The 1,153,433-nt window shown below is 44.5% G+C and overlaps 1 protein-coding gene and 1 non-coding gene across 5 annotated transcripts; one reads left to right on the top strand and one right to left on the bottom strand.

The window, feature by feature from the left end:
• Window positions 1-71,773: 71,773 nt before the first annotated feature.
• Window positions 71,774-926,458, bottom strand: CUX2 (cut like homeobox 2). Of its 4 annotated transcripts, XM_078667470.1 has the most exons (23): window positions 926,160-926,458; window positions 819,347-819,459; window positions 505,790-505,900; window positions 500,612-500,659; window positions 346,693-346,771; window positions 280,476-280,616; window positions 267,606-267,732; window positions 263,004-263,080; window positions 223,527-223,593; window positions 218,173-218,221; window positions 193,430-193,534; window positions 182,529-182,720; window positions 178,290-178,348; window positions 176,586-176,634; window positions 176,384-176,483; window positions 169,507-170,163; window positions 157,380-157,481; window positions 132,567-133,354; window positions 110,904-111,063; window positions 92,786-93,067; window positions 78,388-78,576; window positions 77,334-77,607; window positions 71,774-75,438 (listed from the first exon to the last, which is right to left on the bottom strand). In XM_078667470.1, the coding sequence occupies exons 2-23, from the start codon at window positions 819,404-819,406 to the stop codon at window positions 74,580-74,582; spliced, it is 4,575 nt and encodes a 1,524-aa protein (XP_078523596.1). In that variant the 5' UTR covers window positions 819,407-819,459; window positions 926,160-926,458; the 3' UTR covers window positions 71,774-74,579. The 4 variants fall into 4 exon arrangements, with proteins under 4 accessions (XP_078523596.1, XP_078523599.1, XP_078523598.1 ...); XM_078667473.1 differs by lacking the exon at window positions 505,790-505,900 and having other exon boundaries at window positions 926,160-926,398; XM_078667472.1 differs by lacking the exons at window positions 819,347-819,459; window positions 926,160-926,458 and adding an exon at window positions 694,464-694,590.
• On the top strand, window positions 893,700-893,772 carry TRNAC-ACA (transfer RNA cysteine (anticodon ACA)). The gene has a single exon. It is a non-coding gene; the product is annotated as a tRNA-Cys (tRNA).
• Window positions 926,459-1,153,433: the final 226,975 nt, after the last annotated feature.

Here is a 1,153,433-nt window from a genome sequence, read left to right on the forward strand (position 1 = left end):
GCATCCTCTATATGTAATTAAAAATGAGCCCAGTCTACGGCAAAATTCCAAGAGTGCCTTCACACTGAAATATTTGAAATTCCCCCCCTATTTATTGTCGTGCACGTTGCCTTAGCAGGGAACAACCAGCACGCAGAAAGTCCTCCAGAACCCATAATAATAATAGTTTTGGAAAAAACATCTGAGAACTGCCCAAAAGAATCCGCACCTTGGACCTGGAGCAGGGACCCTCTGATAGCGGTGCAAAAACGGATGCGTTTATTTGGCAAACAAGACCACCACGTCGCCCTAGGGCAATAACAACTCTTTGATGCATGTCTGTGAAAGAGAGTAGCCCGTGACGCTGTACCTCGGGCCCAGAGGCATACAAAGAGGTGTCAGAGAGAGTGAAAGTACGGAATGAAAAGCATCAAAACGCGAGTCAATACTATAGCAGTCAGATATTTGGCTTTTACTTTAATTTAGTACAACCATGAGCGCACGAGAGCGCCTGGGCTCCAAGAATAAGAACCGCCTTTCATCAGTGTGCTTGGCTGCTTGCTGCCACTGTAAGAATGGAGAATCTACCACACAGAGTACTGCACCGCAGTTGTCTGAACATTTTCTATTGTTGCTGTACATCGGTGGTAGATTCACCACGAGGGCCAAGGGCAGGCTCATGTTTGGGTGGGCCTGGCCCACCGGGCCCACCCTCTAGAACCGGGCCTGAGTAAGTGTTCCCCATTTTCCATTTACTCCCCCTTGTCCCGCCTACATAGGCGACAAAAAGTATAATCCTACATATATGCAGATCTCTTCACACAGAAAAGAGAGGCGGAGGTCTCCAGTGATAGGTTTGTGAATGTTATTTTGTGGTACAATACACGTACAAGAATAGTACTACTGGAGTGCTACGATACGATATTTACTAAAAAATGTAGTTTGTGAATAGGCTAGCTCTACCGTGTTTGATTGAAGGTCATTGTTTCAAATCGACCCTGGTAGCAAAGGCGCACAGGGATACTGGATACATTTTCAAAAATTAACAGGAGGATGACTCACTTACTTTCAACTTCAAGCTGTGAGTGGGAGCAGGCACGCCCGGGCCTTCATTCGCGCTGTAATCTTGCCGTCCGTTTTCCCGAATTCCTGCTCCTACGGTGTCACCGGCGGCCCTTGCCTGGAAACAAACACCACTGCGGGGGGGGGGGGCTGTGTGACCTTACGCGTGGGCGCGGGCGCGGTACTTGGCAGCGTAGGAGCTGCGCATGCAGCGTAAGATAGGTGGCGCAGCACTCTCCATCTGCCGCAATGATGTCATAGGGATTTCCATGGTGCTGCTGCCGATTATACAAAAAAGAGGCCTGCCTGCTCTCAAAATTAAAAGTTCCGTTCGACGATCATCATCCATTCTTTAATATATATATAACAAACAATGCTGGGGAATTAAAGAGGAAAATAAAAATGCTACTGACTCGACTCAGCACCAGACATTGGCCGGGTGATCCAGGGGGGGGCAAGTGCCCCCCCTTGCCCCCCCCTGCGGACGCCCATGAGTTCACCTTCCCCATATAATACTACTATAATACTAATTTTAAGATCAATGTGCCCATATATAGCAACACTACATAACGCAGTTCTGTTTTTTCTAAGCACAAAAAGAATAGGGGCAGTTTTATGGTTTTATACAACGCGTCCTGGGGAACAATGGTGTGTGCCCACTTTTTGCCCTACCCCGGGCACTTTATTACTACAGAAGGGATTGCAGACACTTGTGTTGCCCTCTACTGTAATATTGATGGCACCGGCACGATCTTAACAGGTTGTTCCCTCACGGTCCTATCACTCTTGACACCGGCCAACAGGAGATCTCAGTCCACTCCGAAAAATGAGGCTGGATCAGCTGGAAGTGAAAGGTAAAGTTGAGGTGGAAACTGCTACCCTACCGTACACCGTTTCGCTCTCCTCAGTTCAAGTGTGAAATGTCAGACTTCGCACCTAGGATGCCCCCAATCAATAATAAAGCCCTAGTTCGAATAGACCAATAGATGAGGAGAGCTGACCCAAACCTCTCTAAATATGTATGCATATTTTTATTTATGATAATTTTTAAGACCTACTGCTGGCGAGACCACTGATACTGTCTCAATGCCAGACATAAAAATATAAATATAAAGCGGTGAATCAGGAGGTTATTCATTCCAGCTCACACATCCAACACAGAGGACTTTTCCACTCATGAGTAAGACTGGAATCCTCCCGACAAGTTTGAGTAAAAAAAGCCACATGCCCTCTCATTCTCGACTCAGAATCCAGGCTGCTGCAACATTAGTGAACAACTCATGCTCTCTACGTGGCAATTTATAATAAAAACAGTACTTGCTCTTTTATTAGATAATAAGACTTTTTGGTTGGGTTTGTTTCTCTGAGATCCAGATCCATGCACCTGCATTTATGGATGAATAGCAAATTTTTATGATGTACTTGTATGTTTCTCACCTCACGGTATGGTAGATAGGTATATGGAAACATCAATTGTACTACTAGAGTTGTGATTTACATAATTGAGAGCAGATGTGGGAAGAAATATGTGGGTAGCACCATCAGGCCACTGAAAGAGAGAATTGCTAAACACGTGAGGACCCTACACCAACAAGATGTGAGATACCCCGTAGCCTTGTGCAGTGCGCAACGCCCTCATAAGGAATTCACTTTCTTTGAAATAGAAAGAATAGACCTGAGTCCGAGGGGTAGCAACAGGGAATTGCATTTAAGGAGAACTGAAGCAATGTGGATAATGCGCCTGCACACGGTAGAACATGGGCTTAACTGCGATTCTGAAATGCTATACTTTTTAGAGGATTAGACACCCCGAATAATGTATCCAGACTGTCTTTCTTCCATGGTCACCTCAATCGTGTATCACATGAATTTGTGCCCTTTTGTCTTGCAGTGTGGAGTATATGCTGTAAACTCCTACACGATCATGTCAATATTATGTGTTACGGTAACGAGTAGATTTATCGGACCTCGTACACCTCTATGATTACCGTGTGAGTGTGGCACCATGCCATTCCTAGTCTTACACTCCAACGTTCTCCCGATGGGGTGTGAGATTTGAATGTGTATTTTATAAATGCGGTGAACAGTGTAGTTGTACAATTATGTTTCACATATACTTGTGTTTTATACAGATTTGCATTTTGATCATTAACATCAGTGGGCCAGGTGTGGACACAGAATTCTATTATACACGTGTGTGCCACCTGCCTTGGACTTTCTCTTTCTACATTTGAACTGTTCTGGAACATACTGTTCAGCTTACTCTGGCCTTGCATACACCGTGGCCCGACATACTCTAATGAGGCTTGCCTCATTTTGCTGTTCCTGTTCTCTTTCTCAACTACTGATACAAGTTACATTCTAACCGGACATGAGACCTTCCTTTTATCTGTCCTTTATGTAGTATGCTAAGTGTGGTATTTGCACCGGTCATATTTAAGGTTCTAGTGACATTACCACCAGACATTAGACCTTTTTTTCATCCGTCCTTGATGCAGTACTCCTTCTGTGGTATTGCGCTGTCCTAATGTTGAGTTATCATGCTTTACGTATCACGATCTATCTAATTCACTTTCTCTCACGCACTTCTGACGTAGTCACATACTTATGGCTTTTCTTACTCTCGCCTCAAGACTGACGCGGTCTAGCCCTTAGGAGACGTACATCCCTTTTCAATCTAGTCTAGTTGTCTTGAGACACTGGGCTGTATAATAACTTCTGGGTTACCGCAGGCTCAATTCCGGATTGATTTAGAACCGCCAAGTCGACAGCACCGCACCAAGAATAAGTAAGTCTGTCACTAAAAACGCCAGGTCTACACCCTTGCGCATTGTATAAACTATACCGCTAGATTTGTTATTTGAATATACAGTGCTGATTTCCAGTGTTTGTCTCCTCTCCATGCTGTAACCCACAGGTCGAAGGGAGGCACACACACGTGTTGCTGTGGATCAGCACGGATTTGAGTACTGTTTCAATTGTGAGTGTAGTTACAGGCTATACTGCATGTGCACTGGGACTTAGGGTGGTGTAGTACTCCTCAACATCATGTTACTTGGATTCTGACAGGTACACGTGTTTTTTAATTGTACATAGGTATTCTTGCTGTTGGGAGGATTGGTCCCATTTGAGCTTTTATTGGCGGTAGAGCTTCGATACATAAACTAAAGGTGAGGTTCTCCACTATCCGGTGTGCCTTGCTTATTCTTTGAAAACACACGTTAAGTACTACCGAGTGAGAGCCTCTGTGACTCACAGTTTTTTTATACTTCCTCTACAGAATTCCAGCACATACTATTCAACTCTACTTCTCCGGCGTGGATGCCGGTTTAGAATTATCACCGCCATCCCGGTGAACGTCCTTTCCATCCCTTTTTCTTCCTACCTAGATTTGACATGTTATCATATGCCCCTGATGCTTTGGCTCCGTCCTGACTGAGTTTCTATATCCTGCCTTTTTTCCTTTCTTACAGTCTACGCAATCTGTGGCATCAACTTACAGGTACTGCTGCATGCTTTCTCGAATTAAACCCATGATTCCATGTTAGGAGTATTATCTTGATATATATTAACCCCTCCCATCTCCTTTCTTTCCTTCCAGCTTCTGTTACTCTTTAGAGACAATATACTTGACAAGTAACACTTTTTGAACCCGACCGGGTTGGAATTATCACCGGTTCAGGGGTAAGTCTGTCACACGAGGGCCTTACTTATGTCCGACTTTTATTTGTCACTCCACTTTATTTTCTCTGTGAGCTACGGGATATGCAATGACTCTCCTTTTTCATGTTGTACCCCCCAACCATCCCTTTACTTTTCTTATCGTTTAGACTTTACACACCGTCGACTCTACCTTTTAGGTATTCAACTTTTCCCATTTAAATTATGCCTGATGCCCTTTGGTTACTCAACTCTTTCTACTCTTGGGCATTTGCGGTGACACTTGCGTGGATGTGCGTTGTGTGTCTATCACCTTTGGCTTAGGAACTGGTGTTCGTGGTAGCACCTTGATCGTTGACCACTGTGTCACTCATGATTGATGTTGCACTTTTGTGCACATTATTTTTTTCCAGTGAACTCTGCAAAATTCTTTTAATTTATGTGAGCCCGAGTATGGGTTTGCCCCACAGCATATGTTTGGGTTTTAATTGCTATGTGGTTTCCACAAGTGTTGGGTGATGCCATTTTCCCACAGAAATGGGGGTGTTTGTTCACCTGACATAATCATGTATACCTTGTGTCCAGGTAGTTTTTTTGTATCATTTCCAGCCCTGAAGAGTCGGAGACCACTGTTTCTCTGACGAAACATGTGTCGGCTGACTGTTTTGTGCTGTGACTTATTAAAGAAACCAAGATACCTACGCTGAATTTTGTCCTAAATGTGTTCGAATTACGCATACACTGTGTAATCTTATTCTGTACGTGTGCACAGGACTGTTGCTATTGTTTTATGTGGTTGGTTCCTCCGCCACAAAGTAAGGGGTTATTAGGGTCGCCCCTTTCCTGTGAGCACAGCAACTAATAGGCTTATGTCCAACTGACCTCTGTTAATTTGCTGAGCGCCGGTATTTCCTATCTACGAAAACTCTAGTCTTTGGTATCCTCTCTTCAGCACAAGTGTGACGTGTTAGAGTTTGCGCCCACGTTGACAAGAGTGCATTTTCATCCAGAATTGGGAGCACTGTTCCTGTCTATGCCAAGCACTCATACCTGAGCTGCACCCAATCAATAATACTACCCTAGGTGTTTCTATTACGTAATGTAATGAAAATGTGGTGACCTCAGAAGTATTGAACGCTGAGTTTCCTCATCATCTTATCCCCCTGGAATCTGTTTCCTTGATTTCAGTTGTACCTCTGAAGCATATAAAAGGCAGTGAGATTTTTTGGTACAGACTTTCATCAAGTACCAAAAATGACATTTTTCCTGCTCACCTCTTCAGAATCAATATGCTAATAATGTACAGCGGTGACCAAGAATGAAATGCACCTATGGTGGTATCTAGAAGCTGTCCAAGGCCTGTAATGCCATGAAATAAAGAATATAGATACCTGACCTTTGCCAATCCATGCAGACTCCAATGTAACCTAATTCTAATCAAGTCTTTGAGGCTGCCCAGATTTTCAGCAGCCTCTCAAAAGCAAAGGGCAGCAAAATTACAATTTATCATGGACTTGTCCGGCAGGATACATTTTTTATATTGCAAATGGTTTACAGGGTTCAGACGTTAGGTTGATTATCCCCATCGTGTGTCAAGTTAGCACGGTAATTGCACAATTATTTACTAGGTGTGCTTATCCGTATCATGAACTTCACTACGCCCCAATCAGTCATTTAGTCAGGATCAGTCCTTCTAGAGGATGAAATATGGAGACAAGGACATAGACTTTGGAATGTTCCTAACACTACTTTGAGAATAGAACCCACCCACAAGTAGTTTTGAAAACCTTTGAAAACGAAAATATTTATTTATTTGCGAGTTTTTATAGCGCTATGAATCGACTCCCGAAGGAGTATCTCCGCGCTGTTGACATCCAGTATCGCAACTGACAAAGGAGCATTTCAATTAAAAGAGAGTGTTCAGGGTCCAGAAAGTAAACAACTAAACTAAACCAAACAGAAAGGTTTTCAAACATTTTCTGAATTGGAGGTGGTTATGGCATTGTCTTAGTGAAAGTGGGAGGGAGTTCCAAAGACTAGGACCTACTACCGACAAGGCCCTACCACCTAGTCTGGTTTTGGTTATCCTAGGAACATTCAGTAACAGCTGGTCACTGGATCTGAGGGAACGAGTAGGGGCGTAAGGAACAAACTTGCTCGCCAAATACTCTGGTCCCAATTGATTAAGTCCCTTGTGGATAACGCAGCAGGTCTTGAACTTCACACGTTGGCGTATTGATAGCCAATGTAGTTTTTGAAGTAGTGGTTTGGAGGGGGATCTAGGAGGTACATTTAACACCAGCCTAGCTGCGGTATTTTGTACCACCTGTAGGCGGTCTAGAACCTCCTCATTTGCACCTGCCAGGAGACCGTTACAATAATCAAGTCTGCTCATGACCAGAGCTTGAACTAAGGTTTTCCTGTGGGAGTCCGGTAGGAAAGGAAAAATCCTACGGAGCAGACCAATCGCATGGAAACAGGATCCCACAGTGATGTTAACATTGTGCTTCATGGTCAGCTCCGGCTCCAATGTGACTCCCAAACTCTTGATTACTGTTTTGGGCTCAGGAGCTTGACCCAAGTCTGAAGGCCACCAGTCGGGGGACCATTGAATCCTAGCTTCCCCGAAGAGCATCACCTCCGTTTTTCCAACGTTACATTGAAGGAGGTTGGAGGACATCCACCTAGCAACTGCCTTCATCCCATCGGAAAAAGATTGTATTGTTTCCGGGGAAAGGTGTTTAAAGGGGAAGAGCAGCTGCGTGTCGTCAGCGTAGGACACCGGGTAGAACCCAAAAGCTCTGGTAACATCTGCCAAGGGAGCCACATAGGTGTTAAATAAAGTAGGGCTCAGGCAAGAGCCCTGTGGTACTCCCTTGGTGATGTTAACCTCTTCCGACCGATATTCAGTCTTGTTTTCCACTTACATTGCACCTTGTGCTTGAAGAGCATCATACAGGGTTAATCATCTTACTCAATTGGACTCTGTTTTCATCTGTATGCTGTAATCTCTCTCAGTGCTCAGAAGTAAATGAAAGGTGACTTGCAGTACTCTACAAAACTCTGAAGTAAATCAATTACAAACAGAGAAAGAGTGCTCAGGAAAGGAATGTTACCTCTATGGATAAGGGGGCTGTTCTTGGAGTGGCTTCTTCTCTAAGATCAAAGCCCACAGCAAGCCCTAAAAGAGATTACTAAGCACCCAGTGCATTGCTATTAGTCTCCAACTATGTATTTTGATGTCTTTCTCCTTTGTCAGTATTTTTAGATATGTTACATTTAAGCTAGTCACTCATGCTGGGTTTCTGAGGCAGTGTTGGTAGATTCGGTGCTCTTCATGGGATAGGTATGTGCCTATGGTTGGTATGCATGGAAGAAGCATCAATTTGATCTTCTATTTGTGCTGACCATTGCTTTTAATTCATGAATATGAGCTCGATATTCCTTCGTACACCAGTAAGCTAATGACACACAACTTTACACACAAATATCCTCCTTAAATGCCATTCTAGCTTTACACACTGGTCTCACCAACGTCCCAGCCTAGATGGTTGACACCCTTTTGTTCCTGAGAAAACTGAGTTCCTCCTCATCATTTCCTAATACAAAAGCAGATTTGACTCAGTTCTTCTCCAGAAGTTTAATTTAAAATAGCTTCTCCCCTTCACTTTGTCCAGCGGTGAACTGTTTATGTTTTACTTTGTTTTCTGCTCAATCTTCTGATCACCTAAGAATGGCAACCCACAATTTGGTATCTCCTGTCTAGCCAGTGGCAATGCTGTTCTGGCAGGAGCGCCTCAATCTTCATTCATCCTATTTAGGGACATATTGCGCTCCTTGGCAACAACAAGAAAATATGATCACAAAAAACCCAAACCTTTCCACATACACTGGCTACCCATTGAGTCAAGAATCAAATGTAAAACTGCCTGCCTAACTTATAAAGCGGAATAAACCCTGTGAGAAGTTGGCCTGATGTATGATGTCTCCAATTCTGGGGGCACCTTATATCAGTCCAAACAATCCCTTATGGTGGTGGTTGTAAGTCAACCTTATAGACAAGCTATCCTAGAGGTAGCATGGACTAAGCAGCCTAAAGGCTTAACTCAAGAGGACATGTGAAGCCAGCTGTTTTACCATATGCAATCCTGTAATATCAAATGAAAGGACACCACACAAGTTATATATTATAAAAATATATGTATTTATTCTCAGAATAATCCCCACTACTCTTTATGAGCAATGAAGCACAAGCGTTTAAACAAAAGCACAATATAACATATACAAGTTGCACAGTTATGGATGAGGCCGGTGGCCACTCAAACCATATATCAAAAAAGTGGTATAACAATCACTAATCGATCAGGGGTAAGGCCTAGGGCCTTGAGAATCGCTGGGACTACACTGGACTAACAGCAGTAGGACGGGAGTAGCCCGCGGGATTCGGGTGCAGTGCAGAAAGCACACGCATGCACCAATGCAAAGTCAATGGTGCGTTAAAGTTATCGAGTTACAGTTTTAAGAGTCTTCCGACTGGACTAGAAGGACAAAACTTTAGACTTAGACACTAGAGGTGTAAACCACTACAGGAGCACCGGCGTTCAAGAGTTACCTCACCCACAGGAAGCGGGTGCACAGGTGCAAAGATGGGTCGGGTTTCGTCACGCAGTTCTATGGTGCCTGGAGATGAAGATGCTGCAGGCGTCCAGAAGAGAAGTGTCTGGTGTGATCCAAGGGTGGATCGAGGTTGTAGAGTACCTGAAAGCAGAGGGGACAGAGTCTGGGTCACTAGCCAGTGACCAGGAAGGAACCAGGAAGGAACCAGGCAATGTCGGGCGCAATCAGGTCGTTGTCATGAAGCTTGTCTCCGCTGCCACGTTGTCCCTGGGGCACCGAGGATGTCCTGGAGTGAATCACGAGCTGTCCCACAAAGGCTCTCGCTGTCGGCGGTGTCGGCTTCAAGATCGGAGTCAACAGGCCTTGGCAAATGCAACCCAAGAAGGATTCGAAAATCGCTTCTTACTCGGACCAGCAAGGTCTGAGCGGGTGCTCCTTTTCAGGGGAGCGAGGGCCAGTCTGGAGCAACCAGACTAGCAAAGCAAATTCAAAGGTTCGTCGGTACTGGGGACACTAGCCAACGGGCAAGCGACCGGACCAACGCGTCGAGCAGGAAAATGCAAAAGGGCCCCACGCAGCACTCGTCAAGTGTGGAGGGGTGAGCTTCGGTGCAAAAGCTGCTCGGGGTGGAGCTTCTCAGACTCCAATGCACAGCTTCGAGGGAGCCTCGGATGCTGCACGGTCAGCGCTTCGTAGTTTCTCCAAGATGGCCGGCCCCACGCTTCAGGTCGCCTCCATGGGTCTCAGCTCTGCAGAGACTGTGGATCGGGCTGTTAGAAGGCAGGCACACTGGGTCTTGTCGATCTCTGTCGCTCGAGTTCCGGCGGGAACTGCAACAAAGCAAACGTTGAGGTGCTGGATGGTGCCTGTTTGCACAGGGTGGTCACTCCTTGACCACAAGGGAGATTCTTCAGTCTTCCACGTCAAGTGGGATGTCGAAGGGTCCAGAGTTTCGTTTCATAAGTTTCAGTCAGGATAATCTGATGTGCATCTGCACAGCTCCTACCTTTATTCCAAATCAAGGGGCTGGATTACCTGCTAGGTCCCTCCTATGGGTGGGACCCAGGAAGGGGGTGGTTACACCCCTTTCCCTTTGTCCAGTTTCGCGCCAGGACTGGGGCTGGATGGCCCCAGAACCGGTTTGACTGGAATCTGCCCAGGGACACCTTGTGTGCCCCAGGCAGTGTCTAGTTTCTTTCAACCCTCCCTGCTACAATCCACTATCTCCTGTCTGGGGTGGTGTGACACCTCCCTGTGACAGGAAACCCTTTGTCCAGGCGTCCTCTGCCAAGTTTCGGTCAGCAGCAGGAGGCCAGACATATGTCTGTGGCAGCAGCGTCCATTTTGTGATGCTGGGGCTCTGGTTAGGATTAACCGCGTTTTCAGTAAAGTAACATGTCTTCTCCCTCTAGAAGGGTGGGATGCTATCCCCATCACCAGGACTGGCGAGGGGGTAGTATTCCAAAGTGTATGACACCAAACACAACATGTTTTGATAAAGCCAAACCAAAGTTAGCATTAACCGCAAGGATTATAATGCACTTAAGAGTATATGGTATGGCAGTATCACTGGAACAGCATTAAGGAAATGGTTCCAACACTGCAGACAGGCTCAGCTCATGCTAGAGCACCATCTCACATAAAACCAAGCACGCTGCCTCCAGGATTGTAAAGGCCTGCCATAGGAGTGACTTATAGGTGTATATGTGTCCAGATATAGGTTTAGACATAGGTATACTATATCTAAGCAAGGGGTGAGTACACCACCTTGCCCCAGCTGTGTGAACAGCCAGTTGTGTCCATTTAAGTACCAGCCAGGGGTGGCAAAAGATATGCTGCAGCCCCTGGTAGGCCTTGGATGCACCTATGCCCTGAGCACCTATAGTGCATGGTACAGGGGCTGACAAGGTGTCCAGTACCAATTTAGTTATGTACCTAGGGTACATGGAGTCCATTTTAAGAGAGAGCAGATAGCCTGGGGCCCTGATTAGCAGGATCCCAGGCCAACTAAGTCGAAAACCAGCTAAGCACAAGGCAAAAAATCCGGGGTAACCATAGTCAGGTATCCACCTTCCTACAAACCCTTTTTTCTTTCAAACCTGTTCACTATATTAGGTGGACAAGAGATTCAGAAGCAAGAACTCCTTGCTTGGAATGACCAGGGTTTAGAACTCCCCAAGTACAAAATCAATGGACCCACTACTGCTTTCTGGAACTCTCTTCCAAGTTTTTGGGGGCACATGCATCAAGGTATTTTGCGAAAAATCGACCGTTTGCGATCGCAAAAGGGCCTTCCCTAATGCATGAAAATTGTTTGGATGCGCAATTTCTTCTGATGACCTAAATTACGAATGCAAATAGGGAATTGCAATTTGCGATTCCCTAAAGCATATGCAAGAAGCCTTTCCTAAATGCGAAATGTGCATTTAGGAAATGCTAATTAGCATCAACTTCAAGTTGATGGTAATGTGTGCATACTTTGAAAAATGCACAAAACACATGCCTTAGGGCATGTGTGTGCCTGACATGTGCACCTGGTTTGTGTTAGGGGCGCCTCAAGGGGGCTTAGGCCCCCAGACATCCTTGCCTTTACATTACCTAAGTTGTGATTACCAATTAGGTAATCACAATTTAGGCAATGCAGACCATTCCCACCTATGGACCTGGAGGCCCATAGGAAAGAATGGAGTTGCAAGAGCAAATAGCGATTCCCTAATTGCGATTCTTAAGGAATCACAATTAGAGAATCGCTATTTTGCATAATTTTTTGATGCCTTGCATTTTGCAAATACCAAATAGCAATTTCTTAAAAATCGCTATTTGGTTATTGAAAAAATTAACTTTGATGCATGTGCCCCATTAAGTGTAATCCTTCTCCTGTCTTTCAGAAGATATTTTAAAACCTCCTTTTATTATTATTTGTTAAATATTTTCTCCTTCACATCTCTGATCTAATGAATTTTTTACCTCAACACTCCTGGTTCCTGCTGTGTTTAAGATGTATCTTGTTTCTGCTCAAATGTACAGCACCCCAGCACTATGTTTTGTGCAGAAGCACTATAGAAAACGTTAAAATAAATATACTAGTATTTAGCTCCAGGTCCCACCAAATACTCTTGGGTGTTTCATCCATCAATACTTCCACACATGGGATGCCTCTCCGTGCCCCTATTACACACACGGTCTTTTCTGAGGGATAAAAGGCAAATCACTGTGTCAGAGTGAGCCATTTCTGGGAGGCAAGAGATGTCACTAAAACCCAATGATCTCTTGGTCTGAAACTAGGACACGCCGAGTCAGCTCTGAGAAATCAGACTCTGCAGATTACTTGCACATTCATCTTGAAGGAAGATGGCACAAACATTTGTGGGGGAGTCATGCATGTCACTGACACACAGAGAAAACTAATAAGTAATTGGTGACAACCTTAAATATACGTCGGGCACTGGTATTTACTCTGGATCACAAGAAAGCCCATTGTTTACATACGATACAGGGACCAACCTAATGCAAATGAGCCTTGGCAAACCTAAACCGGTTTCGACCATTGAGACACAGCACATCTTGCCATGTCACTAATATACCTTGAGCCTTTCAATAGGAACCAACGGGGGCAAAGTGAGTCATCCCAGAGGATAAATGCCTTATTACTTTCATAGCCGTCTTGTTTGCAAGATAACATGTCACTGAGACATGGTGACTTTTGTACTAGACACTATCTAACTCAATTGGACCACTGTCAGCCAGTACACAATCTTTATTACTTGCATAACTATCATGGACGGAAAATGGCATGCGACTATGGGCCATATGTATCAAGCCTTTTGCGAATCGCAAACGGCCTTTTTTCATGTTACGGGATGTATGAAATATTCGCAAAATAAGGAATCGCAAAGTTTAGCGATTCCTTATTTTGCCTTAGCATTTAAGGAATCGCAATTTTGAGATTCCTTAAATGCTATGTATGTAGCATTTTTGGGTAGCGAATTTTGGTTAAGAATTCGCAAATTACCACCAACTTGTAGTTGATGGCAACTTGCGAATTCTTTAAAAAATTCACATTTTGGCATTTTTGAAGGTGGCATGTGATGCACACACATGCCCATAGGGCATGTATGTGTGCCATATGCACACACATGTACATTTCAGGGGTGCAGCAGGGTGTCTTTGAGACACCCCTGCACTCTTGAAATAATTCTCAAATTGCGATTAGCAAATTGCGAATTTGCAATTTGAGAATTATTTCGCAATCATTCCTATGGGCCTTCTGGCCCATAGGAATGCATTGGAAATTATTCCTTAATTGCGAATTCGCAAAATGCGAATTCGCAAATAAGGAAGATTAAGGAATCGCTAAAAAATAGCGAATTTCTTCATACATACCATTTTGCGATTCCTAAATAGCGATTCCTTAAAAATCGCTATTTAGGAATCGCAAAAGAGTTTGTTGATACATATGGCCCAAAGAGTCTTTTCTAAGGGGCCTTGCCTTCATCATTCCATGTCCCTAGGACACGCCAAGCATTTCCAGAAGAACCATGTCACATCACTGAGACTCTGTGAAGATGCTCTGGGAGGTATGGGATGTCACCCTAACACAAAAATACTTTTCTGAGGGACCATTCCACTTCACTACAACACAAAGAGCCTTTGTTGAGTGGTCATGAAATGTCACTGAAACATAGTGACCCTTTTCTGGGCGCAGGTCATATCCCTGTGACACACTGTGCGTTCCTGGAGACCATTCCCAGTTATTATAACACCGTTGTTCATTTTTAGGAAAGGTGCCATGCCACTGAGACACAGCAATCATCCTCTTTTGAGGAGCCATGCCACATCACTCAGACACTGTGGCCATCGGTCTAATGCAAACAGGAAACCCTGGGCATCTACTCTGGGGCCACTGCACCTTCTGCCATGTTGGTATCTAAGTGCTGCTGCTGGGAGCACTTAAGTTTGAAATATATGCAGAGGAGGAAGCATATTTTAGCCGCTCTGCGTTCATATTTTGGTTTTCACAAATAAACTCCCAAAAATGGAGTCTGTTTGAAAAACCAAATAGCAATGCCTCACAAGGAGGTCCCAGGCAGAGAAAACATGCATTGAGAGCACCGCCCTAAATAGTGCAAACCTACTGCTGCATGAAAGCTGGGAACCCTGTGGTGGATGGGGTGTTGCATTTGTTACAATGCTGGCACAGATGGTGGTGGCGCCACCACAAGCAATTAGCAGCCCCCCCTAATAATGAAGCAGGGTCACCCTGTTTTACATGTAGGAAAAGCCAACCATTAATACTGCTTGAGCCTTTGAATGCAACAGAAACAAACACTCTGTCCCCGCCTGAGCACTGTTTTCAGTAAAGGGGGAACACATAGTAATGCTTCCCCTTTCCAGGGCACATTTTTCTCCTTATCCTCTACCCTACCCTTAAACCCTGACTCCCCCCAACCCAGCCCAGCACCTGCTCCCCACTCACATATACCACTTACAGCAGGTGTTAAAGTGAGAGCTAATCGGGTGGTAATCTGTACAGAATTCCACCCTGTAAAACAGTTCTTCCCCATTCCAGAGAAATTAACTTGTAGTTGCATCATATGGAGTGTTGCTAGATGGTAAGGTTAATGTCACCTGCAGAGTTTGAACCCTTTCAGTGCTGTTTTTCTAACAAGTGCTACACCGCAGCAAACAAAGTTGCTGCACTGCGTTGCGTCCCCTGGAGAGAGCAGAACTGTGTCATATCTTCAAAGACATGGCAGCTCTTTCCATGCCCTGTTGCACTTTGTGCAGCCTTGTGCCCTATTTGCTGCAGAATGCAGCATACATGCAAAAAAGGGAATGACGAGGAGATATAAATATGTGTCTAAGAAATGGCCTAGTCTCTCCATGCCCTGTTGCACGTTGGGCTGCCTTGCTCAGTATGGGATGCAGAATGGAGCATACATGAAAAGAGGAAATTACGAGGAGATATAAATATATTTCTCATCGTTACGCCAGCCTCAAGCTAGCTCACTCACAACTCGATGTATACAAGTCTTTGCTGATATGGGTTAGCAACAGAATCCATGGCTGAAAACCAAGCGAACACCCGAGCACCACAAATGGAACCTCTCCCTAATGCAAAGTAATGCGAGGCAGTGCAATGAGCTGCTTTATGTTACGTTTTTCTATTTTTATACAAAGCATACAAAGCATACAAAGCAACGCGAATTGAGCCTTCACCTCCTGGCACAAAACCGACAGGTGGTCCTCTAATAGCTGCTCTAATTTATTCTGCAGGTGCGGTGGGAGAAAGAGGACTGGTAGGACATGGGTCCGTTGGACAATTTGAAGAACCCACTTGTCAGATGTAGTGCTTTGCTACTGTTGAAGGAGTGGATGGCCCTACATACGACTGGATGACTGTGTGCCACTAAAGGGGCACAAAAAAGATTTGAAAGTTGTTGCAGGAGGGACTGGCGATTGAGATTTATTCTACGTCTGATGACCTTATTGTCTGTTAGGCCCACAGCCCTGACCTTGAAAGGGTTGGGAGACCTGAGTGCGGGTGGTGTGGCCTAATGATTTATTATATGTCAAGCACCTGGCATATCCCCAATAAGGGGGAAGGGTATTGCCTGCCTGGCGATGAAAGGTCCATAGAGCATGCCATGGCTCGGCTCTCTTTAAAACACTCTATGGTCAAGACTGACTTCGTCAAACAGGTAGGCACCATTGTAGGAGGCTGGCTTAGTATATGGTGCTCACTTATGTAAGTGTAGCACCCTGCACTATTCCAGACACCCCTTGTGGTGATTTTAGTGGTCTTAGACAACCTTAGAAAGCTCCCTAAGTGGTAGCTGTGGAGAGCAGCCTTCAGGCTTAGTCCAGAAGGAGTGTAAAGTAGCTTGTTTTGCCAGTACTAATCATATAGTGTAGGTTAAGTGAAAGAGAACCACACAATGTAGCTATAAAAATATGTATTTATTATAAACATTCCTAACACATTGCAATATCTCCTACCGGAGATATAATCACACTACACACAATACTTTGATTATAGAACACATAAGAAGCACAAATACACAGTGGTCGCCAGGGGGAATGCAAACTTCTGACCTAAGGCAAGACTGGACCCAGAAGACGTAGAAGAGCTGGGGACCCAAGGAACCACCTAAGGTAAGTACCCAGGAATCCCACAGAGGCCCTGTGCAGAGTGGGTACACTACAGCGTGCTCAGTACAAGTCAATGGGTTAGTCACTGTTGCAGTTTTTAAGAAAAAGGACCCTTCCCAGACGACCCTGAAGAAGCCCCATGGAAGATGGAAGGTTGGAGAGTGACCCCCACCTGTGGATACCCCAGGAACATGGATATCTACACCAGGGAAGCTGGGTGCATAGGAGCGAAGTGACGTTAGAAACCGTTGTAGACTACAATGGAGGACTTCAGTGAAGATGCCGCTGGCGAAGAACGTGAAGGAGTCCGGTGGAACCCTAAAGATGGATTCAAGATGAGGAGTACATGCAAGCAGAGGGGACTGAGTCTATGCCACTCAGGAGTGACCAGGAGGCACGGAAGACCTATGCCCACTGATGTCGGAGATGCAGGAGAGTTGATGGAGACTTTGGCGCTGTAGCTGTGTGGACTAGGCGATGCTGTGGAAGACCAGGAGCCATTCACGAGCTGTCCGAAATCGGATATCAAGAGCCAGGGGGTAGGTGTCCGTCTGGAACATCAACAAGTCTTGGCAAAGGCAACAAACGTAGTAGACGGAAAAGGTGCAATGTTGGGACCCGCAAGGTCCAACGGACTCACCACAAGCCGGTAAATCAGAGCACGCCCTGAGCAAGCCGGGGAGCCCACTAGAGCCAAAGATAACCATCAAGAGGACCCACAGGCCGGAGGCACAGGAGTCGCAAGAGGACCTCGAGCAGCTCACCAATGATGAAGGCCCATGGTGCAGAGGATGCAGTGAGGATGAAGATCTTGGTAGCACGAGATTCTTGAGGCTGGAGCTTCTTGGAGCCCGAAGATCTCTGGAGGAGAGAGTCAACAAGCCTTGGCAATGGCAAGTCGATGTGGTGCAAGGGGTACTGCTCCAGCGGTTCCGACAAGGGATACAGGCTTCAAACTTACTGGGAAGACAGTGCGTGTCTCACGGGAATTGCAGAACCACAACCTGTATTGCTCAACCTTTCGGAGTCTGTGGGAACTCGGGAACAGCAGACTGGTCATCTTCGTTGCAGTGCCTGAAGATGCAGGGACATTCCTTCTGGTGTCTTGGATATCCATAGGCCTGTAGAAGACCCTGTATGGAGCACAGGCACAGATTACTGGCAAGACGACGAGACCAGGAGCAGTAGGAGTTTTCCCAACTTCAGTCTTGTTTTCCAAAGAGAAGTTCAATGAAATCCAAAGTGCCCAGACGGTTGAAGATGAAGTGGTTTCGGATCTGAATCTTATCCCATGACGAATCTAAGGAACCACCCACAGGTAACCCCTTAAGTACCCTAATGAAAGGGTTGGGACGATTCAGGGGTCCCACCCACAGGATGGGTTTGAGAGTGGGGAGGATACTCCCATGTCCTTTGTCCAGTTTCACGCCAGAGCGGGATCCAACGGCTACTTGAACTGGTTCCAACTGGCGTATGCAAGGAGTGCACCAAATGTGCCCTTCAAAGCAGTCTAGTGGCGGTGGCAAGCCCCCCCAGCCAGGCCCAATACACTAAGTCCTGTCTGGGAGGTGGTCACACCTCCCTGTGACAGGAAACCTATCATCCTGCCTTCTCCTGCTCGAGCAGAATCGAGTCTCTGGTCGGCAGCAGCCATAGTTTGCTGTCCGGGTCTAGAAGACTGGTACCTGGAGCACTGAGGGCCTCCCGGAGAAGCTTTACAGTGCATCGAATCATGCCTCCAACACCGTTTACCATGTTGGGGTATGATTCCAACATGTTTAATACCACACACGCCAGGGTTTGTTACATCCAGTTTAGAGTTAGCCATGGTGTAATGACGCATGTCCACTCTATGTATCGTAATGGCTGATACACTTACACCCGGGAGAATGAACTCTGAGATTGTAGGGGTGTCCTGCTCATGCAGGGACACCCTCGAACTTATAACCAAGCACTCTGTCTTCAAGATTGATAGGCCTGCCTTAGGGGTGACTTACAGGTTTTAAGTGCAGTGACCTCAGATATAAGTAAACTTATATCTGTTATAAGTGGTGCTAGCACCAGCTTACATAGGTTGCAATGGCAGCCCTGTAGTCACAATTTGAGTGGTCTCCCATGGGTGGCCTCTTACATGCTTCAGCCCATGGGGGACCCTGGTGTACCTATGCCATGGGTACCTTGGTACTATATACTAGGGATTTAAAAGGGTACACCAGTAGCTAATCTGGGAGGTACCTAAGTACTCACGATGGTCCAAATTAGGGAAGAAGCACAGAGACTGGGTTCCTGATTAGCAGGATCCCAGTCAGACAGTCAGTCAGAAAAACATATTAACACCAGGCAAAAAGTGGGGGTACCCGTGCTATGAGAATCCTACCCTCCTACAACTATTGAATGGCATCTCCATTATGGACACCTGGACATTCCCTTAAAAGCATGGCGGACTCATCCTTGTCAGATGCTGAAGTAGCACACTTGTCCCAGGAGCCCTTTCTAGACAATCAGTGGTGTGTAGGCCCAAGCAGGAGACAAACTTGGCCACATCTTAACCATCCTGGATAGTTTGAGCCAAGAAAACCCGTAAGCCTTCTGGGAACACCAACGTGCATGCGTGTAACAACCTAGAAAGCATATAGTGTTGACCAACAGGAAGACAAGGCTGGTTGATGAAAACATTCGCTTGCCAACTGTTTCCATACGTTTGGACTCTGTCAGGAGGAGTAGTCGAAAACGGCGCTAAGGTTCATCCTGCTAGTGGACACCTGCACCACCAAACTATCAGAGCTTAGATGTTGCATTAAAAACTCTGGGTTACCTGGTGTTGGTCTATGACCATTGACTTGAGGGCCACTACATGGTCCTGGGGTTTGTGGGGGGAACATCTCAGTATTGGGCGTGTTATCGGACCCACTGGCCTCTTGTAGAACCATATACCAATTATCCTCATAAGGTGGGGCAAACCCTTCTCAATCCCCTCTATATGGTTGACTCTTGTCGAAGTCTAAGCCAAAAAATTGGTTCAGTGTCTGTGTGTGACTGTGCAGTAATGCAATAGTGTCTGACAGACTGAGTATTGACTGCACCACATCAAGATTTGGGTGCAGCCTTGGTTAAGGTCAAAACGAATTTGGCTCAGAAGGACAGCACCTGTGAAAATTGTAAGAAAAAATCTCTTGAAGAAGTGAAGAAAAGGAGTGGATCACCGGATACGTGTCTGAAAACACAGAAAGAAAGGAACTGCCGTCAGTGCACATGGATGACTTTTATATGTGACTCTATGTTACGAGTTCACATGGAGTCACACAGCATCACATACCAACATGCAGGAGTACTGATTTTGGGGTTTTATGATCCTGTCTGGCACGTAGGGATATATTCACAAGGTGAACACTCTACTGTTAGGAGTAGCTATAAGATAGTAGCTATACTAAAGATCTCCATTGCAGATATAAATGCTCCAATAATGCAGATTGAGTCCAACTATGTGACTAAATGTGTTACGATATTCAGCGTCTGTGTTTCTCTCTTGTCTCAGTCCCCCTTTCCACGCCGTACTAAATACCTTCACAATAGTATTGTGAAGTAATTTATGGGTTTTTGTGGAAAATGTCCTCACTCCTGTAAGATCCAGATTTCCACGTTAGAGCGTCCTTACATGCGTCCTTAGGACTACATGATGTCTGTAGATATGAAGGGCGCCATTCACCAAGCCCCAATCTGGATGTCTCACCAGAAGTATCCCTGGCTTGCCATGTGCAGTCAATATAAACAAAAGTGGTTCTGTCGGGTAGAAAATACGTTAGTAAACAACGCTCAAAAAAGTGTAGCGGTATCAACCTAGCGTAACCTCTAGAACAAGCCAGTGGGGTGAGGCCACAATTACCTCCAGAATAATGACTAAGAGAAATAACATTGTATTGTTACTTTTATCAGAATTACTTCATTCAGTGATATGCACAGTAAACAAAAACAAAAAACAGAAGCTGTCAACAAAAGGTATTTACAAAGACACAGAGTGAATAAAGTGACAATGGTCCTTTAGTGCTAGGTTGTTACCGCCACACTTTTTTGAGCGTTGTTTACTAACGTATTTCCTACCTGACAGAACCACTTTTGTTTATATTGAAACTTACCCAGGTTCTGAGGGACACAGGGTTACCCCATTATTACCTTTGCCATGTGCAGTCAGCATTAGCAAATTCACTATGTTGATGTTCTTCCTCAAGAGAATATCCCAGGTATTCAACAAGACCATGTCTGTGCTGGAGGTTCTGTTGCATGGATCTCTTGAGGGCAATAAAGGCAGACTCTCCCCTCGACCCTGCTCCCTTTCACATTCTACGGGAAGTGTCTGATAGCATCGCTCCCACCTTGGTGGATCCGCTTAATCTCTCCATCTTCAATGTGCAGGTCCCCTCGTGATGGAAGCATTCGGTGGTTAAACCACAAGCCTGATCTTGATCCCCTATGTTTGAGTAACTAAAGGCCAATCTCCCTGTTACCAGGAGCCTCGAAGCTCCTGGAGAAACATGTTAACAATCACCTTTCTGCCTTCCTGGAGTCCATAGAAATGCTCCACCACACTCAAATGGGGTTTGGACTACTGCACAGCACCGAAACAGCTCGGATGTCAGTGGCTGAGGAACTAAGAAGTTTGCTGGACCAAGCAGGATGAGCAGCCTTCATCTTTTTAGCCCTCAGTGCGGCCTTTGATACGATAGTTCATGCCACACTCTTCCATCGAATATCACAAGTCGCCATTGATGGCCGGGTAGTGTAAGGGCTTTCCTCCTTTTTGTAAGCCAGAACATTCCAGGTTTTAGATCATGCATGTTACTCGGACACTCTCCCGTTAAGGGTGTCTCAGGGGTCCACTCTTTTTAACCCTTATATGCACCCCTTAGTTGATATTGTGTGTACCCATGGGCCGACATTGGTCTCCTACGCTGATAATACTCAGCTGGTGATCTCGATTTCTCCCGACTCCAGCTCTAGTCATCTCAACCTGGCCCCATGTCTTCAGGAAGTAGCCAAATGAATGGCTAAATGTAAACTGAAGCTCAACGAAGACAAGTCTGAGGTCATGCTATTGAGCAATATGTTCAGCAAAAGAAAATCCAACTCTCCTCCGGACTGTCTGCAGAGGCTTCCCAATGCAAAATGTGTGATAAAGAGTCTTGGCATGTGGCTGGATTCCAGCCTTCCGATGGACCACCAGGCCAAGCAGCTTGCCGCTAACTGCTTTGGTGTCATGAGACTGTTAAGAATGGTTCTAAATCTCCTTCCTTTTTCAGCCAGAAGATTAATCATCGAGGCCCTTACTATTTCACACATTGACTATAGAAATGCCTTGTACCTCGGTTCCACCTAATATGTGATGAAGAGGCTGCAGGTCACTAAGAAAACCGTAGCCCGGTTCCTTATGAATCTTCCAAGGCACCAATGAGCCAAAAAGGCCATGAAAGACGTACACTGGCTTCCAGTGAAGCAGCGAGTGCAAGTTAAGGCCCGGGGCATCTTCAACAGATCACTTCACACAAAGGCCCCCTAATGCTGAGGTCACTAGCTACTCCATATAATACTGGTTGGTCGCTCAGATCCTCCTCAGCTCATTAGCTCCAGCAGGGGCGGCTGCTCCGCTAAGGCGGTGGGGCATTGCTTCACTGCCTTTCAGCATTGCAAAAAAGGAAAAATAAAATGATCATAACGCGATGTTCTCATCATTTTATTTTTCTGTGCTGAGGCAGTTTTGCGGGGTGGTGCTAGGCTGGGCAACACAGGGGGTATGAGTGGTGGCACTCTCCTAAGTGCGCAAGAATGTTTGACCGGCTATCTGGGGTCGGCCAAACATTCATGCGCACTTTGCATGTTCTCCACCCAGACTGCATTACAGCCTGGGTGGAGAACATGCCCAGGCTCCCTATCCCTGTCTGAGCGACAACGCTGCATTGCAGCGTTGTGATTGGCTCAGGGGAGCCTGGGTGCTTCCTGTTGGAACAGAAGCCAGGAAGAGGACGGAAGAGAGGCGGTGGCCGGCCGGCAGGTAAGTGATTTTCTTTTTATTCTCCCCCACTTCCCCATACTCCCGCCCCACTACTGCTTTGCGAGAGCAGCTGTGACTGTGTTCCAGGTTCCTAAGAATAAGGGATGTCGTTGGAGAGGCCGTTCACTGCCTCATCTTGGCCCTAAACTCTTGAACACACTTGCACATGAACTGCATCAGCTGACCAAAGCTCTGTTTACATAAGGCCTTGAAGACCTGGCTTTTCAGTAACTAATTTTCCCCTCAGTGGCGTACAGACTATTTATGATGACTGTCCTAGCGCTGGGAGGCCTACGGGTAACCATGAGCTCTACTAGAATCATAGAATGGATAATTGTTCTAGATGGCAGCTCTGGATGAGTAGTTTGATCTGCAGCTGGGCTTCGTTAGCTACATTTCCAAGCTACATCTCATTTTGCCCCCCATCACTGGAGTTCATTGAAGCTACCTTTCACTCGTACCCACTGAGAGTGTTTGCCCTCCAGTCCCGTTTGGAGTCTAGGGTGGCTCCAGTTTGGGTCTGCTCAGGGTACAGGGCCACATGGCATCCAGAGTCTTCTTGATAACGTAGGGCGCGTTATCATCTACAGTCATTGTTGATGCACCTGCTGGGTTCACGGAGGCTCAAAAGAGCAAATTTAGGATCGCTCGGCTGTGGTGCCACCCACTCAGCTGTCGTCTTTAGAAGCAGATGAAAATTGTTCTTTTGCATAAGGGATGGACTAGGAGTCCCACGTGCCTTGTGTCTTCACCACAGATGCCAGTGAATCAGGGTGGAGTGATTTGAGGCATCCGATGATACTGGAGCAGGCCAAACAGCTATGATCCACCAATCTGAGGGAACTGCAAGCTGCCAATGGCACCTGTGCTTCTCCTTAGTGAGGGTCATGGCCCTCTGCTCTCCCCCATCCTGCTGGATCTCCAGCTGTCCTGGCAGGATGATGGTTTAGGGCTGCAGCACATGGGTCTTTCTGTTAAGGTGGCCGTCCAAAAGTCTTTCCACTAGACATGCCTACTCCCCATTGGGTGTCTTTCCAGACCTGGGACCTCATTTATGAAAAGTGACGCATCGCTGCGTGAAAACAGCGATGCGTCACTTTTCATTGCTCCCTCCTTGCGACTGCTGGATGCGTCATATTTATAATATGACGCATCATGTCGCAAGGAGTTACGGATACGTCAGTATTTCTGACGTATCTGTATGGCGCAAAAGTGACGCATTGCCGGAGTGTGTCACAAAAGTGACGCAACTCCAGCAATGCGCCCTTTCACATGGGGCAAGCCCCATGTGAAAGGGCCTGCGTCAGTCTTACGCCTGCTGTGAGGCAGGCGTAAGATTTTGACGCAACGGTGTCCTAGAAGTGACGTGCGTCACTTTTACGATGCTTTTTGCGGGGGAACGCCCCCCCCCGCATACATTACACCTGACGCAGGTATAATGTAGCGCAGGGGTTTTCAAAGTGACGCATCTGCTTTACTTTGTAAATAGTGGGCAACAGGAGGCATGTTTTACGCCACCGATGCGTCACAAAAAGTGATGCATCGGAAGCGCAAAACTGTCGCACGCCCTCATAAATGAGGCCCCTTGTGTTTGGCTAGGTGCAACGTTCCTGTCTTAACATCTTTCAAGGATCCTGGATTTTAGCAGCGAGGAGGGGCATTTCTCGACTATTGCAGTGGCACAGGGCTCCAAGACATTGCACCACCAGGGGCAAACCTCCGCCCAACAAAGTCTGTACGACATTGAAACAAGCATGCACCCTGCAGAGCAACTCTAAAGCCCATGAGTTAGTTGTGGAGCCAGGCAAAATGTAAATGATTTGTGTGCGTCGTACCACATCCTCCAGGGAAGCCCTTGAGGTCAGCTGGAGGTCCAGGACAGGCCCACAGAGCACATATATCACATCCCTCTCAGCCACCGTAAAGGCTCCCATGCAATCTGTCACTGAAAGCTCAGCTGTGCTGGGGAAGAATCATTCACATGACAAGCCTCGTGTAAGGATCTAACTAACATGTAGCTGACCTTTTTCAGTTGTCATTGGGCTTTCATTGACAGGCCTGATGCTCCCTCCCACATAGGGGTCTCTATAGGTCAGTCATCCTCTGGGAAACGAGAAAGATTGGGTGATAGGGGGGGACAGGGGAGTGAGCATTGAAGGGAAAGAAGAACAGGTAGAAAGAACATTAGAAAGTAGTTTTGGTGATACTGACAAGCAAGATGAGGGAGAGCAAGATGATGAAAGTTGAGTTTAGGAAAAGAAGCAAAAGAAAACAAAAGAAAATGGGGAAGAATGCTTGGGGTAACAAGAGAAACGGGTGAGGGGATTATAAAAAGGGACGAATGAAAGAGGGAGAGCAGGGGGAGCAGGGATAGGGGAAGGAGTAGAAACTATCACAAGTAGAAATGTGAATTAGAGAGGCCAAGAGAAAGTGAGAGGAGAGCGTCTGAGAAGTGGAACAAAGAAGAGGCGATGCAAAGGAGCGGAGGAAAATACAAAGAGGTGAAAAGGTGCAAAAAGCGAAGGAAAAGGCCTGATGTATGGTTAAGGGACAAGACATTTGGAGAAGGGCGAAAGAAGAGAGATATTGCACGCGGAGAGAAGGAGAGGAGAGAGAAAGAAGATTCAGGCGTAGATGCAGTGGGGAAAGGTAAGGCAGGCTGGCCTGCTGGTTCCTTTTTAGGTGCATGTCCCTACACATATCCAGTGGGTCTGGAGTAGAGTCAGTCACATGTTAGGCTGCTTCTACGCACATGCCTGACACATGCCCACTGCCAGTAGATTGCACAGCGAGCTGAAGGCCACCTGCTGATGAAATGCATGTTCTGGAGGTTAAGATTCTGAATCCTGCAAGCCAAACTCAGCCTTCAATCCTTCTGGGAGGACCTGGCTTGGCAGTTCGGGCTGGACTGTTCCCTTGAAGCACAGGGTTAAGACTGATTTGCATATGGCTGGGTTCAAACTAGAATGGCATGGTGAGCAAAGAAACGATGGATTTAGGCCCAGATCTCTGTACTGGGGTGAATGTATGACATTGTTCTGCATTCTGTCCATCAACTGTTTTTTTTGCATTCAATCCTTCTGAGGCTGGTAAACTGAACACCACAAAAGAGGGGATAGTAACATACATGTTGCACATGACTGAGTTTTACGCCGAAAGGCGTTGTTTGTGAATTTTGGTCTGTCCAAACAGGGCAACTTTGAGCAAATGGGCCGGGGCAAGGAGTTCCTGGGCATTTGATGTCTCTGCTGTAGTATTGTCATTTATAGTCGTTCTACTCAGGGAGTGGTGACGTCAATGACTTCTGCTTCAGGCGTTCTGTTACTTGATGTCTGAATGCAGGTTACTCCAAGTAATCCAGGTATAACTACAACCCTGATATTGTACAGGTATCTTCTCTACAAATCAGGATATTTATTTACCTAAGAATAAGTAAATAAAATACTCTATTCTATTCCTTTTGTTATAAAGAAACACATTTTGTGTCTTTCTTTATTTTGTCATTGATTTTATTTAATTCTAAATGACATTTCTGACTGAGTCACATGCTGCATATTATGAGGCTTATTTACGAGCAGCTCTGGTGGTGCAAACCTTTCAACCCTATCTATGAGGCCACGCAAAGCCCCTTTGCGTGACTTTTTACGGCCTCATGGATATGGATTAAGAGAAAACAGCGCAAGTTGCTGCGTTGTCTTACTCTGCAATAGCTAAGCGTTCCATGGGCGTTGCGGTGGATTTTCCCATGACACACCCATGCATTTTGACACTTCCCCAGATTTACAACATCATGTAAACCTGCGGAGGCACCAAATCCTTACGCCTCCCCAGAGCAGGTGTAACGAGGAGAAATGTTTTAATTTCTCCTCAATTTTTCCTCTTTCAATGTGTTCTGCAATAGGAAAATGCCTCTCGAGATAGTTTTGGTGCAGGAAGGTGTCCCTTCCTGGAATAAAACAATCCTGCATGCAATGCATACACCCTTGCACCCTCGTGCAGGGATGTCTGCATTGGCGATACGCAGCCCATTGTGCACCAGCGCAGGGGGAAAGGATAGGAATGCACCATATTTCATAAATACGGTGTATTCCTGCAAATTCACATTGGCGTAGGGCAGGGCAACAAGACGTCTTGCAGCGCTGCCTTATGCCAATTCCTCGTAAATGAGGCCCTTAGTTTTTTAAAGAAATGCTAGACATGAAAAATGAAGACGCTTGACAAGTCCCAACCAGCCGAATTCCATGTGTAGTTTATACTGACTCGCAGAATGCTGCTGTGTGGTTCCCCAGGCTAGGAATTTAGGACCAACATACTTTCATAAATTACTTTGATATGGGTCTCTGTGCATGCTCTATTTCATCAGCATTTAGATTATACTCCCACCTGTTTAGGTAACCTATTCATATACAATAATAACAAAAATGGGGTAAAAGAGAATAAGTGTAGTGATGCAGGGCCGAAGTCAGGCCGCCACTTAATCACCACTTGATCGCAACTAGGACTCCCAGTTTTATGGTATTTATTTTTTTGACCTTTCCGTCTGTATTTATCCATGTTTATTTTTTGCTATTTTTATCTGTATTTATTCATACTTGTTTTAGGTTTTGTGAAAACAAAATGTAACTTAAACTAGTGTATTTCCACATGTATTTAACTAATAAATGCACACTCTTATTTGAATGCCTGACAGGTTTCAATGATATAAACACCCACAGATGATAAATTAATGCATTTATATAAACATATGCACATTTCAGCATTAGCCTTGTGTATGTCTACAGCTGGTTAAGCCTTATTACTAAAAATGTATTTCTTTTTTCAACACCCTGGTGTGTCAATCAACACAGCTATTAGCCTGGCAGTCGAATGACAGCATTTAGAATCACTCAAAAAACACATAATTTCCATTTTTATCGACATTTAAAAATAAATACAGACAGGAAAATAAGTGTTTTTCCACTAGAATGTATCTGTAAAAATCAATAAAAACAGACAACAGGGAGCCTTAACAGGGCAAAAGTCCTAAAAAAAAAGAAGTGAGAGGACTACCCAAAGTAGGCAGTATGCAAGTGACAACACAGAATATGACATCATGGTTCGTCACATCACAGGAAGTGCCAACACGACCCAGGACCTTACAGGAAGTGACATCACAAGAAGTGACATCAGATCTTAAGACTTCACACAAATCGTTAGCAAGTCTATCATGAATACATTTGAGCGCATTATGAGATTTAACAAGTGAAATATGATCAGTACTGTGAATTGAGTTTCCTGTTTAAAGGAATTAACAGCCCATATCGGGATCAAGTATGGAGTCTGATTAACTACAGTAGACAAGCCACTAAGTGCTACAAGCTAGGCATACTAAACTTAGCAACAAAACCAAAGCATAGGTCATGCATTGCATTAAAATTGCGAGAAACTGCAATAGTGAATCTAAACAATAGGATTGATTAACTACCTAATATACCACTATTATATACACTGACAATGTTTGCACAGTTTGAACATCAAAAACAAATGCAAGCTGCACCCTACATTTGGTATTCTGAGCATGGCAGATAATATTCACTATGAAAAATTCAGTTATAACTAGATATTCTGCAAATATATGAATTAAGAAATCATGGACCATGCTATATTGCCACAGGATGTTTAACCAAAGAAAATGGATAATAAGTGAGTCATTTTTACATCATTCAATCCCTAAAATGGTCATTTATGGCAGTTGATTCCAAAGAGGAGGGCCCATGAAACCTATAAACATTAGTGAAGAAAGATGTGCGATACCAAGACATTTTCATACGGGTGACATTATCAAGTTCAAGGTGATGAAACCTGTTTCACATTCACTTTCAGTAACTGGTAGTGTGTTTATTACCCTCAAAACTGGTTGCAGTTATTCTGTAAATCGGCCAGTCGGAACAACCACATAATCCTTTACGGATGGCTTTTACGCCATCGGGATTATAATGTTGGTTTCCGACAGGCTTTCCATATCGGGCTTTCCGACATGGAAAGCCTGTCGGAAAGTGACTAGGGACCCCTCTTTCTGCGGCCTCCGGTTGTGGGCTGGGAGGCACCTGTGGTGCCCCCCTGTAAATCCCTGTGCAGTTTGGCAGGAACCACAAGGTGCTCCCATTTCTCTATGGAAGCAAGTGCTGCAGCCAGTTTCCCACCACTGCACAAGCTCCCATAGGGAGCACATGGTGCGGTTGCATCATAATTCTGGTTTCGGACCGCTGACCCAAGGTCGGTCGGTTCCAAAACCGCAGAGATGTCGGTTAAAGGCAACTCAGACCGTCATAATTTAGGCTCTTAGTCAAGGCAGTTTCTGAAACCATCTGATATGAGTTATTAATTTGGAGAGAATCTCCTGCATGGGTATGTACATTAGCACAATCTCCAATTCCAAGTAGCACTTTCAAGAAAATATTGACCAAAGCAAGGAAATATTGTTAGTTTGCGTAGAAAAACAACACAAGTGTGGAGATGTAGGAACAGTGAGAGAAACCACAAACTACGGCCAGTAATCTGAAGCCACATTAGGCTACACTCACTAATAAAAATTGTGCACATCTTAGACTTTATACACTGTCAACATGGTGCCAGTGTATACGTTCTCCTGCCTCCATCACACGCAAAGCTGAGAGGTGGACGGTCATGCACGATTAGGACAACCTTCACTAGGGGTGAACGGAATAGTTTTTATGATGGAAAAAAATGAGGGCCTTTTTTTGTCCAGTTTTGCAGATTCACCATCCAGAAAGATATTTTCTGGGTAGGATGGGGTTTTGTTGATAACAGATGGGTGAAATGCGGTAATAGCTTTTTTTTTTAGCCTTTTAAGTTTTTCCAGGTTTTTCCCGCAGTCCCCGCACCCACTGTTTTACCACTAACCAGGGGTGGTCTTTAGCTTGGGGGAGCTGGACCCACGCCCAGGGCACTGACCTGCAGAGAGAAGCATGGGCCCTCTACAGCAGATTCTCTTCTGACCTGTCTTCCTCTAAAGAAGAGTGGGTTAACCACTGTTTCTTAAGGCAGCTGGGAACCGTGTCTAAATGCTGTGTGTTTTGTTTCTCCTGGCTCTCCTAACTCTTGTCCCCCTACCCTCCAATTTTTTCAAGAGAAAAGCGCCAAATTTGGTTTCGCCCAGGGACTATCTGTGGAATGGCCACCTCTGATACTTACCACCCAGTCCATGGCCCTGACTCCTCACTCTCCTTGTTTCATCTTCTTTCCCACGTCTTTCCACGCCTTCCAACAGCGCACATTTCTGAGTCCACGTGCCTCGCGGTCTTTGGGTTTTGTTGTCCCCTCCATGCCACTTCACACCCTGTAAATGGCGCTCTGTCCTGGGTCTGCGTACCTTATGCTTATTATACTCCTGTGCTATGTTGTCACACCCGCTTAGCTTCGCAGCATCCAGTCCGTGTGCCTTGCGCTACTTGTGCTTCCTGAATTTCACTGGCTTTGTCGACGTTCTCACCCAATCACTGCACGATTCTTGTCCCAAGTTCCTTCTGCTTCTCCTCGAGATTCTGCGCCCATGTTGTTTTGTACTCTCCGAACCTGTTCATCATGAAGAGCGACCAGAACCAATCAGGGAAGACAGTTTCAGAGGATGTTCATTGTTACAACGCATGCTTTTACCACGCATGCTTTTACAACGCAGGTTTTTCAACGCAAGTCGTTACAACGACTTGCGTTGGGGGGTGCTGGATAGTGAATAGTTTAATTTACTATTCCAACTCCAGTCCCCATGGATAGTAGGGAAGGTGTTGGATAGTAAATTAAACTATTACCTATCCTAGAGCACCCTCCAGCGCAATTCGTTGTAATGACTTGCGTTGAACAACCTGCGTTGTAAAGGCTCTGCGTGGTAAAAGTTGCGTCGTAAAGGATGTTTCCCGTTTCAAACCAGTCCACCACCAGTCTCAGGAGTCAGAACCACGCCAGCCCAAGAGAAGAAGCAGCAGCCAGCAGGAGCCCATCCAGGATGAGGAGGAAGCCCTGGCAGCAGCCCCTTCTCTTTTAACCCTCTATTGCCCATATTTGCTTTTCAGCCCAGTCCTATCACACTTACTCTTCCCCCTACCTCCTACCCCTGTGTGTTCCTGCTCCCACTACACCGGTAGGCCCCTAGCCTTTCTTTTGTATTCTTCTTTTCAGCTCATTAATTTTCTCTCATTAACCATTTCTTCTTCTCTCGTCAGCTACCTGGAATTCACTACTTCTAGCTCTACCACCAGCTTTGCAGCCATAGTGCAGATGATGCCTGTCAAACCACTATTAGCAGCACCAGCACTATCTTTTGTTGCCATCGCTACAAGTGCCAGCAGTCACCCATTTGTGCCAAGTCCCGACACCTTCACAGTCTGCTTTCTAGATGATGCTAAGCAAACATCCATCTATATCAGGGTTCTCCAGTGTCTGTCCTGGACAGAGGGATCCATGCCAGATTTCTAGCATGTCCACATTTAGATAAATGTAGGTATCTGAAAAATATGACATGCATCCGGCCCTACAGGCCCGACATTGGAGAACCATGATCTAGATCCAGGGAAATAGCAGGCCCACATCAGGAGGAGTTTTCTTCAGTGTTTGTCATTTCATCATCACTGTTTAGGGGCCGTGGCTGATAGTAGTACCATTGGTGCCAATGACATCTGCTATAACACTGAATAAGCCTCTTCCACTGCCAACAGATATCAACATTTACTTGGCTAGCAACTTTGCATCCAGCACAAATGAGGAAGAGCTATTCCAGCCTGACACTCCAAGTGGAGATATTCCAGAGTACCTTTAGCTACAGTGCCACCCGAGAAATTGTCACCAGCAGCACTGTAAGTGGCACCACCACTGACTGCGCCACCGGAGACAGTGCCAGCATCCATCCAAAGCACCACCAGTAACAGCATCACATGTGACAGTGCCAGCAGCAGCACCATCCACAACACCGGCAATGACTGCGCCATCTGTGACAGTGCCAGAAGCAGGTCCATCCACAGCGGCACCAGTGACAGCTCCACATGTGAGAATACAAGTGGCGTCATCTACAGCACTACCAGCTGCATCTACAGTTGCAACATCACCCTACATGAAGCTCTAATATCCTGGATAATCCACAGTTTCAATACTATTACCCCACAGGAAGAAATAAGTTACCTGTAACTTTACTTCTCCACTATTGGAAGCTTTCATAGATTCACATGCTTGAATGATTGCCTGTCGTCCTGATGTTAGTCCCCAGTACTTAAAGTAGTAGTATTAGACTTATTAGTAGTCATAGTGCACTGATAGGTGTAGACTAGAAAAGGCCTACAACTCTTAGTTTATTTACCTATTATAGTCATTATTAAAAAAGGAACCAAAGTTTTTCCCAAACCAATCAGCATCAATCACCCTCTAGAACCCTCCAGAGAGAAGCCCAGTACCTCAATTTTTCTAGCACAAGTGTAAATGTATTATGTTGAGATAAACAAGGTGAGCTTCACCCCAGGGAGGAGGGTGGGTCGCATTTGAATCTATGAAAGCTGGCTCTGAAGTTGGGAAGCATTGTCAGTAGTCTTGTAACATGAATTGAAGATCTGATAGTAAAGCAGAGGGCATCGTTACCATTTCTTCAAGATACTGCTGATGTCCTTGTTCATGCAAGACAAAATAGGCTTGACCTTAGTATTGCTGATCAACATCATCGTCATCATCTGGCTGCCACCTAACGTACAACTCTGACAGGCTATAAGTGTCCCCAAAAGGGCTTTCCTCTTCTTCGGAATCTCCTTCCTCCAGAAGATGAGTGGGTAAAAGAAGTGTAATTTTAATGGGTGAGGTATGCTCTGGCGTAATGTCTGTTTCCAGTGTCTGGTGAAATTAACTTCACTAACACAATTTTCGTCAACGATTGTGTCGACAACGATGTTTTTTTCTTCGACTACCTTTAACTTAGTCGTCGACGACGATGAGTTCGCCGACGGATGAGACTTTGCCGACAGTTGCGGCTACGTTGCGGCAAAGATTTTGTTGACGCCGGTGACTGCACTCTCGTCAACAGTAGTGTCTTCGTCGACGGTGACTTGCTCGATGATGGTGACTTCTTCGTCCACTGCTGCAACTTTGTCAACTTTTCCGTCAATGACGGTGACGACAACCTCGTCGACTGTACTTTCCTCGTCAACGAGGGTGTTGTCAACTTCACCGACGATGGATCCCCCTCCTTAGATGATGATGTTGGAGGAATGTTCGACAAAATCAGACCTTGTATTGACGATGTTAAGGACGTCGTCAACGATGAGAGACCCATAGAGCAAGTCGTTGATGTCGACGTGCCTGAAGAGCAGCCTCTAGTCATCGAGAGTTGAAACACTTTTCTTCGCTGACTGAAGCTTGCTGACGGTTTGTCAGAAGAAGGTTTTTTTAATGTTAATTGGAGCTCCGTAGGAGGTGTGTTTGGCCCAGAAACAGTCTTAGCTGGCTGTTCTTTTTTGTGAGAACCTTTAATACACTCAGAGGAAGATTTGTGAGAGGACTTCTTGGCACATTTCCTGACAGGCTCTTTATCGGATTGTGAAGAATCCCTGACCCTCTTTGCAAAAATTTTTGAAATATTTAAAGAGGTAGACTGCTCACTCTCAGAGTCTGACACAGGGTCGGACCTGGTTTTCAATTTCTGGAGCCAGATAAGAAGACGTCCTTCCCTGTCTCTAGGGGTTTTGTTAGAAAAAGTGCAACAAATCTTGCATTCTGACGCCTTATGAAATAGGTACAAACAATAAATGCAGTCTTTATGAGGATCCTCTATATATAGCCTCTTCTTCAAACAAGTGGCACATTCTCTGAAGAGGGTCTTTTTTGTCTTCTCAGCCATAATCCAGTCAGGTTTGGTAACCCACAAACAGATATACAGGAATATATCTGTCTATGAAATATAATCCAATGAATGTACTTTCCTGAAGGAAGAAATCCAAAATCGCTCTTAAGATGAGAAAGCTGAGCAGTGTTCAGAGGAGACTCCCTTAGAATAGCGTGCAGTAGAAAATCTGAGGTACTGAGCTTCTCTCTGAAGTGTTCTAGAGGGTGATTGATGCCGATTGGTTGAGGCAAAACTTTGGTTCCTTTTTTAATAACTATGATGCATTTTCTAGTCTATACCTATCACTGTACTATGACTACTACTAAGTCTAATACTACTGTTTAAAGTACCGGGGACTCGCATCATGACGACGGGAATGATTCAAGCATGTGAATCTATGAAAGTTCCAAAACTGGAGTAAGATCAGCTATCATGGACCTGGCAGTACGTTTAACTGCCAGAGGAAAAGATACTGAGGTCTGCGCCACTCGTGACCTGCCAGCTCTGTGGGTGCCAGGTGAAGAGGGGGCACCCACACTACACGTTCTCACTGAGCACATTGGCACCATTTCCCGCCACCTCGACCAGCGCCCCCATCGCTAGCCACCTTGAGCAGCACCACCAGCAGTGATTCCATCAGAGCCACTTGTGCTAGCTTCAACACTATAGAGCAACATCTTCTTGGCCCACAGCCAATCTTGCAAGCACCCATTGTGTCTCCAGGGTCCATGCCTGACATATTGAAGCACACTATCAATAGTTCTGGCCAGTAAGCTCTCCTTGGCTCTGGGTGTAATGTGTCATGCCTGCGAATGATAATGTGGCATGGGGAGACGGTGCCTTCTGCCCTAATGAACACTCCCTGGGAGCAAGCAACGCAGCGCCACCCAGAGCAGTACCTGTACCTGCCTTTCCAGAAGGAAGCAGTTTTATTCAATCTGTGTATTTACCTTCACATCTACCCTTCACCCACCCATACCTTCTTCACTGGGGAGGTTGGCTGGTCACTCCTAGTAAGTAACTTTTTCATTTTACTGTTTAAATCTTTTGTGGATTCACACGCTGTGCATTGATAATGTAGTGGTATTAGCTGTCTGCATTAAGCAGGACTGAAGAGTGTGTGTGTGGTTGCAAAAAAGGTATTTACAAATCTTATGTCTCATCTGTGTCTCCCTGTTTGAGTGGATATCCACACAATAATGTTTTGTGCAAGTGTGGACTGATGACCATATAGCAGCCATACATATGCCATTGAAGAACACATCTGCTAGAAAGGTTAGTGAAGCTCTTTTTTTCCTTTTGCGATGCAACCTTGGTTTCTTATCAAGGGTTTTTCCTGCCAGAGTATAACATGTTTGGATAGTTTGTAATATCCATCTTATATATGTTCCTTTTGACACTTGGACCTTAATTTACTGGTGTGTGTGCCATGAAAAAAAGTTCCTCAGTGGCTTTTTCTCCACCAAGTAATAAATGACCACTCCTCTCGCATTGAAGGTCTAGTACTTTTTTACACGTGTTTTTGGACATTGGAAAAATATGGGTAAATTGTTCACATGTAAATGGGATTGCGCTAGCAGTTTTAGGCCCTTTCAACAGTTCATCTCGGCGGCGTTGTATAGTGCACTCAGGCTACACACTATCCCTCACAGCGGAAATCTCGAGAGTGATGTCCTCTCCTTGGGGAACTGGCAACTGCTCCGCTCTTTGGAGCTTGCCCCCCCACCACTTGGGCAGCAAAAGCCATCAGAGCCTCAGCCCCATGGTGTACGGAGGCCCTTAGAAAGAGCTAAAGTGCTTGCAAGCACCTTGAAATTGTGTGGCGGAATAATTTCAATCCTGTGGACAAAATCACTTACCTGAAAGTCCACTACAGTAAAGTCCGCAAAGAAAATAAACTTTTTCTCTCCTCTAAAATCGAACAGGTCGGGAACAATAGTAAAGGACTCTTTAAAATCGTAAAAGACTTCTCATACCCTAATGGAATAGACAGCCCTTTTACCCCTACCAGCGACTGGACTAATCATCTGGCACACTACTTTTATGACAAAATCAAAATCATCCAAGATTCTTTTGAGGCGCGGACCCAGGCGTTGGAAGTAAACACGGGTCCGCTCTACCGCGCCAACCCTAATATAGGTTCTTCCCTCATGCAGTTTCCTTCTATCCCTTTGGATATGTTTTTTGAGATAATGAAAGCTCTTAAGTCCAGTTCCCCCTCCGACCCATGCCCAGCAAAAGTACTGGCATCTATTGCTGAGGTGATCAACCCAGGAGTCCTCTCTGCATGAGGGGCAAATGCCAGAGAGCTGGAAACATGCAACAATTCTCCAACTACTAAAGAAAACCGCGGCAGACCCCTTGGTAGCGGGTAATTACAGGCCAATATCATTGCTGACCTTCTTATCCAAGGCTTTGGAGAAATATGTAGATGTAGATCCGAGCACATGTTTCTAAGGGATCTGATGAAGCTCCCCGCAATGTGCCACTAACACCTCCAATGTATGACATGGGCAGGCGGTCGTTCAGAGACATTGCTAAGTTGCGCCCATTGCTCTTCTTGGCCATGTTTAGGGCTTGCTCCTGAGCTAACCAAATACGCCACAGCACTAACTGAGGTGATGAGCCTAGATGTGGATCACAGAGTCAAATGGATATCAAACGTTAGGAAAACCATGACACTACTGGGCCTCAAAGAATCATGGGATAGCCAAAACCCCCCAAACAAGAAAGAGCTTAAACGCATATATTGGGATTGGATCGACAACCAGGAACTCAGTAAGTCCAATGTGGGGAGACTAACAGAAGAATTCATTAACCACAAGCAGATCAGAAGCCTCGAGCCTTACCTGGATATAATCCAGGTCCTACGTGATAGGGCATTGTAAATTAATTTTAGGCCCTGTACACTCCCAGTCCATCCATTAACATCAAAATGGTGTCCACCCAAACACAAAACAGAAGGCTGCTCTTGCTGCAATGCCCCGCTGGAGACCATTGCCCATCTTATGTTTGCTTGTTCAGCTTATAACATTGCGAAGACCAAATGTCGGAAACCAATCTGCAGACAGATGGGCACCCGCAACCATCAGGTTGCCCAGCGCATTTTGAAATCTGATTGATTGATTGATTGAGATTCAAACTCTGGCCGGCAACTGCTTTGAGCTATTGAAAATGTAAAATAATTTTCTTTCCCTGCTCCCGATCTCACACAGGAAGACTGTAGTCCAGGCTCTGATTGTATCAAGGCTGGACTATGTCAATGTCCTGTACCTGGGTCTTCCTGACTATCTACTAGGTGGCTTGCAAATGGTACAGAATGCGGTGGCAAGAGCGATTCTCATGGTAGGTCCCAGAGCGCGAATGACCCCCCACTTGAAATCTTTGCACTGGCTACCGGTCCGGAAGAGGATCCGTTTTGAAGCTTTAGTCTTGGCCATTAAAGCACTACATAATACAGGGGTCTCTTACATTAGGAAAAGGATACAGCACTAAGGGCCAGATGTAGGTCACCAATTACCGGTCGGTAACGGCCGGTAATTGGTGTTCGAGATGTAGGGACCAATATTTTACAGATTCGGTAAATTTACCGAAACAGTAATTTTACCGAATCTGTAAAATACAGAATCGGTAATTTTACCGATTCGGTAAAACCCAGATGTAGGTAGCACTGTTTACAGTGCTACAGGCCTTCAGAATTCGGTATTTTACCACCCAATCCAATTGGGTGGTAAAATACCGAATCCAGGTTTGCATGCACATGTGTGCATGCACACCTATGCCATGTGACAGACAGACATGCCCTTAGGGCATGTCTGTGTGCCACATGGCACACATGCCTGTATTTGGGGTGCTAGAGGGTGTCAAAGTGACACCCCCTGCACCCTTGCTGAAATCGGTTTTTACCGAATCTGTAAATACCGATTCGGTAATGCCCATTGATTCCTATGGGCTTTGAAGCCCATAGGAATCAATGGGCATTACCGAATCGGTATTTACAGAATCGGTAAATACCGAATCTTAACGATTCGGTATTTACCGAATCTGAAATACCTACATCTCCCCCCCTCTATTTTACCACTTCTTAAATACCGAATCGGTATGATTCGGTATTTAAGAAGTGGTAAAATAAAATTACCTACATCTGGCCCTAAGTCCCACAATGGATTTTGAGGTCCTCAGTACAGCTCTTGACGACCATCCCAAAGTTTTGGTTGCTCCTTCCAAGTGTTGGCATCTCAGCTATGGAACAGCTTGCCACTTTCTCTTCGACGGGTACAGGATTTCCTCGCCTTTAGAAGGAAACTAAAAATCTGGCTATTCCAACATTAGATCTAGGCCTACCTGCTTAGTGCATACTGTCTTTCTCGTGGTCCTTTCAGCGCCGGGACACTCTGTGGAGTAGCTGCTTGCTTTACCAGTACCTAGTTACATTACATTACAGTACATTACATCCGATTGTTTGAATGAAGTGCGGTTTACCTGTCATCACTATTCTATCCTTGTGTATTTATAGACTGGGTTTTTGAATGGCCAAGGCATGTAATTCACTCACCCTACACAAGGAAGTGTGGCATACTTGAACTCGAAAGGAAGTTCCATGAGCTGTGCTAGTCTCAGCAAAAAGCTCCACATTTCAAGGAGGCCGATCTTGGTTAGACAATTCTTTTTTCTCCTTCTATGAATCTTTTAACTTTTAGCTTGGCAAATAAAAAAGAAAATCCCAAAGTGGGTATATGCCACCATGGCTGAGAGATAAACAGAATAGAATCATAAGAGAGTTTTGAATCAGGTAGGTACTTTAAGTATTTTTATAATTAGGAAAACCAATTAGCACATTGGAAGTGGTGAGCTCGATTAAAGCCTTGAAAGATAATAAGGCTCCGGGACCTGATGGTTTTACTGCCACTTTCTTTAAAACTTTTTCAGACCAATTGCAACCAACTCTGTTGAAAGTATTTGATAGTATAGCTAATAAAGGTCGTACAACTGACTCCATGACAGAAGCTAACATAATAGTTATACCTAAAGAGGGGAAGGACTCCCTACTGCCAAAGAAATATAGGCCAATATGTCTCATAAATGTTGTTTGTAAAATGTATGCAAACATTTTAGCCACAAGACTTAAATCCGTTCTCCCACAATTAATAAGTAATTCTCAAGTCGGCTTTCTTAAAAGTCGAATGTCCAACGATAACACTCGTTTGTTATGTCATGTTTTAGAAAATGCCGCGATTAAACAAGACCCAGCAATAGCAATTACGCTGGACGCAGAAAAGGCCTTTGACAGGGTCTCATGGTCTTTTTTAAAACATTGTATGTATTCATTTAACTTGGGGGAATCATACATAAACATGGTCATTGCCCTTTACCTAGCGCCTTAGGCTCGCATTGTGATCAATTGTTCGCTCTCGGAGTCTTTTACCCTGCAACAAGTCACCAGACAAGGTTGCCACCTGTCTCCATCTCTTTACCTTTTAGAGTTGGAACATTTAATTCAAGACATTAAGATGAATACAGATATAAAGGGTGTAGGGTTCAATAATATTCAAGTTAAGCTAGCTGCATACGCGGATGATATTTTAAGAATAACTGAAAATCCGGGACCTTCAATTAAACCTTTGATGCTTACGATAGAAGAATACTCTGTATACTCTGGATACAAGCTTAATAGAGACAAATCGGAGGTAAAACCCTTGAATGTTCACTGTACCAAAGAAATTTTAGGCAACTCAGGCCTGGCGTGGTATCGGGTATATAAAATATATAGGTATCGAATTCAGTAGCAATATAATTGACACCCTCCACCACAATGAGAAGCTAACATTGGAAAAGGTCACAAAACTTCTTGACTCATGGTCACCAAAATTCATCACATGGTAGGGGAGAATAGAAAAAATAAAGATGATGATTACCCCCTTGATTAATTATCTTATCAACATGCTCCCACTTATCCTGACAGACGACTTTCACCATAAACTAGATATCGTTCTCACAACATTTTGAATGGCAAGGCAAGATGGCTTGAGTTGGAATAAAAAAAACTAAGGCTTGACAAATCCTTAGAAGGAGTTAACTTCGCTGATTTTAAATTGTATCAATCAGCATTTTTAGCAAAGCAGAGCTCTTATTGGGTTTAACCTCCTGCCCATTATACTCCGGTGTGGTTATAAGTTGAAAAATCTATTTTAGATAATCTTAATCCGTTGGCCCTGCTCACTTCTAATCAACTTTATCCGATTAGAGCTAAATCTATTTTTAAAAACACGAAACGGGCGCTGCCACAGGTAGACAAGAAACTCGAATCAAGTATTAAGGGATCCAGGATGGAGTCTATTTGGCATAATTGTAACGGGAAAAGTAAACATTTTGTTACTTGGATCAGTGAGGGTATATTTTTCCCCTATCAGTTACAACATTCTTCATATCCCATTACATTTGCGGAACTTCAAACCAGATACAAATTAGACAGTTAGAGAGGCTCTAATTAAAGCCAAATTACATAACTTGTCATCATCCCTACCAATGTTTGTATCACAAATTAATAAACTAGGTCACCAAGTATCACACATTTACAAAATTCTTTGCCCCAAAACCTCGACTATTAATAATAATCTTGTAGCTTTTTGGAAGATGCATTTTTCTGACACATTACTCAAATCTATTTGCCTCAAGTGTGGAGTTCAACAACCCGTAACAAAATATCCCCAGTATTGTCCCAAACTAAATTTTGGTTACTGCACAAGGCATTTTGGACGCCTGCTCGATTGCACTCTCTACATATTCGTGATGAAAACATATGTTTTGTTGGAATTGCAAAGAAGAAACTGGAGATTTAGCCCAACTTATTCTACATTGTAAGGATTTGTTACCTTTTGGGGCAACGGTTTTGATTTCCTACAAAAGTTATTCAAATGTAAGTTAAAAAGAGGTTTTCTAACGATTGACACATGTAATGATGCAGATAAAGCCCTATTGCAGAAGTTACTACTTGTGTAACGATATATCTGTAAGAGACATTAGTTAGTATTAGATTCCTTACCTTAGAATATCCCCAGGCGTCAGACTGGATCCGGAAACTTTTGCGTAGCAGTACCCCTGCGCGTCGTGATGACGTCGTCGGAGTACTAAGACGCCGCCTCCGCATGCTGACGTCAGTTCTTAGACACAGCTTTTCCGCGCCAGAAACACAGAGCCATGTTAAAAACCAACACTGGTGCCATTGAAACTAGGGCCCTGAAAGGGGGTAACCCTAACCCTAGATATCGGTTCGCAGAACGGGGAGGATGGGTGGGTCGGTAAGGAATCTAATACTAACTAATGTCTCTTACAGATATATCGTTACACAAGTAGTAACTTGTGCATCTGAAAGAGACACGTTAGTATTAGATTCCTTACCTTAGAATAGATACCCCAGCAATACCAACCCCGGTGGTGGGTCTGCGAACCAATAATCACACCAGAAAGTCCTGGAGGACAGAACGGCCAAAGAAGCCATCCCTCCGGACTTGGCTGTCCAGGCAGTAGTGTCTTGCAAACGTGTGCAGTGATGCCCACGTAGCTGCCTGACAGATGTCTTGTAAGGGCACCCCCCGGCCCAGGGCAGTTGTAGTCGCCGTGGCTCGGGTGGAATGAGCCCGTAATCCAACAGGGGGCTCCTTTCTTGCCAAGGAGTAGCATGCCTGGATACACAAGATGATCCACCGGGAGATGGTCCTCTTGTGCACCGCTTTCCCCTTCTTAGCGCCCACGTAACCAACAAAGAGTTGGTCATCCACCCGGAACTGGCGTGTGCGATCCAAGTAAAATGAGAGCGCACGTTTTGGGTCCAGACGGTGGAGCCGCTCTTCCTCTTTAGAGGGATGCGGTGGCGGGAAGAAGGTTGGCAAGGTGATAGACTGCCCGATGTGGAAGGCCATGACAACCTTGGGCAGGAAAGATGGCTTAGTACGCAACACCACTTTGTCCGGATAGACAAAAAGGAAAGGTGGAGTACAAGAAAGGGCCTGGAGCTCACTCACTCTCCTGGCAGAGGTGATGGCAACCAGGAAAGCAGTCTTCAGAGTTAGAAGGCGGAGAGGACAGTTGTGAAGTGGCTCAAAAGGAGCGCACATCAGAAACGTAAGAACCAGGTTCAAGTCCCACTGAGGCATCACAAACGGAACAGGAGGGAATGTGTGTGTGATGCCTTTTAGAAATCTATTTACAATAGGGGACTTGAACAAAGAAGGTTGATCAGGCAGCCTCAGAAAGGCTGAAAGGGAAGAAAGGTAGCCCTTGATAGTGCCCAGAGCAGAGCCCTGCTGGCCAAGAGAAAGAAGGAAGAGAAGAACCTCAGAAAGAGGGGCAGCAAGAGGATCCACAGCCTTTGCTGTGCACTATGCCGCAAATCTGTTCCACCTGCAGGCGTATACCGACTTTGTGGACTGACGCCTGGCTGCCAGAATGACGTTACAGACTTCAGGAGGCAAGTCAAATGGCCTCAACTGTCGCCGCTCAATCTCCAAGCATGGAGGTGGAGACTGGACAGGTTCGGGTGGAGGACCGTCCCCTGCTGCTGCGACAGAAGGTCCTCCTGAAGAGGCAGACGTACCGGGGGATCGACTGACATACTGAGTAGCTCTGGATACCAGTACCTTCGAGCCCAGTCCGAAGCCACAAGGATGACTTGGGCCCGGTCGCGCTTGATCGTCTTCAGCACTCTGGGCAGAAGTGGTATAGGCGGAAAGGCGTACAGTAGACCGCAGCTCCACTCGCGATGAAAAGCGTCTCCGAGCGAGTGCCGCCTTGGAAATTCCAACGCACAGAACTGATGACATTGCGCGTTCTCTTCGGTGGCGAATAGATCTAACCAAGGCTCTCCCCATTGCTGAAAGAGGCCTTGCGCCACGTCCGAGTTCAGACGCGATTCGTGATCCATCATGCACCGACGGCTGAGCTCGTCCGCCCTGGCGTTCAGAGAACCTGCCAGGTGTTGAGCCACCAGGGTCACGCCCTGGCGTTCCAGCCATTGCCAGAGGCGCAGAGCCTCCTGGCAAAAAATCCACGACCCCACCCCGCCCTGTTTGTTGCAGTACCACATGGCGGTGGTGTTGTCCGTGAACACCTGCACTACACTCCCCCGGACAGAGGGGAGGAGTGCTTTTAGTGCTAGACGAATCGCCCGTAACTCCAACAGGTTGATGTGGAGCCGGGTCTCCGCCGGAGACCAGAGGCCTCTGATCTCCGCCTCTCCCATGTGGCCTCCCCAGCCCTGGAGGGACGCATCCGTCACAACTACGTGCTCCGGTTGGGGAAGGGAGAGGGATCTGCCGCTGACCCAATCGCGGTCCCTGAGCCACCACTTCAGCTGTCTCGCAGTGCCCTCCGAGATCAGGACGTGGTCGGATAGGTTGCCCTGATGCTGGGCCCACTGAAACTTCAGGTCCCACTGCAGAGCCCGCATCCGCCACCTGGCGTGATGCACCAGCAGGATGCAGGAGGCCATCAGCCCCAGAAGCCGCAGTGTCAACCTGACCGAGACCCGGGATAACGGCTGAAAGATGGGAATCAGAGCCTGAATATCCCGGACCCGCTGTTCGGGTGGATAAACCCGAAACCGCTGAAAAGGAGCTTCTAAGAGGGGCACAGGTGTGACTTCGGCACATTGATGGAGAACCCCAGCCGGTGCAGGAGATCTGCCGTAGTCTGGAGGTGGCTGACGACTGTCTGGGGCGAGTCCACCTTCAACAACCAGTCGTCGAGGTAGGGGAAGACTGAAACCCTTAACCTGCGCAGATGAGCTGCGACCACCGCCATCACCTTTGTGAACACCTGTGGGGCGCTGGTAAGGCCGAAGGGGAGCACGGTATACTGAAAGTGCTCGTTGCCAACCGTGAACCGCAGGTAGCGCCGGTGGGCCGGCAGGACGGGGATGTGGAAATAAGCGTCCTGCAAGTCCAACGCTACCATCCAGTCTCCTGGGTCCAGGGCAGCTAGGACCTGAGCCAGTGTCAGCATCTTGAACTTCTCCTTCCGGAGGAAGCCGTTGACGTTCCTTAGGTCCAAGATAGGGCGTAGGCCCCCTTTGCCCTTCTTGGGTATCAGAAAGAAGTGGGAGTAGCAACCACACCCTACTTCTGGCCCAGGAACGCGCTCGATGGCCCCCTTGGCCAAGAGGGCTGTAACTTCCTCCTGCAGAAGTCGCAAATGATCCCCCGATACACGGTGGTTCTGCGGTGGCATGGCTGGAGGAGTCGCCTCGAAGGGGAGGGAGTAGCCCCTTCGGACGATCTGCAGCACCCACCTGTCCGAAGTGACGGTGCGCCAGTGGAGGTGGTGATGGCGAATCCTGCCCCCCACTGGCGTCACATGGGCCTGAAAGCACGGACTAGGAGGGTTTTGAGGCGGATGCTGCGGGGGAAGGTGTGTACTGACCTCGCCGTTGTCCCCGACCGCCGGGACGGCGGTTCCCACGGCCGCCACCGCGTTGGGTATTACCCTGCAGAGCGTGGCTGGCAGCACGTGTGGGTACACCCCTTCCGTGGCCACGAAAGGAATGAAAGGCAGCCGATTGCTGGCGCGGGGCCGAGAGGCCCAAGACTTGGCCGTAGCCCTGGAGTCCTTAAAGCGCTCGAGCGCATGGTCTGCCTTGTCGCCAAAGAGGCGACGGCCATCAAACGGCATGTCCATCAAGGTGTTTTGGGCATCGGCTGAAAAGTTGGCGGACCTCAACCAGGCGTGACGTCGGACCGCCACCGTCGTTGCCATCGCTCTACCCAGTGAGTCGGTGGTATCCAGCCCACACCGTATGAAATATTTGGCTGCATCCCGGCCCTCCACAAGGGCTTGGCTGAGTTTGGCCCGTACCTCCAACGGGCACTCTGGCAGCACTTCCGCAACCGTATCTCACAGAGAGTGGGTGTAGCGGCCCAAGAGGCATGCGGTGTTGGAAGACCGCAGTCCCAAACTAAGGGACGAGAAGATCTTTTTGCCTTACTGCTCGTACCTCTTGGATTCCCGGTCCGGCGGTGCCGACGGGAATGCGGTCTGGGAATTGGAGGCCTGGATGACCAGGCTCTCGGGGGTAGGGTGGGTGGACAGGAAACATGGGTCGCCCGGTGCTGGGCGGTGGCGTCTGGCCACGTTCCTATCTACGGGCGAACCCGTAGCGGGCTTGGACCAAGTGCCCAGAAGAACGTCGGTCAAGGCCTCATTAAAGGGCAGCAGAGGCTCGGCCGAGCTTGACTGCGGTTTAAGGACCTCAGTGAGAAGATTAGTCCTCACGGCCGCGACGGGGAGCTCAAGGCCCAAGGCCTTGGCAGCCCTCATCAACACCACACTGTAGGTTGCCCCCTCCTCCGAAGCCACGGTAGGAGGGGAGACAAAACCAGTGTCTGGAGAGGTGTCCAGGCCACTGGCCTCCCCAAGGTCTCCTGCCCAGTCCTCATGAGACTGACACTCTCGGGTCAGAGGGTCCTCAGACCCCACCCAATCCCCTTCATCACCCATCTCCTGAAACTCAGGGTTCTCAACTAATGGGTCCTGCTCATAGAAGTGAAACTCCCCAAACGACGTCTGGAGCGGCGCCCATCGGGGCCGTCCCGACGTCGGAACAGGAATGAAGGGGGCATCGGGGACGGCGCCGCCCGAGGACGGCGCCGGAGGCGACACCTGATGCTCCGACGCCGGGGAGGTCGTAAGGTCCACCGGCGATGATCCAGATCCCGAAGAAGGTCTAGCGGCGTCCCGCGGCGCCGGGCCCGAAAGCGCCGGCGGCGCCGGGGCCGCTGTACCCTGCGGCGCCGGGCCCGAAGGCACCGGCGGCGTCGGGATAGCGGGAACCTGCGGCGCCAGGCCCGAAGGCGTCGGCGGCGTCGGGGCCAAAGCACCCGAAGGCGTCGGGGCCGAAACCCCTGACCCGCTAGAGGCCCCAGACGGGTCCGCTGGGCCCGAAGGCGCCGCGGAGCCCGTCGGAGGAGAGAGTTTCCTCATGGCCATGAGGAAGCGCTCGATCTCCTCCGGCGTCGCGTTGAGCCCAGGGACCGGAGGTTGTGGGGCTGAACGCGGCGCCCGCGACTCCGACGGAGCCGCGTGGGCGGTGTCACCCGAACCCCCGGCCACATCGCGCGAGCGTCGGGGGGAGTCCGCAGAGCGATGACGCCTCTTGGACTTCTTGTGCTTCTTACCTGACGACGACTTCGACCCGGAGGAGTGCGGCCTACTCTCAGAGCTGTGGTGGCTCCGAGCCCGCGACCTGTCCCTCGACCTCCCGTGGGACCGAGAACTCTCGCGGCGCGGGACCGACTGCCGGAGTTCGAGTCGCCTGCGGGACCGCTCCCGCCTGGCTTTCGAAGAGAGGGCCCGGCAGTCGGAGCAGGCCTTGTCGTCGTGATCGACGCCTAGACAAGTTAAACACAGGTGGTGAGGATCTGTGACCGACATCGTGCGGTCGCAATCCTCGCAGTGCTTAAAGCCGGGCATCCCTACGGCACCAATCGGAGTCGAAAGACTTCGAGAAATGATCAAAAAACGATCAAAAAGTTAGTCAAAAATTGACTAGAGTTACTGCTTTTTCCAGATCTGCGCTTGCTGGCGCGGAAAAAAGAAGAACTGACGTCAGCACGCGGAGGCGGCGTCTAAGTACTCCGACGACGTCATCACGGCGCCCACAACGCCGACGACGGACACGGAGCCGCAGACGACGCCTACCGACGCGCAAGGGTACTGCTACGCAAAAGTTTCCGGATCCAGTCTGACGCCTGGGGATATTCTAAGGTAAGGAATCTAATACTAACGTGTCTCTTTCAGATAGATCTCTTATTCACGTCAGCAATAAAGATGGTACTAAACAATTGGAAGGATATGCATAAGACCTCCTATAAAGGGTGGATGAACTGGGTTAATCATCTCAGAGGTGCAGATAATATCGCTCTGCAGAATTCTCCATGGAAGTCCTCAATCAGAGCTATGTGGAATTCTTTAGACATTTACTTCAATACACATAAACCTCCGTGATTATTTTATAGTTTTTTATAGGTGAAAGGTAAATTGTTTGATGTACTTGGTCATAATTACCAGACGTAATACTAGGCCTCTCAATCGTTTTATATAAAGTATGTTAGCTATTTACCATGGGTTCTCTGTCTTTATTAGTTATTTTCCTTCTTTTTCTCTTTCTCATTCTTTTCTTTCTCTCTCACATCATCTGCTTATATATTGTTTGGAATAATAATATTTGTGGAATATTGTTTTTTTATTTATAAAGTTTTATTGCATCAATACACAACAACATACCATGGTGCTATTACACACGTACACGACGTCCAGGCCAACCAAGCATACTCTATGGTGTTCTTACACAGCCAATATGCCAACAACCCGTTCCAGGCAGGCTGCGATAATGTTGGAGACCCTACAGGTATTCCTTCTGACGTTCAGTTTAGTGCTTCTGTACGTTTTCCACAATTCAGTGTTACATGCTATCTATAGTCCCAAGGAACATCACCGGTATCAGCGCTCTGGGGTGTTGCGGCAACTGCAGCTACACTCCGCTGCACGCCTAAAGTCGCTGTCTGATGTCACCCCTAGTCTCCGCACGTGTTGTCAGTGGCGCACACCTCCACCTCTGTGTGTGTCTCCTCCTCCCCCTTTTCCTTCTCGCGATCACCACTACTTTTGTATGTCGTATATAGGCCCCAGAAATTTTTCGGTCCCCGCCTAGGCAGGAGCAACTCGCTGTAATTCTCTGACTGCGTGCATCAGTACATGTCGTGTGACCATTGTCGGAGTGTCAGAACTGGGCCTCTCATCCAGCTCCTTGCCACCCTTCGCTTGGCCATACGGAGCCCCATATCCACCATCCTGCGAATAGCTTTAGGACATTTCATGGAGTACCCCAGTAGTGCCACCCCCGGATTTGGTTTGAGCTCCGTCTCCACCCCCCCCCCAGCTCTCTGAATATTTCCACCCAATAATCATGTATCCCCGGGCATTGCCATGCTAAGTGCATAAAATCTGCTGTCGGGGCTCGACATCTTTCGCAAGTCGCCTCTTCCCGAAGGCCATACCCGCAAAGCCTTTCTGGGGTATAGTACCCCCTATTAATGTACTTAAAGTGTATGAGCCTATGCCTGCCATGAAGCGAAATCTTTCAAGTGTTCATGCAGCAGTAGGTCCATATAGAGTCATCGATCGTCATCTGTAGATCCCGCTGCCAAGCTAGCCTAGCCGCAGTGTATCTGTTTTCCCTGTGAGCGATGATTAATTTGTACATGGTTGTTATCATCTAGTGGGGAGATTTAGTCTTGATAACATGGGTCGGCTCCCGTACTTCTGGGGGTTCTGCCGAGTCATCTCCCAGCATGTCGCGCAAAGCCCTACGCACCCTGTAGTACTGGAATCTGTTCAGCATAGTGCCAGCGTTAGGCGCTCCCTCAACCTGCTCCCAGCTCTTCACCACTCCATCTAGGATATCCGCCTCTCTGTGTATCCAGGCATGAAGTAGAGCTCCCTGCGCTGCCCTATAATATAATTCAAATTCTGGCGCCCCCGGTCCTCCTATGTGGTACCGCAGTGTAAGGAATTTCCACCATACTCTCGCCTGTTTTCCTGCCCATGCCAATTTATCATGGACAGGAGAAGCCTATGGAAGTAGGAATGCGGCAAAACTATTGGAATGTTCGTGAATAAAAACAGGAGCCGGGCAAGACTATCATCTTCATAATCGAGATCCGTCTCATTAGTGATAATGGGAGGCTGGACCATAGCTCTACATCATCTTCAAGTTTAGCTATGGCCGTGCCGTAGTTTTCCCTAAAGACTACTTCAGAATCGGTGTGCAGCCTAATACCTAAATATCTAATAGAGTCAGTTGACCATTGCAGTGGATACTCCATATCAAATTCCACCGCGGCGGGGGTGAGAGGGAACACCGTCGACTTCGCCCAGTTACCATTCAGCCCTGAAAGCTCCCCAAAGTGAATAACCTCCTTGATGATTGTGGACAAGTTAGTTTCAGGGTCCCGTACATATAACAGCGTATCATCTGCGTAGGTCAACACCATTACTCTATATGTCTGGAATCCTATTCCCTCTTTGCCATGGTATTCTCGTAGCGCACATGCCAGCAGTTCTGCCACCAGTGCGTATAGCAGTGGGGACAGGGGGCAACCCTGCCTTGTCCCTCTAGAGACTGGGAACGGATCGGTAATCATATCGCCCAAGCGAATACACGCCGTGGGCCTATAATATAGTATTCCTATTAACTGTAAGTAGTCCGACCCCACTCCCATTCTCGTCAGTACCTGCCTCATGAACTCCCACTCCACCGAGTCAAAGGCTTTTCCCATATCTAAAAAAAACTGCTAATGCCTTGTTTTCCTGTCTCACATGCTACATGACACCAAACACCGTGCGTATATTATATGTAAGGTTCCTGTTTGGTATGAATCCAGCCTGCTCCGGTGCGACTAGTGAACTGGACAGGAGGGCAAGTATGTTAACCAATATTTTGGCAAAGATCTTGTTATCTAAGTTAAGTAGTGAGAGGGGGCGATATGAGCCACACTCCGCTGATGGTTTGTCTGGTTTGGGATGGCGACCAAAAGGGCCTCTCTCATGGACTGTGGCATGGTGCCAGAGGCACAAATGTCGTCAAACAGAGTAGCTAGGTGTGGGAGGAGCAGGTCAAAAAAAGGCTTTATAGAAGGGGACCGTTAGGCCATCCGTCCCCAGGGCACTGCTAGCTCTCATGCCCGCCAGGGCTTTCAAGATTTCGTCTTTCTCGATTGGTTGCATTAGGAACTCTCTGTGCATATCAGAGAGGAATGGTAATCTAATGTGTTCCAAGTAATCAAAGATTTGCTCGTCCATCCCCTCCGAGCGTGAGGTGTACAGGTCTGAGTAAAATTGTTTAAAGCGATCCGCGATTGCCACATCGTCTGTTAATAGTGTCCCATCTATAGCTCTAATCTCCGAGATCTGCGTCCTGCTATGCCTCGCCTTCATCATCTGTGCCAATACGGAACCCAGCCGATCTCTAGGAGCATGCTGTTGCGTACTTGTCCATATGCTTCACTTCGCTGTCTGCAGTGTTGTGATATTCCTCTATCAGTGTCTTGATCTCTTTTTCTATTGACACCCTCCCCCCCTCCGCGATATGCTGGTGTTCCAGGTCTTTCAGTTTTTGTCCCAGGCCTTCAACACTCCCGAATGTTTAGACATCACAATGTCTCTAATGTATACCTTGAATGTTTCCCATACAGTTTGGAAGCTGTCTACTGAACCAATTCATGGTGAAAAACGTTTCTATGGCTTCTGCCAGTTCCTCCTTAAATAACAAGTCTAGAAGAGAGTAAGGGGGAAACGCCACGTGAACGGCGGCAAAGTCTTTTTCGACGTGGTTAGGACCAGCAGCAGTGGGGAATGATCAGAAAGTGTGCGTGGTAGTATCACACAGTGTCTAATCTAGTTAATTAACAAAGAAGAGGCTAGCCAACAGTCTATACTCGTGTGTATGTTGTGGTAGGCCGAGTAGTGTGTGAAGCCACCCCTATCCCTGTTGCGGGCTCGCCACACATCGCAAAGGTCTAAGCGGACCATTATGCTGTCCAACATCCTCGCAGCTGCCGCCGGCTTTCTCGAAGGGCCCGCCGATCTATCAAGATCTGGGTTACGTGCCAAATTTAAGTCGCCTCCCCATAAGAACTGTGCGGTCTGAAAGCCTTTGGTCACATTAGCTAAGGTCATAAAAAACTCAGGACAGTAGTAGTTGGGCCACACACATTGACAATGATTAGGTTTAAACCCCGACCTTTATAATTAGATTACATAGCGACCTTCTGCATCTGAGTGATTTTAAAAGGTGTCCTGGGGTTGACCCACGTCAGCACTCCCCTAGCATGTGAAGTGAACCCCGCCAAATTAGTGTTCCCCAGCAGTCCTCTACTGCGTAGCATAAGACTCGTTTGTGGAAGATGCGTTTCCTGTAGCAGGACGACGTCTACATTTTGCATGTTTAAATTGCTAAGCACTTTCCTAAGTTTACGATGGTCGTTAAGTCCTCTAACGTTCCAAGTCACTGCCCTCATACAGTCCTCTGGGTTATGAGTGTTGGGTGCATCATGTGCCATCATCACTGAATCCTGCTCTCATCATGTTATCCGACTTGCTGTGTACATGTGTACAGTATACCATAGGTATAAATAGAAACAACCCCCCCAACATTTCCCGTTCAAAAGCATCCTCCCCTGCTCCCCCTCCCACAGCAGACCTCCCCCAACTTGGCCGCATGAAAGTCCAAAACTGTCCCCCTTATCCCCCACACTCCCCCTCCCACGCACCCTCCCATAATGCAAATGTTGTGCAAGGCACTCGTAGGTGGAGGTAGCTCCTTATGTCTAACAATTTCGATCAATAACATTTACTCTCTCTAGCCCTGGCTTCCCCCGGCATCATCAGAAACAATTTACAGCATTTACCTTACAACTTATTCCATCCGTAGTTTCCCACCAGTTTTTGTCCGCACTGTCTATTTACCGCCCCGTGGTGTGGTACAAGGCCTGCCAGCCCATGCACGTAAGCGTCGTCACTCGCTATACCAGACCTGACTCACTCCTAGCGCATTCCAGTCTGCACTTTCCCTCTGACCTTGTTGTAGTAGAGGGAAGACACTCTCCGAACTGTCGAGTCCCTCATTGTCCGACATAAACGACCCAGCATTACCCCTAGCTCCATCCCCCCTCCCAACTCCCTCCCTCCCCGTTATATTACTCCTCTGGTGGTCACAGTCTCTCTGAGTCAGTCCTAGTCGTCTAACAAGCCTCTGGTAGCTTCTTCAGGGACGTCGTCTCTCCGGGCTCTCTCGCTGTTCTTTGGTCCAGCTTTAGATTGCCTGTTGTAATGCCTTGGGGTCCGTAAAAATGTGTGATCGCTCTTGTCTATTAACTCTCAGTTTCGCCGGGTACAGCATGGTGTAATCGATACCTAGGTCGCGTAGCTGTTTCTTCAGTGGGACAAAGTGTCTGCGGGCCTCCTGAACTCGAGCGGTGAAGTCTGGGTACAATGACAACTCGAAGCCCTCATATCTCAAGACTTTCTTCTCCCTGGCTATGCGGAGCGCCGTGTTGCGGTCACGATAGTTTAGTAGTTTTGCGATGATTGGCCGTGGAGGTGTGCCCACCGGTGGTCTTGGGCCCAGGGAGCGATGCGCCCTCTCCACCACAAACATTGCGGAAAAAAACCCTTCTCCCAGGAGCGTCATCAACAAATTCTCCACAAACTGCTCCATGTTCCCTGTGGGGGTGGTCTCCGGTAGGCCCGTGATTCGCAAGTTGCTTCGACGCGAGCGCGCCTCCAAATCCTTAGTCTTGTCTTGCAGCACTCTAAGTACCTTCCCGAGTTGCTTGTGGTCCGCATCTAGAGTAGTGTGCGCCTCTTCGACCTCCGTTATCCGCCGTTCAGACATATCTAATCTCTCCGTGTGTTTTTCCAGGCGGTCCGCCATTCTATCCATTCTATATGTGAGGGCGTCCATTTTAGTACCCAGCGAGGTGATGCCACTTTGTTAGGGATTTCTCCATTGATTTAAGCATGCTGCATATGTCCGAGTCAGAGTCTTCAGTCTTCACACACTGTGGGCTGCATCTTTGTGTCTTCGCTAGTAGTGGCGTCGTGAGATTTGGACCTCTTCTAGTCGAAGGACAACTTGGTCTGCGTCTTATCACCCCTGCCCATTGCGTTGGTGCTGTAGCTTCTATAGCTGCAGGGGAGTCTCGATCTACGTGTACACAGTTGCTCGTGGATAAGTAGAGCGCAGCTTGGGGAGAGCTAGCCCTTGCCTCTTCCGTTACCACACTGGTGGTGCACCAAGTCGGTGGTCTGTGCGTATGGAGTGGCCCTCCTGCCAGGAAGTTGAGCGTGGCAGACCCAAGTCCAGTACCTCGCCGTTATTTACCCCCAGTGGGCTCTATACCCCATTTGGGTTCAATGGCGTGCAGGGAGGACAGCTATCCAAGGCTCAGCCACCCCCGATTGAACGATCGCTGTGCACTGGCTCCACCATACACAGTCCTCCGTGGAAACCTCCTGCTCTCACTGCTGAAATCCCCCTCAATGTCTGGTAGCGAGTTCAGGGCAAAAGACCCACACCCACAGGTAGTTGGTGCGCAGGGGGGGCCTAATTGCCCAATGTTAGTCTCTGGCGCTCTCTTCTTCCTCCGCAGCAATCACCTCTACTCTGCGCTCGTCGCAATCAACCACGCTCAATAGGTCCCCCACCAGAATTCAGATACCAATATATTCCTATGCTGACGACACTCAAATCGTCTACTCACTTTCTACCAAAAATCAATCGTCTACATCTTCCTTGCAGTCTGGCTTGGAACAGATCTCCAACTGGATGCAGAGACATAAACTAAAACTCAATGGGGACAAAACGGAGCTGCTCCTATTCGGTCCCAATACATCTTTGTGGGGCCCACAACATTGGCCACCACAGATGGGCCCGTTACCTACCCCTTCAGATTTAGCCCGTAATCTAGGGGTTCTGCTTGACAACCAGTTGTCACTGAAGCAACATGTTGTAAAGGTCTCTGCCACTTGTACCACCATCATCAGGTGGCTTAGAAAAATCACATGGATGCTTCCAGTGGATACCCTGAGAACCGTGGTCCAAGCCCTTGTCATCTCACGGATGGACTACGGGAACATACTACTTCTGGGCGCCTGTAAGGAGGTATTAAAGAAATTTCAGGTGGTCCAGAACATGGCTGTGCGCCTGATATGTAACTTACCTGCTAGGTCTTCGGCCTCTACCCATCTGCGCAAACTGCATTGGCTACGAATTGAGAGCCGCATCAAATTCAAAGCCCTATGCATGATGCACCGTATTAAAATGGATAAAGCCCCGAAATATCTATCTTCCTTAGTCCAGCAGTATGTTCCCTCCCGTACCTTAAGATCTTCTACTCAAAACAAGTTTCAAATTCCACGGGTCAAGCGAGCCAAAATGGGTGGACGCTCGTTCGCCTTACAGGCTCCTTCCTTATGGAACTCTATGCCCCAATTTTTGCGCTCGGAAGTCTGCTATATGACATTCCGTAAAGGTATCAAGACCTGGCTTTTTAACATGTAACTGCCATGCCCATGGTTTTTACACTGGCTCATCTTCCGTTTGCTCTAGCGCCGGGAAACCTCCGGGTAGCTGCGCGCTCAATAAATGTAATAATAATAATAATAATAATAATAAGTTCCCTCCTTTGCCGGCGGCCGCCTCTTGTTCCGCACTCACCCATGTTCATCAGGCCTCCTTGGGTGTCGTTATCTGCAACCCCCGTGTGCCCTCCGAGCACCAGCCCTCGCTGCTCCACACCTTAGTGCACACCAGGTTGATTATGTTCCACAGCTCCGCTCCGAACCTCGTGGTTTGCCAGCACTCTGCATTACAGGGTTGATTTTCACCACTCCTGCTCTTGCAGTCCCACGGCAGCACCGCAAATAGGGCCGCTCAGCTCACAAGGATATTATTTTACGCACTCGGGCACAGAGCTACAATCTTCCATGGGGCGCACCTTCTGTCTGGGCGCCTGCCGCATGCCGCGTGACGTTGCTCGGCTGTCGCTCACACTTCAGCCCGGGGATGTAGCAGCCTGCCAGCTTCTCCACTTCACTGCGTCGTAACTGCTGTTGTGCTCATCCGATTTTTGACTTTGACAGCTCAAACGCACCCGCTCTCCTTCCGATATCCTGGGCGGGGATGCGGAATGCTAAATATCGCAAATGCTGTCGGATCACTTTAGGATTGTTAGACTACGCAGCAGAGCCCTGGGTTCAAGCGGCCATCTTGTCCGCGAGCTAGCTCCGCCCCCCCCATATTTGTGGAATATTGTTACATGTTATGCTTTGTTCAAATGTAGCATTGTGCCAAGTGTGCAGTTTGCATATTTTACCAAACATGCTTTTATTTTGTTTAATTATGGAAAATCTAATAAAGTATTTGAAATCAAAAAGTATTTTTATAATTATTGTGTCACCTTTTAGAGGTGCTAATACGTTTTCCTGTGTGCACTAGTGTATATTCTGATCCATTACCTGCGTAGCATTTGTATGTGGTAGGCCTTCTTGCCTCATTCAACACTTTCATGCATTTATCTGGCAGGGAGAGTAGCCCAAACATTTCTTCAGGAGCCAGGCATTCAGGCTCTGGTTAGCAAGCTCCCGATGGCATAGTATCCCTTCTTTCAGGGTTTAATAGATTTGTAAAACCAACATTTTTATTTTTCTGTTGGCTGTCATTTCTAAGAGGTCTAAGGAAGATCTCTGGCAGGCCACTGCGGGTATTTCAGAATCAATGTCATCTTTGCATTTGTTGAGGACTACTAAGTGGGATTGGTGGAAAGTTGCAAGCAAATGTTTCTGACGAGTTTATCACCACTATATTTCCTTGGGAGAGGCAGTGAGGATACCTAAATGCAAACTCTCAGCATTTTGCATTTGCATGTATTGTGAACAACTTTATTTGTGGTGCCCCCATATTTTGAAGATCATGTCTACCACCCCTTTGTGCAGCTCCCACTCATAAGAGGTTGCTTCTTGCCTCTCCCTATGCTGTGGTTTCCTGGCAGGTGTACCACTACTAAGTAGGTTCCCTTTTGTACAACCTATCATCAGATATCCTGTGCTTACTTGAAAGAGGGCATGCGATTTTGTTCCCTCAGTTTGCACTGTGGCAATGTCTTCATGGGTTTGCACTTCCTTCCCCTATATTTCGTAGTGGAATACCTTGAGGAGACGGAATACTGTCTTGATTCCTAACATATGTATGTGTTTGATTGCCTACTGTGTCAGTAGGGGGTGTCCTCATATTTTCAGATTCTCCATGTGTGCACCTCACTATGTACGATTCATCCCTGCCATGGTCACTGTGTGGATAGGTTGCTTGAAATGTCTGCCTATCTTTCTGTTTTCTAATGTCCACCACTGTAACTAGGCTTGAAATGTCCTCATAACAGCTACTCATCTTCCCAATCCTCTCTTCACTGCGACCACTGACTAACTAAGCAGCAATTCTTATTTCTAACCTCGTGAAGGGGATTAGGGGGATGCACAATGCCACCATGTTCAACAACTATATCACCGTTTTCACTACCAGTCATTATAAGGTAAAGTTGAACGTGTAGTTTCTTACCTGTAGGTGTATTTTTGCAGCTGGAAGAGTTATCTGGATTCACATGCTGTGCATTATTTCGCCATCTAGCGGTTGGGTGTGGAATTCGCCACTATTTTTTAATCCTTTTCCTATTTTTGTTTGCCTTACCTAATGCACAGGCATTAGACCAGGACATTTTGTGAGCACTCGTTGCTGACTTTATACCAAAAGGCAAGACTCTTAACTGGTAATGAGTCTTCCCTACCACAAACATGAAATATTTCCTGTGGCTTCTGTTCATCGGAATATGAAAGCAGGTGTCTTTCAGGTCTACAGTCGCTATGTAGTCTCACTTCCATAGCATTGGGATAATTTTCTGTAGTGTAATCATTTTAAATTACTGTCTCTTGATGCATTTGTTGAGGAATTCAAGTTTATTATTGGTCTCAAAGTCATGTCCTCGTTTGGGACTTGTAAGTATACAGCGTAGAGGCCCCATTTTTAGGTTGTATTGCACTTCTAATTGCAATATTTTTCTATGTTCTGTTATGAACATTCTCTTTTTTGGCTTAACGTAGATGGGTAGTTTCCCCAAATTGATTGAACAGCTATAGTTTATGATGTGTAATACCCATTTGTTGGAGGTGACTCTTCATGACTCTTAGAGGAACCCTCTAGTCCCTTACTGGTATTGTAATCGTATCTGCTGAGCAGATATGACGGAGTTGGTGATACGCCATTAGGTAGCTGCTACTTTTTCCATTTTGCTGCATACTGGTTCCAACCTTTTGTTCTCCCTGTTGGGTGGTGGTCCTTTAGATGCACGAGTATTAGCCCTCCTTCGAGACATGGACACTATCAAGGAGTCCGTCAGCATGCTGGTCTTAATGTGCATTGGGTCTTGACTTGAAGGTTGGGACTTCTTCTCCACCCTTGGGTTGATCACTGTCAAAGAAGCCAGTTCCTTTCAGGCTTTCTTGTTCTGGTCTAATATACTGGGGAGCATAGGTAGTAACTTGTTTCTGATTTGAGATGGGAGAATGTTTCCAGTAGAAAGCAAACCCCTGCTTATTCTTGCGCAAGCTGCACCCCTTAGGTTCTGCTACTCTCTTGGCCTCAGCATTGTACAAAGAGAGGTTGTCTGGAGCCGCCTGTCCTGATGGATAGAAATCCATTGTTCCCTCTAGAGTTAGCCTCCACCTCCTGCCACGTCTTCCTGCAATTGTGAGACCTCCTCTAATATGGGTTGCTCATGTGACTCATAACATTACTTCTACTGTTACTCCAGTTGCTCTTGTGTTGCCAGGCAAGCATCTAGGCCTCAGTGTGTTTCTTTTCAACCGTTTTAGAAGGTATTCAATATGTTTTTAAAGATTCATCAAACACTTTCATTTTCTTTTTTATGCACATATGCAAAAGTTACTTACTTTCAGTAACGATATATCTGTAAGAATCATTAGTTAGTGTTAGATTCCTTACCTTAGAGTATCCCCAGGTGTCAGACTGGATCCGGAAAGTTTTCGTCAGCAGTACCCCTGCGCGCCGTTATGCGTCGTCTGCGCCTCTGCGTCCGTCGTCGGCGTCGTGATCGCCGGGATGACGTCGTCGGAGTACTTAGACGCCGCCCTCGCACCCTGACATCAGTTCTGTACATAGCTTTCCGCGCCAGGAACGCAGAGCCATGCAAGAAACCGACACTGGTGCCATGAAACTAGGGCCCTGAAAGGGAGATACCTTAATCCTAGATATCGTTTTGCAGAACGGGGAGGATGGGTCGGGCAGTAGGAATCTAACACTAACTAATGTTTCTTACAGATATATCGTTACCGAAGGTAAGTAACTTGTGCATCTGAAAGAAACACGTTAATGTTAGATTCCTTACCTTAGAATAGATACCCCAGCAATACCAACCCCGGTGGTGGGTCTGCGAAACAAGATCACACCAGGAAGTCCTGGAGAACGGACCGGCCGAAAAAGCCATCTCTCCGGACTTGGCAGTCCAGGCAGTAGTGCTTGGCAAACGTGTGCAGCAAGGCCCACGTAGCTGCCTGACAGATGTCCTGCAAGGGGACTCCCCGACCCAGGGAAGTACTAGCCGCCGTGGCCCGAGTGGAATGGGTGCGCAGCCCCGCTGAAGGCTCCTTTTTAGCCAAGGAATAACAGACCTTGATGCACAAAACGACCCACCGAGAGATGGTCCGTTTATGCACCGCCCGTCCTTTCTTAGCGCCCACATAACCAACAACGAGTTGGTCGTCCACCCGGAACTGTTGTGTGCGGTCCAGGTAAAAAGAGAGCGCATGTTTTGGGTCCAGATGGTGGAGCCTCTCTTCCTCTTTCGAGGGATGCGGAGGCGGAAAGAAGGTGGGCAAGGTGATGTACTGCCCGATGTGAAATGCCGTAACCACCTTGGGCAGGAAAGAAGGACGAGTCGTCAGAACAACTTTGTCTGAATGGACAGGAAGAGGAAAGGAGGCTTAGCTGAAAGTGCCTGGAGCTCACTCACTCTCCTGGCAGAGGTTATGGCAACCAGGAAAGCAGTTTTGAGAGTCAGAAGACGGAGAGGACAATTATGAAGTGGCTCAAAGGGAGCGCACATCAGATACGTAAGAACCAAGTTCAAGTCCCACTGAGGCATCACGAAAGGACCAGGAGGGAACATGTGCGTGATGCCCTTCAAGAATCTATTTACAACAGGGGACTTGAAAAGAGAAGGCTGATCAGGAAGCCTCAAGAAGGCTGAAATGGCAGAGAGATAGCCCTTGATAGTGCCCAGAACAGAGCCCTGCTGGGCAAGAGAAAGAAGAAAGAGGAGAACCTCTGAAAGAGGGGCAGAGAGTGGATCCACAGCCTTTGAGGTGCACCATGCCACACATTTGTTCCACCTGCAGGCGTATACCGTTTTTGTGGAGGGACGTCTGGCTGCCAGAATAACATCACAGACTTCAGGAGGCAAGTCAAATGGCCTCAACTGTCGCCGCTCAATCTCCACGCATGTAGGTGGAGACTGGACAGGTTCGGGTGGAGGACCGTCCCCTGTTGCTGCGACAGAAGGTCCTCCTGAAGAGGCAGATGAATCGGGGGATCGACTGACATACTGAGTAGCTTGGGATACCAGTACCTTCGTGCCCAATCCGGAGCCACGAGGAGGACTTGGGCCTGGTCGCGCCTGATCTTCTTCAGCACTCTGGGCAGAAGTGGTATAGGCGGAAAGGCGTACAACAGACCGCAACTCCACTCGCGACGACACGCGTCTCCGAGCGAGTGCAGCCTTGGAAATTCCAACGCATAGAACTGATGACATTGAGCGTTCTCTTCGGTGGCGAATAGATCTAACCAAGGCTCCCCCCACTGCTGAAAGAGACCTTGCGCCATGTCCGAGTTGAGACGCCATTCGTGATCCATCATGCACGGACGGCTGAGTTTGTCTGCCCTGGCGTTCAGAGAACCTGCCAGGTGTTGAACCACCAGGGTGATGCCCTGCCGTTCCAGCCATGTCCAGAGCCTCCTGACAAAGGGTCCGCGACCTCACCCCGCCCTGTTTGTTGCAGTACCACATGGCGGTCGTGTTGTCCATGAACACCTGCACTACACTTCCTCAGACAGAGGGAAGGCATGCCTTCAGTGCAAGTCGGATCACCCGCAGCTCCAGAAGGTTGATTATGGAGCCGGGACTTCGCCGGAGACCAGAGGCCTCTGATCTCCGCATGTCCCATGTGGCCCCCCCTCCCCAGGAGGGATGCATACGTCACCACTGTGTGCTCAGGTTAGGGAAGGGAGAGGGATCTGCCACTGACCCAATCGCGGTCCATGAGCCACCACTGCAACTGACTCGCAGTGCCCTCAGAGATCAGGACGTGGTCGGACAGGTTGCCCTGATGCTGTGCCCACTGGAACTTCAGGTCCCACTGCAGAGCCTGCATCCGCCACCTGGCGTGATGTACCAGCAGGATACAGGAGGCCATCAGCCCCAGGAGCCGGAGCGTCATCCTGACCGAGACTCTGGATAAAGGCTAAAAGATCAGAATCTGAACCTGAATATCCCGAACCCACAGCTCGGGAGGATAAACATGAAACTGCGCCGAGTCCAGAACCGCTCCGATGAAGAGGTGCTTCTAGGAGGGACACAGGTGTGACTTCAGCACGTTGATGGAGAACCCCAGCAAGTGCAGGAAATCAGCTGTAGTCTGGAGGTGGGAGGCGACAGTCTGGGACGAGCCTGCTCTCAACAACCAGTCGTCGAGATAGGGGAAGACTGGAACCCCTAATCTGTGCAGATGAGCTGCGACCGCCGCCATCACTTTCGTGATCACCCGAAGAGCACTGATGAGGCCGAAGGGGAGCACGGTAAACTTAAAGGGCTCGTGGCCTACCGTAAACCTCAGGTAGCGCCGGTGGGCCGGCAGGACAGGGATGTGGAAATATGCGTCCTGCAAGTCCAACTCTACCATCCAGTCTCCAGGGTCTAGGGCAGCCAGGATCTGAGCTAAAGTCAGCATTTTGAACTTCTCCTTCCGGAGGAAGCCGTTGACGCTCCCGAGGTCCAATATAGGGTGCAGGCCCCCTTTGCCCTTCTTGGGAACCAGAAAGTAGTGGGAGTAGCAACCACGTCATACTTCTGACCCAGGAACACGCTCGATGGCTCCCTTGGCCAAGAGGGCCGTAACTTCCTCCTGCAGAAGTTGCAAGTGATCTCCCGACATGCGGGGTTACTGCGGTGGCATGGCTGGAGGGGTCGCGTTGAAGGGGAGAGAGTAGCCCCATCGGACGATTTGCAGCATCCACCTGTCCTTTTACGAGCCCCTTCCTTGGCCACGAAAGAGACGAAAAGCAGAAATCTGCTGGCGCTGGCCTGACAGGCCCAAGGACGTGGCCGTAGCCCTGGAGTCCTTGAAACGCTCAAGCGCACTGTCTGCTTTGTCGCCAAAAAGGCGACGGCCATCGAAGGGCATGTACATGAGTGTGTTCTGGACATCACCCGAAAAATTGGCGGAACTCAGCCAGGCACGGCAACGGATCGCCACTGTCGCGGAAATCGCTCTACCTAGCGAGTCCGTGGTATAAAGTCCACATCGGATGGAATACCTTGCTGCGTCCGGCCCCTCAGCAAGAGCCTGGGCGAGCTGTGTCTGGGCCTCCTCCGGACACTGAGGCAGCACGTCCGCCACCGTATCCCACAGAGAGTGGGTGTAACAGCCCAAAAGGCATGCAGTATTAATGGACCGCAACCCCAAGTGATGGTACACCAGTGGAGTAGGAGATGGCGAACCCTGCCTCCTACTGGCATTTTAATGGGCCTGAAAGCTTGGACTAGGAAGGCTTTGAGGCGGATGCTGAGGGAGCGGATGTGGACTGACCGGGCCTCTGTCCCCCTGCACCGCCACGGCGCTTACCATGTCCGCGACCGCGTTGAGGTTGGTTCTGCGGCCTGTGGCTGGACGAACGTGTGGGGGAGCCCCTTCCTTGGCCACGAAAGGGACGAAAAGCAGAAATCTGCTGGCGCTGGCCTGACAGGCCCAAGGACGTGGCCGTAGCCCTGGAGTCCTTGAAACGCTCAAGTGCACTGTCTGCTTTGTCGCCAAAAAGGCGACGGCCATCGAAGGGCATGTACATGAGTGTGTTCTGGACATCACCCGAAAAATTGGCGCAACTCAGCCAGGCACGGCAACGGATCACCACTGTCGCGGAAATCCCTCTACCTAGCGAGTCCGTGGTATAAAGTCCACATCGGATGGAATACCTTGCTGCGTCCCGCCCCTCAGCAAGAGCCTGGGCGAGCTGTGTCTGGGCCTCCTCCGGACACTGAGGCAGCACGTCCGCCACCGTATCCCACAGAGAGTGGGTGTAACGGCCCAAAAGGCATGCAGTATTAATGGACCGCAACACCATGCTCTGAAGACCTTACTGGCGGCTGAAGCACCGCGGTGAGGAGATTAGTCCTCACGGCCGCAGCAGGGAGCTCAAGAGCCAAGGCCTTGGCAGCCCTGCGCAACGCCACACCATACTTAGGAGAGATGAAATCATTGTCAGGCGATGTGTCAAGACCACTGGCCCCCCCAACTCATCTGCCCAGTCCTGACTTAACTGGCACTGTTGTGCTAGAGGGTCCTAAGACCCCTCCCAGTCCTCCCCTTCATCCGTGTTCTGATAAACAGGCATAAATGACGGAGCCGGGTCATAGATGAATTGCTCACCCATCAACGCCGGAGACGGCGCCGAGCGGCGCCGTTCCGATGCCGGACTGAAACCAGGGATGGTGTCGTCCGAGATCGACACCGGGAGCGGCACCATAGGGGTCGGCGCTAGCGGAGGAGTCGTGAGGTCGACCAGCGTCGACCGATATCCATGCCTGGATCCCGGGGGGTCCTGTGGCGTCGGGGCCGAAGCCGCTGGCACACTAGGACCGCCAGTCGGACCTGCGGGGCCCGAAGGCGCACCGGCGGGTCTTGAGGGCAGAAAGAGAGTCCTCATGGCCACGAGGAAGTCTTGAATCTCGCACGGCGTCGCATTGAGCCCAGGGACTGGAGGGATTGGAGCTGGGTGCGATGTCTGCAGCTCCGGCGGAGCCGCGTGGGTGGTGCCACCTGAACCCTCGGCCGAGTCGCGCGACCGGCGAGGGGAGTTGGAAGAGTGATGTCACCTCTGCGACTTCTTCTTTCCATGCCTTGACTTACCTGAATGCGAGGACTTGGAACCCGACGAGCGGTGGTGGCTACGGCTCCGCGACCGGTCCCTCGACTTCCTTCTCGACCGGGGCCTTGAACGGCGCGGAGTCGACTGTCGGATCTCGAGAAGCTTACGGGACCGCTCCCGCATAGCCTTCGAGGTCAAGGCCTGACAGTCGGGGCATGACTTGTCGTCGTGGTCGGCCCCTCGACAGTAGAGACATTGGCGGTTGGGGTCGGTAACCGACATCAGTCAGTCAGTGACAGGCGTCACACGGCTTGAAACCGGGCATCCCTACTAGCACCAGGAGTCGAAGTCGACTCGAAAAAGACAGTCAAAAAGACCAAAAAGTTAGTCAAAAAGTGACTATGGGTACTAGCTCTTCCCGGATCTGCGCTTGCTGGAGCGGAAAAAAGAAGAAATGACATCAGCGTGCGAGGGCGGCGTCTAAGTACTCCGACGACGTCATCCCGGCGATCACAACGCCGACGATGGACGCGGAGCCACAGACGACGCCTACTGACGTGCATGGGTACTGCGGATGAAAACTTTCCGGATCCAGTCTGACGCCTGGGTATATTCTAAGGTAAGGAATCTAACACTAACGTGTTTCTTTCAGATATATTTATTAAGCATTTCATTGTGTAAACATACAGACAGCATCTGTTAGGGACGTATCACTATACATCAGAGAGTAACAGAAAATTGATCCTACGGCCCCTTCACTCCAGCTTTCCCCCGTAGTAGATTGTTCTTGTGCAAGGGCAGGGGACCGACATTGCGGCTATAATCCACATCTACCATATAAATCCTGCAGTCACACATCGCGTACATCTATCCACTCAATGTTTGTACGTGGCTTGGAGCCCAGTTCAAGGCAGTCTGTCATCATTTCTCGCAACTCTACGGATCAATACATCTCATGAATGGCTTCAATACCACTATCTCAGCTCTCACCAGTTCACGCAGCTCAGTTTTCCTTACTGCTAGCACCAGGGTTCCAGTGCTTTTCCAGTACACTGCTATCTGTTGTTTACCCAGGGTCATTGCCAGATCTGCAACACAGCATGACACTTTTTGAGCTCCAGCAATCCCAGTAAGATATTCTCGAATCGCATTCCAGAGGCAGGCCCATCAATTGTTCTCTATAATCATATATCTCAATCCATTAGGGTAACAGCGACTGGCACCCGCAGAACATGTGCATAAAGTAATCTACTTCCACTCCACATGTAGGGTAGGCATCGAGTAGAATGGGGAACACCCTAAGCAATCTGCTTGTTAGTGGTGTAACAATAGCCCCCGCAGCCCCAGTGGTTTGGGGGGCGACCACCAGGGGGCCCCCTCCGGCACTGTGCAGGTACGACTGTCCCCTATCCTGAGAGCTCCTGACGGTGTCTGGAGCATGGGGTGGATGGGGGGACGCCCAGGTTAGGATACAAATATACAAAATGCAATGTTTCAGTTACATTTTCTAACCTTGTTGCCATGTGGTCTAATATATATGAACAAATAGTATTTAAACACACCACGTGCTAATGATAGAAGCCTTATTTGATTCTGCACAATGACATTTTTTAAATTAACTGTTCAAAGTTAATCTGTACTTATTAAATGTACATATTCATCATGGTGTTGGAAATGTATGTTTTTCTGGAGCTAGTTTTGTGGTTTTATCAACTTTCATCACTATGCACAAGTCCTGCTTATTTAAATTCTTCAGTAATATAATCTCAGATACCTACATCTTATTAAACCTCCCATCCTTTCGCCAGTACATAAAGACATAAACTGTCTCTCTCTGGATACGTTTGAGCCTAAACAAATAAACAAACCCCTTCACATATCCTCTTTTCTGGTATTTACATCCATGCACAGTTTCGCCCTCCGAACCTTGCTATGATAATTTCTCAACATGGCCCCAATTAACTTCTCAAATGCCAGTCCCTTCACTATCTGTCCATAACTTCTTCTGAGACGCCTCCAGATACATTTCAAAATCAATGCCATGCGTGCTCTCTGACATTGACGCAAATCTTAGGAAGTCAGTCGTCAATGTAAAAAATAACCACATCCACTAACTGAAGGGCCACTCCCAGCAGCTTTAACCACTGTAGCTAAGCCGAAACCCTTTCACGCTTAACACCCAAGAAGTGAAATACAGAACCTGTTAAAAAGACATATGCTGATTTGTAACATATATATATATATATATATAAATATATATATATATATATATATATATATATATATATATGAGGAGGCATACAGACAACTGCTATTAAAGAACAACAAATAACTGTGGGTCTGAAGAGTGAGCTCGAGACATGCTAAATAGTGCTGGCTATGTGTCTGCTACTACAAGAACGATAGAAGACAGACTGGACAGTTAACCACTGTGAAAAATGTCCATCAGTTACGCGATTTTAGGCACCCAGTACATCATTTGGTCTACTCCACAGTAGTATCACCACCACTCTATCTCCATAGATGTATATTGGGGATACAGAGTGATGGGTGGATGTCTGGAAAATGAGATTTAATCGTAACTCTGAGCAGTGCACAAAAAATGAGTGTGAAAAGAATATGTAAGTGTAAAATTGGATGGTGCATGCAATTATTACTTTATTCTGGAGTCAAGCACCTCCAAATTTAAAAACAATAGTGCAAAAAAGTCAGGTGGTTCAAGCAAATACCTTCTGACTGGGCTATCTGGTCGACATGTTTCTGCGGTGACTGGTCAGTCATTAGACCATCCGCTTCCTCAGGACCCATAAACTTAATTGCTACTGCTAAACGAAGTGAGTGTGAAAAAACAGGACATTAGTGAATGAGAAAAGTGTCACCTGTACACTTCCATTATCCTCCTGTGAGTGTCCGTTTTATGCCACAGCCAGCGAATCCACATGTAATGAAAACACAAACATTCACAGCACTTATGTTAGTTCATGCTATGCACACATTATAAAACAAAATATTCAGATACTACATCTGGGTCAAATGACCCTAGTGTGTATAACTAAATCAACGTGATCAAAGTCTCACCTTAATTTGTAAGGGGGATTACCTCACCTCACCTGGCAAACAGCTCAGGAAAATGAAGCACCGCTCTGTAGTGCGGAAAAGATATATATATAAAAGTCAGTGTAAAATGACAGTGTCAGGCAGGTACAGAGTCAACCCTAAAAGATGCCGTACCGCACCAAATAGGGGTCAATTAGCTTATCATTGTTCATAAAGAAGGCATATTGTTTGACATAATTTAGGGTGTATTATTCCAAGCCTCAAGCGTCACTCTCTGTCAAATGCCGAGTAACAGCCTCATCAGGATGCAAGTCACAGCCTTTAGCGTGTATACGGGCGCCTCGTGGTGCCGATCAATGCTGCCCAGTATTGTTAATCTATCAATTGTTAACGATCTTGCCGAGAGCACCAAGGGTCTGAAAGCATAGATGGTCAGTAATCAAGGGCACAGTGAATTTAGATGTTATCTAATAAATGCGCTGTGTCAACATGCGCGATCTAACCATTAATAAATCTTGTGTCAAACACGCATTTCTTAGCGATAAAAGAATAAAGCCCCTCATGGTGCTTAGATGGACTCATAATGATAATAATCGCGGAGGTGCCCAAAAGCCTATTAACCCCAGAGCGGTCACGCTGTGTTGACAGGCGCCGTCTACCTATACCAGCAAACGGGGTCTAATAGGCATTCAGAAGTGAACAAGGAGTTAATGCGCGAGGCAAAGCCCCTCCTGCCGCCTCACCTCTCCGTCGGTTCTTCAATCAGCCGTCCGGGCTGTTTGGGGAGGTGCTGCGGGGGGCGCCGTGCACTTCCTTATCGTTTCTGAGCCTGCGCGGTGAGGCACGCGCGCGGCTCATGGAACTACAGACAAAGGCAAAGAATGCCGGGAAATGTGGTCCCGCTCCCGCAAGGCAGGTCCAAACTACAAAAGCCATGGGAAATGTAGTCTAGCACGCTTGAGCTAGGTCGCGTATAATGTGATTATAATTGACTGCCGCTAATCTCGAGCCTGTCCATTCAAGCGCGGTGACATCAAAAGTGAAAGATGACCCGCGGTGAATAGAATACTAGTCTCATGGTGTCTGATTTTAAACAACCTCCTGCAGCAAGGACTCCTACTCGGGGCTTGAATGAACCGGTATGGTGAATAAAGAATTTGAAGAAAGAATAAATAATGAATAATGATGCGGTATGGTGAATAAAGAATTTGATAATAGTGCAGAATTCACCAGATTCTCAGCATATTTATAGCATATTTACAAGGCATATTCACAAGCCAGACAGTTATCCGGTTGTGTGGCCTGGATAGATGTGATGGAAATGAATGGTCCAAACCTCATTAGTTAGGACTGGTCTCAGGATAGTGGCCGGTGGCCAATCGCAATAGCCACTCAAATGTACAAGCAGACATTGAATACTGGGATCAAAGAATGAACCTACAGTGTCATCCACGGGATATCTTCGTTTAACCCGTCCTTATCACTGTTGAGCTTGTACACCCATTTCTGCTCGATTTTGAAGAGGTATCTTGAGGTGTCCGTGATGTGAGTTGGAATGTTAGGTTGTTCTAGCACAGTCCACTCAAATTCCGTTGGTCCATGTCCAACTTGGATAAAATGATTCGTCATTCTTGTAGCTTGTTTCTTACATCTTATTGTGCTCTTATGTTCCGAGATTCTGACTCTGATCTTTCTGGTGGTCATCCCGACGTACCTGAGTGCGCATGGGCAGATGATGAGATAGATCAGGTTCTTGCTGTTACAATTGGTGAACCTCTTTTGTTCCCAAGGGCGAGTTGTCCCTATGTCAACAGAGGTGGTCTTTTTAGTCTGTGGACATGCTGCGCAGTTCCCGCACGGATGGTGCCCAGTCAAGGGTGGCATGTTCCATAATGTCCCCGCGTGGAGGACCTCCTTGGGAGGAGGTCTGGTATGCACCAGCCTATCTCTCAGACTGGCAGCTCTTTTAAACGCAAAGAGTGGTTGTGGTAGGGAGTCTTCCCCAGTATTCAAAATACTCCAGTGTTTCCGGACTATCCGCTGAATGGCATTAGATCTCGTGCTGAACGTGTTCACGAATGTGAGCCTATCGTTCTTTGTCTTTGGAACAGATGGTTCCAATAGTGCATCCCGGTTGTTGTTGTTGTTGTTCGCTGCTCTCTTCATTGAGCGCCTAATCAATTTCTTAGGATAGCTACGTTGGGCAAGTTTGGATGCCAGGTCATCGGAGTGCCTGATTGAATCTTCTTTGGTGGTACAGTTGCGTTGCACTCGCAAAAACTGTCCATACGGAAGGTTGTCGCGTAGCGATTTGGGATGGCAGCTAGTGTACTGAAGCAAAGAATTGCGAGCCATGGGCTTCCTGTATAACTCAGATTTCAGTCCCTCTGGTGTGGCTGTAATCAACAGGTCTAGGAAGGCCAATGAGTGTTGGCTGTTCTCCAAGGTGAACCGTAGGTATGTATTCTGTTCGTTCAGCCAGCTGTGGAACTCGTTGAGAGAGCGTTCATCACCACGCCAGATCACCAGTATATCATCGATATACCTCTTCCATGAGCATATCGATGCCAAAAAGGGGTTCCGATTGGTTAACACACAGTCCTGTTCAAACTTATGCATGTACAAATTCGCCAGGGACGGAGCAAAAACGCTGCCCATGCTTGTCCCAGACGTCTGTAGATAGAACTGGCCCTCAAATTCAAAAAAGTTTTCCTTCATGGCTATCGTAGCCAGATCCATCACTAATGGGATGGGTGTTATTGACTCCCACGATAATTCGCCCAGCAGAGATTCAATGGCCTCCAATGTTTCATTCTGGGGAATCGAGGTATAAAGAGACTCCACGTCGAAAGAAACCAGGTGATCTGTCAGGATATTGAAATCCAGTTCTGGTAGCAATCTAAGTAGGTCCTTGGTGTCCTGTAGGTAAGTAGGCATCAATTTCACCATAGGCCTAAGAAAGAAATCAACAAATGTGGACAGAGGTTCTAATAATGACCCAATCCCAGAAATGATGGGTCTGCCCGGTGGTGGTCTCCGGGCCTTATGGATCTTCGGTAGGACATAGAAATATGGAGTGACAACTGCCTCACCGAGGGTGACCCGAAGTGTGACATATCGCAGGAGAAGACAATAACAGCGGACGACAACAATATCATCAACTTGTCAAAAAGAGAACTAACAGATGATGAGATAAGAGTCCTCAAGAAAGGACTGAGTTTTTGTCCTGCAAGCGAGTTTGACCTGGTGGACACAAGAATAGATCTCTTTAGATACATTCGAAAACTAAAGTTTAAGAAAATCTTTCTTCTACATCCCAAAAACACTGTTGTGGGAAAACATTTGGGAAACACCACAGAGGAACCTATAAAAGCACACCCTAATATTCTTGCAAATCTATTACTGACCCCAACTCAAGAAATTTTGGAAAGGGAATTAACAGGCTCTCAGGGTGGAGATGTATCTTTAAAACAAGTGCGAGATCCGAGCAACATGAAAAAGAAGTCCAAAAAACTGCCTGTTGCACCTCATGATGCAATTGATATTTTTAATGAAGCGGTACTTATGGACTTGGAAAGACTATCAAAGGAAAAGATGGACATGCAATCGTCCAATTTCACGAGGAGAGAAAGGGAGGCAATCAAGTCCCTAAAAAATGATAAAACCATCGAAATTAAACCCTCGGATAAAGGAGGTAATATTGTGATTTGTAGCAAGGAACAGTATGAACAGGAGGCACAAAGACAATTAAAAGATAAAGAGTGCTATACAATCATCCAAAGAACTGAATATGTCAAGAGCATAACAGAATATCAATCAATGCTGACTAAATGGAAGGAGGATGGCATGCTCAATATGGATGACTTCCTTTTCTTGCAATGTGAGTCACCAATATTACCCACGTTTTACCATCTTCCAAAGATACACAAAAATGCCAAAAGACCACCAGGGCGCCCGATCGTATCTTCGATTGGGAGTCTTTTGGAAAATACGTCACGCTTCATTGACTCGTATCTTGCTCCCATTGTGAAAGACTTACCGTCATACGTAAGGGATACACACGATTTCCTCCGTATTATGGACAATATCTCTTGGGATTCGGACATGCTTTTAATAACATTGGATGTGGTGAATTTATATACCTGTATAGCCCATGAAGATGGCTTGATGGCGACCAAGTGGTTTCTAGATAGAAAACCAGAGAAATATAAGTCACACAGTAATATGTTGTTAAATATGATGCGTTTTTGTTTATACAATAACATTATCCTTTTTTCTGGCCAATTATTTAAACAAATCAGAGGTACCTCTATGGGCTCGTGCTTCTCCCTTAGCTACGTGAACCTGTTCGTAGGCTGGTGGGAGAAGCACGAAGCGTGGGGTGAGATCAATGAGGCATGGACAGACAAAATTTTAATGTAGACTAGGTATATAGACGACCTATTTATTGTGTGGAGAGGCGATCGCACCTCGGCTGAGGAGTACATCGCCGTCCTCAACAATAATAATTGGAACCTGAAATTTATCAGCACATTAAGTGCAACTAGTATTTGCTACTTGGACTTGGAGATCTTTATATATAACAACACTCTCCAAACTAGACTCTTCAGAAAACCCACGGCGGGGAATGCCGTGTTACACGCGGCTAGTTACCACCCGAAGAGCCTAATTAGAAATGTCCCTTATGGCGAACTACTGCGCCTAAAAAGAAACTACTCAGTAGAAAATGATTTCCAACAAGCTAAAGCTGATGCCAGTGAAAGATTTCAAAATAGGGGATACTCCAAGAGCTTACTTCAACAGGCTTCAAACAAGGCGTCGTTAGTCAACAGGAGGGATCTCCTGGTGGCAAAGAAAGTGCCAAAGGTGGAAGATGAGGTGAGAATGATTACCAAATTCAACACCAAATCTTGAGATCTGGTCCACATTTTTAAGAAAAATTGGCACATTTTGACTACTGACAGTATTTTAAAAGGGCACCTCCCTCAGCAGCCTTTGATAACTTATCGACGCTGTCAGTCACTATCTGATCATTTAGTCCGTAGCCATTTTTCCTCAAAGGCCCAGCCCCCTGAACTTACCAACATCAAAGGGTCCTTCCCCTGTCTGCGCTGTAAAGCCTGTAAAGGCAGTAAGAAAGTTTAGAGTATCCGGGCAGAACAGGAGAGGATAGACCAAACAGGAAAATAAAGAAACTCCTAAATTGCAATTCAGACTACATCATCTACTGTCTAGAGTGCCCATGTAAAAGAAGATACATTAGGAGCACCATTAACCCCACTAAACTCAGAATCCTTGAACATATGCGAGCAATCGCGAATAAGGATAAAGCATATCCAGTTGCTCGTCATTTCGCAGAATGCCATCATAGCGATAGGGATCTTCTGAGTTTTTATTGTATAGATCAGGTAAAACGTCTAGAACGAGGGCGGGACAGAGAAAAGGCACTTCGAGTCCTAGAATCTAGGTATATCATCGACCTTAAAACTATGACCCCATGGGGCCTTACTAATGATGAAGAATTGTGGGTCCACCTCTAAATATGCACATGGGATCATGTGTATCAACACTCTTATATGTCCAAACTCTAACTGAGAAAAATAGAGATACTGCCTGATAACACACATTTATCCGATAACCGACATCACTGCTCATTGGATTATATAACAATGATACTTTTGCCCATACAGGGCTACAAAACAAAAAAAGAATCAAGTAAAAGAATAAAAGGGTAGACATCCCGATCCATGGCACTAATAACATAATGAAATTGGGGATACACCCCTACAAGGAAAGACACTAACTAAATGCAAGTGTATAGTGTGGCCATGTAGGATCTGAATATCTATCTTCTTTGTATCAAAACGAGAGTATGTACACAAATTATGAACTGTTTGTTGTAGAAATGTTTTTAATTATGCACTAAGCACTTTATTTTTCGCCATGACAAACACTTATGATATATGTGGAGACATATGTTTAAAGATGGCCACCGCTTTTGACAATATTTACCATCATCTATGTCAATGAATGTAGCAATGACCGGTGGGTTTAAAACGGCGATTGATTCTTTACACAAACTGACACTGATGAAGCTAGAATAGCGAAACGCGTCTGTCTGGGGTGAGGGGGGGTTTGCATTAAAATATTCAAAATCCGGATACCAGCGAGCTTGCCGTTTTTCGACTACAGAAGTTGGATTGTGCTGCAATATATATATATATATATATATATATATATATATATATATATATATATATATATATATATACCACCAACTCTCTTGCAGCAGCGATGATTGTATGTAGTAGTATTTCTGATAGACAAGCTCAATATAAAAATAAAGACAAACACAAAGAGAACTGTCGCACTCACCTGAATACTCTGTCCCACTTGATGCTTTGAGTTCTGTAACATTAACATCATCACTGCTCATTTCTGCATTGACAAAAAGTTCTTAAAGTGTATTTGTGTAGCAAAACGTACTGTCAATACATTTTATGCTAACAATTTCCAATCTCAAAATCACCCAACTAAAGCAATCAAATGAAGCACAACAGAATGAAAGAATACATTCAGGTACTGAAAGTCATGTATACCAAAGGTTTTGCAGGTTTATTCAGTGTCCTCAAGTACTTGTACATCAATGCAGCAGGTGCAAAACCACAAACTTCATGTATAGCAGCCGCATGTGGGTATTAAAAATGCAGCAATATTTATGAGTGCCAGAGAAGGACACAACGCAACTTGAGTGACTGGGATTGAAATCATTCTTAATGAAAAACACAAAAACACAAACGTTATTATACAATTCTGTACTTAGTGACTCTTTACAGAACTTGTTGCTTTACTTTTTTTTAACAATATTCTTCAATTTCTTATAGAAACTGAATACAGTACATGAGCCTAACAACATTTCCCCACGTGTCCACTAGCTTTAGTGCAGCTGGATTGCTATATTTCAAAGGCTAAGTGCTGATTCAAATCCTGTCACACTAAAGCTCAGCCTAGCACACTCACAAGAATAGTTATCGCAACGCTATTCCTATATTTTAATGCTGCTTCTTAAGAGACCACCAATGTTCCAGTGAAACATGTTTGTTTGGAGCCTGCCAAGGCTTGCAAATGATCATGGGTTGGGAGATGCTTACCTCTACCGATGGTCAAATGTAATATTGTACAATGTGTTATAGTTAAACATTGACAAAATATAAAAATATTCCCTATTTCAATAAAAATGTTCATAGAGGAAAGCTATTAAATGTACAGCCTAAGGCAAGGGGAAATTAGGTAAGTTGTTTTTTAATTCAATAGTTTAGTCGGAAGATTTGTTTTGCAAGTGGTTGTACAGATTTACAAAAAGGAGCTCCTCTCTGGCTCCAGCCAAAGTATTAAATGTACATCCCCAATCAGCACAGTTCTAAAGTAGCTGTTTGCACCATATGAGAGTGTAGTCAAGAGCATTCCACGTTGGGCCTGAAGGTTTCAGGCAATGCCAGACTTTCCATATATGAACATAAAGCTCAATAACATTAAATTAATCTAAAAGGGAATCATTTACATAATTTGTGATTATCAATGAAAACCCGGCTCAATTGTGGCCATAGAGAACCAGTGTTAAACACCCCTGAAACAAATCCCTTTATATAAGAAACAACCAAAATCCAGCAGGTAACTAAATGGCATGCTAGCAAGTGGGCCATGTAGGAAAAGAAGAAAGATCACTCCACTCTGTTTACACTTCATGAGTTACAAGGTGAACAGAATACAGGTCTGACATCATCCGTAGTACTACATTAGCCATGTTTAGCTAGTTTTTTAATGCAACTCGTGAGGAGTCGCCACACAGTTGACCCTTCATAGTTACAATATAAAGAGGTTACTATGCTCCGACACCTGCAAAGTCTAAAGATGTGATGGCATGTGACATTATCTTTGATAATGGGACAGACGGTCAATAGCCAGGCCGGTGGAAACACTAAGGTACCAGTTAAAACAAATATTGTTGCTTGACTTTTTAAGTCCAAAGCAAGTTAGCGAGGGCAGTTTAGTCGTACTTTTTCTTTGCAGTGGAGCTCCTTAATGCAGAATAATCTCACTGGCATTAGGCCTTTTTAGACACGTACTATATCATCAATACGTAATTGTCACCCAAATTATCGCACAATTGTGGGGGAAGTGCTGAAAATGTTTTTTATAAAGAGCATGTTGAGGTACCAACCAATGCATACAACTTTTAAATTCAATTACAAATGTAAGATCTGCATGTGTTGTTTTAAATTTCTCAGTGCTTTTTTACAATACAGTTTACATGTCCCAAAATATGTTTAAAAGTTTAGACAAAGTTAACAACGAATTTGAGCCAAAGTTTTGTATTTTTTGTGTCCCAACTCATAGATTCAGACTTATTCATATACTGCCACTGTTTCTGAAAAGCCTAAAAAGCTACTTCTTTGCCAGATTGCTTTCACTTAATAGAGCAAGAAAAAGTTACGAATTTAATCTTGCATTCAGTAGGTGTTTTGAAAGCAAAACCAGCTTGCAAGAGGTGACACATTGCAGTTTCTCAATCACCCATTTGAGCTTTTCAAGTTGTTTCCAAATGATAAATACAAGTTTCCAAATGAACAGAAAACCCTGTTATCAAAGCTCTGCTTTTTAGTGGACATTTCGCCATCTTAATGACGTAGAATGAGATGTGTTATTTACCATGCTGAAATTTGTTCAGGAAGGCTATTGCAGACATTTCTACAACATATACACTTGCACATGACACTCGGTGTTACACATGTTTCAAAACATACCACCAAAGCGAAATACAGACTTGAGTGGCGTCAGAATTTCAATTTTAGAGTCTTGTTTGGACTACAACACAGTCTCTTTGAAGGGTTGTGATGCATTGTCTTGCAGACAAATGTGAAAAAACTGTGATTCAAAATGTACTAAATTTGGTCAAGTCTTCTAGTGCTTCTTGATGGCTTTGAACAATTGTCTTTAATCTCATCCAGTGGCAAACTACAGGACTTCAGTGTACATTTAATGACAACTGCTACATCATGATCATTTTATAGCTATCTTTATTATCAAAGCAGCTTAAGCTGTTAATAAATTCGATTTTATTAAAATATCTAAAAGAGTTCTATAAATATTCTTCTTCTAAAAGTGTTCCTGGTTTTAGCTTTAAAACATAGGCCAATTTCCTCCAACCACGTGGCAAGAGTCTAGAGCAAGGGTACATTGTCCTCTCTTGTGGAACAACATCATTTTTCCCCACTACCAGAACATTTCACTTTATGAAACGGGTCAGGCGAGTTCTTTGTTGCACTCCTTGGTTTCATAAAGATGCAATAGTTAGAAATAAAGAGTTAATTAGGACAGTTCAGAGGGGCGAGAGTTCAGAACTCCCATTCTAAGGATTCCTCCTTATTGGCCGCTCTCTCCAGCCTGTGAATGATGTTGTTCAAGTTGGCCATTTTCTCATGCCTCCTCTGGTTATTTGATGTATGCTTGATGGGTGGGTGTGAAGATCCCACATCTGTAGCAGGACTTGAGCTCTGAGGCTTGACAGAACCAGGGTTCTGCAATGAAGGAGAAATGGGAGCCGAGGAGGATGGGATGGGAGAGACGGACATCATGAGACCAGGTGAGGATGCTGCGGAGGGTGAGTTCAAAGACACCTCCAAGCTGCAACGGGAGGACTCGGAAGTTGACTTGAAGCTCATTGGGTCAGTGTGCAGCCTTTCCACAGCTTCACTGTCTCGCTGCAAGTCGAGCGCAGTACAGTCTGGAATTCCAGACATGTGAACCTTAGGGTGCAATGGGGCTCTCCTTGTGAGAGCTCTTGCACTTTGTATAGTTTTTTGTGAATCTTGACCACACACTTCATCTGTTTGCTCTTCCTTGAAATCACTCGGATGATCAGCTGAAGTGGAAACATTGTCTACGTCTGCGTCCAAGCTCCATGACTCACAACGTTTGTAGCAAAAATCAGCAGCAGCATTTTCCACTTCCTCCTGTTTAATGTTGGCCAGATTCCCTTCCCGTGTTGGAGGACGGGTATAATTATCACACTGCATGGAGTGCTTGAAATGGTTGCGCATCGGCTTCCTGTCTTCTGAGTCAAAATCTGGACTGCGAGGAATAGGTTCTCTGTAAGAGTCGTTAGCCGATATAAAGCCATCAGAGCTGTTCAGCTCTTGGTCTGTATCATTGTCCTGAAGTCCTTCCACCAACATTTCTCTGCGCATACGTGATCTGCAAAGGAATTAAAGCAAACATTTAATACAAGGAGTGAGATACACATGCCCTTAGTCACCACGGCTGACATTAATAAAACATTTTTTAAAAAATAGGTAACTTTCTGCATTCTACAAATGTACACTTGATTTGAGAGCTCAACATTAAATTGGCATCTACCTTCTTTCTTACTTAACAACATTAACTGTGTTTGTAACATCTTAATTTCTGAAATAGTTAGTAACTTTGACCCATGATGTTTATATACCAATAAAAATACTCTAGGTGGGTGCACACATCTTTTTGATCCTGGAGCTGTCAGGAGTGGCCCGTGCAAGTAAGAGCGGTGGGGCGGGTTGGGGGGGTGATCGACAGACGACGAGGGAAAATTAAATAAATAATTAATGTTCCCTTGTAGTCGTCTGTCGAGTCCTCCCTCCTCCACCCCACCGCTCTTACCTGCAAGGGTTGCTCTTGGGAGCTGTTCCACAAACTATATTAAATGAGTGAATGCTGTCCTGCAGCATCTGCTACCCTTGGAACAAAACACATGCACACACAAAGATGTCGACAAAGTTTGGCACTTGATGAGTCAATTTATCCATGGTCTAAAGATCTGCACATAAATGTGCACGAACATAAAAATGTCCACTGAATAGCCAGATACTAACAAAAGCATTAATATTTCGAATTCTAATGCTATCATCTGACACTGCACACATCCACAGACTGAAAAGTCAGAACGTGCAGGCGCATATTTTCAATCAGAAGAAAACCCAAATCCAATAAATTTGCCAATTAAGATTAGTGACACAATCTGAACAACCTTCCTTCCATGCATTGCTCCTGGCCTTAAAAATGACATCTCCAATCACATCATATATCGTGGAGGCCTTGCACTGTGCAAAGTAACTGCTATCCTCAATAGGGGTTCTCTACGAGAGGCTAAAGGTGCACTTTGTTTTTGTAACCAAATTTTAATCCTTGCATGCAACTTGTAACAATAAATATAGTGCAATCACAATAGTGAAAAACATCCAATAGACATATATGTCAGTTCACTAAATCATTTACTCTAATTTATCGTATTCCCACCATTCCCCCCTCATTTTACAATGTTTGCGAGGGTAACCTCTTGCAGTGTAAATGGGCTCTCCTTGTTTCACACAACAGTCCATTGCAGTACACCATTCAGCGAAGGGAGGGTGAGCGGCAGAATTTATTACTTTGCCATGAATCCTTTGGCTAGCAGTGTGCCAATCCCAAGTAGGACTATCACATTTTGAATTCTAATGCTTGCATCTCACACCATACAAAACCACAGACGGAAAGTGCCAAACATGCAAATGCAAATTTTTAATATGATTCAGTATGCTATCAAAGGTTTGCAATTGCAATTACGGAATAACCAATGCAATGTGCTAATTGTGAAATAATTGGTAATTTTGCATTGGTAGTCCGATATCTGGGACTGGGATCGAGTGATGCGGGTTGAGGGCTGGGCTGTCCTGGTACAAGGCTGAAACACTGAGTTAATCGCCACGATGCTCATCCCTGTATATGTATTTGTCAGGAACGAATAATGGATGTGTAAGATGACTATTTGCAATGCACTGTAACTATTATGTTTAAACTGGTAAAATAAAGTGTTAAAAAAAAAGCAAACTATGCAGGTGAAGCATGACCTTTGCTGTTCTTGGAAAACACCTATCACAAAGCTTGCAATTCTGCATTCAAGAAAATACTCTTCCAGGGCAAGTCCCACAAAAATGGTAATTCCAAGCAGAATTCTGCCTGTGAAATCTGTGTCCACACTGTGATTCCCCATTCTATGGGGTTTAACTCGTAAACGGGAGGAATTCTGTTCAGCAATTGGGTCCTCAAACACGTGTGCCAAAGGGTTGGTGCAGTACCTGTAATTATGGAACCAGTTGATGACAGTGTTTGTCTTCAGGTTAAGCTGGAATGATAGCAGTTCAATTGTCTGTTGAGACGGGTAAGGCTCTCGCTGATAAGCTTTCTTCAAAGCCTCCTTCTCTTCCAAAGCAAGAACAACACGAGGCTTCTTCATGTGGAGCAGGGTGAAGTCGTGCACCTGGAGGTTGGGACTGGTGCACTCGGAGCGGGTATTGGGAGATTCACTACCTGATCCAGGGCTGATCAGCCCATAGCGCCGCTTCAAATAAGCTGAAAAAGACACGAGGAACAAGTTCATTTATGAGGAAGCTGGCAGCATGTCCGCCTACAGCTGCTGCTTGTGAGAAAACATTTTGTCACCATGTAAGCCTTCAAGTATGTCTTCTAAAGTCAACTCATGGTTTTCACTGACTGGAATACACACTCATGAAGCTAGAAATGTTTAAGACACAGCCTTCTTAAAGAACAACTACCCACTCATGTAGTTTAAGAATGTTTGGGCATCTACTCACTACAATGCTCCACTGTCTTTTGGCTAGGTTTGCACTTTGTATAACACATACATAAAGTGCACACATACTTACATCCATTTTAGTGTAAGTAGCTAGATAATTGTGAGAAAGCATTACCAATCCTGTACGAATACCCGCGTAGGTACTCTGTGAGGGTTTCACATAATTTGCATGGTGAGTAGATACCAAAGGGGCTTACTACAGGAGCCACCATCACTTGGATCACTGGGCTAGGGTTTTGTATGCTTGAGCAAAATGTGAATGTGCTTAGAATGGATTAACTGCATTTCCTGGTTTGAGATGCACTCAGATGCCTTTGGAATTTAAGCAGCAAGTGGAGAGTGCTTACAAGGCTTAATATGGAACCAACGCTTATCTGTCAACTTTCCACAGCAGTCATTTGAAGTGGGAAAGAACCACACCACTTGTGAACAAGTATGATCCATTAACCCCAACATTAAGTATAAGTGCTGGAGACTGGAGGACTTCATATTGACATGGTTTTTTACATGTACCCAAAAAAGAAGGAACAGCTCACCTTTCTTCTCCATTTTCTTCATGTCTCTGAGCTTTTCGACGTTGTGGGGGTCGTTGAGCCAGATCTGCATGCGGACAAAAGGTTCTCTGCCTTTCAGGCTCAGCTTGTGCCAGGGTTTGGGCCTGGATAAAAGGTCTGACACTGAACCTTGAGTCAGACCCAAAATGCTTTCTCCAAACAGCCTTTGCCCTGTTTAAAAAAAAAAAAGAGAAAATCTGAAATAAACTGCATCATGATGGGGCTTAGAAACATAATCTCACTTATGTGGTTCTGAAAATTCTGGATTCATGTAATCGTTCTGGACACGAGAATTAAAACTTCGTCGAAACATGACGAATTTGGTATCAAAAGACCGAGAATGACGAGCACACCATGTACATATATTTCCAGCATATTCGAGTGACGATTTCGCCTCGAAATCGTCATTTGCGTTCTGAACCCTTGGCTTCCATTTATGTGTTGCCCTTTACATAGGCCTTAATCCAGCTGAATTAAATTCCACAAGGACACACTCCTTAATCGACTTTTCTATGACCTGTGCAAGTTGGAACCATTGCCCCAGGCCGAACTCGTTAGGTCAGTTCCCCTCCCAGTGGCCGAACAAGATAGCATCAAGGCTCAACAAGCCATAAAACCATTTCAGCGCGCACACCTGCCGTATCTTGCTAACATCTGTCTCTACTCTTTTTGCTTCACTTACTTTATGGTGGGGAGGTGCCTGTTTTATTGGGGGTCCACCGATATCTGATGAAATGTTGGGCCTTGCCGGGTGATTTGTTGTGGGCAGCACGACGTGAAATATGTACATGTCATCATGACTCTGCTTTTCCTTTGTAAACAATAACTGTAAATGACATACTACAAATTCAAAGAATGTTTGCCTGAAGCTGAATATTCTGTATAAAGAGAGAAGCCTGACTTTGTAAATTCGAGCAGTCTCCTGAGAATATACTTCCCCGTGTGTTGTACTTCTAGGACACTTGTTACCTTGGTTGCAGCCAATAAATCGATCTTTGACTTCACCTAGAAGACTCTGAGTTTCTGTGGTCTGGATCAGGAAGAACCCGAGGTCTCTGGGTGTACCCTGACTCCGCTGGGTTACCGGTTCTGTGCCGGTTCTTAAAAACCCAGTAGCTCACTTATTAAAAATGTAATTATTTGGATCAGAAAGTACATTGTGCGGGTATTTCTGTGTGATACTCTGTCTTGTCTTCATTAATGACATGGCAATGTTTTGTTTTTGCTGCTTGTGAATGGCTTTGGTATCAATACATGGAAACTAGAATTATTCCTCAGTGTTCTATCTGTCCATTAATAATCACTTCTGTGATCTACACAAGGACAGTGATTTGCTGGGTGAAATTTTCCCTTTCAGACTAACACATAATATTTCAGGGTATTGTACCATCTGAAGTGATCTTTTGACTTGAATTGCTCCCTAAATGAGTGATCAAAACATCTGCTAATCGCACAAGTTACTACTTGTGTAACGATATATCTGTAAGAGACATTAGTTAGTATTAGATTCCTTACCTTAGAATATCCTCAGGCGTCAGACTGGATCCGGAAATTTTTGCGTAGCAGTACCCTTGCGCGTCGGTAGGCGTCGTCTGCGGCTCCGCGTCCGTCGTCGGCGTCGTGGGCGCCGTGATGACGTCGTCGGAGTACTTAGACGCCGCCTCCGCGTGCTGACGTCAGTTCTTAGACACAGCTTTTCCGCGCCAGAAACGCAGAGCCATGTTAAAAACCAACACTGGTGCCATTGAAACTAGGGCCCTGAAAGGGGGCAACCCTAACCCTAGATATTGGTTCGCAGAACGGGGAGGATGGGTGGGTCGGTAAGGAATCTAATACTAACTAATGTCTCTTACAGATATATCGTTACACAAGTAGTAACTTGTGCATCTGAAAGAGACACGTTAGTATTAGATTCCTTACCTTAGAATAGATACCCCAGCAATACCAACCCCGGTGGGGGGTCTGCGAACCAAAATCACACCAGAAAGTCCCGGAGGACGGAACGGCCAAAGAAGCCATCCCTCCGGACTTGGCTGTCCAGGCAGTAGTGTCTTGCGAACGTGTGCAGCAATGCCCACGTAGCTGCCTGACAGATGTCTTGTAAGGGCACTCCCCTGCCCAGGGCAGTGGTAGTCGCCGTGGCTCGGGTAGAATGAGCCCGCAATCCAGCAGGAGGCTCCTTCCTAGCCAAGGAGTAGCATGCCTGGATACACAGGATGATCCACCGGGAGATGGTCCTCTTGTGCACCGCTTTCCCCTTCTTCGCGCCCACGTAACCAACAAAGAGTTGGTCATCCACCCGGAACTGGCGTGTGCGATCCAAGTAGAATGAGAGCGCACATTTTGGGTCCAGACGGTGGAGCCGCTCTTCCTCTTTAGAGGGATGCGGTGGCGGGAAGAAGGTTGGCAAGGTGATAGACTGCCCGATGTGGAAGGCCGTGACAACCTTGGGCAGGAAAGAAGGTTTGGTACGCAGCACCACTTTGTCCGGATGGACAGAAAGGAAAGGTGGAGTACAAGAAAGGGCCTGGAGCTCACTCACTCTCCTGGCAGAGGTGATGGCAACCAGGAAAGCAGTCTTCAAGGTCAGAAGGCGAAGAGGACAGTTGTGAAGTGGCTCAAAGGGAGCGCACATCAGAAAGGTAAGAACCAGGTTCAAGTCCCACTGAGGCATCACAAACGGAACAGGAGGAAACGTGTGTGTGAGGCCCTTAAGAAATCTATTAACAATAGGGGACTTGAACAACGAAGGTTGATCAGGCAGCCTGAGAAAGGCTGAAAGGGCAGAAAGGTAGTCCTTGATAGTGCCCAGAGCAGAGCCCTGCTGGGCAAGAGAAAGAAGAAAGAGAAGGACTTCAGAAAGAGGGTCATTGAGGGGATCCACAGCCTTTGCTGTGCACCATGCCACAAATCTGTTCCACCTGCAGGCGTATACCGACTTGTGGAGGGACGCCTGGCTGCCAGAATGATGTTACAAACTTCAGGAGGCAAGTCAAATGGCCTCAACTGTCGCCGCTCAATCTCCAAGCATGGAGGTGGAGACTGGACAGGTTCGGGTGGATGACCGTCCCCTGCTGCTGCGACAGAAGGTCCTCCTGAAGAGGCAGACGAACCGGGGGATCGACTGACAGACTGAGTAGCTCTGGATACCAGTACCTTCGTGCCCAGTCCGGAGCCACAAGGATGACTTGGGCCCGGTCGCGCTTGATCTTCTTCAGCACTCTGGGCAGAAGTGGTATAGGCGGAGAGGCGTACAACAGACCGCAACTCCACTCGCGGCGAAAAGCGTCTCCGAGCGAGTGCCGCCTTGGAAATTCCAACGCGCAGAACTGATGACATTGCGCGTTCTCTTTGGTGGCGAATAGATCTAACCAAGGCTCTCCCCATCGCTGAAAGAGGCTGTGCGCCACGTCCGAGTTCAGACGCCATTCGTGATCCATCATGCACCGACGACTGAGCTCGTCCGCCCTGGCGTTCAGAGAACCCGCCAGGTGTTGAGCCACCAGGGTCACGCCCTGGCGTTCCAGCCATTGCCAAAGGCGAAGAGCCTCTTGACAAAGGATCCACGACCCCACCCCGCCTTGTTTGTTGCAGTACCACATGGCGGTGTTGTTGTCCGTGAATACCTGCACTACACTCCCCCGTACAGAGGGGAGGAATGCCTTCAGTGCCAGACGAATCGCCCGGAGCTCCAACAGGTTGATGTGGAGCCGGGTCTCCGCCGGAGACCAGAGGCCTCTGATCTCCGCCTCTCCCAAGTGGCCTCCCCAGCCCCGGAGGGACGCGTCCGTCACAACTACGTGCTCCGGTCGGGGAAGGGAGAGGGATCTGCCGCTGACCCAATCGCGGTCCGTAAGCCACCACTGCAGCTGTCTCACAGTGCCCTCCGAGATCAGGACGTGGTCGGATAGGTTGCCCTGATGCTGGGCCCACTGAAACTTCAGGTCCCACTGCAGAGCCCGCATCCGCCACCTGGCGTGATGCACCAGTAGGATGCAGGAGGCCATCAGCCCCAGAAGCCGCAGCGTCAACCTGACCGAAACCCGGGATAACGGCTGAAAGATGGGAATCAGAGCCTGAATATCCCGGACCCGCTGTTCGGGCGGATAAACCCGAAACCGCGCCGAGTCCAGAACCGCTCCGATGAAGAGGAGCTTCTGAGAGGGGCACAGGTGTGACTTCGGCACATTGATGGAGAACCCCAGCTGGTGCAGGAGGTCCGCCGTCGTCTGGAGGTGGCTGACGACTGTCTGGGGCGAGCCCGCCTTCAACAGCCAGTCGTCGAGGTAGGGGAAGACTGAAACCCCTAACCTGCGCAGATGAGCTGCGACCACCGCCATCACCTTTGTGAACACCCGTGGGGCGCTGGTAAGGCCGAAGGGGAGCACGGTAAATTGAAAGTGCTCGTGGCCCACCATGAACCGCAGGTAGCGCCGGTGGGCAGGCAGGACGGGGATATGAAAGTAAGCGTCCTGCAAGTCCAACGCTACCATCCAGTTTCCTGGGTCCAGGGCAGCCAGAACCTGAGCCAATGTCAGCATTTTGAACTTCTCCTTGCGGAGGAAGCCGTTGACTTTCCTTAGGTCCAAGATAGGGCGTAGGCCCCCTTTGCCCTTCTTGGGTACCAGAAAGTAGTGGGAGTAGCAACCACACCCTACTTCTGGCCCAGGAACGCGCTCGATGGCCCCTTTGGCCAAGAGGGCCGTAACTCCCTCCTGCAGAAGTCGCAAATGATCCCCCGATACACGGTGGTTCTGCGGTGGCATGGCCGGAGGAGTCGCCTCTAAGGGGAGGGAGTAGCCCCTTCGGACGATTTGCAGCACCCACCTGTCCGATGTGACAGTGCGCCAGTGGAGGTGGTGATGGCGAACCCTGCCTCCCACTGGCGTCACATGGGCCTGAAAGCACGTACTAGGAGGGTTTTGAGGCGGATGCTGCGGGGGAAGATGTGGACTGACCTCGCCGCTGCCCCGACCGCCCGGACGGCGGTTCCCACGGCCGCCACCGCGTTGGGTATTGCCCTGCAGTGCGTGGCTGGCGGCGCGTATGGGCGCACCCCTTCCGTGGCCACGAAAGGAGTGAAAGGCAGCCGATTGCTGGCGCTGGCCCGAGAGGCCCAAGGACTTGGCCGTAGCCCTGGAGTCCTTAAAGCGCTCAAGCGCATGGTCTGGCTTGTCGCCAAAGAGGCGACGGCCATCGAACGGCATGTCCATGAGCGTGCTCTGAACATCTGCCGAGAAGTTGGCGGACCTCAGCCAGGCGTGGCGTCTGACCGCCACCGTCGTTGCCATCGCTCTACCCAGCGAGTCAGTGGTATCCAGCCCACACCGGATGGAATACTTGGCTGCATCCCGGCCCTCCACAAGGGCTTGGCCGAGTTTGGCACGTACCTCCAACGGACACTCAGGCAGCACTTCCGCGACCTTATCCCACACAGAGTGGGTGTAACGTCCCAAGAGGCAGGCGGTGTTGGAAGACCGCAGTCCTAGACTAAGGGATGAGAAGATCTTCTTCCCATACTGGTCATACCTCTTGGATTCCCGGTCCGGCGGGGCCGACGGGAATGCGGTCTGGGAATTGGAGGCCTGGATGACCAGGCTCTCGGGGGTAGGGTGGGAGGACAGGAAACATGGGTCGCCCGGGGCTGGACGGTGGCGTCTGGCCACGTTCCTATCTACGGGCGAACCCGTAGCGGGCTTGGACCAAGTGCCCAGAAGAACGTCGGTCAATGCCTCATTAAAGGGCAGCAGAGGCTCGGCCGAGCTTGACTGCGGTTTAAGGACCTCAGTGAGGAGGTTAGTCCTCACGGCCGCGACGGGGAGCTCAAGGCCCGAGGCCTTGGCAGCCCTCATCAGCACCACACTATATGTTGCCCCCTCCTCCGAAACCACGGTAGGGGGGGAGACAAACCCAGTGTCTGGAGAGGTGTCCAGGCCACTGGCCTCCCCAAGGTCTCCTGTCCAGTCCTCCTGAGACTGACACTCCCTGGTCAGAGGGTCCTCCGACCCCTCCCAGTCCTCTTCATCACCCATCTCCTGAAATTCAGGGTTTTCAACCAATGGGGCCTGTTCATAAAAGTGAAATTCACCAAACGACGTCTGGAGCGGTGCCCAACGGGGCCGTTCTGACGGCTGAACAGGAACGAAGGTAGAACCGGGGCCGGCGCCGCCCGAGGACGACGCCGGGGAGGTCGTCAGATCCACCGGCGACGATCCCGAAGGAGGACCAGCGGCGTCCTGCGGCGCGGGCCCGAAGGCGGCGTCGGGCCGAAGCACCCGACGGCGTCGGGGCCGGAGCCGCCGACCCGCTAGGGCCCCCAGACTGGTCCGCTGGGCCCGAAGGCGCCGCGGAGCCCGTCGGAGGAGAGAGTTTCCTCATGGCCATGAGGAAGCGCTCGATCTCCTCCGGGGTCGCGTTCAGCCCAGGGACCGGAGGGTGTGGAGCTGCACGCGGCGCCCGCAACTCCGACGGAGCCACGTGGGTGGTGTCACCCGAACCCCCGGCCGCATCGCGCGAGCGTCGGGGGGAGTCCGAGGAGCGATGACGCCGCTTGGACTTCTTGTGCCTCTTACCTGACGACGACTTCGACCCGGAGGAGTGCGGCCTACTCTCGGAGCTGTGGTGGCTCCGAGCCCGCGACCTGTCCCTCGACCTCCCAGGGGATTGGGACCTCTCACGGCGCGGGGCCGAATGCCGGAGCTCGAGGCGCCTACGGGACCGCTCCCGCCTTGCCTTCGAGGAGAGGGCCCGGCAGTCGGAGCAGGCCTTGTCGTCGTGGTCGACGCCCAAACAGGACAAACAGACGCGGTGAGGATCCGTGACCGACATCAGACGGTCGCAATCGTCACAGTGCTTGAAGCCGGGCATCCCTACGGCACCGTTCGGAGTCGAGAGACTTCGAAAAGCAATCAAAAAAGTTAGTAAAAAATGACTAGGGTTACTGCTTTTTCCAGATCTGCGCTTGCTGGCGCGGAAAAAAGAAGAACTGACGTCAGCACGCGGAGGCGGCGTCTAAGTACTCCGACGACGTCATCACGGCGCCCATGACGCCGACGACGGACGCCACCTACCGACGCGCAAGGGTACTGCTACGCAAAAATTTCCGGATCCAGTCTGACGCCTGGGGATATTCTATGGTAAGGAATCTAATACTAATGTGTCTCTTTCAGATCTCACAGCTTTAACAAAATGTATTTATTTATTTATAAAGTTTTATATAGCGCGAACAAGATCCTGAAGGATATCAGAGCGCTTTACAAAGTAAGGAGGGAAGGACATAAATTCAATATTGACAACAGTAAGAATACACAACAGGAATTCTAGTCTAAATCCCAGACAAATAAACGCCTTAAAATCTAAAAAAAAACCACATCTATGCTACAACGGGCGTAAGCCGCAAAGGGGACCTATGTTATCTGGAAAGCATTTAGATCAAGTTAAAATGTGGAATTCTGTGAGTGAATTTAGCACTTTTGAAAAGTTCAACAGAGGAAGTTGAAAAATATTATGCTATCTACAATAGGGCAAACATTCCAATACTGAATTACAACACTTAAGTTATTTTTTTGTTTATTAAATGAATCACTTAAAATACAAGTTTTTAAGTGATTGGTTACCCCATTCACAAATTATATTCAGCTCTATATAAACTAGTGCTACAGTAGTACTATTTACTTAGAACAAAATGAAATTCACCGACCTACAGGTGGAAATCTCCACTTCCACCTTTCCTATCTTTCGATCTAGAGATCTCAACACATGTAAGTTTAATACTTAGGGGCCGATTACGATCTCGCTAGGAAGGCCTCCACAGGGGTTCTGGAACGAGCAAATCCGCTTCAGAGCCTATGTTTCCGACCAAATCTTCCCTCGTTTCGAATGACCAAGTACGATGCGAAGATCTCGTCTGCTTCGACTGAATAATTTCCGAACCCGATCCTGTCAGTCCGGCTCGCTCGCACAGCCTCGTGCCGCACAATGGAGTCGGCTTCCCAACGAACGAGTACGATGCACGATTCGGACAGTCTTATCGACTCGGTCTCAGCGAGACAAATGGTTGTGGGAATCGGACTTCGGGGGGCTGTAGCAGGCCCCCCTTCACCCGGGGCCCTCTGAATCGGTTCTGTGGGGGTACCCATGGGTCCCCTCTTTCCATGCATGCACAGTGTGATGGGCACAATGGGGTGCCCCGCCATAGGGTGTACGCTTTTCCCCACCGGCCCCTTTTTGCTATGGGAGCCTGGGTACGCGTTCGGTACACAGGCTCCCATAGAATTCAATGTGAGTCCGAGCGAACCGAGTCCATCACCATACAGGTGCATCAGAATTGGTCGCTCGGACTCGCAGAGAGCAATTCGCTTGGAAAGCCCTCTGGATCTTAGTCGGACTGGAGGAGCACCTGAAAAATGGGGAATTCTTAATACAAAATATGAGGGGTTTAGAGAGGGGTTAGGAGGGGTTTATGGAAGGACATGCTAATACACAAACCAACACACAAAAGAGTAAGACCACTGCCAAAAGGCCTTAAAACATTCCAAATGTACTTCAGCTCATCCTTGGAGTAAGTCTAGCACGACACATGGCACTCACAGGTACTGCAAGACACTCCCATAGAAAATAATGCAGCAGGTCCATAAAACTCCACGTAGGAAATAATGTTAAGAATTTAACAAAATACTTTTATAGTTTATGAAGTTAAAAATGACCCTGCTATGCCAGCTAAAAACTGACTTGGGTAAATGGAGAGCGGCATACATTTCCTGGCTGGGCAGGATTAATGCCATCAAGATGAATGCACTTGCCTGTTTGCTTTACCTCTTTCAGGGATTGCCCATTCCGTTGGAAGAAGGTCTCTTTCGGGAACTGCGACATTTGCTAAATTTATATGGCTGGGGAGAAGGGCGCGCCTGCCACATCGCCTGCTCACGTGACCTCGTACGGAGTGTGGACTGGCGCTACCGGATTTTAAAGGGTATTACAGGGCAGCGCAATTATGTGTAATCACAGAATGGTCACTGAGGGCATCAGAGAAACACTGGCTCCATATGGACAGACAAATAGTTGGCCGCACGATTTGGGACCTTTTATGCAAGCCTAAACAAGATAGGCCACCCAACGGCTACATTAGCACTCCCACATCCACCACCCTGCAGGTATGGGATGTCTTTACTAGGAGGCTGCAGCTCACTACCTTCCCCTCCCCATACACGCCCATACATTTGAATGCTGCTTTCCCCCCTGCATTTCACGAGGGTCCGTTCGAGGCTTGGAGGGAGGGAGGCTGTAGTGTGATTTCCCACTTATTTGAGAAAGTCGAGCTTCTCACCTTTCAAAAATGTAGGAAACAATTTGAGCTGACTGCTAAAGAAGAGTATCATTATCTACAGCTTAAACATTGGTTGCAGCGACCCCTGGTGCGCTGGCTGCTACCAGGGACTTGCTCCCCATAGAGAAGTTTGCCCAATCGGGTTCCACCTCCAAGGGATGTATCTCCTTTCCATATGCTCTCATACAAGCCCTGAGCCCCAGGTCGACGCTGCATTATAAACGCTTTTGGGATGCACTTGATATCCCTTTGGCCGAAAAACAGTGAGCGCATTTAAGTAAAGATGTAGTGAAATTTAATTGCTCGATGTACCTCAGGGAGGCACACTATAAAATTATATATGACTGGTTCCTATATCCTCAGAATCTACATTGGATCTTTCCCACTACCTCGGATAGGTGCTGGAGGGGATGTGGACTGCTAGGCGACTTTCGTCACATCTGGTGGGACTGTCTCTCTATTCAGGCATTTTGCAAGGAGATTTTATCCCAAATCAAACTTATTCTTCGGTACCAGATTCCTATGTCCCTGGAACATACCTTGCTAGGGGTGAGAGACCGAACCCTGAATCGCCAAACACTAAGCGATACGTCGGTCATGTGGCTTTGTCTGGGGGCAGCAAAAATGGCAGTAGCAGCAGCGTGGAAAAAACTCGAGGCACCATCTTTAACGCAATGGCACGTGAGGCTGTGGAGGGTGCTGGCGCTGGAGCGCATGGCTGACAGTGGATAATGCTAGAAAAGGCTTTGAATATATATGGTACCCACTGGTGAGCTACCTGTTGGAAGGGCTCCCACTGATGGCTTGCGCCCCACGCCTTAGGGCCCTTAATTTGTTTCATATCTAATTTCCACAGCAGTGCAGTAGGAATTCCCATTATTATTTGCAGCATGACATCACAGTTTTGTTCGTATTTCTTTTCTTTTTTCCCTTTTCTGGGTACGCTTAGTTTCCTTTCTCAAGTTACTCTCTCTGGAGGGGGGATTGAATGACAGGTGTGGGATGCTTCATGCCGCAAGTTAAGATTGTGATGAGTATAAGCTTTCTAAGACATGGACCTTGTGACTAAGCTGTAACTTACATGTGAGTTCTGTAACTCTGGGCTTATTCTGTCAACTTTTGCGTATGTATTCCATTCCTGTGTCGATCTCAATGGAAAATTTCAAATAAACAGAATTTGATTTAAAAAATAATATTTACAAATTAAATGAATTTATTTTAATTCTTTAACTATTGAATAAACATTCCATTTCATAAGTTGATGTGCTGGGACATTTCATTAGATCAGTTCTAGGTTAATAATAATCATTTAAAATGAACGATATTTTACATTAAAATATTTGTAATATTTTTTTTAAAGATTAATTAAATGTATCATTGTTCCCTATACTTTACCATAGGGAGATCTCGTCTCCAATCGGGTGGTGGGGATCTCTGCCTACATATGAAAAGTTATTAGTAGTAACAATACACTCGTAAATTCAGTCTTAGATGTCTCCAGCCACAGGTAACAGGGGTTGGAGACCTGCAATTCTACACTTCCATACTGAAAAATGGTGAATTGCACATTTAAACCTAGTTCCAAAAGGAAATTTACATATGAATAAATCTGCACATGTAAATATACCTGTGTGAATAGAACCTCCCAACATTCCACCTCGCAAACTTTCCTTGCAACACCAGAGGTTACTCACGGAAGATTTTCAAGCGCTCCTCTAGAAAGGAGCCATAGAACCCGTCCCTCACCATCAACAAGGTAAGGGAGTTTACTAGCTATACTGCCTTATCCTCAAAAGGACGGGTTCCTCAAACCAATTTTACATCTCAGGCCCCTATACAAATACATTCTCTCAGAGCACTTTCACATGGTCACTCTTCAGGATGTCATCCTGCTTCTAAAACAAGGCCATTTTATGGTCGCACTCGACCTCAAGGAGGTCTATTTCCACATTCCAATCCATCCGGGACATCGCCAGTACCTCAGATTTTCAATAAGCGGACAGCATTACAAGACAGCATTACCTCTTTCACTTACAAACTTCAGGTTTAGCTCTCACATCCATAAGACTGTGTGGTGAGTAAAGAATGTGTGCTCCTGACTCTGGGCTGCTTCGAGAGTGCTGCTTGCAGGGCTTGGCTCATGGTTTGTTGTTAGCAAGTGCATGCCAACACCCGACAATGAGGTCCTCCTAAACAATTAGGGGTAGAGTGCTACATAGACTGCTGTTTCTTAACCTCTTCTATGCTCATGACGAGCTCAGCTCGTCATGAGCTACGGCGCTCCGGTGCTCATGGCGAGCTGAGCTCGTCATGACCGCGCCCGTTACTTGGAAAGCTTGCATGCTGGCCTGATTCCCCTGCAGTGCTGAGCGTTCCATTGGAACGGGTGTGGCCATGACGAGCTCAGCTCGTCATGAGCACCGGAGCACCGTAGCTCATGACGAGCTGACCTTGTCATGAGCATGGGGGCTCTGTGCGCGCCCCCACCCCGCCCCCCAGCACAGCGGGGGGGAAACAGCCCCGCAGCGAAGGGGTTAAAAAACACATACCTTGATATATTTCAATAGAAGGGTCAGATACATCTTTGCTGCGCAGTAATGCTTTGCTAGTCGAATATGATAATTTGTTGATTTACATGTGCCCAGTTTTAGTACCTAACATTTTCAAATTTTTTGTTATGATTTCGTGGGGTGTGGAGGCTATGTGTTTTTAAACCACAGTACACATTGGTATTTAAAGTAATCTAAGGAAGCATTCTTCAGAGGGGATAAGGTACTGAAAGGGTGTATGAAGCCCACTAGCTAGATGTGAAATGTTGCTCCTTTCTATTGTCGCCTAAGTACCCGAAGGTCTGGCCATCGACCGGGTCCCCGTGTGAGTATTCCCTTTTCTTCTCTCACTTTACCGGTGTCTTGTTTATTTCATTGTCTCACGAGGCTGAACAATCACCATCAGGTACTCATTATTCCATCTAAATCCTTCCTTTTTTAGGGATCCTAGCTGACATATAGCATTCTAAGCATATGCCTTCTTTTTGTTTTCTGATCATTAGATTGTCCCCATATCCCTTGGTCCTGAAGAGACCCTGCACTGTAAAAAGGTTGAAACGCCGTCGACTGTATTTGAAAGCGAACCAGTTTAACAGCTCTGACTACTGTACACAAAAGCTGGAATCCTTACTAAGTTAATCTTTGGTCGCCTTTTAAAAAAAATTGTGGAAACCAAGCTGTACACGTTACATGTTTTTCACTGTTTGTTTTATGGTTCCATTTCACTTGGGGACACATAGCACTATTGTTTTTTCTTGGTCTGTGTATATATCAAATTGAATTTTACAAATCTGATCAAAAGAATTAATGTGAATATAAAGTCTGCAAGGCCCTCTTTCTTTCTGACATCACCTTAACCGGTTTTTGTGATTGCGAATGTGCATATGATTATTATCATAGATTAGCCTAACTTGCCTTGGTGGAACAGCAGGAGTTTTCTGCTGTATAAAAAAGATCATTGTCTGTCTCTGTGATCCACAGCTATGGCATGCCCAGTAAACTGATAAGGCCTGACTAGCTCTGAGTTGCCTGCCTGTGGGCTTCACAAGGGATATTTACAGCTTCTGTTCGCTCAATCCAAGTCTCCCAGGAAATCAAAGATTTCCTCTACATCTTACATTTATCTGTACACAGCTTAAAAACGCCTTTCTGATTATTTTGAAAAGGGAAGTCCTCAAATCAAATGATGTAAAATGCAAAATGCAAGAATTAACATAATAATATTGTGGCACCTTCACCTAATTCTATAAATGATATAAATCATATGAATACATATATGCATACTTGATGTGCTATCAAACTATAGTAAAGCAAATGTTATACAGTGTGCATGTGCAAGCAATACTATATGCAGCATGTGTTTATAAATGCGAACTGATCACTCAACTAAAAGAATAAATTAAATTCAATGGGGTACATAAGTAGAGAATGCAGATTTTAAGGCCAGATGGGGAGCAATCCCTTGCCCCACCAAGTCCATATCTGAAGCATAAGTCGATTCAGTACCTCACTTTTCAGTAATACTAGAGTTCTGGGCTGCCTCTTCATGGATATAAGTTGCATTCCCATAAAATATGTTCTGTTTTAAGTTAGACACCCTGAAATGGCAGGAAGCTGGCTTTTGGCATTTGGAATTCAACCCAGCCAGTCAATTGGTCTTTTGCTTAGATGACAGCAATATAGCCAGTCATTCCAGTGTTTGCCTTGGGCGTTCATGCCGGTGCTGGTTTTCTGGCCTGCCTATTATGCGATAAGTGACACAAGCAAAGTTTTAAGTCGGCACCTTTTACAATTTAAGAACAGAAGATAACCTTAGGGCTGGAGATTACCATGACCCAGTTTGCAGACTACATGTTTGAGTGCCAGAAGATTCCGAAATGTATGCAGATTCGAACCAGTGGTGATATAAGTAAAGTCTTGCAGTGAAGGATAAGTCACAATAGCTGATCTGTTTTCTCCCGCATCTACTGCTCCCCTCCACCGCTGAGAATACCAGCTGGTCGGAAAAGAGATTCCAGGTGATTTTGCTGAATTAATTTCCACTGGCATTCTTACATCACAGAAATCACATCAGCAAAATCATCACCATAGGAAGTGCTGCCACATATTTCTTTAATTAATTGGGGATTTATGTTCAGTATCAATTAAAGGACTCAGCAACTATAACTCAATATTAGTTGGCTTGTGAGAGTTCGGTGGTTGGGTCACCCCATCAAGAGTAGCACTGGGTATCTCGTTTGAAACGCCTCTAGATATCTTTTAAAGTTACTAGCTAAAAAGCACGACAGACTGTTTACATGGCACTAAGGTAAGTTATATGGGTGCCACATTTAAGGTAAACTCCTCTCTTCAACTTGCTGGTTTATATCGTCACTGTGAACATTTCGAAACGTAGATTATAAGATATAAAGATTGTTTTCACTGCTTTTGTGCTATCATTAATAGTGCTGGAATTTAATCTGAGGTTTAGAATGAAAAATTGGAAAATTATAATATGTCTCCATACCCAAGTTATTGTCTGTCAGCACTTCCTTGACCTTCTTGGTGATGGCATAGGTGTCCAGCTCAGGGGACATGGCGACTATATCTTGGATCCCCACCGGAACATGGTTGTTGGGGTATACCTTCCCACTCTGCGATGAAGGTGACGATGTACTTTCTGGTTGTTGATTCTCTTTACTGCTTTCTAGAGATGCACTCAATGATTCTTGAGAACTCTTGTCTGGCTCTGAGGGACTGGCCGGTGGCGATGGGGAAGACCGCGTCCCTGCGGGACTTTCTTCTGCTTCTGAGAAAATGGAACATAAGTCATCAGCGCCGCAATAAAACACATACTCAAATCTGTATGCCATCTCACATCACACTAATCATGGAGATTATGTTTAAGAATCATGAAAGAGAACATTTCAAACAATTACACCCTACAAAAATGAGAAAGCTGTCTTATTGCTGCTTTCCTCCTTAGCTTCTGAACTAACCCAGCCTGGTCACATTTGTAACTGTGGTTACATGACCACCTTCATCATTCCTTACCTTGATCCCAGACTGGTTTGCACTTTGATAACACATTTGAAACAATTTACTGGTGTGGGTACACACCACCGCATACAGTTTCTCTACACTCTTTCATTACCATTATTATCACACCTCCCCCTACTCTCCTCTCTCTATACTGATCTGAGTTTGAAGCAGGATTAACCCTTTCCCACTAGCATGCAATTCACAGTATATGTGTGTCATTCACTGGGTGCAGATAATGAGAGAGGCTGGGAGAATGGACAAAAGCAACAGTAAGAACAAAATGCAAATGTGGTAGTGTAGATCATTACTCTATACTCATGATACTCGTTCCCCTATGAATGCACATAAATACCATACATAGTTATCACATCATCAATACAAAACGTTAAAAAACACCTAACAAACAATTCTAAGTGTCCAGATGCTATTCCAACAAAAGAAAATGCTATGTGCTTTTAGATTAATTCATTGGCATTTTCATAAAGCACAAGCATGTGGTTTAAGACCAAGATTTATTGCAAAGATTTAGCTTTAGCCCTCAAATTTGAAGAGTAGTATCAAAGGCATGCCGCATTCAACCATCTCCCAGCACAAAACATGCAACAAGAGAGGTGATAAATTGATCCCTAACACTCATCAATTTATGATAGCCCGTAAATGTATGCTGCACTGACTTCACCACTGACTTCACCACTGTGTGGAACAGGCAATACCTTTCCAGTCAATATGCTGCCATTCCCCACTGATCTTAAATCAGTGGGAAACAAACTTTACCAAAGCAGCATAGAGTTTCCGTTTTTCATTGGGTGGAGGATTTAAAGCCAAATAAGATTGTATGATAGCATGGTTAAAATCCCTTGCATAAGGCACATACGATTTATCTTGTAAGTGTATGATATTGGCTTGCACTGCGCATGTGAGAAATTGGGTATGTATACACTACTTGGGGTGTTAGTCAGTTAAGGTCCTATTTAAGAATGTTTCTCTTATGCACAACAGTGAAAGGACATATGTATATACGTAAGTAGCCCTCAATTCTTCCTTTGAGAGCCAGAAAGCATCAGGAGGGGCCCAAGCTACTCGCTTTCGCCGGTTTACAAACTCAGCTAGCTCTGCGCCTCAGGTTGATCTGAGGGCGCATTTGAGATTGATAATTATGATAGCAATGTACACCCTGATGTATGCACGCATAGTAGCGGCAGCACCAGTAAAGGTAATATCGATGTACTCTGTAATCTATGCACGCACAATGATGTCAATACCAGTAAATGCAATGTCAATGAACGCTGTAACCTATGCACACACAGTGATGGCAATGCCAGTACATACAATGCCGATGTTCACCGCAACTTATGCCCGCATGACATCAAATCAAATACAATGTTGAAGTACGATGTAACAACTGAACGCATAATAATGAGAATATCGTCAAATGCAATATCAATGACTGCCATGTTACACTTGCTCGCACTCACAAACTCGTACCATTGTTGTTGGCTTTATCCAAGATGACCTTTCCATCAACCACAAGTAAGAGATACGTGGTTAGACAGGTCCTATGACCCAAACCCAAGCCTACCATTTGACAGGTCACAGGTGGGGTTACACTTAGCCCAAAGTTAAACATGAAGTTAGGAACACTCAGCCGATCAGGGCATGACATGCACACTGCACGAGATGATCCCACGCTCACCAAACCGGACATCTGAACACGTACACACTGGTCCACATTTGTTCTCTCCAAGGTCAGGATCCATCTGTGTCCCCCTTATCATATGTTTTGTCTTGTTATTTATGACTATGATGCTTCCCAAAGAACGTCAATGTGTTTTATTGTACCCACAAAATGTATATATGAGCAACCAAAACTTCTGTACTCTGAGACTGTCTTTATATGTACCTCTGTCAATACTCTCCCGGCGGCTGAGTTTAATTAAAACAACTTGTTCCTATTTTGCCAAACACCTCTTGTCTTTTCATTTATTTAAGGTACCTTCATATTCAAGCAACACATTCCAGGCGTATAACTGCAAAAGGTATTGAGCCCCTAAGCTGGAGCATGCGCTGCCACATTTGACCTCGTCAAAGTCAAAATGAGTCCCATCTAAGCACACAGAAGCTCCATGAATTAAAACTAGGAGAATCTTTGCCATATAGGCCTTCTTGGATACCAATGTTGAGCTTCCACCACTCTTATAATTCACATCAGACTCTCGGATACACGACGAACGTTGCACTTTGTGGCATCAACCGATAGTCCCAGACCAATTTATGATCAAATAAAATGTTTAAATATTTCTAACTACTAAACATGTCTAGTTTGTGAGGTCCCAAGGACCAAATATGTTGTTCTTTACCAATGCCAGTGTGCATGATTGTGGTCATGCTCATTACCAGGTTCTTCTGTGTGGCAGAACTCTCCAGGCGACCCACTCCAGCTGGAGACTGATAGGAGTGCCGTTAAACCTCAGAATGCCATAATCAAAGAACCGAACCGATATAGATTTTGATCCCCCAAGCTGGGTGTATATTGCTGCACCTCATCTTTCTTCCAAACACTCATATTAGTACTAAAGAGGAGAATAGTGACTACACAGATTCGTCTCATACCCAGACTGCTGCAGGTGGACTTCAATAGTCGTGCTCTTAGTATGAACAACCTGAAGCGGCGCGCCCCACTAGAGCATCTTATACCAAAAACAGGCTTGATTTATTCCGTCCAATGCATTAGATAAGTCAATGTGCATATTACAGTGAGACCTCTGCCCTCCGAAGGCACACCATGGCATAAAGACAAGAGCTGCTGCATAGCTGATGTTCCCAACTGGAAACCTGTTGGGTCAATCCTAGCAGTGCAAGGGCCAGAGCTGTCAACAATCATGTACCTTTCTTTTCCTTCTTTTCCATTTAACATGTATTACTAGCTTCACTAGTGGGCCTCTTTTTTGTGCTTAATATTCTTCAACCTCTGCCCTTGCACCTTATTTATGCGGCCCTCACCATATCCAGTGCAGCAGGCCTTACGGCACTGTGGATAACGTTTGAACACTCCCTTGAGGTGACCAACTCTCTAAAGATTCAAGAGCAGGAGTCCTGCAACCTGTCCACATCTGATGGTCAGTGTATTGTGTCATTTTAACCCTATGTGACATGTGCAGCCTCTGGCCCGGCCAGTTTTAGCCTTCTATTGGACAACTCTCAGGAATGTACTGCCATGCCTTTCACAACTTCATTCCTACACATCACATACAATCCAGGAAAAATAATATATCCTAGTTCTGTGGGTCTACAACTGCTTAGTACATTGTTGTAACAGATTGATGTGAATTGTTAATATAATTCGGATGCAGAGCCAAAAAGAAAGATCCTGCAGTTTTCAACTAACTTGTTTTGCTGAACACCTATGCCAATATATTTTGCAAATAATCAGGATTTTGACTCTGTATTACGCAGTAAATTTGCATTGCAGACATACTTTGAAAGGACTGCGAAAGACGTGTTTAATTTTTTTAAAGACTGCAGCCCACCAAGGTTATTTTCATGCTCATTCTTCTGTAAATCTGCCTTTTTAGATCTTTGGCTTTTACCCTAAATATTGTCAATTCTAGTCAGATAATACACAATCTAGGTCAAGCTTAAATTGACGAGAATTTTTTTCTTCAGTGAATCTTTTACATCTCCTTCCATTAGGGCCTAAAAAAATCAATCAGCTGTAAAAATCAAAGCGTATGTCGTGTGACTAGTAAAGCATGTACGCACCAGTAAACCATATAATACCGTATTTTTTCTCACTATTGAGTGTGGCAATAGCCTTAGTGCCCCCCCCCCATACCCCGCAGTGTAGTAAATATCCCATTACAATATATTGGTGGCTTCAAAAGAGGGACAGGAAGGCATCAACTGCTAACAGTTTTCTCACACAGCCTGCCTCATGAGGATAAGCCAATAGGTACAGCCACGTTCTTCAATGCAATCCTGAGCTCAGTAAAACTACGAAGGCAGAAAGTCAAGTGAGGATCAAATTCACAAACATCCTTACAATGTATGAAGTCTAAATCAACAGAGCACAACTCAACTGAAAATGATCAAACTCAACAGTTCTTCTGTTTCCAATGGGATAGCCACAATACAAGAAGATAACAAACAATAGAGGGCGGAAGATTTAGTGAAGGAGATTGAAATGGCCTTCTAATCACATCGTCGGAAACAAAAATGACCATATCCTGCAAAAAGAAGGAAAACAAACTTGCTCACAAGCAACAAAATGTGACTGACTGCCTAGAAATGAGCTACTACATGCCATAAAATAATCTCAACTTCGAATTCACAGGCAAGACAAGTTCCTGGACAGCCTAGGGTCAGTAAGATGTAAGTGAAATTTTAACCAAGTATAACATTTATTACCTCCTCATCCCTCCCTCGCTTCCATTACTTACGCATTGAAGCATCCCTGCCTCACCAGACACCCATACCATGTGATTTATCACAAGGGGACTATAGGTAGCCCCCACCCCCCTCAAACCTCCTGTTCTTTCTTTGTTCACCTGTTGAGACACGCGTACTAAGCGCTGGCCGTTTGCGGTGCTGCGGTCTTCTTGTTCGAGTTTCTTCTTTGTTTTCGATTCTTCATGGGGGTGTCTTCTCCCTCATTGCATTCTGCCTGCTGGGGCTGGCGGTGCCGGCCTGGATGGCGCGGGACCTGTCCTCACCGCGTCTGGAGTAGCGGTGCACTCTACAGCAGCAGACGGGGTCCGGCTGACGGAGTCATCGGCCCTGGGTGGCTGGGGCTGTCTTTTCGGGTGAGAGGCAGGAATGGGAAGCAGCAGCAGTGGGGACGGCTGGGATACTCGGCTGGCTGTTTCTGGTCCTCATTAGAGTAAGGGCCTCGTGTGAGGCCGTTTTTATACTTAAGTGTGTTTGCTGATTGGGTTTTCTTTTTTTTACACTCTACTTTGCCTCTGTTTCATTGGTTTTCCGGGGTTTCCTCCCAGTTTTTCGTACCTATTGGTGGGTTCCTGGGCAGCTCCCTATTTATACATGACTCTGCTGTAATTCTGGTTGCAATGTCATCATGGCGAAGCGTGCTACCTAACGCCTGCATGTTTTGTCCTCCTCTTTTGAGTATGAGGCGCCTATTCTGGCTCGCCAGACTAGGTCCCAGGGTCCAGGTGATTCTTCTGCCCTGCTGTCAGCTTCTGAGGTGCAGGGCATGATTGAGGCTGTTGTGGCTCGTGCTCTGGATGACAGGATTCCTACTAAACGCAGGTCTTCTCATGCTGCGGTGGGTCCGGTGGACTCTCCCGCTGAGGACTCTTCTTCTTCAGGTGCTGCCAGGCCTTCTACCTCTTCAGGGAAGTCTGTTCGTAGGGAAGAGGTTCCTGCGATTCTCCAACACGTTAGGGAGAACTTGGGGTTTTCGCCTTTCTCTGCTCCCGTGGGGTCGGATGACATATTTCCACAGTATGTTAAGCCCCCTGTGCTCGCTATACCCTTTCATGGTCGCATCAAGGACTTGATTTTGGGAGAATGGGGAGATCTGGAGCGCTCTTCAGTTCCTCACTTTTTGCAGAAGCTTTACTCCCTGGAGAAGCGGGAGGTCTCTCTTCCTCACTCTGTCAAAGTGGATGCCATGTTGGCCACCCTGATTGGTCATACGGCTATCAATCCAGAGGATTGTTCTCCTGCTGATGCTACTGATAAGAAAGTGGATGGGGCGCTGAAGAAGGCCTTTTCTGCTGGTAACTTATCTATGCGTGCTGGCGTTTACTCTGCTTATGTGGGACAATCGTTGGTGTCTGACTTTGGGAAGCTGGCCACAGTTATTCAGGAGGAGACTGACTGCTCTGGCTTGCTTGTCCATATGGAGCAGCAGGCCAAACTCTTGGCTGAAGTCTCTTGGGATGTGCTTCGGTCTTTGGCCATGGCTTCTGGTTCCTTGGTTTTAGCTCGCAGGAATTTGTGGATGTGTGACTGGAAGGCTGATTCTTCGGAGAAGTCCTCTCTCCTTAAGATCCCCTTTGATGACAAGATGCTTATGGTGAACAGCTGGACAGTATGATCACTAAGGCCTTCAAAGATTGTAAGCATGCTCTGACGTACAAGGGCAAGGCGTCTGCGTCTGGCTCTTGCCTCTTCTGGAATCCGGCTCCTTCCTTCCAGTCTTCCCGGCAGTCCTCAAGGACCTTTTCGGCCCGTCGGCACAAGTTCCAGCCCAAGAAGTCTTCTGCGATGGCTGGTCCCAAGGATCCATCGGATGCCTTCAAGAGGAAGTCCTGACGTCGACGGCATTTCGACCTCAAGACCTGTGGGCGGGAGGCTGTTGTCTTTCCTGGAGGCTTGGTGGCTGGATGTGAAGGATCTCTGGGCGTTGACTATTATCAAGAGAGGTTATCTTATCGACTTTGTTGCTATTCCGCCCGGCTGGGGCACCATCCGTACTCCTATCCCCAGGTCCCCAGCGAAGCGGGAGGCTCTTCTGGAGGGGATTCGGTATTTTCTGGCGAAGAAGGCAATCACACTGGTCCCTCTGGCACAACAGGGTCAGGGTTGTTATTCCATTTTGTATCTGGTCCAGAAGATGCCAGGGGGATTCCGGCCTGTTTTGGACCTCAAGAGGGTGAATGGTTGGGTTCGGACTGTTCACTTCAAAATGGTAACTTTGCAGTCCATCATTCTGTTGGTGGGGGCCCGGGACCTCATGACGTCTATCGATCTGCAGGACGCCTACCTTCATGTTCCAGTGTGCCACTTCACGTTTTGCGACTCCCACTTCCAGTTGGCGGTTTTGCCATTCGGGCTGAAGTCCACTCCTCGGGTCTTCACCAAGCTTCTGTCTCCGTTGGTGGCCCTGGTGCACAGTCAGGGGATATTTCTTCATCCTTACCTGGACGATTGGTTAGTTCATGCTCCCTCGTTCCGGTTGGCTCTCAGTCACACAGAGGTGGTTCTGGCTGTGTTGAGGGAGCACAGCTTTCTTATCAATGTGGGGAAGTCGTTCCTTGTTCCTTCCCAAGATCGGCTCTTCATTGGGGCTCGGTTTAGGACGGATTTGGGGGTGATCAATCTGCCCGAGGCTCGGGTGGACAAGATTCATTCACACATCCTGTCTCTTCTGTCCGGCCCGGTTCAGGTGGCGGCTCGTTGGCTCCAGGTGCAGGGGGATATGGCGGCCACGGTTTTTCTGGTTCCGTGGGCCAGGTTTCATTTGCACACACTGATGGCTCATGTTCTGACGCATTGGTCTCCCCATTGCCTCCCCATCTCTTCTCCGATCCCGGTGTCCCCTCAGATAAGGACGGCTCTGGGTTGGTGGCTGTTTCGGGGTCATCTGCTGATGGGAGTTTCTCTCTCTCCTCCTCTGGCTCCTGTTATGGTTACAATGGATGCCAGCCTCTCGGGGTGGAGGGCCTGGCTGGGGGTTCATCGATCTAGGGGTTTCTAGTCTCCTACTCAGAGCAGGATGTCATCGAACTGGAGGAAGTTAGGAGGCGGTCCGTTTGGCTCTGTTGGCCTTCTCCCGGTTTCTGCAGGGTTCCGTTGTTCTAGTCAGGACGGACAACGTCACTGCCATGGCTTACGTGAACAGGCAGGGAGGAACCAGGTCCTCCTCTCTGGTGGCGAGGCAGTTGTTCGATTGGGCGGAGTCTCCTCTGATGGCGCTCTCGGCGATTCATATTCGAGGGATGTCCAATTCCCTGGCAGATGCCCTCAGCAGGGCCATCCCGCCCTCTGTGGATTTCTGCCTCCGTCAAGAGTTGTTTGTGGATCCGCGGTGTTCCAGTGGTGGACCTCTTCGCGTGTGTGGGCGATGCCAAGGTGCCCCGGTTTGTCTCCCGCAGTCGGGAGGGGTCAGCCTGGGCGGTGGATGGTCTCTCCTGCCCTTGGCCTCGCGGGCTTCTGTATGCTTTTCCTCACTTCCCCCTTCTTCTCCGCTGCCTGCTGAGGGTCCGATCCTTGGGGGCTTCAGTGATTCTGGTGGCTCCGGCTTGGCCTTGCGCCTCCTGTTTCCTCTCCTGGTAGAGATGAGGTCGGAGGTGGAGTGGTTGCTGCCTCTGTCTCCGTCCCCTTTGGTGTTCCCGGTGTTGCAGCAGGATGGTTTGGCCAGGATGCGCTTGGCGGCCTGGAGGTTGAACGGTTAGGTCTGCTGCGTAAAGGGGTTCCGTCTGGCTTGACTCTGCAGGGGTTAGGCGCCCGTCGACCAACAAGTCTTACCTGAGGCACTGGCGTTCTTTCAGTCGGTGGTGTCGTGACCAGGGTTTGGACCCTGCTTCCTCTTCTTTGTTTGAGGTGATGCTGTTTCTCCAGGATGGTGCTGCCTTCTGTTTGAAAGTTTCTTCCCTTCGTTTGCAGTGGGCTGCAATTAAGGCGTTTCGGAGCTCTTGGGACAATATCTCGGATCCTGGAGGGTTGTTTGGTTGCCTGTTTAGGGGACTGGGCCTGTCCCCTCCCTTCGAGCCCTTGCTTTCTGTGGACCTGCGCCTTTTGTCCTTCAAGACCTTTTTGGTGGCCATTTCATCTGCTCGCCGCCTGGGTGAACTGGGTGCTCTTTCTTCCAAACACCCTTTTTGTCGGGTTTTTTAGGACAGGATCGTTTTGAAACCAGTACTTTCCTTTCGTCCTAAGGTGGAGTCTCAGTTCCACAGGGATCAGGAGTTGGTCCTTCCTTCCTTTTTTAATTCCCCGTCATCGGAGTCTGAGGTGCAGCTGCACTCTTTGGATGTTCGGAGGGCTCTCCTGGTCTATTTGGAGCGTGCCGCTCCTTTCCGTCTCTCTGATTCGCTTTTTGTAAATTTTGGGCCTGTGCTTCGGGGTTTGCGTCCTTCTACTCCTTCTTTGAGTCTTTGGATTTGGTCTCTGATTGCTTTGGCGTACAAGGCGGCAGGGCACCTTTCTCCTTTGGGGGTTCAGGATTGTTCCACTCGGTCCATGGCGGCGTCCTGTGCTGAGGTCCAAGGGCCTTCCATTTATGAGATTTGCCGGGCTGCCACCTGGGCTTCGCCGTTGACCTTTGCCTCTCATTACAGGATTGGCTGGGAAGTTGACTGTGCTGATGTTTTTGGGTATAAGGTTCTTTCCGCTATGGTTCCTGAATAGTGGTTTGTCCTTGTTGTCTGTGTTTTTTAATAAACCTGTTTTTGCATACCTTCTTTGGTTGTCCTGATTGGCTTTGTACATCTCAATGAGTAAGGAATGGAAGCAAGGGAGGGACGAGGAGGTAATGCCTCAATTACTTACCGGTAATTGCATTACTCTGAGTCCTACTCCCTTTCTTCCATTACTTACATCCCTCCCTCCCTGGCAGTCCAGGCCAACCTTTTGGTATGGTTTCGGCCTATGTGGTATTACAGCAAAGTGTGCCTATGTTTCTCACTGGGGACACGCTAATAAGGAAGAAACCAGTCCTGGGTTGCTTGTGCTCCACAGTTCATGGAGGCCCTGCCCTAACAATTCGGGCTGGACTCTTCCCATGAGGAGCAGGTTCAAGAATGGATTGCATATGGCTGGGTCCAAACTGAGGTGGCATGGTGTGTGAAAAATGATGGATAGGGAGGTGATACCCAGTGGCTGAGATTAATTCAAGCGTTCCATCCATCACCTTGTTGGTTTTTTTATCTTTCTCAACCGCCATAAAAAAGTAGAACTAGAAGATTGTTCTATTTGTCCAAAAATGAATGCGCCAGAGTGCTATTGTCACTTTAGTTTTTTATGTGACCATATAAAACGTTCTAAGGTGAGTGACAGAAAAATACCTTTTAAGGTCACTTAATGCTCCCAAGTTGAAAAGAGGGCAAACTCTGAATACTATCCCTTTAAGGGGCAAGCAAAGGGTAAGGTATTCTCTAGTTCAATCCACAATGCCAACTTGCACTGAATGAAAAGCATTCTTCTCCAAAATAACCTCACTGTCCTTGTAAGATAGGTCTCAGCAAATCTCGAACTCAGTGAACCCTCTCAAAACTATTGTAAACATTATTTTCCTCTACACAGCCTATAGTGGGGGTTATTCAATTTGCACTGTGCTTTTCACAAATATGTAAAACTGAATCACTATCCACATCATCAATGACTGTCAGATGAAAAGTCACAGGTGAAACAAATGCATGCCATAAAATCCCAAGCAAAATGTACCAGTGGCCTCATGAACATAGCCTGTAATCCCCAAAAACCAGGACTGCAAAACGGCTTTTCACAATGTAGCAACTAGGGTTGGGCGGAATTGGCAAAATTTGGTGGCTCTTTGTTGCTCTTGTTTTGAGGAGTTCCGTCCAAATCCCAGCAATCATCAGGTGGCGGATTTTCCAGTGAGGCTCCAGAAATGCAAGCAAGATTTGGCATCCCCTAGCGCCATTTTCTAATGCAGGCGGTCACAAGCGGTTGCGGTCAGATGACTGCTTCTTCAGTAGATTTGCCGCAGCTTGAGGAGATTTTCTACTCAAGTAGCAGCAATACCAACTCGAATGGCCTCACATTCTTGCGCACCGAATGGTGGTGTTGGCGCTGCTTGCGCTACTGGCACTAAATTACAGCACGACCAGCGCAATTCATATATTCTGCTTATTGGCGGAACTTCATGGAATCTTGCTGAGCCTTTATATAACTCCACCAACCTCTAGTATTAACGGCGTTTTACAAGTTGGGAAAGGCTTTCTTGGTCGTAAAACAGTTATTGCGATCTAATGTAAACTGCAAATGGGATGAGTTGTGGAAGGGGATTCCTCCTCATATTTGGGAGGCAGAATGTAATGTATAAATGGCTTGTTACCACAACTTACTATCACAGTCAATTGCTCAAATAACCAACTAGTAGGAGTGGTAACTGGTTCAAAAAGGGGTCCGCTCTTCCTGTGGTACAGCTACCTCTATTTGAAACATGTTGTGGCCTTGAGGTGGACAACCAGAAAATGGTTGGAAGGATCAGTACCTGCCTCGCCCCCTCATGTGTTGCCAAATGCAAACCTTTTTAGGTCGAAGACTACAAGACAGCACAACTGTCTGATTTGCTAAAATCATCTTAGGAACATTCGGAAAGCTTCCTTGGGAATGCATTCAGCCCTTGCTTACCATTCGCTTTGTGGTTTGTAACTCACACTTGCTTGATTTCTATTTTCTGGCTCTATTTGTTTTATGTTGTCCAGCTTGAGTTCATAGGTTCCCTTGCCCATACCACATTTGCAGCATTCCTCCACCAGTACTGGATTTCTGTAAACAAACCTTTAAATCTTGTTCTATTCTTGTCGCATTTGCTGTGTTTTCAAAGACAGAGGTCAAATGTCAAATTTTCTTTCTCTGGCTTCAAAATGAGAGGATTTATGTGACACACATGCTGGCTACTGAGGGAATGCTTGAGGAAGGCTGTAAGATGTTGCTATTTTTTACAAGCACACAACAAAATGTAAATGTCTGTATAATAACTGTGCAGATATTCCAGAATATATCAGAATTAGGAAAGCACAAAGGAAGCACATTTTTGGGTAATTCTGAAGCGTGTTTGAAACAAATATATTAATATGATCAAAACAAGCCAATACACTAGGTGATGACATTTTCACGCATTGTAGTTTGTGCGCTGTATACTTTTATCAATACAACTGTATGTCCGTACAAATGCTATTGTCATTTCATTTGAAGTGTTGTCGCTAATGGCAGTTTGGTACCACACTATGCATATTCCACTTTACGCCACTCCACTCTACTCTAAACTACTCCCCACTATGATACTCCACTCCACACTGCGTTCTTGCACTCTACTCTGCACCACTCCACTCTACGCCTCTCTTCTCTACACCGTTCTACTATATGCCAATGCACTCTACCCCACACTACTCTACTATGCACCACTGCACTATACGCCAATGCACTCTACTCTGTACCACGCCACTCCACACCAATGCACTCCATGCCAATCCGCTCAACGCCAATCTAATCAACTCTGCACTCTAAACCACTCTACTCTATGCTACTCTATTCTAAAATGCACTCTACACCCCTCTAATCTACGCTACAGTACTCTAACGTGCACCACTCCACACTACTCTGAACCAATCTACTCTATGCCACTACACTCTACTAAGCGCTAATGCACTCTACTCAACATCACTGCACTCTACGCCTATGGACTCTGCCCTACTTTACTCAAAACCAATGCACTCTATGCACTTAGCCACTGCACTCTTTGCCACTTTACTCTGCAATACTCTACACCACTGCACTTTGCACCACTGCTGCGCCACTGTACTCTGTACCACTCTACTCTGCGCCAGTCTACTCTACTGCACTCTACGACCCTCTACACCATTGCGCTCTACATCACTGTACTCTATGCCACCTATTCTACTCTGCAAACTGTACTCTACGCCCCTGCTCTCTGAACGACTCTACTCTGCATCACTCTACTCTAAGCCACTGCACTCTATGCCATTTACAGCTGCCATAAAATCTTGTTGCAAGATGTTTTATTCTTCTGCATCTGTGTGCATCCTTGCTCTTCTACCTCAGTGGGTGTTATGGTTTCCTATGCTTCTTAACGTTTTATTGTGGATAAGGGCGATAACACGCTAGAATCCAGCTTGCACTTTATTGATCTGTTTTCACTTCAGTTGATGATAAAGATTTACTATACTTATTTAAATCTGATACAAGACGTTACATTCTTTTAAATTAATGTGCATTCCTACTTTTTGTATTGCTTGTTGAATATCATTGCAAGAGTTTTAAGTAATTTTGCAAATTTAAATAAACTTGAACACTGCACTCTACGCCTCTGCAATCTACGCAATTCTATTCTTCTCCGCACCACTGCTCTCCTCGCCACTGCACTCTACACCATTCTGATCTACACCACTGCACTCTAACCTGCACTGCTAAGCTCTATGCCACTGCACTCTGTAACACTCTACTCTACATCACTGCACTCTACGTCCAAGGGAGTAGCCAGAAAATTTAAATACCCCCCCCCCACTTCAAAACAAAGCTCTTATGGCACCAAGCAAACAAAGAAGTTATCACGACCCACCCCAGAAGGGCTCTCTAGTCTCTTCCATCCATGGATCCATCTATTCATCCTTCCATCCACCTGCTAATATCCACAATTTCACCTTTATATTCTGTCATTCATTCATCTATCATTCAGTCTTTCACCATTCCGTCCGTCCATCCACCATTTTCCAAACCTCTGCATCCATCTCCAAGCCCATCCATCCACCCTTTCACTCATCCACCTCTCCATCCACCCTTTCCGTCATTCATCCATTCATCCATCCATTCTTTCTTTCACTACATCCATTCTTGGACTCACTCCATCCGTTCTCCCTTTCACTCATCCATCCACCCTTTCACTCAACCATCCAATCATTCATACTTTCACTCATCCTTCCACCCAACCACGCACACTCCATCTACTCTTTCATTCATTCCTCTTCTCACTCATCTATCCATCCACCCTCCCTTTCACTTATCCATCCATTCTTTCATTCATCCATCAATCCTTTAATCCTTCTATCCACCCCACTTTTCACTCATCCATCCACCCTTTAATTTATCCTTCCTTTCACTCGTTCATTCATACTTTCACTCATCCCCTCATCCTTTTCCTTATCCATCCACCCTTTCATGCAATCCATCTGTCCATCCCCCCTTTCACTCATCCCATCCATCAATCCATCGACCTTCTCTTTCACTCAGACTTCCATCCTTTCACTCTCATCCATCCACCCTTTCACTCAGCCATCCATCCATTCATCCATCTACCCTCCCTATCACTCATCCATCCATTCTTTCACTGATCCACCCATCCATCCATCCACCCCTTCACCCACACATCCATCCTCTCACTCCTCTTTGTCTGCCAAGTTGCAGACAGAAGAGGCCTATCAAGAGCGCAACCCCACTGTAGCTTCTAAAGTTGGGGGTTCACGATGTTTCAGCACCCATTTCACTTATCCATCAATTCTTTCTCATCATTCATTCACCCTGTCAATCATCCATCCATTCACCCTTTCACTCATCCATCCATTCACCCTTTCATCCACCCAGCCAACCTCCCTTTCATTCATTCATTCTTTCACTTATCCATCCATCCACACTGTTATCCATCCATCCAACCCGCTTTCACTCATCCGTGCATTCACTCACCCATCCTTACATTCATCTTTTCACTCTTTCATTCATCCATTTCTCCACCCTTTCACTCACAAACCTATACATGAGTCTTTTCACTCACTCACCCAACCAACCACCCACCCAACCGTTCACATTAATTAGAGCCTTTTTTTCTGCTGAACTGTTGACAAAAGAGGCCCATCACAAACTCCTTTCCAGATTTTGGCTGCTAAAGTGGGAGGTTCACGGCGCTGCTGTCTTTGCCAATGCATTCTACACCACTTTACTCAAAACCAATGCACTCTACACCACTGCACTCTGCCACAGTCTACTCTGCCACACTCTAATTTATGCCACTTCACTCTAGGCCACTGTACGGCACTACACTGTGCGATACTTCACTTTATGATGCTCTTCTGCATTAAACCCCCACTCCACTCTATGCCACTTCACTCTACAGCACTCTACTCCACTCTACGCCACTCTACAACACTACTCCATTCTACGACACTCTATGCCACTTTACTCCACTATATTCTACAATGCACTACTCCACCCTACGCCACCCGTCTCTCCTATACTACTCCACTCTATGCCATTCAACTCTATGGCAATCTACTCTGCTCTACGCCACTCTACTCTACAACATTCTACTCCACTCTACGCAACACCGTCTACATCACTCTACAACACTCTAAGCCACTTCACAACACTCTACTTCCTTCCACTCTACTCCCTCCACGCCACTCCACTCCACAACAGTCAACTCTACTGTACACCACTCTACCTCACTGCACAACACTCCAATCTACTCAACTTTACCACACTCTGCTTCACGCCACTCTCCTTTACCCCACTAACTTTTATCTATGCTGAGCAGCAGCCACGCTGTTGTACAATAAGGCTATACATAGGCGAGACCTATTGGCTTTGAGAGTGCTTATTTTTGCCCCAGCTGTCCTTGTACTAGTCACAGCTGCTTATAAAAGTAAATGTTTGTGGCTTGGAAATTTTTAGGGCCTGGGGGCCACTTGGCCCAGATGAGATTTCTTAATTTTTTATGTTTAGGCCACTCACAGGTGGCGGGCGCAGGGGGCATTTATTTTAAACAAAAATGTTTTGTGCCTGTTGCACACGGGAATGGCGGGCCTGGGGGAAGAGGGGTGACGGGACATTCCTTTTGTTGAGGGCCCGACGGGCACGGGTGGCAGTACCAGCTGGGCATTTACTTTTTTTTATGTTTAGGAGCCTCCACATACAGGGCACACGGTGGGCATAAGGGGCATGATGAATTTCTTTTAATGATTAGGGCCCACTGCCCACAGGGCTCGCGGCTAGCCCAGGGGGAATTTATTTTTTAGTAAGTTCAATGAAACTTGATAAAAAATACATGCCCTTTGGGGCCCCGCGTTCCCCGTTACAAAATGTACTCCCCCTCTTGAGCCCGCCGCCCAGGAAGCATTACTTTTTATCAAAGTTTGGACCCACGGGGCACACGACGGGCCCAGGGGGCATTTCCTTTTTTTAAATGAACAGGGCCTGTTGTCCATGTGACACGTGGCAGGCCCAGGGGGGGTAAGCATACTTTTTCAATGATTAGGGACCGCCGCCCACAGGGCAGGCAGCGGGTCCAGGGGCATTAAAAAAAATGTTTAGTGCCTGCTGCCCACAGGGCACACAGCAGGCCCATGGGGTATTTTTTTAATTTTTATTAATAGGGACTGCCGTTCATAGGGCACGTGGCGGGCCAAAGAGGGGCATGCATTTTCTTTAATGATTAGGGCCCACGGAAGACGTGGCAGGCCCAGGGAGAATTTATTTTTTATCAAGTTCCCCAAAACTTGATAAAAATACATGCAATAGCAAAATAAAGTACTGCTAAAATGCAGCAAAATTTCCCTATTTGAATCCATGCCCCAATATACTGGGGGCATGTCTGTAATAAGTAAACAAGTCAAGACGGTCTCCCCTGTGAAGTCAGTTAAGGAAAACCGGAACCAGAATAAAGAGTTCATTGTGAACAGATAGTTTTGAAAACAAAATTTCCCTCAACAAATTCCTAAATCCAGTCAAATTCACAGTCCTTGCGGAAGGAGGGGCAAGTGTTTGGTAGTCTGACATCAATCAGTCAGAAGATTATTTTACAGGAAGATATGCCAGGTAGAGATTTTTGCTGGTTATGTTAATTATATAAAAAAAAAAGTATGCATAAGATCATTTTGCACATGCCTGCAGAACAGAGAATGTACAACAAGGGCGCGGATGTGGTCAATAGTGAGCTCCCACAATGATGTCGGACATGCTTGCCACATTGTGTAGCAGTACAACACGGTACAATCTGTGCTCGGGAAGCTGTTACAATTTTTTTCACAACTTTGTGTCTTGAGGTTATTTGCGTGTGATATGTTGTCATGCTAATACAACGCTGCAGCCCTAAACCACAATTACAGGTTTCAACGAGTTTGTGATAGTAGGACCGTACCACAGACCTTGAGGGACAGAAATACATTTTCACAATCAGTACCGGCACAAGCATTATTGGCACCAGAAGCAAAAATGCTTCTGGTGCCAACAGACTGAAGCACCCTCACCCCAGAACAAGGACAATATTTGCAGCTCCCTGCTGTGATACCGTGTGCCCATTGCTGCCTGTTGTGGTGGTTTCATATAGGTGCTCCGATGCTGCCAAAATTAGTAAGTTGAACATCCCATTTAAGATTAATAACAGTTATTGTGTCTAAGAACAGCGAGTCACTGTGTGCTAAAATGGTACTTAACAGTGGTAAAGCACTCACATCGACAAACCCACATACCAGCACTTGCCATTTTTAATATAATTTGACAACACATTTCAGTTCCCCACATTTTGTATTTCTTACCTTTCAGATGTATTACACTAATGTCTCGCCTTGTGTTTTGGATGCTTATGTATCAAAGTCAGTGGCGGCTCATCTGCTATCGTGGAAGAGCGTCGCACCACTGCCTGGCTCAGAGCCATCAAATGAAAAAACATAAAACTATGCTCTTGCATCAATGTATTTTGCATTTGCTGGCTCTGAGCCAGCACTGTAGGGAGGGGCGGAGCTGAGGCATGGTAGGGGGGGAAGTGCTACATGTACTTCACTCCACTCCCTAAGTGCTCATGTGCGTTTGTTCGGCCGACTCAAGCTGACCAAAACACACATGCGCACTTCGGTTTTCTCTAGACAATGCCGTATTGAGCAGCCAAGCTGGAGAAACCCCACAAACTCCCTGGACTGAGCGGGGTGTCTTTCCAGCCCTCTCAGGCCAATCCCTGCGCTGCTATGCAGCACGGGAATTTGGATAGGAGTCTGTCCCTTGGGCTGCTGAGACCAGGCAAGTAAAGGATAGGCGGCGCAACCCCCAGTGTGACCCCTCCCACATTCCCTCCACCGCCCCACCACCCTTTTTTTATGGTGGCCACCGCAGGTCAAAGTGGTGCTCTTTGGAAACAATACCCTTTGGGACTTGTGATGAGACCTTACCTTGGGATGGCATAGATTGTTGGATAAGACCTTGGCCAAGCTGATCTGTAAGCCACAACTGCATCCGGATAAAAGGTTCACGCCCCTTTTGGGTTAGTTTACTCCAGGGCTTAGGCCGGGACAACATATCACTCACACTCCCCTGAGACAGGCCCAGCACCTACACAAAATGAGAAAACACAGATAACATGTTCAAAAGCAGTGACCACGTCCTTGCTTCCCCTGGTGACTCTTTCTCTATCAACTTAGTGTCTTTATAACAAACTAGTTTTATCCTAGTCTGTGTAGGGAGGGTAGTAGAGTGGTACAAGAGAGTTTTCATATCTTAAATAAGAAAACAATACTTTCTGTTGCATGCCGCATCCTCGAAACCTATTCTAATTAACATGTTTTAAGAGGATAAAAAGCACGTTATAAATATTTCCTAGCTCTTCTGAAGGCAGACATTCTCACCAGGTGGATCAGTGCTCAGCTGGTAAAAAATAAAGAAATAAGTGCAGGTTCCCAACTTTTTTATCTTAGTTAGTTACCACTCGCCTCCCCACTTCCCTAATTGGGCCATCTTTCCCTAATTTGCACTGACCATTTTGTCCACTGGCGCTAAAAGTCCAAAGGAGATTCTGAAAGGGCACTTGTGAAATGCTTTATAATGGGCCTAGGCCTTTTTTTCAGTTTGCTATACTGCTTTGCATTGCTTTTTGATATACCGGAGACTCCCGTCTTGACGAAGGGGAATAATTCAGGCATGTGAATCTATGGAAGTTCCAATACTGGAGTAAAGAGGTCTTTTTTGCCACTAGTCCGAATGAAATATTGAACTTGCATCTATATCATGTAACAATAAATATGATCTACAACAAATCACCTGCAGTCGTATGCCCAAACTCCTGAACATAGAGTACATCCATCTTCTGCACGAGTTATCTTATCCTGTTTACTTGTAGGGTTTAACATTAAAAATACAAGTTGTTATAGATACTAGATAGCCCCATGCCATCAGAAACACCACATCACTCTATCATTTCCTTCCACTAACCTCAGAATTTAGTTAATGGTGTGTGTCCATTGAGGTGAGATAGCCCTGAATGCAGTGGATTCTTTAACAAAAGCACAGGATTGGAAAGCAATATCAATGAAGCCATGGAGACATACTGTAACCTTTTGGATGGCACAAGGGTTTCAAGGCTGGTCCTATTCATCGGCCTGCAGTCATTTCTACAAAAGATCACGACTACAAGGTGGCTGTGAATGGTTTGCAATTTTCAAACAGTGGAAATGTGTGTTTACTGATTTAAGGTGCACAGTGAGGACAAATGTGTAAGTATGGAGAAGGAAAATCATAACAAAATATTAAGGCCAAACATGGTTGATTTCCTATCAGTTGTGGCACATGTGTGTTGGAAGGGGGTTGTACTCTTATACTGCAGTGGATGAAGCTCTCTACTGGAGGAAGTTATCAGGTGGTACATGATGAGCACATATTGCTGTCACGCTAAAGATGATGAAAATATGTCTGCATGGGTTGTCCTCGATCTACACTAGATAAAGTTGTAAGGTGGAACATGTGTGTACATGTTGCATTAGTGCACTGGGCGAGGTAAGGTGGTATCACTCCGTACCGGATGTAGTAAGGAAGGAAGTAGGGTCAATGCTGCCCTCTGTACTGTATGAAGTAAAGAAGTAAGGTGGCATCCCATGCGTACATGTTGCCCTCACTCTGAACTGGATGAAGTAAGGAGGTAAGGTGCGATCCCATGCGTACATGTTACCCTCATTCTGTACTGGATGAAGTAAAGTAAGGTGGCATCCCATGCATACATGTTGCTCTCACTCTGTACTGTATGAAGTAAAGTAAGGTGGCATCCAATGCGTACATGTTGCCCTCACTCTGTACTGTATAAAGTAAAGTAAGATGGCATCCCATGCGTACATGTTGCCCTCAGTCTGTACTGTATGACGTAAGGAAGTAAGGTGGCATCCCATGCATACGTGTTGCCCTCACTCTGTACTGTATGAAGTAAAGTAAGGTGGCATCCCATGCGTAATGTTGCCCTCACTCTGTACTGTATGAAGTAAAGTAAGATGGCACCCCATGCGTACATGTTGCCCTCACTCTGTACTGTATGAAGTACAATAAGATGGCATCCCATGCGTACATGTTGCCCTCAGTCTGTACTGTATGAAGTAAGGAAGTAAGGTGGCATCCCATGCATACATGTTGCCCTCACTCTGTACTGTATGAAGTAAAGTAAGGTGGCATCCCATGCGTAATGTTGCCCTCACTCTGTACTGTATGAAGTAAAGTAAGATGGCACCCCATGCGTACATGTTGCCCTCACTCTGTACTGTATGAAGTACAATAAGATGGCACCCATGCGTACATGTTGCCCTCACTCTGTACTGTATGAAGTAAGGAAGTAAGGTGGCATCCCATGCGTACATGTTGCCCTCACTCTGTACTGTATGAAGTACAATAAGATGGCACCCATGCGTACATGTTGCCCTCACTCTGTACTGTATGAAGTAAGGAAGTAAGGTGGCATCCCATGCGGACATGTGGCCCTCACTCTGTACTGTATAAAGTAAAGTAAGATGGCACCCCATGCGTACATGTTGCCCTCACTCTGTACTGTATGAAGTAAAGTAAGATGGCACCCCATGCATACATGTTGCCCTCACTCTGTACTGTATGAAGTAAGGAGGTAAGGTGGTATGCATGTGCATATGTTGTCCTCACTCTGTACTGTATGAAGTAAAGTAAGGTGGCATCCCATGCGTACATGTTGCCCTCACTCTGTACTGTATGAAGTAAGGAGGTAAGGTGGTATGCATGTGCATATGTTGTCCTCACTCTATACTGGATGAAGCAAAGAGGTAAGGTGATATACATGTGCATATGTTGCCCTCACTCTCTACTGGATGAAGTAAGAAAGTAATGTGGAATGCATGTGCATATGTTGCACTCTGTATTGGATGAAGTAAGAAAGTAAGGTGGTATGCATGTGCATATGTTGTCCTCACTCTGTACTGGATGAAGTAAGAAAGTAAGGTGGTATGCATGAGCAAATCATTTTTGTACTATGTTTTAGTCCGAAAGTGCAAAATCAAAAAAAGAAAAGGACTGCAATGGTTTAAGGGGATAATGGAAGAGCGAGTGGGGAAAGTGAGTGAGGAGGGAAAAATAATTGCACAAGGGAGAGAGTAACACTGAGGCAGGGAGAAGCACACATAGAAAGATGCACATGGAGAGCAGGGAACAGAAAAACTCGGGGGAGAAGCACACAAAAGAGCAGGAAGCTCACAAAAGTGACAGCAACACAGGGATCTTTGGAGGATGCACACTGGGAAAGAAGGAGAAAGCTAAAAAATATATTGACACTCAAGGAATGTTTAACAAAAAAGAAAAAAGGAGTTAGCTAAAAGTGAGCAGTGGAAGCATGAAAGCCAGCTAATCAGAGAGATGGTCAAGAGGTTATACTCCAGGGGAGGACAATCAAAATTTGGACAAGGAATGCCATCGAAAAAGCAAAAAAGCAAATAAGATTGACAATAAAGCCAACCAATGGAAAGGAATGGGCGGGCTGTAAGTCCCTCCAAGTTATTGGAAAGCCCATAATAGGTCAGCAGGAGCTTTCTGGTAGGCTTGACCGAAAATGAAAACACAAATGTTTCATACAGAGTTTGTGTGGTAGGAATTGTAAGTGAAAGTGATAACACTTTCATGAAAGACTGGAGTCAAAATAGTAAATATGCACTCCCTCCAAAAAATGCACTTGCCATGCACTGCTTATGAATTTGCATATTACATTACTCATGACATGTTCTATGATATCGCTGATAACATCACAGATGACATCTGAAGTGACCTCATTAACGACATCACTGAGCATGGCAAGTGTACAAGTAATAGTTACTTCAGTTTGTGGATTTTGAAGTTTAAAATAGTATATTTAACTGACATTTTCACCTAACTATAACATCACTGTAAAACTTTGTTTTTGTTAGCAAATATACACACACACATGTGTTTTAACCCTTTGGGCGCGACTGGAATTCCCCCGTGGTGCACACGCCCACCATACCGCCGGCCGGCCGGGCCGGCCGACACATGGGCGGGGTTAAAAAAATAACTAGCTGTGTGCAAAGAGACTTCTGCAGCATCCGGCACGCCTTGAGAAGCACATATGGTCCAGAAACAAATCTTTACATTGATGTTCTGGGCTCAGTGAGGCTAATGAGTCTTTTCACATGTTCAATCCTCTCATAGCTTGAACGATCTTGCGGCATCTGATCTGGCTGCAGTGCTCCACACATCACCTGGTGAACATCCTGACATGCATTTCCAATGAAGTCTGACTAGCAGAAGATGCTCTGAGAAAACTAAAGAGGTGATGGAGGGAATGCTTGAACCTGTCACAAACACTGGTAATTTCTCTGAAACCCTGACTCGCCCAAATTGGCATTCCGAGGGGAGCACAGAAGCAGCACCAGAAAGAGACTCGCTGTCCCAGAACTCTGAAGGGCAGGCATTGGCAAGAATCTCCTGCAAATCGTTTCACCTGTGCCCCGGGAGCACTGTATAGCATGTTTTCAACACCCGCTGGGCAGGGGAATAGAAGCGCACCAGCAAGGGACTGGTTGTACCAGAACTCTGAGGGGCAGGCAAGAAGCCCCTGCAACTCATTTTACCTGTACCTCGGGAGCGCTATAAGGCGCGTTTTCAATACCTGCTGCACGGGATGCGCGAGGGCCACGCCAGTGCCAAGGGCGGATCCGTCATGCGCTCGTCAGTGACAGAAAGAGGCAGGGCAGAGCCAACCCTCCCTTGGTTCTATCTATTTGAAGCCCACCCCTCCAGCTATAATTGTGAGCACCTGACTTAAGCTTTTCACAGCAGTAATGGATAAAAGAAAGGCCCAGGACATGGTTGCAGACCAAGGGCCCGTGGGGAAAATTGCCAAGTGGCATGCTGCAGAAAGCTGCGCCCTGGATTCCATTAAAGTTCTCAGAGTGGAGGTAGAGGGCATCCTGAGCAACGGAAAAAACCTGCCCGAAGCTAGCGGCTCAATAAGGTGAAGCACTGGATTCGCCACAACCGTAAGTGTCTCTCCCTCATTTGCTTAGGCATATCCTTTGCCCAATGCGTGACCAACCTCCAAGGGGTCCACGGTAGCATTAAATTGACCCTGAAAGATCAGGATGTGGTGGACGGCCTTTTGGCTTTGGAAGCACAATCATTTCCACCCCATGACTCTAATATTCAGTTTAAATCCTCACCAGATACATACAATGGTGGCACAACCAACCCTCTTGATTACAATCCCCGATTTCCAAGACACCCTCTCGAGCAGCTTTGCAACATGGCATAGGGGACCGTGCCCCCCTAAGTCTTGTAGAGGCCACCAATGTTGGGAGTTTTTCACCATCACCGCTTGAGGAAAATGACTGGCTGTTGCGCATTACCTTGATTTCGCCAGCCACGTCCATAATGACTTTGTTAGCCCTTTCACTCAGTCTGCAGCACAAGCAGCAACTCATAAAACTGTCAGCTCACAGGCCCTATATAGCTCAATCTCTAGGACCATTGCCAAGAACTCATGAAGTGTACTTTGGTGAATGTTCCTGGAATTAAATCTAAACCTGCTGATACTAACTGGAGCCCCTTTATAGATACTCACGAAGTTTGTTTGTTCCAAGAATCCTGGTGTGTTGAGCCAGTAAATGGACCTGGCTACACACATTTTTTGCCCTGCCAGGGGAGAGGTCTCCCAGCTTGGGGCTTAATCAACTGGGTGAAAAACGCTTTCAATTGCAAAATCTCCCGGACATTTCACCTGATTTGCTTGGCTATGGTTTATCTAAAGAAAATAGCTATGTCTACATATTTAATGTTTACAACAGGTTTATAGGTGTGAACAAGGACTCGCCTACCCTAGTGTCACTTGAAAACACCCTCAATGCCTTAACTCTTGATGCTTGTGCGATAGTCACAGGAGACTTCAATGTGACATTTGAGCCAACTGCCAACTCTGAATTAGATTTTTTTTAACAATTATTTTTATTTGCATTTGTAACACAAAAGAAGAACAAAACAATGACATTCAGCAAGACAATCAGTGGTCACCATGTGGTCTACAGGCCATATTGCTACAGCCTGTCATCACGGATATAGCACATTTCGGGTAGAGCCAATAGCAGTACATTTCACTGTTAGTATGTTTGGTCATCAAACGACGTCTCACGGTTAGGTACGGATGTAATAATGTGTAGTGGGATCCCAGACTCGTGTCAGGTGTGGGGCCTGTATATCAGTTGTGTCTGTTTAAAAATCGTCTAATTCCACAGTATTCAGCCAGTCTACCAACGGCTCCCATAAGCCGCTGGGGCGGGATCTCACCTGCAGCTGTTCCCAGTATGCCTCCAATTGTGTTTTACAATGTGTAACACTCGCTATCCAATTTTTCGTGGTTGGCAATCGAGTTGCTCTCCAGTGAATGGCGACTTGGCATTTCACCATGATTAGCAACATGGCAGTTAGCCTCTTGCGTTTGGGCGGGATATCAGTGCTGTCTCCCAGGAACGCCGCCAGCGGCGTGCAAGGTAGCTTATGCCCAGTAAACGCCTCTATGCAGTGTAGTGTGCGTAGCCAGAAGTTGGCTACTGGTCGGCAATGCCATGCCTTGTATAGGAAATTAGCTTGTGAGTTCCTACATCGCCAGCAGCAGTCATCAGGTCTCAATCCCATTGGATGCAGTTGTGTCGGTGTCCAATAAAGGCGAAGTATATATTTAAAGTCAATTAATCTTAGCCTATAGTTGGAGGATAACAATCTCAGCTGTCCACAGATCGACTTTCATTGGTCGTCTGAGATACTTGTGTCGATCTCTGCCTCCCACCCTGCTTTAGCCTCAGGGATGATTAGTGGGGACTCGCTCTGTGTCATATTATATATATGGGTGATCAGCTTACGGCCGTGATCGACCGGCAATACGTTTTCCAGTGCAGTCAATGTTGGGGGCGGATGTGGGAATGTGCTAAACCTATTTCTGCAGGATGAACGCAGCTGGTAATACAGGAGCATGTATGCTGCTGTTGGTGGATTCTGACCGCACATCTGTTCCATTATCAAGAAAGTGTTTGGAGAAAATATGTCCTTGCCTTTGGACTCTGAATTAGATTTAACTGAAGAGGAAGATGCCATACGGCAAATACCTAAACTCAGCATCCCACAAATCAAGATAAGCTCGGTTCTAGCAACCTAAATATTGGGTATCTCATTGAGGGTAGGTTTAAGAGCGTATAATGGTAGATCCCTGTCGGATCATGAGGGTTCTCACACCTTCACGAACCTAAAACCAAACATCTAGAATAGACTACATTTTGTTGCTCCTGCGGACCTGCCCACACATGATGGATATGGTAGTTTTAGAAAGGGTATACATTGACCATAATGATCTTAAGCAAGATCTGGGAGGGGTAACTGGTCCATTAGTCCTGAGACAATAAAACCTAGCCTCTTAGGCGACACTGCTCTCAAATAACAACAAGCATTTACAATGCAACGGTTTCGCCTTTGTAAAAGTTAGAGATATTGGCATTGTAAATGACAAATTTTGTATTTATGTGTTGGTTTTGAAAACGGATAAATAAATGGCATTGTCATTTACAATGCCAATAGCTTAATCTCTCGAAAATGCGAGACCTATTGCATTTGCACCCACACGCACACACACAGAGAGCCACACACACACACACAGAGCCACCCACACAGAGAGCCACCCACACAGAGAGCCACCCACACACAGCCACCTAAAAAAAAAGCTAGCCACACAGACAGAGCCCCAACACACACAGAGCCCCAACACACACAGAGCCCAGCCCTTTCACAACCTGATACCCATACCCACCCCTAAATCCGAAAACTCCCATACCGCCTAATACCCCTATCCAACCCTAAATATACCATTACCTCCCTATACCCCTACCCAAAATATCCAATGCCCTTACTAACCCCTAAACCCCAAAAAACACCTTTCCTACCCAAGACCCCCACCCACCACTGAACCCTAAAAACTCCCTTACCACCCAATACCCCTACCCACCCCTAAACCCTAAAAATACCATTACCTCCCTACACCTCTACCCAACACCCTTACCCATCCAGAAAAAAAACCTTATGCCACAAGACCCTTACTCACCCCTAAAAATACCTGCACCACCGAAGACCCATAAAAATACCATTACCTGTCTATACCTCTGCCAAATACACTTACCCACCCCTAAACCTACCCTTACCTAACCCTAGAAATACCCGTACCACACAAGACCCCTACCCCTCTCTAAACCTTAATTGGAGAGAGATATAAATATATATTTTCACACACACATACATTTATCTTTACCTTATATGCGTGATAATGGTATATACATTGCAAATACATTTGTGATAAAAAATGTGTGGTAAATGTCCTGTGTTGTAAAAAAAAGTGTTGTAAAGACTGTTTCCCGCAATGGTGTACTTAACTGCACCTCTTAAAAAAAAAATTAGGTTTAAGGCCCATATAATCGATTGAATTTCCAAAATAGTGATTTCCTAATAGTGATTGCGACTCTGTGGGTATCACTATTAGGAAATCGCAATTTTAGTACATTCCATTTTGTATTTCCTAAAGCGATTTCTTAGAATTCGCGATTTTTTAAATGTAAAATAGACCCATGGGCCCACGCCCTTACTGCATGTCAGTCTAAAAGTGATAAAAAGTAGTGTAAGCCGCAGAATTTGTTAGTTGATGGAGTGTATCTGTAGAGCACGGACTGCGCTAGAGAGCAGTGGAGCGCAGAACCAGGAGCGCGCACCTTGAGGTAGGACTCGTGGGCACTACATTGAGACACCCAGAGAAGGGGGGGGCAAGGCTCCACCTGGGAGGTAGAATGTTTGCGGAAGAGTTGCGTCATCAGTTTCTCTTTCTGGACCCTAGCAGGGTGGAGACAGCTCAGATACGGATGAGAATATGGGTCCTTATCCGGGGTGTACGGCCTGTCATTTCCATGCCCCCCTCCCCCCGAATACAAATTTTGTTAGACCAGCCTCTAAATGGTGCATAGCGAGCGAGTCGGACCACTACAAAGGGTTTTAGGGTGCTCTGCCACCCCCACCTCCCCGCAAAAAATTGGGGCAAATAATGGCAAAAACGATGCATTCTACTACACATTCTTCATTAAATATTCAATTGTATTTGATTTTAAAGCATAGTAATACTTTACAGTGCACCAGGATACAACAATCCTTGTTGGGACTCTTCAATGTTCCCTCCCTGTCACCCTCTAACAGTGCCCCTCATCACTCCATAAGCCCTCTCACATGAATTTCATTTGTATTATAGCGCCTTTCATGACAGCGTAGGGTGTCGAGGCACTTTACATCACAAACAACAGAGACAATGACGCAAACGTGTGTAAATCAGTCCATAGAAAAGGTTAATAAGACAAAGGGGACAGGACTCCCCTGCCATGCAGACTGGCAGGCATTGCTGCTTGTTCTGGGGAAATCACAACCTCAGCATTCAGAATGAAACAGAGCGGTTAGGGTGGCCTTTACCAGGAGAGGGTGCGGCTAGGGGCCAGAGCTGCCGGCTTCGGAGACGGGTGATCCAGGTTCGAGTCTCGGCTTTTTGGCGCAACTTCCTGTGATTCTGGGCAAATCATTTAATCCCCTCGTGCCTATGGACAGCGCCTGGATACCCTCTAGTCCGATTAGCAGCACTATACAAATCCAGGTATATACATGCATTCATTCACACACAAACTAACAAGAATACATTTTACTCAAGTAAACCCTTTTATCAAAATTAGGATAATAAAAACACTGGGGGAAAAAAACAACTTTTGTAACCAATATTACGATTATAACAAGTACTGCACAGTAACAAAAGGACCTCTGTGACAACAGCAGTGACCCACGGAGCTGTGCACATCAAATACTGCTCTGTGGTCTCTATTGTACAGGCTCTTAGCAGCAGGGATATTAACCCTCTGTGCTACCTTAGAGGAGTCAACGCTGCCAGGAGACAAAACTCTGCTCGCTCCAGCAGGAACATTCATCACGGAGTTATCTTGACACTTTTCTTGTTGCCTGGAAACTGTTGAATCTACGAGGAACTCTGCGGCGCTTTAAAACCTGCTGCAGTGCTACAAAACCACCCCCCAGTAACAAGCGCGTCCCCCACCCTTCCAGGCCCCCCGGGAACGCCCGATGCCCGGCACAGGACGGCCAGTCCGGCCTTGAACCTTCGAGCTGCTCTCCCTGCGACCACCTACAAACATGTATGTTATCTTATTCCTGACACAGCGCCAGCCGTGGCCGCATAAGGGGCGTCTGTGCGCTAGACGCGGCACGAACAATCATATTTTCAAGAGAAAGGGCAAAGAAACGTGACGGGTTCAGGAAAGAAGCGGATGCAGGCGAGAGAAGGGGAGATGAAAAGCGTCACAGAGATATGTGAGGAATAGAGAGAGAGGGTGAGAGGGTAGGAGGAGAAATAGACTAGAGAGTGCTAAAGTAGTAGGGTCGGAGTGAGGGCACAGAGCGCCTGAGGTGACACACTGGAGGGCATCCCCGGGAAGGGGATGCAAAGCATGAGTTTTATTAAAGGGGATTACAACATACAGAGGCAGCTAGAAGCTGATGGCCGCAGGCCATGCCGCCCTGGGCAGAGGCGTGGGGTCCGGGCACCCATCATCAAGACCTGTGCCAGCCTCTCCCTCTGATCGTCGACAGCTCGAGTGCCTGGCACGTAGCGCACACACAGCCCGTTCACGCTGTGATTGGGCGCGCAGTGCCAGCCTGTTTTGCAGCTATGCCCGTCATACCAGCTGCCGGCACCCCTCCAAGGGAGAGAGCTACACTATCGGATTATGCCGGAGGACGGCTCGCTACCCCTTCACTTACTCTTCCATCTAACAGCAGCTGCCAGTGAAGGATCCCGGAAGCGCTATGAGGGAGGTTCAGAGCCGCCTAACTCGAACCTGCACACCCCAGACTGCCAGCCCGAAGCCATCCCTTTCAGCTGAGCGGCATACAACCCTACACACACACACACTACAGCCCTGCCCTCTGCCTGTACCTCCAAGCTCGGCCCCTCCTGCCCGAAGCCCGGCCGACTTACCTGGGGTTTCCTGACCTCGACATCGGGACTACCTGCTGTGCACGGACCTCGCAGCCGCCCCTTCGCCATTTTGACCAGATTTGTAAACAAGCGTCGACTGTAGTGATCTGCGAAGGGGGGGGGTGGGACCAAAGCCAAGGACAACGGGAGGGGGGACGGACGGCGAGAAGGTGGTCAGGATACAACCACGCGGGACAGGGACGAGGTCATCAATGAAGAAAAACATTGGTGAAAAGAAAAAAAAAAGTACACGCCCACAACTTCATGACAAAATCATGACGGGCGAAGAGGGAAAAAATCTCGGGAACGCCCACGAATCTGGTCCGTGAATGACGGACAGATGTCTCTTCCAATGGCTAGCCTCCATTTATGGAGCTAGCCAATGAAAGAGACGGGCGGGACCACAGCCATACTACTCTGACAAAAGTTTTCGCCTGCGCGAACTGCTTGCGCAGATCGCCAGGCCGAAACCTAAAAAGGCCTTGAAATGTATAAAACCACTGAAGGACATCATGCCATTATAAATCGCGTCCTGCTGTTTTGTGCAGATAGAGGTCTAGAGCTTAATATAACAAAAACTAAATTCATGCATCTAAACCCATATAGGGAAACACGGGCAAGAATCTTTGTCAAAAATTTACCCCTCAAGCAAGTCCAGGACTTTGTCTATCTCGGGGTGAATTTGACCCACAATTTTAACTGGACGGTTCAAACAGATAATTTCAGCAGGAGACAGGAGCAAGCAATCCTTAAGATGGTAAGGAAATTGAAATCCAAAACTCTTTCCCCAGCCACAGAAATTTACAAGGTGAATGCAAAAAGCTCAGCAATATACGGTTCTGAACTTTGGGGCCACACTGGTGTTAAGGAACTCACATCGGCTGAAAATAGATTTCTTAGGCTTTCAACCAACCTACCACAAGGCACGCCTCGCCTTCCCTTGTTATAAGATTTGGGATCATACCCGATCCCCATTACTGTGCTTCAGAGACCCTTTCTGTTTAGGCATAGGTTATGGTCCTCCGAAGAATTGAAACCCTATAGACTCCCTCTTAGGGAACTTAGAAGTACCAAGGGCCATCTAAGAATACCATGGTTGGCCTATATAAAAATTATGTTGTATATGTTAGGCTTCTCCAATCTCTTTGGGATACCCCCGACAAAGCAGCTCAAATCCCAAGCCAATTAAGGATATGTGTAGGGAATACATCTGGGGTGGAGAGGTCAGGAATTGCAAGAAAGGTAGCTTGAGCAATCAATTCCTTGATCAGGAAAAGATCCCAAAGTATGAAGCTTCCTTTGATACTATCCAAGGCTTCCTTCTAAGACAGCTATACCTAATATTTAGATATGGGTCTCTCCCTATTCTTGGTTTTGACCGTTAGCTGGGGAAAATACATGGGTTGAGCACAGTGTGTCCTGTTTGCAAATTGGTCTCTGAAACCCTCACCATTTTTTACTATTCTGTACCACTTACAGGGCTCCCCGTAAGAAGTGTATCATACCAGTATGCCACCTTCTAGGTGTCAGGCATTACGTGCAAACTATAAGGATACTGAGGTCTGACACTAGGGAAGTTGTAGTTATTAGGGTGTCCAAATTTCTGCAAGCTGCTCGGCTTATCTACAAACAACACCTAGAGAGTTCCCTCTGCATTTCTGATAATGGCATCACCTAAGTTGCAAAAGAAAAACATGGTTTCATACTCTCCTGCCAGTATAAGCCATAATAATTAGCAATTGCCATGTGTGGTGAAGGACGTTTTCATTTCTCACTTCCTTTTCCCCTTATTTTCATGTTGGAATTTGTCTACCTTCTCGATTATATTATGATGTATTTTAATACGTTTTACACTTCCTAAACTCCCTCTACTGTCGTTCTAGATGTACTAGGATCTTAGTTTTTTTACAAACTATAATGAGGTTGTCTTTTATCAAACTTTTAGGAATCTCGTTGTAATTGCTATTTTGCACAAAAGAATATAGCTTCAAAATTTGCATTGCATTGGTTGCATAGTTTTATAACCTGCTATTGTGAACAAACTATTAGGGAGCTGTGATTTGACTGTTATGTTTTATCTTGAATGTTTTCCTACTTGCAGATTTATTTTGATAGGTAACACTTATCAAAATGTAAGTCTGATAAAGAAAGGACACGGAATCCAAAGCTTACAACTTAGGATGAGGGAAAGCATGCAGTTTTCACCTGTGGTAAACATGAAATGGTATGTTATCCCTGACTAGAACTTGGAATCAGGATGTAAAACTGGTGGAAGGGAAAGCTGCACCATGTAGTAACAATATATGTTTAGGTCGTTTCAGCTCCTGGAAATAGAGCCACTAGAAATGAAGGCCTAAATGCATTGCACCAATGCACCCCATAGTGTTTTCTTCCTATCTGTGCAATTACAAAATTGAACAACCATATGCAATCAGTCTTGGCCCTGCCCTAAAAGAGAAGGTCCATTTGAACTTCTAGGCAAGGCTCCCTGAACGCTGACAATCTTAAGAGTATTCCTGACTTACAATACCTCAGCGCTGAGGTGCAGCTTCGTCCCTTTGGCACACAAAGCTACAGGACATACCTCTTGGCATACCTGTGCCAACTAGGGCATCTCATTGAGAAAAACAAAGAGGCGAGCAATACACAGCAAGTTGAGAGCCTGCTGTAGACATTTGTGCATAACCTATAGATCACCAGAAAGAATTCCACCTAGGCAGATTCAGGCCTTTTATATTTCTGAGCTTCATAAAAAAGTTACTAAAGTAAAAGATAATAACACAACAATATCCTATGTTGGTGGAGAAGGGCAGGATTCATAACGCCTTTTCAGGATAATTACGGACTATATTAATGAGGCCCATTTAGATGTGCTGTCAGAAAATAGACCTCATGTAGCTTGCCTGAAAATTGTACCAAATTGATGTAAAAAAATATTGAATTAATCTCAGCCACTGATGATCACTCGAGGCAGCATTCTAGTCCATCATTTTTCACCCACTGTGTCACTCAAGACAGAAACCATCCATATGTAAATCAGTCATTGTTGTGTTCCTGTAGGAACAGTTCAGCCCGAACTACCTAGCTAGACCCTCCAGATGGGAACGCAAGTAATTCCAGACTGGTTTTGGCTTATCTGGGCCTACACAGTCAGGTGCAGCTTGAGTCACATGACACAGTGGTCATGGGACCCACGTCTGGACATTTGTCGCACTTACGGTGTATACTGCAACATGCAACAAAGTGAGAGAATTTGAGGAGAGCTGTCAGTGCACATGGAGGATACATACAGTGCATATTCTTTTTTTTTTTATAGGTAAGTATGGGTTTATTATTCTTTTTTGATTTCAAAGTATTTTATTTTATAAAGAAGTGACAAAGTAAAGGTAGTACATATTATAATAAAAGTGATACAATTGACCTAAGGAGAACAAAACAATCAGAGGCTAAGTGAAAAGCGTAAGTTAAGAGAATGCATTCGAAGAGAACAGTAACCTGGTATATGAACTCAGAAAGTAAAGGCCACTCTTCGAACGATAAACAATTGTATCACTATCAATTATTAGAATCGGGGGCAGGGAGGGATATCAGGTTATAGAAAGAAGAAAGAAAGAAAGAACAAGAGAAGAACTGAAATGGGAGAGAGGACAGAAAAGAGAAAAAGAGAGAAGAAAAAGAGAAAGAAGGATTCCCAATGGACTAACCAAACATGCATAGCTCCATACGCCACTCAAACAGGTACATCAAAAGGAAACTGGGCAATCAACCTCTTTGATGACAAATCCATATAAACATCCAAAGCTTCCCAGACCCTACTAGAAATAGAAGGAGAACAGTGAGATTGATCAACGGAGGTGTGAGCACTACGCAAAAAGGATACCCAAGCCCACCATGTATGATAGGAAACAGAGGAAAAGGATTTCCATTCCATAAGTATAACTTTCACCGCAACCGTCAAAAGGAGATCCATCAACTGTAACTCCAATGGAGCCAAGGGGAGAGGAACAGGGGCAGCCAGTGGACCCAGTAAGATTAAAGGAAATGAAAGTTGGAACTCAATACCAAAGATGAGAGATAGATGTTTATGAATGAGGTGCCAAAAAGGTTGAAGAAGAGCGCATTCAAAAAACATATGCTGAAAATCGCCTTTCAGCAATCCACAGCTCCAGCATAAATTGTCATCCTTGAGATTGAGCGAGTGTAGACGAACCGGCGTCCAATGAAGGAGGTTGATAGAGAAAAATTTAGATTGTATTAATGATGGGGCAATTTTATTCCGAAGGGAGAATTTACCAATCAATTGCCAGGTGTCTGAAGAAATATGCTCCGTGACTTCATGATCAAAATGGTGTAACCATTTTTGTTGAGTCACCGTATGTGTGGGCAGACTAGCAGATGATAAAAACTTATATATTTTGGAGGCCACGTGACCAGATTTAGTCCATATATGAAAAAGAGAAATGGTAGAAGAGGAAGGATGCAGATGAACCTTAGCGATTGCGACTTTTATTTTAAGAAAAGTATAAACATCTAGGTTAGTCAAAGAATGTTTTTGAGCCAGGGTGGAAAAGGGTAATGGCTCATTGTTAGCACCATAAAGATGGTAAACAAGAGAAATCCCTTTAGCCGCCCAATAATCAAAAAGAGTAGGAGTAATGTTAAGTTTAATTTTAGAATTTCGCCAAATAGACGACCACCTAGTTTTATGTAAGGGGATTGCCACTTTTTTATCTACACTCCGAACCGCAGCAATTGTATCAAGAATGATAGAACGAGAAAACCGGATATGTAACGTAGAAGTAGAGCAAAAAGAGGCAGTCGGCAAAGGAGAAGCTAATTCTTGTTCTATTAAAAGCCAAGAGGGGACAGGAAGATGAGAAGGAGAAAACCAAAGAGCACCTTGAGAGGCCAAAAAGGCAGTCTGGTACTTTCCCCAATCAGGAAAATTGCACCCTCCCATATCATAAGGACGTCTCAAGAATTTGTAAGCAATTCTAGCACGTTTGTCATTCCACAAAAATTTGGAGGTCATAACATCCAGCTCACGAAAAAAGGAATCTGATAACTTAACCGGAAGCATGGACGATACGAAATTAACAATGGGTGTGATCATCATTTTAAGAGTCTGGAGGCGACCCCACCAAGAAATGTGTTTCGGAGACCATGTATCCAAAAGACGACGCACTTTAAGAAGAGTCTGAGACTCATTATATGCAGAAGTAGCGTATAAAGTAGAACAGAAATAAATACCTAAGTATTTTAAGTGTGTAGGCTGCCATTTAAACCCCGCAGAGCCCATATGTGACGGAAAACAATAAGCATTCAAAGGGAACATTTCCGTTTTATCTTTGTTTAAGGTATACCCTGAAACCTTTGAGAAGAGGGAGATGCTATCGGAAATAGCAGGAATTGCCAAGGCAATATCGTCTGAGAAAATAAGAACGTCATCCGCATATGCAGCTGTTTTTATACAGTGAGATCCAAAAGAAAAACCTTTAATATCTGGGTGTAACTCAAACAATCTGAGAAGAGGGTCAATAGATAGTAAAAACAAAAGCGGAGATAAAGGACAACCTTGTCTCGTGCCCTGACGAAGATTAAAAAAGGACGAAGTAGCACCATTAACTCTGATATTGGCTCTAGGTTGAGAATATAAGGACATTACCATGTTAATAAAGGCGTCACCAAGATTATGAGCACACAAGACAGCACGAAGGAACGGCCAAGAAACCTTGTCAAAGGCCTTTTCAGCGTCAAGGGCCAAGGCCGCGGCAGGGAGTTGAGATCGTTTAGCTGCTCCAAGAATATGACAAAAAGTGCGTATATTATCGCGCGCAAGACGACCCTTTACAAACCCGGTTTGAGAGGGATGGACAAGATGGGGAACATAGGATTCCAAACGTTTGGCTAAGATTTTGGCAAAAATCTTAGCTTCCATGTTGAGAAGAGAAATAGGACGAAAATTTTTGGGATCTGAATGATCTTTCCCCTCTTTCGGAAGCACTACAATAGTGGCTTCAGCTGCAGTACCAGAGACAGACCCATCTTTAACAAAAGAATCAAAGACAGATTGCAATTTGGGAAGAAGCACAGGGAGGAAAGTTTTATAAAACAAAATAGGATAACCATCAGGGCCCGGGGCTTTGCCAGAACGAGTCGCTTTAATTGCGGAAACAATTTCCTCGGGGGAAATCGGGGCATTTAAAAAAGTGCGAGCTTCATCTGAAGCCATCTTAACCGGAATAGATTTAAAAAAATCTTGACAGTGCTCAAAAGATGTTTGATTAGAAGGAGTGTATAAGTTATTATAAAAATCACGAAAAACACCAAGAATTTCCCCCGTTTTAAATTTTTTAGAACCCAAGTGGTCCGTAATAGATGAAATTTGAGAGGACTTAAATGAGGAATCTTGAAATTTTAATGTAGCTGCAAGAATCTTCCCAGCCCGATTCTTCAACAGTAATCTCTTGGACTTCTGCGCTTGTACTCCAATATGTGCTCGTTTGGTAACTATAGTATTATACTTGTATTTTAATTGTTTTATTGATTGCAGGCAGGATGCATTTCTAGATTGTCTAAAGGCAGATTCCAAAGATTTTATTTGTGATGATAAATCAATAAGCTCTTTCTTAATATCAGAATTCCGTTTGGACATACATTTAATAACCTGACCACGGAAAGTGCATTTAAAGGAATCCCAAAGGACAACTGGGGAAGAAACTGAACCTTCATTTTCATGGAAAAAAGTTTCAATTGCATTAGAGAATTCATTAACCTGAACAGAGTCATGTAAAACTTCCGTATTTAATCTCCAAGAGCGGGCACCAGATTTAGGAGCAAAAGACGATAAAGAAAAAGTAACCGCCGCATGATCAGAAATCAAAATAGGATGAATAATCGGAGAGGAGGAGGACGAAACAAGCGAGGAGTGAACCAGTAGATAATCAATCCGAGAAAAGGAAGAGTGAGGCGAAGAAAAGAAAGAAAAGTCACTACCAGTGGGATTGTGAAGCCGCCATATATCCTGAAGCTGAGTGAGGGAACACATGTTAAGCATTTGTTTATGGGATTTTGGAGGACGAAACTGAAAAGCTGAATTCCTATCCAAAATTGGATCCATCGGTAAGTTAAAATCACCTCCAACAATAAGGTTTCCAGCATGTGGAGTATCATGTAATTTTTTGGTTACCGCCTTCCAAAAGGTCAGGTCATCATACAGTGCATATTCTTTAGCATAAATGGTACTTCAAGTTAGTCAGTTACTTTATTGGCAAACATACAGAGATTGAATTGAACTTTCTCCAACTGCTTCATCTGCAAAGCAGTTTTCTCCAGAGGACAACATTTGTAGAAAGATTCAGTAAAGGATCATTTTTCTTTTCAGTGAGTTATATGAGATTATATGCTTGCATATGCCTCTCTCTGTATATGCTTGCAAAGGCCTCTCTCTGTATGAGCGTTCCAAGGCGAGGAGGAATGGAAGAGTAGTTCTGTCCCCTCTACATTTGCACTTCTTTGTGAACTACAGCAGAAGATTTGCATGTGCTCGTTAATGAGAATGTAAAGGCTTGAACTGTACCTGGGAGTGGATGTGGGAACAGTGGTACAGGTATCAGTATTTAAGTCAGACGATCTTAAAGGTCATGTTGGCTTGCACAGTGAGTATACAGAGGCGGTATGAGCCTGGTTGGCCTTTTACTAAGACTAAGCATATGTTTCCGTGCAAACTTTGGTAATTTGTGTAATCTTTTTACTTACTACTCCACCATGGTTCCATCAAACATTGGGTCTTTTTCGGCAGAATTAAAAGACCGGTTTTTAAGGAGTTTGATTTGGTTGATAGAGCACTGGACACCAGCATCTACATAAGTATAGTTTGGGGTCTCTGTTCCATAAACCCACAAGGTTTCTGATCTTCACTTCCATTGGTTTGGGCAGTATTACCAAAGAAGGCTGGTTTCAGTAGAGTCTCAAGTATCTTGAGGTTGGACTAGGGGAAAAATACATGTTTGGAAACCATATCATTTGGGATGGTTTTGCCTCATCTACTACTCTTGCATCAAACACCTTGAATGGAACCAAGAACTGCTTCTGTTCACATGGGGCACAGAGGGAGATCTGTATGTCCTCAGTATAGGTGTGAATCTGTGCCTGAAGAAAGCACCATAGTGTCATCAAGGCAGTCACAGATGTCACTTAGCAGTATCTCTCTAATACTAAATATGAGTCTTAGAAAAACAACCCATGATATGGAGGCTAGAAGGAAGCTACTAGTTTGGCCATAATGAAATCTTGATATGTTGTCAGGGCACTGCAACTTAGCAAGAAATTACCCTTAGCATGCGACCAGGACTCTATATTACGGAGATTAAAAAAAAAAGTGTGCCCAAAAAACATTTCACTCCCTACATAGTGAGCGAATAAACTCTACTGTTTAAAAGTTCAGTTGTTGATAGCTCTTATTTTAACCTCCTTCTTCTGATGATGTGACTTTGGAGTAGAGCAGCATCTAGAGATAGCTGTGGTCAAATAGCGTAAAATGCAAATGCTCTTTCACTTAACTTCGCTGGCAAAAGGGTGGATTCCCCTAGGAATCCACAGGTCAATAGGCTGGAGAAAGGTAATGTAGGGGTGGGCACTTCTTGCATATGTGCCAGCATTTTGGAAGAGGAAAGTGTGAGATTTCTTTTATAATAATCAAGAGAATGCATTAATGGTTGCGGCCTGCATCGGGACTACTGGCATGTATGGGACTTGCAAGTGTGCTGCTGCAGGAGCAGATAGCAGAAATGCAAATATACGTTGTTTCCTTACCTTTTAGGAGCACAGAGAAATCGCTAAGGCAGACAGAGAGAGAGTGATAAAAATATTGTGCACTTTCCTGCAGGAGCGGGTTAGTGGAGGTGAATTATCGGAGTCGCACAAGACCAGTCCCTGCAGTCTGAAGCCCACCGAGGAATCGGGTTTTTGCATGCAGGATTCGGGAGGCTAGGCTTGAAATCGGTTATCTACCGCCTGAATCGGGAGGGTTGGCATGTATGCTCTTGTGCAATGCAAGCTTGGTGTGTGGCCTTGTCCACTGTGGACCACTGGTGCAGACAGATGATGTGCTGCACCATGTGGAGTACTGGCAAGAGGTCTACAACCAAGGAGCCACTGTCCACTGTGTTGAGTCCTTCAACAGGTGCGTTATTTTTATAAGTGCAGCAGGGGTGTAAGGGCCCAGCAGTTTGAGGATCTTACTCGCCCCAATATGACTGTCTTTTACTAACTGACTCAGTGGCAATTATCTTTACTTTCATTAACACCCATGGCACACTTGCTATGCCACTGTGTCTTGCCACATATTAGCGTGGTTTCAATTCCAAGGCAAGAAAGAAGTCAGACTGTAATCTGTTGAGAATGAACTGGGAATCGAAATGGGTTCTATTACAACCAATGTTCCTGGGATTTCAGAGTTTCATGGCAGGCCTACAACACTTTGAGTCAGCTGTAGGCCTGCACTGCAGCGTTGTGATTGGCTTAGGGGAGCCTTTGTGCTTTCAGGACATGCCGGAGAAGCGGAGGAGAGATGCGGCCGCCAGAAGAGGTAACTGGTATTTTTTTTCTCCATTTTGTTCCCCTTTCACCCTATTCCCTGCCAGCCGCTACTGGTCAGCTGAGTTTCTGCGGAGAGGGGTGATGCAAGAGTATTTCAAAGCGTCAGTGACTCATACCAATGACAAATGCTTCCTGGATGTGCCTGAATGGGATCCCAGAAAAGGCTGCAGGCAAGGGGTCTATTGACTCTCCACCAGATCTGCGGCTTCGGAGCACAGGGAGCACCGCTTCCACTGGGAACGTCAAGCTTTGTTTTTTGTCTGACTCCATTTTGTACCTCACCTTGGGGGGTAGAGGGGGGCAGACAGGGCACCTAAACTAAGAGGAAGGATAAGTTACTTACCTGTAATCCTAGTTCTCTTCCAGGGGTATCCTCATCAAAGTCATAAGCACTGAATATTCCTGCACGTTGGCGGGAATATTCAGTGCTTATGACTATTGATGAGGATCCCCTGGAAGAGAACAGAGGAATATCCTGGAGGATTTATGATGCTACCGCAATCTAGTAGTGCAGTATTACCTTTGATTTAGGCTTTTTCTACCCATATATGGCAGTATTGCTGTTTACACCAGACATTCCAGCTTTATGTATGAAAGGCAACTATGTGTGTATACAAAGAGATTGTATACATAAAAGCTTAATAAACAGAGATTAAAAAATGTTTGAAAGGCAACTTGGTGGAAAGTTGTATGTGAGTGCTAGGTCAGCATGACATAACTGTTTCACAATAAGAATTGTAAACCTTACATTACATGCACATTATTAGATCTAACACAAGGCATCTGTTTATATGAGTAATTCCGGTTTTATATCACATAAATCTGAAACACAAATCACATGCCAGTTTCCATGCTTGGCTTTCATCAATGGAAACAAATGAACTCCTGGTAGCCATACCTTTTCTCCGAAGATCCTCTGGCAAATTCCATTTTTGGCCAGTTTCTCCTTCACCTGCCTTGTCAGCTCCAGGGTATCCACTTCTCTGTACATATACAGCTCGTACTGCTCTGGAGTCAGTGGGGCAACGGTTGGCTTCAGGTTTCTCGGAACATAGGCAGGGTAATACGACAGGCGGCTCGCGCTCTGCGATTCTGAGCTCCCCCCTTCGGACTTCACCTCTGCCATCTTGTGCAGCTCTTCCTCCCCTAGCATGACCTCTTCCTCGTTGGAGATGCTCTCCCCATTTTCTCCCCGCTGCCAGGGTCTGCCATTCACCATACTCGAGTAGCTCGAAGAAGAGGAAGACAAGGATGGAGAGACAGATGTGTAGGGTCTGCTCATCATGTTCCTTTCCGAGGCCCAATGCTGGTCAAAGTAGGAGCCAGCATCACCAATTTCTGACTTCACCTTGCGGATAATACTCTGCACGAAGGCTGCCGGGGAGAGCACGCTCAGCGGCGTCTGCATGGAGCTGATGTTGGTGCTGTTCATCAGCACGCTGTCCTCCTGCTTGATGTAGACCTGGGTGACACTCTGGCTAGCAGCAGTGGCAGCCATCAGTGCAGAGCGGTCAGGGGGAGGTGTGGGGATGGACCTGGCCCTGCCGCTGGACTCCATCTCCATCAAAGCCTGTTGCTGGGCCTGCATCTCCCGCCGCGCCTGCTCCAGGATGCTTTTAATTGCATCTTCAGAGTTGCTGTTGCCGTTTGATGATGCCACTGAGATGGAAGAACATTTTGTTTCACCTGTGAACACAATAAATGATAATAATCACACAATGGATGGCATTGCTGGGGTCTAAACCGACTCATTTGAATAATTTGGTTTGAATTACAGGATGATCCATAGCATATGGTTTGAAAAAGCAATTAGTGACAAAACAAACAGAAGGGAGATACACTGGAAAAAGTGGGATTTAATAGTATATGGGCAAGGCGCAGGGCGACAGGTTTAAGGTTAGGTGACATTTATGGTTAGGGAGCAGGTACCATGTTAAGGCTAGAAGAACAGACAGATTTAGAGTCTGACATAGCCTTCAGCAGGGGATGATGAAGAGGAAGGGGGTAAGGACAATTTAAGCAGGAGAGGTGGGAGTGAAAGTATGGCATTTGAACCAAATGTAGATTTAAACTAAGGGGCTCAAAAAAATATCTATCAAAATGGCATTTCCGATTTTGTGCATTCAAACCTATTGACATCAAATAGAAGTTTTTGATTAATTGCCAGAAAATATTCAAACAGAATTACTTCAGGCATCATCCATACAAAGCCTGACTGAAACGCGTTCCCTGTAAAGATATCAAGTGAAGTTAAGAGAGGAGTACAGACGGAATACACAGGGTCTACCACAACAGTTCTTAGGCACAAGCTTGGGAATAAATAGTCAAGACATTTGGGTGCGTGGGTATTTTTGGTTTTAAATGACACGTTGTAAATTAATACCATGCATTGCCAGTTATACCAAGTACCTAGGAGACTTACAAAATGGTGAAAACGTGGGGGATAAGTATAACAATTAAAACAGAAAATGTGTACCACTTCTTGTCTTATGAGAATTGATTTAATGAAGTTCAGTAGCAACTCCCACAGGTAAGAGTAGTGGGGCGGTGGATGGGATAAGTAATATTAAATAGATAAATAAATGATAAAACCCTTTACTTTGCGCTCGCCGCATAGGCGATGCAACGATTGCAAAGTAAGAGTTTTTTATTTATTATTTAATATTACTTATCCAATCCCCGCCGCACCGCCTCACTACTCTTACCGGTGCGAGCCGCTACTGATGAAGTTATGTCACTGCAATGTAGGATAAATATATTTTTCATAAAAGACTTCTGGTCTTGTTGCCATTATAGGCACCCTGCAAAGAAAATACATATTTTTAATGTATCTACGAATGCGATATTTGTATAGCACAATCCCAGTAAAAAGGCTGCGGTGGTCTGTACAGGGTCAAAGGCAAAGACAGAGTTAATAAGTGATTGAACGGTATCTGTGTTCTGAGAGCAGGATTGAAATATTACTGTCATGAAGTACTGTTCTTAACAGACGTGTGTCCACAGCTCTTTCCTAAGTTGAATCAGGTTCGGGCAGTTGTCTTAGATCCTGGGTACACAGATAGTATGGCATCTTACTCTGTATTTTTCCCGTTTTTGCCCTTCTTTGTCTCCATCCTGCTTGTGTCGTGCAGATGTGCTGAAAGTCTTGTAACGTCAAAAGTGATCATGGTGCCTCTGAAGGCTGCGTATGCCCGAAGGAAGACGATGCAGATGTTCGGTTGAGCTGAACACAGTGTGGTGCTGAGTAACCAAACAAGTCCCACGAAAATAGGTGCTCAATGTCCTCGAGGCCCACTCAGTGCACATCTGAACCCGATGGTGGAAAAAAACAATCTAACATGGTATCGGTGCCAATGAAGACGAAATATAACTTGCAAATATCCAAGCCCAACACTAGATGGCAAGAGTATGGTAAGCATATGTATCTACAGTCACACAAGCGACGTACACATACTTCTCGGATCTCACCTTGGCTTACTGGGGACAGTCATTAGTATCCAGGCTCAAAAAATATATTAGGGCGACTCTCAGGATATGTAAAATCTACACTGATGTTGAGGAAAGGAAAAGAAATTGAGAAGGCCTGAACATACAGGGGAGCCTGCGAAGAATCAAACGTGAAAAGTTATGGTTGTGTATCGATTGGGGTAGGCATGTTTAAGATGGAGTACATTCAAGGGTAATGCAACTATGAAGATGAAGCGCACACCCATAAATTGAGGAAGACTGGCTGTCAGTAGTATTATATAACTGGGGATTGGCAGAGAATATATGCATATTATGTTCTCAATTATTTGCCATGCTTTTGGAATTACTGATAATGGTGTGTGTACAAAAATGGTGAAACACCTGACTCAACGGTACGTACCTATGTACTTACCCCTATTATTATTCAATGTAATTAATTCAGCTATTGTTCAGCATGGCTAAAAGTTAGTGGCATAAAGAAGAATGGTGTCGAGTGCAGTGTTGTAAAGTGGAGTGAAATGGAGTGGCGTGGAGTACCATAGAGTGGCGTACAGTTGAGTGGCGTAGTGTTGTGGAGGAAGTAGAGTGGAAGGGTGTAGGGTAGAGTGGAGTGGAGTGGCAGAGACTCATAGAGTAGAGTGGCAAAGAGCAAAATGGAGTGGCGTAGAGGGTGTTGCACAGAATGGAGTAGAGTTTTGCAGAACAGGGTGGCGTACAACGGAGTAGATTGTCCTAGAGAGGGGTGGCATACAGTGGATTAGTGAAGTTGAATGAAATGGCATACAGTGCAGTAGAGTGCTGTAGGGTAGAGCGGCGTAGAGTGGAGTAGTAGAGTAGAGTGGAGCAAAGTGGTATGGTGTGGCATAGATAAAGTTGTGTAGAGCGTGATAGAGTGGCGCAGGGTGCAGTAGAGTGCACTGGAGTAGAGTAGACTGTTTAAGAGTATTGTAGAGTAGAGTGGTACAGTGTAAAGTGGAGCGGTGCAGGGCAAAATGCAAAGGTGTAGAGTAGCATGAAGTGCAGTGGTGCATAGTAGATTAAAGTGATGTAGAGTGCAGTGGTATCAAGTGTAGTGGCATAAAGAGGCAAATAGTTGAGTGGTGCAGAGTAGAGTGCAGTGGTGCAGAGTAGAGTAGTGGAGAGTTCAGTGGTGGAGAGTACAGTCTTGCAGAGTAGAGTGTCATAGAGTGCAGCGGTGTGGTGTAGAGTGCAGTGGTGTAGAGCAGAGTGGTGAAAAGTAGAGTGGTGTAGAGAGCAATGGTGTAGAGTATGGTGGTGCAGAGTAGAATAGTGTGTCATAGAGTGCAGTGATGTAGAGTGCAATGGCGTAAAGAGGCGTACCTTGCAGTGGCATGGAGTTCATTGGTTTTGAGTAAAGTGGTGGAGAGTGCATTGTTGGAGAGTGCAGTGGTTTAGAATGCAGAGTAGAATGGTGCAAAGTATAGTGGAGCAGCGTAGAGTGCAGTGTCGTCGTCTGGTTCAGAGTGTATTGGCATAGAGTAGATTATTTCAGAGGATCACTGAAATAATATCGAGGGACAGAATATCGACCAACAAAAATATCGTTGACAAAATATCGAGAGACAAAATATCGAGTTTCTATCTACAAACAGGTAAGTACAAAAATATCGAGTTAAAAATATCGTTTACAAAAATATAGTTGTAAAAAATATCGACTTTAATAAAAACAATGTTTAATTACATTAATATAAAAAATTAATTACTAAAATATACTTAACAATACTTAAAATAACTTTTAATAATTAAATAATTAATGAAAGTAAAAATTTCTTAAAACATATATATATATAGTAACAAAATTTAAATAAATAATAGCCAATATTATTAACGTACAAATACAAAAGAGTAAAAATTACTATTCCCACTCCAGTGGGTGCAACAGTAGGGAAAGCGTTGGATAGCGTAGGGGTTAAAATTACTATTCCCACTCCAAAGAGTGCAACAGTGGATATATGACGTTACAACGCAACTTTTACAACGCACTACCATTACAACGTAAGTATTGGTAAGTATATCATAATTTTTTTAATTTAAATTATTTAAAATGAATTTAATATAATTTAATTTCATTTCATTAAATTAATTTAATGTAAATTTAATTTTACTTTATTTTTACACTGTACCCCTGTACCCCAAAAACCCCAAACTGACCCTGAACCCTAATAAAACCCTTTACCCCAAAACTGACCCTGAACCCTAAAAATACCCCTTTACCCAAAAACTAAAAACTGACCCTGAACCCTAAAAATACCCCTTTACCCAAAAACTAAAAACTGACCCTGAACCCTAAAAATACCCCTTTACCCAAAAACTAAAAACTGACCCTGAACCCTAAAAATACCTTTACCCAAAAACTAAAAACTGACCCTGAACCCTAAAAATACCCCTTTACCCAAAAACTAAAAACTGACCCTGAACCCTAAAAATACCCCTTTACCCTAAAACTAAAAACTGACCCTGAACCCTAAAAATACCCCTTTACCCAAAAACTAAAAACTGACCCTGAACCCTAAAAATACCCCTTTACCCAAAAATTAAAAACTGACCCTGAACCCTAAAAATACCCCTTTACCCAAAAACTAAAAACTGACCCTGAACCCTAAAAATACCCCTTTACCCAAAAACCAAAAACTGACCCTGAACCCTAAAAATACCCCTTTAATTTAACATAATTAGCAATTAATCAATTAAATTAAATTAATTACCAATTACATTTTAATTAATTAAAAAATATTTTTTAATTAACAATTAATTAAATATTACTACCAATTATTAAATTTACATATTTAATTAATTATAATTAAATTACTTCCCACCCTATTCCCCTATCAACCCACAACACGCTACAGGAAATAAATTATTTAAATTTACACAATTAGCAATTGTTCAATTAAATTAAATTAATTACCAATTAAATTTTAAATAATTAACAAATATTATTTAATTACCAATTAATTAAATATTACTACCAATTAATACATTTACATATTTAATTAATTATAATTAAATTACTTCCCACCCTATTCCCCTATAAACCCACAACCCGCTACAGGAAATAAATTATTTTAATTTACATAATTAGCAATTAATAAATTAAATTAAATTAATTACCAATTAAATTTTAAATAATTAACAAATATTATTTAATTACCAATTAATTAATTATTACTACCAATTAATAAATTTACATATTTAATTAATTATAATTAAATTACTTCCAACCCTATTCCCCTATAAACCCACAACCAGCTACAGAATAAAATTACACAATAATTAAAAAAAAATCATTAATTAAACATAATTATAACATAAAATGACACTTTTCACACATATTATAACATAAAAAACACTATAAATAATTAAATATTATTTAAAAAACGATATTTTTTACTATCTAGATTATATACTTGGATATTTTCACTTTCTATATTATTTACAGTCGATATTACTTCACTCACCTTAAAAACGATATTTTGGCTGTCTATATTCTGTCCTGTCGATATTTTGTCCAAACGATATTTCAAACTCGATATTCTGTCCAAACGATATTTTGGAGTCGATATTATGTCTGTGCACCTATTTCAGAGTAGAGTGAAGTGGAATGGCGTGGAGTGGTGCAGGGTGAACTGGAGTGGTGCAGGGTAGAGTGCAGTGCAATAGAGTTGTGGTGTACAGTGCACTGGCGTGGAGCTGTACTGAGTTAAGCGCATTGGTGTAGAGTGCACTGGTGGCGTAGAGTACAGTGGCACAGAGTAGAGTGGAGTAGAGTTCAGTGGTAGAGAGCACAGTGTTGTAGAGTAGAGTGTTGTAGAGTGCAGTAGAGTAGAGTGGTGCAGAGTAGAGTGGGTGAAGAGAGCAGCGGCATAAGATACAGTGGTGCAGAGTAGAATAGAGTGGCACAGAGTGCAATGATATAGAGTACAATGGTATAGAGTGCAGTGGCATAGAAAGTTGTAGAGTGGAGTACAGAAGCGTAGAGTGGAGTGGTGCAGAGCAGACTGGTGGAGAGTGCAGTGCCATAGAGAGCACTGGTTTTGACTAAAGTGGTGTAGAGTGCATTGACATGGAGCGCAGTGGTGTAGAGTGCATTGATTAGATTAAAGTGCAGTGGCATAGAGTAGAGTGGTGCATGGTAGAGTCGAGTGGCGTAGAGAAGAGTGGTGTGCAGTGGGGTGGCGCAGCGTAGATTACAGTGTCACATAGTAGATTGTTTCAGAGTAGAGTGAAGTGGTGTGGGGTACAGTGGAATGGTGCAAGTAGAGTGCTGTGGCGTAGAGGGCAGTGGCATAGAGTGCAGTGGTGCAGAGTATATTAAAGTGGTATAGAGTAGAGTGGCATAGAGTGATGTGGTACAGAGCAGAGTGCATTGGCATAAAATGCAATGGCATAGAGTGGATTGACATAGAGTGCTCTGACATATAATGGAGTGGTACCGAGTTGGGTGGAGTGGCATAGAGTGCAGTGTTGTAGAGTGGAGTGATGCAGATTTGTTTGGCGTGACCTAGACTGAAGCGGTGTAGAGAGCAGTGGTGCATAGTACAGTAGAGAGGCATAGAGTGCATTAGCATAGAGTAGAGTGGTGTAGAGTTGAGTAGAGAGGCATAGAGGGAAGTGGCCTAGTGTGGAGTGGTGCAGAGTAGAGTGGAGTGGTGTAAAGTGGAGTCTGCATGGTGTGGTAGTGCACTGCCATTACAGAGAACACAGCTTCAATTGAAATGACCATTATATATGAACAGATATACAATTATACCACGCACAAACAGTAATGTGTGGAACAGTATTCACATAGTGTATTTTTTATCTTGATCGTATTAAAATATTTGTTTCGACCACACACCAGAAAAATCCAAAAAAGTCCTTCATTTGTGCTTCACTAATTCTGAATATTCTGAAATATCTGCTCAGTTCATTTACAACCATTTAAAGTTTGTTGTGTACCAGAAAAAAATAACATCCTACAGCCTTCCGTAGCAGCATGATTGTTACCTAAATCCTCAACTGGTCGGCTTCGACCTAAAAAGACAACAAGGACCTCTATAAAGCGTCTACTATGCACGAGTAAATGTACTAACTTTAGACATACTGAAGGGGGCACCAGTGTCCAAGTTTTAAAAACTATAATATGAAAACTAAAACATTTGTTCGCTATGCCTACTGTTTATTCCGAGAGAACTACACAATGTTCACATGCCTGTCAGTCTATTAAAAAACATGAAAGAACAAATTTGTTTGCGTTCTTCCTTTGCTGCTACATTTGTGACCCATTTAAAATAGAGATGTACGGAGTGGTATATTTAGTAATCGCCCAAAAAACATTGTATTCGTACTAAGCCCAGAGCCCAATAGTTCCATTTATGATTACAGTTCAAAACCTGATAAACAGACCTTTGAAAAACACCCTCTTAAGTGTTTCCATGTTTATTATTCCTTTCTTTTTCAGCTGCAGACGTAATCCAGGAGAAACGTTTAACTTTAATTTTCACATGTTATTACCATTTCGGAACTAATGGGGTATCTTATGAATAGTAAATATGATTTGTTCTACCAACACAGAAGAGTTAGAAAAAGAATGTCTCAGAAGGTGCAACACAATGGAATAAATGACAGGGTTGTCCCCCCGCCTTTCTCCCTTTTAAAGAAATGGAATGGCCCGGCTCCTGCACAGCGTAATCTCTCAGCTACAGAAGCAATAAAAGCATTTCCCATCATCAGTATTTCTGTCAATTTAAAAATGAATGTGAGGCAGAAATAGGGGTTTATGATCCCAGCTATATGTGCTATCTAATGTAACATGATATATGAGAACTATAATATGAGATAATTGTTGCTAAAATGTATATAATTCACATTAAATGTAACATCTGACAGAATTTCCGACTCGCCTGCTGTGCATCAACTCTCTAAAGGTGGCCACAGGTGGTATGTTTCTAGATCTGGGCCCGTATTATGTGCCCGCTTTAAACGTCCCTGGGGCACAATGGTATTACAGAAGGAGCCGCAGACACTTGTGCAGTCCTTTCTTTAAACTGTTAGCGCTGGCGCACGTTGAGCAACGCTATCACACGTGGCGCTCTCTCATTTGCATGGGGGCGTGTCCCCATGAAAGTGAGGGATTCACTTTGCCTCGGTTCGTGAGCCATATTACCGACATGGGCGGAGAGGCAAATGCCCTTAGGAGGTGCACTGGAAGTGCACTAAAAAAAGGTGGCACACTTTCAGTGCACCACTTAAAGGTAGCCCTGAGGGGGAAGGGGGAGGGGGGAAACGGGGTGGAACCCCTCAGACATTGCCCTGCAGGTGGGTACAGTTACTCACTGCACCCACCTGCAAGGAAATCTCTAATTCCCCTTAAAAGTGCAGGTGGGTTACTGCCTGCACAGTGAAACACAAGCAGCTTTTAAACAGCTGCTTTGTATGTCACTTGAATGCACTAATGCACTGCCCCCAGGACAGCGCAAGTTTGAGGCTGCCCTGGGGGCTGTGCGTACATTCTAATATGGCTAGTGCTTAATTTGAGCCGGTGGTTTCCGGTGCTGAGCACCATCACTTAAATGACCGTCTACCACATGGTGGCACTGTTTATTTAAATTAGATATGAACACAACAACAGCTGTTTATTAATTCAATGTACATTAAGAATGAATAATACCTGCTGCACAAGCCATTATTATAGCGTTTGGAGCCTGGATTAGTCTGAATTGTCGCACTTGTAAGACTTTGATAGTAGTAGTTGTGTTGGTACTATCATTACATTAGAAGCGCTGGCAGGGGAATGGGTGGGACAAGCTGCAGTGGCCTCCTAAAGAGGGCCATGGCATTTTTGGGGCAGATTTACAAGCCCCATGCGCCACCTTTGCTCCGCTGTTGCATCACTTCTGTGCCGCAGAAGTGGCGTAAAGATAGCGCCATGCTGCGACGGATTTATAACGTGACGCATCTAGGGAGATGCGTCACGATGTAAAGCCCTCTGCCACATGAAACCTGCGTCAGGTTTCATGTGGGCGTTCCGGCACAGGGTGGGTGTTCCGGCGCAGGAACGCCTTGGAAAAGTGCCTAAGTGAAATCTACAAGATTTCTCTCAGTCACTTTTCCGATGCCGCTGCGTCAAAATCTTGCTCCTGCTTGAAGCAGGCATAAGGCTTGACGCACCACGTTGTGTATGGGCAGGCCACGAGTATTGCTGGAGTTGCGTCACGCTTGCGACACGACTCCAGCAATGCACCACCCTTTCGACGGGAGATGCGTCAGGCATCTGTTTATCCTTGCACCATGATGCGCCGCATTATAAATGCGGCGCATCTGTGGTGGCGCAAGGGTAAACTCGCATGATGCATCTTATACGGCGCATCTCTGCTGATTTTCAGGGATGCGCCAGTCGTCATAAATCTGCCCCTTTATTTTAACAAATGAAGCACTGAATACGGCGCACTTTCCTTGCTTGCACAAGGCACACCTTTTGAAAGGTGCGCCTTGGCGCAAACAAGGAAAGTAAGCCGCATTCATAATTCGGCCCCAGAGCGGCAACAAAATCATTTGAGGCGGTCCATGTGTTGATAATGTGTAACAGAACATCCGAACAACAAAAGTTAGGAAGCAAGTTAAAGAATAAACCTAGTTCAGTCAAAAAGAATAATCTTTAAAAAGCAAAAGACTTAAAAGAATTGTAACAAAAACGAAACTGCTTTGGAAAAAAATAAGGGAGTTATTAATGAAGTATGAAGTAACAGAAAAAAGTTCCTTTTCTCAGAGAGTCCAGCAGGGGGCAGCTGTGATTTGATAGTTGATCTCCAGCCTGTTGAGGAAGGTTATGTGTGTTGCAAACTGAATGTGCGACTTATTTATTATGCTTTGCACCACGGCTACAACCAATGTTTTCCTCTGCTGATACCGTTTGTCAGCTGCAAAGCTTAGGCAGTGTGCATGCACACAGGCTGTGGACTAGAGCAGCTCCGGAATGACTCAGTAATCACACAAGGGGTACTACAATTGGGCGAATTTGCTGAGCAGTGTTGTGCCCCCTGCAAACACCACTGCTGCACTGTACGGTATTTCCACGTGCCAGGATTACCACCCGCACTCATTCTCAGTTAATGACGCCTAAGTGAGAGCTACCCTGCCAGTGGAGTTCGAACACCAGACTTGTCCTGTGCAAATCTGAAAGGGGCGGAAATGCTGGGCGTGTGCCAAGTTCACACATCTTGTAACCTCAAATCAAGCACAAAAACATGATTGCACCTGAATCCAAATCACCACTCGAAATGAGGTCCCAGTGGGAGGACTTCATTTAGATGTCTAAATGAACATACTCAAATTAGGGGCTGTCATGTCCAGCCCCAATAACTCAGTCGGACACAGTGGGGTAGGGTCATGGACCTTCTTTATTAGTCATCCTTCTTCTTCAAGTCCCAACAGCATACTGCCCTTTCCTGCCCACTTGGTCCCCAGCTCCTCCCTTTCCGCCTGCCCTCGTCCCTCACTCGGGCCGGTCCTAGTGCCTGACCAGTTGGGTCACTGGGCACTTTGCATCAACATCATTACATCTCCCCCCTCTGTGGATAAAGAAAACAAAATAATATACACCACGGCAAACAGGAAATTGTCTTTCTTTTGAATTCTTCGATGAAGTGATACGGTATGGCCTGTCGGGCTCATTCTCCGCGGCAGTCTCCATCTGTTCCAGTTTCGTTACGGTTTCACGATGCGGGTGGGTCGTCTTCCGTCAGCCTCTGTAGTTCTTATAGTTCCGTTTTGTTGAAACACTGGACTGAATCACACGATTGCATCTCCCCCTTGTTGACAAAATAATTTTAGCGTCTAACATGTTTAATGGTTCCTCAGTCAGCCACACGGGTCTGCAGGCCGCCTATTTGGGCTACGAAGATGCATCTCCATTTCTTTTGTATGGCTTTCTGTTGCTTTGACAAGAACATCTTTTGTTACAGTAGTGTATCTTTGTAATTGCGAGACGTCTCGCGTGGTCTTCTTGTGCTCAAGTTCGTGGTGGTTTCCAATCAGCTTCTCTCGCGTGGTCTTCTTGTGCTCAGGTTCGTGGTGGTTTCCAATCAGCTGTACTTCCTTTTGTCTTGTCTGGTCCTGGACAACACTGCCTTCCTGTTCAGAGTCATGTATACCAGATGGTGAGGCGCTATCTGAAAAGACCATCTTGGTTTGGTTCGGGGACTCATTCGCTGCCTCTGTTTGCCTCAACCACTCCCACTCATGTTTATGACTGGTGAGCTCTTTGGCCGTCTGGGCCTGTGCATGTTTCTCTCTCATCGGATGATGGTCTGTCTCTGTTAACACGTCTTGTCTTCCTTGCGGGGTGACTGGATATTCCTTTCTTATCCGGTTGGTAGTGTCCACTATCTTTATTTTATTTCCGTAGGCCCTGTGGGTCAGCCTCGCTGACCCTATCCGTGGTGAGGGTATATGGTTTGTATCTTGATGTATATGCGGTTGACATGACAGGTTGTCTTGTGAAGTGACTGAGTACTCAGGGATATTGATGTGAGATACTTTACTCTTGACATGACTGATGTCCTTTGGTTCTGAGGTGTGTTCAGGTGGTTGACGCCGTCGTTGGGACCATGACTCGGTCGACTCGAGGGATCGAACAGACGTGCTTTCTGACTCAGAGGAGTCTTCTGACGATGTCCTTTGATACCGTTCTCTTGAGTGTGTCTTGAATAGATGATTTTTTAAATAGGTAGGCCGTGACGAGCTGCTCCTAGAGTCGGAGTTCTCTTTGGCATATTTCTCCGGGTACCTTTCTCGAAATGACTTCGATGTCGTCTTGCTGGATGGGTTGTTTGATGACCACATATCTATCTCTTGTGGTTGATCTCTTGGCATGTCATTTCTACCTCTCTCGTGTGATGATGATGGTCTCCTCTCTGTTTCTTCATTGTCTCGGATGTCGTGGATGTGTTTGTCTTCCTCTTCCCGGTGTCCGAGTGAGTCAGTCTGTCTTATCCGGTTTTCTTCTCCTTCCCGCTTGTTTTGTGCACTGACCTCTGTGTTACGGGTGTGATCATGTACCGAATTCCAGTGCTGGCGTAACTGGTCCAGACTTCTATAATTTGCCTTTCTTGCACATTTGTTGGGCAGGCTGTCATCTGGTCCATTGGTGCGATCTGTCTCACTTGAAGCTTCATCTGCTTCATAATCACTTGCACTACATGTTGAGTTTGAATAAGTGACGCTGTCGTACTCCTGGATCATCTCGGTCTTTTGTGTTGTTGACTCAGAGTACTTCATGTTACTTTGTTTCTCTCGTTGTCTTGTCTCTGATTCGTCTTCATCCTCCCCGTTTCTGGTTTTGTTTATTTCTTGTGCTTTATTTACCGACCTTAGAGATGTCTCTTTTCTGGTATCTTGGTGTCTTGCACATAGGTGCGGTTCTTTTGATAGTTCTCTTGCTTTTACCCGCTCTCCAACTTCGGCCTTCTTGATTATTTCCTTTAGCGATAAATGCCCTCGAAGAATCTTGTGCTTTGTACTAGACCTTGAACAGCCTTCGATTACCCGAAGTCGAACTGCGTCTTCATTTGTAAATGTGTTGAAGTGGCAGCGTTGTACCAGACTCTGCAAACGGGTGATGAAGTTTGGCAATGATTCTCCTGGTTCCTGCCGTGCTGTGTTGAAAACGATGCGTTCATGATCCACGTCATCCTTTGAGTCGAAATGGGCACGTAATGTCTCTTGTAGTCTTTCATAGGTCTCTGTGTCCTTTTCAGAAAATGTTCTAATTAAACGTCGGCCCTCATGGCCCACCAACTGGAGCAGTAACGTCAGACATTTTCCATCTCTTCGCTCACCGGTGGCGTCAAGAAAGTCGTCCAGTGATTCCAGCCACCGGTTCCATTTGGGACCCAAACTCTGAGTGTCAGTCTGTGTCACTGGGGGTGGCACTTCAATGTAGGGATTGGATCGTTGGGTTGCTTTCCCCACCGTCATGATGGAGGAAGATCTTGATCTGCTACATGTAGTTTCTCACCTCCTTTATTTTAATTCTTCTCTTCGCGTAGCGTTACATTTGCTTGTGTTTGTCGCATTCGAGATTTGCACTATCTGGTGCTTGTTATGTTTGTTTACACCATTTGTTTTGCACTTGCCAGTGCTTGTTTGTTGCCTCTGTTGCATTTGCCAATGTGTGTTTGTTATTTCTTCTTGCATTTACCAATGCTTGTTTGTTACAGCTGTTGTATTTGCCAATGCTTGTTTGTTACTTGCCAATGCTTGTTTGTTGCTTGTCAGTCCTTATTTGTTACTTCTGTTGCATTTGCCAAGGCTTGTTTGGTATTTCTGTTGCATTTGCCAATGCTTTTTCTTTTCTTCTGTTGAATTTACCAATGCTTGTTTGTTACTCCTGTTGCATTTACCAATGCTTGTTTGTTACAGCTGTTGTATTTGCCAATGCTTGTTTGTTACTTGCCAATGCTTGTTTGTTACTTGCCAATGCTTGTTTGTTGCTTGTCAGTGCTTATTTGTTACTTCTGTTGCATTTGCCAAGGTTTGTTTTGTTTCCTCTGTTGCATTTACCAGTGCTTGTTTGTTACAGCTGTTGTATTTGCCAATGCTTGTTTGCTACTTGCAATGCTTGTTTGTTGCTTGTCAGTGCTTATTTGCTGTTTCAGGCACTTTGCCTGACTTCAAAATGGCCGCCGATGATCCCTCGCAGGGGATTGGTCAATATTGCCTGACTTCAAGATGGCCGCCGGGAATCTCGTTTTCAGCGAGATTTCGGTCGTTTCTGCTCGTTTCTTTGGCGGGGGGGGGCCAGTTAGGCGGCGATTTCACTCACCGGAGCCGTGGTCCACCGCTTGAGTCACCAATCAAGGTAGGGCAATTTCCTTCACTTCTGCCGCCGAGGTGGGCACTCGGTAGGCGTTTTCTTTGGCCACACGTGTCCGCCGCCGAGGTGGGCACTCGGTAGGCGCTTTATTTACCGCTATTCCGCCGCCGAGGTGGGCACTCGGTAGGCGCTTTATTTACCGCTATTCCGCCGCCGAGGTGGGCACTCGGTAGGCGCTTTATTTACCGCTATTCCGCCGCCGAGGTGGGCACACGGTAGGCGCTTTAATGACCGCTATTCCGCCGCCGAGGTGGGCACTCGGTGGGCGTTTTTCGCAGCGTGCTCGAGCCTCCAGACGTGGGGCGAGCTCCGGGCCAGTCGGTCGCCGGTTGCTGCTGTGGCTGTCCACACGCTTGGGGTTTCATCCCATCCTCGTCGCCAGTTGTCATGTCCAGCCCCAATAACTCAGTCGGACACAGTGGGGTAGGGTCATGGACCTTCTTTATTAGTCATCCTTCTTCTTCAAGTCCCAACAGCATACTGCCCTTTCCTGCCCACTTGGTCCCCAGCTCCTCCCTTTCCGCCTGCCCTCGTCCCTCACTCGGGCCGGTCCTAGTGCCTGACCAGTTGGGTCACTGGGCACTTTGCATCAACATCATTACAGGGGCACTCATTGAAGCTGGGAAACTACAAATCAGGAAGGTAAGCGGCTTGTTCAAGAGTGTTTGCGGGGGCCTACCATCGGCCTCTTACAAAGTTTTCCAGCACGTGGCGGACAACACTGCAACACAGTTCAAATTCAGAAAAACCAGGCATTGGCAAAGAATACATCTGGAGTAGGCAAGCTAGTGCAATTGTAAAATGCATTTATTATTTAAATGGCAAGGAAACCCCACAAAACGAAAATTAAGAAAATAAAATTACACCACCTAAACATGGAGGGTTTATGCTCGCAATAAAAAAGTTAATATAAAAAAAAATAGACATTTTAACAGAGCAGTACTGGTGCTTCCTAGGAGGCGGGGTACCCAGAAGAGATACAGAAATCTCTATTCGTTTTAATACACATCACAGGAAAATATGAAAATGTACTACTGGGTTTCAATTACTGGAACATGAAGACATCGTTTAAACACACAAGGATCACAAAAAATTTACAAATGATAAAGAATGCACAGAAAAGAGCATTAGCAAACTTAATTACGGGCCCACCAGCCCTGACACTTAAGCCCAGTTCTGTATACACATGTGATGAGGTAAAATGCCGCCAATCACAATGGAAAATAGCAACTGACTGATGTTGGCTGACACATTGTCCCAAGCTGTATGCTGTGCTGGGCGGAAGCAAAAAGTGAATGACAGCTGAACGGTCCAATAGAGAAAGAGGACTGACCCAACGCCCCTCTGCGTAAGGATATAGATATACTTTTTTAATTTATGAATTTGTTTTTACCAAATGGACTGGTGGGAAAACAAAAGCTACCTCATTGCCAGACCTAAACAAGCATTTGCAATGCAGTAGGTCTCTCATTTGCGAGAGTTTGAGCTATTAGCATTGTAAATGACAATGCCTTTTATTCATTTTTTAAAAACCAAAACGTAAATAAAAGGCATTGTCATTTACATTGACAATAGCTCAAACTTGCGTAAATGAGAGATCTATTGCATTCAAAACGCTTTTTTTGTTTGTTTGTTTTTTGCTTCGTTCGCAAGACTTTTGGAGAAGCACACAAATGATCACACCCGATCGTAGAAGACTTGAACTTACCAAATCTCAGTGACACAGACAATGTCTTGAAGAACCGCTAACGGTGGCCGAAGGATCAGCAGCCATTCAATCACTCCCCACAGCAAAAACACCTGGCCCCAAAAGCTATCCACTGGAATTCTTTAAGAGGTATGCTTCATGCCTCACCACACCATTGTAAGGCATGTAAATGGAAGCACTGGAATATGAAGAACTGGAACGTGGAGAACTGGAACGTGGAGAACTGCAACATGACTTGCGGGGAGCGGCAAATTTTGTGATTTTGAAACCTCAGGGGCCGGGGCCGTGGCCATGTTGGCGGCATGAGCGGACGTGCTTCGCCGGAGCACTGTCCCCGCCTGGCCTACAGCACCACCAAAAGCATCCACCGTTTTGCAAAATCCATGGGGGAGGAGCACGAGGCTCCGAAGCCAAAGGCGACCGTCCCGGACTCCCGAACGGAGCGCCTGGAGGAATAGTAAGGAGGCACACTGGCACGAGGCTTACGCCCAACACGGGCTGAGTCGTCCTCTGGAGCGGACGAGTGACTGTGAGGCGGGGGCTCAGTGCCCATATAAACGAGGAATCTAGGCCCCTGCGGAGCTGACCGGGGCACCCTGGGGATCTCCCGGATCTCTCCCCATGTGTCCTGCGGTCCGGATTCAGGCAGTAATGCGGCCCAGGGGCAATGACGTGCAGATAGGAGACCGAGCGGCGGCAGCGGAATGAAGTAAGTGCCTCGACCTACACTCCTTAAGCTGTCCGCTACCTCCCCAGGAACGCACAGAATAAGGGAGTCCGGGAGCCACCCCACCAGCGACCCGTACACTGGCCACACCCAGAGTCATGCCGGTGGGTCATGTGGCACGGCCTCCCCCCTTCTCCTTAACAGTAGCATCGCTGAACTCAGCAGCTACGGGGGGGGGGGGCCGAGATGGTGTGCCTCCCGGACTCCCTAATTCCCTCGCTGTGGCCCGAGCTTACTGTTCCACCACATTCACCCCACTGCTCCTTGACCTCGCACCAGCAGAGTGATGGAGCTTGACACGCCGTGAGTGTGCGAGCGTGCACATGGCCTGACCGGGCCGAAGCTCAGAGAGACGCTGTGAGCGTGCGAGCGTGCACATGGCCTGTCCGGACCGAAGCTCAGAGAGACACCGAGAGCGTGAACATCGGCTGTCCGGGCGAAGCTCAGAGAGACACCGTGAGCGTGCACATCGGCTGTCTGGTAATGTGCACATCTCATGACCCCTTCCAAAGCCAAGTCGACAGCAATAGATCTTGCCAAGGCGTGCAGTGCAAGCGCTGCATCGCTAGGCGAGACCTAAAAAGGGGTAATGCTAGGGGTGGATGTTTTCTCTCGTATAAAACTAACTCCACTCTTTTCCTCATCTACTGCTCAAGGTTTATTTTGCAACCACGAGGTTGAGGAAAACATTGGATAGAGTAACTATTTCTCAATGTAGTTACCTATTTCTTGATTGTTACAGTTGATCAGACATGTGGATGATTTTTTGAAGGTTCAGAAACGGGTCGCTTTCCCTCTAAATTAAAACAGCTGGCTAATTAGCAAAGCAATGAGACAGCTGTTTTGTCCAACCGGGCAAGGCGTGATATTGGCTTAGTGAGGTGTGATAAACAGTTTGCTAATCAAAATAAATGTGCTCGCACAGCACTGGTTGCCTATGCTAAACACTTCTGTGCTTTAGGCCTAGATAACAAGTGCAAAACCAAAGATTTCCTTGCGACAGCACTTTCCTCTGTCTCAGGGCGCTTTTAAAATGGAGTAGTCTTTTTTAAGATCATTGAGAAACACGCCTAAAGAAAAACTAGCAGATAACACAACTCTGTCTATTCTGATTGAAGACACGTAAATTGCTGTTCTGAAAAAATTAAGGAGAAAAAAAAACAATTGTTGACTGTCTTTTTTTGTTGATTTAACACAGTAATGGAACATAAAAAAAGAGAAGATATAAAAAAAAATGAAATACTTTTTTCCTATCAATAATACTTTATCGTACCTGCTGATATTTGCACACTGATTATGTGTGCAGCTGGCCTTAACCACATTTTCTTCTACTTGAAGTCGAAGGAACTGATCACTTTTCGAACACTCAACATAGGAGTTGATGTTAGCACTAGGTTTGGAGGCTTGACCTCTCCTAAAGAGCTTTGTCCAGATAATCTGTGTCTTGAGAGTTGTGGGAATGGCACAGGCGTGTCCGAAATCCATGTGAAAGGCTTCCATCTAACAGAGAGAGTGTGCTGGGCTCTGCTGTCCCGTACTGCTTTAATAGACCCATACATAGCAGACTTGCTTGAATGCACAAGTGGCACACAGTCTTAGCCTGAAGGAGGCTCTTGTTAAGCCTCTTAATGATCTGCGCTGAAACATGTATGTTATCCCACCAGTTGTTAAAGTTTGTTTTGCAGGTGACTAGATCCTCGTGCTGGGGGCCGCTAGATGGCACTGTGAACTGTGATAAACAACATAAATGTATAATCTCGCCCACAGACCCCTCCTGCCTGCACAGACACGCACTGGGCTCTCTAAGCCTTAGTAATAAAAAAAATAGAAAGACATATCTCTGTTAGCGAATTACCACTCTGTCAAGATTACTGCTCTCATGGATAGCAACAGAAGTAGTATAATTTCTGATGGTTTGGAATTACTGCTGGAGGTAGATACCATCAGCAATATTTTTTGCAAGTGATAAACGACACATACTTTTCTGAAGCTTAGGTGCCGGTTCTGTTTTATTTAAACAACTGATGGTAAAAATTTGCCCCACTAGTCGAAACTTCCTCCATCCAGAAATAATGCATTTGGCACCACGAGTATTTTTACACCTACAGCTAATTTGGCAGTCATCAAGTGCTAGTGTGCTAGAGTGGTTTCGGCCGCAAGGCCGTATTTTTGCTTTCTGGAATGAGATATATCTTGCTGGCAATGTTAGTTTTCCTTATAACTTTTGTAAGAGAAAACATGCTACAAGGAAGGATTGGCAGGTCCAAGCCATGTGTGTCACACACAATACCAAAGCTAGGGAACACATTAGCTCAACAAAACTAACAGAAGATCAGTGACTTCAGCAGGATCTCAGAACTTGGACGTAACAAGACCCTTCATCACTAACATATCAGGTTGAAACCATGGCTGCAGTGCTTAATTTGTAAATAAAGAAGTGCCAGGGCTCTGGCCAGGAGGCCACTGCAGCTTGTACCACACATTCCCCCTGCCATGGTGCCAGTGATAGTAACTACACAGCTACTAAAAGGCACACTCCTACAAGTGTTACAATTCAGACTAGTCCAAGATCTAAAAATGGCTTGGGTGGCAGGTAATAGTCATTATTAATGTACATTGAATTAATAATTAACTGTTGTTGTGGTCATCTCTAAATTACAGAAACAGTGCCCCCATGTGGTAGGCGATCATTTAAATGACAGGGCTGAGTACTGGAAACCACCGGCTCAAATTAAGCACTGGCCATATTAGAATGTATGCGCTGCCCCCAGGGCAGCCTCAAACTTGCGCTGTCCTGGGGGCAGTGCATTCAAGTAAAATACAAAGCAGCTGTTTAAAAACTGCTCATGTTTCACTGTGCAGGCAGCAACCCGCCTGTACTTTTAAAGAGAATTAGAGATTCCCTTGCAGGTCGGCGCAGCTCCACCTTTTGGCAGACTTGCCCAAGCACCGGTGTTGGCAGTTAAGTTCCGGTGCCGGCTCAAATTAAACACTGCATGGCTGACACTACTTCAATGAGTGGGGTGGGTGGTGGGGGTGATGGTGTAGTGACAGGCGCCATCTATGATGGAACGCTCCAAATCACAGCCTAGAGTTGGAAGGCAAATCAACAAACCAACCAATACAGTGTTTTAAACTGGAACAAATAACTAGTCCACAGGCATGGCGAGGAGGGGCTGTAACACTGAAAGGAGATGAAGGCACTGCACTAATATTGGAGTCTTTCTGCCACTGGTGCTGGAAGTAGGTGTTTGGGGGACACTGCAGCACCCCCCAAATAACCATAGTGGAGCTCAAAATATGAATGAGCAATAAAGATGACTTTAAATTTTGTTTTTTATTTTGTCCTATTCCTGTTAAAAGCGTCCATGTCTTTTGGCAAATTGCTGGGGATGTTTTTTTAAAATGGAAATCGGTGTTATAGCTTTCTATGACTGCTAAGAGAGGGAAATGTGTAAAGTGAACTATACAACAGTCTTACTGGTGTGAAAGGAAAGGCTGTACATTGTTATTTTTTTCTAACACACAACAACATGTAAATACTCGGCGATTATTTGAAACTAGTCTGGTCTGCTCACAGCAGAAGTACTATGTCATGTCAGGTATTGAGCCACTCAGATCTCTTTCCATGCTGCACGTGCCTACCTTTCCACTACAGGTGTCAGTGAGAGAGCTCATGGTATAGCCGCGAGAACAAATGAAAACCGTCTGGTCAATCACCCTCGAGGCTTGATGGAGAGACTTGATGGAGAGACGAGAGTAGGCCCGAAGGTCGATGCCCAAGAGGGGCCGCGGTCGACCAAACCCCGCTTGAGCAAGTAACCAAACATTGACCCGAGACGGAGAGTAAGGGAGACGAGTTTGAAGAACAATATTGACAGAGGGAAGGTTACTGTGTGAACCGAAAAGAGAACCGTAATGGTGTCAACCAGGAGCACACATCAACAATGGAGTTGATTACCACGCACATTGTTACCAAGAGGAGGGGTCACAGTACCTCCGGACTCGAAAGAAGACAAGCATTGGAAATGCAATAGGTCTCGCAGCATTAGAGTTAGTGCATTTAGAATTGTTTATGGGTTTTTTGTTGTAAATCTTTTGCATTTTTATTTTTTGTAGCCAATGCTAAAGAATTACAAATCAAAAAAGCAATAAACATTTGTAAAAGCTTTAACTAAAAATCCTGTGAGACCTATTGCACTGTGTGAGGGTGAGGTGTTGAGGGTGAGTGAGGGTGGGGGTGAGTGAGGAGTTGAGTGTGAGTGAGGTGTTGAGGGTGAGTGAGGTGTTGAGGGTGAGTGAGAGTGAGAGTGAGTGAGGGTGAGGGTGAGGGAGGGTTATTGTGAGTTAGGGTGAGGGGTTGAGGGTGGGTGAGGGTGAGGGTGAGGTGTTGAGGGTGAGTGAGGATGAGTGAGGGTGAGTGAGGGGTTGAGGGTGAGTGAGGGTGAGTGAGGGTGACTGAGTGTGAGTGAGAGTGACTGAGTGTGAGTGAGTGTGAGTGAGGGTGAGTGAGTTATGAGACGCCTCACGCCTGTATCATAGTGAGGTGCAAAAGGAGACGCACGGTGCGAGAACCTTACAAATATGAAAAGCTTGCAGCATGCCAGATGCTAGGATGCGCGGGCGTGTGTGAGATACAGGTACACGCGCGAGAAGCCCTGATGTGGAGCGGGAAATGCACAATGATGAGCATAGTTCGATATACAGAACGAGGTGGCTGTGTGTGGGTGGTACTCAGAAGTGTGGTGTTTGCGATGAACACAGCACGAGAGCCCGAGGGAGATACTTGAAAACTGTGAGAAACATTTCCAAGCGAGTACACCGCACGAGGTCACAAAAGAGCAGTGCATGAGATGCTCACAACACAAGCACAACAAACTCAAGTATGTGGGAGACAAACACATGAAGCATTTTGTATGTAATGCGTGGGGCTCCTCACACACGGGAAGGTGGAGAAGGAATAGAAACACAGAAGTGTGAGGTGGGAAAAGATCGTTTAACATGGGAAACTGGTGTGAGGTGCCAACAAACGAGCCCTGTGTGTGATTTTACCACACAGGGTAACCCTGGTGTGAGAATACGAGCGTGTACAGTGCGTGTGAACCGCTCAGAGCGCGAGAGGCTCACACACACGGGTGTGAGATAGACGCCGAGTATGGGCGAGTCTGACGCTCTCGAGACGCCTGGTGTGTGCCTGTGATGCCCCTGTAAAGCGCTCTGACACCTTGGATAATATTCGCGCTATATAAAATCGCATTAAATAAAATAAATGAAAAAAATAACATGGAAGATGCTCACAGACGCAGGAATAGTGTGAGATACTCGGAAACATAAGCGTGTTGTGTGTGACTCTCAAAAACAAAGTGTGTGAGGTGAACACCGGTACCATGCCTGTACGAGATTCAGGGTGCGTGAGATATACTCAAACACGTGGCGCCCGGTGCGTGAAATGTGTAGAGCTGCGACAAGCATTGTGTAGAGCTGCGACAAGCATAGTGCGTGCGACGCTCACAGGCAGGAGAACCGAGCTGCCCAGCCCACCCCCTCCCCCAGGTAGAGACTGAGGCCGGAGTCGTACACAGAAGCCGAATGCACGTGCGACACAACTGCAAAGACCACGAACAGTACTAGGGTCTTATGGAGAAATAACCCCCTGGGGACTGTAACTGGTAGTCAGACCGTGGGAGTTGCACCGATTTTATGGTATACGCCAAAATAATGCAGTTTAATAGGGCATTCTCGAAATCATGTACTCCTCCTGCCTAGACGTGTAGCCATATGCGATAGTTCTTGTATTGAAGGTGCAAAATGCGTTGTACGAGGCAAATAGAAAAGAATAAAAACAATAAGGTTCGGAGGTGGTAATACACGTTTAATCTCATTTCCATACAACACAAGGGCTTCTGTATAAATATGCTCAGATTCAAAAAAACATTTGTGTACGCGAAATGAGTGTCATTTCTCCCACCGAAGCCTAACAAATACTGCAGGAATAAAATATATCAAGCGTGTACAAACAGAGGAATCCGGGGTGAGGCGTTCAGGCTGGCTACTTGCATATCTCGTTCGAAGCAACAAAAGACTTGCGCTTCGTGTTGCCGCCACCCGTGGTGACTGGAAAGCCATTTTAAGTGAGCGAGAAGGAAGGCGAAAGATAATGGCCGATGCACAGGCTTCAAAGCGTGAGGCGGCTTTCTCTGCAGTGCTGACTCAGGGGAGGGGGCGGAGCGGGGCAGAGCGGCATGTGGGTGTGAAGAAGCCGGGCCTTTGAAGTGAAGCTAAGCTTCACTTCAAAGGTGTCGGAGGAATGCGGGCGGCTGTGCACGCGCTTTTAAGCTCAATGCACATGCGCATTGAGCTTAAAAGTCACGGGCACTGCAAGGAATCGCCACGATTCCTTGCAAGTTAGATAAAGAGTCGATGAGCCCCTATAGTCTCGCTTGCTCGATGCGCATGCGCATCGACAGGCGAGACCTAAAAAACAACTTGCACACATCATGGCTAAACACTAGATGGAGGAATGTGCACAGCATGTGTATTTACGGTCACACATGCCTTGAACCAGGCAGGCTTTTTCAATGGAGCAGTGCATAGCACTTCGCATGATTTGTGTTTGGTGGTTTGTGGTGCTATAACTAAAGTATTTACAACAATTAGACCATTAGAATATTGAGAGTTCTACTGAAGATGCTTTCTCTTTCGGCGTAGAACTATTGCACATTGGATTGAGTTGCCTGTTCTTTTTTGTGTAGTGAACAAGTTACTTCTTGCTGTCAATCACAATACAATACCTATAAATATGGTTGATGGGTTGCTTCAACTTCTCTCTCCTGTTATCCCTACAAAATGTGCTTGATTTTCACCGATGGTGGCATATGAGCATTGCTTTACTTTGAGTGGTTGACGACAGTAAAGAGCACTCAGTGTTTACTTCTTTTTTGACAACATGATCTAGAAGTCATTTACCATTGCAAAGCCAAGTATGCATCTATCAATGCCCCGTGCAACAAACTGACTATTGCATAGACAATACCACATAGTTATGATTGATGGTATGTCAACATTTAGCATGACTAGTGATGCTGTAACGAAAGTTACAACAGGTAACAGTGTTGTGAAATCTCTCCAGCTCAGTGCTCTCATTCAAAAGGGTCTACAGTCCCCCTTTTGGCAATTTTCTGATTGTGCTGGATACCATCCAGGGAAAGGAAAAGAATTGAATTTAGCTAGAGATTGTGATAATGAACAAGAGATGTATTGCTACTAACTGTGCACCCATCATGTTCCCCAAATAGGGGATTACGACCCCATGCATGCCTCAGTCTCAGCAGAACCTCCACCTATAAGAATATTGCTAGGCCGGTAGCAGGAACAGGAGGGGCAAGGCGGCAATGCTGTGTGGTACAACTGTCCCATTCCATTAGTACCTATCCCACCACATGACCTGCCTGCTGTGTGCTCTCTAGCTCCAATCTTCAAAGAAGGGTTCTTGGCATTTAACGGAGTGCCTGCACACCTCCCCAGCTCCTGTACCCAACACCACTAGCTCTGGCACTCAATGAGCATACCATGCTACGCGGACCACACCTGAGGTTGTGGAGCAAGACTAGGTTCTCTCTTACATTCTGCATGGTATCCTGCAAAAGCTGAAAATGTCTCATATCAGCTGTCAACTACAGGAGCACAGACTGTCTTTTAAGATTCAACAGAAAGGAGTGGTTCAAAGATGTAAAATGTGGGCCAAATGTGTGGTTTTATATCCAGGTTGTGAGGTCCTACAAATAGGCTTAGCATTCATCACACGAGGGTGCCACTAAAAACAGTTTGTTTCTTTGCTTGATAATGCCATTCTGAATTTAAACATATAGGAATGAGAAATGTCATCTTGCTAAGCTTTTATCAAAATGTAAACATCTGAACAGCTTCTCCTCACCTCCTTTTTGCGACTGGATTTCCTTTTTGGCTTGCTCCAAGATACTCTTGATTGCATCATCTGAGCCCGTTTCAGGAGTCCGAATTCTTGGAGTTATGCTGCCTGAAAAAAGGAACAGAACGATATTTCAACCTCATGTCAAATGGCACTTCCGGCAGCCGATGCCGAGTTATTATTAGGAAGCTTGATTTTGAGAGTGGCATTCCACATTAGTACCTCGCCCTCAAATGTACACACCAATTAAACTGGCTGTCAGATATGGCCTAACTCACAAGCCACGCTGCAAAAAAAATGTGTATACTATCTGACGAGATTTACTATTACATGTTCAAATACAATACACATGAAGGTCCAGAGATATACTGTACAACCAAGAATCCAAGTTTCTGGGTTCATAGACCTAGCTCATGTTGTGGTAACTGACTTGTGTGGTCAGTGATACCTACCAAGAAAGAAAAATTTCTTTCTAGTGTCCCCTCACTCACCGGGGTTGCCCCACGGTGACATGCTTCATCATTGGGGCCCTCCCAGTTCTCTACGAAAAGGGGCGTGCTACGACTCACGAACTGCGCAGGAGCACTTTTATGTGAGAGACTATGTGTAGTGCAAAGGTGGTGGAGTGGGTGTGGGTGAATTTAAAAATACTGTGATTAGTGGGCCTCAATATATTTTATTTTGCTCCTAGTCAGGTATATTAAAAATGGGGTGATATCACTAATAACCAACCTATAATGGGGATTGGTTCAGTGAAAGGTCGACATGGTTCATGCTACCCCTAGCATTTCTTCAGGACCATGTAGGGACCAGCCCTACATTTGCCACTCCTATGTCTCTAATTAGACTGTGATACTAAACACACTTAAAGTATGAAGCATACAGGGGCTCCTAATAGAGAAAACAATGACGCGACCCAAGCATGGGATGAATTAACTGAATTAAAAAGAACACAGATTAAAACATTAATTCACGGGGTAATGATGGCAGAGTACCTCAAAATAAGCACCGCCCCGAGAGGACTGATTGTCAGAAATGAGCCTTTTATTTTTCAGCATGATAAACAGTTTAAAAAGGACTGGTCGCTCATTTCATGGCACTGTACCAGAGACTGGTTAGTGCTCATAGTTAAGACAGCAGCACGCCTCTCCGAAACACTTCTCGAAGAAATACACTCTCTAGAGGTACGTCTTAAAACATTCCAGACTCCTAGTGAATTAAAGAAGAGACTGGACGAATTGAATAAAAACAAGACTGATTTTGAGATCAGTCTGAAGGATACTAAGTATACAAAACTTGCAAAAGATCAAAAGGCATTCTCACACGACAAAGTCTACCCCTACATAAGAGATGATTATAGAGTAAGCAGTAGGAATCCGGGGTACAATACAGACACTGATGGTTCTGACTCAGGTTCAGACAGCTCAGGTCCCTCCTCTTACTCCTATAATCAATCAATGAACAGAAGACCCAGAAGAGGAAGAGGCAACGCAAGAGGTTACCGTGGAAACCAAATTCCTCAATGGCCACCTTATAAAGGTCCACATCCGTTTGGTCCCCCATTTGGCCCTTCACCTCAAACCCCCTTTTACTATGGTCCACCCATGTACCCACAACAACCCTACCAGAGTTGGGGAAGTAATCAAGGAAATCCCAACCTTCCTTTTTTAGGAGGGGGCAAGCAAAACCAGCGGGCAAAAAACAAAACCGGGCAGCAAATACAATGGGCTCAACCGGTAGTCACAGAGACACGCCACACGCGCAGCAAGGGACCACCAGAGGCGACGACGAGCGGCCTGTAGATTTGGTAGTTAACCTATCAAGTATGGAACTAACTTCCACCCAAATACAGGTACTTAACAAAGGACTTGGTTTTGTGCCTACCCCCTACACAGATAAATTCAAACTCTGCTGTGAAATTAAAGAATTCCTGAGAAAATTGAAGTTGCAAGTTTTCTTTCAGGATAAAGACAACAACGACCATACTGAATCTGACACTGGCCTAAAAAAGAAATCAACTTTTGTGCCACCACCCGGCAGTTTACCAGTAGAAATCCTGGCGTTTGAAAAAGCCATTATGAAGGAAGTGAAAGACCTTGACCCTCACGCAACGAAAGTGTTCCAGAATACCAGTAACCTGGAACTCCAAGCAATACAGGAACTATCCAAGAATGGCTCTCTAACTATAAAACCTGCAGACAAGGGAGGGGCAATAGTTCTACAGGACACTTCGGACTACAGACAAGAATGTCTACGACTCCTATCTGACACTAGAAATTATATCATCATAAAGGAAGATCCAACCGAACGTTTAAGAATATCCATTGCCTATCTCATCGAGGAGTCATTGGCCAATGATTGGATGAGCAAAAAAGAGACTGAATTTTTAGAAAATAAAACCACGGTCATTCCATATTTTTACACAATTCCTAAAATTCATAAGCGAATGGAAAAACCACCAGGCAGACCTATAGTCTCTGGTATAGGTTCCATCCTTGAACCTCTTTCAAAATATGCTGATGCTTACCTGAGACCTTTGGTACAAAAAACTGATACCTACCTACGAGATACTAAGGATGTCCTATGTCTACTTAAAGAACTTACTTTTGACCCTTCTTCGAGCATTCTTATCAGTCTTGATGTAGAGAGCCTATATACGAGTCTGCCACACAAAGACACACTGGAAATATTGGAGGAGGTCCTTTTTGATTCCGAATGGAATTTTAAAACCCCCAGACATGTGGTTTTAGAGTGTTGCCGCCTGGCCCTCACTGAAAATTTCTTCAGGTTTGAGGAGACCCTGTACCGTCAACAACACGGGACAAGTATGGGAAGCACATTCGCGCCGAGCATAGCGGGTTTATATGTACACCATCTAGAGAAAACTAAGATCCTGAGTGATAACAACCCTTACAGACACCATATCAGCGTGTGGAAACTTTATATTGATGACGTTCTGGTCATATGGAATGGAAATGAAAATGAAGCAACATGGGTTTTTGAGTGGTTGAACCAACAAGATAGGTTTTTAAAGTTCACCAAAACCATGAGTAGGTCCACCTTGGTCTTCTTGGACCTTAACATTTTGGCACGCGATGGCAAATTAACAACAACCACGCACTTTAAGCCCACAGCGAGAAACTGTTTATTGACCTATGAAAGCTTTCACCCGAGACATCTGAAACAGAACCTGCCCTTTGGACAATTCCTAAGGCTCAGGATGAATTGCTCGGAGAAGAATGACTACCTCAAGCAAGCTGACGATCTGAGCCTCAAACTAAAAGAAAGGCATTATCCAACCAAGCTCATCAACAATGCGAAGAAGAGGGCTGGTAACAACCACAGGGATGCACTTTTGGAACCAAAAGAAAGGAACGTGGCTGACATTAGAAGGCCAATTTGCATTACAACATTCAACAAAGTATCAGACCAGATCACTAGGATTGTGAAAAAACATTGGTCAATTGTCAACAGTGGCAACTTGACTATACCAACACCAATGTTTAGTCACCGCCGGGGAAAAAATCTGAGAGACCATCTAGTCCACACCCGCCCGAAACCGACAACATCTACCAACAGACTTCAACCACTGCCAGTGGGACACTATCCTTGCAACAATTGTAGTGTGTGCCATCTAACATCCACCACAAAAATCATCACTTTCAATGACAATACCACATCGCACTTGAGACAAATGTCTAATTGCAACACTAGTGGTGTAGTGTATTTGATAACATGTGTATGTAATCTACACTACATTGGAATGACCACCAGAAAAATTAGCACACGAATTGTTGAGCACAGGAGCAATATCCGGTGCAAGCGGGCCACTACACGCATGACCAATCATTTCTTGGAGAAAAATCACACACCCAACGATATGATATGGGTGGTTCTGGAGATTGTAAAAAGCAGGGAAAATCAGGAAAGAATACTCCACGAACGTGAGCAAAGATGGGTGTTCAAATTACGTACAGACACCTGTGGACTAAATGATGACATACCGTGGGGTGCCTTCACAAACTGAACCTCTTAGTAACTCATACCTCACAGCCACTCTATATTAACAACAACAGTATAGCTAGCAGTTATACAACATTGTAAGTATGACTGTAAGACCCCCTTTTCGAATTACTAAATTAACGTGGTGGCCATCCGAAAGGCGTTACATCAACAAGTGCCTTTACCTTAAATCCTGTACCTAGTTGGTACTACTGTGAAATGATATCTGAATCTAATACAATACCTCACCTGCTTGTAATTTTATACAACAAAACAAATTGGTGACCAAAGGCATTCACGTGGTTCTACCACGAGTAGTTTTGACTAACTCTCCCAAAAAATATATCATGATTGCATATGAAATCCCCAAATATATGTTATTTTCGGTTACACCATCTGTGACCTCTAATAACAATTAAATATGTCTTGGAGGTATTTTCTTGTAAATTTATACTAAATTCGGCCCTGGGTATTTATGTATCGTTTTTAGAAAATTACGAAAGTTTTTGCAACTGCAACATAGCAGTCACGAACCTACTTTGCCCTGTCTTCAATAACGTTTAGTATACCAATCGTTTACATCCTCTTAAGATGGCCGCCATCCCTTCGCGGTCTAGCGGCCCGGCGAACAAACCCGGAAGCACATTTAACAGAGCGAGCGCGGGTGTTCCAGTAAGATGCGGTCCCGAGGGGAGCTGAATCTAGGTATTTCCTCACGTTTTAACGAATAAGGAAGTAAGTAAAGCCCTCGGTAGAATTGACCCGACATTTTGATAACGGAATATCTAGATAACGATAGAGGCAAAAAACTTACCGATCTCTCCATTTTTCTGCCTCATTAACCCCATAATGGATATCCAGCATTGAGTCCAGTTGGTGAAAACTAACCCCTAGAGAGACCATGAGGTGCCATTGAGCACAGCATCATGTAAATATCGTGAAACAGTTATTTTGGCTGACATTGTCTTTGCTCTAATTATGTGTTTTATGTGTCTATCGTCCTGGTCACATTAAGTCCTGTCTTGTTTTTATGTGTGAATTCACAACCACTTCTTATTGTAAATACTATATTGTATTACGCAATACGAGAGTCTGCACGCGCCACTAAGGTGCAAACCTCCACCATAGCACATGAGGCGTGCGTCATGAGAAGACACGATGTGATCCTCCCTATAAGGGAGACATAAAATGCTACTAATGATGTGCTTTTTATTTACAGTTTTTGGAAAAACCATAAAAACGTATGTATTCTATTACGAACGCATGCTTCATACTTTAAGTGTGTTTAGTTTCACAGTCTAATTAGAGACATAGGAGTGGCAAATGTAGGGCTGGTCCCTACATGGTCCTGAAGAAATGCTAGGGGTAGCATGAAACATGTCGACCTTTCACTGAACCAATCCCCATTATAGGTTGGTTATTAGTGACATCACCCCATTTTTAATATACCTGACTAGGAGCAAAATAAAATATATTGAGGCCCACTAATCACGGTATTTTTAAATTCACCCACACCCACTCCACCACCTTTGCACTACACATAGTCTCTCACATAAATGTGCTCCTGCGCAGTTAGTGAGTCGTAGCACGCCCCTTTTCGTAGAGAACTGGGAGGGCCCCAATGATGAAGCATGTCACCGTGGGGCAACCCCGGTGAGTGAGGGGACACTAGAAAGAAATTTTTCTTTCTTGGTAGGTATCACTGACCACACAAGTCAGTTACCACAACATGAGCTAGGTCTATGAACCCAGAAACTTGGATTCTTGGTTGTACAGTAAGTCTTTGGAGGGCGACCTAGTCTTTCATTCCTCCTTCTCCCCCAGTACCTTACTTTGGTCCAGAGATATATGTAGCTGCACGCACTGGGTGACATGACTTAGGTGCATATTTTGTTCAAATCCAAACTTTCACCCAATTCAGAAATCTAAACGCATCCTCTTATTTGTAAATTGCCATTCAGATCCTTCAATGACTTTGCAATCTAATCTCCCGCACAGGACAGTGGTACAAAGCAAGAGTACACATTTGTGGCTGTACGTAGAGCTGCAAGTTGTTGAGAGTGTTCTGTAACACAGTGCGCAGAAAAAGACTACATCGAACCACTTCCACATCACAGGCGCCTGGTGAGACACAGGAAGGAGGCCATGTCTCTAAGGGACCATTTCCCTATGGAAAGAACAGGGCACTGCTCGTATATTGGTTCAACCATTTTCCGATTGCAAGGTCCTGCCAAGAAAAGGAGCACAAATCAGGTCAATGTCAGACTATTTCCCATCACAGGGTCCTGTCAAGGAAGGGACAGCAGGTCAGGTTCATGTCAGACCATTTCACCATTGCAGAGACCTGGTTTGATCCATGCCAGACTATTTACTCATCACAGGTAAATCGCCGGATAGAGGGGCAGGCAATATTTGTCTTGGACCTCTTGACCAGTGCAAGGACTTGACTGAAGTAAGGCACCTACTGTTCCATTTCTTCATGGCACAGATATGTCCAGGTTGAATAAGCAGATCAGCAGTTGTCCATTATCGCCCGGGAACAAGGAGCATGTTAGGTGGAGCCCAGAATTATAAAAACTGCAGGGGAGAACCTTCCAGTATTTGCAATGCCAGTGTACTAAGAACTTAAATGACGGAGGACTGATGAACAACAGATGCCTGCAATCCTTGAGTTAGTCCCAGGGCAGAATGGAGCTAACTCTTGCAACTGGGAGACACATGCACATAAGTACATATCTAAACACTGCAATGCACCACGGTCATTCTTTTCAGCACCAGCAATTTGCATCCACGCTGTCCAAGCCATCGGCCCTGGGGGGGCACTGAGCTCCTTCTAGATTGCGTTGTACTTATGTACCTCTGCACATGTATATGTACAGGTTAGCCGGTATGAGACCGATCGAGCTAAGCCATGACACACAGCCTGTCTCAGACCACCAGCAACATGCTAAGATTAACTTGAAATAAAACCACGATGAAGATAAGAGCAGACTGTGTCAACTAAGCATGCACACTGTCGTCTGAACAACACGTCTACGCACCCAGCAGCATATATGGACAGCCCAGAGATGATCATATCAGCTACACAGACTCAACAGACAATGAAAAACAACACAAAGATGCAATACGCAGGCAACAAGACAGCAACACACTAAAACAACAGCATAAACGATGACAGCACAGAGACGTGCAGCAGATAATTGCAGAAAGAAGAAAACGTGTGTATGTGTACATGTATGTGTGTGTGTGTATACACACACAAACACAAATAACACAAGCTATGCCAAACCAAAGTCTAGAGCAGAGGTGCAGCGGTCTTCAAACATCTTAATGCCATGCCCTCCTTGTAAAAAGAAAAACACCTAGGACCCCCCCTTTATTTTGATACAATTATTCTGCTAAATTGGCAATGTTTAAATATGTCTAAACATATTTAAACATTAAAAATGTCTAAACATATTTAAACATTGCAGTTAGGCTCTGTCACCCCTATTACACATACTTCCAGTTAGGATAAATGACAAAAGTTGTTAGTGGTGGCCCATTACAAAGTCGCTTACCGCTCAAGTCTTTATCACTTAAAACAAAGCATGATGTTTCACTTGGTCAGAGCCTGACTCCCCCTTCCCCCACCGAGATCACCTAAGGCCTTCCCAAGGGGGCCCACCCCCCAGTTTGAAGACCTCTCGTCTAGAGAGACACAGATTCAGACAACAAGTACCTCCCTCTTCAGGCAAGGACAACACAAAGACATGCCTACAAAACTAACAACCTTTCCCATGGAAACCATACACTGTGAAAAGAAAGCAATCAGATACTACATAATTCAGGTTGTGTGGAGCTCCTGAGCCGGCTCTTTCCCATATGAGATGGGGTTATATATCCTTGTGCTTTTTAACCAGGACCGTTTATAAGGTGAATAGCAGATGAACGCTTGAGATCAGTGAAAGCTAAACTGTAGAAGCGACTCAAATGTGCATGTGTGCATTAGAAAGCATTATGATCTATTTGGGCTGAGAATGAATAGTTCTACATCGCAGACAAACTTGATTCACAATATTGATAGGTACCAGGAAGACTAATAAAAGCAGACTACATTGAAGTCAGGGAGCGTAAAATAGTCTAATCACGGACAGAACAAGTACTATAGATGGATGGTTAATGGAATCAAAACATCTAAAATCAGAAGTTAAGGATATTCTGCTGTTTATGAGAAATCTAAAAAGGCAGTTTTCACATCAATTTAACCAACTTTGTGGTACAGTTATGGACACTGCTCTGTTCTTTGTTGTTGGACCGTATCATCTCTGCAGGGTCACCCCAAACTTTTTACCCTCGCCCCTCCTGTTTTGCTGAATTTGTTTTTGTTGTCTTTAGGACTCTACCACAGCTAACCAGTGCTTAAGTGCTTGTGCTCCCTCATTAAATCATGGTAAAAATGTATTGTCTTACACTCAATTGGCACATTTAATATACTTATACATCCCTAGTAAAGTGGTACTACAGGTACCCAGGAGATGTAAATTAAATGCTACTAGTGGGCCTGCAGAATTTTTTCTGTCGCCCACTTAAGTAGCCCTTCAAAACATGTCTCAAGCCTGTAATTGAAGCCTATGTGTCCAGTTTTAAACTGCCAATTCGACTTGGCAAAATATAAACCTTTTGCCAGGCCCAAACCTCCTTTTTAACACATAAAAGTGACCCCTAGAGTAGGCCCTAAACAGCCCATAGGGCAGGGTGCGTTCCATTTAAAAATTTAGTTGGCCATGTAGTTTTACATGTCCTGATAGAGAAACACTCTGCGATTCATTTTCATTATTGCAGGGCCTACCTTTTTAAAGACTAGGTTACCTTATTAAATTTAATAAATGATAACTTTTGTTTGGGAGTAAGTAAGAATGTCTGGTTTGGTGTCTAAGGATTTGTAATTTAAAACCCTCTTTAATGGTAAAGTCGGATTTTAAGCCACAATTCTGAAACTGCCACTTTTAAAAAGTTTTACTCCAAAGATGGAATTGGCCCTAATTCACACAGCTAGACTGGCAGGTAAATACAACTGAACAATTTATCTAGCTGACTGTTTACAATGCTGTTTTTTACTTCAACAGACTAAGACCAAACTCGAAGATGTCTTGGTCTCCATAATTTATTATGTTAGAAATTTAAACCTGTTTCATGGAAAACCATTTCATTAGATTTTTTTAAAACAGAGTTTGAAAACACTTCTTGTGTAAACATTGAACATAAAGACAAACTAACACAATGATCTAAAATACCAATACAAAATAAAACCAATAAATCGGTTACAAAGTAAATTCCAATACTCAACCAGTCAATATTTCCACAGCAACACTCCTCACAGTTTGTGGTTGTATTAATAATACATCCGGGGGTTGCTGACCAGCGTGAACAAATATTCAATCTTCAAGGATTTACACATTTAGAAGTAATTCCCTTTTAGGTGAATCCTATTTCCATACATTTGTTTCCCCAGTGGTAAAACGTGCTGACCTGTTTCAAATCCCAATCTGATTCTTGGGATTTTCTTCAGGGCTAAGACTGGATAGAATCTGCTGAATGTGCGCTTTAGAAAGCCTTATCTAAGTAAGTTAACAAAAGCGCCGCTCGTGTTGCTGACCGTCCGGATTTCTTGTGCGCACTAGAAGGAATCTTTTCAGGGACTTCTCCTTGTGTTTGCAAATTTACGATGACACGTTAATTCTTTTTTTTGTGCACTTTTGTAGGAATCCTCGTGTTACAATTAAATGAAGACACATTCTGATTTTTCTTTATAGTTCGTTCAGCCGTTACGCTATGGCGTGAAGCTCTGACTGGTCCGGACTAATTATGCACTACTCACTGATTGCACGTTCCATCGTTCTTATTCGGAACCATCGTAACCTCTCTCTCTTCTGTTTCTGTTCCTTTCTTCTTCTTTCCATTCCCCCCGGTTTCCCCCTCCCTTCCTTTCTTCCGCCTCATACAGGCTACCTCTCAGTCATATACCCGTGTGTCCTGATGATGATCCCCCTATTTTAGTTGGGATCGACACGTCGACTTGTACATTTTGAATCTAAACTGGATCACTTGAATTGTTGTGGGGCATAAGAGGTTTGTCTTACTGTGATGGTTCTGAATTTGTATTCTCTGATGAAGTCACTTTATGTATGAGTGCCCGAGGTACGGAAATCTGTTGACTTCCAACTTTTTTACCAACGTGATTTTGTATATATTTTTTCCTTGTGTTTTTTTATTTGGTGTTTAATAAATACATTGTCTCTCGATTAGGAGAATACTGAGACAGGTCTTAATGCGGTTCTGTGTACCATTGTCCTTAAGCTCTTTTGTAGGGACCTTTGTCTCTCATAATACAATGTATACCCTTGGTCCATCCTGAAATATAGGGTTCCCTTGTCGCTTTTAAAAATACCAAGGGCTCGTTAGCTGGCTTCCTGTTCTGAGCTACAGAGGCACAACAAGCTCAAGAAGCCTCCTTGCAACTGCCCAGCTGACCTACTGCACTGGACCTGCTGAAACCTGCAAGAGCCCTGCTGTCCTCTGCTGGAGTGAGTTACTGATCCGCTAAGAGGTCCCTCCCTGGTCCAGAAGCCTTGGTATGGCATTAGTTGAGCTACACGTAGAAGAAAAGGTAAAATCTTGAAGTTTGGGGTTTTCGCGCCAAGATCTTGACTCTAACTTCCAACACGAAGCTCTGGTGAACTCAACTTTTTACGCTATAACAACCTCAAGTGATGATCGGCAACTCGAGATCTGCACTTCGTGCTACAGCATCGACAGCCTGCAGTGACAACCAACATTAAACTGTGACCACCAACGTGAGGCTCCAGCAACGACTGTCCACTATGCCTGACAGGATGTCCAGCAACACTTTCCCTGCTCCTCGTGGCTGACTCTACTGAGAACGGAACTCTTTGTACTGGACTTTAGAATGTAACTTGTTCAGGGGGACTAATCTGGTCCCTGTATCCGGCCTGCGCTTCATCTCGATCAACCTGAACTTGTGACTTTCACCCGGTCTCGCATGACCAGATAACCGTGAGTGGCGCTTCATGCTTCTAGGCGCTATACTTACTGTAATCTTTGAAATTGCATATCTACGGTTCTAATCGTTGGGCGATTGTCGCTTTGGTGTCTAATAATTGATTACATTTTACTCTATTTTGTAAATTGCTGTGAGATTTTTCCTCTGTTGCGTTTTCACTTTATTACTGTTTGAGTACTACATAAGTAGTTTACACATTGCCTCAAAGTTAAGCGTCATTGCTTTTGTGCCAAGCTACCAGAGGGTTAAGCACAGGTTCATTTAGAGATAATAGACAAGGATTGTGGCTATTGCTTGAGAAGGGCTTACAGCCCCCTCAACCAACAACCCAATGTCTCATATTTATGCATTTAAGATTCTGTGTAAAGACTTCTTACTCAAGATTTTACATTCTAATTCGAAATTACGAATTTTCTTTCTATGAAGCTACGTGCAGTACTCTAGTACCCTTTAAGGTGTGATCTACGCTCTGTAAAACAAAAACACAATGGAGCGCAAGACAACAGGGAGTCTCTAATGACGATGCTATTATCCGAACAGTTGGGATGGCTATTTTCTGTCTCCAATACTGCTTGCCACAGGCTTGTAGTTTAAAAAGGGTTCCTGTTACAGTTTGAATACGATTAGACACAAGGAAGAGTGCATTTAAGTATACTGTCTCTTTATGTCAAGCACATACATTGTTCCCGTCTATAAAAACGAAATAAATTTACCAACACTAACATAAATAAATTATCAAACGGTCTGGCAGATAACCGATAGTTCATCTTATTTACGACCTTAAATAAGTCATGAGCTGGCTCCATGTCACTCCAAAACCAACAGGTCATCAATTATTACTAATAAATTGGCATGAGTTTGTGGCTGTATTCCCTTATATGCTCATCATGTCCGATGCTGCTAGCTCCTTTACTGGAGAACCTACCTTTTCCGCAAGCTGCATTTGTTTTTGGCTAGAAGTCATGCTCTGATGTGAATTTCAAATTAAGTAGCATTCTCGTGTAAGAATATAAAAATGTGAAACCGTTCCACAAGTGCATAGAGAACTTAATGAGACACACAACTCACCTCGTTGGCGCACCTGAATCGTCCTCAGTGCCAGGACATTTTGCTCATCGGAGATGAACTGTTTCATTTTGATGAATGGCTCCTTCCCCTTCACCGTGAGCTTGCGCCAGGGTTTGGGTCTGGCAAGGATTTCGCTGACGGACCCCTGCGAGAGCCCAAGCACATAGTGTCCAAAAACACGCTGCCCAATGTTGTGCTTCAGCAGCTGTTCTTTCACTTGGAAGGCGATTTCAGAAGTATCCAACTGCTCCTCATCCACAGAGCCGGAACTGCTCCCCTCAGACTGGTCGCTTGGTGGGCCGGAATCATTATTGCTAGCAGCTGGATTGAGGTTGGCAGACAACAGATTTGCTTTGGCTGTGTAAAATGTGGATGGGAATGCCAGCAGGCCATTGTTCTCGCTCTTGAACACGGGTGGCATCATTTGCTTGGGATGAAGCGTGTCCATGGGCATTCGCTCATTGCTGGCGATGCTGGGGAATGGGGAGAGGGAAAAGGATCTTTGTGCTTCGTGTCCAGTGATCGGCCCCATCAGAGTTTGGATGGAGCTGTTAGAAGACAGGTCCTCAACTGGTGGATGAGACATCCTCAGCGGAGAAGAGTATGATTTGTCCGTTGTTAAAGAGTCCTTCCCCAAATCGTCTTCGGAGTGATCCTCTAAAAGATACAAGATAAAAACATACTATAGATGCTTGTTATAAGATCGGTCAGGTACATATGGCAAAACACACTTCTCCTATGACAAAGCACACTGCTGAAACATTAACTGCTAGGGGAGATTTTAGTGAACATAGGCTTTGATTGTTTGGAGTATGGTTTTGATTTGGCTAAAAAATTTTTTTACGAACATATAATTCTAAAAGCAATTAATCATACCCTGGAGTACAGGACTTATATAGTAACAATTTGACTTTTCCAGTTATTGATTTAAATTTGATTCTGTTTTATTACTTAGAGTTTAACTGAGATATTACTACTTTCTGTGCAATAAAAAGGGGGACTCTCTAAATCTTTTAGAGGGACTAGAGAAGCAGGTCTTCGGGTCTAGTACCACTCCACCTGACAGTGAGGTGGATGAGAACAAAGTAAAAAAAAGAGCATCTGGCATAAGTCTCCCCTTGACTCAACCAATCATAAATGGCATGATCAAATATGTTCCAGACTAAAGGTGCCAGGGGCAGGACTGTCCCATGAAACATGCAACAAGCTCAATCCGAACTCCCGCCCCTTCAGGCGGCATCACCATGCATCATGAAGCAGAAGTACAAACTATCCAGACTGGTAGACCACACTTCTCAGGTGTACCTTGTTGAAACTTTTCCCATGTTATTACGGTTTCTCAGATGCAGCTGTTATAGTCACTAATCTCCTACTTCTCTCAATCACAAGGGCAAGGAAGTAGATACAAATGTGAGACCTGCTACAGACCTGTGCAAGAGGACAGACAGTCTATCTTCACTGCTGACGAGTGAACTTAACTTGAAGGATAACTGCCCTATAAGTATCCTTGACAGTTCCAGGTGCAGAGAAAGTAAGGCAAACCAAGCCACTTAGGCTTTATCAAATCCAAAATATTTGTATTACATGCTTCCATGTGGACAATTCACACTAGCTGCAAATGCCTCGAGTAGAAAGACAGTCAGGCAACTGTGGGCTGCAATGAAAGAAACACAACTCAGGACACTTCCAGATTAATATTTCATGGCGGATCAAGGTTGATGCATTGGTAATTAAATATGCTAAACCCATGCACACGCAGATCACCACAAACCAGAAGACAATGGACCCTTATCCCAGAGGCCAACAATACAATGAAACAGCTCGCCAATAGAGAGGTCTAACCCTGAAAATGAATTTTCCCAGATCGAAGATGCATGGAAGACTTTCTTGTGAGTGATTCTCAGACCTGTGCCTTCTGGGTCATTGAGCCTCTATGGTGTCACAAAAATACAGACAGTGAAACTCTGCTACTTCCCGTATTTTGTGGTCTATGGCAGTGCAACACTTTGCGGAACATAAAAGAGTTAATCTGATGCGGCACCTAGAAGATATGCAGACAAGGAGGACCCTACACACCAGGGGTGGTCCAGACTCCCGGTCTAGGGGACGCACAGAGCCACCTGGGTGCAACAAACATTTGGTGACTGGGCTGGTTTCCCTGCAGGACAACACATTCCACAAGCACTGCGAACAAGAGGAGGGGCAAGTCGCCCTCATAAGGAGAACAACACTCCCGCAGTGCGGGAGCATAACAAACTTATGGTGACTCTGGTTTGGTTTCCCTGCAGGACTTCACATTCCATAAGTTCCATGGAGCAGAGGATGTGGCCTAATGACCAGAGACATCGACCTCGAAGCTCGGGATCTGGGTTCGGGTTTCGACACGGATGCTTCAGATCCTGTGATTCTGGGCAAATCACTTAATATCCCCGTGCCTAACAAAAAATCAATGTGTCTTTCTGTATCTCAGCTGGTGCTCATGTAAAGTGCTCTGATACCTCCGGGTCTTGTTTGTGCTATATAAAACTCCCCCCACTCAAAAAAGAGTCTCCTCATAAGCAGCACAGTGCTTCACAGCCCAGGCTCAGTCCGGGTGAAGACCAGGTCACGACAGGCCTGTCTGAGCCCAGAGGAGGCTGGACTGGACCCCCCTCCTAAGCCTTACTTTCCGGGTCTCGCTTGACTCAACCACCAATTCAACGGTATCATGGGTAAGCAGAAGATGGCTGGTAATACTAGCGTGCCCCAGAAAGAAACAACTATTGATAGTATACTGTAGTGAGCGGTAGGGGTCATATCCAAAGAAGATATGAGGTACTTGGGCGGCAATCATATGGTTGATAGTGATGGAGCCCCCGTTCAATAAGTTCTTTAGGATCTGCGTGGGCCCAGCTATTGTTGGACAGCCTTGAGCTAATGGGTGGGATCCAGAGATGGCACATAACAGGACTATCTTGAATTCCCACCTTCTTCATACCCTAATGTAGTCTTCCTGGCGTGCGTTTCTGCACTTAGACGTGACCAGAGTGAATCATGGGAGCAATTACCACTTATAGTAATTTTTTGGCTCTCCCAATATTTATTATTATCAATAGCAACCAGAGCCTTATGACCAGAAGGGTGGGTTGGCTGAGCCCCTGTAAGACACATTTTTTGAAGATTGTACTGTTGTCAATTTTAGAAATTCAATATGTATGAGCATTTCTCCAAATATTCTGATGCAGAGCAGGGAGGTATATTCTCCTACCTTTGAGCTATTTTTATAAAGCACCACCTCACCTCAAAACAAACAGCATGTTTCATAGGTTGACTGTCCCAAACCCGACAATATATCGGCCACAGTCTTCAGGAAACATGCTGTTAAGCAATAGATATGAAGCATTATCATATTCAATGATTATTGACTGACTTTATAAAAATGTTTCTTTAATTACATTTCTTCGGTTCAATAGATACAGGAGGCTGAATAATAAATATCATACAATCTCATGACGTGTCGTAAACTTATGAAACTCTTCATATCAGGAATATACAACCACCTAAATATTTAGACAACAGGTCTGTTTGAACCAGGGTCCTTTTCCAACCTTTCCCCTCGCCGAGTATTGACTGATTTTTCAACCTACTATGGATGACACAGCTTGAGGTGAAACACAATACAGGCCTAAAGCGTACGGTCCTAATAATAGCTTGTCTCCTATTAACATTTTGAGCTGGAATGTTGCTGGGATCAGTTCAAAGCTGTCTGTCCCCGACTGCCTACCTCTGGTTAATAGATGTGACATCATTTTCCATCAGGAAACATGGTCCATTGCTCTATTTGCTGGTGATGGCTGTTTGCTACTCCATCCCCGCTTCACTCTTTAGCTCTAGGTGTGCTAACGGTGGATTGTCAATTTGAATCAAACTGAGACTGCAAGTAGGAGTAAAGGATGTGGAAATAAAAAGTACCGAGATCCAGATTGTATTTGCAAAGGGAATGCACGATTTTCATCGTTATCTGTTTCATTTTTACAATAATGGCTTTGTGAATTCTATCAACACACATTTGTCCTCTCTATTAACTTTTGTTGAAGATTATAGTATAAGCATAGACTGCCCACGCAGGATGAAATTTAATTCTCTACAGGATTTCAATGATTAATTGTCGTTAAATACTATTTATCTGGGCAACCCAACTTCTTACACCATTGTCAATTTAAGTGATCGTGTGGGTATTGACCTGGGTAGCTATATTACAGCACATGATTTAACCTGCATGCTTGAGTTTGCAAGTTGTCAGGCCATCAGGATGCCATCTTTTAAATGGAGGGCTTGTGTCTCAGTCATAGGTTATATATTTTTATCTCAATGCATAATGAGATATCTCATACAAGTGGGAATTTCTTGACAAAAGCTATGGAGATCAGAACCCCTTAGCTGCCTCGCTTACCTTCCGGTTGTCCAGAGCCAGCTGTCCACTAACATCTTACATTATCCACAACCCCAACACAACGGTCTAAGGCTATCTTGGAATCTCCCAAACCTTTTCTTAATCGTGTTTCTGAAATGGACAGTAGTGCGTGTAGTCTGTCTGCTTTTGAGGAAGTGTGGAACTGCATTAAAACTACTTTATTAAAGCCCGTGCACAAACGCAATGCTCCCCATGGTGGTTTGACGTTGTCTGCCCTTTACGTCCAGACCTAGAGGCTTGGATAAGGTACCCATGTCTTGCTTGCTTTATAAATGAGCATTAAAAGATGGAAAAGACAAATAATCAATGAAAACTGGGAGCACCTGGTACTCGCTTTTGGTCTACTGCAAACTCTGCTAAGTTGAGTGGCCATTTAGTATCGTTGATGAGCAATCATATGTCCTCTGCACAGTGGGTTACCCAATTTCTACAGGTATTTATTGCCTTCACTCTGATTACACCTCACTGATTGACTTTTCAAACTACCTTGATATGGGAGCTGCACCTATGTTTACAACACATGACGAGACTGATGCCATACGCCAGAGCCCTTCAGGCAAAGCCCCGACACCTGATGGGCTACTCAGTGATTTAATAAAATGTCATGTAATATGTGTGGCCCACTTTTGACCAACACTTTCAACAACTTTTATTGCAAGCCTGGCTTGTGGTCCACATAGATTATTGTCCCTATATTTTAGAAGGGTAACCGCTACTGACCCAGCTCGCTCATTGACACCTCAGTCATAATTATAGGCAGAGTTTTACTCACCTGAATGTAGGATTGGTCAGTATAGTATAACAATATCTTAAATCCCAGTCAAAATGCTTCTGGGAGTGTCTGTGTACAGTGGAGCAGTGGGTCAAGTGGAGAGTTATCTGACTTTATATATAGCGGGATTCATCACGGATGCATTCTCGCAACCTTCTTTCTTTCGTATATATATATTCATAAATTAAGGTCCTGTTAAACAGTGCCAGATGTGAAATTCTTATGAGTAACAGTGTCCCCCCTCCCGCTCTCCTATACACAGATGATGCTGTGTTGATGATGGCCCATACTCCATAGGCCTTGCGTTGCCTTGTCAGCTCCTTCACTTGTTTTACGGCTGATCTTGATCTAATAACAAACTTTACCAAATTCCATATAATGGGCTAATGCCCAAAATGGTTCAGTGTGGAGGCCCTTGCAGAATTGGTAACAACAGATTAAATAGAGTCAATAGTTTTTTCTTAGTTTTGGGTCTTTTTTGATTCCTCTGGAACTTGGTCAACCAACATTTCAAACTTCCACTAGAAGCGCAGTCAATCTATTGAACTTTTTAATTTACTACGACCACCAGGAGTCAACCATAGCCTTTTTTGGAATTTACCATGGCCAGTGTGGGGGTATGGGGCTTTACCAGCTGCTCATCCTTGCAGCTGGAGGCGAATCATCTCTGCAGGCGCCTCTTTTCATTCCCTCCTTCTGCATCACATTATATGTGACATGAAGAACAAGGGCTCCCTTTTTTAGAAGATCATATAAAGCTGGGCCCAGTGTCTCTGTGGCTATCTACCTGGCTTAACTGAAGCGACCCTACTTCAAGCCTGCTCCAAGCCCACCCACTTTTCATACACTGCAGCCCGCTTTTCATTCACCCAGTGACTGGTGTCCGTATTGTATGGCCTTTACCCCCTTCCTCCCCATGCTGTTCAAGTTGTAAATTTCCTGCTCCACTCTCGTTGTCCATGTTTCCCTGATCCAAGCCTGCCCCGCATCCCACTTTTCATTCACCCAGTCGTGTTGCCTTTAGGCCCTCCCTCCCCTCCTCATGGCGTTCAAGTTGTAATTTCCCGCTCCCCTCGGGTTGTCCATGTTTTATTTTGTGGCTTGCACACTCGTAATGGTCGCTCGAGGTGCCTCGCCTCACTTCAGCCCTCCCCCCCCACACACAAACACCCTTGGAGCACGGGTGGTACGGCGGGCAGGATCGGACCGATTGCATTTCCAATGCTTGTTAGTGTAGTCTGAGCATTCCTCAGTAACGGAAAAGCAATGCTAAACAAGCATTTGCAATGCAATAGGTCTTGCATTACTGAAAGTTTGAGCTATTGGAGCTGCAAATAATAATGCAACGCCAATAGCTCTAACTTTCAGTAATGCGAGACATTTTGCATTGCAAATGCTTGTTTTTCCTTCCCCCCTGCCTGAGCGCCTCCTCCCCTTCATCTCACCACCCTCTGCTTTACATTTATCCTTCTCTCCTCTTACTCATCACCTCTTTCTCTCTCCTCCTCTTAATTTTGCACGTGATCTCCTCCTCAGAGGAGAAAATGAATAACAAAAAAATCTGCTGTATACAATATAAAACCATCAGTGCAAAACTGAAAAAGCAGCGCATCGACGACATGGGAGGAACAGAGCTGCCCTCGTTTGCCTACCAATGTTGGAGGACTCGTGTGGCTTCTCCGTGTGGTAAGTCTGGGACGAGAAGGAGGGCTCTTTCCCCACCAGCAAGTTGTCATCAGACTTTGATGTACTCTGAAAAACAGGCCGCCTTTGTTAGATCAGCCAAAGGATCCCAAAATAATGTGAGAACATATATATATATCTTTTTTTTTCGGAAGAGAGCAAATGACTTGCCTGGGAAAGGCTGCAGCTTGCGGAGGCAGACTTCATCGCTTTCAGGATGCTGTTGAAAAAATAATCAGGTTAATGTGGGAAGTGTCTGCGCGGCTCTGGGTCTCACAAATGGCTTCCCTCGCTCTGTCTGGGCTGGGGATTGTCTGCTTGTAATGTCTCATAGACGGTTATTTAGAGACGTCTAGTGGACTAGATCAAAGCAGGGAGGGGGTGGAAACTGCCTTGGAAATTAGCATGAGGTTTCTTCTGAGGTCAACATGCTCAGTTACACATTTACTGGTTTTTTTAAATCTAAAAATATGTGAAAATATTACCTTTATGAGTCAAATTGGCCCTTAGAGACAGAGACATAAACAAGCAGCACAGCGATAACTATTATCTAACTGAGGTAGAGCCACAGACGTCAGAGAAACAAGCAACCGATGGCAGACCACTCAGACCAGTTATTTTTCTTTCACAACACCGTGGCAAGATATTTAATTACGTAGTCCAGTGGTTCTTATCCTTTCGACTTGTGGACCCCCACTTAATCATCATTGGAACCCAAGGATCCCCAGTTCATCATTTTTGGAATCTGCTGATCCATTACTGGAAGTCTGAGACCCTGGCCTCAGCATTTTTCATGATTTGAAACCCCCAAGAAAATACAAAAATGGAGAAAAAAACATTTATCAAACAAATACACAAATGATGAAAGATTTTGTACGATTCACAAACAAATATAAAATAATACACATTTTAATTTATAGAGGATGTTTTTTCTAAGTTCAGCTAAGGCCAATCATCTTACGTACTAAAATCTGTTTAATGAAATTGCAATATTCCCACAATACTAATTAATTTTTAACCTCAATTTACCAATTCCTTCCAATTTACAGAACGTTTTAAACATTTTCAATCTTACATGTTGCTTATGTATTTACATATACTTTATAAATCTGTTAATATTATTGAATTTTCTAAGCAGTCGCGGACCCCAGGGATCACCGGACCGCAGTTTAAGAACGGCGGACCTACCAGATTCCTACAGGGTAGCAACCCTCAGAGATGCAGAATTCTTGGGCATACACAAATAAATGCCTAGCCCTTGCTGCTTTGTGTTATTTTCAGGAAACACACACAGTAACTGAGGCTTGGAGGGAATTTACTCTGTGACTGTTGGTTATCAAATCTCCAACAAAGCATATCTTCCAAAACACGTCAGTCTAAAATTATTTAAGTAAGCAGCGGCGCAAACCCTTTAACTATTTAGAGAAGACTCTATTTGAAATGTTGTTTTCAGATTAAATGAAATCTTGATCAACACATTTCCTGGAAGCTCTGAAGTCTCTGCTTCTTACTGCCAAGATGTCACCAGGAGAAGTTTCTGATCAGATATGACAGTCTTGCTGCGGGGCACGCGCTTTCTAGAATGGTTCTCATGGCTGCGGGTCTAAGGGAGGACATGGTCTTTGATCCACACCATCAGAGTTGATGACCCTTTCCTTCAAGCGTTCGGACTGTCAAAGGAGCAGTCTCAAAGCCCTCTGCCCCAAGCTTGTGTGTGAACCAAGCGCTTCCAGGAGAGGCAGAGCGGTGGCAACCCTGCTGAAGGGGGGGACCAGGCAGCCCTCCCTACCACAATGGAGCAGAGTGAAGCGGTCCTTCTCCCTAGATAGACCCAATGCTCCCTTCTCCCCCCACCCACATGCGTGAATACTGCACCTCAGCTCGGTTTTGATTTCTTCGTAATCCGACTGGATCCGCAACTTTTCTTCCAGCTTCTAAACAGATTCAAAGAAAGAGAGAGGGAGTTAAAAAAAAAAAAGGTTATCAGTGCTCAGCATTAAAGGTGATAACAGGTTATTTGCACTCCATGTGTGAAATGTTCCACGGCGCGTTGCTTTTTAATGGGATGCTCTGCTACTAGAAATGCTGCGTTTGGATTGTTATTTTGAGTAAATAGATGTGAAAAACATGAAGGTGGGGGTGGGAGGAGAGCCACCTGGGCTCCGCTTCTGATGGCAGGAAGAGAGGGCGAGATGGGGGGTGTCCTGCCTTGTGCTTCATGAGAAAGTTCAAAGTATATCTATACTGGGGATAAGGACTACCGCCATGCCAGATTTCCGAATATCCCCAAAATATCCAACATACAATGGGCCTTATTGTGAGTGACCCGGTAATCTAGGAGTTTGCACCTGTATTAGGATCACGAGTGGTGTGCACGCCTTATTGCCCTATTTTCTAGCTGCAAACCTTATTCTGAGGTTTGCAGCTAGAAAATGGGGGAAGTCTGCATCAACAAACCCCGCGATATCAATAATTTGCCCTGCAGTATCACCCGATCATTTCACCAGGCATTCACAGTGAGCCCCACACGTATCTCAGCCGGAATGATTCAAGCAGTCACTGTGCTATGCAAATACCCAGGTCACAACTTCATACAGCATTTTCTATTGCACGAACTGTGTGGAGAATGTGCTTGTCCCAACCAAGCACTGCTTTAGATTTTGGTGCTAAATCCTAAGGGAACACCACAAAGAGCTAATAACACTACTGTGAAAGGAAATGCATTATTACACTGAAGCTGCTGTGCCACTTTTTTCCTCACCTCTTTGCACTTGGTTACCACTGATCTTTTCCTGGTGGTAATTCCTGTGATGTAGTGTGGTATTACAGAATATCAGCAGGATTGACAACCATGTCTGCAGCCTTATAAATGCGCGAGCCTGCATTCGTGAAGATGGATCACCACCACAAGGTTTGACCTGGAGATGGCAATCTGAGGCCCCTATTGGTAAATAATCCACCAAATGGTGGAGGACTGCCACACAGGTGATACCATAGAGCATCCCCGGCTACATTAGTTTTTAGGCAATCAATCAATTAAGGAATTGTGAAGCGCACTACTCACCCGTAAGGCTCGCAAGGCTCTGGGGGTGGGGGGAGGGGGCGATATCCTCAACATCCTAACATGGCTCTTGATCTCACCAAGCTTTACTTGAGGAATTTTGATTCATGATCTGAATTTTGTCACAGCTAAAGACTGAATTCTGCTGAAAACAAAGGGAAGCATGCATTCAGCAGAAGCCTAAAAAACAGAAATAGAGCCAGAAACCTACATCCATTTGAGGCAGAGTTGATGAACCAAACCCACCGCACAGTATGTGGAAGGTCGAGGTCACCCAGGGTGATTCAGTGAAGTGCCACTCTGTACCCACCAGAATCTGTAACTTCCAAAGTTATGCTGCTTCCGCTCGAAACCGCACACAGCAGGCTGATGGGGCACGGCTGCTGTGAGTACGGCATCTGCCAAGGCCATCCAGGACTAACAACGCGTCACTGAATATCGCGTCTGAGAGCCTGGGCCTTATACAGCAGAAAAATCCTTCTAATTTAAATGCTGTGTTTTATGCAATAAGTAAACCCTTCTAATTTAAATGCTGTACCTTATGTAGTAGTTAAATACCTTTCATGTATATGTTATGTCTTATGCAATAAATACCTCTCATTTATACGCCGTGCCTTATGCAATAGGGAAACCCTTCTAATTTAAATGCTGTGCCTTATACAATAGCTAAATACTTCTCATATATACACTGTGCCTTATGCAATAGTTAAATACCTCTCATTTATACACCGTGTCTGATGCAATAAGTAAACCCTTCTAATTTAAATGCTGTGCCTAATGGAATTGTTTAACCATACTAATTTAAACTCTGTGCCTTTTGCAATTGTAAAACACGTCTAGTTTCAACTTTTTAATGCCTGTAAAGTGATATAGGAAAGCAAATGCTTCCAAAATAGTGCATCTTTGTGGGGCACGGCAGTGCATCTGCAACTAGGAGAGAGAATAGCGTTAGTGCTTTTTAGTGGCGGCTCTTCTGCTATGGCGGAGGAGCGTCACCCCACTGCTTTCGCACAGTGCCAGAAGCAAAAACATAAAATGGTAATAACTTTTGGTAATTACCATTTTATGGGTTTTTTTGCTGGCGGGCGGGGCTGCTCTGCATACGGAGCAGGGCAGGGGAGGAGTGGTTTGCCCACTCCTAAGTGCGCAATGACTGTTTGGTCAGCCATCTCTTGCGCCGCCCAAACCCGTCATGCACACTCCCCTGTTCTCCTGCATGGAGAACATGCCCACCCCTCCAGCCCCTGGTTGAGCGCCATGTCACTGCACTCAGACCAATCACAATGCTCCTTTGGAGCATTGTGATTGGCTTAGGGGTGGAAGCCTGGCTGCCTGCTTCCTGTTCCGACCTGGAGTCCGACACAGGCGAGCAGGAAAGAAGACATTGGACCTGGTGATGGCAAGGTAAGCTTTATCTGTTCTTCTTTATTTATTGAAGCCCGCAGCAGCACCTCCCCCCTGCATTCACCCCTCCCAACCCGTGACTTGTGCCGGCCGCCCCTGACTGCTTTCCTTTAAACTAAGGGCATGTGAAAGAGCTGCACTTTGTTTCTGCAAGTTTACAGAAATTCTATGGAAAAAAACAACTTGCAAGTTTCACAAAATTTGCAAAGTTGTTTTTTAATTGTGGGATGAATGAGTCAGAAAAATTAGTTTTTGGAGGAGAACAAAACATGCAAATGTACGTTGGTTATTTTCATCAATTATTTTGACGGATGGAAGAAAAAAACTCTTGAAAAACTGAACGGCTTTTCCATAGGCATTGTTCAATACACATTTTGCAATCTCATGAGGTTTAACAATGAACTTACAAAACATGCACACCTACCTTTAGGCGTGGCTACAGATGAATGTAAAGTTATTTAGAACTTTGGAATGTTGAGCACTCCATTGAAGACCATGGAGTGCTCGGGGCTTCTAATGGCTTGTATAAGCCCAGAGCATTAACATTCCAATGTTTGTTCATGGCAGTTGCTGCGAACGAAGGCCTCCAGGAGCCCGAGGGTATTTCAACCCCCTCGTGCTCTGTGAGACCTTTGTTTTACAAATTAGAACATTCTGTCTTCTAGGGGTGGAATGTTCTAATAACCTTGGAACCCTCCTTAGAGGGCTGTTCCGGTCATTAAAGTCTCGCTCCAGCGTTAAAGGCCCTCGCCTTTGGCTCAGGCCTTTAACGCTGGAGCGGGACTTCCATGGCCGGTAGAGCCTGCTACAGCGGGCTCTAAGGTTATAGTCAGGGTCGGATTGGGATTGAAAATCGGCCCGGGCACACAAAAAAAAATCGGCCCACATTTGCATAATGCCTTTCCTCAAATCACTGCTTCAGCATAATTGCCTTAAAAAGGAGGAGGGGGGCTTAAAAAAAGGCCACCTCTACTGAGGCCCCCTGCCCCGCTCAGTTTGTGCATACATTAATGGGCCGGCCAGCGAGACAAAGGGAGTGATACCTCTGCCTGTTGCTAAACCGGGGGCGGGGGACAGGCGGTGTTTGGGGCGGGGGTGGTAATGAGCGCCCATCTACCTGCAGAAAGGCCACTGAGACACCCACTAGGCCGCTGGCTGTATTCCGAAAATAGAGACACCGCCCAAATCGGCCCCAGACTGCTCAAAAAAGCAGCCCACAGCAGGAACTCAGACATCGGCCCCTCGGGCATTGCCCGAGTGCCCGTTTTACCAATCCGAGGCTGGTTATAGTAGTGTTTCAAGAACCACACATCATGATGCAATAACAGTCCCCAACCAGCTACCTCTCCTGACACTCCTTGGCTGTATCATTTCATTAGACCATGAATAGCGCCTGCATCCTTCTGTCAAGTTCACGCTTTAAAAAAGACCACGTCCAATACATATGCCAATTTTGTCACCTTGTGCTCTCATCTTTATATACCAGCCCTGTTCTATCCCCACCTGTCCATATCCGCACAACACGCGCCCTCTTTAACCATGCTCTAGTAATTATAACTCCTTTTAAGTGGCGGTGATTAGTGTGTCTCTAAAACGCACATTATATATTAAATGGCACTCATCTGCACGGCTGAACAAGATGCGCCTACCTCTATTGCCTCCGATTTCATTGCCAGCTGCCGCTCAAGATCTGCAATCCGATTGGCCGACGACTCCTCCAGCTCTTGCAACGAGTTCTGCAGGTGCTGAATGTCCTTCAAAAGGCTGAGAATCTCCCGCTCCTTTGCAGCCAGGGCGGCCTCTAACCTGGACCCCGAGCACGCAGAGTGGCCCGCCTTATCCTGAAATAGAAGCACAACTGAATTTCACAGATTATTCCAAAACAACTGTAATATCATTTTATGATCAATTACAATACTACTTTCAGTTTACACTACTACTTTCGCTGACTTAGGCAGGGATGACAAAGACAAAGAGAAACACACACTGGTAAAGCCAAGAGATCTGATTTCAATGTGTCAACGTAAATAAATGCAGGTTTTCTCAAACACTGTTTACATATAGTACACACACAAATGCTGTTTATCACTTTAGCCTTTAGGGTTTGCCAATGCTGTGAAAAATATAGAAAAAAACGATTGCTTTCAGGAAAGAATACATATCGGAAATAAAAGAATTAAATGTAATAAACAGCTTGACGACTAACAGCCTGATTCATCAAGGGGCCGTTTTGCGAGCCCCTAATAGCGAATCATAGCGATTCGCTATTGAGGACTCGCAAAACGGTATTCATGTAGGAATTGCTAAATAAATAGCGATTCCTACATGTTCTCTATTTGCGAGTAGCAATTTGCTACTCGCAAAAAAAGGAATACCTCCCCATTCATTCCTATGGGCCAAAAGGCCCATAGGAATGAATGGGGAGTATCCCTTATTTGCGAGTAGCAATTTGCTACTCGCAAATCAGATAGCGATTTTAAGGGTGCCAGGGGTGTCCAAAGGACACCCTGTAGCACCCCTAAAATGCACATTTGAACAGGTGTTGCGCACACACATGTCCAAAGGACATGTGTGTGTGTAACATGCAAAAGAAAAAAATGCACTAAAGTGCTTTTTACACTATTTACGCAATTTACCACCAAGTCAGACCTGGTGGTAAATTGAGACCAAATATTGCGATTTCGCTATTTCTATTTGGTTGATGAATTGCATTTAAGGAATCTCTATTAGAGATTCCTCAAATCCAATTCCTCGCAAATATGCGATTTCGGTAATAGAGATTTTTGCATTTGGGATGATGAATCCCAAATGCAAAAATCGCACTCGCAAAGGGCCAGATTCTCAGAATCTGGCCCTTTGCGAGCGCAAATCAGCTTGATGAATCAGGCTGTAAGTGTACTTTTAGGTGTAAAACAGGTCCTCGTGCATGCCTATGGAAGCACTTCCTGGAAGGTGGATGATGCACCAAAGAGTCAATACTATGAGGCGAGGGACTGTCATTCCCCTGGGTGGAGCCAAAGTCCCCCATATATATTTTTAAAAGTTGGTAACAATACGTATTCCAGACAACTGCGCTGTCGAGCCAGTTCTAAAAACTAGGGCCCCACATTTCAAGTATTTCAGTGCGGGATTATTCCTGCTTATACATAATGATGCCAATGTCCTCCTAAGCAAGCATCAATGTATTGTCAAATCCCAGGTCCTCTTACTAAACAGCAAAAATGCAAATGTGGAAAAACAAGCACAACAGGCCTTGTATGACCAAACACAAACTCTTTCCTGCTCCCGCTAGATCTCCAAGAAGACCCGGTTGAGTTTGAGGCCTTCTGGCGTAACAGCAAATTGAGACGGTGGACCTCGAGAGAGCTGCCTCGTACTGCCCTACATCTGACATTTATTTGCGCTCTTGTCATGAAGTGCTGCGGCCCTCTCCTGTGTCTGGCCTCCTGTCGCACTCTGCACGTAAGTGACTGCTGTGCAGTCAAATCTCCACAGATAACGCCTCCCTACCCCTTTCTTTTTGGGCAACTCTGGGCCACTCTCCCCCACTCCCGTCTGACATTGTTTTGCGCACCCTCTCCCTCCCACTCTCCAAACATTGTTTTGAGGCCCCTCTCCCTCCTCCCACTCACTAGAGGTGGCCCCTCTCCCTTCTCCCAATCACCAAACATTGTTTTGAGGCCCCTCTCCCTCCTCCCACTCACCAAACATTGTTTTGAGGCCCCTCTCCCTCCTCCCACTCACTAGAGGCAGCCCCTCTCCCACTCACCAAACATTGTTTTGAGGCCCCTTTCCCTCCTACCACTCACCAAACATTGTTTTTAGGCCCCTCTCCCTCCTCCCACTCACCAAATTTTGTTTTGAAGCCTCTCTCCCTTCTCCTCCCACTCACCAAACATTATTTTGCGGCCCCTCTCCCTCCTCCCACTCACCAAACATTGTTTTGTGGCCCTCTCCCTTCCTCTCACCAGAGGCGACCCCTCTCCCTCCTCCCACTCACCAAATTTTGTTTTGAGGCCTCTCTCCCTCTTCCTCCCACTCACCAAACATTATTTTGCGGCCCCTCTCCCTCCTCCCACTCACCAAACATTATTTTGTGGCCCTCTCCCTTCCTCTCACGAGAGGCGACCCCTCTCCCTCCTCCCACTCACCAAACATTCTTTTGCACCCTTTCCCTCCTCCCACTCACCAGAGGCGGCCCCTCACCCTCCTCCCTCTCACCAAACATTGTTTTGCAGCCCTCTCCTTCCTCCCACTCACCAAACATTGTTTTTCAGCCCTCTCCCTCCTCCCACTCACCAAACATTGTTTTGCGGCCCCTCTCCCTCCTCCCACTCACCAAACATTGTTTTGAGGCCACTCTCCCTCCTCCCACTCACCAAATTTTGTTTTGAGGCCTCTCTCCCTCTTCCTCAGACTCACCAAACATTATTTTGCGGCCCCTCTCCCTCCTCCCACTCACCAAACATTATTTTGTGGCCCTCTCCCTTCCTCTCACCAGAGGCGACCCCTCTCTCTCCTCCCACTCACCAAACATTCTTTTGCGCCCTTTCCCTCCTCCCACTCACCAGAGGCGGCCCCTCACCCTCCTCCCTCTCACCAAACATTGTTTTGCAGCCCTCTCCCTCCTCCCACTCACCAAACATTGTTTTTCAGCCCTCTCCCTCCTCCCACTCACCAAACATTGTTTTGCGGCCCCTCTCCCTCCTCCAACTCACCAAACATTGTTTTGGGGCCCCTCTCCCTCCTCCCACTCACCAAACATTGTTTTGCGGCCCCTCTCCCTCCTCCAACTCACCAAACATTGTTTTGAGGCCCCCCACCCTCCTCCCACTCACCAAAGGCGGCCTCCCTCCTCCCACCTCCCACTCACCAAACATTGTTTTGAGGCCCCTCTCCCTACTCCCACTCACCAGAGGCGGCCTCTCTCCTACCTCCCACTCCAAACATTGTTATGCGGCCTCTCTCCCTCCTCCCACTCACCAAACATTGTTTTGCAGCCCCTCTCCCTCCTCCAACTCACCAAACATTGTTTTGAGGCCCCTCTCCCTCCTCCCACTCACCAGGGGCGGCCCCTCTCCCTCCTCCCACTCACCAAACATTGTTTTGCAGCCCCTCTCCCTCCTCCCACTCACCAAACATTGTTTTGCGGCCCTCTCCCTCCTCCCACTCACCAAACATTGTTTTGCGGCCCTCTCCCTCCTCCCACTCACCAAACATTGTTTTGCGGCCCTCTCCCTCCTCCCACTCACCAAACATTGTTTTGTGGCCCTCTCCCTCCTCCCACTCACCAGAGGTCCCTCTCCGATTGGAAAGATCGTTAACAGCACCCATGAAGTGACAACCTACCCTACCCGTCACTCACTCCCTGAACACAATTTTCTGGCTACCAGCAAAAGGAATGCTTGTGTCTTGGTGTGGTCCTAACCAATCTGTTTTGACACTCAGTGGGAGCTCTGAGCAGCTCTCAAGTGCTCGCTCAGCGTTTGCATTCCTTTCTCAAAGGACATATATGACTGTGGACATGCAGCAGCCCCAGGGATACCATGCCACACACATGTGTGTACATATGCAACCGATTGCCACTGCTGGGGCACAGACAGTGCCCATCACTTCTCTAGACTTTCAGCAAGGCATTTTAAACAGCCCAAAAAATTAACAGCATCTTTATTTTCTTTCACTTGGACTCTATTAAAAAAAAAAGCCCACTCCTGACAGAGAGCCAATATCTCCTGATAACTTGATTATTTCTAGCGCCCCTTCCTTCAGCCTTCTTTGCTTGCGATCAGGCGACCTCGGCGCGGGTCAGCTCGTCCAATAAGCGGCCCGGACACTCGGGCTGCGCCAGACAGGTTTTACCTATTAACTGGAATAAGCCCCGGGGAAGACAGAATCACTCGTCTAGGACAGCGACGCCCAGGAGAAATGAACAATCCACAATGCCACCACCACACATTGAATTGCAGGTCTGAGAGTCTTCTTCCATTGCTTAAAATGGAACACTTTGCTCCCCATCCGTGCATACGTATACCTCAAAGGATGAAAGGTTCTTTCCGAGCACATCCTATTGTTCACTACCAGAGGTCACAACCTAAGGCTCTTACTAACTGTTTAACAGCCGTGTTCTGATGAAGTCTCGACATAATCATTCTATAGCCGTAAAGCATTGACGTCACATACATACATTAGAAACCATGCTTCAAGATACCCTGGGCCCTCCAAGGGTAAGAAAGCACGAACAAACACCAGGTATACAACACAACAGTGACTGTGACTTGTAATGCCGCACCACAAATAAACTACTTTCGTACTGTACACATGCAATGATGACATGAATTCATATTGCATCGTGTTTTTTTAAATATTGTTCATGTATCTAGATAGTTGACATGGATCAAATGAACTGGGACGTTTTAATCGGTGTTGTTTCTTATCATGTCGCAGGCTGCAATATGAGTGATCACGCACTATAAATGCTGAATATTTCTTTTAGCCGGGACCATTCCTTCTGACTAATCCACATCTACATTTGTGGGAAAAAACAAAATGTATATGAAAATAAAGGTGTGCTCCCTGAGACACATATGCATCAACACATTTTGCCATAGACACAGAATGGGCAAAACTCTTTGATGCATCTGGCCCAGACTTCCATAAGCCTCGGCCGTGTAGGCAGCATATAATCATTGTTCGTCAACTACATTATGCTTCATAACATTGTAAGCATCAGGAAAACTCGCCAAAACAATCTAGTGTCTAAAAGATAAAAACAGACTTTTGTGCGGAATCGCAAGCTCACCCTTGGTAGCTGGGCACCAGCAGCACAGCCATCATTAAAGCAAAATGAATGTGGTACACATACACCCATAGGGAAACAGTATCACAGTTAAGAGGAAGCTGACTTACAAGAAATTATTCTGGAAGTTGAAATCCAACAGCAGAGCAAGGTTGGCCGCTCTGACATTGCACCACGTCAGGTTCTCTAACCCCTGCGGCTCCGCTTACTGGTTAACAAAACCATCTTCCCCATGGGAACTCTATGGTATATGCTGTGTATTGTTTGTGTAGATAGAACTGAACATACAAATGTTTGCCCAAGTTAAGCTTAAAGCAATTATATATTTCTAATAATACAAGAGAAAGAACGTTTCATCCACATACACTGTCATACTACAACTTTTCCAAATGTTTCTGAGCATCTTTGGATGTCAGGAAGGCTTTTCCCCAAAAAGAAGATTTCGTACCCTATCTGTCCAAGATGCAGACTCAATCACCCAGACAACGATGGTAGGTTCCAGCATGTGCCGCACTACCTCTCACTCCTCTTTGCTGCACTCCAAGTTTTAAGACTCCCAACCTCTATGCAGAGCTGCTTGATGCTCTACAGCATCATGATTCACCAATATGCAGATGGTACACAACTTCACCTAATAGTATGCTTTGCTTCAGACATCTAACACCTCAATTAATATCAATCAATGTTTTGTAAAGCACAGCAAATCGCTTGTGAGGGTCTCGAGGCGCTCAAACACTGCTTGCACATCACACAAATGTGGATGTTTAGCACCTACCTGAAGTTCAACCCAACCAAGACAGACTTCCTGTTACTTGACAAGAAGAAGAAACAGTACAAACCTGGATTAATGATCAGTCTGGCACTGCCCAGTTATAGTCACCTACTGGGTTGAAATTCTAGCCCAGCTTAAAGGCACAATGGGATGGGATATCCCAGGCACAGTCAATGCGTGTGTTCCGGCTCCTCCCTGAGAACCCGAAACGACAACTTAGCAGGCGCTTTACAATAGTAGGCCTCATGGTGGCGAAAAGGCACATAGCGATTCACTAGCTGGGTTCGCAACCCCCGACAAGGGAAGCTTGGGAGAAGGATTTGCTGGAATGGGGAAGGGCAGAAGAGGCACATATGAGGAGGACCAGGAGGGACGAGAAAGAGCAAGATGTCCTGTTGGTCTGGAATGCAATGACTAAGGCACTATTGGAGCTCCCTAGTCAGGATCACCTTACCCCTGACCAACTGAGCGGGCTGGCAGTTGAACCACAACGGGTTGGGGTTGCCTGAGATCTTGAACCTAATAGATAACTATGCTTGGAGGGTGTATGACTAGACTAAGAACAGCAGTCAGGACTTCACACTAGATGTGCTCAATGAAATACGCGGAAGCTACAGGGGGTGGGTATGGGTGGGAGGGATGTTGTAAATACCAGAACTATTCTCTGGTAACTGTTAATCTTGAATGGATAAAAACATGTTATTTTTGTTTTTCCAGGGTCCAAACTGGGATATTGCTTTATACGGTACCACTGTAGATTCGAATGAAGGACTGATAGACTTTGCCAGTATTGGGACATTTTATCCTGAACACAATCCCCATTCGTGTCATGGATGTTTGTCATATCCTATTATTGTATGTGGTGTTACGGTGTATGTTATAACGTATCCTGTACGCAATTGAAAAATTTCAATAAAGAAATGTATTTAAATAAAACAAAAAACCTGGATTAATGACCTTAACCCCAACTTTCACCAAATACCAAGTCACCTGGATTCATCTTGGCCATCAACCTCATCCTCAAGAAACACATTGCCAAAAAAACTTCCAGAAAGTGACTTTAACACAGCTGTTCAAGCCTTCGGTTGGTGGCAAGGCCCTGCTCCAGGGCCTCCCAGACTCTACACTGGCACCCCTTAAGGACCTCCTAGATGCTGGAGCACTTCCCATTCAGGACCTGAAGAAATATGAGCACATCAGCCCCATCCAGATGGAAGTCCACTGGCTCCCCTTGCTGGCCCACACCATCTTCAAACCAGCTGCATCATTTACTAGGCTATCATGACCAGCATCTCTGCTTTTCTTGCAGACAAGCTCACCATCTCTGGTAGCTACTGGCACACCCACAGTCAGGACAACATCAGCCAGCCTGCAGATTAAAAAGTGTAAAAAAAGAAAAAACAAGGCAGCAGCCTTTTCCATCTATGCACCCTGGATCTGGAACAACATTGCTGTATCCATCAGGACTGCCCCAACACAGCTCCGATTTAGGAAAGAGTTAAAGGCTCACCCCTTTAAAGAACGTCACATCACAGTCCATTAACCATTCACACAGTAGTTTCTTCTCCTATCACTTCTTGACTTTAATGCTTGTCCTTGATCTCGTACAGCACTCTGCTGCCTTTTGGGTAGGTTTGCACAATAGAAAGTCCATAAACATGCATACATACACACATACATACAAAGATACAAGAGCGCAGAGACAAAATGAGACCATCCCTCTGATCATCATGCTTGACACCAAACAGCTTACTACGTACGCCACACTTTGAACCGTAAATAAAACATTCACCCCCAGTCAAGAGATCCGGATTAAACCCACTGAATCCGATACCAGGTTGCTTTTATACGGTCTAGGGAGGACGTGGCCTGGCAGTTCAGGTTGGACTTTTCCCATGGGAAAGAGGGGCAAGACTGATTTGCATATGGCTGGGTTTAAACTGGAATGGCAAAAAAACGATGGATTTAGGCCCAGATCTCCTTACTGGGGTGAATGTTTGACATTGTTCAGCATTCTGTCCATCAATTGTTCTTTTTGCTTTTGTCACCTGAGTGGGAAGGATGTGCCTAGATGTGGGTCCCGTACTCTCCATTCCACTGGAGTCAAGCTAGCCTGGCTGAAGAGGGATGTTATCCCGAAACCGGTCTCAGGATGCTTGTTTCGGGTTCAGGTAGGACCTGGCCTGGCAGTTCGGGCTGGACTGTTCCCATGGGGAACAGGGTCAAGACTGGTTTGCATAAGGCTGGGTTTAAACTGGAATGGCGTGGTGAGCAAAAAAACAATGGATTTAGGCCCCGCTCACTGTACTGGGGTGAATGTTTGACACTGTTCAGCATTCTGTCCAACAATTGTTTTTTTTGCACATGCAGCTGCCTGTCTGATGATAACAGCCCTCTGGTTATCATAGGAACACAAAACACTTCCTACCATAGGCCACTCTATGAGCCCACAGTACTCTTCCAATAAGCCTCAATTTAAGGGGTAGTGTACAATTCGTCCACTGCTTTCAGTGCTTTAGAGCCTGGTCAGGAATTTGAAGCGCTACACGGAGGTAACTGCAAATGCAATCTGTATTAACTCTTTACTTCACAAGCCAAGTTGGAATACCTTTGATAAGGCAGTGTTTTGTACTGCCAAAGTTGTCAATCGTGTTGGTCTGTATTTCGTGTTGAAGGGCACATTAAAACGCCAGCGGAAATGCCTCTTTAACTACTTGCAAATATTTGCTGTTATGACTTAGACATGTGCTCTCAGCGAATGGAGCACAGAAATGAACGATGCTTTAAGCTAATTTTCAAATTCCACATTCTAATGTATTTTTAGGTTTATGCATTCATGAACAAAACGCATAACAATACAAGACCAACAGTGGTGCATGAGCCCCTCCCCCCCCCCCCCCCACCCAAGTGACAGTGTGATAATCAGCCATAAATGGCCAAAAAATGCACCCCAAACATCAATTTTAAAAGATTGTGGCTGAAAAGGGAAGGGTGGGTCATCAAAATGTTCCTAGGTGGGAATGACTGGTTAAATACGGTGCACAGACATAATATCGACTCCAAAATATCGTTTGGACAGAATATCGAGTTTTAAATATCGTTTGGAGAAAATATCGACAGGACAGAATATCGACAGCCAAAATATCGTTTTTAAGGTAAGTGAAGTAATATCGACTGTAAATAATATCGAAAGTAAAAAATATCGTTTTTTATATAATATGTAATTATTTATAGTGTTTTTATGTTATAATATGTGTGAAAAGTGTCATTTTATGTTATAATTATTTTTAATTAATGATTTTTTTAAAATTATTGTGTAATTTTATTCTGTAGCGGGTTGTGGGTTTATAGGGGAATAGGGTGGGAAGTAATTTAATTATAATTAATTAAATATGTAAATGTATTAATTGGTAGTAATAATTAATTAATTGGTAATTAAATATTATATGTTAATTATTTAAAATTTAATTGGTAATTAATTTAATTTAATTGATTAATTGCTAATTATGTAAATTAAAATAATGTATTTCCTGTAGCGGGTTGTGGGTTTATAGGGGAATAGGGTGGGAAGTAATTTAATTATTAAATATGTAAATGTATTAATTGGTAGTAATATTTAATTAATTGGTAATTAAATAATATTTGTTAATTAATTAAAATGTAATTGGTAATTAATTTAATTTAATTGATTAATTGCTAAATATGTTAAATTAAAGGGGTATTTTTAGGGTTCAGGGTCAGTTTTTAGTTTTTGGGTAAAGGGGTATTTTTAGGGTTCAGGGTCAGTTTTTAGTTTTTGGGTAAAGGGGTATTTTAAGGGTTCAGGGTCAGTTTTTAGTTTTTGGGTAAAGGGGTATTTTTAGGGTTCAGGGTCAGTTTTTAGTTTTTGGGTAAAGGGGTATTTTAAGGGTTCAGGGTCAGTTTTTAGTTTTTGGGTAAAGGGGTATTTTTAGGGTTCAGGGTCAGTTTTTAGTTTTTGGGTAAAGGGGTATTTTAAGGGTTCAGGGTCAGTTTTAGTTTTTGGGTAAAGGGGTATTTTTAGGGTTCAGGGTCAGTTTTTAGTTTTTGGGTAAAGGGGTATTTTTAGGGTTCAGGGTCAGTTTTGGGTTTTTGGGTAAAGGGGTATTTTTAGGGTTCAGGGTCAGTTTTTAGTTTTTGGGTAAAGGGGTATTTTTAGGGTTCAGGGTCAGTTTTTAGTTTTTGGGTAAAGGGGTATTTTTAGGGTTCAGGGTCAGTTTTGGGTTTTTGGGTAAAGGGTTTTTTTAAGGTTCAGGGTCAGTTTTGGGGTACAGGGGTACAGTGTAAAAATAAAGTAAAATTAAATTTACATTAATTTAATTTAATGAAATGAAATTAAATTAAATTATATTTAAATAATTTTAAATAATTTAAATTAAAAAAAATTATTATATACTTACCAATACTTACGTTGTAATGGTAGTGCGTTGTAAAAGTTGCGTTGTAACGTCATATATCCACTGTTGCACTCTTTGCAGTGGGAATAGTAATTTTTACTCTTTTGTATTTGTACGTTAATAATATTGGCTATTATTTAATTAAATTTTGTTACTATATATATATATATATGTTTTAAGAAATATGATTAAAAAAATATTATTTTTTTACTTTCATTAATTATTTAATTATTAAAAGTTATTTTAAGTATTGTTAATTATATTTTAGTAATTAATTTTTTATATTAATGTAATTAAACATTGTTTTTATTAAAGTCGATATTTTTTACAACGATATTTTTGTTAACGATATTTTGTACTCGATATTTTTGTACTTACCTGTTTGTACATACAAACTCGATATTTTGGTTGTAGATATTTTCTCGTCGATATTTTGGGTAGTCGATATTTTGGTAGTCGATATTATTTCAGTGATCCGTTAAATACATCTGTGTCATACACACATATCCATGTTGCCAGAGATTCAGACAGGGGAAGAGTTGCTGGTATCATCACAAAATGGCTTACCACACTGGGTGCTGAGGGAGAGCAGCAGGCCAGCCGAATGGAAGTGTTGACTGTGGTTAGCTGCTCGCTCAGGCTCTCTACCTCCCTCTGGGCCGCCTCGGCTCTCTGCAAAATACAAACAAAACTAGATTTCTGTTCAGCTGTACACTTTATCAAGCCAGGCAATGATGCCCTTAAATGTCAGAAAAGGTACCCGCTGCAGCAAGGCACACATAATGGGTTTCCTGAGGCTGTGGATAAAAGGGAGGGAACAAATGCTCATGAAATCAAGGATGTTGATGACTTTTTCTATTTATTGATATATTTATTTTGATGTTTTGTTTCGCGCCAACATGCACCCCCGTCCCACTTGGTAGCACTGCGCACAGAGTCAAACACAGCGGTGCATGCAGTTGGGTATGGTTGCATGCCACTATATCGCGGTCAAAATGCCCACCTACAAAAATACTGCATCCACAATATCCACTACCAGCATACCACCAGAATAGGTATTGGTAGGTGTGCTTAGATTTACTATTTTTAACACCACACTGTGTCACCATGACGATATAGTGGAAGTGGACACTGTGGATACAATAGTTAGGTAGGGTGCTCTTTGGAGCATGATATAGTGAGAGCCCCACCCTTCCATCTGAGGATACATTTTAAGTGTGTTGTTAATAAGATCAGAGTGAATAAAGGGCGGAACAGCTGCATTTAATACCAGGGCTGATAGACATTGTACAAATAATAACTTTAGAAGGTCATTAGGGACGTATACAAGATTTATAAGTCGCAACAGGCCAATGGTTGCACAACCAAGACATTGGGTAGTCCATATACACATAATTCACCTGTCCTTCGTTATGTGTGTGGGTATACTTGTAAAGCGCACTGCAGCCCCATCTCGGGCATCCTGGCGCTGTATACCGCTGTGGAACCCTTCCTGGCTTTCCCTGTGAGATGCTCCCTACTGGGCACCCCCAAGGTGAAGCCAGGCATCCCAGCGCTATTGGGGCCGTTGTGGAGATTAAGCAAGCTATTGCCCAGAGTTGCAGAGTGGGACCCATGATTAGAGTAGGCACCGAGGCGAGAATTATCGAGTCCGCGGACATTGAGCCCAAGACCCTGCCGCATCGGGATTTGAACCCTGGTCCCGGGCCAGACCTCTGCATCAGGGACTGCCGCTTCTAACCAGTGAGCCACATTTCTATGAACTCTGATTCTGACAGTGAAACTGAAGCACGCAATGGCATTACCTTCTTAATAAAGAGATTTATAAGAAACTCTAAGACGAGGTAAAACTTTGACTTTGGATAGTTGCTAACATTTCAGGTGCAAAATGTTCTCTTTGGGGTAAAAGTCACCTGGACGTTACTCTTCAAAGACAAAAATGCACCCATACATGGAAGGTCTGACTCGAATTTCAGTCTAGATCAGGACTCAGGCTGAGGGAATTGATTAAAATAAGTGATTGAGATATTCACACCTAGGTGGCAGAGATTCGTCTTGAGATCCTGTTATAAACAAAAGGAGGAGTCCCACCGGTGGATCATCTCTATCTTGGAAGCAGGCGGCCCCAAACTGAGTGTAGCAGTGGGATCTGAAGGAAGAACCATTGACAGAAGGCATATCTTGCGAGGCTATGATTTGTCTGCGGTGACACTTGTGCTTTTTCCTGAGCGGTCCATACCGCTCTTCTTTCTGCATCTCATGTCACTGTGATGCCTCCAGGAGATGCCCAAACCAAAACTCAGCTGAGTAAGACACTTCTTTGATGGATTTGCAAGGCATTTCTTTCTCTTTGCAGTTTTCACCTAGTTTATGCACTATACTCCTGTCAAACTTGTAAGGATATATCTTTTGTCACATCGAAATATTTTGACAATGAGAAGGGATTTTGGGGGAGGGCTAAAACTCAGAAGTCAGGCGCTTTGCAATGGAATGACAAGAATTAAAAATATATTTATTCTGGAGTGTACAATTAGCAACGAATTGTTCTGCTAATACCGCCTCCTCCTCTGTAATTAAAATTACAACACATGTATTCAGACTTGAGGCTTAAGGTTAGAATTACAACCTATTAATGCCCCTTTTCAACCACTAATTTGGTTTACAGCTGTGATTTTGTGTAGTAGTCGTAACACTTCAGGGAACCTTTTCAGTGCCACATGAGCAATTCTGAATAAACAGTAACCATTTCAAACTCTATTAAAGTGCAGCCTTTTACTTGTATGAAATCATGGCGTTCTCCACCACCCCAGGCTAAGCAAACCCCGAAATATGGAAACCAGTGCACCAATACTGCACGAATACTGCTTGGTGAATAGTTTTTGCGATGTACGCTTTACACGAGTATTTTCTTATTTGTATTGTGCCATCCTGGAGCATGCTTTGCTCTCAGTATGATTGTTTTAGAACCCAGTGCAAAAGGCACTGTACTTCTGTGACATCACGTAGGGCCTGATTTAGATTTTGGCGGGCGGGTTACTTCGTAGTAAACATTGACTGATAGCCCGTCCCTCTGATCACAAGTGCCACAGGATATAATGCACGTGTAATACGGCGGTTTGTGACGTAGTAACCGTTTCTCTTTATTTCCAGTGGGAAAACTCTCAGGTGTAAAATCATCCTGTTTTTATGACCGTGTTGCATTGTCCCTGTCTCGCTGCGCTCGCGCAGTCTGCTGCAGCATCTTTGGGCCCGACATGGGTTTCCCAGTGTTGAAGTCACAAGGGTTGAGTTGTTGACCGCAGTATGAGAGAACGCTTTCCATGGTGGCCTGAGGGGCTGAGGCATGATCCTGCCACAGAGTGTGTACACCGGATGTCTGGTTTGCGCATGTCTGAGGGGCATAGTTCATCTGCGGTCTCCTCTTCTGAGTGTGCTTTTAGATCACTAGCATGGTTAGCTTGGTTTGAAAAACATGTTTTCTTTCATGTTTTGATTTTCTTTTTTCCGGAGTGTTTCCTGTTCCTCGAAGTGAAACTGATTTTCTGTTGGAGCTACAAGAACATGGGTTATTGTGCTATCCAATCTAATTTGTTTAATATTCCTGAAAATGTCCTTGGGTGGTACATATTGATTGCTTGTATATGAATCACTGTTCTGCAGCTAGCTTTAAAATATCATCCACATTGTTGGAGCGAGGTCATGGAACCAGGGCTGCATTGGCTGGACCGGGCATCAGGTGTTTTCCCGGGAGGATGAAAGGGTGGGGGCTGGTTTTGTAGGAGTGGGGGCCGGTTTTTGTAGCAGTGCCGCATTAACGGCCCCCAGTAACATAAGCAGCAAGCTGGCATTGCAAGCCTCCCGGGCCAGGCATTGCTTCCCCTGGGGCTGTCCCGGAAAAAATTGCCAGGGTTGTTTTGGGTTCCCAGTCCGGCCCTATCACGATTTTAGTTTTCACATCCTGAAGAAAGTGATAAAGGGCGAGAAGTCTGGCTCGAAGCTTCACGTGGACCTCGAGCTGAGCCAAGACCTGGCGGCTGGTTTAGGCCACGCTCGCTCACTTCTAATAGCGAAGTATGCTCAGTAGTACCCAGGGCAAGGTCACAGTGTCTGAACTATGGGGCACGGCTATAGGAGGATGGAGACACCTCTATAATAGTTGCCAACATTTCACTTTATGTATTGTAATTATATAGCGCTTGCTACACCTGACGAGGTATCAACGAGTTTTTTCAGCGAATAGCACACTACTCCCGAACCCTTACAGTTTTTAATGTTTTATTAGTATAGGGAAATATGAAAGTAATTTGAGTGGTGGTAGGAAAACATGCCCTAGGTAACTCATCATTTGTGTGGGTGCTGCCTGGGTGTTGACCAAATGCTTTTAGCTTCAGCGTTATTTAAGTATTACTAAAGTGCTATCACGCTCAACTCTGCACTCCAGGTAAATGCTTTTGGGATTCTGCTTTGAGTTTGACCAAACGTTTGTAGCATCAGCATTTCCTTAGGTAACCTGGAATGCGCTGTTACGCTTAACATGGCACTCCATGTCCATTCTTTAATTAGTGGGGGCACGCGCACATTTGGTGTACACCTGCAGGAGAGCCGGGGACATGGTATGCAGGGAAAAGAATTAGCCCGTTCTATGACAGAATGGTGGATAGCACCCCCATCTCATTGATATAGAGAAAGGCTAGCCATGGGCATTTCACTTTGTGTACAGTTTCTCAGGGGGATCCAAGATGGGAGATGACACTGGTATTTCACTTTCAATGGTTTCATTGAACAAGTCATATCCATAACCGATAACTCAGGTGAGGTTGGGCAAGTCAGTTAATCTCTTGCAGCAGTATATGAAGGGATCCCCATGTAGTCTGACTGGTGCTATACTAAGCACTTTCACTGTAAGCGTAATGTCAATGTTTCGCGAGGCATGCGACTGGTGCAATGCTAAGCTTTCTCAGTTGAGAGTCTGAGGGTAATCTGAAGGTAATGCAACAGGTAATAGGCTAGGTGCTCCCATTGAAAGCCTGATTTCAATCGGCCCCAATGTTTTGTAAGCACAAGATAACCCATCATGTCTGACTTTTGCCTTGATTAGGATGAAGCCGTAGGAAATTTCGTGTGGGGTTAGATGCATTTATTATGCACAGGGTTTGACAATAGACCGGTTTGGCAAAGTAATGTGCATTTCGAGCATGGTGTCAGCATTCCTTACATAACCATAAGTGCAGGGGGGCCGCTATTGCTCCCCACTCGGTACCCGGTACCCTCCCTAAGTAACTAGGAACGCAATATTATATTCCACTGTATTGTTCATTAATTAATGGGTGCACTTGCACACGTGGAGTACACCTTCAGGGGGGGCGGGTACATGGGACATACAGCCTGATTCATCAAGCTTAATAGCGCTCGCAATGGGCCAGATTCTGAGAATCTGGCCCTTTGCGAGTGCAATTTTTGCATTTGGGATTCATCATCCCAAATGCAAAATTCGCTAATAAAGAATTCGCACATTTGCGAGGAATTGCAATTAAGGAATCTCTATTTGAGATTCCTTAAATGCAATTCATCAACCATTTTAAAATTGCGAAATCGGAATTTTGGGCCGCTATTTACTGAGAGGTCAAACCTCGTGGTAAATAGCGAAAACTTAGAAAAAAGCATTTAAATGCATTTTTCTAAGTTGCATGTTACACACACACATGTCCTTTGGACATGTGTGTGCGCAACACCAATGTAGATTACATTTCAGGGGTGCTACAGGGTGTCCTTTGGACACCCCTGGCACCCTTGAAATCGCTTCCTTATTTGCGATTAGCTAATTGCTAATAGCAAATAAGGAATAACTCCCCATTCATTCCTATGGGCCTTTAGGCCCATAGGAATGAATGGGGAGTTATTCCTAATTTGCGATTAGTAATTTGCTAATCGCAAATAAGGAATGTGTAGGAATCGCAATTTATTTAGCAATTCCTACATGAATCCCGTTTTGCAAGTCCTTAATAGCGATTCCTTATGTATCTCTATTAAAGACTCGCAAAACGGCCATTTCATGAATCTGGCAGATAGTATGCTGTTAAATATTAGCCTGTTTGCTAGTCTAGTACTTATGGGACAGGCACTAGGTTGTTCAGCTGTCAACAGAGGACAGGGCCACGCCACCTGGTTCTAATAGCCACATTTTGCCGGCGTATCACACTTCCTGCCTTTAGTGTTCTTACTGGACAAAATGTCACACAATAGGGTAACTGGTGCTATGGTAAAGCACTCATTAATGTATATGCCCACTATGGAAATTGTGGCGGTGGCCAGGTGTCTTGTGGTTGCCTTAGCGGATTTACTGATATATCGCTTGGAACTACACGTGTGTGTGTCAGCGCCGGTAAGCTAAATGCGGCTTGCGGGCGTGCACCACCGGTTTGTCCCACTCGCAGGGGCAGCTATGTAATTATGTCAGACCTATCACTATAGGGTCTGCACACACGAATGCTAAATTGCCAGGTTGGCCCTAAACTTCTTTTTATTACATATGTTACCTCTAAGGTAGGCTCCAGGGTTCTACATGGGGCCAAATTACTTACTGGGGGAGTTAGGATAGTTATTGCATGGTTTGGAGATCAGGCTGACTTGGCACGACCCTCGGTGAAGTTTCTCTCAAGTATACTTTCAAAGTGGCGTCACAGTACATCACAAGCCGTCTTGTCTCATCTTCAAGGGTATCCCTGCGAACGGGCAAATTCCTGTATTGAGCCTGTGCACTTGTACCATGGATGTCCGTGTGGCATCGCAAGGTAGCATCGCACTCCTGCGTGGGTACAACGGGCAATTAGTTGCCGAGGGTTGCCGAGGGTTGGTCATGCTGTATCTCTACACTCTGGTGCCTGTACACTTATATGTGAAGGCTCACGCAAGTTTTTACGTCATTGGGCCTGTACAAATAGGCATGTTAGTCCTGGGTTGTCACATTGGACCAATTCCTCCTGGGGGTGGTGCATATTTGGGTGCCTATGTTGTCAAACAGACTGGATTCAGGTGTAGTATCACGCAGGTTTGATGTATCCGTGTGGCACCACACAGTACTGGCACAGAAGTAGCGCTGATTTGCGAACTGTAATTGGTCATCTACATACAAAAAGGCACTAACCCTTTGTGTTTGTTTTCATTTATGTATGGCCAGATCCATGGCGGATACCTGGGAAGTGCTCCACACTGCAACTCCTGCAAGAGGTGGACAACCAAGGGGAACGGTAGATCCGGAAGGGGAGCGGCAAGCGATGGCATCAAGTTTGATGGGCGATCAATCAAGGGCTCAAGAGGTGCCAGCACTGTTTTGGCTGTTTATAAGTGTGTTAACCACTATTCTACCTTTACGGCGCCTGTGCTCGCGGGTGCCACTGTAGCGAAGGGCTCAAGAGGTGCCAGCACTGTTTTGGTTGTTTATAAGTGTGTTAACCACTATTCTACCTTTACGGCGCCTGTGCTCGCGGGTGCCACTGTAGTGGACACTGCAATGGTTAGGATATTGCGTAGTGGAGCATAGAGGTCCGGCGTAGGTTGTTCACGGCATTCATGATATACTTATGGGAGATCTGGAGGCCTGTGGCTCCCTGTGTAACCTTCCAATTACATCGACAATGCGTGTCAGTATCTGGGGGTGACGTGTCTTATCGGGCACAGCGTGATACCATCAAGTGAGCCCAGTTAGTGGCCCCATGGCGGTATGGTGATGTATAGGTACGTTATCAGTTGGTTGTGCCAGCCGTAGGAATGAGGCAGTACGCTGCGTCACAGAGGTGTGCCTTGCCAGCTTGGCCAAATCCAGGAGTAATAGGCGTATGCAACACCTCAGGACCCCTTGTCGGGAAGCAGTACTCTGCCTTTACGGCGCCTGAGCTCCCAGTCGCCATCGTAGCAGACACTGTGTGGTGGGGATATTCCTTAGTAAGGAGGTAGGCATACACAGAGCATTTCCCAGAGCGTAGTGGTGAGGTGTAGGTGGTTCACGGACTTCACGATATGCCAGTGGGAGATTTTGGAGCCTGGGGTTCCCTGGGTAGCCTTCCATTTGCACCAACAATGAGTGTGAGCGTCGGGGGTGCGTGTCTTATCGGGCACAGCGGGATGCCATCAATTGGGCCCATCTGGTCTAATTTCCCTGAATCAGACAGCCCTAGCATATCTATCCCACACTTGGGAGGGGGTGTGAAAGGACCGGGTACACCAGGACGCCTGGGTTGAAGGGTTGGCTCGACATGTCTGTGCCCGGGGTACACCCTGGCGCAGACATTCCAGAGCTTCCAATAGGAGGAAGCGAGTCTGTGAGGCCAATGGGCCACTGGAAACAAATACCTAGTAACAAAGATGGTGAGGCTAGCCAGGGCTTGCTACTTACAGACTAGAGCACAGGGGTGCATCTGGGGGAAGTCGTGCTTCTTAAAAGACGGCATCCATTTGTCCACACCAGGGGATGAAATCATCGCAGAGAATCTTCTTACCTAGTTAGTGGCGTATAGGGACAGGGCATGACAGTGCAGTGAGTTGGTAGGGCCTGTTAGTCGGACTACAAAATATAACGGCTAGGTTGATGAACTTAAGGTTAGGGCATGACCTTTCAGTGTAGGAGGGTAGCGGGGGGCCAGATAGTCGATCAACTACGCTCACTGTGGCGGTAAGGTCATGATTGGTGAGCAGTTCATTTAAGGTCCTTAGGGGGCGGCGCCATTCTTGAATGGAGTCGCCCAAACGGAGGGACAAGTGGTCTCTCCTAGAACTCCAGGGGCAGTTACAGCCTGTTAGCTACATGGGTGCGGGGAAGGGGAGAGTCACGCTTTCTCTAGGCTGGTTGGCCACCCCGCACGTGCACAATGACACCAGTGAACGGCGCAGAAATGCAAGGGCCCCCTTTAATGGAGTTAATAGGGCGTACGGGGGTAACCGGGGGGCAGAAGTACCCTCACGGTAAGCGGGCCCTCTGCGCATGCGCACTTCGACAGAAGGACGTGGTTAATCGGGCGTACGGGGGTAACCGGGGGGAGAAGTACCCTCACGGTAAACAGGCCCTCTGCGCATGCGCACTTTGACAGAAGGGCATGGTTAATAGGGCGTACGAGGTAACTGGGGGGAGAAGTACCCTCACGGTAAACGGGCCCTCTGCGCATGCACACTCCGACAGGAAGGCGTGGTTTTGTGATAAGGATCTGACACCAGTTAGTGACCTTGCCGTAGGCCCAAATAGGATACGCAGAAAAGAAATATCGTATAATGTGATTGATATGTTAGTTTCGGATAGGAAATACCTTGTACGAGAAGTATGTTAAGGTTAGCCATCTGATATCTGTATATATCAATTGCAACGTTTTCTGCGTAATTGTGTAAATATTGTTTATTTAAATTTTTGATTTATTTGTATGTTTTAATAAATACGGCCGGGGGGGTCCCCCTGCCACCAAAGAAATCCCTCTCATGTCCTGGTTAATAATGTTTGTTAACGGAAGGGGGTGGGGGATGTCCTCCGGCAGTCCCTGGCCATAAGGAAAGGCGGGGCCGACATGAGCCCCGCCGCAGGTATGGCGGGGCGCACCGGCCCCCACCCACTATCGCTGTTGGGGCGCGCCACCATCGCATCACCATGACGCGGCGGGCGCGCCTCAAATGTAGATTGAACCCCGGGTCCTGGGTGACCCGGAAGTGATTCAATCACTTCCGGGTCACTATGGAACAAAGGCCAGGCCGGTAAGATCCGGCCTGGCCAAAGAGGGGTTAAAAGGCTGTGGAGCGCGAGAGCCTGCCTCTTTGACTCCGCACGCCACGGCCTGCTCCTCCAGCCTCTATGAGGCTGTAATTCTTTTTCCCCACCCACCATCCCCTGAAGCAGATGATTGGTATTATGTGTTATGAAGGTTTTCACAGTTTTGCTACTAATGTTTATAGATGACAAGAGTGTCTGACTAATACGTTTCTGTTCCTTAGAACTTTATCCCTATTACAGGTCATCAATCGTCGTATTTATTGCTATTCCTTGGTCAGGCGGTAAGGTCATGATTGGTGAGCAGTTAATTTAAGGTCCTTAGGGGGCGGTGCCATTCTTGAATGGGGTCGCCCAAACGGAGGGACAAGTGGTCTTTCCTAGAACTCCAGGGGCAGTTATAGCCTGTTGGCTACATGGGTGCGGGGGAGGGGAGAGTCACGCTTTCTCTAGGCTGGTTGGCCATCCCGCACGTGCACAATGACGCCAGTAAAAGGCCCCCTTTAATGGAGTTATTAGGGCGTACCGGGGTAACCGGGGGGCGGACGTACCCTCACGGTAAGCGGGCCCTCTGTGCATGCGCTCTTCGACAGAAGAGCGTGGTTAATCGGGGGTACGGGGGTAACCGGGGGAAGAAGTACCCTCACGGTAAACGGGCCCTCTGCGCATGCGCACTCCGACAGAAGGGCGTGGTTAATAGGGTGTAGCGGGGTAACCGGGGGGAGAAGTACCCTCACGGTAAACGGGCCCTCTGCGCATGCGCACTCCGACAGGAAGGCGTGGTTTAGTGATAAGGATCTGACACCAGTTAGTGACCTTGCCGTAGGCCCAAATAGGATACGCAGAAAAGAAATATTGTATAATGTCACTAGCAGCCCGTCCCGACGTTGTCCGGGTATGAAATAGAATGTGTGTAATGTGTGTATTTGGCAAGGGCAATTTATTTTAAAATCTTGCGGTAGACAACATTTTTTGTTTCATTAGAATAGGGACGGAGAAGGCCCAGCTGCAGCCCTGGTTGATGTTAGCAGGCGCGTGTAATTGGTGTAGTGATCCGCTGCCTGAGCCCGGCTACAGCCCTGGTTGATGTTAGCAGGCGCGTGTAATGTCGTTGAATGAGAGAGTTATCAGCCGCGGGTAAATCCGTTTAATGAGAGAGTTGAGTGACAGCGAGTAGGAGAGGCTGCAGTAATTGTCCCCGCAGACACGCCCATTTGCGTGTTCTCCCGCTTGAGGCCCAGATGCAGGCCTGTTTGATGTTAGCAAGCGCGTGTTCCCCCGCTTGAGGCCCAGCTGCAGCCCGGGTTGATGTTATCAGGCGCGTGTAATTAGTGTACTGATCTGCCGCCTGAGCCCGGCTAGAGCCCTGGTTGATGGTAGCAGGCACGTGTAATTTTGTTGAATGAGAGAGTTCAGTAACAGCGCGCAGGAGAGGCTGCAGGAACGTTACTTACCAGGTCTCCAGGTGAACGCGTTTCTCACGCCCCCAGCACACGGCCACAGCAGACGATCTTCTGATTAATGTACGACCCACATGGCATGAAGGGCGGAATGTAGCACACGCCCCCAGCATGCCCCTTGATGCTGCGCAATTGCGTTCACATGGCATGAACGCCGGACACGCGCCCCCAGCGTTTCTCACGCCCCCAGCGTGTCACGCCCCCAGCGTGTCACGCCCCCAGCGTGCCCCTTGATGCTGCGCAGCAACGTAATTGGCGCTTGTATGTACGACTCACATGGCATGAAGGGCGGACACACGCCCCCAGCGTTTGTCACGCCCCCAGCACACTCCCACAGCCCACGATGTGATGGCCGTACCACACGCCCCCAGTGTTAGTCACGCCCCCAGCCCACGCCCACAGCACAACACAGACACACCCACAAGGGACTACTTTGCTGGCACGGTTCTTTTACCTTTTAAAATGTATAGAGGAGTTGGCCTAACGGCTAAGGCGCTCGACCTCGGACCTGGGGATCTGGGTTCGAGTCTTGGTAACGATGCCAAACATCCTGTGATTCTGGGCAAATCACTTAATCTCCCCGTGCCTAACAAAAATGAATGTGTGTCCTCATGTGACGTAACTGGTGCTATGTAAAGCGCTCTGATACCTGATTCAGTTCGGGTCAAGTTTGCGCTATATAAAACTCTGCAAAAAAAAAAAAAATATGGTGGCCGTCTGTATAGCCTATGTCCTTCTGCTGCAACTGCCCTTTCCAATGCTGTATTGGGTGTTGTGATTGGAGCCATGGTTACTGAGATTACCCGCCTCAAAGGTTTGGGCTCTCTCTTTATAATATTAGTATGGATATGGATTGATATGTTAGTTTCGGATAGGAAATACCTTGTACTAGAAGTATGTTAAGGTTAGCCATCTGATATCTGTATATATCAATTGTAACGTTTTCTGCGTAATTGTGTAAATATTGTTTATTCCAATTTTTAATTTATTTGTATGTTTTAATAAATACGTCCGGGGGTCGTAAGACCCCCCCGCCTCCAAGAAATCCCTCTCATGTCCTGGTTAATAATGTTTGTTAACGGAAGGGGGTGGGGGTCCTCCGGCAGTCCCTGGCCATATCAGTGCAGGCTACTAGCGGCCTATGCCACCACTCAAGGCAAGGGAACATGACCTTCTCTTGGATATCTGATTTTAATAATAAGTTATATTGTGCAGATATTTACCCAAGAGGAAAAATTACAAAGGAAGATAAAATATTGAAAATAATAGCAACAGCCACAGATAACTGTGCTTTAGCAGTACTATTTTCAGCATCCATAAAACAAAGACAAGTGTGTAGTTCACACACAAATTCAAGCAACAGTTCAGTATAGATAAATCACACAGAAATTCAAGCAACAATTCAGTATAGATAAATCATCTCAATATCAGATAAATGCCTTTGCAGCAGAATTCTGTGGAAAGTAGGATACTAGCCAATTCACTCCAGTCCCTTTTTTGGGGCTGTTGCCTCCCTCTTACTGTAATTTACTACTGCCTCCCATGCTTAACCCCTAAAAACTCTTTCAAGAACATCTGCACTAATATTCTGAATGAGAACTTAACATCAATTAACTCAACCTCTGAATTCAAAACCAAAGTTGAGACTCCACAACTTCAGCCACACAGAGAATATGATATTAGATGCTTATGATCCTCTAATGTTACACCCTCTCGACCCTGGTACATCCAGGAGCTAAATGACAGCCAACATGCCATACGCCACCAGGAGAAGAAACAACAGTGCTCGCAGCAAAAGAAGACCCATTGATCCGGCACACTTTTGGCTACACTCTCATCCACGTCATGAACTACTGAGGGGACCCTGTGCCGAGGCAAACTATTCCAACATTCCAAAACGAAATGTACAGCAATCAACAACTTTTTCAAAAATGACAACACCAAAATCAGACAACATACATCTATACAGATAACATATACATACACACATAAAACATGGAAGTAGCTGACCTCAGCGCTATAATCCTTCAACACGTCCAAAAGGCCAGCTCATTTGAAGGGAATATCATATCATTATTATCAAAAGTGAAGTTAGCTGCCACTGCTCAACATCATCAATGTCTCCCTCACTTATGATTCCCTCAACAGCAGACAGATCCTACCTCTCCTAATGAAACCAAATTACTGTCCGATCACCCACCTACCAAATCTAGGGAACATCATTGAAAAGAAAGCTAAAGTATGAGTTACTTACCTTCGGTAACGATGTATCTGGTAGAGGCGTTGTCTAGTCGCAGATTCCTTAACTTAGAACATCCCCAGGCATGAGACTGGATCTGGAATTTTTTTGCAGCAGCACCTCTGCGCACCGGGGGACGGCGCCACACGACCCCGCCCTGACGTCGTCCACGTATGTGACGTCAGCGAGGTCATATAAGTCACTCCTGGCGCTCTGACGTCAGTTTTCTTCGGAGAAACTTTTCCGCGGCACAATGCGGAGTCACCAACCAAAAACTGTGAAAGTATGGGAACAGTGTGTGAGGGATGAAAAATCTGTGAATAAAGAAGGAGGATGGTGGAAAACACATCTGAAATACAGAACTACACTGCTTACATATAGCAGTGGAAGTTGTGAGAAAGAGCCCCGCAAGCTAAGCGAAGACCCCTCCCTGAGTGCAACAAGGGAAGAACATCTCAACAGACAGAAATAGACTGATAGTGCCATTTGGAACTGTGCTGTCCACTAAGAACGGAACATAGAAAGAACAATAGTCCACTGTAGGAAAGAATGAAAGACTGGCCTTTTCCCTCTAATAATGGAGGTTGGAAACAGAGCACAACTGACCCTCAAAGAGGATAACCACGAGGAGACCAGGATCCCCAGTTAGTAGAGAAGACGGAAGGAAGGGAAGGTAACTGGGGAGGAAAACGAGGATCCTCGTGAAACAAAAGGCACCATATCACAGGAAAGAAGCCCCTTGGCAGAAGTTACCCTTATATGGAATACTCTCAGTGGAGCGTAACAATCTGAACCCCGATGAGAGATAACCCAATGGCAACTGAAGAGGCCTGTGGAGAACACCACTAGACAAGGTCCTCGCAGAACAGGGAGGCTGGGTGGGTGTTAAGGAACACAACATAGACTTGCAGACAGTAATCAATGATCACTGCCATCAGAAGAACTGTCCCGCAGGCGTAGCTTCAACAAGAGTAGGTGAAAATTTGTGGAAAAAAAGGCATATTCCAAGGAAGAGGCCATAAACACCAAGTTAATGAATGGTGGGAAGAGTCTCAGAATCCAAGACCAACACTCCAGAAAGACACGTACAGCGTCGAACACCTAAAAGGGAGCATATGTCAATTTGGCAAATCACTCCAGTAAGTGGAAGCAAGGAGGAACCTATGGGCAAGTTGCAACAACTCAGAAAAGCTCCCCCACACATGGAGATATCTGTACAGACCTCGCAGCCTCGACAAGAGGTGGTGAAGTAGGAAGAGGATACCAAGGCAACCGGCATGTACACATGAATGTATAAACATACAACTATGTAGAGACAGAATGAGCCAGGAGCATGAACATGCATATACCGGACCATACCTAGAACAGTAAGGGCAGGTAGGAGCCTTTTTTGAAGAGGAGACCATGAAACCTCCAGAGGAGGTGGATCACCATGGGGTAAGCAGACGGCACCAGGGAAAAACATAGAACACCGTACAACGGACCACCAAGCAACGCATGGAGCCCACAGGATCTCCAGGCCCAGGTGAGATAAGCAAGGCTATATACTAGGGTACAAGTACCCCACATGGAGTATGCATACCCCAAACAACGGGGAACACCTCTTAGGGCAATAAGCCAGGCCAAAAGAATGCAGTAACAAACCGGACCCGTGAACTAAGTTCCGAGCTGTAATGACATTACCGAGCTGAGCCACCGGCTGAATACCACAGTCAGAGGACACAGCAATCCATGGAACACGGCCACAGAAGGCCAACAGGCAGCTGAAAGCAAAACGCATCCAAGATATGCCAATAAAAGGGTAAGCACCCTTGACCACAGAAAAAAGAAGAAGTAAGGTTCACTGCCCATGTTAAACACAGAGCGCATCTAAAGGATGGGAAGTGAAAAAGTACCACAGAAGACAGGTCTAAGAGGACCTAAGTGGGAGGACGAAAGCCCGCCAGGAGCCGGTGAACCGCAGACTCGGCATGAGCATCAAAGAGCAAAACCCCATCAAAGGGTAAGTCAACCAGTCGCTCCCGGATATTTTCAGGGAAGACGCTATCTCGCAACCAAGCGTGACACCTTAAGGCAACAGAACTAGCCATGGCTCGGCCCAAAGAATCCGCAGTATCTAAGGCTGAATGGATTGTGAATACGGAAAGGTCGCGGCCATCCAGGATGAGATGAAGGAGATCAACGCGAGCACCTTCGGAGGTGGCAGGAAACAAAGACTCTGCAGAGTCCCACAGGGCAGAGGTAGCCCAAGCCAAAACACACACTGTATTTAAGGACCATGGGCAGCACTAGTGGATGCAAAGACGTTCCTACCCTATGACTCAAGCCACCTAGACTCCCAAGAGGGAGGAAGCGTTAGAGGGGGCAGAGGAGGATAGGCAGTCTGCAACACAAACCCCTGCGCATCAGGGTGCACAAAAAGATAAAGCGGATCATGTGGAGCTGGACAGAGGTGGTGCAAAACTGAACAAGCCACCGGGTCACCTGAAGCAGGTCGGACCCAGGTGCCTAAGAGGGCATTATAAAGGGAAGACTCAAAAGGCAAAAGCGGCTTCACATTTCCGGACCCTCGGTCAAGCAAGGGGTCCACAGACAAAGGGGTAGAGGGGGTTGCATAATTAAAATGCGGGTGGCCAATGAGACAACTCTCAAAAAAGTAGCACCAGCCTTGATAGCCCTCCGCGGAGGGGACAACAACTCATCAGTGGGGGAGGGTTGTAAGCTGACCCTCCCAAGACACTGAGGGTGCGCCTAATGCCCCACAGAAGGAAGCCCCATGGAAGAATGAGGATCCTGACTGAGCTCCTGGGGAGGCGAACAGCCTGCCGGATCTTGCAGCTCCTGAGGAGGCTCCATAAATTCCAAGGGGGGCACTGGTAACACTAGCTCCGGTGACGCCACGCTGGAGGGCGGCACCGAACTCTCTCCAGAGACCTCTATAGAAGAGTCCACAACTCGGGGTCGAGCAGGCGCCAAAACGACACGTGTCGGCGCCGATCGGGCCTCGTCAGACGCCGACTCTGGCGTTGAGTCAGCGCCGGCCCGGAGCTGGCTCCGCCTCATCCACAACAGGCTCCAAATCCGGAGAAAGGAGTGGAGGCGAGTCTCCAGTGCCGGAACAGCGCCGACCCCGCATCCGGACATGAGACCCCCCGGAAGGCTGGGGCGTGCTCAAGCCAGGGCTATGAGCACCGGCAACCACCTGCAGCGCCACAGGAAGCCCCGCGGGGCTAGGCGGCCTAACAGCTCCACGTGGACCGTAGGCGGGGCCTAACCAGGCCGCGCCCTAACGACACCACATCTCCAACATTCCTGGGAGGCAAAGGCTCAATTGGCGCCAGAGGCGAACCCGCCGGCGAGTCCGTTGAAGAACCCACAAGAAGCGGAGGTCCCGAGGACACTCCAGGAACGGGAAAGGCTGGAATGAAGGCCTGCAAAGCATAGGCCTCCATTTGGGCCCGAGTCGCCTCCACACCCGGAAAGGGCGGATAGAAGGGGGACGGAATGTCCGGAAAGTTCCGGGAACCAGTGCCCCTGACAACAGGAGAAGGTGAGGTCGAAGACCTAGGCGACAAGCGCCTCGACTTAACAAGTGGAGAACAACGGCCCCTGACCCCAGAGGGCGATCGACGGAGGAACCGAACAGTAGAGGGACCGGCAGTCGATGAAGAGGCCGGGGGGCGAGACGACTCCGGCCGGGACAGCCGTGCAGAGAGAAGCTTCATATGGCGCTCCCGCCGAGACTTCGGTTTCAGACGTTGGCAGGCTTCACAGTCCGTGGAGTCATGGTGCTCGCCCAGACACCACACACAAATAAGATGCGGGTCTGTTGCGGACATTTGCCACAAACAGGAATTACAAGATTTAACCCCTTGGGCGCGGCCGCGATTCTGCGCCTGTGCGGCCGTTTTGTTGAGTGGGTGGGTTCATGACGGCCCCCAGCCGTCATCAGCACACGCCACCGTGCTGCATGACGGACGGGGGCCGTCATCAGCATGGAAGGGGTTAAAGCCCGAAGGCATCGCACACTGTTCCCGACACGAAGCGTCGAAAATGAGGCCTGAAAACAGGCCAGAGGAGCTCACTCCGCATCCGCGTTGCACGCGGAAAAGAAGGAAAACTGACGTCAGAGCGCCGGTGGGACTTATCTGACCTCGCTAAAGTCACGTACATGGACGACGTCAGGGCAGGGTCGTGTGGCGCCATCCCCCAGCGCGCAGAGGTGCTGCTGTAATACATTTCTAGATCCAGTCTCACGCCTGGGGATATTCTAAGTTAAGGAATCTGCGGCTAGATGTCTCTATCAGATAACCAGATTATGAGAAGACTAAGAGGAATATCCTCTTTCAGGTTTATCATTCAATGATTAGGCCTGAATGTAGTACAGCGATGGCAACATTCCTCTGGCTGATGAGTCATTACAGATCATGGGAACAGTAGACACTTATCCTGCTCTACCTTGCAGCATCACTAGACACTTCTGACCCAAAGTCCTTCTCACCCCCCTTGCTTTAAGAATGGCTTTAATTGTACTGTCCTGTAATGTTTGATGTCCTACCTAAACAAGAGATTCCAGGCTGAACAGATGAACTTCAGCAGATCTACGCTCATGTCTTTATCTTGGAGTGTTCCGCAAATCTCCATGCTCTCACCAATTATCTTTACCCTCTACATCAAACCCAACAGAGTCCTGCTGGACCGACAAGGATATCAAAATCAACTGCACTCTACAACACTCAGTTCCGTCTTGAACAATGACCATGTAAAATGGTTGCCAGCAACACTTCCAGCAAGGAATTCAAAGGTCCAACCGCAAGCTCAACCTAAAGACAGAATGTGTGTTCTTTGTCAATTGTCAATGACCACAAGCAACAATAAATGAAAATTTGACTCTGAGCAATGAATCTTGACGGCATCTCTCCACAACTCATCCACGTTGGCAAATGCCTGGGTTTCCTTATAGGCATGAACCTCAACTTAAGAACATACATTGCTCAAACTACCCCACCTCTAAAAGGTGAATGCCTTTCTCGTGGAAGTAGATTTCTTAACATGTGCCCCTCTTTGGTCCTATCCCATCTCCATCACACTTATTGTTGCAAAACATTGGATTTATGGTTGAAAATCTGTTGAAAACCCACCAGTACTGCAAACTTTCGGAAGTCTTAGGTTTAGAGCTAGGAGCTGAAAAAAGAATATTCCTAAGAGCATGGAAATGGGGTAATCATTGGAAATGTGGTGAACACACACAGGTTGTAATTTTGCAGGTTTTCACAAACATTCTCATTGGGTTTTCAAGCCCAATTTGCTCATTTATTATTTGTGCTAAAAATGCTGTAGTAAATGTGCAACCTAGGTGTCGCGTATTGCAGAGCATGCGTCTCAGGGAACACACGGGACACTGGATAGGGTTTCAGTGTTCTTTATTTGTCATGCATGATCGGAGTGCCTCAGCACGTCTGTCCTCGTCCTCGTCCAGCTCTTGTCTGTCCACTTCCTGTCCGTCCACAGGAAGTCCTGTCCAGTGACCTGGTCACTGCCCTGTGACCCACAGGGTCCTAGTGCCCTGCGTCAGTGGTCAGGTCACCACATCTCCCCCTTTGTCACAAACAGAACGTCTTTGTCACCTGTACAAATTCTTGGTACATTATCCTCAAGGGGATGAAGGAAATTGATAGATGGATGACGATAGGGATAGAGAGAGAGAGAGAGAGAGAGAGAGAGAGAGAGAGAGAGATAGAGAGAGAGATGCATATAGAGTCTCTATATTTCTTCTAGTAGTCTCCTTGTCTTCTTGCACTCTCTTCTTGGTCTTTGTTCTCTGCTCGATTCTTGTCCTTCGTTTTCTTCTTTTAGTGGCATTGTCTCTCTGCTTGTTCCTTGCTCTCTTTCTTCTGCTGTTGTCACTCGTTCTTCCTCTTCCACTTTGAACTCCTTGAAGTGGGAACTGTTTCTTGTTATTCTGTGATTGTCAGAAGCTGCAGTCACCATTGACCCTTTTACGTCAGTCACAACCAGTGGGTCTCTTGAGAACGGGCTGTCTGACTTCCTTTGTTGTTTCTGTCTCACCACCACCAGATCCCCTTCATTTAGCTGGTGTTCAGTTGCATTTCTCTTTTTGTCGGCATATTTTTTCATTTTCTCTTTTGCTTTGTGATCTCTTTCTGCAATGTCACTTCTATTCGTACTTTTTGTAACATCCATCTGAGGTATCCTTGTTTTGCTTATTCTCCCTAGCACCAGCTCTGCTGGGCACTTGCCAGTGGAGCTGTGAGGGGTGTTCCTATAGTCCCTTAGCACTTGACAAAGTGCTTGTCCAATTGATATCTGTGTCAGTTTTGCTCGCTGGATGGCTTTCTTGATCGTCCCCATGAATCGTTCGGCCATTCCGTTAGCCTGTGGCCACAAAGGAGTTATTTTCCGATGTTTGATCCCCAGGTAGTCCATGAATCTACGGAATTCCTCTCCGGAAAATGGAGGACCATTATCTGTTTTCAGTGCTTGTGGGGAGCCCCAGGCGGCAAACACGTCGTCTAACACTGGTAGGGTGGCACTTGCTGACGTCGACGATACTTCTCTCACTATTGGGAACCTTGAAAATTCGTCGATGACCACTAGCAGGTATTTTCCACTCTCCAAGGGCCCATAAAAGTCTGCTGCCAGCTCGGTCCATACTGCAGGTGGCAGTTCCGACATTTTCAAGGGTGTCGGCTTGGCAGGTGGTCCTGTTATTTGACAGGTGTGACAGTGTGATACCTCTTCCTCTACCATGTTGTCCAGTCCCGGGAACCATACTTTTTCTCTCAACATCTTCTTTGTCGCTACGATGCCTCGATGCGACTCGTGTGCTAGCTCAACTGTTCTCTTTCTCAGTCGACGTCGTATTACAATTCTTGAGCCCTTCATCAGGACTCCGTTTTCTGTTTCAGACAGCTCTTCGCTTATCTTTTTGAATGCCAGTAGTTCCTCTTTGTTGACTCCTTCCTCTGTGATAGTGTTGCTGTTGATGTGTCTCCATCTCTGCTGCCGTACCACCTTTCCGATGGCCTTCATTGTTGGGTCTCCTTTTGTTTCTCGCTATAGTTCCTCACTTGTTATTGATGCCGGAGTGTTCTGCCTCACGATGAAGTTGAGATATTCTTCTGCCATTGTGGTGCCACCTTGTTGATGGGGAAGCGGGTGTCGTGACATGTAGTCCGCTGGATTTTGGTATTTCCCTGGTTTGTGGACAATCGTGAAGTTGTAGTCCATCAACCTGATCCCCCATCGTTCAATTCTTGGTGGTATTTTGGCCTTTGGGTTTCCGTAGATGGTCACTAGTGCTTGATGATCCGTTACTATCGTGAACGGTTTTCCATATATGAACATGTGATAGTGCTCACATGCCCATACTACTGCCAAACTCTCCTTTTCTGGTTGAGAGTATGCCCTCTCAATGTCTGACAAGCTCTTGCTTCCGTATGCCACTATCTGTCGAGGTGAGTCTTTTCCAGGCTTGTGTTGTGCTAGTATTGCGCCAAGACCTACCGGGCTGGCGTCTACTGTCAATTCGGTGCATAGGCTCGGGTCAAAATATGCCAGGTGGTCGACTGCCGTTACTGACGCCCTTATTTCTTTGAACGCCCTTTGGCACTCTGGCGTCCATTCGAATGTTTGGCCCTGCTTCGTTAATTCTCTCAGTGGCGTGCTCACTGTCGCGAAGTCCTTTATATATCGCGCACAGTAACTGGCAAGGCCGAGGAATGAGCGCACGTCAGCAACATCTTTTGGTTCTTTTGTCTTTTCAAGGGTGTCTATTTTGCTGCGATCTGGTCTCATTCCTCTCTTCGAAAAGATGTGTCCGAAGAACACTAGTTCTTCTCGGCCCAGTTCGCATTTCTTTTCATTTACTGTTAGGCCCACCTCTACTAGCTGTGAACACACTTCTCTCAGGGCCTTATCGTGCTCCTCATCCGATTTTCCAAACACTAGGATATCATCACTATAGTTCAAGCTGTTTTTGATCGGCCTGATGATCTGCCTTATTGTTTCCTGGAATATTTCTGCTGCTGACGATATTCCAAAGCTTAATCTTTTGTAGCGAAATAGTCCGAGGTGCGTTGAGAAGGTCGTTATGTATCTGGACTGCTGGTCCAGCTCCAGCTGGTGGTACCCCTTGCATAGGTCGAGCTTGGAGAATTTTCTCATTCCCGTCAGGCAACTTATCATATCATCTAGATGCGGCCCTGGATGTCGTTCTCGTTCGATGGCTGTGTTGGGGATTCTCATGTCCACACAGATTCTAATTTGTGCGGCGTCTTTTTTTTGGCACCGCCACTATTGGGGACACCCAGGGCGTTGGCCCCTCTGCTGGCTCAATGATGTCCTGTTCCAACAGTGCCTTTATTTCTTCCTCCACCTGAGGTTGTAGATGGATGGGCACCCTTCGGTGGTGCTGGGCCACTGGCCTAACTGATTCATTTATGTGCAGAGTTATTTGTCTTCCTTTCAGCTTTCCAAGTCCGTTTGTTAGCTTTGGGTACTCTTGTAGTATGTTTTCTCGGCCAGACATGTGATACGTCATCTTTAGTAGGCCCATGATCTTCGCCGTTACATTGCTCAGTAGACATGGTGCGGGAATGTCTCCTCGTAGCACATGTATTTCTTCTGTGACAGTCTTGCCCTTGTGCGTCATGGTGTCCGTGAATTTTCCCATGTTCATTACTGGACTCTGTGCACCCCTGGTGAATACTCTGACATTTGACGGTTGTAGTGGTGGTTTCCTCTTCATCTTATCATATTCTGTGGCACACATGATGTTACACGTGGCCCCACTGTCCAGTACAAACTCTGTTTGGTGAGGTCCTACGTCGATGGTCACCCAATCCGTCTTCTTTATCGACTTCCTATCCACCAACCTGATGTGCTCCTCTTTATACCCTTCGTCCGTGGACATGAGGTATAGGCGTTCTACCTTTCCTGCTGCTTCTTCTTCTTCTTCTTCTCCCGACTCCAATGACGAGCTCCTGGTGGTCGCTTCCATGTGCCGTACATGTGTGTTTGTTGTTGCTCTTGCTCTCCCTGACCGTCCTCGGTCATTTCGGAACTGTGCCCCTTGGCACATGGTGGCAAAATGGTTGCTTTTGTTGCATTTCCTGCATGTCTGACCAAATGCCGGGCATGGTCCCCGGTGTGGAAAGTCCAGACCGCATCTGTGACATTGGAAACCTTGTTTTCTTGTCACTTGTTCCTTTGACCCTCTCTTCCAGTTGCTCGTCTTGCTTGTATCTGTCATTCGGTGTACCTGTTCTCCTCTCCGGTCCATCTGCCTGGCTTGTACCATTGCCCTTGCTTCAGCTCTCGCTAGATCTAGAATTTTTTCTAGAGTGATGGGTTCTTTAAGTAGTCTTGTGCGAAATTCTGTGTCGCGACAGCCTTCTATCAGTTTTAGGCGAAGGGCCTGTTCATTGTCATAATTTTCAAATTCGCAGTGAGCCACTAGCTTTCTCAGCCTGGTAGCAAAATCGTCCATGGACTCGTCGGGCTGTTGAAATGCCATGTTGAAGCTATATCTTTCAAAGTCGACGTTTCTTTGAGGGTCAAACTTGGTCGTTAGACATTTTATCAGTTTTTCGTATGTCTTTATTTCGCTCGGGGGCAGTGTTATGAGGAGGTCATCCACCTCATCCCCCACTAGGTTTAGGAATAGTCCTAGTTTTTTTCCTTCCACTACGTCGGTCGCCTCCATGTATCGCTCAAATTTCATAATCCTCTTCTCCCATCGTATTCCCACTTGTGGCTCTGATACACTGAAAGGCATTGGCGTGCGATATTGCGCACTTTGCTTTGTTTCTGGCATTTTCTTTCTTTCCTTTCGTTGCCTTTGTACGTATTTCTTTCAGATCTTTTGTTACTTTCCTCTTGTTTCCTCTTTTATCCTTTTCTTTCGTTCTTGATGATGCAGTGACTTTCACTTCTTTTTATACCCTGTGTGCTTCTATCTATTTTCCTTGCAGTGACTTTCACTTCTTTTTATACCCTTTGTGCTTCTATCTATTTCCTTGCCTTTCTCCTGGCTGCCCTTTTGTATTTCCTTTGTGGGACACTTGCCCCTTTGTATTCCTTCTTATTTCCTTTATTTCCACGTTTCCAGTAGCTTCTATTTCTTATTTTCCTCTTTCTCGAGCGTTTTGCCTGTTTCCAAGATGGCCGCTCGTTTTCCTGCTCTTCCTATTGGTCTGTTCGCCTGACCTTAAGATGGCCGCCAACTCTCGCGATGCTTCAGACCCACTCCTCTCTTGCGCCTGACTTCAAAATGGCCGCTCCTCGTTGCTGCTCTCTCATTGGTCTAAACCGCCTGACCCCAAGATGGCCGCCGAGACTCTCGCGAGAGCTTGCGCCAATTTCTTTTCTTTCGCGCGCTTCTCCTCAGCGCTTACCCGAACAGATGGGGCTCAGATGGCGGTCAGTCGGCTGTCAGTCGGGGTGGGCTCCCGCGTCGCTGCACGTTATCGAGGGGGCCGCTCTTCCTTCTCTGTCGGCGAGGCAGTGTTGGCTTCTCGTTTCTGGCTGTTCTTCCACGACGGACACACACGTGGGATCTTCAGGTACCTTCGTCGCCAGTTGTCGCGTATTGCAGAGCATGCGTCTCAGGGAACACACGGGACACTGGATAGGGTTTCAGTGTTCTTTATTTGTCATGCATGATCGGAGTGCCTCAGCACGTCTGTGCTCGTCCTCGTCCAGCTCTTGTCTGTCCACTTCCTGTCCGTCCACAGGAAGTCCTGTCCAGTGACCTGGTCACTGCCCTGTGACCCACAGGGTCCTAGTGCCCTGCGTCAGTGGTCAGGTCACCACACTAGGTGTGAAAATGCCCCTATTTTCTTAACAAATCACATTATTTCACTGTGTATCAAACTGAAAATGTGTTAACAATGAGTGTGTCATATTTACATATCCCCACCCTCTTCTCTCTTCACAAACGTGTTCTGTAATCTGGTCTCAAACAGCCATCATAATATTCCATGTTCAGAAACTCATGTTTGAAAAGTTCTTTGATACAAACTTTTCTGAATTGAAACACCCCAGTTCTCCTCGCCTGAGCTATTTCTAATCACCCGAAAAAATTGTTGAATCATCTTCTCCACTGTTCAAAGTATATTTACACCTTTAAAAATGTGCTTGTGAGTTTGCCTGCTACCATCTTCAACGTGGGCTTTGCTAATATTCTTCCAGGACAGGAATACATAAATGAATGTTTGTCAGCCTTCCTACATCATGTCCAATTCGGCACCCCGCTGCATTAGATATGATGTGTGAATGAGTCGCTCCAGTTTTACACATCTCTCAGAGGTACTAACTGGTTGGGAACTCATTTGTTCTCCTTACAGACCAGTCGGCTGCTCAGCATTGTATATAAGACCACCAACAAGTGCAACACACCTGGCGGTGGTGATATGTAGTGTTATGTTCTCCACCTGGAACAATCTGGTAAAGTGACCCTAAGATTATAATTTAGATGGTGGGGGCGTCACTGGATTGCAAGGCCTTGGCCACCACTTCTTTAATCCATTTCACATGAGACCGTAAGTGTCATGTGGCCTTTGAGTGTCAGAGCAGATAGCAACATAATAACCGGTGAATGACTGCCACTTGTGGGGCTCACCGTCAAGGTCATTGATATATTAAAATAGCACATGCTGAGAATTAGGGAACTGTCAGAGGGCCTAACTTAAAACATTTATGGTTTCCCATGCTCCATGATAAACATTCTTGATTACCAGACATCTGAAGACTGAAGTCACATACCAAACTAGACGTAATGCAAGTTATTGAGTTGGGTTTATCCACTCACTCAGCACATTCAACACAAAAAGCGAATCCTCACCTGATTGGCCTTTTCAAGGTTAGTCATGATCATGCCCAGCTCGTCTGCCCTGAAATAACAAATCAAAAAACAAGACAGTTGTTAACAACACCTTTTTATACCTTACACACACAATTTTATTTTTAGACAATTATTTTTGAGTTTGCCTTGGGATATCTTCCACTGTGAGAGAGTCTATAATGCTATGTTGCCTTCCAGGCTGCACGGTAGAAATTTGCTGAACCCCTGGTGTGACGGCTGTGGCGCACAATATCGGATTCCATTAGATACACTTGAGGATGGCGTGACGCATACCCTTGGCTCTAACTAGGATGTGCTCGAATGATCCTCACAGCCTCTTTGCTGTATTTAGGTTTGGCTAGACTTCTCCTCAAAGCTCCTTGGGTGCCCTTGGGTTTGGCCAAACGCGTTCTCACATTCTTTAACCAGCCTTGCAGAACCTTTCTCCAGCATGTATATGTGACCAACCTGCCCAAGTGTGGTTATAAAAAGATTTGAATCGACGCAACACATGGTAGCGACATCACATTATACGGTGGCTGTATCATGCAAAGCCTTTGAAAGGCGTCGGCAATTGTGATCAAAGGCAAAATTATTTACAGCAAAACTATGTACCGATGGTATATCAAATTATCAAAGAACATCTGCTTTGGTATTACATGATTAAGTGTCCTCTCTCCGTAGCATAATGTGAATGAAAAATATGTTGCAGTGTGTTAGAGAAACTGGCAAAATATTTGAACAGCTGTAATGCTTGGCAGGCTCTGCTGCTGGTATGTGCCAAAGCCGGGTAGGGGATGTTCCTGACTCATAACTACGTGTGGCATCCCCCCAATAAAGAACCGAGAAGCAAATGTACATTTAATGTACTGAAACTGGTTGATGCTTTTTTTTATATATCAAAATTCACAGCACGTAAGTATTTTTGTATTTATTTATATTGCCTACAGTAAGCAAATTGAATTGGCTCGAGATTACTTATGCAAAGATGTAGATTAGTTTCACTGGGAGTAAAATCTTTTTTTTCTGGCCTTTGCCACTGTACACAAAGGAAAGACAGTAGCGCTGCAAACCAAGCAGTGTATGTCGTCTAAAATGAAGAAGGGGAAATGGCGCACCATTCGTATGGTCTACGTTTGCATCTCTTTGATAGCCATAAACAACAACAAAAACATGAACTTGGGTATATTTGGCCTTACATAAATGGATATATGATATTTTTTTTAATTCTTATCCTTATAAATTCCAATTTGCAAGAAAATCAAATTGCAACATATCAATGCCACTTCAGTGACTAGAGGGCCAAATAGCTGGGTACGAGAATTGAACAAAGAATAAGTGGCCTTGGCTAGCCATACTTTTCAAATACTTCACGCTGGAAGTAGATCGTGAGCTTGGGGATCATCAGAAACATTGCTCTACAGAGCAGGACACACAATACTGACGTGGTCACCAAACGAGGGACAGTCGGGCATGCCAACAAATGGTCACCAAAGCTGGAACAATGGAAATTAGGGATAGTCGGGTATCCAACATTCAAGGGACATGATATTCTGGCCTCAATGTATAGATTATTTTACTTAAGGACGGGCTTATTTGAGGGCTTATTTGAAGAAAATTTCCATACAAGTGAATATGTAGTCCTGAAAGGAACAAGGAGTTCTAATTAAAAAGCGAAGGTGGCAGTGGCGGCTCCTCCACTAAGGCGGAGGAGTGTTGCCCCACTGCGCAAAAAGAAAATGATAATACCGTATCGTTACTGTCATTTTATTTATCTTATTGCATGCAGCCCGTGTGCAGTGTGGGAAGGGGCTGGCCAGAGCAGGGTAGGAGTGGTTTGCACTCCCAAAGTGCGCATGAACTGTTTGGCCGTCCCTCTTGTGCATTTTGCATGTTCTTACCAGGCTGCATTACACATGCAAAAGCTCCCTGTTCGAGTCTGAGAGCCGGCCCATGGCACTCAGACCAATCACAACGCTGCATTGCAGCGTTGTGATTGGCTCAGGGGAGCCTGTGTGCCGGTTGCTTCCTGATGGCGTCCGGACTGCAGGACGGAAGAGGACCTAGGGGAGGTGGCGGCCAGCCAGCCGTTTTAAGGTAAGATTTTTTTTTTTAATTAACCTCCCCTCGTCCGATGTCCGGTAGCATCGCTACTGGAACAAGGTAAGCTTCTAATTTCACGCCGACTTTGGGCGCTCACAGTTACTCTGTACATGGATGCTCCAGTGAACAGTCCTCTTTTTAGTCACATGAGCAAATTTTCCTCCTTTCTAAGCTGTGGCAACCTGGGGTGCAAATCAAGCTGCCCTTCACTATAGATAAACTAAAGTTGACTCCAATATGCAGAAGGGACCGCAGGCACACTAAAAATAAAGCTGAGCCCTAATACTGAATGCACCCACTGGGGCCAGATCTTTCATTAGGGCAGCCCACAAACTGAGGACTTTAAAGGGGCATCCTGTGAGCAATGTCACAATACATCCCAAAACCCAGGCTGACATCATCCGACAAAGCCAAGTTCTAGATTACCTCTTGTTGGTGATTGGTAGCGGTAGAGAACTAGGTAATTGGAGGAGTTTTTTAACCCATTTAAGCCCTGGGTGAAAGTGAATGTTAATGACAGCTCTGACAACATTTAGCAGCAGGCGAGCGTTTCCCACGCGTGCCTACACATCTTTTTTTAACCAGGAAGTTTGAGTGACTTGTTCAATGTCAGTGAATCGCTCCTTGAAAGTATACTTGCTTTGGGAAATGCTAATTATAACTTCTAATTAACACCTCCTATGAATACAGGACTCCAGGGGTTTAGCTACAAATCAAGTATGAAGTTCATATTCCAGGGGTTCAACTCATTCATGAAGGATGGGAAAGAAACAAGGTTGTAACAGGAGTAGATGATAATAACTCCCCACCCACAGGAGTTGATGGAACGAGGGACCATAGCATTTTGTAAACAATGATATGCGCAAAGGACCCAGTGGTTGCTTCTTGGGTTAACACTCTGATACATAACATACAGAAGCAGAAAGTGACATTTCTGAAACACAACAGCTGAAGGTATTTGAATTTTCATTTGCTGTCACAAATGTGTGCGTTTTCATTTGACGTCACAAATTTGACATCATAAAGGTATTTATACACTAGCAAACTGGTGTTGAAAAAGAACAATTGGCAATTCTCAAATATATAGTACATCTACACTTGTAGTAGTATCCCTAAGAATGGATGCAGAGTTACTAATTCTGAAAACTCAGTCAAGACTAGCAATAATCCCGGACGCCTGCACCAGTTACAGGTCACGTGACTGGTCTAAATGTTGACATGTTTTACTGCACTGCTTCCTCATTGTGCAATCATACAAACTGGACAATTACCACGTGGGAAAAGCAACCCTGCTGGGCAATTGCTGTATTTGAATTTACTAGAAGGATTTATTTTTCGCGACTTTCACGTACTGAATGCTGGGACTTGTAATTCTAATTTAATATTGAGATAAACAGTTCTACAAGTCCCACGTCAATGCTGTAAAGCAAAGAATCTGGTCTGGATAAGTTACTTACATATGAAAGTGGGAAACTTCAGAGCTCTGGCAATGGCGGTATTGATCTGACTTTATGCTTGGCTTCATGATGTTTCATTTTGGCTGAAGGTTAACCAATATAAATTGCTAAAAATAACCGTATTTTGCCACATTGCATCACAACAGGTCTAAATATAGTTGTATGGAGGGGGCCCACGGAACCAGTGTTAGGCAAGCAATAGCATGGACCACTCAACCTATTTCCTATTTCGCAGCTTCTGTAGCGAATGATCTAAGCATGCTCAGTGCCTGAATAAATACAGGTGCCCAAAGTGTTCTTAGGAGGCCACGACTGGCTGTGCCAAACGCAAGGGTGGTCACAGATTCCAACTTATTCAGAAAGAACATTATTTTTGGGAAACAATACATCGGTATATACCTCCTCATACAGAAAGCCGAATAAAAACAACACTATTCTGGCATACATTATCCAACGACGCTCACTAAGGGATTCGCTACCATACTGCAAATTTTTACGCATTATGCGTAATTGTAAGTGCAAGGAAGATTTTTTCAAAGAAAGATACTCTCTAATAAACTCTTAGCCCATGGTTATCACAAACAATAGGTGAAACGTTCAGCACCAGTTCCGAATATGCTTCCCAAGGTATTAAAAACATTGGACAATGCTTCTTGCAGGGGACCTTTCATGTGATGTTCCGATGTTTGTCTCTAAAAAGGGAAAATAATGTAAAAGATAATCTGGTTCGCGCTGCCATTCCCACTATGGAACCCATGTTGTCTCTCACTGACCATTAGGGCATTCCCCCTGTCATAGCCCATTATAAATGTGCTGGACGCAGCTTCTGTTATTTCACTATTCAGACAGAGGTTTTCACTCACAACATTAGGGGTACACTTACAAACATTGTCCAATTGCAATATGGTTAATATATATTCCATACCCCTGTTTGGGGTAGCTGTCGCGCTTTATAAGCTTCCGTATTATTATTATTATTATTATTGCTAATATGGTCTAGGGCTCATAATATATGTTAGAGTCCTGATGATGATTCCTGGTATTTGTTGAGGGTCGAAACAGCGTCGACTGATTATACCGCAGACCCACTTTTGAATATATCATTTGTTATGACGGGCTGTGTTCTTGTTATTTTGACAAACAGGATAATCACATTTATCACATGTGTGTCACTGATTAAGGAGCACTGAGTGCTTGTTCTGCACTGGCACTCACCACACCAATTTTGTGACTTTAATTGTTTAATTCATTACAATTTTCACTTGACAACACATCATTTCTGCATATTCCTTTAATTAGGGACCTCTGTTTCTGTTTCTTCCAACTACCCCAGTACCCTGGAGATTACTGGGTTTCCCTGGTATTAGAAAATTACCTCCAGTCAGGAGCATCTTATCAAGTATTTAAGACTGAACTCAACACAAAGTCCAACACAGTGCATTCGCATAAATTCTGATTATGGTTAAGGATCCTCTTATTGTCCTTCCCCTTGGAGCGGAAACCTGCACCTAGAACGACATCCGTATGTTTGATGTGTCAATGGCCCACCCCACACAATCAGGCCCACCCCGCACAGTCCCCAATAACACGACCAGCTAGCATCCATCATGCCCTTGGTGCATATTGTGCAGCAGACGTGGAATAATGACACTGGTTGCATCTGGCGCCTACCCAGCCCCATCACACTTGACAAATACCGCATTCAGGATGAAAGATGTCGACTGCCGCTAAAAGAAGCTGTTTTTGTATTCTGACTCTGAGCTTTTCTTTGTTAAACAAAATGTAGTCACTTACTTTGATGCAGCTTCTTTGTCATATTTACACCGCAGGTCAAGTAGCTCCATCCGGGTTGTCTTCAACGCTGACCAATAAAAACAAATGCAGAATATAAGTGGGATTTGCAATAAACTTAATATAAATAAATATAAAAATTGAGGACATTTATTCGATTTTCCTTTTATTTTTGCACTCATTCCCTCCCAAGCCAGTGGGATTGCATTCTATTTACCATTTGTAAGACAATCAGACACATATCGTGGTTTCCAAGCACTACATTCAGCAATATGTCAATCAATCAATCAATCGATCATTACATTTATATAGCGCGCTACTCACCCGGAGGGTCTCAAGGCGCTGGGGGGGGGGTCCGCTACTGCTCGAACAGCCAGGTCTTGAGCTGCTTCCTGAAGGCGAGGTGGTCCTGGGTCAGGCGGAGGTGGGTCGGGAGGGAGTTCCAGGTCTTGGCGGCCAGGTAGGAGAAGCATCTTCCTCCTGTGGTGGCTCTTCGGATGCGGGGGACGGCGGCGAGGGCGTGGCCGGTCGATCGAAGTTGGCGTGTGGGAACGTAGAAGTTGAGGCGGCTGTTGAGGTATCCTGGGCCATGGTTGTGGAGGGCCTTGTGTGCGTGGGTGAGGAGACGGAAGGTGATTCTCTTGTTGATCGGGAGCCAGTGCAGATCTCTCAGGTGTCCGGAGATGTGGCAGCGACGGGGGATGTCCAGGATGAGTCGAGCTGAGGCGTTCTGGATCCGCTGGAGTCTCTTCTGGAGTTTGGCAGTGGTTCCGGCGTAGAGGGCGTTGCCGTAGTCTAGACGGCTGGTGACGAGGGCCTGTGTGACCGTCTTCCTGGTCTCGGTGGGGATCCACCGGAAGATCTTACGTAGCATGCGCAGGATGTTGAAGCATGACGAGGAAACGGCGTTGACTTGTCTGGTCATGGAGAGGGAGGAGTCCAGGATGAAGCCCAGGTTGCGTGCGTGGTCTGTCGGTTTGGGTGCGCTGCACAGGGCGGGGGGCCACCAGGAGTCGTCCCAGGCGGAGGGTGAAGATCCCAGGATGAGGACTTCCGTCTTGTCCGAGTTCAGTTTCAGGCGGCTGCTCATCATCCATTTGGCTACATCTGTCATCCCTTCGTGTAGGTTGGCTCTGGCGGTGGCGGGGTCGTTGGTGAGGGAGAGGATCAGCTGGGTGTCGTCGGCGTAGGAGATGATGTTGAGTTTGTGATGGAGTGCGATGGCCGCGAGGGGGCTCATGTAGGCGTTGAAGAGGGTTGGGCTGAGCGAGGAGCCTTGAGGGACGCCGCAGCTTCGGTGGCTTCTGATTTGAACGGGGGGAGGTGGACTCTCTGTGTCCTTCCGGCGAGGAACGAGGTGATCCATTCTAGTGCCTTTTCCTGGATTCCGACGTTGCTGAGGCGCTGCACTAGGGGGCAGTGGCAGACGGTGTCGAAGGCTGCGGAGAGGTCTAGGAGGATGAGGGCCGCTGTCTCTCCGTTGTCGAGCAGGGCTCGGATGTCATCGGTAGCTGCGATCAGGGCGGTCTCGGTGCTGTGGTTGGCCCGGAAGCCAGACTGCGAGGGGTCGAGGGATCCGTTCGTCTCGAGGAAGGCGGCCAGCTGCTTGTTGACGGTCTTCTCGATATGTCTAGCCACCGTAGCCAGAATATATTAATTAAGTGGAAAAGTTTTAATTAAACCCGATTGTCATGCAAGGCATCCCATGTAGGATTTGCTAAACATTGAGTCTTGCGGCTTTAACCCTAACCTGGCTAGCCCCAGCCTTACATACTGCCAAGGACAATACAATAAAAATCAATTCACAGTCGATGTTTGTAAGAAAACATATGTATGCAACAGCTTTAAAATGAGTTAAAATGTAGCTACCCAATGATGTTATTATTTCATAAACATATTCTTTCAGATTTTTATTATGTGAGGCGAGAGAGTCCTTGCTGTACCAACCAGGCTTTCCAGTCAGTGCCCAGAATCAAATCAACAGGAGGAAACCTAGAAGAAAGAGTTAGAACCCTCTGTGGCAAAGCCTCAAAAAACATCAGGAATTAAAAAAATGTCAATAGTTCCTTGAAAAACAACCATCTTTCTTTCAGTTAATCTCCTCCCTCTTCCCGCATTTTCATCCAGTCGTGCCTGTTGTATGTCCAACAGTTTGAGCACTTCAACGTACAAAAAAATTAATGGCAATGTCAAGCTCTTGTTTTGGAAGTAAACAAGTTAGTCATCTATGGCGTTTGTGGTTGAGACCACCAATGTTCTTCTTCCTCACATAGCTTGAGTTAAAGTCAGAATTTAGGGGGGCGTGGCCAAGATGGCGGCGGAGTAGGACGTGCTTTTGTGTCCCTACGGCGCCTGGCCGTCCTAAGCATTGAAAAGCACCCTTCTCGGAGCCCGGTTACCGACGTTTGTGCACCTCTACCTCTTCCTGAGGCGGCGTGTCCTGCTATCGGCGCTCGACCTTTCCGCCGACGAAGAACCAGGAGTGGCTCTTGGTGCGCCCGCACCGTGGCGGCCATTGGCCGGTGACGCAGAGCTGCCGCAGGGTCCTCCCGAGAGTGAACGCAGGTCGGGGACACATCTGGGGCCCCATCGGCGAGCCGAGAGGTGATCGGGAGAGAGGGCGCAGCCGGGCAGCGCTCTGCAGCGGCGCCCCAGTAAAGTGCAGGGAAACGAGCACCCAGCGTGGAAGGAGCGCGGTCCCCGGCCCGGCGGCCTACGCGAGGCCGTGGCTTCTGGGCCCGGACGAGTCTGCGGAGAAGAGCGGAGTGATCGACAGACCGCCGCCCGGTAGGGAGCTCCAGTGGGTGCGAGTGTTGGCAATCTTCGACGCAGGTGCGGCCTGCCCCATACACGACCTGTCCCGGGTCGGAGCGGATCTCCCGGACTTGGATGCCGGACTCTCATTGCCGGTGGGGGCTGGAACTGGACCCAGCTATTCAGGTGCGTGAGAGATGTACCCCAGTTGCGCAGCCCTGCGAGCGGTGATGCTGAGCTGCCCACGCTGAGGCCGGACCTTTAGGGCCTACTGAGGACTCCATCACCTGTGCAGGTGGGCCTTGGCTGGTGCGCGCTGTGCCCCCACCCCGCACAGTATCGTTCCGCGCTCCGGCCCTGTTTATTGACCGACTGGGTGACGGCTGGGGCTGTGGAGTGCTCCATTGAAGCGAAGGGCTGCCGGTGCCGGCCTCTCTGCCTGGGTAGTGCCGAGCTTGGAGGCCTCACGGTGAAGGGAGGCGCGTTGGACTGGTGTGAGGCCTTGCTGGACGCGTGGGCACCTGGGCCTGGCTGAGCGAGTGGTGCTGTGGTCTCCCCTGGGTCGGGAGCGTAGTGCGGAGGAGAGGCCCACGGTGACCTGCCATGGCAGCGGCTAGACTAAAGAAAGACGATCTGGGCAAGGACGGCTTGCCGAAGAGTGCGGTGCAGGCCGTGTCACCGGCAGCTGACAAGTCCCCGGGTCGGAGTCAGACGGAGGAGCCCGCGACCAAAGCCTTTATGCTGGAACTCTTTGCGGCAATCAAGGAGGACATTGCGGGGCTGCGCACTCAGCTAGCCGCAGACCTGAGGGATGTTCGAAGGGATGTAGATGATATAGGAGAGAGAGTAGCCACGCTGGAAGAGCACGATCTTGAGACAGGGGGCGACATTCATCAGCTTCAGCAGGACGTCATCCGACTGACCGAGCAGAACCCTCGACCTTCAGGCCCATGCGGAGGACCTGGAGAACCGGTCCCGCCGCAACAATATCCGGATCAGAGCGGTGCCGTGGAAGGGCGAGGGAACAGATCTGCGTGAGTATGTCGAGGCCCTCTTTAAGCAAATCCTGCAGGATGAGGAGGTGTCGGAGATTCGTATGGATAGAGTGCATTGTGTGGGTCTGCCGAAGGGTGCAAATGCGCCGCCACCGGACATCCTCGTTTGCGTGCATGATTTTCAACTGAAGGAACGCATCCTCAGGATGGCGCGCGAGGTCGTCCCTCTGTAGTTCCGTGGACATAATCCGGTGCTCTTCCAGGATCTGGCAGCATCGACGCTGCAGAAACGCAGGGACTTCAAACCGGTCACGTCACATCTACGAGACCGCAACATTGCATATACATGGGGTCATCCGTTCAGACTCATTTTCCGCTGGCAAAATAAACTGGTTCAGGTCCGTTCGCTCACAGATGCCATGGACCTCCTTGGCATAGAACACACGGAGACGGAGTCCGCCGGCGGTACCGGTACCTTCAGGCGACGACGACCCTCAGCGGATTGGCAGAAGGTGGGCCGCTCTGTACCCAAGAAAGGGCCTGATCCCTCAGTATGTCTCCAGGAGGGGGGTGCAGCTGTAGCCTCCGTGGCCCTGGTTACGGAGGCGGCACCAGATGATGTTCCAGAGGTGCCGTGAAGCCCGGGAGGGTACATTGCCGGCGTCGGAGGGGGGCATCCCCTGAAGGTACTCTAGTACGTCCTGCTGGATGAGTGAGTCCCGTATCGGGAATTGGAAGACTGTAGACTGGTACCTCTTCCCCTTGCCTTTGTGGCCTGCATTACGAACTTTCGTATCTTGCTTTGTCTTTTTCTGCTCCTGTTTGGTTCTGTTGAGGGGGGGTTCGGTGTGTGTGTTGGGGGAAGGGGAGGGGTGGGTTGGGGGGGGGACTCCGCATAAGACCTCTGCCGATTGTGTATGAATGTGCATTTTAGCTGCTTCCCTTCATGTCGCTTGGTGTATGCGCAAGACATGTGGGCCAGCTGCACCTTGCCCTGGAATTGCTCTGGTGAACATGCGATGCTGATCTGGTTAGAGTGGAATGGCTAGGAAACTGAAAGTGGTGAGCCTCAATGTCCGAGGGCTAAACAACCCAGTGAAACGCTCTGCTGTCCTGTCCCTCCTTGAGCAATCCGGGGGGGATATATGCCTTTTGCAGGAGACGCACCTCCTCCACAAGGATGAGTGTCGAATGCGTGACAAGAGATTCCCGCTTCAGTTGTGGTCCTCGGACCCTGCTAAGAAGAACGGAGTTGCCCTCCTTTTCAGCTCCCGGATGCGATGTAAGGTTTTGACCTATCTGGTGGATATAAGGGGAAGATTTCTGGCGGTGCGGGTGCAGTGGGGAGACACGATTTTCACCATTGGGTCCTTGTATGCACCGAATACACGACAGGAGCCATTTCTGCGTACTGCTCTGGCCCAAGTCCTTGCTTCCCCTGACGCTCTCCTCTTGGTGGGGGGGACTTTAATCTTGTAATGGATGAGGCTCTCGATAGATCAGCGAATAGACTGCATCACTCAGGGACCTGGTCTGCAGAAGGGAAGCAATGGTTGACGGATGGTGGTTTGCATGATGTATGGTGGCTGCAACACCCCCAGGAGCGCGACTACACATACTACTCGGCCGCACACCAAACATACGCGCGCCTTCACCACTTTCTGGCTTCTTCTGCCCTGTTGCCCCACGTCCGAGACGCTGACATTGCCCCTCGATCCCTATCGGATCATGCGCTCCTGACAGTCACGATTACCCGATGCGGCATGCGACCTCCCTCAGCTGGCTGGCGGCTACGCGACTCCATGCTTAACGCTGACTCTGTAGTGGCAAAGATTAGGGACAATATCACACATTACTTTGCCGAGAACCCAATTGGAGATACGGCGATAGCATCTGTTTGGGAAGCACTGAAGCTGGTAGTTAGGGGGGGCTTTATTGCTTTAGCGGCCACATACACCAAGCTTCGTAGAGATAAAAGAGAGGAGCTGGAGGGGGAAGTGCGGGGCTTAGAATCTGTCCATAAGCGAACTGGGGCTCGCAGGGTCTGGAGGGAGCTCGAGACCAAGAGGCAGATGCTGAAGCATCTGGATCTCGATAGGGCGGAACACGCGCTGCTGCGCCTGCGTCACAAGTTTTACCTGAGTGGGGACAAGGGGGGTAAAATGCTTGCGCACCGTTTGCGGGCCCAGACCCAATCCCATGCCATCACGGAAATCCGCGACCACCAATTCGTGCCACTCACCACTGACTCCGAGATCGTGGCGGCCTTCCACCGTTTTTATCAAACCTTGTACACAAAGGAGGGCATACCGCCCGTAGCTGGTGACCGATACATTGAGGCGGCTGGCATTACGCCCTTATTTGAGAATGCTGTTGAGGACTTGAACATGGAGATCCGCGTGGAGGAGGTTATCTCTGCCTTTGCCAGGCTAAAGTTAGCTAAATCTCCCGGGCCCGATGGCTTCTCAGCACTTTTTTATAAAACCTTTTGCCGGGAACTGGCCCCGTTTTTGACCCGCCTCTTTAATTCGTTTCTGGACACGGGTTCAGTCACGCCCTCTATGTCTGATGCCGCCATAACGGTCATTCTTAAGCCTGGCAAGGACCCTGCTGATTGTGGTTCTTATCGGCCAATCTCCCTCCTCAACGTCGATGCCAAGCTATTTGCGGACATCCTGCCGGCACAGCTTAGCCCTCTCCTGGATGGTGTGATTGAGCCGGATCAGTCGGGCTTCGTTCCTACCAGCCAGGGCAGCGACAACTCCAAGAGATTGCTGCACCTGCTGGATGGGGTTCACCGCGCAAAGACCCAGGCCTTCCTCCTATCCATCGACGTGGAGAAGGCCTTTGACCGGGTTGAGTGGGGGTTCCTTTTCCGAGTATTGCAGGCTTTTGGTCTTAAGGGTAATTTATTGCGCTGGATTCAGGCCCTCTATGCGTCTCCGAGAGCGGTCGTGCGTGTCAATGGCTGTAGGTCGGAACCATTTTCTATCACCAGGGGGACGCGGCAGGGGTGTCCCCTTTCTCCGCTCCTATTTGCGTTTTATATGGAGCCCTTTGCACAACGGGTCAGGTCCCACCCCGACATTGCGGGCATTCGATTCGGAGCTGACGAGCATAAAATCAGTTTGTACGCTGATGATGTTATTCTGGCTCTACGGAACCCCGCTGCCTCTTTACGCTGCCTCTCTGCGGAGATTCGGGCTTTTCATGATGCGGCGGGCTTTAAGGTTAATTTCACCAAATCTGAAATCTTAAACATCTCTGTCCCGCCGGAGAAAGTGGCTGACCTGCAGCGGGATTTTGACTTCCGCTGGACGCAGTCTGACATCACATATTTGGGCATCCGCCTTGCTTCGACTGTATCCCAGACGCTTTCCTTAAACTACACCAAGCTGATTGAACAGACCACCAAATCTATTTCCGCCTGGTCGCGCCTCAACTTGGCCTGGCTTGGTAGATTGGCGGCTATTAAAATGACCCTTCTGCCCAGAATACTTTACGTTTTTCAAATGCTGCCCCTGACACCACCGAAGGGAGCTCTGAAGAAACTTCAGGGCCTGTTGAATAGGTTTTTCTGGGACAACAAGCGGCCCCGGGCAGCGTTTGCTACGACCACACTCCCGAAAGCGGCTGGTGGTTTGGGTTTCCCTCATTTCTCTGCCTATTTTCAGGCCTCCTGCTTTCGCTACGTGGTTGAATGGAACAGGCCTGAATCGAGTAAGCATTGGTTGTTCATGGACCAGACTGTGGCGGGTTGCAACATTTGGCAGGAACTCTGGTTGCCTCGCAAAGATAGGGCATGGGGGCTATACTCCTCGCCGGTGACGTCACCGACACTCAAGGCGTGGGATCAATTAGCACTTCGTAAGGGTTGGACGACCTACCCTTCACCCATGACGCCGATAGTAGACAACCCCGCCTTCCCCCCTGGCCGTGCATCACCGGTCTTCCACCGCTGGCGGGAGAAGGGTTGTAAGAGGGCGGGTATACTTTTTGATCTAGAGGGGCTTGTCCCTTTTTCGGAGCTACGGTCGGACCACTCCCTGCTGGACGAATCAGATGGTTTTTCTTACGCGCAGGTGGTACACTGGGTGACACATCCGGCTAATGTGGCATTGATGTTGCGCTCCCTCACAGCTTTCGAGCGCTGGCTCCTGCGCAAAAAAGATGATCGGAGCCTTATCTCTGAACTATATGCCATGATTTTGCGTGACCCGCGGCGGCTGCGTACAAAGGCGCAAGTGCGTTGGGAAATAGAGCTGGGGCGTCCACTCTCGCAGAGAGAGTGGGAACAGGTATTTTATTGCGCGCATCACACTACTGCTAACACGGCGGGTACTGAGTCGGCCTACAAACTGGCGACGTACTGGTACTATACCCCACCGTGCGTTGCATCCTGGGACAAGACTAAATCCAGTCTCTGCTGGAGGGGGTGCGGTATGTCGGGTAATCTCCTGCACTTGCTGTGGCACTGCCCTAAGCTAGAACGATACTGGACAACGATTCTAGATGAACTGGAGGCTGCGTTCCAGATTACATTGCCTAGACTCCCCGAGCACGCACTGCTGGGCCTCCCACATCCCTCTTGCTTTGCCCTCCGCACGCTGCTAGGACGACAAATTGTGCTAGGGCTACTGACTGCGCGACAGGTCTTGCTGGCACGATGGGGCTCTCCGGACGTCCCGGATGTGCGTGACTGGTTGATGCGCCTGTGGCATGCCTTGGCGATGGAACGTCTTTCCTTGAACATGGATGGCAGAGGGTCCGAATATGCTACTCTGTGGGCCCAGTTTTTGCGACTTCTGTCTAAGGAGCTTAGAGAAGTTACATGTCCGAAGTATCTACAAATCCTACAGCTCATCCCCTTGGATCCGATGGGTGCTGTGCTGGTGCCCTAGTTCCTAAGAACGGATCTGTCTGGGTCAGAGGGGTGTGTGTGGTATACTTAGCTTGGCTAATGGTTGATGCGGAGTGGGGGAGAGGGGGGGTCGGAGGTGGTCGGCTAGGGGGGAATGGGTGGAGGGGGGGGGTGTTTCCTTGGTTTCTTTTTTGGTTCTTGTTGGTTTTCTCCTCTATGAAAATTGCGGACTCCGCCTTGCCGGTGGGGGGTGGCTATGGTTTTTACTACGCAGGACCGCCCTCCGGGATGTAGGTCCAGATGCTGTGTTTACCTCTTGCTTGCTTACACCCTGCCGGCGAGTTGATGTAGGCAGCTGGGCTGTGTATGATGCTACCTGGCCGCATAATAAAATGTTTGATTCTAAAGTCAGAATTTAAAGTCCAGGAAATATTGAGAACCCTACTGCACCTGCATTTACCACTCTTCCTAAGATCATATCAGGCCAGACTCTTGTAGACAGGTTTTGACAACTTTTACATATTGTTTCATTTGCCCTAATCAAATAGGCACCTAGCATCAATGTTATTGGGAAAGGAACTCACATAATTTATCCCCAGGTGAGAAATATATGAACTCCCAATCTTATGTCATTTCCACTCACAATGTTATGCCAAAGATTACAAGTGATTCTGTTATGCTGCTGGAGAAACACTGAACAGAGAAAAAATCTGCGTTTACAGAGGAAGTAAATAAAGATTCAATGTCTACAGAGTAAGAAACAGATGAGGAGTACCCAACTAATAGAAAATCCAAAAGCATGGATGCTGTAGCGTTCTTCCAAGCCTGGCAGCATGCAAATGACCAAGCCACATAGAGCTCTGTGGTGCACCTCTTTATTCTTCAGAGTGCAACCGTTACCTGCCCGCACTGAGTCATAAACTTTATTAACCACACCCAGAAACACCCAACCAATTACGTCATTCTCCTACAAAGTCCATCAGGCACCAGAAGGGTCCTGCTATTTATATTCACAAGATACTATATCTCCCCCTTTGTTAAATAAGTAGTGTACATTTCAAATATGCACATTATAATTCCCCAATGAGTCACTGAAGTGCTTGAACCAGTCTTCCATATCTCATCATGTGAGGTTGATAAGATATAGGAGAGAGGCCTACCTTGGGTACAGGTGACACAGAGGCAGGTGTAGGAGTTGAGCTCTCCATATTCTCAGTCGGACATGTCTCACTTCGAACATCTGAAGTCGAAGAACCGTATGGCAGGTGCTTGGAACGTGATGAGTATCTTGTGATGGATTTTTCGGGACGTTGAGCGGTCACAATATGTCCTTTGCTCGCCACAATCCTCAGTGGGTTAGCATCAAACAGAGCAAACAGAGCGTCAGACTTGCGTTTGCATTTTTGTCTGACCAGGACCTGGTCTCCTTCCTTGAAAACCGTGTCCCAAACACATCGATGTTTGTCATCATAGGTCTTCATTCTGGACTTGTGAAAGTAATCCGTTGTACGGATCTCGTCAGCCTCTGTCGACCTATTAGTGATCCATTGTGGCATTTTTAGTTCCATGGCTCTCCCAAAAATCAAGGTGGCGGGGCTTTCACCTGCATAGAATGGGGAGTTCACCTGTAAGCCCAAAGGGCTAAAGCCAAAGCTGACTTGAGGCCACTTCCTGCTTGCGCAGCACACTGAACTACACTCTTTCGAGTGCCCATGAATTGTTTGAAAACACCATTTGCCTATGGCCAGAGAGGTGTACCTTGCTGATGTTAACATTCATATTAGTGAGAAAATCCTTAAACTGTCGGCTATTGAAAGGTGGGCCTTTGTCAGTCTTAAGAATGGAGGGAACACCCTGTGTTGCAAAACTGTCCAAAACTGTCATTTAATGTCCCAATGACTTTGTCATGTGTAGTTGATAACAGGTCTTCCACAAGGGGAAATCATGAGTACTCATCAATGACAACAGTGAGATGATGTTCCTAGTTGATGAGTCCAAAGAAAACAACTACAATCCTCTCCTATGCTTGCTTTGGAAGATCAGACATAACTAATGGATGCTGTGTTGTTTTGGGAGATAAGCAGTTACATAAATGATAGGCTTTTAAATCACTTTCAACTTTTTATCAAGGAGAAGAAACCACACTCTGTCTCGGGGAGCTCTCTTAGTGGCGACAATGACCCTTGTGAGCTAGTTCAATGACTAGTTGTCTCAGACTCTCTTGAATGACAACTCGCAAACCTAGTAATATAATGCCTTGTTGAGTATCGGAAAATTCCTCTCTCCCATTTTTTAACTTTGATTTCAAAGTCATCTGTAAGAGGTCAAGTATGTTTCTTCCAGTATTACTGTGCAATAATGTCCTTGAGTGCAATCATATCTCGATCAGTGTTCGTAGCAGCAAGAATTTGTTCCACAGATATTGATGCAGGCGTTATTGACTTGACTATGAAGTTAATATATGCCTCAGCTGCTTCAAAGATTGTACTGTCACACTGCAATGATGCTCATGAAAAATAGCCCAATGTTTATCTTTCCCTGGCCTATACACAACAGTGTAATCATACTCTAGCAGTTGTAACCCCCACATCTCGATGCGAGGGGGCATCTTGTCTTTCAGATTCCCGAAAATGGTGAGCAATGCCTGGTGATCAGTGACAAGGGTGAAGTGCTTTCTGTATAGATTCACACGAAAGTGTTCACAAGCCCAAACTACAGCTAGGCTTCCGTTCTCAGGTTGGGACTAAATACGTTCAGCTTGCGACAGACTCCTGCTTCCATAAGCCACAATGTGTCTCTGAACATTGTATTATCCATTTTGTTGGGCAAGGATCGCACCCAACCCCACTGGGCTTGAATCTACTACAATCTCAGTATGAAGTTTTGAATCAAAATGGGCCATTTCAGTCGAATTCTCAACTGCATGTTTGATTTTCTTAAAGTTCTAATCATGTTCATGTGACCACTTGAACAGAGCATTCAGTATTGTTAAATCTCTCAATGGGACACTGACTGTGGCAAAGTCACAAATGTACCTGGAACAGTAACTGGTCATGCTAAGTAAAGATCGCAGCATGGTCACATCTTGTGGGGGATAAGTGGATGATAAGGCTTGCACTTTAGGTGGATCTGATGTCATCCCCTTTTCAGAGAATATATGCGCGTAAAATTTGAGTTTTGTTTTGTGAAACTCACACTTTTCTGAGTTCAAAGTGAGACCTGCGTTAGCAAGTAAATAGTATACTTGTGTAAGAGCTTTGTCATGTTCATTTCAATTGGCCATAAATACCAGTATATCATCACTGTAATTAAAAGCTTGTGTGACGCTGTATGCGAATGGCGTCATGAAAAAGTTCTGCAGCTAACAACACCCAAAACATAGTCTTTTATATCTGAACAAACCACATGGGTTGAAAAGGTAGTAATGTACCTGCAACTTCATTCTAGTTCGAGTTGATGATACCCCTTGTTCAGATCAAGGCGGGAAAAGACTTTGGCGCTTTCAGCTGTGTAATCAAGTCTGCATTGTGGGGACCTGGGTGCAGTTCCCTCGATTGCCTTGTTAGCTTGGCGCATATCAACACAAATGCGCACAGCTCCTCCACTGTCCTTTTTTGGCAGTACCACTATGGGTGAAACACATGGCCCCGGACCAGTAGAGTGTTCAATGATATCATGCTTCAAGTTCTTTCTCAACATCTTCCTGGAGATGGATAGCAATTTGACGATGTTGTTGAGCAACAGTAGGAACGTCTCATTAATGTGACGTTGCACTTTCATTGTCTTAGGCATACCTAGTCCATGAAACAACAACAGGAACTGACTCATGAAATTCAGCAATGTGCATTCGAGTTATACATGACAGAGATCAGCCCCATATCAGCAGCTGTACTGAAACTGAGCAAACATGCACTTGACGATGTACCTTGAAGAACATGAATTGGCCCTTGCACTTTTTGTCTTCTTGTGTTGCGTGGTTGCTACAGATGGTCCTTGATTTTGGAATGGAGCAGAGGCAGCACACGTGTATACCTTTGTCTTCGTCAGTGTGAGACGGAGCACCGGAGACAGAATGTTCTGTTTTTCTGCCTTCATGATGTTTATCGATGCACCACTGTCGATGATAAAAGCTATGAAGCAAACAATCATCCTTAGTGTGACCTTAGGGCACTGTCCGAATGAATTTGGGGCCAGATGCATCAAATGGTTTTGCCCATTCTGTATCTATGTCAAAATGTGTTCATGCATATGACCCTACATTTTTTCACATGGCGATATTTGTTGGACTTGAGTTCTTCTCCGCATCCAGCCAAACTTACACGTGGACGTCGTTTAGTGGTGTACATCATCATTTCACAGCCATCTTCTTCACTGTCGCTCGACAATGCTGTTGAAGAGCCTTTAGAAGATGAGTTTGATGATGATCGACTTCGTTTAGTTTCGACTTACCTCAATTGATGTCGCAATTTGGCCTTGTAGGTGTGGCTAGAGTGCTTCTGGAATTTTCTGGCATCCATTTTCTCTTCTTGACGTGACACAGCGGTTTCTCTTGCGCTTTGCTAACCATTATGTAATGGTTTTCTTTCCTTCAGCCTTTGTATACTTTTCCAATGGCGGGACATTTACCTGCGTGTGGGAAGGATAATCTACATTAGAAACACAACGTATTTTTACTCAGAGACATCACTTTATGGCCCTTGACCTTGTGTCTCTGCTTATTGTTCATGTTCAAAGCTGATTCGCTCTGGGCTATCCCAGCTTCCATATCAACAGCTGGTCGATACGCAGGTTCCTTTGCTTTCGCAGCCACAAGTACCTTCTCTAGACTGAGTGTCTCTCTCAGCATACACCATCTGAAAGAGGCAGACAGGCAACTATTGATGACTCTGAGACCTATTACTTCTTCATTGTTGAATTAGTTGATCTTGCAATGCTTAATGAGGGCATCAAGACTTTCAACAAATTCATCCATAGTTTCACAAGTATGCTGTCTTGCCTGGTTGAACATGTACCTAATGCCTCCTTTATTTGGCAGTAAGATATCTCATCAGCTTGTGGTATTTTCTTTATCACTTCTTTTGCTCTGTCACCTGCAAGGTTATGATCTTTTTGTCATCCACTTTTTCTAGCGCATCGATTAAATTATCAAATGTTTCTAACCATGCAGTCCATCTGGTGCCAAAATTCTGCGTTATGGTAGTATTGAATGGAAGCGATGGTTTCAGGAAGGCTGCAGCACTGTAGCAAGTGGTGGAACTTACTGGCATTGAGAGCGGGGCCCCCTCCAGTGACGTCTGGTGCCCACTTGGACCTGCACCATCTGTAAGCACTGGCTGCGTGCTTACTTGTGTGTCGTTGTGGCTGATCTGTCGTTGTATGGCCTCTTTTCCATCTTTGGAGAGGAGTAACGGTTTGGTCTCTTGCATGTAGTCGTCACTGTTCTCGGCCTTCTGCATTGTACCACAGTCTTCATTGCCTTTAGAGTTTCTTTGCGCCTGGATACTTCTGCTTTTGATGTGCTTTTGCACCTGGCTATGGCTGCCTTCAGTGCTTCTCTGTACCTGGTTGTTGCTGCCTTTAGCATTGCCGTTCTGTTCATATAATGGCTCTGTGGTACATTGTGGCGCAGAACCTCTAAATTTGGTCTTACCAGCAGGTTGCTAGCAGACGGTGTATAGTCTTCTACGCAGGACCTTCACCTGCTTCGAAAACCTTGCACTGGCTTCAGTGGTGCTTTGACTCCACATACGTCAACCGTAGACTGCTTCACTTCTATGGAGAAGCATGTGTTACGTACCCATAGTTTGCGGGGTCATGGCAAACTCTCAGGGAGAGCAGTCTTGGTTCTTCGGGGCAGGTATCCCTTACCCATTGCCAGTTGCAGAGTCCTTCCCAGCCCCATAGCATGAAAAGGACCACACCACAGAAGGAGCTCTGTAGTGCACATCTTTTTTCTTCAGAGTGAAACCGTTAACTGCCCGCACTGCATCATAAACCAACCGATTACGTCATTCTCCTATGGAGTCCATCAGGGATGGATCAGAAGGGTCCTGCTATTCCTATTCACAAGACACTATAGACTCTAACAAGAATTTACTTTGCTGCACAAATAACCACCATCTTGTGTATTGTGCAATTTGTATTGGTATTCAACCTTCTCTCTCCAGTGAGGTGTCTTCCTAATTCTTTTTATTTCTAAAAATTAGTGATTTTTATTGGCCTCTTCATACCATTTTTTTTAGTAGAACAAATAGAAAAAGTTATGATCATTTGTTGTGGACCATAGTGAAAATAGAATTAGGAACTATACTGAGTATATATGTAATTTGGAGTATAGAGTCCTTCGGTCTTTTTTTTATGTATTTGAATTTACTAGAAGGATTTATTTCTCTCGGCTTTCATTGTAATACAAATTCAAGAGGACCTTAATGATCTTTTAACAGCCCTGCCGGGTACACACTTCTTAGCAGTTTTGACTGGTTTGACTGGTTTGTCAGTGGTCGAGACACCGACAGATTAACATCCTCAAATGGCCTGTCTTAACCAAGGTGATAGTAATATACCTCACACTGAGAACTCATGCATTCTTGTAGTTATAAAGATATGCAAGTCTATTTCACTGACTTTGGGATGATGTTACAAACAACGGACTATCAAAGCCTTCTTTCCTTTTTTAAAATATTCTCTTTTTAAAGTATACCAATGGCCCCTGAGTGGTGCAGTTTTTACTTTAAAGATAAAACTAGTTTGTGTTATTGAGGCTTTTCTTGTTGATACACACTTAAGCCCACCATAGAGCAGTAACAGAGCGGGGAAAGAGCTTTTTTGAAAATAGTCACATATTTAAATATTTAATTGATAGATACCAATTCGAAATGAACTGTAGTGGCGTTAGAAGATTGCTGTCAATGGATGTGAATGGTACTGATAAAAGTGCAACATTTAACCTGTTAAAAAAAAATCAAGCAACTAAGAATTGAGCGTAGTTGTTGATCAGAGATAAGATGGTTTAAGTATGTGTTTTAGTAATGAACAGCACATTCCATAAAGGGTCTGATGTCCCAAATGGGGCATATTAAACAGAACTCCCTCTGGGACCTGGACCTGAAGGTATAGCAACATATATTTAAAACATATGTGTTATGAATTAGATGTTCTGGGAACGTTTTTTATGAAGTGTAATTAATCTTACTCGCAAGGCTTTACACACACACCTACACAGAGATATTGTCAACTATATACAGACTGCAGCTTAAAAAGCTGAATCAACAATGGACCATACCTGAAAGTGTACAGGAGGCCCCACACAGCATCAAGGCTTTGAATGACTCCCCTGGGACAGCAGCAGCAGCAACAGCTAGAACCTGCAGCTGCTGGAATCCACTGATTGTTTTCAAACGTTGCTTAGAATCTCACAACTAACAGTGACTCACTGCTTGAGAGCTTGACTGTGCTCAGTTCAGGAGTATTAAAGACAATATACATGAAGCGTTCCTTACATTACAACCAAATCCACATCAGCCTAGACAGAAATCACAGGATCTCCCAAAACTGAAACTGTAATAAGCGGCTAACACGTGGCTGACTTCCAGCCCAGCACTGCTGGCCTTTCAGAGGCACCACTTACAGGGACAGCTCCTTCTTCCTATAAGAGCAGACTGTTTTCTTCCTGCAGTTACAGACCTTAGATTGCTTTATTACTTTAATCACATAGGAAACACTGCTTGGTATTATCCCAAGGCAGCCACTTGGCTAAATACTCTTGAATGAGCAGGAGTGGAGCGTGTCTGGTGGCCAATGACTGCCAGTTCCTCTTAGAACAGTCATCAAGATGACACAGGGATCAGAGATGTGCTCATGAAGGTACAAGGCGCAGGTGGGATGACATCGTCATTCCCTAAACAAAAGAACAGGATAACTTCTTCAACCCCTTTATTCACTCCTTAATGGAGGGAACCACTATTTTAAATGCCCTTAAAGCAGAGGAATTGTGACCTTAGCTACACTGAATGTCTTGATTAATGCCGACCAACTCTAACAAGTGCAAAATGCAAAGTTTCACTTCATTCCTGTGTTGCTTACAACAGTCCGCATCTTGCAAGGCTTACACTAGCATCTTACCCAAGCAAGGGCACCATCCACGGCCGTGTGACTGGTACACAAGTACCTTTTTGGTGAGGCACATAGATACCTTCAGGCTAGAATCCCCAAATATCTCCCCAATAGACTTATGAATTATATTTTTCTAAACCTATACTTGGAAGCCAAATTTGAACTCCTTTGCATAGTCAATCTGAAATCCAGGACTGACATAAAAGTATGTATTTAGTGTGTATTGCAAGCTGCTGAAACAGCACACTGCTGTCTAACAGTGATGGGGATGAGGAAAGAGGCATCAGATTAATCCAGCAATGGAGGGAACACGCAGGAGAAGCAGAACCAACAGAAGGAAAACTAAATGCAGCAATAAAAGTCTAATAATGTTTCAAACTGGAGGAAAAGCCTTGAGATGAAAGATAAAGAGTACAGTTGTGTCTCTGTGTATGATTTCATTTCGCAGTTACTGCTACGTGTGCCCCACTGCATCCACTCAATCGCTCTTGTATATAAAAGTAGATCCAATGCCATAGTCGCCAAAGACAAAAGATAATCCGGGGATTGTATTGCAAACCCTGCTCTGACGAACCTAGAATCAGTGTTGCATTGACTTGATTGGCATTGGTATACACAAATGACCAGGCTGCAGCTTCGCAAGCTTCCAGCATAAGAGCAGGTCTGACAAGGCTACAGAAGATGCACCAGCCTACAGAAGAGTTAGAAGCACCACATCAAAAGGCTCTTCAGCAAGCTAAGGGCCTAACGAAGTGCAGTGGATCACTTCTTGGAGAAAGAGTTCTTTGTTACTCTTCTAAAGTGATCACACTGAAAACAGATATGTATACAATCTCTATGATTGTGCCCTAACCTCAGTAATAACACATGCATATGCCCGCTCAATACCATGTTGGAAAGTCCTCCTGCTTATGCCCCCATACACCCTGCGCTGACACCCCCTGCCCCGCATGCAGCTGCACCAGCTGTGCTGCACACTCCTGCCCCCACTGCCCCTCCTACTGTTCCCCCGTCACACCGACTCCACTATTTTGGCGCCTATGACACCGACTGCGCACACTGCCCCTGTCCTCGCCACAGGAATGACAACGAGTCCCCATCCGCCCAATCCCTGCAGCTTTACCCCTGCCCGCCCCTTCCCTTCTTCCCCGTGGTCTACGGTTAAGCAGGATTTATATAGATTATTGAATTCCCCCGACTGGCTTCTTTGCGCTCTGCAGTCAGCTTTTCGTCCCTTCGAGAAGATGACCTGCAAAAACAACAGTGTGAATGTTGGATAAATAGCGGCACTATTTATCCATTTAAAGAAATATGGTCCACCTTTTCCCAATGGACGATTATGGAACAGCCCACCTGGGCTGAATACATGTGTACCTTGGTTATGCAGAGATTCGAGAATTCATTTATGCAGATACCCGCCGGATTAGTGGACCTTATGTCACAAATAAAAAGAGGCGATGTGCAGGGAGAGGGGATGTTTGGCGCTATGTCTGCTTTGATAGCTTACCGTGATATGACCGCCTTCCCCAAACCCCCTCTAGAGACAGCTATGCCAATGAGAGAGGCGCCCCCTGTCTTTCTTAACGCACTCACCGATGCCCAAAATAATGGCCGAGGGCCTGTTGAAGCCCACTGGCGTAGGCTATGGGTTCATGTCCCTTGGAAAAGGTCAGAAGTAATGCAGTTGAAAGGGCAGTTACCAGATCCTCGAAAAAACTCGGCTGCCTTTTACAAAAATTAGGCCAGATAATATCTACTGGTACACTTATTCTTGAAGACATCGACTTGCTCTTTGGTACGGTCGTTCCTACTTAAATTTGGGATAAGATTCGACATACTGACCATGAAGTAGAGCTGGGAGGTAAATGGACTAATCTGGAAGCTATGGAAGACGCAAGGGCAGGAGGGACTAAGCCAGAAGCTGCCATCCTGACTTTGCCCGGTAAAATAATAACACTTATGAAAACATTAACCGGGATAAGATAAATGCCTGTAGGCAACGAAAAGATGAAAGTGTGGCTGACTTCTTTACCCGTTTTGAAACAGAATACAAGGGACATAGTGGCTTGGACCCCCGGATCCCAGGCTCTAGCCCAGTATTTGTCGATACGTTTGTCAGCAACTTGCTTCCGGAGATTTCCGCCAGGCTCAAGAAGGTTGAGAGTACATGGTCTGCCCAGACTATGACTGGTATCTTGGCTATGGCACAGTATCATGAGAATAGGGAGAATGAAGATAGAGCAAAGGAAAGTAAGAAGGATAGGGATCTTAAGACTAAGGTACTTCTGCAGCAGGCTTACCCTCCCTGAAGTCCCGATGCCTGTGGGAATTTCAGACCACAGCCCCAACCCCCTCCGAGGGCTCGCCAGTCTACCCCCTCAGGCCCTCAACACACAGGAGCCCTCCAAACAGATCAGTGTGCTTATTGTAAAGGGTACGGCCATTGGATAGATGAGTGTCCCGTATTAGCTGAAAACATCCGAACAGGGAAGACTCGGTCTCGTGCTCCTAGGGAGGGGAGGCCAACTAGGGACCATGACCCGCCCTGTCCGCAGGACAAAGAGCATAGATCCAGGGATGACGCCCCTATCTGGCAACGCCCGGCCAATAGGTTTGATGGATACGAAGCAACACGCACTTATTACAATGATGATTATGATGAAGTTGTTGAGACAGGGATCCATCAAGCATAGGACAGCCAGGAAAGGGCTATTACTAGAGTGCAAATTCCAATGGATCGAAGGGGCCCGTATGTTCAAATGTCAGTTTTGGGGAACGATCACAATTTTCTTCTGGATACTGGGGCCACCAGGTCTTCTATTGCACGTCTGTCAGTCCTGGAGGCACCCCTTTTTGGCAACATGAATGTCTCCGTGGGTTTTGCAGGAACACCCGTGACCAGCCCTGTCTCTGAACACCTCCCTCTCGATATTGGCCCCGCACATGTTGACGCTCCCTTGGTCCTCACCACAGGTTGCAGTGAAAACTTATTAGGCCTGGATTTACTGAAAGCTCTGTATGCGACCATATCATGTAGTCCCCAAGGTGTATCCCTAACAATTTCCCCCACCACAGCCTCCTATATGTATCTGTCCGGTTCCTCCCACCAGAGTTGCAGTCTTTACCTTTCTCCCTCTGGGCATCATCAGACACTGATGTCGGCTGTCTTAATATACCCCCTCATGTGGTACGTATTCAGCTCCGCTTCATCCTTCCCCGCCTTCGACATTATTGACTGCCCGCGGAAGGAGAAGCGGCCCTTTTAACAATAATATCTGAATTGATGGACCAGGGCGTAGTGGAGGAGACACGTGGTAATATCTGTAACAGTCCCATTATTCCGGTTCTTAAAAAGACCAATGGAGATACTCTCTCCCCTAAAATATATAGATTTGTGATTGACCTGAGAGCCCTTAACAAAATAACGATCTCCCAATACCCTGTTGTCCCCTACATTACGGCCCTCTTGACGATGGTCCCTTCTGACGCCACGCACTTTTTTGTCATAGACCTGAAGAATGCCTTTTTCAGTATTCCTATACATCCTGACAGCAGACATTAATTTGTTTTCTCCCTTGGTGGACGGAGCTTTAGATTTTGCCATGCTCCTCAAAGCTTCACCGACAGCCCCAGTATCTCTATTCAAGCTCTCAAAAGTCAACTAGATTCCTTGGAACTCCCTTATAATTCTACACAGCTGCAGTATGTTGATGACCTCCTCATACTGCAAATTCCGCCCTGACATGTAAAGAGGCTACTCTCTGTTTGTTACACCACCTTGCCCTCAATAACCACAAGGTCTCTTTAAAAAAGCTTCAATTTTGTCAAGAGAAGGTGACCTATTTAGGTCATCTCCTCTCGAAGGAGGGAAGGCAGCTCACCACTGATCGTGTAGTCGTTATCAATGCTATGGCGGCCCCACGGACACAAAAGCAGGTGCGAGCCTTCATAGGTCTAACCTCATACTGCAGACAGTGGATTTCTAATTTTTCGGCCATGGTCAAACCTCTTCTTGCCCTCACCACTAAAGACATATCAGACAGTTCCTTTCCATGGACTAGAAAGCATACGCAGGCCTTCCAGGATTTAAAAAGAGCTCTGTGTACTGCTCCAGTCCTAGGTACTCCTGATTATACCAAACAATTTTTTCTTTTTGAACATGAGACAGACGGCTGTGCATACACTGTCTTGACCCAGATATTCGGAGGTCACCATCGGCTATGTGCCTATTTTTCAGCCACCTTAGATCCTGTTGCAAGGGCTCTCCCAGGATGCCTACGGGCGACAGCTGCGGCCGCACTCATGGTCCGTCAGAGTGCAGGGATCGTCATGAACTCCCCCTTGACTCTGATGGTTCTCCATTCTGTGGATACACTCCTTAATAGCACCAAAACACAGTACCTCACTAGCGCACGACTCACAGGATATGAATTGACACTCTTTTCCAGCCACATTAACATTAAGAGAAGCACTGTACTGAATCCCGCCACCTTACTCCCACTGGATACTCAGGATGCCTGTTTATATCCACATGACTGTATATTGAGGACAGAGGAGGAGACGAAGGGGCGGGTTGACTTACAGGATACCCCGATAGCAGACCCAGAAGGTACAATGTACGTGGACGGATCATGTCTCAGAGGGCCAGATGGTAACACATCAGCCGCCTATGCCCTCACAACATTGGAGCAAGTAGTAGAAACAGCTCAGATTCCGCAGTGTTCTGCTCAGGCTGCAGAATTAGTGGCCCTCACTAGAGCCTGTGCGTTAAGCAAAGGAATAACGGTTAACATCTACACATAACAGTTAGTATGCCTTTGGGGTGGCTCACAACTTTGGGAGACTGTGGAAAGAAAGGATTTTCCTTACTTCACATGGGACGAAAATTCAACATGGCCCCCTAATTCACTGATTATTAGACTCCCTGACATTTCCCAGAAAGGTAGCTATTATAAAATGTAAAGCTCATAAGAAAGTGACGGATGATGTTGGAAAAGGTAATGCCCTGGCTGACCAGACAGCCAGACAGACAGCTCTTAAGAAAAAGGAAGGAATGTATGTGGGAGGTCACGCCAGGTGGGTGGCAGAGGGGGGCATGGTTGAAGATACAGTACAGAGTGTGATCGATATTCAGTCCCATGCTACCCCCGAGGAGCTGAGGATGTGGACGGAGCATTTAGCGGTAAAGGAAATAGATGTTTGTTGGGCCCATATCACTATGGAGAGACAATGGATGTTGCCCGACAGACATGTGCTACCGGTAGTAACAATGGCCCATGGCCCTGCTCACATTAGTGTGAAAGGGATATGTAAGTTGCTGGAACCCACCTGGTATAACTCAAAGATCCCAGCATATGCTGAGAGGATGGTCAAAACATGTATGATTTGCTTTATGTACAACCCAGGAAAAGGTACAGTGACCCCTGGAGGAGGATTCTCCCCCCCTACCTTTCCTTTCGAAGCCCTCCAGATGGATTATATCCAGATGGTCAGATCTAACAATTTAAAATACGTCCTGGTGGTGGTCTGTACCTTCAGCCGATGGGTGGAGGCCTACCCTGTCAAAGACTGCACCGCTATCACTACAGCCAAAATACTATTGAAAGAATACTTCCCACGATTTGGTTTGCCCCGTTTGGTCTGGAGTGACAACGGGACACACTTTACGGCTCAAATAATGGAGTATGTCTGTTCAGCACTGGGTATGAAGCAAAAATTTCACGCAGCTAACCACCCCCAGGCAGCAGGTCCAGTGGAGGTGTACAATGGCATCCTAAAGACTAAAATGGCCAAGATTGTAGCCGAGACAGGTGTCACTTGGGTGGATGCTCTGCCCCTGGCTCTGCTGTCTGTCAGGACAACGGCCCATACCAGGATAGGACTGTCTCCTCATGAAATTGTGTTCGGGAGGCCTGCCAATGTGTGGGGTGTTCCACTGCCCCAGAAACTGTCTGATGTGGAATACCCTGTGTTGAATGATTAGCTGTACAGTTTGACTAACACCTTTCGTACTCTTTACCACCAGGTGCATGAGGCCATACCTGATAAAAGCGAGGGCCCAGGACACGTTATCCAACCTGGCGATTGGGTTCTGATTCGCAACTTTCAATGTACTAAGAGCCTCGAGCCCCGCTGGACACAGCCCCCGTCAGGTGTTACTGGCCACTCTCACTGCCGTGAAAGTTAAAGGTCGGAAGAACTGGATCCACGCGACGCACTGCAGACGAGTGCCTCTGCCTCTCCCCTATGATCAGTGGGTGAGAGAAGGACGAGGAGACTCAGAAACAGAAATAGTTCCGACGTTTGTTCCATTCAGCGACGCAAGATTACATTTCACATCTACGGAAGCAGAAAGTGACAGTATACTAAAGGGAAAGGTGGAACACTCCCTTCACTCTGCTCAGCATCAGGAACAATTATTCCCTGACCATACTGATCCTACTTCTACCCGATATAACTTGCGTTCCAGAAGGAAGGCTTGCTCTTGACTTCGCTCAGGTACCTACAGGCTGTAGGGCTGTGATCTCCCGGCTAAGACCGGTGCTGGTTTGTCAGACTAAGGTATGCCCCTAGGGCTCTTGGCACCTGCATCTAGTGAAGCATCCACCAATCACAGACAGCCGTTACTGGTCCCTGGCTTAGTACAATGGCAGCCGTCCAATACACCCAAGTCCAGAAACGATATGTCAGTCTCCTACATGGCAAGTGCTCCGTGGCCCCCATGGTGATGCTGTTTGTCTCAATCATCTTGTCTATCATCGGTTGGATGTTACTCATCTACTATCCTGTTACCTCACCAACTCTTACTCTAGCTCCCCCGTAACTGGTACCTGCTATCTGGCCTTCCTCCTTCCAGCAACGTATTCTACCCATGGAGATTACCACCTGTTGATGAAAGGGCACTTTGCGCCGCTCACGTAGGGGTGTCATATCGGCTGAGGATACAGTAGGCCAGGAAGCCGGGGACTTCTTTAAGGGTTTCCTCCCATTCTGGGGCCCCATGGCAAACAGTCGGGCTATACGAGGACTGACCAGGGTCCTTGAGGCCACCATCACAGAAACAGCTGGTGCCCTCTCCAACATCACTGCAGAGCTACAGGCGAACCGCCTTGTAACACTTCAAAATCGTATGGTCCTTGACATCATTCTCGCTGATCGTGGTGGTGTGTGTAAATTGATTGGCTCCAGCTGCTGTGTGTATATTCCAGATCACGCACCCACAGTATATGATGCCATCCAATGTCTGCATCACCTCTCCTCTGAAATTCATCAGGAAGAAGGCAACTGGTCCCTCACAGGCTGGATCTGGGGCCTCCTTTCCCAGTGGGTATGGAGGGTCCTCATCTTCCTTGCCTTGGGAGTGGCTGTCCTAGTCTCCTGCTGTTTGTGCTTTGTGCTTTCAGTGCCTGCCAATGCTCTGTGCAACGTGTGCTCAGGCTCTCAAGCCTCAACCTTCTAACATTCACGACACCAATATGAAGATGATGCTCCAAAAAGAAACGGATGATCTCATGAATATCGACTTTTCCTAGGGTATTTGCCACTCAATGACAAAAGGAGGGTGTGAGGAAAAGTGTCCTCCTTGTCGGCATTTATTTTGTGACGGGACTCTATTATTTTTGCATTGCTATTTCGTGTCAAACACCTCTGCAATACCCTCCTGGTCGTTTCTGCTGATGTCTGATGAAATTCTAACTGTCACGACCACCCTTCCCTTCCTGCTCCTTGTGGTCGAACTCCTGCACACATCCATCCTGTTTCGCAAGACTTGGCCACGCCACCGTCCCAGAACTTGTTTCTTTCACATATCCTGTTGTTCAAGATCTGTCTGTTCTCTCACGTACATATCCTGTTTTGCAAGACCTGTCCGTAATCTTTTGCACCATTTGTTGCAGCCCCCATCCTGCCTGAACAAAGAATGATGTAACTGCATTTTGACTCGAGGGCGTCAGGCCCCCACCCAAACTGGTTTCTTAAGGTGGGAAATGTGTATATAAGACCTGTAAGCTGCGGAGTGAAGCAGCAGTCTCCTCTGTCTTGTCTCCGACGAGCTTGGGACTCTGTTCCATAGCCCGGGCTATTTGAATAAAACTTGGTTCCTCCTGCAGACGAAGGCTCCTGTATCTCCTTTTTCTATATAAGGAGGGTATGGAAGACTTGGGTGTTTCCCCCACCGCCGAGACCCAGTAAGTGGGTATAACCGGTTCTTCATGACAAAAACAACAACAAATATTAGATTAGTCACAGTAAAACTCTCATTCACTGTAAAACTCTGACTTATCTCTTCTCACTCTTGTCCGAGACTGATACAAAAAAGTCACCAAGTTAAAACATGGTATAAAAATATATTTCAGTTCCATAAGTCAATAGAAAAAAAGCTGAAGCAAATATGTAATAACAATTCTTTATATAGTTAGGGGGGCGTAACTCTTTTGTACTGACAATGTAGTTTTTTCTTGTAGAATTTTAAGATTGAAGCATTGATTTGGACATGTTTGTTTTGTGTCTGAACTCCGCCTGCTTTGTGTTTCGTCCTGTTTCTTTTGGTGTTACTGGATTATTCCCCTCTTTGATGGACCTAGTAACCTTCTGAACAGGCTGCAGACATATTCATACTGCTATAATGGTGTTTCTTTGTTCACCTAGAGCAGCCTTCATCAATGTCAGACTCATTTGCATGGTGTAAGACCAACACTGGAGAATATTAAAATATTACTAATTAGCCCTCTGTAATGCAACAGTAACAGTGCAAGCAATACTGCCTGTTGTATCTGAGCGAATTATAGAGCAAAATAGTTGCCCACAATTAAAAATGAATGTCATGTAGGTTAGAAAGATGCTTAACGGTAAAGTAAATAAACATTCTCGCCTCTCTCTCAGTAGGAGATTAAACCTTGACTATCTGGATACGTCTATTTAATATAGAGACATGAACAATCTAGGCTTCTTTAAAAACCTCCTTGTTGATGGAAGCTTCTGCAGGAGGGGTGGAATGACAAATAAATTCCTTCTTTAAATGTTCATCAAGACATTCTTTCAGGATCTGACCTTCTTTGGAGTTAATGGGTTAATGTGTCCTCCATGCCGACTCTGTACATCAGGCTGTAACTCGATGGCACAATCATAGGGTCGTTGTGGAGGTAATGTAGCAGCTACCTTCTTGTTGAAGACATCTTCATAATCCTTCTACAGCTCTGGAACTTCTGAGAGGTTTGTGCCCGGGTCACCATCAAACACGACAGAGGATATTGTTTGAGTAGAACTTCCTTTGGGAAAAAGTGACTTTCACAAAATAGTTCTGTGAAATGATTACTGGCTATACCACAGTAAATCTCAGGGTTATGTTTCATGAGCCAACTGATTCCCAAAATCACTGTGAAAGCAGAAACTGCATCTGTTCAAATGTAATTGTTTCCAGAGAGTATAGTTTCAGTGGACATTCCCAAAAAAGTAGTTTCCCACTCCACCTTCCCTGATGTTAACCCACTTTGAGGATTTCTTCAGGTACTGCCTTCTTCACCTTCTTGTCACATGGAATTTTCTTAGTTTGTTGAACAGTGATATCCATGAAGCAACCGGAGGCTCCACAATAGTAAGGCCCACAACTTTACAAGGCCTGATGGAGTCATTAATTCTACTGCCACACAATAATACGTTTTGGAAGAGGCAAACCCCATATCTATACTAGGGCTTGACCTGGGTTTGATATTCACAGTCGAGTCTAAGCGTTTACCGCCTTCTTGTGTTCAGCCTCTTATTGGAGGTCAGAGGCCTTCTCATATTACCAATCTGCATAAGTTTGTTCCCAGAAACTGAGGAGGAGACATAGAACTGGAATCTTTGAAATTAGTCTGAAAAACGTTGAAGCGTTCTTTGACCCTCCAAACTATGCCATTTCTGTTGTAACTCAATATGCAATACTAAATCAATCAAGTCATTCAGAGAATCAGGTCAAGTTACCACTAGTGCCGGAGAATGTTTTATTTCATATCGAAGACCAAGATAGAAGGCAGCAGTTGCCGCCTCGTCCATCCAGGTAACCTCCATCAACAATTGTTTAAAAACCCAATATAAGAAACACATCTCTAAGGCCTTGGTATATGGTTAGTAACTTCACATGAGTATCCAGTTTTCTTTCTCTCTTATCAAATGCGACCTTGAAATCTTTCAGAAACAAGCTAGATATGCTTATATTTAAAATGTATTTAGAATAGGTTTATATTTATATAAAGTATGTTTATTTAGAATTAGTGGGGTAGTTTAGGCCAATACTTTTTAAGAGAGATGTGTTAGAATAAACAAGACTGAGCTAGAGCAGGTGCAAAATCTTGTAGGAAAGATAGAAAATGGAGGTTACACTGGGCCAGAAATACGGAGAAAGTATGAGGATCACTTGAATATTTCTCAGGGAGTGCCACACCAGTATTGTCACTAAATCCTGAACCCCTAATGCTACTCCCTATGGTGCTCAATGGGTTTAGATTTATGAAGCTATGGGTGATGTAGGAGTGGTAATAGTACCATTGGACAGGGAGCTTTTGGTGGCTCCGGGCACCATCTTGTTAATACAACCTAACAAAGATGCCCTTTCTTGACTGACCATCTTTAATTCGTCTTGGATTTTACTAATAGCTTGCACCTTTTCCTGAAGTGGATTCACCTCCTACTGCTTGAAAACAACTATGATGGTGCATGTCAAACTTTCAGAACTCAACTGGTTGTGGTTGCTCAGGAGTGGTGGGAATCCACCTCTCTTCCTAAGACAGCACATTTCAGAGGGAGCAAAAACACCCCTGGAGATAATTCTACCCTGGGGAAAAGAAGGGTCAGGTGAGAGAGAGAGATAAGCGAGGTCCAGATGATAATGCTGCTCTGCACTTCACAAAGATCTGCTAGACCTTTGGGTTTATATAACAAAAAACCACACAACCACCCAATATATTAGAAGTGGGTATTTAACGAGCCTGCATCACTCCAGAGCTCAGACTCAATATGGTGCTTACTGAGATGAAGTTAAGAGTAGCACTATAATTAGCCCCTCGGCTACCAGGTTACAGTCAGAAAACCAAAAGAGAAGGGAGCATCAGTCCTGCGGAATCAGTCAGATATATCTATAACAGAGCCACACTGGTAAGTCACAAGGAACTGCAGGGGACCTGGGGAAGCAGGTACACTGGTAGAGCCGTGCCTACGAGGGAGAAACTACAGAGGGACCGTCAAAAGAGATAAACACAAAAAACATAACGGAACACCTAACGGGTAAAAACTGGGTCGAAGGCAGATAAAGCCCAAAAAACGCTTTCCCAGTTTACATCTACCCATTCTCTAGAACTTACAAGTCTGTGTATGTTAATGCAACCGCTGTAACCAGTAGGGGCCTTTGGAAAACAATGTCCTAACTGTCTGGAAATATGCCTCTGTAGGCCTGAACGCTGGAGAACCCCAAAGTTTGAGATTGACTCCTGACCGCACTGACCTTGCTACGTTTTCAGAACTCAAAACAAAGGATGGTGGACAGGGCAAAAATGCCTTTGCATACCAAGCCCTGCAGACCGATGATTGACTTTCAGCGCTGTATCACCTATTTGGTACAATATAATATTTTGCAACAGTAATTGTAATGTAAGAGAGGGCCTTAAATCCTCCAGGTGAGACAGTGTACTAGAGATATTGTAAATAAAATTCTAATTAATCTCTGGGGATAATGAACTCAGTCCAGGCATAGGTAAGGTGCAATCGATCATGGCCATGTATCCCAGATGGGGTTTTCATGCCAAAGGTAGTAGGGATCATCAATCTTGCTAATCATCTACAATATTTACCACAATTTTTAGTGAGGAGGAAGAATCCCTGAGGTTAGCAATAAAACAAATAGCACCTCACTTCACCTTAAGCTGTGCCTTTGTTAAGATGTGTATGATACTTATTATTATCGATGGTGAATCTGAATAACAAGGCTATTGATCATGGCAGGGTGCTGATGACATCATTAATCATGCGCCCTGAGGTCAAGTGCTTGCTCCCGCCAAATTGACACATTTACTGCCAATATATTCTAGATGTAAGTGGGTGTTAATTTTTTATGACAGACTATATGATCAGGAATCCCCAACTTTCTACAATTTAATGCAACTTAATAAGTGATAAAATATGTTGCTTTTACAAATCTAATTTATCGCCTAAAATAGAATTACTTAGATTCCAAACTGTTACTATTTAATGCCCAGTTTATCACTCGTTTGTCCCTGACACACCACTTGTTAACCAGGAGATGTTGAATACTGATCACGCATCGCAGTCCAAACAGTGGGGCTCTGTCCGGCGAGCAATGCACAACCACCCTTCATGCTCATACAGAGTGGCACTGACGGACAACTGCCATCACAGGCTCTTCTGGTCACTTTTACAGGTTGTACGTATCAAGTGTGACAGCTTGATGTCACAGGCTCTTCCTGCAGCATGGTCACTGTTCAGATGCCATGAGCATCACAGGTGGCCCTATGATGTACTGTTGGCATGCTGTATGTAGATGGCCATGTGGCGTCGCAAGTTTACCCTCTTCTAGGGTCACTTTAGTGGAGAAGTGTGGCTCAGGGGTTAGAGGCAGCAGACCCGGAAGCTGAGATCGGTCCTGGACCAGGGTTCAATTCCCTGCCTCGGCGGGTCTTGGGCTAAAAATTCCACAGACTCGATAATTCTCGCCCCGGTGCCTCCTCGACTCACGGGTTCACACTCTGCGACTCTGGGCAATAGCTTGCTTAATCTCCACAACGGCCCCTCGTGGCGGGATGCCTGACTTTCACCTTGTGGATACCCTGCTATCTCACAGGGGAATACCAGGACGGGTTCCCTAAGCAAGCGCCGGGACACCCACTGCGGGTAGCTGTGCGCTATATAAGCTCAACTACATTTACATTTACATTTACAATGCTTTGCTTACCTTGCGTAAGGTCTTGCAACCTTTCAGTGCTACCTCTATCTCTCTCCCTTTCCTGTCATATATCATAGCTCATTATGTTATTATTACCTAACTGTTATGGTGCCTCAATTGATCTCCCCCTTTAGTGAGTTAAACACTATAAGAAAAATGTAATTCTCTCTTCTTGCCTGCTTCTCACATATTTCTCCTTTTAAAGCCATCTCGGCTATTCCTTTCTAGAGCTGCACACTATCATGGCTTTGAATTTAATTCCTCATTTAGTTTTCAGTATCAAATCTGTTTAGTGTCAAAAATCTACCACTGCTATCTACACAATCTCTGCAAAATCAGATCAGGTATTTCTACCTCATCTGTGACACTCCTGCTTCAAAATCTTGCACTTTCTCGCTTTATTCACCGCTATCATCTGCCTCTACGTCTTCTAAAATACATTACTGCTCCCATTCAGTCTATTCTTTCTCGTGTGTTTGTCTTCTCTTCTCACTTCTGTGCCACTCACACACTTACAATCACTTTGCCCAACACTGTTGGCTTCCCCTCCCTTCTTTTTGTTTTAGGTTCCACATAATATTATGTTTAAATATGGCCATTCTCTTGTCACTCCTTACTGATGCTCTTCGGTCGCTTTATGTACTCCTCATTCTGCTCTTCGCTCTAATGCACTCTGACTGTAATATGTCTCCATCCTCCAGGTGCAACTTCTGCAGTTTCTCTTTGTTAGAGCCTAAATTGTGGGTTAAGACACCTGTGCCTGTTAAGTGTGTGTCTCCCCTGTTTTCATCTATCATGGCAATGAAGACCCAGTTCAAGCCCCATCTGCCCGACTTACTTGTGAATAAAAGTGCCCCCTCTTGCTTTTGCCACTGGAGTGTGTGCTGCATGCTCAGCACTTTGGATAAAAAGCTCTATAATTAATGCATACAATATGTCTGAATTTAGCTTATGGTAACTCAGTAAGTTACTCCTGCAGTATTTTTACTCTGGTGGCTAGATACAGACTTAATCATTTCATTTGGAAACTAGTGATAAATGCAGAACTGTCAACACTCCTCTGGAACCACATTTGTATGAAACTGGAACACATGGGCTGCAGTCTCTGAAGCAGCTCTGCACTTTACAATATGAAAACTTAATTCACGTGAGTTTAGTCTCAAGATGGCGGCCCTGTTTGGGGAGAAACCACTACATGCAGCAGGTCTTTTAAAGATGCAGAGCTGCTGGAAGCGAGGGGAGGACCACTGTATGGGGTTGGAGGTGGCAGTGTTCCAGGCTCGGGGTTGTCCACAAAAACATCGGAAGATATGGTTACGTTTGACAGATTATAGGGGTTTGGTTCTATAGCAATCCAACTTGATACCGAAATGAGACAATTTGGTCAGGAGTCTTATGGAACTTAAATGGAGACTAGTGTTAGCTCTATATCGGGGCGCTGTTAATGATATATGGTGGGTGGGTGGACCACGTGCATGTATGTCCAAGTGTTTATATTTATCTGGGATTTTCTATAATCATGTGTTCTATATGTATGAGGGTCATAATGGTCCCGCTTTGTGACAAAACCCCAATAAAATGTGTTGTGAACAAAAAAAAAGCTGCAGAGTTGTAGTCGCTCTTTCCCTAAAGTTAAAACCAACCCATTCTGTATTGAGGTACACATCATGTTGTGAAGTTTTAGAAGAGATGCCCTTGCCTGCTGTCTGGAGAGCAAAGCAGGGATTCGCATCTTTGAATAACATTTCACACACTTACAATTTTAAGCACAGGGATGCTAAGCGATTCGCCCAAAATCACACGGTTTCCAATTAAGTGCTAATGCCGGGATTAGAGCGCAGGTCCCAAGAGTCCACAGTCAGCAGCACAGCCATTTAATCTACTTCTTCTTATCTCATCTGAGAATCCTTGTCATAAACATTATGGCTATTGCTGTGTAAACAGTAGCAAGCAAACAAACACTTTCAGAAACATATAAATCAATTGTCTGAACAAAAAAAGAGTTGAAGAAGTCTTTGTAGATATGTTTAAATGTGGGAAGCGGCACTGCTATGTATCATGCAGATTGCCGACGGTTGCATTCTGCAGTCAGCTTCTATGGACCTGGCCATAGCTTGCACCGGTAACAGACAGTAGGCAACACCGCTGTTGGATGTTATTTCACATCACTAAGATGTACTAATGTGAAGAAGACTATGCCTGGAGTAAATGCCTGTAGTATTGCCACTTGATAGTGAGGCAGGCAGCCTCTGGCACTGGGAAAGTCCTGGAGCACATTATGAAGTTATCTGCATATCTGGAAAAAAACATACGAATTGCTCTGAAGCCCAGAAAGAGCTACACAGGTTTTTTTAATAGGTATATGTTTATTGTTTTGTGATGTGTCTGGATATAATAGCAGAAAACTCACAAGAAGGAACCTAAAAGCTGGTCAAGCAGATTGCTGTGTAAGCACAGGATTGTAGTTGACATGTTTTAAGCCTCACCCTTTTTTTTGTTTGAATATCTTTTATTGCATTTTGTTCTCTTTTCACAGTGCATACCATAGAAGTAGATGAAAAAATTAACATAACATCCTGTAGCTGTACATGAATATACTTTGTAATCAACAATTTGCCACAGTAGATTGCACTTGTTCCATGTTATACAAATCAAATATACACACAAGGGTGCTTCGTTCGAGGAATTGTATATCCAATGTGCGTTAGGTCATTATAGAAAAGAAGGACGGAGCGGGAAACAACAAGCCACAACAAAGCCCAAGGTATATGATAACAAAAAGGGCTCGTAATTCAAGTTAAACCTCAGAGAGTATATAGTATCATGATCATAATAACTAGCTGCCATAGTCGTTGGCGACTCAACACAGGGAATATGATCTTATCTGTGCGTCTCTATTGGCCAGTATCATTTAACAGTCACAGGATGGATCATCCGGCAATAAATAATCGCTGCATCATAATGTTCAGGGGCGAAATGAACGCGTGCGGGAGGACGTGTTAATAATAATAAAAACGTACTTGAAGCCGCTGGCCTCCTCTCGTGTCGCATCGCTCCTGCTGGCCTCTTCCTGGTCCCAGTGTGAGAGTTGGCCTGAGTGGGCAGGAAAGACGCTCCGCTTGGGTTATGGAGTCTGTGGGGCTTCTCCAGCCCGGCTGCTTAATGTAGCCGGGCTGGAGAAACTTAAGTGCGCATGTGTGTTTTGGTCGGCCTGAGACGGCCGGCCACACACATGCGTACTTAGGGAGTGCACAAGCACTCCTCCACCCCATGCCCGCCCCTCTCTGCGCAAGCTGGCTCAGAGCTGGCAACCGACAAAATAAAACGATGCTAGAGCAGTGTTTTATTTTTCGTTTGCTGGCTCTGCGACAGGCAATGGGGAGACGCTCCTCCGCCATTGCGGAGGAGCCGCTACTGGTAATGTCTTTAAACAAGAGCCACCTTTCCATGGATCAGTGAATTGTGATGGAGCAACTCCAATTGAATTTACAGATATTACGTGACTCGATGTCCCTCTCTTCAGTGTGCCTTTAACAAAGTAATCACTCAGAGAGGCAGTCTGAGTTAACATCCTCCATCGAGGAGTGGAGGCTTGCAGACCTAGGTTGAGAGGAGGCGACCACGGCAGTTATCATTCCAGGACCTAAAGGGTCCAGCTGCTCTCCCTCCTATGAGGCGCAGTTTACCTCATCATAGGAATCATTAAAACCTATCATTACAGACAGTGGAGTGTGAGTATTGATCACCCCACCAAGTGGAACGCTCTCACCCAAGTTTGGTAAGAGTAGAGCCCTTTATATTATGATCCTGATGAATGCCGCGGACCCAGTTGGGCCTACAGGCAGAAACATGTTGATCTCATATACAGCGGTGGGGGGACACTAATATCCCCATAGCACCGATCACTTTATTTTAAACTACCATATGGATCTCGACGCTATTAAAATTAAGTAGACACCCATAATGGCCTTTTAATTCACTGCACATTTTCCTTTGGGCCCCCACTTAGTTTAGAAGTGCATCCCTGTCGTCAGGTGTATGTCCACCCTCTATCAAACCAAGTTTTTAGAGGACGAGGACTGGTCAATGATGAAGCATGACACCCGGTGGTGTGTGAGACCAGTCCTTCACTTTTTGTGAGATGCCAGCACTCACAAAATAACACCCCACTTACACTAGTAATACTTCTACTGGTAGTGGTTCCTTGTGATAAACAGTTCATGTTGGAGGCTGCCGTCTACCAGTACCCCGTGCCTCTGGTTCCTCTAGTCCAGATTTATCTGGTCATTGTGGTTACACACTTAACATCAACCAAGCCAACTGGCTACAGATTGCAATGCATTATATCAGGAAAGCCCAGGACGGGAATGTGGTGTCCCAGGTAACACAAGGTGAACTGATACCCACACCGATAATATGTACAACTTGTGAGCATCTGTAAGGATGCAGCTTGTCATCTGTATCCGTGCACAACACAGCACTTCAACAAGAAATGCTGTACACAGCAACAGCACATGGCACATAGGACCTCTTAGCAGATTTGTGTGGGTACATGGAGATGGGGGTTAGATGTGGTGAATGATGAACAATATAGGAAATTACATACACCTATCATATATACATCTCTGCATGTATACAGTGATAGCGTGCACGATGATCTTTGCAAGATAGCAACAGAACATGGCAGATAGGCCCGATTAGCATTTTTGCATGGGAACACAGAGATGGGGGTTGGATATGATGACCAATATGTGAAATTAGAAATATCTATCATATATGCATATCTACATGCTTACAGTGATAGGTTAGAGTGTGTAGGATGATTTTTGCAAGATAGGGTGTTCCTTGACAACAGTTTTAAATGACGCAGGCAGCAGGACTGATTGAAAATCAGCTAGAAGAGAGTTGAGGTTAGTGTTCGCAGTGAATGAAAGGTACAGAAGCGAGATACTGAATGTAGTAATGTGGTTGTAGCTACGTACAGAGTTGGAGTTCCTCAGGTAACTACTTTACTAAGCAAAAGTAAGTAAGTAAGTTTATTGTACAGTTAATTAAAACATTACAATTAAAAATGAGAGCATTGAATTAAAACTATGTAAAATCCATCCAACGTTGTGCTTTGAACGCCATGTAAAGATTCAGTTCGTAAACGAGGAGTTCTCTAATAGTAGGTACTTAGTTAATTCCTATTGAAATGTACGCAGGAAACTTTATGCCAAGGGTCCCGATCCTAACTTAAATGTATTAGAAGCAAGAGAGTACGCGAAGTTAAAAGTGCCGGTGTGTCAAGATGTAAATGTGGCCAGTGCAATTTCGCCAAATAAATATACCCTTTTAATACTTGCTTGCTTAAACATGACTGGTGAACATTAGACAATTTAGTTACACCTGGAGAAGCGTGGCTCAATGGTTAGAGCAATACTGGGGGTTGTGAAATGCACTCCTGTTTACACTGGCTCAAACAGGAGTGCATTTCACAACCCCCAGTATTGTTCACTTAGTGTTTGCCCAAAACGTGGGATTGCACCCGCTGAATGAAAGGAATCAAGTTTAAGATGGAAGTTAAAAAAAAACCCACACGTCCTTTGGAACACCAGTTTCGTTTTCGAGCAAGTGTGAAATTTTGAAGGAGATGAACTCTGAAGTCAGCCACAGATGAAATAATGAAACCATCATCATGTTACTTGGACATTGCAACTGTTATACTAAGTTCACATCGATTTTAATGCATTCTGGGATTTGGAGTTTTTAGCTTGTGCACAACCATTTTTGTAGTTCACCCTGAGGGAGATTTCTTACAGCTGAGTGATTGGGAGGAGTTTAAAAACCGTGAGGGATTGTGGGAGGCATAATGCTTTCTGAAAATGAAGAGGAAAACGGGCGTTTTTTAAATGGTGTTCGGCAGGTATGTGTACAACTAGGCGTGTGATTGAAGTATTTAGCCTAATACCTTGCATAGTTAAATGTTTGTTAAAGATGTTAAGCAGAGGGAGAGCCAAGGAATACAGCGCTAAATAGAAGCCCCACACGCGGACTCACTGCTATGTCTGATCACTTGCGGTTGAACTAGGAGAGGGAGGGAGAGCTAACATTGGAGTGAAAAGTATTAATTGAAAATGGGGAGAGATATAGAGCATGTTTATGGAGGGTGTTGCGCAGGTTAAGATAAAATCGTTGTATAAAGAGATGTTTATTGTGGGCTATAGTCAACATGAGATTGTGTAAGATAACGCCATGATTCAGTATGATGTATTCTGATGGACTGTCATGTTTATTGTTCATTTACATTGACCCCCGAAGAATGGCACTTCATGCCCGAAATGCATTGGGTTTTACTAAATAAAGCACTGCCTTTTACGAGACTTCGCATTAGTCATGTTCTTTCAAGAGGCCCTAGCGACACAGGCTGAACATCAGAAACGTGGGAAAAAGGCGCACGACGTAAAGTGGGGCCAATAAATTAAGCAAGTGAAATTAAAAAGATAAAGATAAGGATGTATGAAAATTGTCAAAGTGGATTAAAAAAGAAATAATCATTGCTATTGTGGCACATTCGCAGTGCGTAGGGTCTGGGACAAAAATATGTCCCAATTTATATCAATGGTTAGAGCGGCAGACCCTGATTCAGAGGTCTGGCCCGGGACCAGGGTTCAATTCCCTCCTCGGCGGTTCTTGGACTCAATTTCCCTGGACCTGATAATTCTCGCCTCGTGCCTAGTCTAATCATGGGTCCCACTCTGTGACTCTGGACAATAGCTTGCTTAATCTCCACAACGGCCCCAGCAGCACTTGGATGCCTGGCGTCACCTTGGGGGTGCCCAGGAGTGGACATTTCACAGGAAAGCAGGATGGGTTCCACAGCGGTATGAATACAGCGCTACAAGACCTCTGGGTAGAAGTGCGCTATATAAATACAAACACATTTACATTAGAGACTTTGCTAAGTTCAAGTGCTTAATGTGTAAAAAGATGGCAAGGTGCTCTAGAATGTCCCCCTATCAGTTGTGACCTTGGAGGCTTGAACGTTCCCTTCATAGTGGGATAGATTTTGCATTCAATTACTGACGTTTTGTACTTGGTCGGTTTTCTCAGAATTTGCTGAAGCTGTCTTTTTATTCACTTGTTTTTTCGTCACAAAACAGCAATAGCACCAGTCTCTTCTCTACTATGTTGAGGAATCTCACAAAGTGGCAGTTTAGTTGCTTAGCGGTCTGTTCAAAACAGGTCAATACCGCCTGTCTGCAGGTTCAAATGCCTCTTTGATTAAAGAGGGGGCGGAGCATTGTTCGTCGCTCGGCCAATAGCTTTGTGCAGATACATATTAAGTGCAAAAGGTCTTCACACCCGGTTCCACATAGGCGGGTAGAGGTCATTGTAGTATTCCGCTTCCAGGGCAGTAGGTGTAGGAGCAAGGGTAGCATGACCAAGCGATATGTCAAACATGTCTCCTTTGCTGCTAAGTTGAATACCCTACTGAGATATGGTTGCGGCTTTGCAGTGATGTAGTTATTGAGTACAAACCAGCTGTGTTCCCTGTCCACCAGCAATGATTTGTCCTCTATTAGCGAGGTCATTTAAATGGCTTAGGCGACTAGCTTTTTTTAAGCTGGAGTGGGCTGCTGATGTCTCCCAAAGGGCCTGTCAGCCTAACTGGGTCAAGGAGTCATGAAGATAAACTCTGGCTAGGGATCTTTCTCGAGATGTCAGTTCTGCCCAGAGATGCAGATTTAGTTTATTCTGTTCGGTGCCCCTGATTTTGTACCAGCATTTAATATATACCCCCTTTCTGGCCCTGGGTTGTCTCTGAAGGCCAAATTCTAATCTTGTGTATGGGATGAGTATTTTGGGAGACCAAAGATCATTCTATATGCCCGATAATAATAATGTCCAGATTGGTTGTGTCTCGCAATGGCTCACTCCCATATGATATTATTGGCAATAGTTTCACTTGAAGTACCTGGATTGTAGGAGTTGTACTTCTTCAGAGATCTCAGCACTAATGCTACTGTGGTACCTTTTAGTCTCAGGCCTTCTTTCTCAGGCTTGAAAGATTCCTAATTGTATATGATGACTCCTAAGTATTTATATTCTGTCACAGGCTCCAAGCAGTGTTTGCCCAAATGCCAGTGTGGTTTTCTCGGTTTTGCGTAGTTTATTTTCATGATTTGTGTTTTTTCCTAGTTGATTTGCAAAGCATTTTCCAGCTACAATTCTTGGGTGGCATCAAGTAAGCGCTGCAAACCAACTGGTGTGCGGCTTATTTATTAAGCATAAGTATTAGCAGGACAATAAGCACATAACATCTGCATGCCCCCGACGTCTCCTCCCAATTTCACCCATAGCATTCCACCCAATGCATTCCAGTTTGTTTCCCTACCAACAAAGCAACATGGCTGCTTTGTTGGACGTTCAACGTGATGAAGCACGTCCGCTTGTCAGCGTACAGCAATGTGAGTTCCGAACACACTCAGGGAGTCGAAATTACCTGCAAACACACATGCCGCTTCACGCGCTCTTGTCTCGCACAAAGACAACGGGGAGCGTGGAAGGCGCACTCTCCAGCGCAGTGAGAAGGACTGCAGACACCGCTTCACTCGCTCTTGGCTCGCGCAAAGTTATCGCAGCTGAAATCATTCGCCCCCCTCAGCGCTCCTCAAAGTGGTTGGTCAGATGAGGTGAGAAAGTGCAGATGAAGAAGTGTTTGGCGGCCCCCGCGGCAGATAAGGGCAAACCAACTCACCTCCTGAATGGGACCACAAAGTTAAGATGCAGCAAAGGTAGAAAGACCTGAAGGCACATGGGTGAAGCTGTCCTGCCGAAGGTACCCCTAGCCTCCAATACAGAGTCGTAGTTCTTCAGGTAAGTAGTTTATTAAGCATAAGTATCAGCAGGACGATAAACACATAAGATCTGCTGGCCACCAATGCCTCCTTCCAACTCCACCCACAGCATTCCAGCTTCTTTTCCCACCAACATTCCTGCACCATGGTTACCCCAACACTCCAAGAGATAAGACCCAACACTACGAGGTTTCTGCTGGTGGAGCGTAAATTGTGATTAAGGACGCTCTGCCTCAGGATTATAGAGAAGTACTTTGGGAAGGAGCTGTTTTACGGCTTTGACGACCAGGATCAGTAGCTTGTACAAACGTCTGCCTTTAGCTGACAAACACGTGACTTAGTTGCGATACTGTGATGTAGCAGTGTTTTTGGGGAGACTCTTGAGAGTTCTAGTAGCAAAATGCAGAACTTTACTGAGAGCGCTAAAAAAATTCAGGGCATGACCTACTGGATGAGGGTTACAGTTGTCAAATTTATAAAGACTAGTAAAGCAAGCTGAGTGTCTCCTCTCCAACTGAACACTCATTCCAATAATCCTATAGTCTGAACTCATTGACTAGTTTCCTCACACTGAGTTTCTAAAGTGACACTTCTCTTAACAAAGTTGAGTGAACTACGCAATACAGAACTAATCACATTTATTTCATAGCACAAAATCCATTAGAAACTAAAACCTCTTCTGCCATCAGCTGAAGAACTACTTGTTCTGTGCAGGTGGGTCAGTTTGAGAGCACCCACACAGAGCGTTTCTCAACAATGTATTTAGCAAGGAGCCGTACATTAACCCATCATACACGTGGGGCAGAAAATTCTCAGTTATTGTAAAACATGATGATATTCGCCCACCATGGTACTAGAAATGTCGAGACCTGTGCACACGGGTTGTAAATAATCACAGCACCACATCTTAGTCAACAACATGGAAAAGCTGTGCACACTCATCCTTTTTACATGGTGGGAGTATCTGAAATGTGCAACCCTACATACCCGAGTGTAGCACCTTGATCTTTTCTTCTGCCTCTCCCAGCCTGGCAGCCAAAGTGATTTGTGCTTCTTGTAGTCCCCTGTGAAGCAAAATGTGTCACATTTTAATATTAATGCCACTTCACAACTAGAAGCAAGGACAGCAATATCGTTTAGGCCTTCACTCAGAGGAGGCTCAGGTTTTGAGTTTTGAACTTCTGCTCAGCCAAGACCCAATTGTCATAGTATTATTTCACTAAACCTTTAAGCATCTAGGCATGCAACATAATCATCATCCGCATCACTTTACTACATCAAAATGCCTGCAAAAACCATACATACATAAATAACATACATAATAATAAATAACTATGGTCAACACGTTGATCGAATAAAAGCGATCGAAGAAAAGGCTAAGACGAAGAAGATAGTCCTGCAGATCATCCTGAGTTGACAAAGGCTCAGGACACCCTGAACATTTGACATAACGCACTGGCAAACTCTTGGCAAAATAAGTCAGAAAAAAAACATCCGACGTGAGTGGCTGGTAAACTCTTGGCACAGCAGATGTAAAACACTGCTTGGCCTTCGAGTGCCAGCAGATAAACCCTTGGAAAGGGGAGTAGACAATGCCTTGAGCAGTAGATTGAATAACAGCCATGAGACTAAGCTTTGTCTGGTTCTGAGCTACAATATCAAAACACTTATCAAAACAGACCCTCCTTAAACTTGTGGCAAGAATCAGGCTACAAAGAAACATCAGGTGTTATACTTGAAGCACTCTAACCACATAAACTTAAGGAAATAACTTATTTATATGCTTAGGGTTGATGTAAAACGTTAAACATGTGGCCTTCCAGCTTCCAGAGCGCAAACAAAAGCAATCCCTTCATAATAGCAACACGATTTTCCTCCAATGTTGATTCTCCTTCAATCAATACATCAGATGCTCTTGTTGGGCAAAAGGCCTCTGCAGTGCAGATTAACACTTAGTTAATACACTAACTATTGGGTTTCAGATGCTAGGGTATGTGGATTGCTAAAGCACAATGTTATAACCGAACTTGAACTATCCTGGACAGGGCCAGCTTTATCACCGATGGCAGACGGTGACACCGTCTTTTTGGGAGAATCATACATATGTGAATCAGTCTATAGGAAATGTTATATAAGACATAAAGGATTACAAGATGTAGGCGCCATGTGTCTCTCATACTAGTAGGCAGCATATTTTAAGAGTGTTTGGTCTGGAGAAGAACTAACTCAGGATTTAAAACAAACCACAGTGGCTGCGGTTGGCTGTACTCATAAGAATGTATTTCTACCCAAACAAACCATTTTTCACAACATCAGGATAATGAAAGACTGGGTAAAAAAACATAACTTTCAAACCTTTACCATGTAGTTTGTATGCAGCTCTTTGATAACAGTTCATATATCACTGTGGTATATTAGGATTGTAATATATGAATTGCAAGTAACTAAATGATCCCTGTGACAAAAGTAGTAATCCACTGAGCTATGCTGTTAAAATACAGTTCTGTGCGCTGCCTGGCACACGCTTTTAGCAGCAAGCATCGGTGCTACTTTATGACAAAACTGCCTTTAGACAAAACTCTGATCTCTCTCTAGCAGGGACATTAATCACTGGAGTTACCTTAACATTTTTATTGCTCACTGAAAACGCTTGGACACACAAGGAACTCTGCAGCAGTTGTTTTGAAATCATAAGTTGTTTGTAAACATGGCGCCTCTCCTGAGCTCAGAGCCAGGTACAGCTGCACTGACTGCAATACCCTAAAGCCAGTCTTGGTCCTGGAGCTGAGCCAGGTTTTGATCTCTTTTGTAAAAGCTAGAAAATCAGATTGGTAGCATATTGAAAGAGAAAGCTTGTGCCAATATTCTGTTATCAGGAATGTTAAGGAACCACTACTAGCTCTTGCACGACAAGGGCACGGGTGTGTTGATTAAAGGAAGGTTTCCTAAAGAGATAAGCAAAGAAAAGCTTTGGGTGATAAAGAATTTCACATATAGCTTGTTTCTTCACGGGGAACCAATGTAGGCTCCACAAATGTTCAGATATGGCGGATCAGCCGGGCATACTCTAGCTGAGTAGCAGCATTTTGGACATTGTGGATCAGATGTTGGGATATGCCCACAGAGAGGGTATCCCCATAGTTCAAATGCCAGGTGACTAAGGCCTGAATCGTGGTCTTGAAAGCAACCAAGAGGTGCCTGGTATATACTTTCCATAACATTTAAATGGTGGCAAAGCAGACAGCTGGGAGGGGATTGATTTGAATGGTCATGGTAAGCTTGTGATTAACAAATATTCATACATTTCTGATGAATTTAGAAGGGACAAGGGTGTCTTCCACCTTTTCTTGCCACCACAACGAAAACCAGATGTTGGAGGATTTGCTGAACAAGACAACATCAGTCTTATCTCCATTTAATTTTAACAGCTCGAGGGGACACCCACCTGGCAATGTCCACCATGCATTCCCAAAACGTGGCTGGTGTTTCAGAAACCTTGCCTGAGATGAAGATGACAATTTGGGTGTTGTCTGCTAAGGAGAACATTTGCCGAAGGGACCATGTAGATCTTAAACAGGGTGGGACTTGAATGACCCACGAGTACACCACAAATATGTTTGGAACATGTAGAATGATATGGGGGGGGCTGTGTATGAAACAAGTTCTGTCCAATAAACGAGAGTGCAACCATTCAAGGACCTCAAAGAAGATCACCCATACTGTGAATGTGTTTAGGAACCATGGTAAACTGCACCACATCGAAGACCACAGAGAGATCAAGGAGTATTAATGCCGCTGAACCCTCTTTATCCAGAATCCCATGTATATCATCCTTAGCGGCCAGGAGGGCAGTTGCTGTGCTGTGAGGCAACCGGAAGGCGGACAGCAATTGTCCAAGAGAGAATGGGATTATAAATCATGAGAACGTTTCATGTTCACTACCTTTTCCAACAATTTAGAGTGAAAGGCAAGGAAGGCAAAGGGGCGACAATTTCCTCGGATGTTGAGATTTGCGTAATGCCCTTTGAGCAGGGGCAGCACTAATGCGTTCTCCATGAAGGGAGGACCGAGGCAAATGACTGCTATAGGTCACAGAGGGAACTAAGAGCGGACTGCAAGGATAAAGGATAACATTAAACCTATGCATTCGCATTTGTTTGGGTCAGTGGACTATCTTTTGACTCCACTTTCGAAAAGAGGAAAGTCTCACAGGTTACTTCTCCAGTAGGTGGATGCCTGGCTTTGCTGACGGTACACCTTATTCACGCCTTCCACCACTTGGTAGAAGGAACTAGCAATTAAGACTATACATACACATTCGCCACTTACATCTATAGTGATCCATGCGTCACAGTTATAATCCGAGCTTTGCCAACTCAGGCTTACATCCACCAGAAGTCAAAACAATCGGTACTATTCCATTGTGTAATAACAAAGCCTTTTATGTACTTCATTTAGAAATGGTCACAGTGCTGTATGAAACACTATGTAGAAAGTTTTTACTTTTAAATATGATGTCTCTGAAAGGGCTTTCAGGAAAGAAATGGTGTGCAAGTAAAATCATTATTATAATGGCATTAATTTTCTCACTATAAAGTACACATTTAGTACATCTGCAACATTACAAAAAAGCATTTCTTGGAAGATAAAAAACAACAGTGCTTTTACAGAAGAATGCTTTAGGCAATGATTTACAGTCCTTCGTTGCTAAAATCAGGTGTCTGGGCTGACTAGGATTATAACTGATACATTCAATACCTGGTTACCAAAGTTAATTAGGACTATAACTGTATTTTAAACGCAGAATCCCACTGCTTCCTGAACTCTACTAGGTTAGAATTCACCATGCTTGGTCCTGGTTTGGAAAAAGCTCAACCTCCAAAATGATTCAGAAAAATTAAAACTGTGGAAACCTCATCCAGTAATTTTAGCAACAAAAAAGCAACAACAATAAGAATATATTTGTTTATATGTAAAATACAAATAGTTAATAAATAATTCATACGATATTAAAATAAGTATTAATAATAACTCATAACAATTAATCATATTAATAATGATAAATAACATTAAATAATTATATAATTATTATTACTTTGCTAATCTATCACTCACATCACTGATTTTCAAACAGAACACAGGCTGTGAGGAGCAGTGCTTAATTTGAGCCAGTGGTTGCAAGCGAGACCCACCACCCCTCATTTTTAGGAACCAGCACGTATGTTTCCTCATCACACCTTGATCCTGAGTAGGAGAGAGAATAACTCAAAGCGAAAAAGAAATGAGGAAGAGAAAGACAGAAAACAGAGACAAAGAAGGAAAGCCGGGATGAAATAGAACCTCCAAGAGTTAGATATAGGAATAGTGAGTGTGTGTTGGTGGATGAGAAAGGCATGAGGAGGAATCAAGACCATGCAGCATTGGTATACTGCACCCCCCAACATCTGATAACGACTGCCGTGGGCTTCTGAGCAAAACCTTGGGTCCTGGCACTTATTCTTTTACAAATTGGGCACTGCTTGGGAACGAAATTCTAACTGGATTTGCAACCACCAAAAAAAGCCAAAAGCTTGTACACTACTCACGTACTTTTCTTTTTCTGCTGCGGCATGTCTCTGCGGTAGAGTTTCTGCTAAAAGTGCTTTGCTGTTAATGGTGGTGACGCGGGATTCCTCTGACACTGTGATCCCAGCTGGAGATGTTCCCTCTCTCTGCTCTGTAGGTGTAAAAATTCACATGAACAGCACGACACGAAGAAAACCAACGGCGTCTTCCAACGCTAAATATCAGTCACCAGGGGAAAAATCGATTTTCAGAAGTTAGGATACAGAGTTAATACTTTCTGCAGGTTTCACCACCAGAGGCGTTAGGAAATCACAGCTGGACGAGAAATCTCAAGTTCAGCCCAAAGTCGCTGAAAAGTGATATCTTCCAGCCTAAAACACAGCTGTTAATAGCCTCGTTCAAAACCTTGTTTGAAGTCAATGTGTCTAAGCTTTTTAGAATACAAAAAATGGTCTTTAAATCATTATTAGCTGCTAATGCATACCAATTTTCATTTCTTAAGGGAATTAAAAATATTCCTTCTTCCATAAGTGATTCATACGAAACATTGTGTAGTAAGTAGGCTTTTTAGAAAATGGTTTAACTGTTGTGTGAATTGATGTGCGTGAGTACTACAGCAAATTACTTAATAAGTAGACAAGTATGCACATAATAGAAGTAATCATTGACTAGAAAAAAGTATAAGATGTCAGCATGCAAGAGAAGTAAACACTGGCTATTAAAGAGCGGAAGGCGTTTCAGATCTATGAGTTTTTAGATAATATGTATTCTTCTTTTGTACACTTTCTGGTCCATTGCTTGATGTTACATTTTCCAACAGTTTAAGGCAGCCACTGCGTGTTTCGCCCTGTGTGGTCAGCTGGCCAAGGGCTTTTTTAAGGCGGTTGATATAACTGCATTTAAACAGTTTCTTGAATGTTTTTGCCCTGTTTGCCTCATGTATGAAGAGGTATTGCACTATCAGCTCAGTTTTTATGGGAATATGCTGGAATCCAGCTTGATTATACCAACCAGCTTCCTTGGTATCCCACTATCTCTGCACTGCTGCTTTGCTTTCGCCTTTATATTAGCACTTTTTGGCCTTTGCATCAACCCATAATTTTCCCCTCTATGCAGAGCCAGATTTCTCTTCTCATTGCTTGCTATCCTAATTCCTGCCAGGTAGTTCAGTTAAACCTTCTTTGCTTTTCTTTGGGTCTTAAAATTCTGTTATCAAATTTACTGGATGTTTAAATTCTGCTTCTGTCCCATGAACTTCCTGATTTGTTGTCCCAATGGAATGAGGCAACAGGGCACAGACTGATACTGATATTTTTTGGACCTCCCCTAAAACTGCTATCAGGTGTGACTTCAATTTGTAGTACTGATAGTTTAATGTGGGCTTCGCTCACTTAGGGCGTCATCAGCATCATTTCTGCTGTTTACCTGCGAGCTCTGGACGTGTGCTACGTATGCAGCCAAATGCTTGGGTAACCTTTAACCTACCCTTATTTCACAAAACCAAACACATTCTTAAAATGAGAAATGTGAAATCACTGGGGGATTAAACAAAATTTACCATGGGCTTCTAGAGATTGAATGCATTTGCTCTCATTTTACAAAAAGTTTATTTGGTTGACAAAATTATGTTCTCCAATTCCGTTTAAGTTAACAATATAGAAGGCAATGTCAGATAGGAAACATGTTGAGAGTACCCCATGATGACTGGCAAAATCCTAATTCATACAGTTTAATGGTACTTTTCCCCATATAAAAGTCTCAAGAACAGAGGCCCAGAGTCACAAAGGTAAACTGAGGCGAAAGTCTAATTTATTACTTGCGGTATTCACATAGGGCACATGGTCAGCGACTAGCTGCCGCCTCCCCCCCAATCCGGCACCCAACACCAAGGAACGTGGACACGAGACGTGTTTACTCTTTGGAAGGCGGGCGCTAGTCGCCCGGCCGTATTTATTAAAGTATGAAATTAAAAAGGGTTTTAATTGCATAATCAACAATGAAATACAAAAATCAGCAGGACATTCAGTTATACAATCGTTATCAACAAGTTTGAGAGCCTGACCTTAACAAAACTCTAATACAAGTTGTTCCTAGCTTAACTAAACATCCTATCTTGATTTTTGTACATTTCTGGCCATATGGCAGGGTCACTACCGGTGTCAGGTCCTACAAGCTGCGCCTTCCCCTTAGAAGTGCGCATGCGCAGTGTTACCCCGGGAATTGCCCGGTCTACGCCCCAAACTCCATTTACCCACTAAAGGAGGGCCCTTACTCTGCGCCGGTGGCGTCATGAGTCCACGCGCGCGGGGTGGCTACCAGCCTAAGGAAAGCGTGAACTACTCCTACCCGCGCTCCTTTGCATATTACCTTGCCCCTGGAGTACTGGGAGTGGCCCGCAGGCTCCTCCCCCTGGGCGGGAACCTCCATAGGATGATGCCCGCCCCCTCAGACCTCAAATATGTGCTCACCGATAATGACCTTACCGCATGCCCCATACCTAATAAATACGACGACCTATGGAAAAAAGTCTAAAGGACAACTACACTGGCTAATAAATAACAGTATCCACGCATAGCTAAAGGGGAAAAAGCCCTAACGACACATGGCATAAAATTACAATTCAGTTCACGCATGTTGCTCATAATCACAATATCTACGTATATCTACAAAGGGAAAAAAGGCCTAACGACACATATCTTCAAATATAGCTCACTTCACACATCATTTTTCTACAAAGGGAAAAAGGTCCTGACAACAGATCACAAAATACCCCAACAACCTACTCTCTCCCGCGGTCTATACCTATGAAACTTACCATTAGACCGGACATAACGCTGCTTAAACTTTGTACCAAGGGATGGTGGGTGGGAAACAAAGAAGCCCCGAACGCGGGGCACAGCGTTCAGCGAGGGAGCGTCCAGGGACAAGGGAGTCTCCTGGGCGCTCCCTACTTCTTATTCCCGAGGGGCCGGGTGGCCCCTCCTCACGCCCGCCCCCCCCCGACCCGGAACCAGTCCATTGATTCCGGGTCAGGAGGGGCGCCGGCCAATCGGCGGTGGGCCGTGCCCCCAGGGCACGCCCCCACCGCCGAAGGACCCGCGGGGAGAGGGGGTGAGGCGGTCGCCGCGCCGCCATGCGTGCGGGGGGGCCGAGGGCCCCCCCTTTTCACATGGTCAGCGACTAGCTGCCGCCTCCCCCCCAATCCGGCACCCAACACCAAGGAACGTGGACACGAGACGTGTTTACTCTTTGGAAGGCGGGCGCTAGTCGCCCGGCCGTATTTATTAAAGTATGAAATTAAAAAGGGTTTTAATTGCATAATCAACAATGAAATACAAAAATCAGCAGGACATTCAGTTATACAATCGTTATCAACAAGTTTGAGAGCCTGACCTTAACAAAACTCTAATACAAGTTGTTCCTAGCTTAACTAAACATCCTATCTTGATTTTTGTACATTTCTGGCCATATGGCAGGGTCACTACCGGTGTCAGGTCCTACAAGCTGCGCCTTCCCCTTAGAAGTGCGCATGCGCAGTGTTACCCCGGGAATTGCCCGGTCTACGCCCCAAACTCCATTTACCCACTAAAGGAGGGCCCTTACTCTGCGCCGGTGGCGTCATGAGTCCACGCGCGCGGGGTGGCTACCAGCCTAAGGAAAGCGTGAACTACTCCTACCCGCGCTCCTTTGCATATTACCTTGCCCCTGGAGTACTGGGAGTGGCCCGCAGGCTCCTCCCCCTGGGCGGGAACCTCCATAGGATGATGCCCGCCCCCTCAGACCTCAAATATGTGCTCACCGATAATGACCTTACCGCATGCCCCATACCTAATAAATACGACGACCTATGGAAAAAAGTCTAAAGGACAACTACACTGGCTAATAAATAACAGTATCCACGCATAGCTAAAGGGGAAAAAGCCCTAACGACACATGGCATAAAATTACAATTCAGTTCACGCATGTTGCTCATAATCACAATATCTACGTATATCTACAAAGGGAAAAAAGGCCTAACGACACATATCTTCAAATATAGCTCACTTCACACATCATTTTTCTACAAAGGGAAAAAGGTCCTGACAACAGATCACAAAATACCCCAACAACCTACTCTCTCCCGCGGTCTATACCTATGAAACTTACCATTAGACCGGACATAACGCTGCTTAAACTTTGTACCAAGGGATGGTGGGTGGGAAACAAAGAAGCCCCGAACGCGGGGCACAGCGTTCAGCGAGGGAGCGTCCAGGGACAAGGGAGTCTCCTGGGCGCTCCCTACTTCTTATTCCCGAGGGGCCGGGTGGCCCCTCCTCACGCCCGCCCCCCCCGACCCGGAACCAGTCCATTGATTCCGGGTCAGGAGGGGCGCCGGCCAATCGGCGGTGGGCCGTGCCCCCAGGGCACGCCCCCACCGCCGAAGGACCCGCGGGGAGAGGGGGTGAGGCGGTCGCCGCGCCGCCATGCGTGCGGGGGGGCCGAGGGCCCCCCCTTTTCACATGGTCAGCGACTAGCTGCCGCCTCCCCCCCAATCCGGCACCCAACACCAAGGAACGTGGACACGAGACGTGTTTACTCTTTGGAAGGCGGGCGCTAGTCGCCCGGCCGTATTTATTAAAGTATGAAATTAAAAAGGGTTTTAATTGCATAATCAACAATGAAATACAAAAATCAGCAGGACATTCAGTTATACAATCGTTATCAACAAGTTTGAGAGCCTGACCTTAACAAAACTCTAATACAAGTTGTTCCTAGCTTAACTAAACATCCTATCTTGATTTTTGTACATTTCTGGCCATATGGCAGGGTCACTACCGGTGTCAGGTCCTACAAGCTGCGCCTTCCCCTTAGAAGTGCGCATGCGCAGTGTTACCCCGGGAATTGCCCGGTCTACGCCCCAAACTCCATTTACCCACTAAAGGAGGGCCCTTACTCTGCGCCGGTGGCGTCATGAGTCCACGCGCGCGGGGTGGCTACCAGCCTAAGGAAAGCGTGAACTACTCCTACCCGCGCTCCTTTGCATATTACCTTGCCCCTGGAGTACTGGGAGTGGCCCGCAGGCTCCTCCCCCTGGGCGGGAACCTCCATAGGATGATGCCCGCCCCCTCAGACCTCAAATATGTGCTCACCGATAATGACCTTACCGCCACAGGCCAGTATTGTTAACCGACGATCTGGCCTCCCCCTCTAGCCCCTATCTAAGGACACATCCTCCTACCCCAGCCCTCCAGCCAAGCCCAGATATTGTCAGCCCATAGGACATTACCCTCTTCTGTCAGATGAACCCCGTCTTTCAAGTAATACTTTTGACCCCAGATGCACCCATGAGGTATTGACTGTAACACGGGGGTTCGGAACAACCTATCCAGCCGTGTGTTGATCCTCTTTACCGAGTGATTCAACGCCCTGACTGAATCGCCCCCCCGCCACTGAAGTCGAGGTATTAGCTGTGACCATACTAGCGTGCACCCGGGGCAGGTCCTAGCTATCCAACCCGCTGTTGAGATAATCTCCTCAATCAAGGTGCGCCTGCCCAGTGTTGCCAAATCGTTCTCCCCAAGGTGAAGTATCACCACTGACGGTGGAGCCCGCTGGCGTGCTAACAGCCCTTGGAAGAATCCCCTAAACTCGTGAAGACACAACCCTCCTCTGCCAAAGAACGTGATATTCAACCCTAGTTGTGCCGCCCTTTCCTTCTTGTCACCTGACAGGAAGACACATTCCGCTCGCTTCACATATGAATGACCAACAATCCAGACATTGTTCTTTGTTGTTTCCTGGTCGCCGCTCCGTGCCGATGAATATTGGCGGTGCCCGACGACAAATTCCTCCCCTGCGTAACAGGTCTGAGAAACTGTAAGAGAGCGGAAAAGAGACCAAGCGTGAGTGACAGGTAATCATAGCATGTCAATCCGAACATAACGTTTATAGCAGTCTGACGACCACCTCCCAATTGTCTTCACTCTTTCCACTGGGAGGCCCCCCGCCACCGCCTCAGTTGCTGCCCCAATCCTGAAGGAATGAGATCCGAAATCTCTAGGATCAAGACCCGCTTTTGTAACCCCTATTTCGAACACTCTCCTGAATTGATACCTGGTCAAGGGGCTCCCGTCGGCGTGACAGAGCAACGCCCTGCTTGCTGAGCCGACCAATAATCCCATGAGTGATTCCACGTGCCTCACCGGGCAGCACGGGTTGGCGGGGGCCCGTTGCAGAACTATGGTGTGACCCCTAGCTTCTTGATCGGTCTTTGATTTCTGGATAATCACCCACATGGTGTCACCCCTTATCGTCACCCCAGCCTTCTGCAAGCCACCTAGTATGTCAGCCTTAGATCCTGCCACAAGTTCACTAATTCTCAGTGCCCCATAAAATGCCAGGGAGAATGCCGCCCTAAAAAGAAGCACTTCCCACTCTGAGTTACAAACCATCTCCAGCGTGCCCAGTAAGGCTGTTAGCCGGGCCAACCCCATGGGCTTCCTCTTATCCTTCTGATGTCCCTGAATACGGCGCCATCCCCTTAAAGCCTTGCGTATCATAAAGGTATTGGTGGGATCCCGGAAACCCCTAGCTTGGGCGAAGAATGACACTGCTGCCCTATGTCTGGTTGCCGCTGCCACTGAGCGCCCCTCTTTGTGCATCCATTCTAAATAGGCTGCAAACCCATCCTCCTTCGCCCAAAGCACTCCCCACTGCGGCCCTAAGAAAGAACAATAAGACAGAAACGCCCCTTCGTACGCCGTCTTGGTCCTGGGGGCTAAGCTAGCGACCACGAGGTCTTGTAATCTGGGGCACCAATCTGCCAAAGTCCCGCTGGGAAGTGTGCTGGCGAGGGGTCTGCTGTGGGGAGATGTTCCCTGAAAACCTGCATTTTGAAGCGAGAAAGGGAGTCAGCAGCATTGTTTAAAACACCAGGGACATGTTTGGCTCTAAAATTAGCATTCAGTTTAAGGCACCGCAGAACAATCTCTTTGATCAGACGAAGTATGAAAGGGCACCGCGCCCCCTGTTGATTGATACATTCCACCACTGTCATGTTATCTGACCAAAACACCACTGATTGGTTACATAGGTGTTCGGGCCAAACCATCAGTGCCACCCATATTGGAAACAGTTCCAGGAAGCCAATGTTGCCGAGCAAACCCCAAGTGTTCCATTCTTCTGGCCATTGTTGAGCGACCCACCTATTCCCTAGGATGGCACCAAAGCCCACACTACCGGCCGCATCAGTCCATAGTCCTAACTCCGCTGATGTAGTGAGCGGGCCGGGCCAGACCACCCTACCGTTGAAATCCTCCAGGAATGCCATCCAAATAAGCATATCCTGGCGAACTTCAGAGGATAGGCGCGTGCGGTGGTGCTTTTCCCTCAGCCCCTTCATCGCGTGCGCGATGGAGCGAGAGAAGGGGCGAGCCATTGGGATGATTCTTAGTGCGAAATTCAGTTGCCCTACCACCTCCTGTAATTGTTGCAAAGTGACCTTCTCCTTCCGGAGGCATAACTGTAGTGACGTCTTGAATTTGCGCACCTTGTCCTTAGGTAGTCTAAAACATTTCTCCATTGAGTCAATCTCGATGCCCAGAAATTCCAAACAGGTGGCCGGGCCCACCGTCTTCCCGGGCGCAAGCGGGACCCCAAAAGCCCGCATGAGCACGCAAAATTCCTGCAGTGCCAGTGCGCACTCCTGAGAACCCGCTGTACCGAGGAAGAGGAAATCATCTAAGTAATGCATGACCCTTTGATGGCCTGTCACCTGTCTCATGGCCCATTCAAGAAATGAACTAAACATCTCAAAGTAAGCGCAAGAAATAGAACAACCCATAGGCATGCATTTGTCCATGTAGAACCTATCCCTAAAGGTGAAACCTAAAAGATGTTGGTCCGCCGGGTGGACTGGGAGGAGGCGGAAGGCGGACTCTATGTCTGATTTCGCCATCAGCGCCCCGGGTCCAGTGGCCTGTAATAAGGTCACAGCCTGATCAAAAGAGGCGTACTTAACACTGCAGATACCTTCGTCAATGGCATCATTCAGTGAGGCCCCCTTTGGTGCTGATAGGTTATGAATCAATCTGAATTGCCCCTTCTCTTTCTTGGGGACAACTCCCAGTGGGGAACACACAAAATTGTGTATTGGCACTGCAGAAAAAGGGCCAGATATCCTGCCTAAGGAAAGCTCCTTGTCAATTTTGGCGGCCACAACAGCCGGATTGTGTGTGACTGATAATTGATTTCTACAGTGTGCACTGCCTGTGTATCCCCCGGCCGGGATCCTAAAACCTTTAGAAAAACCTTCCTGGAGTAGGGTGGCCGCTTTGTGGTCAGGGTATCTGTTCAACCATGGAATCATTGCCACCACATCCACTGGAGTGGGGGGGCGTGACCTGTCTGACTTATAGTGGCTTTCCCCTACCCCTCTGTCCCGTGTTACCTTGCTTGGACCTACAGGTAGATTCTGGATGAGAGGGGTGCCCACAGGAGGCACATGCATGCCTAAACTTACACGCGGCCCTTGTGCAGGTACGCTTATTAAAATCCCAGCACACCCCTTTCTTTTCTGGGCCACCTGCCCTAAATCTCCCAGGTACCTCACTCGTTTGGGGGGGCCGAAAGGGCTGCTGCGGTCTAGTGAACACCTTGCCCGCACCGAACTGAGGGGGAGGTGCAGTGTCAGAGAACTGTTTGTGCCAGGCCATGGAATCTACCGAGTCCCATGGTAATGATCTATTGAATTCCAATGCCTTCCTAAAATTTACGTCATAACCCTTCCATGCTTCCCCAGAATACTGTTGACTCCACCCCACAATCCTGCTCGAGTAGCAAGCCAATGCAGCCTGCAGATCCGGAGGACGTTCAGCCTTAACTGCAGTGAAAACGGCCCATGCTTGCATCCAATTATTGAGATTTTCCTCAACCCTGAATCTAGTACACTGCGCCCTCCATTCACTTGGGAGCATCCACTCTTTCAGTGCTTTTGCCTGCTCCATTTCCCTATTATCCAATAATAAAGAATAAATGTACACGTATTTATCAGCCCAAATCATTTCTTTAACAGCTAAAGACACATGTTGCGCTAGATTTTCGCTCCTAGAAGGTACTACACCGTCCCCCAAGAGTGGCAATGCCACTTCCTTACCAAGTGCGGGCACCGGGGGCGGCTGCCCTTGTACTCCGTCCGGCTGGGGAACACTTGGACCTGCAAGGGGAGAAGAAATTGGCAATGCAACACTGTCGGCTATCGGTGCCGATCTGATTTTTTCCACGAACCTTGCCGCCTCTGCCGCATGGTCTGCAGAATTCGGGAAGGCTCCCCCTTTTTGGAGCCATGGCATCATGGCCGTCAACTGAGATACCAATTCGGGCGGCATTGAGTCTACGTTACCCCCCGGGACAACAGGTACCACTGGGGTTATGCCCAGTGGTCCTGGCACAGCTGGCGGGGCGGGCGCCGGGTGTGGCCCGCCTGTACCCGGGATTGTGGGCACCGGTGCAGGAGCAGACCCAGCGTCTACTGGTTGACCTGCCGGCACCGGCACCACAGGGGCAATGGGTGTAGGCACATGCGGGGGTGGGACCACCGCGGGCGGTGCGGCGGGTAACGGATCCACTGGGCCTGGGGCGGGGACCGCCTCCTTGGGTCTCTTGGACCTAGGTTTCCCTTGCGGGGTGACAAATTCCCCTCTTGGCACTGGTGCCACCCTCTTGCGAATCGGTCGCCCCGACGGGCCCGGTGCCTCGCTCTCTCTGTCATCCAACCGAGCCTCCCGCTCCTTAATTTGACCTAGCTGTTGCTTAATGTCACACATCTCCCGCATCATAGCCCGCATCATAGCCTCCATGTTGGACCCCCTTTTTCCACCCCTTGGGCCCGGCATGACGTTTACCCAAAAAACACCCGCTGCCTACTCTCTTAGTTCCCAACAGTTCAACTGTGTGTACCTTGCAGATGGAGGGTCACCAGGGGGCTTTCAGCACCATGCAACGGCGACCGCAACACTAGCGGCTTGTCCGCTTATGTAAGGGGTGAGTAAACCTAATGTAGACCCACCCGGCGGCCACCAGGAGCGATGAATGCTAGCCCCCCGTACCCTTCTTACCGATCCCTCCTGTATCCTCGCCGGCGATGATGGTCTGCGGTCACAGCCCCCACCACGTTGCGTGCCCTGTCTGCGAGTGAAATGGGCCAAAAATGCAGTTTAAGGTTTGCCTGGAATTGAAAACAAGTATTAATACCGTGTAATAAAGCAGGAACACTTTTAGGAAACCCAACTTAAATAGAGAAGACGATTGAACCCTCCCTGTTAACCACACTGTTGCTGTGGGACCTAAAAAACACCTTGTATCAGTGACCTTCAAAATAACACATATGCCAAAGGCCGGTACACTTCTGCACAAAGATTTGCATTCATTCCCCTGTATTGTGCGCTTTTGTGCAACAACAAGTAACTTAATAATTAACACCACACAGTTAGTCAATACCATACAGCAGTGAAACAGTTATCAAATGTCACTTCTCGTTTCCTTGCAAGACAGCCATGAAAAACCTTTATCACAGAGGGGCTCCGATCCAGGTGCTGCCCTGGTCGACCCTGCTGCCCTTCCTTGCACAATAGCAACGGCCTAAACTGCCCTGTGGCCACAAGCGTGCGAAACGGAAGGCGCAAATGGTGGATTATGCAAAGACAGATGCCACTCTTTCCCGCGCCTCTAAATTACCCTTTACGGCGGGAAAATTCCCTTTGCCGGCCAAACAAGGCGCTTAATCCTTGCCGCTGCCGTGAGTTTTAACGTTTGAGCTCTTTACAGCTTTTACCAATTCTGCAGCTCTGGCAGGATCCGAACCCTAGCCTGTGATGGCTGTGCCCACCGAAGGTAAGTAACTTAACTTTGCAGTCGAGCCGCCCCTCTACACGATGGTGAGAGTACCGCTGCGCTCTCCCGTTCACGAATGCGGCGCCCTCCCCGCCAAATACCTCCACACACGCCGGTCTCCTAACCGCGGACTCGCTCAGGTCCCCGATGCGGCGCCAATCCCTCGCTGCTCCTACTACCAACGCCCGTTAGACCTGTAAAACAAAAAGGTGAAAATTATAGACAAAGGAAGCCCCGAGCGCGGGGCACACCGTGAATCCTTCGCCGCTCCTAATACGAGCGCCTGCTGGTTCCAGTGCGATACCTTGCTGGATCGGGTCAATGAACCTGGAAAAGAAAACGAAAAATTATAAAAAACAAAGAAGCCCCGAACGCGGGGCACAGCGTTCAGCGAGGGAGCGTCCAGGGACAAGGGAGTCTCCTGGGCGCTCCCTACTTCTTATTCCCGAGGGGCCGGGTGGCCCCTCCTCACGCCCGCCCCCCCCGACCCGGAACCAGTCCATTGATTCCGGGTCAGGAGGGGCGCCGGCCAATCGGCGGTGGGCCGTGCCCCCAGGGCACGCCCCCACCGCCGAAGGACCCGCGGGGAGAGGGGGTGAGGCGGTCGCCGCGCCGCCATGCGTGCGGGGGGGCCGAGGGCCCCCCCTTTTCATTATTTACTCATAAATGCCCTTTTTGAATACCGAAAGTCATAAAGTTAGGTTTTAGTCTCAGTTTACCTATGTACTGCACTCTAGTGTTGATGACATTTGGCACCATCAGAACTCCCCCTTTAAAATGATGATGCATTTTTCTTCCCCTTCTTGGATTTGTAGAAGGCCACTGTTTGGATTTCACCTTCCAACCTAAAATGATGTGGGGATCTTCTTGTGGCATTCAAGGTAAGCTTTATACAGGCTGTACATTTTTAGGATTGTAACGTTTCATTGATTTCAGAGGAGGAGGGGATAAGGAACATCAGCTGTCACCTACATCCGTTGCCTGGCGAGGAATAAGCAGCAAGGCTTTAATACATTTACATCATTCTGCACCTACATCCATTGGCCGGTGCGGTAGTCATGAGTCCAAACTGAAAGGGGGGGGGGCAAAGATGGGAGGGGAAACAGAATCCAAATTCACATCAAACCTTGAACAGGAAACAACATGTGCTCAAGTTGCTAAGGTATAGACTTCACTCTTTCTTTTCCCCTGGATCCGCTGGGGCTGTGGGTGGTGTGATCTGCAGTATGTGGAAGTATATTGGGCATGTTAATTGTTGAAATTCAACTCTCCCGAGAGGTGTGTAATGCATGTGCCCCATCTTTTTTCGAATTTGGGTAATGTGTGGCTAACAGTGGCTGCCAACTTCTCAATCCCTAATAGGTTCCAAAGTTTGTGGAGCCAATCTGAGTGGGTGTACATTTTTAGAATAGTTTCTTCATATTTTGTGATAAAGTGCGTTCTTATAAAGCACAGGTCAGATGACAGAAAGCACTGTTTATTCCTTGCACAGCTTTATGTTCCTTTGCAGAATATAGCAATATCTTTGCTATCTACATTGAACTAGATTATCCTCCCTGACCCATGCATAATATTTTTCAAATGTCCCCTTCTTCTAGGAATAAATAAATCTATTTCTACACAGGTTTAATGTCACAGCCACTCTTAACACCAGGCATCAGGGAATCTGTTTAGGAAACAACACGTGTTCTACCTTATAAGTACTATTTGAAGAGGAGATCGCAGCTAAAGCTGGGTATTAAGTAGTGAATATGTTCTTCTGATGGCAGAGGCTGTCAGTAGTACACAATTAGTTCTGACCTGCCTTACACATTACATAATACAAATCAACAATGCACCCTTCCTAGGCTGAATAAATAATGTTGCTGGTCTTGTAGTTTTCTTTCTCATTTATCTCGATTTACTACTGCTTAGATGAATGTCAATGTTTTTAAATGTTTCTCCAATTCTCGAGGAACATGGGATATGAAGGAAGATATTAACCTGGTGAAGGCTCACAGTTATAGACTAAGAAATCCAACGTACCTTTGATGCTCAGGAGGAGCTCCGAGTGCTTCCGCCAGTGTTTGCTAAGTTCTTTGACGGTCTTGTTCTCAGGATCAATGCACTGGAGCTGCTGTAACCTGTTCTCTAAACCTCGGGCAGCTTCTAGGAGGGGAACGGGATCTATAGGAGAAAATTCCAAAAAACTGCAGTTTACAATTACTGTGACAGAGTGTTCCAAACGGATGCCCTTATGATGCGGAGGCAGCCTGCAGACCTTGAAACGTGTTTGCCTTTGCTTAGGAGAACACCTTATACTTTAGCAAGGGCCAACTTACAACTTCTGTCAGCAAGGGCCCAGTCTGGGAAAGCACGGATGGCAAGAAAGCTTTAGATCCAATAACCATGAGTAACTGGAACTTCAATATTACAGGAGGAAAAGCTAAATGCACTGTTCCACAACAACAAGAGAAGAGCTTTTAAGCGAGCTTAAAACAGAAATATTTGTCATAAGTGTAATCAATCAAAAGAAGAATTCAGATGCTCATTATTTTTTTTGCAGAGTTTTATATAGCGCGAACTAGACCCGAACCGAATCAGGTATCAGATCACTTTACATATTTTCCAGTTACGTTACACGAGGACACACTTTCATTTTATGCACGGGGAGATTAAGTGATTTGCCCAGAATCACAGGAGGTTTTTGGCGTCGTTACCGAGACTCGAACCCAGATCCCCAGGTCCGAGGTCGCGCGCCCTAGCCGTTAGGCCAACCCCTCTCCCCTTAGGTTGACTTAAGCTGACTCCCTACATCATAATTGATACTTGTGCAAACAAGTGTTACCGTAGATTTCTGACCATTATGAAAACAAATTCACCGTGTCATAAGAAAAGAACTATTAACATAAGCATGCCATGCTCCATGCTATAATCTAGGGGCCTCATTTATGAGGGCTTGCGTCAGTTTTGCGCTTCCGATGCATCACTTTTTGTGACGCATCGGCGGCGTAAAACATGCCTCCTGTTGCGCACTATTTACAAAGTGACGCATCTAAGCAGATGCGTCACTTTGTAAACCCCTGCACTACATTATACCTGTGTCAGGTATAATGTATGCAGAGGGGGCGTTCCCCCGCAAAAAGCCTCGTAATAGTGACGCAGTGAAATCTATGAGATTTCACTTCGTCACTTTTAGGACGCTGTTGCGTCAAAATCTTGCGCCTGCCTCACAGCAGGCGTAAGACTGACGCAAGCCCTTTCACATGGGGCTTTCCCCATGTGAAAGGACGCATTGCTGGAGTTGCGTCACTTTTGTGACACACCCCAGCAATGCGTGACTTTTGCGCTTACAGATACGTCAGAAATACTGACGTATCTGTAACTCCTTGCGACATGATGTGTCATATTGTAAATATGACGCATCATTGGTGTCGCAAGGAGGACGCAGTGAAAAGTGATGCATCGCTGTTTTCACGCAGCGATGCGTCACTTTTCATAAATGAGGCCCAAGAATTCTATGTGTGTTAAAAAAAATTGCATTTATATATGTATTGATGTTTGAATGCTGAGTTGTTATGACGTTCCTCAATTAATTTAAAACACAGCTTGCAAATGAATATCTGAATATACGAGAGAAAGCCATGCTGCCCCTTACTTAAAGGGAATTAAAATCCAGATCTGTGATTAAATATTAGCGTAAGAGAAAAATCACATGAGAAAAATAGATCTCAACTATCTTAAATGGAACAGCTAAACTTGTATGGAAATAGTACAGAACGTCAATGGTGTACATCAAAAACACAGATTTAAAGGAACTCTAGAAGGAGGAATCATTTCTGTCAACTAATTTACTTAACAACTCAGAGGTCAAAGAGTGTACAGTATGATTTGCTTTGCTGTCTCTACAAGATATGTAAACATTCAACCGACCATAAGAAATTTTCAACCCTGAAAGCTTTTCAATCACTAGTAAATATAAGAATTTGGAGAACAGTGCCTGATTTATATAAAATAAATCAATCATCATCTAAAATAAATTTACAGGAACTTTTCCAAGAACTGGAGGTGATGATTTTAAACACAATGTTGAACTGAAATTAACGAAGAGAAATGAAAAATCCTGCAAGATGATCAGAAGCAGGGTAAAAGTGTCTTATCCTCTATCAGTACAAAAACAGAAATTTATTACAGACATAATTTACATTCTAAATTAGAAGAAAATATTGTAAGTAGTATGCAAAGGTTGTATGCACTCATGCATCTGCACTCTGGGTATGGCTTCAGAGTGCAATCAGCGTATGGATCGCCTCCAAGCCTGGTTTTGAAGATTCTGTTGTTTACAGGATCTGAATAGCTTTCTGACAATGTCCCATCAATAATGTGCTTAGGTCTGTTCCTCTCCAAGGTGAACGTGTCATATTCATTGAGTTGTAGACAAATGTTTTTGGTATATTGAGGGGCAAGATCAAAGGACTATACCAACTCACTTAGGCACTTTTTAGATTGGTAGGTATGCCCATTGCCTCGCAGAGGGTATGTATCTAAGGCAGTACTGTTTGCCATGTACACTTCTATAGTGTTTAACTACTCTTTCCGAGACTTCAAAGTGCTTCGAAGTTGGTCGAGTAAATAGTTACTGCATCTTACAACCTCTGTACTGACTGGATCAGAGTAGGGTATTGAGTGAAGTGAATAATCCATCTGTATTGTGTTTTTCTGCCTTGGCTGAGGTTCAAGGTCTGGGCACAGTAAGCAAAGGGAATGTGGGGGACAGAGTTGCATGCTGAGTATACAAATGAGTTGGGTTGTACTCAGAGCATCGCTTAAGCCCGTATTATTGGAAAAGTCATGGCTTTATCGCTTAACTGAAATCTAGATGGCCGTGGTGGCCTTCCCAGCTAGAAGATGGTATGAGAGCTGTCAAAATAGTTGTAGAGATGAGCTTGAAGAAGCTTACAAGATTGAGAAGAGGGTATAGGAAATGGTGAATAAAAAGGGGTGGGTTGAGCCCAGCTGTAAGATAAAAAGCTGATTTGAAGCAGCATGACAAATAAGGTTCTATGAATAAGGTACAATTTTATCCAGTTTGGAATTGTGCCCCATATCTCTGTGTCAGACTTTTGACTCATATTTTATGTCTACAGTGTCAAATGCTGAGGACAAGTCAATTAGGAGTAGTTCATCAGAGATGTTAAGGTCATCCTAAATGGAGATTGGTGTTTCTTCCAGGTCTGAATTCTATTTGTCGGTCTGACCATAGTTTCATTTGTTGAATACAGATTGAGATCTGGGAGAAAGCTTCCTTTTCATTGAACGGACCTAGGAATGGACCATCAGTCATTTGGTCTACAGTTTGCTGGTCAGCCTAGTCAAGGCCCTACTTTTCTAGGACCAGTTTGATGTAAGGCACATTCAGCTTACATGGAAACTCTCCAGGTGATAGGGAGAAGATGAAGTTCGCTAATACCAGTTTAACAGCGGGGGATTGTAGGAGGAGGGCATTGAAGATGTTTAGTGCAATGTTCTGCTGGGCAGCATCATAGTTATACCTTTGAATGGATCACTGGTTTATATTGGAAGAATCTTCCCTTAAAAACATTTACAACAAAAATCATCGCCTCAGGAAGCATTTTAAACAGACAATATATCACAAATCCAGTGTACTTGTAAGCAAGTTAAAGGAGCAGAGTTAAGGTTTTGTGGTTGAGGGCAGCCCACTCTCGCAGTGAGAGACTTTTGTTTGCTTTTGAGAGGGTAAAAGACCTTAACCCTATAAAAGTTTTCAATGAGGTGTTTTGCTAAGACAACACAGAGTTCCTGAGAGGGTCTTACATGTCTTTAAATAACTCCTTTGTTAAGGAAAAGGCACATCGTTTTGAGAGTAGTGAGAATTCTTGGCTGTTTTGATGGAGGCACTCTAAAGTTTGGAATGCCTTTTAACCCCTTCGCTGCGGGGGTTATTCCCCCGCTGTGCTGGGGGTGAGGGGGGCGCGCACAGCGCCCGCATGCTCATGACGAGCTCAGCTCGTCATGAGGCACGGCGCTCCTGTGCTCATGACGAGCTCAGCTCGTCAAGGTGCATTGGCTCCCGTGGAACGTTCAGCACAGCAGGGGAATTCTCCCCGCACCTGAGCGTTCCATGGGCCTCGTCATGAGCACCGGAGCGCCGTGGCTCATGACGAGCTCAGCTCGTCATGAGCATGGGAGGGGTTAAAGGCATTTTCTGCTACTGAGCTTTTTACTTTTTCTTCCATTTCTTCATGGCATACGGTTTCAATTTTTTGAAGACTTAAATCCAAGAAGAACCAAGCAGCCGTTGGTACCTGGGCACGAAACTGTGCTGTTTTGGCAGGACGACTATATCAAAAACCCTTGTTAACTACTGGTGCAACTGCTTTATAGATGAAAGGGAAGTAATGAGTTAAGGTTGAAAATCTTCCAACATCTAGTAGTTAATGATAGGGTAGAGGAAATAGATGGTTACATTGCCATTGAGAGGTTGAGAGTAAAACTAATGACACAGTGGTATCTCTCCTTAATGGGTTTGTTTCCTGAGACTAAGATTAGTACTCCTGTAGTACAGTTGAATAGAATAACCAGCAAATGGCAAATATGGGTGGATATATGTTCTGTTTATTGTGATCTGGTGAAGGTTCTGGTGGAAAGCGATGTTGATAGAAGTGCGGTACCCACCAATATGGCATATCTGTGCAGTGCTCCATCCAATACACACTATTGGATGTTGTACCAGTTGCATGCTCCTGGGTGCCACGTGAAAGCCAATTGTGTTAGATACTTGTGCTATTTTAGGGATGTGTGAGCAGTATTCTGTCAACTGTGTCATGCTGTTTCTTGGTGGTGTTTGCTGAATGTATGTGGTATGGTCTGTCTAAGGTGCTGCTATGTTGGATGCTTGGTTGCAAAGCGGGACTAATGCACACAGTACTAACATATTATAATACTTAGTTCAGATTGCTGTCATTGAGGAACTATGTATACTGAATTGCCACTATTATCATTACCAGGAAGAGGACTTGTATTATGCTTTCGATTAGATGTAATATTAGCTTCATTTACAACCAAAACACATCTCTGTTCCCAGAATGCAGTATAGAAAAGCTGGATATTTCAAAAGAAGAAGTTGTGCTCATTAAATGCCTTACAGTACTGAATTATATATTTGTCTAGGAGCCATACTGAATCGGATACATAGGTGATCTCTTTGGCAAAAACTGGACAGTTTTAAGTGATATACTGGATGACAATGAGTTGAAGTCAGTGTGTCATCCATCGATGGAGGAGAGGGAGAACCTCCGGTGCTTGCGCTGAAGGCTTCCCCGATGTATTACTAAGGTAGACTTTACCCCTTCCCGCCCATCATTGACAGCAGTTTGCCGCCATACACCACGCAGATGTCAAAGATCTCACCAGACAGCACAAGCAGGAATAGGTGGGTGGGCACTGCGTACATTTGATTTGGATTGCTTCCCAGGTGCAGCACCCTCAAGTTTGAAGAAGGCATTGTTGGAAAGGGGATCAATGTCTGAAGTGGGATCACCCACTGCCCATGAGGCATGCGGTGGTGGGCGGAAGTAAAAGGTAAGTGGCACAATAACCGGCCAATAGCAGAAGTGGGATTACACACTGCCCTGTGCTGTGGCGGGCGGAGGCAAAATGCAAATAGCACAATGGTAGGACACTGAGTTAATACAGCACTAAGTGTATACGGTGGTGGGTTGAAGTAAAATGAGAGTGATACAATAAATGGTCAATGACTGACGAACTGCGCTCTTTCACAAGGTATACATCCTCACACAAAGTAGTTAATTTCAGTACCAGAGATACCTAAGGCAATATATGCTTTTGTCTTACTGCATCTGTTGCATGTTGAAGTAATGTCTTCATTTTTTTAGGTCTCGCCTAGACGAAAGCAAAAGCGAAGCTTTTGCTGTCTAGGGAGACTACTTATGTCGCCACTTTCCAGGGATTCCGGGGAATGTAGACAGCAGACTGTGACGAGCTTGTCCTCCTGGCGATTGTATCTCGTGAGCGTGCACGTCGCGTCGCCGTCCCTGCTATTCCCATGCACAGAAAGGCTCCCGCACGCATGCGCACATACACACACTGCATACACACACACACACATGCACCCCCCCTTTAACAGACACACGCGCAGACAGACACACGCACGCACAGACACACTACAACAGACACACGCGCACACCCCACCCCCACTCACCCCTCCTCCTCCGCAACACACTCACCTGTTCTGGCGGTGCTCGGCGTGCCTCTCAGGCGGCGGTTGCGCTTTGCGGGGCTCTCTCACCACATGAGAGCCCCGCCTTCTTCATGCGCCCGGCCGCTCTTCACCCGGTCCCCCATCTCGGGACCGGGACTCGATCAGGAGCCCTCGGGGCTCCTCGGACAGTGGCTTCTCTCTCGCGCCGCGATGGGGGCGGGACTTCCGGTTGGGGCCGCGCTGCGATTGGCCGGCTGCCCAACCGCTTCCGGGTCGTCGCAGGCAGCGCGGCGGCCCGGCGGGAAGCGGGAACTTGTTTTTTTTGCCCTCACCCGCCGTTAATCTGTCTGCCGATCACACTTAACACAGGGTGCTACCTCATCTCCGGTTTCAGCCAGTGCTTTTTGCTGCAAGCACCCGCCTTCACCACTTTCATGCTCACAGCCCGGTCATGGACGAGGGGAAGGAGGGAGAGGAGGGATCCCTGAACCTCTCAGAGGTGCGTGTCACTATGTGATTCATGATTAAAGTAAAAAGTATGCATTGAAGAGTTTTGCATGTGCATCGGCTATTTTTTATTTATATTGAAACTATTACCATTTTTGCTTAAAAATATTTGGTTAATTTTAGCCCATTTCATATAATAAACACGCCTCATGTTAATTATAGAAGAAATCGGCGAACGTTTCCTCCATTGTTCCCCCTCCTACCATTCATGCCCTTCGTGTGGCTTTTACACGGAGGAGTTTTGCATACAAACAGGGTCGGAATGGATTGCGATCAAATATTGGCCTGGCGTCCTAAAAAGGTGGCTCACATTGGGGATTAGGCCTTTTCGCAAAACGCTGCTTTAGTGCTTTAAATCTTATGGGAAAAATGGCAGGTTCTCTAAACATGTTTTCTTAATTTCACTGAGACTAGGACACTTTGTATACATGGTGTGCCCATCTGGAGCCTAGGTAACTAGGTTAAAGTTACGTTTGTAGAACCGTGTGTGTACTTTGGGACACGGGCGTCAAGCAGTTGAAAGTATAGGGTGTTTCAGCTGTGATTGCTCCCCAACATACATTGATCTGGATATGCCAGGGAGTTCAGGGGTGTGCACTGACGGCACAGTTTCCCAGGAGGCAAACTCCTGTTTCTTCTCCCTTCTGTCGGTGGACTAAGTACACAGATATTCTCATTTTACACCAGTCACACAAGCCAGCCTTCATCCTTGGCGCACGCACCCATCCTTTGCCTAATGCTCATTTGGGCTGTGCACATTTTATGAAATTGTTGGTGAGTTTACATAGATGTTGAGACCTCAGGCTTTTGACAGTAGTGCTCTCCCTCTGCACACACGGATCTGACAGCATATGCATGTATGCATTGCTCTAATGGACAGAAACAACAGCAGAAACTCTCTTATGTCACACAAATGCTGATCTTACAGACTCGTTCCTTCAAACGCAGTCTAATTCATCTTAGCGTATCCTCCTCGGTGCATAGCTCTTAAGTGCTCCTGGCTTACATAGCAGAGAGCCCCCCTTAGGTTGCAAAGATCTCGTGAGATGAGTCCTCAAAGAGCAGCATTCTCCTCTGTGTTTTCCCAGTTCTCTCGGGCTCGAGTTCAGCTGGAACAGCCCTGTCCGTTGAACAGGTCTGGCTCCGATCTCAGACAAAGGAACTATCTGTCGCACAAGACAGTTCACGCTCTGACCTCTACTGAGATAAATGCCTCATGTCTAACTTCACAGGTTAATAAAGACGCTATAGTGTGAGGGAGGCAGGTGTCAAAAGGTTCCCCGTTTGGCCCAAGGCATTTGCATAGGTGGGCACTATCTGCTTTAGAGAAATATTAGGGGCAGTTCGCCATGTTTTGCTGACGGGTGGGGTACATCAGTTTAAGCGATGCCACTGTCTTAGTTTATACATCTCTGTGTTGTGCCATCGGCGTCATAAGAAGGAGCAAACAGGCAATGCTATGTTCAGACTAGTACTGGGTTTGGAGTCTGCCTCATTTCATGCATTTGCACCGGATGCCTGTGTCCTCAATTGCGTGTGATGTATGTAAAAATCAACAACCACCATTAGCTAAACAACATCAACGCAGTGCCACCACCACCAACAATACAACACTACCAACACACTACCAACACAACTACATCTATATGCCTCATACTACTCTCATCCACACTCACAAACATTTTAGCACAACTGCTCTTCTCCCCAACACTCTCCATCCTTCTGCCTACCATTGCTCTTATCCTCATCACACTCAGTCCTTCTGCATCACACTGCACTTCTCCTACAATCTCCCTAACACTGCTCTTCTACACCTATCTACTTCCTTATGCCTAAAACTAAGCAAATAATCTTACCTTCCTGCAACCTCCCACTACTCTTTTACTTCTCACACTCCTTTCATATGCCTCCTACCACTCTTCTACTCCTTTCTCCTTCATTATGCCTCATACTCCTCTCCACACGTTCCTTCCTTCAAAAACACGCTAATCTCCTCCACGCTTTCTTCCTTCTCCCTCGTACTTCTCTCCCCACTCCCCTTTCTTCTGCCTCATGCTACTCTCCTCCTCACTATACTTTATTACCTTCATGCTATTCTTCTACTCACTCTTCGTCCCAAATCCTAAACATTGCTCTTCTCCTTCTAACGCTATGCGTTAAACTACTACACACATAACAATTACAATTAAACCAACATAAAGGCACAACATATCACATACAAACACTCAATACGACATAGCTAAAATACAATACCATTTGCAAAGCAAATAGCTTTAGCTTAAACAAAGGCGAGACCTATTGCATTTCCAATGCTTGTTTCTCTTTTAGATGGTTTGCAGAACTTTCTGAATCACGGTATGGAGACAGATAAGCCCTTTTTCTTTTTTCATTGAGCTAATTCTTTCACATTACTATACTCTGACTTGCACAGCACTGCACTCTCACTTTCAGCTCTTTTCACACTCAAAACGAGTACCTCTGCATTCTATCTAGCCCATACTATTTAACAGGGAAAGTTTGATATGGTCTCTTGTTGTAAGACTGCTGTCCAGGCCCTAACACAAACAATGGAGGCGATCTCTGAGGCGCAGTCCGATGTAAAGAGAGCATCTGAGGGACAGGGTCATGCAAGAGAATCTGGAAAGTGGCTTTTCAGCCATGCAGTTCCATCCGATCATGACTTGTCTTCCAGTGGCTCTGAACCTCATGACCAGTGCTTAATTTGTAAACAAATATAATAAGTGCCAGGGCTCTCCTCAGGAAGCCACTGCATCTTGCGCAACACATTGACCCTGCCATGCTGCCAATGATGGTAACAACACAACTACTAACCATCAAACGCCTACAAGTCTGACAATTCAGACTATCTCAGACCCCCAAAGCTATATGAATGGCTTGGGCGGCAGGTAATAGTTATTTGTAATGTATATTGAATTATTAATTAACCGTTGTTGAGGTCATCTTTAAATTAGCCAGACAGCGCCACCTTGTGGCAGACTATCACAAGCCTCGGTGCTGAGCACCGGAAACCACCGCCTCAAATTAAGCACTGCCCATGACAGTTGTGATGTCCCTTCGCAAACACAATCTTGGAAGCTGAAAGACAGTGGCAGGGTAGCCCAATCTAAAATAGAGTTCAGCCATAAATTCTTCTATTTACTGCTGATGCTGGATGTAAAGTCAATACTGTAATTTCTTGCCTATTGACATCTACCTTCTTTTTCTAGATGAAAACCTTTTTGAGGAAAATGTGCATCAAACACATTTGTGTCTAACAGTTTCCAGGGGAGGATTGAGGCACTCTAGTACACACCTGTGGGTTTCAACTTCACTTGGATAGTTGAATACATTCTTGTCCCTTTCCCTTAACACAGGGATAATGCATAAACCAACCGTACAGTCCTACGGGTCTACATGTATTGTGTGGGCAACAACACTTCATTAACTTTATAGCCTTTATGTGCCAAATTTCCATACAGGAGTCCACCTATTTAGCGAGCTGCTCAAAGCTGGCACTGTGGCTTGCGCTACAATCTGAAAGCAATGCAAAGAATTCTTCCAGGAGCTTGTTTGTGAAAAGCTCCCAAAAGGCCAGAGCAGTTGCAATGTATTGGAACCAACTGCTTGCTGTCAAATTCTCAAATAGGCAGAAATATGGAGGCGACTATACTTCACAATGAGAGCACTTCTCCAGTCACAGATTAGGATCTGTTGGCAGACGTCCAGAAGCCCAAATGCATACTTGACTACAAAAAGTATATGGGTGGAGTGTCTGATAGTAACTAGGTACTACAACCATATAATGCGGGTCATAAAACTGATAAATGGTATAAGAAGTTGGCTATTCTCCTGATTCAGTTGGCAACATGCAATGCATATGTTGTCTACTGTCAGACCACCACATGAAGACTGATGGTATTCCTTGAATTCCACGCTCAACAAAGCGAAGGGGAGCTGTTCCTCTGGAAAGGTAACCGACCACCAATCAGTATTGAGGGTGGTGGTGGGGGGAAGGAAAGGAAAAGTGGAAGTGGGATGGGGGGATCCCGCTTTTGCGGAACTAGGGTCCTCACACACCCAGCAAGCGAGGTGTCATGCTTCATCATCTGGACCTGCTCCTCGTTGGACCGGCGCTGCAATGTCCAACGGGCACCCGCGAAGGGGCTCTTTATCGGAGATCTTTTGTTCCTTTGCCATATGATGAAGTGGGGGTGTGTGGCCCGTGTGAGTGTAGATACTAGGTGGTGCAGTGAGTGCGTGGATGGTTAAAAAAGGTTGGATATTCCAAGTACATATATTTATTCTGGCTGGTAATCCACCTTGCTAAAAAAAAAAAAATAGAATTATAGAGTGGCAGTTCCCTGTGGCAAGGGTGATCAGTTGCTATACTGCTCTACTCTCTGGGTCAACATGTTTCTTGCCCTGTTGGTTAAAAATATACCTTGGCAATTCTTCAGGACCGAAAAGGGTGTAAACACAGTGAAGCTGTTGTGTAATATCTACACTGAATGGTGCTTCTAATGATATGCTACCAATCAGTAGTTACTACAAGTCAGGGAAGTCATGTAGTTGTTTAAAAAGTACCTCTCTTCTTGGTGAGAGGGACCTCAACAGGGGCAGACAGGTAATGCAGGCGCCTCAATAGTAGGTGCCTTGAGTCTCCTGGAGTCTCCGTAGTCAGACCTACCCACGCTGTCCGTTGCTGGACCGCCACCAGCCACTTGTTGCCCTGGCTTGGACCAAAGGGCGATTTCTTTTATTTATTATTGATCGATAAACTTCTGATTACAAAGTACTGGATTAGGAAGGAACCCCTTCATTGAATGAACGGTGAAAGCAGCCGAAACCTGAAGGAATCTGTGCACAGTTTCCAGCAGGTTATTCCCTAAAATCGTTGAATCCCTGTATGTCCCAGCCGCTGGTATTACCAGAAAACCGGATAGGAGAAATACCAGAATACTTCTGGGGCATTTGTAATAGAGGGACAAATGTACATCCCACAAAAGGATTCTGTCCTGGGTGCAAGAGGAGCGGTGGGTCCCTGATGGCTTGGCAACCCTCTTGTCTTTTCACAAAGCTTTTGAAAACATGTTTCTTTAGTGGAGGAGCTGTTCTCATTGTCCTGCTGCTCGTGGCCTTCAATGCGCCTTTAGGCTCATGTAATAAGGTCGAGATATAAATGTGTATTCTTTATCTAATTGTAAAGGCGCAGACTATAAAAGGTATCAAACCATTTTGTAATATGTGTCTATCAAACGGAGTCTGCAGAGCATGATGAAAGGTCTATTTTAGAGCCACTTAACAAATTACTCGATCAGCGGATCAAAATGCGGCTGAAATGTATACATCTCCATATCTTTTCTGTTTCTGATTAATGGAAGGGCTGAGCATTTTGTGATCCAGCTGGTATGCTTCTGAGCTGACACAGCGACTGACCCCATTGTTTGTACTGTGCTCAGCGTATGGCTCGGTGGCTGCTCTGGCATAGGGCGGGTTATGCTTCAAAGGGGGGTGGGGCGGGTTATGCTTCAAAGGGGGGTGGGGGGAGTAATGAAGGAGGGTGTTCCTTCTCTGAGAGACAATGTGAACAAATGTAAGTCAGTCAGGCACACAGGCTCGAGTTTCAGAATGTAAGAACTCACAGGCCTTATTTCAGAAAGTAATCTAATTATCATTGTTTTAAGACATCAATAAAGCACGGTTTATAGGTACTTTAAAAGCTGTCTGATCTTCACTCAAGAAATTGTTTGAATTGAGGCTCACGTATCCTATAGAATGTGTCCGTGCTAGAATAAATCAAGTATGAGCATAGGGGTGGGGGCACAGTTACAAATGAAAAAATCGTCCATGCACATTATTTAGGTATTAGGTGCCTAGGATTACAAGATCCGCTGTAACACTGCAGATAGTGCGCATTTTACTTGAAACCTGGGAATCTCTTGGTGTAATCCTTGCAAATATATTTGGAAATCAGTGCAGTAAACTATGAATTCCAGGATGCTATTCCCTAAATCCCCAAATTCTGCACTTTCTCTGACTCTGCACCATTAGAGTTACCATTTCCCTCGTGTTAGTAACTTCTGTCACGGGAAGAAGGGATACCGGGCAAAAAACTGGCCGACCCTTTAGTGGGAGCCTCAGTTGTATCGCTTGCCATGCATTGTACACCGATTTACATTATCGCTAATGTGAGTACATGATGAATACAAAGGCTTTGCATCTGCGAGGAACCTACCCCAAGTTTTGGTAGCAGGTTATTCATGGAGACCCCAAAACTTGAATCTGCACCCTAGAAGCCCTTCTGCCATTCAGATCATTTGCACCACGTAGGGTGCCAATGATGGCAGCTGGGCTACCAAGAGCAGCTCCTCCCACCCACTTCCAGGATCCCAGAATCCCTGGGCACTGCCTCACTGCTTACCACAGTCTCACTAGGGCAAGGGGAGATAATATCGGCAAAGGAGATAGGGCACCCTGCTAATCTACCGCCTGACTCGATGTGGCAGTCTTCAACTAAACTTAACCACCCATATCTGAGACTGGCACTGACATCTACTCACTGGCTGAGATGTAATAAGAAGAATGTGCCCATTACTTGCGTATGATCTTCCGCCAGAAGGCAACTACTACCTCCTCTCTCCACCCTTAATGTTGGACCTCTTCTAGTTGTGAGCAAACCACATATTTCAACTGAAGACTAAGTAGTCAAGTGACTCTGTTCTTTTTATTGATTGATTGATTGAGGATGGTGCGTGAATCACTTTTAACCAAAATAAGAACTTTTTAGCAACTTTATATTATTTTGCTCTAAACAAGATTATTCAATACTGATACACAAGCAAAGCAATAGCTACCTATTTTACACTTAAGGAACATCAGGTTTGAGTTTCAGACTGATGGTTTTAGAAGTTCCCATGCTAAATCTCTTTGAAAATGGGACCATGTTTTGCAATATTCACAAACGTCTATATGTAGTTAGTGTCAGTGCCAATTACTCATTTTTATTAAAAAACAAAAAAGATGCTCAGTCGGCACAGGTCAGGAATATGTGAGCTTTAGCTCTTACCCCATCATGCGTGCTGAACTTCCACTGAGAGTCTGTGGCATTCATTAGGATGGTGATCCCTCTGCATACACTACCTAACAACTACCCAAACTCGTTGTGGGTCTGGCTAAGTGCACTCAGGATCCAAGTGATTGCCTACGGGAAAAGAGCATAGACATCACTGCAAACCAAATGCCAACTTGATCCAAGATTGCAGTGATTAGGTTGGTATTTGGTGTGTTGACCCTCAATAAGCTTTACGTTTGGCAGAATGCAGTTAATGCAGTATAGCATTGGGATCTCAGAACTAGGGGCAGTGCCACCACGTAACGACTTAGCCACGGGAGATACTTGAAACCTTTGAGAGTTTGGAAATAGTAAGGAGCTAAATCTAGTTTAATGTTCGCGCTATATAAAACTCAGCAAAAAAAAAATAAATGCACTCCAGCCAGGGTGAAGAGTGAACCCAGTGATAAAGCATGACAATGTCCAGGTTATCAGAGCACAGGCCTTTCTCACTACTCTTGCTAGAAGAACCACTGGCAGCTTAGGACCCTTGCCTCCTCTACGCCTGTAGTAAACTGTGTGGTATGTATTTGTTAGGGAAGATGCACCGTAGATTATCATAACAATATCTCACTCTCTCCTTTATTCTATTCCATTTAATCACACCAACTATTTAAATATGAATGAGTCTAATCAGGCCCTCTGTCCTACAGGTCTGATTTAGGGCTAACAACATGAAAATTAATTTTTAAGAAGAAGGACTTGTGGCTCCAAATTAGATGCTTAACTGATAAACCAAAGATTCTATACTGCGAATTTGTGTAATAATAATTGTGTCAAAGGAGGACAAGTAGGTGGGTTTGTCTCTCACTACCTGGCGTTCTTCCTTTAATGGCCTTCATGTAGCTATTTAGTCACCACTTGCAATGCAGGAAAAGTTTAAAATATAGTTTGATAATCCTTTGATGTGTTCACTGAGGTTGTCATCTTTGCCTCAGAACGCCCCACTGCGACGATTACTTGGAGCAGGGTACACGTAGAAAAAATAATAATAATAATAATATTTTTTTTTTTAAAAGATATATATATATATATAGATATATATATATATTAGAGAGAGAGGGCAGCAAGTTCAGATATATGGAACAAGAGAGGGTGAAAATGTAGGTGCATGCACAGGTTCTAACAGTGGTTAAAGGCACACTCTTGTAAACAACTGTCGACTGATGATGCCTAGACAACAGCAGCAGCGGAAATGAAGAGAACCTGAGGCAAAGCAAAGGAAATGGTTTAATCTGGCATTGCCTTACACAGCTCTCAATAAAACTTTCAAGAAAGCAAAGGAGAAGCAGGAATGAGTAAGCCACAAACATTAATGACAACCTTTTTATTTAAAAATGATGTCTGTTACCCCAATAGATCAAGATTTATTTTGTTGTGAGTAATTTCTGGGAGCTATCCCACCATGTGGAAAAGATGTGTGGTCGGCCGAACTGAAATTCTTTCATTGTTTTCTCTTTAACAAATTGTTCAAGCATTCAGAACCAAACATTGGTGGCATGTGGCACCATATTTTCATTTCTGCGATCCAATAATCTGTGGCACAATATTACATCGGTAAATCAACCGGTCCACGTATCAATAAACTAAGCAATTCATAAATCAGTTGAAAACCAGACCAATCACTAAAAAAGTCGAAAATCCAAGCAATCAATAAATCTGTTCAAAACCAAATCAATCATTAAAAAAGTCGAACATCCAAGCAATCAATAAATGAGTTGAAAACCAGATCAATCAATAAAGCAGTCAAAAATCCAAGCAATCGATAAATCCATTAAAACCCAGATCAATAAATCTGTTAGTAAAAACCCAAGGAATCAATAAATCTATCAACCAATTAACCAACCCATCAACCAATAAGCATGCTCTACCCATGGACAGTCACTATGCAGGTACAATACTACAAAGTCTCTTCCACAACTTTACTTCATTATTGTTAGAAACTGCTTATTTATGGACATTATAGTTTCACAATTTCATATCATTAATGTTTGTTCTGAATTCCGTTCAGGACATGCGTGAACGTGCGGTTCAGTTTCCAGGTCCTTATGTTGTGGCACAGTAACTCTGAGAAGTATGCAGTCAGTGGAAGCCATAATCCGCTGGACTTCTGTTGTTCTTTAAGAAAGATTTGTATTCAATGGCTGTTTTGATACCCTATCACTTTTGTGGTAAATGTATATATGTAGTCTCACGTCTTGGCAAGATGCTTAGGTATAAGCCAAAATGTTAGCTATTTCAACACAATGTGCTGTTCATGAATATTTACAATTTTTAAGAAAACAAATCTAAGTTACACTATATCAGAGGTCTTCTGTTTCAGAAAATACCTCTTAGAATGAGTTAACTCCACTTGTAAAATGGTGCGTGACAACAAGTGGGATTGATAATTTAGAAGAAGTGATCATGACTCGTTTTTGCATAGTTACACGTGACACTGCATCTTACATGCTGTCTGCAATCCCTACATGCAGTTCTTTGGTTACTGGCCTATTAGCTATTGGCTTCACCGAAGGGCAATACCATCGATAGGTTTCAGGTCATGCCAGATTTTCCATTCCATTCTGGCACAAGATCTGTCTCTGCCAAAGGTCCAACGTTGGAAGAAAAAAACAAGAATTGGTGCGCATTCGGAGAATGTTGGATTTATTAATGCTTTTTGGTAATGATGTACAACTTTGAAAAGTGTAGCTTGGCCAAAAGTAAATAAATACATAATTTTTTTTAAAAAGACTTGAGGACGCTGCCGCCAATTCATTTTATAAGGGGTGTACAGGGCCGGACTGGCCGTCCCGGGCATCTGGCGTTTCCCTGGGACGCTGGAAGGGTGGGGGCCTGTTCTGCATTGGTGGGGGCAGGTTTTGTTACTGGGGGCCAGTATTGCAGCGGTGTTGCAATATCGGCCCCCAGTAACAAAAGCAGCAAGCAAGCGTTTCCAGCCTTCCGAGGCCAGGCAGTGCTTGCCCAGGGGCTGGTCAAAGAAAATAGCCAGGGCTGCTTTGAGTTCCCATTCTGGCTTCTGGAGGTGCAAATGCGTCACCTAGCATGTGTTCCTACGAAATGACACAGGCGCTATTTGTTTTATTTACAGATCCGTGATGGACTGGTTAATAAAACAAAATATGATCTTGAAGTAGCGCAAAAGTGGTTTTTTAAATGTAATAAAACATAGGACCTAGTGGAAGCAAAAGGGAGCGGCTATGGGTGGAAGCAATAGGGGCGGCTCTTCAGTTAAGGCGGAGGAGCGTCGCCTCACAGCTTTCAAAGCAGTGGGAAAAAAATAATACTAACTTTGTTATTATAATTTTACTTTTGGTAGCTGCTAGGCTGGGTTAGGGCGGGCGGCACTAGGGTCACAGTTGGTGAGTGGTGGGCATAGCCATGCGCATTTTGCATGTTCCCCTACCAGGCTGCGTTATACAGCCTGGTGATAAACATGCCCAGGCTCCCATTTCCCCGTCTCAGTGCAGAACCACGGCACTCAGACCAATCAGAACGCTGCATTGGCTTAGGGGAGGGAGCCCGTGTGAGTTTCCAGTTCCTGCTACCATTCTGGGATGTCGGCAGAGAAGCAGAGGAGGGTCGTGGCCGGCCGAAGAGCTAAGTGGCTTTTTTGGTTGTTTTTTTCACCCCCCTCTCCTTCGCCCACCGCATTGTTTCCTGCTAGCTGCCACTGAGAAGAAACATAAAGTAGATGAGAAAAGGAGAAAAGGAGTACATGAGGGAGAAGCAACATGGAGAGTGGGGCGAAGAACAAAAAGCAGAAATAAACATGTAGCACAAGGGAGTTCAGAGGGGGAAAGAAACACATGAGACAGAGCCTGCAGCACATGATGGAGACTGAAGCTTGTGGGGGGGTCTATTTGGGGAGCAGAAGCGCAAGAAGGAGAGAGCTGGAAAACATGTGCACTCTCATGCTATGCTAAGCCAAAAAGAAAAAAAGCAGATCTCTAAACGTTAGCAGCAGAAGGATAGATGGTAGACGATGAGAGAGAAGTTAAAGAGGCTATAGTCTGGGGGATGAACAAGAGCAGGATGGATATGCTGGAACAAGGTAGTCCATCGAATAAGAAACAAGCAAATGAGAGTGACAAAAAAGCTAACCAGTTCTAACCAATGGTTGGGCTGGAAGCCGCTGTAAGTGCCTGGTATTCTCACAATAGGCTATGTGCAATCAGACAGGTTTGCTGCCTGGTATGCTCGACCTAAAAATGGCAGTCAGGTTGATCTGCAAGACAGCAAAAGCAGAGGTGCACTGGCTGGATATGAATTCAGGCCTTCAGAACTGACTTGTGAGGTCCAGGTGTCTAAACACCATAGAGGAACTGGTACAGCATGCACCACTTCATAGTTGCAGTCGTTTAACCCATACACTGACCTTTCATACCCTTTAAGTCGATCCCCATTTATTGGCAAGAGAAAGTACAGAAAATGTCAATCAAGAAGGACTCAGAAAGTTCCATAGCAAGAGGTACTGGTGCATCTAATTCTGTGAGAGCCTAATGGCATCTATCTGGCCCAGATCTTCATAAATGCTGCATGCAGGTGACCCAAAGCATTTGGCAAATCCACTATCTTGGATTTGTTTTTAACTAAACGTATCATGATTCTGAAGGTCATTTAATATCAAACTTTTAGTGAAGACATGATATTTCTATGAAATTCCTTACCTTAAATGTATTACAAGGCTACAGCAAATAAAATAAAAAAATAACAACTTTGGGGGTTATCTATAAGATTAGAACTCGGAGTAAAGTTGTGACAGGGATACCCAGTGGTAAAAAAACACAATTCCGGCTCCAGGCAGTGGCATAGTGGTGAAAGACATGCTTTCATCTAGCATTACATAGATGGTGGCAGCAAACATCAAGCTGTCTTATCCTAGAGTTTGTATATCAACAGTCCCAGTTCCCTCTAAGTTTTATGAGTGTATCAGAGTGGGATTGCAGAATGCCATTTATTGTTGCATACACAGAACTATAATCACAGGCCCCCAGAGGCATTGGAAATGTGTGACTGTTCTTAAGTGAGGTATTCATCTTGGTTCCGTCTATATGTATCACCCTTTCTCTTTTTTCTTGATTTCACCGTAGGTAACAGTCTAGGCGCTTTCCTACAATGATCATTCTTATGCATCCTTGTCTCCTAGGAAGGTCTCTACTTCTCCATCTTGGCTGGACAAATCATCGCTCTGCAATATTGGGGAGAGGATGTAGCCTTACGGCTAGAGCGGTTGACCTCGAAGCTGGGGAACCGGGTTCGAGTCTCAAAGACGCTCAACATCCTGTAATTCTGGGCAAATCACTTAATCTCCCCGCGCCTAACAAAATGAATGCGTCTGTCTGTAATGAAACTGGTGCTCATGTATACCTTCGGGTCAAGTTTGCGCTATATAAAACTCTAAAAAAACATTTTTTAAATTTGAACGGATATCTCTAGTGGAAAGTAGTACTACCCTGGCGTCTGGGGCGCTACCAGCAATGGATACGAAAATGGGCCTGCAAGCAATGAATGTAGACTCAGGGCCATGGGACAGGGCCACACATAATTCTCACTGCGCTTGCTACAGGTAGTAAAGGTTTCCAGCCACAGCCAGCTACATAGCACCGAGTGGATTCTTATGATTTATCAGCAGGGATGCGAGGGATATTTATGATGGCTGTCACTAGACATTCAGGCATTTGCTGCAGCCCTCCAGTCACTTCTGGAGCAAGCCCCAAACAGGAAATGAAACTGCAAATGAATGTGTGTGTCTGATTTGAGGCCTGGCCTTCGCCTTGCCTTGGGAACGACCTGAATGCAGAAAAGACTGTCGATTGCACTAGGAGAAATAAACACTGCTGCATTCCCACTAAAGCCCCGATCATGCCTGTTTATTTAAGCAAAGGAAGAAAGCCAGACAATAGCCTTTGTGCAAAGGCAAGCAGGTGCATTCCGAACAGTATGTCTTCTCTCTGTCAGCATTACACCATCATTAGCCAGTGTCTGCTCAGCAGGGTGTGCCATTATGTCTCCCAGGGCTGGTGTAATTATACATTGACATAATTAACCCAGCAAGCCCATTAGGCAGGCCAGCTAAAATTCATCTATAATTATTTGTTGTGTGCATGCTAATGAGTCCATCTGCACTGCCATTGTACAACATGAACAAATTAATTTACAAGTCTGGGTTTTTAATAAGTTCAAGAAAATGCCTCCTATTGTGACAGTGCGTGTATTGTAAACACTATATAAAATGAGGACTGGACTTCAGCCTCGTGGGAAGAGGCTGTGGCTATAGAGGCGAGGGGGCGAGGGTGCTGGTGGTGGGGGCTCGTGCTGTCCTGAAAAGACATTGTTGGCAGCTGACGAGCTCACATCCAGGAGACACACAGGCCATCAAAAGGGCCCCACAAGAGGAAATCTCCGGGGAAGGCAGAGCAAGCACGCACTTCACACTAGTCGAAGGACTTTCAGGTGCAAGAATGTTACATTATTTGTCGTAAAACTGGAAGTGGAAAATGCAAACGTAGTTATCAATAAGTAACATATTTAATCATGTAGCTCCCTCCATTAGGCACATATTTCTATTGCTATGGCTTGAAGGAGTGCTTAGAAGCACGAATTCCATTGGGGATTGCCAGGGGTAGCACATGTCCTTTGGTGCCCTTGGCGCTGACCTTGCCATCCATGGTATCAAGGTCATGAAAGCAGTGGAGGAACAGAAAGTAAATAGGGCTTTACATATTATGGCTGTTCCCTTAACATCTCCGAAACAAAGGAGGCTGTCGACCCCCCCCCTCCACCCCCCCCCCCCGGGCAATTTGGTGACAACACATTTATGATAAGAAGGAGCTATGGTTGCCAACAGTCTAAATACTGAGCCCTTTTCTTGGCAAGACCTCTTGAGTATGCTTTATATTTCACCTGCTTCCTAAAAACCTGCCAGGAGATGATACACCTAACGCCCTCCTTCACTAACCAACCTGACGACATTGTTCGAGATGCTGAGAAAGAATAGATCAGATCACCTGCAGACTAGTTCTTCACCTTCCTTACTTAGTAATGGTGGGGGGATATGATTCACCTCAAAAGCAGGTATTTACTGGATTAAAGTCCTCCCAGGACTCTGGTTGCTCATCTTTCCCACAGTCATGTCTGCGCTATTAGCTACTGGTCAGGGAAGTCGACCCCCTATCTGACAACTCCCATCTTTCCCTTTCTCGTCTTACCCCATGAGGGGAGACAAGTCAGGCAACCAGTCAAAACCAACTGCAGAGAAAGGGGAGGTGATGAAAGCCAGTGTTGCAGAAAAGATTATGGGTCACAAATGGCTCTTCCTCTTAATACTAAAACAAACATCACGACCTTTCAAAATGGATTCAAAATGGCAAAAAAATCAATGGGCTGCTTTTATCACAGAGAAAATCTTTAATATCCAATATATCTGCAGTGCTTAAAGCAGAGCTTCCAGTAATCGATAAATTGCAAACATTGTGGAACGGGCGCATCAGCTTGATTGGGTCTGTCCAGTGATAGCTCTGAAAGGCATATGCATGCCTACAAAAGATATACCATGACACCCTTCGGCCGCAGAGCATAGCTGACAGCTGTTAATTATCAGGAAAAAGGTGTTAACAAACACTTGTTAATGATGACAGATGATATGCCACCATCACCCAAAATCTAATGAACAATCTTGGGGCGATGGGAAATATTATCAAATTTCTGTGGCCAATAAATGCTAAAATACGGTGCCGATTTTGATGAGCTCAGGGCATTAACCTACATTTTACGATGCAGCGGAAACACTGGTCTGGTATGTCACGCTCCAATTCATAAAAATGTGAAGACAGACTATGTCTTGCTTGGAGAAGGAAAGGTGTGTCACATAATCCGTGGTGAAGGAAGACATCCTTGCAGGAGAAATGGCACAGCCGAATAAGAATGCATACTCCTGAAACTTGGCCTAACACCTAATGGAAAATGGCAGCCTAACAAACTCGACTATGAGAGCACCAGGAGGCGACCAAAAAAACCTAACCCACGTTCATGTGTAGAGAGAAATTGATATCGGGTATGGGAAGGCTTTTCAACCTCACGCGAGAACAGCATTTCTGGAGCCTGGGCTGCTAAGTTGAGGCGGACACCTACTCTTGTTTTACAGCGGAGAAGGCAGCCTTGAGTCACCTTAAATACACAGTACTGTTACTCACATGAATGCTATTTTGAACACAGTCGTGGCAGGTCAATGCCCCAAAGATACGGATCCAGGGCAAAAAACAAAACTCTCCAAATGTATGAGTCAAATTGTTGATGGTTTACAGGATTTTATGAGTTTGACTCTCGATACCTGGAGCCAGAGTTCCAGCAAATAGTCTGGTCACAACTCTTGCTTCCCTGCACGTCAACAAAAAAGTTAAATGTTTATTGTTAACATAGGCAAGCATCTTAGTCAGATGAAAGGGTAGTACCTCTTTAACAATGTGATTTAAATGGTGTAATACTACCTTATAATATCGAGGGAGGGCACATATTACATTGCGTAATTTTCAATTATATTTTTGAAACGGGTGCCATAAATAAACGTGGGTCCCGTGCTCCCTGCGCCACTGGATTCAAGCTAGCCTGGCTGATGAAGGGAGATGCCCTGAAACCGGTCCCAGGATGCTTGTTTCCGGTCCAGGGAGGACCTGGCTTGGCAATTCGGGCTGGACTGTTCCCATAAGGAACAGGGTCAAAACTGATTTGCATATGACTGGGTCCAAACTGGGGTGGTGTGGTGAGCAAAAGAATGATGGATTTAACCCAGATCCTTGTGACTGGAGGTGAATGTCTACATTGTCCAGCATTCCGTCTATCAATTGTTTCCTTTGCAGCAATAGAATGAAAATATGTAGCAATCCATGACTTCATGAAACACATAGGGAGATTTAATGCTCCTTATGGTGTTGTTCGACTGTAGTATGGATGACTGGGAGACAGACTGGATCTAATTAAAGATGCACTGTGGAATGGTACTCTGAGTTTACTAAGAGCCATTTCCATGACCGCTGTTCATCTGAAGTTGGGCCTTATTTCAGGTCTGGATAAATCAGCTCAGGATTTGCTGAATCAAATTTATGATGTATATCACGATATTTATCTGGTATTATCAGTAAGTTTGTTCATTACTGTTCAGGGCGCATTCTGAACAAAATCTTTTAGAATGGCATTTGCAGGCCCAGAAAAGAGGCCTTCAACAGTAGGTTTTAAAAAATGGAGCCTGTTGCATGGCGGAGTGTAAATCTGGGGTGTGGCAAATGGCACTCACTCTCCTGCTCAGTCGATGTGTTTTTACAGTATCAGACTTATATCAGTTGTATCTTTTGGTACTAATTTCTATTTTCCACTTTTGTCTTGGTATTCCTAAGCCTACCCCCGTTTTTGACACATTTGCTGAGATTAGCATGTTAAGAGTTACCATTGCCTTATATTGCAATTGTTTCTGTTGCTAAGTAGGGTAGGGCTGTTCATTTGTGTGAGCAGCTTCTCAGTGATTGCCATCTTGGGATTGGTTGGTGTTCCTCAGGTGGTTTGGTGGTCTGTTTAGATGGCTCATGTGTCAGCCAGCAGGGGACCTTACAGTGGAGCTGACAGAGCAGCAGCACAGCAGTCACATGCAGCAGGTGCACCAAAGGACATGCAACTTCCACCCATCTAAACTACAATACTGTGGTCGCTGTGGGACTCTGCGCTGCTGAACATTCAACCGAGTGAACCCCCTCACCACGCTACTGCAGCTTCCACCCATCACCGCTATGGATGGAATCTATTCAAATGACAGAGGAGCTGATCATTCTTACATCCCGACCGCTCTCTCCCTTCCTTCAGATATCATCCATGTTAATCCCAAGCAACAAGCGAGTGTCTTCTCTTTTATGAACACACAGCGAAACTGTTGTAAACGAAGCTGGGAGCTTGTTACCAAGTAGTCCAGTAGCCAGTAATGTAAGTTACAGAAGAAGGTTTATTATGTCTTAGTTAGAGGTTATTACTACGATTGTAAGTAGCAAATAAATAGCCCCACCATCAGCAGCATCTTTGCTGCTCAGCCCACACACTCCAAATGACACTCATCCACACCAGGCACTCCAGCATTCCATTGTATCAGCAGGCACTCCAGCACCCCGAGCATCACACTTGCACTGGCTGAGCAGCAGGGGACAGGAGATCAAGAAGAGGATGCATAGTAACAATTCAAGTCACTTTCAAGTATGTGGGGCAGTGACATAGCAGAGGTGAAAGGTAGAAAATATTTTTTCTGTGCCCTAATCAATTGCTACTTCTTCCTGAACATCTATAGGAGGCCTTTGATCTATTACTATTCCTGCTATGAAATATGTTATTCCAAACAGAACTCTCCCTGCATGATTCATCAGGCCCTGTGTAGCTAAACAAAGCCCTGCAGTCTTAGAGACCATTCTTGAGTGCAGACCTTTTCCAGATTGGGACACTGTCTTTCTTAGGTGTCATTTCTGGCAGGAGGTCTTTTTAAAGATGCAGGTGGATTCTGCTGCATTTCATGTTACAATCTGATGCACATACTAAGGGGGCCTCTTGTTTTCATCCCAATGGAAAATCATGGCTCTGTTGTTGCAGCATGTATTCACTCAAGACTGTCTACTTACTGGCAACATGGCCAGAATTATGCGACTATGGATCTACAAATATTTGATCATGTTTCCGCTGCCGCTAGTTGCCTCTGGAAGAAAGGATACCCGCTAAATGTTGCTTTTTGGGACATAAAGTCTTTTATGAGCTATACATATCTGAACTAGCAGCCCTCTTCTAGGACTGTGTTTCTGGGCAAGCACTACATTTATCGACTCTCTGAAACGCTGTGCCCTTGGGAATAAGACTTGGGTTAACTCGTGCTAGGAGGAAGCATGGATAAAGATACCAATGCTGAGTTTCCCACACATCTGTACATCAACTTACAACTTAGGGCCTCATAATGATATCGGGCGTAAACTATCAGCCTGACACCATCTTGGAATCAAGATCCGACCGACTTGCGGTTGGCGGTTCTGCCTGACCAATTACGATGAGACCGAACACTGTTCGCCAGAGTCCCATTGTTCCCTATGGGAGCCAGTATTCTGCCCTATCTTAAGTGTGAGACACACTCAACCTCGATGCACTGTTGCTATTTGTGGTTCAACACGAACAACACTTGGGTTAAACAGTTTATGCAAAAATAATCATCAATCTTTTTTCTGTTTCAACTCTTCAAATTTACTTCACAGAATTACAGAAAACTCTCCTGTTATGTTTCAACATCAACATAAATTGAATTTACAAAAAAATAATCATATCACAAATATTAAACATCCGATGACGGTTAATCTTCTCTGTACCCAATGCATTTCGAGCTCTTGGAGCTCTTCATCAGGGGCCTGAAAACTTAAATGAACACTGTATCAGCTGTCTCATTACAAAAATGTCAAGAATTCTCAAGGTACTTGGCAAAATCTTACTGAAAGTGAAAAAAAATGAAAAAAATGAAAGCAAATAATAAAAGGTGACTCAAAGTCAGGGAAAGAACCTCATCCCCCACCTCTGTGCGCGATAATGCCTGTTAATACTCACTCGTTCACAGAACGTTCAATGTCCTACAAGAGAGACGAGATTATGTTGGAATCATTCTAAGTATTCTCCAAACATCACAGTGATGACGACAGTGTGTGCCTTAACCACCATCTTACCTTGGTTTTGACTGCACGTTGTGTTAAACAGAGGAATCTTCAACCGAAAATAATGTACGCTCACCGCAGCCGAGATCAGCAAACTACCAACAACAAACAAGACCACGCTTAGTATCACGAGCCTTAGAACCTCAGGGAACTACCGCTAAACAAGTCTCTCTCCCCTTACCTCTCTCGTATGATCAGGGAACTTCAATTGCTCGCCCTCGCGTCGACTCTACTATGGAACGGTGAACCGTCTCTCACACTTGTCGCGCTACCTCTCTATGATGATGAAGCTCAAAAAACTGAAAACGGACTACAACTCGTCCCTATCGTAACTCCGGTTCATGAATGACCACCACCTGTTCGCCAGAGTCCCATTGTTCCCTATGGGAGCCAGTATTCTGCCCCACAACATTCCTATGGAGAAATGGGGTGTGTGTGGAACCCCATTGTGCCTGCCACACAGTGCAGGGTTTTACAGAGGGGGTCTTTTAGGCACCCCCTCGGCCACCAACCGGAGCCGCAGGATGTAGGGGGTCATGCTAGAGGCCCCCAAAGTTACTTTCCGACAACCTTTTCGTGTTGGATAGGCTGACTCAGAAAGGCTATTGAAAATCGACACCGTAATCGGTCGGTACGAAACGCTGTCCGTAGAGGTGTACAATGCAGGTCCAACCAACAACAATTCTCCGAGAGCCAGTCTGAACCGATTCAGAATAAACAGCGGTTTCCTTTCCGATTGAGAACATCGTAATCGTGCGGGCGGACTGGAAACTGACCAACTCGGTTGGAAGGGTTTCGACGCGGTCTAGGAAATGCCGAATGTCAGGCGGAGGCTTTTTGCCTGACATCATAATAAAGCCCTAAATGTTCAAAGGCGCAAGTTACGCAAAAAGTCTTGGCAGCTGCATCATTTTTCCTCATCTTTACAGGGCGTATACGGCAAGAAAGGTCACTGCATGAAAAATGTGTTCCCTGAAAAAAAGAAGGATATCACGAGACATGATATATTTCAGTTCATTAAATTCCTATACCCATGCATGCAGGACTCACTTAATGAATAGGATGCCCATGTGCAGAGGGGATGAATCTAGAAAGCACTCTGAAGGGTTACCTTTCAGACCTTTCTGCTTTTCTATGGTTGCCAGATAAACCGTCCCTTTAAATCTCCTATTTAGATTTTTGAAGGGACTCACACATATGTTTCCCACCTTACAATTTATCATGCCCCAGTGGAACCTTAACTTGGTTCTCACCTATTTTATGTGTGCACTTTTGAGCCGCTGCACTATTGCCCCCTCTGACAACCTGTTTAGTGGCAATAACTTCTGCCAGGAGGGTGAGTGAATTGCAGGCTCTATCTTCTCAGCCTCTTTACCTGACGGTCTTTCCGGACAAAGTACTACGTACTAGGGCATATTTTTTGCCTAAGGTAGTGACACTGTTCCTTCTTGGGTAATCTGTCACCTTGCCCACCCTCTATGCTCTTCTGCATCCTTCTAAGGAAGAAGAACGTCTACAGTGTCTGGTTAGCGTTATCATTCTATCGTGATCGCACCAAAGAGTTCCAGGTGGATGACCAACTGTTTGTAAGGTACATTGGAGCAAAGAAGGGTCGTACTGTGCAGAAGAGGACGATCTCTCGTTGGGTTATCCTCCGCATAAAAAGCTGGTACGCCTTGGTGAAGAAACAGCCTCCTGATGGTCTTAGAGCTCATTCAACCAAAGCAAAGGCAGCCACCACAGCTCTTCAGCGTGGTGTTCCAGTCCTTGACATTTGCCAGGCTGCTACGTGGGTGTCCCTGCACACATTTGCCAGCAATTATTGCCTAGATAATCAGGACCGTAGAGCAGGTCTCTTCGGCCGTTCAGTTCTGCAGGACTCTCTGGTCTGATACTGTTCTGCAGTCCCACCGCCGGGGATGATATTGCCTGGGTATCTGTTCTAAGGTAAGGAATCGGCAGCTAGATGTCTTTATCCTTCGGTAACGTCTTATCCGGTAGAGACTTGATCTGGCAGCTGATTCCTTACCGACCCACCCATCCTCCCCCGCACTGCGGATCAGTTTGTAGTGTCAGGGCTGTTCACCTTCAGGGCCTTAGTTTTTTAAGACACCATGGTCAGCCACTTCAAGGCTCTGCGCTTCTGGTGTGGAAAATCGTGAACAATACTGACATCAGCGTGCCAAAGTGGTGACTCTACAGATGAAGCAGATGTCACAATGATGAAGAACCTGACGCCTACGACGTCACGTGAAGTTGACTGACACCACCTATTGTGGCGCAGGGGTACTGCTATCAAAATCTTCCAGATCCAGCCTGACACCTGGAAGTTCTAAGGAAGTACCGCCCCAACCGCCCAGAAGGAGACAAGAGCTTCCTCCGGCTCTGCACTTCCAGCACAAGCGACTCCCCCGCCAACACCGAACGCCTTTACTTCCAGACCGAGACCAGCCCCAGAACAACGCTTCACAACACTCTCGTCTACAGACCCTCCGGGCCTCGCACTTCGTTCACAACTACCATCGCCGATCTCATCACACCCCACGCCATCGCCTCCATGGACTACATACTCATTGGAGACCTGAACTTTCACCTCGACAACCTCAGTGACAACCGACTCCATCGCCCTCCTGCACAACCTTGCCTACATCGGACTCAAGCAGTTCGTCACCACCCCCACCCACATAGGTAGGACACACCCTCGACCCCATCTTCGCAGGAGGGAACAACATCCACTTCAGTCACACCACGCAGCCCATCCGGAGGGACCACAATTGCATACACTTCTCTTACAACTCTACTACCACTCACAAACCCACTCCGCGCCCATCGTGAAGGAACTGGAGCAAGGATACAGAGGAACACCTCAACTCCACCCTCATCCATGAGCCCCCTCCGCCCCTCGCCTCGATCGACGCCGACTCTGCAGCCAAGGAACTACACCGCTGGATCACCAACTGCGCAGCCAAGCTTGCACCCCTCTGCAACCTTGACAGACAATGCCCCATGAAGGCCACCTGGTTTACCACCGACCTCCAAGAGGCAAGACGCTCCTGCAGACATCTCGAAAAATGATGGAGGCAGCAAAACTACTGAAGACCAGACCACCTACAAGAACGTCATGACACAATACCACCAACTCATCAGATCCACCAAAAGGACCTTCATCCGGAATAACATCCTCACCAACTCCAGCAACTCGAAAGAACTCTTCAGCATCGTCCAGTAATTCACCAAACCTCCCAGCAAAGCCATGAAAATCACACCCTTCCAGGACCTCTGCAACAAGCATGGCTCCTACTTCCACTTGAAAATCAAGGCCCTCTACGACAACTTCAGCGAACAGACGCCAGAAGCCACCCTTCTTTCCAGCAGCAACAGCCAGCACACCATCACCGCATGGACCGCGGTCACCACCAAGTATACCACCACGACCATGAAGAGCACTCACTCAGGAGCCCCCATGGACCCCTGCCCGCGCACATCTTCCACAGAGCCACCGCCGCCATAGCGCCCGAACCACGACGCACCATCAATGCCACCTTTGAATCTGGCACTTTCCCCTACGACTGGAAACACGCAGAAGTCTCAGCATAGTATCCTACGCCTCATCCTATCCCTCACGAAGGACCCCGAAACCACCAGACTCAGCTTCCAGGAGGGAATGAAAGAAATTGCAGCTTGGATGAGCAGCAGCTGCCTGAAGCTCAACTTGGAGAAGACAGAAGTCCTCATCCTTGGACCCACCCCTCAGCTTGGGACAACACCTGGTGGCCCCCCGCCCTCGGCAACCCCCCCATCCCCACTGCCCATGCCCAGAACCTCAGCACCATACTCGACTCCTTCCTCACCACGACTCTCCAGGTCAATGCCGTTGCCTCCACCTGCTTCAACACCCTCCGCATCCTCCGCAAGACCTTCAAGTGGATACCCCCAAAGACAGAAAGACCGTCACTCACGGACTTATAACAACAAGACTGGACTGCGGAAACGCCCTCTACGCTGGAACCAACAAATCCCTGTTACGCAAACTCCAGACCATCCAGAACACTGCCGCCAGACTCTTCCTCTGCATCCCACAACATGAGCACATCACCCAACACCTGCGAGACCTCCACTGGCTCCCGGTCGAAAAGAGAGTAACCTTCAAGCTACTTACCCATGCCTACAAATCCCTCCACAACGCCAGACCCAAATACCTCAACGAAAGAGTCTCCTTCCACGTACCCAAAAGAAACCTCTGCTCCACCAACCTCGCAGAAACCCCGTGCATCTGCAGAACCAGAGCTGGTGGAAGAGCCTTCTCCTATATCGCGGCCGAGGCCTGGAACGAGCTCCCAGTCAACATCAGACAGTCTGTGGATACCCCCTCCTGATTAGATAATCACTATCAAAAAAGTACCTAGAACAATCGAAGCTCAGGATCTAGAAACTAGACTAATCCTTACGTGGTGTACACCGCAAAATGCGGGAATGAAGCAATCCCATTTTGTAATTTAACCCTCACACACCCTATTGGTGTCATGCTTTATCATCGGGTTCACCCTCACTACTTAAGGTCAGGGTGGGCTCAACCATATGTCAAGGAGCTCTTAGGAGATGTAGGCCAGGGGGTCTTAAAGATAAAAATCCTACTCCGTTCCCCAGGTATCCCTTTTATTCACAGGGACGTAGCGGATATTTAAAAAACTTTAAATACAGGTATTTTTAGAAGTTATGGTCCTATGACCCTAATAATCTGCCAACATGTTTCAGCCTGTAAAAATGGCCTTTCATCAGGACATAACAAACATTCCTTCCCTGGTGTTGGTCGAAAATTATCCTATATACATTTTTATTGAAGGCACAGAAATCTGCCACCTTTGTGAAATAATGGGGAGTATACTTATCTCCTTTCCATATGTACGTAAAATTTCTGCCTGATGTAACTTGTAACGCTATGATCCTAAATGTAAAGTGCTCTGATACCCTCTTGGGTCAAGTTCGCGCTATATAAAACTTTATAAATAAATAAAATAAATAAATAAATAAATAAGTAAGGAACGTGAAAGGAGACAAAAGACATACAGGTATGCAATACAATATTCCCATCACTCCGTGATCAATAATTGGTAATCTAAAAGCAGAGCTAAACTAGATTCTCATTGATCTCAACTTGCCTCATTGGAAGTATGCGTATATTAATGGCACTCCATTTATTCTCGTAAGTAACAAATTACCTTATCCCATAGTGAACCAAACACACACTCTTTAAACAGGAAACAGTTAAAATTCACTTGTGCATCACGTCAGTGAACACGCACCTATGCAGTTATTAATACGATCCAGAATACAGTCTTAGTACATGTTTAAACATCCACTTTTTAGCACATGTATGGGTATGCCCTTACCCAAATTGAGGGGAAAAAAGTTTCTCATAGATCACGGGAAGGGCAGCCTTGTAGTCACATGCTGTTAGAAAAGTAAAAACTACAGCGTTAGGACTCCCTGCCACCCACATGACCGAGCAGACATTACCTCTGTTAGTTGCCGCGCGTTCGGTTGAGATTTACCACTTCAAAGGTCCTGCCCCGTAGTATACCTAGTTGGTATCCGTGTATCCTGGCATTAGCAATTCTCTGTTAAACGTGCCCCTTTAAATAACCATTTCAAAAAATGGGGTTTACCCAACTATGGTCCTAGACCTGGGTGCAATTTGATACAGAATACAGTGGTCCTAAACCTAATTTCGATAGGATACAAATCATTAATCCATGATATCCAGTTGGTCAAATGAGTGGGTGAACATTAAGAACAATTGCATTTGTAGAGTTCACAGTACTTAATACATTATTCATACATTTAATGAAAATAGGTGCAAACCAAGACCAAATTCACCATTCAATTTATTTTGCTTTTAGTATTTTAGCTGGAGATGTATAATATATAAATTGTGATACGTCAGTATTTTTAGACAGAACAGGTTGTTCCAAGAGGGGAACGTGCATAGGTAAGTGGTGCTCAGTGTGGATTGGTGAGTAAGAAGGCAATAAGGAAAAAATAAAAGAAGGGTACTTTACATATTCTGTTACAGCGAGACAGGTTGTAAATCACCTGCCTGGCTAGCCTAGCCACATTTATGATATATGATAGTGTTCTTCTGGTTCGTTCAAGTACACATTAGAAGGTTTAAGGCATGGTATGGGGTACAAAATAATTTGTGTTCTAGGCCTTTCCAAAGGGCGTCGACTTTTCGACCCGGCTAAGGGCTCTGGGGTAGTTGAGGGCGGTAGTTGAAGGCCTCGGCCGTGCGGGTCTTCATCAGGACAGGGACTGAGTGGGGAAGAACAACCTTGAACAGAGGGCTTGGTCACCCTTCGTGTGGTTACTTAACGATTGGGCCTCAATGTAGCGTGGATGGCATGCACACCATTCCTGTGAGTAGGTCGGCAATCCCAACCGGTGATTGCAAGGTTTCTTTCCTCGTCACTTCGTGTGTGCATCTTGTCAAAGACTACATATTCCCAAGGAATCATGGGATTAGTAGTCTATTACCTCGTGTGTGTAGCCCCATTGCGTCTTGCCCGTGGAACTACTGATTCCATAAGTTTCATGGGGATTGTAGTCAAACGATTTATCGTCGAGTGAATAGTCACTCAATAATCATGCCCTCGAATGGGGAAGTAACCAGATAGGAAAAAATATTCATCAACATGCCTCTAAAAACCGAGGTTATACCAGTTAAAAATCATAGAAAATACCTGATTAAGAAGTTTCCATGAACTGGTCACATTGTGAGTAAGAGCCTCGTCGATAGGTCACTATCAATGAAAAGGACCATTTTTAAGATGAGCATATTTGGTCAGATTTTCACACGATACCTTTTGGTTTCTGGGCATCACACTGTGTGGTGCCTATGGCTCGGATATATTCACCATCCTATAAGGAAGTATCCATCATGGGGGCATAATTATATAAGAAAAGGTATCTTCTCCCATTGTCTAATACGTGCCTGTTATCGCTAGACTCATGTGATCTTATTAAACAGGTATATGGTTACATGTTAATATGGTCTCATGTGTCTACTGATGATAGGAGCAAAACCCCGTTTTTCAATTAGTTTCTACTCAGTGCATTCCATGGGATGGAGTCGTTCAACCCTCGGTTATCAGTGTCCAGTTTGTAGACCCATCGTTGCTCTCTCTACAAAAGTCCCTTGGAGATATTGGGACCTTCTTTCCCCTTTTTCGATTATTGTCCATTCAAGGTCCCTGTCACTGTGATTCTTCTTCACATAGTGGGCCGTCAATTTTGTTGCTGTAATTGCTCTTCTGATTGTGCTCCTATGTTCTCCAATCTGTAGCTTAACTTTTTGGGTTGTCATGCTGATATATCTGGATCCACACGGGCATATGATCATGTAGACCACAATAGAGGTGTTGCAATTCGTGTGGTCTCTTTGTTCCCAGTCATACTTTAAGCCTAGATTAATGCTTGTAGTGTGCTTCGTAAAGGGGCATACCACACAGTTCCCACAGGGGAAATGGCCCTTCACAAGGGGTTGGTTCCATAATGTGAATTGAGCATCACGTTTGGATTCCCAGTTGTTCGTATGGACCAGAGTATTCCTTATGCTATTGTTTCTCTTGAACAAGAACATAGGTTTATCAAAAGTAAGTTGGTTGGATGTCAGGATGCGCCAGTTCCTATTTATGATCTTCTTGATATTATTACAAGACGAATTGTGAGTAGTCACACATATGAGTGCCTTAGTTTCCTTCTAAGTGTTGGTTTCTAATAATGCCTCACGTGGTGTGTTCCGTAATCATTTGCGGGCTAGCTCAATCACCTTCCTGGGGTAGCCCTTAGCCTCCAATTTCTTTGTGAGATTTTCTGCTTCCTTATTGCAATCCTCCAAGTTAGAGCAGTCCCTCCGTATCCTGAGATATTGTCCTATAGGGAGAGTTTCTTTAAGTGCTGAGGGTGTACACTGTCGAAGTGCAGTAAACTATTTTGGTCAGTAGGTATCTTGTACAAGGTACTTTCCAACCTCCCATCTCTGGCCACAATATTGATGTCCAAGAAAGAGACCCTCATTTTGTTGGAGGACATGGTAAATCTCATAAGGGGGTTCACGTTGTTAATCCATGTCATGAATTCAATGGTACAGTCTTGTTCCCCATGCCAGATTACAAAAATGTAATCTATATATCTCAGCCACTTCCGTATCTTGTCAGAAAAGGGATTATTGGACCAGATGTGTTCCTCCTCGGCATGGCCCATATAGAGACAGGCAATACTGGGGGCAAAAGTACTGCTCATGGATGGTCCATGAACTTGCAGATACAGTTGGTCCTCACATCTGAAAAAGTTCTCTGTGAGGGCAATCCGCATGAGGTCGATGATGAATGTAACTGGTGCTTTTCAGGGCCAATCTTGGCTTCTCAATATAGTCTCTATGACTTGAATGCTCTCCTCTTGTGGTATGCTAATATATAGAGCTTCAACGTCCACGTATAACATTATTTCTTTTGATGGGTCGTATTCGACTTCAGTCAGCACGTTAAGAAGATGTTTAGCATCCCTCATGTATGATTTGATCTTAGTTACAAGTGGACGCAAAAAGAAATCGGTATATTTCGAGAGGGGTTCAAGGACCGACCCTATCCCAGACACAATAATCTTCCAGGAGGCGGTACCCTTCCTTTATGTATTTTTGGGATGGTATAAAATAAAGATGTTCTGGGTTCTTCATTCGACATCAGACGCTCCCCTACTCTGCACCCCTTCAGGAAGAGCTTCAAGACCTGGCTTTTTGGTTGACCCTGAGCTGCCCCCCTCCCCTTCCCCTCAGCGCCTTGAGACCCTTTCGGGTGAGTAGCGCGGTTTAAAATTCCCTGATTGTTTGATTGATTAAGGTAAGGAATCTGCAGGTAGATCATACCAGATAAGGTGTTGCCGAAGGTAAGTAACAAGTCCATTTTAGTCAGAACGTTTTGATTCCTTCCACTTCCAAGCATTTTCATTAATATATCCATATTTCCCACACACCAAAAGGGAAAAGCTGCATAATTGGTGCACATCACCACATTTTCAATAACACTTGCACCTGGGTCTTCCTGTTGTAAATTACATATGAGTGGGTGTTAATCACAATTTGCACTGGCTTTCCCTGACAATTACTTTGCCACACTTCGGCAAAAACACACACTGATATTAAAAAGCTATGATGGCATAGTCTTCTCATAAGGGAGCCGAGTACGCAGACTTTTGCTGAAAGCATTTACCCCATTTTCTCTTTTCTATTACCTTAATCTTGAATTGTGTTACTACCTATTTTGTTCAAAATTCCAAATTGCTTAAACAATGTAAAAAAAAGTCTAACCTTTCATGACATCGCCACAAAAACAGATCAATTATTTAAGTTGCTTTAGCCTTACTTGGCTAAAAATCTAATTAGGTGGTACATTTATTTTAAAGCTCGCTGTTCATAAAATCAGGCGTGGCGGATTGGTTTAGAAAAACTCATGGATGACATTTAGGGATCTCAACTGTGAGCCCTGGCTCTACCTTTACGGACAATGGCATCAGTGTTGGCAATATCAGTGCCATGAACACAGGGGTGACTCGGACTCCTTGTTTTCTCTCCATTTTTCACTACAATAATAGTGAATAACATTCTGGTATTCACTATCAGTGTAAAAAAAATCTTGGGTGACAGCTACGATGAGAACACAATAAATGTAAATGTATATTAATAGTGTGCTTGTGGGTTAGTGCCTATTAATGTGAGAGACAGCGTGTGTGATTGAGTGAATATAAGGGAGTGAGAATGTGGTGTTATGCTTGCAAATCTACCTTGGTCCTGGCATACTGGAGGTCATTCTTGCCTTGATGGAGAAACCTGTGGTACAATATTGATGCTGGCATGCCTGGGGCAATTCTTAGCATGACAGACATCTGTGACAAAATACAGGCACTTACACACTGGAGGTAATTCTTGGCACAATTGGCACACATGGTAAAATGCTAGTAATGGCATATTAGAGGTACTTTTTGGCATTGGGGACAGCTGTGAAAAAATGCTGCAACTGAGTTAAATATTTACAAGGATCACCTCAGATGATTAGAGAAGCGCTAATAAATACGCATTCCGTATTTATTTATGCCGGATATCTGGCATAAATGAAAACTTTCTGGCATTGGCACTGGCATGTTGGGGGCACCCATGTCATATGGTGTACCTATGACCAAATGCTAGCCCTAGCACTATGGAGCTAATTGCTAATTTTTGACACATGGTGGCATCCACAGAACATTTTGAAACAAGCATTTACAATGCAATGGTCTCGGCATTATTAAAGGTAGAGCTATTGGCATTGCTCATGATTTTTTTGATTTTTTTCATTATAAATAAATGGCATTGTCATTTACATTGCCAATAGCTTAATCGTTAAATAAATGGCATTGTCTTTTACAATGCCAATTAATCGCTTGCAAATGCATGACCTATTGCATTTACACCCACACAGAGCCACACACACAAAGCCACCCACACACACACGCAGAGCCACCTACACATAGAGCCACCTACAAAAAAAAGCTATCCACACAGAGCCACACACAGAGCTACACAAACACACTCACACACACAAACACACACACAGCCACCCACACATAGAGTCTCACCTATAACAGAGTCTGTTTCTTGGAAAGCGGGGAAGAGGCGACCCTTTGATACCGACTCCAGCAGTTGGTGTCCGTAAGGGGCAGATCCCACATTACTTTCCATGCACTCACACTTCTAATTGCTCCTAAATGTTTGTGAAGGGCATGCCTGGTGGAGGGATGTAGAGGGAAAATGTTGCCTTCCTGGTGGCATTGACCCCTTTCTGAAATGGATTCCTAGTGGTTCCCAGACACCTAACAGCTGCTGACCTATTCACATGTCTACAGTCTGCAAATATGTGCTCCCTCCTTGCTGAGACAGAAACTGCAACATTTGGGGACAGACACTGTTGCTGAGGGACTGGTGCCAGCGTAGGGAGACAGGCAGACTCTTACTGGTGTAAGGACAGACATGGTGTTGGGGCAGACCTCAATGGTGAGGATGGGCACTGGTGGTGCAAGACATACACAAGTGTAGGTGGCGACGGATGTATGGGAGGGGCATGTATGGGGATAGACACTGGTATGAGGGACAGATACTGGGGGAGGGGTGGACACTAAGCAACAGACACTGGTGAAGTGGAACAGACACTGGCGACAGGAGCCAGACACAAGTGTAGGTGGCGACGGATGTATGGGGAGGGACATGTATGGGGATAGTACTGGTATGAGGGACAGATACAGGTGTTAGGGCAGATATTGGGGGAGGGGTAGACACTAAGCAGCAGACACTGGTGAAGGGGAACAAGACACAAACAGACACTTGTGTAGGTGACAACAGATGTACAGGGAGGGACATGTATTGGGATAGAGACTGGTATGAGGGAAAGATAACTGGTGTTAGGGCAGATATTGGGGAGGGGTGGACACTAAGCGGCAGACACTGGTGAAGGGGAACAGACACTGGTGAAGGGGAATAGACACTGGTGCAGGGGAACAGACACTGGTTAAAGGGCAACAGACACTGGTTAAAGGGCAAAATACACTGGTTAAAGGGCAACAGACACTGGTTAAAGGGCAACAGACACTAGTTAAAGGGCAACAGACACTGGTGAAGGGCAACAGACACTGGTGAAGGGAAGCAGACACTGGTGAAGGGAAGCAGACACTGGTGAAGGGAAGCACAGTTGTTAAAGGATGCAGACAGTGGTTAAAGGGAGCATATGGAATAACTTATGTTGAAAAGAATTTTCCACGTTGTGCAGTAACTACAGTATGGAATGCAAATAAACAATACATTTGGAATACTTATCCTACATGTGGATATTTGGGATTTAAAGATACCTAAACTATCGTAGGACACTGTCTTGAACAGCAGAGAACACGTATTCCCACATGAACTTTCATCCTTTCGTAAAAAGTTTATCACTAACACGATATCGAACGGAATAATTAAGAAGCAACAGATTAAAGTAAAGCCTAAATGATGTCACATTAGTGAAATATAAACACGGGTAATAACAACCCACTTGTTCAGGAGACGCACGTGAGTCATAAAGAGGCTTGTGATGACAAGACAAGACAAGACATTCCCCTTAGATTCCCCACACCAAAGATGGCGTTTCTTTACTAAAATTTGGCCTAGGTGAACAGCGTGGACAGATTTGTAATCTGAAATTCTTGCCATCACTCGATTGGTTGAACAGTTTCAGTGTTGCAATGTCGTTTTAAAAAAGTGCAAAAAATGATCGAATTTGACCAAATTACTGATTAACATAACTATCAAATTGTGGTTTTTGAAATCACCAAGTAGCAAAACAACGTCCTCTTGCGCAACACAACGTGGGTGTAAATGCGACCCCTAACACGAGGTCAAGAAGCGGCGGTGAGCTTTAAAGTGAAAAACTGGCTTTGTAGGGAATGTGATGATCTTCAGTATTCTTGGGTGGTGACACAAACTGCAACGGCGGGAATAATAACCTTGTGTTATACCATTGTTTACAAGAATCAGCATTTATAGTTTGCAAAACAGACAACTTCGAACCCCCCACTGGTGTGCGGAACAGAATAATCGATTTAACACGCCCTTTTCCTCTTAAAGGTGTGGCTTAATATAGCACGGATATCTCCAGCTAATTTTAATTGTATGTGCCTATGAAATGGAAACGAACGGAGCAATGTACACATGATGTATGCTATATTTCAGCAATTGTACAGATCTGATTAACAAAACTCAAATACACTTTTTTCTGCAACAGTGTGAAAAAAATGAGCGGTTCTTATTTCCTCTTATTTTCAGCTTCTTTAATTGAAAAAACCCAAAATATTCTGTCTTGGCATCTCGGAGACAGCATGGCAGACATCGTTATGTATCCGTTTGAGAGCAGATATATGCGCGGTGTTACCCGCCAACGTGACGCGCAATTAGAGAAGTGCTAATAAATACGCATTCCGTATTTATTTATGCCGGAATTTGCACAAACTTTGACCCGAGGAGGATTGCAGGAATTAGCAACAAAATCAGTTACTTTTTGATGGTCAATTTGAATTTGCGTCTAATAACGCAGGTTCGAATAATGAACCTTGAGACACAAAATTAAGTGTACACGTATTATATAAAAGTAGCGTTCGCGAGCTTCTCTTCTTTTTATAAACGCTGCCAGCTGCAATGTTCAGTTTAGAAACTAATGAATGTACTGCGAGTGTCATTAATATTTATGGGCTGAGAAGGGTCGACGCAATCGATAATATATCGATATTGCTGTTTTTTAACGTTTTTTTTAAAACAACTACATTTATTGGCGCCATAAAACATCACGATCCGAAAACAACATAATTCCACGTCACCCTGAATGAGAGATATGTATTGCTACGTACGGTGTTATCAAATCAAAATAAAACGTTATTTGCATTCAGAGGAGTTTAAAAAATCATAGTGATCTGTAAGTATGTTACTGAAGTAGTGAAATCAATAAAAAAAAGTTAAAACATGTTTCTGCTTATTGTGAGTTCCTTTAAAACGCACAACTATTCGAACGCAAAAAAAAAGATATGTTTTGTCAATTCCACCTAAAGTGAAAGGCAGAAGTCAAACAACAGAGGGAGTACAGTGAGCACATAGTTTCACTTGCTGCAGAAATCCCCGGGCCGCGTGTTTACAGAAGCGTGCTGCAGAGTGTTCGTTGTTTCTAGGCACAATATTTCGAAATATTTGAAAAACGAAATTTAAAGCTGAATCGAATACAGCTGCCTGTCAGGATAATAATTAGTTCTAAGAGTCAGTAGTGAATTACTTTGAAAGTTAAAAAGGCATTTACTTTTACGTATAGGATCGAAGGTCAGGACTGAAAAGATCTCATATTTGGGAAAAGTAACTTAATACGATTATATGTTTCATGCAACAATACAGCCTATCTATTGAGGGCTTCTCCGGTCGGCGGCGGCTGGGGACGGGCTTCTTCTCCTTGCTGGGCAGGAGCGCGGGGAGACCTCCCGTCCGCTTCCTGCCTGGCCCACTGTACTTCTGGGTCGCGGCTGCAGTAACCAATCGCAGCGTGGCCCTGGAATTTGGAGGCGGGTACAGCGCCTCTCAGAGGATCCCCGGGCCGGCAGCGGCGATTTTCAGGTGATATGCGTAGTGATTCTTAACACCTGGGCTGCGGTGGTAATGCGAGGCTGATGAGGGGTAGACTCCCTCTTTAATTTAAATATACAGCGGGGTGAGCACCAGGGACTTCTTCCGGCGGCGGCGGTGGTCGGGCAGAAATGGCTTCCTCAGAGCTCCGCAAATTTCGGATTCGGGGGCGTGTTTTGTTGTTCTGAGTATCGGGTGACGTCACAGGCGAAAGAAGGCTAAAAAACACGCCCCCGAATCCGAAAGAGACGGAGCTTGTTTCGAGTGACGCCTCTCTCCTCCAATGACTGGCCTCCGTTTAGGAAGCCAGCCAATGGAGGAGAGGTGGAGTACAGAGGCGGGTTCAAGCCCCGTACTCAAAATCATTAAATCTCCGACCGGAAGCTGGCAAGCCAGCATTTCCGGTCCTCGACCTAAAAAGAGAGTCAACTTCTGGTAGCATCAGCTTTCATCAACATGGCGCACCATGAAAGGATTTGGAAGTTTAATGAGAGACATTTCAGAGCATATGTCCTTTTAGCACATTTATGTAAAATATGTGCTTTAAAATGTACGGTATGGCCACTTTCTTTTCAAACTTTTCTCTGGGAGAGAAACCCCATAGCAAAATCCTGGCTTTTTCGCTACACTCACTTACAATACAGGGCAAGTATTACGCCCTCGAACTTCCAAAGAATAAGTCAGCACTATAATATAGGTGGTATTTAAAATGCATGTTTTTCTGTGTTGTGTTATTATGATATTAATCATGCGGTTACTATGGATCTTCAGGGATATCAATTATTGTGGTCATCATGGTTAAGGTCATTTTACATGACTTCCTGTAAATGAAACATCAGGGGCAAGGGTCATATGACGTAATATCCTGTGATATCACCATGAAGGTCAAAGGGTATGTGATGTCACTTCCGCTACCCCTGGCATTTTTATGAATTAACTAACGCCCATGGAGGCACTGAGGAAAAACTAAGACTGTAGTAACATAAACAGAATGGGACTAAATCATGAAGTTATTTGATTTTTCTGTAGCACAAATACCACTCACTATATGGATGACATCTTGACTCTAAGGTATTCCATATATTTCTGGTGGCCTGAACAAATCGTAAATGATGAGTGTTCTAGATATATCGAAAGAAACAAGAGCATCTAATGTTATTCTGAAAAAAACACAGACATACTAAGAATAGTGGCCCGGCTTTCCTTTAGAATTGCACTGGTTTCTCTAAAAAACATCTGCGATCTTTTCCTCCACTATTTGAACCGAGACTGTATTCGGCCTGTTCTTTTTCCTATTACTAATCATTCAGTTAACAATTTAGTAATGGGAACATCATGCACGCGCCTCTAAATTTAAAGACCATGAGACTGAAATCCGCCATCAAGGAACCATAAGTCAGCCTAGGCTTTAAATCAAATCATCCTCGCCAACAATGACATTAATTATGCTTTTAACACGTCTTACTGCTCTTTTTCCGCTTCACACCACATCTGTGTGAACAATATCAGAGAGATTTACGATTTTCCTTCGTAATTACAGACATGCAGCAGGCACACTTATCAAAATACTTGCTGAGCAATCAGACTACAAAGCATCCTCAATAAAGAGTTATGTTGACAGCAGCCATTCAAAACAAAAATGTCGAATCAGGACTTGTGCTGCCTCAAAACATGCAGGGAACGCAAGAGGCGTAACTATATGCAGTCAGGATAAAAACATGAGACGCTTCTCAAGACAGAAACAGAGACGCTGGCAAGAACAAGAAGTATCAATAAAAACAGAAGAGTATCGGACAGTGGCCACGGATAAAGTAAAACTGATATACCTGGCTAAACAAAAGCGACTATATGAGGCGGGGGACAGCTCCTAGCATGAGAACTGGACAGAAGCCTCGTCTCGGACATTATAGCGCCAGATGGCTCAAGATTCGTGGGTAGAGAGGAGATAGCGACTGTTATGCCCAACTATATGCAGGAGTTCTATGCTGCACGTCCGACACCCCCAGGCAGGTGTGTGAGCCTATTTACGGGACAGCCCATGCAGAGATAACTGGAGAGGGTTCAAACCCATTGATTAGAGGAGGACCTGACGAAGGAGGAGGTACTCAACAAAATAACAACAGGAGAGGTAGGGAGATTAAGGAACACTCTCTTAGTCCCCGGTTAATTGCAAATAAACAAGAAAAGAGAGGTTAGAGTCTCAAAAAGCAACTGAGACGGAGCGAAGCAACTGGGGGATCACACACCCTTTTTGGGTGGAAAAGAAAGCCCTCACACACCGACCTAGTCAGTGTCATGCTTCATCATTGGGCCCCACCAAAGAGGCCGAATGCCTCTTTGGTGTGCTACGACGCCAGAAGACTGCGGAGCTGGTTGTGTGAAAAGGGCGTGTTGTGAAGTTTAAATTAAAGATAAAAGGTGTCTAAAGGGTATCTGCAAAAATGTTTAATGGTTGATCCCTAGGACACGAATAAAAGGGTTATGTGTCTGAATTTACTGCCAAAGGTAATGGATTGGTTAATTCAGAGTCTACATTAGTCAGTCAACATGTTTCAGCCTTAACAGTGGTTTTAATTTACCTAGGCATTCATCAGGACAGGATTAAACCCCGGCGGTATGGACTCTCTAATCGTCCACCCTAACCTGGGGGCGCGAAAGTGAAAAAAATCAAAAAAGGTGATAAAGTGCATAAAAGGGGAAGAGCAAGTTGCTCATTCCAAAAATACTCCTAGTTACGGAGTGTTTCAGCACTTTAGAATATGGCGCTAACTGCACCATGGGTCTCGGGAGGGGGGTTGGAGCGTACCTGGCACATCGCCCTCAACGCTCTCAGCCCGCTTTTGCACCTCGCATAGCCTCAGAACCGGACCCCAACGATGGTCCTCCTGACCCACACACAGCTTCACTGGGAAGACCGGGCCCAAATGGGTTCCCCGCAGAATTCATTATAAGAATGGCACACAAGGTAGTAACCCTACTGCATCAGAGGAATATCAGAGGGGACAAGTGACTAACGCACAGATACAATTGTTCTTGTCCCAAAGGAGAGTAAGCCTAGAGATAGATGGGGCTATATAAAACTCTTCAAATAAATAAATAAATAAATACCGGCCAACATCGCTCCTATATGCGAATACCAAAACACTGACCAAAGCATTAGCAAACAGATTTAGGGGGTGATCATGAACCTGGTCAATCCTGACCAGTGTTGCTTCTATCCCCAGCAGTCGACCAAATTAAATCTCTGATGCATTTACAACACCACAGCGGCAGCAGGGCTCAGGATACCATTGATGGTGGTGTCTCTAGATGCTCACAAAGGATTTGACTTCCTAGAATGGCCCTTCATGTTCGCAGGAATGGGACTTGGCCCCAAATTATTGAAATAGGTCAAGCTTCTTTATGTAAAGCCTAGTGCCAGAATTAAAGTAAATGGGACACTTTCGAATACTTTTCCTATCCGTAGGGGCACAAGAAAAGGTCCCCTTCACTGATGCTATTTGCCCTGGTGATAGAGGCCCTGGCAGTGTGGATTAGGATAGACACACAGGAATGGGGCTGGCGATGGCGAGGCCACTGAGAGGAGAGGGTATCTTTATACGCTGATGAAATCCTGTTATATCTGGCGGCAAAGAGATCTCCCTTACATAACTAAGAGGTAATCACAGTATACGGAAAATATTCCAGTCTATGCATAAGTTGGTAAAAATCCCTCATTTTCCCAATGGGCAACTGGGAACCAAATGATGCCCTGCCCTTACCACTAAAAGTGGAAACACTCCACTTCAAAAACCCCAGATTATGGAACTCCAGAGATGACCGCACACACTACCCCATAACCTGGCCCCATTATTGCTCAGGCTAGACAAAGATATACAAGATATACTCCATTTTAGTGAGGGCGGTTATCTTCAAATTGATTGCACTACCCCGATTTACTTATATATTACAGAATAGCCCCTATGTCATTCAAAGTTAATTTTTTCAGAGGGTGAATGGGCTGCTGCGATCCCTGCTGTGGCGGAATGGCTCCCAAGGAATTGCCCTGACCACCCTACAGAGATTGGTATTTGAAGGGGCATAGCTTTGCCAGACATCCGCAAATATTATGAGGCAGCCCCAGCTGTCATAGTTAATGAATGAGCATATGCTCCATTGGTTTACCCTGCCTTAAGGATGGATCGGGAGTAGCTAGGAAAGAGGGGCTACCTCCACATATTGTATGAAGGGAAATTAGCGAAAGATTCCCGACCAGCGACTGCAACATTTGTAAATACTTGTCATAGGCTAAACAAAGAAATGGGCTGGGACAAAAGACAGACAACAAAAAAGGGGAGAGAAGAGAATGGAGGAATCCCCTCTGGAGGGGAGACTGCTAAGGAGATGCACGACTACGAATGGGATGTATGACATTACAACGCATGCTTTTACATCGCATGCTTTTACAACGCGAGTTTTACAACGCATACCATTACAACGCATAGTGCTTTGGGGCGCTGGATAGTGAATAGTTTAATTTACTATTCCAACTCCAGTCCCCGTGGATAGTAGGGAAGGTGTTGGATAGTACATTAAATCTATTCCCTATCCTAGAGCGCCCCCCAGCGCAATGCGTTGTAATGGTTTGCGTTGTAAATACCACGTTGTAAAGGCACTACGTTGTAAAAGTTGCGTTGTAAAGGTTGTTCACCCTACGAAAGCCTTCTCCCTCACTTCATGCCACAGTGATGAGGAACCCACAGAGGAACCTTGAACGACTGAAGGCCCGCCGAAAAGGAGATGTCGGGGAGCTGGAGGATGAGGGGAGCTGGAGGATGAGGACTTGAGAGACACATTACAATTCCTCTCTCTAGCAAGTGCACCTTCTGTGATATGCTATCAGACTGTCCCAAACGTAGAATCCTATTGGCGGAGTGTACCCCCCAGGCTAGAGGAGGCCACATAACTGATAGAACAGAGGCACCCATTGCCCTAACATTATTAGGCATATGGTATAATTCTGAAGCAACCTCCTACAACAAACCATTGATTAACCTGGGGTAGATAGTGGTGAAGCGGGAGATAGCCCGGAAATGGGGCAGCAAAATAGGTCCGACACTGCATGACTGGGAACTAGGAATGGAACTCTGTAGAGTAAGGGAAAAGATGGTGTCTAAGGGAGAGGTTGTTCCCGCCAATATGACAAAGTATTGGGGGGTGGGATAAGAGATGATAACAGTATACAGAGGTCAGGCAGTGACCGATGGGTTAGGGTGAGTGGTGCAGGAGACGGTCAGGGAATAGCATAACAGAGGAAAGAGGAGATACAACCCAATCTGTGTACATTTGAACTTTGAGGGAGCTCAGCACCGATCTGAGGGTCCTAATGTGGGCTACTGGGACGGTGGGGGGAATCTGTATTACTGCTGCTTTTGTTTGTTTTATGCGGTTGGTCTCTGTTTATGACCTTGTGCTGTTGTGCCATTCGAAAATGAATAAAATGTATTTAAAAAAAGAAATATCAATATAAGCTTCATCTGACACGTAATAATAATAATATGTATTAGTGTGAGTTTCCTCTATTGCTGTGTAGGAACAGGAGGTGTCAATGAAAGCTTTTCTTTACACCGGTAAAACAGGTAGTGTATGTGTAAGCTTCCTGTGATGTTAAATAATAACAGGACCAGTCAGTTTAAACTTTTTGTGATATCGGGTAAGAACAGGAAGTGTCATTGTGAGCTTCCTTTGACAAGGGATAACAGCAGGAAGTGTCAGTATAGCTTCATCTGATCCTTATCAACAGTATACACCATTCAGAGTTTCTTCTAATGATAGGTACGAACAGTACTTGGATGTGAAAGTTCATTCTATATTATATATTCAGTTGTGTATGTAGACAGGCTCCATTGGTGAAGAACATACCGGGGAACCTCACGGTTTCAAGTGCTTTTTGGAGCTAACCATGGGCGAGATAAAGAGACATATACCCTGGGAACTTTTCAAGTGTAGTGATACGTGTAGAGTTTGCACGAATTCAGGAACTGAACTTGCACTTTTGTCATAGTGAATATGTTTGAACCAACATTTTATTGTCCTGAGGAAGACTTTTAATTAAAAGAGGTTGCGAAATGTCAACTTGAATCCCTCAAAGGGCAGTGAGATGAAATATTTCTGAATTTATTTTTGGCCTCCAAAACTGTAATATAAAAATTAACATAGGAGTAGATTGTAAGGGTAGCGATTCCCTAGTAATGCATGAACTCTAAGGCATTGATGATAATATTACAACTGATGTGATTGAAGGATATCTGCACCCTCAATAATAAATTATGATGTTGTTATATATCAATGCATTTAAGTGTCCATTCTAAATGGGGGCTTGGCGTGCAGTTGAGATGGCTGCCTTTCTTTGAGCTCCGCGACATTGTCGGTGCGGACTCTCAATAATCATGTGCTATGGGTGATTTTTAATCGCCCCTAAACATAGGAGAGCGGCGGAACAGCTGAAAAGCCCAGAGGAGTGTTTAGTTTTCCTCATGCTATGGTGTTTAAGGCTGCGACGCGGAAGAGAGCTCTGCCGAGGTATCACTTTAAAATGGCGTCTGTTAACCGATGTATGTTCAATAAAAAGATTTATAAAAAAAAAAAGAATGGCGGTCGTCGATGCAGTCTTTGATACAACACGACGTACGAGGGCTGAAACTCACTATTAGATTGATGCTGCCTAAGGTACTGTGTGCCCTGTTCTTGTTTGATACATCGCCGTGCTTATAGCTATCAAGTGCTGTGGAAGGCTCCTTTCTCTTCACATTTGGAGGCTTCAAAATAGCGGCAGTTGACTGGAATTGTGTTCTTCGGATAGAATAGAATGTTAGCAAGTCTAGTATTGAGTCTTCTTTCAGTGCTGGCTGTTTATTACATGTGACACTCTTTGGCTATGATAGTACCTTGCTTTAGTGTTGCTTTTTGTTTGGTTGTCACAACAGAAAATAAATTTGGACGGCTTCTAAGAGCTTTAAAGTGGTTTATCTCTCTCTAACACAATTTTCTGTGTATGAAATCTCTTCATTAAACCACAATTTCTTGGAACCTCATCTCTAAACACTAGGGGCATCATAAAAATGACGGACGGACTTTGTCTGCCCGCCATCCTCACGGTAAAAGGGACCGCCCGCCATAAGGGCGACGGTCCCGTGGGGGCAATTAGGATGCGCCCGCCACAGTGGTGGGCGCATCCTGCATTCCTGGCATTGTGGCAGGCGGTGCACTCAACACCGCCCGCCACAATGCCAGGAAGGCATGTTGTGTACTTCCATGCACAACATGGCAGGCACCGCGCGGAGTACCTGGGGCCCGCAACGGACCCCGCGGTCAATTCCCGCATGCCTTTCCGTCGCGGAAAGAAATCTTTCTGCACCCATCTTAATATGGCTGGTGGTGTCTAACAGACACTGCCACCATATTAAACCCTTTTCAGCCCGGTCAACTCGTTAACCGGGCGGAAAAGCGGCATGCGGTCTTTCCGTCTGCCACGGTCCCCCCCAGCCATAGTAATATGGCGGGGGGAGGGGGGGGGGGGAATGGGTGGCGGGCGGGGTCGGATCACTGGCGGATCGCCACTGCCATGTGGGTGGTGGCGATACGCCCATGATCCTAATGGGCTCCTTGGTGTGCATTTTTAATTTCAATTTCGAGGATTATATATTGGTGACTGCTAACTGAATCCCACTGCCTTGAATTATATTTGCTGACATACTCATCTATATACTGAGTCGCAGTTCAGTGTTGCAGCAATGTTGGCTTATTATTCACCCTGATTTTAGTGGCTTGGTGGCTCACCCATATTGCCCTGTCTGTTCTTCTCAATTTATATTAAGCTTCGCTATTACTTCCAATGGCGGAAGGTTTGGGTGGCAATAATAAGAACAGAGATTCCAAAGGAAACATGAAACGCTCCAAACATTCCTCACCTACCCCGGAATCCCCAGCTAAAGGTAGTCCTGACTCTGCCTCAACTCTAGAAGCTATATTGCTCAAGCTTAATACCGTCCATGATATAGCCCAAAGTACTAAAACCAATACAGATTTACTTCAGGTGGAGGTAGCGGCAATTCGTAATGACCTTAAAGAACTCTCATTACATGTTTCTAATGCTGAAACAAGAATAGGTTGCGTTGCAGGTTATACAAATAAACAAGCAAAACACATTCAAAACTTGGAACGTTTCCTTACATCACTAAGGAGAGACCTAAGGAGAGAAGATCGTAATCGCATAAGTAATCTTCGTATTTTTGGATTACTGGAGGAGAGTAAGAATTCTGCTCCTTCTGTAATTGAATTCTTCCTTGGATCCCAAATATCTTGCATCTTTCTTTCAAACAAGACTTTGAGATAGAACGAGCTGATAGAATTCCAACTTTCAAACCCAGAAATATGTCTTCCCCAAGGCCATTGATTTTTAAACCTTTACGACATCAAAATACTGAATAAATCCTGGTACAAATAAGGAAGATCAAGACTGTTCAATGGGAAGGTCACAAAATTTCTATTTCACAAGACTTTGCCAAAGATAACGTCATTCGTCGCAAAGGCTTACTCAATCTACGTAGGAGACTTTGGGAATCCCATTATCTTTCTCTGGGCCCTCAAGATTCCGGATCATTTTAAAAGGTCACCCACAGATTTTTTATGAACCCACAGATCTTTCTACATTTGTGAACAATCAAGCTGAATCTCATATGGACTAGCAGGGCTCAACGAATCATAAAAAATGCTCTAGACCTGCAGGTCTAGTAAACTACAAAATCTCCTCGACCTAACTTAAATGAACTTGACCTCAAACTCTGAAAACGGAGCAAATGTGACAAGTTAACAAGATTTAAAAGCATTTTTATTGTTCATTTACTTTGTGAGCAATAAAGATGCCTTTAAATCTTCCTATCTTGTCACATTTCCTCTGCTTTCAGAAGCAGAGGTCAAGTGTCAAGTTTGTATTCCTATTCGCCAGAAAGGGCGAGTAGGACCTAAAAATAGCTCGTCCTTAATCAATCTCACTCGCAAATGCGAGCGGTCGAGTGAATTTGTCGAGCCCTGACTAGGACTCTTTACCTGGTCCTCCTCACTCCTAGTCACCTCTATAAGTTGTTTTGGCTTGTTCTTATGCTTCCAAATAATGCTTTTCTTCTTGTTGCTGAATAATATTTTGATATGTTTTTTCGTATCCAAGCTTTTATAAGTTTCCATATCACTTTGGCCATGTTGTTCCTACTATATGCTCTAAAATAGCCCTGGTTGTGTTTTTGCTTGATATTCATGCTATAACACATTTTGTTGTAACTGTGTTGATGCTCTTTATGTTCTAGATGACCAGCACTTGATACCTTGTATTTTACCATGCAGTGCATTAAATTTGCATTTTGTTTTTATTTATATATATTGGCCTCTCGAGCTGATATGGTCCCCTTAAGGTATATCGTTTTATTTGCTTTGCATGATCTATGAATTATTCTCTTATTACTATCACTATAGGTAGGTATCTTATATTTAATCTTATTCTTTTTAACCTTCTTCTTTTTATTCTTTGTTTTCGCTTCTTTTATTTATGAAGTTTGCCTATATGTTATATGAAATTTAATGATTTCCATGATCACTTATGAAGTATACTTTTTCTCTTCTAATGTCCTCCTTTTTCTTCGTATATTTCTTTTTTTCTGGTCTCAATGTCATTTTTTTAGGTTCTTTTTTCTCCGGTACATCTCTATTGATTGGGGTTCATCGCTTGCTATTGGTTGACAGTTAGATAGATATTTGATAATATTGCACATAACTATTTGAAATTAATTTGAATGATCTACTATAGACTGATTGATGTTTGTATAAGTTAGATTTATTTGCTTTTCATGGTTATGATTTGCGTACCTATGAAATTGCATCTTAAACATCTTATAACATTTTTCGCTTCCTTCTATCTGATATTTTGTTCTAAATGACTGACATTGTTTATGGAATTGCTCTCCTACTATTTATATATCTTGATGTATAGTTTCTTTCTATAGGTAAGTTATCTTTATTCTAGATTTGAGCCTCTACCTTTTATCTGTTTTCGTTTACCTTTGTTCTCTTTATATTTTGAAGTTTTGTCATATGTTACTTTCCACTGATCACCAATGAAATATGTCATTATCTATCTAGATTCTCCTACTATTTTATGCTCCTAATTTCTGTTGCTCTGTGGTTTGCTTATGTTTGAGCTGTCTACACAGATGATGGTTGCCCCTGCTGTCGCTCATCCACACAGATTCCCCATGCAATTTGTCTCTCACAGACATCCCCTGGTGGGGTTGGGCTTCAATGTTGCTCTGGACTTCTCTGGAGTATATTTGATCCCTCTTCTCTTCTCCCTACTCTTTTTCCTTTCTTTTATTCTCTCCTTAATATTGGGATATCTGCTTCATTCCCTCTGTATACTTTCATTGCCGTTATACTTTTCTACCAGAAGTATTTACTTCTTAAGATCTACATATGCAAATGCCTGGCATAAATGTGTTTTCCCTTAATGTTAGGGGTTTGAATCACCGGGTTTAATGGACTAAGATTTTAGATTATTGTAAGAATTTATCAGGTGATTTAGACCTATTGCAGGAGACTATGAGAGGTTTTAAGGAAGCTCTTATCATGAGGAGAGATTGGGTAGCAGATGTTACATGTTCAGAGGCTTCGGAAAGAGAAAAGGAGCTATTACACTTATCTCTAAGAGCTCAGGTTCATATATAGTTGCAGCTGAGCATGATACTAATGGAAGATGGTTAATTACATGTCTGACTAATGGCTCAGATGATCTATATTCTATGAACCTATGAGCTCCAAATATAGATGATCCAGATTTTTGGTGTGCTATCAATAAAAAACTCTGCCATTCCACAAAATTCAAAAACAATTGTTGGGGGAAACTTTAATTTCCCTTTCGATCCTATTTTGGACAGACACACAGCTTTTAAATTCCGACCCCCTGAGCACACAAACATTTACTTAATATCTGTTTGTCACATCATCTCTTGGATGCTTGGAGATTACACAATCCGACGGGCAGTGATTTCACTGTTTTCTCTTCTCCTCACTCTAGTTTTTCATGTATTGATTATCTTCTGGTTAACGCTTCCATTTTAAAACATACTACAAATTTAATGATTCATCCAATATTTATTTCCGACCATGCTGCAGTCTCGTTAACCATCCTTAATCTTACGGATACTAAAGGACCCCGTCATTGGCATCTAAACACAGAGCTCTTGGAGGATATTTGTGAGGTTAAGGAACTTAATGAGGAGATTGTTAATTTCTTCAAAGAAAATGAATCATTACGCTGACGAGGTTCTTATTTTCTCAGAAGATATTGAGTCAGAAGTTCCTTCCATTACTAATATTATTTATACTTTCTCTGTTGTTTCTGGATATACTCTGAATAAAGAGAAAACAGAGTTGTTTCTTTAAATTATTTGTGTCTTCCGTCTCACTTGGGTAACTCAGGCTTCACATGGCAATCTACACACATTAAATATCTGGGGATCTGGTTCTGTAAAAATATCACAGACACTGTTACTTATAATGAATCTTATACAATAAAGTTAAGGATCTTTTGTTCTCATGGTCTCCAAAATATATATCTTGGTGGGGCAGGTTATAAACTCTTAAAATGATGATAACCCCAATCATTCATTTTTTATCCTCTATGTTACCTACAAAGCTTTTGTCTTCTTTCTTTCATGAGCTTGATGTTATCACTTCAAGATACTTATGGAATGATAAGACAGCTAGAATTGCTTACAAATATCTTAGGAAACCTTTTATATTAGGCGTCTGTAACCTTCCCGGTTAGAATCTATACTCTTTCTTGGTGGCTCAGGGTGCTCTGCGGATCTCGCCAGTACCCCAGCATATACCTCCATGGATTTTTATAGAACAACCTCACAAAGTACGCTAGCAAACTCTCAATGTATTATATTAGATAAAGTTAATGCGTTGCAATACATTGATCGAAACCTATTCATAAGTCGAGATGGACATCTTTTTGACCTAATTCTAAGCTTGTTACTGACCCTGATCCCACCATTGCTCTTTCAGACTGGTGAAAGACCTTTATGATATTAATCATGATCCTCTTCCTTTTTCCTTATTAGCCCAAAAATATAATCTCAACAACATGGATTTCTATAATTTTTTACGGTTGAAAGTCAAACTTTCCAAGATACCCCTTTCCACAGACTCGGTTACTGTCTCACTTCTCTCTATGTGGACATATTCAGGTCATACCGCTTCTAAAATGTAGAAATGTTTATCTGCTCCTCTACCTTCACAGTCCACAGTAACTTCTACTAAATGGTCTCTCCATTTTGGGGACAATTTTTTTAAACCTATTTCACAGGATACCTGCCAATTGATAGGAAATTATCTTTATGTAACAAAATTGCTCCTTCACTGATTCAATCTAAATTCTTTTCTATGAATCTTTTACACTGGACTCCCTGTCGTTTACACAAGCTGAAATTAAGAGAGAACGTTCTTTGTTGGAATTGTAATTCAGTTCCAGGCACCCATCAACATAAGTTCTTTGATTGTACACTAATAGAATCCTTTTGGAATCTGATTCAACAACATTTATCATTAATCTTTAATAGAACTATCGTTTTCTCTTTACCTATTATTTTTCTGGGTCTATGGGTCATAGATACCCCTCTACCTCTTGACAGTATGGATTTGGAGCTTTTAGATTTGCTCTTATCCATTCAAGACAAAATTATACTTACATTACAGGGGTGATTTGTGCGTCTCACCTGCCACAGATTTGGAAATTACAGAACGTCGATGGAACAGGAGGGATACAGATGGCTGAATGAAACAGAACTTTTGATATGTAAACTCTATAGACGACATATATCTGAATATGTAATGATTGTCGATTTAGAAGGTGACTGTTGTTGCTTTTCTTTCTAATAAAAACTGTAAAAAAAAAATATATACTTACAGAATGGAACTCTTTCCAACTCCTTTCTTACCATACTTGGTGGGCATAGGTTTCATATCTTCGTGGAGCTCATACTTTTGTTGAAAAGAAACATTATTCACCCTCAATTGCTAGCAGGGTATGGCGTTCTTTAGATAACGACATGGATTTATCTTCTCAGGGTTTGATAGCGCAATATCCTTTTGAATCTCTCTCTTAGCTTACTATTCAGAAGTGTAGCAGATGTCCCCTGTCAATATCTCATCCCTTTTCCTTCCCTCTAGTAGCCTTTCCTTTTTTCCCTCTCTCTTTCCTTCTTTCACCTATTTCCCCCTGCTGATGTACCCTATTCACTGAGCAATACAAACTCATACATGATATTGTTGGGATATATGTTAAAGTTCCATCTGTCCCATATTCCTGGGTTCTATACTTAATATTGATGAATTTGTAATATCTATTATCTGTCCTGCTTTTATCTGATCATTTTTATATAAAAACTTTGACATCTTTTTATCCCAATCCAGTAATTCTTTGTTAGATAGTCTTTTTGTATTCCTTATTATTATATATTTGTTTCTGATTCTTATGTATTGCTACTGTATTGCAAATGTATTTCTCTTTATCTAAAGCAATAAAAATATTCGAAAACTAAGTGTCCATTCTAAATAAAACAAGCATTGGCAAAGCCAATATGTGTTGCCTATAAGCGAGCTATTGTCTTTGGCAATTGAGTGGGTGTGGGTAACGGGGGGAGGGGCGAGTGGAGGTGGGTAAGGAGTCAGTAAAAAAACACGCAAAAAAGCGGCTGGCGCTGGATTGTTTTTTACTTCTGTCAGTTGCGAGGGGGAGAATAAACAGAGAAAGGGTGGTTGAGGGATGAAGAAACAGGAAAGGAAGAGTGGCTGGAAGGGGCAGAAGAATTAGGGACTGGTGGAGGGAAGAAGAAACAAGGACTTGAGGGTGGATGCGAAGGGTGGAGAACAAACAGGGATGTATGGGAGGGGAGATGAAACATGGACAGGAGGATGGGTGGGAGAGGGGAGAAGAATCGGATGAGTGGGAGGGGAGAATAAAAAGGGACGTGATAAGAAGAAACAGGATGGTGTGAGTGAAGGAGAAGAAACAGGATGGGGCTTTGTGGTGGGAGAAGAAACAGGATGGGGTCGGTGGGAGAGGGAGAAGAAACACAATGAGGGTGGGTGAGGGAAAACAAACAGGATGGGGTGGATGGGGGAGAAGAAACAGGATGGAGCTGGGTAGGGTGAGAAGAAAAAGGATGAGGGTGAATGGTAGGAAAGAAGTAACAGGATGGGGTGGGTGGGAGGACAGAAGAACAGGATGGGGTGGGCGGAGGGGAGTAGAAACAGGTAGGGGTGGGTGGAGAAGAGAAGTAACAGGATGGAGAAGGTGGAGAAGGATTGAGGTGGGTGGGGGAGAAGAAACAGGATGGAGTGGTTGGGAGGGGAGAAAAACAGGATGGGGTGAGTGGGAGTGGAAAAGAAACAGGATAGGATTGGTGGGATTGTAAAATGGATGGGATGGGGATGGAGTGAGTGGGGGGGAAATGGGATGGGGTGGGTGGGAGGGGGGAGAAACAGGTTGGGTTGGATGAGAGGGAAGAAGTAACAGAATGGGTAGGGTAGGGGAGAGGAAACAGGATGAGGTGGACAGGGAGGTGAAGAAACAGAATGGGGGTGGGTTGGGGAGAAAAAGAGGGATGGGTGGGTGTGAAAGAAATAGGAATGGGGTAGGTGGGGGAGAAGAAACAGGATACAAGAAACTGGATGGGTTGGGTTGGAGGTTAAGAAGGAACAGGATGGGGTGTGTGGGAGGTTCGAGGAAATCGGATGGGTGGGTGGGAGCGGAGAAGAAACAGGATGAGGTGGGCGGGAGGCGAAGAAACAGAATGGGGGTGGGTTGGGGATAAAAAGCAGGAAGGGAGGGTGAGGGTGAAAGAAACAGGAATGTGGTAGGTGGGGGAGAAGAAACAGGATAGAAGAAACAGGATGCGGTGGGTGGGAGGGAAGAAGGAACAGGATGGGGTGGGTGGGAGGGGAGAAGAGACCAGATGGGGTGGGTGGGATGGGAAAGAAACAGGATGGGGTGGTTAGAGGGGGAAGAAACGGGATGGGGAGAAACAGGATGGGGGAGTGGGAGGGGAAGAAACAGGATGGGGCTGGGTGGGATTCGAAAAGAAAATGGATGATGAAAAAACAGGATGGGGTGGATGGGATGGGATGGAAGAAGAAACAGGATGCCGTTGGGTGGGGGAGGAGAAGAAACAGTATTGGAGTGGGTGGGAGGGGAGAAGAAACAGGATGGGGGTGAGTGGAAGAGGAGAAGAAACAGGATGGGAGTGGGAAGGAACAGGATGGGGCTGGGTGAAACGGAAGAAAAAACAGGATGAGGTGGGTACATGGGAGGGAGGGGAGAAGAAACAGGATGGGGTTGGTGGGAGGGCAGAAAAATCAGCTTGTTTGAGAAGAAACAGGGTGGAGTGAATGGAAGGGGAGAAGAAACAGGATGAGGAGGGTGGGAGGTAGAAGAGAAGAAACAGGATGAGGACGGTGGGAGGGAGGAGAGAAGGAACAGGATGAGGGTGGGCAGGAGGGGAGAATAAACAGGATGATTGAGAAGAAACAGGATGGGGTGAGTGGGAGGGAGGGGTGTAGAAACAGGATGGGGTGGGTGGGAGGGGAGAAGAAACAGGATGTGGTGGGAGGAAGAGGAGGAGAAACAGTATTGTGTGGGTGGGAGGGAGGGGAGAAGACACAGGATTGGATGGGTGGGAGGGGAGAAAACACGGTTTGAGGGGAGAAGAAACAGGATGGGATGGGTGGAAGAAGAAACAGGATGTTGAGAAGAAACAGGATGTGGATGGGTGGGAGAAGAAACAGGATGTGGGTGATTGGGGTGAGAAGAAACAGGATGTGGGTGGGTGGGTGGGTGGGAGGGGAGAAGAAACAGGATGTGGATGGGTGGGAGGGGCAAAGAAACAGAATGGGACTGGGTGGGAGGGGAAGGGAAGGGAAGGGAGAAGAAAATAAGGCGGTGGGGGCAGAAGAAACAGGGATTGGGTGGGCAGAAGCACTGTAGCACCAGGCTTGTCCACATCATAGCCCTTTATTTTTACCCAAAATAGTACCTGAATCATAGCCCGAGCATCAGCTGGCCAGAGGAGGGACACTAATCAAACTTAATTCATCTGTACGCCGCAGAAAGAAAAGGAAGTGATACATGGCAAGCGCTGACCAATTTGCTGGCAGCAAAGAAGAGTGACAAAGGTGCTGATGAATGGTAAGCAATGGATGGGTTCTAAGTGCGGATCTCAGTGCATTACTGAACAGAAGCATTTTGCAAGCAAATGCTCACGCAGGCTTGACCTAAAAATAAATACAATTATATAGTTTTTCTAAAACTTTGGATAAAACTTTTTACAATTTGTGTTACATTGCCCAAAAAAGATAAATTACTATTGTTGTTAAGTATATATATATATATATATATATATATATATATATATGACTGTTAGTATAAGCCTCATTTTATGCTTCACAACCGGAAGTATCACACTAATTATTGAAATAATTACTGTCGGTTCTGTCGTCTAGGTACAAACGTGGTACTAGAATCCTCAAAAGCTACCGAAAATGATTTTACTGTTTTCAACAACAGGGAAAATGGGATATATCAGAGTTCCGGTGTACCACATAGATTTATTTTACCTGATTACGTGGAATTATTTGTTTTGCAAAAAGTAATGGTCGGTCCCTATTGGAAAATTTCTCCTCATCTACCCTTAGGGAATTACTTTTTTCTTAGCAGCACTAATCTGTATCAACTGGCCGTCTTCCAGAACTCAATAATCAAAGAATGTCTTTCAGGAAAGACAGGAGTTTGACATCATCAGATGAAAGTACAAGTGTGTAATTGAAGTACTTAAGACAGTATACCCCTATGTTGAAGGATGGCAAAAGGGTGACTCAAATAGGACAAAGAAGAATAGGGAGCCACAAGATACTTTAGAGGTCAAAACACTACACGTCGAGCTGCCATGTCAATTGGAACAAGGTAGGGGGCAATAAAATAAACACATCAGAACTACCAAAACCAGAGATTACAAGGAGTTCACACAGTGCCCCACATTTTGTTCCTGATTCACAAAGAGATTTACGAGTAGCATCTTTACAAATGTGGGGTCTCTGCACATAAAAAGATAGGACTGTCCTATTTTTATATGTGCAGAGACTATAGACTCGTAAAGATAATACTCATAATCCATTTGTGAATGAGGCCCATAGTGTCAAGCAAGACTTCATGAGGTCAAATCTAACTGCAGTGTTGAAGTTAAAAACAAAACTTTGTCATCACAATTTCTTTATCACTGCCTTGGGTGTCATTGGTCTATGACTGGCCAACATTAGAGCATCCAAATTACTATTTTCCAACTCCTGAGAATTACCCCTCAGAAAAAGATATGGCCATTGTCCTAAAAAGTCTGGAACAGAATTAAAGGGCTTTCATTCATATGACCAAATAGTCTGTCACACTCAACTCCTCCACTAAGGACAAACTAAATAGTAGTAGATCACTATGTCAGCCTGAAACATTTGTTGACATTGGGCATACAATATTGTAGGTCCTTCACTCTATTCAGCATCTGGCTCCAACCATTTAAGAAAAGAATTGTATTTCAGCAGGTGGACATCCTGGGGAAATGTTAAAACAAAGACGTTAGAGTGAAGGTGTCAGGCTGGAGGAGGGATAGAAGAGAGACGGTATGGGGAATACCTGGATACCATCTCGGGGGATTAGTGTGCTATACAAATCAACATAACATATCACAACATAATGTGACAGGATGTGCATTGTTGAGGATCCAAGACAAGAGAAGAGCAGCTACTGGAATTTTAAAGAAGGGTGGCTGCCAAAGTTTGCCATTCACTCTGAAGAGGATCATAGAATTGTCTGGAAACGAGTAGCTGGTAATCGAGGTATTTAGGTGTTTGCCAGCAAGGAGAACAACTAGTTGAAACAAGGGATGGGTTTGGTTGCTGATAAGCAGTGCAACGACTATACAATCCATATTTACAAATACCCCTTGCAATTAAGAGTTGGAGTAGTGATCTGCCTATCATGATCAGTAAGGAATGGTGATTGGTGCCTAATAGATTACTGCAACCATAAGAAAGATGGTAGAGATGGCTGAGCACTTGATCACAATGTGTTCCAGTGAATCACAACCGAGCATTGGGTTTTTCTTGTGGGGAAGCAGACCAAGGCCACTCTGCTGTCACTACTAGTAAACACTATTGTATTTACTATTCACTGTATTCACTATTGCTTTCCGCGATAATGTATTTAGTCATCAATGTCAATGAACCAAGTCTCAGTGATTTCCAAACTATGAAGATAGTCAACATTAATGCTACCATGGACATTGCTGGCTTTATTAGTTTTCAGCCGGGAGCTAAGTAGGTCTGCAGAGAGAGACCTCGGACAGAAGCACTCATCCGAGTGACAAGTGGGTGTGGTAATAGTGGTTATCACCATGAAAGTGGCTAGGTCCCATTGCAAAATCACAAGTGACATGGGACGTAACAGCGAAATGCTACCTAAGAAGCACTGTACACACACCTGGCAAGTCCATAGAAAAGCATCCCATTAGTAGGAACCCAACTTGTGTTAAACATACATATAAATAATCCCGAGTTAGTAGGCACTCTCTGGCACTATGAAGAAGTGTGAGACATCAGCTTAGATCAGGAAGGCTTCATAGTGTGGGTGAGGCTGACAGGCCTAGCCTAGTAGGTCATTTAACGTGGTGATGGGGGCACTGGGTTTCTTACATCTTTTGTTTTTGCAAGCTCTTGCTACATTGGTTTGGATGGTAATAGCTTTTGGAAGGAAATGCTGAACTCTTCTTTTTTTGGTTTTCTCTATCTGACATTGTAGGAAATTCACATTTTTTGTGTGGTCACCACCAAGTTTCTGCATTTCACTGGCCAATACTTTAATGGTCATTGGTAGAATCTGCACACTGTGGTACTGGTGTCTTGTACCAAGTTTATGTCCTCTGACCCCTAAAACAATGAGAAATTCACTAAATCTCTGATTGGCGTATTTAACTTTTCTATAACGCCAGGCTAGGCGAAAAGAGAAATAGTACTTCGCTGGGGCATCAGGCAAAAACCTACTGTCAAGGACTGGCTCAAAAGCATGTCATATTGCGACACCACGAGTGAACTGTATGCAGAGTTACAACCACCCACTTCGCAGCACAAAGCTATATGGCAACCTCTTTGAGAGTACGTCCGGATACAGGGAGCACAGAGCGCATCAGTCAGCCAGGCGGAAAACGGAACGAGTCAGGGTGCGCAAGCAGAGGGGTGACACACGCAGGGTTAGGGGGACCGGACCGCACCCAAGAATTAATACAAGCTCCAGACAAGGAGCAATCATATAAGAACAGGAAAGTAAGGGAACCACGTCTTACACTACAGAGATTACAACATGTGTTAAAGGAGGAAATGTAACAATCATTTACATGTGTTACAAGATGTCTGAAATCTTCGTTTTTATTTGAAGACTGCGAGAACGGTATCTTTGTGTTTATACATTGTGCATCCATGTATGGTATTAATAGAAAAAGATAAATAAAGGTTTAAAAAAATATAACGCCAGGCTAAATCCCTGATAATCGTATTTAACTTTTCTATAACACAATAGTATATGCTGTAGAAATAGAATATATGATGATACAACAAATTCCGTTGCAACGCATGTCTTTACCACGCAAGCGTTACAACGGAATTCGTTTACCACGGATAAACTTTTCCTCGAATAATTGCGTGGTGACGTCATACGTCGTTAAGAGAAAACGGAATTTTTTCCCGATTTCTCTCAAACGACGCTGACGCCGACGTGACTTATGGTGAGTTGTTTTATTTGGGGGGGAGACCCCCCCAATCCCCCCTTTTTTTCTTTTTACCTTTACCACATATGCCTTTACTACAAACATCGTAGTAAAGGTATGCGTGGTAAAGGCATTAGTGGTAACCACGCATGCGTTGTACTGCATGCGTGGTTAAAGATTTCGGGGAAACGGCTTCGTTGTAAAGGCCGTTTCCCGTAGAAATACACCCATGTCATGAGAAATCAACAGTCACCTACGGACTGCAGCACTTATTGAGTCATGCACTAGAGGAACAAACATAATCATGGCTAGGTGTATCACTGAAGCCTGACTACAGTGAGACATGTTAAATAAATCTATTTTACAGGCAAAAACCACCTTTTTAAATATTAGTAAGTCAGCCCCTACGTAAGCCTTGTAGCCCACAAGGTAAGATGCATTATATTTCAAAGGGCTGGATGTCGAAAATTAATATTAAACAGTGCTTAATTTGAACGAGTGGTTGCCGATGGGGACATTTCCTGAAAGCAATACAGGGAAAAGCACACAAAGGGGAACAAAGGAGAAACAGAAAGACAGAAACATTGTTACAATAGGAGAAAGCAGGAACTTTTAAGAGTAAAATAAAGGGGAAGGCAGTGTCTAGCAGTGAATTAAAGAGGCCCGAGGTGGATTCAAGACTACGTAGCCTTTAGTATTCAGCGTGCTATATTAATAGTGGTGGCGGCAGGCTTCTGAGCAAAGCTTCGGGCACTCTTTCTATTACAAATTAAGCACTGATATTAGATGTGGGAGGACACTAGGATTATCATGGTACGCTTATCATACACACCCCCAACCCTCTTGGGTGACCAGGTTTAGTGCAGCCAAAGACTTTTGCCATCTTGATAATGCACTGTCTGGCACGTGTCATTTTGAGCCTGTTTGCAGCAAGGCAAACAGGAACTGCTGAAAAAGTATCCCTGGAAACTTTTACCCGACTGGTTAGGTGAGCAGGAGTCACGACCACCTACTAGCTGGTAACAGTCCTAAACGTGGCACCCCCCAGGCACCCTCTTGAGAGCCAGTTCTGAACCTGCAGAAGGTCAGAAGATGATGGGACCTGTTGTCTGTGACCTAAGAAGAGCCCTGAAGAACTGGACTAGCTCCCTCTTGTACCTCGGACAATAAAATGGACTTCAAATGTCATTTGGCTGATCTCCTGTGTGGCTACAGGGAGACAACAAGCTGCAAGAGGCCTTTTTTTGGACGTATCCAGCAGACCACAGGGAATTAGATCTGGACTGGACCCTGCTGTTGGCCTGTGCCTGATGCCAAGAGTATCTCCAAGGGCATCATGTGAGCTCCTGAGGGCCTTTAGAAGTGTACTCCTGTGGTTGAGTGGGACTTAAAAAGACTAAGGACCAGATTTAGAATTTGGCAGATGGGATATGACGAATATTCTGTCTGCCGTATTGCAAGAGATTTATATCCAATGGCACTTGTAATATGGCGGACGAGATATCCATCACAATTTGTGATACAGTATCCCACCTGTCAAGATCTAAATCAAGCCCTAAGTCAGAAAGTAAAATATTAGACCAGGACGAACCTAGTTGGTGTATTTGACCCGTGCTCCATTATGGTCAGCCTGAGATTGCGCCTAGGTTCCAGGTCTACCATGACCATAGACATTCATTGGTGCATAGGGCTTTTTGGTACTAATGCTACTGAAAATTGTAATTCTCTAGTTTCCCCTATTGGATTTTGGTCATTCTGGTGTACTTTTGTTTGTTACATTTTATTTTACTTTGCTTTTCTCATTTAGTTTGGGATTTTTATTGTTTGGAATTCTTACTTATTACTGTTTCTGTACTGCATAAATACAGTGCCCTTAGTTAAACCTGTCTGCTTTGTGCCGTAGCTACCATGGAGATGAGCTCATGTTCATTTAGCGATTTGAAAGGTTCACCCTGATTATAATGGGATTATTCCTTGGAGTGGGCAGTCGTCCACCCAAATAATAACCCAATTTTGTAACAGATATCCCATACCTTCCAACGGAAATCTTTGGGAAAAAAGTGAGTTTTGCGAACGATGCATAGTAATGTGTATTTGCCAGCATCTGCTTTCGTCATTTACTTATGGCAGAGAATTAATCATGAGTGTTTTGTTAAATGCAGGTTGACACATTCTTGGTACATATTAGACAAGCCTAACAACATCTTCCAGGGGTAGGCATGTGACACGGAAGAAATTGCCAAAACGAACATCAACTCAAATTGTTGGCAAAGTAAAGCTCAGTCCATGTCATGTGTTTGGTCTTCTGCCCCCAACCCAGACATTTCATAAAGCGCTGATGTGCAGAAAGATGAGCATCTTTCTGAAAGTTCACAGCTGCCATGCAGTTTTAGAGGCACACTAGCTATTATACTTCAGTGAAACCACATCACAGCACTAATTATATGAGGGGATAGTGCTTACTCCGAGATGCTGCGTCTTTAATACCGGGGATGGCTCCTCCATTGGAGCGACACCCCACTTAAAATCCCCCGTAAAAAAGGAGAAAAAAATCCCCCGAAAACACCAGAGATGAAAAATAAAATGGTAATTTATTACCATTTTATTTTTTATTCCCTGTCCTGATCTGAGCGTCAGGAAGGGGGCGGGGGCGCTGCTGAGTGACAGCAGCAGGAAGGATGTGGGCTGTCTATGTACTGTTTAAAGTGTGCATGTCTGTTTGGCCGGCTCTCTTGTGATGGCCAGCCACACATGCACACTTTCAACATCTTTAACCCAGCTCTCTTAAAACAGCTGGGTTAGAGCAAGTGCAAGCCTCCAGAAGGCTGTGGGGCACTGAGTGAGGCCACTCCCTCCAATCAGGGCGCTGCTGTCATGCTGCATGAAAACAATGCCAGGATTGGTCAAGGGAGTTGCTGCATCCAGTTCATATGGAAAGAAGAGGATCAGAGGACGTTGCGTTCGTTAAGTTTTATTTATTTTTATTGCATTTTGATCATGCATGTACGCCCGCCCGCCACCATCTCCCTTCAGATGGCAGCCGCCAATGTTTGCTACTTGTATTCTGTAACAGAGAGGAAGAGGCAAAGCTAAATATTTTAATTCAGTTATTCAATTAAGGCCTTAGTTAATATGTCCTCTCTAATTTGCATGCCCTTAGTAAAGATGTCTTAGCGAATTATGGCGATGAAGTTCATAACCACATGATTTTTTCCATCTTTTACATTTTGCCTGAGCAATCCTGATGAATTTTAAAGGGAGAAAAGGGCCACTGAATTCTGGTACAGTGAAAGCACCAAAATCGACGATTATGCCTTATTGTTAGAAAGCAAACTGCGCTTGTAACTGATGCTATTTATCAAACCTAGGGCCAGATGTACAACCATTCCGTTCTGCGGGTTGCAAATTGCTATTTTTTTGTGTCTCGCAAAACGGAATATACTAATGTGTCTCAGACACGTTTAGCAATTCCCAATGGGGTTGCAAATGACATGCCTCATCAATATTCATGAGGCATAACGCAGTTTGCGACCAATTGGGAATGGGTTACAATCACAGGGATGGTGGACTGCTGGGGACAGCAGACCACCATGTCTGTGTTTGCTTTTTAAATAAAGCAATGTTTTTTTTCAAATGCAGCCAGCTGTCCTTAAAGGAAAACAAGATGCATTTACAAGAAAAAAAGTGAAAAGTTTTCTTTTCATTTTTAAGGTCAGGCAGTGGTGCGTGGGACCACTGACTGCTCTGAAAAAATATTTTTGCTGCCAAAGACAAAGGACCCCTTCCCGTTTGCGACTGGCTTACCACCAATTTGAAATTGGTGGTTACTGTGATTGTTTTGCAAGCGCATTTGCGGTTGAAAAACAATCGTACATCCCCCTGCATCTCACTATTAGGAAGGGACGTCCTTGGCACGCCCCTTTCTAATAGCGACTCGCAAACCCTATTTTGCGAGTCGGTTATAGGTTACCGACTCACAAAATAGGGTTTGTACATGGTACAACCCTTCTTAGCGGTCACAAATGGCCCAATTTCCCATATACAACTACTAAAAACAGTAGTACATCTGGCCCCAAATGAATTCTGAGCACTGGATTTCGTCCAGGGCACTAGTAATCGAGACCTAAGTAATAAAAAGTTGTAAATTTTAAGCAAACTGATCATAGGGTTGAGGAAATTAGTGAGTCTCTCACAGACACCACCGAATAAGTTGATGAGGGCCCGGCTGCTTCGTGAACAATATAGTTGCTCAAAAACCGTGACAAAACAAAAAAAGAATTGCCAACCCCAGACCAACTGACTTTGCCAATGCTTGTTAATGTGAACTAAGAAATTAATTTTCCATCATAGAAAGAGTGTCCTACATTTTAAGTTTGACCCTAGAGAGTGGTTTGTAACTATCTTCATCCAATAATATTACAAGCATTTTCATAACAGTATGATCAAAGCTGAACATTGAGTAAGAACATTGTGTAGGCTGGACGGAGGTTTTTGTGTATTGCTACATAAAACAGATTTAATTCTAAGGGCAAACAAACCTACCTAAATGTATAAGAGGTTTTAATCTACTAATAAATAGTATTGGCTGTAAATTGTGTTCATGCAGGAGTTAGAATAAATGTCCGTATTCCATTAAAAGGAAAATAGCAACATAACGGAAGTTTTTTTTATTAATTAAGATAAATATTTTATGTAATGTGAAGGTTGTAATAATTGACTATTTTAATCAAAGAAATAAAAGCTAGGTGTAGTGACTGTTTGGACACACACACACACAAATCTGTATTTTGTTAAAACCCGTTGATATGCACCATTCCAATCAAATACGTAAGATGTTAACATTAAGGTTGGAGCAGTTCCATTTACTGAACGTATTGTTTCTTACTACCAGAAAATGGGGTCATGCCCTAACTCCTGGGAAGTAGGGAGCACTAATACAGTAAGGAAAGTACACAAAAGGATTTCCTCAGGGAATAAATTCAAAAGATTTTTTTAACTGAAGGGACTGGAATAAAAGAAGACCCCCAGTGATCTCAACTGATACCTCATGAAATATACAAGGAACTTTCATGTGGCATTGGAACCAGGCCCTCTGTTGTAGACTTGTTCACTGGAGCAATAGTCACTACTTTTTTGTGAAGTGTAAGCAACAATGAAACATAGGGGCACCGTTTATTCTGTGATAATAAAGCCAATAAAATAATACTAATCACAATACGTCTCATGGAGAATTTGTGACCTCATACTTTATTTAGGGAGGATCTCAAGACCTAGCTCTTCGAATGATCCTCCTCCCAGCCTAACCAGCAGCCCACCTCCCCACCCCCAACAACTTGAGACCCTCGCGGGTGAGTAGCCGCGCTATACAATACCCTGATTGATTGATTGATGAAGATCTGGTCCCTGAGGGCAGCAGTGTGCTGTATATAACAAAAATATACAAATCCCACAAGTGCTAAACATGCAGGTATGTTTATAATGACAGTTCAGACGGGTAAGAGAAAGATGTAAGTAATCCTGCCTAATTGTTAGATAGTCCATTGTTTTTGGAGAGTGCAGTCCATTGGTTTAGACAAAAAAATTTAATTTACAGACAAATTTGTTAACTGCGTGCAACCTTTAGGTGGAAACATTTGTATTACTTTTGTACATTTCAAATCTTTGATTCTCAAAACTTGTGTATTTCTTGAACTATTCCTTACTCTTGAGGGAAAGTCCAACTACTATGTAAACTTGCCTGCATTGCATTATTTGGTATCACAACAGAGGGAAGGTGTGTTAAAAAATGCTGTGACTACTCAAAGTCCTAATGTTGTGAGTTTTCAAAAGAGATTTTCACTGTGTTTTCCACCTTTGTAGCACTTGGACAACCATGCCTGTAAAAGACAGGGGTACGTATTATCAGGGTAGGAAAGTGGGGACTCGAAGAAAATATTTGATTGGTTGTAGTGGAAGGGTTTTGTTACCACAGAACCATATTTCCCTGTATAGAAAATGTGTATTTTACAAATCATAAGGCACTGTAATCCATTTTGCCAAACTGTTCAGTATTAGCAGACTTGAAGCAGTTACTTGGGAATCTGAAAATGGCATAGACTTTTAAGTATAACCCTCTGAAATGATATCTATTATTACTTGACCTCAGGATAAAGGTACAATTAGGGCATTAGTTTAATACATTTTTTTGCGAATGATCCCCCTAAGGCAAAATTGACGTTTTACCTCTTCATTGCAACATATCAAAATATTACTTGATGACATGATAAAGAGCACATTTCACGGTCAAACCGCATTATATAGTGTTTTAGATAAGAAATATTGGATATCATATACAGCTTTAAGAACTGCCATGGCAAAGGCTCAGCTGATATGAACTTTCAGAGGCAAGAATCTCTCACCTTATATATGTGTGTGTGTGTGTGTGTGTTGTGTGTATATATATATATGTGTGTGTGTGTGTGTGAAGGTGAGAGATAACTGCCTCTGAAAGGTTCAAAGCCACTGTGGATACTATGCAAGTTTCTTTTCACACTATTCCTTTCTGCATTGAACTGCCCTAGCAGGTCTTACCTGGGGCTTCAATTAACTGCTTGTAGACGCTCAGAAAGGCAGTCTCAGCTTCCTTGCTCCTCCGACTAAGTGCTACCACCTTGGGGAAAATAAAGACACCAAGTTAGGAGATGGGAAGCAAGAGCCAAAGCAGACTCTTGCATTTACAAAGGTAAAACATCAAAAAAACACATTTCATCGCAAGACATACTTGTGTTCTAAAGGTAACTAGCGCCCAGTGTTTGACTTTAACACATCGCACGCCAGTCATATTTAAGCCAAACAATCACACAAATATTGGCATTTTTGTGGGCCGGGTGGACTATGCCGCAGGAGGCAGCTTCGAACATTATTGGAATCTGTTATTTCCTCCCGGATTCTTGCCGAGATCTTTAAAGCCAGTAACCTTCACTGAAGTAAATTAGGTACATTATTCTTCCTGTAGAGCAAGTGTCTGAAGGCTTCCAGGTAGGCCAAAGGTCACCCACACAGCAATCCAGTTGTGAACACCTCGTCTCCAGTGTTTCCTGCGGCCTGACATTCTCTTCTGTCTCTATTACCAGGATGTGGTATTTTGCACCAGGCTGCGAGTTAAAACTGGGTCAAGTGTTTATGTGGAAATGTAGATCAGGGCACATCTGGGGTGCACTTCCATCCATGCACATGTTTCTTTCAGATGTACAGGCTTGTGAGTGATTGCGATCACCAGTGAATTCTTGGCACAAGGGTATGAATGGGCTTTTTTATGTATCACACATTAAGCATGCAATCAACTCTATTATCTCTTTGCAGGAAGACTCAATGTTTTAAAATCTGACAGATTTCCTACTCAAACACCTTTTTATTTTATGAATTTTTCTGTAAACATTTTACATGATTAGTTTGTTCACAATCTTGTGAAATAGCCTATAATAATAATAGCCTCAGCTATAAAAACAGGAAATGATAGCTGGCGAAGATACCAAGTGCTATATTTACATCTATTACAACAGCAAATGTGTGCTGTTTTGTACTGTAATGTATTGCCATCAAACAACATTTTGTTTAAATTTCCCTCTGCTGCTGTAATGGATTTATTTGCCTTATTTCCGTCCTCCTCTGAACGAGAGTCCTATTTCAGGTACTGAAAACAATTCAGTAAAGGGGTGTGGGGGAGGGGAGGGGCGACCTAAGCACCAACAAGCATTTTCAAAGCGAATTGGCCGTGCCTTTGGGATTTGTCAATACAGCAATATTGGCAAAGCCAATGGAAACATCATTGGTAACAAAAAAGGTAAAAATGTTTTTTGCCACTGTTGAACAGCATCAGCAAAAAAATAGAGCAATGATGTTTACATGTGTATGTGTCAACCCATATGCGCACATATCTGGACATATGTGTCATGATACTATGGTGCCCAACGCATGACGTTAATGGACATGTGCATACATGCATACACACGGGTACATCAGGACACAGCAGCAGTTGTGTCTTTTTTTTAATTTACTGTTCTAAGATGGAAGGTGCCCTTGGAGTAATACATTGGAAAATGACTCCACGTTTGTTGTCGGCATCGTGATCGCCGGAATGACGTTGCGGTATCTCCCTCGTGCACTGACGTCAGTTCTTTACACAACATTACACGCCAGAAGCGCAGAGCCATGCAAAACACTGACCACTGGTGCACAAAACTAGGGCCCTGAAAGGGAGTCTCTTACCCTAGAAGTCAGTTCGCAGAATGGGGAGGATGGTTGGGGCGGTAAGGAATCTATAACTAATATATGTCTCCTATAAATATATCGTTCCCAAGGTAAGTAACTTGTTCATCTGAAAGAGACAATTAGTTATAGATGCCTTACCTTAGAATAGATACCCCAGCAATACGAACCCCGGAGGTGGGTCTGCGACCTAAGCTCACACCAGAAAGTCCTGGAGAACTGAACGGCCAAAGAAGCCGTCTCTCCGGACTTGGCTGTCCAAGCAATAGTGTTTCGTGAACATGTGCAGGGATGCCCAAGTGGCTGCCTGGCAAATGTCACTGAGGGGGACACCACGTCCCAAAGCAGTAGTTGCTGCCGTCGCCCTCGTAGAATGGGCATGCAGTCCAACCGGAGGTTCCTTCTTTGCCAAGGAATAACAAAGTTTGATGCAAAGAACAACCCACCGAGAGATGGTTTGTTTTTGCACGACCCGACCTTTCTTGGCGCCCACATAGACAACAAAGAGCTGGTCATCCACCCGGAATTGTTTTGTGCGATCCAGATAGAAAGAAAGGGCATCTTTTGGATCCAGAAGGTGTAGCCTCTCCTCCTCCTTTGAAGGATGCGGGGATGGGAAGAAGGTGGACAAAGTGATGGTCTGTCCAATGTGGAAAGAGGAAACCACTTTGGGGAGGAAAGAAGGTCGAGTTCTAAGGACAACCTTGTCCAGATGAACAGCAAGGAGGCTTAGAAGACAGACTCTGAAGCTCACTCAACCTGCGAGCAGAGGTGATGGCAATCAGAAAAGCAGTTTTTCAAGTTAGGAGTCTGGGAGGACAATTTTGTAGCGGCTCGAAAAGGCGCACACATAAGGTAAGTCAAAACAAGGTTCAAGTCCCACTGGGGCATTACGAAAGGAATAGGAGGAAAGAGATGAGTAATGCTCTAAAGGAATCTATTTACTATAGGGGACTTGAAAAGAGAAGGCTGATCAGGAAGCCGAAGAAAGGCTGAAATAGCCGATAGATAGCCCTTAAGAGTGCCCAGAGCAGAGCCCTGCTGGGCCAAGGAAAGGAGGAACAAAAGAACCTCAGAAAGAGGAGCAGAAAGGGTATCCACAGCCTTTGCTGTGCACCATGCCACAAATTTGTCTACAGGCATATACCGTTTTGGTGGCGGAATGCCTGTCTGCCAAGATACCATTACAGACTTCGGGAAGAAGGTCGAAAGCTGTCAACTGTCGCCGCTCAATCTCCATGCAAGGAGGTGGAGGCTGGACAAGTTCAGGTGGAGGCCCGTCCCCTGCTGCTGTGACAGAAGATCCTCCCGAAGAGGCAGTCTGATCGGAAAATCGATGGCCATGTGTAAGAGCTCGGGATACCAGACTCTTCGTGCCCAATCCAGATCCACAAGGATGACTTGGGCCCGGTCGCGCTTGATCTTCAGCACTCTGAGTAGAAATGGTATGGGCGGAAAGGTGTATAGAACACTGCAACTCCACTTGCGACAAACAGTGTCGCAGAGCAAGTGCCGCCTTGAAATTTCCAACACGCAGAACTGCTGACATTGCGCGTTCTCTTCGGTGGCGAATAGATCTAACCAAGGCTCTCCCCACTGCTGAAAGAGACCTTGAACCACCTCCGAGTTAAGACGCCATTCGTGATCCATCATGCACCTGCAGCTGAGTTTGTCCGCACCTAGGCATTCAGAGAACCTGCCAGGTATTGAACCACCACAGATATGCACTGATTTTCCAGCCATGTCCAAAGGCGGAGAGCCTCTTGACATAGGGTCCACGACCCCGCCCTTCCTTGTTTGTTGCAGTACCACATGGCGGTGGTGTTGTCTGTGAACACCTGCACGACTCTTTCCCAGGCAAAGGGAAGGAATGCCTTTAGTGCAAGACGAATCGCCCAGAGCTCCAGGAGGGTGATGTGGAGCTCAGACTCCGCTGGAGACCAGATGCCTCTGACCTCCACCTCTCCCATGTGGCTGCCCCATTCCAGAAGCAATGCATCTGTCACCACTGTGAACTCTGGTAGGGGAAGGGAGAAGGATCTGCCGTTGACACAATCCTGGTTCGTTAGCCACCACTGCAATTGGTGTGCAGTGCCCTCTGAGATCTGGACACAATCGGAAAGATTCCCCTGATGCTGTGCCCACTGGAACTTCAGGTCCCACTGCAGAGCCCGCATATGCCAACTGGCATGATCCACCAGCAGGAGGCCATGAGGCCCAGCAGCCTCAGGGACATTCTGACTGAAACCCGGGATAGAGGTTGAAACATCGGTATAATAGCCTGAATATCCCAGACTCGCTGCTCCGGACGATAGGCCCGAAACTGCGTTGTGTTCAGAACCGCTCCGATGAAAAGGAGCTTCTGAGAGGGAATCAGGTGTGACGTCGGCACATTGATAGTGAACTTCAACGAATGCAGGAGGTCCGCCGTAGTCTGGGGTTGGAAAACGACAGCCTGGGGCGAACCTGCCTTCAACAGCCAGTCGTCGAGATAGGGGAAGAGTGGAACCCCTGATTTGCGCAGATGATCTTCGACCACCGCCATCCCTTTCGTAAACACCCGAGGGGCACTGGTAAGGCGAAAGTGGAGCAAGAAGAACTGAATGTCTCTTGGCCTTCCTCCTCACACTCTCGCCAACTGCTTTGTGTATACTCCATTTCTCCTCCACCTTCCACTCCAAACATTCTATTACATCATAGTATTCATTACATCATTACAATCATCAGGTAGGAACTGGTTAACAATCTGCAAGAAAGAGGATTCAAGCTGCAGACGGAAAGGTTCTTGGGTGCAGAGCCACAAAATTGCGACAGGGCAGGAACTGGATGAAATGCTTCAGCAGAGAACAGAACTTAAAGCGCCATAATCAATGTTGAAATCCTCTAGGCTTTGTGCCGGCACAGAAGTGCTCTCAAATGCCTACTAAAAGAAACTTTTGATGAGGCCTGCCCTTTAAAGGCTGTGTGTAAGTCATGTAGGCTGAACTCTTGAGTGGGGGTGCAGATTGAGAGAAACCTATTTTAATGTCATCTGTCCTTACTTTCTCCCTCCAAACGTCTCTCATTGTGCGTCCGAGTTTCATGTGACAAAATAAACAAGATCGTGGGATGGATAAAAGGGTGGCGCTGTGCTCTTCCACAGAGCTTTCTCTTCATTACATTAGGCGGCCGAACCTCTGACCTGTAAATCTTGTCTAATGCACATTATACAAACAGGAGGGGCCAAGAGTATGGATTTCAGGCACAGATGATGGATGGTTCAGCCATATCAGATGAAGGCATTAATATCCTCTTTTAAAGTATTTTGCTCCAACCGCTGCCAAACAAGCAAAAACATTACTTACTTAACAGATCAAGATGCAATCTAAAAATGTCAGTGCCAAATCTGGAGCTGTATGCACTTGTCTCAAATTGAACAACCTACTAATTTGGTCAATTAATAAATCATGGGCGGAAGATGCGCCGTCTGCCAACAGTACTATAATGCGGTTGTCTGTCCTGCAAACTGATAAATGATGTTGTTATTGGTTTATTTTCTTTTTCTTAAAGAGTGCCCTTATGCTGAATATGAATAACACACTTAATACACGCATGGAAGAAAACAGGAGTATGTCCGCCCACGACATCCTCTTAACTGGACCACCTGGTGAATGTGAAACCCATAAATATAAAGGGAAGGTTGAAGATCACACATCTTGTCTGGTGCTGTCAGAAATCTGTGCACACAGTATCACTGTGTGCAATAGTTTGAAGGCCTACATTAACGTTGTCCACAGAAATCAATATTGTTTACAAAATGATACCTCTGATTTCCAAAAGACGCAGTGGGAGGGCGTGTGTCCCCTCCACCTGATTGGGTTTTATTTATGGGGTTCCCTGTGCCTAGAACCCTCTCAGCTCCTCTTCATCTCTTCATTTTTTCCATTAGCAAGGCACAGGGCTTGTGTTTATGCATCCCTATCCTTTCTGTTGTTACGCTGGCAAAAAAGACCTATTGTATGCAATATAAAATAAGAGTAGGCTTTGTGTTCATCCCTTGCTTATGGTTAAATGTCTTTCTTGTCTTTATCTCTTCCCTGCTCCTGATTCAATGGCTTTCCTTCTTCTTCCTGTGTTTGCCTGCCCAAAGAACATTTTGTCTCGCCATGTTATGATGGAATGAGTTGTATCTTTCCACTGCTGCTGTTATTAACTTGAATTGAGGACCCAGTGTGTGTCAAGTCCTCCCCCTCTTTCAGGCCCCACGCTCTCGTTAAAATCTGTTAGCACCATTAGCGCCCATTTGCCTCCCACCTCCCTCGCATTGTATTGGCAGGCAACCATCTTTAAATAGATTTTAATCTATTGCTAGATGGCTACCCGTATGCAAGAGTGATTTTGGAATGTTTTTCCTAAAATAAAATAAAAACCTATTCCAAGATGACTGACATGCGGGAAACATCACTTACAACGCAACTTTTACCACGCAATGCTTTTACATCGCAGCTTTTACAACGCAAACCATTACAACGCATTGCGCTGGGGGGCGTTCTAGGATAGGGAATATATTTAATTTACTATCCAACACCTTCCCTACTATCCACGGGGACTGGAGTTGGAATAGTAAATTAAATAATTCACTATCCAGCGCCCCAAAGCACTATGCGTTGTAATGGTATGCGTTGTAAAACTCGCGTTGTAAAAGCATGCGATGTAAAAGCATGCGTTGTAATGTCGTACATCCCTGACATGCATGTGCATGCACATGAAGTGACCATCTTTGACTGTTTTTTTCATTTGTTTAAAAAGTCAAAACAGTCCAAGATGGCTGCAGTGTTTCACAGAGCAGTCATCCGAACTTTCTTTTAAAAAAAAAGAATTTAAAGATGGCTGCTATGCATTTGCATGCATCTGGAGCGACCACCATTTAATGTTTTTTTTTAAACAAAAGTAAATTATTCCACAACGATGAATGTGTATACGGGTGCATGGTGGTGAGCTTTAAATGTTTTTTCTTTAAAAAGAAACATTCCTAGGTGGCTGCAGCCTATGCACTCAATCAGCGGTAGCCAAGAATCCATATGAATAAAGAAAGGAATGACAAAGCAAAAAAGTGTCATGGGCAAATACTAATGGCTATGCCAATTCTAGTTTGTAGCTTACTGTTTCCATGCATTCAAAAGCAGCCCTTCACCGCCCTGTCATATTTACTGGCGAGAAAAGCTATGTTATGCTACTCCCACCCAACCACAGCAGTTATTATGCCACTTTCTAATGACTAAATGTTTTCCTTGTATTTTTTTGCAAACGTTATTCAATAGGAAATAATTAATGAAAAAAAGCAGGTTCCATTTATTTGATATTAGCTGAAAGCAGAATGTGGCTTGCTCCTAGGCATTAAAGAAGCATAATGGTTCTAGTAAGGGCAGAAATTATATTGAGCCTTTGTTGCTCTCTCGTCACACATCACATTGGAACATTGGCATCAGCTTGGCATTTTTTGAAATACCATTTGCTTTGTCCCAAAATGCTACTCATTTTTAATAAAGAGAATTTGTCTCCGTTAAGCTTGAATTCCAGGCTTCTATTTTTAATGAATAAACGTGTAATGCTCTGAAATATTAGCATGCTGCTCTCATTAAACTCTCCTCCCATGGACTGACTCTCTTTCAAGTTACCATCACATCGTCATATGTCCACGGATTTCCATCCCAGACCATGAGCAACACATATGTCTTGGATTAGCATCACAATTATGACTACGGCCTCACATGCCCATGCATTGCTTCATATGAACATGTGCCAGCACAGAATGTCAGGTGTCACCATCACAGACCAGGGAATGGTGTTTTTTGCCATGTATCACCATCCGCGGCCAATAATCACCATTAGATACCAGCTCAGAATCCCAGAGATCACATCAACACCCACACCTGCAATGGGAGAGGCTCTGCTGACAAAACAGACTGCCAGAACATATCCACCACAAATGAAGACAGCAACACATAGGAAGCCCAGCAATTACCTGCAATGAAACAGCAATCCCTAGTCTGTGAAGTACAAAGAGCCCCCTCTAGGTTCCATAAACCCATCACAGATACACAGTACAGAGGTTACCAGCAAATTAAGACTAAAACACTTGAATGTCACACTCAGGCTGAGTATGGTTTGGGCTTACTGTCACAAGTTGTACAATATCCTTGGGATAGGGAGCATTACCGCACAAAAACAATGAAAAAATACAAGCAAAAACAATGGAACAGCCATGGTGTGTATAAACGTGCTTCCACAAAGGCTGCAAAGACACTATCATTATACTTGTGTAGGACTGACATCATACACATCTCAATTACCCTTCCTGCTGCACGAGGTTCCATCTTCTATTTTGCTTTCCCTAAGTATTATTGCTATCCCAGGGGGGTCTGATGACCAAGCAAAGTGTGTGAATCCTTCCAGTCAGTTGCAGAATAGCAAACCCAACAGTAGCCAGGCATCTGCTAGTATCTCTAGGGAAGGGCCTTGCTTGCCATATTCCAAAACACCCGTAGGCCTCGTTTCCTTTCCTCTTCACGTCCTGACTCACAATGTAATTGTCTAGCAGGATCTCATATCATTCACCAAGTATCGGGAAAGACAGCAATAGCTCCCCTTGCACTGCCATCATCTATCTGCATGTGAAAAGTATTACCCTAATATACCAGATGCTGCCAGCAAATGTCTGGTATTATCTTTATGTAACTGTAACATACCAGGGATCTTGAATAACCAAGAGGGGCCCCAGAACAAAGGGGACAAAGAATCGTGGCCCCATGCAAACGAGGGAATCTCTTTGCCTCTGCGCCGTGTTATAGATGCGGGTGCAGAAGCAAAGAAGCAGTCAGGAGGCGTACTGACAGTACGCCACCTAAATGGTGGTGCACTGTCAGTGCACTCCCTGATGGCAGCCCTCTGGAGGTGAAAATGGGGGTTCTATAGACCCCACAGACATCCAATTGCAGGCAGGTGCAGTCACTCACCGCACCCGCCTGCAAGGGGATCTCAAATCCCTTGTTAACCGCTACCGCGTTTTCCCGCGGTGCGCAGGAATTTCAAAAATGGCTTGATCGTGACAAAGCCAGCTCGTCATCCGCGCACCGCAGGTAACGTTGATGACGAGCTGGCTTTGTCATCAGCATCGCAGGGGTTAAAATGCAGGGGGGGTTGTCGCTTGCTCAGAGAAGCACGGAGCAGCTTTTAAACAGCTGTTCCGTATTTCTCTTGAGTGCGCTGCACTGGAGGCAGCGCGAGTTCGCAGTTGCCCTGAAGGCCTTGCATTTTACATGATAATGGACACTTTTCCTGTTTGCACCTGGCGCACCTGCTTAAAGGTGCGCCGTGGCACAAACAGGAAAAGTGCACCCTATTGTAATAGGGCCCCAAGGATCACCATTATATGCCAGGAATGATGGATCACTAGTATAAATCACATACTCCCATTACTATCAGGGATCGCCATCATACACTAAGAATTGCTTTCTTATGGCAACCATTCTACTCTATGACTTGTATTACATATGCCTGGGATTGGCACTAAATGCCTTCACATGCCAAATATCACCATCATATGGCAACTTCTCCCATCATGTGCCACATATCCCAACCATGTAAGCGGTGAGGATTTGCTCTCTCAACATGCATACTCAAATAAACAGGCAAGACAGACACACAACCACATACACTTAAACATGCTGGGGAACATGTGATTTCCATGTATGTGGCCTTCCTCTGGGACTGTGGCTCGGGGTGCATCAGCAGATCACAGCTCGGTGTGGCACCACCTGCAACCAAGGCAGGGCTGAAGAGGGTTCAGAACAGCAGGCCAGCATGGGACCAACTAATCACTGGTAAGAGCCACTGCAGCTCAGCTGCTTAGCATGTTCTCGGCCCATGCCTGCATTGATCTCTGATCTCTTGCTTCTCCCTTAAATTGCCAGGAGTGTTTAGTGAAACAGAAAGCAAGTCCCTGGAGAATAAACCTGATGCTTATCTTCAAATACATCCATTGTGTGTGGGTGCTCATGGAAGCTTTCAAGGCACTGCAGGCATGAAGACACAGAGTCTATTTGGGACTAGATGCTGAAGGTACGGTCCATTCCAGAATTCGGAGAGGAGTATGAAGGAGATGGTGGAAATAACCCATACTCCTTCTGCAATTTGGAGGCGAGCCAAGAGCCCTTTCTGTTTTTCTCATAATTTATGTTAAAAAGAAGGTATCTTGCTTCACAAAGATTTTTTTAAATTTTATTTAAATTTTTTATAAAGGGCCACATAAGCCGTAAAACACTGTAGAGTGGTACATCACATGTGCAACCAGATAATAGTAATCAAATGTAACTGTACGTACTGTACATGCATAGAAATATAAATCTTGAAAATAAAATTAAAAGAAAGATCCAAAAATTATAAAGAGTAAAAATAATCAACAAATGCAGGAAAAACTGTTTTTAATTAATAAATGAAAGTTTTCTGCGAATCCCTCGGAGGATGGCAGTGACTTTTACACCATCATTGCCATACCTGTGAACGACTGGTCCTGATCAGCTTAAATCTAGAAATCTCTAGCCTGATAATGCCACTATGGTTATCAAAGACTCTCCTGGCATTTTTAGTTTTTCTGCGAAATGAGCTGAAGTTCCCAGTGGAAATGCCAGACTAGCCAACTGAAAATTCAGGCTAGCCTCTAATGAAAGCTAATACAATTTCACAATAGGTGTAATAGAGTTGAACTTACCAGCCTCAGCAATGCACGTCCAGGCCTAAAAAAGAAACTTTTCTGATTTCCATTGGGAATTTTTGAATCTGCTTTAATACTAGGGATATGCTATTTACCCTCAAACTTAGTGGGAATCTTCTTTGCCCAACATTCACATGCTACTAGAGTCCCCCTGTGTGTGGAGGGTGAAAGAGGACCTTCTGACACAACTAAGCAGCACACACCTTCATTGCGTTAAAAACATGCGATGGATGGAGCTTATTGACAGGCTTCACACATGACCATGACTCAAAATCCCATGCCTGCCAGATGACTGTCTTTCGCATAATTTTCTTCATTTTGAATGTAAGGAAAGTGGACCCAAATGACATGAGCTACATGTCCACCTGCATCCTCCGTGAGGCGTATCAGGAAAGAAGGCGCCAAGAGGGCCTAACAGCGAAGCCCAGCAGGAGATTCATGCAAGCTTTAAGGATGAACCCCATTAATAAGGGACAACAATGAATTGCATGATATATGAATGTTGGTGAGATTTGCATTATTCTACTGCAGATTAACATAAAAATCGAATCTCTAAAAATAAATTGCCTGTTTTATCGCAAGATTAAAACAAATCCAGTTTGTACTCAAGGTATATCATGGAAAGCACAATGAAGTCTGATTTTTATTGAATCATTTTTTGATTTGCGTGCAAATCAGCTATTTTAGGATTCCAAAGAAGGCTCAAAAAGATACCTTGACCATTAGAGACGTTCAGTTCTAAATGACATGGCAGGAGATTGAAGCTCATAATGTGTGCAGGCTGGTTAGAGAGAGGAGGCCGGTCTGTTGTAGCCACATTCATATTGCTTAAGATGCAGTCACACTGCAAGAGACAAGCAGGTTTTAGCCTGAAGTGCGCACAGGAAGCTTTGGTGGGTAGCTATGGTTAACCACTGCTACCCATGGGGTCATGGTTGCAGCACCTATGGACTTAGTAGCAACCACTCTAATTTAATTAACGTGATGTATGCTCTTTTAATGCATATACACCTCCAGCTTTTGCTAGTTTCAAACGCTGTTTCTTTGTGAGTTTTTATCAGTCATTCTTTTTGAGCATGCTGCAGCCTTGTTCCGTGGTAATCCTGGCAAAAGGATGTGTGATGTCACTTCCTGCAATGTCACCCTGTCTCAAAAGGCACATGTAGTGATTTCAATGTCTGTGTATTGGTAGATACAAGTGATAGTATAAGACTCAATGAGTTTCAGGAAAGTGTAATGTTGGACAGAGTAGCACGAGGCAGAAAGTGTTAATGGAAAAGTTAGTAGATATATGGAGCTGTTTCTCAGAAAGAGAAAGGGGACTGGGGCACAAATTGAGGAGCGCTGACTGGTAGAAACTTAGAGTAAAGGTGTAGTCCAAGTGGTCGCTCTGACTTTTCATTAAGCAGGGAATGGGTCATGAGCTATGGGCAAGATTTAGAAAGCCCTTTGTGCATTTACATTCACCTGCACAAGTTGATGCACTGAGGAGTTCAAAACTACTTGCAATTCTCAAAAGTCATGCTGGACTTGCAAAACATGCATTGACACTAATGCTTCTGTATGAACAAGTGTGTGGAAGGGTGGAGCATTTCTGGAATTTAGGGATGGTCACAAATTTGCTCCTTTGTGGGTATTCACAAACTACTCTCCTGCCCTCCGTCTGTGGAAATGTGTGACAGGTTAAAACCTTTATCAAACAATAAATGGATGCTCCCTCTAGGTTCCTTCTACTGGTTGTCAAAATAAGTGGTGGGTTCAAAGAAGTACACACACACACATAAATGGTGTAAATAAGTAGTAGCTGTTTACAGGAGCATCCAAGCGCCTCCAAGATCCAACTGCTTACGAACACTCCACGGAATTTACAATGTTATAGGAACAACAACAAAGCTTAACCAATAGGACACAGGATAATACTATTACTGTTAGGAAGATCATACAGGTAAGCATGACAAGTTTGGTAATGGAATGTGAATGTTAAATCAACACAATGCCCATGATATAGCTTTCCACATAATGTTTACTCCTGACAACTGCGGGAACTGTAGGGAAAAGAGGACCCTACTCTCCCCTGCCGAAATCGACAGGAGTAGGGAGGAAGGGCTTTCTCTAAGAGGAAAATATTTTCTCCATGGAGAAGAACAATATGAAAATAGTTAGCTTTTACCCTTATTTTTCCACAGACGTGCATCATTTTACTTGAGAAAGTGGAATTCACAAAACCTTTTTAGGATGACGTCAGAAGGCTGCGAGTGACACAGATCCTCATGGCATAACTTCGAAAAGTTTCAAATTTCCCAAAAGTTGCAAATCTGCACATAAGTGAGATAGTGTACTTGCAGGTGCAGTTTTATTACTTTGACTGCCAATAAGTATTTCTATCTAATGTCACATATTAACAAATCATAACTCAGTACTGATGTTCACATTTCCACTCGTAAATCTGTAAACCACGGCCCATGCCTTGAGTGGTGCATGGTGGGTTTTGCAAAGGAAAGGGAGACATATTTCTCCAGGGGAGTAACGCAGGCCCCTGAAGCTCCTACAGTGCTAGTAGGGTCCCTCAGTACTTCAGGGGGTCCTGAAATCTTCCAGGAAGAACAAAGGAACTGAATAATCTTCAGATATGGGAGACTCAGGACCCCTCATCACATTCTACAGGGGGCCTCGGCATTTAAATTTAAACCACTGGTTCTTGCGCCCGCCTGCATTGTCTCACCCCATGAGAAAGCCTTGCAGCTCGGTTCCAACTGCAAAAGGATAAAGACACATATTTTGGTCCTTCTCTCTGTGAACGAGAAAAGCTCAGGAATCAGCACCTTCCAAACATTGAGCACAGAATTTGTTCAGTGGCAACATGAATGTGTGCAAACCAATTTTTACACACTATTCCATGGGCCAGTAAACTGGTCCCAGGCTATGTTCCACTGCTCGGGAATGCTGGTAAAGACCTAAAGCCAGATCCCCTTAGGCGGCGTAATTTAGGCATCATTATTTCCTCTCAGAGGCGTTGTCATCTTGTTCTCTGCATAATCGGGTACATCACTGTTGTTTGCAATGTTATACTCCCTTAATTCACTGCTCTACAAATGTATGCAACACATTAGTGCTCTACGGCTATTATCAGTAGTTCGTAGCCAGTGGCGCCTGACACAGATAAATACCGGCGGGCGTGTGGAGGGGGCATAGGGTGGAGAGAGGGCGGTGTGACGCATGTGGGGTGAGCACGCTGTGGGAGGGCTTAATAATAAAAAATACACTTACCTGGTGCTGCTGGCTGCCTCGCGCTCCTCTGCTGCCAATTCCTGTTGCAGCAGCCCCTGGGACAGAATCACGACTCCGCATTCAATCCCCGCGCTGATCTCAAGCATGAGAACAGCGTGGGGATTGGCCTGAGCGGGCTCGATTAACGCTTGCTCAGGCACAGGGAATCTGTGCTGTTTCTCTAACAAAACTGAAGTGCGCATGTCAGTTTGGCTAGCCTAAAATGGCTGGCCAAACTGACATGCACACATAAAAGTGTTATGCACCTCTACCACTCCTCCTCCTCCCACCCATGGCCCGGCCCCATCCAGGGGCGTAACACAGGCCCCCGCAGCCCACGCGGTGCGGGGGGCCCAAAGCTCCAGGGGGCCCCCTCGGCTCTGCACTCTTTCCGGAGAGCTCCTAATTGAGCCCGGAGGGGGCCCCTCTACATAACTTACAGGGAGGCCCCCTCAATTTTCGTTACGCCAGTGGCCCCATCCCTCCCTGCACAAGCTGGCTCAGCCAGCAACTGAAAAATAAAACAACAGTAAAATATCATTTGATTTCTCAGCTGCTGGCTCTCAGGAAGTGGGGATAAGCTCCTCTGCCATTGCGCAGGAGCCGTCGCTGTTTGAAACGCTATATAAAAAACAAACTGCAACTAAAATAGATTATGACCACGTCCAGATTACCTATGAGAATTAGTTAATGCACAAATAGCACTTTTTTTTTTTAAAACCTTGCATAGGTGGTCAAGAGCTACTTCGAGAAACGGTCACTAAATTACCGATTTTGGAACTTATGAGCTACAACGTAATCTGCCTCTTGCACTTGGCCAAATACTGTGCGATTCTAGGGAGAAGAAAGCTAAACTCCCTCTGCCTGAAATTGCAGTGTAACGTAAGAATAAAAAAGGTGTCAGTATGTGGAATGTAAATTCAACGGTATGTAATGCACTGTCAATGTATTGCCCAGTTCAAGAACATGAACTGCCACAGATTGTTTAATTTATATGCAAGAGAGTGCATGTTTCCAAGCACGATGCAGAGCGGACGTGACGTAAGGGGTGCTGGGAGTTACAAAACGGACACTTACGGCCTTTTAATGACCACACACTTGAGGTGCGACTTTATGCTGCACTAAATATAAACTAAGAAGCACTTCGCTTGGCTGGGACTGTATGCATTGTGCTCTTCACAATATAACACTAACAAACATGGTCAGCGACTAGCTGCCGCCTCCCCCCCAATCCGGCACCCAACACCCAGGAACGTGGACACGAGACGTGTTTTACTTTTTGGGAGGCGGGCGCTAGTCGCCCGGCCGTATTTATTAAAGTATGAAATTAAAAAAGGTTTTAATTGCATAATCAACAATGAATACAAAAATCAGCAGGACATTCAGTTATACAATTGTTATCAACAAGTTTGAGAGCCTGACCTTAACAAAACTCTAATACAAGTTGTTCCTAGCTTAAACTAAACATCCTACACTTGATTTTTGTACATTTCTGGCCATAAGGCAGGGTCACTACCGGTGTCAGGTCCTACAAGCTGCGCCTCCCCCCTAGAAGTGCGCATGCGCAGTGTTACCCCGGGAGTTGCCCGGTCTACGCCCTAAACTCCATTTACCCACTAAAGGAGGGCCCTTACTCTGCGCCGGTGGCGTCATGAGTCCACGCGCGCGGGGTGGCTACCAGCCTAAGGAAAGCGTGAACTACTCCTACCCGCGCTCCTTTGCATATTACCTTGCCCCTGGAGTACTGGGAGTGGCCCGCAGGCCCCTCCCCCCGGGCGGGAACCTCCATAGGATGATGCCCGCCCCCTCAGACCTCAAATATGTGCTCACCGATAATGACCTTACCGCATGCCCCATACCTAATAAATACGACGACCTATGGAAAAAATTCTAAAGGACAACTACACTAGTCTGTTGTCTTTTAGAAAGGCATTAAAAACATGGCTTTTTATTTAGGAATTGTGTTGTCTTTTATTCTCAGTTATGTTTCCTTTCCATTAAAGGTCCTCTTCGCCAAAGCGCCGGGACACTCCATTGTGAGTAGCCGTTGCGCTATAGAAGAGCCAATTAACATAACATAACATAACATAACATACACTGGCTAATAAATAACAGTACCACGCATAGCTAAAGGGGAAAAAGGCCTAACGACACATGGCATAAAATTACAATTTGGTTCACTCATGTTACTCAAAATCACAATATCAACGTATAGCTACAAAGGGAAAAAAGGCCTAAAGACACATATCCTCAAATACAGTTCACTTCACACATCATTTTTCTACAAAGGGAAAAAGTCCTAACAACAGATCACAAAAATACAACAACAGCCTACTCTCTCCCGCGGTCCATACCTTTGAAACTTACCATTAAACCGGACATATCGCTGCTTAAACTTTGTACCAAGGGATGGTGGGTGGGAAACAAAGAAGCCCCGAACGCGGGGCACAACGTTCAGCGAGGGAGCGTCCAGGGACAAGGGGGTCTCCTGGGCGCTCCCTACCTCTTATTCCCGAGGGGCCGGGTGGCCCCTCCTATCGCCCGCCCCCCCCGACCCGGAACCACTCCATTGAATCCGGGTCAGGAGGGGCGCCGGCCAATCGGCGGTGGGCCGCGCCCCCAGGGCACGCCCCCACCGTCGAAGGACCCGAGGGGAAAGGGAGTGAGACGGTCGCCGCGCCGCCATGCGTGCGGGGGGGCCGAGGGCCCCCCCTTTTCACATGGTCAGCGACTAGCTGCCGCCTCCCCCCCAATCCGGCACCCAACACCCAGGAACGTGGACACGAGACGTGTTTTACTTTTTGGAAGGCGGGCGCTAGTCGCCCGGCCGTATTTATTAAAGTATGAAATTAAAAAAGGTTTTAATTGCATAATCAACAATGAATACAAAAATCAGCAGGACATTCAGTTATACAATTGTTATCAACAAGTTTGAGAGCCTGACCTTAACAAAACTCTAATACAAGTTGTTCCTAGCTTAAACTAAACATCCTACACTTGATTTTTGTACATTTCTGGCCATAAGGCAGGGTCACTACCGGTGTCAGGTCCTACAAGCTGCGCCTCCCCCCTAGAAGTGCGCATGCGCAGTGTTACCCCGGGAGTTGCCCGGTCTACGCCCTAAACTCCATTTACCCACTAAAGGAGGGCCCTTACTCTGCGCCGGTGGCGTCATGAGTCCACGCGCGCGGGGTGGCTACCAGCCTAAGGAAAGCGTGAACTACTCCTACCCGCGCTCCTTTGCATATTACCTTGCCCCTGGAGTACTGGGAGTGGCCCGCAGGCCCCTCCCCCCGGGCGGGAACCTCCATAGGATGATGCCCGCCCCCTCAGACCTCAAATATGTGCTCACCGATAATGACCTTACCGCCACAGGCCAGTATTGTTAACCGACGATCTGGCCTCCCCCTCTAGCCCCTGCCTAAGGACACACTCCTCCTTTCAAAGCCCTCTAGCCAAGCCCAGATATTGTCAGACCATAGGACATTACCCTCTTCTGTCAAATGAACCCCGTCCTTCAAGTAATACTTGTGACCCCAGATGCACCCATGAGGTATTGACTGTAACACGGGGGTTCGAAACAACCTATCCAACCGTGTGTTGATCCTCTTTACCGAGTGATTCAACGCCCTGACCGAATGACCCCCCCGCCACTGAAGTCGAGGTATGAGTTGTGACCATACTAGTGTGCACCCGGGGCAGGTCCTAGCTAACCAACCTGCTGTTGAGATAATCTCCTCAATCAAGATGCGCCTGCCCAGTGTTGCCAAGTCGTTCTCCCCAAGGTGAAGTATCACCACTGACGGTGGAGACTGCTGGCGTGCTAACAGCCCTTGGAAGAATCCCCTAAACTCGTGAAGACACAACCCTCCTCTGCCAAAGAACGTGATATTCAACCCTAGTTGTGCCGCCCTTTTCTTCTTGTCACCTGACAGGAAGACACATTCCGCTCGCTTCACATATGAATGACCGACAATCCAGACATTGTTCTTTGTTGTTTCCTGTTCGCCGCTCCGTGCCGATGAATATTGGCGGTGCCCGACGACAAATTCCTCCCCTGCGTAACAGGTCTGAGAAACTGTAAGAGAGCGGAAAGAGACCAAGCGTGAGTGACAAGTAATCATAGCATGTCAATCCGAACATAACGTTTATAGCAGTCTGACGACCACCTCCCAATTGTCTTCACTCTTTCCACCGGGAGGCCCCCCGCCACCGCCTCAGTTGCTGCCCCAATCCTGAAGGAATGAGATCCAAAATCTCTAGGATCAAGACCCGCTTTTGTAACCCCTATTTCGAACACTCTCCTGAATTGATACCTGGTCAAGGGGCTCCCGTCGGCGTGACAGAGCAACGCCCTGCCTGCTGATCCGACCATTAGTCCCATGAGTGATTCTACGTGCCTCACCGGGCAGCACGGGTTGGCGGGGGCCCGTTGCAGAACTATGGTGTGACCCCTAGCTTCTTGATCGGTCTTTGATTTCTGGATAATCACCCACATGGTGTCACCCCTTATCGTCACCCCAGCCTTCTGCAAGCCACCTAGTGTGTCAGACTTGGATCCTGCCACAAGTTCACTAATTCTCAGCGCCCCATAAAATGCCAGGGAGAATGCCGCCTTAAAAAGAAGCACTTCCCACTCCGAGTTACAAACAATCTCCAGCATGCCCAGTAAGGCCGTTAGCCGGGCCAACCCCATGGGCTTCCTCTTATCCTTCTGGTGTCCCTGAATACGGCGCCATCCCCTTAAAGCCTTGCGTATCATAAAGGTATTAGTGGGATCCCGGAAGCCCCTAGCTTGAGCGAAGAATGACACTGCTGCCCTATGTCTGGTCGCCGCTGCCACTGAGCGCCCCTCTTTGTGCATCCATTCTAAATAGGCTGCAAACCCATCCTCCTTCGCCCAAAGCACTTCCCACTGTGGCCCCAAGAAAGAACAATAAGACAGAAACGCCCCTTCGTAAGCCGTCTTGGTCCTGGGGGCTAGGCTAGCGACCACGAGGTCCTGTAATCTGGGGCACCAATCTGCCAAAGTACTGCTGGGAAGTGTGCTGGCGAGGGGTCTGCTGTGGGGAGATGTTCCCTGAAAACCTGCATTTTGAAGCGAGAAAGGGAGTCAGCAGCATTGTTTAAAACACCAGGGACATGTTTGGCTCTAAAATTAGCATTCAGTTTAAGGCACCGCAGAACAATTTCTTTGATCAGACGAAGTATGAAAGGACACCGCGCCCCCTGCTGATTGATACATTCCACCACTGTCATGTTATCTGACCAAAACACCACTGATTGGTTACATAGGTGTTCGGGCCAAACCATCAGTGCCACCCATATTGGAAAAAGTTCCAGGAAGCCAATGTTGCTGAGCAAACCCCATGTGTTCCATTCTTCTGGCCATTGTTGAGCGACCCACCTATTCCCTAGGATGGCACCAAAGCCCACACTACCGGCCGCATCAGTCCATAGTCCCAACTCCGCCGATGTCGTGAGCGGGCCGGGCCAGACCACCCTACCGTTAAAATCCTCCAGGAATGCCATCCAAATGAGCATATCCTGGCGAATTTCAGACGATAGGCGCGTGCGGTGGTGCTTTTCCCTCAGCCCCCTCATCGCGTGCGCGATGGAGCGAGAGAAGGGGCGAGCCATTGGGATGATTCTTAGTGCGAAATTCAATTGCCCTACCACCTCCTGTAATTGCTGCAAAGTGACCTTCTCCTTCCGGAGGCATAACTGTAGCGATGTCTTGAATTTGCACACCTTTTCCTTAGGTAGTCTAAAACATCTCTCCATTGAGTCAATCTCGATGCCCAGAAATTCCAAGCAGGTGGTCGGGCCCACCGTCTTCCCAGGCGCAAGCGGGACCCCAAAAGCCCGCATGAGCACGCAAAATTCCTGCAATGCCAGTGCGCACTCCTGAGAACCCGCTGTACCGAGGAAGAGGAAATCATCTAAGTAATGCATGACCCTTTGATGGCCCGTCACTTGTCTCATGGCCCATTCAAGAAATGAACTAAACATCTCAAAGTAGGCGCAAGAAATAGAACAACCCATAGGCATGCATTTGTCCATGTAGAACCTATCCCTAAAGGTGAAACCTAAAAGATGCTGGTCCGCCGGGTGGACTGGGAGGAGGCGGAAGGCGGATTCTATGTCTGATTTCGCCATCAGCGCCCCGGGCCCAGCGGCCTGCAATAAGGTAACAGCCTGATCAAAAGAGGCGTACTTAACACTACAGATACCTTCGTCAATGGCATCATTCAGTGACGCCCCCTTTGGCGCTGATAGGTTATGAATCAATCTGAATTGCCCCTTCTCTTTCTTGGGGACAACTCCCAGTGGGGAACACACAAAATTGGGTACTGGCACTGCAGGAAAAGGGCCAGTTATCCTGCCTAAAGAAAGCTCCTTGTCAATTTTGGCGGCCACAACAGCCGGATTGTGTTTGACTGATAATTGATTTCTACAGTGCGCACTGCCTGTGTATCCCCCGGCCGGGATCCTAAAACCTTTAGAAAAACCTTCCTGGAGTAGGGTGGCCGCTTTGTGGTCAGGGTATCTGTTCAACAATGGAATCATTGCCACAACATCCACTGGAGTGGGGGGGCGTAACCTGTCTGACTTATAGTGGCTTTCCCCTACCCCTCTGTCCTGTGTTACCTTGCTTGGACCTACAGGTAGTTTCTGGATGAGAGGGGTGCCCACAGGAGGAACATGCATGCCTAAACTTACACGCGGCCCTTGTGCAGGTGCGCCTATTAAAATCCCAGCACACCCCTTTTTTCTCTGGCCCACCTGCCCTAAATTTCCCAGGTACCTCACTCGTTTGGGGGGGCCGAAAGGGCTGCTGCGGTCTAGTGAACACCTTGACCGCACCGAACTGAGGGGGAGGTGCAGTGTCAGAGAACTGTTTGTGCCAAGCCATGGAATCCACCGAGTCCCATGGCAACGATCTATTGAATTCCAATGCCTTCCTAAAATTGACATCATAACCCTTCCATGCTTCCCCAGAATACTGTTGACTCCACCCCACAATCCTGCTCGAGTAGCAAGCCAATGCAGCCTGTAGATCTGGAGGACGCTCAGCCTTAATCGCAGTGAAAACCGCCCATGCCTGCATCCAATTATTGAGATTTTCCTCAACCCTGAATCTAGTACACTGCGCCCTCCATTCACTTGGGAGCATCCACTCTTTGAGTGCCTTTGCCTGCTCCATTTCCCTATTATCCAACAATAAAGAATAAATGTACACGTATTTATCAGCCCAAATCATTTCTTTCACAGCTAATGACACATGCTGAGCTAGATTTTCGCTCCTGGAAGGTATAACACCGTCCCCCAAGAGCGGCAATGCCACTTCCTTACCAGGTGTGGGCACCGAGGGCGGCTGCCCCTTAACTCCGTCCGGCTGGGGAACGCTTGGACCTGCAAGGGGAGAAGATACTGGCAATGCAACACTTTCGGTGACCGTCGCTGACCTGATTTTTTCCACAAATCTAGCAGCCTCTGCTGCATGGTCAGCAGCATTCGGGAAGGCTCCCCCTTTTTGGAGCCATGGCATCATGGCCGTTAACTGAGATACCAATTCGGGTGGCAACGAATCTACATTTCCCCCCGGGACAACAGGCACCACTGGGGTTAAGGCCGGTGGTCCTGGCACAGGTGGCAGGGCGGGCGCCGGGTGAGGCCAGCCTGTCCCCGGGGTTGTGGGCACCGGTGCGGGAGCAGACCCAGCGTCTACTGGTTGACCTGCCGGCACCGGCACCACAGGGGCAATGGGTGTAGGCACCTGAGGGGGTGGGACCACCGCGGGCGGTGCGGCGGGTAACGGATCCACTGGGGCTGGGAGCGCCTCCTTGGGTCTTTTGGACCTAGGTTTCCCTTGCGGAGTGACAAATTCCCCTCTTGGCACTGGTGCCACCCTCTTGCGGATCGGTCTCCCGGACGGGCCCGGTGCCTCACCCTCTCTGCCATCCAACCGAGCTTCCCGCTCCTTAATTTGTCCTAGCTGTTGCTTAATGTCGCTCATCTCCCGCATCATAGCCCGCATCATAGCCTCCATGTTGGACCCCCTCTTTCCACCCCTTGGGCCTGGCATGACGCTTACCCCAAAAACACCCGCTGCCTATTCACTTAGGTCCTAACAGGTCAACTGTGTGTACCTTGCAGATGGAGGGTCACCAGGGGGCTTTCAGCACCATGCAACGGCGACCGCAACACCAGCGGCTTGTCCGCTTATGTAAGGGGTGAGTAAACCTAATGTAGACCCACCCGGCGGCCACCAGGAGCGATGAATGCTAGCCCCCCGTACCCCTCTTACCGATCAGTCCTGCGCGTCCGCTGACGATATCCGCGCGTTTTACCGTTCTTATGTCCGTCTCTGAGTGGATTGCACCAGTATTATGGTTAATTTCTGAAATAGAGATATGAATTACAACCAAGTAATACCAAAAAGGGGGACAGATTTATTGGGAAAAACACCCTTCGTTTAAAACACTGGAGCTTGCAATTCCCAACCCACCCCGCGGATGGAATGTGCGCTATTAACCCGTTTAATGCTCCCTTTTCAGAGATAAACAATTAAATTCCTTCGTTAGTAATTTTAATAGTATAGATCCATGTAGCATTCACAGGTCAGTAAACAGTGTATTTTCTTTCATAAAATGTACACACTTCTGCGGCCTGGTTTAAAAAGATCATTCACTTTCTTCTGAAAACATGCAAGTATTCACTTTTTATCACAAACCACATTGATTACAATTTACCTAGTTTAAAGGATCATTCACTTTCTTCTGAAAACATGTAAGTGTTCACTTTCATCACACAACAAAATTAATTACAAATTACCTAGGGTCTCCCATCCAGGAGCTGCCCTGGTCGACCCTGCTTCGCTTGCCTCAGGGTCTACACACCTAACAAACTCGAAGAACCTTCGCGTGAGCAATTTAATATCTCCTTTTCGCCCCACGCGAGGCTCTAACCTGTGGCCCTGAGATTATGAATCTCCCGTTCTACGGCGTGCGCTAGTCCGTCCCCCAATGGACGCTGCACCGCTAGCCTGTCCCCTAACGGACGCTACACCGCCCGTTATTGTTACACACCCCCCCTCAGGTCCAAACGCACCATTAACACACACAAAGGGAGCCCCGGGTCTCCAAAGAGGAAGGATGCAGCATTTATGGCGGGAGATCACAGCCGGGCACACAACTACCTCACGCGGTCGCCGTACGCGCCGCTTTTAAAGTACCACTACGCCCGGGGGACGCGCCTCCGCTCCTGCCGCCTCTGCTGCCTGTTTCACGTCCCCTGAAGGCGGTAATCTGCCCGGCGGCTGGTCCGTCCGCTCCACGACGCGGCTGGGCTCGACGCGGCTCCTCTGAATCCTACAAGCAGGAGAGAAAGACAAAAAACCAGTCGCCTCGCGTCCCCGATGCTCAGCCCGCTAATACCGGATCCGCCTGCAACAAAAAAGGAAAAAAGGTTAATAAACAAAGAAGCCCCGAACGCGGGGCACAACGTTCAGCGAGGGAGCGTCCAGGGACAAGGGGGTCTCCTGGGCGCTCCCTACCTCTTATTCCCGAGGGGCCGGGTGGCCCCTCCTATCGCCCGCCCCCCCCGACCCGGAACCACTCCATTGAATCCGGGTCAGGAGGGGCGCCGGCCAATCGGCGGTGGGCCGCGCCCCCAGGGCACGCCCCCACCGTCGAAGGACCCGAGGGGAAAGGGAGTGAGACGGTCGCCGCGCCGCCATGCGTGCGGGGGGGCCGAGGGCCCCCCCTTTTCAGGAGACAGGCTGTTCCCAGAGAGCTCATGATGCAAAAGATAGGAGTAAATTCTGGAATGTAATTCAGCTCCAACTACAAATCCAAAAGTCAAACTAATCATATGCGCACACTAGCTCCTTCATGTGGATTTCATGCAGCTACCCTATTCTCAGAGCAGAGGGTGCCAACGGATATCTACAGTCTTTTTATAGGTCTGGCATTAGGAGTGTCTCAAGTTGCAGTAGGTCGGCACAAATGCTTTTGGGGATATAAGAATAAGGGATCGTAGAGTGCTGACCGGGACTGCCACCTTGGTGATTGGTTGAGCTAAAGACAGGGAAAGCCAACATTATTTTTAAGGAATGTAAGGTTCACTGCTCAATAAAGCACCATCTTCTGTTTTTATTGGTGGTGCTGTTAGAAAAAAAAGTATTTTCAAAAAGGTGTGTACATCACTACCACAAATTATATGGAACAAGATGTACTAAGCATTTAGGAGGTCGCAAAGCATGAGAATCGCAAAAAAAGCAAGTCTCAATGTACAAAAGGCATATTCCAAAGTCACATAAATCTTCCCAACTCTCAAAGTGCACTGTGCAACTGATAATGAATCGTAAAGGAAATCGGCTGTGTAAAGGGTGTTTTCTTCTTTCTGATTCACAATGCAATGTACACATGCTTTGTGATTGCATTTGTGGTTCCATCCGATTGAACCGTTAGCAACTCTCGAAAACTGGCAATGCATTTGTAAAGTGGAAGGGACAGTTTGCACCAACAGATGCTTGCATTGGGAGGTGGAGATCAATAAGTTCCATCATTTATTTTTAGGTCTTGCCTAGGTAGTGCTTGCGCTGTCTCTTGGAGACATGCTGTATTCAGGATATGGGCATGAAGCTCTGCCCACTATTCGTCCATCTTGTTAATTGGCTCCTGTCACTGTCCTTTGTAAATGGTGGCTTTTCATTGGTCAATAGGCTTTGTAGTCCCTCCTTAGTACTGCCTTGCCTCTTCTTCTAACCTCCCATGAGGACACACCCTGTTACATGTGTTGTTACTCTGCACATTTTAATGACAGACTCTGAGCACTATTTTCTTAAATGACTTTCTAAGACGGGACATGCTCTCCTGCAACCTCATTATTTTTTTTAAGCAACACGGCCTGCCTTGCAGATGCATGCCTTTCTTTATGCCAGCTCGCCTTATTTACTCTAACAAAGTATTTTTTTTTTTTAAAGCGCCCCATGCTGCACTTTCACTTTATTGGCGGCTGCGCCCCTTTCTTTGGATGCAGCTCTTCACATTCACCTTCACAAACAAATGCTTTTTATTTTTAAAGGGCCCCATGCCTCACTTTTACTTTAATGGCGGCCGCGCCCTTTCTTAAGACGCAGCCCGCCACATTCACCTTAAGAAGCAAATGCCTTTTTTTGTAAAAAAAACAAACCATAGCATGCTTTCACTTAAACAATGGCCGCTGCGCCCCTTTCTTTAGGCATAGCTCACCTAATTCACTTTGGGAAACAGACAACTCTGTAACTTGGTCAGTTGTTTTGGATTGTGGCAGCTCGTAGTTACTGGTGTCATTTCTGTGGTAAAGACTCGAAGGTGCAGGCACAGGTCGCTGTGCAAAAAATCTCAGCATTCAAAGATTGCAAATGAAACAATAGAGGCTTACTGTCCCCTCGCAGGCCCCAGTCCGCGCATTCACAGACATTTGCAAGGAGCCAAAAAAGGAATCCTGCCTCAAAAATAACAGATATTAAGGAGGCAGGAGTTTTTGAATACCTGTAAATGTGCATTTTGTGCTATTACTGAGCTATGCGTCTGTCGCAGCAACAACTAACAGAGGGGATTCAAAACAGCTGTGCAAAAGACATTGACTACTTTGAAATCCTACCCAGAATCTCTTCTTGTACCACTATCGAAGTTTATTGCATGAAAAGCACTGCTTGATGTGAAATGTAAAGAAAACCTAATAAAAATGTTTAATAGCCCAGCAGAGTAAAATCACGAGGCTTTCTTGTCTTTTTGAAAAATTCCTAAATCTATTTCTTTCTTTAACAGCGCCAAAATATAGCACTTCATGCTGCCAGCATCATAGGAACCAAAGGACTTTTTAAAAAACGTTTCAATTCATTTGTGTGTGCGTGTGCGCATGTCCAGTGCTGCCAAGTTGTCAATGAAATGTGTGCCATCTGTAGCCATGCCCATTCCAGAATTCTGAGAGGAGTATGAAGGAGTTGGTGGAAAGTACCCATAAATGCCAACAGAACTGTGTGTTTTGAGATGTTTTTGTTTTGCAATTACTATCACAAATATTGAGATAAAAATGCCAAGGTGTTAAATGATTTCAGGGTGAAAAGGTGTCACACACGAAACCGGGGCCAGTTCGTCAGCTTTGAGGCTGTGTATGTAGGCTTAGGTGAGTTATGTGTGGTCTTTGAGCATAGTTACCTTTGTATGCGTATGTTTATGCGGGTGGAAGACTTTTCTGTGTATCCTGTACGTGAGTTTTCTGTGTGCAAGTGTCTGTGTGTATGTTGCACCATGGGTGCAAGCCTGCAACTGGGGTCTGTATCAGTGCATATGTCTCTGTATTTTCTGAAAGCATTTGCCTGACCTGAACGACACTTCAGCTCTATTAGTGCCCATATTTTTGCACGTAGGCTGGTTTGAAATTCTGGACTCTCCTGTAACTTTGGTGGTCCCTGACCACAACAGCTGGATAATCCACTTTACAATCATGAGAGGAGATCTCATGCCTCCCTGTCCTGATTCACAGTCTTTTTGGTAGACATTTTAAGGTAGTTGGTAGTAACATGTCCGAAAGCCAAAGTTTTGTGGTTTTCCCTCTACAGCAGATGTCTGCGTGATCTTCTGCAAACATCATGGCTGGGGCTTACACATACTGGGAATTACAGGGAATCTGTTTTGCATTCTAAAGTGAAAAAAACGAGAGTGGGAAACGTTTGGGTGAAAACAGACTATACCTAAATACCTTGGCAAACAGTTTTAAGCCCTGGTTCCAGAATGCCTTTAGAAAAAATCAAATCCTCTATCCTGGACATGCCAATCAATAGGCAAGCATAGAGTCTTTTACGAACTATATCAATTTGGAGTTTCTTCTTGTTAACTCCAGGTCTATGGTGCACTTTAAATGGCCCACTTTGTACCCTAACAACTGATTTAGGGTATTTTCTCTATTTGCGGAGAAGCTTCACAGGCCACTATGACTGGACTAAGCATATCGCATACACTGCGTAGCTGCAATGTACATCATAAAACATTATCAGCAGGTTTGAACCATAGGTGGCAGATCCTGCAAAACACGGATACGTGCCCTGTGCCAGGTCCTGCAAAGCTGGACTATAGCCCCCAAATGTTGCATAGCAGCTTCTTCTGGGGGGGGGGGGGATGTTTAAAGTATTGTTACTCATATTCACATACCTTTCACGATGGGTGCTAGCTTACCTGAAAGGGGTCACCCGGTGAAGGATTCACAACACATCTCAAAGCTCCAGTAGATACCATCAAACCAAGCAACATTCTAGAATGCCTTATGATTGTGATGCAATGCCTGCATAAAGAACCCTGTTATTTGACTCTACATCAGATGACTGCTTTCATGATGTGCTGTGCATATCGACCCTCAAAGAGTGCTTTGTTTTAAACAATCTCTATTAAAAATACTCCCAGACTCCACAGTTCCTCTTGGCCTTTCCCTCTAGGGCAATGGTCTTCAAACGTTTTAATGCTGCGCCCCCCAAGTAAAGAAAAAAACGTAATCGACCCCCCTCTGCTTTTTCACAATTATTCTATTAAACTGGCAATGTTTAAATATGTCTTGCCTTATTTAACACGAGACATATGGTCTTATCTCTACTTCTGTTTGTTTTCTCTCTTGCTGTAGATAAGTACAATCAGAAGACCTTGCTATTCAGGGGATCGTGCATGGTCTTTATTTAGTGACCACCTGAGTTGACGCATTGGCTGATGGAGTTTAGAAGTGGAGGTGACTTGCACTTTACCAATACTCCAAAGCAAACAGGCAGCAGAGATGTATGTGGATGTTTCATGCATGCAGACCGAGTCTGCAGCTCAGGGAGATAAGGCATAGGGCAATGATCGCTCTACCAATCACATCCCATAGTGTTGTCCTTCATGAGGCAATGCAGAGGATGTACAGCCTGCTGGCATCAAACAAATGGACATAAATCTGGCCATTCTGGCTTAGTTTCAAGATCGAAAGACCAAACTGGGCAATCAATGAGCTATAAATGAACCCAGGTTAGACCACAACTAATTGTGCAACTGCTTCAACAATACAGCGCTATACAAATCAGTTAAAATAACAACATAATTTAGCATATTTTGTCAAACAGCCATGTGGTAATCTAACTATCAATATAAATTAATAGCCAAATAGATTGTGCAACATCAATTTACTTTAGTGACACTTGATGGCACAATGACCATGGACCATTGTGGGAATGGCAGTCTTCAACAGTTCCCATTCTAAATGACAAATCCCAAACTGGACTGTGTTTCCGGTGAATGATCATGAGAAAGATTACTTCTACACAGTAATGGACACATAAGACGTGCCACCTGAAACGTTGCACCAATCATGATCATGTTTTTTGGCTGTATATAGCTCCTATAGTTATAAAAAATCTTTGGTGCGATTGAGAAAAAAAGACTGTTCAGGATTTGCCTTCTCTTGAAGTTGTGAATCTCCAGGAGCATATTTTTTTTCACTGCGGAAGCCTTACCAGCCTCTTGAAATTGCAATCTGCAGTTATTTCATTGTGGTGAAATGGAAGACCCTGTGAGCTCAGAAGGCTACCTTAACTGGGGAACAAACTTCTACTGTGAGATACTGCAGCAAGAAGAGGACTGGGGTCAAAGGGATGAGAACCTGTACCCATGATCGCGTGTGCTGATGGGCGCTGCACTCCAGTCATCGATGCCCGAAATTCTACTGTGCAAAGCACTGCCCTAATTAAGGCTGAAAATGATCACTAAACATTTGCCCAATTCTGGGATGAAATTCTTAACATTCCTCAGCAGACAGGCTGAAATGAAAGCGAGTTTGCCCATGTATCGGATGCATCAGTCCAGCTACAGCTTATTACTCATAAGTAAACATTGAATTTCCACTGGTGACCAGCACTGGAAATATTCCAAAATCTGTCAGCACCAAAGGTCAGTTTTGAATGGGGAGATAGAGAAAAGTAGAAATTCTGTCTTTAAAGGAGTATGCTCTAGAGCACTTATGTGAGGCAAGAGTATGTCCTCAAAAGCATACCACAGTATGTATGGGGTGGTTACGGTATAGAGAAAACGTCTATGTATAACGAACTGGAATATACCTACCAATTGACTGAGCTCTTAGGTATACTTGTCATGAAATAAGAGAAGTTGGCAGAATCATGGTTACTGTGGAGAAGAATCATGTGGAGGCCGGAGGGAGGGACTGGGTCATAAGTGAACACAATGTTTTCAAAGCTTTATTTTATTCTATATTGAAAATACCATAAAAACAATGCTCAAAAAAATACGTCAGCTCTGTTTTCTAAGCGCATGATGCTAGATTAATACACATGAACCTAACCATACATCTGTAAGCAGATGGTACTCACTATTATCACTCAGCTAGCTGAATGCCTAAGCTGGAGAGTCCATCTTTGGTCCACAAGGTTCAGATTTGAGACAGTTTTTCAGGATATCCCCATGGGATAAATTCACAACTTATCTAAATAGAAGTAATTTACATGGAAATCTGTTGAGGATCTGGCCCATGGACCCTGGCTATGCAATTAATGAGATGAGTCATAGCTTGATCAGCTGAGACCTTCAGAAAATATCATACATGAAGTGATACTTGTTTAGGTTCATGTATCCTATCAACATACATGCCAACATTTTACAACTGGCAAGCAGCAGATTTTGAAATAAAAATCGGAGGAATGTATTTTCCCCATTGACATATTGCTGCAAAAGCCATTTTAGGCGGGAGAAAGATAAAATAGACCCATTTTTGGCTTAAAAATCTTACGACCGACTTGAATCAAGTCTGTTGGCCAGTGGCGGCTGGTATTTGAAGGCGGTAGGGGGTCGGGTCACAGGGGTGGAGGAAAAGAATGTCTGCCGCTACCACCCTTCGTCACCGCCGCCTCCTCTCAGTCCTCTTCCCAGCTTTCAGGGCAGAAAGCAGGAAGCAGGATGCACCCGGCTCCCAGCCTCTCAATAGCCAATCACAACGCTGCGATGCAGCGTTGTGATTGGACTGAGCGCTGTGGATTGGCGCTCAACCAGAGAATGGGAGGCTGGGCATGTTCTCCATGCAGGCTGTAATGCAGCCTGCATGGAGAACATGCAAAGTACGCATGAATGTTTGGCCGGCCCAAGAGGGCTAGCCAACATTCATGCTCACTTTAGGGAGTGCAAACCATTCCGCCCCTCCCCTGCTCTGTCAGCAGAGCAGCCCCGTCCCATCCCGCCCGCAAAACTGCCACAACTAGGAAAAAATAACATGATAATAACTTAGTTATTCTCGTTTTATTTTTCCTATAGTGACACCACCACTGCTGCTGCATGTATGTCTATCAATTACCCAAGCTGGCCAACGTAAATTTAAAACAAGAATGGGGTGAATGGCAAAACTTCGGGGGCTCCCATACGTTTTTGGAACAGGTGCAGACAGAGTCCCCTATTTTCACCAGCTTAATATTTCTTCAGACCTTATTTATGAAGGAAACCATACTCCTCAACGCCCGATCCAAATCAGGTAAGACACAAAGGTTCCACAACGCAATAAAATGTCAACAAAAAGATTCGGTTGTAGGAGTTGTGCTCGTGCTAGCAAAGAACACTAAAAATCAAATCACCGAAAACTTTTGTAGAGTGTCCAAAAGACACATCTCCTGGTACAAGGCATACTATTCACTGAGAATTTTATATTAAGCGAATGAAGTACGCATTTTGGGCTTTGACACCGCGGCAGCACAACTCGCATGACCTGTCAAGCATACAAGGAATCTTTTTGGAATACACATCAAGATCTCGGCTGAAGGCCGCTTGAAAATTGCTTGTCATTCAAAACAAAAGCAAACAAGCCATTTGTAATTCAACGGGCACAAGAACATAATGCCTTTTCCTCCAAGCCCACTGTACGCTCACTGGAGCACAAAGATTATTTTCCTGTTATACGAAAAATAAGAGGCGGGCGGGTTTTTTGTCATCTAATACACAATTTCCCTCATTTTAGTGGCGTTTGAAATAAACAAAGAAATTGCTGCTTTCTTCAGTGTTTCACAAATAACATTTTGCTCGCAGATGTGAAAACAATATCGGCGATAGGCTGGTACAGCAGCCGAGGACAATCCATTTTACAAAGCGCCATATGTGAATGTTTGGGGGCTCTAATCGTCTGTAAGTGATTTTGCAAAACTCAAGGCAGCGCAGACTCATTTCGGCGGGATCAGAAGCGGCCGCAATGTTTCTGCACCAGCAATCACGGGTTACATATTTCTCCTTTATGGAGGGCCTCGATTTTGCCACACAAATTGCTTCAGCCAAGGACAACAGAGCCGGGAGGATGACTTTCATTAGACGCCATCACGGCCTGGTTCCACGCGCAGCGGCGCGCGCGCTGACAGCGAGTCACGCCTGCGTAACCTTTCGCTTCAGACTGACAGCAGAGAGCCCAGACGGGCCGCTTCTGAGCACGCATTTCAGCTTCAGAGCAACGGCGGGCAATTTCCCAAGCATTGCACGACTGGGCCATTTACCTGGTTTTATACGTTCCTGTCGTGGAAAGATTACATTTCTTCCACCTAAACTGCAAACGGAATGAAATATTAATATTTGAGCCACTGCCCTCTGCTGAGGGCGTTAATGGCCGTTAATTGCACGCCCCAGTCGTAATGGTAAGAGCACACGGTAATAAAGTGCTTTTTATATAGTACTAAATACCACCCTCTAGCTACTCCTAAGAGCTTTAGAAAATAAATGTTAGTATTACCCAATCTTTGGTAGTCACCATACCCACCTGAGCAGGATAGAAGGCTGAGTTGGCCCTTAAATGTCAGATTTAATTAGTTCAACGCTAATTAGTGTGGGATGTTATTTTAATTCCCTGCTTCCATTGTTTTCTATTGGAATTTATTGCCGTACCAGTGGTTGGGGCCTGGAGTACATTTACACAAATGGTGATACATTTGGAGCTGTCCTAACTTTAAAAGTGTGTTTTGTAAATTGTAATAGTCTTACTTTTTTTGTGGGTACGTGTTTTATATTAACATGTCCTTTCCAAAATCCTCCTGAAATTTACATTAACCCTATCTATTTTTAAATCATTATTCCCATTTTCCCACCTTCTCCCAGTCACTTCTACATTTAGTACAAAGTAGTACATCTAAGTATGCAGAGTACTCTGCCACCATGGAGGTATTAGAGAGGTGAAGGTGGAGGTCTCCGGCCATAGGTTGGTGAACTGCATTTTTTACATGCTACAAAATTACATTTGTAAATCGGCCTGGTGTTCAGGGAGTAGTGTCATGAATATTATTACTTTTCTCTTCCACGCATTTCCCTTCTTAAGTTACATGTACTAATAAATCAACCAAAAGTCAATGTGTGTGATTAATAGAACGAACATTTAGTTTATATTATTCTGCTCTGCAATGTGATAATTGAGTTTGCTTGAATATATTCGCAGTATTTAATCTAAACTCTGATTCTTTTGTTTCTCATTATTTGTTAGTTCCTGAAAAGGTTCCAGAAGGTTGAAAATACGTGTCTAGTTTATTGTTGTTTTAAAAAAAGTACACAGTTTCATAGAATGAAAATAAGTTAAAGGGCATCAGGCCACTTTCTGCTAATTGCTTATTCTGAGTGGTACAACTACAGTGGAATAATGTTATAAACAAGCATTGAAAATGCAATAGGTCTCGCAATAACGCGAGTCTGAACTATTAGCATTGTAAATGATTATGCCCTTTATTTTTGCGTTCTGGTTTTTGGAACATAAATAAAAAGGCTTTGCCATTTACAAGGCCTATAGCTTAAATTTGCGTTAAAACGAGACCTATTGCATTGCAATGGTGGTGGTGCTGCTGAGTTTTCTCTGAATCTGCACCCACAATCTGCACCCGTGTGTGAGTGGCGTTGCGTGTGTGAGTGGCGTTGCGTGTGTGAGTGGCGTTGCGTGTGCGAGTGGCGTTGCGTGTGCGAGTGGCGTTGCGTGTGCGAGTGGCGTTGCGTGTGCGTGTGGCGTTGCGCGTGTGAGTGGCGTTGCGCGTGTGAGTGGCGTTGCACGTGTGAGTGGCGTTGCGCATGTGAGTGGCGTTGCGCGTGTGAGTGGCGTTGCGCGTGTGAGTGGCGTTGTGCGTGTCAGTGGCGTTGCGCGTGTCAGTGGCGTTGCGCGTGTCAGTGGCGTTGCGCGTGTCAGTGGCGTTGCGTGTGTGAGTGGTGTTGCTTGGGTGAGTGGCGTTGCGTGGGTGAGTGTGGTGTTGCGTGGATGATAGTGGGCTTGCGTGGGTGTGAGTGGCGTTGCGTGTCTGTAAGTGTTGCTGTGTGGGTGAAAGTGGCACAGAGCCTTTGATGTGACATTTCACCCAGTGTTTCCTCCTGAAATGTGAAAGGAAAATATAGAAGGTGTCTGTATTTTGTTGCAGAACTCAGAATCCCGAATCCAAATCTGGATTAAATGTCAGTTGAAATTATAAAGAAACTAAACAAAAAAGACATCTATCAAAATAAAACAAGATAAAATGTGTATTAACCTCATATCTTAAGTAGTTATGCAAGGAATAACCAGGCTTGTCCTGTAAAATGTACCAGGCTTGTCCTTGAAGACAAGGAGGGAAGGGAGCTGAAACCGCCTGGGCAAGCCAACCCGTATTCAATTACCGGGAAGAACAGTAAAACGGCGAATAGCACAAGAACCGCGTATGTCTTAATATTTTATGTTTCCACCGGGTGTGCACAAATTATCAAAGCGACGGACCCGCCAGAGCATTAGTCAGTGCTTCTGCAATCATATTCTGGAGATTTACATTCTGTTCTCTCTCTGTGTGAGCCTCTTCATTGCTGCAGTCTGTCTAAGAAGGATGCTCTCGAGCCAATAATGTATGAGTGGCATCCCTAACACATCCGGTCCCCCGAGGCTACTGAGACCTTTGTGTGTGTCTGGCTTCCTTTAGGATACACTTCTTGCTGGAAGAGTATGGAGAAAGATAAGCGCAATACAGGTTTCAGCTCTTTCTTGAAGGATTACTGTCCAGAACAAATGCGCAATTCAGGGCATGAAAATGAATTTAATCTGTAAAATGTGTAACCATGGAATTACGGGCTGCTCCTGCTGACACTGCGGAACTTTTACACAAGGTTTATAAATCTGTCAAGTTTTGAAGACTGTGATTCAGCGTGCGGCATGGCGGGAAATAAACATGCACCTTACACGGAATGATGATTGATGCAAGACCTGAGTGTAAGATCACTTGGACTCGGCTTTGGGATTCACAGATATGCAGGGCAGTAGGGTGTGGGTGTATGTACGTCACCATTGCATCATAGGTTTTCCATCGTGGGATGTTACATTGCAAGTGAGTACATCAGGAGTTTTACTTCCAGGTTAGGATTCAGTACTTCGCAGTCTTTTACCTCGCAGATAAGTTAAGTTTTAATGGCACAGAGCCTATGATGTGGCCTGGCGCAGGAGAAATGCTGCTGCTGCTAATTAAATACAAGAGCGGCCGGGAAGCGGCCAGGAAACACAAGTACAGCCGGCCACATAATTAGGGGAGGAGAAGCCGCACAGCACACGCTGGGAGAAGCCCTTTGATGTGCTGTGCGGCCGCGATGCGCGCTCTGTGCTGGGGGAGGGCCATTAGGAACAGGAACAGATGGCCATGAAAGTGTATGGGCCAAATGCGCGTGCCTGTACGCGCACTCGAAGAAAACGCCACGGAAAAAAGCGGTGGTTTGACAATCCGTTTGAGCACTTGAATTCTCCCCCATTTCCCATTGCTTCGCAATGGTAAAGGACGAGACCTAAAAATGAGCACTTTGGGCCGGATGTAGGTCGGTCGGTAACGGCCGAAAATCGGTATTTTTGGCCGTTACCGACCGGTATTTACGAAATGGTATGTAGGGCCACATATTTTACAGATTCGGTAAATTTACCGATCGGTAAATTTACCGAATCTGTAAAATACCGAATTGGTATTTTTACCTATTCGATAAATTTGATATGTAGGTGGGACTCTTCTGAGTCCCACAACCCTTACCGAATCTGTATTTTACCATCAAATATATTTGATGGTAAAATACCGATTCCGGTGTGCATGCACACCTGTGCCATATGACAGGCAGACCTGCCCTTAGGGCAGGTATGCCGGACACATGGCACGCGAGCCTCTTTTGGGGGTGCCAGGGGGTGTCAAAGTGACACCCCCTGCACCCTTGTGGAATTCGGTATTTACCGATTCGGTAAATACCGAATCGGTAATGCCCATTCATTCCTATGGGCTGCAAAGCCCATAGGAATGAATGGGCATTACCGGTCGGTATTTACCGAATCGGTAAATACAGATTTTTACCGATTCTGTAAAAGGAACATCTGGATGTTCCTACATGTCCCCCATTCTTATTTACCGATTCTTAATTACCGAAACGGTAAAATTCGGTAATTAAGAATCGGTAACTGAGTCCTACCTACATCTGGCCCTTAGAGTGAGGGGTTAGAGAGGAACCCTCACGCCAGGACACAACAGGACAGGTCGTGCAGAATCATATTAACGATTCTAATGGAAGTCTACAAGAAAGGGAGTCACTTATTAGGGCCTGATTACAAGCTTGGCCGCGCATGAGCGGACCCACCCCACCACCAAACCAGTGTAGGCACTGCCCGCCATTTTATGACTTTTTAAGTCACTGGCAGGTTTTTGTTTGGTGTTCCCACGGCGGTGCCTATGAAATAGGCACCGCAATGGGAATGTCAAAGGCAGTACCTGTACATCTTGGACTGGTGCATTCCATGCTGTGCAGGTATTGGGGTGCATGCAAACTGGGGGGCACAATGTGTGCCCCCTGAATGCACCCCATGGCCCAGAGGCAACAGGGGGCTCCCTTTGTTTCCTCTCCACCACAGTTGTCATGGAGTAGGTACTGTAATGAAAACTGTGGTGGAGAGGCAACTCATAATATGCTTGGTGGGCCTGCGGTGGTCACGCCAGCCACACTGCAGCCTTAAGACTGCTGCACCACTTTCAGGGATCTCTGATTCCTGGCGATTGCGGCTGTGCAATGGTGGTCCAACTGCCCTAGTTGTAATAGGGTGGTTGGAAGACCGTCACTGCCGCACCCTTCGAGTCTGGCAGTCCTTGGGCCGCCAAACTCGTACTCAGGCCCCTAGCCTTCACTTACTGAATTTATCAGTGCAGCTGTCCTCCCACGTCAACAATAGCATTCCTTGCTATTATACAAGTCACATTGTTCAAACAGATATGTAGGTGCGAACCATCTCTGAAATTCGAAAAATGTTTTTATTTCTGCTGTGATAAAATTATTTTAGAGCAGAGAAGTAGCAGAAATGGTGTATAATTGATATAAATGTAGAATATCAATTACACTAGAGTTCTTCATCAAGGTGTATCTTGTGTCCTTTGGGAGTTGGAATAATGTCTTGTAGGCTGTGCACTGGATCTTAACTAGGGCAGTTGTATGATGGAACAACGCATGCCTGAACCATTCGGTCTTAACCCCAACCACATCTTTACAACGCATGTGTTTACCACGCTTGGCTTTACCACGCAATATTGTTTTAAAGACATGATTGGTAAAGGGACATGTGTGCTACAGATCATACCCCTGCCCTGAGAACTGTCCCTTCCTCCAGCCCCTCCGAGCCCTGCAACTGACCCCATGCCCTAAAAGCAACACCAGCCCCCCCACGAGCCCTAAAAATGGTCCCCTATACCTGTAAAGTACACCGATCCAGCCCCCACTGCCCTGAGCCCAAAAAGTGCTCCCTGCCCTATAAACAACCCTACCACCCTGAGTCCTAAAAATGACCCCACCCTGAAAAACTTCCCCCTACAGGCCCAAAACTCGGCCCAGGCCCCACTCACCTCACTGTGTCCTTTCCCAATCCTTCCTCTTCTTGTCTTCCTGTACCTGCCCATCCGCTACGCATCTACACCACCTATTGCTTTAACCACGCATATGCGCCCTTAAGGCATTTGTGTGGTTAAGGCAAGCGTGGTTTGGTTTTCAATGAAAAAGCATGCATGGCTAAGCCCACGTTTTGAAGGCCGTTTCCCACCTAGGGCAGTTGCCAGCATGCCTGGAAATGCTTGTTGGGCATAATTCAGCAAAAGGAGCAGTTTGGCAGGCACCACTCTCCGTATAGCAGAGGTCGTTAGGCTGTCAAGGGTGGCATTTCATTTGCACAGTGTACCTGATCATTCTTGCCTTGCTTTTTATTTTGTTCAGGTGCAGGGTCCATTTCCCAGTTTTGCTTAGCCAAGCTCCCAAATAATTATAGTGTTGCACACATTCTAACCCAGGCTCAGCTGGAATTGATGCATTGATGGCTGAAACATATAGACCATCGATGTGAGATTTTTTTTGTTCTATATCGAAGTGAGATGTGAAGGATTAGTAGTGCATCCCCAACACGTCTCCTAGTTTTTAACCTAACCCCTATTCCAATATACATCAAAGATGTTCATCTCAGCATAAGAGGCAATTTTAACCATCTCTTTACAGATCCCACCTAATTGTACATCCAAAAAGTCTTCCTTCTGGTGGAGGAATTACCTACCTGGACTATCCCATATCTAGATAGGGAACTTGACGTTGAAACTATCCACTAGGGTACATCAATTGAGATTATATATCACACTGGCTAGAACTGGTGGTTGAGGGGCTCCTAAAATGTTACTAGTGATACTCTGTAATTAGTATGGCGAGGTTTCACTCTTCTTTAATTCACTTACAATGTAATAGAGCAATTGGAAGCTTTTCTACCAACTAAATTCCCTCTACAGGTTGAAACAAACATCATAAGATCATCTCCTGTCTTTGTACTGAATATAGATACAATTTCAAAGTTCTAGTATGTCAAGATTATCACACCTTTCCTTAGCTTTAGACCAGCCTCCTGGTTTACAATGGAAATCAGCAATTATCTTTAAGACAAAGGAGTTACACGTCCTAAGCCCTAAATAACAGAGTGTATGTTTCCAGGTTAAGAACGACTGAAACTACATGAAAAAATGAGCTGAGAAAGTGCACCATTCCTCAGTAACTCTCAGGGGGCCAGTAACAGGATTTACCGGCCCCAACTGGATTATGAGAACCACTGTAAATCTGCAGATCATGTGCAGAGCTGGCAATGGGGCACTGGTAATGAAGCCCAATGTCATAACCAATTCAATGTCACTGGTTGTGAATGCTTTTTAAAATGCTTTTGATAACAGGTTATTAAAAGGTTATGGCGCTAAGCAGAAAAGGTATTGAGAAGGTCCTGGTCGTGGGTATATAACTTTTACATGAATAAACCTTATTCAGCTGTAGCTGCTTTGTAATAAAACAATATTATGTCAGGAGAAAGGCCTCCAAACAACATTACATGGAACCCTTATCGAAGCCTCCATGCAGTATTACATGGAACCAGTTTATACAACCCTATGCCGTATTACAGGGAACCCCTTTCCATGCCTCTGTGCAGCATTACAGGGAAACCGTTCCTATACTGGGTCTTTACGAAAATAATAATTAACTAAAGAGCACCAATTCCCTAAATGCACTTTTTGTTGTCTTATTTCCTGCATGAGTGAATGAAGCTCACACGGTCTCTTCTTATTGGCTCTCTCCATTCACTGCCACTATTCTCTACCAAACACTATTTCTCAGACAAGTCCTTCCTGTGGAGATTTACTCTTGGCGTTCTCTTTGGTCTTTTTATTGCCTAAAAGCTCTAGTGATTTCTGTGCTATATAAAAACTATTTCACCCCCAAGATTCATGTGCTACAAAGCCTTTAGAAAGATCTGTGTTGATCACAAATGCAGATTTACTGTATAATATACTTAGGGTGTCTGGTTTTAGGTACAAACCTATAATAACTGATAAAACCCCACCAAAAGGAAAATAGTCCTCACCAGTGTAAACTTATAATCACTGAAAAAACACCTGCAGAACCACAAACTAAATGCCATTCAAAGAAAGGAAAAGGAGAGTGAAAGAGTCATTTATTTTCTTCCTGAAGGGGCCAATACAATGTAACTTTGTTATCCAAGCTAGTAGCAAGAAAGACTGGGCTAACACTATTCTGCTTGAGTTTTGTTGTTTAGGGATGTCACTAAAATATTATTTCTTCTTCCTTTTGCATTTTTCAGTTTTGTGGTCTTTGGTCTAAAGATGCAGGGGTTAGAAGCTTGTTTTAAGTATTAGTGAATGATTTTAAAACTGTAGAGAATCAGGAAATATCAAAATTGTATTTACCATTTTGGTTGTGTTTGATTCTTTCACTGATAGGTAAACTGGCTGGTTTCATAAGAATCTTTCCCAATATGTGCCATCACATTTACCTACAGGGAATGGGTAAAAACCCTTGATGCATCAGCCCCCAGTTTCTAGTGAGTCAGTATTGATAGTAGGTCAATCGCCAACACTCAGGCTTTAAACATTCAATGGAAGTACATGTGAAAAGAGTGCTTATCACCAAGCATCTGGGATAGTGGTGAAGACATGACACCAGACTTTTAGAAAACATGGAACACAATGTCACTTGGAATGCTGCTGCAAAAAGGTTATTTCTGAGTTCAACAAAGATTGGAGTAATATTGGTTGTATTTGCAGTGATTCAGCTACATATATGAAAAAGTTGTGTAACGACCTGTCAAAATCGATACCTGAGCTGAAGTGCTTCGCTGTAAGAGATCCTTGCCACTTGTTAGATGACATGCGGAAAGCATCTTAAAAAATCATCAGAGTTAATGAAGAAAGCTATTGACTTTTTAGTCCATTCTGGTGCACTGTTTTGTTATGCACGGGAACTAAAGTGCAAATATTTCTCATTTTGTGCTTTAAATGGCATCAAAGAAAGAGTCATCCCAACTGTGTCACTTAGCTGATGGTTCTCAGTCCAAGGAGCTGTGAATGGTATATTATCCTCGTGGCAACCGTTTACAGAATTGATAATGCCAAAGGCAAGAAATGTGATGATCTTTGGTCGCAAAGTGATGTGAAAAAAGTACACTCTACTGCATTCCTAGATTTTTACAGGAAAACATAACTGCTGTAGTGGACACAGTAAAACAACTAGAGTCTGAAAGTCTGCCAAATGTTCAGCATAATTGGTGTAGATGTGCACCATCTCCTTGAGAGTAGGTTGGGCGACACCATTAGTGACTTTGGCACTGCAACATGTTCCATGTTAGAGTGCTTGCCACTTGGTAAGCAAAGCAATGTTGACAAGCAATTAAGGAACTTTCATTTTACAATGTATGAGAAATGGCTTCCAATAATGCATAGAAGTGTCCCTTCACCAACCATGGCATTTCAAGTCAATGAAACCTCACGTACACTGACGACACTCAGCTGGTAGTGTTGCTCAGCAACAGTGACACGAGTGATAAGAATCTTACCTCGTATCTGACCAAAATAGCTGAGTGGATGGATCTTTCCTACCTCAAATTGAATGGATCCAAAATGGAAATTATGCTGCTAGGACATGCAGCCCACCCTAATCTAGACCCGTGGTGGCCTAGTTGTTTCGGTTTACCCCCTTTGCCCAAGAAACAAATTAAGAGTCTGGGTGTATGGCTGGACTCCAACCTTAGCCTTTCCGTACAATCACGCAAAGTGGCTGCTACTTGCTATGGCCTAATCAGACTTATGAGAAAGATTCTGCCACTCCTTTCTTTTGACGCTAGGCGGCTGCTGGTTCAGGCCCTCATTTTGTCAAGGCTTGATCATGCCAATGCGGTCTACCTGGGTGCTCCTAAGGGGACTATTAACGCTTTACAAGTGGTTCAGAATTGTACTGCTCGACTTCTGTTAAATGTCCAGAGGCGGGCCTCTGCTAGGTCTGCCCTTTCTCAACTGCACTGGCTTCCAGTGCAACAAAGAATCTGGTTTAAGGCTATGTGCACTGTCCATAAACGATCACCGGTAATGGCCCCCCGGTGATCGTGCCTATGCTGAAACCCTATCAAGCTCCAAGGATACTGAGATCAAATAACAAAAATCTTCTGACCGTTCCCAGGATTCGTCGGTCACGCATGGGTGGCCGACGCTTCGCCCTTCATGCTGCAAACTTGTGGAATCAACTCCCCAATTCCATCTGCCTGGAACCTAACTATCTCCTTTTTAGGAAACTGCTGAAGAGCTCTCTCTTTCCTTGAGTAGCGGCAATGTTCTCTAGCTCCTAAATGCGCTGGGATGCCCTAGGGTAGCGATGCGCTATAGAAATGCGTATTCACTGTGGTACTCTGTACAAGTTCTAGATCCCTTCAGTAAAGGGGAATTTTCTCCATAGTTTAAAGAGCATTGCTTCATTTTTGACTGCTTCAATAACTCTGAGGGCATAAGCTCCTAGTTCAACACAAATGTTCCCGAACCTGCCCAGAGAATCACAATCTTCAAGTGCACTACTATTGGCATGGAAAGCTAAGTCAGTGGCCAGAGATAGCAAATTGTGTACTGCCTGTTTTGGCATTGCCCATCTCAAGTGCCAATGTTGAAAGGGCCTTTTCACAGAAAAAAAGTTTACACTGGAAGAAAAAAATTAGCGCACATGACCAAAGACTCACTGAAGAAATATTGAATGGTGTACTACAATAAGTTTGATTGGCAAAAATGTATTTGGACCTCAAATACACTGTACGTACACTGTCTATATACCACTGACTATCAGTGCAGAAAGCAAGCAATAATAAAAGTGAAAAGTTCAATAAACACCGGCAAAACACTGTTTCTATTGTTTTTAATGACACGAAAATGTGTAACCACTGATTACTACTGTTTTTTTAAGGTATTGAAATCACTTGAAAACACTGAAAAAAACCTCACCAGAATTCACCAAAAATAGAAACTGAAAACAGGAAAGCCTAAATATACTGAAAGCTGTTGGAAAAATGCCTCCTTGATTCTGTTCACACTCTTTAACACTGTTGCTAACCCATGCAAGCATTCCCTTTCTCGACAAATGGTTTCAAGGCTTTGGCTACATAAAACCCCAAAATGAAATAAATTCTATATGCTGGGCTGATTCACAAGTGTCATTAGCAAGCTCAATATACAGTACCATCAGTCAATGGACCCAGTAGATCAGATGCAGTAAAGGTATATCACAGTCTTTGATCCTCCTTATTACACTACAGTAATGTATAGATACACTGCCAATTAAATATACTGCAAGAGTAGGAGGGGGCACTCCAACCGATATACAGCCATTAGAGAAGATCACAAACGTGCCCAACACACATTCAAGTGCAATGTAGCTCACAAAAAATTGCATCATACGGACAACTCACTTTTTAGTGGATATTTTATACAGACCCTAAGAGTGTGAGTTGGGTTGCTAAAATCTGTGACTCACAGGCATCACCAAGGGTTGGATGAACTGGCTGGTGTTATGAACACACCTGATGTTTTTTAGGTAGTGGTCATCGCACAGTGTATTTCATAATCTCATGGGTAAAAAAAGGAGTATGTTCTTTTTCTGCCAAGCCCTACTAAATGCAAAAGTCAGGGAGGGGACTGTTACTGCGACACTGGTTGGACTTAAGACACCAACATTTTGAAAAAGGGGTAGTAAGATGGGCAAATATACAAAAGGGGTGAAGTTCCTCATTAAACAAACATATACTGTGAATACGCTGGAGTTTCAATACTACAACTGCTCGTATATGTACACCTACGGCCCGATGGACAAATGTAAAAAAAAACAACACTTTTAATAGTAACTTTACGACTGCAGAGACATATAAAAAGATGGGACAGAACTATCTTTTTATGTGTGGAGTTCTCCGCACTGACTGCGGAGTCTCCGCAGTCGTAAAGTTACTATTACATTGATTGTCTGCGAATAACAAAAAAAAAGTACAGTTACAGAATAGTGTAAGTGTATCTTTGTGAATTGGGCCCATAGTTTGTAACTAAAAGTAAGAGATTGTGTGGACAAAGGAGCACCCCCTGTGCTTCCATCCCTGTCGCTTCATGCTGGTTAATCTGATGGACTCTGGAAATAAGAGATAAAGGTATGCATACATGGGTGAATAAGAACAATTGGTTCTGTCGGATATGTGTCAATTTCTTTTCTATATTTTGAACATACTAATTCTTTATATACTTCACACAGTCCGCACTCGCGGTATGATGCGTAAGGACACACACAACAATTTTCATTTTTGAAGAAGTTCTTCTTATTATGGAAATTTTACCCAGGTTCTGAGGGTCACTGGGATACCCCATTATCTCTAAATGCATACATGGGTGAGGCAAGAGGCAAGCTGGAGTGTCAGTATATTACGGGGGTCCTCTTCATCTGTGGACCTTGTTCATATTATGAAGTTTCATGCCGGATGGGTCTCTACAATGGAGCAGGAAAAAGTGCAACCCATCAGAGCCAGCCATCATGTCACACCTTCCAGAATGTAGCTCACACTACACATTCTTAGGCAACTTCTTGGTGCCATCACAATCAAGAACATTGTCAGGCAGGAAAAAGCCTTCATGGCAAAATATTATAGAACTGACGAGAATTGTTGCTGTGTGAACGGTGAGAAAGGGACACGTTTCAGAGATACTAAATATTGGTAAAAAAAAAAAAGTGTGAGCAACTAAGGAGAACGGGTTAGTCTCAAAGAAAGATAATGAGGAACTGTCCCAAATGGACTAAGAGGGCGCCGGAGCGGGGAACAGCATATGAGAATAAGAAAACAAGCATGAGGAGTGGAAGCAAGAAAGAGAAGCTTTGCAGCTTTATTGGAAATGAAGTGTAGAAAGGGATTTATTTATTTATTTGAACATTTTCTATTGTGCGAATGTGATCCTTGTGGGTATCAGAGCACTTAACAAACTTACAGAGAGCGGAGCAACAATAACAATGATAACATATTCGAGAAGAAATACAGGCTAAGGTAGTGTCAAGAAAAGGAGGGTAAGCTTTACAATGTGCAGATAGCAGCGGTGATAAACCAATAAAAAACAAAAATATCATAGTCAAGAACACTGCTTGATGAGACGTCTATAACTGGATTGCAGAGAGATATGACGAGATGGGATCTTGGCACTGAGGAGAGAAAGGAGAGAAACAAGAGAGAAAACGGCAAGTAAATGTCAAGAAAGGCTGAACGTCCAGATGAGGGATGCTGCTGGTAGTATACTCCATCACTGCAGCTGGTGCAATAACAGCATTTCCGGTAGATCTCCTGTCATTTAAGACTCCTCTCATAGAACTCCTTTCTTTTAGTTCTCCACCTCAAAACTAACTTCCACGGGTACAGCACAGGCCTCACACATCTGCCAGGGTTTCAAACCTGCGCTGGCCTTACACTTTAGTAGAGCTCCATGGACTATCGCCCCCATCTCACGTGATGTTCTTTCTGACTCACCCGCTCCTATGTGTGGTTAAGGGCTTCGAAGCCACCATTCTGTTAGTGGCAGCGCTAAATATAGCAATGATCTATAATTTATTTTAAAAACATGCCCCTGGTAAGGTATGATGTCACAACTGGGTGATGAAAATATTGAGAAATATCAGTCACACCATGATAAAGAAATATTGTTGGACTGTAGCTAATAAACAGAGGCACATTAGGCCCTCAAAATCAAGGCAAGGAATTGTCAGGTTATTATAATGTATGAGAAGCAGGCATCAAAAGACATCCTATTTAAAAAAAAAAAGATCTGTGAGATTTTGAAGATGGAATCATATGCAATTCACTTTGCAGTCAAACCTAATTCTGGCATCAATATTATCTTTGAAAGCTGACCATGCAGTATCTAGAGCAAGATGTACTAACAGACAAGTTGCAATTAATTGGCTCAAATTGTGCTCCAACTTTTTGCGTCTTCCATGTAGTGCTGCAATAAAATTTAGGTACCAATGGGTTCCATTGCTAAATTTCGATTCGCTGGGGATTGCAGAAAGCTACGCTAGACAGGTCGCTATTTACAATCCACTGTGACTGGGTATAAACATAAGGGGCCTCATTTATGAGGACGTGCGTCACTTTTACGCCGCTGGTGCGTCACTTTTTGTGATGCACCAGCAGCGTAAAAAATGTGCCTTGTTGCACCATATTTACAAAGTGACGCATCTACCTAGATGCGTCACTTTGTAAACCCCTGCGCCACATTATACCTACGCCAGGTATAATGTATGCAGGGGGCGTTCTGATGCAAGAAAGAGTCATAGAAGTGACGCAGTGAAATCTATAAGATTTCACTGTGCCACTTCAAGGACACAAATGCGTCAATTTCTTACGCCTGCCTCACAGCAGGCGTAAGACTGACGCAGACCCTTTCACATGGGCCTTGCCCCATGTGTAAGGACACATTGCTGGAGTTGTGTCACGTTTGTGACACACTCCAGCAATGCGTCATTTTTGCGCCATACAGATACGTCAGAAATACTGATGTATCTGTAACTCCTTGCGTCATGATGCGTGTTGGACCCGTCTGCTTCTGAGAGTCCCCTCACCAATATGATTTCTTTTGTTCCCCTGAACCTCCCAAAAGTTGCCGCTTTTTATTTGTCTACCAGGACCTTTTTGTGTGTTGTTTCATGGGGCTAGGTGTTCCTTGACACCCAGTTGCTCACAAGATTTCTGGCACCTATGTACAAGGCGCCTGGCGAAACCTGTGGACATGAAAACTGAGGTTGGCAACCTGTGTGTGTTTAACCTTAAAATGGTGGACACATATTTCCCTCATGTGAGTGACTCTCATTGGAGCCTCCTTGAACCCTGACCTTTTGAGGTTTTGGCGCCCTTTCTGGTTGGCGCGCTTTCCTGACAGGAATTTCATAACTTTCCTCAGGTACACAAAATGGCTGCTCCAGAGCCCCAGTACGGTGGCTCTGAGTGACCAAAAGACACCTCAAAAGTGCCATGCCATTGACACAGCCAGGGAAGGTTCTAGAACCTTCTGGCTCGTGCCAGTACCTCAGGGCACTGGCTATATAAAGCCCAGTCCCTGGCGGCCATTTTAGATGTAATTCAGATTCCAGACTTGACACCAGAGTGACACCTGCCCTGCTGACCCCTGAGGTGGCTGAGAGCACAGGCAGTAGAGTGGCAAGGGTTAATAGCCTGATTCCTGACTGGCGTTCCAGTCAGGCGTGTTCCAGTAACCTTGCGCCTACAGCGCCTGCCCAGCTAGTGCCTCATTGCCCCAAAAGACTGTGGCCAAGTTTATGTGCGTTCCCCCCCCCCCCCCCCCGGTGTCAAAATCGTGAAGAAAAGTCGAGTCGCGACCTTCCACAGTGCCCCCTTCGTGAATAGCGCCTATCGCGGGGGACTCGGACATCTCCGAGCCCCACCGGCGTTGCGCGCTTCCTGGTTGTGCAGTGATCGAAGGTGAGGTGGTGCGCCGGGGCGGGGAGAGGCTGGCTTTCATTGGGCGGGATTAGCGTCCCTGCCCTTTCCCAGAGACCCAGGAAACTGTTGCCGAGGGCGGGACCAGCCCCCGTATGAGGTAGTCGGAGGGAGGTCCGTGAAGCCCCTGAGAACCCTGATGCTGGCGTAGGAAGTGCTGTGCCCCGACTGAATCGCTATTCGATTGCAGCCGTAGTGAGGTGGGTCGTTTCCCCTGGAGGGGTGCCGCGTTATCAAGGAACTGTGCACCGGCGTTGATTTGAGCGAGCGCTGAGACTGAGTGACCCCGCTGGCAGCCGTTCGTTCGTCTACTGACTTCGAACTGTGCTACCCTGGTGCCTGCGATATTGCCGTAGGCTCAAGTAAACCACACCGGCAAGCGGACATCCTTCCCCGGTGGCAGCGGAGGGCCAAATGTCATATTTACCGTGTTTCCTTGTCTTTAGGTACACGCGCATGGGCCCCGCGTGAACATAAAAGAGTCCTCAGTGCACCGTGAATCCAGAGAAGCCCGCATGCATTCCCCATGATTCCACAAGTACTGTTATCCTTTTCAAAGTGGGTTTATCTTGCAAATGTAAACTTCCTGATTTATTTAATTGGTGGCAGCGATACCAGAATGAAAATGTGGTTATGCATTTAAATGAACCAGGCTTTATTATTCCATGTATTGGTGATATATAAACCTGATATTCATTTTATTTATTGATAGAGCTATTCCTAATATTTATGCAACACCAGTGTTCCTGAAGTCCTATTTACTGTATTTATTCTCAACCTGAATCCCAGAGTGCTGTAACAAATGAAATGTGAATGTGCTTCCCCAATTGATCCCTATTTACAGCAGAGAACTTTTATATAAAGGAATCGTATTCTTCTACAGCAGTGGTGTGGTGTCCTTCTTTTTGGTGTGACTGTGCAGGGGGTTATTATTGGGTCAGAGCCGGCTTAGCCCTACAGCCTTCACTGCCTTGACACTTGAGCCAAGCTACCCCCCTTTGTGCTGGGCTTGCCCATCGCAGGTCCAACAATGCGTCATACTGTAAATATGACGCATCATTGGTGTTGCAAGGAGGGCGCAGTGAAAAGTGACGTATCGCTGTTTTCACGCAGTGATGCGTGACTTTTCATAAAGGAGGCCAAAGGATGGTTCACTGGAAGGGACAGCATACAACCATTCCAAACTGGGATTTTTTTTTTTTAAAGCAAACGCCGCCTGTTTTCCTTAAAGGAACAAGTACTGATTTAAAAAAAGTTTCTGCTTTGGGGGGCACAGACAGTAGCTGATCCTACCCCCTCCCCCAAAAGTTCACCCAACAACATTCCGAAAAAGAAAGCGATCCAAAAAGGACAACATCTGCTTCCTCAAGGGAAGCTACCATTTCCTTTGAGGTGCTAGTAACTTTTCAAGGGTTTGCGAATGCAAATGTAGTGACAAATTACTTATACATCTGGTTGCAAATTGCATGTAAAAAGGAACGCCGATTTCACCACCCTTCATTACTGTGGTTCAGAAGGAGTTACAAAATCCCTTTTACAAATCAGAAAGGCTTTTCCAAATGGCGAAAGGGGTATAATGCACTGTAAAAAGCACGTGACTTTGCAAAACCGTTTACAGTATCAAGAGATGTGTGACTGATATATTTTTTCTATTGCTATTGTCCCTCGCAGCACGGTTTGCAGGAATGCCCCAATGAAGCTGTATCGCTTCCCACCAAAGCCCTGAAATAAGAGCTGGGCAACAGCAAAGTATGATGCAGAATATTTTGAAGACAAGGCATCAATAATCCACTCAATGCATTTCAGTAATGGAAGGACCCAGCACATGGGATGTATCTTTTGATTGTCATTGCAGTATTGGCTGCACGTGCACCTAGTTTTATACCTGAGATCAATGCACAGACGAGCTGTACGGCTAAAAATGAAGGCGCGCCAGTGCCAATCAAATGCTGAGTAATCAATTTACTGGGCAGACTTCTCCACAGTACAATACTACACCTAGAGCTGCCAGTGTCTCGCCTTCTACCCTGTACGAGCCAGCAAAGCACTCATAATCCTGGGATCCGAAGTTATCCAGCCAAGATCTCAGGTAAATTCATTTCAATGGATATCGCACACACCTGGGCTAAAAGAGGATTTGAGTGTGCCTTTATCAATAATATTACTCACTAACCACGTTCACCCTGGCTCCAGAAGGAACATCACATAAAGTGTGCTTGTAGCAATGATCTCACTCGCTCACTTACTTATCACACTCCAAAAGGAATTTCACACAAGAGTGTACCTATATCGATGCTTTAACACACTCACTCACTTGTCACGTTCACACTGGCTGAAGGAGAGACTTCACACAAAAATGTGTATCTTATATGTGGCTCAATCACTTATCACACTCACCCTGGCTCCAAAAAGAATTTCACACTGGATGTGCCTTTATTGATGTTCTCAATCCCTCACTTGTCACACTCACTGTGGCTTTAAATATATTTTCACACAGGAATTGCCTTTATTGATGTACTCACTCACTCATGTATACACTCACCATGGCTCCAAAAGGAATTTCAGAAAGGATGTGCCTGTATGAAAGATCTCACTTACTTATTACATTGACCCTGGCTCCACAAAGAAGTTCACTCAGGTGAATGTCTGTATCAATGATGTAACTCACTCCTTCCCTCAAGAACTAACCCCTAGCCTACACAAGGGCTCACTGGCTCCAAAACTGTCCTTGGTTTGTGAAAAACTTTGCACCAATTCTGCTCGGTTTTCATTGTCTCAAAGAGATGCTTCGCTTGAGAGAGAGTTCGACTATATAAATAACATAACTCAATCACCTACCACGCTTGCAAAATGCTCATTGACTCCAGAAAAGTCCTATATTGCCAGAAAAGTTTTTTATAGCAGTGCAAGTAATTTCCTTTCTGCCTGGTCTTGACACAAATGGTTGTTATATCTCAGTTAATTCCGTCCGTATCAACACATTCTGTCTGATCTGCAGTGGCATCTTGTGAAGTGGTACCACCACAATCCTGACTGACCTGTCTTATCTGCAGTGGCATTTTGTGAAGTGACACACTGATTACAAGGGAGAACTACAAGTGAGAGCAAAGGTTAGGTACTGGTGACTTACAGGCTAAGGCCTGATTTAAATGTTGCCGGAAAGTGAAGTTTGTCGCAACAGCGACGGAGTTCCCTCCCTGCCAACATTATGGTCCACACGCCTGATTTAGAATCAGGCGGACCACAGGTTTGACAATAGCTGAAACTACATTATCTCTGCTGTGGTCAAACCCAACAGACTGCCAGACGGAGTAAGGGCTGTCACATGTTTGGCTTTATGTTGGCCCACCTAATTTAGATGGACATTTAGACGATTTTTAAAGCCAATCACAGCCAGGAAAAAACTGGCAGGGAGGGGCATTGAAAAGTGCTCCGTGCCCCTCTCACTGAAGGGGGCATTACTTTTTTTATTTTCAAAAAGAAAATCCTGCTCTGGGATTTTCTTAAAAAAAATAAAAATAACATTGTAAGTTTGCAGTATGGCTCCGTCAGTCAAACTTACAATGCATTGACCGAAACTGTTGTGATGGTGGTTCTTGCCACTGCTAGAAATGTCTGCAGGGGAAAATTGTGCACTGGGAAATCCCACGGCAAACATTCTATTCCATTGTTTTGCAGTCAGCTAATAATCATATAGGAAGGAAGACTGAGCTGGTGAGCCAAGAGGCCCCTATTAAAGGCAGTCTGTACTAATTACGTAATAGTTTTGAATAAAAAGCAGTCTTTATTAATAAGTCAACAATTATTTTAAAAAGCAGTGTGCTCTAATGATGTTTTCACTTAGGCAAGTGATCTGTGCTAATGAGGTAATAGGCACATAAAAGGTAGGTGTACTAATCAGGTAACTAATCCATATCAACAAGTTTCGACAAAATGTATCTGACAATGATGTGCAGTTAAGAACATTACTTCTACCTATATATACTTAACTTTCCAATATCGCATTAGTCGATATTCTAGAGACAATATTTCCCCAAGATTCTATTGAATCACTCAATATTGTGGTAGAACACCTAGGGAAGGGGTGCTCAGTAGACTGTGAATGAATTGTTCAAGGTGGAAGGTTAATGAATGGTGTTTGGATGGTCAAGGGATGAAAACGTTGAACGGTAGAAGGACTGGAGAAGGCAAGTGCATGGGGAAGAGATGGAGTATTGTGATTGGATCGTGGATGGAGTATGAATGGGCACTGTGTGGTCAATGGCAGATTGGTAGGAGTGTGGAGAGAAGGCCGCCACTATGAGGCGTGGAAGGGTTGTTAAATCCAAAAGGACATAATCAGCTGGAGACAATGAAAAAAAGCAATGTGAAGTGTTTGGGTGTGGATGGGAGCACCTTGTCTGGGAGGAAGAGGGCAAGAAGACAGCACTGAGCAAGGAGCCAGTTCAAGTCATCTACATGAGGTACTGTGGACATGAATGATGGGTACGTAGGAAGAAAAGCAACATGAAAACTATTTGGGATGGAAGGCAAGCACTTTGTTAGGCTATGGTTAGAGTAAGGGAGGCTCAGGAGTAGTGCTTGATTTGTCAAAAAATATGTAAGTGCCTGGGCTTGCGTCAGGAGGCCTCCACAGCTTGCACCACCCATTGTCACTGCCGGTATTGTCAGTGACAGTGCTTACACAACTACTAACCCACGCAATGCTACAAGTGTGACATTTCAGACTATGCCACGCCCTCAAAGCTATAAAAATGGCTTGGGAGGCAAGAATTAGTTGTTTTGAATGTATACTGAATTAATTCAGAATTGCAGCTCTGATCATCCCTAAATTATACAAACAGCGCCATCATGTGGCAGCTGTCGCAAGTGCCGATGTTGGCAATTAAGTGCTGGTGCCAAGTAGCAGAAACCACAAGCTCAAATTAAGCACTGCCCAGGAGTGCGAGAAGGTCAGGCAGGAACGCATGCTGAGGTTGCGGCACTTATAGGTAGAGGACAGCAACCACTTAGGAATCCTGAGTGGAGACAAAAGGTGCAACATAGATATGAATGCCATGGCTGACCGCCCGAGGCGGAGCTAAACAAAGAGAACAGTTCTGGGTAATGGCGAGGCATGGGCACTGTGTCAGTGAAGAATAGGAGGAAAGGAGACTCGTAGGGCCAGAAATGTCAAGCTTGAGGAAAGATCTGAGCTGAGGGGGCCGAGGGAGGTAACTAGCATTAACTGTGGGGAATAGGCAATGAGGGAGCAAGATCAGTTTATCTACTTCAGCAAATGCACACAAGAAAGGGACAGAAAGTCAAAACTATAGAGTGTGTTTTTGTATTTCCACTTGAATTCCATCTTAATAACCACTAGTCCTGTATAACAACAAGAATTGGCAAAGCCAATAGGTCTGCCACTGACCACACGTTTTTGGCTTTGCCAGTGCTTGTTGTTACGGTTTTTTAAATACCTGATTTTTGAGGAAGCTGCAGGGCCCTCCTCGATCTAAAAAAAACACTGGCTAAAAGCAAAAATACTTTGCTGATCTTAAAAAGCACTCACTGACATAATAGTCTGGCACTTTAGGGAACTACTTTGTGCGTGGGTTTGAAACGACAGAATACCTTCACTCACAGTGAAGTCAGACAATGGCTGAGGAGTGCTGAACCCCTGCCCTGTGCAAAATCCTGCAGTGGGCTGACGAAAAATGTGACTGGTGCAATAACAAACCTATGGATGAAGAGGGCTGACTCAATGAACCAATAAATTTAGTTAAACCAAAAGGTCTTGGCAAATGCCAGACCTCATACATACACTGATGGAGCAAGATCGCTATAGGAAAAGGCTGTATGAACTAATAACAGAACGTACTAACAACATGACAGGAGCATTTATTTGAAAGGGGATGCAATGAAATGACCAGCTCCACAGTTTACGCAGATCACCACTCTCCCATCTTGTCGGCGTCCATTTTGCCCGGCTTGTCCTTACTAGCCTGGATGAAATCCTTTGATGATCTGAAGCATGCCAAGTGTTCAGCCTCCAGATTATCTATCGATGTATCATTAATTTCTTTTTGTTTCCTGCTAAAATGTACGCTGACTCAAGGTGAGAAAACGCAGCTGCGCCGGAGCAGCTCAAATTGATGAATTACGTTTATGTGCCGGGTCCTTTTCATGGCTGGTGACTTTCCAGCAAAGCAATTATCACTGCAGAATGCATAATAGCCTAATTAATTACTATTGTCAGCCCGGCCCCTGCGCCATGATTATACATTATACAGCTAGCTTTTAAAACATTTGGAGGCAAAAATATTATTATAATTGCCCAGGCAAATTGCTGTGCTACCCTTTCTCTTTTGATACTCTAAACGAAACAAAAATACTTGCTAAAATATACGGCTGCTTGGTTTATTATCTCTGCGTGAAATGGTGAGGAACACATTAATACTTGCAATGCACACAAAGCACAGAATAACTAAAGTGATTACCACAGAAGGGTAGAGATGGGAAACGAATACATTCTGGCCACGTAGAATGAACATTGGGGCATGGTTAGTATTTAGAGGCGGTATATAGCGCTCGAGATGCAGAAGACGTTTGTGGATGCGTAGTATCTACCCTATGCGTGGGAGTGCTTCTGTCATATGGTCTATGCAGGGCCTGTTTTGATGGGGTGGGTGTTTTGGGACCAGAAATGTACACTTACTGTGATTTTCTTTCTGGGCCTAGGTGAGCAGGAAGTGAAAAAATGAAAGACAGGAAGTAGAGGCGTAAAGATGGTAGTATATATGCGGAGACAGTGTGAGAAGGTCCTCTGCGTCTCTCAGCTCATGGAGGTATCTTCTCGGGAAGTGCCAAGTCTTCACTGCTTGGGACAACTATGCAGGCCCTTCACAAATATTCCTTTAGGTGGACTGTCTTGCATAGATCTTTGCACCCAGGCAGCCATGTTTAGCGAAGGTGTGTGGGTCGCAATCTCCATTTAATTTCTGCTACTCAACAGTGACTTCACTATTGTAAAGAAAGACTTACGCCCCTGTATTATCTGTAGTCAACCAACACTTACAACTGCTCAACGCAGGTGAATGGTATCACAACCAGGGCTGGCTTTATCGCTGGAGGTGACCAGTGCAACAATCTTAGTTGGGACCCCACCTCCCCCAAAACAACCTTCTCCACGAACGCTCTCACCATCTCCCTCCACCAGTGCCCCTCGTCTCTCCATAGTCCCTCTCTCAGATACATTTTATTTGTTTTATTTTGTTTTATCGCGGTACTCATACCAGTGTAGAGTGTCAGAGCACTTTTCATCACACACACACTTTATAAAGAGCCAATGAATCATATGTCTGCAAATCAGTGTATAGGAAATGTTACATAACACAACGAGGATTACAACGTGTAGGACTCACACCTGATCCATACTAGTAGGCAGTATATATTGAGTGTTTGTTCAGAAGAAGCACAAACTCAGGATTTAAAACGTGCCTCTGTTGTTTGAGTTGGCTTTACTAACAAGAAAGCATTTCTACCCAAATGACTCCTTTTAGCAACATTAGGACAATAAAAGACTGGGGAAAACATAACATTCTAACCTTTCCCATGCAGTTTGCATGTACCTCTTTAATGACAGTTCATGGCTCACTGTTCTATAATTGAGTTAAGACTAATGAACCGCAAGTAACATAGGGATCTGTGTGACAAAAGCTGTAACCCACTGTGCGATCCACATAAAATACAGTTCGGTGTTTTGCAGCAGGCATATTAACCCTCTGCGCTACTTTATCATAAACGGAAACTGTAACTAGACAAAACTCTGCTCTCTTTCTAGCCATAACATTAATCGGCAGAGTTCTCTTGAAATTTTCATTGCTGCCTGCAAATCGCTGGATACACAAGGAACTCTTCAGCAGATGCTGCATAAACGCCTGTTATTTCTATTCTAGGTGTCCCTGCGGTCAGCGCCAGGTGTGGCTGCACCAGTCGCACCACCCTAGCGCTGGCCCTAATCAGGACATAGACGACAAAAATGCACAACAAAGGCATCAATAAAAGCAGATTCATTTAGATTTTTATAATTAAAACTCACAGCCAGCCAAATGGAGATGTGGGTGAAGAAAGACACAAAGTGGGAGCATGTATTCCATCCAATTTCATACGTTCAAATTGAAATATCGACCACTGAGTAGGGATACGTGGTAGTCTGGACTTAAAATACATTTCAAAGCCGTCTGCAGTTTCATCAGAGAGGCACTATTGTCTAGCACGTTTAGGACAAACCCACAAGAAGGGTAAGAAGAGTAATTTAGTGTGGCTGGGAGTAATACTTGCTAATATTAATTTATATGTCAAGGGGTGATTGATATCGTTGAGACTGGACGGTTTTGCTAAGAATACGAGGTAAACATTGACTTTAACTTTTTTGTTAATTATAATTGTAGGATGGGTCTGAGTATAATATGGGTTATTACATTTGTGACATTAGATCTTATTCGATATTGCAGTGATGCATTTTGGTAAATGCAAGTTTATTGTCATTGTGTTCTGTATTTTGATGTAGATTTATTTTGTAAATGTGTCATTTTGTTGTCTTATATCTCTGTCTTGAGAATTTAAAGGATTAACGGAATATATGTTAGGTACACTATTAGGATTGAGGAGAATTTGTGAGGTAAGTGAAGAGTATATATATATGTTTGTTTATGAAGGACAAGACAATATTGGGAATATATCTGAGATTTGGAGAGCCAGTATATGTATACTGGTAATATTTTTATGGAACGTGGCAATGCTATTTATAATAGGATTCTGTTCAAACTGTGGATTTAAACTGGCCAAGAGTATCTTTGTCTTTTTGTGGTGTAAATACATGGGATACTACTATATCTATATTTTGTGATTGGCTTTGGATTTTTTTTTACAGGATTTAAGTTTTGGGGAGTTTTATATAACAATGTTCTCTTTAGTACTTATGATGATGATGATGTTCTGTAAATGCCCGGGGGTAAAATTACAGAAATATTTCTTCAACATTTCATTACTTTTTATGTTAAATGGTTGCATTTCTACCTGACAGCCCCGAAGAAGCGATCGAGTCATGAAACACCCATTGGCTGCGATTGTATTGTGTGAATAATAAACAACTTTTTAGATCGGCTATTGGAAAAGTGGATTTTGGACATATATATATATGTATATATACACACACATATATGTGTGTGTGTGTGTGTATATATGTATATATATATATATATATATATATATGTGTGTGTGTGTGTGTAGGCTAGGAGTAGCCGAAACGCGTAGGCCGTCCGTTATTTGATGCACGTTATTTTGCACATGGTGTGTAAATAATAAAAATCTGTGAACTGACCTGTTGCTGTGCCGTGACTTCATCCGTGGGTAATCGTGGGAAGAAGAGACAAGGCAATATATATTTATATATATATATATATATACGATTCCACAATCCTGTAGTGCGAGCAACCAGCCAGCAGCACCAACACAGACACAGGTACAGACCACAACGAGGGATTCGTGATAAAAGTGCTTTATTCCATCGATGGGAACGGCAACATGACGCGTTTCATCCGGGAAACCTGGACTTGATATATATATATATATCTCTCGAGTCAAACCCTCCTGATTTGCACGTTGCAAACAACAGAGAAACGGACGCTTGTTTTCTTCTTCTTGAAGCAGGTATTTTATTTGCAATTTTTCATGTGAACTGCAATGTGCTGTAATCCAGACGCGTTTCGGCGAACACAGTCGCCTTGCTCACTGGAAAATATATATATATATATATATATTTGTTTCTGCTGAGACTGATGCTAGCTTTGCCAAGTAAGCCAGCAGTTTTTGCGGCTTTTTATAGCTGGTTAGTTGCCTGTCATGTCACCACAGTTATTTAATCCAGCAGTCCTTGAGTTTTCAATGTTCTGTTTTTAAAATTAACAATCGCCCTTCACTGGAATTAAAGACTGTTGTAAGTCACTTCCTGAATCTCATCAAGGGCCAGGTGGCGCGTGATGTTACTTTCTCCACCCCAGAGACTTGGGGGAATTGACATCTAGCATCACATATTCGTGTTTGAAGAAACAAAGATTTGTTAAGTTTTCCCGTGGGTGTGTACATCATATACAGTGCACAATAAAATACAAGAGTTTTAATGTGTACTTTGAAACAATGCATGACATTGGAAAATAAATGATTTTAGATGAAAAGGGAATTGTTCTGAAAGGCGAAGTCCAAATTCATCCACTATCACTATTTCATTTCAAGGTTGAGGGGCCTAAAGATGTGAACCCACCAGAGAGGAGATGGGGGTCTCAGTCATGCAGAGAGCTGGGGATCATTGCGCGTGTTGTAGTAACAAAGGTTTATTTTGAACCAGGGCCTATGCCTTGTAATTGATAGGCCTGAAGATTGTAACAGTGTAATAGAAAAGGACCTCATATTATAAAAGAGAGGATATCAATGAGAAAAATTAGGCACCATACTGTCTCGTCTTGTCTCAATATGATATACCTAGGAAGGAAGTCAATAAAGTTAGATGCGGAAGGCACTCTCATTGGTCACACTGTGCAGTTGTCTCTCATACTCAGGACTCACAGGGCATTATCAGTGTTCAGCAAGACAATCATCTCTGACACATCTTAATAGATGCTTCCCTGCACCCGCTTGTAAGCAGCGTGGTAGGGGGGCAGACTTGGCACGTGGTGGATAGGAATGAAAAAGACAAGAAGATCCGCCTGAAGAACTGAGAAAACAGAAACATTCTGTGGGCAAATAAGGATCATGGTAGATAATGAGTGAGAGTTCTTAGTCACAGAAGGGAGAGTTAGCAAACCAATGATGTACAATTTAGGGTCCAATAAGGCACATTTCTGGAGAAAGAATGGGGCATTTACAGGGCCAACTAATCAAACTCTGGATCAGACTAGAAAACCTTGCCTGGGACAAACACCACCGATTCCTGGGTCTATAGAAATGATCCATCAGTAACTGGATCACTGACACAACAGAGAAATACAGTTTAATCAAGATATACTAGGAGAGGGAGCCCTGGTAGGGGTTGAGATCTAAAGCACATTCGTTTGGCAGGCAGTATATCTTGCTAAATCCCATTCCATTACTGACAATCACTTGAATACAGTACTTTACGCAAACTTAATGGCTGTTCCATGGCTACCTTAAAAGACAAATGACCTCGTTTAAAGTTTGGTGAACTTGCTGTTGCCACTGCTCTATTCATAGTTGGGGGATGTGCAGTTGGCTCAACCGGTGTAAACTCTAACCTGGTGCCCGTCCACCAAGAGATGTCTGGTCACAGTGATGGTTGTTTCCCCACAGACGACGGCGGGGTGACCATCACTCATTTTAGATGGCAGACATAGTCAAAGAAAATTTAGAATGGCCCTCAAACACAGGAGAAACCTTTCCTGTGCCATTTGGCCATTTATTTTTTGTTTTCAAGAAACAAACTCCTGCTTAGGGAGTGCTTGAACAAGTAAATCCTTCAGCATAGTCGCCGTTGTGGTGGCTCCGGTAAAGGTATAGATATCCCAGACGGGTAAGCAGAGATCTTTAAATATGGCAGAAGATCCTCTGCCAAGGGAGTGTAGTATATGCCTCTGCTGAACTGGCGGGATGGTGTGCCACCTGCCAAACCTTAAATAAGGTTCAATGTGGTCATGCACAGGCACCAGAGGGATTACTAGGGTAGACTAAGGGTAACAGCATGATGCTCCAACACATCATGGTTTGTTCATCTGTGAGTTTCAAATGTGGTTGTTAACACATCAAAATAGCAAGTTGCTGCCCAACATGCTAAGTAAGAGACATGTTTTACTTTAAACATTAAAGTATTTGGGAAAATATTGAATCCGTTTCATCTTCACCTTTTTTTATCTGGAGGATGTGGCTACATGATTAAAGTTCCAGACCAGTAGCCTTGTTTCAATAGAGACCTACCTGGTGCAGGTTATCCTCCTGTTCTGCCACACAATAAAGTTCCTTGAGATTTGCTAAAACATATATACACCTCTAGTATTGTTATCAGTAGCTCCCTGCACTTATCAACCAGCCACACTCCACATCGTTAGTGGTTTCAAAGGTAAAGTGTATTGAAATTTAATAAATAAATATACATGGCCTAGTGTCACGAAAGTTAGCATCCTGCATGCATGCTGACACGGATACGTCACACCCATATGTGTCCCCTGTGTTGGCTTATTTATGTTATTATACAATCATGAAATGGAAAGCTGATACATTATCACTAAATAGTGATGGTGCAAACAATTGCTTCTTCTTTGTTTTAGGTTCCTATTTCGTCTTTTAACAGATAGGAAAGCATACAACTAGTTCAGTGTCAGGGAGTTTATTTCATGTTCCCTGTTTTGCATCACATTTGTATTCACTTAGTACTAGATGACGAGCTATTCAAATTAGGGACCTCTGTCCTGAAGAAAGCCAGAGACCCCAATTAATCTGGTTGAGGGACTGAAACACGTTGACAATTAGAATAGGCGTGATGTCTATCCTATCATTGCTGACCGCTAAAACATTTAAATCTCACTACAGGGAGATGCTAATACACATTTGCAGGAGTGCCACTGGATAGTAGAACCATACATTAAAGGGGTCTCTCCCCTTTCATTTAAATTCAAGCCCCAGGGATAGCATTAACTATCTCACTGGCTCAAAACATTCTGCCTGCAAGATCTCACAAAGAGAAGCTCTCTCTGACTAAAGTCTATCAAGGTGGGGAGCAGACCCGATGATGAAGCATGCCATCTTGGTGGCTGGAGGTCTCGTGTCCTAATATAAAATATGTAGCACTGAAGTGAGGCGTCATTTCACCCCATTCAAGCGCACTGCAAAACGCGCCTCGTTAGCAATCATGTGTAGGTAGTTAATCCAAAATTTCATCTGCTTTTCATTATGCTTGTATCCTTCGTTTTCACTCTTTTTTCTTAAACTTTAGTCCCCACATGGAATTATGCGTCATTTTTCATCATTTTTGATGTTCAGACTTTGCCCCTATGGACCTCGTGTAAGAAGATGACTGATGCGAAGTTCATCAAAAGGCAGTTTTTATTCGATAAAACCCAATGCATTTCGGGCAACGCAGTGCCCTTCGTCAGGGGTCACTGTGAAATACAATAAAATGTTACCCAATTAATACTCGTACTTTCACATTATGAAAAAGAGTGAAAAACGAAGGATACAAGCATAATGAAAAGCAGATGAAATTTTGGATTAACTACGTACACATGATTGCCAACGAGGCGTGTTTTGCAGTGCGCTTGGATGGGGCGAAATGACGCCTCACTTCATTGCTACATGTTGATAACGGTGTCAATTGGGCAAGGCACCACAACCAAGCTGCACGCACATTAAGAAATACCAAGAGATTAAAAGCATTGAACTAGGAGTGCATCCCGTTATAGCTGATGTATATTCTAATCTAAAATATGTCATACTCCGACAGAGTCCAAACCACCACTATGCATCTAATAATAATATTTCACAAAATATACCCCATACTTTCAGTTTCTCTCGCTCCCTCTCTTCTTTGATTGTGGAAGTGGAGTTAGGCAGAGATTTGGTGACAGGAAAAGCAGATAGTGGTGGTAATGGGACTAGGTTTGTGGCTTTATTTTTTGATGAGGTGGGAGTCAATTTGGCTTTATGGTCTCAACAGCACACTAGCAAAGCCAGCATGTTTAGTTTCAGTGGTAAAAGGGCTCTGCTCCCCCAATCCTTCCCTCTCAGCCAAAAGAAGTCAGCTGCCCAGAAGGGATGCTACTGCAGAATGTACTGCATGCCAATGATGGGAATTATTGAGTCACTTAAAGAGCCTATTGAAATCTATCAACTACATGATTATCCAGAGAGAGTAAAAGGGCAGATGTAAAGGGTTGGCTAATGATTAGGGGGTATATGATGGGAAACGTTTCTGGGGGGAGCTGTGTTACGGCTTCAGGAGGACCGCTGATGAATGCCGACAGCGTCTTGTAACTAAGTCAGGCTGCTAGATAATGCTTATTGGCAGTGGGCCACAGACTACTTGGAGCTTCTTATTTAATGATAAAATTCAAACGCTATTTAAGTATTCACATTAAACTTCTATTATAAAACAAGAAACGAAATGGAGTTGGCGGATTACATTCAAAGTTAATGTGCCAGTGCAAATTAGAAATTCCCTTTTTCAGCATAAGTGCACAGACACATGCAGCTCTTGTTGTATGAAGCTGTTAATTTTCAGCTTCGGTAGTATGTCTCCTCTCTCTTCTGATAATGGATTTCACTTTAGCACTAGGTCAATTTTTCACACGCCACATGACAAGTGGGATTACATTGTTGTACGTTTGTTGCCGACTTCTCTCTCACAATGTCTCAGAGACTGTATGCCATAATGTCCTAATGGCTACTCTGTCATTTTAGTTGTAGGCACTGGCTGTTTCTTCAGTCCAGGCCATTACGGAGTACCGTATTTACAGAGGGGAACTGCATATGTACTCTGGATTAGTGCCTTTTACACTGTCTGACACATTCAATAAATGACTTGAGATAGTGGAGGATTTGCACAGAGGTTCATACCGCTGGCAGGACAGCGAATGAATCCGATTTTCATCGGTTTGTAAGCACCCATTGGAAGTGAATACTGGGTTGGAAGGGTGGTGTATGGAGAATGTTCTATGCTGGAGATGTTGGTTGAGATGCGTGAGATATGAAGACAATCTCCAAACCTGGTGTGGTGTGCGGTGCAACACGTACGCAGACTGCTGTGAAGACTGCAAGAGAGCTGCAGTCGAGAATATCTACTCATCAGTGAGTATAGGCTATAGTCTGTATCTTGTGCTTGCAATGATGGGAAGAGTCATGTCGCTCTCATTCTCTTTCGGGACAGTGGTTATTGACAATACTCTTCATTCAAGCTTGTATTGTATTCCAGAGTTTGCCTCTCGGGATATAGCAGCCTGTTCCACCAGTTTAACATTTTTGGAATGGAGGTACAGCGAACAGTATGGCAGCTTTGAGTTCAGAGACCCAGGCTGGGGGTACGTGTGGAGTTTTTGTTGAACGAAGAGTAGTTCTTTATAGTGGATTGCTTGGCGAGCTGGTCACACAGCTTAGAAGTAATTATTCTAGCTAGGTGGACTCATTGTAGAGAAAAGAGACCAGGTGGGATGTGGGACCACATGAGTACACGGAGAAGTCGCCTAGCAACCCTTTATTAAATTCTCACTAGTTTCTGCAGTATTAAGAAGAGGTGCACCATAGTAGAGTTCACTGCTGAAGTCAAGGTGGGAGAGTTCTTATACAATAGTGGTTTGGACCTATTGCAGGAACCACAGGTATGGGAAAACCCATCAGAGAGTTGGGAAGAGATATGGAATGGGTCCTCCATTAAGATTGCTACCACCTATGGGTAATGATTGCAATTGCAACGAAATAGTTCTTTCCCCTCCATCAAGCAGAAAATGTTATTGATTCCTTCAAGTTAAGTAATAATCAGGCACCTCTTTAATTCATTTAAAACAGTGTGAAACTGCTAAGGACGGGGACGAAGGGGAGCATGGATACTAGGAAGACATGCAGGATCCTGAATGAGCTTTACTTACAGCACCAGCACGTTCCTTCGTATTTACAATTACTTTACAAGACTATCACTGGGAAGATAGTCAACTGTACAGCCAAGCACCTCCACAAGCAAGCCAGTTTCAGGTGAAGCTTGTGAGCAAAACCGCTGCAGAAATGTCAACAAAAAAACTTATAATTACAGAAGACATTGTAAGCACCTGGTTACTATTCATTTTCCTGTTCAGTGTATGTGTTTGAACTACCTGCGACTAAGCTCTAGTCAAGAGCCCATTACTCAGACACCTCAAGTTGCAACATTTGACAATGCAAAAACATCTCAGACCAGTTACTGAATGCTAAGGCTGGATTTAAAACAAAATCCATAAATCACACACACTAGCTTCAAACAGTTGCTCTGAAAAAGGAAATGGAAGATTTTGCAAAAACGTAAAAAGGAAGGTGAACAACAGAATACAAAACAATAAAAGGTACAGTTATTGTAGTCTGTTTTCTACTCCTGCCTGCAACCCTAAACAGAAGGGCAAATGAAAAAACAGACGGGGGACAGAAAAAGGAAACAACTGAAAAAATAGAGGTTAATATGAATAGTATACTGTGGTATAACGGGGGGGGTCAGTAAAATTAGCGGGAGGGGCGAAAAGAGTTGTTTCAGAGGGCAAAGTAGCAGAACTGGAATGGGGAACGTGAAGAAAGTAAGTCCAAAATATGGTCAAGGGTGCAATAGTGGAAGCTATATGAAGTGCTATGAGGCAACAGGGAGAGCAGAGGGGGTTGTCATATTTTTCCTAACGTGAGAATCTGTTAGTTTGGGAGAGTGCGGGGTGGGGAGGAATCAGCAAACTCTATTACAAGGGTGACAAAAGTGGAAATAACAAAAGAGGGCAAAGAAGTGAGGCTTGGAAGTTTCCAGTTTTCTGCTCCTCCCCAAAAAGAGAAAAACAGTAGGAAGAAAATGGTATATATATGAGCTAACGTAACGTGCAGCACAATGAAGCAATTGCCGGCATGCTGGGCATTCAACCTGGTAAATGTCATTCATTTTAAAAGTGTAATTGATTTGGGTTCAACAGAAAAGGGTTGTCAAAAACAGTTTTATTGGGTTGTTTTGGCCCAGATTACATATAAACCATTTATTGCCTAGATTCGGACACCCCTTGGTGCTTGTAAACAGGCGCAATGAAAGAAATGAGCCGGGTAGTTGCTTGCTTGGTGCAATCAATCAAGAAGCTTAGGGTCGTGTAGTTATGGAGGCTGTGATAAAACTGAAATGTTGTAGAAGTGCCAACAATCCTGTGATGGAGTTCCTGGGTCATGCAGCAGAAGTGTAGAGGCTATGTGTCAATATTAATTAGGACGATACACATCATTCCTCTTGGCCAACACATGTCCTTTTATACTCATGATGCCTATTGGTGGGGCTTTGAAGTGCTTTACAATGGCATACAGATCTGACCCGGGCTACACAAAGCTGCCAGGATTAAATGAACAACTAAGGGGTTTGGTAACTACTGGGGTCGGCAGAATCAACACAAAGATACACATATTTGCTTCAGGCAGCACTGAAATGGGGGCAGGGTTCAGATGAAGACATACCTATCTCAAACCTGCTTGTATTATTCAGTATATTGTTAGTCCTTTCTGTATGCACTGTTTTTCCAAAATCTTATTGTAACACTAGCAGTGTCAGTGAAAGCATTGGCAATGCCAATATGTCAGCTTAAATCTGAAGCTGTCTTGTCAATGACTGGTGAGTTTAGGCACTCAGTAAGTTATCCTTATACATGCACTGTATCAGTCACTCTTGCACTCATGAGTCCATTTATTTATCTACCCACTGACTCATTTGTGCATTGATCTCACTTACCGATCCAGAATAAAACACACACAAACTCATCAAGGATATGCAAGATGACAGAAAAGACTACAAGTAGAAAAAAGGAAATGTACTACCACCTAAAAGTGGAACGCATATGCTTGCAATAAAAAATAAAATTCAATATAGAAGCTGCAGGCCGTCTTGCAACGGTATTATACAGAGTGTTCAATTGTTTTAAAGGTCTCAAATACCTGCCATTTTTAGAGGGCATGATGAGCCATTTTAAAGCAGTAAAACAATGCTACCCCTTACCAATCCAAGGTGACCACTCAGAAAACATCACATCGGGAGGCCATTTTGGAACCGTATTGTGCATAGTGTGTTATTGCTACACAGATTCAAGATGGCTGTCATACTGCTTCTAAACATGGTGGCTATCTGGAAACAACAAAACAATGATACACTGTGGAAAGTATATTCCAAGATGTCCACTCAGTTTAGAAGTCGTGCCCACAGAGAGGCATATCAATGGCTCGGAGTCACTGTCTGGGAGCTGCATGATGCTCTTGAAAAATAAGAAACCAAACAAAGTAAATGGAGAAGGAAATAAATTATATACTAAAAAAAATGGAAAACTAAAGGACTAACCGATCATCCCTGGAAGTGAAGCGTATTCTTATTCAGGTAGATGTACAAATGTGAATGTCCAAAATGTCGTCGCTCACAGCACAATAGAGCCAATCACTGAAGTGGGTTGACCATATCGCCATGCTGTCAAGGGTAGAAGCAGAATATGAGAAAAACTCAAACAGACCACTGGAAGAGGAGTGAAGATCAAAGCCTCCAATGTATGTATATGAATGCATGTCTATTTATGCATGTATTTTTATGACTTTATTTTTGCAGGACCTGGTAGAGAATTAAATCTCATGACTAACAAAACCTTCAGGATTCCTATGAGGTATTATCACTGAGTAATTCAGATACACCCAGGGTTTGTCCAATAGGGTAACCAACAGGAAAACTGTTGTTTACTAAGTTAATTTTGAGATTCCATCTTACAAAATTCCCATTTTAAGGCTTTAAGAAAGTGAAATAACTATCTACCCTTAAAGCCCTATGGGTTTAACACATGCTTTTTGTAAAAAGCAGATCAAAATCTGCCATAACCCTTCCCAATGAACCAATCAGGCATACAGATTTTAAAACCAGCTTGTTGCCATAAGAAACCCAGGCCTGCTGTCCAATGTCAATATACGGGCTAGGGACCCAAGATGACGTCCACTGGACCACTGGACACATATCTAGAGACACTGGTACCAAAACGAAGCAGGCATCATATAGGGATGGTATATAAACCCAAGAGGTGACGAACAGGGGGGAACATGGGGAAGGATGACGTGCATTAATGTACATTGGAAAGAGTGCCCAAGGGTACCAGGAGTGGAAACAACGAGAATGGAAGAGAGGAGCGGACGCTGGCGGGGAGTGGAGTACGGTTGGGAAGGGGGCTTGCTAAATTAAGCTTTCTCACAAGGTAGCAATGTTTAAATTATACATATGTAAAGTAATTGCAGTTGGAAAACAACAGCCCCTCTTATAGGGGTCTAATAAGAGTTCTAATAGGCAAATCTTCTATCCTCCGGGTTTGTGAGACAGGAAAACCAACAAAAAGCCCTTGCCTATTAAAATATTGTGAGATTCCATTTAACAATATAACTGCCTGTAGTCCTCAACAATCCACCCTCAGGGCACAATATTTTCACACAAATACGCCAGGCCTACAACCTTTATCATAACTTTTCATAATAAACTGGTCAGACCTATGACATCTGACATAACATTTGACAATAAAACAATCAGCTCTATAGCCTTTAACATTGATTTGTCACACCTTGGCAACACAGCAGAAGCCTCTAAAACTTCATGGAACACAATACTTCTTGCAATAAATACATGAGGTTTTTTACTTTTCAGATAACTATGGCATCTGACATACCTTTCCCAATGAGCCAATCAGACCTATAGCTTCATCAATGACTTGCCACCATAATCATGGCCTACTGAAGTAATTTGTAACAGTCCATGTAACACAAACCTGTCTATACACTTTAACACAATATATTAACAATCCACCCTTAAATGCCTATTGGCTTTTACATGTTTTTCACAATATGGGGCTCATTAGGATGGCGGACGGACTTGCGTCCGTCCGCCACCCTAGAGGAGGAGGGACCGTCCGCAGGGGCAGCGGCGGTCCCTCCGTGCTAATTAGGATGTGACCGCCACCCTGGCGGTCACATCCTGTATTTTTATCATTGCGACGGGTGCTGCTTGAAGCAGCACCCGCCGCAATGTTAAAAAAAGTAAGTTGTGCATTTGCATGCACAAAGCGGCAGGCACCTCGCGGTGCCTGCCGCTTTGTGCAGGCAAATGAAGGGGGGTACCATAGGTACCCCCCATGTGCACCCCCCACCCCCCTTCACCCCTGGGGGCCCGCAACGGGCCCCCAAACACAAATCCGTATGCCTTTACACGGCGGAAATGCCGCCGTGTAAAGGCATCTTTCCGCTGTCATCCTAATGTTAATGCTTTTCCGCCGCGGGCGCAATCCGCCCGCGGCGGAAAGGCGGCGGACAGATAGGAAGACCCACCAGCCATCCTAATATGGCGGTGGGTCTTGCAGGTCTCCCCGGCGGATTTCCCGCATCCTCCGGGCCGGCGGTGGCTTCTGCCGGCCCGGTGGATGCGGGAAATCCGCCATCATAATCGGCCCCTCAATATGTTAGGCCAATTGTATGTGTCATGGTCTTTCATGATAAACAGAGCATGTCTATAAAATCATTGGCTTATCACCATAAGAAGCGCAATCTTCCTGTACTGAGCCTAAGCTTTCCAGAATACAAACTCTGAAGTATAAGCACGATTTACAAGTGGAAGCACACAGTGTCTGCCCAATCAAATGCTGTACTCAAGGTAATGAACATGTGAGTGGAGCAAAGCTCCTCTGTCAGTGGTGCTTCTTAGAACTTTCTATTGCCAAAGCAAGCCAGACTTGAAAAGGTCCATTGCAAAGGACAAGAGTATTTGATTTGGAGTTCCTGAGTCCGCAAAAGCCTTAGAACAGCCCCGGTGCCTACAAGAAGGCACCCTCCTGTTTTTTAATGGATTATGGCAGAGCCTGTTGAGCAGTTCCGCCTCTAATAATAATAATAATACTGAGCTTATAAAGCGCATGGTTACACTTACCAGTGTACTACTCTGCCCCTTGCACCTCAATGTCACCACATGATAGTCTCAATGGTCATTCAGAGACTAAACCTTCATATAAAGCTTTCAGCCTCTTAACTCAGCCTTAACCGCTACAATCAAAATGATAATGCACACAAACTGTGTATTAATAAATGCTGATAAAACACCACTTGTGAATAAATAGCTACTCTTGAAAATAATCAGTTGGAAACCACAGTACATGGAGTGCATTGCAGAGGTGAAAGGTCTGCTCAGGTGGACAGTGCCAGCATTTGCCTTTTCCCAAGAGGATTCGCAGTAGATCTAGCGATAGTTATCTAGAACTCGAAATCTAGCACATATAAAATGGTGCTTCTTTCAAAAAAGTAGATCTTAGAAAAGTCAACCTCCCTGCATAAGCACTGCTGTTATTTCCCTTTAGGGACAAGCAATCGGAAGCGCGGTGGTTTAATGACGTAATGTATATGGTTTATAAAGATAACCAGCCTGCTTTAATTTCATACATTAACAACTGAAACTATTATTTGCTAGTGTGTACACTGATCTATCCATCTAGGGCATGCCAGGCTGTGGAAGGGCCAGTACAACCTTTGGCTAAGGAGCCATGGCTGTCAAACCAAAATTTGTAGGTTTCAAACTTACGGTGCAGGAGCCACAGATATCAAGAGTGTAAATTAAATAATAACTGCACCATTAAAACAAAACCCTTGTGAGTATGTATCACCCAATAACAGAACCACGCCTGTACTCAGTTGTATTGCATTTATTTGTAATCTGTTTACCTTGAATATCAGAGACTGGGACTCAATGAACACCCTACTTGCTCCCTGAAGTATACAAAGTGATGGATGGATGCTTAAATTAATCTCAGCACATCATTATTGTGCACACCATGGTACAACAGTTGGCACCCAGCCATATGAAAATCAGTCTTGGTCCTGCTCCATTGGGAACTGTCCAGCCTGAACTGCCAGGCCAGATTCTCCCTGAACCGGAACACAAGCACTCCAAGAGGGGGGTGCCCCTTACTGGGGCTCAGCAGTTGAGTATAGCTTGGTTCCAGTGGAAAACAGTGTGAACGGGACTCATGTCTGGGTTCATTAGCTCCCAGCATCTCTTCTCACCCTGATGTCCCTTGCGCCACAGACCGATGCTCTCACTCTATTATTTTTACACCCACTCATATTTACACTCATCTCTAGCCACACTCTCTCGGCACTTTGTATGCACATTCATCCCATCTGCAATCGCACCCCAGCAACACTAACCCATTCTAGTCCTTGCTGCCTTCACTTGCAGCATCCAGACTCGCACCCAGTATAATAATAATAATAATCCACATTTGTAAAGCGCGAGCAATCACCCGTAAGGGTCTCTAGGCGCTGGGGGCCGTCAGGAAGATTAAGCAAGCTATTGCCCAGAGTCACATGGTGCTGGGCTAATCTGCCGCCGGCACCAGGGATCGAACCGTGATCCCCAGATTACGGAGTCAGTTGCCCTGGCGGCAGAGCCACATCTAGACCACCCTCATCCAAATCTATATTTACCCAAACCCATGCGACCACCCGCCCACCTCAGCGCCATCCACCCTCTCCCCTTATCCACTCTCACACCATGAATCCACTTTCATATCCAGCACAGAGGTTCAATATCACAACCCCTTCAGCCACCACTTTCTTTACTCTGTCACTACCCTTCCAGCTTCTCCCAGAACTTGTCAAATTCAAAGAAGACTCAGAAGTTGCTCTACTTCTGAAAATGAAAGAAACTTATATGATGCTTCAAGGATCAGTACTTTGGAAAATGTGGATCTTTCTGTGCTTGTGTTTGTTTGTACCCCTATCCAGCTCAAAGCCCTTAATTAATGCCCTTCCTTGTGATAGAAATTGTCTTTCTTTTTCTAATTCAGTTTATGTGGGGCTTTGGCCAACCTATTTGATTGCTTGAGGGCACCACTAGAAGTGCCTTTTATACATTTTCACAGCTAAATATTTATTGGGACGTGGGGAAGTCAGTGTGGCCTAAGGACACCTAGAAAGTACACAACAGACTGGTTCTTCTGAAAACAGGTAGGGCTGGAAAGAGTTAGTCACAGTAAGTGACTTTCTAAGACTCAGATTAAACATCCCTATCTTTCCTTGTGTCCACCTGTACAATATTAAATGTTTTTGTTTTAATGCACTGTTCCCCTTCATTAAAAGATGCACCAGCTTCACCTTTTCTGTATGTGTCACTCATACAAACACGTAGTCGCGGCATGATAGCACAATGTACACTGTTTTAACATAATCGAGAACTTAAAGAGAACAGATATCGGGGAAAAGCACATACTCTTTTTATGATATATACTACAAAAATTGTATTTCATGAGGAATCTTAAATACTTCTTCCTAGCTCCCCTACACGTGCTAAGCTCGCCTTAAAACGTATGTAAATATCACATGCAGCCCGCATGGCGCTGAAAAATGCTACAAACATCAATGCTACTACCAAGTCATTATCTGCCCATGTGTCATGCTGCTTTGGTCACAATCTACAAGCACGCGCACATAAATCGACAGTTACATTACCTTGCTCACTTATTGATGAGCAGTTCAACAAACAAAGGAAGCACGTGCATGCTGGGAAAGTAGTGATGAGTTAAAGGGATCTCGACAATGGCTCAAGAGGAAAGAAAAATCAGCTTGAACGTTTTTTGTGTTTTTTTTTGTCAAGTACATTAACTCACAACACAATAGCTGTCCAGAGCAGAAAAACTATTTTTTCGGATAGGTCCTCTGGTATTTAAGGAAGTACTTTCTTACTGTAGCATTTACAGTGGAGTACAAGCTCAATACCCCGGCACAAGGCAATTAAACTTGGGTTAGCAAAGCACTCCACAGAGGTTCCAAGCAGCAAAATCAATTGTAAAACATAACTATGCCTAAATGTCACCATTGAGATCACTGATAGAACATCAGAAACAAAAATATTGTGTGAACAGAATATCGTGTCAAACATACTGTCGTGTATTTCTATAGGTTCTGAATCGATCCCCCTATTCCTGACCATATTCTGGTTAACCTACCTAGCTAGTTAACTAACAGTCAGCCCATGAGGCAAGAAATCCCCCATGATGCAGATACCGTTATCTGACGCAGTCACACTACGGCACAGGAACGTGTTATCTGATTAGGTCATAACGCTTGAGATCTAATTAGACAAGCGACATTCCTCCAGCCCCTGATAAGGCATACGACGTTCTCATAACAAATCAAACCTATGACAACCTGGATAATCCGTGCGGCCATTGTTTTGATTTCACAGAGAACTTTAGTAAAGAATGTGCTAACGAGCAAGTCGTATGACATCTTTATTGACGTACCTATGTCCATCCTTACGTCAATCCCGGCACCTTTAAGGTATAAATATTGCCGACCTTGCCCTATGCAAACACACGCGTGGTGACAAGACGGAGCAGCCATACTTGCCGAAGCCGAGAGCAGAAGCAGACCCCGCAGGCAGCAGCCCCGCCTTCCTGACGCGCTGAGAGACGCGCTGCTATCTCAAGCCGAGAGACCCAGCACCGGCGCTTCTGGGCAGCCCTCGCAGGCAGCCTGGAATATCGAGAGCAGAGAAAGAGATACCATTCCTCATTCATCCTAAATTCCAGGTACAGAACTGAATAACCCCTCCTAGAGAATTCTTTAGTTATTCACTTGGCAAAAACAAACTTAACTTAAACTGTAACTTTCTATTCCCGCCCACGTATTAGACTTAGGTCAGGTACACGGGGTAGGCGTATTTAGAAACACCAGTTGAGTACGTTTAGTCAAATGTATATGTGTATGTAAATATATTTTAATCATTTTAAACATCATATGGCTCAGAAACCATATCAATGTTTTTACAGTATTATTTTATACTATTGCTTTTAATGTATGCACTTTACTTAACTATAAGTATTGCAATAATATCGATCCATTTCTCTTGTACGAGAAAAGAGACTGATCAATAAATAACATCTTTTATTGAACACGCCCGTCTCCTCCTTTTCTCTACATTCTGATGAGACTAAGAATGCACGTACTGACCGAGTAAAATAATTGCCTTGTGCTCACACGACTCTTGAGATTGACTCTTGATTAGGGGAGAGCAAAGTTGTCATGTTCTATGGTTGTCAGAAACTAAATCCCTTCTTGTCTAATCAGGGGAGTTAATCCTTCCTTGAACATTCGAGAAAGTTTCTAGCGAACTCTGAGCTTAGCTGGCAAACCCAAAAATTAAGTCTAGTATCGACAGTAGTAGACCTAGTTAACGTCTGGCCTAGGCCTTTACTGCTGTAGGTACTATTCCAATGCGCAGAGCCTATTGGGAAAATAGGAGCTACACTACATGGCGCCCAACGCGTTTGGAAAGGGCGATAAAACTAACGTAAGACATTTAGAGTAACTCAGTCGTGCTTTCTCACTCAGACCCCTTTTCCCAAATACTCCAAAGACGTCTGGAGTGGGTGAAAGGTTATAATATCCTCCAAAACCTCGCAGGAGGGAACTCCTATGTATGGTTCTTGGTCTAAGTCAACGTTGAAGGATAAACAGTGTTCCAAAATATTGTGCATCTAATCTCTGTTTCCATAAAGAAACCTGATCTGCAAATAAACATAATACCATCCTGTCAGCAAAATGGACAGCGATGAAGAACGAGAGGTTACTAGATTAGCTACTGAAATAGCAGATGCTGATGCTACCATGCAAGCAGCAGACGCGGATATAATACTCATTCCGGTCGCCAAAAGGAGATCTATAACCTTAAAACTTATAGAAAATGGACTGACACCTAGAGGTGGCACAGTCATATTCGTAATCGAGGCACACGAATATCGGCAGACAGAGGTATACTATACATGGATACATTTTCCAGCAGCTAATACTATAACAAAGTACTTCCACTATTACAAAGTAGAGGAACCTCCTAATGAGTACACTCCTTTCGAGGAGGTGGAAGTACCACTCAAATTCCAAGAGCATTTGCTCTTATTTGATGGCGCCCTAAAACATAATAATCACATTACAAGGCTCGGTCCTTTAGGAAGACCAGGAGCAACGTGGCCGGTCTTAGCCGGATACACACCATATCCAGACATCGAAAGAATGCCTGCAGCAGAGCTGCTAATACAGCTAAAACAACTACTAAAAATTCACAGACAATTAGTTCAGTATGTAATGCGGACTTCAACAATTCAGCCAGCGATTAAACTTCCACAGCTGACCCCTCACCAGGGGAACACAAATAAAATTACACCACAGAACATCCAATCCTGCCTAGGTAAAGTTCCAGCTAAACGGGAACAAATACCATTCTGGTTGGCACAGAAAATTACCCAAATAGAGGCGGTGTTTCCTGACACCACCCCATTAGAAAAACACAGGATTCTGACTATATGTCTCCCAATGGGAATCGCACCACACATTGAGGACTGTGACACTTGGGGTACAGTCTTTGCTTCCATCTACACAAAAACGCACGGTGTTCCATCCATTTCGGTAATACCAGATGTGCTAAAACAAATTCAAGATGAATACGGTCCAGAACCTGCTTTAACTCTTGGTATGAAATTACTAAAAGACTTCAAGCAGGTATCGGCTATATTACTAGCCAACATAAAGGGTGAAGCAGCAAACGTGGCGATCCGCCAGAGGTTAAAAGAGACAGATATAGCAGACCAACCAGCTGAAATTGCCAGAATCATAGAAAAATCCTATGAAGAACTAGGCAGAGATAGTCTAGGTGAAATACCAGTAAAACCGCAACTGACTACAAGTCCAGAAAAAATGTTTTTTAATAATAATAATAATTCACCAAAAAAGAACTGGGATGGGAACAAACAATCCACTCCAAAAGAAAAGAAATTCCAGTCCAGAGGAAGGTCTCCTAGGCGAAGAGAGAAATCTCCAAACCCGAGACAAAGGTCACCTCAGAGTGAACCCTCTGGGAATAGATATAACCTTAGAAATAGGGATAATATTAAAAAACCTGATAGATATCAAGACATTGATACACGTCCCTCTCAATCTTTTCAGAATTCCTCGCAGAAATCGGAAAGAAGAGGACGATCAGAAGAGCACGCCAAGTCCAAAGACAAGGAACCTGCTCAACTGAAAAAGAAATCACAATTTCCAAAAAAGAAGGTAGCCAGTATCAAGGTAGTTAACAATGCCGAGAATACTGAGGACACAACTGAAAAACGGAGAGTGGGCTCAGACAATGCTAGACAGCGCAGCAGAGGTGAGCATAGCTCGCAAAGTCCTTATGGATCATCTGGAGACAGTGGACACGAATGAATACCTTCAAGTGGAAACTGCAGATACCAGAGTTAGCAAGCCCCACAAAATATACGAGATAACATTACGTATAGAGGGAGATAAGACTAGGAAAATAAGGGGACTATTTTGGGATAACCTCTCAAAGGGTTATGACATACTTCTAGCTGAAAAAGACTGGCCACCAGAGTTTGTCAGGGAGTGCCCTCATGGCGAAGAAGTAATTATGCCTGCCTTCTCGAATCAAATCCCGATTCATAAAAAATACACACTTGCTAGAAAGTGGGCAGTGGCCTTAGCACCTGCTTTATATAAAAATCATGTAGGATGGGATGAGGATTCTCCTCCTCACAAAATCCAGTTAAAATCACAACCAACTGCACAAAGGCAGTACCCAATTAAGCAAGAAGCTAAAAAACAAGTAAATGAAATACTAGATCAGCTAGAATACCAGGGGGTGATTGAAACTTGCACCTCACAAATGAACAATCCTTTGTTTCCGGTCTCCAAACCAGACAATTCATACCGTCTAGTTTTGGATTACCGACACCTTAACACATGTTGCAAAACTTTTGCAGTGCAAAACTCACACAGTGCTGCACTAATGAATAACATAGTGCGCAAAAAATACAAAACTACCTTGGACATCTCCAACGGATTCTTTTGTCAAAACATAGCACCAGAGAGCAGATATTTAACAGCTTTCTCAGTAAATGGCACTCAAAAACAATTCTGTCGGTTAGCCCAGGGGTACAAGAATAGCCCGGGGGTATTCTCAGCGAGAGTAACAGAATTACTACAACAATATGATGATGAAGCATTATCTTATGTCGATGACATTTACTTAACAGATGATGACTTGGAAACTCACTTGAAAAGAGTGAACACCATAATACTTGGTTTCGCTGCAGAGGGTTACAAATTCAACTTCAAAAAATCCAGAATTGCCCATCTGAAAATCCAGTACGGAGGATATGAATTATCAAGTATTGCCTGGTTGACAGTCTTTTAAGAACTAGAAGAATTAAAAAATCTAAAATATGAAAAAACGTATCCTCTGCCAATCGACATTCTGCCTCTACGACATTACGCCTGTGTAATCTATACAGACGGACATGCTCAACCCTCCGTTTGGGGAGAACATGCATACAATCCCACATGTGAGATCACAAAAGAAGTGTGGCGCGGAGGTAAACTAAGACCTCTATTAACAAAATCACACTCAGTAGAAACAAATTCAGAAATGCAAACTGAAATAATAGCTTTGAAAATGGCGCTAGATAATGCGGATCGCGAATTCCCGACACTTATAGTGTCAGATTCATATTTCTGCGTCAAAGCATATAACAAGGATTTGCAGACATGGATTCAGAACGGTTACAAAGATGACACAGGTGCACCAATAAAGCAGAGACTTCTCTGGGAACAAGTAGCTCTTTTGAAGAAAGAACTACCAAAGACTCACGTGACTCACTCACTGAGTCATCAACGTGATGGCGTTCACGTTGTGGGGAATTCATTGGCTGAGACAGCCGCAGCGGCAGCCACTAAATCGGCTCCCGTAGATCGAAAAAAGCATACATTAAAATACATTGACGGTGAAACATTGCTGGCGGTGAAAACGTCATCAAAAGACGACTGCTCAGCGTTACCGATCAACTATCCACTCAATTATACATACATAATCGATGCAAACTCCGTCCCTTTTGCTCGAATCCCTGGAGTGGGGGATAGAGTGATTCCAAACAAGGACAGGAGAAACTTGTTAATCGCAGACGCACACATGGGCGAGGGTCACAGACACCTTAAATTAAAAGATTCTCTGGAAGATTTACAATCACGGTACTGGTGGCCAGGCATGAGCCTCCATCTTACCATCTTTGTAAAAAACTGCCCAAACTGCAACAGAGATCGCAGTGGGGAGAGAAGCAGTTTAATACCTCGTCGTATCAAGGCAGATAATGTTACCAGCAAAAAGAATGGCTTGCGATTAACATATACAGGCTAGTTCCCACTTATAATGTAGATCCACAGCACTCAGCTGACGTCCGGACTGTTATACAAGATTTGCGAGTCTAAATGGCATATACGCTAAGAGCATGCTACGTTCGACCATTTTTTTTCTTTTTCTCAGGCAATCCAGCCTGGGGGGAAAAGAATGACCAAATGAGCACAGCCCAGCGGGAATCTTCTCACTTCCTTCCTGAGGGTATGGGATGGTGTAAAGAAAAAACCAAGACAGAAAGCAATCTATAATAGAAAGGATATTAGGTTCGGGAGCTGGGTGGGTCAAACATCTAATAAGTGTCCAATGTAGTCTAAATAACTTGCCAAGAAATTCTCTGAAGGGATTCAGTCCGTACGAATTATTATTCGGAACTAGGATGTTGATCTCTGACCTTGATAGTCAGACTTCAGTGGTAACAGAAAAAAGCTTTGATGTCAAAGACCGTTTGGCTATTTGGCAGGACTTAAACAAAACAAGAAAAGACCTGAGCAACATACAGTTGAAACAACAGCCAACAACCACTGAAGAATCACCACCTGTCCCAGCAAGACCTGTCTGGATTCCAAAAGTCGGGGATCTAGTCAGGGAGAAGATCGCGGTAAAGAAGGAATTTGGGCCTTCTTACAGAAAAGCAGTTCCTGTCTTGTCTGTCAACGGGACAAGATCAGTTGTACTACCGCCACTTGCTGGAAAAAAGGAGAACCGAGTTGTATCCATCGACCTGGTAAAACCACAACATGTGGCCAATAACAAACAGTAGGCCAAGTGGACTCCCAATAAGTAGCAGAACACCAAGGTTTGCTACCAGTACAGAGGTCCTAACAAAGAGGCTCATCACATTCGAAACGCCTACAGAAGAACAACAAGGACTATGCAACAATGCAATAGAACTTAGACCTCTGAAAACCCAAATAAAGACATTTAGCAGAGACACACCAATCTATACTGAAGTACCAAGTGAAAATGCAAAAAACAAAAATCCTGAACCAATTGGAACAATTGACAGAACTGCATCCGGTTACTTCATCAACTTCGATGATTCCTCTGAAGGCTTCAGCGAACAAAAGAAACAGCCATCATCAAAATCCTTTAAAGACAAAGCGAGGGGACTTTTGAAACAACTAAAAGAAACATATCTGATTTCTCCATGGATTGAATTTTGGGTGGGTTTTGGTGCATTTATCCTCATACTTTGGCTCATCATGGTATTTACTTTGGGACGCTTCATTGAGGGAAAATATGCTAAAATGGACACAGCAAGTCAGAACATCAACTTGGTCCTCAAACCACACACATCTTCACACGTCGAGAAACGAGAACTTTCTTCAGAACTTTCTTCAGCCAACTTCACAGCAATTCCAATACCTGGTGGGGTAGCCTGGGACAACACTGACTATGAAATTTATGGTCCGGTCGAGATCCTGAAATATCCACACCAAATTAAGATCTCTTTGAGTGACTTTGCAAAACCAAACTCATTTGCTGATGATTGGGACTTTGAAAGTATAAACAATATGATGTCTGACTTAGTAATGTCTGCTAAATTTACAAAACATGATTATTTGCAAGGTTCTACAAATTATGATAGTATGTATTGCTATAACCACTATGGTAACCATTTCTTGCATAAATCTGCACAACCTAGAAATGTTTTAAATTTTAATCAATGGGAACATTGTGCTACACCTCCAAAAGGGAGCTCTAGAACCGTTTATGACAAATATTCATACTTTCAAGGTTTTAACACTAGTAATGCTGAAACATTTTATTATAAATTGTCAAACAAGACAGGGACCAAAACCATGATAACCAACACAAAATTGATTTATTCTGATTCATTCTTTGAAAAAATGAATACTTTTGGATTCGATTATTGGGACAAAAATGTTGATTTGAAAAGTGTTTGGGGCACAAAAGAATGGCAAGTACAGGGTTTAGAAGCTTTGTTTAGAGCCTGCATGATCCCAGAACAAATGATATTTTTAAATGACACTGTTCAACAAACCACCTGTCATGGCTTAGCCAAAATCAAAGATTTAAATAACCCGTCTATTCCAAAGCCAACAATGTTTAGCAATAACTCTGATACAGATGAAGAAATAGACATAAACCATATACTTAACCAAAACAGAACACATCCTGATTGGAAACAATGGTTGATCTGGCCCACAGATACAAATAACTGTCAAGATAGATTCCTGAATAAAACACAGGGTTTCAAAATGACCAGGCCAGACCCTAGATATCCCCAAAGACATCACCCAGGGATAATAACAACCTACAGTGTGGGCAAATTATGCCTTCAATGGCTACAAACTTCCACACTGCCTGAAATTAAGCAACACCTAACTTTACTTACTGATGGTGCTGACTTGCGTGATTTCATAATGGGACCACGCAAACAGCGTCAAAAGCGTTTCATAGCAGCCTCTGTATATGCAGCATACAATGAGGCCTGGAAGGTTACTCAAATTGAGACAGCAGAAAGAATACGGGAAATTGACCGTATTAATTTGGAAAAATCACTTTCTGTAGTGGACAATGGGTTAATGACTCTGTCCTCCAGAATTTTTTCATTGGACAGCATTGTGTCTTCAGCAATCGATATATTATCGCAAGACTTACTGTTATTACAACATGGTCAGTCACAATTGCGTTCTATCGTACAGCTTGGCTGGACGTTACAAAATCTGCGTTCAGGCTATGTGCCTTGGCGTTTAATCAACACTACGTCACTATTCCAAATCTTTAACCTTACTGATAGACAAATCGGTATGGCGCAGAAGGGTGCTGATTATACAATCTTGAGCATTGAAAAACTAGAAAGATTACCGTTGACAATGTCAGAACGACCTGTCAGTGAATGGATAATCCACGGAATCATAAATATTCCAATCTCAACCTTCAGGTTTCAATACTGCCAAAAATATATACAGGCTGGCATGTACGAGAAATTGGGAAAGGGGTACCTTAAAACAACTTGGAACCTGCCCTATTCACATGCATGTGTCAGTAACAAAGGACAGAAAGGGTTTCTTAGTGGCAACAATTGTGCTATGTCACTAAGCGGCACGCTTCTGTGTAACGGTATTAGTTTGCACGGAGCCTGTGAAGGGAATTCATACAACCTTTCATGTCACCAGCAAGGCGCACCTGCAACTGAAATAGAACCATTCTTTCAAAGACTCTATAATGGGAGTTACATTCTTATTGTAGACCGCAGATGTTGTAGTCTTATGCCCGGGACTCCTTATCTCGTCACTACGACGGCGAAGGTCAAGTGCTGTGGACGTTCTTTGTTCCCCAGCTCCTTTCCAGACAGGGAGGCGAGGGCATGGCCCAGTTTGAAAATTACTTCTATTCGAATAGACACTTTAAGCAGAATGAAAACAGTGCTTCTTCAGACGCCTACAAGGCTCACGTCATCAAAAGAAACGTATGATCTACAAGTCGCAAGGACGACTGCAGAGATACATACATTATTATCAACCAATTCCCCCGTACATTTCGCGGAAATCCTGAGCGAAATCTTAAATATTTCTGATACCACAGGGGTCTCAAAGGTATTTAAGACAGTATTTTCGATGGCATTAACACCATTCAAAGCCATACTGGGTATTTTTCCAGATTTCGTCCATTCGATTTTTGGCGGACTTCCCCTAATCCTAGGACTAATTGCAGGAATCCTATTCCTAGTCCTTATTTTTCGATATGGCAACCCATGTCACAGATCAAACTCTCGCGACAATGGAAGATACGATCCTAGCCATTGGATACCGGGACCGGATATCAAAAATCCTGGGACTCTCCCGGCTTAGAGACCTGAACATGACTTGGTTTCTATCATTTCGACCAATGTGGCAAAGGTGTGTTTTACCTGTACTAAGGTGTCTGCTATGCGGAGAAGAATGCGTGTTAGACACCTGTCTGACGCTACAATCGGATGCGCCGGTGGATGCAGATACACTGTTGGTTCCTACCAAGGTTCACGCACTGTGCTGCCCTCAAAGGCTGCCAATTCTGATGACGGCATTCCTGGAATCTTCACCACTGCGATTGAAGAGTAGTGAAGTACGAGATGAAAGCAGCATCGAACAGGTACGACCTTCTGTCAGCAATGCAAATCAGAATGTCAATGCAGACAATCATGCGAATGAATGCATGGTTACCCCTATTTCCGACTTAGTGGAACTTTCCCATGAAGCTGTTGACAGTTTTTTCGAAAGCCTGAATGATATGATGTTCTCTCCGGAACAGAAATAGAGACTTTTGAGTAAACTCGCACACGGCGTTCCCTGAATCCGGCCTTCAACTTAAAAAATAAAGTCACATGAACAATTACAATCCAGTTCACGGACAGCAACTTTTTTCAGCAAGCCCTTAAAATATTTTTCAATATATTTTTCCCCGGGACACTGACCTTCTGCTTAAAGTAAGAAACTATTCCTAGAGAACTAAGATTTCTATTTTTTTAGATACTTTATAGACTTTATATAGACTTTAGCTGCCCGCTGGTATGTTCACAATATATTTTATGTGATGAAATGGTTTCGACTTTTTTTCTGTATAGCCATATTAAGAGCCATTTCATGTGTATTTCTCATATACCAACAAGCAATAATGCATAACAATGCGTGTTTACTTTTGCATTTAATTCATAGCTTAAGTGCATACAATATATATGACTGCAATTTTTCAGTATATTTGAAAATTTCAAAATGCATTTATGTATTTTGGGGTGGTAAGGTATACACTATACTCTATAGTATGTTGTACTATGTTATACTATGCATAGATTAGTAGATATGACCATAGTTAGCGTGGAGTGGGTGTCGTGTATTTCTATAGGTTCTGAATCGATCCCCCTATTCCTGACCATATTCTGGTTAACCTACCTAGCTAGTTAACTAACAGTCAGCCCATGAGGCAAGAAATCCCCCATGATGCAGATACCGTTATCTGACGCAGTCACACTACGGCACAGGAACGTGTTATCTGATTAGGTCATAACGCTTGAGATCTAATTAGACAAGCGACATTCCTCCAGCCCCTGATAAGGCATACGACGTTCTCATAACAAATCAAACCTATGACAACCTGGATAATCCGTGCGGCCATTGTTTTGATTTCACAGAGAACTTTAGTAAAGAATGTGCTAACGAGCAAGTCGTATGACATCTTTATTGACGTACCTATGTCCATCCTTACGTCAATCCCGGCACCTTTAAGGTATAAATATTGCCGACCTTGCCCTATGCAAACACACGCGTGGTGACAAGACGGAGCAGCCATACTTGCCGAAGCCGAGAGCAGAAGCAGACCCCGCAGGCAGCAGCCCCGCCTTCCTGACGCGCTGAGAGACGCGCTGCTATCTCAAGCCGAGAGACCCAGCACCGGCGCTTCTGGGCAGCCCTCGCAGGCAGCCTGGAATATCGAGAGCAGAGAAAGAGATACCATTCCTCATTCATCCTAAATTCCAGGTACAGAACTGAATAACCCCTCCTAGAGAATTCTTTAGTTATTCACTTGGCAAAAACAAACTTAACTTAAACTGTAACTTTCTATTCCCGCCCACGTATTAGACTTAGGTCAGGTACACGGGGTAGGCGTATTTAGAAACACCAGTTGAGTACGTTTAGTCAAATGTATATGTGTATGTAAATATATTTTAATCATTTTAAACATCATATGGCTCAGAAACCATATCAATGTTTTTACAGTATTATTTTATACTATTGCTTTTAATGTATGCACTTTACTTAACTATAAGTATTGCAATAATATCGATCCATTTCTCTTGTACGAGAAAAGAGACTGATCAATAAATAACATCTTTTATTGAACACGCCCGTCTCCTCCTTTTCTCTACATTCTGATGAGACTAAGAATGCACGTACTGACCGAGTAAAATAATTGCCTTGTGCTCACACGACTCTTGAGATTGACTCTTGATTAGGGGAGAGCAAAGTTGTCATGTTCTATGGTTGTCAGAAACTAAATCCCTTCTTGTCTAATCAGGGGAGTTAATCCTTCCTTGAACATTCGAGAAAGTTTCTAGCGAACTCTGAGCTTAGCTGGCAAACCCAAAAATTAAGTCTAGTATCGACAGTAGTAGACCTAGTTAACGTCTGGCCTAGGCCTTTACTGCTGTAGGTACTATTCCAATGCGCAGAGCCTATTGGGAAAATAGGAGCTACACTACAATACCAAGGACCAAAACATCGAGAAGGTAAGTGCACATAGGTAAGAATAGATTTACTATTCTCAACTCCACACCTACGTACCTTGAAATTATACAGAACATCAAGATACATATATATTGAGTTATATATAATAAAACTCTGTTTACCTATAGAAACCTACCTTCACAATATTTTTGCCCTCAATGTTCTTGGCACGATATTTTGGCCACAATATTTTTGGCTCCGATATTCTGTTTAAATACGCACTGTTGTGTCAGTTTTCGTTATATGCTGGTTATGTTATGTTAAATGATGTGGGGTTAATAAAGGGCTCATGTACAAGTCTTAATGCTGCAGGGTCAACACAACCAAAAAACAACACTGAAGAATAGATGTGTGTTGATTTGAGAAAGATCTAGAAGATTATTGAATAAAGAGCCAGCTTCTCAAGAGGTTTCTCAAACACAGGACACCGTTTCCAGATCGCAGTGAAGTGTAAGTCATGTGGAGGTCAGATTCCAGACAAGGGAGGTGTTTCTTTAAAACTCTGAGCTGATGGAAACAGCTATTTGCCAACCTGGTGGCCTGAAGTTTCACAGACAGTGATGAGTCAAGATGAATCCCTACATTTCTTCAGCCATTTACAGGGGGTGGGCACAGGCCCATTGACACTGACCACGAGGTCTTACTCAGTACAATGATCAGTACTGAGGAAGGGAATCAGGACCTTTGTTTTTAAAGGATTAGGCTTAAGAAAATGGGAGGACATTCACCAAAGAGTGGTTGCCAGGCAGCTGTTCAGGTTATCATATTTAGAGTCTGATGTATGGATTTTCTAATGGCGAGAGATGGTGGAAATAAACTGTGTCTCATTTGCACACATCTTGAATTGTGTCTTGTATTGATGTAACAACCTAGCAAGGGGGGCGCACGTACACCCTAAACCGTAGTGGGGTGCGAATAGGACCCTGAGGTACGCCACAGCTTACCAAGCTGGGAATGGCCATGAAGGGGAGTGAACACCCTGGACTTTGTTGTCAAGACAGGACTGAAACGGTTTAATGCTTAACCTGCGGTGAAGGTTCATTTTAATGTTTTGTTGAGAATTACATGGTAGATGGTTTTGAAGGTTGCAGAGGGGTTCCATAGTATAAGGGTGCTGACACCATATTAACCCAACAATCTTCAAAAGTCTTCTATAACTGAGAGCACCACTATCTCTGTTCTAAGCCTGTACCTAAAGCTTGGTTAATGGGAAACTCCAAATCAAGTCAAAAACACACCGGAGACAAATTATTCTGAAAAGGGTTCAATAGTGTTTCTGATACAGTATACACCAGTTATGAGTCTCACTAGCACAGCTCAAGTTGCCGTCTTTTTATCTGAAGCTGAAAGCCACACAGCATTTTCACAAGGACAAAAAACAAACCCTGTCAAAAAGAGATCAATAACATAAACACAGAGCAAGATTAGGCTGGTTAAAAAGGAATGTCAGATAAGTATACTGTTCCCTATCAGGTGAATTTTACAAACATTTTTTTTCTTCATTTTAATGATAAATTCACCAAGAGCGCAGAAAAGAACAGTTCACCCGAAATAACCTTGCATTCATAATTCATTTTAAGAAATACCAACTGCTCAATGAAAGAGCTCTACTTCTGTTATTTTTTAATTTTTACGGTGGCGTTACTTTTCAAACATTTTAGGGTCTAGGCAGAAGTCCTGATTCTAGAGACAACACGTGCTATTTCATATCTGATGTGTTACTCTGGCATGGTGTCTTGTGATGCTCTTAGGTAATGAAAACCATTTCACAAACAAAAGTCACGGTAGGCAAGTTACAACAGGGAAATGTGTGAGGCTGTCAGTGCTTCAGTGAATCGTTTTCGGGTTTTTTTTTTTATTTTTTTTTATTTAAAAAAGACTTTTATTGGCATACAAAAAAAAAACCATACAAAAATATATATATATCGGTGGAGCATACAATAGCGTTTTTTTCTATAACAGTCCCTCCAATACAAAAAGGGGAGGGAGAGAAAAAGAGAGAGAGAGGGGGGCGGGGGGAAGGCTGGAAAAAGTTGCAGCCTGGCAACATGCGACCACTGATCACACAATATATATATTTTTTAATAAAATGGTTGAGTTTTTTTTGCGGTTATATATAGCGCAATATAGACTCCAATGGGTGTCAGAGCACTCTAAATAAGAACAGTCACAATGCATACGCAACCGTGGTTCCTTTTACTACAATTTACTTACACATGGAAGCAAGAAAGGCAGTTCATCAATAACAATTCTTGAGGAAAACAAATGTAAAAATTGTATGATGCTGATGTCCAGAAAGTTAGTCCGCTTTTTTGCGAGGAGAAAAGCACTCTTTGCCTTGGAGCCACCACTGGTCAGTCCAGGTTCTTCTGACAATGGGCCTGACAATGAGCATAGGTGATTTTTACATAAACAATTTATATGCTCACATGATCCTTAGTAAGACATTTCCTCACGGTCTTGTTTTACGAGCTAAAAACATTTACAAGAGATAAAGCTTCACGCCAACTGTGGAAATGTGTTCCGCTATAAAGAATAATTGAAAAAATAAGAATACAATTCAACTGTAAAAAAAAATCCAGTTTTTAGTTTCCTGACTAAGACCAGTTGGAATACCTGCAAATTTCAACCAGGGTAAACAGGAGGGGCCTTATTTATGAAAGCCTTGCGCCACCGGTGTGTCACTTTTTCCCATGTTAAAAGTGACGCACCGGCGGCGCAAGGCCTTCATAAATAAGGCCCGAGAACTTTACTGCCCCCTGTTTAGTGAACCAGCATATCCTTTCGTGAGAATTACTTCTTTGTATTGCCAGTCTTCCATTTTACACAAACAAAATCTGTTTTTGCTGCAGTGTGCAAGATACTCAGGCACAAAATAAATTAAGCCAGGGATGCAGCTGTGCATATTTAATTTTTGTAGGCTGGTGCAGTGCTTGCATAAGTTACATTTTTTTGTCTGTGCAAGTCCATTTGCAACTACACAAAAAGCTTTGCAATTCGCTGTCAATTTTCAGCAGACATGCTGCTGTACAGTACACATATTATTCTGCAAATCTATCTTGATTACAAAACCGAAGTCACACAAAAACATTGCTGTTTCTATTATCCAATCATACTATCAGGGGAACTTACCACTGATGTAAGTCCATTTACAGTGCAAAACTGCAAGATTTAGACAGAACGAAGTTTATTTGGCATGAATGGAGTACCAGCGGAGGATTGCAAAAGTGCTTTTCTGAACATTTGCGATTCGTTGTGCCCCGTTACCGAATTGTGGCGGGTTCCCAATGCTGAAATGCACAGGAGAGTCTGCTCCAGCACTTATAAAATTCGCAATGGCGGTTCAGGTGATCCTCAGAATGCGGCACTTGGGGGAGTGAATGGGGCAGTCACGGTGTAGACCTTTAAGCATAGACTTCCTTCAAGGCAGGGTTTTTTTTTAGGGTTAAAGGAAGGGCGAGGATAGGTTCCCTTCTTCCTGGTGTGCTGTGGTCCTGGGGTAGGTAGTGCTAGCTGCTTTTCACCCAGTGCTGGTGGTGTTGTGGTAGTAATTGTGGTAAAGGAGACAGCAGCAGGGTAAAATAGTGGATAACAGGCAGATATGGAGGGCTCAGTGTGTTACACAATGCCGGTAAGGAGGACTTTATCAAGCTAAGTGTTCTTGCTCAGGCATGGGTAAGCCATGCGAGGACCAAGATGCAGGCAACAGGCGGTGTAGCAGCTGCAGTGATGGCTTGTTTGCCGCTCAACGGCAGAGCAAATGGAAGGGATGCAAGAAGTAGGTTTAAATGGTGCAGGTGTTTGTCAGATGATAAAGGAGAGGAGGGTAAGGGGGAAAACGTTACTGTCCATTGAACTTGGTGTTGCTGATAATATGGGATGGGTACAGGAAAGAAACAGAGCAAATATAAGCAGCGATGACAAGGTGGTAGGCACCAAAGGATAGGGTAAGGGGTTTAGAGGCAAGGGTGAAAGAAGAGGATACGCACCCGGTTTAAATGGGCCTGCAACAAGTAAAAATGGAGGGTTAAGAAGTGGGGCTGTGAGGTGACAGGGTAAAAAAGTTGGGAAAGGACATAAGAAGAAAGAAGTGACAAATGAGAAAAAAATGTAAGGAAGAATTGGCCACAAATGGGGGTTTTGATGTCATTGGGGCGCATTTATCAGCTGCAACAAAGCACAAGATATAGAGTGGTGAACTTCTGTACATATTTAAGGTGTTAGACAGAGAAATATAAGCTGAAGAGGGATTTAAGGAACAGGAGTGGGAACTAGCCAGGAGACCTAAAGTTCCCATCAACATAGAGGCATGAAATTCAGTATATCTAACTTACGAAAGTGTATATTGTGAGGATTTTGCAGAAAGATTCTTAACCATATTTTAGGTACATTGACATCATTAGGAATTTGGAGAGGGACTTTCGAGGCCTTTGTTTGAGAGTTGAGATACAATGAGGAGTTCAGGGCCAGGATGGGGGCCATGAGTGGAGGTAGACAACAAACTATATTTGCAATGGAATGCACCAACGCAGCAAGCACCAGATGTGCCTAGCCTATCACAGTAGTTTACCAGTGCCATACAGCCCTTCTTCTGGAGTGCCATCCCAGGGTGTGGATATTTGGGGGAAAGGACAAGGACTTAATGTGGGAGACAGTTGAGGTTTTAACTGGGGATTTTGCAAATCACAAACGATCAGAATGTAGGGGGAAGCATGCACATACACAGTGTTTGCTGCAAGTTTAACCAGTTGCGTGCGCGCGTCGGCCAACGACCGTTGCAAGCACTACCTCGGTAGTGCTGCGCACATCCGTTGGCCGACACGGCCCCGCCCACTCTTTAGAACTCCCGCACCACACCGCAATTTGCGCCTCGGTTAAGGAGTTAAGAACCAGGGCGGATATTCCAAGGGAGGAGTCAGTCCATAAGTAAGACTCTCTACACCGGGTAAGATGAAAAGTTTGATAAAATGGTTGCTTTTCTATCCAGACAGGGATGCTGGAGTATTGTGGAATAGGGTTTCAAAGATGTGTTTAAGTTGGGGTGGTAGGGTTCAAAATGGAGGAGGTTTACAGACAACTTAAATTCAGCCAAAGAAAGGCCACAGATTGTAAGGGGGAAAACTACAGTTGAAAGTGTCCGAAGGGGGGTGGCAGGCCCATCTCAATACTGACCACTAAAGGAGTTTTTGGTATTTTATTCCTCATTGAAGTAGCGTCAAATAAGAAACCTGGCAAGTTTAGGATGATTCACCACTTGTCTTAGACCAAGGGGCAATCAGTGAATGGTTTTATTGACAGAGGATGCAATAGTGCAATTTGCATTGGTGGATGTCGCTAAGGTGTTAGTGAGGTCTTGTGCAGCTGGGGCAGATTGGCAAAATACAACGTTAACCAGGGTTTAAGCTTTTGTTGGACATATACTTTGACAACCAAATATTTGTTGACAAGGTAGTACCTGTAGGTTTTGCTATTTTTTTAAAATGCTTGAAACATTTAGCTTGTATTTGCAATAGTGTGTCATTGCTAGGCCTAGTTATACCTACCCTCAATCTTCTTCAAAATAGTTTCTTAAGCTCGGCTATAGTGCCTAGCAGTTGGAAACCGGCTAAACGAATCTCCTTGCTAAAGAAGCCATGAACTGACAGGTCTGTTTTCCCTAACTTTAGACCGAGTTCGTTACTGCCAGCTTTTTTTTTAAAGTTTGGAGAACTGGGTTAACTGGCTATTGTCTGAATGTCTGGAACGACAGCAGATATTACACCCTTCCTAATAAGATTTTAGACCAGGTTTCAGTAGGGAATATACTCTCAATAAGGTCTTGGACACCATCAAGCTGGTGGTAGATCGGGGAAAGCAGGTTGCTTTGCTGCTTATCCATTTATCTGCAGCTTCTTACGCAGTGTTCCACTCCATTCTACTACAGCGATTAGGAAACAGTGGTGTCTGAGGCTCCGTACTGGCATAGGTTCGATCGTTCCTATGAGACTGTAGTTAAGCAGTCTGGATGGCATCACGCTCCTCTGAACCCAAACCTCTAGAGTCTGAAGTCCAACAGAGCTCGACGTTGAGAACTACTTTGTTTACTGGGTATATGTCACTGCTCGATGCACAAATCAAATCATTTGGCATGCGGGTGGTGTCCTACGCAGACGACACACAAATTGTCCTCACGCTAGAAAGGACCATTCACAACTCCTTGAATAATTTCAAGGGATGCCTCTCAGCAGTGTTCCAATGGATACGCCCGAGTAATCTTCAGTGAAATACCAACAAAACAGATATCATTTTATTTGGCACGTCTCCCCCTTTGTGGGTTGGCCTCTGTTGGCCCAGTCAGGTCCCACCTCCTCCATAGCCGCCTCTTCTGTAGTGAGGAACCTCTGGGGAAAATTTGATAACATGACTTTGTTTGGGGCTCAGGTTGATAGCGTTGTGGGCGTCTGCTATGACTTCCTAAAATCACTAAAGACATTTTTGTATCTGCAACCTGAGCAGCATCAGAAAAGGATAGTTTGTGCACTAGTCATGTACCAATTGGGCTATGCGAATGCCATTATACCAACTGAGAAGACTGCAGCTAGTTCAGAACGCTGCAGCTCTGCTTTTATTGAAAGTGTCGGAAAGGAGTCAAATCAAGCATCATCAGAAAAAGGTGCACTGGCTTCCCATTAAGGAGAGAGTCCGGTTTAAAGGGATCTTGCTGACTCACAGAGCCTTTCACCAAAGATGGCCTTGTTATTAGGGGTGGGCGGAATTTGCGGAATCGCGTTACGCAAATCTCCACGAAACTGTAAAAAATCTGGGCGAACACGCGTAATTGCTTGTTCGCGATGCTTTTATACTGTTCGCAATCGCTGTTTGCGTGCTCGGGGGGAAATAACTCGCAAACACGCATTTTGAGAACGCGAACAACAACATTTCGCGAAGTTGCGGAACGCAGAATTGTGGGCAATTTCACGTTCTCCGCGGAACGTGAAATTACCCAAAGTCTGCAAATTCCGCGAACGGAACGGAATTTACCGCCCAGGCCTACTTTTTATCTGAGGAACAGTATCAGATCGTATATTCTGGCTCAATCTCTGCGCTTCTCCGATGCTCTGCTGGCAGTGATCCGGAGACCGAAGAGGAAAAAATAGGGTGGATCCTCCTTTTCTTCTACTCGCTGCCACTGCCTGGAACTCACTCCTGTTGCAACTTCGGGCGATAAAGGACGGACAGACCTTCAAATGCCTTCTTAAGACCTGGCTATTTGAAACAACATTTTAAGTACTTGCATGTCAGCACTGATAATCTACTAGCGCCAGGACACTCTCTGAGTAAATGTGTGCTCTATAAATTCGATGATTGATTAATTGATGTGACTAGGTTGGTACAGCAGCATGTATGGCAAGGTGCTACAAAACATAGTGCTGGTGAAAGAGCGAGATAAAAGATGAATTTAGAGATACAGTGTTTTTGTGAAAGGAAAAGTACCAGTGTTTTTAATAAGATGGCAGTTAGTTATGGTGGTACAAAGTTTGCTTGGTTCAACAGGTGATGTAGGGTGGCTGTTTGAGTGACAGCGACCTCATTCTAAGTACTGGGGAAGGCACTAGAAAAAACATGTGGGCTTTTTCCTGGTGGCAGAAATTCAAAATTACTGCCCGGGGTGGACAGACCACCCTACCTACGCCATTGAGGGGAAGAGGGGACAAAGGTAGTGCAGGCAGGAACATCAAAAGGTGGGAGGCACGAGAGGTCTTTAAGGACAAAGAGTGGCGCGTGGAAGGGTAGAGATGGCTTATGCTTTCGATAATTGATAGATTGGTAAATTGTGTTGGAGTTGAAGAAGTGTTGTTTTGTTTGAGAAAGTTTGGTAATGGGGGAGGGATGTTTATTAATTGTGGGGGGCTTGAAGGAATGTTTGATATATTATTTAGGCAAGATTAGTTATCTGAATTTGTTATATTTGTAGGACGCTAGTTTTAGACCTGCCCTAATTAAGCAGCATTTGTGGCTGTAATAGATGTCCAGTTGTTTTTTGCGTGATCTCACCTGAGGAATCCTGGGTTAGGAAGACACAGATCACTCCCAGCATGCATCTGCTCCACTGGTCTTCCCCATTAATACACAGGGATGCAAAAAGGTAAGAACGGAGGTTTGCAGTCCCGTGAAAGCCCTCATCTCTTCGGCTATGTTAAATGAGTCGCACAGCAATGATTCCCCTACTCCACAATCATACGTAAGCCCTACGCCACTCACTGCACGCATGTGTGTCCTTTCATGGATGAACACTTAGCTGTGTAAAGAAAGAACTGGCTTTCGGTCAAGCAGTTAACTTTGTAGTGCTGTTACCAGGGGACTTTGCACATCTGTCCCTGGGGGTTTATTTTGCTTTCCCAAGGCCAAGAAGTTGTCAGAAGAGTCTGCATTTCGATTCAGGGGTTGACATGCAAAACATATTAGAAAAGGCGACTAATGCAGTCACAATTTGTGGATGAGCTTGTTTGCCAAAAAATGTCAGTTGGCAGTCCTGAAAGGGAGCCTTTCTGCAATGCCACAGAATGCTAAGCAGGGGCATTGGCTGTGAAAGTGCACTGGCATGCACTGGACGTGCAGCAGCAGACTGGCATCCGTCCAAGAGGAGCTTCCCCAGCTCAGATTAATTGAAGATAATGTTTGAAGAGAATACAGAAAGCCTCAGAACAGACAAATATCCTGATTGGTACAAAGCGTACTGTGAGTACAGATGCCAAGGGTATACCGCAGCCGGAAATCACAGCAGAACTTAAAAATCCATTACCCCCAGGTCCCTTATGTCCTCGGCCCATTCAGAAACTTATGGAGATAACCATCTTCCAGACAGAAAATAAAAACAAGAGGAATGCTGGGTTATCCCTACTGCCCCTCCCCCCGGGAGTATAAAGGTAGGATCTACCCAGCAGCCCTCCTGTTCTTTTTTTCTGTCTTCGACAGAATGAGTTGCTGGATGCTGTTGGTGATGTTGAGCTGCACCTGCTCCTGCTGGGCTTGGGTGGCGTGCAGGCTCTTCTGGCTCCTCCTGCCCGGCTGCCTGGCTTCGCGGGCAGGGGTGGTGTTTCCTGATGTGTATGCCCCCCGGCCTGCCGGGCTTGCTGGGGGGTATTACTTCTTCGCGGCCGTGGTTCCGGTTTTCCGGCCCTTTGCGGCTGGTGCGCCGCCCCCCGGTTCCTTCCGGGTCGCTGTGCGCGTCTCCCCGAGCCTGGCCGGGTGGGAGACGCGCTGCGCTTGATGGTCGATCCCGGATCCGGCTGTTGGTGTGTGGGGGCCTTGCTGATGCTGCTCGGGCCCCCGCTCCGGGTGAGTCCCGCTTTTGCGGTAAATTTTCTCCCTCTGTCTGTGGCTTTGTTTGACTGTTTGGTAGCTCGACAGGTTGGGCGCCCACGCCAGAGTTCTGTGTACTCTCTGTTGGTTGCAGGTTCGAATCCCGGCGCGGCCCGCCCCTTCTGCCTCCTTGCAGCATCTCGAGGCTGCAGCTGCTGCTGTCGCATGCCTGGGAGCGTGGTGCTCGGTGTCGGGCTGCGTTTCTCTTGCTCCCCCGGTGGGTGCTCGGATGCGGCATGTCTTGTTCCGGAGTGTTCCATGGGGTGCCGGAGCGTGTGGCGTGACTGCCGTAGCTGCGGTCTTTGGGGCTGGTGTCCCGTGTTCGTTCCTCGGCATTGGTTCCACTTCCTGTGCTGGTCTCTTTGCCTTTCTAGTTCTGTCCTCTTCGCTGCAGGCCCTGGTCCCGGAGCTGCCTGTGTGTGTGGGCGCTTCGCTGCTTGCTGCCCTGCGCCCCTTCTGCTCGCCTCCTCTTGGTCGATCTTGGAGGGGGGTGTGCGACGGGGGCTTGTTTTTGGCCTCTGCTGTTGATGTTGAGTGTCAGCTGGGCCGCTGCTCTGTCCCTTGCTCTCCTGGGCCTGGGTCTGAGAGGGGGGGGTGTGCTGCCTGCCGCAGTGGTGGGGCTGCTCTGTCCCTGACACTCTGCCTATCTTGCTCTTTCGGCTTGGACGGACGACATGGCGGTGGGTGGTCCAGGTTCTAGTCTCAGCGGGGACGCTCTTCCTCCTATGTTTCTGGGCGGACGGCTGCCTCTGCCGTCTTTGGTGCTGCCACCCTTGGTTCGTGCCTCCTATCGTCTCGCCACGCTTCCGAGTGCGGCGCTGGGCTTTGGGTCTCGGTTTCTGGGGTGCTTTCCTGGGCCCGGGTCTGGAGGGGTGTGTGCGCTGCTGCCTGCCGTGGTGGCTGGTTGGGCTGTTCTTTGGCCCCTGTTTTGTTCTGGGTCTGGTGGCTCTGTGGTCCTCTTCCCTTCTGGGTGTGCGGTTTCCTTTGGCCTTCCTGTGCACTTGTTGTGCGGGGGTCTGTGTGAGTAGCTGTGCGGGGTGCTTTCCTTGTTCTCATTGCTGCCTGTTCCGCTGCGGCTGGGTGTGGGTGCCTTTCTCCTTGTTGTGGGCTCCTCACTGCCGTGATGCTGCTCGTCCGCCTCCTGGGTTGCCTTGGCTGGCGCTTCCTTTTGCTGTGTTGGTGGGCGCTTTGCCCTCTGTCGGTCCTCCGGTCCCCTGTGCGGCGTTTGGTTGGCCTCCGCTCTGGCGGTTTTGCGCCTCTGTTTGGTGTCGGGGCTTGCTTGTGGGCTGTGTGCTGCCTTCCCTTTTGGGGTTTCCTGCTGCTGCTGTTTCAGGGGTCCGCGCTACATTCGGCTGGCCCCGGTTCTCCGGTGGTGGACGTTCTGTGGGTCTGTTCCCTTGGTTCTCTTCTTCGAGGGTTCCCCTGCTCTTGGCGCCTCTGGGGGTGTTTGCCCTTTCTGTTTCTGGCTTGGGTTCCGGTCGCCTCTGTGGTGGCTGGTTCTTTTTGCTGCTCCTGCCTGTGCTTGCTCGTGGGTTCCCTGTGTGGTTGGGGTTTCCCTGCCTGCTGGTTTGCGCCTTGCCCTCTGGTGCTCTGGTGCCGGTGTCTCTTCTTTTTTTGCTTCGGCGGCCTGTTTGGGTTGCCTTCTGCTCCGGCTCTCTGCCCCGTCTGGTGGTGGGTCGTTGTTCCTGCTTCTTGGGCCTCTGCGCGGTGGGTCCTGTGGGCTCCCCTCGTTCAGGTTGGCCTGCCGTCATGTTCTTCCTCGGTGGTCTTGCCTCCTCTGCGGGCTGGCTGTTGTGGCCTCTGCCCTGCTTGGGGATCCTGGTTCTTCCCTTCCGGGTTCCTGGTCCTCACCTTCTTTGCCTTGGCTGCGCCTGGTTCCTCTCGTGGGTGCCGTTGGTTCTTTGGGGTGCTCTCTCCCCTCTGCCTCTGCTTGGGTGGCTTATGCTGCCTTGGGTCCGGCTGTTCTGTTCCTCCCGGCCTGCGCCTGTTGTCGGGCGTGGTGCGTGGTGGGGGCCTGCTTGGTCCTTCTGGTGCTGTGGCCTTCCCTTTGCTGGGTTCTGCTGTTTCCTGGCATCCCCTCCTGTGTCTGCTGTGCTGTCTGCCTGGGGCCTCCTGGCGGCTGCAGGGTCCTGTCATGCCTCCTATTCTCGGGGTTGGTGTGTTGTTCCCACGCTCCGCTGTCTGCTCGGTGGCTTGGCTCTGGCCTGGTGGGTTTCTGCCTGGCCTCCTGGAGCTGCGGGGTACGCTTGGCTTCTTCCTTTGGTTTTCTTCCCTGCCTCTTCTGGTTTTGGTGATGGAGCGGGGTGGCCGTTGTTGTTGCCTATCCTGGGCCTGTGGGTTTTTGGCTCGCTGGATGTCTGCTGGGTCTGCCTCCCGGCCTGCCGGGCTTGCTGGGCGGCATGGCTTCCTCCTGGCCGGTGTTCCGGTTTCTCGGCCCTTTGGAGCGGGGGCGCCACCTCCCCGTTTCTTCCGGGTCGCTATGCGCGTCTCCCCGTTGCTTGGGCGTGTGGGAGGCGCGCTGCGCTGGTTGCTGTGGCCTGCGTTTGCTTCTGCTTGGCTTTCGGCCGTGGCTTTCTGTGGTGGCCTGTTGCCTTGGGCTTCCTCCCTGTTGGCTCCTGTTCTGGGCTGGTCTGCCTTCTGTTTGTGCGTCCTGCTCTGGGTTGCCTGGTTGTGCTCTTTCTGCGGTCCTGGGCTGCCTGGTGGAGTCTCTTCTGGGAGTTTCGTGGGTGGCTTGGCACTTCTTTGCGGGTGCCCTGTCTGCCTGTGGGGTGACTGGTCCCTGTGTCGTGGGGTTCCGGTTGCTTGTGGGTGTGGTGTGTTCCGGTCTGGTTCTTGTTTCTGCCCGTCATGCTGTTGCCTTCTTGTTTTCCCTTCTTGCCTCTTCTGGGGTTCGTTGGGGCTTCGGCGGGGCTGTTGGCTCTCGGGCCTGTGCTCTGTTGGGGTCTTGCCCTCTTTGTCCTTCCCTTGTTTTGGGTTGGTTCTGCGGGTTGCTTTAGCTTCGGCTTTGGCTTCCTGTCTGTATCCTTGGTTGCGGCTTTTCGCCGTGCGGGGTTCGTCCCCTGTGCTTGCCCTGCCTTGGGTCTTGCCGGGCTGTGGGATGTGGTTTGCTTGTGCTTTCCTCCCTGGCTGCGGTTGCTTCTGTGAGGTCCTCTGGGGTGGTTTTGCCTCTGTCTCTCTGGCCTCTGGGTTTCTGCCCCGGCCCTTTGCTTGGGCTGTTTGGGGTCTTTGTGCCTGGCCTTTTTCTGGTTTGGCTTGGCTGTGGTTGTTGTGTCCTTCGTGGTTCCCTTGCTGTTGTCTTGGGTCCTCCGGGTCCTTGGCCCGTCCGGTTGCACTCCTGCTTTGGTGTTCAGGTTTGCCTTCTTTGGGCTGTTGATTCCTGCTCCCGTTTCCTCCGCTTTGGCTGGAGTTCTGTTTTGGGGTTCCTGGGGTTCCTTCGGTTCCCTTTCCTCTTTTTCCGGGTCTCTTTGTCCTGGTTGGTTGCCCTTGTTGGTTCTTCCTGCTCGGGTTTCCTGGAGGTGCTGGTTCCCTTTGCCTTGTGTCCTCGTCTTGCGGGACCTGGTGGCTTGGCTTCCTGGGGTTTGCTCTTCGTTCCCTGGTGTCTGGCGTTTCTCTCTTTCCCTGGCCTTGGGCTCGGTCTTGCCTTCCGGGTCGGGTTCTGGTGGGCTTCCGCTGTTCTTCTTTGTTGGGCCTTTGGTTCCTCTGGTCCGCTTGTCTCCTGCCTGTTCTGGCATGGGTTGTCTTCTTCTGCCCGTTTCTGGCTTTTTGGCCTGGTGGCTCTTGGCCTTTCTCTTTGTTTGGCCTATCTTCTGCTGTTGTCCCCTTGCCTGTGGTGGCTTGGGTGTCTGTGCTCTCCCTGTCGCTGGTTGGCTGTCGGGTGTTCCTGCGGTGGGCTGGTTGGCCTCTGTGGTGGCCGGTCTGGTCGTCTGGCTGTGCGCCCTTGCTCTTGTTGGGTGTCTGCTGGTCTGGTGGGGGTCCCTCTTGTCGGGGGCTCTGCCTGGGGTTTCCCCGGTTCTTCCTTTTTCCTTCTGCGGTTGCTGCCTTGGTGTGGTTTCCTGGGTTGGCTTCTGTTGGGTTGGGAAGGCCGGCTTTTCTGCTTTGGTATTTCTCCATAAGTTTCTGAATGGGCCGAGGACATAAGGGACCTGGGGGTAATGCTCTATTACTTACCGGTAATCTTCATTACTCCTGGTCCCGTTGTCCTCGGCCCATTCATACGCCCCTCCCTCCCTCCCGGGCGGCCGGCCTTCCTGTCTGGGCTTGTTTGTACAGGAGGGCTGCTGGGTAGATCCTACCTTTATACTCCCGGGGGGAGGGGCAGTAGGGATAACCCAGCATTCCTCTTGTTTTTATTTTCTGTCTGGAAGATGGTTATCTCCATAAGTTTCTGAATGGGCCGAGGACAACGGGACCAGGAGTAATGAAGATTACCGGTAAGTAATAGAGCATTAACTCCTTCCAAATAGCAACATCAGAGAGCAGCAGTGAATCGAACACTGCCTGCATGCCTGATCCAACTGGCAGACAAGATACACACTGGTATGTCATAGTCAGGCTCATCACAGTGTGAGGAACAATGTGGACAAGTGAGGCTACAGCATTCGTTGCCAAAGCAACAGGGCTCCAAACGTGTATGGCTTTTCTGCATTATTGTTGTCAGGTTGTGCACAAATACAAATATGTGTTGTGTGTTCAGTTTGCCAAGAGCCATTGGCGCGTTGTGGTAGTCTTAGCATAGAAACCAATTGATCGAATGAGCACAGACTTGAACATCGACTCTTACCCTTCAGAGCACGAAGCGCACTCGTGGGCAGTGGGCACAGCTCCCCACGCTTCTCAGTAAGGATGATATAATTTTAATGGGAAAGTACAGCACTTTTCAGCATGGCAGTGACATGTTTACGCACTTGCAAGCACTCTAGTATGTGACTGATGGCACAGGACTTCTCAGCAAGCCTGCTATATTTTAGGACAACAGTACCTAAACTTTTCAGCACAGCTGCTATACTCTAAGTAACAAGGTTGTTTAGCCTCAATATCAAGGTGATGGATGTAATGCTTGAATTAGTCCCAGCTACTGGCAATCGCTCGGCCGCATTAAACTCCATAATGTGTTACCCGACATGTCACTCTAGGCAAAGGCCTGCATTATGCAAATCAGCAACAACCCTGATCCTCTTGAGGAAGGTTAGTTCTGAACGGCAAGGCAAAGCCCCCTCCAGTAGGGACCACAAGCAACTCCAGACGGGTCCAACCTACTTAGGTCTCTACAGTGAGGTATAGCTTGAGTCCTATGGCACAATGAGCACAGGACCCATCTCTATGCATATCCATCACACTTAGGGTGTAAACTGCAACAACAAGAAGGTGATGGATGGAATGCTTGCATTAATCTCAACCACTGGCAATCACTTGGGCCACATTCCAGTCAATTGTTATTGCCCACCATACCACTTTAGACAAAGGCCCGCCTTGTGCAAATCAGTACCGGCCTGGCTTCACATGGGGACCAGGCATCCCAAGCTGCTAGGCAATGGCCCCTCCCGAAGGGACTACAAGCAACCCCATACCGGTTTCAACCTACGTTAGGTCTCATCTATGAGGTATAGCTTGAGTCCTGTAGCACAGTGAGTACACGACCTATGTCTGAGCATACCAGTTGAACTTAAAGCATTAAGTGCAATAACGGCAACGTGATGGATGGAATGCTTGAATTATTCTCACCCACTGGCAATCGCTCACCCGCGCTGAAGTCCATTTTAATTATCCACCATGCCACTCTAGACAAAGGCCTGCTTTATGCAAATCAGAAACAACCCTACTCCTCATGGAAACAGTCTGACCCAAACTAACGGGCAAAGTTTCCTCCAGAAGGGACCACAATCAACCGCCCTAAGTGGCAAGTGTATGCCCAGATGGGGTCCCGTGCTAACTGTGCCGCTGGAAGCAAGCTTCATCAAACTATCAAGCCCCAATCAAAGTCAGTTATTGTTTGACATGACATGACCATGCATAAATGGTGCCCCACCATAGTGGGTAATGATTCCGATGCAGTTTTGTGTACTATGTGCCAGCATGCTTAAAATATACAACGATGAGCAATATATGGTCTATAAGCCATCAATATGAGCGACGCAATTTCACCCAGAGCTAGCATCCTGAGTGGAATTACTCCATCCACCATCACAAGTCTCTCCAGGACAAGAAAAATCATGTGTGCAAACTCCAGACCCTGTGAAAAATAGGGGGGAAAACTCCAGACCCGACAACTTTAGATCCACAGAAACTGCCTGTCTTTGATGCTGCAGGGGCTAAGGGAAGCTGAACAGCGCTGCCCCTGTTCGACCCCTGCAGCAACATGGCGGGAGCCGAAAATGCAACCCCCAGACAGCATGAAGCCGGCCCACACCCCACACCTCCTGCCCCATCGACCCGTTTCCAGACAAGGGCCTGTGCAGTTATGCTCCATCTTATGGAGAAAACATGGAATCAACAGATCTTTGTGCGAGAATGCTGGCTGTAATCTAGAATTCTGGCCCTCCAGTATTCCCACATAAAAATCTACCAAATCCATACTGAGGGTCTACGTCAGTTGAGACTCCAGAAGCATTGCAAGCACAGACCCGCAATCTTTGCGGAAATGGACAGGAATTAACGGAAATGTTGTGAAACCATCTTTGGAGCAATGTATGGTCAGTAGATTGCCATTTTGTTCACAACAGAAGTTGTTAAAGACTTTATGAACATAGCATTCACTGATCTCCCCTTTTAATCTAGTCAGAGACCAAAGGTCTATTCTGCGAATCCTAAAACAGAAGAAGATGGTGACCACGTGCAACCTGGGTCAACGAATATACACTGTATTTTTTAATACATCTTTGGCGCCCTTACTAATAACAAGCATTGTCAAAGCCAATAGGTCTCGCCCAGAGCAAGAGCTATCGATGTGTCGAACAAGTTACTTACCTTCGGTAACGATATATCTGTAAGAAACAGTAGTTAGTATTAGATTCCTTACCTTAGAATATCCCCAGGCGTCAGTCTGGATCCGGAAACTTTTGCGTAGCAGTACCCCTGCGCGTCGGTAGGCGTCGTCTGCAGGCGTCCCCTGCGGCTCCGCGTCCGTCATTGGCGTCGTGCGCCGTGATGACGTCGCTGGAGTATATAGACGCCGCCTCCGCGCGCTGACGTCAGTTCTTTGTACATAGCTTTTCCGCGCCAGAACACGCAGAGCCATGTGAGAACCAACACTGGTGCCATTGAAACTAGGGCCCTGAAAGGGATGTCCTTAACCCTAGGTATCAGTTCGCAGAACGGGGAGGATGGGTGGGGCGGTAAGGAATCTAATACTAACTACTGTTTCTTACAGATATATTGTTACCGAAGGTAAGTAACTTGTTCATCTGAAAGAAACAGGTTAGTATTAGATTCCTTACCTTAGAATAGATACCCCAGCAATACCAACCCCGGTGGTGGGTCTGCGAACCAATACAATCCCACACCAGAAAGTCCTGGAGGACCGAACGGCCAAAGAAGCCATCCCTCCGGACTTGACTGTCCAGGCAGTAGTGCCTCGCAAAGGTGTGCAGCGAGGCCCACGTAGCCGCCTGGCAAATGTCCTGCAAAGGGACTCCCCGGCCCAGGGCAGTAGTATCCGCAGTGGCCCGAGTGGAATGGGCCCTCAGCCCAACCGGAGGCTCCTTCCGAGCCAAAGAGTAGCACGCTTTGATGCACAGAACGACCCACCGAGAGATGGTCCGTTTATGTACCGCCCTTCCCTTCTTCGCACCCACGTAGCCAACAAACAGTTGGTCATCCACCCGGAACTGGCGTGTGTGATCCATATAAAATGAAAGCGCACGTTTTGGGTCCAGACGATGGAGCCGCTCTTCATCCTTTGAAGGATGCGGAGGCGGGAAGAAGGAGGGTAAGGTGATGGACTGCCCCATGTGAAAAGCAGAGACTACTTTGGGCAGGAAAGAAGGTCTAGTTCTCAGAACCACCTTGTCTGGATGAATTGACAGGAAAGGAGGTTTGACAGAAAGAGCCTGGAGCTCACTCACCCTCCTGGCAGAGGTGATGGCAACCAGGAAGGCCGTGTTTAAAGTCAGGAGACGGAGAGGACAGGAATGAAGTGGCTCAAAGGGAGCGCACATCAAGAAAGTCAGAACCAGGTTCAAGTCCCACTGAGGCATCACGAACGGAACAGGTGGATACATGTGCGTGATGCCCTTCAAGAATCTTGTTACAATAGGGGACCTGAACAAAGAAGGTTGATCAGGTAGCCTTAGAAAGGCCGAAAGGGCAGAAAGGTAGCCCTTGATAGTGCCCAGAGCAGAGCCCTGCTGGGCAAGAGAAAGAAGGAAGAGAAGAACCTCGGAAAGAGGGGCAGAGAGAGGGTCCACAGCCTTTGCTGTGCACCATGCCACAAATCTGTTCCACCGGCAGGCGTATACCGACTTTGTGGAGGGACGCCTGGCTGCCAGAATCACATCACAAACTTCAGGAGGCAAGTCAAATGGCCTCAACTGTCACCGCTCAATCTCCACGCATGGAGGTGGAGACTGGACAGGTTCGGGTGGAGGACCGTCCCCTGCTGCTGCGACAGAAGGTCCTCCTGAAGGGGCAGGCGGATCGAGGGACCGACTGACATGCTGAGTAGCTCGGGATACCAGTACCTTCGAGCCCAGTCCGGAGCCACAAGGATAACTTGGGCCCGGTCGCGCCTGATCTTCTTCAGCACTCTGGGCAGAAGTGGTATAGGCGGAAAGGCGTACAATAGACCGCAACTCCACTCGCGCCGAAAGGCGTCGCCGAGCGAGTGCCGTCTTGGAAACTCCAACGCGCAGAACTGATGACATTGCGCGTTCTCTTCTGTGGCGAATAGATCTAACCAAGGCTCTCCCCATTGCAGAAAGAGGCCTTTCGCCACGTCCGAGTTCAGACGCCATTCGTGATCCACTGAGCACCGATGGCTGAGTTCGTCCGCCCTGGCGTTCAGAGAACCTGCCAGGTGTTGAACCGTCAGAGTCACGCTCTGACGTTCCAGCCATTGCCAGAGACGCAGAGCCTCCTGGCAAAGGGTCCACGACCCCACTCCGCCCTGCTTGTTGCAGTACCACATGGCGGTGGTGTTGTCCGTGAACACCTGCACTACACTCCCGTTGACAAAGGGGAGGAATGCCTTCAGTGCTAGGCGAATCGCCCGCAGCTCCAACATGTTGATATGGAGCCGGGACTCCCCCGGAGACCAGATGCCTCTGATCTCCGCCTCTCCCAAGTGGCCTCCCCAGCCCTGGAGGGACGCGTCCGTCACAACTACGTGCTCCGGTTGGGGAAGGGAGAGGGATCTGCCTCTGACCCAATCGCGGTCCGTAAGCCACCACTGCAACTGTCTCGCAGTGCCCTCCGAGATCAGGACATGGTCGGATAGGTTGCCTTGATGCTGGGCCCACTGAAACTTCAGGTCCCACTGCAGAGCCCGCATCCGCCACCGGGCGTGATGCACCAGAAGGATGCAGGAAGCCATCAGCCCCAGCAGCCGCAGCGTCAACCTGACCGAAACCCGGGATAACGGCTGAAAGATTGGAATCAGAGCCTGAATATCCCGGACCCGCCGTTCCGGAGGATAAACCCGAAACTGCGCCGAGTCGAGAACCGCTCCGATGAAAAGGAGCTTTTGAGAGGGACACAGGTGTGATTTCGGCACATTGATGGAAAACCCCAGCTCGTGCAGGAGGTCTGCCGTCATCTGAAGGTGGTGGACGACTGTCTGGGGCGAGCCCGCCTTCAACAACCAGTCGTCGAGGTAAGGGAAGACCGAAACCCCTAGCCGGCGCAGATGAGCTGCGACCACCGCCATCACTTTCGTGAACACCCGTGGGGCGCTGGTAAGGCCGAATGGGAGCACGATAAACTGAAAGTGCTCGTGGCCTACCGTGAACCGCAGGTAACGTCGGTGGGCCGGCAGGACGGGGATGTGAAAATACGCGTCCTGCAAGTCCAACGCCACCATCCAGTCTTGTGGGTCCAGAGCAGCCAGACCTGAGCCAAAGTCAACATCTTGAACTTCTCCTTTCGGAGGAAGCCGTTGACGTTCCGTAGATCCAAGATAGGACGCAGGCCCCCCTTGTCCTTCTTGGGTACCAGAAAGTAGTGGGAGTAGCAACCACACCCTACTTCTGGCCCAGGAACGCGCTCGATGGCCCCCTTGGCCAAGAGGGCCGTAACTTCCTCCTGCAGAAGTGTCAAGTGGTCCCCCGACACACGGTGGTTCTGCGGTGGCATGGCTGGAGGAGCGCTCTCGAAGGGGAGGGAGTAGCCCCTTCGGACGAGCTGCAGCACCCACCCGTCCGATGTGATGGTGTGCCAGCGGGAGTGGTGATGGCGAACCCTGCCACCCACTGGCGTCACATGGGCCTGAAAGCTCGGACTAGGAGGATTTGGAGGCTGATGCTGCGGGGGGAGGTGTGGTCTGACCTCGCCGTTGTCCCCGACCGCCTCCACGGCGGAAGCCACGGCCGCCACCGCGTTGAGAAGTGTTCTGCGGTGCGTGGCTGGCAGCACGTGTGGGACCGCCCCTTCCGTGGCCACGAAAGGAGCGAAACGAACCCGTTTGCTGGCGCTGGGTCGAGAGACCCAAGGACTTGGCCGTGACCCTGGAGTCCTTGAAGCGCTCCAGCGCGTGGTCCGCTTTGTCGCCAAACAGGCGACTGCCATCGAACGGCATGTCCATCAAAGTATTTTGGACATCCGGCGAAAAGTTGGCGGATCTCAGCCAGGCGTGGCGACGAATCGCCACCGTCGTGGACATCGCTCTGCCTAGCGAGTCGGTCGTATCGAGACCACACCTGATGGAATATCGTGCTGCGTCTCGGCCTTCAATCATAGCCTGACCGAGCTTTGCCCGTACCTCCTGCGGGCATTGTGGCAGACACTCCGCGACCGTATCCCACAGAGAGTGGGTGTAGCGGCCCAAGAGGCATGCGGTGTTGCAAGACCGCAGTCCCAGACTCAGGGACGAGAAGACCTTCTTTCCATATTGGTCGTACCTCTTGGATTCCCGATCGGGCGGGGCCGACGGGAATGCGGTCTGAGAGGTCGAGGCCTGGATCACCAGACTCTCAGGGGTGGGATGGGTGGACAGGAACTTGGGGTCGTCCGGACACGGACGGTGGCGTCTGGCCACGTTCCTATCAACAGGCGAACCTGAAGCGGGCCTGGACCACGTGCCCAAAAAAACGTCTGTCAAGGCTTCGTTGAACGGCAGCAGAGGCTCCTGTGGGCATGACTGCGGTTTGAAGACCTCAGTGAGGATGTTAGGCCTCACGACCACGACGGGGAGCTCAAGGTGTAAGGCCTTGGCAGCCCTCATCAACACCACTGAATAAGCAGCCCCAGCCTCCGAGGCCACAGTAGGAGGCGAGACAAAACCAGGGTTAGGAGAATCGTCCAGACCACTGGCATCACCCAAGTCACCTCGCGTGACAGAGGGTCCTCAGACCCCTCCCAACCCTCTCCATAATCTGCATCCTCACCATATTCTGAGTCAATGATGTAGACCGGCTCCTCGGGGTCAATGGGCCCCATCGGCGCCGGACTCGGCGTCGGACGACGCCGGTCCGACTCCGCGTCCGGAGTAGGGGAGGGAATGGGGGTGGCGCCGCGCGGAGGCGGCACCATGGGTTGCCCCGATGGAATCGGCGCCGGAGAGGCCGGAGGACCAGCCGGCGTCGACCCTGAAGGGCCCAGCGGCGCCGGGGCCGGAGCCGCCAGCGGCGTCGGGGCCGGAGCACCCGACGGCGTCGGGGCAGGAGCACCCGAACAGCTCGGGCCCCCGGACGGGACCACCGGGCCCGCAGGCGCCGTAGGCCCCGTCGGAGGAGACAGCGCCCTCATGGCCATGAGGAACTCCTCTATCTCCTCTCGCGACGCGCCTTGCCCAGGGACCGTCGGGTATGGAGCAGGCAGCGTCGGCGACCCACGCGGAGCCGCGGGGGTGGGGCCACCCGAACCCCCGGCCGCATCGCGCGTGCGTCGGGGGGAGTCGGGGGTACGATGACGACGCCCCGACTTCTTGTGCCTCTTACCTGAGGAACCAGAGGAATGGTGACGACTTCCGGAGCGCTCGTGGTGGCTCCGCGACCGCTCCCTCGACCGCTCCCTCGATCTCCGGCCGGACCGGGACCGCTCCTGACGCGGGGCCGACACCCGGAGCTCGAGTAGCTTGCGGGACCGCTCCCGTCTAGCCTTACTCGTCAAGGCCCGGCAGTCGACGCAGGACTCCACGTCGTGGTCCGCGCCCAGGCACCGGAGGCAGAGTCGGTGGTGGTCCGTGACCGACATCGTGCGGTCACACCCGTCACAAGTTTTAAACCCGGGCATCCTATCGGCACCTTAGAGTTAGAAAGTTAATCAAAAAAACGTAGGTCAAAAGACCGGAGTACTGCTCTTCGGATCTGCGCTAACTGGCGCGGAAAAAAGAAGAACTGACGTCAGCGCGCGGAGGCGGCGTCTATATACTCCAGCGACGTCATCACGGCGCACGACGCCGACGACGGACGCGGAGCCGCAGGGGACGCCTGCAGACGACGCCTACCGACGCGCAGGGGTACTGCTACGCAAAAGTTTCCGGATCCAGACTGACGCCTGGGGATATTCTAAGGTAAGGAATCTAATACTAACCTGTTTCTTTCAGATAATGTTTTTAGCCATGTTATGCAGCAGCGCAGCTGCTGTGCTGTAGGGACGAAAGTAAAGGAAAAAAATGCTATGACATGGTCAGCACTGACCGTGTCATACAGCTTTTAAAAAAAATTATTTCAGCCATGCTGCACAGCATCTGTGCTGCTGTAAAACATGTCTTAACAAAACACTGACATAGCCAAAAGATTCCAGGACTGGCTTTTTCGTCTGCAAGACCTATTGGGTTTGCCAATGCCTGCTTTTTCCGGTCAGGATGGGAGGATGCGCGTAGGCAAACAACAACACTGACAGGGTGGGAGGGGCAAGCAACAACACTGAAGGTGGGAGAGGCAAGCAACAATGGGGAAGGGTGAAAGGGGGAAGTAACAACACAGAGATGGTGGAGGGGCAAGCAACAACACGGAACAGGACTAGAGGTTGTTAAAATCAAGCAAGCGGTAACACGGAGCGGGAGGGGTAGAAGGAAGCACATGCACTCTTCTATGGTGCTAGATCAACAAACAAAAAAAAGTAGCCTGGGCCCAAAAGTTCGAGCAGCACAAAAACACTCACTGAACTAGGAAGCAGTAATTGGACTGTGCTCCAGGGGAGACACAGACACAAGAGGGGGAAGTGAAGCCTACACACGCTGACCAAACAAAAGCAAGGCAATGATTGACAATGAAGTCAACTAATAGTAAGCAATGGGCAGGCTCTTACAGCCAGATTCATCAAGCGAAATGTGCTCGCAAAAGGGCCAGATTCTGAGAATCTGGCCCTTTGCGAGTGCAATTTTTGCATTTGGGATTCATCATCCCAAATGCAAAAATCGCTAATAAAGAATTCGCAAATTTGCGAGGATTAGCATTTAAGGAATCTCTATTAGAGATTCCTTAAATGCTATTCATGAAACATTTAAAAATTGGGAATTAGCGATTTAGGACCGCTATTTACCACAAAGTCAAACCTCGTGGTAAATAGCGAAAACGTAGAAAAATGCATTTAAATGCATTTTTCTAAGTTGCATGTTACACACACACATGTCCTTTGGACGTGTGTGCACAACATTAGTGTAAATTCACATTTCAGGGGTGCTACAGGGTGTCCTTTGGACACCCCTGCACCCTTGAAATCGCATCCTTATTTGCGATTAGCAAATTGCTAATCGCAAATAAGGAACATGTAGGAATCGCAATATGTTTTGCAATTCCTACATGAATCCCGTTTTGCAAGTCCTTAATAGCGATTCCTTATGAATTGCTATTAAAGACTCGCAAAACGGGTCTTTGATGAATCTAGCAGTAAGTCCCCTGTAAGCTAACGAAATGTCTCGCAAGTAACAGCGCATGGACTGCCTCAGACGTGAAGATGTGACCTAAAATAAAAGAAAGCCCTACTTCAAAGAGTTTTGCTTAAACTAATGCAAGTGAGTTTTAAACCTCTGCAGGGAAAAACAAAACTGAAATAAAGAGCCCTGGTGCATTTGCAAGAGTAGGTGCTTTATTTATGAAACATATGCCAAAAAAGACAAATTTCCACTGTGATGCATGACCCAGCAACCCTGGTCAGTTCCTAATCAGTTTTTACTGACCGCATGGAGAGCAGTGACATGCTTCTGCTCGAAGTGGAAATTAGATGAAGACGAGCACGCTGGTTAGGATACCGCCATGAGGATGAAAACCCTGAGAGTATATAACTATTTATATAAACACAGAAATGCTATAAGAAAAAATACATGTAGCAATTTTTAAACGGCATGTTAGCCTGAAAATCAAAATGCATCTGATGCTATAACTCACTCCTGGCGCTTCAAAAGAAAACTGCATTACCAACTGGTGTATGTTGCTCGTCTTCATTTTATTTAATTACGCAGTGTATTTAAAACATACTGTATTTTTCAATCAGCAATCTGTAAAATCAGTCCTCTAATTCTATACCAACAACTGCACAACTTTACTGGTCTACCATGTGTTTCTTTCTATCCTTAGTCATCTGCAGGGCAATTTTAGTCCGCTTGATGTTCAAGTTTATTTTACTCCTTACTTCATGCATAGGTATTTCACTACTTATGAATGTAAGATTGTAAGGTTTGGCGGCATCACCTATTTTTCTTTCATCAACAGTTCAGTCAATCAATCAGGTACGTGTATAGCGCACCTACTCACCTACCCATCTCAAGGCGCTGCTGGGGGGAGTGGGAAGTAACATAGTGTTACTGCTTACAAAGTACATTTTCCCAAAAGGAAGAGGGAAAACATCCTTGGCAAAGAAAGTGTAACCATTCTATTCGCAGCAGGAGAGTATAATAATAAAGGATTCCTCTGCAGTAAGCCCTCTTTCTTTGGTGCAGCAGACAAGGTAAGAATCCCTCTTGCCAGCTTTCTAATTTTACTTGCAGACTGTTGTATCTGTTGATAATTGTCTTGTTAGTAATGGCGATTAGTAATTAAATTAGCTCTGTGCAACGTTTAGGCCTTTCACTAATTGTTTTCGAATGTTTTTACTTTAGCGAGACTTTCCATCAATTTATGTGATATATTGTTATACGTTTGTTTTGCTTCCCTGTGGTGTTCAGCAGTATTGTCTAGCTGCCTCTGCCTTTTGCATGCAGTGGTGGGTTCAGATAGATAATCTTTGTGGATGTTTACTGCTACAGGAGCATCCTTGGCAATCTGGAATACAACTTAAAGGGATACACGGCTCTGGTCTGCTCACAGTGCATGCCCTGTGGTCCACTATTCTACTAAATTTGCACCTCCTGATCTGTAGCCCCTATTCTTTCGTGTGCAGTGCTGTGTGGCTTTCACATGATCTGACATTAATTCAACATTGAACAGTTTTTAGTCATGGATGATATTTAGATCTAGTCTAGAGGACAGCTTTAGACAGCTGCTGTTGAATGACCTGTAGTGCACAATTCCAATATTGAGAGTGTGCTTGGGGAAGCCATTACCGTCTCGACACACCTCCCCGTTACAGCCAATACCGCTTGAGCAATAGCTCCTCCCCCAGAACTTCCAAGCAAAACTCCTTCAGCCCATTCCTACCCTCCTGGCCACTCCCACATCCTGTGGCTCATAACCCTAGACCTACGTTAGCACATCCTGTTGTTTTTTACTGCGGACTAGTCAGTGCAAGACTCTCTACGGGTGGTGCCTGATGCCTCCTGTTACGTCTGCTATAGCGACTGTTGTGTGGGTGTTTAACTTTCAGCTCCTGCTATTGAGGGACTATGCGTTCTTTGCCGGTCTGCCTCTTTGCCCTTATTGCCTACTAGGGCTTCCACTACTCCGGGTTCGGTCCCTGATATAGCGGGAACACCTGAGGGGGGGTTTATGTGTTTGAAGCATCGATTGCGGCTGTGACAGTTTTCTCGGCGCGCTGAGGGCGTGGCGGGCGGTTCCTCCTCTGTGGAGGAGGGATGCCCTGCGGGGCAGTGTTTGTTAAGAGGAGGGCACAGGACCCGTCAGGGGCGGGAACTCGTTTCTCCTGTTGGGGTTTGGTTTCTCGGAGCCGGTTGGCTTAGCACCCAGGGGCATAACACAGGCCCCTGCAGCCCCCGTGGTGCGGAGGGGCCCTCACCCTCCAGGGGGCCCCGTCAGCACCGCACTTCTGCTGGGGAGCTCTAGATTAAGTCCGGAGGGGGCCCCTTCACGTACCCTGCAGGGGGGTCCCTCAAGGTTCGTTACGCCACTAGTTCACTGTCTCTCTGCACCCCCAAATATCTGAAATGCAGTTCTGCACATGTGCTCATAAAAGTAGGCAGTTACGGCCGGCGTGCGGATAGAGTGGAAGAGGGACGGAGTGACGGACAGGACAGAGGGAGGACAGTAAATATTTTAAAACACCTGCCGAATCGCCTCAACACACCCCTCTCCTCTGCAGGCACAGGCTCCCAGAGTGCGCTGCGGCCAATCCTGACACTGCTTTCATGCTGTCATGTTCCAACACATGCTGGCACATTTTTTTTAACTTTTGAAAAAAAAATGTTTGTTAAAATCTGCTGATTATGCAACAAATGATGAATGGTGTGCCAAATGCGACAAGTCCTTAATTATGCCAAATAAGCTGAGGCCGCAGAATCGCATAATTCCAGTGGTCCTAATTAAAAGTGATATATATATATATATATATATATATATATATATAGTACTGAAGAAAAGGTATGTGTTACAATGAGTAAAAGTGGTTTGTATAACCGACTAGTGGTGCTAGAAAGTCGTCTGACATGAATATTGGGTCCTAAATATTGTCAGCAAAATGTTCGCCCTATTGGAGTTAATAATGGATCTACTCACAATGGGACAGTATTTAAAAATGATAATGAATTGGTGTAAACACTAATGTGCTATACAAAGAGCACCTTTGTTGACCAGGGGCTGCTTCAAAGCACCGAGGGTCAGTTTTCCTAGTGAGTAGTTGGGAGTGAAACATCTTCATTGTTTTGTTGTGTGATGCTGGGGTGGTAACATGATTTTTTTCACATATCTTTTTATTAACTTTGCTCAGTGACTCAAAAGATACACGGCAGTGCCTAAATGACGTGTGCAAGGATAACAATACATTTGCATAGAAAAACAGACAATACAGTACCATAAGACAACAATCATCATCAATCCTACCCCCCCTCCCCCTCAGTGCTCTGTATTTACGCCAGGGACCCCAGACCTTCTTCCATTTCTTAACGGTAACATGATTTTAACATGAAAGCATGGCATCAGTGTGTATTCAGGGTGCAGTAGGGTCAAATCATCAGGGGTCAAGGTGGGCTAGTGAACAGAAAGATAATAAGTGGGCACTGCAGGTATTTTTTTATTTTTTTATTTTTATTAATCATTTTTAAGAGGGGAGGTCCATCACTGGTCGGGGAAACGAGTCATTTACGTAGTGAGCCTGTATCCTGAATATCTGGTTTAGATTGACCACCTGTGGACAAACATGGCACAACCTTACACTGCTACTTAGTCGGCGAAGCTCCACAGAGTACAGCGAGAAGGGTAAGACTCATACTACCCAACTGAGCATGCTCTTCATGCTGCATATTATTAGAGCTGAAACACATTTAGGCACTTGTGAAGTGGCACTTGGGAAGGTGGCATCGAGGGGGCTGCTTGAAGCTAAAGCTCTGCTTGTTAGCGAGAACTATTTCACCATTCACATCTATGAGCTTCACGCCTCCTCTTGTGCGTAACAAAGAGCCATGAGAGGTCTGTGGCAGTGAGAGGCTAGTGGAGCAGTCAGACTTGTCCCTACTCTCTGCCTGGACCCATAGCAAAAACCCGTATTGAAAGTTCTAATGTGTATTGTGTAGGACCAGTACTATCCATACTGATAAGCTCTGGTCCTCAGCTACTGAAAATTAAGTCCTGGTCAGAAGTGCCCATATTTGAAATTCCAGTAGGAATAGTTCTACTGTAAGGTAGGTCTAGGCAGTTGCCTAGGTAGCTACACTTATGAAGACCACAAGATTAAGCATATATGGCCCCAGTCGCTTGGATAGAGGAATTGTCCATCACTTCACCTAAAACAACAGAAACCTTTGCACTTGCCCTAAGTTCCGGAAGTGCTTGTATAATGATACGGTAGTACCCACTGACGTAAGTCACTGGTAGATGATGGAGGCAAAACATGCAATGAAGGTTCCAGCTGCAGGAACACACTTAGCACAGTTGAGAATTGACAGAGTAAAGGAGTTATACAGAGGACATGCTGTATATGTCGTGAACTCCTCTAGTTCACCATTTGGATAATAATAACGTGTAAAGTGGTCATAAACTGGCTGGTTCAGAAATGGCCATCATGGTAATGACATCCCGAATGGTCAGTTTTGCTATTTGTAGAGCCAACATTTTTTATACATTAAGAAGGGGCCACTGTGGATCTCTGTCAGTGCTGTGCATGTGTCAGAACACCTGGAGCTTGATACAATTCATATAAACTAATCAGTTCGCTTTTGGGGTGCATGCTTCATGTGTTAGGGCAGGTAATCCCCAGCATCATGCAGGAAGCACAGGGTGGACTCAGTTACTCCTTAGGAGGACTTTTAAACGGTTTGTAAGCATGACCAGGAATTTACAAGATGTGTCTAATTTTTCGATTTTTACGTAAGAAAAGTAACTTGCTCTAGTTCTTTTTAAGGTAGTACCACTTAAAAAATTCTTGCCTAAAATTCTAGGAGGCTTCAGTTTTAAAATTGTGCTTCTAAGAGCTCCACAGGCTGTATGGGTACTCGGCTCAGGAACCACCCACAAATGATCTACTTCAAATGGTACTTACCAAAAATGGGAAACTTTGAGCTATGTTTTGGACAATGAACAGAATCTATGCAAGACTCCACTTTACACGCCCCTAATTTGAGGCTTTTATCACCAAAGCCAAAAGCCAAGAAGGCTTCAACGAGGAGGTGCTGAGATGGGGCTACCCCCCTCCCTGCGTGCCCTATTGCCAAATATTTCGATTTACTAATAAGCTGCAATTTGCCATGTATTTCAGGATGGCTCCTGCATTTCTCCGGCAGTTGATTGCGTGCCTGGTGGCACTCTTGAGCCTCAAGCTCCAGGCGGAGCATGTCGTTCCCCACCAACACTATGTCATCCGTGAGTGCACCCCAAACCCCCAAAGCCTGCCCTAGGCAGTGGCCTCCACCATCTCCTTGAACAAGTCCCATTCAACATTGCTGTGAGTTGCCGTTGCTGGAAATATTCGTGCACTGCATTTGCTAGTGGTTGCCTGAATGTGGGTTCGTCCAACAACTCTGGTCGTAGCTTCCATGTATGAATAGAGGCCACTTGCCTTCCCCAAGGAAGGCTCAAGAGTAATGGATTGTAGTCTGAGTATGTGCGGCCCAGATATTCCATCAGTGCGAACTGTCCCACTGCCCCTGGGACCACAATATGGTATAGAGCCGGATGTGCAGGTCATGAAGGGGCGAGTAAAACGAGTATTCAATCTGCACCGGGTTATGTCGACACCAGGCTTCGATCAACCCCCAGCTGGCAGACCAGGCCCTGAAGTCCGCTGACAAGTCAACGGCCGACGAGATACATATGCATACATAAAGGGGCTTTGATCAGCCCTCTCTGCCATTGGTCTGTTCAAGTTTCCTTCACATTCTGCTTCTGCCTATGACCGCGTACAGCATGGGTCAATGGATCAGCCCACTACACCCATTGGATCTGCTGCTCGATCACATGTACACACCCACCTGAAAATTAGTATACATCAGTGCCAGGAATGGAATGCAATTATTTTAGTTTTCCATTTTCTCCTTTAATAGGATCCCTTTAATTTCTTTCGATCTCTTTTATGTATTTTTTTCTAGAGCATCCTGTATTGCTTTCGGTCTGCTTCATTTCATTTTATTTCATCTTATTTCATTTGCAGTGCGCGACATCCTTTGCTGCCACTACTTCTAAACCTGACAGCTTATAGTGTGTCATTGTTTGTAGATGTATACTGTGTTTAGAAGCATTTTGTTTGCCATCTTGAATCGGTACAACATGGACAAACCATTCCATATGTGATAGTTACTGAGAGGCCAATGCGGGAATGTATTTGTGCTTAGTGTATAATCTTTTTACAACAATACACTATTTAAAATACTGCTAAAACATGGCCTATCGCTGCTAAGCTTAATTACATTTTTTATTCAAAGCTTGTGACCCTGTTAACGGTTGCATTTTTTTCTACTTTCAGTTTTTTTAATTTACTTGCACATACCTGTAGAGTTTATGCGTTTCATTGTGCTTTGATTAGTGAGTGAATGCGTGAATTAGTCAATGTATGAATGAAAGGACGCACAAGCGCAAAGATAAGTGACAGAGGGTATTTATGATAATTATTTTAAGTCAGTGCAATGCATGTTTGCCATACAGAGAGCTGAATCAGGTGAAAATACATCTAGATCTTCTGCCAACAGACATATTCTTCCCAAGGATCTTTTATAAAATGACTTTTGTGTCCACATAGCTGTCTATAGCATTCCATGACCTGAATTAAGAGGTTTTGATCTTATTTTATGAGTTTAGTTAGGAAGTGGCTTCAATTTCCTGAGTAGAGTTTCTAACCAGTGAAGATTGCCATATCAAAAGACAAAACTAAATGTGCTTGGATTTCCATTCATGATTTGTAATCAAGCTCCCATTCAGCACCACCAACCATCTGCATCATATTTACTTCAGCCTTCATAATCTCATTTAGGCTCCCCCTGGAAAATCACTGCCTAATGCTATGCAAATTCTCTTGATCTCCCTTTTTGCTTTATATGAATGTAACCAAACACATCATATCAAAAAACCCTTACAGAATGTACATGTTAGAGTAAATACTTGTAGATCAGGCTACTATAACGATGACGAAATTGCCCAAAGAGGCCTAGTTCTAGAAGAAAGTAGGTTATAGGGTAGTTGAAGAGAAAAAAGCGTGCAAAGCAGGAAAAGGTAAAGAGCATATCTGGAGACTGATGCTAGAGCATATCTTTCCTTTACCATCACCACGGAGAATACAGCAAGTACCTTTTTTATTTTGATAGTGGAAAAAGAAAAGGGACTTGTGAAATGCAGCTGGTGAAGCAGGAAGAGGCTTAATTAACTGACATCCGTGACCAGAAATGGAGCAGCTCTCAAGACTTCTAAGAAGACATAGCAGTAGAAGAAAGATGGATAAGGAGGGTGCAGGGACTGTTGATAGGTGATACGGTGTCTCCCCACAAGAGCAAGGAAAAGAAAACGTTTTGCAGAGTTTGTTAGACTAGGTTTCTTCAAGTTCACATCGATACTCCCTCTCTTGGCCGCTGCTGCATCAAATTGTACGCGCACATATTATCCCTTGCCGAGCAGCAACTGCCCTATCCTACACAAGTTCAACATTGTCCCTTTATACACGCGCGCCCTGCAGGTGTACGCTTCTGCCTTTGCGATAATAGGAAATGTCACACTGAATTGATCCACCCTTGACATATCCCCACAGGGCATTTCAAATGATTTAAACTTATCTAAGTTAAATTTCCTTTATTGAGGGGTGACACTTTGCAGATGTATTCCGTTTGCTTTTGCTCAAATACAGTCAATTTTCACAAGATTTAAATAAACTCTCAGCCGTTATCAGTTTTCTATGCAAAGTTTCTAGAAAATAGTCATAATAAATGGTTTACCTAGTGTCCAATTGAAGTTTCGTAGGCATTCTAATGGTTTGATGTTTGATCGCCCCCGACCACACAGCACTGTCCGGCGTGTGCGCACTCTCAAGAAGATGACGTACATGTGGTACTCTTTTGCAAAGCCTACCAAGTAATTAGGAAACACTGGCTTGTCCCCCTTCTTAATAATCTGGGTTTTAAACAGTACCTTCCTGCGTACAGAATCCTAAAGACTGAGGTGTCACCCCCAATTGTGTTCGCAGTAGCAAAGTATCTAACAGCGATGTAGCATACTCGTACCCGCCTCCTGAAACCCCGATGCGTATCTATCCTTAGGTGTATGACTGAGGGGATGCTTTGATGTAAGTGTGACTATGAGCTCACCTTGACCACTGGCGGATCTATGAGGCAAACCTATTGCCTAAATAATATTACAAAAGCAGTGAATACCAAGAGGGTATAATCCCTTTCCTGTATGTAGCATGCAGAGTATTTGAGAGCTATCAGTGCCAACATAATGCAGGAATGGTATTAAGGAGGTAGATCCATGGTCCTGATGAAAAGCCATCGGGATGGCTTGGAACATGTCGACCCTTAGGAAGGCAGATACATAGTTATCCACTCCTTCCTTTCCCAGTTTTTAATCATACTGACTAGAGGCCAAAAGAAACAATAATTTACATACTAGGCAGGCATTTTAAAGGTTTTCTTTACACATAAAGTACACCCACCATTCCTATTTTATCATATTACACTGTATAAATATATGTGTAAGTGCTCCCCTGTCAATCGGTAGGGTGCGGAACGCCCCGTTCCGCAGCAGAACAGAATGGGCCAGATAATAGTTGCAAATTATATAAGAAAACAAGTGTGTTTTCTACACCTTGTGGAGGGTTAGCTCATAGCAAACTGATTGGCTCCTTTTTGTTTTTGTTATTTATTGGTAGGAGGACGAGCCTTTCTGTCCCTATGTCTCCCCCTCATATTTACAGTAAAGTACACTTTGATACAACATAGGGCCAAATAAAGATGGACTGGCATGTATGGAACAAACAACAAGGATATAGGGTCTCCTCCGGTAGGGAGAGAAAGGTTAGTGCAATAGTGCAGCAAACTATATATGAATCCACCATGGAGCATGAAGGTTTCTCCCCATTACTGCACCTTCTTTTCCAGTGCTCATTCACACTGGCGTTCATGATATGGGTTCTTGTAGGCTGTGAGGAGTATGTGGAGGAGCACATTTTTCAACCAGCAATAAACTTGCAACCAGGTGGGACCCATGGGTCGAGAAGCTGCAGATGATATGCATAACAAGCCTGAAACAGTGAATACTTGTTGGTATAGATTCAGGCAACTGCAAAATGTTGGCCAGCTGGTGGGCGAGGAGATAGCCATGAAAAGGACCTTTTCAGCTGGGTTTTGACACTGAACTTGATACAAGCACAGAGAGTGCTCTAGTGCTTTCATCTTCATGATGAACGCTGCAGAGTCAGAGTCTTAGAAATTGGGGAGCCAGTTGTTAAGAGTACGAGTCAGAGACTGAATGTCTCTTAGGAACTTCATCCAGGTGGACGGCCAGTCACCCTCGTCTGAGGTATGCGACAGAAGGATCTTCTCCCATTGATGCTGTCAATAGAGAGAACAACCTTAGCAGGTGCAAATGGTGTATCAGTGGTCTTTGGGCTCCAAGCACTGAGGTGTCACAGGCTGATGTAGAATCCTGATAGGATCATCTGGGCTGCTGTACATGGTGGGGCCTAGCCAGTCACTGCAGACAGCAGCCGAAGCTGCAGCTGTCTTTGGGTTATGACTTCCGGGGCACAGCAGGAGAAGGGCAAAGCCCTCTTATACCACCAGCCTGCACTCATGGATGGCAGTAGAAACAGCCAGTCCATGTGAAAGGGTTTGATCGTACACCGGAAGATTGCAGTGAGGTTCAATCATAAAGGAGAGTTGGCTGATAGGGATTCTGGATCTAGTCTCTCACTATAAAATTGAGAAAGCTATGAATTTCGGGCAGATGCGAAGAGTTCTCTTTGTAATAGACTGCCCCTGTACATCAACTCCAGAATATGTAACAGTGCAACCCTGTAGCCTTCGCATCTTTCAAATGCCTTATGTTCACGTCCACCACATTACTGTACAGGAATAGAAAGTATTCTGTCTGCACCTAAATGTACCTCAGAAGGTACTGTGCTCATGGTACTTAGCCAGCTTTGCAGTCGTTTGAATCTCATATATGTCCAAAATGATTAAAGAAATGCTGAGATATTGTCCATCCTTAGAAGATTAAATTATTGTGCTTTGTCTTCTTGATAAACTCATTATTGCAAAAGAACCTGCTTTCAACTTGAAATACCCATTAAGCAAAGTAGACTCCAGTAAAGACGTTTTTCTGAAAATTGAGATCCTGTCACAGCTCGTACTGAAATCTTGGTAGCCTGTTAGCATTTAATGAAGTTGTACTCTTTTGAGAAGTGTTGAAGTTTGGTGCAGGACGAACTGCGAGTACCAAGTGAGCCAAATTTGTTGAAGGTTGAGTTGTTAAGTATATTTGTTAGAGGCCTTCCCAAAGCTCCAGCTGAGACATTTTTCTTCACGTTGCTTACTCACATTTTACAAATGATCTTTGTGTTTCTCTCCCTCTGGTTTATAGTTGGTAGGAACTTTTTCTGACAGCAGGCCAATTCTGAGGAACTTCTCTAGGTGGTTTACAATGTGTAGATGTGTGTTCTATGGACAATATAATGTCACTTTGTATGGGAGAGCTCTGAAAAGTTGTTTTTGAAATTCTCATCTTATTGCCACAGGAACCAATATCAATACTGGATATGCCCTGCTTGGAGTCATAGTGAACGAGTGTGAAAAATACAATGTGCACGCTGCAGAGATCTGAGGTAAATACGTCCAGTCATTGGAACCTCCTAATGTCCCCAAAATGCAGCCAGTGCGTGCATAAATCCGTCTCCCACCGCCGGAATGGCCCGCCCCAGTATTCACCACGTGTATGTTGAGTATTTATCATGATGCCTTGGCAGCCATTTTTTTTTACTTCATGGCGGGCCACAGAGTATAAGAGGATATGCCCTACTATGCAGTCACACTTGTGTCATGGGGCTGTGACTCACTTTTTTTTTCATCTTTAATTTACCATTCCAAAATAATGGCTGCCTATATTGGAGAGGTAAATCGCAAATAATGTATATAACAGTGCACAAAAGCACTTTTTGGAAAAAGGAGCAGCCTGTTCGCAAAGTGTCTTTGCTGGCGCCTCCATAAAAATAAATACATAAATATAAAAAGAAAAAAACGTGACAATTAGGTTCTGTGGTCCATCAGAGAAGCTCAGGGGAATTGAAAAACAAACAGAAAGAAAGTTGAACAGGAAGAGAATGGTGCGGAAAGTGACAGCCGAGCTGGGGTGAGGATGCAACACAGAAAGCATGGGTTCAGGTAAGTGATGGGGTAAGCATTGCACTTAGGATAGAACAATAAAACACATGCACTCCCATGGAGTGCTCAAAGATATAAGTAAAAAGTAGTTCCTTGCATGTAATCGGTGGAAGGATACAACTCAACCCATCAGGTCCATTGCAAATTGTACTCCGGAGAAAGGGCAATCACAGTAAGAACAAGCATTTACAATGCAATAGGTCTCGCAGCATTAAAGTTTGAGCTATTGGCATTGTATATTACAATGTGTTGCATTAATTTGTTATCAAACTCTGAATTGTTTTATAAAGATTGATTGCAAACTGTCAAATGTTGCTGAATAGTAAGCAACGTTGTGAATAATATTGTTTGCTAGTCATCCTTGGGTACCAGAGTACTTCACTTGAGGCAGAGGTATTATCTTTAGACTACAGGTACCGGTGCCGCTTGAGCTAGAAACAGGGCCAGCCACTCACTACTCTGCACTCACTACTCACCACTCACTACTCTGCACTCACTACTCACTACTCTACTCACTACTCACCACTCACCACTCACTACTCACTACTCACCACTCACTACTCAGTACTCTACTCACTACTCTACTCACTACTCTGCACTCACTACTCTGCACTCACTACTCTGCACTCACTACTCTGCACTCACTACTCTGCACTCACTACTCACCACTCACTACTCTGCACTCACTACTCACTACTCTACTCACTACTCACTACTCACCACTCACTACTCAGTACTCTACTCAGTACTCTACTCACTACTCTGCACTCACTACTCTGCACTCACTACTCTGCACTCACTACTCTGCACTCATTACTCACTACTCTGCACTCACTACTCACTACTGTGCACTCACTACTCACTACTCTGCACTCACTACTCTACTCACTACTTTACTCACTACTCTGTACTCACTACTCTGCACTCATTACTCACTACTTTACTCACTACTTTACTCACTACTCACTACTCTACTCTGCACTCATTACTCACTACTCACTACTCTGCACTCACTACTCACTACTCTACTCACTACTCTACTCACTACTCTACTCACTACTCTACTCACTACTCTGCACTCACTACTCTGCACACTCACTCTGCACTCACTACTCTGCACACTCACTCTGCACTCACTACTCTGCACTCACTACTCTGCACTCACTACTCACTACTCTGCACTCACTACTCTGCACTCACTACTCTGCACTCACTACTCTGCACACTCACTCTGCACTCACTACTCACTACTCTGCACACTCACTCTGCACTCACTACTCTGCACACTCACTACTCTGCACTCACTACTCTGCACTCACTACTCACTACTCTGCACTCACTACTCACTACTCTGCACTCACTACTCTGCACACTCACTCTGCACTCACTACTCTGCACTCACTATTCTGCACTCACTACTCTGCACTCACTCTGCACTCACTACTCTGCACTCACTACTCTGCACTCACTACTCACTCGGCACTCACTACTCTGCACACTCACTCTGCACTCACTACTCTGCACACTCACTCTGCACTCACTACTCTGCACTCACTACTCTGCACTGACTACTCACTACTCTGCACACTCACTCTGCACTCACTACTCTGCACACTCACTCTGCACTCACTACTCTGCACTCTGCACTCACTACTCTGCACACTCACTCTGCACTCACTACTCTGCACTCACTACTCTGCACTCACTACTCTGCACTCACTACTCACTCGGCACTCACTACTCTGCACACTCACTCTGCACTCACTACTCTGCACACTCACTCTGCACTCACTACTCTGCACACTCACTCGGCACTCACTACTCTGCACACTCACTCGGCACTCACTACTCTGCACTCACTACTCACTACTCTGCACACTCACTCTGCACTCACTACTCTGCACACTCACTCTGCACTCACTACTCTGCACACTCACTCTGCACTCACTACTCTGCACACTCACTCTGCACTCACTACTCTACACACTCACTCTGCACTCACTACTCTGCACTCATTACTCACTACTCTACTCACTACTTTACTCACTACTCTACTCTGCACTCATTACTCACTACTCACTACTCTGCACTCACTACTCACTACTCTACTCACTACTCTACTCACTACTCTACTCACTACTCTACTCACTACTCTGCACTCACTACTCACTACTCTGCACACTCACTCTGCACTCACTACTCTGCACACTCACTCTGCACTCACTACTCTGCACTCACTACTCTGCACTCACTACTCACTACTCTGCACTCACTACTCTGCACTCACTACTCTGCACTCACTACTCTGCACACTCACTCTGCACTCACTACTCACTACTCTGCACACTCACTCTGCACTCACTACTCTGCACACTCACTACTCTGCACTCACTACTCTGCACTCACTACTCTGCACTCACTACTCACTACTCTGCACTCACTACTCTGCACACTCACTCTACACTCACTACTCTGCACTCACTATTCTGCACTCACTACTCTGCACTCACTCTGCACTCACTACTCTGCACTCACTACTCTGCACTCACTACTCACTCGGCACTCACTACTCTGCACACTCACTCTGCACTCACTACTCTGCACACTCACTCTGCACTCACTACTCTGCACTCACTACTCTGCACTCACTACTCACTACTCTGCACACTCACTCTGCACTCACTACTCTGCACACTCACTCTGCACTCACTACTCTGCACTCTGCACTCACTACTCTGCACACTCACTCTGCACTCACTACTCTGCACTCACTACTCTGCACTCACTACTCTGCACTCACTACTCACTCGGCACTCACTACTCTGCACACTCACTCTGCACTCACTACTCTGCACACTCACTCTGCACTCACTACTCTGCACACTCACTCGGCACTCACTACTCTGCACACTCACTCGGCACTCACTACTCTGCACTCACTACTCTGCACACTCACTCTGCACTCACTACTCTGCACACTCACTCTGCACTCACTACTCTGCACACTCACTCTGCACTCACTACTCTGCACACTCACTCTGCACTCACTACTCTACACTCACTCTGCACTCACTACTCTGCACTCACTACTCACTACTCTGCACACTCACTCTGCACTCACTACTCTGCACTCACTACTCTGCACTCACTACTCACTACTCTGCACTCACTACTCTGCACACTCACTCTGCACTCACTACTCTGCACTCACTACTCTGCACTCACTACTCTGCACTCACTACTCACTCGGCACTCACTACTCTGCACACTCACTCTGCACTCACTACTCTGCACACTCACTCGGCACTCACTACTCTGCACTCACTACTCACTACTCTGCACACTCACTCTGCACTCACTACTCTGCACACTCACTCTGCACTCACTACTCTGCACACTCACTCTGCACTCACTACTCTGCACACTCACTCTGCACTCACTACTCTACACACTCACTCTACACTCACTACTCTGCACTCACTACTCACTTGCTACTTTTTAGTTCCATCTTTAGTGCCCTTTATTATTCGGTGGTTCCGTGCAACAAGGGTAAGAACACCGCCTTCATTCTTTGAGTCAGGCTAGCCTTAAAACTTCAAGAGCCTGAGCTCCTAACATATCTTCACTAAAGGGTCGGGTCTGGTATATCACAAGCTGAGGGGTCCGTTTTCTAGAGGTACGCGTGGTGGCTTGGGTATGATTTGCGATGGGCAACGTTTTATTAACTTACGAGAGTAGCGTCACCAAGTTTTAAAATGTTAATACCCACAGGGCGAGACGTTTCTACTCCTTCACGCCGACAACTCTTTGGTACCCCGGGGGTGTCAACTAGAGCTCAATTCTGTTTTTCGTGAGAAGTCCTGCCTCCTCGTGTTTCTGTCAGTCAGGCCCTCGAGTGCGCTCTCGTTTCTCCTCCCTCCTCCCGCAAGCTCGGCCCCTGCCTCCCACCGCTTTCCTCGGCAAGCCGCTCGGTGACGCCCCCCTGCAGTCGGTGGAAGCGCACTGCAGCTGTCCCACTCCCCGCGCCTCTCGATGTGAGCCTCCCGGCGGAGCTCGCTCGCTCTCCCGGTTACATTTCCGTGGGATCTGTTCCTTCTGCATATCTGAGCGCGCATCCGGCTCGGCGCCGCTGCAAAGGTAAAGCCGCAGCCGGAGCTTGGGAGGGAGCTGGGCTGGTGTTCGGGGAGCAAGGATAGACGAGGGATTGCCCCAGGGGTGGAGGCGGGAAAAGAGGACACACGCAATGTAAATAAATCCACTTACCGTCATCTGCAATTTCACGAAGCACTTGATGTGTGTATGCGCATGCGTGTGTGCTTCACAGGAGACAGCGCCTGGCCGCAGCGCTCGTTCGCGTGCGCGTGTCACTTTCAAATCGCCTCCAAGGCGATGCGCGCGGCCAGGACTGTCTCCTGGGAAGCACACATGCCGACAAAAGGGGCTCGGCGAAGACGCGCTTCGCGCGGCTAGCCGAGACCTAAAAAAGAATGCATAAGAAGCAAGTAAACGAGATTGACAAGAAAGCCAGCCTGTGATGAGTAATGACCTGTTAATTACTGGTAATGTTCATTACTCCGAGTTGTAGACCTCCCTGTCACAGTATATACCACATGAGCAATAGCTCCACCCAGAACTTCAAGGCAAAACTCTTTTAGCCCATCCCTACCCTCCAGGCCACTCCCACATCCTGTGGCTCATAACCCTAGACCTACTTTAGCACATCCCGTACCCCCAAGCAGAAGAAGCCAAACAGGGAGGCAGGGATGGGAACCAGGACTGTGACGCGGAAGTCTACAACTCAGACTAATGAATATTACCGGTATGTAACAGGTCATTACCTCCTCGTCAGACTCCCTGTCACAGTCAATACTGAAAGCCACACCAGCTGAACACACCACAACACAGAGTCCCTAAACCCAGCCGACTGCGTACCATCCACCACCAAACTATAATGGGACATAAAGGTGTGAGGAGCACTCCAAGTAGCAGTCTTGCAGATCACAGCCATAGCTGCTCCCTGAAAACAAGTCAAAAGGAAGCAGCCACACCCCATGTCAATCGCCCTTGCACCGACCCAGGCACCAGCACGCCATTAGCCTCATACAGCCCACCTCAGCCACCGACTGAGAGTAGCACCAGAAGGGTTAAGACCCGGACCCGCTAGGCCAAGGGTCACAAAAAGGGAATCCACCTTACGAAAAGGCCGAGTACTCAGTAAGGACACTTCAGGAGCCCGTTTACCGTCCGAACAGTGCAGCGGCACCTCCTCCTCTGAAAAGGATCAGGACAGAACACAGGCAGAACCAGATCCTCCGACCAGTGAAACAAGGAAGGGACCTTGGGAACAAAGGAAGGATCAGGCCGGAGAACGACCAGATCCGGAAAAAAAACCACAAATTGCTCAGAGCAAGGCGCCCAACTCCCCAACCATCCGAGCCGAGGTAATAGCGATGAGAAAAGTCACCTTGATTTACAGAAAATGCAGATACACCTCCTTCAGAGGCTCAAAGGGAGCAGACTGCAAAGCTCTTAGAACCAACAGAATATCCCAACCAGGCGTGAAGGACTTCACAATGGGCATTTTGAAGAAACAACTCAACATCCAGGACACTAAAAGAACAACAGGCTCACAGGCTGGATCCCGAAAGGCCCTCACCACCGCCCACTGAGCCCACAAGGAAGACACAGCCAAACCCATATCAAAGGCATCCTCCAGGAAATCCAAGAACCGCATAGGATGCACCTCCAGCTGACCAGCTCCGATCCGAACACCAACCCTGAAAAGACACCCAATGCCGAGCATAGGACTTAAGAGTCGAAGGGCACCGGGACTGTTGGATAAACAGAGCTACTTCAAGAGAACACCCCATAGCCACTAGGTTCATCCTCTCAACAGCCAAACCGCCAGATGTAAGCGGAAGAGAAATTCCCTGGACAGAGGAGAATACGACAGGGGTCAAGGAACCACTGGCAATGGCCAGCAAGGGAGGGAACCATGGCCTTCAGCTCCAAGCAGGCACCACCAGGATCACAAAAGCCCGATCCATCTTGACCTTCAGCAGGACCCTCGAAATCAAGGCAATCGGAGGAAAGGCCTACATCAAGCCCCCCTCCCACCGACAGCGCACTATCTCCAAACCAAGTCCGACTGAACCAGAGAGCAAAACTGCTCCCCCAGGGCCTTGCCCAGAGTCGCAAACACCCCCGGCATCCCAAATCTCCTCATCAGCTCCCAAAACACCACCAGTGTCAAGCACATCTCCGACAAGGTGTCAAGTACATCTGGTCAAGTGATCAGCATCTGAGTTCAAAGCCTACGGAAGATGCAACCCCCTCAGAGACAACAAATTCAACTTTGCCCACCGGCAAATCTGTTGTACTAACAAGTTGAGGGAAGCCACCTTGGCACCCCCTGGTGGTTGACATAACATACCACCACTGGGTTGTCAGTCCTCACCAGCATATCCGGATGTTGGATCCAAGGACCAAAATGAGTCAAGGACAACTGCACCACCTTCAACTCCCTCCAATTTGAAGACATCCCATTCTCCTGGACTAACCAGATTCCTGGAACAGACTGCTGGGCCAACACACCCTCCGGAATCAACTGCTCGTAATTCTGAGAGTCTGGACACCAATGGCCCAAAACATGATTCACCAGAGGGTAAAAGTTTGACCGAGCCCAAGGATCAATCATTATGGTTGCAGACATCAACCCTTGAAACCCCAACTACTGCTGAGCCGTGGAAGAAGGGGAGACCAACACCTTCCTTAGCCTGGGCAACAGAGTCTGTCTGCAAGACTCCGACAGGAAAACCTTCCCCAGCTTGGTGTTGACGATCCCCCAATGAACTGCAGTTCCTGAGTGGGCCAAAGATGGGACTTCTCCAAGTTCAGAATCCACCCGAACTGCTGCCGGAGTCGGCAGACCTCGCGGGTATGTGATTGAGCCTTAAGGAAAGAAGAGGAACCAGTCATCCAAGTGCGGAAACACCTGGATCCCTTGATTATTCAGTAACCCCACCATGGGTGCCAACACCTTAGGAAACACCCTAGGGGAGGCAGAGAAACCAAAGGGCAAAACCTGGAACTGGTAATGGTCAACGCCCACACAGGAGCACAGAAACCTCTGGGAAGCCACGTGCACCGGCAAATGAATGTAGGTGTCCCTGAAATCCAGAGAAGCCAGGAAATACCCCACAGACAGGAAGGCCAGAATCATCTGTAGAGGTATCATATTGAAGGACCGATGAGTGACCCACAAATTCACTGCCTTCAGATCCAAAACAGGACGGAAGTCTCCAATAGGTTTTTGGATCAAAAACAGGATCGAGTAAACCCCCCCAACATTGCTGACTTACAGGCACCCTCACCACAGCCCCTTGGGAAACCAGGTCCTGAACCTCCTCCAAAAGAGCCCGACATCCGACTTGAGATCTGGGAATGGGGGTAGCCCGGAACACATCCCTTGCGGGACCCCGAATTCTATCTGATATCCCAGGCTGACAGCCCGAAGGACCCATTGATCCCGGACGAATTCCTCCCAGACCGGAAAAAGACCTGAGGCGACCTCTAACCAGAGCCCCTTCCAAACCCCACACATAGTCATGTTTTGGAAGAACCCGCAGAACTGGAGGCACCTGGCTGACCCCAGGATTTGTGGAAGGAAGGGACACCACGGCCATATCCCCTACCACGAAAGGGCTGGGCGGCCAACTTCGATTGAAAAGCTTGTCCAAAAGCCCGCTTATAACCAGCACACTTTCCTTTCTGCAAAGGTTGGACCGGAGCCAACAACTTTCTGTCTTCCACAGTCTTTCTTTATCAAAGCCTCCAATGGTTACCCAAAGAGTTTGGAGCCTGACCGTTGACGATCCATGATGAACCATGGTCAGAGGAGTACACACCCCCTTATAAATACAATCCAATCAATAATGACCCAGTAAAGGCCAATCCGAGGCAGCCCTTAGGGAACTCAGCCAATCCCCGACAGGCCAGGAGGCCGACCCAGAACTCAGCCAATCAGAGTTAGACAAACCCTAACATAACCCATGACCGAACCAGGCCCAGGTCCTAATGAGCAGTGGCAGAGCCCCAGATGAATCCCAGAAGTTCAACCAGCAACACTGGAAAACATTAAGTAAGTATACATAAAGAAAGTCACCTCCTTTTATATTTTACTAAGAACACACCCTGAACCGCCAGGATGTAAACCCCTAACCATTAGAGGGAGAGTGTATGACCTTATCCCTCGGATCATAGTGACGTGTAGCCAACAAGAGCATGTAAGACACCCAGCCCCGCTTATTTTGTTTATGGCAAATACCTTAACAGGAGCCCACAAGCACCATGCAGCCATCCCACACTCTCGCAAGCACCATCTTCTGCGAACTGGCCAGAGACAGTTTGCTTACCTAATTACAAAAAAGACCTCACCGGTTTGCGGTCCCGACGGAGCCGGTGCCAACAGTGGTGTAACAAAAGTTTAAGGGGCCCCCCTGCAATGTACTCGGAGGGGCCCCCACTCCGGATTTAATTTGGAGCGCTCAGGCCTGAGTACTGTGCTAAGGGCGTCCCCTGCAGCTCAGGGCCCCCCGCACCACGTTGGATGTGTAGGCCTGTGTTAAGCCCCTGGCATGCTCTAAGCAAGACATGGACATTTATCAACTTTAGGCAGTCATTTCTAGACACCTTACAGAACTGTTCCATTATCCTTGCCCAATCGCAAGGAATCGGTACCCCCAAATCCTCCTCCCACCATTTCCATAGTCCATTCAGTGGTCCGCTCTGATCTCTCTATATAAGCAGGAGATCACCTTGAAGGTGCCAGAACTCAAGACCACAATTTGGCAACCCCTATAATTAGGTGGTTCCGACATGCCCAACCACCAGTGCTTCCTGATCGCCTCCGACACCGCCCTATAAAGACATACACCGCCATTTGGCCAAATTAGTTCTGCACTTTTAAACGTGCAAAACCTGCTTTTTTTTCTGTCTGCATCAGATTTTGGAATAAGCATTGGTAAACCCAACACATCTGGCACTGACAGCTAGCATTTTTACTTTGCCTATGCTTATTTTGTTTTGCCATGGTTTATGTAAATAGACATTGGTCTTTTGGTCTTAAAAAGCACACATTGTCGTAATATTCCTGGCACTGAATGGATCTTACTTTGTGTGAAGATGTTCTCCTTTTGAAAGAGCACAATGCCGTCATTCACAGTGAAGGTAGATAATTGCTGTAGTGGGCTGGCCCACTGCCCCATGCTGTATGCGGTAGTGTGAGGGCAAAATAGGTTAATGACACAAGAGATCAGTGGATGAAGAGGGCTGAATAAAAGCTCCTCGTACATAGATATAGTATATATATATATATATGTATATAGAAGTTTAGTAAAACCAAACGATATCGGCTAACACCACACCTAAAAAGGCATTGTAAATTTGGCCCCAAGTTACACAAACAGAGGACCATGCTTATGGGCTACCTCTGCTCCTTCCAGATATTTCAGCAAACACAATACCCTTTCGACCTTGATGCATCACTCTAAAAAACATACACTCTAAAATGTTTAATATTCAGTGGACACTACAAAGGTAATTCGAAACTTTAATATTTTCATTAGCATAACAAAAACTTCTAATTTAGATATTTTCATCTTTGTATCAGGGTAGAAATACGTTTAAAATAATGACTCCAATAAATGAAGGTAATTAATTGTAGTTTGTTCCTGCACTGTCTAGTCAGCTTAATTTTACCTTTTCAGCTAATAATGAGAAAATAATTTTTGTGCTCTGGGGGTTAATGACATGTAACTGCAAGAGCTGCTAATTGCATGTTCCAAACTATTCATCAAAATCCCCATCTGTGCTACTTGATTATGTTTGCTAAATCATTGCTTTGAATTATCTTTTGTAAAGCAACTTTTCTAATTAGCGGGGCTTTCTTATTGCTCCCTTTTTTGTGTGCAGGGATATTCCAACTTTGCCCATTTCAAGTGGGTTCCAGCAAACTCTCTTTCAGGAGACATTTGCTTCTAGCTGCGCAACTCACTTTGGCATAACGGAAATGTTAATGGAAATTTTCTAACACCTTCAAAATATCCCGTGGCTTTCAAATCTTTGAAGAAATTATGAAGGAACGGATGCATCCTTAACCATACTATCTGTATAACCATTTTATAAATAGTTCTAAGGCTTATTCGCAAAGATTTTTTACATGTCTAAGTCGAATTTAATTGTGAAAAACCTATCTGTGGGGAGAAATTCCTTAAGTCCCAGAATCGGGTTCTTGATTCCCAGACTCAGGATCCGTGGACATTTCCACCTGCAGATTGGATACGGCATGCAGGCGTACTAGCAGTTTTGAGGATTTTCCATTGGAGTAAGTGTCTTACAGGGGGTGGAAAAGTAAGTATTCCTCTAGGGCTGGCAAAAAAAAGACTGGTAAACACTCACAAAGCCTAGATTAGGTTTGAAGTTGTTCAGCGTTTGAAGTCCTTTCTCAGCCTGGAAGGTTACTTCTCAAGAGAGCAGGAGTAATTCCCTTTCCAAGACATTGAAATAGTTGTATGCCAGAGAAAGGGCTTCTCTACTAGAAAAATGAGTTTCCCAAGGAGAAAAAAACGTTAAAAAATTATTTTGTGCACATTTCCACCATGCATACTCCAGTGAGTGTCTAGTGTACGCAAAATCCATTGGAGAACATTTAGCAGAAAAGGATATGTGGCCTGTAGACTCGTGGAGCAAAAAGTAATAGTGCAGTGGAGCAATTAGAAAATATAAATGCAAAGAGACAAATTGACAGAAAATTCGGAAGTGTACGTTTGTGGGGGCAGACAGGTATGATTTACATAGGGTTCCGTATTTCTGGAGATACACAGAACCCCAGATGCACTACAGGGAAAACTTCAACTTCTGTAGCTACTGTGACATACCCCTGTGAACTCTAATTCCATGCCTGTTGGCTACCTACCAAGCAGATAATTTACAGGTATGGGGTCATTATAAATGTGAAATTGCGCATGTTGTTTGCATTTCTTTTTATTTCTCCACTCACTTCACTCTCTCTGTTAGTAAATCAATGTCCTTGCTCTCAAAGGAAATATGAGTATTTGAGGCACTTTCCTACCTATACTGCAACGTGTCTTCCCTCCTACAGCAAAGCCAACGAGACCAGCCATTTTCTGATCAGTACCTGTCAGTTTTCCCCAGTCGAAACTGTCGCATGCAAAAGAAATATTTAGTAATTCCTGATTTATATAAATCAAGCTCTGTGATTTTCAGTGACAGATGATGTTATTTTGTGCACGTACGTTTCACATATGTGAGTAAACATATTGAGAGGCAACTTCCAAGCGCAAAAGAATCGTGCTATTTTAACAGATCCCTGCATGTCATTGCGCCTAACTCAGAGCCTGATTCACAAACTTATTAGCGTTCCCATGTTCACCCTCAGTGAAGGAATCCGGATCTGAGGAAACTCACGTCCTCAGTTGAAACTTCAAACTAGGCAAAATCTGTTAGCCCTGCGGATTTCTGTAGCTGGAATTTTGGGGTCAGAGGCTGAAAATGATGAGTGTTAAGGAGGTTGTTAGGTAAGCTTTGTGGGGAGTCACAAACATCTTGCATGGACTTTTCCACCATTGAAATACATACACATCTAGTCTTGAATGGGCCTCAATGGGAAAGAGAAAAAAGCCTCCGCAAAAGGCTTGTGGGGAAGAAATTTCCTTGGAGGAGGACATAAATGCAACAAACCACCCTACATATTCCTGTAAACTTCCATGCATTCCCAGGACTATTCTTGAGTATTTGCCTGAATCCATTAAAAGTGGAAATCTATTCAAATTATAGGTATTTTGTCTACGATTTGTAAATTCCCAGACTTTACTGAAGCGCTTTTGAATCGCCCCTTCCAGAGCGGCAGGATGATAATCTACTGAATAAGCAACAAGCGATAAGACACTTTTTTGTAATCAGAGGAGAAACATCTTCCGTCCCCATGCAGGAGATAAGGAACCCACAAACAGCATACATTGGTGTATTCCGTACTCGCTCCTCTAACAAGACCCATGACATACAGTGGGAAACAGCAGCCACAATGAGATCTAACACAAGCCTCTCACTATTCTGCAGAACCAAGATAAATACATTCTATGAAATATGTTAACAATACTGTTAGGAATAAGGGGGTCAGATATCTAGAAGAATGAAGAATGTGGAAGAATAGGAATAACTTTTTCTGGCATGGACGTAACCGTGTGCGTACATAAAAGCATGTTTATGTTGGTTTTCACTTTTTGATGATGTGACATTTGTATACCATCACAAGGAAATCTCTTTAGCTGAGTGTGGCTTGGTTGCCTACAGTTATGCAATCACTAGGCTCATGCAACTAGGGAAGATTGGAAGGTGGATCTAAATTTAACACTGTTCTAGATTTCTACATGTTTTCCAGAACCTCTCACTCCACCTGCCACGCCACTGGTTCCAGGGCCTGGATAGAGTTGCCACACCGTTCCCTAGGGGCATTTCCAGACCCCGTCTGGCCCTTGTCCACTGTCAGTGAGCTCCCTATGACAGAGTCCTGGGGATGACCAATCTTTTCTAGTATTACTTGGCGGCCCAACTCCTGGTAATCAATGACTGGTTCTCTGGGAGGGTGGACAGATCGAGAGTACCAGCTGGAGCTCACTTCCCTGGGTTTTCCCAGATTATGGCAATGCTACATGGCTCCCGATACCTAACACCATCCCAGTAGTGATCAAATCGGGTTTCCTCGCGTGGAAGTCGCGTTTCAATAAACACATTGATGTGCTAAATTTACACTCCAGACCCCCTTGTGGCACGGCACCTGGTTGAAAGAGATGACCACACTGGAAGGCTTTGGGAAATGGGACCTTATTGTCATAACACAACTGGGCGATATCTAGTCCGGGGCCCACCTACATTGCAGGACACCTATACCATTAACTCCACACAATTTTATACATTTCTACAACTTAGGCATGCACTCACTACCACGTCTCCCATGACACGTCTATACTGGAATTCAGCCCACTGGAAGCCAAGCTCCTGATGGATGCACCAGGATATATCGAACTCTCATTATTGATGCACCTAACACACTAGATCACCTTAGGACGCTCTGGGAGCGATGGTTGGGCACTTTGGAGGAGGATGATTGGTGTGATGCTATTATGGCCCCCCTCGGGTCATAACCATCTCATCCAGACTGAGGTTAATTCAAACATATTACCATTATTGCGCCTACCTCACTCCAGCCAGGACATACCGAGCCTGTTTCCTCTTGAGCCCTGGTTGCCCTCACTGCCCAGTGGACTTTTTCCATATGGTGTGGTCATGTACAACAATACACAAATGCTGGACGGACATAGTAACAGAACTCACTGATGTGCTGGGATGGGAGGTTCCATACACTCCTTTGGTTCTCCTCCTGGGGGTTTTGGAGGGATCGGGGGGAGGGGGGTTCCTGGGCAGACAGGGCTTTCCTAGGCACACCCAGTACGGTAGCAAAACAAGATATAGCTACCTAATGGAAAAGTCCCAGACCTTCCACCATGGCACAGTGGAGCAAACCACTGGACTAGTGTGCAAAGGAGGAGAAACCTGTACATAAGGCGAGAGGTTGCCCGACTAAGCCCGAACAAGAATGGGGTAAAGGGCTGGGACAAATGGGCTGATTTGAGTGACAGTGACTTTTTATGTCTTCCTATTGCCACTTTCTCATATTTAATTACCAGCGACTTATAACTGCTTGCTATCACTTGTTTGCTTGATACTGCTTGTTTGTCACTTACTACGTACAAATTCGTAATGTACCCCATCAAACTTCTGAGTGGTTGTACCTCTGTTAGTAAACTCAATAAAGATGGATATAAAAGAACAACTAAATTAACACGGTTCTCTCCATTGAGACAATCAAATTCATTATCTTTGGTCTAAATCCACATACACACACAAAATGTCATTATTATGTATGATTCACGAAAGTAAGAGTACATCTAGAGGCAGAGAAAAAAGCACGCATTTGTCCACAATTTACACTCACTTTGAAATATAGAAATTAGAATACCTTGTCTTTTGGAAATATACAGGTTATTTTTGATATCCAGGCCTAATCCTCCTTCCCTACACATAGGTCAGGTAGATATACTGCAACTTGTCTATTCACTAGTTTAGTACAGGGTGTAAAGTGCATTTTGCGCTTTTTTATCTCAATTTTAACCCAGCCCTACACTTTCATAAAATACAGGGTGGGTCAGAGACCTCAGTGATGTAACATTGCTGGCAGCACCGCCACTACGAAAATTGCTTCAGCATTACTAGGTTAGTCCCATTGTCTGAAAACACACATATACTTACCTTTTGTAGGAGTAATATTCCCTCTATTTTTAGAATGAGAAACGCCAATCAACGTTTGTGATTATCTACAGTTTTATCTCTGTGGTTGAGTTTGTGATTTTGCATCACCAAGTCTTGGAATACCCTTCGGTCCCCATTTCCATCTCATATTCTCAATTTATTTAAGTAAAAACAAAAAAACCACAAAGCAAACAAAGTCGATTTTTGCAACAAAATTATGATTTTGTGAATCAGAATTTCACCTGTGAGGAAATGCAGTATTTTTTACATCCATTTTACAGCTACATTCGTAACTTTGTGAATCAAGTGCTCTGTGAATATAAAACTTAATTGGGCGTCAATTCTAGCCCAATAATTGTTCAGGCCTGAAATATACCCTGTACCTTACGTGGTGTATAAAAATAAAACTGTGCAGAGCAGTGTACTTAATGTCCCACCTCCAACCTGCACTTAAACTAAAGGGTCTTCAATTGTACATAGCACTGAGGTACAGGCCTCAGCCTAAAGACCATTCCATTCCACTGGCCTTTAAAGACGCCTCTTTAAACAAGGCATCTCTCGATGCAAAGACATTTAAAAGCCACAGTGATCACATTCCTGTTTTTACTTGCACATTTCAGTAAATTCACAGGAGCTCTGACTCTCAAACACTCGCTGGGAATTCCAGCAATGAAAAGACAGATTTGACTGGGTTTGAAAAATAACCTGCTTTTGGCTGAGTCCTGTTATAAATTAAGCATCTTCTCTTGTACCTTATGCTGCCTACCAAAGCTTCCCATTTTATATACTGCTCCTGCGTATGCATAGCAATATAAAAAAGGTCATGCTAATCATCACTGATATCGGACAGGCGCTTTGACTAGACACTGCACACTGTATTTTTATCGAGTTTCTGTCAGCCAGAAGCAGCTGTAAATTGTATTTCTAAACGATAAATGTGCACTTGCTTGCGATACACAGATCCATGTTGGCCTGGTGAAAGACACACAAAATGAAGCTGACATTACAAAGTGTCTTGACAACTTCACCACTGGGTCAAAGGGAGACTCCTCTACCACAACAGTATTAGAGGGAGGTCTTGGCACAGGGCACTCTAGCTGGAAGGCCAACCATTCAACTGGCCAGTCATGATAGCAAAATCTCCTGTCTCAACAGAGAACGCCAGAAGCCTATCATATTCGATTCAGAGACAGGCTTTGTGCCATGGATAGCTCAGCGGCCACAAGAACCAATTTCCATGATCTGTCTATGCTTAGCCTGTTCTTATAACTTCCACGAATGAGCCAACCGGATCCCTAATAGTGGCACAATTACGTTTTTGCAATGTGGGCAATACCGACCTCCCCATACATCTAACAGCCTTTACAGAATGCAAAGTCAGGCTGCAAAATTAGCTCTAAACCTAAACATGGCAATATAAAGGCTGGAGTAAAAACTGTTCACTGATTGCGGATATCATCTCTGATCAACGTCAAAGTTCTACATGGCCCGAAAAAGATGCTGTAGAACATGGACCATGGTTATAAGCAGAAACTGGCTCTACATTACATTTCGACAAGGGGTCACTACTTAATGAAGCCTCGGACCACCTTCCAGGCAAATACACATGGGTAGAACCCAGGGCAAGGAATTGGGATAGAATTTGTGTGCTAGGTATGTACGATTCAAACACACTTACTCATACTCACTACAGTACCACCTAGCCTTCACCATTTTACATCCATGCCCTTAAATCCGTTTTCTTCCTTCGTTGAGGAAGGTCCTTTGATAATGGGGGAGATCTGAGCACTATCGAGCACAAGTCCTAAACCACACAATCAATGGCTTCTTCTAGTTTAGATAACCTTCTATTCATGCACACAATGCATACTTTGGAGAACAGATGCTGTAGGGATCTGAGCCCAAAGGCACTTCAACGTGTAACATGCCCCTAACATTGTGTCCCATTCAGACTAGTGGCAATATTAAAAAGCATCCACAAGCAAAGATGGCACATTGACAGTTAGCTTGGATATTGCAAGGGCTTACCCTAAAATGTTCCTCTGCATGGCTCAGCTAAAATAGCTGTTTAGTACTGATGTCTAATGCATAGTCTTTACAGAAAGTACCTGGTGCTGCCCAAGTGTTAGCTGTGCAAGCTACAGCGAGAGGGATGTGATACTGGAAAGAAACTCACACTCCTATGGACCTTACTGTTTGTGCATAGGTAATGTGAGGGGAGAGAGTCCCTGATCGCCTAGAAATCAAACCTGCCACTCAATGAATGCTGAAGAGTCCTGTTTGCCATGGTAAGAGCCTTCCAGACGCTCTAACGCCCTTAGTCAGATTCAACACCCAAATTGTGGAATGTGCGGTCAGCATCTGCAGCACGGTTTCGAATGAATGAGGAAGAAAGATGTCTTGATGGCTGTGAAAGTCCACCAGGCCGTTTCACAGAAATTTAGGATGATCCCTGAGAAAGACCTTATCCTTACTGAAATTGTAAAAGGATAGGCAGTGGGTTTCGTAGTGGGAACATACCATTGAAACATGGTTCTAATTCCTTCTGGACCTGAGTTGAGTAGAGCTTTGTGAACAAAGTATAATGCCGTAAATAAAATGAGTTTTTTTACAGGTAGGCAGTGGAGTTTGAGTAATCCTCCTGAGACTGACTGATGTTTGGGGATGTCTAAGATCAGTCTCGCTGCTGCATTTTGTACCAATTGCAGCTTTGTCTGTGCTGTCTTTTTAATATCAAGGTAAAGCGTGTTGCAATAGTGAGGTTTTGACAAGATCAGCGCCAGGACTACTTGTTTGTGCGCTGATAGAGGGATGAAAGGAAAGACCTTCCACAGTATTCTGATGATCGATAAGCAGGTTGTAACTGTGCTGGTTGACCTGAAAGTCCAGTACCAGTTGATTGTCCCAGAATTTTTGCTGATTGAGTGGGAGAGGGAAGAGTACCCAACATTTCCGGCCACCTGTTGTAGTCCTATAAGGGCTGTTTACTTTCAAAGATCAGGACCTCCGTCTTTTCACCGTTAAGTTTATGACGGTTCTTGCCCATCCAGGTGGCCACTGCCTTCATGCAGTTGTTAAAGTTAGCCACAATGGGCTCTTTGTCTTTTGTGATGGAAGCAATTATTTTGTTTGTTGTTCGCGTAAGACATGGCCTGTAGATCAAAGGACCATAGCAGCTTGGCCAGAGGGGAGACATATAGATTGAACAATGTGGGACTCAGGGACGAGACCTGCGGTATTCCACAAGGCAAGGTGAATGGGTCAGTCAGATTTAAAGTGTCTAACAATGATCGTCTGGGATCTGTCGTTGAGAAACGAGGTGAGAAATTTCAAGGCTGAATCTTTAAGACCCTGATTCTTTGTGTCATAATTTTTTATTGGAGTTCAAAGATAGGCAATTTCATAGGTTACCAAACAATATAATAAATATAAATCAGTGGTGCTCAGTTAGCAGTATAAGAGAGATGGTATCGAAAGCTGTGGATAGATCCAAGAGGATCAGCACCACAGCCTGCCCTGCATCGACCAGATGTCTGATACTGTCAGTTGCTGATACCAGGGCAGTTTTGGTTCCATGGTTGATTCTAAAGCCAAATTGTGACATGTCCAGCAGTTCTTGATCCTCACGTAGGCCTTCAGCTGACGGTTGAGGTGTTTCTCCAGAATCTTATCTGGAGTAGGGAGCAAGAAAATCGTCCAGTAATTTTTCAGGTCATTGGCGTCTAGCTTGGGCGTTTTTAATAATGGCTGACTGGTGGCCTCTTTCCACAAGCGTGGATAACATGATGAGGTGATGGTTTTGTGCATAATGTATGTTAGAGGAGAAGCTATGGTCCTAACTGTAAGCTGTAGTATTTTAGGGGGGAATGGTTCAAAGGGAGTTCCCGATTTTATACTCGGAAGATGTGATTGTAATTGTTCATGTGCTATCTGTGGGAAACATGACAGCGTAGCTGGGTGTTTCTCCTCGTTCCCAGTAGTCCTGCAAAGGTCAGTTGGAACTGAGCATTCAGCTGTGAGTTTAAAACTTCAAATTCTGTATAGATATTGAGGATTTTGTATTGAAAGAATTATGCCAGGGTGTGGGGCCCTTAACCAGCTGCCAGAGCCTAAAACAGGCCATTGTGTCTCCAAGTGCCATGGAATCTCTACACATCTCATCCGCCAGATAAAGTCACCCATAAGAGTGCTGTTGTTTTTTCCTCCGTATACTAGGACCCCCACAAACGAGTATCAAGAAATGGAGAGCCTCACAAGGGGTGGGACACTGAATTACAGTGGCAGTGATGTTTGGTTTTGTATATTATGGCAAAACCTGCCCACGGTCAGCAAATCCTCTCATGTCTCAGGACAGTGTAGCCTGGAGGGAGTGCAGCCACCATATTGGGGCCAGAAGCTCCATTTGCACAAGTCTCAGTAATAAACACCACGGGCCATATTATCAAGAAAGGGCGATACATTATCGCCGCTTTTATCGGCAGGAAATTGCCGCTAAAGCGGCGATAATGGGCTTGATAATATGCCCTTGTGAATTCTCATAGAAGCCCAGGTTAACACCAGAACATGGGATTTTATGGGAATTCTATCAAGAATGATAAGTCCTCGGCTCCCTCCACACAATCGGCAAGCCGTGGCAGACTGGGGAGCCCAGGAGGAACAATGAGGTAAGTAGAGAGTAAGGTGCGAGTGTAAATATGTTAAAAAGCTGCCAAAGGTAAATGCAATTGCCTAAGAGTAAAGTGCTTAGCTTGCGGGGTTTAAAACATTATTTCAATTGCCCAGAAATAAAGTGCTTAGTGTGCGGGCTTAAAACCTGGTAAAAATGAACAAATTCTCAGTGTTAGCCACTCCTAGACTTGCCTGTTCGCTGCGCGTCGGTGCCAGGCTCTCAATTTATGCAAGTGGGAAGAGAGAACAGCTAGACTACAACCTAAGCGGGCGGCCAACGTGGAGTAGCAGCGCAAGAATGATAATCCCCGACACCCTCTGCACAATCGGCAAGCCATGTTGTACCGGGAAGCCCAGGAGGAACAATGAAATCCAAGTAAAAATACACAAATAGTAAGGGATAGCCGCCCTTGACTTGCATTTCCTTGAAAGGAATGAGGCAGCAGAAAGGCAGTCACCTCTCAAAAAGTGGTTTCCTTAGCCACATATCTAAGCACTCATTGACATAATGCAGCATACTATCATTCACATAGGGCTGCAAGTATAATTCATTACTTGAGGATAATGTCACATACATCAAGACACTATACTTCACCTACTGCAGAGCACTATCATTAACTTCCTGCAGTGCATGACTAATCTCACACTGCAGGATAGTACCATTCTGTTGCCTCAGAAGACTTTCATGCTCATGCTTCAGAAGACTACAATTCACAAAATGCAGAACACTATTATTAACTTACTACAGTACACTGTTGTTCTCTTACGGCAAGATAGTATTGCAAACAAACTTCAGGAAACCTTCATTCACATACTGGAGTGTACTTCAAACTTCAGACTACACAATACTATCTATCATTTACTGCAATTTACTACTGTGGGCGTGGGCTCCCCTGATTACTTATAACCCAAAAAACACCTTATTAACACCCACGGGTGAATGGATCGAGGACTTTGTTGGAACTCAATTTCACTCGGGAATGTGTCCCAAGATAAGACACGAATCAGCATATCAATAATACATTTAAATAGAGGAATGACTGTCTCAACGAGAGAGTTCTAGGGCGGAATTAGAAATTTGCAGGGATTTGCTTCAAAAATGAAAACTGTACAATAAAGAAATTATAATTTGCTGATGCATAAAAGTATTACCATGCAGGCTCTCAGTAATAGAGGAATACAGAAAAATAGGCAAAATAAAATCAAAAACATTCAAAACCCCAAAAGAGCAGCAAAATCAATAAGAAATCGGACAGCATCCCTAGTAGCATGAAAAATCCTCTGGCTCATTCCCAAATCTAAGGCTTTACACAGAAATACATCAGGGGGTGAGCAAAAGAAGAGATTTTCAGCAAATGAGAACATTGAATTAATAACTACATACAGCCATACCACCTCAGGACCATCCCACTACATGAATATTGATTCAGCCCCCTCTGTGCTAATGGAGTCTGGAGATGTCAGAACAAACTAGTTACAAAACAATGGTGAGCCATTCTGATTAAATGCAAGACCCCGAGCAGGCGGAAGAAACCTTGGGAAATGTAACATTACCATTACCAAGCCCTTGCTACAGAGTTTTCTTCGAGAAAAGCATCAGTCGGAAATAAACAAAACATGACTTGCATGACTACATGCATCAAAAATAATAAACAGTGAATGAGCAAGATGAGACATCTCCCATGAACAAGATGGTTTTGAGGCCTAGTTACCATAAGCCAAGAAAACGCACTTTAACAGGTCACAGCAAAATCATTTCAAAGGTAATTAGCATAATATCAGTGTCCACAAGTGAATGTGAGTGTAGAATAATATTCTGGAAACTATCATACACATACCTCAGGAAATAGTTTCACATACTAAAGTACACTAGTAGGTTCATACCGTAGGATACTGTCAATTATGAACTGTAGGATACTAAAATTATCAAACGTAACTCCTTCCGTGCTCATGACGGGTCCCGGCCGTCATGGGTCACAGTAGACGTGTGCTCATGACGGCCGGGAGCCGTCAGAACGTTGCCGCTCCGCCCACACGCGATTAGTTGCCTGCCTGTGCGGGAGAATTAACCAGTGGGCGGAGTTCTGACGGCTGCCGGCCGTCATGAGCACACGTCTACTGTGACTCATGACGGCAGGGAGCCGTCATGAGTACCTGAGCACCACACCCAACCCCGACCCCCCTCGCATCGCGGCGAAATTCGTGCCGCGGCGAAGGGGCTAAAATCACTACAAATTACATGCTGTCGAACACTAGCATTCACTTACTGATGTGCACTACCAATCCCATAGTGCAAGAGATTATTTTACACATACTTCAGGAAACTATTTCACATACAGCAGTGCACTGCTAATCTTGTACTGCGGGATACTGCACTCCCTCACTACAGGAGGCCATCATTCTCATACTTCAGGACACTAACTTTCACATATTGTATTGCACTACTACCCATGTACTGCAGAATGCTATCATTCATACACGTCAGGACTCTAATGTTCACAAACTCAAGTGCCCCGCTAACTTCAAATTGCTTTACTGTTGGATACTAGCTTTCACAAATGCAGCATACTATCAGTCTCATACTGCAAGGCACTCCCCGTCACATGCTGTAGGGCACTGCCTTTCACATATTGCAGTTTAGAGCCGTTCACATACTGCATGACATTCTCATTCACATACAGCAGGATACTCTCACGCATACTGCATGACACTCATTCATATACTGCAGGGCACTCAGTCACATACTGCATGGCACTCTCACACATGCTGCATGACACTCATTCATATACTGCCGAACACTCTCATTCACATACTGCAGAACAATCTCACACATGCTGCATGACACTCCTTGATATACTGCAGGATACTCTCATTCACACTGCAGGACACTCTCACACATGCTGCATGACACTCATTCGTATACTGCAGAACACTCTCATTCATATAGTGCAAGATACTATCAGTCACATACTGCAGGACACTCACACATGCTGCATGACACTCATTCGTATACTGCAGGACACTCTCATTCACATACTGCTGGATACTCTCACGTATGCTGCATGACACTCATTCATATGCTGCAGAACAATCTCATTCATATAGTGCAGGATACTATCCGTCACATACTGCAGGACACTCACATGTTGCATGACACTCATTCTCATATACTGCAGAACACACTCTCATTCATATACTGCAGGATACTATCAGTCATATACTGCAGGACACTCTCACATGCTGCATGACACTCATTCATATCCTGCAGGACACTCTCATTCATATAGTGCAGGATACTATCAGTCACATACTGCAGGACACTCTCACACATGCTGCATGACACTCATTCATATACTGCAGGATACTCTCATTCACATACTGCAGGACACTCTCACACATGCTGCATGACACTCATTCGTAAACTGCAGAACACTCATTCATATAGTGCAGGATACTATCAGTCACATACTGCAGGACACTCACACATGCTGCCTGACACTCATTTGTATACTGCAGGACACTCTCATATACTGCAGGTTACTATCAGTCACATACTGCAGGTCACTCACACATGCTGCATGACACTCATTCGTATACTGCAGGACACTCTCATTCACACACTGCAGGATACTCTCACGCATGCTGCATGACACTCATTCATATACTGCAGAACAATCTCTCTCATTCACATACTGCAGGACACTCTCATTTACATACTGCAGGACACACATATGCTGCATGACACTCATTCGTATACTGCAGGACACTCTCATATACTGCAGGATACCATCAGTCACATACTGCAGGTCACTCACACATGCTGCATGACACTCATTCATATACTGCAGAACAATCTCATTCATATACTGCAGGATACTCTCCGTCACATACTGCAGGACACTCACACATGTTGCATGACACTCATTCATATACTTCAGAACACACTCTCATTCATATACTGCAGGATACTATCAGTCATATACTGCAGGACACTCTCACATGCTGCATGACACTCATTCATATACTGCAGAACACTCTCATTCATATAGTGCAGGATACTATCAGTCCCATACTGCAGGACACTCACACATGCTGCATGACACTCATTCATATACTGTAGGACATTATCATTCACATACTGCAGGACACTCTCACACATGTTGCATGACACTCATTCATATACTGCAGGACACTCTCATTCACATACTGCAGGACACTCTCACACATGCTGCATGACACTCATTCGTATACTGCAGAACACTCTCATTCATATAGTGCAGGATACTATCAGTCACATACTGCAGGACACTCACACATGGTGCATGACACTCATTCGTATACTGCAGGACACTCTCATATACTGCAGGATACTATCAGTCACATACTGCAGTTCACTCACACATGTTGCATGACACTCATTCGTATACTGCAGGACACTCTCATTCACATACTGCAGGACACTCACACATGCTGCATGACACTCATTCGTATACTGCAGAACACTCTCATTCATATAGTGCAGGATACTATCAGTCACGTACTGCAGGATACTCACACATGCTGCATGACACTCATTCGTATACTGCAGGACACTCTCATTCACATACTGCGGGATACTCTCACGTATGCTGCATGACACTCATTCATATGCTGCAGAACAATCTCATTCATATAGTGCAGGATACTATCCGTCACATACTGCAGGACACTCACATGTTGCATGACACTCATTCTCATATACTGCAGAACACACTCTCATTCATATACTGCAGGATACTATCAGTCATATACTGCAGGACACTCTCACATGCTGCATGACACTCATTCATATCCTGCAGGACACTCTCATTCATATAGTGCAGGATACTATCAGTCACATACTGCAGGACACTCTCACACATGCTGCATGAGACTCATTCATATACTGCAGGATACTCTCATTCACATACTGCAGGACACTCTCACACATGCTGCATGACACTCATTCGTATACTGCAGGACACTGTCATTCACATACTGCAGGACACTCACACATGCTGGATGACACTCATTCGTATACTGCAGGACACTCTCATTTACATACCGCAGGACACTCACACATGCTGCATGACACTCATTCATATATTGCAGAACACTTTCATTCATATACTGCAGGATACTATCAGTCACATACTGCAGGACACTCACACATGCTGCTTGACACTCATTCATATACTGCAGAACACTCTCATTCATATACTGCAGGACACTCACACATGCAGCATGACAGTCATTCATATACTGCAGAACACTCTCATTCATATACTGCAGGATACTATCAGTCACATACTGCAGGACACACGCATGCAGCATGACACTCATTCATATACAGCAGAATACTCTCTCTCATTCATATACTGCAGGATACTATCAGCCACACACTGCAGGACACTCACACATGCTGCATGACCCTCACTCATATACTGCAGAACACTTTCATTCAGATACTGCAGGATACAATCAGTCACATACTGCAGGACACTCTCACACATGCTGCAAGACACTCATTCATATACTGCAATACACTCTCATTCATATACTGCAGGACACTCTCATTTACATACTGCAGGACACTCACACATGCTGCATGACACTCATTCATATACTGCAGAACACTCTCATTCACATACTGCAGGACACACACATGCTGCATGACACTCATTCATATACTGCAGTATACTATCAGTCACCTTCTGCAGGTCACTCACACATGCTGCATGACACTCATTCATATGCTGCAGACCACTTTCATTCATATACTGCAGGATACTATCAGTCACATAATGCAGTACACTCTCACACATGCTGCATGACACTCATTCATATACTGCAGAGCACTCTCTCATTCATAGACTACAGGATACTATCAGTCATATACGGCAGGACACTCACACAAGCTGCATGACACACATTCATATACTGCAGGATACTATCAGTCACATACTACAGGACACTCTCACACATGCTGCATGACACTCATTCATATACTGCAGAACACTCTCTCATTCATATACTACAGGATACTATCAGTCATATACTGCAGGACACTCACACAAGCTGCATGACACGCATTCATATACTGCAGGATACTATCAGTCACATACTGCAGGACACTCTCACATGCTGCATGACACTCATTCATATCCTGCAGGATTCTCCCATTCATATACTGCAGGATACTATCAGGCACATACTGCAGGACACTCTCACATGCTGCATGACACTCATTCATATCCTGCAGGACACTCCCATTCATATACTGCAGGACACTCACACAAGCAGCATGACACGCATTCATATACTGCAGGATACTATCAGTCACATGCTACAGGACACTCTCACACATGCTGTATGACACTCATCCATATACTGCAGAACACTCTCTCTAATTCATATACTGCAGGATACTATCAGTCACATACTGCAGGACACTCTCACATGCTGCATGACACTCATTCATATCCTGCAGGACACTCCCATTCATATACTGCAGGATACTATCAGGCACATATTGCAGGACACTCTCACACATGCTGCATGACACATTCATATACTGCAGAACACTCTCATTCATATACTGCAGGATACTATCAGATACATACTGCAGGACACTCACACATGCCGCATGACACTCATTCATGCCGCATGACACTCATTCATATACTGCAGGACACTCTCATTTGCATACTGCAGGACACTCTTACACAAGCTGCATGATACTCATTCATATACTGCAGGACACTCTCATTTACATACTGCAGGACACTCTCACACATGCTGCATGCCACTCATTCATATACTGCAGAACACTCTCATTCACATACTGCAGGATACTATCAGTCACATACTGCAGGACACTCACACATGCTACATGACACTCATTCATATACTGTAGAAAACTCTCATTCATATACTGCAGGACACTCTCATTCACATACTGCAGGACACTCACACATGCTGCATGACACTCATTAATATACTGTAGAACACTCTCATTCATAGACTGTAGAACACTCTCATTCATATACTGCAGGACACTCACACATGCTGCATGACACTCATTCATATACTGCAGACCACTCTCATTCATATACTGTAGAACACTCTCATTCATATACTGTAGAACACTCTCATTCATATACTGCAGGACACTCTCATTCACATGCTGCATGACACTCATTCGTATACTGTAGAACACTCTCATTCATATACTGTAGAACACTCTCATTCACATACTGCAGGACACTCACACACATGCTGCATGACACTCATTCATATACTGTAGAACACTTGTATTCATATACTGCAGGATACTATCTGTCACATACTGCAGGACCCTCACACATGCTGCATGACACTCATTCATATACTGAAGGACACTCTCATTCACATACTGCAGGACACTCTCACACATGCTGCATGGCACTCATTCATATACTGCAGAACACTCACTCACATTCATATGGTGCAGGATACTATCATTCACAAGCGAGCACACATACAACCACCTTTCACAAGCACACACACACACCCATTCACAGAACGCACTCACAAATATACATACATTCATATATACACATGCACGCACACAGTAGACATTAAGCTAAAAACAAGCATTTGCAATACGATAGGTCTTGCATTAGGAAAGTTTGAGTTATTTGTCTTGTACATGACAAATTTGTTATTTATGTGTTATTTTTGAAAATTGTGAAATTAATAGCTTTGTCATTTACAATGCTAATACTTTTATTTTTTGACAATGTGACACCTATTGCATTTTTAATGCAACATGTTTTGTATTTACGTGACTTAGAAGTATTGATTTTACAAAATAACAATGTTTTTTATTTTTAAATTATTAATACTTAAATAAAAGTTAGGTGGAGTTGGATTTGGAGGGTGGAGTTGGAGTTGGAGGGTAGAGTTGGAGTTGGAGTTGGAGGGTGGAGTTTGAAGCTGGAGTTGTAGTTGGATGGTGTAGTTGGAGGGTGAATTTGGAGGGTGGAGTTGGAGGATGGAATTGGAGGATGGAGTTGGAGTGTGTATTTGGAGTGTGTATTTGGAGGGTGGATTTGGAGGTTGGAGTTGGATGGTGGAGTTGTAGGGTGGAGTTGGATTTTGAGGGTGGATTTGGTGTCTGTAGTTGTAGTTTGCGGGTGGATTTGGATTTGGAGTGTGGATTTGGAGGCTGGAGTTGTAGTTGGAGGGTGGATTTGTAGGGTGATGTTGGAGTTGGAGGGTGGAGTTGGACGGTGGAGTTGGAGGGTGGAGTTGGATGGTGTTTTTGGAGGGTGGATTTGTAGTTGGAGGGTGGATTTGGAGTGTTGAGTTGGAGGGTGTAGTTGGGTGGTGGAGTTAGAGGGTGTAGTCGGAGGGTGGATTTGGAGGGTGTAGTAGTACTTGGTTGGTGGATTTGGATGGTGGATTTTGAGGGTGTATTTTGAGGGTGGAGTTGGAGGGTAGAGTGGTGGGCGGGAAGAGTGGTGGCGCTAGAGTGTGAGCGCTAGAGTGTGGGCACTAGAGTGTTTGCGCTAGAGTGTGTGCGCTAGAGTGTGTGCGCTAGAGTGGTGGTGCATAGAGTGGTGGATAGGGTGGTGGCGGATAGGGTGGTGGCGGATAGAGTGGTGGCGCATAGAGTGGTAGAGTGTTGGTGGAGAGAGTGGTAGAGTGGTGGCGGTAAAAGGCTATAGTGTGTGAGAGAGAGAGTGTGTGTGTGAGAGAGAGAGTGTGTGTGTGAGAGTGTGTGTGTGAGAGAGAGTGTGTGTGTGTGTGAGAGAGAGAGTGTGTGTGTGAGAGAGAGTGTGTGTGTGAGAGAGAGTTTGTGTGTGTGAGAGAGTGTGTGTGTGAGAGAGAGAATGTCTGAGAGAGAGAGTGTGTGTGTATGAGAGAAAGTGTGTGTGTGAGAGAGGGTGTGTGTGTGTGAGAGAGTGTGTGTGTGAGAGAGAGAGTGTGTTTGTGAGAGAGAGAGAGTGTGTGTGTGTGAGAGAGAGAGAGAGTGTGTGTGTGAGAGAGAGTGTGTGTATGTGTGAGAGAGAGTGAGAGAGTGTGAGAGAGAGAGTGTGAGAGAGAGTGTGAGAGAGAGTGTGAGAGAGAGAGTGTGTGAGAGAGAGTGTGTGTGTGTGTGTGAGAGAGAGTGTGTGTGTGAGAGAGATGACATGCAAGAACAGAGAAGAAAAAATAAAACCTGAGGGGGGGAAGGGGACACAAAGTAAAAGGGGCGCAGAGTACTTTAAACTGGAGAATCCAAGAATGCGTGGGCAGATGGGGAATGCTAGAAGGAAGAGTGGAAGAGAACCAGGGGAAAGAGAAGGGGAAGGAGAGATCCGCAGAATGAGCAGGGGTAGAGAAGGGGAGGAGAAAAGGGGGCATGAAGGATAGAGAGGAGAAGAAAGTGAGAGAGGAGGGGGAGAAATGTTGGAGGATAATGATGAGGGGAGTGAAAGCTGGATGGAGAAAGAAGGGGTGCTCGTGGAAGGAATGGCTTGAAAGAGTGGGTGTGAACGGCCCGGGGAGGAGTGAACGAGAGGGGGCGACGTGGTGTGCGAAGGAAGAGTGAAATACGAGGAACAGAGCTCCGCCTTCAATGGATTCTTCCAGATGTTTATTATCAATTGGAGACAAAGCGCTACCAGAGGGTCAGGGCTGCAGACAACAGGGATACCTGCCAGAGCCAATGAGAGGGAGCGAGGCGGGGAGGGGCTGGTGCGAGGGCATTACAGGGGGGTAATAAATGGAAGAATGAATAGAGGAGGGAGGGATAGGATAGGAGAGTGAGAGAAAATGGAAAGGAGGACGGGTATGCTTGAGAGCGAAATGGGAAACCAAAGGCGGCGCTAGGAGGAAGAGGGCGAGCTAGGGAGAAGAAATGGAGAGATTGGCAGAGGAAGGACCGAGGAACGTGCAGGGAGGGCGGAAGCGGGACTGAGCACGGAAAACACATAGGGGTGAAAAGAGAGGGGGAGAGCAGGGCAAAAGTTTGATCCGAGTGAAAAGAAGCAGAAGGAAGAAACAGTAGGAAGAGAACGAGGAAAAGGGCGAAAGAGAGAGCAGAAAACAAAGAAATACGGTGATTAAGAAATGGAGAAACGGAGACCAAAGGAAAGGGAGATGAAGGGTGAGGAGAAAAAGCGTAGAGACAAGCATTGGCCGTGAAAGTGCGTAAAAACAAGAGCAGGAGATGGTGATGGTGGCAGTGCAAAGCTGCAAGTAACACGAGAACGTTATTGTAAACAAGCTCTTGGCATTGCTGTGGGGGGGCGGGAGCGCATTGCTTTGAAGTCTGACGGCGGGGGGGCGGGGGAGCAGCTTGGGAGGGCATTGCATTGAAGTCTGGTGCGAGGCTGATGGGTTTGACGTGCACGCGCGTCTCACACAACTGGATCACATGAACTGCACGTAATCCGCGCTTGGTCAAGAGTTTGTTTCGCCTACTATATACTCGCTATTTATCCCTGCGGGATATAATAGCGAGACCTAATAACTTACTGGCTGCAGCAGAGATCTCAGGCTTGAGGTTCCTGCAGGGTTGGGACTGCCGCACCTCCTCTCATTGGCTGACCTTAAGCCAGCCAACAAGACTTGCTGACCCAACCCAGCTCCGTGACAAAGTGTTAATGATAGACACTCAGCCCTGGGTACTTCATGGCTTAACCGCATGCGTGCGGGCGGAATTCCGCCCGTACGCTGAGTTTTTTAAAAACGCATGTTACGTGACGAGCTGGGCTCGTCATGAGCGTGCGAGGAGGCTACCTCATGACGAGCCCAGCTCGTCATCAGCGTCGAAGGGGTTAAAACTGAAGTGCCTAGGTCCAAGTATATCAGTGACGCTCCTCGCAATGAGGGGGGAGGTCCTCTAAGTGCTTTGTAGAAGAGGTTACGCCCACAGGGCTGTGACATCTTTAGCCCAGAAAAGTTAATCACAGGTGGCGAGCTGCCTGCACATTTAATGCATGTCAAGCGTCTGACTGCCTGACCCGAGTGTCTGTCAGAATGACCGTGCTCAGCCTGACAGACACTCTTCATGTCTGCCAAAACGTGGGGGGCGAGGCCCCTCCGCCCTTAAGGATGGCTGCTGCTGGCAACACTTCATGTTACTATCATTCACAGATTGAGACAGTCATTTGCATATTGCAGGACACCGCAAAACACTGCAGGACACCATAAGAAAAGTACAATTGTTTCTATTTCTGGTTGAAGCCACAAACATCCGTTTCTAATGGAATAGTTACACTTTGTTCCGAAATCTGCTCATTTTCCTCATACGAAAGAACCAGCAGTAACTTGAGGTTAGGCCTCTGACACTCACTACAAAGCGGAAGTGCCTTCTTGCAACATGAGGTCCTTTTAAAGATAGGTTGAGTAGTCAGGGTATCAGAGTCCCTTAAAATTCATGATGATTAGCTAATAAAGCAAATCACCAAAGCAGCTGCAGTGAGATTTAGCAAAAAACATTTCTGCCATACATACATTAGGTTATAATTCTCAGCGTCATCTGTGAGCACTGCGAAAGAATGAATCAATACCGGATTGCCATCTAAATACACAGGCATATCAGTTACCGGGGTAATAAAATAAAGCGATGAGCAATATGGAAATAAACTGCGTTTGCGTAAAGCAGGTTATTGTTTACTTCGATATTTTCCATTGCTGTTCCATAGCTCAAAAGAGACAGGTTTAAAGTAATGGAGCGCTCAGCAGATGACAGATTCAGACGCGCTGCTTTCAGCACAGCTCTCCTGGGGTCCCCGCCGTCTAAGCACATAATCACACGATGGAAAGCTAGCCGAATGATAATTTAAACATGTTCTGCAGGGCGTCTACTTCCTGGCATCAATTTGAATGTGCTTATTCTATTAACATGGCGAACTGGCTAGGTCAACAAAAGAGAGGCCAGCAGCACTGGCACAAAGGTATTGTTAACCAGATCAGGACATTCATATAGCACGAACAATATTGTTTCTACCAGAAACGCGTCAATTATAAATTAATGTTTTATAGCATTAAAGCCCGCAGCCGAGGGCTAAACTGGTAGTTAAAGGCCCTGAAGCCGTAATAGAGCAGAGCCAAAAGAGAGGGCCTGTAATGAAGAAGACGGACTATCAATATATCTTAAGGTAGAAGGGCTGTAATATTGCATTGTCAGCCTTATGCCGCTTCGTTGTGTTCAATGGAGATCTCAACATTCCAATGCTTTAAATAGCCTTTTAGGTCCTTGCCGAGGGCTATATCAGTAGGGGATCAAGCCTATAACAAGGCCCGAGTCGCAACAACGACAATAGCCAGAGGCAGAAGGACTATAAGGCTATTAGAACATTCTAATCAATAGAATGCTCTAAATTGAAAAGAGAGAAAGACAAACATAGGAATGTTGGAGGAGAAGACCTATGGCAGTCATCACTGCCTAAGCCCCACTGTTGTTTTCAATGGAACTCCCAACATTCCATAATAAAATCTATGTCAGAGTTGGAATAAATGCCTTTATTTGGGTTCAAAATAATTTCAACAAGCATTGAAAATGCAATAGGTCTCGCAGCATTAGAGTTAGTGCTTTTAGAATTGTTTATGGGTTTTTTTTGTAAATCTTTAGCATTTTTGTTTCCTGTAGCCAATGCTAAAGAATTTCAAAAAAAAAAAGCCATAAACATTTCTAAAAGCTCTGAAATGCAGTCTGAAATGCTGGATATATATTCAGTACAGATACACTATATTGTTAATGAAGACATAGGATATAATATGTTGTACTGTATACACACAATTAGATGGGAACGTGCTGTGTGTGTCAGCGATTGAAAGAGACTGCACTCAGAGTTGCTGTGCGCATCAGCGAAAAGATTGCAGAGTAGACACGCAATACTTGTACTAAAGTGTTGTGCGATTGTACTGTAGGCACGCAATTTAAAATCCAGCTAAACGCGTCAGCAGAGTTGCTGTGCGCATCAGCGAGTGAACTGTAAACTAGACACGCAGTTTTAAAATCAAGATGTGCGTATCAGCGAAAAGATTGCAGGGTAGACGACCAAATACTTGTACAAAAGTGCTCTGCGTGTCAGCGAAAGAACGTAAAAGTCTGCACTGGGCACTGCTGTGCGAGTCTGCAAGAAAGCATGGAGCTGCTGTGCGCATCAGTGAGTAAACTGTAAAGTAGGCACGCAATTTAAAATCCAACTGTGCGCGTCAGCGCCGCGGAGTTGCTGTGTGCATCAGCGAGTGAACTGTAACTTATACACACAATTTTAAAATCAAGCTGTGCGTATCAGCGAAAGGATTGCAGGGTAGACATGCAAATACTTGCACAAATGTGCTGTGCGTGCCAGCGAATGAGCATTAAAGTGCACACAGCGTCGCTGTGCGCGTGAGCGATAGAGCATGGAGCTGCTGTGTACATAAAATGGACACAAAGCTGGTGTGCACGTTAGTATTGGCACAAAGCTGTTGTACACGCTGTTGTCCGTCTGTAAAGGCTGCTGGGTGTGTCAGCCAAGGAGAATGAAGCTGGTTTGCGCGTCAAGGTTTCTAGGTGCGCAATCAAAGAGCAACGTCGGGTCAATGCGTTGCACGTTGCGTTCCAATGACGAATTTCTGGAATGCCACAGTTATATGGAGAAGTCCTAAAGTTCACAGAGGAAAGCACAGTGCCAGCACGAGGACGGGCAGTCACGAGCAGGTAGTTAAAGAAATAACATGGAACCACCCGGACAGCGGTAAAGTTAACAAGTGAAAGCGGGATGTAAGTAGGGGGGAGGAGAAGTCTGGGCAGGCAGGATGACTCAGGGGAGGGGGCGGAGCGGGGCAGAGCGGCATGTGGGTGTGAAGAAGCCGGGCCTTTGAAGTGAAGCTAAGCTTCACTTCAAAGGTGTCGGAGGAATGCGGGCGGCTGTGCACGCGCTTTTAAGCTCAATGCACATGCGCATTGAGCTTAAAAGTCACGGGCACTGCAAGGAATCGCCACGATTCCTTGCAAGTTGGATAAAGAGTGGATAAGCCCCCATAGTCTCGCAAGCTCGATGCGCATGCGCATCGACAGGCGAGACCTAAAAAGAGGGTGGTGATGGACAGAGTATCTGAGTTAATCAGAACACTCCTACCCAGTCAACAGATCAGGGCTTGATCCATCACCGTTTTTTAGCTCACTGCACCATCCCAGTTCAGAACCTGGCTATATGCAAATTAGTCTGTCCCTGGCCCAGTGCATCATGGGAACAGGGCAGACCAAACTACCAAGCCAATTCTTCACTGGAAAGGAAACAAGCTTCCGGGGACCGGTTTCTGGCATTACAGCCGTCTTCGGCCCGGCTTGCTTGAATCCTGATGGTGCAGTGAGCAAGGGACTCATGTCTGAGCATACCCTTCCACACTCATGGTGGCCAAAATAATTTCAAAAAGGGGGTGGTGATGGACAGAGTATCTGAGTTAATCAGAACACTCCTACCCAGTCAACAGATCAGGGCTTGATCCATCACCGTTTTTTAGCTCACTGCACCATCCCAGTTCAGAACCTGGCTATATGTAAATTAGTCTGTCCCTGGCCCAGTGCATCATGGGAACAGGGCAGACCAAACTACCAAGCCAATTCTTCACTGGAAAGGAAACAAGCTTCCGGGGACCGGTTTCTGGCATTACAGCCGTCTTCGGCCCGGCTTGCTTGAATCCTGATGGTGCAGTGAGCAAGGGACTCATGTCTGAGCATACCCTTCCACACTCATGGTGGCCAAAATAGGGCTTGCTCAGATGTGAGTCCCTTGCTCGCTGCACCATCAGGATTCAAGCAAGCCGGGCCGAAGACGGCTGTAATGCCAGAAACTGGTCCCCGGAAGCTTGTTTCCTTTCCAGTAAAGAATTGGCTTGGTAGTTTGGTCTGCCCTGTTCCCATGATGCACTGGGCCAGGGTCAGACTAATTTGCATGTAGCCAGGTTCGGAACTGGGATGGTGCAGTGAGCTAAAAAACGGTGATGGATCAAGCCCTGATCTTTTGACTGGGTAGGAGTGTTCTGCTTAATTCAGATACTCTGTCCATCACCACCCCCCTTTTTGAATCGTTTTGGCCACCACAAGTGTGGAAGGGTATGCTCAGATGTGAGTCCCTTGCTCACTGCACCATCAGGATTCAAGCAAGCCGGGCCGAAGACGGCTGTAATGCCAGAAACCGGTCCCCGGAAGCTTGTTTCCTTTCCAGTAAAGAATTGGCTTGGTAGTTTGGTCTGCCCTGTTCCCATGATGCACTGGGCCAGGGTCAGACTAATTTGCATGTAGCCAGGTTCTGAACTGGGATGGTGCAGTGAGCTAAAAAACGGTGATGGATCAAGCCCTGATCTTTTGACTGGGTAGGAGTGTTCTGCTTAATTCAGATACTCTGTCCATCACTACCCCCCTTTTTGAATCGTTTTGGCCACCACAAGTGTGGAAGGGTATGCTCAGATGTGAGTCCCTTGCTCACTGCACCATCAGGATTCAAGCAAGCCGGGCCGAAGACGGCTGTAATGCCAGAAACCGGTCCCCGGAAGCTTGTTTCCTTTCCAGTAAAGAATTGGCTTGGTAGTTTGGTCTGCCCTGTTCCCATGATGCACTGGGCCAGGGTCAGACTAATTTGCATGTAGCAAGGTTCTGAACTGGGATGGTGCAGTGAGCTAAAAAACGGTGATGGATCAAGCCCTGATCTTTTGACTGGGTAGGAGTGTTCTGCTTAATTCAGATACTCTGTCCATCACCACCCCCCTTTTTGAATCGTTTTGGCCACCACAAGTGTGGAAGGGTATGCTCAGATGTGAGTCCCTTGCTCACTGCACCATCAGGATTCAAGCAAGCCGGGCCGAAGACGGCTGTAATGCCAGAAACTGGTCCCCGGAAGCTTGTTTCCTTTCCAGTAAAGAATTGGCTTGGTAGTTTGGTCTGCCCTGTTCCCATGATGCACTGGGCCAGGGTCAGACTAATTTGCATGTAGCCAGGTTCTGAACTGGGATGGTGCAGTGAGCTAAAAAACGGTGATGGATCAAGCCCTGATCTTTTGACTGGGTAGGAGTGTTCTGCTTAATTCAGATACTCTGTCCATCACCACCCCCCTTTTTGAATCGTTTTGGCCACCACAAGTGTGGAAGGGTATGCTCAGATGTGAGTCCCTTGCTCACTGCACCATCAGGATTCAAGCAAGCCGGGCCGAAGACGGCTGTAATGCCAGAAACCGGTCCCCGGAAGCTTGTTTCCTTTCCAGTAAAGAATTGGCTTGGTAGTTTGGTCTGCCCTGTTCCCATGATGCACTGGGCCAGGGTCAGACTAATTTGCATGTAGCCAGGTTCTGAACTGGGATGGTGCAGTGAGCTAAAAAACGGTGATGGATCAAGCCCTGATCTTTTGACTGGGTAGGAGTGTTCTGCTTAATTCAGATACTCTGTCCATCACCACCCCCCTTTTTGAATCGTTTTGGCCACCACAAGTGTGGAAGGGTATGCTCAGATGTGAGTCCCTTGCTCACTGCACCATCAGGATTCAAGCAAGCCGGGCCGAAGACGGCTGTAATGCCAGAAACCGGTCCCCGGAAGCTTGTTTCCTTTCCAGTAAAGAATTGGCTTGGTAGTTTGGTCTGCCCTGTTCCCATGATGCACTGGGCCAGGGTCAGACTAATTTGCATGTAGCCAGGTTCTGAACTGGGATGGTGCAGTGAGCTAAAAAACGGTGATGGATCAAGCCCTGATCTTTTGACTGGGTAGGAGTGTTCTGCTTAATTCAGATACTCTGTCCATCACCACCCCCCTTTTTGAATCGTTTTGGCCACCACAAGTGTGGAAGGGTATGCTCAGATGTGAGTCCCTTGCTCACTGCACCATCAGGATTCAAGCAAGCCGGGCCGAAGACGGCTGTAATGCCAGAAACCGGTCCCCGGAAGCTTGTTTCCTTTCCAGTAAAGAATTGGCTTGGTAGTTTGGTCTGCCCTGTTCCCATGATGCACTGGGCCAGGGTCAGACTAATTTGCATGTAGCCAGGTTCTGAACTGGGATGGTGCAGTGAGCTAAAAAACGGTGATGGATCAAGCCCTGATCTTTTGACTGGGTAGGAGTGTTCTGCTTAATTCAGATACTCTGTCCATCACCACCCCCCTTTTTGAATCGTTTTATTGGGGTTCAGCATGTTATCAAGATGTTATAGCTATGCTGCCTTTTGAGTGACTAGCCCTCGAGTTCACAGCTTTTGGAAAGGGTAAGTCCACCCAAAAGTGTGCAGCTCACAGGTTTGAATAGCAACAGGGACGACTCATCTTTTAATGGTCTGGTAAGAAATTAGAGTGGGTGATTAAGTTTTCATCTGTCCTGTATTTCTTGTGATATTCTGAAGCTTACTCCCACAAACATCTAGGGCTCCCTCTAACAAGGCAGGGTACCATTGTCCGAGACAATATAGATATTGTGAAGATAAACTTTGACACATGGCTGCCAGACTCTAAAAGTACAGGTGCATCAGTCGACCAAAACCATGTTCAAGCATACCAATTAGAGTATAGTTACCGATACTAGATCTACAAAGTAACCCAACATTTATGAGTAACGACAGACAGCAATTACCAAATCAGGTATGAACCAAACTACATTAAAGCACTATAATGGAAAATGAAATGCAAAAATAATGGACTATAGCAGCATCCAAATAAAATAACAAAAGGGATGCTTTCACAACCACAGTAGAGTGCTCGTACTAAATAAAAATTAGGAGCGCGTTCACACTAGCAAACACAACCCTCATGTGGCCATTAGCACAAGCCGATAAGGATCGTCACCTGTAAAAGGTAGCCCGCACTTTCTGTAAAAAAACGCCACAAATCTAATCATTGAAAGACATCAATATAAGCATTGAGTAAACACACATCATTGTACCAGGAACACTTACAACATTAGAAAGTAAGAAAAAACTATGGCAAAGTGGTGACAGTGCTCATCCTACCCAAATATGAACACCCATAAGAAAACACCAAGGGACACACCCACAACCACACCCATAAACACACACATACATAAATATACATACAAGCCCCCGCTCTCAAAAGAGCCAAAGAGGCCACCACAGAAAAAGGACCTAGCACACACACCTGCATAAAGGTGTTTTTTATGAATACTCGTGCAATCCATTAAATGACAACAACATGAACACTTCTCACCACATACACACACACACCGAGGCTGCCAGGTGACACCTTTGCAATGAACTCACGAACACCTACTGAAGGATAACAGGTACAATAGCACATTGTACAAAATCAAGAGGCATCGCAATGGATACAGCCTAGCAACTGTTCCGACCTGCATTGAGGAAGACAGATACTTTCACCTGCTAGTGATTACAAATAAATTTCATAGTGAGCCCTTAGAAAAAAGCATATTCATCTGGGCATGCTGATTTTTCCTTACTTGAATCTCATTCTTGAAGTCAGTCAACCTAAACATAGTAATCACTTCTATACTCATTGGGAAAAAACCGGTTTCAAAAATAGTCATAACTTCCATACTGAATGTAATGCACATTTTGCTTTGCCATCAAGTCTGTAGCATTTTGGTCCCATAGTGATCAGGTTCAATGGTGATCATGTAACTGTATCAAAGAAGATTTAAATTATCAACGGTAAGCAACAACAATTAGATTGCTGCCAGTTCTTCTCATTGTGAACTGGAACATAGCAACATGACTTAGAAAATTGGAAATATTTTACTATCCACTTTTGATTACTAGTTCGAGCTCAGGTGAAAAATATTTATTTGTTATTACTTTTCTTTTTTAAACATTATAAAAGTATACTATTCTAACAAACTTTAATTTTTCCAATAAAAGCCACGACGGTATATGCTTTGTATTAAATACACTATCATCTTTTTTTATTTCCATTATAATAACAATTAGCTATTTGTTAGGAAACCATGTTCTTGAGAAATCTTCTATAACAGAATCTTACCTCTGACTGAAAGCTCTTCAACACAGGAGCCACCAGCTCCCTGATTTCCTGAAATAAAAAACAGACACTTCAATTAACCTTAACACATTCATTTTTCATGATCTGTTGTTCATACTTAACTAAATATTGCAATCTCGCTTTCGACAGCGGTATATGTTTCAACAATACATTGACCAGGTACTTTCCTCAAACGTCCCACTAGAGACACATTAGAAAACATCACTAATAACTGAGCCAAATCAAAATATGTAAAATTACAACTATATGAAGAAAATAGCAATCAATCGAGTGGAAAAACCTATACTGTGCAGTCACTACATAGAGTGGGATATTTAAGTCTCAAGGAGGAATTATTTAAGTTTGATTGAACAGCCACAGACTCAGAAAGTTTCCTTAAATGTTGTTAATTGTTCTTCCAAAGCGCAGGTGTATTTCTGTAATGTGGGGTGTTTGATATAGCGCAGGCTTGGTTAAAATTAGCACCAGAGTGCTTTGTGGGGAACAACAGCAACATCCGCCACATGAGGTGCTGTACACAAAAGGATGCATTTTATAAACCAGTATATGATGGGCAATGTGGTTGTGGGCAACAATAACATTATTTTTACCTCACACATAGTTTGTATCACATTAAACATGTTTACAATAGAGGCACATGAGCTAAAATGATTTGCCCAGAATCACAATATCCTTTAGCCAAATCCCAAAACCAAGATTAGAACACAGACCTCAGTGTTCCAAACTCAGCAATTTAAGCATCTAGGCCATATCTCCATCTGGATTACTTCACAAACAATACTTAGCCTTTATGTGTTATTCTAAGGATGATCAAAGCTATTTCTATATCTCGCTTGCTGAAGAGAGAACAGCGAAGCACTTATTCTCAGAATCAAATGACATTTTACATATGAAGACATACACTTGAGTAGCTCTACCACAGATGGCCTGATACCAAGAAGCACAACTCTACATATACGTCAACCTGAGTACCTTCACTCATCTCTCAAGTGGTCTATGGTCAATAAGAAGCCTAAATACAATAGACAAGGAATTAAAAAAAATAAGAAGTCTTAATGCAGCGGCACAATCTTTCGTTGGGGCAGCTCCTTCCTATCGAATTCCATCCAGTAAATTTGAGATGCGCAAAATACCCTTAATCTGTTCCTAAAATAGCTTAAACCCGATTTGTTTAAACAAAATTGTTTGATGGAACCTTGCTGCCCCCTTATCTACCCATTCTTCTTTTTGCCCCATTGTTATCCCACCTGTCTTAGTCAACAATTATTTTATCTTCTTTGTCCACACGACCTTCACTTCCACCAACCTTCCCTCACGGTGCTTCCTCAATGTGCTCTTCCTACTTACCTCTTTCACTTCCTCCTGACACAAATGTTAGCCCACTCTATGCATGCTACCAACTACTACTAACTCTTCCAGCAACTTTCATTATCTTGTGTCTACATCTTTTCTTCTCTTTCCTGCCATCTCTTCCCAACTTAATTTAAATATATTATGTGATTGATGCTGTAAATATAAGATACATTTTATTTGTGCATACTTGTGGGGAGTTGAATGTAGGAGACCCCAAGAACCAAGATTTGGAGGGAGAAGTGTCCAAGGCAGGGACCTGTGCAGTTGGCAGGGGGTCTGTAGTGGGAGGATAGGAGATCACCAACAAGAGAGAACACTAAATTGTACAATACCAAAACAAAATAGCCAATTTCATCTTTCACCAAAATACTTACTCCAGAATGGAGAGACCAAACACGCTTACCTAGGAAAGGAGAACAAGAAGGATTAAGGAAGCAGGAATAATCCCTGCAGCAAGGAAACAAACATCAGACCGCAGAGAAAGCTGTGGACTGTTGGTAAGCAGGAGGAGGCAGCGCCTAGAGTTTTGTAGTGGGTGGAGCCACATGGGAGGAGGATCAATATTGGAGGGGGAAGGATGAGGAAGAATTTCCCGGAAAGTTTTTCCACCAATAACAATGGAAGAGGAAGGATAGAGAATGTTAGGAAGTGTTGTCTGGGGCTGCAAAAGCCAGGTGTCTATCAGTAGAGCTGGATACTGGATGTGCATCAACACACTTCCTTACCACATCCGATAGTTCCTCCTTCTCTCTAGGGTAAGGGGATAAAGCCTGTCAGGGATTCGCGATGTACCGGGCATGAGAAACCAGGAGATGGAGCCCAGTTCCTGTGGGTTAAGGGGGAGAGAGATGTCTTTCAAGCACGGGATAAAAGTAAAGTGATTGGTGGATTATACTGCTCTGGATCCTGGAGGGTTCTAGTGCGCACTGTGCCACTGTGCCACATACAAACAAAGTTACATTTGCCACGAAAGAAGTAGGGAGAATCCACTTTATTATGTAAATTATTTGCATAGATCAAAGCAGAAATTAGACTATGGGCACACTTTTAAGGAAATCTAAACAATAACTTGCATATCTGAAACATTGGCATAACTGTGGTCTACGAATTCTTGGTTAGTGATGAGGTGGGCTTGAGCGCAAAATTGCCATGACACTTCTATAGAAGCCTCACACAAATCATGGAGGATTCTACAAAGTTACTGGGAACAATGACGGAGCAGCCATTTCAAGAGGTAGCCTCTGCACTGCACTTTCCCTATGGCCTACTACCTGTATTCTGACTAACCTTGTAAATGTTGGTCAGTTAGCATGCTCAATAGTGCTATCCAAGTCAGGACCAGTCTATTTCCCTGAGGCTAATGCTGACTGAACACATAGAGTGAGGAGATACAGAGGCATGCAATGCCAAATTTTAGCAGTTTGAAAGAGGCATCTGAGTGAATCCTCACATAGACATGATAGGGAAAGTTATTTACATTAGTTACATTAAAAAGCTGCCAATTGCCACCTCCGTACTCTAACAAATATCTCTTGTTTGCCACCCGTCTAAGGACAGATATCCACCTCTGGTAGTTTCAATCCTAGACTTTGGCAACACCATTCTCACTGGACAGCCTCAATCCTTGATCAACACACTCATAATTGTATTACACTCCACAGTCAGACTTTTATCTTCAACAAGAAAGTTTGACAATATCACCACAATCCTTTCTAGCCTAAATTGGTTGGCAATTAAAGCATGAACCAAATTTAAAATTGAATGCCTGGCCTATAAAGTCCTTCGTCTCAATAAGCTTCCATTCTTTCTTCTCAACATATCAGGAATACAAAGAAGACTAAAAGGGAGGAGCTCTCTCTATTAACAAGCACCAAGATCCAGAATTGATCAAGTTCAATAATTATCGTTTTTAGGAGTTAAACTACATTTTTGAACCATCTTCTTGTGGATCTAAGGACCAAATCTTCTTTCATGTTTTTCAGATGACATTTTAAAAGCTCACAGGCGCAGGTTATACTTGAGTGAAGGGATGATCATTTGTTCTGTAACTTTTACCATAGCTACCTGTTGTGTAAATGTATGTACCTATTGTAGATATAATGCACCTTAATAGTTCTTCAGTGCAAGAATGTCACATCATTTTGTTAAATACGGTGGTGTTCCCACTCTTAACTCCTGAGATGGCTTGTGTAGGTCTCCAGGCTATTATAAGGAGGGAGGTGTTCCCAACCATTCCAAAAGTCACAAAGGTGTCAGTCAGTATATGAAATACAAAATAAAACATGTTGTGTGCACAGGAATATTCAGTGCTCACAGAGTTGCGGGGCTCTTGTAAACAATTGAAATTACAATGACTGGATTCCATTTGTAAAGCAAAATTGCACCCAGCTCATTAAAGGCACTGTGAGGCAGATACTGGCCTGTGCATCTTAATGTGGGCCATACACAGTAGCTAAGTTTAACCGAACAAACAGAAGCTGCAAGCTCTTTCCGCGGTTGCGCTATTGTAAACTTGCTAACGACCGCCCACCACCTTCCTGGAAAGGTCAGAATAGAGAGCGCTGCTCTGCTTCAAGCTTTGGCTGATCACAACTACCATGCCTCATGTAATCACACCGCTGTAATTAGATACTAGGAATAATTACTATTAATAATGCATGCTATATTGAAAGCAATTAAAAGGAATGTCTGTCATGTCCTCCAGGTTTGAGCAGCAGATTGAGAAAACATACTGATTATTTAAACAATGCACTCAACCACATTTTAGCAAAACAAGACCATTAGGCATTGCAGCACATCGGCCCATCATGTGCTGAGAGATTAGCTTAACCTCCTAATTTCATCCAGTTTTGGGTAGCAAAACCAAAGTTTATTCGAATACTGCATTACTTTTCTAAGAGAATCAAAGCACTGTACTTGGGGGCACCAAACTATTTATATGAAGACCCTCACATGAACAAAATTATTTTAGTCAGCGTCTTTGCTCTCGAATTTGTAATCAACTCTTGGGGAGATCCCTCCAGAAACATAGTTAACAACAAAATTCACCCTTCTTAATACTTTATCACAATCAGTGCACTTTAAAATGATGTGAGCAAGCAAATTGTACGAAGAGAGATCCTTTATATTTGAAATAAAACACAGAAATGTTGTTCAGCGGTGCCTTTAAAGAAAGTACATTTTGCCCCAAACATCATCAATGCCCGCTGCTGCTTTTCAGAGTGAGGTGAGGCAGTCTTGGTCCAGGTTTCAGAGACAACAGTCACTTACTCAATCCTCCTTTTTTTAAAGAGCCCCACTCCACCTCACATATGTCCAGGGGCAACCACCCCACGGTTTAAAGACCTACACATTCCTAGGCTCCTCCCATGCTACCTCTCCGAGACACCTCCTTTCCACTCCTTCTCCCAGTATTCAGAGGGGCTTCAGGGCTGCATTAAGAGCTTTACCGGTAAACAATTTAATATTACACAACATAATATGATGTCATTCCATACCCAGACCAAATCTCAGAATACAATAACCCGGATATTTAAATAATGACACATGAGCTTCCCTTCAGGAAGGAGTTTTCATTTTTACAGAACGTAAACAAGGTATTAAACTGCTGTTGAAACAAGACAAAACAACTCAGCAATTATGAATATTTTACAGAAGTATTAATTGAAATGCAAGTAGGCATTACTCATGGCTGCTGATTCCTGGAGCACGAGCCATTGGCCGCCAATGTTTAACTTCCCAGCATCTACTCTGTGCACAGTCAAAAAATGTCAATTGGGCTATATTTGTAAGAGCAAAACACACTACCTCTGGTACATTTTTCTTAAATTCCCGACTGAGTTCAATTAAATGTTTATGAGAATGCTCGCTTTCTTCCTGCCGAGCAGCCAGCTCCGAAGCAACAGAATTAAGCTCCTTCTGGAAAAAAGAGAGAGAGAGAGAGAGTGGGATTTATTTTAATATTATACATAAGGCTATCTTGCAAGAGTTTTTTTTTTTGCAAGGCCAAGACAGACGGGCTATTGACTGCTAGCAAGCATGAATAATTTAGAGAACGAGGTATTCAATGTAAAACCAAGACGGCTTTTAGATAATCACAGGCTGAACTAATCAATGCTATTCTGTAAAGTTCCTCAAAGCCAAGCGTGACCCAAGTTCATCAGCATCTCTCTAAAATATCGCAGGCTTTGGTCGACACCGCACGCGGCCAGACTGGAGGCTCCGCCTCTGCCACCGCCATCCCTGTAGATATCACCGGAAGGGAAGCCGTCCAACGATGACTTACTTGCACTTAAGTGTTCATAAATAAGCTTTTGTAGATATGTATGGCTTTTTAATTTCAGCACAATTTTGAAAATTGAAGGTGCCAATATTAAGTAAGATGACCTTCCGCGCATTCTGCATTAAATCATGGGCCGCTAACTTAAAGTGCAGGAAATGTTTCATTAGAGAGTTATGGATTCATATGAAGTTGATTTAGATAAACCTTGCTGCTCTTTATAAAAGAGGGAGGCCGAGGTAGCTGATCCTCCTGCACACACAGTAAATCCTTTGCTGATCAGACGCAGGAGGGCACGCACAAGCGTAAAATAGGCACTTTAGAGGTTTAGTACTGGCCCTATTGAATTCACACTTTGCACGGTGGATATCTAGGTTGGGTAGAGAGTTAGGGGAAATAGTATTTCTATACCAAACCGTGTAAAACTAGGCGGAGAGATGGAATAAGTAATTTGGGAGTGAAAGGCAATACAATGCAGTACAGATCTGCACAAGTGGCGCCCCTCCTGGCGAAACGCGGAGTGGCTATTAGGTGGATAGGCACGCGTGCGCCTCAGCCACACATGTAGGTTAGGGATGCTCTGGAGTGGGCGGTCGCCAAGGACCAGCACATTCAGCTCTCTCGGTTCGATGACAAAGTGTTGGATGATATTGACACATGGGTCCTAGAGTTGGAACACTTTCACACACTTGGACAAGCACTGATGGGTCTGATCAGGACTCCAGCCCTGAAAAGGTAGATATATATCACTTCACCTAGGCACATATTTTTATTGGGTTTGGATTCCAGGGGTATCCTTATGAGGTTAAGTGCATGAAGGTTTGTTGACCTGGTATTCATAATTGGAACATGCTTTTTCACCTACATGAATCTGTCCCTTCTGTTGACTCTGGGTGAGGATATGCCGAATAGTGGGTTAAATGTTGATGTTATGTTTTCGAGCAGTGGGTTAAATGTTGATGTTATATGTTTTATTTTTTGTTTCTGTTTCTTTAAATTATACTGTGAAAACACAAAATAGAAACAATAAAGGTTTAAAAAAATTGGGGCATTAAAGGCATTCTGGGATACAAACTGCTGCTTGCAAACCCTATGAATTAACAACTTTAACAAATTTTCTTTTAAAAAGAAGCATGCCTTTGCCTTTTGCTAATGCTTAGAAGTTGGTTATTTGTGTTTGGTGTCAATCTCTGTTTAACTTTTGCTTACATTGTTCAATAAAGATTGTTAAGAAAAAAACTATAATGGCCGATCATCAGTGCCAAGGGTGTTATGATTTTACTTCCTTTGTTGTCACAGAAGTAGGCACAAAGTCACTTCTGCGACTCACATGACTTTGATGAATAAAGCCAATGGAAAGCAAGGGTAAGCGTCAACAATGTATAGGCAGGGAGAGATGGCACGTTTACTTACTTGTGTATGATTATGCTGTTCCAAGCTGACCTTATGTTCATCGCTGCTGTCTGCAGCCACCTGGTAGATTCGGTATATACTTATGCCCGCAAGAGTTCAATATGAAGGCTTATGTATGCAGTCCATGCCAGCAAATGTGCCGGGCACCTGCTTTTTGTACGTACTCCTACCTACTATTACAAAGCTGGTTCAATTTAAGAGCTCTTTGGTTCAATTTAAAAGTTCTCTGTGAAGCATATTATCTGTAAATTTCTTTCCTAACAGGCACTAAATCCTAAATGTATGTTAGCTTGTGCTACGACTGTGCAAGTCTATGATGCCCAGCTTATACTGGAGGAAGACGGGTGCAAAAACATTTAGCCCGCTTAACAAATTAAACGTTTTTTAATGCAACACTGCATTCAAACCCACGCTCAATGCGGCATCATTTATTTCACTTGGCTGATTTTATTTGCACGTTAAATTTGAACCACTTTGAATGAGAACATGCCAAACTCTTCAAACAAAGTAAGCAGACTGTGAAGAAAGAACTTAAGTGAATATTTTAGCATCATGGCTCAAAAAATAAAGTAGCATGTACAAATATTTTAATCACGAGGATTTGAAGCAGGCCACAGGTGCAACATGGCACCAGTTAAGCACACAAGCACAAAACCCTCAATGTCCTTGAAAAAGGCAGAGTTGATGGGACAATGGACACAATGACCTGGGTATAGCACGGGTCAATAGTCAGCGTAAACCCGTCCTGAACCCGTTTGTCATCAGCATTTGATCAGAGGCGGACCAGCCAATAGGGAAACTGAGATGACTTGAGTCAAGAGGTGGAATGAGTCATCTCAGGCAGCGTCTGAAGGGGTGTGGTGGCCTTAGACACATGTCAGGCCCTAAAAGCGACTGACTCTGGTCTCTAGGATCTTAAGTGGCACTGGTCAGTCACAGAATTTTCCAGTTTGCCTACTTGTCAAACCACTTCTGTTATGCTCTGTTAGGCACATTTATTTAGCATGCATTTTTCCTTTATTATGCCTTTGCGGCGCTGTCAGGATCCGGTAAATTCTCACTCTGACTTTGAGGATTCCATCAGACTAGACTAGAGTCTAGCCGGGTTTGTGAGCTGTAACATCACTAGATATTTGTTGTCTGTTATGACGCTTGTGTCTGGAGGCCATGCTTTGTCCTGATTAAGTGGCTTATCCACTGTATGACATGTTGTTACCTGAACCAGTTAATTGGACCTACTGGTGTTGTGGAGCAATGGCATCCATCTCTGGCTGTTCTCGGCGGTGTTGGTTGGCTGTACAGAGTTCTGTTTAATGTCTTGTGAGGACTGGTTGGCATGTGAAGTAGACCATGTGCTGTTGTGTGCACGGTGACATCCAATTGCACTAAAAATCTTAGCTGTATTAGCTGCATTGAGAGTGTCCTATCTAAAATGCATGTCGTGTGTGTGCTGTTTTTATTTGGTTATTGCTGCTTGTGTTCACGTTGACAGCAAAGTATGTAGAATATCTGTGCAGTGTTGCATGTGTGTGATAGGCTCTGTTTGTGTTAAAGGGTGCAATCCACCCCAGAAGAGAAACACGCTTATAAAGCTTGGAAGGAGAACTGGAAATGGCGCTCTGGTTGTGTGGTGTGCATTAATCCGTGCAGTGCACTGCTTCGTGCACCCCAGGGCCCGGTGCACGAGGTCACAAAGGACAACAGAAACACTTGCATTCTCAGGAGCAGCGGGATATATGGATTTCTTCACAAAAATAGCCGTTAAAATGTACATTTAGAAATGTCTACAAGGCGAGTATCATGCAAACCTTTGAACCGCTGCCCAGAAGCCAGCAGGTGCCGCATTCCTTAAACAGGCAATCACACATCAGCACACTGCTAACTACAATTATTAACTGAGGTGGAAGCACATTTACTCTGCGTGGTGGGAGCCGCGCGCTGCATTCCTGTTAACAAACAGATTAGCACTTGCGGCACAACACTTTTTATTTATATTTTACCGATGGGTAAATCCGTTCCTGGCTAATAAAAAAAAAACGCAGCGATATCCTGAAGACGTGTTTCAACATTAATATGTACCATGTTCATAGCAAAAAATAAAAATGTCAGCACAAATGCCTCTTATTAACATCAAAATACAATTAAAGGGGAAATTCTGAGGGAAAAATAATTGCAATGTAGCCAGCTAGCGCGTGCCCCGATTCTGGGGTGAACATTCTTGATAATGAGCTAGGAGACGGGAGTGTGGAAAATGAATAATCAAAGTGATGTTTTATGGGAGTAACCACGGCGCGATATTTCTTGGGGCATTTCATTTAAAAGGTCTGCAGTGGCCCTCCACATAATCGAGTGTTCCATGAATCATTATTGCGCATGGCTAGTTACAGTATATTAGAACGCACTTATGCAGGCCGAGGCCCACTCTAAAGTAGTTGCTTAGAAGTTAATTGAGGGATCTGTTAGGCGCTGCACAGCTTATTTCTTTTTGCATTCTTACTCACGCCAAAGGGCATTGGCGCACTGTAGAGTTGACAAACACAAAGTACAGCATCAGTACACAGAAACAAGGCATGCAACCTGTAACTTGAACGATTAAGTACATGAATCTAAGCATGATTGCAAACCAGACAAGCAGGCAATACAGCACTTAAGAGATCAGGACGTAGAAAGAACCTGGGAGGTGGACGGTATAACTAGTACAGTCAGAGATGGAATAACCGAAAGGAACTGCAGCTTGTGACTTTGGTAGCAAGTGCTCAGATGTCGCAGCGTGATAGGCTGCAACGGTTGACCATACTACAGGAAGCTCTTCCGCCACAGGCGGAGCATAAATGCAGCTCTTCCACCCCCGGAGAAGAAGTTAATCGCATATAACACAATATAGTTGTGCGGTGATAGCGATACACAAAAAAGTGTACTCAGAGTAACAAAACTGTAAGCTCTGGTTATGTTAGCCAGCATTTATAACGCTTGCGGCTACTCGGAAGTGCCTGTGCAGAGGAGAGCAGAAGTGAAAGACGCGACTGGAAGACTAAAAAAGCAAAGTTTTTAACTGCTTTTTGAACAGCCTAAGGTCGTGGATGTTCCTGAGCTCAAAAGGCAGGCTGTTCCAGGCCATAGCTGCCCTTACAGAGAGGGAGCTACCTCCCATTCTGGCGAGGCGGTGGCGAGGGATAGCAGCAAGACATTGTCCCCAGGACCTGAGATGTCTCGATAGCACATAGAACTCGAAACGCTTCCTGAGGTATAGCGGTCCTGTGGCAATGGTGAATGCCTTAAACAGAATGCGTTGGTCAACCGGAAGCCAGTGCAATTCCCGAAGAAAAGGCTTAATGCTGGAACTACCCGGAATACCCAGTAGCATTCTAGTGGCCGCATTCTGAATGGTCTAAAGCTTTTTTAGCTGATAGCAGGGAAGGCCAATGTAAAGAGAGTTGGCATAGTCTTGCCGCAAGAGAATAAGAGCGCGGGTCACCATTCCTTTCGCTGCTTTAGGCAATAACGGCAGAAATGTATTAAGGAGTTTCAGAGTCGTGAAGCACACTCCCACCAGTTTATTAATCTGTGTAAGGAATCTGAGGTCCTCGCCAAACCATACCCCCAGATTTTTAGCTGGGCTACCCATGGCTCTGGTGTCGATGCAAAATTTGCAGACTTATCAATGAGCAAAAATCAAAAGGCTTTTGACAGCACTAAATGTACAGAACCTAAAAATGTTTGGTAAGGCTTTCAGACAACTGCTGACACCTTATGGCAGCATTTCTACAATATTTTAGCTTGTCTCTGCTATTACAGAATAGGACCTGTAGTATCAAGATCGGTCTTGCCTTGCCGCAAATGGAACAGCTTTGCCTGAACAGCTAGGCCACCTCCACTCCACCCTGCTCGAGCCAATAAGCACCAGAGGGGCATTAACACTCCACTGGATCTTGCCAGTGGGCCTCTGCTCGACTCTAGGCAGAGCCAGCGATGACCAGGTCTGGACGTATCTAGTTCCCTTATGGAAGCTCAATATCTTTGCCCATAGCTTCTCTTCGGTGTGATGCTTTGGCAGAACTGCTCTAGAGTGCACAGCCACATGGGCGTTGAGCTTCTTTCATGAACGTTTGCATGGAACTGGACTACATAAGATGGCAGCTTCTTAGTAGCTGGAGGAGTGTCCTGCAGTTCATTGTTGAGTACAAGACATTGTCTGTGGTTGCAGAACCAGGTGAGGAAAAGCTACCGGGTGGAAGGCCTGAGAGGCAGGAGTCAGTGATGTCAGTGAAGCACAACTGGTCATCAAAGAAAGCTGGAAAAAACAGATCTAGAAGAAGGACTATATGCTGGAGGCACTACACAAACCTTATTATTTCAAGTGGCGATGTTGGAGTGGTGCACAAAACAAAGGGTAAACAGTACAGTCGAACTGCAGGGGAACAAGCAACCTTCGGCATGCAAATAAGGCACGCACATTAAGATGGCGTCTATTTTGATAGGGCAGAGTAAGAAACTCAAAGCCACAACATTGTGTAACCCTGCCTTAGCTGCCACTAGGCTGTAAATATGGCCATTCCAGTAAATAAATGTGTTAGATGTACGTCATGTAAGGTTTAAGTCTGCATCCGACCATCCATCCATCTGTTCGAAGAGCTACTGAACCTCTCCATAAAAAGAAAAATAATTCAAAAGAAAATAACCGAATTGGACCCCTTTGGAGATATGTATACTGTGATGACCAAAAGGCATCGTTCAAGAGCAGAGAAAGACTGGCTCCACTTCGAGGGTCTATTAATGTAAATTCATTTTATTTTTGTATTATGAATGTAAAACAAAATTAAAAAACATGTTAAAGCAAAAGTAACTTAATTTTGAAATAAAAATGTAATTAATTTAAATATATTAAATTAAACAGAACATATTTTTCTTAAAATTTTATTAAATAAATTCAGATTCCTACCTAAATATATAAAAAAAAGAGTATTATGCATTAATAATTATTAAAAGTGAGGCATAGAAATAATTAAATGTAATACAATTATATTTAACTAAAATGAATGAACATTAATTTATACATTCATTGTAAAATTATTTTATGATTAAATAATTGATATGTTTTAGATTTTTTAACATTAATTTGCATTTATTTATATTTTTAACAATTTTTAAATACTTTAATTTAATTTAATTTAACATTATTTTCTATGGGGTTTTATTTAGTCTCTAATTCCATTATTTTCTATTGATGTGTGTTTCAGTACCAGTAGTAGGCTGCATGTGGTCTGGACTAACTTCAGCTCTGAGCTGTGGAGTAATTTGCTTGTCCTTTGGGTCCCTTTTTGGCTGTAGTAACTTTGAAAGTGCAGTTTGTGAACAGCTATGGGTTTACTCTTCGGTGGGTGGGTGCATGTCCCTCCCGAAGGTCCGCCTTACTCCTCCCTAAACTAAGTAATTAATTATGCCCTTTTTTCCAGCCACTCCCCCGATCCTTCCCACACCTAATGGTAAACATAGAAGAGGGTAAGGTGAGAATTTGCACTTGTAGGTTTGCGAATAACTTTTTGTAGTACTTTAGTACTACTATTCTAGTACTTGTAAAGATACTAAAAAATGCAGTTTGTGACTGGGCCTAAAAGTGTTCAAAGAACATTATAAAAAACTATACAAATAAGTAGGTGCAACCTTACAGGCTGACCTTAAGGTGTTCCTAATAGTCCCAAAATGGCATATCTCTCCCAGAAAAATAAAATGTACCAAGCAAAACCTATTAAATGGATAGAGGACAAAAGCACATTGAACAATAAACCAGAACGTTTGGTCCCACAGTACTACATGAAACTGAGGGAGACTCTTACTATGCAGCTGGGCAAAATCAACTGCTGACGTCTGGATCCCTCCTACAGCCAATGATGGCTGCAGAAACCATGGCAATGGAATCCGTATATCTTGTTACTGAATATGGACATGAAGATAGTGAGAAACATTCTTGCAAACAGATGCATGTAGTCATTAAAATTTTGGTTCAGAAGGAGCAGGGAGGTTCTATCGCAGCTAGGCACTTTTGGCTAAACCAATGAAATGATAGAAGATAAAAGATGAATACAGTATGGAGCAATGGATGATGATAATGGACAAGTGACTTGAGGGTTTGCAAGCAGAGAAACAACAAATAGGAAATGCCTTTGCTCGTTGGACGACCTTACTTGTCAGTGGTGTTGCGTCGAGGTGGGACGCCAGAGGTTTTCTTAAACTTTATAGGTGTCCTACATAAATCTCATCAGGCACTGAGTTACAAAGTAGAATAGATATCTTTCCCTATTACTGTTTGTCGATCTCCCCCAAACCTCTACCAATGCACTTTAGAGCACAATAGACGTTTGAGGGAATTACCCAAGGGAAAGTGCCACTCTTAGATGCTATTTTATTTTGTTCACTGTGAAACAAAAGCAGTTCATGAATTTGGTCAGCGACAAGTATATAAAACACAATGGGCAAGAAAAGAGGTGTTTCCTTGACTTGGCAAATGCAACAATCAAACTGTGCACACCTAAAATTCCTCTGTGTATTTGTTATGCCTGTCTGATGAATATGGATATGGACTCTCTAATGGCTAAACTAATGGGAGCTTGTTGAGGTAGAACAACATTTTTCTATACCTGCAAGGGAAAACAGCTCTGATAAAAAATTACACCTGTGGCCCAAATTAATTATATCTTACTGGATCCACCGACATTCGTTATAAAGTATTTTGTGATACTCAATAAATGGTTCTGAGACATCCTGGTGACTGGAAAGAGAAAAGCAGAAAAGGAGCAGCCCTTGTGATAGCAACATACAAGCAATGCGATGTGGTTTCACATGATTTGATGGGAAATGGAAGAAGTTATGTTAATTAAATATAAACTGAACTTGGAGGTGGGGCCGTTATATAAACCCACACTGGAAAAACGAATAAGAATATGTTTGCAACATAAAAGGTTAGAAAAGAATACATTGTTTTCCAAGTTACAATTAGAGCAAAACTACAAATACCGTTGCTAACTGTTCAGAAACGCTGAGGAAGTATACAGATGTGTTTAAGAGGAATAAAATGGGGCAGAGGGCGAGCTAAGTAGGGGCTCCCTCTCAGCTAAAAGTAGCAATATGTTTCGGAAGAATCATGTAGCGATGCTGCAACCTCTGCCTGGCGTAAATGCTTTATAGAAGAAGGCCTTTGAAAAAATAGGTGAAGGTGGTAAAATAACTAGAAACATTAATGTGAAATGAAAGTACAACATCACCTGGAAAAAAAGATGCTAAGCCACAACAAAAAAATCATTGAGAAACAATCTATTTTTGCGCTTAAGGTAATTCAAAGTTATTATTTTAAATTTCGCACCTCCTAATCAGAATTTAAACGGAAAATAGTTTTTACTCAAAAGACTCTTTCAAGGTTTTTTTGCTCTTCTCAGTTGGTAATTAAAATGGTCACTTAGATCCAGGGGCAATTTCACAAGAAAATTGGAGTCTCTGAGAGCTACTTATTTTACAAGACAAAGAAGACAGGGGAAAGACCAAAGGCGTGAATATATGGCAGGATAATGGAAACACTAAATGATTGAATTGGGTTGTACTACCACATATCAACAACAAGAAAATTGAGAAAGAAGAATGTTGAGGACAGAATATCTAGAGACGAAACATTAAAAGATACAAGTACATATAGGCAAGCATGATTCCACATCTACATACCCTGAAGATATATGTACTGTGTAGGTGCATACATCATACATGTCAACCCTTCTGATTCAAGGCTAGTCTCCCGCCTCCCAATTCCTACATGCAAAAACCTGATTCCTCGTGGGCTTCTGCAGAGTGAGACTCTTAGGGCCAGATTTACCACTTATTCACACAGTGCAGTGCAGCAGCTGCAAATGCTGCGATGCGTGAAAAGGAGAGAGGAGGAGAACTCCATATTTACAGAAATATGGCACTGTCATCCCCTTTCCCTAGCGCCGGTGCTGAAATCAGCTGCTGTGCTTTATGGAGACACCTTTGCACCAGAGAGCAAGGGTGTCTCTGTAGCATAGGTTTTGTATTGAAACTGTACCCTTCCAGCACAAAATACTATGCATAGACTGACTTTAACCATTTTCCCTATTTTTATGTGTAATGTAAAGTGCAGCACATGTACAAATTCAAAAAAGTAAGGCCAACAAAAGCATCTTTCTTTTATTGCGCCTAATTCAAAATGGCGCAGTTTTCTGATACTAAAGTCTGTCAACTTTATTTAGTAAGTACGGTTTCGCGTCAGAAGCCTAAAGTGGCTGCACGGGAATGCCCATGCTCCACCCATGGCACGCCCCCTTGGCGCTAAGTAATTTAAAGCAGCGAAATGCACTGCTTTGCATTACTTTCACGTTATTTCCAGCACTAAACAAGTTTAGCGCTGGGAATAAATCAGACAAAAAGATTTTGCACCAATTCGTAAGTCTCCTCCGTAGTATTCACTGCCAATAACCTGCTCATGCAGGACAGTGCACATCATTTTTGTCACACGCGCTCTGTCTGTCAGTGGAGAAGTGTGGCTCAGGGGTTAGAGGCAGCAGACCCGGAAGCTGAGATCGGTCCTGGCCCAGCGTTCAATTCCCCGCCTCGGCAGGGTCTTGGGCTAAAAATTCCAAGGACTCGATAATTCTCGCCCCGGTGCCTCCTTGACTCACGGGTTCACACTCTGCGACTCTGGGCAATAGCTTGCTTAATCTCCACAACGGCCCCTCGCGGCGGGATGCCTGACTTTCACCTTGTGGATACCCTGCTATCTCACAGGAGAATACCAGGAAGGGTTCCCTAAGCAAGCGCCGGGAAACCCACTGCAGGTAGCTGTGCGCTATATAAGCTCAACTACATAGTGCTTTCTCTGTGCTCCTGACAAGTAAGGGAAAAAACATGTATCTGCATTCCTGATATCTGGTCCTGTAGCAACATACTTTCAAGTCCCATACATGACAGGAGACCGAATTTAGGCCTCGATATAGTCAATGGGAGAAATACATTCTGTTTATTTTTCTAAAACCTCCCACTCTCCTCTTCTAAATGTTGGCATGTATGCTATATGTGGAGCTTTTTACTGAGAATCAAGATTTACTTACCTGCCAATATTTGTTTTCAATAGTTTGTTCTGGTGCACGGCACTGAATTGCACATTAGTGTTAAGGCTGTACCTTGGGTTAAAAGTGACATTAGCAGAGACACAAATTGGGGTGGTGAGCGGTGTAGGGATAAAAGAGAAAAGAAAAAAAGGCCATTTCAAAGCAAGGAATCAGGAACGGTTTAAAAGAAATAGGTATAATCTGAGCATTATTTGAAAGAGAATATTGGTGAATAGAGGTTGGTAAGGCTGAGAAATAAGGATAATGTGTGTTTATTTTTAAAGTGTGAACTACAATAACAAATGAACAGCAGATCAAACCCTTAACAGCCATCTACTGTGCACTGCCAGAGATCTACAGTAAATTAGCTGAACAGCTCAGTGAGAAAGGCCCCATCTTAAACATAAAGCTTGGGCCATTTTTAGATGTTTCTTTTTTAGGTCTCGCGCCTAGCATTACACTGCGCAGCAGTTTTCGCGCAGCGAGTCCTTTTGACCGGGTTTCAGAAATGGACCCTGGAAATGAACACGCTCGTGCGTATGTTTTTACTTTTGCGGCCTGCTATTGGCCTTTGCCTGCATGTTTGTTTTAAAGATCGCATAGAATAGGCCAGAGGCGGACGCATAGCTCAGCCCCTGGCCTATTGGTGTCTATTACGCGCATTTCTGCACGTAATAGAAACCATATGGCTCGCTGTGGCGCGCGCACCACTTGCAGCTTTATCTGTTTTGCTAAAGTGAAAGTGATCGCTTTCCTTGTTTCTTGTTTTTAAATGGCTTGCTCCGCTAAAGTCATAAGGTAAAAAGCATCCTGGGTTGTGGGTTTCCAGGGGGGATGGCCGGGGCCCCTTGCCGTGTCTCCTCTGTGTTTTTTTGTTTCCCTTTGCTCTGTGCCAGGCTTTTCATCTTTTCCTGCACTTTGTTGTAGCTCAAACTTTAATAATGCGACACCTATTGCATTGCAGATGCTTGTTAAACTTGGTAACACTGTCTGGGGATTGATATGATCTCATTAGTACTATTTTAATACACAAATATAGTAACACGAAACAATAGGGTCCAGCTTTGCTAGGGGCCTTCACTGCACAGCAACACGTGTCACTAGATTTTGAGTAACTTTTGAACCCTTTGAGCTAGAAACAAAAAATGCTTTGATTCAAATCTGCAGATTATGTGCAGATCATGGATTATGTGGCAAAAGCGGCAAGGCTATAGTTATGTGGGAAATCGCCACATCCGCCGATCGCATAATTCCAGTGGCCCATAGCAGACCTCAACAATCAAAGCTGTGTTCACCGGCCTTCCAGCCTCCTGCGCTCGTCCGGACTCCTACTTGCACACATGCCACACATAGGGAAAAACAGATCTGGCAAGCGCGCCTCCTCCCACATTGCTCCTAGAAACATACGCACAGACGCTGCCCTCGCTGCGGAGAGCGGCGGCTGTGCGTGTGTTTCTTTTTGTACACTTTGTTCTCCCCGTCTGCCTGCCCCTCGAGGTGCTGCGGCCGGAGGCGGCTCAGATTTCTTTTTCGCAGTTGGGAGTGAGGCCGTCAGCATGTTTCCTATGGGACTGCTCGGGCGTTTTGACTGCACTTCGTGCTTGTTCGATGCCTCGCTACTCTGGGTTTGTTTATTTTGCGCTTGCTGCTCTCGCCGCCCGCCTTTCCTTCGAGGCGTTCCAGCAGGCGGTGGTAGTTCGGCATGGCGTTCTGTGTTTGCCGCGGGTGCCGCCTTCCACTTCTGCACTGCGGCAGCTGTGTGTTGCCTACCTTCGTTTCCCCACTCCTGCTGCTCTCGCCTCCCGCCTGCCCTTCGTGGCTTTGCGGCGGGTGGTTCTGCGTGGCTTTGGCAGTCTCCCCCGTGTGGGTCTCTCTCTGCTTGTGGGCAGTTCAAGCACCCCCCGGACAGACAGCATCAGCGGCATGCAGGTAAGCACCCGACTCAGCCGTCGCAGCCGCTATCTTCGGGGGTTGTATTTTCTCTCTTTATATTTGGATACAGATGCTCGTGGAAGTCTAGGTGTAGCCGGAATAATATTTTGTGACCTGGTTCCTGCTAAAACTTCTCAACATGTCTGCTGGTACAGCCCTGTTGACACATGCCCTCACAGGGTAGTGCCACTCCACAGTAAAAGTAAATTCCCTCTTCTTAAACATGGCCTGCTGAGAAACGCTGGACCCATTTAATTAAAACTGTATCAGTCCTATTAACAAACGCTGATCTTGCCACATTAAATGTATTGCAGCCCTGCCCGGCAGATTTATAGCGCGCACTGTCACCCGGGAGGGTATCTTGTAGCCGAGGTGTGAGTTTAGCCAGGCCATTGGCACAGTGTAACTACTCGAAAAGTTTGGTTTTCAGAGTAGGTTGTTATGTGTAGTGGCATTGTACACTTTGTTCTCGCCGCCCGCCTGCCCCTCGAGGCGACTCAGCTTTCTTTTTTCCAGTTGGGAATGAGGCCGTCGGCATGTTTCCTGTGGGACTGCTCAGGCGTTTTGACTGCACTTCGTGCTTGTTCCATGCCTCACTACTCTGGGTTTGTTTGTTTTGCGCTTGCTGACACCTGCCCTCACAGGGTAGTGCCACTCCACAATAAAAGTAAATTCCCTCTTCTGAAACATGGTCTGCTGAGAAACGCTGGACCCATTTAATTAAAACTGTATCAGTCCTATTAACAAACGCTGGTCTTGCCTCATTAAATGTATTGCAGCCCTGCCGGCAGATTTGTAGCGCGCACTGTCACCTGGAAGGGTATCTTGTAGCCGAGGAGTGATTAAAGCCAAGCCCTGGGCACAGTGGGACTACTCGAAAAGCTTGGTTTTCAGAGTAGGTTGTTATGTGTAGTGGCATTGTACACTTTGTTCTCGCCACCCGCCTGCCCCTTGAGGCGCTGCGGCGGGCGGCGACCCGGCTTTCTTTTTCCCAGTTAGGAGTGTGGCCGTCAGCATGTTTCCTGTGGGACTGCTCAGGCGTTTTCAGAGTAGGTTGTTATGTGTAGTGGCAAATCGTTCCACACTTTAGGAGCAATGTGGGAGGAGGCGCGCTTGCCAGATCTGTTTTTCCCTATGTGTGGCATGTGTGCAAGGAGGAGTCCGGACAAGCGCAGGTGGCTCGAAGCCTGGTGAACACAGCTTTGATTGTTGAGGTCTGCTATGGGCCACTGGAATTATGTGATCGGCGGATGTGGCGATTTCCCACATAATTATAGCCTTGCTGCTTTTGCCACATAATCCATTGTCTGCACATAATCTGCAGATTTGAATCACAGCATTTTTTGTTTCTAGCTCAAAGGGTTCAAAAGTTACTCAAAATCCAGTGACACGTGTTGCTGTGCAGTGAAGGCCCCTAGCAAAGCTGGACCTTTTTATTTCGTGTTGCTATATTTGTGTATTAAAATAGTACTAATGAGATCATATCAATCCCCAGACAGTGCTACCAAGTTTAACAAGCATCTGCAATGCAATAGGTGTCGCATTATTAAAGTTTGAGCTATTGGTGTTGCACTATTTAGCAATGCCAATAGCTCAAACTTTAATAATGCAAGACCTTTTGCATTGTAAATTCTTGTTTAATATGTTCTTGCATAACCTAAGCATTCTTACTGGAGACCGAGGGGTTCCAGCACTTCTCTTCTTAATTCACAGGGCCAATCAGAGCACAGGACAGCTGAGTCGCCTCCTTAGGAAGACGCAGGGGAGTCAGCTCACGAAAGGAGAGAGGGTAGCTCTTGGTACATTCAAACAAGATTGTGTTAAGAGTAAAAAATACAAATGCCAATGTTCAACACATATACTGCCTTACCACTGAAGCTCCCTTTGACAGTCATCACAAGTACTTATGCAAAACTGAAGCCAAATCCAAATGGTATCCAAGTCTCAAACCACTAAAAATGTAATATTCTGGAAGTCACGTTTGTTTTCCGGAGTAAAACAAACACTGATCACTACAGAGAAAGCAATATAATTCTTTACATAAAACAGACTGAGGAAACAGACTTCATTAACTTGAAAACAGCGATAAGTAAGAAACAGGGACAATTATAAACCGTATATAATTTATCTCTATTAATTAGCTAAACACTTAGCATTTAATTAAGACAATTTAAAAGGAAATTAAACTTCTAATGCTACTGCAGCAAGTCAGTCAAGAGGTTTCTGTCTGCATAGTCACTATCTCCTTCATTGAACATTATGGGATTTTTACATGAATTATAAACCTGAAGGGAGTGGCCCGGGGAAGGCAACATCATTCTCCAAACAAACATCTGATCTGAGGCTCTCTCTATAATTACTGATAAACACAATGATGTTTGAACTGTTTGCTTAAAAGGTAGTTCCATGCAGATATGTTCCCCCATAGTCTTCTCCCACACCACCATATGCTCCCAGGCCATTTTGGTGAGAATTTTAAGGACCTAAGGAAGAGATAATTCCTTACAAGATGTCTGTCATCCCATGCTTTTGCATTTCGGAGAAACAGAACACAAAACTGGACATGCCTACCCCCTCCATTGCTTACAAATGCATGTGAGCAAGCTAAAAAAATGTCAAATTACGAGTTTTACGTTCTTTATAGATATTTGGTGCCAATGATTTTTCTTTTGATGTATAAACAGAACGTGAATCAGCATATGGCGCTTTAGAGTAACGTTTTGTCCCATCTCCTTTGTGTGAAGTCTCTAATTTGATCATAAAGATAAGCATCGATTACAATTTGCTACTTGCACAAAGACACTTTCTGACACAGGTTGTGGTCCTTACATTGTAATTTGTAAGGTCTTTAATGTAGCCTTATAGTCCGCCGTAGCGGGCTATATTGGATATTAAAGGCCTGCTGCAGCGTTAAAGGCCCGAGCCGTAGGCGAGGGACTTTAACAAGGCAGCGGGACTTAAATTGCCGGTATAGCCCTGCTACGAAGGGGTATAAGGCTATTAGAACATTCTGCCACTGGAGGGCAGAATGTTCTAACAAATAAAACAAAGCCTTAAGGGAGCGCGAGGGGATTGAAATCCCCTCAGGCTCCCTGAAGCCTTTGTTCACAGCTAGAGCTGTGAACAAAGAAACATTGGAATGTTGGAGCTCCGGGCTTATACCAGCCATTATAAGCCCAGAGCACTCCATTGTTTTCGATGTATGGCCCTCTTATCACGGTTGATGTGTTTTGATGCTGGGGAGAATAGCTTTGCCAAGTTCTTCATTGGAAAGTGAGACCACCCAAGTGAGTGTTTTCTTGATACAGACAACGGGGATGACATCGCTGTGGACTATATAATATGATTAGATTCGCTTTGAAATGGATTTGCTGAAGGTGAGTACTTATCCAATTGGATTATTTTATTTTGTCCCTGTTTCCCATTCTTGATTGTGGTAATATGTTTTTATTCTACTACTGCTACTTCATGCCACACAGACAACCTTTTCTCCCAAGCACCACGTGTTGATTAATGCTGGATTTAAAATGGAGAGAAACAAAAAAACATTGCACACAAAAAGGCATGAAGCACTGAGGCAAGAGCTACAGTATAACTTTTAAATTACTAAATTCAGTCAAATGGAGAAGCGTGGCTCAGTGGTTAGAGGCGGCAGACCCGGAAGCTGAGCTCGGCTGTGGACCAGGGTTTGATTCCCCGCCTCGGCGGGTCTCGGGCTCAAAATTCCACGGACTCGACAATTCTCGCTCCGGTGCCTACTCGACTCTTGGGGTCACACTCTGCGACTCTGGGCAATAGCTTGCTTAATCTCCACTACGGCCCCTCGCGGCGGGATGCCTGGCTTTCACCTTGTGGATACCCAGCCGGGGTATCTCACAGGGAAATACCAGGACGGGTTCCCTAAGCAAGCGCCTTGATACCTTCAGGTGATACGTGCGCTATATAAGTCGCAATACATTTACATTACATACATGAGAGCATGGCAAATAATTTGTGTTTGATAAACTGAAAGGTCATAAACGACTAAATGGGTCTTGTGTTTTTTTGCCAAAATCTTATATTAAACATTTAGGAAGAAGTATATAATTGTGTACCTAGTGAATGTACAAGAATATCTGCAAACAATAATGCTTCATTGTGTGCAGATTATAAATGTGCATTTTCTATTTATGCCCCAGTCAGTCATTAGATATTTTAATTGTGAACTCTTTATTGATTCGTCGGCAGCGTCAAGCAATATAGACAGACTTGTATAATCATTAGCATTCATCTAATGAAACACCACTTCTGGTGCCAGAAGATCGTTATTTAGACAACACAGGAGCTCCTTGTTATGTCTGATGGCAACACAAAAAAACGATGCAATATCACTGAAAAACAGCAAATGCAGAATGTAGAAAACAAGCTGATCAAAGTCCTGAAAAATGTTGCAGCAAAGATTTATTGTTTATTTGGTAATTGATTTCTAATTGCAGATTGTGACATTCCCTGAACAAAAACAATAAAGGAGAAATACAGCCGATGCATCTCAGCAAACTAATGTATTGCATCTTGGCTCCTTTCTTTGTAGCTCCTCTTCAAAAACGATCCAAAAAGGTAGACACAATTGCAAAATGTTTTATGCCAACTGCAGGATGCCAAGACTTTAACATTCTGGGATCTTTCTACAGTCAGAAATGTGTTTATGATACACAAATTTGGATTCCTAATTCACCCTTTCTTTCCAAGTGTAGGCTAAAAGTTCAACATCAACTATAATAGTAGTCAAAGGATATACATTGTATAGTGTATGGAAGCAATTTAGGCCCTTCAGGACTCACCATTTCAGTGAGCATAGGACACCATCATCATCATACTTAAAAGATCTGAAACAGTGTTTTATATGTATGCAGAACCCTTTCTATACAGAACCCATATTCATAAGTTACACATATATGTGATGTTTATCATTTCGTTGTTGGAAGCAAAGAGAAGCTAGCTGCACCCTGTACATATAAAGAAATGAAGTGTTAATTGGGGTGCCAGCCAGCATGTTCCTGAGCACCAAGTTTAGGTTATCTTCACACTTGTGATCACCAGGAGTGGTGTTTCACATTCTGCCAGGAAGACCAGGCTTACAAAGTGTCAGAGGGACTCTGGCATCCAACAGGGAACAAAGAATGTTAAACTTGGTTTTCTTTATTTACCAAATGAAAACCATGACTTTCTGAAAAGTGTTGTTCACAGGAAATATAGTGCACTTTCCAAGACGGTGGTCAGTCTATAGGATGATATTCGAGATTTCCATTCTAAGATGACGTAGAGCCTTTTCTTATGATGTCAGTTCCTGTTTCGATGATATATGAAGGAAATAATCAGAAGAAGATGCATGGCAACGCATTTGTTCCCTTATTTTTAGCTCTATTCTCCGCCCCTTTGCTACTGTTTTCTTCCAAGATTTTAACTTTCAACACTTTGATCTTCTTTTGCATTCTGTACTTTGAATTCTTGTTTGGCTCTTTCCTTTTCATGATGGCAGAGCATGCTGATTTAAAGTATTAACCTTCATCTTCAATCAAGAGCTACAAGATTGCCAATGGGTTTTTCCCTTTATGGGGTTTTCCTCCTAATGTAGCTCTCTTAAGGAGAAACTTGACACATTTCACAAATTCTATTCTGTGCAGAGAGAAGTCACTCTTTTGTCTACCAATTAAGAAGGAGACTCACCAGACTTTCTCATTGTCTAATCCTTGACAGTTACACAAATAAAAATGGTGATGGTCAACATGAATTCTAGCTGACCGAGATGGATCTTCATCAGCAATTGAATACAAGCCTAACTGCTATGCTGAAATAGTATGAAGTCTTTCCTAGTTGAGGCCATTTAGCTAAACTTTAAACTTCATGCATCAACCACTTTTCACGTTTCAAGCAACCCTCTGGCATTCATCATGAGGGCATTTCTACTTTCTTGCTTGTTATTTCTGTTTAATGCAATAACTACCCTTGGTATCAGTGTGTTATTAGATGTTCTATTTTGCGCCCCTCCAACATCATATTTTTCCTCATTTGCGCAGCATTCACTGGCTTCCAGTGAAAAGGAGAATTTAATTCAAGGCACTGTCTCTTGCCTATAGAATCACAAGAGATAGAGGTCCATGGTATTTAAAACAGAGACTTCAGAAATACCATCAGAACAGGACCTTGCGATCCAACTCTTGGATGCTTCTCCACACCCCTCGCTTTGCTAAAGCCAGGATCGGTGGACGAGCCTTCGCTGTAAGAACAGCTTCACTCTGGAATGCTATGCCTAATTCCTTTCGTAAAGCAGACTCGGAATCCATCTTCAGGAAGGCCCTAAAAAGTTGGCTGTTTGATTTGCCCTATCCAGTCTTGCTCCCCCCTGTCTGACCTGCTGCTACTTAGTGCTGGGACACCGCCGTTGGTGGTAGCCAAGCGCTTTATAAATTGTTATGGTACGTTTCCTTCAGCAGGTGGGAATGTATCAGCATTTGGAATGGCAGGGACACTGCTTTTGTGAAGCATTACATATCACCAGGTGGCATTGGGAACAATCTAGTTCATAAACTTCTTCGTTTTTATGATGAAGTCCCCAAATTAGTAGCGAGTCCTGGCACAGTAAAGGCCCTGGCTTGAAGCAGTTCATAAACGAAAGGGTGGTCCACTTCCTAGGTTTGATATTTCTGGCACATGGGAAGTCTTAGATGAGAATGGACACTCACTGTGTAAGTCATCTTTGTTTTGAACCCTCTGAGGGGTGTAAGCCTAACCTGTGATTTTCACCCATTTTTGTAGGAATCACGAAATCCAGTGGCACATTTGAAATGCACAAGGATGCACCTCCTTCATTTCGGCTCTGTTAGCTCAGTGAACAGAAGACATCCTCAGATGAGTCCTGCTTTTACAGGGATGGGCTGTTCATCTACTACTGCATCCTTCTATGTTGTATTTTGTCAGGGTGTATACCAGTTACAGATTTGTCTCAAATATTACACTTTATAGCTGTATTTTTGATTCCCAGACATGTACCATAAGACCAGAAAGAATTCCTGATACAGAACCTCATGAACGGGGTCGTAGTTAAGTCGGCTTGTTTCATTCAACACTCATAGTATCAAAAGTGCAAATGGCTGTCATTGAAAGTGTTGGGTCATTTATTTTCCATTTTTTGCATTGTAGTACAAAAGGCATCTGCTAAATGACTTGGAGGCTTGGCAATTCCTCCTGGAAAGTTCTTCGGAAAGAAGACTCCTACACATTTACTCTGAAAATTGTTTTTTCCCATTAGGCTTCCTTCTTCTACCTCATTCAGTAGTCACAATAGCTAACACAGTCAATAATATTACACATTGGTGTTATTTTTTTTCATGTTGGATTTGGTGACATATTTCATTTTATATACGTTAATCAGTTACTATTCCTTTACTTTGCGGTAGTCATGAGAAGTGTTCAGCAGTGATTTTAGGTTACAGACGTTTCACTGTGTATCATTCATGGATAAAAAAATCGGTATTACCATACTTGCAATCAAGGGGACAACTGATACCACATTCGAAAATGTGTCTACCACATCATTAATAACATTTGAAACATTGCAGATGCGCTCACACATCATTGTCTAAACTAGAGCTCTCCCCTGACTGTCTATAAAGGAAATGCACACATTTATTCAAGTACAAACCCATCACTGCTAGTCCATACCGATCACCTTGCTTTAGCATCAACAAAAATGCACTGGGGGTCTATTTCTGTAATGCCATTAATTTATACAAATAATGGCAAACCTGAAACCCTGGTCTACTGTCCATGACTCTATTCTAAGCTTGTATGTCAGAATATTGCATACATTAATATTGTCTGACACAAACATTACATTTTAAATTTCATTCCATTCAATCTACACTTTCTATTGTTAACTCCAATGGGCCAATATTTTTGTTGATTCAAGATGATATTTAGAACACAATATTTAAGTTAAACGATATCCTGAAAGCGATTTTCTGGTAACACTGGCCACAAAAGGAATAGGTTGCGGTGAAGCTGGCCAAACAAGTCAAACCCATTACCTCAATGTGAGAATGAAAGTGCCTGCCTAATTCCCAATGCATGACTTCGTTGAAGTCATCTCCGATGACTGTTTGGCCTTGAGGGGCTTCTGCCGTTAGCTTAGTAAGTATTCTGAATAAGTCAAGTGACAGTTGGGTGAGGGGAGGAGGTCATAAACATTTAAACAAGTTATTAATTTTTTGCCTTAACTGTAACAGTCACCATAATATATAGCATCCCAACCTGTTTGTCCAGATACGTGATGTGTGTAATGGAAATAGTTTTTTAAATAATATGGCCGCGCCTCTCCAGCCGTATACGAACCTGGCATGTTTACCAGCTCGTTTACATACAAAGTCAAGAATTGAACTCCTCTTAACGTTTGATGTCATCAGCCTGTGTCATCTTTCCCCTTCAATGTTAATGTAATCGTGTGCACTACATAGTATTTTACTGCACATTTGTCCCACAATAAAAGGATGAGCATTCACCTCCTAGTCACAGAACAGTTATAATTGCATGTTATTCCCAGATTTCTAAAACTCTTTAAGTATGAATGATAAACTATACGAAACCTGAAGTGGAACAGAAATGTATTGTTTACAGTCTAATAACTATTACAAATAACACGGATCCTGACCCTTTCATTAGTTATATTGTGTCTAGGGAAATGTCTAACTCATCCGCTCGTTTAGATATAAGCTGTAAGTGGCCATTTGGTCTTCGATATCCTGGAAGTCATAATTCCAACTTATCATCGGTTAGTATTCAGTACATATAAAGATGGACATAAGGCTTTGTAGTTTCTTCACATAATACAAAAATAGAAAAGAAAGAAGACAGTTTCTTAAGTTTGGTTCTTTATAGAGAATTTTAATGGTATAAAGCGTTGCTCTCCTATTATATGTTTAGACGTTCCACTTGATCAGCTAACACGCGTTTCGCCCTACATTAGTGCACAGGCCTACGGCTTTTTCTTTTTTTTAAATATATTTTTATTGGGTTTTAATTTTTTTACATACATATATAACGATTAACATTTAGACATTTCAAGCTGTCCATACAGGGTGGCAAACCATTAGGCTTAGTTGCTGGTAGCAATGGATACAAACGTTTGATCTTCCTGTTGAACGCCTCCGCCCGCCTCATCCTGGACATCCCCCGACGCAGCCACATCTCCAGCCACCTGAGGGACCTGCACTGGCTCCCCGTCAACAAGAGGATCACGTTCAGGCTCCTCACCCACGCACACAAGTCTCTCCACGACCTGGGCCCCAAGTACCTCAACGACGGCCTGACCTTCTACACGCCCACCCGCCAGCTACGGTCTGCTAGCCTCGCCCTCGCTGCCGTACCACGCATCTGAAGAGCCACCGCCGGCGGCAGATCCTTCTCCTACCTGGCGGCCAAGACACGGAACTCCCTCCCCATCCACCTTCGGCTGACCCAGGACCAGCTCGCCTTCAGGAGACAACTCAAGACCTGGCTGTTCGAGCAGTAGCGGACCCCTTCCCCCAAGCGCCTTGAGACCCTTCCGGGTGAGTAGCGCGCTATACAAGTGTTATGATTGATTGATTGATTGGTTAATCCTATTGTCAAACAAACAACATAAAACATATAACCGGTGGCGTTTTGTGCTAGAGGTGTCCGAGGAGTCGGACTGGTTGCAGTGGAAACTCTGCTTGATCGGGCACCTGTCTCATTGTCTACTGTGTTGGAAGAAAATATGGGGGGGAGAGAGAGAGGATTCTAGGCGGAAGGGGGAATAGGGGTGTCCTGCTCTGAGTAGCATGGAGTTGCTCGGATAAGCACTGAAATTGACCTGCACCTTCAAGGTGGATCATACGGGTTTAGGAACCTATCCAGGGAGGTCCACAATCCCCTATTAGGGTTTCTCCACGGTGTGTTGCTTAGGGTGATGATGTTGGCTCCCCTTAAAATCGTTACCCAGTTGAGCCAACCCTTGAAGGTGGCTTTGGAGGTGTCTTTCCAATTGGTGAGGACTATTTTAGCTGCTGCTGTTAATAGGAGGCCGAGCAGGTTTCTGTTGTGTTGTGAGTCTAGATCAGATGTTAAGAATGCGGTGGTGAGTGAGGAGAACTCTTCTTTTTTTTTTTAAACAAATTTTATTTGTCTGCACATATAAAGAATGCATAGCTCCGAGCCCCGGAGTCTGGTGCACACATTATCAAAACAATAAGGACAACGTCAGACGTTTACATGAAATACTAACACCCCCCCCCCTCAAGTGCGCTGCTGCCGTTTACCAGTTAGCAAATAAAGCCAATATATACAGTGTACACATGCCAATACCATCAGAGCACCACCCAAGCCCACTGAACAACCCCCATCTATGAAATTGTCGGGAGGGCATCACTTTCAGGTGGGGGTGCCAAGTCCAGACCCCGGTAATAGGCCCGCCTCTTCCATATTTTGAAATGCTTACGGGGGCACCCCCTGGCCAGAAAAATGGGCTGCTCCAGCCCCAAACAAAAGTCCATGCCATTCTTCCAGGCGGCCAAGGGCGGGGCCTGGGGCGCCTGGCTTTAGCAATGTCTCGCTTTGCCAACGTTAGGCCAAGTAACAGTAGATGACGCTTGTACCGATTGCCCCCCATCCCCTCCATAACATGCAATAAGGCCAATTTCGGGTCCCTAGGAAGCTCCCAAGCCAGTACCTCCGATAAGCACCTTAAAACCCCAGTCCAAAACCTATTCAGTGCTGAGCACCCCCATGTGGTATGTAGTAGCGTGCCCACCTCCGACCCGCATCGTAGATAGTCAGGGGAGCCGATCATGCCCGCCCTCCACAGACGCTCTCTGGTGAAATATGTACGATGTAAGTATTTGAATTGTATTAGTCTCAGGTGTGTGGAGATTGCCGCCCCCGTAGGACTCGCCAGGGCCTCAAGGGAAACATCACTTACAACGCAACTTTTACCACGCAATGCTTTTACATCGCAGCTTTTACAACGCAAACCATTACAACGCATTGCGCTGGGGGGCGCTCTAGGATAGGGAATATATTTAATTTACTATCCAAAACCTTCCCTACTATCCACGGGGACTGGAGTTGGAATAGTAAATTAAATAATTCACTATCCAGCGCACCAAAGCACTATGCGTTGTAATGGTATGCGTTGTAAAACTTGCGATGTAAAAGCATGCGTGGTAAAAGCATGCGTTGTAATGTCGTACATCCGGGCCTCAACCAAGTCTTCCTCCTCTAGCTCCCCCACGTCCCCGACCCACGCAGCCCGAAGTCTCTGCAAGTCAGGGGAACAGTGTCGAACCAGTGTCTGGTACACACGGGAAAGTTTTTTGTCTGGCAGTTCCCCCATAAACAGTTTGGCCTCAAGCGGACTGAATTCTGGAAGCTGGTCAATGTCAGTCAGATATGGTGTCAATGCGTGCCGCAACTGAAGATATCGAAAAAACTGGGAGCGTGGCATCTCAAATTCATCCCGTAGATTTTGAAAGGACTTCAAGGGCACAACCCGACATCACGTCACCCAATGAGGAGATGCCTATTGCGTCCCATCCCCCAAAGCCCTGTAGGGCCTCCAAGTGGGGCAGGCGGCCATTGTGCCAGAGAGGGGTCTCCTGGGTGAGTACATTCCACCACCCCATTCTGCGCAGCGCTTGTCGCCAGACCGAGAAGACAACTTGTGTGGCGGATGGGAGCCCTCGCCGAAGCGTCGCTGAATACAACAGCATGTGTATGGATTTCGAGCCCTAAAATGACGTTCCACCGCATAGGCTGGATCACCGCGGTCTCCATACCACCACTCATTTAGGACCAAAAGGTGCGCTGCTTGGTAGTATGAAAGTACGTTGGATGTGGCAAGGCCCCCAGTGTAAGTCGATAGGAAACACGTCCGCAGCGCCACCCGCACAGTCCCCCCCTCCCACAGGAACCCCCCCAGCGCGGAGTTGACCTGCTGAAACCAGCGAGGCGGAACCGGGTATGGATGGTTCTGCAGGTGGTACACGAGCCGCGGGAGCGCCACCATTTTGAATATAGCTGACCTCCCGTAGATGGTCAGTGGCAGAACTCTTCTTTAAGCGTATATCCTAAGGCTTTGTTTATGAAGGAAAATACTTTTTTCCAAAATATTTTGACCTTAGTGCAGTGGAAGATGAGGTGTGCCAGGTCCCCTTGTTCTATGTCCACACGTGGAAGATGAGGTGTGCCAGGTCCCCTTGTTCTATGTCCCAGTTCCAGCATCGGTCGTGTTCCCTCAGACCCATGGCTGCTAGGCGAGCCTGGGTCCAATAGATTTTGTGTAGCAGCCAGAATTTTGTCTGGGCAAGCACCGGGGATACGGCTTTTTCCAGGCTAAGATAATAATCTTAGTATTTGAATTCTGTCAGACTAATAGAATTACTGGGAGCCCGGTTGCAGTGACATGGAAAGGTTGTTTATATGTCTGTAATAGGCTTTATGTATCTTGAGGCAAAAGTTGCTTAATACATGAAAGCATCTGAAAACAGAAGACCTAAAGCCTGGGTCAGACTATGTGTATCACAAAAGCGAGTCAGAGTAGAAACCCATGCTGCAAAATTTGGCGTTCCAGATATTCAATCTGGAAAAAAAGATAGCTAGGTCTGACTTGTCCCCGGTTAGACTCATAGACCTGATTCTGAGGCGTCCCTTGATTTTATGCAGTTTGAAGGACGCCTCAGAATTGGATAATTTCCCTTGGGGACGGCGTCAGGGATCTTCTAAGTGCACTGGATGCCGTTCCTCTACCTCCACTCCTAGCGTAGATCAAAGCAAGGCTGCAATTAGCTACTTGCAAGCTGGCATCACCATCTTTTTGACGCATACTCACATGGAGCAATAGTTCCTTTACTATTACTATATACAAGTTAGAGAAGTGTCCAGATCAGTCAGATTACGAAACATGCATTTCATTGAGCTCTAATTTCTTGGCTTCACATTTTCCAGAAAATATTGCAGTTTGTAATCTGATATGCATTATGCAAGTTGTCGCAGTTTCTTTCTGCCAAGACCTACTTCCTTATAATCAACTCCTTAATGTTGTTTCCTAGCAATAGGAATACTCCTACATGGGGGTTCATTTGTATGAAAGGTTGATTGTAGTTTCCTCAAAGTTAATGAGTGAGTAAGTGTGACGTATGAGTGATCCAAGGTGGTATGACTATGAGTGAAAAAGCAACTACAAAAGGATCTTGCAACTTTAAATGTGCTGGCCAAAGTGTCAAGAAAGTGACAAAGAAGGGCGTGAAAGGGAGGGCATTGCAGCAGTCAATAGGGATTATCACCAAAGTATTATCACACAAAAACAATAAGTACTGTGCACATGATGGATGAATGTTCACCCAACATTCATAAGTAAGAACCCCTATCAGGAGTTCCCAATGACGTTAATCTAGCACACATCAAAACACATATGTAACAGTTATAATGATGTAATCTTCAAATGTAGTGTCTTCAGTCTTGATCTTAACAAGTTGTTTATTGTGATTCCAATGCGTAGCCAACACGTGTTTCGTCACAATCACGACTTCATCAGGGCTGCTTATGACTGGATTTCCAAATTGGGTAATGGTTCATTGAAGGTAATATCCATCACTCCACTCCCGACCCGAAAGAAACTAGAAGATTGGTGGAGGTAATAGGTTTCTTATTCAGTAACTATCTGAAGAAATTCCCCATGGAATCAAGGTATAGGCGTGTGAGTACGCAATGAACAAATGTTCAATAAAGACCGTTTTCGGGAGAAGCCCTGTAATCTGGGGCTTAGAGGAGAACGAACTCTGCAAGTCTGCAGACTTTTCCGGCGCACTGTGTCCAGAAAGAAATGACAGCTGTATGGAACTTAGGGTTGTTGAGAGCCAAGGACTTACACCTATAGAACAACGTTTGTCCATCTTCCAATAACTAGTACTGCTGGATGTTCTTACGCAGCATAATGCTCACTCTATAATTGGTGCTTACACAGGGTCAAAACAAAATGACATGTACACTTAGTATCAGGAGGGCAAGAGGAAGGGCTTGGTATCACAGGTCATAGAAATGCCAAACCTGTAAAATCTCAAAATTAAACAATGGTATGAAAGGCCTTTCATACTTACAACGGATTAGCAATGTAAGAGTTCTACAAATCTTTAGGGTGAAGCAGAAATTTGTCTGTCTCTCACAAATAATGGTTCACTATTAACTGAATCTCCTTGATATATTGCTCACACTTTTAAAATATATTTACATCTAAATGTCTTTTCTTGAATATGAATCTCATGTCATTGACTGTTGAAGGTTAGCTAACAAGAATTAAAGTCTTGACAGCTATAAATTATAAGGTAGTAATATAAAAAATATTCAAGTAATAATGGTAATAATAATAAGAACACCAAAATATCAGCCAGCAGCATACAATACTAATTAATGTATCCATGAGGACATCACTCACACCCTGAAGGAATAAACGAACTGCAACTCTCACAATGCTGTCTACAATATTTTGTAACCCTGCGAGTTATACAACATGGGACAAACTATGCAGAAATCAAAGCACGCCTTTTGCGAACACAAAAGCAGGATACGATGCAAGATAATATCAGCGCCACTGGTGGCGCATTTTATTGGGGAAAAAACACACGGAAAATGACATCAGGTGGCATATCAATGAACTGATAAAAAGACCACTGCTTATGGGGTGATATCCAGGCTATTCTTAAAAAAGATGAGTGCCGAGGCATTCTTAGAAGTGACAGAATCACACATGGACTTAATTAACTAGACAAGTGTAATTCTGTCCAAATTATCTGATATTCCCTCTTTGAATATGGCCGCTTTTCTGTTCTGTGTTTGAATTGTATATGGACCCATTTCACCATCTACTCTCTATATTACTGAGAGTCGCTGAATTTTGTAATGTGACACATGTGGACTAAATATATTGGGGGATTGTATTTTTGTTATAAAGTGTTGTTAAGCTAATTTGATATTTCCCCTTTTGAATATCATACATAGAATTAATTTAATGCATGAATGTTATTCTGTTATAATAACATGATAATTTTCACCATGCCTCCTTCCCCACTCCACCATCTTTTGTGTTGGATATCCTTTAGTCCTTCTCAAGTCACCATGTTCCATAAATCCTTTCCCATCTTTTTACAGTTGCAATATTTGTTCCTTTTATTCAATATACTTTTTATATTTTTTAGAGCGACCTCTTGGTGCAAAATGATATACTTTTTCTTTATGTCCCAAAAATCTTTATGTCCAAATTTTTTAAAACTCTACCACTGCTTTTTCAATGGTTTTGTATTTTCTAATTTAACCCTCTATTTCCTTTGGTTAAGTATTCTATTTTGTTTCTGATTATGCGGCAGACAGACATGCTTTTAAATCTACAACAGTTTTCTGACGGACGCTCCTGAATAGCTGATTTTCAGTCGTCAGGTACCCATTTTGCTTTATAGGGGCTTCAGGTTGCTGCCTCATAGCATGTGCTCTAACTAATTCCAATGACATTTTTACAGGGAATTCCTTTCAGATCCAATCTGTCATAGGCCCAAGTTATGCAGGTCTTCGCTCTAGGTTAAGTGAAAAATATTTGTCCTTCTTCCGGTGAGAGATCATCGCAGCACTTACCACCAGTTGTTGGGACTTCAACCCCTTGATCTTTTGGTTTTGTCTCACTGTACACATTTACCCTTTTTTACAGATCAGTTTGATCCTTTGAAGTGATGTAAGTAAATATTCTCTCTGGTTTCTCACTGAAACCTTCCCTTCTGCAAATTTTTATCTTGGTGCCCACTTTATCTTTTTTTTCAGAAGTTATGCCCTTGCTCAATTAATGATCCCTATCCTGATGATAACCTATTTAATCTCCTGGGTTAAAACACGGTTGACGCTACCGACAATTGGAATAGAGCTATACCTTTGAAAATCAAATTATTGCATATCTTGAAAATTCTAACAATATATTCCAATGCCGCTTTCTTGTTTTATAGACTGTGTATTGCATAACTTGTACTCACTGTGTGACCACTTGAGCACTTTTCACTTCAATTTTGTATTTCGTCTATTCTGCTGATGAGTAATGGAAATATAATATGCTCCACTGAAAAGTGTTCATTTCTGGACTGTGATTTTTAAGCTGTTTGGCTCCTTTTCATTAACTAAAGGTGTGATTAGTAACATTCCTCTATTTCCCTACGTGCAACCCCTGTTGTGTACCTGTATAGTACTTACCCTGGTTCCTGGTACCGTTTGAGCTGAACCTGTTGTGTATTATTAGCTTTGATCAAAACACAAGTAGCTGTGGCATCTATAGGGTGCAATAAGGAGGTGCTCTCTTATCAACCATGCTGCACAAAACAGCCCTCGCTCTAGCCTTCCTATTGTCACATCTGCACTCTTGCAACTCACAGTCCTTCCGGCGAGATTTGATTCAAATTCAAAGAGTGCAATCCCACAAAGACTGCACCATCCTAAGGCTAGAATGCGCAGACCATATCACAACCATCTTGAGAGCCTTAAATTGCCTTTCGGTGCAGGAACGAATGCAGTAAAGGAAAAGACACATCCACACTGGACTGCATGTCTAGGACTGGGTTACCTCAGAAACATCTTCATACCTACCAGATGACCAGCACCTTGAATCGCTTCCACACAACAATCATGCTAGTCCCCTGTAGAAAGGGTCTTTGGGTAGAATGCTCCACACATAACATAACGTGCTCTTCCACCTCTTTGTGGAATCTTATCCCGTTCTCCCGTTTCTACTGAGGCTGAAAACAGCTTTCCTACTATTAGGAGCTGCAAACCCACTGTCCTCACTGGCATCTACCCCGCCCTCTCACGCGGTGATGAGAATGTGGTTGCACCAGAGGCCTACCACACCAATATATTATCTTCCTTGTAGACGCATACCCAATGTACTTATGTCTCTATATATTTAATATTTTACTCCTACTGTACAAGAAGAAAATAAGCTTTGACTCTCTCCAATGCACTACTCTATGTTTCACCATATACCTATCTCAATATATCATCTACCTCCACTCTCTGACTCATCCCAAACCTCATTCTACTACTATGATCTCCCAAACAATCCTTTGTAAAATTCCCCCCTCGTGTATCTTTCCTTTTACTTATCCCAAATCTGATCTTACTACTATGATCACCCAAATAACCCTTTCTAGACTTGTCCCTCTTCCATCCCTCCATTGTCCTATTTATTTAAAAGACTTGCATGTCCACCACTCAAATTGATTCACATTTCCCTACACTAATCCACCACTAATCATTCTTGGGCTCAGGCGTAGCGAGCTACTAGCTGAAAAGCGCCTCGATGCCTCGTCAGGGGTACTCAGCGCTATATAAATACAAGTACAATTACAATCTACCCGAATCCCTTCCCTTTTCCCACTCTCCTTCCACTGAAGCTCCTAGGAGTAGCATGGGAGCTATGTAGATCTCACAAATAAAAGAAAAGTGAATTAAATGACCACTGATTGAGCTGTGTGGAGGCTTCATGCACCGGTCTGCATCCCACTGTAGCAGACGCTATCACCCGTTAAAAAGGATAAAAAGAGTACCATTGAGTTGGGAAATAGTAACACCTATTACTTACAGAACAATATGCAAATGCAAGCTATTACAGTTTTGAGGTAGATGTATTACTATGATGATTATTCTCAATATTGTTGTTTATTGATATTATTATTGGAGTTATTCTTGTTTTTTAACATTGAACCACAAGTAGCACTTCATATATCTAAAAACCTGAAACACATACTGGGAGATAAGATGATACCAAGACAGAGGAGCATGACTTCTTTTTTTAAATGATTGAATCCATTCCAGTGTTAGTCCAATAACGTGTACAATTATTACGCCCCAATAAATTTACAGCTACAGTTTGAACCAACCCTTTGCACTGAATCATTCCCACTGAGAAGGGGGCAAACAAAGAGACGTGTGTCTGCACCCTCGCTTGTAGAAGCCTGGGCTGCAGATGGCTTAAAAATGTTGTATTGCCTCTAATTGCAATCAAGAGCAGACATCTGACACTCTGACAGCATCAGCAAAATTGCTGCTGAGAGCACAGAATCTTTGTCTAAAAATAATCAGACATTCTGTGCACCCGAGTTTGTTATAACGGTAATCGATGCTGGAGGCTTTGAATTCCATCAATGTATGGATCAGCGCTGCTCGGCCCGGAGATTGTGCGAGGCGCTCTCTCTCCCCCTCTCGGCCCAGGCGCTGTGTGATGGAGATAAGCCCAGATTCCTTTCATACCTGCCTTATCAGCTCTAATGCTCCACCAGGCAGAGATGTTCGCAGCGGTGGGAGATTAGCGCGGCCCCTACGACGCCAAATTTGAGGCTATTGATCAATAAATCAAATCAGGCCAATCAATTGGCCAATCAGAAGCGTCTAGCCCGTGCATTATTCCTGGCGCCCTCGAACCAGGGGCTTTCATGGCGCTCGTCCCGGCAGCCAGCGCTGCCTGGCCGGCTGCCAGCGGCGGGTCCGCCTAATAGACTCCGGCGGAGGAGCTCGAGCCCGGCAGAAGAGCAATAAATTTCTCATCAAACAGCCGATAGAGAAACAAGATGAACATCTGTTTTGCTGCACTGAAACTCCCGTGTTCTCCTGAATAAAATGCTATCTGCAAACCAGGTCTGACAGACCACCCCAAAGGCACTTTCCCTTCCGCGAGGCAGCGGCGCAGAATATTGGGCCAGTTATTTCAATCGGGTAATTTAAGGAGACTTTGTTCCCCCCCCACCCTTCTTCGCCCCTCTCGCTGCAGCTGCTGCTATTTTTTCGGAAAGTCTACAAACCCACTCAATAATAAGTGGCACCCAGGGACCCCTCCTAGGAAGGCAGTTTTATGATGCCCATTATGTGGCAATGTAACTTCATTAAGGGCTGTTTATTCCCTGTAAGCATTTTAAGCGCTCTCGCTCACCCATAAAGAACCATGCTTCTGGAGATCAGCAAAGTTGTTTTTTTACTGAGATCGCCCAGGCCAGATAGATCTCTTCCCAGCACACAAGGAGCAGACAGTCTTGGAAAATGAAATAAAAGAAGGCACCGCCATCTTGGACTTGCAGGTTGACATGAGCAGGGCCCTTTCTCTTTTCTTTGGACGACAAATCTGCTGTCTGATCATTGTTTCAGGAAAAGAATATAGATTGTGGCTTCTGGGAGCGATCCAATCGCGGCGCGTTCATGCCTCAGACTAGCTGGAGCGAGAAGCATTAAAGGAGTACGTTTAGCACTACTGACATCCCGCACGTCCTGGTTTGGCGGGAAGACATCAGCATTAAAGATAAGTTCCCTGGAGAATGATCATTAAATACTCTAATGTTATGTTGTGGCTAGCAGGTTTGCTCCCTCAAACATGGTAGCCTTGAAAGGAGCAATTGGTGTTGATGTTGGAAACTTGCTGAATGTTGACAATCAGACAAAAACAAGAAGTGGGACCGTGGGACTGTGTTGCTGTGAGGCGTCCATTATCTGCATGTGCGGTGTGGGGTGTAATACAAGATATTTGCCTTCATAGGAAGACAAAGACAAACACATTTTCCACCTAACTACGGGAAGAGTTGTACGAATGCGACTGGTGATATTTTTCACCCTTCACCTCCTTCAAAACCTTTGTCTTATGAACCTTAGTACTACATAAGCACATATGCAACTTACTCATTATTGACAGACCCTCTAATAAAGATAAGTGTGTTTCTGAAGGCAAAGCGATGAATACCCGGTAATCTTGCATGAGTGACATCGCGTGATGGGCCTCAGATGGGTATAACTCAACCATAACAAGTTTCCAGCACCACCTTAGAAGATACTTCCTTTATCACATCACAAACTTAACTATATGTATGAAAGGACATATCCTGGTCTGGATCCTGAAATTGAACTTATTAAACATGCACATCCACTTATGACTGTGACTAGCAGCACCACACCGTGTTACTTCACTCCCCAGCACACGTCAAATTTACAAACAGGTTTCCCTATTATGGTTAAGAGCAGGACAAACATCAATTGTTTGACTAAATTTGTTGTGTATGCCATAGAATGTAAATGCAAGAAGAAATATATTGGCAGCACTATTAGAACTCTAAGAGAGAGGATTGGGGAACACATACGGGCAGTAAAACAGGGTGACATGAGGTATCCGTTAGCTGCGCATTTGTCCATTTGCCCGTCACAAACAACTAATAAATGGTTTGAGTTCTATGGAATTGATCATACACTGGGACACCTCAGAGGGGGTAATAGAGAATTAGCCCTACGTAAGAGAGAGGCACTTTGGATATTGAAGCTTAGGAGTTCAGAATTTGGGCTGAATATCGACCAGGAATTGCACTATTTCCTGGGTGAGTGAATATGAAACTGAACTGGACATAGGGTCTGTGTGTCTGGATTTAATGCACCCAAAGTATTCATGTTGGAATGTCGCTAACATGAGGTGTGAATGCTAGGATAATGCATAATGAGTGGAAATACTATGATTAAGCTAAGATCATGCAACACAGTGATTACTTTTTTCCTTTTTTCTTTTAAGAATTTATTATTTATTTGGATTAGATAACTGTTGTGTTTTGTTATAGTAAATACTTTAATTATGTCTTGTTTTATGGTTAACAATGTTCTAATCTTAAATGATGGAGAGAATGAGGATGTAAGAGCACACTCGAATTGATACACTTAATGTAGATACCCACACCACTGTATGTGGATCCATTTATCTCATGGGCATGGAATACAAGGGTGCCCCCTATACGCAACTTACATTTTTAGTTGGTTATTAATTCTAAAATTAATGCACATCCGAGGTAGAACACAACATGCATGCACCACAGTTTAGTGCACACCTGTTCTCTGATCGAATCCTTTTTTGGGTCACAGTACTCTGTGCCTCCGTGACCAAAAACATTATGGTAGAATACCGTTTTTGGCACTCTAACACGTTTACGTAGTGCCCTTTTTATCAATAAAGCAGTTCATACTCATTGATCGCGTTCAGAAATACCTATTCAAAGATGGCGGCCATGCTCGGCAGACTCCGCTCTGTCAAGTTGCCATTCACGAAGACACAACGTAATCACGTTCACACGCGCAATCTGAAAGAAGAGGAGGTCCTTTATACTAGCAGGAGAACCGGCATTCGGGAGATTGTAACCGAACGTGGTCACGTAGTGGAGCGACGTGTTGTCCAGGACTAATAGATATTGAAGGTGAGGCAACTACCAGGTACACGGGGTTATGGAGTAATTTGGACATTGAGGGTCCATGTGTAAATTAGCGGTTTAAAGAAGCGAGTCCGTTTTAGCAAACGGAGTACATTAATAGAGTGGCTTTGAATACTGGATCTGATTGCTAGCAAAACGAGTTTGCAACCGGGGTTATAAGCAAAGATCTAGCCTAATAAGTACCGGTATATCTGTTCTGTGCCATTTAGAATTGTACTTGCAGATTTCGATACACTTGTACCAGCTTAACGATTATTAAAAGTAGCCAGGTGGGTCAGTAGATACGAATACCGATATTTCCGGCTATTTTATAAACATATTCTTTGGCGATCCAGATTTATATATTAAGGCACTGTTAGCGGAGAGTGGGCTAGATTATGCTGTACAGGTGACCATAAACATATGCCAGCAAGGGCTTTATAGATATAGAGGTGGGGGCAATGACAGAATTAAAATGAAGGTGTTATTTGCCTACCACGGGTCTGCCAGAATATTATATACATATTTGCATAGGACTTTGGAGTAGAGCAGATAAAAAGTGATAAAGCAGCTTTGGTCTGCTTAATGTAGATTGGATGGTAACGCAAGAGATAGGGGTATGAGCTAACGTATCATTTATGGATGTCACAGAACCCTGAATTAAGGATTAGAAAGGAAATAGCGAATTCGACTAAAATTTGTGGACATGTCGCATGAACTGGAACCCTAATGTGGGTTGGAAATATCACCACATTTCAAGTAGGTGTTGGTATCTGGAACATATATGGTGGTTTGATTGAATTTGGTTGCTCATAGTGACTATGAGTACATTGACTAAAGTGTATTGTACACCTTTGTCTTGTTTCTCAACTTACAGAATTTACGGATTTGAAGCATTCGGTATTTATTTGATTCATGGATATTAGGCACATTGTTTGACGGAGTACTCACCTTTTCACCTTTTTACTTTTTCACCATAAAGTGACATCGGGACTGTTCTATTGATCACAAATCATAGTCTCCACTGTGCACTATTCACTATAGAGCACAAACACATGACCTATCTCAACTACGACTCTCACGAGTGAGTGCACTTATGGCAGTAAGGTTGCACTTGCAAAGCATCTAAACTTTTAGTATCTTTTGTTAACAAATCTCTCCATCATATTCGGGTTATAGTCATCCTCTTTTCTAAAGGTATGTACCTGTACGGAAAATTGAGTTTTCCTATCTTAACCTTCACTTTGAATATATTCGGTGGTTGTAACTTGTGCTGAATATTTACGTTTCATGACTTTAAATATGTAATGTTTATTGTCTGTAAGAGGACATGTCACATTAAATACATAGGCACTTTGTATGTTTACATTTATACAGACTTGTGTGGTGTCTCGAGCCAGGAACCTGTTCCTTGCACTTCTAGGCTCGAGCACTGCACGGCTGTGTTCTTGCGCTCGTGCATCCTCGCTCTGCCTAATGTTTCATTATTCAAACTGTGGTGGGGATTCCTGATGCATGTAGGTGGTTGGGGGCAGTTCGGGTGGTGAGAGCTGGTCGGCGGCTGCGTCCGCGTCTTCTCTGTGAATCGGGGTTATGTTGTCAATAAAGAATAATCCATGAATACTGACTACGATTATTCTTCACAACACCTTGAGGAAGTCGCGGGAACACACCCCCCAAAAGCGACGAAACACGTGTTGGCTGTGGCTGTTGACAACTAAAAAGACAAGAACAAGGAAATAAAACAACGAATAACCGGGTGGAATTGCTCATTATTTACTTGTATGACGATGATACATTGAACTGCTCTTAGCCATAATAGGGAAACCTGTTTGTAAATTTGACATGTGCTGGGGAGTGAAGTAATTCGTATTTGAGTTGAGGCTCAAAGTTTGTGGAGTTTAGTGGTTCTCTACACCTCACAGCACCGTCCCATATAAATGCTATAACCTAATCCACGTGTGTAACTCTACCCATTGGCGACAGAATCCTAGGATTAATACCACATTTCGAAGGCCTTTGTCCAGTACCACACCGTGAGTGACAGTACCGCACAACTCTAGCTTAACAATACCTAAACTTTTAAGATCATGAAGTAAATTGGTAGTTACTAACTGAAAAACACAAATTCTGAAATCCTTAAACCTACTGCTGTCAATAACTTTCCTTTTAATGTCTTAAAAATACAAAAAAAATCCATATTTGGCATCCTGCATGAAATAATCAATCCGTTGAAACTATTCTCCAAAATTTTCAAATCAAGGCAACACATTTATTATATGCCACATTTGAAAGTCAATCAATGAAATCTTCAAATTCCTGAATGAATTTCAAGTAATCACTAATCTGCTGGCATTGCAGATAACCTCTATAGATCGGCTACAGAATCTTTAGAATTATTTCTAAGACAAAAGACCAGACTATCCACAATTCATCTCATTAAAAAAAACCTCTCTTAACTCATTATAAGATTCAGATACTTCACTTTCAACCCTCATTGGTAATAATGTCACAAGCCCAAGAAACTCGCCTTCCTCCCAATCAATTTCCAAGGAAGAGGCTATCAGTCTTTTCAACGGAATAAACCTGCCATTTGTCCAGACAATGTCTTCCCTTCTCAGATTATCAAGAAGTGTGCTCCTCTTTGAGTCACTAACCTTCTTTTTCATCAATCCCTCAGGGATAACTTTTCTTTCAAAAGAAACTTTGGGAGGACGCCAAAAAATTGGCAATGATAGTCCACTTTCTAAAATTCCTATCCTTTCAAAATGTCTCATAACTTGGAGTACACATACATAGGCAAAACTCGCAACTTGGAGAACACATCCCAAACAGACATTAAACAACCTGTATTCTAATAAGGAAACTAAGATTGAGTTACTGGTCATAAGCAACCAAATCCTTCTTAATGTAGACCAATGGACAAAGCAGTAATGCCTGTTCGACTAAACCAATCCAATCAGCACCTTGGCAACAAAATTCTTCTAAATAGGATCAGTAATGTGATGGGGGTGCGAAGGCAAACTGAGCTAACCTTTATGTAATTTCTTTTTAATTTCAAAGTATTTTATTAAATTTTACAGAAAGTTACATTTGATTTTACCTTTACGGTTCTTAATTGTTGAATCACTTATATAAGCAAATATGAAGTTTCATCACTGTTCTCAAACATTGCCTGCAGTGGGTCCCACATGTATCATCGCTTTATGCAATATTATTCAGCTGCCCTTTCACTATGTGCCCATACATGGAGGTATAATCTTCCAGTAATACGCTAAAACCAAACAGTGGCTTCAAAACTATCACAAGAAATCAACCAAACACAATCATATTTTTGCCTTGGTTAAAAGATGGATATGAGAAAACTAGCAATGCATAAAGATTTAAAAGAAACGCAGTGCATGCTTTCTGAGTCTAAGCACCATACCTTTTCTATCCCCACTAAGTGGGCATCTTTCGATTCTCTTGGGAGGTATTCCAGTACTACCTCATTTTGATAAATTCCCATAATGCAGAATACCATCTGACAAAAACCAGAATGCCAAAACCCTATTCAGGGAAATTGCAAAAATAGTGAAAATCAATTTGCATCAACATTTGTGGAAAAATATACTAAACCTGGATTTGAATCCTGTATCAGGTATAAAAAATTAAAAACTTCTTGCAAGTCCAGAAATAAAATGACTTGTAGGAATAATTGTTTTTAGTTTCGATCAATCTATATTGTATTTTCTCAGTACATTATGAGGTGTGCATATCCGCGGAACACTTCCAGAACTGAAACCATATACTGCCACTCCTTTCCATCTACTGCAGCTGAATCATTTATTCGTATCCTACACTCAACTACCCTTCACAATGAACTATCCAGGTATTACTGTATCCATTGCTCTTAAAGATCTTTATACTCCTTTGCTAACCAGATGTTACGTATCTCTATGTAAGAAATAAAGGCCTATTTAGTCTTAGGGCACGCAATTACCAGTCCCCACAATGCATTCAATACAGATTCATTGTTTTTCTTTAAAAAAAAATAATATATATATATATGAGGCGGAGGAACAAAAAAATTAAAACGCCAAAAGGAGGATCAGAAAATGACAGCCACCGAAAGTGAAGAGAAAAAAACAAGGTTAAGTACATAAAAAAGAGGAGGAGAGAAACAGTAGTAGAGATCAGGGAGGTAAAACAGAAAAAGGGGGAAAGAAGGTGTGTGGGCACCACCTATATTACAGGAAAAGTAGGCAGGGGATTTAAAGCAATACAAACCGAACGAGTGGGATTAAAGATGGCTAATGAAGACATAGATAGGAGCGGTGGTAACTACTACCGCATCATCACTATGACCATGGCAGACCATGTCACTGAAACCACACTGTCCCCCAACTATCATGTAATGCTCTTCAGTAAAGTCAACCGTTAGTATGAGAAGTACAACTAAGCAACTATCACCACGGCCACTTTAGGACAGAAACTGGACTATTCTAACTAGCTCTGTAATGGTGCCCCCTTTGTTGAAATGCCCGTTTTTGGGGCACCATTATAGAGCTAGTAACTTAAATGAATAAACAATAGCTAGTACTCTCAAACAAATTCTCATAACCACAGTCCATGTTAAACTGCATTGGCTTCCACTACCAGCCAAAATTAACTTCAACATTCCTACAATGATTGTCTAGATGATTCATGGTCATGTTCTAGACAACCTATGCTCCTCTCTCTTAAAATATACCAATCTTTTATTCCCCAGCATCAATAAGAAGACAGTAGATGGAAACTGTGTCATATACCTGGGCTTCAAGAAAAAGGACCATTTTACTGCAAAACCTCTAACAGATCTGCAACCTCAAAATGTTGACTTAACACACGGGGTCATTAACTGCTCAATCATCATAAAAATCAGCATGTCCTCCTCAGACAGCCATTTGCCATCAACACTTTTCAATTTAATTAGGAAACAATTGCGATAGCTGGTGGTATACCACTACATTTGAACTATTTAACAATGACAAAAGTTTAGCATTGGCCAAATTGTTTTTCGGAAGAATTGTGCACCAGCACTATCTTCTGTTTCACTTCAAGCATCAAGTAACACCTGGCCAACGCATAATGTTAGCTCATTTCCAAATCTAGCTCCATACCATTTCACTTTGCATCCTCCTACTATCTTTATGCCTCTTATTGTCCCAGTTAAAACTTCTTATCTTGAACGAAATGGCATCACTCTTTGAAATTCAATGCAACTTAATTTATTCCTCTTAAATAAATATCGAGCTGTTCGATGCCTGGTCCACGGTAAAAAAATGAATATTTACACAAATAAATAAAATATTAGTTGGTAGAGCTAAAACAGACACAGAGATGTTGACTAAAAATATATATAAAGCAGATGAATTTACTACTGTGTTCTGACACTACACCAGTTCCAGCAGATTGATTACTTCAAGGTAAACAACCCACGCATGTGTCGTAATCGCCTCGTATTCAATATTTTTGCTGATCTTCCTTTCGTTGCAAAGGAGGGTCAGATGTTTTCAATGTTAATTATAATATTTGGCAAACCATATTATTGATCACATAGATTAATAAATTATCTTTGAAACCATCAATCTGTTACTAGATTCCATGACTTCCTTTGGGTTCTGATCAGAATTCGGTATGCCTCATCTGCTCGAAGCAACAAAATATCCTAAAAGAGAATTAGCGCTTCTGATTGCTCACTTAATATTTATGACCACAGCTAGAGTGCTGCGTTCTCCTTAAGTTGCATACCAAGAAGGAAATGTTAAAGAGTGCAAAGAGTTTATAGCAATTGATATTTGATATTGCTATGGTTCTTGTTTGGAAGCTTCAAATGCCCTGTGTTTTCTGCCAATTAACAATAAATTTAAAAAATGTGAGGCCTTTTCTCATGCACTGGGTACAAATAGCCTTTGTATGGCCTAGGAAGAATTTGTCAGAACCACATACCCACATTGGCTGTTTCCATCAAGTAAGTACAGTCCATTTTGTGTATTTCCTATGTCAATCCTACAAATTGGTACGTAGCTAAGGAGCATCAGAGCACTGCACTCCACATTGGTACATACGAGGGCATCAGAACTAAGAACCAATTTTCCAAATCCCACATTTCAGAAGTTGGACATCTACTTAGTATTTGGAGAAGATTTCTTTCTTCAAGTGGTTCTACGAAGAATTCCAGGAATTCCCAAGGAAATGTGCAATTCACAAAATGTTTTTTTCTCCACATGGAGTACACTTACTTGTGAAAAAACCTTTTCCCATAGACATACATACTGGGTAACTCTCTTTTCTTTCTCTTCCTAGAAATACATAGTCATGTCTTTTTCAAAGATGTGCTTCCAGAGTGTTCCACCTACAAACTCAAATATTTATGGGTGCTGACTGCCTTTTGCAGGGCAATCCCTTCTGGAACAGTGCCCTCCTCCCAGTTACGGCATTTAAAAACACAGAAGATCCAGCACAATGGTGGATTTTCTATATTTTCAAGTAGAACTTACAGAGCAAAATTCTACCACCACTGATTCTGTGAATCAAAATATGGAATTTACTTTAGTAAGAGGATTTTGTTCTGTTTTGTGCCTATTTGTCAGAGGGTCCTATGTGCACACAGTGGAGGGAACGATTTGAGACTGTGCAACAGAAACATGGAGTACGATCCCTATTGCTGGCTCGAAGGTTGCAGGAGCTGGGGCAATCTTCATTGATGGCTGATGATATTCTCTTTACAAAGGAGTCTCTTACGCTGCTTTCTCAACTGTAATTAGGATACAGGAATAAGGTGTGGCGTAGTGTAATTTAGGTTTATCGCTGCACTAAGGGAAAAGATAAATGTTTTCTCTTGTTCACACATTCTCATTTTGAGTCCCCACATCCCTTATTCTCAACATGAAAAGTTTATGAATAATATATTTCCAGTATTCCAAATACCAGTGCCAACAACAGATTTGCCTAATATGCCCCAAGGAGTTCAGGAGTTCAATAAAGGGCAGGTAGAAGGACTAAGTAGCCACACAAAACTAGTTTTAAGAGCAGCCGAATCAAGGTTTTTACCATTTCTCCTTGATATGTAACAGGGGTGCTTCCTGGCAGGGCGGTGTTCTGGAGTTCTTCCCCAACTTCTTGAGACCTGTTATATAACTTACACATGCATCCAGCTAAACCTTCTATATGTCTCGATTTACAACTTTGGACAATTATCTGCCATCACGAGTTGTGGTACAGCGCCTACAGAATAGTGAGAACACCAATTAGCGCTGTCTACCCGACCAGAAGAACGCCAGGTTGAACACTGACACCTGGTGCGGAAACATCAACAAATCAATACTTTGATGTCACATATGAAATTGCTGCTGAGCATATTATGTAGCTGTTGGTCAAGGGTTGTTTTATTGTATTTGATCACGTTGTACTATTCACAATATCACAGACCACTACTTGCACTGTTTTACGTATTCACTGGTTGGCACCATTTCTTACATTTTCCTTATTTATTATACTGAATATTAATATCTCAAAAATGATAATAGCCTTAGAAAAAAAATAATCAGCAATCCTAAGCTCTCAGAAGCCTCCCTGCTCATTAATGGATTATTACGGACATCTAGATACTGCAATAGAAGTTCCTGAACTCTATGAAAATGTTTCCCATAGAAACTGTGCCTTCATACAATCAATATGTCTCCAGAGTTGGCATACGGTGTGGAAAATTAATATGCTTTAGTAAACCTTATCTGCGCCATCTTGCCTTTTCCCCGGATGCCACACTTTTGTCGTGCGCGCCCGCCATTTTAGGTGCCTCGATCAGAACAGCCCTTTTGCATGCCACTGGCCCCCGGCATAGCCCTCCTCCCTCACAAAGCCTGCGCTCTGACAAAAACCCCCGCTCGCACATGCTTTGGGTCATAAACCCCTCTCCAACGCAGCTCTGCCTCAGAACCCCATCCTGTTCCCAGCGCGACACCTCCCTTCATTCCTTTCATGGTCCCAGGCCCTTTGATGCAGACCCCTTTTTCCCCGTGTGCCCGTTTGTCTTCCTCGCTCCCAGGCCGACACCTAGCTCTGCCGATACTGTTTATTGCCCCTCCCCGTACAGTAGGAAGCTCCCCTCATCAAAGGACCCTCGAGTTGATCAAAGCCCCCACCCTACGAGATCCGATCGAACCCCCCACATTCCGTGAATCGGCGGAATATCCAGCTGCGCGATAATCATCACCTGTTGTGACCGGGGTGGGACTTCAACTGTAAATGAGTGTGGGAACGGGCTTGGAGCGGGGATTCCGAGAATGTCTTTCCGTACATCAAAGCCTCGCCATGAATCTGTAATATGTAATAAAGTAATAAACCTGGATATAAGAGGCCAGGCCTCAGAGATGCGGGTAGAGCACCTCATGACGATACCTGCTGTCTGATTTGTCGTGTTCTCCTCCTGAGAGAATAAAACCTTGTTTCCTGCCTTCCAGTCTCCAGCGCCTGCCTCTTCATTGATTAATAATTCGTGGGTTACAGAGGCGATACCGCCGGGCAAATATCGATTGTCCCCGACCTTAGTTTCAACAATTGGCGTCCCAAGCGTGGGGCCCATCAGCGACTCGTGGATCCAGTGGGAGAGGTCCTGACGACAGAGTGAACGACTGCAACGATCGGGAGCGCGCCTGTCCGATAGACCCTCGTCTGACAGCCGATCATCCGAACTTCACTGGTTCCGAACAGACCTCTCTCGAGTGATCTACGGTCCTGACTGGGAACCATCAGGAGTGCCGCGAAGAATACGAAGAAAAGAGGACGATCGGGCGCTGGATTCGGAAGACAAGAAACTGTCCATGCGGTCCGGGTAAGGTCGTGTAAACACGACGAATGGCAAAATGATTATTTGAATTGTTTAGAAAATACTAGTATTACTCATTGTTAAATTATTTGGAGATCCACTGTCTGCAAACGGAGAAACAACAGGCTCTCTCTTTGCAAGCAGTGGAGGATAGGTAATGCAACCGCCGCGCCCATCTTCCTCCCCCACTGATTAATTACTTGAAACTGAACTATTGTTCGCAGACCGTTTTCTGGAGATTCTCTGTCTGCAAACAGGAAAGGGCCCCCCCTCCCCTTTTTACAGATAGCGAAAGGGTAGGTAACGCAGACCTTTGCGGGCCTACTTATTCTCCCCACCGAATTATTTATTTTTACCGAACGTTAACTATTTGATATTGGTTCATGAGGTATTCACTGCCTGCAAACAACGTAGAATAGGAATATTCTGTCTAGTCTTTGCACACAGTGATAAGATAGGCAGTGCTGACTTTTTGTCCCCATTGTGCTCCGTCATGTCTGTCTTCTCCCCACTGATTAGTAGCCTGTTTAGCCCGGACCGCTTATTAGAGGTGAACCATCCGGCTCCACTGGAAGGCACCCCTAATAAGGACATGTTCATGAAGCATGGATTGACCGCTATAGCCTATAGCAAACTATGGCATAAATATACGAAAAAGGATCGAGAAAGTCAGTGGCCACTGATAGGATCCTTCGATAATGACAAAATAAATGCGCTAGAAACAGCCCTTGGTAAAAACAAGACAACGCCCACTATGCTTGATAGTTTCGGCATGTGGCGCAAAGAAACTGAACAACGTAAAAGGAAAATTGAGAGTAGGTTGGAAAAAGAGCTGCGAAAAGCAGCCCACATAGCTGCTCAGAAATTAGAGAAAGAGATAAAGGAAAGGGAGAAAGCCAAACAGAAACTAGAAAGGGAAACCTCAAGCCAGTGCCCGGTTAGAACGTCCTCCACGCTTTACCCTGATCTACCCTCGAAACAACGAACCAACGATGATCTGCTGTTAGGTCCTCCGATCATCTACATGCCCCCTCCATATGCCCCCTCCCAACCCTTAGCACAACACTCACCACCCCCCGGTACAAACGAAGGTAGTGTCACAGCTTCGGCCCCCATGGTCTCTGTGCCGGCCGAACCTCTTGCACCAAATACTCCACAAACGACAACGTTAGGTGACCCTGAGACCCGAAGGACCGGTTCCGCGAGAACGAACAGACTAAGCAAAGATGAGCTAACAGGGATCGACAAGATAGCAAGGACACTGGTAGAAAGGAAGGAAGGTGAAGAGTACATCACGGATATGTTTAAATCGTATACAGGGAGTTACAGACGACACTTTACTGCACGACTGTGTTACCATGTCTTGAATGCATACGAGGACCGATACCAAGACAACGGTCCCGAGAGCCTAACGACTCTGTACCGGAAGGTCGATATCGGGGATGAGGGCGAGAATGATGTGACGGACCTCCTTACGCGTACGCTTGAGGTTCTCCGCCACCTCACTGAACGAGAATCAGGAACTAAATCCTCGACATCCGTGGCGACCGGACCACAAACTGAGCAATCTAACACCATGATGCCGATACGAGAGGCTGCCCCTTACTGGGTTCCTCCCCGAGGAACAGGGACTCACGATGATGCAAACAACCAAGATGCAAAGGGAAGGGTAGTGTACAACTGGGTCTACCAGCCATGGGACCGGCAAGAGATTCTGACATTCCGGAAATCTCTGCCTGACCTGCGTAAAAACCCCACTGCCTTCTATACTGAATTAGGTACAGCCCTAGGTTCAACAATCATGACCTTGGCTGACATCGACTTGTTTTTCGGGTTATGTCTACCAGCTGATGTGTGGAAGCAAATCCGGAAAGTCGACCACCTTGAGCTGTTCGGACATACCTGGTCACAACTCGATACCTTCGATAAACAACGAGGACCTGGACAAAAGCCTTTAAAACCCATTCTAGACCTTCCAGATAAAATTGTACAGAAATTAAAAACCCTGATCCCAGAAAAGAAAGTGGACTGGTCGATAGTAACGGCCTGTCGCCAGAAACCCCAGGAGGATGTATCAGAATACTTCTCCCGGTTTGAAACGGTGTTCTCCGATTACAGCGGCCAGGACATGACCACTGCAACCGGACACCATCTGTTTGTCCAGAATTATGTCAAGGGTCTGTTGTCGGAGGTCTCCCAGAAACTGCAGGCTAGCGAGAGTAGTTGGGCAGCCTCCAAACCTACGGCTATCCTCCAGATGGCCCAATATTATGAACATCAGAAAAATGAAAACGATAGGGCAACAGAGAAAAAGAAGAAGGACTTGAAAGAGAGGGTGATGATGGCCCAACTGCAAGGGGTGACTATAGGGCGAGACCAATACCGGGGAAACTACCAGACGAACGCCCCTAAGGCTACATTTCCCCAGGACCGCACTTCGACTCCCCACCCCGGACGTACAGACCTTAGACAGGACCAGTGCGCCTTTTGCAAAGGAATTGGCCATTGGAAATCCCAGTGCCCAGTTCTTCTGGAAATAATCAGAAACAAAGACCCCAAAGACATAGTAAATGGACCAAGAAATAAGGGACAACAGCGAGGGCTTCCAAACGACACGACTAACGACAGATCAGGCAGACCCAATACATTTGATCGACCCCGACAGAACTAATACCAGCAATCTGACTACGATGACGCCCACGACTTTGCATAGGACTGCCAGGGACAAGGGAGGGATCCAGTCGAGCTCTATGTTGACCAGCAAGGCCCTTATGTCACTGCTAAGGTCCTGGGCACCAAGTCTCCATTTCTGGTAGACACTGGCGCAACACGTAGTGCGTTATCTAAACGACTGATTCCGGGGGCACCCTTGTCTGGCTCACTTATAACATCGACAGGTTTCGATGGAACGCCCTCCACTAACCCTTTGTCCGCCCCGATCCTCTTTGACGTAGAGAATAACACCACTGACACCACGTTTTTGCTTTCCTCTAATAGCCCTGACGCCATTATGGGACTTGACTTATTGAAACACTTCCGAGCAACGATCAGATGCTCCCAAGACGGAGTTCGAGTTTTCCTTTACGACAATCCCGTCCTGCTTAGACATTGCCCTCCCCGACGCATGTTTTCCATCACCGACGCTGACACATCCCTGCTCGACACTCTGCCCCCGTATCTGTGGGCTAAGACGGACTCAGACGTAGGGCGCATGTTGATTGACCCAGTGCACATTACTGTCCGATCAGACGCCACACTCCCAAAACTCCCACAATATCGGATATCGCCCGAGGGCGAGAAGGCATTGGTAAAGATTATTCAGTCACTGATGGACGCAGGAGTGGTAGAGGAAGTGATTAGTAACATTTGCAACAGCCCTATCTTGCCCATCATCAAGAAACAGGGAGAGGGAGATGAGAAAGCATACCGTTTTATCATTGACCTTCGAGAGATCAACAAAGTGGTAGTACCCCAGTACCCTGTGGTCTCGGACATCACCACCATCCTGACTTTGATTCCTTCCACCGCCACCACCTTCACTGTCATCGACCTCAAAAATGCATTCTTTTCCATCCCCATCCACCCAGACAGCCGATACCTCTTCGGCTTCACCCTAAGAAACCGCTCATATAGATTCTGCCGAGCACCCCAGGGCTACACAGAAAGCCCTAGCATCTACAGCCAGGCCCTCAAGAGACAACTAGATCAAGTCCAGTTACCCGATGGAGTGGTGTTAGTGCAATATGTCGATGACATCCTCTTAGCAGCCGACACCACTCCATTAGCAGTCACAGCCACCGTTCAACTCCTGCACTTCCTTGCGGAAAATGGCCACAAGGTCTCCAGGTCACTTACCTAGGCCACCTTTTGTCCAAGGAAGGAAGAAAACTCACTCCTGATCGAATCCAAACCATTCTAGATACTCCTGTCCCTAAGACCCAGAAGCAGGTTCGCTCCCTATTAGGCCTCACCTCCTTCTGCCGACAGTGGTTACCAAACTTTAGCCTCGTTGTGAAACCACTGCTTTCTCTGCTAAGTAAAGACGTCCCTTTCCCACTCCCTTGGACCCCTGAGTGTCAAACTTCCTTCATGGAACTACGAGATGCCCTTTGTTCAGCCCCCGTCCTAGGTACCCCTGATTACAAAAAGCCCTTCTCCCTTTACACTCACGAAAGGGAGGGGTGCGCTTTATCTGTCCTGACCCAGGCCATCGGCCCTAGGCAACGACCGTGCGCTTACTTCTCTGCCACTCTTGACCCTGTCGCCAGAGCCTTGCCTGCCTGCCTTCGAGCTGTAGCTGCTGCTGCAATCTCTATCCGACAGAGTGAGGGGATTGTACTCTCGAATTCCCTCACGGTACTGGTAACCCATGCAGTCGACACCCTCCTGAACCAAACCAAGACGCAACATCTAACGAGTGCACGACTGACTGGATACGAACTGACTTTGCTTGCGCCCCATATCACCCTGAAAAGATGCACCACACTGAACCCGGCAACTCTGTTACCCTTGCCAGAGAACGATCCCAATGTGCACCCTGTGCATAACTGCGTGACTCTTACGGACGAACAGACAAAAAGTAGGGTTGATCTCAGAGACACGGCTTTCCCTGACCCCGACGGGGAGCTGTGGGTGGACGGTTCTTGCATCAAACTCTCCGATGGTACCACTTCCGCAGCCTATGCAGTCACCACGGCTCGAACCGTAGTAGAAACAGCCCGCATCACACAGCGATCTGCCCAGGCAGCGGAACTGATTGCTTTAACACGAGCCTGCATCCTGGCAGCAGGAACCACAGCGAACATTTACACCGACAGCCAGTATGCCTTCGGGGTGGTTCACCATTTTGGGCTCCTTTGGAGGGAAAGGGGATTCTTGACCTCACACGGCACCCCCATTTTGCACGGGGATCTAGTCTCCGCCTTGATCGAAGCCGTCCTCCTCCCCAAGAAGCTCGCCGTCATCAAATGCCAGGCACACAAAAAGGTGACAGACATTGTTGGACAGGGAAATGCACTAGCCGACATCACTGCCCGAACGACAGCTGAAAATAGGACGACAACACATATGTACGTGACCAGGTCGCAAGCAGAAAAATGGACTGACGCTAGAGACACTATCAGGGACATTCAAACGGCTAGCACACAACACGAGTTGACTGAATGGACACGGGTGGGATTAAAAGACGATGAAGGCTGCTGGCGGACAAAAGACACGAACAAATGGTTGCTACCTGAGTCATACCTGATTCCCATACTGGCTATGGCACACTCCCCTGCCCACATAGGATCAGCCCCCATGATTGAACTCGTCTCCCGAGTTTGGCACAATGATAAAATCACAGATCCCGCCAAACGTCTGGTCCAACAATGCTTGATATGCCTGCAACACAACCCCGGGAAAGGAACTGTAGTGCCCCGGGGAGGATTTGGGGTCCCAAACCACCCATTTGAGGTCCTGCAAATGGACTACATCCAGCTAGACAGGTGCCAAGGCCTGAAGTATGTACTTGTCGTGGTGTGCGCCTTTAGCAAATGGGTGGAAGCATACCCAACCCGTGACAACACTGCTATGGCCACCGCAAAAGTACTATTAAAGGAGTTTTTTCCCCGTTACGGCCTTTGTCGTATTTTATGGAGCGATAACGGCCCCCACTTCATAGCCGAAGTCATCCAATTCATCTTACGGGGGTTGGGCATTAAACAGAAATTCCACGCAGTCTTTCACCCCCAGTCCGCTGGACTTGTTGAACGACACAATGCCACACTAAAGCTTAAACTGGCCAAGATAGTAGCTACCACGGGTTTGAAATGGCCAGACGCCCTCCCACTGGCATTGCTATCGATGCGTTCCACCCCCACCAGACACCACTTAACCCCTTATGAGGTTGTTTTCGGCCGACCCATGAGTATCTGGTCTGCACCGAAACCAACTTCCATTCATGACGTCCCGGACGTCCTAATGTCTGAATATCTGTATAAATTGACTGAAACTCTGTCTGTCATTCATCAGCAGGTGCAGCAGGCCATCCCCGATGCTTCCAGGGGTCCGGGTCACGCCATTCAACCTGGGGATTTCGTGCTGATCCGGAATTTTCAGCGGTCAAAGAGTTTGGAACCCCGGTGGACGGGCCCCTGGCAAGTGTTGATCACCACTCGGACAGCTCTTCGAGTGGAGGGGAAGAAGCACTGGCTGCACGCCCATCACTGCAAAAAGGTCTCCTCAGCCCTGGCCACGACAGACAACGTCAGTACCCAAGAAGAGCTCCTGAACAAAGACCGACCAGCATTGAGCTGCTATCCCGACACAGAGACACTTGAACTTTCAAAACATTCTGATCCCACTGTGCCATCTCGAGAAGGGTATTTCCTGCGTCGAAAGGAGGGAGCTTCGGCTAAGTAGGCCACTGACTAGGTTAAAAGGTCTCAGAACGGTGACCCCAAAACTACCAAGGGTTACCTGGAGAGAAGCTAAACTAAGTCTGTGGTTCTGCCCACTACCGAGCACCTTGAAAATGAAGATGATGGAAGCGCCAGATAAGAAGATGATGGAAGCGCCAAATAAGAAGATGATGGGGACAACAGGAAATACCCACCACAGAAACCCAAGAACAGACAGACTCCACAGCTCAAAGACGATTGCACTCTTCATCACCATCCTTTTTTGCTTTCTCCTCATGACCACATTCTGGATTGTGGAAGAGAATGCACCCGCTCACGAAACATTCTTGACCACCGCTCAGCCTACCACCATAAAGGAACATTATCTGATTTCGCTCTCTCCTCAACTCCGAGAGAGACGTAAGGAGTTTTGGAATAACTCTTTCGTACAACTACTTCACCAACACAATCTCGCCACCAATGCTACCAACTGTTGGATCTGTGGGTTGCTACCCCACGCCACTGGACACTCGATACCATTCATCCCTTCGCCCTTCTCAGTCCATGGCTCCTGCCTTGCTTGGCTGATCCTCCTGCAAGAAAGCTATAAGGACAATACCACCTCCAGCAAAACCGCAACGCATTTCTCCCACGGAGTCAGGCGAAACAAAACAAAGACACATTTCTGCCCGCAGACCTCCAACGACTCAACCCAAATGAACATCCCTGCTAAAGAGCGAGTCGAAATGCAGGTGTTCAACAATCCAACCAGGCCCACCTTCTCCTACCTACGGAAACGAACGGCCGCCACCTTGACTGTAGCCCTGTCAGTCATCAACGTCACAGGCCACCTGTGCATAGAAGGACTTGGGACACAGCTGGTGGGCCACAGTGCTTGCCGTTTTACCAGAACTTTGGACTCCATGGATCCACCTTCCTTTGTATCGTCCCCGAACATGTATTTCGTCTGTGGCACAAAAGCCTACACCTGGCTCCCCAAAGGCTGGGGGGGCACTTGTTTCATCTCTTTCATCCTTCCTCCGACTTATGTGGCTCCAGCGAATCACCATAGACAAAGACGTGTCAAGGACATTGAGCAAGCCGACTCAACTGGGGCGCAGTTCCTCGATGCTATGAAGGGACTTGTTCCTCTCTGGGGCCCGATGGCGAACAGCCGTGCCATCCGACATCTAGCCCAGGCAGTTGAGACAACAATGAACATCACGGCTGGTATCTTTGCTAACAACACCGCTGAACTCCAAGCGGTCCGCTTGGTGGCCCTTCAGAACCGCCTTGTCCTGGATGTGGTTCTTGCGGACCGTGGTGGAGCATGCTGCATTATTGGGTCCAGCTGCTGTACATACATTCCGGACAACTCGCCCTCAGTGTACAAGGCCATCGAACATCTTCACAGACTCTCTTCAGAAGTCCACCAGGAGCAGGAAGAATGGTCGCTTGGTGGTTGGTTCTGGAACACTGTTAAGACCTGGGGCTGGAGACTGTTCACCATTATCCTGATTCCTGTAGTTATAATATGTGGTCTATGCTTAGGAATCCAATGTCTGCCACCCCTGTGTTCATTATGCGCAAACTGTATTTGCCCTAAGACTGTGGACTTTGGAAACGAACGCATGGGAGCTTTATATGACGCCGAGGTTAAGAATTTGATGAAGATTGACGTTGAATAGACAAGTTGGCTAGATATGTTAAAGGGAGGACTGTGGAAAATTAATATGCTTTAGTAAACCTTATCTGCGCCATCTTGCCTTTTCCCCGGATGCCACACTTTTGTCGTGCGCGCCCGCCATTTTAGGTGCCTCGATCAGAACAGCCCTTTTGCATGCCACTGGCCCCCGGCATAGCCCTCCTCCCTCACAAAGCCTGCGCTCTGACAAAAACCCCCGCTCGCACATGCTTTGGGTCATAAACCCCTCTCCAACGCAGCTCTGCCTCAGAACCCCATCCTGTTCCCAGCGCGACACCTCCCTTCATTCCTTTCATGGTCCCAGGCCCTTTGATGCAGACCCCTTTTTCCCCGTGTGCCCGTTTGTCTTCCTCGCTCCCAGGCCGACACCTAGCTCTGCCGATACTGTTTATTGCCCCTCCCCGTACAGTAGGAAGCTCCCCTCATCAAAGGACCCTCGAGTTGATCAAAGCCCCCACCCTACGAGATCCGATCGAACCCCCCACATTCCGTGAATCGGCGGAATATCCAGCTGCGCGATAATCATCACCTGTTGTGACCGGGGTGGGACTTCAACTGTAAATGAGTGTGGGAACGGGCTTGGAGCGGGGATTCCGAGAATGTCTTTCCGTACATCAAAGCCTCGCCATGAATCTGTAATATGTAATAAAGTAATAAACCTGGATATAAGAGGCCAGGCCTCAGAGATGCGGGTAGAGCACCTCATGACGATACCTGCTGTCTGATTTGTCGTGTTCTCCTCCGGAGAGAATAAAACCTTGTTTCCTGCCTTCCAGTCTCCAGCGCCTGCCTCTTCATTGATTAATAATTCGTGGGTTACAGAGGCGATACCGCCGGGCAAATATCGATTGTCCCCGACCTTAGTTTCAACATACGGCACACAAGGGAGTTACGGAATGTTTGAGTGCCAGACCTTGTAGAATCGTTAAATTCTGCGGGCCCAATTCACAAAGAGCCTCCAGAGTTGCAGCAGAGGAACCGCAGTCGTGACGGAGTATCCGCAGTCGTGGCAGAGTCTCCTAACTCATGGCGAAGTCACCGCACTTGTGGCAGAGGCTCCGCAGTCGTGGCAGAGTCTTCGCGCTCGTGGCGGAGGCTCCGCAGTCGTGGCAGAGTCTCTGCACTCTCAGCAGAGGCTCCGCAATTGTAGTGGAAGCTCTGCAGTCGTAGTGGAGGCTCCACGGTCATGGCGGAGTCTCCGCACTCACAGCAGAGGCTCTGTGGTCATAGCGGAGTCTCCGCACTTGTGGCGGAGTCTCTGCACTTGTGGTGGAGTCTCCGAACTCGTGGCGGAGTGTCCGCACTAGTGGCGGAGGTTCGGCAGTCGTGGCGGAGTCTCTGCACGCGCACTGAGGTTTCTCATTGCAGAGATACCGCCACGCGTGCAGAGACTCCACCGACTGCGGATCCCCTGCCACAACGGCAGAGGCTCTTTGTGAAGCGGGTCCTGCGAATATAGCAATGTAATCCAGGACCCGGTTCATGTCTGGAGGAGAGTTCTGGCGGTGTACCCACAAATTGGCAGTACCGGTGACGGGAGAACTCTATCCTTGCTAGCGCATTTCAGAAGATACAGTGCTGAAAATACAATGCTTTGATGCGCACCCACGGCATGTTTTTTTCATCATCTGTTTGTATGTCCCAAAAAAGACATTCACCATTCTTGTTTTTTTTTCTCTAAATTACTGTTAGTGCTATTACCGTACGCTTTTACAACCAACAAACCTCAAAACGTATTGCTGTTAAAATGTTACACAAATTGTCCAAAGACAAGATGATTATACCTCTTTTGAAGAAGATACAGAGCTGAACGCAGCAGAAGGTACTCTAAACCTCTATCTAACAACCTTTCATCTGTAATTCACTTACAAATTTGATGGAAGCATTAGTCTATAAACTCTGAAGAGGTAAAACTTGTCACAAGGTTGCAATTTTATTACCGACCGCGAGTCTTTGCGCGGTTGAAGCAGCAGACCCAACATTATTTTGTGGAGAGGCTTGCAATGCTTGTAACCTCCTATTATGGACTGATTAGAGACCACCCCACTTTCTATAAATTATTCTAATTGGAGCTTGGGTAATTAATACCTCCAGCGAATGATTATTAGTTTTTCCCAGTTCCAGACCAAAGCAAAGAAATTCCAAACCAGGCTAAATTAGATTAGGGCTGTACACACTCATTCCGAGGCGCCAAAAAGATGAGGTATGCATGAACTACAGGCAAATGAACCACTATATAAATTAGTTAACTGAGCTTCCAGTAACTTGGAGCAACTTTTGACTTCTGTGGACCCCAGTGAATCATTACTGGAATCCGGTAGCCCACTGAGTCATTATTGGAAGCCAGGGAGCCCACTCAAGCAATTTCTATGATTTGGACCTCAAAACAATACACACAATTACAAAACAAGTATACACCAAAGAAATGTACAAATATTGTAATATTTTGTGTGAACCACAATCCAATATAGAAAAAGTTTCAATGTTGCTTTCTTATTTGTACGTACATATTAATTTGAACTGATTAATTTGAATGCTATTTAATTTTGTAAAACTATCTCTGATCCTCTGAGTACGCCTCGCGGTTCGACCACAGGTTTAGAATCACTGCCTTAGAGCCTTGATGCAAAGGTATTTTAAACACAGTGGTGAAGTGTAAAAACGTATGCAGAGTGACAGTGCGAAATGCCTACGAAATGCCTACAAATAAAAATGAAAAATAATATATGTAGCACCACAGCAACAAGTGACCTGTCAGGGTCGAGGCGCTATACTAATGCAGGCAGTCCGACAGTGATTCTGTCACAATGTGGGTGAGGGAGGGGAAATGTTTTATGTAGTGAAATTGATGGCAGGTGAATGCTGAGAGAGGGATAGAGCACTTAAGCATTCTGTTTTTTTTTCTCCTATTGGCAGATGTGGGAGGAGTAAAGTTAATCTTCTGCGGCCAAATCCTCTATTTCCAATTAATCTTTGGATCGTGTCTTCTTGCTCGACTTTCCCCCTGACCTTGGTTTTGCTGTCCTTCTGATTTTCTTCTGCTCCTTCTACACCTAAGATGTTTAACAGTGGTACACAGGTGCCAAGTCCCATCCAGTTTTTCGTGATACTTCCAGACTAATTATGATCCCCATTTCGATTCAGTGTCTGTATATTTATCTAATGTGAACATCTTGACAATCCGGTATAGATTCTGCCCCCAAAATCCAATACTGGACACCCTTGTTCTATCTACATCAACACAAGTCATCCACTGGCTTACCGGTTAGGAGGTCAGATTATGTTTTTATAAAGTGGGACCTGGAAAAACAAGATCAATCTGTTTCAGGTGCCAACAACTAAAAGTAAATTATAATCAGAACTTTAATGAAAAACCTTTAATATTGAGGCAAGATTTGGTGACATAAATTGCAGAATTGATTCAATAATGAATACAGCCGTATTACTAATGGACAAAGGAAATACAGGAAGATGCAGCAAGTGACTACAGAGATGCAGAAGGCGTACCAGAGCGCTAGGTAGCTGACCATGACATTTTGAAAATCTGTGGCAAAATTAAGAAGCCTATTGACCATCAAGAATGCTGGGGAGACCCAATGTGACACAGGAAAATAAACGTATAACACCCAGATTTAGTTGAAAGCTTAACAACAGGACACCTAGAACTGTATCAATGGGTGTTTCTATTAATGGATGGGTCTGGCAGCTCAGACTCCACAGAAAAAGCAATGATGGGTCCATCATTCACATCTAGCTTTCCAAGAGTGAAGTTGCTCCAGGAGGGAGTTCTTTAATTGAGGGAAAAGCACGAGTAACTTTAAACAATTACTGTGATTACTAAGGTCGAGACTAGAAACAAAGTTCAGTCCTGCCAAAAATGTTCATTTCAGCCCCACGCTTCAAGAGGTCACAACTAGGATACGATCATGAGTGAATGGTTGGGTCATGACCTCTCATTCTGCCCTGGAAGCAGTCTCACAACCTACAGCCTGCAGGGCAAATGTTAAAATAATACAGGCAATACAACCCCTTTTTCCAAAACATCTCACAAATATTCAGTGCAATTGAAATTCAAAAGAATTCCCTGCGAAGAAAAGGTGGAACTTCTAAATAGATAAGTAGGCAAATCTTCAGTTGTGTCACTGAGCAATACCTCTCCAAAATAAAGTGACTCTCACATTCCTGTGAAGGTTATATTCTATGAGTTTCCACTATCACAGGTTGTAAAGTAGATCAACTCCATGATGGTACTGCCCATTACGAATGCCCTAGCAGTGAGAATCGCTGTAGTCTGCCAGCAGGAATCCGCTAAACAGAGAAACACACAACCCAACACAAGTGCACCACCACAATGAGCAGTGATGACGTGTCAGGGAGCATTGCCCATGCAAATGGGGTCTGCCCTCTGCTTCTGTTGGCACTGTTTGGCAAATTGATAGTAGTAAAAAGTACAGGGACCACTTTACAAAACTTATAATTAAATAAATCACATTGCCAGCACAACTTCCTCACAATAAGATCATCAGTTGAGTTGTCTTGCTCTGGAAGGGTTTGCAGACAGGCATAGAGTTGTCTCTTGATGCGCCTGTTTCATCAAGAGACACGTAGTAGGAGAACTCCTTCCACCATCGGTTAGCACAATGGATGATGGGGGTCACCATTACTGTAAAGGAATAGTCACAACAATGGGTCCTTATTAGATGTGATCTGACAGCACAGATCTCTGTGTGATGCAGTATTACCAGCAATATATGTATAGAGTGGGCTTCGACTCCAACCAGAGGAGTATGGCATGTCATCTTTAAAATGTTTTTATTTTACCACACAGCACCTTTGCTTGCAGCTTTACCATGTAGTTAACTAACATGTAGACTGTTTTAATGTTACGTTTAAAACGTTGTACTTTATCATGCAGGTAAGGTACTTAAATTGTAAGTGAGCATGACAGCATATATAAAACATGAGCAATTTTTCATTAAAAACACTTACTGAAATATTCTTTGCGTGTGACTGAATTTAGTGACTTCTATGCTTAATGTTACGATACATTGAGTTGTGTCTCCTCTTTTCCACCACCTTAAGAAAGCCTCAAAGTTCAAAAGGGAAAGTAGAGATGAAAAATAGAGTCCAGATGAGAAAGAAAGAGGGAAGAATATAGAAGGAATGATGAAAGAACCTTGCCGATGGAGGGGTCTTGCCCCTCCTTTCTTGTATCCCACCATTACTGCTTCTCCTCTTTACGTTCCAGCCAGATGCCCAAAACGCAGTGACGTATCTGGTATAAAATATAATGAAATGTATGCAACCAAGAATTGATAAATATCCCACGGGTATGCAAAGGAGTCTGATGAAGATCACTGCGATACAAGTGAATATCAAAGACATACTGGACAAAATAGGGAAAAAGAGCCACTGGAAAGTGCAGTGGAAGAGAACACATTTGATCAACACCTTACAGACCTTTCACACTCTTGGATCAGCTAGGGAAGGGGCACTGACAACCACCCATTGCCACATTCTCAGGTTTTCTCCAGGTCACTCTTCTCTTGAACCAATCTGTGCCATGTTACTTCCTAGTCATGGAATGTAGGTTATAGCATGCTCGATTAGCTTAACCTTTTGAACACTCACACTGAATGTTTCACACACGCCTAAAGGCACATCTCTGTTATACCAAAAAGTGTGTATTATAGATATCCCTGTTTATGCATTAATACAGCTTCTCAATCCCTATCAGAAAGAATGACTCTGCTGACAGACAGGTGCTATGCTATGGTCATTTTTAACGTTGTCGAGTAGGATCAAAAGTTTCTCACACATCGGACACACAAGATGCTTCTAAAGTCAAGAAACTCAAGCACTTAATAATATTATGCAATCACTTAAAACATCTTCTTTGAAATGAGCATCAGATGCTGTATAAACCTGGTATCACATACTACCACTAAAACAGAGATAAAGTGAATGGTGATTAGAAAACCTTGCAGAACGTGTGGAACAGCTGTAGACCAGGGTATCCTTACCCTTTAGATGAAAAGAGTACCCAACATTATAGTATTAAAGAGAGGAGGCCCACCCACTATAAGCTAACAGGACATGAGCAACATGGGCAGAATCAGTGCTGCGTACTCGTGTAGCTATTAATGTTCTAACACTCTCCAGAACGTTTTGCACTTCAGCAGCCAACCTGTATTATATAGGCAGGGCCACAGCAAGTATGCAGCATTAGAGGGCCAAATTATACGGAAGGGTTGAGTAAACTATGCAGAAAGAAAAGGCAAATTGTGCGGCATACTGCGGCACATTTTGTAATAGAATAACTTTTGTCATTTTTAGGTCGCAGTCTACCACACAGTGCAGTTGTTTGGTTTGCGAAAGACATCTTAGGAACATTCAGAAAGTTGACCTAGGAATGCATTCTGCTTGAGCTTACCATTGGCTTTGTGGTTTGTAACTCACATTTTCTGGCTTTCTATTTGCAGGCTTTATTTGCTTTTGGCTTTACAGCTCAAGTTCGTCCCCCCTGTTTCCCAAACGTGTTTACTGTTTTCTTCCACAAATTCTCTTTCTGTAACCAGGCCTTTAAATCTTGTTCTTATCTTGTCACATTTGCTGTGCATTCAAAGACAGAGGCCAAATGTCAGTCTGTGTCTTTCAGAGAGCTTAATGTTTATTTTTCTTTCTCTGACTTCAAAATCAGATGATTAATGTGACAATCATGCTGGTTACTGGGGGTCTGCTTGAGGGCAGTTGTACAATGTTATTATGTTTTTCTATAACACATCAAAATTTAAATATCTGTAAATGAACTGTGCTAGCGATCAAATCAATACATTGGGTGATGACATTTCCACACATTATCGTTGGTGCGCTGTATACTTTTATCAGTAAAGCTGTATGTGAGTGCATGTGAAATGGTGATTTTAATTGAAGATGTATTTTCTGTAATGGCAGTACGATACCATATCATGCATACTCCACGTTACCTCACTCCATGCCATTGAACTCTACTCTGCACCACCCCACACTACGCCACTCCATTCCGCATCACTGCACTCTTCTCATCACCACTCCACTCTACACCTCACTACTCTACAACACTCCACTCCACTCTATGTCAACACACTCTACCCCACACAACTCTACTAAGTACCACTATACTCTTTGCCACGGCACTCCACACGACTCTGCGCCACTCCACTCTATGCCACCATACTCTGCAACACTGCACTCTATGCTACTACACCCTACGCCAATGTACTCTACTCTGTACCACTCCACTGAACGCCTGTGCACTCTACTCCAATCCTCTCTAAGCCACTCTAATCTACTCTGCATCACTTTACACCACTGCACTCTATGCCAATACCCTCTACCCCACTTTACTCAAAACCAATGCACTCTATGCCAATCTACTCTGCACCACTGCACTCAACGCCACACTACTCTATGCCTCTGCACTTCACGCTATTGTACTCTGTCACTGCTCTATTCTACTGTCACTGCACTCTACGCCACTATATTCTACTCTGCAGCACTGTACTCGATGCCACTGTACTCTACGCCAGTCTACTCTGTGCCACTGCACTCTACGCCACTTTACTCTGCGAAACTGCACTTCACGACAGTATAGTCTGCAACTGTGCACTCTGTCACTCTACTTTATGCCACTCTACTTTACGGCACTCTCCTTTATGCCACTCAACTCTACACCACTAAACTCTACATCGCTCCACTCTATGCCACTGCACTCTACACCAATCCACTCTAAGCCACTCTAATCTACTCTGCACCATTGCACTCTACGACACTGTACATCACTGCACGCTACGCCACTTCACTCTACTCTGAAACAATCTACTCTATGCCACTGACTGCAGTTTATGCAAATCTATTCCACTCTGTGCCAATCCACTCTATGCCATTGCAATCAATGTTGTGCCACTCTACTCTACTCTATGCCACTGCACTCTACCTCGCATCACTATACTCTACCCTGCCACTGTACTTTAAACCACTGCACTCTACGCCAATACACTCTGCACCACTTTACTCAAAACCAATGAACCCTATGCCACTGCACCTATGCCAACTACTTTACACCACTATACTCTACAACATTCTACTCTATGGCACTCCACTCTACGCCATTGCAATTAATACTCCACCACCCTACTCTACACCACTCTACTCTATGCCACTGCGCTCTACCCCGCACCACTATATTCTACCCTGCACCACTCCACTCTACTCTGAAACAATCTAGTCTATGCCACTGCACTCTACGTCTCTCTACTCCATTCTATGGCAGAGCACTCTATGCTGCGCCACTCTATGCTTCTGCAGGCTAAGCTATGTCACTGCACTTTACGCCAATGCACTCTAAACCACTTTCCTCAAAACCAATGTGCCTTACGTCACTGCACCTATGACAACTACTTTGCACCACTCCACTTTACGCCACTATACTCTGCATTCTACTCTATGCCAATGCACTCTACACCACTGTACTCTGTCACCGCTCTCTGCACTACTCTATGACCCAGCACTTTGACACTACTCTGCATGACAGCAAATGCCACTGCGCGCTCAACTCTACGCCCACTCTACTGCACTCTCACCACTACACTCTAAGCCACTGCACTCTAAGCCTCTCAACTTTACACTTCTGCACTCTATCTTGCACCACTCCACTCTATGCCATTTCACTCCACGCAATTCTATTCCACGCCATTGCACTCTACCCCATCCAATCTACTCTGCATCGCTCTCCTCTATGCCACTGCACTCTACGCTGCTCTATGTCACTGCACTCTATGCCAATCTACTCTGCACCACTGTACTTTATGCCACTTGATTCTAGGTCACTCCACTCCACTTTTCGACACTCTGCTCTACTCTATAATGTTGTACTCCATTAAATTCTGCTCCACTGACACTCTACTCCACTCTATGCCACTCCACTCTACGACACTCTACTCAACTCTGACACTGTACTCCACTCTACACCACTCAACTCTATGCCCTTCCACTCTGACATTTTACTACATCCACAACACTCAAGAACACTCTACACCACTCTGTAAAACCTAGCTCTACTCCACTTTACTACACTCCATGTCACGCCACTCTCCTTTACCCCACTAACGTTTGCCATGCTGAACAGCAGCTACTCTGATGTACAACATTGCTAAAACATATTGGCAAAGCCAATTGCTCTTGCAAAGGCAAGACCTATTAGCTTTGTCAATGCTTGTTAAACTTGGCAACACTGTCTGATTTTGGTTCTTGCTCATTAGTACCAGTTTAACACCCAAATATAACAATAAGTTACAGAAAGGTGACCAGTCCAGTTTTGCAAAGGGCCTTCCACCACACTGTCACACGTATCGCTGCATTTTTAGTAACGTTTGAACCATTTGCGCGAGAAACAAAATTCCTTTTTTGTTCAAACTTGCAGATTATGCGGCAGATGATGGATTATGTGGGACATGTTGCAAATATATAACCATGCACAAATTGTAGTTGCTGCATAATTACATAATTTCAGTGGTCCTTAATATATGTAACCTTAATGGAACCACGTGAGATAAACTGTTTGCAGCCATAAGACATGTCTGAATGTGGGTGGCTGTGTTCTGCACTGGTTTGAGGTTCCACACCAGCCCAATTGAAAATTCTGACTGAGGGGAGCTGCCATAGTCCAGAGAGAAGCAGGGCCCGATACCATACAAAAATGGCACTTCCAACATGCACCCTGAATGAGTGTAGACATGTGAATTAATGGAAGCTCGAGATCTCGCAGCCTAGATCAGACAGCTTTTGGATCCAGTAGTCACTACATCTGTCATCCCAGGCTTGTCTTTTCACAGAAAACAGAACAGAATCCCCACACTTTGATGTTTAAAGCAGAATATTTAGCATGTGTACTTCTTTTACATTCTTGTTTCTCTTTTGATGACCACCATCTACAGATGCAGAATACTTCAGCATTAATATCGTCATATTATGAATGTTCTCTTACATTTGGGAGTCTGCTGCTACCCAAAGAACTTCAGGTCCCAGGATCCATCTGACCACTCTAGTAATGGCTCCTGAGTGACTATGCACATTTAGAGAGGGCATCAGACCCCTTTGCGAGGGGCCTCGAGGTGCTGAATCAGCTCGGGTTATGCTGGACTAAATAAAATGATTCTGTGGTTCCCGACACCTTAAGGAGTAAACATCTCAGGCTTTTGGGGCACTGAATACCAGTCCCTGATTCCATCTGGCAAACACTCTTCTTGTTCCTTGCCCCTGAATCCAAAGGGAAGCAGCATTTACAACGCTAGCGAACCATGCATTCTGTTACCCCACAAGCACTACAATGCTTACCTTTACCACGCATATGCCTTTACACACATATGCGTGGTAAAGGCACCTAGCGCTCTAGATTCAGAGCGATGTGCAGGAATATTGGAAGGAGGGGCAGGAAGGATCGGGACGCAGCTTGGTAAGTAGTGCTCGGGCGGGTTTTAGGGCTAAGGGCGGGGGGGAGGGGTCCGGGTAGTTTTTAGGGCTGAGTTCGGTTTTAGGGCTCAGGGCCCAGGGCTGAGGTCGGGGTGCTTTTTAGGGCTGAGGCAGGGTTTTAGGGCTCAGGGTGGTAGGGGTCGGGCAGTTTTTAGGGCTGGGGGCTGGTTTTAGGGCTCAGGGCGGGGGAGCTGGGGTCAGGGTCGTTTTTAGGACTGGGGGCTGGGTTTTAGGGCTCATGACGGTAGGGGTCGGGCGGTTTTTAGGGCTGGTGGCTGGTTTTAGGGCTCAGGGCGGGGGGGGCGGGAGTCAGCGTAATTTTTAGGGCTGAGGGCAGGGTGATTTGCAGGGCTGGGTTTTAGGGCCTAGGCGGGGGAGCTGGGGTGGGATCTTTACCACCAATATGCTGTTACCAAACATGCCTTTACAACAAAAATTGTTGTGAAGGCATGCCGGGTAAAGACAAGGTGGTAGTAAAGACCGCGTTGTTAAGGCATGCAATATAATCGCATGCATGGTTCTGTCATCCAACCCTGCTGCTGCCGAAAGCAACACCGTGACTTCACCAGCTGAGGGCTCCCATTGAGTGCACACAAATTTAAATGAGAGCTAAGAATTCATATGTGTATTATATAGGAGTGCCCACAGCCGAGGACTACACACTCTAACAATAAGACACGTACAGTATTGCTTAAATAAAGTGGAAGGCCACTCTGGAGAAATAGATAATGGTACTAACTCAGTAGTGAAGCCTTCCTCCTTCATAACACACAGGGGCAAGAAAGCAGTCAAAAGAATTTAAAACCCCTTCCGCTCTGTAAGTATAGCTTCTTATCCCTTGGACAGATTCCTCCCAAACGACCTTTAAGTGCAGCGGGGAAGTGGAAATAAAAAGAAAAAAACAAATGTTTAATATTCAATAAAAGTGTCAATTTTGCATGCAGAGGCAAATGGGTCTTCATTGAAGGATTGGTAAATTTCCTCCGAGGAGAGTAAGTGCATTTTCGCCTGCAAGGGTTCCCCTGTGAATAGAAATGGAATGTGATTTGTGATAAAACTCAGCTGCTCTATAAAAAGACGCTACACAAATGTTGCTGTTTCACTGGGGACATACAGAATTGATTGCATTATAGACTGATTCTCTAAGATGCACAATCCCCGCAAGGTATCGCTCAGCATCTATTCATGTTGGAAGCTGTTTGAGCAGAAGAATTTAGATAACATGTTAACTTTGGCCCCGAAGTGGTCGGGGGGATTCTAAACCTACTTTACATTTTCAATTATTTTTTTACAGATGACTGGTTCCATTAAAGTGAGAGAGCTGTCTTCCATTGGGGAGCACCACCGTTCGGTTATCGAACATGGAGTCGCGGTGAAGTGGTGGAGGGCTTGCGTCTTGCTGGTGGATACAGACATCAGCTACCTCAATGCAATATTTCGATAGCTGGAAGCAAGGTTCTGAAATTAGACAATCACAAACAAAACACAAGGAATGTTCATCTGCCACCTAATAACAGGGGAGGAATTTATTTGTGATTGCTCCATCCACTGGGGTGCTACTGAAGTTCATAAAATGGGACGAGTTTCTTACACCAAATGGTTTAATGGTGTTGTGTTAAAATGTCAATCTATTTATATATGTAAATTCGACCATACATATAGTATTATATATCTCACTGTCTTTCGTCTGTTTCTCTGTCTTTCACTATGAACAATGGGACTCCTCCTAACTTGTAAATTCCTCAATCTCACTAGAGAATCATTTTCAAGCCGTGGAAACTAATATTCACCCCCATTATTCCCACTGATTTCATTTAAAAAGGCACATCTGGAATAACTGAGATGCGGGCGGGGGACCGCAGAGGCAGCAGGCACAGCGGCAACTGGTTCTCGGGCCGTCAGAGAGACACCCCAAGAAGAGGTAGATCTGATACGCGTCTGATTCTGAAAACAGTGCAAATGAAGACGGGATGGGGGTGGGGTGGGCGGAACGCAGCAAACAAATCTTCATACAGCCAAATGGGAAAATCCAAGCCCATCGCAGTGTGCAGGCGGAGATATAATTATACTGCTGCTGCTGCCACATCAGCTGTAATCAATAGCTTCCAGGGTTACCACCTCTTGGGGAGCCCAAGTGCAGCTCTCTGCCAAGAAAACAGCAGGCTGTTAAAAAGCCCAATAGCTCTTTCTAGCTAATGGGTGGCCTTGTTCCTTCAACCCTGCTGATTTTCTGAATAAACCTAAATTCCGATAATTGTCTAATGTTTATTTTCGTTTACTTTGGGTTCAGATCTTTTGCCTCTGTATGACGGAAATTGATATTCCATCCTCTGTTGCAAGAGCAGGCTATTGCTTGTTTTGTCGTGCAGCCTGAAGATATTCATTTTAGAAAAGTTGTAATGCAAATTCTAAAACATAGAGACATGTCGTTGATGCTTTTGTCCGATGTTCCCCTAAATTGTCTTTGAGGGAGTCGAAGGGGAGTCGGTATGGTTGGTGGGCAGGAATGGAAGAGAATGCTTATATTCTACAATATTTGTGGTTGATCTAGGAAAAGATAATGAGTGGCTTATTTCAAGTACAACAGGAAAGAATATTGAAGGGGGAGTAAGTTTCGGAAGCAAAATGATTTAATCACAATTAATGGAAAACTCCACAATGAGACCAATCAAGCAAATACATTATTAATAATTACATAGATTGCATGAAAAATGGTGGAAGCAATGAGATAGTGAAACTGTGCAATAAACCAGTGAAAGATAGTGAGGATCAGGGGCGTGTCAGAGTAGTGTAGGGGAGTCACAGATGTACATAGGTTATGCATTGAATGTGTGGTCTACCGATTCTTAACCTGCGGTCCACAATGCCTGTTCGAGGAGCCACAAGTCTTTAGAAAATTAAATATTATGAGCAGGCTAATAAGTTATATAGATAAATAGGCAAATTGTAAAATTGAACATTTTAAAGCACTCTCTAAATGTGCAGAAATTTGAAACAAGGAGCAAAGAATTAAGTTGGTATCCTTAGCTTGATTTGTGGAAGCAGCTAAAGTACAGCAAATGGAATCTACTATGGATTATTTAAAGTAATGCAGAAAATCAGGGATACCAAGGGAAGCGCCATTTGAAGAACTGCAACGTAATCCAGGTTCTTTACCATAAAGTGGTAACTTTTGTGGGTGCTCACAAACATCACACAAGTAAGCATTTTTACACGCTTATGAGTGCATTTAATTTCCATCATATGTTTCAGGGTTGGGAAGGAACATGGGAAGTTTTTTGTGGTGCTGACAGATCTTACAAAATGTTTTTTTCTGGGACTAGAAAGAGGACTTCAGATTTAGTGCAATTCAGTTTGAGTCCACCTGCATTCATCCTGTCCACCACAACTGATTAGGATTTCAGTCACTGAGGAGAATCTGAAGGCAATTAGCACACAAGATAAATGTGAGTGTCCTCTCCAATACGAGTGGAGTTACAGAGACCTCGTTTTAAGAAGGCTCTTAGTGATTTGAATATGTTAAACGGCAGTGTGGAAGAAAGAGAGACACAGTGCATCCCAGATTCCCCTGTCGCAAAAGAAGATTGGCAGGTCACTAACCGCATCTTCTTCAATATTCGTGCTAAGGAGCAGTGAAACCAGAAATTCAAACTGGAGAGGATCCTGTAGCAGTAACACTTGAAAGTCCATGGAACCTGCCAAACACACTAAGGCCAAGTGCTGGCCTTTTCAGGATATGCATGAGTACCAGTCAGGCTTCCAGGAACCATTCCGGTGCTTCAGGACTGGTTCATCAAAATAAGGACTCCTTGGGCAATATGTTTGTCAAATTTTCAACCATTTGGACATGGACCGGTCTAATGGAAAGCTGGAAGGATGCCGGATATTAAATAGACACAGAACATGATTTGCCTCTATTTCTTCAAGAAGACTTTAGGCATGATATAGAAGTAGATGGCAATGGAATACGGTTAAAAAATGGGCAGATTTTCAGTCCACTGACCTAGACAGCCCTGACTTTAGATGGTAGAAGACGGGACATTTTGTCAATGGCAGAGGCACTGCTGACTTCACCTTCAGCAAAGTCCTCCCATTAGACTCAACATCTGACTTAAAGTAGCAAGAATGCTAATGGAGCAGCCTCCCAATTTGGCTCAGCTTCTCGATGCCATTGACACTGGTGTTTTTCCTATGTGGATCTGCCATACAAATCATAGCTGCCCAGGCAAGAAATATCTACAAATGCTTGAAAGGAGCAGGGACATGTTAGTTATGTTCACTCCAACCACAATAGCCAATTTAGGACTCTATCTTTGAAAAAGGTACTAGCGCTCAGACATCTGACCTAACGTCACTGATGTGATACCCCCAATTAACAATTTGCAGCATGCAAGTCAGTAACTGATTTCACAATCACCTAAGAAGAATTCCTAAATACGAATTGACTGACTCATTGAAAGGCTCTTCAGAACGGTTAAACTGAATACTTAAACACCCTGATTAGAGAAAGAACGTTCTATGTCAAACAGTTCTCTGGCCTGGGACTGTCATGACTGTATCAACCAGAAATACCTTTTTTTTTAAGGTAAAAGCAGACTTTGTGTATGTTGTAAGAGCCAGTGTCAGATGAATCATGCCTATAGCTGATCTAGACTTTCCACAATCTGGACTTTAGGTTCAGCTAATGAGTGGTGAAAATAGGGGGTGTTGTAGGTGGGGCAATGTTTTCACAAATTGACAAAGTTTTGTTATTAAAAAGCAAAACAAATATTCACATCTCGTGAAAGTCTAGACTTCTTTTATTATGAGGCGCTGGTTCTTACAGGTTTTAATTTCATTACCAGTAAGCTAACACATTACAAACATAATTTACATATTGAGCAGCCTGACCAACAAAAGGTGTAATATTGACATGAGTTATGTACAGTCCTCTGGGCAAGAAAGCTTCAAGGCAGTGTCGTTTATAACAGAACGACAGTCAACAATTTAAGGCCAGGTGCTTCCATTATGGCCAAAACATATTGGTATGTGTCCAAAATAGTGTATCTACCCAGAAATAGGTTCCTACTGCAACAGAGATGACAAAACTGTTCAGTGTGACATAACCTGGGCCCATCTAGTCAGACAAACTTTCTTCCTCATCCCATGATGACAATAGCATAGTATATTTTTGCTATAATCCAATAGTTAATCAGTAAATTTCAAGCTAAACATAGGTATTATGTACTTCCTCAGACAGAGTAGAAGATGAATGATGGAGCCATTTGGGGATCTGTTTAGCATACTTTATGTTACAAGAAAACGGATGTGAAGTTTTGTTGATTTCAATATTCCTCTGGTGGCATATGTTCCTCTGGGGCGAAGGGTGTATCCAATTATACACTGATGAAGACCCTGCTGTAAATAACCTTTGAGGGTCAAAACGTTGACAATACTTCTGACTTTGGACTGCTTGTACCAAATGAATTTCCCAAAAAGAGAATTAGGTTTACTGTTATCTCTCTCCTGATAAGGTTTTGCATATTGCAGCCAGATATTTTGCTATTAAAAGATGTTGAATGGTATTAATCATAACTTAGTCACAACTCACATGCAATGCACTGTATCACTTTTTGGAGCACATCATCTGTTCATTGATCAGTTGCCCACTATAAACACTTTCTGATTAAAGCTTACATGTAAGACTGTCAGTTGTATTCTATGCTTGATTCTGTCAGGAGTTCGCTGTAGGCTCCTAGACTCAAAGAAAACAGCAAGTACCAAATGATTCTAAAAGAACTATTGTTGTTGTATCGACTAGTCTACCCAGGTTATTAGGAAAATAGGGTTCTCCCATGAGAAATTACTGCTTTATGAATAGAAGGACATATTTTCAACACTTTTATGTTGTGCTTCCATTATCCCAAAACATCCTGGCATGTGTTCAGTCTACCTCATCTACCCAAAATGGGTTCCTACTAGACCAAAGCGAGATGACAACAAAGCTCATTCTAGTATGGGACCATCTAACCAGGCACAATTTCCTCCCCTCTACCCGGAAAGAGAAAAGTATAAGATATGTTTGGCATAACATGATAGTTAATCGATAAAGTTTAAGCCAAAATCTAGGCATTATGTACTTCCTCAGGCAGAGAAGCATCCACAATGATAAGCTGTTTTTTTATAAAACATAACTAAACCTCATCCTACCTGACCTAAGTGGTTGCATACACTAAATCTATATTTTTTTCAACGTGTTTACTGTCCTACATGAACCATGATTCTGTTAAGAACTGGGATACTGGATCAGTCCATGCATACAATACACAAGTATATTCATCACACATTGAGGTTACAGTGAAAGGACAGGCGCTAGTCCCCCTACCCTTCTGTTGGTTTACTAGTTTTATCCATACCCGTAACATTACATACATGCATTTTATAGGCACAGGGACAAGGATAAACGGTCACTGGGACTGGGAAACATAACAAAGAATAAATGGATACTCATACTGGGAGACTTTCTTAGACGTGGAAGTCCTTTTACATACGCTGTGACAACAAGTTACTGATGTGGAAGCTGAGACAGGAACACACACACACACACAGACAGGAAGATAAGACACTGGGAGTAGAAAATGCAGGCACTGGACTAAGGAATGATGGATGTACTCTGGGGAAAGGAAAACCTTTACATGAACATAGGGACAGAGAAATACCAAAATGTACATTAAAAGAAATAGGGAGATACTCCCTAGCAAAACTAGAACGGAAAACACGGTTGCACATCCTGGGACAGGGAGATAAAGTCATGCACATATGGACAGCAACGCACCAACATAATGTACAATGTGATAAATATGCACTGTGATAAGGAGATGCAGAGCATACACTGAGGTTACCTAAAAAATACCAAATCTCTTGCTCACAACAGTGCATCATAGCTAGTCACCAGACTTACAACAGTGTTTAGAAAAGAATGTGCATAGGCTACATGAAGGATAACTGACAACCCACTTCAACGAAAAAGCACAAGGTTCTTGTGCCCACCCATCCATATATAGTAGACAGTGCCAAGATCTTTAGCCGAATTAAACTATTTTACCTTCATAGTACTCAACACTACTATTATTACTAAACTAGAGATGGAATAAATATCTGGTAACCATACAAACACATATCCGCACATAGCCAAAATATGAAGAAAATGCTTCAGCGTTCATACTAATAGTTGAAGGTTCTATAGAAATTCTGACAACATAACACAACATAGCATAGCATAGCATAACATAATGTAGCACAACATAGCATAAATTGACATGCTGGCACTAGGAAACACTCAGGGGCATATTCACAAACTGCATTTTGCAGTATGTAAACTGCTCAACATTAGTACTATTCACATATTAGAGAATAGTATTCACAAACCTATTGACGGAGACCTGAACCATCCCTATCTTTCCTGTGCAGAGATTTCCATCAAGGTGACAGAGGTCTTCGCATAGGTGGTATGTATAGAAATTTGTACCAAATGTGAAAGGGACAAGGGGAAGAGGCTGGAAAATGGGAAATACATACTACACAATGGGAATGTTTTTTGGAAGTTTAAGAAATGGTTTAGGGCGGGTCACATGAATAGAGACAAACACACGCAAAAGAGTAAGACCATTGCGGTTTCATCATAAACTACACTACTAAAGTTACTTGCGCCCTAAAGCTTTCAAAAGATGTGCAATTGTACTCTAGACCAGTCATGCTTTAAGTCAAGCACCACACAAGACCAGTCACAGGAAATGCAACAAACGCTGACAGGAAACAATGGAGGAGTGGAAATAAAATAACACCTCGTAGGAACTATTGTTAAAATGATAAAAAATTAATGTGACATTTGTATCTATATATAAATGTTATAACATATATTTATATATTAAATGATAATACACTTAATTTAAAAAAAATTGAATTTTATTACAAACAATAAAACACAAACCTTTCAACAAAATGGACTATGTTTTCCATAAAAATAAAAATATGAGTGCGGGTAGGAACGTTTTTAATTGTTTGAAAATATTAATGAATTGCATTTATATTTTTTAATGAATTAATTGTTCAATACACATTCGTTCTGGTTTAAAAATAAACATTTAAAATGAATTTTCATTTTACATTAAAATATTTTTTGTATTTTTTGGGAATATTGAACTTATATAATTGTTCCTATACTTTCTCATACAGAGATCGTCACCACTGTGCAGAGTTAGTAATACGTTTACACGTATAAATTCTGCACTCACTGATTTGAGAGGTGGAGACATTTTTGTCTACACCTATATGCAAATCTACACTTAGAAATGTTGAACAGCAAAAGAGTGAAAAACGTATGATACATTTCTGGAATTGACTCCAGAGCATGGAGCAAGAGAGGGCTTTCTAGACCCTCTGACCCAAAGGACTTAATACATGTACAAACATGAGGCAGAGAACCCGGGATACTGCAACCTTCCACCACCCACTGAGTATTACAAGAATAAGGTGCTATCATGTAACAATCAGTCCTGTGAGATTCACAGGAATAGTTAATGGAACACAAATCCCCTCTCATCATGATAGACACACTCAAAAATGCACAATAGGAATGTGTTTTATATTTTACTAAAATCAAAAATATATCCTAGTGCACATAATATGAATCGTAGTTACTATGAAAAATCAAGTTAGTGGCAATGATATTTTTCAATAGGCAGAACAACAGAAAATACTGTATTTGATTACAGTAATTTTTGATTTCTCTACATTGGTTTTCCAGTCCCTCCCTTCCCTTGGCTAACTAAACTTATCTTAGCACCAAAAGGAGCCTATTAGAGCCTACTTTTTTTTAACATAAGCAGCATTAAATAAGGTAACAGCAGTTGTTCTTGTCTCTGCGCCTTAGCGACTACTTTGTACTTGAACGAGCAGAAAAGCCTGTTGGAAGACTAGATGTGCCTTTTCAGTAGCCTTCAGCACTGTCTACAGCTACTGTGGCAGAATCAGAGTTCCTCTCTAGCGTTTAATGGTTCAGTGCAGCTTATATAGTTTACCCTGAATATTGTTGAAGAGTATTAAAAAATAAATAATCAATATAGAAGCCTCTACGGCTTTCACCTACTTATATTCCATGAAAAGGTATTTACTATTTAAAAACAATAACTGAGAAATCACAATAACAAATTCTATGAAACCTTGTTTACTATTTAAGAATAATGAATAGAAACTCAAGATATTAGGCTATGCTAGAACAAAACATTAAACAATATATTTGAGAACACTGAATTATCACATGGCACTAAAACAAATGTTTTAACAACATTGACAATTATGCTGCATATGGGAAAGTATAATCTGAATGAATGAGCACGTACAATGCAAAAAGGGGGATCCCTAAATGAGACATATATGAAGATTGTATCACTTAGACCTAGGTATAGTAGTAAATGTACACATGAGTAAGTATGCACTTTGTACATAGAAACAAGAGAGACTGGGCATGCAGATCGAGGCACCAAGATACTAGTATGCACGCCAGGGTTTCATGACATTAAAAACGATTGAGGATCCAGTGACACACAATTCCCTCTGTTATTAAACAACAATGTTCATTCCTGTCTCCCTTAAGAACCAGACAACTACAACACCAAATGGCATCAAATATCCTGCAATTAACACACTATCCAACACAGAAACAGATATTCATATGATTACCAGCACAAAATGTTACAAATGTGCCCCTTTTACCAGGTGAAACAATGACAACTGGCTTTAGATTAGAAACTACTCACAAGCATGTGTGTAATGCAATTCAATATTCTGATTGTGCAATGCTTAATCCAGGGTTCGAGTTAAAGTAATGAAGACGTGGTTGAATTAAGCGTTCCTCGCCTGTGAAGGCCTGCTTGAGCAGTGAAATCCAACAGCGACAATGCGCTTGCAATGATCATTTGTTGTACTCTGGTGCTGACATACATACCAATACGAAACCAGATGCAATGCTGTGCTTACAAGCGGCGGTAATATAGCATGGATCAGATGGCTGAATTCATCATATGCATCAAAGTGAGACCTGCTACCTCATTATCTAGGGTCAAAGTATCTACCTAATTTGATATTTCGTGGAATAAGGAGATCATCTTCTCTACAAAATACGTTTTTGTGTCTTCCTCTCTGATGTGTACAGAAGAATTCTCTTTCTCATGCATAAACAAACTATTATGTCTGAGCAATTTAGTGACTACCTTAATTTAATTTAGGAGTCACGGTTTTCCAAAGAAGGATCGTCAGGACCACCTTGTGTCTTTACCCCGCTATTCTATAATATGCATATTTGTATGATTTTTTTTATCAAAATCGAATACCGTTTTATTGCCTTGAATTGATTCCCATAATTATGTTTACAGAAAATATTTCCAAATCCATCAAAATGTATTGCAATATAAACACGGCCTACTTCACATGCGGCCCTAATGCACTCCCAGGATAACAGTCTCTGCACCGGGGCATATATTAATAGGCACTGAGCGCAAGCTCCACACAACAAGCAGGTTGGCATGGCTGAGAAGGTCACTACAGAAATGTGGACCACTTCTACCCTTGTGGCACCTCTTCCAAAGATACTGTAAAGACCGCAGATTCTAGTGAGAAGTGAGATTCATTCTGGAGTGTTGACTAAACAAGTTCAATTTCTTTCTCCGTCTTAAGGGTGGAATCATCACAAGTATTCTACGTCCAGACCCCATTAAAATTAAAAAAGATAGGGAAAAGAAAATTGGACAAATGCAAAGTGGGAGCGGATAAAGAGACAGAGAGACTAAAAGCAAGAGAGAGAGACTGGTAGCAAGTATAGTTACTCGATTAACTAATGCAAGTTCAGAATTTGTCCTGATAGTTTCTAAACTGATGCAATACACTTATAAATGAGGGCTCTTGATCAATCCAATAAAGTAGAATGTTGTTCAAATATAAACAACACCAAATAATGTAGAAGTCTTACAGCATATTTATCCCTTACAAACATTATGCAACAAATTTGGGAAGTCAACTTGTAAAATAATATAGTCGGATTAGTTATACTGCGGTGAACCGAGTTGCCAAATTAATATTAAATATGTGCCAAGAGCAAGAACTTACAGAAGTCTCCACGTTCAGGAAGAGAAGAAGCATTCCTTGTTACTTCCACTTGCATTTTCAAGGACACTGGGCTCAACACATGGCCGGGCGTCTACACAGCCTAGACCACTCCAATGTCTCTGCAGTCATGGCTACTCAGATGGGTGTTCCATGAACTGCTGACAGCGTCAAGCATAAAACATGGAGGAAACAGGCTTTTTTAATTTACCCACATCCTATGACTTTCTGAATTGGGGCGTGGGTACGTCTTACAACCAGTCCTCCCCAAGATGGTGGTCCATAGGATTTTACTCGACATTACGATTTCAAGCTGAAGCATGGCCGTTATCTGCTTGAATCATATTTTTTTTTTATAGATCCGTTTCTTGAGTTTTAATGTTTGATAGAACAGGCATATACGGCAACAAGGCAAGGCAGCAGTCACTGTACAAAATACATCTGTTACAGCATCACTCAGTTCCCGTACGTAGTACCATAAAAGTGAGTGGACCATGAAAAACGCATTATGTTTCATCAAGACTATCCCTGTAAGCCACGGACCCCACACCTTCCGATGTCACATCACAGTCGCTCCATTTATAGATCTCTTTCTCTGCCTGCTGCAATAGCCCATCCCAGCTTCCCATGTAACCATTCTGAGAGGTTCCGGGGACTGCCAGCTTCTGGCAATGTCTCTCTTTGCTATTAAGTAGCCTACTCTTGCCAGGAAGCGGCGAGGCATGGTATCTGCCCATCTCTTATCGCCAGCAGAGCTACTTTAGGGTCCAAGCTCTTTGTGATTTAAAGAAGCCTTACAATTCTGGCATGCGCTGCTTCACAGTATTTGGATATGCTCAGGCAGGAACATGTAAGGGGGAACATGGTTCTCCCTGGGTCGCTACAGCGATTTGGCCCTCACCATACTCCATAGTCGCTCAGGACTGTTATATGTTTATGTTTATGTTTTTGAGATTTTTATTGCGCGCAAATACCCGAGGGTGTCTCGGCGCAGATCAGACTTCCTGAGATGAAGCTACCCTGTGAATCATTGATCGAATAGCCAGGTGTTCAGGAGTTTGAGAAAGATAGTGACGGTTGGACTGGTTTTGATGGTCAAAGGAAGAGAGTTCCACAGCCTGGGGGTGGCTACCAAAAAGCGTCTATCTCCCCAGCTGGTGGTTCTGGTACGCGGGACAGCAAGAAGATAGGTGCCAGCAGAACTAAGAGATATTTGCGGCGCATGAATACGAAAAGCACCTTTAAGGAACCTTGGTCCAGAGTCATGGATGGCTTTGTAGGCGATACAGAGTGCCTTGAATTTTATACGACTCTTAACTCGTAACCAGTGCAGCTGGCGTATGGCCGTGGAGGTGGGGCGGCGGCAGGGGATATCAAGCAGAATTCTGGCAGCTGCATTTTGCACAGATTGTAGTTTGGATAGGATCTGTTCTTGTGTGCCAAGGAAAAGGGCGTTACCATAATCTAATTTTGAGAAAACAAGAGTGGTGATCAAGGTTTTCCCTGCTCCTAGAGGGAGATATGGAAGCAGTTTTTTGATCTTCCTTAGCATGAAGAAAGATGAAGAGACCACCGTGTTCACGCGATGTTTGAACAACAGCTTCTCATCGAACACAACATGCAGTGAATGTGTTTAAACTGGATGCATCAGAGGGTGGTCGGAATATACATGAGCCTGGAGGCCATTTTGGCCTCTTGCCAGTCATGTTGTCTAGTTCCCCAATGTCTTCCACCCAGTGCTTAATTTGAGCAGGGTCTTTTATGATTCTCAGCACTGGCACTTAATCATCAACACTGACACTTTTCATGAGCACCAGTTAAGGACACATTCATTTATAGTAGGCACAGAAAGATTAAGTGATTTGCCTAAAATCACAGCCAACGCCGTGACTTGAACCTGGTTCCCCAGCTCCAAAGTCAGTAGCTCTGGCCATTACGCCTCATCCCCACTTTCATGGTTAGTTATTGGTTCTGTTTTAGGTGGCGCTAACAAGAGAAATGGACTGGTGCAAGCTGCCTCTTGACGAGAGCACTTATTTTTTTTACAAATTAACCACTGCTTGCAGGAAGGTGGAATCTGACTATATGGTTACTCCCACTTTTTTCCTGGTGTTTTGCTGGTTTTCGACTTAGTTGGCCTGGGACCCTGCTATTCAGGCCCCCAGTCTATCTGCTTTCTCTATAAAATGGACTCCATGCACTTTAGGTACATACCAGATTGGTTACTGGGTCACTCTTGTGAGCCCCTGTATAGTGTACCATAGGTACCCAGGGCATAGGTGTACCCTCGGCCTACCAGGGGCTGCAGCATGTATTGTGCCACCCTTGGTTTGCCTTCCAAACTGACACCACAGGCCTGTTTACACAGCCTGGGTAAGGTGGTGTAATCACCCCTTACTTAGATATAGTATACCTATATCTACCTTTACATATAGACACATATACACCTATAAGCCACTCCTATGGTAGGCCTCGACAATCCTGGAGGCAGAGTGCTTGGTTTTATGTGAGAGGGTGCCCTAGCATTAACTGAGCCCCGCTGCAGCTTTTGGAACCATCTCCTTATAGCTGTTCTATGATATAGCCACACCATACTCTTAAGTGCATTATAATCCTCGTGGTTAATGCTAACTTTGGTTTGGCTTTATCAAAACATGTTGTGTAAGGTGCCAAACACTTTGGAATACAACCCCCCGCCAATTCTGGAAGTGGGTGTAGCATTCCACCCTTCTAGAGGGAGAAGACATGTAGTTACTGCTTTACCCGGTTAAAGTTAAACAGAGCTCCATGCATAGGCCGGTTCAAACCAGTTGCTGGGGCACTCCAACCCCAGCTCTGGCGCGAAACTGGACAAAGGGAAAGGGGTGTAACCACACCCTTCTCAGGTCCACCCATAGGAGGGACCTAGTCAGGTAATCAAGCCCCCTTTCTTAGTATAAGTATAGGAGCTGTGTCCCTGGGACTTTAGATTATCCTGGACAAATCTTTGAAAGACATATCTTGGACCTTCAACATTCCATTCTGACTGGAAGATGGAAGACATCTCCCTTGTGCTCAAGGAGTGACCACCCTGTGCAAAACAGGCACCAACAGCAACTTTGCCGGTCTGCAGTTTCAAGGCTCCCGCCGGAACCCGAAGACTCTGCGACACAAGAACTGGACTTCCAGACTTCTCTGACCCCGACCGACATCCACAGCAAAGATGAGACCCGTGGCGGACACGAGAGACGTGGGACCGAACATCTTGGACATCCTGCATTTTGCTACCTGCACTCCTTTCCTGAAGCCTCAGTAAGTTGTGCATTGGGGTACGAGAAGTCCCCAGCCCAAGCACCATTTGCACCGAAGCCCAGGCCCCACACTCCGCGAGTGTCCCGTGGGCCCCGCCTTTGCATTTGAGCTCGACGCGTCTTCCCGGTTCCTTGCCCGTTGGCTAGTGAGCCCCTTGAAGATGCCATCTTGAATCTAACTTGCTTTCCTGGTTGCTCCAGGCTTGCTCCAGCTTCCCTGAAAAAGAGAAGCGCCACAGACCTTGCTGGTCTGCAACAGAGCCAATCTCGACATCCTGTGTGGGTTGCGGTTGCCAAGGCTTGTTGGGTCCAATCCGGATACCGACACCGCAGTCATCTAGATCCATCGTGGCACAGCTCGAATCCAGCGCCTGGTCATCATCGAGGCCTCCTGGACCTCGTGGCTGAAGAGACAAACTCACCTTCTTCACCTTCAAGCAGCCGACATCGCCTGGTTGCTTCCTGGTACCTTCCTGGTCACTGGCTAGTGACCCAGACTCTGTCCCCTCTGCTATCAGGTTCTTCACATCTCCGATCCACCCTCGGATCCACCCGGACCCTTTTCCTCTGGTTGCCTGCAGCACTTCTTTGCAGCTCTCCATAGAAAACGACGAAGAAACCCGACACGAAAAGACACCTATGCACCCGGCTTCCCTGGGTGAGGTAACACGAGTACTCTGGTGCTCCCGTGGGTCTGGACTCTCGAAGTGTCCTAGTTTAAAAGGGTTCCATCCTAGTCCACCCGGAAGTGTCCTTAAATTGTAACGTTGTATCTTTTATGATCTCAATAGAAAGTCAATGGGAACCTGCACCTGTGTTTAGACACTGCAAGCGGCTCCTGTGGGTCTCCTACTTCCTAACCTTTGGTTGTTTAGTGTAGCCCCAGCGATTCCACAGGCCCCAGGCCTGCTTTCTAACTCTCACCACTTTCTTAGTATATGGTTTGTGAGGCCCCTAGGGCATAACGTATACTGTGCAACTTATGGTATATTAACTGTGTGACTTGTATTGTATTTTTACCTCTAACCTCATAAAGAGTGCAGAGGGGTTGTGTTTAGATTAAATACATATATATTTGATATATACCTTGTGTGGTGTCCTTTCATTTGGTATTCAAGGGATTATATATGGTAGAACAACTTGCTTAACTCGCCTACTGAAATCTTAGCCTGAAGACTACTGGTTCATGCTACCACAAGGATAGCTTTCTATAAGGTTGACTTTACAACCACCATCAATAAGGGTCGATTAGACTGGTGCAAGGTGCCCACTAGAACTAGTGGACATCATATGCCAGGATAACTTCTCACACAGTTTAGTTAAAGGGCCTGGTGCTTTAAGTAGTAGTGAACTATAGAATCATGGGATACCTTTGCGGGCCCAAAGGTCCTAGTGCTAATTTAGCCTATAGGGGGTTAAAGTCCAAGACTGCTCGTAGTGCTTTAACATGCACGTTTAGTGCATGTCAGACCTGTAGGTATCTGAAGAATTGTGAAGAGTGTAACCCAAATTCTGTCTTCACGTGGTCAAGGGAAATTATGTGGTCATGTTGCCTCAGATCTCTCAATGTGGTGATCCCGATGAGGTCCCACCCTCAGAAAACGTTCAATCAAAAGACCTAATTGGCTGAGGGCGGATGGCCTGCTCAGCAATTAGATGGAAAACAAGGCATTTCCCATACCTGTAACCTCTTGTCTGGCATAAGAAAGGGGGCAGGACCAGTCAGTGGGATGTAGTTTGACTTGTCCCAGATAACGCGCAGACCTATTGTGTCTCCATAGATGTCTAGCATACGGATCAGACCAGGCAGGGTCGTATGTGGGAATTAGACATTTAACAGCATATCATCCGTGTATAGCATAACTCTATCCTCGTGGTCTGATGCCAACTGAAAACCCTGCACCTGGGCATCGGAGCTAATCCAGGACACTAATGGTTCTATGACTAGATCAAAAAGCAGGGGTGAGAGAGGGTGACCTTGTCACATACTCTGTTGGATCAGAAAAGAGTGCCCTGTTAACTCAAACCAGTGCACAGGGAGAGTCATAGAGGACCGCCAATAGCGACAGGAACTTCGGTCCGAAGTTCATTCGACGTAAGATGTAGAAGAGGAAGGGCAAGTGGACTGTGCTGAATGCTTTATTGTAGTCGACCAAGGGCAGGGTCATGGGACACCGCAGCAAGTCTAGTCTGGAGTCCGGCCGGCATCAAAGGAGTGCAGGGACCGTCCTGGCCTATAATTTTCCAAGCGTTCCTTGATATATGCTGGGACTTGACCATGGATAGCTTTGTGGGCAATACATAGCCCCTTGAATCTCGCTCTCTGCTTGATCGGAAGCCAATGCAGTTGCTGCAGTAAGGGGGTTGCGTGGGCTCGTCTAGGGAGCCTAAACACCAGTCTAGCAGCATCATTCATGACTACCTGAAGTCTAGACAAGAGTTTTCCGGGGAGGCCCACATACAGCGAATTCCCATAGTCTAGACGGGAGATAATCAATGCCGACACTGCCATACGAAGAGAGAAGGGGTGCAAGTTTCCGCAGCAATCTCAATAAGCCCACACATGTCCCTCCCACGGTTGTAACCTGGTGAGACATGGAGAGTTTAGCATCAATTTTTATACCCAGACTCTTTACCACTGGGGAGGGCTCAGGGGAGGGGCCCAGATCTGATGGCCAAAAGAGATCACTCCAAGAGTTGACATTGGTGGTGACAGCCAAAACCTCAGTTTTATCGGGATTGATTTTGTGGTGGTTGGCTGTCATCCAGTTAACTATAAATTTCAGGACATTCTGCATCCGTACGTGTACTGCAGGGGAATTGTCAATCAGGATTTGGGTGTCGTCCGCGTAGCTAAAGACCTGGCACTCAATTCCAGCCAATGGTGTCACCAATGGCTGAAGATAAACATTACAAAGAAGGGGGGATAATGCTGACCCCATATGTATTGCAGAGCACTCGTTCCCTTTTTTGTTGTTGCATTCTTTGCCATTTGCTGTTTGTGTCCCAGATGTTTGCTACTAGCTATGGCCTTTTCATCTGGATTTTTGCTTGGCTCTTTTCCCCTTCCTGATCTCAGGAAGAGTTTGCTGCCTGGCTTATTTATTCAGTTTTAATCTTTATCTTCAATCAAGAGCTAAAAGATTGCCGAGGAGGTTTTTCACTTTGTTGGTTTTTCCTTCTAACAGCAACCCTCTTAAAGAAACGCTTGCCATCTTTTACTTACACTATTGTGTACAGGCTGGCACAGTGGCTACTGGGAGAAGGTGGCCTTTTTTCTCAGACAAACAAGAAGGTGACTCAACAAATCTTCTTAGCATCCAGTCATTGACAATGAACTGAGAAGGGCTCATTTGGTTGCTGCGTAACTTTTAAAATAGTCTAGTGAAACTAATCGTTTGCAAAATAAAGGAGAGGTGATATTGGTGGCCATGAGAACGTGATGCAAGCATTTCTGCAACTATGGCAAAAAGATCTTCCCCAGGCAATAGGGATGAATTGTAAGCTTTCACTGGCATCCCCACGATGGAGTTGCTTGTTAACCATTCCCCATAGAACCGTACTTAAGTATTCTAATGGTTGAACAATAGGAATTTATTTTTGCTGTGAGAATGGTTACAGTAAGAAAGAAGGTCTCTGCAGACATAGTACCTAACACTAATGCCAATGATTGTAATGCTAGGTTGATTGTGTCCTTACACATGCACAACACTGATAGAGTTTTTGTTGCCAATAGTAGAATCATCTGATCAGTGGAGGGTTCTGTTTGGATTCAGAAATCCATCTTCCACCTGCGTTTCTGTTTCACAAATAGGTTTCTACATTTTTTCAGACTCTCAAAATTGCAAGAAGGTTGAATATGATTGAGTCAATATTGTATTTTAACTACAAGTATGAAAGATCTCAGAAATGTGTGGCAAACTCCTCAGAAGCCCAACCGGCCTAAAGAATGAACATTTTTTCAACCAGTAGAAATACTTCCTTCAATTGTAGGTAGAAATTATGTGGGAATGTATAAACTGTGAAGGTATGGTACACTGTCAGTGACTGCTTCAATGTGCCTCAGAAGCCTACATTGAAGTAAGCATTCTAAGAATATTCTAAAAGTTTAAGCTGCGATTTCGGGGGTCTTTCGCTTTGTGCAGTAAATGTATCACCCCAAAGTGCAATATTGTTTAATGCTACAACATAAATCTTTCTGTAATCTGAAGTCTTGCACACGAAGAGAAACATTTTCAATACAGTTTTTGGGGAATGGGAGGCAATACTGGTTGGTTTTAATGGTAGGTTCAGAAAAATGAAAATGTTCACTTTGTAACCTGTCATTACTCTTAAACTATTCCTTAATAAACTACTCTGTCTTTCACAATTTTCTTACTGGCTGATGCTGATATCGAGCGGACGATTCTCCTACCTTTGCAGGCCAAAGGTCCCAGCATTATGTTTTTTGTCAACAATACCCTAATGATCTCCAAAACCTTTTCTGGAAGAAAAACGGTCTAGAGGTAAACACCCAAAAGACCTTATTAATGGTATTTAATTCCACAAGGTCATACAAGTGTAACTTAAGTTTAGGGCTGAATGTTCTGGAAAGAGTCAAGGTATTCGACTACTTGGGTATTAGGCTTTCAGATTTGGACAAGTGGGGTTACCAAATCGAAAAGAGTAAGTTTTTGCTAAAGCATAGGGCAAATGCAATCGTTAAATATTGTAAAGGTTTTACAGCTTAACCAATATCTCCCGCTCTGGAGGTTTATAAAGCCCAGGCTGTTAATGCAGCAATCTATGGAGCAGAACTCTGAGGCCATAGTAACGTTGAAGATCTTGCACCCTCCAAGAATTTCTTTATAATATCTTTGTTGCGGTTGCCATGGAGCCCTCCTCTGCTACCCTTGCTGTTAGATTTAGGCCTGCGACCAATAAGTGAGTGTGCAACCCTAAAACTTATTTCCAACTGGGGTAGAATCTGACACAATGAAGAACAAGCCCTTTTAAGAGCAAGACTCCGAGACATCATCACTAGACAGCATGTGGTAAAAATCCGATAGCTGTAGCATATTAAAGAGTCCCATGCCAACCTTACACTGGAAAATCTTTGGTCTAACCTAACAATGCATTCTGCATAATGCACCTTTTATTGCGAAGAAAAACTAATGGTCCCCACTCCAGTTTAATAAAGTAAATTCATTCTCTGTGCGGAGTTTAACTCCAGCGTTCTTAAATTTCAAGTCTTCTCATAACTTTGAGGGATTTGTAGATTATCTGCAAACTCTGTTTCTTAGAAAATTGTGCATAGAACTTAGGTTGGGTACTCTCCTGCTCGTTTCTTTTATGAAAAATTGCTCCGCATCAAAGACAGACCATGATAAATGTCCTGCATGCACTCACAGCTTAGCACGTTCCTTTTTTCCCCTACCTACAGGCCAGAGTGATCAAAATGGATTAGACCTCTCTGTCTATCTTCGGATTTAGACATTATTGGGAAGCAGCAAGGATTAGTGAAACAACCCCTAACCCTATTGTGTCACTTGCCGTGACTACATTCCTCTAAGCAGTCTGGTACAAACGACTAAAACTACTCAAACAGTGATTAAGACATGGCGCTTTTCGCCTCTACATATGTATCTATTCTGCATTATTTATTCCCTTTGCTTGACCAATGTTTACCAGCTGCTACTCGATCTTAAAAGATTGAGGAAATATTTATCCTAAAATTATTGTTGTCTATGCTTGTATATCTCTTAGAAACACGCACCTTTGCTTCAGCACATGCACTAATTTTGCACTGGCCACTTTATCAATCAATGTTCGCTTGATGGCAAATGTGTTTTATGATTTGAGGCATTATTCTTTTATAGACAAAGTATATATCTATGTCTCGTTTTTGTGGTTATGTTTTTTTACATTTTAACATTTCTTGCATGTCGTCGATGAAGTTAAACAATTCAAACTGAGAAATAAATAAAGATAACGTGTGGCCTCGCTGGAGTCCACACCTGGCATCGCATTGATGTGCTCCTTATTTTCTTCGGCTTCTGATCAACCCAAATAAAATAAATGCACGTTCCTCCTGTGTATATAGATCATTAAGTCAAATACTGATATTTGTTGTTGTAGTCGAATGTGATTCTATCTTCTGAAAAACAAGTCTACTCTGAAGAAGTTACAAAAATGCATTCAACGACATCAGAGACACCAATAAATAGAAGTAAGCAGGGAGTTTTTCACCTTATAGACTAGACTAATACACAACAAAATTCTTTGAAAGAAATCTGACTAGAATGGAATTCAGGAAGAAAAACATCCACTTGCTAATCTCTGTTTTCTCTTTTATGTTGAGTTCAACATCTTTCAAATATTCGGCTTCTCTTCATTCAGGAGGAAAGAACAACTATGCAGATAAGTTAACATTTCAGAAGCGCCACATGAAGTAATGTCAGCCAATGCCTACTGATCTCTTAATTGTGGCGTTGGAGGGCAGGACAAGAATTGGGGTTTTGAGATGCAAAATCCTTGGTGTGTGAGAGCCCACGTTCACTTGGAAGTTACAGCCACAGACGAAAGGCAAAACGATTCTGTCAAGGTCTCTAAAGTGATCGAGGGTGGCCAAGATAACCTATATGGTCCAGAGAGACCATGTCAGTGAAGGAGCTCATCCACGGACCGCTGTGAAGGAGGGGATCTGCCTCCTTCTGATAACCATCCATGTGAAGTCACAAGTCGTAGTCTGACACTCGCAAAGTAAATGAGGTGAAGGACATATAACCTGATCTCCGTCTCTGTGGCACAAGGACCTGAAATAAATTGAGAGGAAAGTCCAACTTTACAGCTGTGTTTCATTTTATCTCAGAAAAATTGAGGGAGCTATAGGACTCAAGCAGGCTAGGAGCATCAAAGAGAAAAATAACAGATTAAGCCTCTTATCCTGTGGGATTATTCTCTCGAAGGCATAAACAGACCCAAGTGAAGGGGAAAAGCCAAAACAAAGGAAAAACGAGGCAGGAATAGAGAAGGGACATTAAAGTGAAAAACTGGATAGAATTCAAGAATCTCCAAACAGAATATTAGGCCTGATGCTCATGGTCCTGCCCAAAGAAACCAGCAATGTCCAGGCTACAATAAAAAAAGTCACCTTTGAGTAGAAATAGAGGGAGAGACACAATACAACAGTAACAGACACAGTAAAAGAGTCTAACCACAACTCCAAGAGGAGAATACTTTCTAAAGAAAATATATACAGAGAACAGATGAGGCTCTGTTTCGCTGCCTGGAAAAGTACCCAAATATGACCAGAGGTCCACTGATTAAGATAAAAGGAGAATCACAAAGAACAGAGCTCTGCAGAGGCATGCTATTGTCTAAGAACCCTGAGGATGAAGAGACACCCAGAGGATAGCTAAATAAGAAACGTACACTTGCTGTTTACGGAGTCCTTGGAAGCAATTCACGGATGAAGCGTAAGGGTAGGGGTCCGGCTTGCGAGGCCAAGGCTGACCACAGGGGGAGGAGCACTCTACTGACTACTGAGACTCAAGTCGCACAGGGGTCCGGAATGCAGCCACGGCCGGCAGTGGGAGTACCTACAGGGCGGTGACGTGGGGAGGGGGAAGGTGCGGGGTAGTAATGTATGGATTACGGAGCTTCCCAGGTAAGTAAACATTTAAATAAATAAAACGAATTTCGTTGAATGCACTGCATCCCCGAATGCGATGCAGTGCGCGCAACGAACTTCGTTTTATTTTTTTAAATGTTGACTTACCTGTAAAACTCCGTAATCCATACATTACTACCCCCCGCCCCCCACCCTGCCCCTCCCGTTCCACAGGTCACCGCCCTGCAGGTACTCCCACTGCCGGACGTGGCTGCCGGAACGAGGTGGGGTTAACAGTATATTGTACAGGGAGTGAGACTATAAGTGCTGGTGTCTTTGTATCTGGTATTGGGTGTTTGGAATTATTCCTAAAACTGTGGACCGGGGTGGGGGTTCATACTGTTTGTTTAATGGTTATAAAACTCATAAAAAGATTTTTTTTTAAACAATACGTGTCACCTATGACTTACATGGAAGATGACCTAAACTGCTGAAATAGATACAGAGACAATGGCACAGGGAAGTGCCAGAACATCCTTGAAACCAATGCAAAAATAGAAAGGTGTTGACATCATACTAGCTACTTACAAGGGACCCAGGGCGTAACTAGATGGCAAGAGAGCCAAAACTGTACATTGTGTAAATATATGGGCAGGTCAATTGACAACCTAAAGCGACATCTGATTTACGACTCATACTGTGATCTAAATCGCGCCTGGCAGTCAGACATAATTTCTCACTTGGTAAATAGAAATTATGCAGATGTATCTTTCCTGGCTCAGGGACTTAAGCAGGCATATCATGTATATAAGCAAAAGGACATGGCAGTCCCAGTAATTTTCATAATATAGGCATTAATAAACACAACATAGTAAAAACAATGAGTTGGAACCCTGAAGAAACGCATACATTGTGACAAAAATCACACTTAACAATTTGTGCAATTTCAAAGACATTCACTCACTTAAATCATCTTTTGAATATTGTTACCCTGATTTCAACATAAATAGGGCCACCTGAATCAACATTTGAAATAGCAATTACCTAATTGTGATTTTCAGCGAATAGCAATTAGGTCATGGCTATTACAAATATATCAAACTCTAAGAGTTTCATATAGCGATTCTTAGGGAGTCACAAATCGACCTACCTCATTAAAATTAATGAGGTAGGTCGCAAATTGCGACCCCCATAGGAATCGCTAAAATCACAGGGAGGGTGGGGTCAGCAGACCACCATGTCCGTGATTGCTTTTAAATAAAGCAATTTTTTTAATTTTTTTTAAAGGAGCCCATTTTCCTTAAAGGAAAACGGGTTGCGTTTAGGAAAAAAAATGAATAGTTCACATTTCATTTTTGAAGAGCAGGCAGTGGTCTGTGGGACCACTGCCTGCTCTTAAATTTTTATCTCAAACATTCACAAAGGGGAATGGGTACCTTGGGACCCTTTCCAGTTTCCGAATGGGTAACCACCAACTTGAAGTTAGTGATAAATGCAAATGTTTTGCAACCATATTCACAGTCACAAAACATTCATACAGATCGCAGCGATTCGGTATTTGGAAGGGACGTCCTAAACACGACCCTTCCAAATACCGAATCGCAAACCCATTTTGCGGCTCGGTAACAGGTTAACGAATCGCGAAATTGGGTTTGATATATGTGAAAAGCAATTTTTGTGTTCGCAAATGGGCAGATTCTGAGAATTGGCCCATTTGCAAACGCATATATGCTTGATATATGTGGCCCACAGTCTTTTATATTCTTAAATAATCTGATCTAAGATAAATTACATGAATGGCGAAGTTGATAGGTCTCTATGAATCCAAAAAAGTATACAACATTCTGTTCTCTTGTGACATTAAGGGTAGTGTTGAAGGGTACTTAATGAGATTGTTATCTAAACTATATGTATCGTAGATAAGCCAATACGGTACGAAAATTAAGGTGACACCTCACACCACTCCTAAAGTGCTGAAATGAAGAGACTAGACATATGGTCGTAAAATAGAATAAGATTTCTAATAGCTACAGCTATGAAGATCACCGAATGGGTAAAAGTGACAGCATCACAGCTCCCATTTTTTTTACCTGAATTAATTGAGATTCCCATACAGACTGGATCTGGCACATGAGAGGAACAGTTTATAGAACATTTCCAGAGCTCCCATGATCACTGCAGGCATAGCTGTATGTTTTGGGGCGAGAGTCAGAGAAGCAGCAGTAATGACAGACTACGCAATAGCAGGCTGGTCGTTACAGGCAGAGGGAAGTCAGCGAGTGGGCCACAACCACATAGTAAATAAAGGTATTTTTGTTGTTCATTTTATTTCTTTTAGTTCTACTAACTATAGCCATACCCAAAGGACCCCCCAGATGACCGAGTTTAGCCGTGGGCTGTAACACCAGGATGGAAATAGCTGTAGTCAAGCAGGCTTTCGAAGAAAAGTTTCAAAGGAGAAGAGTGTTGGTGCTTCCAGAACAATGATTCCCTGATGTAGGTCACACTAAGATAAGTAACCTTGGCCACTGATCTATAATGCTAATTCTCTGAAGGATTTCCTCGTCTTCGCAGGCTGTCAGATGTTCAATAGCTTTCATTCCGCCTGTGCAGCCCAGAATCGGATTTAAATAAACAATGCCAAGGATGGGACTGACAAATGCACCCAAATGCACCAGGCACAATTCTCAGTCAGGTTTCCAATTATGTCTGGGCGCAGCAGGGCACCTGCCTGTGCTCGTGATGCTGTCTGATGTATGCCAGAGAAGGAGGGCTGCAGTGTTCTGCTGAAATACCCGTCATCAGTGGCACACACCGGTGCAGCTCTCTTGTGAACTCTATGGCTCTTTATTGAAAGAAGAGCGTGAAAGTCTTGTTTCACCCAATTTCAACCTTTTCGGTGGTAGTCCCTTACTTGCCTTACCAGTTGGGTGGCTGCAAGTAGTTGCCCTAAACCTGTCTGCTCCATCATCCACTGTGGTTACTCAGCTGACCCAAATGTTGACATACCTTCCAGGATCATTTTCACATGCCTCTGGCTGGAAGGCTTTAGAAGCAAGCAGCATATGCTCTATGCAGAAACCACTGATATTTACCGATCCCTTGAACACTGTACATCCAGGACTATCACAGACCTCGCGACCTGAACACACAAATGACATTTTTCTTGAGGTGCACTCCATCTCCTTGCGTGTAAACAGACTGTCCTGCTTTTAACTACCAAATGTCTCGTTGTCTTACCTTTGATCACCATTCTCTAATCGTTCGGTAATTGCGCAAGCTCAGTCCTAGTTTCTTATCGCATTTCTATTTTAATGCCTTGGTTTTGACAGGGCCAATGTTAAACAAACTTATAGCTTACATTACATGCCGAGTGAGCTTTGGATCTGCTCCATTCCAACCCCTGGATTTCTTCAGCCAGCTTATCTCAGCCATGGGCTAGAGGTTCTGTCAATCATGCCTTGGCTCAGCCCCAGTGGATACATTTTCTCACCTAATGCTACTGCCCTCCCTGGAACACGAGGGACTATTTTATTTCTGAAAAGTACATGCCATTGAGAGAGCACAAGTTTGAAAAAAATGTATAAGTACGCCATATTTACAAGCACGTAGTTAGTTAACATGTACTTTGCACCAGAGTGTTTATATTTAGAAGTGAAATACACCGAGTGTCTTATATTCAGTGGTGAAATGCATAGAATGTTTAAGTAGAGTAACAATAATCATAACTGTGTGAGACTAATGTAGAAATGTTCGGGATGAATATGGAAACCTCACGTTCTCATGTTAAAGGAATAATGTAAGAGTTGAATGTAACTCTAAAACCCAGTATTTTGTGTAGGCCTCATGGCAATTCACAAGCAAATCTAAACGTGCTGCTAAAATAATGTGAGACAAGGTTGACATGGTTCTTCTAAATGTACTATTGAACTTAGGGTTAAAAGTATATGCTTTATAGATGTGTTATTTTAGAAACGTATGCTAGTTAAGAATGTTTGCTGTTTAAATCAAGTTAACGTTTTAAGAGTGCAGGAACCTGCTGCATGTAAATCAAGTAGGCCAGAACAGATAATGTCATGTAGTTTAAATCGTCATGTGCTCGTTAGAGGAGAGGTCGTGAGGTGTCCAGTATGGAGCTCTGAGAGTGTTTTATGGCCTAAGATATGGTGAAGTCTGGAATTTGAGGCCCACTGCAGGACGAGCTGTATGCAGGTGCGAGGGTCCTAATCAGCTCGAATGAAAGGGACTTTGTTCAGTGGCGCCTTGCGCAGGCCTGTAGGAGTTTCCAGGAATTTCAGGGGGTATCAGCGCACTGAAGAAGCCGCCTGGGAACCAAGGCCAACTTTAACGAGGGTCTTCAAGAGTACCATCATGGAGTTTGCCGCGGAAAGATGTACCACGTGAGGGGCGTCCCAAGGGGCGTTTCTATTGGAAATGTGATTTGGTATTAGGGAAAGAGACCCGGGAGGAGAGCAGAGCAGATGATTTTGGGGAGCCTAAGGAAGCGGATGGGTAGGCAGATAGGCTGATCAGGAGAGACCCATTATCAGAGAAGAGACAAAGAGAAGTGCGTGATCTTCTTAGGAAATCACCACGGCTGACACCTAGAGGGTAAAGATCTTGTTAAGTAGGGATGTCATTTAGTGTAGTGTAGGGACAGACTAACCTTAATTTTCTTTTCTGTAATGACTTTGAGGTTGCAACTTGTATCCATTTTTAGCAACCCTGATGGTTTTCGAACTTGTACTTATTATTTTGTTCTTCAGACTCAGACTATTCAAAAAGTTCATGTTCATAGTGATACCGATCTACCTCTTGAATCTCATTTTGAGAAGTTTGTATCTTCAGTTATCTTTGACTTTATATTAAATCTTTAAAACTTAATTTTGGTCAGTGGTCATTTAGAGTGGTGTAAGTTCTTAAATTGATTGATTTATTGCGAGATTACCTTTTACTCAAGACAGGTACCAACGATTCAGTCGACAGGAAATGGGATTTGGTAAGATAATTAGTAACCAGTAATCCCGCGTTAGCAGTTGGTAGCAGAGTGAGGATGGTTATCTTCTTGAGGAAGGTAATCTAGAGAGGTTAGTTTACCCCAAGGCCCGAGACGCCGAGAGACGAGCAGCGGAAGAATCGTGTGCCGAAAGGTGCAGACGGTGCGAGAAAAGCAGCAGTATCGGAGAGTGAGTATAAAAAGGGTCATGCGTGAACAGATTGCGGTGTTTTGTGTTGTATTTGTATTGTAATGTCTTGCGGAGTTGAATGCCTGTAGTGTGAATGAGAGAAGGTTGTGAGCGCGCGCAACCTGGTAAACTGGTAACCTGGTAAACGGGTTAACTGGTGAAATCTTAAGTTCAGGCCAGAGCTTAAGTGGTTTTGGGTGTATCGAACATCCAGGGTAGTTGTCGACCATAGTACGGAGGTCACGAGGTACCATTGACCGCCGTGGATCCAAGATAGGGGGAGTGTAAGAGTGAGTGTATGAGTAACGGACGCTGGTCGAAAGTTACTGCGTGTGAGTAACCTATCGGAGAAGGCGATTGTCTGGAAGTAAACGGAAAGACATTTCGCCAAGTTAGGGTGACAACTACAGAAAGACTGTGGGCGTACAGTCAAAGAAAGGTGATCGCTTGGACGGAAGTAATCATTTTTCAGAGTATGAATGGGATGCGTGCATGACCGAGGAGACGAGCTGAGAAAGGAGGGGAACTGCTGCGAAGGGGGACGGGTGACGTCGGCTAGAGCCGCGCTGTGATTGAGCGGTTGGTGTGACGTTAGCTAGAGCCGCGCTCTGGTTGGGCGGCTAGCGTGACGTCGGAGGAAAGCCGCGTACGGATAGGCCAGTTAGTGAGAACGGCGCTGAGATTGGTGGAATATCATCAGGAAGTAAACAAACGCGGAGAAAAGAGAAATCATGAAGTGTTTTAAGTGTTTGAAAGGGATTTTTAAACGTAAACGAAGTGAACATTATTACGGGGAAGAGGCTCCCCCAGAGGGTACGCCAGCTCATTATATGGCAACGAATGTGGGGCTGCATACGATATTGTGGATTGGGGCTTGGAATAAGCTTACGGAAGGAAATGAGGAAATGCAGTTCCCGAAGTATGGAACGTTTAAGTTAGAGGTGTTACATCGGCTAAAAGCAACCATGTCCTCATTGAAACCCTCACCTAGACCAACACAGTTTGAGGCTCTTAATGCATGGATTAAGGCTGCACACGACCGAAATTTGAACAGGCGTCAACAAAGGCTGACGCGATCGGTAAGGGCAGTGCGAGATTCCAAATGGGATGAGGAGGAAAAGCGTTGGAGGGTACAGACTATTGAGGTGGAGAAAATGTATCCGATGAGGGAGGTGTCAGGAGGAGGAAGCCTCATGGAAGAAGACGAGGAAAGCGAGTCGGAGGACAATCTGATAAACAGATTGTTAATGGATAGACCACCTCCGAGAGTGGGATTGATAGAAGATAGAGGGCTCGCAAGGGAAGATGGGAATGAGATAGAGGGATATACACCACTCCCTATATCGGAATGGACACCTAGCAAATGCGGAGAAACACCTCCAAACAACACTGTACAGAGTGTAGTGGGAAGGTTTGTGGTGCAGAAAACGCCAACCACAGAAAGGGTTGAGTCTGTGGGATTGCCAGACGCTCTTCAAGTGCCTGTTACCATAGGACCCATAGTTTCGATCTATAATTCTGAGAGAGATAGAGGGGAACAACAAAGGCAATTGGATAGGGAAAGGATTGAGATGGAAAGGAGGAATAATGTGACGAATGCATGGAAACAATTACCAGGTTCGGTAACGTGGAACACCCCATTAGACACAACTGTCGGTCCCAATTCAGAACAGGGAGGTCCGAGAGGACCAATGGATCTAAGGGGACCGCGGCCAAGATCTTTTTCAGAGTTAAGAGCTGATTTGAGGGAATGGGACGGGTCCATAGTATCTCCGAGTAACAGGACAAGAACGGAACCAGAGTGGGAAAGCAGGGGAAACGGGACAGTATCTCATTGTGGGGCCAGCGAGAGTAGTCAGAGCCGGGAAGGCCAAAGTCAAGAGAATAGAGGGGATGCATGTCCTACAAATCAGAGAGAACAGCCGGAACAAAATACTAAGATTGTAGAATGTGAGGAAATGTCCCGTCTCTGGGGGAACGGAGGAGATGAGGCGGTACGGGCTTTTCAGAATAGGTTTAGGTGCCTTCATCATACACTTGGGGAAGACGTTCAACGTTGGAGAAAGGAGAACAGCGATAGGTCCCGCCACGCCTCGAATAATCAGGAATCACAGGGAAGTAGGGAAGAGAGAGGGAGTAATAGAACCTCTTACCCTCTATCCCGTGAAACTAGCCAGGATGGAGAGAGAGAGGCTGGGAGGCATGAAGGAGTGTTTCACCACCCACCCCGAGAAGACGGAAAGGCATGGGATCTAGAGAGATGGGAACAGGGGAGGACTCCTTATAATTCACCAATACCTAAACGTAGATCTCGGAGCTGGGATGGGAGAGATGCGGATGGAGGAGCTAAATTGAGTGTCTTGAAAGCTGAAATAAAGGCAAAAAGGCTTGATGTTACCAGTTTAAAATCAGATGTTGATGAGATAATAGATGGAACATTGCCTTTGGAAAGGATAGAATTGTATGAACAGGATGAGTTATTGTTCATGGCAAAGGATATTACTAGGAAAGCTAGAGCGTTTCATGAAAAACTGACTGATTTGGCAGACAAGTATGCCGTGGATTTGTCTAGGACAAGGGCATTGCAGAGCAACCACAGATTACAGTACGCAGACCAAGATCTAGATGAGAAGAGAACTACTGGATTAAAAACACACATAAGAGAGTTGGTAACAGGGATAAGAGTGTGGAGAGAACTGGATAAATGGGAAGAAAGGTGGTCGAAAAAGGGCACGGTTAGGAGAAGTACAAATGTATTGACTCCTGAGGGAAGGGCAATGCATATGGAGGCATTCCCTTTGCGAGAAATATCAAATGGAAATTATGTACATGTGCCCTGGAGTAGAGGAGACTTAGCCGCATTTACCAACTCATTTCCGAAGTTGCGGGACAATCCAGTCGAGTGGTATAAGCAGGTAGAGAGGTTTGTTAAAATTTCGAAAGTATTGTGGATAGATTTGAACACGTTGTTTGACATCGTGGTCCCATCTGATTTGTGGACCCCGTGCAAGACTAGTGTCGAATGGCCAAATGCTGAACCATTGAGGGATGTTCGAACAAATGGACCATCTGAGATTGTCATGCGAAAGTATGAAAGGGTAATAGCATGGCTGAAAGATAAGGTACCACCACAGGATATAGATTGGGTAAAAATAGACCGAACAAGGCAGGAACCCAAGGAAACAGTTCACGAGTTTTATGAAAGATTGTTGAAAACATTCAAGCAATACAGTGGACTAGATGTAATGGATCCCAAAGACATAGGGCAGTTCGTGTCAAAGTTTGTCTTGGGGTTGAGACCTGATATTTGTTTGATGATACAGCAACATTTAATCTGTTGGCAGAACAAACCACTAGATGAGATTTTACGATATGCGAGGTACTGCAGTGACGAGATAGATTCTAAAGCCAAGAATCTAAAGGAGAAATTGATGGTGGTGCAAATGCAGTCCGCTGGGAAGGGTGGACAGCAGAAGCAGGGGATGGGACGAAAACCAAATGGTCAGAACAAAGATAATGAAGAAGGGCAGAGACCTAGGATAGACTTTGCCACTTTAAAGAAAACGACAAAGTGTCATCTGTGTCATCAGGTGGGGCATTGGCGACGCGAGTGTCCCTTTAACCCTGAAAACGGAGAGCTAGAAGTAGAAGAGCAGGTCCAAGAAGACCCAGTGCAAAAAGTGACAGTCCCAAGCAGTAAGGTGGCCAAAGGGGGGACTTCGGCTCCACGGGCCCAATTCCCACAGCCACCGAAGATAGCAGCTGGAGGAAAGGTCTTTAAACAAATGCCTCTGTTTATCGAGGAAGAAAAATGTTATTACATTGATCCATTGACAGGACAACGGGTGAGCAGTGAAGAAGACTGTACCCTCGGGGCAGTTCTAGAAGTGGATCAGAGAGGGCCATTTGTTGAGGCAGAAGTGGCAGGGTGTCCCACTACGTTCTTAGTGGACACTGGGGCTACTCGTTCGACTCTGAGATCAGCGGTAGTTCCAGACTTGCCGATGTCAGGGGAAACAATTCAGGTGGTAGGAGTCGCAAATAAAAGAATGACTAGTCCCTTGACAGAACCAGTGTCTGTGAAAATTGGAAACCACATGAACGAACATCAGTTTGTGGTTTGTGACTCGAGTCCGGTATGTCTGTTAGGAAGGGATTTGTTGTGCAAATTGAACTGCACCATATACTGCACCCCGCAAGGAGTGGAGGTACAGACTACCGACGATGATGCTACCTTTAAGGTGGCCAATTCAAAATTCTGTGTAGAACTATATCCTACTCTGACTGTAGAAGATCTTCCACAAGACTTAAGAGATGCAGTGGCGTCAGAGGTGTGGGATTTCACAGGAGAAGATATAGGATTGATTAAAGGGGTAGAACCGGTAAAAATTCTGGTAAAACCAAATGTTGAATTTCCAAGAACGCCTCAATACAAATTGTCCCAGGAAACGATTGCGGGAACAAAGCCTGTGATCGAGTCAATGATACAGCAGGGAATACTGAAGGAAATCGTGGGCAGTCCTTGTAACTCCCCGATTATGGGTTTGCAGAAACCTAGCGGGAAGTTTAGGATAGTTCAGGATTTACGAAAAATCAACAACATAGTCGTTTCATGTTGTCCCGTGGTACCGAATCCATCAGTAATATTGTTTCAAATACCATGTCAAGCAGAATGGTTCACAGTGATAGATCTTTGTCAGGCTTTCTTTTCAATCCCATTGGATGAAGAGAGCAGGTACCTTTTCGCGTTTAAAATGGAAGATCGCGTTTTAACATGGTGTCGAATCCCACAAGGATTCACAGACAGTCCATCCATCTTTAATCAGTTGTTGAAAAAGAATCTTGAGAATCTAGTACTGCCACAGAACTCGGTTCTGGTACAGTACATAGATGACCTACTTGTTGCGTCAGAAACAGAGGAAGCTTGTAAAGTAGATTCAATTGCCTTACTGAATCATTTAGCTGAAAATGGACATAAGGTATCTCCGAGCAAGTTGCAGTATTGTCTGACAGAGGTACAGTATCTAGGGCACAGGTTAGAAAAAGGGAAACGTAAGGTGTCCCCAGAAAGGATTGAGGCGATAATGAAAATGAATGCGCCTACAACACAGAGAGAAGTTAGAATGTTCCTAGGAATGGTGGGTTACTGCCGACAGTGGATAGTTAACTTTTCACTGAAAGCAAAGCCCTTACAGAAACTGACGCACAAGGAGGTGAGTGATCCGGTACCATGGGATGAAGAATGTCTGGTGGCGTTTTTACAGCTGAGAGACGATTTATGTCGTGCTCCGGCTCTGGGAATGCCAGATTACGAAAAGTCATTTTCACTCTATTGCTGTGAGAGAGAGGGATGTGCTTTGTCAGTTTTGGCACAGACCCACGGTAATGCCCGTAGACCAGTTGCATATTTTTCGGCTACATTAGATCCAGTAGCCGCAGCGTTGCCCGGATGTCTCAAATCCGTTGCTGCAACGGGTGTCAGCATTGAAAGGAGCGAAAGTATTGTGATGGGACATCCAGTAGTGGTGTATGTACCACATTCAGTTGAATTGTTAATGACCAGGACGAAGACGCAGCATCTGACCAATAGTAGGCTCACGCGTTATGAGCAAGTTATACTTGCCGCAGAAAACGTGACTCTCAGGAGATGCTCTGTCTTGAATCCTGCTACTTTGATGCCATTACCTTCGGTAATAGAAGGCGAAGGATGTGAAGACCACGATTGCCTTGATGTGACTGAACTATGCACGAAACCCAGACCAGATATAGTGGATGAGCCATTGTCTGACCCCGATGAAATTTACTTTGTTGATGGCTCATGTTTAAGAGACGATACTGGTCGGTTGAAAGCAGCTTATGCTGTTTGTACTATTACTGGAGTTGTAGAAGCCGCTTGCCTGGAAGGAGTACATTCCGCACAGGTAGCAGAGATTATTGCCCTAACTCGTGCCTGCATAGCAGGAAATGGAAAGAGAGTCACCATCTACACGGACAGCCAATATGGTTTCGGTGTGGTTCATGATTTCGGGCAGTTGTGGTCTCAGAGGGGTTACATGACCTCCTCTGGTTCGCCCATTCGAAATGGAGAATTTGTGCGATTGCTGATAGAAGCATTACAAGGTCCTGTTGACATTGCAGTAGTGAAGTGTGTAGCTCATACTAAGAATACAGATTTTGTGTCACAAGGTAATAGATATGCTGATGAAGTCGCACGCTATTGTGCGGAACAAAGTTATTCTTTCTCAAAGGTGGAAATAGAAGGTGCAGAAGAAAAGACTGAATTAAGTATGATGTTAGAAACTGTAGACACTTGGGAGGATTTAAGGATAATGCAGGAGAACGCACCTGAAACAGAGAAAAAGACATGGGAAATAGCAGGCTGTGTGCGAAGTGAAATGGATTTTTGGGTTTCAGCAGATGGGAGAGCTGTGTTACCTGAAGAATTAGCTAATCCCATGGCGAGAGAAATACATGGTCCAGTACATCTAGGAAGGGATGCTATGATGAGAGTTTTTAGGCAGACTTGGTATTGCCCGAAATTCAGAATAGCAGCAGAATCAGTATGTAAGCGATGTGTTACCTGCCAACAACTGAACGTGGGCAAACGAACACCAGTCACACTGAGTCACATTGGGAGGTCGGGGGGGCCTTTCAATAGAATGCAACTAGACTTCATCGAGATGCCAAGAGTCAATCGCCTTCGGTATGTGTTGGTGATTGTATGCGTATTTTCCAGATGGGTTGAAGCGTACCCTACACGTAGGTGCGATACACTCACAGTGGCTAAATTGTTGCTCAGGGAGTTGATACCGCGCTTCGGGGTGCCTGCCTCTTTGGAATCGGACAGAGGAAAACATTTTAACAGCGAAATAGTGAAGATGTTGTGCTCCACACTGAATATCGATCAAAAGCTGCATTGTAGTTATCGACCAGAAGCTTCAGGAATTGTGGAACAAGTGAATGGCACTTTGAAGAATAGATTGGCTAAAGTAGTGGCATCCACATCTTTGAGTTGGCCAGATGCTCTTCCATTGGTGCTCATGAGCATGCGCAGCACGCCAGATAGGAGGACAGGTCTCTCTCCCCACGAGATCCTGATGGGGAGGGCCATGAGACTTCCTACAGTTCCAACTACTGCTCTATTGAATATTACAGATGATCTGATCTTGGATTATTGTAAAGGACTGTCTGACGCCATCCATTCTGTGTCCCTTCAGGTGCATGCGGCTGAAGTTCCAGCAGCGAGGAACCTGTGTCATGACCTGAACCCAGGGGACTGGGTCCTGGTTAAAAAACACGTCCGGAAGAACTGCCTAGATGTTCGCTGGCGTGGGCCCTTTCAGGTAATCCTGATAACGAACACCGCGGTGAAGTGCGGGGGGCTGCCAAATTGGATTCATGCATCCCATACTAGAAGAGTTCCAGCACCTCTAGAAGGAACAGCTCCCATCCCAGACGAAAGCCCGGAAGTGGAAGAAGAGTCGCAAGAAGGGATTGGGGCAGCTGAGGAGGTGTCGGAAGAAGTTGGGAACGCATCGGATTCAGAAGAAGAGCGAAGGCAGGACGGCAGTGAGACAGAAGACGCAACCGAAGGAGAGAGCAGAAGTGAATACGACTCAGACTCAGATCCGTATCGGAGCGACCAAGAACCAAGTGGGAGGACAAGGAATAGGAGAATAAGGCTTGGAGCTGCCACTTGGCCAGCAAGAAGAAGAAGGCTAAGTTTGAGGTCGGCCCAGGAAGAAACGCTTACTCCTATATCCGAAGACTCAGATCCAGAAGAAGATATCCAGGATCAAGCCGAGGAGGGTCTTAGAAGATCAAGTAGGGTGCGAGTGCCTAGCAGAAGATACTCTACTCCCGACTGGACCTACCTCGTTGCAGATGTCTGGGAGACACAGAACAGGGAGGATCAGGGAAGTGGAACTGATCAGAACTGACCCGATCATCACAGTGCAAATAAAGTTTCTACTGCCAGGAGCGGAGACCGAAAGGTTGCTGACACTCAACATCGTTCATCCTGCTCTCCTGAGTGGAATAAGAAAATTGCTTTAGAGACAGTTGAGTTTCCAGTTTGCTGTTCACGATATCCAATATTGGAGGGAACTCTTCTTCGTTTGGAAATGCTTGAGCGAGTAGTAGAAATGCTAGGAGCGCTTATTGTTGTGGACTAATACCATATTGTGAATGTCTTCAAAGGGGCGCAGAACTGGAAAGGTGAAGAAAGTGATCTTGATTAGAACGGACCCCTTTGTAACTGTGGATGTAGAACTGATAGTACCAGGAGTGGAGATTGAAAAGACATTAACTCTTCATTTTGTTCGTCCCCTGGTCCAGAGTGAAATAAGGAGAATAATCCTAGAGACAGTTGAATTCCCGTGTTGTTGCAAGAATTGCCCAGAACTTGAGGGAATGTTTCTTCGTATGGACATCTATGAGGATGTAGTGTCACTCCTTGAACCATACATAACTTCAGACGAAAATAAGACTGTTGCAAAGAAATTGTAAACTTGTTGCAAGATAACCTAGCGCCGAGTGGAAGAAGAAAAGTGATAGGGGTTTCATTTTAGTGGATGGAGAAGGGCTAGGGTTGTCTATTTTCTACTGGACTTTGAATTGTTTTGCGGAAATAAATTGTCAAGCTTCCAAGTGTTCCAAGAAAGACATTGCAAGAGAGAAAGACTTTGTTTGAAAAGAAGAGGAAGTGAATGCTGGAAGATAGTCGAAAACTACACTGTTTGAGAACATGGAGGCTGGCAACCCGAACCGCAGGGCAAAATGTATAGCTGTTACATTTTTAGGAGTAGTGGTTTCTCTTATAATTTTAGTGGTAACTGTTTCATTCCTAGCGGGACACGAAGGGGATGGAACCACAGTTAAGGAGGATAAGGGAGTGTCAACACCGAGAACTACCATTATTAAGGAGAAGGGAAACATCAATGAGAAAGACAAAGCGTTGTTAGATGCAGAAGTAAAAAGGTTACACATGGATGAGTCACAGGGGAATTACAAGTCAAATGCTTATGCTAAGTTGCTTTATGAATATGTTGATGCCATGGAGGTAAAGGATTGTTATGTCTGTATGCAATTACCAATTTCGGTGGAGGAGGGTATCAAATACCATCATCTCCCGTTGACATATGGGATAACGTGCAGTTTATTGTTAAGTATGTTTTATGGACGAGACGGATTTGAGTATTACTTCTCGAATTTCGACTCGACATTGCCAGAGGTTCCGAATTTCAAGCATTTGAACAAATGGGACTACTACAAAAGCGAAGACAGGTTACACAAATGGTTTATTCCATGGAGAACGTTAGATACTTCACATGCTCGAATAAACAATCTGACTTGTCAAATATCAGAAGTTGAGAAAAAGTTTATAGCACAGGTAGATACTAGATACAGGAAGCAGAAGGTATTGAAGGCATCAGGACAAGGAGAAACAGATTGGACCAAGGAGGAAAGGGCACAACAACGAAAAGGTAGTATTGGTCCAATTGCTTTGGATAAGGAGAAACGGGGGAAACTGTGCATACACAGGAGTTACTCCTATTATGAAAACGTTTATGTAGGACAAGTAAATTGTGAACATGCCTTTCAATTGGAGTACTACTCTAAGAACTTCATGAAAGGGATGCAAGCAATACCAAATGTATATTTTGTATGTGGAAGATATGCCTATGTGAAGTTACCAGATAATTGGTACGGATCATGCTATCTGGCTGTTGTCTTTCCTAAAATATATCATGTTGAGAATTTAGACACGCCTAAGAAAGAAATATCAACTAGATGGAAGCGAGGGCTGGGTGCAGCAGAAGTAGTTGGAGATGTAATAGGTGCTGCATTCCCTTTCTTAGGATTGATAATGAATGACATTAAGATCAGGAGGTTAGCTACAGTCGTAGATAGACTGTCTGCCAGTACTGCAAGATCCTTGATGCTGATAGAGGGGGAGATGCAATCGATTAGGGCAATGGTTCTTCAGAACCGACTTGCTTTAGATGTTCTGTTAGCAAAAGAGGGAGGAGTCTGTAGGGCCTTGAAGGTACAGGAATGCTGTACTTACATTCCAGACAATTCAAAGCCTCTAGAGAAGTATATACAAAACATCACTGCCATACACTACGAAATTGAGGACCTGGCAAAGGTAAATGTGTGGGAAAAAGTAGGTCATGGAATGGGTAAAGTTGGAAGTTGGTTTGCCAACTTAGGAAAGGGTATCGTTTGGTACATATTGAAGCCCATCATCATAGTAGTGATTTGTGTAATCACTTTGTGGGGATTGGTGCGTTTGTATCAATGGTATAGAGCAAATAGGTTACAGAGAGCTATGAAGAAACAGGAAGAAGAGTTGACAGCGATGCAGGACACTCAATATAAAAGTCTGAAAGCATTAGAGAGTATGAAAAGAAGTGGTACTGTCCTGACTTCACTTTAAAGGTTCTACATTTTTAGTGTCTTGGTGATGATGACCCCTGAAGGTCATCAAAGGGGGGACTGAGAGAGCACAAGTTTGAAAAAAATGTATAAGTACGCCATATTTACAAGCACGTAGTTAGTTAACATGTACTTTGCACCAGAGTGTTTATATTTAGAAGTGAAATACACCGAGTGTCTTATATTCAGTGGTGAAATGCATAGAATGTTTAAGTAGAGTAACAATAATCATAACTGTGTGAGACTAATGTAGAAATGTTCGGGATGAATATGGAAACCTCACGTTCTCATGTTAAAGGAATAATGTAAGAGTTGAATGTAACTCTAAAACCCAGTATTTTGTGTAGGCCTCATGGCAATTCACAAGCAAATCTAAACGTGCTGCTAAAATAATGTGAGACAAGGTTGACATGGTTCTTCTAAATGTACTATTGAACTTAGGGTTAAAAGTATATGCTTTATAGATGTGTTATTTTAGAAACGTATGCTAGTTAAGAATGTTTGCTGTTTAAATCAAGTTAACGTTTTAAGAGTGCAGGAACCTGCTGCATGTAAATCAAGTAGGCCAGAACAGATAATGTCATGTAGTTTAAATCGTCATGTGCTCGTTAGAGGAGAGGTCGTGAGGTGTCCAGTATGGAGCTCTGAGAGTGTTTTATGGCCTAAGATATGGTGAAGTCTGGAATTTGAGGCCCACTGCAGGACGAGCTGTATGCAGGTGCGAGGGTCCTAATCAGCTCGAATGAAAGGGACTTTGTTCAGTGGCGCCTTGCGCAGGCCTGTAGGAGTTTCCAGGAATTTCAGGGGGTATCAGCGCACTGAAGAAGCCGCCTGGGAACCAAGGCCAACTTTAACGAGGGTCTTCAAGAGTACCATCATGGAGTTTGCCGCGGAAAGATGTACCACGTGAGGGGCGTCCCAAGGGGCGTTTCTATTGGAAATGTGATTTGGTATTAGGGAAAGAGACCCGGGAGGAGAGCAGAGCAGATGATTTTGGGGAGCCTAAGGAAGCGGATGGGTAGGCAGATAGGCTGATCAGGAGAGACCCATTATCAGAGAAGAGACAAAGAGAAGTGCGTGATCTTCTTAGGAAATCACCACGGCTGACACCTAGAGGGTAAAGATCTTGTTAAGTAGGGATGTCATTTAGTGTAGTGTAGGGACAGACTAACCTTAATTTTCTTTTCTGTAATGACTTTGAGGTTGCAACTTGTATCCATTTTTAGCAACCCTGATGGTTTTCGAACTTGTACTTATTATTTTGTTCTTCAGACTCAGACTATTCAAAAAGTTCATGTTCATAGTGATACCGATCTACCTCTTGAATCTCATTTTGAGAAGTTTGTATCTTCAGTTATCTTTGACTTTATATTAAATCTTTAAAACTTAATTTTGGTCAGTGGTCATTTAGAGTGGTGTAAGTTCTTAAATTGATTGATTTATTGCGAGATTACCTTTTACTCAAGACAGGTACCAACGATTCAGTCGACAGGAAATGGGATTTGGTAAGATAATTAGTAACCAGTAATCCCGCGTTAGCACCATCCCATGTTAAAATCTCTCTCCTTAGTGCATTACATACACAAAGTAATCCTTATTGTAATTGTTTCGCACTGCAGCAAGTATTTTGTATTGCTATCAGCAGTGCTCAAGTGTGAGTGCCAAACCTATTGGCTTTACAAAAGTTTGGTGAACAGTGAAAGCAAAAGAGAGAGAGAGAGAGAGAGTGAGGCGAAATCAGTGTGAGTGTGTGTGAATGAGTGAGTGTGTGTGTGTGTGGGTCTCAGGAGTGTCTAGCTTGTAACCGTATCTGGGCCTGTCAGAGGCTTAAAATTAAAGACAGTGTAGAGACATATCACGAACCCTGTATTGTCACAGGGGAGTAAGTAGTGATGCCTCCTCTACTTCTGACATCACGCTGCCCCTCCCAGTCAGAGCTGGATTTACTAGCACTCTCCCATTCATTTCCCTCCGTGCTATGACGTCAGAGAGGGCACAGGTGTATGGTTTCGAGGATGTGCTCCAACAAGCATGCTGAACGCACTCCATCAGCACTCATCAAAGCTTAATTTGGACCGGGGCTAGGCTGCTACAGTGTAGGAACGTATCCTAGGTGGCCTCAGTGTGTGCGCAGAGTCTCGGGGTGCTAGGGGAGAATGCGATTCTGGTATGTAATTCTGCATGAGAGAAAGAGTGCAGGTCAGGGCGGAGAAGTGTACGGTGCGGTGCCCCTGAGAGAGGAAGCCTATCGGGCACTGCCCCCTTTCTTATGCCGCTAGAAGTTTACGTTATGTTGCCTTGGGCACCAGGGTGAATACAGAGACAAACAATGCACTTTAGAGCGTCCATGGCGGAAGGGAACAGGACGCAGAACCCTTCTCATTAGTGCAAGGGCTTCATGGCCTTGGCTGCTCTGGGCAGAGTGATGCTGTGTTATATGACCTTTGGTGAGCGGGGGAGTGCATGAAGGTTGGGGAGAACAGCCATGCTTGCCTCCCCATCACCTTTTATAATGAAAAGCTTTATTGGTACCAAGAAGAAATGATGACATGTTGATGTATTCTATGGACTGTTGAAAGTGAACTGCAAATGGGCGCCACAGTCACAACCTACATTGAATATGATACGACAGTCTTGGCGTATTAGCAATTTTTCTTCAAATCATGTCATATACCTGTTGCGTTGTATTTTCATTTGTTTTGACTAATGTGAAGCGAAGGTTGCTAATCGGATGGGACACTTGCTTTGTCTCTGTGAAAACAAATATTAATAGGATACGATGGGAAACTGCTAGGTGGATGGTAAGTTGCTAATGTGACATGATGGATGTTTCAGAAGCAGGATTTATTCAGCGCACAAGTATTTTTTGAGAAATACTTACATTGTTGTTCATGGACGAAAAACGTGATTTGAGAACACTTTAGCACAACTAAAACATTTTTAATAAACTTCCATTAACTCTATTTTTGTATGCCTGAATTATTTTTTTACAGATCCCAAGACCGTTTATCTTTGAATACACTTGTGGAATGTGCATGTACCATTCTCTGATAAGTATTATGCACACAAAATGTGGGCAAGAGTTCTCATACCTACCGCAGCAGTGTGTCTAACCATGAACCATATGTTGTTTCATGTTGTGGATTGGGCTTGATGTAGAACCACTAAGACTGACCCGTATCAAACTGCAGAAGAAACCTTTTTCTCGCTCTCACCCTTGCTTCCCTATTTTGGCAAAACTTTGAAGCAAGGGACAATCATTGGGAATATATAAAAATGTGTGCTCATCATTGCACATCAAGGCCCTGATTTTGTCGGTGTGGGTGTAATGCTACGTGCAGTTGCATCTTCAGCGTACAAAGAGAAGTCGCACTGTTCTTTTGTATTTTTAACAGCTCATTGAAATGATCAATACATAAGAGGTAAAAGCCACAATGCTGCCTTGTTTTCCTTCTGTAAATTATTCTCATGGACTTTGGCATTGCTTTTCGGGGGACCAAACGTTATAAATACGAAAGATGCAGTTGAACTAATCTAAATTTAGTAATTTTATTTTGTGCATACCCTTCTGGCATAGGAAAGGTGTTAACGTAAAACAACTAACATAACTGTAGCGGAAGGAGACACTGCAGGGCTTCCGTGTTTGCATTAAAATCTTATGCCTCTCAGCATCAGGTGTTCCCACAACAGCCCTGCAGTAAAACCAGGTCTCACCTCAGGTTTGGAGGATTATTATACTTAACTTCACATGCAGTATGTACCTTGATACTATAAATAGGTTCAAGGTATGAAGATGTGGAGTTGAGATCAGTAAAACTATACTTATATATTTATGCTTACCTTCATTCTATGTTAATAATTTCCGATACTTGTGTTGTACAGTATTTTTGCAGTAGATATTCTGACGTACAACCCATTGAGTGGGCCTTATCTGAACACTGTTTAGTATTCGAGATTTTTCAGCAAGTGAAAAATTCTGCATATGTGATCTGAGGCACATGGTCATGTGCATGATAAACTTCATCTTTTTTCTTTTACCATAGAGAATATTTTTCCCTATGGAGGATCCACTTTCACTACATCCCAATTAAATATGGGGATGCTCTCTTTCCATTCTGATAACACACTCAGGCCCTCTCTACAAGTAAATGGTGTGATGCATTTGCATCCAACAAGATCCAACATCGGGGTGTTCATATTATCTTGGGTGCAATGTTTATCACCTATTTAGAGGTTTGCCAGCAAAAATGGGTCGTGAATTGCAGATTGGCGGGGGTCACTGCGCCAAAATCTGCATTTCATAATATTTACTGGGTGTTTTACCCTGGCAAAATCAGCAGATTTCATATGCCACAATTTAACTGGTGAAATTTGGGGGCGGGGGTGTGTGTCAGTGTTTGTCCCAAACCCCGGAATTCCAGTAACAAAGGTTTCCATAAATACCTGAATTTAACAGGCCACTGCTAATTGAGGGCCTCTATCCAACTTTTTATAGGTGAAATAAATTACGTTGAGAGGGGTATGCCAGTCAGTCAGTCAAGAGGTCTTTATTCGATTTACATCATAAAAGACATTCACATATACATAAAAATAGCATTTTGCATATAAGATAATAAATACTTTACAATTTAAAATCATGATGAGAAAGTATTAAATTTAAAGTCAATAATAGACGAAAAGACCCCTTGCTACATAGAACATCTTGCTTTAAAAAACACAGTACAGCATAAAATTCATTTGCCAAGGTTGCGGGTTCGGATTGACCATGCCCAACTCACAAATTTTGCTACGCCGATAACAATGGAAGGGGAGGTATCATTTTTGAGAATTCTAAACGCTTCCACAGCATATCTGGTCCCTAATAACCGACAAACTGGTATAAGCCAAACTTTCCTGGGTAACGAATACATAGGGCAACAGAAAAGGAGATGTTCAATATTCTCTACTGCTGTTACACAGAAGGGACATTTATCGCTGCCACCAGCTGACCAAGAGTGCGTTAGCCCCCGCACGGGAAGCGAGCCCACACGTAGTTGGTGATACAGTTTACGATCATGTGGCTTGGTGATTAAGTCCCAATAGGCTTCGTATTTGGGAACATCTTTTGCAACCAAAAATTCCAGTGTCATGGTCGGACCAATGGACATATCGGATTTCCTCTCAGTGATCCAGTGCCAGTAAATATCCTTAAGTGCCTTTTTTGAAGGAAAAGTCGCACTTGCTGGATCTACCCATAGTGCCTCTAGGTTTAAGTTTTTCAGGAGTAACCTGAGGTGGCAAAACCAAGGCACCCTATGGGACCCATCAAGACCCCTCACATCTTCGATGGCTTCAGCAAACAAGGATAATTCCGGTGTAGTCCACAGGCGCCGCCAAAACGCCAGTGGTCTAAACCGTACCACATCTTCAATAGGCTTGACACCTAGGTCTAACTGCAGGGGTAAACAAGGTGTCGATTGAGGGAGACCACTTGCCATTCTCAGAAACCTATTCTGAGCCACCTTCAAGGAGGAAAGATCACTATACCCCCACAACTCGGCCCCATAGGTGGTTGCAGGAATTACCTTTGAACCATAAATTTTAATAAGCGGTGCCATCGGTTTAGTGAGGGATTTAGCATACTCCTTCTGTAAGGCTCCCCCAAGTTGCCCATGTTTCAGGGTCATAAGATCCATCTGTGGTTTCCAGCTCAGATTCTCACTTAGTGTGACACCCAGGTATGTGAAGACCTCAGTTTGGTCCAGGGTGGCACCACACATTGACACCTTGGCCTTCACAGGCTTGGGGCCACGCAGAACCATAAACTTGGTCTTATTAACGTTCACCTCTAACTCATGGTCGCTGCAAAAACACTCAAACCGAGCCAGGGCGGACTGCAGTCCCTGCCTCGTTTTCGAAATAATCAGAGTATCGTCCGCGAACATGAGTAGAGGGATTTTCCTTCCTGCAAGTGTGGGCGCGTCCGTTGTAAAATTTGTGAAATACTTAGTCACCCCATTAATAAACAAGGAGAACAGGGTCGGGGCCAACACACACCCTTGTCTGACCCCCTTAGCAACTTTAAAGCTGTCGGTAACTTCACCTGGGCCACCCCATCTTACTTTGGCATAGGTATTTGTATGCAAATTAATCAACAACACCACCAGCTCATTGGGCATTCCAAGATCCAGCAGAACTTCCCATAGCTTAGACCTAGGTACAAGGTCGAAAGCTGACCTGAGGTCCACAAATGCCGCGAACAACAGGCCGCCCCCAAGAAGGACCACCTTCCAATATACTAACATAAACCTAAAAACTTGCTCCAGGGTCCCCATGTGTTGCCGAAAACCCGCCTGCAAAGGGCTTAAAACATCATAATCGGAAATCCAAGTCTGGATCCTTCCCAGGAGAAGGCGGGCCACAATTTTTTGTACTTCATCGATGAGGCTTATGGGACGGTAATTGGCCGTTACTGAGCGGTCCCCCTTCTTATGAATGGGGAGAATCTCCGCCCCGAGCCATGATTCTGGGACTTTCGCACCCCTTGCCAGTGCATTCGCCAAGAAGACAATATATGGGACCCAGAGGTCCTGTTCCTGCTTAAACATGTCAGCTGGTATGCAGTCAGGACCTGGTGCTTTACCTCCCGGGATAACCCTTAGCACCGCCCTCACTTCGGTAGGCGTGAAGACCAGGGCATCTTTGGTATTGATGTGAATCGGATATGCGGGGTTGGAGCCATTCGCTTTGAATTGGTTCCCATAGTACTCAACCCATTTCCTTGGCTCAACACTATTAGCGGGGGATCTATCTTGTGGGCAATTTCCCCATTTAAGCTGCCGCCAGAATTTGATCATATTATTGCTCTGACATGCCTCCAGCAATTCCTTCCTGCGGGTCTCATCCCAATTCTTCTTAGCAGCGGCCTGCACAACTTTACAGGTTGCCCTGCAACAACGAATTAGGGTCTGGTCTCTTGACCTTAAAGCCGCATGTAGCGCCTTTTGTGAATCCCTACAGGCGCTATCAAACCAGGTTAGGGGCTTTTGCTTATTCTTACTAGGGCCCATGGGTTTAATAAAAAAGTTTTAAGATTTAAAAAGAGATCCCTGTGAAGTAGTGTAATATTATCCAGAAGGGCCGACTCCCGGATGAGCCCGCTGATTTGGGTCAATGCATCCCTCAGCATGCTTCTAATCCTTAGCAAGACCTCCTCATCCAGGGCTATTTTGGGCCAACTAACCCTTCTTCTATTGTTGGATATTGAAACTTGTGGCAAGGACACCTCTGCCACCATAGGGGCTGCAAAGGCACCTTCTTCAATTGATAGAACCAGTGGGTTGTGATCACTTTCAGCTCTTTTAGCAACCACCATATCCAGCAAACTGGGCCACATTTCCACGTTCACCAGGATGTAATCAATGCGCGAGCCGGATCTGCCATTATCAAAAGTCATTGCCCCCAACCTGTCTGACTTCAGACGCCCATTGACTGCACGCATTCCCTGGTTCAAACATAGACCCTTTAAAAAAATGGCTGATTGAGTCCATTTCTTGATTGGTTGCAATTCCAGACCAGGAATACCCCACTGGGAGTCCTCATCCTCAGTAAGCAAACCATCGTCCAACCCCATGGGTTCAAAACAGGTATTGAAATCACCCAGTACCACCCTATTTGTGTTCACCGGTAGTGAACCTAGGAATCCATCCAACACCAATGCAACAGGGGAACATTTTCCCCCTTGGACACCCCGCATATAAATATTCACAATTACCATATTTAGTCCTGAAGACGAGGTTATCCGTATTGCCAACATATCGGGGTTATCCAATGGGAGCTCCACCACCATTACACCCGCGTGTTGGCGCACCCAGGTTGTTAGGCCACCCACAGGCCTACCCCTTGCACCCTTCGTAGCGGGTCTAGAGAAATTTAAGTACCCAGCACGAAAGATTGGCCCAAGAGCCCATGTTTCCTGGAAGGACCAAATGTCAGAGAGATCAATAAAAGTCCCCCAATCCGGCAAGTCTAGCTTTGATTCGAGACCTGCAATATTCCAAGAACTTATCCGTAGTTTAGACAGACACATGTTGGATACCTCCAGTCCCACTCCTGCCAAGCCAAGAGTGGGAGAGTGTGGTGTGCAAGGAGTAAGGCTAGCGTCAGGGCGTGGGAGTAAAGAACTTGCAGGTGGGACTGGGGGAAGTAAATCACCTGGGATGGCTTTATCAACATTTAAATCAACAATTAGCCCCTGATCGGCTCCCTCAGCAGATAAACAACAATCAACAGAAGGGGGAACTGATATAGGGTCTGTAGGAAAGCAAGATAAAGGCCAATCATATACTAATTCTGAATGTGGGAATGATCTGGGGGTGAACATACCCTGTGGACTATCAGCACATTCCCCCGACTGTCAATCGCACCCATCAAAACAGGATAAGATATTAAATCTGTTGGATGTTTCTAGCGGGGTGAAAGGGATCAGATGGTCCATTCTCCCATCCCCATGCACCTGTTCCAACCTCCCAGGTGGCATACCATAGTTTCTTACAGGCACTGTATTCCACCCTAGGTCTAACCTAGTGGGCAAGGATCTGATGGCCTGACCCGTGTATCTGTTATTGGGTGGCATATACATATTGTGTTGTGTATCAACTAAGCCTCCTGAAAAGAAAGGAGGGCACACAAGAGATCTTGGATAGAAGAAGGTCAAGTCATGGGGAACTATGGCACTACTCGAATTCCCCAGGTTCCCATTCAATATGAGTCTAACTGCCTCAGGGTCTCTAAAGTTTATGACTATGAGGTCGCCCTTTAGGTTTTTTCCCTACTGCCCAACCAAGAGATACGCCTAACGTGTACGATCTCTCCATTAACGTAATATGGGAGTGGTCTATTTAGTCCCAGCCAATGCAGTGTTTTATTTTTTAATTGGGAATATCCCTCCCTTTTTCCATCCTCTAGGGTCGGGACGCCAGTAAGCACGACCACAAAGGGGACAGAATCAGGGGGCAACTCAACATTGGGGCCCTGCATTTTATCTTTAGTAGGTCGATTCGGCCTGCCCTGCCCCGCATGTCGGATAGGGGGTAACAAACAATCCCCACCCCTCACAGAATCTCTGGCCACCAATACAGATGATTTATCTGCTGTCACCAACGGGACCTGCTGGACAACTTGCTGGGGAGCTGGTACCCCCAAATGAGTGGAATCTGGAAGATTATTAACTCCAGTTGCGCCCTTGACAGTGCCCTTGGTGACAACCGGGGGCTGGGCTCGGGCTTTATGGGCCTGAACTGGGACCTTCGATGGAAGTGCTGGCTTAGCATTGATCTGCGAAGGCCCTGGCTCAGCTTTGTCAGCAAACAAAGACTCTAGGTTCCCCAGCCTTTGTTCCACCCTCTTCAGGATGTCCAGAATTGGTTGCATGAATGATCTAAGGAGATGCTCAAGTGGTTCACAGGAGATGTTGGGCATTAAATCTTTCTCTTGAGAGGGGAGGGATGACCTTAATTCACATAATGGATCAATGGCAGGCCTTGATACTGATGTGGCCAGGACCTCTATGGTTGGTGATGCCGACACCACGGAGGTAGGAGAAGCTACCACAGGGCTATCTTTAGCCTTATACTTGGATCCAGCTGTAACATTCGATTTTAATGATTTGCCAAACTCTGAATGGCTAAGCTTGCTTCTCTGTGGACCCCCCCCCCCCTCTTCTCCGTTTAGCCGGAGGGGGCCCATGAGCTTTAGATACATTAGGCAACTTGGCCTTTTTTTTAGATGACTCCCTGGCTGAAAGAGAGGACATGTTAGATACATTTGAGCCTGGTTTGGAGATACAACGGAGCCCCACAATAGGTATAGGTGTTGCGTTGACAACGTCTGGGTTGAGAGAAATATCTCTTAAGAGTAGGGGAAATGTGTCCAGGGACAGTGGGTCCTCACTAGCGGGGACTGAAGCAGAATCTTGCAAAATAGAATCAGGCATCAGTTCCAACAGGGGTCTAGTTTTCATATTTTCGATGGAGCGACGTCGCTCAGATCTACGATCAGCCAACTCTATATCCTTGTCCATATCCGTGGATGATCTCAAGAAATAGCCCTCTAGAGTTCCTTTACAGCTACTCCCCGCTGAACACGATTTATCGCCTGCAGAAGTCATGGTTTAAAGTCCTACCTTCCCGTCGGCCTGGATGGCTATTGAAGGTGAACGAGGGATGTCCCGTCCCGTCCTCCTCCGTCCCCGGACGGCCCGCCCTTAGCCCGGGCTTCGTCCTACGCGTCCCGCGCGCGTCCTCGCGGGACGAAGGCTCTGACTGTGCTTTAAACGCCTCCTGGCGCGCTCGTTGCTGCCGTCGTCGTCGTCACTGGCCCCAAAGGCTTCTGGGGGTTGTGGTCCGGCCGGCGGAGCCAAGCCCGGCCGGTCGGTTCCCAGAAAGAATGGCGGAGCCAAGCCCGGCCGTGATGCAGAGGAGGCGAGAGATTCAGGTGAGGCTGCAGGCAGGACAAAAATAAGAGAGACGGGGGACTCAGCCCCTGACTGTGCTTTAAACGCCTCCTGGCGCGCTCGTTGCTGCCGTCGTCGTCGTCACTGGCCCCAAAGGCTGCTGGGGGTTGTGGTCCGGCCGGCGGAGCCAAGCCCGGCCGGTCGATTCCCAGAAAGAATGGCGGAGCCAAGCCCGGCCGTGATGCAGAGGAGGCGAGAGATTCAGGTGAGGCTGCAGGCAGGACAAAAATAAGAGAGACGGGGGACTCAGCCCCTGACTGTGCTTTAAACGCCTCCTGGCGCGCTCGTTGCTGCCGTCGTCGTCGTCACTGGCCCCAAAGGCTGCTGGGGGTTGTGGTCCGGCCGGCGGAGCCAAGCCCGGCCGGTCGGTTCCCAGAAAGAATGGCGGAGCCAAGCCCGGCCGTGATGCAGAGGAGGCGAGAGATTCAGGTGAGGCTGCAGGCAGGACAAAAATAAGAGAGGGGTATGCGAATACCAACAAACTTACTGGCTTGTAGATGTTCATCTACCCCTGAAATAGCACAGAAACCTGCCCCTACACTTAATCTATGCATTTGTGCAATCCACCATACAGAAGGAACTACCTCATTCAGAAATGGACGTTGTGTATGTAAAATTCTTCCAGATTTGATACTCTGAAATGGTTTGGCAATGGAGTCCAGTACGCTTATGGTGCCTATGGTGCATACATCGCATCTATAGAGCCTGAACACCCACAATAAAGACTGGCTTCTGCCATGGAAGGGACCTCAGTTTGTTACATGCTGACAATCAAACACAGAAGTTCAGGTCGCTGTCCCTCAATCCCGAAATACATCAGGGTAAGGGAAAAAGGTGGGGGGTCGGTAGTGTGGGGAGGGCAATATAGCAGTATGTATGACTCGTACTCAGGTACTCATAGAAAATCAAAAGGACCCCCCCAAAATCTGAAAATCAGGATCATGCAGGCAGTCTGTAAAGCAGACATGTACAAAGAAAAGGGAGAACACATATGGGATGATTCATGGTACTGGCAGAGTCTTCTCTGACCTCTACTTCCATTTACACTGTTGATAACATCTTGTGCTGTGTAGGGTAGAGTGAAGACCCAAACAGCGCCATCTTGCACTGCTTGTAACTTAGTCTGTTTTCAAATGAATGCATCACACTCATCTTGTTTATCTCTGTCAGTTGATTTACATGTCATAAGTCCAGAAACATATGAATTATTTTATTACACCAAGGCAGACCCCTTTTCTTTGATGTAGCTCTAGTCAGCCCCTCTCCCTGACAAAACTGAAAAGACACTGCAAATGAAACTCAGCACTCCTCCTTTGTTCTGCCATCCAAGGGAGCTGCAATGTTCCTTCCCACTCTGGAAAGACCCGTTACGTTGTCCCTTTATTACTGGCAGTATTGAGAGACAGCAATCAAGCACTGGCAAAGTCAATCAGTCTCACCTATGTGAAAACTATTAGTTTTGGCAATATGCATTAGCCATGTTGTAACCAGTGTGGCTGCTGTTCAGCATGGCTAAATGTTAGTGGGGTGGAGTGGGCTAGATTGAGGTAGTTTGGAGTGGGCTTGTTTGGAGTGGAGTGGGGTAGACTGGGGTACAGTGGGGTATATTGGGGTATAATGGAGAGGAAAGAATGATTGGGGTAGAGTGAAATATATTGGAGTGGGGCAGAATTGGGTAGAGTGGAGTAGACTGGAGTGGAGTGGAGTATAGAGGGGGAGATTGGAGTGTAGTATCTTTGAGTCGGTGGGGTAGTTTGGAGTGGGATAGAGTGTGATGGGTAGATTGGAGTGGGGTGTATTGGGGTACAGTGGAATGGAGCAGAGTGGAGTACAGTGGGGTAGATTTGGGTGGATTAGAGTGGAGTGGGGTAGATTGGAGTGTAGTAGACTGGGATATACTGGGGTATATTGAGTAGGCTAGGTTGGGTAGATTAGAGTTGGGTACATTGGAGTGGAGTAGGGTAGAGTGGATTGGGCAGTGTGGAATGAGGTAGATTAAGGTAGAGTGGAGTAGGGTAGATTGGGGCAGAGTAGGGTAGATTGAGGTGGGGTAGATTGGAGTAGAATGGGGTGGGGTAGATTATGGTAGACTGGAGTGGGTGGGGTAGATTGGAGTGGAGTGGGGTAGAGTGGAATGGACTTTTGAGTGGAGTGGGGTAGAGTGCAGTGGGGTAGACTGGAGTTGAGTGTGGTAGACTTGAGTAGAGTGGGGTGGATTTGTGTGGAGTACAGTAGACTGGGGTAAACTGAAGTGGAGTGGGGTAGACTGTGGTGGAGTGGGGCTGATTGGAATGAATTAGGGTAGATTGGAGTTGAGTGTGGTAGACCGGAGTGGGGTAGATTGGGGTGGAGTGGGGTAAATTGTAGTGGAGTGCGATAAATTGGGGTGGATTGGAGTGGGGCAGATTGGAGTGGAGTGGGGGAGTGGAGTGGAGTGGGGCAGACTGAAGTGGAATGGGGTAGATTGGTGTGGAATCGGGTAGACTGCAGTGGAGTAGGTTAGATTACAATCGGGTAGGGTAGATTGGAGGGGGTAGCTTGGGGTGTAGTGAGTAGACTAGTGGAGAGGGGTAGAGTAGGGTAGACAAGAGGAGTAGGGCAGATTGGAGTAGATTGGGCTAAACTGGAGTGGAGTGGGGTAGATTGGAGTGGAGTGGGGTAGATTGGAGTGGAGTGGGGTAGATTGGGGTGGATTAGAGTGGAGTGGAATAGGGTAAATTGGTGTGGATTGGAGTGGAGTGGGGTAGATTGGAGTCAGGTGGGGTAGATTGGAGTGGAATAGGGTAGACTGGAGTGGAGTAAATTGCGGTGGAGTGGGGTAGACTAGAGTGGAGTGGGGTAATTTGGGATTGGGTGGAGTGGAGTGGATTGGGATGGATAGAGGTTAATTGGAGTAGATTGGAGTCGTTGGGGTAGATTGGAGTGGAGTGGAATCGATTGCGGTGGAACGGAGTAGATTGGAGTGGAGTATATTGCGGTGGAGTGGAGTGGGGCAGATTGGAGTATTGGCTAGGGACAGATTGAGGTAATTTGGAGTAGATTGGAGTGGAGTAGGGTAGATTGGAGTGGAGTGGGTAGATAGGAGTGGCGCTAGATTGGAGTAGACTGTAGCTGTGGGTGTTAGGCCACATCTGTTGCACCTAAGGGCATATGAATAGAGGGCGCCAGAAATCTCTTTCAGTAGAATACATATGAGAACAAGGACATAGGCACAGGTTTTAAGGAGAAATGAAGTAGTTACTGCGCTGCACAAAACTGAAGCGCTTTAAACAGACACATACTTTGTATGCGCAGAAAACAGGTGGAATACATAAAAGACTGAGGTTACAGGCTTTAAGGAAAAATGAGTTAACTGCAGCTCTGCCCAAAATTGAGGCACTTTAAAAAGCCACACTTAAATACCATTTGTTTGGTGCTATAAAAGGAAGTGGCAAACCGTCAAACAAAGTCACAAATTGCTTAAATAGTCTGTGCCATTTGTTTATTGCTGTTAAGGGAAGCACCAATTCTAAAACAAATTAATGCAACAGAAAACAAACCTGTAGGAATGAAGGTAAAAGCAACTCAAAGGTGCGGAATTAAGTTTAAATGATGGACAGAAAAATGCTAAAAAGTACCCTGAATCACAGCACAAGCAGTGGAAGGATACTTATCAAATTAAATCAGTTAGTACTTGGTCCATGCTCTGGAGAAATAAAAGAAGTGGCGTGAGGCAAATGGTGGGCAAGTAGATGCAGCTAAAACGAATGACGATCAAGTCAACGAATGGTAAGTGATGGGAGGATCCAAGCCCTTTACTGTGTATACAATACCCTTCGCAGCAACAGAGCATGCGCACTTTTAGGCAAGGTGTAAAAAAGGGGGTGAACATTTTTGAAATGCTGATAACTGCTTTACAGAAATGTACAAATGTAGTAATATGTGGGCCATGGAAAAAGCCTAGGAGATTTACCAAATGGAGGTGAATCACCTTCGATGTCAGCGTATGACATGCTGAAACTCTTGATTTTAACATGAGTGTCATGAATGTAGACATCTCCAGTATCCGGTCCAGCTCAAAGTCAATAGTTCACTAATATTTTGGGTCGTCAAATGCATGATTTCCTCTTGGGCAGGTGTGTTTGCCACTTGTGCAATATTTGATTGATCTGACTGGTATTTATATGTCAAGACAGGTAAAAATGGCAAAACCAGCACAAGTCAGTAGTTTTTTACTCCTTCGAAATATAAACTTAAAAAGTCAGGTACAAGAAGAATTATTTTCATACTTTTTTCCGCTGTCTATACTGCAACTGTCTTTATGCACAGAAAGGCTAAATTGCCATTTTACAGCACAATATCGAGGACTTTACACAAATTCAAGTTCACGGCTCTTCCGGAATCACAAAATATAAAAGAAAGGTGGCACTTGCACCTCATTTCCTGCCTAGTATTAAGATTCACAACAGGGCATGCGTCGTCTTGCCTGTGTAATGAATGTATATATAGTCTTTATTTGAATTGCAAAAGATAATATTCGATGTATGTTTTGCAAACAGCTCAAGGTATCCCTAATTTGACCGTCCTCCAAAAGACCTTGAGGTTGTCGTCTTGCGGCCGTGTTTGTGAAGCATGCATTTTCTAAGACAAATAGTTTAATCATGCACACATAACACCGATGAACTCTGGATGTTGGCTTGCTGCCCTGTCAGTTCTGTGAGTGGCAGAACCAGCCATAAGGGTGACAAAGCTATATTTATGTAATAAGCCTGACAAAGCCCGTGTCACGCAATCCTGAAATGAATGCAACAGAAGCCTAATGTTACACCAGCTTCACTATGGATCCCAGGGCTCAGGCCCACTGGGAGCAGCGAGGCTCGCGTGCTCTACAGCGAGAACCTGGATGATGGGTTTCTGAGTCAAAAATTGGAAAAAATTATGTGGTATGCTATATCACTGTCACATTAAATGTATCCAATTTACACCTCTTTTAAATTTTTTCTGTGCACGATGGATTCCAAACCTCAAGACGCGCTTAAACTTCTGGTAATGCGAGCTCCGCAGATCATTTTTGCTGTGGCCAAATATCACTGTAAATGCTTTCCATTTGCTTTGGTTGTACCTAGGAACCTGTAGGCACGTGGGAATTGAAAAATGGGTGTAGTCTGACGGTGTTCTCCCTCAAGGGTAAGCAAAAAGAGTGACCACATGAGGCTTTGAAAGGAGAGAGAGAAGATCGTCCCACTGTTGAAGGAATCGTTAGTCGGTTGATTGTATCGACTGGCCAGGCAGTTAGCAAGTTTGCAGTTCAAATAAGTGTCAGAAAAGGTGAGCTTTCAGAACCTTTTTGGAATTTCATCAGGCAGCATTGCCTAAAGGTGTGGCAGCAGGGAGTGACCTGTATGTGTAGAGCTGTGCTCTAAAACGTTTCAATCACAGAATGTGGACAGTGCCTGTTGTGTGGCTGGACAGCGAGTGAAGTGTGTGACCATGCAATTCCTGGTGGAGCAGAGTGATGGTTCTGAAGTCAATCCTTTGCTTCAATGGTAACTAGTGTAATGAAAGCTGATCTAAAAGGTTATATTCCATGGACTTCGGGCTGAGATTTAGGCAATTCTTGTAATTCTACAGTGTGTAACTACTGACATTTTTTTTAACAGAATGAACAGGAGCTTAGACAAGGTACCAATGCAAAGTCTAGAGGTCCGGGTCTCATGTAGAGTTGGGCGGTAATGGGGCATTTCCTATAAATTGGCCAATGTCTGATCTGCCATCCTATCTGGTCCTATTGCATTTAGAAGCATGTAAGCCCTGTGATTCCCAAGGTCGAGCCACAGCCGATAGCCAATCTCCTGTCAGAAACACCCTACTGGCCACAAAGGAGCCAGATGAAAAATAGGCCTTCTGGTAGACAGCTTAAACACAAAGAGAAATGCACAGCCTAAATAATGAGCAGTAAAAGGACAGGAGCAATACATCCATGCTATAGGGCGAGGGACAAACACATAAAGATGAAGGAAGCCTACAGTTCTTGGCCAAGAAGAAGCAAGTAAATTCGAGTGAAAATGAAGCCAACCATTGGTAAGCAATTGGTAGCCTCTTTGCTGACTTATGGAAAACAATATGTCTTGCAAGAGACAGTGAATGCGACCCTGGATCACTTTATGTCTGTATTTAGGTGGACAATAAATAAGCCATGCAGACAGAAAAAACTTAGGGCAGAGGTCAGTGACCATTTATTGCAGTGAGGGCGTCGCACTAAAGACAGTGGCTCCAATCACATGATCTTGAATGGACTCATCCAGATGCAGCCCACTGTAAATCCTTCTGCATCCCACAGTCTATACCATGATACGGCTAGACTTTCTTGTATTCCGCTGCCACTGGTTTTCTGCTGCAATGGAATGTGCATGGTAATCTGTTAGGAATCTGTTAGGAAAATGGAAAGGTTATTAGCATGCGCGGTTGGGGGTGGGGGTTAGTCCTAGCTCTGTTGGCCACCAGGTATAGTCCCAGAAATAAGTGTTTTTCCCAAAAGGCCACAATTTTGGTCAGTGTTCAGCTGTAGACAGTTGGTCTTAAACCAGTGGGCGATTACAGTCATTGAACTTGATGCGGGTACTGTGTGTCTTGTCCGTAAAGGATGGAACGAGTTGTGTGTAGTCGGTGTAGGAGAGGACTTTGATGTGAGAGTGGATGATGCTGGCTAGAGGGAACATTTATGCTTTGTTTAAGAAATTTTTATTAGGCATTGAAAAGTAATACAAAAGACATGTCATGAAAAGTTAGAAAAAGTACATATGAATATAATATTAAATGACATTAGTCCAGAGGAATTTTATGAGGAAAAGGGGGATAAAGATAAAGAGAGAGAAAAGATGGAAAGAGAAAGCAAGAAGAAGGGAAAGAGAAGGAAAGAATAGAGAGGAAAAAAGAAGAGAAAAAAAAAAGGGTAACCAGAGGAATCATGTGGGAGTAATAGTATATGGTAAAGGAGAGGGAGTAGAGGAAGAACATTTATGCTTTAAACAGGTCAGGCTCAGAGAGGATTCTTGCAGAACTCCACAGATGAGTTCACTGGCGTCCAAGCTGTACAGTGCAAGGCTGACTAACTGGATCCCTCCAGTCAGGAAAGAGCAGATCCATCGGAGTGAGTGTCCTTGGATTCCAATGTTGTGTAGGCGTGAATGAGAATAGGGTGGGAAACGAAACAAAATAGAGCATTCTGCAGAACACAAAGGATACACTTCACATTCGCAAATACATTTGCCAGTACTGCGCCACACAAGGTCATATCACAAATACAGTTTATTATATTTTACAAGCATGTAATCCCAAATAACAGCTCTTCATGCAACCACTGTCGACATTCCACTGTTGTTGTCAACCTCACCATTGCTTAAGCCTGCTGAGACATACCCTACACAATTCCTCCTATGCTCACATAAAGTCAGCTTTCATAAAAGCACAACTACTGAATTTTAATTAACAGATTTTGCTGAGCCACTGGGTAATCTGTGCAGGTAATGCTAAAATCTGGACCTGCATCAAGAGAAGGTGGTTTTAGCGGCTAAATGACAATGGAGGCATGGCATGTTAACAATCTAATGGCCTGATTTAGAGCTTGGAGAATCGGTACTCCATCACAAGAATTACAAATATCTCATTGGCCTTATTACAAGTTCTATATGTTATAAGGCACTTTTAATAAGGCGGATGGCATATCTGTTACTCTTGTGATACAGTAACCCATCTGCCAAACCCGTAAATCAGGCATTAAGTCTAACAGTTCTATTTAATATACTACCCATAACATTATTGTCCATAGACAAATTCTGAACTTGTGCCACTAAAGGTGAAATGCTCACCGTGACCATAATCACCGAAAAAACCCAGTACAAAAACACCAGTTCAACCTCACCCAGTAGTTCTGTGGAAGATTCCTACCCCGACAGTGCCATATTTTTTATGTGCAATTTTCTCAGATACCAAATTACTCTCCTGTATTGAATTAGTATTCATTTTCCATAATACGATCTAAAACCCTAATCATATTACTGGCTTTTATATCACATTAGACTTTGCATTTGGATTACATTCCAGCTTGAAACTGTTTTCCAAAGTCAACAATACATCAGAAGAGGTTAAGCCAGCTCCATTAAGAAAGCAGCTCGCGGATCCAGCAACAATGACAACAGATTCTGCTGTGCAATTAAACAGGATGTTCTACATTACTGGAATATTAAGAAGAATGGATATGAGGACTTTGCAGTGAGCTACACTGGATCTTGTAGTGGGCTTTGCCGGCTAAATGTATAGTTTACCACTTCTGTACGTCTGGCGTGACAGTTCAGCTATCAGATGGTGCTATCAAAATCGATTCTTTAGAAATACATAGAGCGGGCTTTGGCTCTGCCCATATGAGTAATTTTCTCTCACCTTCTACAATGGTTGTTTGGCTCTGCCCTATGAGTAATTTTCGCTCAACTTGTGCAATGACTGTTTGGTGTATCACTTCGCCCCCTTTGGGGTGCCTGTACTGCAATCGATGAGGGATTATTTGACATTTATTTCAAAGGACACTGAATCACTAGACAGTAAAATTGTTAGCTCATGATGATTCTCGGCAGACCCATCGCTAACACCTTAAGACTGCAGTCTAGGAAGTGTAAAAATAGAAAAAAATAAAACAGCAGACCTTTTGCATCTACACACATAGGATCTAGACTAACATTCCATGTCTATCAGGACTGCCAACACTGCTTCAATTCAGGAAAGAGTAGAAGACTCTTACATCACAATGAATTGACCATTAATCGCAACAACCCAGGTACCACTCCTACACCTTGTTGACTTTATGCTTGTCATTGACTCTGTACAGTGATCCAATGCCTCTTGATTAGGTTCGCACTGTAGAAATACTGCATTCAAAATGCAATACATACATCAGGACTCTAAATGGCAGCTGAAACTATTGGTTTTGCAGAAGATGGTTTTATTTTTGTTTTGCGCTGTTATAAATGGAACATGTCATTCTTATTTCATAGTCATGGTACTATAGTCATTTCACTCATACGCCTAATTTGGAATGTCAAAATGGTTCAAAATATTTCAGGGGCACGGGGCGTCAACAAGCTTTATGTAACTTTCCCAGTCTTCTAGAAAAACACATCTTCATGGATCTTGAAAATGACTGCCAATATTGCAGGCATAGCCGGTGCCACATTTAGAAAATATTGGGCTGTCGACTTGGGCGCCACCGCTATAGACGATCTGGAGTGTTCCTAAATGCACATTTGGTCAATGGGGCAAAATGACATTATAAGTCAAGGAAGTGGGAAACGTCTCCGTTTGCTTGTTATCTCTTGCACAGGGGTACAGACCGCAGCTTTTAGGGCAGCATTCCACTGATGTGCATGTTACTGGATCCCAATGCTAACCTGAGGATTTAGAAGCTTTAGACTTATGGAACTATGAATTATTGGTTCCCATCACATTTTTGTCTCTTTACTGGGTCCCCTAAGGAGAGCACACATATAGAGATTTGGAGTTCTGGCTTGCAGTGCTTAATGCAGGGGTGTCCAAGGTGGTCTACGAAGGCCTGTGCCATGTCCGATTTTTGGAATATAAACATAAGAAAACATTTACATGCAGTGGATCTAAAAGGGAGTCATTTATAGAGGCAGTGATTAGCCTGAAAATCTGACAAGGCTCCTGGCCTCCTTGGCGTACGATGGACATCCCTGAACCAGACTTGTGAGGTGCAACTCAATGCTGTGGCCCAAGAAAAAAGGTGCACTTGAGCAGTAGCGGCTGCTACTTAGCGGCGGTGGAGGGGGGAGGGTGCGGGGAGGCAGACCGGGGAAGAGAATGAAAAGAAAAAAGAAAAACAGTTACCTGTGTGCCGCCGCCTCTCTGTCCTCTTTGCCCACTTCCAGGACTCCATGACAGGAAGCAGGAACAGGAAGCACCCAGGCTTCCAGACTATCCTAGCCAATAACTATGCTCCTGATAGCAGCGTTGTGAGTGGTCTGAGCGTGGATCGGCGCTCAGAGAGGGAGTGGGAGCTTGGGCATGTTCTCCACCCAGGCTGTAATGCAACCTGGATGGAGAACATGCAAAGTGCACATGGCTGTTTGGCCGGCCTGAGACGGCCGGCCAAACTTTCATGCGCACTTAGAGGAATGCCACCACTCCTTCCCCTGTTCCCCTGACACAGACCAGCCCCTCCCCATACCAGCCGAGGAAGGACGGAAACATAAAATGATAAATAACAATGCGTTATTATCATTTTATTTTTCCTTTTTCACCTGCTCACGGAGCAGTGGGGCCACGCTCCGCCGCCTTAGTGGAGGAGCTGCCCCTGCACGTGAGGGATCCCTTGTTACTTCTGCAATGGCTTTGTAGCCTAATGGTTCGGAATACGAACATATTCCACCACCCCTTGCAGTACCGGCACAGATGTTTGAAAAATGAGACTAGGATATTCAGGAGGCTTTAGTGCAGAGTCTGAGTAGTTACATATAGAATTATAGATGGTCAACTGTGAGTTATTGGGGATGTTTTTAACCAGGAGTTCTTCCCAGTATCATCATATAGACCACAAAACCAAAGCTCAAACTGTCTATGATATCACTCAGAAAACACCTTACCTGCCATTCCTAACCAACTCCCTCAACCTTCCCTCCCTCCCTTCTCCTGCAGCTGTGCTTTCTGAGTGGGTAACACGTTTTGTAGTCACTTGTTCTTACGTCATAACAGTTATATGCCAGATGTAACACGTGGTGTAAACGCATATAACAATATTTTAGGGGGCCCTCATCAATTTCTGGAGGGGGCACCCATCACTTTGCATATGGCCCTGCCAAAGTCGCTTTTTTTCGTTTTCCTTCTTGTGATCAAACGCGGTTGAATGATGGACTTCCCAACAGGGTGCCGCTGGTCATGCTGGAACTGATGATGTGTCGCTCGCCACGCTATATTCCTGAAGTCCAGTGGCTTTCTTGAACTTTCTTCCTGGGACGAGAGAATGATTTAACTGTGAAACGAACTAGCCTGGAAGGGTCAGGACCGGCATAGCCGCAGTAGGCATCGGGCGTTTCCTCTGGAGGCTGGAAGGGTGGGGGCAGTTTTGCAGTGGTGGGGGCCAGTTTTGTTACTGAGGACCAGTTTTGCAATATCGGCTCCCAGTAACGGTGGCAGAAAGCAAGCATTTCCAGCCTCACGGGGCCAGGCAGTGCTTCCCCAGGGGCTGGTCCGAGAAACTTGCCAGGGATACTTTGGGTTCCCAGTCTGGCCTTGAGAAGGTCTCTAGGGCTTCTTTCGCTTTTTTACAAACTTAAAAAATTACAGCGAATCTGGATGTGAAACCTTGTAAACAACTGCTTATAATCCGTTTGTAAGTTAATATGCAATGTACACATCCCCTTTAATAGTGGTAATTTAATGTTGACAAAGTGCCTTGCTCAAAATAGATATGCTAAGTGTGCTTACACTGCGAGGCTAGAAGGAGACCTGTAATCACGAGCGCAGGATCAGCCCTGATTTCCGAGGGTAGAAAATTGCTGTAAATGGCCCTGAACGCATGAGCCGAAGCCACGGAGCACGCACTGTTGGGTATTGAAAGATATTCTAACAATGTAATTATGGAATTAACATTAGCTTACAGAAAAGTGCACAGCCAAGAGCAAGAAATTTCAGGTAAACACCGAGAGTGCTGTAAAAAAACACATAGCTCTCAGTGTGTTACTGCTTTCTCTTACTTCAGGGGGAAACTTGGTAGTTCATAACCCATGGGCCGATTTGCAAAAGTATTTATGAGAAAGGGAAGTGGCATTACAGGCAGGGGCAGGTCCTCCGCCAGCAGATGATAAATAAAATGATAATAACATAATGTTCTTATCATTTTATTTATTGCTCTCTGAGCCGCGCAATAAATATAGTGCGGGCCGGGCATGGAGGAAGGAGGAGTAGTGTGCACTTATAAGTGCGCATGTCCGTTTTGCCTAGGCTGTCCAAACAGACATGCGCACTTATGTTTCTCCAATCCAGCTGTGTTACACAGCCGGTTGGAGAAAAGCTGCAGGCTCCAAGGCACCCTCTGAATCCTGGTGCTGCTCTCATGCTATGAGAGCAGCATCTGGATTGGGTGGGGAGCCTGTGCCTTGAGCCCGATACACATCCGGGCTGGACGAGAGGAGCAACGAGGCGGCGGAGAGCATCAGTGGGAGATGAGCACACTTCCTGTGACTACTGAGGGACAAAAAGCACATGATTTAACTTTCGCTACTATAATGTATCCACTTATAAAGGGATTTCTTGGAAGCCCTATGCCGCTTCACAGTGCCACTCTAATGTCAGAAATGGGGCACTCACTCAAGAAGGACTGAAGCAAGTGTACTGCTTAATAATTATCATTTGTCATAGTAAACCTATAAGAGGTGCTGCTAGTGGATTAATCATTCAGGATGATCTAAGAATTCAGACACAATACGTTAGATTCTACAAACGTTTCCTTCCCTCTGTGGAAAACCCACGTAATGCACTCATTTCCAGTGCCCCATCTAATCCCTGATGTTCCATCTCATCACCATTGCCCCATCTAAACCCCGATGTCCCATCTTATTACGAATACCCCATCTAATCCCTGATGTCCCATCTCATCACCAATGCCCCATCTAATCCCTGATGTCCCATCTCATCACCAATGCCCCATCTAATCCCTGATGTCCCATCTCATCACCAATACCCCGTCTAAACCCCGATGTCCCATCTCATTATCAATGCCCCATCGAATCCCTGATGTCCCATCTCATCATAAATGCCCTGTCTAAACCCCGATGTCCCATCTCATTACCAATGGCCCATCTAACCCCTGATGTCCCATCTCATCACCAATGCCTCAGCTCATCCCTGATGTCCCATCTCATGCCTGATGCCCAGTTTCATCTCCGATGGCCAATTTCCCCTGCTGACCACCATTAAGCTGCTCTTTACCTCACACGATCGCAACAGTGACTACTTGTCATACATTTTCTGTGCTTCTGTCCACTGTGGGTGTTAAATATGAAACGTATCAAAGGAAACACTGATTCCTCAAAGACCAGCTTCTTCTCATTGTTAGAATGAATCTTATGCCTTTCATCTTGTATTTTTTCTTTCCTAAACATGTTCTTTTTAATGGGAGCGGGATGGTGAGGTCTCTGTTATTTTATCCTGCTTCCACTCCACCCTCTCCTGTTCCTCTAGCAGTGCAGTACCTGACCGTGTAGTTTTAATGCTGCAACACCCTGGCCTCTGATCAACTAGCTCTGAACTAACTGCTCTTCTCTTCCCTGAAGCCCTCTCTTTTCCTGTGAGTCTTAGTGTGAGAAATGCAATTTGGTATTCCTCCTACAAAACAGAGAAAGCATACTTACTGATCAAAGATTTTTAAGCAATGTTTTGTTATGCAATTGTTATTCAAATTCAACACGATCACTGGCAACCTACCTTTTAAACTTCTCACCAAACTATTCCCATAGCAGAATTCTAACTTAGGGGCCCATTAGGATGGCGGGCGGATTGCCCTCGCCAGGCTGGCGGTAGCCACCGCCGGCCTGGCGGGTGCAATCCGCCCTCCGTCCTCACTGAAATAACCCCCGCCACATTAGGATGGCTGAGGGGTCCGCAGCGGACGGGAAGCCCGTCCACCGCTTTTCCGCAGGTCGCCTTTGCGACCGGCGGAAAAAGTGCGTACATATGGTGGCGGTGTCTGCGAGACACCGCCAACCATATTACGATGTCTGCGGTCCTATGTCCAGGGTGAAGGGGGGGTGCACATGGGGGGTACCTATGGTACCCCCCTGCGTTTCAAAGTACAACATAGCAGGCACCGCGCGGTGCCTGTCATGTTGTGCTTTGAAACGCACAACATGCATTTTTAGCATTGCGGCTCCCGCCGCAATGTTAAAAATGCAGGATGCACCCGCCACTGTGGCGGGTGCATCCTAAATCCACCCCCGGGACCCCCGCCCTTATGGCGGACGGTCCCTTCCCACAACAGGATGCGGGCGGACAAAGTCCGCCTGCCTTTCTAATGGGTCCCTAAGTTGTGATTTCCTGAATCGAAAAGGCTCAGTTTATCTACAGTACGATACAAACAATCACATAACACCGGAAGAGTTAGGTAAGTTCTTATATTTCTATTAAAAAAGGTGTTGACCATGTACTTCGACCTTCAGCTCAAGAGACAGCTACCCGCTTTTTTCAAATTCTCATTTATTAACTCATTTCTGTTTCATCGGCGAACCGGCGAGACTACCATCCAAGATCCATCACTCTAGATTATGGCAACACGCCTTATGTTTATAAATAATATTTTACAATTTTGCTCCATGGGACAGGGATAAATTATTCGTCTGCGCCAAGGTTGTGCTGATCAAAAAGAAAGGACTGTCAGCCTTCCAGGAGAGAGGAAAAATGATCTTTGATTACTTGCGTGTGAGCTTGCTTCCAAGGCCTTACATGAAATAGCTGCATATCCTGCTCTGCTCTGCTGTCCCTGGCTGAAGATATGAGATGCAGATTCTGCACAAGGATAAACCATAGATTGATGCCCAGAGCAGCAGGATTAAATGAAGAAATGTGTAAATGGGTTCTGGGTTTGCTCACAAAAAGTCACGGCATGTACCCGGATTACTGTACCATGCAATGATTAACTCCTAAAAAAATTGTGCGGCTGACCTGGAAGATGGGCAACGACAAAACAAGAAAACGTAAGACAGAAGACGATGCAAATTGATCTCAAGAAGATAACTACAGATTGATGTCTGGATTGAACGGGGGTCACAAAGACATGAATGGATCTGCCTTGAGTTCCTCTACCTTTCCCTAGAGATCCAGGAAACACACAAAGGTTACATTCCACAGCAAAACAGGCACACACAAGTATTGCCACCTCAGTGGTATTCACGTTTGATCACTGAAAAATACAGTAGTATATATGCCTCGTGTATACACATGGATTATCCCAGGCAACTACAATCCCCAGACCTAACTCCAGTTCCTTTCCGACCCGTCCACCTCCATGGAGATAATGAGTCACTCTATTAACAGTCCTGCACCTCCTGCCAATGCCAACTGTATATGATGGTAGGGGATGGCTACCCGTGTGATAGGATTATTTTCCTTTCAGGTAGGAAGACGTGAGCCTGGTAGAAGTCTGTGCACACCTCATAAGAAACAAAAGTCAATGGTGACTCGGGCTAACAGGCGAGGTAGAGCACTTACCACAGAAGATATTGATTCTCATGTTTTTTCCCATTGAATACAGGGGGTTGCTGCATTTTCTATCAACTTAGGCCACGAGAAAAATGTCTGTGGAAAATGTAAGTGAAGTGAAATACAGTAGTATAATCTCTTCAATCTAGAAGGGTCCTGGCTAGGACTTTTCTTCTGTAGGAGGAATAAAAGTACAAATGTGTCTTAGTAAATGCAACAAGAAACTGCATGATTTCACTAGATCTTTTCGCTAGCTGACATGTGATTCAAGATGCAACTCTATGCGTGTTACCCTTCTGTTGAGAGTAATAGTCAGAGAGGAGAGTTTATCACGCAGAGGTGCAAGCTAGAAGGTTCTTTGTTGGTATACGAGCTTCAGTTGTTGATTCCTAACAGTAGGAAATCCTAGGTTGTACTATTGGTGGATTCATACTATACTTGGTTGCTGTATAGATGTTTTCAAGGCCTTTGTACCCAGAGTAGCCGAAGATGGATTGGTTTGGTGCACCTATGAAATGTAGCATGGAAGAATGAAGGCCAGAGGTGGGGAGGCAGGCAATGAGTTGTGGTAATTATATGCATACAGGGCAGCCTTGTAGCTGCTAATAGCACTAAAAATGGGGTGTCATCTGTGTAAGTTCGGGGGCGGAGAATTGCAAAATAGAGAACTAACAGCATTTCTTTCTGATGTTTAGGGCTTGCCTGGGCGTCTCAGCATGCAAACTTTAGATTAAGCACATGGTGACAGTGTAGATGTACATATGGATAATGTGCACTGCACTTTAAGAAAGATTGCATTCATGCTACTGTGTTATATGATATTCAGTTTACAGTGGTATGGACCGGTGCTTTCTATATCATTACCTAAAAGGACATACTTGCATAAACCACTACATAAATCACTTGGTGTTGATGCCGAGTCATAAGTCATATCTGACATATCTCCATCCATCTACATGCATACTTATTCAGTTACTACGTATGCCATTACACTGTGAAACATCTTGCTGCAAGTTCTGACAGACCAAACACCTTCGGGTACTATCTGGGAATGTGCAAGTGAGAGCACACTTAATTATTCTTGTTGAAAAATGATCAGAGGGTAAGAGGAGCTTCATCATTACTTCTTCTTTTCAGCTTGTGCAATAGTTAATTGAAACTTTTGTAAAGTTGTATATTTCAACCTAGGCAATGCTAGAATGTCAGTTACTTTCCTTTCATAAAGCACATTATATTATTGTTATTTGGTACTTATATAGTGCACAATCGTCCATAGTATGCAAAAATATAACGAACCTGTGGGAGGCGGAGAGTAACTTGTTTTAGAAAGTACATGCGGCTCTTGATGTGCTTAGTATGTCACCTCACTTGGTTTGTTGACCTTTCTTTGGCCCAGCCAAGAGATTATCTCCCCACAGTGTATTTCATACATGATAAAACATCGAAAAATGTGCATGACATTCGAATGTATTGTGTCACTGGCATTTATGTCCTTTTTTATAAAGGTAATGGCGGGATACTTCAAGCGAACTGGAAGTGGCATTATTAATAAGCTTGAGATGAGGATCTGAAAGCACTGAAAGATCAGTTCACACTGCAGAAAGATGAGATTGAAGTGAATTTCCTAGCTGAAACAAGGTTAAAAGGAGGAGTCAGATAAAAGGAATCTTGGACACCTGCACAGAAATCTAAGTTTACTAAGCTGGAAGGGTGTCACAAATGTCATAGGCAGTCTCCATTAGGGGGAGAGACCTCCGGGATGCCACATAAATAGGTACCTGACAGCAAGCTTTTTTGACAAATGGCGTTACTTAAATTGTTTTTGCACCGTTGATTGTTGATTTTCAGGTGCAGATCCAGCAATAGCTCTAGCACAATACCAGGACACAGTAGATTTGGAAGACCACCATTTTATGTCCTAAGTTTCTCGAGGCATTCTTCCTTCACTCACTTTCATGATGTTCATCTGCTGAAATGAGATACTTTTTCGAGGACAGGCGGTTCTTAAATATTCCTTTAAAAGTCTTAAAGCTTTAAAGTGTGATCACGGCCAGTGAGATGTGAATAAACAAATTCCACTACTGCACACAAATATGGTTTTCAGGATACCAAAGGTGGCAGTTTCCACAGCCTTTGTTCGACTGTGCTCTACAGTGTCTGTCTGCTCCTGACAGTTCACATCTCATGCAACTTAAGTAGTAGCAAATTGAATTTTTAAAGAGTTTACATCTGAAGAAGGGACATGTGTAGTTCCGACAGGTTTCTTTTGCTGGCTGAGATGCTCACTGCCTAGTACACATGGCATGATATGCTGTGATCTTCATATCTAGATGTGTTTGCTTACGTTAGTCCCCTTCTGCAACATCACAGACTCGAGAAATGAGGCACTATTGCCCCAACGCCTTTAGATTAGAAACACTGTACTTCTGTTATATCTTTTAGGTTTCTCTCTCTGAGAGATGGTAAAATCAGATGAGGACTCACTGCTGCAACTAGAGACTTTAACTACACTTCTACATGAAGTAGAAACTCCTAGAGTTGACTATTGTATCACGTGGAGGGCATGCATTGTAGTATGTCTAGAAAGACTACGAGTGCAGTACTGCATTGTCAAACAGACCAGCTAGATCACATATAAGGCTATAATGGTCGGCTCGCGATATTAACTAGCAGAAAAGCGCATCCTCTTGCCTGGCCTCCACAAAAAACAAAGCATTGGAAAAGCCAATAGGTATCGCCTACAAGAGTGCTTTTGGCTTTGTATGTTTCTAGCCACGTTGTATTGCAGCACAGCTGCTGTGCAGCATAGCTGAAAGTAAAAAGAAAAGCACTATAACTGGGGCTAGGAACAAATAATCATCAGACAACGGAGGAAGGGAGTGGGGACAAGCGGACAACAACGGAGGGTGGGCGGAAGGGCTGTGGCAAGCAGACAACCGAGAGATGGGAAGTAAGGTCTGTGGCAAGTTGGTGACAACAGAGGTCAGTGTGGAAGAGCTGGGGTACGCTAGCAACAATGGAGGCTGGCAGGGAAGCACTGGCAGCAAGCAGACAGACAATTTGAGAAACGGCTGCTGAGAGGAACCCAAAGGGAGGGCAAGTACACAAGGGAGACAGCTCAAAAAGACGCACACTGGTACAGTGCTTAAACACAAAAAAAAAGTAGTGCCTTAAAAAATGAGCACTGGAAGGACACAAGTACTGCATCCATACTCCAAGAGAAAGACAACACATGAAGAAAAAGAAGCCTACGGCAGCTGACCAATAAGAAGCTAATAAGAGTGACAATGCAGTCAACCAATATTAAGTGATGGGGGCCTCGACGCCCACTGTTAGAAAATAAAATGTCTCGAAGAGACAGCACATGTGCTGTCTAGACAAGACCTAAAAAGCCATGACGTCACTAGGCTTGAACCAAAGAAGTTTAGAAAAGAGAGAAAAGGAAACAAACCTTCTGAGGCACCTCACCTCATATATGGTCCACCACCCCACCACACATTAGACATGCCTGTTGCTCATTGGCTTCAGAAATGAAATGAAACACTTCATCCGCCCACAACCTAGTTTCTGTATTAATGTCGGCTTCATTGAATAGACATCCAACCTGCCTCATCCGCCCTATCATAAGATTCTTGTATATTATCCAGCCTTTTTTTAAATTACCTTCAACAGCTTCCCAGCTGGGTTCATGCTACATAATTACCAGTATCCATATGCATAAACATATGGTTTTATTAGGATGACTTATTTGCATACATGTGTCCCCTTTCCGTAACAATGATGGAAGCTGCAGAAAACTACTTGTCTCTGTAACAAAGAAGCACGAATATAATAATTTCCTTCACTTCACATATGGGCTTTGTCAAGTAAATAAAGGATTTCCTTCGGGCCTTTCTTTCAGTGCTTTGCCCGTTTTCTGAAGGCAGCAGAAGTCCTTGATGGAAGTATTTAATAGTCCTCGGCTGCTTATCTGAGGCATTGTTTGGCAATTTAGCTAACAGATATATAAAAGATAAAGTGGCAGAAGCAGGCCGCAGGAGCACAGTCACACAATAAATCTGAAAGCTCTTGTTTTTGCATGCACCTGTATTTACAAATTGAGAACAGATTCCCGAATTTGCACTGTCAGTGCTATGAATCACTTTGAGATATACCCCACATTAGCAAAAAGAACTGAATTATACTGCATTCATGATGCAATTAAACAGTTCACTAGGAATCAATGTAAAACCGATGAGGCCTGAAAGTAGTGCATATGGCTCTGAACATTATAAAACATTACCTTCACTCAAATCCCGTTCAGAGGCAATTTATATCTCCTTACGCTTACAGCTGCCAATGGTAAACCATCTACTGATTCATATTAATGCGTAGTAACGAGTGAATTTTTCCCCCCAAATTTATTCTACTACTAAATTACCCATGAAAGCGGAATGGCTGACAAGAGTAATCTGAATTATTATTAGCTCTGTGAATATTCTGCATCAGCCCATTTAAACCAGGCAGGAAACCAGTTATTGCAGGCAAGGTGTTAAATGGCTGCAATAGTTCTTCATTTAACTGTTAGTCAAGTTTAAAGGTCGAGAGATAAAACTCTCGATGACTGAATACCAGTGAATACAGGACTGGGTGGAACATAAACTTATGAACATGTTGCAGAGACAATCGATATCTCTAGGATAGTTTATTTCCTTCAGCTGAAAAAGCCATGTTTGTTTTTTAAGGTCTCTGATACATCTTTTTTAAGGTCTCAGGTCCTGTATTTAATCAGACAATAGGGCTCTTCCTAACCGCCCTAGTCCCAGTAGTAAAAGAAGTGTAACAAGCAGTTGCAAAGCCATTAGGTCTCGCCCATGTGGTATTGACAATGTCTTTACCCATGCTGTACAGCAGCGTAGCTGCTGTGCAGTCTACTGTCTTGTGAGTTAGAGATGATGGTACCCTTTTGGTTCCTGACAGACTCCGTAGAACAGTGAAGTAAGTGCTTGGGTATGGGTGATAGAATTCATGATATAGAATGTTCAGTTAACAGTTACATGCTGCGGAACAAAGACGTGTAATACCAAGTTCCATGTGTGACATAATCATTTACGTGCGCCGAGGCTGGGGAGGATGATACAACTGGAGACGAGGTAGGGGATGCATAACCTGAAGAACGACAGTGCTCTCCCTGAGAGTGTGCAGTGGTCCAGCAAACTGCTCATGCATGCCACACACACCTCAGTTAAAGTGAAGGTTGGTGTATGTGAAGTCAAAGCGCCATTCCAGCCAATGCAAACCTTTCAAATAAGAATAGGCCTTACAGAGAAATTTGTAGATTATAGGCCAGAAACCTGCTGGTGAGGCCGTGAACGTAACCACAAAGCAACACAGATCCATAAGCCATATGGAATGATAACGTTAAAGGCAGCGACAACCAGGTACAAAAAAAGCTAAGGCAGCGATACCCAGGTACAAAGAAGTCCTAGAAGAGAATAACCAGATACAGAGGAATGCTAACAGGAGTGGAAACCAGATACAACGCAGAAGACTGAAAATGCTGACAAACACATACAACAGACAAAATGAGTACTCACCGTAATAGAGGAGGAAGGCTCTGCGCATCAGGCGAGTGGGCCAAGAACCCGAGTTCCAGTGCTGAGCCAGTACTTCCAGAAGGTACAGAAATAGGTGCTCATCAAGCACTGTCCGAACAGCTTTACTCTCAACGTCAGTTAGTTCCACAACTGGTTATAACACTGCTAATTTCCCGAAACTACTGCTTCCATTCGATACCACCAAAAACCGAATATTGGCGACAGGTGGACTGCCCGGTTAGAAACTTTTGATGATTGCATCGATGCATTGGAAGAACTCGATAACAAAAAAGATCATCAAGTAGATCAAGAATCTTGCAGGTGAAGGTGTAAAGGAAGTAATAAAGAAAATATCACACACTGAAGAAGTTTCCTACTGTCAAATCAAAGAGACGTTAAATATCAAGTTCAATCAAATGCTGACTGTCGATTACAAAAGATACATTTTGTAACAAGAAAGGCAAAGAGCTGCTGTAATGATCAATGAGTTTGTCGAAAGACGCTCATCAAACATTGTACGTTCAATTAATTCAATGATGAAAAAGTCATACGTTACAGAGTCATAGATGGTTATCTTTCTGATTCATTCAGACGACAAATGCTGAGAGAAATGCTCAGTTTGGAGCAATTAATCATGGCTGCAAGAGCCGAAGAACGTGCAAACAGACAAGCTATTGACATGGACGCCGGAGGAGCTCAGAGTGAGTCAGCCTTGAATGAGAAAAGTAAGCAGAGACACAAGGCTGAGGGGCACAAAGTGATATCTCCAAAGAACAAGCATTTACAATGCAATAGGTCTCGCAATGATGCTGTTTTGAGCTATTGGCATTGAAAATTGTATTGGTTTTTTTCCTGCATTAATCAAGTAATGGCTTTGTAAATGACAATGTCTTTTACCCCCTGTTGACCCCCGGAAACATTTTCAATATTATATACAAGAAAGCCATAGTTGTTACTTATTTATCTTACGCAACTAACAACAATTAACAAAGCCAATAGTACTGCCTTTTTGTAGGTGTAATGTTACTTGTTATATTATATATCTGGATGCAATGACAGAAGCAGCAAAGTACCATGCCCAGAAAAACTGGATGTTGAGCCGAGGCTGAGACTTAAACCTGCTTCCTTAGCTCCAAAGTTGGCAGTTCAAGCCATTACGCCACAACCTCTCACCCAAGAACGACAGCATTTTCAATATTATATACAAAAAAGCAATAGTTTGTATGTATGCATGTAGTATATTTATTTTATGCAACTAACAACCTTTGACAAAGCTAACTGTCCTGGCTTGTTGTAGGTGTAATGTTACTTGTTGTACAATATACGTGGAGGCAATAACAGAAACAGCCAAATAGCAGTCGTATGGCACGCACATTATGACTAGCACAGATTTTCAGCTTAATTGTTTAAGCCACTCCATTAATATATCGACCAGGCCCCTTTGAGAGACCTCTACCCAGTTTTATTTTTTTCATCCCACTTAAAGCCATGACATTATGTGACAATCGATCCGAAGGCAGCATCTGTGTTCAAGACTTCTACAGTGCAGTACCTTCCAAACTCCCCCTCTGACTGCCAACCAGACACAGCCTTCCCACTGCCCCCACCAACCCATACCTCTGTTACACAGTGCAACGTTTGACCCGCCTCTCCCCTCATCCTGGCATTAAACGCAAATCGTATGAAAATAATGCGGTGTACGTCAGTTAAATCGTAAGCTTTCTATTGAAACCTCGCGAGCAGGGAGCTTACTTTTATGATAATACTTTGAAGAGTACCGGCCACCATTAGATTTAACATACACCTACAGTGATGAATGTCTACCATTGGTGAAAACATTGGGAGCCACATATAGATACCGCCGCTCTTTTTTTGTATAATATTTCATACTGCGGTGTCCATTTCACATAAAAACTTAGCTGTGAGTGCTACCTTGTGGATTACTTGTAAATGTAATCCAAATGTTTAAAAAAACTCAGAGCGAGAATATTGAAGCGCCTTATTCACATCAGCAGCACGCTGCTCCAGCACCCACGGTAAATTGGTAATCAATTGCTGCTTATTGTTTGCATCAGTCACGTGCTCTCAGGGAAAACTATTCTATATATTTAATTGCGTTTAGCTTTGCACTTTGTTAACATTTTTTAACGATATTGTACAGCAACGGAGACTGCTTTGCAACGTTGCTTAAAGTAAACAAAAACAGCGCAATGAGGTGAACCACACTGGCCACGCAATAGTGCTTTTCTTGGTTACTTACTTTGAGCTGCAAAGCAGCCAGCGCTGCTGTGGAACATCTTAAAAAAACAAGACCTATTGCCTCACATCAAACAAATCCCCGCCGGGCCGCCGCGCTGCCTGCGACGACCCGGAAGCGGTTGGGAAGCCGGCCAATCATAGCGCGGCCCCAACCGGAAGTCCCGCCCCATCGCGGCGAGAGGGAGAGAGAGCTGCCCGAGGAGCCACGAAGGCTCCGCATTGAGTCCCGGTCCCGAGATGGGGGACCGGGTGAAGAGCCGGCGGGCGCATGGGGAAGGCGGGGCTCTCATGTGGTGAGAGAGCCCCGCAAAGCGCTACCGCCACCCGGGAGAAGGAGCCGCCGCCGTGCACTGCCAGAACAGGTAAGTTGAGTGAGAGGAGGGGTGAGTGGGGGTGGGGTGTACGCGTGTGTGTGTGTCTGTTTGAGTGTGTTTGTGCGTGCGTCTGTCTGTCTGTGTGCGCATGTGTATGTTTAAGGGGGGGTGCGTGTGTGTATATGCAGTGTGTGTATGGCTTTCTTTGTGCGCATACGTGAGTGACGACGTGCGCGCTCACGAGGTCGAATCTCGGCCTGCAAATGCGCGTGGCACTTTTCTGTCCTCATTCCCCGAAAAGTAACTACTATAGTTGTCTCGCATAGACAGCAAGCAAAAGCTTCGCTTTTGCTTACGTCTAGCGAGACCTAAAAAGGAACTGTGCTTCAGATGCGGCTTTTCTTTACCACATTAAGGTAAATATCTCCCCATTGGACAAGTATGCAAGGGCTGCAGGAAAGAGAACCATTCTGCAACGGTTTGCAAAACGAAGGAAAAACGAACTGCATTACGTTGGGAAAACAAAATGGACGCACTAACGTTCCAGAAGCGATGTTCCACTCACGCTCACATGGCCAAGTAGCCAAATCAGTTGAAGCAAATGGAAACAAAACTAAGTTGATCGTCGTCTAAATCTTCATCCAAAGGTTCTTCAATATCACTGTCAAGCGACAGTGAAGAAGATGGATGTGTGATGTGGATGTTAACTAAAGAGAAATGTGCGCATGTCAGACTGGCCGAATGCAAGGAAGAATGCAAGTTGAAGACAGATCAGCAAGTACAGTCCCAAAATTAATTTAAACACTGTCCTAACATCACACTAAAGGTGAATGGCTATTCCATACATTTTATCATAGATAGTAGTGTGTTTATAAAGATTATGCCTGAGGAGAAGTACCACAGACTGTCTTCAGTGCCCCGTTTCACACTGCTGAAGACTAAAGTATATACATGGGTTGCATCAACGCCATTAAAAAGTCAAGGTTCATTTGTAGCAACCAGGAAGCACCAAAAGGCAAAAGTACAAGCTGAAATGGGATTAATATCTGTAAATGACAACATAAATGCTCATCATGAAATAGTGTGTCATTTTCCATTGTTGTTTTATGGATTATAAAAACTTAAGACAATAAAATTGCAACTGCATATTAATGAGGACATTCATCCTGTTGCTCAGCAACATTTTAGAATTGCAATCCATTTAGAGGAAGGTGCTGAAGACATTACTAAAGTATGATATCATTGAGCGATTTACTGGTCCAACACCATGGGTTTCACCCATAGTGGTAGTGCCTTAAAAAGACAGCGAAGGTGCTGTCGCATCTGTGTTGATATGCCTCAAGCTTATAAGGCAATTGAAAGAGAACGACATCCAGGTCCACACATTGGCGATATGATCACACAGCTGAATGGTGCCAAAGTCTTCTCTTCCCTTGATCTGAACAAAGCATAATATCAGTTTGAACTAGAAGAAAATATCAGGTACATTACTACCTTTTCTACCCATATTGGTTTGTTCAGATATCGGCGTGTCATCGGCTGCAGAACTGTTTCAAGATTGCATTTGCCACATAATATAGCCAGTCATCCATGCTTTGGCTGGGTGCACACTGAAATGGCGTGGCAAGCAAAATAACGATGGATTAAACCCAGATCTGTAACTAGGGGGGAATGTTTGCAAATGTTCAACATTCCATCCATCATCTTTTTGTGTTGCATTTTCACCCTAAGTGGGAAGCGTAGGCCCAGACGTAGGTCCCGTGCTAGCTACGCCACCAGTTTCAAGCTAGCCTGGCTGCTGAGGAGTGATGCCCTCAAACCAGTCCCAGGATGCTTGTTTTCAGGTCCCGGGAGGACCTGGCCTGGTAGTTGGGGCTGGACTGTTCCCATGGGGAACAGAGTCAAGGCTGATTTGCATATGGCTGGGTCCAAATTGGAATGGCGTGGCAAGCAAACTAACAGTGGATTAAACCCAGATCTTTGACTGGGGTGAATGTTTGACAATGTTCAATATTCCGCTCATCAACTTATTGTGCTGCATTTTCACCGTAAGTGGGAAGGGTATGCCCAGGTGTGGGTCTCTTGCTCGCTATGCCACTGGTTTCAAGCTAGCCTGGCTGAAGAGGGGTGATGCCCCGAAACCGGTCCCAGGATGCTTGTTTTCCTGTCCAGCTAGGTCCTGGCCTGGTAATTCGGGCTGGGCTGTTCCCATGGGGATCAGGGTCAAGGCTGATTTGCATATGGCTGGGTCCAAATGGCGTGGCAAGTAAATTACGATGGCTTAAATCCAAGATCTGCGACTGGGGGTGAATGTTTGACAATGATCACCATTCCGTTCATCCTCTTTTTGTGTTGCATTTTTACCCTAAGTGGGATGGGTATGCCTAGACCTGAGTTCCGTGCTCGCTACGCCACCGGTACCAAGCAAACCTGGCTGATGTGGGGTGATTCCCCGAAACCAATTCCAGGATGCTTGTTTTCCGGTCCAGGGAGGACCTAGCCTGGCAGTTTGGGCTGGACTGTTACATGGGGAACAGGGTCAAGGCTGATTTGCATATGGCTAGGTCCAAACTGGAATGGCGTGGCGAGCAAAATAACAATGGATGAAACCCAGATCTGAGACTGGGGGTGAATATTCAACATTCTGTCTATCATCTTTTTGTGTTGTATATGCATTCTTTCAATTACAGTGATGATATATTGGCATTTGGGGCCACACAAAAGGAACATGATAACGCTCCTACACAAGTGTGCCGTTTACTTGCTGATGCTGGGCTCACTCTGAATGTCCAGAAGTGTGAGTTCCATAGAACAAAACTCAAATTCTTTGGCTATATTTTCTGTGATGGGGGAAGGACTCCAGTTCCGGCTAAAGCACAGGATTTGTCAGCCACCTGTCCCCCACAAGTTGTTACCATGTTACACTCTTTTTTTGGCATGGCCAGCTACTGTACATACATGATTTTGCCACAATAAAGGCCCCATTAAAAGATTTAACTAAATGAAATGCTTCATTTTAATGGTCACATGACTGTGAACAAAACTTCAAGAAAATGAAACAAGCAGTGGAGAACGCCAGCCACTGAAATGGCCCACTTAGAACCAAATCTAGATACAGAATTTGTTGTTGAAGCCAGACCAGTAGGGTTGGGCACGATTCTTGCCCAACACATTGGACATCCAAATGCTCGAAGGAATGTTGTAGCGTATGCTAGCAGAAGTATGTCACAGATTGAACATTTCTATTCACAAACCTGAAAAAGAAAGCCTACATGGGGTGTGGACTTGTGAACATATACAAGTGTTTCTAGATGAAAAGAATTTTACTCTTATTACAGATCATCCAGCATTGCTTACCATCTTTGGCTATCCTAATGCCAAGATGCCCCTGGCATTCAGAGGTGGGATTGCGACTGCAGGAATATGACTACACTGCTGTGCACCGACCAGGGAAAGATCAAAACCCTGCTGACTACTTTTCACTAGTGCCAGTACAATGTCATAGTACCACTCCAAAATAGCTGAGGCCTACATTAACTTCATTGAAAAGTCCAGTGTGCCTGCTGCTATCATCAGTGCAATAAATCATTGCTGCCATGAGCTCTGACGGTGATATGCTAATACTAAAATACATTATTGCACATCAATCCTTGAAACAATACATCTGACCTCTTCCAAAAAACAGTGAAAATCAGAAGTTTCAACATTTAAAAGATTAACTTTCCATTACCCAAGAAGGTATAGTCTTACAAGGTTCGAGAACTGTCATACTGGGGAGTTTGAGACAGCAAGAATGAAGTGGCACATGAGGGACATTGTGGAATTGTTTCCACTAAGCGAGCTTTCTGTGAACTAGTTTGGTTTCCTCATCTTGATGAAAGAGTTGAAAGGGAATTGAAGGCCTGTCAGTGAGGCAACTATTTATCTCCCAAAACAATACAGCATCCATTAAACATGTCCGATCTTAAAAAACAGTGTGGGAGAAAATTGCTGTTGATTTCTTTGGGCCCCTTGACAATTGACATCATTTAATGGCAGTCACTGACAAGTATTCTCATTTTCCCTTGGTAGAAGACCTTTTGGCGATCACTCGGTAAAAAGTAATTGAGAAGGCTAGATGGTATTTTTGCAACATGGGGCACTCCTTCAGTTCTGACGTCCGACAATGGCACACCTTTCAACAGTTGAGAATTCAAAGACTTTCTAATTCATTTGAACGTTAAGCATCAGAAAAGAACACCTCTGTATCCACAAGCAAACGGTGTTGTTGAGCTTTTTATGATCAACCTAAAAAAAGACTGTTCAGTGTGATGCACTAGAGAAGCTTGAAACCAGCTCTTCATTTTGCTCTTTGTACATAACGGTTGAACCCCACATTCGCCTACAGGGTGAAAGTCCTGCAACTCTGATGTTTGAGAGAGCCATTAAGACCAAGTTGCCATGATGGACCACTAAAAGATTGATTGATGATGGTGAACTATGTCAAACCGATTCCTATCACAAACATAAAATGAAGTCCTTTGCAGACAATCCCCGACTTAAGAGGAACACTGTCTTTACAGAAGGAGATCGAGTCATTGTCAGACAGAAACAAAAACGCAAGTCTGATGCTCCTTCTGATGTTGACCCAATGGCCATGACGATAAAACCAAGTCCGAACTATCTGCAATAGAGGCAAGAAAAGAAAAGGACTGGTCCCAGAGGGACCAGAACCTAAATGAGAGAAGAGAAGAACAAGAAGAAGTAACCAGTGGCAAAACTCAGAAGGGTAGCAACTTTTTTGCTGACTTACAATGGTTATGCACACCATCATAGCCAGAAACAATTCCTAATAAATGAATTAAAACTCTCGAAAAAGGGAGGCAAGAATACTAACACAGCATTACACTACTCAAAGGCGAAAGCACGCCTGACGGGGTAATGGTGAAGAGACCAGCATGCCATATAGAATGGCCAATAGAGAAATTAATGGTCCCGAAATGGGAGCAGAATGAGTAATGCATAGCGTTATATCACTCCAAGAGCGAAACAGCATGCAAATGCAGAGTACGGTTACAGGACAGCCATGTGCCAAACAAAATAAGGGAACCAAAAACACAACGAAGGAGTGTTCTGGTTCTTAACTTGGAAACCCCCAGGAGTTTGAAGGGTCACAAGGGCCCTGATAGGCAGCAGTTTTATGTGTTATCTATAGGAGGCAAACATGCTGCCACAGGCGGCCCCACTGAAGTACTGACGGGTAAACAGTGTCAATATGCAAGGAAAGAACTGCAACACAGAAGACAATGCACCTGAGCCAACGCATTAAGGAATGGGCCCCTGTACATATACATAAAAGGGGATATATACATATATGATGACAAGTATGCGCGGAACGCATTAAGGTATGGTTAAATATACATATAGGGTAGAGTACCTCATCAGGCAATATGGGTAGAAAAAAGGGCCAGTACCCACCAAAGGTATGACACCAATTGGATAGCAAGAGTGTGACGAAGGGCGCACACAAATGGAAAGCCCACCGGGGTAAATACAACAAGACAATTTCAGATACGTCAAGCGAAGGACAGATATCCATAAGATATCATTACAAACAATATCCATACCTACATGCAATATACATCTGCAGAAAAAGAGTATACAACATACACCACGCCTACGCAAGGTGATAACCCATCTTCCCATGTAGGCATGCAGGGAAAGACATGCATATACAAAATGTATATGGATATAAACGGAAACACTGAACGAAAGCGTACTAAAGATACCCAACATAGGGTATAGGATACACCACAAAGGTACAACTCAATAAGACGTAAGAAAACCCTTACAAAGAAAGCAGCTGTATCTGCTGCAGACAACTTAGGAGGCAATTCTGCACCTAGCAGAGAAAGGAAACACAGCACTAATCGTGCGCCACCTACTTGAAACTCGGAAGTGGAATAGGGAAGGACTTCCTGAAAGAAGTGCAGGGTAACATAAACAGAATCATTCAATTACCTCAAAATGGGGCTTGTGCCACCTAACAAAAAAAGGCGGAACTCAGATCTGTAGAATACCGCTCTGAGGACAAATACCAAATATAACTACAAACCTAGGAGGTCGATTAATCAGGTCTGTTAGCTGTGAACCGACGCAGAGCTGAATCAGCCTGCTCTCCAAACAGATGGATGCTATCAAATGGCATATTTTGAAGAGCGTCTTTAAAAGGCTCCGAAAATCCCGACTGTCGCAGCCACACATGCGTGCATAGAGCCACAGCCTGAGCCATACCTTTACTGACTTAATTGGTGGTGTCCATACTACACTTAATAATAAATCTGGTGACTTCCCAGCCATCCTGTACTACTCGGAGGAGCTCCTGCCTAGCTTCCTCCGAAATCGAGGGCAAGTGCTGTGCGACAGAGTCCCACAGAGCATGGGACATTCTGGCTAAAACGCAAGGAGTATTTAAAGGTCGCAAGGTTGCACTGGCAGAAGAGAAGAGATTCCAACTACAATTATCTAACCACCTGGAATTCCTGCCAGGGGGAACCACCGGAAGGATAGGACGGTCCGCCGACACAGTAGCAGCCTGTATCACCAATCCTCCAGTGGTGGGATGGCGTAAGAGGCAGGGGGGATCTCCTGGGGCAGGTTGATGTATTTGACCCACTACCTGGTCAACATGCGGGCCAGTGATAGGTTGAGCCCAAGTCCCCAACAGTATATCCAAGAGGGACTCGTTGTAGGGGAGTAACGGGACAACTCCGGTCTCACCTTGGCGGAGAACCTGCATCAAGCGATCTGTGGAGTGGTGCACAGAAGAGAATTTGCAATGCAAAATTGCAGCTGCTCTTCACAGAACCTCTGATAAAGAAGAACTATCCTCTGCTTCAATGCCCGGAGGAGGGAGCAAGTCTGAGGCTGGGGACGACTGCAGGCCGCCAGCAGACCCAGGTCAGTCAGTCAGTTTTCATTCAAGGGTGGTGGGGCAAAAGCATCAAGGAGAGTTTGCCCCACATCCTCCTCTCTGTCTTCAAAATGAGGATTTCCCACAGGGCACCCCAGTAGAGATTGAACAAGATCCGAAGTAGACGGATCTACAATGAACGGCGTTGGTGACGTCGTACCCGGCACCACCTGGCTTCTTTTGCGGCGTTGACTCTGCATCAGAAATGGCAATGGTATCCGTATCGAGCGGCGCCCCGAAGTCTCAGGCTGAAGAGGCACCTACGACGAAGGTGTGAACCCCGGAGGACTGTGCACCAGCACTGTGTGCCCAGCCCCGTGTCGAATACGCCAATGGTTTCAGGGGTCTGCTGTAGCCGAGGTCGAAGCCGCCGGCAAAGAGGCAGCTGGGGTACTCCCTATGTCTTTGGGGTTTGAAACTGCACCAGAGGAAGTCGGTGGGTTGAAGATCCCTTGAAATGAAAGAAAATACTCTTTCATCTGATCTAAGTTTGCCCCGGCTACAGGGTATTAAGGGAGGTGCAAGGTCGCTTCAAAGACCTCCGTAACAGAAGTGCGCTGGATGACGTCCAACTTACATTTGGAGCTCTGGGTCTTCGGCACCTTGTGGGAGGGCTATGGCTCCTCACCTGGGCGACTTCTTGATTTGTATGCTGGCCTCGGGAGAGACGACGGACACCGTGACTTATCCAAAGCGCGCTTCTGGGAAGACAAACGACGCCGAGATTCATCCGACATCCGTACCGGGAGATTCTCATCCGGCGTTCCTTCAACGCCTTCGGCCGGAGACACTGACAGGAGCCGCATTCGGCAGAGTCGTGGCGTTCACACAGACACCACAAGCAGACAGTATGTGGATCCGTGTTTGACGACTGCCACTCACAGGAATGCCAGGGTTTCAACCCAGAAGACACCGTATTGGCACACTGTTAGTTGACAATGAAGAAAGAGGATGGGCCCAATAACGGCCCAAATTCCGCTCCGGATTCGCATTGTAAGCGCGGAAGAAGAAGGAACTGACATCAGCTCGTCTGCGGAGGGGTTATATGGACTCCGCGAAAGTCACATCTGGGGACGACATCGCTGCGGAGTCGCTAGACTGTTTAGAAAAAGTTTCCGGACCCAGCCTGGCACCTAGGAAAGATTCTAAAGTAAGGAATCTGCAGCTAAATGCCTCTAGCAGATATGTATTATGTATACTTTTTATTTAACAAAGGGGGAGATGGAGTGTCTTGTGAGTTAGAGATGACAGGACTCTTTTGGTTCCTGACAGACTCTGTAGAACAATGACGTAAGTGCTTGGGTGTAGGTGATAGAATTCATGATATAGAATTTTTAGTTAATGGTTGCACGCTGAGGAATAAAGATGTGTAATACCAAGCTCCATGTGTGGAGTAATCATTTACATGCTCAGAGTCTGGGGAGGATGCTACATGCAGCATGGCTAAATTTAGAGGAAAAGCGCTAGGATAAGGCCAGTGCTGCAACATCATAGCACATTTTTAATTATGGCATGTGGGGGAGGCAACAAGGACAACTAGGTGGAGGACTTGAGGCAACAAGCAACACGGACAATGGGAGGGAAATAAAGCGCTATGTTGCTGCCAGCACTGACTGCGTTATATCGCTTTCATTTTTATGGAAAGACAACGGGAGGGTGGAAGGGGGGAGGGAACAAGCAAGCCGGAAAATCGGAGGGTGGGAGGGAAGGCACAACACAGACAATATACAAGCAGCACGAACAACGGCACAGGCGAACCAGCAATAACACTATGACATGGGAAGAAGAAAAAAATATATAGTAACACAATCCCAGCGCAAGCAGCAGAGGGACACTGTTAAAAATAAAGCAATCAGTATTTGGTTCATGCTCCAGGAATGTGTGAAACGAAAGAGAAGAAGTGAACCCGGCCAATTAAGAGGCAACAAATAAGAGTGACAATAAAGCCAATGAATGGTAAGCAGTGGGCAGGCTGCAAGTCTTTTTTAGTAAACCAAGTGTCTTGCATGTGACAGTACATACTCTCAGGCAAGACCTAAAAAGGAAGAAATAGAAAAGTAACAAGTGTTGAGACTAAGAAAGTAAATACAGACAACATGACACTATATATTGTTAGCATGCTATCAAAGGCTCCATCATAGTAAGGCAGCCGTGATGCAGCACAGCCAGTCTTTTACCGGATATTCCGCAATGGATGGCAGAGACTGTGGATAAGTTGTAGGGAGAGATGAGCTAAGGCCACAGTTAATTACTCTTCAGTAGATGACCACCAGCAGAAGTTAATTCCATTAGAAGGTGCTGTATTTTATGTAGGTTTTGCCACACCCCTCATGGTCACATGGGCAATAAAAACAACTAGACTTTGGTTTGTCTTGTTTTTGCAATGCTGGTTGAAGTGTTATATAAAGGGTCTTGATGGTACCAGCTGCCAAACACCCTTCCACCCATGTGGTGGAGAGAATCATATCGTGGGGATATGTGAGTAAGTGAGGAGGTCGTAAAGGGCACTGCCGTCCTAAGGCCTCCTGTGATAAATGGACATCCACACCAAACTATTGACATAAACAAAACAATTAAGTCTTAAGGATCTTCTGGAAAGCATCATGACTAACTGTTTCTATTAAAGAACCAATTCCACAATGGACAAGCTACAAGATAAAGCTTTCCTTCCTCCTTTGATCTCTTTTAACCAACCCATCATATGGAGGGAAAGTCTTTTAGAGTAAAGATATGTGTTAGGAGTGTACCAATGAACAATAGCCCACACCGTTTAAAAGCTAGACTGATAGAAGTGACAGCAGACCATACATAGAGCATTAAACTTAAATCTATTTTGTGAATGGTAGCCAAAGGAAGTTTCAGCGAGACACCGAATCATGATCACATTTTCTGAACATACCACAAGCCTCACTGCCATATTCTGAGGTGTCTCAAGTTTCCTGGTAGATCCTTCTGGTAGTCCCAAACAGCATTCCTTAACATAGCCCAAACCGGACTAAATCTCAGTAGCCACTAACTGGACCCAGTTAGCACCTATAAAAATGACATTACGGCCTTGCGCCCTACAAATCTAATAGTCCCCTGGGCCAACTGGCCATCTCTAAGGGGCTCAAATGCCCTCTGTCCAAAGTCAGGGCGCGCTGCCTAATGCAGCGACAGTCAAGGGTGCGCACTTGGCGCAAACCTAAACAGTGCAGCTGCCCACTACTTGCTGGGCAGCTGGGAGTCTTAACTGAAGGGCCTAAATGTAGCAGCTGGCACTAAGTGCTGCGCAGCTGTGCAGGCAGAGATGGGGCAAAGGAGTGCGTCTCACTCCTGGATTCAACAACCTGTCCCCTAATATGAAAAAAACCTAAATGGTGCAGCTGCCCAGTACTAGCTGGGAAGTAGAGAAAATGCGGCAAGGGCTCCCAGTGGCCCTCAGGACAAAATGTGCAAAGCGTTGGAGCCATTTGGCTCTGAAAACAAACATGGGCCTTGGGAGCACTCTGGCTCCTGAACTGATTATGCGCCAACTAGGGAAAGAACTGGCCCCCAAGCACTGTGGAGCGCGCTGGCGCTTTGAATAAATGTGCCCATGATGGAGCCATTTAGGCTCTAGGAATAATGATGCCAAAATGTGGGAGCCACGGGCTCTAGACATGATGGGGGCAAACGTGGGAAAGAACACGGGCCCCTCTGTCCCTTTTTACAGTCATCGCCCCTTTAAGGTAAATCTGCCCCAAACCCCTCACAGGGACTTTTAAACGAATAATGGTCAAAAACATGGAAGCCACACGGGGCTTTAACCAAAATATGGCCCCAGAACGGTGGAGCGACCCGCTCAACGCTATGGAGTGCTAGGTCCCCAAACGTTAGTTGGCAGGTGCAGCATAGAATTCCCATCAGTCTCGTTGACCAAAGCTCAAGTCTGGCCAGCATAGCCTTGGACACCTGCATTTCATCCCAACTGAAGCTACACTCCGTTGGACACGGGGACCGTGAAAATGGATTCAACTGCTGAACTCAGTAAAAAGTTAAATTAGAGAGCATCAAGCCTTGCTGGCATGAAAGCATTCCCAGGATTCAACAAAAGTACAGGGGTGTAGGAAAGTACCAATTATTTTGCATGATGTACAATCAACTGTTTACCTCATCTGCTTTCACACATTTTATTGACTTTTGAAACATTAAAAGGAAACATGAAGCAACATCTGCTCAGTATATTGGGCTATCCGTGACATCAAGACAGTTTAAAAAAAAAATCACACAGTCCTCCCACCATAAGACAAATGGCAAAGAATACAAATCAGATTGTGGTAGGGGAGGCTTAAACTCCTAACTACAATGACCAAGTTCATGAGCAACAGGCTTTAGTAAGATCTTGCTGGGCCTATGACCCATCTTTAGAACTGTGCACTTTACCCCCTGCTAGCCAGTAAAGTGCCTGTGCTCCCATTTTTAAACACAGGGGAATGGTCTATACTACCAATTGTTATATTTAACCTTCCTGTAAGTCCCAACAGGATAGGATAAAAGTCTGACCAGGGCCTGAAAGTTGAATGCCATTAGTGGATGGCAACACTTATTGCCCTGACCAGTCCATGCCCTCATGAAAATTCTAGTCATGCCTCCTGCATTGCGATGTGGCTGTGGACATTTTTGCCAAATTGATTTTGGTTTGCATTCTGGCTACCAGTTTTGGCTGGCACCGCACAACATACCTGGGTTCATGGGGCTCGAATGCAGAGCACATACGTCACATGTATTCAGTGGTTTGTGGATGTGGTGGGCATCGGGGTTCATTTGCTACCATCTGTCAACCACCACAAGCCAAGTGGCTGCAGAGAAAAATGTATGGGTTTACAACTCTCCCATTGGTACCATGGTTGATTGGTCAGTCATTTGCCTGCTTCCTATTGGGTGGCTTGCACATTCTTGCATTTGTCCCTCCCATGGAGCATTGCCTCTCCAAGGAAGAGGATGGCGGACTTGGTCTTGTCCCACTGCACATTAAGCGAGGTGGTTCCGTCCCCCCCTTTTCTTCGCATGCACTCATGAAATGCTGTTTTCCTGGTCTTGTGCAGTTTCTGCCCTGCACTCACTGGTTTCCACACCATTCCAGGTTGTTGGAGAAAACATCAATAGGGAAATTGCTATGGAGATACGTGTAACAGGGATGGGGTGGGGGTCGAAGGGTTTATATTTTGCCTGTGTTCCAAGTGTTGCAGGAAAGCACAGATGTACAGAGGCTTATTGTTGGGGTGCCGGGGCAAGGCTGGCTACTGCCATCACTCAGAAGGGATACACAAAATTACTTCTCCTGGAGACCCATAAATAGGTTCTCTGTATAGACAACGAATTGTTAAGCAATTAGTGAGGTTACAGTATGCTGACAATTAGAACAGCAGGAGTTAAAGGAGTAAATGACGTTACACAGCTGAAACAATCAACCGCCTGTCACAAAGTCTCTCGTCATAGGGAGAGTGCTATTGGAACAGTTCAGTTATCCTGCGTGGTAAACAGGGCTCAAGTCCTAAAAAAATAAGTGGGGGGACTCTCCAATTTAGGCGGTGTCACAGGAAGTGACATCACGGCAGGAAATGACATCACGGCAGGAAGTGGCATCACAACAGGAAGTGACATAACGGCAGGAAGTGACATCACGACAGGAAGTGACATCACATGTGAGGCAGATCTATCATTTGCGCATATTGCAAGATTTAACAATGGAAGCCCTGAGAGTCACTGCCAAAAAAACAACAGTCAAGTGAAATTAACAACAAGCATAGGCATAGCCAATAGGTCTCGCCTTTGGGACCTTCCAAGTATTGAGTCATGCAGCACAATATCCTTAGTGCAAAAACATCAACCGTTGCATGGCTAAACACTTACAAGGTCCCCAAGGCGAGACCCATTGGCTATGCCAATGCTTGTTGAGCATGGTAGGCTGGTTTAGGATGATCTCAATATAAAAAGATGTTCTCTTATAGGTACCCAGGCTCTGGTAATTTCTGGAGGTTCGATGGCATCACAGCAGGAAATAATGAGATAAGAGTGCAGACGAAAATTGCATTTTAGAGTCTCTTCATCTACAGACAACTTGTGGGAAAGTCAACTCATTTACCTAACTTCCACTCTCCAGAAGTACGACTATGAAATGTATCTTCATAAGGTTTAGACTGATGCCAGAACCAAACCTAGAAAACGATTAGCAAAGTAATACTGCTGTGGTTCTCTGTGCTTTTCGCCCTTCAAAAAAAGTTGGGAAGGAGGTACATTAGGACAGTGGAGGAGAGGACATATCATTAGCCAACACATAAAGTCGCCAAGTGGCACGAAGTTCTTAAGTATTATAGACATACCCACCACTGCATCTTAGAAGTAAAGTCAATAGGTACCACTATGGGACATACGCACTGAGGGACGTTCAGTGCAGAGGCAGAGCCAACTAAAGTGTAATGTTTCGGGCTGGGAATGTCGACTACTTTTGCATTTAAATCACTTACAAGATCACCCCTGTTGGATCGAAAGTAGTAACAACATATGCAACTAACTGAAACGTTGACTGGCTGTCAATCTGTACTGCACAGACATGGATGAAAGGGTATTTTCTGAGTGAGTTTATACATCCCACTCCAGGTTTTAATACCTTAGACTAAATAATGTCCTATGCACAGACTGAAGAGCAGTGATGAGAGCATGCACTGAACCACACTCCACTGATGTCCCTTTCCATTCGCTTACAGCAACTGTGCTTGTGTAACCTTTTGTAATGAGCTGCAGTGATGGAGTTTGGTGCGGAAAATGTCCTTGAACTTCTGTTGTAGAAAGCCTGAAGAGAAGGTATGTGGACTCATCCACACCCTATGCCCAATAAATCAAGCTCTTGATCATACTTCCCACCTCTTCAGGTGGTTCCAAGGAACACACAGGGCAATAATCGCATTTGTTGGACAAAAGCGTTGACAATCCAATCATAACCTGATGAAGATTCTTCAGATAAGCAACCAAAGACTTTCTTCTTATACTGTTATGAAGACCTGCAGAGCCTTAACGGGATTTCAGGGTACATAATATGCACCAAGCAAATCAAATATAAATACAAAAAAATTGCAAGTTATGCATTTGAAAGGGCAGAAACCCATACAGTGGAAAGGAAACAAACATCTAAACACCAAAAACACGAAAACTACAGGATAAACCGTACTCCGGGTTTCAGAAACCTTAGGGCAGTGTTTTATATGGCGTTATGTTCAAGTTTAAGTAGGACATTTACAAATATAAACTGGGTTAGTTTTAGTACTTGACAGCACAAAGTACTCCCACCCAAGAAACCTGTATTTCCACCTTCACAATGAAGGGCAATGCTTGACTCCACCTTAAACACAAAAACATATTTTTCTGTAGGCATGTATTAGCCATTACTAGGCAGCTGCGCTAAAATTTGATTCCTAAAACGTAGTCCAAACGAACACCGACATTTTGCAAATGGAATCAGATTTTGTGACTCAACCTATTTGCTAACAAGTAGTTTGCAAACTAGGAAACTGCAAAACAATCTGCCTAATATTCAATTGGCAGGTCGCAATTTGTCCTGCAAGAGACCGCACAACACCATCCCTGTGATCATATTCCAAAGCGGAAAACCCTTTTTAAACCAGCCAAAGTTTCTTAAAGGGAATTTCAGGAAAGTTCATTGAGAGCGGGCAGTGATTTCCAAGGACCACTGTCTACTCCATGCTGTTAATTCGATTCGGGGACAAGGTTCAGAGGGAAACCTTTCCACTTTGTAAATCAGTTACCACCCCAACTTGAGAGCTAGTAACTGATCAATAATGTTTTGGGATTGGCGAGTGGCACAAGTTATGGCATGAGTAGCGTGTGTCAGACACTATAAATGGCGAATTTCACTTTGTTTTGCATATTTGAGCCAGAACCATAAGAAAGTTAACTGTGTTTTTTTCAGTGAAAATATGTAGGTATATATATTTATATACTGCGCTCATTCTGCTAATCAGTATGCCTTTATAGGCCATTTGGTTCTAGTACCTTCTAGTCTAAGTTTCAATGGTTCCATCAAAGATCAGGTTTAGCTGTTCAGTGAGTCCTGACAAGCAGCAGGCAGTGTGAGGATATGCGCTGTTTTGTTGTTGATAATTTGATATACAATGTTACATGGACGGTCCGGAAGCCCTGCCAAGATGTTGATATGTTTTCTGCTGTATCTGGCTTGTGCGTGGCCTTGAGGGTTTTTATGTTTGTGAATTACCTGAAGGTACTGAGTGGGGCTGAGAGGTCCTGATATCCATCTGCTGGCTTCTCTTGACTGTGTTGGGTCGGTGTTAGACCTTCTTTTTATACAGTACTGTTGTTTGACGGTGGGTTTTAACAGAAAGGTTCACTTCTGTTGTGGCATGCACATATCCCTGTAATTCACCGTTATTTCTGGACAGTGTGGGACGTGTCTGAGAAATTCTCACTGATATGCTTTGTTGAAAGTTCACGTATCGTTTTATCTATCATGGTAACACCCTAGCTTTAAAGGCGAAGTTGCTCTTTCGCAACTGGAGTATACTCCCCCAATGGTAATGTGATGGACAGCACGGTGCGTCACGTGGATTCTAAATAGGTTCGACGCACTTGTGCACGCGCCATTAAGGACTGCATAATCTGACTCGTTTCAAGAGCAAAGCCAAGCTCGGGCTCAGCAAGGAGACAGTGTCTCTTTAAGAGCACATCACACTGTATCATCCTTTCGCTTCCTATTTTCGGTTTTATTAGCAAAGCAGCACAATGTTTATACTGGTGGGTATTACATTTGCCAGAACAATTACAGTATGACAAATGGCACATCAATGTAATCCATCAGCTCGGGCGAGACAGGAATCCTTTACCCGGGCCTGCCATTAATTCCCGGCTGCAATCTCTGGGGCCCCATGCCTCAGTATCCATGACAACGGGGAGGACGCCGCGCAAGCATGCCATCTCGTCATGAAAGATGGGCACCTTATTGGCGCACTGGAATTTAACCTTTGACATCAGCATATTAGTCTACTCCAAGCAAGAAATTATAGGCTTTTGTGCTGTAAATATGCAAGACATTTACATGACACGCTAACCCTTGGAAGAAGCCTGAACTCTCGCTAGCAACAGTCTTGAAAGGCTGAACTAATAAAAAAACAGGTCAGTTCACATTTTAATCATTCACTTGTACTACAAGATGTTTTTTTCCTGTTTAGCCAGTGCTTCATTTGTATAAAAGAAGTACAGGGCCAGAATGCTTTTCTTAAGCTACCCCTCTACCCCACCTTCCTCACCCAGTGCTGCCGAATGCCAGGGCTGTCGTATACCAAGGTATCTAGTTGTAAAAAGTACGTCCGGTGGTAGAATACCAAGGCACCACACAGAACACAGGAGAAGGTCACGTTTATTATGTACATCTCAGTCACAGCCAAGGACCAACTCTTGTCCCCTCAGTCACCCAGGGAGGCTGCCTTGGAACCTTGGTGACATTAAGGTTCCAATGACAGGAGCCAATCACAGCGTCTTTACTTCCTTGTCCTGAGCCACTCCCCCATGACCAAAGAAAGGATGTTACACTAGTCTTTCCTCCAACGTATGCATCTTTCATCCAACACCTTACATTTCCCGTCTCTTACTGTTCTGCATCCCTCTTTCTCCGTTTGCATGTTTTACTATTTGCCTTTACCTCCTTCTTTCTCCTGCCCTGGGTGAAACTCTGGTGAGGAAAAATAATTCCTGGTTCCCGAATAGGATTCCCCTGGGCCCACCAGTGGACAATTAAATAAGCATTGACCCTTGCTTACCTTCCTGTCATCACCTAACTTCTTGCCAAAAAGAAAAAAAATGCATCCTTTGGGCATCTAGAGTTAATTTTTTGGTCGAGGCTAGGCAGCACGCATGCGCTATCCGCTACACCTGTTGTTATCTCCTCTATCAGCTTTTGGCAAGCCCATGAATTGCCATTTGTTCGTTGTTGTGCCATTTTGAAATACAGGTTTTTTATTGGTCCATTGGGTTTGATTCTCCCACTTTTGCGTGCTTGGGTTACGCCCAGGCAATTTCACCCATTGTTTGCTTGCATTGGCCATCCCAATACATCTGCGGTTCCTCTTGGTCATCCTGAGCTGCCATTTTATTTTGTAGGCTATCTATATCGTTTTAGGCTTTCAGGTCGTTTCACAGAGCAATGCTCTGTTCGATACCTGCAAAGTGGTAATTTCTGTCCGGTAGCTGTTGAGCGATGCCAATATCTCTAACTCAAAAAAATGCGAGACCTATTGCATTTCTAATGGTTGTTAGTCTTTGTGCTGGCAGCCTCAGAGAGTTTTAGTTCTGAGACCTTCGTCCAGTGATCAATGAACAAAAAATATAGTTTGCAACTACATATCATTGACCATGTGTGATTATAACAAGACTGTAAATCCTTTGAAAAAGTAGCAAAATATCAGTCAAAGACCCCAATTTTGTATAGGCTGTAAAAGTCCTATCATTATCCATGTTTGTGCAGGGATCAGAATTTCGAGACGGGCCGCTCCCGATTCTCCCCAGTTAAAATTAGGCAGGCCAAATCTGCCAAACTTTATTGGGGGGTAATTCCTGGTAAACAATGATATATATGCAGAACTAAAAGCTAAAGTTCAACAACACTTTATGTAATTATGCGCTGCATTGGCCACTGGGTGATGGGCAGAAATCCTAAGAGTTACACTTCTAAAGATGCTGATATGCACACATGGCTGTACACAGAAATGATTCATCTTTGAAAAAACAACCTATCTACAAAGTGTTGTGTTTATTCAATGTTCTATGTACTTCTATGGCACACATTATGCCTTGGTATACTCTAGTAGTACCAATTGGTTTCTTGCTCTATATTTAAGCAGACCATTGCAGACCTGAGTCTGGCATTGTCATCGAGTCGTGGTACATTGTACAGTGCTTAATTTGAGCCAGTGGTTGCCAGTGCTCAGCACTTATGACAATCTGGCACATGGTGGCGCTGTTTGAATAATTTAGAGATGAGCACAACAACGGCTGTTTATTAATTATATGTACATTTAAAATGACTAATAACTACCACCTAAGCCATTGTTATATCTTTGGCAGCTGAAATAGTCTGAAATGTCCAACTTTTAGGACTCGGATGGTCAGTAGTTGTTTTGGTACTATCATTGGTAGCGACGGCAGGGGAAATGAGTGGTGAAAGCTACAGTAGTCTCCTGGTGAGAGCCCTGGCACTTATTTCTTTTTTACAAAGCAAGCACTTGAGACACGGTCTCCATGCTGCTCTGCTCTGCCTCTGCCTAGTGCCAGAGTCTACGGCCTCACCTCCTGCAGCGTGACCTGAGTCCTTCCAGGTTCAGGGCCGCAGTCCGCCTCCTGCTGCTTATGCCGGTCTTGGTAATTGGCAATTGTTTTTTTTAAATGACATCCATTGTAGTCACACTATTCTGCCATGTTGATTTAGTTCCTCTGGTTTCTTCTCAGTCTAATTTTAGCCTTTTAGTTATCCATTTTGTTGTTTGACCTTTCTGCTCAGCCGCAAAGGCAAAACAGTCTGTGCACATCCGTAGCTGGGGTGTGCCCAGTGCCAGGACCCCTGGTCCTCCCACCATCTACCACTACAACTCAAATGAGCTCCTGGCCTTGTACCCCGCAACAACAACTGCTTCACGTCCTCTCTGTGATCGACTAAAGGACCCTTCACCTGCCACCACTGCAGATTCCCCTGCTACACAGTACCACCTGCCCACACGGGACCCCACGCTGCTTATTCTCAGAAGACCACAAGCAACTTGGAACCACGGAAATCTGGGACACCATCACCACCCTCTCCCCTGACGTGGCCTTCATCACTGAAATATTGCTCAACCCCTCCCGCATCATGACATCGCCACCGCTACTCCACGACAGCTACAAGATGATACACCGAAATCGCACCAACAAACACGCAGGGGGCAACGCCATAATCTTCTATGAAACCACCTGTTGCACCATCACCAACGATGACCCAATGCCTCTCAGGGAACACCTCAACTTCCGACTACAAATCAATGCTAAGACCACGATAAGAGGCGCCCTAGCTTACAGACCACCAGGACCCTGACCAGCTTTCTGCGATGTCATCTCCAACCTCATTGCCATCGACTCCCTCCACTACGTTCTGCTTGGCGATCTCAATTTCCAAGGTGAAGACCCCAACGACGCCAACACTACCTCCCTCCTCAAGAACCTCAACAACATTGGCCTCACCCAACTAGTCACCAAACCCGTGCACAAAGCCGTACACACACTCAATGCCATGTTTACCCCTAGCGACAGAATAAAATTCACCCATGTCACAGAACTCACCTGGACCGACCACCCAATCATCCACTTTATCATAACCAACGCCCAGCACACCATCGTCAAGCACCACATCGCCACACACCGCAGCTGGAGCAAGGTAACCAAGACTCAATGGACTCAGGCCCTCAGCACCTCACAATCTGAAACCTCAACAGGTCTTGACCAGGCGGTCTGGACCTTCCTCGCCTGGATTAACAAATGCACCTACAGAGTCTCCCTGCTGAAACCAGCAAAAACAAACAAAACCTCAAAACAAGCCAGCTGGTACACCCCAGACCTCAGAAGCACCAAGTGTAACTGCTATTAACTCAAGAAGCGATGGCACATCACCAAGGACCCCTCTGACAAAGCCGCTCAAAAAGCAGACCTCAGCGACTACCCTCTGCGCATCAAGGAAGCCAAGAGAGTAGCCATCACGGCCCACATCGACACAGCAGCCAATCACACAAAGGAACTCTTCAAAATTGTCAAGGAATTGTCCAAACCAGCAGCCACAGAGAACACCATCCCCCCCTCTCAAGAACTCTGTGACACCTGATCAGACTACTCCCGCAGCAAGACAGCCACCATCTACAAAAACGTCTACCTCCAACCCACTACCCTCTGCCTCAACAACCTCAATCAACCAGTGAACACCAGCCAAACAATAACCACTTGGTCTCCGCTCACCACTCAGACCACCAAAACCATCATCTCGTCCATCCACTACAGGGTGCCGACTGACCCATGCCCCTACCATCTCTTCAACCTCAGAGCCAATGCAATCAGCACAGCGCTCACCAGCATCCTCAACACATCCATCTCCACAACAACCTTCCCAGACAGTTGAAAACACGCAGAGGTCAGAACACTCCTAAAGAAACCTTTGGCCGACCCCAGCAACCTAAAAAATGACCGACCTATCTCCCTGCTCCCCCACCCAGCCAAAGTACTTGAGAAAGCCATCAACCAACAGCTCACAGAATACCTGGAACTAAACCACCTACTTGAAGCCTCACAATCTGGTTTTCACACCAACCACAGCACTGAGTCCACGTCTAGGCCGCAGAGAAACTGTGACCCTAATCCTCCCTGGCATATCAGCTGCATTCAACACTGTCTCCCACCACACCCTCATCGATAGACTCCACAACATCGGCATTCAGCAAAACACCATCAAGTGGATCGCCTCTTTTCTTTCAGAACGCACTCAGAACATGTGACTGTCTCCCTTCACTTCGGCACCTAAGGACATCATATGCGGAGTACCCCAAGGATCATCCCCCAACCCCACCCTGTTTAACATCTACATGATCCCCCTCGCAGATGCCATCAGATCTCACAGACTCATCATAATCTCCTACGCTGACGACACTTAACTCATCCTCTTGCTCACTGAGGACCCCTCCAACGTCAAACCAACCTTTGCAACTATGGAGCCAAATGGATCAGAGACAGCTGCTTCATACTCAACTCTGACAAAACAGAAGTTCTGATATTCAGGAAGAACACCTCTGTGTGGGACCACAGCTGGTGGCCAGCAGAACTCGGACCAACACCCACACCAACAGACCATGCAAGCAACCTCGCATCATCCTCAACAGCCAAATGACCATGAAAAGAAAAGTCAAGCACTGTCGCCCGCTCCTGCTTCCACACTCTTCGCATGCGATGCAGAATCATCACATGGATCCCAATTAACACCAGAAGACCATCACACAGGAGCTCGTCACCAGCTGCCTCGACTACGGCAATGCTCTCTACACTAGGATTTCCACTCAGCTCCTCAAAAGACTTTAGGCCATACAGAACACCACAGCCAGACTCATCCTCGACCTCACCAAATGGTCCTGCATCACCCCTCACCTTATAAACCTCCACTGGCTACCCATCCAAAAGATATGCCAGTTCGGGATCCTCACACACACACACATACAAAGCTCTACACAATCAAGGAACTGCCTACATCAACCATCGACTGAAATTCCACCTGCCCACAAATTCCATTCCGCATCAATCAACCTCACAGACACTTCCCGCATCCATCGCAGCCCAGAGGGGGCCGCTCCTTCTCCTACATCACTGCCAACACCTGGATCAACCTGCCCCTCCACCGCCAAACAGCACCCTCCCTGGCGGACTTCAGAAAGAAACTGAAGCCTGGCTTTTCGACGGAGACACAGCACACAGTGCCCAGATACCACTAGGGGTGACAGTGCTGATCAATACAAATGCTGATTGACTGATTGTATATATATCAAGCACTCAGAGGTTATTTGATGGTTTTTGTTGATAATTACATGTATAGCCAAGATGTTTCCATGCAAGCTAGGCACTTGGCTTGTGCTTTGTCTGGTGGTTTTGCAGGCGTATGAATAGATCAGACGCAGTGTTGTAGAGTCCTAAAAACCTTCTGCTGGCTTTTCTGGACAGTGTTAGGTGCGTGTTATAAATGATATTTAAACATGTACGGTTGTACTGCGGTGGGTGTTAAACATATGGGTGAATGCGGATGTGGGTATGCTGATATCCATCTAAGGGCCCAATTACTAGTGGGTAGTGTTGAATGTGATAATTATCAAATGCAAAACAATTCAACATCTACGTGTTCGGAATTTTAAGATGTGAGATAATTACAGCCTATCCTGACATTTTGGAGACTAACATGCATATTTTGGTGTTTAGCGTACCAAAATCTGTATATCCAGGTAATTAACAAGCCTTTCTCCCTTGTTCAACTCGGGCTGGTTTGATCTCCCGAATTTTAACGAAGATTGTGATCTTTATCGCACCTGTTAATTACTGGGTATGATGAACAGTGCACAACTTGTAATGGCGATCCCTGCTCAAACAAGAGTTGTAATCAGGCCCTAAGCTGGAAGTGTGTGAGGTTGTCTGACTAAAATGTTGGTTTATAAGTTCATGTTTGTTATTTAAACGAAAGCGGGTACATGTCAAGGGGCAGTTTTCAAGGAAATGATGGATTCAAATGTAGACAGAAGGAATCATGATTGGTGTCAATAACGTCCACCATAGCTAAAAGGTCACTCCATTAGCATTAGGTAACAATTACAGTTTAAAAAGTAGAAAGAAAATGAAGAAACCAGATATAACTTTCTTCCAGAAACCGAGTAGTTTCCTTCAAATGGGTATATGTAGGAAACACTACAAACAAGCATTTGCAATGCAATAGGTCTCGCATTAGGAAAGTATGAGCTATTGGTATTGTAAATGACAAATTTTTTACTTATGTGTTGGATTTGAAAATAGCGAAATTAATAGCTTTGTCATTTACAACTCCAATAGATGGTAGCTTAGCAGGAAGACAGACCTTTGACCCTCCGCTGTCCATGTAGTTTACCGGTGGCGGTCGTCGGGGGAGTGAGTGACCAGTGGTCCACTCGCGAAATCTTCATTTTAAAATAATTTCCCGTCGGTAGCACACGCAGTGCAAGCAGTCTGTAACAACATTCTGTTGAACTACGGCCGCGCAGCGTCAGGACGTCCCGCCTTTGTTATAGGTGTGAGTCATCACGTCCTCACGAATTTATAATACGCACAGTGCAGCGTCAGGTCAATTGTCAATATTGTTACATTGGATCACAGCTAGTGTGCCAGCCTCCAGCATGCCGAGAGCAGCGTCCACGGCGCGCTGCCTATCCAGCTTTGTTTCAGTCTTAATAAGATGCAGACGCATGAATACTAGAGCTCCAGCTTTACAGCTAAGAAGTTTCTATTATGCGTGAATTTTGTATTTCAGTGCGGTGGTACGGAGCACCACACTGAAATGCGTTAGTATCACGCCTGATGCGTGATACCTGGCAGGGATGTAGTCACTTCTTTAATTTAGGCTTTCCTAAACCAATCCTCATACTGTAATCACACCTTTTCTGCTTACCGACTCACTTCATCTCTATATTAGTCTTGCTCTTGAATCTATTTGTCGAGCATCACACGCAGAGCTACGTTGTCGACTTCTCATTTTATGCATCCTATGTAAAGCTACTTATACTATTTCTTCTTTTCCTGTAAAGCAATCTGATATCTTTGGGTCTAGCTAAAGCTATATCAAACTTAAAAATAAATAAATTTGCTCTAAGGGAATCTACAAATCTTTAGAATCCCAAGGATGTTGGCAAAAAGTACAAACATTTGTTGTTTATACCGTATGAGGAGACAAAAATATGAGGTGCAGTGCATAATTTAAGCCAGTGGTTTCCGGTGCTCGGCACCGGCACTTTATTGTCAACATCGGCACTGTTTGCTACATTGTGGCACGGTCTAATTTATAGATGAGCACAACAAGTTATTTATTAATTCAGTACACAAAAAAAAACTGATACGTGCCACCCAAGCCAACATTTGCAGGAGTGTGATGGTTAGTAGCTCTGGTGGTGCGGTTATTGACAGCACTGGAAGAGGGAATGACATGGTGGAAGCTGCAGTGGCCGCTTAACAATGCGGAATCTAGTTATGGGGAAAGGTGGGGTCAAATGGGGAAGGCAGTGAAGAATACTAGGGAACCTAAGAAATGTAATGTTTTGGTCTATACGACGTGCTTGTACTTAATTACTGTATTTCAATTCATATTTCTTAAAGCACTTAATATCGTTTCTCTAAATTAGAGGCGCTCATCGTCACAATGTGCATTACATTTATATTACTCCTGCCTCCGCCGGTGCAGTGATGAATTCATTGCTAGTTCACATGTGCCCGGCAACTTTGGGTATCCCAATTAACCCGTCGCCAGTGTGCTTCACGCAGCTGTCCATTTCCTTTGCCGCTGAACATTATTTCCCTTCTTTTTCACAAACTGAAATGTGAACTTTTCTTGCACTTCTCTCCTAAGTGCCCCTGACAATACGATGCCCTGGGCGGAGACACGTGCTCCTTGCTGCCTTGCGCTCTTCCCCAAATCCTACTCCTCAGGCCCTGTCCTCGACGCATGGCTGGCTCCCCACCTTCCACCGCGACTCGCCACGCTCACCTGCCCCGCTGTCCCGATTCTCCCAGGTCCGCCTAGTGCCCCGGGGCGGGTGAGGTGGACCTGCTGTTCTGGGTCCCGTGCACTGCTCCGCCCTCATCCCTCTCACTCGGCTGCCGCTGCTGGTTCCTCCGGTCTTCCGGACGGACTCCCCAGGCCTTTGTATGCTGGTTGCCCAGGCAACCGCGACCATCTGCCGAGTCGAGTAGGGATCATTCCGACCCCTAAGGCCTGGCCAGCTATACAGCCACGGTGCAGCACAGCATCGACGTGACCGACGCCCCTTTCCCCAAAACAGTACAAACAGAAGAGAAAACAAGCCGCTCCCGGCGGAGGTAGGGCTGAGGCAGTGAGGCCCGCCTGACAGAGAAGCAGGGCAGAGGTGTCCCTTAAAGACCCGCCTGCTGCAGGGATTGCAGCCACAGTCTGGGGGTTCCGAGGCCACAGTTGATAGGGGCAGTGAGTCATGGAATGCAAGAGGCCGCGTCCACACCACTCACTAAAATAACAGGGGGAGTTGTGTGAGCGCGCAGCTGACGTCAGTGGCGCGGCCTCCTGGGCTTGGAGGCTGCTGGAGCGCGAGACGGCGAGTTGGTGGTGGAGCAAGGAGTTGTGCGGGGGGCACGTGGGCAGCCGAGAGGGAGCCAGAGTCTCAGGAAGACGCGCGGGTGGAATGACGGGGCGCAGTGGCGCCTCCCGCTACCGCCAGCAGCCATGGCGCGGGCGCGAGTTGCAATCCTCAGGACTGGACTTGCAAGACCTACACAGGTAAGGAGAGCTACGACCCCAGCGGATGGGACAGATCTGAGTGCTGGGGGGCGGTAGGGTGGGTGAGCCCTTCTCAATTGTGCTGGTGTGCTGTGCTAGCGAAAGGGAGCACTTCAGGGCGCATTGATGGGCCGTGGAGTCGTAACTGCTGGAGGTTTGCAAGGGAGACAGGAGATGGGCACAGCGCGTAACTGTGGTAAACGATCGCGTGCCGATCCGATCTGCAGCCTGCGCGTGCCCATCTCCTGCCTCCCTTGCAAGCCCTTGAAAGCAGAGTCGACGACTATAGGTCTCGCTGCGATAGTGCTTTGCGCTGCGTCGCTGGTGCGAGACCTAAAAAAGTGAATAAAACCTTTGGCGGACCACTAGCTAACTCAAGGAAGGGAAAAGAGTAATTGCTGGCCTAACTATGGCATTTGAAACACTCGATATCTTCAACTTCTCAGACATTATCTATTTGACATCCTATTTTTTTTGGTCTCCTTCAACTGAAATTTCAATTCAGCATTTTAATGTTAATAGGACTGCTCTACTAGCAGTACAGAGTGGCAATCTGTCACAAGCAAGCACTTTATAAAACATCAAAATAAATAATACATTTTAGAAGATGTCTGACTGATGTTCAAAAAACGTGGCGAGTATTAAAGACTTTGTGTAGCCTGCAGCACCGAGTGGCGTAGCATTATGGACAGAAAAATGATGGACTGGAATGCAGCTCAAGTGACTGCCAGAAGCTGAGACTTTTGCAAGCATTTCACTCATCACTTTTTCAGAATGACTTAAGGGCATCGGTTGAGGCCATAAATTGGCCCCTTGCTTCTATGCCACAGAACTCATGCTGCGCCTCACTGATGAGGCCCAATGAGTCATAGACTGGTCTTTGGTTGTCTGTTTGATCTGGACTGTTCTTGATGGAGCAAATACAAGTTTGATTTGCATATGGCTGAATCAGTCTAGAGTGACAGAGTCAGCAAAAAACGATGACCTGAAATACAGACCAAGTTTATGCTAGCGGATGAGTCTTCTGCAAGCATTACATCCTTCGACTCTGACTTCCACTGCTACCGGGCACTAAAAGGCGTTAACATTGCCTTTGAGAAATCAAACCAAACTCTGGAAACTGCTACGTTGAGCATGCATCAGCTTTTTTTGTCTGTACCAAAGGATATGACATTAAAATAAGCGATTCATTCAGGAGGCCATCACTTCATGTCAGGTTTGGAAACCTCACACAACTCCTGTGTCTCCATTTCTTGAGTTGGGAATCAATCTGAGACTAGATGAAATCAGAGACAGCTTTTAGCTGAAACCCTGGTTGCGCAGAGTGGTTTGGTGGATGCTACCTACTGGCCTCCTTGTTCTTTGCTCTCTCATAGTCATTACAAGACTAACTCTGCCTCTTATATTTTACTCACCATTCCAGCTGGAAGGCATTTCCCTATATTTTCTGTCTTTTGAGCGATAAACAACCCATTCGTCCTTCACCTAACCTCAGCAATAGTTGTATAATGGGTCTGATCTCTTGTTCCAGCAACAACCTTCTCCAGGAATATAATTACATCCTCTGTAATTTCCAAGACACTACCAGTTGAACATCTCACGTAGTACAGAACTCATCAGCAACATACCTTATTGACATGTCTCTATTATTTGTTAAGCCTGAAAGAGGTACGCTTGATGATTCATGCATTTAATATTCCCATATTCCCTCTCCCTCCTCTGTTCAGACTAAATAGACTATGATTATTGCATCTGTACTGAGTCTAGACTGGCTGTATCCTTAGGACTATGACCTTGAAAACTGTCCAGCAGAGCCTTGATGTAGCTCAACCAGTGATGTATTTAGTAGAAATACAATCTCCTTTGCCTACTGCTTAACCCACTTCCCTATGTACCCAAACATTCTGTCAGCTCTCCTCAAGATGCAGATCACTTTGTTTAGAAATTCCATGAGAATATCACTTCATGGCCGGGAGTCATTCCCCTGAAACCCCGTTCTGAGTCTGGGAGACTTCCTAAGGTTTCTCAGGGACCTCTGTCCAGCCCATAACAAGGCTGCACACTACGCACTAAGAGTCTTCGCTCTTACACACGGAACGCCTCATTATCAATGTCATGGCCCAGTGGAAGCACTTAGACTGTCCTTCTTCAATGGCCAACTTGTATGGCTGGCATTTGATCAACTGCAAAGTTCATTTTAGGAAGGATTTACCATCACAATTTTGCTTAGGAAGTCTCACAGGAGATTCAGAAAGGACAATCAAGCATTTCCTGGAGCTTATCTCCATTTATCTCACACCTTCCTGGATGAAATTAAAACTTTTGACTCTGTGTAGGCCTAACCCTTGCTGTTGCCCAGTTCCAACTTGAACCCCTCCAAAGTGATCTGAGGAGCTAAACAAATAGATAAATACAACCAGCATGAGTTACCAGCATAATTCTCTGCAGATTTGTTCTCAAATTCAGAATTTTTCAGTGTTTTTCCATCAGAATAACTTTGTCTTAAGCACTAAGACCATATAACAACAGCTAGGAAAGCCCTGCACAGTTACCTACCTATGAAGCTAAGAGCATACTTCATCGCCAGTTGATGCGAAGCCCAATGACAAAATCCTTGAACACGCTCTTTCTCCAATAAATGACCTTCAAACATTACAGTGGTATGTCCAACACACTCAGAACACCCTTTCAACGCACAACTATTCGAGTGATATAGTCCCCAAATTGCAAAACCCTGCCGCCTCCTGTATCAGGAGCCAGAAAAGATGAAGTTTAAAAAACTATAAAAAACACATGGTCCTCTCTTCACGTGGATACCCATTAACCCAGGATGAAGGCAGCGAACAGGCCCAAAAGCTTTGATGACTTCTAGCCACCTACTCCTAAAGGTTCTGACGGTAAACGCCACAGGCATGTCACAGGCATGCCTCTCACAACAAGCACATGGGCTTTGAAATGGCTTCAAATCAGCGTGCACATACACATCACGTAAATAATCCTAAAATTGGTATTCACGTTTAATGGGGTCTGTCAATTTTGCCTGTGTTTTATTTCCATTACGAGTATAGCCACGTTTTAATTAGCATGAAAGGGCCCTACCATTCACTTCACGTTCTCACAAGCATCTCTGATTTTCCTGCCATCAATTACCACGTGACGATTATTGCAGCAAAGGGCAATGATCTGCAAGAAAGCAACTTATACATTAAATAAACCGACAGCCATGTCCTTAAGGAAGTACATCTTTTTGACAGGTGCGGGCAGCTAGGAGACAAGAAACATTCTGCACAGAAACTTTTCTTGGTGTACTCGCTGAAGGAACAGCAGTGCACATCGGCGACAGTGGCTGGTGATCTGCGAACACCTTTTGGATGCATCGAGCACCTACACATTTGACAGCAAGATATTTTTAATATCGATGCCATGTTCCTGAAAGCACAAGCGACATAGGAAAAGCCTGCACCTATCGAGACTCCGATAGAGAGGGAACCAGAACCACCACGTATGGGGTGGGCAACCTTGCCCATTGACAGAGAAGGACTTTATTTCCCTTGATTTTTCAAAATGTCAATATTTTTTACCAAAAATCTCTTAATAGACTTTTTTTCTCCGCCAGTATGGCATCTAAAAGCATTTTTAACTCCACTGAGAGTGATGGCGTCATCATCTTGATCACCATCATCACAATAGACAGAAAGAAATCTTCAAAATAGTTGATGACTTTATGAATCCCAGATTCCTTAGACAAGAGATCCCGCCCTCGCTTTCACTATGCAACTCCATAGCAAATTATTTTGAACAGAAAATACTTAACCTTACCAAAGACTTTCCAGACCCACTAGGGTCCTTTTCTGCTGAAAACACAAACCCAATGAATAGTAAAATTCAACTAAACCTTTTCTCTCCTGTTAGTCTTGATGAAACCCGTCAGGCTATCCTCTCCAGCAAGTCAGGTTCCCCTTTTGATCCCTGCCCCCCTCTGCTGCTACATGCTCTAGTGGACACCGTAAATCCAAGCATTAATGCTATCATCAACTCTTCTTTGGTCACTGCCGCCATCCCATCTGAATGGAAACTAGCCGCTGTAAAACCTTTGCAAACAAAAACCCTAGCTGACCCCACTACGCTCTCTAACCTCCGCCCTATTTTGCTGCTCCCACTTCTTTTTAAACTCACGGAAGCAGCGGTAAACAAACAACTGACCAGGTACCTAGAGGACAATGACATCCTACACCCAAACCAAGCAGGCTTTAGAGCTAAACACTCCACGGAGTCAGCACTACTACACACGGTGGAGACACTCAAGATTGCAATGGATCAAGGAAAAAAGGCCGTCCTGGTTCTGCTAGATCTATCGGCGGCCTTTGATACGGTCTCACACCCCGTATTAATTGGCCGCCTAGCAGAATCAGGAATAGCAGGAACTGCTCTTGAATGGCTGAAAAATTTTCTCAGCCACAGGAAGCAAATTACGATACTAGGAAGCCATTGCTCAGATGAAAAAGCGTTAAAAACAGGGGTACCACAGGGCTCCAGCCTGAGTCCAATACTTTTTAACCTTTACATGACCCCTTTGATAGAGCTCATTACATCTTTCCACATCAGCACGATATCGTATGCTGATGATACTCAGCTCATCCTCGTCCTGGACAACAACACTACAAAAGCAGAGGAAAATCTGAGAGACTGTCTTGCTGCAACATTTGAATGGATGAGAATTCACCATCTCAAATGCAATTCAGGCAAGACTGAAATCCTCCCTTTTGGCCAACAAAACCTTTTCTCCCCCAAATCTTGGTGGCCTCAAGATGCAGAAGCCCCCCGAATACCATCACGACTGCCCGTAACCTTGGGATACGGTTTGATGAGGCCTTATCTTTCAGACAACAAGCAGGCACTGTGGCGGGGTCCTGCTTTAACATAATCAAGGGCCTCAGAAGGTCTTTGACCTTCTCCCCCTGACAGCCAGAAAGACGGTAGCGGTGGCCCTCATTACTTCTCGTCTGGACTACTGCAACAGTCTTTATGCAGGCTCCAGCAAAGCTGTATTGCATAAACTGCAGATGGTCCAGAACGCCACCGCCCGTCTTGTGCTGAGATGGCCTAGGAAGTCGTCTGCATCAGCAGCACTTAAGATCTTGCAGTGGCTGCCTATCCACAAGAGGGTACTATTTAAAATCCTATTAATCACTTTTAGGGCCTACCACCAGTTGGGCCCCACCTACCTGTCCAAAAGGTTCGGAAGATACGCACCTTCTCGTTCACTTAGATCCTCCAACCTAAATCTACTTGTGACTCCTAAATTCAGACTCGCTACAAAAGGAGGAAAAACCCTTGGAGTACTAGGAGCCAGAGCCTGGAACAAACTCCCACTCCAACTGCGTCAGATCCCGTCAGAGAACCTCTTTCGAAAGGCTCTTAAAACTTGGATTTTTAAAATCACTGACACTTTCTGCTTAGCTTTAATTTAAAACCACTCCTCCAGATATACTTGACACTTTCTTATTAGTTTTATTTGGCTCACTAGTTTTATTCCTCTGTGATACGAATGATTAGCGCCAAGATGCTCCGTGGAGTGTAAGTCGCGCTGTACAAAAATAAATTTACATTACATAATCTGTTGGGATTACTGACAAAGGTAGACAATCATTTCCTGGTTGCACCAGGAAGGGATATCGAGACAAAGTAAAAGACCTTTGTCTTCATATCAACAGCCACTAAAACGAATATTATTAGTTATTTGTAATATTTATGATAAAAACGTTTTAAACTTAAAGACCTATGATCTCTTTTTATCATAAGATATTTTCCCAATTTTGGTGATTTGAATATTTATCTGCATAAGTGTGTGTGTGTGTGTGTGTATATGTATGTATGTGTGTATATATATATATACACATACATATATGCTTTTTTTTTTTAGCTCAGCATCATATCCTCTGCCTCTTTCAAGCCGCACCTCTCACGATGTTCTGCGTTTTTCTGTAACGCTTGCAGCGCTTCACCTCTGACCCTTAATGCGCATTCAATACACCGCAATAGAAGAAACACAATTTGTAAAATGCCGTGCTGACCTGTGCTGATTTTTGCACTCCCTAGCACTGATATTTTAATCGTCACTTTTCGCCAATCATTAACTTTACAGTTTACCCACATCCTCAGATCCTAGCATTAGTGCTAATTTGACAATGTGTTTAATTAAATTAACTTGACGGGTGGTGCTACTAAAGACCACTCCCTCATAAGATAATTTTGACAGATGGGTATACTCAGAATCTTGGCATGATGGAGACAGTGCCTTATGACTGGAAAACGAAACACTGGAGCGCCTGTACTCACATGACTTCTACTGGTGCATAGAGGGGTTGCGCCCTGTTGAGGTCAGGAACTAGATGGGATAAGTACAGTCCAGGGGCTGATTTGCACAAGTGTAAGTCCAGCGTTGAATGGGGTAAGTGCAGTCCAAGGGCTAATTCGCACATGGGTAAATCCAGCATTGAATGGGGCAAGTGCAGTCCAAGAGCTGATTTGCACAAGTGCAAGTCCAAGTTGAATTGTGTCCGTGCAGTTCATAGGCTGGATGGCTAAGCTCTCCGAGAGCTCTCCCCAACCCACCCCACTGTTGGGAAAGCCTTCTACTGCAAAACTCGCTCGCCGGAAGAACAACGTTAGCTTTTAATGCCTAGGGATAGAGATAAATCTTAAAGCCAAAGGGGAATATGCATCAAGCCTTTTTCCGTTCGCAAACGGGCCAATTCGCAGATGCATTACCTAAAGTGCGAATGTATTTAGGGAATCGCAATTTGTGAATCCCTATTTGCCGATACATGTAGCCGTTAATTACCATCAACGTAAAGTTGATGGTTATTTGTGCATGCTTTGAAAATGCACAAAAATGCATTTTTTAAAGTGCCATGTAGTGCACACATGCCCTTAGGGCATGTGTGTACTTCACATGTGTACACTTACCTATTTTGGGGAGTGCTTCAGGGGGGCCTTAGGCCCCCGGGCACCCTTGAATTTGCATTTGCAATTTGTGATTACCAATTTGGTAATCACAATTTGAGAATGCATTACTATTCATTCCTAAGGTCCTGTAGGCCCATAGGAATGAATGGAGTCACATTAGTTAATAGCAATTCGCAATTTCCGAATTGCTATTAGCTAATGTTAAGGATTCCTACATGCATAGGCATTTGCGAATACCAAATAGTGATTCCTTAAAAATCGCTATTTGGTAATCGCAAATGAGGAGTTTGATGCATGTGCCCCAAAGGTGCTGCAGGTGCCAGCAGCATTATATGTTGTAATGCTCACTTCAACATGGTGAATATCCACGTTGTAGCATGTTGAAATGTTGCCATTAAAGAGTTGATCAAAAAATGCCAATTCTTAAGGGCCTACTGACTGTTTGTGGGTGGGAGATTTCAAAACAGAAAAATCCCTACTTTAAAAAACATGAGTATGTGTAAACAGCAGTGGAATATAAATCAATTAATTTAAATGTTATCACAGATGCATTTCTGCTTTCAACAGCTGTTAACCCGAAATGGGAAATAGATATCAAAAGTATTTATTCAACTATTATTACCATTGTGAATTAAAGGGTATAAATTACAGGTAAAGGTGTTTTATGAGTGTACCACCAGGTGCACCTGCATATATCCATATGAAAGAGAAACCCAGTGGTGCAAAGAATAATCGAGAGCAGCAATCAATTAGAAAGTAAAGCAATAAGCTTGATTTAAATCGATTGTAGGAAAGGGTTTGCTCTGAAGCACTATTTTTTAAGTAGTCTTGGCTTAAGAAGAGTCTGGATTCAGAGCCCTGGGATCTGGAACTCCTTAACACCATGCTCAGAGGAGAACCAAGCACCTCCGATTCAGAAAATTCTTCAAGTTAGAACTCTTTTGGCTAGTGGGAACAGAAGTACGCCAGAAGTGGAAGGACACGGGGCACTGAAAGAAAGCAGCAGATGGGCCATGCTCCAGGGGAGGGACAAACACATGAAAAGGAAGTGAAGCAGGCACGAGCTGACTAAAGAGAAGCATGGATGAAGCCAACCAATGGCAAGCAATAGGAGGGTTCTAAGCCCCCTGTGAGGTAATAAAATGTCTCAATAGCGACCTAAAAAGAAATAAAGCTGCCAAACATTGTATTTGGTTGGGTGCTAACACATCTGCCATCTTCTGCTTTAGCATATTCAACTCTTTTGGCTCCTATACACTGAGTATTTATAGGAAGGTCCTATATTGGTTCTGTACATATATCTTATATAAGTAAACAAATGAATAAATAAATACTAAAAATACTATCTCTGATTAAGTTGCTTAATTTGATGGTCAGAGTGGAGCCTTTTATTTCAATAATAGGAGTGTGTCGAGCAATCAAGTTTGTATAGCTTTTTCTGTATTGTAATGAAAAATCTCTGCCAGTCTACACTAAGATATTATGTGCCCACCTACATGCAATCAAGGAATTAAAAGCACTAAGAACTGTATTGTTTATTTTCGAGAAAGTCATTTAAATCCCAGAAAAACAGAGATCTGCAATATAAGAGATGATGTATCAGAATATCAGAAGGCCACATTCAATCTAGGAGAAAGGATAAGACTATTACAAAGTTAATGCATTCATCAGGTGGAAAATGGGAAATGTGAGTGTGAGAAGAGGCGTCCTGTATATCTCACTGATATCGTTGCAGTCGATGGAAGTGAGGAGAATGAAGACGAATGATCACAGGAAGTTTCGGCAAGCTGCGAAGTGAAAGATGATGTGGACTATCTTCCAAAAACGGTGCTTTTTATCTTAATCTGTAGTACAGAAACAAGATGAGAAGACAAATTTCGGAGCCCAGATTTCGTGCTGGGGATTTAGGTGTGTGAAATACCTCACTGGTGTAATCTACACATGTATAAAGATAAATAAAAAGATGGGAGTGGAAGTGAAAAGAAGAAAAGGAGAGTCTAGCAAGATGTTTACAGAGTTAAGAGCCTGTGAAAGAGAAAAGGGGCAGAAAAGGAAAGCACTCCTGTACAAACTTCAGCAGTACTACCTTCGGAATGAAATGGAATGGGAGGGGTTGAGAATGGAATAATGAGAGACAGATGTTAGGCTCTGCTCCCCTTCTCCTTCACCAGGAACAAGCACAGCAAGAAGTCAGGAGTGGTGACCTGAGAGTTCAGTATCGCTGGGTGAGCTGCAAGGTAGATCTTGTGTCCTGTTGGGTCTTTGTGGGGAAGTGGACAAAGTCTACAGCAACGTTGCCCATAAAGTTCTTGGCCAATCGTATGAGCAGTGTTTTACAGATATCTGTAGTTGTGCTGATCAATAAAGGCAACCAGCCTTTAAGTCCAACAGTTCAGGTTCTAAATTGCACCTATTCTGTATGTTGTGATCTTGAACAGTTTTGGGTGACAGTTCTATAACAAGATTATTCAACAGGCATATTCATATTGAGATGTTGTCCAAATCAGTCAGATACAAAAACGACATAAGAATTATAGTGTTTTTTCCTTGATTTACAGGGAGTTTCTATTTTCACCTCATATATTATACTATAGATCACGGAACAAGATGTGGCAAGGTAACAGTACCTCAAACCACGGGAGCAGCAAAGAATTCTGAGATTACTCGGGTTGTCCTAAAGACCATATGCACTGTTGGCATCCTGCTTCCAATCGTCTGCTTCGTTTATTGTCCAATAAAGGGAAACATTATGGTGACAACACATTTACACCTTCACCACTGTTATGTAGGGTGATTTTATATCCTTCATGCCTCGGTTATGTTGCATCTCAACACAATCACTGCTAAATGTTCACCAGAATTCATTTTTAAAATACTAATTTTACATTTTGGAAAGTTTCACTCACAACCACCCTGAAATAAATATGCAAATTCATTCAAAGCAAATACAAATAGTTCTCTTTCAGAATAAATGTGACACGGGTAGGAGAAATTTTTTAACAATAAGCAAACTAAAATAAAGGAATGACTCAAATCCAGCAAAAATGTAACAAGGTAAGCCATCATAGATAAAAGAAAGCAATCAGTGAATGCTGAAAAATTCCAATACCCAAAATGTTAATACGTTATCACTCATTCTCTAACTTACCCCACATTAAACAGCTTAATTATTCACTTTACTCCACGCCTTTGTATACATAGGTAATCCATTTTCGTAACAAGCAACCAACTCACGATTGTGTTGCTGTTCTAGCCCAGTGTAGTTGTTTAATTGTGTGGCTTTTTGTGCACAACCAAGCAACCACCCACTCCCGGTTGCAGGGAAGGGTGGAGGGCCCGGCCACCACACAGAAAGCATCATCCTAAACGCTGGACTTTGCCATTTAACTTATACTTTCCTCAAATTGTTACAACCAAATAACTCACTCTTGAGGTTCAAATGATCACGGTTAAGTGTCCATATGATATAAGAAAAACTTCACCCGTCATTTTACAATCGTTCACAAAACAATATAATGCAAAGTGCGTAAAATGAGCGGAAATCATATATTTATACATATATATATATATATATATATATATATATATATATCGTCGCTCCTCCTGCACCTATATATATATATTCAGCTCCTTTTTGAACACCAGCCTGCTGCACTCAAGAACGGGTGCACGTCGGACGGGGGTGCTCCCGTCTTACGTATTGCTGCACCAAACTCCTCCAGGTATTCGTACCTTATAAAGAAGACAGCACTCGCGGGGGAGCTTCTGATCAGTTTTTATTTCACGATACGGAAATTGGGCACACCAGACGCGTTTCGGCACTCAGCCTTTGTCAATTGTTGCACAGAAACGCCGCGGCCACCATTTCTTTTATGCAAATTCAAAGTTACCGGCACATAGACAGCAAAAAAGGATGAAACTGTCGATATACGTCGAGGTTTTCTCTAGCAGGCTGTCTTTAGCAGACACGATGGGTCTACCTGGAGGCCATATTTTGCTCTTGTGCACCTTCGGTAGGTGATAAAAAGTGGCAATCTGTGGAAATTCGCACTTTAGATTGTTCCAATCTTTCAAGTCCAAAATCCCTTCATCCTTCCATTTTGAAATAATGTCATTAAAGATTGAAATACTTTCTGTAAATTTCTCCTTTTTTACTTCCATATAATGTTCTTTATTGTTCAATTGAAAAAGTGCCTCATCCTCATATTGTTCACGTTTTAGGATGACAATATTCCCGCCTTTGTCGCTGGGTTTTATTATAATGTTCTCATCCTCTTTTAAGCATTTAATTACTGCCCATTCCTCTTTTTTCAAATTTTTTCTTTTCCAATTGAATTTCTCCTCTTGTAGTTTTTTCAATTCTTCAATGACCACTTCCTGAAATGTATCAATTCCATCATGGGGGGATCTTGGATAGATTTTAGATTTTATTGTCATATTGCTTTTGCAGCCTTGTTGTGTGATCCCACACTCCTCCAACATTTGTGTTGGTTGGATTTCCCAATCCTGGGAGTCACTTGTTCCGATCAAAGTCTGTGCCACAGCAATGGAATGTAGATCTTCTCCAGTTAGTGTATCTTTTGGATCAGTGTCCTTCATTCCTGTCCCTTCATCTATCCTTGGATTCAGAGTGTGTATTTTCTGTAATTTAATTTTCCTGATGAATCTGAACAGGTCTATCCGTGTCTGAGTGTAATCGAATGTCGGAGTTGGGCAAAAAGTTAGCCCAAGCTGTAGAATTCTTTCTTCATTCTTGGTTAATTTCCTATCTGAAAGGTTGATTATGGTGTTTTGTGTCGTCAGCATTGTGTTTATTTCCAGTTCTTCCCTCGGGTGCTCCTTGTCACCACTGGTGTAGATCTTCCTTGCGCGGCCCCGCCTGCCCCTCCTCGTTTTCCTCTTTGGGGTTTGGGTGGGTGTGTTGTTGCCGCTGGTCGTTGTCTGAGTCCTCTTATCACCTCGTACTTCTCGAAAAAAGAATTAGACTCTGCGGATGGTCCTGTTCCCGGGGGATGCCTACCCCCTTCTGCACCTATGTTTTTTGTTCGGATTGATTCGTCCTCAGAGATTTCCGACTCTTCAGTGCTCACCGGGGTTGTATTCCTTAGTTTATTTTGTTGTAAAGTTTTCCTAGGGGCATCATACTTCCTTGCGAAAGTCAGGATTCTCCCATTCGCATAGTCTTTTTCATCGCGGATGAACTTGAATTGCTTCCTTAGTTTGATTATATTCTCGTAGTCTATTAATCTTTTCTTCATGTATTCTCGCAACTCCTCACATTTCTTAGTGTCTTTTTCGCCGCTGATCTTCTCCTCAATATCCTTGATTTCCTCTTGTAATTTTATTCTGTCACTCCATGCGTGTTTTACTAGCATTTTAAGCATCCCTTGCATCACATCTTTCATGAATTCAGACCATTCCTGCAATAACTCGTTGTTTGGATTTTCGTACGAAGGAACCAGAAGAATTCTCAGCCCTCTGGGGACTCGCCCTACTTCCAAATACTTTTGTAGGCTGGTGGCCTCCCACCATTTGCGAATCTCTCGCTCGTACGTTTTTTCAAGTGTGGAAAAAAGTCTTGTAAGTGAATCAGGTGCTTCTGCTCTGAGTGACAGAATATCTTTCTTTCTCGCCCCTGTCTTGGGTATGAACAATGTATCTGCCGCTTCCTCCCTTTCACTGTCCGTGAACATCTCTCACTGCAAGTGTCTATTTTCTGAACCGGGCTTTTTCCTTTCGCTTAGGCTGTACGTGGTCTGCCGGAATGTTAACAAAGGAATTATAGCGTCGATCACTCACCCTTTCCGGATCTCCCCAATCACCGCGTTGCTTCGGGATCGGGCGCCCGTCCGGGGTTTGTGTTCCGTTTTTCCGCTAATTTCCAAGTCGTGCTTTTCGCACGTCTATCCGGCGGGGCCAGTCAGTAATCAAGTTTTGAGCACGCAGGGTCCACCAACCACCGCTCCACTGCGTCCACGGGTGCCTCTTGCCGCACGGTGGTGTGCGTGATATATTGTCAACGCCAGGTCCCACGATCCTTGGGACTCGTCTTCAAATAAAGAGCACTCAGAGCCAATATAGCGTGGTTTCGCCCAGTTATTTAATAACAGAAACTTCTTGCAGTTATAAAAGGTCACAAACGCGTTTCGGCGTTGCCGCCTTCCTCAGTGTAAACCTGCACTTTGTTTGTTTGTGATTTAAATAAAATTCATAATGACAACCTGTCACGTGTTCTAAAACGATAAACATAAAAAACGGCACAAAACTTGTAATTTCTGCATTACTTATGGCGGCCATCTTATAGTGGGTTCACAATCATTACTATCTCATTTGTTATCACGATATATGACAATTTCATGCACATAATTCATATAGTGTTGATAATTCATTCATTAAATCCAACAAATGTGTGTATATACATGTAGATTATATTGTCAGACATCTTTGTGCACGCCTATTTTTCCCAGTGCCGTTCATTCGCAGAGCCCATGATGATCCTATCATCGGCCCTGTCGAATGGTTCACATTACTTTTTTTGGGGGGAATATTGGGAACAATTGTATTTTTCCAATCGAGTATAATTAAGCCCTGAATGGGCAATTCATTATCGATCCTGTTACATATTCACAGGTTATATTATTTGTCATTGTTCCTATTCCTTAAGGGTTTGGGCAGATTACATTTTCTTTTTCGTTTTTATTTTGTGTACATATTCCCATCTTTGACCTCCATTTATTCTCTCAGTTCATATAGTTTCATATGGGGACCTGGATGGGGATGTTTTAGATGTGTGTCCACATCTCTTCCTCATTGTTCATCCCACCGGGGGTCTTGGTTTGGAGCTGTATGATGAACCTTGATTCTAGGGTTCTCAACTGTTTTACCCAATTCCCCCCTCTCTCTGTTCTGACTAGTTGGTCCAATATGAAGTATGTCAGTAGGTTGCTATTGCTGCCATGCATTTGTTCAAAATGGCGAGCTACAGGATAGCTTGGGTCTTTCGAGGTGATAGCCCTCATGTGTTCAAGGACCCTAAGTTTGGTTTGTTTCACTGTGCTCCCTGTGTACCTTTTCCCACACGGGCATATTAAGCAGTACACAGTGTAGTCGGAATGACAATTGAGCAACTTCGATATTTTGGTTTTTGTTCTTCTTCCTGGTACTTCATATTCTTTGACCTTTTTCGAATTTTTACAGGCCTTGCACTTCATGCATGGGAAGAAGCCACAAACAGTCGTTTTTTTCTTTTTCCTGCTTACATAGTGGCTTTCAACTAGGTGGTCCTTAAAGGAGTTTCCTTTTCTATATGAGATGAGAGGGTAATCAGATAGGGATTTTCCTATTACAGAGTCTGTCTTCAGCTAGTACGTTATATACGTCTATTTGTATAATTTTGACCGTTCCAAGATGGCGGGATCGCTAAAGTCTCATTTTACAGTCCTTTTTTGCTGTATATCTGCCGTTAACTTTGAATTTGCATAAAAGAAATGGAGGCCGCGGCGTTTCTGTGCAACAATTGACAAAGGCTGAGTGCCGAAACGCGTCTGGTGTGCCCAGTTTCCGTATGGTGAAATAAAAACTGATCGGAAGCTCCCCCGCGAGTGCTGTCTTCTTTATCAGGTACGAATACCTGGAGGAGTTTGGAGCAGGAATATATACATATATATATATATATTACTTCAAAGTTGCTTCTCAGCAAGTACGCACTCAGAGACAGATTCTGATGTAAGGGTTTTATTCCCAAATTACGCTACGCGTTTCAACACTATGCAGTGTCTTGATCACACAATGCTTCGAAGTGTACTGGCATTTTTGTAACTAAAGGAAACCACAAACAACATAAACAAGGGTGTACATTTACACACGTCACGTGACTTGAAATGTGTTGTTGTGGGCCATCTTTGAGTGGTGACAGACTGTTACATAACATAGCCTGCATCCTCCAAAATCAAGTATATATATCGATGGGCTTGCATTGAGAGTCCGTATACATTGAGACAATTTTTATGCACAAGCTGTGGTATCACAATAAACCCACTAAATATACATTCCAAATTATTTCTTTGGAGTACATGCCTAGCAACACAATTTATTCGGTCTAGTGCCATTAAACGTATCATCCTAGTCTCAATGTATACGGACTCTCAATGCAAGCCCATCGATATATATACTTGATTTTGGAGGATGCAGGCTATGTTATGTAACAGTCTGTCACCACTCAAAGATGGCCGACAACAACACATTTCAAGTCACGTGATGTGTGTAAATGTACACCCTTGTTTATGTTGTTTGTGGTTTCCTTTAGTTACAAAAATGCCAGTACACTTCGAAGCATTGTGTGATCAAGACACTGCATAGTGTTGAAACGCGTAGCGTAATTTGGGAATAAAACCCTTACATCAGAATCTGTCTCTGAGTGCGTACTTGCTGAGAAGCAACTTTGAAGTAATAGAAAAGTAACGGCCGGGGTTCGCCGCCGATGTACGCCACCTGACGATGGGAGTAATGGTCTCAGAAGAACCCACTCTGTTTGGATATATATATATATATATATATATATATATATATATATATATATATATATATATATATATATATATATTGGGTCAAAGTAAAAACAAGAATACAGAAGGAGGTAAATTCCGACTGATTACCCCATATTCAGCAGAGGCAAATCATTTAAAACACATGCTTAAAAAGAACTGGCATATCCTCAAAGCTGATAATGTCATAGGGGATGATGTTCCCAATTTCCCTTTGGTCACATTCAAAAAGGCTAGGTCCATCCGAGATCAACTGGTACGAAGCCATTTGGAAAAGATACCACCCAAAACCAATACCCTCAGAGACATGAAAGGTTTTTTCCCCTGCCATAAATGTAAAGCGTGTTGTAATAGCAAAAGAACGCTTACATACACCATCCAAGACACCGGTATGGTTAAGAAAATCAACAAGTTCATTACCTGCAGCACACCCTACGTGGTGTACAGTCTTGTCTGCCCCTGTGGGTTGCGCTACGTGGGAAGCACAGTGCACCCACTCAAAATACGGATATTAGAACACATGAGGGCAATAGACAAGGTGGACCAAGCATATCCGGTCGCAAGACACTTTGCGGAAAAGCATAAAAGTGATCGGAATTTGTTGCTTTGTTTTGGACTTGATTTAGTTACTGAAAATATCAGAGGGGGGGATCGCTTAACTACGGAGATTGGAATCGAGGTATATTATTGACCTCCATACTAAAACCGCTTGGGGTATGAACAGTGGTGAAGATCTTATGGTTCATACTGGTCCATGAATAATGAATTGATGATACTGACATAGGAGTGATGGCAGTGACAATTCTCTCGGGGTATTTGAATGTGTTAAAATGTGCATTTATATGCATCTATGTATATATATGTATATAAGTAACATTGTTTTATGATGAATTAGAACGAAATAATGTCAGCATTTGGGAGCAACGATTAATTTGAACTCATGAATCCTTTTTGTCGTATGAAAAGATGTTTCTTAGTGGGCCCCACAAACACTAACATGAATTGATAAAATGAAAAAAATGAAAAAAGAGAAAAAAATGGAATAAGGATAAAGCATAGAATGTTTATATATATAAAAAAAATGATATGCTAAGTGTTGATTCATTTGCACACAGACCTGAATTACATCTAAGGAAGGATAATAGCCGATACACGGCTTAATTTTGTTAGAAAACCAAGTGATTAAATACATAAGAATGAGAATTATGAGTATGTCATGGTGATAAAATGTTGACATCTCGGATATATGATTTTGCTTGGGAAAGGGAGTGATTATATTGTATGCAGAACAGTTAACATACATAAAATCGATTGGTGTTTATAATCTCATATACCACTCAAAGATGGCGCTGGTGAATGCCAGTGAGCTTTAGTCCTTCCTTTATTGCGGGGATAATGTTTTAAATTCATGCCGATGTCTAGTGGCTACTGACATCGAAAAAGGCTGTATGCCGAAAGCGAACGCATCTGTCTGTTGTTAAAAGAATAAACAACATTTGGATATTACCCCCGTGAGTGCGGTTAATTCTTTGGCAAGTGGAAAGAGTATGGAGCAGAATATATATATATATATATATATATATATATATATATATATATATATATATATATATATATATATATATTACTGAAAAAACCATAGGTTATAGACCATATATAGTTAGGAATTAGCATTTACAAAACCTTGAAAATTCACTGAAAAAACCATAGGTTATAGACCATATATAGTTAGGAATTAGCATTTACAAAACCTTATATTACTCACACAAAACCATTGAAATTCGCATATATAGTTAGTTGCACTAACTATATATCGCGCACCCGCAATCCACTGCTGATCATGTCACATATTACATCATTCATGACATGGTCAGTGACATCACTGATGACATCACTGATGACATCTCAAATGACATCACTGATGACATCACTGATGACATCTCAAATGACATCACCGATGACATCTCAAATGACATCACTGATGACATCACTGATGACATCACTGATGACATCACTGATGACATCTCAAATGACATCACTGATGACATCACTGATGACATCTCAAATGACATCACTGATGACATCACTGATGACATCTCATTTGACATTACTGATCACATCACTGATGACATCATTCATGTGATAATACGATGAACCTCTTCAGACTCTAATATAACCTTAGATACACTCAGTGTAAACAGACACTCACAGACTGTCACTCATCCATGGAGTTACTCACACACCTAGTCAGTCATGCAAAGAATCAATCACACCTCCATTTCCTCAACTATACAGTTATACACACCTTACTTATTCAAACATATACTAACACATATTTACTCTCTTATACAATCCCTGATACAAGTTCACAATGATCCATACAGCCACTCACACATTCACTGGCTCTTATGCACAGTTATTTATATATGTCAACTCTCACATGTACTGTGTTTTACATATGTACTTACTTTGACATGTAGCACTGAGATATCCATTCACTCACCACTATACTCATGCACACAGTCAACCGCCCATACAGCTGTTTCCACATGCACTTTTGAACCCATACATCTAGTGAATCAACTACTCACACATCTGTGCAGAGTCATACACCTCCCAGCCACACACACACTCAGTCTCCCATACAAATACTTGGGCAACCAATCAATAACCCATATAGTCACTCATATAGCTACTGATCAACACATGCAGCAGTTTACAGAACAACAGACATAATGATGCACACATTAAGACAGTTTAGTCACTAACCCATGCACTCAGTGAGACACATTTAATCACTCACTCATACAGTCAGTCATGCACCTACTAAATCCTTCATCCAGACACTTATACATCCACTCATTCTTCAATATGTAAGACATATTTTAACTTTACAGAAACATACAGTCACCGGATGTTGTCATCAGTGATGTCATTTGAGATGTCATCAGTGATGTCATCAGTGATGTCACTGACCATGTCATGAATGATGTAATATGTGACATGATCAGCAGTGGATTGCGGGTGCGCGATATATAGTTAGTGCAACTAACTATATATGCGAATTTCAATGGTTTTGTGTGAGTAAAATAAGGTTTTGTAAATGCTAATTCCTAACTATATATGGTCTATAACCTATGGTTTTTTCAGTGAATTTTCAAGGTTTTGTAAATGCTAATTCCTAACTATATATGGTCTATAGCCTATGGTTTTTTCAGTGAATTTCAATGGTTTTTTAATAGCAAATATCAAAAGCTGTAAAATGTATTCTTCTTTTAAAGGAAAAATATATTTTATATGTATTTAATATAATTTTTTTATGTATATACATTTTTTGAGGGAACGAATTTATCAACTATCATGCTGAAGAAGAGTGTGGGGGAAAAAACCAAAGAGGAGGACTAAGAGGAAAGAACAATCAGTTCAAAAATACAATTGCTTTAAAGCATGAAGTTGTTGTTGTTGTTGTAAAAGCTTTTATTCGACACTTTGTCATAAAGCCAACACACACATATAATACATACAACGTAATCATCTTTAAAAAAAAAAATTTGTTAAAATTAGTAATACATTAACAACCATTCATAATGTGCAAAATGCAATAGGTACAAGTGTGCATAAGGTGCAGGTCCAGTGCCATCAATTACAAAAAAATTGTAAGGTGATTCAATACTCGTACGTTTGTAGGCAATCTACAATCCGGCTATCTTACAAGACCATGATTTAAGAACAATTAAAACAGTTATAAATAATTAAAAATGCCAGAAGTAAAAACAATCTTACATTAACATTCCAAGTTTCTTTCTAGTTATGCAAACACCATGGAGATACCTACTTAAACCAAATATTAAAAGCTTAGTAGTTGAAGATCTAAGTATACGCTCTGCCTCTTTGAATGATCTTATGCCCAAATTTTGACAAAGGGGTATAATCCATTTCTTACGTAGTGATACATATAACGGGCAAAAAAAAAGAATATGAGCCTCGTCTTCTTTAAGTTTTAGATCACATAATTTGCAATTTCGATCTTTGTTTGCCCCTCCCCACCGACAAGTATTAGCATTTATTTGCAAGACCCCATATCTAAATTGGAGATAAACGGATTTAGCCAGGGGTGGCTCAATTTCGTCCATAAAATGTTCAAATAAGGGATGGTCCTTAAATTGCAGAAATTTGTGCGTTAAAGTACCAGTAGCACATTCGTATACATTAGTGTTCACATAATTCCAATAGGCAGATTTAACTTGTTCCTTGCAAATATTTGGCGAGGTGATTGACAATGCTGGTGTTTCCCAGAAGTGTGATAGGCCTATTTTTATAAGCCAATGGGATACATGTCTCAGCCACTTAATTGAATTAAAAGAGTCCAGCTCCCTTACTTCCACTAATCCTGCTCTATATTCAGCAAGTTCCGGGGTAGACCATAATCTCACCCAATAAAGCAATGGCCTCAACCAGCACAGATAACCTGTGCGTTTTAGATTAATGTCTAGATAGACCGGCACTAATGGTGTTCTTGCTGGGAGTCTTAATAGACGTCTAAAAAATATATTTTCATCGATATCAAATGATTTTTTTGTGTGGGGCCCCCAGATCTCGGCCCCATACAGGGCGGCAGATTGTGCTTTAGCTTTAAACACTTCAATCGCTGGGGTTATAGCTTTTGAAGTACTCCCACCATGTATTTTTAAAATAGGGAGGGAGTTCTGCTTTAATATTAACCTGCTTTTTACTAATTGGTTTGTCCAAGACAATCTGCTGTCCAGCCTGATACCGAGATAATCAAACGAGTCCACATAGTCAAGTTTAGTACTATTTAAAGCTAAGTTCTTCTTGAATGTTTTAGAGGGATTAATGGCCATATATTTAGTTTTAGATGAGTTAATTTCTAACCCCTTTAACTCGCAATAACTGTTAAATTTATTTATTAGATTTTGCAAGCCTTTTGGTGTTTGGGATATTAGGATGGTGTCATCCGCAAATAGCAATGCTGTGACTGCCTCATTGCACAATTTGGGAGAATCGTGGTTACATTGTGCTAGGTAGTGGGGAATATCATTTACAAATAGGGAGAAAAGGGTTGGGGCCAATACGCACCCTTGCCTTACCCCCCTTTTTACTGGAATGGCTCGGGTAAGTTCACCATTCCTTCCCCACCTTACTTTAGCAAAGTTGTCGGTATGGAGTCTTATGAGGTTGACTAATAATTCATCCGGGACACCCATCTTCTTTAAGCATTCCCATAATAAATTGCGGGGAACAAGATCAAACGCTGAGCGTAGATCTACAAATGCAACATAAATACTACACTTCTTTATCTTAATGTATTTCCAGCATATACACATGAATCTATACACCTGATCTACCGTGCTTGTCTTGGTTCTGAATCCTGCTTGGAATTTAGAAAGGATTTCAGATTCCTCTATCCAGTTTAAAAGCCGATTTAAAATATGTCTGGCAAATATTTTTTTTTAAAATATCGATTAAACTAATTGGTCTGTAATTACCCGGGTTGTAGCGATCCCCTTTTTTATAGATTGTTACAATTTCTGCCCCCTTCCATGATTCTGGGATCGGGGTTCCCAGCAGAATGGAATTACACAAATAGTTTATATAGGGGCACCATACGTCAGTGTTGTGGGAAAATAAATCACCAGGTAATTTGTCCGGGCCTGGGGCCTTGCCTGCCTTTATTGCTTTTATTGCGCACAAGGTTTCTTTAATAGTGAACTTCACTGTGTCAATGCCCTGGGTAAAAGAAACAGGATTATTGTACTCAGAGGGTGACCCTGCCTGATCATACAAAACCACAAAGTGATCAAACCAAACATTTTCATCCAAATAGAATGAAGTGCTTTTCCACACATTTACATTTAAATAACCCATATTAGAACATACAAAATATCTACAGAGGAGACGGTGTACATTGAATTTTAGACTCTTCATTGGTACCTACATGTTGGTACTTACATCACCCACACAACACAACAACCGGGACGCTGTCACAGATATATATATTTTTTTGAACGTTAATTTCTCAAAATCCACTGGAGCACATATCTTGAGACCTAGCAAAGGCACATCGGGCAAACAGTCTCTACAATTTTGCCAAGTTTCATAGAAATCCATTCAGCCGTTCGAGCTAAAAGTGAGTCCAACCGCCCTATGGAAAACTCAATGTTAAAAACACGTTTTGGAACCCCCCTTTCTTTTTCTCGGCCCCCGCTTGACGAAACACCCCCAAACTTTCAGGGGACGCTTAGAAACAAAATGTGCAATTTTCCTGAAAATTTCAGCCAATTCCGTCCATCAACGCCAAAGTTATTCAACATAGAATTTTCAGAAATCCCTATTCAAAAAAATCCTAACTATATATACCTACTGGCGACCGCCAGTAGGTAATATATATATATATATACATATATATATATATATATATATATATATAACATTTCTATGGCAAAATGAAACCCCTCATTTTGTTCCTTTTCAAATTAAATGTATTAAGTGTTACCACTTTATTCCAATCAAGATGACTTCAGGTGTGCCATACTTTTGTCATAAGTAAGACTGTTAGCGTTCTAGTTGTTCTTTAGAACACTCTGGGACATTCTGTCATTGGGCTATAGTTGGGCTACATCTGGCTGATATTTGGGCTACATTTGTTTTTTTTTGTCTCTGGTGGCCATCTTTGGGCTACATTGGGCTACATTTGGGCTCTAACATATATATAGCCCAATGTAGCCCAATTTATATTTTTCAAAGTTAATTTTCGTAAAAACCACTGGAGCATATATCTTGAGATATAGCAATGGCACATCGGGCTACCAGTCCCTACAATTTTGCCAAGTTTTGTGGAAATCCATTCAGCCGTTCGAGCTAAAAGTGAATCCAACCGCCCTATGGAAAACTCAATGTTAAAAACACGTTTTGGGACCCCGTTTTTTCTCGGCCCCCGCTTGACGAAACCCCCCCAAACTTTCAGGGGACGCTCAGAAACATAATGTGCCATTTTCCTGAAAATTTCAGCCAATTCCGTCCATCAATGCCAAAGTTATTCAACATAGAATTTTCAGAAATCCCTATTCAAAAAAATCCTAACTATATATACCTACTGGCGACTGCCAGTAGGTAATATATATATATATATATATATATAACATTTCTATGGCAAAATGAAACCCCTCATTTTGTTCCTTTTCAAATTAAATGTATTAAGTGTTACCACTTTATTCCAATCAAGATGACTTCAGGTATGCCATACTTTTGTCATAAGTAAGACTGTTAGCGTTCTAGTTGTTCTTTAGAACACTCTGGGACATTCTGTCATTGGGCTATAGTTGGGCTACATCTGGCTGATATTTGGGCTACATTTGTTTTTTTTTGTCTCTGGTGGCCATCTTTGGGCTACATTGGGCTACATTGGGCTACATGTGGGCTCTAACATATATATAGCCCAATGTAGCCCAATATATATTTTTCAAAGTTAATTTTCGTAAAAACCACTGGAGCATATATCTTGAGACATAGCAAAGGCACATCGGGTTACCAGTCCCTACAATTTTGCCAAGTTTTGTGGAAATCCATTCAGCCGTTCGAGCTAAAAGTGAGTCCAACCGCCCTATGGAAAACTCAATGTTAAAAACACGTTTTGGCACCCCCCTTTTTTCTCGGCCCCCGCTTGACGAAACCCCCCCAAACTTTCAGGGGACGCTCAGAAACAAAATGTGCCATTTTCCTGAAAATTCAGCCAATTCCGTCCATCAACGCCAAAGTTATTCAACATAGAATTTTCAGAAATCCCTATTCAAAAAAATCCTAACTATATATACCTACTGGCGACTGCCAGTAGGTAATATATATATATATATATATATATATATATATATATATATGATTTCCGCTCATTTTACGCACTTCGTCCTGGCCAAAAGCAGACGTGGACACAAGGTTGGTGCAAAGTTTCTTTCTTTATTTTGTGGTCAGCCATAATGCGTTTCGGTCCAGCCGGACCTTGATCACACACACACATATATATATATGCATATATATATATATATATATATATATATATATATATATATATATATATATATATATATAGAGAGAGAGAGAGAGAGAGAGAGAGAGAGAGAGAGAGAGAGAGAGAGAGAGAGAGAGAGAGAAAACTCTATGGGCCTGAGAAGCGAGGCCTCGTTCAAGCAAGTTCAGGGAAATTCCTTGAAAATAGGTTAGTCCCTAAATTCCTCATTAGAGAACTGCAGAAGTACTCCTCCCCAAACCTACTATTGGTTAAGGAACAAAGAAAAGCTAAAGTAAACTTGAATGGCCAAGCAAACTTCATGTGGCAGAAAACTAATAAAATACAGACGGGAAGAAAAGTATTTGACACGTGTTTGTAGTGTTTACTGATTACAGCGTCCTACTAGCTTTCGCTTAGGTTTTGCACATCGTTTCACTAAAACCTTTCAAATGGTGGAGAAACAGAACGCAACATGCATTAATATGTTAACAGTATGCAAAAAATGGATGCAAAAACAGGTTTGCACGTTATTTCATATTTTTTGTGCCGAAGTCACAAAACACCGGAAGGCACCTCGCGCAAATGCAATTTACACCTGGGAGTTTTTGCACTGCAAAACAGTGTCAATATCTAACTTAGGCTTGAGTTGTCAGCTTTCTTCTCACATAGGAAAAACAATTCAATCTGTGGGTCTAAAAGCCCACAAATAAAATGCCGCTATCAGAATACCAAAGGAGGGATGTTTGGGGGTTGTGATGCAATTACCGCTGGGCCCTTAAATGGAATATACTGTAAAGCGTAACCTGAGCAGATTCCAACAATCATTTGCAACATACACCTACAGCGGTCAATGCAGCCGGGTCCTCCTGTCTGGCACAGCCACATTACCTGGTGGCGGTAATTTGCAAAAATAAGCTGCAACGGCTTTCTTATATTTACTTAGCAAAGCCTCCGCTTTAAAGGTGATTTAATTTGGTGTAGTGAATGTTAGAACAGAATCCGAAAATTAGGCAAGTTATGGTATGTTACTTGGCATTGTACAGCACATGGCCTCGAAACGTGCTGAGCTGCCTCCAAGGTGTGTTTCCACATGTCTGTCTGTCTCTTTGTGTTTGTCATGCTGAGTGTCTGTGTTTGTATCTCTTGTTTCCAGCAAATGTGTTTGTCTGTTGTTCCCAGTGTCTTAGATTGTTTATCATTCCCAGAGTCTGTATTTGGTTGTCCAATGTCTGGTTTTGTTCCTTGTGTTCTCAGTGTCTGCATTTGTTTTTCTGCTGAACCAGATTGTAAATTGCCACTACCTGTTGTTGGTTTCATGTGTTCGCAGGGCCGGCATTTGTGTCTTGTGTTCCATGTGTCTGTGTTTGTTTCCAGTATTTGTGTGTGCGCCTTTTGTTCTTCAAGGGTTTGTACAGGTGTCCTCTGTTCCCAATATCTTTGTTTGTGTCTTCTATCCCTGTATCTGCATTTGAACTTAGTGTTCTCAAGGTTTGCTTTTGTGTCCCAAGAATACGTGTTTGCACCTTAAACTAACAATGCTTATTTTATGCTTTATGCTTTTCCAGCTGTGATTGTATCTTGTTTTCGATGTGTCTGCGTTTCTTTTCAGTTCCCGAGATCTGCATTTGTGCTTCCAATGTGTGTGCTTTGTGTTCCCAGTTAGTGTTTTCTTAACTATACATTTGCATTTCTGTTCTCGATATGTAGATTTGTGCCCCCAAAGTCTATGTTTGGGTTTTGTGTTCCCAGTGTCTTTAGTTGTAAGTTGTGTTCATTGTATATTTTTTTGTTTCCTGTTGCTGTGCATTATGTTACCTGTGCCTGAATTTGTGATAAGTTCTCAGTCTTTGTATCTTTATTTTGTGAACGCTGTGCCTATATCATACATGCCAAGACACAAGACTTAGGTGGGAGACCCCCGATATTAGAAGCCAAAAACTGCTTTATTTTAGCGGTCTCCTGCCTATATTTGCCACTGCTGTGATATAAATGAATGAGGAAATGAATTCCCAAGATGTTTTTTTTCACTCTCCCACTTTCCTGTTCTAAAATGGAGTCATGAAAGCTGTCTTCTGTTACAAGCGAATGTTTCTTCTTCCTTGTGTCTCTGAATTCCTGTCCCACATGTTTCCTTGTGTCTCCTAATCCCGGTAGCTGCCTGAGTTCCAGGGCTCTGTGTCTCACAAACCTAGTGACTGCTGGACACAAACAGAGTCCAGTCCTCATTTAGAAACCGATACATGGTACATTCACAATTTTCAACAGTGGTAACACAATTATTGCGAGGCAATTACACAGTACTTAGGTATCATGAGTAGGGCTCACACCTGTGACCAATTTCAACATACTGTTTGGGCTGCTTCTTAAATTGAAATGTATTGTGCACTACTACTTTTTTGCCATACATACTCCAAATGGGAATAATTCAATGCTGGATCTTACTTATGCCAAACCCTGGTACTGTACACCTATATTGCTATCTTGCTTGCATGTCTCTATGCGCATACTTCCACACATGCTTCTAAGAGGCTCTGGTTGCCATACACGCCAACATTGAATGGATGCTTGAGCATATTTACATCAGAACGTGGTTCTTGTCCACCTTTTGTCATTATTGGATTGATGCTTTAACAAATCCAAGTCAGATCCTGGTATTGTATAACTACAGCATTACCCTGTGTCTCTGTGCACATACTGTTATATTGCAAAGCTCCCTAAAAGGTAGCAGAAATATTGTACTAGGAGACCTAAACCTGCACTTTAATGATGCTGAAGATTCTACAGCGTGAGCCCTATCTACTCTCCTGGAAGCTAAAAATCTCACCCAACACTGCAATAAACAACTGCATATGACGCAAATCATCCCTAAACATAACATCCTATGTCTGCACTCTACCCTGCCATACGACTGAGCTGATCGTCACCTAATCCTCTTCAATCTCAACACCACCCAACCAAAGGCACACCTACAGGCCAACCGGCCTAATCACTGGTTGAGGAACATACATCCCCAAGGCTGAGCTAGAAGCATTAATCAGTTCCCAAATCATACCTACACCCGATCTTTCCTCTGCCGATGACCTTACCAACCACTACAACACAAAAGTAGCAGAACTCGTAGATTCAGTCACCCCTCGGAAACTCAAGAAGTCAAGAACCAATGATCCTAGCTCAATAAAGAACTTAACAATGAGAGGAGACAACTCCAACTGACTGAAAGAAATTGAAGGCAGCAGCCCTCTAACCAATCTCTCAATCTTCTGGGCTGAACGGCTAAAATACAAAAAACACATCTTCAGAGAATAAAGCCTCCTTTCGCCGAGAACAACGGGACTGGTCTAGGAACAAACCCAAAGACCTCTTCAACATCATTAGGCAGAAACCCTCCTCTTCCCCCCAAAATCAAATAATGACGCCAACAAGTGCTGCGGAGTATTTGTAGCTCTTGTCTCTGGAAAAAACAGTAAAACTGAATTCTCTCAAACCACCCACCTCCACAACCTGCACCAAGGATGCCCCATGGTGCAAAAAGGGTGCTCCCAAAGCCCTTCCCCAAAATAATGGCTGTACCCTAATCCACGCAACACAGTACTCCATCCTCAACCCTCTGCAACTGAAAAATGCTGCAACCTGGACAATCAACCATATCCTTGAAGAAGAAGTACTCAAATTACTCGCTAGCATGAAGCCGGCATCACACATCTCCGACCCCATCCCTGTGGCGACTGTAAAAAATCTCAGTCACATTATCTCTCCAGTGTGGACCAAAAATCATCAACTCCTCCCTTTAGAGTGGCTTCATGCTAGTCCCCCTCAAACTCAGTCAAGTCACCCCCATCATCAGAAAGCTAGACGTTGACCAGAACAACCTTAACAACTACAAACCAATTACTAACCTCCTTCTCCTGGCCAAAAACATTGAAAAATGTGAGCTTGCACAACTCAACAACCATATTGAAAGATACAACTTACACAACACCTTCCAATCTGGGTTCAGGAAGGGCTGCAGTACAGATCATCTTAGATGACCTAAACAGATTTCAGGATGATGGACAGGCCTGCTTCCTAGTCCTCCTGGACCTCTCGGCTGCCTTTGATACAGTCAGCATGATATACACCTAAACACCCTCTCACAGTGGGAAGACATCAACGGAATTGTCCTTCAGTGGTTTGCGTCCTTCCTGAAACAATGCTCACAGCTAATCAAACTAAATAACTCAAATTCAAAAGCATCGCCAATCTCACTAGAAGTCCCTCAAGGGTCAATCCTGTCTCCTGCCCTTTTCAACATCTATTTAGAACCCATTGCAATGATCCTGAAGGAAACCTGAATTGCGTACCATCTCTATGCAAGTGACATCCAACTTTACATGAAAATCTATTCAGTCACAGGCATCCAGGACTTAAATAGCACTCTCTCCACAGTTCAATCCTGGCTTTTAAGGATCTGATTTAAATTCCAAATCTGTTAAATCTCTGGGGGTTACACTCAACAGTCACCTGAATATGAAACAGCATATAAATTCCTCTGCAAAAAGTGCCTTCTACACACTGAAACACCTTTAAAAAGTCAAACCCTTCATCCCCATCGAAGACCTAAATACTGTGGTACAATCCTTAGTCTTCCCCAAATAAGACTACGATAACGCAAGGATTATGGGTGCAACAAAAACACATCTGATCCCTTTGAAAGCAACACTTCACACAGTGCCAGGACTACATTCGAGAGGGAGTTGTTTCGACCACATCACTAACACTTTGAGGAAAATCAACTGGCTTCCAACCGAGGCAAGCACAATACTCAACACCACTTGCATAACCCACCAAGCTCTCTACACTCACAAACAAATTATCAAAAGAGGCCTCTTTGAAGTTCTCCGTCTTCTCTTGATTCCACAAAAAATAAAAAATAAAGAGAAATCTAGCTCCTTCTCCAGTAATGCAACCAGAATCTGTAACTCACTGCCTCAGAATTTACGTGGCAATCACTCATTCCCTCACTTTAAGAAGAAACTGAAACTTCTTCTCTTCAACAAATATCTAAACCCTCCACCCTAAACCATCCAACTTGTCTGTTTGCTCCCACTCCTCCCCCTACAAATTATTTTGAACAACAATACAGTGGGGATAACAGGGCCTCTACTCTCAGCGCCTGCACAACACCCTATTTTACACACCTCCAAAGGTATATCGTCCATCGATTTCACTGTCTGTCGCAAATGTCCTTTAACCCCTTCGACGCTCTGGGCTCGTCATGAGGTAGCCTCCTCGCACGCTCATGACGAGCCCAGCTCGTCATGTAAAGTGCACTTTACAGATTCCCAGCGTACGGGCGGAATTCCGCCCGCACGCATGCGGTTAAATATAGTTTTTGTTTTTTATTTACCCATCATGTAGCTCATACACCTACTGATGTGCTAACTGTGTCAGGCGCTATATATATATATATATATATATATATATATATATATATATATATATATATATATATATATATATATATATATATATATATATATAGAATGCAACTACCACAAATGCCGTCTTATTTATATATACCTTCTTTACCTCAATTATAGTCCTTATAGATTACTGTTGCATCACAAATTTTTCTTAATATATTGTCATTATGTATTATTGTATTTACTCCCCATGTAATCTGTACACCTGCTGCTGCGATAACTTGGCAAAGAACTTTATACGTATACACTGTACTTACCTCCTAGCGATCTGATACCTTCGGGTCAAGTTCGCGCTATACAATACTCGAAAAATAAAATAAAAATAGATAAAAGACAAGGAATAATAGGAGGGAATGTGGCTACTAGCAATATTTTCCAATTTACCTTTTTATGTTCCTCACCAGTCATTGGCTGTGGTAACAAGTATGAGTGATGGTATTGCCGTGACATGCTACTGTAATTACTGTCCCTCCTTAAACACTGTAGACTGGTAGAGGGTACATACCAACCCAAATAGCGGCCATCTTACCTCTCTCAATCATCACAGTCTGCGTTATCTGCCACAGTCAAGTTCAACGCAAACAAAGCAATCTGCGCAAGGCCCTGGCCCTCTCCGCTGCACACATCTCCCGCTCCGATTACACCAAAGATGTAACTGTCTACAGGAGTAAGTCACACCGTGAGAGCTATAGGGTTGACTGGCTGTGGATTCCATCCTCGGCCGTCACCTACCTAGTCGGTCATTGGGCAGACCTTCCCTTCATCTCTCATACCTCCACCCCCTCTTCCTCTCCCTTCTCACTCCCCCTCTCCCCCTTTCCGCTCTATTTTGTCTCTCCCTCTCGCTCGTTAAGGTGTCGCATATATTTAATGTAACGTGTAATTGTTATGATTGTTGTAACATTGTTGATCCTTATGTAAAGCCCTCTGATACCTACGGGTATAGACAGCGCTAAATAAAACTCTTTAAATAAAAATAAATCTCAATTCAACTGTTTAACATTTTTGCCTCAGAAAAAAAAATATTGTAGACGAGAACTAATAGGAGGGAATGTGGTTACTAGCAATATTCTCCAATTTACCTTTTTACGTTCCTCACCAGTCATCAAGTGGGCTAACGAGTATGAGTGATGGTACTGCCGTACTGTCTCTCCTAACTAGAGGGTACATTCCAAACCAATTGGCGGCCATCTTGCTGCTCTGTCATCACCGGCAGCGTCATCTGACGGAGTCAAGTTCAAAGCAAACAAAGCAATCTGCGCGAGGCCCTATCACTCTCTGCTGCACACATCTCCCGCTCCTATTACACCAAATATGTAACTGTCTTAGTAGGAAGTCAAACAGTCTAAATATCAATTCAACTATTTAACATTTTTGCCTCAGAAAAAAAAATCTTGTAGACGAGGACGAATAGGAGGGAATATGGTTACTAGAAATATTCTCCAATTTGCCTTTTTACATACCTCACCAGTCATCGGCTGGGCTAACGAGTATGAGTGATGGTACTGCCGTCACATGCCACTCTAATTACTGTCTCTCCTAAAACACGTCAGATGGTACATTCCAACGCAATTGGCGGCCATCTTGCCGCTCTGTCACCACCCGCAGTGTTATCTGACGCAGTCTAGTTCAAAGCAAACAAAGCAATCTGCGCGAGGCCCTGGCTGCACGCATCCCCCACTCCGATTACAGCAAAGATGTAACTGTCTACAGGAGGAAGTCACACCGTCTGAAATCTAAATTCAACTGTTTACCATTTTTGCCTCTGAAAACATTTCTTGTTCAGAAAGAAAGCTTTTCATGCTCAAGTTATGCAATTCCACCAGGGGTTACGCGCCATATTAGATATCAGCAGCTACATATAACGCTTTCGCTTGCCTTTTTTCTCCCCTCTGGAGACATGCTATTTATCGTTCATTTAAATTGGCAGTTTCTCAATGGATATTTTTTTTTCTTTCCTCTAGACTCATTTCTTGTGAAGCATTCAGTCTTGGGGGCTAGTCTGAGAGACGCCAATGGAACAGGCGTCTTTCAACAACATTAATTATCCCAGGCTTCCACAACAAAAAAAATACTTCTTGACCCTAATGTTTGCCGATATTTAAGGCGCTTGTGAAGGACGCGCTTTCATCTTTTCATCTCGTGGAAGAAGCTCTGTTTGATCAGGATTTTTTTTAAAGATCTGAACTTCATGGATTGATTAATTACTTCTGTCTGCTGGTATATTATGGATTTCATCGCCTACTAATGAAAACGAATATCTCACCAAGAAAACACAACAGCTCAGCAAATCTTTCTGACATAACTTGCAATTAACAAACTCATGCTTTAATAATCAAATGAGCAGCCATGCCAGAGGAAGACGTTTCTTTATTTTAAATTAGTAGACAATAGAAAAGCCTTTGATGTTTTAAAAAGTTATTGTGGTTATACTTTAAAGTCCAAGGGAGATTGGCTCAGTATTATCTTGAATGTGTGAAATACTTCCAGATTGGCCATTTAGGATGCCATGAACAAAAAGTGTGTGACTGAAGCTGACTTCACAAACAGACCTCAAACACTAAAATAGTGTCCTAATTGTTTCTTCGAAATTTAAGGCGAAATTTCATGGGAATCAATTTCTTACAGGATTGCCCTGTTTTTCAGCAATCACAGCAACAGAACGTTTCATGGCAAAGAAAACATTTAAACAAGCATTGAAAATGCAATAGGTCTCGCAATAGAAGAGTTTGGCATTTTTCGTTTTGCAAATGGGTGAGTGGTGTTGCGTGGGTGAGTGGCGTTGCGTGGGTGAGTGGCGCTGCGTGGGTGAGTGGCGTTGCATGGGTGAGTGGCGTTGCGTGTGTGAGTGGCGTTGCGTGTGTGAGTGCCGTTGCGTGTGTGAGTGGCGTTGCGTGTGTGAGTGGCGTTGCGAGTGTGAGTGGTGTTGCGTGTGTGAGTGGTGTTGCGTGGATGAGTGGCGTTGCCTGTGTGAGTGGCGTTGCGTGTGTGAGTGGCGTTGCGTGTGTGAGTGGCATTGCGTGTGTGAGTGGCGTTACGTGGGTGAGTGGCGTTGCGTGGCTGAGTGGCGTTGCGTGGGTAAGTGGCGTTGCGTGGGTGAGTGGCGTTGCATGGTTGAGTGGCGTTGTGTGTGTGAGTGGCGTTGTTTGTGTGAGTGGCGTTGTTTGTGTGAGTGGCGTTGCGTGTGTGAGTGGCGTTGCGTGTTTGAGTGGCGTTGCGTGTGTGAGTGGCGTTGCGTGTGTGAGTGGCGCTGTTGTTTGAGTGGCGCTGTTGTTTCAGTGGCGTTGCGTGTGTGAGTGGCGTTGCATGTGTGAGTGGCGTTGCGTGGTTGAGTGGCATTGCGTTGTTGAGTGGCGTTGCATGTGTGAGTGATGTTGCGTGGATGAGTGGCGTTGCCTGTGTGAGTGGCGTTGCGTGTGTGAGTGGCGTTGCGTGTGTGAGTGGCGTTGCGTGTGTGAGTGGCGTTGCGTGGCTGAGTGGCGTTGCGTGGGTGAGTGGCGTTGCGTGGGTGAGTGGCGTTGCGTGGTTGAGTGGCGTTGCGTGGGTGAGTGGCGTTGCGTGTGTGAGTGGCGTTGTGTGTGTGAGTGGCGTTGTGTGTGTGAGTGGCTTTGCGTGGTTGAGTGGCGTTGCGTGGTTGAGTGGCGTTGTGTGGTTGAGTGGCGTTGCGTGGTTGAGTGGCGTTGCGTGGTTGAGTGGCGTTGCGTGGTTGAGTGGCGTTGCATGTGTGAGTGGCGTTGCATGTGTGAGTGGCGTTGCATGTGTGAGTGGCGTTGCATGTGTGTGTGGCGTTGCATGTGTGTGTGGCGTTGCATGTGTGTGTGGCGTTGCATGTGTGAGTGGCGTTGCATGTGTGAGTGGCGTTGCATGTGTGAGTGGGGTTGCATGTGTGATTGGCATATGTGAGTGTTTTGCATGTGTTAATTTATATTTTTAATGTAATGTGTGTGTGTATTCGTGTATTTGTATTGGGATTATAAGTGTTTAGTGAATGTTTTTAAAGTGTGTTTTATTTTTATGTAAAAATGTCGTACGCTTTGTATTCCCTTTACGTTTGTTACGTAAGGGAGATTAGCGTTCTAGTCTTTTTTTTATTTTGATGTAATGTTTAGTGTGACGTAATTTCTAGCCAATCGCAGCGCTACGTTTTGTGACGTAGCGTTGCGTTTGACGTGCGTCAACGGGGAAATTCCCATATCTTCGAGAACCGTCACGTGTGAAAGGCGCGTTGTGCTTCTTGTGTTGTTGCTGCGTCGTTTGACAGGTAAGTTTGAATTTTAATATTATTAATGTTTTGTATTGTTTATGACGTTTGCGTATTCAGAATGTATTTCGTTTTGCGTATGTACTTAGTGTATAGTTATGTGACGTTTTAAAATGTTGATGTGCTATGTATAAATGTTGATTTTAATGAATATATTGCAAATGTCTTAATTTTATGGGACGTAGTTCCGACATATTCCAACTGAATTTGACTTTTTGTATGCTGTTTGTGTACAGCTATTGAACGTTTGCAAATTTTTATCTGCTATGTATTAATGTTGTTTGTAATGAATATATGGCAATGTTGGAATTTTTTGTGATGTACGTACGACATATTCCGACTGAATTTGACTTTTCTTTTGCACATCGTGTCTAGCTATTGAAAGTTTCAAAATTTTTATGTGCTATGTATAAATGTTGTTTTTAGTAAATATCTTTCGATGTAGTTATTTTATGTACTGTACTTCAGACATTTTTTGGGAAATATTTTTTTTGTTGACAATGTGCGATTGCGATTGTACTGTTGTATTGTAATCACAGTGTCTTTCTTTTGCAGTATTATTCTTTTGTGTTGTGAATGATTTTGATTAATATTTAAGGCTGAGATGAATTTAGACACTATTGGTATGCAACAACCTTCAACGTTTAAACTAGTGTTACTTGGTGTTTGCAGTAAATATGTTTTTGTACTTGCAGCTTATTTTGCTTTAGCCTGTGATCGTTTGTGAAGTGTTTTGGCTCGTTTTTTTTTCAAATAGTTTATGTTTTTTCCAATATGGCCGAAAATGTTTTCATGTGCATTGGTTTGATTTACAAAGGTGTTTTTAAGACTTATGCATTGCCAGATGAATCTTGAAAGTAATCGGCGGAAGAAACGCCGGAACGATATTTACGTGATCAGCTCGTGGATGATATGTTCACATGTGCTGTCAATGACGTCAATCATTACTTTCCATTTTATTTTATCACGTCGCAGCCCCACTTTTGAATTTCCCTATTAATAAAGCATATTCTTGTTTTAACCCTCCCTTGCTTCGTTAGTTTTGCTGTTATATATAGCGCTGTTCGTAAAAGGTGTGTCTGTTGATCACTCAGTGGTACTCCGTGTATCCACCTCAGAAGGATGAAGGTCGGATTCAGTCCTGACGGGGTTTACATTTATGGCCTGAAGGTTGTACATCGATGTCAGAGCTCAGTACTTATCTAAAGAATTCTAACTAGTGTGTCAGTTACGGACTTACGGTTTCTTTTCATCTGCAAAATAGTTAATAACTTAATGGCCATATAATTCCAATCCTCATTTTTAAGAATACATTTTCAATGGCCATGTTTATTGTAAATTCATTGTTCCTTGATGGCAAAACGAGACTAACTTTCTGGCCTGATTTGAGCATGGTTTTATTGGCAGTATGCCTATTGGGTGGTTTTGTGCCAAGTATCTTTGTTTGTGTTAATGAAGATTTAATAGTTGGAGTCACTTGAGGTTTGCATGTGAGTGAACCCAAGGAGTCCAATTGTAGTATATATTTTTTTGCGAATAAAGTCCAATTTGTTTTCTATATTGGAAAGCTGCATGCACATATTCGGCTTGTGTGTGAGTGGCGTTGCGTGTGTGAGTGGCGTTGCGTGTGTGAGTGGCGTTGCATGTGTGAGTGGTGTTGCGTGTGTGAGTGGCGTTGCTTTGAGTGAGTGGCGTTGCGTGGGTGAGTGGCGTTGCATGTGTGAGTGTTGTTACGTGGGTGAGTGGCGTTGCGTGGGTGAGTGGCGTTGCGTGGGTGAGTGGCGTTGCGTGGGTGATAGTGGGCTTGCGTGGGTGTGAGTGGTTACAGAGTACAGAGTGGGTGAAAGGTACAGAGTGGGTGAAAGGTACAGAGTGGGTGAAAGGTACAGAGTGGGTGAAAGGTACAGAGTGGGTGAAAGGTACAGAGTGTGTGAAAGGTACAGAGTGTGTGAAAGGTACAGTGTGTGAAAGGTACAGAGTGTGTGAAAGGTACAGTGTGTGTGAAAGGTAAACTAGTGTTACTTGGTGTTTGCAGTAAATATGTTTTTGTACTTGCAGTTTATTTTGCTTTAGCCTGTGATCGTTTGTGAAGTGTTTTGGCTCGTTTTTTTTTCAAATAGTCTATGTTTTTTCCAATATGGCCGAAAATGTTTTCATGTGCATTGGTTTGATTTACAAAGGTGTTTTTAAGACTTATGCATTGCCAGATGAATCTTGAAAGTAATCGGCGGAAGAAACGCCGGAACGATATTTACGTGATCAGCTCGTGGATGATATGTTCACATGTGCTGTCAATGACGTCAATCATTACTTTCCATTTTATTTTATCACGTCGCAGTCCCACTTTTGAATTTCCCTATTAATAAAGCATATTCTTGTTTTAACCCTCCCTTGCTTCGTTAGTTTTGCTGTTATATATAGCGCTGTTCGTAAAAGGTGTGTCTGTTGATCACTCAGTGGTACTCCGTGTATCCACCTCAGAAGGATGAAGGTCGGATTCAGTCCTGACGGGGTTTACATGTATGGCCTGAAGGTTGTACATCGATGTCAGAGCTCAGTACTTATCTAAAGAATTCAAACTAGTGTGTCAGTTACGGACTTACGGTTTCTTTTCATCTGCAAAATAGTTAATAACTTAATGGCCATATAATTCCAATCCTCATTTTTAAGAATACATTTTCAATGGCCATGTTTATTGTAAATTCATTGTTCCTTGATGGCAAAACGAGACTAACTTTCTGGCCTGATTTGAGCATGGTTTTATTGGCAGTATGCCTATTGGGTGGTTTTGTGCCAAGTATCTTTGTTTGTGTTAATGAAGATTTAATAGTTGGAGTCACTTGAGGTTTGCATGTGAGTGAACCCAAGGAGTCCAATTGTAGTATATATTTTTTTGCGAATAAAGTCCAATTTGTTTTCTATATTGGAAAGCTGCATGCACATATTCGGCTTGTGTGTGAGTGGCGTTGCGTGTGTGAGTGGCGTTGCATGTGTGAGTGTTGTTACGTGGGTGAGTGGCGTTGCGTGGGTGAGTGGCGTTGCGTGGGTGAGTGGCGTTGCGTGGGTGAGTGGCGTTGCGTGGGTGATAGTGGGCTTGCGTGGGTGTGAGTGGTTACAGAGTACAGAGTGGGTGAAAGGTACAGAGTGGGTGAAAGGTACAGAGTGGGTGAAAGGTACAGAGTGGGTGAAAGGTACAGAGTGGGTGAAAGGTACAGAGTGTGTGAAAGGTACAGAGTGTGTGAAAGGTACAGAGTGTGTGAAAGGTACAGTGTGTGTGAAAGGTACTGAGTGGGTGAAAGGTACAGAGTGGGTTAAAAGTGCAGAGTGGGTGAAAGGTACAGAGTGGGTGAAAGGTACAGAGTGGGTGAAAGGTACAGAGTGGGTGAAAGGTACAGAGTGGGTGAAAGGTACAGAGTGGGTGAAAGGTACAGAGAGGGTGAAAGGTACAGAGTGGGTGAAAGGTACAGAGTGGGTGAAAGGTACAGAGTGGGTGAAAGGTACAGAGTGGGTGAAAGGTACAGAGTGGGTTAAAAGTACAGAGTGGGTGAAAGGTACGGAGTGGGTGAAAGGTACGGAGTGGGTGAAAGGTACAGACTGGCTGAAAGCTACAGAGCGGGCGAAAGGTACAGAGCGGGCGAAAGGTACAGAGTGGGTGAAAGGTACAGAGTGTGTGAAAGGTACAGAGTGTGTGAAAGGTACAGAGTGTGTGAAAGGTACAGTGTGTGTGAAAGGTACTGAGTGGGTGAAAGGTACAGAGTGGATTAAAAGTGCAGAGTGGGTGAAAGGTACAGAGTGGGTGAAAGGTACGGAGTGGGTGAAAGGTACGGAGTGGGTGAAAGGTACGGAGTGGGTGAAAGGTACGGAGTGGGTGAAAGTTACGGAGTGGGTGAAAGGTGCTGAGTGGATGAAAGGTACAGAGTGGGTGAAAGGTAGAGAGTGGGTGAAACGTGCAGAGTGGGTGAAAGGTACAGAGTGGGTGAAAGGTACAGAGTGGGTGAAAGGTACAGAGTGGGTGAAAGGTACCTAGTGGGTGAAAGGTACAGAGTGGGTGAAAGGTGCAGAGTGGGTGAAAGATTTAGAGTGGGTGAAAGATTTAGAGTGGGTGAAAGATTTAGAGTGGGTGAAAGATTTAGAGTGGGTGACTGAAGCAGAGTGGGTGAATGAAGCAGAGTGGGTGACTGAAGCAGAGTGGGTGACTGAAGCAGAGTGGGTGACTGAAGCAGAGTGGGTGACTGAAGCAGAGTGGGTGACTGAAGCAGAGTGGGTGAATATATATGTCTGATGCTTGTGGATGTCTGATGCTTGCATGTCTGCTGGGGTGACAGCGTCAGTACAAGTCAAGCTCTAAGTTGGTGTGTGTCAGAACTGGTTGCCTCGGGGAAAAATACAAGTTCTCCCTGTAAATAAAGAAAGAGGAGGTGAGAAAGGAGGGTCCGGCTTGAAGCTGGGAAAGAGGCTGAAAGGGAGGGGAGAATGCATGGAGCGCATTCCAATGAAGTCTGTTGCGAGGCGTGGGGGGCAGCCTTTGATGTGCGAGAGAGCTGCCGTGAAAGAAGTAAACAGCAGGCATGTAATTAGGGGGGAGGAGAAGTCGCGCTGGGGTGAATACCTGAGGCCAAGCTGCCCGCGGGAGGGAGGCTGAAGGCTGTGATGTGGACGCGCGTCGTGAACTAGCCTCTTGTTGCCTGTGGGGGAGAAGACGGAGGAAAGGCAGAGAAGGGGAGGGGGGATGAATGCGACACGGCGGGCAGGGGAGGGGGCGGAGCGGGGAGAGCGGCATGAGTGTGTGAAAGCAGCAGGGGCCTGGAGTGCGGCTAAGGGAACTGAAGAAATGCGACACGGCAGGCAGGGGAGGGGGCGGAGCGGCGGTGTGGGAGGAGTGCGGCTGAGGGAAAATACATGCAAGCAGGCGGCTGGGGGCATGTGCACGCGCTTTTACGCTCAATGCACATGCGCATTAAGCTTGAATTTCACGGGCACTGCAAGGAATCGCCACGATTCCTTGCAAGTTGGTTAAAGACTGTTTAAGCCCCAATAGTCTCGCAAGCTCGATGCGCATGCGCATCGACAGGCGAGACCTAAAAACGTGAAGAATATGCACGTGACTGACAATCAAAGTTAAATTCTTAATTATTTAAAGCTGGCAAATAAGTTATAACTCTCAAGATTTTTGGGCAAAATGGGTGTTCTATTTTTCTTTAACAATATATGAACGAGATCACATCACCCCATTCTGATGGAAGTCTATTGGTTGCCCTTACTGGCCCGCACCATCTTCAAAGCCAGCTGCATCGTTTACAAAGCCATCATGACCAGCATCTCTGCTTATCTTGCAGACAAACTCACCATCTGTGGTGTTTCCCAGCACACCCACTGCCTAAACACCAGCAGCCTGCAGACACCAAAGTGTAAACAAGCATTTGAAATGCAATAGTTCTCATATTAAGTTTGAGCTATTAGCATTGCTAAATATTGCAACACCAATTGCAACAAAAGTCTATAAATTATAGGACAAAAAATGTGTATTTATTTTTGTAGCAATGGTGGCATGCTGCGCTTTAGATGAATATATTTAAAAGTAAAGTGTGCCATACTGCGATTGCTACAATAGTTATTTTTGGATGCGTTAACAATTGATGTGTGCACTGATGGCTGGTAGTGTGTGTGCCTGTAGAAATTGTGCACTGATGGCTGGTGGTGTGTGTGCCTGGTGATAGCGTGCACTGACGGCTGGTGGTGTGTGCCTAGTGAAAGCATGCACTGACGGCTGGTGGTGAGTGTGTGCCTGGTGAAAGCGTGCACTGATGGCTGGTGGTGAGTGTGTGCCTGGTGAAAGCGTGCACTGACGGCTGGTGGTGTGTGTGTGCCTGGTGAAAGCGTGCACTGACATCTGGTGGTGTGTGCCAGGGGGAAGCGTGCACTGACGGCTGGTGGTGTTTGAGCCCGGTGAAAGCGTCCGCTGACATCTGGTGGTGTGTGCTGGTGGAAGCGTGCACTGACGGCTGGTGGTGTTTGTGCCCGGTGAAAGCATGGACTGACGACTGATGGTGTCTGTGCCTGGTGAAAGTGTGCACATACAGTGTGGTTGTGTGTGTGGTTGTGTGTGTGTGGTTGTATGTGTGGTTGTGTGTGTGGGTGTGTGTGAGGTTGTATGTGGGGTTGTGTGGTTGTGTGTATTGGTGTGTTTAGGTGTGTGTGTGTGGTTGTGTGTGTGGTTGCATGTGTGTGTATGGGTGTGGTTGTGTGTGGGTGGTTGTGTGTGTGTGTTTATGTGGGTGGTTGTGGTTGTGATTGTGGGTGTGGTTGTGTGTGTGTTTGGTTGTGGGTGTGGATGTGTGTGTGGTTGTGTGGGTGTGGTTGTGTGTGTGTGTTTATGTGTGTGATTGAGGGTGTGGTTGTGTGTGGTTGTGGTTGTGTGTGTGTTTGGTTGTGGGTGTGGATGTGTGTGGTTGTGTGTGTGTGGTTGTTGTGTGTGTGTATGGCGTGTGTGTGGTTGTATGTGTGGCTGTATGTGTGGTTGTGTGTGTGTGGTTGTGTGTGTGGTTGTGTGTGTGTGTGTGGCTGTATGTGTGGTTGTGTGTGTGTGGTTGTATGTGTGGCTGTGGTTGTGTGTGTAGTTGTGGTTGTGTGTGTGTGTGTTTGTGTATGATTGTGTGTGTGGTTGTGTGTGTGTGGGTGTGGGTGTGGTGTGGAGCAAGCAGCGCATGCGCTGCTCTAGGCTCGACCTAAAAAGGGGAGCTTACTCATCCACACAGGTTAGCTTAGAGAATGGCTCTGATTTTCTGATAATCAGACCAACTTGTAAAGCATATTATAATTATAGTACCATGAGTAAAACCAACAATACCTATTGGCTATGCCAATGCTTGTTTTAAATTGCTGACACTCTGTACATGCATGTGTACATGTACGCCCCATGCAAGCAGTGACTGCTCTCTGGGAATTAAACATACTTTTTTTACTCCTCGCCTTGCCCCTCATTCCTTCTACAGCGCCCTGAAACCCAGACGGCAGGAGGCTGTGCGCTAGAAAAATATATATAAATAAACATGCCCCAGCACAGAGGGGTGCAGACAAACATGGGTTTATTCTTCGCTTTGAAGCCCTTGAACCCAGAGCAGTTACCCAGATATCAGCCCAGAGCAAGGTAACGCTGTGAAGCATAAAACTTCCAGCGCCTTTGAGAATGTTTGCAGAGGACGTCACAGACCCGTGCCTTTAGCCACTGTGTGTTCTGCACATATGTCTATGCACCACTAAAAAGTGAAAGTTGTAGACTCGTGTAAGTCAGTGAATAAGTGTGAGCGCCTAAACACACATGCAGTTTAAGAGCTCTTTAGCATCCTCAGAGGCTTCCATTGTTTAAGTGGGTCCCTCCCTCAGCACACTTAAGTTACAGGAGGTGCAGTCTTAACTCGGAAGAAGCCCCGATTTTATCATTCCCAGGGGTGGGGGGACAGAGGAGTCTTTCTATGTGGTAACAAATGGCCAGAATGGGGCAGGCTCACAGCGCACGTCACTACCCCAAGGTACCAGCTGATGTTTATTGCACACTGCTCCGTGACAATTGAGACAAGGAGGACAGAGCCTGAAGGAGGGTGTGCTCGGGCGCATTAATAACCCTGGGAGCCAATGGCGAGGAGGCGGGGTGCACGCGGCGTGCCAATGGCAGGCTCTGCATTTGAATAGTTCTCAATGGCCTCTCTTCAGGAGTCAGGTCTGGCATTCTGTCGCCTCGGCTGCAGACTGAGCAGAACTCACGGCTTTCTCCTGCTATCTATCTCTTCTGGACGTAGAAATCAACGTGCACTTCCAATTTTAGATGACGTGGCTGGTCTCTCTGGTGTGGGTGTCTCTGCCCACACAACACCCAGTGCAGAACGGAATGATGCGAAGTGAGACACAATCACAGCCAGCAGTACACAAAGGGGGAGGGCGGATCTGTGCAAGAATGAGTGTGCCCTCTGTGTCAACACCACGCTTTCACACATCTCAGCAGTAATGCGCTCTAGGGGCGTAGGTATCATTGGTATAGTAGGTGCAGTGACACCGGGGCCCACTGAACCCCGATAATTGCTGCATTTTACTACCACAACAGTAGTAAAAGGGGCTATTTTCCTTGTTTGCCCGCTACATTGTCGCGGGGGCAACAGAAGTGCAGGTGGGGAGAAGCAAAGGAGGAGTGGGCAGGACCATAAAACAAAGATGGATGGGGAGGATAGGAAAAGCAGCATATGAGGGAGAGAGAGCAGCACGCGGGGAAAGAACACAAAGGAGACAGTGACATGGAGCACCGGAGGTGTGGAAGAAAAGCACAGGGTTGACAGATAGCAAAAACAGAGTGTGGTCAGGAAAGAGAAACACACGAAGCAGCATATGAGGAAGAGAGAGCAACACGAGGGGAAAGAACACAAAGGAGAGAGTGACATGGAGCACCGGAGGTGAGGAGGAAAAGCACAGGGGTTACAGAGAACAAAAACAGAGTGTGATCAGGAAAGAGAAGCACACGAGGGAGACAGCTGGCAAATGGTGATCACTTTTGCGGCCGCTTTGATGTTCTCAGTGGCCGAGCGGCTCACTGAGAACATCAAAGCGGCCGTGAAAGTACTCCCAAAAGGCTGCAGGCTGACGAATGGTGCGCGTGCCCGGCGCACATGCACTGTACCCTATCTGCAGACTTTGGGAGCACTTTTGAAAGCACCTTACTTAATATCTCGCCAAAGCATCGCTTACGCGATAGCTTAGGATAGACCTAAAAAAAGGAAAGAAACAACAAGATAGCAGGCCTTTTCTATTTGCCTACCCAGGATCTCGAGCAGGGGTCTCTAACCTTTTCTTTAGTAGGAGCTACTTGTGTTCAGTGAAAATCATCCCAAGCTACTAATATAATCAAGATGGAATAGTGGCCACATCAAACAAGATGCATTAGTGGCCACAATATGAAAGATTACCAGCAGTGATCACCTCAGGGCATCAGGCAGGGTTGCCAGCAGTAATCGGTAAAACATAACAGCCATAGGTTCAATGCCACAGCCACCAAGGTAATAATATTGAAAATAGGTTTCTCCAACACCGCTTGATTTAGCACCCAAATATGAGCTCTAAATATAATTATAGAAATCCAACCCTTTCCCTTCAAACATCAGCTTATGCGTTCTGAAAATTGACACATTTCCATCTTGAATACACACTAAATGTTGGCATGCTTAATTCAACCTAGCAAAAGTTTCCAATTTAGTAGACTGGGTTTCACACAGGAGAGCTACTTTCAGGTAGCTGGAGAGCCAGTAGCTCACGAGGTACACGTTGGAGAAACCTGATCTAGAGAAACATCCCCGTATCCATCAGAGGTTCATCTATGCCTGATGCTTGGTAGGTTTACAAGATATTCATATAAGATAAATCTCGATAGAATGTATTTACATAGTCTGTGGTTATCCTGACATTCCACCCTGCAGCTGACTTGTGTTGCCCCATGGTGGGCTAGGAGGCTCTACTCAAGTGACAGATTAAACAGACCTGTTCACTCTACTGATCACTGAAAACACTGTATGCTGCCACCACCAAGCTCGTTCTACCTACCTCTAGGTGAGGGCAGGAACCTTACACGTCCTAAGGGTAACGCTTTAGGCGCCCCCCAGTCGAAGCAGACCGGAGTTCATGAGACATGCTATGGTCATAGCACGCATGCATGATCCGTGTTTGCTCCTCCGTATGTCACTACAGCTGGGGTACTCAGGACAGGGGCACATGTCCGTCACCATGCAAGGGACTTTTCCATCCTAACAAGGGTCCAATCGCAGCACCTTCGTCTCCATCTGAGCAGACTGAAGAGAATGAGCTTTTCAAAAATTGTATTACAAGATTTGCTAGGTTACGCCTGGCATTCTGCATCAGTCACAGTTTTCCAGGAGTTCTTCAGAAAGTTTTTAGAGAATATGCAACTCTGACTACGAGGAGGCATAACCTTAACTTAATTTAATTGTACACAATGCACACGTGGGGAAATGCCATTGCTGAAATTATTTTTTTCCTTTTATTTTTTTCTGTCCACAGGGAAAACCCGTTTCTCCAACACACCAACAAATAGGGATGGTGTTCACTTCTCCTTCCCACCATGGGTGGGGATTTACACCTGCCCTGGTGAATAGTAAAACTTTGACTTTTTCCAGAGTAGAAAGCAGTAGAGGAGTTTGTGAATACCCACAAATCTGTTAGTTTGAAAGGTGTGCATACGAAAGCTAAACTTACAAGCACAAATAAGCTTGTAAATCAGGCCCATTTTGTGGCGGAACATAGCATCACTATATGGGGACAAATAGCTTTCAACTACTGCTTTCCAACTATACCTATGTGCCCCCCCCGCCAACAAGCACTAACTCCCAAATGTGCAGACGTCACTCAGTTCCCAGAGTGCACTATGCACCTTTTTTAGGTTTCGCCTCGTTGAAAGCTGCGCCGCGCAGCTTTTCGGCGCAGGCGAAATCTTATGTCTTACACTGTGAGCTTTAGTTCAGCCTCTCTCTTCCATTGGCTAGCTCCATAAATGGAGGCTAGCCATTGGAAGAGAGAACTGTCTGTCATTTCCCGAGGCGATTGATGGGCGTTCCGCCGATTCTTTCCCTCTCCGCAACGTCATAAAGACGTGGCCACTGTGGGCGTGTACTTTTTTTTTTTTACACCGGTTTGTGTTCATTGTTCGTCTTGTTCCCTGTCCCGCTGGCTGTTTCCTGAACACCCTCCCGCTGTCCGTGTGCCCGCCCGCCCCCCTCCCGCTGTCCGTGTGCCCGCCCGCCCCCCCTCCCGCTGTCCGTGTGCATCGACCTCAATGTGAAGCAAACTAAGCAAACATTGTAGAGTACCCCACCCTTTCCAGTGAGGTACGGGGAGCAGCGTAATCAGGGGGCACAGTACAATTGGCAAACCCCGAGCGTGTGCGCGAGAGGGACTGCAGGCCCCAAAGAGGGAGTGACGAGCCACAGAGGATGAGCGACCGACCCTCCCTGGGCGGGGGCTTCCGGGAGGGGGCGGGCGCTGATCACATCAGCCTGGGACAGATGGGAGCCCGGGCCCCGCTCAGCTGGAGCTGGTGTAGCGCCGCACCGTGGGCGGGTGGGCCACCAGGCGCTCTCCGGATTAGCGATGCGTAAGCCTTCCAAGAAGGTTTGCCGGACAAGAGCTGTTTGTTTAGTACCGTCGGCTGCCGGGACCCTTGTTTCGGAATGTGGCGGTGAGTACACGTTATCTTCACACAGCCAGCCGCAGGGGAGGGTTCACACACAGCCCCCTGTTTGTGTGCAGGTCTTCTGTTTCCATTGACTTTGATTGTGTCGTGTCTGTGATGCCGCTCCCGTTAGTCTAAAACCAGAAGGTGTGTGTTTTTTTTTTTAAGTCAATTGATTGAATCCCGGGTTTCGTAACTTAGTTCTCGTGGGTATCTCCTCAGTGGCTCGCGGTTATGACTCTTCTCCGGACCGCTCGTGGCAGACAGGCATGTGAGGTGGGATCGGCCATATGGGGTCCCGAGCACAGCCGGGTTTAAAGAGACGAAGGCTGACGTCCCCCGTCCGCACAAGATGGGTTCTAGTGCCAATGGAATCACAACATATTACCGCTGGTTTTGGAATTTATTCGTGACTACGTGTGTGATCCTGGACAAGTTACTTTTTCTGAATGTGTTCATGTTCCATTCACTGGCAGATACCCACTAGTGCCTATGCTTACAGAAATAGTCACGCCACATGTAAAACTAGTCTTCTTGCATTGGGAGAATGGAAGCATTCAGTACTTGGCGAAGTGCCACAACATTTATAAAGCCCACCTGTGTTTGGACGGTTCACCACATAGCATTTTTAAATTGCTTTTACCACAAGAGGGCGGTTTCCTCCCAGCGCAGCCAGAGGTTATTGAGATTCCCCTGTATCCGCCTCCAGCCAGGACTTGACGCTTCCAGCGCCTGAGCTGCTCAGCTGCGTTTCTGTGAGCAGTGCTCTGGGGTTGCTAGTTTCTTGTGCCTACCAAAAGTACCTAACACTGCACTGCCTCACGTGCCAGTCACGTTTCTTGCTACAGTTTTACATTCTTTAATTGCATGCTATCTCAAATAACCCTCCTGTATATACCTCAAATCCTCCACAAAGAAGTAATCTTAATTTACAACGTGCGACAGTTGCCTCTCCAATTGACCCTCTTCTTACTCCTCCTCTGCCAGCCTCACCTCTCTGGGCGCAGTCTTCTCTAGGTCGCATGCATGTTTGCCTTAAACTTTATTATTGTAGTTCTTCAAAATGGCCAGAACTCTTTCCATAGCTCCTAACCTCTCCCTGCAGTCTAACACCTGATCTCCTCTGTTAGTCTCACCAGTCATTTGCATGAACTCGCATAGCCGCCACTAATGAGCACCTCTAACCCCTGCCAATTTATTTTGTCTCAAAGGAACTGGCGCAAGTGTTTGACATGGTTTCCTCGAGAGCACAAGAATAATCTGAATAATCAATAATAACCAATGGAGTAACCGTAAACTTTTGGTTCCAGAGCAGCATGCTACCCAGCGGAAAGCACTTCAGTGCCCCGTCACGGATAGTCAGCGCTATATAAATGCAGCTACAAAACTAATACAGATGTGTGCGGTTGTGGATCATTTTGACACTTATATAAGCGCTGTTTAGAAAGGTGTCAGTTGTCGATGAAGAACCGCAGGAAATGCATGGACTATGGAGCGAATTGTCCATACGGGGTTTATCACCTAACTCACCAGAGCTCACCCATGAAGTCTGTACTTTCTACTCTTCTTGCAGCCTTTCTCATCCTGCAGTTTTCTGCTGCTGGATTTTCTGCAGCGCCAGCAGTTTGCCAGCCAAGAACTGTCTTTTGACTCCTCCATTTTGTGTCCGACACCTCCTGCATGGTCCTTGTTGTGTTCTCTCATGATCAGTGTGCCAGCACTCATTCTAGGCAATGGCAAGCCTCTTGGAAGGTTCTCTGTAGCACAGACTACCTCATAATCTGAACATGGATTCTTATCTCGGAGAAGTGTGGCTCAATGGTTAGAGCGGCAGACCATGATGCAGAGGTCTAGCCCGGGACCAGGGTTCAATTCCCCGCCTCGGCGGGTCTTGGGCTCAAAAAATCCACAGACCTGACAACTTTTCCAAAGGCGAAACCATTGCATTGTAAATGCTTGTCTTTTTATTGACTGGAAGAGTTTTTCCAATCAGAACTGGCCTGAACAGGTCCAGAAACGTCTTTCTAGTCCTGGACAGGGGTCACACTGAAACAGGAGACTATGACCTGGTGGCCGGCAACACTGGCACAGTGTCAACTATGGCTTTATTAAAGGGGCCATCTAGTGAATGACGTCACTCTACGTTTTACCACCCAATCAGATGTCACTAAACAAAGAGGCGCTCCAGAACCCCTTCTGGTAATTGCTAACGTAAGACTAGGGAAGAAGACAAGCTTTTTACTTTTTGCCAGAGAGCCTCTTTAAATAATGTCATTGATCACAATACTAAGCCATTCAAAAATACCAGAAAGCGTACCATGTTAGCCAGACATAAGACCAGTTGATTTTAAGAAACATCGTTTTGCAAGAACCAGGCTTTTAGCATGTCATTGCCTCTGAGGGCTAGTCATGCATCCAGTCTTACCAAGGAAGCCCCAAACGACCAGATGAAGAAGGCTGCAGATGGCCAGAGTGGTGAAACAAGAGGTTGTTTTAATAGCACTGAGATTATTACAAGATGGAGGGGACATTTAGAAGGTTATAAATATTCAGACAGAAGAGAACAGAAGGCATGCTGCTCCTTGTAGCTTAGTATAATATGTCAATATGAAAAACACAGTCCTGCACACATAAATGTGTTTTTTCTGAAAAAAAAATCATTTAAACATGTTGTAGACATACATGCTACATGTTTAAACAGGTTGAAATAAAATCAATGCTTCGGCAGTCCTGGAATCCTTGCACAGTTACTAGGTTAAGAAACATTCTTTATAGACTAGAAATTGGGGGAAATGTGCATGCAAACTTTGGGGTGCGAAACACCAAAAAACTGTATCTTATTCCCCAAATAACTCGTAATAGGCGTTGTTTATCGTGCCCGATAAATAACGAACCTCAGGGTGTCGTTATTTACCAGGTGCAATAAATAGCACCTTTTCTTGTAATCAAGCCGTAGGTGCTATAAGTGAAACAAATGTTGCCATTATTTCAAGTAATTACCCTCAGCAAGGATATATATATATATATATATATATACCTTGCATTATTACGTAACCCACACAAGATATTGCCATATCACTGATTTGAGGAGAAAAGTCTCTAGTTCAAGGAAAAATGTCTCTCATAGAGACACTTTCTATTCAAACTAGACTCCTGAAAGCAAAAATCTAACAAAATGTCCTGTTATTTGAAATGGAGAAGATTTTACGCATTTCAAGATGCGCAAAATTGCTGAATTTTACGTGATTTCACAGGAGTAACAAACATTTTGCACAGGCCTATTTTACACATTTCCAGTAACTTGGGCTGCTGAGTGCCACTGCTTTAAAAGGAAAGGCCTCATTAAAGGAATCAAAGGAGCTGCTGCTTTAGAGCAACATTTCCTGGACTAAATACACCATACCTCAAAAAAACAGAAACACACAAGACGATGCTGAGATTCTATTAATGCCAGAAATATTGATTTCTGCACTGTAAGAAGCTGGGCCATTAACTCCCAATACAGGTGCTTTTACCAGCTAATTCCGGTGAGAGTTTGATGGCACTGTGAAGCAAACATGATAATACTGGATATTAAAATGGTCTGCTGCTACAGCCATCAATCATACAGGAGACCACAAAGCGCATCCCCGTGCTAGGGACTCTGAGCTGTCACATATAATTAACAACACAACATCCCCCATGCTTTGTATTTTCAAACCAGCCCTTTCAATACTAGCTTCAATACAATGTATATTTAATCTCATTATGACTAAAGCTCGTGTCTGTTTACTCCACAAATGGCCTACAAAGAGCAAGCAGTAGAAGCATTGATTTAAACGTGACAATATCGCTGTAGGCAGTAAGCAAAATCAATATATTGTGCACTTTTAGGTTTACAAATAATTTATAGAGCGTTATCCCACGTTGCGGACTCACCAAAGGCCAGATTCACAAAGTAAAAAAAAAAAATCTGCTATTGTAGACTTCCTCATATATTCGGAGTAGATTTCTGACTTTTATAGGATTCTCAAAAATCTCAGACGTACTCCTGGAAATCAGTGCAAGATGTGAATTTCCAGGTGTAGTGCTAGGTGTTTACTCATGAACAATTCTCTTAAGCATGGAAGACATGTGCATTTACACATTGTGAAGGAGTCTCACAACCATTTGTTTGCGGGGAAGCACATTTCTTGCATGAAGTGATACACAGAATGAATCTGCACTAGCGCAAAATCTGGGTACAAATGCACAAAATGTGTACTCATTGGCTGAGCCACAAATGTAGAAGGATTTTATTTTGTGGTTGTATTTGGGGCAAAATTGGTGCATTAAAAAAAATGGCAAGCTAATGGTGGAGGACAAAATAGCAGAATTTACCAAACAAAATGACAAACTGATATTTCATTAATATGATATTGCCTAATGTATTTTTGTCAGACAATAGCAATCTGAAGTTTTATCAAAAAAAGCTGATCTTTTGAGAAAAAAATCAGCTTATGGGGGGAAATAGTTTTCGAGCATAACATTTCTGTTTTTCTTCAGGAAATACAAAGCTAGAAACCAAGTAAAATGGAACACATTTACTAAAAAATGCAAAGCTGGTATATCATGACAAAATGATTTAGTTTGCTGAGAACTACAAGTTGATATGTTTGGACAGAATGAGGACACATCCAAACGTTATACTTTACGCAATTTTAATAGTACGTATTGTTTTAGAGGTATTTACTGCTGATGGTATGACGCTTTCTCGCTTCCATGATGGTTAATTCATGACTCTTATGGAGCATTTCACGATCTTTATTGATGACATTTTATCATCTCATTATCAATACATATAACTACCACTAGGCCTCAGCCCGTTAAGATATGGCTCAAATCTGAGGCCTGTAACATCTAACCAGCTGTCTGAAACTGTAAGGACTCTAAACCACAATAGCAGCCCTGCCCTCCCAGAATGTAAGCTCTCTCTAACATGAGAAGTGGCCCTTTTGTTTAATATCTGAGGTTGTGAGATTGTGGTAATTCTTAATGTTCGAATACAGTTCTATTCCATTCGACTGCATGATTTGGAATCTAAATGGCCAGGCATGATGGGAAAATCAATAGATATGGAAGACAGAATTGAAGGGAGGTCTTTACACGTGTAATTCAGATTGTGTACATTTCCAGACCTCTATATTATTATGTGCTACAGGTTTGTTAAAAACTATCAAAGCCACAATGAAGGCAGGCTCTGCAAAGAACTCCATAATACTGGAACTATAGGAGCAGGTTGTGACGACACAACCTTCTCCCAGAACATACCAGCAGGGTTGCTTTTTATTGATGCCTCTATGTTATATTGTTCTTGTTCCTCTTTTGGGATGTATGACGTTACAACACATACTTTTACCACGCATACCTTTACAACGCGGTTTTTACATCGCATACCATTACAGCGCATAGCGCTTTTGGGTGTTGGATAGTGAATAGTTTAATTTACTATTCCAACTCCAGTCCCCGTGGCACTAGGGAAGGTTATTGGATAGTAAATTAACCTATTCCCTATCCTAGAGCGCCCCACAGAGCAAAGCGTTGTAATAGTTTGCGTTGTAAAAGTTGCGTTGTAATGGTAGTTCGTTGTAAAAGTTTCGTTGTAAAGGTTGTATACCCCTCTTTTGTGTTGACGTTGCGGTGAAATGGAGAACAATGGTCAGAAAGTTAAGGATAGCAAGTGGACCAGGTTGGTTCCAGACTTGCTCTAAGAACATCAAAGTCTCTGACGATTTCCAATGTGTGTGTCTTTAATAAGCAGGCATTAAGTTAGCAATTGCTTTTCATCCACCATCTGATTTTAAAGCTCTTGTTTGCTCCTTCATACTCGTCGCATTCTTAACTGTGCTAAAGATTGAGTCTTCTGTTCAGGATAACTATAATAACGTCTGATGGCTAATTTAACAATCACAGGCGGTCAGATATCCAGCCATTGACCCAGAAAAGTTGCATATCATTGCAAGCGAATGACGAGGAAGTCTAGGCCTATGCTGGCTTTTCAGGATAACCACCGACTCTGTAAATGATGTTCATTTAGATTCTGTGCATTTAAATGTATTATATGGGGATAATCTGAAAGCCTGGCATGGATGCTGCCCTCTTGGGCCTACATTGGATCCCCATGGTATGTGAAGTAGGTATACTATCTTCAGAAAAGTTTGTTTCATTTTTTTAATGTTCTTATATGAATATTTGTGCATTATTAAGGGGCCTTAAAGTAGAGAGTAAATATCAATATAAATTGCATATAATATCTGTTTTTGTACAGTAATGCTTTACACAGCTGATCTTTTCAAACAATTTTTTGTTTAATTAAATGCTTACATGTTGCAGATCAGTACGAATGCGAGGCTCCCTCCATTCGGTTTCAGCAGCCGCCAAAGCGCAGACAACAATGATTTCATGCCCCAAATGTGATGCAGTTTATATTGTCATCCTGGAATTCTCCAACTCGTAATCAATGCCATAACATTTTTGTTCACTTGATAAAGCCTGCCAAGTTCAAGCATCGCACCACCACTGGGAAACTGCTTTGCTTTTCAACAGAAGTTAATACATGGTGACAGCGCTAAGTCTATTCTGATTAAGTGCGCTGAAAGATATTTTTGCAGCTTGTAACATGAAATCATTACTGGATTAAGCACAGCATACAAAAATAAAATGTGAACTGTGATCTTCGCAGACTCCCAGGCAAGACAGGACAGTCAAAGCACCAGTCTTTGTTACACAGGAGCTTAAATTGGTCTCAATTCAAATATTGTCTGCTGTCTGGACACAGTGGGACAGAAAACTGACAACACTTTCTTGGTACAGTTTACTTTGCAAATATTCTGTGTGCAATACTAATAAAACCGCAATTTATGGCTATGGTAACAAATACTGCCAATTACTGACGTATTTCAATAAAGGGATTTATATAGCATTTCTGGCTGTGCTCATGAACAAACAGCCCTGGTTTTCAGACGCATAATTCATTAGGATGATGTCATACCAATTAACTATTTGCAAGACTTCACTTAATTCACATAATTCACATAAACATTGTATTTTAACCAGCAGAAAACCTTGAATTTGAATTATGTAATATGTATTCTAAAATATGTACGAGGTAATGAATAGTTATCTGTTATTTATCCTATGTGCACTAAACCACACAGATTTCTCTAGGTGTCTAAGTCCCGATTCCAGAACATTAACAAGTTATTTGTGTGCATGACAACTGGTATACCATGACATATAGTTCAAGCTGTTTCCTGGCACTAAGCATGTGGCCAAGAGAGACACTTCCAGAGGCCTCGGTTGACAAAAAATACATTATTTTCATGATTGCCTGAAGGCTAAAATGCTGCCTTCTAATCTGATATGAGGAAGTAGAGTTCAGACATTAGACTGAAAAATGCCTACATCTCTGGGTAGTGCAATTGAGGTGAAGGATGGCGTGTGCTTGCCTCACAACACAATCCTGGGAATGCCCTTGTAACGGTTGCATGACGGAACCCCGCATGCATTTATCCTGCATGCCTTTACAATGCAGTCACTACCCCCACTGTGACAATACCACGTGTTACTTTACCACGCAAGTCCTTACAACGACTTGCTTTAGAGGGCGCTGGACTTTAGAATAGTACAATTTACTATTCCAACTCCATTCTACGCAACAGTAGGGAAGATGTTGGACTTACAAATACAACACTAGTCTAACAACGTGGCCCCTAAATCAAGTCGTTGTAACGACTTGTGTGGTAAAGTAACGCGTGGTAACATTGCAGTCGGAGTAGTGACTGCGTTGTAAAAGCAGGTCGTTTTTGTGACTGCTGGGTAAAGGATGTTTCCCCTTGTAATCTGTAAGTACATTTCTTCTACTTGAGCGAATAATTTCAAGCAGTTTGGCCAAGGAATACTCAGACATGATAGGCATTCATTACGACTCTTGCTTAGGCGATGCCGCACGTGCCATGGTTTTCTGTATTTCTCATATTATGCAACTGAAATGGTCAATAGGAAAGAGTATTTGCAATATTTCAGGGTCGTGTTCTACATAAAATATTTTTTAAAAGCACATAAAAAAGTTTTACATGTCAAAAAGGCCTGGGCTGCTTGAAGGGGACTGCACGGGCAAGGGTAATCCTGAATATCTATCGGGTACATGGCAGTAACGGAGGCTAATGCACATTTAGGTCCTTATGTCCTGCTGATTCCACAGCTAAAAGATGCTTCTAGACCTGGCTCTGGACTGTCTAGTGCTCGTGCCTATTGACCGAAGAAGAAGAACATGAAACATGAACCTGGCTAGAGGCTTCAGGGACAGAGCTAGGAATTCTAAATAAATTCTGAAGCGCCCAATCAAGGACAGGAGGGTCACTTGTGTCTGGCTGCACCAGATTTCACTGCCATTCTGGTTTATAATTAAACAGAATGGAAGGCACGGGCAGCAGTATGACCACCATAAATATAAGTGCTTTCTGATCCACTTCCGTGAGTCATATTATGACACTGAATATTCTTATTAGCAACAAAGACATCAACACTTGAATTTGAAGAAGGCAAAATAATCTCTTCCTCAGAATGCTCTTTGTAAATTCTCATTTGCAGGAATCACCTGTCACTATATCCAAAGACCCATAAGTGAACACAATTAATATTATTGCTCTCTTAACGTATTTATATTCAGCATACCAAACGCCCACACATTGCTAAATTGGCGTGTTCATGGTTTCCCTATCTTTTTTTGTGTTTAACCAAGTAGTTTTAGGAAGTCATCCACCCCGCTCACTGACTGCTTCTTAAAAATTTATTTTTTACATCTTTCTGTTCTCTTTAATTATGGCACATTTGGAATTTTCAAGCATTCATACTTTTAAGGGTGCTTGAGTGTAACATTTAGTTGGACTAATACTGGTGCATCCTGCATCAATTCAACAATTTTCCACTGTGGTAGTTGCTTTAATCTGTACACATTGCAGTATCCTTGAAAATACAGGACGTTTTGATTATTCAACTGAGTTACAGCTATGTTTGCCACAGAAAACACATTTCATAAGGGTGTTTTGTAAAGTCCAGACTAAACTTTAGGGGCTAATGACCAAGCGCATAGAAACTTGGTACAAATTATCATCCAGGACAGAATTATAGGAGACTATTTTGTAGTATTAACGTATAAAACACAGTTCAGCTATAGGGCCATATGACCCATAAACTGACTCATCAGACTATGACATTTCATTTTACAGCAATATTCAGAGCTGGTGTCATCTATAGAGTCCATCTGTGACCGAGAAAATACATTGGTGATGAAAGTGTGCACGATTGTGGCCTATCATTGCATATAAATATAACAAACCAGAACACGCTAAGTGCAACTCTTAGATCCTCACACATGTAACAAGCCGCCAAACATAACATAGTTCACAAAACACAGCCATCTCAACAGCACTCTCACTCAACACAAATCTTTGAACCTTCAGCTAAAGCTTGCGTAAACATACCACCCTTCACATGTACTTTGCATCACGGTTATACACATGGCTAGTTACGGCTAACTAGAAAACAATTTGGTAATGGAAAAACGGCCATTCAGCTCCAAAGAGAAATTCAGAGTTTTTTGGTACACTGATCTATACACATAACACACCACAAAGAAACTTATCTGGACCAATCTAATTTTACATTTACGTTAACCAACACAAACCATTACCAAACTAGGCATTTAACAAATCTCTACTAACTACAAATAACTAAACAATGGTATTCTCAAAACCATATTAAATGGGTGCCCGTATTAATAAAGCGCTCTATAGTTTAATAATGATGGCAGATGGCAATACAAATGCTTCAATGCAAAGTTTAAAGGAGACATGAATCAAACACCTTCTAGGAAGTTAGTTTATTTGTATATAAGCAAGTGAAAGTTTATTTGTATACAGATTAAAATAGGAAGACCTACTAACATTTAAAAAGTCAATTATGCTGGATTGTTGATATAATATAATATAATGTTAACAACGAAGCATAGGGCATAAATATGATTGATTTTACCAAGATTTTAGGCTCATTTCAAATATTCGGAAGAAGTGTTCATAGCCACACCACTGAATGTGATTTTCTTGCACAGTACCATCTGATAATGGATAGCAGGCCAAAATGAAAGTCTGAAAGCAATCTTGTGCATCTATTAAGCCCTGAGAAGGAAACTGGTCACGACACAAGTCCTAGCGGTTTAATTTTATATCAATAAAATTATAAGAAGAACAAAAGCAACTAAGTGTTCAATAGTAGACTTTTCATCTGACAAGAAATAAACTTACACTTTAACGTTGTTTAAATTGCTCGATTGGTTCCTCCATTAAGCTATGCACTTTGAAGGTACTGCACAAAGTGAGTGGGATGGTTAGGAAGGAGGCCCCTAAAAGCGCTGGACCAATGCTCTGTGCTCCAAATTATTAAAGGTCTATAGAAACGTTGCTAACATAACACAGCATAACACTAGATACCATATCTACCATCACGTTTAAGCCGACGTTATATATAAGTGAACTTGATAATTGAGCCTCTCCACATCTGAATGGATTCTGAGGTCTGTGGACGAGTAACAGGTTGCATTCGGCACAATCACTGTCTCAGAAATTCTATTAGAAATGGATGGCACCTGTTTGTTCGTGTTTATTTTTAAAATGCTCTAAAGCACATTAAAACGCAAAAGGAAAATTGAGCAATCTGGAGAAGTGGAGAGGATGGAAGTGCTTTAGTAGGAGTCACTAGGCAGCCCGCCTCGGGGGCTTCTGAATTTAGAGCGCGCCTGCATAGAGCAATAAACGTTGTCACTCCGTATTTAAAAAGAATAAACAACATTTCCTAAGCAGCTAAAAATACAATCCCGCTGGGACCACGCGAGACGCCTTCAAAAACAGGTTCACAGACGAGAGCGCGGAAAAGCGCCGCGCAAACAGCTTTTAAAAGCCAAATAACTGCTCGTTGGTTTTCACTCTGCTCGTCTCTACTGACTGCGGGAAGTTTGGCGGAGTTAAACCGCTGTAATCTGTTCTGACATATACAGCGTGTAACAATTACTGGCAAATGTAAGGCTGCAAAAGGGCTTGGCACCGGCAAAACTCAAGGCTGAAAACTTCCAGCATTTGAGATAAAACAGAAGTTTCTTCAATTCCAGCTTGTGAGATAAAACAGTTCTTAGTTACTTTCTATTATTTACCCATTACAATTCTCCACAGAAATGCAAGTACACGCTAGTGTAGCGTGTGATATCTAAAACTCGGCCAAAAGTTACGCAGCGCTACATTTTTTGCCTCAAAACAAAAATGAGCCAATTCAGTCAGCCTGGCAATGAAGGTGTACATTACATAAAGCGTAATTACTCGTACAAACAGAGGCTGACTACCAAAGTAACAATCAAAATATGTGGATTAGATTGCCATGAAGCTATATGCAGGCTTTAAGATTAGCATTTTCTTTACAAGTGCAAAAAAACACTTTTTTGAATTAGAAAAATGTTTGTTAAGTACTCATAAAGGGACTTACTCACAGATAGATTCTCATATGGATAAATCTTTTTGCAAGGGCAGGGAGCAGGAAATCTGGGGCTTGACTGTCACATGAGTTTGTGGACACCCTCAAATATACATAATTATAGAACACTTTTTTATGTCATGCTGTTGTATAAGTATACTTCCACCTACAACCTCCCACCGGAGGGGCAAATAAGGACAAATATTTTTTTAAAGGGTTACACAACCACAACTGCCCCCATTACCACCCTGCCCACCCTCTACTTTTACAACCACCCATCCATCCACAGGACAATGTGCTATCTTCAGTTTAATTCACTGGCTTTTCTGTTGTATGTGGGGCACACTGTACTCCAATCCCTTTTTAGGTCTCGCCTAGCGAAAGCAGCGCATGCGATGCACTCGCTATGGCGAGTACCTTTTGGAATCTATTCTGCTGAGGGCTTTTATGCACACGCCTGCATGGACAAACATGGCTGCTCTTGCCATTTGTCCATAGCAGGCAGCATGCGCGTGTCCATTGGGACTGTGGATAGTCCCACGCCATTTTGTTGCTATAGCAATGAAAATGCCGCTTCGCTCATAGCTCCGAACCAGAGCGCACCCTGCAGTTCCCCAGGGGCACAAGCAGGCATCCACTTCTGTCTTTTTGCTGACCTGCAGTTCCCCAGGGGCACAAGCAGGCATCCACTTCTGTCTTTTTGCTGCTATCAGCTTGTTTAAAGTGTTTAGGTGCCGCTGGACACTGATAAGCTTTCACAGCGCTGTATTTTTCCGTAGGCAGCTGCATCGGTATATTATTGGGGTTGTATGTTTAAAGCTGTCATAAATGTGTGCGGCGATATCATTTCACCAGACAGCATAAAGCTTTTCACCAAGCTTTCTTTTCCGGTAGGTTTGCCCTTTTAAATGCGCTATCACAAGCATATGTTTTTTACACTGCTCATCTTTTCACAGCACTTTGTTTTTCCGTAGGTTTTTAAAGATGTGCACACACACGAGCATATGCTTTCTGCACTGTTTACGAAGCGCTGGGCACTGTGGAGCTTTTCACAGCGTTTTGTTTATGGGTATGTCTTTTAAGAAGCGCACACACAAGCGTATGTTTTTTGTACTTTTTTGGTGCGGTTGGACACTGCGGAGCTTATTGCGGTTCCGCAAAGGTATTACACTGGACACTGCTAGCTTTTTGTCCTACGGTAGGTTTTCCTTTTTAATGGGCACACTGCAATGCGGAAAAGTAAAGGACAAACGGAGATCAGCTCACACAGGATCATATACCTGTGAGTCCACGCTCTTCATCTGCCTGCCAGTGTCCAATCAGGGGGTGTATCCGGGGGCAGGTCGGAATTGGGGGCACCACAGTGCTCTCTGCTAAGGGTTCAAGTACGGTCTGGGGCAAAAACTTGATACAAATGCATAGGCATAGCTATCACTGGCGCAACAGCTGCAGTAGCACCGGGACCCAGGAGTACGGGGGCGTTACATGCCCCTACCATGCATGGATTCAAGGATGTGGCCTAACGGCTGCAGCAGTTGACTTTGAAGCTGAGTAAGAGGGTTCGAGTCTCGGCAGGGACTCTCAACATCCTGTGATTCTTAACAAATAACAAAATGAGTGTGTCCGTCTGTAACGCAGTTGATAAAGTGCTCTTATACCTTCGGGTCGAGTTCATGCTATATAAAACTCCCCAAAAATTTGCTGTCTAGTGAGTTGGGGACCATTGCTCTTAGCTTAAGCTATAGTTTGTGACAGCCTTCTTACTTGACTAGAAATCTGGGCGGACGAACGGGGTACTGGAGGGGTGGTCACGTGAGAGTAGGTAGGAGTGTGGGCATAGGGCTTTCCACAATCTGAAGGGCCAGGGACAACAAACATGTAAGCATGGGAGGGGCAGTGAGGGACATCTGGCAGCGCGGAAAGTTGAAGCCCAGCAACTCACAAACAGATAAGGCTTATGCGAGCACAATCAGGTGAGGTAAAAAGAGGAAGAGCAGGAGTAGATGAGGCGTACGGGCTGACACGTTGTCATGCCAACGGTCGTCTCTGTCCCCTAACCTTGGAATTAAGTGGAAATGGCACGACTTACCTGCCCGAAGAGGGGGAAGGGGGTACTGTTTCTAAAGAGAGGCTAATGATTGAATGGTCTGGATACACTCATATTTGCCCCTCGTGCTCATAACTTGGAGGTGACTAGGGCAAACCCAGCGGGCAAGAAGAGTGCCGCTTTTCTAAAGATTACAAGAAGGTTATACCAAGAAAGGAGCCGAGAAAAAAGTGGGCAAGCAGACGATATTACTGTCACCGATCCCAGCACAATGCCAAGACTTGAAAAAAAGCACTGAAAATGCAATAGGTCTTGCCTTTAATTAAGTTAAAGCCATTTGCTTTGCTAATGGCATTGAATAGCAAAGCAAATGGCTTTAACTTAATGAAAGGCGAGACCTATTGCATTTTTTAATGCTAGTTGTTCATGGTCTCTCAGTTTCTGCCCCCATCTTTTCTGTCCTGAAGGTTTTTGTCTTTTAGTGAAGCGTTAGTCAAGAATTTAAATACGTAAACATTACCCTTTATACGTATTCACAAACTCCTCTCCAACCACTTCGCACCCCAGGAAAGACATGAATTCTATTCTTGACAAGGGCAGAAGTACTTCCATTTCAAAGATGTGTCAGGGATTTTCCACAAGGAAAGAGTGTTTTCCCTGAGGAGAAAATATCACAAAAATGTTAACAAGAGCATTTGCACAAGCGATGTATATTTGTTTGAAAATGGAATTCAACACATTTTTCAATGACTACTCGCGGAAACCTGCAAATGTCACGTTTCCATGCATATTTCTGAAAATTTGTGAATTCCTGAAAGTGGTATATGATATATCTGCACCCATTCCAGGGTGAAAACTTTTGGATGTAGATTTACAACTTTCTTTATAAAATTGGGACCTATGACTAAGGAATCAGAATAAACATTGATCAGTCAAAATAGTGAAAAGTATATGGAAAGTAATATTGTGGTTGTCTGTTAACTTTAAAAGAAAAATTGAAAGAAACGGAATAGTGTGAATTATGAGGGTTATGTAAAGCCTCGGGACCTTGAGAAATTCTCATTCGGTGCACAACTGTCAGACACCAACTAATGGAAAGTGATTTCTAATGGCTAGAGAGGTAAGCAGGACATCTTGTTAGACAGAAGGTCTTACAATGTCGGTTAGATGACATGTTGCCAGTACTTCTTTGAGACAGTGGTTGTCGGTGGAGCCCACCAACAATCATGTTTGGGGTTAGGCTATTTTTCAGCATTAGTCAGCAAACAAGATAGGGAAAAACACATAAAGCGGAAAGAAGAAGAAATAGAAAGACGAAAAAAGTCACAACGGGAGAAAGCAGGAACCCATGAAAGTTAGATAAAGGGGTAGAGAGTGTCTGGTTGTGGATGAAAGAAGCATAAGGTGGATTTAAGATTACTCAGTCTAGATAATGGGTGCACTGACATTTAATAGTGCCGGCCACTGGCTTCTGTGCAGAGCTTTGGGCACTAGCACTCATTATTTTACAAATGAAGAACTGTATAATCACAGCGACTGATGGGTCCAGGCCAATTCTATGTCAGGACCGGAGGCAAGGATTATGCTCTGCTTTCTTCCTTTCTTTCTATTTCAGCAGACTTCAACAACCAAATAAACAAGCATTTACAATGCAACGTTCTCGCCTTTGCAAAAGTTAGAGCTATTGGCATTGTAAATGACAAAATGTTTATTTATGTGTTGGTTTTGAAAACAGATAAATAAATGGCATTACAATGCCAATAGCTCAATCTCTCGCAAATGCAAGACCTAGTAGTAGAGTGAGTAATAGTGAGTAGTAGAGAGTGCGTAGTAGAGGAGTAGAGAGTGTGTAGTAGAGTAGTAGAGTGAGTACTATGGAGTGATTAAGTAGTAGAGAGAGCGAGGGAGAGGCGAGGGGAAGAGAGAAAGGATTGGACAGGAGAATGGTGGGTGAGTGGGGAGGCCATTGTCCAAAGTGTATGACTGAAGCATGGTGTGCGAGGGCACTGCCTTTTACAGAGAGCACAATTGGGCACTACATTTGTATCAATTATGCAGCTTTACTGCTAACCCTGCGTGACACATAAATGATAAGAGGTGGAAATCGATTTTCTGTGCATATCTCTCATGTGTGTATAACACATGTAAAGTGTCTTTTTGTTTTGATCCTATTTAAATCTTTTCAACAATCACACTTTAGAATCACAAAAAAACTACGAGCTTCATTTGAACTTTTCTTACTGCTGAAATATTTTGAAATATTTATCAAATTTATTTTGCAAGCATTTTCAGTTTGTCAAATATTACAAAACACCTAACACTGCGCAGCTTCTTCCATAGCTTGTAAGCACGGCACTACCTCTCGCACCCCTACTTCTGCACCCCTGCCCTTAGACCACCCACTCACTGCAATTTACCTGGCCCAGAGTTTTGGTCTATACTATGTCCCTTGTGTGGCCTTGCAGATTAGAATCCTTCTGGAACAGGACATGCAGCCAAGCTTTAGGAAAGTGAACAGCACGTGCAGGCAAACTTTATGTAAGTGCCAGGGGTAGTGGAGTAATAAGAATTATCCTATCAACGTGGCAGGTTGCATTGTTTAAAGTGCAGTGTTACTGGAAAGTAGACTTGCAGCATTAGGGGTACGAGAAGTGCTGCTGGCAGGAGCTGGAGAAAAAGACACAAGTTCCACGGATGGCAGGGGTGAGGTTACCTACTGTGAGTGTGGGGGGGAGATAGGGTGGCGTGGAGGCTACAAGTCTGAGGGGTAGTGAGGGTACTAGGTCCTAAGTGGTGAGAAGGGGTGGAGGACAAGGAAGTGTTGAGTTTAAAAAAAAAATCTTCCCCTTGTTGATACAATGAACACGGGGGAAGGGGGTGCAATAAGCGACACATTACTGTGCTGTGTGCACCAGGCATGTCATATATGGCTCTGTCACCAAAACCCAGAAAATACTCACCCCTTCCCCGTCATATTACACGACTCCCAGACGAGATATTCCACATATAGGCTCATGTAATGGCACCCCCGTAGCAATCCACCTCCCGCCCCCTCATAGCGCTACCAGCTCCCCATCTCACTTTCTTAAACAATCCAGTTTTCCATACCTGTGCCCCCCATTGTGCGGCGCGTGGCCCCCTCAGATCCGATGGGCGCTTGTTCCTGGATCACGGATCCGAGCAGATCTGCCACTGCTGATGAGGACAGCTCGAAAGGGCAGGAGTGCGGGGTCCTCGGAGCACAGGGGTGTGGGGGGCTCTGTGCGAGCTTCCTCTCTTTCTTCAGTCTCACCACTCCCTCGCGCACCACCAAGACATGATGACGGCCATGTTGGGCAGGAGCTGTTCAGCAATCAGCCCCACTCTGGTGTATGTTAGCCAGGCAGCGGCGTCCAGGCCCTCGTTGGTGTAGAGCAGAGCAGCGGTGACGTCACTTCCTGCCGCAATGGCGGGAGGCTGGAAGCCCTCCCTGCAGCAAAAGTTGCACTATTCAGGGCCTCGAACCATCCGCCCTCTCAGGCTCCGTGCGCCGCCCGCTGACCAGTGCAAACGTGCTGACGCGGGACACCCTGTCCGTCAGCTGCACCCTGGGCGTGGCTGGGGTCTATTTTATCATGCCTAGAGCAGCATTCGGGAACGGAGATTTCATTGAAATGCGCGGATTTCACCCCTTCTGCTCGGGTTATTTATTCTGCGACCACTTCTGAAGCTCATGGTTTTGCTTCGATGTGTAATAAGAAATCTTCTCGTAGTATACGCCACTGCGCAGCTGGCCACGTGGGCGACGCAAGACCTCTGGTGGGAGCAGCATATATCTGTCTACCGGCCGTACCTGACTTGCTGCTTCGGAGAAATAACGCTGCTCCCCACTGTACCGGCCCCTGAGATACTGGCCTCTTTCATTACTTTCTTTGCAAAACTGTTCGCAATCCTACGGCCATGCATGTTTCCCAAAACACCCCCGGCTTTTGCTATGGAGCCACGTCATAGGCTACATATTCGTACAGCTACACTGAAAAAGGAAACTTTTGGGCTGGGTGAATATTTCGAAAGTGAGGAACAATAGAAAGAGTAAATTTTAAAAAAACAGTGACGTCGTTATTTTCTCTTTGCCTGCCATCCCACGTGGACGGACTTGGCCTGACATCCTGCTGACGTAAAAGGTTCCTTATCTTCTTTATGGGGCAAACTGTTGGCCCCATAAAGAAGATAAGAAAGCTTTTACGCCAGCAGGAAGTCAAGTAAGCCAGTCCTAAAAGGACAGGGCTTACAGAGAAAGAAGAACATCACTAGGACCTCTTCTCCAATGGCTGACCACCGTTTAGGACGCCAGCCAACGGAGAAGAGGGGTGGGGCTTAACCTCGCTAGTGAACAATCCTCTATCTCATTAAGTCTCACCAGCTCGACTGCGCATGTGCGCAGCCTTTCGCAGGCCGAGATCTAAATACAAACTTTCCCAACAGGCAACAGGAAAGGACTACAACAGTTTAACCAATCAGCTGTCAGTTCTTTGAATATAGGCAGACATCCCGCTTAACTTCCTCTTTCATTCCTGCTTCCAGCAGGTAAGTACTCTTTACATTCTTTCCGCTGTTATTGAGAAGTGATTTATTGCATTTCTACAGTCTTACTTGTTTTATACTGTGTGTTTTGTTGTTGCAGCAGGAAAACGTGTCAGCGTTTTATTCATGGCTTTGCCGAAACCTCGGGAACCACTTGAGTGCGATGAGACCGCCTACCAACTAGGTGGCGTGTGCGCGAATGAGACGGGTCTCGTTGCTCCCCAGGAATGCACTTTAGTCAGCTTCACTGAAACTGACAAGCTAACGCCCCGCAGAGCTACCCGGAAGACTCTGACACACGTTTTTTCACGGGTCTGTAATCAATATTAGGGGGGAAACTAGGTGTCCACGAATTGGGTCTGTATGTGCAGCATATTTTGGTTCCTGTGCTTACACCTGCCGATTCTGTTGCATGGGGGCAGGGCCCAGGCGAGTGATGACCCACTATAGCTGTCAGGTGAGTCAGCCCCAGAGCAAAGACTCTAACACATTCAACATGGCCAAGATGAAGGCTGGCTTGCCCAGCGCCATACTAGCGGTGCGATCCTCACCCAGACACACTGCAGGCATCCCTTGATGATTATATATTTTGCGCCTCTGCGCAGCTTATCTAGTTTGTGTCCCTCTGTGATCCCCAAGCCAGAGCACTCTAGGTCAGCAATGGAGGATGAAAAAATGGAGGAAGAGTCCCTTCAGGTCCTTTCCCTAGGTGACGAATTCTGTGAGGCGGTGGATGCCTCCATCCACCAGTCAGTGGAACCCCTTGAATGCCAACTCATGGAGTTGATCATGTCTGCCCGGTCCCTTTAAATGTATTGGATGATTCCTGCCAGTACTGGGGGCGTCCTCCCTTTATAAGCATGCTTCTATGTGCAAATGTGACACTGCGGTGGACTTGAGCACATTTGAACAGCTCAAAAAAGCCTTATTTTCGCATCCTGCACCAGCAAGCATGGGCGGCACCTTAGGTGCACAATAGGAACTGCCTTGTACCCTGCCCAGACATTGATGAGGATGACTCCCACTGGAATTCTAATGATAAGGCAGGCACCTATCACCCATGGCGGCCTTCGCCGGTCCCCACCCCCTCGAGGCCCTCAGACTCACATAGGGCTGAGGATTCCTCTGATATGGTAGACCCAGCACTATTCGACAGAGTGGGTCCCCTTGCCCAAAGTCTCCAAATATGTTGCAGGCCACCTCGGGAAATCGTTTAGAGAAGGAGGTCCAGGCCCGCCTGAGGGCAGTGTTTCCTTGCCCCTGTCTCTCGGGCTAGGTGGCACTCACTCCTGAGTTAGATACCAGAATAGCCACCTTCCAGCAGAAATACATCTGAGCCCCCAAAAAAGTATAGATAGATCCTGGAGATTGTGCCAGGACAAGCTTCTAGTCATCTGCGGGCCCCTCACAAAAATTCTAGGCCTGGCAGAGGAGGCCTCGGGTACTCCAGTTTCACCTGAGGTTCTCTCAGGTTGTACATTGCACGCAGTGATATTCTTAGGGTATGCAAACTGTGCCCTGTCCACAGAGAGGCAATGCTCCCTCTTGCTGAAGGTCGACCCCACACTGGGGGCCCTAACTTCCACCGAGGCTAGCGCTGTGGCGCAAGGAGGGATTTTTGGGGAACCTGTTATCAAGGAGCTTGGCTAATTCATTGGCACTTTTACATCATTGGATAAGGCGGAGGCATCCATTAAAAAGATTTTTCATCCCCGAACTTTTTGTAGGGCCAGACGTGGCAGAGGGTGCTCGGCTGGCCGCTTCTATACCCAAGGCCCTTCGAGAGGCTTCAGAAAGACCCAGAACCAGTCCTAATCAGGGGAGTTCGTTTCCTCACAAAGAGGCCAACACAGATGCAACACCACAGGATCCTTTAGAGGGCAGTTCCAAGCCCAAAAAGGTTAGAGGGCGGTTGGCACTATTCAGCCACAATTAGGAGACGATTACCTCTATCACATGGGTTGTGAAAACCATCTGGGGTTGTCACATGGAGTTCTACAGAACTCCTGTTCAAGAGTCATGTATACACTTGCTGGTTTTTGCAGACGATCAGGCAGTCTTGATAGACCAGGAGTTTGTGGATCACCTGCAAAAAGATGCGATTACCCGCATCTACCTCCACCCTCGAGGTTCCTCAGCAATATCTTCTCGGTCGAAAAGCGAGATGGGGGGTCAATGGCCAGTGATCAAGCTCAAGGAATTCAACAGGTGGTTGGTCTACCGCCACTTCAAGATAGAGGGAATCCATATTTTGAGCTACCTGCTCCGCCCTGTCGACTGGATGGTGCGCTTACATCTCAAGGACGCATACCTGACTTTCCCTATCTTTCCTCCCTATCTTTCCTCCCTTATTCCAGTGGCGAGATCAAGTATACAAGCTCACAACACTACCCTACAGACTCTCGTCAGTTCCCTGGTGTTTCACCAATGAACTGAAACTGGTGGTGGAATCTCTTAGGGCTTCCATCTCATAATTTATTCAGAGTGGGTCCCCTTGCCCAAAGTCTCCAAATATGTTGCAGGCCACCTCGGGAAACCGTTAAGAGAAGGAGGTCCAGGCCCGCCTGAGGGCAGTGTTTCCTGCTCCGCCCTGTCGACTGGATGGTGCGCTTACATCTCAAGGACGCTTACCTGACTTTCCCTATCTTTCCTCCCTATCTTTCCTCCCTAATTCCAGTGGCGAGATCAAGTATACAAGCTCACGACACTACCCTACAGACTCTCGTCAGTTCCCTGGTGTTTCACCAATGAACTGAAACTGGTGGTGGAATCTCTTAGGGCTTCCATCTCATAATTTATTCAGAGGATCTCCTCCTCTTGGACCAATTTCCATCGCGCCTGACGGAGCAAGTGCAAGTGACGAACCACTTGCTGGAATCCTCAGGCTTTGTCATCAATAAGCAGAAGTGACTGTTAGTTCCATCCAAACAGACAACACTCCTCAACTTTGTTATAAATTCTGTGGAAAAGACCCTAAGCCTTCCCTCCCGGAAGGTGGCCAAGATTTGCAGGGAGCTGAAAAGGACGTTGTCCAGGCAGACAACATCCCTTCGGCAGGTGGCCTGTGTGGTGGGCCTCCTGTCCTCCTCAATACAAGTGATCTCTCCGGGCCCTCTCCATTACAGGGCTCTTCAAAGTCTCAAGGTCTTCCACCTGTGTAAGGACTTTTAGTATCTAGAACAGATTCCCCTCACAGAGGAGGGCAATCAAGAAATGCGGTGGGGGTGGCCCACACGGAGGCTTGGAATGGGAGGGCCATCTTCAACCCAGATATAGTTATCGAATCTGACGCCAGAAAGTCGGGTTGGGGAGCTCATTGTGGGGACTCCTTTACAGGAGGAAAATGGATCGCAACTGCATTTCAACTGCCTAAAGCGAACTGGGGTAATTTGCGATCCAATGCTGGATGAAGGACACAGTGAATTGCAGCATCCTCCTGAAGATGGACAACATCTCAGCGGTTTGCTATATCAACCACCGGGGGGGTCCCAAGTTGAAAATTGTGGCAGATCTGGCAAAAGAATTCTGGGCTTTTTGCCTATCCAATAATTTCTCCAAACTGGTGGCAGATTAGTACTCCAGAGAAAGATCCAATATGAGTCTGTGGCAATTGGATCCCAGCGTCTTTAGGAGGCTGGAAGGCCTATGGGGCCCCTTCACAGTGGACCTGTTTGCCTCCCGGTTAGATCACCAAGTTCCCAGGTATGTCAGCTGGAAGCCGGATCCTCTGGCGAAAGCCTCAAATGTTTTCCTATAGGACTGGTCACAGGAGAAGTGGTATGCCTTCCCTCCAATCAAGATGATCATCAGATTGTCAACACAGGTGAGAAGACAGAAGGCGAGCATAGTTCTTATCACACTGTTCTGGAGAACTCAAGTATGGTTTCCAGTTCTTATGGAACTTTCTTGGGATTCTCCAATCCTTCAACCCCTCGCTACAGATCTTCGGGATCCTCTAGGCAACTGTCACCAGTTAATCCTGCCGAGAGGTATGCCCCTTATGGCGTGATAGATTATCGGCAATGCTGGTGAGTCCCTGGACTTTCACAAGAGGATGAAAGAATGCTGGCTGCAGAGTGGGCACAGGGTACCAAAAAGTCGTATAGATCTGCATGGTTCCAGATGGGTTGACTGGAGCATTGAAAACAGTCAGGACCCCATGGGATGAGAAGTGGCACCTATCATGAACTTCTTGGCATCTCACCCTTTGGTGTGCAAACTGATGAGTGGGATACGTTTAGCGGAACCCATATATTTGTTATTATGGCTTGTTAATAGGGTCTTATACGGTTTTTGGTCATGGTAGTAAAATGAATTCTTATCAGGCAAGGAACTCTAAGAAGCTCACTATGCTGCTGTGTCTGGTGTCCTGTAGAAGAATATCAGATGTATGAGCACTAGACATCTAGGGTAGGATATTTACTCGCCAAGGGGTCACCTTTCATTTCTCCACAAACTCAAAAGTAGTGCCATAATCGGCTTTTGATAAAGCCCCAAAGTTATGTGTCTGTCTGAAAGCTTATGAGAACATGACGGAGGAGTTCTATCCCCCCCGGAGTTGTTAATCTCTCTCAGGAAAAATAACAACCCTCCCACCATAGCTCAATGGATCCACTGGGTCATGCCAGAAGCAGGTATTCATGCCTCGCAGTTTGGAGCCCATTCGGTCAGAGGTGCAATGGCCTCTAAAGCTTTCTGTCTAGAGGCTCGCCTATCATTAATGCGGCAGATTGGTATTCGGACTCCATGTTTAAGTGATTTTATACCAAACTGGTATTGGACATGGCATCTTTGTGGTGGATACGTTTTGAATGAGCATAATCCTCGCTCAGGTCCTGAGAACGAAAAATGTCCTAGTAACCATTAGGGAAAGTTTCAATTCTATTAAGGACATGGAGGCAAGAATAATTCCCACCCAAGGTTCCTGAAAACTCTTTCCCAACCCAGGAGAATATGGAGGGTTATTCTTAATAGAGAGACTTTTTCACTATAAGACTCTCGCAAGGTATAAGTATTACCTTTTGTTAGGATGCTGGGGATGTTGTTATCACGTGTTGGTATAGTAACTAATATGTTCTTTTACCTCCAAGGATGTACATTTTTCCAATAGTGTGAAGTATTGACTGTATAAATATTGATGACTCTAGTCATAAAAGTGCAGTTCATGAGTTCTCTGTTCTGGATTTCTTTCAGATTCTGAGAATAACAATAATTGAAGTGCTCCTGTCGCGTTCAAGAAAGAGGAAGTTAATTGGGGAACATATGCCTATATTCAATACACTGAGAGCTGATTGGTTGAACTGTTACTTGTACTGTGCAGAATAAGGTTTTGTAGCGGGGAGAGTATGAAAATGCACAGTTGCTATTTTTCTTTTCAGTGTTTCTAAAATAGTTCTGGGGGTTAATCACTGGGAGCAGAGTATTCAAAGATTGCAGATGAATGAAGGATAAACAGTGGATGAGCTGGATGCTACATTAAAGCTACGGAATCTGCAAAAACTTAAATAAGTATGATTCAGTGACAAAGATACATAATGCATGCGTCAGACACACAGAAACTCAAGTGATTAAATGAGCACGTCACTGGCTTGTGAGCTCCATAAATCCTAAACGTGTTGCAGAGGTCATTGAAGCGCTACACCTCACTGACTCATTCATTATACCACTTTTATTTCTTCCTCAAATAGTATGTTACCACCAACTTCACTGATTCTTACACATCACTATGTAGAAAAGAAAGAAGTCAACATATCTATTTCAAAATTAATTATCCGTAGTTACACAGACAGCGAAAACATCAATTTAGCTCCAAAAGGCACACGACCCAAAATGTTATTATTTTTTTTCAGTCTGGGGCTTGAAAGGCCTGCTTTTTCACAGTTGCGAATTCGAGCAGAAAATGTCAGAAAATGTCGAAGGTGACAGGTCCTGTGCTTAAAATGGATTACACTGCATCAAAGTAAGAGACAAACCACCGTCCCGCCTAATCTGTCCCTTGCAGTGTATGCGAATCATGTCCCAATCTCGAAGGATGAAGGGGCTGCAGCTGCTCGACTATGAAGGAGATGTTCACCTTCCAGGAACCAAGACTGTCATAGTCAGTCCACACATATGTGCGTCTAACCACCCCCGCTCCACCATTGAAGTTAATGACCGGCCACCAAAGTCTGGCAAGTTTGCAAACTGACTACAGGCGTAAAAGGAGTAGCTAATAAAACTTTAGAAGACCAATAGTCAGATTGGTTCAATCACAGGCAGGGAGCAGTTGCTACCCCTTGCAGCCGATGAACAATGTTGCTACAGCCAGATAGAATGAATGGTTGAGTGAATATTTGAACAAATGAATGGAAGGGGGAACTAGGGAAATGCAGATCTACAAAGTAAACTATATCACGGAGATTTCTGGTAAATGGGTCTAATTTAAAGTGTTTAGCATTACTTTTTAAAGCAGGGAGTTGGATTATGTGCCAACAGAAAAATGCGGTATCCCATCACAGGGGGCTTGGAGAGAATTCGCTTGCCTCCTTTTGAACTACAGATGGTTCGGGGTGGACATGTTTTGTCGGAAGAATGCTTAGCGCAATAGAGTTTTAATATTGTGTTTTGTTACAGATGCACTTTTGGGCCTTCATCCATTAGCGGAGTGAGCCTGGAACACTGCCACTGTACCACTGTTGGACTTCCTTTATGAATAGCAATTTTGTTCAGTTTTCCTTTCGATTTCTCCATTAGTTCCACTGGCAAAGCATAAGAAAGGGCATACATCAAAGCAGCGCTGCACTATACTCAACATCCTGTACAAACTTGAACATCTGAAACAACAGAGGCACCCCATCCTGTCTTCACCCTCCACAACTGTTAGACTTGAAAGAGATTCCTCTGCCCAGTGCCCCCTTGCTCTGGCTTGCTCTCGCATTGCACACATTCATGCTGAAAGGCTTCCTCTGAAGTGCTGGGAAGAAAAAATGGCTTCCCACTGCTCTCTCCTGAACATAAATGCCTTCCCGGTGTTCCTGAGTTGTCATACGTCTGTTGAAGGGCAGAGTACAAAAAAATCATCTGAAATGTGCAGTGTATGGAGTTAAATATTAAAACCTCAAAATCGACAAAGAAAGAGCTGCTAAACGGATCAGAGTTTTGGGCTACACACTCAGAGCGGATGCAGTGCTGGACTGGCCTGGCATCCCCATATGGGCTGGATGGAAAGGGCCAGTTTTATTGGTGACGTGGGTCGTGACGGGATCAAGACATAGGCCCACATGCTGGACCTTCCCAGAAGGCCCATCTGGGCATGACAGTGCCCAACATGCACGTCCAGTGTTTAGTAACCCACAGCGATTTCCACTGCACAAAAACAATAGCCACAATTGGCATCTGAAACTATTTTGTAAATTATGAGTCACAAGAGTCCCCCATTGCTATCAGGATAATCCCTAAATCTGTACGAAGCACATTGAATCTGTGTGGCCATGTTAAACATGAATACATTTATTTATTGATCTGGTTATTTTGCACCAGGCTATGTCGCCAGATTGCTGTTTTTTTTTGTTGTTGTGATCCTGGGTAGGTCGAGAGTGGCGAATTTGAGTGAGTCCCGGTGTGGAGTGACAAAGAATGGAAGGTCTCCTTAAACAAGTTGGTCTTAAGTACTCTCTTTAAGAAGCTAAAAGGAGCAGCTCCCTTAGAAGAAGAACTTTGGAGTTCCAAAGGAAGGGTGTGTCTGTGAGTGTTTGGCGCCATTCTATTTTTTCAACTCAAGCATTTGGACAGGCTGAAAGATTACTAAATTCGCCATATTTGAGGGATGAGGCGTGTGTGTGTGTATTCAGTACTTCTACACAGCTTTGGTGCTTTAGAAGCACACACGTTTTGCAGTGGCAGCTGGTAGGAAACGGTGCCAAGGGGAGGTGGGGGTTAGAAAAAGAAAACTTAACTCTGCTGGTCGCCAGCTGCCGCCTCTCCTCCAACGCAGGAACTAGGAAGCACACAGGCTCCCAGACTCCCCAAGCCAATCACAACACTGCGTTACAGCAGCATTGTGATTGGTCTGAGCGCTGTGATTTGGCGCTCAGAGAAGGACTGTGCATGTTCTGCACTCAGACTATGCAATACAGCCGGTGGAGAACATGCAAAGTGCAGATGGCAATTTAGCTGGCCCAAGACGGGCGGCTAAACGGTCATACGCACTTAAGGTGCAGCAACCACTTCTCCTCCCTCTGGGTCACAGGAGCCCAGCCCAGCCCAGCCCCGCCCTAACCTAACCTGGCTGCAGTGCAACTGCAAGCTCAATCCTAAAAATAAAATGATAACGTTCCGTTATCATCATTTTATTTTTCCTTGGCACTGCTCTTAAAGCAGTGGGGCGACACTCCTCTACCTTAGCAGAGGGGCCACTGCTGGCATTTTGTAAACACTTATACTCCTTGGCTGCACCAAAGCTGTACAAAAGTACATAGAACTAATAGGGTAGTTACTTACCACTATGCAAACTGTAAAACAAACTAGCGCACTCATTGGATGATGTCATCAGTGATGTCATTTGAGATATCTTCAGTGATGTCCTACATGATGTCATAGAACATGCCATGAGTGATGTCATATGTGAGGTCATAAGCAAGCTGTGCAATCTAGGGAGACCAAGTGTCCCGGATTTGTCAAGGCAGTCACGGTTTTCACAGATATCAGGAAATATAGTTCATATCCCGGGTTTTATAGCAGGCCGACTGAAAACAAAAGGGAGGTAGGTGTTTATGTTTTCCAAAGCGGGGATAGTTAGCAGCTGTTATAAGAAGAGCAATGTAATTAACAGACATGATATTGGCTTAAAAAATAGCATTAAAAAAAAAATTCTTAGTGTCTTTTCTGTAATTCTAATCCCTCTCAGACTTGCGAGGGACCCACCCTCCGTCTACGATCTTGCCCAGGCACCAGATTACCCCCCCCCACCCGGGTAATCACAGTCAGAGTTTTAGCAGGTGCATAACGGCTGCAGTTTATTTTGCAACATGAAACACAAACACACATTTCTTTTCTTCCGTAGGCTCCATGATTTAACACAATATGACATCTATAAAATATCGCATTCTGATGCATTGGTTCCTAGCTTCTTCCAGCACAGCCAGCCGCCCTGTTAGCTCCCCCCTTTCTTGGTGTCTCGCGCTTGCGGCCTCCAGGCTTCTCTTTCTACCGATCCCTGAGTGGGTGGCCGTCAAGCCCGACCCGGGCTGCAAGTGCCGTGACTGCCTGCCGCAGACCCCAGCTGGCCATACGCCCACTTCCCCCAGTGCCCCTGCCGAAAGTCATCCCAAAGACAGTGTTTGTCAAGCTCATCATCTAAGGCTAGTGTGATTTCTAGTCTGTCCACATTGTGCTGTTTTCGGTGGCCTTCATGCCCTCTCCCAACTTAAGGCTGCGACGCCCGCTCTTTGGTGTGGGTGGGTGGGCCAACGTCAAGAGGTCAAGGTATGGCATTCCTGCCCCTTGACCCCTTTCTTTATCCTGGCTTCCTAACAGGTGCTTTGTTCCCACTGGCCGGTTCAAACCAAGCTGCCAATCGCCTGCCAAGCCTTTTCCCGGGGTCCATGCCATCACCTCCATCCAGATCTTCAAAGCGGACCTCAAATCTCTTTTATTCCAAAGACACTTTCAGAACTAATTCCCTCCTTCTAAGACCCTGCCAGGAAGTTCTTTAGTCATTGTAAATTTTTTCACACATTTTTTTTATTTTTGCTTATACATCCTGTGCTTGCTGTGTTTGAAATTGTGTTCCTTTTGCCTGCGTTGTTTTGATTCTATGGCCTGCTATTGTTCGCCAGGAAGTTCTTTAGTCATTGTCAAATTTGTCATATTTATTCTTACTTTTGCTTGTACAGTCTGTTCATGCTATTTTTGTTTGTTCTATTCCTGCAACAGTTCTCTCATGTAACGTAACTGGTTCTATTGTACAGTGCTCTGACACCTTCGGGTAAAGTCCGCGCTTTATAAAAATGCATTAAATAAATAAAAATAAAAATAAATAAATGCTCCGGCAGGCCCCACCCTCAGGAGGCGTTCTTCACAGACCTTTCATGGTAAGGCGCTTCCTTCCCTGGCCCGCGCCATATGATGATGAGCGCTGTCATTCTGTGCTCTCAGTTGATTTAAAATGTAGTCCTTGTTCTATTTTTTGGGAAATGGCCCTGTTTTTGGTTTTAAAAATCTGGTCACCCTACTCACGTCGGACTCTACAGGGTGAAAGGACGCCTGCTTTCTTCTTCGGGCAGTACTGATTTGGCCGTTGAACAGCCAACATAATTTTGCTTAGTTTCAAATACCTGGCTACCATGAGATCTGTGACTAGAACGTTATAAACCTCCCCTAAAACATGAGAAAAAGATTAAGCTCACTTATAGTTAATAACATATACTGTCTATCAAGCTGGCTGTTTCCCAGCGAAAGCCTGCTATTAGACACTTATTTAAAAGGCCCTTCAAGGGTTCCCAAGAAAGTGCAGCTGTGCACTTGTTTCCCTCTGGCAAGAACTCTTGCAGATAAGCATCTATTCACGCCTGCAGGTCCCAGTCCCAGCAAATACATTTTCCAGGAAGCAAAGTTCCTTATAAGGTTTTTTCCTTAGCAAACCCCGCTATTTTGCACAACAGCAATGTTTTGGCTCCGAGAGAGCTAAGCTGAAAGGAGCCTGCCTCCTGGAACCACTTAAAGAAATATATAGGCGTTTAAGGCAGACAGCGCCGCAGATGGAGGGGAATAAATGGCGTGCTCGGGAGAGAGAATCGCCTTCTAAGACTCGGGTGCGGGCGCGCTGTGAATTCACTATTACACCGAGGGCGCTTTTAAACGCGAATGAATCATATTTTGATGAGACATTGTCATTAAAGTGTACTCTAATAAAATCAACAAGCATAAACATTACTTTTCTGAATACGAAAACAAGAAGGGGAGGAGGAAAGGGTATGAAAGGAGAATAACAGTTTGTCCCTCAGACGTGCAACCTTAGAACCATTTCTAGACATGCACAGCACCCCTTAGTAGAGTTCGACGCATAAAGAAGCAGACAAACACGAAATAATTAAGACACAGTATTTTTGCAGCTCATTACTTTTGAGCACTTGGGAATCTCTTTTGGATACTCAGCAAGGTTGCTTATAAAATGTAATTATATCGTAATTGTATTTATATAGCGCTTACTACCCTGACGAGGCGTCGAAACGCTTTTTTGGCGAGTAGCACGCTACTATGGAACCCAAAAGTAATTAGTGGTGGATTAATATAGTGAAATTTGAGTCAATTTGAGCGGTGGACATGCGAGTCTGTTAGTTGGATTGAAAAGGTCAATGAGTGGATAGAAGAGGAAAGAGTCTAGAAAGTATTTTTTGGGAGATCATAGTCATAAGATGAGGTTTAGGATGACTATAAGGAGAGATGGAGGAGGGAAGAATCTCTAGAAATGGATTAGGGAGATCAGAGAAGTAAAATGAGTTTTGGGTTGTGTCAAAGGAAGGATAGGCGAGGGAAGAATTCATAAGAGTTAGTTGCGAGATTATAGTTTTAAAATTAGGTTTAATAAGCGCATACTTAACATAGCGAAGCATTATTTATTTATTTTGTCTCAATTAGGCTGTCTTTTCTGAACCTGGTAGTGTCAACTTCTTCATTAAGGAGTAGCAGCTGGGGCATATGGGGAGCCTTTGTGATTGGGATAATTGTTACTACTTGGAAACCAAGAAGAACATCTTATAAAGAAGGTTCTTTCATGAGGAGGGATTTCCCATAAGGACATGATCTGACACGCCACTGTGTGAGGAAAGCTGGCGTTGTAGGCAAGGCCACTGGCATTATGCAGCAGGGTAGGACCAAATTATACAGTAGGGTTGACTAAATTATGTTGCCAAAAAAGGCAAAATATGCAGTGTAATGTGGTACATTTTGTGAAGTATCATTTAATTGTTTTCTCACTTTTTACACATTATCACTGTCTGGGGAAAGGTTTAATCTCATTCGCAACAGTTTAACGCAGAAATACAGCATTAAGGAACAGAAAGGTGATCAGTCCACCTTTGCAAAGGGCCTTTGTCTGTGTGGCAACAAGCATTGGTACATTTATTGTAACTTTTTATCTGTTGGAGCTAGAAACAATTGTTTTGCTAAAATCTGCAGATTTTGCAGCAGTGATGGATTATGTGGCAAGGCCATAAAAATGAGGAAACGCAGAGGTAGGAAAATGACATAATTCTAGTGGCCCTGGTTATATGGGTCAGAGTCAGGCACAGCCAGACAAGGCTGAATCTACTGCAGTCCTAATGGACTTTCAGAGATTTCAGTCTATCAGTAAAATGAAAAGGTTTACACATTTGAAAATAGCTTGTAAATCAAGAGCATCATTCCGGTCTTCTGATCACTATGGCGATTTGCCCCCGATGCCGAGCTGAAGGAGTGGATTTGGTCCACATGCTGTGGACTTTCCCGCAGCTGAGTACATACTGGGTGGAGGTGACGGGGGCACTCTGCAGGATAACAGGGCAGCAGCTCGAACTGGACAAGAGGGTGTGCCTCTTACACTGGTTCCCACATACTAGTAAAAACAAGATAACTAGTAAGATCTTGGACTTAGGGCTCATCTTGGCCAAGAGGGAAATAACGTCACATTGGAAGGCAGAGGCCAGCCCTAGCTATGTTAGGTGGAGGGCTGCGCTACTAATGTGGGCGGGCAGCGAGAGCTCACTCAGGATGCAACAGGCGCATAGATCACATAGTGATAGAGCGTTAGAGGCGGCAAGGGAATGGGAGGCCCTGGTGGCGGAACTCCGGATGTTGGACGTAAATGCAGATTCAGATTCAGGAACATCAGCGGGGGAGGAGCAGGCGTAAATGGCACTTCTGGGACTGGGAGAAAATAGCGCAGAGGGGGACCCCCGCAGCATGGAAGGTTATGGGGGCTATTAACATAGATGATGTGGTGACCCATATAACTATTGCACAAGTGAGTAGTACGTTCGCAACACTGTTTTCCTGAGGTAGTGGCGCCAACAGCAGGGGTGGGCGGATGGGAGTTGGGGGTTCGGTAGGGGGACACGGAAGGGGCTTGGTTAGGAATTCAGAGCCAGACTTATAACCAGAATGCTGATGATTGGGGGTTTAGACGACATGGCATCGGGGTGTAGAGGGTTTCTATATTGTAGCATTGGGTGCAATTTTGTTGCCGATTTTTTTTGACACGGAATGTGGAATGCTTTGTATTTGTATAAGTCCCCCTTTGTGTTTTGTTTGTGTTTTACAACAATAAAAAGATTTTAAAAAAAAATCATTCCGGTCTTCTGATATCAACTACTTTTGAACCTTAGCACAAGTATGTGCAACACCACCTCTCTCAGTTGTTCCTAGGTGTCTCACTCGCAGCTTCAAAAACCTCTGCTCAACCACACCCTCTCGAAATAAGAACATCAACCAATCACACGAGGAACATATGATTCAATCTGCAACTAGATAAGACATGGACACTCCATGAGCACAGTAGTAGTGATGGCTCAGAGCCGCATTCCATTTACTCCTTTTTTAGCCCCTTACGCCACTCTAGATAAAGGCCAGCCTTATGCAAATCAGTCTTGTGCATGCTCCAACAGCAACCGTCCAGCCACATTTGTAATTCCAGATCCCACTCACGGGAATACAAGCAACCCCAAACCTGTGTGGGCCCACTTAGGACTCGCCAGTAAAGTATAGCTTGAGTCTAATTGCACAGAGAGCACGGAACCCACGTCTGGGCATAGCGAGTATAACAATGCAGTTTGATGGATGAGGCAGACCTGCCAGAAGTAGTGGATGCCTGGTCCATCCAACAACAATGCACTCCACATTAGACAGACAGAGCATCGACCACATTTGGTAGATGACCTGCATCTGCCAAACTCCAAACAATCCCCTCAGTCCTCTAAGAATTCAGTTTGAGAAACTGATTATGCAATCAAATCTCAATATCAATCAAGCAGTCTTTTAGGAGAGGAGAAGACACATTGAAATGATGGGCCTAACTCATCGATTGGATCCTGGTGAACTGGGTGACAGGCTTTGCGATCAGATCTCCTAATGTCTCCATGCAAAGACTGGATAACATAAAAGAGACAAAAATGGTTGCTCCTGCACACCTCACTTGATTAACAAGTCATGGCAATCACCCTTAAATAAATGTAAGAAAGGGGTTTTTGTTCTTGGCAGAGGGAGTACAATGTCCCCTTCCTGGGACTGCCAACATCTGTTCTTTGTGAAATGGAAATTCCACTTCTCAGCCTTTGACGTAAGCTCATTTGGAGTCCCGGGTGTCATGTGGAGCAGGTGTTCCGACATGGTCAGCCATCTCATTGCCCTGAATTCTTTAAGCAGGGAAATACTGTAACCAACTACCTAGTCACTCTCAATATTCAGGGCAGCCACAGGGAGGCCAGCAGAGATACCAAATTTCAGCCCCACACACACAGATGAAGCGCGGAGCCTGCAAACACTTTTTCCAGACTTGCAGCTCTTATACTCCAAGAAAGCTACTGAGATGCCTGCGGGGTATAGGTGTCTTCTGCATGTCACTGTACACTGCTGGGAGCGGGCATACACAATGCAAATGTATGTGAATCATAAACTGCAATTCTGAAAGAGATTACAATTGCTAACCAACTTCTTCTAACAAGCTAAAGTAGGATGTTACTACATGAATGATGTATGCACACCTGACTATCCGACTGACATATTGATTCTACAAATTACACAATATAGTATGGAAGCCTGGTAGTTCAGCACAGTGGCTTCACTTTGTCTTACCACATAGCAGTAGTGTCCCTGCATGAGGTTTGCCTACATTATTTGCTTTCCTCCTACCGGACTGTGTACTCACACTCAAGAAGCTTCTCCCAACATCAAACAAGCTGTGCTTCTGGAGACAACACCACCTGCACAACACGCAGTCAACACACTGAAGACAACCCTGATCAAACCTCTAATAACCCGTATCTGGGCTTTCACTGTATACCCAGCAACATCATCACATATCAGTGTTGCGATCTCATACCACGGGAGCATATGCTAAACAGAAACCTCTCACTATTGTGCAAACAACATGGCACAAAACCCATAGAGTTGCAAAACACCGCCAAACCTATAAAACTGTTACACGCCACATGGGGGGATCAGACTTTGTAATTTTACAAAAACACTACTCCTAGATCCAAAGAGAACTTGTGTAGCAGAAACATGAACAAAAAGGTATCCAAAAGGAACATAAGATTATTGTATCATTATGACCAAAGCAGCCATATTTGTTAATATACAAACACTCCCAGAAAGGAATTATTTAAATAGAGAATCCTCTTGAATACTCCCTGTTTAAAACCAGCGGCTAATATAAACCATAGTGTAATTAACTCATATTTATACCTAGAGCAGCTCATGGAGAATCCTATCTCTTTACATTCTCCCAAGGTGTTCTATTATTCAATCCTTTCCTCTCTGTGTTAAGGGTACAGATCCAGTAAACTTCTCTCTTCTTCCGAAAAGGGGTTCTGATATTTAAAATATATACCTCTATTAATTGTTAAGGTTTTGTTGAACACCTTTAGTGGTATCTCATGGAATAAGGTGGTTCTTGATTTTAGGTCTTGATTGAATGGAGTATGTGTGGTATAAGTGAATTTGATTGGTATATATACTGGATATATATATCTGTATATATATATTATATGAATTTATATATACTGTATGAATCCTATTTTGTAGAATAAATGATAAAGAATGAATATGTAGTGAAATATGTGTGACTCATTGGGATACTTCTTATGGGACTGTGAATTGTAGGGGAGGCGGGCGTTATATTTCTAGTTTTCTTTAAATGATACCCCTGACCCCTCTCCTGTAAATTAGGGGACCCTTTGTTTTTGCTAGATTTTCTTTGAGAGGAGAACAGATCCAGTGAAAGGTGCTACTGACAGTGAAGGCAGACTGAACCACCAGTGGGTGGAGGTACCACTTGTGATTGGCTGGATGACGCCACCTTAATTTGCCTGTCTGCATATTCAGAAAGCCAACCAGATGATGGACGACTAGCAATGCACTGTGCCCAAGACCAAAGCTTCAGCAACTCTAGACTCAGGGGTGCAAGCCCACATCACCCGTAATGTGGGCATAGCACATACACCGTAATGTTCACTGTCAGGACCTGAACTGACTGACCATAGGTTGAAGGCAGGAACACCCTGAGTGTCAAGGACATCACCCATAGTTCATGCAGGATGACAGCAAGTCTCTGATCTCCAACATATTCAGCTGAGGGAGAAGATATGAAGATATCAGTAACCACTGTGGCCACTGCCCGCAGAGGTTACAAGTCTTCCTGCAAGTGAGCTGTTCTGTCACCTTCCACCAACACAGGTCTTATACCACCTCCTGGAACATTCAAATGTTGTCCATTAAAACTCCTAGTGCTGAGCCAACTGAAAACAAATGCACCACTGATGTGCTGACACGTACTAGCGAGAGTCGAGACCAAGCAATCGTCAAGAAGCACACAGACCCAAAAAGCATAACTCTGTGAGGGCCACAAGAAAAACTCCCCCCCAAATCATCGGGGGGATAGCTTGAATGTCTTAGGTTCACTAGTGGGATGGGAAGGTCTTTAGGGAGACAGTGTCCAACTCACCCACATAAAGAAGAGTGAGTGAGTTGGAGGTGAGACTTGGGGTGGTAGATTGAAAATCCCAGGTTGAAGAGCAGTGGTTTAAAAGTGGTAAAATAGCAGGTATGGTGAGCCTGCCTTCAGCAACCAAAACTTGAGGTACGGGTACAAAGATATTCCGGTCCTGCAAATATGCGCTACAAACACCATCATGACCTTTGTGAAGAAAGGCATAAGGAGATATAAGGACCGCAAATTGACAGCTCACCACAAAACACAGCTACTTCCTATGTGACTACAGAACTGGTATATGAAAATAAGCATCCTGCAAATTGATGGACACCATCCAGTCTTTCAGCTCCAGAGCCAAAAGGATATGCATAAGAAAAAGCATCTTGAATTTCTCTTTGTAAAGGAATCAGTTCAGGATACAGAGCTCCTGTATAGAACGAAACCCCCCATCTTTTTATCAAAACGAGACAATTATTGGAATAACACCCCTAACCGATCTCTTTCTGCAGAACCAAGTCTGCCAACCAATAAAGTAAGGAAAGGAAATTGCCTTGTTCGAGAATCTGGAGGACCCAAAGGTCCATGGTGATGGACTACCAGTTTGGCAAGTAAAAGGACACCTACCTACCTGCAAGACACACATGCACCGATAAGGATGAGCTAAAGTGCTTTTTGTGGGAGGAGTTGGGCAGGAGGGAGGCGACTGTTGCTGTTATCCTCGAAGACCTTTGGAGCCATCACGCCCCCTATGGCTATAAAAAACTCAATTGCCTCTTGCACAGGTAGTGAGGGAGGGTTCTGCCCAAAAGGCAGGTCCCAGGATTATTGCATGAGATTGTTATATTGTTGGTGACACTGGCACACAGTTGAAGTCAGCCCCAAGGAGCAGGCAAGGGTTAAACCTTGGCTTAAGCACTCCATGGTCGAATGAAACTTCTTGCTAAAAGGCAAGCACCATCAAAGGGCATGTGCGTAAATCCTGTTGGAGCACATCCATGCTGGACATCAGATAACAACCTAGGAACCCATGGACCAGGCTAAGTTTGCCGTAGTCAGAGCAGAGTGGAGGATTTGTTGGCTCTATCAAGTCCATCATGAAACACTTCAGCAAAATGGTCATAGGTGAATGGGATGATATGGAACCACCAATCGTGGAGTCTCACACTTAGCATGAAGTAATGATCGTCTCGAGTCCATTATCTCCTTGTGTTTGCCATGGGAGTAATGAGCCAGAACACTCTATGCATTGGTGGTTTAAAGGTAGCTTCAATCTGGGAGAAGCGGAGGCAAAGAGATAGGGTTATGCTTAAAAGTGGAAGGACCGTGCACAATAAGACTCTTCAGAGAGAGATGAGCCATCAAGAACTTTGGGTCACATGGCATGAGACGACAAAGAATATCAACATGAGGATTCACCACAGAAGTAGCTTTGCTCTATGCGACCAAAATGAGATCTATCAAAGAGTCATTAATTGGAAAAAATGGTTCCTCAATGGTGGAGACAGGCCGAAGCATTTTTATGAGGAATTTAGCTTTAATCTCCTCCACTGGTAAGGATAATATTAGAACTTCAGCAGCTTTGCATAAAATGTCCGTAAATGAGGCTACCTCCTCAGTGGGAGGATTCGAGGGGCACTCTAGATCCACCTCAGGAGAAGTATTCAGGTCACTGGTACTATGCAGGGCCGAACTATCTTCTGCATCCTTGCAAATAGGAGGGAGATGACTGCCCACCATGTAGCTTTCATCATCAGCATCATCATGGTTTACTATGTTTGGCAATTTGACTGTAGCAAGAATCAGAGCCAAAGAACTACTGAAGATAATCAAAGTAATCATCACAACAAATTGGTATACAGGGGAATTCTTCTTGTTTGAAGTTACATGTACATCTGATCAAAATGAGCTCTGTCTTTGGAAAGTTAGTCACCTTCTGTATCCGTTCCGAAGTATGTAAGAAGTAGATGTCTGAAGCATAAAGTATGGATTCAGCACCGATGCCAGTGCAGTCATCAAGGCCTTTGGTGGACAAAGAGACATTGACTGCACCTGACCGCATCTGAAGGAGGCTTAGGGATTCAACCTGCGCCAGGGAAGGAGCTGCTGGCAGAATCCCAGTTGGAAGCACCCAAGGCTTCTTAGGGTCCACAAGCACACCAGTGGGAACTAGAATGAAACAGAAGATAACCAGCATAGTCCTGGGTAAAAGACGCAATCAGACCTGGGTCACCACAAGACTAAAAAAACTCTGAAAAAGTATTACAGGCCTCCGGGCTCTGAGAAAGAGCTGAATCGGGTACTAGTTGCATTTTCACTAATACAGGCTCTGTGGGCAAAGCGTGCCAAATGGACATCTGAAGCAGGAACTAGAGCAGTAACAGGTCTGGCCTTCAAAGCTTGTGGGAAGGGCTTTGCCTCTTGCTCCTAGATGGATTTAGCGTGCATGAATCTGCACTTTTCACATGATCAGCGGTCGCGTTTGGTCGGTACACAGTCTAAATATCGAGTTTCTAATATCGACCTACCGAAATATCGAGTCTGAAATATCGAAGGTAAAGAATATCGAGGTCAAGAATATCGTTGGACAGAATATTGACCCTAAGGTAAGTAATATCGAATTTATTTATATCGAAGTAAGTAATATCGAAGTCAGTAATTTCGATATCAAATATATCCATGTTACTAATTTCGATGTTACTAATATTGATATTTGTATTACTATTATGTATTTTAATATGTATTTAATATGTATGTGTTATATGTTTTTTGTTAAGTATTTTACTTGTTTTAAATTACATGTGTACTATTTTTATATATTAATAATGATATTTTAAAGTTAATTTACTGTTTTAGTACTGGAGCGGGTTGTGGGTTTATAGGGGAATGGGGTGGGAAGTAATTTAAATATATTAAATTAATTATAATTTTTTTAGGAATTACAAATTAATTTTAATTAATTTTTGCATTTCAGTTTTGTAGCGGGTAGTGGGTTTATAGGGGAATTGGGTGGGAAGTATTTTAATTGTAATTAAATAATTATTTATTTTAATTTAGTGGTATTGATAATTAATTCATTTTGAATAAATTATTAATTGGCAATTAATTATTTTATTTGATAATTTATTTTTTTAATTGGTAATTAATATTTGTAATTGGTAATTATTTTTTTAATTGGTGATTAATGTATGTAATTGGTAAATAATTATTTTAATTGGTAATTAATGATTGTAATTGGTAATTGATTTTTTAATTTGTAATTCATGTTTGTAATTGGTAATTAATTTTTTTAATTGGTAATTAATTTTTTTAATTGGTAAGTTATTTATTGTAATTGGAAACTAGTTTTTAATAATTGGTGATTCATGATTTATAAAAAGTCTTTTTTTGTATAAAAAATAATTGTATTGTTTAAAGTTTTTTAATTGCTAATCAAATTTTAATAATAAATATGTGTTTTGTTTTGAAAAATATTTCATTGTTTAATATTTATTATTTGGTAACTAATATTGATTAATTAATTTGTATTGGTATTTATTGTTAATTTATTGTTAATAAATTATTCAATTGTAATTATGTTTTTAATAATTATTAATGGGTATTTGTAAATGATGTTGGTTTCAAATTTAAATTATTAATTATTTTAAATACAAACATTATTTATAAGTATGTTATATTTAATTTCTATGCTATCCAACACTTTCCCTACTGTTGCACTCTCTGGAGTGGGAATAGTAATTTTTACCCCTACGCTATTCAACGTTTTCCCTACTCTTTTACTCTCTGGAGTTGGAATAGTAATTTTTACCCACCCGCTATCCAACGGTTTTCCTACTGTTACACTCACTGGAGTGGGAATAGTAATTTTTACCCCTACGCTATCCAACGCTTTCCCTACTGTTGCACTCACTGGAGTGGGAATAGTAATGTTTACCCCTACGCTATCCAACGCTTTCTCTACTGTTGCACTCACTGGAGTGGGAATAGTAATTTTTACCCACCCGCTATCAAACGCTTTCCCCACTGTTGCACTCTTTGGAGTGGGAATAGTAATTTTTATCCCTACGCTATCCAACGCTTTCCCTACTGTTTAACACTCTGGAGTTGTAATAGTAATTTTTACCCACCCGCTATCCAGCGCTTTCCCTACTGTTGCACTCTCTGGAGTGGGAATAGTAATTTTCACCCTTGCGCCATCCAACGCTTTCCCTACTATTGCACTCTCTGGAGTGGGAATAGTAATTTTTACCTTCCCGCTACCCAACGCTTTCCCTACTGTTGCACTCTTTGGAGAGGGAATAGTAATTTTTACCCCTACGCTATCCAACGTTTTCCCTACTGTTGCACTCTCTGGAGTAAGAATAGTTCTGTAGTAGGGGATCTCTGTGTATAGTCATAATCTAGTGAATAGTCCCGCCCATGTGCGCGGACCCCGGAGCAATCAAAAATAATCTCTTAAGCTGTCAAAACATGCAGACCAGCATAGACACTTAAGAGAGAATTTAAAGACAGATAATGCAGCCTATATCCACAGGCTACACTGTCCAATACTTCAACTGGAATTTCCACCAAAAACCACAACAGCACAGCCTGTCCAGGGTTTTCCACAGAGAAAAACCTTGCTTTTAACAGCAAAACCCTCTGGAATGATAGAGAGGAAGGAGTGGACAGACAAGCCCCATAGGCTGCCATTATGTGGCTCAAAACAGGATACTGTGCCTTTAAGAGAACTTTCCAGAAGCCTCACAGTATCCCAGAATGCAGTGCAGGTCCCTTTCACCTTCAGTTCTTTTTTCCGGCTCCTGCTAGCAGGACCCTGGAGCATTAGCTCTTCTTTTTTGAGCTTTTTCTATGCTATTTTTGTGATATTTTTGTAGCTTCACTCGACGTCTTTGGCCTTTATCTGCATTCTGCTGTGGTTTTTTGGCAGAATTTCTGCAGTCTTCTTGTCTTTAGACTCTTTGTAGTCTGACATGTGCTTTGTCTGCAGCTGAGCTGAAGGCCGAAGCTGAAGCTCACAGGGTTTGTACTCTGTGCTTGCCTGTGTCTTTGGACACCTGTCTTCTCTGTACCTTCTTTTCTAGGGGGCTTCGGCTTCCAGGTTTCGAACAGAGGAGTTTGAAGGCATCTTCAGCCTCTGGGTGAGGTGAGGGTAGGTCCTCTACCGAGTCCCATGCTGTAATCTCTGGGGTTATCCCCAGTAAGGGCACGTCTGAGCTATGACGCGGTTCCAGTCGGCGTTGGGGCCGTCGTGGAGTGCCTGGACGTCATGTAGTGCCTCGACGTCGACGTCATGGAGTGCTTCGACGTCGACGTCATGGAGTGCTTCGACGTCGACGTCATGGAGTGCTTCGACGTCGACGTCATGGAGTGCTTCGACGTCGATGTCATGGAGTGCTTCGACGTCATGAGGTGCCTCGACGTCATGGAGTGCTTCGACGTCGACGTCATGGAGTGCTTCGACGTCGACGTCATGGAGTGCTTCGACGTCATGAGGTGCTTCGACGTCATGGAGTGCTTCGACGTCATGGAGTGCCTCGACGTCATGAGGTGCCTCGACGTCGACGTCATGGAGTGTCTCGACGTCGACGTCATGGAGTGTCTCGACGTCATGGAGTGTCTTGACGTCGACGTCATGGAGTGTCTCGACGTCGACGTCATGGAGTGTCTTGACGTCATGGAGTGTCTCGACGTCATGGAGTGTCTCGACGTCGACGTCATGGAGTGTCTCGACGTCGACGTCATGGAGTGTCTCGACGTCATGGAGTGTCTCGACGTCGACGTCATGGAGTGTCTCGACGTCGACGTCATGGAGTGTCTCGTCGTCGACGTCATGGGGTGTCTCGACGTCGACGTCATGGGGTGTCTCGACGTCGACGTCCTGGGGTGTCTCTATGTCATGGAGTATCTTGACGTCATGGGGTTCCCCGACGTCATGGGGTGCCTCGACGTCATGGAGCAGTGTTGCTCGACGTCATGGAACGGTGATGCTCGACGTCATGGAGCGGTGATGCTCGACGTCATGGAGCGGTGATGCTCGACGTCATGGAGCGGTGATGCTCGACGTCATGGAGCAGGGATGCTCGACGTCATGGAGCAGGGATGCTCAACGTCATGGGGCAGGGATGCTCGATGTCATGGGACAGTGAGGCTAGACGTCATGGAGCGGTGAGGCTCGACGTCCTGGAGCAGTGATGCTCCTTTTGGGGCATTGGTCTCTTGGGCTCTGCCCTCTTCCGTTGGGTCCGGCCGTCACCGTTAGGGATGGCTCGGCGTCTCCGTGTTTGACACCCAGTGACATTTTGACGTCTGAGTGTTGGTTGTCGTAGAGACAGTCACTATCTTAGTGATGGTGACGTCGTAGTGCGGTCGGCGTCATGGGTTACAGCCGCAGAGTACTGCCGGCTCTTGACGCCTGGGTCTGGTTCCAGGCCTCGCTCCTTGGTGAGCCTCCCGTCGTAGAGGGGACTTTGTGTTCCCGGCACCTTCCACTCACGACGCAGAGCAGTTGATCAGCGTCGAGGAACCCTTCTGATGGGGAGTTTGTGGTTACTCACCACGTGTACGCGGTGGACGTTTGTCCTTTTGCTTAGTTTTGAGTGCTTGCACGTCTGCTAGGTCGCCTCCTGCTCAACCACTACTGGTGAGACCACCGGAGATGTTTCGGAATCCTCTCGGTTCCCTCTTCCGTCCACCACCCCAGGGGCCTTTTGCCCCTCAGTCTGCGAACCTCCGTGCCTTGATGCCAGGGATGCGTCTGCCATGAGTACGGGGAGTCCCTCTCCGACTCTTTACTGGTTGGCGGGACTTATCTTTCGTCCACTACCGCCTGGCAGGAGGTTCTGGCTCCGACCGTGCTCCTGACTTGGTCGCAGGGGTGGCGGCATGTAGACCTCGCGCTGTGGCCCGCTGTTGTTGGACCGTTGTTGTGAGATCCCTCTGTGGGGGGGGGGGGTTTCTTAACCGATTTGTGGTTCCTCTGCCGAGAGACAGGAGGGAAGCCTTACAAGAGGTGGTCTAATGGCCTGATAGTTTCGGTTCTAGGCATCGGTGTCGGAGCGAAGTTTTTCTCTCCTGCCGACCCCCAGGTATTGTGGGTTTGTCCTACGTTGCCATACTTTTCTTCGCCTGACGTCTCTGCAGCCTGCGGCTCAGCAGTGTGCTTCTACTCTCCCGTTCTTTGGGCAGCCCTTGGGTTGCCATCAGAGTAGTGAGTGGCCCGCATGAAGTCTGAATCGGAGACTTTTGGACGGCTGTAGGTTTGGGGCGTGGAGAACGGCCTGAGGCCTTCTGCCCTTTCTAGCGGCGTTTTCCTCCCAGGTTTTGCCGGTGGTCCCGGGCCGCCATTTAATGCTTTACAAGTATGTTGTGCGCGTACGCGGGAGAGCTTGGGGCCCCTCGGCGAACAAAGGCCGGCTGGGTCTAAGTCAGTCTTCGGTTCATCGGCCCTCCTCCAGCACTTCCTCCGGTCGGCTCGCGGTTCCAGCGGTGCGAGCTCTAAGCAGAGGCCGTTATCCTGTTTAGGACAAGGGCGATAGAGGGCGTACCTCTGTCTCAAAGGGGGAGAGGTCTGTACTCCCGGTTCTTCTGGTTCACGAGAAGGACAGGTACGAGTTCAGGCCCATTCTGGATTTGCGACAAGCAAACAAGTGGATTCGCAGTAGAGGAGTTTCGCATGCTGTCGTTGCATCAGGTTTATACTCAGCTGCAACAGGGAGATTGGCTTGGTGCCATAGATCTGCGGGATGCATACTCCCATGTGCTCATTGCACACAGGAAGTTCCTGCGATTCCAAGTCGGCGCCCATCATTATCAGTACACAGTACTGCCAGTCGGGCTGAGGTCTGCGCCCAGACTATTCTCGAAGTGCATGGCAGTGGTAGCTGCACGCCTGTGAAAAAACGAGGTGGCTTCTCTAACCGTGCCTGGACGATTGGTTGGTCAGGGCCTCCTCCTTCTCGGAAGCTCAGGCGCACTTCAAGAGGACGTGCGTTCTCTGGAGCGAGCTGGGGTTGCACATCAACATGTCCAAGTCTGTCCCCATTCCGGTCCAGTGCATACAGTACTTGGGAGCCTCCGTCAATACGCTGTCAGCAAGCGTGTCTCCTTCGGAGGAGAGTCGATTATCTCCCCTTGGGAAGGCTCAGGCTCTTGTGACCGCCCCATCTGCGGCAGTGGAGACGGTGTCTTCTCTTCTGGGGTCGGTGGCCTCTTGTATATTCCTCACGCCACACGCACGGCTGCTCATGAGACCTTTGCAGGAGTGCTTGGAGGATCAGTGGGATTAGTGGAAAGGATCCATGGGCGACAAGATACGACTGTCTCTGCGTGCTCTTCAGTCTCTGAAGTGGTGGTGTTCAGCTGAGACTCTCCTAAGAGGGGTTCCCTTTCACAAGGACATTTCCGCACAGACTGTCGTGACGGGTGCGTCTCTCCACGGCTGGGGGGGGCGCTTTCCGGAGACTTGCAGATACAAGGAACGTGGTCCCAGAGGGAGTCCACGTATCACATCATTTTCTGGGAACTCAGAGCTGTTCCCTTGGCATTGAAGGCGTTTCTTCTGTCCCTCCGGACCAACTCTCTGCTTGTACAACGGACAATTTGACCACAATGTATTACCTCAACAAGCAGGGGGGTTCGAGATCGCGCACTCTGTCGCAGGAGGCGCGGGCAATCTGGCGACTGACTCTAACGGCTACCCATCTGCCAGGTGTGCAGAATGTTCAGGCAGACGGGCTGAGCAGACTGATTCAGGAAAGCCGCAAATGGGTCATAAACGACGAAGTACTGGGAGAAGTCTTCGGCGAATGCCGAGACTTCGCCCCCAGGTACTGCCTGTGGGGAAACTGCGGAATGCGTTCTGGATTAACTGGTCGAACAGCTTTCTGTGCGCCTTTCCACCCTTTCCCTGGATTCCGGCGGTGTTCATCAAGCTGTCCCAGTCCAGGGCGCGGATGATCCTGATTGCCCCGGAATGGCCCAGACAGTGGTGGTTCACGGACCTGCTTCACCGGTCTCTCCGTCCTCTCCTACGGAGGCCTTGCAGGCCGGACCTTCTCGCAAAGGTCAGGGGGCAGACGTTGCACCCCAACCTCTCGTCTTTGAGTTTGGCTGCATGGCTCTTGAGATAGTGTGATATGGCCATTTGAATCTACCAGAAGTTTGTATGGATATACTGAAGGAGGCTAAGCATCCTTCCACTAGGACTTCTTCTGCTTACTAGTGGAAGAAGTTTTTGCATCTGGTGCAAGTCCAAGGACCGTGACCTGTCGACGTGTAAGGAAGATGTCTTCCTTCTGTATCTTCTACGCCTGGCGCAGTCGGGCCTTATGTCTAATCCATTACGGTTCATATTGCTGCGCTGACTGCCTACAGGAAATGCCCTTCAGACTTCCTTCTTCCAGATCCCTGTGATCAAAAGATTTTTTTGGAAGGCTGGAAGAAAGCATTCCCTCCTGTCTGGCTTTCTTCGCCTTCATGGGAATTGACTGTGGTGCTGTCCAGATTGATGTAGGAGCCTTTTGAACCTATTCATAGGGCTTCGTTGCAGCATCTGTCCTGGAAGGCGGCGTTCCTCGTGGCCATCACATCGGCCCGCAGGGGGAGTGATATTCAGGCGTTGTGTTGCCAAGGACCTTATACTGTATTTCATACTGCTGAGGTTGTTACGCATACTCACCCTTAATGTCTTCCTAAGGTTATTTCTGGTTTTCATGTCAACCGGACAATAGCTTTGCCTACGTTCGTTCAGAATCCGGCATCTCCAGCGGGAAGATCCCTACATTCCCTGGATGTTAGGAGGGTGTTGGAATTTTATCTGGCTAAAACCAGAGATATTCGTGGTTCAGATCTATTGTTTGTCAATTATGGATCAGTCTGGACCGGTCTTGCTACCTCAAAACAGTCCATCTCTAGGTGGATTGTGTCCTGTACACTATTGTATTACCAACAGACTAATATGACCTTAGGAGATAAACCTAAGGCTCATTCCACCAGGGGCAAAGCTGCCACGACTGCTTTGCTGCTTAATGTTCCGATTGCAGAAATCTGCAAGGCCGCCACTTGGAAGACGGTCCATACCTTGGCTAAGCATTACTGTCTGGACACTGATGCCAGGGCAGATGCTCAGGTTGGGCAGGCTTCGCTGCGAAATTTGTTCGCACAATAGTGGTGTTATTTCTCGTTTCTCCACCGCCGCTTTGGTGTGGGGATGGACTTGCCATTCTATTCACTAGATTATGACTATACACAGAGATCCCCTACTACAGAAGGAGTAGTTTCTGTCCTGTAACTCCAGTTCTGTAGTAGGGGTATCTCTGTTATAGTCATAAGCGCCCGCCCTCCTCCCCGGTGGAGAGAGATATTCATGTAAGGAATGCTACAGGTCTGGCGTGTTGCGCCTTCAAAAAGAACTGAAGGTGAAAGGGACCTGCACTGCATTCTGGGATACTGTGAGGCTTCTGGAAAGTTCTCTTAAAGGCACAGTATCCTGTTTTGAGCCACATAATGGCAGCCTATGGGGCTTGTCTGTCCACTCCTTCCTCTCTATCATTCCAGAGGGTTTTGCTGTTAAAAGCAAGGTTTTTCTCTGTGGAAAACCCTGGACAGGCTGTGCTGTTGTGGTTTTTGGTGGAAATTCCAGTTGAAGTATTGGACAGTGTAGCCTGTGGATATAGGCTGCATTATCTGTCTTTAAATTCTCTCTTAAGTGTCTATGCAGGTCTGCATGTTTTGACAGCTTAAGAGATTATTTTTGATTGCTCCGGGGTCCGCGCACATGGGCGGGACTATTCACTAGATTATGACTATAACAGAGATACCCCTACTACAGAACTGGAGTTACAGGACAGAAACTACTCCTAATTTTTACCTTTGCGCTATCCAACGCTTTCCCTACTGTTGCACTCTTTGGAATGAGAATAGTAATTTTTACCCCTATGCTATCCAACGCTTTCCCTACTGTTTCACACTCTGGTGTTGGAATAGTAATTTGTACCCACCCGCAATACAACGCTTTCCCTACTGTTGCATCTTTTGGAGTGGGAATAGTAATTTTACTTTCTATGCTATCCAATATTTTAATTACTGTAGTTTTTTTTGGACTTTAAATAGTAGTTTTATTTATTTTTTATTAAATATTTTTTGTATTATTTTAAATAATGTAGTATTTAATTAATTTAGAAAATGTTGTAGGTATATTTAATTTTTTTAATTTATTAAATAATTATATACTTTTTATTTATGTTATTATTTTATGTGTGTAGATGTATTTGTAATTTATATTATTTATAAATAATTTATAAGTAATTAAAATAATTATTAAAAGTTATTATTAAAAAAGTATGTATTATATAGTTTATGTATATGTTTAATTAATGTTTTATTATTATATATGTATCATTTATTAATTTTAAACATTATTAAATATTTTTTACTATGTTTATTTTATTTATTAGTATTATTTACTTTATTTTACACATTTATTTTTAACTGAAAAAAACTATATTTTTAACTACGATATTTTTAACATCGATATTTTAGTTTCGATATTTTTGTACTTACCTTGTTGTAGATAGGATGTCGATATACTTACCTTCGATATTCCAGCGTCTATGTTTCTGTAGGTCGATATTCTTAGAGTCGATATTCTGTCAGTGATTCCGTTTGGTCACCAAGAATCAGAAACAGACATTATGAGGTTCCAAGAGCAACATGTGTGTGTAGCAGGAATAAGACTGACTAAACCCTGAAATCTCTGAGGGAGACATACTGTCAACACACTGCAAAAGTTCTAAGGACAGCAACTCAGATATGCACCAAAGGGCAGGGAAAAAGGAACTGACGTCTGAGCACTGGAGTGGTGCCATATATACCTCCTTGACGTCAGGTCCTGATAGAATATTGAGGTTGAGTCAGAGTCATGGCACTACCTGTTGGTGCAGGAGAGCTATTTCGACTTTTCCACATTCAGTCTGGCACCTGGAAGATATTCACGAGGTAAGGAATCTGCAGCTAGAAATATTCAGAAGAAACAATGATACATTACAAATAATTGCATTCCCTTATTGCTGCTCAGTAAACACCACACTAGGCTCCCATCTTGGAATGGTATTGTGCACAGTGTATCATTGTAGTTCTGATCCAAGATGGCCAACCTAATGTTTCTAAAATGGTAGCCATCTTGGAATGGTAATCAATGATACCCTAAGGGCAATAATATTACAAGATGGCCACCCACTTCAGAAGAATGGGGTAGACAGAATGCAGTATACTGAAAATGAAATGGGCAGAAAGAAAGTAGCCTGACAGTACTCTCTTGGAAGCCGCAGGAAGCTGAAACAAAATTATGACGAAAATTTAAAAGGAGAAGGAAAGAATTGAAAGTGGGACTATGGAAAGAATAATATCAAACTAAAGAACAGGACCGTCCGCCCTCATCCTGAAGCACACTCAACTTGTACGTTATCAGACAAAATGCCGTCACACACAGGGTAATACAGATAATGGCTGAAGTGGGCACTGCCGCATACTGTATCTTATTATAAAAAGAAGCAGAACGTGAGTGACTTCAGAGCAAACCAAAAACAGAAGAGGGCTGACCGAAAGCCCTGCTATGTATGATTATATGCCATTTTGTGTTAATTTGTTTTATTGCAAGAGCCTGGCAGACATCTAAACCTGTTAGGGCCTAACAAGGCAACCGTCAGGTACACTGTCATGAAATAAGAAATATGTAGATAATTACAATAGGTAAAACAATATACAATTACTCCTTAGAGAGCTTATCAAGAATTATCACAATGGAGATCTTCTACTCACAATGTGTGTCACCAACACCAAAACACTTGCCTACCACTGTAATCAGTGAGATTTCATGTAATAAAATACCTGTCTACAGGCCTTAGCACAATGTAATAATAATACAACCTTAAAGGCCTATTGCTTTAAATTATGCTTTTCACATTGAATAAGCCGGGCCTGCTGTATTTCGCATACATTCTCATAATAAACAGATCAAACTTACTGCATCTAAAATAACTTTTCCAAATGAATCAGTCAGGCATATATCCTTTATAACTAACTTGTCATAGTAATGAATTTAGGGCCATTAGAATGGGCCTATAAGACAATTCTGTAAAGTACACAGCCCCAAAATTACAAATATGTGCAAAATGACAGTGGGCAAAACAAAACACCTCCTCAGGGGTCCTAACGGACAAGTTACTTACCATCTGTAATGCTCTTTCTGGTGGATACTCTAACCGTAGATTCCTCACCTTGTAAATACTCCCAGGTGCCAGGCTGGATCTGTGAATTTACTTTAGCAATTCCCTCACACGTTAGTAGGTGGCGTCGTGAGGCTTTCGTAGGATCTGTCCCATCCCGGATGTGATGTCGGGCCCGAAATTCATCGCCTCCGCGTGCTGTTTCTTTCTGATGTCTGTCTGCGCCGTTGAACGTGGAGCCTTAGTAATTAGATTGTGCCAGTGTGCAGATCTCCAAGATGGAATCTTATTAGCATGGATTCAAAGACAATATTCCACAGACCCAGGAGGAGGGTGGGTATGTGATGACTCTGACTTTAGACAGTTTTCAACAGAAAGAGTGTTATCGAAGGTAAGTAACTGGTTTCTCTGATGGACACTTTAAAAAGCAGATATCTCACCTTCTAAACAAATACCAAAACAGTACCTCCCCAAGTGGTGGGTCTGTGGAATGGCTCAGACAAGGAAATCAAGCAGGACATATCGAGCTGAATGCCCCTCCCGCTAGACCAGGCTATCCAGGCAGTAGTGCATTGTGAACGTGTGAAGTGGTGCCCATATAGCAGCCCAGCAGATGTCCAAGATTGGTACACCGCTTCCCAGTGGTAACAGACTTTGGTCTTGAAGAATGAACATGAAGGCCTCCCGGAGACTGTTTCTTGGTGAACATATATCAGATTTTAATATACAGGACAATCCATCTAGAGATGGTCTTCTTCTGCAAAGGTTTTCCATACTTCGCCCTAGTGAACCCCCACAGGGATTTGATGGTCCACCTGACAGTCCTTGGCACGATGAATGTAAACATTCAGAGTCCTCTCTGGGTCTAGGTGATAATGTTGCTCTTTCTCTTTAGACTGGTGAGGCGGAGCGAAGAAAGCTGGCAGGGGTAATGGACTGTCCTTTGTGTAGAGGCGTGAAAACTTTCAAGAGAAAGGCCTATTTAGTTCTGAGCAGTAGCTTATCCTAGAAGATAGTGGTATATGGTAGCTGGACAGACAGTGCTTGTAGATGACTCACGCAACAAGCTGACATTATCGCTATGAGAAACATAGTCTTCAAGATGAGCAATCAGAGATGGCAGCTGTGCATTGGCTCAAATGGAATGCACAACAGAAAGGTGAGAACCAGACTGAGGTCCACCTGAGGCATCACAAACAATGTTTATAGTGACATATGGGTCAGCCCTTTAGGAAAACACATTGTAACAGTTGATTTAAATAAACATGGCAAATCGGGTAAGCGTAAAAAGCCTGAAAGAGCCAATATATAACCTTTAACTAACGCCACAGTAAAACCTAGCAGGGCTAAGAATAAATAGAAGTGTAATCTGACAATCGTGCCAGTAAAGTTTAGATATTTCAGGAAGAAAACCAGACAGCAAACGTCTTCCAGGGCCCATTGTAGATAGTTTTAGTCTACAGATGCCGAGCTACCAAGATAACACTCACTACTTCAGAAGAGACATTAAAAACCAGCAACTGGTGCCACTGAATATCCAGGCAAGGCGTTGTAGGTTGTGATGACTCGCTTGCAGGACCCTGCTTGCTGCTGTGAGTGGAGGCCCTCCTGAAGGGGCAGCTGGATTGGACAACAGACAGTCAAGGGTAAAAGGTCTGAGTACCACCTTCTCCTCTCCCAGTCTGGAGGCACTAGGATGACTTGGGCCTGGTTGCTCCTGATCTTCTTCAGAACTATGCGCAGGAGAGTTAGAAGCAGGAAGGCGTATAGGAGTCCCGAGCTCCAATCGGAGGAAAAGGCATCGCCCAGCGAGAAGTGGATGGGAAGACTTATTGTTACCAATTTTTTTAATCAAATATAGAGTGGGTTTGGTACATCTCAGGCCATTTGTGGTATTTGGTGTATCATTTCACCTTCCAGGAAAATCTTCCACTGGCATGTACGAGAGACAGTTTTACATCTGATATTACGTTGTTTGTTACTTACATAGGCATTCTATACAGAAAGCAATAATTTTTACTATTTTTTCCCAGCACTGGCAAAGCCAATAGAGCAGGCATTAGTTTGATAAACTCCATTTGTGTGTGCAATACAAGTAAACCAGCATTTTCCAAACTGTAGTTCGCGAACCACTGGTGTGTCTCCAGCTGATTTTTGGTGGGTCACTGAAGTCCACACAATAAATAATAATGCATATAAATTCTGCATTTATCTTGTCACATTTGCTGAGCTTCAGAGATAGACGTCAAATGTCAGGCTATGTCTTCTTACAAATTGCTGCTTAAGTTTTTGTAACACAGGGATCAGCATTTACAAAGTCCTCTGACTTTGCAGTCAGAGAAAGAAAGTTAAAGTGAATTAATACTCACTGAAATCTGATTTCCACACATTAATGATATGTGTGGAATGTAGTTTTATCAGTAAAACTGTATGTCCCTGCAAATTTAGTGGACAGTTCAATGGAAAATGTGCTGTCAGTAAATTACAGTGCACTACCACCCGGCACTTTAGTGACAGTAAACAAATCATCCACCTCATGTACATTAAAGCTAGGTGGGTCTCAAAAGTTTGTTGTTCTAAAAATGTGGTCGTGGTTCTAAAAAGTATGGGAAGCACTGATGTAAACAAAATTTTTTAATACACCTGTACTGACACATTAAAACCTGACGTATTGTCTTTGCCAATGCTTCTTTTTTCCTCCTAGGTAACTCTCGCCATTTTGACTGATTTCAAAATGCTGTAATAATGCCTATCAATTCTAATTACCCTATTTCAAAAAATTGGTTCAATACAGCAATTTTAAGACCGAGACATACTTTATTTTTTTTAAATCATGCAATTCGATTTGAAATGTTGTTGGTAAGTGTACCCATTCTATGTGAGAAATTACTTTCAATAGAACATGAAGCATGTTGCTGTGCAGAACCAAACTTGTTCAGCTGTCTATTAGATTTTTATTAAGTGCCATTTTTCTGGCAAGGTGGAGGAGCAGAGGGCAGATAGTGTGAACAAATCAGCAGGGAAAGCATCAGAAATTATCTGGAAGCGACAGGACGCCAGCTGACCTGGAAATAAAGAAGATGAAGTGTCCAGGATGTTTTTAAATTGCTACTTTAAAAAGGATGTGTGCTCCGATTTGCAAAACAGAAGCAGTCTAGTTTCTAAGTCAACTCGAAGTGCACACAGAAAGAGTTAAAATAATGACAAAATATACTAACACCGATCGACGATATACAGGGGGTGCTTTACATACTGAAGACGAGTACCAGAGAGCACAGGAGAAGCATCCCCTATAGGTGCATCATCTGCACCTCGTGCTTTCCTCTTAGATTTAGGATACATTATACCTCACTCACATATGGAAGGCACCCACCACAGATCCTAGATGTGTACCTCACGCACATTGACGCTTTCCTCTGAGATTTAAGATACATTATACCTCACTCATACACACGGCAGCCCCCCCCCCACCAGATCTGGATGTGTACCTCACGCACACTGGTGCTTTCTTTTGAGATTTAAAATGCTTTATAGCTCTTACACACCGGAGGCACTCACCACAGATCTGGATGTGTACCTCACACACACTGACGCTTTCCTCTGAGATTTAGGATACATTATACCTCACTCATACACACGGCAGGCACCCCCCACAGATCCTGGATGTGTACCTCACACACATTGACGCTTCCTCCGAGATATAAGATACATTGTACCTCACTCTCACGAACAGAGAGCACTTCTCACAGATCCTGGATGTGCACCTCGCGCACACTGGTGCGTTCTTTTGAGATTTAAGACACATTATAGCTCTTACACACCGGAGGCACTCACCACAGATCCTGGATGTGTACCTCACGCACACTGGTGCGTTCTTCTGAGATTTAAGACACATTATAGCTCTTACACACCGGAGGCACCCCCCACAGATCCTGGATGTGTACCTCATGCACACTGGTGCGTTCTTCTGAGATTTAAGACACATTATACCTCACTCACACACACGGAAGGCATCCACCACAGATCCTGGATGTGCACCTCACACACATTGACGCGTCCTCCGAGATGTAAGATGCATTATACCTCACTCTCACGAACAGAAAGCATTTCTCATAGATCCTGGATGTGTACCTCGCGCACACTGGTGCTTTCTTTCGAGATTTAAGATGCTTTATAGCTCTTACACACCGGAGGCACTCACCACAGATCCTGGATGTGTACTTCACGCACACTGGTGCGTTCTTCTGAGATTTCAGATGCTTTATACCTCCTGCACCCAGAAGTTACAAACCATAGATCCTGTATGTGTACCTCATGCACATTGATGCTATCCTCTGAGATTTAAAATACATTATGTCTCTTACACACAGAAGGCAAGACAAACGTCACCTTATAGATCCAGGAAGTATTTATACACTCCACACAGAATAATGATGTTCGACTCACTCACCGTGACACCGTGCTCAGCTAGGGGCTGTAGGGGCTGGCATGTTCTCCATGCTGGCTGTCATGCAACCTGCATGGAGACCAGGGGAGTGCGAATAACTGCTTTAGGCGGCACAAGAGGGCCGACCAAACAGTCATTGCGCACTTGAGTGGGCAATCCACCCCTCCAATGCCCTGCTCTGTGAGCACAGCAGCCCTCTCACCTGCAAAGGAAACATGACATGATAATAACTGAAAGTTATTATCATGTTATGTTTCCTCTTCTCGCACTGCTTGACAGCAGTGGGGCAACGCTCTTTCGACGTAGCAGAGGAGCCGCCACTGCATCTAAAAAGATATGCATACCAGTGGCAGGGTTGATGGACCTTCTTTTTTTAAATCATCAGTGTGTAATTAAACTATGTCTTAGGGTTACAGAGGTCCAGAAGGTAACAGTAATCTGGTACTGTTTCTATGCACCAATAGCAAACATATTTTTCTGTAAGGTACACTAAACAGAAAATGGTTTGTATACTAACAGCCAGATGCATCAAGCATCCATTTTGCGATTCCCTATTAGCGAATAATAAGGATTCGCTAATAAGGAATAGCAAAATGCTATGCATGAAGAAAACGCTTAAAGAATAGCGATTTCTTAAAATTCCTTATTTGCTATTCGCAAATTGCGAATCGCAATTACAGAATACTTCCCCATTCATTCCTATGGGCCTAGAGGCCCATAGGAGTGAATGGGATGACATTCTTAATTTGCGATTAGCAATTAGCGAATCGCGAATTGAGAATGCAATTTTAAGGGTGCAGGGGTGTTCAAAGGACACCCTGTTGCACCCCTGAAATTAATCTGTGCACATATGTTGCGCACACACATGCCCTAAGGACATATGTGCGCGCAACATGAAACTTTGAAAAATGCACAAAAGTGCATTTTTCAAAGTTTTTGCAAATTACCATGAAGTTCAACTTCATAGTAATTTGCTCCCCCTATTAGCGAAATCGCTAATTTATTTACTTTGTTGCATTGCATTTAAGGAATCTCAATTTGGGATTCCTTAAATGCAATCGCAATTTAAGGAATCTCAATTTAGAGATTCCTTAAATTGCGATTTTTGCATTTGGGATGATGCATCCCAAATGAAAAAATACCTGTCGCAAAGGGGCAGATTCTGAGAATCTGCCCCTTTGCGACCAGTTTTTAGCTTGATGCATCTGGCTGCTGTTCTATTTACACCTGCAGGATAGGATTCACTTGCACTGTACTATTAAATGTATATGTGAAGGTCAACTTTTTTTAATTGAATTTTTTTATCCGAGCACGTGGCCACCACTTTTAAGCAGTGCAAATTTTCCTTTTCTTCTTCTTTCATTTTTGTGGTATATGATTGCAATAAAATAACCATTGCACCAGTTTACCAATGTCAAATCTACTGGCTTTGCTTATGTTTCTTTAACTAGATTACAAAGTAAGATTCCTACAAGGCAACAGATGTAACATAAGAAAACATTCAATGGCGTTCCATACAAAGTCATGAAAACAAAGGGGAGTGGGCCTAGCCGAGTGACAGACAGCTGAAAAGGCCAGTGAGGTGGCAGCATTTCTGTGTTCTTCAATGCACTCACAGGTGACGCTGCAGAAGAGCTGGTGGGTGACGTAGACAGAATGTGGACTGAAATAAACTATTCCGTCATGTGCTTTTGAAAGATGTCTTTCTTATGCAGAATCGTCTGGTGAATGCAGCACTGACGTGGATCCTTCGACTTCCCTGGAATTTAGCTAGGTTGAGTTCAAGTAAAAAATGCATAGGCTGCTGAATTGAAGGTATAAACCTCAACATTCTGCTTGTGCCAGTATAACACAGCAGGGTTTTACGTTCACCTTCTCAGTATCCTGGACATGGACCAGACAGCGGCAAGGGGAGTGTTTACTTGCCTGAGTTAGGTGATGATGAGGGTTTGGATCCTAGCCTAATCACCTACATGCTTTTGATTGCAGGAAAGGAAATTTACCGCTGTTAATGCCCGGAGCAGGGTGCAATAATGCTTAAGTATTTCGAGCAATAATGCTTAAGTATTTCGCTTTCTCAAAATCAACTAAGTGCAGTTTGTAAAACGAAGTGTAATTTTAGGAACTTATTAAATTTTTACTTCACACTCTTTCAAAGCGTTTCCTGGTGTTTTTTTACTCGCCTTTAAATTACAAGCCGAAGAGCAGCAAATGAAAAGGCCAGATTAGCTGTGTGGTGGTAGGTGTCTGCTGTGAAGCTCAGGTTCTTTGATTCAAGTAGACGTACCTGGCAGTCAGGCAGGCCGTGATAAAAGCAGGTGACGTTCACTGCAGTTACTTATGTAGTGTCACCTGGCCACAGAGTGAGCTATTCTGTAAACGAAATGGCAGGTCTTGCTGTGCCCTATTTGTTGGTTTTCTCACCTCAGACTTAAGTGATTTGAACCGACAGAGCTACTGTAATTGCTTTGAGCAGCGGGGAAACATATGGTGGCTGGTGTGGCCAGCACTGCCTCACTGGCACTCGCAAAATGTACCATGCTCCTATACTTCTATTTTCAACTACATTATTTAGCGCTTACTACCCTGACGTGGCCTTGAGGTGCTTTACACCGAGCAGAACGCCACTCCGAGAACCAAGATTAGATGTGTTTTTAGGTCGAGCCTGGGCAGCACATACGCTGCTCTGCGAGACATGCTGTATTGGAGTATGTACTTGAAGCCCCGCCCACTCTCTGAACGTATTTGTCATTGGCTTTTGTTATTGTCCTTCGTAAATGCTGGCTTCTGATTGGTTATTAGACCTGTTAGTCCCTTCTTAGTATTGCCTTGTCTTCCTTTGTAACCTCCCATGAGGACTGGCCCTTTTACTTCGGTTGTTACATGGTACATCTTCTTTAGTCTATAAGCACTATTTTCTTTAATGAGTTTCTCTTACTGCAGGAGGGTCTCTTGTGCAGTTGTGTCCACCGGCTTGTTTATTTAACTCATAGCAAATGGGGAGCTCTTCATGGGCCATGGGGGACAGAAGGGGGCAACTCAGCAATGCCTTCAAATTGGAGTGCAATAGGTCTCGCATTTGCGAGTTTAAGCTATTGGCATTGTAAATGACATTGCCTTTTATTTATGTTTTAAAAACCAAACCATAAATAAAATGCATTGCATTTACAATGCCAATAGCTCAAACTTGAGTAAATGTGAGACCTATTGCATTGCACATGCTTGTTTCAGTGGTTATTTTTAGCTCATTGTTTGCAGTCTAGTTGTTTTTTACTAGCACAAACATTTCGGTTTGAACACAGTATGTCTTCTCTCTGGTAAACTGAAATAGGATTGGCACCCAGTTTTGCGTCAGGGGCTTGCACTTGCGTGCAGGAGAGCAGGGTTTGACTCTCATAACTTTTGGGAACACCAGTACTCTGACAAGGTTCCCAGCTGGCAGGCCCAGGGAGTGAGATGCTGATCACGATGGTTCAAAATGGCGATGCATGACACAGTAACATTGCACTGGCACAAAAAAGCAAATACATTTGCACTGAATTGCTGCTTGTGTGATTACAAAATAGACTTTTTGCCAGTCTGTATCACACAAATATGTGTTGCACCAATACTAAAATGGAGAATCAAAGGGATTATTAATTCATATGGAAAAATGCCTAACTTATGAATAATTTTAAATCAGAATTTGCCAAATAAATCCTAACTCAAGAATAACCTTTTAAAGCAACCTGATTTTGAACTATCTTCGTAACCTATGTAATAAAAAATCAAAGCAATCTCACTCACAAACATGGATCAATATCAAACAACTGGAAAATCTGTGAAATATATTATATCCACTTCTAAAACAAGCACAATGGCTCAGTGAGATAAATACTGGCTACTGTGGCCAGCAAGTCACAAGATGAATCCTGGCAAAGCCAACTCAGAGTATCGCTTTTTTGAGGTCAGCAATCTGAATACCATTCACGGACTTGTTACAAGGTCAACATTACCTCCCTGTTACCAATACTGAGGGCAATGGTAGCTTCAGGTGGAGGGCTAATTAGGACTTAGCAGGATCATTCACAAGTTTGACCCTTATTTCCCTGGTTAATCCCCAATTTTAACTTGTATGTCAACAGCAGATGCCAACAGGTGGAGGAGTCTCCAGGTGAAATATCCCCCATGGGCAGGGTGCAGGGCATTTGAAAGTTAGGACATGTAATGGTGTGTGTGACATGTCCTGATAGTGAAATACTGTCAATTTAGTTTTTCACTATTGAAAGGCTATCTGCCCCATAGGCTAACATGGGAGCTATTTTCAAACATCTGACAAGTATAATTTCCAATTGGGACAAGATGGAGGAATAACGTTTAGACTCTCTGAACTTAGAATTTAATAACACATCTTTTAATAAAGATGGTTTTTAAATTGTGTGTTTGAAAATGCCACTTTTAGAAAGTAGGCATTTTCTTGTTTAAACATTCTGTGTGCCTGTTTGTGGATTGATTGTCTGGTTTTGGAGTGATAAGGGCTGGGGCTGGGGATGTGCAGTCACTTTAGACAGCTACTGGGGGGAGGTTGAGGTGTGCCTGGCCCTTCCTGGATGTCTCAGAGCTGATCGGAATTGGCCTTGGCTGCATTTAGAGTAGTGGGAGGAGTTTTCCTTGCACCTGAATAGGGCCTGTCTCCCTTGAACAAAGCTGTCTACACCCCCGTGGTCATACTGCACTAGTGAGAACTAAAGTTGTTTGGAGTGGGCTCAAAGACCCTGGCACAAAGAATAACAAAGACAAATTGGGGTATAATGAGTGGACCTTAAAACCCCAGAACTTCTGGACTCAAGAGGAACCTTTACCAAGGCGAAGAGCTGGAGAGCTGTGAGGATCAGTACTGCGCCTTTGCTGTGTGGGTTTGGACTACAGTTGCTGCTTCTGCCAAGGAAAGGGACAAAGACTAGAACTTTGCTAAGAAACCTGGTTGAAGAAGAATCAACAAGAGCCTGTGTGTGCTGCCCTTCTGTTCTGAAGTCTCAGGGACACAAAGACTTCAACCCTAGCGCTCTTGAACTCTACTGCTGAGAGTTCTCACTTGCTAGGAGTGCCTGTTCCAGTTTTGGGGCATCTGGAGGTTGTTCCTGCAGTAGGGAGCTGGAACCAAGTTAAAAGAAGCAAGGGAAACCTGTCTCTGATGCAGTCAGCTACGCCGCTACATGCACTGAGGCCGGTGGTAACGCTTGTGAAGTGCACGACGCACCGCCCGGCCTGCACCACAGCTCTGATGCCCATTGACGCCTGCAGTTATCGGCCTTTCCGATGCCAGCACTCGCACGACTACGTTGCCGCCAGTGCCTGCATTCAGTTATTGCAGAGCCAATAACCGCCAAGGATGACTCCACGAACTCGCCAACTTCACATCATCACCAGAACTGACGCCTCACCGCTGATGCAACCGACTTTCTCTATCCTGGATGCAACACGTCTCCTCCTTGCGGACACTGCGTCACACCTCCCCCCGTAGCAGCTAGGGAGCCGGCCTCAATCTTGGCACCGATGCCTCTCCTCCACGACGCCGTGCATCTTCATAGACTTAATTTTCCAAGGTACTGTTTGTTTGGGGGTTCATGTGACTCTGTGCCAGTCACAAAGTCGTAATAGCACCAGGTGGATCTATTTGTTTTCTACGAGCTTTATTTTGGAAATAACTGTTATTAAGTGGCATTTTACTACACGTATGTTGGATTTTTGTTGTATTAGTTTTGATGCGTTTAGATAAAGATACTTTATTTTTCTAAACTGGTCCATTTGTGGTGTTTTCATTATATTACTGTGTGTTTTGAGTTCAACTACTTTACACATTGCCTTTTGGATAGCCGGTCTGCTTGTGCCAGGAGGTGAGCAGGGATTATTTGGTGTGTATCCCCCTTACCCTGACTAGAAGCAAGGGTCCCTACTTGGACATAGGTACAAACCTCTGCCAATTAGAGACCGCCAGTTCTAACAGGGAACGTGTAATGAGGCCCTAAAAACTGGAAAATAGTAGCAGATGTTATTTAGTGTAGTTGTTTGGTCAGGTAAAATACATAACATGTCCAAAACATATAAAAAATTACTCTTGTTCTAACTACACAAACAATACAATTGCTCCATAATTTGCACTGGTGCAAATGCCATTTGCTCCGTTCCCTAGTGCAGATGCAGCAAAAATGGCAAAATCAGATTAACACAATTTTCAGGCACAAATGCAATGTACACAGTATTTTGATCCCTATTTGTTTAGTGGAGCTGCAGGTTTGTACCAGCAGGATTATGGTAGATTCAGTAAGCATAACATGCATGTAAGGTAGTCTGCCAGCATCAACTCGACCGCCAACTGTGCAGGCACGGCCCGTGCAGGGCGTTATACCGGGGCGATGATGTCAGGCGGGGGAGGGTCAGGTGGGGGGTTGTAAAATGCGGGATATGGACCATTACAAGTAAGTACCGGAAAAAAAAAAAGAATTTTGTTGCCCGCGCTGCATCACATTTGGCGATGCAGCGCAGGTAACGAAATTCGTTTTATTTATTTTTTTCGGTACTTACCTGTAATGGTCCATATCCCCCATTTTACAACCCCCCACCCTGACCCTCCCCCGCCTGACGTCACTGCCCCGGTATAACGTCCTGCACGGGCTGTGTCTGCAACTGTAGGCTTCCAAAATCCTATGGGTGAGTATCAAAAACAGCCAGAGGCTTAAAAAAGCTCACTGTATACTAACGTAGCAACCTATTTAACATAATACTATGGTAAAGTGCTTATTTTATGTATGCATTTAAAAGGTATTACATTTATATTTTCATTTATATTTCTATTCTTGATTTAAATGTGCTTACACATGTTTACTTGTTAAGGTCAAATTCTTTAAGTACATTACATAAACAAGCATTTACAATGCAATGGTTTCGCCTTTTGAAAAGTTTGAGCTATTGTCATTTACGCTAGTACTGGTCACAAACGAAAGAGTAACCTTCCACTGTAATGCCACAGTCAGATATAGGTTTTGAAAAACTGAAACGGGCAAGATCATTAAATTCATATACTAAATGAAGGAGGTGGGATACGCAGCTCTTTAAAGATTTAAAAATATTTATAACAGTTTTCCTCCATCTTTCGATTTGTAAAACACACCTACGTTCCACACTGATAAAACAGTTCAGGGGGTTGATTTCATACGGGACAAGGAGCGCAGGTTAGAAGTGTACCACTGACCTGTACGTTCAAAACGATTAATACTCGTCAATAGAAATGCACGTAAGATCTGTGCTATACAAGTTACACACATCAAGTTAACTTCTATTCTCACTGCATTCCGTCCCTTTGCTTGGCATAAATTATCATAAACCTGCAAAATTAGACTCTTCAAATCTCATGGTGAGCGGTTACGGGCTGGCTGCAAGCATTCCACCGTGCTCTAAGTAAGATCACAGTTTTGACAACGAGAGAAAATCCTTTGTCAACACAGTATCGCATTTGCCTACTTGGCGAGAGGTAAAAGCGCTTTAAATTAAACTGATTAGCAATGGAGACCACCTTAGTAACAGAAAAAATAAAGACCTGGGCTTACCTTTTTAGCAGACTAGTCCTGGTCATTAATCTGGACCCGTCATTCCTCCATCTCTTGTACCTTCAGAGGGGGTGGAGGGTAGGACGGCAGTGCAGGAGGGAGCTCCCCAAGAAGAGGTCTGCACGGGCAGTAGAGGAGGGCGCTGAAGGGGACAGTGCAGGAGGGGAGTGATCTGGACAATGGTGCAGGGAGCCTGACAGGGCTGGGGGTCCTGGCAGGAAAGGGAACGGGGGGAGATTGGGTGGGCAAAAGTGAAGGAGGGGGGCGGCAAAGGGGGTGATGGTGCGGAACCTCGCAAAGGGCAGCTGCAACCCCTTGACGTTTCCTTTCTAAGCAGAAGCAAGGACCCTGACTCCAGGGTCATATTCATTTTGAATGTTTATCACCTGTTGTGAATCATTCGCTTCCCTTCTATGTGAATATTATTTTTGAAGGGTGATGCCAAAGAGTTTATTTATGTGCCGGAGCCCTCCCTTTTCTCGACACTGCGCGGGAGCATCGGGATTAAATGCGCGGAAAACGAGCTCCATCGTCAGTCAACCCGTTAGCCCGCGGCTATAAAAAGTATATATTTTTTGGAGAGAAAAAATAAAGCTGGCACGAGCCACAAGTATCTGACATCCGTCCGGCGTTTCCTGCGGCGGCTGCGCGTGAGTCACTGGAAGTGGCCGCGCTTCCGTGCGCGCGCCGGGATCCCTCCGAGACCGAAGCCCTGCCCCCTCCTGCGGCTGCAGCCTGTCCTCCGAGACCTCCAGCGTTAATGAGCCCCCGGGGGGACGCGCCCTCTCGTGCTCCCAGGGTCCTTCGGATGTTTCCCATCCTGAGATTAGCATATCCGGTGCATGGCCCGGGCACTAACAGGGGCAGACGCGGCATTGGTTGGGGACATGCAATCCATTCACATATTTTGTTGTAGTACTGCGAAACCGAAAGCTTTACTGTTGAAGGCACAGTTATTTTTATTTTAACGTTCTCATTAGCTTCTTTTCTTTTTTTATAGAGGGTGTACAACTCAGAGTAATTGTGGCCCCAAGTAGGGCTGGAAATGTATTTCTCACTTGCAGAGCTGCAAATATATTCTGTTGTAGGCAATGTGTACCAGGGCTGTTGTGAATTTCTTTTACATTCTATACTTGTATGCTTGCTTTATAATGGCGTAAACAGGACCGCACATCCCAGCATGCAATAATAACAAGTCCTAAACAAGTCAGGTCCCGGGCCGGCAGCCAATCACAGCGCGGCCCGGGAATGACGTCAGGGGGGTGTCCCGGGCCGGCAGCCAATCACAGCGCGGCCTGGGGAATGACGTCACGGGGGTGTCCCGGGCCGGCAGCCAATGACAGCGCGGCCCAGGACAAAGGGGCGGGACTTAAAAAAAGCCCGAGAAACGCCCCCGAATCGCGTTTTCACGAGAAAGCGTGATTGACAGCCTCTGTCTCCCAATGGCTAGCCTCCATTTATGGAGCTAGCCAATGGGAGACAGAGGCGGAACGAAGCCCCATATGTAGGAACATAAGATTTCTCCTGGGCGGAGCTAGTGCTCCGGCCCAGGCGAAACCTAAAAATGAATGACTACATGTTGCATTTTTATCAATTATAGGAAGCAAATTTGTAAATAGTCTGTTCTAAGAAGGTGTGAAACAAGAAATTAAATTCGCCTTTTTTGGAAAAAGTCGAATTAAAGAGACGTTATTATGTCACTTCCTGCATGTAGCTTTGCAGTAATGTCTCATGATTAGCTACTTAGTGCGCAAAGTTTCCAAAATGTATTTTAGCGTATTCAGCCCATCAAAAGCCCTTTTGTGGCAGCAGTTTTTAAAATAGCTATTATGAAGATTCGAAATGTTGTACATGTAGATATTCAATTAACTGTACAGACATTAGGTCAGAAAATGTAAAAAATTAATGGGAAATGTGAGGTAAGCGAGTTTCTACATAGTTTTTAGCAGTAAAATCACAATTGCTATTTAAGGTAAAAATATTGCCAAATCGTGGTGCTTTACCATGAATATGCTGACTAACTCTAGCCAAGCACTGAAAAGGCCAACAGGGCTGGCATTAGCTGTAAGCATTTTAGTTTTGCCAATGCTTGATTTGTCATGGTTTTTGTAAACGTTATTTTGGGGAAACTCCCAGTCCTCGTCAATATTTTTTTTTATAAATTGCTAAAAACAAAAACACAATTTTTGGTCTCAAGAAGCACACATTGCTAAGGTAGTTCCTGCAACTGAAGTGGGCTGATCCATTGCCCTATTTTGTAGTACATGAAAGAAATATGTGAATGATGCAATCGATTAATGGACTGTCAGCATCCCCAAATGTAAGAATTCCCCTCTACTGAAGAAGGACAAATATCCTGAAACACTTGTCTAGAGATGCACAGCACCACTGCCTGCACCAACAATGGTGAATACTAAAAACTGTCAGTGTTATTATGCACGACAATTACCACAATGCATTTGGGCAAAATGCATGCCGGGATGCCAGGCAGTGTGCTCCCTAGCCCTTTTGTGATTGTTTTAAAGTTCTAGCTTAGCCGCCAGATCTAGAAGCTTAATGCCCTCATAAGTATATTATTAAATATGATTCTGCCAGGCCTATAAATTATCCAGCACCGTTTGTAGCTATTTTGAGTGTAAACAATGGTGAGGGGGTGGCAAGAAAATGGAACTGAAGGAGGTGAGCTAGGGAAAAACAAAAAACTCTGCCAAAGAAGGTCTAGTCCAGAAGCGGATCCCAAGATCACACTGAGAGAGGTTGATGGGTCTGGGGCTTCTATCTTCCCTTCACTTTCATCGCCCCTCCTCCCATCCATTGTAAGGAAGAAGTGAGGTTTCCTTAGCTCATTTTCACTGCAGCACATTATCATCATCAAGGAAAGCCCTGCGCCTAATCACAGGGAGGGCAGGAAAATTATATTGTGCTGCTAAGCAACATCCATATTTTTCGCCCCAAGTGGCGACTCAAGTCAATTTACACAACGACTGAAATGTATATCATTATTCAAGATAGGTATATTATGGCTAAGTGACCTATACAATATTACTGTAATTTGTGTGCTAGCATTAGAATTCGTGGATGCGAAGACCACATTTGAGCACATAAATAAATGTGTTGTATAAAGGAATTTGACCTTTCGTAGCTCAGAACTTCTCAAACAGGAAGTCTGATTTTTCAAATGAATGTGGTTCAACACGTCAGACAGTCATGCTGGACATACATCCATGTTGTCTCACTGCTTCACATTCTAGAAAGAAAAAGGCGATGTAGTGTCACTCTTGGTATGTGTTTTCCTGCACTGCATCTAATTTGAGAAGCTAATTACTACAGCTGGCGACGAGGATCACATTTTCCATCACTGAAATAAACCTGGTTTCAAGCCATGAACCCATGGCATCTTCTCCTCTGGAGGCAATAAAGGTGCCAGTCATGATATATAATATGCATATTTAACCTTCTGATGTTACTAATGTTTTCGGCGGAAACTGATATATTGTCCGATCCTGCTGACAAGAGCAGGAGTCCATAAGCGATTACTGGGGCCATTAGAGGACGGCTGATTTCCTGCCGCGTTACCTTCATGTTATAAAAGGAGAACCCTCGGGCTTTTGTTACTGTAGCTGTGTCAGGCACTATATTGCTCTGCAGGGGAGGTTTCTACTTATCCCCCATAAGTCTTTCACAAATGCTCGTTTTAATACACTGCTTCGCCACAAGTGATGTTTTAACTAGCTCTGGCTCTTGCAGAGGACGGCATCTATAAATTTAGGATGTAAAGGCTTGCTGTGGTTTAGCTGATGTGAAATCGCACTTCTCTCAGTACCTTATGAAACGGTAGTGCCTGCCCACGGGCACCCCTCGAGCAGTCAACTTACCTCATTTTGAGCATCAATCACAAAGATCTGGCAATCTGGCTGCCTCCCTCTAAACTCGAGTTTCTCAGTGAATTGATCAAATCTGCCAAGATCAGAACAACCAGCATATCTATCTGAAAAAAAAGACATCACAACTCTCTATAAGCATAACATGTTAAAATAATGTCTCCTAAAGGAATAAAATCAAACTGCAGGTGATGGAGATGCAGTTGTCTGTGTATTGGGTTTATCGTTACAATTAATCAACCTGGGACCTCTGTTATCCTACAAATTATGTTGGGTTGCTTCTTTCTCTACAAAATGTCTAAGATTAGAGGGAGAGACAAAGAGACTTCCAAGAAGTGTTTGCAACACCCCCCTTAAAGTTTGTGATAGAAAGGACTTGTCTGTAGGTTCCTCGAACATCTTTGCTCGCCACTGACAAGGACTCCGGGGGGAGGCCCGAAGATCTATTTAAAAACACTTCCACCCAAATAGTTTGTTCCATTGAGTATCCCTTGAGTAACCTGAAGGAAAGCTGACTTCCCTAGATGCGCCGCTACATTCCGTCAAAAAGTGCTGTCGCTGTGATTGTCACACAGGGCGCTGTGTGAGACATGGAACCTGCATATTTCCTGGGGGGAGATCCAGCAGCGGTGAAGAATTCAGTAAACTTTTTGTTATTGACAGTACTGTCGTGTAGGGTTTCTGAAATAGATTTCTTGCTGTATTTGTCCTATAAAGTTAGATTTTGCAAGAAATCTGTATTTGGAAGATGCCTCTAAATTCAGGCTTTTAGGTATTCTAGTTTCCAAAATATTAGAGACAAGCCAGTTTTCATCCTTCAATTTTTTTCCTTTTAGCAATGACATCGTCACTCTTCTAAATAGAAGCTGTATATTTTGCCTGGCTACTAAAATCTGAAACAGTATACCATAAAACAAAGGCAGTGGACCATGAAGACCGCACCTGAACCTTGTTCCAAAAGTACAATTCAGGCAACAATTAAGAGTGTGTGCACACACTACAACCACCTGCTGCCAAGCTGCATTTACCAACATAGGTTTCAAAGAACAATATAGAGCATAGAGGTGCACCACATCAATGACCCAAAGAAGATAAAGGGAGAAAACACCCCAATCCAACAAATACACTTTGTGTGGTTCTTGTCTTTGTTTTCTTTACTTAACCGCTTCCGTGCGGCAGGAATTCCAGCCCTGTGCTGGACATTCCAATCGTGGGTGTGGTCGTGATGGAACCATTCCGTCATCAGCACAGCCCAACCGTGACTCATGACGGAATGGTTCCGCCACAAGCATGGAAGGGGTTAAAAGCATCACACATATGCAGTGAAGCCAGCCAATGCGTTTTGTCTATAGCAATGGACTTCTTCAGGGCAATTATGGTCTTACAGGATTACTCAACCAGGTAGATGCGTTGGGATGTGGTATTCAAAAAGCCACGATAATATACTTTGCCAATATTTACAGTCCATATGAATCACGAACAGTGTATTTTCTTGTGTTCCAGGTTTCCACTACTATAGTCGATATATCAAGCAACAATGATCCCCAAGTGGGGTGATAGTAACAAGGAAAGGTTGAGCCACTAAGCCCTGATGGGCGCTACAATTGGTGTGGAAAGCCACTTAGGCCAGTCCGCTTCACCAAGAGCATGGCGCGTAGATAGGAAAGCCTTTCTCTTGGCGAAGCAGACAGGCCTGAGCGGCTTTTCGCACCAATTGTAATAGTGCCCATCAGGGCTTAGTGGCCCTACCTACCGAAGTGGACACCTGGACCACAAGGAAAGACACAGTTTGTGAAATAAAGAAAAGAACCGCACCAAGTTTATTTGTTTGAATGGAGTGTTTTCTACCCTTATCTTCTTTGGGTCATTATGTGGTGAACCTCTGTGCTCTATATTGTTTAACGCCTAAACCGTGGCGGTTTTTCCGCCGCGTTGCGGGCGTTCCAAAGGGTGGGTGGGCCTGCGTCGGCCATTGGCCAACGCCAGCACTGGGGAGGGAGTGCTCCCGTCGGCCAACGGCAAACGGGAGCACGGAAGGGGTTAAAATCGCATTATGATTGAGGCAGTACTGCTTAAGTTTGACCAATCAGAAAACTGATTTGGGTTTGGTGTCTGACTTGAGAAAACTTTAAAGTCCCTCAAAGTCTCACATCCATAGAGAGAGGGGAAAAGTTTAATTTTCAAAAGCAAGCATTGGTAAAGCCAATAGGTCTCGCAATTTAGTTTGGCAATGGACAACTACTGGCAGTGCCAATGGTTTTTGACAATGCTGTTCAGCATCAGAAAAAACATGTAAAAAAATATTGACGTACTGCTGATGCTCAACAGCATGAGCAACTAAAAAAGCAAAGATGTACATGCGTGTATGCGTCATCCCACATGTGCATATATGCTTTATGATGCTACTGTGGACCCAGTGTCAACATGCGTGCTTACATGTGTCATGATACAGGGGCTATTTGTTTTTAATGACCAATTCCAGATGGCAGACACCCATTTTGAAGCAGTAAATAAAAAAAAGATTTCTAAAAAGCTTTAAAACACATTTCTTATTTTTTTTAGGAAAGAAGTGGCCAGACAGCAGGTTGCAGCTGCTGAGTGCTCCTAAAAAAGAAACTAAACAAAAAAAACACAACAATGAGGAGTAGGTGAGAGATATAGGATCAATGCTGGAGTTGGGTTGAAAAGTAAAAGAAGCAATACAAATATTTTTTTTAAGCACATAAGCTGAGAGAGGAGAAGGAGCAACAGTGGACTGGGAAAGGTGGTAAAAAGTAAATACCACTGAGCAGCAGCAATAATGGGAAATAGGTGAAGGACTTAAAAATGAATACAAAAACACACAAGCTGAGCGTGACGGGGAGAGCAGACCAATGGACTCGCTTGGGGAGGAGGGCAGCAACACAGAGAGCATGGTGGCCAGTGGGCATGTAAGAGGAAAGCAGCACAAAAACACACATGCGTTCTTTGGTATGGTGACAAGTGCTGGCTGTGCTAATAGGTCTGGTTTATGCATGAAAGTGCTCTTTGTGTCACTGAAAGGTTTAGAAACTCAATATGTCATTATATATACACTCTGTCACTCATCTTTGCACATGTGTTGGCCATCTTGGAATGGTAAAACTATGATTCAACTGCATTCCATAATGGTCTCCTAGTTGAGAAGAAGTGGCATCATGGGATGCGGCACGCTGCAGATGGAATAAGCAGCAAGCAAGTCACCAGTTAGCACTGCCTGAAAAGTCCTAATGAAGCATTAAACTAAAAGAGGAGAAGCAAAGAAATAAAAGTGGAACTATAAAAGGAAAAAAAACTGAAAACTAAAGGATTGTCCAAAAAACCCTGACATTAAAGTAGGTGGAAGTACACATGTTGTAAGGAAATGCCTAATTTTGAATGGTCAACCCCAAGTTTTTGGACTGATGCTGCTGGTGTTTTAACTCTGAGAGTGCACTATGGCCCGCTAATCAGACTTGAGTGCCAGTGCCCTGATCCAAATATGTGTATGTTACATTGGCTTAGACACCATTGGCATAAGCAAGCTTACCTATAAGGACCTAGTATATGATACCCCAGCCACCCAGGGCATATAGGTTAGAAGGTCATCACAAGGATTGCAGTACTGGCACTGCCACCCCATGTGTAACACAGGTAAAACAAGTCTCCCAGTCCACCACTGCAGACTGGAAGAGCAGCTTCAAACTGCTAGCCCAACTTTGCCTTTAAAGCCACGGCGAAGGCAAATCTCCCCCTAGAACAAGCATAAGTAATCCTTATGACAGGCCTATCTAGCCCTAAGGCAGGGTGCAGCATATTTCATGGGAAGAACATACATTTGACATGCTCTGGCAGTAAAAAACACAAAACTGTCATTTTTACTGTGGAAAGACAGGATAGCCGCATTGCGAGCACAGGGTTACATGCTAAACCCTTAACGGTGCTAACTCTTGAACAAAGCGGCTACTCCAAGGTATCAAACAACTCATTACATTGAGCCTGACTAGACATTCTGGTCAAAATTAAAGTATCAGCTTATGGTGTGCAACTTTCACAAAGTTGTCACTTTGTTGCCTTCAATCTACTGTGCCCTTAATGGTTACACAAGGAGCTTGAACCAGAGACAGCTTTTTGCCCTCCTAGGGAAATGTGCTAATGATTCCCACGAAAAGAGATACAAGGGGCCTGCGAGGGAGAGAGGTGTTACCTCCCTCCTTTCGGAAACCAGATGGGTAATGGGCAGCATGCGAGCTTCTAATTTGAAGCTGCCTTTGAAGAGGACCTGGAAAACGATTATGAGAGGGACAGTCCCTTTGTTTAGGTAGACTAGCTAGTACCCAGGAAGAAGAAGGAAACCTGTTGTCAACCTGGTTTTCCAGGAGCAGATATCGCTCTTCGTAGCCACACCTCTGGGTTTGGTCTAGGGAGTTCTGGAGGGAAAAAGGGGCTCTGCCATCTTGACAAAGGGCAGAATGGTGCACCTTGGGATAGCCAGATGCAACACTTCCCAGTTAGTGGTCGTCAGGACGGAGGGAGGGAACCTGCTAGCCCATTGGCTACTGACTGTGTCTATCCTGAGGGCGCTTTCTGAGAATAAAATGGGTACCCCTGGCACCCAGAACTCAACAGGACTGGAAAAGAACCAAAGAATGACTGCCCTACTGCACCGTGGAACCGGCAAAGAGAGGCTGCACCAGCATGGACTGCACCTGCTGCACCTGGTGGCTGCAGAGGAGAGGGACTGTGCCACTTGTGTCCTGCTCATGGAAAGGTTGTCTCCAGAGCCCAGCCGAAGCAAGAAACTCAGATGCTGACCTTCTGTTCGAGGCACTGGGCCACAACAGCTGAAGAAGCATGATGGGATGAGTTGGTAGCCCCAATCTTCAAGCCGCCGTTTCTCATCACCACGCAACACAAGGGACCAGGACCCGATGCTCAAAGTTGTCCCCCGAGTTAGCTGAGCCCAGGAGAGTCATTGGAATGATGCTTGGCTGTCCAAAAGCTGAGTTACCGCCCAGGGAAGGATTTCACTGTGGCCACCATACTGTGCAACTAGTAGTCCATTGGCGACTGAACTACTACCAGCACCGAGGGGGCTTTAAAGAACGTCAGTCCTGTGACCAGGACCGCCTCACTCCTTTGTGAACTTTTGATTAGCCACAGGAATACCTCCATCAACCAAATCCACAGCATCCTTCAGCATTTTCAGCATCCTGTATCACTTGCATCTGGACCACTTCCATAGGAAATCACTGCAACGGATAAAAGGGACTGGAATTCGTTGAATTTACCAATGTTTGTTTGCAGTTAAGTGAAAAGGTGTATATGTACTGTAACCTATAAAATGTATATATATGAACCCTCCATTAGTGGAAAATGGGAATATCCTGAAAACCTGTCAAGACTGGCTCTTGTGGACTAACACTGGCCACTTCTTTGTTGTACCCTGTTTTAACCCCGGATGTAAATACTGTTGTAAACCTGTTTTTGCCCCAGGCCCTTCTGAAACAGTTTAATGTTTAGTCCCACTCTGCTGGATGGTCACTGCCATTTTGGTGAAAAATGCTCCCCAGTACTGCTCCTGGTCCTTTCTAAACAGCTTGTAAATGTTCGTGATCCCATCTCCGGACTGTCTCCAATCTCCATTCAGTGTGGTGATGTGGTCTCCATAACCAGACCCAATGCGGCAAACTTAGGCACACCAGTAATGCACTAGTCATGTCTCTTCATGTGCACCTGTGAAAATTCTGCTCGCTCTTCTCACAGTCTTGTGACTTGGTATAACTATTTAGTGTCAATCAGATCTAAAAATTATAAATTGTTTCAAAGAGAAACTCCACCTAGCAATGAAAAAGTAATAATATCTCACTCAGGGCCAGATGTAGGTCGCCAAATACCGGTCGGTAACGGCCGATTTCGGCCGTTACCAACCGGTATTTGGCTTTTGAGATGTAGGTGGGTCTGAATTTACAGAATCGGTATATTTACCGATTCGGTAAATTTACCACTTCGGTATTTTACCGAATCGGTAAACATACTGATTCTGTAAATCCATATGTAGATGACACTCCTGAGAGTGCCACAGCCCCTTGAGAGTCGGTATTTTACCACCCAATCCTATTGGGTGGTAAAATACCGAATTCAGGTGTGCATGCGGAACCGCTCAGTCACAAGCACAGCACGCCCGAGGCTCGTGACAGAGCGGTTCCGTCACGAGCATGGGAGCATCGCGCGGCCCCCCCTAGCGCTGCGGCGGAATTGCCGCCGCAGCAAAGGGGTTAAAGTATTTTATTTTTCAATTTGTTATAACAAAACAGGTGGTGGACACGTCACTCTAAAGGTAGCTACCTTCACCACAAGAACCCAAAATGGACTCAGGGAAGTAGCAGATCCAGCGGAATGGTTTGCATTTTTTTATTTCTCTTTAGAACCCAATAGGCACCATGTATTTATTCCTGTAGCCTGAAACTTAGCTGCATTCACTGGACTTTGGCTATGAAGCAATTACAAAAAAAAAACAGAAAGAAGCATGATGATGCGGTTGCACGCATGTGCACATAGGTATCGTAGCGATGTTGGTGCAAGCCTCATTACCTATAGGCATGCACATTTGATGAAGTATGTGCACGCATGCATCACCACGCAGGCACAGGCATACAGAATGAAGTGGGCTCCATTTTATTCATTACTTTATTAACCGAAACCAAGAAAGCGAACGAAACTTAAAATGGCAAATAAATGTTACTTGATGGAAAGTGTTTTTTTTAAAAAGTGGTCCAGCAATAAATGGTAGCTGCTGGCTCTCCAAAAACAAAACAATGGATGATCTTGGAGTGTGGCGAGAAGGGAGCACCATGGAATGTGTGGGAGAAGGTCTTCAGGATATTTGAGCAGCACATGCAGGAGAGAGCAAGAAACATGTGCACTCTAATGAAGTGCTTAGAAAAAGAGAGAATAGTGCCCTGAATGTGTACCATGGAAGGATACAAGTCATCAAATCTAAAGGATGGTAAGGAAGCTGTGCACGAAGAGGAAAGACAGTCATTGAATAGAAAGGCATCCAATAGAAAGCAATGGGCTGGCACTATGACCACTTTAGGTTTTTTTATATGGTCCACATGAAGACTTTCAACAACAGACAGCTAAAAGCTGTAGGCGAGACTTAAGAAGAGAACAAGAAAAAAAGAACAAAAATAGAAAATACCTAAGTGTATAAATAAAATATACAATGCAGTTTGTAAAAAAGAAGTGAGCAATCAATTATAGTTCAAAAATGCAAGGAACATTTTTTGAGTCTGCATAATGCAGGTTAAATTTGCGTTTTGGGAGCTTTTTCTCTCATTTATCTATCTAGGTATGTCAGCATATACTTCCAAAAAGGTGACACTTTGCAAGATCCTATATGCCCCACTATCTAATCTATTTATCTCTAATTTATGTCTCCCTAGCTCAATACACTAGGCAGAGAAGCAGAGGGTAAAAGGCAGAAATAACTGAAAGAGCGCAAGTGTATGCAACAGAGACACAGTCAACGAGAAAGAGAGACTATAACATGAACTGTGCCAGACTTATGTCTCTCACCCCACCCCCTTGTACTCAACCCAAACCTGCTCCTGCTGCTAGGATCTCCAAATAAACTCTTTCTGGACCCATCCCTCTTCCATCCCTCCACTATCATTTTCAATCCCACTATCAGACGCACATCTCCATCACTCAAATTAATTTCATATTTCCCCTATACTAATTCACCACTAATCCTTTGTGGGTTCCAGAGTATAGCGGAGTAGCATGCTACTCGACGAAAAGCTCTTTGATGCCTCGTCAGGTATAGTAAGAACTATATAAATGCAATTACAAGTACAATCTATACTTGCCTGTGTAAAGTTAAGACAGCAGCAGACATCACAAAGTTAATGAAGTGTGGGGACAGAAAGTGAGAGCACACGGTGTTCCCTCGAATATCTTGGGAACTACAGTTTACTGTAAACAAGTAAACATAAGGCAGAAAGTCTGCTTAGGTGATACAGTCGTATATGTAAGAGACAGCAAGAGAGACAGACAGAGAGCAGGGAGAAGAGCAACAGAGAAAGTGGTCGATAAATGTAGATTAAGAAAGAAAAAGAAGGAAAATCAGAAAGGAGAAAAATTGATAAGACAGAAAAAGTAAGAACGAGGGGTAAGAGAGAAAGAAGAGAGGTTGGGGACAGAATGAGTGAGAAGAAAAAAGAGAGAGTGAGAGGAAGGAAAAGAGCGGGGTGATAACAAGGAAGGAAGAGTGAAATGAGAGGGTCAGAGAAGAAATGAAGCGAGACAGACCAAGATATGAGGTAGCAGGGCGAAGCGAAAGGGAGGAGGAGGGTCGGAAAGGTTATGTATGGGGAAAAAAGAAGAAGTATATTCATCCACAGCATTAAAAGTCTGTATTTGTGGAGGACAACAAACAGAAGTCCTGCAATCTGCTGAGATGAAAATGAGGATGTTAGACCTCCTGAATAAAATTGGCAGCGGTGGGCTACCGTCATTTCCGGGAAACTTTAGAGTGAGATGCTACAGTATAGGGACATCTCCATGGAGTTTAAATAATACCACATGCCACTTTAGTGTCCTTTATTTCTTGGCAGCCGGCCTGCCCTCTGCAGGCCAGACAGCCTATGGCACCCATTGCAGCAGACCTGGGTGACAGGTAGCGCCTGGAAACGCTGATGTCCCACTGGCGCGCCAACTGAGCCAGGATCCCCACGTTAACACATTTCAGCATTTTTATTGACAAAGGCAGTCAGAGGCAGATTTTATTTATGGCGGTGCACGACTATCAAATTTTATTATCCACCATTAAATAACAGTGCATTAAAATTCTAATTAAATCCATATCAGACTGAGCACACCGGCCTCTTTTGCCACTCACTGCACATTACGACCACTCTGGATATATCATACAAATATAATCTGAAGCTTGTGAAGTCTTTTACAGGGCCAACAAAAGAAAGTTATTAGATACACAATAGTGGCTCGACTCTCGGGACAACAGCTAATGTAGCCTCATGATGTAACACTATTGTGTAACACTACTAAGGTACTGATTGTATACTTTTCTGAGTGCAGAGATAGAGAGGCACGGGTAAAATAAATTATTGGCCCTTATACAAAATTTGGTGTGGTGGCCCTTACAATTTCACGTATGCCAGCCACTGCACAGCTATAGAAAAGACGCAGGCCCAACTTTTCATGCACCAGGTGCTGAAGGAGTTTACATGACACAACTAGAGATGACAAACAACCTTCAACACAAAAAAAGACTAGCACTGAAAATAATACAGGAGACCTGCATATCCAGTAAAAAAAATAAATTAAACAGACTCCTGTAACTTTGACATAGAATTTGCAAGGCCATTGAAATAATGCAACTCTACAGCAACAGCGTTTTTCACACATGTATGGAAAAATGTTGTCTCTAGCTCAAACGGATCAAAAGTGACTAAAAACATAGTGACACATGTTCCTGGGTACAGGAAGGCCATTTGCAAGGACTGACTGGTCATCTTTCAGTTGCTTATTGCTGTATTTGGGTTTTAAATGGATACTGATAAGGTGAAATATTTTCCTAGACATTGTAACCAGGCGTTGAAATTAAAAAAAGAATGAAATAATGCCCTCATAAAATATGCGTCATTACTCCATATAATTTTCCTTTTCTTTACCTATAATTTAGTCAACCCTGCTGCATAATTTGGTCCTCTTCTACCGCATAATTCCAGGGGCCCTGAATATTTGTTAGTAACTAGACGATTTTCACCACCCCTATGACAATAACTGATGCCTTTGTGCACCTCACTGAATGAGACCAGAGAGGTAAGCATTGGTACGCACCCCAACACTTCTGGTTCGCTGAGCCCACAATAAGATGCGCTCTCAGCGAGAGGATTTAAAAAAAAAAAAAATCTGGCAGCAAAAAGCGCCTGCAGCAGCACCGATCAGAAACATCTTAGATTCTAATTGATAGCTGGTGAGAGATGGAAAATATTTATTTTGACTAGACAGTTTGCCGAAAGGCAGCAGTTTTAAGAAGTAAAACCCCACTGGGAACAAATGATGCAAATGCACCTTGAAGTGGACGGCTCAGCTTCCAGGCCTTTTAAAACATGGCTGCTACGCTTAGGGCGCCCATGTCTCAATTGCTTCTTACTGGAGATTATTTGTGAGCCACCCATGAAACACAGACTGTCCCCTTAACCAGATCTGTCTCCACTTCCGCATTTTGTTTTTCTGTTTGCTGTTGTACAATACCGGAAATGAGGTGGATCCCTCCATGACCAATCCGCTGACAGCCTCCATTTTCCATCTGTATACAAATTTATGAAGCGCAACTGTAATTCAGTGCATAAGGACAACAACGTTAACCATGCTTCGCCCCAATCTTCTCTGCAGTCTGAGCCTTATTGAAAACAGGATAACACTGACTGACAGACGCTTACCTTCATTTGCACTTGGCACACTACTTTGAAAATGCACTTCATCCCCCTGCGGGAAATGGGTATATACTAAGAGGGTTCTCCTGCCGCCACCCCCCCCCTTTCATTCCCCGCAGCGGTGACTATGGATACATGGCAGTCTGAGAAAAGGTCACTGGGGTATAGTGCAATCCATCATGCGGTGTCATTTTCCCCAGTTTGTTTCCCCTGCGGTGTGCCTGCATCATAATGTCCAACCGTGAGCAAAAAGAAAGATGAGTGTTTCCCCCCACCGCGACAATGCGCGCTCGCGAGAGGGGAGTTTAAGCGCACCCGTTCCCAACCATTTCCAGGGGTAGAGCCACAGTCATTTTCCATCTTTCAAGTCTGAGGGGGATTCTATCATATTTTCAGATGGAATTACCTCCCCCTATTGTGTTATCAAGTGGCTCTCTTCAATCCAGACAGGCTGGAAAAGCTCATTACCTGAAGGAACCGCGACACCCTCCCCCAACAACAAAGCGATGTGCACTCTTTGATGCTGGTCCTCTTGATCATGTAAAAGAAAATGAACAGACCATACAAAGTAACATGAAATGGACCTATCAATTATGCACTACGTCCAAAGATTTCCTTCCAGGGTAGTTAGCATGATCATTCAACATGCAACTACACCACTAACTTTAAACTCTACCACTAACAAACCGGACTAGCAGTATTGCAACTGGCTTTCGCCTATTGCTGGAGGGCATCCACTCAAAGAACAATACTTAATCTGTGCCAATATTAACCCCAGGATTGCAGAAACTCATCGCACACAACTTCCTCTGACACAGTTTGTGGGCAACACCTTGGCCCGCAATACCATTGGTTGGCACACAACACAACCAAGGTCAACCGAGGTCAGAATAGGTGAACCCACACACAATGTATATGGCCTAAGTAGGCCTCGCCTGTATGCTGTCTTACAAGCTTTGCAAACGCCTAATAGACTCAGTCAATGAAACCACGTTCTTTTAGCCACAGCACCAGATGGTCCCTGTCCTGACCACTGAAACCACAGTCCATCCCATCCACATGTAAGCCTTGTCTTCAACACACAAACTACACATAATCAGTCTAACCAAAACCTACCACCAGTCCAGCATTAATGAAGTGTAACCTCTTTCAGAATATTTACTAATTCCATGCTTTAGTGCCTATACCAAACATAGTTTTCTGTAGGGTGTGCGATATAAGCAAATTAAAAGAACATTTATTTGGAAGAATAAATGTTTAATGAAACAATGACTCACAAAAAAACATCTGTGGTGCGAATTTCTTGGTGGAGGTTGAAGGATCACTTTTTTTAAAACAGGGATATAAGGTGAGTTATGAGGTTTAAACATAAATATTTGAATGGGCACTTGAGACATGATGAAAAAGCAAGCAGGAAAATTGTAGTCTCGTAGAAATATGCTTATACTTGAAATGGAATGGTGCACCGGGAAGGTCCTTATTCAAATGATCATTCAAACAGTACCTGTAGTCCACCGTTGTGGTCTTAAAGTTAATGATTCATAGAAATATGCTGTTGAATCTCCAACTTGCTGTATTACCAAGTTGAAGGAATTCTTGTTTCAATATAAAAAAAGTATAATGTTCATTAAAAAAACATGCACTGGTCCAGTTTTAACTGCTGGGACTAAAAACACCTTAGAAACTTCTAAGAATTCCAATAAAATCAGGAATGATTCGAACAATGATTTCACTTATAAAAAGAGAACTTGATAAGGGGATTGAAACAAACAAAGGAAAAAAACGTTTTGGGGTGGAATGTCCTCTATGCCTACGGCACCCTGTACTGAAGAAGGGAAAGGGAACAGAGGCTGAGCAGAGGGATGGATAAACTAGGAGAGTAAATCAGGTAAGGAGGACTAGGAAGTGGCAGCATGAGTGGAGAGAGGTAATGGAATGGATAACAAATAGTGTGAGGAATGAATATGAGAGTTAGAAGGTGTAAATGTTAAAGAAAAAGGAAACAAGAAAGGAGGAGAAAGAAATGGGGTATTTGGAAGGCCTTCCTCTAAAAAGAGGGAAAGATCAGTTAGTTGGAAAAGGAGGAATTATAAAGGGAGAGCAGGTGGCATCACACATAAAAAGCAAAGAAATATCCGCCACTCTATAAAACTCAACCTTTTCAAGCTCTTCAAGACTTTCCAGTGATGTCACCTCAAGATGATGGGGGCCAGTCTAATGCCAATAGAGGAGAGAATGCATACTCTACAGTGGTGATTCTACTCTAAAGGTGGTTGGTGGACTTCACACTGCAGGGAGATGCCACCATACTGTCAACATGGACACATCACAATATTTGCTAATCAGTACCGAAAGAATTGATAATGAAACACCCAATGCCAACACCACAACAGTTAATAAATGCTCCAAATCCCAAAAGACCCTTAAAAGTGCCATCAAATTGATGTGTTTAAATGCCACCAGTTTAGTTGCTCTGAGCAGTGAGGCATTATGAAGAGATAACAAGATTTGCTGCCAATGGTTTAACACTGCTAGATCTAGGAATACATTCTGCCAACTGCTTCAGTCGTGATTAATACTCACACATCCAAACCAAATACTAAATTGGTCCTGTCTGATTTACAAAGTAATTATTTGAACTGCACATCAGTAAAAATGTGTAGTCCTCACTAGTGATTGGAAAAATGTTTCACTAGGATGAAAAGCTGGTGAAGTTCGCAATTTTTTTCAGTTCACCTATGGAGCGGAACTAGGTTCATAGGTAAATTAATGTACCACTTTATAGGTAAATTAGAGAATTTGGCAGAATCAATTACTGAACATGGGAAATTACCTGTGTTTGGGCTGCCTCCCAGGACCAAACAGCTTAGTTTAAGGAAGAGTGTGCGCCCCACAGTAATTCTGATTTCAGAATGGTGTTGACAAAGGAATGTATTCTGATTGGTTGAAATAGTGGCTAGTTTACGTGCATAGCAGTAAAATAATTCTATGCAGATTGATATTTTTGTAGTCCACTTTAGAGAACCCTATCAACCAAGAATAATGGACTCATGATGATATTCGATTCCAGTTACCGCAGACTGAAAAACGTGTCACCCAGCCTTACTCATCACGTAGCATAAACTAATGGTTCGCAACCAGTGGGGCAACTTGGAAAAGGGAATCTCATAACCAGGTTGATTTGAGGAAACACATGCGAGATTAAAAAAAAAAAAAGCAAGGTGCAAAAAGCTATAGTAAACAACATGAAAAGGAAGTGAATATACATGTCAAAAAACAACATGCAAACCATTTCTTAGTTTTTCAGTCTTTTAACCTGTAGAAAATGTTGCCTAGTATGTTTGTGCTGCTGAACAAAAACCCTAAGAATTGCTATTCTTCACCATTTACATTTATTTACATTAACATGTTTTATCACTCTTTACAACCAGTATCTTTAATGGCAAAAGCCTTCAACGTTAAGTCCTGCTGTGCAAAAGAAGGTGTGACTAACTCTGCCAAAATACATATTTTAAGACAATTCCTAACCCTGTAGTTTACCCCTGTGGTGCTAAATGATTGTGTATTCTGATTGGGAATTTTCAAACATTCTCTGGAATATACTGCAAAAAAAATAACATGCACACATGCCACAAGGGTGCAAACTCGTGCAAAAACCAGGGCACAAGGTATGTACACAAATACACAAAATACAAGACAAGCTTGACAAGCCAGGGCCATCTGTTCCAATGCCTCAGGCATTATAAGATTTGAATGTTTACTACCGAGAGGAGGTGCATAGATTAAAGCAGGCAGAATCTCCTCAGTGGTGAGTGAGTAAAACGCCCGGGCATCGATGGCAGTGATGAAGCGCAATCAAACCTTTAGCTGCGGCTCTCACGTCTTAAACAGAAGGATGGATTTACTAACCAATCAGCAGATGAATCAAACTCTTTGATTTAAGTGTGGCGGTAATCCAGGCCGCCCGGCGCGCGCGCGCGCGGGTGATTTGCGTATTCCTAAAGACAAACCATCCTGTAAATAAAGGGCGCGCGCGCCCGCGGCCCCTGCTCAATGCTACTCTTATTGAGTGAGTCAGATGTTCCCCCTGATTAAAAATTGATCCATTTCAAAATCTAATCAAGAGAATAGGATTCTTTCATATGTTATCAGGGCAGCTGCTGACATCGAAAACCAAACCTGTTATTAACCCATGAACCCCGGTGACCCGAGCCAGACTGGGCTCCAAAAAACGGTAAATTATTCAGTAGTCCAAGAGCAATGTTGTGAGCCTGATGAATTTACGCTCTGACTGGAGCCTTTGTGGCCAAGAGCCGATATCATAGACCCGCTGGTCCCGGGGGGCCGCAGTTCATGACACCGCCATTGTGTGTCATGGCTATGAATACATTACCCATGTCTGCCCGGGCTCCGGCCGCCCGTCGCCCCCCGCCTTCCCGGGGTCTTTGAATTGGCCATTGTGTCGGCTGCTCGGGTGTTCACACATCATTTATGCAATTTCAGCAGAACAGCTGACGCGATTTTTAAAATGTCATGCAAAGGCCCTACTCCGCCCAAAAAGGAAACAAAAACATGCTTCTTGAAAATGTATATTTTGTTATAGCAAAGAAAAAAAAACATGGCTGTGCATTGCATACCACTCGACGTATGTACAATGAAAACTACACGTATAGCGCACAGGCTGTTAAGAGTGAACTTTACCGGTTAAGAAATGAAAACAGAATATTGCATGGACAGCAAAGGGCCAGCAACAGCACATTTCCAATGAGGCCTGATTATTCGATAGACCAGAAAATAAAAGATGAGAAGTATGGTCCTTTAAACAGCTGAAAGATGTTGTGGCACCATAACTAAAGGCACTGGACTAGTCACTTACTCAATACAACGACCACCTTCAAACCCTGTCGCGAGTACTCAAGTCCGTTTTGTGCTTTGTGCTGAACTTTCACATTAATGTACTTTATGTTATGTTGGTGCTCGAGCTTGTTTGCTCGAGACACCTCGGAATGTTATCTACATGTCAGGGGGGCTTATGCAATAATTAAAGAAGTCTCCTTCTACACAGCGCCCCGACTTTCTTTACAGACTTCACACTTTACAACTGTAAAGTGAGTTGTAATGAATCCAAATTAAATTTCTCTTTATAGCTTTAAACTACATAAAATACCAAAATTCAACATGGGAACTCACCAACCACAAACAAATAAATGGCCGTGTGGGTCAGAGACTAACACCTAGATTCATCAATGTCCCGTTTTGCGAGTCCTTAATAGCGATTATTAACCGCTACCGCGCTACCGCGTTTTCCCGCTGTGCGCTGATTTTTTAAAAACGGCCGGTTTGTGACAAAGCCAGCTCGTCATTCGCGTAGCGCAGGTAACGCCCATGACGAGCTGGCTTTGTCATTAGCGCGGAAGGGGTTAAGGAATCGCTATTAAAGACTCGCAAAACGGGATTCATGTAGAAATCGCAAAAATAATTGCGATTTCTCCATGTTCCTTATTTGCGATGAGCAAATTGCTGATGGGGAGTTATTCCTTATTTGCGATTAGCAATTTACTAATCGCAAATATGGATGCGATTTCAAGGGTGCCAGGGGCGCCCAAAGGACACCCTGTAGCACCCCTGAAATGTAAATTTAGCCTGATGTTGCGCACACACATGTCCAAAGGACATGTGTGTGTGTGTAACATACCACTTAGAAAAATGCACTAAAGTGCATTTTTCTAAGTTTTCGCTATTTACCACGAAGTCAGACTTCGCGGTAAATAGCGGCCAGAAATAGCGAATTCGCAAATAATAAATGGTTAATGAATTGCATTTAAGGAATCTCAAATAGAGATTCCTTAAATGCAATTCCTCGCAAATATGCGATTTCGCAATTAGCGATTTTTGCATTTGGGATGATGAATCCCAAATGCAAAAATTGCGCTCGCAAAGGGCCAGATTCTCAGAATCTGGCCCTTTGCGAGCTCATTTTTCAATGATGAATCTGGCTGTTAGTGCTTTAGCCCTGGAAGAGTGCTATGTAAATAACCGTAGAAAGCAATGTAACAATAAGCCACGCACTGCACATCTGCATCAATGGCGGCTTCAGGGACCCTTAGACCATGCATGGTCAGGAAAAGCGAACCAAAGGAAGCCATTAACACAAACCAGTGCCCGACTAAGGAAGGAAGCACAGCTAAAGCTTCATGTTCCATAATCGTACAAAGCAATGTAACAACAAGCCACGCACTGCACATCTGCATCAATGGCGGTTTCAGGGACCCTTAGACCATGCATGGTCATGACAAGCTAACCAAGGGAAGCCATTACCACAAATCAGTGCCTGGCTAAGGAAGGAAGCACAGCTAAAACTTCATGTTCCATAACCGTACAAAGCAATGTAACAACAAGCCACGCACTGCACATCTGCTTCAATGGCGGTTTCGGGGGCCTTAGACCATGCATGGTCAGGACAAGAGAACCAAGGGAAGCCATTACCACAAATCAGTGCCTGGCTAAGGAAGGAAGCACAGCTAAAACTTCATGTTCCATAACCGTACAAAGCAATGTAACAACAACCCACGCACTGCACATCTGCTTCAATGGCGGCTTCAGGGACCCTTAGACCATGCGTGGTCATGACAAGCTAACCAAGGGAAGCCATTACTACAAATCAGTGCCCGGCTTAGGAAGGAAGCACAGCTAAAGCTTCATGTTCCATAACCGTACAAAGCAATGTAACAACAAGCCACGCACTGCACATCTGCTTCAATGGCAGTTTCAGGGACCCTTAGACCATGCATGGTCAGGACAAGGGAAGCCATTACCACAAATCAGTGCCCGGCTAAGGAAGGAAGCACAGCTAAAGCTTCATGTTCCATAACCGTACAAAGCAATGTAACAACAAGCCACGCACTGCACATCTGCATCAATGGCGGCGTCAGGGACCCTTAGACCATGCGTGGTCATGACAAGCTGACCAAGGGAAGCCATTAACACAAATCAGTGCCTGGCTAAGGAAGGAAGCACAGCTAAAACTTAATGTTCCATAACCGTACAAAGCAATGTAACAACAAGCCACGCACTGCACATCTGCTTCAAGGGCGGTTTCAGGGACCCTTAGACCATGCGTGGTCATGACAAGCTAACCAAGGGAAGCCATTAACACAAATCAGTGCCTTGCTAAGGAAGGAAGCACAGCTAAAACGTCATGTTCCATAACCGTACAAAGCAATGTAACAACAAGCCACGCACTGCACATCTGCTTCAATGGCGGTTTCAGGGACCCTTAGACCATGCGTGGTCATGACAAGCTAACCAAGGGAAGCCATTAACACAAATAAGTGCCTGGCTAAGGAAGGAAGCACAGCTAAAGCTTCATGTTCCATAACCGTACAAAGCAATGTAACAACAAGCCACGCACTGCACATCTGCTTCAATGGCGGTTTCAGGGACCCTTAGACCATGCGTGGTCATGACAAGCTAACCAAGGGAAGACATTAACACTAATCAGTGCCTGGCTAAGGAAGGAAGCACAGCTAAAACTTACTGTTCCATAACCGTACAAAGCAATGTAACAACAAGCCACGCACTGCACATCTGCTTCAATGGCGGGTTCAGGGACCCTTAGACCATGCGTGGTCATGACAAGCGAACCAAGGGAAGCCATTAACACAAATCAGGGCCTTGCTAAGGAAGGAAGCACAGCTAAAACTTCATGTTCCATAACCGTACAAAGCAATGTAACAACAAGCCACGCACTGCACATCTGCTTCAATGGCAGTTTCAGGGACCCTTAGACCATGCATGGTCAGGAGAAGGGAATCCATTACCACAAATCAGTGCCCGGCTAAGGAAGGAAGCACAGCTAAAGCTTCATGTTCCATAACCGTACAAAGCAATGTAACAACAAGCCACGCACTGCACATCTGCTTCAATGGCGGCTTGAGGGACCCTTAGACCATGCATGGCCAGGACAAGCGAACCAAGGGAAGCCATTACTACAAATCAGTGCCCAGTGCCCGGCTAAGGAAGGAAGCACAGCTAAAGCTTCATGTTCCATAACCGTACAAAGCAATGTAACAACAAGCCACGCACTGCACATCTGCATCAATGGCGGCGTCAGGGACCCTTAGACCATGCGTGGTCATGACAAGCTGACCAAGGGAAGCCATTAACACAAATCAGTGCCTGGCTAAGGAAGGAAGCACAGCTAAAACTTAATGTTCCATAACCGTACAAAGCAATGTAACAACAAGCCACGCACTGCACATCTGCTTCAAGGGCGGTTTCAGGGACCCTTAGACCATGCGTGGTCATGACAAGCTAACCAAGGGAAGCCATTAACACAAATCAGTGCCTTGCTAAGGAAGGAAGCACAGCTAAAACGTCATGTTCCATAACCGTACAAAGCAATGTAACAACAAGCCACGCACTGCACATCTGCTTCAATGGCGGTTTCAGGGACCCTTAGACCATGCGTGGTCATGACAAGCTAACCAAGGGAAGCCATTAACACAAATAAGTGCCTGGCTAAGGAAGGAAGCACAGCTAAAGCTTCATGTTCCATAACCGTACAAAGCAATGTAACAACAAGCCACGCACTGCACATCTGCTTCAATGGCGGTTTCAGGGACCCTTAGACCATGCGTGGTCATGACAAGCTAACCAAGGGAAGCCATTAACACAAATCAGTGCCTGGCTAAGGAAGGAAGCACAGCTAAAACTTACTGTTCCATAACCGTACAAAGCAATGTAACAACAAGCCACGCACTGCACATCTGCTTCAATGGCGGTTTCAGGGACCCTTAGACCATGCGTGGTCATGACAAGCGAACCAAGGGAAGCCATTAACACAAATCAGGGCCTTGCTAAGGAAGGAAGCACAGCTAAAACTTCATGTTCCATAACCGTACAAAGCAATGTAACAACAAGCCACGCACTGCACATCTGCTTCAATGGCAGTTTCAGGGACCCTTAGACCATGCATGGTCAGGAGAAGGGAAGCCATTACCACAAATCAGTGCCCGGCTAAGGAAGGAAGCACAGCTAAAGCTTCATGTTCCATAACCGTACAAAGCAATGTAACAACAAGCCACGCACTGCACATCTGCTTCAATGGCGGCTTCAGGGACCCTTAGACCATGCATGGCCAGGACAAGCGAACCAAGGGAAGCCATTACTACAAATCAGTGCCCAGTGCCCGGCTAAGGAAGGAAGCACAGCTAAAGCTTCATGTTCCAAACCCGTTCAAAGCAATGTAACAACAAGACACGCACAGCACATCTGCATCAATGGCGGCTTCAGAGACGCTTAGACCATGCATGGTCAGGACAAGCGAACCAAGGGAAGCCTTTACTACAAATCAGTGCCCGGCTAAGGAAGGAAGCACAGCTAAAGCTTCATGTTCCATAACTGTACAAAGCAATGTAACAACAAGCCACGCACAGCACATCGGCATCAATGGCGGCTTCAGGGACGCTTAGACCATGCATGGTCAGGACAAGCTAACCAAGGGAAGCCATTACCACAAATCAGTGCCCGGCTAAGGAAGGAAGCACAGCTAAAACTTCATGTTCCACTATTAAGCAAGAAAGCTGCTCAAGCCTCCCACATCGCACCAAACTGTTCACACTTAGGCTGAACTACAACCAACACCCTATCAAACGTACGCTCGAGGGGTGCCCAGCCCGTCAGAGTACTACAAGGGCTAATCAAGGGAAGTAGGCGCTAAACAAGTGATGCATGACGGTTAGCTACTTACTCAACAGTCCAAAAAGAGCTTTGGGCCCCACGAGGGCTAGGAAAGAACAATATTCATAGGAACACAATACAATTCAAGCCCATAGCAGCGTGTGCGCCTCTCTATGAACAGCAGAGAAATTAGCGAGAAACAGATCAGAATAGGACACGGCATAATGGGCATTTCACACCCAGGGTGGGCTATCTGGGACAACGCCAAGAACACTGCAAGGCCTAATGGAAGTAATGCGACACAACAAAGCAGACTACACAACAGTGTAAAGAAACCCATTAAGAAACAAAGGAGGCTTGCTGTTTAAGTGTCATTAGGCGGGGGCGTGGCTTGGCGCCGTAGGCAATGGCAGCGCCTGAGTGAGGCTCCGGAGAGTTACCGGGAGACTTCCTTCTCCAAGCACACAGTTCCTGTTCTGTGGACCTATCTTCACGTCGGAGCAACTCTGCCATGCAGTGGCACCCCTGACGACCTTTCTCCGACGTCGGAAGCAGAGATATTTGCAGCGACGCTTTCAGGGACGCTCCGGTGTCTGTGGCCGCCATTTTGCGGGTCCGGCCGCGGAGAAGTCCTCTGGTGAAGGCGTCTGCGGTTCCCTGCTCAGCATGCGCATTTTCACCGCTATATCTGCAGACCGCTTCTTCATCTCTCTCAAGGTCCACGCCTGATGTCTAACTTGCTCAACGCCATACGCCGGCAGCAACATATCTCCTCACGCAGCGCGGCCGCCATCTTGCGCGCACCGGAATCTTTCTGCCTCCACAGCGGTATGTTTACTACGCTTTCAATCCGACTTATGGCTTGACTTTCATTGACACATTATTTTATGGTTACCTATTGAAACGACTTTTTTCCCTCAATTTTCGTTTCAATTTCAGCAGGGTCAATAGATTACTTATTGTCCCCACCAGTCAATTCACTTACATGGGAATTATTTCAATGTGGCAGACGCTTCATTCCTGTTTTCCACGACTTATAATGGCGCACTTGTGATATGTTCTAATTATAATCTCTGCGGTTTGGAGGTTCTCTTTACTCCTGATGCTCTTCATTTGTACTTTGGTCCCCAATGATTTTCAGAGCAGAATTTCATTTTTCTATGTGCTGCACTTGAATGCACGTTCCAGTCTTCATGCATAGCAAGCCACATGTATGCAGTTATATCTTCACTACCTTCTTCTGCTAATACTCGCACAAGCCGTATCTTCCTGAGCTCCTTCTTATTTACCTTGGCCGTGCGTCCTCTTCACTGAGGTTGTGTTTGTTGCTCTTACTTGCTACCACTAATTAACCTACAATCTTCGTTTCTTGGCTTCCTTACATGGGAAAACAACAACACATGTCTCGCTTCTCCCCTAAAGCACCTACTAAGGTGGCTTTTGTCAAGAACTCTAAAGTTTTTTCAGCTCTTTCCCAATTAGAAGACTCTCTTCCGCCTTCAGGCTCGGAGGCACTCATGGACACGCCCTCTCCTGCCACCTCAGAAAAAACAACTGCCAAGCGGCTAAAAAAACACCCTCCTTCTCCACCTAAACCATCGTCGCCTGTATCCATGGAGCTATTACTGGAGGAAATCCGATCTTTCCGTCCTTTCCTTGAAGAAATTGGAACTTTGCGCCCTTTTATGGAGGACACTACAGCCAAACTCCAAGTTCTCACAGACAATTGGTCTCAAATTGAAACGAGAGTCTCTTCAGTGGAGCAATCCGTCGCATCTTTTCAAGAATCTCAAGCTAAAGTTACACACTTATCATCGCAGGTAGGAACTCTTCAAAAGCAGGTGGAGGAGTTGGAAAATAGAGGCAGGCGCAACAATCTTCGCATCTACGGCCTGGCAGAAAATCTTGAAGGGTCTGACCCGATTGCCTTTTTTAAGTCCTTTCTTCCTAAACTGCTCCATCTACCACAAGACACATCTCTCAACATCCAACGTGCGCATCGTCTAGGCCGTGTGCCTACATCCCTCTCCATGTCACAAAGGCCACGAGGTGTTATCCTTTATTTCCTAGAGTACACTGACCTGTTGAAAGTTCTAGCAGCTGCTAAGGCTCTTCCCAAATTGTCTTGGCTTGATTCTCCATTGTTCTTTGCCCAGGACTATGCCAAAGCAACTGCTAACCGTAGGAAGGCTTTCCTAAGCATGAGAGAGGCTCTACGTGCCATGGGTGCCCGTTATGGTCTGTACCATCCCTGTTTGTTTAAGGTAACCTACAACAACAAGACCACCACCTATGAAGATCCAGTGAGACTGCAGAGCTTCATCAATGCACACCGTACCTCTACCATGGATACCTCTGGTCCTTCGTCCTCTTCTCCTGGCTGACTGTTCACACCACACGCCTGTTTGGAGTTTCTAGTTCTCTCATTGCTGTGTTGTTGCTCGCCTCATGTTTTTGCCTGAGTTCTGGCTGCCTTTTTGGTTATGGTAGCAAGTTCATGTTCTCCTTATGCGTTTTGCTATTGTGGTTTCCCCTTTTTGTAATTTTCTGCTTGCTTGCCCATTTCACTCCTTTGTTATATTGTAATGGTTTTCCTTAAGTTCTGTTCCCTTATCTTCATTTTTATTGTCAATGTTCTTTGTAATATCATCTCAGTCTGTATTATCATCTCAGTTTAACCACGTCTTTCTCCCCACAGGAACCCCTCCTCATGTGATGACATCTCCCTGGTTCCCTGCCCGGCTGCCCTCAGTTGTGTTGCCTTCCCTACCTGGCTCCTTCCCCCCTCCACTTCTTCTTCTCGTACTCCCCTTTAGTAGGTATGTTTTCTTCATGTTTTTTGTACCTTTCTTGTTTTTTGTTCCTCTTCACTTCTCCTTCCTCCATCAATGATTACCTGTTTTGCTCTACGATGCTGGTCTCTTTCTCCTTAGATTATATCTCGTCTTTCCTTCCTTTCCTTCGTTTCTATCCCTCACCCCGTTCTCCATCCTTCCACTTTCTCTTTTTATTTCTCACTTTTTACTCATTATTCTTCGATCTCTTTCTTATTTCTGTTCTCACTCCTCTTTTTTTGTTCCTCCTTATTTCCCCTTCCTTTATCAATGACTTCATGTTTTGCTTTACGATGGTGATTTCTTTCTCCTCAGGTTATATTCCATCTCTCCTTCCTTTCTTTCCTCTTTATTTCTTATTCTTGTCTTCATTATTCTGTACTCCTTTTCTGCTTCTTACTCACTACTCTTCACTCTTTCTTCTCTCTCCTCTTTATAATCTCTCTCTTCATGTATATTTTTCCCATCTTCCACAGTTTTCTTTCTTCTTTTTTCTTCTCTTTTTTATCATTATTTCATTTCTTTCTACCTTCTTTGCTTCTATTCCTCATTACTTCTTTGAATCGTTGATTAAGAAATTTATGGCTTTTATGTATATATTATGTCTCTGAATTTGGTTTCATGGAATGTTAAGGGTATTAATTCCCCAATTAAGCGTCAACGCATTTTATCTCACTTAGCTAAATTAAATGTTGACATTGCGTTTCTTCAAGAAACTCACCTTTCGGACCTAGAATCTGACAAACTCAAGAGAGGTTGGGTGGGTGACGTCTTTTTCTCACAAGGTGATGGGAAACGCAATGGTGTTGCCATTTTATGTCGTAGGTCACTTCCTCTAACGGTTATATCCCAAGAATCGGATACTAATGGCAGATGGATTCATGTCAGACTATCCCTTAGAGGTGTTCCAATCTCTCTCCTTAATGTTTATGGTCCCACAGCCGGTGAACCCCTTTTTTGGGCTGATCTTTCTCCACGCATCACCCAATTCATGGACGATAACTTCATCCTTGCGGGAGATTGCAATCACCCTTTCGATCCTTTTCTGGACAGGAAGTCTGATGCCAATTATATTCCTACGAAATCGCACAAATTGTTCACCCAAGCCATTTCACAACATAAGCTTGTGGACTCCTGGCGTTTATGTAACCCAACTTTACAAGAATTCACTTTTTACTCCCCTCACCATCGGTCCCAATCACGGCTTGATTACATTTTTGTTTCCCACGCACTTACTCAAACTCTCCAGGCAGCAGAAATCGGCCCGATTTTACTTTCTGACCATGCCCCTGTATTGGTCAGTCTTGAAGTTTTACCCAAAACTGATGGTCCTAAAAGATGGCGTTTCAACAATGCCCTTCTTTTAGATCCCAACTTTTCTGCTTCTTTTTCTGCCTTTTTTGATGAGTTTTTCCTATTTAATGATATCCCACCCATTTCGAAACACACCCTTTGGGATACCTTTAAAGCCGCTGCTCGTGACTTTATTATTACTTATGTCGCTAAAAAACGTAAATCTGCACGCCAATTTACCAAAACCCTTCTTCATGACATTAAACGATTGGAACACGCCTACTTCACTTCTCATTCCTCAGATAGTCTGACATCTCTAGTTGCTGCCAAAATTAAATTTAATGAACAGTCCACTGAAGATGCTTCTCTGTACTTGCTTAAATCTAGTGCCAAGTTTTATGGTGGTAGGAACAAGGCCGGGAAGATTCTTGCTAATTACTTAAAGATCAAACAAAATAAAGTCACTATTGAATCAATTTATGATGCTAATGCCCATTTGCAACATAAAGATGCTGACATTCTTGCTACTTTCTCACATTTTTATGAGTCTTTATACACTTCAGATACACCCTCTTCTCCTCAATCTCTTACTCATTTTTTCTCTACCATTCAGGCCCCCCCTTCCTTCCCTCTTGACCTTTCCTCCTTAGAATCTGACGCCTCACAAACAGAATTGTTTGCTGCCCTTCATCGTTTGAAACTGAACAAAGCCCCTGGCCCTGACGGGTTTACTGTTGAGTTTTATCTTCATTTTTCGAAGCTTCTTATTCCAAAACTTCACTCCCTTATATCCTCTTTTGCTGAAATAGGCACTTCTTCTGGTACTTTTTCCGACGCCCATATTTGTCTAATTCCCAAACCTGGAAAAGATGTTCAATATTGTAAAAACTACAGACCCATTTCACTAGTTAATATAGATTACAAAATTTTCGCTAAATTATTGGCAATGAGATTAGATCATTTGCTCCCTGACCTGCTTGGAGATGAACAATCAGGCTTTGTTAAAGGCCGTTACATTACCGATAATACAAGACTCCTATTCAACATCTTAACGAAATCTTCTCGTCTCCGATCGCCCCTTGCAGCCATAGCCTTAGATGCTGAAAAGGCATTCGACAGGGTCGAATGGCCGTACCTTTTTCACGCCCTTAATTGGTTTGGATTTGGTCCTAAATTTATCTCCCTGGTCTCATTATTATATTCTCATCCCCGGGCTGCAGTTTTCGCTAATGGCCAACTTTCTCCTTATTTTGATCTTGGTAGAGGTGTCCGTCAAGGTTGTCCCCTCTCACCCTTCCTCTTTAATCTGGCCCTCAAACCTTTTCTATCCAAACTCCGTCAGAACCCTAATATTACTGGTTTCACTACTACAGAGCTTTCCATAAAACTAGCTGCTTACGCGGACGACATTTTATTATTTATTTCGAATCCTACTGTTTCCATCCCTGCTTTTTTAGCGGAAGTACAACATTATTCCTCAGTCTCTGGTTATAAACTTAACAACGACAAATGCAAAATTTTACCTTTAACAACGTTTACTTTTAAGGATGATTTCACTGCTTCAAACTTCACTTGGAGTCCTTCCAATATTAAATACCTAGGTTTACATATTACCCCCTCAATTCGTGACACTGTCTCCCTTTGTTTAACCAAGTGCATCCAGAAAATATCTGATCTCACAGCTAGGTGGCATCCCCTTTACTTGTCCTGGTGGGGTCGCCTCGATACCATCAAAATGATGATCTCCCCTATTATTCTTTACACATTATCCAATATTCCCGTTCCCATTCCAGCCAAACTCATCAAAAAAATTAATTCAGTTCTCTCTTCCTTTCTTTGGCATAAAAGCAAACCTAGAATGTCCTTAGCTAGACTTAGTCGTCCTACCTCTGAAGGTGGGGTCAACTTTCCGAATTTCTCTGCTTATCATAAGGCCTTTTTGCTACGTCAGTCTTCCTTCTGGTTACAAGACCCTGATTCCCCATGCCCTTTATGGACAAAGGTAGAGCGCCTCCTTCTCTCACCTTTCTCTTTTGCTGAATGCATCTCCTTTTCCCGTAAGCCCGCCTCACTTCTTACCCCTATTCATAAGTTCACCCTCAAACTCCTCCTTTCCTCCCAACCTCTGGCTCCTACTTGTATTGCTGACTTCCTCTCCTCTACTATATGGCATAATAAATACCTTCTGATCCGAGGTAAACCCATCCTATGGAAGTCTTGGAGATCCAAGGGACTGCTTTGGGTTTCCCAATTGTTTTCACAATCCACTTTCTTACCCTTCTCCACTCTTCGTCTCACCTTTCAATTACCCCTCTCTTGTCTTCCCCAGTATCTTCTCCTTAAGGCGTCAGTCATGGCCATGTATACTACACTTCCTGCCACTCCTCCTCCTACCCTTACTCCAGACCCTGCCGCTCACCTTCATTCCGCTTTACTCACCCTTCCAAAGGCTTCTGTTCTTTATAAACAGCTTCGTGTACACACTATTCCCAGACTTAAAAGCAAAGTTGAGGAGCAATGGGAGACTGATCTTTCCCTCTCCTGGCCGATCCCCCTTTGGGATAGGATCTGGTTAAAGATTCGTAAATCCTCCAGGGCTGCTTCCTTAACGCAATCCCTATTCTTCATTTATAACCGTCTATTACACACTCCTTACACCCTTCACAAACGTTTCCCTAACACACCCGATACCTGTTGGTCATGTACTTCCCCACACGCTACCCTGTTTCACATGTTATTCCTCTGCAAGAATGTTCATGCCTTTTGGTTGCAAGTTTGGGCACAAATTAATGACATTTTTTCCACTAATATTCCGTTTTCACATGCTCATGTTTTTCTGGGTAGCCTGTCTCCTTGTTGGGATTGTCATGACCTTAATGTTCGAATTGTCGATTTACTAATAGCGGTTGCCTTTCAACAGATCACGATTAATTGGAAATCTACTTCCAGTATCACTTTTAAAGCTTGGTGGTATAATGTATGTCACAACCATAGACTCGATACTGCTTTTGTTTTCCCTCCACAGATGGCAACTAAACGTGCTGACTTATGGCTTCCTATTACACTGTTTTTAGATAAATGTGCACTTCGTTCTTTTCGCCCTCGACCTGCGCAGCAGGAAGTCCCTAAACCTCCTTGATACCCTTTACGTTTCTTTCTATTTCATTATTCTATGTTATTGCACAGCCGTATTTGCATTTTATTACATTACTTATTTATTATGCCCTTCACTTTTTGTGCTTTCCTAATTATGATTCACTTCTATATTTTGTATGTTGTATTGATTGTATTGCACTGCATTGATCTCCTTTTTATTACTCCATCATTGTAAGTTTTTGTTTTCCCCTCCCCCCTATTCCCTCCTTATTATTTCTCCACCATTGCTCCTTATTAGTATTGTTCCTGATCTGTATTATTACCATGCTCTTCTTTAATAAACTTAATTTTTGAACTGAAAAAGTGTCATTAGGCATTCCAAGCAAGCAGGTCTTGTTTTTCCGAATTGGTGTTCCCCTTAGAAGAGAGCGCTTGAGGTCAAACCTGCCCTGGTGAGTCATATTGATAAAGTGTAGTTAGGATTGGGGGCTGCGAAAGCTATAAACTACATTGGGTTTCAAGGTGTAACATTTGCTTTGGACAAGGCAGAGGTTAGGACCTAATGGCATCTTTCTTCCACCACTTCTAAGTCTCAATGTCAACAACCGGAAACAACAATTTCCAAATGATTGCTGCCTCCAGGAGTGTGTCTGCAGCTCTTTAATGGGACCATCCAGTGAAAAGTAGAAAGTCTGTGCTCTTACCCCATCTTAGATCATCCATTATCACAAATAATAAGGTTCTGGAATGTTTCTTTGTTGGATAACATCTGGTTTATTGAACATGCCAGGGCACCATTCATTGGGTGGCTGCTATAAAATATCTACATTTTTTAGGACGAGAAAACAAACCATTCTCTCATGTCGTGAACATATAAAGAGACCTCCCTGTGGGCAGCAAAGGGACAGACCTGGAATATCAGACAGCTATGTCCCAATTATCTTCACCCCTAGACGACGTCTGACCCAGTACCCTAGGAGTGACTTCAGACTAAGCTATATCAAGTGTACGGCTTACCGGCTTGTATGAGTTCTGGTGATGCTTAACCCCTTCCGTGCTGCCGACGGGAACACTACCTCCCCAGTGCTGCCGTCGGCCAACTGCCGACGCAGCCCCGCCCACCCTTTAGAACGCCCGCACCGCGGCAGAAAAACCGCCACGGTTAAGGCATTAAATGCTTGTGGCACAATGCTTTAACTTGTGCTACAAACAACCACCAAGATTTTTTTGCCAATCCTTCGCATTGCAAATGGGCTATCTGCAGACTGGGGTACAACACTCCTTCTCACTACAGCATTAATGAAGATGGGAATCAGCTTGGTGCGGGCCTCACTGAACATAGTAGTGAATGCAGTGAGGGAGGTCTGTAAGTGGCAGAAGGCCTCTAGCTCAAAACTCACAGTCCACCGTCACTGCAACCCCTGGTCTTAAAGGGACCGGAATCACAATGCCACAAAAAGGGACACAGTGTGAAAGTGACATTTAGGAGAAGATGCAGAAATCTATGGAACAGCTGGCTGCAGTGGCGGTTCTTCAATGGGGGCGTTTGGGCGCCGCCCCCCTGCTTTCTCGCCGTGCGAGAAGGCAGAAACAAATGCCTTCGGTTCGATTCAGCGCTACATAAAACTAAAACAAAAACATAGAGTACTCCTCTGCAAATGCCCTGATAACTTAATTTTGAGTGGCTGGGGGCAGGTGGGGCTTGCAGGGAAGCCTCAGGGCAGTGAATTATATTTTCAACAAGCCGTTATTATCCATGTCCGCCGTACACTTTATAAAGCAGTGGGTGCGAGAGGGAACATACTGGGCAAGGAAAATGGAGGGAAGAGGGAGGCATGTTGATGGAGACGAAAAGGAATGCAATTACCTAGTAGGGAGAGGCGTGGGCATATAGAGAAAGAGAGGTATTGAGGAAGGGAAGGAACAAAAGAGAAGAGCGTAAAGGACACTGAAGGGGGAAGGTGGCCCTGTCTCCTAAACCCTTTTCAATCACACCAGGATGAATCCCTTTACTCCTTTGTCTTTGTGTATACCAACTTGGTGCGCTTCCTCACACAATTCAGGATAATTCAGGACTTACTTGGTCTTACGCCCTACCAATTTCAAAGTTCTCCAGCCGCTACGGCTGACTGTAGCACCCAGGAAGCCAGCCCCCTGCACATACACAGTGCAAGTTGTCTTAAAAGGACATCTTCCATTTTGAGAATGGTTACTGCCAGTCATCGGCCAAGAATAAAAGAGGTTTGTAAAATAAGCACTTAGACATCTAAAGTTCATAACACTTTAACCTATATTAACCGTAGCATAGCCTTACCTCTATCAAAGTTTAATTAAAATATGTAACAGAGTGTTACGCACATTATAGGAATTGTGCTCCCTCTGTGATACATCTTTTGCCCTGTTCAATAAACATAGGCCTGAAGTACCACTTCCTTTGTGACGTACAATTGTCAGACTAGGAAATGGGTAGAAAACTGTACAATAACACAAACATGCATGCAGACTGTCGTCCCTTGGGTTCATGCAGATTTGAGTGTACAAAATTCACACTTTCGGCCACGCTGCCATGTCTAAATAAATGTCAACTGGGGAAAGAATTTTACCCATTTTGAATAGGCTTAATGTTTTCTCTTCAACCAGCTTGTTGAGATATGGATCAGGAACCTCAAGAAAATACATGAAAAATGTTCTTGCACTTGATCATTTTAAGAGGGGAAATACATGACCACCACCGATCTGGGATACAAGAGCTATATTTTGGAAATAAGCCTCCTGAAGGGCTCTCCCTCATCTGAAGCCATGATTTGCCTGAGAGGCCAATAAGCCTGTATGTGCAGCTCAAGACGTCATGGTTCACTCCACTGTAGGTTTTGCAATCCGTAATTTGTCATATATTTCCAAATCGAAATATATCACTGGTACGGTAGTAGGAGGTGGGAAATGGACAAAGTATCCTTGTAGATCCAGGATTGATGGATTATTTTGCATAGCATGGGAGTCTTTGAAGTGGGCATGTTTGGTCTGGTAGTAAGCTTTGTGAAGAAAAAGAGACTCAAGTGTCTTTTTCAGAGTTTTCCAGAGTTTCGGCCTCTGTACTGTTAGTCTTCGGCCTCCAGATCTTTGCCTCTTACATCAACAGGCTGTCAGTACATAAGGAGGGCAGGACTACATTCTTGACATGGAAACCCCCCCATTGGGTCATTGTTCATTGGAAATATTAGCATTTGGGTGTCAAGTCCCACCCCCAATGCTCCTCCCTCCACTGTCTCTCTTCCTTTGTATGGGCTCCAGTCATTCTGGGGCTCCTAAACCAATGTCTCGTCTTTCGATATGAAATGCGAGTTGGCAGCTTCTCCCGAGGCAGCTGTTGTCAGTGTGTGCTTGTGAGCAAGTCTTACAAGAGTGGTACGAAGTTCCTCAATAGAGAGTAGGTATGAGAAGTTAAAACCCGTAGTAGGGTCAGAGAAGGACCACTAATGTCTGCAAGGAGGAGAGGGAATTCTCCTTGTTGGAACTAGGGCTCTCACAGACCCAGCAAGCTAGGTGTCATGCTTCATCATTTGAGCCTGCCCCTCGTCAGGACGGCGCTGCAATACCTGACGGGCACCCGAAACCGGGGCTCTTTATCAGGGATCTTTTGTTCCTGCCAGTGGGTGCAGTGGAGGTGAGGGGCCTAGTGTGTGTAGATGTAGGAAAGATGTGAGTTAAAATAGGTCAGTTAGTCCTAAACAAACTTTATTCTGAAGGTAAACTGCCTAATTAAAAGGTGGAGTGGAGAGGGGCCAAACCTAGTCGTGAAGTATCTAGTTGTAAGAGCCCTACTCTGAAATGATCAAGCACATAGTGTCAAAACATTGGGATGAAGCAGTTACTAATGCAGAACTGGAATTAGCTAGTGCAGAAAAGACACATTGCAGAAAAGACACATTATCTACAAGTAACCACAGCTGAGACGATTCTCAAGTATGGAATGGTCAAAAGAGTTGAGCAGGAAGGATGAAATTCAATGCAGCTAGATTGTGTGAGTACAATGGGAATTAATTAAAAGGAAAAAAGGTAGCTGGAAGAGATGTTAGTGCCAATCCAATATCCACTATGTAACGAGTATTAGAGCCTTCAGTTCTAAAAAAGGAAATTGACACTTCCTTGCTTTGTCCAGTGGTCCTGCTTACCATGCCCTATTCCCAATCGTCACTGCTCCCCCAATTATTTCAATAGCCCTATTATATGTGTTCCCCTTTAACTAAGTGAGCTACCTTAAGTATGTACCATCTGGTACATATTTCCCTGTTTTATAAAAAGTAGTCTGCTGGCCCTTGAATAACAGGTCTACGTTATGTGCCCCAACCACCCAAAAAATAAATAATAGATAAATAAAAACAACCTACTGAAAGAGTAGTAGATCTATGCAGCATGAGGAGATACAAACAACACTTTGGTACAGATTGTGTCACCCTACGTTAGTTCAAACATAAAGATGAGTACAACGACATGACATAGTAGAAGAAGCTCTCCCGCCTAGGGAGAGAACAACCCAACGCACTACTTTCAAAGGACCAAAGGTCTGATTCATTACTTCAACTGTGAGGATATTCGTACTCAAGATGAAAGAATGTTCAAATGTGTGATTTATTCATATCCATATCAGGATTTCAATATAGATGGTACATGTCAATAATCTGTATTCCACACGTATGTTCGGGTGTGTTATCACATCACACAACCCAATGCATTTCGGGCATGGCCCGTCGTCAGGGGAATTACTCTACAAACAAAAACATACAAGAACCAAATGTAATACGCATGTAACAATATCAGCAAAAACCAAACTAGAATCCAATCCCAGTAAACGTGTGTTTGAAAAATGAGAAGTGCTCGACTACGTGAACGTGACAGAGAAGCGAGAGTATGTGACCCTGTAAATGAAATTATAGCCTTAGAACCAAAAGTCACAACCGAACCATAAACCATAGTGAAACGCTATATATAGTGACTACTTCAATCAAACGGGTGCACAAGATAGAATATATCTTCAGTAATCCAGTAACCACCACCAATCATGCAATAAGAAAACGAGTCCCCGATCGTGGGTACTTACTCGTGTGAATGTAACAGCGGGACTCCGAAGAGTTCCACGAGGTGAACGCGCAGTGAGAAAGCAGGAAGTCAGAATATACACGACAGTGAACATAGAGATAGGACTAAACGTAATGAATAGAGTGTGGGCGCCATCTTGAAAGGTGCAAACCAGTAAGGCAAAAGTAAAGTAGACAGATCAGAGATAATTCAACAAAACGGGATGACAAAAAGAATCACAAATAACATAAAAATTCAATGCGATCATTGAGACCCAACGGGGCCATCGTGGAAAGGTACCGGATCCAAAAGATCTCTCTCTTTAGTAGGTGGTTCTTATTGTTGCATGTGATAGGAACTTGTTCCAATATTTGGAATTTAAGCTGAGCCACTGTATGTCTGTGCTCAAGGAAGTGGGTGGCAACACTAGATTTTTGATTTTCAGTTCGAATGTTGCTCTTATGTTCCAAGATTCTCGTGCGAATCATTCTCTCAGTGTGGCCCACATAGCATTTGCCACATGGGCATTTAAGAACGTAGATCACATTCTTGCTGCTACACGTTGCGTTGACCTTCAACTTGATAGGGAAACCTTTCATCGGGTGGTTCATGGTATTGCCTTGGATGCTGTTATGACAGTTGCTGCAATTGTGGCATGGTTTAAAGCCACTGTATATCACTGCGGATTTGGGACTGCTGGTGTTGTTCAGAATCTCTTTCAGGTTTCTGCCCCTGGTGAAGGCAAAGATGGGGGGTTCTGAAAATAAACCATTAAAATCAGACTCATGTGTCAAGATAGACCAATGTTTACGAATGATCCTTTGAAATTGTGAAGAGGCTTTAGAAAACTTAGAGACTACCACCATACGTTCGGTGGGGGTCTTGCGTTTCGGTTGTAGCAAAGATGCTCTACTGAGTTTCTCACTTCGCTGGATAGCCAAATCCAAGATGGGATTAGGGTATCCCCTTGCGCGTAAACGATCAAGGACAGTTTTGATCTGAGTCTTGCTCTCATCAGGCCTGGAAACGATTCTTTTCACCCTGAGTATCTGAGCATATGGCAAGTTGTTTTTGAGTCCCATCCGGTGGAAGCTATGATAATGTAGGGTAGAGTTTCTGTCTGTGGGCTTGCGGAAGACTGTAGTGGACCAGTCTCCCACCTCTCTTAGTATTTTCACGTCCAAAAAATGGACGCAAGATGTACTATGTTCCCAAGTGAATTGAATACGCTGTGTGACTTGATTCCAAGTGTTGAGAAAAGTAATGAGGGTCTCATTAGAGCCTGCCCAAAGTAAAAAAATGTCGTCGATATACCGCAGATATAATCGACCATTTTCTTGCCAAAGGTCTTGGGAGAGAATGTGATTCTCTTCGAAGATTCGCATGAAAATATTGGCGTAGCAAGGAGCAGCCGAATTTCCCATGGCCGTACCGTTAAGCTGTAAAAACCATTTGTCAGAGACGGTGAAATAGCTATGATATAGCGTAAACAAAGTCAGTTCCATCAGAAATATTTTCAGATCTTGGTCAATGTCAGAATGGGCCAAAGTGCTCTCAATCGCATCAATACCCCCGTCATGGGGGATTGACGTATAAAGGGAACTAACGTCCACGGTGCACATGATGAGATGATCATTTTTTAGGGTATTCATGACTGGTTCTAATTTCAAGATGAAATCTGTTGTATCTTTTACAAAAGAATCCGCTGAGATGACAAATGGTTGGAGGTATTTATCCAAGAATTTTCCTACGTTTTCGTGAATGCTGTTTCTAGTAGACACAATGGGTCTACATGGCGGATTTGACGGGTGTTTGTGTAGTTTTGGTAGTAAGTACAAGACAGGAGGTCTAGGATTGGTGGGTGTGAGATATCTTTTGGTTTTGTCGTTAATAGTGCCATTGTCAAACGCCTTGTTGATGATGATCATCAAATCATTAGTATATTCCTTGGTGGGATCTCCAGGGAGAATGTCATATGTGTCGGTATCTCCGACATGAGCTGTGATTTTGTCCATGTAGAAGTTGGTATCCATGACTACCAGAGCCCCTCCTTTGTCTGCATTTTGACAGATGATGTTGGGATTGTCAGCAATTTTCTGGAGTGTGTTTCTCTCTTTACGGGTGAGGTTTCCCCGTTTCGCTGTCTGTATGAATGGAAGTTTTAAAATGTCTTGTCTGACTAAGTTCTCAAACGTGTCGATGATTTTGTGGCTTGATGGTGCCAAGAACGTGCTGTGAGGTCGTAGGCCTCTGAGCATGTCTTCCTCCTGTGTGGTGATCGGACAGATATTGCGAAAGTAGTGTTTCAAACGCATATTGCGTATCAATTTGAACGCGCTCACTTCAAGTTCCAATGTATTCGTACCAGAGGTAGGAACGAATGATTGTCCTTTCTGAAGGATGCGTGTTTCTTCGTCGGACAGGACCGTTGAGGAAATATTGATCACTAGGTTCTCTTCCATGTTCAGCGTCTTCCTTTTACTTTTTTGTTTTTCACAGGCGGTGTTTTTTCCGGTTCCTCGGCGGGTTTTTCCCCCCCGGGTTCTTTTTATTGAGTGGTACCCGGCTCTAAAAAAGGAACCGCAGTGTTGTTAGAGGTACTGGGAGTTTGGGCATCAGTGTCTGGTCGGCTCTGTGCAGGTCTTGTTCTTTGATCATCCTCTGAGGATGAAGTTTCATTGGCGGAGAATGGATTATATGGCTTGTTAGGACGCCGGCGGGCGTATGCCTCGGCCCAGGAATAGACCTCGCCCAATTTGTAGTCTATAGTATCCCTTTTAAATTTCCTGAGTTTTCGCTCCTGTGTCTCCCGTATATGTTTATCCAATTGGATGTTGATATCCTCCAAGGATTTTTGTAATTCTTCGGCGGTCATGGTGTCGTCTAGTTCCTTTCTCACGTTTGTGATTTCTAGTGTAAGTTCCTCCAAAGTCTTAGATAGCTCCTCCACAATCAATAAAATAAGATCGAGGGAACATTTATTTAAGATCGAATACCAACGTTCCACAAACTTGGTATTATTTTTACAGAGAAGAGGTTTTAGTGGGACCCGTAGGCCACGGGGGATCCGTTGCACACGATGGTACCGGATGAGGGTACTTGCATGAAGTTTTTGATTAGAATGTTTTTTTAAAAGGTAGAGTAATTGACGAAGATTACTTTCTGCACTTCGGGTGTTGCCAGTGACGATGACATCCTCCTGTATCATCCCGTAGATTTTATCTGCATCATCTGTGGTGTATGCGAAAGTGCTTGCTTTCTGGTCGGTCATTCCAGAAACCGAATCAAAATTCATGGTGTAGGCGTGCTGAGTTCCAGTAGCAGAAAAATAGAAATGTTGAAGAAAGTGGTACTCGCACAGCAGGGTATTCCTTGAAAATGAAGACTTGTAAAGAGTTTTCGTGTGCAGGAGGGTGGAAAACACTGTCTAGCCTTGCAGTGTGTCAATGGACATAGTAGAAGAAGCTCTCCCGCCTAGGGAGAGAACAACCCAACGCACTACTTTCAAAGGACCAAAGGTCTGATTCATTACTTCAACTGTGAGGATATTCGTACTCAAGATGAAAGAATGTTCAAATGTGTGATTTATTCATATCCATATCAGGATTTCAATATAGATGGTACATGTCAATAATCTGTATTCCACACGTATGTTCGGGTGTGTTATCACATCACACAACCCAATGCATTTCGGGCATGGCCCGTCGTCAGGGGAATTACTCTACAAACAAAAACATACAAGAACCAAATGTAATACGCATGTAACAATATCAGCAAAAACCAAACTAGAATCCAATCCCAGTAAACGTGTGTTTGAAAAATGAGAAGTGCTCGACTACGTGAACGTGACAGAGAAGCGAGAGTATGTGACCCTGTAAATGAAATTATAGCCTTAGAACCAAAAGTCACAACCGAACCATAAACCATAGTGAAACGCTATATATAGTGACTACTTCAATCAAACGGGTGCACAAGATAGAATATATCTTCAGTAATCCAGTAACCACCACCAATCATGCAATAAGAAAACGAGTCCCCGATCGTGGGTACTTACTCGTGTGAATGTAACAGCGGGACTCCGAAGAGTTCCACGAGGTGAACGCGCAGTGAGAAAGCAGGAAGTCAGAATATACACGACAGTGAACATAGAGATAGGACTAAACGTAATGAATAGAGTGTGGGCGCCATCTTGAAAGGTGCAAACCAGTAAGGCAAAAGTAAAGTAGACAGATCAGAGATAATTCAACATAACGGGATGACAAAAAGAATCACAAATAACATAAAAATTCAATGCGATCATTGAGACCCAACGGGGCCATCGTGGAAAGGTACCGGATCCAAAAGATCTCTCTCTTTAGTAGGTGGTTCTTATTGTTGCATGTGATAGGAACTTGTTCCAATATTTGGAATTTAAGCTGAGCCACTGTATGTCTGTGCTCAAGGAAGTGGGTGGCAACACTAGATTTTTGATTTTCAGTTCGAATGTTGCTCTTATGTTCCAAGATTCTCGTGCGAATCATTCTCTCAGTGTGGCCCACATAGCATTTGCCACATGGGCATTTAAGAACGTAGATCACATTCTTGCTGCTACACGTTGCGTTGACCTTCAACTTGATAGGGAAACCTTTCATCGGGTGGTTCATGGTATTGCCTTGGATGCTGTTATGACAGTTGCTGCAATTGTGGCATGGTTTAAAGCCACTGTATATCACTGCGGATTTGGGACTGCTGGTGTTGTTCAGAATCTCTTTCAGGTTTCTGCCCCTGGTGAAGGCAAAGATGGGGGGTTCTGAAAATAAACCATTAAAATCAGACTCATGTGTCAAGATAGACCAATGTTTACGAATGATCCTTTGAAATTGTGAAGAGGCTTTAGAAAACTTAGAGACTACCACCATACGTTCGGTGGGGGTCTTGCGTTTCGGTTGTAGCAAAGATGCTCTACTGAGTTTCTCACTTCGCTGGATAGCCAAATCCAAGATGGGATTAGGGTATCCCCTTGCGCGTAAACGATCAAGGACAGTTTTGATCTGAGTCTTGCTCTCATCAGGCCTGGAAACGATTCTTTTCACCCTGAGTATCTGAGCATATGGCAAGTTGTTTTTGAGTCCCATCCGGTGGAAGCTATGATAATGTAGGGTAGAGTTTCTGTCTGTGGGCTTGCGGAAGACTGTAGTGGACCAGTCTCCCACCTCTCTTAGTATTTTCACGTCCAAAAAATGGACGCAAGATGTACTATGTTCCCAAGTGAATTGAATACGCTGTGTGACTTGATTCCAAGTGTTGAGAAAAGTAATGAGGGTCTCATTAGAGCCTGCCCAAAGTAAAAAAATGTCGTCGATATACCGCAGATATAATCGACCATTTTCTTGCCAAAGGTCTTGGGAGAGAATGTGATTCTCTTCGAAGATTCGCATGAAAATATTGGCGTAGCAAGGAGCAGCCGAATTTCCCATGGCCGTACCGTTAAGCTGTAAAAACCATTTGTCAGAGACGGTGAAATAGCTATGATATAGCGTAACTCTTCGGAGTCCCGCTGTTACATTCACACGAGTAAGTACCCACGATCGGGGACTCGTTTTCTTATTGCATGATTGGTGGTGGTTACTGGATTACTGAAGATATATTCTATCTTGTGCACCCGTTTGATTGAAGTAGTCACTATATATAGCGTTTCACTATGGTTTATGGTTCGGTTGTGACTTTTGGTTCTAAGGCTATAATTTCATTTACAGGGTCACATACTCTCGCTTCTCTGTCACGTTCACGTAGTCGAGCACTTCTCATTTTTCAAACACACGTTTACTGGGATTGGATTCTAGTTTGGTTTTTGCTGATATTGTTACATGCGTATTACATTTGGTTCTTGTATGTTTTTGTTTGTAGAGTAATTCCCCTGACGACGGGCCATGCCCGAAATGCATTGGGTTGTGTGATGTGATAACACACCCGAACATACGTGTGGAATACAGATTATTGACATGTACCATCTATATTGAAATCCTGATATGGATATGAATAAATCACACATTTGAACATTCTTTCATCTTGAGTACGAATATCCTCACAGTTGAAGTAATGAATCAGACCTTTGGTCCTTTGAAAGTAGTGCGTTGGGTTGTTCTCTCCCTAGGCGGGAGAGCTTCTTCTACTATGTCCATTGACACACTGCAAGGCTAGACAGTGTTTTCCACCCTCCTGCACACGAAAACTCTTTACAAGTCTTCATTTTCAAGGAATACCCTGCTGTGCGAGTACCACTTTCTTCAACATTTCTATTTTTCTGCTACTGGAACTCAGCACGCCTACACCATGAATTTTGATTCGGTTTCTGGAATGACCGACCAGAAAGCAAGCACTTTCGCATACACCACAGATGATGCAGATAAAATCTACGGGATGATACAGGAGGATGTCATCGTCACTGGCAACACCCGAAGTGCAGAAAGTAATCTTCGTCAATTACTCTACCTTTTAAAAAAACATTCTAATCAAAAACTTCATGCAAGTACCCTCATCCGGTACCATCGTGTGCAACGGATCCCCCGTGGCCTACGGGTCCCACTAAAACCTCTTCTCTGTAAAAATAATACCAAGTTTGTGGAACGTTGGTATTCGATCTTAAATAAATGTTCCCTCGATCTTATTTTATTGATTGTGGAGGAGCTATCTAAGACTTTGGAGGAACTTACACTAGAAATCACAAACGTGAGAAAGGAACTAGACGACACCATGACCGCCGAAGAATTACAAAAATCCTTGGAGGATATCAACATCCAATTGGATAAACATATACGGGAGACACAGGAGCGAAAACTCAGGAAATTTAAAAGGGATACTATAGACTACAAATTGGGCGAGGTCTATTCCTGGGCCGAGGCATACGCCCGCCGGCGTCCTAACAAGCCATATAATCCATTCTCCGCCAATGAAACTTCATCCTCAGAGGATGATCAAAGAACAAGACCTGCACAGAGCCGACCAGACACTGATGCCCAAACTCCCAGTACCTCTAACAACACTGCGGTTCCTTTTTTAGAGCCGGGTACCACTCAATAAAAAGAACCCGGGGGGGAAAAACCCGCCGAGGAACCGGAAAAAACACCGCCTGTGAAAAACAAAAAAGTAAAAGGAAGACGCTGAACATGGAAGAGAACCTAGTGATCAATATTTCCTCAACGGTCCTGTCCGACGAAGAAACACGCATCCTTCAGAAAGGACAATCATTCGTTCCTACCTCTGGTACGAATACATTGGAACTTGAAGTGAGCGCGTTCAAATTGATACGCAATATGCGTTTGAAACACTACTTTCGCAATATCTGTCCGATCACCACACAGGAGGAAGACATGCTCAGAGGCCTACGACCTCACAGCACGTTCTTGGCACCATCAAGCCACAAAATCATCGACACGTTTGAGAACTTAGTCAGACAAGACATTTTAAAACTTCCATTCATACAGACAGCGAAACGGGGAAACCTCACCCGTAAAGAGAGAAACACACTCCAGAAAATTGCTGACAATCCCAACATCATCTGTCAAAATGCAGACAAAGGAGGGGCTCTGGTAGTCATGGATACCAACTTCTACATGGACAAAATCACAGCTCATGTCGGAGATACCGACACATATGACATTCTCCCTGGAGATCCCACCAAGGAATATACTAATGATTTGATGATCATCATCAACAAGGCGTTTGACAATGGCACTATTAACGACAAAACCAAAAGATATCTCACACCCACCAATCCTAGACCTCCTGTCTTGTACTTACTACCAAAACTACACAAACACCCGTCAAATCCGCCATGTAGACCCATTGTGTCTACTAGAAACAGCATTCACGAAAACGTAGGAAAATTCTTGGATAAATACCTCCAACCATTTGTCATCTCAGCGGATTCTTTTGTAAAAGATACAACAGATTTCATCTTGAAATTAGAACCAGTCATGAATACCCTAAAAAATGATCATCTCATCATGTGCACCGTGGACGTTAGTTCCCTTTATACGTCAATCCCCCATGACGGGGGTATTGATGCGATTGAGAGCACTTTGGCCCATTCTGACATTGACCAAGATCTGAAAATATTTCTGATGGAACTGACTTTGTTTACGCTATATCATAGCTATTTCACCGTCTCTGACAAATGGTTTTTACAGCTTAACGGTACGGCCATGGGAAATTCGGCTGCTCCTTGCTACGCCAATATTTTCATGCGAATCTTCGAAGAGAATCACATTCTCTCCCAAGACCTTTGGCAAGAAAATGGTCGATTATATCTGCGGTATATCGACGACATTTTTTTACTTTGGGCAGGCTCTAATGAGACCCTCATTACTTTTCTCAACACTTGGAATCAAGTCACACAGCGTATTCAATTCACTTGGGAACATAGTACATCTTGCGTCCATTTTTTGGACGTGAAAATACTAAGAGAGGTGGGAGACTGGTCCACTACAGTCTTCCGCAAGCCCACAGACAGAAACTCTACCCTACATTATCATAGCTTCCACCGGATGGGACTCAAAAACAACTTGCCATATGCTCAGATACTCAGGGTGAAAAGAATCGTTTCCAGGCCTGATGAGAGCAAGACTCAGATCAAAACTGTCCTTGATCGTTTACGCGCAAGGGGATACCCTAATCCCATCTTGGATTTGGCTATCCAGCGAAGTGAGAAACTCAGTAGAGCATCTTTGCTACAACCGAAACGCAAGACCCCCACCGAACGTATGGTGGTAGTCTCTAAGTTTTCTAAAGCCTCTTCACAATTTCAAAGGATCATTCGTAAACATTGGTCTATCTTGACACATGAGTCTGATTTTAATGGTTTATTTTCAGAACCCCCCATCTTTGCCTTCACCAGGGGCAGAAACCTGAAAGAGATTCTGAACAACACCAGCAGTCCCAAATCCGCAGTGATATACAGTGGCTTTAAACCATGCCACAATTGCAGCAACTGTCATAACAGCATCCAAGGCAATACCATGAACCACCCGATGAAAGGTTTCCCTATCAAGTTGAAGGTCAACGCAACGTGTAGCAGCAAGAATGTGATCTACGTTCTTAAATGCCCATGTGGCAAATGCTATGTGGGCCACACTGAGAGAATGATTCGCACGAGAATCTTGGAACATAAGAGCAACATTCGAACTGAAAATCAAAAATCTAGTGTTGCCACCCACTTCCTTGAGCACAGACATACAGTGGCTCAGCTTAAATTCCAAATATTGGAACAAGTTCCTATCACATGCAACAATAAGAACCACCTACTAAAGAGAGAGATCTTTTGGATCCGGTACCTTTCCACGATGGCCCCGTTGGGTCTCAATGATCGCATTGAATTTTTATGTTATTTGTGATTCTTTTTGTCATCCCGTTTTGTTGAATTATCTCTGATCTGTCTACTTTACTTTTGCCTTACTGGTTTGCACCTTTCAAGATGGCGCCCACACTCTATTCATTACGTTTAGTCCTATCTCTATGTTCACTGTCGTGTATATTCTGACTTCCTGCTTTCTCACTGCGCGTTCACCTCGTGGAACTCTTCGGAGTCCCGCTGTTACATTCACACGAGTAAGTACCCACGATCGGGGACTCGTTTTCTTATTGCATGATTGGTGGTGGTTACTGGATTACTGAAGATATATTCTATCTTGTGCACCCGTTTGATTGAAGTAGTCACTATATATAGCGTTTCACTATGGTTTATGGTTCGGTTGTGACTTTTGGTTCTAAGGCTATAATTTCATTTACAGGGTCACATACTCTCGCTTCTCTGTCACGTTCACGTAGTCGAGCACTTCTCATTTTTCAAACACACGTTTACTGGGATTGGATTCTAGTTTGGTTTTTGCTGATATTGTTACATGCGTATTACATTTGGTTCTTGTATGTTTTTGTTTGTAGAGTAATTCCCCTGACGACGGGCCATGCCCGAAATGCATTGGGTTGTGTGATGTGATAACACACCCGAACATACGTGTGGAATACAGATTATTGACATGTACCATCTATATTGAAATCCTGATATGGATATGAATAAATCACACATTTGAACATTCTTTCATCTTGAGTACGAATATCCTCACAGTTGAAGTAATGAATCAGACCTTTGGTCCTTTGAAAGTAGTGCGTTGGGTTGTTCTCTCCCTAGGCGGGAGAGCTTCTTCTACTATGTCCATTGACACACTGCAAGGCTAGACAGTGTTTTCCACCCTCCTGCACACGAAAACTCTTTACAAGTCTTCATTTTCAAGGAATACCCTGCTGTGCGAGTACCACTTTCTTCAACATTTCTATTTTTCTGCTACTGGAACTCAGCACGCCTACACCATGAATTTTGATTCGGTTTCTGGAATGACCGACCAGAAAGCAAGCACTTTCGCATACACCACAGATGATGCAGATAAAATCTACGGGATGATACAGGAGGATGTCATCGTCACTGGCAACACCCGAAGTGCAGAAAGTAATCTTCGTCAATTACTCTACCTTTTAAAAAAACATTCTAATCAAAAACTTCATGCAAGTACCCTCATCCGGTACCATCGTGTGCAACGGATCCCCCGTGGCCTACGGGTCCCACTAAAACCTCTTCTCTGTAAAAATAATACCAAGTTTGTGGAACGTTGGTATTCGATCTTAAATAAATGTTCCCTCGATCTTATTTTATTGATTGTGGAGGAGCTATCTAAGACTTTGGAGGAACTTACACTAGAAATCACAAACGTGAGAAAGGAACTAGACGACACCATGACCGCCGAAGAATTACAAAAATCCTTGGAGGATATCAACATCCAATTGGATAAACATATACGGGAGACACAGGAGCGAAAACTCAGGAAATTTAAAAGGGATACTATAGACTACAAATTGGGCGAGGTCTATTCCTGGGCCGAGGCATACGCCCGCCGGCGTCCTAACAAGCCATATAATCCATTCTCCGCCAATGAAACTTCATCCTCAGAGGATGATCAAAGAACAAGACCTGCACAGAGCCGACCAGACACTGATGCCCAAACTCCCAGTACCTCTAACAACACTGCGGTTCCTTTTTTAGAGCCGGGTACCACTCAATAAAAAGAACCCGGGGGGGAAAAACCCGCCGAGGAACCGGAAAAAACACCGCCTGTGAAAAACAAAAAAGTAAAAGGAAGACGCTGAACATGGAAGAGAACCTAGTGATCAATATTTCCTCAACGGTCCTGTCCGACGAAGAAACACGCATCCTTCAGAAAGGACAATCATTCGTTCCTACCTCTGGTACGAATACATTGGAACTTGAAGTGAGCGCGTTCAAATTGATACGCAATATGCGTTTGAAACACTACTTTCGCAATATCTGTCCGATCACCACACAGGAGGAAGACATGCTCAGAGGCCTACGACCTCACAGCACGTTCTTGGCACCATCAAGCCACAAAATCATCGACACGTTTGAGAACTTAGTCAGACAAGACATTTTAAAACTTCCATTCATACAGACAGCGAAACGGGGAAACCTCACCCGTAAAGAGAGAAACACACTCCAGAAAATTGCTGACAATCCCAACATCATCTGTCAAAATGCAGACAAAGGAGGGGCTCTGGTAGTCATGGATACCAACTTCTACATGGACAAAATCACAGCTCATGTCGGAGATACCGACACATATGACATTCTCCCTGGAGATCCCACCAAGGAATATACTAATGATTTGATGATCATCATCAACAAGGCGTTTGACAATGGCACTATTAACGACAAAACCAAAAGATATCTCACACCCACCAATCCTAGACCTCCTGTCTTGTACTTACTACCAAAACTACACAAACACCCGTCAAATCCGCCATGTAGACCCATTGTGTCTACTAGAAACAGCATTCACGAAAACGTAGGAAAATTCTTGGATAAATACCTCCAACCATTTGTCATCTCAGCGGATTCTTTTGTAAAAGATACAACAGATTTCATCTTGAAATTAGAACCAGTCATGAATACCCTAAAAAATGATCATCTCATCATGTGCACCGTGGACGTTAGTTCCCTTTATACGTCAATCCCCCATGACGGGGGTATTGATGCGATTGAGAGCACTTTGGCCCATTCTGACATTGACCAAGATCTGAAAATATTTCTGATGGAACTGACTTTGTTTACGCTATATCATAGCTATTTCACCGTCTCTGACAAATGGTTTTTACAGCTTAACGGTACGGCCATGGGAAATTCGGCTGCTCCTTGCTACGCCAATATTTTCATGCGAATCTTCGAAGAGAATCACATTCTCTCCCAAGACCTTTGGCAAGAAAATGGTCGATTATATCTGCGGTATATCGACGACATTTTTTTACTTTGGGCAGGCTCTAATGAGACCCTCATTACTTTTCTCAACACTTGGAATCAAGTCACACAGCGTATTCAATTCACTTGGGAACATAGTACATCTTGCGTCCATTTTTTGGACGTGAAAATACTAAGAGAGGTGGGAGACTGGTCCACTACAGTCTTCCGCAAGCCCACAGACAGAAACTCTACCCTACATTATCATAGCTTCCACCGGATGGGACTCAAAAACAACTTGCCATATGCTCAGATACTCAGGGTGAAAAGAATCGTTTCCAGGCCTGATGAGAGCAAGACTCAGATCAAAACTGTCCTTGATCGTTTACGCGCAAGGGGATACCCTAATCCCATCTTGGATTTGGCTATCCAGCGAAGTGAGAAACTCAGTAGAGCATCTTTGCTACAACCGAAACGCAAGACCCCCACCGAACGTATGGTGGTAGTCTCTAAGTTTTCTAAAGCCTCTTCACAATTTCAAAGGATCATTCGTAAACATTGGTCTATCTTGACACATGAGTCTGATTTTAATGGTTTATTTTCAGAACCCCCCATCTTTGCCTTCACCAGGGGCAGAAACCTGAAAGAGATTCTGAACAACACCAGCAGTCCCAAATCCGCAGTGATATACAGTGGCTTTAAACCATGCCACAATTGCAGCAACTGTCATAACAGCATCCAAGGCAATACCATGAACCACCCGATGAAAGGTTTCCCTATCAAGTTGAAGGTCAACGCAACGTGTAGCAGCAAGAATGTGATCTACGTTCTTAAATGCCCATGTGGCAAATGCTATGTGGGCCACACTGAGAGAATGATTCGCACGAGAATCTTGGAACATAAGAGCAACATTCGAACTGAAAATCAAAAATCTAGTGTTGCCACCCACTTCCTTGAGCACAGACATACAGTGGCTCAGCTTAAATTCCAAATATTGGAACAAGTTCCTATCACATGCAACAATAAGAACCACCTACTAAAGAGAGAGATCTTTTGGATCCGGTACCTTTCCACGATGGCCCCGTTGGGTCTCAATGATCGCATTGAATTTTTATGTTATTTGTGATTCTTTTTGTCATCCCGTTTTGTTGAATTATCTCTGATCTGTCTACTTTACTTTTGCCTTACTGGTTTGCACCTTTCAAGATGGCGCCCACACTCTATTCATTACGTTTAGTCCTATCTCTATGTTCACTGTCGTGTATATTCTGACTTCCTGCTTTCTCACTGCGCGTTCACCTCGTGGAACTCTTCGGAGTCCCGCTGTTACATTCACACGAGTAAGTACCCACGATCGGGGACTCGTTTTCTTATTGCATGATTGGTGGTGGTTACTGGATTACTGAAGATATATTCTATCTTGTGCACCCGTTTGATTGAAGTAGTCACTATATATAGCGTTTCACTATGGTTTATGGTTCGGTTGTGACTTTTGGTTCTAAGGCTATAATTTCATTTACAGGGTCACATACTCTCGCTTCTCTGTCACGTTCACGTAGTCGAGCACTTCTCATTTTTCAAACACACGTTTACTGGGATTGGATTCTAGTTTGGTTTTTGCTGATATTGTTACATGCGTATTACATTTGGTTCTTGTATGTTTTTGTTTGTAGAGTAATTCCCCTGACGACGGGCCATGCCCGAAATGCATTGGGTTGTGTGATGTGATAACACACCCGAACATACGTGTGGAATACAGATTATTGACATGTACCATCTATATTGAAATCCTGATATGGATATGAATAAATCACACATTTGAACATTCTTTCATCTTGAGTACGAATATCCTCACAGTTGAAGTAATGAATCAGACCTTTGGTCCTTTGAAAGTAGTGCGTTGGGTTGTTCTCTCCCTAGGCGGGAGAGCTTCTTCTACTATGTCCATTGACACACTGCAAGGCTAGACAGTGTTTTCCACCCTCCTGCACACGAAAACTCTTTACAAGTCTTCATTTTCAAGGAATACCCTGCTGTGCGAGTACCACTTTCTTCAACATTTCTACAACGACATGACCTCAGAGACGGAGTTTTAAGAAGTAATAGAAACGTTTCGACACAAGCATTTTGATACATGAGTCAGTACACTGAGAAGACCTCTAGACTTTGACAGATGAAAGTTTTGATCAGTACCTTGTTTGGTTGTAGCTGACAAGGAGTCGGTGATCCCGATGATGTGTTTAAGGAGGTCATCTTGGAAAAGTGGGTTGGAAGTAAGGAAGAGGAGCTCAGAAGCTGAAGCTCTCCTGTTTGAGGGAAGAGGAAAGGGTTTTGAGTTAATGCCAGTACATTGCAAATCAAAAGACACAAAGTATTAAAAAGGCTGAATTTGTTCAGTGTTAATAAGCATTCACTATGAAAACCATGTAAAATTTGCACAGTGTGTGCTGCCCTTCAGAATAAATGGCCTAAGTATGCAGCTAGGTCTAAATGGGAAACATCATTTACTACGAAGGCATCCCCACGCATAACGTTTACCACGGTACACTTACCACGCAAACGTTTTTTCAACGTGGGTGCCTTCCACGACCGTCTATACCACGAAAGTACGTTCAGCGTGGATTGGGGGGAGACGTGGTATTCCGTCCAGTCGTGCTGGGGGGGCTGGGGGAGGGTTGGGAGGGGGGCTAGGGGGGCTGGGGGGGTCTCCCCCCCAAAAAATAACAACAATTAAGGAGCGAGTTAGATTTAAAAAAAAAACGCTGTGTTATTAATGAAGTAAAAGGAAAGAGCCTCCCCCAAAGACGTGCAGTGTACGTCAAAAAAGAAGTCCTTTATTTATTTTGGAAGACGTGTTTTGACGCTTGTTTCCATGGTAGATGGAAGTAAGGGCTGCTGGAGAAAGACGTGCAGGTAAGACGTGGTACAATCCTTCGTTGTAAATTCCAGCGTGGTAAAGCCACTTGCGATGTAAAATTCGCGTGGTTATGCCATGCGTGGAACTTGAAATCGTTGAAAAATCATATATTCGGTCTAAATACTGGCATAAGATTAGATATATTACCGAAATGGTCAGTCCAAATTACACCTACACTGTGCCGACGATTAATACAAATTCTTAAGAAACTCGTACAAAAGTCGACACAAAACAAAACCTGCGTTCTACACTAATACACTAACCACTACACTAGGCAGTCACAGTGATGGCGCCATATATTCCGAAGTGCAAATCAACACAAAGTGGGCACACAGTCAGAGATGCTCCACTCAGCTCTGGCAGTCACTCATAGACTACATCATCAAGACACCTTCTCAACTGGCAGCCAAAGGCAGCTCGAACCTCAGTGCTTTAGAATGACTTTCACCACTAAACAAATATTTCCCATCACCGAGTGACCACGCCACACATTCTCCAAACGAAGCATCACCCTATACTTTTTTCTCTGACCCATAACAATTCCTCCGAGAGGTTCATGTGCAGTATCACAAGCTCACGCTCATGGTACAAATGAGTTAATGAAAGCAAAAGAAACCAAAGTACAATACTCATGCCTTCAAGTGGAATAGACTGATCTGTAATGCTTCTTTAAGACTTGAGATAGGATTGCAATGACAAACATTTACGTACAAAGGGGTCGATTAGGATGGCGGACGGACTTGCGTCCGTCCGCCACCCCTGAGTAGGAGGGACCGTCCGCATGGGCAGCGGCGGTCCCTCCATGGCAATTAGGATGTGACCGCCACCCTGGCGGTCACATCCTGTATGTTTTACATTGCGGCGGGTGCTGCTTGAAGCAGCACCCGCCGCAATGTAAAAAACGAAAGCTGTGCATTTGCAAGCACAAAGCGGCAGGCACCGCGCGGTGCCTTCCGCTTCGTGCACGCAAAGGCAGGGGGGTACCATAGGTACCCCCCATGTGCACCCCCCACGCAACCTTCACCCAGGGGGCCCGCAACGGGCCCCCAAAGTGATTGTCCGTATGCTTTTCCACGGCGGAAAAGCCGCCGCGGAAAAGCATTGCTTTCCCTACATCCTAATATGGCTGGCGGTGTCTGACAGACACCGCCAGCCATGTTAGTGCTTTTCCGCCGTGGTCGCCTTCCGACCGCGGCGGAAAAGCGGCGGACACATTGTGAGACCCACCAGCCATCCTGATTTGGCGGTGGGTCTTTCAGGCCTCCTCGGCGGATTTCCCGCATACTCCGGGCCGGCGGTTGCTTCCGCCGGCCCGGAGTATGCGGAAAATCCGCCATCATAATGACCCCCAAAGTCTTTCATGTAGTATGTCTCCTTTTTAATCTACAAAAAATATTAATATTTTCACATTTTTTTACTGTACAGAAACATGTTTTTCGGCAATGCAATGGTGAATCAAATTTCTAACACAAGTGAAGACACACTGAGGAACACACATAAAAAAATCGCTCAAGCAACCACATTTCTGCATCCCTACATTCAAGAAGACCAATCTTTCTTAGAGACAGTTTAATGTTTACTGTCTTTTCTTGACAAACAGGATCACTGAATCATATGAAAACCTGCCACATGCCCATTGGACAGATAGTTTCTCCTTTAAAGGTCATAAGGGAAATATCATTAAACAATTGAGGAAACAGACACTCTGGTTAGAGCTAGGGCATCAAATGTGGGTCCAACATTACAAATTGTTAAGAAATCCATATAAGATAAATTTACATGCAGTGAACATCTTGCATGGACAGTGGTTATCTAGAAAATCTGGCTTGGGCCCACCCTACCTGAACCTACTGTGTACACCAGGTTAGAGTGTTTGTAAGCACCAATACAGTTTCATAAGAAGATACTCAATAGACAACCTTAATGGAATATGGCGTTGATCACACCATCATACTTCTCTGTGAGAAAAAGAGGAGTTGTGATTATTTTCTTTCACCTTTTTTGCAAGTAAGGGACTCACTAAAAGTTTAAACAAATATCTCAGTGCCTCTCTAGTCCTATTGTATTGTATGGTAACTGCATTTATATAGCACTTATTATCCCAATTGAGGCATTCAGGAGCTTTGGAAGAGTAGTGCACTACTCCAGAACCCAAGGTTAGGAGTTAATCCAGTGGTTGTTGCTTGGTTTTTGTTACTTACTCTGACAAGCCTTGTGCTATCAGGGACACCGTTCCATGCATTTACTCCAGTTTCGTAGTGCTAGGAGTTAGGTGGGCATTACCTTATTTTCCAGGAAATCCCCATTAAGAACAATCTTAGCTTAAATCCTGAACAACACAAAGCCGAAAGCAAAATCTTAAACTACTGTGTAACACAAACCACTGCCTGTGAGCAGCAATACTTCAACAAAGCTGTTACAGAAAAAGGGGTCTAAAATATGTAGCAAATAGATGTGACAAAATAAGGTGCATCATTTTAATTATTTAAGAAGTTTGGTATAGTGCTGCCATTTTGCATACCACCTACTTATGTGCGCTGTGTGGTGGTAAGCACATATGGGAACACAATGTAATACATGGGATTCAGGCAGTTGTAATAGTTCAACTGAACATAGGTACACAAAGAAATGTTCAAAAGGACCAGAAGGAATTGATATACAGGTGGCAGGAGACAGAAAGTCAAGACAACATGGGCAATATTGGGACATGGAGAGGACTTAATGGTGAGTGCAACCTGGTACGTGAGATCTGATGGAGGCGCTGGCGATCTAAATGTGCCCTTGTTGAATTTAGAAATAATCCATAGAGTCTTAGTGGGATGCTGTGTCCGTCACAGATTTCCAGGAGTACACAGGTACATGTTTACACATACGAACATTTAAGTGGTGTACATTTATATTATAATGCAGAAAAGCATTTGCACATTCAAACTGTTTTCGATTCTCAACAGAAAAAAAAATGTCTACATCTACAAACTTATTCCCCCTTAACCTCATCCATTTTTAGGTCTCGCCTGTCGATGCGCATGCGCATCGAGCTTGCGAGACTATTGGGGCTTAAACAGTCTTTAACCAACTTGCAAGGAATCGTGGCGATTCCTTGCAGTGCCCGTGAAATTGAAGCTTAATGCGCTTAAAAGCGCGTGCACATGCCCCCAGCCGCCTGCCTGCCCCTGCTGCTTTCACACCCTCTCGCCGTCTGTTCCCCCTGCTGCGTCATCAAAGGCTTTCACGGCGGCCGGCCATGCTTTCAGTTTCACTGCCGGCCGGCCGTGTAAAGTGCACTTCAAAGGCCGCTCTCCCTGCTCCGCCCCCTGTAAGTGCTCTTGTTTTACTCGTTTACTTGTTTTTCGAACATTTCTCCCACCCGTCTTCCTTCTCTGTAATCCATCCCGCCCCCTCCAGCTACACGTTCTTTGTTTCCCAGCCTCTTGTTTAACTTATCCCATCCCCTTACTGTTTCTTCTACCCTGTCCCTGTTTTTCCTGCCACCTCCTATACGTGCCCCATCCCCCTTCCCCACTACAGAGCGCCCAAAGCAAAGAACCATTTGCCACCCCCTCCCTGCTGCTGCTCTTCCCAGCGCGTGCACTACACCCCCTTCTCCCAACGCTCTCAGCTCCTTGGCGCAGGTCACGGCTGAGCACACAAGCAACAGACCCTCTGTATTGTCCGTTTGATGCTGGCCTCTGGCTTTCCGTCTCACTTGTTATGTTTCATTGCCTGCTTACTCCTGTTTATTTAATCTTTTAAACTATCTACACTTCTAAACTCCTGCTACATTAACGTTTTAAATTACAAATTAAAGCGTGCGCTCTGCCTCAGGCATCTGAGCCGTCCCTACGCTCCCCACCCACCCCCATCCTTCACACCCCCTGCTTCACAGCCATCTGTTCCTCTCTCCCCGCACACAGCCTCTCCGACTTCCCCTCTCTGCTGCCAGCCTTAGGGCCGCCTCTGGGTTCCCATCCTCGGCTCTGCTGGCATCTCGTCTCCTCTCGCTCCCACCGCTCCTTTCCCCCACTCCTTGTTACTTCTGAATTCCCCGATATTACTGCAGCATAAAGGAGGTGTCTGTCACACACAACCATGAAGGGGCTCACTCATTTTTCACTTGTTTAACTTATCCCATCCCCTTACTGTTTCTTCTACCCTGTCCCTGTTTTTCCTGCCACCTCCTATACGTGCCCCATCCCCCTTCCCCACTACAGAGCGCCCAAAGCAAAGAACCATTTGCCACCCCCTCCCTGCTGCTGCTCTTCCCAGCGCGTGCACTACACCCCCTTCTCCCAACGCTCTCAGCTCCTTGGCGCAGGTCACGGCTGAGCACACAAGCAACAGACCCTCTGTATTGTCCGTTTGATGCTGGCCTCTGGCTTTCCGTCTCACTTGTTATGTTTCATTGCCTGCTTACTCCTGTTTATTTAATCTTTTAAACTATCTACACTTCTAAACTCCTGCTACATTAACGTTTTAAATTACAAATTAAAGCTTCCCCGTGCGTTTTAACCTCTATAGAATCAGAAAGATTTGCCTGCCTGTTTCTTTTATGTTTTCACCTACCTCTCTGTTTATTAAATATCCTCCTTCCCCACATGGTTTCGCAGGTTTGCTGTTAATATAGTTTTACATCATAAATATTTGCTTTCCCGTCCTGGTTCATTTGTGTCCTCCGGCATAAAACCTTTGTCTGCATGTTTCTCTTTAATTTCCACTGCAGCCAGGTAATTTCTCATGTTTCCTGTTGATTTAAGCTTTTACATTATAAACAGTGTATTTCCGGTTACATGTCCTCCTCCTCACAATACCAAAGCAGTGCCTGCATCTTTTCTTAACTTTGAAGCCTTTGCTGCATCTTTTGTTATTGTTTTTACTACTCTCTGGGCTCTTCAACCACCAATCTGCGCCTCTTCTGTTTATCACGTCATTTGTGCCCTACATATTCATTAAAGATGGACATACCTGCTATGTCGTACGCCCGTTTACTCCTAAACATAACACATTATAAATCACAGCCCTTGCCGCCCGGTTTCCACTCCATCCATCCCTCCCCCCACTCCATCATCCCCCCCACTCCATCCATCCATCCCCCCACTCCATCCATCCCTCCACTCCATCCATCCATCCATCCCACTCCATCCATCCATCCATCCATCCATCCCACTCCATCCATCCATCCATCCCACTCCATCCCACTCCATCCATCCATCCATCCATCCATCCCACTCCATCCATCAATCCCCCACTCCATCCATCCCCCACTCCATCCATACATCCCCCCACTCCATCCATCCATCCATTCCCCACTCCATCCATCCATCCATCCCACTTCATCCATCCATCCATCCCACTCCATCCATCCATCCATCCCACTCCATCCATCCATCCATCCATCCATCCATCCATCCCACTCCATCCATCCATCCCCCACTCCATCCATCCATCCATCCATCCATCCATCCCACTCCATCCATCCATCCCCCACTCCATCCATCCATCCCTCCATCCATCCATCCCCCACTCCATCCATCCATCCCCCCACTCCATCCATCCATCCCACTCCATCCATCCATCCCACTCCATCCATCCATCCCCCCACTCCATCCATCCATCCCCCACTCCATCCATCCATCCATCCCCCCACGCAACACCACTCACACACGCAACACCACTCACACACGCAACGCCACTCACACACGCAACGCCACTCACACACGCAACGCCACTCACACACGCAACGCCACTCACACACGCAACGCATCCACGCAACCCCACTCATCCACGCAACCCCACTCATCCACGCAACCCCACTCATCCACGCAACGCCACTCATCCACGCAACGCCACTCATCCACGCAACGCCACTCATCCACGCAACGCCACTCATCCACGCAACGCCACTCATCCACGCAACGCCACCCATCCATTTGCAAAACGAAAAACGTCAAACTCTTCTATTGCGAGACCTATTGCATTTTCAATGCTTGTTTAAGATGTTCCCTACCTATTCCTCCCGTGGAAAGATAACTTTTGCATTAACATGGGCAAATCTCCATTATAATTGCAAAATTCCCATTTGTGAATCCCAAATAGGAATTTATATGCTCAACTTAGATGTGCAATAGCTTTCAGAATGGGGCCCTTTAAGCTTTTTGCTACTTTGCACACTGACTACTGCAGATGTGAATTACATTTGCAACACGTTCTCTAGCTGGACCAGTTATGCAGACGGCTATGCCATCCTGACCTTTTGTTCGAATTGCTTGCTGCCCTAGTAATTTCCACCTTGGTTAGCCAACTGGTTGTGCTTCACATGTTTTAGTTTTAGTGACAAGGCTCTGCCTTACCATGGCTATATCAGAGTGTCCCCCCGCCACATTCGGGTGGATTATCTCCCCTTACCAGGCTATGCAGAAACAGACCTTTGATGGTATCTCAGATTCCATGACTAGCACAGATCTTTTCTACCTGTCTCTCTAAGAGGACTCAACTACCGACCCTTTCGATGCACAATCTGTTCAGTTTCCTGTACCTAGGATCGTAAACTTCCCTGTCCATGTATTTTATAAGCCCTGCATAAATGTGATGCACGTTGTGTTCATAATTAGCACAATGCGCATGACTGAGTATACATGTGATTTGTGGATGAATTTCTTCCTGAAAACACGGTGACTGCAGCATATGATGGAGGTTTTCCTTAGGCCTAGGAGAAATTTAAATTATGCTGGTATAATTTGCGTAATTTTGGAAATTTCACATTAAGCATGTTGTGCAACATTCCCTAAATTATGCCATTATACTTTGTGCATCCGCCTTATACTATACTTGACATGTACCCTCTGGTGTTATCGGAGTGGTGTATCTTCCCAGTGTTCGAACTCAAAAAAATTGGTTATCAAAAAAATGATGCCAATTTACATAATTATGAGCTATTCAAAGTAATAATTTACGGCAAATAATGCTATTTGTGTTAAAAATATACAAGCAACCTAAAGGAATAACAGAACGCGAGCTACTGTTGTTTGTGGTGCTTTGTTTAAATGTGCCCTTGTGACAAAAATTGACACGAGAATGCAATTAACCGTAAAATATATCCCGAAATGACAGATTTGCATACACATAATGTGAAGTCATTTTGCTGGAATTTTGCATAATTACGAAACAGCAAATATTGTACACCTTCAGTTTTCCTCTATGTAGCCTTTACAGACAGGACACTTTTGAATCCACAGACAGTAGACCATATGGTGGACTGTCATAAATAAATGCTGATGTTGAGCACCGGAAAACAGTGGCACAAATTAAGCACTGCATAAAAGTCCACATTTGTAAAGCGCACAATCACCCGTAAGGGTCTCTAGGCGCTGGGGGGCCGTCGGAAAGATTAAGCGAGCTATTGCCCAGAGTCACATGGTGCTGGGCTAACCTGCTGCCGGAGCCGGGGATCGAACCGTGATCCCCAGATTCCAGCGTCAGTCGCCCTGGCCGCGGCGCCACACCTCTTCCCGTAACTAGCACTTGCCCTAGACCCTGTCCGGAAGCTTGTACTCTGCGGGGAACAAAGCGGAACAAAGCACAAACCAAAACCAATTTTGCTGTTTGGCACTTCTGTCTGCAGATTCTTCCAGAGATAAGTTTAACATTGTTTGGAATATCTGGTTCTTCACCCCTCTGATACACATCCGTGGGAACGACTGAAGCCCTCCCATTTTGTTGTGATGGATGCTTTCTTGAAACCAAACCCTACTCAGTAAGTCTAGTGCTGCCTTGAAATATGTATTCCTTTGATTAGTATGCGCCTGTTGCCACCCGCCCCCCGCACCACCCCCTTTCATGGGGAAAGCCTAGGAAAATATAGCCAGCTCTGGTTAAGCAAGCATATGCAATTTCAAAAGGTCCTACAGAAATGGCCCTGGCTTCCCGCTAGTGTCCCTTAACTGGATAAGAACTGGCCCTTGTGTTCATGTGGACTTTGGAAAAGATGCTTCGGCTCCACCTTGGAGAGATGCATAACATGTACATCACTGCTGTTGTTTCCTCTGCAAGGCAGGGAGCAAGCCTATGTCATTGTAAGAGTATTGATGCTGTGCCATGCCAGGACAATTGGAGCTGTACTGACCTTTTAGGAACAGGGGATCTTAATGCAATGAGGAAGAGCAAGGCCCAGCTGCTTTCCTCTGTCTGGAGGACGACTTGATGGACAGACCTTGCCTGGGGGCACAAGAGCATGCATCCAGCTGGAAGTGACTGATCCAGGACATCTGCTCCATCTGAAGGTCAAGGATGTGCTTGGGTAAGCGAAGGACTGTGCCTGGTGGAGACTCGGACACTATTTCCCATGAAACACCCTGACTTTGCCTGTGTCACCCCTTGTACATGCTGAGAGAGGAAACGGATGGTAATATTTCACTTTACTGTCCTATTTGCTGGTAGCCCCGATTCCAGAATATCTGAAATATCTCTTTGCTCCTTACACTTACTAAAGAGCTGCAGTATAAAAGAAAGTTGCAGTAGGACCCTGACCCTAAATCCGAGGTCCCCATTAGCTACTCACACCCAGTGGGACCAGTGGAAGTCCTTGTGGGTATCTCTGCTACTTCAAAAAACGATAGCTATGAATATATGTTTCAGAGGAATTTGGATTCTACTTTTTTAGGTGTGCCTGAGGTAGCAACTGTACATACTAACACAATTTCCAACATCAGTGCCCCCCGTCAAAACTCTGACTTTGGAGATCAGTTTGAACTATGTTTGGTCTTCCTCTGAGCTACATCCACACAAGCTGTCATTGGCCACTAGATTTCCTGCAGCTCCATTAACTGGTTATCAGAAATGTAACTTGAAAAAACACAATTCATAAGTACCCTGACACCAGCATCTTGGTGGGTTGGGAATTTCAGACACACCACTGGAGTCAAGCTATCCTGGCTGAAGATGGCTGATAGCCAGAAACCGGTCCTAGGATGCTTGATTCTGGTCCAGGAAAGACATGGCTTGGCAGTTCGGGCTGGACTGTTCCCATGAGGCACAGGGTCAAGTCAGATTTGCATATGGCCATGTCTGAACTGGGGTGGTGTGGAGTACTAAAAAACGATGGATTTAGACCCAGATCTCTGTACTAGGGTGAATGTATGACATTGTTCTGCATTCTGTCCATCAACTGTTGTTTTTGCATATGTCACCCCGAGTGGGATGGGTATGCTCAGACGTGAGTCCCATGCTCTCCACACCACTGGAGTCAAGCTATCCTGGCTGAAGACGGCTGATAGCCAGAAACCGGCCATAGGATGCTTGATTCTGGTTCACGAAAGACATGGCTTGGCAGTTCGGGCTGGACTGTTCCCATGAGGCACAGGGTCAAGTCAGATTTGCATATGGCCATGTCTGAACTGGGGTGGTGTGGAGTGTAAAAAAACGATGGATTTAGGCCCAGATCTTTGTACTGGGGTGAATGTATGACATGGTTCTGCATTCTGTCCATCAACTGTTGTTTTTGCATTTGTCACCCCGAGTGGGATGGGTATGCTCAGACGTGAGTCCCATGCTCTCCACACCACTGGAGTCAAGCTATCCTGACTGAAGACGGCTGATAGCCAGAAACCGGTCCTAGGATGCTTGATTCTGGTCCAGGAAAGACATGGCTTGGCAGTTCGGGCTCGACTGTTCCCATGAGGCACAGGGTCAAGTCAGATTTGCATGTGGCCATGTCTGAACTGGGGTGGTGTGGAGTGCAAAAAAACGATGGATTTAGGCCCAGATCTCTGTACTGGGGTGAATGTATGACATTGTTCTGCATTCTGTCCATCAACTGTTGTTTTTGCATTTGTCACCCCGAGTGGGATGGGTATGCTCAGACGTGAGTCCCATGCTCTCCACACCACTGGAGTCAAGCTATCCTGGCTGAAGACGGCTGATAGCCAGAAACCGGTCCTAGGATGCTTGATTCTGGTCCAGGAAAGACATGGCTTGGCAGTTCGGGCTGGACTGTTCCCATGAGGCACAGGGTCAAGTCAGATTTGCATATGGCCACGTCTGAACTGGGGTGGCGTGGAGTGCAAAAAAACAATGGATTTAGCCCCAGATCTCTGTACTGGGGTGAATGTATGACATTGTTCTGTATTCTGTCCATCAACTGTTGTTTTTGCATTTGTTACCCCGAGTGGGATGGGTATGCTCAGACTTGAGTCCCATGCTCTCCACACCACTGGAGTCAAGCTATCCTGGCTGAAGACGGCTGATAGCCAGAACCTGTCCTAGGATGCTTGATTCTGGTCCAGGAAAGACATGGCTTGGCAGTTCGGGCTGGACTGTTCCCATGAGGCACGGGGTCAAGTCAGATTTGCATATGGCCATGTCTGAACTGGGGTGGTGTGGAGTGCAAAAAAACGATGGATTTAGGCCCAGATTTCTGTACTGGGGTGAATGTATGACATTGTTCTGCATTCTGTCCATCAACTGTTGTTTTTGCAAACCCATAGAGCTGCCCACCTTGCAGCCAGGGTCATTAAAAAACTTGGGGATAAAGCACCCGCAGTCATAGCAGGCTTGATTCATCTGTGGCTTTCTGTCAACTGGCAAAAATTAATTGCGTGCCACTGCCCTAGGCACTAGATGAAGGTGCGGATGTTGTGATTTATGGAGTGCTCACTTCTACAGATCACACTATTTGTAGACCGTTTGCTAGACGGGCCCCTCAGTTCGAAGGCAATATCTTTAACTTATAAGAAGTTGAGTAATAACCTGCCAAACACCTTTCCGAAGCTCAGGGAGCGGTGGCAAGACGACTTAGGTTCTATAGATGACGAGGACTGGCAAACGGCTTTTATGTCCCCTCAAAAAGCGGCCATCACACACAGATTCAGGCTGATTCCGCTTAGGAATCTCCATCGATCATACATCACAGGGAAAGTTTTGGCGAGAATAGGAGCTAGACCTGACGACCTTTGTATGAAGGGGTGTGGTCAGCAGGCCACATTTTACCATACTCTGTGGAGTTGCCCAAAGATACGTGCTTTTTGGGAGGGAGCCTCAGACCACATGCAAACAGCTTTGGGAAAGGACATAGTTTTCACAATACAACTGGGACTGTTGAACATATGGGAGGCGACAGATCTCACGGAAGTTGAACAGCAATTTACAACACTGGGATACACGTTGGTGAAACGAGAGCTGGCTAGAGGATGGGGGGAGCGAGCCCACCACTCGTCAACCTGTGGGCTAAAGAAATGGACAGATGCATGTTGGCAGAGCTCCAGGTTTTTAAGGCTCGGGGTGCCCCAAGAAATGGGATAGGAAGTGGTCGCATTGGAATAAATATCAAGGTTATCCCTGTGTGTCGCCTACTGTTGAAATGGAGATGCATAGACATGCGGGGCAGGTGGGGAATGTTTAATATGCAATGAGAATTAATGTCTGCTCGGTTAACATGTTGATTATCTTGAAAGTGTCGTCCAATCATGTATGTATGGCTGTGATTGAAACCAATAAACAAATTTAAAAAAAAGATCACACTATTCGTGTAACAACACTTTTGTGTCATAGTTCTGTAGACGGTTGCAAAATGAGAAAATGTACTATTAACCGCCGCCACCATGAAGTCCATCCACTCAAAGGCCCCTTCGGATCACTACCCCACCACGCCCTACCCAAAGGACTTCAACATATCAGCGCCATGCTCACACTGATTCTGAATGCACCCACCTCTTCAGCAACCTTCCCAGATGCTTAGAAACACGTAACTGTCCTCCCATTGCTGAAGAAACCCTCTGTGGACCCTTTAACACTCAACAACTACAGACCCATCTCCCTGCTACCATTCCCAACCAAGGTCTTGGAGAAAATCATTAAAAGGCAGCTCATCCAGTACCTCAACGACCACAAAGTCCTCAACACCACTCAGTCTGATTTCAAACCCAACCACAGCATGGAAACTGTCCTCATTGGTGCCCCGGAAGATATCTGGCTGAATCTGGACAGAGGAGACACCGCAGTGCTCATCCTTCTGGACCTCTCTGCAGCACTTGACACAGTCTTCCACTCGATCCTAATCCGACACCTACACAATATTGGAATCCACAGACACACACTCTGATGGATCTTCTCCTTCCTTACTGGAATGGCGTAGACAGCCTGGCACTGTACACCTTGAACACCCACGACCTGATCTGCGGAGTTCTGCAAGAACCCTACCTGATCTCGACCCTTTTCAATGCATACATGATCCCTCTAGCCAGCGTAATCCGCTCTCATGACATCAATGCCCTCTCCTACGCCAACAACATGCAACTCATTCTGTCCCTCATCGACTAGACACTCAGTACCCGGCTCAAGTTCATTGCCTGCATGACAGAAATTGCCCACTGGATGAAGACCAACTGTCTTAAGCTGAACACCAACAAGATGGAAATCATGGTCTTCGGGAAAAGCTCTGGATCGACAGCAAATTTGACATGATCGCCCAAGTCAATGCTGTTACCGCCTCATGCTTCCATACCTTGAAGGTGATGACGACGATTTTCAGGCAGCTCCCCATCGACTTCTGGATAAGAGTCACACACATCCTGGTCATAAACAAGCTGGACGACGGGCACACCTTCTATGCTTTGATCAACAAAAAACTCAACAGACCATTAAGAAACTCAGCAGCTAGAATGATTTTCAACCACCCCACGCTACACTAAAATCACACAACACCTGAAGGAGCTCCACTGGGTCCCCATACACAAACAAGCACAATTCAAACTCCTCACCTACACTTTCAAGCCACTACATAACACTGGCCCAGTATGGCTCAACAATTGCATCTACTTTCACAAACCTTTCAGACACCTCCAATCGCCCAGACTCCTACCAACACAAATCCCCTGAGCACATGAAAATTAGATCTGGTGTCAAGCCTTCTACATCGCTCCTAAAGCCTGGAACAATCTACCACTACACATAAGAGCCTCCTCCTCACTTCTTAAATTCCACATGAAGCCAAAGATCTGGCTTTTCAAGTACTTTCTGTATGCCCTAGGTGTGGCTAGAGTCGCATCTGCTTAGTGCCAGGATACCTTCCCAGGTGGTAGTGCACTCTCCAAATCTGCATAACATAACAAGATAAACATAAAAAAATGTACTGCAAGTTCCTGTTAACTACGCTACGGACATAAAAAATACAAGGAGCCAACCAACAAGGTTCAATAGGAAGATGGAGGGCTTAGGAGAAGAATGTGAGACATGATGCTCATTCATTCACTGACTGCCCATATTTTTTCACTGTTAATGCAGTTTCTATAGCCGCCAGGCTTTTGGGTGGAAATTCCCAAGCATAACTAATAGAAGGGCGATGGGTGTGTTCATAGTAGAGCAATCTTGATGTAATAAAGGGGAAACATTGGTTACATCGTGGTGTTAACACCGCAATACCTTTGCAACGTGGGTATTACAAAGCAAGTCATTACAATGACTTGCGCTGGATGGTGCTCTAACCTAAGGAATAGTTTGATTTACTATTCTAACACCTTCCCTACTGTACATAGACTTGAGTTGTAATAGTAAATCATACTATTCTTAAGTCCAGCGCCCTCCAGTACAAGTCGTGGTAACAACTTGCGTTGTAATGCCTGCGTTGTAAAGGTATTGCGGTGTAAACACTGCGATGTACCGTCGTATATTCGTAATAAAGATATTTACATTTGGCCAAAGTGTGCTTCTGTTAACCGCATCGATGCGGTGCATTTTCCCGCTGTACGAGGCAATTTGAAAATTACCGCGTTACATGACGAGCTCAGCTCGTCATGAGCGTATGGCAGGTTACGCTCATGACGAGCTGAGCTCGTCATCAGCCTGGAAGGGGTTAAACTTGCACACAAATAGGCCAGTTTTCAAAGATGTGCCTTCTTTGAATTAAGCAATCAAGTCTAAGGTAACATGCTTCGCTGTGACTGGCTGCCACTGCAACAGCACATTTAAGGACATTCTTCACTGAACAACTTTTACAACATATCAGTAGATAAATGCACTTTTTTACAACATGCAGCAATCAACACTTTTTGTCCAACACAGCTTTACAGATTTCCCATATAGAGAGATGTTGTATATAAACAATACTATCAAAATACAAAACTATCGTGAGGATTTCTAAAATCACTCTTGTTCCCTCGACTGGTTCTCTTTCTTTTTCGTCTCAGACAGTATCTCGCTCAACTTAGTGGTCTCTCTCGAATAGTTTTCCTACCAGCCTCTCTCTCTCTATCTCTCCTTGTGTCTCTCGCTCCCACTGTGTCTCTCTTTTTCTAAAAGTCTTTCTTTTTCACCCTCCCTCTCACTTAGGAAGATAAACCAGGCCAAATTCAACACCCTACTGCTTAATCAAGTGTCGCTTTCTGTATACCGTAATCGAAAACTTAGATGTGAAAATGTGGAAAACATGGCACAATATGTGCCATCTGTGCATAAGTGGCTTGTATTAAATATGCCAAACTTTGTAGCCAAGGGGAGAAGAAAAAGAAAAAGTCCCTGATCATTTCAGCAGTGCCTTGCATGTTGGTATATAATAATCACACTTGTATGATGTGGCTGCTCTGTGTAGCAAAAAGAGAAAACATCCTTGGGGACTGCAGCAGTCAGGCAATTTTTAAGATCATGGAGAATTAAAGAATTCCCTGTTGGGTTTACTAATCAAACAGCCAAATCTTTCATAACTAACCAATCCCCGCAGAGCAATTAAATCCTTCCCCCTTAAAACACTTGGCGCAGCGTCTGGGGACAAAGGGAAGGAAAAAAAAGAAGCAAAAATTCATTTAATAAATTAACAAGGGAAAAGAAAAGAGTGTATCAGGCTTTGTTCTTTTCATTTTTGTAATTATGGAATTCACAGTGCCTGAATAATGTTTTATAAGAACTATGAAAATTCCTAACAGTATTACAGCGCAACACAAAAGAACTAACCTGGTTGCCGTGAAAAATTGCATATTTAATTAAGAACAGAGAGTTCAAAACTATCCAGAGATTTGAAAAGTGCTGTTGCCTAAGGGGCTAAATTACATGCTTGCAGTGCTTCTAAAGGAGTTACTTCGTGCAATCATTACCCGGGCGCTCCCATTAAGTGACATCGGGGCGCATGACATCAAATTCATTTCAGGCGCAACAGGAACCGAAGCATCCGCTTGGGTAGTTAAGGGAAAGGCACTATCCTGCTGCTGGAAATCAGACCCCTTGTTGATAAAAGCAATAATTAAAGAATAATGTTAATTAGCTGTTTTTATTGGAAAGTACAGTAGTTGGCTACTTTCCAATCCCCACTACACCCTCTTAACAGGACTGCGCACCGCGCTTCTTTAAAGATTTAAGTATTCCTAGGGATTTCTTCATGATGCGGTTTAAACATGAGATTAGATTTTTTTTCAAAGTCTGCTCTAACACAGTCCAAGCCAGATGCAGAGAAGGAGAAAACTACAGATATTTGCAATCTGCTTTTTATTTAATGAATTTTAATAGTTTCAGAGTCAAACAAAAGAAAATGCACATGAATACATCCAATAAATATCGAATAAATACATAAATTCATTGAAATCAGTAATACTAAATTGAGAAGAAACTATGCACCAACAATTAATAAATTCAAAATAAATCATGAAAGCACACAAGTTTGCGGTCATAACATAAAAGTAATAAGTACCTCATAAACCCCATTATGCAGCTACTACTCAGTCAGCATTAAGGCATCACCACACGTTCAAATCCTTAAATAACATCAATTTAGCCATGTTTACCATAACACCAGCTGCACATATCATGTCTTCAAATAACCCTCCCAACCTTTCCACACTCAAGCTTTTGCACACTTTCAGATAGCAAATTACGCAGACACTGATGAGTTGAAGCAGAGGCATTATCAAAACAGGAATATCAAAGGTGGTGCTCGCTGTGGCGCCGCCCTTCCGCCAGACGCAGGGAGATGATGTCATAATGGAGTGCCTTAGAACCAAGGCCACTCAAATGATGCTGCAATGGAGGGCCAAGAAATGCAGCAGGGTTGATGAAAGTATACCACTTGACAATGCAAATCATGCAGTATAAAGGCCTACATTCAATGGCTGTGTTATTGCATATTGTATTTTAAAACAAATGAATACTGTCTGAGCAAAGGCTTCACCTAATTAGGACCAGTTTAATACCTGAAAACTGCAATCAGCAATTGAAGGGTGACCTTTGGCAAGGGTCTGCCACAGCACATCACCACTGGTTGTGCTTTTTCTTAATTTTTCATCATTTGCACTAACAACTATTTTTTTTAATTTGCAAATTATAAAGCAGATGTTCCATTATGTTGCAAATACAGGAAACCCATAATAATGCAGGAACACAAGGCCCCCGGGTTCACACAGTTCAAGTGTCCACATCTACACACCTACAGCTCAAGACTGGTCACAAAGGAAGCTTTGAGCAATCTTTATAAGGGCTGAATATTTGAGTCAGCCCCGTGCTGGGGTTGGAGATTAAAATACTGATGGAAAGTGAATTTACTGAGAAGAACTATTCTCAGCTCAAAGTCGAAAAAAGAGTAATGAACTAATACCATGCGAAGAGCAGCGAGTCGTGACACTCAAACTTCTCCCTATTTTTAGAATTAGAGAGATAGGGCCATATGTATCAAGGAACCATTTTGCGATTCTGTAATAGCGATTTTTAAGAAATCGCTATTTCAGAATCGCAAAATTGTATGTATCAAGAAAAATGCAATTTTTTTGCGATTTCTTGATATTCCTTAATTACGAATTCGCAAATTGCGAATTCGCAATTAAGGAATACTTTCCCATTTGTTTCTATGGGCCAGGAGGCCCATAGGAAGGAATGGGAATTTTCTCTCAATTTGCGATTCGCAATTTGCGAATCGCAAATTGAGAATAATTTCAAGGGTGCAGGGGTGCCCAAAGGACACCCTGTTGCACCCCTGAAATAAGCATAGGTGCACATGTGGTGCACATACATGCCCTAAGGGCATGTATGTGCGTCACATGGCACTTTGAAAAATGCAAAAATGCGCATTTTTCAAGGAATTCGCAACTTAGCACCAACTAGAAGTTGGTGGTAATTTGCGATTCCTTAAGGCCATTTAGCAAAATTTTTTGCCTTCTTACATTGCATTTAAGGAATCACAAAATTTGCGATTCCTTAAATGCAATCGCAAAATAAGGAATCGCAAATTTTGCAATTCCTTATTTTGCATCGGGATTTCCTTCATACATATCATTTTGCGAATTTGCATTCGCAAAGGCCGAAATTCTGCGAATTTCGGCCTTTGCGAATGCGAATTTCAATGATACATATGGCCCATAGTCTTGAGGTTTTGACTGCAGCTGTCTTTCAAAGACTGGATAGTTAGAGGTTCGGCTGATTCCTCTCCTTAATTGAGCAAAGAAAGAGGGACTCCTTCTGGGAGTCACCGTGCCACTCCGCACAGAGAAGTATACGTGAAATGTGTCAAGTGTCTCCTGATTTCTTCAGTTCTAATCTTCATCATCAATCAAGGGCTATAACATTGCCAAGGAGGTTTTTGCCTTTTATGAGTGTTTCCGATCACCGGGATCCACTTGTGAAGGCACCTGACACTTTTCACTTGCACTATTCTGTGGAGGGTGGCACTGTGGCTACTGGGAAGAGCTGCCGTTCTCTCGGGCAATAAAGAATGGGACTCGACAGACCTATTCATTGTGAGGTCCTTGACCGAAGGTAATTCCAACATATCTTCAGCTTTGGTAACATTACAGATCCATCATTGAACATAACTCAAGAGTTACAACAATTGCACCTGAAGAATGCAACGTTAAAGCAGATCTTAGTGACCAGGTCCAACGGCCAGCAGAAAAGGTGCACCGTAGGAGTTTCAGCTAGCCTCAAATGCACCTTAGACCGAAGCATTATTGCCCTGGGAATGGTATCTACCACCGCCACTTGGTTAAGATTTGCTATATAAATGCTTCAGAAGTCATTGAGCTGGGAACCGCAATGGCGAGGGCAACAAAGGCCCTACTCAGAGTCCTTGAGGGAAACCTTTGCCATGGGACAACCAAGCTCTCTGTTTTTCAAGCAGAAGTATGTACAACATTTGCTTCTTCAGAGAGACGCGCATAAGGAGTCTATGTACTATTATATGTTCGGATAAGTTATGTAAATACATACAGATTTTAACCCTTTTTTTCTACCAAATCTCACTCATGGAGTATATCAGTGTGCTTTGTTGGACCATTTCCATTTATGGCTTAACCAACAATCCCCCGATATCCAATTTACAATACATGCTAGTAACATCAGGATCGACTTCTTGGATATTAGCATAATAGCGGAAGGGGGCAAATTGTATACCACACTTTTTAGGAAGCCGGCGGAACGCAATTCCTTGTTACTATATTCAAGCCACCATCCACGTAGTTTACGTGATAATTTACCCCATGGGCAGTTCCTTCGTGTCAGGAGGAATTGTAGCAGGAAGGAAGATTACATGGCTCAGTCGGATATATTGATGACCCGTCTAATTGAAAGAGGTTATCCCAAGCGGTTGATCAAACAATCACGGAAGAGGGCATGGTTTAGCCATCGCGATACACTTCTGGAACCCTCCACACGTGCAGACCAAAAAGGGAAACGCATGATATGTGTCACCACTTTCTCCACTAAAAGTCAAGAAATAAGAAAAACCATCAACAAACACTAGGGCATAGTTAGCAAGGAGTTAGAAATTCCCGAGGTACCCATGCATGCCTTCAAGAAAGCCAGATGCCTCAAGGACTATGTGGTTTCATCCTTTTTGGAGTGTCCTAAAGCTCCTACCCTGGCTTCCTGTTGGAAACAACCCCCTGTAGTGGGGCACTTTAGATGTGGTAGCTGTAAAGCTTGTCCCTTAACCATCCAATCGAAGGACTTTACATTCAAGAACCACCATCACACGTACAAGACCCACACTAATTGCAACACCACCAATGTTATTTACGGGATCATTTGCCCGTGCAATTTAATATATGTTGGTCAAACCCAGCAACGGGTGAAAGTGAGATTCCTTACACATTGCAGCCGCATAAGATGCAAAACAATTTTTCCGCAACCATGTCGAGTAGTGCCTTTCACTAACCTGCGAGCATTGTGCGCAATACTCGAAGGCTGCTTCTGTACAAGCACTGTAATGACAAGGATTCTATGACAGTTCTGTGCTATGCATACATGTGATCCTGCTTATATGAATTTTTCTACTTTCTCCCCAATGGCCAGTACCGCCTTAATGGCTAACCTTGTGCATCAATTTCTATGAATGTACTTATGCATTACACTACGCTGGGATGTAGTCCTTGTATACTGAGAACCGACTATTGCATCCACTGCTGGTAAAATAACGCAACCATTCAAGTGGTGGGACCCATTAATTTGCATTTCAAGATTCTAAGGTTTCTACATTGACCACATATATATCTCGGTATATTTATATATGAATTGTTACCATTTTATGGGGTATCTTTGTGCTCTCAGTGCTGTGCAATTATTTGATACATTAGACAGTGTTAGGATGCTGTTCAGGGCCAATGTGAACTGGACTTTGTTTATATTGATGATTAATTGATGCATCATACCGTTTTTTTGGATCACATGTAAATTGTACATCCAGCAATGAATTTGCATTTTGAATTCCCACTGTTTCGGGTATGAACAATGATATTTAGGTGGCGTTTTGCTTAAGGTTCCAAATGCTAAATATATATACGAATGGCGAGTAATTTGGTCATACACTCGACCAATATATCAACTTTATCATTTTAATTTTTAATTTTTATGCTTCATTATTCATCAATCCATGGTGTATGTTAGCCGAAGGGTTTAATTTTGGGCTCAAGTTCCAGTTAACGCTGGGGTAGTTGCGCTCTGAGTCAGGGACAATCTTTTTTCCATTTCCTTTAAGAACCTGAGAGAATGCCCCGCCCACTGCGTTCCAACCAGGAAGTCAGTCGGCACTGTGAGCTGAGGCGAATGATAGCGCGGTGTAGTTAGTGGACCGGTCAGAGAAACACGCCGGCGGTGTCAGGTGAGAGGCGGCACCAAGGTTGTGGTGAATAATCGAACACAACGCGATTGATCGCGGTAATCTAATTTAGGCTGCATCTTAATTTTTTCACAGATGGTCACCGTCGTCAGCCTTCAATTTTTTGAGACCTAAGGGAAGGTGAGCAGCCCATCTTGTTTTCCCCTTTAGCACGCTAGGGCCAATGTACTAAGCCCCTGGACCATTAGCCTAACTGTGTATCCCTCGAATTTCTAGATTAATCTCTCGTGGTTTTCCTGTGACCCCCCTGTTCTATCGGTACACGCAAAGATAATATCAATTGGCATCCAGGTGAGAATTTCTGTATCTCCGGTTGCACTATTTTTTCAATTTACAGTTGGGTTGTGTTTAACTCTGTCCCCGCTTTTGCAGTATGGCTATATGAAAAACGGTGTAGCAGTATCCTTCCATCCTCACGATTTTCTCCTGATTTCGAGGTGCGGTATAATTGTAGAATGCAGCTCTTGCCTAAATAGTGTCCCCTTGTTTAAAAATATTCATGGTAATAATGGCAATGTGGTTTCTCTTTGGACCATCAGGCAATTTAGTAAATCGCCCATTTACATTTCCACTGCACCGAGAGCTTCATGGTCTGCAGTATTAATGTAGTGAAGTCATCCAACCAATGAAGTAGTGATTTGAGGTATGTGTAGCCTGGACAACACTAGCATTTTTGTAACGCACGGTATATATGGCCATTCGGGGATAGTATGATTTTTTTACAATTTCTTTGAACAGACTTTATAACAGATGGTCTGACGACACGCGGATGCCCCTACGGTCGAAATCATACCTCGCTTTGAGATAGCTCCAGGCAGGAGCACTCCCTGGGTACCATCATCATTTTACCAATGGGTAGGTTGTTTTAATCCATTCGGCAACGACCTAGTGTCAGCTGATACGTTAGAGTAAACCCCGACGGGGTTTTGTGAGAAACTTTTGGGTGACCTATGCAGGACCCACTAATGTTAATTGGTTTTTGTATATGACTTTCACTTAGGAACCCATTCCTAAGGGCTGGGAACCATCAGGATCAAGACTCACATATGGTTTACCTTCCTGTGTATGTTAGGTGAGTTACACCTTACATGATCATGGATGTCCACTTCGATCGCAGTGTTCCACACTCGATTTATACAGTGGATAGCAGACAACATGTCCTAATCTCCTTCCCCCCCCTTCGTTTAAATATATCCCCTGCCTTGTATGCTACAACAAGGTAGCGGCGTACTAAATGACTTTTTAACTGTTTTTTAGGAGGTTGCCCACCCACAACCGTCCCGTCCTGAAGAAGACCCCGTTGTAAGGACCAATATCCTACGTGTCTTGTGGGTCGAAACGTAGACACCAGTATCTTCACCAGCTCCTACCCCCAAGCTAGACTAAAGCAGCTGAAGGCGAGCTAGGTGGTCTACACCAATTCTATTATGGACTCTATATGAGCACAGTAGTGTGGACCTTGGTTCAAGGAACCACATGGACATTCGTTTTTTGAGCTTGGATTTAATCATATCACGAACGAATCTGATCATTTCTATATTCCTTTTTACAAACTTTGGCACTTTCCCTCACTTCACCCCCCTCCCTGTTGTGTATGTGGGCACATATATAAGAAATTTTTTGTACTGTGATAATGATGAAATGCAACCAATAAGTGGTGAAAATGCAAATTTGAAATAAATCTTTTTGCATGGATTTATCGTTTTTTGTATAGATTTATTTGAAATTGTAAAATTGAAAAATTTGTTGTTTTGTCTGGGACCCCTTCCTTATATACTACTTGTTGGGCTGGAGGCCATCTCTTAAAGTGTAGTCCCCGGTTCTCCAGGGGGTGGAAGATATTTCCTCTTAAAAGTAGATTCTGTATTTCAGCCTAGCACATTTCTGTCGTGCTCAACATATACAACATATTAGAAGACCAGAGAAAGGAGAGGCCACATGATGCATTATCTTTGCATTGCTTTTCTATCGGGCATGCTTCTCAAATTCTGCTTTGCCCTACTTATTGATATTGTTCTGGAAGTGAATGCGGCTGATGACAAAGCTTAATTTCAGAAAGTAGGTTAATTTGTCCTTGATACCTTATCCTGAGCTAACTCATCATATTCTTACATTCATTAGGTGGGTGAAAGCACATATTAACTATACACCACTCTGAGGTGGCTGAAGTCTTAAAAAAAGGTAGACAAACAAAGATAGATATATGTAGTTGACTTCTCACAAGCAACAGGACTATTTAAAACATAGAATGGTGATGTTAAATCCATGTTGTTGTTGCATTTAAAATCTACATCTGTCTTTAAATAACTGTTTAAAGCTGGGAGACCAACGTGAAACCAATCCGAACTTAGGGCCCGATTACGATTGCGGTGAATCCGCATCCTCCGGGCCGGCGGAAGCCACCGCCGGCCCGGAGGATGCGGATTCACCGCTGCGTTGAGTCAAATGACCCTCCGCCAGATTAGGATGGCGGGGGGGGGGTCATCTGCGGATGGCAAGACCGTCCGCCGCTTTTCCGTGGCGAGACCGCGGCTTAAAAGCTCTAATATGGTGGCGGTGTCTATCAGACACCGCCAGCCATATTAGGATTTGCATAGGGAGATGCCTTTCCGCGGCGGCAATGCCGCCACGAAAAGGCATACGGTCTTTTCTTTGGGGGCCCTTTGTGGGCCCCCAGGGTGAAGGGGGGGGGTGCACATGCCCCTTTGTGCATGCAAATGCACTGCTTGCATTTTTAACATTGCGGCGGGTGCAGCTTCAAGCAGCACCCGCCGCAATGTTAAACATACAGGATGTGACCGCCAGGGTGGCGGTCACATCCTAATTTGCAGGGAGGGACCACCGCTGCCCCTGCGGACGGTCCCTCCACCTCTGGGGTGGCGGACGGACGCAGGTCCGTCCGCCAGCCTAATAGGGCCCTAAGTGTAGCATTTCCTTGATGTGTGCGAGTTTAAAAAAAAATAAAAAAATTTCGATCTGGGCACCAAATTGAGCTCTCTGGTGACCCGGAAAGTGTTTTTCCTATGACAAATACAATGAGTTTTTGCCCTGAGCTATAGAGTGCACCTCACGAAGGGTCTAAGATTATATATCTGCCCAAACTATGGGCCCTACTCACAATGTTATAAGAAAGGAAAGGGCGCAGTGGGAAGAAAGGTTGCGTGGGAAGGAAGGTGTCACTGTAAAGTTTTGGGAACTCCAACAAAGAAGGATGTGAAATTCGAAAATCTTTTCCTGCAGCAAACACTTGTAAAAATGTTTTTTTTTTTTTATGACTTCAATTGTGTTTAAAAGATGGGAAAGGGAAACTCATTCCCTCAATACTTGTTGCAGGGGCATTTCACCAAAGTTACAAACCTAAGAAAGGAGTAGCCGTATTTCAACTAATAGATTTATAACGTTCTTCATGAATGAAACTTCTCATCTCTTGCCACCTTTCTGAAGTATCTCTTTAAAAGTCGTCTTTCCTCTGTTTCTTTTCTATAGGGAGACCCGCACACAGCATTCTCTATCATTCTTTGCAGAATACATACTTATCCACACTAAGCCACAGAGGCAAGTCAAGATGTAAGCAAGCAGAGGGGAGGGGGCCATGTACCATGTATGGTTGGAAGGATGCGTGTCTATGTGTTACTCCAGAGACTGTAGGAGGCAGTCTTTAGGCTTAGTCTAGTGTCTGAGTGAGCAGCCCTGAGGGCTGTACTCTGTGACAAAAGACCTGCTGGTCTCACAGAGGGATATCAATTTATTGAACAGTATCCGTGGACCAATCAGAGAACAAGCAAGTAAATCAGTGCCTCCCACTGGGGTCAAGCAGTCTAAGGATAGGCCACAGGAGGGGAGGAGCAAGGAGGCATTGCCAGCTGCTCCACCGCCATTTCAACCTTCAATGTGTTCATTTAGATTAGCTGCATAATCCAACATTAAACAATCAGATCTACCCAGATTACTGCCCAGTAGACTAAGTGCATTCTAGGCAGGCATTGGTAAAAGGGATATAAGATTTCTATAGGTTCAAAAAAAATGTGCCATTGGCTTTGAATGACTGTAAACTGAAGTCATACTTTAAATACACAAGGATAACTAAAAACAAAAGTAAAAATAAAATGATAAAAATCGGGCAAAAAAACATTGGCAAAGTAAATTATATGGCCTGAAGCCCTGGCATTGAAATGCACCTGTTTGTAGGCACACATGCACAGGCAATCAGGCAAAATTACATCACCCAGACTGTAGAAGGGACAATCATTGAAATGGGCTACATCACTGTCCCATGCTGGGTGCTATGGTGGGAGAAGAAAAATTAACCGCTGTGCTGACCCATAGATGAAGACGGCTCACCCAAATACATGCATGTATACTTCTATGTGGAAGTATACATGCATGTATTTCTAAGTCTGGCATTAGCCCCCAAAAATTATTTTATTAAAATGATATGTATAATGCACTTACTTATAGGAGCATTAAGCCAGACCTCTTCATCCACTGATGTCCACTACAGCATACAACACAGGGCAACGGGTAATTCGCTAGAACCACAGGCTAACTTGAGCATGAGAAGTCATTCAGTCTTTTCAGAAGGAGCACATATACACACACACACAAGTTCCCCTTGAGTCCCTGAGACTACTATGCCTGTTCTTAGGAACAAAAAAATATTTTTGCTTTTAGCCCAGCAGTTCCCCCAAGAATAGGTTTTGAAAATCTCATGATAAAACAAAACATGCATTGACAAAACCAAAAGACTGGCGGCCAATATCATAACTATTGGCCTTGTTTATTTATGAATTTGTTTCACAGCATGAGGTTGATAGAAAAAACTGAAGCTGTCTCTAAACCATAACTATATATTGACTCAACTACAAAGGTACACATTGGGTGCTGATCCATAAAGGGCCTATCCATAAACTCTAAGAAAGATGCAGCAGATACAATAAAATAAAATAAGCCGACTCTGGTGGCTCAGTGGACTAAAGCAGCCACTGCAGGTGCCTGTGTTTGACCTCGTGGTCACAGGTTCAAATCCTGGGCGTCCACTCAGCCTTTCATCCATCTGAGGTCGATAAAATGAGTACCATTGAGTTGGGTAACAACAAACATCTGTTATTCAGCGCCAGGACACCCACGGGGAATCCTGCGCTTTACAAATACACCTGTTATGTTATACATGGAGACCTAGAGAATCTACAATGCACATTAGCAGGAGTGACTTCTAAGGAAATATAAAAAAAACATACATTTCATACTGTGCTGGCGACTTACATTAATGTGCTAGGGGTCGGGAAATAGAACAAGCAGGTTTAAAGAAATCAGCAGGACTGTATATAAGATAAGGTTTAGCAACCACCACTTGCATTTCTTGACATCTGAGATAGGATTGCACATGAATGTATATAGGTAAAAAGAGAGGTGATGTGTTTTACCAACAAATGTAAGACATAATTAAAGCAAACTTTAAACCTGGGCTGGTAATACACTTGAAGCAGGTTGTGCCTCTCAATTCTAAATGTCAGAATGCATCGAGTTTTCTGTTTGAATCGCACGCTAGTCAGATTGAGCGTGCATACATTAATGTCATCTCATAATTTTCATGTGAATTGATGTTGTCGTAACCCTCCTGTCACTCACTGGCACTGCAGAAGCCAGACGGGCGAGACTTTATGGTTGCCATATGATGCACCAGGCGAAAAATTGCAGCTCCGGAGAACAAAAGAGGCACGACTGAAAATACCTTTATTAGGGAAAAACAGCGGATCTTGTTCACAAAGGTATCCGCACACCTAAGTAACACGAGAGCAAAGACCATAACTGCACTTGTAAATGGATTTGCACTTGTAAATGGATTTGCTCACACTTAAAATGATATCAGCGTGCAACAGTCGCAGATTCCCAGGAGTACTCCTGGAATTAATGTGGATTTCAAGGAATGTACTCAAGGCATGATTGTAAGCCTTCCTGGGTGAAATTGTAAGTAAATTGGGCCCATTAATGTTGAACCACAAAATAACCAGGAATGCAGACTTCACTTGTCACCTTGACCTTACTGTTGATGTAGCATACATCAAACCGATAATAATCCCTCACCCAACGGAGGTATAACTAACTCTTGCTGCATACCCAATTCCTGTAACCTTCGAACCTAAATGACCCGATGTGCAAAATCTGACCCACTGCACTAGCAAATGACAAATCATGATGCACTGAAACATAATTTGCAGATATTAAGACTTAAGGGCCAGATGTACTAACGTTTATTGCGGGCGCAAATGGGTTTTAGACCCGTTTGCGACTGCAAAAAACGTGTGGCCCATGTACTGATCCTATTTTGCGGGACTCAAATCAATTTGCGACTCACAAAATAGGATTAGCAACTCGCTATTAGGAAGGGGCGTTCCAAGGGCGTCCCTTTCAAATAGCGACTCCTGAAGCTATGTATGACTGTTTTGCAACCACAATTGCAGTCGCAAAACAGTTGCAGTTTACCACCCTTCAGAGAAGGGTGGTAAACCACTCTCAAACATAAAAGGCTCCCCAGGGAACCCCTTCCCCTTTGTGAGTGACTCTCAAAATATGTTTTAAGGGCAGGCAGTGGTCCCAGAGATCATGCCTGCCCTTAAAAAACTGAAACTGAAAAGTTTAATTTTTAATTTTTAAATGCATCCTGTTTTCCTTTAAGGAAAAAGGGCTACATTTAAAAAAAATACTGCTTTATTTAAAAGCAGTCCCAGACATGATGGTCTGATAATCCCAGCAGTCCACCATCCCTGGGAGTGTAAGCCATTCCCAATGGGGTTGCATATTGCGACAGTCTCATTAATATTCATGAGGCATGCAATTTGCGACCCAATTGGGAATCGCAAACAGTGTCAGAGACACTGTTGTAAATGAAGTTTACGGAAGCGTACATTGCGAGTCAGTCAGACACTGTTGTGCATCCCAATTTGAGAGTCGCAAATTGGTGGGTCGTACATCTGGCCCTAAGAGTATAAATTGCAGATTTAAGAATGCTAAGGCAGAACAACTGCTACATATGTCACATTCACTCCCACCCTTAATCTCCTGGCCACTACGCCCTCATTTCCTCTGCCTATCATTATACCTCTGTTTTACGGATTCTCCAGTCACGGACATGTTTGCACTCTGTTGTACATCTTTACCTGCCTCTTCCCTTTCCCTTCTAGAATACCAGCGAGTGTTCTAGCATCTTGTTACGGTGGTTCGACTAATGTCAGTTGCCGGTCTGGTCAGCTGGTGAAGTTTTCGTTCAGCTGTTTCTCTGAATAAACCTGCATGCTTTAAGTGAGTAAAGAAACTAATAGCAAGCTTCTGTATACCAGCAAAAACATATATATTCTAGGTGACAATGGAAAAGTAACCACACTACATAACATACAAAAAATCAGAAATAACACATTTTTTGGATGCCCTACACTATTCATTAGGTATGCGTCTTTGGGTAGTTTTTATATAGTTGTTTGCTATATTTCTTCGAACAACATAGTGGCTTTTATTCTATATTTTCTTGTCACTTTGCAGATAACACTTTATTCGACTGTCATTGTTGTCACCCTTGACCGACTTTAGTTCATTTGGGTTGGTGAGTATATTTGTACATCGATATATTATGTTATATATATCGTTCGGGCCTCACCTTTTTAGGGCTCGCCTGGCGTTGGAGCGCGAAGCGCTCCCGCCAGCGAGTTCTATAGTCACCTTCCTCCCTGTCAAGGGAGTAGCAGCTGTGAACGAGCCCGACACAGAGCTGGGAACGAGCCGACTCAGGTCCGTGAACGCGCGGGAACGTCAACGTGCACGTTCACGCGCGTCACGCTCCTGTCCTCCCGCTTCTCTGCCGAGGCGCGCTCCAGGCCGACTTGCGGTTGCGGTGTGCGTCACAGCGTGTTCCAGCGGCCGGAGGTAGGTAAGTGAGGGACGGGGGGCGGCGGGATTTGTTTGCTTTGTTGCTAGCTTGTTTATACTGTAATAAAATGGAAAGCATGTACGGTATGCTGCGTGTTTGCTGGAGGAAAGCCCTTTCATTTCTCTCGAGGCCTGGCTTTGGTTTGTGCAGTTCATATTTATGGCTTTGCATTCCGTGTTTGTGAGCGCTGCTTTGGTAACTGGGTGGACAAATAAGACTAGATGAAGAAAATAAAATGCTGCAAGGCCTTGAATGGCACAATTCTCCGGTTTCATTTTTTGACGAAAAAAGGTTCTTTCTTTGGGCAATGTAGACATTTTTCTTTTTGGATCAATTAACTATTTTGAAGTGCTCGTCCTTTTGTTTTTAGGTTTCCTTTACATTGACGGTAGCCTCGTCAGAGTGCTTTGCAAGGAGAGGGGTTCCCCAGGGGAAGCGATGGAAAGGGACATTTAGTTCTGCGACTTCTCGCTAGTCATGCAGGAAGTTGTCTGCTATTCATACCACAGGCCTGCTGGGCCAGGGGAATTTTCGTTGCTTTCTGTGAAATTTCACAGGGTTGCAGGACAGAACTCCAAAGGAAGGGCCTTGTATATTTAACGTTTAATGCTACGCTCACCGAGTGGGATAGAGTTTTATTTTTGGAAGCAGCTCCACGCGCCTCTTCGACTGACGGGTTTGCAGTAGTTTTAGGTTTAGAGGGTGGAGCTACCGTGCGTGGCTGTATGGAGTGGGTATTACCACTTGAATTACGCCCTTGGTGTGATCGGATGTAGGAGTATTGACAAAATCTCAGAGTAGAACTTGTCTTCTGTTGACACCTTCTTTTCTTTAATAGGCTGTACCCCATATGTTGCTACGGCTGCTTTTCCCTGTCAATGAGACATACCAGTGAGATTGGTGATATTAGGATTTTTACTTGAACAAAATCTGTTATGCTGCGTGGTGTAGTCTTTTGCGTTTCGCATAATAACTGTAATGCAAAGTGTCAGAACATCTCTGAGGTTACCCCAACATAAACAACATTGCTTTGGAGTTTAATATGTATGCCTCTTTTGTGCCGTTTATGTGCTTTGAATCTATAGTGAATTGAATAGGGCGCAGGGATAAACTCTAAAAATCTGGACTAGACCATTTTGTTACATTATGCTGTGTAAATCCTTTCGAGTGCAAGTGCCATCCCTCCCTTTCTACCTCAGCTGTAGTTTCTCTGTCCCTAGATTAGGCTTCTCCAGCTAGTAGTTCGGGAGCTATTGGTAGCTTTCCAGTTACCTTTAAGTAGGCTCAGTCTACTATTGTTTGGTTGAATTAATGTATGCTTATCACAATTGAAAAGCATATATTAGAGACAAAGATGTGTGTGTTTTACAAAACTCGTAAGCCGATGTTTGATACAAAATGGTTGTATTTCCAAAATATATTTAAAGTTGGTATTTGAGTAGTAAATCCTGCAGCACCTGGGAGACTTATTACTCCAATTATTTCCTTGGGGCTAGGTGTATTGCAGCTTTGGCTGTTGTGTATTGCCCACACTACAGGCACTCCACTTTGAGAAAAAAACTTTTTTACATGAGTGCTGGAAACCCTGTCTGAAGCTGTGTTGTGATCACTACTGAACATCTTGTATATCGTGGCCACTTGCGTAATCTTGTCTGTTGTGGTCACTTTTACAACACTAGCGCGGGATCCTTTTCATTGAAGATAAGTAGCTCTTAATAGAGAAAAGGTTAGTGACCCCTGCTCTAGAGTCAATGTGGTAGACCTCTTCTTCACTGTGTGTGCTCCTAAGTAAACCACCACTACAGGAGTGTAATTCCACTAAAGCAAACAGCAGGGTAGTATTGGTGGGTCAGTAGAAAGGCATTGGGTGCCCTGCTGGGTCAGAAGGCAGTCGCTTCTGTGGACACTGCAAATAGGGAGAGAGCTGCCTGTTGTTAATATGCCAGGACGCTAAGTGACATCACCTTCAGTAAAAGCAGTGGTTTTGTTCAAAACCTGGGTCTGTCTCAAATCTTACACTTCTATGTGCAAAGAAACGCTTCTCTTCTCGTCGCATTTAAATATATTGTTATTGGTGCCACTGTCTGACTATATTACATGCCTGTAACATTTTTACAGATAGACTTAGTGTATTGTGGTTAGGGAGGTTGTAAGTTACATTTATTGTATAATGTAAATACAAGTAAGGACAATTAAAATCCATACCCCATTTATACTTTCATCTGAGAGTAAATCATTTTGATTTCAATCATCTTCTCACAAAATCGAATGATTAAAGTTGTAGTAGATAACGCATTATCTTTTCCTTTTTGCAGCTTAGGAGTTTTTGTATTTAAGTTGCAGCTAGCCTAAGACTTCTTAGAAGAAGTCGTCGCAGAGGTTTAGCTGCTGGCTTTTCAGCTTCCATAAAACGTTGTTAATTCTCCAATAAAAGATCTGGTTTGTGTGGTAAAGCAGCAGTTTATTACTTACCTATTTAAATGTTGGAAGTAAATATTTCCTCTGTAGATTTTGGCTTTAGTGCTTCGTTGTTGTTACATGTGCTGCGTGTTTTTTTGGAGTAATATTGTGGGGTTTTTTCCATTATAAAATATAACCGGTCTTGATCAATCCCTATTAGGGCAACAGTGTTACCAATGGTTGAACATCCAGGATGGAAACCAGTTTGACTGATAAAAGGTTGTTATCAGTCACCCAACTAATTAGGGTATTCAATATATGCTTGGCAAATAGTTTGCCTTCTGCGTCGAGTGAGTCTGTCATTTGAAAGTTCAGCGGGTTGTCTTTGTGACCTTTTTTGTAAATTGGCTGAGTTTTAGACCCCTTCCGTGAATGTGAACTATGCTCAAGGTTTAACACTTGTCCTGTGCATCTTTACCCTACTCAAGGGCCTACTACCCTCTAGTCTGGGTATTTATACTCTGACACTAGTAGTTAAGGAATTGTTGATTTAATTCCAAGTCATTATGAAGTTGGGTAACTTCTCTCATCTATAAGGTGGAGTTGTAGTCTGAAAAGTGATATGTTCTGACCTCAGTTAAAAGCAAAAATATGGGGGGTGGGGGGGAGAAACTAATTTGACTCCAGCAATTTGAGAAATTATTGTCCGATGGCTCATTTATAATGGCAGTGAAAGATATTTGATAATAGCCGTTCACCAGCAGTGGAACTATGCAGAGGGTGCAGCTGCTGGGCTCCTGGCTATTATTGGGGTTTAAGCAGGTTGGGGAATACCATTTTCTTTGGTGACTAGGATTGATGGTATGTTGGTACAACAGATAAAGCACTGCCAAATAAATGCATTATTACAACTTTGAAACATTTCAACACTCCTTGTTGAACCTAATGACACTTGAGGACTTCGGATCTGTTATCTATTTGAGTAATATTGTGTTTTTTTAGGTCAAGCAATTTATTGCTCTGAACGTATTACATGTGACCAAACTCTGTTGAACAAGCGGATTTCTCACAATGCATGTTGTGTACTGGAGCGTGAAGCTTCCCCAGGCGCGCGCTTTGCCTCACTCACACCCCATATGCCTGCTCCCCGCCCCCCACGCCTCGCACCAGACTTCATTGGAATGCGCTCCGTGCATTCTCCCCTCCCTTTCAGCCCATCCCTTTGAAGTCTGCTCGCATTTCCCTCCTCCCCCTTCTGGGTCCTTGGCTCCTTGGCATTCCTCCTCCCTTCTCGCCCACGCTTCTTATTAATAGGTCGAGCCTGACCCACCATCTAACATGCTTCTGGTATAAAAACATGGTTTTTAAGAAACTGCTCAAAATCTCTTACATAAACCAAAATGTTACCAGCAGTTTTGGAGTGGCCTCTTCCCTAGTACAGCTTCTGGGTCTTTAAAGCGCACTGCTGTCAGAGTGAATTTCCTGCAAGGAAAGAACACTGCCTCCGCTGTGGGAGCACGTGAACGTCAATGCTCACTTATTATTTACCGGAGCACTTCACAGAAGTTCCTGCGCTGCTGTTAAATCCTGGCTGGAAGCTCTGGTTGTGTGCGCGAACACACGTCTGCTAGCGTGGCATGGGCAATGTACCTTATATATGATTGCATTTTCCCAGGCCGTCCGATCTAGCACAACCTCACCCCCCACCCCCACCCCCTCTTCCCATCCATCCATCTCCCCATCCATCCATCTCCCCATCCATCCATCTCCCCATCCATCCATCTCCCCATCCATCCATCTCCCCATCCATCCATCTCCCCATCCATCCATCCCCCCATCCATCCATCCCCCATCCATCCATCCCCCATCCATCCATCCCCCCATCCATCCATCCCCCATCCATCCATCCCCCATCCATCCATCCCCCCACCCATCCATCCCCCATCCATCCACCCCCCCCATCCATCCCCCATCCAACCATCCATACCCCCATCCATCCATACCCCCATCCATCCCCCCACTCCATCCGTTCCCCCACTCCATCCGTTCCCCCCACTCCATCCATCCCCCATCCATCCAACCCCCCCACTCCATCCATCCCCCCACTCATCCCCCCCATCCATCCATCCCCCCACTCCATCCCCCCACTCCATCCCCCCACTCCATCCCCCCACTCCTCCCCCACTCCATCCCCCATCCATCCACCCCCCAGTCCATCCCCCCACTCCATGCCCCCCCACTCCATCCATCCATCCATCCCCCCACTCTATCCCCCCACTCCATCCATCATCCACCCCCACTCCATCCCTCCCTGCCCCACACTCCATCCCTCCCCGCCCCACACTCCATCCCTCCCCCTCCCCACACTGCATCCCTCCCCACACTCCATCCCTCCCCACACTCCATCCCTCCCCACACTCCATCCCTGCCCCGCCCCACACTCCATCCCTGCCCCGCCCCACACTCCATCCCTGCCCCGCCCCACACTCCATCCCTCCCCACACTCCATCCCTCCCCTGCCCCACACTCCCTCCCTCGACCACCCTCCAACCCCCGCCCACCCTCCAACCCCCGCCCACCCTCCAACCCCCGCCCACCCTCTATTCCTCGCCCACCCTCTATTCCTCGCCCACCCTCTGTTCCTCGCCCACCCTCTATTCCTCGCCCTCCCTCTATCTCTCTCTCGCCCTCCCTCTATCTCTTGCCCTCCCTCTATCTCTTGCCCTCCCTCTATCTCTTGCCCTCCCTCTATCTCTTGCCCTCCCTCTATCTCTCGCCCTCCCTCTATCTATCTCTCGCCCTCCCTCTATCTATCTCTCGCCCTCCCTCTATCTATATTTCGCCCTCCCTCTATCTATCTTTCGCCCTCCCTCTATTTATCTATCACCCTCCCACTATCTATCGCATCACCACAGCATCACTCGGCACCACCACAGCATCACTCGGCACCACCACAGCATCACTCGGCACCACCACAGCATCACTCGGCACCACCACAGCATCACTCGGCACCACCACAGCATCACTCGGCACCACCACAGCATCACTCGGCACCACCACAGCATCACTCGGCACCACCACAGCATCACTCAGGGGCACCACAACATCACTATACGCTACCACAGCATCACTGAACGCCACAGCATCACTCGTCGCCGCCACAACATCATTCAGAGCCACCACCGCATCAATCTGTGCAACCATTCAACAACAACTGATTCAAATATGTTCTCTCAATGTTTCAAGCTTTATTACAAATGTCACAAAAGATGTTGATATTTCACTTCTGTTCTTGGATTTTGTCACAATAAAATACACTGAACATAATCTTCACAAAAGTTATTTACAAAAGTTTAAGCTATTAAGCTATTGCCATTATAAATTACAATACCTTTTATTTAAGTATTAATTATTTAAAAAAATTAAAAGCCATTGTTATTTGTAATATCAATACATCTAAGTCACTTAAATACAACACACATTGCATTACAATGTCACATTTGCGAAAGTTAAAACTATTGGCATTGTAAATGACAAAGCTATTAATTTCGCTATTTTCAAAACCAACACATAAGTAAAAAATGTGTCCTTTACAATACCAATAGCTCAAACGTTCCTGATGCGAGACCTATTGCATTGCAAATGCTTGTTTTAGTTGTGTTCACCTCTAGCATGTGTTTTCTACTCATTTAGGGCCTATCACAAGACCATATTTTGACCATTGTACCACATGCAATATATAATATATTTTTTACTACATGCATTGTTATATTTGGCTTTTTTTCTTCCTCTTGTTCTCTCTTGAGTATTTCCGCTTGTCTAGTGTCTTTACAACCGATAGACTTTATAGTATATACGACTGTTCTTTCTTTGTGCAATGTGTTCTAGGCCACTTTATTTAAAGTAGAGTCTGTGTGTTTTTATTGTATTGTATTTTACTATATTTTCCCTGTAGAAACTGGCCGGATTTTTATCCACAATACAACCCGCCATCTTACCATTTCGCCACCACAAGTCAGGCGACGTCTTTATATTCAGTGCCAACACTGACGAGATTTTGTGGCTTTGGAATACTTATATTTCGTGGCCACATTGGTGAGCCTCATATCTTGTCCTGTTGTAACTTGTATATTGCGGGGATACATTAATTCTATTGTCCTGTGTAGACACGACTCAATTTAATTTTCTCACATTGTACAGTGAGATGTTAGGCTTTTACTATATTTAATCTATGTGGTTCCTTTATGTGTTGAAATCCCTGGCATTCTTATACGTATGACCAGTGGTTTGCGTAAATTATTTAACTTGTTCTGCTCTACCACCACAGATACTCTACCTTTGTTCTGCATTGCAAAGTTGTGGCCTTATTCGTATCTATATTTCTCATTTATTTCTTTATTCTGGATACTTAATTTTCAGGAATAGGACGCCGTCGATTCCCCATATTTAATCTTGATACACTTCAGAATCTTTATCAGGTTGGTTTTGTATTTCTTGTACCACGTACTTTTTACTTTGGACATGGGTATAAGGACTATATGTTACACATTGCATGATTTTTGTGTCTTTTTACTGTTGAGGTGCTATATCACCATATTTTTTCATATTATTTCGGTGTCTTGCCTTTTTTTGCACTTTCTGGTTAATACCATGGCTGTCGCCTTTTTTCTGTCGAAATCCTATTCAATACCACTATAGGGTCCCAGGGTCTATCGTGATTTTTTTCTTGGTCTTTTGCTGAATAACATTTTTTTTTTTTAATTCACTCATAGAGTGGTTTATTGGCAGTACCACTTGGTGTTATTGCCTTTAGTTGACACTCTAGTAATTTTATCAATCTTTATTCAACATATGTCTTTTGTATATTGATTTGTGTCAATTTTATCTTTACAGCCTTGAGGACACACGAGTCGGCTGTTTCCATTGTGATGAATTTATGAATAAACGGAACGAAGATTTCCAAACCTTATGGACACCTATTTGATTTTCCTGTCTCAAACAAATTGTTGTGGCTCTAATTCAGACTGGACTGTATGGTGTATTTTCAAACTAGTGTGACTAATATATCATTGCCCTATTACTGCAACTCAGGATGGTGCACGCCTGACCCAGTTTTTCCAAAGATGTATATGACATGGACCGGGAGATAGCCAACAAGTTTGTACAATACTATGAGTTCTACAGGACATGCCCACTTTCAGACACTTCCCAAATAGAGGAATACCTAGATAGGGTGATGGTCCCAACACTAACGCTGGAGGACCATTCGGCCATAGCGGAAGAAGTAATTCTTCCCGAGATATTAACAGTAATTGGCAAATTAAAGCGGGGTAAGATACCTGGCCACAATGGCATACTAGTGGAGTTCTTTAAAAGAAATGCCGGGATCCTGGGACCATATCTACTCAAAACCTAAACGTAGCCAAGAGATGAGAGAACCCTACCACCAGACCTCTGCCACACCACAATAGCGGTAATTCACAAGCCAGAGAAACCTGCTATAAATTGCAGTTCCTGATTCAGATCTCGGCGGACGTATAACTCCATCACAACGGTGACGGACATCCCGTCCGCTGGAATATAAATTCCATGAGATATAATGGGATTTATATTTTGCCGGACGGGATATTCGTTACTGCTGCGACGGAGCATCCCGTCCGGCAAGATCCAAATCAGGCCCTAAATCTCCACAGGCTCCATAGTTGGCTGGAGACAGTTCAATCGGAGAGGACCCCCCTATATTCTTTTCCCAGACAATGAGAAGGCATTTGATGCAGTCCTTTGGCTTTCTTGATGCAGGCCCTGAGGAGATTTGGGTTTGGCCCCAAGTTCCTGGTCTGGATAGTGCTGCTATATAAGAACCTGTTGGCTGCAGTCAGAGTGAACGGGAGTCTATCAGCGGAGAACATGACAGGGCTGCCCCCTGTCGTACCCCCCCTCCTATTTGCTCTCACACTTCAACCGCTGGCTTGCATGGTCCAGGCACATCTAGATATTGCAGGCTTCCTCGTTAGGGAGGAGGCATCAGAGTATGAGGGAATCTCACTCTATGCTGATGACATCCTTCTATATGTCACACGTCCGAGCAAGACCCCGCCAGAAGTGTTTAGGATCTTCGAACAATATGGAGCCCAAGCATGTTACACAATAAACTGGGACAAATAAAGCTAGTACGCGGGTGGAGGAGACCTACGCTCCCTGGATCTGCCAGGGAGCCTGCGTGTAGATAGGGAGGGACTTCAATACCTTGGGATATATGTGACCTTGGACAAGGAATGCAGCCTCAACCAAAATCACCAAATAATACTGACAGACTTCCATGGTGATGTGGAAAGGTGGAGGACATTACCACTAACATTGCTAGGGAAGGCGGACATATTTATGATGATAACCCTGCCAGAAAAACTCCTATGTGTCCTTCAGAACACGCAACACAAAGTCCTGGAAGAGATCTTCACCAGAATAGAAGGAGAGGTCCGGAAACTGTTATAGAATGAGGGGCACACTAAAGTAGCTATGCGGACACTGCAGTGCAACCAATACAATGGAGACATAGCCCTCCCAGACATAAGGGCATACTACTGGGTGGGGTGCTTAATAGTGGTTAACGACTGGGGTTATGCACCCGGAGACTACCACAAATATGCACTGGAGGGAAGCAGTTTCATCCTAGATCCTACCTATATAGAGGAAAGTGTGTAAGAAACCTGCTGCCGACAACCCAGATGACAATAGAAGCCTGGAATGGAGTGGGAAAGTGCATGAGATGGGCCACAAAGGTCACCCGAGAGACCCCTTATAGGTGGGAACGTGTCTAAAAGAAATCGGGAAACTAAAAGGGTTCAGAGGCATGGGACATTATTATTATTTATTATTATTATTTGTATCTGGCGCACGAATCATCCCCAGAGGGATCTCTCGGCGCCCGGGATGCAGACTGCCATGTACTAAATCAGAGAGCTCAGAATAGCAATGTTTTTAACTTCTTTTTAAATGCCGTGTATGTAGGACAGCACCGGACCTCCTCTGGTAATGCATTCCAATGTCTTAGGGCAACATAAGAGAACGCATGTTCCCCCATCCTAGAATTCTTAATTCTAGGTAATTGGAGAAGATTGTGTCCCCTCGCCCGTAGGTGGCGAGTCGGGGTACACCAGGATAGTTTCCTCGTTAGATATTCTGGTCCTCTACCGAACAGAGCTTTAAAGACCAGACAGAGTAGCTTAAAGACCGCTCTTTTCCTCATTGGTAACCAATGTAGTTCATTCAGTAAGGGGAGAGAGGGCGTGCGTGGCGGCTTCTTAAGAGCAAGACAGGCCGCGATGTTTTGCACGACTTGCCGTTTGGAAAATAATTCTTTCCTCATTCCTACCAGCAGGGCATTTCCATAGTCAAGCTGCTGACTAGAAGTGCCTGTATCAGAACTTTTCTGGAGGAAAGAGGGATCCATGGAAAGATCTTTTTTAGCATGCGAATTAGCCCAAAGCATTTTCCAGCTAAGATTTTCACATGCTCGTCCATGGATAGTTTGGAGTCAATTAGCACACCCAGATTTCTTACCCAACTTTTTGGGCTTGGGGCTTCTCCCAGTTCCTCTGGCCACGACTCAATGGCCATATCTGTTCGGCTTTCCTGAACAGTATGATCTCGGTTTTATTTGAGTTCAACTGTAGGAAGTTTAACTTCATCCATGCAGCTACTTTTTTCATGCACAACTTGAATCTGTCTCTCGTCCCTTCTAGATCCTTCTCGATAGGGACAATAATCTGCGTGTCGTCGGCGTATGAAATGGTCTGAAACCCGCAAGATTTAATCACGGAGGCCAATGACGACACGTAAATATTAAATAATGTGGGGCTTAAAGCAGATCCATGAGGGACTCCCTTGTCCACAATTTTAGTCTCAGACACCCACGTGTCTAATTGAACACATTGCGATCTCTCGGTGAGGAAACTCTGCATCCAGTCCAGGGCCTTCCCCATGACACCAATCTCCCGCAGTTTCCCCAATAGGATCCTGTGGGAGATGGTGTCAAAGGCCGCAGATAGATCTAAGAGGTCTAGCATAGTAAGAGTCACTCCATCCAGCAACAGCCTAATTGTGTCTGACACTTCCATTAATGCAGACTCCGTGCTGAACCCAGCACGGAAACCCGATTGTGATGGGTCAAGAAGGTTGTGCTGTTCCAGATAGTCTGAGAGTTGATGATTAACCGTTGACTCAATGATTTTTGAGCACAGAGGAAGGAGAGAAATTGGCCTATGATTTTGAAGGTCTCCAAGATCAGCCGAGGTTTTTTTTTGCAAAGGTTTAATGAAAGCCTCCTTCCATTTCAAAGGAAAAGAGGCAGAGGATAAGGATAGGTTACACATTTCCATAATTGGATTTACCAGTTCTGAGCCTAGGGTGGACATAATGTGGGGGGGTGCTACATCAGATGGCGAGCCAGACTAACTTTGTTTTAAGAGTGAAAGCACTTGTTCACTTTTTATAGGAGAAAAATGCTCTAGTTTCGAAAGTGTAGGGTTACCTTGAGCAAATATATCTGCCACATGTTCCTCATTTAAGGAGAAAGAGTTATAGATCTTGTCTATTTTACTGGTGAAATATAGAGCAAGTTCCTCACAAAACTCTTGCGAAGATGGACATGCGGTAATGCTCACACTGGGGGAGGTAAATTATTTTAGAACTTTAAAAAGTTCTTTAGAGGAGCCATTGGCTCCCTCTATCCGGGTGGCTAGATGTGAACGCCTAGCTGTGTTACAGTTCTTAAGATAGGCCCTGTGTGAAATGGTATAGATCAATCTATCTTCTTTAGATTTGGTCTTCCTCCATTTACGTTCCTTGACTCTACATGCCGCTTTTTCTGACTTTAAACTGTCAGAATACCACGGTGCAGGGGACGGTCTCCTATAGATGGTTGTCGTTTTCATGGGGGCAATGATGTCAAAGGTTCTATTCAATTCAGTTTCAAACATGTTGACGGCTACATTGACATCCATGTCTTAATCAAAAGATGGAGGACCAAAAATAGGTCTAAAAGTAGACCCAGGTTATTTTCCTCCATTGTCTAGGGGTGACTTTAAGACCTTGGACCAGGCTTGGCCTTCCATGTACATGGAACGAGAAGCTTAGCATCATGTGATCGGACCAGGTTAATGCCTGAGGAGGGGCCGTTAATAGATTTGGCATAATCGTAAAGATTTTGTCTGAGATATGTCCTGCTTTATGTGTAGGTTCACAAATTCTGGGTGATAGATCAAGCATGTCCATGGAGGCAATAAGTTCTGCAGTGTCCCGGTTTGTGGTGATGTCAAAATGGAAATTAAAGTCCCCCACCATGAAAAAGTTATCTGCATATAGGACATAGGGCGCTAGCATCTCCAGTAGTGTAGTGCAGCATGACTGTTTATTTTCGCCCGGTGGGGAGATACTACAGCCCCTATGACCTTACGGCCGCTAGCGATTTCCAAGGCAAAAATCAGCAGCAGACATAATTGAGAGTTCCAAGTTGGGAGATCTTTTGGAGGAAGGGGACCTGGTTCCGTTCAGCTCCCTCCAGCAAGACTACCAGCTTAATAAAACACAATATTTTAAATACATACAACTCAAACATGACAGGGATGTGTTGGGACTTGATATAGCTGACATTCCGGAATACGCACCCCTATAGGGGAGACTACTCATGGGGAAGTTGGAGGCAAAAGAGGTTTCCTGGACGTATAAGATGATTAATAACAACGTGCCTGACTCATGAAAGAAACTGAGAGAAAGATGGGAAAGTGAGGTGGGAGAACTGGATGGGTGGCGGCCTTGATGCACCAGAGGGAGATGGTGATCAGATCCAGGCTAGGACTTATCCAATTTAAGAGAATACGCAGGGTCTATTATGATAGGGTCCGCCAACACAAATCTAGGAGAGTGGGGTCCCCCAACTGTATAAGATGTGGGGCAGAAAGAGGGTCATTCCTGCATTCACCATGGGATTGTCCCAACATACAATCATATTGGGCTGAAATACTAAGAGAGTTAGGTAGGTATTGGTGGAACCCATCCCAGCAGACCCAGCATACGTCCTCCTGGATATACCCACATACGTTGACGTCCCACAGGAAGTAATATTAAATAAATAAATAAATAAAACCACATACTTTACGCTCGCCGTATCTCGCATCACCCCACATTCAAATATAGCCCTGCATGTGCGGAGGAGAAGACCTATTAGCTCCACTGCACAGTGCGGATTGGGCGGTATACTGCCACCAGGCTGTGATGCTGGCAAATACCCAGAGGGAACATCCAACCGTATAGACAATAAATGCATTGAAGATAATATTTGATAGTATGGTGTGGTCTCCAGTTAGAAGTCACCCTTTATCATAGTAAAAGTATCATGATAAACAGAAAATCTGGATCGGAGAAATGCAAAGCAATTTCAGACCCTTATTGAGCACATAGGTGCTTGTGAATGTCAGAAAACAAAATGTGTGATACCTTTTTTTTTTTATTTAAGTGTATTTATTTACTGATTCGTCATGGTCTTAACCCTAATTTGGCAAACTGCAAAAACACACATGGGGTGCAATCGATCAACAACTATACCCTCTCAAAATCAGTGCATGTACACATACATAGTTATCAATAATCTTCGGTCGACATCACAGTTTTGCATCATAGAAATATCTGGTCACTTCTTACGTGTGGTATTTTTCTTAAAATGTTTTGAGGGGTTCATTTTCTGCAAGGAATACTCCAATCAAACCTATTGTATTGTAATGTAATTGCATTTACATAGCAATTACTACCCTGGACAAGGAGTAGAACAATGGACATGCATACTTAGGAAATAAAATCTGAAAATGTACAAATTTTTGTCTGTTTGATTTGTGTTCACTTATCCCACCTCATGTATAAAAACAAACAAATAACAATGTAAATATTTACACTTTCATTGAGAATAAAGGGGATTTTCGCTGTGACAAACATGGTTAGTCTGCATTCTTCTCTCCACAATGTATGCCATATCAAGTCTTAGTAAGTTATATACCACTGGCAACATGAATACATTTTTTATGCTGGCACACAATTTCCCTCTAAAGGAATACCAAACCGATGTGGATCAGCGATGCCGCGTCAGGGGGATCCGACAACAATTACCATGATTTTATAAACCGGTAGAGCGAAACAAAAAAAGAGCAAAAACTCATTTCTGCCAAGAAATGAAAAAACAAAGCCGTCAACAGTGAGCGAGAGCATTCCCAGCTCTTCAGTTTGTCTAAGCCTTGAGCTAAATTCTACTGATGGTTAGAAAACATGACTGACATCTCTATTGACATCCAAGAGTATATTTTGGTTGGGTGTACAGAAAATTCAATACCTAGCCTGAGCAAAAATGGACGAAAAAGGCCCAATAAAACAAAGAATGACAGGGGACCTGAGGACTACAGGCGAATCAAGTGCCGATCCCTTTTCCAATACAGTATATATCTTCTAGTGGTTATCCTTTAGAGGTTAAGACTTTTTGTGCCGGAATGTTAATAGAAACAGTATCAGCAAGTCATTGGTTATCGCTTGTAGAAGGTAGACAGTGTTCTTAACTGTACTGCTGCACATAAATTTAACATGAAATTTAAATAATAGATGGTGTTATTTTCACATCAGTAAACTTTGGACCTCTGGCATTATCATATATTGCCGCAGAAAATGCTTCTTTCAAAGTAATGGTTCCGTGAATGTAGAAAAGACCACCCCCTGACCTCAATATTAACATAGAAATGAACCATCAAAATATGACTTTATTAATTTGCAATGTTTTACGAAAAAACATTGTCACTATAAACATTTCACATATTACAGAGTAATTGAAATTAATTTTCTACAACACATATTTGATTCGCTTGTTCTGAGCTAGTAAGTTGGCTCTAGTAATTGATTCTGTTTTTCAGAAAACGCAGTATCAAGGTTTCCCTCATTCATTATTTTTCAAATCTGTTTTTATTTAATCAATATGCTTTAAAAAAGGCTAGGTGGGAAAATGTATATTGAAGAAGGCTTTTCTGACTCAAACTTCTAAAGTGTTATAAAAATCCAACAGTTTCACTCTTCCGATAATTGATATCACTATGGGTAAAGAAGAATATGCTACACCAAGTAAAATATTGTTACATCTCTGATATGTACATAACTGATATTGCACAGGAACGCGGGTGAAGATCTTTCCTTGATGAAGACAGGGACCCCACTATTGAGTGATCTGAGGGGTCATTCGGACAGTCCTGATGATAACTTGTTCCTTCAAAGGAAGCCAGAGGAGTGCTCTGAGGGTGCACTTTCACACCATCGCAACTCAACAGCAGATAAACTACTGAATTATTGACCTATTATAATCAATAAAGCAAACAGAAAGGTGCAATAAATATTCCACAAGGCATTTGACTGCTGCCCAAACTACTGTACCTCTATTCTTCTGGGAAAGAAAAATGGATTACATTCTTACATGAGTACCTTTCCTAGAAGCAACTTTATAGATCAGATGTTTCAGCATCATATCACTATCCAACATGACACCAAAGCTTTTTTCCTACTTTATTGCAGACTGACCGGTGTTCCACCTATGAAAAAGAAGATGCTCTGTGATGTGCTATATTTCACATGGATGTAGAACCATTTCCCAATAAATTACATCTATGTTGGAGGCATTACGATGAAAACAGTTCAATGAGAAGACATTCCAGAAGCCTAGGACTTTCAAAAAAGAATACAAAGATATTTAGTTGTGTCACCCATATTGTAATCACACTTAAATCAAAAACAATAATAATTAGAATAGCAAGATTAGGTAACAATTAAACATTAGTGGGGATAGTGCAGCCTATTTGCAAACCACTGATCAAGAAAGTCTCAGATGAAAGAATGAAAAATAAGTTTTTTTACTTGATGATGTCTTGCTGCCACAAAAGAAGCAAACGAGGGGACATAAACAGGGGACATTTTGGAATCCCTCCACTGGCTCCCTGTCACAGTGTATTTTCCAACAAGCCTGGGAAGGTGTTGAACCATCATCTTTAACAGAGACGTTGAATACCATACTCCTGGTCCAGATCATCTATCACTTACTGTTGGTTATACTAGGTTCAAGAACGATCATTCAAGAAACTTTGCATTATTGGGCAAGATGTTTGAGTCCTGGTAGATCAACCTTGGAATTATTTGCCTCTGCAACTACTTCACAAAAATGACCACCTGATATTCAGTAATTGAAAATCTGTTTCATCACCAGATAACTATGTTAATTACCAGATAACCAGTTTTAGGTTAAAGCCTTTTCTACTGGCCCTACCACCAAGATAGCATGGTAATGGACTACTTTAAATATCAAACAAACAAAAAATTCTGTAAACAGTTGGGATGATCCAAGGAATTAATTTTAGCACAGCAAACAAATTAACACTTTGCCCCGTTGCCCTTATTTCAATATGACCACCTTTGATGCGTGAAGGGGTAAAATGTCATGTCCTTACTAGGTTTGAGCTACCTATTCACACAGTAACTTCCTCCCTTCGAACAGCCCTGCTCCTTTAGTAAAATGGGGGGTATCACAGGACAAGAGTCCTTCAAACCCTGTTGAAATATGAAATATCTTGAAATGGTTTGGAGTACCATTGCCATAATTAATATCACAATAATAAAATGGAACACAAAAAGTTTTAATTCCTATGTTGATGATACACTGGTGTAACTACCATTGACTGGAAGGAGGCCCCTGCAAAATTGAAATCATACAAATAATTTTCTTTTTTTTTAATTGTCATTCGATACAGCAATTACAATAAATGTGCTTCGTATACACCCATCATTTCATTGAGAGCATCTTGGCACCTATATCTGACTATTCACTAATGTGTCATCATCAACATTTTCGCCATCACAGGGATGACTTTGAAAGTCATATGAGAACAGTAATAATAAACAATTTAGCAAAACTACCATTAGAACTTGTTCTTTATCGCTGTGCTTGGTGGATGCTGGTATATAACTGTCTGATGTCTGGGCAGGGCTACTGACATCTCACTTGCCATGTCCCGGGCGTAGCTTGGTTGTTACAATATTCCAAAATGCATGACCTCAACATTAAGCGTACAGTGGGGAAAGGGTTGCTAAACCCCTCTGTCTAGTTTGTTATCAGCTAAGCCACTCAGGCCCAGAGTTTTCTTAGCACGGTGAGCAAATTAGGATGGATGGATAATCAAACATACCCATTTCCAGTGTTCAGTAGTGCCCAAACACCCACAACAGGTCATTTATGGTGGTATACATGCATCTGGTGGATTTGGAAAATAATAAAAGTACTTTTGCGTGAAGCTTAAAGAACCAGCAAATTGATTTCCTGCAAGTGAGGTTAAAACACTATCTAAAGAAACTTTACGCAGGACATGTGTCCATAAATCCAGCAAGCCCCACAATCACCACTTAGATGTAAGGGCAAAACCTTGAGCTGCACCTTCAATACACATCTCAGTATAGAGCAGCAGGTAAATAAAATTCACAACATTTGCATTCACTAAGTAAGTCACTTCAGGCAGCCACTGCCACTTTTTGTATGGAAATGTAAAAGAAAAGGAGGACCCCACACCGACTAATACGGGACTGGGGGGAAAACAAAGTTGTAAAAAGCTCAAAGTCCCAAATAAGTGGACAATCAAAGATATATCCACTTGAAATGAAGAATCATTAGTGGTATTATTACCAAAACATAGCATGCCCCCAAAGGGCGGGAGAGGTAAAGGTTCAAATTGGGTATCTAAATTTATGTCTGAGGATTATGTACCATCAAAGTTGTATTAACATAACAGCAACCACATTGAACATCAGTGACAGGACCACTACTATAGTCCGACAATTAGTACACATAAATTTCATCAATTGGAAAGACAGACGAATTCACAAAAAGTGTTTGGTAAAAATGTTTGGGGAAAATACAATTTATTCATACAATCGTTACATAATTCATAATACAAATTACAATTTAAAACATTAATAAACAAATAAAACAATTTATCGAGGATAAAAAGAATCAAAGAGTCGACTGTGGTTGCTGTTATGTTAATACAACTTTGATGGTACATAATCCTCAGACATAAATTTAGATACCCAATTTGAACCTTTACCTCTCCCGCCCTTTGGGGGCATGCTATGTTTTGGTAATAATACCACTAATGATTCTTCATTTCAAGTGGATATATCTTTGATTGTCCACTTATTTGGGACTTTGAGCTTTTTACAACTTTTTGTATGGAACCATATAGCTATTTTCCCATTGTAATATTTGGAGTAAAGTAAGCAATTCATAGCTCTATGAAAAGTCCAGAAGTTAATTAATAAATTTCAAAACAAGATGGAATGATGCCAGGATGCAAGGGCTGACAATGGAACCACGAACTGTGGTTCATACTGCTCACTCTGGTATCTTACAAAAACAAAGCGTAAACATTTAAATCTACAAAGTAGCTCGTGATAACACAACCCCGTAAAATGATGAGTGTATCTAGTAAATTAATCTTGAATAATCTAACCAGAGATAACCAGGAGTAGATACTTAGCAATGTGGGTGGCATGTGTGTGCAACACTCTCCCAGACACCAAAAACGAAATGCAAGTGGCGGAAATGTACAAGACAACAGAGACCTCTCATGTGGAACTCACCTAACAGGATTCTTAAGTCTCTACTCTGGAATATGCATTTAGAGCATGTATGTCATTTAGATGTGAAATCTCTCAACACATTTTACACATACGCAGATAATAAAGGTGGAGATTATCATCTGCTGAACATATGACACTTTCAATGACAAATAAATGCTAAGTATGGGTTGGGGGGCCACCAGCTAATTAGGGGTGGAATAAGGAAAGTCAAACACCCAAGTCGTCTATTTTGGGAACAGTGGACTATACAACATTCCCACCAATTACAATGCAGAAAAGAAATTCAATAGCACTCCGGCAACTTTCAAAGACATTTTTAGGTCAGTATCCAAATGTGGTTGCTCCAAACTGATGTTCCACTATATGTTGAGATGACTTGTAAAAGAACTAACAAAACCCAGGTAGTTTCTTGAAAATCTGAGCACGGAGGTATTCCTCTCTTTCGGGTACATAGCTAATGGTGTTCTGAGCTGTGTAGGGACAATCAGTTAACAAGGTATGTGATTTAGTCAAACACCTTGTAAAGTCAGCAGACAGCACCTCTCAATGACAACCTTCAGCTGCAAATAAACAACAGTTTACGGAGAAGCAATGCCTAAAGGTTTTCCCATTCTGCAAACAGTTGCCTAAATGATGGACAGATAGAGTTGGCAAAATACATGCCATTGAAATATAAACCCTTAATAGTTTTTCTTTATTCTTGATGAGACCTAGGTAACCCATTTTACTTCCTAGAGACATCCTCGAGGAAACTGACTATAAGGAAATCACTGAAACTAAGAGAGACTATTTTCAACTTAAAGGAAGTGGCCACACCAGTCTTAAAATTTATGAAGTCTCTCTAGTGGTGTCTTGGATGAATGATTTGGAACTATTGATGGTCATCACGGTAAGTGAAGTACTGATGCAAATCACAGAGATGGACACAGGCGTGGTCTGAGCATATGTAAATGTAGTATACTTGTAAAGCGCACAGCTGCCCCAGCAACGGGGCGTCCCGGCGCTGTATAACTCTGGGGAACCCGTCCTGGCTTTCCCTGTGGGATGGTCCCTTGCTGGGAGTCCCCAAGGTGGAGCCAGGCATCCCCGGAATTGGTGGGGCCATTGTGGAGATTAGGCAAGCTAATGCCCAGAGTTGCCGAGTGGAACCCCTGATTAGAGTAAGCACCGAAGCGAGAATTATCGAGTCCGCTGACCAAGGTCCACGACCCTGCCGCGTCGGGAATTGAACCCTGGTCCCAGGCTGACTTCTGCTCTCAGGCCTGCCGCCTCTAACCAGTGAGCCACACTACTCCACTATACCATATAAACAATAATAAGTATTTTTTTGAATAGTTACGTCACTTAGATTACCTTGAGAACTACATCCACTCGCACAAAATACTTTTATGAACTATACTAGACACACAGAATAATCTGCATTACTGATACTTGTTCACAACTATCCAAAAAAGACATTTACTTTAAAAACACATTTTTATAGTAAGCTGTCATTAGAGACTTTTTCAACTTTTTTCCCTCCTTACTTTCAAATCCTCAATTAGGAACACAGCTATACATTCACTAAGACAATTAGGTCCAGCAAAAGAATATGCTAGATAGAATAAAACGCCAAAGCACACAAATGCACAGTCTCTTTGAGGTGTTTATCCCAGCCCAAGTCCTTGTGACAAACACACCGAAGTGGGACCAAAGCAGTGGGACCAAAGCAGCTAGACTGAAGTGTGACCAAAGCAGCTAGACTGAAGTGTGACCAAAGTGAAATCTTTGCAGTTCCCTCAAATAACGGTTCAAAGGGGCTGATGAAAAATAGAAAATGCAATCATGCCGGGTGTGTTTGTGGGGCAATGCAGTAAGATTGCTGCTAACTGCCTGTCTTTCAAGGGCATGTGAATTCGAACTGTGTCTTTCTAAAACAAGACAACAGTAAATTTAAGTTGCAAAGCATACCTTCTTTTACCACCCAAAAATTCCATCACCTTGCACAGCAGTATGCACTGTGGCATTCAGAGTTGTTGTCCTAATTTAGATTTTGTTTTAGAATCTGCCTGAAGCAGGGATGTTTACGGTCTACCAGGACAGAACAATTGGGATCTCAGGGTTTCACAACCCCAAAGGGAACACTTCATTTCGCCAATTTAGGAGTCAGCTCCAACAGTCTAACTTTTGACACTGGGGGCCTGATTCACAAAGGGCCTTCACACTTGTGGCAGAGGCCTCACAGTCGGGGGAGAGTCTCCACATTAGTGGCGGAGGCCTCGTATTCGACAGAGACTCTCCGCACTTGGGACAGAATCACCACAATGAGAATTCTCATTGTGGAGATTCCGCCCCGAATGCGGAGACTGCCCCATGACTGTGGGGCCTCCACCACAAATGCAGAGGCCCTTTGTGAATCAGGCCCTGGGCGCCCAAGAAAAATTCAGGTAGCAAAAAAGGGCATCATCACCTTCATCATTATTTGTAGAGCACTTACATTTTTTTTAATAACAAATTTTATTTGGTTTCCCTGATGCAATATGGGCCATAGCCCTACAAGTAGCTGTAAGAAACAAGACAAATCAGGCGTACCATGGTATTAATACAAAGGTAACTCTTGCAGAAACTGCAGATAAAACAATACACACATAGTGCAGACAGTCCTAGATCCCCATGATCATATAAAAGTTACACATGGGTTAAGGCAGACAGTCACATGATGCCAGTTGTAACGCATATCAAACATTTGTGTAAGTGATAAGTTCCATCAGGGGTCTAAAGATGGGAGGGGGAAGGTTGATCCCTCGGTATGTCGCCTAACGAGTCCATATCTTTTTATGCTTCTGGGGGCATCGATGAGACTGAAAGAGCACTTACATTTTTGGTGGATCAAGCACTTAAAAGAGTATACAAACTACTGTAAACAAAAAAGTTGTAAGGGCTTTTCTGAGAAGATGATATTGATTTATAAGCCGTAGAGGACTGGGGTGCTCATTGCAGAGCACACTAACCTACAGAGAGAGTGGTCTTTTACCGGCATGGATCTGATTGAATACAGGAGGTCAGGAAATTGAGGCCACTACACATGGACACATTTGAAGTAATGTGGTAGTTAAGAGCCTTAGTATAAATGGCTTTATGGCCCAGTATCGAATCTTAACCTTGCCTGCGGGAACCAGTGCCTACGCCTTTGTGCCTCAAAGACGAGGTCATATGCAGGTGTTTTAATCACCCTGACTTCCATATTTTGAGCTGCCTGTACTTTAGGTCAATAGAGTTTGCTGGCATCCATCTATAAAGCATTACAATATACCAATTTAGTCCTCACAATGGCACTCGCAAACTTGGATCTGTTTTTCCTCAAGAAGAGAACTTGTACCAGCATTATTTCCACTCTGAAGTCTGAAATTAGACATACTTATCAGAAGCTTCTGCCAGGAGGCTGCAGGGTGGGGGCCTACAGGCATCTGAATTTACCCTTGAAACTTTCTGAAGGTCATCATTCAAAAAACCTTGGCTTTTTTCTCCCTGGGATGGGCTGCTGGATGTGCAGCTGAACTTTACAGCATTTAAACACTTCTTATTCAAGCAATTCCCGAACCCTGTCCTGCTTTTGTGTCCACTACTATTGCTTCATTATGAAGAGGAAAATGCTAGTACACAGTATCCTAGAGTTTACACCACATAGGAAAAATACTAATGTAGTTTAAGTGTATTGTACCACATTATATTTCAGATGGAACTTAAAGATAGCCAAGCACAGGCGATGTACACGTGAATGCATTCATTCAGTGAGGATGATGTATCACTAAAATTATTGTAATTATCAAGTTGACATGGGCTCAGGTACATGTAGCCCAATCATAGCAAGCATCCGAGCTGATGTATGTTCACAGCACCAGGCCTAATTGCTTAAATACTGACTTCGTAACCAAAACTGGGTCTGGGCTCACGGGCAATAAGGACAAGCCTCACTTATAACAAAAACCAAAACGAGCACCAATATTGCCAACCTAATCGCTACTTCGGTCTATGTTGACCACTAACCCACTGAGTTCAAACAGTAAGTCTTGGAACAAATTTTTAGTCCTGAATGAATCAATTCAAGACCGTTGTTGCAGCATGAGGAGTGGTGTTTTTAACAAAAACTGCCGAAAAAATCTAATATATCTCCAATGCTGTGTTGAAAAAATCTTTGGTTGTAAATAAGTGTATTATTATAACTGATGTAAATTGATATGTAGTGTTGTGTAGTGTGCATGGATGATTGATTGGTTTGAATGTAGGAATGATCTTTGTGATTAATTGTGGAGTGAATTTAAGCAATGTTTCTAATTATGTGAATTTTTTCTCAATATATTGTGTTAAAAAATATGTGATTAAAAATTGATTCATTCAGGACAAAAAATTTGTTCCAAGATTTACTGTTTGAACTCAGTAGGATAGTGGTCAAAATAGACCGAAGTAGCGATTAGGTTGGCAATATTGGTGCTCGTTTTGGTTTTTGTTGTAAATACTGACTTCAGCAGAAATATTGACCTGCTTATTATCTCACACTTTCTTTACCATAGCAGTGGAGATAGAAGGGCGAGCGCGCACCGGTCCCATTCACCCCTGCCTATCGCGCAGGCTGCCCCAGATTCATCATTGCAGAAATGGGGTGGCCCAATGATTCCTGCAGCACTCAAAGGGCGCCTCCCTATTTCAAGCTTTAGAGAATGCCTCTTACTTTGAGATCTTAAAAGGTTGAATGATGAATGGTGTGCTGCAGGTGAAACTTGCACTACACCGCCCTGGGCTGCTTGCTAACATGCACATCAAAGCCATACCGTCTCAAACATATGACAGAAACAACCCCCTTCCACTGTACATTAATTCCTATTATATTACATCTGTATCACTTCCTGGTGACACCAGGTCACGCAAACTTCATTTGATGTTTCTGGCAGGCACAGTCCTCCTTCTAATTCAGCTTTAAGAGACAGAGACCCCGACTGTTTGCCCCAGATACTGATCAGTACATTATTTCACATTCCATGCTTGGTACTACATGCATTATTGGTCACGCTACCTCAATGCCCGCATTCCTTTGTAAGGTCTGCCTGCAGTCCTGCTGGGATTTGCCCTAGGAAGACGACAAGTACTTATGTCTCTTGGTCGGCCAAGGCCTGTCTGTGTGAGGCAACAGGTCTAACAAGCGATCAGTCAGGAACTTTTTGTAGGAATGCTGCTGTGTACGGCCTATCTGGGTGGACAACTGCCCTAAGAAGCGATCAGTCAGAGGCCCATAGTATACATGCTGCAAAACCTGTCAGTGTGTGCCATAAGCTATCAGTTGTGGGTTTTCTTGAATACATGCAGCCGCCGCAAGGGCTATCTGTGTGGGCAACAGGGCTAAGAAGCCATCAGCCAGGAACCTACTGTATACATGCTGTCAGAGTAAGGCTGTGGGAAATAGGCCTAAGATGTGGTAAGTCAGGAGGCCATCATATACATGCTGCAGCTGCAGGGCCTGTCAATGTGGGCAACCGGCCTAAGACGTGATCAGTCAGAAGCCCATTATATATATGCTGCCACCACAAAGCATTATGTGCCAGAGGCCTCATAAGCGATCAGGAAGCGACCCAATATATACAGGCTGCCGCTGCCAGTGATGAATTTGTAAAAAGAATAAATGCCAGGGATCTCGTCAGGAGACCACTGCAGCTTGCACCACACATTGCCCAATCCATGCTGCTAATGATAGTAACAACACAAATACTAACGATCTCACTCCTACAAGTGTGACAATTCGGACTATTTCATGCCCCGAAAGCTATAAGGATGGCTTTGGCAGCAGAAAGTAGTAGTTTAAATGTATATTGAATTAATAATTAATTGTTGCTGTGGTCATCTCTAAATTAGCCAGACAGTGCCAACTTGTGGCAGACTGCACAAGCGTTGGTGTTGATAATTAAGTGCCAGAGCTGAGCACCGGAAACCACTGGCTCAAATTAAGCACTGACTGCTAATACAAGGCCTGCCACTGTGTACCATAAGCCTAAGAAGCAATCAGTCGGGCCACTGTATTCATGCTGCCACTGCAAGGCGTGAGTGGGCAACACTCTGAAGAAGTGATCAGTCAAGGGACAATTGCATACATACTGCAACTGCAAGGCCTGTCTGTGTGGGCAGCAGTCCTAAGAAGTAATCAGACAGAGGCCCATTAAATACCTGCTGCTCTGCAAGACCTGCCTCAGACTTCCATAGGCCTAAGAAACAATCAGTCAAGGGCCCACAGTATGCATGCCGCCACTGCAAGACCTGTCTGTGACGCCAACACTCATAAGAAGCGATCAGTCAGGGATTTATCATATACATATTGTTGCTGCAAGGCGGCCACTGTGTACCATAGTCCTAAGAAGTGGTCAGTTAGAGGCCCATCATATACATGCTGCCGCTGCCAGGCCTGCCACTAGGTATCATCAACTAAGAAAAAATCAGTCAAAGGGATATTTTATATGTGCTGCCGCTGCGAGGCGTGCCACGGAGTACCACAGGCAAAAGCAACAATCAGTTAAGGGCCCATAGTACGCATGCTGCCACGGCATGCGCTCTCTGTATAGGCCCTGGCACTTAATTAAAAGTGGCCCGCATTAGTGAAGCAGATAGCTAAAAAAAAGTGGCAATATCAGGTAAATCAACAGTAAATACCGGCCCACCGGGCCCTAAAACCATACCCAACAGCTAAAAAACTGGCCCACACACTGATCTGTCAGGCCAGCCCACTGGGCACTGCCTGGCTACACATAGGCCAGTCAACCCTGTGTCTATGTGGACAACAGTCCTAAGAAGCGATCAGTCAGGTCCTACCTATACATATGCTGCCGCTTCAAGGCTTCCACTGTGTACCACAGGCTAAGAAATGAACAGTCAGGGGCCCCTCGTATACCTGCGGTCACTGGAAGGACTGTAAGTGTGGGCAACAGGCCTAAGGAACAATCAATCAGCCCATCACATAGCTGCTTCCCCCAGTTTTAGCATCATTGTGCATACCTAAAAGCGGTACCACAACTGCTGCGGTCCTGAGGCATGACACCCCTGGGCACCTTTTATAGAATCTTTACCTTAGTGGAAAACCTTAACATTTCCAACGAAAGCTTGCAGTTTCAAACCTCAGGGTAGCATTTGTGCACTGCAAGTCATCAAAACAGTCGATTTCTGCGTTACCATTCACAAAACAAAACATTGACTGGTTTCATTAAAAAAGTGTTCTAGTGAGCAGTATCAGAATTGCTAAAAAATACTTGTGCTTTGGGTTCGCACTTAGGCTCTGTACGTGGAAGTCCTGAACTTGCTAGTGTGCTTTTATGTCTGAGGTCGATTATAAACTGATTAAGGGTGAGACTGAGCAGAAGTCACGAGAGAGAGAGAGAGAAAGAGAGAGAGCGAGAGAATGAGCAAGAGAGGGGGGAGTTAGAAATTGGTAGGAGAAAAGAGAAAGAGCGGTCAAGAGGGCGAGAGAGACAGTAAGAGATAGATTAAGATGAAGAGAAGGAAAGAAAGGCAGAGAGTACAAGAGATAGAGGAGGAGACAAAGAAAGGAATAGAAACTGAGACAGAGAAAGAGTAAGAGTAAGGGAAAGACAAGACAGAAGAGAGAGACAGAACGAGAGGAAGTACTAGACACAGGGAAAGTGTGAGTTTGAGAAAGAAGCAGGGCCAGCGATGTAAAGAGAAAAGAACAGAAGGAGCAAGAATGAGGTAAGACGGGCAAAGCGAGAAAGTTAGATAGAACAAGAAAAAGAGAGATAGAACTTGAGAGAGGAGTAGGCGAAACAGAGAGAGGGGTAGAGAAGGATAAATAAATGGTTAACTATAAAGATGTAGTTGGAACAGTTTAGTTTAACTGTACCTTCAGTGTGCCTTATTTTTAATATTTATCAACTATTATAATTTCACACGCAATGCATCCAACAAAGTTGTGTTATATCACATTTTGTTCTGGTGAGTGACATGGTTGGCTAACAACAACCAGTGACAGCTCAGAAAGCTCTATGTTCACTCATTTCGTAAGCCTTGGCCATGACGTACAATGGGAAGATGAGAATTGTGTGCTAACAGGATGCTTGCCTGCCAGCGCAGACGCCCTTTCACTGAAGATGGGCGAATAATTTCACTTCGCCGATGGAGTTTGCAGAGTTTTATCCACTCTGTGTTCCACTTGGAACACGGAGTTATGGCAAAACTCAGCCAACCTCTGTGTGGCGGAGTTCTTTCTTGCGCGCAGCTCGCAAACGGTAAGTCGGCGAGCGAGAATAGGCATCCCAGTGTGATTTTCGGGCGCTGGAACACCGACTGGTAAGATTTCTTAATGCGGCAGGTCACGACCGTTCATGTTGAGAAAGCTGCTGATCAAGTAGAAAACCTACTCGAGCGGCAGAAAGAAGCGGCACCCTCTGGTGCGCTGCATAGTTCCATTTGCATTGATTTTACAGCGCCGAACAAGCTCCCGGCGCTAAATATGAGCGCGAGCTGGCCGACGTGCCGAATTCAACCCACGCGCGAAACCACAGGGAATCTTGTAGAGTTTTTTTTAACCCTGGGGTATTCCATGGAGTGAAACTCTGCGAGTTCCGTCTATTTCTACTTTTCACCCATGAAGGAAGGAAAACCAGGGCTGGCGCTAGACATGTATACCAATTACCTAGGAACCTATACATGTTTAGTAAAGAAACCAATTGGTTTTAACCTTTTATGTTTAATAAATGATATATACTCTATATTTGTTGGTTGTAATACAATTGATTTTATTGTGATGACTTAAGCTTTGCTTTAGCTATACTTTATTAGATGTTCAAGGGAATCTCTTCTGTTTGACTGGCTAGACATGTATAGACATGTACAACGCCCCAGGGCCCCACATTCAGGAAACTCAGGGCCCTGCACAAGTGCAACACGCAGGAAAAACCAGGGCCCCACACAAGTGTAACACAGCCAGGCCATGGCACACCGGTCCTCTTGTGTCCCCTGCCAATCCAATTAAGAAAAATGTGTCATGTTGAAATTGGGCCCACGGGAGAGATCCTCTACCCCCAGGCCTCACAGCCAAGATGTAGCCCGGCGAGTCCTAGGAGAAGGGGACCCCCCTCCTTATAGTACCAGTTGCAACGATATATGAGCTGCAGGCTTGCCCTGCAATCGGACCTCCAGCCCTACGGCCCATACACAGGCATAATGATAAACTTAATACACCGCAGTTTGGCTCACTCAGATGATAAGCATCTCTTACACCTTCAGCCCTTTATCAGCTGCAAAGAGGTGCTTGTAGGTGACTGAGAGGGAGGGGCTGCAGCCCACGAGGAATCTGCACAAAGCTGCTTCAAGAGCAGCGTCATCTATTGAGATGCAAACAGCTCTGAATGTGTTGCATTGGATGCAAATTAGAGGGGTCTCCCACATTCTTTTTCTGTCCGGGGCCCCAAAAATCCTTTAATGGCATCTGAGGAACACTGAAGAGTGGAAGACAGTGGAAAAAGACCGAGTCCCACAGCAGAAAACAATGTTGTATGTTTAGTGTGATACAAGATCTTGTGAATCATGATTAAAAAAAATGGTTGAATGGTTGAATGAACGAAATGAGCTTGTGCCGCAACACTGAAAGGTATCCCAGCGCTGATGAAGATGAGACAGAAGCGCCCGTTTAGATGCTGGTGTTGAACAGTCAAGTTTTTAGAGCTCTATGAAAAGACAAGTGTTTGTAGGGTAACAGAAGAGGGTTCCACATCCCAGCAGTATTACAGGGGAAAGGTTGACCACCGACGCTCACGCAACGGATCCGGAAGGCAGACAATGCAAGTGTTGTTGAGAGGAGCAATAGCAGGTGGGAGAATATCTGATGATGTGCTTATGCAGAAAGATGAGGCCATCATTATGAAGGGCCCGGTGACAAACGCAAAGGCTTCTCAAGGTAACCTTCTTTTAAAAGTTCAATGCAAGGAGACTAGATGACTGGGGAATAGTTATTTTCTGCCAAATTCTAGAACTAATCTAGTTGCATTGTTCTGGATATGCCGCAGCTGTTGGAAGAAGTGCTGAAGAAGTCCAAGATATATTGTCTAGGCAGATCTCCAGAAGATTAGCGACCAACTAAATACAATCACATTCCACACTGTGCATCCCGAAGAGCTTTGTAGCATTGCTAAATTAAGATGGACAGTGCCTCCAGAACAGATTCAGACTCATCCCCTACTAATGCGCAAGTTAACCCGAATAGTATATCACGAAAGGTTGGGAAAAATTTTTTAAGCAATCTACACGTCTACTTTGACAATATTTTGAGTACAGGCCTAGATGTATCATCAAACTAACACCCAAAGTGACACAACACAGTTTTGGGTTTATACTGAACTAATGCACATGTTAACTACTCACAGTGGTAGATCCGGAACAGTTTTGAAGCATTAATAAATCAAACCACTAACCCCAACAATGTAAAAAGAGAAGTATTTTCCCCAACCGTCAAATGCATAAGTTACGCTTAAAAGTTAACCTATGCAACCTCGACCTTTAAAATCATCACTAATCCAACTGGAACACGTTGTCGATCCTTTGAATATATTATTTATTTCTCTTTCACAACCCCTAGCCACCATCAAATCAGTTTTCAGATTTATTGGTAAAGAGATATTAAGAAACACGCAGTGGCAAAGGTCTGGCCTTAGAAAGCTGATGTGATGGTCAAGTTTCTTAAAAATACTGCACGCATATAGCACAAAAAGAAAAATATAATAAAACATGCTGAAGCCTAAATGTGGTAACTATATGCTTGCAACAAAACCTCCAAATAAAAACATGAATTAACCATCACCCATAATTTTAATATATCAGTTTGACTGCTTCCTAGTAGGTAGGTATACTTAGAACAGGTATATAAACTGTTAAGTATTAATGCACATCATAGACAAATATGATTCTTGATGGCACAAATAAAAAATCTCATTCATTGACTTTTAACTACTGTACAGTGAAGACATAGTAAAAACACACAAAGATGACTGAAGAACAATAAAAAAGGATAAAGAATGGAAAGAAAAAAGCATTGGTAAAATACTGGTCAACCAGCCCAATCACAGAAGTACAATTTCGTTAAGACAGGTGTGCATATGTGATCAAGGGAAATTCACCACTAACAGTCAAGAGAGTCAATTGCTGGCTTCGACTGACCCACAGACCCATGCTAAATGTAGTTGTGGCAGAAGCAAAATGTAAATAACAGATGTAAAGACAAACGGATGAAGAGGGCTGTCCCAAAGTCCCTATCTGTGTATTTATATCTATGTATTTTATTTAGTTTTTTTTTTTTTTTAAAGAGGCTGACGAAACAGCTAAATCTGCCTCTAAGCCAGATCTTAAAACAGGTTTTCTCAACTATTCTATTTATGCCTACTTTGCGGCAACGACCTTTTCAGGCAATTCATAGGATTGTTTCCTCATATTGTTGCCTAAACAAGAAACCTATCTTACCTAAAAGAGACCCACCATTTGATAGTCCTACTCTTTCTTGGAAAATTGGCGGATTTTGCCCAGTACTTAACAGCACAAGTATTTTAGGCTATACAGCAAGAAACTGCCATAAATAATACAAATGTATTGTCACCCTAAGCAGAGTGCCATTTTAGCAAGGCCAACCAGAAGGCTGGCACTAATCACTGTTGGACGACTGACAGCATTCTAGGTTCAGTGGCAGGCAAATGGCAAAAACGACACAGACAGCAGGGAGTTTTGCTACCTGTTTTGGGTTTGAATAAGGGGGTGGACTCAAATGGCCTTATTGCCCATATGTTGATAGACATTACTAGCTGTTAATGACTCTTCCACTCATTATGCGCTCTGACCTTCAGCTGTGGACCATAACTGTGCGGCAAAGAATTAACATCACTTAACGCCTTCCATAGAAGACATTAACTACTTTCCAAAGGTCCTTAACACTTACCATTATAGTTGTTATCATTATCCACCTTGAGCCTACATGAGTAAAATATTGTAACATATGAAAACAGTTTGCCGGATTGAAGTCTTCCTAAGAACCTAGAATAAACAAATCCCTTAAGCGATAGCCTTCTTACAAAGTTCTGCACAGCCCAATTTCACCAATGAGGTGGATACATCTCTTATTTATGCAGCATATAACATTGCTTGAAAAACAAAGGTTTGGGGATAGAGCCAGGTTTTCCCTAGCTTTATGGTGTTTGGGGTAAAAACCTATAAGGGCTAGATGAATATTGCATACGGAAGGGAAGGCTAACTTGCCAACGCTGAATGAATGCAAAGATAAAATATCATTAGACGATAATTGCCCACCTGAAGATTGGAAAAGATCTAACAGAAATAAAAAAAAAAGTGCCATTAATTTGTGGAAAGGCTGGGAGAATCTAATTAGCATTCATGAGGATGTGTGATGAGTAATATGGACATGAAAGAACGAGGTACATGGGCAACGATGAGAAATGACAATTTCTCAGAAAGAGCAGAGTCAGGACCAAAAGGAAGAGTTCGTCACTACCTCCCACCACACCAAAGAGAATCTCTATTTATTTAAAAATAGAAAATAACATCTGCACCAGTCAAATATTGCAAATATCTGAAAAAAATTTGAAAAAAATCTGGAAATTACAATTTGGGTAAAACATATTCGTTCAATAAAGGTTTATTGGGGTTGTCCTAGCATAGAGTACTCAGCATAGAATAATGTACATATCTAGTGGGCAGAGGGGAAAACTAAGACTAAAAAAGTTTATAAGGACTTATGCTACGACCCTCCGGAAAAAGTCGTCAGCATTGTGCAGAGGGTCTTCTTTTGTAAGTGACTAGCTAGGTGGTGTTGTTTGTTACATGGTCTGTATAGAATCACAAAGACAGACACTTCGTCCTTCATTTATGAATAGGCAACTACCAGTGCTTATCTTTAGCAAATAGATGCAGAAGAGCCCAATCAACGCTCATTTTTGGGGATGGGCAATTATTTTTCCTCAACAAACTTTGATCAGAGCAAGGGAGAGAAAAACACAAAAGGGGAAAAGAAGGAAGGAAAACAATGACAAAGGGAGAAAGCAGGAATGAAAAAAACACCAGTGAGAGTGAGATAACACATAGAGAGAGTAGGGTGGTGCATTATAGAGACATTAGATAGAGTCAAGATTACGGAGCCTTGGTATTCGTCACCACGACCTCAAACTTTTGTGCCCCAATACTTAATCTTTTACAAATTAAGCACAGCACAATTCACAAAATCTACACCACTCCACAGTGTAGCATACTACTTGTGCGATAATGCCCTTCAGCGAACCCCAATGGGATATGAAGCACTTCATAAATGTAATCACAATTACCTTAGGTGAGCCTGGAGTCATTTAGTTAGATCTGCAGAAGACTGACTATAGGAAGGCTTTGTTTAGGTCTGGCTCCATGACTACAGCTCCGATATAAAAATTGTCCCTGTTGGTAAAACCAGATTCACTTCCAGGTGATTTTTGATATTCGAACAACCCTAAAAGCAAGACAGCAGCACTGCTTCATAATTCCCTGCTCTTCCGTCTGACCTGTCCACCAGTTGACACTACTGTGTTACACAATCTAGCCCTAACTTTTTCTTACATATCTCTGAGGCATTCTCTCAACGGCTTCATGCACCATAAGTAAAGTACTCTTGATATCCAAATAGGTATGATATTCAAGAATGTGTCTTGAGCCCTTGCGGTTACTTTGTAAATGTTGTTGTACTTGTATAGCGCCCAAATCACCCCACATGGGGTCTCTCCGGCACTTGTACGAACACCGCTGTGGAACCCTTCCTGGCTTTTCCCTGTGAAATGTCCACTCCTGGGCACCCCCAAGGTGCAGCCAGGCATCCTAGCACTTTTGGGGCCGTTGTGGAGATTAAGCAAGCTATTGCCCAGAGTTGCAGAGTGGGACCCATGATTAGAATAGGCACCGAGGCGAGAATTATCAGGTCCGAGGAAATTGAGCCCAAGACCCGCCGAGGCAGGAATTGAACCCTGGTCCCGGGCCAGAACTTTGCATCAGGGTCTGCCGCTCTAACCATTGAGCCACACTTCTCCACACTTTCCACTACAAATGTTGCAGGACTTTAATGGGGTGACTTAATGAGGCCAAACAGTAATGTTAACTGTGGATGTGTAGGGAGCATTGTTATACTTGAGTTACAGAAGAATGGAGGGGCTTAACTAGGGGTGGGCTTGTTGATCCAATGAAGAGCAAAATTAAGTCAGGTTTTCAGGTTAGCCATAATGAAAATATATGAGGCAAATTCACATATAATGATAATCGATGGAAATTATTTCAATATTTATTAGTCATTCTGAACATCTCCCTAGTTTGCAGTATTTGGAAACTGGACAAGCCCATCTCTAGAAAAAACGAATGAAGCTTGGAAACTCCTTAATTTAAAACCACTTTGTAAATATGCTGATCTTTAAACAAAAAGAGAGCATATGAAGGGCAATACGGTCAAGAGTGATGTCTTCCTACCTGTGACTTCAGAGTCAGACCTTTTTTTGACCCTAAACAATGATCTTGCACTTTTTGATATAAGAGAACGATACGTTTCATAAATTTATTTCGGACCACATCAGTTTGAAGGACTGCATAGCCAAACATTCCCTCAGAAAGAGTGTTGCATTTTGACACTTTTCCTTCTAGTGTTGTGATGTAGAGCGATAAAAAAAGGGGTAAAATACCTAATGATCTTACTCAGAAACTTTACTATTAATTACGTTTTAAAGGATATTCTGAAGTACAGGAAAACACTTCAACAAACCAAGTTTGCATCAGCAATTCTTGAAACCTGAAAAGTGGACGTTCATCAAACATGGGGACCCCACCATACTGCTACAGATGACGTCAACACACCTGTATTATGTGGAACAAAGTGAACTGTGTGAGGAACACCAGCCCAGAAACACCACTAGTAGAATTTCAATATTGCAATACATTAACCAAATGCTCTGCCATCATCAAACCAAACACGGGTGAAGATGTACCACTGTGACTTAAATCCAAAACCAAGGGAACAATACTACGTCACCCTTCACAATCAGCAGGTCCAATAATCACACCAAATATAGATCCGCAATTATAATTTACAATGGATAAAAATAATTACACTCTCAAGCAAAAGGATAAGTTAGTTAAACTTCAAACAAAAATCCATGGGATGCGTATTCACTGGAAATGTCAGTGAAGCATACCCAACAGGAAGCTAGCTATCTAGTGCCAGTTAAGGATAGATACAGGACAATTTACCAAACCACAGCCGTGCAGCATTCCTATAACTGCAACGGAGCTGTAAACATCTTCATAATCAACATGCTGTCTACATTGGTCACCCGATTGCAGTTTGACAAAATAACATGCTGGAAGAACGAAGCATGGTTATCAGCAAAGCCAGACAGGACGCATCACTGATACTGTCTTGGTGCAAAAAGCGGCCAATGGCAGGCCTCCCCTGCAGCACATGCACAAAGGAAGTACACTGCACCCATAAGGGGGATGCCTTCATCATCATCCTCTTCACTGACCTGGCTTGAACCAATGCTTCCAGATCAATTACTGCCCTCAGACTATAGGACAGGACATGCTACTGTTGTCCACCAATGCACGGCCCTGATCGGATAAATGTAGCAGGCAAAGACTGCACCCCATCAAATACTAAAAAGATCCTCTGACAAACAACAAGGCATTTTGTCAGAGAATCTCTGAAAAGAATAGTCATGAAATTGGCCATGAATTGACATCAAATCAGTTAAACATGTGTGAGAAGAGCCGGCCCCAACAAGATCCTATGTAGAGATTTGATGCTGATGGCACGTCCAATTCTGCACTACACTCCAATGAAATATCTACTACCAAAGATCACGGAAAAGAAGAGCACTTCTGGAGTACATAGTGAATACTTCAATGAGCCGGGTAAGTCATTAGATGAACAATGCTTTGCCACAAATACATGAATGATTTATCGGGGAACCACAGACTGAATCACCTGAAACAAGTTAATGCTAATCTGAAATGAGAATGTCACAACACTGCTATGTTCCAACCCCAGAAGTCCACTGATATCACCAAAGGTGGAAACTCATTTTCCAACGAGGGGATTATCAATGAGAAGGAGGTAGGGGCATCAGTATTCTCACAAGTATTTTAGTGAGTTAGACATGAAAGTAATGGCTGTGTTTGAGACACGCACATTTGGAAAAGCAAACTGCTCTATTCAAGACAAGATTTCCCCTTGTGCCACGGAAGCCAGCAGATGGCAAATTTGTTTGCTGTGCTATGTGCCATTCAGTCAGATACACCACAATAATGGAAAAAAACATACCCATGCAGAATCTGAGATGCACATGGCTACATGAGATGTCCATGCTTTTGGGTGACGACCTTGAGCTACAGAATAGAAACACTTCCCTTGATGACCCTGGGTATAGGGGCATTGAGAATCCCAGGGATGGGAAGTGGATTTTCACAGTAAGTGGACCCCTGTCAGAGGGGCTGCCTGTGATGCAAGATACATTTTTGTGCTCACAAATTATTACTACTGTAAGGATGTTCAATTTAAATTTCGATGTGCCTTTGTACAATCGTGTGGGGTTTAAAGTGATACAGCAGGATGCATCTCTTATACAAGTTCTTTCTCATCCTGTTTGCCACCCTGCGACCTTGTTAGTCTCTGAAGCCATGTTAGGGTCCTAAAAATCATTTTGAATACACAAGAACTCCCAGCTCATATTCATACATTTCTTGTATGTTTCTATTTCTGTTGTAGCAGAGACACCTTCCTGAAAGCTGGTTTCTGATGGTCATATGGGTACAGTTATAGCAATGATGCAATGAGACATAGACGTGGCAAACATTATTAATGGTAATGGATCTAGGGCTCTCTTGTGAGATCCACGGAACCAACATATCTCGTGGCGCAAAAGACTTCAGACACATCTACTCAAACAGAATTACATAGATCATCTGTGTTCCTTGCAAATGAGGATATGTAAAATTGTAAATGTGGACCGCAGAGATATCTGAAAATATTAACCCTTTTAAGCGTGGGCAGAATTTCTTTTTGTTACAAATAGCACCCAAAGTACAACGCGTCTATATCTTTTATGTGGTTTTACAATGGTCCTTTAAATCTATCAATTGACCAAATACTGCAAACCATGGAAAAGAACAATAGAATTAAAATAGAAACAAAATGTCATTCTCACAATGGGTCAAGGCAAACAAACCGCCAGTTTACAGCAAACAGCGGGCTTATAAGATTAAAGCACAAAGAGAAACGATGGCGATGTCAAAATGCACTGATTGCAATGGATATATACACAGTAAAGGGCTCCTTCTAAGCCCTGTGCAAATCTTGATCAGGCACAAATGGAAGATTGCCTCCCAATCGGGTTTATAATTTGCATGCTAACTGCCCACCCCAGGGCTGCTTACCAGCAAGATTTGTGGCAGAAACAAAAGTGGAGCAACGGTAGGAAACATTGTAAATTCTGATCTCGCCAGCCTTGCAGCGGTTGAAAACATGCATAGGTAGCTTAGTACCCCCATTCGGATGTAAGGAAGTTGAAATGGCGCCGTATTTGTGCACCAAATATTGAACCCCAGGGTGTTGCAAACTGTTGGTTTCGTATTACTGCACCAAATTGGTGCATCACTCAGATTGAGCTCCTCAGAATAGAACCATCAGTAAAAGTTGATCAGTTTTTACATTTTTGCCCCCTCCTTAATATAGTTTAACGGCGAATACTATGCAACAATATCTGGAAACACTACCATTAACCACCATGAATGAGGACAATCCTTCTGGATGTAGTAAGTAATAAAAGCTGTTAACTTTATGTCTTTCGATTAAGTACGCTGTAAAGACAACGTTAGTGGGGTGGTTTTTGAAAGGTATTTAACATTTGATCCATTAAAATGGCCCAAGCCTGAAATACAGTTTTAAAAGGAAAAATATTTCCAATGACCATACAAACTAACATGAATCTTGCTAATACATAACGAAGAAGACCATTTACGCAGTACATGAGGTACTGACTTTCTAAGCGAATACACTTAATAAATTAAAAGCCAAGAAGTATCAAGAAAAATAATATCACAATGAACCATTTTCACCCCCAGGAGCCCTTGGCGGGATCAGAGAACTGAATCCTTTCATTGTACACTGAGACAGCCCTGAATGAGGATTAAAAGCTTAGCCATTAAGTGTTCCAGGAAATTTGACTTGGTCCACAGTTAAAGTCCATCTAGGTAGGGGAATACATCACGACTGTTTGCTAACCTCCTATGGAACTGTTGTGAACAACTATTACAATGTATAAAGACTATAGCTAATAACACTTTTATTAATAGGAAAACTATTAGCAGACAAAGCCTAGCTTGAAGCATCACACAGCCAGAAATCACTTCATTGAGACCAAGATTGAAAGTACTTGAACTATGAAAGAGCTGCGAAGTAATACTAAGAGCAACAGTGCTATAACATAGCAACTCTAACATAACGAAGAAGTGTTAAGAAGCTGTGACTGACTCTTTACTTTACAGAAAGCTATTCCAGAAACTCCTTACTAATACAATGGACTTTACTTCGGCACTTACAAGTTTAGTTAAAAACCTGACAACTGTTTTCAAATACTGTAAATATTGCACTGTTTAACGTTTTTAACTTACAGGTTCTAGTATTAACAGCATACCATCTGGCCAACAAGAAGCTTAGTATAGTGTTTCACTGTATTTTGTGATTCTTAAGAGGCATCTATACCCCAGTTTGATAAAATGAGATTATGGTTATAGTACAAAATTCCAAGGGCTCTCTGTGATGCCAAAGTACAGTTTTGCATTTTTTTTTAAAGAATTACGATTTAAAAAATAGCTATAACTGTTGCCACATGAGTCCCGCGGGAATAAAATGACAAAAAAATAATTCTGATTGGCTGGTCCCCCAGGACCGAGCAATGTAATTGCAACATGAAGAAAAATGCTGCGGTTGTCATTACAGGGCTTGGAGACTCAGTCCCTGAGTCCTGAAAAATAAAATGAAAAACCATATGATTGGGTAGGGTAGAGATACCCTCACCTACTAGCCCTTGTTGGGAAGGGGAGTAGTCCAAGAGGTCCTCTGCCTGGGCCAACAAAAACACTGTGCTCTCACCAAATTCCTGCATGACTACAAAAAATGTTTTTTTAAAGAGGGGGGTGTCAGGGGTGGGGGTGTGTGGATATTTGGCTGCTCCTGGGGTTTAGCGGTCCGCAGGGAGTTTGGTGTACCCAGGCCCTGCGACCCTTCCCCTCACTGCGCACAGCCAAAGTAAGTAAGGAAGCAAGAGTTAACCTTACGCTAAAAAGATCTTTAAAATTCACTGAAAAAATCAAAGGTTAAAGTGAAGTTATACAAAGGTCTCAAATAATTTTAAAAATAATTAAAAAGAAAAACAAAACACTGAAATTCACCAGCTGTACGTAACTGACATAAGTATAACTTGTTTTCTCATTAGGAGACCTACATGTAACTCCACTTTAGCCTTTGTTTTTAGGTCAAATCAAAAGGTATTCACTAATAACATACGTAAAATACCTATACCTGGTCTAACAAATATTCTCAATTTAGCAAAATTCGTCATCAATCTGATCTAAATGAGTGCAAAAATTAGCAATGGAATTTCATAGGCACTCCTCAAAGGGGGTTTTGCTAACATACCTGAAATGAATGACGGCACAAAAGTCAACATCAAAACTAAAAATATCTCACATTGGCTACAGCCTTTTGACTTTGTCAATGCTTGTTTTGTTTTGACATGGTGCTTCAAATACTTTATTATTGGGGAAGCTGCTGGGCCTCGCCAATCTAAAAAAACAGTAGCTTAAAGCAGCAATATTTTCTGGCCTTAAAAAGCACCCATTGCCAAGTAGTCCCAGGGAGTAAAGGGAACTATTTTGTGTTTGTGAAAGGGCAGAATGCCATCACTCACACTGACGTTAGCCAGTGGCTGAAATAGGATTACCCATTCCTCTATTCTATATGGTGTAATGGGTGAAGAAAAAATGCTAAATATTCAATGACAGACCAATGGATTAAAAGGCATGACTGAGAGGTTCTATAAGTAAGTATATTATGCATATAATGTTAATAAAATCAAAAGGTGTTTGCTAATGCCAGACCCAATAACACATTCCTGTGTAAAGTTCAACATAACTATAATTAACCATACATAACCCTTACAATGCTCTGAATAAAGTATGGCATTGCTTTCTCAGACAATTTTCAAAGTAATTGAGTAGGGCAGGTGGTTATAAATATATCAAATCTGTAAAGAAATGCGCACTACCTCTCCTTCTTTCAAAATATTCCTCTTTGTACACACCAGGACATATCATAAGGTTTCAAGACTTTCATTTATATGAAATGTCAAATCTTAGATCGGAGGAAGGTAGCACAGTCTTCTCTTCTCTTCTGTCAGCCATTGACTTTGTAAGTAAACCAGCAAAATATCTGCACAATAACAAACTATTGTTTTTACAATAAAATACTCTCTCTTACAGTTTGAAGTGTGGGTAATCTGGCTATCTCTTTGTATGCGGATGATATGATGTTATACGTCCGTGAGCCGGTCGCATATCTGCCATCCCTGCTGCGTGAATATGTTTTGTTTGAGAGACACTTGGGTGGGAATATCTTGGGCAAAGTCCACGATGTTCCCACTGACGGTCTGTACTCAGGAGACAGCCTTGGGATTCCCGCTCTCCTGGTCATCTGACCCGGTGAAGGCCTTGGGGATCTGGGTGCATAAGGACCCTGACACGGTTCTAAGCACGAATTTTGGCCGTGTCATTACTAAAATCACTGCGCACGTCTCTTGCTGGACTCGCCTGCCACTTTCAGATAGGATTGCTGTAGTAAAGATGACTATTTTGCCCAAACTCCTCTACTTTTTTGTGAATATTCCAATAAAGCTGAATGTGGCACTTTTTAAAACATTGCAGTCCTGCCTGCTGTCGTTGGTGTGTGCTGGAAAGCAGCCTAAATGCAGCTGGAATACTCTACCACTGCCATTTGAGCGCGGTGGGATTTAAGCACCTGACTTGCGTTTGTATTATATGTGCGCTCAAGCACAATTTGCACACTATTGACATTTCCTTCAGAGATATCTGCCACACATAGCTTGGAGGGGGATACTGCACACCCAACCCTGTTAACTGCTATGATCCTGCTAGGTAGTGAGGGAAGCACCAGGAAGGAGATTAATCCGCTCAGGTGTACTGTTTGGGCATGGAAGACCCTTGCCAAGCGTGCACGGAGAGAAAATATATATGCACCAGACATGCCGATTGCTGCACACCTTGGTATCTCTGTGGCGCAGGAGCGCGGGGCCCTAACTGTTCTACAAAATGCAGGGGTTACCAAACTTGGCGACATGTATTTGAACGGGTCCTTTTTGTCACTGGCTGATTTTCAGGCCAGTCAATGGTACAATGTAATGCTCGGGTTCACAAACACCAGACCGCGCTTGGAAGTGCGGACCTTATACCCTGAGTTCCCTACAGTGCCCAAGGTTCTGAAAGCACTACAGGCGATTTTAACGGGAAGGGAAAGTAGAGGGCTGATCACCAGATTATATAAAGCTTCCCAAAGGGAAAATGACTGGTCGGACTCCTCCTCATTCGATAAATGGAATGAAGAGCTTGAGGTCCACTTGACATGGGAAAGCTGGGAGTCCTGCTGCAAAGTGGTGGGGTGCCTGACTGCCCATTGTAATCTTCGCGTTATACATTTTAAGTACCTGCATCAGTTGTATTACACCCCTGCGCAGCTGTTGAAATTTGGAATTAGGGAGGATGCGAGATGGAATGGGCAGGATGGGGCTAACTTAATGCACCTGGCATGGGAATGGAATGTGCTGTTATATTAGATTTTTGGCAGCATGTTGTAAAGGTGCTCACTGAAATGACACTTGAATGGATTGAATGTACACCCGAACTGTGTCTGCTCGGGCTGGTAAAAAAGATTAAACCATGCAATAGACGTATTGTTGCCATATCTACTCTGTTTGCTAAACGTGCTGTCGCAATGCATTGGGGTGCCAAGTCGGGCCCTACATTAATGAAGTGGGTTCGAGATCTTGTGCACTGCAAAGAACAAATGAAGATATATATGCCGAGGACGCAACTACCAGGCCTAAAGATTTTTGGGCGCCTCTGACCACATACCTGTTGGAAACCCCATACTTGCTATAATTGCTTAGTATTAATTGGTTTTATTTGCTGAATGATTTAGATGTAAGACCTATTGAGCTACTGGAGGCTGCACTATATTGCATAAGGGTGGTCATGTTACATATGCTCTGCCTGTTGATCTGGGATGGGTTGGGGGAGGGATGGGGAATTGTTTAACAAAAAAGTAAAATGTCTGCATTCTTTTTTGTAAATCTCCTGTTATGCAGGGTGGGCCCATTGGCACGCTGCTGGAAGTATCCTGAAATCCAATAGATATTTTTTTTAAGTATATATCACTCTAAGATTGGTTCTCCCTTCTGTGGAAAAGCCTTGAGGGTGTTCCAGATCCATTACGGCTAGGACTGTGATTGTTGATGGTTTTCAGAAGATTAGTATTGACAGCACATATCTTAATGCTTAATGTTGTCATAAAATGTGAAATATAACAAGTGAAATATATTTGTGTTATACCCTCTTGACTCACCTCTTGTAGATCGTCTCCCAACAATGTACAGTGTTCTGGTCTTTCACCTATATAAATACCACTACTTACATACACTGAATAATTCAAACCCCTCAATTAGGGTTAACGTGAAGCTACTGTATTAATACTTTATCTGGTAAGTGCCTAGTTCAAGAGCTAGAGAGGACAGTAATGCTGAGTGGTAGTGACACACATTTAGAAGACCGGCCATTAGAACTGCATCACGGTCTACGAAATGGTGCTTGAGACAGTTTTTTCACCAATGTGGGGCAAGCAAAAGGTGAAAAGAAACTGTTGCAGAAATGTTTTCAGATATGCAGAATAAGTAATGATAGATGCTTCTCTCGTTAAAGATGGGCAATACTCTTTATGCTTCTATGTCTATATTTACATGCTTCATGCCTTTTCTCGCCGTGGGGCAGATCTCATACTTTTATGCACAAAAAAACAATATGTGATCTTAAATCCCCCTTAATCACAAAATCTGGTTTTGTGACAATGTACAATTATAAAGTACACTTACAGTGCTGTAAAATCCATGTGTCAGATTTTCCAGTGACAAACATTAAGGTAATTGGGAAGAGCAGGGGCCGTTTCAGACTAGACTAGAAGTACTCAAGTATACACAACTTTCACATTTGTGGGTATTCACCTGCCTCTAGAAGGTAGTTTCCCATCTGAAAGAGACTACCAATAAGCTCCTGTAAAAGTCATTAATACGTTAATTTACCAGCTGGGAAGGGTCATCTAACACCCCCGCATTTATTGGTAGGTGGGGGAAGGTGTGTCTCCACAGAGAAAAAAATCTTGAAGAGATTAAAAGAAAATAGCTAATTGTGCTAATGCATGATTCCACAAAATTTAACCACGTCGATTAATGACCAAAAAGTAAATTGCTAATGATGCTAATGCACCATTCCACAAAATGTAATTGTGTGTATTTACCACCTAACACAAGTTCTGTATTGCAAACTGTGAGGATTCAAAGAACACATCAAACTCTACCACTGCTGTAGATTTCCAGAAGTGCTCCTGACATTCTTCTTGAATCTTAAGAATGGTGAAATTTTCTCCAAACATAAGTGTTAACCTACAAAAGGTTTCCTTCTTTTGCTTGCAGAACTTAAAGAATTGGACCCCGAATGATTATAATTGGTTCATTAAATTGCAGTGTGCTGGTGCAAGCGCTACCTACGAAGGTTACCAAGTCAGGAACACTGTGAACTTTGTAAAACACAAATCCACTACACAGTAAATCGGTTGTGTGAAAGATGTGGTAAAGAGAATGCTATCTAGCTAACATACAAAACCGTTCATATATGTAACTGCACACATCAGACGCACAGAATGAGAGTTTATGTATTCAATTCAGAGTTGAGAATTCAAAAAAATACTAATCCCCAAGTACTTAAAATTAAAAGAAACATTCATTGAACAGGCTGATGTGAAATTGGCAACTAAATAGTGTATAGAGTGAGGAGTGGTAAGCATGTGTGCAGGTTCACACAGCTATTGAGAGCAGACAGTTTAACAAATTAATATTCACTTAAGCATGCAGCATCAGAATGTAACATGCAACCCACAGACTCTTCGTACCAGCACTCCATATCTCTACCCTCAGGCTTTTTTTCCTATTAGGGATTGCCTTAAGGTGAAGACTCTGTGCCAATGGAACTTAGTGCTGACCCTGCCTGGGTCCTAATTGACTGCCCTTATTTGTGTTCTACATTTTAGGTCTAGTAAAGGTTATATCAAAAGGAATATCTTGTTGCAGAATACCATACTGCCAGAGGGCTTATAGACTTTGAAAACAAGAGCCCCACTGGAGGCTGGAGTCTTGACTCCAAAACTCTGGAGTGAAGTGAAGGAAAGACAAAACTCGAGTTACTGCTTGGTCCCAATGGCGGGAAAGCTGAATTGAATTCCCATCAATCTTTGCCCTTCAAAAGGAACAGCAAAAGGCCACCAACCTCAAACACCTCTCAAATAAATAAGACAAAATTGTTATCTTTGTTCTTCAATATCATAGCTTTTTTCTAGAAAAGAAAAAGTTAGAGCAAAGGTGGCTTGCAGAACCACTTATCTAAAATAAAGTTGTCGGTTCTTTCTGGAGAATGACCTAAAAACCTTGGTCCAATCGTTAGTTCTCTCTAGATTGGACTATTGTAATTTTCTCACCCCTCTCCCCTAAAATCCGTCCTCCATTCAGCAGCTCGCTTCATTTCAGGGTCCAAACGAAGTGACCACATCACTCCTATCCTGTCTTCTCTCCGATGGCTTCCCATCGAGGCTAGAGCTATCTACAAAACGGCATGCATCACCCACAAAGCTTTGCACTCTTCCTCCCCTCGCTACCTGGCGAATAAACTGAAATTGTCTGGAGGCTCAAGACCGTCTCGGAATGCGGAAAAGTTCCTTCTTGAGCTCCCCTCCTTCAAAAGGTAAAAATTGATGGCACAATCGTTCTCAGGTAATGCGGTGAGAATCTGGAACTCGCTTCCTCCTTCGCTCCGTGCCATCACATCCATCCAGATCTTCAAAGCGGACCTCAAATCTCTTTTATTCCAAAGACACTTTCAGAACTAATTCCCCCCTTCTCAGACCCCGCCATGAAGTTCTTTAGTCACTGTAAATGTGTCACATATATTTATATTTTTGTTTGTACATCCTGTGCTTGCTGCGTTTGATTTTGTGTTCCGTTTGCCTGCGTTGTTTTGATTCTATGGCCTGCTATTTTTCGCCAGGAAGTTTTTTAATCATTGTAAAATTTGTCATTTATATTCATATTTTTGCTTGTACAGTCTGTGCTTGCTGTGCTTGAGATTGTGTGCCTTATGCCTGCGTCGCTTTGATTCTATGGCCTGCTATTTTTATTTGTTCAATTCCTGTAACAGTTTGTAACGTAACTGGTTCTATTGTACAGTGCTCTGACACCTTTGGGTAAAGTCCACGCTTTATAAGAATGCATTAAATAAAAATAAAAATAAATAAATAAAAAAATAAAGCAAATGAAACTTTGAAAGTGGCACAGAGAGCCATCTACTAAAATGAATTTTGCTTGCTAACTAGAAACATGAAGTTACCTGATCTTGAGAAAGAGCTCTAATTAGACAGCTGCCAAGCCCAGGGCATAAGTGAATTTCTTGGAGGCCAAAGTACTATTGAAAGCAGCTTGGTACACAATTTTGAAATTGAGCTCAAGCAAATAATAGATCTGATATTGGTAATGTTGACCACATTTTACAAACTGGACAACTTCTGTGCGCTCTTTTATGGGACTCCAGAAGAACTCTCCATTTCATCCCTTAAACACATTTTATAGCTCGCCATTTCTATTTCTGTTTCTGGGTATTTGTAAAGTGTGACACCTTCCCTGCAGACTTCAAGGCACTATTTGATATCAACTGCCAGAAACAACAGCCATGCATTAGTGTTCAAAAGCAAGATTTTTAAATTTAACAAAATAACCAGGTTTTGATTCATTTTATACATTTTAAATACCAGCTCAAGCAATACCCTACATCAGGGCCAATCTACCATTCTGATAAGTCTTCTTTCATTGAGACACTCATGAGTTTGACAATTTATTAAGAACTCTTAGGGTAGGGAGGGTACAACCTAGACTTTAACAAGTATAGCAGAATTATCTTCTGCTTGGTCAGATATATTACACTAAATAACTGGGGGATCATCCTTGGGAGTTCTGTATGGAATGTCAGAGCTTTTGAAAAAGTTCAGATCAGAAACAATCTTCGTCCCTTTGAAAGCATAATATAAATCTGAGAACTAATTCACCCAAAAAATATATCACTTGGAAGAATATCGACTTGTCAGTAGGAACAAGTTAGAATGGCTCCATATCCTTGCCCATAACAATCTTAAATAACTTAGAATGTATTGACGCCATAGTCTTCAGAAGTGAGGTTTATAGAAATACATATTTATTGTTCTTTAATCCAGAAGATAACCAGATGAGATTGTTTAAAGAAAAAAAATATCAAATCTCACACCACATGCAAGCCCCTTGTCTTTATCTCAAACTACAAAAGAACAAGAGAAGATGGGTACAAGAGACCCTCCTGATACAAACGACTTGCATAACATTTAGGCAGGAGTGTGTGCATGACTTGGTAAAGACACTGTTGAAGTGGTATGACCAGGAAATAAATAATCTAGGTGGATATGTAATCTTAGGGCAATTGAGCTGGGACATAACACTGATGGGGAGATGCACTTCTTTCTTGGTTAGAAAAGTGAGAAATTTGCATGTTAAATGAGTATTTGAAAGCCTGACCCCACATGTGGAGCTCATAGATTTATACTAGATTTCCTTTGAAAATTCATGTCTGATTTCGCAATGATTGTAATAACTTATGTTTCTATCATGTTCTGTATTGTAAATAATTATTATGCAATGGGGAGAATTGACGTGTTGGGCTTTGTGCCAGTTTGCTGCAAGTACCTAATCTATAAATGAGCCAATGTCGAGCAATTTCCACCTAAAATGTATAGTCCGTATATATGGTTGTCTGGGTATACATGTTGCTTCTCGTTTAATTTCTTCCTTTTATTATGTCTTTCTTTCTCCTTTTCTCTCTGGTTTCTTTTCACCTTTCCCCTTCTCCTCTTTTTTCACTGAAATATTAATCCCAATTTTCAACGGGACATCAATCACATTATTTTATTATTTAGTATTTTGAGACAAGCCTGCGAGACATCGGTGGTGTCTGGATAGTCCTAAAATGTAATTGACCTTAGTGGCTTGAAATTGATATATTTATTTATTTTTCTGGATGTCATTAACAGGCCGAAATAGCTCAGTTGGGAGAGAGCTAGACTACAGATCTAAAGGTTCCTGGTTCATTCCCGGGTCTCGGCACACATTTTTTGGTATTAATTTTTATGTAATCAAGTTTCTGTTTTTCTTTACGCACGTTTTTTCTGTGTATTCATTTTTATAGGTTAACAGAGTGATGTTGTCAACAATTTATATTATTTGCTGTTTCTGCTCTCTTGTATTCTTATTTTTATTGTGCTCTTACGAGTGTTTCTTGATACCCATTCAAACATGGTGCCCGTTCATTGCTCTTTGTTTACTTTTGGCGCTATAACACCCATGTGACCTCTTTTGGGTGAATTGTGGGTAACTTTATCCTATTTCTACCCGCGTGACGGCAATGGCGGGTTGTTTGAAACAAACGGGTTTGGAGACACGGACTTGGTACCTACGGGTAAGACGGCTATTGTTGATTTTCTCTGTGTGGGCTTTGCGCTAGTAGCGCAAAAGTTCCTAGATTATGGCAAACGGTATTGATGGTTATACTTCCGCTTCCCTTCCGCTATATTTCGAAATGTACTCTGTTCTATGATGTTGGAAGATATACTCTTACGTTCTAATGAATGATGGTTTGTTAAAGGGGACACATGGGTGTTGCTTTAGTAAATCGCTACGTGACACTAACTACGATCTTCGAGGAATAATTATGTGACATATATTCACCCTTAAATGCAATATCGGCGTGGCCTGTACCTTTGCCCTCAACAGATGGGTGACATTTTATTCATCGCTCGTATGCTCAGGATATATTGTATCCTATTTTTAGAATTACATTTTATACAAATATAGATAATGTTGCTGTGAAGTACTATACACATTTAATTAAGCTGGCTGATATTTGGACTGTTTTCTTATTTCCACAGAAATTACGATCCTTCTTTTCGGGGAGATCATTATTAGTGGTTCAGGTTTTTATACATGTCCTTTTCCACGGCAAGTGTATACATTTGCAGGTATTTTCTGTTCTCCCTCATTTTCTTTAGATTTACTTTGAGTATTTGGACGTCCCGTTTGTTCTACAGAATACGCTAATATTTGTCTATTTCTCTCACCAGTTTCTACCCCCATTTATTGTCAGTTTTTTATGGGCTATTCCTAAAATTGATGAGGGATGATCATCGATTCCAACTAGGTGTGTTTGAGATTTCATCTGTACAATAAAATGCCCATTTGATATCGTATTCAAATTTTGAACCATGGGCCTTGCGGTCATTATACCTATTCCGGGGTGCGTTTTATTGTTAATGCCCTCTTTTCCCTTTTTTTCCCCTTTTTTCGGTTTTCAAAGACAGTGTTGGCAGTTCCTCTGGCTCACAACTGGCACAACATTGGAACTTGGCTCAATTTACTATCTGTTTTGGTGAGCATGCTTTTTATTATAGTAGTATTATGGCATGTGGGGTCAAATTACATGTTTCCCCTTATCCATGTCAGTTTCTTAAAGACTGACCAAGTAATTACGTGGTGATAGTTAGAGATCGTTTTTGTGTTCGGCTTCTAGGAATATTGTGTTTGACTAACTTTTTAGGTAGGTTAAGATTTGAAATGTATCAACGTACATATATTTTTCTATATAGATACATTTCTTTACGGTGTGGTCCTCTTGTGTCCGGATCATAAAGTCTCCTGCCCGGTGACGCTTATTGGCGTTTAGAAACTTTTCATAACACGTCTCATCTATACACTTGGAGGTGAGACATTCTTGATATTAATCGGTGATTGAAACCATAAGACTAAATCGGATTTTGGAGATTGTGTGGTTTATGTTAGTAGACCTGTGTTCTATATCATTTTGTATTGTCCCGTATGATGTTTTGTTACATATTACTGAATTGATCCCTTGCACATCTCTTTATGTAGATCTTGACGTTCTGACGGCGTGGAAGTTTCTTGCCGTATATACTGCGCTTGGTAGCCTTATTTGTCACCAAGTTTCTCTTTAGGTGAGTGTGTGGTCCTTTCTTACTGCAATTTGTCCTTTGTATGTTCTTTTGTAATTGTAATCTTGTTATATAACAAAAATGATCTAGTAATATGTTTTAAACGTGCCCACTGATAGATTGGGTCTTATAACAAGAAATGTCCAGAGAAAGGGGATGACAACTCTTTGAGTTTTTCTCCCACGCCTTCCCCTAACTTTGTTCTATTTTTTGTTCTACTTTTTGATTTCTTATTTATTTTCTTTCTTTCTCTTTCTTTCTTCTTTTTGATCTAAAGATAGCTCTCCTTAGCTTTCTATTTTGAGATATCACAATATGATTGCTATTTACCCCCCCTTTCCCTCCCCCCCCTTCTTTCTTCAGGGATTTTGATCCCGGTATGATTACATGGATTCTTTTTGTAACATAATGTAATATCACATGTTCTTCAGATTCGAATATTTTTATGTCTATGTAATGACTTTGTATATACTTGTGTATATATATGATTATAATATGTTTTGTATGTCTATGTACTGAGTGGTTTTATTTGTGCTTTTACAGCCCTGACGAAGTTCGTATGGGAACGAAACGCGTTGGCTGAGGCCTTTTTAAAGATTGAAAATAATAAAGGACTGTTTTTCAAAAATACAACAGCTTGTTAGGACTTCTAAATTGTGGTGCACTATCCTTTGCTATAAAACTCGATTTCTGTCTTGACAGTGGAGCTTTTTGTGGCCAGCTCCGGATGCTAATGTGCACAACGTCATACTGACTTTCCAACATTGAAATTTATAGTGCGAAACCCTAGTCAGCCACAGTTGTGTTGCTAATATAGGAAATAAATAAATGTTCACTTTTCTTCTCCTCAAGTTTTTCAGAGGCCAATGCTTGAATATTGATCTTGAGTACCCCAGTGGGCAGAAACTGTTCTGTTAAGCTTCGACATATGGAATTTACCAATACCAGATAGCACAGGACACAGGGTCAAACTCGGTAGACAGCAATGATCCTGGAAGATATCTCATGGGATTTTATCACAGCCTGATTGGCTCAATTGTGAGTATGACCTACACTGAACAATGCTCATATTTTAAAGCTCTGTGTAGAGCGAGAAAAATATATTTCTGTGCGGGCAAAAGTTGAACCCTACCTCTAGGAAAATATATTGAAAATATGCTAATGTTAAGGACTTTTTCACCCATAATTTGCACACTTATTTCTAGGTTCATACACAAAAAGGGTGTAAAAAGCTGCTGTGAATGTTTATGAATGGCCACATAATGACACATTTGACGCTCTACCCTAAAAGTACAAAGGAAGAGAAACCGCCATACTTCCAGATTATCCGAAGTCGTAAGAAGTATTTACAGTCAGGAAATTACACAAATCCTGCTTCTATGCTAATAATATTAATCTCTAGATGCCTGGAGCACTTAAGTTGAGTAAAAAAAAAAAGTTGTTGGTGGAACTTGACCAAACTTTGACTTTTTCAGTGGAGAAGAAGATGCCTGCATTTTGATGGTAGGAAAATGGGGGGGTATGCAAGCAACACTCTGGTGCAGGTTCATCTTAGACAACTGAGACGACTGTTCATAGAACAGTAATCTATAAAAAATGAGGGAACTAACCAAGAACTGTCTTCTTTTATGGAACACCCATTACTTATTAAATTTTTTGTTGGTATATTTTACAGCACACCCCACAACAACAGCGGGGAACATCAAGAAAGGAGAGGGCTTGTCTGGCATGCAGGCACAGTCCATCAGGCTAACATGCCAGGGAGGATCCTTTTCAGTCTCAGTATAATAAATATTATAATGAACCCAACCCTGTCCCACAGTACAAGCTGTGCTGCGGTGCAATAGGATGCACAACTATCTGTGCTCCTTTAAATGGGGGTGATGACAAGGTTGGACCCGATCAGGCCAGGGCAACCGCTTCTCCAGGGCTGGATTCTCCGCTTGGGCAGCAAAGTAGGCAATAAATGGAGCCCAAATGTCCTTAGGTCTGGAGTGTACTGGTTTAAGCTCTCAAAGGGCCACTAGTTGCTCCTGGCATACGTCACATCCTGTAACCCACTTTTAATTGTTGGAGCAGGCTTCCAGCCCCAATGCATGGCCACCCTCGGCTTAGCCAGAAGGAGCAGCATCGCAGATAACTGTCCAACCCCAGGCATGACGTCTTTTACAGAACCCAGCAAGGCCATCAAGGTCAGTCTCTGAGGGCAGTGAACTGCGATCATGGCAATAACGTTGAAGACCTCTGTTCAGAACGCAGTCACCACAGGGCAGGTCCAGACTAAATATAAGAAGTCGGCCATTGAGGGTCCACATATCAGGCATTGTGCGTCCTCATACAGGCCCATCTTATTTGGTTGGGTTGGTGTGCGGTAGGTCCTATGCAGAAATTTAAAATGCAGTAATCTGAGTCTACAGTTGGGTGAGAGCGCCTCAGACTGAGCCCAGCAAAACCAAAACTGTTCATTGGTTATTGATGGTGTCAAATCCGACTCCCAGGCCAACTGGGCTCTCAGTATGCACAAAGGGTCCTTATAGTGTATTGTGGAGTAGAACCCTGTGATGCGTTTCTGGGGAGAGGAAGTTGTGATCATGTATTCCAGTGCATGTAGAGTAGAAGGGGATGTCGGAAAAGTGCTGTGTAATGTGCGGAGAGAGTGGCTCGTAGCTGGCGTTCAATAAAATCTAGAGGGGCATGTGAGAGGGGTCGCTCATATGGCCTGCAATGAGAGGAAGTGATGGACCGGGGAATGTTCACCAAGAGTGTGCAGTTCTAAGCGACCCATGGCCCACCCATTACTTACTGTATTCACATTGGTGATATCTGCTTCTCAGCACTGTACACCTCATTAGGGTGGTCTTTTAAAACATACATGCCCCCTCTTGCTTAGACATATTCAGTAAGAGATGGACACATTTCTAAAAATATGCTGACTGTGGGACATGACTCTAACCCAGCCGCATCCCGTGCAGGTAAGAGCAGTGGGGCGAGGTTGATAAATAAACGTATTGTTATAATTTTATTTTTCCAATTGCAGTCAGTGGCGGTGCGGGGAGGCCAGAGCAGTAGAGGAGTGGTTTGCACTCCCTAGGTGCGCATGAAGGGCCAGCCAAACAGTTCATGCGTACTTTGCATGTTCCCCACCAGGCTGCATTACACAGGCTCCCTCTGCCCCCGTCTGAGCACCGAACCTCGGCGCTCAGACCAATCACAACGCTGCATTGCAGCGTTGTAATTGGCTCAGGGAAGCCTGTGTGCCCAGGTGCTTCCTGCTGCCAGCAGGGACTGCAAGAAGATGGAAGATGAAGAGGACGGAGGAGAGGCAGCGGCTGGCCGTTAAAGGTAAGTATTCCCCCCCCGCCTCACCACCCACGTCTGGTAGCAGCCGCTACTGCTTGCATATACTTCAAATCTCTGATTGGCCTTGATTTACAAAATGGACAAGCACAACACAAATTCCTCATCTCACAAGGGTAATAGCAATACTGTAATAGGCCCTAGTAGAAAGAAAACTGCAGCCTTCCTTGTATGACGCAGTCAAATCACAATTTCACATTTAAAAGTGGTGTTTTAAAAGCCCTGTTTTGAGCTATTTTATTGTGCACTACGATGCATTTTAATGCACAAAGGCCAATATAAAATTCTCCCAGTACAACAGCATTGGCAAATACAACACTGGCTTGCATTTTGAGTCCTGCATAAAAAATGTAACTTGCTGCCGTGTAAAAACAAAAGAAAAACAATAGAGTTCTGTATACATCAACCAGATAATCTATTTAATATGTGATGATTCACAGTACTTTTGGAATGGTAAAATAGTTCCTTCAGATTGCAATGCAAGTAATCATTTGTAAGCGGAATGATGCAACAAACAGCCAATAATACATAGTGAGAGAGAAATACCGTTCTGGATAAAACCGAAGTACACACTATGCATATTATTAATAAATATACAATAACTCTAACTATAGTTTAGCAGATAAGGGCACTGTCAAGCTAGACTTAAAAAGGAACTCACTACCTACTGCAGCCCAGTGTTGGCTGAGGAAGTATCAACAGTGGCAAACGTTCAAAATCAATAACCGTGATGTCAGCTCGTCATGAAGGGTTATAGTTCCAGACAACAAACAGCCAGAGATCAATGGCACACACGTCACAAGGCCACAAACGTGCACTGGCCGAGGAGCACTGAAAGGTTGCAATGTCAAGCTACCTCTTTCTATCCCAGCATGCCTTGGACTGGGAGTACGGTTCATTCTGGTCACTGCGTGTAAACAAAAAAACTAACTTTGAGAGACAAACTCGGTGAAAACTGGAAAAGGTTTAGAGATAACTTGGCAATGTGGCTTGTGGGTTCATCCCTAGGAACTTTTGGGGAAATGCTGTGGGGAATGGTCTATTTTTAAGCACATTAGTTAAAAGTGGGCAGGATTTAAAAGCAATTATAAAGCACATGGTGTGAATGGTGGTGGCTGGCAGACAATGGCTTGAGTTGCGCATACAGGGGCATAGCTCCAGGGGGTGTTTGAGGTGGGACACCCCCCTAATAAATGGATCCTGGTATGTGCAGTTGGGTCCAGGGGTCTCCAGTTGGGCGAGCAGTGTCTGTGGTCGGGTTTTCACTCAGATTAGCAGCCCTCATAGCCCTCTCGCACAACACAGGCCAAGAACAAACAAAGCACTGGATGGCTCTTATGTGGTACAGAGAAGCCTTTTAAAAGTAATACTATTTTCATTAATTTTGTCATTTCAATGGCAGTGATGGTTGGGAAATCTCTACCCATACCCCTCCCTAATCTAATTGAATAGACTATGCCCCTGTGCATGCTCAGCTACACACAATACCAACTAGGCCACGCTGGCCCATTCTGTGTGTTTGCGTGCAGCACGTGTCGGCTTGGTACTTGTGGCTGTGCCAGATAGCCTAAATTCCCAAGCTTGCCTGAATTGCAGAAGTCCTGCTAAATCCAGTACATATCTTTGAAAAAAGAGGGTGCAACCTCGTTTCAAAGTGATATTAAAGGAGGTGGTCATGCTTGACAGCCATATTTGTAATGCATTTTGATGACACACTCTTTGAATTATTGGCCTATAGTGTTCTCATATAACAACTGAAAAATGTGTCCATTACCATAGCACTGTATTGTGGATAGTATGTTATGTTTCTGGCTATTTGTATAACACAGCGTTCGCCAATTACTAGGCCTCCTGGCCCTTTATACAGACTACGATCTGTAGATGTGTTTCGGCCACCAGGGGTTTCCTTGTGGGGATGTTATTTCTAGAATGGCATTTGATGTAGACAGCTGAATTTCGCGGATGTAGGTCATGGAGATGGTCCATAAGGAGGGGTGGTCCTTGAGGTCTTCCAAGTTAACGTGTGTGAATATTGAACGTGATGGGTCATCCCTGTGTGGTGGGTCACAGTGCGGGCTCAGGACTTGCGGTCCTCTGCTGGTGTCACCTGGCTAGCATGTGTTGTAATTTTCCTAATGGCTAAGGGCAGTTGAAATGAGCTGATCATTTCAATAACTTATTCTCTTGTTGATTTTGTAGCTCATGGGCTTAATGCGTCTTTGCACTGGTGAAAATTCTACTTGACCAGTTACACGTGGTTTCTACGGGATACATTTGGTGGTATGTCGATTTCTGGATATGTGCTCAACTGCTTTGGAGAACATTCCAATGAACTGCAGTTAAATCCTTGAAATATTATGATGTCTGGCGGTGACTTTTTGAATTCAGTTGATAATTTGTGATAACCTAAAGAATGCTGTCTTTTTTTAGTTACTCATATTCCAATATCCAAAACCCAAATATGGATGCCGTCTAACCATTTGGAACTGGAAATTCCAACACACTGTACAACATGAAAGTCAAAAGTTCGAATCCGTATACGGCTGACTCAGCCTTTCATGATAAGATCGATAAAGTAAATGCAACTGTGGTGTACCCCGATAAACACTGTTATTTACAGTAATTTAAAACATCAACATCTGAGTAAGCCAGTCCTGCATTAAAATTATTATTGCATTTTTAGGATGGATTTAAATAATCCTCATATGCAGGCCTCGCATTCCGGTCACTTTCTTCCTGAGGCTGAATAATGCAGACTAAAACTCTCATGCACTGCAGATTCACCCTTTCCCTCACTGCCGCATGTTTATTTAGTCATCGTCTTAATTTGTCTATGAGGAGCCACACACCAGAAGCCGTGGGTTTGCCCTGTTTCTCTTTTCAGTTTCAATGTTCTTGTCCCCTCAGTAACAAGGAAGCAAAATGTGATGCAGCGCGCGCTACGAAATTCGATTTATTTATTTAATTGTTTACTTACCTCCAATATTCCGGTGTTTACTACCCCCCACCCCTCCTTTCCGCCCCACGGAACTCCTTCCACGGGCCGCAACTGATTACCAGTCGATCTCTAACCTGCTGTACTGCATTAAAATCTTGGAGAGGGAAGTGACAAGGCAGCTACAAGAACATACGGACGAAAAGCTCCTTCTTAGCAATGATTAAAAGGTGTGCAACTTAAGATGGCAATTTTAATCACTGTACCAGATATCAAAGAACTCCTCATCCTGGACAAAGACAAATAAGCCATGCTTATACTTCTTGATTTCTCAGGTCTGTGGACCACAAGATTCTATGTAAAACAATAAACATAGACACAGCAGTGTCAGAACCTGGCTGAAGCTGATCCACTCCTTCCTCATGGACAGAAGTCAACATTCGGATCCTGGTAACACCCTTGCATCGGGTTACATACAGAAATCACCACTGCTCCCCAGATCAGATTTGGAACAGAGAGTGTTCGTTTTCAGCTTACCAAGCTTCACAATGCTCTTTTCCTCCTTCAACACCAGTACAGAGAGGATCTGACCTCAGCCTTTTTAATGATGCACCTTGGCCACTCCTATATTCTATTCAATGGACCACTTAAGAAACGTATTGACATTGCAGGGAGGGACAAATAGGGCTGTACGGCTGTACATGAACCTCAGAAAACAAGAGCATTTGAACCTGCCTTGAAATCTCTGCACTGGCTTCAGGGGGGCTTAATAATGACATTCAAGACCCATTGCACATCTTAGAAGGCTTACTGAGACAAAGGACTTAGCCAACCAAAAAAGCCTAGCACCCCTCTACACAACCCTACGAGCTACCAAGAACAACTTGTTTAGCCACTTCCAATCAGATCCATCAGCAAAGGTGCAAAACAGCAAGATTATGGAGGAAGATGTCAAGGAACTACGACTCTGCATCTCTCCAGCGTTAACATGAAGGAAGAACCCATCCTTCTGCTCTTTGAGAAACATCTGAAAACTGCTGCTCAGGCTGGCCTTCAAACGAGAGCTTCTAACGAAGAGGATAGTGACTGAAGAATATCATAGGGGTAACTCCTTCCGATGCCCTGCTAGTCTGCCATGAAGTTAGGGCTCTGAAGTGACAGTAAGGAGATTTGGGAGCACTGCATAAAACGCTATAACAAAAACAGAAAATACATTCCCGTAAAATATGTACCATAGTTATTAATTACAGGTCCTTATTACCACTTATTGATTTTTAAAATCCTACAAAAGTTTAAATAAAACACAGTAGTCATTTAACAAAGACAAGAATTGAGGTAACAGACTCGTCCACTTCCTTTTTTTTAGGTCGAGCCTGGACATCGCATGGGATGCTCTGCGAGGCATGCTGCATTCATGGACTTGAAGCTCCGCCTATTCTCCGCCCATATTGTGCCTTGGCTTGTGTCACTGTCCTTTGGAAACTGGCTTTTCATTGGTGAATAGGTTTAGTATTCCCTCCTTAGTACTGCCTGGTTTCATTTTGTAACCTCCCATGAGGAAACTCCCTGTTACATAGGTTGTTACTCGGTAGGCTTTAATTACAGCCTCTGAGCACTATTTGCTTAAATGTTTTAACACGCTCTCCCCCAACTGCTTTCATTTTTTTATTTTCATAGCACAGCACGGTCATACAGTGGCGGCCCTGCCTTTGGTTTATTTGCAAAAACAACAGTTGATGGACAGAATGCCGAACAATGTCATAAATTCACCCCAGTACAGAGATCTGGGCCTAAATCCATCGTTTTTTGGCTCGCCATTCCAGTTTGAACCTAGCCATATGCAAATCAGTCTTGACCCTGTGCCACTGGAGTCAAGCTATCCTGGCTGATGAGGGCTGAAAGTCCGAAACCGGTCCTAGGATGCTTGTTTCCAGTCCAGAGAGGACTTGGCTTGGCAGTTCGGGCTGGGCTGTTCCCATTGGGTGCAGGGTCAAGACTGATTTGCATATGGCTGGGTCCAAACTGGAATGGCATGGTGAGAAAAAAAATGATGGATTTAGGCCCAGATCTCTGTACTGGGGTAAATGTATGACATTGTTCTGCATTCTGTCCATCAATTGTTCCTTTTGCATTTGTCACCCCGAGTGGGACGGGTATGCTCAGAAGTGAGTCCTGTGCTCTCCATGCCACTGGCGTCAAGCTATCCTGGCTGAAAGCCCAAAACTCGTCCTAGGATGCTTGGTTCCCAGTCCAGGGAGAACCTGGCCTGGCAGTTCGGGCTGGACTGTTCCCATTGGGTGCAGGGTCAAGACTGATTTGCATATGGCTGGGTCCAAACTGGAATGGTATGGTGAGCAAAAAAACGATGGATTTAGGCCAGATCTCTGTACTGGGGTGAATGTATGACATTGTTCTGCATTCTGTCCATCAATTGTTCTTTTTGCAATTGTCACCCCGAGTGAGACAGGTATGCTCAGACGTGAGTCCCATGCTCTCAATGCCACTGGAGTCAAGAAATCCTGTCTGATGAGGGCTGAAAGCCTGAAACCGGTCCTAGGATTCTTGTTTCCAGTCCAGGGAGGACCTGGCCTGGCAGTTCGGGCTGGACTGTACCGATTGGGTGCAGGGTCAAGACTTATTTGAATATGGCTGGATCCAAACTGGATTGGCATGGTGAGCAAAAAAACGATGGATTTAGGCCCAGATCTCTGTCCTGGGATGAATGTATGACATTGTTCCGCATTCTGTCCATCAATTGTTCTTTTTAGGTCTCGCGACCTATCGATGCGCGCAAGCGCATCCAGCGGAGCGAGAATTCAAGTAGCCAAAATCCTCGTCAAACCAAGGGCTTTCTGCTGCGGTTTTGTTTAAGTTCACGTGAATCACGTGATCAAACAAGCACGCGCATCAGCCTCCCTCCCTCCTAATTGCATTTTTTTAACGGCCGCCGCACAGCACATCAAAGGGCTTCGCCCAGCGTGCGCTCTGCGGCTTCTCGGCTTCTCCTCCCCTAATTAGTCATGGCTCAGTTTCCCGGCGCACGCATTTGTTGACATTTTTTTCGCCGCTCTCCCCACTCAGCCCCCTCCCCTGCCCGCCGTGTCGCATTTCTCCTCCCCCCTCCCCTTTTCTGCCTTCCATTCCGTCTTGTTTTAATTTATGTTCCTTCGTCCACACTAATTTTTACTATTATTTATAAGTATTTAGTTTTGCAGCACAATATCATTGGTGCAACAAGGATATTGTGCTGCAAAACTAAATACTTATAAGGTCCCACAAGCGAGACCTATTGTCAATGCCAATGCTTGTTACATTTGGCTTATTTGCGCACCAAACGCGGCCGCATGGTTTTTTTCCGTATTTATTAACTTTTTTTTTAACTGAGCAATGCTGCACTTTCACTTTAACGGCGGATGCGCCCCTTTCCTTAGAAAAGCCACGTCTAAGAAAACGGCACCAGCTGTCATTAAAGTGAAACTGCGGCATGGGGCGCTTTTACAAAAAAAAGCATTTGTTTGTCAAGTTGGCAAACAAATGCTTCTTTTTGTAAAAACACCCCATAAAGAGACTTCACTTTAAAGGCGGCCACGCCCCTCTCTTTAGACACGGCTCGTCTAAGGTAAAGGGTGCAGCGGACATTAAAGTGAAAGCGCCGCATGGACGCTTTTACAAACAAGCATTTGCAATGCAATTGGTGTCGCATTTACGAGAGGTTCATAAAGACTAAACCTATTGCATTGCAAATGCATGTTTTTATAAACCTGCTAAGTGTAGAATCTTGGGAGATTTTTCTCCTGGCCAGAGAGCACAAGGAAAGGTAAAATATGTTTCTTTTATTGGGATTTGGCTGACAAAATAAGTGACTGGCCCCATAAGAACCATGTATGTTTTTGTATGGTGATGTGTACATGGCCCATGTAGGCTCATGCTCGCCTGGGAGGCTTATTGGCATTTTAAGCCCACTGCCTGTCGCTTGGCAGAGGGGTGGCACATCTGACACACCGGTGTTATATACAGTGCTCATGAAACATTTACAGATTGATGTTCAGCTAGTATTCCGAATAAGAACTGAAAAATACACCAGCAATAGCATGGGTCCTTGAAAATAAAAGAGGTCCCTGAAAGGCCTTATTGAGATGAGTGGTTCAGAAGATGCACATTGCAACATCTCATTCTCAGTCGACAAACAGTGTATAGTAAAGTGTTCTGTGTTTCCATGTTTAGATGGCACTGTCTTACAAGGACAACTAGAATAGATAGTAGCAGGTAAGATATGGATAAAAGGAAGGCGATATGAGTTCAAAAAATCGTGTGATTCTGGGCAAAAAATCACTTACTCTATCTCGCTGCGTAATTACAAAATTCAACTGTAAAATCCCTACTTGATGTACGGAATATTGTATACCTTCCCAACATCCTCTTTAATTTATAGCATCTTGGTACCTCTAAGCTTGGTTTGCGTGATATAAAATACCAATGCATACGGATACATCATTAGTGATCAATAGTTATCACAATATGGCACTCTTGACAATCACTGCTGACCAGTTCACAGAATACTTGACTTTCAATAAACGGGTGGTGCACAGCGGTGGCTTTTTCAGTCTAACACCCGAGGTGCGACATGTAAACCCACTGCTCACTCTTCGACAGGATTGATGCTATCAGTCGTGTATAGGGCCTAACTAGGCCTAAATCGACTGAGTTTGCTAGTGTTCCTGTTCAGATGCTACCTAGATTGGTGTCAGTTCGGGCTCAAGTGTTCTCATTGGAGCAGAACCAAGGCTGATTTGCATATGACTGGTTCCTTTATTAGGCTATCTGGTGGGCAAAAGAGCAATGGACAGAGATGTTGTACGAGTTACCAATGGATTTAATTAATTCAAGTATTACGACCATCATTTTTTGTTTTCTTCAGGCTTTTTAATTTAGTGCTGTAGATGTCTGCCTCATAAACTACCCCCAGAGCAGCTGGGAGATTTCATATGGATTTAACCATTTGCAATGTATGCAGGAATCCCTGTCAGTGCCCGTGTGGGGAAATACTTCAGTGCAGCACTTGTAACACTGGAAACATTCTACTGGGGCCACGTGGGGCCCTGCAATTAAGCTGGGTCAAACATGTAGGAGTAGGAACCTGCAGGAAGCCTCTGTAGTCACCTCCAGGAGTATGCTTGGCTGGACACAGCTGGTCAAATAGAACAGTCAGGAAGAGTTACCAGGACAGAGGGAAGGGGCACCAACCACTGAGACTAATAGACCTAGAAGGAAGAGGACAGGTATATAACTACCAGTGATCGGCCAGTGAAAAGCTGCTGCTGGAGAGGGAGAGGGCTTGGCTCTGACATGCAAGTAAAGCATGGTATCAGGGCTGCTAATATCCACAGTTTCTGTTTCTCCTGTCCACTTGCCAGTGAGCTAATCATCACCACCCTCAACCACGACAACCCTAGCACCTCGCACGACGCCAACCTAGTAGCCAAAGAACTCCACAAAAGGATCTCCAATTGCGCAGACAAGCTTGCACCCCTACGTCACCCCGACAGACAGCGCCCCAGGAAGGCCACCTGGTTCACTGCCGACCTCCAAGAAGCCAGACACATCTGCAGACGTCTCGAGAAGAACCGGAGAAACAGCAAAACGTCAGTAGGCCGCACCGCCTACAAGAATGCTATGACAGAATACCACAAACGCATTAGATACACCAAAAGGGCCTCCTTTCAAAACAAGATCCTCGCCAACTCCAGCAACTCCAAAGGACTTTTCAGCGTCATCCAGGAATTCACAACGCCCCCCAGTGAAACCACGGACATCACCCCATCCCAGGACCTCTGCAACAAGTTCCGCTCCTACTTCTACCTGAAAATCAAGGGCCTCTACGACAACTTCAACGACCAGATACCCGACTCTGAAACCACTTTCCTCTCCAGCAACGCCAGCCTGCCCGCCATATTGTGGTTCTGAAAAATATGGATCCGTAACAGTACCGGACTCGAGAATAAAAACTTCGTCGAAATAGGACGAATTTGGTATCAAAAGACCGGAAATGACGAGTACATCAAGCACATGTATTTTCAGTATATTCGAGTGACAATTTCACCTCGAAATCGTCATTTACCTTCTGAACCCTTAATTGCATGTTGCCCTTTTCATAGGCCTTAATCCAGTCGAATTTGATTCCACAAGGACACGTACTCCTTAATCGACTTCTTCCTGACCCCAGTACAAGTTAGAACCATTGCCCCAGGCCGAGCTCGTTAGGTCAGTTCCCTCCCAGTGACCAAGCAAGATAGTATCTAGGCCCAACCGGCCATAAAGCCATTTCAGCACGCACACCTGCCATATCTCGCTCACATCTTTCTTCTTTCCTTTTCCTCATTTATTTTATGGTGGGGAGGTGACCATTTTTATTAGGGGTCCAGCGATATCTGATGAAATGTTGGGCCTTGCCGGATGATTTGTTATGGGCATCACAACGTGAAATATGTACATGTCATCATGACTCTGCTTTCTTTTGTAATCAGTAACCATAAATGAAATACCGCTCACCCAAGGAATGTTTCGCCAAAGGGCAAATGTTATGTATAAGAAGAGAAGCCTAACTTTGTGAAAGTGTGCAGTCTCCTGAATATACTGGCATTGTACTTCTAGGACCCTGTCACCTTGGTTGCAGCCAATAAACTAATCTTTGACTTCACCTAGAAGACTCTGAAGTTTCTGTGGGTCTGACTCAGGAGAACCCGAGGTCTTTGGTGTGTTGATCCCCTGGCACCGCTGGGTTACCGGTTCGGTACCGGTTCCTAAAAACCCAGTACCTCATTTGGCGCCCAGCGTTGGAGCGATTCCAGTGGTACCAATCAGCCTGAAGATCGTGAGGAGCTTCGTGTGAAAATTCCGGAGGAGGGCCCACCACCTCATCGACCCCTGCATGTCGACGTGGTCCGAAGGTCTTTACTGCGAGGTTCCCCGCTTCCCGACGGCTACAAGGACTGCTGCCCTGGCTATCGCACTGATGTTGGACCCTTGACATTTTCGGTAGAGCGAAACGCTGAGACGAGTCTTCTGGTGAAGCCATCGATAATTTTCAGTTAAGTATAAGTGGAGCGTCTCCTAGTCCTTAGTTGGACTTACTTTGTGATATCTTAGAGATACATAAAGGTTTTTATTGGTTCTTGCAAGTACCATAACCGAAGGATTCGTGTTTTCACGAGCAATATCGTAATCGATAACTCCTTTGAAGTTTTGGAACTAGACTAGAGAGAAAGGATGCCTAGTCTTAGACTCGGGAATTTGTTTTGTCTTGGTAATAATAATAGGGACTCCCGATTGGAGGACTCATGTCCGGTTCCTCCAGTTGGAACTCCGACTTACGAGCTATACGTTAAACATGGGGTAGGCCCCATCGTTTACAACGAGGTATGGATTAAATACACTAGGAAAGACGGTGTTTTAAAATGGCCCCAATATGGTAGCTTTGATTCTGAAATCTTAGACAACCTTGAAGTTAAACTCTTCAAAAAGAAAGCCCGGCCGGCGATGTTTGACTCTTTCCGCATATGGCACAAAGAAGCCAAACAAAAAGAGATTAAATTAGCTAAGAAAAATAAGAGAGAAGAGGGACTTTCAGTAATACAAGCTGCCGTGCAGTTTAAAGATAATGAGGAAGAGCAGATAAATGAACAATTGCACAGGCAACGTAAAATGGCAATAGATAAATGTTATCCAGTTTTGCCGTCTCTTCAGCAAGGGACAGTAAAAGAGCGTGAAAAAGACCAATTAATGTCGCAATTGTTAACCTCGCCACCACCCTATGCGCAGAATGCTACCGCACCCCCGCAACCTTTAGTTGCACAAGCTGCGCCTCTGGCTTTTCCACAGCACCCACCAGCTGTTCTTCAACTGGCTCCTACTTCTTCGGTGCAGCCTCCTCTAGGCCCACCGGCAAATTCTGTTGCTCCTGTGTTTTCTACGATCTTGCCTACTATACTTTCTACAAATGCCCCTTCTATGATTATTCCTCATACCTCTTCTGTCATCTCTGCATCCGCTTTACCTCACCCCGTTCTTTCATCTGTTTGTTCTTCCGTTTCACCTTCCCTTCGGCAGAAAATGGCCAGTACTGTTACTAATCTTCTTTTACCACTTTTCGGGTCGCCTGCTACGACCCCTAACATAGGAAAAAGACAGTTGCGAAGTCAACTGCCCGATTATCAAGAGAGAGATTCCCTGAATAATTTAGCTCGGAAATGGGTCATGGACACTGCAAAATATGATTTACAGTCTGTCATGGAAGTTTTCCATCAATGGGAAACAGCGACACAGAGATATGTGTTCGAACAGATGTGTGTTTTTCTTTGCGAAGATTTAGAAGACAATGATCAGGATTGCCTCCCACAAGAGATGTGTCGTATAAGGTTTCATTTTAGTCTGGGTATGATTGTAGGTCCCGATGTGGAAGAAGCAGTTGAAATGCTATTATCACATCGAAGTAAGGGGAGTAGTTCTGGGTCACCACCAGAATCTAGTGCATCTAGTAGGAAAAAGGCACGACAATACCCTATGAGAGAAGTACCCCCACAATGGAGAGAGGGTGACGCGACAGCTGTCCCACCTGTCCTGCCCCACTTTCACCGAGTATGGGTACATGTTCCATGGAAGCGAGCTGAAGTTTTAGCACTCAAACAAACACTACCAGATCCGCGTAAAAATCCTGCAGGGTACTATAAAGAATTGTCGCAAACTGCTGGATCATGCATTATGAATTTAGCCGATATCGATATGTTATTCGGGAACGTCGTTCCACAGCCTTTATGGGGAAAAATTCGTCATGAAGATCATGACCAGGAATTAGGTGACACGTGGGCTAATATTACTGTTGCAGATGCACGACAAGTTGGTGGTGCCAAGCCTGAGCCCCTGATAGCGGAATTACCTGGTAGGATAGTAGATTACATGAAGACAATAATGCCTGCGATACGTGTAAATTGGGATAAGTTATCTGCATGCAAGCAAAAGAAAGAAGAAACTGTGTCAGATTTCTTCACCAGATTTGAAGAAAAATTCATTGACCACAGCGGTCAAGATATGACCACAGAAGGTGGTCAGAGATTGTTCGTCGATAAATTTGTGCACAATCTGCTTCCAGACTTGTGTAGAAAATTGAAAGATTCAGAAAGCTCTTGGGCAGTCTCATCTTCAGCCCAGATATTAGCTACCGCACAATACTATGAGAATAGAGACAAGGATGAGAAAGATAAAGTAGAGAAGAAAACTAGAGAACTCAAAACGAAGGTTTTGCTACAGCAAGCATATCCTCCACGTGGTGGTGGTAATAAAAATAATAATGGTCCGAATCACTACCGGACCACTTTTCAGCAACCGCAGAGAAACTTGCAGAGATTCGATTACAATCAAAACCGCGTAGGTCCCAATCAGTGTTTATACTGCAAACAAGAGGGTCATTACAAATATGACTGTCCTGCTCTGCCGCAACGTACAAATGAATTTTCTGGCGTAAGAGGTCGTGGTAGTCAGCAAGCGCCTAGAGGTAGAGGGCGTGGAAACACCCCTCAGGACGCACGTCCCCTTCCACCACAAAACTCTATGAACAGGTTTGACCAGCAAAATAACGTATCTGACAGGACAGCTCAATACTACGTCGATGAGTATTACCCAGAAAATGAGCAGTGGGAGAATAACGATTGCTAGGACAGCCTTAGACGAAGAGAGGGAGTTGTTTCAGTTCCAGTAGATCAGAGTGGACCTTACGTTGAGGTGATTACATCGGGTGTGTCAGAACCTTTTCTGTTGGATACTGGTGCTACAAAGAGTTCTATTATGCACTCCAAACTCCCTGGCGCACCTTTGTCTGGCGAAATGAACGTTTCCGTAGGTTTTTCTGGCGCCCCGGTTAGAAATCCGATTTCTGACCCTTTATCTCTTTCTGTTGGTCCTTGTGAATTCGAAGCACCCCTTATTTTGACAACAGGTTGTGGTGAAAATTTGCTAGGATTAGATTTGCTAAAAAGATTGTATGCGACTTTGTACTGTTCTCCCTCAGGAGTACAACTGACTTTAGGTAAGAAAGTGGTTTCTCCCATGTATTTGTCGAGAAATACGCTTCCAACAGAATTGACACTTCTTCCAGATATTCTTTGGGCTACTGGTCCGAATGATGTGGGTCTTTTAGAAATTCCACCATACGTTGTAACATTGAAGTCGAATGTCAAAATGCCACGAATTCCCCAATACAGAATATCCAATGAGGGCGAAAAAGCTTTGCTAGCGATTGTTTACGAGTTGATTGAGAAAGACGTAATTGAAGAACCACGAGGCAATGTTTGCAATAGTCCTGTTCTGCCTGTTTTAAAACGAACTGACCCTTCTCAGCCACCTGTGTATAGATTCGTGATTGATCTTAGGGAAGTAAATAAGATAGTGGTGCCACAATTCCCAGTTGTCCCCGACATTACAACATTATTGACTATGATTCCAGCCTCCGCATCATGGTTTTCGGTGATTGACCTGAAGAATGCTTTCTTCAGTATCCCGATTGCTGAGGAGAGCAGGGATATTTTTTCCTTTAGTTTAGGTGGTCGCAGTTTCCGCTTTAAACGCGCTCCTCAAGGCTACTGTGAGAGCCCCTCAATATACAGTCAAGCTCTGAAAAGTCAGCTTGACGCAATGGTTTTGCCCAAAGGTTCCACTCTCGTACGGTATGTGGACGATTTGCTCATAGCCGCGGATACTGAGAAAATATGTAAACTGGCCACATTGGCACTACTGCGTCATCTATGTGATCTACATCACAAGGTGTCACTTTCCAAGCTCCAATATTGCCGACAAGAAGTGACCTACTTAGGTCATCTCTTATCGAAGGAGGGAAGGAAACTGACCCCAGAAAGAATTCAGGCAATAGCTAAATTGAATGTGCCAAGAACACAGAGAGAAGTACGCGCTTTCTTGGGCATTACATCGTACTGTAGACAGTGGATTCCAAATTTTTCGTTATTAGCCAAACCCTTATTGGCACTAACGTGTACAAATACACCCAATCCCATTCCTTGGTCTGATGAGTGTCAGAAAAGTTTTCTCGAATTACGCACAGCATTATGTTCGGCCCCTGTGTTAGGTAACCCCAACTACAGTAAGCCCTTCACATTATATGTCCACGAGAAGGAGGGCTGTGCATTGTCTGTGCTGACTCAGTTACACGGAGATAGACAACGGCCATGCGCCTATTTTTCGTCAACTTTGGATCCGGTAGCACGAGCTTTGCCAAGTTGTTTAAGGGCCACAGCAGCAGCAGCTGTTTCTATTCGACAGTCTGCAGGCCTAGTAATGAATAATACACTAATCGTGATGGTCCCGCATGCAGTAGACACATTGTTAAATAGGACCAAGACACAGCACTTAACTAGTGCTCGACTGTCCAGTTACGAATTGACGCTACTAGCAAGCCATGTGCACATCAAAAGATGCAGTACCCTGAACATAGCCACATTGTTACCAATTGCTGAGGAATCAGATGCTTCAGAAAAGCACGATTGTTTCCTCAGGACGGAGGAGGAGACCAAAGGGAGAGTTGATCTATCCGACACTCCTCTCGCCGAATGTGATGGTACATTATGGGTGGATGGTTCATGCTTTAAACTCCCAAACGGTAACGTGACTACAGCGTATGCTGTCACAACTTTGCACACAATCGTTGAAACTGCGCGAATACCACATGGTTCGGCTCAAGCCGCCGAACTCGTGGCACTTACGAGAGCATGTGTGTTATCAAAAGGAATGAAAGTGACTGTCTATACCGACAGTCAGTATGCTTTTGGAGTGGCTCACAGTTTTGGACGATTGTGGAGAGAACGTGGGTTCCTGACTTCGCATGGAGCTAAGATTCAGCACGGTCAGTTGGTGAATGAGCTTCTTGAATCACTGACGTTGCCCCTGAAAGTAGCAGCTGTGAAATGTAGTGCACACAAGAAAGTGATCGATGATGTTGGTCGTGGAAATGCATTTGCTGATGAAACTGCTAAAGAAACGGCAAAGAATGTGATGAGCCGAATGTATGTTGCGAGCCCAGAAAGATGGACTGGCGATGTTGGAATATGTGAAGACACAATAGAGAGTGTGAAGTCCATCCAAGCTGAGGCCACGGAGAAAGAGTTAAGCATGTGGAAAGAAAGTACAGGGAGAATGGATGTAAATGGTTGTTGGATTGAATCGACAGAGCAACAAAGATGGTTGTTACCCGATGCGTATGTGCCTGCAGTGGTTACAATGGCTCATGGGATGGCCCATATCAGCGCGAAAGGGATTTGCGAGTTATTGGCCCCAGTGTGGAAGAATTCAGGGATCCCCAAGTGTGCAGAGAATGTTGTCAAGAATTGCATGGTATGTCTGAAACACAATCCTGGTAGGGGAACCCCAACTCCAGCTGGTCATTTCGCACCTCCTACGTATCCGTTCGAGGTTTTGCAGCTAGATTTCATACACATGGAGAGGTGCAACAACTTAAAATATGTGCTCGTGGTTGTTTGCGCCTTCTCAAGATGGGTAGAAGCCTATCCCCTAAGGGACAATACTGCCTTGTCCACAGCGAAAGCCCTTGTGAAAGAGTTCTTCCCCAGGTTCGGAATGCCTAGAATGGTCTGGTCGGACAACGGAAGTGAATTTGTGGGTTGTGTGATGAAACGAGTGTGTGAAGGGCTAGGCATTAGTCAGAAGTTCCACGCTGCAAATCACCCCCAATCAGCTGGATTAGTGGAATGTTACAATGGCACGCTTAAACTTAAATTGGCCAAAATCCAAGCGAGCACGGGTCTTAAATGGCCCGACGCTCTACCCTTAGCACTCCTATCCACCAGAATGACTGTGCATTCGCGAATGAAGCTCAGCCCCTATGAGATAATCTTTGGTCGGCCAGCCAACATATGGGGAGTGCCTAGGCCCACGAAGTTTAGCGAGCTGCAACACCCAATTTTGCTTGACTATTTGTATGAATTGACGGCTAAATTGCGTGTTTTATATCAACAGGTCCACAACACCTTGCCTCCGGTTTCCGAGACACCGGGTCACTCCATTGACCCTGGCACCTGGGTGTTGGTCAAGAATTTCCAGAGAACAAGAAACGACCAGCCCAGATGGACCGGACCTCACCTCGTCCTCCTGTCTACAAGGTCAACTATTAAGGTGGAGGGGAAGGCCAATTGGGTCCACGGGATCCATTGTAAGAAAATACCTTTCCCTCTGCCACATGACCAATGGGTCCGGACAGGAGGCACTGACTCAAAGCGCACAATTGATGAACGCGTAAAAGAAGACAGTAAGAACATTTTTCAAGAAACTACGCCGCCATCAGAACAATTGAACTCTGTGGAACCTGAGCTACTATTTCCGGACCAGACAGCACCCGAGAAAAGACGCTATAATTTCCGACCGAGAAAAACAGACTAAAGGAAAAGTGATTTATTTTTGATCCGAGAGAAAAACCTGTGGACTAATAAAATAACGAGTTTTTTCCTTCCAAAATGCTATTTTGAAAATGCAGATTCTCCCATCTAGGTAACTTGCTTATTTTTGTTTTTTTTTAACCGCCATCCGGGTTCCGCTGCTAGGGTCGCGGTTGACTAAAGACTTTTGGGTGCAGCTGACAACAATAGGTTGCTGGTTCCAGTTGGTCGAAGGGAGCCACCCTAGACTGACGGAAGCATCCTTTAGCAGAAACAACCTACCGCCGCGGGCAGCACCTTAGAGAGGATGGAGTTTCCTGATGTGGAGAGAACTGCCAGACAAATGAGCTTTAAGCAGAGACTTTTGAAAACAATGAGAAAGAAATTTTTTATAATGATGTGTATTTTTATGATATTTAGCGTAATGGTGTTTTTGATAAGCTATTTTTTATTCTCTTCTCATATGACATTCACGCCTACTACATCACCCATACCTCCCCCTACTGTTTCCTCTCATTCTTTCCACTCTTTGCCTGACCACGAATCAAATAGGAGATTAGAGTTCATTAATAACTCCTTCGTTCAGCTATTACACCAACACCAACTTGTAATGAACACAACCAACTGTTGGGTGTGTGGTCTCATGCCCCACACCACGGATAGAGGTATCCCCTATTTGGTCCTGCCATTTAGTCACAATGGGTCAGTATGGGCATATAGGACAATGTTCATATATGCACGAGAAATCCAACCCCTACGTTCTGTAAAAGACAACCTCAAGACTAGCGCCCTAGTGAAGGGTATAGTTGACATGATCAAGGAAGTGACTTCTTACGAAGATACCCCCGACGATGAGATACTTGCATATGTAGGTTGGAATGTGACCGGATATGGCACTACACTAAGTGAGAAACAGCAAGCTAAGAGATCGTCCCCTATCTGGATCGTGCCCCATCAAGGTCACCTGTGTCTGCAAGGTATTGGTAGGAATTCCAGAGCTCAGCTAGGGAAGAGTGTCTGCACAGAAACGTATGTTTTTGGATCTCAGACTTCCCCCGCCTTTTTAGCCGCAAAGGGTACTTATTTCATCTGTCACGATAGAGCCTATACATGGTTGCCCCCTGACTTCTCGGGCTCATGTTTTGTTTCATTCCTGTTACCTCCCACCTACACAGCAGCGGCGGATTACCATCGGACAAGGACAGTCCGAGGTGTTTTGAGTAAAGAAGACACTGCGGGTCAAGAATTTGGTGACTTTGCACTGGGTATTCTGCCGTTCTGGGGAGCCATGGTTAACAGCAGAAACATAAGGCAATTGACAAGGGTAGTTGAATCCACTGTGATCGAGACTGCCGGTGCCCTTAGTAACCTGACTGCTGAGCTCCAGTCGGATCGACTGATGACCCTTCAGAACCGGGTCGCTTTAGACGTAATACTTGCGGACCGGGGTGGAGTATGCAAATTGATCCAGTCCAGTTGTTGCATTTTCATTCCAGATAATGCTCCAACAGTGTACGGGGCCATCTCCAAACTACATAAGATTTCCGAATCTATTCATGTGGATAACGGAGATTGGTCATTAATGGGATGGCTCTGGGGACTGATATCTGCCTGGGGATGGAAAATTCTGATGGTCATTGGGATGGTCTTAGCCATTCTTTTCCTGTTCTGTCTATGCATACAGTGTGCTCCTGCAATATGTGGCCTCTGTGCTACATCATGTGTAAGGAAGCCTGTGTCAAGACACGAACTCAGCACTAGAATGATGTTGCAGCAACACCTCAATGACTTTAGGAATATAGATCTGGACTCAGATTAACATAAGGATAGATTAATTGCCTATGTAAGGGCAAAAGGAGGGTCTGTGGTTCTGAAAAATATGGATCCGTAACAGTACCGGACTCGAGAATAAAAACTTCGTCGAAATAGGACGAATTTGGTATCAAAAGACCGGAAATGACGAGTACATCAAGCACATGTATTTTCAGTATATTCGAGTGACAATTTCACCTCGAAATCGTCATTTACCTTCTGAACCCTTAATTGCATGTTGCCCTTTTCATAGGCCTTAATCCAGTCGAATTTGATTCCACAAGGACACGTACTCCTTAATCGACTTCTTCCTGACCCCAGTACAAGTTAGAACCATTGCCCCAGGCCGAGCTCGTTAGGTCAGTTCCCTCCCAGTGACCAAGCAAGATAGTATCTAGGCCCAACCGGCCATAAAGCCATTTCAGCACGCACACCTGCCATATCTCGCTCACATCTTTCTTCTTTCCTTTTCCTCATTTATTTTATGGTGGGGAGGTGACCATTTTTATTAGGGGTCCAGCGATATCTGATGAAATGTTGGGCCTTGCCGGATGATTTGTTATGGGCATCACAACGTGAAATATGTACATGTCATCATGACTCTGCTTTCTTTTGTAATCAGTAACCATAAATGAAATACCGCTCACCCAAGGAATGTTTCGCCAAAGGGCAAATGTTATGTATAAGAAGAGAAGCCTAACTTTGTGAAAGTGTGCAGTCTCCTGAATATACTGGCATTGTACTTCTAGGACCCTGTCACCTTGGTTGCAGCCAATAAACTAATCTTTGACTTCACCTAGAAGACTCTGAAGTTTCTGTGGGTCTGACTCAGGAGAACCCGAGGTCTTTGGTGTGTTGATCCCCTGGCACCGCTGGGTTACCGGTTCGGTACCGGTTCCTAAAAACCCAGTACCTCATTATCCTCCTGGACCCCAGTCACCAATGAAGACACCACTTCGACCATGAAAGGCATCCACTCAGGGGCCCCCACGGACCCCTGTCCGCTGCACATCTTCCACAGAGTTGCCACCGACATCGCTCCAGAACTACGACGCACCATCAACGCTACCTTCAAGGCTGGCATCTGTCCAGACGACTGGAAACCCGCAGAAGTCAGACCCCTGCTCGCGAAGCCCACAGCAGATTCCACGGATCTCAAGAACTACCGTCCCATCTCCCTCCCCCCCTTCACGGCCAATGTCACAGAGAAGACCATCAATGCACAACTAACAATATTCATCGAAGAAAACTCCATCCTCTACCCCTCCCAATCCGGATTCCGCAGCAACCACAGCACCGAGACTGCCCAACTAGACGCCACAGACTACTTCCGCACCCGCCTTGACCAAGGACAGACCGCGGCCCTGATCCTACTTGACCTCTCTGCAACATTCAACACCGTCTCCCTCTGCATACTCACCGCTAGACTCCACGACGCCGGCATACCAGGAACCACCCTTCGACTGGATCCGCTCGTTCCTCACTGGCAGAACCCAAAGAATCAGACTACCACCCTTCCTCTCTAAACCCACAGAAATCAACTACGGAGTACCCCAAGGTTCGTCGCTCAGCCACAATCTCTTCAACATCTACATGGACCCCCTCGCCGCCATCGTCAGCCAGCACAGACTCAGCATAGTATCATATGCCGACGACACCCAGCTCATCCTCTCCCTCACCAAGGACCCCACCACCACTAGAATCAACTTTCAGGAAGGAATGAAGGACGTCACTTACTGGATGAGCAGCAGCTGCCTAAAGCTCAACTCTGAGAAAACGTAGGTCCTTGTCCTCTGACCCTCCTCATGTGCATAGGACATCACCTGGTGGCTCACACCCCCCCTCCCCCGGCAGCCCTCCCACCCCCACGGACCACGCCCGGAACCTCAGCATCATACTCGACTCCTCCCTCTCGATGACCCAACAGATCAATGCCGTCACCTTCAGCTGCTTCAACACCCTCCGCATCCTCCGAAAGACCTTCAAATGGATCCCCCTTGAATCAAGAAAGAACGTCACCCACGCTCTCATAACCAGCAGACTCGACTACGGAAATGCCCTCTACGCCGGGATCAAGTCTCTGCTCCGCAAGCTCCAGACCATACAGATCACAGCAGCCAGACTTGTACTCTACATCCCCTGACACAAACACATCACCCTACACCTACGAAGCCTCCACTGGCTCCCCGTTGGGAAGTGAGTTACTTTCAAGATACTCACCCACACCTATAAATGCCTCCACAACACCAGACCCCAATACCTCAATGAAGGAATCTCTTTCCACCTACCCAAGATAAACCGACGATCCCCCGACCTCTCCCTTGCCGAAACCCCACGCATCCGCAGAGCAAGAACAGGTGGAAAAGCCTTCTCCTACATCGCGGCTAAGACCTAGATCGAGCTCCTGATCGACATCAGACGTGCCCACTCTCTGAACATCTTAGGAAGACACTAATCGTAGCGGCTTACCCTCCCCCCCAGCGCCATGAGACCCTCACGGGTGAGTAGTACACTTACAACTCCTCTGATTGATTGATTGATGACAAGGCCAGATCCAGTAAAGGGATGATTAGGGATGCCATGTATGTCAAAGGATGTTTAATATGTGTGTGTGTGTAGTGCCGGAGTGACAACATGCAAGCATGTGTACCTGGACGAATGTGTACAAGAGCAGGAATAGTTGTACTTGGGCATAGGAGATTTGAATCTGGGCTTATTATGTTTGTAGATGGTTGAACAAGGGCCTATGACTGAACATGGTTATGTGATGCTATCCAGAAACATCACATGACTCTGTTCCAAGCATCACACGACTGTCCTTCTACACCGCCCCCCGCCAGCTCCGCTCCTCCAACAAAGCCCTTGCTGCTGTACCTCGCATCAACAAAACCACCATGGGAGGAAGATCCTTCTCCTACCTGGCGGCTAAAACCTGGAACTCACTGCCCATTCACCTTCGCCTCACTCAGAACCACCTAGCATTCAGAAAGCAACTTAAAACCTGGATATTTGACAAGTAATCCCCCACCCTTTTCCAAGCGCCTTGAGACCCTCTGGGTATGTAGCGCGCTATATAAATTTTGAATTGAATTGAATTGAATCAGAGGTACCAGTTAACACAACTAGGCAGTACCTGAAGATATGAGGTTGATCCACTGATTGTGGTAGCTAATGTGGACATATGAGGCTGTATAAGGGTAATAGAGACTATAGGAGGGCATACAAGTTTCTACCTCGCATTTTGATGGTTGAACCTAGAAATATGATACTGATGCAGCGTGACCGAACACGGACAATGAACCTGAATGTAATCAAGAATGGAAACTGTGTGTTGTGTTAAGTCCAGCTGGGAAGCTCAAGTGTAGGGTAGACCTATCTGCCATGGATCACACAAGGTCAAACACTGATCCAATATTCAGTTATGTAATAGTTGCCACCCACCACATGGATGAGTAATAAGGCCTACTGTTGTCACAAAGCCACCAGGTCTCAAAGTAAGTGGGTCCTTTACACATATGAGCCTTGGGGAGCTTGTTCTGAGAAGGCAATGGATTTCATATCTGCTGCTAACAAAGGGGTGTAAATGAAGTATGTACACCAGTGCTCATACAGCAAAGAATAAGTCAGTGCACAAGAATGAATGTACAGCACTGTTCCAATGCACAAAAGGGGCATATTTGCCACTGTGACATAGGGGGAAGTAGAGTGCGCCAGGCCCACAAAACATTGTATGTCTAGCTTAACAGCACAGCTCTCTACAAGACGTATTGTTACCAGTTCTTTAAAATATGCATAGAGTGGACTTTGGCTCTACACAGAGGAGCATTACTCTCTTATGTTATGCTGTTACTGTTTGGTGTACACTTCCACCATCTACAAAGTGCATCCCATGGAACGGGAGACTACTTTTATCTAAAAAAAAGTGCACTGAATCATCACAATGTTTGCCATGTTCAAATGCCTATCACCAGAATGCATTCAATACAGAAAGCAATCCTTATTTGCACCTTTTGTCCAGCACTGTCAAAGCCAATAAAGCAGACTTTAAAGCTATCAACAGCAGTTATGCATGCAACAAATGGATCCAACATTTAAGAAACCCTGTGTTTACAACCAGGTGCTTTAAGATAAGATCGACTGTCTTTGACAGGCTTGTTTTCTCTTCTTCCTCAGTCCTGAGGTCACTCTCCGCTACCAAAGGGAGGGGACTTAAAGGAAATGTTCTGTAAGTTCACTGCCACATCCAAATACAAAACTTCTCATTAGTGTGTCGATTTTTCACTAAAGCAGAAGAGAGACTGTACGTGCAGGCTGGACACATCTTTGAATCATGTGAAGACGGTTTGTTCCCTTATAGCTAGTCACCCACAAATCTGATTCCAGCTGAAGCCCTGATAAACCTGAATCATGAACATGTAGCCTATTTAGTAGCCGGTGATCAGTGTATACAAAATGGTACCAGAGGTTTAGATGAGAAAGACAGGCGGTTGAGCTGGACTGAGGGAGTAGCCGGAAGTTGTGAGAAGAAAGTAGGGAAAGTTGGAAGGTTGGTTGGTCCTGCTCTTCACTGGTCGGAAAGACGTAGTAGCGTGAGGTGGTAAATCACCCTAGCCAAAATCTGTGTATAAATGTGCAATAGGATGTAGCTTCCCGGGTAAGTGGGTAACTTACAAAATTATCAACTGCACTGTTCAGTTGGTTAATGCTACAAGGAAGATGTGGCTCATTAAGTGTAATCATGTCAACATCACTAACAATGAAATGACCTAGAAACAAGTAACAATACTGCTTTTTGTAAAATATATAGCATACTGACATGTAATCAAAATGGCACAAAGTTAATATATGTTAAATGCCTTTGCATCTGTGTTCCTTGAAGGGCATACGGATGTGCTATACCAAAAGGCTGATCTATGCAGTTATCCATAATGAAGACAACTCGACATTGCTGCATGATATCAAAAACTTAAAGAATGGGTATTGCTATTTAGGTTGAGCTTTAAAAAAATTCAAAACAATTTATCCTCAGGAAATCTACACTAACGCGTGAGAAGCGTGTTGGACATGAATATTTAGTAATTAAGATTTAAGACCAACAGTCCACCGAATTTAGCGAATGATGGTCAAATTACTGTTGCGCAAAGTTAATCCTTCACAAATAGAAAAAGAATCAAATTATATTTGCTCCAATTTAAATGTCATTCTTTTATGTGAGAAACTGAGAAAAATAAGTTTGCTCAGTGCTTATGTCTGTCAGTATGATGCAAAATCAATACAGTATTCCTATTTCCCCTGCTGAAACATGTTGTAAAATATTTTGCGAAGTTGTTGAGTCATTTTTTGCTGCTAGATGTAGTACAACTTTTACAACCATAGTACAACTTTGGGTAATCTTGGTAAAATCCTGGCAGCACATAAAAGAAGACTGCTCACATTAAACCAGGTTTTGGCTGATAATTATTACGCGCTCCAACATGTGTATTTGTTCAACTCTTGAAGGATAAGCTTCAGTCAATTGAACTGATCGCTTATTTAGTGCTGTCATCACATAAAAGGCATTTTGACATGCTGATAAATGGCAGAGCATTGAGATAAATTGAGACGCCATATCCCTTAATGGATATCTCAATTCCCTCTGCGATTGGTGTGTAAAAATGTATGCTTTTGAGAACACTAATAGGCTATAACGTTTTAATCACACCCAATCTCCTTTCAAGGATTCGGCATAACAAGATTTCATAAAAAGCATGCTTGGAAGCTTCTGTAGTGAAAAGTAGTACAACTTAGACTAGACACCTTAAGTCAACATTCCTTTCCTGCACACTACACATTGTTGACTGCTGAACACACTGGAATATTTTGAAAGCAGAACAAACCTTTATCATCAACGAGAAATAAGTGTGTTTTTTGGCATAAGCTACAATTATCTGTACCTGGATTTGAAAACATATTTTACGATAGACCAGAGGAAACCGGTTCCTTAGTCTTGAAAACCTAGCACAAATGCAGAAATCTAGCTAAGTAACATAGAGTTATAATTGGGTGAACCCCGAATTATTAGCAAAGAGAAAGACCAAAGAAAAATGTAGCGAGCCATCAAGGTATGACTCCTAAAATTAAGATTCTGCATAATAAAGCTATAAAAGAAATACTGCAATTAAAAGTATACTACAAAAATATTTCAATCAAATAACATATTCCTGGAATTATCTCTGTGGTAGGGTGATCTTTCCCTCAAACCCTGGCATATTTGCATTGTAGAGGTAGAATTCCATTTTTGAGCACAGGGCTGCAGGGTATCAGGCTATCTGAATGTTCAGCGCATGTCCACAATTTATCAAGGTTGTCCAAATTCTGCCTTCCTCCTTTCGACCAAATGTAAACAGGGCTGTGTGTGCGCGTGGAGAATTTGTAGAAATAACAGGCGGGGTTCTTAATCAAGGGCATTAGGCCGAGCTGGCGTTGTACAAGGTCACCTTTCTCGCCAGGATCCGGGGGCGGCGCTGCCTGGCCAGCCCAACAGCACCACCGCTGCTTCTCTCTCTTACAGCTCAGCACCCGGGCACAGCTGCCCATTCAGCCAGAACATCACAGGGAATTAAAGCCATACACCTCCTTCTGTGGAGCACAATTGAGCTGGAACAAAAAATCAATCCGGAGCTTGCTCCGCTATGCTCGCATTCCTGAGGCTGGTCAGGTTCACTTTCAGAAAGGAATACCAGTTGCCAAGCACAAAGGTCACGCGCATAATGCACTTGAAGGCGTTCTTTTTGTGTTTTAGATCTGCCAACATAGAAGTATCCAAGACACTTTTTTTTTTTTTTAAACTACTGTTTTTAATGGAAATCCGTGGAAGCAGATTAGTAACGATTGTGTCATTTTAGGAATAGGTGTCCCGTGTTTTGTTGAGAATGTACCTCAGGCAAGAGGATATATCAACGGTGGTGTTTACACACAGCACTACATTTTTTGTTACATAGAATGCTTTTTTAAACCTCCTAATGCCTTACGGAGAGATGCCCGTGTAATATTTATATAAATTGCCGACTTGCTTATAGTTTATAAGTTTCTTATTAGAATATAAGGCTTTACAACGGCAGCACGATGAAATACATTGGTTTCCAAGTTATAGTTTTTTATGCATTTTCGCAAATTATGTATTGCACTTACAGTTAAAAATCCACAGCACACACGCCTTACACCACATTTAAGAGTAAAAACATAATTACAGCCCTTTCATAAAAGCACAATATTACTATTCATCTAAAAAAGGCATATTCATCCCAAAACTAAGCATCTGTCAACAATGGGGTTTAAGGCGCGTGCACACCTCCTGCAAGGCTTACCAGAGTTACTATTAGTCGCTTAATAATTGTTTTGGTAAGTGACATTCAAGGTTGAATGAGCAGGAGAGCCGCTGCTGTAAGTCTGCACATTAAATTATCAAGACTTGAATAACAATGGACCACAGAAGGGCCCCAGCCAGCCAGGAGCAAGATTTGAAGCTCCCGTCTGCTTCCCCCCATATCTGCCTGCCATGCTCTTGTCATTCCTTATGCTACAGAACATCAATCATAAATAAAGAGGCTGCCCTCAGAGCGGCCAGGTCTGATTTACAAACATTAGCAGGGAATGCAATTACAGTGCCCTTAATGGCCAACACAATGCGGCTAACCCCTGCAAGACAGACTCAAGATGAAAAAAAACTCATACACTTTGAAATTTTAACACATTTACAAAATAAAAAGGTATAATAGCATGCATTCCAGCTCCTTATCTTATGTCAGGACATGGGTTGTTAAACCATTTACAAACAGGCGAGACGAGTTAAAATTTTAAAAAATGTATGTTTGTTTGCATGCCCCACTATCTTTAGGTTATCAATTAATACTTGTTAATACAAGGTAAACCTTACCGCGTGACATAGCCCGCAAGTCTTTCTTGTGGTTGTCCTTAATTTAACAATCATTACAATTAAGTCACTGTACCGTAAAGGGTCTGGTGTCTGCACCTGCAGGCTTTTCCTTACACTGTAATTAATAGATAACTTCAAATAGATATACACGTTTCAAAGAGCATAGGATGAAATAATGCAACCGTGGGAATCTATGACCCAATGTGCTATAATTACATCGTGCTAATCCACGGTGCACAAACAACAAATACATCAAAAGAAAAGCGACCACATTATACATCTGCATCAAACAATACAGTCTCAACAATGTCCTCTTTGGAAGGGAGCGCACGGTGTGACCACACAACCACAAATAAATGAACAGAAAAATCCAGTTTCAAGTTAACACCATCTCTTCAATTCAGGTGCCAATCTCAGGAGATGCCAGCCTGTTTCCAGTCCCAAAGAAGGATAAAAACTTCCCCAATCCAGTCAGTGTTCTCGCTGTCATAAAATGCAATCGCTTCTCTTTGAAGTCGAGAGCAATAAAAGTCCTGAAAGAAGTAAGCAGGCAGCAAGCAGCAGCAGCCGCCCGGCAGTCAGAGAGCTGCCTGCCTTCTCCAGGCTGGGAGAGAGCTGGGGAGGAGGCAGCCTCTCTCGGCTCATTACCACAAGCAGGGAGAATAATAATAAAAGTTTAACGGCAGCAGCCGGGTCCCAGGGAAAGGCTGTCTCTTTTTTTTTCCTCTCAGGATAAAACAGTGAGGAGTGCGGAGCCGGTGCATGCGGGGCTGGAGGCTTCCCGGGCTGCAGGCAGGCAGTGCCCCGCGCGCGCTGCTCCATGGTCGCTGCCGCTAATCAATGATTGAACTGAACAAAGGCAAGGGAAAGCGAGGATCAATTTCTAATACCTATCAATCGGCGGACGGAGCGCTTTTCGGACCCCAAACTCGACCCAAACCAGCCCCGGGCCCGGCCACCCCCTGGCCGGTCCTCTGAGGGGGGCCCCCGCGGCCAAAAAGCGCGCGCCGGCCACTCACCTGCAGTCGTCCCAGATCAAATTTCTTCCAATATTGAAACATCGATCCCACATTGGCGGCCATCTTGGGGGCTATTGAAGAGAGCTTTTTTTTTCCTCTCCGCGCTCAGAGGCAGGGCTCGGTATCGGGGCTGGACTCCCCGCCTCAGCCCGGGCGGGCTCTCCTCCTTTTATCACCCCTTTTTTTTCAAAAGATAAAAAGCCCAGAAGTGCGGAAAGGGGTGCGGGTGTGAAAGTCTTCCCGAGGAGCCGGGCGCCGCCACCGCCGCGGCATGTTTACCACACACCACGCAGACATGCAAACACACACATGCAACAAAATTACACACGGGCGCACACGCGAAGTGCACGCCGCGCTCGGGTCAATTTGGGAAGTGTGCAATTGGATTGCACTTGACTTTGCTTTGGCGAAAGTTATCGATACTGACGTATAGCGTGCTGATCGATGCGGGCTGGGGAGGGGGAGGGTGGGTTGTGCAATTCAATTAAACAGCTGGGGCTTTTGAGGGTTGCGCGGAGAGAAATGTAAATAAATAAATAAAGTTGGCGAGCTGCTCTTTTTGCATGGTACTTGTGCAGCCGGCTCAGGGTGGCCATTTCTCAGGACGCCCACCCGCACCCCCCGCCTGCACTGCCCGCTGCTGGTATGTAGGATTTAACCACAGCAATCGGACAGCAACAACAATTTATGACAGCATTGTGTCTGGGAGGCAGGCGGAGACTGAATGATAGTGCATTTCTTTCCAGTAACTGAACGTTGCTGCAGCATGCCCTCAGCGATAGAAATTTAAAGAGTTTTTTAAAAATATATATATAATTTTTTTTCCTCCAAGGAACAACTGATGTAAATTATATCTATCACAGTATAACTGGAACAGGGGCATCTTGGCACTCTGCACAGGGATGCTGGATCAATGGAACACTTGACCACTAGAAAGTTAATTATTAATTATTGATTTTTTCCTTCCAGATATTAGTAGGTTTCTGGGAGCTGTTGGATTTCTGTTTAAAACACAATTAAAAAGCAATCTCTCAGAATTTCATTAAATACAATTTATATATTTTTATTTTCCCGTCTGAGATACTTTGCATAACAGTGCACCCCATATAAAAATTGTGATTTTAATTGTGACAGAATATTGTGCTCTACACGTCACTTGAGTTGTTAATACTTAGATTATTTACCAGTAATTCCATTACTGCAAGTCCTTCCTCGCTCCAGCATATTTTTCAGGAGCTTGTCTCCTGCCTACGATGGTTACCACATACCTACTATTTCTAATACAGAAGGAAGGGATCACCCATTACCTGGGATTTCTTATAAATAAGCTCCTTTGACCAAAAAAGGCCACCTATTTTACTGGAGCAAGACAGGTCTCAGAGTAATGGAATTACGAGTAAGTAATTTAATCATCATCTGCTCATGCTTCCTCGCTTCAGCCATGATCTTTGAGGAATAACCAAGCATCAAACATTTCTGGATAAACACCACAGACTTGGGTTAAATGCTGAAAACATTTTATTTAGCAAGCAAATAGGTGCAATAGTTAGAACGTAACTGTTGTGGAAAGGACTTTCACCCCCAAAACCTCAGAGTTGTCGGACTCACACTGTAAATAATAATGATTAGCAAATGTAGAAGGATGAGTTGAAGTGACTGTCCTACAAATCTCTAAGATAGAAGCTCACAGGAACTCCGTCCAAGAAGCAGCTATACTTCGAGTCAATCTACCCTGAACCCTCCCCCCCCGTCCCTCCCCCCGGCATAAGTTATCTTTTTCTGAGTAAAATACTCAATTGCAAATCTTATTATCCACCTACTCATGGAAGAAGGTGACAGATTTAAAAGTTTTCTGCCCGAACCTAAGTTAATAGTCTACCTAGTTCTAGGACACCCCCGCGCCGCACGGCCACCAGTTGCTGCGTGTGCCTCCCCTTCTAATCTGCCTCGCTGCCCGACTGCCGCCTCGTGACCACGCCCCCTCCTTCGAGCAGCGTGGTCCGTGCTCGGCGCTTCTCCCCCTGTGCCCCTGGTGTTTTTGCTGTTTAGAATTGTTTTTATTGCTCTGATTGTTGTTTTTCCCTCTGTATTGCCTGTTTTTCTCTGCCAGTAGCCGCCCTCCGTCTTCCCTCCCCGCTCCCCGCTTCCCGCCACCACCGCTGACCCCGCCCCTTTTTTCCTTCTGTACCCTCCCCGCTCCCGCCTCCCAGCTGCTCCGCCCACCCGCGCACTTGGCCATATATGGCGACCGTGCGACGCAGGTGAGTGTGACCTAGTTCTAGGACACCCCCGCGCCGCACGGCCACCAGCTGCTGCGTGTGCCTCCCCTTCTAATCTGCCTCGCTGCCCGACTGCCGCCTCGTGACCACGCCCCCTCCTTCGAGCGGCGTGGTCCGTGCTCGGCGCTTCTCCCCCTGTGCCCCTGGTGTTTTTGCTGTTTAGAATTGTTTTTATTGCTCTGATTGTTGTTTTTCCCTCTGTATTGCCTGTTTTTCTCTGCCAGTAGCCGCCCTCCGTCTTCCCTCCCCGCTTCCCGCTTCCCGCCACCACCGCTGACCCCGCCCCTTTTTTCCTTCTGTACCCTCCCCGCTCCCACCTCCCAGCTGCTCCGCCCACCCGCGCACTTGGCCATATATGGCGACCGTGCGACGCAGGTGAGTGTGACCTAGTTCTAGGACACCCCCGCGCCGCACGGCCACCAGCTGCTGCGTGTGCCTCCCCTTCTAATCTGCCTCGCTGCCCGACTGCCGCCTCGTGACCACGCCCCCTCCTTCGAGCGGCGTGGTCCGTGCTCGGCGCTTCTCCCCCTGTGCCCCTGGTGTTTTTGCTGTTTAGAATTGTTTTTATTGCTCTGATTGTTGTTTTTCCCTCTGTATTGCCTGTTTTTCTCTGCCAGTAGCCGCCCTCCGTCTTCCCTCCCCGCTCCCCGCTTCCCGCCACCACCGCTGACCCCGCCCCTTTTTTCCTTCTGTACCCTCCCCGCTCCCGCCTCCCAGCTGCTCCGCCCACCCGCGCACTTGGCCATATATGGCGACCGTGCGACGCAGGTGAGTGTGACCTAGTTCTAGGACACCCCCGCGCCGCACGGCCACCAGCTGCTGCGTGTGCCTCCCCTTCTAATCTGCCTCGCTGCCCGACTGCCGCCTCGTGACCACGCCCCCTCCTTCGAGCGGCGTGGTCCGTGCTCGGCGCTTCTCCCCCTGTGCCCCTGGTGTTTTTGCTGTTTAGAATTGTTTTTATTGCTCTGATTGTTGTTTTTCCCTCTGTATTGCCTGTTTTTCTCTGCCAGTAGCCGCCCTCCGTCTTCCCTCCCCGCTCCCCGCTTCCTGCCACCACCGCGACCCCGCCCCTTTTTTCCTTCTGTACCTTCCCCGCTCCCGCCTCCCAGCTGCTCCGCCCACCCGCGCACTTGGCCATATATGGCGACCGTGCGACGCAGGTGAGTGTGACCTAGTTCTAGGACACCCCCGCGCCGCACGGCCACCAGCTGCTGCGTGTGCCTCCCCTTCTAATCTGCCTCGCTGCCCGACTGCCGCCTCGTGACCACGCCCCCTCCTTCGAGCGGCGTGGTCCGTGCTCGGCGCTTCTCCCCCTGTGCCCCTGGTGTTTTTGCTGTTTAGAATTGTTTTTATTGCTCTGATTGTTGTTTTTCCCTCTGTATTGCCTGTTTTTCTCTGCCAGTAGCCGCCCTCCGTCTTCCCTCCCCGCTCCCCGCTTCCCGCCACCACCGCTGACCCCGCCCCTTTTTTCCTTCTGTACCCTCCCCGCTCCCGCCTCCCAGCTGCTCCGCCCACCCGCGCACTTCGCCATATATGGCGACCGTGCGACGCAGGTGAGTGTGACCTAGTTCTAGGACACCCCCGCGCCGCACGGCCACCAGCTGCTGCGTGTGCCTCCCCTTCTAATCTGCCTCGCTGCCCGACTGCCGCCTCGTGACCACGCCCCCTCCTTCGAGCGGCGTGGTCCGTGCTCGGCGCTTCTCCCCCTGTGCCCCTGGTGTTTTTGCTGTTTAGAATTGTTTTTATTGCTCTGATTGTTGTTTTTCCCTCTGTATTGCCTGTTTTTCTCTGCCAGTAGCCGCCCTCCGTCTTCCCTCCCCGCTCCCCGCTTCCCGCCACCACCGCTGACCCCGCCCCTTTTTTCCTTCTGTACCCTCCCCGCTCCCGCCTCCCAGCTGCTCCGCCCACCCGCGCACTTCGCCATATATGGCGACCGTGCGAACGCGCAGCGTTGACGCGCAGCGGGCGCGCCGATTGTGCGCCGAAGGCGCGCCAAAGGTAAGCCCGTCTGCGCCCGTCCGCGCCTGGACCGCGCCCAGTGCCAGGACCCCTGGCCCTCGAAGACCCCGACCGACCCGCCTGACGTACACCGCCGCCACCCTCATCGCTCTCAACACCGGCCGAATCCCAGGCTGCCACCGAGCCACTCCGAAGCAAACCCACGGACCCTTCAGCTGCCACGCCTGCAAGTTTACCTGCATCCGGACCTGCCCTGCACCAGCACCCGCCAAGCCTAACACCGGCAGCAACCACCTCAAGTGCATCCTGCTGAACACCCGGTCCGTCCACAGACACGCTATCGAACTCTGGAACCTCCTAGACGCCACAGCCCCTGACGTTGCCTTCATCACGGAGACCTGGATGAACGACTCCTCTGCGCCCGACATCGCCATCGCCATCCCAGAAGGCTACAAGATCACCCGGAGGGACCGCAACGCCAACCAGGTGGGAGGAGGCATCGCCATCATCCACAGGAACACCATCCGCATCTCGACCAGCACCGACAACACCCCTCCCGCCGCCGAACACCTGCATTTCCAGATCCACACCGACCCAAAGACCACCCTCAGAGGCACCCTGATCTACCGACCTCCGGGACCACGCACTCAATTCAGCGAGGACATCGCCGACTTCGTCAGCCCTCATGCCCTCGCCTCCGCAGACTACATCCTCCTGGGGGACTTCAACTTCCACCTGGAGAACAACAACGACTGCAACACCAGCACCCTGCTCGACAACCTCGCCAACCTTGGACTCAAGCAGCTGGTGTCCACCCCCACCCACCTCGCCGGACACACACTCGACGCCGTCTTCTCATCCAGCAAAGACATCGCCTTCAGCCACGCCACAGAACTCCACTGGACGGACCACAGATGCATCCACTTCACCTTCAGAAGAACGACGATCCACCACCACCAGCAACAGGTTGCCCGAAGAAGCTGGAACAAGATCACAGCCGACCAGCTCGCCGCTTCCCTGAGCCAGCACCCTCCGGCCAGCTCACCGAACCCCAGCCAGGCCGCCGACAACCTCTCGAAGTGGATCAGCAAATGCGCAGACGAACTCGCCCCTCTGAGGATCCCGCCCAGCAGATCCGGCAGTAAGAGAGCCCCCTGGTTCTCCGACGAACTCAAGAGCTCCAAGAAGAACTGCCGAGCCCTCGAGAAAGCCTGGAGAAAGGAACCCACACCGGACAACAGGACCACCCTCAAGCTCGCCACCCGGAAACACCACCAACTGATCCGCACCGCCAAGAAAACGGCTTTCAAGAACCGACTGGACAACAACGCACACAACTGCAAAGAGCTCTTCAACATCGTGAAAGAGCTCTCCAACCCCAACGCCGGAAACAACGACATCACCCCATCGCAAGACCTCTGCAACTCCCTCGCCTCCTACTTCCACAACAAGATCGCGGACATACACAACAGCTTCTGCGCTCAACCGACGCACGCCACGACCGCAGCAGCGCCGCCCACCACCACCCTCCGCACCTGGACTCCGGTCAACACCGAAGACACCATCCAAATGATGAACTCCATCCACTCCGGATCTCCGACCGACCCCTGCCCTCACCACATCTTCAACAAGGCCGACGCAGTCATCGCACCCCACCTGCGGGACATCATCAACACCTCCTTCGACACCGCCACCTTCCCGGAGAGCTGGAAGCACGCCGAACTCAGCGCGCTACTCAAGAAACCTACAGCAGACCCCACCGAACTCAAGAACTACCGCCCCATCTCTCTACTCCCGTTTCCAGCCAAAGTCATCGAGAAGACCGTTAACAAACAGCTGGCCGCCTTCCTCGAGACGAACGGATCCCTCGACCCATCGCAGTCCGGATTCCGCGCCAACCACAGCACTGAGACCGCCCTCATCGCCGCCACCGACGACATCCGAGCCCTGATGGACAACGGAGAAACAGCGGCCCTCATCCTCCTAGACCTCTCCGCGGCTTTCGACACGGTCTGCCACCGCACCCTAGTGCAGCGCCTCAGCAACGTCGGAATCCAGGAGAAGGCACTGGACTGGATCGTCTCCTTCCTCGACGGAAGAACACAGAGAGTCCGCCTACCACCGTACAAGTCAGAGGCCACCAAAGTCATCTGCGGCGTCCCTCAAGGATCCTCGCTGAGCCCTACACTCTTCAACGTCTATATGAGCCCCCTCGCGGCCATCGCACGCCAATACAACCTCAACATAATCTCCTACGCCGACGACACCCAGCTGATCCTCTCCCTGACCAACGACCCCGCCGCCGCCAGAGCCAACCTGCACGAAGGGATGAAAGAGGTAGCCGAATGGATGACGACGAGCCGCCTGAAACTGAACTCAGACAAGACGGAGGTCCTCATCCTGGGCTCCTCGCCCTCCGCCTGGGACGACTCCTGGTGGCCCCCCGCCCTGGGCACCGCACCCAAACCGACGAACCACGCACGCAACCTGGGCTTCATCCTGGACTCCTCCCTCTCCATGACCAGGCAAGTCAACGCCGTCTCCTCGTCGTGCTTCAACATCCTGCGCATGCTTCGGAAGATCTTCTGGTGGATCCCCACGGAGACCAGGAAGACCGTCACCCAGGCCCTCGTCACCAGCCGACTGGACTACGGCAACGCACTCTACGCCGGAACCACCGCCAAGGTCCAGAAGAGACTCCAGCGGATTCAGAACGCCTCAGCCAGACTCATCCTCGACATCCCACGGAACAGCCACATCTCCGGACACCTGAGAGACCTGCACTGGCTCCCCGTCAACAAACGAATCACCTTCCGGCTCCTCACCCACGCTCACAAAGCCCTACACGATCAAGGCCCGAGCTACCTCAACAACCGAATCAACTTCTACGCTCCCAAACGCCACCTCCGATCTGCCAGCCACGCCCTCGCCGCCGTCCCACGCATCCGCAGAGCCACCACAGGAGGAAGGTCCTTCTCCTACCTGGCCGCCAAGACCTGGAACTCCCTTCCGGCCGACCTGCGCCTGACCCAAGACCACCTCTCCTTCAGGAAGAAGCTCAAGACCTGGCTGTTCGAGCAGTAACGGCACCCCCCCCCCTAGCGCCTTGAGACCCTACGGGTAGGTAGTGCGCTCTATAAATGTCGTTGATTGATTGATTGATTGATTACCTTCCTGAACAAGAAAATGTGTCAATGTATGGGACACTTCTTGTAATTTTGAACTGCGTGCGGAGGAGGAGCTGCCCGTTGGATCCCTTATTGCTATTACCTCCCTTGGGTCTGACAACTGCTCGCCGGACCCGCTTCGCGGGTCCCGCTTCAGCAGCCTGAGGATGTCATGTAGCTCCTGAATATCCTTATATCGTGTTAAGTTAGCATAGGTACATTTGAGGTTTAAACGCCATTTTCCATTCTTGCAACTTCTGCACACGACACTTAATTGTTGACTTAGCTTTCAACCTAGTAGTTTGCCGTGGTTTATGTGAGAATAATATGTTATTGCTCTGATATCAGCTTTGCTTAATAAACTATGTCTGCACGAAGAGTGCTGAAGTTTCAGGAACAACACGATATGGAATTGTTATGAGGTCTGATCTCCACGCCTTCATAGTCATAACACAAGTGCAGCCTTTGCCAACTCGGGCTTCAGGCGGGATTGATATTGCTTTGCATGAGGCACATAGAACACACTTGATGCGGTGCACATGCAGAGAGAGCTGGTGTATGCTGATGTGATTCCGTCATGCTAGGACACTAAGGTATGGGCCCGCCCTAAACCAACCCAAAGAGACCTTCTTAGCTAATAATATAATATATGTGTTAGGGAGGGTGAGATATAAGTGTTGTTAACTCTTATTCATTACAGCATGTTAACATGCTGTCACCATTCGCTTTTTATGTATTAGTAACTATGCTGGTAATTTTGCTACTGATAATAAGTATACTTGTATTATCTAAGATACTGCGCCTGAGAAGACGGCATTAGTAAATAAACATTTCAAATGCACATGTGTTCTTCTTTACTCCATGTTTTGGTTTGTAATGATAATATAACGAAAGAGTGTTCATGAGTTCCACGTATCCTGAGGTACTGTAAGTTCATGTTCTGGTTTGTCTAAACATTGGGAGTTTGATAAGACCAATGAGACACTGTAGCTAGCTTGGTAAGGGGTAAGTTGGGTACTAAGGTGAGTTTTGGGTCACCCTAATTCGCCGAGGTTCCAATCCTCTGTGCACAGTTCTGTGTGAGAACAGAAACCCTGCGACAAGGAGGGTGTTTGCTTGATCTTGGAGCGGAGCGTTAGGGGCAAGGACAGAACTGCAGCAGGGCTGCGAACTGCGCAGCAGGGACTCCGTATCCCAGGAGTCCCTGCATTGACCATTAACACACCTGGTCCGCTCTCCCTGCTGCCACGCCCCCCGCCCTCGAGCACTGAAGAGCAGCGGCGTTTCCAGCCTCTGTGGGACACTTCTTGTAATTTTGAACTGCGTGCGGAGGAGGAGCTGCCCGTTGGATCCCTTATTGCTATTACCTCCCTTGGGTCTGACAACTGCTCGCCGAACCCGCTTCGCGGGTCCCGCTTCGGCAGCCTGAGGAGGGTGTTTGCTTGATCTTGGAGCGGAGCGTTAGGGGCAAGGACAGAACTGCAGCAGGGCTGCGAGCTGGGCAGCAGGGACTCCGTATCCCAGGAGTCCCTGCATTGACCATTAACACACCTGGTCCGCTCTCCCTGCTGCCACGCCCCCGCCCTCGAGCACTGAAGAGCAGCGGCGTTTCCAGCCTCTGTGGGACACTTCTTGTAATTTTGAACTGCGTGCGGAGGAGGAGCTGCCCGTTGGATCCCTTATTGCTATTACCTCCCTTGGGTCTGACAACTGCTCGCCGGACCCGCTTTGCGGGTCCCGCTTCGGCAGCCTGAAGAGGGTGTTTGCTTGATCTTGGAGCGGAGCGTTAGGGGCAAGGACAGAACTGCAGCAGGGCTGCGAGCTGCGCAGCAGGGACTCCGTATCCCAGGAGTCCCTGCATTGACCATTAACACACCTGGTCCGCTCTCCCTGCTACCACGCCCCCCGCCCTCGAGCACTGAAGAGCAGCGGCGTTTTCAGCCTCTGTGGGACACTTCTTGTAATTTTGAACTGCGTGCAGAGGAGGAGCTGCCCGTTGGATCCCTTATTGCTATTACCTCCCTTGGGTCTGACAACTGCTGAGGAGGGTGTTTGCTTGATCTTGGAGCGGAGCATTAGGGGCAAGGACAGAACTGCAGCAGGGCTGCGAGCTGCGCAACTGGGACTCCGTATCCCAGGAGTCCCTGCATTGACCATTTACACACCTGGTCCGCTCTCCCTGCTGCCACGCCCCCCGCCCTCAAGCACTGAAGAGCAGCGGCGTTTCCAGCCTCTGTGGGACACTTCTTGTAATTTTGAACTGCGTGCGGAGGAGGAGCTGCCCGTTGGATCCCTTATTGCTATTACCTCCCTTGGGTCTGACAACTGCTCGCCGGACCCGCTTCGCGGGTCCCGCTTCGGCAGCCTGAGGAGGGTGTTTGCTTGATCTTGGAGCGGAGCGTTAGGGGCAAGGACAGAACTGCAGCAGGGCTGCGAGCTGCGCAGCAGGGACTCCGTATCCCAGGAGTCCCTGCACTGACCATTAACACACCTGGTCCGCTCTACCTGCTGCCACGCCCCTCGCCCTCTCTCCACCCCATGTAATCGGATCAGCACACCGCGGCGCGGGAGCACGCGGGAGCGTCCCGGGAGAAGCCCGGGACAAGGGCGGGCCGTCTGTGGCCGTCAGGGGCTGAAGGAGGCTGGGCTGGGCCCTCTCTCTGTCATCCAGCGTCATCTATTGGACTATACTGCATAAGGTGAAGCAAACTGTTATTTTGTGTAGCTTTGTAGACGGCCCGTAGTTAAAGGTTCCTTCTGTGCCTTGAGTGGCCCTGTTGCGGTCTACATCGTTCTCGCCCACCCCTCGTGCTGTATAGACCACTAAGTATGTCTTCACCTCCAACTACTCCCCTATTGAATTCCCTCCCGCCCACGGTAGGGGTTACAATCTTGGGTCCCTTAGACAAGTATTTTACTAGGGCCACCCGCAATATTGATAAAGAGATTGCCCTAGCTGAGAGACGCGCTGAGAGCAGGCAATCTATCGAACTCCTTAAACTTCCTTTAGAGAAGCGGGCACCCCTGGGCTCTCTGGCATCGGTCCCTTCTTCACCATCTTTAACCATGCCAGTCTCAGTGGGAATGCCCCATGCTTCTTCACAGTCGCCCAGTTTGGTCAGGGTGGAAGGTACGTTAGGTTTTGACTCCCAGACCGGAAACGAGCCATCGGTCGCTGTCTCTACCTTCTTGCCCCCCCCCCCATGCCTACTACTCTAAATATTACTTCTACTGACGAGGAAAATCCTGCCCTATTAGGTGTGTTACCCCATGCAGCCCCCAAAAACCCTCATATTAAAAGAAAAAGACACACCAGTCCCCGGAAAGGTTGTCACCCTAAACATCCTAAGAAAATCAGGAAACTTGGTATTGGACCGAGAGCTTCCTGTAAGCCTAAAGGGGCTGGTTCAGGTGGGGCTCAAGCTGTTAAGGATGGGGTGTCCTCGGGTAATTCAGCATCTAACCCGAGTGACTCTCAGGCGATAGCTCCTGCTGAGATCTTATCTCTAGATTCACCCTTACTCACGCAGATAGAGAAATTGATGAAATCTCTACTGACCCCTATTGTAGAACGAGTCAAAAGGTTAGCGGACCGATTGGACTGCTTTGAACAAGCTACCTTAGATAACTTTTTCTCAACTAAATCCTTAATTAAAACACACTTTAGGTCGGGGGTCAGTAATAAAGGGGGGGCCCAAGCGGATACGTCAACCTCTAACACTCCACATGATTCCTCTAATAAAAGTGGGTTGGCAAGTGGGGTACCTGTTCCAGAGCCCCTTCCTCCTGTTGTTATTACTACTAAAGGGGGGCCTTGTCTTTCAGGTCAAATCCACAAGATTATTCCCCACCCTTTAGACCATTCACGGGCAAACACATCCCAACCCAAGAAGCGCTCAGCTATCGAGGTCACGGGCACTATTGATAGATCCAAGACTGGGAATCCTGGATCCAATAATTCCAACGCATTAGTCCAAACTCCATCGACTCGCCCTGTTCCTCTCCCCTCTAGCCTACCCGACACAATTCCTCCTAAAGTGCCCCGCAGAATACCGCCTATGAACCTGCCCCCAGACTGCTACCCCTTTGTTGCCATCCTTACCAACGTACCACCATTGTTGGCTGGGCAGCAAGAATCCTTCCAGACGCTAAAAAATAAGACCATGCACTGGTTAAGGATTAATAGACCACTGCCCAGGGAAGTTTATGGTTACAAAAAGAGTGGTCGGTTACATAACATATTCTAGCGTAAATTTCATCATTCGATTGTAAAGGTACACACACGAACCAAGTAACATTGAAACTGAATTTAATTCAGCTGTGGGCAGTGATATCCAGTACTTTCACAGGTATTATATTTCATTTCATACAATACAATGTAATTTCTAAAGTCTTCATTCAAAACAGTGCTCGGTGATTGTCAGAAAAAGGGGGGGGGGGTTTCAGTAGGATAGGGCGTGGTTGGAATAGATTGAGGGACAAAGAAAAGGAATTGTGTCCTGTAAACAATTCTATCTCAATCTGAGAACATTTCTAGTCAATAATAGATCAAATGGTTCCCTATATACACTATACACGGGGGCCATATATGGCAAATTTTGCTGCGGCGTGTATGTATAAAGGTGGTGTTGTCGACGTTTCGACCCCTATGGTAAGGGCGGGTGATTCCTCAGTCTAGGGTCTTCATCAGGACAATAAAAACAGTGACAGTGAGCACATATATATACAGGCGTTTTGATGATGTCCCACCTCAGTTGAGACTTGCGCCTTTGGGGTATTTAGGTTCTTCAATCGACAGGAGCCATAAGTCAATAAGTAGAGTCCCAGATGACGGGGTATGTAAAATTTGAAAAACCTTCCGATTACGTCAATGCGTGGGTGTGGCAAAAGTCCTACATCTACTAGAAGAATTAATCATTGATGATCACTGTTTTTATTGTCCTGATGAAGACCCTAGACTGAGGAATCACCCACCCTTACCATAGGGGTCGAAACGTCGACAACACCACCTTTATACATACACGCCGCAGCAAAATTTGCCATATATGGCCCCCGTGTATAGTGTATATAGGGAACCATTTGATCTATTATTGACTAGAAATGTTCTCAGATTGAGATAGAATTGTTTACAGGACACAATTCCTTTTCTTTGTCCCTCAATCTATTCCAACCACACCCTATCCTACTGAAACCCCCCCCCCCCCTTTTTCTGACAATCACCGAGCACTGTTTTGAATGAAGACTTTAGAAATTACATTGTATTGTATGAAATTAAATATAATCCCTGTGAAAGTACTGGATATCACTGCCCACAGCTGAATTAAATTCAGTTTCAATGTTACTTGGTTCGTGTGTGTACCTTTACAATCGAATGATGAAATTTACGCTAGAATATGTTATGTAACCGACCACTCTTTTTGTAACTATATGTTGACCCAGGTCGGTGAGGAAAGGGTTTACCCCGTTATTACCTACCACAGGGAAGTTTATGGGCTGATTCTCGGTGTCAGAAGGATAGGTTGGGTAGGTAGTATTAAGCGCTTTGAGGGGGATTGTGTAGTAGTTAATTTCAAGGATCCCAGGGTAGCTCAGCTAATTTCTAGGCAGAATTTAGGCATTAGCAGCGTCGGCATTGGAGTAGTCGACTTGACTTTCTTCTACCCGAGACCAGCTGGCATTCATTTTGGCATCATTCCAGAAGTAAGTTGTTATCACAATCTTCCCATTCCCGGACCCGACCCCTTCTCTGTGCCTTACCAGCAGGGAAACTTTTATAATGTCCCAACCTTTAATCGTTTTGAAGCGATGTCAGATCTAGGGTGGGTTAACTGACAAAAGGGTAATAATCTATCAGGAACGGGTCGTGAAAACCTCAACTTAGAATATGTATTGACCAACCAGGAAAGTATGAATCCAGAGGCAAGGTCTGGGGAGTCTGCATTGATTACTGGGGTCACAGGGAATGAGGATTTAAACGAAACCAGTATCAATAAACAAGATATTCCACCTAGAAATTCAATCCTAAAGCTTATGTCATGGAATATAGCGGGCCTAAGAAATAAAGTAGATGACCAAATATGGAGAACATTTTTAGGGACCTTCGATATCATCGGGTTACAAGAAACTTGGGATACTACGAATACCCTCACCCTAGATGGTTACTCCTCTCACTGCCTTCCGGCTATATCATCTGCCATGGGGAGAGCAAAGGGGGGTCTAGTCACCTTAATTTCGGCATCCATCCCGGGGATTCATACGCAGTTAGTAATGGGTTCACCTTACTGTCTAGCAGTTCAAATTGTTTGCAAAGGGGAATGTAATGTTTTAATTGTCAATTTTTATAACTCCTATGACAGAGTAACTCCTATCGATCATTTGTCGACCCTGGAACTCTTTTTGTCTAGGCAAATTGTGGTTTTAAATAACCACTGCATGGTAATTGTATTAGGAGACTTTAATATTCATGGGTGCCCAGATAAGTGTCTCTTATTTGATAAATTAGGCCCTAAAAATCAAGGTGAGATACATTTTGAGCATACTGCCCAAGGAGCGATCCTGGAGAATATCCTGGCGAGTAATGGGTTGATGCTACCTCAAAGGGAGGAAGCGGAGATCCCAACCTTTGAGAATAACATCAGTCGCTCAACCATTGATTATATCTTTATAAGTCTTACCCTGGGGAACTGTATCTGGGAATACTCTGTATCCAGGTCACATTTTAGTGATCATAACCCAGTGACCCTGATTATTACTAATCCGTTCAAAATATCTGAGAATCAATATAAAAGGGTTGATAAGCACGACATTCGACCAACAGATCAGGGACGTAGGATCAGATGGGAAAGGGTGGTTCAGCGGGACTTTATAGATAATCTTTTTAAAACCAGAGGGATAGATATGGAAAAATGTATGGACCTTGAAACGGGGGATAAAGAGGTCCTTGATGTTTTTTTAAAAATTTGTACCCAAATAGCATCGGACCTCAAGTTATCAGGTAGGGTGAAGGAGCAAGAGGGTGTTGGTTGGTTTGACCGTAATTGCTCAGTTGCCAATAAAAAATTTAGGATTGCCCTGAAAAGCAAACCAATCGATAGGTCACTCGTAGCTTCCTTAAGGCAATCATACAAAAGAGCAGTGGAAGCCAGGAAATGTGAAATTAGAGAGGCCGCCTGGGAGGAGTTAACTTCAATCAATGTCCTAAAAAATAGCGCTAAATTTTGGGAAGTCGTTAATAAGCCATATTTTAATGATCCCTGTAACAACCAGCTTGACTGTGGTATTCAAGAACACCAATGGCTTACTCATTTTAAAACAGTTTATGAAGGGGGGGTTGCAGGCTGTGAGGTTGTGTGCACCCCTGCCCCACACACATATATCCTGTCAGTCACAGAAATAGAGGTAGCTGAAGCCATCCGGAAAATGACCAGTAATAAGGCCCCCGGCCCCGATGGTGTTCCGGCTGACCTCTTTAAGTCAGACATCAAGACATGGTCTAATATTTTAGCTAATGTTTTTAACCGTATTAGTAAATCTGGTATCCCACCTACATGGTCGGAATCAGTTTTTGTTCCCATTTTCAAAAAAGGTAATAGGGGAGATCCTGTAAATTATCGACCGATCTCTCTTATTGATTCCACGGTAAAAGTCCTTGGCCAAGTTATACTGAGTAGAATAACAGAGAAACTGGAAGACACAAATACCCTTTCACCCTTGCAATATAGATTTAGAAAAGGGAGGGGTACTATAGACCAAAGTCTTAATCTCCAATTAATAATTGGAAAAAATACTATTGCTAAAAATGGTATTCTATACCTAGCTTTTATGGACCTGTCCTCGGCATTCGACCGGGTGAACAGGTCCAAATTGTGGGAACTGTTACTAAAGCTTGGCATAGATGTAAACATTGTGCACTTCCTAGCTGACCTACATAGGGATCTCACGGCCACAGTTAGATATGATTATAAAGGGAACTGTACCGGAAAGATAAGGATTGTGAATGGGGTCAGGCAGGGCTGTATTTTAGCCCCCTTGCTTTTCACTCTTTATATTAATGACTTGGGGACAGTTTTGGGGGCAGCAAGTAAGGATATACCAAGGGCAGGCAAATTTATGATACCCGCTCTGCTTTATGCAGATGCTGCTGCTCTTTTAGCACATACAACAGTAGGCCTCCAACGTCTTTTAAATTCATTTTATAATTTTATGAATGCACTGGACCTTAGCGTCAACTATTCTAAATCTCATGTAATGGCGGTGGGTAGTAAAAGTAAAGAATTGAAAACCCTGTTTTGTGATGGTCACAGGTTATCCAGAGTTACGAGTTTCCCATACTTGGGGGTTATCTTTGATGACAGCTCCACTTGGCTGCCCCAAATGGCCGCTAAACGAAATGTTTTCGTAAGATCTATTTCGGCCGTTTTAGATTTTTCCCGTAAATTAGGGGTGAAACCATTGGAAGCCGTCTTGAAAGTTTACGACGCAAAATGTGTATCCATAGCCATGTACGGAGCAGACCTGTGGCGCTTTAAAAGCGTAAAACACCTACAGGTTGCTGAAGATGAGTTTTTGAAAAATATCTTATCAGTGCCCCAATCAACCCCTGGTTATATTGTGCATCAGGAACTTGGGGTTGGTTATTTGGAAGACTGTATAGCTGTGGCACCGCTATTAAAGTGGATAACATCATGGTTAAACCCGGAATTGGTTTTAAATCATGAGATCTTGAGTGATTGTTTGACTTTGGACCACAGTTCATCCATCCCATGGCTGAAATATGTTAAAACATTAGCTGAGTTATTAGGTCGCCCAGAATTGTTTACCCAGCCCCAAAAACTGGTTAAGGGAGACTTGAAATGGACCAAAGATACCTTTATGTTGATTAAGAGTTCTGTAAGGGAGGAAATGGAACTGAGTAAGGTGACCGTGAGGGCTCATCAGCTCTTAATCAGTTCCATTGATATTGAATTATACCTGAAAATGGTCAATAATAATAACCATCGTTTTCTCTTGACTAGGTTCAGGTTGAACAAATTTCATCTGCTCCTTACTACACGACCAACCTGGACTAAAATGAAGGATCTAGACAATTGTCCCTGTGATGGGTTTTCGATAATGGACACTGCACATTTTATGTTTTTCTGTAAATACTTTGTGGAAATACGGAAAAAGTTCATTATACCACTGATCAAATACAAAGGGTTTAGACAAGTTAAACCGGCCCTTATGTACCTCCAGTTGCTGTCGAATACTTGGGAAATTTTTAATGTGGCATGTTTTTTAACAATAGCAATGAGACTAGGGAAAAAAATTAATTGGCTTAGTTGTAAATAATAGATTTAAAAAAAAAAAATTATAGGGTCTTTTATATTTATATTTATCATGTCCTGTTTTTAACAATGTACCATGATCTTGATTTCTGATGTGTGTATACTTTTATGGTTTTTGATATGAACCGAATAAAGTACTTTTGACTGACTGACTGACTGTGTCAATGTATGTAAGGGCCATTCTTCTTACATCTAAGATATGAAGGAGCTGATCCTCCTGAGAAATTGGATTTGGGACATACGCCATTAAAATGACACGCTGCTGAAATTAAATTTTGAGTTGACTTTGGGGACAATAGAAGGAACCATATTATAGATCAATTTGGAAAACAAATTACAATAAGGAGATTGGCAAGGCACGGCTCCTAGCTCACCCAACCTCCAGGATTGAGTCCAAAACCAATGACAAATTCCAGTCCGAAACAATCTTTTTCACAGCAGGTCTACTTATTGGGAAAACTTTAAACATTCTGGAGAAATAAGATTCTCTCTTGTCGCCTTCCATGACCCTGAAGGCCTTAATTGCAGACCAATGCTTCCTGAGAGTCCAGACTGCTAACCCTAAAGTAAAACCATTTTGCAGAAATTCCATAATCTTTAACTCATTAGAAGCTATCGGGTCACAATCAACCTCTAGAAAGCAGCCAAATGTCAGGAAAAGGCATGTAACGTAGAATATCTTTTTAGAGCCCTGAACTGCCAAGGTTATTCGTTTAGACAATTGCTTGATAATAATAATAATAATAATAATAAAACCATTTATAAAGCGCATGGTTACACTCAAGACAGTGTGTCCCCGCGCTGTGGATACATTCCATTCTAAAAACAAGCCCACCACAAGAACAATTAAACTGGACAGCTAAGCTCTGTCTCCTAACTACTGGGGGAGAGATGTGTTTTTAGCCTCAGGCGAAACTTCCTTTCGGAGGGTTCCATACGCAATTCTAAGGGGAGTTTGTTCCAGTGAGTGGCCGCCAGATAGCAAAATGAACGGCCTCCCATTCTTGCTTTAAAGATGCGGGGCACTGAGACCAGCATGCTCCCCAAGGACCTCAGATTACGTTTGGGGCGATGGATAGCAAGAAGCTTTTTTAGGTAAGGTGGTCCTTTCCCTTGGGCAATTCGATGGGCGAAGCACATAGCTTTGAAAAGGATGCGCTCTTTGATCGGCAGCCAGTGTAACTTTGCAAGAGCGTGCTTCCCAGATGCTCTCCGAGGAAGATTTAGAACTAAGCGGGCAGCCGCGCTTTGAACTCTTTGAAGTTGCTTTAGGCCTTTCTGAGTGAGGCCAATGAAAAGAGCATTGCCGTAGTCCAGGTGAGGAGTAACTAAGGCGTGAAAAAGGGATTTCCTAGAGCTAATGGGTAAAAGGTCAAGTACCGTCGCATGGTTTTAAGAATTGCGTAACATTTACCGGTTACTTTTGCAATGTGCTTTCCAAACGAGAGTTCTGCATCCAATAGGATTCCCAAGTTCTTAGCTGATTCTGTGGGGACAGGAGTTTGACCTAGTTCTACCGGCCACCAAGCTGATGACCACGCCAAGGGAGTTCTTCCAATCTGTACCACCTCAGTCTTGTCCCCATTAAGACGCAGACAGTTGTTATTCATCCAGCTTGCTACTGCTGAAAGACAGGTGGAAAAGGTGGTAGCTGCCGCACTCTGTCCCTGGGTAAGTGTGATCATCAGTTGCGTATCATCGGCGTAAGTGATGATTTCAACACCGAATAATTCCACTATACGGGAAAGGGGTTCCATGTAAAGGTTGAATAAGGTAGGGCTCAAGCTGGAGCTCAAGCTGTGATTGTAAGCCCAACATTGTAACCTCCAGTCAGTCAATTTTAGATGGGAGGGGACCTCTCTGCTCAACACTGGGGAGCCTAACAGAGATTGAATAAGAGGTGAAACCCCCCCACCCCCCCATCTGACAAACAGCAAATTAGGAGGAGCAGGGTCAGAAGGACAGAATCATCAACACTCTAGTTATCTCTCTCCTTATCCTCATGTATGCCCTCAGTATCAGAGGGAATGATGAAATGCATAAAGCAGTATTCGGGAGTAATGCCATGGAGAAGTCATGGCATTACTCCCAAGAACCATGGAACCTTGAACCTGGAAATTAATCTAGGGCACAGACAATTCTGAGCTGTGACAAACACATCTATCTGAGGAAATCCCATCTTTAAACTTACAGTGTTGAATACTTCTGAATTCAAGTGGAAATCTTGGCATGAGGGAACTATGCAACAGGGTGTGTTTGCCGTCACATTGTCTACTCCTCTGATATGTACTGCAGTCAGAGAACACAGCTTATGTTCATGCCTACCACAATTTTGATACAGCTGATGCCTCCTTGCCTGTTTAGATAACTCGCTGTCACAATGTCTGTCTTTACTACTGCAGCCCCCATTTAAATCTTTTTTTTTTGTCCTCATCACCATTGAACATGCAATCCCACGAGGTTTTCGGAGGGAGGCAAGATGGCGGCTGAGTAGTGGTGGCCGTTTGCAGCACTGCAGTGAGGACATGGAAGAGTGCTAAAAAAACATATTTTTAGCCGTGCGCTACAAACCCTAAAGTGGATCTGGAAAAGCTGAAGGACGAAGGACTCGATGTTAATTGCCTGTACCCGTCGGGTGTTCTGGCTTCGGACGTCGAGCACAGCCACACGGTCGGCAGCATTCGTCGGAGCACTCCTCTCCTCCGCTTGGGGGATTCGGACGAGCGTGAGCAAGTGTGGCGGGCGGAGCAGACGCGGCGGTCTGGAGGAGGGACTATCGGAGGGGTGTTCGCAGCCAGTGCGTAGCTCGCAAAGGCGGAGAGGCATCATGGCACCAAAAATTGGCTCTAAAACGGGAGCGGCAGCTCGAAAGAAGGCGGAAATCGAGGAGCTGATACTTGATGGGGGAGAGTCATCGCGGAAGATGCAGGCGCCCCTTGTGGAACCAGTAAAAAAAAGTAAGCAGATCGCGGTCAGGACTCGCCAGGCTACGGCCTCAATTGCAGATCTATTCTCGAGAAGTGGTAAGCAGAAAGGCATTAAGACTGTGGCGGCCATGGATGTGTTGGAGGGGGATAACGCTCAGGAGGTTGCAGGCTCAAAGCAGGGGCTGACTACCCCAGCGGGTGTAGGCATGATGCAAACCCCCCTTTAGGGAAAGTCAATGGTGGTATCCAAAAGTCTCACCCTACGCCGGGTATTGTCCACGCAAACCTCAAGTCTGCTGATCAGCCCATGTCTACCCTATCGGGGCTGGTTAATGGGGAAAAAACTATCGGCGGAGAGAACATTGAGCAATCAGAGATGTGCAATGTGAGCAAAGACAGCTCTCTTCATGTGCAGAATTGTCTGGTTGCTTCGAATGGCCATCAAGCCCCTATAACAAATAATGGCGACCTCATCATAAGGGAAGAATGTGGAAACGCAGGCCCCCCAGACACTGATAATGATAGCACTCAGGACCCTGAGAAAGAGAAAGTCCCTAGCGAGTGCTTCTTTTCCGTCTCGGAAGGTGCGGAATGGTCAGAAGCGGAGGAAGAAGAACAAAGCTCTTATTTGGGGGATAGTAATTTAGGGTCTGAGAGTGACCCTGAACAAAAACTTACAGCGATCGCAATAAAAACAGTGGCAAATGTAAAAACATATGAGCAGCCCCAAAGTGACCTAAGTTGGGATCACTCCTCCTCAATGCCTCTCCAGGGCAGCCCCATTTTGGAAGCAACTCATCCCCCAATCTTGGAGGTGATCCATCAGGCAATTTTAGAACAAAGGGAGGAAGCACGCCAGGATAGCCGCAAAGCCCAAGCGGCTATGAGGAAGATGCAGAGCGTGGTGAGGAAACTCTCTAAAGCCTGTGCCAATGTGGGGGATAGAGTCTCTAATCTCGAGGAGAGGGTAGTCACTACGGAAACAGAAGTGGCAGCGGCTACAGGTAAAGTTGAGTCCCAAGGTGCCCAGGTCATTGATATACAATGGAAACTAGAGGACATGGAGAACAGGCTCAGACGCAACAACCTCAGGGTGCTGGGAGTACCAGAGGGAGTAGAAGGGGCGGATGCTAGAGCCTATGTCATCAAGCTCTTTGAGGCTGCTTTCCCCGAACTTTCCAGTTGGAATTGGACTGTAGAAATACAGAGGGCACACCGAACTCCCTATAAAATACGTCGCAATGCTACGGAAGGGGACAAACCTAGGGCAATTTTAATCTTCTTCTGCAATTTCATCCTGAGGCAGGCTATAGCAGAAAAAGCGAGGCCAGATGCTAAGAGATCTAATAAAGGGATTTCATTTTTTGTACGCCCAGACTTTTGCCATTCGACTGTGGAGAGGCGCTGGAGACTAAGACAGTTGATCAAGCCCTTTCAAGAGAAGAAAATGCAAGCTTATCTTATAAACCCAGCACAGTTGAAGATAATCAACGAAGAGCGTACACAATATTTTTCATCTGAATTTAAGGCACAAGAGTATCTGGACTCTGTAAGCAGTAAATGATACACCTCTCGAGTCCTATAGTATAGTTTGGTGAGGGTGGTTAAGTACGGCTTATGGATAGAATTTAATACAAAAAAGAGGTATCACGGTTGACACATGTACTTTTGTTTATAAGGTAGTCCTCACTGTATGTACTGCATTTCAACACACGCACAGAGCTTGTCTGAGTGCTTCACGAGGGAGGATGCAAGGTCATGGGGGGATGGGGGGAGTGGGAGGAGGAGGGGGTTGGAGGGGAGGTGAACGGGGTAGTGGGAGGCGGTGGGGGTAGGAAGGGGGAAAAATTGAAAAGGAGATTCTGGTACTATGGGGTTTCGTTATATTCTGTTTTGTTTTTTCTGTTGCTCAGAATGGGTATAGGTACAGTTGTGCTTCAGATACAAATGTTACAAAGGTTCGGAGGCGGTAACATAGATCGACAGAATGTTGAACATTAAAATCTGTACAGTTAACATCGGGGGTTAAATGACTGGAGGACGCGCCAAAGGCTGGCTCACTTTGTTAAATTTCATGGAATTGATGTATTATGCCTCCAGGAGACTCATTTACCCTGGACAAAGAGAGATCTGATGAATATAAGAGGCTTCGAGATGTTTGCCTGTTCGTCACAAACCTCTTCAGTCAGGGGAGTCGCAATCTTAGCAAGATCATCTTTGGGGGGGGCAAGCGGTCCAAAGCCGATAGCTTAGGGAGAGGGGCAATAGCGGAGCTATCTATGGGGTACACTTTATGTGTGATCTATGGGTCCAACCAGGATGACCCCGATATCTTCGATGCTCTGGAAGGAGATTTAGCCAGTTGGCCCACCCCAATCATAGTTTGTGGGGATCTAAATATATCTGTTGATTGGTATAATCAGTCCACATATGCAGGGCGTAAACCTAGAGTGTTCCGGGCACTTAGTGCCCTTATAAACTCACATGGGCTGATGGATGTCTGGGGAGTAAAGGAGCCAAACAACCCAGGTTTTACGTATTTCTCGAACCCTTTTCAGAAATATACAAAGTTAGATTATTTTTTAATATCCTCTTCAGAAATAAAAAAGGTCAGCATTAGGAAACTCCCGAAGGTAATATCGGACCATAATCCGCTGATACTGTCCCATGAGCTGGAAAGTGGAGAAAGGAAAAAAACTAGCTGGACATTCGAAAGAAGGTTATTAGCCGATAATAGATTTGTAGAACATCTTAGGAATTGGACAGTGGTGTTTTTTGATGCAAACAGATATAGTACCTCGAATAATGGGGTATGGGACGCTTTTAAAGCCGCCCTAAGAGGTAAGACCATAAGCTGCTCTGCAAGGCTAAGGAGGGAGGATAGGAGTGAGGGGGATAGACTCATGGGGCAACTAGCTGAAGCAGAAGAACAGCATGTTAGGGATATTGGATATGGAGAAGAAGGGGTGGAGAGCCAACAAAAACTGATGATTATAAAAGCAGAACTTCAGAAATTGGTAACCCAGAAAGCAACCAGCTATTATCAAACTTCTAGGGCGAAGCTCTATGAAACTGGTGAGCAAGCGGGTAGAGCATTGGCGCTTCAAATAAGACAAGATAAGGCTAAGAATGTGATCTCGAGTATACAGGAGGGGGGCAAGGGATATACCGAACCAAAGGATATATTACGGGTGTTTAAAAACTTTTATCAATCACTGTATAATGAGGAGATGGGTTCTAGGAGCATTGGTGAGGAGTTTGGGGATGGAGGGCCTGTGCTGGATGAACAGGGGAGAGAAGAGTTGGACAAGGATCTGACTTCGAGTGAGATTAGGGCAGCATTACAGGATCTAGCTGCCGGCAAGGCCGCAGGCCCCGATGGCATACCTTTGGAGGTATACAAGAGCATTGAAATGGAGATCGCACCTTTGTTGTTGGACCTCTTTAATGGGATATTGCACTCAGGTATAATACCTGACTCATGGAAAGAAACAAATATAATTGTTTTCCATAAGAAGGGGAAGCCAAAATAAAACCCCGGGTCATACCGCCCTATATCACTCAATAATGCGGATACAAAGTTGTATTCAAAGGTTTGGGCCAAGAGATTGGGGGGGATTATTGGCGGTCTTGTCTCTCCATGGCAGCATGGGTTTGTTCCGGGGCGAGGCACGACTGACCACAAAAAGGCGAGCTATAGCACTGTTTGATGCCCATGCTGCCGCGCGGAGGGGGATGGCCATGATCCTCCTCGATGCGGAAAAAGCCTTTGACCGCGTGGTATGGAAATATCATTGGGGCATACTGGTAGGTAGAGGCTTCGGCCCTAAGGTTATGAGAGCTCTTATCGCAATGTATCATGATCCTGTAGCCCGAGTTCAAGTAATGGGGGAGAGTTCTGAGAATATCCTAATTAAGAGGGGGACGCGCCAGGGATGCCCCTGCTCGCCAATCCTTTTTTCATTATATATCAATCCCTTGATCCAGAGGATTCTTGGTTGTGAGCAGATTACCCCAGTAGTGCTGAATGGGTATGCAAATAAATTAATGGCCTATGCCGACAATTTGGCAGTAATAACTTCCGACCCTGAGCAGGCCAAGCCAGTTCTGGCTCAATTAGCAAAGGAGTTTGGCAGCCAATCAGGGTACCTATTGAACGAGGGAAAAACGCAAATAATCTGTACCAAAAATATTATTAAGGCAGATGCTAGATATGTTGATTCGGCGGTATATCTTGGGGTGAGAGTGAATGCTTCTGTTGATAAGATTATTGAAGACAAATACTTGCCTCTTATGAAAACAATAGAGTCTGACCTGAAAAGAATTGATGTGTTACATCTATCCCTGATTGGTAGGGTTAACGTGTTAAAAATGACTATGTTCCCCAAAGTGCTGTACCTGTTCCGGGCTATACCTCTTCTCTTAGAAGAGAGAGTGATCAAAAATCTTGAATCAATTTTTATAAGGTTCATATGGCAGTATGGCAAGGCCAGACGCTTTATAAAACTTATGTCACTTCCTCGGGAGAGGCGTGGGCTGGCTATGCCGAATCTTAGGCTCTATCATTGGACATGCCTTCTGCCTCAAATTACCTCGCTTTTTCAACCAGGTGTTAGCTCGGATAATGTAAATGGAGGTAACCAGTGTCCTCCCTCCATATATATGCTGTTATTGGGGCGGAAGGCTCTGGGTTTATTGATGTGTGAAGTTGAGCGCCGATTTATAAGAGATCGCGGTATAAGGTATTGGAAGGGGTCTGGGGGGCCTGGAATGCGGCCCAAAAGCTACTGAATATTCCAAAGATAAATGCTTATCTCCATTTGTGGAATTCTAGCCTTTTCCCTCAATTTGTAACCGACAGACATTATTTGATCTGGAAGGAACAGGGAGTGAAGACTCTGGGGGATATCATGGAGGGGGATTCCATTCTGAGGTTTGAAACTATTCAGCAGAAGTATGGTATTCCCTCCAACCAATAGCTGTTGTATGGCCAGATCGTTTGAACCTTGTCGGCCTTTAGACCGCGGATTTCATTGGGAACGGGTAACACAACGATTGAATATTTATCAAAAGGGGGTAAAAGGATAAATACTGTATACAACTATCTGTTGTTAGGAACACAGGATGACCTGGAGAAAACCGAGTCCTCCCTGGCGCTGAAGTTAGGAGATCCGGATGCCGATCTTGATAAAGCTTTACTTTTAAATATGAAATTATTCCGCTCTTCTAACTTGAGGGCACAGCACTATAAAACATTGTTTAATCTTTATTATACCCCAGCCAAGCTGTTTGCTTGGGGTGTAAGGGAAGACGATAGATGCCCCAAGTGTAACTCTGGCCCAGCGGATTTATTGCACATGTTTTATAACTGTAACTCGTTAGTCCCAATCCGTAGGGAAATCATGAAATTTTGGGAGGGGCTACTAGATCTTAAAATCAATCTATCCCCTACCCTGATATTATTAGGCATAGACTGTAAGCTGGAATTGGCAAAGGAAGCGGAAGCGCTGGTTTTTATTTCAGTGGCGGCACTTCGGATTCTTATTTCTGCTGGCTGGAAGGATACGATAGCTCCTTCTTTCCAAACGTGGCTGACCAGATTGTTGGGAATACATAATATAGAATCCTGTTTGTATGACCATAAAGGCAAGAAAACCCAGGAAATGGGTAGGAATATCTGGTCACCACTTAAAAGGTGGAGGGATTCAAGACTTTAAAATGAAGTGTGTCATGGTTTAGGCCTTAATTGTTGGTAAAGAGCAGATGTTCATAGTAATGAGTGTTCCGAATTTTAAAAGTGTATTATTCAGGTATTGTATCCCCTTGTAGTCTTCATTGAATATTCAATGCCATTAATTTTCTATATATGTTTCTTTGCTACCTGACCCCAGATTTTAAACTACATCTTATGATAATGTGTTTTTTGGATTAATGAATTACATATGTATTGTTTGTACCAGAAATTCTCAATAAAATATAATAAAAAAATAAATAAATAAAGAACCTGCAATCCCACTCTGAGTCCCAGCATAATTGAATGCAAGGTTACCAGACCTCTTACAGCATCTTTATTCACATTTCTGAAATTAATCCATGTCTAGGTCATTGGGAATGAGCCTACAGGATCCTATACCTGTCCGCTAGCTGGCGTAATTATCGGATTGATCATTTAGAAACATTCCTTGCCCTTCATTTACCAGTCTCTCATTGGTTGACAACATTTTCTATTCTTTTCACTAAAATATGTTTTGGCATAACTGCTAAATTTCTTCTATCAACAAAATCCATTTGTTAACATTTTAAGGGGCTTTATCAATCCATTTCTTACATACCAGATGTCTAGCCACCAACATCAGATGGAAATGTATTTTTTTTTATGGTCATGTACTCACACATCTTTTTCACCAACAACAAACAATTTTATGATTGGGCTTACCACGAACATGGATCCTATAGGTGCAATTATACGTTTACTTTCATTGTCCAAATTTGCTTTCAAGGTAGGAAATGATACGAACATGTGTATGTTATCTGCCTTTGAAAAACTGCACTTCTTGCACGGACTGTATTGTATCCTCGCCTGTCTTGCCATTTGTTTTGGGGTGGGGGGAGGGAGGGGTTGTAGGCCCTATGTGGAAAGAAGAGATGATTACGTTTGAGAGTAGCAGGGCTAATGGTATCATATAGAAGCTCAAAAAATTCTTGCCATAATATTTCCAGTTCTTCACACAGTAAGCATCCATTCCACTACTGGTTGGCTGGTGATTTGCCCTTCTTCTTAGCATCACACAGCAGTTCAATCTACTTTGCAACTTCTTTCTATAGTGTTTTGCTTGTATGTAAGTCTCTTTCTACTCTCCGATCCGTGGGACTCCCCTGTACTTCTACTCCAGCAAACCATGAATGGAATTGTGAATATTTGAACTTAGACAGATTTCCCAAAGTTCTGCAGGATATTTTGTCGCAGGAATTCAGGCCCTTGACATCTATTAGATCTCCTCACTTTACACATTTTGTTGACTTAAGGGTAACACTTGCAGCATCTTTTAAGAATACAGGATCCCTTGCGATCCCCATATTGGTGCTTGAACTCAGTAGTATGGGACTGCCCATCTGCTCCTTACATTATACCAAACTGGTGCCCGTCCAGCCTGATGTTTTTAACATTTTTAGGAGAGTCAAACGTATATAGAAAGCCATTGGCCCTATTTACGCTGTTAAGTGTTGCCAAAAACAACTATCCCACCTCCAAGTCAGTTAGTGTTCCAAGAAGCATCCTCAAAGTTTTCTACTGAAAAGTCCAACAATATAGTTGAACATTTAGAAGCTGTAACCTTCTCTCCTTCTTCAATCTGTTCCTTACAATTTTCCAGGCTATCCATAATCCTTTTCCAGCTAAGATAAACCTGCTGATATCACTCTGGATTTTTTTAAAGAGAAGCTGAGTCGAACCTTACATAGTTCGATGTAATTAAATAAAAAGGTCAATTTGGGCATAATTCACATCTTTACTAGGTTGATTCTTACCAACAATAGACAAAGAAAGGTTCAACCATTTCTCAAAACACTTCGTAATATCAAGCACAACCCTGGCTAGGTTCTTTTGAGGTACTAATTCCAGATCTTGAAAGATAACCCCATCCAAATATCTAATTTGAGTACACACCGACCGATTGATACTTTCTAGATTCTAAGCCATGATCTCAGTCTTCTCTTGATTGATGGCATAACCTGCCAAAGAAAAACACACAAGATGATGGACGGAATGTTGCAACGGTCCTAGGATGCTTGATTCCGGTCCAGGGAAGACATGGCTTGGCAGTTCAGGCTGGACTGTTCTCATGAGGCACAGGGCCAAGACTGATTTGCATATAGCCATGTCTGAACTGGGGTGGTGTGGGGAGTAAAATAACAATGGATTAAACCCAGATCTCCAGATCTGTGACTGGGGGTGAATGTTTTGCCATTGTGCAACATTCCGTCCATCAATTGTTGTTTTTGCATTTGTCACCCCGAGTGGGACGGGTATGCTCAGACTTGAGTCCCGTGCTCTCCATGCCACTGGAATCAAGCTATCCTGGCTGATGACGGCTGATAGACAGAAACCGGTCCTAGGATGCTTGATTCGGGGCCAGGGAAGACATGGCTTGGCAGTTCGGGCTGGACTGTTCCCATGAGGCACAGGGCCAAGACTGATTTGCATATAGCCATGTCTGAACTGGGGTGGTGTGGGGAGCAAAATAGCGATGGATTAAACCCAGATCTGTGACTGGGGGTGAATGTTTTGCCATTGTGCAACATTCCGTCCATCAATTGTTGTTTTTACATAACCTGCCAAAGACCCTAACTGACCTGCTGAATGCTGAAAAGTGTGGATAGCTATTTCTGTCTGGGTAGTTAAAAATATTAGATTGTCCACATATAGTGGCATTTGTTTCCTATACCCATGGCATTCAAATGGAACTATAATATTTTCTGCGCTGATTGCCTGCTCTAGGGGCTCTATGAACAGATCAAAATAGATGGATTAAAGCGGGCAACCCTGTTTCGTACCTCTCCTTATTTTGACCTTTTCAGTATGTGTGTTGTTTATCAGTTTTCTGGCAGAAGGATTGTTATACAAAAGGTTAACTGCCTCATTAAGATGAGGAGTAAACCGATAATTATTTAGGCTAGCCCACAGAAATTCCCAATTCACATGATCAATTCTTTGGCTGAATGCCAGGTTATCAGGGATAACGGTACCTGAAAGGTGCTGGCCAGATCTATTGCTCCAATTACCTGATGAACTAACTCATTTAGTTGTCTACCTGACTTTTGATCATCTATCTCCAGTTTCCCCACTACATCAGTGAGTCTCTTGGCCAATATTGCCACAAGATTTTATATTCAGCTTTTAGTAACTAACTTGGCCAATAGACTTACACCAACTTTGGGGTTTGTTTGGTTTATGTATTACCTCTTTTGTTGCTACCTCCATGAAGGCTGGGGGCTCTTGGCCCATATCAAGATACTATTCAAAAACTCCCACCACAGGTGAATTAATTCATCAACCATGATCTGATACCACTCAAGAGGTTGGCCATCCAGGCCTGAAGTTTTAACTCTTTTTAGTTTTATCTAGCATCCCTTACCTCCTCTTCAGAAATCTCGTGTGCTAGCTCATCCTTCTCCCGGGAGTCCAACATAGTGAGATGCAGAGATTTAAGTCAAGCTTCCCTCTCTTGTTCCCCTGGGCCCACTTGCTAAACCTCGTATTATCAAAGCAATTCTTGCCTTCCGATGACTCCTGAATATATGATATATTATTCCTAGAGTTGGTGCCCTAACTTTCCAGGCCCGGAATTTTCCACACTTCTATCCATATTCAAAATTCTGTAAGTTCCTGCCTTTCCCTCTTTCTTGCACCCGTTGCACTATTAGCAACTTACTTTTTTCTTTGCACTTATGTAATTCAAATGTTATTCTCCCCTTTATCTTTGGCCAACCTTGAATCTGTTCATTGCATTTCCAACTTCTCCATTAAAGGCACCAATCCCTGCTCCTCTGCCCTTTCTGATCTCTATGCTCTTAGTAATAACCCCACAAAAATATGCTTTATTGGCATCCCACAATATGTTTATTGGTGAGGTACCCACGTTTGTTTCAATGAAGAGGCTTGTACTTATCTTTATTTCTTGCACTTAAGAAGGCTTTACAAGAAAATAAATATTTTCTTTCTCAACTCTTATATCCAAACTCACTAGAGCATGATCTGAGAGAAAAGATTTAATATTTTAACTGCTTTTACTTGTTTTGAGGAATGTCCATCCACTAGACAATAATCTGTTCCAAAACTACGACCATATTTCTTAATATGAAACGAAAAGGCCTTTTTCTGCCCCACTCTCATCCTCCAAATATCTAGTTAACCCAGATCTTCCTTCATATTTTTTAAAGATGCCTCAATCGTAGGCGCCATACAATGCTTACTGTTGAGCGATCTAGGGCCATATTCTAAAACATATTAAAGCACAACCCCAGAAGATTGGTGCATTATACTCTTACAAGACTCTCAAACAGCTGGTTAAGAGGGGCTGTGTCAAACGTTTTAGGTCCATAATACCCTATGCATGAAATATACTTTTCCAACATAAACCTGTAATAGTACTATAACCCACTTCCCATGTGTATCTTCCTCTGAGGCCAGGATCCAAATATTTGAGTGTGCCCTGATGATAATTATAGCTCCCTTATTATGAGCTACTTGTGTTGTACATACAACTTGCTGAACCCACACCTAGTACTTAAATACATTTTTACACTGAATCTCAGCTGGGTGTGATTCCTGCAAAACAATGATATGAGCCCCACATCCTCTTAAATATTCCATTATATTTCTCTGTCTCTTCTTCACTCTCAGCCCAATTCACATTCCATCAGGATGATCTAATAAGTGTGTCTGCCATCCCAGACAACACTTTACCTCATAAAAGGCCAACCCCCTTTTTGAAAGCATTTGACAGAAAAAAGAAAGACAAAAGAAATATATATATATATTATCTTACATTTTTTCACCAATGCTCCTTACATGTGCAAGTACGCCCCTTAGGGAACCCTTCATTAATTAGATGGCCACACTTAGCCAAATGAGCAACTCTTAACCTCCTTTAGGATGTCCCAAAACGAAAGCCAAACCTCTCTCTTACCACCTTCAACATTTTGATATACCCCTAAAGAAAAAAAAATGATCAAATCACTTCTATTTGCTTCTTGATATCTCTTGGTTGTGACTCCCTAACATCTACTTTTTAATGGGGTTCATCTCCTGAATCAGCTTATCTGCTTCTTCCTCATTCTTAATTATGTGCATCCTATTATTCCACGTAACTTTTAACAGCACTGGAAATCTTAACTGAGCTTTGGCTCCCAGTTACTGTAACTCACCCATTTTCCTGCCAAGCTGACGCTTTCTTCCATTGCTGAACAAAGTTCTGACCTGATCTCGCAGGTAAAGTTTTTATATGTGAAAGATTGGTTTCACGTTTAGAGTGGGGAACATAGGGGCAGGCTGAGCTCATCCACAAGCAGTCCTGGCTGCCCTCCTAGGATGTGCCTGTAAAACCATCTGAACCATTTCAATGTGGGAAAAGACATTTAAAACCTATCTCTGGGGTCCCATCGGAGTCGGGATGGTTGATGAAGCTGAGTGTCAGATTGATAGATTACGGCTTTGTAGCCTTGTCATGCTCACTGAGTCCGTAGTTGTCTCACCAAGGACTGGGTCTTCATCTGAGTTTGCATTCGGCGGCAGTAGGAAGCTGGGCCTGTGCAGTAGAAGCAATGATAAGGGATTGGGCTGCAGCAAGGAGGTTTCCCTTCCGTGAGAAGAGTGGCAGTACCAGTACTGGTCAAACATTTGTCGCAAACAGCAGCAAAGCTGGGAACACAGTACAGAATACAGTCCAGGGGAGTTTAAAAGTAGGTTTGCTGTTTCCAATTTAAATTCGATAGATTTTTGCAAATCATGTCAGATGTTGAGTACAAAGTAAGGTGAATTGGCAGAGAGAACTTAGATTTTAGAAGCACAAGTTTCCATCACTAACTTAACTATAGAAAGAAATGCCAGGGAACTGGCATCTTAAAAAGAGTGAGAAAATTACACACAAGAAACCGTCAAGAGAGACTGGAAAATCAGGCCAGGAGGAACAATATAACGATGCTGAATGTCCCAGAAGGAGCAGAGGGGACAAAAAAAGTTAATTTGTGATCAATTTAACCTGGGATGGGCTTCTGAAGGGGAAGACTGATATCCTACAAGGAGAGTTGGCACAGGTCCATAAGGATCCTTTCAGGCTTAACCCCAATAGAAGCAGACCTTGGAAGATCCTTGTTAATTATTCTATTAGTAAAGAAAGCAAGCAATTTTGTAGACCGTCCCCATTTTAATATTGGCTAGAAAATTAAATAGGGCTAGTCTGACGGCCTCCAATTCCTCCAGGATGGAAGAATGAAGCTGGTTCACCATGACCATAGGCCCTGCATCTCCTCTGATTCCAGTATGCCTCCCCACCTCTGTCTGCTAGTATCAGTTGTTATGACAATCATTGGGCAAGTGAGAGAAAGAAGCCCCACACCATTCCTGAGATGATTTTGAATCAACCTTCAAATTTGCTCTTCCTTCATCTATCTTGCCAGAGCTCCTGAAGACAGGAGTTTCTGAGTCCTTGGATCCCACAGAGCCGGAAGATGGCAAACCATCATTCCATATAATTTTATAGGCGAGCAGAATTTGTCAGTTAAAGGCAGAGACTATGCTAAAAGAAATAAAGGGCACTTTTCTTTTTTTCTTAGTTTTTAACCTTTTTTTAAAACCTTTATTTTTCATTTTTCAAATTACGTATCTCATTAGATTATGCTCAACATTGTCATAGTAAGCCCCCTTCTATGGCCAAAATACATCATATTATTCAGAAAACATACAGTGGTAATGCACATCATAAACCTTAGAATAATCACATCGTGGAACGCAGTATTATGTTCGAGGCATCGGCAAGTCAATTGGCATGCAATGGCCAAGGCACTTAGCCTACATGTCTTTTGGCAACAGGAGTTTCACATGTTATCAGAAGGCTCAGTATCAGGTTCTGTATCACTATGTAATATAAGATACTACTTAAGGGGCCCCCAGATATCCTTGGGCTTGGAGGCTAATGCAGTAACTCAGCATACGTAGTATTTTGCTCCTGGCAATAGATTAGGTCGGCCGTCCATTCCTTAAATTTCGTGGCACGGCCCCTGCCCCATCTTCAAGCTACTCTCCGTTTAGCTAGTAGCAATCATAAAGCTACAAACTTCCTGTGTGAAGCAAGTATCTGTGCCTTACGCCCCATTAAGGTGAGTAACGGGTCCCTCTCCAAAACGCTGCCGGTCATACTGTCTAGCGCCGTTAGTACTTGCTCCCAGTAATCCTGTATGACCAGACACTTCCACGCTAGGTGAAGGAATCCTGCCCCTCGTTGCCTGCATCGGTCACACCTATCTGTATCAGCCAACTTAAACCGGAATTTCTTCACCGGTGTATAATATAACCTGAGCAGATATTTATAATGTATGATTCGCAACCTGCTGCTGGCTGAGATATGTGCTCTTTGCATACAAAAATATTGCCATTGTTCGTTAGTAATTTCTCGTCCTAATTCCTCACCCCAATGCGTGCGGGATCCACTGTGGATTCCTGCTCTGTTCACTCAGATGCTATTATATAAGCCTGACACTAGATGTTTCCCATCCGTGGACCCCAACATTTGATGGGTTGGGAGGCATATTGGTTCGTGAGGGAAGTCAGGGAGAAAAGACCGCATCCCCTGCCTGAGACGTACATAAAGGAATATATCTAGAGGCGTAGTTTGTACTCCTTGAAGAAGTTGCTCCATTGACCGGATCATCCCATCATGAAAGAGATCTCCCCAAGTGGCTACATTTGCGCGTTTGCAGACCCCCTGAAATCCGCTCTCTTGTAACAGCGATAGATCTGGATGATACGGCAATGGGAGCCGCGAGGAGTAAAGGATAGGCAAGTCTAGTAATGCATTTAACTGGTGCCACGCATCCACCGTGCCAGAGACAGTGGTGGGTGATGTCGCCAGTGTGATGAAAGGACCATGTATCACTCCAGTCAGTGGTACTGGTTCAGGAGGCCAATCTGCCACAGCTATCTGCGGCATATAGCGAGGAGGGTGCACCCAATAGTAGGCATAGTGCGCTTGTGCGCTTAAAAAGTATATCTCAAAATCAGGAATATCAAAACCTCCCTGCTCATATGGCCTCATCAGTGTCGACCAGCTAAGTCTTGCTTGTCGACCCCCACAATAATCTTAGCCGCTCAGATCGCAATGTTTTAAAAAAAACGTCCCGGTGCATAAGGGATATTGAGGAACAGATAGAGGAACTGGGGAAGTATAACCATATTAATAAGGGAGGCTCTTCCAGCAAGTGAAAGAGGTAGCGATATCCAACGTGTGACATTAGCAGTAAGGCGTTTTATGTCCGTACCGTAATTTGCTCGTATGGTTTCCTCTCTCTCTGGTGACTTGGATTCCGAGATACCGCAGCTCTGTCTCGCACCATTCTATAGAGAAACCGAGCGGGAATTTTGATACCGCCGATGTAAGTGGGAAAACCTGGACTTTTCCCCAGTTGATGCTTATTCCAGATAGGTGACCGAATCTTATTAAGTCATGTAAAATGGGATTAATATTTTGCTGTGGGTCTGTAACATAAAGCGTGATGTCTTCCACATACAATGATACCAATATTGGACGAAGGCAGCAGCGGAATGCTTTGTCCTGGTGTAATTGCCTCAGTCTACCAGCCGAAGGCTCCACCACCAGGGCAAACAGAAGCAGGGACAGTGGGCAACCCTGCCGAGTGCCTCTTGAAATCACGAGGGGTTGGGACAAGTGGCCATTGATTAACACCTTAGCAGTGGGGAGGTGATACAGTAGTTCAAGCCAAGACATGTACATCTTGGGGAAACCCATCCTCTGCAGTACTCCAAAAAAATTAGTCACACTCTACTGAGCCGTTCATTCCACAACTGATGTGACTATTGTCTCTCTCATCGAGGAGGGTAATATGCCCACCTCTAATGATTCCTCATACACCTCCTTCAGAACTGGAGCCATGATATCAATATAAGCCTTATAGAATTCAACCGGGAGGCCATCTGATCCCGGCGCTTTCCCATTCTGAAGCTGCATAATAGCCTCCCTAATCTCATCGAGCTCAAATGGAATACTTAAAAAATTCCCGCTAGGTATCCCCAAGCCAACCAAGTGCCACATCCCCCATGAATTCCTCTAGGTCGATGACACCATGCCTTTGAGATCTATATAGTGCAGTGTAGTGCGCAGTGAATGCCTCCAGTATGCTCTGCGAGTGTCGATGCGACGGCCTATCTAGCTCCTGTATTTCCAAGACATGCTTGCTAAATCGAGGGTTCCATGTCACCGCAGCCAGCGCCCTCCCTGGTCTTTCACCCTCCCCATATCTACGTGCTGTCCAGTACCTACCCCGGAATTTCGCCTCCCTATGCGCAGTATCCTCGTATTCAGTTAAAGTTGTACGGAAATCTTTCAGCGCCTGCCCCACCTCCCCCCACCCCATGCGCCTCTCCATCCCTCTCCGATCTTGTTCCAGCTTACGTATCATGTTTTGTAAATCCCTCAGAACCCCGAAGCTCTTAGACATGCAGTACCCACGAATCGTGACTTTGAATTCTTCCAATATCGTTTTGACATTATCAACTGAACCTTTATTTCGGCCCAAAAAATCTTTGATTTACTCCCCTAATTCTGTTCAGAAAACCATATCTATAATGGCCGTGGGTTGTAACTGCCAGCTCGGCCTAGGCCTATCATACCCCGGAGGTGAAAGTGAGACCTTAACTGGGCAGTGGTCATAAAAAGTCCGAGCCAGATGTATGACATTTCTAATTGTCGAGCTCAGTCCTCTTGTGAGTAGGCAGTAATCTATGCGTGCCCAGGTTCCTCTAAAAGGCGTATAGTGCGTACCTTCCTGCTGTAGGGGGTGCATGTATCTCCAATTATCCACTAGCCCACCTTCCGCTATGATTCCCTGCAGAACTTCCTGTGCTTTGATGTAGTGTTGCTGACCTGCATTGGATCTGTCTAAGTGTGGATTTAGAGCAACATTAAAATCACCCCCCCCCCCAGTGTGGATTGAACCAATCGTCAAGATTTTACCCCATACATTTGTAAAGAATTCCAGGCAATCCGAATTGGGACCATAACAGTTGGCTATTGTGACCGTGTTTCTGCCCAAACGCCCCCACATTATGAAATATCTTCCTTGTGGGTCCTCTAGCACCCCCATCTTCTCAAATCTCATGTGTTTACTAAAAACTATGGCCGTACCTCGGGCTTAAGAGGAGTAGGATGAGAACACACGGCAGCTCGCCCATCGACTAGTGAAGGCCAGTCAGTCAGTCAATCACTTTTATTCAATTAATAAAAATCAAAAAAAGACACCAAATACAGATAAGCACAGCAAATACGATACAACAGTACATCCAATTACAAAAGTAAGGAGTAAATATAAATAGCATATCAGGGTTAAAATGAACATATCTCAAGAGTTCAGTAAAACATTTTAGAAACTTCCGTTAGGCAGTTAGCTCCAAGATTAAGAAGGCACCAATGCCGCTGACATGATTAAATCGTAATAGGGCTGTGCCGTAAATTAAAACGCTTCTTATTAATACGAACACCCGCAACTAGGAAACTTGCTACATGAAATGTTACACATGCACTAGATAAAAGTTGCAAGAACAGGAGCGCTGGCCTAACCGGTACGAAACCCGCCTCCCTCAGAATAGGTATCAAATATTTTTTCCTGATCTGTGCATAGTGTTCACAAAACATGGTAAAATGTAATGTATCCTGTGTGGAAAATGATCACAATCACATGGATTTGCATTTTCTGGAGTGTCCCAAGTAGAATAGGAGCCAAACATGAAGTGTATCAGATTAAAACGGAATCTGGTTAAAAGAAACCTATGAAACGGTCTAGTCACTAAAACAAGATAGGGTTCAAGACCCAGAACGGTTATAAGTGCATAGTTCTAACAAACGGGTTTTTCATCTCTGTCTCCTCCCGCTCTGCAGTGAACAGATTAACCAATGTAGATTTAATCTCCATACCATCCTCTTTTTTAATACATTCTGGAAAAAAAAAGAGCTCAGGTCGCCCCACATTTGTGAGCATCAATTTAACATAAACCAGCCATGGGATTCTGTGAGCTCTGTCCAGAGCAAGGCAGTCTTTAAGAATCAAATGGTTTAAGATTTCCTGGTTGAGCCAGGTTTTTAGCCAATAAATTACAGGGGCGGATTTTAATAAATCTGTTACGAACCCCATGCCCAGCTCAGAATGTATTGTAAAGGTAGGGGTGGACTGGGGAACAGAAAGCAGGGATCTTAGAAATTTGTTCTCCACCTTCTGGATGTTATTAAGGTTTGTATGTCCCCAGATGGCAGAACCGTAGGTGGCTATGGCCAAATATTTGGCTTTATATACTTTGAGGATAGCCTCCATTGGTCGTGCCCCCATCCTTTTAGCGAAGCCCAACAGGGCTGCAGCCGATCTTGCTACAGCGTTGCTTTTTGACTTATGTTGGGGATCCCACGTTCCTCTATCGTCAAAGACGACCCCCAGATAGGTGAAGATTGGCACCCTCTTTACTTCTTTGCCTGTGCAAAAAAAAGTTTTTCTTTTCTTTTTCCTACTGGCCAATCCAACGATCATGACCTGTGATTTTTGAGTATTAATTTTCAAGTCTAATGAAGCCATGAAGTCGCCGAAAGAGGCCAATAGTCTGTTGAGGGCCACACCTGAGCGTGCCACAGAACGGCGTCGTCCTTGTACAGGAGGACCGGAATCTTGGTCTCCCCACACACGGAACGTCCACCGTTGAATCGGCCAGGGCTGGCTCAAGAGCATTTATATATAGTGTAAAGAGGAGGGGGGCAAGGATACACCCTTGCCGCACCCCCCTCTCCGATTTAAAATAACTGGTACACCTTCCCTCCCGAGTGACTCTAACTGAGGCCAGTAAGCCACGATGAAGGTCAGCTAAAAAACTAACCAGCGGGGGGTCCATACCCATGTCCAAGAGGACCCTCCACAGCCTCGACCTATTCACAAGGTCGAATGCTGAGGATAGGTCCATAAGGCCATATACAGAGACCCCTCCCTCGCAGTCGTATATTTGCTGATAAGCAGTTGGAGGTTTAAGCATTGATTCAGTGTGCTCCTTTTCGCCCTGAAGCCATACTGGGCATTAGACAGGATTCCTCTACCTTCTAGCCATGTTGTCAATCTACCTAGTATGACTCATGGCCCAAGATTTTAACGGCAGAGTCTATTAGGGAAATAGGCCTGTAACAGGCAGGATCACCCCTTTGACCGTTTTTAAAAATTGGAATGATGATGGACTTTGCCCAAGACTCAGGAAAGTTGTTATCTTTTGAGGCATTAAAGACATTGGTCAAAATCCTGGCCCAAAATTTTGGGGTGCACTTATATAGGTCCGCAGGAACCCCGTCCGGGCCCGGGGCCTAATTTTTAAGTGTCTCATTTATTGCTTTTTCTACGTCTTCCTCCCCGAAAGCCGAGACTAGCCCAACATGGTGGAAAGATAAAGTCTCTTGTGTAGGCCCATGAGTTGACTGGCTATAAATGCTTCCAAAGTGGGCAAGCCACTGCTCTTCTGGAATAGTACATTCCGCACCCTGGTTGTCAACCCCAGAAAAATAGGGCTGATTAATAACCGCCCAAAATTTGGAACTGTCCCGCAGGACTTCTTCTGATTGCAGGTCGATCCAGGCCTCTTCCTTAATCTGAGTTTTACGACCCTGAATGGCCTGTTTGTATTGTTTCCTGAGGGTTGCTATATGTGCTCTATTTCTGGGTGTTTCCTTCAATGCTTTTAATAGAGCAGAATGTGCCTTGGAGCAGTTTGAGTCGAACCATCTTTTTCCTGTTTGCCCACCTGATTTAGTTTTAACCATTAAATCGGTATTCACTTGTTGGCATATAGTATTAAATGCCTCAACTATCCTAGTATTAGGGCCAACATGGTCTAGGCAAATGCCCACCTCCGCTTTAACCTTGGCCAATACATCTTGTAAAAAAGTGACCGAGGTCCCTTTAGCCCATTTCAATCTCCTGCCCTGATCTTTTGGTAACAGGTCCGTTGCACATGAAACCTGTGTGTCTTTAAAGTCCAATAACCCCCCTGGGGCAACCTCTAATATCACGGGGTTATGGTCACTAAAGGCAGAGTCTTCTACCCTATAATTTAAAACCATAGACAAAACAAAAGAGGTTAAAAAAATATAATCAATGAGCGAAGGCGTTTGTAGCACTCGGTGCTATGTGTGGTTCCTGTAAGAGTGCCACTTGAACCTGCTGCCTATCCAGATAGGCTAAAACTTGTCTATGCTTCCTCAAATCCCCAAGGCCCGAACATTCCAGGATATCACCGTAAGGGTGTTGCTATCCTCCTGTGTCATCAAACCAAGCGTCTCCCACCTGACCCATATAGCGTAAGGACGTACACTCCAACATCTGCATGTATGACCAGACACAACTGGTAGAAAAAACCTGCATACTTATCTCACTGTGACAATCAAACTTCCCTCTCTCCCCTCCCCCCTCCCACTGAAGCATCCCAATCATGCCAGTAATGAGCTGCCCTCCACCCTCCCTAACAGCCCCCATCTTCTCAGGTAGACCAACTGGGCCTAAATCATCTCCTCATAACCCTGTGAGGAGACTAACGAGAAGCATCAACAGCTTGGTAGCAAAAATGGGGTTCTCCCAAGTGGGGAATACACCTAGGTAGCACACGAATACCTCTCATCAGCCTGCACGCCATGTGGTACATAGCGGTGTCCAAGGTCTGACTCGAGGGTGACCGACAATACATTGTTCTCACCGGTCCCCCATGTTATCAGCAAAGCAAAGGTCTTGATGTGAATGTGCTTAGTGTCCTATCCCATGCTTCTATAAGGATGAGTGCATCGGCCCCCATTTGCAAAGTATGAGGTGTATCTCCGCAGTGTGATAGATCTATGTACTCAAGACCTGGCTCTTCGAGCTGTAGAGGCACCCCCCCTCCCCTCAGCGCCTTGAGAACCTCACGGGTAAGTATCGTGCTTTACAAGTACTACGATTGATTGATTGAGTGTTCACTCTCCCTCCGGTGATTGGGTTCTGGGGGAGTCTTCCGATTCCAATTGCGATCTTTTCTGCCGCTTGAGGTGTTTCAAGTACTCTTCCACCTGCTGTGGGTTAGTGAAGAATTTTTGCAACCCCTGGTGGGTAACTCGAAGGCGAGCAGGGTACAGCAGTGCATAGTCTATTTGAGCTTGCCTGAGATTTTGTTTGACCCCCAGAAATTTACGACGTACCTCCTGCACATGAATCGTGAAATCCAGGTACATAGTGAAAAGTATGCCATCATATGTCAGTTATACAAATTTCTTCCGAGCACTCAATGTCCATAAATTACAGTCTTCCAAATTATAGAATTTCTCAATTTATTTTCTTCATTGAAAAGTTCATTTCTAATTTTCCATAACGTTCTGACGCAGCCAACACGTGTTTTGTCTGGTCTGTATCGACCTTTTACTTCTTCAGGGCTGCAACCCAAATGATAAAAGATATACATATTCAAATAAACTACACATATGGAGATTCATCCAGTTACATTAGTAAACACAGGTTCATTCTAAATACTTGAAGTGATACATCCTCATACCATAGAGTGTCCATAGCAATAGTAAAAAGCAAACACCAAATTCACACTCAAGACACCCAAAAGTGCTATAAACGTCTATACAAGTAAAGTGTAAGTGGTATTATTTGGGATCTCAGACCACGAGGTATTCTGTTAAGTGTAAGGTACTGTTTCAATGTTGCAGCATCCCACCATTTATTCAGCTCTGTTCTTTTAAGTGACTCGAGTTTAGTGAATTTGGCTCTAAGTCCTTCCTTTTTATTTTCTCTAGGAGGTCCTACTGCTGTGCCTATCGTACCTCCAGCTTTAAGACTACTAAACAGTTGCTCTGCTTCTTTGTCACGATTCATCTTTTAACCTTTGCGGCTGCTCAATAACTACTAATATCACAAAAAAGAGATTGGTAACAGTTATATCTGAGCGCACTGCATGTAAAGGTAATGTAAGTATTCAGAATAATATGATAGGTGCTCAGGATGAAAGAGGTTGGTTACCACGACAACACATACAAACCACCTAGGTGATTTAAAGCTATACAAATTTCTTCCGAGCACTCAATGTCCATAAATTACAGTCTTCCAAATTATAGAATTTCTCAATTTATTTTCTTCATTGAAAAGTTCATTTCTAATTTTCCATAACGTTCTGACGCAGCCAACATGTGTTTCGTCTGGTCTGTATCGACCTTTGACTTCTTCAGGGCTGCAACCCAAACGATAAAAGATATACATATTCAAATAAACTACACATATGGAGATTCATCCAGTTACATTAGTAAACACAGGTTCATTCTAAATACTTGAAGTGATACATCCTCATACCATAGAGTGTCCATAGCAATAGTAAAAAGCAAACACCCAATTCTTCACTCAAGACACCCAAAAGTGCTATAAACGTCTATACAAGTAAAGTGTAAGTGGTATTATTTGGGATCATAGACCACGAGGTATTCTGTTAAGTGTAAGGTACTGTTTCAATGTTGCAGCATCCCACCATTTATTCAGCTCTGTTCTTTTAAGTGACTCGAGTTTAGTGAATTTGGCTCTAAGTCCTTCCTTTTTATTTTCTCTAGGGGGTCCTACTGCTGTGCCTATCGTACCTCCAGCTTTAAGACTACTAAACAGTTGCTCTGCTTCTTTGTCACAATTCATCTTTTAACCTTTGCGGCTGCTCAATAACTACTAATATCACAAAAAAGAGATTGGTAACAGTTTTATCAGAGCGCACTGCATGTAAAGGTAATGTAAGTATTCAGAATAATATGATAGGTGCTCAGGATGAAAGAGGTCGGTTACCACGACAACACATACAAACCACCTAGGTGATTCAAAGCTATACAAATTTCTTCCGAGCACTCAATGTCCATAAATTACAGTCTTCCAAATTATAGAATTTCTCAATTTATTTTCTTCATTGAAAAGTTCATATCTAATTTCCATAACGTTCTGACGCAGCCAACACGTGTTTCGTCTGGTCTGTATCGACCTTTGACTTCTTCAGGGCCGCAACCCAAACAATAAAAGATATACATATTCAAATAAACTACACATATGGAGATTCATCCAGTTACATTAGTAAACACAGGTTCATTCTAAATATTTGAAGTGATACATCCTCATACCATAGAGTGTCCATAGCAATAGTAAAAAGCAAACACCAAATTCACACTCAAGACACCCAAAAGTGCTATAAACGTCTATACAAGTAAAGTGTAAGTGGTATTATTTGGGATCTCAGACCACGAGGTATTCTGTTAAGTGTAAGGTACTGTTTCAATGTTGCAGCATCCCACCATTTATTCAGCTCTGTTCTTTTAAGTGACTGGAGTTTAGTGAATTTGGCTCTAAGTCCTTCCTTTTTATTTTCTCTAGGGGGTCCTACTGCTGTGCCTATCGTACCTCCAGCTTTAAGACTACTAAACAGTTGCTCTGCTTCTTTGTCACAATTCATCTTTTAACCTTTGCGGCTGCTCAATAACTACTAATATCACAAAAAAGAGATTGGTAACAGTTTTATCCGAGCGCACTGCATGTAAAGGTAATGTAAGTATTCAGAATAATATGATAGGTGCTCAGGATGAAAGAGGTCGGTTACCACGACAACACATACAAACCACCTAGGTGATTCAAAGCTATACAAATTTCTTCCGAGCACTCAATGTCCATAAATTACAGTCTTCCAAATTATAGAATTTCTCAATTTATTTTCTTCATTGAAAAGTTCATATCTAATTTCCATAACGTTCTGACGCAGCCAACACGTGTTTCGTCTGGTCTGTATCGACCTTTGACTTCTTCAGGGCCGCAACCCAAACAATAAAAGATATACATATTCAAATAAACTACACATATGGAGATTCATCCAGTTACATTAGTAAACACAGGTTCATTCTAAATATTTGAAGTGATACATCCTCATACCATAGAGTGTCCATAGCAATAGTAAAAAGCAAACACCAAATTCACACTCAAGACACCCAAAAGTGCTATAAACGTCTATACAAGTAAAGTGTAAGTGGTATTATTTGGGATCTCAGACCACGAGGTATTCTGTTAAGTGTAAGGTACTGTTTCAATGTTGCAGCATCCCACCATTTATTCAGCTCTGTTCTTTTAAGTGACTCGAGTTTAGTGAATTTGGCTCTAAGTCCTTCCTTTTTATTTTCTGTAGGAGGTCCTACTGCTGTGCCTATCGTACCTCCAGCTTTAAGACTACTAAACAGTTGCTCTGCTTCTTTGTCACGATTCATCTTTTAACCTTTGCGGCTGCTCAATAACTACTAATATCACAAAAAAGAGATTGGTAACAGTTATATCTGAGCGCATTGCATGTAAAGGTAATGTAAGTATTCAGAATAATATGATAGGTGCTCAGGATGAAAGAGGTCGGTTACCACGACAACACATACAAACCACCTAGGTGATTCAAAGCTATACAAATTTCTTCCGAGCACTCAATGTCCATAAATTACAGTCTTCAAAATTATAGAATTTCTCAATTTATTTTCTTCATTGAAAAGTTCATTTCTAATTTTCCATAACGTTCTGACGCAGCCAACACGTGTTTCGTCTGGTCTGTATCAACCTTTGACTTCTTCAGGGCTGCAACCCAAATGATAAAAGATATACATATTCAAATAAACTACACATATGGAGATTCATCCAGTTACATTAGTAAACACAGGTTCCTTCTAAATATTTGAAGTGCTACATCCTCATACCATAGCGTGTCCATAGCAATAGTAAAAAGCAAACACCAAATTCACACTCAAGACACCCAAAAGTGCTATAAACGTCTATACAAGTAAAGTGTAAGTGGTATTATTTGGGATCTCAGACCACGAGGTATTCTGTTAAGTGTAAGGTACTGTTTCAATGTTGCAGCATCCCACCATTTATTCAGCTCTGTTCTTTTAAGTGACTCGAGTTTAGTGAATTTGGCTCTAAGTCATTCCTTTTTATTTTCTCTAGGAGGTCCTACTGCTGTGCCTATCGTACCTCCAGCTTTAAGACTACTAAACAGTTGCTCTGCTTCTTTGTCACGATTCATCTTTTAACCTTTGCGGCTGCTCAATAACTACTAATATCACAAAAAAGAGATTGGTAACAGTTATATCTGAGCGCACTGCATGTAAAGGTAATGTAAGTATTCAGAATAATATGATAGGTGCTCAGGATGAAAGAGGTTGGTTACCACGACAACACATACAAACCACCTAGGTGATTTAAAGCTATACAAATTTCTTCCGAGCACTCAATGTCCATAAATTACAGTCTTCCAAATTATAGAATTTCTCAATTTATTTTCTTCATTGAAAAGTTCATTTCTAATTTTCCATAACGTTCTGACGCAGCCAACATGTGTTTCGTCTGGTCTGTATCGACCTTTGACTTCTTCAGGGCTGCAACCCAAACGATAAAAGATATACATATTCAAATAAACTACACATATGGAGATTCATCCAGTTACATTAGTAAACACAGGTTCATTCTAAATACTTGAAGTGATACATCCTCATACCATAGAGTGTCCATAGCAATAGTAAAAAGCAAACACCCAATTCTTCACTCAAGACACCCAAAAGTGCTATAAACGTCTATACAAGTAAAGTGTAAGTGGTATTATTTGGGATCTCAGACCACGAGGTATTCTGTTAAGTGTAAGGTACTGTTTCACTGTTGCAGCATCCCACCATTTATTCAGCTCTGTTCTTTTAAGTGACTCGAGTTTAGTGAATTTGGCTCTAAGTCCTTCCTTTTTATTTTCTCTAGGGGGTCCTACTGCTGTGCCTATCGTACCTCCAGCTTTAAGACTACTAAACAGTTGCTCTGCTTCTTTGTCACAATTCATCTTTTAACCTTTGCGGCTGCTCAATAACTACTAATATCACAAAAAAGAGATTGGTAACAGTTTTATCCGAGCGCACTGCATGTAAAGGTAATGTAAGTATTCAGAATAATATCATAGGTGCTCAGGATGAAAGAGGTCGGTTACCACGACAACACATACAAACCACCTAGGTGATTCAAAGCTATGCAAATTTCTTCCGAGCACTCAATGTCCATAAATTACAGTCTTCCAAATTATAGAATTTCTCAATTTATTTTCTTCATTGAAAAGTTCATTTCTAATTTTCCATAACGTTCTGACGCAGCCAACACGTGTTTCGTCTGGTCTGTATCGACCTTTGACTTCTTCAGGGCTGCAACCCAAACGATAAAAGATATACATATTCAAATAAACTACACATATGGAGATTCATCCAGTTACATTAGTAAACACAGGTTCATTCTAAATACTTGAAGTGATACATCCTCATACCATAGAGTGTCCATAGCAATAGTAAAAAGCAAACACCAAATTCACACTCAAGACACCAAAAAGTGCTATAAACGTCTATACAAGTAAAGTGTAAGTGGTATTATTTGGGATCTCAGACCACGAGGTATTCTGTTAAGTGTAAGGTACTGTTTCAATGTTGCAGCATCCCACCATTTATTCAGCTCTGTTCTTTTAAGTGACTCGAGTTTAGTGAATTTGGCTCTAAGTCCTTCCTTTTTATTTTCTCTAGGAGGTCCTACTGCTGTGCCTATCGTACCTCCAGCTTTAAGACTACTAAACAGTTGCTCTGCTTCTTTGTCACGATTCATCTTTTAACCTTTGCGGCTGCTCAATAACTACTAATATCACAAAAAAGAGATTGGTAACAGTTATATCTGAGCGCATTGCATGTAAAGGTAATGTAAGTATTCAGAATAATATGATAGGTGCTCAGGATGAAAGAGGTCGGTTACCACGACAACACATACAAACCACCTAGGTGATTCAAAGCTATACAAATTTCTTCCGAGCACTCAATGTCCATAAATTACAGTCTTCAAAATTATAGAATTTCTCAATTTATTTTCTTCATTGAAAAGTTCATTTCTAATTTTCCATAACGTTCTGACGCAGCCAACACGTGTTTCGTCTGGTCTGTATCGACCTTTGACTTCTTCAGGGCTGCAACCCAAATGATAAAAGATATACATATTCAAATAAACTACACATATGGAGATTCATCCAGTTACATTAGTAAACACAGGTTCATTCTAAATACTTGAAGTGATACATCCTCATACCATAGAGTGTCCATAGCAATAGTAAAAAGCAAACACCAAATTCACACTCAAGACACCCAAAAGGGCTATAAACGTCTATACAAGTAAAGTGTAAGTGGTATTATTTGGGATCTCTGACCACGAGGTATTCTGTTAAGTGTAAGGTACTGTTTCAATGTTGCAGCATCCCACCATTTATTCAGCTCTGTTCTTTTAAGTGACTCGAGTTTAGTGAATTTGGCTCTAAGTCCTTCCTTTTTATTTTCTGTAGGAGGTCCTACTGCTGTGCCTATCGTACCTCCAGCTTTAAGACTACTAAACAGTTACTCTGCTTCTTTGTCACGATTCATCTTTTAACCTTTGCGGCTGCTCAATAACTACTAATATCACAAAAAAGAGATTGGTAACAGTTATATCTGAGCGCATTGCATGTAAAGGTAATGTAAGTATTCAGAATAATATGATAGGTGCTCAGGATGAAAGAGGTCGGTTACCACGACAACACATAGAAACCACCTAGGTGATTCAAAGCTATACAAATTTCTTCCGAGCACTCAATGTCCATAAATTACAGACTTCAAAATTATAGAATTTCTCAATTTATTTTCTTCATTGAAAAGTTCATTTCTAATTTTCCATAACGTTCTGACGCAGCCAACACGTGTTTCGTCTGGTCTGTATCGACCTTTGACTTCTTCAGGGCTGCAACCCAAACGATAAAAGATATACATATTCAAATAAACTACACATATGGAGATTCATCCAGTTACATTAGTAAACACAGGTTCATTCTAAATACTTGAAGTGATACATCCTCATACCATAGAGTGTCCATAGCAATAGTAAAAAGCAAACACCAAATTCACACTCAAGACACCCAAAAGTGCTATAAACGTCTATACAAGTAAAGTGTAAGTGGTATTATTTGGGATCTCAGACCACGAGGTATTCTGTTAAGTGTAAGGTACTGTTTCAATGTTGCAGCATCCCACCATTTATTCAGCTCTGTTCTTTTAAGTGACTCGAGTTTAGTGAATTTGGCTCTAAGTCCTTCCTTTTTATTTTCTCTAGGAGGTCCTACTGCTGTGCCTATCGTACCTCCAGCTTTAAGACTACTAAACAGTTGCTCTGCTTCTTTGTCACGATTCATCTTTTAACCTTTGCGGCTGCTCAATAACTACTAATATCACAAAAAAGAGATTGGTAACAGTTATATCTGAGCGCACTGCATGTAAAGGTAATGTAAGTATTCAGAATAATATGATAGGTGCTCAGGATGAAAGAGGTTGGTTACCACGACAACACATACAAACCACCTAGGTGATTTAAAGCTATACAAATTTCTTCCGAGCACTCAATGTCCATAAATTACAGTCTTCCAAATTATAGAATTTCTCAATTTATTTTCTTCATTGAAAAGTTCATTTCTAATTTTCCATAACGTTCTGACGCAGCCAACATGTGTTTCGTCTGGTCTGTATCGACCTTTGACTTCTTCAGGGCTGCAACCCAAACGATAAAAGATATACATATTCAAATAAACTACACATATGGAGATTCATCCAGTTACATTAGTAAACACAGGTTCATTCTAAATACTTGAAGTGATACATCCTCATACCATAGAGTGTCCATAGCAATAGTAAAAAGCAAACACCCAATTCTTCACTCAAGACACCCAAAAGTGCTATAAACGTCTATACAAGTAAAGTGTAAGTGGTATTATTTGGGATCTCAGACCACGAGGTATTCTGTTAAGTGTAAGGTACTGTTTTAATGTTGCAGCATCCCACCATTTATTCAGCTCTGTTCTTTTAAGTGACTCGAGTTTAGTGAATTTGGCTCTAAGTCCTTCCTTTTTATTTTCTCTAGGGGGTCCTACTGCTGTGCCTATCGTACCTCCAGCTTTAAGACTACTAAACAGTTGCTCTGCTTCTTTGTCACAATTCATCTTTTAACCTTTGCGGCTGCTCAATAACTACTAATATCACAAAAAAGAGATTGGTAACAGTTTTATCCGAGCGCACTGCATGTAAAGGTAATGTAAGTATTCAGAATAATATGATAGGTGCTCAGGATGAAAGAGGTCGGTTACCACGACAACACATACAAACCACCTAGGTGATTCAAAGCTATACAAATTTCTTCCGAGCACTCAATGTCCATAAATTACAGTCTTCCAAATTATAGAATTTCTCAATTTATTTTCTTCATTGAAAAGTTCATATCTAATTTCCATAACGTTCTGACGCAGCCAACACGTGTTTCGTCTGGTCTGTATCGACCTTTGACTTCTTCAGGGCCGCAACCCAAACAATAAAAGATATACATATTCAAATAAACTACACATATGGAGATTCATCCAGTTACATTAGTAAACACAGGTTCATTCTAAATATTTGAAGTGATACATCCTCATACCATAGAGTGTCCATAGCAATAGTAAAAAGCAAACACCAAATTCACACTCAAGACACCCAAAAGTGCTATAAACGTCTATACAAGTAAAGTGTAAGTGGTATTATTTGGGATCTCAGACCACGAGGTATTCTGTTAAGTGTAAGGTACTGTTTCAATGTTGCAGCATCCCACCATTTATTCAGCTCTGTTCTTTTAAGTGACTGGAGTTTAGTGAATTTGGCTCTAAGTCCTTCCTTTTTATTTTCTCTAGGGGGTCCTACTGCTGTGCCTATCGTACCTCCAGCTTTAAGACTACTAAACAGTTGCTCTGCTTCTTTGTCACAATTCATCTTTTAACCTTTGCGGCTGCTCAATAACTACTAATATCACAAAAAAGAGATTGGTAACAGTTTTATCCGAGCGCACTGCATGTAAAGGTAATGTAAGTATTCAGAATAATATGATAGGTGCTCAGGATGAAAGAGGTCGGTTACCACGACAACACATACAAACCACCTAGGTGATTCAAAGCTATACAAATTTCTTCCGAGCACTCAATGTCCATAAATTACAGTCTTCCAAATTATAGAATTTCTCAATTTATTTTCTTCATTGAAAAGTTCATATCTAATTTCCATAACGTTCTGACGCAGCCAACACGTGTTTCGTCTGGTCTGTATCGACCTTTGACTTCTTCAGGGCCGCAACCCAAACAATAAAAGATATACATATTCAAATAAACTACACATATGGAGATTCATCCAGTTACATTAGTAAACACAGGTTCATTCTAAATATTTGAAGTGATACATCCTCATACCATAGAGTGTCCATAGCAATAGTAAAAAGCAAACACCAAATTCACACTCAAGACACCCAAAAGTGCTATAAACGTCTATACAAGTAAAGTGTAAGTGGTATTATTTGGGATCTCAGACCACGAGGTATTCTGTTAAGTGTAAGGTACTGTTTCAATGTTGCAGCATCCCACCATTTATTCAGCTCTGTTCTTTTAAGTGACTCGAGTTTAGTGAATTTGGCTCTAAGTCCTTCCTTTTTATTTTATGTAGGAGGCCCTACTGCTGTGCCTATCGTACCTCCAGCTTTAAGACTACTAAACAGTTGCTCTGCTTCTTTGTCACGATTCATCTTTTAACCTTTGCGGCTGCTCAATAACTACTAATATCACAAAAAAGAGATTGGTAACAGTTATATCTGAGCGCATTGCATGTAAAGGTAATGTAAGTATTCAGAATAATATGATAGGTGCTCAGGATGAAAGAGGTCGGTTACCACGACAACACATACAAACTACCTAGGTGATTCAAAGCTATACAAATTTCTTCCGAGCACTCAATGTCCATAAATTACAGTCTTCAAAATTATAGAATTTCTCAATTTATTTTCTTCATTGAAAAGTTCATTTCTAATTTTCCATAACGTTCTGACGCAGCCAACACGTGTTTCGTCTGGTCTGTATCGACCTTTGACTTCTTCAGGGCTGCAACCCAAATGATAAAAGATATACATATTCAAATAAACTACACATATGGAGATTCATCCAGTTACATTAGTAAACACAGGTTCCTTCTAAATATTTGAAGTGCTACATCCTCATACCATAGAGTGTCCATAGCAATAGTAAAAAGCAAACACCAAATTCACACTCAAGACACCCAAAAGTGCTATAAACGTCTATACAAGTAAAGTGTAAGTGGTATTATTTGGGATCTCAGACCACGAGGTATTCTGTTAAGTGTAAGGTACTGTTTCAATGTTGCAGCATCCCACCATTTATTCAGCTCTGTTCTTTTAAGTGACTCGAGTTTAGTGAATTTGGCTCTAAGTCATTCCTTTTTATTTTCTCTAGGAGGTCCTACTGCTGTGCCTATCGTACCTCCAGCTTTAAGACTACTAAACAGTTGCTCTGCTTCTTTGTCACGATTCATCTTTTAACCTTTGCGGCTGCTCAATAACTACTAATATCACAAAAAAGAGATTGGTAACAGTTATATCTGAGCGCACTGCATGTAAAGGTAATGTAAGTATTCAGAATAATATGATAGGTGCTCAGGATGAAAGAGGTTGGTTACCACGACAACACATACAAACCACCTAGGTGATTTAAAGCTATACAAATTTCTTCCGAGCACTCAATGTCCATAAATTACAGTCTTCCAAATTATAGAATTTCTCAATTTATTTTCTTCATTGAAAAGTTCATTTCTAATTTTCCATAACGTTCTGACACAGCCAACATGTGTTTCGTCTGGTCTGTATCGACCTTTGACTTCTTCAGGGCTGCAACCCAAACGATAAAAGATATACATATTCAAATAAACTACACATATGGAGATTCATCCAGTTACATTAGTAAACACAGGTTCATTCTAAATACTTGAAGTGATACATCCTCATACCATAGAGTGTCCATAGCAATAGTAAAAAGCAAACACCCAATTCTTCACTCAAGACACCCAAAAGTGCTATAAACGTCTATACAAGTAAAGTGTAAGTGGTATTATTTGGGATCTCAGACCACGAGGTATTCTGTTAAGTGTAAGGTACTGTTTCACTGTTGCAGCATCCCACCATTTATTCAGCTCTGTTCTTTTAAGTGACTCGAGTTTAGTGAATTTGGCTCTAAGTCCTTCCTTTTTATTTTCTCTAGGGGGTCCTACTGCTGTGCCTATCGTACCTCCAGCTTTAAGACTACTAAACAGTTGCTCTGCTTCTTTGTCACAATTCATCTTTTAACCTTTGCGGCTGCTCAATAACTACTAATATCACAAAAAAGAGATTGGTAACAGTTTTATCCGAGCGCACTGCATGTAAAGGTAATGTAAGTATTCAGAATAATATGATAGGTGCTCAGGATGAAAGAGGTCGGTTACCACGACAACACATACAAACCACCTAGGTGATTCAAAGCTATACAAATTTCTTCCGAGCACTCAATGTCCATAAATTACAGTCTTCCAAATTATAGAATTTCTCAATTTATTTTCTTCATTGAAAAGTTCATTTCTAATTTTCCATAACGTTCTGACGCAGCCAACACGTGTTTCGTCTGGTCTGTATCGACCTTTGACTTCTTCAGGGCTGCAACCCAAACGATAAAAGATATACATATTCAAATAAACTACACATATGGAGATTCATCCAGTTACATTAGTAAACACAGGTTCATTCTAAATACTTGAAGTGATACATCCTCATACCATAGAGTGTCCATAGCAATAGTAAAAAGCAAACACCAAATTCACACTCAAGACACCCAAAAGTGCTATAAACGTCTATACAAGTAAAGTGTAAGTGGTATTATTTGGGATCTCAGACCACGAGGTATTCTGTTAAGTGTAAGGTACTGTTTCAATGTTGCAGCATCCCACCATTTATTCAGCTCTGTTCTTTTAAGTGACTCGAGTTTAGTGAATTTGGCTCTAAGTCCTTCCTTTTTATTTTCTCTAGGAGGTCCTACTGCTGTGCCTATCGTACCTCCAGCTTTAAGACTACTAAACAGTTGCTCTGCTTCTTTGTCACGATTCATCTTTTAACCTTTGCGGCTGCTCAATAACTACTAATATCACAAAAAAGAGATTGGTAACAGTTTTATCCGAGCGCACTGCATGTAAAGGTAATGTAAGTATTCAGAATAATATGATAGGTGCTCAGGATGAAAGAGGTCGGTTACCACAACAACACATACAAACCACCTAGGTGATTCAAAGCTATACAAATTTCTTCCGAGCACTCAATGTCCATAAATTACAGTCTTCCAAATTATAGAATTTCTCAATTTATTTTCTTCATTGAAAAGTTCATATCTAATTTCCATAACGTTCTGACGCAGCCAACACGTGTTTCGTCTGGTCTGTATCGACCTTTGACTTCTTCAGGGCCGCAACCCAAACAATAAAAGATATACATATTCAAATAAACTACACATATGGAGATTCATCCAGTTACATTAGTAAACACAGGTTCATTCTAAATACTTGAAGTGATACATCCTCATACCATAGAGTATCCATAGCAATAGTAAAAAGCAAACACCAAATTCACACTCAAGACACCCAAAAGTGCTATAAACGTCTATACAAGTAAAGTGTAAGTGGTATTATTTGGGATCTCAGACCACGAGGTATTCTGTTAAGTGTAAGGTACTGTTTCAATGTTGCAGCATCCCACCATTTATTCAGCTCTGTTCTTTTAAGTGACTCGAGTTTAGTGAATTTGGCTCTAAGTCCTTCCTTTTTATTTTCTGTAGGAGGTCCTACTGCTGTGCCTATCGTACCTCCAGCTTTAAGACTACTAAACAGTTGCTCTGCTTCTTTGTCACGATTCATCTTTTCACCTTTGCAGCGGCTCAATAACTACTAATATCACAAAAAAGAGATTGGTAACAGTTATATCTGAGCGCACTGCATGTAAAGGTAATGTAAGTATTCAGAATAATATGATAGGGGACAAGGATGAAAGAGGTCGGTTACCACGACAACACATACAAACCACCTAGGTGATTCAAAGCTATACAAATTTCTTCCGAGCACTCAATGTCCATAAATTACAGTCTTCCAAATTATAGAATTTCTCAATTTATTTTCTTCATTGAAAAGTTCATTTCTAATTTTCCATAACGTTCTGACGCAGCCAACATGTGTTTCGTCTGGTCTGTATCGACCTTTGACTTCTTCAGGGCTGCAACCCAAACGATAAAAGATCGGCCACATTTGCAAAGTATGAGGTGTATCTCCGCAGTGTGATAGATCTATGTACTCAAGACCTGGCTCTTCGAGCGGTAGAGGCACCCCCATCCCCTCAGCGCCTTGAGAACCTCACGGGTAAGTATCGTGCTTTACAAGTACTACGATTGATTGATTGAGTGTTCACTCTCCCTCCGGTGATTGGGATCTGGGGGAGTCTTCCGGTTCCAATTGCGATCTATTCTGCCGCTTGAGGTGTTTCAAGTACTCTTCCACCTGCTGTGGGTTAGTGAAGATTTTTTGCAACCCCTGGTGGGTAACTCGAAGGCGAGCAGGGTACAGCAGTGCATAGTCTATTTGAGCTTGCCTGAGATTTTGTTTGACCCCCAGAAATTTACGACGTACCTCCTGCACATGAATCGTGAAATCCAGGTACATAGTGAAAAGTATGCCATCATATGTCAGTTGCTTTTTCTCCCTGGCAACTGGTAAGGCGACATCTCTGTCTCTGTAATTTAACAGGCGAGCAATAATAGGTCTGGGTGTATTGCCAGGGGAAGGTCGCGGCCCTAGGGATCGATGTGCCCTTTCGACCACAAAGTAAGGAGAAAGCAGTTCTGCACCCACCACAGCCTTTAGCAAGTGCTCAACCTACTCCTCCATTTTTCACTTATTCGTGCTCTCTGGTATACCTAAAATCTGTATGTTATTCCTCCGGCTTCGTGCCTCAATGTCCTCATTTTTTGCCGCTATGGTCTTGAGTAACTTATTCATTTGCGCTGTTGCCTTTTTCAGTTGGATGGTAGTGTCTTCTACATTCGAGATGCGCTGCTCTGTCTCCTTTCCCACTACTATGTGTCAGCGAGGTTGGCTGGAGCTCTGGGCTCCACTGAGGCATATGCAGCGCCAAAGCTGATAAAGGCAGGGTACTGGTGTAGGCTTAGCAGGCCCCCACTCTAATGTTGCTTCACAGGATTAGTTCATTTCATTGCACACCCACTAATTCTCACCTCTGCGCCGCTGTCAAGGAGCAAAGTGCCACACAACTCCTACCACAGTCCTCAATACAGGCAGGCGCTGCCTCGCTGCACCAGGTATACACCCAGAGTCTGTGAGCAGAATCAAGTGCTCCTGCCAATTAGTTCAGCACAGGGGCAAGCACAGTCCACTGATTCTCCCAATGTTCATCACAGCGGTACATTGATGGCAAGCAGCACAGTCTCTTCCCCCCAGAGGGTCTATGTGCAGCGCTACCCCCTATTCCGCTCTCTGCTAGCACTTCAGGTCATCCACTCTCGCCACCGACTCTCCGTATAATAGTGGTAGCAGTTCCAATCTCAGGGCCTCCCTCGCTGCGTCTCGCTTGGCCGACAATTTTCAGCAATCACACCTGTTCCTCTCACCTAGTGCAAGCGGGGGCCAAGCGCTAGTGAAATGATGCCTCTCTCTTGCCCAGATGTCGGCCACAGCCTTTATATGGCGGCGCCCCCCGCAGCACGCTCACCTCTTCGGCCCGCTCTATCCCAACTTGCAGCGAGCGAGCACACAGTGGTTTCGGGCAGCATGGGGGAGGTCATATCCGTCCCCTGAACTGTTTGTAGCATGTGCCAATGGCAGATGGCGGCACCCGCAGCGTTGCGCTATCAGCAGGATCGGAGGCACAGGCAGGGTCGCTGATCCGTAATGTCCGCCTCTAAGATGGCCGCCCTGTGTGTCTGCGAACTGCGCCTCTCTGCTGTTAGGTCCCCAAGACCAGCCCGCAGCCAATGAAGCGCGGAATATGTCCCTCTTGTCTCACCGCACTCTCTGCTCGATCGCCGCTCAGCGGATATCGTCGGGTGCTCTTCCAACATCCTGTCGCACCGCGAGTCTGTTTAATGTTTTCTCCTAGTGGCCAAGCTGCCGCGTGGGGGACCGGAACCTCTCGTACTCAGCTATGCCGCTTGTCCACTCCGGAGGTAGCGGGCTCTGCCCCTGGCACACGCTTCTCCCGCTCCTCGGCTGCTCCAAACACCACCGGCAGCCTAGATTTCAGCACCGCTGTAGCCACAGGGCTAGTAGAATGTCACGCCACACTCTGTTTCTCATAATGTGGACGATGAGACGGATAAATGACGAATTTACACATCGGTCTGCGGGAGCCTCACTCCATGGCGGCCATTCCTCTCGTGCGCCACCTAGCGCTCCCCTCCTAGTTTTTAACCTTCAGCTGCGCCTCAGACATCGCTTTACTCAAGGCAAAACTACTACTTTCACCAAATAAAGGGCACTTTAACATTTGGGGTTAATAGCCCTACTATAAACGCAGACTGTTCCCTTTTTATATAATTACCTATCTTATGGTTTCTCACGCACACTTACTACAAATCCAACTCACTCTAGATAATCATCTTCATAGGCATCACCACACCACTTACTTAATAAGTTCTCTTTGTCTTCATCATCAACTTTTTGTCTGCTGTTTCTTTACTTATTGCATGGAAAATTCTCACTCCTTATACATTATCGTCTCTCAAGCATCTCTCCTGACTGACCAACTACTTTCTAACCATCATCTAAATGAACCCTTATCCTACTTCCCCATTCTCTTTCTCTCCCTTTCCATGGCCATCCGCTTCCATTTTTTCAATGCATCAAAATGTGTAGGCCTAGGTAATGGCTCTCTCATTCATTGTTTGACTCAAGAAATCTAGTTTTTCTAATATTAAAGAGTACCCTCTAATGAATATTAAAAGTCCTTATCACGAGAGGTGTATTCATGCCAATCATATATAAAGCTGAATCCTTGTCAACATTTCATATGTAGGGGAACGCTCTGAAGGTAACTTCTGTCCCTCTATAACAGGTTTGGTAGGTGTTTATAGGCTTTTTCAACACAGCCCCCATTATTCTCAGTTAAAATAAATCAGAATTTGCTCTACACAAGCAAGCAAACAACAACCGATCATGGCGTGACTTTGTCAGCAACCAACTAACTAAAGCGCAATTCTGTAGTGACGTCTCACCAATGCCAGCCTGACTCATTGACTGACTAACCAATTGCAGCATGTCCTTTCTGTGAATTAGAAAAAAATGTCAATTTGACAATCTTTTCTCAATTGAACCAACAATAATAAACAAAGTACATTTTATCTGCTCAACCTAAATACGAGGGAATCTGTAAAGTAGAATGAAAGTAATCTTGCATACAATAGAAACTAGTTCCCACAGTGCACTTGTCAACTGAATTCAAGCGAAAGCCGACTACCATCCATCGGCAATCTACCTTATTTATTATTTATTTATTTATTTTTACAACTTATAAAGCGCGAGCAAATGCCCGTAGGCGTCTTGGCGCTATGTTTTCCAACAACAATTTAAGGACCTGCAGGTTGACACTGGGTTATTAAGTTATTGATTAAACAGCCATGTCTTCAACATTTTCCTAAACTGCAAAAGGCTGGGGCTAGTTCTGATATTAATAGGCAAGGTATTCCATATTTTGGCTGCGGAGACCACAAAACGTCTGTCTCCCCAGGACACCGTTCTGGTGCGGGGAACCACAAGTTGGTGGTTAGCTCCCGATCTTAGCTGTCTCCTGGGGCAGTATGGAATTAGTTGGTCTTTCAAAAACTGGGGGCCTTGATTGTGGAGTGCTTTGAAAGTAAGGCACATGGTCTTGAATTTAATACGATTTTTGATGGTGAGCCAGTGGTACTCCCTGATAATTTTACTGATGGACGCAAATCTGGGAGTTCCCGACAGGAGCCTCGCTGCGGCATTCTGTACGGTTTGCAATTTAGCAGTCACTCGTGCTTGAGCATTGATAAACAGCCCATTACAATAATCCAGTGATGCAAGCACCAAAGTACTTACCACTGTTTTTGCTGCACTTTTTGGAAGAAATGGCATGATTTTCCTAATTATTCTTAGTTTTTGAAATGCCTTTGCTGCAGTTTGATTTGCATGAGACGCAAAGTTAAGCTTGTCGTCAAAGACAACCCCCAAATTTCTCACCCTGGATACTGGGGAAGGGGGCGTGTTAAAGGACATTGGCCACCAAACGGATGACCATTCCGGAACAAGATTCCCGAAAATGATAACCTCAGTTTTTTCTGAGTTTAATTTAAGACAATTACTTGTCATCCAGTCTCTGATTGCAAGCATGCCTTGTTGGAATCTGGCTGCGAACTCAACCCCATTGTTCTTAACTGCGAGCACAAGCTGGGTGTCATCTGCAGAGGAGGTCAGGGTCATCTGATGTTCTTTGATGACCCTGGCCAAGTCCGACACATAGATGTTAAAAAGTGTTGGACTTAGCGACGATCCTTGCGGCACCCCACACGGTAGCATCAGGTTAGGTGACTTATAAGAACCTAAAGCTACTGCCTGTGCTCTACCTGAGAGAAAGGAGGCAATCAGGTCCCTGGCTTTAGATTGAATGCCTAGATTTCCGACACGGTCGATCAAGATGGAGTGATCGACCGTGTCGAAGGCCGCTGAGAGGTCAAGCAAAATAAGTATTGCTGTCCCCCCTTGGTCTTTGATGACCCTGATGTCATCCGCCGCCTTGATCAAAGCCGTCTCAGTCCCATGAAGGTTTCGAAAACCAAATTGGGTATTATCCAATAGGTTATGTTGTTCGATATGTTGTGCCAGTTGACAGTTCATAGCTTTCTCAAAAACTTTTGAGAGGAACGGAAGTCCTGCAATAGGCCTATAATTTTTAAGGACCTCTTTATCAAGAGAAGGTTTTTTGAGAAGGGGTTTAAGTAAGGTGTTTTTTAGACTGTCAGGATAAATTCCTGTCTCAAATAGCATATTACAGATTCTTGTGATAGTGTCTATAATAGACTCCTGGACTGGTAACAGAATCTTCGGAGGGCATGGATCAAGGGCCGATCCAGATTTATTTGATTTATGATATTCTTAATAGCTGTATGGTCCATGTCCTTAAATTGAGCTAGGGCACAGTCGATCCGTTCCGGTCTTACCCGGGTGGTGTCTGCATTAGTCCGTGATGAAAACTCTGAATAGATTTCATTCACTTTAGTGAAAAAGAACTGAGCCAATGAATCACATAGAGTCTGGGACGGTGGAGGGGCTAAATCCAGATTGTTGCCCGCCAGCTGCTTCACTACGTCGAAGAGTTGCTTACTTGAATGTTTGGCCAGTTCAATCTGTTGTCCATAAAATTCCCTCTTAGCCTGATTTACCTCTGACTAGTATACTTACTCCCATGCACCAAGGAGCAAATAACACCAACCTAATTAGGCATCCAGAACCTGGAAAGGAAACTCATTTATTCAGAAAAATCCCTATATGTGTGAATGTGTTGCCTTGCAAACCACACTACCTTTTCTGTAGACACTGCCAACAATATCTCAAGATCTTGGATTTTGAGAAATCCGATGACCAAATCAACCAATATAAACAAAATAATTTTGGACGCAAATCACAAATAAGACAAGTACATCAATATCACATGATCAAATAATGATCTGAACCAATAATCAGCACTGCGTAACTAAAAACCTCACATGCATCATAACAGTCCATCACACAACAGCCCACAATACATCAATAACACATCCAGAATCATTCCACTCTATATACACTCACAATCCTCTTTGCTCAGGAACAGGGCAGATAAACCATTAGGAAAATCCACAAAAACTAAGGACAGCAAAAAAGTTCCCTAAAGTAGAAGGAAGGTGCTTTTATCTCGCATTCACCCTCTGATACCAAATGTTGTAAGTGCAGGGAACCCCTTAAGTTGTACACCACAAAAATGACACCTCAAAAGCACACCCACGGTGGATGAATTTGAGACGCTGTTAAACCTCAATTTCATGAGACAATGTGACCCCGAGATAAGGCCTCTTACAGAATATCAAAACTACAGTTAATTAAGTAAAGACTGATTCAATAAGTGGGTTCAAGAACAGAAACATACATTTAAAAGATTTCTTACAGAAATGTAACATTATGGTACAGCAGTTGCAACTACAAATGTCTGAAGTCAATGCCATGAAGGCTCTCAGCAAACAGAGCAATACAGAAAACGGTGCAAAATGAGGAAAAATTGGCAGCAAAATCAATAAGAAATCAGGCAGTATCCCTGGTAGCACCCAAAAGATTCAGGAGAAACCTCTGGTTCACCCCCAGTTTTAGTGTTTATATACAGTTTTCTTGCATAGGAAAGCATCAGTTTCTGAAAAACCATCATGGTGTGGGTAAAAGAATTACACTATCCCATTACAGGAATGTTGATTCTGGCCACTCTATGCCAATGTCATCCGGAAATGGCAGGAGAACCTAGATGCAAAAACAACAGCGAACTACAGTAAATGAAAGCAGTAGAGTAAGCTAGCGGTAGGGCCATGGGATACTGCAACATTACTGTGTTGGCGTTGGAGAGCTTTCTTCGAAAACAGCAAGAACAATGTCAATGTCGATGGAAATAAACACACTTGACACTGCTTGACTGTGTGCTGCAGACATAATGAACAGTATACCTGCCAGAGGAAAAAACCATTTTGAACAAGATGGTGTTGAGGCCTAACTGACTCTTAAATAGGATATCCAGAAATGTGTACCTTAACAAGTCATACCAAATTCATTTCAAATGCAATAGCCCTATATCAGTATCAGTATATCAGTATGCACATATAAATTTGAGAGTAAATCCATCTTTTGCATGTTGTTAATAATGCTCAAAAAATAAAATATACAATAACTCTAACACTTTCTCAGAAAACACTCCTCCTGACAGTATTGAGATAAAAATTCAATAATGTGAGTATTCCATTAATAGTAGGAATATGAGTTCTCTGTCACAATGGATGTTCCCAATACAATGAGAAATAATGGGGTATCAATTAAATCAAAAGTCAAAGACACTACATGCTCTTAAGAAGTAACCATTAGGAGATGTAAATTAGCTTGTGAAATGTCTCCGGAGTTTAATGGTTTCCCATCTACTCCTTGGAAACGATCTGTCCATGTCTGATTCTTTATTGGAATTTCTGCAATATTCTGAAATTCATAGTCCATAAAACAAGCAGATGCTCCACAGTCAATCAGAGCTAAAAGGGTCCATGGCCCATTCAATGTTGTAACTTCAACAGGTAAATATAAATAAGCTCTTGGGTGCCCAAACTCTTTTTATTCAGAACAACCTATAAGGAGTTTGCAAGTGAAGGACTGGCCTGGTAGCCTACCTGCAATTGGGGCAATATCTGACAAAATGTATTGGTTTACCACAATAAAGATAGAGCCACTCTTTGTGACAATGATTCGTCTCTTCTTTAGATAAGGATGTTTTCAGATTCCCATTCTGCACTGGTTTGTCTATCTTTTCCTCAAAAAGGAAGAAACCTCTGTTTCTTTGAGCAACGAAAGGCAGACCCATCCTCTTCTTTCATTTTTCCTGTGAAGTTGCTGAGCTTCAATCTGAAGCGTTAGTTCTATTTAGATTTCTGTTGGTCTATTAACACAATACAAAAATTAGAGAGTAGCCCTTTACAACACACATAGATTCAATGTGCAAAGAATCTTTTCAGGTATATAAGTTATCCCAATTATTATTCTTTTAAGAATTTTGTCATTCAATTTTTAATTTGCATGATCATAATTAAAAGAAAAAATAGTACAATAAATATTAAACATATACAGTTCAAAAACCCAAAAATGTATATCACATATACAATTCAGAAACCAAAAATGTATGTTCATGCGTTTCGGTGGATCCTGCTATTATGCACCACCTTCCTCAGGACAATATTAAAACAATGATCTGCAAATAAAAATTAAAATGCAACACAAAATATTCAATGAGTCATCTCATCAATTTTATAGGAAAACATGTTACATACATTGTCATACTTCATTGATTTTTTTGTTTGTGGTGGCACTTTCTTTAATAAAAAGGAGGAGAAAAGTGGGCTATCAGAGCAAAAAAAAGAAAACAAGAAGAAAAGAAATAGAAAAAACAGCTCAAGATCCAAGGAGGAGTGTTTAAACACCGAACAGCAAAGAAAAAAGAGAGAAGGAGAAAAAAAAAGAAAAAAGAACACCCATCATACTCATTTTCTCTCACCATTCATACATTTCAGCAGCTCATCTATCATTCAATTCCTTTGTTTGTGAAGCTTTCCATCACATATTTATGCTTTATTCTGCTTCAGTCATCATCTCACTCATTCCTAAATACTTATTATGTAATTATAACATCATACCTCAGATTCTAAAGTATAATCTTCCCTTTCATCTATGTAGTTAGGGAATTTCCGTGATTATCGATAACCCTCCTTATATCTGGAAGGAAGAAAGAGTCTATTAATTAACTTTCCTTAGTATGGACAGACACAACTCCTTTTTAACTGATGCTGCTGTACTCACATTCGTTTTTGGAAGGCAGATATCAGCCAATTTCTTATTAGTGCTGCTTCACTTAGCATTGTACCTCTACTGTTATTCTTTTATGAGGTGCAATCCCTGTTTTAAAAAAAAAAACAGGCCATTTTGGCTTATGGGGACTTTTTAGGTTTCGCCTCGCCGAAAGGCTGTGTAGCAGACTTTCGTGCAGGGCGAAAGCTTATGTCTAGAGATGTGTACTCATGTCCCGCCCCTCTGTTCCATTGGCTAGCTCCATAAATGGAGGCTAGCCATTGGAACAGAGATCTGTCCGTCATGGCCGGAGCAGATTCGTGGGCGTTCCGGCCATTTTTACTCATCCCGCCCCCTTGCGATCGTCATGTGGCGGTGGGCGGTGTTTATTTTTATTTTTTTACAGTTTTGTTTTCCACCATTTCGGAAGTGTCCTTTGCAGGGGTGGGTTGCGCGATGTCCCGCTCTCCGTTCCCGCCCCCCCTCCCGCTGTCCATGTGCCCGTTCCTGCTCCCCCCTCCCGCTGTTCGTGTGCCCGTTTCCGCCCTCCCTCCCGCTGTCCGTTCCCACCCCCCCCTCCCTCTGTCTGTGCCTTTCCCGCCCCCCTCCCGCTGTCCGTGTGCTCTGCTCTCCTCCGTGGGAGATCCTTGTTAACATCCTGCTCTTGACGTAAAACAATTGGATGAAACTAGCAAATGACAGTGCTCTTTGGAGCAGAAAAGGAGCAATGTGTACTTGCTGTTATTCAGTAATCGCCTCTAGGCACGCATGCTCATCTGTGAATATGATGTCTCGAGCATCTTGCATCTGTTTAAAGGTGCTGTTTGCCAGCGTCTCTCGTTCCTTGTATGACAATACGATCGGAAATGTTATTTGGGCCTGAATGGCCAGCAGTGGGACTGTGGACACATATTAAGATTTTATAGCAAGGCAGTGCCCGTGGAAGACGCTCGTGTCTGGGGCTGAATCAATGGCATGTCACGCAAATCTCTTCATGTCGCTGACATGCAATGCTCCCCATCCTGTTTAGCCTTTCAATGATGCCGGCGTTCCGGGAACTCGCTCCGTTTTTCTGAAGGCCCGCCCATCTCTTGTCTGATGCCCTATGCTTACACCAACGACTATACCCCTTCAAGACAGCCCATGCGCCCACCCAGACCATAGCCTGGATCTACCCATCGCCCCACTCCCAGCCAGGCGCTTTTAACTGATGCCGACAAAAGCATGTCTAACCCAAGCCCCCTTCGGGGAGCTGCTTTACAAGAAGGAGCCGGGCTTCCCAAGCAGTCGGCCCGCTCTGCAACCATTTCCAGCTCTACACAATCTAATATTCGTTACCAGAGCGTGAATCAATAACTCGCTGGACCAGCTCTGAAAGGAGTCCCTTAAAGTGTCATGTATTCCTATAGGTTCTGAATCGATCCCCCTATTCCTGACCCTATTCTGGTTAAACTAACTATCAAGTTAACTAACAGTCAGCCCATGAGGCAATCACAGCCCCCATGATGCAGATACCGTTATCTGACGCAGTCACACTACGGCACAGGAACGTGTTATCTGATTAGGTCATAACGCTTGAGATCTAATTAGACAAGCGACATTCCTCCAGCCCCTGATAAGGCATACGACGTTCTCATAACAAATCAAACCTATGACAACCTGGAAAATCCGTGCGGCCATTGTTTTGATTTCACAGGGAACTTTAGTAAAGAATGTGCTAACGAGCAAGTCGTATGACATCTTTATTGACGTATCTATGTCCATCCTTACGTCAATCTCGGCACCTTTAAGGTATAAATATTGCCGATCTTGCCCTATGCAAACACACGCGTGGTGACAAGACGGAGCAGCCATACTTGCCGAAGCCGAGAGCAGAAGCAGACCCCGCTGGCGCAGCCCCGCCTTCCTGACGCGCTGAGAGACGCGCTGCTATCTCAAGCCGAGAGACCCAGCACCGGCGTTTCTGGGCAGCCCTCGCAGGCAGCCTGGAATATCGAGAGCAGAGAAAGAGATACCATTCCTCATTCATCCTAACTTCCAGGTACAGAACTGAATAACCCCTCACAGAGAATTCTTTAGTTATTCACTTGGCAAAAACAAACTTAACTTAAACTGTAACTTTCTATTCCCGCCCACGCATTAGACTTAGGTCAGGTACACGGGGTAGGCGTATTTAGAAACACCAGTTGAGTACGTTTAGTCAAATGTATATGTGTATGTAAATATATTTTAATCATTTTAAACATCATATGGCTCAGAAACCATATCAATGTTTTTACAGTATTACTTTATACTATTGCTTTTAATGTATGCACTTTACTTAACTATAAGTATTGCAATAATATCGATCCATTTCTCTTGTACGAGAAAAGAGACTGATCAATAAATAACACCTTTTTATTGAACACGCCCGTCTCTTTCCCTTTTCTCTACATTCTGATGAGACTAAGAATGCACGTACTGACTGAGTAAAATAATTGCCTTGTGCTCACACGACTCTCGAGATTGACTCTTGATTAGGGGAGAGCAAAGTTGTCATGTTCTATGGTTGTCAGAAACTAAATCCCTTCTTGTCTAATCAGGGGAGGTAATTCTTTCCTGAACATTCGAGAAAGTTTCTAGCGAACTCTGAGCTACGCTGGCAAACCCAAAAATTAAGTCTAGTATCGACAGTAGTAGACCTAGTTAACGTCTGGCCTAGGCCTTTACTGCTGTAGGTATTATTCCAATGCGCAGAGCCTTTTGGGAAGATAGGAGCTACACTACATGGCGCCCAACGCGTTTGGAAAGGGCGATAAAACTAACGTAAGACATTTAGAGTAACTCAGTCGTGCTTTCTCACTCAGACCCCTTTTCCCAAATACTCCAAAGACGTCTGGAGTGGGTGAAAGGTAATATCCTCCAAAACCTCGCAGGAGGGAACTCCTATGTATGGTTCTTGGTACAGTCAACGTTGAAGGATAAACAGTTCCAAAATATTGTGCATCTAATCTCTGTTTCCATAAAGAAACCTGATCTGCAAACAAACATAATACCATCCTGTCTGTAAAATGGGAGACAGTGATGAAGAAAGAGAGGCAGTTAGATTAGCAACTGAACTCGCAGATGCTGATGCTACCATGCAAGCAGCAGACCCGAATATAACACTCATTCCGGTCATTAAAAGGAGATCTATAACCTTAAAACTTATAGAAAATGGACTGACACCTAGAGGTGGCACAGTCATATTCGTAATCGAGGCACACGAATATCGGCAGACAGAGGTATACTATTCATGGATAAATTTTCCAGCAGCAAATGCTGTAACAAAGTACTTCCACTATTACAAAGTAGAGGAACCTCCTGAAACGTACACTCCTTTCGAGGAGGTGGAAGTACCACTCAAATTCCAAGAGCATTTGCTCTTATTTGATGGCGCCCTAATACATAACAATCACATTACAAGGCTCGGTCCTTTAGGTAGACCAGGAGCAACGTGGCCGGTCTTAGCCGGATACACACCACATCCAGACATCGATAGGATGCCTGCAGCTGAGCTGTTAATACAGCTAAAACAATTATTAAAAATTCATAGACAATTAGTTCAGTATGTAATGCGGACTTCAACAATTCAGCCAGCGATTAAACTTCCACAGCTGACCCCTCACCAGGGGAACACAAATAAAATTACACCACAGAACATCCAATCCTGCCTAGGTAAAGTTCCAGCTAAACGGGAACAAATACCATTCTGGTTGGCACAGAAAATCACCCAAATAGAGGCGGTGTTTCCTGACACCACCCCATTAGAAAAACACAGGATTCTGACTATATGTCTCCCAATGGGAATCGCACCACACATAGAGGACTGTGACACTTGGGGTACAGTCTTTGCTTCAATCTACACAAAAACGCACGGTGTTCCATCCATTTCGGTAATACCAGATGTGCTAAAACAAATTCAAGATGAATACGGTCCAGAACCAGCTTTAACTCTTGGTATGAAATTACTAAAAGACTTCAAGCAGGTCTCGGCTATATTATTAGCCAATATAAAAGGTGAAGCAGCAAACGTGGCGATCCGCCAGAGGTTAAAAGAGACAGATACAGCAGACCAACCAGCTGAAATTGCCAGAATCATAGAAACATCCTATGAAGAACTAGGCAGAGATAGTCTAGGTGGAATACCAGTAAAACCGCAACTGACTACAAGTCCAGAAAAAATATTTCTTAATAATAATTCACCAAAAAAGAACTGGGATGGAAACAAACAATCCAATCCTAAAGAAAAGAAATTCCAGTCCAGAGGAAGGTCTCCTAGGCGAAGGGAGAAATCTCCGAACCGAAGACAGAGGTCACCGCAGAGTGACCCCTCTGGGAATAGATATAACCTTAGAAATAGGGATAATATTAAAAAACCTGATAGATATCAAGACATTGATACACGTCCCTCTCAATCTTTTCAGACTTCCTCGCAGAAATCGGAAAGAAGAGGACGATCAGAAGAGCACGCCAAGTCCAAAGACAAGGAACCTGCTCAACAAAAAAAGAAATTACAATTTCCAAAAAAGAAGGTAGCCAGTATCAAGGTAGTTAACAATGCCGAGAATACTGAGGACACAACTGAAAAACGGAGAGTGGGCTCAGACAATGCTAGACAGCGCAGCAGAAGTGAGCATAGCTCGCAAAGTCCTTATGAATCATCTGGAGACAGTGGACACGAATGAATACCTTCAAGTGGAAACTGCAGACACCAGAGTTAGCAAGCCCCACAAGATATACGAGATAACATTACGTATAGAGGGAGATAAGACTAGGAAAATAAGGGGACTATTTTGGGATAACCTCTCCAAGGGTTATGACATCCTTCTAGCTGAAAAAGACTGGCCACCAGAGTTTGTCAGGGAGTGCCCTCATGGCGAAGAAGTAATTATGCCTGCCTTCTCGAATCATATTCCGATTCATAAAAAATATACACTTGCTAGAAAGTGGGCAGTGGCCTTAGCACCTGCTTTATATAAAAATCATGTAGGATGGGATGAGGATTCTCCTCCTCACAAAATCCAGTTAAAATCACAACCTACTGCACAAAGGCAGTACCCAATTAAGCAAGAAGCTAAAAAACAGGTAAATGAAATACTAGATCAGCTAGAATACCAGGGGGTGATTGAAACTTGCACCTCACAAATGAACAATCCTTTGTTTCCGGTCTCCAAACCAGACAATTCATATCGTCTAGTTTTGGATTACCGACACCTTAACACATGTTGCAAAACCTTTGCAGTGCAAAACTCACACAGTGCTGCACTAATGAATAACATAGTGCGCAAAAAATACAAAACAACCTTGGACATCTCCAATGGATTCTTTTGTCAAAACATAGCACCAGAGAGCAGATATTTAACTGCATTCTCAGTAAATGGCACTCAAAAACAATTCTGTCGGTTAGCCCAGGGGTACAAGAACAGCCCGGGGGTATTCTCAGCGAGAGTAACAGAATTACTACAACTATATGATGATGAAGCATTATCTTATGTCGATGACATTTACTTAACAGATGATGACTTGGAGACTCACTTGAAAAGAGTGAACACCATAATACTTGGGTTCGCAGCAGAGGGTTACAAATTCAACTTTAAAAAGTCCAGAATTGCCCATCTGACAGTCCTATTCTTAGGATATGAGTTATCAAGTGAAGGTAAAAGCCTGGCAGACAATTTCCTAGAGAAATGTGCCGTAATCCAAGCTCCTAAAACACTAAAAAACCTACAGTCAATTCTAGGCTTCCTAAATTTCGGAAGAACATACATTGCAAATTACGCAGAAAGGGTCAAACCCCTTTATGATCTAATTAAACCAGACTTTAAAAGATCCAATTGGACTCAAACACACACAGAAATTTTGAGATCCTTACAAACAGACATGCTAATTAAAACAAAATTAGAAACACGTGATAACACACGCAATCTTGTGATTCGAGTCATCCCAGGGAGATGCGGATTCACATACCTGACCTCTAATGAGGGAGAAAAGGTACCAATTGCATTCAAATCACACTTGTACACAGAAGCTGAACAGAAATTCAGTAATACAGAAAAAATCATTCGTGCAGTTCAAACCGCAATAGCTAGAGAAAAAGACATAGCTGACGGTAGACATATCACAGTCAGAACAGCAGAATCAGCCTTTGAGGCACTAACAACACCTTGTAATTTACCAACAACAACATTGAATCCGGAATGGATACAATGGGTGAATTCAATCACAACGGACAAAGTATACTACTACTTTGATCCAGAACTAGAGGAATTAAAAAATCTAAAATATGAAAAGACGTATCCTCTGCCAATCGACATTCTGCCTCTACGACATTACGCCTGTGTAATCTATACAGACGGACATGCTCAACCCTCCGTTTAGGGAGAACAAGCATACAACCCCACATGTGAGATTACAAAAGAAGTGTGGCGCGGAGGTAAACTAAGACCTCTATTAACAAAATCACACTCAGTAGAAACTAATTCAGAACTACAAACTGAAATAATAGCTTTGAAAATGGCGCTAGATAATGCGGATCGCGAATTCCCGACACTTATAGTGTCAGATTCATATTACTGCGTCAAATCATATAACAAGGATTTGCAGACATGGATTCAAAACGGTTACAAAGATGACACAGATGCACCAATAAAGCAGAAACTGCTCTGGGAACAAGTAGCTCTTTTGAAAAAAGAACTACCAAAGACTCACGTGACACACTCACTGAGTCATCAGCGTGATGGCGTTCACGTTGTGGGGAATTCATTGGCTGAAGCAGCCACAGCGGCAGCCACTAAACCGGCTCCCGTAGATCGAAAAAAGCGTACATTAAAATACATTGACGGTGAAACAATGCTGGCGGTGAAAACGTCATCAAAAGGCGACTGCTCAGTGTTACCGATCAACTATCCACTCAATTATACATACATAATAGATGCAAACTCCGTTCCTTTTGCTCGAATCCCTGGAGTGGGGGATAGAGTGATTCCAAACATGGACAGGAGAAGCTTGTTAATCGCAGACGCACACATGGGCGAGGGTCTCAGACACCTTAAATTAAAAGATTCTCTGGAAGAATTACAATCACGGTACTGGTGGCCAGGCATGAGCCTGCATCATACCATGTTTGTAAAAAACTGCCCAAACTGCAACAGAGATCGCAGTGGGGAGAGAAACAGTTTAATACCTCGTCGTATCAAGGCAGATAATATTACCAGCAAAAAGAATGACTTGCGATTAACATATACAGGCTAGTTTCCACTTATAATGTAGATCACCAGCACTCGGCTGACGTCCGGACTATTATACAAGATTTGCAAGTCTAAATGGTATATACGCTAAGAGCATGTTACGTTTGACCATTGTTTTCATTCAGGCATACCAGCCTGGGGGGAAACATGGCCAAATGAGCACAGTCCAGCGGGAATCTTCTCACTTCCTTCCTGAGGGTACGGGATGGTGTTAAGAAAAAACCAAGGCAGAAAGCAATCTATAATGGAAAGGATATTAGGTTCGGGAGCTGGGTGGGTCAAACATCTAATAAGTGTCCAACGTAGTCTAAATAACTTGCCAAGAAATTCTCTGAAGGGATTCAGTCCGTACGAATTATTATTTGGAACTAGGATGTTGATCTCTGACCTTGATAGTCAGACTTCAGTGGTTAAAGAAAAAAGCTTTGATGTCAAAGACCGTTTGGCTATTTTGCAGGACTTAAACAAAACAAGAAAAGACCTGAGCAACATACAGTTGAAACAACAGCCAACGACCACTGAAGAATCACCACCTGTCCCAGCAAGACCTGTCTGGATTCCAAAAGTCGGGGATCTAGTCAGGGAGAAGATCGCGGTAAAGAAAAGAAAAGCAGTTCCTGTCTTGTCTGTCAACGGGACAAGATCAGTTGTACTACCGCCACTTGCTGGTAAAAAGGAGAACCGAGTTGTATCCATCGACCTGGTAAAACCACAACATGTGGCCGATAACAAACAGTAGGCCAAGTGGACTCCCAATAAGTAGCAGAACACCAAGGTTTGCTACCAATACAGAGGTTCTAACAAAAAGGCTCATCACATTCGAAACGCCTAAAGAAGAACAAGAAGGACTATGCAACAATGCAATAGAACTAAGACCTCTGAAAACCCAAATAAAGACATTTAGCAGAGACACACCAATCTATACTGAAGTACCAAGTGACAATGCAAGAAACAAAAATCCTGAACCAATTGGAACAATTGACAGAACTGCATCCGGTTACTTCATCAACTTCGATGATTCCTCTGACGGCTTCAGTGAATCAAAGACACAGCCATCATCAAAATCCTTTAAAGACAAAGCGAAGGAACTTTTGAACCAACTGAAAGAAACATATCTGATTTCTCCATGGATTGAATTTTGGGTGGGTTTTGGTGCATTTATCCTCATACTTTGGCTCATCATGGTATTTACTTTGGGACGCTTCATTGAGGGAAAATATGCTAAAATGGACACAGCAAGTCAGAACATCAACTTGGTCCTCAAACCACACACATCTTCACACGTCGAGAAAAGAGAACTTTCTCCAGAACTTTCTTCAGCCAACTTCACAGCCAATCCGATACCTGGTGGGGTAGCTTGGGACAACACTGACTATGAAATTTATGGTCCGGTCGAGATCCTGAAATATCCACACCAAATCAAGATCTCCTTGAGTGACTTTGCAAAACCAAACTCATTTGCTGATGATTGGGACTTCGAAAGTATTAACAACATGATGTCTGATCTAGTAATGTCTGCTAAATTTACAAAACATGATTATTTGCAAGGTTCTACAAATTATGATAGTATGTATTGCTATAACCACTATGGTAATCATTTTTTGCATAAATCTGCACAACCTAGAAATGTTTTAAATTATAATCAATGGGAACATTGTGCAACACCTCCAAAAGGGAGCTCAAGAACCGTTTACGACAAATATTCATATTTTTCTGGTTTTAACATAAGTAATGCTGAAACATTCTATTTTAAATTGTCAAACAAGACAGGAATGAAAACGATGATAACCAACACAAAATTGATATATTCAGATTCATTCTTCGAAGAAATGAATACTTTTGGATTTGATTATTGGGACAAAAATGTTGATTTGAAAAGTGTTTGGGGTACAAAAGAATGGCAAGTACAGGGTTTAGAAGCTTTGTTTAGAGCTTGCATGATCCCAGAACAAATGATATTTTTAAATGATACTGTTCAACAAACCACCTGTCTTGGCTTAGCCAAAATCAAAGATTTAAATAAACCGTCTATTCCAAAGCCAATAATGTTTAGCAATAACTCTGATACAGATGAAGAAATAGACGTAAAACATATATTAAACCAAAACAGAACACATCCTGATTGGAAACAATGGTTGATCTGGCCCACAGATACAAATAACTGTCAAGATAGATTCCTGAATAAAACACAGGGTTTCAAAATGACCAGGCCAGACCCTAGATATCCCCAAAGACATCACCCAGGGATAATAACAACCTACAGTGTGGGCAAATTATGCCTTCAGTGGCTACAAACTTCCACACTGCCTGAAATTAAGCAACACCTAACTTTACTTACTGATGGTGCTGACTTGCGTGATTTCATAATGGGACCACGCAAACAGCGTAAAAAGCGTTTCATAGCAGCCTCTGTATATGCAGCATACAATGAGGCCTGGAAGGTTACTCAAATTGAAACAGCAGAAAGAATACGGGAAATTGACCGTATTAATTTGGAAAAATCACTTTCTGTAGTGGACAATGGGTTAATGACTCTGTCCTCCAGAATTTTTTCTTTGGACAGCATTGTGTCGTCAGCAATCGATATATTATCGCAAGACTTACTGTTATTACAACATGGTCAGTCACAATTGCGTTCTATTGTACAGCTTGGCTGGACGTTACAAAATCTGCGTTCAGGCTATGTGCCTTGGCGTTTAATCAACACAACGTCACTATTCCAAATCTTTAACCTTACTGATAGACAAATCGGTATGGCGCAAAAGGGTGCTGATTATACAATCTTGAGCATTGAAAAACTAGAAAGATTACCAATGACAATGTCAGAACGACCTGTCAGTGAATGGATAATCCACGGAATCATAAATATTCCAATCTCAACCTTCAGGTTTCAATACTGCCAAAAATATATACAGGCTGGCATGTACGAGAAATTGGGGAAGGGGTACCTTAAAACAACTTGGAACCTGCCCTATTCACATGCATGTATCAGTAATAAAGGACAGAAAGTGTTTCTTAGTGGCAACAATTGTGCTATGTCACTAAGCGGCACGCTTCTGTGTAACGGAATTAGTTTGCATGGAGCCTGTGAAGGGAATTCATACAACCTTTCATGTCACCAGCAAGGCGCACCTGCAACTGAAATAGAACCATTCTTTCAAAGACTCTATAATGGGAGTTACATTCTTATTGTAGACCGCAAATGTTGTAGTCTTATGCCCAGGACTCCTTATCTAGTCACTACGACGGCGAAGGTCAAGTGCTGTGGACGTTCTTTGTTCCCCAGCTCCTTTCCAGACAGGGAGGCAAGGGCATGGCCCAGTTTGAAAATTACTTCTATTCGAATAGATACTTTAAGCAGAATGAAAACAGTGTTTCTTCAGACGCCTTCAAGGCTCACGTCATCAAAAGAAACGTATGATCTACAAGTCGCAAGGACGACTGCAGAGATACATACATTATTATCGACTAATTCCCCCGTACATTTCGCGGAAATCCTGAGCGAAATCTTAAATATTTCTGATACCACTGGGGTCTCAAAGGTATTTAAGACAGTATTTTCGATGGCATTAACACCATTCAAAGCCATATTGGGTATTTTTCCAGATTTCGTCCATTCGATTTTTGGCGGACTTCCCCTGATACTGGGACTAATTGCAGGAATCCTATTCTTAGTCCTTATTTTTCGCTATGGCAACCCATGTCACAGACCAAACTCTCGCGACAATGGAAGATACAATCCTAGCCATTGGATACCGGGACCGGATATCAAAAATCCTGGGACTATCCCGGCTTAGAGACCTGAACATGACTTGGTTTCTATCATTTCGACCAATGTGGCAAAGATGTGTTTTACCTGTATTGAGATGTCTGCTATGTGGAGAAGAATGCGTGTTAGACACCTGTCTGACGCTACAATCGGATGCGCCAGTGGATGCAGATACACTGTTGGTTCCTACCAAGGTTCACGCTTTGTGCTGCCCTCAAAGGCTGCCAATCCTGATGACGGCATTCGTGGAATCTTCACCACTACGATTGAAGAGTAGTGAAGTTCAAGATGAAAGCAGCATTGAACAGGTACGACCTTCTGTCAGCAATGCGAATCAGAATGTCAATGCAGACAATCATGCGCACGAATGCATGGTTACCCCTATTTCCGACTTAGTGGAACTTTCCCATGAAGCTGTTGACAGTTTTTTCGAAAGCCTGAATGATATGATGTTCTCTCCAGAACAGAAATAGAGACTTTTGAGTAGACTCGCACACGGCGTTCCCTGAATTCGGCCTTCAACTTTAAAAATAAAGTCACATGAACAATTTTTCCCACCAGTTCACGGACAACATTTTTTAGCAGCCCCAAATTATTTTTTAACAAAATTTTCGGGACACTTATCTTCTGCTTAAAGTAAGAAACTATTCCTAGAGAACTAAGATTTCTATTTTTAGATACTTTATAAACTTTAGTTGCCCGCTGGGATATTCACAAATATTTTATTATGTGATGAAATGGTCTCGAACTTCCTTTCTGTATAGCCATATTAAGAGCCATTTCATGTGTATTTCTAATATACCAAATAAGCAATAATGCATACAAATGCGTGTTTACTTTTGCATTTAATTCATAGCTTAAGTGCATACAATATATATGACTGCAATTTTTTCAGTATATTTGAAAATTTCAAAATGCATTTATGTATTTTGGGGTGGTAAGGTATACACTATACTCTATAGTATGTTGTACTATGTTATACTATGCATAGATTAGTAAATATGACCATAGTTAGCGTGGAGTGGGTGTCATGTATTCCTATAGGTTCTGAATCGATCCCCCCATTCCTGACCCTATTCTGGTTAAACTAACTATCAAGTTAACTAACAGTCAGCCCATGAGGCAATCACAGCCCCCATGATGCAGATACCGTTATCTGACGCAGTCACACTACGGCACAGGAACGTGTTATCTGATTAGGTCATAACGCTTGAGATCTAATTAGACAAGCGACATTCCTCCAGCCCCTGATAAGGCATACGACGTTCTCATAACAAATCAAACCTATGACAGCCTGGAAAATCCGTGCGGCCATTGTTTTGATTTCACAGAGAACTTTAGTAAAGAATGTGCTAACGAGCAAGTCGTATGACATCTTTATTGACGTATCTATGTCCATCCTTACGTCAATCTCGGCACCTTTAAGGTATAAATATTGCCGATCTTGCCCTATGCAAACACACGCGTGGTGACAAGACGGAGCAGCCATACTTGCCGAAGCCGAGAGCAGAAGCAGACCCCGCTGGCGCAGCCCCGCCTTCCTGACGCGCTGAGAGACGCGCTGCTATCTCAAGCCGAGAGACCCAGCACCGGCGTTTCTGGGCAGCCCTCGCAGGCAGCCTGGAATATCGAGAGCAGAGAAAGAGATACCATTCCTCATTCATCCTAACTTCCAGGTACAGAACTGAATAACCCCTCACAGAGTATTCTTTAGTTATTCACTTGGCAAAAACAAACTTAACTTAAACTGTAACTTTCTATTCCCGCCCACGCATTAGACTTAGGTCAGGTACACGGGGTAGGCGTATTTAGAAACACCAGTTGAGTACGTTTAGTCAAATGTATATGTGTATGTAAATATATTTTAATCATTTTAAACATCATATGGCTCAGAAACCATATCAATGTTTTTACAGTATTACTTTATACTATTGCTTTTAATGTATGCACTTTACTTAACTATAAGTATTGCAATAATATCGATCCATTTCTCTTGTACGAGAAAAGAGACTGATCAATAAATAACACCTTTTTATTGAACACGCCCGTCTCTTTCCCTTTTCTCTACATTCTGATGAGACTAAGAATGCACGTACTGACTGAGTAAAATAATTGCCTTGTGCTCACACGACTCTCGAGATTGACTCTTGATTAGGGGAGAGCAAAGTTGTCATGTTCTATGGTTGTCAGAAACTAAATCCCTTCTTGTCTAATCAGGGGAGGTAATTCTTTCCTGAACATTCGAGAAAGTTTCTAGCGAACTCTGAGCTACGCTGGCAAACCCAAAAATTAAGTCTAGTATCGACAGTAGTAGACCTAGTTAACGTCTGGCCTAGGCCTTTACTGCTGTAGGTATTATTCCAATGCGCAGAGCCTATTGGGAAGATAGGAGCTACACTACAAAAGAGCCAGGCCACCTCCCCTCCCCCACCCTTCTCCCGCGTGCATGGCCTCTCAAGATGGAAACTGCAAAACAAAAGCAAGGTCGGGCCAGGCAAGTGCTCACTCACAACAGCTAATATGATCGAAATGGATTCTTATCAGTCGATCCGTAGTAGACTGCAAAAACGGTGAAGTGGTTAAATTGTTTTAAACGGAAGAGAAAGTATAGAGCACATTTTGAGTAAAAGGGAGAGTGTTTACTTGTCTGGAGTAAAACAGTAAGCCCCCAGTCAAAGGTGCTTTTGCTGATTTGTGGCCAAGTTGAGAGAGGGAGACCCTCAGCTACAGGATGTATATTCGGTCTCTAGTTCTGTAAGAGCAAGTAACTGTCACTTATTCCACAATCCAGTGGACCTTTTAATTTGCATGCGGTGGGGCTGCAGTCGGCGTGGAGCTGTTTATGTTGGATGGAAGGCAGACTTTGCAGAATGTGTTTGCTGAGTTGATTTCTGTGTAAAATTGAATACCGAGGCCCAGATTTATAAAAGGTGTTGCGTTGTCTGTAGGTTGCACAAGGCGATGCAAGGCAGAGTGCAGAGTGAGTGTGTAGAGTGAGTGTGCAGAGTAGTGAGTGCAGAGTGCAGAGTAGTGAGTGTGCAGAGTAGTGAGTGCACAGTAGTGAGTGTGCAGACTAGTGAGTGCAGAGTGTGAGTGCAGAGTGCAAAGTGAGTGTGCAGAGTAGCGAGCGCAGAGTGAGTTAGCAGAGTAGTGAGTGCAGAGTAGAGAGTGCAGAAGTGCAGAGTAGAGAGTGCAGAGTAGAGAGTGCAGAGTAGAGAGTGCAGAGTAGAGAGTGCAGAGTAGAGAGTGCAGAGTAGGGAGTGCAGAGTAGAGAGTGCAGAGTAGGGAGTGCAGAGTAGAGAGTGCAGAGTAGGGAGTGCAGAGTAGGGAGTGCAGAGTGACTGCAGAGTGCTAGGGAGTGCTAGGGAGTGCAGAGAGACTGCAGAGTGCTAGGGAGTGCTAGGGAGTGCAGAGTGACTGCAGAGTGCTAGGGAGTGCTAGGGAGTGCAGAGTGACTAGGGAGTGCTAGCGAGTGCTAGGGAGTGCAGAGTGACTAGGGAGTGCTAGGGAGTGCAGAGTGACTAGGGAGTGCTAAGTGACTAGGGAGTGCTAGGGAGTGCAGAGTGACTAGAGAGTGCTAGGGAGTGCAGAGTGACTAGGGAGTGCTAGGGAGTGCAGAGTGACTGCAGAGTGTTAGGGAGTGCAGAGTGACTAGGGAGTGCAGAGTGACTAGGGAGTGCTAGGGAGTGCGGAGTGCTAGGGAGTGCAGAGTGACTAGGGAGTGCTAGGGAGTGCAGAGTGACTAGGGAGTGCTAGGGAGTGCAGAGAGACTGCAGAGTGACCGCAGAGTGCTAGGGAGTGCTAGGGAGTGCAGAGTGACTGCAGAGTGCTAGGGAGTGCAGAGTGACTGCAGAGTGCTAGGGAGTGCAGAGTGACTGCAGAGTGCTAGGGAGTGCTAGGGAGTGCAAGGGAGTGCAGAGTGACTGCAGAGTGCTAGGGAGTGCTAGGGAGTGCAGAGTGCTAGGGAGTGCAGAGTGACTGCAGAGTGCTAGGCAGTGCTAGGGAGTGCAGAGTGGCTAGGGAGTGCTAGGGAGTGCAGAGTGGCTAGGGAGTGCTAGGGAGTGCAGAGTGACTAGGGAGTGCTAGGGAGTGCAGAGTGACTAGGGAGTGCTAGGGAGTACAGAGTGACTAGGGAGTGCAAGGGAGTGCAGAGTGGCTGCAGAGTGCTAGGGAGAGCTAGGGAGTTCAGAGTGACTAAGGAGTACTAGGGAGTGCTAGGGAGTGCAGAGTGACTAGGGAGTGCTAGGGAGTGCAGAGTGACTAGGGAGTGCTATGGAGTGCTATGGGACTGCAGAGTGACTGCAGAGATTAAGCTAATGGCAATGTAAATGACAATGCCATTTATTTATCTGTTTTCAAAACCAACACATAAATACAAATTTTGTCATTTACAATGCCAATAGCTCTAACGTTTCCAAAGGCGAAACCATTGCATTGTAAATGCTTGTTAGTTTTGCTACTACATCTATTTTTACTTGTTTTATATATGCAACTGAAAAGCTCACCATTATCCAGTTGCAAGGTCCTTTCCTCAGTTGAACTCAAGAATGCGTATTGGGGAATCCACATATACAAATTTAAAACGTATTCATTCCTTCTCCTGACATGGGGTTAATCAATTTTCCCTTGAGTAATGTAGGCTGGAGAGAAGGAAAAGGAAACAAATAGAAAAAAATAGGGAGTGTTTAAATACTTAAATCTCATTCTTAGTGTATTTTTAATAATTCTCATATCATCCTCCTCAATAAAAACATCCACATGCTGTTGCATACTATTTTCTTTCTAATGATGCGGGTATCGCATTTAACATTTACTAAAGGAGAAAAAGTAGGGACACGGAATCCCCCTATCCACACAATACATAACTAAGTTGTTGCAGACTCGATGTTACTAACCTCGTACTCCTATCCCAGGAGAAATTTGAAAAATTCAAAGGTGCTCACTATGCACGACGCCCCTAGTCCAACCCAATCTTCTCCTCGTATAACTTTTAAGGCGAGGAAATTAACAGGTACTCGCAGTATACGGCGCCCGTATTAACACTCTTATATTATTTTGACCTTAACATCTTCTATTGTAGCTATATTGTTAAACTACTTGAAAACCAATTCTATATTACTTAAAAATCATCAATCCTCCCCATTTAATTGGTCCATTTAATAAGGACGTTATGGTGTCCTCACCTTAAAATATGCTGACCACTCTCGTATCATGGTACTTTCAGTATCGCAAACACGAAAGTACTACAAACATCCAGTTTATATACATTTCTTAATTGCTTCTGCAGCAATATTCGGGTGTTAATATGGGTGCCGTATACTGCAAGTACCTTTCAATTTGTTAATTTACTCGTCTTAAAAGTTATACAGGAGAAGACTGGGTTGAACGAGGGGCGTCGTGCATAGCGAGCACCTTTGAATTTGTCAAATGTTCCCTGTGATAGGAGTACAAGGTTAGTTAATAACATCGAGTCTGCAACAACAGCTTAGATATGTATTGTGTGGATAGGGAGATTCTATGTGTCCCTACGTCTTTTTCTTTTATGAAATGTTAAATGCGATAACCGCGTCATCAGAAAGTAAATAGTATGCAACAGCACGTGGGGGTTTTTATTGAGGAAGATGATATGAGAATTATTATTTCTTTTTTTTTTTTTTTTTTGAGAACCTTTATTGTCACTTCAAGTAAATACAAGTATGGGCCTACAACCACCTCGGCCGGCCGCTAGTCAAGTCGTAAGTACAGCAAATCAATGTAGAAAAATACAGCAGCCCGAAAAGCAGGTTCTAAGAAGTGTCCAGGATATAACTTGTAATCAAGCGTACTGTGCGAGATTCAGGATTTGAGAAGGTTCATTTTACAATAAAGAAAAACTTAGAATCAATGCCATACGATCATACATGGTCCTACAATAGCAAGCATGAAACAGGAAATCCGCAAATAGTGCAAATACGTTTGAAGTATTGGGGGTAAGGCACACGAATCAGGATAAATGTAAAAACAAACACGTTGCGTAGCAAAGCTGCACCCCAACCCTCAAGACGAGACATACTGTAGGAAACACGAAAAAACGACGACACCAAAAAGGAAGAAAGACAAAGGGCCATAGAAACAAAGAAAGGACAAATTAACAAACCCCATCCGCCTACCCCCCACCCTGCACCCCTGCAGAAGGCTACGGCCTACCCCCCCCCAGCAGCGTGCCTGTCGCCCTAAATAAGAGACCCGAAATACAGAAAAAGAGAAAAGAAGAAAAAGGGAAAAAATGTGGGGAAGGGCCATCGATCTGGCCACCCGGCCCCCCCCCCCCACCACCGCGCACAGTAAACATCCTAAAAGCAAGATCAGAATAGCCATGGCAAACATTAAGCATCGATAGCACATTCAATAACATCCCCGCTGAGTGTCCCCCAAATCACAGTCAGCCAACAATAAGTTCCAGCATGACCTAGACGGTCTCACCCCTGGCCTTTCCTATCAGTAGTACCAACATACGTCCACTTATCAACCGGCATACAGAGCAGCGTGGAGGGTCCAAGTGAGCCGGGCGGACCGGGCAGTGTTGTTATTCCATGGAACTCCAGCCACCAAAACCCAGCCGAGTATGTATGGCGGAAATCCGGCTGTGTCAGTATTGACCCCGAAAACATCCTCCAGTCCGGACACAGTCTCACCAGCCAGGGAAAGAGAGTCACACCATCCGGTAAGCGCTGAAACGCCGCTGGGGCAGCCCAAACCATAGATCGACGTTGTTTCCCCAGCCGCCGAATAGATAAGTGCCCCGACGAGTCACTCACATGTACAACAGATCCGTCCAAAGCGATCTCATTAACCGGGTCTTCCAGCGTCTCCACGAACATAGGCGTAGCTGGAGCACTCATCACTGACGCAGAGGCGGGCACATCGGCGCTTCCAGGAGATCGAACTATGCCCGTGTGGAACGGTGGGACAACAATGGCGGCCATCCTTCTTCCCAGATCCCGGGCGTCCCAGATCAGGGTCGTATGCAGGGTTGTTAGCGCAGCCAGTATATCTCTGGACGTGGGCTCTGTTTCGTGTCGCCAGACCCCAGGACTCTCCCGCACAGCAGCTTCTCTGCCCGGATGTGGTCTGCGTAAGAGGGTGCCGTCCGCCATCTTAGCTGATCCGGCCTCGTCCTTCTCCACCTCACCTCGGAACCGGGCCCCACACCAGGGCGCAACAGGAGTCACCACGAGGACCCCGAAAGTCAAGGCAGGCTTCCCAGCGAAGAGGCACCAAAAGGCTAAACAAAATCTCTGCTGCTCCCTGGGAGCCGCCCGCCGATTCCGGGAGAAGTCATTAGTCATGCCCGGACACAACACTGGAAAGGGGGCCAAGTATCGTGCACTCCCCTCGACCCTGCTTCACCGCACATCCCACAAGGCACTCCACTAGATGGACTGGGTCAGCACTGTCGCCATCGGCCCAGCAGATCTCCGGTGCCCTCCGGCCGACTCCTCACCCCCACCAGAGTCCGCTGTTGTCGCAGTCGCTGTCGGCCACTCTCCTCACTCGACACCCCGGTCCCAGCTCCGTGAAGGCCGCAAAACAGTCGGGGACATTTCCACGGGTCTGCCGCAAGTAAAAGCCTCAGGAGCAAACGGTCAGTGAAAGTTGTCCTTCGCCTACTTAAATATGCCGTTATGGCTCAGGATAGGTGCCAGGATGTACGCGCGGGGTGAGAAGGCTCACGGAGTCGAGCGCCTATGCAGCCATCGCGGTCGCCAGCTTGGCTCCTCTCCCGATATGAGAATTATTAAAAATACACTAAGAATGAGATTTGAATATTTAAACACTCCCTATTTTTTTCTTTTCCTTCTTTCCAGCCTACATTACTCATGGGAAAATTGATTAACCCCAGGTCTGTAGAAGGAATGAATACGTTTTAAATTTGTATATGTGGATTCACCAATACGCATTCTTGAGTTCAACTGAGGAAAGGACCTTGCAACTGGATAATGGTGAGCTTTTCAGTTGCATATATAACAAAAGTAAAAATAGATGTAGTAGCAAAAGTAAAAAGTCCCCATAAGCCAAAATGGCCTGTTTCTTTTTTAATAACAGGGATTGCACCTCGTAAAAGAATAACAGTAGAGGTACAATGCTAAGTGAAGCAGCACTAATAAGAAATTGGCTGATATCTCCCTTCCAAAAATGAATGTGGGTACAGCAGCATCAGTTAAAAAGGAGTTGTATCTGTCCATACTAAGGAAGGTTAATTAATAGACTCCTTCTTCCTTCCAGAGATAAGGGCGGTTATCGATCATCACGGAAATTCCCTAACTACATAGATGAAAGGGAAGATTATACTTTAGAATCTGAGGTATGATGTTATAATTACATAATAAGTATTTAGGAATGAGTGAGATGATGAGTGAAGCAGAATAATGCCTAAATATATGATGGAAAGCTTCACAAACAAACGAATTGAATGATAGATGAGTGGCTGAAATGTAAGAATGGTGAGAGAAAATTAGTATGATGGGTGTTCTTTTTTCTTTTTTTCTCCTTCTCTCTTTTTTCTTTGCTTTTCGGTGTTTAAACACTCCTCTTAGATCTTGAGCTGTTTTTTTTATTTTCTTCTTGTTTTCTTTTTCTTGCTCTGATAGCCCCCTTTTCTGCTCCTTTTTATTAAAGAAAGGGCCACCAAAAACAACAAAATCAATGAACTATGACAATGTATGTAAAATGCTTTACTATATAATTGATGGGATGACTCATTGAATATTTTGCATTGTATTTTCATTTTTATTCGCAGATCATTGTTTTTAATATTGTCTTGAGGAAGGTGGTGCATAATAGCAGGATCCACCGAAACGCATCAACAGACATTTTTGGTTTCTGAATTGTATATGTGATATACATTTTTGGGTATATGTTTAATATTTATTGTACAATTTTTGATTTTAATTATGATCATGCAAATTAAAAATTGCATGACAGATAGAGGACGAGCTCCGTGATTAGAGCGGCCTCTCCTTCGATCCGTGCATTCATCCGGACTACTATATACCTCATCGGGGGCTAACCTGATGCCCGGGACCGGGCGGTCTTGAGGGCAGGAACTCTGGTGGCGTCCACGACCCGAGAGAGCAAGTAATCCCCGCGGCCCGACGTGGCCTACACACCAGTGCCAAGCCAGGGGCTCAAGTAGAGTTCCGCGCCGACCGGAAGTCCAGGGTGCCGGGACCAGCCGAACCGGAAACTGACCGGGAGGCGGACGAGACGCTGAGACGGCAGCCAGCCGCACAAGACGAGAGACTGTTGCGGCACCCCCTACACACACCGCAATTACTCCCTGAAACGGGAACGGCCTCAGCGGCGACTCAACGGCAGATTGGAGAGACGGTGGGAGACGCTGCCAGCACGCCATTGCCAGCGCGCCTGAGTCCCGGTGAGCGCCCGACACCCAGTGCGCCCTCGGCTGGGGGTGCAGAGGCCATATACCTGCAGGCGAGCCCCGGCGGGCGGCAGAGCACAGCCTGACCCACCACGACGGCTCTGTGGCGGTAGGGAGAGGCGGCCGAGAACTGGAGGCGGAGTGTCCCCGCCACTCGGCGCAAAGAGGCCCCGAGCTCTTCTCTAATAGACGCCATAACCTGGACAGTGCCACAGTAGAGATCCGTCGGCCGGCGGCCCACCACGTGGAATTGACTGCGAACGGAGGGTACGGCTTCGGCTGAGATACCGCCGAGGACGTGCGCCTGTGAACGCCCGAGCCGGGGTGTACCAAATTTCACAGCCTACAGCCGGAGAGCAGTGGTGAGCAAGCCGGAGACTCACGGGTGACACACGCCACACCGGCCACCGCAATGGCGGGGAAGGGGTCCAGGGGGGGTGCACCACAGACCCGCCTAGAAAAATATGCGTACAACAAGGGAGCGTCGTCGCCGCCAGAGGGACAGCAACCCGGCCGGAAAACAGTGGATGGGGCTAGCGAGGGATCGAAAGCAACGTTGGACGATGTAATGCGCACCTTGACGCAGGTGCAAACCACAGTGGGCTCCATCTCCACAGAAATCACGTTGCTGAGAGCGGACCTCCACAAAATCTCGGAGAAGGTGGGCTCATTGGAGGTGGTGACGAAATCACTGGTCGACGATGTGTCGGAGTTGCAGACGGCGATGGAACGTGTCACGGCAGAAAACAGAGCATTAAAGGCAAAGCTGGACGATCAGGAAGGGAGGTCAAGGAGAAACAACATACGAATCCTAGGAGTTCCGGAATCGGAGGGCGTGGAGGCGACAGACCTATTTGTTGAAGAACTGATCAAAACTGAACTGAAGCCCAAGGGCCTGTCGGCATTCTTCTCGGTGGAGAGAGCGCATAGAGTGCCGGGGGGTAGGCCGCAACAAGGGGCCCCTCCACGACCCATCCTGGCTCGCATGTTTAACTTCCGCGACAGGGACACCATCCTACAGGCAGCCCGGCGGGCCTCTCCAATCAAGATACAGAATGCGACACTCGCCTTCTTCCCGGACTATACAGCGGAGGTTGCACGCCGCAGGAAAACCTTCCGGACGTCAAAAGAGAACTGAGGTCGCGAGACATTCCATACTCCATGATCTTCCCGGCCAGACTGCGGATAGTAGCCGACAATAAGACTTGGTTCTTTGACACCCCTGAGATGGCGCGAGAATGGCTCGATGGCTGGAGGCCGGCCGCCCGGCAACGTAGAGTGGGCAAGACGAACAATGACCGCACCGCAGAGGGTCGCACGAGATCGCTGACCCCAGACCACACAGGAGGGGACACCACATCGAGGTCGGACGGGCAGGAGAAGGACCCTGACACGGGACTATAAACAACTGTGAAATGAGGGTCGGTTGACGCACTGGGGGATGGCCTGAGAGACTGCCTTGGATATCGGGAGAAGGGCCCACGAGAGGTGTATGAGAGGCCGCCGATCATGAGGCATTCCTCACCTCAACGAGCAAGTATTAAGTTCAAGTTAAGGGATGAGCACTCTGCTAGGTTGGGGGGGGCGGACAGTTCTGAGTCCGTTTGGCATGAGGGCAGGGAGGGGGGTTGTTCGAGGGGGGATGGGTATGCAAGTTTATACCTCATTATGGGAGGTACTGTTTGTTCACAAGTTAATACAGAATGTAGGAACACACTGCGAATTGGCTCTGCAAGCGCACACTGTCATTTTCCGGTCCGTGTCTAGGGGCTCCCTGGTGACAGACAGGACGGCTCACCCCGAATTGAACCATGGCACACACTATACAGGCTGACGCGCCGGGGTTGGGCCCCCAATTGGTACAGGTGGCTCCACTACAACTTATGTCATGGAATGTCCGGGGGTTGGGGGACAAAATTAAGAGGGGATTAATAGTACAAAGCATTAAGAGAGCGAATCCGGCGTTGGTCCTACTCCAGGAGACGCACTTGGTGGGCACTGCTAGTCAGGCATTAAATAGGAAGGGGTACCAAATGATAGTGCACTCTGACTTTACCTCGGGATCAAGGGGGACAGGAATTCTGTTGCGTAGATCATCCCCGTTTTTACTCACCTCCACGAAAACAGATGACCCGGGCAGATTCGCGGCAGCGTGGGGCCAATGGGAGGGTAAGCCGCTGACTGTGGTTTCAGTCTACATTCCCCCAGCACTGCACAGCGTGGCCTTTCCGGCTTTGGGGAAGTTTCTACTGGCGCTCCCAGAGGGCGACGTGATTGTGGGGGGTGATTTCAACGCTGTCATACACAACACTCTGGACAGGTTCCCTGTGCGGTCCCGCGCCCCGGCCCCCTCCAGATTCAGCGAGTTTGTGGAATCCCAGGGAATGGTAGATGTATGGCGAACTATGCACCCAGGGGAGAAACAATACACGTACTACTCAGCTACACATAACAGCCTATCACGCATTGACTACTTTTTCACGTTAGGGGAGGGACGCCTTAACATAGATTCGATTCAAATCAAACCGAGGGGAGTATCAGACCACTCGCCCTTGACCCTCACACTGTCATGTCAGGAAAGGGCGTATAGAAGACTGTATCAGCTGCGCCCGGGATATCTAGCGATCCCAGTGATAAAAAAAGAGCTGAAAAAGGTGACGCGAAATTATTTCAAAGAAAATGTGGCCTCGGTGGACTCCCCCACAACTTTGTGGGAAGCGTATAAAACGGTCCTGAGGGGACAGGCCATCTCAGCCAAACAAGGGTACAGACGCACACAGGAACGAGAAGCCGCACAATTGGAACTCCATCTGGCTGAGGCAAACGCAGCACATATGGCAGACCCGTCACCTGACACCCTACACACTCTACGGTTAATTCAGCAACTCCACACTGACCACCTAAAAAAAAGGGCTATGGAACACTTGGCCGCCACAGCACACACGATTTATGATGCCGGGGACAAGGCCAACAGACTCCTGGCCTGGCTGGAAAGGAGGAGGGGAGGCGCCAGAAGTATATTGCAACTAAAAGATGGGGGTGGGGAGGTGCACACACGACCGGCGGCTATAGTGGAACTACTGGCGGATCACTTCCAAGAGGTGTATACCCCAGAAACTGATGTCACTGCAGAAATGGCAGAGGTAGCGCTACTTAATGTGCCGCTCCCAGCTTTGCCGCAGGAAGCTGTAGATGAACTTGAATCCGACTTCACGGTAGAGGAAGTCCAAGAAGCCATAGACAGGATACACTCCGGGAAAGCAATGGGACCCAGTGGCGTCCCGATTGAATGGTGCAAAGTGATGTCGGAAACGCTAAGCCCGCACCTATTAGCCAAATACAAAGATAGTTTAAATGCAGGGATACTGCCCCATGATCAGCGACAGGCCACCATCGTGGCGATCCCGAAACCCGGCAAGCCACCCGAGGAATGCGGATCATACCGCCCGATCTCACTCCTCAATATAGAGGCTAAAATATTGGCGAAGCTCTTAGCCACCAGGCTGCTGCCGCACCTCACTCACCTGATTCACCCGGACCAATCGGGCTTCATGCCACACAGAAGCACGGCATTGAACCTCCGTAGAATCCATGGTGCGATTGCCCGGGCCCCGTTGTTGACTGCACCGGCGGCCATTCTATCCCTGGATGCCAGGATGGCATTCGATATGGTGGAGTGGCGCTATCTCTTGGCAGTGCTGGCTCGCATGGGCTTTGGTCCGCAGTACATAGCCTGGATACGGCTTTTGTATACTGAACCGGTAGCACGAGTGACGGCTAATGGACACATCTCTCGTGAAGTGCCACTGAAGAGAGGAACGAGGCAGGGATGCCCGCTCTCGCCGTTACTTTTTGCTTTAGTCCTTGAACCACTGGCGGTGGTGCTTAGAACCACTCCGATGCTGCGGGGGATCGCATGGGGTGACGACTGGGAAGACAGAGTTTCTCTCTATGCCGATGATATGTTGATATACCTCACAGACCCCGAAGAAGGGATCCCAGTACTACTGGCACTATGTGAGGCGCACGGACGGACGTCGGGCTATACGATAAATTGGACCAAATCCATAATGTACATACTAAAGGGCCCCCCCCGCGATACCACCTGACTGCCCCTTACAGACGGCGGATACATCCTTTAAATACTTGGGCATACACGTCACGCGAGACGATGCAGTCTTCTATGCAAAAAACCTGCTGCCTCCTTTGAATAAGTTAAAGGGAGACGTCAGGCATTGGAAGACTCTTCCGCTGACGTTGTTAGGGAGGGCAGCGTTGTTTAAAATGCTGGCTCTTCCTCGCTTCTTGTATGTACTAGAGAACGCCCCTGACGTAGTGTCCCCGAGCTATATCCGACAGGTGACCGCGGTTGTAAACAGCCTGTTATGGGACGAGCGCCCGCCACGGATAGCATACACGAAGCTCACTAGAGGTTGGTATGACGGCGGAATAGCTCTGCCTCACATGCAACTGTACTATTGGGCGGCGCAGTTGAAAGTCGTTAACCGCTGGCTACACGCCCCACAGGGCGACCCGGCGTATTTGGCAGACAGACACCAACTGGGGGTGCCGGGCTTGCTCGCGCCGCTGTACCATAAGGGGAAAGCGAATAGGTTAGTGGGACCGACTAAGCACACAGTGGCTCTCTGGCACAGCGCGCAGGCGAAGCTTAAATGGAAGGGGGTCATAACAAAAATGACGCCGTTGTGGGACACTAGGGCACTCGGAAGCCTGAGGCAATCCAAAGGTTTCACTGCATGGGACACAATAGGGATATCGACGGTGGGAGACTTGTGGGCAGCGGATGGGGTAATCCCGTTTCCACAACTCCAACAGACCTATCAATTACGCCCAAACGAAACATATCGCTACATCCAAATTCGTCATGCACTTATGGCAGCTATACCAGCAGGGATCACAGTCCCGGAGTCATCACCGTTAGAAGACAGACTGTTAACAGAGTACATGCAAACAGGCGCCACATCCCTCACATATCGTAAGCTAATGCATAATTTGCCGGACCCCCTACTCAAATTGCGAGAGAAGTGGGTAGAAGAACTGGGTGACATGGATGACACTGACTGGCATGAGGCACTAGCCTCCCCCAGGGAGGCGGGCATATCGGCGAGGTTCCGCCTGGTCCAATTAAAGGTCCTACACCGAATATACTTCACAAGGACGACCTTGCATAAACTACACAGGGCGGACAACCCGAACTGCCTCAGGGGGTGTGGTGGGGAGGGCACCTTTCTACATACACTCTGGGAGTGCCCTAAAATAGCGGGCTATTGGAGCAGTATAATGCGCACCATCGCACAGACGCTAGACACGACACTGGTGCCTGACCCCCATGCGGCCCTATTACATGTCTGGGGACCGACGGACCTCACACGCCAAGGAAAGTTATGGACAACAGTGGGATGCATGGTAGCGAAACGGGACATAGCACAAAAGTGAGGGGCAGCAGAGACACCAACACTGGGCCAGTGGTGCAAAAACATGGATATGATTATGGTGACGGAAAGAGCGGTGTATAAACAGAGAGCCAATCCGCGTAAATGGAACACAATATGGACACCCTGGAATAAATATCGGGGAGATATCTGTGACCCGCTGGATGAAGATGACATTGATAGTTCGGATGAGGAGGACCTGGATGAATGACGGTGAATGATGTGGCCTTGGGGGGCTCCTAGGGGAGGTACACGATGGGGTGGGACCCTGGGAGGGAATAACTACTATTATTGATGGGCAAGACAGCGGGGAGAGCAAGTCACGTACGCAGAGCAGAGCTATGAGATGTATTTCGCAAGACTGAATTAAGAGTTAAAGTTGAGTTTATTAAATATAAAAGTAAGAGATACTGATACTCAGAACCAGAAGCTACTCGCATATAACCATAATCAGATATTAATGCTGCCGGACCGCTGGTTGTCGGCTGAATAGCTGTGTGACATACCCAATAACGAATGACTGAAAATGTAGCCGGCCTCCGGGTTGTAGGCGCATAAGCTGTATTGATGACAAACGTTAATAAACCTCTTACAAAAAAAAAATTAAAAAAAATTGCATGACAACATTCTTAAAAGAATAATAATTGGGATAACCTATATACCTGAAAATATTAATTGCACATTGAATCTATGTTTAAAAAACAACCCAATAACATTGAATTTATTGTTTTAATAAATTGGAGTTATAAGAAGAATAACATTGTCTAGGCTAATTATTGTTTTCCAATATTGTTATCATATTTTGCTCTTTGTGGTTTTACTCTCTGAAAAACCCTCTTGGATATGTATTAAGTAAGTGGTGTGGTGTTACCTATGAAGATGATTAACTAGAGTGATTTGGATTTGTAGTAAGTGTGTGTGAGAAACCATAAGATAGGTAATTATATAAAAAGGGAACATTCTATGTTCATGGTCTCTGCTTACCCAGTAACCTTTGTGTTTGTAAAGGGCTACTCTCTAATGTTTGTATTGTGTTAATAGACCCACAACAACAGAAATCTAAATAGAACTAATGCTTCAGATTGAAGCTTAGCAACTTTACAGGAAAAAGGAAAGAAGAGGATGTGTCTGCCCTTCGTTGCTCAAAGAAACAGAGGTTTCTTCCTTTTTGAGGAAAAGATAGACAAACCAGTGCAGATTGGGAATCTGAAAAGATCCTTATCTAAAGAGGAGAAGAGTCAATGTCACAAAGAGTGTCTCTATTGTTATTGTGGTAAACCAATACATTTTGTCAGCTATTGCCCCAGTTGCAGAAAGGCTACCCGGCCAGTCCTTCACTTGCAAACTCCTTACAGGTTATTCTGAATAAAAAGAGTTTGGGACTCCAAGAGCATATTTATATTTACCTGTTGAAATTACAACATTGAATGTGTCATGGACCCTTTTGGCTCTGATTGAATGTGGAGCATTTGCTTATTTTCTGGACTATGAATTCCAGAATATCGCAGTAATTCCAGTAAAGAATCAGACATAGATAGAACGTTTCCAAGGAGTAGATGGGAAACCATTAAACTCTGGAGACATTTCACAAGCTAATTTACATCTCCTAATGGTTACTTCTGAAGAGCATGTAGTGTCTTTGACTTTTGATTTAATTGATACCCCATTATTTCTCATTGTATTGGGAACATCCATTGTGACAAAAAACTCATATTCCTACTATTAATGGAATACTCACATTATTGAATTTCTATCTCAATACTGTCAGTAGGAGTGTTTTCTGAGAAAGTGTTAGAGTTATTGTGTATTTTATTTTTTGAGCATTATTAACAACATGCAAAAGATGGATTTACTCTCAAATTTATATGTGCATACTGATATACTGATATAGTGCTATTGCATTGGAAATTCATTTGCTATGACTTGTTAAGGTACCCATTTCTGGATATCCTATTTAAGAGTAAGTTAGGCCTCACACCATCTTGTTCAAAATGGTTGTTTCCTCTGGCAGGTGCACTGTTCATTATTTCTGCAGCACACAGTCAAGCAGTGTCAAGTGTGTTTATCCATCAACATTGACATTGTTCTTGCTGTTTTCGAAGAAAGCTTTCCACCACCAACACAGTAATGTTGCAGTTTCCCATGGCCCTACCGCTAGCTCACTCTACTGTTTTCATTCACTATAGTTTGCTGTTGTTTTTGCATCTAGGGTCTCCTGCCATCTCCGGATGACATTGGCATAGAGTGGCCAGAATCAATATAACTGTAATGGGATAGTGCTAAAGTGGTAAGGCAATATGAGGTTTAATAGAATTGTGCGTCGATTTGCTGTAAGTGTAATTCTTTTACCCACACCATGATGGTTTTTCAGAAACTGATGCTTTCCTATGCAAGAAAACTGTATATAAACACTGAAACTGGGGGTGAAACAGAGGTATCTCCTGAATCTTTTGGGTGCTACCAGGGATGCTGCCTGATTTCATATTGATTTTTCCTCATTTTGCACCGTATTCTATATTGCTCTGTTTGCTGAGAACCTTCATGGCATTGACTTCAGGCATTTGTAGTTGCAATTGCTGTACCATAATGTTAACATTTCTGTAACACATCTTTTAAATTTCTGTTTCTGTCCTGGAAACCACTTATTGAATCTGTCCTCACTAAATTAACCGTAGTTTAGAGTGGAATGATTCCGGATGTGTTATTGATGTATTTTGGGCTGTTGTGTGATGGACTGTTATGATGCATGTTAGGTTTTTAGTTACGCAGTGCTGATTAGTGGTTCAGATCATTATTTGATCACTGTGATATTGATGTACTTGTCTTATTTGTGATTTGCATCAACATTTATTTGGGCTATATTGGTTGATTTGGTCATCGGATTTCTCAAAATCCAAGATCTTGAGATAGTGTTGACAGTGTCTACAGAAAAGGTAGTGTGTTTTGCAAGGTAACACATCCACACAGATAGGGATTGTTCTGAATAAATGAGTTTCCTTTCAAGGTTCTGGATGCCTAATTGGGTTGGTGTTATTTGCTCCTTGGTGCATGGGAGTAAGTATACTAGCCACAGGTAGATTGCCGATGGACGGGAGTCGGCTTTTGCTTGAATTCAGTTGACAAGTGCAGTGTGGGAAGTCTTGTTTCTATTGTATGCAAGATTACTTTAATTCTACTTTACAGATTCCCTCGTATTTAGGTTGAGCAGATAACATTTACTTTGTTTATTATTGTGGGTTCAATTGAGAAAAGATTGTGCAATTGTAATTTTTTTTTTAATTCACAGAAAGGACATGCTGCAATTGGTTAGTCAGTCAATTAGTCTTGCTGGCAGTGGTGAGAGGTCACCACAGAATTGCGCTGTAGTTAGTTGGTTGCTGCCAAAGTCACACCCTGATAGGTTGTTGTTCGCTTGCTTGTTTTGTGCAAATTCTGATTTATTTTAACTGAGAATAATGGGGGCTGTGTTGAAAAAGCCTAGAACACCTACCACACCTGTTATAGAAGGACAGAAGATATCTTCAGAGTGTTCCCCTACATATGAAATGTTGGCAAGGATTCAGCTTTATATATGTACCTGGATTCGTGATTGGCATGAATACACCTCTGGTGATAAGGAGTTTTAATTTTCTTTAGAGGATACTCTTTAATATTAGAAAACTAGATTTCTTGAGTCAAACAATGAATGAGAGAGCCATTACCTAGTCCTACACATTTGTTTTTTATTTTATTTATTTTTTATTGGTTTTTCAACACAAACATAACCCCTCCTTTACAAGGCACTTTATAAACTGGAACCCATTACTGGATACATTGCATAAAGTCAGTTTCCTCAGTTGAGTTGTATACATACCATAATCAATACCACATTATTCTTCCCAACCTCTTCTCCTTTCATCAGTATCACTACTAGTGTACGTATCCAATGCAGCTCGCAATATACTGGGAGCCCAACTAGGTTCTCCCTCAGTCATTCGCCTCTCCCTCCCACCTCCCGTCCATTTCCTCCCACCGGTGTGCTCTATGTATATTAAACCAGGATCTTCCTCCTACATCATCACATGAGCGTGTGCCAGTATTGTATTGCGTTTGGGTTGCTACCCAGTTCCTACTATGCTCGACCTCACTTCCTTTCCCCAACAGCCACCCCAACCTGTCTATGCACTGCCTTCCCCAACAATCACTGAAGAAGCCTCCAAAGAATCAGAGTCCGAGTCCGGTTATGGCGCCGTCAGCCGCACCACTAGGGCTTCCCATGCCTGTGCAGTTTCAATCGCCTTCTCATTATTCGTTCTTCTGGCCTGTTGGAACCTGACCATACTCCGCTAGCCGCCCAGGTTGTAAATTCCACCTTGCAACGCTCCATACTAGGTACCTCCTTGGATTTCCATTTTCTCGTCAGTTCCCGTTTGGCCAACAGCAACCCCAGATCAATGAATTTGCCCGTAACCTTATTTCTCGCCATGTGAGGGAACCAGTGCAGGAATCCACATCACTCCACATCATGTGCAGGAAGTCCGCTGCATGCAAGTGACATCTTGGGCAGCATGCCAACTCCACATTAAAGTATTTATTTATCTGCCCTGGGGTTAAGTAAGCCCTGTGTATGACATAGAAGTTAATAAGTTGGAATCTGGCACTTTGCATGCCCTTCCACGCCCTTTCCACTAGTTTATCCCATGTCGATTCATGTATATCTCTGCCCAGGTCTCCCCCCCACTTTCCTTGCAGCTGAGTCAACGGTTGAAGCCCCTCTTCAGTCATTGGCCTATATACACACGTTATTGCCTTCACCGTCCCCGCGCCATTACTACATATTGGCATGTCAGAGATGTTTGCGGCTCTAGCAGCCCTTCCCCCCAGTATTTCTGAATTGCTGATACCAGGGTGGTATGCAGCAAGAAGCCACCTCTAGGCAAGCCGTATCTGTCCTGTGGTGTCTGATAAGGCAAAAGAGCTCCCTCCTCATACAGGCCACCGACCATCTGCAGCCCCAGTCCTTCCCATTCTGCCAGTGCCGACCAGTCACCTCTGTACCGGAAGGCCGTACACATCCCAAGTGGCATCTCCGGTGCATATGGGCGGGCGCTGCACCCCCTACTCCTGCTTCTATTCCAACACGCTCTCAGCGCTTTCTCCTCGGAGGTCAACGAGTAGGCCCGCAGCCGCTGGCCCAGGATAATAAAGGACAGAAAGTGTTGTGGAAACCATCGGGCCTCTGGGCCATCCAGCCTCTGAACTCCCGAGCAGCTGCCTGCGTGAGCCACTGCAGCTGGGCCGCCAGGTAGTACAGTTCAAAGTCCGGAACTGCCCAACCCCCATCCTCTCTAGGTCTCATCATCGTGTTCAGGGCCACCCGCCTTCTGCCTATCCCCACAGAAATCCCCCTACCATAGTTCTGAGCATCCTGAACATCCGACCTGGTATCCAGATTGGCAGTGTCCTGAAATAATGCAGTAATCTTGGCAGCGCTACCATCTTCAGAAGCGCTACCCTTCCTGCCACTGAGAGCGGCAGCGTACTCCAGAATGCCATGCTACCTCTGATCCCTCGCACTGCTCTAGTCACATTACCCTCCTGCAGGTCCACCTAATCATGATAAATGTTAGTTCCCAGACGGATCACTGAAACATTATCAATGACAAAAATATAGAACTACCATAATATCGAGTAAAAAATATAGAATGCCAAAATATCGAATTCCTATCTCCAAACAGGTAAGTACAAAAATATCGAATCAAAAATATCGTTGTAAAAAATATAGTTAGTCAAAATATCGAATTTTTTTAAATGCTTTAAAGTAATTAAAAATTAAAGAAATAATAAATATAATTAACTTAAACATACTTAAAATACTTAAATGACCTTAAAATTAATAATTAATTAATGTAAGTTAAAAAAAATTACATACAAATGTATTTGTTAATACATATATATATATATATATGTGAACGTAATATTAATAAAAACTATACAATATTTTTACCGTAGAATAGCGGAAAAGGTAAAATTTACTATTCCCACTCTAGTGAGTGCAACAGTAGGGAGAGCGTTGGATAGCGGGAGGGTAAACATTACTATTCCCACTCCAGAGAGTGCAACAGTAGGGAAAGTGTTGGATAGCGTAGGGGTAAAAATTACTATTCCCACTCCGGAGAGTGCAACAGTAGGGAAAGCGTTGGATAGCGTAGGGCAGAGGTCTTCAAACTTTTGTAGGTTGAGCCCCCCCAGCTGAATCTTTTTAGATGTCGGGCCCCCCCACCACCTGACAGGAATTTCAGGAATCTGGGACAATACATAATCAACCACCACCCATATATCTCGGGCCATATCTTGCAAATGATATTCCACACAATAAGAGTGTTTAGTAAACTGCAGGTTTGTGAGTGGGTGTGGTTAAATGGCAGGCTTATTACACATGTCTTTGATCTGCATGGTCCACGTTCTTTGTAGCAGGTACATTAACCCTATGCGCTGTCTGGGTGGCAGGACCGCCCATCTGAGTGCACAGTGAACGATGCAACAGTGTGAGAGAAGGGCAAGAGGAGTGACTGCAGGGTGAGTGAGGTGACCATGTGAATTTGGGTGCAGATGTAAGTGCAGAGTGGGACAAATGAATGTATGGTTAGTATTGGGCATATTTGAGTGAGATTGCAGATTGAGCAGTGAAGGGGACAGGTGAGTGAAGTGTTACATGAGCGCAGGCTGAAGGGGGGGCGTGGCTTGGGCGCCGACGGGAATGGCGGCGTGAGCTCGGAGCTCCGTGCCTGATCCCGGCAATAATCCTGTTATCCCCCTAAATCTGCCGCTGAAACCTGGCACCCCGAATCCCCGGGGCGCCTGTGACCAGCAGACGTCAACTGGCAGAATAGCTGGGGCCATCGTCGACCCTTACGGGCCGAGAAATCGTGTTGCTGCGTCTCGATACAGGTCGACAAAATGGCGGAGGTCTCGAAGCGCCGATGACTACTCCTGCAACGGGATGAATCGGAGCCCCGTGGCGGGGCTTGCGAGAGAGTGCGAGTGACTTTGATTCTAGGCGCAGACACGTGGAACCGCAGCACATAACGGAGGAGGACTTTTTGGTGCTCGAGCCCGGGGACCTGTTGTAGCCGAATTCTACACCCAGCACAAAATGACAGAGCATCCGCCCGGCTGATGCGACGGAGGGCCCCACCGAAGCTGCACTAACGTGTACTGGCCCTGATTGGTGCGGACAGACACTTGGAGCGACAGGACCGGTGCTCGATACTGGGGTTCTGGGCTCCCAGGAGCACGGTGGGGTGGTGTGAGGAATATACTTCACGCACGTGAGTGGAGAGTGGTATACACCCGTTACGACGCAACTTTTACTCCGCACTACCATTACAACGCGGGCATTACAACGCATGACATTACAACGCATTGCGCTGGGGGGCGCTCTAGGATAAGAGGTAAGTTTAATTTACTATCCAACACCTTCCCTAGGGTCCACGGGGACTGGAGTTAGAATAGTAAATTATACTTACCACTATCCAGCACCCCAAAGCGCTATGCGTTGTAACGGTATTCGTTGTAAATACCGCGTTGTAATGGTATGCGGAGTAAAAGTATGCGTTGTAACGTCATACATCCGTGGAGAGTGGATGCAGTGGGGCCTAGACGGCGGCGCCCGGGTGGAGCGGGCAATCTTGAGAGGAAACAGGGTGTCGCATAGCGCCGAGGGGGCTCTTCAGCTGCAATGAAGCCCAAAAGCAAAAAAGATGAGACTGTGGAACCAGATGATCTTGCCACTGTAGACCATGGGACTGCGGAATCGATACCAGACCCAGGCCTTCAACAACAATTTGACAGGATCCTGGACGCCATTGCGGCGTCAAAAGAGGCCCTACAACTGGATATTGCACAGGTGGCGACCGGGCTTGGGCTCCTGCGGGCCGACCATTCGAAGTTGGCAGATAAAGTAAAGGCTAATGAGGACTCCCTTCGAGACTTGGCGCCGGCTCATACCGCCCTGGCAGCCAAAATGGCGGATGCCCTACACCGCAATGAGGTGTTGGAGAAGAAGGCGGAAGATTCCGAAAGCCGAAACAGACGCAATAACATACGCGTGGTTGGCCTTCCGGAAAAAATAGAAGGAACCGATATGATCGCCTATCTGGAACATTGGCTCAGGACGACGGTGGCTCCGGAGGGACTGTCTACTTTCTTCACACTTGAGAGAGCGCACAGAGTACTGGCGCGGCCGCTACTACAGGGCCGCCCTCCTAAACCAGTAGTGGCCAGACTGCTCCACTATAAGGATAGAGACCTGGTGATCCAGAAAGCTCGACTGGCTGGACCCTTTGTTTGATGAGAATAGCAAGGTGACAATATTTCCGGATTACACACAAGACACTCAAAGATGTCGTGCATCGTTCCTTGCGGTCAAAAAAGAGCTCAGAGAGGAAGGGATCCAATATTCTTTGATCTTCCCTGCAAAGCTACGAATCATAGTGGATGGCATAACACAGTTCTTCTTCACTCCTGAGGAAGCTTGGACCTGGCTGGAAACCTACAGAGCAGGAACAGATTGTAGAGATCAACGGTATGCAGAACAGTTTCAAGAACCACGAGTGCGCAAATCCCAGAGGCTACGGAAGAAGAACAGGGCTTTGCGGCTGCGGATGCTCTCACAAACAGCGGCGGAAAGGAAAGGGTCATTGGAAGCAACAGCTGCGATCACCGGATCACAGAAAACAGAGTCGCAGCTGGGACTGACTCGGAGGAAGACAGGCCGCGATCGGAGGCTGAGCGTTCAGAAACTGATAGTACTAAGGGTCCGGAGGTGACACCCGGGACTGCGGAGGGCATGCTCGATGAATGACTACGTGGACTAGCTGTTGACGATTGCTGCATTGTCTCTGAATGGTAGTTATGTCCTTGGATATAGGCAAAATGGGGGAGTATATGGATCCTGTGAACTCGTTATGGGATCATAAGGTGGTGGGGTACGTGGCTGGTGCGGCTGCCTGTTGGGGCCGAGCGACCCCCTCTTGCCCTTAAGGCAAGCCTGTAGTGGCTACTAAAGGATATAGCTGAGTGTGTTGTGTGGTTTGGATGGGGGCTGATAAATTTGTATTAGGTCCTGTTCTGGGGGGGAGCTGGGGGGTTGTTAACTGGGGTATTGTTGTTTGGGGTGGCAAATTTGGTGTAGATGACCATATGTGGTGGCCCAGGGAGCGGAGGAATGCACATAATGGGCACGTTACCTGACTTGCGCTGTATCACATGGAATGTTTGTGGTTTGAATTCTATGGCGAAACGGCATAAAGTACACTCATACCTAGTGCGGAGGGGAGTTCACATAGCCCTGCTTCAGGAGACCCATCTCACTAAAACGAAAGGACTAGCATTGCAACGTAGATGGAGGGGCCAGATCTTTAGCACGTCGTACTCGGCGTTTGCCAGAGGGACACTGATTTGGGTGAGGGCGGGTGTTCCTTTTCAGGCCTTGAACCAGATTTTAGACCCCGAGGGCAGATATGTGGCAGTTGAAGGGAGGTTAGATGGTAGAGATATTGTCCTTAGCAGTATCTACGCCCCAAACGTGGACCAGCCACGGTTCCTGGATCATATCTCAGGAACATTGGCACATTACCTGGCCGGACCGGCTATAGTGGGAGGGGATTTCAACTCCATCACAGACATAGTTCTTGACAGATCACATCCCCCGTTGGCGGACTCTCTGGTTCGCAGATTGGCTGGGAAACGCTTAGATTGGCAGGAGAGATGGGGGCTGATGGATACATGGCGTGCACACCACCCACAAGAAAGAGATTATTCCTTTTATTTGGCAATGCATGAACTGCACGTCAGGATAGATGCTATACTATGTTCTAAGTCGATAGCACACATGGCGGCGCACTCCGAGTACCTGGCTAGAACCATTTCAAACCACAACCCACTGTTGCTGTCTTTCAATTGGCTACGGGGGAGGTCCTCCATACCCACCTGGAGGCTTCGCCCAGAGACACTGGAGGATCAGGTCTTCCGGACAGAGGTTAAGGAGGGCATTGAGCATTATTTTGAGGTTAATCAGGGAACCGCTTCCTCTAGGGCAGGAGAATGGGACGCCTTCAAGGTGGTGATATGAGGGCTCTGTATTAGCAAATACTCCGGGGTAAGGAAAGTGATCTTGAACGATGTGACCAAAGCCGAAGACCGCCTGGGGGAAGTGGAGAAACAAAGGCCTGAGCACCCGGCATTGCAGGCGACGCTCATTGAGGCGAAGGAAGCGGTGGCGGTTGAAGTGGAGCGCTTGCGCTGTTTCGATCACAAAAACTACTTGGTGAAGGCCCATGTAGAACGAGATGAAGTGGGCCCGCTGCTAGCACGAATAGCAAACCCAGTCCAGAGAGGGAACCCGATTATGAAAATAGAAACTGAGGCAGGAGTCATGGTCTACTCACAGGGGGAGGTGGTGTTGAGATTCCTAACGTATTACGAGTCACTGTACCGGTGCAGGTTGGCGGGAAAGGGGACAGCCATCGAGGACTATCTGGCCGAGATCCCCCTTCCGCGATTAGAGGAAGAGCAGGCCGTGACACTGGGGGGAGATGTAGCACTGTCAGAGATCCGATGTGCGATCAAGAGCATGGCCAGAAATAAAGTGCCGGGATCAGACGGGCTGCCAATCGAATTTTACGTACACTATGTGGACGTCTTGGTGCCCCGCCTGCTGGAAGTATATGCAGAGGCCAAGGTGTTGGGTCAGTTACCCACTTCGATGCGTGAAGCGTTGATCATCCCCCTTCTGAAACCCGGCAGAGGAGACTCGGATGTGACATCCTATAGGCCACTGTCTATGTTGATGGTGGACTATAAAATACTGAGCCGGATCCTGGCGACCCGATTACTGCCATATATGACCACGCTCGTACATACTGACCAGGCGGAATTTATCCCCACGCGTAACACGTCTTTGAATATCCTGAGATTGGTGCAGATTATGGGAGGAGAACATCACGGTGCACGGGTACCAATGGCCCTGTCAGTTAACATAGAGAAGGCTTTCGATAGCCTGGAGTGGGAGTTCCTGTATAGGGTACTGGAGAAATTTGGCTTGGGGGAACACTTTGGGGCGTGGACGAGGGCATTGTACTCCTCGGCAAGGGCAAGAGTGCGGCAGGGAGATATGATCTCAGTGCAGTGCTCGGTGCAGCGAGGAACGAGACAGGGGTGCTCGTTATCCCCGCCATTGTTCGCCCTGGCGATAGAACCTCTAGCGGCACAGGCTAGGTCGGGACGTGTTTACCGGGGTCTGTGGTTGCAGGATGTACCCCATTACATATCACTCTATGCAGATGACCTGCTCCTGTTTTTAGACAATACTGAGGATTCCTAGCAGAGTGCAATCTCCCTGCTCTCGCACTTTGGAGCGCTCTCGGGCTTGCAGGTGAACTGGCGCAAGACATGTCTCTTCCCGTTAAAACCGTGTGCGCAGTCGCCGCAGTTGCCCAGGGTAATGACATGGGAACCGACCTGTTTGACATACTTGGGAGCTCGAATCTATCATGCCGCCGCGGACATGTTAGAGGGGAATGTGAGGCGCTGTATCAGTGCTCTGAAGGGAAGCATGGCGTTCTGGTCTACACTCCCTCTCTCAGTGGTGGGGAGAGTGGCTCTTCTTAAAATGGTGGCCTTACCTCGATTACTTTATTATTTCTGAAGTTTACCGATCTGGGTTCCCCCGAGTGTGTTTAAAGAACTGCGCTCTATGATTGTTGGCTTTCTGTGGGGGGCTGGTCGGCGGAGGGTGGCATTGACAACATTGATGAGGCCTAAGGCAGAGGGTGGGATGGCAGTTCCCGACTTTGAGCTTTACTATTTAGCCGCCCAGCTGCAGGTGCTCACGCAACACGTTGCAGCGGAATTTTGGGGTCCTGAAAGGTTGCAGGGTGTGGGGATTCCAAGACATATCCTTTCTTACATAATAATGCAACTAAAACTTAACTTAAAAGATTTGACAATGGAAGAGAAAACCTTTAGGCTCTGTTGGAATAGGAGTCAGTGTAGAGCTGGGGTGACCCACCCGTATGCACCTGAAATCCCATTGGGGATGCTGACGGCACTGCCACATGGTGGAGACTGGTCCCCGCTCATGGAATGGAAACAGCTGGGACTCCAAGTGGTAGGTGATTTATATGAGGATGAGGTGCTGCTGACGTTCCAAACCCTGCAGGACAGATATGGCCTCGATGGTAGTTTCCTGATTCACGCGGCAGTAGCGGCGGCAATTCGGAGACACTGGAAGGGGGGACAGGCGGAACCAGTGACAACTATGGCTTGCCAATATGTAGTAATGGCGGAAGGGACCTTTAAAGCAGTTACATGCCTCCAGTCACGAATGTTGCGCGAGGGACTCCGGCCCCTAGATGGTTTGAAACTGAAATGGGAGGCGGCCATCGGCAAACCGATACCAGACACAGTGTGGGGTCACATCATGGGGAGGACATGGAAGGGGAGCAGAAATGCGCGCTTTCAGCAAGTACAATTTTTTATTTTGCACCAGGCCTACCTAACCCCAGGCAAGATCCAGAAATACTTTCAAGTTCGCAGCGCAACGTGCCCTAGGTGCTCGGAACAGGGTGCGGAACTGGAGCACATGCTCTGGAGCTGCCCAGTTTTGGGGGATTATTGGATGGAGGTGGGGGAGCTCCTCAAGGAGATCACTGATAGACAATTAAACTTTGGTATTGCTGTATGCCTGCTACATTGGTTCCCGCACACGCCCAAAACTAAAGTAACCAGTAAGTTCATTGCTTTAGGATTACTTTTAGCCAAGCGGGAAATTACTTGGCACGGGAAATCGAAAGAAGGGCCATCGTGTCAGAGATGGAGAGCGGAGCTACATAAATGGGCTAGCAGCGAGAGCTCCGTTAGGTTCCAACTGGCCAAACGAACGAACAATGAAAAAGCTCTGGAAAAGGCTAAAGCTTGGGACACAATGGTACAGGCTCTACTGAATTCTCAGGCGGAGGGGGAAGATTGAACTGTGTAGAGCATACATGTGACCATTAGTAAGCGCACTGTGTTATGAGCATTCCCATTATTGCTGGTGCTATGTTGTGATATATATCCTTTGAAATGTACCCACACCAATTGCTGTAAGAGGGAGGATATTGAGGGGTTTGGTTGGGGATAAACTTGGAACTATATTTGATGGGTCTAAATTGTAATGGATGCTGACTTCGGTTTGTATGATGTCTAAAAAACAATAAAATATGTTTTTAAAAAAACGAGCGCAGGCTGAATAGTGTGCTCGTGAGACTGCAGGGTGAACAGCGCAAGTGCATTGTGAGTGCAGAGTGATCACTGTGAGTACAGGGTGAGCGGGTGACTGGTGTGAGTGCATGGGGATCTGTGTGAGGGCATTGTGATTGCTGTAAATGCAGGGTGAGCGTGAAAGTGAAGGGCGAGAATGAGGAGCGAGTTGTCTGAATGCTGGGTGCATTCCCAGACACTTGAAGTAACTCAGCATGCTATTGACAGTGGCATAGAGTTTCAGATACAAGTTAAACTATTGCTATTATAGCATTAACCAGGAATCAAGGGTGGAAGAAATAAATAATGTGCTGATCTTGCAACAAACTTCCAGTTTTATGATTAGGGTTGCCAGTTCATTATTTTGATGTCCCAGGTGGTACAAAAATAAGCAGTCACTAACGCTGTATTTTCAGCACTTATCTGTGCATACTTCGAACAGAAAAAATAAAAAGAAAGCTCTTTAATTGTGTTCTAGGGCTGCCTGAATGTACCATGGCTGATAATTAAAGGGAACAAAAACAGAAAAGTCACATTACAAAAAAAAACATACTTCTTTATTTATAACCGTCATTTAGTGTCAAGACCAGGTCTTTGCAGGCTATTTAAACAACACACGGTGCTTTCAGCTTTAGCAGTTTGTCATTTTAGGAGTACCATAGTTACCAGCAAAGAAATCATAGATAAGGAATCATTAAATATAGCGCAATCTGAGATAGGAATGATTCTATATTTCGAAAACTGGGAGACATTTATTTTATCCAATGAATATGTTAAAATGGCAAAAATAAAGCAGAATCAGTCTGTGCCATGTCTGCCCTGGTGAAGATCTTATTTAACCTAGTCCACACAACACAATCTGTAAAACTGCAGCAGGTGTGTTTTCCCTGCTCTTTGAGCAGCGCCAGTACTGAAAAGGTTGTTGGCCCCCTGGTGAGGTAATGGAGAGCTGCACACACCGCTTCCAGGCTGCATGACCTGTACAGGTGGGTACTGTCCCGGAGCAGCGCCGATGAATAATTCATGCTCTCCGAGCACCTCTCATACCTCGCTGGCTCGCTGTGTCAGGGTGCGCCGGCCTGCTCCTGTGAGCTGTTTCTTGTTTGCCTTTGCCTTTGCCATGGCGGCCGGGGGTGTGTGGCATGCAGTAGCCCCGGTGTCAGGGGGGTGAGGAGTGAAATCCCACCTGTAACGTAAATCTGATTAATGTGGTAACTTCGAACGCCTCCGTAGCCCTTTTATCAGTCACCAGTTAGTGAGTTATGTGAAGCTGTGCGGCATATGTATCGGTATGCCTGTGCCATGCGAGGGAAAGTAACAGCATTTCAGCTGTAGCAATTAACCAATTAACCCCGTTAGCTCTTGCTATGACAAAAAAAGCATGGGAACTTTGTGCCCCATCGATTCCCTTTCCTTCCCCCTCCAACCCTCTGTTATTACTGAACCCCCGCCCAATGACTCCCGCCTCCCCCACCTCGGACTTTGAAAACTGGGCAGCACTAAATGGCCCAGCAAAGCCCTCTTTCCTGTTGATGTAGATTTCTGCAAAGTCCTTCACAGCGAGGCGGCAGTAATACTCAGGAAAGCATCGGCAGGAAACAAGGAAAGAAAGGCAGCACAGACTATACGACTGCAGCATCTGTGTGCACGCAAATTTCGAGGCACTTCCTGACATCTCTGCTTCTGTCCCCCTCATTGGTGACATTCCTACATGTCCCAGAGTTCTCCAATCATACATCCCCATTTGAAATGGGTGAAGACTTGCTACGTGGGACAGTGAAAGACAGAGGAAGGTAAGATTTTAGTGTGGAGTGCGCCCCCCCCTGAGATGGTGTCGCGCTCCCTCAGGGGGGCGCGCCCCACAGTTTGAAGAACTCTGGCATAGGGGTAAAAATAACTATTCCCACTCCAGAGAGTGCAACAGTAGGGAAAGCGTTGGATAGCGAAGGGGTAAAAATTACTATTCCCACTCCAGAGAGTGCAACAGTAGGGAAAGCGTTGGATAGCTTAGGGGCAAAAATAACTATTCCCACTCCAGAGAGTGCAACAGTAGGGAAAGCGTTGGATAGTGTAGGGGTAAAAATTATTATTCCCACTCCAGAGAGTGCAACAGTAGGGAAAGCGTTGGATAGCGGGAGGGTAAAAATTACTGTTCCCACTCCAGAGAGTGCAACAGTAGGGAAAGTAGTGTTGTATAGCGTAGGGGTAAAAATTACTATTCCCACTCCAGAGAGTGCAACAGTAGGGAAAGCGTTGGACAGCTTAGGGGTAAAAATAAATATTCCCACTCCAGAGAGTGCAACAGTAGGGAAAGCGTTGGATAGCGAAGGGGTAAAAATTACTATTCCCACTCCAGAGAGTGCAACAGGAGGGAAAGCCTTGGATAGCTTAGGGGTAAAAATAACTATTCCCACTCCAGATAGTGCAACAGTAGGGAAAGCGTTGGACAGCGAAGGGGTAAAAATTACTATTCCCACTCCAGAGAGTGCAACAGTAGGGAAAGCGTTGGACAGCTTAGGGGTAAAAATAAATATTCCCACTCCAGAGAGTGCAACAGTAGGTAAAGCGTTGGATAGTGAAGGGGTAAACATTACTATTCCCACTCCAGAGAGTGCAACAGTAGGGAAAGCGTTGGATAGCTTAGGGGTAAAAATAACTATTCCCACTCCAGAGAGTGCAACAGTAGGGAAAGCAATGGATAGCGTAGGGGTAAAAATTACTATTCCCACTCCAGAGTGTGCAACAGTAGGGAAAGCGTTGGATAGCGGGAGGGTAAAAATGACTATTCGCACTCCAGAGAGTGCAAGAGTAGGGAAAGTGTTGGATAGCGTAGGGGTAAAAATTACTATTCCCACTCCAGAGAGTGCAACAGTAGGGAAAGCGTTGGATAGCGTAGGGGTAAAAATTATTATTCCCACTCCAGAGAGTGCAACAGTAGGGAAAGCGTCGGATAGCGGGAGGGTAAAAATTACATTTCCCACTCCAGAGAGTGCAACAGTAGGGAAAGTAGTGTTGTATAGCGTAGGGGTAAAAATTACTATTCCCACTCCAGAGAGTGCAACAGTAGGGAAAGCGTTGGACAGCTTAGGGGTAAAAATAAATATTCCCACTCCAGAGAGTGCAACAGTAGGGAAAGCGTTGGATAGCAAAGGGGTAAAAATTACTATTCCCACTCCAGAGAGTGCAACAGTAGGGAAAGCGTTGGATAGCTTAGGGGTAAAAATAACTATTCCCACTCCAGAGAGTGCAACAGTATGGAAAGCGTTGGATAGCGTAGGGGTAAAAATTACTATTCCCACTCCAGAGAGTGCAACAGTAGATGACTGCAGCATCTGTGTGCACGCACTTTTCGGGGCACTTACTGACATCTCTGCTTCTGTCCCCCTCATTGGTGACATTCCTACGTGCCCCAGAGTTCTCCAATCATACATCCCCGTTTGAAATGGGTGAAGACTTGCTACATGGGACAGTGAAAGACAAAGGAAGGTAAGATTTTAGTGTGGAGTGCGCACCCCCCCTGAGATGGGGGGCGCACCCCACAGATTGAAGTACGCTGGCGTAGGGGTAAAAATAACTATTCCCACTCCAGAGAGTACAACAGTAGGGAAAGCGTTGGATAGCGAAGGGGTAAAAATTACTATTCCCACACCAGAGAGTGCAACAGTAGGGAAAGCGTAGGATAGCTTAGGGGTAAAAATAACTATTCCCACTCCAGAGAGTGCAACAGTAGGGAAAGCGTTGGACAGCGAAGGGGTAAACATTACTATTACCACTCCAGAGAGTGCAACAGTAGGGAAAGCGTTGGACAGCTTAGGGGTAAAAATAAATATTCCCACTCCAGAGAGTGCAACAGTAGGGAAAGCGTTGGATAGCGAAGGGGTAAAAATTACTATTCCCACTCCAGAGAGTGCAACAGTAGGGAAAGCGTTGGATAGCTTAGGGGTAAAAATAACTATTCCCACTCCAGAGAGTGCAAGAGTAGGGAAAGCGTTGGATAGCGAAGGGGTAAAAATTACTATTCCCACTCCAGAGAGTGCAACAGTAGGGAAAGCGTTGGATAGCGGGAGGGAAAAAATTACTATTCCCACTCAAGAGAGTGCAAGAGTAGGGAAAGCGTTGGATAGCGTAGGGGTAAAAATTACTATTCCCACTCCAGAGAGTGCAACAGTAGGGAAAGCAATGGATAGTGGGAGGGTAATAATTACTATTCCCACTCCAGTGAGTGTAACAGTAGGGAAAGCGTTGGATAACATAGGGGTAAAAATAACTATTCCCACTCCAGAGAGTGCAACAGTAGGGAAAGCGTTGGATAGCGTAGGGGTAAAAATTACTATTCCCACTCCAGAGAGTGCAACAGTAGGGAAAGCAATGGATAGCGGGAGGGTAAAAATGACTATTCCCACTCCAGAGAGTGCAAGAGTAGGGAAAGCTTTGGATAGCGGGAGGGTAAAAATGACTATTCCCACTCCAGAGAGTGCAAGAGTAGCGAAAGCGTTGGATAGCGTAGGGGTAAAAATTACTATTCCCACTCCAGAGAGTGCAACAGTAGGGAAAGCGTTGGGTAGCGTAGGGGTAAAAGTTACTATTCCCACTCCAGAGAGTGCAACAGTAGGGAAAGCGTTGGATAGTGGGAGTGTAAAAATTACTATTCCCACTCCAGAGAGTGCAACACTAGGGAAAGCGTTGGACAGTGCAGGGGTAAAAATTACTATTCCCACTCCAGAGAGTGCAACAGTAGGGAAAGCGTTGGATAGCTTAGGGTAAAAATAACTATTCCCACTCCAGAGAGTGCAACAGTAGGGAAAGCGTTGGATAGCTTAGGGGTAAAAATAACTATTCCCACTCCAGAGAGTGCAACAGTAGGGAAAGCAATGGATAGCGGGAGGGTTATAATTACTATTCCCACTCCAGTGAGTGCAGCAGTAGGGAAAACGTTGGATAGCGTAGGGGTAAAAGTTACTATTCCCACTCCAGAGAGTGCAACAGTAGGGAAAGCGTTGGATAGTGGGAGTGTAAAAATTACTATTCCCACTCCAGAGAGTGCAACACAGGGGAAAGCGTTGGACAGTGCAGGGGTAAAAATTACTATTCCCACTCCAGGAAGTGCAACAGTAGGGAAAGCGTTGGATAGCGGGAGAGAAAAAATTACTATTCCCACTCCAGAGAGTGCAAGAGTAGGGAAAGCGTTGGATAGCGTAGGGGTAAAAATTACTATTCCCACTCCAGAGAGTGCAACAGTAGGGAAAGCAATGGATAGTGGGTGGGTAATAATTACTATTCCCACTCCAGTGAGTGTAACAGTAGGGAAAGCGTTGGATAACGTAGGGGTAAAAATAACTATTCCCACTCCAGAGAGTGCAACAGTAGGGAAAGCGTTGGATAGCGTAGGGGTAAAAATTACTATTCCCACTCCAGAGAGTGCAACAGTAGGGAAAGCAATGGATAGCGGGAGGGTAAAAATGACTATTCCGACTCCAGAGAGTGCAAGAGTAGGGAAAGCGTTGGATAGCGGGAGGGTAAAAATGACTATTCCCACTCCAGAGAGTGCAAGAGTAGGGAAAGCGTTGGATAGCGTAGGGGTAAAAATTACTATTCCCACTCCAGAGAGTGCAACAGTAGGGAAAGCGTTGGATAGCGTTGGGGTAAAATTATTATTCCCACTCCAGAGAGTGCAACAGTAGGGAAAGCGTTGGATAGCGGGAGGGTAAAAATTACTATTCCCACTCCAGAGAGTGCAACAGTAGGGAAAGTAGTGTTGTATAGCGTAGGGGTAAAAATTACTATTCCCACTCCAGAGAGTGCAACAGTAGGGAAAGCGTTGGACAGTTTAGGGGTAAAAATAAATATTCCCACTCCAGAGAGTGCAACAGTAGGGAAAGCGTTGGATAGCAAAGGGGTAAAAATTACTATTCCCACTCCAGAGAGTGCAACAGTAGGGAAAGCGTTGGATAGCTTAGGGGTAAAAATAACTATTCCCACTCCAGAGAGTGCAACAGTAGGGAAAGCGTTGGATAGCGTAGGGGTAAAAATTACTATTCCCACTCCAGAGAGTGCAACAGTAGATGACTGCATCATCTGTGTGCACACACTTTTCGGGGCACTTCCTGACATCTCTGCTTCTGTCCCCCTCATTGGTGACATTCCTACGTGCCCCAGAGTTCTCCAATCGTACATCCCCATTTGAAATGGGTGAAGACTTGCTACGTGGGACAGTGAAAGACAAAGGAAGGTAAGATTTTAATGTGGAGTGCGCACCCCCCCCTGAGATGGGGGGCGCACCCCACAGATTGAAGAACTCTGGCGTAGGAGTAAAATAACTATTCCCACCCCAGAGAGTGCAACAGTAGGGAAAGTAGTGTTGTATAGCGTAGGGGTAAAAATTACTATTCCCACTCCAGAGAGTACAACAGTAGGGAAAGCGTTGGATAGCGAAGGGGTAAAAAATACTATTCCCACACCAGAGAGTGCAACAGTAGGGAAAGCGTAGGATAGCTTAGGGGTAAAAATAACTATTCCCACTCCAGAGAGTGCAACAGTAGGGAAAGCGTTGGACAGCGAAGGGGTAAACATTACTATTACCACTCCAGAGAGTGCAACAGTAGGGAAAGCGTTGGACAGCTTAGGGGTAAAAATAAATATTCCCACTCCAGAGAGCGCAACAGTAGGGAAAGCGTTGGGCGCGAAGGGGTAAAAATTACTATTCCCACTCCAGAGAGTGGAACAGTAGGGAAAGCGTTGGATAGCTTAGGGGTAAAAATAACTATTCCCACTCCAGAGAGTGCAACAGTAGGGAAAGCGTTGGATAGCGTAGGGGTAAAAATTACTATTCCCACACCAGAGAGTGCAACAGTTGGGAAAGCAATGGATAGCGGGAGGGTAATAATTACTATTCCCACTCCAGTGAGTGCAGCTGTAGGGAAAGCGTTGGATAGAGTAGGGGTAAAAGTTACTATTCCCACTCCAGAGAGTGCAACAGTAGGGAAAGCGTTGGATAGTGGGAGTGTAAAAATTACTATTCCCACTCCAGAGAGTGCAACACTAGGGAAAGCGTTGGATAGTGCAGGGGTAACAATTACTATTCCCACTCCAGGAAGTGCAACAGTAGGGAAAGCGTTGGATAGCGGGAGGGAAAAATTACCATTCCCACTCCAGAGAGTGCAAGAGTAGGGAAAGCGTTGGATAGCGTAGGGGTAAAAATTACTATTCCCACTCCAGAGAGTGCAACAATAGAGAAAGCAATGGATAGTGGGAGGGTAATAATTACTATTCCCACTCCAGTGAGTGCAACAGTAGGGAAAGCGTTGGATAACGTAGGGGTAAAAATTACTATTCCCACTCCAGAGAGTGCAACAGCAGGGAAAGCATTGGATAGTGGGGGTGTAAAAATGACTATTCCCACTCCAGTGAGTGCAACACTAGGGAAAGTGTTGGATAATGTAGGGGTAAAAATTACTATTCTCACTCCAGGGAGTGCAACAGTAGGGAAAGCGTTGGATAGCAGGAGGGTAAAAATTACTATCCCCACTCCAGAGAGTGCAAGAGTAGGGAAAGCGTTGGATAGCGTAGGGGTAAAAATTACTATTCCCACTCCAGAGAGTGCAACAGTAGGGAAAGCGTTGGATAGTGTAGGGGTAAAAATTATTATTCCCACTCCAGAGAGTGCAACAGTAGGGAAAGCGTTGGATAGCGGGGGGGGGGTAAAAATTACTATTCCCACTCCAGAGAGTGCAACAGTAGGGAAAGTAGTGTTGTATAGCGTAGGGGTAAAAATTACTATTCCCACTCCAGAGAGTGCAACAGTAGGGAAAGCGTTGGACAGCTTAGGGGTAAAAATGAATATTCCCACTCCAGAGAGTGCAACAGTAGGGAAAGCCTTGGATAGCGAAGGGGTAAAAATTACAATTCCCACTCCAGAGAGTGCAACAGTAGGGAAAGCGTTGGATAGCTTAGGGGTAAAAATAACTATTCCCACTCCAGAGAGTGCAACAGTAGGGAAAGCTTTGGATAGCGTAGGGGTAAAAATTACTATTCCCACTCCAGAGAGTGCAACAGTAGACGACTGCAGCATCTGTGTGCAAGCACATTTCGAGGCACTTCCTGACATATCTGCTTCTGTCCTTCTCATTGGTGACATTCCTACGTGCCTCAGAGTTCTCCAATCATACATCCCCATTTGAAATGGGTGAAGACTTGCTACGTGGGACAGTGAAAGACAAAGGAAGGTAAGATTTTAGTGTGGAGTGCGCGCCCCCCCTGAGATGGGGGGGGCGCGCCCCACAGATTGAAGAACTCTGGCGTAGGGGTAAAAATAACTATTCCCACTCCAGAGAGTGCAACAGTAGGGAAAGGGTTGGATAGCGAAGGGGTAAAAATTACTATTCCCACTCCAGAGAGTGCAACAGTAGGGAAAACGTTAGATAGCGTTGGGGTAAAAATTATTATTCCCACTCCAGAGAGAGCAACAGTAGGGAAAGCGTTGGATAGCGGGAGGGTAAAAATTACTATTCCCACTCCAGAGAGTGCAACAGTAGGGAAAGTAGTGTTGTATAGCGTAGGGGTAAAAATTACTATTCCCACACCAGAGAGTGCAACAGTAGGGAAAGCGTTGGACAGCTTAGGGGTAAAAATAAATATTCCCACTCCAGAGAGTGTAACAGTAGGGAAAGCGTTGGATAGCGAAGGGGTAAAAATTACTATTCCCACTCCATAGAGTGCAACAGTAGGGAAAGCGTTGGATAGCTCAGGGGTAAAAATAACTATTCCCACTCCAGAGAGTGCAACAGTAGGGAAAGCGTTGGATAGCGTAGGGGTAAAAATTACTATTCCCACTCCAGAGAGTGCAACAGTAGGGAAAGCAATGGATATCGGGAGGGTAATAATAACTATCCCCACTCCAGTGAGTGCAACAGTAGGGAAAGCGTTGGATAGCGTAGGGGTAAAAATTACTATTCCCACTCCAGAGAGTGCAACAGTAGGGAAAGCGTTGGATAGTGGGGGTGTAAAAATGACTATTCCCACTCCAGAGAGTGCAACACTAGGGAAAGCGTTGGATAATGTAGGGGTAAAAATTACTATTCCCACTCCAGAGAGTGCCACAGTAGGGAAAGCGTTGGATAGCGGGAGGGTAAAAATTACTATTCCCACTCCAGAGAGTGCAAGAGTAGGGAAAGCGTTGGATAGCGTAGGGCTAAAAATTACTATTCCCACTCCAGAGAGTGCAACAGTAGGGAAAGCGTTGGATAGCGTAGGGGTAAAAATTATTTTTCCCACTCCAGAGAGTGCAACAGTAGGGAAAGCGTTGTATAGCGGGGGGGGGGGGTAAAAATTACTATTCCCACTCCAGAGAGTGCAACAGTAGGGAAAGTAGTGTTGTATAGCGTAGGGGTAAAAATTGCTATTCCCACTCCAGAGAGTGCAACAGTAGGGAAAGCGTTGGATAGCGAAGGGGTAAAAATTACAATTCCCACTCCAGAGAGTGCAACAGTAGGGAAAGCGTTGGATAGCTTAGGGGTGAAAATAACTATTCCTACTCCAGAGAGTGCAACAGTAGGGAAAGCTTTGGATAGCTTAGGGGTAAAAATTACTATTCCCACTCCAGAGAGTGCAACAGTAGACGACTGCAGCATCTGTGTGCACGCACATTTCGAGGCACTTCCTGACATCTCTGCTTCTGTCCCCCTCATTGGTGACATTCCTACGTGACCCAGAGTTCTCCAATCATACATCCCCATTTGAAATGGGTGAAGACTTTCTACGTGGGACAGTGAAAGACAAAGGAAGGTAAGATTTTAGTGTGGAGTGCGCGCCCCCCCTGAGAAGGGGGGGCGTGCCCCACAGATTGAAGAACTCTGGCGTAGGGGTAAAAATAACTATTCCCACTCCAGAGAGTGCAACAGTAGGGAAAGCGTTGGATAGCGGGAGGGTAAAAATTACTATTCTCACTCCAGAGAGTGCAACAGTAGGGAAAGTAGTGTTGTATAGCGTAGGGGTAAAAATTACTATTCCCACACCAGAGAGTGCAACAGTAGGGAAAGCGTTGGACAGCTTAGGGGTAAAAATAAATATTCCCACTCCAGAGAGTTCAACAGTAGGGAAAGCGTTGGATAGCGAAGGGGTAATAATTACTATTCCCACTCCAGAGAGTGCAACAGTAGGGAAAGCGTTGGATAGCTTAGGGGTAAAAATAACTATTCCCACTCCAGAGAGTGCAAAAGTAGGGAAAGCGTTGGATAGCGTAGGGGTAAAAATGACTATTCCCACTCCAGAGAGTGCAACAGTAGGGAAAGCGTTGGATAGCGGGAGGGTAATAATTACTATTCCCACTCTAGTGAGTGCAACAGTAGGGAAAGCGTTGGATAGCGTAGGGGTCAAAATTACTATTCCCACTCCAGAGAGTGCAACAGTAGGGAACGCGTTGGATAGTGGGAGGGTAAAAATTACTATTCCCACACCAGAGAGTGCAACACTAGGGAAAGCATTGGATAGTGTAGGGGTAAAAATTACTATTCCCACTCCAGAGAGTGCAACAGTAGGGAAAGCGTTGGGTAGCGGGAGGGTAAAAATTACTATTCCCACTCCAGAGAGTGCAAGAGTAAGGAAAGCGTTGGATAGCGTAGGGGTAAAAATTACTATTCCCACTGCAGAGAGTGCAACAGTAGGGAAAGCGTTGGATAGCGTAGGGGTAAATAGTACTATTCCCACTCCATAGAGTGCAACAGTAGGGAAAGCGTTGGATAGCATAGGGGTAAAAATTACTATTCCCACTCCAGTGAGTGCAACAGTAGGGAAAGTAAATACTTCATATATTAATTAAAAAAAATATTAATACCAATTACAAATTAATTTAAAATAATTACCAATTTAATATAATATAATATAATAATTAATCAATTAAAAATACACATACAAAATATTTATTAAAAATCATTACCTATTAATACAAATTAATTACCAATTTACAATTAATTTATTAGTAAATGAAAAATAATTAACAATTAATTAAAAATAAATACCAATAAATAAATTTAAAAATGTAATTAATTACAATGAAATTACTTCCCACCCTATTCCCCTATAAACCCACAACCCGCTACAGTAAATAAATTAACAAAATTAACATATTTATCAATTAATAAATTAATAAATAATAATTACCAATTATAAGTTAAATGAATTACCAATCAAAAATTAATTAACAATTAATTCAAAATAAATACCAATAAATAAACTAAAACCGTGCGGTGCCTGCCACATTGCGCATGCAAATGGAGGGGGTACCATGGGTACCCCCTAAGTGCACACCCAAACCCCCCCAACCATTGGAGGCCTGCAACGGGCCCCCAAAAGTTAACTCCGCCTGGCTTTCAATGCCGGGGTCTCCGCCATGGAAAGCCCTGCACCGCCGACCATCCTAATATGGATAGCGGTGTCTTGCAGACACCGCCACCATATTGGAGCCCTTTTCCACCCGGTCTCCTGTCTGACTGGCAGAAAACTGGCGGACAGTCTTTCCGTCCGCCGGGGTCCCCCCGCCTTCGTAATATGGTGGGGGGAAATGGTATGCGGGCGGTGGAAAATGGCAGGCGAATCTCCACAGCCATACGGGTGGTGGAGATCCACCCGCCATACTAATGATCCCCAAAGCTACTACTGAAAGAAAGATACAGAGGCAGAAAATAAAGCAAAGGAGCTTGTTAGTGAGTCAGAACCAAACACTGGGTCAGAATTTTCTCTGAGAAAAGTGCATGAAGGGAATTATGTGGATGTAACTAGAGGTGATTTTTATGCATGCACAATGGATTTCCCAAAACTGAGATGTGAACCTGATACGTGGTACAATGAGGAGGTTCATAGATTAGTGACAATTTTGAAAATGCTTTGGACTGATTTGAATATGGTAATTGAGATTGTTGTTCCTAGTGATCTATGGACTGAGTATAATGTTGCTGTTGCTTGGTCGACTGAGGAACCAGCCAGCGTTGTGCCTAATGAAGCTCCCTCTGAAATAGTGCCCGCCAAATATAGAGCAGTGATTGATCATTTGAAAAATGAGGTGTCAGAGAAGGAAGTGACTTGGGGGAAAATGGAAATAGTGCAGGAGTTGAAAAAATAAATAAAATGGTGATCCATTGCAAAATCCTGTAGTAATATTAGTCCAGATTCCTGCAGATGCCGAATAGTATGCAGTCATTAACTTATGCCAAGTATTCTTCTCTATTCTTCTTCTTGAGAATAGTGAATATGTTTTTCGCATTCCAGCTCCGAAATAAAGTCCTTGTTTGGTGTAATATTCCACAAGGGTCTACTAAAAGTCCCCACATTTTTTGTCAGATCTTCAAAAAATGATTTAGAGAATCTACACTTGCCATATAACTCGGTTTTAATCCAGTATATTGATCTTTTAAATCACTTTTTATAGAATTGTTTGGTATGCACAATATGCAAGGTCATAACAATCAATGCATGTTGAAACTTTGCCAAGTCACAACCCAAAGCAGAATGCTACAAATAGGCATTTACACCAGAAGCATTGAAGAAACTTATGAATTTCAGGTAAGTACATGGCCTAAAAAAACGAAGGTACGCATCTGCACAAGGAGGGTAAATTATGATAAACTGGATGGAAGGGGGCGACTAATGGAGGGGCAGCATCTTAGTAAGTTGGATAGGACCTAGAATGTCTGATAATGGAGGTGGACTGGTGAAATGTCCGGCAAGACTAAAAAATTGTAATTAGATCAAGCGGTCCAATGAAGGAGGGAGAAGGCCCTGGTACAGAGCAGAGGAGTAGAGCCAGAGTGGCCCTGCGGGAGACTGGAGAAGAGTCCTCCTGCAGCTCGATTAGCGCATGTAGGAAAGGGTCTCGGGTCTTGATTCTTGCAGTGCTGGCCTTATGGTGAGAGGTGGAGAATGAGGGAGGAGGGTAACACAAGAGGGCTCATAAGGAGACGGAGAACCCACTCCGTGCCAGAGAACTTGCAAAGATCTGAAAGAATTCAATCAAGGAACCATTGGTCCTGGGAGTCTTGCTCACGGCCAAATTAGTGATCACTACTTTGATTTCTTAGATAGGGAATGGTACATCTAAGTCCTTCCGTTCCTCGGGAGATAGCCCGGTGAGGGGGACCACCTCTAGGAAAGCCCAGTTGTCATCTGGAGGGACTTCAGCCATGGTCAGGAAAGAGCCCTGTATAGAGCAATAAATGCCTCATTAATATCCTACTGCAAGTAAAGAAGGGTGTTATGCGAGCAATATAGGGCCGTTACTTGGGGTTGTTTGGCCTCTGTTAACTAGCCACACTAAGAGACATCCTGATTTGTCCCCTTCTGAGTGTATAACAGGCAATGAGTGCCTCCTGATATAGCTGGAGGAAGCAGAGTCGAAGCATCGGGTCCTCAACAACTTTCCTTTCAATGTCAAGACAAGGTTTTCCTCTTTGTGCAGTTTACAATTTAAGGAACCTGCTTGCCTAAGGTAGTATGGATTCACACTCACTCCCCTAATAACTACTTAAATGTCTCCCATTCTGTAGCCGGGGAGGACTTAGACCCATCATGGTGTTCAAAGTATTCAGCTATGTGGTCAGTCAGTGTTCACCTAAATGCTGGGCCATCTAATATCGAGGGTTTGGAGGCACCAGGTGGGAATGAGGGAGGGCATTCTGCCCCAGGTTTAGGCAAGTGCAAGGTACTATGATCCGATACCATCCTGCCCAGATAATACGGGGAGTAAATAGAAGGGCAAAGGGCAGTTGAGCATACAATCCAGTCCAGATGAACTAATACATTGTGGACAGGGGAGTCAAACGAGAACAGCTTAAAACCCGGGTTACAGTGGTTCCACACATCTTGCTTGGAGTATTAAGTAAGACAAGCGAACAGACTTCGAGCGCTGGATACAGTGAGAGCCCATTGAAGGAGACTGTACGAGCAGTCCAGTTATGTGTCCATGATACAATTAAAGTCGAACTTGAGACCTAAAGGATTTGTGCGCATTTTGCTAAATAGATGGAGAGGTGCTGTAGGAAGCTGGGTTGGTCTGAATTGACAGCATAAATGCTGCCTATTATGAGGGAGTTCCATCCAATATTGCCTCCAACAGGACAAGCCTACCCTCTTGATTCAATCAATCAATCAATCATTTGTAAATTGTGGCAAATCACCTGTGAGGGTCGCAAGGCACTGGAAATGTTAGCTGCTACGTGGTGGGCTTCTCATTCGAACATCCAGGTCTTGAGGTCTCTCCTGAATTGTTGGAACAATGGTGCGGTCCTGAGATGCAGGGGAAGGTTGTCCATGCCTTGGCTGCCAGGTGCAAGAAGGAGCATTCTCCGCTGTTGGTTCTGCGGATCCTGGGGATTTCTAGGAAGGAGAGGGAAGCAGATTGAAAGTGTCTGGTTGGTTGGTGGAAGGTGAGGCGTTAGTTGATTTATGCTGGTCCCTCATTGTGCAGGGCCTTTAAGCATGGGTCAGCATCTTAAATTGGCATGTCTTCTGGATTGAGAGCCAGTGTAGTTTCTTGAAGTAGGGTGTTATGTGAGTCCTTCTAGGGAGGTCGAGGATGAGTCTTGCAGTTGAGTTTTGTATTGTCTGGAGTCTCTTCAGGAGGCGTGTAGTGATTCCTATGTAGAGTGTGTTTCTGTAATCCAGTCTTCTGGTGATGAGGGCCTGCGTGATGGTTCTTCAGGTATTGACTGGGAGCCACATGAAGATCTTGCGGAGCATGCGACGGGTCTGGAAGCAGGTGGATGAGACTGTGTTGACTTGTTTCTTCATAGATAGCTTGCTGCCCAGGATGATGCTGAGGTTGCAGGCGTGGGCTGTTGGGGCGGGGGTGATGGGCCGAGTTCCGCGGGCCACCATGCATCTTTCCCTGGCGAGGTGTTGTTCCCAAAGATGAGGTCTTCTTGATTTCTTTCACTAAGACACATTGTCATGTATTCCTATAGGTTCTGAATCGATCCCCCTATTCCTGACCCTATTCTAGTTAAACAAACCAACAAGTTAACTAGCAGTCAGCCCATGAGGCAGAAAACCCCCATGATGCAGATACCGTTATCTGACGCAGTCACACTACGGCACAGGAACGTGTTATCTGATTAGGTCATAACACTTGCGATCTAATTAGACAAGCGATATTCCTCCAGCCCCTGATAAGGCATACGGAGTTCTCATAACAAATCAAACCTATGACAACCTGGGCAAAACCCTGCGGCCATTGTTTTGATTTCACCGAGAACTTTAGTAAAAGAATGTGCTAACGAGCAAATCGTATGACATCTTTATTGACGTATCTATGTCCATCCTTACGTCAATCTCGGCACCTTAAAGGTATAAATATTACCGATCTTGCCATATGCAAACACACGCGTGGTGACGAGACGGAGCAGCCATACTTGCCGAAGCGAAGAGCAGAGCAGACCCCGCTGGCAACAGCCCCGCCTTTCTGACGCGCTGAGAGACGCGCTGCTTTCTCCTGCCGAGAATCCAGCACCGGCGTTTCTGGGCAGCCCTCGCAGGCAACCTGGAATATCGAGACCAGAGAGAGAGATACCATTCCTCATTCATCCTAACTTCCAGGTACAGAACTGAATAACCCCTCACAGAGAATTCTTTAGTTATTCACTTGGCAAAAACAAACTTAACTTAAACTGTAACTTTCTATTCCCGCCCACGTATTAGACTTAGGTCAGGTACACGGGGTAGGCGTATCTAGAAACACCAGTTGAGTACGTTTAGTCAAATGTATATGTGTATGTAATATATTTTATTCATTTTAAAACATCTTATGGCTTAGAAACCATATCAATGTTTTTACAGTATTATTTTATACTATTGCTTTTAATGTATGCACTTTACTTAACTATAAGTATTGCAATAATATCGATCCATTTCTCTTGTATGAGAAAAGAGACTGATCAATAAATAACACCTTTTTATTGAACACGCCCGTCTCTTCCTTTTCTCTACATTCTGATGAGACTAAGAATGCACGTACTGACTGAGTAAAATAATTTGCCTTTTGTTCACACGACTCTCGAGATTGACTCTTGATTAGGGGAGAGCAAAGTTGTCATGTTCTATGGTTGTCAGAAACTAAATCCCTTCTTGTCTAATCAGGGAAGTTAATTCCTCCTTGAACATTCGAGAAAGTTTCTAGTGAACTCTGAGCTAAGCTGGCAAACCCAAAACTTTAAGTCTAGTATCGACAGTAGTAGACCTAGTTAACGTCTGGCCTAGGCCTTTACTGCTGTAGGTATTATTCCAATGCGCAGAGCCTATTGGGAAGATAGGAACTACACTACATGGCGCCCAACGCGTTTGGAAAGGGCGATAAAACTAACGAAAGACATTTAGAGTAACTCAGTCGTGCTTTCTCACTCAGACCCCTTTTCCCATAATACTCCAAAGACGTCTGGAGTGGGTGAAAGGTTATATCCGCCAGACCTCGCAGGAGGGAACTCCTATGTATGGTTCTTGGTATAGTCAACGTTGAAGGATAAACAGTTCCAAAATATTGTGCATCTAATCTTTGTTTCCATAAGAAACCTGATCTGCAAACAAACAAAATAACCTTCAGGACAGTAAAATGTCAGAAAATGAAGAAGAAAGAGAGGCAGTTAGATTAGCAGCTGAACTCGCAGCGGCTGATGCTGCAGCACTAGATGCAGACGGGGATATAATACTCATCCCGGTCATCAAAAGGAGATCTATAACCCTTAAACTTATAGAAAATGGACTGACACCTAGAGGTGGCACAGTCATATTCGTAATTGAGGCACACGAATATCGGCAGACAGAGGTATACTATTCATGGATACATTTTCCAGCAGCAAATGCTGTAACAAAGTACTTCCACTATTACAAAATAGAGGAACCTCCTAATGAGTACACTCCTTTCGAGGAGGTGGAAGTGCCACTCAAATTCCAAGAGCATTTGCTCTTATTTGATGGCGCCCTAAAACATAATAATCACATCACCAGGCTCGGTCCTTTAGGTAGACCAGGAGCAACGTGGCCGGTCCTAGCCGGATACACACCACATCCAGACATCGACGGGATGTCTGCAGCTAACCTGTTAACACAGCTAAAACAATTAATAAAAATTCATAGACAATTAGTTCAGTATGTGATGCGGACTTCAACAATTCAGCCAGCGATTAAACTTCCACAGCTGACCCCTCATCAGGGGAACACAAATAAAATTACACCACAGAACATCCAATCCTGCCTAGGTAAAGTACCGGCTAAACAGGAACAAATACCATTCTGGTTGGCACAGAAAATTACCCAAATTGAGGCGGTGTTTCCTGACACCACCCCGCTAGAAAAGCACAGGATTCTGACTATCTGTCTCCCAATGGGAATCGCACCACACATTGAGGACTGTGACACTTGGGGTACAGTCTTTGCTTCCATCTACACAAAAACGCACGGTGTTCCATCCATTTCGGTAATACCAGATGTGCTAAAACAAATTCAAGATGAATACGGTCCAGAACCCGCTTTAACTCTTGGTATGAAATTACTGAAAGACTTCAAGCAGGTCTCGGCTATATTATTAGCCAACATAAAAGGTGAAGCAGCAAACGTGGCGATCCGCCAGAGGTTAAAAGAGACAGATATAGCAGACTAACCAGCTGAAATTGCCAGAATCATAGAAAAATCCTATGAGGAACTAGGTAGAGATAGTTTAGGTGGAATACCAGTAAAACCACAACTGACTGAAAGTCCAGAAAAAATATTTTTTAATAATAATTCTACATCACCAAAAAAGAACTGGGATGGAAACAAACAATCCAATCCCAAAGAAAAGAAATTCCAGTCCCGAGGAAGGTCTCCTAGGCGAAGAGAAAAATCTCCGAACCAAAGACACAGGTCACCTCAGAGTGCCCCTCTGGGAAAAGATATAACCTTAGAAATAGGGATAATATAAAAAAGCCTGATAGATATCAAGACATTGATACACGTCCCTCTCAATCTTTTCAGACTTCCTCGCAGAAATCGGAAAGAAGAGGACGATCAGAACAAAGAGAAGAGCACGCCAAGTCCAAAGACAAGGAACCTGCTCAACTAAAAAAGAAATTACAATTTCCAAAAAAGAAGGTAGCCAGTATCAAGGTAGTTAAGAATGCCGAGAATACTGAGGACACAACTGAAAAACGGAGAGTGGGCTCAGACAATGCTAGACAGCGCAGCAGAAGTGAGCATAGCTCGCAAAGTCCTTATGAATCATCTGGAGACAGTGGACACGAATGAATATCTTCAAGTGGAAACTGCAGACACCAGGGTTAGCAAACCTCACAAGATATACGAGATAACATTACGTATAGAGGGAGATAAGACTAGGAAAATAAGGGGACTATTTTGGGATAACCTCTCCAAGGGTTATGACATCCTTCTAGCTGAAAAAGACTGGCCACCAGAGTTTGTCAGGGAGTGCCCTCATGGTGAAGAAGTAATTATGCCTGCCTTCTCAAATCAAATTCCAATTCATAAAAAATACACACTTGCCAGAAAGTGGGCAGTGGCTCTAGCACCTGCTTTATATAAAAATCACGTGGGATGGGATGAGGATTCTCCTCCTCACAAAATCCAGTTAAAATCACAACCTACTGCACAAAGGCAGTACCCAATTAAGCAAGAAGCTAAAAAACAGGTAAATGAAATACTAGATCAGCTAGAATACCAGGGGGTGATTGAAACTTGCACCTCACAAATGAACAACCCTTTGTTTCCGGTCTCCAAACCAGACAATTCATATCGTCTAGTTTTGGATTACCGACACCTTAACACATGTTGCAAAACTTTTGCAGTGCAAAACTCACACAGTGCTGCACTAATGAATAACATAGTGCGCAAAAAATACAAAACAACCTTAGACATCTCTAATGGATTCTTTTGTCAAAACATAGCACCAGAGAGCAGATATTTAACTGCATTCTCAGTAAATGGCACTCAAAAACAATTCTGTCGGTTAGCCCAGGGGTACAAGAACAGCCCGGGAGTATTCTCAGCGAGAGTAACAGAATTACTTCAACTATATGATGATGAAGCATTATCTTATGTCGATGACATTTACTTAACAGATGATGACTTGGAGACTCACTTGAAAAGAGTGAACACCATAATACTTGGGTTCGCTGCAGAGGGTTACAAATTCAACTTTAAAAAATCCAGAATTGCCCATCTGACAGTCCTGTTCTTAGGATATGAATTATCAAGCGAAGGCAAAAGCCTGGCTGACAATTTCCTAGAGAAATGTGCCATACTCCAAGCACCTAGAACACTAAAAAACTTACAGTCGATTCTAGGCTTCCTAAATTTCGGAAGAACATACATTGCAAATTACGCAGAAAGGGTCAAACCCCTTTATGATCTAATTAAACCAGATTTTAAAAGATCCAATTGGACTCAAATACACACAGAAATTTTGAGATCCTTACACACAGACATGCTAATTAAAACAAAATTAGAAACACGTGATAACACACGCAATCTTGTGATTCGAGTCATCCCAGGGAGATGCGGATTCACATACCTGACCTCTAATGAGGGGGAAAAGGTACCAATTGCATTCAAATCACACTTGTACACAGAAGCTGAACAGAAATTCAGCAACAAAGAAAAAATTGTTCATGCAGTTCAAACCGCAATAGCTAGAGAAAAAGACATAGCTGACGGTAGACATATCACAGTCAGAACAGCTGAATCAGCCTTTGAGGCATTAACAACACCGTGTAATTTACCAACAACAACATTGGATCCAGAATGGTTACAATGGGTGAATTCAATCACAACGGACAAAGTATACTACTACTTTGATCCAGAACTAGAAGAATTAAAAAATCTAGAATATGAAGAAACATATCCTCTGCCAATCGACATTCTGCCTTTACGACATTACGCCTGTGTAATCTATACAGACGGACATGCTCAACCGTCCGTTTGGGGAGAACAAGCATACAACCCCACATGTGAGATTACAAAAGAAGTGTGGCGCGGAGGTAAACTAAAACCTCTATTAACAAAAACACACTCAGTAGAAACTAATTCAGAACAACAAACTGAAATAATAGCATTGAAAATGGCGCTAGATAATGCGGATCGCGAATTCCCGACACTTATAGTGTCAGATTCATATTACTGCGTCAAATCATATAACAGCGATTTGCAGACATGGATTCAAAACGGTTACAAAGATGACACAGATGCACCAATAAAGCAGAAACTGCTCTGGGAACAAATAGCTCTTTTACAAAAAGAACTACCAAAGACTCACGTGACTCACTCACTGAGTCATCAGCGTGATGGCGTTCACGTTGCAGGGAATTCATTGGCTGAGACAGCCACAGCGGCAGCCACTAAATCGGCTCCCGTAGTTCGAAAAAAGCGTACATTAAAATACATTGATGGTGAAACAGTGCTGGCAGTGAAAACGTCATCAAAAGGCGACTGCTCAGCGTTACCGATCAACTATCCACTCAATTATACATACATAATCGATGCAAACTCCGTCCCTTTTGCTCGAATCCCTGGAGTGGGGGATAGAGTGATTCCAAACATGGACAGGAGAAACTTGTTAATCGCAGACGCACACATGGGCGAGGGTCTCAGACACCTTAAACTAAAAGATTCTCTGGAAGAATTACAATCACGGTACTGGTGGCCAGGCATGAGCCTGCGTCATACCATGTTTGTAAAAAACTGCCCAAACTGCAACAGAGATCGCAGTGGGGAGAGAAACAGTTTAATACCTCGTCGTTCTACTCCAGAAAAAATCAGGAGTAAAAAGGAAGGGTTGCGATTAACTCATACAGGCTAGTTCCACTTATAATGTAGATCACCAGCACTCGGCTGACGTCCGGACTGTTATACAAAGATTTGCGGGTCTAAATGGCATATACGCTAAGAGCATGCTACGTTTGACCATTGTCTCCACTCTAGCCCTCAAGCCTGAGGGGAAACATGGCCAAATGAGCATAGTCCAGCGGGAATCTTCTCACTTCCTTCCTGAGGGTACGGGACGGTGTAAAGAAAAAACCAAGGCATAAAGCAATCTATAACGGAAATGATATTAGGTTCGGGAGCTGGGTGGGTCAAACATCTAATAAGTGTCCAACGTAGTCTCAATAACTTGCCAAGAAATTCTCTGAAGGGATTCAGTGCGTACGAATTATTATTTGGAACTAGGATGATGATCTCTGACATTGATAGTCAGACTTCAGTGGTGAAAGAAAAAAGCTTTGATATCAAAGACCGTTTGGCTATTTTGCAGGACTTAAACAAAACAAGAAAAGACCTGAGCAACATAAAGTTGAAACAACAGCCAACAACCACTGAAGAACCACCACCTGTCCCAGCAAGACCTGTCTGGATTCCAAAAGTCGGGGATCTAGTCAGGGAAAAGATCGCGGTAAAGAAGGAATTTGGGCCTTCTTACAGAAAAGCAGTTCCTGTCTTGTCTGTCAACGGGACAAGATCAGTTGTACTACCGCCACTTGCTGGAAAAAAGGAGAACCGAGTTGTATCGATCGACCTGGTAAAACCACAACATGTGGCCGATAACAAACAGTAGGCCAAGTGGACTCCCAATAAGTAGCAGAACACCAAGGTTTGCTACCAGTACAGAGGTCCTAACGAAGAGGCTCATCACATTCGAAACGCCTACAGAAGAACAACAAGGACTATGCAACAATGCAATAGAACTAAGACCTCTGAAAACCCAAATAAAAAGATTTAGCAGTGACACACCAATCTATAATGAAGTACCAAGTGAAAATGCAAGAAACAGAAATCCTGAACCAATTGGAACAATTGACAGAACAGCATCCGGCTACTTCATAAACTTCGATGATTCCTCTGAGGGCTTCAGCGAATCAAAGACACAGCCATCATCAAAAACCTTTAAAGACAAAGCTAAGGAACTTTTGAGACAACTGAAAGAAACATATCTGATTTCCCCATGGATTGAATTTTGGGTGGGTTTTGGTGCATTTATTCTCATACTTTGGCTCATCATGGTACTTACTTTGGGACGCTTCATTGAGGGAAAATATGCTAAAATGGACACAGCAAGTCAGAAAATCAACTTGATCCTCAAACCACACACATCTTCACACGTCGAGAAAAGAGAACTTTCTTCAGCCAACTTCACAGCCAATCCGATACCTGGTGGGGTAGCCTGGGACAACACTGACTATGAAATTTATGGTCCGGTCGAGATCCTGAAATATCCACACCAAATTAAGATCTCATTGAGTGACTTTGCAAAACCAAACTCATTTGCTGATGATTGGGACTTCGAAAGCATTAATAATATGATGTCTGACTTAGTGATGTCTGCTAAATTTACCAAACATGATTATTTGCAGGGTTCTACAAATTATGACAGTATGTATTGCTATAACCACTATGGTAACCACTTTTTACATAGATCTGCACAACCTAGAAATGTTTTAAATTATAATCAATGGGAACATTGTGCAACACCTCCAAAAGGGAGCTCAAGAACCGTTTACGACAAATATTCATATTTTTCAGGTTTTAACACAAGTAATGCTGAAGCATTTTATTTTAAATTGTCGAACAAGACAGGAACCAAAACCATGATAACCAACACAAAATTGTTATATTCAGACTCATTTTTTGAACAAATGAATACTTTTGGATTTGATTATTGGGACAAAAATGTTGAATTGAAAAGTGTTTGGGGTACAAAAGAATGGCAAGTACAGGGTATAGAAGCTTTGTTTAGAGCCTGCATGATCCCAGAACAAATGATATTTTTAAATGACACTGTTCAACAGACCACCTGTCTTGGCTTAGCCAAAATCAAAGATTTAAATAAACCGTCTATTCCAAAGCCAACAATGTTTAGCAATAACTCTGATACAGATGAAGAGATAGACGTAAACCATATATTAAACCAAAACAGAACACATCCTGATTGGAAACAGTGGTTGATCTGGCCCACAGATACTAATAACTGTCAAGACAGATTCCTGAACAAAACACAGGGGTTCAAAATGACCAGGCCAGACCCTGGATATCCTCAAAGACATCACCCAGGGATAATAACCACCTACAGTGTGGGCAAATTATGCCTTCAATGGCTACAAACTTCCACACTGGCAGAAATTAAGCAACACCTAACTTTACTTACTGATGGTGCTGACTTGCGTGATTTCACTTTGGGACCACGCAAACAGCGTCAAAAGCGTTTCATAGCAGCCTCTGTATATGCAGCATACAATGAGGCCTGGAAGGTTACTCAAATTGAAACAGCAGAGAGAATACGGGAAATTGACCGTATTAATTTGGAAAAATCACTTTCTGTAGTGGACAATGGGTTAATGACTCTGTCCTCCAGAATTTTTTCTTTGGACAGCATTGTGTCGTCAGCAATCGATATATTATCGCAAGACTTACTGTTATTACAACACGGTCAGTCACAATTGCGTTCTATTGTACAGCTTGGCTGGACGTTACAAAATCTGCGTTCAGGCTATGTGCCTTGGCGTTTAATCAACACAACGTCACTATTCCAAATCTTTAACCTTACTGATAGACAAATCAGTATTGCGCAAAAGGGTGCTGATTATACAATCTTGAGCATTGAAAAACTAGAAAGATTACCAATGACAATGTCAGAACGACCTGTCAGTGAATGGATAATACATGGGATAATAAATATTCCAATCTCAACCTTCAGGTTTCAATACTGCCAAAAATATATACAGGCTGGCATGTACGAGAAATTGGGAAAGGGGTACCTTAAAACAACATGGAACCTGCCCTATTCACATGCATGTGTCAGTAATAAAGGACAGAAAGTGTTTCTTAGTGGCAACAATTGTGCGATGTCACTAAGTGACACACTTCTGTGTAACGGAATTAGTTTGCATGGAGCCTGTGAAGGGAATTCATACAACCTTTCATGTCACCAGCAAGGCGCACCTGCAACAGAAATAGAACCATTCTTTCAAAGACTCTATAATGGGAGTTACATTCTTATTGTAGACCGCAAATGTTGTAGTCTTATGCCCGGGACTCCTTATCTAGTAACTACTACTGCGAAGGTCAAGTGCTGTGGACGCTCATTGTTCCCCAGCTCCTTCCCAGACAGGGAGGCAAGGGCATGGCCCGATTTGAAAATTACTTCTATTCGAATAGATACTTTAAGCAGAATGAAAACAGTCCTTCTTCAGACGCCTACCAGGCTCTCGTCATCAAAAGAAACGTATGATCTACAAGTCGCAAGGACGACTGCAGAGATACATACATTATTATCAACTAATTCCCCCGTACATTTCGCGGAAATCCTGAACGAAATCTTAAATATTTCTGATACCAATGGGGTCTCAAAGGTATTTAAGACAGTATTTTCGATGGCATTAACACCATTCAAAGCCATACTGGGTATTTTTCCAGATTTCGTCCATTCGATTTTTGGCGGACTTCCCCTGATCCTGGGACTAATTGCAGGAATCCTATTCTTAGTCCTTATTTTTCGTTATGGCAACCCATGTCACAGACAAATCTCTTGCGACAAGGGAAGAAACAATCCTAGCCATTGGATACCGGGACCGGATATCAAAAATCCTGGGACTCTCCCGGCTTAGAGACCTGAACATGACTTGGTTTCTATCATTTCGACCAATGTGGCAAAGATGTGTTTTACCTGTATTGAGGTGTCTGCTATGCGGAGAAGAATGCGTGTTAGACACCTGTCTGACGCTACAATCGGATGCGCCGATGGATGCAGAAACATTGTTGAGCCCGATCAAGGTTCATGCTTTGTGCTGCACTCAAAGGCTACCAATCCTGATGACGGCATTCGTGGAAGCTTCACCACTACGATTGATGGGTAGTGAAGTTCAAGATGAAAGCAGCATCGAACAGGTACGACCTTCTGTCAGTAATGCAAATCAGAATGTCAATGGAGACAATCATGCGCAAGAATGCATGATTACACCTATTTCCGAGTTAGTGGAACTTTCCCAGGAAGCTGTTGACAGTTTCTTCGAAAGCCTAAATGATATGATGTTCTCACCCGAACAGAAATAAAAACTTTTGAGCTAGCTCGCACACGGCGTTCCCTGAATTCGGCCTTCAACTTTAAAAATAAAGTCACATGAACAATTTCGCTCCAGTTCACGGACAGCAGTTTTTCCAGCAGCCCCAAATATTTTTGCATATTTTTCGGGACACTATCTTCTGCTTAAAGTAAGAACTATTCTTAGAGAACTAAGGTTTCTAAATTTTAGATAACTTATAGACATTAGCTGCCCGCTGGCATGTTCATAGATATTTTATTCTGTGATGGAATGGTCTCAAAACTTTTTTCTGTATTTAAGAAACCATTTCATGTGTAATTCTCATATACCAAATAAGCAATAATGTATACAAATGCGATTACTTTGGCATTTTTCTACAGCTTGAGTGCATACCATATATATATGTCTGCAATTTTTCAGTATATTTGAAAATTTCAAAATGCATTTATGTATTTTGGGGTGGTAAGGTATACACACTACTCTATAGTATGTTGTACTATGTATTACTATGCCTAGATTAGTAAATATGTCCATAGTTAGCGTGGAGTGGGTGTCATGTATTCCTATAGGTTCTGAATCGATCCCCCTATTCCTGACCCTATTCTAGTTAAACAAACCAACAAGTTAACTAGCAGTCAGCCCATGAGGCAGAAAACCCCCATGATGCAGATACCGTTATCTGACGCAGTCACACTACGGCACAGGAACGTGTTATCTGATTAGGTCATTACACTTGCGATCTAATTAGACAAGCGATATTCCTCCAGCCCCTGATAAGGCATACGGAGTTCTCATAACAAATCAAACCTATGACAACCTGGGCAAAACCCTGCGGCCATTGTTTTGATTTCACCGAGAACTTTAGTAAAAGAATGTGCTAACGAGCAAATCGTATGACATCTTTATTGACGTATCTATGTCCATCCTTACGTCAATCTCGGCACCTTAAAGGTATAAATATTACCGATCTTGCCATATGCAAACACACGCATGGTGACGAGACGGAGCAGCCATACTTGCCGAAGCGAAGAGCAGAGCAGACCCCGCTGGCAACAGCCCGCCTTTCTGACGCGCTGAGAGACGCGCTGCTTTCTCCTGCCGAGAATCCAGCACCGGCGTTTCTGGGCAGCCCTCGCAGGCAACCTGGAATATCGAGACCAGAGAGAGAGATACCATTCCTCATTCATCCTAACTTCCAGGTACAGAACTGAATAACCCCTCACAGAGAATTCTTTAGTTATTCACTTGGCAAAAACAAACTTAACTTAAACTGTAACTTTCTATTCCCGCCCACGTATTAGACTTAGGTCAGGTACACGGGGTAGGCGTATCTAGAAACACCAGTTGAGTACGTTTAGTCAAATGTATATGTGTATGTAATATATTTTATTCATTTTAAAACATCTTATGGCTTAGAAACCATATCAATGTTTTTACAGTATTATTTTATACTATTGCTTTTAATGTATGCACTTTACTTAACTATAAGTATTGCAATAATATCGATCCATTTCTCTTGTATGAGAAAAGAGACTGATCAATAAATAACACCTTTTTATTGAACACACCCGTCTCTTCCTTTTCTCTACATTCTGATGAGACTAAGAATGCACGTACTGACTGAGTAAAATAATTTGCCTTTTGTTCACACGACTCTCGAGATTGACTCTTGATTAGGGGAGAGCAAAGTTGTCATGTTCTATGGTTGTCAGAAACTAAATCCCTTCTTGTCTAATCAGGGAAGTTAATTCCTCCTTGAACATTCGAGAAAGTTTCTAGTGAACTCTGAGCTAAGCTGGCAAACCCAAAACTTTAAGTCTAGTATCGACAGTAGTAGACCTAGTTAACGTCTGGCCTAGGCCTTTACTGCTGTAGGTATTATTCCAATGCGCAGAGCCTATTGGGAAGATAGGAACTACACTACAACATCAAGGGGTTCCCGCTCCAATACAGATTAGGGTCCCCTTGGCATAAGTAGAGTAATTAGTAGTGTGAACCTGCCCCTTCATCGTCTCTGGAGCCTATCACCCTTGATTTGCATAAAGCGGGATTCCTGCAGTAATGCTATGTGGACCACTTTTCTGCAAGGAAGTGAATATATTTTAGACAGAGAACACATCCTTCTACTGTTCCAGGAGATTATTTGACATGTTTGAGTGTGTACCGTTGCATAGCCTGTATCGTTCCTGCCATGTCCACATCAGAAGAGGGATACAGTGAGCCGTAGGGCCCCAGAAACACCAGGGTACATAGGTCTGAGAGAGTGGAGGAGCTGCCAACTTACAGAGTACCAGAACTTCGAAATGAGAAACCAAAACAAAATATCTAATTCTGAATTCAAAGGGCAAGAAGCTAATGGCCAGCTGCCCAAACCATACAAAGAAATGTCTGATAGTGATGGGGAACTCAGGGGAAAGAAGGAGGGTTTAGTGGCCCAAGTTCTTGAGTATGAGGGATACGTTTAAAACTGAAAATGTGTTCTGGCGAGCATGCCGGTCAGGTGTAACAGAAGCCCAAAGTGGACCCAGACATCTGTCTCAGTAACTCTCAGCAGGGGGAGGGGCTGCCCAGCAAAGGCATGCTCGGCCCCTAACAACCAGGGTCCCCTAACCAGTGAATCGCTCAGTGATCGTGCGGAGGGAGCGAACCTGAATGTCTGCATCGGGCTTCAGGACCTATCCCGTGTTGGTGAGAACTATACCTTGTGACGTGTCTCCCCCGCAGGGGAGAGTCTCTATGGAGGCCAACAGAAGTAGTGTAGAAGTCAGGGAGACCCATGAAGAAACCCGCAGTGATCAACAAGTTTGAGGAGGTCGTCAGCTGATGAGCGGTGACCCGGTAGGGGCAATACAGCATCCCGAGCAGGCAGGAAGAAGATTCGCCATCAGAGGAGGAACTAAGTGGGTCCTTTGAGGTCTTTCAGAAAGTAGCTGCCTCCCCAAGGGCTGACCATCTGCCCCTACTAACCTGCTCATGAGCTGAGGCCATTGAGGAGACAGAGCTCCCGCTCTGCGGTCCCCGAAGGCGTCAAAAGCTTCGCCTGGGTGGCTGGCAAAACCAGCCATGGGCCTTGTCTGAATGTGAGAGTGAACCCTATCTCTCAGCCCAATTCCAAGCCTTTGTGGGGAAAGAAAGGGGATAGAGTTGCATATTTAACCCCCATTTCTTGCAATTTCTTTTGATGCCTATAAAGAAGGCTTGCTGGTGCTGGACCGCTAGTGTGTAGTCAGGGAAAATCAGAATTTGATGGTTGTCTATCAGGATGGGGTCTGGTTATCACACCCTTTTGAGGGTAGCATCTCAATCCTTGTAGTGAATGATTTTGACCACTATGGGTTGTGGGGTGTCGGTGGGGGGCACTCGGTGGGCTCACTCAATGGAGAAGTAAGGCATGAAGTCCTGCAGAGGTAGTAGATCTATCAACCATTCCTCCAGGTAGTCCATCATGCCTCAGGGCCAGGGTGGAGCTGCCACAGATGGCGTTGGACCACCAGCCCTAGCAGCCTTAGTGCACCCTGTGTTGGAGATTGTCATGTTGGGAGGCATAAAAGGCTAGTGGGTTGAATGGGCCCACTTGCAGCCATCAATCTGAACACTCCCCACCTTTGAGGTAGCGCAGCATGAGCAGCCCGGCCCTCCTCTGAAATGACAGCTCGAGTTGCCCTTAGGGCTCACCATCTGTTTCCTAGGAGCCCATCATCAATAGGGCTCCAGTCGGGCTGAAGGGGCTGGGACTCACATTTGTGAAAGGGGCTTGGATATCCCTCTATACTATGTCCACAGCTTGCAGGACCAAGAAAGCAGCAAAGTTCAGTTAAGGATCCCAAGCTCCTATGGGTCCGCGGGGTAGGGGGTCAGGGCCCTACCATGGCTGGCCAACATCTGCAAGTGTAAGTCTTCCCCGCATTCCTCTCCACCATGAGCTCAATGGGTGGAACAAAAGTCTCTGGGAAGCACATCACTGTCTATCACAGGGCCCCCCTAGCAATTCCCTGTCCCCGACTCAGCGGCTAGGCTCCCACAGGCCATGGAAGCAGGCCAAGGGGGTGCAGAGCGGCAATATCGTCGTAAAAATATCGACTAACCTTAATATCGCCGCAGAAATATCGACAAGAAGAAATATCGATGACAAAAATATAGTTTAACAAGAATATCGACAGACAGGTAAGTAATATCGTTAACATTAATATAGTTGTAATAAATATCGTTTACAAAAACATAGTTTACAAAAATATCGTTTTTTAAATAATAATAAGTAATTAAGTGTTTTTAATGAGTATTGGTTGTCAAAGTAGTATTTTTTGTAGTATTTTATTAGTTAATACTGTATTTTATGTTGAATTTAGTGTTAATAGTTCCGTAGCGGGTTGTGGGTTTATAGGGGAGTAGGGTGGGAAGTAATTTAAATATAATAAAATAATTGATTAATTAATGTGTTAATTGAATATAAATAGTGTAATAAATAATAGTTAATTAATTTCAATTAGTTAATTGATTAATAATTATGTAAATTAATTATGTTAATTGTTTAATTAATTTTAGGTGTGTGTAGTTGAATTTTTAAGTGAAAAAGTAGTGAATTAATTACATTTTAATTGAATATTTATTTAATTAATGATTAATTAAAAAAAAATATTTGTTAATTTTTAAACATTCTAAATACATTTGATTAATAATTATGTAAATTAATTATGTTAATTGTTTAATTAATTTTAGGTGTGTGTAGTTGAATTTTTAAGTGAAAAAGTAGTGAATTAATTACATTTTAATTGAATAATTATTTAATTAATGATTAATTAAATAAAAATAAAGATTTGTTAATTTTTAAACATTCTAAATACATTTAGTAATTTTTACCCCTACACTATCCAACGCTTTCCCTACTGTTGCACCCTCTGGAGTGGGAATAGTAATTTTTACCCCTACGCTATCCAACGCTTTCCCTACTGTTGCACCCTCTGGAGTGGGAATAGTAATTTTTACCCCAACGCTATCCAACGCTTTCCCTACTGTTGCACCCTCTGGAGTGGGAATAGTAATTTTTACCCCTACGCTATCCAACGCTTTCCCTACTGTTGCACCCTCTGGAGTGGGAATAGTAATTTTTACCCCTACGCTATCCAACGCTTTCCCTACTGTTGCACCCTCTGGAGTGGGAATAGTAATTTTTTTACCCCTACGCTATCCAACGCTTTCCCTACTGTTGCACCCTCTGGAGTGGGAATAGTAATTTTTACCCCTACGCTATCCAACGCTTTCCTTACTGTTGCACCCTCTGGAGTGGGAATTGTAATTTTTACCCCTACGCTATCCAACGCTTTCCCTACTGTTGCACCCTCTGGAGTGGGAATAGTAATTTTTACCCCTACGCTATCCAACGCTTTCCCTACTGTTGCACCCTCTGGAGTGGGAATAGTAATTTTTACCCCTACGCTATCCAAAGCTTTCCCTACTGTTGCACCCTCTGGAGTGGGAATAGTAATTTTTACCCCTACGCTATCCAACGCTTTCCCTACTGTTGCACCCTCTGGAGTGGGAATAGTAATTTTTACCCCTACGCTATCCAACGCTTTCCCTACTGTTGCACCCTCTGGAGTGGAAATAGTAATTTTTACCCCTACGCTATCCAACGCTTTCCCTACTATTGCACCCTCTGGAGTGGGAATAGTAATTTTTACCCCTACGCTATCCAACGCTTTCCCTACTGTTGCACCCTCTGGAGTGGAAATAGTAATTTAAACCCCTACGCTATCCAACGCTTTCCCTACTGTTGCACCCTCTGGAGTGGGAATAGTAATTTAAACCCCTACGCTATCCAACGCTTTCCCTACTGTTGCACCCTCTGGAGTGGGAATAGTAATTTTTACCCCTTCGCTATCAAATGTTTTAATTAATAATATATTTTATATTTTAATTATATGTATGTATTATTGTTGTTATATAAAGTAATGTGTTAAATATATGTATATGTACACATTTATTAAGTTTATAATGAAAAAGTGTAGTTAATTTGTTTTCAATAGTCAAAAAATAAAAGTAATGTAATGTATTTTGTTAATAGTACTTATATTTATTTAATATTGAATGTAATTTTAATTAATTTAAAAAGTCGATATTTTTTACATCGATATTTATTACAACGATATTTTTGAGTCGATATTTATGTACTTACCTGTTTAGGTACAGGGTGTCGATATTTTTGTAAACGATATTTTTACAACTATATTTTTGTCAACTATATTTTTGTAATCGATATTTCAACACCCTACCGGCCAAGGGAGTAGGCCTCTGGCAGCCGTAGGCCCTCCCCATGCCTCCAATATGTCTCCCACCAAATGTCTAATCAGGTAGGTGGCCTCAGGGGGCAGGATGGCTGGGCCCTCTGACTTGCCACCAGGAGCAGGCATTTCAGTCTACTGTGGCTCCCTAAGTGCGGTTCTGTCCTGCAGGGGGTGCGGGGGTGTCAGCTGCCAATTAGGCATATGGCAGGCTGAAGCCCTTTATCCTGCTCCAGTCCACGAGGCGCAATGGCGACATCTGCAGACCCCGGAGCAGGGGGCGCCATCAAGCAGCGGCTGTGTCCTCAAAACTCCCTGCTACAGAACCACTGCCAGGGGTGAGATAACTACTGAATCGGTTGAATAACAAGTGAGCTGAGCGAATATAGCTCACACATCCACCATGTTGGCCCTCAAGGCCACGCCCCCGTAGTTCTGTGTATTAATGGCCTGCTTGTGGCTTCAAAGAGGAATATAAACTGGACACTATCATCTTGCCGGCAATGGTCATAAGGTTTCACCCACAAAGATGCAGTATTGAAAAAAGAGATGGTGTATCTTGGACATAATATTAAACAAGCTATGGCAACGTCAACAGGTTTCACCTATGCAATAGCTATTGGGTTTGCCAATCTTTTTCAGACATGTTATACACCAGTGTGGATTCTGTTCAGAATGTGAAAAGGTTAGTGGCATAAATAAGAGGGGTGTGGAATCTCGTGGAGTGACGTTGAGTGGAGTAGAGTGGGGAAGATTGGAGTGAATTGCAGTGGAGTGGCATAGAGTAGAGTGGCATAGAAAGTTGTGGAATGTTGTGGAGTGCTGCAAAGGGAGTAGAGTGTCATAGAGTGGAAGGGCATGGAGTGGAGTAGAGTGTTTTAAAGTTGAGTGCAGTGGAGTAGAGTGTCATAGCATGCCATAGAGTGTTTTAGAGTAGAGTGGCTTACAGTGTCACAGAGTGAAGCGGCATAGAGCACAGTGGAGAGGCATAGAGTAGAGGAAAGTAATGTGAAGTAGCACAGAGGGAGTTGCGTAGATTGGCGTAGAGTAGAATGGTGTAGAGCGGAATAGATTATCTTAGAGTGAAGTTGTGTAGAGTGGTGCAGTGTTGTAGAGTGGCATAGTGTCATAAAGTGGATTGGCACAGAATGACGTAGAGTAGATTGTTTCAGAGTAGAGTGAAATGGTTTTGAATGGTGTGGTGCAGGGTATTTTATGTATCTATACTAATATAATAAAGAGAGAACGCAAACCTTTGAGGCGGGTAATCTCAGGAACCACAGCACCAATCACAACACCCAATACAGCGTTGGAAAGGGCAGTTGCAGCAGAAGGACATAGGCTCTTCAGACGCCCACCATATACATTTAAAAGATAAAACAACTGTGCCAGCAAAGTAGTCCCTTGTGGGCGGGTCTGCATTGTGCTGTGGGCGTGTGCTGGGGGCGTGACAAGCGCTGGGGGGCGTGTGGTACGTTCCGCCCTTCATGCCATGTCTCATATCATGTGCTAATCCCACCCTGCTCCCTTTAAATACCCCTGCACCCCATAATCATAACCTATCCTTACTCCTTAAAATACCCCAACACCCTTAAACACTAACCCATCTTAACCATATAAATATACCCTGTACCCCAAAACCCAAACCTATCCCTAAACCCTAAAAATACCCCTGTACCCCAAACCCCAAACCTGGCCCTGAACCCTATAAATACCCCTGTACCTCAAAACCCAAACCTACCCCTGAACCCTAAAAATACCACTGTACCTCAAAACCACCCCTGAACCCTAAAATACCCCTGTACCCCAAAACCCAAACCTAGCCCTGAACCCTTAAAATACCCCTGTACCCCAAAACCCAAACCTACCCCTGAACCCTAAAAATACCCCTGTACCCCAAAACCCAAACCTACCCTGAACCCTAAAAATAACCCTGTACCCCAACACCCAAACCTACCCCTGAACCCTAAAATACCCCTGTACCCCAAAACGCAAACCTAGCCCTGAAGCCTAAAAATACTTCTGTACCCCAAAACCCAAACCTAGCCCTGAACCCTAAAAATACCCCTGTACCCCAAAACCCATACCTATCCCTACACCCTAAAACGACCTCTGTACCCCATAACCCAAAACTATATCTGAACCCTTAAAATACCCAAACACCCCAAAACATATACCTCAGTACCCCAAAACATATACCCCTATACCCATACTTACCTTATCCAAACATTAAAAAAAAACATGCTTTTACCATTCATGCATTTACAACGAATTTCGTTGTAAATGTATGCGTGGTAAAAGCATATAAAATGTAATGTCATGCGTTATAATGGCATTGCGGAGTCATGGTACTTTCGTAATGAAAGTATGCGGAGTGATGGTGTGCGGAAAGAAAGTTGCGGAGTAATGGGTGTTTACCCTCCCCGGTAAGTACATTGGTGGCACGGCGGCCAACATCTCCAGCAACATACTCATATTTTTTCACCACCCATTTGAAAAATGCACAGGTCTCTCTCATTGATGGCCAGCAGCACCGACATACACTTTTAGACACACCTCCCGCCACAAGTTCTAGAATTGCGAACTTTAGAGCTGGGGAGCTACGTTCGAAAATCGGCATCAGCTCAACATCCTGTGATTCCAGGCAAATCGCTTTGTCTCCCCGTGCCTACCACAAATGAATGTGTTCTTCTGTAATGTAAATTGTGCTCATGCCATATTGTCGAGTTCACGCTATATAATAGTGCAAGGAAAAATAAAGTAGGGAAACTCGAGTTCACACAGTACTGAACGTGCACTCTTAAATGCATCAGCAGTGCACTGTGAATCTGAGCGTTTCACAGGCCTGTCACAGATAAGAAATGCTATCAAAACAAAATCCTACAAAACAATATACTACTGGTCGGCAGCAATTCATAGCCGGACAACGTCGGGACGGGCTGCTAGTTTATTTATAAAGCAGTGGAGTGGTGCAGGGTAGGGTGCAATGGTGTAGAGTAGTTTGGCGTAGAGTGCAGTGTCGTAGGATGCAGTGGTGCAGAGGAGATTAGAGTGGCTTAGAGTGAATTGTCCTAGAAAGCAGTGATGTAGAGTGCATTGGCGTAGAGTGGAGTGATGCAGAGTAGAGTGACGCAGAGCTAAGTGGCATACAGTGCATTGACACAGAGTGCAGTAGAGTGGCGTTGAGTAGAGTGGTGCAGCATGGAGTGCAGTAGCATAGAGCGCAGTGGTGCAGATTACAGGGACGTAGAGTTGAGTGGTGAAAGTGTAGTGTTACAGAGTAGAGTGTGTAGAGTGTTGTAGAGTGGGGTGGTGTAGAGTAGAGTGGCTTACAATGCATTGGCGTAGAGTGTAGTGGCACAAAGCAGAATGGTGCTGAGTAGAGTGGCATAGAATACAATGGTGGAGAGGAGTTGGCCTAATGGCCAGGGCATTCGACCTCGGACCTGGGGAACTGCGTCCGAGTCTCGGTAACGACGCTGAACATCCTGTGATTCTGGGCAAATCACATAATCTCCCCGTGCCTAACAAAAATTAATGTGTGTCCTCATGTAACGTAACTGGTGCTATGTAAAGCGCTCTGATACCCGATTCGGTTGCTAGTCAAGTTTGCGCTATATAAAACTCTGCAAAAAAAAATGGTGCAAAGTACAATAAAGTGGCCTAGTGTGCAGTGACAGAGTGTCCAATGTGTAAAGTAGAGCAGCATAGAGTGCAGTGGTGTAGACTAGAGTGTTGCATAGTACAGTATAGGGGAGTAGAGTGCAGTTATGCAGAGTAGATTGGCTTAGAGTACCGTGGCAGAGAGTGCATTGATTTTGAGTAAAGTGGTGTAGAGTGCATTGACTTAGAGAGCAATGGTATGGAGTGCAGCGGTTAGAGTAAAGTGGCATAGAAGGCAGTGGTGTAGAGTAGCGTGGTGTGGAGTGGAGTGATGCACTGTAGTTTGCAGTGGAGTAGTACAGAGTGGAGTAGAATGCAGTAGCGTAGAGTAGATTGTTCCAAAGTAGAGTGAAGTGGCATAGAGTGAAGAGGTGCAGGGTAGAGTGAAGTGGTGCAAGGCTGAGTGCAGTAGCATATAGTGTCATAGAGTGCAGTGGCATAGAGTTGGGTGGTGTAGAGTAGAGTGCAGTGGCATAGAGTGTACAGTGGTGCAGAGTAGATTAGAGTGACATAGAGTGGATTGGCATAGAGTGCATTAGCTCAGAGTGGAGTGGCACAGAGTAGTGTGGATACTGCATTGTTGCAGAATAGAGTGGGGCAGAGTGGAGTTGAGTAGAGTGGAGTGGTGCAGAGTAGAGTGAAGTGGCCTAAACTAGAGTGGTGTAGAGTGTAATGGCGAAGAGTGCAGTGGTGCAGAGGAGAGTAGAGTGGCATAGACTGTGTTGGCATATAGTAGGGTGGTGTAAAGTAGAGAGGTGCAAAGTATAGTGGCATAGAGTGGAGTGGTGCAGAGTAGAGTGCAGTGACACAGAGTGGAGTGGTGTAGAATGTAGTGGTGTAGAATAGAGTGTTGCATAGTACAGTATGGTTGAGTAGATTGCCTGGCGGACGGTCCAGGGACCATAAAATGGTGGCAGTGCCTAGCAGGCACGTCCAACAAATTATGATGGTGGTAATTGCAGGCCTTTCCATGGCAGCGATGTGCCATGGAAAGGCAGGTGGGGATTACTTAGGGGGGCCCATAGCGGGCCCACATTTGTTTGGGGGAGGTGAGGGTGCACTAGGGGGGTACCCATGGTACCCCCCTACATTTCACGACACTACTTGGTAAGCACTTTATGGTACCTGCCACGTAGTGCAGTGAAATTCACAACATGGTTTTTCGCTTCATAGCGGGTGCTGCTGTGAGCAGCATCCGCCGCAATGTTAAAAACCAAAATACGACCCCCATTGTGGCGGTCGCATCTTGATTTGGTATGCGGGACTGCCATGTGTATTGCGGACGGTCCCGGTTTACCACAGGATGGCAGACCAACTTAAGTTCGTCCGCCATCCCAATGAGCCCCTTAGTGTTTTGATCGTATTCAAATATTTGTTTCCACCTTACTTCAGAATTAGAAACAAATGCACTTCATTTGTGCTTTCCTAGTTAGGATATATTCTGAAATATCCGCACAGTTCTTTTACAAACATTTACATTTTGTTGAATGCTAAAAAACAACAACATCGTACAGCCTTCTTCAAGCACACCCCCAGTACCCAGTATTATTGTCTCATAAATCCTCTAACTTTGGAGTCAGAGAAAGAAACGTAAACACCAAACTCCCTCAGAAAACATAGCCTTGCATTTGGCCTCTGACTCTCACACTATGGGGCCGATTCCGATTCGGGAAAAACCGCTCCGAATAGCCGTTCGGAGCTTTTTTCCTGTACGAATCGTACCCTGCAACGTCCCCCGTACGTACGACGAAGTACGATTCGTACCAGGAGCCGTACTCCGTACGAGTCGTACAGAGACCATACAACTCTAATCTCCGTACGATTCTCCCTCGGAACCCGATGTATGCGACATCTGTACGGTTCACGGCTGGTTTTTACGACCCAGCAAGTATGATACGTGTCGGGGACGCACTGTATGACCCTTTTTCTACGGGAGCTGAAAACAGCTGTAAAAGCAGAGTTCACGCGGAAACAGGTAGGGAACGCCCCCCCGGGTACAGTGTGTACCCCCCATGATCGCAGGGGTACGGTGTGTACCCCTGCGATCATGGGGTGTATGCACCGTACCTCATGTACCATGGGCTTACGCACAGTACCCCATGTACGATGGGTGTACGCACCGTACCCCATGTTCGATGGGTACACCCATCGTACATGGGGTACGGTGTGTACACCCATCGTACATGGGGTACGGTGCGTACACCCATCATACATGGGTACAATCGTACATGGGGTACGGTGCGTACACCCATCGTACATGGGGTACGGTGCGTACACCCCATGATCGCAGGGGTACGCACCGTACCCCTGCGATCATGGGGGGTACGGACTGTACGGTGTGTATGTGTTTGTGTGCTTTTCCGTACGACTCGCCCTTACATGACGTGGACCGTACGAATCACGTCCTCATACCCCGGTCCGGATCGTACTAATCGGGTCATACGGCATTTGTACGAGTCGTACGGTTCACGGTTTCAGCCTTGCAATACGTACGGATCCCAACGATTCAGACAGATTCACGGAATACGGATCGTACTAAGCGACTCGAACGGACGGGTACGAGGGCTCCAGATACAAATCGTACGGACGTTTTGTTTCCCGAATCGGAATCGACCCCTAAATGTGACAAGATAAGAACAAGATGTAAAGGCCTGTTTACAGGAAGGTGCACTGGTCGAAGAATACAAGGGTCCCTTCTAAACAGGCTTTTCTCCATAAAATGGACACATTCAAGCTGGGCAGCATAAAACAAATAGAGCCAGTAAATAGAAACCAAGCAAAAGTTGAGTTATGAACCACAAAGCCAACGGTAAGCAAAAAGCGGAAAGCATTCCCAGAGAAGCTTTCTAAATGCCCCTTAAATGTCAAGAAGCATGGAAAGTCTCAAAAGAACGTGTTTGTGCGATTCTGAAGATTGGTCCTCCAACCTCCTACAAGGAGGTGAGGATGTTCTTGGGAACTGTTTGCTACTGTCTTCAATGGATTACAAACTTTTCCCTAACTGCGAAGCCTTTAATAAGGTTAACTCACAGTCATATCAAGGATTTCGGTTGACGGCGAACATATGAAGACCTTTCAGGAATTAACAGAAAAAAAATATGTAATGGGCATGTCTTCGGAATGCCGGATTTTGGTAAGAAGTTTTCCTTTTTAGCCATAAAAAGAGTGGGTGTGCTTTGTCAGTTTTGACCTAAAAATATGGGAGATTATGAGACCAGTAGCATATCTTTATGTTGTGTTTGATCAAGTAGCTGTAAATCTTCCTGGTTGTCTAAAAGCAGTGCAGCTGTTTGCATCACAATGGAACAGAGTGAAGTCATTGTAATGGGACACCCACTGATTGTGTCTGTCATCATTCGATAGAGATTTTGCGGACTGATATCAGAACTCAGCACATGAGAAACAACGGCCTTACAAGGTATGAGCAAATCATATTGGCAGCTAAAAACATCCCTATTAGAAGGTGGATTTTCTTCAATCCTGCAACACTTCTCACTGCCTCAGGCAGCGATGAAGACAATACTAGTGATGATAATGAACCAGAACGATTGTGTGAATTATGTACCATACCAAGACCAGACATCAAAGATATTCCTCTCAAAATGGAGCATCTGATTTTGTTTGTGGATGGTTCTTGGCTGAGATACCATCATGGAATGCTAAAAGCTGCTTATGCAGTTCGTTCAAATTTCTGAAATTATGGAAAGCATCATACCTATCTAATATATCTTCAGCACAAATGGTAGAACTGATTGCACTAACAGAATATTGTTGTCTTGGAGACAATTTGAAAGTAAAGATTTATACAAATAGTAAGTATGGATTTGGAGTGGTACATGATTTTGGGCAATTGAGGTCACTAAAGGGTTTTATGACATCCTCTGGTACTCCCATTAGGAATGGTTCCTATATTCTTGTTTTTTGGAAGCAATACAACAACCAAAATCAATTACCGTAGTCAAGTGGGGTGCTCATCAGGCTGAAATGTATATGGTTACGCTGGAAAACAAATATGTTGGCGAATTGGTGAGATACTACGCACCTGAAAATGCAACTGTGGGATCAAATGAGAAGACTGAAATACAAGAAACAGAACAAAATGAATCAAATAAAAGTTCTGTTTAAAGTACAGAAAATGTAAATTGTTTCATGTTAAACCCAATACAGACTTCATTAAGTGAATTGAGGATGATCCAGGAGGAAGTAACAGAGTATGAGAAATGAAACTGGAAAATGTGGGTTTTGAAAAGAGTCACCAAGGTATGTGGATACTCCTGAATACAAAGACATCCCTTGATTCGATTCTATGTTGCATGGCCCATTAGCTACATGGCCAAATGCATTTGGGAAGGAATGCCATGACCAGGACATTTTATAAGCACTAGGTTAACAGCCCAACAGATCATATTGTAAACTTAACATCACCAAAGCTGGATTAATCAACGCCAGGTCATTGGTTAAACACAACACCCACATGGCGGAGCTAATAGAGAGCCAATACTTCGATCTGCTGTTTATCACAGAAACCTGGCAGACGAGGCCTCGGATTTTGATTTGGCCGCTGCAATCCCAGAGGGGTTTTCCATCTGTAGAGCTGACAGGAAAGAGAAACGAGGGGGGGACTAGCAACTATATTCAGAGACAGGTTTAGGGTCAAGAGCTCAGATAACGGCATTACGGTGGACTGTGAGACGTTATCCTTTCAGATTAAGGTCACCAACAATTTCACCTTTAACGGCCTGCTAATTTACAGGCCTCCCAGAGCCAAGACACCACTGATAGTTTCACTTAGTCCATTCCTGGAATCAAGTGTGAAAGGGCCCGATTACACCATCCTAGGAGACTTTAACCTACACTTAGAAAAATATTCAGATACAACGGCCTCAACATTTAGAGACTCAATGGCCAATTTTGCAATGGAACAGAAGGTTCTTCAAGATACTCATAGAGCCGGTCACACCCTTGATGGGATTTTCACGTCTTGTGGGGGCATAAACAAAGTGGACATTTTAGAAGTCCCTTGGTCAGACCATAAAGTGATCACCTTCTCATTGGAAGTAAAGGAAGAATTAGACAGGGCCACTGATTCATCGAAGACTACCACTTACCGGGACTGGTCGAGGACCAATTCAAAGACTCTTTTAGAGAAACTGCAGGCTTCATGTCCCGATCTCGCTTCTGAAAGCAACACGGACAATGATCAAATCATGGACTGGATAACCGCCGCAGTTAATATTGCAGTCCCGATAAGAAAAGCCACCTTTAAGAGGAAAACTCCATCTCAGCCATGGTTCTCGGAAGCTCTTAGGTTACAAAAGCAGAGAGTTTTCTGAGAGGCAAGATGGCTGCCGTGGGGAAGGCTGTGTAGGCAGCTAGCTCCCTTGCTCCTGGCGTTTTTTTTGAGAAGGAGAGAAGAAACTCAGCTAGTTTCCGTGTTTAATTACTTCAAGAGTCGACTATATGATTCTCCGCTATTTTGTTGATTATCTCTATCAGCGGTGTCATCTTACCTGTTAGTGGAGCACGCTGGTCGATTCCGGCCGGTCGGCCGGTGCCACTACCACTGCTCGCAGAGGCTCGCAGAGGCCGCCCCGGGCCGGGCTGCTTAGAGACGGGGACAGAGTTGTGCGGAGCCTGAGAGGCATTTACTATTTCCGTTCACTATTCTTGGAGCCGGACTCGGAGCTCCGCAGCTGCAGAGAGGCGTTGACTGTTTCCCGGAGGGCTCCAGTATTGGCAAGACTGTTTTTGGCGGCTGATGCTGATTTTCTCCAGTGTTCGACCAGTGCCGGACGGACAGAGCCTTGGAGGTAGAGCGCTCTAGCCCGGTGGAAGACAAGCGTATTACGCTATACCAGCATACAGCATCAACATATTGCTATAAACTACTCCTGCGACAAACTATCCCTGCGTCAGGCGGAGTTCACGAATGTTACTCAATTTCTCCGAGTTCCGTCGGCGGTCCCCGCTGTAGCGTGCTACACTCTGTCTCTTTTGGGTACAGAGTAGCGTTTTTCCTGGCAGAGGGGGTTCACGAAAGAAAAAAAGGACGCCTCTTCCATCCTCCATTGCTACACGCAGCAACAAGAAAAACGACCCCGGGTCCGATCTGAAGGACGTGGGACAAGAGAACGAGGATATCGTGATGGCAGAGGCAACACCACTGATCCCTGGTAAAACCGCTACAAAACAGGGTAAGAACTCTAACAAGGGGACTGCTACTAAAATAAATGAAATGTCTGGTATGAAAAGCTCTGCGTTACAAACACTACCAGACCTGTTTGAAAAGCATGCTGCTAAAAAGAAAATTTTTGATAATGGTATGGATAATCAAAGCACCGATTTGACTATTATACAATCCTCTAATCAACCATCTACAAGTGGTGATAATCAGAATAAGGTTAATAATCCCTCAACTTTGACAACAATTTCGATACCGACTGATTCTTTGAGGAAGGGTATTATGGGAATTGTAGTTTCAGGCGGAGCTATTACCAATCGAGCATGCTCTCTCCCATCATTATCACTACTATCAAATGATCTATTCAACGACCCACGAAATGAAAAAGAAACCATTGCGCAGCAAAATCAGGAGCTCCCTGAAAACTTTTACTCTTTGTCAGATCTCTCATCTGATGAAGTGACAGGTTTAAATAAAGACTGGGCAGATCTTAGTTGTGAGAGTCTATCCTCTGTCGGTGAGATTAGTTCAAGCCCTGATAATACCAATGCGGCTACTATTATCAAAAAGAAGCTGAAGAAGAAAAGATCTTTTCGCGCAGCGAGTAAAGAGACCATTCTTAAATCACCAAACGATGCGAACTCCCCATCTCCCAATTTAATATCTACCGCTTCTGCTGCTAATGATACTAGTGATACTTTAGGGCCTAGTCATAATGTTATACCTGACCCAACTTTGCCACAAGATAATAATGAAGAGATCACATTAAAAACAATATTTGATACTATGATGATCCATAGGGCAGAAAGTAAGGCTGAGAATCAGCGCACGCAAATGACATGTGCCAAAGTTAAAAATGCAGTACGTCGTGCAATCAAATTATGTTCAGAGACTGCTGATAGGGTCACCGAAGCAGAGGTCAGGATATCTGTGCTGGAAGAGGAATGTATGACCCAAAGACAAGAAGTGGGAGACTTCAAAGCACAAAAGGATGATTTATCTGACAAGTTAGCCAGTTTGGAAAATCAGGCGCGCAGAAGTAACTTGCGTTTTTTGGGGATCCCGGAAAACAAAGAAGGAGGTGACCCGAGGAGGTTCATTATCAATTTATTAAACAATGCTTTTCCCGAAATCACCGATTGGGACTGGGCTCGGGAAATACAACGAGCACATAGATTCCCTTTTACTGCAAGGAAACCGCGACAAGGTCAAGAAAACTATCCCAGGGCCATCTTGGTGTCATTTAATAACTTTCTTGCCCGTGAATCTATCTACGCAAATGCAAGGCCAGATAAGAAAGCGGATGGTCTAGGCTGTCAGTTCTTCGTGCGACCAGACTATTGCCAAGCTACTGTGGCTCAACGTTGGCATTTGAAGCAATTAATTCCTGATTTTCAGAAGAAGGAAGTAGCAGTATTTCTTCAAGGTCCTGCAAAACTAAAAACTATATTTAAAGGTCAAACAAAATATTTCATTTCTACAATTAAAAGCCAAGGAGTACTTGGACTCTCTCTGAATGATCATGATGAACTTAGATGTATAGTATGATAAATTCAGAATTTGCGTCTAGTAACTATATTGATTAATAATTATTTAAATACAGGACTATTATGCTTCTCTTTTTCTTTTCTAAACTTCTCTTATTTTTTTTTTGAATTTTCTTCTTCTCTTACTTTTCTTCTTTTTCTTTTTTTCTTTAGTAAAGACGCTAGGGGTTAGGGACACGGCATCCATATGTTTCAGGAACTGATAGTTCCTGTGCCTCCTATAGTGGGGAGGGTGGGGGGAGGGGCCTTGGGGATAAGGGTGGGGGTGGGTATGGGCAGCGGGTGGTGGTGGGGTGTAAGGCAGAGGTGTTCAATGCAGGGATGGATATAAGGCATTCAAATGATAATACAGAAGAGCAAATGTTTGTGATGATGGTCAACAATCGTTTTTTCACACTGTTTTTGAAATGTATAAAAGGTTGAAAATATGTACTATTAATATTAATGGTCTCAATGATTTAAAGAAGATCGCCATGTTTCGTACAATGCTTCAAACTCTGAATATTGACTTGTTATGTATTCAGGAAACTCACATTTCATGGGATAAACGCTTCCTCTTGAATAATTTGGGATTAGAAGTTTTGATTACATCTAAACAAATGGGTATCAAGAGAGGCGTTGCAATTTGTATGCGAAAGGGAGTAGGGAAGTGTGTAAAAACATCTTCTGATAAATGGGGGAGATGGGGGCTTGCTGAACTAAAAATTGGTAGCTGCAGATTTACTCTATGTTGTATGTATGGCCCCAATCTGGATGACGCTGAAATATTTAATTCTATGAATACAGAGTTATCTAGTTGGACACAACCGATAATAGTGTGTGGGGACCTTAATATTCACATGCCAGCCGATTGGAACATCAAATCAGGAAAGAGATATATGGGCCGAAAGATCCAAGCCTATAAAGCACTTAGAGATCTGGTATTAAGTAACGGGTTAACCGATGTCTGGAATAAACTTTATTATAATGACCCTGGATATACCTTTTTTTCTATTCCCCATCGAAAATTTGTCCGTTTAGATTATTTTTTTGTATCTTCAGTTTTTCTGGAGAAAATCCGTATTGAAATATTACCACAAGTCATTTCAGATCATAATCCCATAATTGCAGAGATTCAATTCCCTACTGATTGTCAAAACCTAAATAGATCCTGGTCATTCCAGAGAAGCTTATTATTAGACGAAGAGTACCTCCAGTTTATGGTTACAATTATTAAAGATTATTTTCTTATAAACAATGATTCTGCCTCCCCACATGTAGTCTGGGATTCTTTCAAATCCATTGTACGGGGGGAGACAATTAGCTTTGCAAATTACAGGAGGCAAAAAAATCAAACAGATTTTAAGGACAGGCTAAACAAGGTCAGGTTGGCTGAGCTCGAATTATCTACTGCTTGTAAAAACAATGTTAGTATAGAGGATGCACAAACTCGACTAACTATTGAACGTTCAGGACTTCGTATACATATCGCCGAAGAAGTAGCTGTAAAATTTAAACAATATAAAACTGAACGTTACGAACTTAGCGAACGTACGGGGAAAATCTTAGCACAGCGTCTACGCCAAAAATCCTCTTTTAATGAAATACAATGTGTCAAAGACATTAATGGGGTCTTTCAAGAAAACAAGGAAGGAATATTAGACGCATTTCATGGCTTCTACAAGATGCTGTATAACGATCATAACAATGAAGTTGACAAGACTCTTAATCCTATAAATTATCTTCAAAATTCTAACCAACTTTCATTGTGTACAGATGATATCGATCTCTTCGCTAGGCCAATAAGCTGGGAAGAGATCGAAAAGGCTATTCTGAGTCTTGCTGCTGGCAAAGCCTTGGGGTCCGACCAGATCCCCCTTGAATTTTATCGGACATTTAGACATCTGCTGAAGACAGAATTATTAAAAATCTTTAATGTAGCATTTCAAGATAAACCTCCTGATTCTTGGTCTACTGCCATTATAGTTGTTTTTGTAAAAAAGAATAAGGATCCAAATTAACTAGGCTTGTATCGTCCCATTTCCCTTATTACGGCAGACAGCAAGATATATTCCAAAATTCTCGCAAATAGATTAAATGATGTCATGGCCGGTTTGGTTTCTCACATTCAACACGGGTTTATTAAACATAGGGATACTACAGATCACGTCAAACGTGTCATTGCATTGTTGGATTGGGCTCAAGCAAAGGAATCCCCAGTCGGAGTGATCTTACTCGATGCTGAAAAAGCGTTTGATAGAGTAGACTGGGGGTTCCTTTGGTCGGTGTTAGAATGGAAGGGTTTTCCATCACAATTTATCAAAGCTGTACAGTCACTTTATTTTAACGCAAAAGGAGTAATAAGACTAGGTACGGATACTTCCAGACCATTTTCAATCACTAGGGGGACCAGACAAGGCTGCCCCTGCTCTCCACTTTTATTTGCACTTTACTTAGAACCTTATTTGAACAGACTAATTACAGAACCTGGCATCCCACCAGTCCGACTTCATGAAGTAGATCACAAAGTTTTAGCATATGCCGACGATGTGGCCATTGTAACCTCCGACTCTTCCACTGCTTTACCTAAAATAATTGAAGTTGCTAGCGAATTTGGTAAATTTTCTGGTTATAAATTGAATGTTTCAAAAACCCAAATCATACATTCTAAAACTGGTACACCCACTGATCTTCCAATAAACTCCACTGCTACATATCTCGGTGTAACTTTATCTTCCAAAATAGACGACATTGTCGGACTAAACCTGGACCCTTTACTTTTATCCACTAATAGGACTTTAGAAAGGATAAATAATTTACATTTATCTCTATTCGGACGGACCAATGTTATTAAGATGTTAATTTTCCCAAAATTTCTTTATTTTTTTTCGTACTATTCCCCTATTTTTTTCTATGTCGCTCTTTAATAAAATAGATAGGATGTTGTCCAGATTTTTATGGGGGTACCGTCGGTCAAGAAGATCTCTTAAGTGGTGTACTCTTCCGCAAGGGCGTGCAGGGCTGGGATTTCCGAATTTTAGGATATACTACTGGGCTATTACTCTTAAAACAATCAAGGTTTTACTATTCCATGATCACGTTAACGAAACCTTCAAGGCACCATCTATTTTTGAAATGCTTATGGGTGACCATGTGCGCCAATCGTTACTGATATTTATGGAGCCGAGCTATTACAAAAAAACGAAATTTAAGGTCTTTCTTTCTGCTTTCTTGGTTTGGAGACAAATGAATAAAGCTTTACGGATTATTCCCAAATATAATTTTTACACACCTATTTGTTGCAATATTTCACTATCAGGGATTTCTCAAAGTATCCCTATTCATCGACCTCGTCTGGGACCGATCCACTCAATTGGGCAACTGTACCTAGACGGGGCTTTAATGTCCTTCTCTGAACTCCAAGATACATTTGGTCTTTCTAGAAACGATTTCTTTAAATATCTACAAATCCGTAGCTTTTTGGAAAAAAAAAACCTTTTATATAGCGATGTAATGGAGACTAATGATGTCTTGGAGAGTGGTAGGAAGGATGGCCGTATTGGCACAGTTTATCAGTTAATGATTAATAGGTTGCATGATGACCTTGATCAACAAGCCCAGAAATGGGAGAGGAAACTGTGTATAGCAGGGATAGACCTGGCAAGGGCATTCGAGATCAGTAATACAATACTAATTAACAGCTCTCTTAAAAGTCAACACTATATGGCCTCTTTAGATCTTTACTATACACCTGCTAAACTGGTTAAATGGAAAGCTACGAAAGGCATCAATTGTAGCCGTTGTGGAATCTTAGCAGCAGACTCATGTCATATGTTCTTCAGTTGCCCCAAACTTACTGTATATAAAAATAAGATAGAAAAATTTCTGACCAATTTGCTTAATGTTAATATCAAATTATGCCCTTCTGTTGCTATCTTTGGTGTATATTTTCCATCCGAGAGTTTATCTGTTGATCAAGAACATTTTCTTTTTATTGGAATGTCTATTTACCGCTTTTGTATTACTTCAAGATGGCTAGATGTTGATCCACCATCATTTGAACAATGGTTAGGAAAGCTGTTAAACATTTATAGAATGGACAATGCAGTTTACAAATTGAAAGGACGGAGAAAGAAGACATTTGCCAGGAAGCTATGGTCTCCTATCGATAATTGGATTTAATTTAATAATGACCACATCTGGAAAGAGAGAGTTTTTGAATCATATGTCTTAATTTTTGTCATTGATTGTCATCGCCTTATTGTACTTTGTTTCATCCTTGTATTTGTTCTGCCTCTGCCATTGAAAAATAAAAAAAATAAATAAAAAAAAAGGTTACAAAAGCAGAACTGTAGAAGAGCGGAGAAGAGATGGAGGACCAATTATGAATCAGGGCTGAAAGAAGACTACAAAGCTGCCTTAGTAGTCTATAAAAATATGATTATTGCAGAAAAAAAGTAGCTATTTTACGCAAAAAACTTAACGAGACATAAAACTCTGGCAAAATGCTTTTTGCCACAGTAAAAGATCTAACTAAACTAGATACCAACAGTACAGTAGCAATGACATCGGATTTCTGCAATACGCTGGGCGAATTTTTCGTCAACAAAGTATCATAAGTTTATGACTCCTTTAAAAGACTCAATATAGTTACACCCGTTCAGGCACCCCCAGAGCCAATTAAAGAATCCGTGATGATACTGCAGAGCTCATGGTTTAAATTTGTACCACCTTCAGCAGATGAGATTCTGCAAGTGGTGAAGACCACTACATGAGACAGCCCAATGGACCCTTGTCCGCCCAAGGTGATGCAGCTTTTCTCTGAACTACTAAGCTCACAACTAGAGAAACTGTTCTCACATATATTAAAATCTGAGATTTTTCCAGACGCTTGGAAAACCACCTCGGTGATGCCACTTCTAAAAAAATCAAACTTAGATTCCGAAGAACCGGGCAAATATAGACCCATTGCCAGGATACCCTTCGCCGCGAAAATTCTAGAAAAGCTCCTGAACAAGCAGATGGCTCAATTCCTCTTGGAAGGAAACGTATTAGACCATTCACAGTTTGGCTTCCGAGAGGGACACGGGACTGAAACGGCAATACTAACGGCGGTGGAGGAACTCAGGAGGGTCCTGGATGACGGAGGGAAGGCCACCTTGATTCTTTTGGATCTATCGGCAGCCTTCGATACCGTCAGCCATGAGACACTCCTGATCCACCTGGCTGAAGCCGTAGTTCACAGCTCAGCACGCTCTTTGCTGGCATCCTACTTGTGCAATAGAACTTTTGCAGTTGAGCTGTGAGAAGCAAGATCCAAATTATTTAGCTCACCTTGCGGGGTGCCACAGGGGTCATTAATAAGCCCTACACTTCTTAATCTGTATGTGGCCCCGTTGGCAGGGATCATTAGGGAATGCGGCTTTGTTCCAGTCTCCTATGCCGATGACACCCAGATAGTGGTGTCTATCAGCAAGGATGCTAAAGAGACCGCGAACAAATTTAGATCATGTATGATACAAGTTGGACAATGGATGCGGAACAACTGCTTAAAACTGAATGGGGATAAAAGTGAGGTACTGGTGCTGGGGGCTGATTCGAACACTTAGTCCCCGGAGTGGTGGCCAGACAGCCTTGGTAAGTGTCCGACCCCAGTGGAAAAGGTGAAAAATCTGGGCATTATTCTTGACACCAAACTTTCATTTGATGCTCAAGCCAGTAAACTAGCCTCATCAGTATGGTACATACTGAAAATGATTAGGAAATTATTTCCCTACATTCCAGCTGACTCCCGGAAAACGGTGGTGATGGCCCTGGCTCTCTCAAGGATAGACTATGGGAATGCCTTGTACGCCGGGGCCAAGGTCCAAATCCTAGCGAAACTACAACGTCTGCAGAATGCAGCAGCAAGGATGGTGATGGACATTCCCAAATTTGAGCCTATTGCCCATAAACTGAAAACCCTTCACTGGCTCCCTGTTATTAAAAGAGTGCAGTTTAAATCACTGTGCCTGGCTTATAAGGCACTTCAAGGTCTCGGCTCGCAGTTTTTAAAAACCCATCTGAAACTGTACGAACCTCCCAGGCTTCTTAGATCCAGACAAGTTAAATTAATCCAGGTGCCTATATATAGAAGGGCCAGATGGGGAGGAAGAAGTTTCCTATTACACGCAGCAAAGGTATGGAATCTCCTCCCAATTTCTATAAAAGACAGTCCATCCCTGCTCTCCTTTAGAAAGGCAGTAAAAACCTGGCTTTTCTCCTCCTGCTAGACCTGTGCTGTTGACCCAGACTCTCTAACTGTCATAGCGCCAAGACGCCTATGGGCATTCACGCGCTCTACAAAATTATAAATCAAATCAAATCAATCAAATCAAATGTTAATAGTAGATTCAGAAACATCACAGAAGATCTGTGTCAGATATGTGTTATTTGTCAAAGAAATAATCAGGGAAAGAGAACAATGACTGTTATATTCTAGAGGTGGACAAGCCAACGAATTAACAGGGCAAGTTGACCCAGTGCTGAGCCACAGGACTAGCTTGGCTCTTAGAGCCCGTGCATGAGCTAAGATAAGCCCTGAAAATGTTTGCTATGTAAATCATACTGAAAACATCACGGATAATAAGATAAAGTCTCTCCAAAATTCAAAAAAGCGCATTTCTTTACATTATAGCTCTGCACTGAGAAGTATTCATTAAAAGTGATAGATTTTGCACATGAAAATAGAACCATTCCTGCGCCTGCCCTTACCCTGGTAACAGTGACATTAGTGAACTAAGAGGTAAGACGGTTAGAGTTTATTAAATCAAATACAACAGGTTTTTGTACAGCTGGTATTCTGAACTCATGCATGGGGTCACTGGCACAACATCGAGGTAAAAAATATTGATGAAAAAATATAGCCTACAAAAATATCGACTCCTATACTTAAATAGGTAAGTACAAAAATATAGACTAAAAAATATCATGGTCAAAAATATACATGTACAAAATATCGATGTATATATATATATATATATATATATATATATATATATATATATATATATATATATATATATATATATATATATATATATGTATATATATATATATATATATATATAAAATAAAATAATATATATTAATTATATTAAATCTTAAAATTAATTTTAACAAAATAAATTAAATTTAGTATACATTTTAACAAAATATCGCAAATAAACGTAATTAAAACAAGATAAAAACAAACATAATAAGTTACATATATATATTTTTTCTTTGAAACAATTAATAAACTATTATTTTTGTTTCATTTTAACATTTTAAAATTATATAAAAATAAAAGATATATATAGAAATATTTAAAAATATAAGAAAAACAACATTCTATTAAAAATTAGAACATTAAACTATTAAAAGATATTTAAATTTAAATTTACCAATACAGTCAGGGCAAAGTAGGGAAAGTGCTGGATAGCGAAGAGGTAAAAGGTATTATTCCAACTCCAGTGAGTGCAACCGTAGGGAAAGTGTTGGATAGCAGAGCGGTAAAAATAACTATTCCCACTCCAATTAGTGCAACAGTGAGGTAAATGTTGGATAGCGAATGGATTATATTTACTACTCCAACCCCAGTCAGTGCAACTGTAGTTAAAGGGGTCGATTCCGATCCGGTAAAATCCCCGTCTGTACGATTCGTATCCGGAGCCGTTTCCGTACGACTCGTACACACACCGTACGACTCGGCGAGTACGATCCAGACCGGGTGATCGGGACGCTATTCGTACGGTCCACGTCAGGTAAGGGCGATTCGTACGGAAAAGCGCACAATCACATACACACCGTACGGCACGTACCCCCCATGATCGCAGGGGTACGGCGCGTACCCCTGCGATCATGGGGGGTATGTGCCGTACACCCAGCGTACATGGGGTACGTCCCGTACACCCACCGTTCATGGGGTACGCACCGTACCCCATGTACGCTGGGTGTACGACACGTACCCCCCATGATCGCAGGGGTACGCGCCGTACCCCTGCGATCATGGGGGGTTTGTGCCGTACCCGGGGGGGGGGGGGCGTTTCATACCTGTTTCGGCGCGAACTCTGCGTTTACGACTGTTTTCAGCTCCCGTAGGAAAAGGGTCGTACGGTGCGTACCCGACACGAATCGTACTTGCTGGGTCGTAAAAACTAGCCGCGAACCGTTGTGATGTCGCGTACAGCGGGTTCCGAGTGAGACTCGTACGGAGATTTGAGTCGTACGGAGTCCTGTACGACTCGTACGGAGTTCGGCACCTGGTACGGATCGTACTTCGTCGTACGTACGGGACGTCTACGGGTACGATTCGTATGGGGAAAAAACGCTCCGTACGACGATTCGGAGCGCATTTTACCGGATCGGAATCGACCCCAAAGTGTTGGATAGTGGAGGGGTAACATTTACTATTCCCAATCCAGTGAGTGCAACAGTAGAGTAAGTGTTGGATAGCAGAGGGATTAAATTGACTATTCCAACTCTAGTGAGTGCAACAGTAGGGAAAGTGTTGGATAGTGGAGGGGTAAACTTTACTATTCTCACTCCATCAAGTGCAACAGTAGGGAAAGTGTTGGATAGTGGAGGGGTAAACATGACTATTCCCACTCCAATGAGAACAGTAGTGAAACTGTTAGATAGTGTTGGATAGTGAAGGGGTACAAATTACCATTCCCACTCCAATAAGTGCAACAGTAGGTAAAGTGTTAGACAGCGAAGGAATACAATTACAGTCAGTCAATAGGCTTTATTTCGATAAAACATATCTTTAAAAGCATCACATAGAACAACAAGTTAAAAACCACAACATATAAAATACATCCACAAGTCAGTTAAAATAATGAACATAACATCAATAAATACTTAAGAAGGTCTAGCTACAATGACCATAATTAAACAATTTCATTAAGCCCTTTGGATCTGATCGACCAGGCTCATCTTAAGAATTTTGACAGACCACACACGAACAAAGGCCGGGTGTCGGACGTCAAAATTCGCAGTGCGACTATGTGGTGCCTGGTGCCCAACTCCCTACACAATGGTTTTAGCCACCTAGATCTCGGGGATTTATAAGCTGGACATTCAAATAGGAAGTGGGCAATAGACTCGACTCTAGACGTACAAAATAGGCAAAAGGGTGAAGTTTGGGCCGGGATTTTCCAACGTGCAGTCAATTCACCCACTGGGAGCATGCCTACTCTAAACTTAAAATACAGAGCCCTGTCTGCCGATTTTAAAATTAAATCAAGGTAGGGTCGACAAGAAGAAGAAGAGCCATCAAGTCCTTCAAGAATTTATTCTCAGAACTGGATAGCTGGTCGACGTTATGAGTTCCCCAGAGTTCCGCCCCATATAGGGCTGCGCTAACTCCTCTCGCCTTATATATGTCTATCACAGGGGCAATGGGTTTGAAAGAGGACGAGCGCTGTTCTTTGAGGAGTGCCCCCACAACTCTTTTGTGGCTTAGCAACATCTTCTGAAGATGAGAGTTCCACCGGATAGTATCAGCTAGACGGATGCCTAAATAATAAAATTCCTTGACCCTTTCCAGGGGCACCTGGTTTAGTACAGGAGGCCGTCCGAGCTTTTTAGGGGGATTCAGAACCAAATATTTTGTCTTATTAGTGTTAATTTGAAGCCCCCTACTTATACAGAAAGACTGAAAACTATCCAGGAGGCTCTGTAGACCCACAGGGGATTTGGAGATCAGGAGGGTATCGTCAGCGAATAGGAGAGTTGGTATTCTCTTGCCCGCCAGGGATGGAGCGTCAGATGGATTATTCAAGAGATGCTCCATATACAATGAGAACAGAGTGGGGGCAAAGACGCATCCCTGGCGGACGCCCCTATTCACTGGCATTCTAGCAGTCTTCTGACCCTGCGTACCCCACCTCACCTGCGCAAAGTTTCCAGTATGGAACTTAACCAGTAGAGACAATATATATGCAGGCATCCCCAGGTCAGACAGTACCTCCCACAGGTGATCCCGGGGCACCAGGTCAAAGGCAGTCTTTAAGTCTATAAAGGCGAGATAAAGACTGCCTTTGCCTAGTACGACCACCTTCCAGTATAAGAGCAGCAATCTAAATGACTGCTCAATGGTCCCGGTGCCCGACCTAAAGACAGCGAAGTAATACAATTACTATTCATACTCCAGTCAGTTAAAAAATTAAAACAAAATAAATATTTAAAAATCTAAAAATAATATTATACAAATTAATAAATAAATACATGTATAAATATGTTAAAAATTAAAATACCAATATATTTAATATATAATAAGCACATATATTATAATATTAATTATATATAACAAATACCTACAAATAGTATATAAAATAAAATAAAAATACTTTTCCAAAAATAAATATTTTAAACCAGAAAATATTTACAAACAAAAACATTAATTATTACATAAATATATTTATTTTATTTCCTGCTCTATAACACCACACAAATCCCAACACACTTCTAAATTTTGAAAAAAGATACACTTCCATAATGAACATAATTAATTTTCAATGAAAAAATATTATTGATTAAAAAAAATAATAAACAAAATGAATTAACTACCCACACTTTAACCCAATAATACCCACAACACACACCTAAATTAAACTGTAAAATAATAAATTACACAATTAAAATGACAAAGTATTATTATTAAACAACTTATTATAAAGTAAGTAAAACATATTTAATACCCACCCTTTACTCCTTTAAAAGTAAAAACAGCACACACAAAATAAACAATTACCCAAAATAAATATCCAATAATTAACAACTATATATTAATTAATTAAACACAAATTACTTTCCACCCTTTACCCCTATAAGCACCACAAAATATACCTAAAATGAATTACACAATTACCATAATTTATGTTAAATTTCATTAATTATTAATATTGAGCAAATAATTATTAATAAAAATACAAATAAATAAATTGCCACGCTTTCCCATTTAAACTCCAAAAGCACACCTAAAATAATTATCATAATTAATGACCAAATGAATTCATTAATATTAATTAACAACCAATTATGAATTAAATATTGATACATTAATTTACACATTTAACACTATAACATCTCAATTAAATACATATTAATAAATAACAAAATAATCATTTGTTTAATATAAATAAATTACTTCCTAGCCTATTCCCCTATAAACCCACACCCACTACGGAACAAAAAAATGCAAAATTCAAATAGTTTATTTTTCATAACTACTAAAAATATAACACATATATTAAAAAATACAAAAAAATACATCACATACATTTAAAATATATACTAAAATACATAACATTAATTAAAAAATCGATCTTTTTAACAACTATATTTTTGCAAACGATAATAAATACTTTTAAATCGATATTACTTACCTTAAGTCGATATTCTTGACCACAATATTCTTGCTATCGATATTTCCTACTCACGATATTTGTGACTTGATATTTCTGCAAGTCAATATTTAAAACTTGATATTGTGTCTCATTATCCTCATGTATTTGAAGGTGCCTTCATATACAATAGTGAAAAAAAACAGCAGGATTGGTAAAATAAAATATGTGGCTAATGTCACACCATTTGGTTAAGCTTGGAACTCATCATTAATCCAAATTTTCTGGTTTTACTTTGAACAAATCAGCCACTAAATGGCTGTCTTTGCTTCTTTTTTTTTATCTCAAATGTTAATGCTTTGTGCATGAGGGTAGTGCAAGGGTTGTAGGCAGAAGCCATATGACAGCTCAGCTCGTTGTGGGTTTAAGATTCCAACGAGACCTCGAGCTAAGTTTAAGATTCCAACAAGAACTTGAGCTAAGCTAGAGCCAGGCTTCGGGTCCGGTCCTGGCTTGAGATTTCAGCTGCTCACCCACCTCTAATATATCCATGTGATTGTCTGCTTGTTGTCTAAATGGGTGGGGGCCTATCCTACAAAGAGATCTGACAGCATGACAGTAGTAAATATTTGTTAAAGAAATTGATTCTGTGATTTGGCTTGCCAATCTCTATTGTGAGACAGCACTTGTAATTAGTTTAAAGAAAGATATTCTTAAATTGATTTGTACAGCTCCCTAGATTGTTCAGAAATACCATTGTAGTTATTATCCTAAATCCACTGGCATAGTAGCGAAGATGAATGAAACCATCAAAACAAACTGGCTAAAGTGTGTGCATTCACCAGTTCGAAATGACCTGATGCTTTTCCTCTTTTTATCATGAGCATTAGAGGTAGTCCAGACAAAAAGACTGGACTCTCGCCTAAAGAAGTGCTAATGGGCAGAGCCAGGAGAACAGCCGAAATAGGTCTGGTTGATGTGAAATCAGATTCTCATCCGGTGAACTTGGCGACAGGACCGTCAACAGAAATTCAGTGCCGTCTCCTGCAACCAGACGACTGGATTCTTTTGAAAAAGAATGTTCGCAAATTTGCCTTTGGGGTCGTAGGGAGTGTCCATTGCAAGTTGTACCCGTGACTGTGAAGTGTGCTGTAGTCCTGCAGTTGATCCAAGCCGCTCACATGAAAAAAGTGAAAATGGCAAAGGACGAAGTGATGGGCCTATTGTCTCTCTTTATATCAACTTTGTGTAACTCTGTAACTCTATCCAATAATGTTTGCTGTAGTAGAGATCACATTTCCGATTGGAGTTTGAAACAAAAGTAAAACTTTTGCCCATTTTACAACTAAAACACTCAAAATATTTAAGCACAGCTTTATTACATCAAGCTTCAAAGCATGTATGTTTTCAAAAGAAATCTCAACAAGTCTTCAAACAGTGTTAACTTTATAAGAATTCTAGAAATGGTATCACTTTAAAGTGAAACTCAACCATAACTACAGAAGCTATGCAGACTGATACACGTTTGCAACCATTTTCCCCTACTAAACGATGTTTCAGTTGCCCAGGAACTGTCAGTAAATTATTAACAGCATAAGACTACATTTACCTGTATCCTGAGGTGGTAAAACACTACTTAGCCATGTATATGGAACATGTAGTACACCACGAACAGCATTCCAAAGGGAAACGAGAGAGAACACAGTACTAGGATTACTCCTTGAAAAGGTCCCCAGCCTGTAGGAGTCATATGCGATTCAGAGGCCTGGCAGGCATTAAGATGCAGAGAAAAGCACTCAAAAGTCTGAACTGCAGGTGGACATCATTGGGACAGGATGCTTATGTCTGCAATACAACAAACATTTCTAATGAAGTCCAAGCTTTGATAGTGTATTGCTTGTTGGAAGCAGTAAGTTCCTGAGTTAGTGAGATACAAAACAGCATTAGTAAGGTTGGTGAATGGATCAATAGGTTGGCACGTGGTATGTTTAGGACCATACTAACCCATGTTAACAGTGTGTTGATTTGTGCAATTGCTTTGTTTCGCTTGTTCAAATTTTCTGAGCTGATATTTCTATATTGCGGATGTAAATGGAAAAGATGATCATCTAAGAGTAAGAGGGACAAGACCGAAATAGAGATGTCACATATCGAGTGTATAATCAACTGAATCTGTTGGAAAAATTGAACTGCAAGAAGCATAAGGTGATGGAGACTATATTATAACTGTTGGATTAATTGTAGATTTTAGTGATTATAGAATAATCAGAGGGGGAGTTTGTTAAAGTTTTTGTGCATTTCTCTGCATTATTAACAATGTGTAGAAAATGGATTTACTCTTAAATTTATACGTGCCCACTGATATGGTGCCATTGCATTTGAAACAAATTTGCTATGACTTAGTAAAGTGTCTTTTTCTGGCTTATTGCCACATTTAGGCCTCAATGTCATCTTGTTCAAAATCGATGTCTCCTCCTGCACGTTCATTGTTTATTATTTCGGACACAGAAATATTGCACTTTCCCAAGACTGCCACTAGCTTACTGTACTGTATTAATTCACAATAGTTCTCTGTTGGTGTTGTATCTAGTTTGTCCTGCTATCTCCAGATGATATTAGCATAGGATGGGCAAAATCAATATTCATGTAGTGGGATAGTGCTAAGATGGTAAAATAATATGGTGTTTAATTGAAGTGTGATCAGATTTACTGGTATGATTCTTTTGCTCACACCATGATGAATTTGCAGACATAAATGTTTCCTATGCAAGAACACGGTACATAAACCCTCAAAATTGGGGGTGAGTCAGAAGGCCTTCCTGATTGTCTTTGTTGTTACCAAGACTGCTCTCCGATTTCTTTATGATTTTTATGCTCAATTGGGACTTAGAATTCTTTCTGATTTAGCACATTATAATGCATTGCTCTATTTGCTGAGTGCCTTCATGGCATTGACTTTTTGTGTTTGTATTTACAACTTCTATACTGCACTTTTTGCATTTTTATAATAAATATTCTAAATTTCTTTTCCTGCCCTAGAACTCAATTAAATTAGCTATTTTATGTCTTGTAATGGTTAGTTTTGGGCCTGCAAGAGCATATTAATATTTACCCGTTGAAGTTACAACATTCAGTGGGTTGTGCACCCTTTTGGCTCTGTTTGACTGTGGAGCACCTGCTTGTTTTATGGACTATGAATTCCATAAGATCGCAGAAATTCGGTAAAGAATAAAACATGTGCAGAACCCTTCCAAGGAAGATATGGAAACCATTTACCTCTGGAGACAATTCATAAGCTAATTTACGTCTTGTAATGGTTACTTCTGAAGGTCATGTAGTGTCTTTGACTTTTGATTTAATTGCTACCCCAATTTCTTATTTCTTATAATGTTGGGAGCATCGTGATTGAGAATTCATATTCCTACTATTAACTGGACCATTTGTATTATTGAACTGTTATCCCAACAGTGTCAGGAGCAGAAGAGGGACTGCAAAATTTCACGTTTGGTATTCTAAAAGGACGAGTCATTGCTATTTGCCATTCTTTAGGAGTACCACAATGTTGCTGATATGTTCACTAAAGCTTAAGCTGGCTCCTTGCTGCCCCATTTAAATATGATTACCCTATCAATTTGGTTCTGGGGGCAGTGATTCCTCACAGAAGGATACATTCCTTGACCGTCAAAGAAGACCAACTACTGAAGGACAATCTTAACAAGAACCTTAAGGAAGGATTCATCAGGTACTCAAGCTGGGGCCCCCATCTTTTTCATTTCAAAGTCAGACAGGACTTGCATACCTAGTATAGAATATTGTGAACTCAACATCGTGGCTTACAATCGAAATCCCTTACCACTCATTTAAGTTTTGATGGATCAAATTAAGTCTGCCAAGATTTTTCTCAAGCTGGATTTGCATGAGTCATACAAACTGGAAAGCATTGGAGAAGGCAATGAGTGAAAGACAGACCTTAACCCCGGTATGGCCATTTTTTATATTTGGTAGTGCTCTTTGGTCTGTGTAACGCATTCCAGCACTTGGTAAATTATATCTTCAGGGATATCTTGGATCAGTATGTTGCGATCTATCTTGATGATATAATTTTCTCTGAGTCTGTGTAAGAATATCAGAGACATGTCAATGAGGTGTAGTCTTGAGTCTGTAGACATTTGTCTATGCCAAACTGGAGAATTGCAAATTTGAGAAGAAGCAAGTGAGTTTCTTGGGCTTCGTTATGACAGAACAAGGAATCCATTTGGATCGCTGCAGGGTGAACAGTTTGGAAAGGGCTACACTTAGCAGTGTGACGAAAGCACAACGATTTTTGGGCTTTGCCAACTTCTATTGATGGTCATCCACAATTTCTCAAGGATTGTATTGCCCATCACCCACCTCATAAAGGCAGGGGTGAAATGCCAGTGGTGTTGCTAAAAAGAAGAAGCAGTTCAACAATTACATAAATACAACTGCACCCATAGTGTGGCATCCAGAAAATAAATTACTATTCATAGTTTAGACTGATGCTTCAGCCTATGCCATTAAAGAATTATATTCTATAATCTTTTTCTCTAGGATACTCTGTCACAGAACAAAACGACATCATCTATTATAGAGAATTATTGACTGTAAGGAGGCATTTAGCCAATGACAGCATTATTTGGATGGGGTGAGGCATAAAATCACAGTCTGAAATGGTCTCAAGAATCTTGGGGTTTGTCAAATCTATGAGGCTCCGTAATGTTGGGCATGTCCGATGGACACTCTTCTTCTGCATGTTTCATTATGAACTCTCTGATCATCCAGGGAAGAGACATGTGAAGGCGGATGCCCTAGCCCATCCAGCGCAAGTGGAAGAAGAGCTAAAAGAAGAGTTACCTTCTATAATTCTGGCATTACAGACTGGATGTCATAGTGCGAAAGAATATCTCTTAAAGGTCAAAGAAGCATAGACTCAGATTATCACAGAGGCCAGGTTACAAGAAGATTCATGGTTTGTTATTTCATGAAAATTCACTTTTAATTCCCACCAAGAACCTGCAGAAATTTACCCTTGTTTGGACTTATGATCCCCCTACAGCATAGCATTTGGGAATCACACAAACTTTAGATTTGTTAAACCTTTACTTTTGGTGGCTAAACAATGTAGAAGAATATCATACAATATGTCAGAAGCTGTTTGGTTTGTGCTCAAGCCAAGATTGAACATTTAAAGAGCAGTAGGGGCATTTAAGCCATGCCCCACTCCATCTCGTCTCTGGGCCAACAGCTCTATAGATTTTATTGTAGAGTTGCCTGCATTCCAGGGTTACACTACAATATTGGTTGCTGTGGATTATTTCACAAAGCTTGGTTAGATCATCCCATTAGCCAAACTACCAACAGCCTCAGAATTGACACAGCATTTTGTGGACCAGATAGTACAGTTGCTTGGACTCCCTTGGGTGATAATTACAGATAGAGCACCACAGTTCCAGGGGCGTAGGAAGGGGGGTGCAGTGGGAGTGGGCCGCCCCAGGTGTCATCACTGAGGGTGCAAAATATGTGTTTTAAACACATATTTTTGCCATTTTGTCAAGCCGGGGGTGACAAGAAATTTTCCGCACCGGGTACCACCTGACCTTGCTACACCACTGCACCGTTTAAAGCAAAATTTTGGAATTTATTGTTACTATCATTGCAAACTGTGCCGTACAAGTTAACCAGTTACCACCCTCAGACCGATAGTCAAACCAAAAGACTCAATGAATGCTTAGAACAGTACTTAAAATATTTAATCATGGAAAATCCTGAGGAATTGGCTTCATCGGTTCTTTTAGCTGTGTTATTACAATTCTCTACATAGCGTCTTATTTTTTTATTTTGTGTTTTATATAGCACTAGCTAGACCCGAAGGTATTAGAGCGCTTTTACAAGTTGTGAGCATAGGTTAACTCTAGTTACATGCGAGGGTACAAATGGGTCAAACGCAGGAAAATGTGTATAACCAATAGAGCATTAAAATAGTGAGGACAATCAAAAAAGTACATAACAATACAGCATTAACCCCTTCCATGCTCATGACGGAATGGTTCCATCATGAGCACAAGTTTAAGTGTGCTCATGACGGAACCATTCTGTCATGAGCACACTTTCAAAAAATCCCTCTCCTGTAAACAGCAGAGGGATTTCCCATTTTATTTTTTTGCTTTGGGAAGTGGGGAGGAGCTTCCTCAACCTCCCAGAGTATGGTAAGGGTTTGCATTGCAATGACGATCGCGCGCATGGTTCACTGTCATCATTACAATGAAAACGAAACTGAATCTTAGTTTCAGCTTAACAGTTTCGGTGCTTGTGGGGCTATCTCAGCCCCCCAAGCACTGAAAAACATGCGAGAGGTATTGTTGGAAAGGGGAGAATCTCCCCTTCCCAAAGGTACCCTTCCCTAGTGGACCCTTGCTTGGGGATATCCCCAGGTGGGCAATTCCCGAGTAGGGATACACCTGCTAGCCACCAGGGAAGGGGGAGCAGCCCCCAAGGGAGGGCCGAAAGCACACTAGACGCCAGAGATGGATTTTTTTTATAAGACAGGGGTGGGGACAGCCCAGAATGGGCATGCCAATGCCCCCACCCTACGCCCCCAAAGAAGGCATAAGACTTTCTGCCCCCCCATAGCCCCTGAACTGCTCCTGAGGGGCAGAAAGCCCAGTAGGCCCCAATGATTTTTTATATATATATATATATATATATATATGTATATATATATATATATATATATATATATATATATATATATATATATATATATATATAGTTTCCATCAGCGTTCCCCCAGGTCTCCCGATAAAAATGATACCCCACTCTTGTGGGTGGGTCAAGTACCTGCAACAGGCAAGGGTCCAAAACGCATTGTGGAGACATCAAAATGACCTATCAAAAAACAACCTGGTTTTGCAAGGAGGGGTCACCTGTGTTTTTGGCCCCAGGCTTGGCGGCCATCTCTGGAAACTACCAAATCCACACATTTCTGAAAACTAGACACCCGGGGGAGTACAGCGAGGTATGGCTTTTGTGGACCCCCCAACGTTTACATACCCAGAATCCCCTGCAAACCTAAAAATTTGGATGAAAAAATCTAATTTTTCTGTGTGGGAAAGTACAAGAATCTGCATGGATGCACAAATTTCCTACCATCCAGCGTTTCCTCAGGTCTCCCGATAAAAATAGTACCTCACTCGCGTGTGTGGGTCAAGTACCCGCGACAGGCAAGGGCCCAAAACGTATTGAGGAGATCAAAATTACTGAGCACAAAACAACTTGGTTTTGCAAGGGGGTCACCTGGATTTTTGGCCCCGGGCTTGGCGGCCATCATGGGAAACTACCAAACCCACACATTTCTAAAAACTAGACACCCAGAGAAGTCCAGCAAGGTATGGCTTGCGTGGATCCCCCAACGTTTTCCTACCCAGAATCCCCTGCAAACCTCCAATTTAGCTGAAAAAATAAAAAAATTCTCAAATTTCTGTGTGTAACAGATCTGGAATCTGCATGGGTCCACAAATTTCCTACGACCCAGCGTTCCCCCAGGTCTACCAATAAAAATGGTACCTCACTCGCGTGGGTGGATCAAGTACCTGCGACAGGCAAGGGCCCAAAACGTATTGAGGAGAGATCAAAATTACGTATCACAAAACAACCTGGTTTTGCAAGGGTGGTCACCTGGGGTTTTGGCCCCGGGCTCGGCAGCCACTTTGGGAAACTACCAAACCCACACATTTCTGAAAACTTGACACCCGGGGGAGTCCCGCGAGGTATGGCTTGCGTGGATCCCCAAACTTTTTCCTACACAGAATCCCCTGCAAACCCCAAATTTAGCTGTAAAAACACATTTTCCACATATTTATGTGTGGAATCACCATGCCTGCACAAATGTCCTACCCCACAGCGTTCCCCTCAGTCTCCCGAGTAAAATGATACCTCACTTGTGTGGGAGGGGCAAGGGCCTGTGACTGGGAAGAGCTAAAAACATATGGATTAAGGGTAGGACATTGCATTTGCAAGGGATTCTGGGTAACAGAACCTGGTGAGAGCCAAACAAGTCACCCCATCCTGGATTCCACTGGGTGTCTAGTTTTGAAAAATTTATAGGTTTCCCTAGGTGCCGGCAGAGCTAGGGTTCAAAATCTTCAGATAGGCACTTTGTAAAAAAAGGGTCAGTTTTCACTGTGAAAATGTGGTGTGTCCACGATGCGTTTTGGGCCGTTTCCTGTTGCGGGCACTAGGCCTACCCACACAAGTAAGGGACCATTTTTCTTTGAAGACTTTGGGGAATGCGGGGTGGTGGGAATTTTGTGGATCCACGCAGATTCCAGAACTTTCCACCACAGAAATGTGAGGAAAATGTGTTTTTTTGACAAAGTTTGAGGTTTGCAAGGGATTCTGGGTAACAGAACCTGGTGAGAGCAAGACAAATCACCCCATTCTGGTTTTCCCTGGGTGTCTAGTTTAAAAAAATGTATAGGTTTGCTAGGTTTCCCTAGGTGCCAGCAGAGCTAGGGTTCAAAATCGAAAGCTAGGCACTTTGCCAAAAAAGGTTCAGTTTTCATTGTAAAAATGAAGTGTGTCCACGTTGAGTTTTGAGCCGTTTCCTGTTGCGGACACTAGGCCTACCTACACAAGGGAGGTCAAATTTTTATTGGGACACTTAGGGTAACACAGAATTGTAGAGCAACTGTTATTCCCTATTAACTTTAGATGCATTTCTGACTTCAAAATGAAAGACAATGAGTAAAAAAGAAGTCACTTTGAAAAATGTCCTATAATTCTCATGCTAGTATGGGTACTCACAATTTCGGAAATGTGCAAATAGCTACTGTTTCTAAACTTCATATTTTATTCCAATTTCAGAAATACATAGGGGTCTTTCATCCCGATTTTTGTCTATATATATTTTCCCAAATTAATTGCTATATACCCGGTACATAATAAAAAACCATTGCAAGATGCTGCTCAGTTATTGGCTCTGGGTTCGTCTGGTTCTTGGTGAACCTATAAGTCCTATATATACCCACAACCAGAAAGGTCCAGCGGATGTAACTGTATATTGTTTTTAATCATCTATCATATTACAAGAAGTTACAGGTGAAAACGTTGGCGCAAATGGCTGTTTTTTTCAACTAATTTTCAATGTTTCCTATTTTCAACAGTTCGTTTCTATAAAGAAACCTTGAAGGATCTACACCAATGACCCCTTGCTAAATTCAGATTTTGTCTACTTTTCTAAAATGTATTGCTTTCCAGGATCCATTATTGCTTTCATACCCATTTCTAGAAGAAGGTTGAAAGCACAAAAAATAGGAAAAATAGGCTATGTCCAAGTAAAATGCCAAAACTGTGTTAAAAATGTTGGTTTTCTGACAAAAGTCTGTCAGTCCCTGAAAGCTGGGAAATTTGTGATTTTAGTCCCACAAACCCTTTGTTTATACCATTTGCAGTGAAAAAAACAGACACATTCATTGGCAGAACCTTTTATCCATTTTTCCCCCCAATTTATTTTTTGCTGTATTTTGGCTAATTTCTGGGTCTCCTCCAGGGAAATCCACAAACCCTGGGTACCGTTAGAATCTCCATGATGTTGGAAGAAAAGGACGCAAATTTGGCATAGATACCATATGTGGTCAAAAAATTACAGGGGCCTAAGCGCGAACTACCCCAAATAGCCAAAAAAGGCTTAACACAGGGGGGATGGAGAGGAAAGGCCTAGCAGCGAAGGGGTTAAGGTAATGACATTAGAGGCAAAATAGGGACTGACTGGGTCAGGTGACCTTAACAAAAGAGTCTGTATAGGGGGTTGGATATTTGGGAAACATGGATCAGCTTGTAAGCGTGTTTAAGTAGTTGTTAAGTAGTAGAAATTTGAGGTCTGGTTTGAAGCAAGGAAAGGAGGTGTTGCAGCAGAGATCTCTGGGAAGTGAGTTCCATATCCTGGTAACATTTCCTGAGAAGGAGCCCCCCGGGTAGATTTCTTTTTCAGATTAGGAGGTATGAAAAGAAATGAGTTTGAGCTTCTCAGTGCCCGGCCTCTTCCTGCTCTCAAAAGTTTGGTTTCTAGGTATTTGGTATTTTTTGTATGAAGGGATTTGTGGGTGATACAAGCTGTCTTGAAGATGCATCTTCCTTCAATGGGAAGCCAGTTTAGACTCATTAAGGTAGGTGAGATGTGATTAAACCACTTCATTCCTATGAAGAATCTGTCCGTCGCATTAAGAGTGGCTCTCAAGGGTGCAAGGTGACTTTTTGGAGTTCCACTGATGATGGTGTTGCCGTAGTCAAGTTTTGAGAGGACAAATTATTGTACTTCAGTCTTAAGATTGTTTGCGGAATAAAAGGTTTGATTCTTTTGAGGTGTTTTAGTGTGAAGAGGGTTCCTTTGGCTGAGTTGTTGATGTGCTCCTTTATTGACATGTTTTTATCCAGAGTGATACCGAAGGACTTTAAAGAGTTAGAAAGTAAAAGGGAGCAGTCTAGTGCGTTTAAATTCTTGAGCTATTCTTGGATTGACAGAGGTTTGTTTTTTAGGGAAAGGAGTAGCAATTTGGTCTTGTTGGGGTTCAGCTTTCTGTGATTGGTGTTTAACCTTGGTGATGTTATTTTGTAGTAGAGTTGTCTGTCATCAGCATATAGGTGATAGTTGACTCCTGCTTGTTTCAGAATAATTGTGAGGGGTTTCATGAAGAGATTAAATATGGCTGGAGAGAGGATTAAACCTTGAATAACACCTTGTGGAACTGGTATGGGCTTCGAGAGATTTCTGTAGATTTTTATTTGTTGAGAATGATGTTGTAGATAGCATGTGAACTGTTTCAAGACTGTAACATTAATACCAGTGTGGTTCTTGAGTGTTTCAAGTAAAGCTGGATGATTTAATGTATCAAATGCTGTCGATAGTTTGAGTAGGATTAGGAGGCATGAGACTCCTTCATCTATGGATTTCTGAAAGTCATCTGATATATTGAGCATAGCAGCATCTGTGTTACAGCCTTTCCTGAGGCCAGATTGGAATGTGTCATTGAGGTTGCATTCATCTATGTGCGGGTTGAGTTGTACCAGGACACATTTCTCAATCTTTTTAGCTAGGAAGGGGAGGTTGGTGATCGGTCTGAAGTTATTGAAGTCATTGGAGTCAGCCGTTGTTTTTTAAAGAATTGGTGTGATTTGGCCAGTTGGAAGGAGTCGGGAACACAGCCAGAGGAGACAAAGGCATTGATGATTTTGGTCCAAAAAGTAGAGATGATGTGGTCGAGGTGCTATTCTAGGAGGGATAGAAGGGGATCAGTAGTGTGGGATGTGGGCTTCAAGTTCGTGATTATTGTGAAGACTTCTCCTTATGTCATTGGTTTAAAATCTGTGCATTCATTTCAGTTGAGGAGATCAATGTCCTTGGGCACCCCATTTATCAGTTGAGTTTGGGGGGAGTTTCGATGGAGGCTTGCATGTCAATGGAGTAAGCAGGCTGGAGTGACATACTTGGGTCATGGATAATAGATCATCCGATTTTTACAACTTTGTGACAGAAGACTTTGGCTATTTCTTCAAAGCGTTAATTGGTGGCTATTGTTTTGTATTGGGAGGTAAGGGTGTTTTTTTTGTGCATATTGAAGAGCACCCTTGGTCTGTTTTTCACACAATCAAGTTGATTACGAAAGAAGGAGGCTTTTTCCCTAAAGACGTGTTTGTTATAGGAAAGACGTTCAAATCTGAGAAGTGTGAGGTGTGCTAATGAGGGGTTCTGTCTCCATAACATTTCGGCCAGTCTTAGTTGTCTTTTGTCTTTGTTAAGGTCTACGTTGAACCAGGATCTAGATTGGATTTTTCTAGATCTCTTCAATTTGAGAGGGACCACTTGGTCAAGAACATCTGTCATCGCTGAGCTATAGTGGGTGGTGAGGTCATCTACAGTGTAAAGGAGAGGTTGAGAGTGTAGATGGGCGCTGATTCTGTATTCCAGCTCCGTTAGTTGGATTTGCTTGATTTCCTTGCCCAGTGCGTGAGTTTATTGGCTGACGCTAGGTAGGGACTGGGGTTAGCCTTGAGAGAGAACGATATTAGGTGGTGGTCTGCAGTGCTTAATTTGCAAACAATTAAGTGCCAGGGCCCGTCTCGGAACGCCACCGCAGCCTGCACCACCAATATCCTGCCAGCGCTGTCAATGGCAGTACCAGCATAACACCTAACCATAGCACTCCTACAAGTGTGACAATTCAGACTAGTTCACCACTCAAAGCCATAATAATGATTTGAGAGGCTGCTGTTATTCATTTTCAATGCACATTGACTTAATAAAGACGGCTATTGAACTCGTCTCTAAAATAAAAAGACAGCGCCACCATGTGGTGGACTGTTACTAAAGCCGGTGCTGACAATTAAGTGTTGTGCCGAGCACCGAAAACCACCGGCACAAATTAAGCACTGTCTGACCAGTCAATGGGCAGGTTGAATCATAGGGAGACAAGCTCATTTCCTGTAATTATTGCAGCTAGAGAAGAGGCTTTGTTGTGGATCTGTGTCCTGCAGAGTTGCTTAAGGTAGTTTATTAAAGAAGGTTTGTAAGATTACGGACTGGGCCATCTTCTCTGTTGTTCAAGTGCAGGTTTAAGTCGCCTAGGAATACAATTTCAATCTTTATTATGTTTTGGAACTCCATAGAGGTCCACATAAAGAAAACACATAATACAAAACTCCATTCATTACAAAAAAAAAAATTATAACCATTACTGCAATACAAAGTAGCTCATAGATACATATGCCATCCTTCAGTAAATATCTAAAAAGCATTAAAAAAAATTAAAAATATTAAAACAGAATCTCTCATTTGGGGGGTTATATAAGGCAAACATAAAAGAGTTAACATTTAAGATACCCATTTGTAAACTAATTTGCCTTAACCATTTACAACGATATGGACGCAACACTGGACATATAAAGAGTACATGCATTCGATCTTGAATGGACAGTTGACAAAGATTACAAATTGCAGGGACTCCGTACCATTTAAACAAAAGATTATTTAGAGGTAACAAGTCCTGCCTCAAGAGTAACCAGAATCTCCGGACACCATGGGGCAAATTCCAAGTAACGTAAGGTTGCACAAATTTTCTTGCAAATGAATCTGTGAGGGGATTAACACCTTTCTTAGCAAGGATTGAGGCACTGTATAGTCTATAGCTAAGGTCCCAGGAGGCCTCTTTCAAGACAGACTTTAACTGGGATGCGGATAAGGAAAAGACAGTGCTCTCTTCCAACTGCAGAAGCGATACAGCCTTTCTAAAATTATTAACAATTAAGAAATGTTCTCTTAAACTTCCCAATAATTCTGCCTTTAAGAGGAATCTCATAGTCCCCTCTTCTCCTCTGGCTATGCTTGCGACCCAACGTACTACAGCTGCCAGGCCCTGCACCCAACTGCTGCGCAGGCCAAACTCAAGTCTGCAAGCGGCCACTGAGCAGGCGGAACTAATGGAAATTACGCTTCTTAACAGTTTTCCCTCAACCGTATTTAAAAAATCCCAATGCTTTATATCGATTAATTCTAATCCATACAAAAGGGTAGAGGAAACTTTTGCCCTGAAGACCTCCAATAAATATGAAAAATGCCTTCTTCCCATTGCCGAGTATAATGCACTTAAGCTTCTCCCTTGGGATAAAGCTTTCCGGGCGTTGTTATCGGTATGGGGTTTATCACTTAAAGTGTCTGAGATTAATTTTCCTAGGAAAACATAGCTCTTTACCATCTCAAGTTTATCACCTCCCACAGACCAGATAAAGTTCGCAAACTTATGTTTTTTCCGGCCTGAGATGCACATAATTTTACTCTTAGATGCATTAATTTTTAAGTAATGAGTTTCTGCATACTGATGTAGGGCATGGAGGCGTTTAGCGAAACCTTTAGGCATAAGATCCATTATTAAAATATCATCCGCATATAACAGACATGAGATGTGCTTTCCGCCCAAGACTGGAGCTATACCATCACAAGAGGAAAGTGAGGCAGGTAAATCTGCAATATATAATGAAAAAAGCAGTGGGGCAAGGAGACAACCTTGCTTAAGGCCATTAACTGAAGGGATAATCTTAGATAGTCCCCTATCACCTCCTTGCAAAACCTGACACCAAGTGTCTGTATGTAGCGCCTGGATCATATCTAGCAATTGAGGTGGCATTCCCAAAGCGGATAGCTTTCTCCACAGCAGCGGGCGATCAACCTTATCGAATGCTGTGGAGAAGTCTATAAAGGCCACGTACACTCTTCCGCCGCGTATCCTTATGTATTTATCAGTAATAATCTGAAGGGCGGAAAGATTATCCAGGGTTCCATGCCCTTTACGAAAGCCTACTTGTTCTAGTGGTAAAATTTGTTTTAGAACCACCCAATCGTTAATTAGGGACAATAGGCATTTGGAGAAAACCTTCCCAATTGCGTCTAAGAGGGCTATTTGACGATAGTTATTGGGTAGGTTTCTATCGCCCTTTTTAAACATGGGGACCAAAATGCTCCCCTTCCAAGAAGATGGGATAGATTTTTTAATGTAACAGATCCTGAATAGAGGGAATAAAATTTTACTCCAGGATACTGGATCTTGTTTCAGGACTGATATCGGGAGTTCATCCGGGCCCATAGCGCCTGATGGACGCATATCCCTAATGGCCGATTCTATGGATAATTCTGAAGGGGATTCAATTGTGGAATTAGTATCTTCCCCAATTCCCCTAAGTACCACTTGCAGGTCATTCTTGGCATACAAACTTAGAATATAGTTGACCCAGGTTTGCTCTGAAATAGGAATTGGAAGGGGACGCCCTCTTGAGCCACAACCCTCCCCAATGAGAGTCCAAAACTGTCTAGAGTTCCCTTGGACAGCGGCTTCCCGCAAACCAATCCATAACGAATCCTCTTTTTCTTTTTTCATTTTTTTCTTTATCCTACTTCTCCTTCTTTTAAGGAGAGATATTTTCTGAGATCTTTCTGCTGCTCCACATATATATTGTTCCCTCACCAATTTGTTTATTTCCTTATTAAGGGAAACAACTGCTTTAGGGAGGGTATTTTTCCTGATTAAATTGGATTTTTTTACAGCAGAGATAATCTCCTTCATAAAAGCCTCGAAAGAGGACAGTTCCGACCCCTGCCAATTATTTAGGTTGGATAGAGTTTTTTCAAGGATAGGCTCCAAACCCTTCATAGCTTTAAAATCCCAGAAACATCTTCCTGTTTTTTGAAAAGTGACCACGTCACCGTTAAGCGACCAAGGGTCAGAATTACATTTTTGGTGTTAGTAAGGGAGAACCATGTTATTAGGTCTTCAGTGAAGAGTGAGCGATCCACAGAGGAGTGGTAAATAGTGTGAAGTATGACAGAAGTGGTGCCTTTTATCGTGAGTTCATCGCCAAGATATTTGAAGGTCGAGTAGTCTGTGGTTTTTAATGTGTTAAGTCAAATTTAGGGGTTCATTAGTATGGCGGGCGGATCGCCACTGCCCATATGGCGGTGGCGATCCGCCCGCCATAAACCACCGCCCGCTTTCAAATTCCCCCGCCACATTACCATGGTGGGGGGACACCGGCGGACAGAAAGACTCCGCCGGTTCTCCGTCCGGTTGAAGAGTAGACTGGGCGGAAATGCTGCTAACTTGGTGGCGGTGTCTGGGAGACACTGCCATCCATATTAGCATGTCTGCTGGGAAATGCTGTTGCCGCCACGGAAAGGCAGGTGGTGCACGCAATTGGGGGCCTGTAGCGGGCCCCCAGGGATTCTGGGGGGTGTGGGGTGCACATTGGGGGTAGCTATGGTAACCCCCTGCAGTTCCATGCACAACATGGCAGGCACTGCAGAGTGCCTGCCACGTTGTGCATGGAAGTGCACGACATGCCTTCTTGCATTGCGGTGCCGGTGCTGAGAGCAATAAATAGAATGCAGGATGCTCCTAATGTCAACAACGGGACCCCCGCAGCAATGGTGGGCGGTCCCATTTCATGAAAGGATGGCGGGCGGACAAAGTCTGCCCGCCATCCTAATGACCCCCTTAGTCTTTGCGGATGAACGCTAGCTCAACCCCTATTTGGTTTGGTCTATCCCATCTAATGATAGAATAGCTAGGGGGTGTGAGCAAGTACATTACAGGGGTTGAGTGTTCGTTAACCAGGTTTCCATTAGGAAAACAATGTCAATATCAATACCGTCCGCTAGTATAGTTTCAGCTATTTCTGCTGCGCGTTTAACTGCAAGCTTGATTTTACCTGACAAAGGACTTTAGTTAGAGAGTCAAGTTTTTTCTGTTCGATTGAGAAATAGAGTAAGTATGTCGAGAAGGATTCCTGTTCTGTAGTGTGGACAGACAATAGGTCCCGTGTCTATTGAGGGCTGAGATCTTGAGTTGAGGGGAGGTCAGTGTGATTGAGGCTTGAACTGGAGAGGGATTGTACTAGAATACAGGGTAGTGTAGCGATTTCTCTTTTAGGCCCACTTCACATAATAGGTATTTTAGCCTGCCACTGCTTTGCACAGTCACACATAATACATTTGGTTTTGTTACATGACATTATTTCCGAAATACACGGTACATATTATTTGTTATTCAGTGACTCTTTGTGAGATTCAATCTGAACATTTCCTAGAAGGTCGAACAACATGGCATACTATTTCCTTGTGCCCGGTGAGCAACATCTTCTAAGGTTTTTAGACATAACACGGTAGCAGAGCTGTAGTTTTCTCAAACGGTAGTTCTTCCCACATAAACCGTGTCACCCCCTTGGGGGACAGAGAGGAGAATTCCAGCACAGGGACCAGTCCTGGAACGGAGGCAGCATCCCTGTGTAAACTAAGTTTATACCTATGATGCAGAGCACCTAAGTACACACGCCAGGTCTGGGGTACATTTGTAATCCAATATATCACTGATGTTTCCCTGTATTCACTTAGGGGGTCATTATGATAGCGGTGAACCCGCCACCGGAAGCCTGCCGGTGGCAGGTTCACTGCCATTGTGCGGGCAAATATCAGATATTTATTATTTATTTATTTATTTATTACTGATATTTCTAGAGCGCGAACAATGGCCCATGGGCGTCTCGGCGCTAAGCTATCTGCAGTATTTAACCAAAGAGGGGAGGTCTAAATTTATTGGTTGAAGAGCCAAGTCTTGAGTTGTTTGCGAAATGACCAGAGTGAAGGGCTTGTTTTTATCGAGTGAAGCAGAGTATTCCATAGTTTAGGGGCTGACACCAGGAATCTTCTGTCTCCCCACGAAACAGATTTGGTACGGGGGACCATCAGGTCATTTAAAGTGGAAGAGCGTAATGTTCTCGGGGGACAGTAAGGAGTCAGATTTTGAGTGAGAAAAGCTGGTCTCAAATTGTGCAGAGCCTTATACACAATGCAGAGGGTTTTGAACTTTATCCTGTTTCTAATTGGTAGCCAGTGTAGATCTCTGATGGTTTCCGTAGCAGATAGATGTTTGGGAATTCTGCCCAGGAGCCTGGCGGCTGAATTTTGGATAACTTGCATTTTATTTATCACTCTTCCTTGTGCATTTATGAACAAGGCATTACAGTAGTCCAAAGTGGACAGTACCAGGGAAGTTACCAAGCTGTATCGGGGAGAAAGGGAAGGATTTTCTTTATGAGTCTCAGTTTGTGAAAAGCGGAAGAGGTGATTTGATTGGCATGTGGGAAAAAGTTAAGGATGGCGGGCGGGGTGCTGGCAGATGGAAAGCCCATCCACCACGGGTCCGACACAGGCAATCCTTACAATTGCCTGTTGGACACAGACAGCATACCTAAAATTGGTGGCGGTGCCTAGCAGGCACTGTCCGCCACATTAGGATGCTGCTTCAAGTCAGCCTTTCAATGGCGGTTCAACCGCCATTCAATGGCTGGCGGAGATGTAATTTGGGGGCCCGTTGTGGGTCCCCCTTGAGCGGGGGAATGGGAATTGTGCACTTGGAGGGCACCTATGGTGTCCGCCTACAGTTCCCTGCACCAGGTGGCAAGCAGCGCTGCGATGGTAAACACGCATGATGCGACCGCCACAGTGGCAGTCACATTGTAATTGCATGCGTGTGACCGCCGCCATATTGGCGGGTGGTCCCGTTTCCCAGAATGATGGCGGACAGACATAAGTCCGTCCGCCATCATAATCACCCCCTAAGTGAGGATAGACCTAGATATAATAGTTGCCATGTTTGGGTTGTTCATTGTATACAGCCTGCTGGTAATGTTGTTAACGTTGCTCAGTTGTATTTGTTTACTTTTTGCAGCACACTTACTTCAAAATAGACTGCAACAGTTTCAATAAATATATTGTAAACTTCCTTTGTGTCTTTCTTTTGTTTACTATGGACATTCATGAGTGAGAAACGAAAGGCGATGATCTGTTTCCACGATTCCCTTGGCGACTAGAGGTTCACTTTGCCAAAATCACCTGCTACTCTTGAAAGATTAGGAGTTCAGGTTAGGCACTGTGAGCTAGTTGTAATTGGAGCTAAAGGTACTGACTTGGCAGAGATACTAAGGGCCTGATTTACATTTCTGGGACGGGTTTCTCCGTCACAACGGTGACTGATAGCCTGTCCCTCGAAATATAAACCCAATAATATCCTATGGGATTTATATTTCGGGGGACGGGAAATCCGTCACCGTTGTGACAGAGTAACCAGTCCACCAAAATCAAAATCAGGCCTCAGTCCCTACATTCTGACATCTTGTTCTCCCAAGGTACAGTTCTGCTTCCAAGCAGAATCCCTGCAACCTGGTACCACCAACGATGGTCTGGTACTTATTTAGCGGGTATCCTGAGTAGTGCTTGTGTGTGCCCATTGTACTCTAACACCCACTACTGGAGATGTACATGGTGTAGGGAATATATCCTCCACAGGATTTTAGGAAGCACCTAATTTTTTCTGTTGGTTGTTCAAGCTTGAACCTTTAAACAGATTACCCATATTTGTGTTTGCACTTTGTGCCCATTGCTGTTTTCAATAATGGTGCAGACACAGCCTATACCAATTGCTGACAATTGTACACCTGCAGTCTTCGCACATGTGACTTTTCATGGCCTTGGCTTTGCAGGCGGTGACTTTATCTTCGTGGTTTAAACCCATGATTACTATCACTTAGAAGTATTTTATTATTGGGCCAGTTTTCCAGCTGTGGATGCTAATACACAAACATTTCATGAATACAGTAACGTTGCAGCACCGCAACAATACAGAACATATCAGCTCCTAGAAATTCCACTTTCATATTTGGAGCATCAAAATTGGTTCAGAGGTGCCCTTATACACGTACTTGCTCCTGTACGCAAGGGTCCCCTTAGTAATGAAGGGGCCTCCTGGCCAGTGTTGGCTGGTTGTAAATCGTACCTAAATTTACAGAATCTCAATGTTATTGAGCCACAACAATTATACACTGGTCTAGTTAGACTATATAGACGCTTAACTCAGTATGTGTCGCACACCTTGATGGCTACCCCAGCAAGGGCAGGCCTCGCATGGCAACCTCAGTTGCCTACAGTACCAAAAATAAGTCCTGAAATTATACATTCAATTATGGGTAAAATTCCCACAAATCGTTAGGAAATTCCTTTTTGGATTGCCTAGAAAATGTATCAAATCAAAGCAGGGTTTACCCTTACGGGACCACAAGACAAGCACAGAATATTGACTATGTGCTTACCCCATGGGATGGTTCCCTAATAGGTGACTGGATCCCTTGTGGCACAGACTTAGCTGCAGTCTATACCACCACACATGGTTCTCCGCCTATGTCCAAACTAATGGGAAACTTTGCTGTAGTCTCCTCAATGATTCTGTCTTAACATTAAAGGCAAAGCAGCTTCTCTGGCTATACGTCAGTGGCTTGAGCAGATTGCACCGTTCAACCAGGAACACAAGCTACCTATAATTATTAATAATTATTTTAAAAGTATTATAATTATAACTTTTATAGGTCGCAATAATTTGGGAACCAGACACAGCAAACCACAGCTTGGCAAACCTAGTTTTGACAAGGATAATGTCCAGCAGAACCAGGAGTTTGTTAAAAAATGTTGGGACAAACCCGAACCTAAAGATAAAGCTAAATCTCAATGAGCATCTCTGCCACTGCAGTCCTCTGACAAACGCTAAAATTTGCATGATCGCACACAGTTAAAAGCAAACAATATGAGACAGGAGGGCATTCAGACCGTAGACAGGAAGTTGATGTGAAACAGAAGAGTGAATCAGAATGCTCATCTGATGTGAAGATAAAGAAGGAGAAGAAACCTCCTCAATTTAAGCCCCAATTTCAGAAAAATAAGTTGCAGCTATTACTGCAAAGTTTGCCACAAACAACGAGAAACCTCCTCCTCAACAGGAGGTGGGCGGTCACTCTCCTCGACAGCACGGCAGAAGTCACTATAGTGTGACAGAATCTCTAGAAGTTTCTGATAGCGACAGCAACTGATTACTTGGTTACAGTTGCAACCCCAGGCAGGCACATAACCCCTCCAGATAGATTATATAATTTGGATATACAAATCGAGGGTGACATACACCACACCATTAGGGAAATATTCTGGGAAAATGTAACTTTCTCATATGACATTCTTTTAGCATAGGTCAATTGGCCCAAGCTGTTGGTCCACACATCCCCGCAGGGTATGGATGTATTATTCCCATCATTTTCTGTGCTTGTCCCTGATGAAGTCAAACAAGCCTTTGCAGCAGAATGGGCTCTTGCACTAGCCCTAGCTTTATATCACAATCATGTTAGCTGTGATAAGGACTCCCCTTATCATGTAATACCCATATGGCCCAGCCCATAATGCAACCACTATACCCGCTAAAATGGGATGCTAAAGCACCTGTTAGAGAAATACTCTCTCAGTTAAAGTACCAGGGAGTAATTGAACCCTGTGTCTCTCAAATGAATAATCTCCTTTTTCCTGTTTTAAAACCTGATCATTCATATTGCATAGTCTTAGACTACAGACATTTAAAAAGTCATACACGTACATTTGCAATGCATAACACACATAATATGGCATTTATGAATAATATAGTCCGTAAGAATATAAAACAACATTTGATATTTCCAAAGTTTTTTTCTGCCAAAATATAGCACCTGAACTGCCTTCTTGGTGCTAGGCTTTCAGGATAATTTTTATCGACTCCCTTTGGGGTATAAAAACAGTCTTGGACAGTTGGCTGCCTGCATAGTGTCACTTCCACAAGATATTGACCCTGAAGCATTGTTCTATGTTGATATCTACCTGACGGATGATGAGTTGAACACACATTTGGCCAGGGTGGACCTTTAATGAGAAGGTAACAGTGCAGATTGCATATAAATCATATTTATATTCCAGTGCAGAAATTGCATCCACTGAAAATAAACTGACTGCGGTGCAGATGACTTTACTTAAGGAACGTCCACTTGCACAAGATAAATGCATTATTGTTGTTATTACCATCCCAGCGCTAAAGGCTGTTACTAAAGCTAGCGTTCCTAACACTAAATCTCTCCATCCTAGATGGAAACAATGGGCAACATCCTTAACAGCTGTTGATGTAGACTTCATCTTTGAATTGTCTTCACAGACACAAGAGTTTCTTCAATATGAGCATAATTATCCCATGCCTGGTAATGTTTTGCCTCTTGAGCAATATAAATACATTCTTTATACTGATGGTGCAGCCCAGCCTGTTAGGTACTAAATACCAATATTCAGTGACATGTGCCGCTATTCTTGGTGTGATGTTGGATGAAAAATTCCAACCACAACAAACTTGTGCAGAGTCTTTAGTGGACTGCACTGCACAGTTAGCTGAACTGAAAGCCTTGCTGCTTCCACTGAAACATACAGATACCGAATTCCCCACGCTGATAGTATGTGCTTTGCATTACCGTGTCCAGTATTTTAGAAACAATTTGCATTATTGGCGCCAAAACTGATTCACAGATTCTAAAGGCAACACAATAAAGCATAAATTGCTTTGCATGAAGGTGGCAGACATGAAAGATAGGTTGCCACATACTCATGTCATTCATACATTGATTCTTCAACATGTGGACCTCACGTTGTAGAGAATTCTTTGTCAGATGAAGTGGCCAAATCTTTAGTTGTGACTGCAACAGCTGCTGCGTTTACTCTTTCTAATACCAGGGTAGACAACGATATACTAGCTGCCGTTAATGCTACACATGTAGGCACCACTTTGTCTAGGAGTCTTCCAGCTAAATATACATATCTCTTAAGTGAACAAAAAGTTCCACCCGTTACGATTTCAGGAGTTGATGATCGTCTGATTCCCAACCATAATCGCAGGCTAGCCTTAGTGATAGCTGCACATGAAGGTGTTGCTTCTGCACATGCGGGTGTGGTGACCACAATTTTGTTACTACAGCAATGTTATTGGTGGCTTGGCTTATAAAAGCCAGCCAAAAAATATGTCCTTTGTTGCGACATTTGTCAGCAAATTAAAACTTCTACCATGGCTCGTTCACTGCAGACACACCAGTTGATTTCCAAAAACGTTTTGGCTGCCTTTATTTGGACCATTTGTGGTCCTCTTAATTGGGATGGGGCATTTAAATTTATCCTACTTGTAGTTGATTCTTGCTCAAGGTCCCTCAGGGTATGGCCACAACATTCAGCTGATGCTCAAACTGTTATTAAAGATTTGCAAGTCTTTATTCGAACATATTCATGCACTACATTCCACTTGAACCAGGGGCCTGCTTTCGCTACTAAGGCTTCCAGTAACTCTATTGCTTCCCTGGTACAGAGATACATTACTCTTCACCATATAGGCCATAGAGCAATTCTGTTGTAGAGAGGCTTAACCGTGACTTAAAGCAATCATTAACAGCTAGAGTATTAGGTACAGGGTGTAGTTGGGCCCACCACCTATATGGGGTACAAAGTGCACTTAATAATCTCCCTAAAAGATCTCTGGGTGGCTGGACCCATACAAGGTCCTTTTTGGCATCAAAATGGATGTTCTAGACCTTGATGGTCCAAAACTTGTGGCGGCAGCCATGCTCTTTGACATAAATTATCATTGTGTTATCTTACAGAACACTTCTGTGACAGTCTATCCACCAGACAGTTGAAGACATCTGTCTCTGTGGGAATCAAGGAGAGGCCAGCACCTTCCAGCTGGATTCAACAAGGTGGGGAGCTCGTTCGAGAAAGGACTGCAGTAAAGAAGGAATTTGGCTCATCATACCGTTCACAGGTGCCATTCTTTGGCATTCAAGATACAAGAACTGTAATAGTGCCACTGCTTGCTTGCTCTAAAGATAATCGATTTGTCTCCATTAATCACATCAAGTTACATTATGTGGCTGATTCTAAACAGTAGGCATCTCTGTTCTCTACTCTACAGGAAATTCCTTTGCAGCTTATGAGCACCATCAAAGCTTTTTCTTCCCAGCTTGGGGGGTACAGAATGAACTTCTGTTAATTCCTGATACCGCTAGAAATTCCAGCCACACGACTGAAGTGAGTACTGTACTTACTACTGCTTCTTCTGCAACTGATGTTGTTAAACTGATCTACACCTCATGGATTCTATTGGCCCTGTGCTATTGTTTTTCAACAAACTGCTTCTAGTTATTATGTGGGAACAGATTTTGACAGTTCCTCAATTTTAGACATCCTGCCTACATGGGCGTGTGGTTTCTTTTCATGGCTGAAACACACCTATCTGGTCCCTCCTTGGATAAAACGTTCCGTGGTTTTTCTATTTCTTTGGATTGGATTTGTGACTGTTTTCTTCTTGCTGATAAATGATCATTACCTTCCAGAACGCTCTACCACAGAACTGGTCAATGATGTGTTAACACCCCACCCACATTCACATAAGCTAAAAAGAGACTCGTCCCTTGTAAACATTTCAGCTGTTCCGGTAACTGATGGAATTGTTTGGAATACAGTACCCTATGATATCTTTGGCCTGATAGAAATACTGCTGATTCCTTAAGCTTTAAGGGTTTCTATGGGTGATGGGATTGTACCTGGGTTACATTCTGATGATCGGGATGTTGAAACTGTAAACTCTATGCTCTCTGAGCTGGAATTCTACACTGTTTTTGAATCTGAGGACCTTTATCTAAATTCTGCTAATTATCATTAAATGTTCTGTTACCACCATTATGGACATCATTATTTATATTGAGTTAGAGTTCAATGCACACTTTTGAATCATACATCATGGGAACATAGTCCTAACCTCCCCCCCCCACAAGGGAGCTCAAAAACATATAGGGATAAATTCACATATTTTTATGGACATAATACATTGACCTGAAATCTTTTTATTTTAAACTTGTCCCTACACCAGCAAAGAAGTATATGCTCACACAAACCAAGCAAATATATACAGACCTGTTTGTCACACTGTTAGCTGTGAAAGGCTGTAGGCTTGATTCACAAATCACCTCTGCACTTGTAGCGGAGGCCCCGCAGTCATGATAATCCTCATTGCGATAAATTCAGCTCCGAGTGCGCAGTCACCCACACAACGAGGGGGCCTCCACCGCAAGTGTAGAGGTCCTGTGTGAATCAGGCCCTATGACTATTGAAAGAATACCACTGATATGAAATCAATTTGGGGTACCAAACCATGACAAATTCAGGGAACAGACAACTTGTATTGAGTCTGCTTAATTCCAACACAAATTATTTTTCTGAATGATACAATTCAGCAGACTACTTGTCTAGGACTGGAAAAAATTAAAGACATGAATGCACCAAACATTCCTTCCATTGCCCGATTTGATAATTGGCAACAATTAACAAATTACAGTGAAGAACAATTGGATAGTATGTTATGGAAAGATACATCTAATCCATACTTTCACGTCCAAAGGGGGGGTTTGTGTGGCCAGTGGACACAAATGGTTGTTATGCTTGTTTTTTTAATTTCACAACAGAGTTTAAAGCAAGCAGACCGGACCCGTATTATTGCCATTATCAACGCTGAGGAATAGTCTCCACCTTTTTGGTAGGGAAATTGTACCAACAATAGTTGGAACATTCCACACTGTCCGGAGTCAAACAACATCTTTCCTTCCTCTCGGAAGACATGGACCTATCTGATTTTTTGGTGGGTCCTAAATTTCCACGTTCAAAAAGATTTATCTATGCCACATATAATGACATCTGGAGCTATCACAATTGCAAGCAGCTGCATGCTTAAGGCAAACTGATCAAGATAAGTTGAATAAAGGACTTGCTATTGATGATAGTATTAATATGTTGTCTTCTCACATTTACAACTTGAATAACATTATATCGTCTGTTATCAATATTATGCACAGTGACATGTCTTCATTATACAATTGGCAAAGTCAGTTTAGGTCTGTCATGAAGTTTATTTGGTCATTTCAAGTCCTCAAAAGTGGCTGTGTGCTATAGCGTTACCTACCTTCCACGCATCTATTCTTGCCTTTCAACCTGGCATGCAAACAACAGCTCATGGCCAAGAAAGACACCACTTACACAATGTTACATCTCTAGAAATTAGAACAGCTCCCATTCACAATAACAGAGACACCCTCTGCGGTGTGATTAATACATAGCGTAATAACATTTCAGTTTACAGCTTGAATGAAACATTATCTAATACGTAGATATGGAGCCCTAGGAGGGAGCTTTATTCATGAGTTATGGTCTTTATCATTCTGTTCCCGATGTAAGCAGGCTGAGAAAGAGGTATTTCTTACTGGAAATGAATGCAACTCTTGTATTGGTCACTTACCTGTTTGTAAACATGTTACCATCACAATGCATGCAAAACTTCGGTAGCAAATTTAGCCTGTTTTCTAAAAGGAATACAAGCCCCTTCGATTCTCCCCCTCATTACTGTCCTTTCAAATGGAAGCTATTTAATGTTAAATGACCAAGACTGTTGTGGAATGATGGCTGGGATCCCATATATTTTATCAGTCTCCTAGATACTGACCTTCTGCAATAATGTGCTTTTCCCACCTATGCATGCAATTTCTAATAGTTCGATGTGGCCTTCAATTCCAGCTTTAAAGGCAGACTTTAACAGGCTAAGCCAACTCAAAGCCTTATTGTTTCAAAAAGATGTGGCATTAACATCTGTCTGAGATACATTTGAACTGCAAGTTGCTAGGATATCCAGTGAAATACAGTCCTCATTAAACATAAATCTTCTGTTACTTTTCAGTGAGCTAGTGCACCAAATCTTTAATGCTTTGAATACCACCAGTATAGTGCACTTTTTAAAAGTAATCAGGACTGGCTTTAGTCAGTACCTTATAGAATATCTTTGGAGTAATACCGGCTTATATCCATTTCCTGTTTTCCACTGTGTTGAGGGGCATACTCTTGTTATTGTTTATAATTTGCAACATTTTGGTTGTATTTTTGTTTCACCTCAATGGATGTTCTGTTTTGAAGCCGATTGGTACTGAAACTACCACCGGTCCAGCTGTGCCGTGAGCACATAATAGAACTCTTTGGAGTCCCTTAGCGACAGGAGCTGAACACTGACTGGTCATTGTCATTCCGACCCACCTGGTTCACAAGTGGACAACCTGTATTTCTTTGTCCATGGTGCCCCTTTGAATGGCGACTGGATGTCTGCTTGGCTCTTTAATTACCTGTTCCTATGGATATGAACCTGTTGAAAATGACCCATTTTCGGAGTTGTCCCATTAACTTGTTGCTACTTCAAGATGCATGGTGGTATGAGCCACACCCTCTGGGGGAGATGAGTGCTTCAACACCATGATTACTGAACTCTGACTCTAATGTCACAGATACAGAACACCAGGCTATTTCCTCATCATTGGCAAGGATCATGTCTGTTCTTTGGAGCTTTTAAATGGGGCAATCACAGAATCATCGTCAGCGGCGACAGAAACATTGATCTGGTGGAAGAAATCTTGGGTGTCTCCAGCACAACCTAACTTGGCCACGTTTTCAAAATTGTCATGTTACATTTATTTATTTTGATTTTTAAATTTCAATATTATGCTTTTTAGCATCACATTGAATCTACTTAGCTTGTGCTTTTTATTATTTTGTTGGTCGATAAGTTACTTTCCCAACCAAAAAGGAGGTATAGTGATTTATCTTTTGGGTCCACTTTGGTTCTCCCTTAGTTTCACGTGTTAGGTGTGTTAGCATGACACTGATTTGCAGTCACACATACTACATTTGTTTTGTGACATAATGTTCTTTTAGAAATATGCTGTACATATTGTTTGTTATTCAGTGACTCCTCTTGTGATTCAATATAAAAAGTTCATTCAAGTTGAAAGACATGATGTACTGTTTATGCAACATCTCCTAATGTTTTTAGACAAATCTGTAGTACAGTAGTTCTTATCATAAAAACTGTGTCTTGCCCCCTCAGAGGTAGAGAGGAAAATTCCAGCAGAGAGACCTGTCCTGGAATGGAGGCAGCAGCCTTGTGTAAAATGAGTTTACACCCATGATGCGGACCACCTACCTACACATGCCAGGTATGAGGTCCCTTGCTAATCCCAGGGATCACTGATATATCGCTGTGCTTACATAATGAGTGGAGACCTAGATAAATTTATCAGTTGCCATGGTTGGGCTGGTCATTGTATACAGCAATGTTGATTACGTTGATCAGTTGAATTTGTTTACTTATCGCAGCACTCTTGCTTCAAAATAGACTACGATAGTTTCAATAAATATATTGTAAACTTGCTTCATGTCTTTCTTTTGTTTACAACTGACATGCATGAGTGAGAAACGTAAAGTGATGATCTGTTTCCATGGGACTAGAGGTCATGTTCTTGGTTTGCCAAAATCACCTGCTACTCTGGAAAGGTTAGGAGTTCAAGTAAGGCACTGTGAGCTAGTCAGAATTGGGCCTACAGGTACTGATGTGGTACAGAGACTCAGTCCCTCCATTCTGATGGCCTGTTCTCCCAAGGCATAGTTCTGCTTCCAAGCAGAATCCCTGCAACAGTAGGATAACCACTTAAGAAAGTCTGACCCAAGGGAAGTGACTGTATCCATTGAGCCACTGCCCAACTAGTGACAGACAGGCGAGGACGGTGTTCTCTGCTAAAAAAGAACGTTATAAAGTGTGTATACTAGCAGATTTATAGATCATAGCAAATTGTGCTTGCTTGGACTTTTTAGAAAACTGCAAAAGCATGATAATTGGGACATTATGGAATTAGTCAAATGTGCATACTGGTGGCATTGTGAAGATTGCAAAGTGAACTGACAGCAGAATCATGGACAAACGTAAAGTGATAGCTAGGATATTATAAGAAAAATGCCAAGTGATAGCTGGAGAAATAGGAAAACGACACAGGGTGCTTATTGGAGCATAATGGAAACTTGTAAAAGAAATAATGGGAAACTGCTGGTGATTGATTGTTTCCGTTGTTTTACTTTTTCATTTTGCACCCCTGGGACCGTATTATGGAAAGTTCCCTGGGGCGCAACGGGCATGTGTGCCCGCTTGGCGCACCCCGGGGTACTTTGGTATTACAGAAGGGCCGTAGATACTTGTGTAGCCCTTTCTGTAAAACAGATAGTGCTGAAGCACATATAGCACCAGTGCTTTCATCAGAGGCTTCTCCCTCATACTAAAGAGGTAATCCCTTTGCCTCTGCGTCTGCACCATATTATAGACATGGGCGCAGAGGCATAGAAGCTGTCAGCAGGCTCACTGACAATGCACTCCCTGATAGCAGTCCTCTGGATGGGGGAAAGAGGGTCCTATGGACCCCCCAGACATCCCCTTGCAGGCAGGTGCAGTCACTACCTGCACCCGCCTGCAAGGGGATCGCTCTCCCCTCTTGAAAGTGCAGGCGGGTTCCCGCTTGCACAGTGCAACACGGAGCGGCTGCTTCAAAGCTGCTCAGTAGTTCACTTAAATGCACTGCCCCCAGGGCAGCGGCGAAGACAGCACATTATATGTAATAGGGTGCACTTTCCCTGTTTGTTCACGGCGCACCTGTTTTAAGTTGCACTGAGGAACAAACAAGGAAAGTGTGCCATATGTTTAACAGGGCCCCAGGAATTCTGATTTCTAGTGTGGGCGGAAATTTTCTAAACAGAACACTGACACATACTCTTTTATAATGGTGTGCCTTGGTTCTGCCTGTAGCGTTTCTGCTAACCTGAGACTGGTTTAACTGTCTATCGGGGTCTCAGGTGAACACTCAGGAATAATTTCATATACATATCTAAACCAGTTAAAGGCACCAGTAGAAGTACAGGTCACTCTGTCTGTTGCGTCTGGATCAGTTATGAAACTGTGAAGCATAATATTTTTCCCACTAATTCAAAGTGAGTTTTATCCAGCTTAAAAACTACACTTATCCCTGACAGTTCTGCCAATGACTCAGACAGATAAATGTAGTTTCCATCTTAATTTGGAAATCAGAAATGTTTATCATCCTGCCATTAGGGTTTCCTACAGGTCTCCTATGTAATTAGCAGAGTCTGCATAGCAGGATCATTGTGAAAGCTTGCTGAGCAGAATGAGCTAAATGATGATCTTTTATAGAAACTTGATAATTGGGGCATTATGGAAATATGTAAAGTGTGCCAAGACCCCAGTGTAAATTGTTCTTACATCCTGCAGATTTTGTTTGAAGGAATCAGACTATTGTGCTATAAAAATGCACTATTTAGCATGGCACCTCCCAAAACAACATTTGGTTTAAAACAACCCCCGAAAAAAAGTGATCTTTAATTCCTACCATCCTCTGACACTCCCCTCGCTATTGACTCCAAAAGTTATATCTTTCTAGGAGACTTCAACTTCCATGGCAGAACGTACACCAACTTCACCACTGTCCTCGAAAGCCTAGGAAACCGGGGACACAACACATCTCCAGACCCACACGCCCGCTAGACCCACCCTAAACCCAGATTTTGCTACCTTCACCACCATCAAAATCACAGCAACAATGCCATTCAACTGGACTGATCACGGCCTCATCGAATTCCAAATCAGCATCCTGCGGCAAACAAAACCCATCACCATAAGCCTAGCCAAATGCAGTTGGAGCAGCATCTAGGAGTCAAACTGAGTCTACACCCTACACCTCAACCAGCCCAACCCCACTGATGACGATGTGAACAGCGAGATCAAACAGCTTGATGAGTGGATCACCAAATGCGCCGACTCCCTGGTACTCCGTAAACACAACACACAGAAGTGGACCCAGAAGCAGGCTAGCTGTTACGCTAAAGAGCTCCACGCAACTAATCAACACTGCAAACAACAGAAAATAAGCTGGAGAACAAACCACCATGTAAGACCTTTGACATAGACACAGTCATTCAGAGGTATGTGTTGGTTTGAGAATTTTTTTATTACATTTTCTATATAGATTAGCCACTACTAATATCACTAAAACACAATTTGCAAATCGCGGTGAAGGTTACACCCTCACTTTCTGGCAAGAGCCACCATTTTTCACTCTATTAATCTTCCTCTCTTCAAAGAGCATGTCACAACAGGATTATGGTGATTTTTCTTTCGAATGTCTACTTATCTTCATGATCATTATAAAGATCTCACTTTTTTCTTCTGGGTCGGTCATGATTCCGGGTACCTATGCACGCGATAAGGGTGCACAGAGCACGATGATACTCACATGACTTTCAGTAAGTGTCTGTAAACAATAAAGAAGCTTACAAAGCTGCCCTTAGATGCTACCACCAGTTGATCAGAGAAACCAGAGGAAGGCACTAACAGAGGGAATAGATAACAGTTCCAAGAGCTGCAAAGAACTCTTCCCAAACAGCATAGACTTCACCGCACCAGCTCCCACCACGAACAGCATCACCCCCTCGCAAGAATAATGCATTAACCTTTCGGAATTCTTCAATGACAAAATAAAAGTCATCTAAAAAAACTTTAACCAAACTCTCACACCCTCACATCCAGCCTATCCACAAATAACCATGAAAACTCCCTACCTGGAAAATAATCACCACGGAAGAAACAGCCAACCTCATGAGGACTATCCACTCTGGGGCACCAACTGACCCATGGCACCACAGCATCTACAATCTGGGTACCTCCCACATCAGTGAAGTAATCACCTACATCCTGAATATCACCATCACCACTGCAATATTCCGGGATGCCTGGAAACACACAAAGGTCAATGCACTGCGAAGGAAACCCTTGGAAAACCCCACTCACATGGCAAACTACTGTCGGATCTCCCTTTTACTATACCCAGTCAAGTTGCTGAGGTAAAGTTTTTGCAACCCTGTCTAACTCCACTACAAATCTTGAACCAGTCTGTTTCATCATGTTCTATCTTGCTCTTTGTCCACTGCACAGGTTATGCATGAGAACAATAACATGCTTTAGGATATCCATTTTCCTAATAACTGTCCACATATTGACATGGTTGGCACAATCAAAGGCCTTGCTGTAAAGCACATGTTTATCTCTGTTTGTTTTTCTTTGGCTTTTTTAATTATCAACCAGGCTTCAGCAATGATGTCTCTTGTTGCCTGACTTTTCCTAAACCCAGCTTGTACATCTGGTGGTTTCATCTTCCATGTAGGGCTCTGTGTTGAACTATCATTAGCATTGTATTGTTGGCATGTGAAATTAGGGAAAATGTTCAGTAGTTACACATCCTGTGAAGTCTCCTTTCTTTGGTATCTGAATGTAGATTTATGTCTTCCAAGCTGATCATTGTGTGTCACAGCCATGTAGAAAAATTGTGAATACTGATATTTATTTCCATGCATATGTGTTAATAAAAGTTGTTAGACCTTACAGTCTTAGAGTGGTCTTCTCCCCAACATTTTGTCTACCTTCTCCATTTTTCTGACCTTGGTTTTACTGGTATTAGGACTCTGTGCACTTTATCACTTCTAACCAATGCTAAAATGCTTGTGCTCTCTCCCTTAAACATGGTCATATTGGTTCATCGGCAATTGTCATATTTAATTTACTTATAGGTCCCTAGTAAAGCAGTACCCCCTATACCCAGATCCTGTAAATGTAATGCTACTAATGGACCTGCAACACTGATTGTGCAACCCACTTAGGCAGCCCTTTAACCATGTCTCAGGCCTCCCATTGCAGAGCACTTGTGTGCAGTTTATACTGCCAAGTTGAACTGGCAAAAAAAACGTTTCTCAGGACCAAACCTTCCCTATTTATATATATAAGCCACCCCTAAGGTAGGCTCTTGACAACCGAGAGGGCAGGGCACAATGTGTTTAAAAGGCAGGACATGTTTCTTTAAGTTTTACATGTCCTGGTAATGAAACACTCTCAAAGTAATTTTTCATTCCTGCAAGGCCTATCTCTCCCACAGGATAGCCTTGGGGTTAACTTATTACATTTTATAAGCGTAAGTTCCTATTGGGATGAGATAAACCTTCAAGTCTAGTCTCCCTGGAATCCTAATTTAAAATCCTAACTTATGGTGAAGTAGGATTTTAAATTACAATTCTGAAAATGCCATTTTTAGAAAGTTGGCACTTTCTTACTTTTCATTTGGTGCCTGCTACCTATCTCTGACCACATGTCTGGGGTGGGTGACAGCTGGGCTTTGTGTTTTCCCCCTAGACAGCAACACACAATGGGAGCTTAGGTGTGCCTTGATGGGCCAACATTGCCAGACCCAGCCTCGCTTACACCTAAATTTGGAAATCAGAAACGTTTATCATCCTGCCATTGGGGGTTCCTACAGGGCGTCACACTGAGAAACATAAACAGACCCCCACCTCAATCTGCTGTTATGTCCTTCTTAATGCTGTCCCCAACCACGGATGACACCACAGGCGCACAAAGACAGGAGACAAGCCTTATGCGGCCTCAATAGGCTATCCACGGCACCTACACGACACGTGAATAATCTCCCGAATTTTATAAGCAAAATACTGTTGAATGAAGAAATCACAATAATGATGTGTAGAGATTATAAATACTGTATAATTTCTTTCTATAGTCTTCAACTGCTTCTTGTCATTATATGTACTGAATACAACTGCCATTGATTAGGAAATGCTAATAAAATATATTCAAACAAAAAATGGGGGTTCCTACAGGGCTGTTATGTAATTAGCAGAGTCTGCATAGCAGGGTCATTGCGAAAGCTTGCTGAGGTGTTTTCTCCAGTGGAACCAACTCATCCTCTGCTGAGCAAATCATCCCCAAGCAGAACCGACGTATCTCCTTGGCTGAGTGGTGCATCTTCGAGCAGAACTGATGCTTCGCCGCTGCCTCTTACATCTGAGACCAATGCATCGTCTTCGTAACTGACACTGCGCAACGCAACTGACCCAAGCTCCTTGCATCCCTTGGCGACAGTTCCCTCGCCGCCGCCAATGATTCTCCACATCGTAGCTTCACAGCTCATCGGAGCCGACCCATCGTCTCTGGCCCGGCCTGCATCCTCTACACCGTCCCTCACCTCAAAAGCCCTGACAACAGGAACCTCATTGTTGACGCATCAGGACCTCGCACCGTAGCCTCATATCATCTAGGAGCCAACGCTTTAACTCTGCTTCGCTCCATCGTGGTTGTCCTCAACATTTGACTTTGTCCCGTTTTGGTGCAATCATATATCCCTCAATGGAGCTTTGTGCTTTTTGGTGCTATTTTTCACTTAAAACTTTAAAATTCAATATTTCAAGTTCTACTTATTTGACTTTTGTCATTTTGGTCTTGTTTTATTTATTAGATCAATCTCTATTTCTCTATCCTAGTGTGGACTCTTTTTATGTGCTGTTTTCACTGTTTTACTGTCTGAAGTGTTGCACAAATACTTTACACACTGCCTCTAAATTAAGGCCTGACTGCTCTGTGCTAAGAGGTTGAGCTTAGGTTAATTTAGAGTTGCCTGTCTCTTACCCTGACTAGGTTTGTGCTTATTGCTTGACCAGGGTTTATACCCCAGTCAAACAGTAACCCAATTTCTAACAAAAGTCACTCACGATGCACAGCTACTTCTCATCTCATGCAATATAAAAGGGGAAATGCGATTTCTACAGATGTGTGCTAGAAAGGCATGTTTTGATGGGTTGTGTTTTTTTCACGTGTGTGTTGAATAGAGTTGCCTTTCGGAGCACGACTTTTGCATGAAGGTTTCCGTTAAGGGGTTTGTTTCTAAGAATGGCATGTTCAACACTTCTGAACCTGACAGAAATTGCTTCTAGATGTCTTCAAAACAGCAGAGAGAAAATCCAATATTTGAGATTATTTTAAGGTGGTGATGTTTTTGATCCTTAATGCCTCAGCTCTGTTTCAATTTCAGACATTAATAAGGCAACCATATTGGTCTCTGTAGACATGGCTACTGCTGGAATTCAGTTTTGAGACATGTACTTCGCTGCAGCTAGCTATTTAAACTATATTCAGTTGCTTTATTGGCTTCAGTGTTTAGCAATGTAAGGAACCTTGCACTATATTTAGCGTGGAGTGGCCGAAATTCGGCAATAAAGGAACTGCTTGAATTCTCGCATAGTTCAGAATGCCACTGTTGTAGTTCTTCTGTAGGTATATGGGACTTTAATTAACTCATTGACATGAAGCACTGGTGCGCCAATAACTAATTTTAAAGTGCAGTTTAGACTATAAAGTGGTATCATGGTGCCAAGACTGGATGGTAGATGTAAGAGTTAATCATTAAGGTGACTTTTCATTTTGATTTTCTTCCATTTAAAAGCATTCTGGAACATCATTTTGTTCTCATACTCATAATATTGAGCTGCAGAGTTTTTATATAAGAGTTAAATACCTCAGTGCTTCAGTTCTTTGCTTATGTGCCCCAACCTGGCCCATAAATCGGACTGAGCACTGCTCATTATCAGGCGCTGCTATTTGCAGTCTGATGATAATAATGTAAAGTAAACAAAGCCTTCCTTTAATGTTAAAAGAAAATTGTGACCCTGTGCTTATTTAAAAATGAACTCAAGGCTGTGAGCTACTTTGAAGGTGTCTGGGAGTAACTAGTAGCACGTGACTGGTTGGAGAGACAAGCCCTAAATGATGTCCATGCCAAGCCCCTTCTGGAGGTTTGCATTTGGAAAATAAATAATGCCTACTTGCATAGCAGACTGCCCAGCATTGTATTCTTTTGCTGAAATTGCTCCTGCTGGGTTATTGGAGGCATTTTCACCAACAAAAGCTTGCTGAAAATACGATGAACCTGCAGTTTGGCAGGCAGATTGGGGCTCTGACTGCAGATTCAATGGCCCAGCTGCCCCAAACCATTTTCTGCTCTCTCGCTAAATTAAATTAGTCCCTTAGAATTCAGTTTTATCTATTGCAGATTACAAGTATTTTTCAATGATAAAACTTAGAAATGACTCAAAGCAGAACAAGATAGAAGCCAGATTAGTACATTTAAGGCAAGACATGTTTACTGAACAAACAAAACATCTTGAAAAAAGTTAAAAATAAATAAAAAAAAGACTCAAAGGCATTTTTTATGTTTTTTTTAAATAATGCTTTATTGAAAATATGTTGTGACACTCAGTATTATTAAACATTCCAATGTGCTACTTTATAAAATAAACATTTGATTATAGTTAGTGGTGACTTTTTGACAAGCCAACAGGTCTGCTTTATATATGTTGATGTGCTGGCCCCTTGATAAAGCCAGTAGGCCCCCTATGTTTTATATTTTGGTGTTGTGACCCTTTGACAAAGCCAGTAGGTCTGCCTTGCTTAAAATGACATAGTCTATATTGTTACATGACATAATTGTGCATGCACGTGGGGTGTTCGGTGCAGGCCACATCCAATCCATGGCCTTCAGCTGGAGGTTGGGTGCCTGTGAAAAGGCCCTGCGCCCAATCCCATGTTCTACGCGGTGAAGGAGGAAATTCACTGAAAAAGCAAAGGTTAAAGTGACGTTATAGTTAGAAACTGTAATAATATCTTACTACTTGTTGAAAAAAACATTATAAATTCACTGAAACATAAGTAAAGGGGAAAGGGACTGTATAATGTGGTGAAAACGTTAGTTAAGTAATTCAGTTTTAACAAACAAAACCAATGAAATTCATCAGTTTTCCCAAGTAACTATAACTCATACCCTAAAGTAACTATAACTCATGCTATTGCCATGCACTGCTAATTAATTACCTCCCATATTACATCACTCATAAAATGGCATATTCTATGACATCATTGATAACATCACTGCAACACCTGAAACTACATCAGTGATGACAACATTGTGCCTGAAGGGGGCCACAAATTAAAGTTACTTTAGGGCATGAGTTATAGTCTCTTGAGATAACTATAGATGGTTAATTTCAGTGGTTTTGGGACGAAGGTGGGATATGGTGACTGCTGGCTGGAGTTCAGAGGACGGACTACCTGAAGAGCCACGTTTATTATATACTGATTTGTTGATTAAAACATACTTTTTATTGCATTGTCATTAGATTTTCTTTAGAATGGGTATTTACTTCAGGCGACAGATGCTTCAATCGGTCGAGTGAAGGGGTGGTAGCTGGTGGGAGGTATTGTTTTTCTACTGTTTACAATGCCGCTGTCATTCCATATGCCATTTCCTATACCAACGCAACTCTTATTGCCTCAAACCAGGGTAGGCAAGACAAAAGGGTTGGGAAGATCCTTTCATAGAATGTAAATGCCTGAATAATTTTATCAAGAGAGGGTTTATTATGCACTTCGGTAGGCGTGGTGCTTCCGCGTATTTTATCCCTTCAGGAAACACATTATGGGCACAAAAGTACATTGTTGGGTAGAAACAGATCTGACAGGGTGTACCATGCGGGATTCATGACTGACTCTAGGGGGTGGACATTATACTCCACAGGTCATTCCACATGATGATGGACCGGGTGGAGACTGACAACCACCGTAGGAATGTTTTGATAACGGGGATAGTAGAGAGACATTTGTGATTGCGAGATACTTCAAAGCAGTGATGGACCCTTGACAGGATAAATGGCACTTGCGGTAGAAGCCCACACATGGAACACACAAACTGGCAGAATGGGTAGCAGTTTTGGGCCATTCTAACATATCGCATACCTGTACTAGTGGGAACAAAGCATACACATACTTCTCTGGTGCACATAATTCATCATCACGGATCAACCGTTTCTTCCTTCCTCTGATGAAATTCACCATGTAGCAGGAGTAGACATTTTGCCCAAAGTCATTTCCGATCACTTACTGATTGTACTACAGCTGTACGGAGTGGTAGATCGACGCCGGGTGATGCGCTGGCTGAGTGCTTGGTAATTGGTGGGATATGAGTTAACAGAGGAGCTAGAAATTGCCATGGATGACTTTTTTGATCTTACTACCCACTCAGTACAGTTGGCATGTATCCTCTGGGAAGCATTCCCTGGCAGTAACCTGGGAAGGATGACAACAAATTTTGGAGGTTGAAAACAGAAGAAAGAGGCAGACATAGTAGCGCTTGAAGCATCTCTAATTCAGGTAGAGAAAGAACTGGAAGATATGGGTCTGTAGACCCTCCTCAGAGAGTTAGAACTTGTTCTGACACAATCAAATAACCTACTTATGGATACAAGATGGATGGTGTCATAGGGAAGGCTTTGTGAATCAGGGGATAAGATGGGTAAAATGGTGTATTGACTTTCTAAAAGGGATCAGGTCTCGAGGACAATACCGATCATTCGTGACCCAGAGAAAGGTGAGGTTACAGATGCAACAGACATTGTAAATGCTTTTGCCACATATAACACAACCATATATGCGAGAGACTGAAGCTGCAATTAAACAGCTCTACCCATTGATCACTGACCTGTTGAAAGCCTGATGGCTGAGGATAGATCAACCCTGGACCAACCTTAAATGTGAAATACATTTCCAAAGCCATCTATAAATTAGATTTGAGCAAGGCACAGGGACCAAATACTTGCCTGACAGAATTTTATAAATACTTTGCATCAATGGTCTCTTCGTATTTACTCTTGCTGCTGAACAAAGCCATCCAAGAGTGGCGCCAGCAAAGAGAGTTGTGTGAAGCCACCATAGTGGTGATTCCAAAACCGGGAAGCCCACGGGACCAGTGTACCTCCTACAATCCTATTTCTTTGCTTAACAATGAAATTAAAATATTAGCCAAGATCCTTGCTGCCAAGTTAATAAAAGTAATCCCTTCACTGGTACACAAGAACAAAACAGTTTCATGCCTCCCCATGATACCTCGCAAGGCATAAGACAACTACTTTGTGGCGTTGGATAGGAGCCAGGTGATCGAAGGGCCTTTGGCATTAATTCTACTAGGCTTCGAGAAAGCCTTCAATTCTATCCATTGGAGCTTCCTATATCAGGTTCTACAATAATGAACTTTGGTCCCTATTATGTAGCCTGTAACCAGACCCTCTATTCAGCCCCATGGGTGTGGGTGCAGCACAATGGAGCCATTGTCTGATCCCTTCTGAATCGGAAGCGGTACCCAGTACGACTGCCCACTCTCATTGTTGCTCTTTGCCCTTACCATTGAGCCCTTGACACTATGGGTTAGAAGGGAAACACTACTCAAGGCACTCAACTTGGACGTGACTGTTGAAGATTGCAATTCCCGCTGTGCGGATGATGTCTTGCTTTTCCTGGCAGACCCACCCGCCACAGGGGATCGACTCATGCAGATCCTTCAGATCTATGGTCCGGCCTATGCCTTAGTGGTGGACTGGTCCAAATCAATATTGGTTCCCACCAAAGGGAGGGAGGAGAATAACCAGGAAAGGTTAACACAATTGCGACTTCAAAAAGGGCTTAAATATTTGAAAGTGTACATTTTTTAATGTAAAGTAAAATCTTAGTACTCTAAGTATAACGCCACTTTAACCTTTAGATTTTTCAGTGAATTTCTAGGGTTTTTAACACAAAGTACGATTTTACCATCATACCTAATTATAAAGTCACTGGCCTGTGGCGGACGGGCCCTGCGCCCAACCCCACCGGGGGTGACCAACAACACCATGCACTGCCAGCCAATGAAAGCGCTCATCACAATACAAAGGGGTGTAATTTTAACTAAGGCACGTCTGCTAGCATATTTGGATCGTAGGGTGACCACATAAATATATAAAAGTCAGACCTATTGGCTTTGTCAAGGGAAGACCAGATCAACATACAAGGTTAGCCTATTGGCTTTGTCAAGCGGTCACCACATCATTATATAGAGGCATGCCTATTGGCTTTGTCAAGCGATCACCACCTTAATAAAACAGCCCTCATTTTATGATTAAACATTAAAATCAATAGGAACCAAATCCATGTTCAAAGGTATTAATTATTTAAAAACCAAGGCTTCAACAACGTACTATAGGTTCTGCACCTTGTACCTTTTTCATCAATTTAGGACTCCTGGGCACTTAGGGGCCCATTAGGATCACGGGCGGATCGCCACCGCCCGCAAGGCAGTGGCGATCCGCCCGTGATCCGACCCAGCCCGCCACCCAATTCCCCCCACCATATTACTACGGCGGGGGGGACCGCGGAGGACAGAAAGACCGTCTGCCGCTGTTCTACCCGGTCAACGAGTTGACTGGGTGGAAAAGGGTTTAATATTGTGGCGGTGTCTGTTAGACACCGCCAGCCATACTAACATGGGTGCGGAAAGATGCCTTATCGTGGCGGCATTGCTGCCATGTAAAGGCATGCGGGAATAGACTGCGGGGGCCCGTTGCAGGCCCCCAGGTACTCCGGGGGGTGGGGGTGCACATGGGGGGTACCTATGGTACCCCCCCGAAGTTCCATGCACAAGATGGCAGGCACCGCACGGTGCCTGCCATGTTGTGCATGGAAGTGCACAACATGCCTTCCTGGCATTGTGGCGGGCGGTTCTGAGTGCACCGCCCGCCACAATGACAGGAATGCACGATGCGCCCGCCACTGTGGCGGGCGCATCCTAATTGCCCCAACGGGACCCCCGCGCGTCCCGTTTCCCGATAGTCCGCCCGCCATCCTAATGACCCCCTTAGAGTCCGGCACCAGCCGTTACGTGGAGCCCCTGTGTCCCAGATGCTGAATATGTGATTACGAGCGGGCGTGCACTAGGCAAAAGAAGTCCAAGGCAGTCTTGTAATATGTAAAGTCATTATTTTGAATTAATATTTTCAGATAGTAATGACAAACTTCAGCTCAACCAACGCGCTTCTTTCCCCTCAGAGAACTTCAGCAGGGCTAAAATTATGATTTGGTGAAACCTTGATGTCAGCAGGTGGATCAGATTTCGGAGTAAGTGCTCCAGTGTGTAGTGTTGGGCACAATTATTAGCAGGTTTACACTACTGTGCTCAGCATGTTTTAAGTTGGAGGGAGGGACGAAGTTGAAAAGAGGGCGAGAGGAACAGTCCAGCTTTGCTTATCCTCCCTCCACCAAGCTGCCCCCCCACCAATAGAAAAAACAAACCAGAAGGTGGAGATTGGAAAGGGAGGGACTTGGGTTCTTCCTAGCTCCTCCCCTTCCAATCCCAACCTCCTGATTCAACTTTAGATAGCTCCTTCATCTCCCAGTACACCTCTGGCACAAATTAGGAGGGGGAAGAAGATGTATGTCTGTGCCCTAGCAAAAATCCAGATGTTTTTCTTTAGCATAAAAATAAATTCTAACAATGCCTGACTCTTATCTAGGGTACCGACTCACAATTTTGCACCCCATCAAGGAGACAGATGCTGGTTGGATTTTTCTTATCCTAAAAAAATATACAAATAACGCCCGGCTCCTCAGGGTGCCGCGATCGAGCAGCCCGCTATCCGCAATACCATCGGTCATTGTACCGTTGTCACGATGAGCGACCAAACTTATTGCCCACATCTTGGCTCCATTGGAGCTCTCCCCTTGAATTAAGTAAAACGACTCACCAACCTCTTCGATCTCCCAGAATTGCTCCCGGTTTCTCCTCCTTTCTTTCCGTGACCGGTACCGGACTCATTCGAATCTCCGTGTCCCCGTCTAATCCGCCCGAAGCCTTGATATCCCGTGGCTTTCAAATGGCAAATGAGGCTTCAAATTATTAGGCATTTATTACATGTCCTGATGAGGATCCGTGGAATGTGCTAAACGGATCGAAACGCCATCGACAAATATGTGCACCTTATACAGATGTAAAAACCTAAATGTCCTTTGAAAGTGTAAAGTTGCCGGTATTGTTCTGTTGTATATTCGTAACTGTGGAATTAACAGGTTAATAGAACGCTAAGCTCTTGCCTAAAGCCCTTTTGTTTGTTTCCTTCACTTGTCCTTCTTCCCTGTTGTCTAATTGTGTGATAAGCTTGGTACAGGCTTGTGCCCCGCCTTGTATACTGTTTGTAAATTGTGTTTTACATTTCTTGAAAAGTAAATATTAGACATCTGCCCGGCTGGGTGTGTCATTTTCAATATAGAAACGACTGCGTTGCAAATCTGCAAGAATGAATACATTAGTAACTCCAAGAGTAATGCGTGCCGGTGAAAAAATTACCTAATGAAGAAGTACACTTATGTAAAATGTTACTGGAAAAACTGCAAACGATTTGTGCAGGGATCAGGCATGGATCAGTGACAGAATATCGAGGGACATAATATCAACTGCACACAATTTCGACGCCAGAATATCGACAGGCAAAATATAGTCTACCTTTCTACGAACAGGTAGGTGCTAAAATATCGATTCCAAATTTAGTTGTTAAAAATATAGTTTACTAAAATATCGAATTTTAAAATGTCTTAAAATTAATATTAAATTAAATAATAAATATGATTAGGTAAAATATACTTAAAATTAATAAAAAAAAATATTAAATTTAATAAATAATATATTTAATCCCCCTAAAAAAGTAAACATACATTTTTTAATATATATTAACTTAATAATATTAAAAGAGAATTATTTATTTTTAATTATAACATGTTAAAGACATAATTTAAAATATAATTACATATATATAAATAAACATACAATATAAATATAAAAATATTTCAGATATAATAAATGAAAATATTAAAAGAAACTTTTTAAAAATATTATTTTACACTACATTAAATATAAAAATAGTGAAAACATTGCATAGCATAGGATATAAAATTGCTAATCCCACTCCATCAAGTTTAATAGTAGGGAAATTGTTGGATAGCGGGAATGTAAACATTACTATTCCCATTCCAGTGAGTGGAACAGTAAGGAAAGTGTTGGATAGAGGGTGGGTAAAAATTACTATTCCCACTCCAGTGAGTGGAACAGTAGGAAAAGTGTTGGATAGCGGGTGGGAAAAAATGACTATTCCAACTCCAGCGAGTGGAACAGTAGGGAAAGTGTTGGATAGTAGGAGAGTAAAAATGACTATTCCCACTCCAGTGAGTGGAACAGTAGGGAAAGTGTTGGATAGCAGGTGGGTAAAAATTACTATTCCCACTCCAGTGAGTGGAACAGTAGGGAAAGTGTTGGATAGCGGGTAGGTAAAAATGACTATTCCCACTCTAGCAATTCGAACAGTAGGGAAAGTGTTAGATAGCGGGAGGGTAAAAATGACTATTCCCACTCCAGTGAGTGCAACAGTAGGGAAAGCGTTGGATAGCGTAGGGGTAAAAATTACTATTCCCACTCCAATGAGTGCAACGGTAGGGAAAGTGTTGGATAGCGAAGGGGTAAAAATTACTATTCCCACTCCAGAGAGTGCAACAGTAGGGAAAGAGTTGGAAAGCATAGGGGTAAAAATTACTATTCCCACTCCAGTGAGTGCAACAGTAGGGAAAGCGTTGGATAGCGTAGGGGAAAAAATTACTATTCCCACTCCAGTGAGTAGAACAGTAGGGAAAGTGTTGGATAGCGGGTAGGTAAAAATTACTATTACCACTCCAGTGAGTGGAACAGGAGGGAAAGTGTTGGATAGCGGGTAGGTAAAAATTACTATTCCGACTCCAGCGAGTGGAACAGTAGGTAAAATGTTGGATAGCGGGAGGCTAAAAATTACCATTCCCACTCCAGTGAGTGCAACAGTAGGGAAAGCGTTGGATAGCGTAGGGGTAAAAATTACTATTTCCACTCCAGTGAGTGCAACAGTAGGACAGTGTTGGATAGCGTAGGGGTAAAAATTACTATTCCCACTCCAGAGAGTGCAACAGTAGGGAAAGTGTTGGATAGCGTGGGGGTAAAAAATTACTATTCCCACTCCAATGAGTGCACCAGTATAGAAAGTGTTGGATAGCGTCGGGGTAAAAATTACTATTCCCACTCCAGTGAGTGAAACAGCAGGGAAAGTGATGGAAAGCGTAGGGGTAAAAATTACTATTCACACTCCAGAGAGTGGACGGCGTAGAGGTATAATTTAGTAGACCCAGTCCTACAATTTAATTAAAATTAATTAAAAAATAATTAATTATTTCAATTTAATTTACCTCCCACTATTTTCCACTATAAACGTCATCTCCCATAGTCTAAAATATTAATAAGTTAACATAATGAATTAACATTTAATTAATAAGCTAATCACAATTATCAAAAAAATAAAAACAATAATATCTAAATGAATTAACACATTGAACAGTATAACATAACTTTGATTAAATATTATATAAATATTAATAACAATTTATTTTCAATTAATTCAATACACACCACACTCCCCTATAAACACTCAACACACTCCTCAGAGAATAAACACAATTAACATACCAATGCATTAATTATTAATAATTAATATTTAATTAATTACTAATTTAAAAAATGTACACAATTTACATATTGATCAATTAATTAAACACTTTGATTAATAACTTTTAAAATATTTAATAATAAATTAATTGACTCAATTACCAATATTAATTATTTACCATAACATTATTAATTAATAAATTGTTATTTTTTTAATTTAAATTAAATTACTTCCCACCCTATTCCCCTATAAACCCACAACCTGCTACCGAACTAATATACACAAAAATGCATTACCAATATTAATGATTAAATAATAAATTATTAATTAATATATTTTTTTTTATTTCAATTAAATTACTTCCCTCCCTACTTCCCTATAAACCCACAACCTGCTATGGAAATAATATACGCAAATTAATTAACATAAAATTCCTTATCATAATTTTTTTTTAACATACATACAAAAATATATACTTTTAACACATATACTAACATATAATACAATTAATTATTTTTATATAATGGCATTCTATGTAATACATTCTATATAATGACATTAATTATAATAACATTCAATATTAGTTACCCATATGTCGATATTATTTCCAACTATATTATGTCTATTCTATATTCTGTCCTCTCGATATTTTTAATTCGATATTATGTCCTCTCAATATTTTTTGTTCTATATTTTGGGTGTTTACCATCAGGCATGGGTGAATCATTGCTGGGCGGTGGGTTTTAAATTCCCAGCTGTAAATTCAATTGGCTACTGTAGTGAGCTACAAAGGCGTTAACCCAACATTTAGGGGGTCATTAGTATGGCGGGCGGACATACCCCCGGGAATCGGGACCGCCCGCAATGCTAGCGGCGGTCCCACACCCTCTATTAGGATGCGACCACCACATTGGCAGGCGCATCGCGCATTTGAAACATTGCGACGGGCAGGGCTGATAGCACCGCTCACAGAAATGCCACAAAGGCAGGTTGTACCTTTCAATGCACATCGTGACAGGCACCGCGCAGTGCCTGCCAAGTTGTACATTGAAATGCGGGGGGGGTACTATAGGTACCCCCCATATGCACCCCCCCACCCCCCAGAGTCCCAAGTAAACTCCGCATGCCGTTACAGAAAGGCATGTTTCCGCCCCATTGTAATATGGCTGGCGGTGTCTAACAGACACCGCCACCATATTGAACCCTTTTCCACCCGGTCAACTTGTCGATCGGGCGGAAAAGTGGCGGAAGGTCTTTCCTTCCGCCGCGGACCCCCCAGCCATCGTGATATGGCGGGGGGGTCTTTGCTGCATGGATGGCGGGCGGATCGCCCCTGCCGGGCCGGCGGTGACTACCGCCATCCCGGCGGGGGCGATCTGCCCGCCATCCTAATGGGGCCCTTAGTATTGGGAATTGTCGGAAAAAAGCAAAAACAAAAAGCATATTCAAAGGACTTACTAAAGAAAACGAGGTCCTCTTAGAAATTGCTTGATGCCTCTGTAACCTCTATTTATGTGTACGAGGATGACGCCTTGCTGATTATCCTGTTGGTCAACCCTGTCAACCTGTTGGATAGCATCTCTCTGGATGGCCATGGCATTTGGGCAAATTATTTTTGTAAGCTGATGTAAGCTAGCAAAATTATATTATATTAAACCTGGATAAAACTGAGATGTTACTGTTATCCTCTCAGATGGCATCATCGATCCCTCTGCCATGGCTTTAGACTATGGACAGCGCGCAACACTGAATCTCTTTGTTAGCGCATGCTTCGGCAACAACAGTTCACAGTGGGTCTCCAAATAGTGGACGGCTGAACTCGGCCCACACCCAGCACCCGTGCCATGGAACCATGGAATAATCATTAACAGCAAACTGGACATGAACTCACAAGTGAATGCCGTCAGTGCATCTTGCATTCACACCCTGAAGATGCTGAGAAAGATCTTAAAATGCCTCCCAAGCAACACTAGAAAACACTAGAAAAACTGTCACTCACGCCCTTGTCACTAGCAAGTTGGACTACGGAAACACCTTCAACACTTGGATCACTAAGACTACACTACATCCATAATTCAGCAGTCAGACTTATACTCAACCTCCCACACATAATTGACATCATACCACGCCTCAGGGAGCTCTACTGGCTCCTGATACACAAATGTGCTAATTTCAAACTCCTCACACATACACATTCAAGGCACTACACAACTGAAGCCCCACCTACCTGAACAGTCACATTTCCTTCCAACCACCCAGAGACCTCCACTTTGCCGGACTCCTACTTGTACACATCCCAACCATACACAAAACCAGAAATGTAAAAACTCTGATAAACATCATGTTTAGCGCGATTTCTCAACTATCCAATAAGGGATAGGGAGAAAGAAACCTTAGGGTGTGTAGATGTTATAGCTAAAGTGTTGTGGTATGTTTTTATAGTCCAGAGGTGATATCGGTGACTGAAAGACAGGTATCCTAAAACTGGAATTTAGCTTGCAGCAGCTTTTCAAAGTTCCAAAATACACTGCAAAATTTTATCGCCCTTTGTTAAAAATAGCAATATGTATGTACATAAGCGGCGTTCATTTGTGTCCACAGTACCCCTTGGCGTAAACAGAATGGATATCGCTAAGACTCTGACTGTGTTGTCCCGCTGGCATAGCACACACGCACACGACAGCCATTTTAGGTACCATGGTCTCCCTGTCCACGATCGCTCATCAGCGCACTTCCCTGACCCTGCAAGCATCCCCCATGCACCCTGACTGTCCCCGCTCTCTCATGCGCGAGTCATGAGCCCTCCCCTCCCGCATGACTCTGTCCCTAAGAATCGCACCCCGCGCCTGACCGACACCTCCTGCCCCCCCCATGAATACCCCTCCTTTGATGACCTCTTCCTCTGAGCCTGAATGTCTGCACAGACCGCTGGTCATCCCTTAGCCCTAGGATACAGTTTATTGCCCATCACTGTACGCACTCGTCTCTCTCGAAAGAAGCCACTATTGATCACGACCGCCCCACCCCCTGAGACTCGATCAGGCACACACATTCCAATAGAATTAGCAGAACACTCAGCCGCATGACAGCCCCTCCTATTGCATGGAGGATAAGGGCCCTACTGTAGCCACGTGTTGGAATACCTCCATACTATACAAAGTGTTGATTGTAATAAAGGTTGCCTGTGTGCCACCAACCTGTGTATAAAAGACGAAGCCTCAGAGAAACTTGTTAGAGCACCTCCCGAAGACACTACGCGAGTGTCCCAAAGGACAGGCTCTCCTCATGAGTAATAAACCCTGTTCTTGTTTTCCTACTTCCAGTGCCCGTCTCTTTATTTGGTAATTATTCAAGATGAGAATGAAGAGTCGCCCTGCACCAGCAGCCTGGGCATCGGGTGCGATATGGGCTGACTTTTCTACAATTGGCGCCCCAAACGCGGGGCCCATCAGCGACATAGGGTCCGGTAAGAGAGGTCCAGACGATGGGGTGAACATCTAAATGATTGGAGTATACCTGCCTTGAGAGGGCCCTCGTCCGGCTGCCGATTGAATGAGCTTCACCGATTCCGAACGGACCTCTCTCGAGTGACCTATTGTCCTGACTGGAATCCCACAGGAATGCTGCGGTAAAAACATGGAAAAAGAGAACGATCGGGCGCTGGAAAAAGGAAGGCGAAGAACTGCCCACATGGTCCGGTCCGGGTAAGGTCGTGACACACGACAAATTGCGAAATTGATTGATTGATTGATTGTTTGATAATACTAGTATTTCCTATTGATTGCTTCTGGGAGATTCTCTATTTGCAAACAAACACAGAATCGCCATACTCTGTTTATTCTTTGCAGATAGTGAAGGGTAGGCAACGCAAACCTTTAACACGTCGTGCCTATCTTTTTCTCCCCATTGATTGATTGATTGAATCGAGCATAGAATTGTTCGAAGTTGGTTCTCTTAAAGGATCTTCTCTGCCTGCAAACGGGGAAGAATAGGAATATTCTCTCTCCCTTTGCCGATAGTGAAGGGTGGGTAACGCAAACCTTTAACACGTCGTACCTATTCCATTCCTCATTTGATTGATTGTTTATCCAAACGTTGACTGTTTGGGAATTGGTTCTTTTTGGAGGTATTCTCTATTTTGCAAACGAGCACAGAAGTCGCCATACTCTAGTCTTTGCAAGTAGTGAAGGATAGGTAATGCGGACCTTTGTCCCCCGTTGTAATCTGTCATGCCTATCTACTCCCCACTGGTTGATACGCCAGTTTCGCCCGGACCATTTACTAGAGGAAGATCATCTGACCCGACCAGAAAGCACCCCTAGTGAAAAGGACATATGAGATAATAAAGTGATCACTGTAAACTGTTAACAGAAAACTTTAGCATGAAACAATCTGGAAAGAAAGGAATAGGGAAACGAAATCAGTAGGCCACTGATGAACATGAACTTTTATTTAAACAACGAACAAAGAAACAATAACAATACGTAATAATAAAACCTATTAATGCCCTAGAAATAGGAAACGTTAGAAACGAGAACGGTAAACTGTAGAAAATGAAAGTCAGCAGAACATCCGCCCCCACTCTGGAAAATTCCAAAGTGGAGCAGGGTGCGGCTACGCCCAGCCGGAAGCAACCCATATAAGGCGGGTCCTGCTGCCAACAGTCGGCCAGGAGATCGTAAACGTAGGGTGTAGCCGGAGGAGAGACCGAGGCCAACGGGACCCGGCCAGGGGATTGCCTTGACAACGCTGGAGAGTTGCAGGGGGGGGGAATGTCTATGTCCTCGACCCTCCCCTCTCTCTCCCAGTCCGGCCGCGGTGGCACGTGAGAGTTGCAGATAGTCCCGCCACATGCTCTCCCGGTCCGGCCACCAATGGCCGGGGACTGGGGCCGACGGGATCCGGCTGCAGCCGATGAGCCAAGGAACCCGTTCATGGGGCCAGAGCAAGGGGCGTCCGGCCGACATCCACCGGAAGCCCGGCCCAAAGACAGACGGGACATTTTTTCCTTTTCTCCTTCGTAATAGCAGCGACAACACGCCAGGCGCCACTTCTTTCTTTTCTCCTCCGTAATGGCAGCAGCAACACGCCAGGCACCACTTCTTTCCTCTATAATTGCTGCAACAACACTGGGGGGGACGTCTTGCACATGCCACCGACCCCCCCCTCGTCCTCATCGCCTGGTCTGGCCATAACAAATGTCAAACGAAGGGCCGTGGGGTGCACTGGGAGGGAGAGACGGTGCGAACAGGCCTCTCCCGCCTCCCCAGGTGGAGGCTTCCCAGTTGCACCCTCAGCGCTCCAGGCGCCCGGAAAAGGGTTCTTCCACTGTGGCGATGCTGCAACGTCTCGCCCGGCAGGGTGGAGCCCGTCCGCTCATTTGACCCCGCGATCGTCGGTAGCTGCCGAACTTTCAAAATGGCGATCGACCTGGCCAGAGCGGGCCCAGCATGAAGGAATGGCCCGGTCACTTGTTGACTCCACCGTCATAGTTCTCCACAACCTTGAAGATTCTAGAGGAGCCGCAGGAGTCCCCGGCTCCCGCAAATACCCCCGATGGGGAGTGACTGCCATGATTGCCCACGGAACGATGGAAATGTAGCCGCAGGACGTCGGCGCTCCCATGCTGTCGCCAGCCTCAGTTTGAATGACTAGAATCCTGCAGACCACAGTCGGATCAGTTCCGGTGAAAGCACAGTATGACCCGGTAGGAATATTGTTGCACCCCCCCCCCTTTTTTTTTTTGACTAATGGTTCAAACCACCGATCCTTTCTTTTGCCCTTTAACGGAACTTTGGGACTGCCAAAGGAAGCTCTGGGCCCAACCACGAGTTAGTAGACATTTAGACTATGCCTGGTTCTGCCTGACTGCACCCAAAATGGCGCCGAAGCAAATGGAACCCTCAACTCTTTTTGTACTCCGATTGCTCAGCTTTGGTGTCATAGGATATGTATGAAGTTTTTAAACATTTTAGATTGATGTAGGATGTGTACTGATTGTGAGTTCGAACAATGGATTGATATAGGATGTGTACTGTCAGCTCGAACAATGAATTGATATGGGATGAGTACTGATTAGGTGTTCGGACAATGAAGGACAATGAATTGGCGTAAGATGGATACCGATTGAACATTCGGACAACAAATTGTTGTTGAGATTGGCGCATCATGATTATTGAAAGTTTGAAACTTCGATGTTTTATAATATACGCTCACGCTAAAAGATTCAATATGATTTCATTGCGCTTTTCGCACTTTTTGTATGAAATAAACGACCACCGACTCCATTAAAGTTTTCTACTAATAAAGTATCCTCGCATCTACAGTTTCAGCCTGCTCCGTGGCTGGTCCACAGGATTGTAGGCCCGTATTTATGCACCGACATTCTTATTAAAGATTTTTTTAGAAAGCAACTATATTTGTCCGTGTAAATTGATAAAGTCTTGAATGAATAATGCCTATTTTTCGATATAACTGAAATATGGGCGGAATGATTAAGCTCGATTAGATAAAAAAGGGTTGAAAAGGTATAGCACATAGAAATATTGCAAATATGAAGGGTCGAATTTTAGTTGTGTATTTTTCCTTTTTATACAGCCAAAGGCAACCGCTGAAGATCCAGGTATTTAGCCCATACTTTACATGCTACCTATATAAGAAAAATCACACTAACGATCCACCTGGGCTTAAACGCCCCAGTTTGGCAGTGATTACATCCTGTGGAAATAGGCCGAGTACGCAGTAAGTAAAAGCCTTTCTGGGGTTATGCACGCTAAATGTGTCTATCAATGTAGCCTGCCCTCCCTTCCCTCCTTTTCTCTCTCTCTCTGCAGGTCACCTCGGAATGCCGACGAAAATAGTGATCCAACAGACGAAGAGACGGGAAAAGGGGTCTGATTATAGTACCTAACCGCGACAAACCCCGGATAAAGCAAAAAGAATAATGTACACACATGATTAAGCATTCTTACGTTTAACTAAGTAGGAAAAAGTTTAGGGTATTTCGAGGTAGGGGTTACACAAGTATCCTCCGCCGAGAGGACTAGAGATATTGCCAATATTTGAAAAACCTACTACCTCCTTTTCCGCATCCTCATAGGCTTAGAACCAAAAGCTGCCCCATTGCTCTCCAATTGTCACCAACGGTTGTCTCAACCTGGAAACGCACTTGCTAAAAATGACTCGAATAAACCACTGTGAGCATTAGCCCGACCAGGTTAGTTCATGACCAGTTGCCAAAGACGTAAGTGTGTACAATCAAAAGGCCACCAGTAAGAGGTAGCCAACGAATAAAAGGATAAGAAAAAGGTAAAAAGAGCGTAGGATGATAAAGATGCTCAGCATACAGAAAAGGATAATTGTGGCCAATAACTGTTTTATGTTTTGTCTTGGATTTTCTTTTGTGTATAATATATGTACTGTCTTCCCCGTCTGAGTTTGTGTGTACGTGATGCATGAATCTACGTCATCCCTCTGTCTGTGTTTCCGTGTTACTTAACACCTGTTGTTCTGTGTTGCGCGCACTGAACGGTCCATTATTGTACACGCCTCTCTTTCTCTCCCCATGTCATACGTGTACCGAATGGACCGTTTAGGGTGCGGTCTTTCTCTTTCTTTCTCTCTCTCTCTTTCTCTCTCTCTCTCTCTCTCTCTCTCTCTCTCTTTCTCTTTCTCTTTTTCTTTCTCTTTCTCTCTCTCTCTCTTTTTTTTTTTCCTCTTTCCAAAAATCCCGTTTCCTCTTTTCAAGTATAAAGACGTTGTGCCCCTCCGGCACAAAACATTATTGGGTTTTCTCGAACACAAAGGTGTTCAGCAAAATTGACCAAAACCAAAGCGAATTGTGACTTGCCATATTACTACCTCTCCTTTCTGCAGACGATAGAACCCGAGTTGGTAATGAAGGAAAGGACAGGTAAGACGACGGATGTCCCCATATCTGGCCTTTTATAAGGGAACTATAACGTCAATGGCCTTCTGTTTCTCAGTTCGTTAGAAATGCGATCCCCAAATGCCCCGATTGCCCCACCCCCTTGCACCTAAGTGCGGATGTCCAGAGCCACCCCACTTCCCCCGATCGACCCCAGCTCCCTGTTCAAAAGCACCCACGCGCCCCCGATCAACCCTACGATAACGCCCCTGCTTGCAAAAATTAGCCGACCCCGAAGGGAGATGTAAGATCGTCGATACTTGGGTTAAAGGGAAGAACGAGTCTCTACATAAAGGACTCGATGTTTGATGTGATGTAATACATTGTGTAAAAAAATCCAAATTCTCTTATCATATGTCGCGAATGTACGCCAAAACTAGTCTATGAATTCAATGTGCAATACCCTTCTCCAGACTCCATAAGTGACGACCTTTGACTGTGACCGATGAACCTATCCCCCACCTACTCAGGCATGGGGATGGATTGAGATGTATATCTATTCTCTCGACCAGTTTTTCTAAAACTTGTTTTTCACCCATTCAAAGATACAATCACCAAAGGAGAGGAGCTGGACGTGACGCACAGCCTGGCCACAGATCATGGAGCACGTGTGACGACCAAAGGTGGAGCCGCAGAGCAACGAGACGCGGGACGAGGCACTACTTCCAAGTTCAGCTGATGAAGAAATAAGGGGCTGCCTTGAAGCCCTCGACTTGCTGACCCACTCGTGCCTGAAGTCCCCGTCCCTTTTTTTGAGTCCGACTGATGGGCCTGCCTGCTCATTGTCCTTTGCTCCCTTGGTCTCTTGGTGTGTTCGAAGATCTGGCCCCACTCCGCCCTCTCTTCCCTCGATTATTCAACAAATTCTTTCATATAAACTTTTGACTATGGAATGGGATTTTGCCACGGAAAAAGAAAGACACGCAGGTGCCCAGCATGAGGCACCCCTAAGAAAATGAGTTAGGGAACAGGACTGTGATCTAACAGCAGAGGACTGATCGCACCTTGCAACGCGTAAGGATGATTCCGAGCTGGACCTATAGCTCCACCGCCAGTGCTCAGTAGCGCCAACAAAAGAAGACGGACTCTGTTAAAAGACATTGCGACAAAGACCCTCCCCCTTTCCAGAACTTTCTATTCGCCCCTTGACTAAATTACTTGTATCGAATTTAACACCTCCCTCAACCATTTTGTATTGCCTTTTAAGAAACGTTTCATCGGTCACTCATGTGGTTAGTTGTCCAAAGACCCCCTATCGTACTGGCAAGCCGGAAGGTATCAGAGCGTTCTTTCTGTATATGATGTCACTAGAGAGAAAAATGTGGACTTGATTTTTATGTGTCGAAGCATTTTTTTGATTATACCCCGACAGAATATTATGCCGATTTCTAGGCTTGTATAAAGAGCCTAACAGATGTAAATTAACATGCATCGTATTCTGCCTATCACATCGACTGTGTAGAAATTGAACGTGCTTATGTAAAAAGTGGCGACTGTTAAAAATAGCAATATGTATGTACATAAGCGGCGTTCATTTGTGTCCACAGTACCCCTTGGCGTAAACAGAATGGATATCGCTAAGACTCTGACTGTGTTGTCCCGCTGGCATAGCACACACACACACGACAGCCATTTTAGGTACCATGGTCTCCCTGTCCACGATCGCTCATCAGCGCACTTCCCTGACCCTGCAAGCATCCCCCATGCACCCTGACTGCCCCCGCTCTCTCATGCGCGAGTCATGAGCCCTCCCCTCCCGCATGACTCTGTCCCTAAGAATCGCACCCCGCGCCTGACCGACACCTCCTGCCCCCCCCATGAATACCCCTCCTTTGATGACCTCTTCCTCTGAGCCTGAATGTCTGCACAGACCGCTGGTCATCCCTTAGCCCTAGGATACAGTTTATTGCCCATCACTGTACGCACTCGTCTCTCTCGAAAGAAGCCACTATTGATCACGACCGCCCCACCCCCTGAGACTCGATCAGGCACACACATTCCAATAGAATTAGCAGAACACTCAGCCGCATGACAGCCCCTCCTATTGCATGGAGGATAAGGGCCCTACTGTAGCCACGTGTTGGAATACCTCCATACTATACAAAGTGTTGATTGTAATAAAGGTTGCCTGTGTGCCACCAACCTGTGTATAAAAGAAGAAGCCTCAGAGAAACTTGTTAGAGCACCTCCCGAAGACACTACGCGAGTGTCCCAAAGGACAGGCTCTCCTCATGAGTAATAAACCCTGTTCTTGTTTTCCTACTTTCAGTGCCCGTCTCTTTATTTGGTAATTATTCAAGATGAGAATGAAGAGTCGCCCTGCACCAGCAGCCTGGGCATCGGGTGCGATATGGGCTGACTTTTCTACACCTTGGGCACCCAAAATCCTTAGAAAAACCATATGTGTCTGGTACCTAGATGCTCAGGAGCCCCAGGTAATCAAAAGGGGAGAGGATTGTGTCTTTGAAGGGATATGTTATATTCTGACACGAAGGAGACTGAGGGGGATTACCATGTTTTGGAAAACACTTTCTAAAAATCTGACAAAGGTCATGTTCAGAGTGCTCCATTGGCCAGCCAGTCAGGGAATAGAGATATGACTTGCACCAATATTCAGAGCTAGAAAATATATAGGTGGTCATTAGGATGACGGGCGGATTTTATCCGTCCGCCATCCTATCGTATAACGGGACCGCCCGCCATAAGGGCGGGGGTCCCGTGGGTGGAATTAGGATGCGCCCGCCACAGTGGCGGGCACATCCTGTATTTTTAACATTGACTGCACCGCCCGCCGCAATGTCAAAAATACATGTTGTGCATTTCAAAGCGCGGTGAGTGCCACGTGTCTGCCACGTTGTCCGTTGAAATGCAGGGGTACCATAGGTACCCCCCATGTGCACCCCCCACCCCCTCCCCGGAGTCCTTGGGGGCCCGTTGCGGGCCCCCAAAGTAGACTCTGCATGCCTTTCAGTTGCGGCATTGCCGCCACGGAAAGGCATTGGAAAATGCCCATGGTAATATGGCTGGCGGTGTCTGATAGATAAACCCTTTTCCGCCACGGCGCAAGGCGACCGGGGCGGAAAAGCGCGGATAGTCTTTCCGTCCGCTGCGGACCCCCAGCCATACTAATATGGCAGGGGGTCATTCCGGCAAGGATGGCGGGCGGATCGCCCCCGCCAGGCCGGCGGTGGCTACCGCCGGCCTGCGGGGGCGATCCGCCCGCTAGCCTAATTGGCCGCATAGTGTTTATACTTCCCAAATAGACCTGAGGCTGATATCTTGTGTCAAATCCTCAAATGCACAGTACACATAACTTGTATTCTGCCACAAAGTCATGATCTTTGCTAATATCACATAATTGCTTGTGCACACTGTATCCTCTAGGAAAACTTACCCACATATTTGATATGCCAGACTCCAGACATTCAGAGCAACATTTTGTTAGCTAGTGTTACAGGATTTATGTTTTTCCAGTTGAGACATTCAACTAAAGATTAATAAAAATGCGTTGAAAAATGAAAATGTCTCCACATTTTTCAGTTTGCCTTCAGGCTGTAAAGAGATATTAATGCAAGTCTTGCACCAACATATATTCCTGAATGTGCTGAAAAATATTTAGTTTGTATGGATACACAAAAAAACAGAGAGGTACAGTGCTTGAAAAATCTAATTGCGATATTTAAAAATCAAAAAAGTTGCAGGACTGAGGTGCGCAAACATCCCAGCAGTGAAAGGGCTGTTGCCCTGGCAGCTTCTCCTCTCTGACCCGGAAGCACCTCCAACACACCCAGTGGCCCAGCGACCAGAGGCCTGCCTTCCACCCAGAACTGAAAGGCAGCATAAAAGATGCACCTTGGGATTTGTTGTACTGAGTTGTCATAAGGTAAGTTGCGCAAATCCCAACACTTGGACACTGAGTCAATGCAACTCTCACAAACTCGTTGTCACATTTACTTCTTCTGTTATTGCATATGCATTACATATTTCACACTTTATAACAAGTCTAGAGGTTAAGTTGGAGATATCACCTTAATTAGTAAATTTCTCATGTGCGTTTTGTAAAGTCAGCGCCTCGATACCCTCACGGGTGATTTGCCGCGCTTTACAAATCTCTTATTTATTGATGCAGTCGGCATCATTTCCCTCTCCATCCCTACGAACCTTCATTTATTGTACTCTCCACCCCTTTGAACCTTAATTTAATCTTAATTAAGTTTTTTCTCCAACTAAATAAATATAACTGAAAGCAACTGTTGCGGTGTCCTGTTTTGGAACTTGCCCTATTTTCTTTGCGCAAGACAGGACTCCTCCCAGGGAGGTTCAAGAAGACAGTGAGGCCTGAGGAGATGGGGACAAACCCCACCCTGATCTTGCGCGTAGTCTATGTTTGGGGTGGAGCCTTGAGGGTGAGTCAGCCCCTCCCCCAGCCCTTCGACAAGAAAAGGGATAAGTAGCCCAGATCGTCTGTACCCAGCCAGCAAAATTGGGAGGCTATTGAGTTGGGGGTATGTAATGCATTACAAGCCTCCTCGTTGGCAAGCATTAGTGAGAAATGACAACCAGTGACAATCCGCAGTCTTGGAATAACTTTTAAGAGTTGGGATTTTAGCTATGAAAGTCAAAGTCACCTTATTAAAGTTATAGTGGTCGTAAAAAAAATACAAGTGTTTCTTTATGAGGGAGTTTGGTCTTGTGAAATATACCCTCATAAAGCCTGCATATGTTCAGCACTTGTTTGGTTTCTAAAAAAATGCCTTCTAATAATACTACTCCGGGGTTCTTATGCATGTGTCATTGCTAGTGAAACGTAGTGCTTAATTTGGCCACTGCAGCTGTCACCACCCAGTTACCCTGTCTGCACTGCGAATGACTGTACCAATACAACTACTAAGCATCACACTCCTACAAATGCACCAGTTCAGGCGTTTTCATGACACCCAAAGCTATAAAAATGGCTTGGGCAGTAGGTAATAGTTGTTTTTAAAGATTATAAATTTATTAAATAACTGCTTTATGCTCATTTCAAAATTAGACAGACAGTGCCACCATGTGGCAGACTGTCATAAATTTCAGCGTTGACAATTAAGTGCTGGTGCTGAGCACCGGAAACCACAGTCACAAATTAAGCACTGGGTGAAAGGGCGTGGAGAACACAAGAAAAGTGCCATTTCTTTCTAAAAGGTGTTGTCTGTTTCTAAAGTGGGCCCTTTCCCAGCTAAGTTATGGGAGAAGTTCAGGAGACACCTCTCTGTTTTTTAAACTTCAGATGGTAAGTCATATGCTTATCATACCTGGGTTCAAGAGAAACATACTGGATGTGATCAAGATTGTTGCTAATGGAACACCTACTGACTGGCCCATTTAAATATATGTACTGAGTAAGGTGGCCTAAGCCCCACCCCTGGCTTTTGTCATGTTCATATTTGGAAATCAATGCACACCAAATCAAACCCTCACATGCTTAGAAGACATGGTGTAACGGCCAGAGATGTCTGCTTTGGAGCTAGAGAGCCAGGTTAGAGTCTCAGCATTGGCTCCCCATCCTGTGATTCTGGGCAAATCACTTAGGGCCTGATTATGAGTTTGTCGGTCCGTGGACTGCCACACTCACGGTGGCGTGGTGATGGCGGTCCGGCCCTGCTGCACCGGCGCCGGTCTGACTACTGTATTACAACTTTGGTGGTCGGACCACCATCGAACCCCTGAAACCACCAGGGAACCGCATTCTTTGGCAGTAGCACAGCGGTAAGGGCTCACAATATGCTGGCAGTGCCTCTGCGACACCGCCATGCATATTACGAGTTTCCTGACTGCCAGCAGTCTCATGGAATGTCTTACCACATGAAACTGATGGCGGTCAGGAAATTGGGCCCCCCTTGCCCCATGCATGTTGTTGCCTCCTGTGTGCATGCACCTCCAGTTCCAGCACAGTATGGATTTCACAGTCTGGCATGCTGGAACGTGCTGTGGCGGTCCCGCGGTGGTGCAGCATTACGGCTCACATTTAAGCCTTTTTATTGCACAGCCATGGAACTGCCACGCTGCCCGCCCGCCAGACCACAATTTCACTCGTTATCTGGCGTCCGGGCAGCGTTCAGGTTGGCGGTGTGGAAGTGGGGTAGTGGCTTGGTGGCCGTCTTCCACACCTCCAAACTCATAATTGGGCCCTTAATCTCCCCGTCCCTAAAAACCAAGAAAATATAATGTAACTGGTGCTCATGTAAAGCGCTCTAATACCTTGAGGATTGAGTTTGCGCTACCTAAAACAGCGTTTTGATTATGCCTGAGAGGAGAAGCTGAGGCCGGTAAAGGAGTCTCCCCTCCCTTTATCTCCCCTCTTGTCTCCATTTTGCAACCAGTTGGGTAATTTCAGAAAATGTTCCATTCTGAAACACCAAGAATCAGTAGAAATAATCACCTTCATAACTATTGTTCCAGTAGAAGTAGTGTTACTTCAGCAAAGTGTTAATATAAAAACAAACACCGAACCTATTGTGCTAGGTACTGCTGTTATAAATACTGCATGCCCAGTACAAAAATGGTACCTTAGTGCTGCTCTGCAATGGGCAATGCACCTCTATACTCTACTGTAAAACAGGGCTTCTTAAAATATTGGGCTACACCAAAGATCCAAAATGTTTTGCCAGACACAGATTTCATCCAAGCAGAGTTTTATGTCCTCATCTAACCCCTGCCAGACCACTAGGGCTAGCGCTGCCACAGCAGCAATGTGTGACACTAGGGCTGGCAGAGCATTCTGTGTCACTGAGGCTGGCAGATCACTCTATGTCACTAGAGCTGGCAGAGTACTCTACGTCACTAGGGCTGCCAGAGCACTGTGTGTCACTAGGGCTGGTGGAGCATTCTGTGTTACTGAGGCTGGCAGATCACTCTACGTCACTAGGGCTGGCAGAGTACTCTACATCACTAGGGCTGCCAGAGCTCTGTGTGTCACTAGGGCTGGTGGAGCACTCTGTGTCACTTGGGCTGTCAGAACACTCTGTGTCACTAGGGCTGTCAGAATACTAGCGGTAGGGATGCTAGAGCACTGTGTCACTAGGACTGGCTGACCACCCTGTGTCACTAGGGCTGGCAGTGCCCTCTGTGTCACTAAGGCTATCAGACCACGAGCACAAGGGCTGCCAGAGCACTTTGTCACTAGGGCTGTCAGAGCACTCTGTGTCACTAGGGCTGCCAGACCACTAGCGCTAGGGATGCCAGAGCACCGTGTCACTGGGGTTGGCAGAGCACCCTGTGTCACTTGGGCTGCCAGAGAAATCTGTGCCACTAGGGCTGCCAGATCATAAGGGCTAGGGCTGCCAGAGGACTCCCTGTCTCTAGAGATGCCAGACCACTTTATGTCACTAGAGCTGCCAGACAACTAGGGCTAGCGCTGCCAGAGCACTGTGTGTCACTAGGGCTGGCAGAGCACTCTGAGTCACTAGGGTTGGCAGGACACTCTGTCTCTAGGGCTGGCAGAGCACTGTGTGTCACTAGGGCTGGCAGAGCACTCTGAGTCACTAGGGCTGGCAGGACACTCTGTCTCTAGGGCTGGCAGAGCACTCTGAGTCACTAGGGCTGGCAGGACACTCTGTCTCTAGGGCTGGCACAGCATTCTGTGTCTCTAAGGCTTCCAGACCACTAGCGCAAGGTATGCCAGTGCACTCGGTGTCACTTGGGCTGCCAGATGACCAGGGCTTGGGATGCCAGAGCACTCTGTGTCACTAGGGCTGGCAGCTCAATTTATGTCACTAGGGCTGGCAGACCACTCTGTGCCGTAGGATATCATGCTGCCAATCCTTATTAAAAAATGCATGGCCTTTGCTCTGAACACCCACAAAGGAAGATATTTGGGAGCCTTCAAAAGCATTCAGATTATTTCATTTCATCCTGTTAGCACACTGAATTCCTCTAAAGGGTTGGAGTATCTGTGCACATTTAGTAAAAAGTGAAATGTGTTTATTCATCTTTTCTCCACACTTACTCCACAGGCGAAATGTAGTATAGTAGGATTATGCCTGGAAATGTACGATTTAAATAGATTTCATATAGATGGTAGTCCTCTGAAGTTTTGTGAATTCTAGATATACGAAATGTTATATAAATTTAATCCCAAGACTATGATTCATAGGTTTACCAAAATATATATATGTATATACATTTACACACACACACACACACACATATATATATATATATATATATATATATATATATATATATATATATATATATATATATATATATATATACACTGAAAAAAATAAAGGTTACAGGGATGTTATAGTTAGGAAATAGAATTTAACAAATCATAGATGATTTATTATCTATGAAAGGCCAAGCAGTGAAGGTGGCTGCAACTTGCTTTACCATACTGAAATGGCTTAAAAAGATTATCTGGATGCTGCCTAGCCCTACCCAGAGAACCGTGGTCCAGGTTCTTGTCACTTCTAGACTGGACTACAGTAACATTCTTTATCTGGGGGGCAAATAAGGATGTGACACGCAAGCTGCAGGTGGTGCAGAACTCCTTCCCCAGACTGATTTGTCAGGTTCCCAGAACTGCCTCAATCTCTGGCCCTCTGCTTGACCTTCATTAGCTCAGGGTGGAGAGCCGAATTAAGTTCAAAGCCCTGAGCTACATGTTTAAAATCAGATCTGGAGTGGTCCCCCAATACCTGCAGGCTCTGGTTCATCTTCTGCAACCCAGGCGAAGTTCTCTGTTCCTAGACTTAGACTGTCACACATGGGCGGTCGATCCTTTGCCTACTTAAGCCCCTCTTTATGGAATTCTCTCCCTGCGTCGCTTCGCAATGAAACTGTCTATGAGAATTTCCATAAATGTTTAAAAACTTGGCTCTTTAACCAATAATCGTCAGTTCTTTTCTGTTCCTCTTAAGCTGGCGCCGGGAAACCCTTTTTGGGTAACTGTTGCGCCTTACAAAACAAAACAAAAAAATTAACATAACATAACATAACACACACTCCCACACAACCACTCACAAACCCATTTACAGACTCATACAAGTACTCACATACCCACTCACTGATTGGTAGAGTAACTCACATCTCCACTCACTCATACAGCCACTCACATAACCATTAACTCACCTATACAGCTACTCATGCATGCACACACTCACCGCACGCCCGCCGCAATGTCAAAAATACATGTTGTGCATTTCAAAGCGCGGTGAGTGCCACGTGTCTGCCACGTTGTCCGTTGAAATGCAGGGGTACCATAGGTACCCCCCATGTGCACCCCCCACCCCCTCCCCGGAGTCCTTGGGGGCCCGTTGCGGGCCCCCAAAGTAGACTCTGCATGCCTTTCAGTTGCGGCATTGCCGCCACGGAAAGGCATTGGAAAATGCCCATGGTAATATGGCTGGCGGTGTCTGATAGATAAACCCTTTTCCGCCACGGCGCAAGGCGACCGGGGCGGAAAAGCGCGGATAGTCTTTCCGTCCGCTGCGGACCCCCAGCCATACTAATATGGCAGGGGGTCATTCCGGCAAGGATGGCGGGCGGATCGCCCCCGCCAGGCCGGCGGTGGCTACCGCCGGCCTGCGGGGGCGATCCGCCCGCTAGCCTAATTGGCCGCATAGTGTTTATACTTCCCAAATAGACCTGAGGCTGATATCTTGTGTCAAATCCTCAAATGCACAGTACACATAACTTGTATTCTGCCACAAAGTCATGATCTTTGCTAATATCACATAATTGCTTGTGCACACTGTATCCTCTAGGAAAACTTACCCACATATTTGATATGCCAGACTCCAGACATTCAGAGCAACATTTTGTTAGCTAGTGTTACAGGATTTATGTTTTTCCAGTTGAGACATTCAACTAAAGATTAATAAAAATGCGTTGAAAAATGAAAATGTCTCCACATTTTTCAGTTTGCCTTCAGGCTGTAAAGAGATATTAATGCAAGTCTTGCACCAACATATATTCCTGAATGTGCTGAAAAATATTTAGTTTGTATGGATACACAAAAAAACAGAGAGGTACAGTGCTTGAAAAATCTAATTGCGATATTTAAAAATCAAAAAAGTTGCAGGACTGAGGTGCGCAAACATCCCAGCAGTGAAAGGGCTGTTGCCCTGGCAGCTTCTCCTCTCTGACCCGGAAGCACCTCCAACACACCCAGTGGCCCAGCGACCAGAGGCCTGCCTTCCACCCAGAACTGAAAGGCAGCATAAAAGATGCACCTTGGGATTTGTTGTACTGAGTTGTCATAAGGTAAGTTGCGCAAATCCCAACACTTGGACACTGAGTCAATGCAACTCTCACAAACTCGTTGTCACATTTACTTCTTCTGTTATTGCATATGCATTACATATTTCACACTTTATAACAAGTCTAGAGGTTAAGTTGGAGATATCACCTTAATTAGTAAATTTCTCATGTGCGTTTTGTAAAGTCAGCGCCTCGATACCCTCACGGGTGATTTGCCGCGCTTTACAAATCTCTTATTTATTGATGCAGTCGGCATCATTTCCCTCTCCATCCCTACGAACCTTCATTTATTGTACTCTCCACCCCTTTGAACCTTAATTTAATCTTAATTAAGTTTTTTCTCCAACTAAATAAATATAACTGAAAGCAACTGTTGCGGTGTCCTGTTTTGGAACTTGCCCTATTTTCTTTGCGCAAGACAGGACTCCTCCCAGGGAGGTTCAAGAAGACAGTGAGGCCTGAGGAGATGGGGACAAACCCCACCCTGATCTTGCGCGTAGTCTATGTTTGGGGTGGAGCCTTGAGGGTGAGTCAGCCCCTCCCCCAGCCCTTCGACAAGAAAAGGGATAAGTAGCCCAGATCGTCTGTACCCAGCCAGCAAAATTGGGAGGCTATTGAGTTGGGGGTATGTAATGCATTACAAGCCTCCTCGTTGGCAAGCATTAGTGAGAAATGACAACCAGTGACAATCCGCAGTCTTGGAATAACTTTTAAGAGTTGGGATTTTAGCTATGAAAGTCAAAGTCACCTTATTAAAGTTATAGTGGTCGTAAAAAAAATACAAGTGTTTCTTTATGAGGGAGTTTGGTCTTGTGAAATATACCCTCATAAAGCCTGCATATGTTCAGCACTTGTTTGGTTTCTAAAAAAATGCCTTCTAATAATACTACTCCGGGGTTCTTATGCATGTGTCATTGCTAGTGAAACGTAGTGCTTAATTTGGCCACTGCAGCTGTCACCACCCAGTTACCCTGTCTGCACTGCGAATGACTGTACCAATACAACTACTAAGCATCACACTCCTACAAATGCACCAGTTCAGGCGTTTTCATGACACCCAAAGCTATAAAAATGGCTTGGGCAGTAGGTAATAGTTGTTTTTAAAGATTATAAATTTATTAAATAACTGCTTTATGCTCATTTCAAAATTAGACAGACAGTGCCACCATGTGGCAGACTGTCATAAATTTCAGCGTTGACAATTAAGTGCTGGTGCTGAGCACCGGAAACCACAGTCACAAATTAAGCACTGGGTGAAAGGGCGTGGAGAACACAAGAAAAGTGCCATTTCTTTCTAAAAGGTGTTGTCTGTTTCTAAAGTGGGCCCTTTCCCAGCTAAGTTATGGGAGAAGTTCAGGAGACACCTCTCTGTTTTTTAAACTTCAGATGGTAAGTCATATGCTTATCATACCTGGGTTCAAGAGAAACATACTGGATGTGATCAAGATTGTTGCTAATGGAACACCTACTGACTGGCCCATTTAAATATATGTACTGAGTAAGGTGGCCTAAGCCCCACCCCTGGCTTTTGTCATGTTCATATTTGGAAATCAATGCACACCAAATCAAACCCTCACATGCTTAGAAGACATGGTGTAACGGCCAGAGATGTCTGCTTTGGAGCTAGAGAGCCAGGTTAGAGTCTCAGCATTGGCTCCCCATCCTGTGATTCTGGGCAAATCACTTAGGGCCTGATTATGAGTTTGTCGGTCCGTGGACTGCCACACTCACGGTGGCGTGGTGATGGCGGTCCGGCCCTGCTGCACCGGCGCCGGTCTGACTACTGTATTACAACTTTGGTGGTCGGACCACCATCGAACCCCTGAAACCACCAGGGAACCGCATTCTTTGGCAGTAGCACAGCGGTAAGGGCTCACAATATGCTGGCAGTGCCTCTGCGACACCGCCATGCATATTACGAGTTTCCTGACTGCCAGCAGTCTCATGGAATGTCTTACCACATGAAACTGATGGCGGTCAGGAAATTGGGCCCCCCTTGCCCCATGCATGTTGTTGCCTCCTGTGTGCATGCACCTCCAGTTCCAGCACAGTATGGATTTCACAGTCTGGCATGCTGGAACGTGCTGTGGCGGTCCCGCGGTGGTGCAGCATTACGGCTCACATTTAAGCCTTTTTATTGCACAGCCATGGAACTGCCACGCTGCCCGCCCGCCAGACCACAATTTCACTCGTTATCTGGCGTCCGGGCAGCGTTCAGGTTGGCGGTGTGGAAGTGGGGTAGTGGCTTGGTGGCCGTCTTCCACACCTCCAAACTCATAATTGGGCCCTTAATCTCCCCGTCCCTAAAAACCAAGAAAATATAATGTAACTGGTGCTCATGTAAAGCGCTCTAATACCTTGAGGATTGAGTTTGCGCTACCTAAAACAGCGTTTTGATTATGCCTGAGAGGAGAAGCTGAGGCCGGTAAAGGAGTCTCCCCTCCCTTTATCTCCCCTCTTGTCTCCATTTTGCAACCAGTTGGGTAATTTCAGAAAATGTTCCATTCTGAAACACCAAGAATCAGTAGAAATAATCACCTTCATAACTATTGTTCCAGTAGAAGTAGTGTTACTTCAGCAAAGTGTTAATATAAAAACAAACACCGAACCTATTGTGCTAGGTACTGCTGTTATAAATACTGCATGCCCAGTACAAAAATGGTACCTTAGTGCTGCTCTGCAATGGGCAATGCACCTCTATACTCTACTGTAAAACAGGGCTTCTTAAAATATTGGGCTACACCAAAGATCCAAAATGTTTTGCCAGACACAGATTTCATCCAAGCAGAGTTTTATGTCCTCATCTAACCCCTGCCAGACCACTAGGGCTAGCGCTGCCACAGCAGCAATGTGTGACACTAGGGCTGGCAGAGCATTCTGTGTCACTGAGGCTGGCAGATCACTCTATGTCACTAGAGCTGGCAGAGTACTCTACGTCACTAGGGCTGCCAGAGCACTGTGTGTCACTAGGGCTGGTGGAGCATTCTGTGTTACTGAGGCTGGCAGATCACTCTACGTCACTAGGGCTGGCAGAGTACTCTACATCACTAGGGCTGCCAGAGCTCTGTGTGTCACTAGGGCTGGTGGAGCACTCTGTGTCACTTGGGCTGTCAGAACACTCTGTGTCACTAGGGCTGTCAGAATACTAGCGGTAGGGATGCTAGAGCACTGTGTCACTAGGACTGGCTGACCACCCTGTGTCACTAGGGCTGGCAGTGCCCTCTGTGTCACTAAGGCTATCAGACCACGAGCACAAGGGCTGCCAGAGCACTTTGTCACTAGGGCTGTCAGAGCACTCTGTGTCACTAGGGCTGCCAGACCACTAGCGCTAGGGATGCCAGAGCACCGTGTCACTGGGGTTGGCAGAGCACCCTGTGTCACTTGGGCTGCCAGAGAAATCTGTGCCACTAGGGCTGCCAGATCATAAGGGCTAGGGCTGCCAGAGGACTCCCTGTCTCTAGAGATGCCAGACCACTTTATGTCACTAGAGCTGCCAGACAACTAGGGCTAGCGCTGCCAGAGCACTGTGTGTCACTAGGGCTGGCAGAGCACTCTGAGTCACTAGGGTTGGCAGGACACTCTGTCTCTAGGGCTGGCAGAGCACTGTGTGTCACTAGGGCTGGCAGAGCACTCTGAGTCACTAGGGCTGGCAGGACACTCTGTCTCTAGGGCTGGCAGAGCACTCTGAGTCACTAGGGCTGGCAGGACACTCTGTCTCTAGGGCTGGCACAGCATTCTGTGTCTCTAAGGCTTCCAGACCACTAGCGCAAGGTATGCCAGTGCACTCGGTGTCACTTGGGCTGCCAGATGACCAGGGCTTGGGATGCCAGAGCACTCTGTGTCACTAGGGCTGGCAGCTCAATTTATGTCACTAGGGCTGGCAGACCACTCTGTGCCGTAGGATATCATGCTGCCAATCCTTATTAAAAAATGCATGGCCTTTGCTCTGAACACCCACAAAGGAAGATATTTGGGAGCCTTCAAAAGCATTCAGATTATTTCATTTCATCCTGTTAGCACACTGAATTCCTCTAAAGGGTTGGAGTATCTGTGCACATTTAGTAAAAAGTGAAATGTGTTTATTCATCTTTTCTCCACACTTACTCCACAGGCGAAATGTAGTATAGTAGGATTATGCCTGGAAATGTACGATTTAAATAGATTTCATATAGATGGTAGTCCTCTGAAGTTTTGTGAATTCTAGATATACGAAATGTTATATAAATTTAATCCCAAGACTATGATTCATAGGTTTACCAAAATATATATATGTATATACATTTACACACACACACACACACACATATATATATATATATATATATATATATATATATATATATATATATATATATATATATACACTGAAAAAAATAAAGGTTACAGGGATGTTATAGTTAGGAAATAGAATTTAACAAATCATAGATGATTTATTATCTATGAAAGGCCAAGCAGTGAAGGTGGCTGCAACTTGCTTTACCATACTGAAATGGCTTAAAAAGATTATCTGGATGCTGCCTAGCCCTACCCAGAGAACCGTGGTCCAGGTTCTTGTCACTTCTAGACTGGACTACAGTAACATTCTTTATCTGGGGGGCAAATAAGGATGTGACACGCAAGCTGCAGGTGGTGCAGAACTCCTTCCCCAGACTGATTTGTCAGGTTCCCAGAACTGCCTCAATCTCTGGCCCTCTGCTTGACCTTCATTAGCTCAGGGTGGAGAGCCGAATTAAGTTCAAAGCCCTGAGCTACATGTTTAAAATCAGATCTGGAGTGGTCCCCCAATACCTGCAGGCTCTGGTTCATCTTCTGCAACCCAGGCGAAGTTCTCTGTTCCTAGACTTAGACTGTCACACATGGGCGGTCGATCCTTTGCCTACTTAAGCCCCTCTTTATGGAATTCTCTCCCTGCGTCGCTTCGCAATGAAACTGTCTATGAGAATTTCCATAAATGTTTAAAAACTTGGCTCTTTAACCAATAATCGTCAGTTCTTTTCTGTTCCTCTTAAGCTGGCGCCGGGAAACCCTTTTTGGGTAACTGTTGCGCCTTACAAAACAAAAAAAAAAAATTAACATAACATAACATAACACACACTCCCACACAACCACTCACAAACCCATTTACAGACTCATACAAGTACTCACATACCCACTCACTGATTGGTAGAGTAACTCACATCTCCACTCACTCATACAGCCACTCACATAACCATTAACTCACCTATACAGCTACTCATGCATGCACACACTCACCGATACAGCCACTCACACATCCAGCCACACAGACATACAGACACTAACACACCCACTCATACACCCATACAGCCACTCACACACTGTCAGTCACCCATACAGCTACTCACACACCTACTCAATCACCCATATAGTCACTCATACAGCCACTCACTCACCCATAGAGTCACTCACACTCCCCCTCACTCACCCATACGGCCTCTCACATACCCAATTACTCACCCATACACCACCGACACACCTATTCACTCACGCACATAGCCCCACATACAGTCACTCACTCACCCATACAGCCACTCACACAGCCACTCACTCACTCATACAACCACTCACACACCCATAGAGCCACTCAGGCACCTACTCACACACACGGATACACACAGCCACACAGCCACTAACATAATATGTTTTACAAATAGTATTACTCTTTAGTAGTACACAAACTATACTTATATAAGTTTTGTAGTATCTTAGTATACATCTTTAACCAGCTGCGGCCCGTGCAGTTAGGAGCGGTGGGGCTTATTGGGGGGGATTTCAACGGACGATGACTAGAGAAAATTAAATAAATAAATACATTTTCCCTCTTCATTGTCCGTTGAAATCATCCCCCACTGGGCGCAGCTGCCCTACCCCTCATTCCTACAGGGACCGCGACTGTCTTTAACACTCAGAATCTTTTAAAAAACATTCACACTCACTGGATGATGTCATCAGTGATATAATTTCAAATTCAAATTCATTAAGCTTTATTCGATTTGTAGAAACAGAATCATAAAAGCATACATTTTAAAAACAACATGATAAAATGCCGTGGGCATATAAAATTGATACTTTAAAAAGTAACTAAAAATAATACAGTACTTGGGACACTTACTCATAAGAACAAAATAAATTAATGTGAAAACAGGTGATAACACTTGCTAAACTAGTTATTTACAAGTTGTTCTAAGATTACATCAAGGTCCTGAGCCTAACAAAACCGCTTTTAGGTAAGTAGATACAACTTTGAATTTAATATAGGCCACTATGCAGGTTCGTATGCCCCAAATCTTCAGTAGAGGTTTCAAGAAGTTTTCCCTCGGGAGCAAATAGAACCTGCAGAATAATATACAATGAATGTTGGACTGGGGTGAGTTGTTATCACACGGACAGGTTTCTATATTTCTGGTCCAATCGTTACATTGTGGGAAAGTAATTAATCTAAAAAAAGTATCAGTGCGAAAGCGGATCAAGAGCATACGAGTGAAGGGGGATGGTTCTAAAAGTAAATACTGTTGTACCCCTTCAACATTTATAGTCAGTTGATGCTCTACGACCGTGCGCTTACCCTTTTCTACAGACCATCTTTTACTATCTAGGTACTGTAAGACCAGTTTTTTAAGAGTAGCTCTGGGCACGGTCTTCATGCTTACCGGGTTAGAAAAGTATTCCGGGTGCCCGATATCGTTGAGCATTTTTCTCACATATTTAAACCATTTGATGTTATCAGCCAAGCTGAGACAATCTTTTATAACATCTCTGTTCAAGCTTGTCTCCTGCTTTGCCCAGACATTGTGCCACAGTAGAATAGGTGAGGATTTTATAGTGTCCGTGATATGTGAAAGACCTAATTCACTGTGGACAACGTATGTTGCTGTGCCCCTGGGGGCTGCCAGTAAATAATGAAGAAACAAATTCTCAGAGCATTGGAGAGTATCTACATGCTCAATCCCCCAGATCCCAGCTCCATATGTGCTGGTTGATATGCATTTGGCTTTATAGATCTGTAAAAGGGCCCTAACCGGCCTTCCTCCCAGTTTTTTAGCAAAGTTAATCAGTGCACCCGTGGCCCTAGAGAACGCTAGGCCCCTTGCCGTTACAGCTGCCTCCCAAGTGCCCCTTCTATCAAAGTTGATACCAAGGTATGAGAACCTATCTGTATTCTCCACTTTTCTCCTGTCCAGGAAAATTGGGCATTGTTTCATTCTAGTCACAGTTCCACAGGACATGGTGAAAGTTTTGGAGACATTTACGTGTCGACCTCTATTTTTCATGAACTCAGTGAACTTCCCTACTGCCCTTTGCAGTCCTACCCTTGTTTGTGACATTATAGCGGCATCATCCGCATATAAAAGTATAGGTATTGGGATCCCGGTAATTGTGAGGTAGTCATGGTATTCTTCATTGAGATGTTGGCCAACTGCATTTATGTATAGGGTAAAGAGCAGAGGTGCTAAGATGCACCCCTGTCTTACTCCTCTGCGAATCTGGAACTTATCGGAGCACTCGCCCCCCCTTCCATATCTGACTCGTGCTCCTGCCCCCCTATAAAGTTATTTTATGAACAAGAGGATTTGTTTATCTAAGCCGATCTCAGGGAGTATCGCCCAGAGCAGCTCATGGTCTACGCAATCAAATGCGGAACTTAAGTCCACGAAGGTCACAAAGAGGTTTCCTTTTTTGGCCTGGGTATATTTAGCTATTATTAGGGCTAGGTTTAAACCTTATTCTATGGTTCCTTTGCCTGCTCTAAAACCATATTGTAAATTTGAGATAACATCGTGCTCTTCTGTCCACTCCTGAATTCTATTTAAAATAATCCTCCCGGCAACCTTCATCAGGGCATCGAGTAGTGAGATTGGGCGGTAACAGGAAGGGTCATTCCAGTCACCTTTCTTAAAAATCGGCACTACAATAGCCTCCGGCCAAGTTGAAATAAATCCGGGGATATTTAAAGAGTTGAGCACGTTGGTGAGCAGGGGTGCCCATAGATCAATCTCTGATTTGTATACGTCTATGGGGACACAGTCCGGGCCGGGAGCCTTCCCCGAAGTGCTTTCCTTCAATGCCCTGAGGACTTCCTCGCATTTAAATATAATACCTAACGGGAATGCACTAGATATTTTATGCCCCACAGATGCACCGTAATCAGTTCTCTGTGTATGTCCAGAATCCATAGGTTCAACTTTGTCATATAAGCTACTAAAGTGTGTGACCCAAGTGTCACCTGGAATTGCTAGGTCTATTTGGGCAGCCTGTTTACTTTGCAGGAAAGGGGCATTTACTGCCTTCCAAAAAGCTATATTGTCCCTCCTCTCAAATGCTTCCTGAAGGGCCAGCCATGCATTCTTCTTTAGTTGTTTTTTCCTGCTTGTTAAAGCAGCACGATAAGAATGCCTGGCTATCTGGATTTTTTCCTGGGATCTTGAGATGATATGTAAGGCCTCTTTTAATGCAGCAGTTGCCTTAGTGCAGCTCTCGTTGAACCAGCCTTGACTATTTTGTGGGGCGTGTCTAGGCACCCTTGTTAAAAGTCTTTTTATTTCTAATAAGATTTTAGTAAACGAGTCAATAACTATCTGATGCTCGTCATTATTCGAGAGGCATGTCTGGATGTCCTCATAGGTATTTTTAACTAGAGTTTGAAGAAAATCCGCAGGCACCACTTTATCCCACTTAATGCAGTACCCATTGGTGCTGGCTAGTTTTAGTGGCGGATATCATTTGAGATGTCATGAGTGATGTCACTGACCATGTCACGAGTGATGTAATTTGTGAGGTCATAAGCATTGCATTGCAAGGGCGTAAGTTATAGTTAGCTCAGGTGAAAAGTGAGTCTAAATTTATAGTCCCTGTAACCTTTGTTTTTTTCAGTGAATTTTTAATGTTTTTTAAAAATTCTATTTCCTAGTTATAATGTCCCTTTAACCTTTGTTTTTGCCAGTGAATTTCTAAGGTTTTTTCTACATTAAATGTCCTACCTATAACCTTAAAGGTGAGTGTGTGAGTGAGTGTATGAGTGCCTCAGTGGGTGTGTGACTGGGTGTGTGACTGGGTGTGTGCGTGTGACCCACTCAGTCACACACACACACTCAGTCACACATACACACCCAGTCACACACTGGAGAAACATGTCAACCGGTCGCTAGCCACTTTCTTGGAAAATAATCACATGCTCCACCCAACCTAGATGGGCTTCCGTGCTCAGCATAGCAAGGAAGCTGCTCATCTAGATAACGGAGGCTCTGCTGCTATCCTATTGCTCAATTTGGGTGCAGAATTTGACACAGTTGATCATACCATCTTGATAAATAGGCTAAGTACAGTTGGAATACAGGATAGAGCAATGGATGTCTCATCTCTTTCCTGGAAAACAGATCCTATCAAGTGATGGAAAAAGACTGTTTCTCAGACTGCTTGCCAACTATCTGTGGAGTGCTACAGGGATTATCACTTAGCCCTACACTGTTTAACATATATGTTCGACAACTTGCCACCATAGTTCAAGAGTTCGGCATCTTGGTGGTGTCATATGCAGATGACACCCAGCTGGTAGTTTTATTGACAAACGGCACCAATTTGGGTCACCCACAACTGGTACCCTGCCTGCATAAAGTAGCCCATTAGATGGCGAACTGTTGCTTAAAGCCAAACAGTGACAAGACTGAACTAATGATACTAGGAACTGTGGCCACTCCTAGACCTTTGGATAGCTGCCCAAGTGGTATGGGTAACCCCCTGTACCCCAAATTCTCTATAAAAAATCTGGGAATCTGGCTAGATAGTACCCTTGCTATGGACCTCCAAGCAAATAAATTATCTGGAATTGGCTTTGGGCTACTTAGAATGATCAGGAAAATACTACCTTTGATCCCAGATATTTAAGAAAAATCTTGGTTTAGTCCCTCATAGTCTCGCATTTGGACTATGGCAACTCTCTTTACTTGGGCTCCCCGAAGTATGGCGTAAATAGACTTCAGGTGGTGCAAAACGCGGCAGCCAGGCTCCTGCTAAAGGTGCCAAGTCACGTTTTATTTAAGATAATCCTTTAAAAAGCTTCATTGGCTGCCAATTGAGGCAAGAATCAAGTTAAAATCCCTATGTATTGCTCATAGGGCCATAAACAATAAGTGTCCAGTAAGGATCAGAATTTTGGTATCTATGTTGTCCCGACTAGGCTCTTAAGGCTCTCAACTGCATCTTTTCAGCACGACCAGATAATTTTCTCACTTTGTACCAAAGCTGTTGAATGAGCTCCCACTTTGCCTAAGATTACCGCAAGATGAACTTTCCTTTAGGAAAAAACTTAAGACATGGCTGTTTCCCCTTTAAACATAGCAGTCGGCATAGTCACTTTGTCAGCCCTCACCAGCGTGGGCAATAAACATAAACATACCACTCTCACACAAAGCGACCATAAATGGCAGCATTTTCAACTTTGCACCCTCTGATAGTGTGGAAGGCAGCAAATAAAAACATATCTTTCATTTTTGTTATTTTTCCACTCCATTCCTGAATCGTTCCTATGTGTTAACTTTTTCATACACTTTTACAAAGAAGCCAAATGTGTATGGGTGTTTTGCACACTTCTGACATTGGGCACCACTTGGGCTACATTTGGGCGATATTTGTGCTGTAATTGGGCTCTTTTTTCTCTGGTGGCCATCTTGGGAGACTTATTTGTTATGATGCTTCCTAATCTCCTCTTTTGCTGCAGTATCCTCAGTATAAAGTGTTTTCAGTTTTCCACCTCGATTCTGTCAAGATGGTGGTCAGATGTGCCACACTTTTGGCATAGATTCAGAATGTTAGCACACTAGTTGCTCAACAGAACACTGTAGTAAATTGCTGATCACCAGGGAGTTAACAGGCAGTCTGCTGCTGGTGTTGAAAGTACATGTTTCAGTCTACATGTCAGAATGTTTTAATGAAATACAAGAGGAAGATATTTGAGAAATCACTTAAAACGTGTCCTAATTTTTCTTTCTACAGTACTAACTATAATTACCAAGACAAAATGAAATCTTTCATTTAGTTTCTTTCTAAATTAAATGTTTTAAGTGTTACCAGTTGGATTCAATCAAGATGGCTTCAGGTGTGCTATGAGTTTGTCTAAGAAAGACTGTTAGTGCTTTAGTTTTATCAGTTTAATTCAAT

The sequence above is a fragment of the Lissotriton helveticus genome, chromosome 11 (genome assembly GCF_964261635.1).
Source record: "Lissotriton helveticus chromosome 11, aLisHel1.1, whole genome shotgun sequence".
NCBI lineage: Eukaryota > Metazoa > Chordata > Amphibia > Caudata > Salamandridae > Lissotriton > Lissotriton helveticus.

Bases quoted from the DNA above. Each gene is read 5' to 3' on its own strand.
- CUX2 (XM_078667470.1), bottom strand. From the start codon at position 819,406: ATGACCTCCTTAAACACATCATCGGGATCACCGACTCCTTGTCAGCTA. The intron at 170,164-176,383 runs GTAGGCAAACGA...TGTATCTTTTAG, and splicing joins ACACGAGTCCTCCAACATTG to AGGATCACTCCGAAGACGAT. The intron at 93,068-110,903 runs GTAAGGTCTCAT...CCATTTTCTCAG, and splicing joins ACAATCTATGCCATCCCAAG to AAGCAGAAGAAAGTCCCGCA.